The sequence below is a fragment of the Carcharhinus amblyrhynchos genome, chromosome 3 (genome assembly GCF_965287045.1).
Source record: "Carcharhinus amblyrhynchos chromosome 3, sCarAmb.v2.hapA, whole genome shotgun sequence".
In the NCBI taxonomy this organism is placed as follows: domain Eukaryota; kingdom Metazoa; phylum Chordata; class Chondrichthyes; order Carcharhiniformes; family Carcharhinidae; genus Carcharhinus; species Carcharhinus amblyrhynchos.
The window spans coordinates 47,198,028-48,351,460 of NC_137326.1; the positions used below are offsets into that span (position 1 = coordinate 47,198,028).

The following is a 1,153,433-nucleotide window of genomic DNA, read 5'->3' on the forward strand; positions in this document are numbered from 1 at the left end:
AGAAGTTCCTTTAAACAATGATATTCACAGACATAATATCAGCAATCTAACTTTCCACTATAGCATTCACATGTTTGTGGTTGCCTCGTGTACTGTCTTGGAAGCTAGGACATTGGCCATCAGATGCACCATAGTCATTGGGCACACTAGTATGATGATGGAGTTGGTGGCAAAAGCTCAGTGCCAAATGAATGGATTCTAAGCCATGCACAAAGCTCTGCGATAGTTGGTGCTGGACTCATCCATTTTCTTGAAATCGCAGGCTTTTCAGCAGGCTTCCAAATGCACCAGACATTTTATTATGTAGACCCATCAGCATTTTTCAGTATCCTGGCTCCTCGGTGTCCTTTTCTGAGACCTCTATAATAAATGTCATGCATGATCTTGCCCTCCAGTGAGCTGGCATCTGTGCTCCCTTTGCCATCTGAACTGGCTGCAGACCCTCCCATGCCCAGTTTCTCACCATGGACTAATAAGGTCACAGTGCTCTCTCTAACTCAGCATCTGAGTTGGTACTGATGATCGAGATATCAGGTGAATATGTGTCTTCATTATCACTGTCTTCTACATCATTTCCTACAGCCTGGCCAGGTTGCACCTCTTGGATATCTGAAAAGAAAAAGGATAAGGGTAAGATTGTGGTTAGGGGGGAAGGGGAAGTAATAGAAACATGATTACCCCACTGACAGCTCCGAAATCAGAAGGGATTGTAGGATGCGAGGGAAATAGCAAATGAGGAAGAGAATTTGGAATGAGAATATGGGGTCTTAATGGTCAGAGGTGTGGACAGGAGGTTCTGTAGTCGGGACAGAGACTCCCGCATGGTTTGTTGCCTCCCAGGTGCCAAGGTCAGGGATGTCAGGGATGTCTCTGATCAGGTGCACTGTGTTCTAAAGTGGAAGGTGATCAGCCAGAAGTTGTGGTATACATCAGTACCAATGATGTAGGTAGGAAGAGTGAGGAAATCCGAAAGAAAGAGTATAGAGAGCTTGGACGGAAGTTAAAAAGCAGGACCCCGAGGGTAGTAATCTCAGGATTACTACCTGTACTACGTGCAGTGAGGGTAAGAGTAGGATGCTTGGGCGGATGAACACATGGCTGAGGAACTGGTATAGGGGACAGGGTTTCTGAGTTTTGGATCACTGGGGGCTCTTCTAGGGCAGGTGGGACCTGTACAAGAGAGACGGTTTACACCTAAACTACAAGGGGACCAATATACTTGCAGGAGGATTTGCTAGTGTTATTGGGGAGCGTTTAAACTAGATTTGCAGGGGGGTGGGAACTGGAGTGCCAGTGCAGATAGTGGAGCAGGGGTAAAAAGATAGGTTAGTTCAAGCAACATCACAAATGGAAGGGTTGAGTGTGGTGGAAATAATCTTTTGAGGTGTGTCTGCTTCAATGCCAAGAGTATTGTGGGGAAGACAGATAAGCTGAAGGCGTGGATTGACACGTGGAAATATGACATTATAGCTGTTAGTGAAACTTGGCTACAGGAGGGGTGGGACTGGCAGCTCAATGTTCCAGGGTTCCAATGTTTCAGGCATAATAGATTGGTCAGACATGACCTACCACACACATTGTTGGTCAGGGAAAATGTTACAGCGGTACTCAGGCAGGATAGATTAGGGAGCTTGTCTACAGAGGCCCTATGGGTGGAGCTGAGAAACAGGAAAGGTATGACCACATTAATGGGATTGTATTATAGACCACCCAATAGTCAGTGAGAATTGGAGGAGCAAATCAGCAGAGAGATAGCTGACAACTGCAAGAAACAGAAAGTTGTGATAGTAGGAGATTTTAATTTTCCACATATAGGTTGGGACTCGCATACTGTTAAATGTTTAGATGGGGTAGAGTTTGTAAAATGTGTTCAGGAGAATTTTCGACATCAGTGTAAGAGGTGCCAACTAGAGAGGATGCGATATTGGATCTCCTATTGGGAAATGAGTTAGGGCAGTGATGGATGTGAGTGTGAGGGAACACTTTGGATCCAGTGATCATAATGCCATTAGCTTCAACCTGATTATGGATAAGGATAGATCTGGTCCTCAGGTTGAAGTTCTGAACTTGAAAAAGGCCAAATTTGATGAAATGAGAAGGGATCTGGGAAGTGTGGATTGGTGCAGGCTGTTCTCTGGTAAGAATGTGGGAGGTCTTCAAAGGAGAAATTTTGAGAGTGCAGAGTTTGTACGTTCCTGTCAGAATTAAAGACAAAGTAAATAGGGATAAGGAACCTTGGTTCTCGAGGGAGATTGTAACACTGATTAAGAGTTGTATGAAATGTACAGGCAGCAAGGAACAGATCAGATGCTCGAGGGGTATAAAAAGTGCAAAAGCTACTTAAGAGGGAAATCAGGAGGGCTAAAGGAAGACATGAAGTTGCTTTGGCAGACAGAGTGAAGGAAAATCCAAAGAGCTTCTATAGGTATGTTAGGAACAAAAGGATAGTGAGGGATAAAATTGGTCCTCTTGAAGACCACAGTGGTAGACTGTGTATGGAACCAAAGGAGATGGGGGAGATACTAAATGGGTTTTTTTGCATCCGTATTTGCTGAGGAAACGGACATGGAGTCTACGGAAATAGGGCAAACAGGTAGGGAGGTCATGGAACCTTTACAGATCACAGGGGAGAAGGTGCTGGCTGTCTTGAGGCAAATCAGAGTGGATAAATCCCCAGGACCGGACATGGTATTCCCACGAACCTTGAGGGAGGCTAGTGTTGAACTTGCAGGGGCCCTGGCAGACATATTTAAAATGTCAGTATTCACGGGGGAGGTGCCAGATGATTGGAGGGTGGCCCATGTTGTTCTGTTGTTTAAAAAAGGTTCCAAAAGAAATTCTGGAAATTATAGGTCAGTAAGTTTGATGTCAGTGGTGGGCAAGTTATTGGAAGGTGTGATAAGAGATAGGATCTACAAATATTTGGATAGACAGGGACTTGTTAGGGAGAGTCAACATGGCTTTGTGTGTGGTAGGTCATGTCTGACCAGTCTATGAGTTTTTCAAGGAGGTTAATGTTGGCAAGTGTGAGGTGGTCCACTTTGGTAGGAAGAATGGTAGGAAGGACTATTACTTACGTGGCGAAAAACTGCAGCAGGCGACGGTGCAGAGGGATCTCGGGGTCCTTGTGCATGAGTCGCAAAAACCCAGCCTGCAGGTGCAGCAGGTGGTCAGGAAGGCGAATGGGATGCTGGCCTTCATAGCGAGGGGGATTGAATATAAAAGTAGGGAGGTCTTGCTGCAGCTGTATAGGGCATTGGTGAGGCCGCAGCTGGAGTACTGTGTGCAGTTTTGGGCGCCGCACCTGCGCAAGGATATTTTGGCCTTGGAGGGAGTGCAGAGGAGGTTTACTAGGCTGATACCGGAGTTAAGGGGATTGAGCTATGAGGAGAGGCTGAATAAACTAGGCTTGTACTCGTTAGAGTTTAGAAGAATGAGGGGAGATCTCATTGAGACGTATAAGATGATGAATGGGATGGATAGGATAGAGGTGGAGAGACTCTTCCCACTCAAAAAAGACAGTAGGACTAGGGGGCACAGCCTCAAGATAAAGGGGGGGCGGTTTAGAACAGAGTTGAGGAGGAACTTCTTCACTCAAAGGGTGGTGAATATCTGGAATTCTCTGCCCGTTGAAGTGGTGGAGGCTGCCTCGCTAAATATTTTTAAGAAGCGGGTTGATGGGTTTTTGATAAGAGAGGGGATTAAGGGTTATGGGGAGAGGGCGGGAAAGTGGAACTGAGCCACGACAGATCAGCCATGATCTTATTGAATGGCGGGGCAGGCTTGAAGGGCCAGATGGCCTACTCCTGCTCCTATTTCTTATGTTCTTATGTTCTTACCAGGAAAGAGGTGAAGGGAAGGCAGTGGATGTTGTCTCCCTGGATTTCAGCAAGGCCTTTGATAAGGTCCCTCATGGGAGGTTAGTTAGGAAGGTTCAGTCACTGGGTACACACGGAGAGGTAATAAATTGGATTAGACACTGGCTCAAAGGAAGAAGTCAGAGAGTGGTTGTAGAGGATTGCTTCTCTGAGTGGAGGCCTGTGACGAGTGGTGTGCCTCAGGGATTGGTGTTGGTCCATTGTTGTTTGTCATCTATATCAATGATTTGGATGATAATGTGGTAAATTGGATCAGCAAATTTGCTGATGATACAAAGATTGGAGGTGTAGAGGACAGTGAGGAAGGTTTTCAAAGCTTGCAGGGGGATTTGGCCCAACTAGAAAAATGGGCTGAAAAATGGCAAATGGAATTTAACGCAGACAAGTGTAAGGTATTGCACTTTGGAAGGACAAACCTAAGTAGAATGTACAGGGTAAATGGTAGGACTCTGAAGAGTGCAGTTGAACAGAAGGATCTGGGAATACAGGTACAGAATTCCTTAAAAGTGGCATCATGGGTGGATAGGGTCGTAAAGAGTGCTTTTGGTACATTGGCCTTTATAAATCGGAGTATTAAGTATAAAAGTTCAAGTGTTATGGTAAGGTTGTATAAGGCATTGGTGAGGCTGAATTTAGAGTATTGTGTACAGTTTTGGTCACCTAGTTACAGGAAGGATGTAAATAAGGTTGAAAGAGTGCAGAGAAGGTTCACAAAGATGTTGCCGGGACTTGAAAAGCTGAGTTACAGAGAGAGATTGAATAGGTTAGGACTTTTTTTCCTGGAGCGTAGAAGAATGAGGGGAGATTTGATAGAAGTGTACAAGATTTTGATGGGTATAGTTAGAGTGAATGCAAGCAGGCTTTTTCCACTGAGGCTGGAGGAGAAAAAAACCAGACGGTATGGGTTAAGGGTGAAAGGAGAAAAGTTTAAAAGGGAATATTGGGGTGGTTGGGGGGGGGCTTCTTCACATAGATAGTGGTGGGAGTGTGGAATGAGCTGCCGGATAAAGTGGTAAATGCAGGGTCACTTTTAACATTTAAGAAAAACTTGGACGGGTTCATGGATGAGAGGGGTGTGGAAGGATTTGGTCCAAGTGCAGGTCAGTGGGACTAGGCAAAAAATGGTTCGGCACAGACAAGAAGGGCCAAAAGGCCTGTTTCTGAGCTGTAATTTTCTATTGTTCTTTGGTTCTAATATTATCATCTCAGGTCTTGCCGCTAGTTACAACCTTGAAAGTGCTTTCTGATTGTGGCTAGCACAGCCTTCATCATGGGGCTAAAGTATGCAGGCCCAATCATTCATTCGTGCTACCTTTGGTTGTGTACCACCTTCTCCTACAATTGAGAGGAAATGTATTTGTGAGTGTTATGCAACCTTATTGGCTAGTGTGACTGAATGGTCGAGTAGCTGGCAATATGTGCAAGCTCCAAGATATGTATGTGTGAGTCTTGCAATAGTGCACAGTCTGTGAGGATGCAGTGTCGTTCATTCATGTTATGTATGAGTCCTATATATAGAAATGCAGGAATGGTGAGTTGAGTCCTGTTTGAGATGACTGGTGCTGTTGGTGGGATATGCATTTCAAACCTTAAGACACATTCATTTGTGTAAGGTCACTAAAGTTGACACCTGGCATCGACCTCCATTGTTACCCGTTGCCACTGCCTTCCAGGCAAGTATCTGGACAGCCTGGTGTCTGGCAGTAACTTCCTCACCTCATCCCTATTACCACTGTCTCCCTCTGCGGAGACAGGACATCTGTCGTCCTTTCTTACTCCTCGAACAAGACATCCAGTGCAGTGTCAGAAATCCTTGGTGCCTGCTCTTTCTTGTGCTGAGCTCTTTACCTTCACTGCACAGCACTATGAAGATATCTTGTGGTGCAATGGGTAGCACCCTGCCTCTGAGTCAGAAGCTCCAGGGTTTGATGGCCAAGATTCATTATGTGGCCAAACCGATTGAACATCAATCTGCAAATCTTTCCAATACATGCCAATGATAGATGTTAAAAGAATTCTGGTCAGCCAGTGCTGGAAGTAAAGCTAGAACCTCGATCATCACAAACCACAGCTCCAGAGTATAACTGTGCATGTTGCCACAGTAATTCAGACTCAAACTGTAACTGGCCATCACACAGCACTATTCTGCATCCAGTCAACACTTAGCAGCAGCCATAATGCACCCTTCCTTTAAGAGATACAGGTTAGCTTTAAGTCGTGCTGACAAATAACTAAATTGGCCCTCTGCTAATGGCTGCAGTCAATGAAAAGTAGAATTGGAGAGGGGTGCATATAGCAATTGTGGTCATTAATTGACAGCGCTGCAGTTTTGATGGGGGAGCGGGAGGACGGGGGTGTTGGTCTTTTGGTGCTTCTCTAACTCAGCCTCCTTGTAAGTCTTGAATTTGCACATACTTTCAACCCTAATAATTTGAACTTACATAATGTGAATTTGCCCAAGAGGAGATAAACGGCAAGCTTGCAGACTTAGTACTCAAGTACTGATTTGATGCTATTCTCATGGAACAGTCTATGTGAATTTGTCATTCACAGTCCACTGAAGGCATGGAGTGGTCTGACTAGCATACAGCAACATTTTGCAAATAGTTCAGGGAGCAAGGGCAAGCAAGAACAGAATCCTGCATAAAGCACTGACAATTTGGAAGGGCGCTGCTATCTGATTCCTACAATAGGAGTAGAATGCACCTAATTCAGGTTGTGTTTCAGTGATTCTCTTCACATTCAGTTTTCAGCAGTGAGTATATATGAAATGAAGAGTATCCCTTTAAGTAGTGCTTGAAATTCACATCAATACTTTGTTTACTTTCAAGCAGCTGGTGACTGTTAGGAGAATAGGTTCAGACAAGGACTAACCGCCAAAATGCCATGCAACATTCTTAATGAGTGTTAGCAAGCATTTTAAGGAATTATTAAGGATCAAGCCTTTGGGCAGCTGTTCACAGTGCTTAATCAAAGTGGTGACTTGTGAGAAACCAGCATTTCAGCTCGATCCCCTCTTCATCACCTGGTGGAATCATTAGCATCTGAATTGGTTGACAAAAGTTGCCTTCCTGGTTTCTTACTTGGCCGCACTTTAAGTGTCAGATGTATGGAACTTGCATCTTGTAACTTAATTCCAGTGTATTTCTTAAATATGTGCTGCCCTTTATTCTGTCAAGCCACACCAAAGATTAATACAATTTGGTCAATATTTGTTGTTATATGATTTGAGATTAATTCTACAGAAATGCAGGAAACTGCTCATTTAGTTCCAAAATGCGTGAATCAAGGTTTTCTCTATGATTTGCCACTTTTCACATAACTATCTGTTAGGTATATGTGTCTTGCATCAACTTATCTGTGAGTGTGTGTAAAATATCAGCAAGCTCTTTAGTTACTTCAGAAGTCAATACAGTAAGTCATGCAATAGTTAAGAGATGAAAGGGCACTTGAAAAAAAGCTGTGGGAGTTGAATGATGGAATCCTTTTAATGGTCAATCATACTTCCCAGCGTCCGTTATGTTCTAATTGTCACATTACATAGTTTGCACCTCAATTGGCAGATTAAGCTATTAGAGAACGTAGTCATGCATCATTTGAGTCCTATCTCACTCAGACACATGTCAGTCTTCACTTGGTCACACATCACTTAACATGAGTATCACAGAATCACACTTTATGTATCAATTGAGTTCAGTATCATCTGGTCACGTGTGAGCACTTACTTGGTCACAAATCACTTGATATTAGTGTCAGCATGTTATAGGTCATCCTTTATTCTGTGAAGATTCATTTCCAGCACGGTCAGGTATCACTTATTCATTTGTCAGTTAAGTTCAGAGTGTCACATAGCAAAGAAATGTCAATTTATATTGCTTCTTAGTAGGTGCTTCACAAAGTTGATGCCATTATAACTTGTTAAAGGATATTAAAAAATGAATTCTATAGCTTCATTTCTATTTAAAATCTTATATTTCAAAAATAAAATTAGTCAATCTTCCATGCCATTTCACAAACATTGTCAAGACCAAGTTTGGTATTTAAGTGAAGTGCAGTTAGAAAGTAGGGAATAAATAGACCAAAAACACACCCATGTAATTCAGCCACTCTTTTAAAGTCATATTTTCTGTCCTTATTTTTATACAAAGATTTTCTACTAATTAATTTGTAGTTAAGTGCACTGACAGTCTCATCCACTGCTTGATTCACTGCAGCCCATCACTCACCTATCAACATTCTCTATCTAAAGGTTAGTCATGGCACAAATCAATTCCAGCCTCCTGGATTACCCGGATCCATTAGTTTGTCTACTGCCGTAACAGGTCCACAACAGACACCATTTCCCTTGCCCCGCATTCAACCTTGGAACACCTAAATAACAAGGACACCTATGTCAGACTCCTATTTATTGACTACAGCTCAGCCTTCAACACTATTATTCCCATGAAACTCATCTCCAAACTCTGTGGCCTGGGCATTGGCACCTCTCTCTGCAACTGGATCCTGGACTTCCTAATTCATAGACTACAATTAATAAGGATAGGCAACAACACCTCCTCCACAATCATCCTCAACACTGGTGCCCCACAAAGCTGTGTTCTCAGCCCCCATTGTACTCCTTATACACCTATGACTGTGCAGCCAAATTCCTCTCCAATTCAATTTTCAAGTTTGCTGATGACTCCACCGTGGTGGGTAGGATCTCAAACAATGACGTGACAGAGTACAGGAATGAGATAGAGAATCTGGTGAACTGGTGTGGCAACAATAATCTTTTCCTCAATGTCAACAAAACGAAGGAGATTGTCATCAATTTCAGGAAGTGCAAAAGAGAACATGCCCCTGCCTATGACAATGGGGATGAAGTAGAAAGGGTTGAGAAATTCAAGTTTTTAGATGTCCAGATCACGAACAACCTGTCCTGGTTCCCCCATGCCGACACTGTGGTTAAGAAAGCCCTCCAACGCGTTACTTTCTTAGAATACTAAGGAAATTTGGCATGTCACCTACGACTCTCACCAACTTCTACAGAAGCAACATAGAAAGCATTCTTTCTAGTAGTATCGCAGCTTGGTATGACTCCTGCTCTGTCCAAGACCTCAAGGAACTACAAAAGATCGTGAACATAGACCAATCCATTATGCAAACTAGCCTCCCATGTATTGACTTTGTCTACACTTCCTGCTGCCTCGGCAAATTATGCAGCCATCATAATTGAGGATCTCATCCACTCTGAACATTCTCTCTTCTATCTTCTTCCTTCAGGAAAAAGATACAAAAGTCTGAGGTCATGCACTAACCAACTCAAGAACAGCTTCTTTCCTGCTGCTATCAGACTTTTGAATTAGACTTTAGATTAAGTTGATCTTTCTCTATACCCTAGCTATGACTGTAACACTACATTCTGTACTCTCTTGTTTCCTCCTCTATGAATGGTATTTTTTGTCTGCACAGCGCACAAGAAACAATACTTTTCACTGTATGTTAATACATAGAACAATAATAAATCAAATCAATCAAAACTCCACTCTAATATCCACATACTTTCTTTATTCTCACACATAATAATGTTGCAAACCTCACACACAATTCACAGTGAGCAGACAATCAACTATGGCAGCCATGTCACCCAATCATGTTGCACAACTGAAGGATGATAAGCATCCTTTGTAAGGAATGGTTGTCTAATAGCCTATATAAAATATTAAGAAATGAATTAACAATAATGGAAGTTGTTCTCTCTCTCTGGTTGTCAACAAAACTCTTTCTGCTGCCATGAATAGGGGCAGAATTTTTAACATGGAGACAGGAGGCAGGAGCCAGGTTTGTTTTCAGTAAAAAACTCACCTCCATGGAGAAATGGATTAAAGTTAAGATTTTCAAGTTGATAAGCCCTTAATTAACATGGAGATAGGTTTCTTGTCCAATTCTGGATGGCAGGCAGGCTCTTGAATTGACAGAACTGAAGCAATTCATAGCGATAGCATCCACATTTCCAGTGTTCATTTCCTCATTCCATTTCAAACTCACACATTCCTAACTTTCTTCTTAACACCTAAACCTTGTCCTTCTTCATTTTGAATATTCAAGGACAAGAACCTGGCCAGTAAGTGGAGGAAAAGGATAAAGGCACTGAAGTTGCAGAGACCTTGTCACTCAATCTTACACTCATGGCAGCAGGTAAGATTCTGATGCTGAGTCTTTTTTTACAGGCTGTGAGAATAAAGAGATGTACACCTGGTGATATACCAGACACAAGTATGCAGCAGCCAGAGTGTAGGGAAAGGATAGCACAGATACCAACCTGTCAGAGGGTAATACTGAACTCTAATTCTGTAGCAGTAAACTCAGATAAACAGTTCATTGGGCCAATCTCCAGCAGTAAGCAAATGGGTGTACACAGCAAATTGCTTAGTGCACTGGAAAGTATGAAAGAAGGCCAATACATAATATTATGGAGCAGAAAGGAGTCCACCACTAACTTGATTCAGGCTTAACACAGAGCTTGGATTCTATTAAAAAATGGGTGGTTATCGACAGCTATGAATGAGGAACCAATCTTGATCCAGAGTCTAATAGCTAATATCTCAGCTTTCTTTGCAATACTTGCAGTTTGACCCAAAGGTTTGCTGCTGTTATGTACTGGAGGGAGTTTTGATTTAAACAGCTTTGATTTTTATATTCATCATGTGTTTGTAAATGACAATATCTTTTTGATTTGCTTCCCCCCTTATAAGCAGTGGCACATTTCCTAACTCTCAGTTTCAGCATGACACAATTTCTATTAATAACCCCAAAGCAAATTCATGATGGGATGAACTGAGAGGGTTAGTTTATTTGCACACGTTCAAACTACAAGAAAAGGCCATTGCCTCCATTTCATTCATATAGTGAAAGAGAGAGGAAGGAAAGAAAGATTTACAGGGCAAAGACCCTGGAGAAAATGAATTATTGTTTCACTTGAGTGCAGAGACCAGAATCAAGATACAACGGTGTATTCCTTCACAGGGGCCAGCAGGCTGAACTGATGCCAGATAATTCACTTTTATAGTAGAACAAACTTCACAGTGGTTAACACTGCTGCCTCACAGCAGCAAGGACCCAGGTTTGATTCCCAGCTCGGGTCACTGTCTGTGTGGAGTTTGCACATTCTCTTTGTGTCTGTGTGGATTTCCTCTGGGTGCTCCGGCCTCCTCCCACAGTCCAAAGGCTGTGCTGGTTAGATGCATTGGGCATGCTGAATTCACCCTTGAACAGGCACTGGCATATAGCGACTAGGGGATTTTTACAGTAGCTTCATTGCAGCATTAATGTAAGCTTACTTGTGGTAATAATAAAGACATTAAACAAGATAGCCGTCCTCTTCTAGATTGTCAGTGCTGTATCTAAGGACCTATACATTGCTAATGCAGGCCTACTTGTGACAATAATAGTTGGCCACCTGGGTTATAAAATTCAAATGGCCTTGGTATAGCTCTCCTTCAAATTATTCTCTATAACCCACAAGGGTCATTAGGATCCCCCCAGAGATAGCAAGGTGTGAATTTCACTGATACTGCCAGATTAACTCCTATTATTCAAGAGTCACAGACAGACATAAATTTAGCCATTATAAAATATCATTGCCCAGTTTTAAAACTTCAGAAATTAGCCATGAGGTTATATTGTAAAAATGTAGATTGTGCAATTTTAGCCTCATTACAGATTCAAACCTTTAACTCTCAGCTACCTGGCCTTGGGATTGCAGAGAGAATCCAGCTGCAACATAATTAGTTGTTTTGATTTCAGTGGATAAACAATAGGATAGTGATATTTAAAGGGGCTTCAAGAGCCTCACAGTGGTTCAAAGTCTGTTCTCCAAAAGGTTACTGAGGTGCTCGGCTAAAAAACTGGCAGTGAGTTCACAGAATTTGAATGCTGTCCTCTCTCAGGATGACAGCATTCATCCTTTACCTGCCACTTTACCAACCCCTTCTATTGTCTAGTAGCCAGTTAGGTGATGCAGGATAAAGCCAGGCCTTCAATCTCAGAGCTGCTTAAGGTCATCCTCCAAGGCTATTCTGCACTCTCATCCATTTAGCATCTAGCAATCATACTCCACCAAGGCCACAGCCAGTTTTTCAATTTTACGCAATAGGAGAATTGAGAGAACTTTGGAAGATTGTAGTTAGGACATCTGCATTCTTCTCATTTACTTCCTTTAAGATTCTGGGTGCAAACATACTTGTCTTGGTTGTTTGTCACTCTTTATTTTCTTGACTCATGTTTCTTTGCTTACGTCTTTACTTTGTGTTCCTGTCATTAGTAATCTCCTTGGGACATTCAGCTCTTCCTCAACTGTAAACACTGATGCAAGGTGCTTATTCAACATGTCCACCATTTCCCTATTTTCTTTGACAATATCAAATCAGAAGGGCCCTGTACTACTTCTGACTGCTTGATTAATTAAAACTAATCATCCAGTCACATCATCAATTGAACCTATGTAAAAATTATGGTCAATAAACCATGGGCTACATTCTTAGAACAAAAGCAGTGTCTTTGTCTGACAAGATAGGAAAAAAATTGCATTTTAAAATTTGCCACCAATATACATTCTCTTGTTGCATAAATTTGAACCAGACAGAGGGCTGCTTATGGGGTGTTAGCTGATATTATTTCAACTGCACCTAATTCAGGCTCACTAAAAGCCACTTGGAGCCATATTTTCAATTTTGAAGCTGCATCCACTGAAATATGTTTTGAATTACCTAGAATATATCAAAATCTATGTATAGAAAGTGACTTAAGATCAGGTTACAGCACCTGATCATCATGTGCACACTGGCAGGATAAGGAGTCCTTATGCCTGAAGGCTGTGAAGCATGTCGACTTCATCTGTGCTTCTATGACAGAGAAATCTTCTTACCTGGAAAGAGTTCTTCTAAGCTTGATACTATATATCAAATCTTCTGCAGTGGAACATTTAAGCTGATAATGTTTGAAAAAAATACAACTGTAAATCAATGAACAATATTTTTAGCGATATTGTTCACACTTCCTCACCACCCTAATTATTTCCTGTCAGCTTTTCAAATATAGTTATCGACCTGGTGTTATTGATAAATTAGTGTATTTTTACATTTTAAGCCAGTTACCTATGCCAATGCAGCTTTGAAATTACATTCACCTTCCCCCCATCCCCACCCCACACCATCACTACTTAAAATGGATTCCAAATACAACTCTAGAATAATTAAAGGTACCTTTTGTACCTTATTCCTTTGTGGAATACTCTCCAACCACTTTCCAAGTTTCATAAGAACATAAGAACATAAGAACATAAGAAATAGGAGCAGGAGTAGGCCATCTGGCCCTTCAAGCCTGCCCCGCCATTCAATAAGATCATGGCTGATCTGTCGTGGCTCAGTTCCACTTTCCCGCCCTCTCCCCATAACCCTTAATCCCCTCTCTTATCAAAAACCCATCAACCCGCTTCTTAAAAATATTTAGCGAGGCAGCCTCCACCACTTCAACGGGCAGAGAATTCCAGAGATTCACCACCCTTTGAGTGAAGAAGTTCCTCCTCAACTCCGTTCTGAACCGCCCCCCCTTTATCTTGAGGCTGTGCCCCCTAGTCCTACTATCTTTTTTGAGCGGGAAGAGTCTTTCCACCTCTATCCTATCCATCCCATTCATCATCTTATACGTCTCAATGAGATCTCCCCTCATTCTTCTAAACTCTAACGAGTACAAGCCTAGTTTATTCATTCACATTGATTTAAATGAATGAGATGCATCTCTGACAGGAACTATTTGTTTGATCGAAGGGAAAAATCAAAAGGCATTACCTAAGAGGAGTTAGTGTGACCCTGATTTACAAAAGTGGGAACTGTTTTTATGAAATATTAACAAATGTATTCTCATGTGTCACATAAACAGGAGATATCAGTTGAAACTCAAAATGCTCCACAAATAAAAGGATACAATAACCTGCGGGTGACTTTATTATTTGTAATAACAAGGCCTTCATCAATCAATTAATGAACTGGGTTATGTACCATTATTCACTGTTAATACCCTTTATTCCCCAAAGTATTTATCTTGATGACTTTGTATCCAGTTATGATTTTTTTTCTAAAACAATACATCATTTATTTTTTCTACTATTTGTCCACTCATATTAAATTCACCTTTAGCTTAGCAGATAAAGCTGAGTTTATTTTACCTTATGTTCATCTCCTTCTTGCTTTTACTTTTGAAAATATTTGCACCCTTTAGTGGAACCAGAGAAGCAACATATGAATAATCAATAACTTCAGACTTCATTCCACCAGTTCTTGAAAGGATTCAGCTACACTTTCAAGAAGGAAAATGCCTCGGACCAATTACACCTTAGGTTTCAACTTTAACCCTTTAGCTATCAATTTATTATAACTCACTGGCATAGGGTGACTGATCATAAGAAAGAATCGGATGATCCTTCACTCTTCATTCTTTTCAGGAGTGCTGGTGCCTTTCTGGATCATATGTAAAATGACACGAATTTCTGAGATTGCACAGGGAGAGAAACAAGAATAAAGGTTCTATGAAATGCATTTTATGCGAGCAAGGACTTTTCTCTGGTGCAGTTTAATGATGCTGTCATGAGTGAAATTGCATTCTAATTATTCACGAAAACTGCAAGGATCAAGAGATTGTTTCATTGTAATAGAAAACATTGATTTTGTTCTTAAAGCATTTGTGATCTTTAATTTTACACATAGAATGGGACACATACAGGCAAGGTTTAGCAATACAGAACTTTTTTTTTGTTCTCTTTCTGATATTTCCCTTCATAAACTATGTCCAGTCAAATAAATAATGGGTCGCATCTGGATGAAGAGAAAATTGAAATAAGTCTTCAAATCCCTCTTTAATCTGTAGAGCAAACTACATTTGGGACATTGAAGCATATTGACACCCTGTTTCAAAAAACAAACTGATGCACTGAAGAAGATTCGGAAAAGTCGACAGTATGATTAAGAACAGTGTTCACAAGAATTTCCACCCCCCGCCCCGCCAACTTTCTTATTATGAAAATAGAGCATGACCTTTTCATGGAGAAGAGAAGATTGAGCAGTGATATGATTGCCATTTGTGTAGAAATCTCGAGGGATTGGATAACGTAGACCCTAGCAAGGTATTTCATCTTGTCTAGAAGCACAGAATCTCAGAACACAGTTTATGTTGAGAAGGGGTAATTCAAACTGAATCTGTGGAACCAATAAGGCAAATACTCATCACCTAAAACAGGTAGTATTGGGTCAAGTAGTATGTTAAAAAATCTCAAACCCAGTGCCTCCAACTCATTCAATCAGCTTGTAAAGGAGACTTGGAAAAGAGCAAGCAACCAAACTGTTCCCAGGAGATCGGATGGGCAATGAAATATTATAATGAAAATGTCTGCCTCAGATTTAGTCTCTATTTCAAATTTAAAACTAACTGGATGATTGATGGGACCTTAGGGAAACTCAGCAGCTAAATGGAGGTGAGGATTTCTGGTTCTACTTACCTGTTACATCCAATTTCCTCTTCCATCTGATCAGGCAGATCCTAAGGCACAATCTCTCAATGAGTCAATTAGATTAATTCCCCCATGGTCATTCTGATCCTTCCCTTCTCTATGATGGTCAGCTGTTGTCTCCAATTTATACCTAACCATCCCAACATCCCCTCTCATCTCTTCTGATCTACCCCAATGTGACACTTCCAAACTTACCCCAGTACCAACCTATCCAATCTCCTGCTACCTACACCGCTCCTGATCCTTTGGAGCTACCCAAGCTGAGCCTTCCAATCTTCTCCCCCTCTTGGCCAATGCTTCCCATCTCCCTGCCTCTGCCTACTTTCTGATCTCTCCGCCATAGCCCCTGTTGTTTCTTACAGTGCACTCAAGGCAAGTAATTTCCTTTCAATCCCTCCCTCCCTTCATCTTGCTTTCTGGATGTGATTGGCTTACCTACCCAACAGCTAACCAGCCTCTCATCGTTGTTGGCTGTGGCCAGGAAATAGAGAAAAAATATACATTCAAGTCCTGCCATTAAGTTTGGCTGGGCCTGAAGATAACATATTCTTAGGGAGTTGCCAATCACAAAACAATCACTTTTCTCCCTCAATGAGTGAGTCATCAACTTATGGGACAGACTCCTTAGTTGATGTTCAAGGAGCTGTTATTGATTTGTTGAAATACAAAATATATTTCTTTTAGAAAGTGATATTTTGGGATACATTTGAAATGACTGAAGTCATCTGTATCATGACATGTTAAATGTGACATGCATGAGAGGAAGTATGGTTGCAAAACACTGCACCATTGCAGCTTTCATCATATTACTTCTGAGTCCTAGAAAGACTTTTTTTCCCATGGGTACCCTTCACTACTTTAATTCTAATCAAAAAAGCCAATTCAAATTAAGTCCAATCATGATCTCCACATGAGGGACAAACCAGATCCAAGCTGACAAGGCTAGACAAGACTTTGCATCCCATCTTGGGCTCAATGAAACAAGATCCAAGTTGACAGGATGAGGCATTGCACCCCCTCCCAGCTTGGTTTAATGCTTCATCTCAGCTAAAAAATGGCATCAGGTAAAGCCTCGGTTTTATCTCATTGGCTAGACTAAGGGCCCAATTTTACCATTTTCATTATAAGTGCTGAATCTGGGCATAGTACAGATCCGACTTAGAAATCTGCTTTCAGGCGCCCCTACATGCTCTCAGCCCACCTCCAGTCCCATTTGCACTGTGGGTGCTCTGAACTGCGCATGCATCAGAGCTCTGAACTGCGCATGCACGGTTAGAAAAAAATTGGAAAAAGTGCACCCGCGTCAGATCGCTCCTGAGCCACAAAAAGCAGCCTGGGAGCGAAAAGCAGGAGTGAGGGTGTACCTCAGCGGGGAGGGGGGAGAGAGGCAGGTAAGATGTATGTCGGTGGGGGGGAGGGGGGGGTGTCAGATGAATCTCTGGCAGGGGAGCAGATGGGTCTCTGGTGGGGGGAGGCAGGGGGTCCGCTGCCACTCTGCGGGCAATCGGCGGAGGGGGAGGGGGGCAGGGTTGGTGATCGGTCTACGTAGTGGGGGGTAGATAAAGGGAGCATTGATGTGTGTGGGTAGTGGGGGGGTGCAGATAAGGGGGACACACACAGGTCACTGCCCCCCTTATCCACACCCCATTACCCAGACTGATCGCCACCCCTGCCCCCTTCCCCCTACCGATTGCCCACAAAATGGCAGTGGACCCCCCTGCCCCCCCCAACCAGAGATCCATCTGCCCCCCACCCCACCAGAGATCCATCTGACCCACCTCTTTCCTACCCTGTCCCCCAAGACAATGACCTGGCCTCACTACCCCCGCCCCGCCCCGACAACGAACTTGCCTCACTCCACCTCCACCAGAGAATGGTCGGGCCTCACTCCCTCTCCCCTCCAGAAGAACACCTGGCCCGCCTGTCCCCTCCTACCACCAGACGACGATCAGCCCTCCCCCCCACCGCCAGACAGCAATCAGCAACAGCCCCCCACAAGAGATACACCTGACCCGCCTCCTCCTCCTCCCTCCCAATCAGACAACAATCTGACCTCACTCCCGTCCTCTCCCCTCCAATCAGAGAATGATCTGCCCCACTTCCACCCACGCCCCCACCACTGATCTGAGTCACAGAGCTGTTGGAAACACTGAATGCGCTCTTCAGAGGCTGGAGCACCTGACTCAGACTTTTATTCAGCAGGTCCCTAAAAGCACGGTCCCAGATTGGTAAACGTGGTGGTAAAGGGGGAAATGCTGATAGAGTTGGGCGGGCAGTTCATTTATTCAATTTAAATGCATGCAAATGCATTTAAATTGTCGTTGCGCCCAATTTGCATGCGGAATGGATCCCCGCCATTCGCGGACCTCAGTAAAGTAGCAATCTGCGCGGACTCGGTGCAGCTCGTGATAAAGGCCTCACACCCGACTTTACCATGATTTCGCACCAGAAAACAGGTGCAAATTATTGGTAAAATCGGGCCCTAATTGACTGCTACAATTCACAAACAACTCCATTATCATTACGTCATGTGACTACTACGCTGATCAAAGGTGAACTCCTACTAGATGATCCTTGGTCCTTGGTCCTTTTCATTTAGTGATTCCAGATTTCTTCCCAGTATTTTTGCAAGGAAATACACTTCTCCTTTCACAAAAGAATAGGTTGAGTCCCTCTTATAATACCATGTCCAACATTTAAAAAATAAGTATAAACACAGTATCGAGTGTTTTATGGTCTGTTCAGGACTATTGATCACAGTCCTGAAGGAGCTATGAAAATTAATGCAACCAGAGCTCAATTATAAATATAGAGCAAGATTAAATTACGTTTGATTTCCTTTGGGTCACTTTGCATATGGTACCAACCCCTTTTTCACCCTTAAGAACTTGAGAACATATAACTACTTAATTTACAGATACATTAGACAAATAGGCAGCAGACTGGCCAAATACTACACTTACAAAGCTGAAGCATGATAAGAGTTCAGCCCCCTTTGCCTTCAAAATCTTTGCCTGTCTTGTTAGTTCTTTCTGACATCAGAAATTCTGTCCTCAAAATTACACTATGACACATTAGTGTACAAGCACTTAACATGCTCATGTAGAATTTCTTCCTCTGCTACTTTAACAAAGGTATTAACTCATTGTATGCAAATAAACTAATTCCTCTATCTAAATACCACGGGAAGGATCTGCATCTAAATATGTTAATCGCTTGTATGTTACTACCCCATGGCCACTTACAATCTCTAGGAGGCTGCCTGAGTACTTATTAAACTTGAATTTGCACCAGTTTTCAGAGATGTTCCTGTAGCTGAAATCAAATACAACATGGAGCACAATTTGTTTGCCACACAGGAAAGAAAGAACTTGCATTTATTATACATAAATTTATATATTTTTGTTCAGTGTCTTTCATAACCTCAGGACATCTCAAAGTGCTTTACAGTCAATGATGATAAAACTGTTTTGAAGTAATGAAAAATCTGCAGTATAACAGCTCTGAGAGAAATTTCAGAGTTTAATCTTCTTGAACATTTCACCTGTGGTGATTCACCTCCTTCAGAAGATTAATCAGGTGGGGAAGAGTCCTTGACAGCACAAATCATGAATGGCCTGTTGGGAAAAAACAGGTTTGACAGCAAAATGACCATTTCTCATTTCATATTATATGTTTCATATAATGCAAACTGAAATTTCCACTCGTAACTTTAATTTGCTTTCAAATTAGCACTCAAATGAAGGTAAGGAATGTTTACAAATAATGTATTTTGTATCCCTAAAGATGTACATAAATTTCTCAATTTTTTTCTCTGCAACTTGTGATTTCTCATTTTCAATCTTTTCAATGCACCGAGTGACCTTTGATTCCCAATAACAAATTGTTCAACAGAAACACCATTATAACATAGAGAGATCGGTCTGTATTATGGGCTTCTGTAATGGGTTATGGGTTTCTGTGTGATGAATGTAGTTTCCTAACCTAATACTTGAATTTGAAGCAGAGGCTATATAGTAGCCAAGTGATCCGACTCAGACAATTGCATTCCTGTTGATTATGCAGCCTGTTAAGTTTGAAGTCGCGCCTAAAGACTGAATTCAGAGGATCATGAGATTGAGTTGGTGTGACAGGAGGTAAAATATGTTTTGGAAAGTCTCAATCCTTCAAACTGAAAGGTTCTGTTGAACCTGAAGTCCCAAGATTGACAGAGGTGTGTTTGCTGAAAGCATGGGGGAAGTGGTGTGGGGTTTTAACTGGTGTATTTTTTTGTTTATAGAAACCCCGCCCAGTAGCTAGCCTGATTGACAGGCTCAGTTTCCAGTCAGGTGAGGAGTGTCAATAAACTGCATGTAAGATCCTGTAGTTGCTGTGGAAATGTGGAGATCCAAGTCCAACCTGATTGTAGTGGTGGGGTTTTCTGATCCCAGACATCAAATGAGTTGATTTTGGATGGGAGGTGATCTGTTGGTTAATCATCTCCCATCCAACCATCTGAGGTGTGTCAAAAGGATGTGTCAAAATCAAGCTCCTATAAAGTTATTACACACAAAGGCACAATGATGAGGCATAACCATCATCATTGTGCCTCAAAATTAAGAAGATGGCTTTGGTGGGGGCAAGAAGCAAGCATCATTGTTCCTGGATGCATTTGGAATCTTATCCTGGATGCAGTCGGACTGTTTAGTGGTTGAGGAGCTGGAATGGATCTCAGGTATTCTTGGTTATGCCTCATCATTGTGTCTTTGTAAGTATTGTAAGTAATGACTTTATAGGAGCTTGATTTTGAGCACATCCTTCACACCTCAGATCGTTGCTATGTACCTTCCTGGGATCCTGGATGTGAACTGTAAACTTGGTAATTTTGTGCTTGCATTTTTAAAGTGTACATTGGACATCTCTTCCAGTTTAACAAGTTCCTTCTGGTTTCTCAGGGAGTAGAATGGGTATGAGTAAGTAAATTGTAATGCACTGGTTTGCTGAACATCAACTCTGCCAATAATGGAATAGTTGCTGTTAAAGTTTTACTCTCAGATGCGACATTGCAATCTATGGATCTGGCTTGATCTGTCTACATTTAAGAATTAGGGATTTAGGTATGTGAAACATTCATTCAGGTAGTATGTTTGATCTGGAGTCATGAGTTGAAGTAGTCTGATCGATATTCCATTTCTTCAACATATCCTGAAATGACTTATCAATTAATTGCGGACTGTTATTTGTAATGATCTTTCTAGATGCACTAAATAAACTGAAAATAGTGCTTAGAGTGTGCACGACAATTGTGCTTGACATATTGGGCCTGATTTTACCAACAATTTGTGCCCATTTTCGGGCACAAAATTGTGGTAAAGTTGGGTGTGAGGCCTTTATTATGATCTGCATCTGAATCTGCGCAGATCGCCACTTTTAGTCAAGACCCGCGAATGGCGGGGATCCATTCCACGTCCAAATTGGGCACAATGATGATTTAAATGCATTTGCATGCATTTAAATTGAATTAATGAACTGCCCGCCCATTTCTGTCAGCATTTCCCCCTTTACCACCACGTTTACCAATCCAGAATCGCGCTTTTGGGGGCCTGCTGAATAAAAGACTGAGTCAGGTGTTCCAGCCTCTGAAGAGCACATTCAGTGATTCCAACAGCTCTCAGATCAGTGTTGGGGGTGTGGGTGGAGGTGGGTCAGATCATTCTCTGGTTGGAGAGGGGAGGAGGGGAATGAGGTCAGATCGTTGTCTGGTTGGGAGGGGAGGATGAGGAGGTGAGTCAGATATATCTCTGGTGGTGGTGGGGGGGGTGCTGATCATTGTCTGGTGGTGGGGGGGGTGCGGAGGGCTGATCATTGTCTGGTGGTGGGGGGGGGAGGGCTGATCATTGTCTGGTGGTGGGGGGGGAGGGCTGATCATTGTCTGGTGGTGGGGGGGGAGGGCTGATCATTGGCTGGTGGTGGGGGGGGGAGGGCTGATCATTGTCTGGTGGTGGGGGAGGGAGGGCTGATCATTGTCTGGTGGTGGGGGGGGGAGGGCTGATCATTGTCTGGTGGTGGGGGGGGAGGGCTGATCATTGTCTGGTGGTGGGGGGGGAGGGCTGATCATTGTCTGGTGGTGGGGGGGGGAGGGCTGATCATTGTCTGGTGGTGGGGGGGGGGAGGGCTGATCATTGGCTGGTGGTGGGGGGGGGAGGGCTGATCATTGTCTGGTGGTGGGGGGGGGAGGGCTGATCATTGGCTGGTGGTGGGGGGGGGGTGCTGATCATTGTCTGGTGGTGGGGGGGGGGAGGAGGGCTGATCATTGTCTGGTGGTGGGGGGGGAGGGCTGATCATTGTCTGGTGGTGGGGGGGGGAGGGCTGATCATTGTCTGGTGCTGGGGGGGGGAGGGCTGATCATTGTCTGGTGGTGGGGGGGGAGGGCTGATCATTGTCTGGTGGTGCGGGGGGGGGCTGATCATTGTCTGGTGGTGGGGGTGGGGGAGGAGGGCTGATCATTGTCTGGTGGTGGGGGGGGGAGGGCTGATCATTGTCTGGTGGTGGGGGGGAGGGCTGATCATTGGCTGGTGCTGGGGGGGTGGGAGGGCTGATCATTGTCTGGTGGTGGGGGGGGAGGGCTGATCATTGTCTGGTGGTGGGGGGGGAGGGAGGGCTGATCATTGTCTGGTGGTGGGGGGGGAGGGCTGATCATTGTCTGGTGGTGGGGGGGGAGGGCTGATCATTGTCTGGTGGTGGGGGGGGAGGGCTGATCATTGTCTGGTGGTGGGGGGGGAGGGCTGATCATTGGCTGGTGCTGGGGGGGGGGAGGGCTGATCATTGTCTGGTGGTGGGGGGGCGGAGGGCTGATCATTGTCTGGTGGTGGGGGTGGGGGAGGAGGGCTGATCATTGTCTGGTGGTGGGGGGGGGAGGGCTGATCATTGTCTGGTGGTGGGGGGGAGGGCTGATCATTGGCTGGTGGTGGGGGGGGAGGGCTGATCATTGGCTGGTGCTGGGGGGTAAAGCTGATCATTGGCTGGTGGTTGTGGGGGGCGGGCTGATCATTGGCTGGGGCCGGGGGGGCGGGAGGAGGCCGGTCAGACATTCTTCTGGAGAGGAGGGGGAGTGAGACAAGACCATTCTCTGGAGGGGGGGAGTGAGGCAAGTTTGTTGTCAGGGCTGTGAGGTGGGGGGGGGAGGGGAATGAGGCCAGATCATTTTCTTTGGGGGGTGAGGAAGAGGGGAGGTGGGTCAGATGGATCTCTGGTGGGGAGGCAGAGGGGTCCGCTGCCACTCTGCGGGTGACCGGCGGGGGGGGGGGGGGGGGGGGAGGGGGGAGGTGTAGCGATCGATCTGGGCAGTGGGGGGTTGGTTAAAGGGGGGCAGTGATGTTTGTGTGTCCCCCTTATCCACCCCCCACTACCCAGTCTGATGGCCACCCTGCCCAAAGATACACCCTCTCTCCCGGTTTTCACTCCCGGGCCGCTTTCTCCACTTTCTGCGGCTCAGGAGCGATCTGACACGGGCGTGCTTTTTCCAATTTTTTTCTAACTGCGCATGCGCAGTTTAGAGCTCCAATCATTCCAGCTGCGCTATGCCTCGCCCACAGCACGAATTGGATTGGAGGTGGCTGAGAGCGTCTGGGAGCGCCTGAAAGCAGATTTCTAAGTCAGATCTGTACTATGACCAGAACCGGCACTTAGAATTAAAATGGTAAAATCGGGCCCATTATTTAACGTTGAATATTTTGTACTTGGTAGTTGACAGTAATTGTGAAGTCAGTGCTATGGACATGAAAGACATTGGGTGCGATTTTTGACCAAGGATGAGCATGAACTTCATTCTGAATCATTGGTTCTGTGCATCAGTTTGGCGTGTGATCTTGACTTGCCTCACATTTATTAACGTGACTCATTGTCATTGTTCACAACTGGCCAAAAGATTGTCTTTCTTACAAGTCCTTTCATCCAGTCTGGGCTCTCTGAGTACTGAAGTTGTTGAACAGCATCAGGTCACAAAAATTTAACCTTTAAAATGACTCCTTGGGAAATGCTGATCTCATCCAGCAGATTAAAATGGTCTCACATGTTTGTGAAAATGTTGAATTGAATCAGACCATAATCAGTGTTGATTTTCCGATGGTCGTTCACATTGTTAGAAGGTACCTTTGTTAATTCATCCATGGGATGCAGGAGTCGCAAGCTGGGCCAACATTTATTGCCCATCCCTGAGAATATTTAAAAGTCAACCACATTACTGTTATCTGGAGTCATATAGGCCAGATCAGGTAAGGACAACAGATTTCCTTCCCTAAAAGACAATAGTGAACTAAATGTGTTTTCATGACAATCGACAATGGTCACCACTTTTAATTCCAGATTTTTTTATTATTGAATTCAAATTTCACCATCTGCCATGGTGGGATTCAAACTCGGGTCCCAGAGCATTATCCTGTTACTATTTCAGTGACAATATCAGTACTCTACTACCTCCCCTGTTGCCTATGGTCTGTTTGGATCAGTGCACGGTGCTTTATAGCTGCAATGCTCTAGTGCATTATTGCTGCCAATGACCTTTTCTCACAAAAACCTTAAAGCACTGAATTCTTTGGTGCATGCAGAAGGCCAAACCTTCACATAGAAACATAGAAACTAGGAGTAGGAGTAGGCTATTTGGCCCTTCAAGCCTGTTTCACCGTTCAATCTTCCATCTCAATGTCATATTCTCACTTTGTTCCCATACCCCTTGATCCCACTAAAATCTAAAAAAAAGCATGTCCTGTTAATTTTAGTTGCTCCAGTGAGTACATCAATAATTGGGGTTGTATTAGGATTTGTAAGCTTCATTGATCTGTGATGATCACTTCACACTTATGCCCATTCTTGAGTAGATCTTTGATGCATATCATTATGGTACAGATTAGAAACTCCAAAACGTTTTATAAAGCCCACTTGAGTCACAAGTTTTGCATTTTGAACTTGGCTAGCATAAGCATGAGATGTTTCACTTCGGGTATGACTTAACTGACCCAATGGGGAGTTTTTATCAAACAAAGTTTATTTTTATAGTTAGTTAAAGAATATAGTTAACATGTATAGTGAGAAAATTAGCAAGAACTTTTATCAATTACAAGCAAGAAACAAACAACCATGATAATGTATAACCCTTAATGAATATATGTTAGCTGTCCCAATCAAAACTAAGCTCCACTGATAAAAGGCCCATTTCACAGGTTTAACACAGCACAGACTAATGCTCACATGATTCTGGAATCAAGGCTGTTAGTTAAATTCTGCAGTCAAATAATCTTGAGACTCAGAACAGTTTCAAGACAAGACGGCTTCCCAAAACAGCATAGAGATTCTGGTCCAGCCCCCCACAACTGCAGGTTTTCCCCATTCAGGAAAACAAGATCTTGTTTTCAGCTAATCAACAGAATTTTCAAAGCAACAGGGAGAAAGGAAAAACATTTCTTTATAGCTTGCTGTCCCTTCTAAAATCTAAAACTCAAACCTGCAGTCCAAACTGAAACTGAACAAAAGCTGTACAAAAACAAATGACGGTCTTCTTAGCAATGCAAGATTGTAAAACTAACCCCAGAGTAAATACAAACAACCTCATTCAAGCCACTTAAGTAACAGTAAAAGAACATTTGCAGTTAAACTGGCAACAATGACATCACTGAAGTTGTGGGCTGCAGAAATCATGTTATTTTTAAATAAACTTTCTTAAAGGTACACTGAAATCACAATATGTTTTGGGCTTCTCCAGCAGATCTTCTTGGAGTGCTTCTAGATTCAGAGTGGATGTAATCTTCAACTCAACAATTCTGTCTGCTAGCTCTGCATTTGAAAAATCACAATACTTACCTGCTGATGAACTGGACTGTGGCTGTTGTCAAAATGATATGAATGCAGGTTGAGAAATTTAACCTGATACTGAACCGGTCTTCCAATACAGTTCATATCTCTCAGGGATCCTTTAGCCCTTCCTCTGTTAATCCTGATGTCTTTGCCTGTGTGGACCTTCATTCCCAAATGCGAGGCAAATTTTGATGGCTTAGTTGTTTTGTTCAGACACACTTGAATCAAGAAACACAAGATATAGGTGCAGGAGGAAACTATCTGGTCTATCAAAAATACTCAGTCATTCAATATGACGTGGCTGACCTTGGGTTTCATCTCCATTTTCCTGCCAATTCCTCAAATTCCCTAATTCCCTGCAAAGCCAAAAATCTTGCTATCATAGACTTTAAATACATTCAAAGATGAAGTATCCACAACCATCTGGGGGTAGAAATTCTAAATATTCACCACGCTTTGAATAAAGTAATTTCTCCTCATCTCAGTCCTAAATGATTTTCCCATTACCCTGAACCCTGGTTCCATGTTTTAATTTCCCAACTGGTGGAAATAATCTCTCTGCATCTACCCTATCAAACCTGCCTCAGAATTTTATAGGTTTCAGTAAGATTGCTGCTCATTCTTCTAAACTGCAGAGGGTACAAGCCCAATGTACCTAATCTCACACCATAGGACAAGCCTTTCATCTTAGTGACCAATCTCATGAATCTTCACCATATTGTTTCCAATGCAAGTATATCCTTCCTTAAATTTGGAGACAAAAATGACATATAGTATTCCTGAGTTGGTGTCACCAAATCCTGTACAATTGTAGCAAGACTCTTTATTCTTGTACTCCAATGCTGTTGCATTGACGGCCAATGTGCCATTTGCCTTCCTAATTGTTTGCTGCACCTGCATGGTAAATTTCTGCATTCCTCCTACAAGCATACCCGAGTCTCTTTGAACATCAACTCTTACAAATTTCACACCTTTTAAAACATATTCTTTTCTATTTATCAAACAAAGTGAATAACTTCACAATTCCCTACATTATACTTCATCAACAATCTTGTTACCGTGCTCTTAAACTGGACCAGATGCTGGGCAACACGACTGCTCAGTGACTATCACTGTTTGCTGTGCAGACACATGGATTTGAGCCAGAGTCTGTGGGAGTTTGCACATTCTCCCCGTGCTTGCATGGGTTTTCTCCGGGTGCTCCGGTTTCCTTCCACACCCCAAAGATGTCTATTAGGTTGATTGGGGGTAATAAATTGTCCCTAAAATAGTTTCCCTCAATGTGGAATGCCATAAGCATAGATAAGGGTCATGGGTGGAGGGGGTACTGGTAATGTTAAAATGGCGGCGCGGGCTCGTTGGGCCGAAGGGCCTGTTTCCCAGGCTGTTTTTGTTCTTTGCTCTTTGTTGCCCACTTATCTAACCCATCTACATCACCTTGCAGCCTCTGTATGTCCTCTCCTCAGCTTACCTTTTCACCTAGCTTGGTCTGATCAGCAAGCTTTGATACATTAATATCTTCTCTTCCACTAAGTCTTTAGTATAGATCATAAATGCCCGAGGACCAGCACTGATCTTTGCAACAGTTCACTATTTGCTCCCAGCCAACTTGAAAAAACACTCATTTATGTCCACTCTCTGCTTTCTGATAACCATTCATCTATCCATGCTGAAATAGTACTCGCAGCTCCATTATTTTTGCCAGGTAATCTACTATGTGTCACCTTATGGATGCCTTTTGAAAATCTAGCTTTACTGCATTTCATGGTTTCCCTTTATTTGCCTTACTAATTACATCCTCAAAAACTAATTTGTCAAACAGAATTTCCCCTCAGTAAAATCATGATAGCTTCCAGTGTTCTCCTAACAACTGATGTTAAGCTAACCAGCCCCTATTTCACTATATTTCTCCCTCCTCTCTTAAAAAACAGTGTAACATTTGCCAGCTTTCAACCTAGTGGGACCATTTTTGAATGGAAGGAATTTTGGAAAGTCTTAGCCAGATAGTACATCCCCTATCTTTGCAGATATCTCTTTTAAAACACTAAAGTGCATGCCAACAAGACCTGGGGATTTGTTAGATTTTAGTCCCTCAGGTTTTATCAATACATTTTTATTGCTGATATTTATTTCCTTAATTTCCTCATTCCTTTAGCCCTGAGGTTACAAGCTATTTTGGTATGAAACTTGTATCTTCCACTGTGAAGATAGATACAAAATATTTGTTTAATGCCACTGCTATTTCTTCATTCCAGGTGATAATTTCTCCCGTCTCTGGTTTTAATATTTATATTTACTTCAGCTACTGTCTTCTTATTTTTCTACTTCTTAAAGCTGTTACAATCTGTTTTCATATTCCTGGCTCAATTATTCTCATAGTCCAATTTTTCACTTTTTTAATCAACTTTTTGGGGGCTCTTAGCTGATTTCTAAAATATTTCCAATCCTCAGACTTGCTCGCGGATTTTGTAATGTTGTTAGCCTCTTCTTTTAATGAAATACCATCCTTACCTTCCTGAGTTAGCCACAGATGAGTCTTGTTGAGTTTTTGTTTTTCAACAATACATACTTTTTTGAAGACTTTGAATTGTTTCTTTAAATATTCCCCACTGTTCATTCACCTTTGAATTCACTTGACCAACTCTTTCTTTATTTGAATATCTATAGAAACTCTTTCTATCTGTCTCTTGCTGACATGTTGCTTGACTACTACTGAACACCATGTTGTGTTTTTATAATGATATAACGGTATCAATCAGTAGTAAAGCATGGGGTAAACACATTGTGGGTTCAGTTATTAAGACTAGGCACATCAGGACCTAGATACATGGTTAGAAAACTTAAAGACATAGACAGCTGGGCTGTGTCTATTGATTTCTGCTTACAGTTTAAAATGAAACTGGGAACGGGGGCCCGATTTTACCATTTTCATTCTCAGTGCCGATTCTGGGCGTAGTACAGATCCAACTTAGGAATCTGCTTTCAGGCGCCCCCATATGCTCTCAGCCATCTCCAGTCGGATTTGCGCTGTGGGCGGGGTTTAGTGCTGCTGGAACGATCGGAGCTCTGAACTGCGCATGCACAGTTAGAAAAAAATTGGAAAAAGAGCACGAGTCAGATCGCTCCTGAGCCGCAGAAAGTGGAGAAAGCAGCCTGGGAAGAGGGAGGCAGGTAAGCTGTATCTCAGGGGTCGGGGGGGCAGATGGATCTCTGGGGGGAGCAGATGTGTCTCTGGTGGGGGGGGGGCTGCAGATGAATCTCTAGTGGAGGGGGCAGGGGGGTCTGCTGCCACTCTGCGAGCGATCGGTGGGGGGGCGCAGGGGTGGTGATCGGTGTGGGTAGTGGGGGGGGGATGGAGAAGGGGGCCAGTGATGTATGTGGGTAATGGGGGGAGTGGATTAGGGGGACACATAGATAATGTGGCCCCCCTTTATCCACCCCCCACTACCCAGATCGTTCACCACCCCTGCCCCCCTCACCAGAAATCCATCTGCACCCCCCACCAGAGACAACGATCTGGCCTCACTTCTCCCTGCCCCCGACAACAAACTTGTCTCAATCCCCTTCCCAGAGAATGGTCTGGCCTCACTCCCTCTCCCCTCCAGAAGAACATCTGACCCACCTCCTCCCCTCCCACCACCAGACAATGATCAGCCCTCCCTCCCACCACCAGATAACGATCAAGCTTTCCCCTCCACCACCAGACAATGATCAGCTGCTCCCCCAACCAGAGATACACCTGACCCACCTCCTCCTCCTCCCTCCCAACCAGACAACCAGCTGACCTCACTCCCCTCCTTCCCCCTCCAACCGGAGAATGTTCTGACCCACCTCCTCTCCTCCACCACCAGACAACAATCAGCCCCCAACCCCCGCCAGAGATACATCTGACCCGCCTCTCCTCCTCCCTCCCAACCAGACAACCAGCTGACCTCACTCGCTTCCTCCCCCCTCCAACCAGAGAATGATCTGAACTGCCTCCATCCCCACCTCCACCACTGATCTGAGTCAGAGAGCCATTAGGAACACTGATCGCTCTCTTCAGAGGCTGGAGCACTCGACTCGGACTTTTATTCAGCGGGTCCCTAAAAGCGCAGTTCCAGATTGGTAAACGCAGTGGTAAAGGGGGAAATGCTGATAGAGTTGGGCGGGCAGTTCATTTATTCCATTTAAATGCATGCAAATGCATTTAAATTGTCATTGCGCCCGATTTGGGCGCGGAACGGATCCCCGCCATTCGCGGGTCTCGGTAAAGTGGCGATCTGCGCGGACTCAGGTGCAGATCACAATAAAGACCTCACACCTGACTTTATCCGGCGATTTTGCACCCGAAAACAGATGCAAATTGTTGATAAAATCGGACCCTGGATCACACGTCTACTACTCTTTTGGTGATGGAATGCTGCTCTATCCCATAAGTGCATATTTTCCCCTTTGCTTTCTTGTCCCTTGTTTCTGCAATAGCTTGTGCTGTCCTGTCTGTCTTCATATCCCTCTCCCAGTCCTCTTGTAGACCAAAGGAGATCCCAAGCAAGATGCCCATCATCAAGCACTCTCTTTTTTCTGAAAGGTGTCCAATAAAGTGGAGTAGCAGAGATGTTCCCATTTTTAGGTGAAGTCCTCAGAACAATTCTAGAACAAATGTCAATAGATTGAAATCTTGATATAATTTTCCAGGAAGCCTCCCAAAATGTCTAAAAAGTCCTAATCAAATCCAGCAGTATATGAACTGATAATAACAGGTTCAAGACACACTCAAAATCCGCAGCTACTCCATGGCCACAATTTACACAGTAGCAGCCGGTACATGCCTGACCTGAAGGAGTGTAAAATCTCATGAGAAGATGTTGGGCACTCTTCATTATCACAAACTGGCATGATATTATGGTTCGCGGGCATGTGGGGGAGTCAGAAGTATAGCCGCCAACAATTAATAGGGCACTTCAGGCAATTGAATGCAGTTTTATGTTGCCAATGTAATTTAGCAGTCATTGCATCAGTCCTGGGTGGTTTAAGTTTTGCCATTTTGGCAGGGCCATTTTTGGCAGGAGTGAGTGACTGAGTAGGTTTGTGGGAATGAGTGACTGAATGGTTGACTGAGTGGGTGTGTGGGTGTGTGGGAGAGAATAAGTGAATGACTGAATGGCTGTGTGGGAATGAATGAGTGAATGAGTGACTGAGTGGATAGATATGTGAGCGTAAGTGACTGAGTGGCTGGGTGTCTGGGGGTGCATGGATGAGTGGGTGGATGTGGGAGGAAGTAACTGGGCTTGTGAGTGAAAAATCATGGTCTCACAAATTTAATTGAGTTTTTTGAAGGGGTGATCAAAAAGGTAGATGAGGGCAATGCAGCTGATGTTTTCTTCATTGACTTTAGCAAAGCATTTGACAAGGTACCACATGGTAGGTTGTTGCATAAGTTTAAATTTCATTGGATCCAGGATGAGGTAGCCAACTGACAGAAGACAGAGGGTGATTGTAGAGGGTTGTTTTTCAACTGGAGACCTGTGACCAGCAGTGTGCATCAGGGATCAGTGATGGGTCCACTATTACTTGTCATTTATATTAATGATTTGGATGAGAATTTAATAGTATGGTTAGTAAGTTTGCAGATGAGACCAAGATTGGTGGCATAGTGGTCAGTGAAAGAGCTTTTCTAGGGTTGCAACAGGATCTTGATCAATTGGGCCCATGGGCTGATGAATGGCAGATGGAGTTTAATTTAGATAAATATGAGGTGATACATTTTGGTTGATTGAACTAGGGCAGGATTTATTCAGTTAATGGTATAGGCACTGGGGAGAGTTATAGAACAAAGAGATTGAGGGGCAGAGGTTCATAGCTTCTTGAAAATGGAGTCACAGGTGAATGTAGTGATAAAGAAGGTATTCAGCATGCTTTGTTTCATTGGTCAGAACATTGAATACAGGAGTTGGGACGTTTTGTTGAAGTTGTACAAGACATTGGTAACGCCACATTTGGAATACTGTGTACATTTATAGTCACTCATTTATAGAAGGGATAATATTAATGTAGAAAGAGTACAGAAAACATTTACAAGCATCCTACCGGGACTTGATGGTTTGAGTTATAAGGAGAGGTTGGATAGACTGGGATATTTTTCTCTGGTGCGTAGGAGAGTTAGGAGTGATTTTATTGAGGTCTATAAAATAATAAGGGGCATAGATCAGCTAGATAGTCAATATCTTTTCCCAAAGGTGGGGGAGTTTAAACTAAAGGGCATAGGTTTAAGGTGAGAGAGGAGAGATGCAAAAGGGTCCAGAGGGGCAATTTTTTCACACAGAGGGTTGTCAGTATCTGGAACAAGCTGCCAGAGGTAGTAGTACGGCCGGGTACAATTTTGTCTTTTAAAAAGCATTTAAACGGTTACGTGGGTAAGATGGGTATAGAGGGATATGGGCCAAACATGGGCTATTGGGACCGGCTCAGGAGTTAAAAAAAAGGTTGGCATGGACAAGTTGGGCCGAAGGGCCTGTTACCATGATGTAAACCTCCATGACTCTATGACTCTATGAATGTGAGGGTGAGGAGTGGGTGTGTATGTTGGGGTAAGTGACTGAGCGGGTGTATGTAGGAGTAAGTGACGAAATGAGTGGGGGTGAGTTACTGTGGGTGAGTTTAATCTGCCTCATGTCCAATCTCAGTTTTCTCACTCTTTCTCACTGCTACATACTAACATATATACATACACGCAAACACACATCCTCACCCACATAGAGTAATCCTCCATTCATTATTGATTTTGAACTCAACAATGTATTGCCATGACATGGCTTTACATTTGTTCAGCAAGTGTTTTTTGCCTTAAATCAGTTTATTGTTGTGCCGAATTTTATTTTTCCAAAATTTGCTCTTCAGTCCTGAGTGTGAGAAATATGAAAATGTGGCTCTATAAGTGAAAAAGCTGAATAAACCTGTCCTAAATACATGTCCTGAATCAATACACAACCTTCAGCTGTTTTTACTTGCTCTCCATTCTTGTACACCCTGCTGCCAATCTAAACCCAGAGAATTATCTTCTTGTTTACCAGACTCTTATCTCCAGAGATTAATAATAATTAACTGAATCAGCAACCAAGATACTCATGAGCTGAATTTAAGTTTTCGGCCATGGGTACAATATTTCCCTGCCGTTCATCCTCAACATATTCACCATCAGAATCATCTGTTTCACGAGTGGCTTCTAATACTTAATTCCTGACTTTTGGATAATTCCTTACATATAGAAACTTAAAATCAGACTGGAAACAACCTTACCCTGTGTATTTCATAAATCTCTTAAAAGTATGTCCCACCTAAGAACATCCTCCAGCAATTCCTTCTTTATACAACGCCGGCAAAGGCTGGTTTGAGAAAGCTGATTTTCAGAGTCAGTAATCATGGTGTCCTCCGTTCTTTGAATCACTGCAAAATTTTCGACATGCCTCACAAAGGCGCTTCAAATGATTGTTTTTCAAGATATTTCTTTAGAACAATAGTCATTTGTTCAAAAAGAGAGTCCTCACCATGAAATAGAACATCTGTCAAAAGCAAAAGTCTATCCTCGTGTCAGATTTGTGCACAACATAATTATCGGATTCCAGAATTCCTGGATCAAATTTCTTTAGTCGTTTATATAACCTCTCAAAATTCATGTCATATTCTTGATTGTGTATCTTCTTAAATTTATCAAACTTTTCCCATGTCTTGTAGGCTCCCAACAAATTAATAATTTTGTCCATTTTCTGCATAAATTGTAGAATCGACAATCCCTCTTTGGTACTTAAGTCAGTTATATTCAGTTCTGAAAATACGTTAATTCTTACCTTACTTCTTCCTGTAAAGGTAAGACCAAAGCCATTCTTTACTTCCTCTTAGCTAGAGAAGTGACTCAAGTCCACATTTCCACCTCATTCTTCCATTGGTTGTATGGCTGCAATTCTGAAAGACTGGTCAGTTATCATAGTTTAATGATCCTGCAGTGTGATTCAGCCATTTCACCTTGAGAATCACCAGAAGCTTTGCTTTTGTCAGAAGGGAGGATTGTTTTCTGTTTCCTTATCTTCCCACCTGAAAAGATCAAGGTCAATCCTTTGCTACCATGTTTAAAGGGTGGATATCCATTTGCCAATCAGGCATTGGAAGACTTTCTGTGATTCACAACTGTTTTATTGTTGGACTATAGGTCACTACAAATACTAGTTTCCTCTCTTCCCTGATGGATCCTCTCTCCCTGTCCAGAAGCCACTCACCTACTGGGGAAAAACCCAGTTCTTAAAGACAGGCCTCAGTGAGCATCACCTACTCTCAAGTCACTCTGAAACTCCTCTTGCCATCCTGTGGCATTAGGATGGCCCATCTGTCACTCACTGCCTCCATGAAACTGCAGACACTTGTCCGAGAAATAGGGTGCCCACCTGGATTGCCCTCCTGCTTGGTGTGTTCAGCTGGTGCTGATGCCATAATTTCAATTTGGACTGTCCCCTGTGCCTCCTCTGGAACTCTTGGCAGCCTGCAGATTGTTGCCTCAGCTGATTTGAAACCCCCCACTGAGTCCCCATGGACTTGGTGCCTGCCATCCTCCCATCCCTGCTGGCAGCCCTTCTCTAATGTAGGGGTGTGTATCACATGGACCAGCCCCTAATTGTCCAGCCAGTGTGAAATCGCGTTTTTTCAATGTTTGCAGTCAGAAGCGGAAATCAAAGCTGCTTCTATACCACGCCCAATCGATCAAAGTTCAGGCCCATGTTTAATCCCAATCAGTGGTCACTGTGAGGAGAAGATGTTAATTCAGGTTCTCGCCACCAATGTGTTGTGCAGCCTCCTTGAGAAGCACTAGCAAGAATTTTAACTGGTAGCCAGTTGTTATAAATATTCTGGATAACTATTCCTCATACAAGTTGCAACTCCTTCACCAACTTGCGCTGGAACTCTACCGCCTTGTTCACCACGGATTCAGAATGGGTGAGGGGTGAACAATGGACAGTGGAGCTTTCTGTTGACCTCAGGCAGGAATTTTCATTCTCACTTAAGACCTTGGTTTCTTGTGCTGAACCATCTAAATCCCACTTTGGCCACTCTGGAGTTTCTTTAGTGCCCAGATTATCTGGGGGAAATTGTCAACTTGCATTGAATTAAACTGTAATTTGTAGCTTATGATGTTCCAGTCACATCTATAGTTAAAAGTGGCATCCCACATAATTTAGCCTCACTATATTTCTACCCATTTAATTTAAATTGAATTCATGTATTATTTTGGAACAGCTCCAAAAACCAAGGCAATGTCAAGGTAGTGAAGAGCTTCCTCAACAACATAATTGATAGCCCAGTTGACCAGAGCAGACTATGCTGATTGATCTGAACCAGGGAGGATCTGAGAGTGTGACAATTTGCCTGGGTAAGGCTGCAGACAACATGGGAACAATTCTCCCAAAAAAATTTTAAGGGGGGAATTTTTCCATCCTGCCACCACAGGAATCGTGGCAACGGCAGGGTGATGGGTCACACTAAAATCCACTGACTTCCGGTGGGATTCTCCAATTATGGGACAAGCACAGCCGGAGAATCCCATCCAAAGTGTTGAAATCACTTGAAAATTGGAGTAAACCTTGCTGGTATTTTCAGCAAGAGTTTCAAAAAGTATCTCCAATACTCTGTGCACTGCCAATAGCGGAGATCGGTGCATGCGCAGTAGCTCACACTGCTGGCCTCCTGATCACTGGCCAGTTCTGCCACCTCCGCAGCATTAGCATACAGACCCCCACATAGCCTGATCCTGGGCCCACGAATACGTACAGGCCAGCCTTGAACCTTCCCATACACTCTGGCTTGTGTCAATCTCCTGTCCCCCAACCCCCGTAGTCTCCCCCATCCTGATGCCCAGGCCTCTCTCCCTCTGCTTGTAATCCCAATACAGAGTGGCAGCGGGATGCCCTGCCCCACCAATCTTCTGTTCCATAGGCCCTGCACCATATAGGCCCTGCCCCCCTTTAAGCACTGCCCCATATAGGCTCTGCCCCCATTAGATCCTTCCCCCTTGGCATTGCCCAATGAATGGTGGGCAGTGCCAAGGTGCCCCCTGGGAATTGGCACTGTCCCCTAGACAGTGCCACAGGGCCAGGGTGGCATTGCCAAGTGGCAATGCCCGGGGGCACACCCCCAGAGCCTAACTCTCTAAAGGGGCCTCCTAGTGCTCCAGGAGAGTCAAGCCACCAGCCCCCTCCCCCATTGGTAGGGAGCGAAGGTAAACCCCACTGGAGTGAAAAGCCCTGGGAGATGGGGCAGGGAGGGAGAGGCTAGTGGGCCCAGTGACAGAACTTTATGTTCCATAGTGGAGTCGGACACTTTAGGAACTTTCAAGCAGTTATCGGATAGGCACATGGAGCACACCAGAATGATAGAGAGTGGGATAGCTTGATCTTGGATTTGGACATAGCTCGGCATAACATCGAGGGCCAAAAGGGCCTATATTTGCTCTATTATTCTACGTTCAGTCCCAGGTCACTAATGATATGTTAAATATATTAAAATTTTTATGAAAATAATTTGTGCAGCTCCATGCCAATTTCTAGCATGAAGCTGCTAGCACCAGAAGTCCGGCTGCTAGAAACTCACAGGCGCTATTGATACTAGTTTAGGACTAGCCTCATCTGTGATGCACACCGCAGTTTTCACCACCATGGTCCACATACAAAAGTCCTGAACGTGGTTAAGATACTGAAAGGAAGTTAGTTCCTGTGGAATCATATCTTAGTGCAGCTTGTCATCATCTAAAAGAAATTCAGACTTGGCGTATTTGAATTTACAAATGCCAAATTTTTCCTCATACTGATTTCAGGTGAATACGTTTTCCCACGATACTTCCTTTTTTGTATCCCACTGTATGTTTTTGCATTTTAATAGCAGGTGTTGAAAGCATAATTGATGTGTACGCCTGAAACCACAGAATGAAAAAGCTATTTTTAAGAATCTAACAAGCCACAGCCTATCGGGGGACATTTCATTTTCTATCAGATATATCTGAGTTATGCAGGCAGTACTGATGTTTTTGGATGGAAGGATATTTATGAGTATTAGTAATCTCGAGAGAAAAGCAGTGGCCTTGATGGTTTTGAAAATAATTCTTTTCTCCTATGATTTCAGCCATACTCAAGAATCATGCTGAAGTTATTTTCTTAAATATCCCTGCCTCACCGTCTTGATACCCTCCTTTAAGAGCTTCCTTGAAACCCACTTCTGAGTAATCATTTGGTTACTCCACTTTTACCTCCGTGTTTGACTTAGCATTTATTTTAATCACGTGACTGTGAAGAACCTCAGGATGCATTTTTACTGTAAGGACACAATAAAAATGAAAGTTGTTGGGGTCACACTGCATCTGTCTCAGCTCATAAGGATCAATATAATCCACACAGCTCTATCTGCAAGATGCTCCTTCCCATGACAATGACCGCTGCTCTGTTCCTTCCTCCAAATATCGGTAATACCATATTGTACAGGATGTAGAAGATCACAATGACTTGGTACAGACTCTCTGCAATATTTCGCAAGGAGTCCTCTAAATGGAGCAGATACCCAAGTCCCTAGTCGAATATTCCCTTTATGTGGAATATGAGTGGGGGGTTGGTGGGGGGTGCTGGTGGGGAAGAAACTTCCTTTAATGATGTGCCTGACAACATCCCTACACAACATCGTACCCATCCTTCCCGAGCAACGCTGATACAATCAAAGCCAGGGTGCATCAAGGATTCTTACAGAGTGCACAAAGGGAATATTTGACTAGGGACTTGGGTATCTGGACCATTTAGAGGACTCCCTGCAATATATCGCAGAGAGTCTGGAACAAGTCATTGTGATCTTCCACATCCTGTACAATATGGTATTACCAATATTTGAAGGAAGGAACAGAGCAGCGGTCATTGTCATGGGAAGGAGCACCTTGCAGATAGAGCTGAGTGGATTATATTGATCCTTATGAGCTGAGACAGATGCAGTGTGACCCCAACAACTTTCATTTTTATTGTGTCCTTACAGTAAAAATGCATCCTGAGGTTCTTCACAGTCATGTGATTAAAAATAAATGCTAAGTCAAAAATGGTGGTGAGATAATAGAGTTCTTGAAGCATTATGGTAGCTTTCTAGGTATCCAGCACAGTCTTGCATGACGTTGGCCCTGTGATCAGCTAACAGATGCACATTGAAGACGGTATCACTTTCTGTTGATCAACGTTACTGACTTATGTTCCGGTTCCCTAATGACCACAACTGTACAATCATTCATACCCTGAGCCAATGCTGCATAGCTATGATGTCTCCCCTGCTGACTGCTGAGTTCACTAGGTAAGGTGACATGCTGGTCATGCCTGGCAAAGATGCTGTTGGCCACCTGCAGTCTGGCTGATGTAGCTGATGTCCTCTGCAGCAGAATGAAAGATCTAGGGACAGGAAAAATCAAGTCCATGGTTATAGCATGCTGCCCTGGCCTAGTAAACATCAAATTCCATTCCAGTAGTCTGCAGAGGTCAATAACTGCCTGCCTAGAGAAGTGCAGCTGACTCCAATGGCAAAGGCTACAGTTCTACTGGCTGTTCCTCTTCCCTTTGACTTTACTCTGTCTCACTCAAAGAAATAAGAATGGTTCTCATAGTAAGCACAGAAAGCTGATTGAAGGGTTGTGATGCAACAAGAGAGTAACAGTAGCTTTGTGGATGTTGGACGTTCTCTTGGCAAATCAGACAACAAAAGATCCTAAAATCCATCGAGCCGCATCTGAGAGCCTAATATTATACTGTTTTTGGAACTGATGAATCCTATTAGGCTTTGTTGTTAAATATGGGACTGGGAGGAATATTTGTGATTTGAGATTAAAATATAGCAGGAGCAGGTGTGTCCTCAACAGAGGGCAACTCTTACCTTTTAATCAGGTGTCTGATGAAAAGTCAAAAACTGTTGTTAAAATGGTGATGGAGAGGAATGGTGCATGGAGCCCCAGTGGTGATTCTGAACTCCGTGCTCACTTTTATCATGGGACAGGCTAGAATAAACCAGTCCTTATAAGATTATAGAATTGATTCATTACAGTCAGATAACCTGTTTTTTGGCTACGTTTAACCTAATCATCTGTTTGTTGCACTTCTGCTGCCATTTTCTTTCCTACTTTAATTGCAATCTGTTGCCTGCTTTTAAAAACATGTTATTAGAATTCTGCTCAGCATTATAACCTTATCGTTAACTTAGGAATGTAAATTTGGCAAGTCAAAAGTATATATTGTATTTACAAATGTCTTCAGTATAGGTCTCATCTTAATTCTTGATTGCTCACACCTTCTTAATTGAATTATGTTTCTGAATAAGAACATAGGGAATAGGAGCAAGAGTTGGCCATTTAGCCTCTCAAATCTGTTCCGCTATTCAACTAGACCATGGCTGATATTTTATGTCAACATCATTTTCCTACACTATCGTACATCCCTTGATGTCCTTAATATTTAGAAATTTATCCATCTCTGCTTTGAATATAGCCAATAATTGAGCCACCCCAGCCCTCTGGGATAGTGAATTCCTCCTCATCTCAGTCCTACATGGCCTACCTCTTGTTCTAAGACTGTAATCCCTGATTTTAGACCCCACACTCCTTCCTGCCTCTCCACTGCTCCCTACCGACCCCCGCCACCTTCCACCCAACCAGCATCTATCCTGTTGCATGCTTCAATGAGGTCACCTCTCATTCTTCAATCTCTAGGGAATGTAAGCTCATTTTTTTGCATCTTCTCATAGGACAATCTTGCCATTTCAGGAATCTGTTTGGTGAACCTTTGTTGCACTTTCTTTATGACAAGCATATGCTCTGTTAGGCAATTAGAGCAAAACTGAACACAGGTACTCTAGGTATGGCCTCAATGAAGCTTTATATAAGAGTCTTTACTCCTGTACTCAAATTCTCTTGCAATAAAGACCAATATGTCATTTGTCTTCCAAATTGTTTGCTGCACCTGCACATTTCTACGTTGCTGTTTTTCCTACAAAAGTGAATAGCTTCACATTTTTCCCACATTATATTCCATCTGTCATGTTCTTGCCCACTCATAAACATGCCCAAATCCCTTTGAAGCTTCTGGGCATCCTCCAATTTGTGTTTCTACAAGTTTTGCGTCGTCAGCAAACTTGGAAATGTTGCATTTAATCTCCACATCCAAATCAGTAATATAGATTGTAAGTAACTGGGGCCCAAGCACTGATCCTTACATTTCCCCACAAATCACAGTCTGTCAACCTGAGAATGACCCACTTATTCATACTGTCTTTCCTTGTTGTAAACCAATTCTCAATCTATGCTGGTATGTTCCCTCCCACCATCCCCCACACACACACACACACACACACACACACACACACAATCCCATACACTTTAACTTTGTTCACTAACTTCCCATGTGGGACATTATGGAATGCTTCTGAAAATCTAAATACAACACATCCCCTGGTTCCCCTCATCTGTTCAGCTAATTACAAGCTAGTTATTAGCTTGAAATATCATCTTATTCACCTTCTAGAGATCAAAGTACTTTAGAAAGACTAGACAAATCCTATTCAGAGCTGGTCACTTCAGTATTCCAATTTTATGAGTATTTCAACCATATGTCAGTCTTGGTTCAGCACCAACCCTCTTGCTTCTGAGGCCAAAGGTTATGGGGTCAAACTTTATTCCAAAGACTTGGGCTGCAAAATTGGGTCCCATAGCACTGCTGGTACCAGTGTTACAGAATTCATAAAAGGGGACTTTGTTGGCCTGAATGCTCCCAACCATCTCCGGCACAGCACCTGCGGCACAGTCTGGCTGACAATGCACTATTGCAGATGTACTAAGCATGTGCTGGAAGCATGCAAAGTGGGCAGATTCTGATGCCAAATAGACTCTATTGCTGATTCGATGAATAATATGTAAATTTGGAGATCTATCACTCTCTCATAATCACTCCCGGCTGAACATGCACATAAATACATGGGATTCCACCTACGCCCCTCTGATGGTAAAATGCTTAATTATTATCAGCAGTTCCCAAAAAAAAGACCAAAAAATAAATGAAATTATTGAACTCAATGTGAAGCCCAGAAGACTATGAAGCACCCAGTCAAAAGATAACCTCGCCTTTAAGAGGTGAGGCTTTCAGAGGGTCATGTGACCCATTTGGCCACTTAGACCAAAGCATATAAATTCTGGAGCTGAGCATGTGTTCTCCTTGGCAGTCAGAATTTGGAGTCAAAGTAATTGGTATCATCATTTATACTCTCTGTAAATAATTAATATAGTTAATAAATGATATTGTTGTTACTTCCCTTCGTGGCAGCCACTCCTTCTAAGGTACGACATTGGTGACGAGGATCATCATAGCGTTTTCCATTTATTACGGAGAACAGCAAAGCAGACCTTGTGTACAAGTCATTGGAAGCACATCTAGTCAGCAGCTCGTGAGTTTTCACAGTGCTGTGGTTTGGGAAACTGGAGCCATTCAGCCCTAATTCAAAGAACTGGGTTCAATATGTTGAATTCATGTGATGCTTCTTCACAGCAAACAACATTGGGCGGGGGGGGATGGGTGGTGAGGAACAGCAAAAGGAAATTCTATTAAGAGCCTGTGATGCCCAAAATGATAACTTGATAAGGAGCTTTACTTCTCCGGATGCCCAACACTAAATCCTTTGAGGAACTCATAGAAATAGAAAAAGGGCATTATCACCTGAATCCCTCAATGACTATGCAGAGACAGGGAGCCCCCAGGGAGGTGATTGCAGCTTTCATTGCGAGGTTGAGGCAAATGGCTGAACACTGTGAATATAGGTGTGTCCTTAATGAGATGCTGAGAGACAAGCTAGGCGGTGGAGTGAGTAATGTGGCCACACAGAAAAAGCTGTTGGCAAAATCAGAAATAACCCTGAGGAAGGCATTAGAAATTGCCCTGGCTATGGAAAGTGTTGAAAAAGGCATGATAGAACTTCAAAGTGTGCAAGTAGGCAGAGTCCACTAAGATTGGAGGGAAACTACAAACGGCAGTAAGACCTGTGAAGTAGGCACAGAGCTTAACAAATAAAGAAGTACAGAACCAGACAGCATGCAGAGGTATAAGAGATACAGACTGCAAACTCAGAATGGTGAAGGTTGATGTTGGTGTGAGGGAGCTCACCCGCAGGAGAAGTGTAGGTTTAGAGAAGTTATATGTTAGCAAGTGGCAGGAAAGGACATTGAAAAGACAAGTGTAAGGCAAAACAGAACCTACCCATTGCTGGAGGAAAAAAACCCGAGCTCCAGATGTAGACAGGTTGAATCATTATTAAGGTGGACAAATTGGCTCCCATTATCATCGTATTGATGGCTAATGGTAGTCTGCTTGAAATGGAGATTGAAACAGGAGCCTCAATCACAGTAGTGGGAGAAAAAACTTATCAATACCTACAGGGAAGGGTCCAACCCCTCGGATTAAAAATCAGTGCAACTAGGTTGGTGATAGTTATGGGGAGGTTATATGGATAAGCTTGATTGGAGGAGATTGGCTTCAGGAAATAAAATTGAATTGGCAAGAAATGGTCAAAATGAATGAAGAGGACTGACATAACATCTTCTGGAGATATCAGGAGGTATTTCAGGAAGAATCAGGAAAATATCTGTGGCTTGAAAGCCCAAATTTACCTACATCCAGAAGCTTCAGCTGAATTTTACAGAGTAAAATCCGAACCCTATTTACTGCATGACAAGGTGGAAATCAAATTTAGAAGATTAGAAGATCTCAGCATCATAAAATTTGTACAGTTCTCAGAGTAGGCAGTGCCCATTGTACCTATCCAGAAGCCAGATAAAACTGTATGAATATGTAGGTATTTTAAATTAATGGTCAATCAGGTGGCAAAATTGGACAGATATCCAATACCTAAAATAGAGAACCTGTAGCCAAGTTAGTTGCAGGTCGAACACGTTAGACATGAGTCATGCGTACCAGCAGATGGAGCTGGACGAGGCATCCAGGGAGCTAGTCACTATTAACAATCACAAGGGCCTTTGTCAGCACATCAAACTGCCATTTGGAATCTCAGTGGCTTGTGCAATTTTTCAATGCACAATAGAAAGCCTCTTGCAAGATTTACCTAACGTAATTGTTTACTTGGATGATGTGCCACAGGAACAACAGAAGAGACACACCTAACCAAACTAGAGGAGGTTTCAAAAAGTTTAAAGAAGCTGGAGTTAGATCAAAGAGAGAGAAATGAACCTTTAGGGCAAATGAGGTGACTTACTTGAGGTTTAGAATAGATACACAAGGGTTGCACCGAATGGAAGATAAAATTAAGGCCTTTAAAGAAGCACCAGCCCCAAAGAACGTGTCAAAGTTAAAATCTTTTCTGGCAATGGTAAATTACTATAGAAGGTTTATTCCAAACTTGTCTACTATGTTGGCACCTCTGCATACATTATTAAAAAGATACCAAAGATGATATTGGAAGACATAGCAAAATGAAGCCTTCAGACAAGTGAAACAAGCCCTGCAGTCATCCTGCCTTTTAATCCATTTTGATCCTTCAGAAGAAATCATTCTCACTTGTGATGCATCTCCTTATAGAATTGGAGCTGTCTTGTCACATAAAATGGAGGATGATTAGAAAGGCCCATAGGCTATGTTTCAAGGACCTAACTGATGCAGAAAAGGCATACTCACAGATTGAGGAAGAAGGGTTGACCATCACCGTTGACAAAAAGAAATTCCACCAATATGTTTACAGATGACATTTCACTGTAATTACTGATCATAACCCCCTGCTAGGCTTACACAGAGAAGAGTAAAACCATCCCTCTGATAATATCTGCGAGCATAAAGCAGCTTAATTGTTTGCCGCTTATGAGTATATCCTCCAGCACAGACTCGGGATGCAAATATCAAATGCAGAAGCCTTGAGCCACTACCCATTGTTGAAAAGTATGTCACCCCCATCAGTTCCACAAGAAATTGTCCTTGTTTTGAATTCAGTGTGCTAATGCCAGCCTCTCGGATATGATTAGGCCCCACTCTCCCAGCACCTTACCAGTATGAACCCTTGTGAAGTGCAGAGTGCCAGAAATTCAACAGACTAAATGCATCCAAAAATGAGAGTGAAAATCACCCATTTTCCTGCCTGTTGGGCACTTAATTTCATCTTGGGAAAATCGCCCCCATGATTCTTCATGGTTGATGTTACCAGGGAATGTCTGAACAACAAAGTAAGCAATACGTAATGCAATATGTATCACAATGTGTAACAAAGCAAGCAATATGTATGCAGTAAGCAATATGTATCACTCCATACCATCAATCCTTGAACGGATTGGCAGAGATGGCTATGCAAACTTTAAAACAGCCATGAAGAGCCACCCACTAGCATCCCTGCAAACCAAATTAGAGTGTTTCCTTTTTGCCTACAGAACAACGCCCATATAACCACAGGGGTAACTTCTATTGAGTTACTTATGGGTAGGCATATTACAACCAGGTTGGACCTAGTTTTTCAAAATTTGGTGGGCACGGTGGAGGCAAAGAAGAGTGTGCAAAACAAACATCATTATTCAACAAAGTCCGAGAGAACATTTGAAGTGAATGATCTAGCATATGCTAAAAATTTTGGAATGAGTCAGGGTTGGATCCCAGCTGTTGTCATGGCTGGGACAAGCCCTGTATCGTATTAAGTTAAAGCTCAAGGCACGGTGGCACAGTGGTTAGCATTGCTGCCTCACAGTGCCAGGGACCTGGGTTTGATTCCCGACTTAGGTCACTCTCTGTTTGGAGTTTGCACTTCTCACCATGTCTGCGTGAGTTTCCCCTGGGTGCTCTAGATTCCTCCCACAGTCCAAAGTTGCATGGATTAGGTGGATTGGCCATGCTAAATTACCCCTTAGTATCAGGGAGACTAGCTAGAGTAAATGCAAGGGGTTATGGGGATCGGGCCTAGATGGAATTGTGATTGGTGCAGACTCAATGGGCCAAATTGACTCCTTCTGCACCGTAGGATTCTATGATCACTTGAGAAGAAGCGAGTCATGTAGAGAATCAGTGGGGCAGTCCACTTCAATTATGCCCACCAGTGATGCTGTTGTAGCTAAAAGCAGTACAGAAACAAATCTGCCTGAGGAAGGATTGAGTAGTATTCCAAAGGGAACTGAATCTGCATTGATGCAATTTTATAAATTGGAAATCCAATTTCTGGGGGTGAAACCAAATGTAAGGAGGCACCTCTCGTTGAACTGCGTCATTCCAAAAGATAGAGGAAGTCCCCTGAAGCAAAGAAGACTGAAGGGCAACCTGATCAAGGTGTACAAGATTATGAGGGGCATGGACTGAGTGGATAGGGAACAGTTGATCTCCTTAGTTGAAAGGCCAGGTATAAGGAGACATAAGTTCAGAGTGAGGGGCAGGAGGTTTAGAGGGTGGTGGCAGTCTGGAGGGTGGTGGAGACAGATTGTCTCACGTCCTTTAAAAAGGTTTTGTGTAAGCATTTGGCACATCATAACATTCAAGGCAAGTGAAGTGCTGGTAAATGGGATGAGGGAGGTTAGTTAAGTGGTTCTTATGTGTCTCAGTTAATGGACCAAAGAACTTCTTCTATGTGATTTTGTGATGTAGTAGTGAGGCCCTTTAAGAGAAAAGATTTTCAGAGGCTTATGTGACTTGTTCAGTCAATTGGGTCAAAGTGCACAAATCCTGATGCTAAGCGTTGGCTCGCCCTGGCTGTCCAGGATTTGGAGTAGAAGCAATTGATATTATCATTCTTAGACTCTGTAAATAGTTACTACAGTCTGTGTGGAGTTTCACATTCTCCTCGTGTTTGCATGGGTTTCCTCCCACACTCCAAAGATGTGCAAATTAGGTTGATTGGCCATGCTAAAATTGCCCCTCAGTGTCCTGAGATGCGTTGGTTAGAGGGATCAATGGGTAAATATGTAGGGACATGGGGGTAGGGCCTGGGTGGAATTGTGGTCGGTGCAGACTCGATGGGCCAGATGGCCTCTTTCTGCACTGTAGGCTTTCTATGATTCTATGAGTTAATAATAAGTTTTGTTGTTATTCTCCTTGGTGATGCTACTCCTTCTAAAATACTACAGTTCTGTTCCTCAAATTTACACTTAGCTTCATGGGAACATTGCAGAAAGCCAAGGACAAAGTCATCAGAGTGGGAGTGGGGGGGCAAAACTAAAATAAAGTTATTCCAAGCTAAGACATTACTAACCTTCCCCAGTTCTCATGAAGACATGACCTGAAACAGTAACTCAGTTTCTCTCTTCACAGATGCTATCAGACCTACTGAGTATTTCCAGCATTTTCTATTTCTATTTACCATTGGATAATTAAGAGACCATGCAACCAAAAGATTGGGATTATGCTAGCAAACTAAACAGATGTGCTTCCCAAAGCAGTCATCCATTAAGTATTTATTTGACTTTTTGGATGGGTTCCAATTGGAATAAATTCAATTCACTGGTATTTCATTTGAAATTTCATGTTTTGAATGAGACGTTAAACCTATCAGGTAAGACGTGACCCTGCAGATAAAGAATCCAATGAGGATTTATAAATTAGTACAGAGTTATATTGTAGAATTATGGGATGAAAAACAGAATTAATTAAATCTAAATATATAAGAAACATGCATTCATACAACTGAACTTTCCCATAAGTATCATTGCCTTCTTTTTACAATAAATTTGATTTCAAGTGGGTAACCCAATAGAGTATACTCATCTCATTCATAAGACCCCTATGACCTTCGATGGGTAATCAATTCCACAAATATGTGCATCTCCTTCCTTTATTTGAATAGGTATCTTCAATCAGCATAGAGCTAGTTAATGGTGTCTCTGGGGATTAGATGTTTAATCCCAAGAGAAAGTTCAAGGTCCTCCCTTCCCATGTATTTATGTTGTTAATTACTTGTTCAATATGTTCTTTTAACCTTTTTTCAGAATACAACTTGATATCTTCTAAAAATATGGTTTCTAAGCTTTCACCCAATCTTATTTAAATACATTATTTTGTAGCTATTTTATGTTGCCATCTTAAGTTTTGTAAGAAGATTTTACAAACACAAATTCTTCTTAGGAACTTATCTAGTTTTAACCTGTATAAGCTCAAAAACCAAACTTGTGATAAAACAACTAACAAATTAATAGTTTTTAATTATAATTGAGGCTCAATCTTAATTTTGGGCTGGGGTCCAACTATTCATGTGAGTTGATGGATCAAGGTATCAGCTGCCAGTGGTTCTTATCTGCTGTTTTCTTAGTTATGTACATTCTAATAATGCAGATTTGCCTTGTTTGTTTTAAACTGCAGAAGTAATTCTAGTGAGCTAATCTTCTAATTTTAATGTAAAGACTTAAATAAAGTGATATAATACAACCAAAATGATTATGTATTTATTATTCAGTGGGATGTGGGCCAGTACTTGTTTTCCATTACTAAATGCGCCTGTCAACCGTTTTTATTGTGGGTCTGGAGTCACATACAGGCCAGACCACGTAAGACAAAAACAGAAACTGCTGGAAAAGCTCAGCAGGTCTGACAGCATCTGTGGAGAGAGAATAGAGCCAAAGTTTCGTGACTGGATGACCTTTCAGATTTGAAATGTTGGCTCTCATCTCTCTCCACAGATGTTATCAGACCTGCTGAGATTTTCCAGCGTTTTCTGTTTTTGTTTCAGATTCCAGCATCCACACTATTTTGCCAGACCAAGTAAGGATGGCAGATTTACTTCCTTTAAGGATGTCAGGTGGGTTTTATGACAATGGTGTCATGGTCATCATTACACCATTGTGATGACAATGGACTTTTAAGTCCAAATTTTTATTGAATTCAAATTTTACCATATGCCTTAGTGGATTCAAACCTGATCCCAAAGCATTATCCTTTTTTTTTAACTACTAATCCTGTGACAATACCACTACTCCACTATCTCTCCTTTTACATCTATCAAAGCGAACAAATAATGCCAGTTTACTTAATAGTCAAAGGTTAAAATTGCCGTTTAAAGGCATTCTGCTTGAAATGTTGATATTACTGGCATATGTTTGAATACATAGGCCTACAATGCATCTCTGTAAGGTATATGCAGTAGTTATGTTGAACTTAACAGAGGTTTTGCAAAACTGCAGCGTCATGTATTTTGTTATAGGACTTATTTTCAAAGAGGGGTAAATCTCATCAAGCCTTTTATAGTAACTATTGATTCGTCTAATGTCTCCAATTAAGATTAATTCAGATTTGTTATCCTAAAATCATCTGTTGGTGGCATGTCAAATTCGCTGTCAGTGTAACAAAATAAAAAATGATTCCTGTCAAGGAATCACGTTACTTATAAGATGGCTTCCTTTGGTCTCATTGCCTTAGCCTGAGAATGATTGATTTTAATTTAAAATTACTAATCTATTGTGACTGGAATTCATGTTTTCCATGTCCCACAGAAAGACAGGCATTGCTGGGATCCTAATGGGTTTCCATAGCTACATCTTTTTACTTGAAATGTGTGAATTCAAGGAGAAGATGCTTAATGTCAGAAAAGTTCATCCTGGAAAAGGTGGATGGGGAACTGGTTGGTCCTTTATTCCAGGAAGAATGGTAGAACCCGTAGAGTATTCAGGCGAGAAATAGAGGTATAGAAAGATTGAACATGCATGATGAAAAAGAGGCCATTAGGGCCAGAAAACTGGAAACCCATCCATTCCCTGAGATGGACATACAAGGTCCCATGATACTTTTTCAAGAAGAGCAAGAGAGTTCTCCTGATACCTGGCCATCATTTATCTCTTAACAGTGGCACTGCTGCCTCACAGCGCCAGGGACCTGGGTTCAATACTGGCCTTGGGTGATTGCATGTTCTTCTGTGCCTACATGGATTTCTTCCAGTTTCCTCCCGTAGTCCAGGTTTGTGCAGGTTAGGTGGATTGGCCATACTAATATTCCCCTTAATGTCTAAAGATGTATAATTAAGTGAATAGGCCATGTGCAGGATTACAGAGATAGGACAGGGGAGTTGAGCATGGGTAAGATGCTCTTTCAGAAAGTCAGTGCAGACCTAATGGGCTACATGGCCTCCTTCTGCATTGTACAGGTTATAACCAGCATCACTGAACAGACCACTTATTTAATTTCTGTTATGCTGAATGCAAATTGACCGAAGAAATTTCCCCACATTTCAACAGTGAATATACTTCAAAACACTTTTTTGAGGTGGAGTGCTTTCTGAGATCATCAGATTATGTCAGGAACATAAAAAGACATGGGTTGGAATTTTACCATTCCGCACGGCATAGGAATCGGAGCGGGCCAGGGGCAGACGGGGGAAAAGTGCCCCAAAATCCCACCCAACAAGACAGTAGTAGGCCAGTCAGCATTTGAAGCCTTTTCTGTCATGAAGTTAAATCATGCTTGATCTGTACCTCATGTGGATGACTTCACACTTCCCCAGATGGGACTCCGTCTGACATGGTTCTTCCCACTCACTCAGTTTGTCTGACACCATTTGCAATTGCCTACCGCCATCCATACAACTCATCATGCCCCTGAAATATGCATCATCTGCAACTTTGATGGAGTACTCTCACTTTCTTGCCCCACTTTCACATGCAGTGAAAATGTGAGTCCTCATGCTCTTTGCTGGGGAACATCATTTGTCACATTCTGCCAAGCTGAGAATGAACCCTGCATTACTAGTTTCTGTTTCCTATCATCCAAGCAATTATCGGCCCATGTCACGTAACCTCCAATTCCATGGGCTCTCATTTTTGTTAATGAACGCTTATGCTGAATCGTGTCAAATCCCTGATGGTACATAAGTGCAAGCACTTTTCTGAACACAAATTCACTTTCCCCAAAGACATGGCAGCTGTCAACAGCACCTCTATTATGTAAGAAATTCATTAAAGTTCATTGTAAAGATAACAGCAATACTGCAGGGCATTGTTATAGTTTGAAACATTTGATAATGAGTAAATCAGCAGAAAATTAAATGCAAAATGGCCAGATATGTAATTGCTGCTATGCCCATTTTGTTTTAATTTTAAATTAGCAACTTGTCATTACAACTTTTTTAAATGCAAAATGTAGTCTCAAACATGCAAGCTGTAGGCTCCAGGCGTAGCGCTTCTTCATAAACATGTTCAAAAGTGCACTTTGTAATTGTTAGCAGCAAACCGTAAAATTATATTCTCCAAAACATGCATCATTTGGCAGCAAGAATGATTCAGGATAATGAATTTGTTTTGATCATTTTCAGTAGCGATTTTGGTGTTGTTATGCCAGAAAATGAAGCTTGAAGCTTTCCACTAATAAGAATGCATTAGTGTGTCAAGCAAGAAGTGAATTATACTCACTGTGTAGCATGCAATTTATTTCCATTTTCCAATAACAATAGTTAGGATTAGCTCTGATAGATATTAATCGTGGAAAAAGCAATAATTAAGATGAAGTTTCACTTCATACTCCCAGATTGCCTCAGTGAATTGCTAAAAAGGGCAAGAACGAACTTGTATTTATATGGAGTGTTTTCATGTCCTCAGGAATTCTGAGGCGCTTTATGATCCATAGATTACTTTTGAAGTATTCTTATTGTCTTACGAAGAGCAAATGATTGAATGACAATTAATCAATGGTGCTGGCTAAGAAATACATATTGGCCAGGCCACTGGGATAATTTACTGTTTAAATAATATCATGAGAGTGTTAACACCTATCTGAATGGGCAGATGAGGTGTTATTTTAGTGTCTGGACAAAGTCGTTATTGGCTCATCTAACAGCATCATATTCTCCCCATCTTATAGTGAATGTCAACCTAGGTTATGTGTTGATTTTGTTGGTTAAAATTGGAGAGTAAAACTGATAACTAAATCATTATCATCTTACTAAAGGCAAGAGTTCAAAATTCTGATGAGATCGACATGACCTGTGTCCCTATTATCCACCTAAATTTTAACAGGATAGAATCATACTCAAGGCATTGTCTCATTGCAATTTACACTTTATCTTTTCTCTGTGAGTAAAATAACATAACACTGCTTTGGTTATTTGCACTGTACTTGCCTTCGTTACCTGCCTAGGGTATTACTGTACCATATGTGTAAGGTCAAAGTTCATGGAGCCATGATTAACTGTCAATTTCTATTACCCACCTGGGAATTCCTTCCAGTAAAATGGAAAAATAGCAGGACCATTGCAAACCAAAATGTGATTGTATTTTGTGTTGACCTGAAATTGTAAATGAAGTTTGATTATTTAATGTGTGAACAATTAGAATTCTTTCCACTAAAATACATTTTTAAAAACATGGATGTTAGGACTTGCTCTGAGCATGCTTTTCTTTTGATAATATCAACATTTTAATAGTATCAAAGAGCTATGGCTCTGTGTGCTGCAACTGTTCTGTTTGTGGATCATAGCTCTTCTGGGAAATCAGCTGTGTCAATGATTGTCGTACTGTTCAACAAGATGTATATGGTGAGTATCTCTGGTTTTCTGTCTGAAAATTGCATTTCATCCAGCCAAGCTATTTTGTTCTGTCTCAAAAAGAGAAATCAATAACTTATAATGTCAATATTAAATTCCCATTCTTATATGGAATAAAGATTCTTTTCCATATTAAATATTTCTAGATCTGACATTTGCAATACTTTCTATTCAGTCCTACTTGACTATGAGGACCTGATAATCTAAATTGTTGCAATAAATGAATTTTACCTGTCACCTTCTCTATTCCAAAAGGGAATGATTGATCAAGAGCCCTATTCAAACTAAATCAGATACCTGCCTGTGTCATCTTAAAGTTTATTTTATAAGCATAGGGTTGTTTTGCTTTCAATGTCAGTTGAATCACTGATGTCAAATGGCTGACAATCTTGGCTTCAGGCAAGTTGTTTTTAACCATGTTTTCACAGAATAAGTTGAAAATGAAGTGTGTGCAACGTGTTACAGCAAACACCAGTTAAACCAATCTCCATGTGTGAATGCACAGTGCATCAGAGAATCTATGAGGCTAATTTTTATTTTTATAATTTGCATGTTAACCTGATAGGACAAATCTTCTGCCCGTAGAAAGCAGTGGATTTTCAATTCCACTTAAATCAATGGAAATAAAAATCAGAGGGTTTCCATACAGGTGCTTCCTCCCCAAATGAAAGAGGTGAAAGCTACTGTCTTTTGAGACCAGACAAAACTGGAGTATCTGTATCAACACTGTGGCTACAATGATAAAGCAGAGGCTGGGTAACCTGCAATGAATGGCTCAGCCCATGAAAGATTTTTCAATGCCTACAAGGCTCGAGACAACCATGAGAGGGAATATTCACCGCTTGTCTGGATTGGTGCTTCTACATGCAAGTTCAATACCATCCAACATGAAGCATATTAATGATGACCCATTATGGAACCGGAATAGAACCCATAACATGGAAATTCAGACTGATTATAATATTTACAGCCACCATTGTCTTCAGCCTTGGCTACCCGCGATTCCAGGATGGCATTTACTCAGGATTGTGGGTTTTTGCAAGATACCTTCATGCGAACAAGCAAGCTGATTGTCCCATAGATCTTTGTGCACTTGAGGCAAGAGGTTCCACAAGGTAGTGGGTCAGGGAGTATGGGACTTGCTTCCTTTTCTCTCTCTCTCTCTCTCTCTCTCTCCTTCCTGCCACTCTGCCTCATCATTCAGGTGTTGACACTTGAAACGTGATGTTGCTTGATGGACCAACTGTCACCATTCTGAGCAATTGATAGCAAGCTCCTTCCAGTCGTTGAGGTCAAGGTTGTCACATTTCAAGGACAGGTTCAGAGGGTTTGTGAAGCATTTTATTCACCCTACCTTAGAATGGTGGCTGTTTGAGAATTGACAGAACAGGGCCAGGAGAAGGGGACAATTTTTGATCAAACACACATAGTAGGCAGTCTATCAAATTTAATTTTGCAGGGATTGGCCTGAATACTTGCAAACCCGGCTTCAAAAAGGATACCGGGATTTGTTTAACAGCCCTCCCATTGAATGTGGAGGAAATGGCAGAGGCATTGCTGATGATCCCCTGCTCAAAGGGAGCCTTTTGAGACAGATAGTTTCCAAGATATGGGAAGTGCTCAAATATTCCAGAGCCTCTCCATCAACATAAATAGAAAGTGGAATATTTGGCTGACCAGTTATGGTTTCATGTATGAGTTTTGTTTTAACAAAATTCAAGGCCCAACTTGTGTGCAGAATTAAGGGTTTGCAAAATCTGGTGCAATGTGGACGTCATCCGCAGTTTGTAGGTCTTCTGTACAGATACTGACAATGCAATATGCATAACTGAGAATGAAGGTTAGAATTTTCCACTTTTGTAACCAAGTGTGATGGCAGGCTGGTTCTGTGTCACATTTTCCATTGGGTGGCATGGCAGGAAATTGTACATGTATTCATGCTGTAAGCTAATTAATTACGCATTGGTGAGTTTCTCTCTGAATCATATGGTGGGCTAGGAACTGATTCCCCCACCCCACTATCACCGAATAAGTTTGAAGGCCTGGTTACTATATTTAAACATCACCCTCATTCTCTCCAACTGGGCTTTCAGAAGAAGATATTTTGAATTTTAACAATGTCTCCCTGGAAGCTTTCATTATTGGTGCGCGGTGACACCAGAATATCCTGTACTCCAGGGATGGCTTGAAAAATCCCATCAACTTCACCTTGCCGGACTTGGAGATCACTGCAAGGGTTGTTAATGCATCAAGCAAACCCCAAGAAATGGCATTCAATTAGGAATGATCTTGTTTGCTCCATCAGCTCACTCCAATCTCTCATTCTTATCATAGTATCGTGCACTCAAAGAGTTACACTGCTCAAGGTTCTCACACATGAGACCAGCTTCGACTCTCCATTTGTGTGTTTCTGTCGCCCCACAATCTTCCTTGACCCCACAGTGTGCAGGTAGAAATTCCTCCCATTATTTTCCAGCCTCCCCCAGTAATCCTGAATCCCATTTGTAGTGGGAGATTTCTTTTAAAAAGGTGGTCAATGTCCAAAAACTTAGACTCCATTCAAAAATTCACAAAACGTAAAATCTTTGTAACCAAAAACATAACCAAAATTTATTTAAAACACAAAGTCAAACAAGACAAAAGATACATTAACGTGTGGCCATTCGAGGATCTCCAAAGGGTTAGACAGCTTAGGTTCAGGGTTGTGAAACCTCTCCAAACATCTGAGGCACTCAGCCAAAATGCAGAACAGCTGTACCTTTGGTTATTTAAAATATGCATCTTCATTAGCTTAACATCAATTTCATTTAATCTTCACATGTCAGTCCAGTTTTTTTGACAAGTACCTCACTCAATTGCAATTTGTCACTCAGTACAATGATATGTCATTAGTCCATTCAATCTGGACATCCTCCGATTTTGGCTAAACCCATTTCCTGGTTGTGATGTAATGGTGGAAGCTTTCTATAGATGAAACTTTCCCACTGGCGCATTTCCAAGACAGAGAGATACATGACTTCTGGGGCTTAAAGATGCACTGTCTTATGCCTGGACAATGATGCCACTATAAAATGACAGCATTTATCCCAAAAACTTGAAACTTTCTAATGCTTACTTTTGCTGACTAATGGATTCCCAGTTTATTGCACTAACCCTTTGAGATTACCATTACACTGCAGCCTTTGCTCTTTTTGACTGAGACGAACAATACACTTTATATATTAAAATACATTCAATAAATTGATTTATATCCTTTAAGATAAGATTCATTTGTTTTAATACTGTTACTGAGTTCACATATGTGCAAACCCATCCATATTAACTTTTTATAAAGAATCATAAAGAATCAGGGACAGGAATGGTTGTTGGCAGTTCCAGGGTATAGGTGTTTCAGTAAGAGTAGGGAAGGTGGTAAAAGAGGTGGAGGAGTAGCATTGTTAATCAAGGATAGTTTAACAGCTGCTGAAAGGCATTTCGAGGGCGATCTGCCAACTGAGGTAATATGGGCTGAAGTTAGAAATAGGAAAGGATCGGTCATGTTGTTAGGAGTTTTCTATAGGCCCCCAAATAGTAATAGAGATGTGAAGGAAGAAATGGTAAAGTAGATTATGGATAGGCGTGGAGGTCAAATGGTAGTTATCATTGGTGACTTTAACTTTCCAAATATTGATTGGAATCTTTATAGGTCGAATAGTTCAGATGGGATACTTTTTGTACAGTGTGTGCAGAAGGGTTTCCTGACGCAATATGTGGATAAGCTGACAAGAAGTGGGGCCACATTGGACTTGGAACTGGGTAATGAACCGGGCCAAGTGTTAGATTTGTTTGTGGGAGAGCACTTTGGAGATAGTGACCAGAATTCAGTGTCCTTCGTTATTGCAATGGAGAGGGATAGGGTCACACGGCAGGGCAAGGTTTATAATTGGGGCAGGGGAAATTATGATGCGATTAGGCAAGAATTAGGGAGCATAAGATGGGAGCAGAAACTGTCAGGTAAGGGCACAAACGAAATGTGGAGCTTTTTCAAGGAACAAATACTGCATGTCCTTGATAGGTATGTCCCTGGCAGGCAGGGAGGCAATGGCCAAGTGAGGGAACCATGGTTCACAAAAGAAGTTGAATATCTAATTAAGAGGAAAAAGGAAGTGTATGTAAGGATGAAGAAACAAGGTCCAATTGGGTCACTTGAGGGTTACAAAGTTGCTAGGAATGAGCTAAAGAAAGGGCTTAGGAGAACTAGGAGGGGGCATGAGAAGTCCTTGGTGGGTCGATAAAGGAAAACCCCAAGGCTTTTTACTCTTATGTGAGAAATAAAAGAATGACCAGGATGAGGTTAGGGCTGGTCAAGGATAGTAGTGGGAACTTGTGCATGGAGTCAGAAGAGATAGGTGAGGTGTTGCATGAATACTTTTCTTCAGTCTTCACTAAGGAGAGGGGCCATGTTTTTGAGGATGAGTGTTTGATACAGGTTGATAGGATGGAGGAGGTAGATGTCCTGAGGGAAGATGTATTAGCAATTTTGAAAAACCTGAGGGTCAGTAAGTCCCCTGGACCAGATGGGATACATCCTAGGATACTTTGGGAGGCAAGGGATGAGATTGCGGAGCCTTTAGCTTTGATCTTTGGGTTCCTCACTGTAACGGGGATTGTGCCAGAGGACTAGAGAGTGGTGAACTTTGTTCCTCACTTCAAGAAAGGAAATAGGAATGACCCTGGTAATTATAGGCCAGTTAGTTTTACTTTGGTGGTCAGTAAGTTAATGGAAAGGGTCCTGAGAGATAGGATTTATGACCATTTGGAAAGATGCAGTTTAATCCAGGATAGTCAGCACAGTTTCGTGAGAGATAAGTCCTGCCTCACAAATTTGATTGAATCATTTGAGGAAGTAACTAAATGTGTAGACGAGAGCAGAGCAGTTGATGTCGTATACATGGATTTTAGTAAGGCATTTGATAAGGTTCCCCATGGGAGGCTCATGAAGAAGGTAAGGAGAAAATTTGGCTGATTAGATAAGTAACTGGCTGTCTCATAGAAGACAGAGGGTGGTGGTGGAGGGAAAATTTTCAGGCTGGAGGCCAGTTACCTGCGGTGTACCACAGGGGTCAGTGCTGGGTCCTCTGCTATTTGTGATTTTTATCAATGACATGGAAGAGGGGGCTGAAGGGTGGGTTTGTAAATTTGCTGATGACACCAAGATTGGTGGAGTAATGGATGAGGTGGAGGGCTGTTGCAGGCTGCAAAGAGGCATTGATAGGATGCAGAGCTGGGCCGAAAAGTGGCATATGGAGTTTAACCCTGATCACTGTGAGGTGATTAATTTTGGTAGGACAAACTTGAATGTGGATTACAGGCTCAATGGCAGGGTTCTGAGGAATGTGGAGGAACAGAGAGAACTTGAGGTTCATATCCACAGATCTCTGAAGGTTGCCACACAAGTGGATAGAGCCGTGAAGAAGGTGTGTTAACGTTTATTAACAAGGGGTTTGAGTTTAAGATCTGTGGAGTTATACTGCAACTGTACTGGACATTGGTGAGACCACATTTGGAATATTGTGTTCAGTTCTGGTCTCCTCACTATAAGAAGGATGTGGAAGCAATTGGAGAGAGTGCAGAGGAGATTTACCAGGATGCTGCCTGGTTTGGAGGGTAGGTCTTTTAAGGAAAGATTGAGGGAGTTGGGGCTTTTCTCTTTAGAACAGAGGAGGATGAAAGGCGACTTAATAGCGGTTCATATGATGATGAGGGGGATAGATAGAGTGGACGTGCAGAGACTATTTCCTTGGGTGGCTGTTACTAGGGGGCATACCTTTAAGATTCATGGTGGGAGATATAGGAGGGATGTCCGAGGTAGATTCTTCACTCAGAGTGGTTGGGGTGTGGGATGCACTGCCTGCTGTGATAGTGGAGTCGGACACTTTAGGAACTTTCAAGCGGTTATTGGATAGGCACATGGAGCACACCAGAATGATAGGGAGTGGGATAGCTTGATCTTGGATTTGGGCATAGCTCAGCACAACATCGAGGGCCGAAGGGCCTGTACTGTGCTGTACTGTTCTGTTTCTGTGTTGCTATTTAACTTCTTCTAGCTACCTTGTCACTAAAAAGACTACACCTGTCTGTGAATCTCACTAGCTGATTTAAAATTCCCTTCTACACCATTGTAATTGTGGTCAATATTCCAACACTGCCACCTGAACCCATAACTATTGATGCCCACTGTGGAATTCACACTTCCCCATCTCGTACCCATGTGTGCATGGTCACAAACATGGTAACTTTCCTGGGAAAGTTATTAATACCCCCCTCACTATTATGTTTTTCCCCTTTACAGGTGGAAAATGCTCCCCTAATCTTGACCATCCCATTTACAGCCCAGTACCTAGTTAGACAAGACCATGACCACACCTTGTACATCAAGATTTACCTTTTCCCAATTGAGCTTGCCTCGCCCTGGAGAGAGACTACAATATATATGCCATGTGTTGCCCTGTAGCTTGACTCGCAAAACTCTTGACTGTCCTTTCTTACTCACACTGACTATAAGGTGCTCTCTGCCCCAGTACTGCCTTTACTCTTACACCTTGACTACTTGGTCTCAGACCAGTAGACCAAGAACCATGGCTTTCTTTCAAGATCCCTCCTATTCTCTCCAGGGTGGCATGGTGACACAGTAATTAGCATTACGACCTCACAGCGCCAGGGACCCGGGTTCGATTCTGCAGCCTCAGGTGACTCTCTGTGTGGAGTTTACACATTTTCCTCCTGTGGGTTTCCTCCAGGTGTTTCGGTTTCCTCCCACATTCCAAAGGTCTGCAGGTTAGGCTGATTGACCATGCTAAAATTGACCTCTAGTGTCAGGAGGATTAGCATTGTAAATATGTGGGGTTATAAGATAGGGCCACGGTGGAATTGTTGTTGGTGCAGGCTCAATGGATTGAATGGTCTCTTTTGGCACTGTAGGGATTATATGATTCTATGATTCCTTCTTCACTGCTGCCTCTGTGCAAACTAACATTCATGTGCAAGCCTTTCCTCAACCCCATCTCCAAAAGTCTCTGTGCACGCTTTACCCTTTTGTGCAACACCAATATAATGCCCCCATGCTCTCACCTCATATTCCAGAGCCAGTGTACACCCCCACATACTCATGCAGTTCTATTCTCATTCCCATTCCACCCCCTACTGTGTCTGCATTCCAGTCTTTAATGTTGCCAGCTTCTCCAACCTCTGCCTGCCTGCCTGCCATTGTCTACCACCCCTCCAACTCCACTATTATCCATTATTCCCCATGTTTCCAGAACAGACACAGTGGGCCGAATGGCCTCCTGTACCATGATAGTTATGTGATTGTGTGATGTATCCTTCCTGATTCACATGCTAGGAAGAATTTGAATTAGAGTAAGAGAGGATGTAATAAAGGTCCAAACCAGATTTACAGTGCCTGTTGTGGACACACAAAACATGGTAAATAAAGTTGATGAGCTAGAGACACAGCTGACCCATCTGAGAAAATGATGTGGCAATAAGGAGAGCTGACTGGGGACTACATATTCTGGAATAGAAAATACTCAGGGAAGATAGGGAACAAAGTAAAGGAGGTGTGTTGGCAATACTGAATAATGATAGTGCTAGAAAAAAAGGATGTCCCAGAGATGTTGACAACAGAATTTGATTAGATACCATAGATTACTGATGAGATTCTATAGGCCACAAAAGAGTGGGAAGATTGACAAGAAAACCTGAAGCATTGATAATGGGGAGTTTTAAATATTTTCAGTTCAACAGTGAAAAGGGCAGGGAGGAGGATGTTTCTCAGGTGCATTTCTTTGATTTTTTTTATCACTATGGTCTGTATTTTTGCAGAGTTGTGAGGCTCCTCAGAGATCACAAAACGGTGGATGGACACTGGGTTCAGAGGTCCCGCCTCCATATCTGCGGGGGGAAGGGGAGGGGATCAAAGGTGTGGCATGTTTTAACATGCGTAGTTCCTGACTCAGGCAGGACATTTGAATCCACAGCTGAGGTGAAGCAAAAGTGTTCTTGTGAGTGTTAGTGAAAGAACCCATATTTTCGATGGTCTCTGGAAATATGAGTTTTTACTTTGGAGAGGGCAATAAGCTCAATGAGGTAACGTAGCAAGTTCACCAGCACAAATAGAGATTTGTGGCTGACCAGAGGGCTGATGCAGACCTCTACAGTATTCCCTAATCAGCCACCCACAGCTGCATAGCAGCCCTCATAGATGTACTCTTTGCTCAGTTGCGGGAAGCAATTAAACTTTCCCTCGGATGCACCAGCATCAATATGGGTTTGCCAGAAGCTTTGATGACATAGCAGACTTCCTGCAAGTATATTGTACGAACATCAATTTGAGGGCACCAGTCTGTCAGCTCAATACATTAATGAACAGAAAATCCTTCCACTCACTGAATGCCCATTTGGTGTGAGACAATAAAGTGTTCCTTCACACAAGCGCACATCTTCCAAGAAGTAGCTGTGACCCATTTATACAAAGAAATTCACAGATGTCTCAGCTTTTCCAGTGCCCAGCACAAATCTCTGGTTGGATTTTGGGATACTCCTTTAGAAGGGACTGATGGCCCCATTAAATGGCTGCAGATAGAGGTCAAAAAGCAATATGCAGACCAGGAACAGCATTAAACAGGCTATTGGCATTTTGAAGATGCACTTCCGATAATTTGGCCATTCTGGTGGAGCATTCTAGCCTGAAAGAGTCTCAGAAATAGTGGTGGCTTACTGTATAACTAAGAGGGACAGAAGCCAGTGCTACAGTTAGCTCATCGGAGGAGGAGGTGGTGGTGCAGGAGGAGGCTCACACTTGAAGTGATGGAGATGACACAGAGGAGGAGGGAGGTGGCAATGGGAGACCACTTGAAGGTGGGTTGATGTACCCAAGGCCAATTCATCTCAGGAGGGGCTAATCACCAAAAACCTCTCAACAAAGAAGGAATTCAGCTAGCCACAAATTATTGCACAAATCAAGTTTATCAGCCAATCCCCAGTGAACAGCATCCATATAATTGGCCTTTAACAAGAAAGCCACACAACTTCAGGGAAATACCCATTCCAACAACAGAGAAAATTAACAATACATACTCAAAGTCGGTATCATCATAGTTGGAATCATTATCATAGCTACTTCTGGCCTCACATAGAGATACACCTCAAGAAATCCTTTACAACTAGGACTGTACACATTTTAAATCTGAGTCATCAAAGAACGCGAGAAAATGTCACCTTGTGTGAAGCGTAACCATGCCTACCATGTCAACAGTGTCAATAGGAAGTATGACTTAAAACACATGAATTGCAGATATAATTGTATGTGTCAACAGTACTGCAGCAACTACACATTGTACAGGATGATGTCACACATTTAGTTGCCACATCTTCACCAACCTTCCACGTTCTCCATCTACCAATGGCACGCAGTATCAGCAGTATGTGACAACTATGCAGTGCTGCTAAGCCCCAAGGGCTCCTTGTGAATTCATGGCCTCGACCATCTAGGAGACAAAGGCTTCAGTTGCAGGAGAGATACCACATAGCAGATATTGACATACTGGACATTTATTTTTGTCTAATGTAACAACCACAGGCACATGACTAACTTCTGCACAGCACTCATGGTTGATGTGCACCATATTAACTGCTTTTTAAATTGGATCATATATCTATTGCCACAATGCTTGTGTATCAATGCAGATCTCCCATTGGCAGTCACAACTGGCAAAACAAAAGTCTTCAAAAATTTAAAGTCCTTGGGATTATCACAAAGATGTTTCCAAATTGTACATTGGTGCTATAAGTTGTACCTGACTGCTGCTTCCAACATTGATGTATTATTATTTCCATATTCCATTTATCATGCACCATCTATGTGACTAAATAAAGGGATTTTTACATGTAAAGTACACACTTCTAGCACTACCGTTTCGTATTGTTATTGTATACAAAAAATGTTTATTTGATTCATGTTGTCTTGCAAAGCGCAGCCTGCTGAAACAGACCTAATTGTGTGTATTGTTGAGACAGCTTTCAGTATACTAAGAGCGTTGGTTGAATTGACTGATAACCTGGCTTCTTGTGTCTTAATATACTGTTTTCATTTTTCTCAATTGCGTACATTATTCCTACTGAGTTGGGTAGAAAGGATGTGCTATTGTTACAAAATGTTACTGTGTGTGTCACTCCCTCTACAAATACAGGTACTCAGTTCTGGAAAAAAAAACTCTTAATGGGATTCATACACAGGGCTTGTTGTTTACTATGAAATACTTCAGTTTTTATGCCAGGAGCTTGGAAAAAAGAAAAGGAAAAAGTTCAACCTCTTATGATTTTTCTCAGTTTTCAACAGGATTTACAAAATAATGTTACAAAACATTTATCTTTCTGAATTTGCACATTGTCCACATTCTACGGCAGTGGGCTCAATACTAAATATATCTAGATTTTGGCAATTTTGTATTGAGGTTTCCCACCCCCAGGAACTCCATTGCAACTGCCAAAGCTAAATTTACAGTACTTAGAATCATAGAATCCCTACAGTGCAGAAAAAGAACATTTGGCCCATCGGGTCTGCATTGACTCTCCAACAGAGTATCCCACCAAGGCCCTATCCCTGTAATCCGATGTATTGATCCTGCTAATTCCCCCGAACCCACAAATCTTGGGACATTAAGGGACAATTTTGCGTGGCCAATCAACCTAACCTGCACATCTTTGGACAGTGGGAACTCCAAAGCACCTGGAGGAAACCCACGCAGACACAGGGAGAATGCGTAAACTCCACACAGCACTCTGGCCTCCACCCAAGGCCAGAATTGAACCTGGATACCTGTGAGGCAGCAGTGCTAACCACTGTGCCACCTTGCCACCTCATGGTGGCGGTCTTCTGATGCAATATTGTTATCCCTTTCTCTTGGGCAGATCCTTTGGGTTCAAGTGCCTCTTAAGGTTAACAATAGAAGTTGTGCTCATAATGTAGCCAAACAGGTTGATTATCAGCTTACAAATTTTTCTCTGATGCCTGATGGCAGGCAGTCAGAACAGGAGAGCTTCCTTATCAGCCATGCACAGAAGGTACTGAAAAAACACTGCAGTATGTTAGTAAGCAGAATTGAGAACTAGCCCAGTGGAAGTCCATAGTTGTTAAAGCCCCCTTAAGGAATGGTAAATGGTAACTTAAGGGGCATGAAGAGGATACCAAGAAGGAGACTCTAATTGTATCATTCCAGACAGAGTATGAATCCAGACATTGTTGGTAAATGGATTGATTTTGATTGCACAATTTCACACATTTGACCTAATCTAGTTTTTATTATATTGTCCCCAAACCATATGGGACAACAGAGCACAGCTGGCACCTTTCAGTGGAACGCAACCCAATTTAAAAGAAAATAAATGTCATCAGTTTCCTCATAAACACAATTTATGTTTTTTCTCTCTTAACCACATGCTGCTATATTATGGAAGCAGTAAAAGCTTATAACATTGGGCCTGGACTCCTCTGCATCTGTTTTTCCTAATACTCTGGTTAATAAGTAATGTTATCATTCCAAGTAGCCAATAGTGTCTCAAAAAATTTTAACAGTATCAAATACATATCAAACCAACTGAGCACCTTTCCTCAAAATGGCATCTGAACAGTCGACTCTTCTTCACATTGCATGTGGGGGACACAGTGGTGTAGTGGTTAGCACAGCTGCCTCAAGGCTCCAGGGCTCTGGGTTTGATTCTAGCCTTGGGTGACTGTCTATGTGGAGTTTACACCTTCTGCACGTATTTGCGTGAGTTTCTTTTGGGTGCGCTGGTTTTCTCCTACAATCCCAAGATGCATAGGTTTGCTGGATTAGCTGTGAGTAATGTGTGGGGTTACAGGGATAAGGTGGGGGAAGAAAGCCTAGGTAAGAGTTGGCGCAGACTCAATGGGCCAAATGGCCTCTTCTGTACTGTAGGGATTCAATAAACAAAAATAAGCTTACACACCATTTTAGTTATCCATTTTTATATTAAAATAAAGCATCCTGCACACACAGGCGATTCAGTCTTCCAGAGATAGATGGGGGTGGGACAATTCTGTGAAATGGTGAGGAAGGAGTTGTGCCCATTGTCTTCTTGCCACATGGTGTTTACCATTGGTGGAGAAGATGGTGTATAACCCTCCTCTCCAGAGGCCAATTGAGCGGCATACATTATCAATTAAGGGCTTTGTCACTCGCCCATGTCATTTTACTAGGGGCAGATGGGCCCTCTAGCATGAGGGGTGCTTTCCTAATGAATGCTCTGTAGCAATGACCACCTCTTCACCAACCCCATATCTATCCTAACAGGCTTTGATTAGTCGACAGCTCTCAAGGTTCTTCATCCTGGGTATTTTTGATCCTGGGGAGGGGTTGCCACTACTCAGTTTAGTGCCTGAATGGTATTTAATTCAGTGAGCCTTCCCTAAAAGAGGCAACAGAGGGGTTCTTGCCAGCCTCCATTAAACACCACCCATTGCATTTGTGACACTGATGTGACTGTAATAGAGCTAAATTGATCACCAAAGCAAACAAAACAAAAATCATCAGAGGAACATTCACAGTGACTCAGTCATTACGGCTACAGTGAAACATTGAAAACACTTCACACAGAAGATTGGCTATCATGTCCATAAATGCATCATCAAAACATTTATCAGAAAATCAAAATGGCTTCATGCAAAATTTCAAAATGCACACTTGGCAGAGAAAGCTCTAGATCACAGGATGGCAAATTTGCAAAATTATCAGATGGACTTAACTTATTCAAAATCCACAGAGCTAAAATTGCATCCATAACCTCTAAATTTCAAGAAACAAATTTGGAATTTGATAAATCAGAGTGAACTTTTCCACAGTGGAATACAGATCAAGGCCCAAGAGAAAATAACTCACTCAATTTCAGGAAGGTAGTCGTGTGAAGGAAATACATGGCTATTTGTTAGAATTCATATATTTTTATAACATTGTACTGTGTAATTGAGAAAATGGACACAGTTTTATGGATAGTCATCTTTACCTAGAAAATGGTAATGCTACCTTATCAACTCTGGTTCCATCAGGCATAATGTGGAGATGCCGACGTTGGGGTGGGGTAAACACAGTGAGAAGTCTCACAACACCAAGTTAAAGTCCAATAGGTTTATTTGGCAGCAAAAGCCTCTAGTTTTCGGGCTTCTGACCCTTTGTCAGATGAGTGGAGAATTCACCTGATGAAGGATCAGAGATTCAAAAACTAGTAGCTTTTGCTACCAAATAAACCTGTTGGACTTTAACCTGGTGTTGTGAGACTTCTTACTGTATCAGACATTAGACAGACCTCATCCGTACCCTGCATAACGTATTGCCAGGACCCCTCTCTTATTTGCCTTATTCACTTTCAGAGGAATTTTATGATGGCATAAACTGTTTCCATTTCTCCTTATTTATTGAAAGGACATTTCTAGAACTTAGCTGAGGAAATCAGTATTAGCCATGATCATAGGAATGTACCTTAACTGTAAATTAGAAAAATAGACCATAAAAGTCTCTATTTCTCTAGTAATAGCTTAAAATTACTTTTATGAAAAAGGACTTGGAAATAAACAGAAAAGATGTTAAGAACATATTACAAGTATATGATGACCAGATACTAGGCTCACAGAGTAAAATGTAATAAAACATGTTAATGATTAAATAATCTTGAACAATAAGAACATATTTAAGAGGAATTTATTTAAGGAGGCAGCAATCATTGTTGCTAAAAAGTAAGAAATCTGGTTTAGAAGGGTCTAAACCTTCCAGTTCCCTTTCAGAAAATTAGAGGTATTGTTAGAGGTATTAAAATTAGAGAGTGCTGAGAACCCACTCAATACTTCTCCAGTTGTCAAGGGGTTGAATGTCAGAAAACCAACAGATTTTATATCCAACTGCCCAACAACTGATTAACTCGGGGATTCAGCTAACACTACTTTGAATATTGATAGATGTCCATAACTGATGTTATCTGTAATATTGTTTCTGAGCCTTTTATTGGGATTCTCTATAAGAGCCGACACTGTTTTGCTATCTTTCATAGTCATTAATGTTGCAGTGTACATATCCGCTTTAAAGTATATTGCAGGTTAAGTAGCTCTGTTTCAAAAACTTGTGAATGAATTATTAAGTAACATCTCTTGTAGTCTTCTGCATGCTGTCTAAGAGCCCACCTCTGTTGTATTTTCTGAAAGTCAAAAGATACAAATGTTTGAAGAGAGCCCTTGGACACTTATAATATTCGGGTAGCTATAACGTGGCTGATAAAATATTTAACAGGCTATCTGAAAAAAGAATATCTCTGACTAGTCACCTTCCTTGGAGGAGATGTGGTTCTCTTTCTCAGTGTCTGTGTGAAGTGACTATCTTGAACTCAAGTGAGGCTGATATTGAGAGAGTATTCCTGATCTGGGTAGTCCCCAATGGGGCTAGTTATAATCCACTTCAATCACAAAGGCGCTGTCCTTGCTATGTCATATTATCAACTCTGAAAAAAATTCACAGGCATCATACATATCTTACGACATCCTTCAGTATGGAGCCAAAAATGAATGAAGGAGAATTAAGCTGCTTATGAATCGTCTGCCCTATGGGCACCATAAATGCTTCTTTCATCATTTTTTTTTGTCTATTCTCAAACCATTTGGTATTTCACCCTGATTTGTTTCCATTTTCTCTAATAGCCTAGTTAATGTTGCAGGTCTTTTAGGTTGTTATGCTGTGTACTACTGCGAATGTTCCAGACGGGAGATATTCGCAAAGACACTTAATGGCGATATAATTTGCTGTTTAATAGATAACGGAACAAAATGTTGCTATTCACTTGGTAATTTGATTAATTCCTCCCACCTGAAGCCATTTCACTGGTACATAAGTGCAATAATTGAGGAGAAAGTTGTCCCCTGTAACGTTTATCCACCCATTAGAAGAAAAACTAATCAAAGGCAAACTATTGAAAGGCAATTGTGAAATGGTCTGAAATTAGTAAAACAGATAGCACAGAGCAATTTAGAATGTTTAGAATGTCCAAATGGGAACTATAGAATAAAATTTCAAATCATTTTCATTTGTGAAGTTCAAATGTTTACTCCTGTTTTTATGAAAATTATATTTGAAAGACATTTAAACCTCCCTGTTTCCTACCCTGCACTAATTCCCACATGCTCATTATCCTCATCACCCTGGCTTATAATGGCTTCCTATTCCCCAAAATTTAAACTCCTTGTCTTCCTTATCAAATTACTTCTCAATATTCTATTAAGGACCAGATCAGAAACCCCAAGGTATTTTAGTTAGCCTAGACTCTAACTTTTACATTGGATTTTGGCATTAAGATGAACATTATGTGTTTCATTCCAGGTATGATTCAAGTGACCCACTAGGAAGATTTTTACCAAAACAAAACTTATTTAAGATTACAGTTAGAATATTATAAAAATAATTAGCACAATTTTTACCAATTAAACATGACAGGTAGGTGATGGCCTGCGGTATTACCACTAGACTATCAATCCAGAAATTCAGTTAATGTTCTGGGAACCTGGGTTTGAATCCCACCACAGCAGGTGGTAGAATTTGAATTCAATAAAAAATATCTGGAATTAAGAATTTATTGATGGTCAGAAAAAATCTATCTGATTCACTCATGTCCTTTAGGGAAGGAAATCTGCCATCCTTACCTGGTCTGGTCTACATGTGACTCCAGAGCCATAGCAATGTGATTGACTCTTAACTGCCATCTCAACAAGGGCAGCTAGCAATGGGTAATAAATGATGGCTAGCCAGCAATGCCCATAAAATTAAAAGTTTATTCATTCATCACAAGTAGGCTCACATTCACATTGCAATGAAGTTACTGTGAAAATCCTCTAGTCGCCACACTCCAGTGCCTTTTAGGTACACTGAGGGATAATTTAGCATGACTAACGCACCTAACCTGCATGTTTTTCAGACTGTGGGAGGAAACCAGAGCACCCAGAAGAAACCCATGCACGCACAGGGAAAACATGCAAACTCCACATAGTGATCCAAGCCGGGAATCAAACCTGGGTCCCTGGCACTGTGAGGTAGCAGTGCTAACCACTGTGCCGCCCATGTCCCACAGATAAATAAAAAATATTTTTAATGCTTAATAGCTAGCTATTTTTATTGTTCCAATTCAGCAGTATCCCCCATAGACTTGAACCCCTTCTTTAGGCCAAGTTACCACAAAAACCAAAGATGCTTACACTGGTTCTAGATTTCCAGCCTTTTGACACCTCTGAAGAATGATCCAGACAATCACTTTCTTGGCAGATTTTGTTCTCCACCTCAGCCAGAACAAGTGATGCAGAGAAAGCAACCACTCTCTAAAAGTCCAAAAAAAAAGACTACCTTGGGTTCTCTGTGGAAGCCTAGCCCCCTCTGTTATATGACCTTACCAGTCAATCAAGCCCCACTCTACAATATCCCAGGAACACATAACAACGGAACTCTGCATTAGGTCAGATTAAAACAAACATTGCAGTCATTAATATCAATTATGCTGCTGCAAAAACAATACAGTGCTGCTGGATCCAGACAAAACAGCTCTGATAAAACAAAAGGGACCAGTAAGCACATTCAGCACAGAAACATAGCTAAAATATATTTCTTAAAGGCATAGTATTGTCACAATCCCCTCTACCTTATCTTTGCATTGTCCTTCGTCACACTCCAGCATTTCTTTCATTGTATTGCAGTAATGTTACTCCCATATACTGGCACCTCTTATGAAAAAAATGTGTTTTAAAAGCCTGTTGATAAGAAATTGGGATTGTTTATGCCTTTTTTTTTGATACTGCTATTGCCATTAGAATTCCAAACTGGCATCCCTGATGCATGCACACATTTCTGGGGCAGGTTGTGCTGAATGCCTTATTAGACAATGCACTGGTCCAAGTGCAGTCAATGGCTGCCAGAGTTTTGCACAGGAGGTGTGCCAGGATACCAGTTTGCTTGCAGTGCTGATTTGGTGCCACTGTGGCTATTTTATGCCTCGATGTTCTAACCCTCTAGCTGACATGTATTCAGCAGCAGCAAAGATCCCCACTAGCACAATTTAAAAGGACCATCAACAACTTACAGGCTAACTGTCAGTTGATCTCTTTTGACTGTTGCTTCAAATCTACAAGCGTTTGATGCCTTTGCAAAAGTCTAACAGAGTGGTGTGACTGATGCTGAAGAAGCTTTCCCTGACATCAAAGCTGCTGCATGAATGTGTTGCTTACCTTGGAATACGGCGTGACTTGGGAGAATGAAAAGGGATTTACCCAGCTGGAATGGTTGAATGACATAGGTAGAATATAGAGTAGGCGGAGAGGTTACATCCACCAGAATGTTTGTAGAGCAATTTTCTTAGAGCCAGTGAAAAAAAAGACAGGATTTTCTGAGCCCCTCCATGGCATCTTTTGTGATTGCATTGACATTGGCCGATGGCTGGATCTTATGGCCCCACCACTGTCAACTGGTTATCCTCTTGTTTGCATCTGTCATCACCAGGGATCCTGTGGCAGGGAGATCATTGACAGCGAGACTGGAAGACCCCATTGGTGGGAACGGCTGAAAAATTTGAGCCAGTGTCTGGGACAATAGTGTATTGTTAAGGATGCCCTCATTGAAATCTGCTGCTTATGGCAGCCACAAATACAATCTCAGTGCAGGATAATGCAGGATTGCCAGCAGCTGTGAAGGACAACATAGAACTGAACGTGTATGCATTTGAGTCCTCCGAGGCTGGAGCTGGAGATATTTGGATCATCTCACAGTTTGCTCTTCATCATTGCACAAACAAGGTCACTGAGCCTCTCTCTCAGTGAGAGCTAATTACAGATCATTCTCTCTTGCTAGTGACAAGTAGGTGCGTTGAGCACGTGGTTTCCCCAGGGTGTCATAGATTGTACACATCAATTTGAAAGTGCAGCATTTTAACTCTGCTCTACAACACAACCAAATAGAATTCCACTCTATCTACTTTCAAATGATGAGTGCTATATGCAGAGAATCATGTAGGTCAGTAAACAGCATTCTGTCAACAGACATGTTAGTTTACTGTGTGGCAGTCTATTGTGCCAGCTGTATTTGAACCACAATATTAAATCAAAGGGTGGCTACTTCGCAATTAAGACTATCTGCTGATTACATGTCTGATGAGTCTGGTGTACTTCAAGAGAGAATACAGAAATACATGTACGTGTGCACCATGCACACAATGAAAGCCATGTTGCCACAAAAAACACAGTACAGCATACCATTGGCATTGAATAATGCTTCCAGTGTCCTGGATCTTTGCAGGAATCTTGCAGTACTTGACTGTGCCAAGACTGGCTGAAAGGTGAACAGCTAAGGATCAGCAGCATGAGGACATGGAGGGAGAAGAAGGGAGACAACCCAGACAGTTTCTTTCTGACTGATTGACTGTGAAGAGCCCATCAGAGTGAGATACCAGTAACCATATACCCAACTCCACTTTCACCAACAGACCTACACCTTAGCCCTCCCGCTGTCACAATAACTACTTGGTCAAAGATAAAAACTGAAAAGTAAGACAAAATAAACATTCCAAAATAAATTTATCAATAAAATCATATCACGTTGCATGGAAATGTAAAACTGATCATCCACACGTGTTCAGTTAGTGCCTGTCATCCATGTGTTTTCATCTATCCAAGTTCACCTCTGCATTGCTGCCTCAGTAGTTGTATCAAGACTGGTGGCTGATTTGTGATTTTCATTGAAGGAGACTGCAGATGGCCTTCGAAGATGACTTTGAGCTGCTCGGGCCCAGAGGAATGCACCACTATGGAGTGCACCACCTCAGCTGGGCTGGTTGGCTGGCTGGCTGACTGACTGACTGGCTGAGAGGCCACAACAAGGGCAGTGGTGGAATAACATTGGTGAGCAGCAGATGAATCTTGCTAAGAGGTGACAAGAAGTTCATGTGCCATGGAACCACTGCCACTCCACTGGCAGTGACTCAGCAACCCTAGCAATCTGATGGTGAACCAATTGCTGGAATGTTGTGGAATGTGTGCAAGCCATTATGGTGGTCCTCGGAGCTTGCAGGGCAGCACTCAGGTGTTGAGTGGCTGCTGCTTGTGCTGAAATGGAAGCTGTGTCGAGTTGCATCACTGAGTCCACAACTTTTGTGAATGGAACTGGTCATCATTTCCATTCTGGAAAGGAAAGGCTCCCACATCATTCTTCGATCTTTCTCGAGCCATAATAATTTCCTGCGTTTCTGCCAGCAACCTGCTCCAGCCAAATACACCTCATCTTTATGAAGTGCAGAATGGCTTATAGCTTTGCAAGCTAACTTTAAGTGATAGTGATCACTGATAATATTGGTCCTCTGCTGATGTGCCCAGCCTATCGTCAACATATTTTGAAGTGGCTGGACGCTGAAAATATTGAACTGGAGCAGACAGCATAAAGTCAGCATGCTACCCGAATCACAATAGATTGGTGCAGATTAATCACATATCGTGATCATGAGTGTGCTTTTCTGGACAATCATGTTTAATTCTCTTTCTATATTAATAGCATCATTGAGAGAGAAAGACAGGTTTTGAGGATATGACTTAAACCAATTCTGTCTGTATTACTGATCAGTCTTTGTTACAAACTCAAAATAAAGGCATCAACATTTGCATTCCCCACTTCAGTTTAGAAAACGCCGCTCACAAAGACATTTTCCCTAATATTTCTATCGTATTAGCCCATTATTTACCTTGTTTTGAGTTCTGTAATTTAAAAAAAGTCAAGGGCCATCAGCACAAAAAAAAGTGTTACCATCGGAAATGAGGAGGCTGTTCTTATCTGGAAATGCTTTGTACCACCTCACATGGTCACCCAGTGGGGCAATTGTTCAATACCTTCATGTACTGCTGCATGACAATGATACTCAAGAAAGGGCAGATTCTGATCACCAAAAACATACAACTGCTCATATTATTAATTTCTGTAACATTCCAGATCCTTGCAGTCAACAATATTTTATTATGAAATTCAGTCTTCTTTGGTTGCTGCAAGGCAGAATGTTGTTCACCAGTTCATACATGTGGTGTATAACACAATCACATCCACTCCTCCAAACATTAGTTTTCCTTGAGTTCCAACAATCAACATGTATAGCAAAGCTTGGAGATTCTTCACCTAACGTAAGGCCACACACTAATGATGAATGTTGCAGCGCATCAGAGCAGCATGGGCAGACATCATCTATCCTGGAACAGGAATGGATATCTAGGGCTTTTCAGTCTCTGTCATCCTCTCCAGCTATTGCCTATGAATAATTTACAAACTCTTGACACATATCATTTTCCAGGTCTGTCAAGTCCATGTTAATTGCTTCTATTCTATATTAATAGATTACACAGGTAGCTATTATCACAGAATATTATCATAGCTATTATCAATCTGCTTGCTGGTATAACACAGAGAATTCTTTGCAACCCACAATAAATGATATTCCTATTTGTTTTCTCGAATCTCACTTGTTAGCCCAAATATAAAATTTTGTGTCCTCTTTGGGGTTTTATTGAAATGAGAAAACCCCTCCATACATATTAAGCTTTCAGCTTAGTTGTTCTAATAGTCTTTGTAATTCTGAAATAAAATCTCCTGTATTGTTTTATCATTTGCCCCATTTTGTTTACCAGATTTTCTTTCTGAATTGAGCACAATGAAATCCTGATCATAGAACATAGGAACTGATGAAAACAGGTATATGTTAAACAGCCCTTTGAGCATGTTCTGCCATTCAATAAGATCATGGTTGAAGTTCTGTAACAAGGCTCTTACAACAATGCTCGTAACATGATATGATTAAATGTTACATACATGCAATTAGATAAATCACCATGCAAAGTTATAAAAGGAAAATGGAAGAGAATGGGAACATTTCTGAATTGTAAATCATTATCATTTTTGGTCTTTCACCTTGTACCAAACATTTCATTAAGTTATCCCGACCCAATTTATTTTTGTCACATATGGGATTTTACACATTTTCTTTCACATTGGTTTGCAATTCAATTACAATAATTGCTAAACGTTAATTTATTTTCCTTTATGTCACTTCCAGAAATAGAAAGAATTGATGTATTTTGAGAGTAACATTTTGTCAGATAAATATTGTCCCACCTTGAACCATCAATTATCATTAGTAAGACAACTCATGACCTCTTTTCCTTCCTGTCTAACTCACCAAATACTGAATAAATCATTTACCCTTTCAATAAATTTAGAAGCATCAATATGTTTGAAAATCCACTTCATTTATTATTGACAAAGCATTAATCTTAAAAACCTTGACCAACCATAATGAGCAGTGGACATTAGTTACATATCCCAAACCCACATGCATGGATCTTAATGAGGATCCTTGAAGATGGCTTCTCTGGGCCTATTCATCACATCAGATCACAAACAGAGTCTTTCTTTGTTACTCCAATCCTCTTCCTGTTGGATGCATATGATCTAATGTTTATGACCAGTCAGTTAATGAGAGGCTCCATGTCTTTTCATACAAGACTGTTCTTCCTGACCAAAGGAAAGTCCGACTCATAGTGCCACAACCTGCACTACGAGTCGGGTAAAGAAGCAGATCCTAAATCTACCCCAGCCAGTACTTGTACATGCATCCTACAACCTAGAGTTAAGAATAGTGATGGCAGAGGCTCCAGTTTCTTTCTATCACAGGAATGACTAAAAATCACTCCTACTCTTATTGCCTGCCATTGGCATTTGTTGGAAGGGTTCACAAATTGACACTCAACAACCTTTTGCCACATTATGAACACAACTTTCTTGACCCTGGAAAAAGGCTTGAACCCAGAGATTTTGGCTCGGATGCAGGGACACTATCCACTGTGCCACATGACCATCATACTATTATTTTCTTTCATTACTTTTTTCAGAGCCATAGCTTTGTTCCAAACAATCTTTGCTGCTTGTTTTATCTTAGCATATTGCCTTTCATAATACAATAATCCCCTGACCATACACTTACCCCTGCTGTGACAAAAAGAATATGCTTTTAAACTCATGCATGTTATCACCATCATTGAGAGAAAAAGACAACTTCTGAGATATGATTTAAACAATTCTGTCTGTACTACTGTTCTTTTTTGTTAGAAATAAAAGTTATGTAAAACCAGATCACTGTTCTTACACACAGTCTGTCTGCTTCCACTGCGTCTAGGGTATTGATGTGGCTGATCCAGTTCAGCCTCTGATCAGTGATGATCCAACAACCTTTCCTAGGATTGGAAATGGTGATACTATTGAAGTTTAGGGGCATAGCTTTGCTGTTGTTCAAGATGCCCATTACCTCTTATCCATTTGGCACAAATGTTACTTGTCATGAAGTTTTGATGTTATTCACATCCTGCTTTAGACCAATATGAGTACCTTCATTATTGGAGGGGCTGTGAATGGAACTAAATATTGAAGAATAGTCAGCAAACACCAACATACCTGACTTTCTGATGGGGAGATAGTCATTAATAAATAAGCATGAAGGTGATTAGGTTGAAAATCCTTCCATACATTGACATCCTCTGATTGTGATGATGGTCCAGTAGAAATAATATGCCTCCACAATGGAGCTGCTCAGGCTGGGAGTGCCAGACATGGACTTTTGACAGGAACCATCTCACAACATTTAAATGATTTTCCAAATGTCAGACGGCCTGAGAACGGGGTAAATCCCAAAGTCAGGGCATGCCTGCCATGTTTAATGGGCTCCCAAGTCAAAATAACATGGTGAAAATCCAAGCCATACAAGCTTTGCATCAAACCACCCCACCCCTCGCACTCTGTCCTGCTCGTTGTTACATGAGTGGGGATGAGAGGGAGAAAGAAAGAAGGGAAAGGTACAGGGGGCAGTGAGAGAAAATGGGAAGGAAAAAGAAAATATGAAATAATCTGTCTTAAATCTTAATGCACCAAGCACTGGCTTTTTGTTTTAAAAACTTGTCTCACTGGAAGAAGACTGTCAGGAACACTATTGCAGTAATCCATAATGTAGAATTATAAGTTTGCGGCAGTATACCCCATTTGAATCAAAATGCTTGAAATTTGTTCAATATCGAATATTTTAAAAACGTACCGGTGTCCAGAGTTGCAGTACTCAGCCACATGGTATTGATAGAAAACAATGTAGTGCAATGTGAGGGACAGCATGTAACATCAGGGGAAACATCTGCTGCAGAAGCTGCACAGCTAAAGGGAACCTGAGTTCAATGCTTGCAAATGTGTTGTTGTTATTTTTCTCTGGTCACCCCATAATTCAATTGTCTAGGAGTTTTTGAACACTGAACCAAACTGTTTCCAACAAAAAAATTAAAAACTTGTGAGTTAACTCCAAGTGCATAATGATTTTATTTCCAGTGTATTGTTCTCTCTTTGGGATGCAAAGAGGTATTATAAGCTGCATGTATACGTATGGTCACTCATACATAGAATTTGAAAAAATGGTTTCATACAACATGTCATATTTTGCTTCCGAACAGCGGAGCTATTGACTAGCTCAATATACACCCCAACACAATAATTCTGAAAAACAACCAGTGTTGAATTTGCGAGTGGGATTTGTGGGGCCCATTCACCATGGGTGCAAATCCTGTTATGGCCAGAAACACTCATGAAAAGGCAGGAAAGGAAGGAATGCAGAATTGTCATCATCATCACTGGAGAAAAATACTGAGCAAACTATTGGGATTGAAGGCAGGCAAGTCCCCAAGGCCTGATGGCTATAACCTAGGGTCTTGAAGAAAGTTGCATTGGAGATAATGGGTTCATTGCTAATAATATTCCAAAATTCCCCAAATATGAGAATGGTTCTGATGGATTGGAAAATTCTTAATATAAAGTCCTTATTCAAAAAGAGAAGATGGCAAAATGTAGGAAACATAACAGGATTTGTGACAGGAAATCTCAGAATAGGATGTCCCTGTGCCTTCTGGGGTGAAGTAATCATCAAGATACATATCATCAATTTTAGTAAATATAAATATGCCTAAACAGCCTTACCTTCAGGTTTGCTGTATTCCCCCCCTGCCAGCATGATGAAATGCTAATGGGAATCACTTTTCATGACAGTTTTTCCTGTAAGCTTAGCACTTCCTGTTAGCACATGACTAAATCAGTATAAATCGGATACTCACCTCATTGTTCTCCGGAGCATTGAACCTGGTGGCTGTGGCTGTGGTGAGTGACTGATTTGAATTAAAAACCGCTTTTTTCCTCTACTTCCGGTTCTCGGGGCTTGTTAGAGTGTAGTTTACTTCCGTACCGGAAGTTAGGCCAGGGGATTGTCGTTAAGGGGGAGCGGGGAGTATAAAAAAGGGGTAGCAGCATAGAGCGGGCAGCGTCGGGAGCGGGCAGCGGAGTGAGTGGGAACTGAGTGAGAAGGGCTTTGGCTCGCTGGGCTTAGGCAAGAGCAGGCTTAGAGAAGGTGAGTGACAGATTTCTACCTTTGGGCACTTACAGGAGGTTGGGACATGGTAGGGAATATAGGGAGGAATGTAAGTTGCGTCCGGTGCCACATGTGGGAGTTCCTGGTGGTGTCACGTGTCCCCAAGGTACACATCTGCAGTAAATGTTTAGAACTGCAGCGATTGAGGGCCCGGGTCAGGCAACTCGAGGGGCGACTGGAAGATGCGTTTCTAGTCAGGGAGAACGAGGAGATAATGGCTGAGAACCATGAGCAGGAGGAGGTCTCAAGGGCTGAAGAGAAGGGAGGATGGACGACTGTTAGGAGGGGAAAGAGGAAGAAGAAGAGTAGTCAGGGTCCCCCGGCCTCCCTGGAGGCCCCCCAAAGTTCGTCAACAGGGGCACAGAAAAATAGGAAGGAAGGGGAGACTGACTTAGAGGGACGGAAGGGGGCTGGTAAGGTGATAGTGGTAGGGGATGGGAGGGTCCGAGGGATTGATAGGAGGTTCTGTGGGCAGGGGCGCGACTCCAGGATGGTGGTCTGCCTCCCTGGAGCAGGGGTAAAGGATATAATGGAAAGGGTAGAGGGAATTTTGAAGGGGGAGGGGACACAGGCAGAGGTCATAGTACACGTAGGGGAGGGGGATATAGGAAGGAGGAGTAGGGGAGAGGTCCGTAGGCAATTTAGGGAGTTGGGGGCCAAACTAAAGAGCAGGACCTCCAGGGTGGCACTGTCTGGGTTGCTGCCCAGTACGAGCAGGGCTAAGAATGACGAGATCGTGCAGTTGAATGCATGGTTGAGGGACTGGTGTCGGGTAGAGGGGTTTACTTATGTGGATCACTGGGAGGTGTTTAGGAGAGAAGGGCAATTGTACAGGAGGGGTGGGGAGGATTTGAACGGGAGGGGGACTAGTGTCTTAGCAGGGAGGCTAGCTGGGGTGTTCAGGAATGATTTAAACTAATAGGGAGGGGGGGTGGGGAGGTGGCCGGGAGAGAGTCGGGTGAAAAGAAAATTATAAGGGAGAAGGTGGTTCCGAGGGACACTTGTGGGTTGAACTGTGTCTGTTTCAATGCTAGGAGTGTGGCAGGGAAAACGGATGAGCTTAGGGCCTTGATGTTTGTGAGGCAGTTAGATGTGGTAGCTGTAACGGAGACGTGGTTACGGGAAGGGCAGGACTGGCAGCTGAATGTTCCTGGATACAGGTGTTTTAGGTGTGACAGAGGAGGGTTGGAGAGATGTGGAGGGGTGGCACTGTTAGTCAAGGAAAACATCACAGTAGTGCAGAGGGAGGACGATATGGAAGAGATAGGGATTGAGTCGCTGTGGGTGGAGTTGAGGAATAAAAAGGGAGAGATCACATTGCTAGGGGTGTACTATAGGCCACCCAACAGCCCAAAGTCAGTGGAGGAAGGCATTTGCAGGGGCATTTTGGACAGGTGCAGAAAGAATAGAGTGGTTGTAGCGGGTGATTTTAATTTTCCCGGAGTGAATTGGAGGGGGCCTAGAGCTGGGGGTACGGAGGGAGAGGAGTTTGTGAAATGTGTTATGGAAGGGTCGCTAGAACAGTATGTAACTAGTCCGACTAGGGGAGGGGCTATACTGGATTTAGTGTTGGGAAACGAGCCGGGGCAGGTGGGTGAGGTAGAGGTAGGCGAACATGTGGCAAAAAGTGACCACAAGTCCGTCTACTTTAGGATAAAAATGGAAAGGGACGAGTGCTGTCCGAACGGGAGTGTGCTGAACTGGGGAAAGGCGAGCTATGGCAGGATTAGGAGGGAGCTGCGGCAAACTGATTGGGAGGGACTGTTAGCTGGCAAGTCCACGGTTGGCAAGTGGGAGGCTTTTAGGGACAAAATGAAATGGTTGCAGGGGAGGTATGTTCCGGTTAAGCGAAAGGATGGGAAAGGTAGGATTAGAGAGCCGTGGATTACGGGGGATATTGAAGACTTGGTCAGGAAGAAGAGGGAGGCGTATGTTAGGTCAAAACAAATGGGTACGGAGAGTGCGCTGGAGGAATATAGAGAGAGTAGGAGGGAGCTAAAAAGGGGAATTAGAAGGGCGAAGAGAGGGCATGAGATGGCTTTGGCTGGTAGGATTAAGGAAAATCCAAAGGCATTTTATTCCTATATTAGAGGCAAGACAGTAGTTAGAGGGAAAATTGGTCCTCTTAGGGACAAGAGTGGAGAGTTGTGTATTGAGTCGGAGGGAATGGGGGAGCTCCTGAATGAATACTTTGCGTCGGTATTCACGAAGGAGAGGGGTTCGAAATCGTGCGGTCTCTTGGAGGGAGTGGAGGTTCAGTTGCAGGATATAGTTATTACGAGAGAGGAAGTGCTAGGGCTTTTAGGTAGCGTAAGGACGGATAAAGCTCCCGGGCCTGATGGGATTTATCCCAGGCTGCTTAGGGAGGCGAAAGATGAAATTGCTGGGCCTCTGGCGCACATCTTTGTCTCTTCTTTGGACACAGGTGAGGTCCCAGAAGACTGGAGGGTAGCAAATGTGGTCCCGTTGTTCAAAAAAGGTAGTAGGGATAACCCTGGGAATTATAGGCCAGTGAGTTTGACATCGGTGGTAGGGAAGTTAATGGAAAAAATACTTAGGGGTAAGATGTATGAGCATTTGGAGCGTTGCGATCTGATTAGGGATACGCAACATGGCTTTGTTAGAGGGAGGTCTTGCCTTACGAATCTGGTGGAATTCTTTGAGGAGGTGACAAAAACGGTTGACGATGGGAGAGCCGTTGATGTCATCTATATGGATTTCAGTAAGGCGTTTGACAAAGTCCCTCACGGTAGGCTGGTAGAAAAGGTTAAGGCGCATGGGATACGAGGCCAGGTAGCTAGGTGGATTGAGAACTGGCTGGGAAATAGGAGACAGAGGGTAGTTGTGGAGGGGACCTTGTCGGGCTGGAGGCCAGTGACCAGTGGTGTGCCGCAGGGCTCAGTACTGGGACCTCTCCTCTTTGTAGTCTACATAAATGACTTGGAAGAGGGCGTAGGTGGTGTGATCAGCAAGTTTGCTGATGACACCAAGATGGCAGGGTTGGCGGGTACGGAACTGGATTGTCAGGTGATACAACAGGATATAGATAGGTTGGTGCAGTGGGCAGATAGGTGGCAGATGGCATTTAATCCTGACAAATGCGAGGTGATGCATTTTGGACAGAATAATGCAGAGAGGAGCTATGTGATAAAAGGTAGGCCGATTAGGAGTATAGACGTACAGAGGGACCTGGGAGTGCAGGTTCACAAATCCATGAAGGTTGCGTCACAAGTGGAGAAGGTTGTTAGGAAGGCTTATGGGATGTTAGCCTTTATAGGAAGGGGCATAGAGTATAAAAGCTGCCGTCTAATGCTTCAGTTGTACAGAACGTTGGTTAGACCGCATTTGGAGTACTGCGTCCAGTTCTGGTCACCTTACTACCGGAAGGACGTGGAGTCTCTGGAAAGGGTGCAGAGGAGGTTTACCAGGATGTTGCCTGGCATGGGGGGACTGGGTTACGAGGAGAGGTTGAAGAAACTGGGACTATTCTCCTTGGAAAGACGGAGATTGAGAGGGGACATGATAGAAGTATATAAGATACTGAAGGGAATAGATAGAGTTAATAGTGAGAGACTGCTCCCTAGACTGGGTACGAACACGAGAGGTCATCATTTAAGGGTGAGGGGGGAGAGGTATAATTTGGAGGTGAGAAGAAGGCTCTTTATGCAGAGAGTTGTGGGGGTCTGGAACGCGCTACCGAGTAGGGTGGTGGAGGCAGGAATGTTGGACTCGTTTAAGATGCAGTTAGATAGGCACATGAGTGAAACGAGAATGGAGGGATATGGTAGGGGCTATTAAATAGGGTTAAACCTCGGGAGACACCGGAAGGGCAGGCTGTATGATTAATATTTTTTGTCTTTATTCCACAGGTGGAGGTCCACCTCGTGTCAAGCGAGGGGCATGCACACGGCGGGTCGTGCGTGGGCTGCTCTTGGAAGTCCAGGAGTGGCCTAGTACTTCATGTCGGTGTGTGTGCTTGATCCTGGACCGGTAGACGGGCGCCGCAACAGCTCAGTGACTAGCACTGCTGGCTGTGCAGACACATGGATTTGGGCCTGTGTCTGTGGGAGTTTGCGCATTCTCCCTGTGGTTGCGTGGGTTTCCTCCGGGCGCTCCGGTTTCCTCCCACACCCCAAAGATGTGCTCTTAGGCTAATCGGTTTTTACCAAATTGACACTATTTCTTCCCTGAATCTGACTGAGTAGGGTCCCATTCGTAGACATGCAGGGTAGAATAGGTGTAGGGTGATGCGGCGGCGCGGGCTCGTTGGGCCGAAGGGCCTGTTTCCCGTGCTGGGTTGTTCTTTGTTCTTTGTTCTTTATCTCTTGTCAATCAATCTAATCAAAGTTTACTCTGAAACCTCAGGGGAAAAGAACAAAAATAAACAAAAATCCATTAATTCAGATTAAAACAATTACATCCCTAATGAAAATCAATCATTAGTCTGCATTCTCAGCATATGAGCTATCTGGTGCAGACAAATCTGCACCGCGTAAACAAAGCTGAAACTTAAACATACCCCTCACAAGAAACATGATATAAATACATTTCTTAAAGGCACAGTACCATTACACTCAATTGAACATATACAATTCTAGAAAAGGCGCATCTGAAATGGCCTTGCCTAGTCCCATGGAATGCTTTGTTGCAGAGATGATTAGTCAACATGGTGTGGTGTGGTGGGGTTTGATCTGGATCACCTTACCATGCTCAACGTTCCCAGCAGTGCTGGATGCCAAGGGATCTATTGTCGCCAGCTCCATGATGTTGAGAACAATCTCTGCTGGAGAGACTGCAGACATCCTTATCTCTACTGGTTCTGCATCTTTATAATAAAAATAGAAAAATCTGTAGGTCTGGCGACATCCCTTGGGAGAGAAACCATCAACATGTTTTAGTTCCATGGCCTTCATCATATCTGGAAGGATTCATCAGTTTTTAAGCAGGCACAGAAAGACATGAGCGAAGGCAGGAAAACAAAGAGGAAATGGGAAAGTTTGACAGGCAAAAGGCAGGGGATATTACAAAAGTAGGAGCAGAGGTTATGACCTGAATCGTTATAATTCAGCCAGTTTTGACACAAGAACCAAATTAGGCTTCACCTAATAAACCGAGGCATAAATTTAACTCCCAATTTATTTGTCTATATTGTGTATGTTTTGACAAATTTTACATTGTTGTTAGATGTTGTTACAAATCAAAACAAATACAAGATTTTTGAAGATACATCGCTTTCTATAGAGTTACTCAACACTTATTGATAATTTGATTATTTTTAATTTTTCCCGTTTAACTAAAATTAATACTAAGAGACACTCTTCCTCTATCTGTATTTTCCAACATAGATAAAACAGTTCACATTTTTTGCAATTGAATTCTACCATTAAATTGTTTATCCTGGTCTTGAAGTCTGCCAGTATGAGCCAGCCTGGTGTGACTATTTCCGTGTCTCGCTCAGGGGGTCATGGTGGGGAGGTTAAACCAGTGCTTGGAAGAGAATGATTCATTTCTTCTCAGTAAATAGGCCAGCCTCCATTTCAACGTCCCTCAGGGAAAGGTAAAAATCGACACTACTTGATCACTTTAGAGATAAAGTATTACTTTGTGTTCCTAATCATAGTGGTTGTTGCCTGAGTAATTACTTTCATAACCTATTCGCTGTGTTTGTGAAGAGAAAATATTCAGCACATACAGTTGCACAGTTCCACATTATAATGGTGAATGTTTTCCTCAAAATGATTCCAAGAGATTGGGGTTAAGGACAAGATTTATTGGAATGATGGAAGAAATATAAGGGGCAGTTCAAAGCAATGATATTTTAAGTGACAAAATCTAGCCCATTTTTGCCATCTGACTATTTTTGTACCAGGTGTACCACTATTTGAACAAAATCATTTGTATTTAAACATAACCTTTAGGTCCTCAGGACATTACAAAGCACTTCCCAGTTATTGAATTAGTTTTGAGGTCTGCATATGTGCAAGCATTAAAACTAATCATTGTACCACAACCTTCCACAAATAGAAAACAAGATGATCAGTTAACCTGTTCTTGGTGGGTGGGTTTGAGGGAGAATTGATGTCCCAGGCAGCAACAACTCCTGCTCTTCAAAGAAAGAATCATGCCTTCTTTTACATCTAACGGAACAGGTTGATAAATTAATGTTTCACCTGAAAGTTGGCACATCCAACAATATGCAATCTCTTATTCTTAAATTCATAGAAACGCCATAGAATACCTACAGAGGGAGGCCATTGAGCTCATTTAGCCTGCACTGACAACAGCTATCCCCATAACTCCATGTATTTACCCTGCTAATCCCCCTGACACTGAGGGGCAATTTACCAATGCCAATCCAGCAAACCAGCACATCTTTGGGCTGTGGGAGGAAACTGGAATACCCAGAGGAAACCCACATGGACACAAGGAGAACATGCAAACTCCAAACAGTCACCCGAGGCCAGAATTGAACCCAGGTCCCTGGTGATGTGAGGCAGCAGAGCTAACCACTGTGCCACCATGCCGTCCATTCTTTTGTCATCTTTTATTCAAGAAAGGAAGAAGACAGAAAGAAGGAAACCATAAGTTAGTTAATCAAACATCTATTACTGGGAAAATAATGCAATCATTACTAAGGACGTCGTTACATGGCATTTGGAAAATCATAACAGTGTCTATCCAAACAGTAATGAGCTGTTGCTCGTGCAACCACTGCAACAAAGGTTAGAAGTTTGATGGGGGCAGGGTGCAAAGTGAGGTTGGGAAATGATGGGGGTGGCCTGACAAAGATGGGGGTGGGGGGCAATGTGGAAGAAATGCCATGCAGGTCAGGGGTTTGCAGAGGGCTCACAATTACATACAGGGGGCAAGTGGGTTGATGAAGATGACAAAATTGGAAGGCAAAGGGAAGACCAAGGGACCCCAACATGATTGCAAATGAACTCCACAATGGGGGTCAAATGGATTTACTGGAAGGGGATGCATGAAGACTCCAGATGAAGTGGGTATGGTTCCAATTGGGGCCTCACAGGTGATGGGCTTGTGGGGGACGGGGTTGAATCAAGGAACAAACTTTTTCTTGAGCCAGCTAGGCCTTTTCCTTCTGGGTTGCTGATATCCTGCACAATCTGGTAAAGACAGGCGAGGCGAAGATGATGACATGAGTGTGCTAGACTGGAATTTCAAAATGTTACCAGGACCTTCGAACCCCTAAGATGACAGCAGGTGAATGAATCAGCTTTCAGCCTGGCAGGTGACTCAGAATTTGCCTGTTCACAATTAATGAGCTTCCAAGTGCAGAATCTGGCGTGGAATCCTGCCATTCTAGCCACCGGGAAAAGCACCAAAAGAACCATCCACCACTGCTTTTAGTCTCAAAATGGGAGAATTCCAACCGAATTTTCTTCTGAGCAAATTAGACTCCATACTTTTTTTATTCATTCATGGGACCTGGGCGTCGCAGATTGGCCAGCATCTATTGCCCATCCCTAGTTGTCCGAGGGCAGTTGAGAGTCAACCGCATTGCTGTGGCTCTGGAGTCACATGTAGGCCAGACCAGGTAAGGATGGCAGATTTCCTTCTGTAAAAGACATTAGTGAAATAGATGGGTTTTTCCGACAATTGATAATGGTTTCATGGTCATCAGTAGATTCATAATTCCAGACTTATAAAATCATAACATTTATAAAATTATCTTTTCAGGGTCAGAGAGGTTGTTCAACTATAGTTATCACATATTACGTTGTTAAAAATTCACTTATTCTTAATTGAACAAGTTGGAACATTTTCATCTGTCCTTCCTGCGAGATGAGTGGGAAATTATTCCAAGTTCAGTGACAGTGGTTTCCATGCAGATTCCATTATAAATATTGCTTTCAGTGTAACTTGTAGAGGAGCAACTTCCAGATTTCAGCATTTATCTACACATGTGCAGTTGCCAAAAGTTGCTACCAGTTTCATTCAGTAATAACAATGAATAGTAACAATCTCCCTGGTATCAGTGCAGCAAAATCTGGGCTAATATTTTGATCAAGAAAAAACATCCAAACTGTGGAACTACATTATGATGCTTAATCTACTTATCTTCCTACAATTCTCAGGATTTTAGAATTGAAACTTTATGCTACCTAACTGATACTTCTTTTTAGATTTCTTTAGAACTTTTCAGTCTTATTTGTATCTGGCATTATGGAAACTTCAGATTTTATATTATCATCTGAACAACTAAACCAAAACTGTGTTTATAAAATAAATCACTGACTGGCATTTATTTTGTAAGTTGAGTGCCAACAATCTTGATATGGACTGACAAGTTCTGACAATATTCTGGTGACAATACATTAACTGAAGTAGAACTCTTTTCCAAAGTATTTTTAAGAATGTATTTTTACTTTGGATTTTTAAAAATGGCTTTAATAGTCCAATGTTAAAGTCAATAGTCCATAAACATTCTGTGGAACCACATATCTGCTGGAATTTTACCACCCTGCCTGCCATGGGAATTGGAGCAGACCAGGGGTAGACAATGGGAAGGTCTGTTGACCTCGGGTGGGATTTTATGGTGTCATGAAGAGCAAGGCTGTAAAATCCCACCATCCATGTCTGAAACTAGGATTGGTCTGATCTGGCAGGATGTAAACATTTATAACTGTATTGAGTTAGCTCCACCATAATCATCAATATCACAAAAACAAATTAATTGGTCATTTTATTGTATTATGATTTGTGGGAACTTACTGTGTGCAAATCCTGTATTTTCTACATTGCAATTGTGACTTCAATTTAAAAGTACTCCATTACCTGCAAAGTGCTTTGGGACACAGTGAGGTCAAGTATGGTGCTAGATAAATGAAAGTCCTTCATGACCTTTCTTTTCCTTCCATCACAGCACCCCAGTCTTTTAATGCTGCCTTTCGCATTTTAACATAACGGTATGAACGTGTTTCTTTGGTATATTTCACACTCACCATCTCTGAGGGGGTGGACTGTCCAATCCTTTAGCAGATGGCATAAAGTCATTGCTTTTTATTAACAAACCATGCATCGAGAAAACATTCAAAAATTTCTCTTGAAAGTTTTGATCCTCTGAAGTAATCGATGTAAATTCCTGTTATACCTATACTTGTCACACAGACCATAATTTTCAATATGTATAATATTCTTATGCTGTATAGGAACCGTATTTTTCTTCTAATCATAAACAACATGTTGTGCTGAACAATCTTTCATTTCTGAAGCAGAAGAATATCCCCTTGGGTTGGGGATTGGCCTATAATACATTTTATTTCCTTCGGTAGGGTTTAAGTTTGCCTATAGCTCATATAAAGGGGAGGTTTAAATGTGTATCGCTATCATAGCTTCCTTCAGCATTAAGGCAGAATTGCTCAGGGACAGTTAGACTAAAATTCAAATTTATTTCTGTAAATCACTTAAACCGATTATCATTCCTGGTGGGCACAGTATAAACATTTAAAACTTAATAAGTGTGAAAATGGATCTGTGGACTTAAGAGATATGCATTATAAATTTATGATAGGTTTCAAATTTCAAAATAATTACACAAGAGAAAATAATACCAAAGAGATGTAACTCAGAAGGTACAAACAAAACTTCTGCTCACAGCATAGTCCTTTCACATATATAACCGAGGAAATGCATGTGTACTCCATTAAATGATTTAATAATTATAGTGATTTTGGAACTCAACGTCAAAGGAGTTGAAGTCTGCAATTTGCAGCATTTAGTTTTCCTGCGTTTGCATGTTGCGGATAATTATAATTGCCAGATTATCAGTTAGGGCTGCAGAAAAAATAATTCACTTTTAAAAAAAAGTCGTCATTGTGGACAAAATTGAACGCCTCCGAAATCAGGCAGAGGATCACATTGTCTGATCAATATCTTAGCCCATTCATAGTACAGCAGGCAGTACGCAAATTACACGCTGCTTGCTGATTATAATGATTGTGGTGTGCAGCTCAGTAATAAACATGCTATCGAGTGGTTGGACACCATAGCAAAGGGTTCTAATCCATATATGCCTGGCACTATTTAAAGCCACAATGTACCTCTGAGAGATGAGATGCCTTCTGGCTGCACCAGAGGCTGGAAGTGATGAGAAAGGAGTTGGAGACTAGGAAGAACTTAGAAAAATGGTACAACTAATCAGAGAGCATATCCTGGTGTGTTGTGATGCAGTGCTGGAGGCCTTGGTGCAAAGGTGCACAGGAAAAGAGAGAATCTCTGCCTTCAGGGATCCAGGAAGCCCTCTTGCAGACACTTTGAAGGCAATCGCTTCAGGTAGCCTTTATTACCAACATCAGCAGTGTAATGCTGAGGACCTGGGGTGAATGCAGGAAGAAGTTCAATGACAATAAGTGGTCAATACATGTGAATGCATCTTCACACACCAGCCACATTTCAAAATTCACATATTTCTCAAGTCGCTACACTTGCTCCACTCACCTCCCAGCGACAACCATACTCATATCTCACAATCCAAGATTTATTTCATGCACTTAGCTCTGCTACAAACCTCACACTCAATCTCACAGTTTACTCACACGGCCTACTATTCATCTGTGAAAGACACATCATCCAAATGTATACTAACTAACACATCTCCCCCTGCTTTTTGGGACATGATGGCCCACAACCGAGGCAGCAGCACCTAATAGGTCGGGGAATACCACGGGTCCCATGTCCTCAGTCCAATGGAAGAGGTTGTGTGGGAAATCATTAACTGGTCATGGATGAAGTCATGTTGGGGCTGAAACCATGAAGGCTGATGAATGTTCCAACTTAAGCCACGTTCTCAAATCCCAGTCCCACATTACTCCACAATCTTTCTGCCTTGTAATCTGCAAACACACACATCTCATTTGGAGTGTCCTCCAAGGCCACCTGCAGTCTCCTCCAGTGAAAGCCAACAGTGTTCCACAAGACATATTTCAACCACTGGGATAGCATTGCACATGTACACTGGGACAGCCAAAGGCATCCAGAAGAGAGGGCTTATGGGAATGCAGAAGGGCGATTAGTTGACTTCAGTGTGGAATATTGGATTCATATTGAATAAAGTTGGTACAGAATAATAATTTTGCCATGGCAATTATTTCAGGATTGGGGCGAAAAGAATTCTGATTTGGTCCATTACAGAGATAGTAAGATGTGCGACTTCAGTTCAATGAGGAATTGGGACTGTGTTCATAGAATTGGAACTGAATGATGCATTCATGGGCAGCCTCAGGGGTGAGGATGTGCCAACTACCTTGTCTTTTCCTCCTCTTCATTCTTTTCCTGAAGTGGATGCTGAATACCTGCTGAAAGGGCTGTGCCTTCATGATGGGCAAATTATGGAGTTTACAACATACCATGACAAAGTGGGACACCTGTTCTAGCAAGCAGTAGACTGCTTCATTAGAGTGGTCCAGGCAGGAGAACCATTGCTTCTGCACCCAGCCACTTGCTTGATTATTTTTCTTGTGGCAGCTTAGCTCTCAGCATATAAGTGCTATCTGGGTTTCTAGGTGTGGAGTGGATTACACTCCAGATGTAGAGTGGATCACACTCATCATCCCAACAGCCCAATGGATGGTGATTGAAATATGGATGGAACAGCAGACTGGCATAAAATGAAAGCGCACAGCTAAGAGGATAACAAGCATTCACCAGTGTATTGTGTTGAACGCGGTGGCACATTGAGGCAATGATAACTCTTGCAGTTGTGAAACACCTCACTATTGAGATGTGGAGCCAAAAACCCCACATGTACAAAGTCAATGGTACCTTGCACCATGGGTACTCTGTTATCCTTGCCAAGTCGCATGCACATGCCACCTAATTCTCTGTTGAAAGGAAAGATAATGAAGCCCCTCTCCATGCATAAAGAAATCTGTTGCTTCTTAGTTGAATCAATGGATGATAGACTGGCAGATGCTAAATGTGTCACTTAATCCAGCCTGGAAGGATCCAGACATGAAATTTCAGGCCAGTAGTCACCTTCATTGGCACTAAGAGTTCTGGCCTTACCTTTTCTCAAGCTGCAGGTCTGGTTCCAAGAGGTGCTAAAATTCTGTCAGCACCTCAGTGGTGAATTGCAGATGCTGAACACCTTGCTAATGGTGACATGGAAGTAGTGGATGTACTTATGGGAGAATCTAAGTTTTTAGGCCTCATGATGACATGATTTTCTTCCTCCTCATTTTCTCTCTCTGAGCAGGCTGCCCTCTTATTTGCTGCTTCTGCACCATCACCCTCTCATACTGCAGCCTGAGGGTGATTGTGACTATAAGCCTGATAACTGGGGGGCAAGGGTGTGCTCAGCACCCTTGCAAAAGCACCCAGCTGCAGCATCAGTTCCCCAACTACAAGCGATTTGTCAAAATACTCAGGACTTCCAACAGCTCAGAATCAGAAGAAAAAAATCAACAAACAAAGTACAAGTTGAGATAATTCCTTTAAATGACACTCATGGAGTATCCTTTGTGTTGATGAACATATGTTAAGTTGCAAGCGTTTACAAGAGGGTGTGGACCAGTGCTGACACACTGATGCCGCAAACTGCCTATGTTGCATCCTTCTGGTGCTCACGGAGCACAGGAAAACTAAAATTGTGCAGAACCAGCCAGTGTGCTATTTTTGTACAGAAGCAGCCAAAACCACCAGCAGTACAGAGCCAGATTTGTAGCCACCTTGTCAAAATAGTCACATCTTCTCCCCAAATTAATGAAAAGAGATTATGATTGCTTTAACTGTCTCTAAAATATCCACAACTGTTTGATCCAGTCTGCCAAATCTGAAAGCAAGCTGAAGATCTATCACTGAACATTTATAATTCAAAATCTGTAGACATGACTTTTATAATGGTACCACATAAACTAAAGCTATTAAGTCTTCAGTTCATGGTTTTATGTTGTAGTTAGATGATGAGTACTCTGTCTTGCTGCTGTTTGATAATCCCTATTAGTTTGAATTTCAATGCTGCCCACGCTGAACATGCAATATGCTTCTCAGTGAATCGCTCAATAATTTTTAAATTTTCTAACTTTCAGGTTTAATATCCAGTTGAATCAATCACAATGGATGTTGTCACTGGATAGTTCATGTATATTTCATTTGATATATGTATTTTAGGATATGATGTATGCATACCCTAGCATAGTATGTTTGAGACCCCAATTTGACTTCATATTAGATTTATCCACTGAAGACAATAGGGTTCAATATTTCCTTGCAGATGGGTTGGGAGCAGGTTGGAGAATGAAGGACCATAAGAAAGAAGAACTGGAGTAGGCTGTACAGCCCTTTGAGCTTCTTCCACCATTTAATAAGATCCAAAGTCTATAAGACCTAGGACAGAATTGGGTCACACATCTATGGATTGGCCATATTAAGTTGTCCCTCACTGAATCATAGAACCCTACAGTACAGAAGGAAGCCATTTGGCCCATTGTACTTGCATCAACCACAATCCCACCCAGGCTCTATCCCCATAACCCCACGTGTTTACCCTAGCTAGTCTCCCTGATAATATGGGGCAATTTAGCATGATCAATCCATCTAACCTGCACATCTTTGGACAGTGGGAGGAAACCAGAGTACCTGGAGGAAACCCACGCAGACACAGGGAAAATGTACAAACTTCACAAAGTGACCCAAGCCGGGAATCAAACTGGGGTCCCTGGCACTGTGAGGCAGCAGCACTAGCCACTGTGCTACCGCGCTGCTCTTTGTGCTAAGATGTTTAGATTAGGAGTATTAGTGGGGTAAATATGTGGGGCTAGGGGGATAGGAACCGGGTAAGATGCTCTGTTGGAGAGTTGGTGCAGACTCGATGGGCCAAATGGCCTTCTTCTGTACTGTAGGAATTCTGTCTCACTGTGTGCATCGTCCCAATCCCTCATTCTGTTTTCCCAGGCCTACACTAACACATTACTGTTCACACTCACTTACACTGCATGCCAACCCCATTCTTCACTTCCTCTGCATCTGTTTAGATTCCAATTATCCATCCAACACTCCCACCCACTATCACCCTTCGGGTATTTTATGCTATTCCTTCATAATCAACTTCTCCGCATCTGAGGTCCAATTAAAACCAGCCAGAGCACCATCCATCCTGATGTGATACAGAAAATGTCCAAAAATGTAGAAATTTAATTAACCTCTCAGTGAAAGTACTGTGAACAAACCCTTTCCAAACCTCAAGTAAGAAAGCAGCAGTGAATACTGAGAGCTTCTTTGCAGTATTTTGCGAAATTTGATAGATCCTCCCTAATTGTCCTTATGTTCTCAACTTGTCTTCAATGGCAACCTTCAGGAAATCCGTGGGCTTGTCATGAATTTGAAAATGAGTTGAAAAGTGCCCTTAATTGAGTGATTAACATATGTTAATAGGCAAGCTGTTTTCCTGAAGGGGCAGTAACAATCAACTTAACACTCTCAAATTAAGTCGACAGGTTGGACCTTGTCTCCTGAAATGCTGACAATTCTGCCCTGTTTTTAAGCCCCCACTCACATATCTCCTCTCAATTAAAATCCCCTCTATAGCCCCTTGGAAATGATTGTACAGAAGGCTTGTTCCATTTTGTTCTGGTCATAGACTGCAATTATGGAAACTTTGAATGCCATTCACACTGGCTCTTTAATATTTGTTAGAATCAGTCTATAATTTGAGCTTTTCTGAAAGTTGCTTGAAAGTACGTGATACAAACAAGTAAAAAAAGTCAAAAATTATAAATGAAAAGCCCCAAATTTTTTAAATTGCTTAATTCGACAATTACTGGTGAAATGTTAACTACTTTAACACCTACTCATTCAGAAAAAAAGTTGGCGTGAAATCACAGAAGAGTAAATAGGTGATTGGCTGATGAGTCTTTCCTATTTTCTTATCTAAACTTAAAAATAAACCAGCAAGTCTTATCTTTTTAAAACAAAGTTTACTACTGGTAGTAAGGTGTATTCAGAATTATTAGGAAGCAAAGAACAGCACAGGAACAGGCTCTTCGGCCCACCAAGTGTGTGCTGGGTGTTATCAGTATTAGTAAGATTTAGCAGAATTGCTAATGTTTATTAATATTAGCAAGATTTACTGGTATTTGTGAACGTTTATGATCAGTAGTAAGACTTATTAACTAACAGGTAGAGGAGCGGTGGAGTTGAACCAACATCCAGAGTACACATCCTGGGCTACCTGGTAACACAAGGATGCTTCTCATGTCCTGGATAACCATTTGTGTGGAAAGTGCCATCAGTTGCAGCAGCTTGAGTCATGGGCTTTGGAACTTGAGCAGCAGCAGTATAACTGTGAGGTTGTGAGCTTTGCAAATAATACATTTAAAGATGTGTTTGCATCACAGGTTAAGAGTATGTAAGGGGAGTGAATGGGTGACCTCTAGACAGTCAAACAGAAACAAACAGGTAGTGCAAGAGTTCCCTGAGCGCATTGCACTCTCCAACAAATATATTGATGAGAGTGATGGTTCATCTGGGGAATACAGCTGGGGAAGGTATTACAGGCTACAACTGGGGGGCGTGGAGGGATGGGGGAGGCAGTGTACAAGGAAGACTGGAAGAGCAATAGCAATAGGTAATTCAAATGTTAAGGGAATGAATAGGCCTTTCTGCAGATGTAGATGTGAATCCAGAATTGTGTATTGTCTCCCTAGTGCCAGGGTCAAGAATGTCACTGAATGGCTGCAGAGCACCCTGAGGGGAGAGGGTGAACAGCAAGCAGTTGTAGTACATATTGGAATGAACCACATAGGCGGGAAGAGGAAATGAGGTCCTGCAGTCAAAATTTAGGGAGCTAGGTAGGAAATTAGCAAGTAGTGCTTCAAAAGTAGTGAACTCCAAACTATGCCCAGTGTCATGCACAGGTGAGTATAAAAATAGAAGGATGAAACAGATGAATGTGTGGCTGGGGAATGCTGCAGGAAGGGGAACTTTTGATTCTTGGATCATTAGGATCAGCTCTGGGGGCAATGTGTTCTGTTCAGGAGGGATGGTTTGCACCTAAGTAGAGCTGGGACTGACCAGTGCCATTGAGTTTAAACAAACCTGGCAAGGGTTTGGGAACCAAGAGGGATTATTAGAGAGGAATACTAAGGTGCATAGAGTACTAGAAGAGATAGAAAGCACTTGAGCAGGTAACAGTAAGTTATTAGTTGGGGTCAGATTAATAAAATCTAAATCAGAGTTATGGTGCATATATGTGAATGCATAGCATGTGGTAAATAAGAATGATGAGTTCTGGTACTGACTGACATATGAAAATACGATGTTTTATCTTTAACAGAACTAGTTTAACAAGGATAGGATTGGGTGTTAAATATTCATGTGTACATGAAAAATGGGAATGCAGAAAAGGGGGAGAGGTGGAGGATTTAAGGAGAGATTGTGGTATTGGACAATGAGGATATTCTATAGGGGTCAAAGTGGCTAGAGCTAACAAATAAAAAGATGCAATTACATTGTGTTCTAATTCAGGTCAGAATAAACTGAACAGCATAATGTATTGTTCCAACCAAACAAGCCTTTCTGCAAACTTACACCAGGTTTAGCACAGAAAATAAGAATGCTCACATGATTTTTCAGCTCTGCAACTCCTGCTGTGAAGTAATCTTTTGGATGGAGATTTGAAACTCTGGCTTCTCAGTTCTGGAACTCCCAACACTTAGGGAATGAGGTAGGGATAGTGCTACTGCTTGCCACTAGCTAGCAAACCATCAACAGCAAAATTTTCACTCCAGAAAAGTAAGAAAGACTGGCTGTGGTTCTGGCCAGGAGACACACATCTGTGATCTTGAACAGAGATTTGCACATCTGTGAGGGACACATGCATCTCTCAGAGTCAGCGGGCAGTCGGCCGCCAGACCACACTGGAAACTGGTGGGAAGGCAGGTAAGTAATTTAAATTTTTTAAAAATCTGTTTTAAATATGTAGATTAGTTAATTATTGGGATCTTTCAGGTCCCGATCGAATCTCCCACCCCACCAGGAGTACTTCATTCTTGTGGGGTTCAGACTAGCTCCCCACATTCGGGTAGCTCGTGAGAGACCTCGCAGGAATGAAGGGGGGGACAATCAGGGTCCCCCAGTGTTCAGGCACCTTGGCAGTGCCAGCTTGAGCCCACTGGCATTGCCTAAGGGGTAAAGTGCCCATGTCCAGAGGACACCTTGGCACTGCCCATGGGGCATCAGGCAGTGTCAAGGGGCGGTGCCTATTTTGGGGGGTGAGGCCTAGGGACAATCAATGTGGCAGGTCCCGCTGCCATTCTGCATTGGTTTCGGTCTGGGATGGAGGGAGGGCAGCAATTGGGGCGGGCTGGGGGCGTGGTCTGCCAGGGGACTGCCTCCTGCGGGATCTGACCCCAGGAAGGGGGGTCAGCAGAGGGGAGGGTCTGCCAGGGCGATGGCCACTGCTGGAGTCTGTATGGGGGCCTAGGCATCAGGGGAATGTGTGACAGAGGGAGGTCAGGGCTGGCCTGGGAATTGTTGTGGGGACCGCGATTGGGCCGTCTGTGGGGAAGGGGATAGGGAGGCAGCACTGCGGGGAACCTGGGCTGGCCAGCGATTGAGCTGTCTGTGTGGAGTTTGCACATTCTCCTTGTGTCTGCATGGGTTTCCTCCAGGTACTCCGGTTTCCTCCCACAGTGCAAAGATGTGCGGGTTAGGTTGATTGGCCATGCTAAGAATTTGCCCCTTAGTGTCCAGGGATGCGTAGGTTTGAGGGATTAGTGGGTGTAATATGTAGGGATATGGGTGTAGGACCTGGGTGGGATTGTGTTCGGTGCAGACTCAATGGGCCAAAGGGCCTCTTTCTGCACTGTAGGGTTCTATGATTCAAACGGGAGTTTGACAGTTTGGGGCCACTGCGCATGTGCAGAATTCCAGAACTGTCAAACACTGGATCAAATAGGCCCTGCCCCCTAGGTTTTTAATGAGATTTATGACTGGGCCTTCTGCAGTGCACAGAGTACAGAGATTCAGGTGGGAAGCTCATCTGTCAGAACTTGCATGATCTAAAACAGTTTTTCTGCCAATTGTTTCCAACTAGCCAGCAGAATTTCTAACACCAGGGAGCAAGACAAAATACTGCATCCAGCTTGAAGTCCAAACTCTTTCTAACTAGCCAACAAAAGATGAAATTGAAAGAACTCTTGTCAGGGAAAAAAACTGTGCCACCTGACCTGTCAATCATTCTTCCCCCCCAATAATTCTAAAAAGTTGTAAACTCCAAGAGAGTGCATTAGGCCCACACTAAAACTAAATAAAAATCCATTAAACCATTTAAGCAGCAAAAAAAGACCTCTAGTCAGGCAGCTCAGTACCTGCTTACAACTGCAGAGAACATGATTAACAATACATTTCTTAAAGGTACAGTAACATCACGATTGTTCAGTGTAGGCTAAGGCCATCAAGTAGTGGAGAGGATGGAGAGGAACACATTTGCAAAGAAATTAAAGAGAGGTGCAAGAGTTATAGAATAATCATACTGGAGGATTTTAATCATTCAAATATAGACTAGTACAATAGTAGTGCAAAGGGCAAAGAGGGTCAAGACCTCCTAGAGTGTCTTTACAAAAAGATTTGACAATATATTTCCAATCCAATGAGAGAGGAGGCACTGATGTATTTGGCTCTTGGGATGAGGTGGACCAGTGGATTAAATTTAAATGGGAGAACACTGGGGGAAAGCCAACTGTTCTGTTCTGAGAGTGATGGCCATTGCAGTTGGGATAGAGTGTGTACTGAACTGCAAAAACTTATGTTTCCAATCCTAACTCTTTGCTGTTTTTTTTGACTATTCGTTCAGCATGTGGATGCTGATTGCAATGTTAGATCTTTCTCACAACAAAGCTCCTTGTAGACAAGATTATTGTGGATCCTAAAGACTATGCAATCCCTAATTCATCAGTGAGGGTGCCAAACGCACATTTTATTTTGCTAAGATTTTGGAACCGGCAGTCTAGGAGTGTTATCAATTAATTGGATCTTAAGTTTATCATGTTAAACACATGCCTGTCAAGTATTATCTTCACTGGCAAGCAAATATTCTCAAACATTTTTAATAGTAGCTTGGGGTATTCTTTCCCTTTCTCTATTTGGAAGACAAAAAATTCAAACTTCTCAACACAAAGGTTAGCACTGCTGCCTCACTGTCCCAGGATTTGATTCCTGGCTTGTGTTAATGTCTGTGCAGAGTTGAACTGTTCTCCCCTTGTCAACATGGGTTTCCTCCGGGTGCCCTGGTTTCCTCCCACACTCCAAAGATGATTAGCTGCATTGGCCATGCTAAATTCTCCTCAATGTATCTGAACAGGAGCTGGAGTGTGGCGACGAGGGGATTTTCACAGTAATTTCATTGCAGTGTCAATGCAGCAAAGTTCCTGTGCCATTATGCCAACACCTGACATTATGTAGAAGTGCTGGGTTCCAATGGCTGGTGACCAAGGATTAATAACAATAACAATTTGGAAGTTCTCTGAACAGTTCTTACATGCTGTAACTTTACTCACACTCCCGGAAATCTCTCACGCCCATGACACATAACATCTTATGTAGCCACAACATCACTGCATCAATGACCACTCGGTCTACAGACATGTTAGTGGAATGGGTGAACAGGTGTAGTTCAATGTGGAGAAATGTAAGTGACTCATTTTAATAGGAAGAACATGTAGAACTTAAGATCGTTTTCTTTGCAGATGAAAAGGATGAGAGGAAATTTAGTAGAGGTATTCAAAATCTGGGTGAAGATCTGGATCAGTGGCACACTTTTTCAATAATTGAAAGATTTCCAATTTTCTTATAATATTGACTATACTTATAATGCACTTCATTGGCTATAACATCAAGATATCTCAGTTTGCAAAGGGCACAGACTTTTCTTTTGCTTTAATTGCTAAAGCCTTGCTGTTTTCTTTTGGCATACTATTCCCTGTGTCAGAGTTTATCAAACTTCCCTGCATGGTCCACTATCATTACCAGTACAGTTAGTGATATTGATACCATTGTGAATTCCTTTCAGGGGATTTACACAATTGATGTACATGGCACTGGTGTGATTCCAACCTAATTTGGAAAAAAAGAATTACAGGCACAGAGTGGGTACTTTGATATTGGTCAAAGATTCTGCATCAGAGTAAGCATCTTGGGCATAGTGGCTAGCACTGCCACCTCTATTGTCGGTTGCAGCAATATTGAACAAGGCGGATTTTTGCAATGGCCTTAGATAACCCTTACATCATAAGCACTGGTACCAAACAGGAAGAATGGCCACAAATATATTATTTCAAGTGGTGTTCTGCAAGGTTCAGTGTTGGGACCCCTGTTGTTTGTTTTATATATCAATGATTGGACTTGAACATGGGGGGCATGATTGGGAAGTGTGCAGATGACACAAAATTTGGCTGTGAAGTAGATAGTGGAGAAATTAGCTGTAAACTCCAAAATGATATAGATAGGTTGGGGAGTGGGCAAGAAAGTGGTAGATGGAGTTCAACTCTGATAAGTGTGAGGCAATGCATTTAGGGATGTTAAACAGTTAGAGGGTATACAAACAGGGATATATCAAGAGGGTTACATGAAGTGAGAGATCTTGGTGTGCAAGTGCACAAGTAGTAGTACAAGTAGATAAGGTTATAATGAAGGCATATGGAATGCTGTCCTTCATTGGCAGAGGCATAGAATACAAAAGTAGGGATATATTGATGAAACTGTATAAGACACTGGTGAGGCCATAACTGGATGTTGTGTGCAGTCTGGATCATCACATTACAGGAAGAATGTAATTGCTTTGCAGAGTGCAGAGAAGATTTACTAGAATGTTGCCAGGGCTGGAGAATTGTAGCTACAAGAGAAATTGGAGAGGTTGGAGTTCTATGTTCTATGTTCTATGAATTATTTTCCTTGGAACTGAGAAGGCTGAGAGACAACATGAGGTGTATACAAAATTGTGAAGAGTAGTGACAGAGTAGACAGGAGAAACCTTGGCAGTGATTTCAAAAACCAGGAGTCATAGATTCAAGGTAAGTGACAGAAAGATTAATGGGAACATAAGGAAGAACTTTTTGATGCAGAGGTTGGTAGGTGTTGGGAATTTGCTGCCTGAGTTAGTGGTGGAGACAGAAACCCTGAACTCATTTAAAAGGTATCTGAATCTGCACCATAGGTGCTGTAAATTGCAGGGTTATGGGCTGTGTGCAGGAAGATAGAGTTAGAAAGGGCACTTGGGAGTCTTTGGGTCGACATGGACAAGATGGGCCGAATACCACCCTTGTGTGCTGCACCATTTTTACCATCTCTGGTTCTATCCATTAAGAAAATGGGCCTGAAAGCTAATTTTTTAATATCATATTGTCATTGAGATTTATCATACAATTTGTGAGGCTATTGTTTTCCGCTGGTATTAGAAATGAATTTCATTAATTACAGTAGTACACCTTATCCTTTATTCAAGAGAGAAAAATGTACATTTTGTCTTGCTTTAAACCCTGTCAGTTATTCAGCCAACATCCAATTAAAACCTCTGGTCACTTGTGAAAATGTACCAAATTGCTTTCAAAGTTCCAATTAAGGAATGTCCTTCAGTCTGCCATACGAAGCATATCACCATGTAATACTTTTTTTAAAATGCAATTTCTGGCAACACTTGGTTCAGATGTTCCTAAATATAGAAACACTAATTCAGTTCTTTTCATGCTGCACTAAAAATGTTCAATCATTTGCTGAGGATAGGAATCAAAGTTCATTTGGAACTGAGTGAAAGTAAAAATCAACATACTTTTCAGAAGTTTAAAGTGAGGTAGCATGGAAGTATTGATCCCTGGAATTTGTTTTGAGGGAGAATTTTAATCCTCAAAATGGATGGGTTTGGATTGGGTGGCATGTGCATGTTGAAAAGGCATAGCTAATCCATCTCGCCCCAACTGTCAACCTACATAGAAATCTCCGTGCCACTCACAATCACCAAATCCTTCCATAATCACCGAACCACCTCATGATTACCAACCTTCCCCCATGTTATTGCAAGATCACCATAATCACATCCAACCTGCCATCATGGCCATTGAACCTAATCCTGCTATCACTGACCCATACCCTTCGATGATCATTGATGTCCCAGAACTGCAATGACCACCATCCTCCAGGTCATTGCTCCCCAATGTTCACTAAACACCCTGCTATCACTGACGCACCCCCATGATCACCATTAGCCTCCAAAATCACCAAAGCATCTCTTATCATCAAATTATCCTCAATTATTGAAACCCACCTCACAATAACTGACATTAGGTTAACCCAATCCTGATCTGCATCCAAATACCACCACCCTCAGTGTTATCACCTCCATATACTATAAGCTATGCTATACCCTCACAATCTTTACCTTCGGATTCCCTGGCCATGGTCTATTTTCCATGTTCCTGGCCCCGTCCAGGGAACCAAGTTTAGTGATCAGGCTGATTTACAGCTGGGGATTCTGCTGAAAATAAACTCCTCAATGCTCAAGAAAACCTGGAATTTGAAAATCCTGCCTCAGTAAAGTTTGGGACCCAAGTGTCTAAATGTTCAGGTTAATTTACTTGTGCCTTTATTACTATAATGTTGGAGCAGCTATTACCATCAGGAATCTGAAGGCCTCCTCAGTGAGAGAAGGCAAGGTCAATACATCCAGGACTCTGTCACTTTGAATGGACTGGCTGAGAGAAGCTGCTCAGGCTCCACTTCCTTGAGGAAAATTTCCCTTCACCATCCTAACTTCACAATACCCCTCTTTACCGTCCATCTGGGATGCCCCACCACAGTGTCTTTTTGACCAGATTCTAGCAATAAAATACAGCAATTAAAGCCATTCCATAATATCTTTATCCAATAACACATCCAATGAAACAACACTTACTACAATATTCACCCTTTAGTGACGCCTCGTGGGTGTCTTTGCTTGGTTTATTGCTACGGCCCAGTGCCTCTCATCTTGTCGCAGCAGCCCTGGGTCTTGAGCTCCCAGCTTCAGAGTACACCATCTCAGCGTCAGTAGCGGCAGTCTGGACTGACTCACTGACTGACAGGCAATGGAAAGAGCACTAGCAGGGGCCCTGCAGTGGGAGAATGAATAATGTTATTCTCAGAGAGGGCAGCAGGTTCATGCTTCATGACGCACTTCTCCGGGATGGCACCTCCACAATCCCAGTAATCTGTTGCATGGCAGAATGCTGGAGTGCCTGTGTACACTCTTATGAGCACTGAGATTCTGCATCCATAATGGCAGCAATCTGTGCCTATAGGATAGAGGGCATAGATCTCATAAGCTCTGTCTGAGCTTCCATTATAGCACTGAGACCCTGGGTGGTTTCTACCTGTGCTAAAATGGAAGCTGAGACAATGACAACTAGACAGCTGGTTCTGCAAGTGCAGCCACAGAGTTGGCCTCCACATCCATGCTAGAAAGGATGTGTTCCAAACTCAACATAATGTTGTGTGCCACATTGGAGTCAAGCTCATTAATAAGACACTGTCTGGCAGACCTGTCAATGAATCAAGCTACTCGATGTGCATGTTCAACAGCACTGTCCTGTCTGCCACCCCTTCAAAAGTCTTCATCTGAATTCCTGCAGCAGAACTCATCTGGCACTCTGCCTTCCTGTGAATTGACAAGCCTTTCCCCCCTGACCTGGCTGCGGTCCACTTGTGCTTAGTGACTCATCACATGCTGATCCCAATTCTTTACAAACCAGAACTAGAGGCTCTGAATGGCAGCTTGCATGTCATGCCAGATTGCAGGATGATAATGAAGCTGAAATTGAGAAGTAGCATAAGACAGTCACATACTTTCATCCCAAATGTTTTTTGGCTCTTTCACAACCAGTCCTACGATGCAGAACACCTTCTCTTCCATAGTGCTTGTGATAGGAAGGGTTGTAAATTTTCTTTCTATGGTATTGCACTTCCTTCTCCAAAAGAGAAGGAAAATTGTCAGTGATTGTAATGAATGACATGCCTGCTTTAAGTAAATAGATGGAAGTATATGGAGGCAGCAAGAGGTAGGTTTTAGGTTGGCATCATTGGATTTATGTGGTGGCGAGGTGGAGTGTGTGAATGTAAGGCCTGCATCAGGACTGTTAGGGGCTGCAAGGTGACTGATAGAAGTGTGCATTCAGCAGCATAATGTTATGGTGGGGATGACGTTTCACTTGACCGTAATTGTGAGGTCATTGAACTTTTAATGGTCCTGCTGTGAGATGCTCAGTGCCAAATCCCTGACATTGACATCCCTTGCCATCTGCTTCCATTCGCTCTACTGGATGTTTTTTGATGGTCTCCTGGTTCCCTGTGGAAATGTGGGACATCTACCTCTGGGACTCAGTCATGCAGTACTACGTCTCTTAACCTGGACTCTCTGGGGATGAGCTTCCCAAACAAATGAAATGGCCAATGGGCAGGGAAACGAGAGATTTCCTACCTGCTTTTGGGTGCATTTAATCCGTTGAATTTCCAGCACACTGTTCTTCACTGAATCCACTGGGCAATTCATGCTGAGAAGCGGCGTGGGCTGGGGGCGGGGCAGTGGTTTGCAGGATCTAATTCAGTCCTGAGAGGCTGGCATCAGCATGTTGAGTGGGCCACATATCCACTGGCATATTCCCCATTATCAACCTCTTAATTGCCAGCCTCCTGGTCACTTCCCAACACCGCCCCACAATGGCCAGCCTCTTCCCCAACCAATCCCCTGATAACTGAACCTCCCCCCCCACCCTCCCCTCCCCCCCCCAACCCCCAGCCATCCCCAGTGGCCAACCCAAACCCCATCCCTCCTGGCCAGCCTGAAACCACCTCCCTGTTCAACTCCACGGGCAGCCCAAACCCAATCCTCCCCATGCCCATTCAAAACCCCCCCACACATGCCTCATGCCAGTCTGACCCAACATCCATGCCCAACCTGACCCACCCCCTCAAATGGCCAGCCCCAATTGCCCCTTTCTGGTGGTGGTGCCAGGCTGTCCAGTAGGCAGTGCCAGTGTGTCAGACTGGTACTGCCACGGTGCCATGTTGGCACTAAGGAGCACCCCCCTACCCCTGACCTTAGCGGGGGGGGGGTGGTGCTCAAATGCTTCTGCCCCCACCAGCAAGGTCATCATGCCTGGTTCTCATTGAATTCCAACTGGTAGGAGCTCTCCCTAGTGCGGTGCGAAACATTAGCAAGCCCAGGCGATAACATCCTAGGCTTACTCATGAGACAGAAATGGTGATTTAAATATTGTAATCAGCCTCCTGCTGTTTTCTGGCGTGAGGCTAATTACACCATAAAAAGTGGACTGGGAGACTTGCGAACGGCTGAACAGCAGTTGTGAATCCCGCTTGAGCCATCCTGCTTTCATTTCCCAGCCCATTGCGTGACTTGAGCAGCACAGCAGGCCATGAAAATTGTGTCCCCTATCTTTTCCCTTGTACTTTCCTTGGTTTGTCTCCAATTAAAGCCACTTGGTATTCTTCACATTTTGGGAAGAGGAGTTTTTAAAAGTGACTGGGTTCTGATTTGCTGACGTTAGTGCATTACTTCTTTGTGTCACCAAGGCATATCATCAAGTGTTAGGGCAAGTGTAAAGTCACTGTCTATATGGAACCTGTGTCCGCATGAGGTTCCTCTGGATGTTCTGCCTCAAGAGCACTGTCCATATGTTGACTGGGCACAGGTGTTTTGATTATCAAAGTCAAGTATAGGCTAAATTTTAGCTCTTTGGAAGGACACTTTGGCTGATGTTGCTGTAAGAGTTTGATACCCAGTGGTGCAGTCCTGTAAACAGCTAATTGAAACTACTGTTCAGCATGAAGAATGCAGTAACTCTGCATGCACCGCTGCATTTGCCTTGTTGTATTTACATTTAACCCAGTATTCTTGACTGCTTGGCATTGTTATAAGGAGAATAGAATTTTTTTCAATATTCCTGGGGACTGTCAAGGTTCTTTTAACAAAATCCTTTTTTTGTGTGTTTTTAGAGTATGCTTAAAAAGTTTAACATTGTGCCCAAGTGAAAATGCTTGAATCTCATGATGGGCTGGGATTTTACAATGGTAACGGCAGAAAAACAGTCAGGATTCATTGCCATTACCTCATTGACAACAGCTTCTGGGGTCGTACATGCGCAATATAAATCAGACATCCAGAGATGTCTGATTTATATTGCACATAAAGTTTCATAAAGTTGCCCATAAAGTTTCTCCAGAGGGTGCACTGTTGGGGTTCTCACTAGATCCTCAATCAGTGGGAAATCTATGAATTGGTGCAAGTTTCTGTTAGTAATTAGTAATGTTATAAAAGCCAGTGAAATTATTACACGTCCTTGAGTGAGTCATAACTTTTTGACAGCATACTGAAAATTTAATTTTATATTTATGTCAGGTAAAATTTCTACATTATGTTTTTTTCAATTCTTTTTTATCTTTATTCTAGTTTCTATCCAAAATCTAACCAAAATAATCCATTTCACTAACTGCAAATTTAAATTAAAAAGTGAAATATATTAAATATTTTAATTTGCTGTATGCTGTCAGTGAGAATACTGCAAGGCAGTTGACTGTTTACCTGTTTGCTATCATTACTGCTTCTGGATGTCTAGTGAGCTCTTTGACTTGGCACTAGATTCAAACTATTGTCGGGACCTCATTTGACCTTAATGAGCAGCTTTTGTCAAGATCAGTGGCAAGTCCCACTGCACCATTACGGAATACAAAACCTAGCCCCACATGCATCAGAGTCCGCAGTTAAATTTTGATTGGAAACTATGGGGTTCACAATTGGTTTCTTGCCTCTCACCATGTTACTGGCCCCATTATGCCAGCAGGAACAAGGCCGATTAAAAATCCATTCAGTCATTTTAATATTATTATTGAGCCACAGAAGGAATTATCCAGACTCACTTGCCTCGGTGGCCTTGCCAGTGGAGGTCCTCAGTGCCGTGCATCATAAAAGATTCCCACCAGTGGGGATCTGATGTAATGGCTTCACCAATGGGACCAAAGGCCATTAAAACCCCCCAGGTGGTCAGGGACTGAGTCAGGAAGTGCCCTTTGAGCAGTGCAAGCCTAGCACTGCCAGCCTGGTACTCTGCTGCACACTAGCCACAATGGTGCTGCCTAAGAGGAGAGGCAGGGCCGAAAGGGAGTGGGGCCTGAAGCAGCAGGTCTATGATGGGGGCGAGGCCATGACAGGGAGACCAGGGTGATGTACACTGCTTTGGGGACCAATCTGGGAGGGAAGGAGAAATTGGGGCCAGTGATTGGTTGGGGGATATTTTGGCTACTGGCTGGGGGGGTGGAGGGGGGGTGGGTGCGTGAATGTCAAGTGAGGATGTCCAGGGCGAGGTGGCCAATCTGAGGGGGGCAATGAACAGAGGGGGGTGGAGGAAGTGACACATCTCCCAGTACACTGTGTACACTTGTACACAGCGCACTAGGAGATTGGGGCGCATGCACAATAGCTTCCCTCACAGTCTACAGCTGGCTTCCTGGTGTGGATAGGCACCATCCACTCCCCCTACTAGCATGAATCACTCTTTGCCCCATTTGTTCTCTAAGTGTCATGTGATTGTGTCTGGGAGCGTGCTCAAAATTTGGGTGCAATTCCCCCCTGATTTCATGCTTGTTCGGCACTTAGAATCTTTTTGGTAAAATTGCCCCCATAACCTTTCTCACAACAGTACATAATAGGTGAAAGAGCCAAGTCAATGTTTGCATCTTGATATCACATGGATCTTATTTACAGTATGTATGGAAATTACTGCCGACTGTTTGCTTATGCCAATTAATTTGCCTCTAACCAGCAGCAACATTTGTGAGACTCAAGCTTATATAAACAAGCCTATGAAATAAATGGTGAATACAGTGAATATCTAACCAAATCTACTGGGATTTCATTAATACTAAGTAACAGAGCTCCATAAATAAACAGCTGAGTAAACGATGCAAGACTAGCTGTTGAATTTGCTTCAAATTATTGGCAGGCATAGTGAATACTAAATAGAGTCATGGATTGCAGTCTTGTTTTTTACAACAGAGTTGCTATCAGGAGGCACCTGATTGAGTGCGGCTTTTTTGTTGTTTATCGAACTGAGGAAAGCAATAAGTTCAAATCAGCTGCAATAAACACCCAACTCAACGTGAAATTGCTGCCTTCAACTTAATTCAGTTCAATTCAACTCACTGGGTGTTTCAAAGACTCCAGTCTGATGAAGTATTCTCTGTTCTTCAGGTTGAAAGGCAGATCTTACATGTGTCACCCTGCATAAAGGGATTATGATCCTGAGAAGTTGGTACATGGCATTCGTGAGAGAATATAAAATTCAACCCATTCAAGAGAAACCACAATTAACCTAGTTGGAGTGTGCACTGGTCAGATTGATTGTCAAGGAAATTCAAATAGAATAATGCGTTACTTGATCTATAAGCAAAACTATGGAGATGAGAGGGGAAGATCTAAGAGCAATGCCAATATCACTAGACCAGTTATCTAGAGATCCAGGTTAATGCCCTAGGGACATGGGTTAACATCATTTCACAGCAGCTAGTGGAATTTATATTAAAATAATAAATTCAATGATTTAATTAAACAATCTGGAATCTCAGTGAGCAATTGTACCATGAAACTGTTATTGTCAAAAGAAATCCATCTATTTCATTACTACTCTTTTGGGATGGAAGGCTGCCATCCTTTACCTGGTCTGGCCTACATGTGATTGTAAATCCACAACAATATTGCTGATTCGTAACCGCCCTCTGAAATGGTTTAGCAAGACACTTACTTGTACTAAACTGGACAGAAAAATCAAGAAGGAATAAAAATGCACATAGCGTCAGGCATCTACATAGGCACCAGAAATAACAAACCAGCCCTGTGAACTCTGTACAGTCCTCCTTATGCACATCTGAGGACTTGTGCCCACATTAACAGACGGGTCAGACAACAGCCTGATATAGCCAAACTCTGCCAGAAGCATAGCATGACAAGGACAGAACTTCACATCTGAAGGTTAAAGACCTTGTTGTGTGACCTCCAAAAAGGAAAAGAAGTCACCTCATTGGATCTTCCTGCTCCCAACCAATAATAGTATGGGACACAGGCCATAGACTCAGGCCAGAAACGAGTAAAGTCATAAAACATTATGTTGAAAATTGTGCTATCTGTTCTCAGAACAACCCTGACAAATATGTCAACAAAGGAGAATTAGGGCACATTAGGCCAGTAACAGGACCATGAACTAACCTTGAGATAGATTACATTGGCCTCCTACCACCCTGTAAACGGGGTAAAAATACTAAAAGTGCCCATGATGACCAAGATGTAGGTGGACTGATAGCACTAAAGTTACAGTGGACATTTTAATACAACGTGTTCACCAGAGGGGTCTTGCCAATCATATAGAATCAGATCAGGGTACCCACTTCATGGCCTAGGGAATGCAAGTGGTGGTGAGTATATTTGGCATTGGCCAAAGATTTCATATTGCCTACTATCCTCAAACCAGTGGAGTGTAGAGAAGGTGAACTGCACCTTCAAAGGGAAGCTGAGAAAGGTTGTACAACAAATAACGTCAACCTGGCACATAGGCCTACTATTTTTCCTCATGATCCTACGGAACTCACCCTCCAGCTCAACTGGGCTCACTCGATGACTGGATGCTCCATGAAAGATATTGAATCCCTACTGGGACTGGACTTGATAGAATCTGAAGCCACAGTCCTTAGTCATGAGAAAACTCTACAAAACCCCTACTCAACAATGTACAGGCTGCACGGAAGACAGCAGCTGTTAATGAAAAGAAAGAAGCAGAGAGAGGATTGGTTGATGGGAAAGTGAACCCGATAGAATACAAAGTAAGGCAGTGGGTCAAGCTGCAGAGCTTTCAAACAAGAACATTGCTGTCCCCAGGTATTCATTTTGCTATAGGTAAGGCAAGCTCATCAGTGTATAAAATGTTACTGGACTCCTGGAAGACCAAATGGTATGTATGAACAAATTAAAGGCACATGGAGCCAGGGCAATAACCACCAGTTCCACTTGTTTTTAGAGGAATTGGAAGAGGCAGACCTTTGGCTCCCGCTGATCCAGTGTCAGTCCTGGTTCTGCCCCAGATCCTGATCTTGGGCCAGTCCCAGTCATAGAATCCCTACAGTGAAGAAGGAGGCCATTTGTCCATTGAGCCTGCACCAACTCTTCAACAGAGCATCTTACCAAGCCTTATCCCCATAGCCCCATGTATTTATCCTGCCATTTCTGCTAATCTATGCATCTTGGGACACTAAGGGATAATTGAGCATGGCCAATCAACCTATCACACACATCTTTGCATTGTGGGAGGAAATCGAAGCACCCAGAGGAAACCCACACAGACACAAAGAGAACTCACAAATTCCATACAGATAGTCACCCGAGGCTGGAATCAAACCCACAATCTCCACATCATGGCTATTATCGCAAATTGCCAGCTCAAAGTGGAGAGGATCTCCAAAAAGATCGCACATATCAACACAGACATCAAGTTTCTACAAAGATGCAAGAAAACAGACAAGATCCTGAAAGCACTACAGATCATGAACCCACTCAAGTTGACCTACAGTATAGCCTACACTGAGAAAATGTTGGATTTTAACCTGGTATTGTGAAACATCTTACTGTGCCCACCCCAGTCCAACACCGACATCTCCATGTCTTGACCTCTTTCAGGAATCATGTGGCAGGCAATGGACAGCCCTTCTTGTTATTGCCTACTTCACCTTCAGGAGATCAGTCAAACCAGTTGAGAACTACCCCCTGGCTACATGTGGCTCTCTCCTGCCACAGTGGCTGAATGTGATGATGATATTCTCTGGGTCCATCTGGATCACACTGTAATGTATGGATGTAACAAGCACCGAGCTGAGTATAGAAGAATAAACAGGTGTTCAAGGCATTGTTATGTAAGTGTTGAACACAGGTGACAGGTGCAGATTCTACACCAGCCGGTGCATTGAATAGGATGTTTGGCCATTGGTCTGGAGCTAGGTCAAAGATGCTCTGGAAATATATTTAGTATATGACATAAGGAATGAACCAAAAGCAGCTGAACATGCATCTCTCCATGCTTGTCCGAAAACTACCTTGGGACTGCAAAATGGGCTGGTCTTAACACAGAGTCAAAATCCTGTATGATAACAGCCACCATGAATTGGTACCTGTGGTGTTAGGTATAGCTGGACGCAGCTGCCAAGGTGGTGCCCTCCCCAGCTTCAGAAACTGTACTTACTTTTAATGTGTAGATTACTGGGATGGAAAATGGGAATTGAACTGGGTAAGGCCAAGTTCCAGCAGCGGGACGCAGTAAAAGAGACATAATTAATAATTTGACAACAGCTTACGCAGCAGGAGTGTCCACAGGATCTTACCCCAACAAGTTAAACATGCCATGAATAAAATCACTCAAGGCAATTGGCAAGATGCTGAAGGGGAATTAAAGGAGAATCAGGCTAGCCAACACTTGGTAATGGTGCCAGAAAGGCATGCCAGGACAATGAAATAAATCATCCAAGGAAAGACAGATGATGACAGCAGGCAGCAGAATCGAACCTTGTGTAGTATCTATGGGCAGTGGATGACAGAACAGTTGAAGTAGAATCTCGAACAGGCTAGCCAAGGACATGTCCCACCTTGGATTAGTGACAAGTAAATAGAGCACTTGTTCCACAGGAAGAGACACCCCAACATTTTTAATTGTCAGTTACGCAATTAACCAAGGTCTCATTTGACAATGACTGGAAGGAAATCCCAGGCACTAGGGATTCCAACCATAACACTTAACAAAAATGGGTTAAAAGTCTTTGAGGTTGAACTATCGGCATTATCCAACAGGGAATGTGGTTAGAATATGATGGCACCCCACCATATGTTGCTGAAAAAGGGAGAAGGCTTGTAGATACTACTCTGGATAAAAAGCAGCAAACCAAACAAGTAATTATGTGTCCCTACCCTGTGTGTTCAAACAAACATGTCCAATGTGGTTTTTGGACAAATATCAATTTAAACTATCATAGAAATCCAGACCCTGGATGCTGACATCATCCCAGCAGTGCACAGCGGGGAGGGAGTATATTGCATCACAGCTTCCCTAAAACATTAACAATACAGAACCTTTAGCTGTGACATCCACCACATCACATTCTGCATTAGGCTCCACATATCAGCCAGAGTAGGCCTCATTGAACTCGTAGACATACACAGGAGAAAGGTGATATTTGTTAATGCCAGTGACAAACTCTGACGGACTTTAGGAGACTATTTGGAAAAATATGCCACTTGTATTGAACTCATACTAGAAAAATTACAACAGGTCTGGACAATATTGACTAACGCACATAAAATTTTCGTTGCTGTAGTCCAACAGACAGAACAAATCCAAAAATACATTAAAGAAACTAAAGTCACCAACTGATAGGATGACTTTTGGAATGGGGGTACAAATGTACAAATCCACCCTTTGATTTGCTTCGTATCACACCTCAATGTCTTGGTTGTTCTATTTGTTTTAATCTGTATAACCACCCAGTTTTTAACTGGAAACGAGAACTCTCCGAGTTCCTGAATGTAGAAACGATGGCCTGCATAGCCAACATTGGGTACTGTAATTTATCATGTGTAGGATCCTGGGCAACCTGTAAATAATTTGATCACCAGAGATGTATAGACTCCAAGTTACCTTGTATATAGTTACTTGTACAATATTTATGAATCAACTAATGAATGTTTCTCTTCATTGCTTTTTTATTGCTGTTTTATAAACAGTTTTATCATAAGATAGTGCAGCGTTAGGTATTTGGACCCTTTGCCTGGAAACCTGGTAGTTGCCAATGCAATGGCTTGAGCAGTGCTGTGATCCAACTCACTTGATGCTCACCGGTTCAACAGGAGGGAATGTGATCAGGCAACCCACGACCTCCAGGATTGTTACAGAACATTGATACTTTTCATGAGCATGGATCAAAACTCAAAATGTAGAAGCCAAGTTTAAACCTAACCAGACTCTGCAAATTTGCAAACTGTAGAGCTGGAGTATTCATGCAGCCAGGACTTGGATATTCAACTTCCCATTGAAACCAGACAGGCCTGGAACAGCCTCACTAGGTGCTAATGGCCATATTGTTTCAGAACTAACAGGATTGGACACAGGCCACAGAATCTTTGAGAAGGCCGCAAAGTGGGGGATAAAACGGGGGACCTTGAGCCCAAGATCTCTCTGTTTCTGCGTTTTCTTCAATGGCATCTCTAAAGAGCATCTTTGATTGGCAGCTGAGCAGCACAGCATGGCAAGCATCATCAGACTGACCAGACCCAGAATACCACCCAGGTGAGATGACCCAAAGACCAGAACCAACCCTAGACGAGAGGGGAAATCGAAATTGACGATTGCAGATCCTTAACCAGCAGCCAACCCTCAAAGACTGAGGAACAGCTTGTCCTAGTCTTTTTGAACGGGTATTAGCTGTCATAGAAACATAGAAACTAGAAGCAGGAGTAGGCCATTTGGTCTTTGAGCTGTTCTGCCATTCATTTTGATCATGAGTGATCATCAAATTCAATATCCTGAGCCCCCCTTCTCTCCATATCCCTTGATCCCTTTAACCCCAAGAGCTAATTTCTTCTTGGAATCAGACAACATTTTGGCCTCAACTACATTCTGTGCTGTTGAAGAAATTTCTCTTCATCTCAGTTCTAAAAGGTTTATCCCTTATCCTCAAATAATGACCCCTAGTTCTGGACTCCCCTACCAATGGGAACATTCTTTCTGAATCTATCTTGTCTAACCTTGTTACAATTTCATAAGTTTCTATGAGAACCCCTCTCACTCTTCTGAATTCCAGTAAATATAATCCTAATCGACTTAGTCTCTTCTCATTTGACAGACCTTCCATCCCAGGAATTAGCCTGGTAAACCTTTGCTGTAATCCCTCTGTAGCAAGAGCATCCTTTCTCAGATAGAGACACCAAAACTGCATACAATAGTTGTGGCCTTACCAACGCCCTATACAATTACAGCAAAACATCCCTATCCTGATACTCAAATCCTCTCACTAGGGAGTCAACATACCATTTGTCTTTTATACTGCCTGCTTTACCTGCACACTTACGTTTAAAGACTAATACGTGGAGACACCAAGGTCTTGCTGCATATCCACTTCTCTCAATTTACATCCATTCAAGTAATAATCTGTCTTCCTATTACTGCTACCAAAGTGGATAATCTCACATTAATCCACGTTATACTGCATCTGCCATGCAGATGCCACATACTCAGCCTATCCAAATTATGCTGAAGCATCTCTGCATCCTCCTCACAGCTCACCACCCCCCAACTTTGTATCATCTGCAAATTTGGAGATAACATTCCTCTTCCAAATCATTAATATATAGTGTGATCAATCTGGAGTCATAGCACAGATCCTTGCGGAACCCTACCATTCATTGACTGCCAATTAGAAAAAGACCCACTTATGCCAACTCTTTTTTCCCCATCTACTAACCAGCTTTCTCTCCATCTCAAGATATTACCTGCAATCCCACGTGCTTCAACTTTACATCGCGGTCTGTTATGTGAGACCTTGTCGAAAGCCTTCTGAAAGTATAAATAAACCACATCCACAAGTTTGCCTCAGTCAATTCGACGAGCTACATCCTCAAAGAATTCCAATAGATTCATCAAACATGATTTCTCTTTTGTAAATCAATGCTGGTTTTGTCTAATTATACAAAACACATAAGTTTTGAAATCCTTGATTATGGGCTCTAGTAATTTCCTCAGTATTGATATTAGGCTCATTGGGCTGTTTTCTCTTTACCTCCTTTTTTTGAATGGTGGGCTTACATTAGTCACCCTCCAATCTGCAGGAACCAGTCAGAGTACAAGAATTTTGGAAACTAACCATCAATAGATCTATTATTTCCAGGGCCACTTCCTTAAGCACTCTGGGATGAAGATTATCAGGACTTGGAGATTTATCCATCTTCAATCCCATCAATTTCCCCAAAACCATTTCTTTACTAATGCTGATTTTTTTCAGCTCCTCACTAAAACCTGTTCCTAGCAGGACTTCTGGTACATTATTCATGTCTTCCTTTGTGAAAACTGAAGCAAAGTATCAATTTAATTCCTCAGCCATTTCTTATTCCCCGTTTTGAATTCTCCCATTTCTGACTGTAAGGGGCCTACATTTGTTTTTGCCAATTTTTTCTCTTTACATAACTCTCAAAATTTATAGTCAGTTTTTATGTTCCCCACTAGCTTACTTTCAAACTTTATTTTTCCCTTCTTAATCAATCCCTTAGATTTCTTTTGTTGAATTTTAAACTGTTCCCAATCCTCAGGCATAATGCTTGTTTTTGCCAGTTTGTATGTTTCTTCTTTGAATCTGATGCTTTCTCTAATTTTCCTTGTAAACCATAGTTTGACCACAAATCCCTTACCACTCTTGCGCCAGACAGGAACAAACAATTTCTGAAGTTCACCTGTTCTTTAAGTGCCTGCCATTTTCTGTCCACTGTTTTTCCTTTCAGTAATGTTTCCCAGTCCATCATGGCCAATTGATGCCTTATGCCCTCACAGTTACCTTCATTGAGATTCAGCACCTTGGTCTCAGAATCAATTACATCAAAATCCACCTTGACAAAAAATTCTACTATATTATATTCACTCATCCCCTAGGGTTCTCTCGTAATTAGATTGCCAACTAATCCTTTTTCATTGCACAAAGCCCAGTCCAAGATGGCCTGTTCCCTTATTGTTCCTCAACATATTGCTCCCATATACATTCCAGAAATTCCTCCTCTATTGTATTATGACTAATTTGTCTCTCCCAATCTATATGGAGATCAAAGTCGCCCATAATCACAGATCTTTCTTTAACACATGCATCTCTGATTTCCTATTTAATGCTTTTCCCAACATTACCACTACAGTTTCATGGTCTGTATGCCACCCCCAACAATGTTCTTTGCTCCTTGTTGTTTCTTAATTTGACCTCTACAGATTCCACACAGTCTATGCTAATATCTTTCCTCAATGTCACCTTTGATCAACAATGCAACTCCACCAGCTTTTCCTTTCTGTCTGTCCTTCCAGATAAATTTGAGTCTTTTCAGATAAACAGTTCATATACAGCTTTAGGGACCTGTGGATAGGATGTAATGAATCCTCAGAAGCATGTCAGAAGTAGGTAGCTACTATAGATTTGAGACTGTTTACTAAGAGATTTAAGACTGTTTACTGAGAGTCCTATGCATAGATTGATCAAGTTTGATCGAGTTTAATTAAAGTACAGTAGTAGAGTCTGATAAATGTTGTTTATCCTTAGTAAAATGTTCAATAAAATTGTTTTGGACCTTCAGCTGATTCTTTCCTCTTGGCCCATCTCACTGTGTAATGTGCCTGAGTTAAAAATGGTTACTGCAAACTGATCAAGGGTACATTTATCCATCTTTCACTTTACAACAGTGGGCAAGGAAACCTCCTGTCGATTACCACTTACCCTGCTTCCCCTCATTAGCTGATGAGCACTCCTCCACATTGAGCACCCATTGGAGGAAGCACTGAAAGTAACAAGGGCACAGAATGTAGTCCGTTTGGGGGACATCAATGCCCATCAACAACAATCACTCAGTAGCACTACTACTGATCAAGTTGACCAAATCTGTAAGAATTTATCTGCCAGTCAGAGCCTGCAGCAGGTGGTAAGGGAACCAAAAAGAGGGTAAAAACCACTGGATCTTGTCCTCATTAATTAATCTAATGGGATATATTCCAAACTGATTAAAAATTAAGCATACTTGAGATGTTATAAAACATCAGCAGCAATGGAATTGTATTCAACCACAACCTGTATCCTCATGACCTGGCATATCTCTCACTCTAACATTACCATCAAAACAGGAGTTAACCCTAGTTTAATGAAGAGCATAGTAGGGAATGCCAAGAGCAGCATTGGGCATATTGAGAAATGAGATGTTAACTTGGTGAATCGACAGTAGAGGAATGCTTGCATGCCTAACAGCAAAAACAGCAGCAATAGACAGAGCTAAACATTCTCACAACCACTAGATCAGATCAAAGCTCTGCAATTCTGCCTCATCCAGTGCTGAATGGTAGTGGACAATTGAACAACTAACTGGATGGCGGAGGCAGCTCCACACACATCAGTGCAATAGACAAGGCCATTTGCAACTATCTTCAGCCAGAACTGCTGAATTGATGATCCATCTTGGCTCCCACTTGAGGTCTGCAGCATCTCAGGTGCCTGTCTTCAACCAATTTGGTTCATTCCATACAGTGTCAGGAAAAGTCTGAAGGCAAAGGATACTGCAGAGACAATGAAACCTGGAAACATCCTAACCGTAGTACTGAAGACTTTTGTGCTCCAGAACTAGTTCTGCACCTAACCAAGCTGTTTCAGTACAGTTACAACACTGGCGTCTACCCAGCAATTTGAAAACTTGTCCAGGTATGTCCTGTTCACAAAAAACAGGACAAACTCAATCTGGCCAATTGCTGCTCCCACAATCTACACTCCATCATCAGCAAAGTGGTGGAAGGTGTCAATCATGCAAACAAATGGCACTTAGACAGCATTACCTGTTCATTGATGCTCAGTTTGGGTTCCACCCGGGTCAGTAAGCTTCAGGCCTTATTACAGTCTTGGACAAGATAGCTAAACTCAAGAGATGGGGTGAGAGTGACTGTCTTTGACATCATTACAGGGCTCTGGCAAAATAGAAATCAATGGGGATGTTGGAGAAAGCTCTCCATTGGTGGGAGTCAAACGTAGTACAAAGGAAAATGGTTGTGACTTTTGGAGACCAGTTATCTCAGACCCAAGTCACTGCTGCAGGAATTTCTCATAGTGTCCTAGGTCCAAACATTTTCAGTTACTTCATCAATGACTTTCCATCACAAGGTCAGAAGTGGCAACTTTTGCTGAAAATTTACAATGTTCAGTATCACTTGCAACTCCTCACATATTCAAATAGCCCATGCCCATATGCAGAAAGACTTGAACAACATTTAGACTTGGGCTAATAAGGAGCATCTAACATTTATGCCACACAAATACAAGGCAATGACCATCCCCAACAAAAGAGAATCTAACCATCTTCCTATGACAGTCATTGGCATTCTCACTGCTAAACCTTGCACTAGCAACATCCTGTAAGGTTACCATTGACCAGAAACTGAACTGGACCAGCCATATACAGGTCATAGATTGGAATTCTGCAGTGAGTAACTTGCTTCCTAACACCTCAAAGTCTGTTCACCATTTCTAAGGTCTGCACTTACCTGCATGAGTGCAGTTCAACACATGAGAAGCCTGACATCAGGGAAAAGCATCCTGCTTAATCAGCACCACACCAACCAACTTAAATGTTTGCTTTCTCTATCATTGGTAGCAGTGTGTACCATCTGCAAGAGGCACTGCAGCAACTCCTCAAGTCTCCTTCAACAGCACCTTCTAAATCTGTGCTTTTGACCATGCTGAAGGACAAGGGCAGCAAATGCTGTAGTACAAGTCACAGTGACTTGTAGCTACAGCCAGAAATTTCTGTTTTTTGCACAGACAGTTGGATAAGGCAACAAAACTGGTCTGTAGCACTGTGCAGGCATAGTCCTCGCCATCATGTTGAAGGACTGGTGTTGGAAAAAGCTGGCAACATGGCAAATCCATTGTTTGGGATGCCAAATCTCTGGTACGAAACAAAGTACTGCCCTCCTCCCATGCACACAGAGAACATCCACGTCCCCATACTTGAGGGGAATCCCCTCTTATAGTATGGCAAACGCCCCAAATGGAGCTCCCCAAGGGGCAGTGTCAGGATACTGCCCAAACATGTTTTACTCCCCACCCTGAGAACTACATTTACCTGAGCACTCCCAGCTGGTTCCCTCCTCCTTATTCTTATTTTTGATAGCCTGCTGTAAAACCTCTGAAAATGAGAGCTTACCAGCAAGATTCTTGTTTTCTGACTCTTGTGGGATTTCTGCGCCCATGTCACCATTTGCGCCCACATTTAAGTTCCTTCCACTGGATCTAAATCTTAGAACTCCCTTCGTAACAGCACTGTTGGAGGTACCTGCACAAGATGGATTGCAGCGGTTCAAGGTGGTGACTCAGCACCATCTTCTCAAGAGCAATTAGAGAGGGACAATCAATCCCACGAAAAAATATAAGACAGCAAGGCAACATGAGGAAATTTAGGAATGAAGATATAAGTAGCTTTTGTCTATTCATCCTGCTCGCAGGAACAGGCTACAGCTGAAGAAAATCATCACCAGACATAAGCATTGGAATGTTTGCTGCTGATGTCTATTTGGTTCTGTTGTTTAACACTTCAAGGCAGAGTCCATCGTAGGAATCAGCAGCAGGCTATTTGGGCCTAGCTGTCTTAGAAAGGACCAAAGCCAAAGATCTAGCATGTTTGCAGAGGACAGTGAGATCACATTATTTCATTGATTTGGGCCAGATATTTAATAGAGTTGCATATTTATGGGCACCTAGCAACGGCTGCACAACAACATTGAACAGGTTTGAGATGGCAAAAGTTTCTTGCCATCAGGCATTTTCTAAATTAATAAATTTACATTCATAATATAATTGAACAAATCAGTCACAAAATGATTAGAAAGCTAATTTGTTCCTAAGGCTGTTTTGTTAAAAAAACAGACCTCATTACAAATCAGGGCCATAACATGATATTCTGTATATATTAAAAAATGCTCCCTCCAAAACTGCCCTAAAGGGAGATGTGTTTTTGAAATGTTAATGTTGGAATGTAAAGCTACTAGCATGAGATTCAGGAACAATGAATCCAGCCTTTACTGAATGGTTTGAAGTTGAACTTAGAATTAATTAGGTACAACAATGGTACAAGACACAAAAAGGAAATTATGCCAATGTAACCAAAAATAGCAGCACATTTAAAACCTCTCAAATTCAGAACCTGCACTGGGTTTGTTAAAAAGAACATGCATCTCAGTAACATCTAAAGACACATCTGTCCTGCAGCCATAACCAGTCGCTGAAATTTTGATTCTAACCAGACAGAAAGAACCTGGTTGATAAAACTTGGCCACTGCCTGCTTAGATTTTACAGGCCCCAGCCATCCCATTCTCTGGATTGTTGGAGACCAGACGTAAAACCCTAGATGCATTTTGGGACCTCAAGAATGTCCTGAAGCACCTACCTCTGTGGGAACTGCTCAGGACATTTGAACTTTTGACAGGCAATTCCCTTGCTTCTCTGACTCCAAGCTAGAATTGGAGACTTTGGACAGTTCTGTGGGATAAACCAGAATGAGTCACCCAGGAAATGTTAGGCAGAAAGGTCCTAGTGTATCTCTTGGATAACAATGTAACTGACCACCGCAACCCCCTCTCCTCCATTACACTCCTCGACTACATCCCCCTCTAACCACTCCCTCAACCAGACCTATTTATCCTCCACCTTTTGGCCAATTGCTGCACTCTAAGCCCCTTCCCACCACTAAACCTATCTAGCCCCAGACCCAACTATCTCCTGACTGGCTCACCCACTTGCCACCTTACGCACCTACCATCTCTATCTCTCCTACCTAGCATCCCACCCATCTGCCACTATATCCACCTGGCACCTCACCCACATACCACGCTACCCACTTATCTCACCCACCTGTCTCATCACTTACTGATTCACTCACTAACATTCACAATGGACATTTAAGCTTTACTTATGGGACCAATAAAAAGGGGGCATCAGGCATATGCTGTCTTCCCCTTTTTCATGATGTGGAGATGCCAGCATTGGACTGGGGTAAACACAGTAAGAAGTCTCACAACACCAAGTTAAAGTCCAATAGGTTTATTTAGTAGCACAAGCCACTAGCTTTCGAAGAGCTGCCCTTTCATCAGGTAAGTGGGAGTTCTGTTCACAAACAGGGCATATAAAGACACAAACTCAATTTACAAAATAATGGTTGGAATGCAAGTCTTTGCAGGTAATCAAGTCTTAAAGGTACAGACAATGTGAGTGGAGAGAGGGTTAAGCACAGGTTAAAGAGACGTGTATTGTCTCCAGACAGGACAGTTAGATAGATTTTGCAAGCCCAGGCAAGTTGTGCGAATTACAGAGAGTGTGACATGAACCCTAGATCCTGGCTGAGGCTGTCTTTATGTGTACAGAGTTCCGCACACATGAGGATGGCCTCAACCAGGATCTAGGGTTCATGTCACGCTCTCTGTAATTCGCACAACTTGTCTAGGCTTGCAAAATCTAACTGTCCTGGCTGGAGACAATACACATCTCTTTAATCTGTGCTTAACCCTCTCTCCACTCACATTGTCTGTACCTTTAAGACTTGATTACCTGTAAAGACTTACATTCCAACCATTATTTTGTAAATTGAGTTTGTGTCTTTACATGCCCTGTTTGTGAACAGAACTCCCACTTACCTGATGAAAAGGCAGCGCTCTGAAAGCTAGTGGCTTGTGCCACCAAATAAAATTGTTGGACTTTAACCTGGTGTTGTGAGACTTCTTACCATGTTTTCCCCTTTTTCCCAGTGCTACAGTGCTGTAACAGAGCTCTCTGATAGACATCGTGCTCTACATTTCTGGTCAAGCTAGGCTCAGAAGACCTGGTCTAAACGTGGAGTAGTGTCAAAGCAGGGGAAACATTCAAGTCGATTGGTAATTTAATGATGATTACCGCTCCATAGAAGATCTCGGTCATTTTTTTCAACCCGGACACATGAATGGCCATGTACATTTATGAAACCATATGAAGTGGAGAACCCTATTCTGCAAACACTTAAGCTGAAGTAGGCTTATAAATTTCCAGAAAGACTGTTTGTGCAGCAACACTGAATTCCTGCAGTGACACCCTCAGTTTTCCTACAAACATCAGTATTATCTCGAACCTGGTCAAGACTATCCTTAACACAAGTAGTAAGCATAGTGAATCCTAACCGGCTTAACATCCTTCCATTTCTGTTCCTCTTCTTCACCCAATTGACATAACAATAGAATGATTCCCAGTGGAAATTAATTATTTCAATATTGTGAATGTGTCAAACTGTGCTCTGGTTTCATCCCACAACCCAAAGATGTGCGGGTTAGGTGCATTGGTCATGCTAAACTGCCCCTTAGTGCCCCAGGAATGTGTAGGTTAGAGAGAGTAGCAGGGTAAACATGTGTAATTATGGGGATAGGGCTTGGGTGAGATTGTTGTTGGTGCAGACTTCATGGGCTGAATGGCCTCCTTCTGCACTCTAAGGATTCTATAAAAATGGCAGCTCACGAACATGTGGTGCAAAACCTACTAATCAAGTCAGAGGAAACAGGAGAAAAAACAAAAAATTCAAGGCCAGCTTGAAAATATTGCTGCAAATAGCATGCTTTGTCTTTGAAAATTAGTTTTCTTCAGCAGTATAAGTCTAGATGTTTTCTATTAAAGGCTGATGATGAGAACTGCACTAGCATACATCCTAGGAAATCATCGAGATTACTATCACTATCAAGACCAAATCTGAATGAAACAAGCTACAAAATGCAACAAAATTGAGTGGCTCGATATATGGAACGAAATTCAATACAACAGATTTCCACCCATTTTCCACTAGATTATGGTCATACATAGTTTGGTCTTGTTCAGTGAACTTTTCCTTGCCACCACTCACTAACCTATACCAACAAGCTTTCCCTTAACTTCTGAAAGGCTGTTTGACCATCTGTGGTCAGACATTCATTTTCATCAAATTCACTCCAGTTTTCTTTAGGGATCTGGTCAAAGCCAAATGTTAGTTTCCTCCATCTGAAAACAGCATGGTACCTGAGTGGTTATGCTGCTGGAGGATTATCCCATAACTGATTAGTTTATAATTTCACACTAGTAAATTGTAATAAGATAAATTAGTGGGACAACACTGGAAATTTAAAAAAAACGAGGGTGTCAATTACTACAAAAAGCCTAATTGGGCTTACAGGGATGGAAACATGCCACCGCTAAACATGACCCTAATTCAGAAGTGTGGAGTTGTATATACAGTTGGTGTCAATCACATCCTGAGAACAGAAAAAAAAATTAGTGTCTCTATTGTCATACAAGTGTACTCAGCTATTCAAGCTTCTACATTGCATTGCTTAAAGTGCATGCAATCAAGCATTTTTCCATTAATTTCCCTCAGTGCTTCTCCCATAACTTTGCCAACCATTTCCTAAAACTGCAAATAGCATAAAATTACATTGTTCCTCTGAAGTACTCTCACTTCTTCCACTGAAAGCATTCAAGAAAACCTCTTCAGAAATTTAACACCTTTAATGTTAACAATTCCAACGTGCAGCAAAGGACAAACTGACAGTGACATTAAATTTTGCTGAGATATGTGAGTATGGGATAAAAGCAAATTATTGCCGATGCTGGGATCTGAAACCAACAGAGAAAATGCTGGAAAATTGCAGCAGGTCTGACAGCATCTGTAAGGGGAGAAAAGAGCTGATGTTTTGAGTCCAGATGACACTTTGTCAAAGCTAAAAGGCATAGAAAGTGGGAGATATTTTACTACAGGGTGAGGGAATGAAAGATGAGTCATAGCCACAGAAACCAGGTGAAAAGACTGCTAATGGCTGTTCACAGAGTAAAGGGTGTGAATGGCCAAATGGCAGAGAGTTGTAAGCTGTGACAGATGACGGTGTTGGGGGAGGGGGAAAATCAACAGCATGCAGTTCATCTCCCTCACCCCCTCCCCCCCTCCCAGAACAAGGACAGAGTCCCCCTCGTTCTCACATTTCACCCCACCAGCCTTTGCGTGCAAAACATAATCTTCTGCCATTTTCACCAAATCCAGGATGATGCCACCACCAAACACATCTTTCCTTCACTCCCTTTGTCAGCATCCTCCGTGATAACCTAGTCCACTCTTCCACTTTACCCAACATCTCTCCCATCACTCCTGGCACCTTACTTTGCAATCGCAGAGTGTAACACCAGTCCCTTTATCTCTTCTATGCTTACCATCCAAGATCCAAAACGTGCATTCTAGGTTAAGCAGCATTTCACTTGCACCTCTTTCAATTTGGGGCATTGCATTTGCTGCTCCTGATGTGGTCTCCTCGATATCAAAGAGACCAAGTGTAGACTGGGCGATTGCTTCGCTGAGCACCTTCGGTCTGTGCCCAATCAGGACCCTGACCTTCTGGTTGCTTGCCATTTTAATACACAATCCTGCTCCCATGCCCGCACGTCTGTCCTTGGGTTGCTGCAATGCTCCAGTGAAGCTCAAAGAAAACTGAAGGGACAGCATCTCATCTTCCGGCTAGGCACTTTACAGCCTTCCAGTTTCAACATTGAATTCAACAACTTCAGATGATTTGGTCTACCCCACATCAACCCCTTTGTTTTCTTTCTCTTTTATTTAATTTTTTACTTTATCTTTCTTTTCTTTACTGTCTTTCTTCATTCCCCCCCCCGCCCCATTCTTTCCCTTCCCTCTTCCTTTACCTATTCTCCCCCTTGCTTCCCCTTTTCTAAATTTTACCTCGGTCCCATACATTTACCCCGTCCCTCCCCCCCAACATCTTTATCTGTCACAGCTTACTGCCATTTGATCATTCACACCCTTTATTCACTCTACGGACAGCCATTAGCAGTCTTCTCCCCCAGTTTCGGTGACTATGACTTATCTTTCATTCCCTCCCTCTGCAGTATAAATACCTCCCACTTTCTATGCCTTTTAGCTTTGACAAAGGGTCATCTGGACTCAAAATGTCAGCTCTTTTCTTTCCTTAAAGATGCTGCCAGACCTGCTGCGATTTTCCAGTGTTTTCTCTTTTGGTTATGTATGGGGTTGGTGAGAATATGACACATCAATGGTATTGTGATCAAATTCTATAACAAAAAAATGATGGTAAGTCATTTTGATAAATGATTAGGCAAACTTCAGAATTTATATCAAATTAACATGATGATGACCGTGATGTTTAAGATAATTTCAGTTTTATTAGAATAGGCAAAATCATCTCTCCTGAACACAATACTGCAAATAAATCGATGTGCTTTACTGGACCAAACACATCCTAATTTAGTACACTAAGTTCAGGAGGGGGGAGGACACGGTCCAATGAGTATTATATAAGTGTTTGGCAAATTGAGTTTAGAATTAATGGTGTACATCTTGCACATTTTTGTTTTCAGTGATAGGGGAAGGGAAACATGAAATGCAAACTTTAATTTTGCCTTAGCCCAGCATTCTTTATCTCTGCATCCATCGTGGTATTAGGCCATTTAATTTTATTGCCCTATTAAGAGGTTGGCATAGTTCCACCTGCAAAACAATCAGCAAAATAATTACCTTTTATTACCTTTTAGAACCAATCCAGCATTATCTGGTCCTTACAGTTTCTACCAGAATCAACATAAGTCTCATTTAAATACCATTTCAGAAATGAAAGTAATTTTTATTGGACAGTCAATTAAAACTATACATCACCTTCATGCCAAATGCTTTGAAGACTTGCAAATTCAGGAGAAGCACTTGGATTGGAAACCAAAATAGATACTTAATAAGGTCCAATTTTGCATATACCTGATGATTTTTAATAGCAATATCAATGATTTCACAGATATGAGAGACAAACGGATTTAACTGTAGTCACCCACAGTCTTGTAACTTTTCATGAAAAGGTAGTCTGTTACATTAATAAATTAAAATGAACTGCTTAAGATGCTGAAGACACTAAATCAGAAGTACCATAAGTAACATCATAAACACAATTACTGATTTGAACATATAAAGTAAATGAGCTCATTAAAAACTCAAAACATTATTCTTTTAATGTGCACAGTATTGGTGGATAATTATTGACAATTATTAAGGAGAAAACATTACAAAAGTGGTTCATAAAGGTGCAAAGAAGCAAAGAAATGAATGATGAGCCAAGAATAGATATAAAGTATGATTAAAAGATTGGTCAAAGAGGAGAAGGAGGAGATAAAGAGACATAGAACTAGGGAAAGAAGTTATTGGAAAGTTGTGGCACTGAAAATGCAACAGAGATTGAAAGGGACATGATCATAAAGGAGCTAAACACCATAGAAGAAGTTCAATCTTTGGAGCTTAAGGGAATGGGGCTCAATGCAGCTCAGTGAACACAGTAAGTGGGTGAACAGGATTTGGTTGAAGTTGGATTATGGACACAGAGGCTGGAATTTTACCGGCACCCTCATCCCGGAATCGGGGTGGGTAAGACTCGTAGAATGGAATTCTCTGTTGGCCTCGGGCAGGATTTTACGAGCCTCACCCGAGCAGAGTCGTAAAATCCTAACCAGAGTTTTGGATGAGGCTCCAGATGGCAAAGGTACAGATCAGGTTACAGTAGTACATGTAGTGCGGTGGGGCATAGATAGGTAAATGTAACTGAGCTGAAAATCAGGCGGTCTTGAAAATGGGACTATGAACAGGGTCAAAAATTGCGAATACCAGAAAATTACATTGTTCCTCTGAAGCACTCTCACTTCTTCCACTGAAAACAATCAGAAAACCTCTTCAGAAATTTAACTCCTTTAATGTTAACAATTCCAATGTTAAATGTCTGTTTGAACCCAAGGCAGTTGTCAGGGATAATGATGAGAACGGCAGAAACCAGAGTCAATGAGGGTTAAATGGGCATGTGGGAAAGTCACCCCCATTTATTGCAAAACAGGAAGACGTTCTTATCCACGATGGCTGTATCAGTACTCCACATTGTTCAATGGCTGCATAGATTAGCAGGGCAGCTAACTACTGTGAATGCCCAGCACGAAAGCTACTCTGAACCTCTGAAAGAGGCTGGTGCTGAGATCATTTTGAAGATTGTGCTGTGGAAGAATCAACAACGGTTAACCATGGGAGACATAGTGAGCATGATCTGGACTGGAAAATCCCACCTGAGGTCAATAGATCTTTGCATGGTTCGCTCCTGCCCGTTACCATTCCCATGGCAGGGGGATGAAAAAATTCTACCCAGTACATCAAGACTTATGGAAGAGACTGGAGGAAGAAGTGGAAATAAGTAAAGATGTGACCTGGTAGCCCTCCAGACACATGCACAGAAAGCAGTGAAATGTAGCCTCAAGTCACCTCAAGCAATGCAGAAAGTAGTCTAGTGATCTCATATCAACTATCAAGGAAAGAATAGTTCTTTCAAAGGACCATTAGTCTCATCAACTGTTCAATTAATTAACATAGTGCAGGGGAGTTAATGGGAGAGGAAGGTATGCCTGCAATTTTAATCTCCATGGAGGAGATGGTGCTTCCCACAATGGTAAAGGGCATTGCTGACAATTATCTTCCATCTCCTCCTCTGTCTTCTAGCACCTGTTACCTTGCATGGCCCCTAGTTATTCTCCCGGTCATCCCAAGGTAAAGCCTTGCTAAGCCACCCATGACAGGAAGGAACTGTTTGCACACATGTTTCAGTAACCAAAATGTACTTTTGTGCCAACCAGATGCTGACTATGGAACTTTAAAGATGTATGGGCAAACAGCCAAAAAGGGTAGAACCTCAGCAAAACCAGAATAAATATTCTAACAATTCACTTGCAAGTAGTGGATGATCTTTTAAATAATGGTGGCAGAAGTTCCTTCATATTGTTCCCTATTGTGTTTACCGAGGCTGCCTGTTGGAAGATGGAACTACAAAATGAAACCATGGCATCAAATCAGCAAAACATACTGGATTGTAATCACAGATCATGAATACCATTTTCTTACTTTAAGAAACCTCACATTGCATGAGTAAATGAGTGTTACAGAAGCAAATTTCACTCCCAATGGTCTTGCCCTTCTCAGCACATAACTGGAGAAAATTACAGCTCACCTTGGATTTGTCAGGATACAACACAAGGATAGCAGAGAGGTAGAGTTGCACATTGCTATTCTACATGTGAAATTTTACTGTATTTTCAGATGATATTGACAGGAGCCACTGGCTGGCATTCAGAAACAAGTATTTTCCTTTATTTAATGATTTTTTAGCAAGTCATCTCTTTTGCTACACGCTATTTTTTCTTTACAGGTCTGAAACATGGCCATGCTTTCTTTTGCTCGGATGAGACTGTCTTTCCAAAGTTGTAACAAGGATTTTCAGAAGATCTTTAATATTTCAGAAAACTTGGGAATATGCCAATACTTTCATAAGGACACCAATGCAGACAGGTTTAAATGATGCTGCTCGAGAGCATAGCATGTGTAAAAACCAAGAGACATAAAATATTGTTACTGTGTTTAATAAGACAAGCATCCATGTTTGGAAAGATAACAAGATCATTTGCACAACACATATTAGTAGTTGAAACATTCCATGATGATCTCATATAATACAAGAATAATACACAGGTAGAAAACATGGATTTGCATACCTTACATGACTATTTTCTTAAATGAAAACACATAATTGTATTACCTGAAGGCATATCTGATTTTTAAAAAATGATCATATACTATAAAGTACATTCATCATCAAATGATATGATTTTAGCTTTCTAACTAATACAGTGACTGCAACTACTATATATTCATACAGGTTTTTGAATAACATCACAGCACCACAAGTTAAACAAGTTAACAGTTATTCTCGGGGGGATATTACAATATCTGTGTAAGCGTACAAACTATGAAAATTGTTCAGTTAAACTTGATACAAGTTTTCAAATTTTCTTTTGCGAAGACATAAAATGACATACAGTTACTGATTGCGAATTGAAGACTATATTGGTAAATAATTGAGCCAACAGCTACTGAGTGATCAAGCCTGTCAAACAGGGGGAAAGAAGTAACAGCATCATGCATTTGAAGACAACCTCTGTAACTTGAGGAGTAATAGTTTACAAATATCTGCATATTTGCATAAACTGCAGTCAGTATTTGGTTTATTATACCCTTGGGCTCAAATTTATTTCAAAAGCAAATACTTGTTCTCATGATTTGTGCTTCAGGGTGTTGGTTGGCAATAGAATTAGTTTCTGCATGTGATGGCCATTATGCCAATTGTGCACCATTTCAGTCCAAAGGTGTAATAAAATGAAACATACCAGACAAACATAAGGCGACATATCAGAAATTATACTTTGGTTCATCAACATTTCAAAAAAAGCATGCCAAACCACAAACCTACTGCCTTATTACAGAAAATACAGAAACAGCTTTGCATTGGGAGTAATTTTATTGAATCCAATGATTATTAGAACACTTGTTTCCTACAAATCTTTGCATGATTAAGGTCTATCATTTACAAATTCTAAAATGATTCATTTGCAGTAAATATTTAGATACACAAATAAAATAACAGTTCTAAGAATACATTTAATCTTGATAAAAGATGGAAGAATGATGCAAGCCAAGTAGGAACCAATGCTTAAAAATGTTGCCATACTTTAAAAAGTTGTAAATTTGCACTCTGCATGGCAAGCATGTTTAACAATGCTAATGAAAAGATACAATACTTTAGGTCTTTACCAATGAAAAGGTCTAACTTTCATTTTTTCCCTTACAAAAACAGACTACTGCAAAAAAATGAACATCGAACATTTGACACATTTGTATTAGGATGGTCAGCTTTTTGCCATTATAAGTACTGTAAAGTTTTCTGCAACGGTTGCAGGAGTTGGCAAGTACTCTCCAAATTGTTAATATGAATATTATTTGTCCTTTTTTTTACAAAAATGTTGCAATTCGAAATACCTTTAATAAAACTTTACCATGCACTGTTAGGCAAGAAACAAACATAAGACATGTTGGAACTAAAGTGGTAAAAAACTTTGACACAAGTACAATAACTTCACACAATTGTTCACTAATATAAAAAATGAACCTCCAATTCTTCGAGGTATACAAATTTTCTGAGGTGGAGACATGTAGTGTATTTAGTTCAATATCATGAGCATGTTTTACATATTTTATACACAATATAAATCACACACTCAGTTACTTGTTAATGACACTTAGGCGGAGTCAACAAAAGTGATGCTTCAAGGTGCTCATCCAGAATTTGTAGCAGGAATATTCTTTTAAAAACACTGTTGATTTGCTGAGAATTACTTTTCAGCAGTTCTTCCCCAAATTCTAAATTCACGCTTAATTAATTACATTGTATTGTTTTGTCTTGATAGCAACAAAGCTAAATGACTGAATAAATTGTTAATGCAGAACTTTGGGTAAAGAGCATATTTGAAGAAAAATAAGACACAAGGATTGTACAGTTTGATGCATACCTAATGATGCAACAGTTTATACAATGATTTCTGGTTCTGACAACTCAACCGTTCCATTTCAGAGCTGCCAGCTGAACAAGTATGTGTTCATTTTAAGCACACATTTCTTCATCCTTTTCTATGCCATTCATTAACAAATATTCAATTCCAAATCAGATTCCCACTGCAAATTATCACTTTAAACTGAGAGGAGCATTCTGGAATTGTTTGCTGAATAGAGCTCTGTATGTAAATATCTAATTTATTATGTTCTTCCTGTAGCTACAAATCTTAATTTGCAAAATGTGACTATAGTATTCTGTGAGATTTGGTTAAAAAAAAACAGAGGAGTAAAATTCTTGGTCCCTTCAGCTGCCATAGTCATTGCATTAAGAGGCATCAGTGCACCAGGTGTTGGTCCCCTTAAGTTCATACATACTATCAGTCATCGTTCTGGAGGTTCTTAGCTTCTAAACATGTAGGGTCACAAAGCCACTTAAACAAACTGTAACTACAGGGGCTCAAATCTGCTAAAAGCAGCAAGGATTTAAATGGTTATAAGTTATTACTCTGACAGCAACTAGAAGCTATTTCTGTTATGAACCTGCAGACACTTGTATTTTACACAGCTTTTCTCAATATATCCCTTAGAATGAAAAGTGGACTGCAACAAAATGTCCCATGCATTTTAATCTTTTGTCAATTACTGTACATTAGGTAAGCATTCCTTCTGGTCCATTACATTTTTCATTTTGAAGCCCGTTGCCAATCTGAGCTAAGTCAAATGTAACAAATATTCAGTTGTATCACAAATTTATTAAGAAAGTAAGTGAAGTTTATGAAACATGGTTACTCATGCTTTTATCGGAGAGGTGGCTATTGAACTTCCATTTTCATCTGCTGCATCTTTCTCTTTACTGCCACTGTACTGTCCAATGAATGAACCATCTTCATTAAACTGTCCTTCTGAACCACCATCTCCATATTCTGCCAAACTGTCATCACTTCCTGTTGGCTTCATTGCCTCATTCAGTGTTTGCTGGCTTTCTTTCAAAGGTTTGTCTTCATTATCACTGCAAAAGAAATAACGTGCTGTCAGAAAACTAGCTCTTGGCACAATGGTGATGGAAATCTGGAAGATCTTTTGAGCCTCATTGCTCCTTTGAGATGAATTGTTTAATAATCTTATCATCCTTGATTTTTTTTAATTAAAGGAGTGCCACAATTTTGTCATGCGTTAATACTTTCACAAAAGCAACCTTACATATATACTTCAGTAACACAATCGCTGACCACCTGGCATCATCAGCAATTGAATTTTAAATCTATGATCACAGTATCTTTCTCAGAGATTAAATTAGTAGTATCTATGTACTTTCATACTGGCTCATAACTTCCTGTCTCTCCAGTGTTGCATTTGGGGGTACCCCAAAGAGGCAAGAGGGAATTCCTCTTGAAGGTTCCAAGTAAGGGTTTTGCTCCACAATTCTCTAGAAGTGCCAAGTTCCCCCATACCATTGGGCTGCACTGGGAACTATATGTGATTTAAATTACTAATTTCAGATAGTTCTGCCAGTGTTGCACTAATAATTATTCTGAAAGAGTTAGAAGAACTAAAACCACCTGTTACTTCAGCATAACTATTTTAAATACCAATCGGACACCCCCCACACTTCCAATCACACAACGGACTCCCCCACCATCCCATCAACACTCCCACCACTCAAGCACAGGCCCCCACAGTATTCCCTACCTTGACCTCCCTGTCATGACCCTTTGACTCAACCTCCATAACCCCTTGCCTGACCTCCCATCCCTTCAGTGTCTAACCCTCCAACCCCCTTTGATGTTTAACAACCTAATGTTCGGATCTCCCCAAAACCCCATGTCTGACCTTTCCAAACAAGATGTCCAAACAACTCCAAGCGCCCCAGATTTGTGAATCACAAAACCCCCTGCAAATGTCCAACTCACCCAAATGTCCAATCTCCTTAATCCACCTCAGATGTCTGATCATCCTCAAGTATCTGACCCTTCCAAGACCCCTCTTGTCCAACACCCCCACTCCCCCCAATGTCCAACTACCTGATGTCCAGCTTCTCTAAATGTCCGATCCCTCCAACCCCAAGAAGTCCCCCACTACCCCATGATGTCCAACCCTTCAATTCCCATCTGATGTCCAAATACTTGTTATTCCCCTCCCCCAAGTCCCCCCAAATGTCCAACGTCACCAAACCCCACACCTTAATGTCCAATCCCACCTGATATCTAATCCCCCCACAAAATCCCATCCACTTACCTTCTCACTGGCCTGAAATTTCAATGGAACCTTTAAATTCACCTGCTTTACAACAGCCAGTGCCATAAAAAAGGGGAGGTGCCGTTCTTCACTCTGCTACTTTTAGACTTCGAGACCCAGGGATCTGTTGCACTGTCTGGATCTTGTTTGGCCTGAGTCAGGAGGGTCAGGTGAGACAGGCACTGGAGTAATGTAGAGCAGGTAAGTGAGTATGGAGTGGTAATCAGCATCCGATTGCCATTCCAAGGAAGTTTTGGCTCACTGACTGGTAAATTGATAAGTCCTCATTGAAATTGCGGTTGCGTTTCTAAAAATCATAACATTGCGTGAAACAACCTTAAGTGAATCAAACTTCCCACAGGAATCAACGTTAAAGGCAGAGTTGGGTTCCTTCAGATATTTCTCATCCAGAAAAAAAATCAACATACAAGTTGAAATACTGTACCATACACATGCAGTACTGTGCATTCTTGGCTGAAATAACTTGCAACATAAAATACATCACTAATTATATAAAAACTTGATACAGCATCCAATAAAAAAACTCACCAGACAAGTACCTGTACTGTGTGACCCCCAATGACAAGGACCTGTACCTGTCTGATGAGTTTATTTTTTCATTGGATACTGTATCAAGTTTTTGACTCAACCTAGTGGCAGAAGTTGGTCAGTCCACTTATCAGGCTTCAAGCTAAGACTCATTTAGGATGGAGATATGGAGAAACTCTTCACACAAAGCACTGTGAATCTTTGGGGAATTCTTACCCCAGAGGATTGTGGGTGCTCCATCATTGAATACATTTAAGACTGGGACAGATTTTTACCTCTAGAAGAATTAAGGGATATGAGGAGTGAGAAGGAAAATGGAGTTGAAGCCCAAATCAGAGATGAATCTACTGGATATCGGAGGGGGCTCAATGGCCATGTGGTCTCCTCTTGCTCCAATGCATGTTCTTATGCTCAGATGTACTTGCACTGACCAATATATGTCGCTAGATGGAGGCAATGAGTTCAGTGGGAGTTCAGGACTCCTGCAGTCAGGAGCAAAGGCCACTGCAGAGACAGCAGTGAGGAGAAGAAGAACAGAGCTCAGGCCTAACGGAAAGAAAGGGTGGAAAGTGAAACTGGGAAGCGGGGAGGTGGGGGTTGGTAGGAGAGGCAAGAGGAGAGGAAAGTGGGACAGACAGAAAGCAAGGATGGTGGAGCAGAAGGCAAGACCAGGGAGGTAGAGGTAGAGACCGCGGAGATAGAAACAGAGGGTGGGGGTTGGTTAAGGAGGCGAGAGGTGAAGCTGGGAGATGGGGTGTAAAGGTCAGTTGTTGGGGGGGGGGGGGGGGGGGTGAGGGACAGAGGTAGCAAGTCAAGGCCAGCAGGGAGGGGAGCTGTGTGGGCGGAGAGATCTGGGTGCAAGAGCAGAAGCGATGAGAGGCAGGTTTTGTGGCAAACAACATTAACAACATGAAATTAAATATTGAGACCACTTGATTAGCAAGTGAAACAATGGGAGAAATTTACCCATCTGCACTCTGGAGTTTCCCTACTGGCATTAGCAGTGCCTGTTAGGTGGAATTCACCCACTTATAGCATGTAAAAGTATGCATAACCTGCAACACGCCTGCCAGCCTAACTTTACAGAGATTTGGCACCAATTGTAAAAGACCCCACAATCTTTCACAGTTGAGAGACAGGCCCCTCAACTACAGCCAACATGGTGACCCCCAATGACAAGTGGGAAGTCCCAAACCTCAGCACAGAGGGGCATCCTCCTCCTCACCACTAAAAGAATGGGCCATCTCAACTCACACTCCCAGCACCATGCAGGCAGGGGAGGCATTGAATCAGGCTTCCAGCCTGATAATTACATGCATATGAACAGTTTTGAATGTTCACCTCATCAGGGTCAGTGAAGTGGGTTACGATCAGCAGGATGTTTTAGCCACCCAGCATTAATTCCTTTCTAAGCCCTGCACCTGATTCAGTGGGCCCTCAGGATTGACACCAAAGGCTAGTGGTCCCGGTGAATCGCCCGTAAAGTCTCATGAGTCAATATTAAGCAAGGACTTATTGTAGTTGACAATATCTTATTGTGTTCATGAGAATCAGATATAAACAAAATAATATCACTGTCAGTGTTAATTACAGCATGGGGCTGCAGGAAGGTAGTGAGAGATGCATGGTGGTATAGTGGCAATATCATCTGACTGGAGGCCCAGCCTTATTCTGGGGACATTAGTCCATATCCCACCATGGCATTCACATGGAATTGAAAAGCTAATGTTGATCAGAAAACTTTCATCATTTGTTGCAAAAGCCCATCTGGCTCACTAATGTCATTTATGGAAGGAAATCTGCCATCCTTGTCTGGTCTATATGTGACTCCAGACCCACTGCAACGTGGTTGCATGGGCAGCACAGTGGTTAGCACTGGCACCTCACAGTGCCAGGAACCTGAGTTCAATTCCGGCCTTGGGTGACAGTCCTTGTGGAGTTTGCACGTTCTTCCTGTGTCTATGAGACTTTCCTCTAGGTGTTCTGGCTTTCTCCCACACTCCAGAGATGTGGGGGTTGAGCTGATTGGTCAAGCTTCATTGAAAGGATAGGCTCTAGGCTCTGTGCAAAGTCAATCTGATCCAGATTCTTCCATGTTTTATGAGATTGACTTCCGGCTTCCCAATGCACCATACATTTTTGATTGAATATACCCCTTCTGCCTCTGCCCTGTTGAAGTGCCCATCTGAGTTTTCCTCAGCAGAACCCATTTGCAAACTTGTCCTTGGCACCTCTGCTATTTTTGCTCTGTGACTTGGCTGCAAACCACTCATGCCCAGTATCTCAGCATGTGCAATTCCTGCCTCTTTTCTACCCTTGGCATTATTCATGGTAACTGCGAGTGCTAAATCAAACAAACAACTCTCACCATATTGCCCCTCACTGCCTGAACAGAGAAAAGTACAAAGATACGTTTCTGGTGCAAGGATGGGGAAGATAGCACTGCTCCAAATACAGTGCACCTTTCCTTTGAAAGATATAGTCTGCTTATTGTGTTGTGCAATAACAGCACAATTATTGTGTTTAACTGGTGCAAGCCCTTCACAATTTTGGACACCTGAAGAGTTGTAATGCCACTCGACAGCCCACAAGAAAACAAGAAAATGGGATGGATAGGATAGAGGTGGAAAGACTCTTCCCGCTCAAAAAAGACAGTAGGACTAGGGGGCACAGCCTCAAGATAAAGGGGGGGCGGTTCAGAACGGAGTTGAGGAGGAACTTCTTCACTCAAAGGGTGGTGAATCTCTGGAATTCTCTGCCCGTTGAAGTGGTGGAGGCTGCCTCGCTAAATATTTTTAAGAAGCGGGTTGATGGGTTTTTGATAAGAGAGGGGATTAAGGGTTATGGGGAGAGGGCGGGAAAGTGGAACTGAGCCACGACAGATCAGCCACGACAGATCAGCCATGATCTTATTGAATGGCGGGGCAGGCTCGAAGGGCCAGATGGCCTACTCCTGCTCCTATTTCTTATGTTCTTATGTTCTTATGTTCTTAAGAAAATGGAAAAGGAACAGGCCTTTGGCCCTACTCCACCATTCAATAATAGCATAGCTTACCTTATTGTAGGCCTAACTCTGCTTTCTTCCCTTCCCCCATTGCCCCTGACTCTCTTGTTGATGAAAAATCTGTCTTTGAATATGAGGGGGCTTGTAAAAGGAAGCACATATCCTGCCCGCTGCCAACTCCTGATCTGTCTCCCATTTATCCAGGCCAGGGGGCGGGGGGAGGTGATGGTGGTGGATGCGAACAGTGGAGGTATCAAGCAGCCTGCCCATCCTTGGACCTATTGAGGCGCTTAAGTGACAAATTCATGGCCCCTTAACAATCTAATCTACCTATTACTATTTTACTAGTGGCAGCTGAGGGTCCAAGCCAAATTAGTAGACTTAACAATCTGATGTCAGGTAAGGAAAGGGGGAGAATCTCCTATGGGAGTTCCCTATGTCCATTGGAGGAAGTCCCTCCAAAAGCTCACCTCCCCCACTTTAGCCTTCCTTCCCTGGCCTCTCAAACCTGTCCCTCCTACATCCTCACTCCCCTTTCTGAGATTCACCAGCCAGGCCCTGCCAATATCCTTAGCTTCAGTCTGGCCTCCTCTTCCTCAGGAACTGCCACAAGACCCCAGCAGTCTTGACCGCTCAACCCTGGTGCTGATGGGACTATAGAGTACCAGCCATCTGACTGACCAGCCATGTCTCTAAGAGAGGAATTCCACCCCAGTCTTGCAAGTCTCGGCACCCCATCATACATTATATGGCTGTTGCGCAGCTGCACTTGGTGGGAACACATTTCCCATTGGCACTTTGGGATTTGAAACCTCACTATCCAAGAAATCCTGCCGCACCTTTCATTCTTCTAAACTCCAAGAGTATAGACCCAACCTGCTCAATCTTTCCTCATATGACAACCCCTTCATTTCCAGGAATTAACCTAGTGAACCTTCTCTGAGCTGCCTCCAATGCATGTTTATTCTATTTAATAATGATTAGCAGTGGCTGCACACTGCAATCATGTTAATCAATGGACAGCAGCAAGTTTGTGTACTGTCTGAATTACATTGAAAAGATAATCATGCATCATAATTCCCACACCTGTTTTCAGCTGCTCATGGATTTAGCCTGCTCTGTCAAGAGATATTTTGTTATCTTCTAGTAATTCTCTTGCTCCTAACATTCATCTAACTTGTCTACAGTTTCTTGGGCCAGTTTTGACATTCAGTTTAAAGATATGAATTAAATGTGTCATCCAGTTGCCTTCTGGCACTATTTCTTTCCCCACTGAATTTTATACAGATTAATACCTCTGCAATCTTTGGATTGTATATATCGCCTTGTGTTTTGTCTTTGCTGTTGCAATATCTGACGTGACTTGTTCTGCTGTTAATATTCTCACTTCAGTTACATCTGTAGCTAATTACCTATTCCATATCTTTTTTCAGGATCATCCCCTTTGATTTTAATTTGATCATCTCTGAACCACCATATCCCTAACTTAATTCTCTTTTATTACTTCTGCATCTATAGAACACTTTATTATTCCTTTTTTATTTTTATGTATTCTTTTCACTTTCTTAACTATCTAACATTTTCCCTCAGATCAACAATTACCTTTTCCATCCAAACCTTTAGTGTTTTCTATCTGCCTCTTTCCTTACATTCATTTTGATTCATGCCCCTATATGGTTTCCTTTGTTCTTAATTTTAGTGGAATATATTTTCCTAACCCTTCTAAACTCTCCTTAATTGATCTTGACTTATTTTTGATCGTTACTTTTCTCCAGTTTACCTTCCGAAACTCTATCCTCAATTCTCATGGATAACTTTTCCCTTAATCTATCCCTTTGGTTTTTATACTATGTTTATCTCCCTCTATCATTACCTCAAAGCTTTATATTGTTATCACCCTCCCACTTACTTTTCTGCTCTATTCATTTCACATTCCTAGATTTCTCAGTGCTTCCACTTTTATTGGATTTCTTATATATTGGATCAGAAAGGACTTGTGTATATGCTACAATATTTTCATCCACTTCCCCATTTTCACTCCTTCCCTTTTCTCTTTGCCTACATATTCTCCCTTTGTATCCATTTCCATATTCTGAGCTGAATTTAATGCTAACAGGTAATAAAAATACTGAAGCCACCAGTGTCTGTCTACTGCAGGGCAACATTCCGGCTTGGACTGATAAGTGGCAAGTTACATTCATGCCGCATACGTGCTAGGCTATGACTATCTTAACAAGAAAGAATCTAACCATCTCTCCTTGATATTCAATGGCACCGCCCTCATTAACGCCCCCCCAATATCCTGGGAGTTACCATTGACCAGAAACTGAACTGGACCAGTCATATAAGTATTCTGCCTTCAAGTACAGGTCAGAGACTGAGAATTTTGTAGAGAGTAATTCTTCTTCTGACAACCCAAAACTTGTTCATTATCTACAACGCACAAATCACTTCCACACTTCTTAGGGTGGCATAGTGGCACAATAGTTAGCACTGCTGCCCCACAGCGTGAGGGACCCAGATTCAATTCCAGCTCAGGTCACTGTCTGTGTGGAGTCTGCATGTTCTCCCAATGTCTGCATGAATTTCCTCTGGGTGCTCCAGTTTCCTCCCACTGTCCAAAGGTGTGCGGGTTAGGTTGATTCCATAAGCTTTCGATATTAATGGAAAAGGATGCATGTTGTTCTAGGGTTAAGGTGCTAAATTGGGCAAAGTCTAACTACAACTAAATTAGGCGTGATTTGGAAGCTATTGTTTGGGAGAGGCTGTTTGAGAATAAATCCACATTTGGCATGTGAAAGTCTTTTAAGGAGTAGTTAATCGGACTGCACAACAGTAATATGTCTGTGAAAAAGGGTAGGAAAGGCACGATTCAGGAACCATGGATGACCAAGGAAATTGCGAGTCTAGTCAAAAAGAAAAAGATGCATACATGAGGTCTAGGCAATTAAGAATAGATGAAGCATTTGAAGAACACAGGGAAAATAGGAAAGAGCTCAAACAGGGAGAAAGGAGGGCAAAGAGGGGTCATGAAATGTCCTTGGCAGACAGGATTAAGGAAAATCCCAAGGCATTTTATACATATATTAGGAACAAGAGTGTAGCTAGAGAAAGAGTTGGTCCACTCAAGGACAAAGGAGGGCAATTATGTGTCGAACCAAAGGAAGTGGGTGAGATCCTTAATGAGTACTTTGCATTGGTATTCGCAAAGAAGCGGGACCTGACATTTGATAGTGTCTCGGAGGGGTGTGTAAAACCTTTAGAACAAATCATCATTATGAGGGAGGAAGTGTTAGGTGAATTAAAAAACATTAAGGTAGACAAATCCCCAGGGCCAGATTACTGTGGGAGATAAGAGATCAAATTGCTGGGCCTCTAACAGAAATCTTTGTTTCCTCGTTGGCCACTGGTGAGGTCCCAGAGGATTGGAGAATAGCCAATGTTGTCCCATGATTTAAGAAGGATAGCAAGGGTCACCTGGGTAATTATAGGCCAGATGTCTCTATCAAGTCAGTGATAGAGACGTCAAGTCTCTATCACTGACTTGGCATCAGTGATAGAGAAATTGTTGAAGAAGATTCTTAGAGATAGGATCTATACACATTTGGAACTGAATGGTCTTGTTAGTGACAGATGGAATGGCTGTGTACAAGGAGGGTTACGTCTCACTAATTTAATTGAGTTTTTTGAGGAGGCGACAAAAAAGATTGATGAGGGAAGGGTTGTGGATGTTGCTTAAATGGACTTTAGTAAAACATTTGGCAAGGTCCCTCATGGCAGGCTGATGCAAAAGGTTAGATCACATGAGATCAGAGATGTTCTAGCTAGATTCAGAACTGGCTTGGCCACAGAAGACAGTGGGTAGTGGAGGAAGAGTGTTTTTCTGTATGGAGGTCTGTAACTAATGGTGTTCTGCAGGGATCAGTGCTGGGACCTCTGCTGTTTGTAATATATATAAATGACTTGGAAGAAAACTGAAGTGGTCTGATTAGCAAGTTTGCAGATGATACTAAGACTGGTGGCGTTGCGGATAGTGAAGATTGTTACAGAATACAGCAGGATAGAGATGGCTGGAAAATTGGGCGGAGAAATGGCAGATGGAATTTAATCCGGACAAATGCGAGGTGATGCGTTTTGGCAGATTTAATTTGGGGAGAGCTACAAAATAAATGGCAGAATCATCAGAAGCACAGACACACAGACAGATCTGACAGTACAGGTCCACTGATCTTTAAAAGTGGCAGGTGGTAAAAGTGGTGAAGAAACATTATGACATGCTTGCCTTTATCGGCTGGGGATTTGAATATAAAAGTTGACAAATTATGTTACGGTTACATAAAATGTTGGTTAGGCCACATTTGGAACACTGTGTCCAATTCTGGTCACCACACTACCAGAAGAACATGGAGGTTTTGGAGAAAGTGTAGAAAAGGTTGATGAAGATGTTGCCTAGTATGGAGGATATTAGCTATGCAGACCGATTGAATAAACTGGGATTGCACCCCCTGGAAAGAATGAGGCTGAGGGGCGACTGATAGAAGTTTATAAAATTATAAGGGATATAGATAGGGTGAACAGTTGGAAGCTTTTTCCCATGGCAGAAATGACAATTAGAAGGGGTGCAAGTTTAAGATAAGGGGAGAAAGGTTCAGTGGAGATATGCGGAGGAAATTTTTTACACAGAGGGTGGTGGGGGCCTGGAATGCACTGCCAAGTGAGATGGTTGAGGCAGATAATTAGCGACATTTAAGACTTATCTGGATAGATACATGAACAGACGGGGAATAGAGGGATATAAATGGTGGTCTAAATGGGACAACATGATCGGTGCAGGCATGGGAGGACCAAAGAGGCTGTTTCTGTGCTGTACTGTTCTTTGTTTGGCCATGCTCTATTGCCTCTTAGTGTCAGGGAGATAAACATGTAGGGTTACGGGGATAGGGCCTGGGTGGGATTTTTGACAGTGCAGGCTCAATTAGTCAAATGGCTTCTTTCTGCACTGTGGGGATTCTATGATCCTGTTAACGTGTGCAGCTCCAACCACATTCAGGAACCCTGACACCATCCAGTACAAAGCAGCCACTTGATTGACACCCAATCCATCACCTTAAACTCTCTCCACCAACACACAGTGGGAGCAGTTGGTACCAAATAGAAGATGCATTGCGGCACCTTGCCAAAGATCCTTTGACAAATCCACAAACTCTACCACCTGGAAGGACAAAGGCAGCAGATGCATGGAGACATTTTTCTCTCCAAACCACTCACTATGCTGGCTCAGAACTTAATTGCCATTTCTTCACTGTCACTGGGTTAAAATCCTGGATCTTCCTTGTTAACACCATTGTGAGTCTACCAATTTCACATTGCCTGCAGCAATTTATGAAAGCAATTCGCACCACCTTCTCAAGTCAATTAAATATGGGCAATAAATGTTGACCAAACCACTGATGCCCACGTCCAGTGAAAGAATAAAGAAAATGCTGTTTCTTTCTGGAATTTAGTGATCTCAACTCACATGCAATAAATCACCTTTTCTAATGATCATTTGTGCCTCTCAATTAGCTTTGTAGATATAAGTAGCACATTGTGAAAAAACAGCATATGCCAACTGTCTGCATTCCACACAGTCAGCGATTTTGGGACAGAAACTGCTCATGTGCCAATAATCAGCAACGCTTCTGGACTTCTTTCTCCTGTTGTCGCTCAAAGGGATTGAACTCTGCTGCACATTCTGCCTGAGCAGTTTTTTCAGATCAAGAATTGTCATAGACAACTTGCATCTGACAGTTAATCTCCTGGAGGAGCAGGAGGAGGTGAGAACCAGCAGGAGATCTGCTGAGGTAAGGGCAGAGTTCTAAAAGTAAGAACATGAAATGAGAGAAAAGGGGGAGCAGTTAGAGTTTACCAAACTAGGCTGAGAAAGAATGAACAATAGATCATGTGGGCCATCAAGACAAAATTTGTTCCTGACAATTTAACCTTCTGCCTCAAACCTACGTATAAATAATCCTCAAAATGCAAAAATCAAAAATAACAAATCTCATTCTCTACTTAGCCGAATACCTTTAGCGTCGTTCCTAGCCAGATAATTATCAGGTTCTTTTTTTGAGAAGCTATTTGGCAGTGTCAACAGTTTTTCCTGGCAATTAGTGTTGCATCTCCATGACCAAATGTGCCTTTTAATTCTGTGCCAAAATACAAGTTAAATTATTATTTGCCTCTAAGCATTTAAAAGACTTGGATCATATTCCCCTTAGGCTCAGCTTTCTAGTGGAAAACACCCAGAAGTGACACTGGAACACCAATTGCTGCCTCAGATATTACAGTGGCTCCAGATCCTTGTTAAAATCTTAAAGGCCAATTGAAGCCCATTTGTAGCATTGCTCCTTCCACTTGCACTACTGATTTCTACTTGAATGCCCCAGATATTGCTTACCCTGAACAGAAGCCAATATAACAAGAGTGGAGTTTACATTGTAAGCAGCAATTTGAGCATCTAGATTTAGTGCATAAGCAGAAATATTGAGGACTAACTAAAAAGCAACATAAATGACAGCAGTTCCTCACACTTCCTGACATAATAATGACAGAAAGGCAAGTAATAATTACTGTAGATATAACCTCATGGGAAATGGTGATTAATGTGTAACATATACACCAGGCAAGTAAGGTTACTCCAGAGACATGACATGGTAAAGTGATTCCTGCTTTGCCAAGTTTGTACTTCACTGACATGTCCAGTGCTGCCCGCGGCTGCCATGCTCACTCTTTTTCTTCCTACTCTTCACAGTTATTCCATTGATCACATTTGCCAGAGATGTTGAGGCTTATTAAGTGCCTAACAGCTTTATTGATTGGTCAGTTTAACAAAAAATTAGGATGCAGAGTAAAATATCAATGACATTGCACAGTCAACCATTTGTTCTGTACAGTCCCAGCAATAACACTGAAAGTATTAAAATTAACCTCTTCCATCATCTTTCCCCCAGTTAAAACAATTGAGGCTCGATAAATTTTGTTGCCTAACCCACAAAACTCAATCCCAGATCTTTCCTGGTGTTCTTTGAACAAATCAATTCAGCCACCTCTTCTTGAATGCTGGGTGGCCACACATATTCAAAGTGTTGTTGCCAGTGATAAAAATGGCTGATATGATGCAAGAAAAACTTCTTATAACACAATGAAGCAACATCAATATGGTATTTATTCAATAAAATTAATTGATTCAAACTTAAGATTTTCGAGAAGCCTTCAGTGAGTGATGAGAAGTCACTTTCAACTTTCTTACTACATCTTTGTTCATGGACTATTTTAATGCTTCACGTTTTCTAATCAAAATGTGTACAACCTAAGTACGTACCTGTAATAAAATCTATCTGCCATTTCTTAATATGCCTGTTCTGTTTGCCTGCTTCTTTTTGAATGTTATGTACTTCCAATTCAAACAAGATAAAGTGCTAGGGTATTAGAGGAGTGAATGCATGAAACAGACCTGAGCAAGAACTAGTGAGTGAGGTTGGGCTAATAATATCAGAAGCTCCATTAGATTTAGTTGGGAACTGGGCTATCAGCAGAGATGGATATCATGTGAAACATGGTAACTTCAGGTCCCAACATACTAGAAATTCAAAAACAGGAAATGTTGGATAAACTCAGTGGGTCTGGCAGCATCTGTGGAGAGACCTGCGGAACTTTTCCAGCATTTTCTGTTTTTGTTTCAGATTCCAGCACCTGCAGTACTTTGCTTTTATTATTAAACTAGAATTTCACTTTATTATCCCTGAAAAAATCAGGGCTCTTAGCTGCAACATTTGGCTCAACAGAAATGCAACATTAGGCTCAACAGAGCCAATGGGTGAAAAGTACAAGCAATTCTGTGTCGAAAATGGGGTCAGCTGCACTTGTGCACATATCCTGTCCATGCCTCAGCTGGATGCCATATGGATGAGATTTGAGCGCAAAGGGAGCATTCACAATAAGTAAGCAGATCGTGTGTGGCCTATGTTACATCAATGGAGCCATGTTAGAACTATGTGCTTTTCCCACCACCTCTTCTTTTTTTTGATTGACACAGAGCAGTCCATAACCCCGTGCACATCTCCCCTAACGGGCCCCGGTAATACACATTTTTCAATTCAATAGCAAATTAAAAGGTGACATACGAACCAGCAACCAAGAATGGGCAAGATGGTGAAAGTGGTGGAAAAAAATGAAATTGATTCTACTACAAAAAGTTTGTGATGACAGAATATTTTTTCAATGAGCGTGCCCTTGTGCAACTATAACACTTTTGTGTTCCTTTTCTTACCTCTCCAATCTGATGCAATCCCTATGATTTCAGCACAGGTTGCTCAAATCATGGGTGCTGATGCTCTTGGCTGGTGACCATTTTGGAGGCTGTGAAGGCCCTGCCAAAAACTGTGCAACCTGCATCTGTGCAAGGACAGATTCAGCCTTCATGAGATGAGGCAATATCTTGGGTACTGGCTAAAGGAGGTGAGCCAATGGGTGAAAAGTACAAGCGATTCGAGTGGAGTTTGCAGCCCCATGTCTCCCTTTCACCATTATCCCTCTCATGAGTCAGTCACACCAGCATAAAATGAGTCAGAAATAATATTGAGGGAGAAATTAGAATATGAGAGTAAACCAGTAAGCAATCTAAAAACAGATGGTAACAGTGTCTACAAGGAGCCAGGTCAGTGTTGTGTGTTCTTTTCTGTCTTTGCTTCACCTTCACCACCTTTACTGCGGGCAGCTGCCTGGACTGTCACTGTCTGTGACCTTACTGGCACTGACAATGCATGTGTGTAGAATGTACCTTCTGCTGCATGTAGCAACAGCAAACACAGCCTTTGAATTATTGATCATTTGCCATACACTTAAAAATTCAAAATGGATTTTGAAACTAATTAAGCTGCGATATGAAAACATGCTGCATCGTGTTTGAACTTAGCATGCAGATAGTGAAACAAATAGGAATTTTACAAATGGAAATTGAGACATTATAACAGGAAAATGTGGCAATTCCTTCAAGAACTCATTGACAGCACACAAAATTGATATATCAGGAATAAAATGAAACCATCAATAAAAATACAAAAAAAAGCACAACGAATTGGACATAAATGCTGTTTTTGTCTTACCTTTCCAAGGATCTGTGCCCATTTGCAGTTAGCATAAAATCAAAGCATATAATACAGTAAGATAAAACACGTTGATGTGCAAGTAAAATAGTTCACAGGTTTATGACCTGCTCTAACACTTAAATTATGGTTTAAAAACTCCAACAGTTTAATAACTTATTTTTGTGCAATTATTTTTGATATTCCATTTGTAACTTATTGCAGCAGGAACATTTCCCTTTCATTTGCTCCTGTTATAGGAATTGCTTGGTCTGGAGCAGAGCTAACTGTTGCTAAGTATATGTAGCTGATAAATACACTACAAGCACAACACAAATTTCATAAGTAGGATATTTGTGTGTAATTTTCTCGGCCTTAGTTGTTTTTTTTCAATGTATTATGTGTGTTATCTGAATGTTAAGGATGCAGAACCTCCGTTTCAAAAGACTTTGATAGATGCAATATCTGATCGAGACTCTCACGGAAATCTTCAAGTGTTTCACATATCAGGAATTAATTGCGCTCACAGCAACATTTCACAAACAACAAAGAGACGAATGACAAGCAACTCTGTTTTGGTAGTTTTGGCTGAGCAAGCAATGTTGGCCAGGAAGCTAGAGAACTCTTTGAGCAGAGTCTGGAGATCTTGAATCTCTCCCTGAACTTGTAAAAGAGGCAGAGTGGACATTGATTTTATGTCTATTCTGAAGGATGTTATCGCTGAGGTGGTCAATGCTACTTCATGATCAATTGTAAGAGTTGTCTCAAAACCCAAAACATTTCTGTCAATTATTTGCATAATTAGCAAATGCCATTGGGCAGCCCAGTCACTAGTTCATGCAATTTAATTGAACCCACCAGAGGTGAGTGACAGACAACTGTGGAAATCACAGCGATAACATTAAAGTTGAAAATGAATGCCCTGGTTGACCCAAGTGCCTGTTCTTTTTTATTTTAAATTCACACAAATAGCAAGGACAATCAGATGCACCGCTACCAAAAAAAAGGCTTTATGTCCAACTTTTTTTTTGTGTGAATAATTCAATTCCTGGTCAGCTCAAGTGCAAGGCTATGACGCAACTATCATACAGTCACTACAGTGTTGTGAAAGGAGGTTTGACTAGTGGCATATTGTGACAGTTCAAGGACAGAATTCCTTCCCTTAACATAAATCTAAGTGCATTTGGCATTGCCTGCCTGCCAAACTGCAACTGACTGTTATTCTACTACTGGATATTATATATGCAACAAATTAGAATCAAGGTAACAAAAAAGTTGCACCTGAAATCACTTTAGCAACATAGTAACTCTTTACTTAACACAGGTATGTAAATATCCATTATGATTGGAAAGTATGAACATCTAATCAGAGCTCCAAATCAAATAATGAACCTAACCTGCATGCTCTTTAACATGCAATTATTACAGTGCAGGGTGCAGCTAGTTAAACTGGAAATAAAAATTGGGGATAAAGTTTAAATTTAGTCTCAGTCCTAAGGTAGGTCTTGTGACACAGTGGGTAAAATCCCCAACTTTGGAGATAAAAGCTCCAGTTCAAGTCCCACTCCGGGACTTGATGGCCAAGGAAGGTGCATTTGTAAAATGACAAAACAGGCTAGATATCAACCTACAAAATCCTTCCAACATGCCAATGGTGGGTGGTAAGAGCAGGAGAGACCTCTAGTCAGCCACGTTTGATGCATACTATCGTCCCTTCAAGCTTTACGCCACTGGCAACAGGCTAGCAACCTGTTCCAGGAAAATAGACTTGCTATGGGAACGGATGAAAGTCTGCCTTGTAAAACAATTGTCTTAAGATCTGGGAAAAATTCCAAGTGAGCTTCTTTTCCAGTTGTTACAGAACATAAATGGCCATTGCTTGATATTAAGTCACGTTCAATAGCTCTTTAACTGAGCTACGGTATTAGCTTTTGGGTTTTCTGAACAATGAGGGCAGGTGGGATGAAAAGTCAAATCTGTTAATGGAAGGATTGCTAATGAAAGGGACCCTGGCATGGGTCAGAATGACTAATATTAATTTGGATTCCTGACACTGCCGCAACAATAAAAAAAAAGTCTGGAAAGGCTATCCCTGATCTCATGCTCTGACCTGGAGTTCTGCTGTGGGATCTGAGCAGGCTGACATAAAATAAGGAACACTCTGAATGTGTATCTGGTGTAGTGGGGTTCTGGTGACCGTGAGAGCTGGGGTTGTGGGTGGGGAGGGTCTCGATATCATAATAACGAGGGATGGGGTTTAATCACGAATAACTAGAACTTACAAGTTATCTTGTTGAGTCAGAACATTATCACCTCCCTTCTGGCTGACTCATTCATTTGTGTCCACTTGCATCACTCAAAATCACCACAGGGATGCCCAGAGTCAGTCTGACTGCTTGAGAAATACGGGACAAAAGGGACATGGGACAAATATTCAAAATAAGGGGTAACCTCTGAAAATATCAAATAGTTGGTCACTCTGGATCTGAGGGGTTGAAGTTAGATGATGTTTCCCAATCAAATTAACAAAGTCAGCAGTTGCCCCTCCAATGGAGAGAAGGTGCAGCAGGGGGATCCAGGTTTGGAGAAGGGCAAAAAGGTGAATGACATAACTTACAAGCATCGAGTTCCATTCTCTCAAAAAGTATTCTGAGTGTTGAATTCACATAAAAACTGGAGTAAATCACACTTTTTTTCAGTGGGAGTTTAAAAAAGAATCTCCCACACCGTGCACTGCAGAGTGCACTAGTGTAAATCCTGTTGAAAAGCTTGGGGCACATCCTATCCCCGCTGGCAAGGCAGTCAGCATTGCACTGAGCGGGCCACTGTGCATTCGCTGGTCTGTCAGAACCAAGATCAGCTCATGTGCAATGGCCCCTATCTACCGGCCTCCCGATTGCTGGCCAGCCCTGTGATCCCAACAATGTCAGCCCTCCAAACCCCCCTTGGCCAGATCGTTGGTCTCCTGGCCATGTCCGGGCTAGCCACAACCACCCTTGCCCCCATCCTGGTCTGCCTCGATTTCCCACTGTCTCCCCGCCAAAATCGGCAGTCCCAAACCCCTCCTCCCCACTGCAGTCACATCCCCCCAGAAAGCTGCTCCCACACTTCCCACCCCGATCACAGGCCTCCCTCCCTCCCCCACTGATCATTATTGTTGAGGGGCACCCTTCTCCCACCATCACCGATTGCCCCAGAAGCTCCGCCCATCAGGCCCTGCCTCCACTGCCCCATGCCTGATGGGCAGTGCCGAAATGCCCCCTGGGAATTGGCACTTTGCTCCTTGGGCATTGCCGGGAACCCACACTGGCACTGCCAAGGTGGCAATGCCTGGGGGCACCCCCCAGGGGCACCCCCTATTTCCTGACCGTCTGGGGGCCTTGATTGCCCCTCATTCATTCCAGTGGGATCAGGTTGTCAGCTCTCCGCAAGTGGGGAGCTATTGTAAACTCTGTTGGAGTGAAATATCTTGTCTGGGCAGAGGAAGGCAACCAGGCCAGGAGATTTCAATCCTGGGCTCGAAAATGTAATTTAAATTGTATGTCAGCGCAGTGGGATAGGAGAATTGCCCCCGTCTTCTACAATAAACTCTAAGAACCATAATTTGCAGCTGCACTCATCTCTCCCTTCAGGCATTTGCTCACATTCCTTTCTGCACAGTCAACACACCCTCAACTATCAACCACACAGTCACTCTTCACAAATAACAGGGATCTGTTCTAGGACCCTTGCTGTTTGTCATTTTCATAAATGACCTGGATGAGGAAGTGGAGGGATGGGTTAGTAAGTTCGCCGACAATACGAAGGTTGGTGGTGTTGTGCATAGTCTGGAGGGATGTCAGAAGTTGCAGCGTGACATAGATAGGATGCAAGACTGGGCGGAGGAGTGGCAGATGGACTTCAACCTGGATAAATGTGTAGTGGTCCATTCTGGCAGGACCAATGGGATGAAGGAGTACGATATCAAGGGTAGGAGTCTTAGCAGTGTTGAGGAGCAGAAGGATCTTGGGGTCCGGGTCCATAGGACTCTTAAATCGGCCTCGCAGGTGGAGGATGTGGTCAAGAAGGCGTATGGTGCACTGGCCTTCATTAATCGAGGGATTGAGTTTAGGAGTCGGGAGGTAATGCTACAACTTTATAAGACTCTTGTCAGACCCCACTTGGAGTACTGTGCGCAGTTTTGGTCACCTCACTGCAGGAAGGATGTGGAAGCTATTGAGAGGGCGCAGAGGAGATTTAAAAGGATGTTGCCTGGATTGGGAGGCATGCCATATGAAGATAGGTTAAGGGAGCTAGGTCTCTTCTCTCTGGAGAGATGAAGGTTGAGAGGCGACATGATAGAGGTTTATAAAATGTTGAGAGGAATAGATAGGGTGGATTCTCGGAGGCTATTTCCCAGGGCTGAAATGGTCGCTATGACAGGACACAGGTTTAAGGTGTTGGGAAGCAAGTACAGAGGAGACGTTAGGGGTAAGTTTTTCACTCAGAGGGTGGTGAGTGAGTGGAATCAGCTGCTGTTGGTGGTGGTAGAGGCAAACTCGCTGGGGTCTTTTAAAAGACTTCTGGATGAGCACATGGGATTTAATGAGATTGGGAGTTAAAGATAGTTCTATGGCCTGGTAAGTATGGATGTGATCGGCGTAACTTGTGGGCCGAAGGGCCTGTTTGTGCTGTCGTGTTCTAAGTTCTATAAATACTGTCCTCTCCTCCTCTCCACCTAAGCCATTCCAATGCACTGTATAAGCCTCTGCTTTCCCTCCTTGCAGGCAGTTGCGAGTGAAAGGGTGGCCCTGCAGGGACAGACACTTTGGTAACCACTGACAACGTGTGTCTCTCTCACAAGAAGAAGGACTTGTGCTGGAGGCTGTAAATGTCTGAGCCTCCTGATGCACTGGTGCTCAGTCACATCTAAAGAGCTGATTCTAGATCCCTACAAATGAATTTCTATGTCCATCCCATCTGCCCTGTTGGACAGCATATGGTTCACAAGAAGGCTGCCGCTGGCATTATTTCCACTGTTTCTCATCAGAGGACCAGCCTTCTGCAGCATTGACTGCTTCCATACTGCAGTGAAGGCTGACACAGCACGGAGTTAAGATGAAGGTTAGTATTCACCAAGGCATTTGAAAGTAACTTCCAAAAAGCTGAAATTGACACTTAGCATTGTGAATTCAAGCTGCCAGATGTAATCCTGTAAGCAGAAGTCTTTCCTTCTGGTTGACTATAAGGTGAGTGATTCCAATGCTTAATAGTCTTCCCTGTTGCCGAATTTGCATTTAACAAATGTGGTGCCTATCAGGTGTTGGAAGTAATTTATTTTCACCGTCTGAGAAACTAGAAACAGTGGTTACATAGGTCCTGTTGAGTAGGATATGGTGAATAGGAATGTATGGTGGAGTTTCTGGTGCAGATGGAGGAGGACAAAGTGGGTTCCCGGACACGTGTCCTTTGTTTGAACAGAGAGGAGTATGGTAGGATGAGAGAAGAATTGGCGAATGTGGACTGGGGGAGCGTGTTGGAAGGTAGGTCTGCTGAGGAGCAGTGGAGGATCTTTAAGGAGATCTTTCTTGGTGCTCAGCAGAAATTTATTCCGATGGTCAAAAAGGACCGTAGGAGGAGAGGTAATAAGCCATGGATAACGAAGGAGGTGAAGGAAAGTGTTAAACTTAAAGCGGAGGCGTTTAGAGTAGCTAAGAGTAGTGGGCGAGAAGAGGATTGGGAGAGGTTTAAATGTCAACAAAGATTGACAAAGAATTTGATAAAGAAGGGTAGGAGAAACTATGAAGCTGGGCTAGCGCTTAATATAAAAAAGGATAGCAAGAGTTTTTATAAATATATAAAAAGGAAGAGGCTGGCTAGGGTGAACGTTGGACCCTTAGAGGATGAGAAGGGGGACTTAGTGGTAGGGGATGGGGATATGGCTGAGGTCTTGAATAACTTTTTTGTCTCGGTCTTCACGGAGGAGGACATGAATAATTTGCCGGGTGTTAGAGATGGAAAGGTGGTAGGACTGGAGGGTCTCAATGACATTACTGTTACTAGAGAGGCGGTGCTCAACAGACTGGAGGGGCTGATTGTGGACAAGTCCCCAGGACTGGATGGAATGCATCCGAGGGTTCTGAAAGAAATGGCGGAGGTGATAGTGGATGCCTTGATCGTTATTTTCCAGACGTCGCTGGATTCCGGGGAAGTGCCGGAAGATTGGAAAACGGCAAATGTTACGCTGTTGTTTAAGAAGGGTGCCAGGCAAAAGGCAGGGAATTATAGGCTGGTTAGTTTAACGTCTGTTGTAGGTAAAATGTTAGAATCTGTCATCAAGGAGGAAATAGCGAGGCATCTTGAGGGGAACTGCTTGATAGAGCTGACGCAGCACGGTTTCGTTAAGGGGAAGTCGTGTCTGACAAATTTACTGGAGTTCTATGAGGATGTGTCTAGGGCGGTGGATAAAGAAGAGCCAGTGGATGTGGTCTTTCTTGATTTTCAGAAGGCGTTTGACAAGGTACCTCACAAGAGGTTATTGCAGAAGGTCAGGGGACATGGAGTTGGGGGTAGGGTGTTAGCGTGGATAGAGGATTGGTTGTCAAATAGGAGGCAGAGAGTGGGGGTCAATGGGTGCTATTCGGATTGGCGGTTGGTGACTAGTGGAGTGCCCCAGGGGTCGGTGCTGGGGCCTCAGCTATTTACCAGTTATATAGATGATCTGGAGGTGGGAGCCGAGTGTATGGTGTCGAAATTTGCTCATGACACCAAGATTGGTGGAACGGCAAATTGTGCGGAGGGTGTGGAGAGTCTGCAGAAGGATCTAGATAGGCTGGGTGAATGGGCCAGGAAATGGCAAATGGAATTTAATGTTGGCAAGTGTGAGGTGGTCCACTTTGGTAGGAATAATGGTAGGAAGGATTATTACTTAAGTGGCGAAAAACTGCAGCAGGCGACGGTGCAGAGGGACCTTGGGGTCCTTGTGCATGAGTCGCAAAAACCCAGCCTGCAGGTGCAGCAGGTGGTCAGGAAGGCGAATGGGATGCTGGCCTTCATAGCGAGGGGGATTGAATATAAAAGTAGGGAGGTCTTGCTGCAGCTGTATAGGGCATTGGTGAGGCCGCAGCTGGAGTACTGTATGCAGTTTTGGTCGCCGTACTTACGCAAGGATATTTTGGCCTTGGAGGGAGTGCAGAGGAGGTTTACTAGGCTGATACCGGAGTTGAGGGGGTTGAGCTATGAGGAGAGGCTGAATAAACTAGGCTTGTACTCGTTAGAGTTTAGAAGAATGAGGGGAGATCTCATTGAGACGTATAAGATGATGAATGGGATGGATAGGATAGAGGTGGAGAGGCTCTTCCCGCTCAGAAAGGACAGTAGGACTAGGGGGCACAGCCTCAAGATAAAGGGGGGGGCGGTTTAGATCGGAGTTGAGGAGGAACTTCTTCACTCAAAGGGTGATGAATCTCTGGAATTCTCTGCCCATTGAAGTGGTGGAGGCTACCTCGCTAAATATTTTTAAGACGCGGGTTGATGGGTTTTTGATAAGCGAGGGGATTAAGGGTTATGGGGAGAGGGCGGGAATGTGGAACTGAGCCACGACAGATCAGCCATGATCTTATTGAATGGCGGGGCAGGCTCGAAGGGCTAGATGGCCTACTCCTGCTCCTATTTCTTATGTTCTTATGAAAGGAATGAACATGGGCTGGGAAGGCTCCTTATGGTTTCACATTCAGAAATAAAAAAGAACTCTAACTTGCTTTGTCTACAGCAGACTCCAGCAGGTCCCTTTAAGGGACTGCTGATTATGTCACCATTAGTTAGCTAGTTATCTTCCTTGTCCCGGATGGGACATAATGTCACAACAATGTTCCCCATATGGCCAAGTCTTGTGCCGTGGCTTGTACCTCATCCCATGTAAACCCCATCTCTTTCAGTTCAATCACCACAGTCCTACGCCATGTTGTTTGTGGCTGGGTCCCATTTACATTTCGCAGCCACTGTCCATCTTAGAGCAACCTTCAGGATTTCCTCTTGGGACATCCTTAGCATGTGTCCAAGCCATCTTAACCGACATTTATTGACCTCAAGAACAACGCTGTGGCATCCAGTCCCAACATACTCTACGTATTTATCAATGGAAATAGGATAACCAGGGAAAGAGCGGGGCCAACTAGGGATTAAGGGGGCAATCTATGGGTAGAGCAGGAGGACCTTGGTAGCGTGTTGAATGAATACTTCACATCCCATCTTCAACCAACAGAATGAGGATGAAGGTATGGAATTCAGGGAGAGAGACTGCAAGGTTCTGAGTAAATTGACATAGGGGAAGATAAGGTATTGGAGGTGTAGGCGGACATAGAAGGGGATAAATCTCCAGGTACGGATGAATTGTTTCCCAGGCTGCTGTGGGAGGCAAGGGAGGAGATTGCAGGTGCTCTGACCCAAATATTTAATTCCTCTCTGGGCACGAGGGAGTTCCAGAGGACTGGAGAACAGCTAATGTGATTCTGCTATTTAAGAAGGGCTGTAGACATAAGCCACGGATCTACAGACCTGTCAGTCTCACGTCAGTGGTAGGGAAACTATTGGAGAAAATTCTGAAGGAGAGCATCTATCTCCACATGGAGAAGCAAGGCTTGATCAGGGATAGTCAGCATGGCTTCATCAGAGGGAGATCATGCCTTATAAATTTGATTGAATTTTTTGAAGAGGTGACCAGGTGTGTAGATAAAGATAGCGCAGTTGATGTGGTTTATGTGGATTTCAGCAAAGCCATTGACAAGGTCCCACATGGGAGACTTGTAAAGAAGGTAAATTCACATGGGATACAGGGTAATTTGATAAAGTGGAATCAAACTTTGCTTAGTTGTAGGGGACAGAGGGCAATGATAGAAGGCTGCTTTGGTGACTGGGAGCCACTGTCCAACGGCATATCACAGGGGCCTGTCCTGATTATTCATCATTTACATAAATGACATTGATGACTATGGGGAGGGTAGGATTTCTAAGTTTGTGGATGACACAAAGATTGATCGGGTGGTTGACACAGTGAGGCTAAATGTCTTGGGCTACAATAAGATACAGATGGAATGATCAAATGGGCAGATAAGTAGCAGAGCTTTTAATCTTGAAAAGTGTGAAGTGATACACATTGGAAGGAGAAATTTGACAAAGAAGTATTCAATGAACAGACTGACAGTAGGAATTTCTGTGGAACAAAGGGACCTTGACATGTTTGTCCACAGATCTCTGAAGGTGGAAGGGCACTATAGTAGGGTGGTGAAAAAGGCATATGGGACACTTGCCTTTATCAATCTAGGCAAAAATTACAATACCAGGGAAGTCATGTTTGGAGTTATATAGAACTTTGGGGAGGCCACAGCTCGAGTACTGTGTGCAGTTCTGGTTGCCACATGATTGGAAGGATTAGACTGCACTGGAGGAGGTGCAGGAGAGATTCGCCAGGATACTGCCTGGATGGATCATTTAAGTTATGAAGAGTGGTTGGATAGGTTTGTTTTGTCTTCATTGGGGTAGAGAAGACTGAGGGGAGACCTGATTGAAGTGTACAAGATTATGAGGTGATTGAGCAGAGTGGATAAAGTGCAACCTTTCCCCTTAATTGAAGGGTCCGTCATTAAGGGACACAAGTTTAGGTGAGGGGCAGGAAGTTTAGGTGGGAATGTGAGGAAAAATCTTTTTACCCAGAAGGTGTTGACAGTCTGGAATGCATTGCTTGAGTGGGTGATAATTTAAAAAGTACCTGGATGTGAACTTGCCATGTCATAACATTCAAAGTTATGGGTCAAATGCTGGTGAACGGGATTAGGTGGGAGGTTAGGTGTTTGTTGCATGTTGGTGCAGAGTCAATGGGCCTAAGGGCCTCTTCTGCACTGTGTGATTCTTTGATTCTTATACAGGTCCACATTGGACATTTTATTTGGCCAGTAGATATTACAGATTGCACATATGTGACTGTTATGAAAGGCACTGACTTTGCCCATGTCCGTCTTCACTACCCTCCAGCATTCAGATCTGTAAAGCAGGACTGACTTTACATTACGATTGAAGAGTCTGATTTCGGTCATAAAACTGTATTGTTTGGATTTTCAGATGGTTTGAAGTTTGCTAAATTCTTTAAGGGACCACTGATTATGCTACCATAGAGCTGCAAAAATGGAGCGGAAGACGTTATATTCAAATTTTACTGAATTTGGCACTGTTGTCCTCAGAGGCTTTCAGTTCCTGATTAGTTGGACACTTGTTTTAAGCAGGCACCTGGGCCGACAGAATTTGCAAGTTGCCAATTAGGATACAAGCTTCCAAAATTCATCTCTCTAATCTTGAATTTGCATGAGCAAACCCAGTATTAAGTACATCAATTTCTACCTCTGTCTTTGTTTCGACAGCAACTTCTACTGTATACCTTTGATTGAGTAATAACACATTCTTTTCTGTATTAATCAGGTCACAATTGTTAAGTCGTTTAATGCTTGAATCAATATCGCTAGATGTGTTCAATTGATTTTCCTTTTCTTCTCCACTGTAACGGCAATGCCGTCATGAAGATAACATCAATTACAAGATCTACGAATATTAAAGATGTAACTTATAGTGAGCAATTTAATTTATCTTCAGTCACAGGTCTGGATTACGATGAAAGGCTGGGGTAGTCAGGGAGGGGGCTATCAATGAACAAAAACAATTACAATCGGAATTAGCTTACTAAACTAATTGAGATGCCGGTCACTCTTCTTGTTTCATCAGATACTATGTAGTCAATGCAGAATATTAAAAACTGACATAAAGCAAATGGTGCTGTAGTGGTAATGTCAATGGATTGACAAATCATATGCCAAGGCTAATGCTCTGAGAATATGCACTCAAATCCCACCATTACAGCTGGTGGAATTTAAATTCAATTAATAAATTTGGAATCTCAAGCCAGTCTCAGTAATGGTGACCATGGCATTAATTGAAGTAAAAACAAATGCTCATCCTTACCCGCTCTGGCCTGCATACAACTCTAGAGCCATGGCAATGTTGTTGGCTCATAACTGCCCCCTTGAAATGGCATTGCACAACACTCAGTTTAAGGGCAATTAGGGATGGGCAAACGCTGGCTTTGCCAGTGACACCCATGTAACCACGAAAGAATAAGAAAAATGACGGCAGCAAACTTGGTCTCCAAATCTCACGACACAAAATGGGAAAGATGCTGTTTTCTGTATTTGTTGTATCAATCTATAGGTAGGATAAAGACAAACTCAATGGAATATTAATATCCCACAAGGAGGATGATATTGTTACTCTACAACATGGAATGCCCGTACTACAGGAAGGTATGGTTGGTAGAAATAGTGGGAGGGACTTTCTCAAAAACTGGCAAAGTGTCAGGCTCTGACTGAAGACCAGTTTGTTTCTCCACAGAAAAAAAGGTCAGGCTTTCTCACCAAATCTTTTGACATAAAAAGAAGAGGGGAATTGGCATGTGTTGCACCATAATTACTAAGGGACATGACCTAAATACATTGACAAGCCCAGCTCTACAGAGTTTGGAGCACTCTTTTTAAAGGGTGCCCTGACCTCACATTGAAGTTGAAGATCCCCCTCCCCCATTATCGCCAGCATCAGGCCTTCAGTGCTCCCCGCATCCCACAATGTAGTTGTTGTGGGTGAGGGAATAAGAATGACAATGGGTGAGGTTTTAATATGACCGCGTAGTGAGGTTTAAGATTTAATAAGAAAATAATGGAAAAATGGTAACAGATTATTGGTTAAAAACAGCTTCCTCTATGTTACAAAGTCAGGACCTTTGTACAGCTTACAAGAACTGTGCAAGTTGACCTTCTTAGCAACAACAAGTTATGGAATCAGACAGCGAATCAGTGCTCGAGATGCACGATAGGCACAAGTTAGGACCTCTGCAGTGGGGATAAGGTTAAATGTGATGAGTACAAGATGTGATGAGTACAAAACCTGTACGTTTTGTTAGATAAAAATTTAAAGATTGAGGGTGATTTTGAGCCTACACTCTCCATCTGCAGGAGTGGTGGCACATGCTGAAAATCTGGAGAGCATGTTTCTGAGTTCCAGTCTTACCGGCCCTGTACCATGGGACCACAGAAAACTCATTTCAATATATTAGCATGTCACTAGCAAGCACTGTTTCTGGGACTGCCCCCATCTCCCCCTCCCCCCCACTTTGACTGGATGTTCAGCTAGCACTGACATGGTGGCACATCAGTTCCATTTACAACAGGCTCACCTTGACATCAACCTATCATGGTGGTCTCCTGAGGTTGTAATGGCAGTAAAGCCTCTGGGGAAGAGGGACAAAGGCAGGCTGTGGCCTGGCAATGCCCCCCTGCATTGCCCCTTGGCACAGGTTGGAACTATCAGATTGATACCACGCCAATCTGGCAGTGCCAAACTCTGCCAAGGGGTGGGTCATAGTCGGAGCCTCATGGAGGTTGTTGGGGGATATACTTATCAGATGTGATGGGTCACCAGGAGTGATTGGAGTATCTGTGGTTGCCAACAACGGCACTGAGGTGAAGGGGTAGTCTAGGTGGGTCCGGCTCAGACTGTGGAGTGGGTGGGGAAGGTGGGAAGATGCTGCCAATGAATAGATGGAAATGGATGAGAGGGTCTGATGACATGGGGAGAAGGGACCAATGATCGGAGGGGATGAGAAAGGGCCAACGATCGGGGTCAGGGAAAAGGGCCCATGATAGGGGGCAAAAGTGCCAACTCTGATCAGAGGCTGGGAAGTGGCCCCTGAGACCACTGTGATTGGCTCAGGGGGAGGTTTTACACAGGTTCTGATCAAGGTGCCCTTTAAAGATGGCACTTCAATCTCTGTGCAGTCTGGTTTTGCTGGTGTGTTGAGGCCCCACCACCCTGTATGACGGTGTGAAACATACCCCCATGATTTCTTTTTTGGCAGAGTATCACAAGATCTGTAGAGAAAACCATTGGAAACAACGCTGCCATTTTTTGATTTTTTTTAAAGATTTCATCCAACGTTTATATATGTGCAAAACATGGTATAAACATACGCAGTTTTTACGTAAACTCCAGAGTCTTCTCCAGAGACCTCTCTGATGTGGTGCTTTCCCTACATATGCTCAAAAGTAAATTATCATAACCTGTGCTGAGTCTCCTGTGATTAGCTCATGAGAAATCAAAGATAACACAGTTATCTCCACTCCTCCTTTTCTCCCCAATTGAGGCATCCCCCCCTCCATCCTATACAGTTATCCCCTCCTTCCCGACCCCCCATGCAAATATTCATCCCTTCTCTGTCTCAATGGCATGCAGCCAGCCCCTTAAGCTGACAATCTTAAGTCTTAATACATCCTTCCCCCAAATCATGAGCTCCATTCCACCAGACTCCCAGACCATTGGCAGCAAAATCTGAGAGCTTCTTTTCAATTCTCTGGTGTACAACCTAAACATTCAACCATGGCTGTCAAAATGTCATCATTTAAGAACCCTAGTACTCTAAGCTCTGAATGCATTCAGCTGCCTGGATGAAATAAATTCTATTAGGCAAGCCTCAAAGTTCTGATACTATTCTGCTTAAAAGAAGCCAATAAAAAAAACTGAGTTTAGCCAGATTGTAGGTGTGCAACTGCAGAACTTCTTGAGAGTTAATGGGGCATAAAAATGGGGGATGCTGTATAAACAAACAATTTAATAGGATCAATGAAGGCAGACACCAGCTGGTTAGCTACAAAGCTCTTAAAAGGTAATGGGGTGAAATCCACTTTTAACAAACAATTGCAATAGTATCAATGGAAACAGACTGCTTCAGTGAAATCTCGTTGCCTATTCCAATTTAATGGGATGAGAAATGCTTCTCCAAGGGCTAAGATGCAAAATTGCACTTTCCTGTGAGAAGATTTTAGGATAGACAGCATGCAGATGTGCTATGCACTGCTTTTAAACCTGAAAGACAACATGCCCCAATGCTACACAGACCCACTGCAACCCCCACTATGAGGGAGACTCACTCACCTGGCCTCTTCACTCCCAGCCTGAGCACCCGCCCCCCTCAAGACCCCTTGAAGGGCCATCCCCCTTGGCATCTGACCAATGGTTATTTTCCCCTTGTGCACCTTGGCTCTAAATGGAGAGCAGGTGTACTTCCTCCCTCTGAGTCCATAGTAGTTTGTTCATGTTTTTATACACCATTGGTAATTGGTGCCTGTGTGACATCCCGCTGTTGGGCAGCAAGATTCCATGAGGCCAGAACATCTGACTTCAATCTTATTAATGAGATGAAATGCATTCAGATGCAGGAAGGACCTGGGATATACACCATCCAAGTTTTGCCAGCGCTAATCTTGTTTTTGGCCTCTTGCCAGAATTAGGGCCATAATTAGTGGCTAACGGGGCTGGGAAATCATTCACAATTAATCAATATCATACTCATTCCTACAATGGAAATTACAAGGGGCAGCAAAACATTTCATCGACCTTTCTGTTCAACGATCCTGCTGTCCCACTTTCCATCAAAATTTGCTGATTATCCAAATTATTAAAATATGGTACAGGTAATCTGAACTGCTCGCCAGCTAATTTCATGATTAAAAATGTATGCATAAATCCTGATGATTATGTTCAAATTAATTATCCAAAAGAAAATTAAAAATGTCTTGCTCATTTATTCTTGCAGCTTATGGGATAGAACTAAGAGTCAGTAATATTATGCTGTCGCAGTGTTAAGAAACAGCAATGAGTTGAATTCAAATTGAAACAGCAATTCAAGGAGCTTTGCACCAAGATGAATTTGGGACCATTTTATGAATATACAAAAAGCAGGTGTGAAACCTATTTGGCAGAAAATATTAAAGTTTTCCTCAAAATAGCATTCACCTGCTCAGGTTGTACTCAAATAAACAGAATTTTAGCACTAATAATCCATGGGTCAAATACAAAATAAAAAAAAATATACGTAATGGTTTCCAAAGCAGATGGACATTTCAATGACCAATTATCATGGAAGCTATAAACAAATTGCAAAAACCATGGGATGGATATTCAGCCTCTGTCAGGGTGAGGCATGGAGGTGAGTAAATGCTAGAAATATCACCGTAAGACCTTTGTGCTGGTCCCTGGATCCATCCCACCCCTGGGACATTTACAAGGGGGCGAGGGTGTCAAAGCTGCAATGACCATCTTCAAAACCAGTTATCTCTTTTTCACACTCAATGATGTCACCATCACTGAAATGCCACCAGTGACCAGTAATTGAACTGGATCAGCCATACTAACACTATGACTACAAGAGCTGATTAGATGTTGGGAATTCTGAGGTGAACAACTCAACTCATGACCTCTCAAAACTTGCCCACCATCCATAAGGCAGAAGTCAGATGTGTGACGAATGCTTTCCACTTTCCTGGAGGAAAAATTCTCCAATAATACTCAAAAAGGTCGACATCAGCCAAGACCAAACAGATCACTCAATTCACACTCCACCCACTACCTTACACATTCACTCCCTTCACCACCAGTACAGAGTGACAACAGGGTGCACCATCTGAAAGATGCACTGCAGCAATTTTTTCAACAACGGCTGAGATATTTTTGGCCCATTCACAGTGGGCGCATATCCCGTCTTGGCCGTTAACTCTTGTGAAAGGGCCTTATGGGATTTGCACCAGGGAGAGCTCAGAACATGATCCTCCCCACCCCTGCTGGTGATGTATTAAGTTTCGCACCCAGTGATATCATGCCAGCAGGAATCACTACGGCTCTCCAGCAGTTGAGTTCACCACGCTGGGGGTATGGAGGCCAGTATAATCCCCGGGTGGTCAGGAACATGGCAGGGCAGTCCTGGCACTGCTCCCTGGCAGTGCCAGTTTTGCACAGCGAAGAAGTAGAGCTGGGGCAGGGCAATGAAGGGAAAGGGAGTGAGTTGCATTCATAGAATCCTACAGTGCAGAAGGAGGCCATTTGGCCCACCAAGTCTGCACTGACCACAATCCCCATGTCCCCATGCATTTATCTTAGCTCGTCTCCCTGACACTAAGTGGCAATTTAGCATGGCCAATCCACCTAACCTGCACATCTTTGGACTGCAGGGGGGCAGCACAGCATCTGGAGGAAACCTATGCAGACATGGGGAGAATGTGCAAACTCCGCACAGACAGAGACCCAAGCAGAGAATCGAACACGGGTCCCTGACACTGAGGTAGCAGTGCTAACCACTAAGCCACTGTTGCATTGATGAAGAATGGTTGGAGGCATTGCCAGCAATGATGAACGGGGGGTAGGGAGATTGATGATGGTGATGAATGTCAATGATGATTGTCAGGGGAGGGAGGCAGATTCTATCTCTTAACTTTGAGGTCAGAGCATCCTTTAAACAGGGTGTTCCAATAATTGTGGCGCTGCATTTGAATGCATCTTTAGGCTTCACCCCTCAAGAATGACGGCACATAACATGCCCCCCTGCTTTCTTTTGACAACATGTTCAAAGATCTCGAGAGAAAATCTGGCTATTTCTCCAGGGAAAAACACAGCAGTTTTCAGTCAGAATCTGAGACTTCGCTATTTTTTGGGAAAATTCCATCCAATATCTTCCAAACCATAATCTCTCTATCACCTAAAAGGAGAAGGGCAATAGACTCATGGGGACCTCACCACTTGCAAATTCCCTTCCAAGCCACACATCATCCCGACTTGGAAATAGAACGTTGTTCCCTCACTGTCACTGGGTTAAAATCCTGGAACATCCTCCCTAAAAGTTCCGACACCACATGGACTGCAGCAGTTCAAGAAGGTAGCTCACCATCACCTTTTCAAGGGCAATTAGGGATGGGAAATAAATGCTGACCTTGCCAGTGACACGTAGACCCCATGGAAGAATTTTAAAAGATGTCACTGGTTTATAGTTTTTAAAGTAAGGGTTTACTGGGCAAAAAAAAATTGTTCAATTTCAGCTTAGTAAGAGCTCACTGAGGTGGATTTCAAGATAAGAAAAATGGTGAAAGCTAACAGTATTCAGTGTTATAATAGAATAAATTGTATAGCAGGTTCTGGCACCCAGACATGCACTGTTAACTACACATATCCAGAATGTTGCTGTCAGAGATATCCCACTCCTTCACAAGCTGCAATATTGCAGTCCTCACTGAGAGATCTGACAGCAAAATCAAAGCAATGGCGCAAACTTGGGGTTCTTGACCAGTAGCTCTCACTAAAAATAGCAGACAAAGTTACAGCTGCAGCATTTAGTGGTAAGTGAGTTCTTAACATGATAATTACTGCCAAACAAACAATCTGGGCATGAAAAATTAATTTTACAAGAATGGGGTCTAATTCCTTCAGAAGCTAATTAATGTTGAAGATATTCCAAAGACAAACATCAGTGTGTGCCATTCCTTCACCACTGATTGTAGAATTTTGGCCATTCACCATTCTACTTCATTCACGGAATGAAAGAGGCAGTGCCAGTATGATGTTGGCAGAGTTACAGGGAACTGTGACAAATGGTTCTTTATCAGGCAGGAGGGAGATACAAACTGGGATGCTCGGGGGTCGACATCAGGACAACTGCTATTCCTTAGTGCCCTAAGACTTGGAATTGCAGAGCACAACTGCAAAATTTGCAAATGACACAAATTTGCATGTCTTGTGAACGATGATAGTGATAGACTTCATGAGAATATATGCCAGATGGTAGAATGGGTAGACAAATGGCAAATATGTTTAATGCAGAAAAGTTTAAAGTGATCCAATGTGACAGGTGAGGCAATATAAAAGAAAGATTGCCATTCTAAAAAGAAGCAGGAGCAGAGGGACCTGTTGGGTGTACCTTTGTCAATCTGCCCTGCCACCTTCAATGTAGTTAATGAGACACATAGAAATCCTGGGTAATATAAATAGAGGCATGGAATGCAAATGAAAGAAAGTCATGGGGAATCTTTATAAAGAACTGGTTTGCCTTTCAGTGATGTATTGAGTCTAATTCTGCACACTGCACCTTAGGAAGAATGGGAAGCCTTTTAAGAAGGCTCAGTAAAGATTTAAAAGAAGGATTCAGAGATGAGGGACATCAGTTATATGGATAGAGTTGAGAATCTGGGGCTTTTCTCTAAGGTAAAGAAAAGGTTGAGGGGCGATTTGATCGAAGTGTTCAAAATCATGAGGAGTCTAGACAGGGATGAACTGTTTCCATCAGTTGAAAGGTTGATAACCAGAAGACACTGTTGTAAGGGGAATAGCAAAACAACCCATGGGTGACATGAGGAAAAATCTTTTGATGCAGCAAATTGTTAGGATCTGGAATTCACTGCATGAGAGGGTGATGCTGGCAGATTCAATCACGGCTTTCAGAAGAGAACTGGATAATTATGCAAAGGAAAAACATTTCCAGGGCTACAAGGAAAGGGTGAGGAAATAGGACCAGCAAAGTTGCTCTTGCAGAGAATCAGCATGGATATGCCTCATGTTGTAATTTATTATTTCAATCAACTGTAAGAGATTATTGTTCCCAAAGTAAAATGCTGAAGGAATGTTAAATATTCTAACCAATTCAGCTACATGCTCAAGATTAGTAATTTACAAGACCATTAAAATAAAAATTACAAGTATCACCGTTTAAGTGTATTCCCAAATAAGTAAAACTTTCTTTCTAAAGTCTTGGCATGCAATTCGAATTAAAAACAATACAAATAAAATTTAAAAATGAATTCAGTAAATAATGTTAAAGACAGTGGCAACAATGCCTGCAAGGCTGAATTTAAATTAACAAAGTAGAGCATTACTGAAGACAAAAGAGTGGGGAAGAAACAAAAACAGGAGGAACCCCATACAGACACAGGGAGAATGTGCAAACTCTATACAGACACTGACCCTTCATTGAAGGGTCATCCAGACTTGAAAAGTTGGCTTATTTTCTCTCCACAGATGCTGTCAGACCTGCAACGTTTCTCCAGCATTTTCTGTTTTTGTTTCAAATCCCAGCATCGCAGTATTTTATCTTTATCTGATACGTGTGGAAAAGAATTAATGCCACGAAGTCATAGAATCCTACAAAACAGGAGGAGGCCATTTGGCCCATTGAGTCTGCACCAACCACAATCCCACCCAGACCCTATCCCCATAACCCCATGTATTTACCCTAGCCAGGCCCCCTGATATTAAGGGGCAAGATAGGGTGGCCAATCCATCTAACCCACATACCTTTGAATTGTAGGAGGAAATCTGAGCACCCGGAGGAAACCCACGCAGACACGGGGAGAACATGCAAACTCCACACAGACAGTGACCCAAGCTGGGAATCAAACCTGGGTCTCTGGTACTGTGAGGCAGCAGTGCTAATCACTGTGCCACCATGCCGCTAATTTGTTCCAGTTTCGTAAATTTAAAAATGCTCACCCATATTCTCCAAATGTTTCTTCTTTCATTGGTTGGGCCTCTGGATCTGCACGAGCATCCTCTTTATCTTTAACTGCATCGGAAAATGAATAACACAAGAGTATTAGGCATTAAACTTAGCCACTGCTCCTTGGTCCTAGACCTTAGCCCCTGAGTCCAACAGAGATAATGTACTGAAGAAAATCTAAAAAAAGAACTGCTATTTACCCTTTTCGCATCATACTTCAAAGGGTAAAGATAAATAGTTGAATCACCACTTCCCTTATGCCACTTACCCCTAAATGTTATTGATGACTACACAAACATTTTTAAAAATGTTTCTGTCATTCAGCAAGCCAATATTTCATGTTTTCATACAACTGCTTGGAGACAGTCAAAAAGCAGACAAGCAGAATTCCTCATCAGTGACTCAAACATATATTAAATCTATTTTGCTTGGTACTGTGACAGGAGAGGATTACTTCACAGAATGCCTGTTGCCAAACTGCCTTTGATAGACAACTCTCAAGCTATTTAGCACAGTAATAAAGAAAGTTAAAAAATGTGCCCATGGCTTAATATGGATATCCCTTTATTACATTTACAGTTGAATGACAACTGTATAGAGTATTTTTAATTATAATTAGGTGGACTTTTTTGTAAATGCTTCTGAGTGAAATGGTGCATCACATCAAAGACTGACACAAAATATATATCCTCTCTTTTGTATCTGCACAAGATTTGGCAGAAATTTGCCTAAATTACAACAAGCCAAAATGTCTACCAGGCCTACCACATATGTGTAAAATTTCTTGGTAAATTACAATGAATCGTTTTGGATGACTCAAAGCAGTTTTTCATGTGTTACACTGAATTATTTTTCAGCACTGGGTTAACCAGTGGAGGATTAGCAAGATCAGATACAAGATTTCATTCACAGCCAAGTAGCACCTAGGCTAAAGAACTAATAGTTTCAAATCATTTTTAGTTTTGCATAAAAAATACTATTTTGGGTTGAATGCAATTGGTACGCTTGTCAGCTGACTTCATGTCCCATAAACTCTGTGGCCCAACCTTCCTCTGAGTTTCAGAAAATCTGACTTGTGCACTTTTGCAGCCACATTGTGAGCCATACTGACGTGTGTAAGGAGCATGGGCATGGAGGCAGGCTGGTAGGAAAGCCCACCTTGAATCTCCAACACAGCATCTCAGCTTTTGACAATGTGTAATAGTCGCCAAATCCTCACTCTCATCTCCATTACACCCTGCCTAATCCCTGTGCTAGCCCATGCCCCATCAGATCATAAGAACATAAGAAATAAGAGCAGGAGTAGGCCATCTAGCCCTTCAAGCCTGCCCCGCCATTCAATAAGATCATGGCTGATCTGTCGTGGCTCAGTTCCACATTCCCGCCCTCTCCCCATAACCCTTAATCCCCTTGCTTATCAAAAACCCATCAACCCGCGTCTTAAAAATATTTAGCGAGGTAGCCTCCACCACTTCAACGGGCAGAGAATTCCAGAGATTCACCACCCTTTGAGTGAAGAAGCTCCTCCTCAACTCTGTTCTAAACCTCCCCCCCTTTATCTTGAGGCTGTGCCCCCTAGTCCTACTATCCTTTCTGAGCGGGAAGAGCCTCTCCACCTCTATCCTATCCATCCCATTCATCATCTTATACGTCTCAATGAGATCTCCCCTCATTCTTCTAAACTCTAACAAGTACAAGCCTAGTTTATTCAGTCTCTCCTCATAGCTCAACCCCCTCAACTCCGGTATCAGCCTAGTAAACCTCCTCTGCACTCCCTCCAGGGCCAAAATATCCTTGCGTAAGTGCGGCGACCAAAACTGCACACAGTACTCCAGCTGCGGCCTCACCAATGCCCTATACAGCTGCAGCAAGACCTCCCTACTTTTATATTCAATCCCCCTCACTATGAAGGCCAGCATCCCATTAGCCTTCCTGACCACCTGCTGCACCTGCAGGCTGGGTTTTTGCGACTCATGCACAAGGACCCCGAGGTCCCTCTGCACCGTCGCCTGCTGCAGTTTTTCGCCACGTAAGTAATAATCCTTCCTACCATTATTCCTACCAAAGTGGACCACCTCACACTTGCCAACATTACATTCCATTTGCCATTTCCTGGCCCATTCACCCAGCCTATCTAGATCCTTCTGCAGACTCTCCACACCCTCTGCACAATTTGCCGTTCCACCAATCTTGGTGTCATCAGCAAATTTCAACACCATACACTCGGTTCCCTCCTCCAGATCATCTACATAAATGGTAAATAGCTGAGGCCCCAGCACCGACCCCTGGGGCACTCCACTAGTCACCAACCGCCAATCCGAATAGCACCCATTGACCCCCACTCTCTGCCTCCTATTTGACAACCAATCCTCTATCCACGCTAACACCCTACCCCCAACTCCATGCCCCCTTACCTTCTGCAATAACCTCTTGTGAGGTACCTTGTCAAACGCCTTCTGAAAATCAAGAAAAACCACATCCATCGGCTCTCCTCTATCCACCGCCCTAGACACATCCTCATAGAACTCCAGTAAATTTGTCAGACACGACTTCCCCTTAACGAAACCGTGCTGCGTCTGCTCTATCAAGCAATTCCTCTCAAGATGCCTCGCTATTTCCTCCTTGATGATGGATTCTAACATTTTACCTACAACAGATGTTAAACTAACTGGCCTATAATTCCCTGCCTTTTGCCTGGCACCCTTCTTAAACAACGGCGTAACATTAGCCGCTTTCCAATCTTCCGGCACTTAAGCTTCCCAAATATCCTCCGTGACCCTTCAGATCACCCATGCCACTTCTCACCACCTTGATGCCCCATTACCACTCAATCCATTATGCATTATATACTGTCCTCAGGTTCCATGCAATTCTTATGGAAAATATTTCACATTACTTGAGAAGAAAATAAACTTCTCACATCTAAACAAAAGTCTCCATGTCAAAAGTCTCCAAATCATTTGGATGAAAAGATGCATTCCACCAATTGTAAAAAAACTTGCAATACTTGTGGTCTTTCTAATTTGTATCAAGAAGCCAGGAACCGTTTATCTGTTATTACAACTTCTTGAAACTGTCATTCGTTCTCAGGTGAATGGGACACCCATTGTGCTGTATTCCATGAGCACTTGAAAGTCAGTCAAGCATTGATAATAACTCCAGCTGTTTAAACAATAGACAACTCTCTGGAAAAGAAAGAGCAGCAGGGGCTCATTTCAATTTCGAAGCAGAGTATTTGTCAATCAATGTAAGGGAAAAGATTTGTTTTTGAATATCAAAACCATTTTTAAAAATTAGACAGTGCCATTTAAATCACAATAAAAAATGACAGTATAGGCTGACAGGACACCGTAAAGCATTTTTTATTGGAGGATGGTGTTTTTTTCTGTTGAAAAAGCACTGTAATACCTGCAAATAAATATACACAGGGCTGGTCAATGGTAAGGTTCAACTTGTCTTTAAAGGGCACAGCCCTATGATGAATTACTGCATCAGAAATACATAAACATTACAATATCTCACCCAATACTGACATTTGAAAGAGTGGTTTTAACAGACTTTGGAAACGTTACACCATCAGATGAAAGTGGTGTAGGGGAGGAAATCTGATTCTCATCCCCATTTAGAATGGGGAAGCTAACCTCAGTGGAGGCAGGTACATGCTTTGCACACTAGGGGATACAATCTTGAAGAGGGATTAGGGGTGCTGGCAAGATGCCCATACTATCTATTTTCAGGAAGGCCTGCCATACCACAAACCAAATAGGGAATAGTGAGGTCAATGATTGCCCTCCCCCAGGAATCAAGACTCTGTGAGTTAGAAGTCCAGCCTGTAAAGAGCTGCTAGCCAATCACACACTGGCAGCTCTTGAGCTCAGTAACACCACTGGGAAGACCATAAGTGCTGCTGGATGTATGGCAACAGGATTGCAGAGAAATCCAGGCTATTGGTAAGTAACATTTGGGGAGGGACAGGGAAGAGGAAGGAAGTAGGGAAGCAGCAGCGTTCCAAAGGGTGGAGGTCACAGGGAGAGGACAAAGGGTCAACACTATGTGTCCTTTCCTGATGCTTGGTCCCTTTACTTCTCTGGGTGCCTTTGATCAAATGTTCCCCCCTCCCCATGCTCCCATTCACTCCTCCAGGCATGCCCATGTGCAATACGGTAAGAGAAAAATGGCAGAATGTCAGGAAGGCAGAAGAAAAATCAGAAGAAAAAAAGTGTTTGGCCATTTGCATTTCGGAACCCAGACGGAATTTCGGCCTGAAGCATACAATATACTGTCCAATATTTAGTTAAATTACACTGTGACCCATGGTTTGTGAAATAAAAACTCGCTGTTCACATCAACCGGTGTAATATCATATTCACCGCCACCTGTATTTATCTATCTTTATGAAAGATGGACTGCACGTAATCCAACAAGACAATGTAGCAAACCAAAAACAGGTTCACCTTCTATAGATACATAATGGACAGAATACCAGATGTAATTCATATCCTAATGTGCTTATTTCATTAAAAAAAATGACATTACCAAAGCTTTGATTGGGCCCCTTCCAGCAGAGTCAGAAAACATAGGTATTAAGTTTAGATGAAAATGTTCTTTGCTGATAGTCAAGGATGTGATAAAAGGTGATCTTAGCTCATTGACACCTGGAGTTTGCCCCAGTATCTCCAAGTGCAGCAGTGCACATTATTGTGTCTGCTAGACATTGTAAGATGGTTGTGTTTTAAACTGTTGCTTTTAATTCAGGATAAAATAGCAGGGCAGTGCATGTCATTGCCTATGAGTTCTGCCTGCCATGGAGGCCTCAAGTCCTATAGAGAGGTGTTGGCTTTCGCACCAGAAGAAAATGGGTTTGTTGTGTGCAGACTTACTCCATGGAATTTTCCTTTATATTCCAAAGTGTTGGCTCAGGTGGGAAAATCGATGTGCAATTTACTGGCTGCACCGCTAGCTTTTCTTGCCATATTTTAAAAACTTTGGGGGAAAAAAGTGTCTGGAGGCATGCTTTATATCATCATACTGGCAGATCTCTGTCATGTTAGGAAAAAAAGGGGCATTTTTTTAATGCAGTCTATTGTACTACTGTAATGTTTAGTCAATGTTTATTTTAGTCTGTTACAGTGAAAGTCTCAAACATGTGAAATCTTGTGTGATCCTTCGAGTCAGTCACTGGGAATTGAAATCATCTTTAAAAAGTTACCAGTATCAGTAGGAATTGTAACAGCACTTTATCACAGCATAAGCCCTGCACAGTACCTTGTAAGCAGTTTCTTGACTGTGAACCCATGCAGCTTGGTGGGAACATTGGTGATGAGCTAAATCTGATATTATAGGGATATTATAAATTAAAACATTCAGTACAGGAAGGGAATCTACTATCTCCACCTGGTCAAGCCTACTCTATTCAGTATTATTCATTCTACACTTTATTAGTTATCAATTTTGGATGGGATGATGGCGCAGTGGTTAGCGTTGCTGCCTCCCAGCTCCCGGGAACCGAGTTTGATTCTGGGCTCAGGCATCTGGCTGTGTGGAGTTTGAATGTTCTCACTGTGTCTGTATGGGTTTCCACTGCTGTGGTTTCCTCCAACAGTCCAAACATGTGCGAGTTAGGTAGACCAGTCGCGGTAAATTGCCCCTTAGTGTGAGTGTGTGCCCTGCAATGGACTGGCATCCTGTCCCAGTTGAATCCTGCCTAACACTCAATGTCTACAGGAATAGGTTCTGATTCCCCGCAACCCTGAATAGGAGTAAGCAGTTAAGTGAAAGCAAAGTGAAAATATCAATTTAAAAAAAGCTTTTTAAATTGCTAAGTAGAATTATTTTTGGTATTATTTCAAATACTGTACAACTGGGTCACATGCCGGTATTTTAATCCCAGACACTGAAGATCCCATTACTCTTCATTTTTTTTATAAGGTTTTTGATAAGAGAGGGGATTAAGGGTTATGGGGAGAGGGCGGGAAGGTGGAACTGAGCCACGACAGATCAGCCATGATCTTATTGAATGGCGGGGCAGGCTCGAAGGGCTAGATGGCCTACTCCTGCTCCTATTTCTTATGTTCTTCAGTTTTAATTTAAGTTAAAACTTTACAACTGAGGTACTCTGAGATACTTGGATTCATCATCTGAAGAATTAGAGTTTAAATAAGCCACTGGCCTGAAAAGCTGAATAATTTTAACCAGAAAGAGTAATCAATTTTCAGAAGAAAAGCTATTCTAGATTTATCAATATAATGGATTGGAGATGAGGATTCAGAATAGAACATCATAAGGATAAGAACTCTGGCTATACTGGCAAGAGTCCCTAACTATTTGGCTATTCCTATATTTGGATACTAAACTCTGATGCAACCAACTCCTATTATTTACTGTATATATATCCCCATGTGCAACACTTATTTTAGCCAGTTTGAACCAGTTCAGAGATTTTAGATTCTGTGCTAATTCATAATATTGATACTAATCTCCTTCACAATCTACGTTTATTATTTGGGTTTGGAAAAGTATCAAATGTGTCTTTGGTCTCCATAATGAAAGGAATCTAATTAGCAGACTGGAGCAGATGAGAGTTGGACTGGTTTCAGAAAGCTGTGCATTTGAGACAAGATGAATAAAGAATCCACATCAGGATATTGGGCTGAGAGTTGTTTTGGTGCATGGAATATAAATAAGTTGGCTGGTAATAAGAAATTAGACTTGACTGTGGAATACAAGGGGAGAAGCCGGAAATATTATTTTTCAGTACTTTTCTAACAAAATTATTTTCAATTAAGATTTAACAGCAAGCCAGATTCAACAGCTTCTATAGAAAGAAAACTATCTATTGAGATAACAATTCACATTTTCCAGAGTTAAGAGTATTTGAGGCCTTTCTTATTTTTAAGCTGAATTAAGAATGCAAGTTAATGAACTTTTTTTTATTCATACATGGAATCTGGGCATCACTGGTTTGGCCACCATTTGTTACCCATCCCTAATTGTCCTTGCAAAGGCGATGGTGAGCTGTTTTCTTGAATCGCTGCAGTCCTTGAGGTGCAGGTACCCATAGTGCTGTAATGGAGTGAGTTCCAGAACTTTGACACAGTGAAGGAATAATGATGTATTTCCCTATCAGAGTGGTGAATGACTTGGAGGGTATCTTCCAGGTGGTGCTCCTATGCAGCGTCTGCCCTTGTCTTTTTAGATAATAGCAATCATGGATTTAGAAGGTGCTACCAAACCTGTTCATCATTGAACCATGATCAACATAAAACATTTCCTGCTGTTATGTTCTGTTAATAAGCACCCCAAAACATAACTAATACTTACATTTATTGTTATTTATCCTATGGAAAAAATCAGATAGATGGTTTTTCCCATTAAATACCATGCTGATTATACAGTCTATTGAATAAAAGATGGGTCTGAAATTGAACTTGAAATAACCTGTTAGTAAACTGCTCATACTCTGGATGGTTGCAAAACCAAGTAAAGTAATTTAATTTATGATTTCTGCATTTGGATTATAATTTCAAAGAGAATTGGGGAAGTGATTCTACCTATGATTGCTTGATCATCATAGCTTTTCCTGAACCTATCGTGTTGACTTAGTTTGGAGAGACACTTCAGAAACTCACCCCATAATGACACCTATAGAGTCTAAAGCATGAAAAACAACTTTTTACATGCAGTATTTCAATTCTAAAATTAACATCGACAATCTGAATGTTAAATGTTCACTGACCTCCACCAATTAGGGATAGATAACAAATGTTGCCAGTGACACTCATAACCCAAAAAAAATAGAAAAACGATTTGTATAAAAATTTACCCATGAATCAACTCATAGGGCAGGAAGTGAAATGCATGCACTTGACTTTTTGGCAATACTAGCCTGACTCCTCTGATATTTTACATTGGGATCTAGATTAAGTGTTTTCTTCAGGTCAAAAGAGACGAGGATGAGGGTAAAGAAACAATTTGCATTCATACTGTCCTTATATTTATGAAATCCTTTGAAAGATTTCTGGAAATTTCAGATACAAAGCTGCAGAGTTAGTTGTTATAGAGGAATATCTCTGTCACACAGACAAATTTGCAGTTTCCACTCTAAATGAGGACTTAGCAATTTATATTGGAAACATTGATACAGGACTTCTGCACTGACATACACTTTAAATACTAGTTTGACCATCAGGAACAAATGATTTTCTTTCCTACTGTGCTTACATTCATTCAATCAGAACTAACATTATTTATTTCAATATGCATTTATAATCGGTTGTCAGATAATTTCTCATACACTCAATAAATGAAACAGAAGTATTTACCAGAGTATTTTCCTCCTTTGTTTCTCTTTATGAAGCAAGCAATTAGTAAAATCAAGGTAAGGAGAGCAACAGCACACATCAGGCCAATAAACCATCCTTGCGTCGATATTCCTGCATGAATTCCTGCATAAGCTGTTGTAGGCCACATAATTAATAATTAAAAAGAGCAACAGTTAGTAAAATTAAGTAATCATTTTCACCATCAGAAAGATACAATATAAAGCAAATTGTGACAAGGTTACACAATTGATATATCATACATCACTTTTACTCACACACATTATCTAAGTATCAATAATTACTAGCATTTTAGATATTTAAACTTGTTTGTTAGAAATGGATTATTTATTTTCCATCAAATGCAAGACACATCTCACCTGGTAAAGAGCTGCAAGAAAAAAAAACCTTATTTGTTTTAGTTGTGTAATGTTATACCATTGAACTCGGGTTTGTCTGAAAGAACACTTCTCATTAACAGCACTTGGCACAATGGCTGCATGAAATGACCAAGTTAAAAGGTGCCAAAACTAAAAAAAAAGCCTTGTACAATTTTGGATTTCCTATAAAAAGCACATACCTGTCTATGTTATAGAAAAATACCACAGGGATTGTGAAATGTTTTATGTTATTCTTAACTATTGTCTCCTGTACTATTTCACAAAATTCTCAGGACACTGTTTTTGTATCAGTAGTTTTATGCCAATCAACTCCTGGATGTGACCCTGCCTCATAAACTCCATTTCAGCTATCTATGAAGCCACAGATGAACTGAACAAAGGAATCTGTCATAGTTATATCCTGAAAACACAATTATGAGGAACACTGTGGGTAATAACCATTTCTTCTCTATTAGATTAAAATTTAAGCAAATTGTTTTTGACATCTGCTGAACAAATACATAAAATTATTCAGGGAATTGAGAATAGCTTTGAAATTCAAAAAGAACCTGAAATTACCAGTGTGTGCATGGATACTGATTAGGTTGATTCATTCACTGTTATCTCATCATGTATGATTTTGGCTTGATATACCAGTCATGAGTAAATTATAAAGCATGGTAACAAGAGCCAGTTAAGCAATAGCAAAAGCATCAGTAGCCCATGCACAAACAATATTGATGAATTAAGGAAAAATAAGTTGAACGGTCAAGATAGCAACTAATCACTACTGTGTAAAGAATCCCAAGGAACTGAACATTAGGTGCACATTGTCTCAACATCATAATTCCTATAGATTATACTATCTGGATTTGTTTTTCTGGGACTTATTCTGAAACATGTTTTTATTCTTATAATCTTAGGAAAATACTTTTCCATATCAACAATACTTCTGAACAAATAACGTTTATTTCAGTGGCGGAGCATGGTTTGGCCACCATGTAGGTGGTGGGGGGAAGATGAGGGGTTGGGAAAGGGGAAGGGCAGGTGGAGGAGGTGAGTAGGTTGGGTTGTTGAACTTGAAATCTGGCCAAATTGGAGGATGAGAATCCAAGAAGGTAACTGGAAAACTTTCCCAAACCTAGTATAAAGGCTGGGTCAGGAACTGCACTGACTTGGTGGCCGAACCTGAGGGTTAGAAGCAGAGACAGAGGTGCCTCTGACTGAATTGGAGAGCGTGCTCCAATGAAATGGTGATTGATCTCAGAATAATTTGGTGGTGAACAGGCAAGGTGTGGGAGGGATGATCCACCCCCTCCCACTCGCTCCGCCACTGTTTTGTTTTTTTTTTCAGTAATTTGACTTTTAATGTAAGCAAACTGTGTGCACTAGATTTTAAATGGGACCACGCCTCACCTTTTCCCCTTGTTTCTATAACATCTTCAAAAATGCTACTGTTATCAAACCAGTTCTTAGCCATAAGACGGATTGTATATTCAGATCCAGGTTCTAGCCCTTCTAAGATGTGGAAATTTTGTGAAACATTTACTGCGTCTGAAATCTTCCATTTACCTTTACCTATGAAAATCGCATTAAGAAAATTAACTCCAACACATTGGTTCAGATTTGAATCCCAAAACAACTCAAGCACAATTAGGGTCACATTCATCATTAGACTTTTTATTTCTTAAAATGTCAATGGAAACTATATAACAATACAAATTATACAATGATAATATAATCTGGTGTTTATAACAAAAGTTGCCTATGGCTGGTGCTAATTTGCGACTGAGTTATAAAGAAATAAACTGAATTGATCTGCTTCATTAATCATAGTTAGTGGAGCTAGTGGAATAGGTGCGTTAACAGGCCCATTGGGGATTTCATTACAATTTCTGCAAGAATTAGAGAGCGAGAACAGCTTACGGTTATTCATGTATGCAACATAAAATTCAGAAGCTGCATGTCCCATTCCTGGAATCCAGCTGATGTTTGCATATGTTGCACTTACAGAAGAACTGATGTTCAGCAAGACTGGAACTACTGAATAAGTAACAAGACAAGCAATATCGCATTAATGCAGCATCATTATTTGCAGATATAGGTAAGGAAAAAGGAGGGTTAGATTACAAATTTCCCAACGGCATGCACATTGCAGGGTTTGTAATTAAAGATTCAGTTAAACAAATGCCAGGCTGACTGTTGGCTACTGATTAAATTCTGGTTTGCACAATCAGCAGTAAGTGCATGCTTGTAATGGCATGTTTATTAATTTCAAACCCTATCATACTGCAGGGTGGAACAAGAAATCAAGATGAGTTGAAAATGATAAATGTTTCATTTTTGCAAATTAATTTTTAATTTTGTCCTACAGAGAGACTGATAAGAGGACTGAGGAATGAATGTTAGTAAATAGCTAATTGATACAAGATCCAATTCAAATATTTTCTTTGGGAATGTTGAAGTGGCAGAGCAGCTAATTCTATCATGTTCCAATCTGCAGTAAGGCAGCAGAATACAGTAGGCTCTGCAAGAGGAAACACTGTCACTTCAATCTTATTAGTTTGTCGGTTAAGAAAAGATTTAGCTAAGCCCCGAGGATACAGATCAAGACAAATTGGGAAAAGATAATGGGATAGTAATTGAATAAAAAGCCAAATCTGCACAGGCACAATTGTAGAAACATACAAAGTTTTTATCCATCAGTATTATAACACTGTTACTGGAATAATATTCAATATTACCAAGTTCCTCACTTTGGGCTTTGCAGAACTGCTGTTAGATGCTGCTGGGAGCAAGAATTCCATGAGCACAAGGAAATGATAACTGATAGAAATGCAATTTAAGCAGTTGTTTAGTCTAAGCAACACCTCATGACAAAAAGGCCAAGCATATTGTTTTCTGGTATCTCAGCCTTCAATACAATTCAAGGTCATCTTAAAATGACTCAATATTAAACTCAAGCACAGAATGTTGATAAATTGTTCATTTTCTGTTCCAATTGCATACTCTTATATGTACTTATATTTGTCATGGGTTCCAAGGAATTAACTCAAGTTCTTCCAAATGTAACAGATCTCCAACTTATGGCTTCTAGCTAAGCGTGAATCAGTTACAGCAAGCTTTTACATTTAATCGACTGCTAGAACCTATCAATGTCTGGAGCAAAATTGAACTTATGTGCTAGCATCTTCAGTCCCCTTTTTTTGAGAGTCAGAATGATTATTTTACATTTTTCTGCATATAAAATAGTTTGTTTTGACTGGTGTAAAAGCCACTTTCAAAGGTGGAAAATATCACGATGGCTCATTGAATACAATCTCCTGTCAGATGAGTACAATCTACAAGTAGTTTTGTGATAAATGACACAAAGCAAGTACATTTGAAAAGTGCTGAAAATGGCAAATTTTTAGTTTCAAATCAGGTAATTTTCTTCTGGTAAAAAGAATGTCCATTGATGTGTCATTTGACTGTGTATTTTGTATGTCCTACTTTGTAAAGGCACACAACATAATTGCAGGTAGTATTCCTTTACTGTGTCCCTGATGGCAAACTTCAACTGTGGAAACAGATGTAGACACAGCAGGGAGAACTTTAGAAATCTCAATATGCTAATCCGTTGTCTACTGGAATAAAAGCTTCACAACTTCAGCTTCCTATGATACACCACTTTGAATTCATGTTGCTAAAACGTAGGTTATTATACAACTGAATATGAAATACCTATAGAAGACAGAGAATCATTGGCAACTAGGGTAAGGGAAGAAGTTGGAATAGAGAAAGTGGAAGAGAATCCTGAAAAATAAAGCACAGAAACAGACACATGAGAATTTACAGAACTGTCAAAGGGTACTGGGAAAGAACACAAAGGGAACAATGGTATGATTTGAACAATTTACATTACACAATACTCTTCTATTGTGTAAAACTACAAATACACATACAAAATAGTGTTAATTTTGTAATGTAATTCAAAAACTGAGAACAGAACTAACTATTAATTGTTTGAAATGGAGCTTCCTGGTTCCTACAGATACAAATTAGGCTTAACCTTTACTTTGGTGCCCACATATTTTGTTCTCCAAGTTGTGACTTTGGTTTATTACTACATCCAAGGCATTTTGTCATATTGTTAAAATGATAAAGTCATTTTAATCATATTGTTAAAATGATAAAGGCATTTTATCATATTGTTTTCTGCTCCGCATTAGTAACAAGTATTTAGTACCAGGATTCCAAAATGTTTCTTCCAGATAAAAATGCCTCCTCAGGCCAAGCACTGGTGAATAGGGACCTCAATTGAGAGCTTGTAGCGTTGCAATGTCTAGGTTATTTCCATATAAACTGCTAACACAATCACACTAAGTATTTTCTCACTTGCTTGGATTTCAGCACAAATGGAGAGATTTCAAAGCATGCAGGAAAAAAAACAGAACACCTTTATCATACATGTACTGTCAGGATCGGTTGCTTCTTTCTCTGTCACAGTACATTACAAATGAAAAACCTCATACATAGAAAACACATTTTTATCTATTTATGATACAATAACTACAGGATTGTTGGTTTCCTCCACTTCGTATTCAATCAAGTATCGCTGATTCAAATGCAAACATTTCGTGGGATCAATTTTAAATACATATGTGTTTGACAATTGCTTTTAGACTCAGACTTTTACTTAAATTTGTAACAAAAACAGAGAAGCTGGAAATATTCAGCAGGTCAGGCAGCATCTGTGGAGCAGGGAACTGAGGTAACATTTCAGGTTGATGACTTTTTGTTGGAACTGGAAAAACTAGAAATACACCAAGTTTACACAGCAAAAGCTGCAAAGAGGGATGAGAGTGGATGTGGTCATAGAGAACAAAAGATAAAGCCGTGATAGAGTGAAAGGTGATTAACCTGAACTACTAATACTGGCGCAGATCTTCCCTATGTCGTGTAGTCATGGGTGAACCCAGAAATTCTAAATCTCACTCCCAAACATGGCACATTCTATTTCTATGGGGGATTAGACTGGATTTGGGTCAGGGTACACACATACACAGTTTATGGAGCAGCTGGCTACTTAGATCGCCAGTCTTCTCTATTGAAGTGGGATTTTGGTCAGCCAGGGGATGTGAAACTAGGATTGTGCATATTGGACAGTGCTAGAGCTTGTGTGAACTTGGTGGAATCGTGTGGATAACAAGTGCATCCCTTTGCAGGGGTAAGACTTTGAGAGAGGCAATGTACCCTTTGTGGACAGATAAGGGACTCTTTGGGATAGATAAAACACTTTTTGGAATAGGAAAAGCACCTCTTAGAAGAAGTTAGGTACAATTTGGATTGTTAAAAGAAAGCATGATTGTGTAAAAATGCATAAACTAATTGGAACTGTCAAAGAACTGTAAAAGAAGACTGGCACACTGTCACAGAACTGTCAACCTGCTGAAAATCTGTTGAAGGATACTAGAAGATTTGGCATGAAGAAAATAAGGGCAAAGGGTGTGGGATGGGGGCATTGGTTGGCGTTTGTTGGTGTTAAATTAACATATGGGCTTTAAAGGACCATGGGGATGTAGGAACTTGGAGGGTATGAGGTGCCATGGGGAAGGTGGGTGGAGTCATGATGTGGCATAGATTAATACTGTCATGAAATGGTTGGATGCTATTAAAATGATTTTTTTGCACAAGTAAAATCAAACTGCTATATATTTTGTAAACCATGTCTGAGCAGCAACTAAGCAAAAGGAAGAAAAATGAATGAATAGGGAACAGGGTGTTCTTTGCAACTGATACAATTAGTTGTCAGATTGCTGTGTGCCAGGAAGTAAATTAGACACAGATGAGGTGTTGAAGAAGTAGCAACAAGAAAGAGTGAGGCAGCCATCCCTCGGAATCAGTTCAGCCAGAGATTAGGGGCTAAAGCCAGCAGAAGAGTAGGGGAGAGGGGCAGCCATCCTCAGAAACAGTTCAGTTAGAGATGAAGTGCTGAAGGCAAAAGCCAGTTTGTGCAAAAAATAATTTTCTTTGCTGAACCGAAAATGATTCCCAAGCCCTAGTCACTTAGGGTTAAGTATGGTAGTCACTCGCTAGATTGACCAATAGGTTTATGGTTGTTGCTTGGGCAATTGAGGTCTCAGCAGAGTTTAGGATTACAGGAGAAAGATACTTTTGGGTTTTTAGACTTTGAATGATTAAGTGCTTACTGTTAATTTGCCAAAGCATAACATTGCTCTTTGTCACGTTTCATTATCTTCATTCTATGTTAATAAATATTCTCTATTTGTTGTTTAACAAGAGAGGTCTGAGTTCTTACTGTTCCCGTTATTGTTTCTTGCTAATATAAGAAAAGTACACCATGAGAAACTAGTGTTTCAGACTGGAACACTCTCATATGTAACATCAGGTGGGTTTCATAATAGTATGATGGGGCATGGAGTGTGTGTGAGAGGTGAGGGATGAGAAAGGTCAACCAGACCCGAAACACTGATTCTATTCTCTCTCTATAGATGCTGTCAGGCATGCTGAGATTTTCCAGCATTTTCTTGTTTTGTTTCAGATTCCATCATCCGCAGTATTTTGCTTTAATAGTGTGGTGAGGGGTGAGGGTTGGGGGAGCAACTTTTTGATTCAATCTTACTTTCATTTGATTCAACAAAGTGTTGAAGCTCAGAGACAGGTCTTCCACCCAGCCTGCCTCTGCACCCAAACTAAAGGCAGCAAGCCCAACTTTGAATCCTGCCTGTCCCTGGGATGAAAATCAGAACTGTGGGCAGGCATTTTTAAAGGTCAGTCTCACAATACAGAAAATTAGCCTGTCTCTGTGCACTCAACTCAGGAACAAATATCTGGGCCACTGCTCCTCTCTCCACAGGTGCTGCTTGACCTGCCAAGTACTTCTGTCTTCTGATTTTTATTTCAAAGTTCTAGCAACTTTAATATTCTGCTTTTGTGTTTAGCTTTGCCTGGTTGTAATCCTCACTGGATAATATTTTTCAGGCTGTTGGGTAAAAATCATTCTGGAGCCTTGCAGAGAGATAATAAGGTTATGAAACTTCTACAGACAGCGAGAAAGAAAAACTCTACAAAAATGTAACATACATTGTAAGGAAACACAAATGGTAATATGGAATTAATAGAATAAAGATCAGGTGGCTTTTGTAAAGGACAACAAAGACTGCTATCTACCCTTGGTTTTGCAATGTCCTTGCTTCTATTTAGTATTTTTTATGTATTTATAAAGATAAGTAAGTTTAAAAACTGTAGCAAAATCAACATAGCACTATGTCAGATGTTGATTGAATCTTCACTGTGTGCTTAATTTCATTGAACCCAAGTCATAGCCAGATGTAACATTATTCTGCACCAACTAAAATCATAGAATCATAGAACCCTACAGTGTAGAAAGAGGCCCTTCAGCCCATCAAGTCTGCACCGATCACAATCCCACCCAGGCCCTACCCCTATATCCCTACATATTTTACCCACTAATCCCTCTAACCTATACATCTTAGGACACTAAGGGGCAATTTTAGCATGGCCAATCAACCTAATCCACACATCTTTGGACTGTGGGAGGGAACCGGAGCACCCAGAGGAAACCCACGCAGACACGAGGAGAACGTGCAATCTCCACACAGACAGTGACCCGAGCCGGGAATCTATGAACATGTAAGCAGATGCAATAGAACCAATTAGCTGAAACAAATATTTCTAGGAATCGAGACAAGAAATTGTATTTCAAGAACAAAGATGGGAGTGGAAGTTGACTGAGATGCTTATCCTCAAATATGTAAAAGAAAATGAATATAAAAATATAAAGGTGGGGCAAACATTGATCAAATTTGTAATGACTATTTAGTAACCTTTTGGCAGAGTGTAAACTGCAGAAAAATCACCTGCAATCAATTAGGAAGCATTGTTTTGAAAAGAAATGTTTTTATACAATCAGAGTCCCCACAGTACAGAAGGAGGCTATTTGGCTCATCGCGTCTGTACCGACCACATCCCTTCCAGGCCCTATTCCTGTAACCCCACACATTTACACTACTAATCCCCTTGACACCAGAGTCAGTCAACCTAATCTGCACATATTTGGAATGTGGGAGGAAACCGGACCACCCAGAGAAAACCCATGCAGAAATGGGGAGAAGATGCAAACTCCACACAGGTACTGGAATTGAACCTGGGTCCCTAGTGCTGTAAGACAGCAGTGCTAACCACAGTGCCACAATATTCAAAATCAAGTCAAAGACATACATGGTTTAGTACTGGATGAAATTCAAGTATCATAAAAAAAATCTTTGCACATTAAACACTGTAGCATCTGTGTATAAGTCACTCTTACTTTATGGATGCATATTTGGTTTGAAATAAACCAATAAATAAAGTCATCATTCATACACAAGCCACTTCTCCAAACAATATTTAGTGGACGTCAAAAGGGTTATGAGAACCCATCTTCACAACAGAATGAAAAGTGAACATGGACAATTTATTACTGGATGGATTTTAAGATAACAACATTAATTGGAACTTTACGCTCATCATTGGCATCCCACCTTATTTCAGCTGTGAATTGGTGGACTTTTTAAAAAAACTAATAGTGGGGAGTAACATTAGCTTGCTATTCTAATGATGTGACTTGCCAGCAATTTCTGGCTCAGCATCTTAATGATTGCAAACAATACAGCTAATTATTGGCTTTCATTTCTCAATTACTTAGAGTTACCTGAAGCAAATTATCTCTAATTGTAGTGAATCTAAGTAGTTGCTAGTTATGCTATTTAAGACATGTTTGTATTCCATCACCTGTCTTCTCGATGGGTTGAAGAAAATAATCTTTTGAAAGAAAAGAAAGCAAAAACTTTTTTTTTTACAAAAACATTTGTTGTTAAAAATGGATGGATTTTTCTTGGGAACAGTTGTGTTCAAAATCTGCAAACACTTTAGATACGGGAAATCTCAAATTGTGATATTTCCAACCAAGAACAATTGAAGCATTGATTCTTGGGTTTTTGGGTTAGCCTTAAAAATCTTAATTGCAAAGAGAAATTCAGCATTTTTAAAACATAGTTAACAAGTACATTTCAAACAAAATCCAAGTGTATCTAACTGCTTTAGCTGAATACTTATCTTGTCCAAAGATTTCAGCCAACTGGAAATTTGGCCAAATTATTTTGATCATAACATTCTATTTAGATTCAAGTTCCTATTTTATTTGCATACCAATGGAATCCATACTCTGCAGATATAATTTTTTATTCATGGGTAAACTATAAAAGTGGGCATTACCGGTTGGGCCAGCATTTATTGATGAGAAATCTGCAGGAGTTGTATTGGTTGGCAGCTGCAACTTTGTTAACAGTCAACTACATTGCTGTGGATCTGGAGTCCAGACCAGGTAATCATATGTGTGGGAAGTATTGTCAGGTGCAGCAAATCAAATTGTGGATTTTTGATCTTGAGCAACAGCTGGCGTCATTGAGTTGCATCTGCTAGGTTGAGAGGTTTTTTTTCTGTTATACACACAGCCCACACTCAGCTGACAGCAATTTACACAGCCACACCCCCCGTGTCTTTTTTGATCTTGCGGGTCGAACCAAGTAAACAAACTTAAATTACGTTTGGACAAAGAAAAACGGGGCAGCTCCCCAAAAGGAGGGGGAACAGCCCGAACAGAAACAAAAAGTACAAAGGAAACTTAAGACACGTCAAATCAAAATGTGATTATCGGGGTCTATAAGGCACCTCAGCCCCTGCGGTGCCCAACGGGCACGGAAGGTCTCGACAGTGCCCGCGGACACCACGTGCTCCCTCTCCAGGGACACCCGGCCGTGAACATAGCCGCGGTAGAGGGGCAGGCAGTCGGGACGGACGGCCCCGTCGATCGCCCGCTGCCTGGACCTGGTGATGGCTAGGTTGAGAGGTTTGTGGATAGTATATTTACAAAGCATTAACTCTGCAGATAAAGAGTGCTTATACAGAGAGAGACAGCATAAGTGACCATCGTTCAGTCAAAGAGAAGTAGGCAGGTAATACCTTGAGTACATCTCACTCTCCAGCAGATAATTAGTTCTGAATACTAATGTAAGTGATGATTTATCTGGGGAGTGCAGACAGAGCCAAATCAATGGCAGCATGGCTCGATCAGCTATACAGGACAGGGAGCAGGAAGCAAAGAAGACCAGAGTTAATGATAATGATAGGAGATTCTCCTAAGGATAATGATAGGGGAACAAACAGGTGCTTTGCACCCAAAAATGTGAATTCAGGATAGAAAGTTGCTTTCCTGATGCCTAGGTCAAGAATATGACTAACTGACACTGTTGTTGGTGCTAAGATTCCCTGCCCCACCAGAGTGACAGTATGAACCCTGCCTATTCTTTTTTTCCCCTTTAAAGAGGCTTAAAATCAGGCCTGTGCAACTGAAGGGTTTCACACCAGCTTTTTGACTCAACTTGATACTTGGACAAATTCTGTTAATATCATCCCCCACAGTCATAAGGGGTTTGGTGCAATATATTAGCATGATTAGAGGATTGGTTGAAGAACAGGAAACAAAAAGTAGGGATATACAGGATATTTTCATGTTGATTGGCTGTATCCAGTGGAGGACCACTGGGTCCCCTCAGCTTCTTACAAGCTGTATTAATGATTCAAAGAGACCCAGAGTAATGTATCAATGTTTGCTGGTGTTAAAAAGCTAGTAGGGAATGTTGCAAGGAGATATAGACAGGTTGAGTAGGCAACAAGGTGGCAGATGGAATATAATGTGTGGAAATCTAACTTTATTGACTTTGATAACAAGAACAGAATAGCTGAACATTTCTTTTAAAGGTGTAACTGGTGTGAGACGTAGTGCACTTATGCAAGGAACATAGAAAGTTGGCATGCAGGTTAAACAAGTAATTAAGAAGGTAATTTGAATATTGGCCTTTATTACGAGGGGATTGGCATATAATTCTAAGGACGTCTTGCTACAATTGTACAGGGCTTTGATGGGCCACACCTTGAGTATTATGCACAGTTTTAGGAAAAACTCCATCTTTAAGGAAAGATATACTTGCTTCAGGGGCAGTACGTTGAAACACATAAAATTCTGAAGGTAGATGCTGAGAGGTTGTTTCCATTGGCTGGGGAATCTAGAACATGAAGGCATAGTCTCAGGATAAGGAGGAGATCATTTAGATAAATCTCTTCACTCGAGGGTTGTGAATCTTTGTACTTGCCCACACTGGAGTGTACAAGATGCTCAACCATTGAGAATATTTAAGGTAGAGATAGAAAGATTAAGGGATGCTGGCAGAAAGCAGGAAAATAGAGTTGAGGCTGAAGATGAGCTATGGTTGTACTGAATGACAGAGCTGGCTTCAGCAGTGTGTGTAGAAGGTGGCTTCAATGGTCTATTCCTACTTTTATCTTCTTACATTGTTTTATGTAGAATGCTGTATTGCACTTTTTAAAATTCTCTTGTCATTCTCTCCTAAAACTCCTTAGTTTTCTTGACCCCTTTCTAACCATTACTTTCTCATATTTTCTTCTATTTTCTCACTTTCAACATCAGATGATACATTCAGCCTCATAGAAGCACATTTCCTCGCAGGAGTCTATGGAAAGCTACTGCAGTGGAGAGCTTTAGATCCAAAAGGATGATCATCATTTCCCAGATGAAGGAAGATGCGATGTTGTAGATTTTCAATGTTACACGGTGAAAACAGGAAAATTCTGATGAAAATTGGGCTAGGTAGACTCTTTAATGACAATCTATTGAGGATTAGGAAGCCAAAGATTCCAGCTGCCACGTGATTGAACTATTGATCTAACCTTTACTTATTCTCATGCTGGTTACATTTTAAATAAAAATTCACAGTTAATTTTGAGTCAGTCTAGTTGTTCAAGTAATCTTATGAACAGTATATAATATCAGTAAAAAGAGGTAGCTTTAAATAATTTATATTTGGATTTCTGAGTATTAGAAACAAGGGACAGGATTTACCATGTAAGGGAGATGGCCTGAAATTGGCTGGTGGTGGGGTTTTCGGCTTTGATGTGTTATCAGGGTTTCTCATTGAATGTGCCCCTCGCTGCCATGAAACCCACAACAGGATGCACTGTTGGTGGGACCGGAAGATCCCACGGGCATGAATAGCTGGAAAGTTCCAGCCAAGCTATAGAAGATAAGTTTAATTGTGCAATTCTGTGTAAGAAAGCGTTTGAACTTTAGCTAGGTTCACATTAAACAAATATGTTTGCATGTAAGGGAGTTTGATTTAATTTCAAACTGTGTCTGCCTTGTGAGCAGAGAGCTTATGATATGAAAACAAACAAGAGTTCGAAGAAAGATGAAGCTGTTGCCTCCAGCAACCAGCAGCCACTTTAAGTGAAACCTTCTGAGTTTCATTTTAAGTTCTACCCAACACATTTGGGGCCAGGTAGTCAGCAAAGGAACGTCTCTCCAGACATTGCCAAAAGGAGAGGCAGAACAATTGAGTAAACTGCAGAAAGCCAGTACCAAAAGCTAAAGAACAGATAATTCCAGAAGCCAGGGAATTGTGACCAAAAGAACGTCTCAGGAAGACTGAAGTCAAAGGAACAAAGAACAAGAATTTGGACAGTGTCCTAGGGATGAGGTTAAAACAAACAGAAAATTTGCAGTGAATTAAAGAAATGACTGCAGTAACTAGTTTTAAAGCAGAAAATCCAGACATTTGAAGTAATCCTAAGATTGGTGACCTTTGTACAGCCTGTGAAACAGTGGTGTTCTGTAGACATGTCTGGACACCTGAGAGGTTGTGTAGAAGCTTGAATACATGTGGCAATCCAAGACAGAGGAACACTGAAAAGAGAGACTGAAATCTTGGAAATGGATTTGTGGTGAAGCATCTGAGAGAAATCCTAGTTTGGAAGATTCTAAGATGAAAATTCTCAGGATCGGAGTTTGGAAACATTCATGTAAAAGCCAGAGTTCCAGTGAGGCCAGTTGACTCAAAGTGTGATAATCATCAGGGGGGGATTTAACGAGAAATCCACAGAAGTTGTATTGGATGGAAGTTGCAACTTTGTTTCAAAATGGTGTGTGTCTGACCATAGTTGGCCTGTCAGTTTACAGGGGCTGTGTACTTAGAACAATATAGCATAAGATATATTCTGTAACTTGTGATATCCTTCAATTTGTGTACATTTGTCTAGATGGAGGTGGGGTGAAGAACTAGTGTATTATAGTCAATGCTTTATTCTTCTGCTAAAAGCAGGCAGTCCTGTGACTCTGTCCATCCACATTTCTGAAAAAGTAAAAATTACAGTCTAAAGAGCCAGGCTTCCATTCTAGGACCTTCTTGTCCAGTAGTAACATCGACTGGGATCATAATAAGTACCATTTTAAAGTGAGGCATGAATCACTAAAACATGGGGCAATTTTAACCTCACTTGCCCAACCAGAAGCTCTCAGGATTGGATCAGTTGCCCATTTCACACACTGCCTGTATGTTCGAAGTGTAAAATGGGTGGTGACCCAAATATCTTTACTTATTGCACTGAGAATTAGTCGAAATTAGTCCCATCCCACTGCTCTCATATCCACCTACCCCTATCTCACTCATATCTGGGGATCAAACCTTCAATCAGTAGCATATTTTGCATTTTTTTTTACCATTACGCTCTGACAGAATCAAAACTGATACCAACCAGCAGAACCCCATTATGGTTGATTTGATAGTCTGATACATTTGCACTTAGTTGTATTGTACATAACTATTGTGATGAAAGGTGTCATCTAACAGATTAACAAGATGTACACAATGAATTCGTGAAAAGTTAACAATTTTACCAACTGAGTGAAGAAGTGGTATACAAATGAATTTCTCCCCCTAGAACTAGTAAAACATTGTGGGCATGGTATTACTATCTGTTAATCTCATGCTTGGGTGTCAAGATGTCTTAAATTAAGTTGCAAGTTACACCTGATGAACTGAGGATGTATTGCCGGAGACTTTCCACAAAACATTCTCCATTCTCTGGAGAAATCTGGAGTAAGCTAGTCTTCAATGATACCCTCTCATCATTCAGGCACATGAAAAAAAAATCTGAAAGAAGGCAGAGGTCTGAAATTCCTCTGTGACCTGTTATAACAGATTTCTTAATCCACTTAAAATTACGGAGGTTAATCATCTCATTAAAGTAGCACAAAGAGGAATTTGACATAAGTACATTAACAAGTATGTTAGAAAAGGTTCTTGGAGGAAACTCATCTCCTTGAAGTCAAAGGGGGTGAAAATCCATAGCCCAGCCTGTGTACAGCCACCTTTAGCTGAACAGCAATGCAGCGAAGTGAAACTTTATTGGGATTTTGGTATCCTTGTTTTTGTTTTGTAGAATCTTTTTTCAGGGGGAGCCTGCATACACCCCAAGCAACAGCAAACTTGTCTGCAATAGCATGGAGGACATCAACGCTGAGGTTTCCTGTTCCTGTTTTGGAAATCTGATGGTGGGCTTGTCTGCCAATCACGCACAGGCCAACAGAAGCAATCTCTACTTCAGGATGCAAGTCTGGGATCCCTGAAGATATTATAGATTATACATATTTCCTGGGCAGTGGGGAATAAAAAATGCCACCTTAAACAAATCTCCCTGACCATACATTCCCCAACAGATATTTTCTATGTGGGTATCCAGTCATGTACATGCCCACGTGGTTTTTCAGTCCCAAACTGTTTAAAGAATATAGTTTATCTGTGTGAGCTTGCTCATAGATTGGCTCAGGCTTAGCACACAGTTTCGGATATTTTCATGGTTGACAGAATTTCTGTTCCCACTCTGAAGTATGGCCCAAAACTCAGGAACTGGCAACAGGGTACTGAATAATTGTTGGAGTCTGAACAAATGAATGAAAAGACTCTGACATATGTGCAAACAAGATAGAATGGACCGTATATTGTACTATTTGGTGTTAATGTGCAGAGGAATAGATTACTGCCTTCCAGTTAATGTGCACTCTAAACTCCTTTGCATCAATGAATGAGTAATCTTGATTTAGCTTTACTTTTCATCTTTCCAACCACTAATCACTCCTATTTTTACCTCTACATAACTGTTTCCTTCTATTAACTTTTGAATCTGTATTCTCATAATTCTATTTGTCCTGTTTGATGCGTTAATTTTTGGTTTCATTCTTTTCTTCTGACTTTTGTATTCTAAACTTAGATTCCTCATCCACTCACTCCACTGCCGGAATTCTACCGCCCCACCTGCCACAGAAGCAGAGCGGGTGAAGAGCAGATAACAGAAATGTCCGTTGACCTCGGGTGGAAATTTCCAGTCTCACTTGAGCGAGACTGTGAAATCCCGCCCCACATCTTTGGTCTTGCTACCTGCTACCTTTTAATAATTTTGCTCTGTCACCTCAACGGTTTTTTTAATCTCCAACATTTTTGAGCACAAGAATGTAACTTTCAATTAAGTTTCTGTGGGCCAACAAGTACATTTCATATCCAATAAACATGTCAGCTACTTCACTGTGCTGCATTGGCATGTCAGAACCATGGCAGATGCAAAGTTTTAATTATATGGCAGACTGAGAGTTCAACCTGTGTGTTTATTGATTTTAAATGATTTAATTCAAGGAGGCAGTATTTTTGAGGACTGCACTATATACTGATATTTAAATATTTAAAACCCATGGCCACAAGGGCTGAATTATTTAAATAAATTCACTTCAAAGTGTCTCTTAAATTCTGCATCTATAGGGCAAGAGTGAAGAGACCATTGTTGAAGACTGTTGAAACAACTGATTACAGAGCATTCTACAGGCGAAGACAGCCTTTAGTCTGAGTTCAACAATGTATCTTTCAGCAGACTGTTTCAAACATCCTAATAACTCCTACTAATGTTTTGTTAGTGTGAGGGACTAAGATATATATAATGAAAGATATAGAGCTATGTTGGTTGCTATCTCTAGAAATGTCAAACTGATACCTATCTGAATCTATGACACCAAATAAAAGATCCTATCTAGCAGTATCAGCGAAACCCATACATTGTTATCCTTGAACAGCCACTAATGGGCCCTCTGCGCTGCACAAACCAAATTCAAAAAGAGCTAACCAAATGTCATTTGCATTTCACAAACCTGCTTATACAGAAGGGCCCGAAATCTTCTTTTGAATTCTTCATGGTTGAGACATTTAACTATCTCACTGGCCCAAATGAGGGGTACATGCCCCTTGTCAAAGACAGTGTGGAGAGGTGGGAGTCATGTAATATGAGCCTCTGGCTTGTGGAACCAGTAATATTGCCTTGCTGAACTTCATGTCTCATATATTGAACCAACAAATCATGGTTGATTTAAAAAGGCACAGCTACTTATAAAAATATCTGGCTAATCTGATGATTTGGAATCAAGATCAAAATTGTTAATTTCTAACTCATTTTAATAATCTGTCTGTCCTCCAAGATTAGCATATTCTGGGAAACAACCAGAAAATCTAATGTGTGCACAGAAATGTAAATATACTCAAAATATGGAAACCAACAAAACTGTTCTTATTATGACAAACAAATGATGGAAATACTCAGAGGGCTGGCAGAATTCTGAAACAGTGTTAACTTTTCAAGGCTGGAGACCTTGTTTCTTCCTCAATGCGTAATGCCAGATACGCCAACTATTTCCAAATTTTTCCTATCTCTTATTTCCAGCAGTGCTGTTGAAAAAGTACACTCGTGTTGAGCTCAAATTCATGTAATTACTGGAAACATTTTCCCAAATTTCATGATAGCCATTTGTATCTGGTTGTTTTATCTCACTGAAAAGCCTGTATTCAATCTCAGTCCTCCCTCTCTTCTTGTATTTCTTTTCCATTTCATTGTGGTTTGCTTCTTATTGTGGAACCCTAGGGTCCCTGCCAACTTGCAACTCAAGATGTACAACTTGATTTCCTGAGATCTACAGACTCTTATTTTCTACAGAAATCAGGTAGAATTGAACATTCACATTTCTTTGCACAAATTGTGCAATCATCAGTTGTGGGTGATTATCAATCATGAATTGAGGAAAGGAACTATTTGTTTAACAACTGAGGGGAGGAGCAGATTCAGTGGCATATTACCTCTCACATGAACATGTAAGTAGAAATATGCTGCTGATCTGATACAATTCTAGAATGTTCAAAAGGCATTTTAAAAATGGATGCTTTGAATGTTTCTCATATTGAACACAGCTGGAAGCTCTGATGATAAAGCTTCTCATAATATACTGATTAGGTACATTCCTGAAGTTTCCAATAATTAAATATATCAATGTCAGCAATTAATGATTAAGTTGCAGACATTGCCCAATCCTGTGATCATACTAATGGTTCAATACATGCTTCATGGACAAAGACCATACTAACTAAATAATTCTGCATTATTTTTAAACTAATAAAAACATGCTTTTCTCCAGCCATATCTAGCAGGTTTCTTCTCTGCATTGATCTACTGTGTTTTTAATAATGTAGAGAAACTCTTGACTGAAAATAAAGCCCTTTAACGGGCAGAGGAATCACTTTGCATGATTACCCCACATCCAGTCGGAGTGATGCAGGCAGCACACAAACATTGGGCTGCCTGCTCATGTCCGTGATTGTGGCCTGCAGTCCAATGCTAAATGTGCCGCTGAGAGTCTCCACGTTCATCAGGGAACCCAGGTTTATGTGAGGCTAGCATCATATAAAGCCTGCCTGCACTTCTTAAATTCAGGTGGCAGCTCTAAAATGGGAGATGGATTTTGTCTACAGTTTTTGCCAGAAGTGGCTGGGGAAAGGTGTCTGACCTCAAATATCCTTGAATAGCAGGCCAAAGATTAGGGTTGCAAGATCCGAGATACAGCTTTGGAAGCTTTTGAACACCATGTGAAAACAAGGAAAGAGGTCACCATTCTACAGGGATCATTACTAGGCCCTCTGGATATACAGCTTGAAGGCACTGGGAATACATAGCCACAGAGATCAATGACAGGAGCTGAGACCTTGGAAATCTTCATACACTGCTGAAAAAAGTTCAATGATCTCACATGAGTAACTAAGGTCAGTGAATGCATCACCCACCATCCATACCACCAACAGCTGTGAAGTATGGGTGTAAGGCTTGCAGCTACAGTACGCCTGTGAACAGTAGTGGGGTATTTGAATGTTTGGCATGAATCCAGATTTCTAGAAATCGTTAAAGGGTTAGTGATGGGTAGCGGTCCATTGGTTCGTAATGGGATCCTAATAAAATGTGGGGTTCTCATCTAGGACTGCAACATTATTAAGGTTCTGGGCAGGGATCGTGGGTGCCTCAGCAATCCTCATCATCTACTGGAAGACAAACCTGTTGGAAGACCCTGTGAGCAACTTTGAGCACTGTAATCTGCAGCCAAACTTAGCCTGCAAGGCATCAAGCTGGGCTTACGAGGCAACCAGCGGAGATCACATGGCCTCAGTTTGTCCTTCTACTACAACACTCAGATGCTTACTGGCTTCTGCCTGTGTTGCAATCTAAGCCAACATCAACCTCAAAACCTGCATCTTGGCTGGGTCTGCATGTATTCTCATACTGTTGGCCACTGCTTCCATGTTGAAAAAGATGGTCTCCAAGCTCTTTGAAGCGCTGTGCCAAGTTGGAGCAGGACACCACCATGCTCCTTGATGATAACAGTAGGCAACTCGCCTGCCAATGCACCAGGCCTTTGTGTATGCATGCCCATCAACAGCTCCCTGTACACTGCTCCATTCAAGTCCGCTTCTGAGTCTTCTCCAACAAAATGCATCTGTTACTTCTTCCTCTGAATAGCTGGCCCACAAACTGTCCCACCTCCTAGCCTTTTCTGCAGCCCAATTGTGCCTGGTAATTTACTACCTGCAGATCCTGCCTCAGTGTCACCCATGATCGTATTGGTGTCTGAGCTGCAAGGATTAGTTCTTTGTTGGAGGTGTGCTCTTCCTCCAAGCCATTATCCTATAGTGTCACTGGCAGATCTTGAGTATATGAAGGCGTAAATGCTCAAGGTGAGTTTTGGGCTGAGGAAAAGGAGGGAGAATGGAAAGAGGCGCGTGGTTAAACCATCGTTAGTTTTTGTATAACAGCAAAGCATGATATGAGGGTGAATTGAGATTTCAGGCATTACTGAATTCTTCATTGATGCAGAAGAGATTTTCACGAATGATTCCAGGAATAAAGGATTTTATCTATAAGGATAGATGGGAGAAGTTGGGTCTGTCTTCCTTTGAGAAAAGGAGACTGAGAGGAAGCTTGGTAAAGGTATTCAAAATGCTGAGGGCTATATACAAGGTAAATGGTGAGAAACTGTTCCCACTCAAGAAAGCATCAACTAAGATTGGGAGTGGGCTCAGAGAATTCAAAGTAATTGGCAAAAGAAATAAAAGTGATGTGAGATTTTGTTTTCTCCCAGCGGACGGGCAGAGTCTGGAATGAACTTCCTGAGAGGATGTTGGGGGCAGGTTCAATCAAAGTATTCAAAGGGAATTGCTATCTGAAAAAGAATATGCAAGGTTATGGGGATAAGATGAGGGAGCGGCTCGAAGTAAAATGGTCCTTCAGAGAGCCAGTGCAGGCTCAATGGGCTGAATGACCTCCTTCTGCACTGTAAAGATTCTGAGATTCTGTGTATATTATTGAAAATGTTAAAGTTGGTAAGGATTGGTTAGCTTGTGGTCTTTTTGAAATCAGGATTTTGGCTATGGTGGTGCTGTGATGCTCTGTAGTAGAGAGATGGAGAAATGGGGGATTGGTCAGCCACAGTGGATTATTTCATGTGTTCTGAAGTCTGATGGGATGTCCATGGACAGTCTGTCTGAAGCGATTATATGCCTACACCCTTCATCATCTTGAGGTGGATGCTTAAACCCTCCTTACAAAAGCTGTGTCCTCAGGGTTGTCAAGATATGGAAAACCACAATGAATTAGGAGGCACACTCAGGAGAGGACTGGAGGTCTTCCTCTGAATTGTCCATTGTTTCAGAATGCTGATTTGCTCCATAATGTTCCTATTTGCGGTGTGGCTCCCTTGTAGGAACACTGACCACAAGGGATCAACTGGCAGAGAGAATACATGTGCCACTTGCATAGCAGGTAGTCCATATTTCAGGCAATCGACTTTTGGCTCAGCTTGGTAGCTCGAAGATGGTATCATCAGCTGCTTGGCACATGGTGAGTAGAATGACAATTACTGTCGGAATTGATCTGTGCATGCTTGCACATCAAGTGGATATTCAGGTTCCGTTACATCTCCTCACTGAAATGCAGTGCATCAAGAGCCATGTGTGTGTTGTCAAAGCATCTCTGCATCGTGAAATTCCTGCCATACTCTTGCTTCTCTAAGATTAGAGGGAAACCAATGAATTCTCCTCTTGAATGTATGGAGAGCTTCATAAGCTCCCAATGGATGAATAGAGAAGTGCTGATGCTGTTGCCAACTCCAGTCTGAAGGGGTCTGTTGGCATAGAAATTGAGGGCCACCATGGCCTTCAGTCATTGGCAGTGAAATCCTTGTTCTGCTCTGCAGGGCAGCATGTCTAGTTGAAGGAGTGAAGCATGGCCGCTGCTGTTTGCGACTAAGGGTCAGCTCAGAGAAGAGCTCCCTGAAGACCCTAGGTAAAGTCAACCTTCTGCTGAGAGCCCCTCGTCCACATCACCCTGCACAGAGCTTCACTTGTCTGCTGCCTCTGCTGCAACTCCCTGCCATGCCTTAGTGCAACAGGAACTGCAACTACAGCCTTCATGACTGGGAGCACATGTTGAATCCAAAGGCCTTTCAAATCTAGACTACTCTTCAAAGGCACCTTCTAACTGATATAACTTCTGTCAACTCCTGTAACAACACACTCTTTCATCTAAATCTATGGCAGCAAAGGAATGTTAATAGTCCCAGGCCTGAAAGTTGAATGGTGATCTGCTAAATTAACACTAGTAGAGAGTCGCTCCCACAGCTGAATGCAAAATAGCAGTTTGTGTGTTAAATCAACATTAAACGCTGACTGCTGTCATAATCTGAACACCCTACTCACTTCTGGAATACACATAGAAACCACGTCCTACCGCCATTCAAAATATACTGATTGGTACAGGCTGTCCAAGAACAGACTGCCCAACATTATTCTTCTGCTTCTGTCATGCCAAGAGCAGTGAGGGCTGGAAACTGAATTTCATAGCCTCTGTTTTTTTGAGAACATAAGTGTTAATGTTTATATTACACAGCTGTTTGTCTCATGTAAAGGTCATGTCAAAACCTTTGTTCAATAGTGGATACTGAGCCATATCTAATATCTACACTGCCATCCAATCTGAACTTTATCAAGACACAAAAAGCCCTTACACTGTTTTGAAAAATTTCAAGCAGCTATTTTTTAAAAACTGCTGACAGATAGCAAATTAATTTGATTTTTTTACATTAATAAAAGTGTTTGAAGAGATAATGCTGCAGTGTCATTCAATATTTCCTTACAGTTGCAAAAACAAATTCTCCACATATTATCTCCTGGATCACAAATGAACATGGGAATGTAAAACACCTTCACTACTCATCCTTCATTAAGAATCTTCCTCTGTGATACAAAGAGGGTGGGGTGGGGTTTAATTTTCACTTTCACATCTCTATACCATCCCTACTATTGAACATGCCTGATATTTCCTCTATGTGAAAATGAAAATGATGCAGCTTCTATCTGGAGTGGGTGACCCGATCTGCAAGTTCGTCAGAGCTGCTCAGCTAAAAGGTCGTCTAGACTCAAAACGCTAGCTCTACCCTCTCTCAATGTGGATATGCCGGCGTTGGACTGGGGTGAACACAGTAAAAAGTCTGACAACACCAGGTTTAAGTCCAACCGATTTATTTAAAGTACACTCACTAGCTTTCGGGGTTAGTCCCTTCGTCAGGTGAATGGAGAGTTCTGGCTTCAGACAGAGCATATAAAGCACAGACACATAATACATGTCTCTTTAACCTGTGATCAGTGCTCCTTCCACTCACATTGTCGGCCACTTTAAGACTTGAACAGCAGGTTAGGCGTTAAGATTCGCATTCTAATCAGTAATCTGTAAACTGTCTGTGCTAGAACTCTCCATTCACCTGACAAAGGGACTAACCCCGAAAGCTAGTGAGTGTACTATCAAATAAATCGGTTGGACTTAAACCTGGTGTTGTCAGACTTTTTACTGTGTCTACTCTCTCTCCACAGATGCTGTCAGAGCTGCTGAGATTTTCCAGCGTTTTTCTGTTTTTGATTCACATTTCAGCATCCACAGTATTTTGCATTTATGTTAGTAACACCACATGGTCCCATAGTGGCCTCTGGCCTTGGCTTTTTAACAGTTTATTGTTTCCACTAGACCTAAGGGGGTGCATTTTCTTATTGTATTTTTGAACTTATTTATTGCTTATCAATGACTCTGCAATAAACTGACTACAGAAATTTGGAAATCTGTAATTTCCTCAATGGTAAGTTTGCTAACCTCTCCATAATCAGCAGTTTACCACAATTACTAACACAGGATTCACACTTTCTACAACAGACTCATTTTTCACTCAGGATATTTGTTATTCTTCAATCTCTGTTGTTAATTACATATTATCAACATCACTGGTTATAGTACTCCTGACTCACTAAAATTAATTAACCTATGATTTGCGAAACACCCACTTTTTCTTTAATACCAGCTTCAGTGCTTCCTTGCCTTGTAGTGAATATGTTGCTTGTTGGGCAATTTGTGAACTGGGAATAAGTCTATTCTGTTAGGAGACTGCTTTTGACTTTTGCTATCTGATAATCACCTTTGCTACTTGCTCGGGCCAATGACAAGGATGGATCATAAAGATGTGCACTAATGAGAGCAAAGAATCTCGAGGTAAGCATCATACAACAGGGTACGAAAATTGCTTAATAACATGACGAAGCAAAATAATGAGGTGGGGTGGTGGAGTTGGGGGGGAGGGGGTGTGTGATTTTTCCACCTTGCTGCACCTGGCACAGATCATGCTGATCTGGAAAAATAGCATGGGGGCTTAAAAATCTGTTTTGCACCCGGCACCAAACAGTCTGTGATCCTCCTGGACCCTTACTGGTGGCGTGATGGATCATGTCTAGAAGGGGCACAAGGCCAATGAGCTATTTAAAGAACCATTTAAACATGCGTAGCCTGTTTGAATCTCAACGCACAGTATTCTTCAGCCTATGGGCACAGCACGAAGAAGGTGAGAGTCACGACTGGTCTCCACGAGTGGACACCTGACACGATGGTCACACTGGGGCTTGGACACAATTGAAGCCCCTGAGTAGTTGGGGATATAAATGGGCAATGCCTATTAGGGGGCCACCAGACACCCAGGCAGTGGCCACCAGACAATGCAGGTTGGGCACCATTACTAATTGCCAGTTGGGCACCACCAATGTGCCAGGGACAGTGCCAACGGGGTGGGGCCTGAGTGTGGACTACAGTAGGAGAAGCCACGCAGGGAAGGTATGGGGGGGGGGGGAAACGCAATGCAGTGAAGGGTCATGCAGGGGTGGATCATGTCAAGGGCTACAATAGGGGGGTGGGCATGTCGGGAGGGCCCCAATGCCTGATGCCGGTGGCCCAGTTCGGGGGGCGGGGGGGGGGAGGGGGACATGCTGCAAATAGAGGGAAGAGAACTGGAGGGGTCCCGATGGCCGTTGGGGTAGGGTGGGGATCTCCCACTGCACAGAGATCGGAGTGCCTTTGCAAGCTCTCTGAAACCAGGCTCACTGGCATATTTATGCCCCACCCGCAACCCAGCGTGAAACTCCCAAATCTCCAATAAAGTGACTGAGTGTTGGAGCGTGCCCGAGAGACCAGCGAGATCACTCCATCTTTTTCCCCATTATTTTTGGGAAAATTCTGCCATGGTGTTTAATGCATATTTACTTCTCATTTGCTTCTGAAAATCCAAAACGTGGTTTAAAACTCGGGAAATCTGTGCCCCAAATCACAAGGGGATAATATTTAACTTTCAGTGAACACCTTATCATTTTGTCAAATAGAGGGCAGGCAAACAATTTCCCATATGGGAAAATTCCCTCCAATCTCTGTCTTTAACAAAAACGTGTATGTGTTCTTTTCAACTGCTGCTATAATTTACTCCTCAAAATAACCCAGAAAATCTTCCGATTATGTTAGGCTTGTTCCAAACAAATGATGACCAGAGGAAAGATTTTGTCTAGGTTTCTGTTTTACTGTAAGCTTATAGGTGAAAAATAGGTTCTATCCACAGTCCACAGACCACTGCCAAGTTGAAGAATAATTATTTTCTTGATTTGGCTCGACTTAGTATGGGGTTTGATGTATTCTTGCCTGTTTTATTTCAAAGACAATAGATGAACCAGAAGAACTTGGTTCATTGACCCAGTCCCCCTTCCTCCAACTGTATGGACCTTTGTTACATCGTGAAGTGAAAATATTTACATAATTGCCATTTATTACTTTTAAAATGATCTGATATTTCAAATAATGGATATGCTTTTGGTTTCACAATAATTTAACTGGAACAAAGGCTTAATCTTCAAAATCTCATCTGGAATGTTCTGTGCCATTTAATCTAATGTGCAACAGTATTTCTTTAGTGCTGAAAGGGAATGAAATAGTCATTAGAATTTACAAAACTACAGTAAAGATGATAAAAATGTATTAAGTGTTTTATGCTCAGTCTTAAATGAACCAAGAAATCACGGCCTATTGGTTGTAAATGCTCAACATGAAAAACTGTGCCCAGCTCCCATTAACATAGCTAGAAGCAACAGTATGGAAACAATATCATAGATCACCTTGCAGGATTAGGTATGCGCAGATTTTTTATATTTGAACACACAATATTTGTATTTTCTCTGGAGAAACAGTATTTCACAAAGTGGCTGCTGTTCACCGAGTAACAGCCAGAAAAGCACTTCCACTAAATGCCCTGATTTGACTTCAGTTTTGAACAAACCATTTGAAAGGGCTGATCACATCAAGTGATGTACCAGGAATTAGTCTGCTTCACATCAGTTGCCTAACTAGGCTGGCTTGTTTAAAGTGTTTGAAGTTCATACATTGAGGTTGACTGCTTGATCCAGATAATTAAATATAATGGACTGTATTTAATGAATCCAGCACTGGAGAATTATCAAACCAAAGTGCAAGGGCAGAAATTCACAACATCCTCCGTTCAGTAATTACTTGGGAATATACTTCTGAAGACGACTGGCAAATCTGTTTTCCAATTCATTATTGGGAGGCTGAAGTTGATGTACTAATTGTTTACGTAAGCTTGAGCAGTAGTTTGATTACTACACAACTCCTACATTTCTGTTGCATCTCTCTTGCAGTTTGAGTTGAATGTGGCGATGCATGCTCCAAGGAACTGTGTTCACTCAAGGCAGCATTCCCTAAAAGATCATCATGTTCCAAAATAGAGCTGCACGATTCCACCGAAGAATATAAGATGTTAAGTTTTCAGTAGAATGTACACTTGGATTTACCTACTGTAAATTAGTGCTGGTTGAGTAATAAACTGATTCGCCACGTGTTCAATGTATTACAAAATCCATGTTAAAATTGCAGCCAGAACTTGAATGTGATATTTAATTATTGTATATTGGTTAGCATTTGCTTTTCTTCTTCTCTCTGTGTGAGAGTTTTTGTCATTGTGTATGAAGCCAGTGATATTTTGCTTTTTCTACACAGTACATTTCACTTCAATATATTGCTGCAACATGAGCAGTCCATTCAGTCCCTCAAGTCTGTTCTGCCAGTCAATTGTTTAATCTCCTGATCTGTACTTTCAATTTTGTTTACCTTACCTACCTTTGATCTTCAGCCCCTGATACCATTACTTAGTAAATTAAAAATCAATTCTTTTTTAAAGTTTAATGGACCTAGAATTAATTACATTTTTTGAGAAATAATACTTCCTGACATTATCTAGACTAGCTCAAAATATAAGATTGTGATATCTTGTGCCCGAAATCCTCACAATATTTTTTTTCATGCCAACTCCATAGAATCTCTTCATCATTAGTTTCAACAACTCAATTAGATGGTCTTTCAACATTCTAAACTCAAGGGAATGCAAACCAAGTTTATGAAACGTTTCCTAATAAATTAATTCTTTCAGCCCCCATATCATTCTGATGAATATGCACTTTATTCTTTCTAAGATTATTAGAATTTATAAAGAACAAAGAGCAAAGAAAAGTACAGCACAGGAACAGACCCTTCAACCCTCCAAGCCTGTGCCGATCATGATGTTCTAACTAAACTAAAAATACCTTCTGCCCTTACTTGGTCTGTAATTCCTCTATTCCCTCCCTATTTATGTACCCATCCAGATGCCTCTTAAATGTTGCTAATGTGCCTACTTCCATTACCTCATCTGGCAAGGTGTTCCAGGCATCCACCACTATGTGTGAAAAACATCCCCCACACATCTCCCTTAAACTTTCCACCTTTGAACCTGTGCCCCCTTGTAACTTCCACCATGGGAAAAAGTCTCTGACTATCCACCCTGTCTATGCCTCTCATAACTTTGTAGACTTCTCATCAGGTCTCTCCTCAGCCACAGGCTTTCCAGTGAAAACAATCGTAGTTTATTCAACCTCTCCTCATAGTCAACACCCTCAAGATCAGGTAACATCCTGGTGAACCTTCTCTCTCTAAAGCTTCCACTTCCTTTTGATAGTGACCAGAACTCCATGCCATACTCCAAATGCAGCTGAACAAAGGTTTTATACTGCTGCAACATGAATTCCCAACACTTGTACTCAGTGTTCCAGCTGATGAAGGTAAGCATGCCATATGCCTTCTTAATCACCTTGGCCACCTGTGTTGCCACTTTTAGGAAACTGTTGATCTGCACACCCAGATCCCTCCATATGTTAATGTTCCTCAGGTTCTGCCATTTATAGTATAATTCACACCTAAATTTGATCCTCCAAAATGCATCATCTTGCAGGTGTCTGGATTGAACTCCATCTACCATTTCTGTGCCCAAGTCTCCAATCTATCTGTATCCTCTGACAATCCCTGGCACTACTAGCAACTCCACCAATTTTGCATTTGTAAATTTACTATTCAGACCACCCACATTTTCCTCCAGATTATTTATATATACTACAAACAACAGAGATTCCAGCACTGATTCCTGTCGAACATCACTAGCCACAGATTTCCATTTTGAAGAAAACCTTTGCACTGTTGCTCTCTGTCTTCTATCACCAAGCCAGTTCTGTATCCATCTAGCCAGCCCACCCTGAATCCATGTTGGTTTTAGTCTTTGTACCAGTCTGACATGTGGGATCGTGTCATACACCTTACTAAAATCCATATAAACTACATCCATAGCCCTTCACTCATCGATTATCTTTGACATCTCTTCAAAAAAACTGTCTTATCACTAACTAGTCCATTTTCTTCCAAATATGCATATATCCATATGGGGATAGGATAGAGTCAAGTCGCTATAGGAAAAGCTAAGTGCCAAGGTGGATTGATTAAAATGTCTCTAAGTAGTTCTCTGGGACCTCAAAGACCATCATAGTCTATCCATCCATTCTTCACGCCACTTCTATGCCCAGCTAATGCCCTTCATTAACTCCGCTCCCAAGCCATTTCAATGCCATATAATGTCCTGTAACCACTCCCAACTGTCCCTCATATCCTCCATGCTCATTCACCTAATATACGTGAACAGCATCAATGAACCCCGTGATTACAATGGCATGTCAGCATCTGTGTGATTTAGTTTACACAGGCACAGGGAAGTGTTGATTTTGCTTGACTGACATCACCATTAGGTTATAGCAGGTTATTTTTCTGTGCTCTCTTCTGTCAGTGACTCAATGTTTATTTGCACAAGATTGAGAAATATCAAGTATTTAAAATTTCCATTACTGATATCTAAGTGGTCTGCTTAATTGACCCTTTATTAGAATTGTAGGAACACCAATTTTTTTTTAAAAAAAGATACAAAGAGGTGTTTCTTTCTAAGGACCTTTCACATGCTATTGTTACTATCAGTTTCATTTATTCTGTACATACTGTATACTGGGTAAATGGGTAGGAAATGGCCATGAGTAGGCATGGAAGTTATGAGGGACCATGAAGGGTGGTGGGGCATGAGTTAGCACGTGAGCTGTCAGAGCCATGAGTATGGTTTTGCGGACACCATTTGGCATATTGGGACAGTATGGAGGAAGACCTTTTGATGTTATAGAAAGAGAAACATAGAAACTTGAAGCAGAAGTAGGCCATTTGGTCCTTCGAGCCTGCTCCACCATTCATCTTGATCATGGCTGATCATCAAATTCATAAAACCATAGAACCCTACAGTGCAGAAAGAGGCCCTTCAGCCCATCAAGTCTGCACTGACCACAATCCCACCCAGGCCCTACCCCCATACCCTTACATATTTTACTCGCTAATCCCTCTAACCTAAGCATCTTAGGACACTAAAGGGCAATTTTTTAGCATGGCCAATCAACCTAACACGCACATCTTTGGACTATTCAATAACCTGATTTCGCCCCCCATCCCCACCTTCCTCCCATATCCCTTGATCCCTTTAGCCCCAAGATCTATATTTCATTTCTTCTTGAAACCAGACAAAATTTTGGCCTCAACTACATTCAATGGTAGATAATTCCACACATTCGCCACTCTCTGGATGAAGAAATTTCTCCTCACCTCAGTTCTAAAAGGTTTACCCTTATCCTCAAACTATGACACTTAGGTCTGGACTCTCCCACCACTGGAAACATTCATTCTGAATCTATCCTTTCTAAACCTGTTAAAATTTTGTAAGTTTCTATGAGATCCCCTCTTATGCTTCTAAACTCCAGTGAATATAATCCTAACCAATTTAGTCTCTCCTTATAAGACAGACCTGCCATCTGATGAATCAGCCTGGTAAACCGTCACTGCACTCCCTCTACAGCAAGGACATTCTTCCTCAGATTAGGACACCAAAACTGCATACAATATCCTAGATTTAGCCTCACCAATGCCCTATTCGTTTGTAGCAAAACATCCCTATCCGTATACTCAAATCCTCTCACTACAAAGGCCAACATACTATTTGCCTTCTTTGTTGCCTGCTGTACCTGCCTGCTTACTTTCAGCGACTGATGCAAGAGGACTCCAAGGTCTCATTGAGTATCCAGCTCCCTCAACTTACACCCATTCAGGGTAATAATTTTTCTTCCTGTTATTGCTACCAAGGCGGATAACGTCACATTTATCCACATTATACTGCATCTGCCATGCAGATGACCACACACCCAGCCTGTCCAAATCATTCTGAAGTATCTCTGCAACCTCCTCACAGCTCATCCTCTCACCCAACTTTATATCTGCAAATCTGGAGATAATACATTCAGTTCCCTCTTCCAAATCATTAATAAATAATGTGAACAGTTGGGGTCCTAACACAGATCCCTGTGGAACCCCCTAGTCACTGACTACCAATCAGAAAAAGACCCATTTATGCCAACTCTTTGTTTCCGATCTTCTAACCAGCTATTATCTCAAGAATCGTCAGCAATCCCATGTGCTTTAACTTTACATAGTAGTCTGTTGTCTGAGATGTTGTTGAAAGCCTTCTTGAAGTCTAAATAAACCACATCCACTGGTTCTCCTCGGTCAATTCTGCTAGCTACATAAAGTTAAAGTAATGTTTATTTATTTGTCACAAATAGACTCTCAGTCACACTGCAATGAAGTCGCTGTGAAAAATCCCCTAATCGCTACACTCTGGCACCTGTTTGGGTATATGGAGGGAAAATTTAGCATGACTAATGCACCTAACCAGCACATCTTTGGATTTTGGGAGGAAACTGGAGCACCCAGATGAAACACACGCAGACACGGGGAGAATGTGCAAACTCCACACAGTCAGTGACCCAAGCCGGGAATCAAACCTGGGTCCCTGGTGCTGTAAGACAGCAGTGCTAACAACTGTGCCACCGTGTTTATACATCCTCATATTTAACATTCTCAAAAAATTCCAATAGATTTGTCAAACATGATTTCCCTTCAGTTACCTTTCAAAAGTTCATGAATCCAGACTGAGGTTTACAATTCCTCTGAGATCTGTGAAACATGGAGATGAGGAGAATTCTTTTCTCATGAGTCTTTGGAACTGTCTTCACCAGAGAGCACTGAAGGAAGTGTCACTGAATGTTCTTTACCAACAAGGGAGTCAAAGGTTGCCAGGGTATAAACAGGGATGTGGAGTTGGGGGTCACGTTTAGGTCAGTCATAATGTTATTGAACAGCAGAATAGGTTTGAGGGACCGAATGACCTACTCCTGCTCCTAGTGCGTATATTCATATATATGTAACAATGAGTCATAGAGAAACTAGCCTAACTCTAAGAAAACTGTGAAGGGCTCGAAGATACCTTCCCTCGCAACGCAGCCGGTCAGGACAGGAGTTTAGGACGCAGGCTTGTTACTCATACCCTTCTCACATGCCAGCAAAAACTGGGGGTGCCGGGAATGGGGATAGGAATCGGGTGATCATCTGCCACTTTGAAATGACTCTAAAATCCTCCCAACTCCACAAAAATCTAGCCCTTGATGTCCAAAATTGAACAGAGATCTCCAACTATGATCTGTCAAAATTAAGTAAAACTTCTTGATCCTCAAATGTTAATTCCCTTGAGATAAGGGATGGCATTCCAGTCGGCTTTTTTTTGTACTTGTGCAATATCTTTTAGTGATTTGGAAATCCCTCGGTTTTCTACAGCTACACTATTCTGGAGAAAATATTCTGCTTTTACTTTCTCAAATGCAAAATAAATAACTTCACATTAACCTACATTGAATTCCATTGGCTATAATGTTACCTGCTCACTGTCCCTGTGATGGCCCATTCCAGCCCACTCAATTTACTAATTTCTTACCTTCTACAACCTGTTAAATAAAATCATTGATATATCTGGTGAAAGCTGCCCAGTGCAGACTCCTAGAAAATAACATTCATCACATCTGCCAATGAGAGAACCAATTCTTATCCCTAGTCCTTATTTCCTACCAAAGATTAACCCATGTCACAAGGTTATTTACAATTCTGTGCACTCTTTGATAACCTCTGGTGCAGAACCTTGCCAAATGTCTTTGGAAGCACAAATAGAATACCTCCAATACTCACTACTCTATCCATCACATATTAGTGTAATTCTCAAAAAAAAGAATCAAATTGGTCATGCATTATCGACTTTTCATCGATCCAGATTGAGCCTCTTTAATCAGCTCATACTTGTTCTGCTGTTTACTCACTCCAATTACATTGATAGGTCTGTGGTTAGCTGATTTCTCCATCTTTTCTAAATAATTAAGCAATACATGTAATTTTTTCATCAAGACACAATTCCTGAATTTAGACCGCTGTGAAAAATAATGACTAATTTGCAATTCTTCACCTGTTTCTTTTAATACTCTGATATGGAAATCTTCATAGCCCAGGCATTTTCTGTGTTAATTTCAATTATTTTTTCATCATTTCCTTTTTTTCCCAGATATACTAAATCCACAAAGATTGCTTATTTTGTGGCGAGTTATACAGCTGATATTTTGTGTCCCGCCTCAATTAAAATGGCTACAAAGTACTCAGCCTAAATTCCACAGCCTAATTGCAAGATGCAATCAAAGCTCAGAGGTGGTAGTTGTTTACTATAGGTAGTACTTGTGCAGATTGAAAAACTGTTGTGATTGCAAACAGGTTAAAAAATACTACCATTTACAGAATATATGTTCATAATTGGTGGTTACAATTTGGGATTTAATGTGGGACAGATTTTTCACAATTATACTCTTTATGTAAGTTTCACAATTTTAACTTACTTTTTGAAGCTTAAATTTATATACTTTCATTTGCCATTTTTTAACAATTATAAAATAACCAAAGTGAGTGAAACAAGTAAAAATAATTTACTTTCTATATACAGAGAAATATCCTTATCAACTACTCTAAATTATGTAGAAAGATTAACATTTGATGTACCACAGGGATCTTTATGATTTCAATAATCAACAACTCAAACATTCTTGGATTACACAATATTGTACTTCTGAAATAACTTGCAACTACAGACTCCAATTCACAAACATAGTTGTCTTACCTCCCTCCACCACAGTTGTTCCTTCTTCTGTTATAAGTTTCCCAGATCCAGCTCGAGTGTAAGCATTCAAGTAAAACTTATATTTGCTGCTGGTGTCAAGGTCAGACACTACTATTTTGGTTGCATCAGGATCCGTAATATTAATACTATTCAAGGCACCAATTTCTTCTGTGTCATTAACTGTAAAATAAAATAAGTAACTGTGAGACTTCGCTATCTTGTGATTTAGGGTCTGTATCTGGCAGATACAAGGAAATGAATTCCCACTGTTAGTCCAACAGCTAAACAAAGTAAATGAATAGTTACAGAAAGATACCACCTTTTGATGTTCACTTTCTTAAAATGTGTGCAATGACTAGAATAATGGTCTTTTTCTCTCCCAGTAGGTTGGTTACTATATACCTTCTCTTAAAGCAAAGTTTATCCATTGACAATAAAGGATCACCTTACAATCATAGAATAATTGAATCTCTACAGTGCCAAAGAAGGCCATTTGGCCCATTGAGTCTAAACTGACTGTCTGACAGAGCTGGTAAGTGGAATTAACACCACAATCAGATCAGACATGATCTTTTCGAAGACCAATAGGCTGAATAGAGTACTCCTGTTCCTATTCCTTGTGTGTTGTGACAGGGTGCACTGTTAAGGTCCCCCTCTTTCACAATCAAATAGAAATCACTAATTTGATGAGAATTTTTTACAGTATTGATCATAACGCAGAAAGAAATTATTGACTGAAGTGCAACTGGTTTTTTTTTACAGCATACAAATTCAAATTGTTGAACAAACACACTGTTTCTGAAAAATTAATTTTACATTTGTAGAATGTTTATACTTTTCTATGATAATAAAGAAAAACACATGTTTAATATAATGCTATTTTAAAGCTTAATTATGACATTTTAGCTCTACCTTAAACCTATCGGTATGTCCTGATCACTTGTTTTGCTCACTACAAAATTTTAATAAAAAGTGAAAAATTTTACAACCTGGTTTGCTGACTGTGAGAATACTTCAACTGATTGACAGCCTACCCTAATTAATTGCATCTTTGTTGCTGGGCACGTGGTGATCCCTTTGACAGAACCAGAATTCCAGGCCACTGGGAATGCTAAATCTTTATTGGCAGCTTCTTTTGAGTACAGCAGCAAATACCATTGTCAAGTTGCTGACATAAAATTAAAGCCACTAAAATCTTATTATCATGCAGATCTACAGCAGTTCAAAGTGGGGTGAGAAAAAACTCAAATCCCAATGTACAAAATGACCAAATAGTACAAAGACTCATAAATTAAGTAATAACCTTGCATTAATTCATGGTCATTACACAGTAAATGTTGCCTAACAATCTGTGTGATATAGTGCTTTTCAAGTCACTGAAATGCTGCTGAAGCAGATATTGAACTATATAGCTGGTATTTTCAGCACCATTATGGCCCATTAATTAGTGCATAATGGGGTGCAAATATGGGAAGAGATAATGATCGCAGCTCGTAATGTTCAGGATGCATGTATTGGACGGGAATGATCACTAATGAAGATAGTTCTTGATGGAATGTGGCGAAAATTTTATTTCAGCATTGTAATGAAGGCATATCAATGTTCTCATTTCTTCCTAGCATTTATTGCAGATATGCACTCAGGCTTCAAACAGCCATGCAAAACAGGAATCCAAAATTGCTGGAAGCCACTGGATGCAACAATGATGATTTGAGGAGGCAGAGGGGCACAGACCACTGTTTTGAAAGACGCGTCTCTCAATTTGCTGGGAAAGTAGCAGAAAGTGTAAATGCACACTGGTACTTACATTTTAATCACACAGTAATCTTTAGTGAGGAAGGACAACCCATGAGTTGCAAATCACCACAATTATCCATTAAACTTGTGAAAGTGAGAGTTTGCCCTTAACCTCCCCATGTCTCAAAGAATTGCTGCATTTCCACAGAAATTAGACATTAGAGCTAGTATTTAATGATGTAATAATTATTTTAATGAAGAGATTTATATTCATACAATGTCACTTAACCAATTTGCCGTAGAAAGAGAACAATTTAATTCTAGAATCTCATTTCTGAGTATTTAAGAGATCTTAAAGTCTACAATGTATTTTGTTTTTTACTTTTCCTTTCTACTTTTTTCCCCCCTCTCTTAATCTAATTTTTCTTTCCCTCACTTTATCCTCTTTCTGTACCTTATTACACTTTATTTTACCCTAACTCCTTCTCCATTCTCCTCTGTTTCTTTACCCTTAAACTTGCAAGGAAGGGGACCCAGTACAGTGGTCTGCTATAATTTGACCTACTTCTACACTTGAAATCTGGTGTGAGTGCTGGGCTGCCACATATGAATGTATAACTTAGGAGGGAAAGGCCATTTGTCCCCTTGAACCTGCTCTGCAACATCACACAATATTATAACAATAATATTATGGCTAATCTCATTGTGACCTCAACGCTGCATTCATACCTACTCCTGTTAGTCAAGAATTCATCCCTGCCTCTCCCGCTCTCCAGAGAGGGAGTTCCACAGACTTACAAAAGCAGAGAAACAAATTCTCCTTATCTCCATCAGAAATGGGAGACCTCTTAATCTTAAACTGCGTCCCCTTGTTCCAATCTCTCTCACAAGCAAAAATATCCTTTTGGCATCCACCCTGTCAAGTTGCTTTCAGGATATTCAAAATGTTTCACCGGATCACCTCTCACTCTTCTAAGCTCCAGTAGAAACAAGTCCACCTTGTCCAACCTTTCCACATAAGGTAACCTCCTTCATCTCAGGAATCAGTCAAGTGAACCTTCTCTGAATGGTCCAAACACATTTATGCTCTTTTCATCACTTTTTCAAACAGCCAGGAGTTAATAGCATATTTTATCACTATTCATTCCTGCTCAAACACTAGCCCAGATACGTCCACACTGTGTACTTTAGACTGTATGCTGGAGGGGAGTGTACATGATATAGTAAAGCATGAGTGATCCAGGACAGGTTTCACTGACAGGGAAGGAAATCTTCCATCTGCAGAGCTAGCTCATTCACCTGTCCTGTTTGAACAGCTCAGTGACATGGACCTCATGAGATCTTCATTTATGAACATACATACGAATTAGGAGTAGGAATAGGCCATTCAGCCCCTAAAGCCTGCTCCGCCATTTGATAAGATCATGGCTAATTTAATAATAGCCTCAACTTTGCTGTTTACTCCCATTAACTTTTGACTGCCTTGTTAATCAAGAATCTATTTAACTTTGCCTTTAAAATATTCAATGACAAAAGATGTGCAAGTTAGGTGGATTGGCATGGTAAATGACGGGGTTACGGGGATAGGGCAAGGGGAGGGCCTTGATAAAATGCTCTTTCAGAGAGTCGTTGCAGTTGAAATGGGGTGATTGGCCTCCTTTTGCACTGTAGGGATTCTATGGTTCTGTGACGCTGCCTCTACTGCTCTCTGAGGAAGAGAATTTCACATTCTAGAGACCCCAGGAATAAAAAAGAAATCCCCTCATCTCCAGTTTTGAATGTGAGACTCCTTATTTTTATACTGTACCCCCTAGTTCTGCTCTTTCCTATTGAGAAACAGCCTCTTAGCATCCATCCTGGTAAGAGTGTTCAGGATCTTATTTGTTTCAATAAAATCACCTCTCATCATTCTAAACTTGGATACAGGCCTAACATGTCTAACCTTTTCTCATCAGATAACTCCTTCATTCCAGGAATCAGTTGAGCAAACCTTCACCGAGCTGCTTCTAATACAATTATATCCTTTCTTCCCATAGGAGACCAAAAAATTGTATACAATATTCTAGATGTGGTCGCACCACCACCTTATAGAAGTGTAACAAAAACTTCCTTACTTTTATACCTTGCAATAATTGCCATCATTTAATTTGCCTTCCTAATCACTTGCTTTACCTGCCTATCAACATTTTGTGATGCATGTATCAGGACACTCAGATCCCTCTGTACTGCATAGTTCAACAATCTATCTCCATTTATATAGTATATTGCTGTTCTATTCTTCCTGCCAAAGTGGACAAGTTCACTTTTCCTCCCATTATATTCCATCTACCAAATTTTTGCAAAGACCAAACTCATGTCCCTTTCACAACTTACACTCTGACCTATCTTTGTGTCATCAGCAAATTTAGCAACCATATATTCAGTCCTTTCATCCAAGTCATTGTGAATAGTTAAGGCACCAACACTGATCTGTGTAGTTAAAATTTGCCAATCTGACCCACTTATCCTACTCTCTGCTTCCTCTTAACTAACAAATCCTCGATCCATACAGCACCTTTAAAGTATTAAAACATTCCAAGGTATTTATTAAAATGTACTAAGGTGCTTTTCAAAGTAAAGCTACCTGAATATTGATAGTTGGTGAATTCATTATTGGATGCGATAAGCTAGGTGGTACAGATGGCTATTTATTTACACAGCCTTGCAGGACAACTTTGCTACATCATAAGTCATCTTGGAATAAGACCCGATGAGTGTCTACAGCATTTCCTGTTTCTTTTCCAATTTTCAGCACTATGCTTTTAGCTTTTATTCTGCTCTTACTTGATTAAAAACATGTTCAGTTCCCAACAGGGAAACTCTGGTGGAAGAATACAGACTTTTGCTGTAACTTGACTATATTTTTAACCACCATGCTTTGTGAGACTAAGAGAGGATTTGCAAAGTGAAGTAAAAATTACTGAATGCTGCAAACTGTAAGATACTTGTTGGAATATGGAAGTTAACTAGTGTGTATTGTTATTGTTCAGGCATGAAGAAATTATTAAAGTTATATTCCAAAAAGTGAACACAAAGGCAGTTAGAGTGGCTGCGGCAACATTCCTCACAATAGCCCTAGGTGGTATCCATCAACTCGATCTCACTCCAGCTACCCTGTCTCTTGAAGGAGTCAGCCAAGGGCTCTGTGGCCACCCATAGGGAAAAGGATCAGCAGGTTCATACCCCTTGGCCATCCACTCAGGTGACTCTGGGGGTGTCCTGCCAATCTAAATCCCCTTTTCTTGAGACTCCATCAGCTTCAGCTCCACAGGCTGGAGAGGCTGAATCTATCCCACAGAAGGACACCCAAATTGGGTGTGCCCTCCAGGTCTCCTTTCCGAGACGACACCTGCCAAATTTATCACAGATAACTAGGTGTAGCGGGCAGCAAGCTCCAGGGTGGATGTTGAGGGAAACACCAAGACGTAGAGGTAGGGTTGGAAAATTTAAGATATATTAGGAGTACAATGGTGACATGTGTGTGTACCATCTGTTTAGAATGTTCACCAATGTGCACAGAATCACACACATTTCACATCTCCTTTTGTGTACACCTCCTCTTTAAGATGAGTTGTGTTGCTGTCAAGCATGACACTATGGTCCCTCCCTTGATTTATCACAGATGTTGATTTCATCGGTCTCTTGTCTGTGTTGACCCTCTGTCATCCTGCAGAGTATTCATGCTATGAGTTGCTCCTCTGAGCTTGTGTGCACTCACGTGTGCCAAGCATGTTTCTGACTTTGAATGTACATGTGGTAAGTTCACTAATAATTGTGAGTACCTTGCCACCTTAATGAGCCAAGGCTATGGCGCTCTCAGCCATATTATGGCCCTGTTGTTCATGCCTACATTCTTGAGAGTGTATCAACTTTCTGTTATCCATATAGTGTCTGCCAGTCTCTATTCGGAGTGTAGTACATAATGTTGTGTGGAACTTGACCTCAACACTCCCTGAGGTCAGAGATACTGGTTGCAAATGGTGAGATATTTTGCTCATGGAGCCTTTGAACAACTTTGAAAACACATATGGCAATTTGATACAAAGCCGAGGCAAACAATAAGATAGGAGTGAGGATGTTGTGAACCTGATATATGCTTCTTATTATCAAGTAAATGTAATCTTGAGGGCTTCATGCTGTCCAGGCCTGTTGAAGTTTGCCAGGGCATAATGTCTGTGTTCAAGGGGAGGCATTGTAATGTGTGGCAAGTAAGCGTCTGAACTTTGACATCCTCAGGTGGACCAGGTCCATTGGAAGATGAGGGGGAGTGCAGGCCAGATGTCAATGTGATTGTGAACAAGGCGAGTCCTTTTCCTCATCGGGTTACATCTCTCTTCTTACAGTTTTTACCAAACTGCAAAAATAAAATGTTAAGAACCCCAGTATTCCAAGTTTCCATTCTGGGATTTGTGATGCTCCCGCATTGAACGTCAATGGGGTTCACAACAAAATTGGGGACCCTGGATGAGTAGGGTCAGGATGGTAGGGATGGTGACAGCAAGCAGAGTGCCAGGGAAGCCCTGGTAGGGAGCTGCATGGTGGAGGATAACATGTTTGTGGGGGGGGGGGGGGGGGGGGGAATGTGGGACACGGTAGGGAGGAGTGGGGGGGGGGGGCGACACATGGGTAGCCTATGCATGTGAGGGGTCTTCATGTGCACTGGGGGAAGGAGCCCTTAGTCTTTTTTTAAATTGTAGGTTGGAGTGTCATTCCTGACTTCATTGGCTTTTAGTGGCCTCACCCCACCAGAATGACAGCATTGGCCCCACCCCCTGATTTCTTTTTCATCCAAGCGCTGTGAGAAAAGTCAGGTGGACAGCTGGCATGCTCCATGCCACTCTCCTCATCTGAGCCAGAACTTGGATGAGAAAAGAATACATTCTATCAGTTGCGTTAAATGTTTGATGCCTTTTTTTTTCAAAGCAAGTCCTGCCGGTTTCAATTCTAAATCACAGTTTTATTTAATCTTTTGGGGGTGTGTGACATTCACCGGCAACGGTGAGCATTTATTTCTCACCCCAACTTGTCCTTTAGGTGATGGTGAGCTGCCACATTGAACCACTGCTGTCCATGTGGTATAGGTACATCTACAGTGTTGTTTGGAAGGGAGTTCCAGGATTTTAACCCAGTGACAGTGAAGCAACGGTGATATAGTTCCAAATAAAGATGGTGCATGAGTTGTAGGGTAACTTGCAGCTGATGGTGTTCTGATACACTTGCTGCCCTTGTTCTTCTTATTGGTAGAGGCTGTGTGTTTATAAGGTCCTTTCAAAGGAGCATTGATGAAAGATTTTAGTTGGTACACATTTCCACCACTGTGCATGGTGATGAAAGGAGTAAATGTTTAAGGTAGTGGATTGGATTCCATTCAAGTAGGCTGCATTGCCCTGGATTGTGTCAACCTTCTTGAACATTGTTGGAGTCACACTCTTGCAAGCAGTTGAAGAGGATTTCTTCACACACCTACCTTGTGTCTTGTCACATAAGAACATAAATAGGAGCAGGAGTAGGCCATCTAGCCCTTCGAGCCTGCCCCGCCATTCAATAAGATCATGGCTGATCTGTCGTGGCTCAGTTCCACATTCCCACCCTCTCCCCATAACCCTTAACCCCCTCGCTTATCAAAAACCCATCAACCCGCGTCTTAAAAATATTTAGCGAGGTAGCCTCCACCACTTCAACGGGCAGAGAATTCCAGAGATTCACCACCCTTTGAGTGAAGAAGTTCCTCCTCAACTCCGTTCTAAACCGCCCCCCCTTTATCTTGAGGCTGTGCCCCCTAGTCCTACTGTCCTTTCTGAGCAGGAAGAGTCTCTCCACCTCTATCCTATCCATCCCATTCATCATCTTATACGTCTCAATGAGATTTCCCCTCATTCATCTAAACTCTAACGAGTACAAGCCTAGTTTATTCAGCCTCTCCTCATAGCTCAACCCCCTCAACTCCGGTATCAGCCTAGTAAACCTCCTCTGCACTCCCTCCAAGGCCAAAATATCCTTGCGTAAGTACGGCGACCAAAACTGCACACAGTACTCCAGCTGCGGCCTCACCAATTCCCTATACAGCTGCAGCAAGACCTCCCTACTTTTATATTCAATCCCCCTCACTATGAAGGCCAGCATCCCATTAGCCTTCCTGACCACCTGCTGCACCTGCAGGCTGGGTTTTTGCGACTCATGCACAAGGACCCCGAGGTCCCTCTGCACCGTCGCCTGCTGCAGTTTTTCGCCACGTAAGTAATAATCCTTCCTACCATTATTCCTTCCAAAGTGGACTACCTCGCACTTGCCAACATTAAATTCCATTTGCCATTTCCTGGCCCATTCGCCCAGCCTATCTAGATCCTTCTGCAGACTCTCCACACCCTCCGCACAATTTGCCGTTCCACCAATCTTGGTGTCATCAGCAAATTTCGACACCATACACTCGGTTCCCTCCTCCAGATCATCTATATAAATGGTAAATAGCTGAGGCCCCAGCACCGACCCCTGGGGCACTCCACTAGTCACCAACCACCAATCCGAATAGCACCCATTAACCCCCACTCTCTGTCACTTGTGCGGCTTTAGCGAATCAAGTGAATTATTCACCACAGAATTCCCAGCCTCTGACCTGTTTTTGTAGCCATGATATTTTTATGGCCGTCCAGTTAAGTTTCTGGTCAATAAAAACCCTAGGATAATTACGGTAGGGGGTTCAGCAATGGTAATGCCATTGAATGTCAAAGGAAGATCATTAGATGCTCTTCTTTTAGAGATGGATATTATCACCAATTTTGAAATCTGAATGTTACATGCCACATATCTGCACAAACCTGATTGTCATCCAAGTCCTGGTGCATGCAAGAATGTTTGTTGTGGCAACCTTCTGTTTCCTAAGATAATGGTTTGCACCAAGATGCCCAACCTTCTGTTAAGCATCACTGATTGTGGCTTTGGAGCCAGACTTCTCTGCAACATTTGTCACCAAAAAGGTGCACAATTCTTTGGCTGCTGTTTTCTCTGGGCCAGTTGAGTTCATAATTTCTGCTCACTTTTTCCAATATGCTTCCAGTCAGCCTCCAGAAGTCACAGCCATCAATGACTGTCTCCCAGTTGTCACTGTTAATATCCATCATCTTCATTTCTTGCTAGCAGGTTTCCATTCGGTAGAAATAAGGACAACCAGGTGATGATGACCCAATGATTAACTCACTGTATAACTAAATATCGTCATATATAACTCATCCAATGAACCTGGCTGAGCCAAAACAGATGTCAATGGCTTAGTAATAAATGCATGTTAATGGAATCAGCATGCTTGAGGACCTCGATTTGGTGAGCTTGTCCTGTTAAGAAATGTTGAGGATACATCGGAAGCAGTAAAGGTAGAAATTGTTTAGGCTTTCCTTCTGCGTAGCATATGTTGGCCAGGCCTTATGACGATAGAAGTGTACATTGAGGATGCAGACTCACAGTTTGGTGATCTCAGTCAGGTGCTGTTATCTCACATTCTCTATCTCAGCTTGGACAGAACAGCTGCAGCTTTTGTGATGTATGTGTTGATTTCAGCATCAAGTGATAAATTGCTGATGATTATAAAATCTACATATATGAAGTTATTAACAGCCTCCAGTGTCACATTGTTGATGCTGATAAATAGCAGTGTGACAACATCCTGGATCATGGTGTTTGTCTTCATGGTGCTGGTGGTAATTAAAGTCCAACATTTAGAGGTTGACACAGTCTATCCACTTGCCGTAGCTGGTGTTCCTTGGTATGGGTTGTTGAAGTGATATGATCAGAATAGAGCAATTCTCTGGTGGGGCCTTGGCACACATTGCCCTTGGATCTCCAGTGAGCAAAGCTGAAGAATTCATCCATCAACTCTTGTATGTAAGGAGACACATTCTGTAGATGATCTGAAGGCATACCACAGCAGCAAAGAGGTAAGCCAAAGAGTGTTGGTGCTAATGGTGATGGGCATTGAAGACCCCGACTAAAATACATTTTGTGTCCTTGCCAGCCTCAGTTCTTCTTCCAAGTTCGGCATGGAGGAGCAAAGATTCATCAGCTGTGGGAAGGCAGGAGGTGCTAATCAGTGCTTAATGTGTAGCTGAGTCCAGCATGGCTATTGGAACTATTTCTGAAGTGTAAAGCAGTTGTAAAGTGTAAAGCGTAGAGGTCATTCACATGAACAGATATTTTTGTTGCAAGCCCTGGCACAACACTGATGGTGAATGTTTGTTACCAGTTTGATGGTGTCCAGCAGTAATTACAAATACGACATTGGAAACTAATTACTGCCAGGAGATTGAACAAGTAAAACATTCAGACTTGTTACTGCTTTAGCAAGCTCAGTTCTGAAAGTAACACTTTCGAAAGTTCTTCAGATAGCTGTGTTATCTCTAGAAATTTTAAAATAAATTATAACTGATTTATATGCCATATCTTGCATTTTGATAACTTCTAATCTGATTTGATAAAGATCAATTTCTGTCCTTGAGCTACAGATAACACCAGCCAGAAAATGCACTCTTATTGTATCTCCAAATATCAGAAGGATTTTGGAAGTCTGATTCATCACAGTAACCTTTGTTATTCTGAAGGCGTGATGCTAAATCCATGAAAGAATTTTCTTTGGGCCTGAAGTGTCACTTCTATCAGAAATCGAACGGAGATTCAATTGCTTTAAAAAATAGTTGGAAGATAAATGGATAAACAATATTGAAGGTGAAAAGCAACCTAATGGAAACAGAATTCTTCCCAAGTTAGAATATTCCTAATGAAACCTGGATCCAAACCATGAGGTCAGGGGTAAAACAAAAGCATTAAGAGAAAAGAAAAAATATTGTGAAATATTCAAAGAAAATTTGGTTTGGAAATTGAGTAAACGAAAATAAAAAGGTCACAACCAAAAATTAGAACAATGTACTGAGGAAGATGCAGTACAAACGCTTTAAGGTCCAAGTGGGACTTCTTAAAGATCAAACAGTTAAGGCAATAAACAATGTAAACATAATTTTGAATCATTGCACCATAATAGTTTTTATCGTAGAAAATAATTACTCCCCAAGAGCTCGATCAGAATTCATTACAAACTACAGGCCAGTGTTTAGACAGCAGCCAACATATATCATGAGTTTATTTCACGTTTCAAATAGATGATGGCTGATCTGTATCTCAATTCCATTAAATCATATTAAAAGTTTTGAGTTCTCAGGACCACATAGGAAAGCTTTTCAATTCATACATTAAGTCATGGATGTGAATGAGCTGACTCCACGTACTCCCACTGCAGTTGGACATCTCTCCATTTCCAGTTGTGAAGTGGTGCTGAGATCTTTAAACCCTGAGAGAAGGGGTTGTTGTTTAATTACTAGATGGGGGCGAAAATGGAAATGGAACACAAGGTCGTTTGAATGGAGAGCCAATGCTGTGGCTACCAATTGTCTGTGGTCTATAAATAATTGAGAATACCTTCATCTTCAAAATGGCTGAGGTAAATTGAGAGTTGAGTCCCAGGATAATTTAGGGAAAGATTCACAAATAAAATCCTATTACTTGTTAGATGAGAATTGGTAGCCCTTCCCACTTTGTACTTCAATAGATGTTCTATTTTCAGAATTTGCTTGCCAATTCAGTTTGTTTAACTGATTATCCATTATGCATCCATTGACTCTGTCTACACTTCCCGATGCCTTGGAAAAGCAGCCAGCATAATCAAGGACCCCATGCACCTCAGTTATACTCTCTCCCACCTTCTTCTGTCAGGAAAAGATACAAAAATCTGAGGTCATGTATCAACTGATTCAAGAATAGTTTCTTGCCTGCTGCCATCAAATTTTTGAATAGACCTACCTTATATTAAGTTGATCTTTCTTTACACCCCAGCTATGACTGTAATACTACATTCTGCACCCTCTTGCTCTCCCCATGTACTCTATGAACACTACGCTTTCTCTGCATAGCATGCAAGAAACAATACTTTTTACTGTATACTAATACATGTGACAATAATAAATCCAATCAAATAAAAAAAATGTTTAAGTGCTCTGATGATAAAAGATACATGATGTGGAGATGCCGGCATTGGACTGGGGTAAACACAGTAAGAAGTCTCACAACACCAGGTTAAAATCCAATAGGTTTATTTGGTAGGACAGGCCACTAGTTTTCAGAGCATTGCTCCTTCATCAGGTGAGTGGGAGTTCTATTCACAAACAGGGCACATAAAGACACAAACTCAATTTACAAAATAATGATTGGAATGTGAGTCTTTACAGGTAAAGAAGTCTTAAAGGTACAGACAATGTGAATGGAGAGAGGGTTAAGCACAGGTTAAAGAGATGTGTATCTTTAGAACTCACAGATAGGTTTTTTGGTAAGTTTTAAAAGAAGAGATAAGAGATACCTCAAGCTCCCTAATAAGCTCAATCAGCCCAATTAACAAGGCAGTTCACTGTCCTGGCCACTGCATGTTCTCCCTATCCTTGGAAAAATCATCAGAATTGGCAATTTTTGCCCTTCTGCCACCATTACAGTTCCAGAAAGGAAAATTTATGCCACAGTGTAGCTTTCCACCCTTACCGGTTCACAGTTTTGCCACCTCTGGTGAAAACACCCAGCTCTTTAGAGTCTCCATCTATTCACACAGACCTCTAAGTTTGAGATCTTTTAGCTAACTCACACATTTCTTGTAACTCCTTTTCTATCAGAGAGAAAAAAAACAACTGATCTCCTCCTGGGAGAGATTTGCTTCTTTAACTCACAAGGATCTGTCTTTTCTGCTGCTGACTACAAGTTGTAGCCCAATTCCCCAAATTAGTTTTGCTTTGTCTTTTCTTTTAAACTCAGCTTTCATCTCCATAGCAATCTCAACCAGAGCTTCACTTCTTAGAAATGATGTTATGGCCAGGAATTCCAAAAGTATCATGCTGCCTTACCGGAATTTTCTTTAGTTTTGCTTTGGTTTAAAGGGATATCACAAAAATACATTGTTTTTGAAAAGCATAGAGTTTCTTGCAGCACTACCAATAGGTTCCTTAAGTCCCTCAATGTTGCCCTTTCTAGTCTCAATTTAAAAATAATCTTTGCTGCTGTGAAGTGGACTAAGGCAGAATTTAATCCACCTCATGAGAATGGATGGAGAGGTTAAGAGTATAGCATTTTGAGAAAAGCTGGGGAGGAGCTCCCATTTTCTTTCTGATTCTCCGCAGTCAGTCATGGGCAGGGAGATTAAGGACTGATTTCCCACCCAGAGGCCAATTTGGAGCCTGTAGGTGGCCAATTAAAAGAATCTCATTCTGTTGCTGCTGATAATCTACCAGCACCTTAGGTAGCCCTATGCCACTTGGGAATGCTGACAAGGAAAGATAGGCAACCTTCTTGCAAGCTCAGTGGTGGGAGGTTCACCTGATCAGATTCCTTTGCCCAAGAAGGGCCACACACAAAAAGGGTTGACCATGCTGATGCACTCAGCCCGAAACCCTACATTTACCATCTTAGTGTCCTCCGGGGCTTGAGTGCAAAAATCAAGGCTGACACTCCAATGAGGGAGCATTGCACAGTTGAACATAACATAAGAACATAAGAAATAGGAGCAGGAGTAGGCCAACTAGCCCTTCGAGCCTGCCCCGCCATTCAATAAGATCATGGCTGATCTGTCGTGGCTCAGTTCCACATTCCCGCCCTCTCCCCATAACCTTTAATCCCCTCTCTTATCAAAAACCCATCAACCCGCGTCTTAAAAATATTTAGCGAGGCAGCCTCCACCACTTCAACGGGCAGAGAATTCCAGAGATTCACCACCCTTTGAGTGAAGAAGTTCCTCCTCAACTCCGTTCTAAACCGCCCCCCCTTTATCTTGAGGCTGTGCCCCCTAGTCCTACTATCCTTTCTGAGCGGGAAGAGTCTCTCCACCTCTATCCTATCCATCCCATTCATCATCTTATACGTCTCAATGAGATCTCCCCTCATTCTTCTAAACTCTAACAAGTACAAGCCTAATTTATTCAGCCTCTCCTCATAGCTCAACCCCCTCAACTCCGGCATCAGCCTAGTAAACCTCCTCTGCACTCCCTCCAAGGCCAAGCCTTTTTTTTGGATTAAATGTTAAACTGTAGTGTCATCTACCTGCACAGGTGGATGCAAAGGGGCCCATAACACTATTGTGAACAAGTGTAAAGTTTATTTATTATTAGTGTCACAAGTAGATTTACATTAACACTGTAATGAACTTACTGTGAAAATTCCCAGTCACCACACTGCAGCAGCTGTTTGGTTACACAGAGAGAATTTAGCATGGCCAGTGCACCTAACCAGCACATCTTCCAGGCTGTGGAAGGAAACTGAGCACTTGGAGGAAACATACATGGACGCAGGGAGGATGTGCAGACTCTGGATAGCGACCCAAGCTGGGAATCAAACCCAGTTCCCTGGCACTGTGAGGTAGCCATGCTAACCACTGTGCCACCTTGCCATCATAGTTAGCCCATTGACCTGGCCAACCGTTATCCCTCAATGGACATCACAAATCATTATCACATCACTTCTTGTGGGAATTTGCTGGCGCAAATTAGCATCAAGATTTCCTACAATACGACAGTGAGTTCATTTCAAAAAATACTTGATTGGCTGTAACATGCTTTGAGATGCCCAATGGTCATGAAAAGCACTACATAAATGCAAGTCTTTCTTTTTCTCTGCTTATTTAACCCCAGCAGTGGCTCACCACCACTGGTGGCACAACTGAGCTTGAAGAGCAATGAGCCATTCGATTGGCCAGCACCTCTAGGTTGCAGGATCTTTGCCCTTAACAGGTCAGAGGTCTTAACACCAGACAATTTATTGCTTACTTGGCATAGTTTGTGCTGGAGCTCCCTGAAACAGTCACAATGAGGTTGCCCTCAATTTTCCTGCCCACAGTTGGGGCCACCTGATTAAGTTGGACCCTCTGCTTTACTCTAATGCTTTTTTCCTTTATTAGTTGTTTAAAATTTCATGAAGCATTCATGATTGCCACTAAATAAAGATGACCCTGGAAGGGCAATTTTCTGTTGCTAGGTTATTGTTATAACAATTGTTTATATCATGCACATTCCCAAATAATAAAACGTATTTTCATGCTGGATTTGTTAGGGGGAGAACTAATCCTTGTCATAACCACACACATCCAAGTGCTTAATTACTGATTAACAATGCAGAAGGCATGTCCTCAAGTCATTGCCCTGCCTATTTTGGGGGAACAATGGCTACATAGATGGTGCTGAGATAATACCTAACATAAACACAAAACACCCCTTTTCAGCTCCACGGCTCTCAGTTTGCAGCCAGCAAGGAGACAGGAGGTCTGTTTTCATCAATATGCTTATACTATGGTAAGTCAGAATGAGTATGTTCTTCGATCAAGGAAAATAGACTCTAAAAATGACACCAATTATTGCAAACATGTATCAGAATTGAGGGGCCATGAAATTGTTAAAAACATGTGGCTCCTGATAAGAAGAGCAATTAATAGAGGTTTTCTTTTGCCAACAGCAATTAATAGAAGCTAACAGCAGAACCTTCAGCATGAGAGTTCTTAAAAAGGAATGGAAATGCACCACCAAGTGGAGAAAGTGAAATTCAGAACTATGTGGAAAAGGAGTTAATTTCCATCCACAATAAATATTCATAGGATTAGTAAAGAGAAACTTCTTCCAGCATATGGCATTCTATGAAATAAGCCTCCAAATCACTAAAGCAAGAGTTATACATGTTGTTTTCCTTTGCTTAATTTGTTTAATTCTCAACATTTTTACAGTCCAATTTACAAGATCACAATGAATAAACAGATCTATGTCAGTAATGTGAAAAATTATTGATTATCATGCCTCGATACTGACTATTGTCATGAAAGCAAAATCCTACACAAACTAAATCCTCCTCCAACAGCAACTCTATGCCTGTTATAACATGTGAGACATCTAACTTTTCCCAGTCTGATGAAGATTAATCAGTTTGAATCAGAAACTATTTCTCTCTCCTCAGGTGACCTGTTGACTTTTAAAAACATTTTCCTGTTTTTATTGCAGATTACTAACAATAAAACAGCTAATGTAAGTGCTGCATGTGTGACATGTGGTCAAAGGGACTAATTTCTAATAACAGGGCATTTGTTATAGATCACACAAATAATCTGGACAGTTTGCTTGGAAATTTCTTGCAATGGTGAAACTGTGTAACAAAAATGAAAACAAGGTCAAGGCTACCTAAAGGCAACATTTAAGTACGCTTAAGAGTTTACTATTGAATTATTCTAATCCTTCTTATCTAAATGCAGCATTTCCTACAAAAAGGCTGAGAGATCTTAACATGTTTGCATTTTCAAAATATAATTGGGCAAAATAAACAAAGGGACATCTATGTAGCAGAGGTTTCATATTTCACTCTACATTTTGATTGTTTTGACATGAGGCAAGACCAAACTAGCGCTGCAAGATTCTTGACATCATTTTATACAAGTAGATATGACAGTCATTTTTTACAATGTTGTACCAGCCAGTATTCAGGCTTGAGACTTCTGTCATAATGATCTAATATCAGATTTAAGCTTCCATGTGTTCAAAATTATAGAGATTAGCAACTGTTGAAATGAATGAGATTTTATACTGCCTTGCTTTTTAAGCAGAATGTTGAAGCTGCAACACCAATTATGAAAAAAAAATATCTATTCACCAGTTAATAATAGATATTAATGTTATAATTGGATAGAAATGTAAGGGCTGTATTTACAATGATGATTTCACCAATCACAACCTGAGCATTATGCCCTGTTTCAATGTACTAATTAGATGATGGAGCACTTTAAAATTATGGAAGAGTTTTGGCTTCCTGATTGAATACCTTGGAAAATCACTCCTGTAGCAAATAATCTTTTTCATTTAATCTCATTACCACAACAATATATTTGCAGAGGAAAATTAAATGCTCGCTTCATATATACGGAGGAAATAGATAGTTTCAATACATCCAGATACACTCTGCCATAGACTGGCTGGTTTGTCCTCTTCAGCACGCAAAGGATGCAGGATAATCAATTAGAGTTTGCGCATTCTCAACATTGCAATGCCTTGCAGAGAAATTCACTATGTAAACTGACATTTAATTTGCATTTTTTCCTATTAACTATCCTAATGATAGAAGGGAACTGTAACTAACTTAACAATATTTCATATATTGGCTGATAAATCTTTGTAGGAATTGTAAATGAATTCAATTAGTCTTTATAAATTATATTTTAAAATACAGCCGCTTCATACTTAAGACCTGTTAGCTAAAAGTTCCTTTAATCGTTGCAGAAACAGCACAATTTTTATGATTAATCAATATTTAATGTTTGTCCCCAGTGCAACAGCGACTACTTTATAAGCACTTCATTATCTGTAAAGCATTATGGGAGATCTTGATATCATGGTAGATGCAATATAAACGCAAATTTTTCTTAACTACAGTTCATCATCACATTCACATTCATAGGAACATAGAAAATAGAAGTCTGAGTAGGCCATTCGGCCCTTCCAGCCTGCTCTGCCACTCTATTCGATCATAACTGATCATCAAAATCAATACATGCTGGCTTGTCCAACGGATACTGCTGCAGGAATAAGCACAGTGGAGATACCCTTGACATAAAGCACCCAATTTCATTCACAAAACTATCTGACCCCAACTATAAAAAAAACACCAAAAAAAAACTACAGGCACATAATCCAGAGGATATGTACAAATAAAACTACTCATATTTCAGACTGCCTTTGCCAAAAAAACATTGTTTCCTTCCCTTCTCTGCCACCATTCTGCATCATCAGTAAGATGTTGAGACACAAAGCAGCTTGACGGAGAAATTGCTGCCATTTTGATTGATGGCAAGCTCTTTGCACTCATTAATGTCAATGTTTCTGTTCTTCAAGCAGAGCTTCAGACTGCCTGCGAAGGATTTTCTTTGTCCTCCCCTGGAATGGTTGCCATTTGAAAGTTGAGTAAGCAGAACAATATGGGGGTTTGAAGCCATTTGGCAACAGTATCCAGTCCATCTAAGTTGATTTTTTTCTTCGTTGCGCCTGAATATTTGTGGATCTATTTTCAAGAAGGACGTAGAAACTTGGGAAATGGGAGCAGAAGTAGACCATTCAGCCCTTTGAGTTCTGCTCTGCCATTCAATGCATGTGGATCCTCTATTGCAACAACACACTCCCATGATCTCCCCACACCCTTTGACACTTTCAGAGTCAAGACATCTATTTCCTTCTTAAGTATATTCACTGATTTGGCTTCCACAGTCTTCTGTGGTAGAGAATGCCACAGGTTCACCACCCTCTGGTTGAAGAAGTTTCTCCTCATCTCAATCCTAAATGGTCTATCCTTATCTTGATAATATGACCCCTTGACCCTTAAAACAATATCCCTGAATCTAGTCTGTCCAGCGTTTCAATTAGATCCCCTCTCATGCTTCTAAATTTTAGTCAATACAGGCCCAGTTGACCCAATCTCTCCTAATACGATGATTTGCTTGATGTCCTCCCATTGGAGCGGAGAATGCAGTGGAGGTTTCACTGACAAAATTTCCCTTGCATGTGCGGAATGTAAAATTGAAGGGATCAAGAGTTGCTTGCAAATCTGGTACAGAGTAGGCAATAACACTGCAGTCACCCTTTAAGTAACGTATACCTATAGTGGTCAATTTAGTTTTCACACAGAGGTGACTGAGATTAGAGAGCTTTTCTTGCAGATGCCAATTAGCTAACACCAAAGGACAGGTGATCTTTAATGAGGTGAGCAGCCATTGTCAGGTAGGTTTTAAATAATAGGGCAGCCATTACACATTTGACACGGGCCGGGATTTTTGAAGGTATGTGTTTCTCACCTTGCAATCAAGACAGTTACAGTCATATCATCATGAGGCAGTTGCTGCATTGTGATGAGCTTTCTTGGACATCCAAATCTTTCCAGCACAATCCACAAAGCCTACAGATTTACTAAGTCAAATGTTTTGGTCAAGTCAATGAATACCATGCTAGAGAAAGAAGAACTGATGGTTCCAATCAAGTTACACACATGCACAAACATACATAGCAAGATCTGTACATGATGAGTAAATGGGCACAAATGATCTGCTGTCCAGACAGTGGGAAAGGGTAACACAGGAGCCAGAGGTCACATCACCTCAGTCCCTCAGGACCTCCAGCTAAGAGTGAGAGGCCTGAGAAACATTCCTGTGATCCCCTCTTCATTCCTGAGTTGCTATAACAAATCCAAGTCCAGATGAACCATCATGATCACTGCTGGTCACTTTGATTAGAAATCCTTTCTCATTCTGTTAATTGCCCCTCCCACCCTCTCAGATTGATCAGGGAACCCAGGAGTGTTGTGTTAATACTATGTTCAGTTAATTGATGTATTTCTGATCCACTAATGGTCCCATCAATGGACTATTTTGAGAAAACTCCAGCCAATTTTTCAAGTTGATGACCCTTTGTCAGAACTGGCATCTAGTTCTGATTATCCAAAATGTTAATTCTGTCTTTCTCTCCACAGATGCGGCCACACTCCCTGAGTCTTTCCAGAATGTTATATTTTTAGTTTGTATTTATGTTGGTACACCATTGGGTGCCAAATTCATAACTGATCACTCATGAAATGTAGCGGTTGTCATAGTTTAACCGCTCTTAGAGATTGCACACATGCACCCAACTCTGGTGGTCTCATAGGAATGAATGTGTTTTGTTCCCTGGCAGACAAGCATCAGACATAAATTCAGATTTACTGATGATCACATCAAAAGATGGCAGGCACAATAATCCATCTTGTTCTGAACTGTTTCTGGCTCAGAAAATAACTGCATCTCACAGCTGTAGATAACAAACTGTGTGAAAACATGATTATAACCCTTTTCTAATGCTGGTAGGAGAGGAGTGGTTACAAATATTAATACTGCTGCCAATAAGACAGATTGGAAAGTGAGGTTAAGGTCACATAAACAGTACCATTTGAGAGCTGCAGTTTTTATAAGACTGCAAATGCAGTGTGTGGTGATTGACGGCTTGTTACTGAACACATCAATAACAAGATAATTCATCTTTTCTGTCAAAAGTTATGGAATCTGTGGTACTGTATCCTAACATTCAAGAAGTAAAAATCAGAATTGTCAGTAAAGTTCAATATTAATAAGTTTCAAATAATTTTTCACGGTGCAATATTAACATTTTTGACAGCTAACAGCGCACCGACCAGGCCTATTGAATATGAAAGTCTTGTTTCATTGGCCGAGTACCATCGCAGCCTGAGGTTACATTTTTCAAAAAAAGGATGATTGTAATTTTATGGTAAATATTAAAGATGTATCCCTTAATTTTCTTAATAGCTAAAATAGGATTAAACATCAAAGGCATAACCCCGAGTATCTGTTTAATATTCTAAACATTTGCCAACATGATAGCTATGCTATTTCAAATGAATTCACTCAGCAATGTTGAGATGTTCTGGCTTGATAACATACTCGCTAAACATAAGTATTAGTAATGTTTTCATTAATTCTCAATGCACTGAGTGAACCCTTTATAAACGTGTCCTTGATTATGCTCTTTCAGTTTGTATCTAAAGTAGCACAACAGCAATGTTGCTTAATGTCTGAAAAGGGGAGAAGATTAAGGCAAAGCAGAAGAAAAAAAGTGTGGAGCAATTGACAAAGAGGAATGTTGCCAAGAAAAAGAAGTGCCTGGGCACTTCTTATCGTGTGTGAGACAGACTCGTTCTGGTAAGCCCTTGTGGTCTATCTCTGCTTTAAAACTAACCTACCTTATGTAATGGTTAGATATTTAGCAGACTCAATTGGATAACCCCTAAAAGAGGTGCAGGATCTCAATGCACCATTGCTCCCTATCCATGCATTTCAATGCAGGCAGTTGAGTATCTGAATGCTTGAACAAGGAGTCAATATTATGAGTGGCTACCATTACTTAAAGTTCATCTGCACTTCCTTGAAGGGAGGTGCCTTGTGGCTGGAACAGGTGCTGAGGATCCTGAGGAAGTGACTTTGACCTGGGGAACATTGGAGAATGGTACAACATGGGAGAGTGCAGGTTCCAAGGTTTCAGGAGCAGTTAGCTATGAAAAAGAATTTATTTATAATCATGAGTCGGCTTACATTAACATTGCAATGCAGTTACTGTGAAAATCCTCTGGCTGCCACATCCAGCGCCTGTTCAGGTACACTGAGGGAGAATTTAGCACAGCCAATGCACCTAACCAGCACGTCTTTCGGACTGTGGGAGGAAACCGGAGCATCCAGACGAAGCCCATGCAGACACCGGGACAATGTGCAAACTCCACACCGACAGTGACCTAAGTGGGAATCAAACCCAGGTCCCTAGCACTGTGAAACAGCAATGCCAACCACTGTGTCCCCGTGCTACCCACCAGAGGATCAACGTCAGGAGGCAAACCCCAAGCACCTGGATGCAGTGCTATAAGGGATTTAATGATCTGACTCGCGTGGTCAAGGTCTATAAGTGCACTTTCAAATGTTATATCCTGCACCATTACCCTCAGACACTGATCAGTTCACCAGACTACCAGCACTCGCCTCCTAACAATCTCTATCAATCAGGACTCATACCTAACATTTATATACCCTATAAACCCTCACAGACCCAGAACTGCTGCAAGTCATGTAGCCATATATCACAACTTGCACACACTTCCAGCTGTTTGACCACTTCAGATACATCAACTAAACAGATTGCATTGCATTTGCATAGATCATTCTGGACAAAGTGGTGCACATCTGGTGACAGCAGGAACTAACCAGATGGTGACAGGTGTGCCTACATGTCCTAAGAGCATTGGGGGAGATGTTGCTGTCCATTATTGGGATACCCAATGCTGACACCATGGCCAGCAGGAAATGACAGTAACTTATTACATAATGCTCTTTCTCAGGTCCAACTCCCCCATACTCTTCAAGTTTACAAGTTGTAGATGGTATAAACATGTCCCTCTTATTTTCCTCCCTCTCTGCTCCACAGCATTATTCTTGTGCCTTTTTCCTTTTAGTTTCCCCTGAACTGCAATCTAACCAAGCAGCAGAGGCACAGCAAAACACCAGTCAGGCAATGATTTCACTGTGACAGGCATCAGCTCAGATACTGACACTGCATGTAATTTAAAGGATTGTGTAGTGAAAAGGGAATGAGGAAAGTCGACCAGTTGATTTTTTAATGTAACAAGGCATGATTCTATTTATACATGCAGTTTGGAATGTTTATGTTAGAGTGGCTTTTATCTTTGCATTGTGAGACCAAGTGAATACTGCAATGGTCAGCAACAGGAAGGCAAGGCATTAATGATTAGGCTACTGAGATTGTGTTTGAACCACTCACTGAAATGCTGGTTGGAAATGGGCTATGTTACTAATCCTTCTCAGCTGCTCACTGTATACCTGGTGGTAAAATCCATACCCTCACGATGGTGAGATTGTGCAGGATGCACCACACATTGTGACACACACTCCATATTGTACTGCAGGGCTCCTCCACAGCAACTCAGGCAACAGAATCATTGCTTGAACAACCCAATGGTCTGATCAGTGACATTTTTTGTGGCAGCATGACTGTTGTTATATATCTATGGATTTCATACCGGAGTCACGAGTGAGGTAGTCAGTGGATAGCTTTTGTTACCCAGTTGCCACCCTTGTGGTGGCTCAATTGGGCTGGTACAAAATAAAGCAAACAAGACCGGCATCGGTAGAGATTTACATGATGCGCAGAGCATAGCTGCATACCAGCTGCACAATGAAAGAGTGGAACCCTCTGCAGCTATGGTACAGGTCTTAGTTTAGATGTGTAACCTGCAGTCAGTGGCATCCTATACTGGGGAAGTCTGCTATCCTGGCAAAACCATGTTCATGTCCGCTCTCGACAGGGAGAAGGCAATGTATTTCTCTCTCTTCACATACAACATGTGATCTTCTTCCTTATACGGCAGCGGATGACGAATTGAGAGATGTTGAATATATTGCCTGCTCCAGCCTGGAAGGAGACCAACTCAAAGACATTCATGATCATGGCCATCTTCACAGCTATTGGCAGTGCCATTCTCACCCTGGGCATACATTATTGGTTTCACACTCAGATTAATTCTTCATATCTAGCCAGGCTGAGAGGGGCTGCCAAAGTTGCCTCCTCCCTTCCTTTCCTCTCCTCTCCTCAGCTGCTCACTATGGAGCTGGAGGCGAGGGTTGTCTGCTTGTTAAGGCGAGGTTGTGTAACATGCAGGAAACACTTATGACTTTTGACACCAACTCTGCCAAGTGTGGTAGGTTCCACTAGAACTGCCAGGTAGCAAAATCATTTTAATTTGTCAATGCTCTGCATTATTTCAAATGGCAGCATGACTTTTATTGTAAGAAATTCTTATATGTGTGTGTAAGGATTGTGCACCAGAGCCCTTAACCATGCCACCGGTGGTAATTTTTCATCCAGTAAACCCCCCTCTGGCTTGTTGAGGTGGCTGAAATTAACTTGGAATTTCAGACTGTCGCAGAATAATGGCATTCTAACTGCTGCCAGGCATTAATCGATGTAATTAACAGCCTATTGTTACACACATTGAGGGAGTGAAATCTTTATCATTTCTGGTATATGGCTGAGCTGATATACTCTGCCACAAGAGAAGCACGTGTAGTCAGTGGCGTCTTGCACCATGGGGGAGTCTGCAATCCCTATGAAGCAGCATGTTTGCTCTGCCTGTGTATCTCCAGCAAGAGAAAATCAAATGTAATTAGCTCTCATTGGGTGGTGTGCTAATCATTGGGGGGGCAATTTGGAAGATGTTACAAATATTTTCACATCACCCTGGAGGTACTCAGATGCAAAAAGCTTCATCATCATTACGGCCACCTTCACAACCACTGGCAATGCAATCCTTGCCCTGCTCCAAGTTTGATGTGTGGCTGCGGCAGGTGATACATTTCAGTGAGGATTTTGCTACTGCAAAGCAGATATCTCACACATTGCTCCCCACTAAGGTTCAGACAGTGGAATTACACCCCAAACACTCTGGATGGATGTGATTTCTGCTGAAAGACTTTCTCTTCCTCCTCCTCTCTCTTTCAGCAGCTTGTCTTGCTTCGATCATTCTTTCAGACATTGTATTCCAAGGGGAATGCCTGCTAGTGCATATGTGTCTCGGCTCAACTGGTTTGAAGTCTGCAAAAATCCTTCAGCATCTTGCACACCATGAGAATGTGTGCTGTGGCTACCACTCTGAAGCTCGAAGGACACTTAGTGCCCAAAAGTCTAATTGGTTGGTTCCAATCTTTTGGATTTCAGCCAAGTTTAGATTTTGATTTCTATGTGGAAGAAACATTGTTATTCTGATATACAGTATCGCCTTTCAAGGTTATGTGGAAGCTTTGTGCCCACACACAAAGTCCATGGAGGTTCAATCTTCTTCAATTGCTATTTTTCTTATTCAGTCTCTGTCAGGTGAGGCTCACGACTACGAGGGAGTTGATTTTTTTTTATATTTAAAGCATCAAACCCACAGCTGGGTTACATACAGCGCAAGGCATCTGTGGAACATAGAGAACCCTGAGGGATTTTCATAGAGTAAATAGAAAGCAATTATTTCCACTTGCAAGTAGATAGTGCACCAGAGGACATTGATTTAAGGCAATTAACAAAAGGCCCAGAGAGGAAACAAGGAGAAATTTAGCACGCTGTGTTACGATCTGAAACAGATTGAATGAGAAGGTGGTGGAAACAGGTTTAAGAACAATTTCAAAAGGAATTGAGAATAGGAAGTGGGGCATAAGCTTGCATTATGCCATACCCAGGGGACAAATAAGCTGAATTTTGAAGCACTGGAATCCTCTTCTATTCAAAACGATGCTGACTGGAGATGGGAGCCAAGCAAGGTGATGTGGGTACAGTTTATGATACCTTGCACCATGAAGAAGCCTGCAGTGCTCTCTTGTCAGACTTTGCTCTTTCTACTAAAAACAATGTACATTTTCTTCCTGGTGTAAAGAAACATATTTACTTCCCTGATGGTACCATGGTGAACAGCAAATTGGGGAATATTACTTTTGTCACCCTGCTTCGACCTGGACTGACTCTGTGGCATAAAAGTAAAGAGACATGGTGATCCTGACAGCCAAAGGCAATGCCATCCATGCCGTGATTTAATGTCCTGGTTGTAGTTGCAGTAGGTGACATGGTTCTGAGATGCCTCCTTAATGAAATGAAGGTACCTGGCACATTGTTCCTGGGGGAAGTCACCTATATCCTCAATACTTCACAAAGAAGCAGCCTGGCATAGGGTATATTCACTTCGAGTTAGAATTTTTTAAAAATTTTCTACACCCAGGAAAATGATGAGTGATTATACTTCAGCTTTTCAAAGAAAGTTCTTTTTATTAATGTTCCTACTATCAATAATATGCAACAAAGTACATATTTAGTGGGGGGCTTTCTTTGTAAACTTTGTATTGCTAATTGCATAAATAACTATGACAAGTCAAGCTTAGTGGCTAAGTGGAATAGCACAAATTGCTTCCACTCTGTAAGCCCAGTCAAAAAACAACCCAGGTTGAATGCGTGAAAGTCTCTTTCTGCAGGTCTTCAGTGACTTGAGTTTGTGTTATCGCGACCTAGATCCAAGTGAACAAAGCAGGAACTGCCCATTAATTCAGAACTAATTGGAAATTTCGCTCAGAGAGACCATAGAAATTACTGAAGTGTGCCTTGGAGAATATTCAGCCTGCAGCAGTGTTGCTCTTCTGAGGTTTGGGTTCAGGTACAATGCTGGGACAGAACAAAGAGAGCTTTCTCTTTACACCTTGCCTGTGCTTTATCTGATAAGATAATGCTTGTTGCTGGTTCTGGCTGATGAAAGTGGGAAGAAGTATTCCGTTTGCTGGTACTGAAATCCATTAGCACAATGAGCAAATACATTCATTCAAAAAAGAACTTTCTGATTTGGATTTCAGCAGTCAAATTTATGGTTTAATGGGTTCCTCCTACTTTTGTCTGTGCTTCCAATTTTCTGGGAGTGTTTAGTCACGATTACCATCTCTTGTGCATTCAGCTAAAACAAGCTAACTGCAGCAGTGTAGCTTGAACAATCATGAATTAATGTTTCTGTCAAACAGCTCAAAATTAGTTTGTTCAGAGGTATAACACTGTATTACTCTTTTATGCAGCTTGGCATGTTTGACATCTTTTACTGCTTCATTTTTAAGAACATTTGATGAACTCCATTTGCAACTTAATTATGAATCACTTCATTTCCCTGAACAAATCTCTAAAGTTCAAGGTCTCCATGATTCGAATACTGGTTCCATATTTGACAAGGTTTTTTTTAGCACATCTCTCACACACTTGGAGCTATTTATTGTCTGGTAGGTTAATCACTGTCTCACCTCCAGTATCAAACCTTCCTGTCTTCATCACAAGCATTCTTTACCGTTCTCTCTTGTGGTCAGAGTTCCTTTGCAACTTCTTCTTTTGTCTCTTCTATGCTTGAACTATGATCTTCAAGTTTTTCCTCCTGATTGTAGAACTGAAAACTTGTTACCAAGACAATAAGATATCTGAGGGTAAAGATGTTCCTGGTACCGAGTTTTTCCTGAATATCTCAGGATGTCCTTGTCAGTAAACATTTCTTGCAATCAACACCAATTCATAAATTAAACAAGACTAAAGCTAACCAAAAAATTATTTAAAATATATATGAGTTGTAAATTTTCAACCCTAACAGCTCTTCTACTATTGACATCTATAATAGATGTGACAAGTTATACCAGCAGTCAATATATGGTATGCAGCATGTAGTTAATCTCTCATAAAGCTATGTACTGCTCTGTGCATTTGCTGAAGATTATGGGATTTTATCTCCAACTTTGATTTGGCATCCATATTTTTTATTCAGCTGGAGTATTGTGTTGAATTTTGAGCCACACGCACTAGAAAGGACGTCAAAGCTTTGAAGAAAGGTGGGAAACACATTCATTTACATAGCAGTTTTCATAACCATCTGATGTCTTAAGGCATCTTGTAGCAAATAAAGTACTTCTTGAAGTGTAGTCACTCTTGTAATGAACTTGCACCAGTTGCAAGTACCCTCCAAGCCACATACAATGCTGGCTTGGAACTCACCATTCCTTTACTGTCACTGGGTCAAAAATTCTGGAACTCTCATCCTAACAGCACATAGACTGAAGCAGTTTAAGGAGGTGGCTCACCATCACTTTCTCAAGGGCAATTAAGAGTCAGCAACAAATGATGGTTCTGCCAGCGATGTCCACATCCAAAGACATTTTAAAAAAAAGCTTGTTAACAACAAGCTTTCATAAATAATAATGTCCTAATAGTCTGTTTTTCTGTGATAACAAATATTGACTAGGACACCAGGGATAATTCTCCTACTCTTCTTCAAAATAGTGCCATGATACCTTTATATCCACTTGAGCAGGCAGATAAAACACTCAATTTTCCATCTCATCTGAAAGATAGTACCTCCAGTATCCTGTCAGTATTATATCTGAATGTTACTGACTTTTTATACTCAGGCTCTAGAGTAGGAATTAGACAGGAACCTTGTGACTTGGAGGCAAAAACACTCCAACTAGCCAGTGCTGACATATTGTGACATGCTGAGATGAAGAATTTCTTCACTCAGAGGGTGGTGAATCTTCGTAATTTTCTACCACAGAAGGCAATGGAAGCTCAATCCTTGAGCATGTTCAAGACACAAGTGTACAGAGTTTTGGATACTAATGACATTGAGGCATAAGGGGCTAGTGGGGAATAATGGCATATAAGTAGAGATGATCTGTTTGAATGGCAGACCAAGCTCAATGGGCTGAATGGTCTATTCCTGTTCCTATTTCCAATGCTTCTATGTACTTACTAGAATTATGCCAGGGACTTTGGCTGCATGGAGAGGTGAGTAAAACGGCAACTGTTCCCTTTAGAGCAGAGAAAGTTAATGATTTAGTGCAGTCATTCAAAGTTCATAAGGGTTTCAATAGATTAAATGAAGAGAAACAGTTTCTATTGACAGGTGACCCAATAACCAGGTGACATGTATTTGAGATAATAAGATGAGAATCAATGGGAGGATAAGAAAAAATGTTTACTCAGAAGCTGTTATGATGTAGAATGCAATATGTGAAAGGGTGGTAGAGGCAAAATTAACAGTAACATTCAAAAAAACCAAGCCGGATAAATACCTGATGTGCATGAAATACCCACACACACCTTTCCATCATGCGAACATGAATGAACGCATGCACTCACAGGCACGCACACACACACGCACACACATTTATAATTCTGTCATATGATGTGAGTACTGGCAAGGCCAACAGATGTTGCCAATCCCGAAACTCCTTTGAGAATTAGGAATGCGCAATAAATGCAGGTCTTGCCATCAACACTTGCATCCCATGAATGAACACAAGAAAAGCCATCGACTCCATGCCCTTGCATTTGGCTATTTGGATGATGTTAAGCTGCTGCTACATATCAAGAACAGCTTCTTTCCTGTTGCTGTCAGACTTTTGAATAGACCTACCTTGCATTAAGCTGGTCTTTCTCTACACCCTAGCTATGACTGCAACACAACATTCTACCCTCTCTTGCTTCCTCCTCTATGTGTAGTATGCTCTGTCTATACAGCGTGCAAAAAAACAATACTTTTCAATATATACTAATACATGAGACCTCCTGCACCACCCCCTCAACTTGAAAGTGTCATGAAATTGGAAGTGCCATTGGAATGACTGTGGATTTCCTGGCTTTCTTCCCCATCCCCTTTCCCCCAATCCTTCCCTCACCTCCCCTTAACCTCGAAGCTTTCAGTTAGCCATGACTGTCAATAGTTCCAGCTCTGTAGGATCAAACAGAAGGGCAAGAGAAGATAGACAGCTCTCAGGAATAAGCACTTGACTTAATATTTGCAGCTACCAGCTCACGTACTTACACTGCGTCAATGTTAAAGAACGGTTTAAAGGCAGTATCTGTACTTGCTGAGTCACCAAGCTTGAGGGGACTGTTGCCAGACCAGGACATGCATAATGGGGTTTGGCCAAGAACCATTAGAGTACTAAAACAGCTGTACCAGAGGGGAAACAAGCTTGATTGATCATTTTTGTTCTTTGATTTCTTCTGCCAATTGCACAATGTTCATTTCTATAAGACAGAAGCTTGTACTTTCAACTATTGATACTTTAAAGGGTCTTTAATGGCCCATATTAAAAAGGAAATTTGTAAGGAAATGAATGACTTTTTTTATATTTTTTTAAGAATAGATCTTCCTGTTACAATAGAGTTCATTATTCTATGCAGTGTAAAGTAAGGAAATAGGCATGGAAGTTCTAGAGTTTGGAATGGGGGGGGCATAGATCGAGCTGGAGGGCCTTTTTTTTCATTTCAACAGTCCACATCGGCATCTGGCGACGCCTCTGAATGTCTCCAGACTTTTTCTGAGGTCAGCTGACTACAGCCTATACCAGCCCTCCTGCAACGGAAATCCCATCTTTCCTGTCACTTTTTCTCAAAGCAGGTGGACTGAACCGGGAATCTTCCCAAATCACTCAACTCAACCCCAATGATGAAAATTTGATCATGAGCTACTGGTATGCAGGCTAAGACTGCTGCCATCTAGGCAAACAGAGTTGTCACCAGGGCCATGAATCACAGTGCTTGCGGTCACAGCAATCCAGTAATCTGTACTCCAGCAGATTATGAGAATAGTTGATGAATTGCCAGTGGGAGCTTCATTGGCTCTTTGGAGTATGAATCTGCTTCCCTCTCTCAGGATGACAGCAGTCATGCTCCCACCATTACCACTCTGCCAGGAAATGCCATTACTGTCACCTTTCAGTCAGTTGAGACTATTGTTGTCCATGCTAAAGTGGCGCAGTCTGATGCTGGGCCTCAAAGCCCACAGTTGTCATTCAAAACCATCTGAAGACTTTCTCAGGGAAAGTCAGTAGCCTTCCACCTACTGTAATGCAGTCATGGGGTAGCACTGCATTAGAGGGCTAGGACAGTCAAAGGTACCTAAGGATTATCACTAGATGTGGTATATATATTTCCTGCCTCATTCTTTCCTCCTCACCCTGATCCCATTATCTTCAGATTCCGGGGGTAGAGGCTGGGTCTTCATAATTGCACATCACCATAAACATGGAGATCTTGGGCGTCTATAGCTGAGATCTCCAAGTGATCTGCGTGGGGAAATCTCTCCTTCGGGCACCCAAAACTTGTTCCACAGTGCTGCTTACAACTCCCAAGTTGTTGGAATAGTTGGACACCAATTTCACACTGACTGAGTGATAACCCTTGTGGTCACAGTGTTGCTCCTCACTGATCTGGGGAGCCCACAGAACTGTGTGTGTGTGAAGTGTGGAATTATTGATAAAACCTTAAATAATGTGAGAATTTAAAGGTGAGCAAAATTTTTGGCCCTAATCACGAGGCTACATTTTTAGTCACTTCCCTGATGCATAGTTGAGGTTATGTCGTTTCATTAATATTCCTCAGAGTTTACAGATTTACCAGTCACATTAGGAATTTTGGCCTTTATAGGGGAAGAAAAAAAATTGCAGAGATGAAAGAAAATGCTGAAACAACAATTGTGATCAAACTGAAATTCCTGTTCAGATGGTTATTAACAGGAGGAAAGCAAGCTGTATGTTGCAGCATTGTCATATTTTATTTACATGGATTCCAGTGCAATACACAATAAACCCCTAAAGCCATGAAGAAGAAAGGCTGCATCACAGACTGCTGCCAAACGCAAGGTTTCTTTCTTCAGCAAATTATACAGCCATTAACTTGACATTCCATTGTATGATGTTAAAAAGCTTAATCCCATTATTAACAACCATGGAGCTCTGTTGCTTCAAGAATTTCACCTCGAGCTGCTGAATGTCCACAATTCCAGCTTACATGAAGAATGTTCTTCTTTTTTGTTCCATACAAACTTGATATTGTCTGCACCCTTCATCTGATTCTTAGGATGGAATTGAAGATTACATTGTATTGACCTGTATTTTTTTTCAGCTAAAAAAATGGCAAGTCACAGCTATCAAAATTAAGGGGAACTGTATTCCATTTTGTTCCTCTTTTTCCAATTAACAATTCTTAAAAAGGATTTGGAAGATTCAACCATCATTCTCTTTAAATGTAAAGCAGAAATGGAGCATCACACTCGGACTGAATTTAGCTGAATAAAAAAGGAAAACTGCTGCTGGAAATGTAGACTAAAAACAGAAAAATTTGGAAATTCACAGCAGGTCAATTCATATCCGTAAAGTGCAAAGTTAAGTTGAGGTGTCTTCATCAGAAAACAAGATTGAAGGGCCATAACCTTAGTTTAATTTATTTAATGGTGCCACAAATAGGCTTACATTAACACTGTAATGAAGCTACTGTGAAAGTCTCCTAGTTGGCACTCTCCGGCACCTGTTCGGGTACACTGAGGGAGAATTTAGCATGGCCAATGCACCTAATTTGCATGCCTTTCAGAATGTGGGAGGAAACGTATGCTTTCTATCTACAGGTTCTGATCAAATTGCTGCATCATCTACAGCATTTGCTGATTTTAGGTTTGAGCTATTTAGTTTATTGTTTTAAGTGCCCTGTACTATTCTAACTAACTCGTAAGAATAAAACAAAATTTCAGACATGTGCCAGGTATTCTCTAAAATTCAGCATTTTTATCTTTATTGCCCAAAGGCTCATTGTATGATAGCGTGACGTATGGTACAGTAACACTAAACCCTTTTTTTATTAACTCATTCTTTCAAAGGCATCACCGGTAAGGTCAGCATTTATTTCACACTCTAATTGCCATTGAGAAGGTGATAGTGAATTGTCTCCTTTAAATTGCTGCAGTAAGTAGAAAATACTTCCACAGTATTGGAGGGAGTTCCAGGATTTTGACCCAGCAACAATGAAAGGGCAAGAGTATATTTCCAAGTCAAGATGGTGTGCGACTTGGAGAAAGTAGAAAGCTTGGAGCTGGTGATGGTCTTCTGTGCCAGCTGTCCTTGTTTTTCCTAGGTGTAGAGGTCATGGATTGGGCATGCATAGTAAAAAAAAGCCCTGGAGAGTTTTGGCAGTGCATTTTGTACATGGTACACACTGCAGCCACAAAGGGCTGGTAATGAAAAAGAGTGACAGTTTAAGGTGGTAGATGGGCTGCAATTCAGCATAAAAATCCAGTTGACACTTCTGTGCAATCTTGTGGGAAGGCTATACTGTCAGAGGTGCCATATTTTGGATCAGATCATCAGCAAAATAACATATCCTGTCATTATTACATTGCAGTTTGTGGGACTTTCCTTTGTGCACCTTGGCTGTTTTGCTTTACACATTGCAACAATTACTACACTTAAAAGATAACTGCCTTGATTGTGAAACACCTGACTGACATCTTGAGATTGTGAAAGTGCTACATAAATGCAACTGTTTGCTTTTTGTTTGCATGTATTTATAATTGAATGAGATCCATGTTAGTACAGCTGCGTCCTTCAAGCCAAGGCCAGTTTCTGCAAACACATTTTGTAGCTGGTCCTAGGCAATTTTCATTGGGCTTGCAGCTGGTGAAGTAAGCTACACATTTGGGAGTGCAGCAGTAATCGTGCTGCTTTAAAGTCATAGAATGATAACATTAGAGAAGGAAACCATTTGGCCCTTTGTGTCTGTATTGGCTCTCTAAGTGAACAATCCATAATCCTCAAAATGTTACCGCTTCATATAGTTATCTAATTCCATTTTGGAAACAAGAGTTGAATCGACTAGTCTAAAGCACGGCATTCAAGATCCTAACCACTTGTTAAGGACATTTTTCCTCAAGTTGCTTCTTGTTCTTTTGTTAATCATCTTAAAACAGTATTCTCCTGTTTTCAAACCTTCCGCTATTGGAAACAGTTTCTCCCTACTTACTTTACCCAGATCACTCATAAATTCTGAATACCTCCATCAAGCCTCCCGTTAACCTCCTCTAAGGAGAAGAAAACCCAGCTTCTCCAGCTAATCTAACTGAGGTCTCTAATCCCTCAACACATCATAAACCTTTGTACCATTTCCAATCCCTTCACAACATTCAAAATTGGACACAATACCCCAGTTGAGGTGTTTTATAAACATTTGATATAGCTCTTATATTTTTGTACTATATGTATCTATTGATAAAGTCCAAAATCCTGCAGGCTCTCAATCCCTTTCTCAACCTGCCCTTCCACTTTCAATGATTCGGGTACCCTAAGGTGTCTCTGTTCTTGTACCCTCTCTAGAATTATACCCATTATTTTATGTTACCTACCCTTGTTCTTCATATCAGTATGCATCATTCAATCATTCTCTGCACTAAATTTCATTTGCCACATGTCCACCATTCCACCACCCTATCTACGTCTTATTGAAGTCCATCACCAGCGTCCTCACAGTTCACTCTATTCCAAAATTTTGTGTCATCTGCAAATTTGAAATTGTGCTCTGCACACCCCCAAGTCTAGGTCATTGATAAAGATCAAGAAAAGCAGTGGCCCTGACACTGAACCCTGGGGAATCTCACTATCTACTAACCTCCAGTCCAGAAAAATAATCTTACAGCAGTACCCTCCATTTTCTATTATATCCTTGTTGCCACTGCCCTATTTATTCCATACACTTCAACTTTGCTGACAAGCAGTTTTACTAAATGCCTTTTTTTTAAATCACATCAACCACATTATCCTAATCAAACTTCGCTGTTAGCTTAGTTAGAAAATTAGTTAAACATGATTTTTCCTTTGCAAATCCAAGCAGGTTTTCGATAATTAATCCACATTTATGAACTCACGGTTAAGTGTGTTCCAAATTATTGTTTCTAAAAGCTTTCCCACCACTGAAGTTAAACTGACTGGACTGTAGTTGTTGGGCTTCTCCTTATCTCCTGTTTTGAACAGATGTGCAACATTTGCAATTTTCCACCACCGTATCTAAGGATTGGAAGATTATGGCCACACTTTCTACTCCAACTTTCCTCACTAATCTAACTACTGCTGGAAATACAGGTCGATTCCAGGATGAAGATGATATGGCCTCCACAGGGAGGGAAGTGTGGGGCTTTGAACAGGGAAGGTTCCGGGCAGCATGGTAAGGAAGGTGACGTCTGTGGATTTTGATAGCTTGGCAGAAAGTGACAAAGGGGCTTGTCATCTTGTGGGAAATGGGTTCCCCCAATGCTCAAAGGGAACACCCTTGAAGGATGTGCCTTCCTTTCATTCTCATCTTTTAAGCAGCTGGGTGAAAAAACCTGCTTGCCAACTCCCTGCCACGGCCCATGCCAACTGTATTAAGGTGTAAACAGCACAATATTTGGGGCAATTGGCTTGTTAAACCAACTCATTTTTTTTGAAAATGGCAAGTTGGGTGTATTATTGACACCCCGCCTGCTGAGGTCACAGCTGAGTGGCACACTGGTGGGCCAGTCATCCTTCATATTTTATAAGCCCACCTCCCCCACTACTGAACACACACCTGGGCAGGGGGCCATAACATCCAACCCTGTTTCCAGGAATATTATGTATCCAGACCTGCTCTTTTCTTGAACTAGGTCTCCTTCATTGCCACAATAGTGTGCTTTTAAAACTCATAAGAGCCCAAATAGCTCTGTTGCTAACTACAGACTTCTAAGCAGCTACTGTTGAAAGGGAGCAAACAGCAGCCAAACTGTACACAGTAATTACCCAAAAATGGTAATGCAACAATTAAGTGACGTTGGTTGAGGAATAAATATTGAGCAGGGCACTCCTCTCTCCTTCAAACTTATGCTATATTCACCTGAGAGAGTTGACAGGGCCTGATTTAAAGTGTCATCCAAACAACATTGCATTACCTTGCATAGCATATTGCAGTAAAATTCAGACTATTGGAGTGCTATACAAAGGTTCAAAATCAAAATTCAGCGTTTAATTCACTGGAAGAAGTCTGGTTGTAGAAACATGAAACAAATTAATCTAAGTGGGAACTGAACCAATGATTTTCCCTATGCATAGGTACCGAAGGCATGTAGAGGACACAGTTCTCTCAAGAGCTGCAGACTTTCACTGTGCATTTTTATTTTTCCTTAAAAAAAGCCAACCTGCTCAAAATAAGGGCTGTCCAGTTGAAATCTGAATGTTCAGCAACTCTTAAGTTCCTGGTTATGTTTTAATACACTTCCAGGAAATGGTGCACATGACCTGAAACAAAAACTCTTGTGAAAAAAATGCAAACGCATTGAGCCATTTCAAACACATTCAGAGGCATAAGGAAAACTTTGTGCCATTCTGAATCAAAGGAGCTAATTATACTTGGCTGATGTAAAAGGATACTCATGTGTTCAGATAAGACACCAATGCTTCTGGTTGGGGTCTTATGCTGGAGATGTCACAAAAAGAAATACAAGAACTTGAAACCAAGGATATATGCAACTAAGTGGCACAAGGATACGGTTGATACAAATGTAAGCTGAAAAGCACTTTGCAGATTTTCAGCTACTTTGGAAATGCGATAGTAATGTAACCAGTAATGAATTACCATTCTGCTGTCTAAGTAGCTTTTATGTTCTACTTTTGGTAATGATTCTTTACAAATAATTGATATTACTTCTCTGCAATAAATAACCTTTCATAATAACATTACAGAAAGGACAATGACAAGCCAATATCATTACTTCTCAAATACTCATAAATACTCAAAAAGAACAACAGCATAGTCACAAAGCACACATGCAACATTGGTGTTTATACTTGGATAAGGTTCTTGTTAATTTGGACAAATCCACCTATCATCCAGTCACTCCCACAGTAATACCCATAAACTACATCAGAGGAAAGAGAATTTAATAGCCAGAAAAATTACAAACGAAATTATCTGCCCCACGTATAACGTTGTTTCAGCACCTTTGTGAGCAAAGTAAATGAAACTTCTCACAGTGCTGATAGATGACACCATGCATGTGTAATGACAGTTGTTAAAGATAGTCGAGACTGCCATTACAATAGATGAGTAAAGATTAATCAAAGTAAACACAGATCAAACGACTTGAAGGAAAGGGGAAAAATATGGTTGTCAAGTATAATTAAAATATCTCACTGATCTAAAATTCAGAATTCAAGCTACAATCATTTCCTTTCGGGGAAAGAAAGGCAGCAGATCTCCAAAATAGGAGACACTGAGAGAACTAACTCAGACTTCCTTGAAATTGTTGGAACCCAAAGACTTATAAAACATACAACACATTGCAGATCAAATCTTGGGTACATAAATGCTAATCGTGTTTTGGGGATGTACTATTTGTTACCATCTGGTTAAATGACCATTAACTTTCTGTTTGAAATTGAAAAAAATTGAAATCAGTTACTTAGTCAGAATAAAGCCACAAGATTCCGTGGTTTTTAAACAAACAAAGTAAACTTTACAATACAGTAAAACAGTCTTCTGTATCTATTTTCTACTTGAGCATTCAGAATTCAAACCACTGAATCCCTACTGTTCAGGAATAGGCCATTCATCCCACTAAGTCTGCACTGACTCTCTGGCAGCATTTTACCCAGGCCCTATTCCTGTGACCCTGCATGTTTTCGCCACTAATTCCCCTACTCTACACATCTTTGAACAACAAGGGACAATTTAGCATGGCCAATCCAACTAACTCACACATCTTTGGACTGTGGGAGGAAACCAGAATACCTGGAGGACACCCATGCAGGGAAGAACATGCAAACTCCACACATTCACCCAAGGCCGGGATTGAACATGGGCGCTGTGAGGCAGCATTGTTAACCACTGTGCCACCCTTGTGAGTCCTCACTGTGTAGTACAGAACCAATGGCCTGCTGCCAAGTTATCAGCTTTGCAGGACCTCTCTGAGCCCTAACTGCCACAGTGTTCCGCAGCTTCACTGAGAGCTGCAAATCACAAAGTTCAAACTGCAACCAATCCCTCTCCCAACAAATGCACAGATGAATTGAAACCAGAAAACCTTCTTAAGCTCCACTCATTTCCATGACAACAGGTTTCACTGAATGCTTGTAATGAATTTAACTCTAACTGCCAAAACAAAACATTTTCCTGGCTACATTTTTTTGCAAGTAATGTCGACACCACATTTCTAGCTCTCCAGCTAAATAAGACCACCTGCTATTTTAAAGCTCCATCTCTTCCATTCTGACTCTCAAACACTGGTAACCTTCTGAACTGCTATTTTCTTTTAGGTGCTTGGTGTTCTCTAAAGCCCAGTGCTTTAACTAACTTACTTTAACAACAACCATGTCCCCAGAACTAAACATTATTTCTAAAATATTAACATGAGCCATGAATTAGATATCTGTTGCTTACAGCAAAGAGCAATTGAAAATATTCTCATCAGGCATAAACCATGCGTATGCACTTTCTTTCACCTAACAACTCCCACATTCTTTTCTCATGCATTCAACTGTTCATGATCCTCACTGCAACTGCTGTAATGTTCTACTGATAAGCATCTGTCAAAAATATGTCACAAAGCCTAAGCTGCATGAAACAAAATTAACTGGTCAATACAGATTGCCAGCTTTTCATGCATCTGTTACAAATTTGTCCAAGTTCCTGTCCTGTTTAATAACATTATTTGTGGATAATGTGTTGTATGAAAGTGACAGCTGGAGAATTAGGCTATTTGCTTGCAACTTGATTTCACCCTGCAGCCATTCCGCATTAATTTAGCGAACATCCTTAGGTGATCTATAATCAAATCCACTTATTATATGCATTGAGAATTTTTGTGAATAGCTGAATATTGTACTATTTTCCCAAACAACTAACCACAAAATCAGAGAAACAAATAATTGGTATTACCACAGCAAGATATATGTATAGATGTATTGTTTAAGTTTTCAAAATTATGAGTAAACTGATAACAACTCAGCATTGCTTGCTAGAGAATGTGCTCAGTTTCTGAAAGACAAGTAAATTATAAACTCATACTATAATATTCCAAAATCTGAAGTAGTAAAATATAATTAAATTTACCCAAGGAATTCATACATTTAAAAACAACATCCATAATTAGTAAGTGCTATGATTGGACAGATTTCTCCTACACTCGCGTTACAGTCTCAAGGGACATTTAAGGGTGCAATAGATCACAGAGAGTTCACAAATGCAAGCATCACGTTTAATCATTAGATATATGATAACGTTCCTTTGTATAGAACTACATTTAAGCAGCATCTCGAAAGTTTTTTCACTTTCTAAGACATCTCACAGGAGCATTACTGAACAAAATGTATATTCAAGAGGAGAATGAGGAGAGATGACCAAAATTTTGGACAAAGAGGTAGATTTTATGAAGCACCTTCAAGGAGACAGAGGTATAAAGATGGAGAGGTTGAGGGACAAAATTCCAGAGTTCAGCTCCTGAGGAGCTGAAAACATGACCATCAATAGCGGAGCACAATTAGAATTGCGTAAGGGGCCAGAATTGGAGGAGTACATAGGTCGCAGAGGTTTGAGGGCTGGACAAAGTTATAGAGATAGGGAGCAGTGAGTCAATGAGGCATTTGAAAACAAACTGTTGATTTTAAAATTTTGGATTGCCAGACCATGAACTGATGTAGGTCAGCAAACAAAGGGATGATGGATGAATGGGACTTGGTGTGAGTTTGGCCATAGGCAGTAATGTTCCTTTTAAGTTGCACAACGTGAAAAGGGGAGTCCTTCATGCTGGTCTTTCGGGCGAGCTTGACATTGCAATCTTCTGGAACTTTGTCAATTTTTTTGACAGCTGAGAGCTTTGCGCTGGTAGAATCATAAAATAGGATCTTACAATGCAGAAGGAGGCCCATCGAGTCTGCACCGATCACAATCCCACCCAGGCCCTATCTCCATTACCCCATGCATTTTCCCTAGCTTGTCCCCCTGACACTAAGGGGCAATTTGGCATGGCCAATCCACCTAACCCACACATCTTTGGTAGGGGGATGGAGGCTGAGCCTAAAACACTAGTGAACTTATCTTCAGAGCACTTGGGCACCATTGCACAGAATGCCCCAATTTCTGCCAGGGCACCAGGTGGGTACTGCTAGGGCAACTGGTAGGCACTGCCAGTGTACCAGGTGGGCATTGCCTGGCCAAGCCTCCAACAACGCAGAACTTCAATGGACTGTGATCCCTATGGCATGGCCATGATGCCTGGTCTCCATTATTGTACAGCAATAGTGATTTTCATTGTTGTGATGCCTTGCCAAAGTTGGGGGAGGTGGATAAAGCATCCAAGAGGGTGAAAACAGCTGTGCCAAATTCGGTAAGTAGATTCAAATGTAGCCAATTCTATGTATATAGGCTGTCCACCCATTCTGGGTGTGAATCCATTCGGGAAGATAGTGATCCAATTTGCGCCTCTGATGCTATCTTCCCAGCTCGCCACGTTAATCGGCCAGCATGGCAAGCCGTAAGATCACACCTCAGATGCGAAAACACCATGCAGGCCACCTACAAGCTTGCCTCTTTAAGGTATTGTATGTGCTTGGGAATGCAGTAGCACTATAAAAAAAAATTACAGATATCACGCACTGAAAAATAGCATCATAAAACAAAGAAAACTTAGAAGGATCCTCAAGGAGGAGCAGAATGTTCCACAAGCTTCTTGAGGCAAGTTACAAATTTGCCTAGTTTGAACCATATGTGCTTGCTCTCGTGTTACGGCTTTATTTTAAATCTGTTCAGTACCTCAGAATGCTGAGTCCACTGGTACATATCATTTTCTCCTGTTTGATGTTCAGCAATTTGTCTAGCATTCATCTCATAATTCTGTCACATTCTTTTTCTCTCTCTGTGCAATACTTGATTCTTGTCTCATTAAATTTCACCTGTTACCATTTGCTCACTTTATCTAGCTGATTGTGTATATTTCTGTCTGAATCCTGAGATTCAACTACCCACCACACCCTCCCTCTACCTAATGCAAAACCTTTCCCAACACCCCACCTCCTAATCTAATTTGGGATTAGGATGTGTAACTGCTGCTGTTGCCTGCCAGTAGATGCTGCTTGTCGCAGTGACTCTGTGCCACCTTGCTCTGCAAGAAAGGGGGAAATACATCTGTGAGTGTGGTTCAATTTGTACCCGTTGTGGTCACTACAAATGGCAGTGTGAAATGTGGTGGGTAGCTTGCAGCAGAGCTGGCACCATGGGAAGTGAAGCTATTAATCAATGAGCTATGAATGCCAAGAGCAGGAATCCTCAAGCGTGCATTGGCTACCCAGTGCAAGGGTAAACATGATGGATGGGGAAGAATTTGGAAATGGAGGGTGACCATAATCCATGTTGGAACAAACAACAGGTATTTACAGGGAGAGTGTCCTGGTGAAAGAATATCAAGAGTTAGCTTCCAAATTAAAAAGTGGGACTTCAATGGTAGTGATCTCTGGATTATTGCCCAGGCCACATGCAAATTGACAAAGAAAAATTCAGATCAGGAGGATTAAAATGTGGCCCCCGGGCTGGTACGGGAAAGAGGTGTTCCTTTTCCTGGGAAGCTGGAATCAGTTCTTAGAGCAAAAGGAGCTGTACCAATGGGATAGGATTGGATGGGCCCTGCATCCTGGCACATAGGGAAGTGACAAAGGCTTTAAATTAAAGGGAGTGGAGGAAGGATCTACAAAAAATCTAGGTAGCCTAAATGCAAACAGGGCAAGGAAACATGAAAAAGAATAAGTAAGTGAAGATACTGATGACAATGACGGCAAGGAAACAAATAGCATTTAAAAACTGGAGTCTAAAAACATAGTTAAACATAATATGAGAGGCAATTCTAATAAAAAAGAGTTAGAATGAGAGGAAATGTTATTAAAATGCCTGTACATCAATGCATAAATTGTCTGGAATAAAACAGGGGAGCTGAAGGCAATGGTGTTTTGTGAGGAAACAGACACAGAAGGGATTATTGAGACATGGCTACAGAAAATCAAGGTTTGGAAGTAAATATTGCAAGCAAAAACATAGTTAGAAAAGATTGGGGGAAGGGCGGAAACAGGGAGATGGAGAGACTTATTATTTGAAACCATTTAATGGCAGTACAGAAAAAAGGTATGCAGTTATTAGCAAGATAAAAATAGAGACCATGTCAATAGAGATAAATGATAATAAAGGATCAATCACAGTAAAAGATACAATAGTCTACAGATAACCTAACAGTGGAAGCATGTGAAAGTAGTAGTACGCAGGGAAATTCGGGCATTGAGTAAAAAATATAGAATAATAATCATGGGAACATTAACTACTCATATTAATTGAATAAAATAGATAAGTAAAAGGGGATAAGTGAATGCAGTTCTTCAATATGCACAGGCTTCATTCATAATCTAATAGGTAGAAAGCTCAACAAGGGAAGCTTTGGACCTTGCAATGGGGAATGGGCTAAAGCAGATAAGACTAGTAGAAAAGCAGCGAAACAATTAGGTAGCAGTGACCATTAAAGAACACACTTTAAGTTGAAGATAGAGAAGGACAGGCAGAAACAAGATTAATCTAAAGGCAAAAAAGATGCTAGAATCTGAAGTAAAAACAGAAAATGCAGGAAAATCTCAGCAGGTCTGATAGCATCCGTGGAGAGAGAATAGAACCAACATTTCGAGTCTAGATTACCCTTCGTCAGAGCTGCGTTGAATTTGAAATTTGTGCCACCAATGGGACAAAAGAATCCCACCAACGTGAATGGACAGAAAAATCCAGCCTATAATTTGGAATCAAAAATACAATTAGAATTTTGCAAATGACACCTAATTTGTGGGGAGAGGATAGTCAGTGCTGAGGAGGACGGCAATAAATTACAAGAGGACATTGATAATTAATTGGCAAATTAAGTTTAACACAGCTAAATGGGAGTACATTTTAGAAGGAAATATAGGGAATTCATTCATTACGAGGGAGGTAAAAATCTAGGTAGAGAAAAAAAGTTATCCGAGTACAAATGCAAGCATCATAAAAAGTTGTACAACATGATGTTAAAGACGGCACACCAAGTACTAAGTTTTATTTCCAGAGAAATTAAACTGAATAGTACGGAAACTATGTTAAACTTGTACAAATCTTGACTTGGCACACTAAGAGTTGTTGGAGAGAGAATGTACCCTCTTGTGGGGAGGAACGTTATTAGAAGCCATTCATATAAGATAGTCACTAAGAACTCCAAAGAAAATTCAGAAAAAAACTTCAGAAAAAGCAGAGTATGAGAAAAAGTGAGTTTGTGAATCACAAGAAGCGGTTCAAGTAAATAATATACATGTGCTAAAGGGGATTAGATATAGAAGGGTATAGTTTAAAACTTCAGCTTTACACTATAGGCAGTCAGTGTGTCTGGTTAGAATATAACTCAGATGCTGGGAGAGCAGTATAATTATTCATTTTAACCTTACAAGTGGTTATTTTAAATAGAGTGAATGGACTTTTGTTTACTTGAGCTCTACTGGGATTTCTGATCAGAGTGATTGACATGTGATGATGTGGTTTATGTGCAGTTCTTGGTCTGTAGCAAAGCAAAAAGACTTTTGCAGAAATTAGGTCAGTATGCAGCTGAAGCCTGGTTGAAGCTAGGAGCATTTTGCAGGCTACTGGCGCTGTATCTTTCTTGCAAACCTTCTAGACTGTCTACACTCATTATAGCAAGTGTATTTATGGTTATTAACTATATTTGAAATGGCATTTGTAAGAGAAATGTTGCTTATTTGGAACTGAAATTGTCACAAGCTGGAAAGTAAAGTTGTTTCCTTTCATTTTTAAATATTGTTTAGTAATTAATAGATAACCTGCTTCATTTGTTAGAGTTAAATTTAAAATTGTGTTATTAAATAAAGTTTGTTCCACTGTAAAAGATCCCTACTTTGTCAGTGGAATCATTCCTGGAAGGAAATATTCTTTTCTTACATTTATGCCAAAATGGAAAAATTGTTGAGTTCTGGTTTGGCATTCTATTGTAATTTGGGGTTCAGGTCCGGGAGCCTAACAAATGAGGGAGAGGGAATAAAAAAGGATTAGAGGGATACAATGGTAAATTTAGATGAGAAAAAAATGGGAGAAGGCTCGAGTGGAGCATTATCAGCAGCAAGGACCGGTTGGGCTGAATGGCCTGTTTCCATATGTATCCTGTGTATGAGTCTTGGATGACAGATTTCTGGAAGGTGATGGGAAGGATCTCATGAATTGAACAAAGAAAGGTACAGCACAGGAACAAGTCCTTCGATCCTCCAACCTTTTGCCAAGCATGATATGCTAATTAAACTAGAAAAAAAGCCTTCTTGCCCCTACTTGGTCTGTGTCTCCCTATTTTCGTACCCATCCAGATGCTTCCTAATGTTACTAATGTGCCTGCTTCCATCACCTCCTCTGGCAGCATATTGCAGGTACCCACCACTCTCTGTGGAAAACGTTCCCCACACATCTTTCATAAACTCCCCTCTCTCATCTTGAACCTATGCCCCCTTGTAATTGATATTTCCACCCTAGGAAAAAGCTTCTGACTATCCACCTTGTCTATGCCACTAATTTTGTAGACCTTTATCAGGTCTCCCCTCAGCCTCCATCTTTCCAGTGAAAACAATCCTAGTCTATTCAATCTCTCTCATAGTCAACACTCTCGAGACCAGGCAACATCCTGGTAAACCTTCTTTGCCCTCTCTCCAAAGCTGCTGCGTCCTTCTGGTATGGTGGTGAACAGAACTGCACACAATCCTCCGAATGCAACTGAACCAAGTTTTTTTATAGATACCTGCAACAATAATTCCCAACTCTTATACTCAGTGCCCTGGCTGATGAAGGTAAGCATGCCATATGCCTTCTTAATCACCCTGGCCAGCTGTGTTGCCACTTTTAGGGAATTTTGGACCTGCACACCCAGATCCCTCTGTATGTTAATGATCTTAAGGGTTCTACCATTTACAGCATAATTCACATCTTAATTAAGTCCTCCAAAATGCATCACCTCACATTTGTCCAGATTAAACTCCATCTACCATTTCGGTGCCCAAGTCTCTAATCTATCTATATCCTGTTGTACTCTCTGACAATCCTCGGCACCAAGCTTCATGTCATCCGCAAACTTACTAATCAGCAACTGATTTGTAAGAACATGGTAGCTGCAATTCTGCCATAGCAACCCATAACTCTTCCGGCAGGTCGAAGTGGGAGATGTGTGTCACCAGCTTTGAACTGGGATTTGCGTATGCACCAGAAACACATGCACATCTCCCAGAGCTGACGAACAGACTCGGGTCAGACCATGCTGGAAACCAGCGGGAAGGCAGGTAAGTCATTTAAGTCTTTTTAAAATGTATTTTAAAAAGTTTATCAGTTCATTATTGGGAACTTTCAGGTCTTGATTGAATCTCCCACCCCATCAGGAGTACGTTATTCCCAAAGGGCTTCAGACTAACTCCCTATGTTTGGGATACCCCACTGGAATGAAGGGGGAGGAGGGTGAATCAGGGCCCTCCAGGGTGTTGGGTGGTGGGACAGCGGTGGTGATGATGCCTGGGCATGGGCAGTCTGGCAGTGCCAGCCTGTGCCCATTGGTACAAAATACCCATGCTCAGTGCGCACCATAGCACTATCCATCGAGCATCAGGCAGTGCCAAGAGGGCTAGGGGTGATCAGAGGAGGGTCCTGCTGCCACTCTGCAGACAGGATCAATCTGGAAGGGAGGGCAGTAATTGGGGTGGGCTGGGGAAAGAGGGGGTGGTTTGCCTGGGAGTGGGGGTGGGTGGGGCCTGCTGGGGTGAGGATGTGGAGGGATCAACGTGCTGGAGGGGTGGGCTGTGCATTGGGGCGTTCTGGGACGGGGTGAGGGGGGAGTGGGGTGGGGGTCAGGACTGGCCCGGGAATTGTGGGGCCACGATCGGGCCTTGGAGGGGCAGCACTGCGGTGGTCCCGGGCTGTCCAGTGATCGAGCTGGCCAGCAAATGGGGAGACTGCCAGATCGGGACCACTGCGCACACAGAACTATCAAACTAGCTGTGAATAGGCCCCACCCTCCCGGGGTGGGACTGGGACCGCTGCATTGCACAGAATGCAGAGATACAGGTGAGAAGCTGAACTGAGAAAAGAGTCGGGATTTAGAACAGTTTTCCAGCCAATTCAGCACTTTGGGGAGAATCGCCCTCAGTATTTGAAGATTTATTCACTGATTGTGACACTGATGTGAAGTCAATAAACTTTTTGAGGCACTGTACCTCAGGGCTCCATTTCTTGTACTGACCATGTTGACTATCTGTGCACACTGTCTTTGAGGATTTCCACAGTAATTTCATTTGAATGTTAATGTAAGCCTATTTATGACACTAATAAATAAATAAACAAACAAACAAACTTTGTTTATGAGGGTTTCTAGACCTGTTGGGTTAAAATTCTCTGTCATCCTGTCCAATCCCTGCACTAAGGCCTCCCAGTGCTGCATTAGATAACTGTTCTCTCTGCTATGTTGTGCCAAATGTTTATCTTTCCAAGCCATACTCTTAGAATGATTTCCAGCACTGCTTCAGCAGAAATGCAACTACCCTTTTAGATATGTATGCTAGCTTTTAGTGTAAGCTAGCTTCACAGTTTCGATTCCTCTGTCCAGAGATGCAGTCTTTCACCAGTTTGTCTGGCATTGATTGCATGCAACAAACCAAGTAAATGAGGAAGCAACGCAAAATTTGCTTGCTGTCTGCAGCTGAATGATGGGTGCGGGTGATCCAGGTATATTTTCAGATCTATCCAACTGTGCCCCCAATAAAGCACGTGATCACCAATATTGCAGTGCAATCTGGGGGCTCTTTGTGCAAATGGGCTAGTGCATTTCCTACATTAGAACAGCGAATATACTTCACAAGTATCCCATTGGCTATAAAATACTTCAGGATTTGTTGATATATAATTTCAAGTCTTTTCTTTATCAAGTGAAGCTTAACCCTAACCAAAATTTCAAACTTTCATGCACAATGAAACATAATCAAAACAGCAAAATATGAAAGAAAGCACATGAACTAGATCAGCAATCCAGTGCGCTAAACTGTGTTTTCTACTTACTCAATTGGTACTTAAGCAAATACCCAGTAAGAAAGCCATTAGGTTTTGCCGGAGGTCCCCATATCAGAGTCACAGAATTTTTCGCAAAGTTGGCAATCTGCAGAAAAGCAGGCTGCTCAGGGACTGTCGGGAAAAAAATGTTAGATACATTGTTAAATTATGGTTTTTAATTTATGTAATAAAAGACATTGCAAATTTTAATCCCCATAATATTTTCAGGACTGAACAAAAACTTAGAAAATATGATTGAGCCAAAAGTAACAATTTTTCCAGATACTAAGCTCAGTTTGATTAGCTCATTTGCGTTAATGCATAAAAATTCCAAATATTGCTTTCTCGTCGAATGGTGAAGCATTATTTGTGGCATTTCTAACTTCATAAATAATCTCATCACTTTCCACTGTGAATTAATGGCCCTAAGTGACTGTGACAAAATTATTTCATTATTTATAACATAAATCCAGCAATTTCACAACAATGAGAAATTTTATGGCAAGATGGTAATACTAAGGGTTTTGGCATGGTTAATGCCAGAGTGGTGTAAACTGTCCAGCAGTCTGCAGAGAATTGGAACTGGTGGTAGATCCCTTCTTCATGACAAATTGCTGGTTATTTTACTACTAATGATGCGCATCATTAATTCACCATTAATTTTCCAGAGATGGCTGGGTCAATATATTTTTAATGAACCACTGCCTTCTCAACCAGTTGTTTTGATTAAATATTAATTCATTAGTTTTAAACATCAAAGTGCAAAGTTGATTTTGGGGTTTAAAGCCATCATTGGAGAGAGAGAGGTATTCAGAAAAGTACCATTTTTACAGCTAAACAGCTGGAACTGTGAGCAAACTGAAATATGTTCTTCCCTTTGAAGTACTTGGAAGATAGCACATAGACGTAAAGCCTTTAGTGCCCAACAATGAAGCAGTTAATTGCACACATATGGGACCTCCTGCTCTATAGCAAGCAATCCTCACATTAAACAATGTTTGTCATAATGAAACAATCAATATCTCAGACAGTAAGCTTTTTTTGTTTTTCAGAATGATCACTCTGTAATGGTTTTATTTGTTGGGAGTCATTCTAGTTGGACAACTGTTTTTGTTTTGACAGCATTTACGAGTTGTAAGGTGTTTAGATTTTCTTATCAGACACTCCCTCGAACTGGAATGTTGGAAAGTAAGAGAAGAACATATGGCTGACCTTTCGTAAATTATGCAGATATTTGTCAGAGTCAGTTTTTTTTTATTACATGGGATGTGAAAATCACTGGCAAACATCATTGTTGCCCATCCATAACATTGGTGAGGTGCCAGCATTGAAAATGCTTGTAATTGGACGCTCAGATATTGATGGACAGGAGACTTGGAGATGCTGCAACACTGCAACCTGCAATGGGGCAGTTCCAAGGACATCTGTAACACTCACTTGCCATTTCCGCAAAGACTCACACTGCTGTTACAAAGACTTGTGGGTTCAGGTCAAACACGGCACTTATTCTAGCTTTCACAGGCTTGCAATTAGCAAACATAAACCTATCAGAACGTATTTAATCAATCCATTTGTGCCACTAGTCCTGCTCTCATGTCAATTTCTTGTTGTGATGATATAGTTGTCAATAACAGGTCATGGCGCTCAGGCACTCCTCGCAGCCCAGTTTAATGCTTAGACATTGGGCTAATCTTCCAAGGAGTGGTAAGCACTGTGAGATTGCCATTCCACTCCTACTCTTTTGCATAATGCTGGGGCTCCATATTGCTAATTGACTCTAAACCGGGCCTCTTCAAAAATGGAGAGCATGTGTGCTCTTGGGAGTCCTTCTTCATTGGGTTGCAACATCAGTGGAAGACAAACCATGGTCCCTTTCTACTGCACTAGCTGTCACATTTTGCTACATCTTCATTTGCTGACATAGTGACTAGGTTTGGGACATTTAAATAGCTTTTCAATGTGTTGGGTGCTGGTCAAAATTTTTATTGTACATTACAGTACATTTCAGAACATGATTTTCATTTAATGGACTAATTGCAATCAGTAGTATAACTACTTGAAAGTAAATGGGAACACTTTCATATTGTGTTGAAGAGCAAACCACAAACAGTGATTGTTGGCAAGCAGCTAGTACAAACATAGTACACATACCCTCACGCGCACACACCCTCTCCCACACAAGCGCACACACTCAGCCTCTCTCATGCACACACTCATAAGCACACGCTCTGCTCTCCTTTCCCATGGGCCAACCTCCCCCCATTTTTCACTGGTCCCGTTCCCCCCCCTACCCAACTCATAGGACTCATTTCCCCCCACCTCCTCCACCAACCCAACCCCGCAACTCGCAGGCCCAGCTCTCCCAGCAACATCTCACAGGCCCAACTCTCCCAACAATTCACAGGCAAAGATTTTTAGATTCAAGGGAATTATCCATTGGATTATCCATTGAAACTTCGAGCCAGTTCCGGTGGAGTTTTTGTGTCAAAATTCTTAAATTCCCTCTAATAGCACTGTGGATATACCTACATCACATGGATTGCAACTGTTCAAGGTGGGCACTCCCCATCACCTTCTCAAGGGCAATGAAGTATGGGCAACAAATGCTGGCCTAGCCAGTGACGCCCACATCCCATTAAAATGAATTAAAACAAAACTTCCACTGTGCATCATTCAGGGTACATTTGTGATATGACTATCTGGAGACCAGAAAATCTTGGCTGTTTTATGCGGAAAGTTAGGTTATCCCAACAGTTACGGAGTGGGTAGACTGAGTAAGTGGCCCATCTTACAACCCAATTGCTGGGAAGCAAAGGCCACCTCAATCCCATGATGCTCATGGATATGTAGTATCTTTTCCTGCCTCATACACTAAGTCCTGGGGCGGCACTCTCAATAAAATGCTGAAATATGTCATTGACTGCAACCATAGCTGAGCACTGTGAAAGTTACAAAATAGGCATGTAAGGTTGTTAAAAAGTTGTATGCTCTTACATTTCAGTTTTGAGGTGCTTTGAAATTAGCACAAATTAAGTGCTTCATAATTTTGTGCTGAAGGCTTTGTATGTATGGAATTCCCAGCTATGTAGTAAATGATCCTCACGTTAAACAATGTTTGCCATAATGAAACAGTTTATTTCCCAGTCGGTGCCCCTGCTAACGTTTTGTCATGTGTTTGAATGGCTATCATGAACAAATTCAGAAGCTTCTTGAAGAGTTTAACAATATGGTGTGTATTTATGAAGTGCATTTGCCATTTTTTGCCGTTGCAGCATGGAGGGTAAATACAGATTGCACAATAGATCACTTTAAAAGATTTTGTGATAGCTGTCTCAGAAACAAGTATTGTCTTGTACCATCCAGCAATGCTTCTTGCAAAAGAACTGAACATTATTAATACAGTGGAAACTTTTCAAATTTGCACAGGTACTATCATTGTGCAAAGGGAAAACTTCTAGTCACATGGGTCTAATTGAAAATGCCCTGGATCTTTGGGAATCCTAAAGCTCAGTAAAGTTATATACCTCACTCATGTTGTGTTACCAAGAGGGAAAGAAATGAATTTGGCTATTTAAACGAGCAAGGCATTAATGACTTGCTTAATCCATCAACTAACAAATGATTAGTTTATTCTGTTGATATCTCCAGTCTAGGCAATTAGTTTTTTATATAACAAAAACCAAGAGACAAGTTACATCAGCGGGTATCATTCTACTGTAGAAAATAGGAAGCTTACATGAAGCATGAATACTGAAAATACTCATCTTTTTTTTCTCTTGTTTCTGTTCATACTTAATGCGAAGTTCCAGTTTTCTATGCATGTCAAAATGGAAACTGTCAAGCTTGTTCTTCATCGAGCGCAGCACTAGAATCTCTTACCTGGGCCTATACCTGTTACTTTTCCTTACAGTAGTAACCAGAGTTTTACCTGATGTTTTTGCCAATTGGTGCATCAGCTGAATGGAGCCTTGAAGTAAAGATACATTTCTTTTCTTGGGCGTTAAGATATATACAACTCCTTTTCTAATTCTGATGCTGTGAAAAGGTCTAGTGTAAAGACTTCTCTCACATTTGCAACAATATGGAATAACTAAATTGAATGATATCACATAACTTGTGACAAGAGGATTACACAGTTGTGCCTTTCAAAACACCAAAGTACAGCCGGCAATGCTGACCCTGTGATTACCTCCAACTTCTGCACAGAGGAAGGACATGGTGCTCGGACTACATTATGACATGTTGTTATTTTTCCATCTTAACTTAGCCAAACTGACAGGCTGGAATTCTATCATTTTCCTGTTTCACTAGCCAGTTCAAAGGTAGTCACCTTGCCAAATACTCTCCCATTGTGCATTTGGCAATCTCGATCACAATTTTATTTGCTCCATTATTTTCCACATCTTCACTTCAGTCATAATATGGTCAATTATAGTACGGAAGTGATAAGGGAAAACAAACTATTTGATTCTTCTATCTCTTTCTGCTTGTTCATACAGACCGTGGCACAGTTGATAGCTATGTATATATGCAGAATCGGCAGGAAAAGTTTGTAGTGTCAGACTGCTAGTTTATAAAATACAATATGTAAAGCATCATTATCCCCTCTTGAACTCTATTATCCAATTTTTTCAAGTATTATTAATAGATATTCTAAAGAGATTATTTTATCTCCCATTTTATTGCACAGTTGCAAAGGAAATGTTCAACATAGATCCCCAAGGTAACTGCATTATTCAGCGATGTCCTAAATCCAATCCAATATAATTTCCACTCTTGCATATGTTACATACAAATTGACATAATTTATGAAATTAATAAGATGGGTAGGGTGGGGGGTAACCATCTGGCCACCCCACAGTGTGTTTCTCACAGCAGGAGGTAGCAGAGCAGTGGATGAGATCTTCTGGTCCTGCTGCTGTCAATGGGACTTGACACTGACTGTACCCCATGCCCTTGGGAAACCCATGGTGGAGGTGTACTTCGGCAAGGCCAGAAGATCTTGCTGGTGTGAATAGCTGGAGAATTTTGGCCATGTTTAGCAAAGGGCTCAGAAGTTGTACGAAATGCTACATTGTTTAGAAAGAGATTCCATCGTGTCTACATATGACATTTTGATATGCAGCAACTTACAAGGAATTACATTGTAATTAAGTTTGTTAAACCTTTAATGATTGATAGCATGGGAGGCTTATGCTTTACCTCCTTCGGGAGTCTTGAAATGGATGGGTCCACTTTGTGGCCCGTCACCTTTTCTGTTAAAGACCATCACGGTCAGACCATATTCACTGTAGGGTTCTAGACCTGGAACCATTCCATGACTGCGTTGTCCATTGAAAGTAAGGACATGTTTTTCAACATATCGTTTTCTCCTCTCCAACAAACTTCTTGTTTTCCAGTAGACAATCTGTTACAGAAAAAAGAAGCAAATGTGTTACCTGTAAATTAGCTACTTAAAAAAAAACACACTGCATAAAATAAATTATCAGTTGACAATATGTTCTGTCTGTTTTTCACTGTATACTAATACATGTTACAATAATAAATCAAATTAAATCAAATCAAATATTACATGTACAAAAGTGAAGGGGTGGGGTTAAATTACACCCACAAAGTTTTTTGTTTGGACAACGCTGTGGTTCACATTGATACATCCATTTATTTCAACGCAGTATATTTTTAAATTTTGATTCCTTGTCATTGTGCAATAATCTGGATTTTGTCACCAGCAGTTGAGGATGATGGTCACTGTTCACTTTGAAAAATAAGGCTGCCAATTCAACTGAACACTTTTCCTTCTATCTGACACTAATTTACATTTGGTGCCTTCGTCTGGAGAGCTGTGGCTTTCATTGCAGGATCAAAGTAGCAGAGGTCAACAAGCCAGTCAGGTTGGAGAATTCTCAGACAAGATAAAGCACGAATAAAATGCAAAGAAAGTAAATGATGTTTACATCATTCTGCAGAAGTGATATAAAAAATGAGGCATACAGGATTAAGGGAGAAAATTCCATAGAAAAACACAATTTTGGCCAGAATTCTCCCAAACTTTCTCCCTAAGGGCCCAATTTTACCACTGCTTCAAAACATGGTAAAGTCGGGTGTGAAGCCAATAATGTGATCTGCATTCTCGTCCATGCAGATGGCCGCTTTACCGAGACCCGGGAATGGCCGTGATCCGATTCATGCCTGAAACAGGTACAATGGCGATTTAAATGCATTTGCATGCATTTAAATTGAATTAATGAGCTGCCCGCCCAATTTTATCAGAATTTCCCCCTTTACCACCATGTTCACCAATCCGGAATTGCGTTGAAATGGACATGTTGAATAAAAGTCTGTTTCGGGCATTCCAGCTGCTGAAGAGGCGGGTTCAGAGCTTACAACGGCTCTCTGACTCAGATCAGTGACGGTGGTTGGGGGGGCGGGGGGAGAGAGAAATCCGATTGTTGTCTGGTTGCGGGGGGCAGGGAGGGAGGCCAGATCATTCTCTGGGGGGAGGGGGGGGTGGTGGTGGTGGTGCTGGGAGGGTTCTCTGGGGGAAGGTTGGTGGTGGAAATGGGGGGGGGGCAGTGAGGTCAGATCATTCTCTGTGGGGGGGGGGAGGGGTGAAGCCTCATCATTCTCTGGTTTAGAGGGGGGAGGAGGGATCCTGTCTGTAGCCGAATCACCCCACTTCCACCAACTGGCCCACCAGGCCACACTTCCCCTAAGCCCCATCCCCTAAAGGTCCCACCTCCCCTCGGCTCTGCCTATGTCCAATAGACAGTGCCAAGGTACCCTTTGGGAATTGGCACTTCCCCTTTGAGTGATACCAGGGGGTCCAGCCTGGCACAGGCTGCCAATGGCTGGGGGGACACCCCACCCCCACTGCCTGATCTTCTGGGGGCCCTGATTGCCCCCCTTCACTCCAGTGTGGTCGGGCTGCCAGCTCCCTGTTAGTGGGGAGCTACTGTAATCATCCCCACTGGAGTGAGCCACTCTGGTGAGGGTGGGGGTGGTGGGAATTGGGGATGAAAATGGTCCAGGCCTACTACTGAAATTTAAATTATACTTAAATGACCATCTAAACGTTCTTGGTGTCTCCCCACAGATTTCCTGCACGGAACTGACACTGTGGCAAATCCACCGCTGGGACACATTATCGTGGTGGGGCATGAATGAACCCCCCGAATTGGCTGACATGAGAATCTCCCGGCTCACTGCGCTAAAAAAAGTAGCGCAGCAGAATGGGAGAATCGGGACCTTTATTTTTTTAAAACTGTAACATTGCAATTTTCTGATAATAGTCATAGAATCAAAGAATCCCCACAGTGCAGAGAAGATCATTCGGACCATTAAATCTGCACCAACTTTCTGACAGAGCATCTTACCCAGGTTCACCTCCGCCACCCCCCCCAATCTGGCCCTTTCCCTGTAACCACATTTACCCTGCTAATCCACCTAATCTACACATCTTGGGACAGTAAGGGGCAATTTAGCATGGCCAATCCACCGAATCGGCGCATCTTTGGACCGTGGGAAGAAACTGGAGCACCCAGAGGAAACCCACGCAGACACAGGAGAACATGCAAACTGTGAGAAACCTGATTTTGAATAACAGAAAATGCATTAGTATAAACAAGACAGAACTATTTACCAGTTGCAATGATATCCAGTAGTCAATTCCTTAGTAATTTTTAAAAAATATATAAGTTACATATAAATATATATTTACTTAACAGCAAGTTAGGATCTGGCGTGCATTGCCCTGAGAGGGTGGTGGAGGCAGATTAAATTGTGGTTTTCAAAAGGGAATTGGATAAGCAAATGATAAGAATTGCAGGGTTATGGTGAAGGAATGGGAGAATGAGATGAGCTATATTGCTCCTGCACAGAATGGGTACACATCTGACAGTTGAATGGCCTCTTCCTGTGCTACAACCATTCTATGATTTAAAATCTTTTTGCCAAGAAAATTATTTTGCATTTCTTTGTGCATAGAAAAAAGTGTTTAAGTTCAGAGCTTTTTGGAGTAAAAGCAAAGTTTATTATTGTCACAAGTAGGCTTACGTCAACACTGCAATGAAGTTACTATGAAAATCCCCTAGTTGCCACACTCCAGTGCCTGTTCAGGAACACTGAGGGAGGATTTAGCATGGCCAATGCATCTAACCAGCACGTCTTTCAGACCTGGAAATTAGCACAACTAGTTAAGTGTTCAATGCCCATTATCTATGCTCGGGGCATGCTCAGTTTCAGGGGCACAGCTGGCACAGAGTACATTTAAAAAAAACTAGCAGATAAGCTTAGAAACTCAATTTGCACTGAACATAGTATGCATTTAGAATTCATTTGCCATGTTTTGGCCAATTGTGGGTGAAATCCACTTAAAGAAAATACCAGTGCAAGCTAATGGAATCTAGTCCCTCATATTTTATTCTTCCAGTTTTATCTCTAATGTTTTTGGGTTTTTGGTTTGTGGGGCTTGATGTTGCACCAGCTCAGAATGGTGAGCGCAGGCCAAAAAGCTGCAACCTTTTGTACAATAGTTCACACAATGGACAACACTTGTGAAGAAATAAACTGTCAAATCCTCCCTACCTTTAATCTTAAGAATTCTTATGTTTGTGATTGTTGTGCATACTTTTAATGTTGTGTCAGAATGTATACTTACAAAATTACATTTTTTAATGTAATTTAGAAATGAACGGGCGGAATTCTCCAGCCGCATTGGTCTAAAAGTCGGACCGTCAATGGCATTTCACATTCTCCGCAACCTGTCTGCTAAAATTCCAGTGGAGTGTTGGCTGGGAGAATCCAGCAATTTGAAAGAAAAGTGCTGCTTGTGAAAAATGATCTGCCTTTGCAGTATTACCAGCAAGAAGTTCTTTCTTCCTCTGCTTCATTGATTCATTGCAATGAGTATCCCAGAATAAAATTAAATGTGAATAAACCTCAGGGATTGGAATTTTCCTCCTCCAACACTAAAATCTTTGACTTCACAATTTAAACATACATATATTGAGCAGATTTTGCATCAGAAATAATTGTGAGTCTAACAGTGCACCCTATTATTACATTGTAACTTGAAAAGCTGGTTTCTGCAGCTGCATAGTTAAAATCGGAAATCTAGACGTTACTGCCCAATCTGTTCTGCTCCTCCATTAGTTTTGCCACAGTGTTTATCTCACAGATAGACTCAGCATTATGTACAAGAAGGACCACCATCACCTGCAAGTTCCCCTCCAAGCCACTCACCATCCTGACTTGGAAATATATCACCGTTCTTTCGCAGTCGCTGGGTCAAAATCCAGGAATTGCCTCCCTAACCGCATAGTGGTCAACCTGCCCACAGCACATGGACTGCAGCGATTCAAAGTAGCAGCTCACCACCACCTTCGCAAGGGCAACTAAGAATGGCAATAAATGCTGGCCTAGCCAGCGACATCCATGTCCCATGAAGGAATAAAAAAAACATAGAATCCTACAGTACAGAAGGAGGCTATTTGGCCATTGAGTCTGCACCAACAACAATCCCACCCAGGCCATATTCCTGTAAACCCATGTGTTAACCCTGCTAACCTCCCTGATAATAAGACACAAGTTAACAGGGCCAATCCACCTAACTGGCACATCTTTGGATGTGAAGTTGCAAATATTTACCCACTGGGTACATACTAACAGATATTTGTCCAGGAAAGGGATAGAGTTACAAATTGTGATGGGGTCTGAACCCAAAGGCTTCGATTTTTCCAATATTTAGCTAAATTTTTGCTGATCCACTCCTGGATGTTGGAAAGCAAGCTGTGTGACAGTTCAGGACAGCTGAAGGAACGAGAAAGAGTGGGGAGGTAGAGCTGGGTGCCATTATATATATATATATATATATATATATATAAATAGTGTGTATGGATGATTCTTTAGCTCTGTCACAATAAATAAGAATGAAATCAGGCAAAGCCAATGACATGCAGCTGCTTGACAGAGTGGAGTTAATGTCAAAGGTTGCAGGCAGTTCAATGCTGTAGCACATTGGCATTACACACAAATGATGCATTGTAAATAAATTAGACAATGCTCTTCTCAATTAATCTCTTTCAGCAAACATCTGACACTTCCCTTAACGCAGTGAATAATAACGGTAGCTCCAACATTGATTATATGTTCCAGTTTTCTCTGAAGGTTTCACCTTTCTCAATCTACACCTGTTCAAGTTGTCTTTACTGCTCTACACTCAGTGATTTACATTCATTGCTTCAATTGCTACTGTTGCTACTTTAATCTAACTGTTTACTTTAATTATCAGGGTACTGAAAGTCTGGCTGGTGATATTTGAAAAAAATCAGTTATTTAGGTTTGAATTATTTAGGTTGTTCATACTTGCAGGATCTTCTAGTCCTGCTAAAGGTGCACCCCTGCCATGGGGTTTCAGAGCAGCAAGGGGTGCATCCTTCAGGAAACCCTGTTGGCAATGGTAGGCTGAGAATCCCACTGCAGGCAAACGGCGGGCAGTCTCCCAGCACTGCAGAACGTGCAGTGGGTTTGATGCTATATCCTGGCCTTTTATCTCTTTTAGTTTATTTGTCTCAACTGCAAATTTCAAACAAAAATACATTGGACATATGAGGCACAATTTTCTTGGCCTGCTGCACTGCTTGAGTGGAGGATCTCGCCAGTGGAGATCCACACCATCACGTATGGTCCTCATCAATGAGGTGGGACGAGAAGCCATTGAGGCTCCCACTGGGGATGGCGGTGCAAGGGCTGGGGGCAGGTGGTATTCCTCAGGCTGTGCCAGCCTCACACTGTCAGCCTGACATCCTGGCATGGCCCACTGGGTACCGTGTCAACACCCAGCAATGCCATTGGGATGGGGCAGGGGGAGAGAGCCAGATGTGGGCAGAGCCAGACCTGGGTTGTAGGAGGGGGAAGGACAGGAGGAAATGGGGGAACTCTACATTGGGTGGTTAGGGCTGGTGGTGGGGTTGGCGATCGGAGGCCCGGTCCGACCAAGAGCAGGGGTGGGAGTCCGCTTGTCAACTGACCTCCCAGTATACTGGTAGATCAGTGCATGCACATTGCTCCCCTTAGCATGCTGATGCTGGCCTTTTGGGTGGCATTAGGCCCCACCCCCTCCCTATGGCATAAATCCCCTGACAGCCTCTATGGTGCACAGCATACTAGAACCCCAATGCCCCCACGAAATATATATTTTCACCTTCTATTTAAATGAAAGCTGAAAACCAGAGAATTCTGTAGATATGCTGTAACCTCTGAATTATTTCCGATGCTAAACGTCCAATTCAGCTCATAAAGGACATACAATTTAAACTGATTAGTTAAACAGACCCCTGCTATTTAAAACCACGTGTAATTTGAAGCTTCTAGAATTTAAGTGACAAATTTTCTCTCAGTGTAACGAAGTTTCAGCTTTGAAGCAATGATAAACATGTGAAATGTAAATTCCAAGTCACAAAAAAGTGAATGGAAGCAGACTGATATTCACTCCGCCAGGGAGTCTTATATTTCTCCAATTCAGTGTCAGGTCGTATTCTAATTGTGGATTCATGCTCTGTTTACACTGTACAACTGCAGCATTTAAACCACCTAATCAGCTCGTGCAGGCCCTGCAGTTAAGATGTGAACACATGCCCAGAGCCTGGAAAAATAAGGGCTTCTAATAAATTCCCCTTGACACCAAATGTTGATTTTTTGAAAGCATCAATTACATTGCACAAGATTTTCAGAAAATATTTGCAAGCAGTCCTCAGAAATCTCGTTATTTACTCATTTTTGCCAGAAGTTATTCATGAAAGAAAATGGTGGAGTAGATAATCTACAAAGTGGGAACATCAATGAACAGGAGAAAAGAAGTGGCTTTGCTGTCAAGGCTGTCTCCTTAAAGTGGAGAAAGGATTTGATTGTAATGTTAATTTAACTATCACATTGACTCAATCCTTACAGGATTAATTATACTCTTGAATAACAATCCAAAAGCAAATGTTCTTATTCCCACTCAAGGTCAGAAGAAAAACTAGCCAGAAACATGAATCTTGCACTGCTTATTGATTCCTTCACTAGAGTGGCCAACCATTGCTATCAAAGTCTTTTCTCCTTGATAAGCACATCATCAAGCACATCAGAAACACAAATCAATCATAAATATTAATGAATTTTGCTTCTTTCCACATTACCTTCTGCAATTTAGGAAACAATTTCAGCCATTGTATTTATATAAAACGTTCAAGAATACTGAGCACTCTAAATAATTATTAAGAATAGAACAGACAGAGGAGAATTTTGAGGCTTAATGTTGGAAATATTTGCTGTACAGTTTAGTCGTGCTATGCCTACATTTCCAGAGCTACTGTTGCTGTTTTGGATGCAAAATGTTGTTCATACTGAAGGCATACTTCTGATGTGAACCATATCAGACACTACTTCAGTAAGGTTGTTTGCACAGGTGTTATGACCTGTGGTGAGGGCATAAAGAGTAGACAGTTTATTATTTATTTATTAGTCACAAGTAAGGTTTACATTAACACTGCAATGACATTACTGTGAAATTCCCCTAGTCTCCACACTTTAGTGTCTGTTCAGGTCAATGCACCTAACCAGCACTACTTTCAGAATGTGGGAGGAAACCAGAGCATCCGGAGAAACCCAAGCAGACATGGGGAGAATGTGCAAACTCACACAGACAGTGACTCAAGCCAGGAATCAAACCCTGACAGTGTGAAGCAGCAGTGCTAACCACTGTGCTACCGTGTGGTGTTAGTTTGCCCTGCTGATTCAACTCAGGCAGTGCCATTTTCCAACTGAACGCTCCTACTAATGCCCCCTCTTAAAACTTCCGAAGAAAACAAACATGCATTCAACAGCAGAAAGGACAGGCTCGGCATTATTTAAAGAGATCATCAACTACTTTCAGGTTAGTTACTGACTGATTTCTACTGGCTGTTGCTAAATTAGTTAAAAAGTTTGGACATTTGTAGCGCCAGTTGAAGTTGCTAAAATCAACATGGAGTGGCAAAGGCAATGGCCATCACGTCAAGGATTCCGCTCAGAACCAATTTCTCCAGTCAAAGGTGATTTAGTTTCCCTGAAATACTCAACAATGAGACAGTGACTAGGGCATCACAAGAGGATGACAAGCTACTCAAAAAGTAAGGAGGGGAAGGAGGATGTGGGCTCTCAATGGTAGGTCAAAGTCCATAGGTAGGAATTACCCTTCCTCAGACTCAGATAGAAACAATGTGCACCAAACACTTCTACTTCATTCAGGAAGTGCCAATGAAAACTGCCACCTGCTGCAAGCAGGCCAGCAGTCTCTGAACAGAGCGAGGATGGAATTGTAAGTGGCTGTAAAGGTGACTGTGGCTATGAACTTCTGCATCCTTCCAGGCTGATGCAGGCGCCAACAGTTTGTTGTCCACTGCTGTGTAAGGGACCTCATTGATATTCTGCATGCAAAGAGAAGGAAATACATTGCCTTTTCTCCCAGGGGGAAGCAGGTGGAGTAGCTTTGTCAGAATAGCAGGTGTTTCCAGAGTGCAGAGGGCATCACTTTGTGGTTACCACATATAAATTCAGAGAATTCTGTTACAAACCCTGTGGGGGAGCCATAAATCAAAGTAACCAAGTTTACTAAAGGACCACTAAATGAAGAAACTGCCAACAAGATGACACTTTTTGTAGCTTTTACTTTAGCATGATTCAGAATGAATGCAAATTAAACATGAATTCACAAGCAAATGATTCTTCAAATTAAAAGGCAAATTTCACTTACAACAGTCAATACAACAGGTACCTCTTACACAAACACAAGCATCGCCTTCATTACATAGCTATATAGCTCCATAATATGCTGTTCTTTATTCATCCAAGGTAGGCCAGGAGTCTTGTTCGACAACAGCTTTCATCTCTTGAGTTGCACGTATATTCTTATGATCAACAATGGACACTTCTACAAACCCTCCCTCAGGTCATATCAACGCTGAGGGCATAAATTTTCCAGAGTTCCATTTCAACAAACCAGCCAATAATACTGAGTTTAATGGTCTGGTTACTTCTGGGAAAACTCTTTAGCGTTTTTGAGCGACTTACACAGATTTCCAGACTTTGGACCTCCTTAGCCAACTTGCACAGTGCCTTTAAAAGCTCCTGTATCTTTTTCTGACATGTGGAGATGCCGGCGTTGGACTGGGGTAAACAGTAAGAAGTCTCACAACACCAGGTTACACCACAGCATTTGCTACCAAATAAACCTGATGGACTTTAACCTGGTGTAATGAGACTTCTTACCTTTTCTGACAAACAGAACAACTGTTCTCTGGGACTCAGTTACAGTCAGGAAGATCCCAATCTGAATTACAGACACAAAATCCCAACAAAGACATGCTTTTTTTCACAAGAATTTGGTGTTCCTTTCTCTGTGTCCACCACCTCTTTGTGTCTGCATCTGTGTCTTCACACTCCAGCTCCTCTGTATGCAACTCTCCTTTATGTCTGCCAACCTAATGGCTTATTTTTAAAATTCTTTCTTGTTGGTACTGTTTCCAGATCAAAGGGCAGCAGATCACATGGACCAATATATTTTATTATCCAAGTTAATTATAGTTGATCCCTTGACAATTCATGCAAAAGTCCTTTGTGAACATTATTTGCAACAATTACAAATTCCGTAGACATTTTAAAGAAATTAAAACATTTTCCTTACTCTACTGCTCAGAATCACAGATTGCCACTGTGTTTCAAATGTCTCCAATCACCTAATATGCAGCTGGTGTGATGGTACTCAATGCATCGTGCAGGTCAATGCCCAGTATCCTGGCAGCTGTCATGATCCCTTTATTCAGCACCACTCCATCAAGATTTTAGCCATTAGAGACCAGACAATAGGCTACTGGATGACAAGGGTATCTGCTGACCACCTGGCTCAGGACTCAAGAGTGGATCCTATGCTCTCATGGGCATCAGGCACTTAAGAAGAGCCATGCTCACATATGAAATAGCATTTGCTGCCTGGACCAGACTGAAGGAACTTCACAGCATTGAGACAGACAGTACTCGGTGCTATTGGGCTGGGCTGGAACCAGGGTCCTGATGAAAAGGATAAAGAGGGCAATCTTCAGAACTTTAACCTTGCAACTTGTGGTGGGAAGAAGGGTTTAGTTAGAAAAGCTAGTCTAAAGAATAGTTCAGAAACAAATATAAGGGGAAGGAATGTGGTACAAGTCAGAAATCGTGCTTTATGCAAAGACAATACCTATAAAGTAATTTAACTGGAAGAGAGAAATATGAAATGTATGAATAAAATATTACAGCAGAAGGTCGGGTTAGAATGTGACCCAAATACACATGCAGTATAAGGAACAAGTTGAATGAACTGTAGACAAAATCAACTTGGGGGCCATAGCACGGTACTGAATACTAAAGCATGGCTGCAAACCAGGTTATAAAGTCTACATGAAAGATGAGGAAAATGATAGAGAGCCTTAGTCATTAAGGATGAATTCACTTCAATGTTGAGACAGGATACAATAAGAGCTAAGCAGATAGTTGACATCTTATGGGAAGAATTCAAAATTTGAGAAGGATTAAAGACTATCTTTCCAGAGGAATTAAACTACAAAACTGTCTTCAAATCACCCTGAGCAGGCCAGTGTAGAGGGACAGCCAATCAGAAGAGCCATTGTGATGTCCAGCCGGCAGGAGAGGCGGGTACTGTGGGAGCAGACAGGAGATCCCAAGGCTGCCTTAAAATGGAGATACTCCTTTCAGGATTGTAAAAAGTTAAAAATTCCTCAAGGCTACAGCTGTCAGCTTCACCACAGGATGAACTGTGGCCATCACATCCCAGTGAGTCCATATGAGGTGATGGAGACATAGGGCTTGATTTAACCATTTTGATTCTAAGTGCTGTGTGTGGGCACAGTTCCGATCCGACTTAAAAAACTGCTCTCGGGCACCCCCATACACACTTAGCCTGAAAAACAAATCGTAAGTTTGAATCACTCTGTGGGCGGGATTTATCATGCCTGAAACGCTGCAGCTCCGATTGGAGCTTTGAACTGCGTATGAACAGTGTAAAAAAAATTTGAAAAAACGCAACCCTGTCACATCGCTCCCGGAAGCGAAAAGGGGGAGCGATGGCCCCCACAGACATCACCCCATCCCCACAACGTAATTGTTCCCCTTATCTGCTCACCCCCCCAACTAGCAGACCAATCGCAATCCTCTGCCTCCCTCATCCCCAACTGATCGCTCGCAGGGTGGTAGCAGTGCCCCCTGCCCTCCCCCCACCAGTCATCCATCTGGCCTCCCTACCCCCCCCATCAGAGAATGATCAGGCCTCCCTCTGCAACTCCCTTCCCCTGCTGCCCCCCACCCCACCACTCCCCGCCTCCAGCTCCCCCCTGCCATTAGAGCACGATCTGGCCTCCCTCCTCCTTCCCCGCCAGCAAACCATCTGGTCTCCTCCCTCTGCCCCACCAGAGAATGATCGGGCCTCCGTCCTCCCCCAACCCACCTGAGATACATCTGATCCACCTCCCTCTTCTTTCCTCCCCACCAGAGATACATCTGACTATCCCTCCACCCACTTCCCCCCTCCTCACCAGGGAATGATCAGGCCTCCATCCTCCCATTCCCCCCTCCTCACCAGGGAATGATCGGGCCTCCATCCTCCCATTCCCCCCTCAACAGAGAATGATCTGGACCGCCTCCCTCCCCGCCGCCGATCTGAGTCAGAGAGCCATTGGAAGTTCTGAACCTATGTCTTCAGAAGCTGGAGCGCCCGAAACAGACCTTTGCCAAGCATGTCTGTTTCACGCCAAATGTGGATGGGCGGACACGATGGTAAAGGGGGAAGTGCTGGTAAAGCTGGGTGGGCAGCCAATTAATTCAATTTAAATGCATGCAAATGCATTTAAATTTCCATTGCCCCCGTTTTGGGCACTGTTTGGATCATGGCCATTTTTGGGCCTTGGTAAAGCGGGCACCTGCGTGGACGTGGGTGCTGATCCTCCAACTTTACCAAGCTTTCGTGCCTGAAAATGGGCACAACGCAATGGTAAAAATCGGACCCATAGTACTTGTTCCCCCAACCCTGCCAATGGAGGCTGCTTCCAATTCAGTTCCAGGCTCGATGGGGGGCTCAGTTACAGTCAGGAAGATCTCAATGCTAGCAACATTTCTTCCAATTGGCCCAAAAATGGATCTAATTGGCTACCTGCCACTGTTAGTCAGGTAGCCTCTGCTGTGCTTAATTTACTGCTGGCAAGATTGCCCAGAGAATGAACGTTTCATCGAGCCAATTTTGCTCTCAGTCCTGTCTTAAACTCCTCCTCTGCAGAACCATGAAACTTCAACCCACAGAGTAACTAACATGCAGATATTTAGCTTAGGACTGACAGCTAAAATTTTTTAAGTGGGTCATGTGGATTGGATTGCAGTAAAGATCGGCAATGAGCTTCTTCCTTTTCATGATTGGCATGGGCATTCTAACTGAAGAAGTGAGACAGGGAATGCCATGGTCAATGATGTTTACAGATAACATTGAGCTACATGGTGGGGATGATGTGAGCACGATTGAGGATCTTTAGAACTGGAGAACAGAGCTGGAAGACAAAAGGATCAAAATCAGTAGAAAAAATCCAATATATGGATTATCAGTTTGTGTGTTGGGAAGAGGATCAGAGTGCAGGGTTGGTATCTTGGTCAGAATTTTGGGGCATGTTTTGATGTGCATGTGGCCACTATTATTTAGAGGAAATTTGATTTTTCTCCACATTCCCAACAACACACCATTTTCTTCTGGGCTGATTTACAGTCAAGAATGCTTGGGGTCAAAATGCACATTCACTAAGATCAGGTTCCTCATTTAAAATGAGGGGATGACAATTGAATATCCTCCTGCACAGCATTTTCGTCTGTTAGTCCAGGGTATTGGCAGCCCATTTATAGCAGGCCAGGTGTGAGAGGAGTGTGGAACATTTTGAAAAGGCAGGTGTAAGTTGTTTTTACTCCTTCAAATGTCATGATTGGATGCCATACTGTAACACTGATATGTTTATAATGCAGTGAGTCATCATAAGGATCTGTCTTCTAAAGCTAAGTTGCTTCTTTATTGGCCAGCCTTGTGTATTTGTTCACAGGCATTATAATTATTTTCCAATGGAAAAGGCAGCCTAAAGTCACAAAAAATTCTACTAAATATCCTGTCAACTTGACAAGTCATATTTTCTACAGTGATGTCAATGAATGGTTGTTAAAAGCCTGGTTTTGACACTTGAAAAAAGACTAACCATCTGCTTCCCCAGAAGGAACAGGCTTTGAGAATGAAATGAGCACATGATCTTTTCTCCCAGAAAGCAGTCTGTTGTTTAGACAGCACTGGGCATTTTCAATTCTGGGCTGAGGTTCAAGTTCTAATATGTTGCAACACAGTAGGTGTACTAGTCATCTGAGAAAGAATGACAGCTTCAAGGAGTTGTTGTAACAGATCGTGCCTTTAATGTGGCTTCTTGGTCTGTTGACACAATTTAATATGATAACTGTTACAAGACTTTTTTACATGCCAGAATGTGTTTTTCTTTCTTTATCAATGATAAGGAGGTTTTTAGTGGATTTTTGCCCAAAGTGTGAAAAATAGTTTCCATTGATATTGCATAGAATCTGAGGACTGTAGATTGTACACATTGGTAAGTGACAATGGAAGACACAGGAAAGGCAGACTGATGGCATGGGTAATATGAGGGGGAATGGAGGAGTCATGGGTTTGGGGTGGTATGAGGTTGCATGGGGACTTGGGCTAGGCATAGGATGGGTAGGGAGTGAGGAATTAGATTTAAGGGGCCTACAAACACTGTAGGAATTGGGATACAGTGTTGGAGAATCAAGGTGGGAATTCTAAGAAACCCACTTCTATAGCTATACCCTTTCTGCACAGTTTCATGGCTCATAAACAGCACTTCACATCGGATCCCTGTATGGAATGGCAACAATGGCATGTGAAGTCACATATGGATCAGGTGTGCAGTTTGCACACCACAAAATTCCTTCAATCAAATTTTCCCTGAGCCCACAGAAAGATTATAAGCAAAAACTTGAAGAAAGTGATTAGTTTCAAGTAACTGAGATTAGTGACTGCAGAAGATGGACATGGAAATCCATCGACAGATTAGCTTAGGTTGAAGTAATTTGGACGAAGTTCAGTGAAGTGTTGCATGATTGAAAACCATGTCTGAAATTGAAAGAAAGAATCTGTAAAAGAGTTGTGAGACTGGCCTTGTTTTATAGCGTGGAAATTTGGGCAAAATGATGAAGACGAACAATGATGGGATGCGAATGAGATGTAGATGCCAAGATGTATGTGTGGTGTGATGAGGAAAAACAAGATCAGAGGTCAGTGAAGTTGAAGCTGCATTAACAAAAGTAGCTCAGAAGAGATTGAATTGGTGAGGTCTGTCACCTGTTGCGGAGACAGACAGAAAATGTAATGAGGCAACTGATGGACAAAAGAAGAATCAAGAATCATAGAACCAAGAAGAGGTAGATCTAAGACCAGATGGAAAGATGTGGTGGTGAGAGGCTTAATTACAATAGGATTGGAAGAAGAATGGGTGAATGACAGGAGAACATGGAGAAGGATGATCAACCAAGGAACTTGGGAGAAGGAAGAGGAGGAAAGGGAGAAGAAGAAAAAAAGTAGAAGGATTTGTTCACAAATGATCTTTAGACTCAACTGCATATGAATTTGCAGATGATTCTCTGTAACTCTTAATCTCTCTGATGGGTCTGTTTTATCTCAATTACAAGAGAGCTAGAGTTCGGCTTAAGCAAAGCTTGAGAAAATGACAATGCAAGCCAAGGGAAATTTAGATGTGGTTACAAGCTCTTTGGTGCATAAACGATATAACAGCAACTTGCATAGCTATGTAGAACACCCTGCGGAGAAAAGTGTGATTAAACACTGAGGTGGACTTCCAGACGGGGTAGAAGAGGGAAAAGAACATGAAATTATTTGTGAAACAGATTGGTGCCCCAATGGGTTGGACACCAAGGTCTTTCTGGATGGCTGTCTAAAAATGGTTTCTTCATCAGTATTTATTTTGTGATCTCCTATGGTACTTTAAGTACTCTGCTTTCTCTTTTGAAGGCAATGCCCTATCAAAGTGTGTGATTATACCAGTGTCCGTAACGTCCAATCATGCACTCAAATCAAGATCCACACCCGTGCAAGGAGGAAAACTCACTTTCCTGATCCATATTTGTCAGCACAGAATTTACTGATAATTTTCAAAATTCTTTATTATAATAAAATTAACATATGACTGTTTAGTAACATTTGTATAAAATGTTAAACTACTTTGTTAATTCAGAAATATGTAATTAAGTTAACTCGCAAATATGTGGAACAAAGGAGAGTTGTGACACTTCAGAGACTTTGGAGACAAGGACTAAAATTTTCCATGTCGGTATCTTTGTATTATTCAACAAACTTTGACAAAATAATTTGCAGGACTGCCATGTTGATCTTTAGCATTTCTAATTTATTTTTGAATAGATCTCTGAGAGATTTTCTGAGTACCAAAATGATACATTCAAATGCAGCTGTGTATTTGCAAACCTTTCTGAGTGCAGACATTAATTTTGTAAGCTGAAGCACAAACATGGGAAGTGCTCATTTGGTACTGCTCACAAAACTGTAATGACCAAGCAAAATTATATTTTATTCTCTCCTGCTGATGCAAAGTACCTGATTTGTCAGCTTCACAGGTTTCGAGCATCTGAAGGCAGCTATTTTATTGTATGGTGTTCGATTGTTTTTGAAACACCGATGGCAAATATTTCTTGTTTTGAAAAGAAAGAACTACATGTTCCTCAAATATCCTCACTGGAGCATCTCTGGTGCAGTAATCACAAGCAATGCATGAGCTTGCCAGTTCCCAGAATATAAGAAAAATTGAATGAAAAAGACCTATTTAGACCCCCCAGTGCGCATTGTGTATGTGCAAACTCTCTGATTGTGAACACTAACCAACAAATTAATTTTCAGTTTTAAAGACCTCTGTAAATGTTCCCAGATTTCCAGAAGTATAGAATAATTATATAATGCAGCACAGACATCCACCCTATTGAGTCTGTGTCTCCTACTATCTCGGTTTTTTTGCCAATCACTGTAAGTCTGTGAGCTCTAGCTTTCAGTCAATTTCCCTTTACATGCTCTCTCTAAACCCTTAATGATTTTAAACATATCAAATCTCCTCCAAAGGGAGCAACCCAAGCTTCTGCAGTATTTTCACATAATTGCAATTACTCATCACAGTAACCATTTTTATAAGTTACTTCTGTACTCTCCCCATGGCCTCCCTGGCCCTCCTGAAGTGTGGTGCCGAGAATTGAACACAATCCTTCAATTGGGCTGGAGTTTTATATTAGTCCAACATAACTACCTGCCTTTTACACTCGATGTCTCTATTTATAAAGCCTGGAATTATCAATTGATTTAACATTTCATGCCAGCTTCTCAGAACTATACACAAACATCTTTCAATATCTCTATTCTTGTTCACCTTTAAAGCTGTACAGCTTAGCTTTTATTATCTCTCCTTACTCTTCCTATCAAATTATCTAATTTCACACTTTACTGTATTGAATTTCATTTTTCCACCCATTCCACCAGTCTGTCTGTGTTTTTCTGAAGTCTATGAGGAGCATAATGAATAGGAGTATTCCGCATGGCCCCTCGATTGTGGTTCATTATTCATTAAGGTTCAATAATGCTGATCTTTGACCAATTTGAATGTCCTACCTGAGCCCTAAATCTCGATTTACTTAATGTCCAAAAATCTATCAATCTCAGCTTTGACTATACTCAACAGCTGAGCATCGACAACCCTCTGGGGTAGAGACAACCTGCTCGCTGATAGAAGAAATTTCTCCTCATCTCAATCCTATTTGATTAACCTCTTGAGACTGCACCTCTGTGCTAGATTCCCCAGCAAGCAAAACAACCACTTGGCATTTACCCTGTAAAGTTCTCTCAGAAAGTATATATCTCAATGAAGTCACTTCTCTTACATCCACTCCACAGAGTACAAGTGGATTCTACCCAATCTCTCCTCGTAAATCAACCCTTCCATCTTAAGAATGAACATCTGTGGCTGCTCCATTAAACATCCTTGCTTTGGTACAGAGACTAAAACCATACACAATGCCTCAGATGTGGTCGCATCCAAATCCTGTAACAACTTTTAATTTGATTTGATTTATTGTTATTGTCTCATGTTTTGGTATACACGAAAAGTATTGTTTCTTGAATGCTATACAAAGCATACCATTCATAGAGTACATAGGGGAGAAGGAAAGGAGAGGGTGCAAAATGTAGTGTTACAGTCACAGCAAGGGTATACAGAAAGATCAACTTAATGCAAGATAGGTCTATTCTGATGGCAGCAGGGAAGAAACTGTTCTTGAGACAGCTGGTATGTGACCTCAGACTTTGTATCTTTTTCCCAACAGAAGGAAGTGGAAGAGAGAATATCTGGGGTGTGTGGGGTTCTTGATTATGCTGGTTGCTTCTCTGAAGTAGTTGCAAGTGTTGACGGGGTCAGTGGTTGGGAGGCTGCTTTGCATGATGAACCAGGCTATCTTCACAGCTCTTTGTAGTTTCTTGCGGTCTTGGTACAGAACAGGAGCCATACCAAGCCATACCCAGAAAGGATGTTTTCTGTGCTTGCTTACTGTACTCCAACCCCCTTACAATAATGGCTGACATACCATTTTCCTTCCTGATTATTTGTGCAGATTCAGGTACTGATGACAGGTCAGTCATCGAACAGATACACTGGGCAGGGTTTTCCAGCTGTCCCTGGGATCACTCGGTTCCCCCAGCAACGAATGGTGCAAACAATGGGAAACTCTGCTGGCGGGGACCAGAAAATCCTGCTCTTGGTCGACGATGGGCTGCCTCTCTGCCGAAAAGCACACGGCTGGGGATGGGGGCGATTGGAAAATCCCACCTGTTATCTCTGTTTCTCTCCACAGATGCTGCCTGACCTGCTGACTATTTCATATATAAAATATAATTATTATTTTTTCTTTTTATTTCAGATTTCCAACATCTGCAGTATGTTGCTTTTGTATATGTTAAATACAATTTGCTCATAATAAAACTGTGCTGAGTTGCTTCAGCTGTTTTCTCTTGGAAAACTGAAAACCAACTGACACTGCCAAACAAGACTCCAGTCACCTGAATGATGCTTCAATGTCCAAAAGACTAACTTAACCAACAAGTATCACTGGTAGTTCTTGGCAATGAGCCAGTTCCATAAACGTTCAAAGGGAGATAATGTTAACAGCAATTGACAAGTCCACCCTGTGCTGGATATCATCTGAAGATCATGTTTAGGTATTTGGTATACGTTGCAATGTCTTCCAGCTAAAGCGAAGGCAGCAAAGGAAGTTCTATTTCACACCAAAGTCATTGTGCCTTGGTCATATGCTATATAATAAAACAACTAAGGTGACTGTCAGGTACCTGTCATTTCAACACATCACCTGTAAATCCAGGACAGCCATTGCAAAAGCAATGGAACACCCATGGTGATCACTGCCTGTAGCAAAAGAACGAACTGGTGGCAGTAGAAATTATGCTGCAAGTGGGCTTTATCCGATAAAATACCGAATTAACAGAAGAAACAATAAAAAAAGTCAGCCTATTTGAAAACACTGTGGTCAAAATGCATCTCTCATTGTGTTTGTTATGGGATTGTGACAGAAAGTCTGAAAGGCGAGATCCATAGAATCCCTGCAGCGCAGAATGCGGCCCATCGAATCTACATCAACCACAATCCCACACAGGCCCAACCTGCATAATCCCCATGCATTTACCCGATCGAGTCATAGAAACCCTGCAGTGCAGAAAGAGGCCATTTGGCCCATTGAATCTGCACCAACCACAACCACACCCAGGCCCTACCCCCCATATCCCTACATATTTAGCCTCTAATCCCTCTAATCTACAAATCTCAGGACACTATGGGGCAATTTAGCATGGCCAATCCACCTTATCCGCACATCTTTGGACTGTGGGAGAAAACCAGAGCATCCAGAGGAAACTCAAGCTGATATGGGGAGAACATACAAACTCCACACAGACTGACTCAATCCGGAAATTGAACCTGGGTCCCTGTAGCCTTGAGGCAGCAGTGTTAACCACTGCCACCCTACGGGATGCGGGTCGAGCCTTTGATCAGGGAGGAAAGAGATGTGCAATAATGTAGTGTAGCTTGGACAGAATCAGGTATTAATTTTCATGCACCATCAGATATTGATTACCTCTGAACTCAACTTTATCTTTCAGGAAAAATATTGCTTGCCCTTTCACTTCTTAAACTATGTCATTAGCTGCAACAGCTTGTCCCAATCTCACATAACATATTTTGATGGTGATAAAATACAAACGAAGACAAAAATCATAATTACTTCCCTCAGGGCTGACGGTATGATAGTTGAAATACTTGTAGTTACATCTAAGCTAAAATTATTGCCATAGTATATCAGCGATGCGTGAAGACGCTTTAAAAACTCTGAAGGTTCTTGACAATAAGAATTGGCAGAAACACATTGATACTTTCCTTTTTGCTTTAAATCATATTTTCTAATTAGCTGGATATTATGGGCAAAATTTCCAATTTCTTTCTCTAAGTGTTGGCGAGAAATCCAATGTGCAGATCCCCAGCTGAAGTAGCAGCTTTTCTCACCAGATACTGCAGCACTTAGTGAAAAAATTGCTGCAGAAATCTTTGCCGCAGTCATGCAAGTGGGCAAGGGGCTGATACAGCTGGCAAAAGCACATCCCCACCTCACAGATAAGGGAAAACCCTCCAACACAAACACCGGGGAACCCCCTTCCTTCCTCCACTGCCACACCAGCACTGGGGCAAGACTGCCCCCCCACACTTAAAGGGGAAATCACTCTCCCCCAAATAGAGCTCCCCACTGGGGCCCCCTTGGCGTTGCCCCCCTTTGGGACTATCTCCAGCATGGCTGTGCTGAGTAGCAATCCTAGGGTACCAAGTTTCCCCACCACCTCCCATCCCTCACACTCCCCTGAGGCTATACTGGTGGACCACCTTCAACTGCTTCATGTTTTTAAATGTCTCTTTTAAACCTCACCAACATGAAGGGAATTCTAAATCTGTAGGGAACATATGGCAGGGAAGTCCTTTAAATATTGCAATTTATTAAAATTAAACTTCAAGATGTCACTGGTGAAGGGCCGGGAAAAATCAGAAAACGATACCTCATCAGCAAGAATCTTATTTTCCGATTCTCAGGAGATTTAGTTCCCATGTTAGCCTTCGCACTCATTGCAAATGCTGGAGCAAAAGCGCCCCCTATAAATGCATAGATGCCAAAGAAATGTAATTGGGTCTATAACAGGCAATATTTTAAGTACAGGTATGGGGCAGAATTTTATGGTCCCACCAAAGTCAGTGGATGTTTGAACAAATTGCAACATGTTACAGCCCCTTCTGCCCATGAAGTAGGTTGAAATGAGCATGTCAGTTCATTTGATGCTAATCTCTAGATCAGATGCATATTCACTTCTGTGCACATTTGCAAATGTTCTAAATTTTTTGGAGTCGTGGTACGTTTTTCTTTCGTGTTACTCAAATTGATTCCAGTAGGAAATAAAAGCACACATCTGCTCAGTGTTAATTCAGTTCTTGTCAAGTTAAGAACTGATTCATGGTGTTACAGCTTGAAATCACTGAACTGAATACCACACCGTGGAGCATACAGTTGTCCACTTGGATGTTTGTTATCAAAACAGCATACTGGTTTGTAAAGGTCAACATGAGCTATTAACAGGAAGCATAACTCCAAAAGGCAAGTAACATTGCTTCCGTCAATGTTCCTAAATAGTGTGTTCTAATCTGGGAAGAAATTCTTTCTTCTGTATGGTAGGAATTGAGAAGATACTACATGGCGTGTGATAAACAAGCAACATGTGTTTAACTGATGTCCAAATAACAGGACCTGAAGTTTCTTCATCAGAAAAATGATTCAGGTACATTGTTTCAATGCTTTGCCTATTGAAGTAACAGGTTGATGTAGTGAATTTCCACATATCGTTGCACATGTCTGCTGCTATCTTCAACCCTTGTTGAAGACAGCATATTTCACAGCAAGATTTTCATAGGGTGCATACTTATTTCTGGATGCATTGGAAAAGAGTAACTGTTATTTCTGATAACTAAATTCATGTTTTAAATTACAAATTGCCTGGTTATTATAAAATATTTACCATTTCAATGCAATATTATCAAATATAACATGTTGAATGTTTTGGGTGATTTCATATCATCAATGTTTCTCTTAAAATACTTTGGGCGTGATCTTACCTGCCATTCATGCTACACTCCTGTAGCAGCCAGGCTGGAGAATTTGGCGGCCAGCCAAACCTCCGTTCAGGATTGGAAAATCCTGCTGGTGTGAACAGTGATAAAATTCCAACCATTCTCTCTTTCTGAATGTGGGAGACCCTATTCATTTTCCTTGTTAACAGGAATAGCTGTTCTTTATTTTTAGGTCAGTGCATGCTAGGGAATTACTAAATCATCATTGAGGGCATCATGGCATGGTCAAAACATGTTTCCACACAATATCCAAAAACAGAAGCTTTCTAGCATTGATTGCTGGACAGTGACTGCACACTGGAACCCTGTGTGACCTATTTCCTCTGCTTTCCCTCTCAACTCCACAAACACTTAGGCCAATTGTAGCACATCACTGCTGTCCCTGATGAGATCAGTTCACTCAGTATGGTTCAATGATCAAACCTGGAGTCCCCCAGTGGTCTGTTTGATGAAACAACACATTATATGGTACATTTATTCACTGACTTTCAGCCAGGCTGGAAGGACATTTTATTTATTGAATAGAGCATAAACTATAGGGACAATAGCTGGCTAGCAGCTCAGAGGTTGAATTCAAAGCCCACCATATCATGAAACTGAATTTAATAAGTTTATTGGATGGCAACAGAAAATAATCCTGAAAGCTTCTGGATTGTTGCGATATCACAAAACTACCAATGGCCTTGCTGAATCTTAATGACCTCAGGGCAATGAGGGATAGACAATAAATATTGGCTCAACAGCACTAACCAAGATCAAATAAAAAATTAGGAAAAATTAATATGTCAAAGGCAGCACTCACGTGACAGACTAATTAATTAGGTACTCTAATCCCTTGCCTGTGTATATAACATGCAGCAGAGACCTCAGACCTAGTTTTAAAACCCATCCACTTACATAGCTTTCATATCAGGCCTTAACCTCTGCCGACTAAGTCATAATAAATGTGACTTTACTTTGCAAAGTGATCTAATGTAACGGAGAGAGAAACTTAAAGGGGAGTTCTTTAAAGAACTCCTCAGCTTTGTCTGAAAAAAAGTTATGAAAGTCCACTTGTATACTTTTTACTGTTGTTACGGCAATATGTTATACAAAATATTAATTTATAAAATAATTGGCTGGATGTGAGAATTGTTTTGTATTTTTTTTAAAGAACTATTTTTGCTTAGCAAAGGGCACTGGCCTCCAGCAGCTGTTATATTGAACTTATGAAGGACACAAGCTGCTGGAGACAGATGACAAATTTGTGCCAGTGAGATCTTACGGTTCTGCTGATAACCCATTCCTGCCAATGGGTTTCCCAGTGATGAGGGGTATATTCAATTGGAAATCTTGCTGGCAACAGAAGGGCCATAAGATCACACCACCACCAAGCGGTACACTGCCTCTCTCAATTGCAGAATACACAGCAGAGAGGGAGGAAATTCCCACCCATTGAATCTAAGGAGCTCTCAGAGACAGTAGCTAAAGTAGGCCCAGATCAAAACCAGAGAAAGGTCACATGACTCAACTCTTGCATATAAATATACTGGATTTGACCTAACAGCGTCATTGAAAGTCTGCTCTGAAACCTCTCATCAAAGCTGACCTGTTTGTGATTCGAAATCCCACCAGAGTACCTCATTGCTGCAAATCAAGAGTCATGAAAAGGGAAATTTGGATCATAGAAGCCCTATAGTGCAGAAAGAGGCCATTTGGCCCTTTGAGTCTACACTGACCACAATCCCACTCAGGCCCCACTCCCATATCTCTACATATTTACCCACTAATCCCTCTAACCTACGCATCTCAGGACACTAAGGGGCAATTATAGCATGGCTAATCAACCTAACCCACACATCTTTGGACTATGGGAGAAAGCCGGATCACCTAGAGGAAACCCTCACAGACACAAGGAGAATGTGTAAACTCCACACAGATAGTGATCCAAGCCGGGAATCGAACCCAGGTCCCCGGAACTGTGAAGCAGCAGTGCTAACCACTGTGCTACCATGTTGCTGAGGCAGCACCAGTGTCTCCAAAAGAAAAAAAGAGAATCAACCAGACACGACTACTCCAATGAGAATTCCAAGTATCAGCAGCTTCAAACAAGCATCAGGTCAATCTGTGACTATTTTGTTTTATGATTTTAATTTTTATGTGCCCAAGTTTAAAGATCTGATACTCTATGGAGTTTTATTTATTTTCTGCATGCTTTGGGAACAGGGATGGTTTTGTGTGTGTGTGTGTGTGTGTGTGTGTGTGTGTGTGTTCGTTCTTGGACATTTTAAATCTTTTTTGCACATTTTAAACCTTTTTTTAATTTCTGCATCTTTTACCTGAATGAATTTTAGCGATAAAGCTAACTCTTTTCTTATTAACTGAAGGGACCGGCTGATTTATTTCTTACACTCAGTTATATGGTCAGTATATTGAGCTGGTAACATCCCTTCCTTTTTGAATTCAAAACTAACCAAACAGGGAGTAGGACAAAGGGAGAAGTCAATCAGTCTGTCCTAACCTGGTTACAACAACGTCTGCATATTCATAGCCACTGTAAAAGCCAAATTTATGTTTTCCAACAAATGTGTTGGATAGGAATTCCAGGATATTACAGTAGTGATGATGAAGAAGCATCAGGCTAATGTGTAACTTGAAAGAAACAGTGTTCCTCTGACACCAGCCTCCCATGTGGTAGAGGTTGCAGAAAAGGAACTGCTGTAGGAATAAACTTGTAGAGTTGTTGCTGCCCATCCTGACCCTCATTTATATTCAGCCATTGACACTGAGAGTGTGAGAAAGAGAGAAGGACCCCAGGCCATAGGTTAGGGACAAAGTTAAGTGTCAGGGAGTCAAATGAGCTATTCTGCTCTGGATGGAAACCATGTTTTTTAAAAGTTGTTGCAACCAAGGTGCTACTTGATTTGCCTGTGGGGCAGCTTATTCTCAGTGTTTTGCAGGTTGAGCTTTTGTTGTTTTTTTTTAGGTAGATCTGGATTATTTTCCAATCTGATTTGAAATTCCAACAGTCAAGAAAATAATTGGATTCATAAGGGAGAAGTAAAAACTCAGAATGGCAAGTCTTTGTCAGGTCAGCAAGTTACATTTTTGAACAGTTTAATATTCATTGCAATATATTTTAAACCCAAAACAAGGCGAGTGCTTTGAACAACAGGACTTCTATGTTAACCTTTCATCCTGCTGTAAATTATTAATCCTCAGCAAGAATACGATGTGGCTTATCATCAGCCCATAATTTCCTGGAGCAGGACATCTTATGCCAAGGAAAGAAAGAAGGAAATAGGGTGAGTTCAATAATAAATAAAAAAGGGAATCAGAAAAGGGGAAAAAACTGGATCAGGAAGAAAAAGACAGACAGGAACAATAAGAGTTTTTAAATTTTAAAAATCTGAACAACAATTAGTTACCTTGCACACTAGAGGCAGTGGCATTCAGGAGGAAAATAAAACTCGCTAATAAAAAGATACAAATGCAACAATGTTTTGAAATTCATGCTATTTTCACAAGGCCAGTGGTTGAGCAGCAAACATTGTCCAGCAATTTGTGACACTTTGCAAGTCACTGTGTATCTCTTTCACATCACAAATTGCTGGACAACTTAAATGTTAAAAAGTCACCATTATTAAAAACACTTCCTAATGTGTTCACTCACACTGATTATTAAAACAGCATGTTATAAGAATTCAGTTAGGTGTATCCAATATTATTTTGCCATGCAACTGGAATGACAAGAGCATACATTTGATTCATATGAAATTTAATATCAGCACACATGGTTAAGACAATAATAAACTTTTACCAATATAAAGTTTACCTTTTGCCACGCTATTTGAAAATGTTGCTAACCTTGGGAAAGTGCTATTGGGGTATTTCTGTATCCAAAGAGTACTAGAGAAATGGAATTACTTTGGGTTCCAAGCAAGTTTGAATTTTCAAATTCTGAGTACTGAGTTATGCTCCTTGTCTCTATTTTGTGGATGGTTTAATTTAAAGATGATGACCAAATACCTTAAAATATTGCACTCTTGTGGCTACCCCCAATTATATCATATCAACTGTGCTTTCAAAAATATGAGTGGCGCTGAATCATGGAGACTAGCAAAATCCCAGGATTAATTCTCACCAATACGGAGTTTACAGGCGTCAAAGGGTGATGATAGAAAACTTAACACTATTCCAATTTTATTTGGTTCAGGATAATGAAGGTGTGGTGGGGGAGTGAGTGGCAGGGAATCCATCCAGCACCTCTTCTCTGAAATGTTCACTTGCTGGCCCAAATAACAACAATGACTACATTAAAAAAAAAGAAATGAAGTCTTTTGATGAAGCTGTGACAAGACACCTATATCTGACACCTATTCATAGACTACAGCTCACACTTTATTCCTGTGAGACTCATCTCTAAACTTCGTGGCCTGGGACTGGGCTCTTTGCAACTAGATCCTAGACTTCTAACCCACAGACTGCAGTCAATAACGGTACAATACCTCCTCCATGATCATCCTCAACTAGTGCTCTGCAAAGTTGTGATCTTACTATACTCCACATACACCTATGACTGTGTGGCCAAATTCCCCTCCAATTCGATTTTCAGCTTTGCAGTTGACACCACCACTGTGGGTTGGATCTCAAACAATGATGAGACACAGTACAGGGAAGAGATAGAGAAACCGGTGAGCTGGTGAGATGACAATAATCTCTCCCTCAATGTCAATATGACAAAAGTGATTGACTTCAATCGACTTCAGGAAGCATAATGGAGGGCATGCCCATCGACATCAATGGGGACAGAGTAGAAATGGTTGAGAGCTTCAAGTATTAGGTGCCCAGATCACCAACAACATATCCTGGTTCCTCCTTGCAGACGCTTTAGTTAAGAAAGCCCAAACAATGCCCCTACTTTCTCAGGAGACTAAGGAAATTTGGCACGTCCACTACAACTCTCACCAACTTCTACAGACGGACTGTAGAAAGCATTTTTTATGGTTGTATCACAGCTTGGTGTGGCTCATGCTCTGTCCAAATTGGAAGAAACAACAAACGGCTGTGAATGAAGGACAGTTCAACACTGAAACCAGCCTCCCATCCATTGACACTGGTTGCACTTCTCGCTGCCTCGGAAAAGCAGCCAGCATAATCAAAAACCTCACGCACCTCAGTCATTCCCTTTTCCACCTTCTTCCATCAGGAAAAAGGTACTAAAGTCTGAAATCATGTACCAATTGACTCAAGAACAGCCTCTTACCTGCTCACATCAGACTTTTGAATGGATCTACCTTACATTAAATTGATCTTTCTCTGCACCCTAGCTATGACTCTAACACTACATTCTCCACTCTCTCCTTTCCTTCTCTATGAACAGTATGTTTTTTCTGTAAAGCATGCAAGAAACAATACTTTTCACTGTATACTAATACATGTGACAATAATAAATCAAATTAAATCAAAAATGCTATAATTATTGCAGTCTTTCTTCAAGTGCATTCTTCCTTCACCGTGAAATGTGAATGGGCAGACAGAAGCTAGCTCTGCTGCGATGCTCACATTGGTAAACAAGTTGCTGACAATCAGAGCTGAAGTCTGACAAATGACAGTGTCCCAACTTAGCCTTTTTCAAGGTCCCCAATCTAATTATGTGACCATCAGGCAATTAAGTATCTGACATTTGTGATTCTATTCCTTTAAGAGTGGAAGCCCCAGCTCCAATAGCTGCAAGCCAATCGGAGCACAGGCAGCTCTTCAGTCCCAGCGGCACCTTTGGGTGCAGTGACAATCACTAGAATACTTGGGCAGGAGCAGCATCATGCTGCACAGTGCCCAGTTAGGAACCTCCCCCCACCACCTATTAGCACACAGTGGATGGCCTCCCAAACTACTAGAGTTCCATCAGCAGTGATGCAAAAAGCCCTTAAATGCCCCTTAATTGGTTACTTAACAGTGTGAAGTGGCCTCTGGATGAGAAGGCCGTCATAGAGCCCCTAGAGTGCAGAGGAGGCCTTCCACTCATCTAGCCTGCACCAACTCTACAAATGTGCGTCCCAATTGCTCACCCCCATGCCCTCCTCCTGTAAGTCTGCACATTTACCATGGCTAATCCGCCTAATCTACACATCCCTGGACACCTGGACACTAAGGGGCAATTTTAGCACAGCCAATCCGTCTAACCCGCACATCTTTGGACATCCTTGACTTTTCTCATTGCAGCATGAATAGCAGAGTGTTTGGAAAGTGACAGGCACTCCATTCCATTGTCTACCCTCCATTCCCCACCTGTCTCTAATCTTCCAACCTTGAAGTAAATTTTGCATCCAACACATTTACAGAAGGTGCTGTGTTTACTATAGGTCTAGTTGTATTCCAAATGCTATGAGTTCAGGACTATAACAAAATTATTTGACTCCAACCATTCTTGTCCACCAGCACATCAGACTAAAAGGCAGGTTTGCTGTAATAAATAAAATATTCTAAGAGGCTTCAAAACTTAGATTGAATATTGATCGACATAGAAGAATGATACCATCAGAATGGATGGCAGTAATAAATTTAACATGTATAGCTTGGCACCTGTATGAAGTATTCCCCAGGCAACAGCTACAAAGATTGCAACCCATGAGGATACATTTGACATGTTTTAATTGCCTATATGCAGATGTTACTTTGGAAAATGCATGACATAAGAAATGCATTTTAAAATGCATGCTTTATGACTTTGAATCTCAATTACTTTGTTCCTTAATTTATACAACCACATAATTGCAAAAGCAACTTGTAACACAACATTAAATATTATTCCCTATTAGGCTGAGTTTCCAAAGACTGCTAACTTGGTATCAAAAATAATTTGAATATCTTTGATTTTGGGATTGACTGCTGTTTTGCAAAGAATAGTGCATCCTGAGTTACTTAGTATGTTGTCATGGTTTCTGACAGAAAAGCAATTTTCAGCAAAGGCAAGGATAATACTCAAGTACTTTGATTGTTAGAGTTAGAGGCACCTGGATTAGAATACATGCTTGGTTTGAGATTTGCAAGATAATGTGATAATAAGTAATGAGGAAAGGTCAAACAGGTAACTTTCATTAATAAATGAGTATTAATGAAAAAAGAGATGTGTTGTCGAAGCTTTGTGTCTTGCACGCATAAGGACAGATGCAAGAATGCCAAACTTACAGAGAGCAACAATTTATCCTGCATAAGAAAGTTGACTCTGATCTGATCATTGCCATGGAGAATTTACCAGGATGCGATTATTCCCATACTTTTGTTGAATCCAAAAGAGGCCCAAATGCCTGAGTATGTTCTTTCTTTTTGCACAGGTCAGCTCACTGCATACGTATAAATGTAGCTTCTAGCAAGTGTAAGTTGAGCAACACTGTAAGACTTTCAATATGTTCAAGCATTGTGACATTGCAACAAATCCAAACCAGTAAACCTTACAGAGATTGACCTTCTAGATATCAATTATATGAGTGAATTAATTTATAAAATCACAACTGATACATGTCACTCTTAAAATTAAAAGCAATTCCATGGGGACTAAATTTGATAGCAACACAAAATGAGGGCAGGGGTTGCGCTGTTTGATTAACCTATAACTTCTTTGTTTTAAATGACTGCAGCATTCAGCCAGCACTAACCATACTGCTGATTAATTGGATGGCGAAGTTAGAAAAAGTGGGATTATCACAGGTGTCAGGAGGAAGATACAGTTGAGAACCAAGAGGAACATGGAAGGCTTAGAGGGGAGATGAACAAGCATATTAGAGAAGTGAAGAGGGATTATTAGAAAAGACTGGCAGCCATCAGAATGGGGAATCCCAAAGTTTTCTTTGAGAATTAAATGGTAAAAGAGAGGTAAAGGAGGAGTACGGTCAATTAGGTACCTAAATGGGAATTTAAACATGGAGATTGTGGGCATGGCTGAGGTATTAAAATAATACTTTGAGCTGTCTTTAACAAGGAGGTCGATGCTATACAGAGCAAAGTGATGGATGAGGAAACTCTAGCCAGGACATTGAGTCAGACAAGGAAACTCTGTCTCCAAGAGGGTTCAAAATTGATGAGGAGTAAGTGTTGAATCAACTGTCGGTACTGAAAGTTGACAAAGCACAAGTACCAGGTGAGGTGCAGCCAAGGATATTGAAGGGAGTGAGAATGGAACTGCAGAATCACTGGCCATAAAATCCAGTCTTCTTGGCTGAAGGGAGGTGTCACTGGACTGAAGAATTGCAAATGCTATGCCCTTGTTCAAAAAGATTGTAAGGGTAGCCCTAGCAATTATCGGCCAAGTCATTTTGGCATCAGTGGTGGGCTAACTTCTAGAAACAATTATCCGGGGCAGAATTAGTAGTCAGATGGAAAAATGTGGGTTGATTAGGAAAAGCCAGCATGGATTTCTAAAGGGAAATTGTGTTTAACTAGGTTGCTGTTTTTTTTTTGAAGAAATAGCAGAAAGGGTCGATAATGGTAATGCTGTTGATGTGGTGTATGTGAAATTCAGAAAGCATTCAATGCAGTGCCACACAACAGAGAAAAGTTTGTGAGAAAAGTTATAGCTCATGGAATAAAGGGACAGTAGCACAAGGATACAAACTTGGTTGAATAGAAGCAGAGTTATTTTATCTAATTTTTTTGGGATAGATGAAGGTTTGTAATGGTGTTTCCCTAAGTCTCAGCATTGGACACCTTTCTCACATCAAAAGTGATGTTAGACAAAACATTTTCACTCGATTGGTCTGGGTCTTGAATGCACTGCCTGGAACTGTGGTGGGAGTAGGTTTAATTGAGACATTCAAGAGGGCATTCAATGATTACTTGAACAGAAAAAAATGTGCAGGTGTATGGAGAAGAGGCAGGGGAATGGCACTAAGTCATAATGCTCCTTCTGAGAGCCAGTGCAGGCATGATGGGCTAAATGACCTCCTTCTCTACACAGTAATCATTCTATAATTTTGCTATACATGGCAATTCAATAGCTGATTGACTCAAATTAAAATGTCATCCAAAAATTCCTATCGAGACTACCTAACTTTGATAAACATTCAATGTGTATACTATATCATTAAAAATGTATTATTGTATGCTATGGTACAGCTGTATCCCTTTAAGAAAATTACACCTCAGACCAGGTAGAGTTTCATTGTTTCATAGAATACCATGCAGGGTGACCTTAAACTTCAAAATGTTTTTGAAGCTGCCAGGCACAGCCTAGGATGAAAGACCTCCCTTAGGTTTTATTTTTAAATATGATTACTAAGGGTTTTTTAAAACCATAATGTCCAAATCCATGACCCTAATGTTAGCAAGCTATTGCGCAGTTTCATGCAGTGTCTCTAAGTAACAGCCTTTTAAAATAGTTCTGGTAAAATAAATGTGCATTTAAACAAGTTAGCTGTATGAAATCTATCTAGAATAAATATGGCTACCCTTATATGTAACACGGGAAGTGTGACAATAAGATGAGAATATATGCACACATTATATTCACATTATACTCTTGTATTATTCCGATTAGCTGTCCCATGGCATTGTTTATGGTGAATTGAAACATATACCAATGTACAGCAACATCAGTAAGTGTGAAATTTACGTGATGCAGGCATTATATTTAACTTCTAAAATATTAACAGCAGATCTCTCAGTGTTGCTCATGGTGAATAGAGAATATGCTTTATTAACATAATAAGGCAGTTATTAACAAATAACATATTATTCTGTTCAAAGAACCTGCTGTGAGATGTGTGATGTTAGCCACAGGAAGTGTTTCTTTATGCAAAATCAAATGCATTATTTCAGCAGATCTCTGTTGGAAAGGCTCAAGGTGACTCAAGCATTCCTGTAGTCTTGCTCTCCCTCTCTTTTATCTTCTCTATCCTCCTGGAAGTAGTCCTTTTCTCACTTCCTTCAACAATCTCTCTTTTACTCTCTCTTAACTCCAAAATGTTTGTTCCACTCCCTCATTTTCTTTATTCCTCATAGTCGCTTTCTCTTTCTCATACATCCATAAACTCTCTCGAAACAACACCCTGTCTCTTTCAATTTTTCCTGCACCTTGGTCTACATATTGCAACTCCACCCCCCCCGCCCTCCTCCCCTGCCCCCAAGCCCTCCACCCCACCCACCCTCCGACCACCACCCCCCAGTCCCTTCGACCCCAACCCTCTGCTGTCTTTGTGTTCCCTGATATCTTTCTTGGTACTTACATGCATATTAGGATAATCAAAGGAAAAAGGGAAATGCCCACTAGGATATGTGGAAGTTTGGAGTGAGGGGGGGTTTGGGGGGGCGGGGGGGAGTGCATTTGGGATAGATCCTTTGTGTTTTATGTTCTAATTTGATTTGATTTATTATTGTCACATGTATTAGCACACAGTGAACAGTATTGTTTCTTGTGTCTACACAGACACAGCATACCGTCCTAGAAAAGGAAACGAGAGAGTTTAGAATGTAATGTTACATTCATAGCAAGGGTGGAGAGAAAGATCAACTTAAACCAAGATTTATTCCATTCAAAAGTCTGATGGCAACAGGGAAGAAGCTGTTCTTGAGTCGTTTGGTACATGACCTCAGACTTTTGTATCTTTTTCCTGATAGAAGAAGGTGGAAGAGAGAATGTCTCGTGTGCGTGGGGTCCTTAATTATGCTGGCTGCTTTGCCGAGGCAGTGGGAGGTGTAGACAGAGTCAATGGATGGAAGGCTGGTTCTCGTGATGGATTGGGCTACATTCATGATGCTTTGTAATTTCTTGCAGCTTTGGGAAGAGCAAGAGCCATACAAGCTGTGATACAGCCAGAAAGAATGTTTTTTATGGTGCATCTGTACAAGTTGGTGAGAGTCGAAGCTGACATGTCAAATTTCCTTAGCCTTCTGAGAAAGTAGATGCATTGGTGGGCTTTCTTAACTATAGTGTCAGCTTGGGGGGACCAAGACACTTTGTTGGTGGTCTGGACATGTAAAAACCTGAAGCTCTCGATCCTTTCCAATTTGTCCCCATTGATATAGAGAAGGGCATGTTCTTCACTATGTTTCCTGAAGTCGATGACAATCTCATTCATTTTGTTGACATTGAGGGAGAGATTATTGTCGCCGGTTCACTAAATTCTCTATCTCTTTCCTGTACTCTGTTATGTACTTATTTTCAATTCTTTGAAGGCTTTGAAGGTATTAGGATGATAATTGTTACAGTGATTAGGGATATTAACGTTAGCATTATTAGCACTGGTTCTTATCGGGCATTAAAGTTTTACAGTTCAGGTTATTTGTGGTATTAGGTTATTAACATTGGGGTTATCAGGGTTATCAAGGTTGGTATTATTAGAGGTATTAGGGACTCAATCAGGGTGGGTGTTTGGGTTGGTGTTATTTGGGAGGAAAGTTTGGGGTTGGAGGATTTGCAGTTCGGGTTGTAATGAGGGATTTGACTTGTAAGGGGCAAGATCAGGTAATTAGGGTGGGGATGTTTTGGAGTGGGGAATTTACGTGAGGTGGTGGAGTGCTTTTGGAAGGAATGGGGTGTTGGGGGTCAGGATTGAAGTTTGAATAAAGCTTTTATTATTTGGTTTTTGTTGTTGGGTAGAGATAACCTGGGTAATCTGAAGTACAGATTTTGTTGGGGGATTACATAAGGCACGTAAATTAGCTCTTTCAGGTTGTGTGTTAGGTGCCCAGAGATAGATTTCTCAGAGTATTGCAAAAGAAAGGCTTTTGACTGGGCATCAGAAGAATAATGAATATACCATATGTCTAGTTTTTGCTTAGAAAACTGGAAATTATCCAAATTTCTCACTTCAGATCATTTTCTTAGAGTCAGCATCATTAATCATTTCTGTAGGCATGTTTTCATCACCCATCACCCAACATGTGCTGACTTCAGTCAATAACAATGACGTTCTAAGCCATTTGCAGGGAATTCAGTGCTTAAGAAGCAAAAATTCATCACTATATCATAATTTTTTATTAAAGACAATATTTGATTGGTCTATTGAGGTATGTGTACAACTGTATAACAAATTAGCTGCTAAGGAGTACCTGGTCATTGCTGGAAAGAAGATAAACTAGATCCTTGTGACCTAAATGAACTACCTCTTTTTTCTGCTCTAAAGCTCTATCCACAAGCCATTATAAATGGCTGCACTGATCTTTCAAACAGTAATAGTCCTCTTACAGAGCTAGCAAAACTAAATCATTGTTGAAGTTACATAGGTTGCCTTGGAAAAAGGAAATATTACAATGTTTATGCTGATTTTTCTGCATAGCTATTTATTCCCCTTAGATGCTGCAAAAAATATATCTGGTTTTCACACAGCACTCAAGTTTTTGTAAAATTGGTTTGAAAAAATAATTAGTGGAGTAATCCAATTAAACAGATTTTTTAAAAAATATTTATACGTGGGACGTGGATGTCGCTGGCTAGCCACCCTTGGAGAGCAGATGAGAATGAACCATATTGCTATGGCTCTGGCATCACATGTAGGCTAGACTGAGTAAGGATGGCAGGTTTCCTTCCCTAAAGGACATTAGTGAAACAGTTTGGTTTTTCCGACAATGGGCAATGGTTTCATGGTTATTAATAGATTCTTAATCCCAGTTTATTGAATTCATCTGGAATGGCAGGATTCAAACCTAGGTCCCCCAGAACATTAGCTGAGTTTCTGGATTAATAGTCTAGTGACAATACCACTGGCCATCTCCTCCCCCTTTGAACTGAATTGCACACAGTGACATTAACATAGATTTTGGAATTAATTGCAGATGCATAGATTACTTTGGCTTCCTAGAATTTATCAGTGAAAGCGAGGCAGCAACTGAGGGGCCTGAAGATATGGCAGGGAGACATGCAAAAAAGTACTGAATCTTCAGTGTTAACTTTTTTGTTCAATGGTGTAAATGTGTTTATTCATCATTTGTGCTGAGAGGTTACTTTACACTCTTTGGAGACAATTTCTATAATTTTGAATATTATTTTCATGATTTAGGAGCTTGTTATGTCTGATTTCCAATGCATTGTGTAGATGGTACCACACCACTGCTACTGTGTGTCGATGGTGAAGGGATTGAATGTTGAAGGTGTTGGATGGGATCCCAAACAACTGGGCTGCTTAATCCTGATTGGCGTTGAGCTTCTTGAGTGTTATTGGAGCTGCACTCATTCAGGCAAGTAGAGAGTATCTCATCACATTCCTAACTACTTTATTTTTAATTTGCGATTGGTCCTGATCTTACACCATGTCCCATGCTGTTGGACATGATATAGCACCATTATTTTACTAACGTTAATATTTAGAAAATCTTGGTATGAAATCCAAGACTCACTGTCACCAAAATTTCAAGAAGGAATGCTAATTTAAAAACATATTCAATAATAACTAAGAGTAATTGGTATCTGTCTTGCGTGCATGATGAAAATACAATACTCACAGAAAGCGATGTTATTCAAAAATGTAGAGATTATTTTACCTTATAACCTTGCAGATGGCCACGAATTTTCTCTTTTGGTACTTCTGACCAAGTAACTTTAATTAAAGTACTGTTCATGATTTCAACAGCAACGTTCAAAGGTGCAGCTTCAGGAACTGGTGAAATAGAGAGGTCTCATGATTATTTTATTTCATTTTAAAATAAGACAACATTTTTATATATTCTGTTTCACTTTCCTTTCATTTCTTTGAAAACAGTTAGTGCAACTTCATGAAAGTCCAGAATTTAAGTTAGAGATAGGAAACAATAAACTCATACTGGTTTTTGAAATAAATATTGTAGAAAATAGCTTACAATGATAGTTGAACAAGAGGTTAAGCAAACAGTGAAGCTTATATTCTTAGCCTGTCCTCATTGCTTAAATATTATTGAAATACTAAGCTTATGCCATGAGGAATTTTAAAGAAAATACAAGTGTTGAAGCTTAAAATATATCTGACTTCAAGTGTAGTCATCTTTGGTTGACTACAATTACTTGCCTCATGGGACAAATTACTGCTGTAATGAGCTGTTGCCAGAGGTACTGATGGGTTACACACAGATTTTCATCAGATAAAGCTCGACTTCCAATTCACATTCTGTCAAAAGCCTTAACTGGCCTTAGATGTATGAATTAATAAATGATGTTCAATTCTTCACTTGTGCAGCATGTCATAAAATTAGTTTGAGCTTTCTGTATGACTTTAAAAAAACAAAGGGAACTGCATTCCATTAAAACAGGCATATTTAGATTGGAGGAAAATTTCCTTTTAAACAAAAGGATTGTTTTATCGGGAACAGCAACTCCAGGATGCAAATACTGTCGTTTGAAATTTTTTTGAATAAAATGAACAGCCAACTTTAACTGCTGCATTTTTTTTTATCTCCTCATTAATCACTAAAGTTAAAAAACTTATTCAGATTTGTACTGGTTGTCAAGAAAAAGCCCATTTTGGTGATCAATTGAAAACATACACATTTACCGTAGAGGAAATGTTTTCAAGACTGAAATGATCCTTCATTTGGGTTTATAAAAGGATTATTCATTCTTTAGAAAATATTGACAATGATAACAACTTCAAACATCCATAGTTCTCTGCCAACAGACAGGATATTTATTTGAATGAACCCCTGCTGGCATTTTCTTCCGTGTTCCTTGTATTCCAAAAGTCACCCTGATGGAAATGTGAGCTTACTTCATCTGACAGACTAAATAGACTAATGCACCACTGGAATGCGTACTTCAAGATACACTTCAGGGGATAGACACATTTGCAGTCTAATGAACCTTGGTGATGCCTTATAAACATGTGACCTTTTCTCTGGGTTGGAAAAACGTTTGAAAAAACATCACCCAAATGCAGTGCAACACAGTCACTGACATCCTTCCTTCTCTCTCTCTCTTGCAGGACAGGCTCCCTGCAGCTGCGGGGAGCAGAGCAGAACCAGTGGGCCAAAAAGGTACCTATGTCCGATGGACAAAGTGATTCTCTGCATCATGGCATCAACTGTGACAAAACCCAAAGCCTCCAGCATCACTGAGTACGCTGAGGGTAATGGTATGTTCTTGCTTAATGCCCTTTCACAACTCCAAGTTCACCCCCATTCTGCTATTTGGCAATGATATACCAGCTTTTAATAGTGTGACCATGGACTTTTTGCTTTCTATCCCACTCACTTTCACCACCCTAACCTTCCCCTTTCTGATTTTCTGCTTTTAGACACTGAAGAACTGCTGTCTGCTCCGCCATGACAGCCCCAAAGAGGAAGGAAAAGAGCATCATCTCAGCACTGAATGAAGAGGCCCTGTCACTTGTTCTAATATTTGTAGCCTCCAGCTTGGGTACTAAGACTGTGTGTACCTTGAAGGTTAGTTTGGAATTGGGATCTGCACAAGGAGGCTGCAGCCAAGCCAGGGGGGAAAGGATAGAATGTTTGTCATCTCAATGGAGGATGAGGCTGCAGACACTTTCTGGATTTCAGATAAATGGCTCAATGAGTTAGTATACAGGGGAACATTCATGAGGATGTGCACAAAGATGCTTGGTGCATTGGCTGGCTGGCTGGACATACAGCCTCCTGTTACTGTGAAGGAATCCAGCTGTAACTTGGCAGAAGACACTGCAGTGCTTTCCCTCTCTACAGCCCCATCTCCCTGACATGTTGTAAATCCAGAAGCACTTTAATCACATCCCCGATATTCTTTGCAACTTTTGTGCATACAGATCACCAAATCCTCTGCCCTCCCAGTGAGGAGGCTGCAGTATTCCCTGTGAAAACCAGAAACTCACCACAACACATTCAGGAGAGTTTGTGTCATTGTGGTAATGTCACCAAATTCGTAATCCAGAGGTCCAGACTCATGCCCTGGGACATGTTTTCAAGTCCCACAGTGGCAGCTGAATTTAAATTCAGATAATAAATCTGGAATTAACAAGCTGGTCTCAGTAATTATGACATGAAACCACTGCCAATTGTCATAAAAACCCATTTGGTTCAGTAATCCCCTTCAGGAAATGAAAACTGCTGGTCTAGTCTATATATGATTCCAGACGCTCAGGAGTATGACTGACTCTTAAATACTCACTGAAATGGCCTAACAAGCCATCCAGTTGTACCAAAGTATGGTGAAGTCCACAAAAACAAGATGGATCATGTGGTATTGACCTTGGCACTGGAAACGGCGATGGCAAATGAAAATCCTTTCACCCCTGCAAAGATTCTTGGTTAATAAGGGAATCAGGGGTTATAGGGAAAAAGCAGGAGAATGGGGAGAGAAAGATGTCAGCCATGATTGAATAGAGGAGCAGACTTGATGGGCCGTGGTCTAATTTTGCTCCTATATCTTATGGTCTTCCCAACATGTGGGAGCTTGTGCCTATTTTGGGAGTGCTGATCCACAAAGTAGTCAAGCAATAGCCTGACATAGTCATACTCACAGAATCATAACTTATGTGTAATGTTCCAGACACAACCATCACCTGCAGAGGTGGTGGCACCATGGTATACACTCAAGAGCTACTTAGCCTGGACATTGTCAAAATTATCTCTGGACTCCATGAAATCTCATGGCAACAGGTCAAACATGGGTAAGGAAAACTCCTGCTAATCCTCTCCCCTGCCAATGAATCAGTACAGTCTTCCATGTTGAATAGCACTTGGAGGAAGCAGTGAGGGTGACAAAACCGTCTGTGTAGAATTTTCACATTCTCCCCGTGTCTGTGTGGGTTTCCTCCAGGCGCTCTGGTTTCCTCCCACATTCCAAAGATGTGCGAGTTAAGTTGATTGGCCATGCTAAATAGCCCATAGTGACCCAGGATGCAAAGGTTAGAGGATTAGCAGGGTAAATGTGTGCGGTTGTGGGGATAGGGCCTGGGATGGGATTGTTGTCAGTGCAGACTTGATGGGCTGAATAGCCTCCTTCTACACTGGAGGGTTTCTATGATCTCATCCTCACCGACCTGCCTGTCATAGACGAATCTATGACAGTATTAGTAGGAGTGAGTGTCACACAAGGGCCAGGCACGAACAAGAGAGGATCTAACCATCTTCTCTTGACATTCAAAAGCATTACCATCACTGAATTCCTCACTATTAACATCCTGGAGGTTACCATTAACTAGAAGGTTATCTGGACAGCCATAAAAAATAGCACGTCAGAGTCTGGGAACTCTGCGACGAGGAACTCATCTTCTGACTCCCCAAAGCTTGTCCACAAGGCACAAGTCAGGAGGGTGATGGAATACTCTCTACCTGTCTCTATACTGGATTAGTATAGCTCCAAAAATATTCAAGACGTTCAACACAGTCCAGAATAAAGAAGGCTGCCTGATTGGCACCCCATCCACCACCTTAAACATTCACTCCCTCCACCACTGTGCGGTGTAGCTGTTAGACTAGCTGTACTATCTCCAAGATGTATTTCAGCAACTCACCAATACTCTTTATCAGCACCTTCCAAATCTGCAACCTTTATCAGTTAGAAAGCCAAGGGCAGCAGATGAATGGGAACACCATCACCTGCCAGGTCTCTTCATTGCCACACACCATCCTGACCTGGAAATGTCTTCCATTCCTTTATTGTCACTTGGTCAAAATCCTAGAAATCCATCTTTAATAGCACTGTAGATGTACCTAAACTAGATGGATTGCAGTGGTTCAAGAAGGCAGCTCCTCTAGGGCAATTAGAGTTGGGCGATAAATTCTGGCCCAGCCAGCAACACCCACATTGTGTTAATTAATTAAAGAAAAGTTCAAAATCATTCCAGAGAACCTCCACAGATAATTAGTTTAGATCACCTTACCTACAAGTTGGATGACTGAACATTTACTGGTGAGCCCCTCGTGCAGCTGTCTGATCTTATTTTGGTGAGTGACAAGTGAATTAGGTGAGTGGACCTGCACAATCCCAGTTTGCATGAATTGCATCAAGTCAACAGTACGGCTGTTTGATACCATGTGGACAAGCTTTGGGGAGTCAGAAGATGAGTTCCTCGTCGCAGAGTTCCCAGACTCTGATGTGCTATTTTTATGGCTGTCCAGATAACTTTCTAGTTAATGGTAACCTCCAGGATGTTAATAGTAAGGAATTCAGTGATGGTAATGCTTTTGAATGTCAGAGAAGATGGTTAGATCCTCTCTCATTTGTGCCTGGCCCATGTGTGGCACTCACTCCTATTAATACTGTTACAGACAGATTCACCTATAACAGGCAGGTCGGTGAGGATGAGATCATAGAAACCCTCCAGTGTAGAAGGAGGCTTTTTGTGCATGTATGGCACACATCCATGTGAGCTGCTTTCCCAGCATGGGGGCACACCAAATTGGCTGGTAAAGCAATATGCCTGATTCAGAGGGCCTCTGAATTCCATAGTGCCAACTCCAGCTGTAGTACTGACCCTAATTTCCCAGCCTAAGGACAGACTTTCGTGGCCCGCCCCACTGGCGGGATCTTCCTTTCTGCCAAAGTCAATGGACATTTGAATGGCTTGCCGCATCTGCCGTAAGGGAGACTGCCTTGGCAGGGGCAGAATATTCCAGCCTAAATGTTTGAAAATAATCAGTAATATCGCAGAGAGAAATATATTTGGTTCAAGCTCATAAATGCCAATTAAATGCATTACAGAGTCTATTACACATTGCTTAGATCATACTGATCAAAGTAGTTTCAGTTATCTCAAATATCTTCAGGATGGATTCTGCATGTTAAGACTCCCTAAGTGCCAAAAAAGATCCACCTCATGGGGGGATTTGATTAATTGCCGTCAGGCAGTTTAACAGGCCAAGCAAGTTATTTTTTCTTATCTTGGGCACTCATTAATTCATTTTTATTGGCTTAGTCTTTGCTCCCTGAGAACTAACATCAAAGATAATTGGTGATGGAATAGACATTTTAACAGCCTTTTAATAACTGGACTGATCATCTCACTATAGCATAACTTGTAGTACACCATTCCATAAAGCGTAGGTAAATAAAAACAAAATTCCAATGTTCCACCTTATCTTCACCTGTCAGACATCTGGACCATTAAAGACTGAGAGATGGCAAAATCCAGTCCAATGGTGATACTTGTCATGACTTCCCCTTGCATGCATCAAATTAAACCCGGAGTCAAGTCAAGGAGATCTCCAGGAGTCCAGCAACAATGAAGTTAACAAGCAAGTTAAGCAGCCAATCATATTTTCAGTCAGGAAACCAGGAAGAACATGCACCTTTTTTTGCCTCAATTAGCTCAAACCACTACTAGCCACTCATACTGTTCACCACATTCCATCCCTATCATTCACATAGCATCATTTTCTGCTACTCAGGACTTAGGCTTAACATTCAGGTGCTTCACCTCACCGTCATTTCACACATATTCCAATGATTTCAGACTAAAACACAAAGCAATACAGTCACTGACATTTGACCCTCTCCCTCTCTACAGGACAGGATTACCGGAAGAGCAGAACTAGTGGTGAACAAGGGCACCAGTATTTCTGAGGCCTACAGAAGTGAAGATTCACAACAACATGGAGTTTGCTGAAAACTGAGGATAATTATATTTTCTTGTCTGACGTCCCTTCTCAATACCTCGCTAAATATTTTTAAGACGCAGGTTGATGGGTTTTTGATAAGAGAGGGGATTAAGGGTTATGGGGAGAGGGCGGGAATGTGGAACTGAGCCAAGACAGATCAGCCATGATCTTATTGAATGGCAGGGCAGGCTCGAAGGGCTAGTTGGCCTACTCCTGCTCCTATTTCTTATGTTCTTATGTTCCCAGTAAACCCTCACTCTGCTATGTAGATGATCTGCTCCAAACCACCAATGGTGTGATCATGGATCTGTTGCTCACCACCCTAATCCCCTTATTTCATCCCAAACTTCCCCTCTATTATCTGCTTTCAGTCACCCAAGAACTCCCACTTGCCTTGCCATAGTAGCTTCAAGAGGACGAAAGAGAGCAACACCACAGCACTGACGTCATTTGTTCTTGTAGTTATAGATACCAGCTCAGATATTGGCAATGCATGTGCTTTAGTGGTTAATATAGAGTTGAGATCTGCACGTAGACAGTCCTCAGACACAAGTGGGCTTCAACAAAGGAAGGGACAAATGATGGTTATTGTGCCAGCTTATCAGAGAACAAGGTTACAGATGGGTTCTGCTATAAGGGGCTCAGATGAGGGCTTTGATTGGGTTGCGCCCAGCAGTACACTGACACAGTTATATACTGAGATGCTGGTTGTATTGGCAGACCCAGAAGACAGCTTGAGATCACTTTCAAGGAGCATCAAGAAGGCTGGCTCTAAGTTGGCATACCATTGTCTAAATTACCTTATCTGCAAACTGGGTTCTATTTCAATTTTGGTGCAAATACATAGCAATGCTGTGGACTGAGGCTGAACTGATGCAGAATAATGCATCTGCTCCTGAAAAGGCTTGCCAGGGCTTTCCCATTACAGTGAGTTGTGCAAAGTGGGACCCTACACAAGTTAACTGATGATGGTAAACTACTTGCTCTGAAGGGGCAATCAGATGCTCATGCTAAGGTAACCAGTGGTCATAGATGCTGGATGAGTTGGTGGCAGTAATGCCAATGAATATTTCAGTAATACTCTTTGGAAGCATGCAGAGTTTGAGGTGTTTTTGAGACAAATTCACAAGAAGCTGATCCAACACTTCTCCATCCCTTCCTTCACTGCAATGAAGGAACAAATGGAAGCTCCACTTCAAGACAATATGCACTAAAATCTGTGTGATTACAATGTGTAAGGTTTGGTTTCATATGGAAGTCTTGCCTGAATCGACAAAAACTCTTAATTCAATCGAAATATCACTATCTCCATGTAACACATGAAAGGTTGGTGTTTGAGGTTGTTTATCGCAATTCACAAGATAAATGATGCAATCTTTTCCTGATTTACTCCTGTGGCAAACTCTATTCCCTTGTCATCACGCTGCACAATAATCTGTTTTAAAAATAGTCTCAAAATGATTTGAACTTGAAGCTGCCACCAGTACAGCAAAAATCAATGCAGACCAGTTAAATCATATAAATGTAAGATTATGCACTGTTGTTCTTGGCTTCGCTATTTAACTGTGTACAAAACAGTTCAGCTCAGGAATCACATCACATCTCATCATTATCTTTATTCCAGTGCTGCAGACCTTCCCCTCTTCATCCTTGGATTCAGAGGGCCTCTCTTGAAAGCCCAACTTCTAATATAATTTGTGACCAAGATTTAAATTCATATATGCAGTTGGCGGGATCAACAATCCCAAGGTATGCAGTTTGTGAAAGTCATTTAGATGAAAGTATTGAACCACTAAAATTCAATGCACTTCATCAAAGTTCAAGATTAAATGCTGCAGCTATATTTGTTTTATGTACCTTAATTCACAAAAAAAAGTAAAGTATGTTACATAATCATCTAGTTTTAAAAATAGATTGATTTGAGCTGTAGCTGACATCAGTAAGCTAAAATTCAATGCAGACCAGTTAAGTCAGTTGAATGTTCGATTATGTACTGTTGCTATGATCTTAATTTTTTTATACAAATCTAACCTTTTTCATGCTGCTGTAAAAACTAGAGCAGGATCTCTGATTAATTGGGTAATATATTTCTAAACGTATTCAATGCCCCTGTTATAAGGTTATTAATCATCACTTGACATACAATAAAGCAAAGACATCTTGCAAATGGTACTGAAGACTTGTGCTTCAGAACTAGCAGCATCGCTACACGAGCCTTTTCAGTACAGCTGCAACATTGACACCAAGCAAACAATGCTGAAAATTGCTCACCCACGTCCCGCCCACAGAATGCAGGACAAACCCAATCCAGCCAATTATTGCCCCATCAGAGATTTTCACTAATCAGCTACCATCAAACTATCATCAACGGTACTTTAAAGAAGCATTTACATGGCTCACTGGAACACAGTTTGGGTTCCGGTAGGACTACTTAGTCCTAGACATCATTCCAGATTTGATCCAACATCAACAAATGAGATGAATTCAAGAGGTGAGGTCAGATCAATGCAGCATTTGACTGAGTGCGGCTTAAAGGAGACAGAGAAGAATTGAAGTAAGTGGGAGTCAGGGGTAGAATCTCCATTGGTTGGACTCCTATATGCTTAAAGGAAGCTGGCTGTGATTATTGGTGGCCATTCAACACAGCACCAGGAGATCACTAGAGTAGTTCCTCAGAGTAGTATCACACAAGTACCAGCCAATGACCATGTCCAACAAGAAAACACCAAAACTCTCTATTTGATATCCAATGATATTACCACCGATGAATTCTCCACCACTATTATGGCTATTAACTAGAAACTTGACTGGATCAAACCTTAAAGTACAGTGGCTGCAATCATAGTGAGAGAATCAGAATTCTGCAGTGAGTTAACTCACCTCCTGACTCATCAATGCCTGTCCACCATCTAAAAGGCACAAGTCAGGAGTGAGATGGAATACTTCCCACTTGCCTGGATGAGTGCAGCTCCAATGACACTTGAGTAGCTCAACACTGTCCAGGATAAAACAGTCCACTTGGTTGATGCCCCATCAACAAACATTCACTCTCTCCACAACCAATGCACAATAACAGCCATGTATACCATCTACAGATGCACTGCAGCAAATCGTTAAGGCCCCTTCAAATGGTACCTCCAAACCCCTGATATAATCACACAGAAGAACAATGATAGGGGAACTGGAGAAACATCATTACCTGCAAGTTCCCTTCCAAGTTGTACATCATCCTGACTTGGAATTATATCACTGCTCCTTCATTACTGCTTGAATGCTTGAACAGCACGAGTTCTGGAAGTGACTTCTGCAGAAAGTCAGCTGTGACTGTCCCGAACTCAGAAAATCTCCCAATTTAGGTCAATTTGAAATTGAGCTAGTTAAAATTAAAATTTAAAGTCAATGTGTTTAACTACTCAGAGTACTACCTCTCACTTCAAGACATCTGACTGATGATGCCACCAAGGATCCTGTGCTAATCTCAGGTCAATGGAGGATGGGGTGCTGGGTGACACAGTCAAAGGGTAAATTCCCCAAAATTTGTTATTCCTGATTGAAGGTAGAGGCCAATCAGCACAGCTTCATGACGTCGCTGTCAGAATTCTGTCAGGCACCATCCACAGCCCAGCCACATTTACCTACTATACCAATGGCTTTCCCACTAACATTCAGTGGGGAGTGGAACTATTTATTGCTGATTCTACAATATTCACAACTCATCAGGTAATGATGCAACTCCTGCCTGACTACAGCAGGATCTGAGCAACCTAATGCTTTGGTTCACAAGTGGCAGATGGTGTTCACTTTAACCATGCATCAGGGAATAAAACAATTCAACAAGAAACACCCAAGCACCTCTTCTTGCTTTGAATGACACAGTGATCAAGACCCACTATCAATATCCTAGATATTACCACTGGATAGAAACTCAACTATACTATCCATATCAACACCAAGGCTATAAAGCTAAGAAGTGCTTGGATATTCAGCAACGATTGGCTTATTTTTTGATTGCTCAAAACCACTTCCTCATCCACAAGTCAAAATGTTAATTCACAGGGATGGGTGTAGTTGCAATGACAGTCAAGTAGCTCAACTCCATCTCGTACCACACAGCTGCACAGATGCCACTGGTGTAACATGTCACAGCGTGTGATAGCTCACAAATACACTTCAACAATTCAACAGCCATCTTCCAATAAGAATGACAAGTGAAGTCTGCATGAACTTCCTCACAAAGTATCCCACCCAGACCCTCTTCCCAGCCCTTTCTCCATGACCCCACACATTTATCATGGCTAATCCATCTAACCTACACATCTCGGGACACTGAGGGGCAATTTAGCCTGGCCAGTCTACTGCACCTGCACATCAACAGACTGTGGGAGTAAACGAGAGCAGCCAGAGGAAATCCACACAGACAAGGAGAGAATGTGCAAACTCCACACAGACACCCAAAGCCAAAATTAAACCTGTGTCCCTAGCACTGTGAGACAGCACTGCTAGCCACTGTGCCACCCACAGCTGGAATGTCTCATAAGTATTTGCAAAACATAAACTCAAACATGGACACTCTTTTCAGAATTAAAGAAATAATGGAAAATGTCACAAATTTTGAAGCTGAAAAATTAATAAAGTTAGCAGTATGCTATGTAGGTAGGATTTCTGTTGCCATAGATACTCTTCACAGGACATCAGGCTAAAGTTGGCAATATCATGTTTGCCTAATGCGGCAGATCACACAGGAAGAGGAAGGGAAATGTTGCCACAAACTCAAACAGTTCTCAAAATCTGCCAGATCTATGTGGAATCTCAATGAGAAATTCTTCAAAGAAAACAGTAGAATGATTGAATGAGGGGCTGATGGAATCCTTAAAGAGCATGTTATATTCATTTCCCCTCCCATTACAAAATTTTGTGAACCATATTATTGATATCTGTACAGACTAATAAATCCCCCCCAACACCAATGGAGAAAAAAAAGACAAGATTCAATGTTTTAAAATTTTTACTGTATCAAACTAAAATCAACATAATTCAAACATTAATTAATATGAAAAGGATGTTTTCAAATAAAAAGGTATATTTCACTTTAAATAGTTGATACAATGAAGAAGCCTCAAGAAGCACTTGCATCATTTCCTGCACAAATGTGCCACTGTGTGCAATCTCACAATCTTTCCAACTTGAACTGAAGTTCGTAGGATCTCTCACTTCCTTTCAGTAGATTTGGTCCTCCAATCACTTTCACCAACAGCAGAATTTGATCCAAGGTTCATGGATACAGTTGACACCCAAACAGCACAAACCTGCAGTAGCTCCTTGCTTGGCACACAACAGTCTTGTTGGTAAAGAGGCCCCAGTGGCTCCTTTCTCTGAGCCCTTTGACCATGTCTGGTTGGCTATGGCAAAATGGAAACAGCAGCATTGGTCTTGTCCAATGCACAATCTCTGCTGTCCCTATCCTCTGATTTTTATCAACTGGGACAGCCCCTGGGGAAAATAGTTCAAATAATATTACCAAGTTGAGACAGATCTCAAAACACTGCGGCTTGAAGCTGCTAGCAACAAATGCTGTGGGATGTTTAGTCTGTGGGGTAAATAATGAGGCTATCCAAAGGAAGCTATTAGCAGCAAATTTTAAGGTGGTGCTGGCTGTAGTGCTGGCAGTGTAGAGCCCTGAGATAGGCACAGAGGAGCTTTAGAACATGGAAAATGGTGCAGTTCACCAGTTAGAAAGCTGAGACAGCTGTAGCACCAGAAATGAAGATCAAGGGGGCGATTCTCTCAACCAGCACAGTGAGGCAAGAGACATCAGCGGAGGCAATTTCGCAGGCTTCTCGCTGGGTGTCATGGCCTCCACAAGCCCCCCAGCCTAAGATTGCCAGCGTAATCAGCTCAGTGTCGGAAATCACCATGGAGCTGATTACAATGTGGAAATTGTGATATAAATTTCATTAGCAGGCTTGGGACTGAGTGTCTTCCTCCTCCTTCCCCATCGCCCCCCAACACCAGCGTTTACTTCTGCTCCCACTGACAGGGAACAGGCAACCCTACCCACTGGAATCGCTGCAATACTACTGATGGTTTTAAGTGATGGTGTGTTTTCACCAATTCAACTGTCTTGGTGAATGTCTTGGAGCCAGACCACTTGAGGATGCAAGGCTGCGGCTTACATTGTAGGTCTGGGTCCAACACATGCTCAGAAGGATAAGTTCCTCTTCCCCCTCTTCTTTACTCCATTGGCCTGAACATCGTCACCCAAAAGTTCAATGTATTGTGTCCCATCCTCCACAAAGACATGAAAAACATCTGTCTGTCCAAATAGGGACGGATCTGCAAACAATCTTCTGTTTCTCAACTTGAACTGAATTTTTACATGACTTTGGATTTATGATCTTGGGACTGCTTTTTCTTTTGTAACCAAAGTAACAACTTCTGTTCACCAGTTAGGTAATTAATAATTGTGGAACAGAACGCCTGCTTCCCGATAGGTTCCCCAGATCATGTGGCCCTTACACTGTAGATGGATCCTTAAAGTGACAATTGCCACAGTAAGTCAGCAAAGCAGGGGATATGAACAAAGGTGGATAGGTAGAGTTAGGATACAGCCCAGAATGGTGGAACTAGATTGGTTTTGGGTTGCCAACATTTTATCAGCAATCACAAGTGTGTGCAAAAGTTACTCTGATGCAAAATCTGATTTGAACAATCCAGGACTAAGCTACTTGAAAAGAAATAAACTTTTTTGTTACGTTAGTGTTCAAAAAGACTGCTGTCAAAGCTATTTGTCTTCCATTTGTTATAGACAGAAGAATGCCAAATTTCAAAGGGTACGACACTTCAAGCTATCTGAGAAAAGCAAACTGATTGATTGAATGTGAATATATGTAGCACTGAAAAGATGTAGCTTCTTGAAAGTTGAAGTGAGCCACATTCCGAGCCCAAGTTATAATCTTAAATAGGTTACTAATCTAATTCTTAGCAAACTCTGCATTGTTTAGCAAATGAATCATAGAATCCCTACAGTGCAGTCATTCAGCCCATCAAGCCTGCACTAACAACAATCCCACGCAGGTCTTATTCCCGTAATCTCACGCATTTACCCTACTAATCCCCCAGACACTAAAGGGCAATTTAATATGGCCAATCAACCTAACTTGCACATCTTTGGAGTGTGGGAGGACACTGGAGCACGTTGAAGAACCCTACGCAGACACGGGGGAAATGTGCAAACTCCACACAGACAGTCACCCTGGCATTGTGAGACAGCAGTGCTAACCACTGTACTACTGTGCACTCTGAAAAGTATTGTTAAACTCTTCAATATAACATCTAAAGTTAGACATTATGTTCTGTGTTTTGCAAGCTCAGACAAGTTGAGTAGAGTCATTACTCCATCAATGCAGATAACCTATACTGCATGCTGTTTAATATGATCTGTCAGTGGTTGGGAGTGTGTGACTGGCATTGCACCAGCACTGAAATTCATATACCACATCACTCATTTGTGTAGTAGGCGGAACTTCTCTTTGGCTTGACGGCAGCATCTGTTAGCGAAAAATATCACTTGTGTTTCTCCGCACAAAAGCAGCTTGAAACCATAAGGTTTTCATGCATATCTATGCAGGAAATTCTGGAAGTTGCCATAATGCCTTCACTTTATGCCTGTCACATCTCCCAAAGGTCTTCATACCTCCAAGCAGAATGACCAGATGGCCCTTTAAACATACGGTCTTCCCTTAAAGGTCCTACCTGATGAAACCAATGCAGAGCCTTACCATGGATGCAGATGGAAGATACAACTAGAATCATATGTCCATAAAACACATTCATAGAGCAATCAATCCAGTGGGTTACTGGAAATGTGATTCAGGTGCCTGAACAAATCTAGGGGTTCCCTGTAGCATGAAGCATCACAGGGATCTGGATCTGCTGTGCCTTGTATAACATTACCTTGCAGAGTAAACTGGAACTGCAGGAGAAGAATGGTGATACCCACTCCGCATTCTTAGAGGAAGAGGAACAGGGTAAGGAGGAGCCTGATGTGCACAGGGTGTTCATCTCTTTGCCATAGAACCGCTGGACTCCAAGGATGGTTTCAATAACTTGAGTGTGTAAAGGTACAATAACATTCAACCAACTACACCTCCATTGCCATCAATACGAATCATTCCCAGAGTCAATTATCTCTGCATCTCATTTTTTTACTCATCTTCTATTCTGGCCATACCATTCTCCTAAACACTAATGTCTATTTGGAAGGAGGCAAGTAACAATAGAGATGACTGGACCATGGAGATTTGTAATAAAGTGCTAAATTCACTGAAGCATTGGTATGCATAATGAGATTGAAATCATCAGTGGCGCAGCCAGAAGTATTTCCTCCCCCTTTTCTGACTCTGTATGGTGATAACCCGTTGCTGCAGCAGAACTACAGGTTACATGTCCCTTTATTCTGACAGCTAAGGTGCCTGTAAACTAGAAATTTGGAGCAAAAGTCCTTGTACTGTTGTAAACTAAAAGTTAGCTCATGTGAGGAAGCTGGTAAGTGGAACTCCTTTGTTTTTTTTCTGCGCACAGAAAAATGTGGAAGCGGCATAATGGGTCACATTCACAGAAAATGTTTTGCTAGTATAACTGACAACTGAAATACCAGACCTGGAGCATTAGTAAAATTATGCTTTTCCTCACTGAGACAGCAAATATCATTCATAACACTCAGCCACATTGAAATATCCATTATTTTGTGACTACAGTTCAATGGTCTGTGGTCCCTACTCTGTACTAAGATCCTCCAGTCACTGCTATGTTCTGTCAAAATACTGCTTCCAGAGATTTTGTTTATGCTTACAAGTCGCTACAAACTCCCACCACAATCTTGCAAAAATTGTCAGTTTGTACGTAGTGAGATGCGGCAATCCACCTACAAATTGGAGCAAGGCAGAGGTTGGCGCAGGGATGCTGGGGGTTTGATGATCATAGAAATGCATCAGAGGTGATTACAGCACGGAAGGATTCAGCCCTGTCGTGTCCATCCCAGATTTCAGAAGAGTTACTCAGCTCTTCCTATTCCCCTGGCTTTTTCCTGCAGCCTTGCAATTCTTGTCTCTTTAGATTATTTTCCAATTCCTTTTCAAAAGACATGATTGAATCTGCTGCCACCTAACTTTCAGGTAGTGCATGCCAGATCCTAACCCCTGTGCGAAAGGTTTCTCCTCAAATCTTCTCAGGTTATTAATTATCTTAAACATTTGTCCTTTGGTTCTTGACCATTCTGCCAATGGAAGCAGTTTCTCCCTAACTTCTTTGTTCAGACGCCTAATGATTTTGAACATCTTTATCAAATCTCCTCTTTATCTTCCCTTCTCCAAGGAGAACTGTACCAACTTCTCAAATCTATTAAAGTAACTGACTTCCCTCATACCTGGGACCAATCTTGTAAATCTTTTCTGCATGCTCTCTCAAATCTGTAAAAGTGCAATGTACAGAATTGGACACAGTACTCCAGTTGAGGCAGAAACAATGTTTTTTTTTAAAAGTTCACCACAAACTCATTGTTTTTGTACCCCACTTATAAAACCAAGATCCCATGTGCTTTGTCAACAACTTTTTCAACCTGAACTGCCATCTCCACTCATTTGTGTACATATACCCACCCAGCATCCAGGTCCCTCTGCTCCTGCAGCTCTTTTAGAATTGTATCCTTTATTTTATCTTGCCTCTCCTCATTCTTTCAAGATGTGTGAGTTAGATTGATTGGCCATGCTAAATTGTACCTAGTGTCAGGGGGAATAGCAAGGTAAATATGCAGGGTTAGGAGTATAGAGCCTGGGTGGGATAATAGTCGGTGCAGGCTTGATGGGCTGAATGGCCTCCTTCTGTATGGTAAGGATTCTATGATTCTCCCTGCCAAAATTTCTCAGTTCACATTTCTCTGCACTAAATTTAATTTGCCATGTGTCTGCCCAGTTCAGCAGCATGTCTCTATCTTCCTAAACTATTAATGTTCAACATTTCTTCAGAGAGCTCACTACAACTGAATTCCAGATGCCCTGCAGTGATTTTACCCCTTTGGATTCACCAATGTTTACATGAAAATATGATACCATATGTGCAAACAGCATATTTTACGGAAAAACCTTAAATCTGAATTATCAAGCAGCCATTTGAGTCACAATTGTACAATTTTCCTAAAGCTGCTTGTGTTCCATGTTAAAGACATACTATAATTTCTGTGAGATAAACCATGCAAAAGTGTTTTTTTTTTCAGATTAAGAGAGGCATTTTTCTATTTTTAGTTGCAAAACAGGAAATTAGCAAGTGTATAGCATCCCAGAAATCTGAAACTTGACAGGACATGATTGAAGAAGTTCAAGAATTGAAGAAATCACAAAAAATAGTCACTCATTTCCCATGCCCCACTGCCTGCTCTGACAACTCTTTAACCCGATATCACTGGTTCCTTTTGGGGTGATTTTAATTGGGTAGAAACATGGTGGGGAGTGGGTGAACTTGTTATAGAAGTTAAGTTCTATAGAAGAGTTCTAGGTATCCAGTTCAGCAACAATCTGTCCTGGTCCTTCCATGCTGATGCTACAGATAAGAAAGCCCACCAATGCCTCTACTTTCTCAAGAGACTATGGAAATTTGACACTCACCAATCTTTACAGATGCACCACAGAAAGCATCCTTTCTGGATGTATCACAGCTTGGTATGGCTCCTGCTCTGACCAAGACTGCAAGAAACTACAAAGGGTTGTGAATGAAGCCCAGCCCATCACACAAACAAGCCTCCAATCCATTGACTCTGTCTACACTTCTGAATGCCCCAGAAAAGCAACTAGCATAATCAAGGACCCCATGCACCCTGGATATACTCTCTTCCATCGAGAAAAAAAATACAGAAGTCTGAGATCACGTACCAACCGACCAAAAAACAGCATCTTTCCTGCTACCACCAAATTTTTGAATGGACCTACCTTATATTAAGTTGAACTTTCTCTACTCCCTAGCTATGACTATAACACTATACTCTGCACCCTCTCATTTTCTTCTTTATGAATGGTATGCTTCATCTGTATAGCATGCAAGAAACAATATTTTCATTGTATACTAATACATGTGACAATAACAAAACATTGTTTCTCTCGCCACAGGTACTGTAAGATCTGCTGAGCTTGATTAGCAATTTCTGTTTTTATTGAAAATGTTAAAATGAGCAATCCAACCCCTTCTGGTTTGAATTGAAGCAATTTACTTAACATTTAATTTTTAAACCTGTAGGCTTGTTTCCCGAGCCTCAGGTCAAAGGACAGCTGAAGAGGGATATGATGAGCTGAAGCCATTAGCAAAGTGCATTTACAACACAGTTTGCCAGTCAGAGATGTAGGCTCTCCCCTCTCCACAACTCAATCTGCTAAGTATAACCTTATACACTATCAGATCCCCTCTCAACTAAGCACTATCAGGTAAATCCATTCCCCTCATCCTAGGATCATTGACTATCCTCCACAGCGTGATATCTGACTCACCCCACAATACAATCTGATTCAACCTTCAACCCTGCAATCTCCAACATTCCTTCTGCAGCCTTGCAAAATCCAACTCTCCCTTGTCCCCCAGCACCATCTGTACTGTCCTACAACCCTGCTATATTCAATTCTCTCCCTGCCTAAGCTTCTGATATCCAACCCTCCCCCCCCCGACATCAAGCCTTTGCTTTCTAACTCTCTCCCCGTTCAATGGTGATATCTCTCTTTGCTCAGCCATGTGATAATGAATTCTCTCCCGCCGACCCTGCAAAACCCAATTCTCTCCTGCCGACCCCGCAAAACCCAATTCTCTCCCACCGACCCCACAAAACCCAACTCTCTCCCACCGACCCCGCAAAACCCAACTCTCTCCCACCGACCCCACAAAACCCAACTCTCTCCCACCGACCCCGCAAAACCCAACTCTCTCCCGCCGACCCCGCAAAACCCAACTCTCTCCCGCCGACCCCGCAAAACCCAACTCTCTCCCGCCGACCCCACAAAACCCAATTCTCTCCCGCCGACCCCACAAAACCCAACTCTCTCCCACCGACCCCGCAAAACCCAACTCTCTCCCACCGACCCCACAAAACCCAACTCTCTCCCACCGACCCCGCAAAACCCAATTCTCTCCCGCCGACCCCGCAAAACCCAACTCTCTCCCGCCGACCCCGCAAAACCCAACTCTCTCCCGCCGACCCCGCAAAACCCAATTCTCTCCCGCCGACCCCGCAAAACCCAATTCTCTCCCGCCGACCCCGCAAAACCCAACTCTCTCCCACCGACCCCACAAAACCCAACTCTCTCCCGCCGACCCCGCAAAACCCAATTCTCTCCCGCCGATCCCGCAAAACCCAATTCTCTCCCGCCGACCCCACAAAACCCAACTCTCTCCCACCGACCCCGCAAAACCCAACTCTCTCCCACCGACCCCACAAAACCCAACTCTCTCCCACCGACCCCGCAAAACCCAATTCTCTCCCGCCGACCCCGCAAAACCCAACTCTCTCCCGCCGACCCCGCAAAACCCAACTCTCTCCCGCCGACCCCGCAAAACCCAATTCTCTCCCGCCGACCCCGCAAAACCCAATTCTCTCCCGCCGACCCCGCAAAACCCAACTCTCTCCCACCGACCCCACAAAACCCAACTCTCTCCCGCCGACCCCGCAAAACCCAATTCTCTCCCGCCGACCCCGCAAAACCCAATTCTCTCCCGCCGACCCCGCAAAACCCAATTCTTTCCCTCCGACCCCGCAAAACCCAATTCTTTCCCTCCGACCCCGCAAAACCCAATTCTCTCCTGCCGACCCCACAAAACACAACTCTCTCCTGACAACCCTGCAATATCCAACTCTCGCCCCACCCCCGACCCTGCAACATCCAACCCTTTCCCACCAACCCTGCAATATCCAACTCTCTTTTCCCACCCTGCAATATCCAACCCTCTCCCAACAATCCTGCAATTTCCAACTCTCCCCAGTGCAGCTCTGAAATATCCTAATCTCTTTGTTGAGCCTGGAGATATCCGACTCTCACTGCCAATATTTCTTCAACTATATTAAAGCGAAGTGGGCTTTGCTGGCTGGACCAGCATATATTGCCTATCCCTAAGTCCCCATGAGAAGGTGGTGGTGAGCTTCCTTCTGCAGTTCCTGTGATGTAGCTACACCCACAGTGCTGTTAGGAAGAAATTTCCTGGATTTTGATCCATCGACAAGTGATGGAATAGTGGTAAATTTTCAATTCAAGATGCTGGATGGTTTGAAGAGGAACTTGCAGGTAATGGTGTCTCCACATGTGTCTGATTCTCTCAGTCCAGTCCTGAAATATCCGACTCTCTCCCTTCAGCCCATATCAGAGTTTTCTCCTTCCACCCTGTGATATTTGACTGTGTGGGGAGAGGGTGCTACAGTGGCTGTGGCTGGACTAGTAATTCAGGCACCCAGGCTGATACTCTGGGTACAGAGTATTCAAATTTCACCACAGCAGTGTGGAATCCCAATTCAGTTAATAATCTGGAAGATAAAAGCTGGTTTCAGTCATAATGACTAAGAAACTATGTTAAATTGTCATTAAAAACCTATCTGGTTCACTAACACCCTTTGGGGAAGGATATTGGTCATCCTTCCTCTGTCTTGCATGTGACTCCAGATGCACAATGCAGTTGAATCTTAGATGCCGTATGAAAATGACCTTGAAATACACTCAGTTGAAGGGCAATTAGGGATGGGCAACAAATGCTGGTCTTGCCATTGACCCTCATGTCCCATGAAATAATTTTTTAAAACTCTGTTCCAGCACCCTGCAATTCCAAAGTCTCTTCCTCCATCTCTCCCTTCCAATTTCCAACTCTCTCTTTCAGAATCTTGCAATATGCATTCCAACCCTGTGATATCTGACGCTGATGTCGAAATGCCGGCGTTGGATTGGGGTAAACACAGCAAGAAGTCTCACAACACCAGGTTAAAGTCCAACAGGTTTATTTGGTAGCAAAAGCTAGACTTTAACCTGGTGTTGTGAGACTTCTTACTATATCTGACTCTGCCAGCCATTTTGCAACATCCAATGTTCATCCCTTCCACCTTTTGATATTTGACTTTTTGCCCCCATACCCTGTATATTCAGCTCTTCCCAACCTCCGTGCAATACCTGATTCTCTCCCTCGAAAACCTGCCCTCCTGACAGCCTCCCTCCCCTGCTCCGACCCCTACCCTGCTCCCTCTCCCACCCAGCAAATTATTCCCTTTCTTCTTGTAGATACTATCAGGACACTCATCTGAATTTCTGTACAGAAGGAACTGAATTCCAGATGATAACGCTGGGAAGAATTGTTGAAAGCCAAGTGAACCAATGTATGAGGTTAATGTGTGGTTGGACATTTTACAGATATATGCGCACTCAAGTTTGTGGGGAACATAATATTAAATACATTTTTATTGGTATTTTATTTCAAACTATGGTCTTATGAGATGGGAGGCTGCTACCAATTGGTAGTTTTTTTTTGGATGTGGATGATAGTGGCAAGCCAATATACTTTGCCCATCTCAAATTTCCCTGAGCGTATTAAGAATTGACCACAAAGTGTGGGACTGGAGCCACATGCAATCCAGAATAGGTTGTCTTTTATGAAGGACAACAATAAGCTGAATGTATTTTTTTTACAATAAACTGGCAGGTTCCATGGTCATATTATAGTTTTAGTCCACAAATGATCAGATTTATTGGGTTCATTTCCACAACTTGCCTTTATGGAACTTGAACTCCCAACCTCTCGGTTACCAATCCATTACAATAACCACTCGATTGATGCATCCATTCAACAGTCAACCCATTATTTTCAAATTTTCTTCAGGTGTGAAAAACCATTTGAAATGTATGCGCATTTTAATCTTATGTTTCAATATAAAAGCAATTACCTTCGCAATTATAATAATTATCCAAAATATCTCCCATTACCTACAATGTTGATGTGTCTCTAATGACAGCCCTTTCCAGACTGAAACTCGCATGGGTGATAAGGAAACAGACCTTCTAACAAAAATTACATTATTACAGCATTGGTGCGATAGAGAAATTACATCTTAATGAATGTCAAAAATACTCACTGTCCTCTCCTGAATATCCTGTTACTATCTTTGGTTCAGGGCCTGGTCCAATGTCATTTAATGCTTGCACCTTGATATCATAAGGTACAAATGTGGAGGTGTTCGTTACAAAATAGTGATGCTTCGTGACTATTTGCTCATTCCAAGTTGCGTTAGCCCCTTGTCGTCTCCAGCTAACTTTATATTTCAGTCCAGGTCCATTCCAGTCAATGGGTTTCAGTGGCTGCAAAATAGGTACAGAGAAAATGTTAGTAGTCCGCGAATCAATTATGAAAATGTCACACCGATACAACTATGACCCAATTCAGAGTAACACAACAGCAAAATATTGTGGATGATGGAAATCTGAAATAAAAAAAAGTAGGAAATGTTGGAAATACTCAACAGGACTGGCAGCAACGGAGTCTACAAAATTCAAGACAGAGTATTTTATTAGCAATGCAGAACATGCACTGGAAACAAAAAAAAACATGGACGTATTGTTAGGAATAACAGCATTCTGGAAAATTTACAAACATTCTGGGTTATTAAAGGGTTAACATGAAGATCCTGGAAATAGACAAATGGTTCAAACATGAGAACTCAGATATTTCGAATTAAGACTTATGCCAGCTTCAACAGTGTAAGACTGCAAACCAAAAGACAGATGAAAGTACTATGATCCTAAAACTGATAAAATTAATAAGCCAGAAAAGCTCTTGAAAAACTATTGATACGATAACTTATCTTCTTTATCATGATATAAGTTCTTGACAGAGGAACGAAGTGTGATACTTAATTGAAAATCTGTTACTTGTTAAACTATTCCAGCATTGTAACAATTCCATGATTTTAATTACAAGTTGTGATAACTGTCCAGCTGAATTATGCCAGGGAGAAAAATCCATGTGATTTAATTATCATCTTGGTTGATCACCAAAAGTTCATTTATTTAGAGTGGCACTTCCTTTCTGATGATTAAAATACTTAAGAAAATTTTGCTTATCCCAGTGGCCTGTTTCTAAAAGGCCTCTAAAAGCCAAAAGTTAAAAGAATGGAAGTGAACGGTTAAGAGACATTATTATATTCAATTTAACAGGAATAAAACCCACAGAGAAAAATTTGGCAATGAAAAGGAAAATAATAGGCAAGCAAGATCTGTTGATCTAGAATGAGGAGGTGGTCACAAAAGAAAAGACAACATAAGTGGATGACTGGCCACAGACATCCTTGAAGCTGCTGCACCAACATTATAAAGGAAAACAGACCGCCCAATGCTATAGCAGGCAATTAGAACAATGAATGAAGTTAAATATCTGATCATGTTTCAGATATACAGTCTCGATACTGGAAACATGTTAGGAGGTTTAAATACAAACTATAAGCTCATTCATAATGCAATTCCAGATATTGTAATAACTGTGATAAGGTTAGAAAACAGAACATAGCTATTGCTGAGACTTTGCAATATGTGTAAACTATAGTCAACTATGCTGATCTGTGTTCCATCAAATTAATAGCACATGGCCAATTACTTGATATAATCCTCAATTCTTAATCTTGTTATGGCATTATCATAGATGGTGTTAAATAAAGTAGCTTTAGTTAATACATTCATCTTTGATGAATCCATCAAGTGGAAGTTAATTACACTTTGTTCATTGTTGTGCTATTATTCTAGCATGAGTGGTTTAGCTTTTTGGCAACTTTTTAGTTTAATTTACATCAGTTATGTGTGGGCAGCCATTAATGAGCTAATTGTGGCAGTTTTAAACCATTAAAGGGGCTGGTGAGTTCAGTTGGTTGTACAGCTAGCATGCAGATCAGATTAGCACCAACAGCACGGGTGCAATTCCTGTTTCAGTTCAGGTAGACTTGGGAGCTGCCTCCCTGCCCTGCCCCATGACTGGAAAGCAATGGCAACCCATCACTGATAAATGAAAAATGCCAAGAATATGGCTCAGAGTGAATAATCAGCAGATAATGAGCTAAGGACCTATCTTGAGGCAAAGCACAGGTGAATGAATGATTAAGCAGATAGCAATTCAATATTTCTATGTATGTATATTGAAAAACAGGTGATATTCTATGAATAAAAAGTATGAATTATCCTTTGGTATTTCTGAAGCTATGAACTTAATGCCCCCCCTGTTGGTGAAGATGTGGGCCAGAATCTTATCACTGCTCACGCCACTGGGATTTTCCCATCCCACTGCAGGGAACAGAGAATTGGCTGGTTGCCAAATGCTCCAACATTATTACAGCAGGAATGTGGTGTGAATGATAGGTAAGCTCGCACCTGTGGCATTTTATTTCCTAATGCCCATCAATATGAAACACCACAGAACAGCAAGCTGCTATTATCCATCAGAATCCTCATTATTTGATTTTGATTTGATTTATTAGTGTCACATGTATCAGTATACAGTGAAAAGTATTGTTTCTTGCGCGCTATACAGACAAAGCATTCCATATACAGAGAAGGAAAGGAGAGAGTGCAGAATGTAGTGTTACAATCATAGCTAAGGTGTAGCAAAGAATCAACTTAATATAAAGTAGGTCCATTCAAAAATCTGTTGGCAGAAGAGAAGAAGATGCTCTTGAGTCGGTTGGTATGTGTCCTTGGGCTTTTGTATCTTTTTCCTGATGAAAGAAGATAGAAGAATGTCTGGGATGCGTGGGGTCTTTAATTATGCTGGCTGCTTTTCTGCAGCAGCGGGAAGTGAAGGCAATGTCAGTGGGTGGGAGGCTGGTTTGAGTGATGGATTGGGCTTCATTCACAACCTTTTGTAGTTTCTTGCAGTCTTGGGCAGAGCAGCAGCGATACCAAGCTGTGATACAACCAGAAAGAATGCTTTCCATGGTGCATCTGTAAAAGTTGATGAGTGTCATAGAATACATGCTGAACTTCCTTAACATCCTGAGAAAGTATTTATTAGCTATAGCGTTATCCCTAGGGGGCACAGGTTTAAGGTGCAAGGAGCAATGTTTAAAGAAGATGTACGAGGCAAATTTTTTAGAGGATGGCGAGGGCCTGGAGCTTGTTGCTGGGGGAGATAGTGGAAGCAGGTACAGTAGTGACTTTTAAGGGACATCTTGACAAATACATGAATAGGATGGGAATAGAGGGATATGGTCCCTGGAAGGATGGGGAGGTTTAGTCAAGTTGAATAGTATGGTCGGTGCAGGCTTGGAGGGCTGAAGGGTCTGTTCCTGTGTTTTAATTTTCTTTGTTCTTTGTATTGGAGTAACCAACATTTTAATATAGTTCATTTTTTCTGTTTAATAAATCCTTTATTCTTTGTGTTAAAAGTTTACAAGGAGATCTCCGTGTTCAGTTACTTACTGCCACAGTTTAAAAAAGAATGTTAGGATCTACTAAGCCAGGTTTGGGATCTGGGATCTGACTTGTTCAGTACTATCAGTTGGGATTGTAACACTTCCTTATGCATGACTGGTGGGGTGCAGATATTGGGCATCATTAATGTGGAACGTCAGAGACTGATAGCTAATGTGGGGATTAGCCTTCGGACAGTGGGTCTTTATGATGAAAATATTTGTTTAAACACACATTATTCAAAACATTTCATTTCTTTGTATGCCTTCATTTTTTTGGGAGTTGGATGACGATGAGGGAAATGGAAATCTGACATTTAAAGAAAGTTACCACACACAGTGAACAGTGAGAACCTTTGAGAATATATTCTGAAATCCACGCGCTGTTAGTTTTGCCCTCCTTACTCTGACATTTGGTTCAAATGTTCAATTTCCCCTTCCTCCTTACCCTGCTGTTGCTCTTATACTTTGGGGCTTCAAAACTTTCTTCTCTCGGATTATCAGCTTCAAGTTCCAAAAGTAGCAAAGTAATGTCATGTAGCACACCACATGCAGAAATTATCTGGCTGGGTTGTACCGCAGTGTATTATTCAGGCAACTATTGAGTAGCTTCAGGATGCTTATCATTTGCACCACAAGACTGCATTTTTATCGACCTATTATCCTCACGTTGCTGTCGAAACTACAGGAGAGTTACCAGTGTTTAAATTAGCAGAAGGATAAAGAGCCAGAGGACAGTGATTTAAGGCAAAGGGCCCAATTTTACCATTGCATTGCACCCAGTCACGTGGTAAAGTCAAGCGTAAGGCGATTAGCATGATCTGCGTCCACATCCGTGCAGATGCCCGCTTTACCAAGGCCCACGATCTGAACCAGACCCAAAAGGGGTGCAATGGCAATATGAATGCATTTGCATGCATTTAAATTGAATTAATGGGCTGCCCATCCAACTTTACCAGAGTCAATGACAGACGTCACACTTTCTTGCAGACAAGGTGACTAACAATCCGAGGCAACAGCAGCTAACCAGATGGGGAAAGATATTCCTGCATATCCTGAGTCCTATGAAGTAGACAGTGCCGACCATTATTGGGACACCCACTGCTGAGCTTGTGACTAATTGATGATGGTAAACATCATACCTAATGCTCCTTTTCCCGCATCCTCTCTTTCTTTCATTCCACACTAATTTTCTGATTTACAAGCTGAAGATCGAGTATAAATACAGTTCTTATTCACTTATCTGCCACGGTCATCACCTCTCTTCACCAGCAGACATACATGCATCACAGTCAGCCTTGCTCCTTTCAGATAGCTAAGAAATGTAACATAACCTAGTAGTGAAGGAACAGCAAGAAGACAATGATGCTGAAGCAGCACTGTTTCTTGACTTCATTCATGGAGCCATCATCTCAGATATTAAGTGTGCATAATTGACGACAGCATGGAAGTAGGATCTGCCTATGGTGAGGGAGCTGGGCATTATTAGTCTGTAGCAAGGACAGGGGCACAGATGGTGCATGTACCAGTTTGCCAGATGACCAGGTGAATACTGTAAGGATCTGGCACAGTGGTGAAAGATAAGACATGACCCACACCGAGGGGTCAATGTGGTATTAGATAGAGCCACATGCAGAGCCAAATGTGGAGACAACTTCTAGCTTATACCAGATATCTTTATAAATAGTTCCGGTAATTAGTGAACATTTACAGTCGTCCTACTTCAGAAGACAAAGACGTCATTAAAACCTACAGAAATGTAACTAACTCCCACAACAAACACTTCCTTTGAGTAGCCTACAGAAGGAAACTAGAAGGGTTGCTACAATGAAATAGCTGGTGTACTGGGAACCTGGCTAGAAGCTTGTGGTCTATGGCATAACGAGTCCACCCACTTGGCTGGCTCAGAGAGTTTGAGTCCATTTTTTCCAGGATTGAAGTGATAGCCAACTCATTGACACACTTGTGACTCCAAGCATGATGCAATATTTGATGGCCAGTGTTACAGTTTCCAGTGCAGTACAAGCAGTAGACACAGTAGGTGTTGCAACGGAAGGTCAGATTGGTGCAATGGTTCTGGATTTTAATGCTGGAAGAGTTTTTAGGGTGTTAACATATTGCCTGGTTGCTGAGGTGCCACCCAGGGGAGAGTGGTAAGTCCGTGGCCCTCTTTCAAGACAGCAATTGTTTTCTCATTACTGTAACTCCTGCCAATGCCTTTCCATTGGGGTCTTATTTGGCCAGCCCAGACTGCAGCTACCCATAGCGAGATGTAGTAGTTCAATTTTGAGCCCTCTACAACTAGAGATGCTTGAGATCATCCTTGGAGACCATCTGCAGTCTCTCCCACTGAAAGTCAGCAGCCTCCCGCCAGCCATGCCTCAACTATTGGGATAGCAGTGCACAGGAGCCACTCAAGTGGCATGAGTTCACATTTGGAATATTTACTTTGTGTTGACATTAATGCTTGCATTGTGACCAAGCAGATGCTGTGATAGTGTCAGAGGAAAGGTAGAGTGTGAAGTTGTTGGTGAATGGGGAATTTGGTTTGCAATTACAGGAACCTCACTAAAATGATCTTTTCACAGCCAACCCTGCTTTGTCCGTTGCTTGCTTCCTTCCTTTTTCCTCCTGCTCCTATGCATTACTGTATAGCTAGTGAAATGGGCTGTCTCCTCATGATACTGAGGTAACAGGCGAGAACAAATCTTGGCATCCATTGTCACCTTGTACTATGGGGAAGCCTGCAATCTTAATAAAGGCACATGCTCAATCTGGGTTCTGTTCTCTGACAGGAGCAAGTTAAATTTAGTTTGTTTTCATTTGAGCACAGAGCCTCAAAGACATTGAGTATGAAATGCTGGACAGCAAACTGGGAGATCTTGCAAATATCTGCAACTCCAGTCTTAAAGGAGTCAGACACATAGATGTTGATCATCACAGTCGCCTTCACAGTCACTGCTAATATAATCCTTACCCTGCTTTGCATTTGGAGTTGTGATTACACCAGGTAGCAATTTTCAGAGAGGACATTCTTGCAGCAAAGCTGTTGTCTCACTCATTGTTCCTCACTGAGGGTTTGGGTAAGAGAATTGGTCACCCTGGGCAAATACAGCCTCTTGCTGAGTGCCATTCTACTCCTCCTCCCTCTTCCAGTGGCTTGTCCTGCTCTGTGCTCTATCTGCTCATTCTCCAAGTCATGTTGTATTCCAAGAATGTCTACTTTTGTACCCATGTATGAGAGCAACTGCTTTGTATAGAAATCTTCAGCACCTGCGAACAACTCCCTGTTAACCTTTGCCAATTTATAAAATGATACAAAACATCAAACACTTGTAAAATTGTAGCAACAGCCAAAAGAACCCACAGGCCACAATCAGTAAAGATAAACAACAACACCTCTTCCATGATCATCCTCAACACCAGGGCCCCACAAGGCTGTGTTCTCAGCTCCCTACTATAACCTTATACCTATGACTGTGTGGTCACATTCCCCTCCAACTCAATTTTCAATTTTGCTGACAACACCACCATCTCCAACAATGATGTGACAGAGTACAGGAAAGAGAGAGAGAATCTGGTGAAATGGTGCAACAACAAAAATCTCTCTCAATGTCAGCAAAACAAAGGAGATTATCATCGACTTAAGGAAGCGTAGTGGAGAACATGCCTCTGTCTATGTTAACAGAGACACAGTGAAAATGGTTGAAAAATTAAAGTTTTGAGGTGTCCAGATCACCACCACTCTGTCCTGGCCTCCCATGCCGACACTTTAGTTAAGAAAGCCCACCAATGCCTCTACTTTCTCAGAAGACTAAGGAAATTTGGGATGTCAGCTATGACTCTTTCAAATTTTTGCAGAAGTACCATAGAAAGCATTTCTTTCTGGTTGTATCACTACTTGGTACGGCTGCTGCTTTGCCCAAGACCACAAGAAACTACAAAAAATCATGAATGTAACACAATCCATCATGCAAGCAAGCCTCCCATCGATGGATTCTTGTCTACCCTTCCCATTGCCTCAGCAAAGCAACCAGTACAATTAAGGACCCCACGCACTCCAGACATTCCCTCTTCCACCTTCTTCTGTTGAGAGAAAGATATCAAAGTCTGAGGTCACGTACCAACCAAATCAAAAACAGCTTCTTCCCTGCTGCCATCAGATTTTTGGATGGGTCTACCTTGCATGAAGTTGATCTTTCTCTGTATCCTAGCTACGACTGTAACACTACATTCTGCACTCTCTCATTTCTTTCTTTATGAACAGTATGTTTTATCTGTATAGAGTACAAGAAACAATACTTTTCACTGTATACTAATACTGTGACAATAATAAATCAAATCAGAGAAATCAACTAGCAAATAACCTGTAAATAGTTGATTACCATTTTTCATAATGCTGATTGGGAGTTGGGGAGGGGGTGGCTGTGTGAGTGGGACAGTCTATCCTGCTCCTGAATACATGCTCACTTGTGCAAGGTTAAGAGAAGGCATATTTGGAATGCTGAGCACCAAAATGGCACTGTTGTCATTAAATTGGCGCTGTATACCAATTGATAATCTGTATATTTGCAGTGGCTGTTCACTGTATGCAGGTTACATTCTGATCAATATGGCCCAAAAATGTGTACATGCTCGGAGAATACCACATCTCACATTCAAAGGCATTAACATGACTCAATCCTCCACTTTAAACTTCCTGGGGGTTACTACTGACAGGAAACTTAACAGGACTAGTGAATGCTATGGCTACAAGAACAAGTCAGAGACTGCAAATTCTGCAGAGCCTAACTCACCTCCTGACACCCCAAAGCCTGTCCACAAGGCACAAATCAGGATGAAATACTATCCACTTGCCTGGATGAATGCACCTTCAACAGCAGTCAAGCAGTTTGACACCATCCAAGACAAAGTTGTCCACTGAAGTTTAGGTTAAATCACGGCCCAACAAGCAGTCGTCCCCTTCTATCCCATTTACCTGGAAGAAATATCTCTGGGACCAATCCTCTGCACTCGCATCATAATTTTGCAGTTTCACAAACAGCGGCATTTTTAATATCTTCCCGTCACTATCTTAGCAGATTTACTGAAAGGCAAGGCTGTTTGAAATTTTACTTGTTCCTCATTGCCAATGTAATGACTCAGGAAGTCGAGCTGGCATGGAACATAATTTGTTACAGAATGCAAAGTAAAACCACTACAATAGTGTAAACAGGTCAGTCCCTGCCTGGGACAACAGATCAGCAGGCCCAGTCCTAAATGTATGAGTATGAGTTCCAACAGGGCAGGCCATTGCCTGTTATCAGTGGAATTCATACCCAACGAGCATAGGACGATCAATCAGTGATTCTCCCATGGAGTTTGCAGAAGAGTTCCTTTGACAGTAGACCGTCGCGTAGAGTAGACTGGGGCTATACTCATTGGGATTCAGAACAATGAGGGGAGATCTTATAGAAACATATGTGATTATGAAGGGAATAAATAAGATAGAAGCAGGGAAGTTGTTTCAACTGGTGGATGAAACTAGAACTAGGGGGCATGGCCTCAAAATAAGGGGGAAGCAAATTTAGGACTGAGTTAAGGAGGAACTTCTTCACTCAAAGGGTTGTGAATCTGTGGAATTCCCTGCCCAGTGAAGCAATTGAGGATATCTCTTTGAATGTTTTTAAGGCAAGGATAGATAAAATTTTGAACAGTAAAGTAATTAAGGGTTATGGTGAGCAGGCGGGAAGTGGAGTTGAGTTCACAAAAAGATCAGCCATGATCTTATTGTATGGCGGAGCAGGCTTGAGAGGCTAGATGGTCGACTACTAGTCCTAGTTCTTATGACAGCATCTTACAAATCCACAACCACTACCACCTCAAAGGGCAAGAATAGTAGATACATGGGAACAACATTACTGGCAAGTTCCTTCGCTGTCGTTGGATGTAATCTTGGAATTCCCATCCTAACAGCACTGTGGGTGTACCTATGTCACATGGACGGCAGAAGTTCAAGAAGTCAGCTCAGCACCACTCTCTCAAAGGCAAGTAGACAATAATGCTGGCCTAGCCAGTGACACCCACATCCTCTGACAGAATTTTTAAAAATAGAACTTTGCCTCTCTCTTCACCAGAGACAAAAATGTTGCCAAACTAATAGTAAAGAAGGAGGTTGTATCATTATTGGATAGAACTAAAGTGGACAAAGATGAGGGCCAAATTCTTCAGATGTTCATGGCAGTGTGGGGTGGAATCAATGGAAAATTCCATCAACAGCGGTGGGACCAGAAAATCCTACTGCCAATGAGTGACGCACAGCCTTCCGCAGCTGAGAAACATACAGCTGAGAGGCCAGAGAATACCACTCGAGATATTAGAAATGTTAGCAGTACTCAAAGCAGAGAAGTCTTCTAGTTAAGTTACTGAGGGAGGTAAGCGTGTAAATTGCAGGAGCTCTGAACACAATCTACCAATCCTTCTGCGAATTGGAATGCTGCTGGAGGACAGCAATCATCGCACCCGGGCTCAAAAGAAGTGACAGGGCTATAGCCAACAATTACAGATCAATGTTGGGGCAATATTTAGAAATGATAATCGTGGACAAAATTAAATGAAAAGTCAGCACAAGTCTGCCGAAGGCAAATGATGTTTGACTATCTTGATTGAGTCATTTCATGAAGTAACAGGGAGGGATGGTGAGGATAGCGTGTTGGATGTTTATATGGCAGTGCTGGGCAATCTGGGCTCATGAGTTGGCTGCACAAGTGGCCCTCCTTCATCTCAGGGGACCTCAAGATTGAAATCAGGCCTGTTCACTAACCAAGACTCCATGAATTGGATTAAATACATGTTAAGTATTTCATAAGGAATTATAGAAAATGCTTAATCATTCATATAGTAATATGAGCTACCATCAACTTCAAATGGTAAAAACAAAATAAATAGTTACACTTGGGAAGCAATGGAATGCATGACTCTCATATTTACTATTGCTCTCATAGTCAATGTTGTGTGCAATCAGCATGCACCTCGCTTCTTTTGCCCTTGTTTTACCTATGTATCACTACATTCATTCCCAGTTGGAAAAAAAGCTGCGCGGATGGAAATGAGCAGAATGATGTGTAAACCTGTTAGTGAGGGATGTAAGGGTGTGGTCAACAAAATGTCTTGTGGGCCACATACACAACCTGGATGGATTGCATGTGATCTCCAGGCTGCAAGTTCTCACCACTGGTATATGGAGTTTCCAAAGGTACTTGATAAAATACCTCATAATAAACTTGTTCATAAAATTAATCTTTTGAGGAATGAAAGGGAAGCAATGAAATTGGCCAAACGGCAGAAAGCAGGGAGCAATAGTGGACAGTTGTTTCTCAGACTGATGTAGGTACACAGTGATGCTCCCCTGGGGTTATGAGGGTCATAGCTCTACTGACACAAATTTGTATATACAAAGCAATTAAAATTTACAGATGATACAAAACAGGCATCACCAAGACTGGTGCAATGCACAGACACGTACATGGCAAATGAAGTTTAGTGCATTGGAGTATGAAATTATTCATTTTGATCAGAAGGTTGGGGAGAGATAACAGAAACAAAGTGGTGCAACTTTAAAACAGTAGAAATGTGACGGTGTAACGTACACAAATTTTTAAAGATGGCAGAACTAGTGAGAATGTTCTTAAGGAATCCTTGTTTTTGTAACAAGGAGTGTGGATGCAGAAGCAAGTAAGTTATATTATGTAATAGCTTAATGCTGATTATGCTTCAGCTGGAATACTGCATTCAATTTTGGGCATCCATTTTCAAAATAAGGCTAAGCATAAGACAGGGATTCGGACAGATTCACTGGAATACTACCAAAGATGAGTGGCTTTAATCATGCGGAGCGACAAGAGGATCTGGGATTGTCACTCTTAGAACAGAGAAGGTATTGGAAGCTTTGATAGAGGTATTTAAAATCCTGTTTTGATAGAGTTCATAAAGAGAAACTGCTTCCAGTTGCAGAAGTATCAGTAACCAAAAGACATGGATTTCAGGTGATTGGCAAAAGAACACCAGGAGAAAGAAAAACAGATGTGATCTGGAATGCTTTGCCTGAAAGCACAGTGAAAGAAGTTTAAATTATAACTTTCAGAAGATAATTAGTAAATACTTGAATGGAAAGATGTTGTAGGGCTATGGGGAAACAGTAAGGGATTGAACTACCTTCTGTGTGGTACATGGCAATAATTCAAAAAAAGTCTATTTTCTAAGAATGCCCAGGCTTTGAAGAGATTAACTGAACAGATTAACTGAAAATGTGTTGATGTGAAGATTAATTAAATTGAAATAGTCATCATTTTCATCATTCTTGTTCTTCAAATCTACTAAGTACTGGAGGTAATGATAAAATTATTAACGCTTTCTGCATTTATTTGGCTGGACAACGTTGAAAGTAATTTGTGAAGCAGTAGTCACTCTTCATTTGTCTTGGAAAAAAAATCACATCAAAGAAACAATAGAAATATCGGGGTATATATTGTAAAGGCAAATCATATTTTGAAGTGAAATAACCACTTGAATCAAAAATATAACGAGATCTCTAGATTTTTATATCATGTCCTGGTCATTAATAGTATTCTAGCAAAGTGAAAGTAAAACAACATTAATTACTGAATGTAATAATGCAAATACAAAGAACATTCACTAGGTTCTAAGTTTTTAAACTAGTTTTCCTTTGGTCACTCAAAATCATGCCATGAAATGGCTGCCACTGAATACTTGATGTTTCTTTGAAATGTGCCTCTCTGCTATTTTAACACTGATGTTAACCTATTAATGATTAATGGACTAAAGTGTTAAGCTTATGTACACTACTGTCCAGAATATATAATCTATGCCTCATTACATGATTATTACTGAAAAAAATGGCTAATTTATAGCTAATGCACCCATAACATGTTTGACAAACATGTTATTTGAAACAAGATGGTTTAAAAATTCATGTTTGTTGGCAAGGTTGTTTTTACACATTCATGAAAAATCAGCAACCTACATTAAAATCAAATGGATTCTATTAATCTCTCTGTTATTTCTCCTTCTAAAATAAATTGTAATAGTATTTCAGAGTTTTTGTGTTCAAAGTAATTTCAGAAATACATCTTAAATACATTATGTACAACCGAATTATATCCTTAGATGTGGAAAAGAAGGGCATCTGAAGTTATAAAGACCAAACAAACACTTTTTATGAAATATTTCACGATCAATCTTTATTGCTAATTTTATTCAAGAAACACTGTGATTTCTATATCATTACAGTCAAAATGTCACTTTTACATTTCATTATAATGGGATTAAATATCAACATACTGATGCATATTGCGAACTAATCAGCCATCATTATGAAGTAGTTAGCACTACTGCCTTACACCACCAGGGACCCGGGTTCAATTCCATCCTTGGGTGACTTGTGTGGAGCTTGCACATTCTCCCTATGACTGCGTGGGTTTCCTTCATGTGCTCCGGTTTCCTCCCACAGTCCAAAGATGTACGGGTTAGGTGAATTGGCCGTGTTAAATTGCCCCTTAATGTCAGGCAGATTAGCAGGGTAAATACGTGTGGTTATGGGTTAGGGCCTGGGTTGGGATTGTTGTTGGTGCAGGCTTGATGGGCTGCATGGCCTCCCTCTGCACTATAAGGATTCAATGAATCTATAGTTCAATGATTCAGGGAGCATTACCATTAACCAGAAACATAACTGGGTTAGATACATAAATTCTATGGCTATAAGAGTGTGTCAGAGCTGGGAATTTTGTGGTCAGCAACTCGCCTCCTGACTTCCCAGAACCTGTCTGCTGTTCTCAAAGCACAAGTCAGGTATGTGCTGGAATACTTGCCATTTGACTGGATAATTGCGGATCTGACAACATTCAAGAAGTTCAATGCCAACACATCGCCTTAAACATTCACTACCCTCACCACTGATGCACAGTGACAACAGTACATACGTTAAAGTGCCTCCACCTGAAGGGGCTTTCAAATCTACGACCTCTACCATCTCAGAGGATAAGGTCAGCAGACACTTGGAAATAGCAACAGCTAAAAATTCCTCTTCAAGCCACACACCACACTGACTTGGAGCTATATCGTTCTTCCTTCACTATTGTTGGGTTAAAAATATGCAACGCCTCTCTTATCAGCACTTTGGGTGTACCTGCCCCAGATGGACTGCAGCAACTTAAGAAACCAGCTTACCCCCATCTTCTCAAGGGGAATTATGAATGAAGACTAAATGCTGGGATTGCCAGCGATGCCCATATCCCATGAAAGAATAAGAAGTTATGGAATTCTGAAAACCCACCTTTAAAATGAGGAAGTGCTCTAAATTTCCAGTATTTCAATAAGTAATGCCATCGATCTCAAGAATGCAAAGAAAACCCCCTGCTTTAAAGCACCTTCCTCACCATCTCTATAGTTTCATAGCAATGCAGGCAGCTACATTTTTTATTTTTATGAAGTAAATTTTAGTTGACAAGCACACAATTTAGTTGAATTACACAATAATGGACACAATATACCCTTCTTTCATCAAGAGCCGATGCAGTATTGTCCTCAAGAGATTTCTGTATTATGCTAAACAAAGACTTGGGACAATTTCTAGCCCATTTATCATAGCCAATTTCTTTCCACTCCATCTGCCAGTACATCTGTAATCAGCACAGGTTACAGAGCCAGATTGCATAGATCTGTTAGCAGGTGCAGCATTTGAAGTTTATACACTGTACTTTGGAACACGCTGCTGTACAGAGGACAGGGCACCACAGACGTTTTAGCTCTTGTTAGGAATTTCCACTTCAGCGAGAAATAGAAAGCTTCAATGCACATTTAGTTTCATTCAAATTGAATGAGGCAGATAGAGTTCTCAATTGGGAAACTTTCTGAACAGCCACTTGTCAATTATATTCTCAAAACTGTACACCTTCCCATAGTAACAGTAAACATTTTATTTCAAAAAAAAGAACTTAAATGTACTGATGAGCATCGAAGTGTTAATGTAATGCCCTAACTATGTTACGGCTGTGGGTTTTAACAGAAAAAGAAAAAAAATGGGGTTTACATATGTGGATTCACAGTAACATCCAACAGGTTTTATCAATGGAGCTGTTCTCTTCGCTGCCACAGTACAAAACTGAAAGTAAAACAGCAACCTCTGCAAACATCCTAACAACATCACCATCCAATCACGTGATGAGCTCTTAGCAAGCTACAACTCTTTTTAAAACATAATACTTGTTGGGGGTGACTTTGAGCTCATGCACTCCATCCATAGATATGGTGGCACATGCTCTAAATCCAGAGAAACTCAGAAATCACAACCTGTGCCAGCAAGTTTCCGAGTTCCAGGCTTCAAGTCCCCTCGCTGGCAGAGTAGTGTGAAATGTGCCGCAGAACCCCAGAAAGCTCATTTTAATATATTAGCATTAGCGAGCCCTCTCTCTGGGTCTCCTCCCTCCCGCCTCACTGGATATTGGCAGACATCAGAATGACGTCACACTGGCACCACTTACAACAGGTTCACCTAGATCAACCTGTTGTAGGGGACTCCCCAGTGGCGTAAAGGTGAGTATAGCTCTTGGGATGGGAGGGACATGGCCAGGCAGTGGCTTGGCAATGCCCCTTGGCACTGCCAGGTTGGAATGACACCCATGCCAACCTGGCAGTGGCTACCTGCTCCAAGAAGCGGACCCTAGTGGGGAGCCTCATAGGGGGCAGGGGGGATGCATTCAGATTTGGTTGTGGGCTGGAAGCAGACGGAAGAGCAGAGAATGTTGACAATGACTACTTGGGGACTGATAATTGAGGGGAAGGGGATAAGTGACCAACGATCAGGGGAAGGGTGGAGTGAAATGCCGATCCGATTGAGAGTCAGGTGGGTTCCCCTGAAACCTCCATAGTGAGCTGGGGAGAGATTTATTGGTGTTATGATCAAAGCATTAAGCTTTAAACATGGCACCCTGATCTCAGTGCAGCTGTTTTTTGATTATTTTCATCATTTCCTCACTTTCTATCTTGATATCTCCAAATGTGGTATTTCTTATTTACTAAGCTCTTGTCAAAGTCAACAATTCTCTGTAAATAATTGCACAAGTCCCATGACAAACCATGTGTATTATTACCTTTTCAATCTGAGAAATTCTATGCAAGCCTGTCTGTCATCTTCACTGACTCATTACATTCACAATGTCAAGCTTTCTTAAGAACATTCTGAAAACCCAAACAGAAATCAACTACATTTCCTTATGCAGCACATCAGTAACACCTTCAAAAGTTTTCAAAGGACATAGACAAATTGGTGCAATATACAAATAGGTGGCAAATGAAATTCAATACAAAAAAGTGTCAGGTGATTTATTTTGGTAGGAAGAACATGGAGACAATATAAAATAAGGAGCACAATTCCAAAGGTTGTGTAGGAGCAGAGGATTCTGGATATAAATGTGCATAAGCCATGAAAAGTAGCAGGACAAGTAAAGAGAGAAGTTAATAATCCATAGAGTAAGCTTTGTTTTATTAATAGTGTCATTGAGTACGAGAGCAAGGGGGTTATGCTGAACTTGGTAAGACACTAGTTAGACCTGCTGGAGTAATGTGTGTTTTGTTTGGCACCATACTTTAGGAAGGATCTGAAGACATTGGAAAGATGGCAGAAGAGATTCACAGGAATGGTTCCTAAGATGAGGAACTTAGAGTTACAAAGGGAAATTGGAGGAGTTTGTTCTCCTTGGAAAGGACAAGGCTAAGAGAAGATTTGATACACATGTTCAAAATCATGAAGGGGCTAATCAGAGTAGACAGTAAGAAACTGTTCATGCTTGTAAAAGGATTGAGAATGAGAGGACATAGATTTAAAGTGATTTGCAAAAGAAGCAAATGCAATGTGAGAAAAAAATAGCAAATGGTTGAGGTCTGGAATGCACTGCCTTTAAGCATGTTCAATCAAGGCATTTTAGAGAAAAATCAGGGAAATGGCACCAAATCATGACGCTCATTTGGAGAGCTTGTGCAAGCAATAATGGGCTGAATAACCTTCCACTGCATCATAACAATTGTGAATAAATACAACCTCCCTTTCCTAATGTGTTGAATTGTTGTTAATATTATGTCTTCCCAGGTGTTCTTCCACTCAATTTCTCAAAATTGTTTTGAGGATAACAAATTTTGAACTTACTGGTTGATGATTTTCAAACATACTCTTTAATGATTCTCTAACTTTTCAAATTAAGTTAGTTCACTTTCAGTCATCTAGAATCTTCCCTTCATAAAGCACATTTTAATAATTATTGATTACAACTTCCGATCCAATCTCCTTTAAGAGTTTGAGTGGATGTAGATCATTAATGTTAAATGATATCAAGATGAGTTAAAGGTTTAACCATAGCATTCTAAAGAAAAAAGAGCTGAATCAAATGGCATTCAGAATGCAATACTACATGGAAATAAGAATTGATAATTGGATACAAAGGTTAAAGTTCTCTGCTTCATTTTCTCAAAGACAAAATTGCAACTTCGTTCGTGAACTGCTATATGATTTCAATGTATTAGTGGTAGAGAATGCAGGTAGATGTACATTTGTGCTGAAGTCTGGAGCAATGATGTTTCATGTGTATGATTTATTTTCCTCTGTAACAAACAGAAACAATTAATAGTGGTAGATTACCACTTAAATGATATGGATCAGTCCAAATGAAATTAGAATGCAGGTTCTGAAATGTATCCATTATGGACACATGGCATCATCAGTTATAGGAACTGATTTAACCTTTGCTACTGCAGACTTTCAATTCATACAAAAGGTGTAAGGGACAACTTGCCATGGAATAAAAACAACATGAGTATATATCAGTCTCTGTCACCCTCTGAAAACCAAAAGGATTCAAAGCCATTTACTCTATTCCAGCCAATTCTTTCATCTCTTTTGTCCACCATTTATGATCTGCATGGATGAAGATCAATCTAACTTTTATATTTTGGAAGAAAATTGTTTTAGACTTCCTGACTAAGTAGTTTGGGTCATAGATATTTCTAAATATCTCTCCAATATATGGCTTAATTTGTGCGTTTCTAATGCCAAGCATGCTAACTATGCCCTCTCCCTCAAGTTCGGTTCCTTTAAGGAGATGCCATTTGTGTAAAACAAAATTGTCTGCTTGTTGCTCAAATTTATAATTGGACTATATATATTTCTTCTTTGCAAGAGGTAAGCCATTCATCCATTACATTATAAAGGTGATCTTCTTTGATATACCAGCTTAAAAGCAACATTAAAGTGATGATGTCCAAGTTCTTTGTTCACTCTATGGCCTCTTGCGATATAAAATGCATGAAAGTCAGTATTTTTGAGATGGGTCATTGGTTCTTCACAAGATGTGCCACAGTTTGTATAGTTTTTCTACAGTCACAAATTGTGTTACACTTCTATCTTGACTTCAAGCACAGGATAGTTACATTGCACATAAGATGTTCTGATGCATTTTGCAGGGACCTGTTATTTACATTTTGATCTCAATATGACTCAAATCTGTCTAGACAGTCTCATCATCCACCAAGTCCTTCTCTTTAGTGAATACTGATGCAAAGTACTCATTTAATACCTCACCCATTTCCTCTGGCTTCACACATAGATTCCCTCCCCTGTCCTTGAGTAGGCCAATCCTCTTGCTCTTTATGTACCTTTAAAAAACTTTGGGATTTTCATTAATCCTGCTGGCCAATGATTTTTCCTTTTAGCCCTCCTTGCTCAAGTTTCTTGTATTCCACACTTGCTTCATGTGTTCCCAGCCTCCTGGCCTTAACAAATGCTTCCTTTTTCTCTTTGACTAGATTCACAATATCTCTCGTTATCCAAGATTCCCAAGACTTGCCACTCTTTTCCTTCATCCAAACAGGAATGTGCTGGTCTTGAATCCCTTTCAGCTTACACTTGAAAGCCTCCAACATGCCAGATGTTGATTTGCCCTCAAACATCTACTCCAATCTACATTCTTCAGTTCCTGCCTAATATTGTTGTAATTAGCCTCTCCCCAGTTTAGCACCTTAGCTTAAGAGCTATGCTTTTAAGTATTTTTATCCATCAATATCTTAAAGCTTACTGAATTGTGGTCACTGTTCCCGAACTGCTCCTGTACTGAAATGTCAACCACCTGTCGGGTTCGTTCCCCAATACCAGGTCCAGTACGGCCCCTTCCCTCATTGAACTATCTACACAGTTTCACGAAGCTCTCCTAGCTGCTCCTTATAAACTTTGCCCCATCGATGCCCTAGCACTAAGTGAGTCCCAGTCAATATAGGGGAAGTTAAAATCTCCCATCACAACAATCCTGTTACTTTTATGTCTTGCCAAAATCTGCCTATGTATCTGTTCCTCTATCTCCTGCTGGCTGTTAGGCAGTCAATAGTAAACCCCCAACATTGTGACTACACCCTTCCTATTCCTGAGCTCTACCCATATTGCCTTGCTGTATGCATCCTTCCACAGTACAGCTGTGACGTTCTCCTTAACAAGTGCTGCAACTCCCCCACCCCTTTTACATCCCCCTCTATCCTGCCTGAAACATCTGTACCCTGGAATGTTAAGCTGCCAACCTTGTCCTTCCTTTAACCAATTCTCTGTAATAGCAATAACATCATAGTTCTAAGTACTAATCCAAGCTCTAAGTTCATTTGCCTTACCTGTTACATTTTTCGCATTGAAAGAAATGCATTTCAGCCCACCAGACTCTCGCTGATTAGCAAGCACACCCTGCCTGCTCTTTCCCCACGTCTTACCGGCCCTACTCACCGGTTCCCCTTCAGTTAATTCACCTTTGCTTTGATTCCCATTCCCCTGCCAAAGTAGTTTAAATTCTCCTGTGTGACACTAACAAACCACTCAGTCAGAATATTTATGCTCTCCCAGTTTAGATGTAACCCTTCCTTCTTCTACAGGTCCTATCTGCCCCAGAAGAGATCCCAAAGTTCCAGACATTAGAAACCCTCCCTCCTACACCAGCTGTTTAGTCACGTGTTGAGCTATGCTATCTTCCTACTCCTAGCCTCACTGGCACGTGGCAGAGGGAGTAATCCTGAGGATACGACCCCAGAAGTTCTGCTTTTTAATTTTCTACCTAACCCTACACCGCTGCTGCAGCACCTCATCACTCTTCCATATAAGATATAAAATTCTGCCCCTCGTCTTTTTCTTGATGTTGACAACATGTGAGAGTATGTTCCGGAACCGCTCAAGGGCCATTTGGGAAGTCCTTATTTCTGAGTGCAGTGCCATAGAAGAGAGCGCTCAGCTGAATCTTTGCATGCTGGTTGCTCAAATAAAATCCAGAACCACTGAAGGTCAATTTAAGAGGCCCTTGTCTTTAAGTTCAGTGGCACAGTAGGGGAGCACTCTGCTGCTATTTTGCATGCTAGTTGCTCAAATGAAATGCAGAGGCAGGATTCAATTGAAGTGATCATAATTTGTAATCACTCTTAAGTATCTTCAAGTGTTCTGCAAACATACATAAGATGCCCAACAGTGTTCTTTAAAACCTTGCACTGATTAGAATGTTAACTTTACAAACTATTGCTATCACTGAGCAGCTAGGGCAAGCTGCAGAGTTACATTATGTACATTATTCAAGTCAGATCAAGTATAAATTATCAGTTCTTCTGCCTCCTGATTTCCTGCTAAATAAACTATAACTAAGTGAATTTTTTTAAACATTATTAAGAGGTTAAAATGCTGTTCCAGTCCTTCAAAGGATTGAAGTAAAAAGACTTGAAGTTTTGAGTTTTATTTTCCTTTTGTTAGTAAATGTTTTAAAGATATAAGTTTGCAATTACATTTTCTTGCAAATCAAAATAACCAAAAGTAAAGTTGTTGTTAGAATAAATTCTGCCACAAGGTCTGGTCTGCATCATAGCAGGAACAAAGAGAAGTAATTTCGAACCATTTCTCAAGTGTTTTCAGGAGAATCAGTTTTTTTTACATTCACTCATGGGATGTGGATATTGCTGGCTGGACCAGCATTTACTGCCCATTCCGAAGGACATTTATGAGTCAACCACATTGCTGTGGATCTGGAGTCATACATAGGCCAGACTAGATAAGGATGATGGTGGCACAGCAGTTCGTACTGCTGCCTCACAGCGTCAGAGACCCGGGTTTAATTCTGGTCTCAGGTGATTGTAAGTGTGGAGTTTGCATGTTCTCCCTCTGTCTATGTGGGTTTCATCTGGGTGCTCTGGTTTCCTCCCCAGTCCAAAGATGTGCAAGTTAGACGGATTGGGCACGCTAAATTGTCCCTTAGTGTCAGGGGGATTAGCAGGGTAAATATATGAAGTTACGGGGATAGGGCCTGGGTGGCTTGATGGCCAAGTGGCCACCTCCTGCATTGTAGGGAATTCTATGATGTGAACGAAATGGATTTTACAACAATCGACATTGGCTTCCTGAACTTTTGATTCCATGTTTTCATTGAATTCAAATTTCACGGTCTACCATAGTGGGATTCGAGCCCGGGTCCCCAGAACATTACCCTGGGTCTCTAGATGACTAGCCCAGCAACAATACGACTATACCACTGCCTCCGCTCTGCAGCCTTTAAATTAAAAAATAAAATTTCATGGGATGTGGCTGTTGCTGGCTTGGTCAGATGTTATTGCCCCTGAGAAGTGATGGTGAGCCACTTTCTTGAATTCCTGCAGTTCATATGATGCAGGTACACCCATAGTATTGTTAGGAAGGACGTTCTAAGATTTTAATCTAGTTACAGTGAAGGAACAGCGATATGGCTTCCATTAAGGTGGCATGTGAATTGGAAGGGAATTTGCAGTGGTGTTTTCATGCATCTGCAGCCCTTGTCCTTTTCAATAATAGATGTCATGGGTTTGAAAGGTACTGTCAAAGGATCCTTGGTGAGTTGCTGCAGTGCATCTTGTAAATGGAACATACTGCTGCCACTGTTCATTGATGGTGAGGGATGGATGCTAAAGGTTGCGGATGGGATGCTAATCAACCAGGCTGGGTGGGGTCGAGCTTCTTGAGTGTCATTGGGGCTGCACTCACCAGGCAAATGGAGAGTGTTCCATCACACTTCTGCCTTGCAGAAGGTGGACAGGTTTGGGAAGTCAGGAAGAGAGTTCTCCAAAGAATTTCCAGCTTCTAACCGGTTCTTGTAGTGACGGTTCTTTTACAGCTTGTTCAGTTCTGTTTCTGGTCAATGGTAACTCCCAGGATGTTGATAATGGGGGATTGACCACTGGTAGTGCCGTTGAGTGACAATGGGGCTGGATTCTCTCTTGTTGGAATTATCATTATAAGGCACTTATGTGGCATGAATGTTCCTTGACACTTATCAGCCTAAGTCTGGACGTTGTCCAGGTCTTGCTGCATTTAGGTACATACAACTGAAGAGTTGTGAATGGTGAACATTGTGCAACCACCACTGACTGTTCCCATTCTGACCCTATGATAGAGGGAATGTCATTGATGAAGCAATTGAAGATGATTGGGCAGTGCACACTGCCTTGTGGAACTCCTACACTAGTGTTCTGGGACAAAGACGATTGACCTCCCAAAACCATAACCATCTTCTTTCATGCCAGGTATAACTCCAACAAGTGGAGAGTCAATTCCCATTGACTCCAATTTATTAGGGTTCCTTGATGCCATGCTTGAGCAAATGTAGTCTTGAGGTCAAGAGGAATCACTCTCACCTCATCTCTTGAGTTCAGCTCTCTTGTTCATATTTGAAATAAGGCTGTAATAAGGCCAGGAGCTAAAATGCCTTGGTGGAACCCAACTCGGCATCAGTGAAGTTAGTGCTGAGTAAATGCCACTTGATAGCACTTTGATGATCTCTTCCATCATTTTGTTGATGACCAAGAGTAGATTGATGGCAATAATTGATTATTATCTTGCTTCTGTTAATGGCCAATAGTGCACCATGTATGCTCAGTTTTGAGTTGCTAGATCTGTTTGAAATCTTTCCCATTAACTATGGTGGTAGTGCCACACAAAATGAGGGGGTATCCTTGATAAGAAGATGTGACTTCATCTCCACAAGGACTAATGACATCAAGGATAGATACATCTATGACAGGGAGCCCTCTTATCTTTTCCCTCACCACCTGTCACAGACCCAGTCTACGCGTATGTGCTTTAGGACTCGGCCAGCTTCCAGCTTGGGCAGTAGCTGAACTATGAAGCTGCTCTTGGTGACAGATATTTAAGTCCCGTAGATTGTGCTCATGTCACCCTCACCAATTCTTCCAAGTGGTCTTCAACATGTGTGTGTGTGTGTGTGTGTGTGTGTGTGTGTGTGAGAGTGAGAGATGAGACCTCATTGGTCCAGAGTTCACGCTGAGATGTTGAACTCAAGGTATCTCCTGCCCAACTGTATACCACTGTGCTGCCACCTCTGGCACTGATGGCCCACAGTGCATCAGGAAAGGTGATGATGTTGTCTTGGACATAGAGTCATAGAGGGTTACGGCATAGAAACAGGCCCTCCAGCCCAACTTGTATACGCCGCCCTTTTTTTAAAAACCTGAAGCTAATCCCAATTGCCCACATTTGGCCCATATCCCTCTATACCCATCATACCTATGTAACTATCTAAATGCTTTTTGAAAGACAAAATTGTACCTGCCTCTACTACCACCTCTGGCAGCTTGTTTCAGACACTCACCACCCTCTGTGTAAAAGAAAATTGCCCCTCTGGACACTTTTGTATCTCTCCCCTCTCACATTAAACCTATGCCCTCTAGACTCCCCTACCTTTGGGAAAAGATGTCGACTACCTAGCTGATCTTTGTCCCTCATTATTTTATAGGCCTCTATATGATCACCCCTCAGCCTCCTAAGCTCCGGAGAGAAAAACCCCAGTCTATTTAGCTTCTCCTTTATAACTCAATCCATCAAGTCCTGGTAGCATCCTAATAAATCTTTTCTGCACTCTTCCTAGTTTAATAATATGCTTCCTATAACAGGGTGACCTATTGCACACACTATTCTAAGTGTGGCCTTACCAACGTCTTGTACAATTTCAACAAGATGTCCACAACTCCTGTATTCAATGTTTTGACCAATGAAACCAAGCATGCCGAATGCCTTCCTCACCACTCCGTCCATCTGTAACTCCACTTTCAAGGAGCTATTAACATGTACCCCTAGATCTCTTTGTTCTGTAATTCTCCCCAATACCCTACCATTAACTGAGTAAGTCCTGCCCTGGTTCAATCTACCAAAATGCATCACCTCGCATTTGTCTAAATTAAACTCCATCTACCATTCGTCAGCCCACTGACATTTCCTGATAGGTATGATTGAATGAGTATGATTATGTCAGGCTGTTTCTTGACTAGTCTGTGGGACAGATCTCCCAATTTTGACATAAGCACCAAGATGATAGTAGGGAGAACTTTACAGGGTCAATAGGGAATGGATTTGCTGTTGTCATTTCCAGTATCTAGGTCAATGCTTAGTGACCCTTTTTCATTTCATTCTTTTTTGCAGACAGTAGCAATTTTAAGCCAACTGAATGCCTTGCTAGGCCATTTCAGAGGGCATTTAAGAGTCAACCAACTCTTGGTCTGGAGTTACACATCGGCCAGTACTGAACCAGATCAGCTGTTACAACAATCATTTCATGGTTACTAGAATAGATTTTTAAATTCCAGATCTATTCCACCACCTGCTTTGGTGGAATTTGGACCATTTCCACAGAGCATAAAGCTGGGCTTCTGGATTACTAGCATGGTGACATTACTACTACATCACCATCTTGTCCAAAATGGCAACTGACCTACTGCAATCAAAACAAAAGACAGTTCTGTTTAATATATTACATATTTTCTGCTTTAAGTACCAAATACACAGCTTAATGCTTTAACCACTATGGTGCTTTTTACAATGTGTATTTTGTACCAAATAAATCATTGACACAAAAGATGAGCTGAACAAGTATGTCATTAAATTAAACAGAAGTATTGTTAAGAAATTGTCTGATTAAATTATTTAACCATCAAAATGGATGCTTAAATATTTGTAATTTTATGATAGAATACATTAAGTTGTTTGTTTGACTCATGTAACTGCCTGAATGTGAAAAGTAGGAGATTACTTTTAAATCAACAGCTCATTCATCAAAATATTCTCTGTATTTCTGTCAGCTGTGTGCCTACTCTTAGTTCATTAATTTAACCAGAAAGCAATTCTTCCCCTTCCTCAGACTGCCAAAGGTAACAAGATGGCTAGCAGCCTTGTCGTACCCAACCAAATAACCTTATTTATGAGACTAGGCCATAAAAATGATTATTGGGAGAGGAAGGTTCATGATTCATTTCCAATCTTTCCTCATCTGATATTCACCAGAATCCTGAGTGTTTTCCTTGTTCAACTACAGGGAATTTCAAAATCAACTGTGGAGTTACTCTGCCCCTTCTAGAACAGTATTTGAATCACAACCTTCTGTTCTTACACAGTTCTGTCCCACACCACATGTACGACACATGTACTCTCTAATTAACTGTGGGAACTCTGAATGTTAAAACACTGAAGAAAATTTTCATCTTCACTGGCAGAACAAATTACGCACCCATAATAGAATCTATTTTCATTCCATTGAAAACTGGATGAGTGTCTTGATAGAAAGGCAATGTGCTGCACCATATTAGTGCTCTGCTGTCGGGAGTCACTTGGGACAGGGAATCACTCTCCTCAACAAGTGCTGTGATGCTATAAATTCTTCTCAATCCATACTTTACATAGCAAAGAGAAATTTCAGCTGCAATTCCTGCTTCTGAATGATCCCTGCTTGAAGACCTTATGCAAACATTAGGACAGGATCTGGCTCTGTTATAACATCCCACATGGTCAGAACCCAGACGTTATTTGATTTGAGCTCAAAGGTTCCTAGATTCTCATCTGCAATATTGCCAGTTTCATTGTAGGTTCCGAGTTCCAAGAGTACTGCAGAAGAATTTCAGAACTTTTTTTTGCCATTTCCTATAATAAATTGCAAGCACATCTTTATCTGTATTTGCTTATCCTAGTGTTGTGCAGCAATGGTAGCAACAATGAAGCCTTATGACCTGAAGCACTTCATTTGGTAGGCTGATTCAACACATGACTATGAACAATAATGAGGGCTGGAATGAGAGATTTAAATTTAAAAAAAAAGTGTTCAAAATTACTGTGCACTTCTCAAATCCATTAGCTACCCATTATCTAGAATGAATGGATTCTAATATTACTGGGTCAAAGACATTTTGAGAAACCATTTTTTAAAAAATATATCAGTTTGGATACTGCTTATGTTCAATAGCACAAACCCAGTGAGAAATATAACACATAATATGCAAATATATCTCACATAGATACATAAATATATATGTGAATACTGTTCATATTATATTTGATTTATTTCAAATGCATGAAAACAGATTCACAAATGGTATGGAAACCTGGTGTAGTGATCTGCATAAATAACTCCCCTTCCAGTCATGTTCACCAAGAATTCACCAGGATCCCCATGTTAAGTTTCTTCAAATTAAAATAAAAAAATTATAATGTCTCAAATTATCTTATAAAAGTTCAACACATGGTACTCATGCTTAGTTTACTCATTCTGCATTGCAAGTTGTTGGAAGTGCAGGATGCAAACATCACAGTATCAGTATGCAGTGCATCAGTGATCTGAGTGAATAAGACAAGCAACTGAACATCTCTCTAGACTAAATGATTGTGAAAATTACAGCACAAAGAGTGAGATACAGTGCAAGTTAGAATAATTAAACCAAGCACAGAAAGATAAAATCAGAGGGGATGAAATATTTAATTAATATCATAGAAAATAGGGAAAGGCAGTTAAAATTCTTTATTAAATTACCCACAACAATTTAAAACTCAAAGAATGATATTCCCTACTTCAAAGAGTTAATTTTCAAAGCTCAAGATTGACTGGCAGAAACTAACAATTATCACGTTGTTAAAAGGGCACATAATATTATGGGGGCGATTCAAGTAGAGGCCGTTTAGCGGGTTCCCAGCTGGGTGCCAAGGCTTCTGTGAGTCTCCAGGCACCGGATTTCTGGCATTGTCAGTCGGAGTGGAGCTGAATAAATTAAGGTAATCCTCGTGCTACTATTATTTGCATCTCATTAACAGATCCGCTAATGAAGTCTCAGGGCTTGCTAGCTTCTCTTCCCCCACCCTACCCTCCCCCCGCCTCAACACCAGGAGTGTGACACTCCAGTGGGATTTACAATTGCTCCCCACTAGCAGGGAGCTGGTGGCTGGACCCCGCTGGAGTGAAGGGAGGCCATGGAGGCCCTGCACGAGATCTGGGGTGAGAGGAATGCCCCCAGGCATTGCCAGATTGGCAGTGCCAGCCTGAGGGTGGGGGTGGTGTGGAGAGTTGAGCTGGCTAGTGATCGGGAAGCCAGCAGTGCGGGGCTACTGCGCATATGCCGATCTCAGTGCTGACAGATCGGCACATGGAAAGTGGCCTACTCAGCGCTATGGATAGAGTCTTAAGGGTTTACAGCATGGAAACAGGCCCTTTTTTCTTAAAACCCGTAAGCTATGCTGCCAGCCTCTCTAGCAGAAATAGGCCCTGCCCACTGATGTTTAGCGGGATTCAAACTAGGGTACCCCTGGTGTGTGGAACAGAGTGTCTGGAAGATTCATTTTGAAACTCCTGCTGAAAAAACAGAGGAATTTATTTCAGTTTTTAAGCAAATTTGACACTTGGAATATTTTTTGAGAGAATCACTCCCATATGACTTTTGGTGTGAGTTTACTTTCTGTCTGTCAATCAAGATGAGGAACTTCATCATCTCAAGCATTTGACTTTGGAACTAGAAATAGCATGCTGTTTCCACAAAGCCTTATGATGAAACTGAATATCGTGAAAAATAAAACATTGCTGTCCATGTTGAACCATGGTTACCGTTGCAGACACATACTCACACGTGCCAGAATTTACTGCCCCGCCCACCAAGGAGCGGACAATGGGGAAACTCGCTGAGCTCAGATAGGATTTTCTCGACCAGTGAGGTCGTAAAATCGCATCCATTCTCTTACTCGCAAAGAAATTCTCACTCCATCATACATTTGCCCTCACCTGAAATTTCACATAAAAAAGGTGGCACAGTGCACAGCGGTTAGCACTGCTGCCTCACAGCACCAGGGGCCCAGGTTCAATTCCAGTCTCAGGTGATAGGTCTGTGTGGAGTTTGCATATTTTCCTTGTGTCTGCATGGGTTTCCTCTGGGTGTTCCGGTATCTTCCCAGATGTGTGAGTTAGGTTGATTGGCCATGGTAAATTGTCCCATGAAGTCAGGAGGAACAGCAGGGTAAATACATGGGGTTAATGGGATAGGGCCTGGGTCGGATTGTGGTCACTGCAGACTTGATGGGCCTTCTGCTCTGTAAGGATTCTATGGCTACTGTTTGCCTTGGCATTATTTTGGCCCACTATTCTATACTTAGTACTGGTATTTTCATATATGTTGTTCCAGTATCATGAGTAATAAATAAATTTCATAAACACAAGGTGCTAATTTACATAATGTGACAATTATTCAAGCTTCAGATGACAAATGTAGTAATATAAGAAGCTGAAGCTGGCTTAGGACCTAGTGGTCAATTAGATATGCAGACTAGAGCTTAATGTTCAAAATTAGGCAGTTCATTCATCCATACCAGTTATGTCTTGAAATACATTGATGAGCAAATCAGAAACTCAGATTACCTTACAGCACACAGGTTCTCAGTATGAACTCCTTCCTATCTAGTCTTTACCCAACTAAACCATTTCCCTGACTTTTGTCTTTCCAGGTTGTGAGGTGTTCATGACGGACCTCAACTGTCTTTAAATATTTTTTAAGGCGGTACCTCTTTGTTTTGCTAATGCTGGCATTTTACATAATTTCTTAAAGCTGTATCCCTGTCACAAATGCAGGCCTCTCAAAACCCATCGATACTACATATTGTTCCCTGCTGCTCTGGATAATTTGAGAATTCCAGAGTACGTTTGTGGGTGCAAAAATAACATAACTACTTGTAACATACATGAGAAAGTGCAGAGTTAGAGTGAATTGAAATCCATGGTACAGTATCAAGGATCAGAGGACAAATCGTTGAAATACGAGCTTTCAAAAGTTAACAGTGTTGCCTGAATAACTCCACTCTGTTACAGCCTTGCATTTTGTCTATGTATTTGACATTTGGAAAACTACAAGAAAGTGTTTATAATCTTGTAGCCCTGAGCACCATATATATTCTAAAATATCCAAATGTTTTTCACAAGTATTAACTTTATTTCAATTTCACATAAATTGTGCCCAAGCTTGGGGGTGTGGGGTAGGGGAGAAGGTTTGGTGATGGGGAATGCTTATTAATTGCTGAATAATAAATTCTGTTTTTAGACTTCAGAACCTTACAGAGCAAGAACAGCTGAATTTCAAAAGAAGCAATTATTTTGAGGTCATTCTATTTCTTCCACTAGAACAACCAAGCGATATAAGCCTTTTGGGATTGTCGCTAAATGAAAAAAGACAGTAAAGCACCATCTGGCCACAGGGAATGAAATACTATAGTACGTGCGAATGCAACCACAAAACTCAGCGCAAAAGCTGGATTAAAAAAAAGGCAAACAGTAGCTGAAGACCATGAGATATAATCTTACCAGCGGGCATCAAACAATAGGGGAAAAAACACACAATTTTCTCCAAAGAATTGAACAAAGCCAGCGGTTGTTCCAATTATCAAGAAAGACAATTTATAACATACATCCTTTTCCTGAAGTCATCACACAATACAACATAAATTCTTTCGAGAACAATAAATAAAATATAATTGGATGATCTGCTGTGAAGATGCACGACAGCAAAGTGAAGGCACTCCTCATTTTGAGAGGAAAAGGAATCTGTGTTTTGCCTGAAATGAGCTGTGAAATACATTACTTTGAAAGCTCTTACATTTATTTGGAGGACATGTATTAGCCACTGGGGAAAAAAAAAGGAAATCCCACATCCCTTTGGATGCATAGAAAATCACAGAATCCATAGAATCCCTACAGTACAGGGGAGGTCATTCGGCCCAGTGAGTCTGCACCGACCAATCTCACCCATGCCCCATTCCCATAACCCTCATTTACCCTGCTAATCCCCCGACACAAGGATCAATTTAGCATGACCAATCCACCTAATCTGCACACCTTTGCTGAAGAATAAATCTGGTTTGTGCTTTATTTGCTTCAAATCTCAGCTGCATAGCCAATGTTGATTGCAAAAGGCTTTGGACAGTTAGTTTTGTCTATTAGTGAATTTTGTTTAGAACTCCTATAATAATAAATATAACATCTTGCATTTTCTGGGCAACACCTGAAGAAAACTGCCTTCAATATCCAACAATATGGAGAAAAAAATAAATGCAAGTCAATGGAAAAAGCAACAAGAGTGTTGAGATGTTTTGTTGTGCAAATGTTCTGTCAATTATACAAAATACATTCTTCAATTTATTTTATGCTGCCTATTATATATGTTTAACTCAAGGGTTTCCCAGACTTCACACAAGGGGCTAAACCTTCCCAAGAAGTAGGTAGGTAGTCCCACGGGTGAGACCAAAAGCAGTTCCTGAGTCCTCACAGGCACATGGTAGAAGTTTGAAGGAGATTCTACTGGTAGTGATCAACAAAATGGTCTGTGTTAGTTCCACCATCCAATTAAGGAGCTGCCCAGCCTTCCCTAGCTGCCAGCGTCATTTGCAGACAGACAGCTTGGCACTCCCTACAATAGAAGGAGCCGTTGATGAGGCTGCAGGGAGGAGGAGAGGGTGTCTCCAGTGAGAGAGGTCAAGTTAGAGAACTTTGGAACTGCACATCTCAGGGAGTGTTAATGCTTGAAGCAGCGCAAGATGTACCTTTGTTGTATCAACAATTAATTAAATTTATCTCTTTACTTGAAGATTCTTTTACCTGTTAATTTGCATTTGTTCTGTTTAATGTTGAAATAAAAGCTACAAAAAGTAGAATCTTTTTGGAAATTTCTTTGTTCACTCTACCTAACAGCACTGTGAGAGTGCTTGTAACAAATAGACTGAAGGAATTGAAGGCAGTGACTCACTAGCACCTTCTCAAGGACAATTATGGATGCGTAACAAATTGCCAGCAATTCCCACATCCAGTGGATCATTCGGCATATTTGGTTATTGTCAGCTTACCATTGCTCCATGGGAATCTTAATACCTTCTTAAAGAGGGTTGCCGAGAACTGGACACAAGATGAGCTCAAGTCTAAAAGGTATTTTATGAAGGTTTAGCATAACTTCTTTGCTTTAGCATTCAACTCCACTATTAATAAAGTGAAGGATCACTTTTTTTAAAGTTGACCAACTACTTTCAACAATTTGTGCACATAGACCCAAGACTCTCTGCTCTTGACCTCCTTTCTGCCATCATGAGGTCAGAAGGGGGAATTTTTCCTGACGATTCACAATATTGAAATATACAGTCTGTGTCCATATGCAACAAGACTTGGACAACAATCAGGCTTGGGCTGACAAGCAGCAAGTTCAAGCAAATCCAGGACCCTTGGCAATGTGGGTCCTTAGTTGGCTTGAGATGGCTGAGCAAGCCCTTCACTTTTAGGGGAATTAGAGATCGATAACAAATCCTCGCTTTGCCAACAGCGTCCACATCCCATGAAAGAATAAATTAACAAATTGTTTTGGATATCCTCTGCTGTAGGCTCCCATGTTCAGCTCGCTGTAGACTGCCACCTTTGGTATGCTGGAATTCTCCATATGAACCATCTGGTTCTGTTGAGCTCAAGTTGGGAACCAAGGCCTGGTAGACTATGATCTTTATTTTGAGCTAAATTACATGTTCTCTTCAAGGCCTGTGGGTGAGCCAGCCAAATGGTAAGCTTGCTTTTGTCCTTCCACTATCCCAAGTGGCACTGTTGGCGATGATACTCCCACTACTTGCTATAGAGGGAATGCAGAACTGTCATATGAGGAGAGACTAAATTGATTAGGATTATGTTCATTGGGATTTAGAAGAGTGAGGGGGGATTTCATAGAAACTAATGAAATTCTAACAGGAGTAGATTCAGAAAAAGTGTTCTGGATGGTGAAGGAGTCCAGAACTAGGGGTCACAGTTTGAGGATAAAGGATAAACTTTTTTTTAGGGCTGAGGTGAGGAGAAACTTCTTCACCCAGAGTGTGGTGAATCTGTGGAATTCATGACCACAGAAAATAGTTGATTTCAAGAAGGAATTAAATACAGCCCAAGAGAAATGAGGGATAGGGCGGGGAGTGTGGGCTCCCCATCCAGCAACACTGTCTATTATGTATTTAAGTGGTTGCACGATTGCTTTAAGAGCTGATCACATGATTTGATGGAGGTGTCATTGGGGTGTTGCACAGGCTCCTGCTTTAGTTTTGTTTTCTACTCTGTACAGGTTTATCTTTTCTTTCTGTTTACAGCCCATAACACCAAACATAGACAGAATTGAAAGAGGAATGGCACAAGAATACAGGAAGGGAAGGTAGAGAAAGGAAAAGCTGCATCATTTGCACCATCTGCATAAAGTGAAACCAAAACTTCAGCTAACTGAAAGGAAAACTAATCGCAGACCATGAAAAGATCCATTGATCTTGGATGAGATTTTCCAGTTTTGGGGTGAGCATGTCCAGAAAATCCCACCCAATGTTTCTGGGGAAACTGTACAGGTTGAAAAAAGATTAAAAAGAAACTGAACGCTCAAATCTCAGTCGTGCAACACAGGCAAATCAGAGGCTAGATCTATGATGTGGGAATAAGCAAGAATTTAGTTTCTGTAGTTGTTCCTGTTCTTCAAGAATAACATGGGTGGGTCCACACTATCAGTACTGTTATGTACAATGTTGAGAAGTTTCTGTAAACATGTGGTCTTTTCATGAAGATTGTACTTATAGAATGTGGATGGTTGAGTGCTGCTGTTGGTAGGGGATCAGACTAAATCCTTGAGGAAAAGGAACTTTAATTCCATCAGAGAAAGTTCAGAGTCTCAAAAGATTTTGTGACTGAAATTAGTCCCATTTATTCTGAGTGAACTGACTAGTAAATCTACGATATCTGTCTTTGCATCTGCTATTTAAGTTTAATTCATGGTTAAATTGACTGTAATTTGCCCATTAATTTATGTTGATTTTGGTTTGATTGTTTAAAGTAAAAGCTATAAAACAAAGTGAATTCTGATGCATTGGTGTTTCCCATTGGGGTCGTTCAGTAAATTTGGTTCTTTTGGTTTATTTGTCTCCACAGGAATCATAGGAATTGATTGTTGCTAACTAAGTGAAGATGGATTGGCAAATTGAATAATGTGTGAGGCTGGTGATTTATTTGCACTTGAAGTTGCTATTTAATGACATTGATCATTTGTGAGATGTCATTAAACTTCTTGCTGTACTGCATCAAGATCCTCTGGGCTATACTGCCGGCCTTGACTGTGATAGCAGCCTGCTCACTCTATACTGGAAGGCCTCCTGACTCTGTCTAAATAAAGGACCTTTCTCTGCCTGTCCACATCATCAATGCTTTCAATGCTGCATTACAGAATCTATGGTCGCTCTTCTCCATGCTCAGAAAGTTTCCCCAACTACTTGTAACACCTGCTGTAGCCAGAATGTACCTCTCCTTTAAAGGGGTGCAGACCAGCTCTAAGTGATACTTCCTCGCTGGAACTTGGGCCACCCTCTGAGGTGTGCAACTATTCACCAGCATACTTAACACCAGGCTGCAGGTCGCTGTCATTTAGATCAGTAGGTTAATCCTATTGTGGGTTAATCCGACATCGCAATCGCTCTGCCTGGTTTTGCTCCTTATCCAATCCTTTCCCCCCTGCTGTTTGGAAGGGAGGAGTGTAAAGCTTTATTTTTATAACATAACCTTAAAATTGATTTTGGGTGCATTTATGTTCCAATTTTAGTGTAGGTGTAATACAATTTCCTTTCACAACCAGCACAGACTGTAGTTTAAATCCAGAACTGGGGGGCTTAAACAACTGGCAGACATTAGTGGTGTGAAAATCTCTGATGAAGGTAAAATACTGCAGATGCTGGAATCTGAAACAAAAACAGAAAATGCTAGAAAATTTCAATAGGTCTGACAGCATCTGTGGCAACAGAAAGAAGTTTCACAATACCAGCTTAAAGTCTAACAGGTTTATTTGTAGCAAACGCCACAATCTTTCGGAACAGGCTGTCCCTTCGTCAGGTGGGTGGGAGTTCTGATCACAAATAGGGCACAGAGACACAAACTCAATTTACATGAATAATGATTGGAATGTGAGTCTTTACAGCTAATCAAGTCTTAAAGGTACAATGTGAATAAAGAGAGCATTAAGCACAGGTTAAAAGGATGTGTATTGTTTCCAGACAGGAAAGTTAGTGAGATTTTGCAAGTCCAGGCGAGTTGTGGGGGTTACAGATAGTGTGACATGAAACCAAGATCCCGGTTTAGGCCGTCCTCACGTGTACGGAACTTGGCTATCAGGCTCTGCTATTTAATGGCATTAATGCTCTCTCCACTCACATTGGCTGTACCAGTGATCAGAACTCCCACTCACCTGACAAAGGGACAGCCTGTTCTGAAAGCTTGCGGCATTTGTTTCAAATAAACCTGTTGGACTTTAAGCTGGTGTTGTGAGACTTCTATCTGTTTTTACCCGTCCAATGCCAGCATCTCCACAGCAAGCGTGAAGAGAGAGTAGAACCAACATTTTGAGTCTGGGTGACTCCAGAGCAAAGAAAAGCATACAAGTTTTATACTATGGGGGGGGGGGGGAGAGAGAGAGAGAGAGAGAGACACAAAGGGAAAGTAAATGGTGTTGTTGAAGGCTGAGAAAAGTGCTAAAAGTGTCCATTAAGTGATCGGAATGTGTGAATGGCTGAACAGAGGTTAAAGGTTTTAACAGATTGTTAAAGGTTTCCCTGAGGAATGTAGCAGTTGCATTCCTGAAAGGGGGTGGGGGTGGGGAGCGAGATCGGAGAAGTGGAAAAATAGAAGAATGAAAAGTGATAAAATGGATGAATGAGATGAAAAGAAGAAATTAAATAAATGGAGACCGAGTGAAGTTGGAGGGGAGGGTTCATGCTCTGAAGTTGTGAGAATCTTTTGCTTTTGTTTGACAGTACAGTGTCAATCCATGGTCAAACAATAGCCTGTGTGCCCTGGGTATCCTCAACATTTTAAACTGAGGTGTAGCTTAATTAAATATGTCAACAGTATAGACTGGTCAGAAATATGATGTACCAGCTTGGCACTGTAACCAGGGTACTGATCTTCTGGAACCAACTGCTGTAACAACATCAGTTTCTGCAGTGGAAATGATGCAAAAAAATCATGGTATCTTTGTTCATATAGCAAATTAGTAAAAAGATTAAAGTTTATTTATCAGTGTCACAAGTCGGCTTACATTCACACTGCAATGAAGTTACTGTGAGACGCCAGTTTGGGTACATTGAGGGAGAATTTAACATGACCAATGCACCTAGCCAGCACATGAATGGGAAGCAGTCGACTTGGCTTCGCCGATGGAACCAAAGAGGCCTCCCCAGGGAGGCCAAGGGCAAGGGGCTTGCCCCTTGGGCAGTGCCACCCTGGCACCTGGGCCCACCAGGCAGTGCCAGGGGGCAAGGCCAGTGTGGGTAGAGTTAATGGTGGCAGGGCTAATGGAGCAGGGGCCCACTGGGAGAGAGGGGGTCCGCAATCGATCAGGGCAGCACAGAGGGTCAACGGGGGCTGTATCTTAGGCTGCGGGCCCCTGTGATTGCGGTGGGGTGGGGAGCTGCTTCAGGTTACCTGTAATAGCAGGGGCCTGACAGCTCTCTTTTCTTTCAGACCCCTGCTACTGCTAGTGTGCATGTGCAGCATCAGAGGTCTGCACACGTGCACTACCTCCCTCTGCAGGCTTTTTGGCAATTTAAACTCCACCAACAGGCTTATGTAGCAAGCATCAAGCTTGCTCAGAATTTTACAGGCAGAGTGCATATGGGGGGGTGGGGGTGGCAGTGGTGCTGAAAATATGCCCAAATGATGGATCTGGGCAGTTTCAAGTCTGCCAAGCATTTAGATATAAAATGGTAAAATTACTCCTGTTGTCAGCTCCAGCTTGGAAAGTTTCTAACCTGAATTAATTCACAGCCACTGCCAGCTCCATTCTCGTCCTGCTCTGAGGCTGCATGGTGACACAATGGTTAGCACGGCTGCCTCACAGTGACGGGAACTTAGATTTGATTCCAACCTTAGGTGACTCTCTGTATTGAGTTTGAATGTTCTCCCCATGTTTGCATTAGTTTCCTCTGGGTGCTCCAGTTTCCTACCACAGTCCAAAGATGTGCAGGTTAGGTGGAATGCCATGGTAAACGCATGAGGTTACAGGGACAGCACATGGGACAGTTGGTGCAAACTTGATGGCCTGAATGGCTTCTTTTTTGCACTGTAGGGTTTCTGTGGTGTTAGCTACAAGAGGGAGCAGATTTCAGTGGCCACTGCCTTCGTAAAGTGCCAAGTTAGCATATACCTTAATCTCAGTGAGGTTGAGTAAGAAAAATGCTCCCTGGAGGCCCTGGGTAGATAAATGCCTCCTATTGAGAGCCCTTCTTCCTTCCTCCTCTAACCCTCTCCTTTGCTGCCTCTGCTCAAATTCCCTGCCACGCTGCAGGGAGACACTGACAGCATCCAAGTCTGCTCACTGGTGGGTTGAGCAGGACTCAAAGTCAGAATGAAGGCCTTCACCATGTGCAACATTACTGCGTTAAATTGCACCAACTTTAATATTGCAGCAGAAAACTTACTGCACCTGCAACCTAGGAGAAGTCAACCAGTAACTAACAAAAAGTAGGTGTTGATCTCTTTTAACAGGGGGCATTTTCTAAATGCATGTTAAATGAAGGCATTGACTGGAGAGTTGATGTTGAAAATGGCAATGCTGGTGTTAGATCAGTGCTGTACAAGAACTAACATCACAATGGACAAGTTGGGTTGTAAACTTCTTTGACTGTGACTATCAACGTACTCTGCATATTTCCTGCACATTATCCTACTGCCCACACTAACACCCTTACAAAAATGGGCCATGATTCTCCCATCCTGCTGCACTAATTTTTTAGTGCATCAGGCCGGGAGAATCCCGTGTCGGCGGATTCATAGGATTCCTGCAAGCATTTACGATGTGCTTGCATCTCCCAGGCCTGGATTTCTGATGGTGTCTGTGTGGCGCTGGAAATTGGCTGGGAGGCAGGGCTAGCATTTAAATAATATTTTATCATACATATTATTTAAATGCCAATAGTGGGCCTAGTTGGAAACTGGGGCAGGACAGGGTGGGAGGAGGGGGGTGTCAGGGTTGGCCTGCAAATGGACAGGGGGTGCGAATGAGCCATGGGGCTCATTGAGGGGGCAGCACCGTGCAGGTCCCAGGCTGGCATGAAGCGAGATGGCCAGCAAACAAGAAGATGGACACTTTGGGGCCAATGTGCATGCGCAGAGTCTCCCTGATTTCAGCCTGCAGCGTGAACAGGCCCGCCCCCTGAAATGTACTGATATTCAGGCTGGTGGCCTCTGCATTGCGCACAGTGTGAGAGATTCCAGTGTGAACTCCCATTGAAAAAAAACAGCATGACTCACTCCAGTTTCTCCACGAATTCGATATGTTTTTGGAGAATTGCCCCCATGATGTCCAAAGTGGCATGTACGTGTGGCATTGAATATTGTTTTGATACCAAAAATGCAGGCATTACAGAGGCCAAGTTTGTGGCCTGTGACTTTTTTGTTATCTTGAAAATGTTAACAAATATGAATGCCTCCCAAATGATGCTTTGAATCAAAAGACCAATATCATGAGGAAAGACCCAAATTTCTGCCTCTACTTTCTCAGGAGACTAAGGAAATTTGACATGTCCACTACAATTCTCACCAACTTCTACAGATGCACCAGAGCAAGCATTCTTTCTGTTTGTATCACAGCTTGGTGTGGATCTGCCCAAGACCACAACAAACTACAAAGGGTCATGAATGAAGCCCAGTCCATCACTCAAACTAGTCTCCCATCCATTGACACTGTCTACACTTCCCGTTGTCTTGGAAAAGCAGCTAGCATAATCAAGGATCCCATGTTCCCCGGACATACTCTTTTCCACCTTCTTCCATTGGGAAAAAGATACAAGGGATTCAATACATCCCAGCTAGCTCAAAGACAATTCCTTCCCTGCCGCCATCAGATTTTTGAATGGACCTACGTTGCATTATTGGCCTTGGAGGGAGTGCAGAGGAGGTTCACTCGGCTGATGCCGGAGATGAGGGGGTTGGACTATGAAGAGTGATTAAATAGACTGGGTCTGTACTTGTTGGAGTTTAGAAGGCTGAGGGGAGATCTTATAGAGACGTATAAGATAATGAAGGGGATGGATAGGGTAGAGGTAGAGAGATTCTTCCTGCTTAGAAAGGATAGCAGGACTAGAGGACACAGCCTCAAGATAAGGCGGGGGGGGCAATTTAGATCAGAGTTGAGGAGGAACTTCTTCACTCAAAGGGTGGTGAATCTCTGGAACTCTCTGCCCGTTGAAGTGGTGGAGGCTACATCGCTTAATATATTTAAGACACGGTAGATAGGTTTTTGACAGACAAGGGAATTAAGGGTTATGGGGAGAAAGCGGGAAAGTGGAACTGATCCACTTCAGATCAGCCATGATCTTATTGAATGGCAGGGCAGGCTCGAAGGGCTAGATGGCCTATTCCTGCTCCTATTTCTTATGTTCTTATTAAGTTGATCCTTCTCTACACTCTAGCTATGTCTGTAACATTACATTCTGCATTCTCTCATTTCCTCCTCCATGAACAGCATGCTTTGTCTGTATAGCATGCAAGAAACAATACTTTTCACTGTATATTAATACATGACAATAATAAATCAAATCAAATCAAAATTTCTGAGCCAATGTGACAAATACATTGGCAGTGTCGGACGTCAGGTGAGGCAAATGTATTCCATAACAATGCCAATAGATAACGGAAGTTTCATGATAACATCAAGTTTTCATGGGTATCATGTTTTTAACAGCAAGGCAGCTATGTCCTGTAAATGGAAGATAATTTAAGCAACATTCCACATTCATTTAAGCACTAAGTTCAATAATATGATTACAGGCAGAATTCCAAAGAAGGGGTTTACCGACATGCAGCAACTGATCAGCAGTTTTCAATTTATTTTCTGGATACATTCAAAGGTACTTATCTCCAGGTTGAGAGCACTTTCAGAAGTCCCTCACTAATACTCTGGAACTGTGAGGAGATAAGTAAGTGGTGCCGATGTGTGAAAGGACTCTCAACATGCAGTGTTGTGATAATTTTAGTTTATAAATTGACCCCAAGAACTTTGCTGAAAGGTATCATGGGAACTGGATGTTCTGTGGTTGAGAGTGTCCTTCAATAATTCTGTTGCTCATGAGGATCTGAAAATGGAAGCGAATTAACAAAGGGTGGAATAGTTTATGAAGCAGAAAGCATATGAACGAGAAATGACTACAGAATTTCAGTACACTGCTTTCAAACTGGAGTGGAAGTAAGTCATTTGTGCTCCTGAGGGACTGCCAAAGAAGATATCTACCTTGAAAATGACTAGAATTAAATGGCAGTTCAGATACCACAGCGGCCCTTTAGTAACTTTTGTTCTTTTAAATTTTAACTTGGATTAATTGAACACTGGCATCAAAATTTTGCTTGATAGCCCAGTTTTCCCTCTGAGTATAAATGCTACTTTAGTCTCCAAAAGGGTGATCATGGCATATGTGCAGACTTTTGGTGCTGAGTCAGGCCAGATGCCACTTTGATGAAGGCATGAAGGACCACTGGAAATAAGCAGAATAAGGCATTTTGTGACATTAATCAATGTGTATTGCCGATTTGATGCCAATGCTGCCATTTTGAAGCTCAACACTCCAGTTTACGCCTCTCTTAATTATGCTTACGTTCAATCACAGAAAAGCACCAGTAGTGCTATTTAAAAAGGTCTTTAACTTCTTATAGATCTGCTGCTGATTGACTTCCTATGGCTTTTACTATGATTGTACAAATGTTCGTGTTGTTTGAATTTGCTGAAGTGTTATGGTGGTATGATGTGGCGCACGCAATCGGACTCTGTAAAGGATCCTGTACAAACCACTTGTTCACAGAGATCGCTACTGTAGTTTGCATCCCCTTGGACTACAGCATGACAGGGAAAATAAGCAGAGGTGGCACCCTGTCAGAGGAGGGAGCAGACAGATGGAGGAAAGGATTTATAGCAGGAGACCATATCCCCCAGGGTGTTCAAGGAATAATCTGCCTGCCTGAACCTATGTGGAGACACAGCGTGTTAGAGGCTTCCACTTCACTAACAACATTCTCACTGAAATGTGCCTGCAACTGGGGCTTTAATTACAGTCTCACAGTAGACAAAGTCAGCATTGCCAGTAGGTGCGGTGACCATGGCCATAAGCTTCAATGTATCTCAATCCTTCCAGGCTGTATCGAGCAATGTTTGCAACAGTGTTCTGTCCACAATTGTCTAAGGGAGGCCATGGAGTATCTGAACTCCCCAAAAAAAACTGAATATGTTTCATTCTGACCTGCCTGAGAGAAGCAGGTGGAATAAGTCCATAATTTTATGAGGTTTGCAGGCTCTCTCACAGTGCAGTGTGCCACTGACTGTATGCATAATATTTTACAAGGAACCATTGGCAGAATTTTACCTTCTCACTCATCCCAAAATTGTAATAGCGCACTCAAGGTCAATGTGTCCGCCTCTCACCTGCTTTGATTCCGGTGGTGGGGGGGCAGTAAAATTCCGGCCCATGTGTCAATTCCCAAATGCGCTGTGACTGAAAAGAATTCCATTACCTGAGTGTCCAACTGGTGTGTGACCATAAACAGTGTAACCTGCCTGTTATCTTGGCAGCATTTGGGATGCCTTCATGCTGCAGCAGTCTGCTGTACCATTTACATTTGAGACACCATCAGAAACCAGACGATGTCTCCTGTGTGACAAGGGTTATCCTTTGATGGCACAGCTCAGGGCTTCAGTGTGAAAACTACGCACTCACAAGCAGCAGGGAGATAACAAAATCTATATAGCCACTCTCTCTGAAGCCCAGGATTAATAAGATTTTAATACTGCTTTCCATTGTGTCTACATTTTCGCTGTTGAAATAAATTTTAATTACATTATCATTGTCTCTGTTCTTTCCTTTTTCCCCCTCTTATAACCTTAAAAACATTAACCTATCACTATCACGATTTACTAACAGCCCTCAATTTGCTTTACTGTTTTCATGTCTAGTCATTATGTACAAAATGAACATTTGCATTGCTGCTTGGTTTTTCAATAAATGAAGAAAAAAGATCCCCAGAAGTGACATTCTCCTTGTTCAAGAAAGGAAAGCCTCATTGAAAAGTATAGAGTGAAGAAGTATTCTTCCAGCAACTATCCTGCTGCATTGTGCTAAAAATCTTATAGTTCTTTTTAAAAAAAATTGTTCATGTGACGCAGGTGTCGCTGGCTAGACCAGCATTTATTGCCCACCCCGAGTGTCCTCAAGGAGGTGGTGGCGAGTTGCCTTCTTGAAATGCTGCAGTCCACGAAGGGTAGGTACACCCGGAGTGCTGTTGGGATATTCCAGGATTTTGACCCAGCGACAGTAAAGAATGTATAAACTATATGAGAGAATGCCAAAATACAGATGTGAATTCAAGTTCAAAATTCAAGAACACTTATTTGAAGTGAACAATTTCCTTTGAGGGCAATCCTAACATATATGCCAAGGAAAGAGGCCATGTGTTGCTACAACAAGGCATCTAAAAGCATCTGCCTTTGGACCCCAAACAATTATTTTCATTGCAACCTTCAGTTTATAAAGGCTCAAAGAAAGAGAGAGATAAGTGTTAAATGTTTATAAAATATCTACAAACAAGTTGCCTTTTACGATCTCAATAATGAATCAAAAGCATTCAAATGCTGAAATGGAAAGTAAGCAATCTATGGAGCAGCTTTAATAATTGGGGTGATAATCAAGTTGTATTTCAAGATTAAGGAGAAAGGCCAAGGATCTCATTGGATCAGGATGAAGCAATATATGAATCTACTGGTATCTCTTTAGTAGAGTTGTAAGGAATGTGAAATTGGAATTGAATTTTAATGTGGTGAATTGCTCTGTTTTTATGCAAATAAAAAAGATTTTGCAATCTCCAGTGGTCTGGAGATTGTGTGAAGGAGATTTTCAGGATCAATGGATGGTGTGGAAATGTATCAATCCTTTTAAGAATGAAATATCTTTTTCAGGCTGCTTAATTCTGCAGAGCATTGATGTGCCAATCTTCTGTTATAGAGAGAGACATAACAGTTTGTCTGCAAATTCCACCAATGAGTTTGAAATCTCATCTGGCTCAGCTCAGAAGATTACTGAATGGAAGTAATGTGATTCACCAGAGGCAGAGGAATAGTCTACTAATAGCATTCTCACTTGCCTCCTTTAAAAAAAAGATTTCAGCCAAGACCTACAAGTATGTTGCTCTCTACTCTTTCAATTGAGATCTAGCTAACAAAAGTGTGAGACCTGAGAAAAAAGCCAAACTACAAAATGTAATTTTTTTCTAATATATACCATCATGTTATTATAATCACTAATTTTACATTATGAATTCTCAACACCCTTGATCTTTTTAATGTCCATCCTTCCATGATCTTTGGCATTCTATCTTCACTCTCATAAATTTTGTGAGTCCTATTGCAGAGACATGGTTAGTTTGCTGATGGAGCAGACAATTTGATGAAGGGTCTCCTGATTTGTGGACCCTCTTTTTCCCCATCTTTCATTCAATAACGAAAAATTGGTTGAAAGGAAGCATTGTGTCCACAATAATTACCTCAACAATATACATCTGTACTCCTGGATAAAGAGTAGAGCTCCAGTCAACTTCCAACACAAAATGAAACATCTTTCACTTTCTAGCAACATAAACTAATTATATAAATGACTACTATTTTACCTTGTTGCTGCTGCATTGGTCCGATTGGAGATCATCATATATTATACATCATCATATTATACAGAGCTGGTAAAGAAACTTCAATATTACAATGCACTGCTGCTGAGGAATGGGACTAAGGGACTCGTGCTAACAGCTTGCACAGACATGATGCACTGACGGGTCTTCTAAGCTGTTAACGTTCAAGAATTCTATAATAGCCAAATTTGTGTTTGAATGTAGTGTTGGAGATTTTCAAAAACACTTGTAAATTCCACACAGTCGTGAAAAGAAGCCAAGTTTCTTACCTCCCATGAAATTTTCATATTGTCAATGTTTGTTCCTTCTCCTCTTACATTTTTTGGATTCTTCTCTGGAACTAAACAAAGCAAAAACAATGAACTGATTAACTGAAAACTCAATATATTAGAAAATCATTTCCATTTTTCACAGGTTTGTTTAATCCTTGCACAAATTTCACACAAATTAATCACTTAAGATCAAGCATAAACTTTCTCACAGACATGAGAATCATCAATGTAAAGGTAATCTAACTACCTAGTACATGAAAGTGAACAATTTAAGCTGTTCAATATCAATCTTGTATGTAGTAAATTCTTCAAACACAATTGTAAAAATTCCAAATTTTAATTTTAATTTTTTTCTATTTTCCCTGTCTTTTCAGTTCTTCATCACATATGTATTTTCCTCTTTTTTCGTACCTTTCTGTATGTGATTTGACTCTATTTCACATTATTTCGTTTTCTGTTATTTTGTTACTTCTTAATTCTTAAGCCTTTTTGCATAAGGAAATACACTGTTGGCCCCACCTTGCACTACAGGCAAAAGTTGCCTTTTTGAAGCAATAAACTGCAAGAAGTGGGAAACCGGAATTAAAAACAGAAAATGCTGGAGATACTCAGCAGATCTGACAGTGTCTATGGAGAGAGAAACAGTGTTAACCTTTCAGGTCATAACCTTTCATCCGGACTGGGAAAATTATGATAGCTTTTTTGAGGTAAAATGGGGGAGAGTTAAGAACAAAAGGGAATGCCCTGTGATAGGAAGACAAGAGATATTAAATCACAAAAATGTTGATCAGAAAGAGTGAAAGGGAGTAGTGATGGGACAAGTAACAAAACAAAAGATAGCTCCAGAGGCTATGTGAATGGCAGAATTATGAACAACTATCTTCTGAAAACAAAAATAGAAGTACAAAGACTGAAATATGTTCAGGATCATAGAATCCCTACAGGGCAGAAGGAGGTCATTCAGTCCATTGAGCTTGCACTAATCACAATCCCACCCAGGCCCTATCCCTTAACCCCACATATTTACCCTGCTAACCCTCTGATTCTAGGGTCAATTTAGCATGGCAATCAACCTAACTCGCACATCTTTGGACTGTGGGAGGAAACCGGAGCACATGGAGTAAACCCACGCAGACACAGGGAGAATGTGCAAACTCCACACAGACAGTGCCCCGAGACAAACAAAATGGGGGAGCAGTGATCAGAGTCTGAAATTCCTGAACTCAATATTGAGTGCAACTGGCTATGAAGTGCTTAAACTTAAGGTGAGGTGCTATTCCTCAAGCTTGCATTGAGCTTCATTGGAACATGGCAGTGGGCTGAGGGCAGAGATGTCAGCATGAGAACAAAGTGGAGAATTAAAATGGCAGACTGTTGGAAGTTCAAGACATTGCTTAACGACTTATCAGATATGTTCTGCAAAGCAGTCACCCAACCTGTGGTCTGTCTACTAAATGTAGAAGAGACCACTTTGTGATTAGCAAATGCAGTCGACTAAATTGATGGGCGTACATATAAATGGCTGCTTCACCTGGAAACAGCGCTTGATGTCTTGCTGAGGGATGTTGCCCTTTTATCTCCTCTCATTTCACCATCCAAACAAGCACTTCTACTCAGGCAAAGCAGCCATTTTGAATCAAAGGTGATTGTGGTACTATAAGTTTCTCACTTTGCAGAAGTAGATGATTGTTCCATTGCATTAAAACCAAGAACTTTTGGATTATCCATGCTTGACCCCCATCTTAAATAAATTTAATCACCTCATTTTCGATCAGATATAGGCCAGAATTCTCCAGCCATTCATGCCCTGTTGCCACTGCCAGAGATGACAAAGAATTTGGCACTCAGCCAACTCTCAGTTCACTGCAGCAGGACGGAAGAATCCTGCTGGCGTGAACAGCCAGAGAATCCTGTCCCTTAATTTTGAAGTACAGGTAGAAAACAGATCACATTCTGAGCCTGACCTGGTGTGAATATATTACATGTGCAGAACTGATAACATTGGAGAAATGTTTGAAATTCAGTCCATCAAAACAAATGGGAGTATTTTTAGCAGATATTCTTCAAAATAGTTTAGATTTTTAAACTAAAACAAACACTCTCACTTTGAATAGGTGAATTGGATTGAAAAATTGCAAATGTCCACTCCCTTATTTAAGAAGGGAAAGAGAAAAAAAGCCATGTTACTATGGACCCATCAGATTTCTAAAATTAATTTACAGGATGTAGGCATCGCTGGCTAGACAAGTGCTTATTGCACATCACCAGGTGCTCTTTAATTGATTTGATTTAATTTATTATTGTTACATGTATTAACTTACAGTAAAATGTACAGTTTCTTGTGTGCTATACAGACAAAACATACTGTTCATAAAGAAGGAAATGAGAGAGTGCAGAATGCAGTGTTACAGTCATAGCTAGGGTGTAGAGAAAGATCAACTAAATGCAAGGTAAGCCCATTCAAAAGTCTGACAGCAGCAGGGAAGAAGCTGTTCTTGAGATGGTTAGTGTGTGACCTCAGACTTTTGCATCTTTTTCCCAACTGAAGAAGGTGGAAGAGAGAATGTCCAGAGTACACGGGGTCCTTAATTATGCTGGCAAATTTGCCAAGGCAGTGGGAAGTATAGACAGACTCAATGGATGGGAGGCTGGGCAGAGCAGTCTTGGGCAAAGCAGGAGCCATACCAAGCTGTGATACAACTGGAAAGAATGCTTTCTATGGCACATCTGTAACAGTTGCTGAGAGTCATTGCTGACATGCCAAATTTCTTTATCTTCTGAGAAAGCAGAGGCATTGGCGGGCTTTCTCAACTATAGTGTCAGCCCGGGGGACCAAGACAGGTTGAAGCTCTCGACCCTTCCACTTCGTCCCCATTGATGTAGACAAGGGCATGCTCTCCTTTACGCTTTTAGAAGTCGATGAAAATCCTCCTCCTTTCTGGACTAGCCATATAAATACTGTGGCTACATTTATATGGCTAGTCCAGTTCAGTTTTTGATCAATGGTAACCTCCAGGATATTGATAGTGGGAGATTCAGCCATGATAATCCTACTGAATTTCAAGGTATGATGATTAGCTCCTCTCTTGTTGGAAATGGTCATTGCCCAGCAGTAGTGTGGTTTAAATATTACATGCTACTTGTTACCCCGAGCCTAGATTTGTCCAAGTGTTGCTGCATTTGAACATGGATGCAGTAGGTGATGAATCACGAATGGTGCTGAAAATTGCAAATCATCTGCGAATGTCTCACTTCTGACCTTATGATAGAAGAAAGGCCATTGATGAAACAGTTGAAGATGGTTGGGTTTAAGACACTACACTGAACAATTCCTGCAGTGATATCCTGGAGCTGAGATGATTGACCCCCAACTACCACCACCATCATCCACGTCCTGTTTCTTGTGTCCATGACATATCTGGGCAATTTTCCACATTGCTGGGTAGATGTCAGTGTTATAAATGTATTGGAACAGCTTGGCTAGAGACATGGCAAGTTCTAGACTATTGCTAGAATATTGTCAGAATATCGCCTTTACAGTATCTAGTGCCTTCAGCCATTTTTGATAGTGAAGTGAATCAAATTGGCTGAAGACATGTGTGGGATCCTCTGCATGATTTGCCCAGTCAAAAAACTTCATGTTAAGGTATTTCTGCCTAAAGTAACTAATTGTGCTATGCTTTAAACTCACTTAAGCTGATTTGGCCACATCAGTTTGGAATTCTGAGTCCAGCCTTGAAACTTAGTTTCATTCTTTGAAAGTACAATGCAAGGTAAACAGAAACTTACATGGCCACAGAGGCAAATTGTTGATGCAGTTGGAGACTGCTTGTATTCAACTCTTTAATAACACAGGATAAGTATTCAGTTATACTGTCGACTCAGATCGATATTTAGTTAGTTTGATCCAGACTATGTTTTGAGTTTTTGGCCAGCACAATTCTGGCTGGCTTTTGCTTTTTTTCTCCCTCTCTTAAGTTATCCTTATTTCACTTTCTGTAAAACACTTAAATAAAGGAGTATTTACTTGGAACCAGTCATGCTCAAGTTTACTCTGAAGAAGTAAACAGAACCTACAACATGCCACTGAGGAGGCTGGGGACCTTTGGAGGGAGCCAAGATGTATTATCCACTGAGCACTTCTGGCTGAAGATTGCTATGAGTGCTTCAGCCTCATCTTTTGCACAGATGTGCTGGGCTCCTCTATCACCGAGGATGGGGATATTTATGGAGCCTCCTCCTCAGTAAGTTGTTTAATTGTCCAACTCTGTGGCTGGATGTGACAGGACTTGGATCTGATTCATTGTCTGTCTATCACTTGCTGCTCATGCTGTTGGGCATGCAAATAGTCCTGTGCTGTGGTTTCACCAGGTTGATGTCTCATTCCTGGCTATGCCTAGTGTAGGTACTGGCATGCCCCATTGAACTCTTATTTGAACCAGGATTGTTCCTTTGGATTCATTGTAATGTTAGAATCTGGCCATGAGGTACAGATTGAAGTTGAATACAATTCTGTGACTGCTAATGGCCACAGTGCTTCAAGGATGCTCAGAATTGAGTTAATAGATCTGTTCAAAGTCTACCCTATTTAGAATGGCAACACAACATGATGGATGGTATCCTCAATGTGAAGACTGGACTTCATTTCCACAAGAACTGTGCAGTGATCACTCCTACCAATACTGTCATGGATAGGTGCATCTGTGGTAGGCAGGTTTGTGAGGATTTGAGCAAGTATGTCTTTCCCCCTTGTTGGCTCCCTCACTACCTGCCACAGACCCAGTGTAGCAGCTGTGTCCTTTACGACTCTGCCAGCTTGGTCCATGGTGGTACTGCCAAATCACTCTTGGTAATGGACATTTAAGTCCCCCATCCAGAGTACATTCGGTGGCCTTGTCACCCTCAGTGCTTCCTCCAAGTAGTGTACAACATGGAGCAGTGCTGATTCATCAGCTGAGGGGGCGATATGTGCCTGTTAAACCTAAGACCTGGGGGAACTCAACTTATTTTCATTGTCAATGGTGGACTTAATGCATCTGTGACAAAAATGAAGCATGTTTATCTGTTCTAATTTATTGATTGGTTTTGATATTTTGTTTACAGAACACACAAGAAGATCTCTTTATTGTCAAGTTTAAGAATACATATTTTGAAAAGACAGGCTATAATCAACGAATACTTAGCTGATTTATGATTTTTACTGAATAGTAGAGTGGCTATTATGTTAATTGCCTAATTGTCTAAGCATTCTATTTCAGAACTTCTGAACCATGTGTATTTCAGGCTGGCTCCAATGGTCCAACATTGCCTATGATTGAATGCCATAAAATGGTTGCCAATATATTGAGTTATAAATACTTTAGTTTGTTCATTTTTTTTGACGTGTCTTCACAGAATTTTGAAACAATTCTCTGAAATCCTCTGACACAGATAAAAGCATCAAACATCTTAGGCAAAAGTTTTGATTGACAGCCATGTCTGCACCTATGAGCAGGTGCAGAGTGATTGCCTGACAACAGATCTTTGATGTAGTGAGAAGCTCCAATTGGGGATTATCTGTAGTCGCTGAGCCCAGTTGGTGGGTTTACAGTTTATAGCTAGCACAAAGGCTGGGCTGGTTTGATTCATTGAAAGTGTTCTGTCTTGAATGCAATGTGCAACAATTTTTAGAGATCCAGTTATCTTGAAATATAACTCAGATAAAACACTGTTGTTGTTCTTGAACCTTGTGAAATACAAATAAATGTATAAACAACTCAACAATGTTTTTCATATAGAGGGCTGCTCATTCAACTATTCCAAGTGAAGTGACATGTTAGCTTTTGAGTGCGATTGACCTGGTAAAAATGAGGAAAACTGCAAAACAGTGAGTGACGTATTCTGATAATCTGGCGATCAATAGCAAGTGTTTCTTAAGCCTGTGATTTTTTGTTATATTTAACAAGAAATTGGTTAGAAAGCTATGCATTCTGATTCACAGGGGACATGATGATCACTTACAGGAGTACCCTGTGACTGTAAACCTGAGTAAAATATCTTGCATATAGAGTCCAAAAATCTCACAAGATGGTCTGCATGAGAAATTTAGAAAAGGGAACTCAGATGGGAAGCAGGAAAGGTTATTTCATCACTGGAAAAAACTTAAAACAACGTATCATAGCGTCAGACTATAAAATCAATCAATCTGATTTCCAAAATTCTAAAAAAAATACTACCCACAAAGAATTGTGAGAAAGTGGAATGTTCTTAAACAAATGATGGTTGAACCAATTGAGATTCCTAAAAAGAAACACGATATTTGTGTGGGAATTAAAGATCTGAAGAAAGGGCTAAGAATTACAATTCAAATGCTACGACCCTCTTTGGGGACAAAACCTGTGGGCTCCATGACTTACGCCTGTTCTTATGCTTCTAATAGTTCATGCTTTTAGGTATGAATGCTCTGGTAAAATAATTAATTAATCAACAGGAAATATTACTGCCACTGGTTGGCCAGATGATCTCAGGTCATTGCTGATTTATTCTACTGCACATTTGATCACAAACTATGCTGCTCAAAGAACAGCCATCAACTTGAAACGAGGGCCAGGGTGGGACCCGTTGGGGTCAGGGTAAAAATCATCTATTCTGGCCTCTAGACAGGACCAGAAAATGCTGGCCAAGATATTTTTGGTGCTTTTAAAATAACAAATTGCAATTTTATCAAGACATTTTGGGAAGCATGAAAATTTGCCAAACACTTCAATAAAAAGCAATTCAGCACCGATGCAATTTTAGTTTTAAAAAATCCTGGGGAATGGATAGAAAGGAACACTGAAGGATACCCAAATCTAATTGTAAGTTACAAATCAACCTCTGTAGCAGCTTGCGAACAAACAAGTGGTGTAAACAGTGCAAAACAACATCATTTACCATGGTTTCTCTCTTTGGTCAATTTTCTGCTCATCAAGGTAAAGGAACATTTTCCATTCTAGACACGCAGTGAGGGCAATCAAGTATTTTTAGGTCAAGGGCAATAAGGTTAGCAGTGAAGTAATGAGTTGATTGGCCAATTAAATATTCAATTATTGTAAGAATAACAGAACATCCATCAATCAATTGATAATTGATCTAGTTTTTTTTATCTCTCCTCAATTACTCCTTTCTCCCAGATATAGCCTCCGAAAGATGGAACCATTTCCCCAACTGCTGAACTGGAATACGGTTTCCTAACCTGTTTCCTTAGCCTGTGTATGGTAATTATCTTGCTGGATTTAGCTCATAAATTTATTTAACACTGGGGGTTGTTTGGGAAAAGGGATGTCTCAGATTTCAGACAACGTAATTAGTTGGGGACCAAGGGAAAGGTACATGTAAACTTATATGTGTATAATTATCAGTGTACTAGGTATCATAGTCCTTCCTGTCATGTGTGACTTTTGTTTTCCTTTTTATGTTTAGAAATATTCTTTTTTAATTGTTCACACAATGACTCGACTGTTTCTCACTGGGTTGTATATCGTTCCTCAAATTATACCAAGAAGAAACATACACTACTAATAACTGGGGTTCAAAGTTACGGGGGGGCATGGTGGCACAGTGCATTGCTGCCTCACTGTGCTAGGAACCCTGGTTCGATTCCGGCCTTGGATGTGCAGCATTTGCAGGTTCTCCCTGTGTGGGTTTTCTCTGGGTGCTCCAAGTTTTCCAAAAATCCAAAGAGGTGTAGATTAGATGGATTAGCCATGGTAAATGCTAGGGTTATGGAGATAGGGTGAAGAGGAGTGTGAGCGTGGGGTACTCTTTCAGAGAGTCGGTGCAGGCTTCATGGGCCGAATGGCCACTTTCTGCATTATAGGGATTCTATGGTTACCCTTCTGGGTTCTGGGACTCCCTTGCATGCAATATCAGCAAGGTTCATAACACTGAACCAATTATTGTTAATGTTATTCTTACTATCAAGAGTCTTTTTTTCAAAAAAAAAGCCTTATTTTAATAGGAAAGGAATACTTGTAATTTTTACTTACGTACCTGCTGATATTGTTGTGAGCTTTTTCGAAGGCACACTGGGATGACCTTTGCCTACTTCATTCACTGCTGATATACGAAACTGGTAAGTCACATACGGCGAGAGTTGCAATATAACTGAAGTTGTATTCCCATCAACTTTTGTCTTTTCATGCCATCTTTCAGGTTCAAATGTTGTTTCCTCCACGATAAAATCTATATAAAATTGAAGTTGTTTCTGGTGTTATTAATTTCATAAAACAAGCTGGAAAATTCAGTACTTTTCTGTTGTCAGGAGATGCAAATTAATAATCTGTTGTTTGAATTTTATTTTTGATGATGTTTATGAATATGATGCAGCAATTAATTTACTGAACAGCAGATGTTGAAACTTATGCCAAAAACCTTTGACTGCATCTGCGGATGGTATTCTCCCAGGCCGGTGCAATGAATGGGGTTTTGGCTGAACGCCAAATTCTCCATTCCTGCTGGCAGCAGAGCAGGTACGGACAAGATTGGTGGATGATCCTGCCTGTAATCTTCCCTAGGTATGTGCTACACAGAATTTCTCAGAAATTTTGGAATTTGAGACTTCATATTCAATGGAATTGTGGTTTCTTTGTCTTGCATAAATAGAAGTTTAAAATAGTTTAATTTTCAAAAATATACACATCTGCAGCATTTTCATCAAATACAAAGGATATATCGAAACATCACAGATGTAAAACAAATATGTTTTAAAGTTCAAAGGGACTGTTTAAAATTTTATTAGTGTCACAAGTAGGCTTGCATTAACACTGCAATGAAGTTACTGTGAAAATCCCTTCATCATCACACTCCGGTGCGTGTTTGGTTACACTGAGGGAGAATTTAGCATGGCCAATGCACCTATCCAGAATGATGTGGGCATGCCGGCGTTGGACTGGCGTAAACACAGTAAAAAGTCTGACAACACCAGGTTTTAGTCCAACCTATTTATTTGATAATATACTCACAAGCTTTCGAGGGGACTGCCCTCGAAAGCTTGTGAGTATATTATCAAATAAATAGGTTGGACTAAAACCTGGTGTTGTCAGACTTTTTACTGTGTTTACCCTATCCAGAATGTCATTCAGACTGTGGGAGGAAACTGGAGCACCCAGAGGAAACACATGCAGACACCAGGAGAACGTGCAGACTCCACACAGGCAGTGACTCAAGCTGGGAATCAAACCCGGATCCCTGGCACTGTGAGGCTAACCGCCGTGCCACCCTTTTGTTTTTCTTTGAGATGAAAATATTTGTTCCATGAAAAAATAGATTTAACTGGCTCTGATGTTATATGATTATTGAAGTGTTGTTTGGCATAGTTTTCTTTTCTGGATGGAAATCTGTCTATAAGTTCTGATGGAAACAGAATACCATTGGTGAACACAGTACATTTTCTCCCTTCTACTTGCAATTCTAGTTTAATTTATAGAACAGATTAGATGTCAGGCAAAACTCTGTCCAACAATCTAACTCAAAAGAGGATCTTTGGAAAGCAAATACATGAATTTATGTAATGCTTTTCATGACCATTTGACAAAGCGCTTGCAGCTGGTGAAGTACTTTTAAAATGTAATAACTTTTGTAACGTAGGAAGTGAACAGCCAATTTTGTCCACTGCAAACAATAATGTCCAAAGACCAGTCATTTGTTTTTTTTTGTGTGATGTTGACTGAAGGATAAATATTGGCCAGAACACCAGAGATAACTCCTTTGCTCTTCTTCAAAATAGTGCCATTGGATTTTTTGCTTCAGTAAAACCAGTTACAAGAGGTCTCAATTTAATGCCTCATCTGAAATACAGCACCACCAACACTGCAGCACAGCCTCAGCACTGCATTGGAGTGTCAGCTTTGAATTTTGTGCTCAAGCTCTGGAGTGAGGCTTGAACCTGGAACCTTATAACCCTGTAATAATAATGCTACCAGCTGAGCTGCCACTGACCCTTTGCTTAAAATTCCTTCTATCTATTCAAACCTTTTTGTTTGCTCCTTTATTTTGACCAATTTGGTGCCCAGTTAAAAGAATTGCTGTGTTTTGTGTTACTTTCCATTCAAATTTCTACCACACACTACCATAAGAGCTATCCAAATCAGAGAATCTATGTTGTTTTATCTGTGATGACAATCAAATCCAACTTTTCAATTATTGACCATTTTCCTTCTTTGAGAACCACTTTGAAAAAAAAAGGAAGAAAGAATTACATATGAAATATTCAACATTACTTACCAGTTATGGGACTATTGTGGTCATCTCCAGGCTGCCAGTCTAATCTAATGTTCTGGTTATTCAGGACACTTAATTCCAAATCTTTTGGTGGTCCTGGAACATCTAACAGAAACACACCATTTTGAAGTGTTATTTCATTCCACAAATGCACACCATATTCAATAAGCTGCAAGGCATTGAACGTGTTTTACCCAAAGATAAATTAAGATTGACACAAGCCATTGCAAGCTAGTAATGAAACCTTCCAAAAATTTCCATTAATAACAAAGAAACAACAATAGCAGCATAACAAAAATCAACCCTTCTATATGTTTGGTCGCTACATGCAGTTTGTATCTAAGGTGTTACTGTATCATGCTGTATTGTAATTTACAAAAATCAATGCAATGCCATGTGCTGGAATGGATTGTCCAGTTTCACAAACAACCAATAGCTAACAACAAAGAATTTGAAGAAAATTAGTCAATATAATTTTCTTCCTTAACTGTCACAAAACCATAATTTAACATTCCTGTACAAGAAATATATTCAATATATATTATGTATTATATATAATATATTATTATATATTATGTATTATATATAGGATTGTTGCTTTTATTTTTGTGCAACAATCCTATAATTATTTGTGGAAAATTGAAAATAGTTAGCAGGGTAACATTGTTGAAGTTGAATTAATCCTTCAACATCTAACAAAATACTTTTTTGCTTGTTCACAAAATTCATGCATAAACACTTGATTGTTTTTTGTTTTTCCATACTACATAATGCTACTTTTACCTTTGAAACATTGCTAAAAATTTCTTTTCTCAAGGTAGTAACAACAGTTTTTGGAACAAGAAAATGCCTTTAGGTCCCCAAAATTTCTATTGTAACCTTGATGCAGCTTTCCTGTAATTTTCATTCTTTTGCCCTCCAGTGTCATTCCACTAGTCTTTTTTTTCACTTGTCCATTAGTATTTGGTGATCACTGTACATGAATGCCTAAATCGCTGCTCCTCTAAATTCCAATCTTCTCTCATTCTAAGGTGCTCTGATCCATCTTCCTTAGATGTATAATGAATTGGCTTTGCAGGTTCGCCCACTAAATTCCATCTACCACAACTTTGCACACTCATTTCATCTAATTATTCCCTGATTAATAGTTTTCTGCTTCATCTCTGCCCATGACAGTCCAGCTAAGCAGAGTAAAATGACACATGAAAAATCAGGCAGTCAAGTCCACAGTTCATCATATGGGGTATCAGCATCATTGTTAAATAGCATATAAATACTGGTTACAAGGAATGATATTCCTCAGAGAAATTCTTCCCCGAATGTAAAAATGCTGTGATTTTGTAATTTGATACAATGTGTGCATCAACACAGCAGCAGTATAACACAAGGGTAACAAACATGCTTTTGAAGTGAGGTTTTGTAGGGAATTGATAAACTTATGTTGCAATCTTTTTATGTAATGAGAAAGCAACACTTCCTTCAAACATTAAACTTTCACTGCTTGAGAGTCAGCTTTGTGTGTTGACCTTTCTGATTGATGTTAAAGCAGTGCGGCCCAGTAATTATTTATAACCAGCTGTGGTGGAGACCTCTCAGTCTGCATCAATGGCTTTGCTCTAAATCAAGAGTGCTTTTATATCTGTTCTTGGCATATAATTTAAATTGTTGAATAAAGAATATACAATTGCCAGTTCCTCTGAAGCTTCATTAAATATTACAAGTTTTAGTGCATAATTTACATTGTATAGATAAAAGCACCTAAAATAGAAAAGAGAAAATGAAGAACTGTTTATAATACAATTTGGGTACATTTCTCTCATGCAGTATTGCTGTTCTACTCTCCTGCACATTTGCAATCCTTCAGCATTTCATTCTAATTTCACATATGACCTTTTTGAAACATATATGTGTTGAGTTACTTGATCTAAATCAGAGTGCCTTTAGGAATAAATTTACTTTAGTACCCTGGGTGAGTGAACAGAAAATTGGCCAGAATTCCTGTTCCATGTTGCTACTGGGTGACCCCTGCTGGAATTCGCATGCACAAATGTTGGGTGAGAATAGCATGATTCATGGTTCTGATGTTTCCTGCAGTTGAACAGTCTGCCAATAGTTATTGCTAATATCACTATTGATTTCATGAGCACAGTGACTCTTTGGGTAAATGTGAGCTCGTCCATTTTGGGTAAATGTGAAATCATCCATTTTGGTAGGGATAACAGCAAAATGGACTATTATTTAAATGGTAAAAAATTGCAGCATGCTGCTGTGCAGATGGACCTGGAGGTCCTTGTGTAGGAATCTCAAGGAGTTGGTTTGCAGGTGCAGCAGGTAATTAAGGAGGCAAATGGAATTTTGTCCTTACTACTAGAGCGATGAAGTTTAAAAACAGCGAGGTTATGTTGCAGCTGTTTAAGGTGCTGGTGAGACCACACCTGGAGTACTGTGTACAGTTTTGGTCTCCTTACTTGAGAAAGGATATACTGGCACTGGAGGGGGTGCAGAGGAGATTCCGGAGTTGAGAGGATTGGCTTATGAGGAGAGGCTGAGTAGACGGGGGATATACTCATTGGAATTCAGAAGAATGAGGGGAGATCTTATAGAAAGATATAAGATTATGAAGGGAATAGATAAGATAGAAGCAGGGAAGCTGTTTCCAATGGGGGATGAAACTAGAAATAGGGGGCATAGCTCAAAATAAGGGGAAGCAGATTTAGGATTGAGTTGAGGAGAAACTTCTTCACACAAAGAGTTGTGAATCTATGGAATTGCCTGCCCAGTGAAGCAGTTGAGGCTACCTCATTGAATGTTTTTAAAGCAAGGATAGATAAATTTTTGAACAGTAAAGGAATTAAGGGTTATGGTAAATGAGTGGGTAAGTGGAGCTGGGTCCACAAAAATGATCAGCCGTGATCTTATTGAATGGCGGAGCAGGCTTAAAGGGCCAGATGGCCCACTCCTGCTCCTAATTCTTCTGTTCTTATGTGACTCTGCTCCATAAAACCTTTCAGGAAAGGTAGAAAGTAGGCAAGTGAAGTAAATTCGACTTAGAATATCAAAAACATGTCTGACAGAATTTTTTCAAAAGAAATAACTTTGGGCACAATCTTTCCAAAAAAAATTCCAAGGATACAATCTTATTGGTTCACTGCATCAGTCGAATGGAAGACTTTTGCCCCTGCATGGAATTTTCCCAACCCTGACATTAAGGAAAGATTGCAGTGCCGATCCAAAAAACAGTGTGGAGCACTCCAGTTTTCAGACGTCTATGACACTGTGGATGTGATCTTATGAACATATCCCACCAGGGGGGTCCTGATGTGCATGGGGGAGGGGGGTTCCCAATGTTCATGGTGGGTGGGTAGAGGCAAGAGATCTCCCAGTACATTAGGAGATGTGGGCACCTGTGCAATAGCCCCCTAAGCTGAGCAGCCAGCTTTCCAGACAACCTGAGTCCCCCCACCTCCTCCTCCCCATTGATGAGGATTGCATCCTGGCACTTTTTTTTTGCACTAAGTGTCATAAGATTATATTTCAAACTTCCATTTTCTGGCTCGGTAGGCACTCAGAAATTTTGTTGTAAAATTCTGCCCCTAGAATTATTTTAGGAAGAACATTCCCCATTGAATTGGATCCTGGCTGACCATCTACCTCAATACCATTTCCCACATATCCCCATATCCACTGATATCATTTCGTCTTCAGAAAGCTATCGATTTCTGATTTAAACATGCTCAAAGATTGAGCTTCCACAGCCCTCTAGGGTAGAAAATTCCAAAGATTCATAGCTAGGGGAAACATCCTGTCTATGTCTACCCTGCCATGCTCTGGAAGAATTTTATAAGTTTCAATGAGACCATCTCTCACTCTTCAAAACTTTAGAGAATCCAGGGCCAGTTTCCTCAATCTCTGCTCATACAACAATCCCTGGGGTTAGACTGGTGAATCTCTGTTGCATTCCCTCTATGGCAAGCGTATCCTTCCTTGGGTAAGGAAATCAAAACTGTACACAACAATCCAATCGCAGTATCACCAAGGTTCTTTACATTTGCAGCAAGGCGTCTTTATTCCTGTACTCAAATCCACTTGAAGGTCAACGTACAGTTTGCTTTCCTAACTGCTGGCTGCATCTGTACACTGATTTTTTGTGACTGATGAAGAAGGACATCCAGGTCCCTATGGGCATCATGATTTCCCAATCTCTCGGCATTTAAGAAATAATCTGCCTTTTTCTTCTACTATAGATAACTTCACACTTATTTACACTGTATTCCATCTGTCATGTTCTTGCCCATTCACTCAGCCTATCCAAGTACCCTTGAAGTCTCCTTGCATCCTCCTCACAACTTACATTCTTAACTAGTTCAGTGTAACTAGAATATTTGGAAGTATTACACTTGGCCCCCAAATCCAAATTATTTATATTGATTGTGATCAGCTATGGCTCCTTGTGGAACCCCACTACCACAGCCTGCCATACTAAGAATAACCCAATGATCCTATTCTGTATTTTTTGCCTGTTAGCCAATTTTTAATCCATACCAGTATGTTATCCCCAATCCCATATGCTCCATTGTTGTTTACTAAACTCCTGTGTGGGACCTTATCAAAAGCCTTCTGAAAATCCAAATACACCAAATACACTGGTTCTCCTATCTGTACTACAAATAACATCCTCAAGAATAACTCTAACAGGCTTGTCAAACATGAATTCACTTTCAAAAATCCATGTTGATATTACCCAATCATATCATTATTTTCTAAGTGACTAATTATCACCTCCTTCCTGATACTTCTAATATCCTTTATAATATTTTTCCTACCACTGATGTCAAAGTAATAGCTTTGTTGTGTTCTGTTTTCTCTCTCCCTCCCTTCTTATGTAATGGGGAATACTTGCTACTTTCCAGTCTGCAGAAACTTTCCCAGAATCAATGGAATTTGGAATGAAAACCACCAATGTATTCACTATATGGCCACCTTTGTCAACACTCTAGCACGTGGCTCATCAGGTCCATGGGATTTATTAACCTTCAATCCAATTAATTTTTTGAGTACTACCCCTTTACAAATATTAATTTCTTTCAGCTCCTCATTTTCACAAGCCTCTTGGCTCTTTCATACTTCTGGAAAATTTTGTCATCTTCCTCTGTGGAGGCAGAGACAAAGTCATTGTTTCGATTTCTCTACCGTTTTCCTGTTCTCCATTATAAATTCTCTTGTCTCCACCTGTAACAGATTCTGATTTGTCCTTGCTTATCTTTTCAACTACCTAAAGAAGCTTTAACAGTTTATGTTTCTGTTTCTTGCAAGGTTGCATTCATATTCTCTTTTCCCTTTCTTTATCTGTTTATTTGTCCTCCTTTGCTGGATTCTGAATTGCTCCTAATCCTCAGGCTTACTACTCTTCCTGACAATCGTTTAAGCCACTTTCTTTGACCTATTGCAAATGTTAACTTCTTTTGTTAGCCACTGTTGATTCACTTTTCATGTTAGGTTTTTGTGTTTAGAAATATATATATTTTTATAATGATCTAAAGACACCAATCACTCACAAGGGAACATATCCTGATTCATTTATTGATAGGCATACAGAACAGATGTACATGGGTATAAAGCTTGAAGACATCAGCAGCAGAGCTGTATGTACTGCATTCTGCACACGGGCCAAAATTAAACTGAGACCAGATCACATGATACACTTTACCCTCTAGCGATGCAATGCTGCTATTACCTTAAGGCATATTACACTACTCCCCCAACATCATTTCCCCCCAAACATAAAGGACATAACACTTCTTTAAATATGAGCCACTACTTGTCTACCATCATTTTTTTGGCGTATTTTCCCAATCCACTATACCTTCACAGTTTCCTTCATCAAGATTAAAGGCTCTAGTTTCAGAATTAACTATATAACTTCCAAATTAATGTAAAATTCTGTCATATTATGGTCCCTAGATCTGAAAAGCTCCTTTACAGCAAGGTTATTTATAAAAGCCCCTTCTCATTAAGTAATACTCTTTAACAGGTTCTCCAACATACTCCTCAAGAAACCCATCTCATACATTCAGCAGGAAGTTAGCCTCAGAAGTTTTAGTACTAATTAAGTTTACCCAGTCTATATGTATTTTGAAGTCATCCATTATACCCATGTTACATGCAGTTCTAATTTCCTGCTTTGTACTGTGCCCAACACTGCAGTTTAGAGACCCATAAATGACTCTTACCAATGTTTGCTGCCTTTTGCTGTTTCTTAGCTCCACCCAAACTGATTCCACATCTTGATCCTTCGATCTAAGATCCCCTCTCACTAATGTATTGATATTGTCAGCACCAATATTTACAGCAGTACACCACCTCCTTTTACTTTTTTTCCTACCCTTCTAAATGACAAATATCCTTGAATATTCAGTTCCCAGTGTGTGTCATCCTTGAACCATGTCTCTGTAATGGCAAATAAAATATACATATTTCCTTCTGTTGTGCCTTCAAATCATTTACCTTGTTGCAAATGCTGCGAGAATTCAGATGGAGTGCCCTTAACATTGTCTTTTTAATATTATTCCTGATTCTGATCCTATTTGATGCTTTCTTTCACAGGGTCTGCCATCTAATTTTGCTCGTGATTTTTCTACATGTTACCAGTTTTGCTTCTCTCCATTCTGAGCACTCCCTCAGATTCCCATCCCCCTGTCAATCTAGTTTGAATCCTCCCCAACAGCGCTAGTAAATCTCCCTGTAAAGCTGTTAGTCCCGGTTCTGCGGGATTGAAATCTGTCCATCATGTACAGATCCCACCTGCCCAAGGGCTGGTCCAAATGCTTCAGAAATCTGACGCCCTACTTCCAACACCAATTCTCCAGCAAGTGTTCAATCGCTCAATCCTCCTCTACTTATGCTCTTTAACAACCGCGATAATCCTGAGATTTTTAAAGTCCCATTTTTAATTCCTTTGCTAATTGGTTCTAAATCCTAATTGGTTTTAGGACCTCATCCCTTTTCCTACCGATCTTGTTAGTACCAATACGGAGCACATGACTATTCACTTCCCCCAACAAGAATGCCCTGCAGCCATTCTCTATTATTCTTGAACATGGTACCAGGGAGGCAAGATACAATCCTGCAGTCATATCTGCAGCCACAGAAATGCCTGTCTGTTCTCCTAATTTACAAATGCTATCACTTTCTGACACACAGGTAACCCTGGCATTACGTCTGCCTTGAATATTTCCCCATTCGCGTCAGCTGCCACAATGAAACTGGTTGAATGGCTGCCCAGCTTTAGTCACTGCTGCTGTTTCAGCATCTTCTGCTAAGAGTTGAGAGGAGCTTAAGAGCAAAATAATATGGAAGCTGGAGAACAGAAAATGTTGGAAAGCTCAGCAGGTTCCAGAAGCTGCCAGACCTGCTGAGTTATCCCGTCATTTTGCTTTCATGTGGAGCAGAATAGTCTAATCACCAATGTTGGTTTGATGTAGCTGATTAACATCACACATCTGAAATGGACCTAGAGGATTGTGGCAGACAAAATTATGTAAAACAAAAGGGTGTTTAGCAGGTGCCAACTGATATTTAAGAAACAAGTTTGAAACACGTTTATTTGACATTATTTATCAATCAGATTACTTCTGGCTACTTTGTCTTTCATAACCGCAACATCCTTCAGGTATTGGTAACAAATTGAAACTTGGAGCAGCGAGCTCAGAATCAGGTCGTTAATTGAAAGCACAAATTCTTTTTGAACTTGGAGATTTGGAGAGCGGAGTCAAATTATTAACACCTGATGTTCTTTAAAACAATTTGGAGCATGCAGTTCTGTTGGGATTTGGGAAAAGCAAGGATGACTGGTGTCACTTTTTAATCAAGGTCTGGGGTAATGTAGCCTAATATGAAGAGGGAACAATGGAAGCTAACTAGAAGAAAAAAAAAATCAGACCAATACTCTTACATCCCAGTTTCCACTAGTGTTCCATTTTAAGGAATACCGAGATTAGTTTGGAGTAGTATTCTCATTTCCCCATTTTTACTTTATTTTCCTACTGTGTGCTGGCAAACAGTCACGATAGAAGACAGAACTACTGTGCCATCACTGGTAGCAGATCTGGGTAACAAGGCAGAATATTAGGGATACCAATGCTGAGAGGATACAATTACAGTGTAACAATTAGTCTCTACCCTAATGTTCAGCATTGGGATTCCCGTTACATCATTGGCAAGGTCAATTGGAATAGGAAATCCCATCAGCATAAACCCATGTTTTGGGTGCCCCGAGGGATTTCCCACTCCCACAAGTGTGAACCGCCCCTTCTCCACCCCAAATATGGGACCAGAAAATACCCCCATGTCTAATTTCATAGTTGCTGCTTTTTAAAGATGGCAACCCAATCTCTGTGGAGCTGGTTTAAGCAGCACTACCAGGCCGTTCCTTACCAGTGTGATGATGCAAACACCACCCGCTGATTTTTTTTCTCTGAGGCTCGGGATCTGGAGTGAAAACTAGACTGTGCAGCTGGAGAGCTACGTTCCAGTTTTCAGTCAGAGCCTAACACTTTGAAAAAGAAATGGGTGAATTCAGCCCTAAGTTGCTGCAGAGCAGGTTGCATCAGAGTGCACCTACCCCACTAGTTGTGGCATCCGCCCCTTAACCATTTTTTCCATGACCCTAAAAATACAGCAGATGAAATTGCCAACAGCCTCCATACCATTCATCCTGCCCATTGTGTCACCACTGCCAAAAAAAAAGATAATTTTTTGCCTATAGGAATTCTTAAAGGAGTAAAATTGACAAATAGGATGACAAAAACTTTATAACAATTAGCCAATTGACATATACAGTGGACAGATATAGGACTTCTACAACATTGCAGATACATTTGAATTTGGCCACTTTTCCTGAACAGATTACAAGTTTCCAATTAAAGGTGTGTGTGTTTTTGGACATCGGGCTGCTCCACTTGTACTTCTGGAGGACATCGCTGATGCTTGAAGCTAAAATGGCCATCCCATTTTCAATGACCTGGGTCATTAATGATTTCAGTTAATATTCTCTCAGACACAGGGTGAAATTTTCTCCAGTATTGGTCAAGGCCGACATTCATAGAATTCCCACAGCATAGGAGGCCATTCAGCCCATCAAGTCTGCACCAACTCTCCGAAAGAGCATCTTACCCAAGTCCTATCCCAGTAACTCCATGTATTTACCCCACTAATCTCTGTAACCTACACATCCTGGGACACAGAGGGGCAGTTTAGCAAAGCCAATCCACCTGATCTGCGCATCTGTGGAGTTGGGCAGGAAAAGCAGTGTTGAGGCCATGCACCGAAGGCAATGATTGTTTTTCCACCATGTGTTCTGGGACTTTGACGAGAAAGAAAGCACGCAGGCAAAGCCATGTTATTTCGCAGCTGGTGGCATCTGATTCACCTTGTCATCAACTCACTGATTCAGGTGCCCTCTTTAAAGGCTGCCCCAGCGCACAGCGCGAAACATTCTTCAGCCACATACACCCTCTAACATCATTCTGGCATCGAATTGGCATCCCCCCAAGCACTATCCTGGAATTGCCCTGGCATTATCTTGACAATCCCTGCATCACCTCTAAATGCTGTGCTAACTTTTGAACTCCCCTGGGAGTACTACTTTCTGAGACCTGTCAGGCTTCATGCCATCAGGCTGCCACGTACACATTATGGGGGTACAAACCTACTGTATGGCCCTGTTAATGAGATGCCAATTTATTACAATGAGGTTCCCGAAGTTCAACAGTGGGAAACATGGTCCACCACTGATAGGGGGAGGGAGAGATCACTTCCTGATTTTATACTGATATGAATTAGGACTTTGGCCTTCTCATGATATTTGTCTCCTAATCTCCGCCAACTGGAACAGGGGCAGAAAATCCCAGTCACAGTCTCTTTTGCAGTTTCCATCTTCCATATTGAAGTGGTGTTCTCCTTGATTTCACTGGTTCAGAGAGGGTTTCTTGGTTGGTGATATGAAAATGAGAGTGAGCTAAAATATGAACCACAACTTCATTTCGGAAAACTAGCACCATTTCAAAACAATTTGGCCCTGATTGCCATTGTGCCCAAAGGCAAAACTCTACACCAAGATGCTTCCTCTCACTCCCACCATAAGTAAAATGTATAAAAAAAATTATTTTGCTGTCTAGTCTATCAATGTGGGACCAGCCAGCCTCCCTATCTGCTGACTTGACTGGAACCTCCACACCCTGTCCTAACCCCAGCAACCTTGCAGAACCCTCTCCTCACTGACCCAGCACCCTCCAACTCAGCCCAACCCTACCCTCCTTGACCCAATCCCCACCAAGATAAAAGCAAAATGCTGCAGATTCTGTAATCAACAACAAAAACAGAAAACCCCCATGTTACATATGTGTACATGTAGCCTAATGGCATGAAGCCTGACAGGTCTCCAGTACAGAAGAAATTTGGTACAGCTAAATAGACAAGGAGTGACAATCCAACACAGACTGTCACTCCCACTTATGGCCCCTTATTGCTCAGTGCAGCAGAACTAGAGCTGCTGTAGGCTACTGTTGCCAGCTAGCTCTGATTATTGCTTTTCTTTCAATCTTAGACTGTGAGCATTGTTGACAAGGTCTTATTATGCATTACTGAATAGGCACAGTATTGACTGAGAGGGAGTTCCAGGATTTTGACATAGCAACAGTGAAGGAATGGTGATATCATTCCAAGTCAGGATTATGTGTAGCCTAGAGGGGAAGTTGTAGGAGACAGTTTTCTCATGCGTCTGCTGTTCTGATTCTTCTAGGTGGCAAACAGGTTACAGGTTTGGAAGGTACTTTTTTTTTGATAGTTACATATTTATTTGCAACAATTAAATGGAAGGATTAACAGTAAGATTTCTGGTAACAGGTATGGACACCAGGTCCACCATATTTCATAGTCTTACAACAGGGTGGATCAACAACTAGCAAGATCCTGTCATACTGTATAGGATATAATTAATCTCTTTCTTGGAGGCTTCATCTTCATATTTCTGGTAGTATGGCATCAATGCCTTAGAAATGGATTGACGGTTGGCATAAACTTGAGGCAAATGACCACCGCCTTTTACAGAAACCCTAATATTGACTCCAGCTAGTCTTTCCTTGCCAACAGAAGTGGTTCCAACAGTTCGTACTGTAAGGTTCTTGGCTCAGTCTGTTCCAGAGGCCTTCCATTTACTTTGATAAGGCCATTTCTTCTTTGACAGTGGGCCACAGCCTAAAAACCTAGACCGATTGCAAAGAACTTTTTGCGGGCATCTTCCTATTCTGACCAAGCGGAGCCGGTAATGTTGAAGGAGCCTCGATGCATTGTTGCAGTGCGTGGTTAGACAGAACACAATGGTCACTGTGTCACACTGGTTGACACAGTAAATATTTAACCTGGCAGACTGCATTGTCCTGCATGGGATTGGAAGGGTTAAAAAGTTTTAGCTAAAAAATGCTCTTTAGCAAAATAAACTACCAAACAGGGAAAAGGCAGAACTGATGAGTAACAGATGCACTCTAGTCAAGATAAGAAATGAGACAAATAAGCTACTGGAACAGAAGAACAAGGTCAGGGAAAGATATGGGGTCCTGCATGGATGGGAACAACATCTAATGTGTATAATCACAGGAACCAAGTGACTGAAACCTGAGACATATGTTTCGCACATGACTGTAAGTGACACAATTAGAAGTGATTAATGGTTTACGTATGTGATTAACTATGTATTAAAATGAGAGTCTGTTGTGCACATTTAAAGTCAGTCTTGGACTGTCTAATGCGGTCTCGCCCTAAGTATGTTGGAATAAAGCTTAGAAATCTATTTCTGAGTCTCTTCTGGTGGTGACTTAATCGTCCTACATCAGGGTTGTGCTGCTTGAGTTTTTTTGAAACTGTTCTCATGCAGCCAAGAAAATTCCATCATAATCTTGCCCTGTGCCTTTTGGATGATTGACAGGCTTTGGGGAATCAGGAGGTGAGTTCACTATCTCAGAATTCCCATGCTCTGATCAAATTTTGCTACCATAATATTTATACAGTTAATCTAATTAGGTTTCCGGTCAATGGTAAGACCCCAGCATTTTGATGGTGGCAGATTCAGTGTTGAATTTCAAGGGGTGATCTTGCCTTGTTGGAGGTAGTCATCACCTGGCACTTCTGTGGCATGGACATCACTGGTCATTTATCAGCCCAGTTAAATGTTGTCCAAGCCTGTTATTTGCAGGTTTAGACTATTTGAGTATAAAAGGTGTTGTGAAACTGGAACTACAATGTAGTTGCCTCTTAAGTCACAATTGCAATCAGTTCTATTCAAAGACGTGATTTACTGAGATCTCCTCAAGGGCAATTAGGGATGAGGCATTAAATACTAGCTTTGTAAGGATGCCCACATCCTGTGAATGAATAAGAAAAAGAAACATTAGCATCCACACTTCTGATTTTACATTGGAGGGAAGGTCAGTGATGAAACAGCTGGAGCTGACTGGACTTTGGACACCACCCAGTGGAACTCCTGCAGTGTTTTTTTGGATAAATAATTGGCGTCCATAACCACAATCACCTTCCTTCATATTACATATGTGCCAACCACTGAAGGGCTTCCCCCTTGATTTTAACTGATTTTGATTTTGTTTGGGCTGCATGTCAAAGGCTGCTCCTTCGCTTGCCATATGCAACAAAATGTGGCTAAGGGAAGAGCAGAACCTCAGCACTGAAAAATAACACACAATTCAAAGCTGTCATTGTTGTCTCTGGGCTTTTGCCTCCAGCTCAAATATACTTCAGCTCCTAAACCACTTACGAACTGTGATCACCAATGTAAGCTGTTGCTTCTTAAACCAATCATCTTCTGCAACAGACTTTCTATTAAATTTATCAGAATGGACACAGATGTTAAACTATAAACGGAGATTCACTAACATTTCATAACATGATCCACATTCCAAATCATGTCCCAAGCTGGCACTTCCAACAAATCTTCCACAACAGAAGCAGATGTAAAGGCTGCAGAGTTTATACTAACAAGAGTTCCACAACTAGTCAGTTTAATGAGAGAGGGTTCTCATTAATATTTATTTACCAAGTAAGATCCACTACTGCAGCTGAACCATTCAATTAAACTGAAAATTTGCAACCTCATATATCTGTTTAATCAAGCATACACCTCCCCAGAAAGTCATACATTCTATTTGCAGTATTTAATGGGATCATCAAATGGGTACTGCATTGTTGGTTTAATATCAGACTTTCCAGCTTCCAAGTCTGACATTTTTTTCTCTCTCTCTATAGATCAACTTCTTTTATTTCCTCTCCATCTGTCTCTCTGGGCTATGGTTCAACTGGAACCACGAGTGGCATTACCCTACTCTCCCAGAGGTTAACACATTGCCATTCCAAACCAACTGCTGGGACTTCACCACAGTGTGCCTTCAAAGTGACTTTCTGGCTGACGATGGAAGTGCAAGGCCTCAGCTCTCACCTATCCTAATTGAGATCTGGAATTGAGCAACACAGCAAATCAGTAACAGGGTATAAGAAGTGTGCATCCAACTACACTGTCTGCTCCTCTTGCACCTCATTTGAAAAAGAAAACGGAATATTTTGCAACAGCATTAACTACGATGAGCAATTAGCAGTGCTAACTAATTTATTTTAACCTGCATGGCCATTAAACTGAAAAAGCAGCAGGTTTGAATAAAATTCCAAGTGGTTGTGGCCTGCGACATATGCAGACGTAGGCCATCTGTTGCTTTTGACAACTCTGTGGAGAATTCACATCAGCCAAGTCAATACAGAAGAGTGAGTATAAAATGATTTGCTGAATACGGTAATTATATTATTGTGTAAAAATATACAAATACTTGCACTATTGCAAGACAACAGCATTTGTTGCCAATTATAATAATTAACATACTCACAGGTTTGATTTTCTGTACAACTTTAGGGATAGCTGTTCCCAAAGATCTGGTTAAAAACACAACAACGCAACAGATGTTTTCAGAAGTACCACCGAAATTAATAATGTAGATATTGCAACTGGGGATTGTGGTAAGGCCAAAGGGTGTTGTAAGACCACTCAGTAATAAAGCCAATGTATTAAATTTATGTGGATTTGTAACATCTGTGGAAATGACTCCAACTGACAGATTCAAAATGTCAGATTTGAGAAATGAGAATATATTCAATCGGGGCACTACTACTAAAGCACAAATGATCAAACTGTATACACAAAGGCTTTAACAACCAAAATTGCGTATATCGTTATGCCAAAGATGTGAATAGAAATTCAACAATGGATGCAGTCCTCAATGCATCTGCTGTGGAATTGTTTTTTTGTTGCAATTTTTCTGCGTTGAACTGAGAAATGACTGCCAGAGAATGGATCATTTTCCAACAGGCATCTAGTAAGAATGGTAAACAAGATCAGTGTCAAAATTAGTCTTCCTGCCAAAACTCCTCAATCCCATCAATATAGTTTCTATTGAATCAACAGGACACATTTAATATTTCCAGTCTTTTCTATAGCTCTTAAATTGACATTCATAATTGGAAGCCAAAAACCACGTGGAACTTTATATCTCAAGAAAAGAATAACCAACAACTGTCGTGTCTGCCAATAATCCAATCTGACCAATGTCTCAGTGGCATTAAGATTGGTGGGGAGGATTTTCAACAGTTAGGCATGCTTTTGTATTAATTCTTTAGCAAGTCATTTGGCCTCAACATGGTATGCATCAGCCAGTAGAGAAAACCTGCAAAAGCTAACCAATAATTCAAAAAGTTGACAGTTTGGGTTATAAACCTACCTTGTGTGAAAACAAATGGTTACATGTGTTCTATAACTTTAACTACAGGTTTATAACACTACAGGTAAGTCAGAAGAGGGCAACCAAGAACTGAAGAGATAAATTTGAGTGTGCATTTTTGTTGGGGTTTGGAAACATCATCTCCCACAAAATTTTTAATTTCTATGTTAAAAAACTAAAAAAAATTAAGAATTTTACAAATCAGAACTGACAAATCTTTGACCTGAGAGGAAAAACAAAAGGGCATTTAGATTTTCAATCATTCATTATTTTTCAAAGTTTTCTTGCATCAGAGACCACTGTGGCCAAATTCATGGAATTACCCTACCCCCACTATAGATCCAGATCTCTGAGACTTTGCACCCCATATAACTCCCCAACCCTTCATTAAACTCATTTTCTTTGTCCAACCCTTCTGCTTCATACTTTATTTCTCTATTGTTATTTAACCTGGCACACTTCATCCCACACTCCTGAAACTCTCTGGGGACGGGTTTGCTGGCCGTTCACGCCACCTTCCCACTGCATCGCAGTTGGAGAATTTGGCATCCATCCAAATCTCCATTCACTGCAGTGGGACGGGAAAATCCAACCGGTGTGAACAGCCATAACATTCCAGTATCTGTCTACAAATATTTTGTTGCTTAAACAGGCATTCTATGTAGACTTTGTATCTATAATATGTAATCTCAGAATTTTATTTTCATATAAAGCTAATTATTCAAACTTCAAATGTATTCTTCTGAAGTAATCTATTCACCAAGCTGCAGATGGTAGATTTCTGCATTGCAACCAGCACAGAAACAATAAATTTTGAGTATATGTTGTTCTGCACTTTGGAAAAATAATCAACTGAATCTGCATCACAGCTCCTCACAGAGAGAGCTGTCCAACTGTCCAAATGTGATCAAGCAGACATTTGGGACTATTTTTTATTCATTCGTAGGATGTGGGCATCACTGGATGGCCAACACTTATTGCCCATCCCTACTTGCTGTTGTTCAGAGGGCTTTTGAGTGTCAACCACATTGCTGTGGCTCTGGAGTCATATGCAGGCTAGGCCAGGGAAGGACAGCAGACTTCCTTCTCAAAAGGACATAAATGACCAGATGGGTTTTTCCAGTCGACAATGGTTTCATGGTCATTGGTAGCTTCTTAATTCCAGGTACTTTTTTTAATTGAGTTCAAATTCCACCAGCCACCATATGCAGATTTGAATCAGGTCCTCAGAACATTGGCTGAGTTTCTGAATTAATAATCTAGCGATAATACCACTAGGTCACAGCCTCCCCTCATTTATTAGCTGAGGCATAGATAGAACATAAGAGCTGGACCGTTGTGCTCAAACTTTATAAAGCATTAATTAGGCCATAGCTGTAGTACTGGTCACTGCACCAAAGTAAGGGTGTCATTGCAACACAGAGAATAGTGAGGAGATTTATGAGCCTATCACCTGGACTGGGGAATTACAGTTATGAGTAACGTGTGGAAAGGCTAGTGTTGTTTTCTTCTGGACAGGGGAAGATGAGGGGAGAAATAAGCTAAAGGTGGAACTTTACTGTCCTGCCTGTCTGTACTTGGTGGGACACAGGCTGTGCAAAGGTCCACTGGCCTTGGGCAAGATTTTCTTTGTCTTGCGGCAACTGCAGCTGGGAATTCCCACCCAGGGTGTCTTAAGTATGAGGGGTCAAAATAGAATGGATAGGAAGACTTTACTCCCTTGGTTGAATAGCGCATAACCAGGGGGCATAGATTTAGAGAAGAGGTGGAGGAGATTTGAGGGGATATGTTTTCACCTGAGTGTGGTGGGGATCTGGAACTCACTGCATGAAAAGGCAGTAGAGACAGGAAAGCTCAGACAATGCTACAGACCAAAAGCTGGAAAGCTGGGCAGCAGAGTGGCACAGTGGTTAGCACTGTTGCCTCACAGCACCAGGACTCATGTTTGATTCAGGTCTCGGGTCACTGTCTGTGCAGAGTCTGCATGCTCCCCTCGTATCTGCGTGTTTTTCCTCCCGGTGTTCCAAAGATGTGTGGGTTAGGTTGATTAGCCATGCTAAATTGCCCCTTAGTGTCAGGGGGACTAGGAAATGAAGTTACGGGGATAGGACCAGGGTGGGATTATTGTCGATATAGGCCCAATTAGCCTTATTCTGCACTATTGATTCTTTGAAAGGTCAGATAGCCTAGCATCTTCACAGGAAAAATGTTGGAAGCGATTATTAAAGATTTTTTAGCAAGACACTTGGAAAAATTCAAGGCAATCAGGCAGAGTCAATATGGTTTTGTGGAAAGGAAATCGTGTTTAACAACTTATTGGAATTATTCCGCACCAAATTCTAGCTATCCAATCAAACCAAGGTCTCTGTTGCACCTACAGCCCACCCTGCGTGGGACCAAGACGACCACAAGCGCTTTCCTCCTACTTGACTTGTAATCAAGCCCCATCCACCACAATCCCTCTACTCCCTGCAGATGACTCACCCATCCTGGGTGAAGTTTTAAAGTTAGCAACTGATCTAGCATCAGTTGCTGCTTGCAGAAAAACGTTTCAAATTTCTATCACCTTTAGAGTGAAGAAGCATTTCTGAAAGGTCTCCCCCCAGTCCTAGACTCCACAACTAATGGAAACTGTAACTTCTAGTTTACCCTTTCTGTTCTTCTGAAGAGACAGAGACAGAGACATGAGTGGGCAGAGCTACAGAGGAATTTGAAAATATGGATGTAGATTTTAAAATTGAGTTGTTGATCTGGGACCAAAACAGTTCATCAAGCATGGGGTTAATAGGTGAATCAGGACCCACTGCAAGATCAGATTCAGGCAGCAGATATTTAAATGAATCAAGGTTAGGGATGGTTAAAGATGGGAGGTTGGCCAATTAGGAATGTTGAAACTGATACTTCTTAGGTTCAAATCAATTTATGTTACACCAGATCATAACTGCAGTTTACTAAACATTTTCACATAGGCCCCAATTAAACAGACTGTGTTCCCAACATCACCACTATCCCTGGAGTTGCAGATGTATTGTCAGACATCACTACTGATGGGCTAACAATTGCTGCAGAACCATGCCAGGAGCCTATGGCAACAACACAGGCATAGCGTTAGTTTGAAACGGTTGAGGAGATTCTCCCAAACGTGCTGAATTGGTGAGCAAACTGGTTTAGATCACAACTGTTTTCTCAGTGCAGCTTCAGATCCAACTCTGCCCAGTCTGCCCAGGGGTCCAAGTCATGAATATCATTAAACGCTCGGAGGGGGCAGGGGCTATTCACGCCAAAGAGCCTGAAATGGGCAGGATGAGCGGGAACTTGAGCTAGTCTTCAAAGAGCCCAGGCATGTCCAACTGCCTGAGGACAAAGCTATCATGGACACTCCCTGAATGGCGTGCAATGATCTGCATGAGATGGTCACTGACAATTTGAACATTCAGGGAGTGGAACCCCTCCCTGTTCACAAATTGCTGCGGCCCTGCATGTGGGGCTCACAAGGCGATGTGTGTCCCATCCACTGCTCCCTGGACATTGCAAATCCCAGCAATGGCAGCGAAGCCAAGAGCCTGGCCCTCCTGCTGTACATGGCCCACATTGAAATTTACGTACTGCCTGCCGGGCATACAGGGCACCTGTGACCTGCTGCACATATCTGTGCACGGAGGCCTGGGAGATCCCAGCTAGGTCGCCACTGGGTGCCTGGAATGAGCTGGAGGCATAAAAATTCAGGGCAGCCGGAACCTTCACATCAACAAGGAGAGGGTGGCTGCCCCTCCCCTGAGGTGCCAAGTGCGTGAGCACCACATAAAGGTGTCGCATCATGGTTTTGGAGACCTGCAGTCGGCGCATCTCCTCCAAGAGGGCCTCGAATGAATTGAGGGGCCTGTACCTCCTTGGCCTCAGCATCCTCTGCCTTTGTGCACTCTCTCGGGAGCCTGCCCACCCACCTCTGGCCCTCAGCGGCAGCCCCCTGCCCTCCTTGGTAGTGCTACTCCTGCGGTGGTCTCTCGATGCCCGCCACCTCCTGAGCCACCACCACTTCCTCCTCCACCCCTGCTGCCACCAATATGGCCAGCTTCAGATCGAGCAAACCGAGACCTATCTGCACAGTGGGGTTTGGAAACAGCATAGAATGACGGATTATCATTGGCTGCACAGACCCAACACCACTCCAATCCTTCACTTGGGCCAGAACTCCTACTTGTGGATGCTAGTAACAACAAACAATCCATGGTGCTTTGCATGGCCCAATTAGGGTTGTGTGAGATTCCCATCATGACAAATGCTGGCACAGATTATGCAGGTCAGTGTGCAGACGTGGGCAGTGTACACTCTTGAGCCATTGCTATGTGTGCAACTGCAGCATCTGTTACAGGCGTGTGTTGTTGGTCCATGTCACAGGGCAGGGACAGACTGCAAATCAGCGCCAGATCTGTGCCCAGTGACAGCAGGTTCCATGCAGTCCGTGTCTGAACCTCTACACCCCGGCCTGGAGCAGCAGCTGCTTCATCTGGTTAGGCCTCAGTCAGCACATGGTACACTCCTACCCCACCCCGGAACACCAGCACTTAGTGGAGTCCCTGACCGCACCCCATGGCAAGACAATGCCACTGCAAAGCGTCCTGGAGGGGAAGGCTGAGCAGGACCGCTCTAGGATGCCTCCCACATTGAGCTACAGCGCTGCCTGGAGGGGAAGGCTGAGTAAGACTCTTTCACGGAACCTCACCCAGAGAGCTCTGTGAAAATAGAAGCCCTCCCCCACCCCAGATATCACTGGTCCATGATATCTGAAGGCAGCAGGAGGAAGGCATCTCCAGGGCCTGCCTGGAATATCCCCCAAACTCTGCCGGCAGCACTTACTTCATCACGCCGGTTCAAAGCTGCCACGCCAGGTTGAGAATTTTATATACCTACTCTGATTTGTGCCAAAGCGACATCACGCCAAAGAAGTGGGAGATGCAAAGGTGGGCGGAGACTGCCGTATCGACCCCGATAATGGCATGCTAAAGTGTGGTAAGTAGTGCAAATCAGTGGCACGCTGGTTTTCAGTGTGATCCCGGCGGCGCCATTTTTTTCCGGTTTGGAGGTGGATGCGGATCACAGGGAACCCATAAAATGGGTGATACGCACATCTCCCAACCCGACCCGTCAAAACATTTGTGTCATGATGGGAGAATCGCCCCCAGTATTTCACAAAGTAACATAATTGGTGCATCACAAAACTGCAAAACATTGAGGTAACTGTTAATGGCTATAGTGCGATATAATATTTACATGTTTAAAAGTATTTGCAGTCTGAATGAGGAAAATCATAATTTTACTAATGCTTGGCGATTTGCTACTGCATTTGTCTTGCTATATGATTAATCCATTATCTCGATGTGTCGTCCAAGTTATGCATTCTGTTTCTCTTTGTCCAGAAAGAAAAACGAATTCCATTTACCAACCTTGGCACATCAGGCAACTTTTAGTTTACAACTGCATACTGACTTGCGCTCCAAACTTCTTGCTTCCAAACAGCACCAGAAATAATTAAACTGTGAAACACACAACCACTGCCTCGCTAAATATTTTTAAGACGCGGGTTGATAGGTTTTTGATAGGCAAGGGGATTAAGGGTTATGGGGAGAGGGCGGGGATGTGGAACTGAGCCACGACAGATCAGCCATGATCTTATTGAATGGCGGGGCAGGCTCGAGGGGCTAGATGGCCTACTCCTGCTCCTATTTCTTATGTTCTTATCCCTACAGTTCTTTCAGAAACTCTCCAGTAAAATAGAAACATTTACTGTTGTGGTTAAAGGTTATATTTTGCTCATGGGCAAATTCAAATCTTTTTTGTGTTGATGTTCTCGACTGCTCCCATCGGTTAGTGTGTTTAAAGTAAGACTATATTTTTGAGGTGAATTTATTTCACACTTTTCAGTAAATGTTTTCCCTTCATACTGGGTGGCACAGTGGTTAGCACTGCTGCCTCATGGTGCCAGGGACCCAAGTTCAATTCCAGCCTCGGGTCACTGTTTGTGTGGAGTTTACACGTTCTCCCTGTGTCTGCGTGGGTTTCCTCCGGGTGCTCCGGTTTCATCCCACAGTCCAAAGATAAGCGGGTTATGTCGATTGCTCCTTAGTATCAGGGAAATTAGCAGGATAAATCCTTGGGTTATGGGGATCGTGCCTGGGTGAGATTGTTGTCAGTGCAGGCTTGATTGGCTGAATGGCCTCCTTCTGCATTGTAGGGATTCTATGATTTTATACTCAAGTCTGGTACCATCTGAAGAAGAGTCTTATAGACTCAAAATGCTAATTCTGTTTCTCTCTCCACAGAAGCTGTTTTATCTACTTTTGACACCACCATCCTAGTTTATCCTCGAACATCTGTACGTGTTCAGCTACAGGATGGCCCCCCCACTATTTAAATGGATCATGAACATCATGGAAATTAGTTGCTGATTAGAATCGTAGAATCCCCACAGTGCGGAAGGAGGCCATTTGGCCTATCAAGCCTGCACCAACAACAATCCCACCCAGGTCCCATCCCCATAACCCCACATTTTTACAGTCCTAATCCTCCTGACACTAAGGAGCAATTTATCATGGCCAATCAGTGTAACACACACATCTTTGGACTGTGGGAGAGAATCGAAGCACCTGGAGGAAACCACACAGATACAGGGAGAATGTACAAACTCCACACAGACTGTCACCCGAGGCTGGAATTTAACCCGGATCCCTGACGCTGTGAGGCAGCAGTGCTAACCACTGTGCCACCGTGACTTTGTACCAGCTCTGTTGGATTTTGTAAGATGCTTTGAAGAGTTGATTAAAATGGATGAAGTTTGCAGGGCGTAGTGGAATATATGGAAAAATCCTTCACTGTGACTGCAAGTGCTCTGGTTACAAAATTTTTCACTGTCATGGCTGCTACAATTGCAATTGCCCTTTGGTGACAGCATGAGGGAGAGATGGAGCAGAAACAAACTCCTCAGAGAATGAGAAAGTGGGAGAAGATCTTTCAGCAGGGGGCCTCATCCACCTTGGCTTATCTGGAAACACTTGTCTCATCTTCACCTAAGCCAGGAGCAGTGCTGTCTCCTCTTTACAAAAAAGCTGTTCATAGAACTCTGCCAACTCTTTTGACCAGGGCCGAAAGCACACAGCAAGGCAAGGGTGTTGCTGCCAATGGCTATGATGGTGACTGTGGACCTGAATTCCTTTGCACATGAATCCTTCCAGACTGGAGCAGGTGATTTAAGAAACATTTACCAGTTCACAGTACATTGCTGCATCAGACGTTCTTTATACCAGGAGGCAGGAATTCATTGTCTTCTCTCTGACTAGAGAGAAAGCGGTGCGATGTACAATGTCTTTTTTAAATTGGGATAGTGGGAATTCCTGTGCTGCAAGATGCTATTGACTGAACGTTCATGGCTTTGTGGGCACCTCCACTCAATGCTAAGATGTGCTGGAACTGCAAAGGTTACTACTGACTGAACATTCAATGGTGCAGGACCATTCCCAGCATGTGAATGCTCACTACCCTGACAGCAACAGTGTTGATTTGATTCTGTGCCAGTCCATTGTTTCCTTCATCTTTTAGTCACCAGGTCAAACCAGAGGGTGGCTAGTGATTATCAGCTCTTCACCTGACTCATGGCTCCACTCCATAACCCAGTCACATGTGGTCAAAATCCCTACATTGAGAGTCATGGGAAATCTCAGTCAGCAGACCACTGGGGTGCTGAGGCCAAGTTTCTATCGCCAAGACCAATCTCAAGAAGCCCTGATTCTTAGTGGCTTGCTACGTCCTCCACAACTTGGCCATCAAGGGATTGCAGCTTTGGCATCGCGGCTTTGACAAGATCCTCAGAATGAGGAAGGGAAGGATGGAGGAGGAGGAGGAGGAGGAGGAATAAAGGAGGCAGGCAGTACATTAGTACGCCAACCAGGCTGTGAGCACGGCATTTTATTTTGGTTGCTATGAATACAACCTCAGATACCCACTGCACAAACAATCACAAACCTTGCCATGTCTGCTACAGATCAGCACAGCATTGTCTTGACCACAATGCAAAATAAAAGCCAGCGAAACCATACGGTTTCATTCAAGAAAATATTTAAAATTCCAATCACAAGACAACTGAACACCTTTATACACTCTCTCAGTCCCTATCCCCTGGGAGTCTTTGTCAGGCATGGTGCTCCTATTCAGTGCTATTCTGATGGCTAATGCATGGTTGGCATAGGAACCAGACAAATATTCTTTCATCATTTCATCAAAATAGTTTACTTCACAATTCAGACAGGTCAGAATCATCCAAGTGAGCTGTAAATGGCAAAGTCTAAAAAGTTCCTATTTTTATTTCATAATGAAGTGACTTATACTTTCATGTGATGTGAACTGCAGTGACATTATTTTTTTTATTATTTTATAGTATGGTACAATGGAATAGCACATGCCATTTTGTGTTATTATGAAATTTAATTACTATGCTCTTTTCTAGTGCTACTCAGTAAATGATTTCTTGCATCACTTGTCTTTAATTTCACACAACAGAATGCACAGTCAACCTCTTATCATGACCGCTAAGATGTGTTCCTCATCCTGCCACTGACATACTAATTACTGTCCTTTTCAGAGCAAGATCATGATGTCAAATCAGAGTAAATTCTGGGGAAGAAGAAATTGCTTCAAGCGCAGAAAATGAGAACTTGTTTAAAGAAATTATTTTGAAATGCAGGGGTAAGGTGGCAGGCTCAAATTTGCTGCTGGGACCAGTACAGCCTTTTATTTATATAAATGACCTAGATTCCAAAGCACAATGCAAAGTGGTTATCCTTGATGATCCTATCAAAGTAGAAGGGGCAAAAGTATTGGAAGAGGAAGCTCAAAAAGTTCAGAGTGGCCAGAATGTGATTATCGTTCATGCCGATGGGATTTTCCCATCCCACTGCAGTGAATGGAGATTTGGCTGGGCACCAAATTCTCTGATCTCACTGCAGTGGGAGCGTGGCACGAATGGCCGGTAAGATCGCACCCAAAGAGTTGGACAAGATATGTAAATTGTCCAAACAATGTCAGTTAAAAATTTATTACTGTAAGGGTAGAAAGCAAAAGTGGACAATTTTCCTACTCCATTAATGCTATTGGAGTGGCTGAGTGAATGAAATCGAAAAACAGACTTGGAGCCTTAGTAGACTCAATGCTGAATATGCTCAACAAATATATACTCAGAGCCGCAACAGCAAAGCCAGCAGTCCAGAACACGAAAATTGTGATCAGGTTTATAGTGTTCTCGTCACATCCAGTTTCTAAGAAACAATGAAAACACTCAAGTTGCAAAGAATTGAAATGGGAATTGTGATGCATATTTACACTGCACTGTTGGTTCCAACGGAGGCAGTACTCCAAAGTGGTGCAGTTTGCTCACTGCAATGATCAGAGCATGCAACCAGTGCTAACCATGCAGTTAGGCGACCAAACTTTAAAAGGCTAATACCAGTCTGCACTAGTTAAAGCCAGCCTTTATTTCTCAAAGGGGAAGTGCACTATAGTTATAACATGTGCTGGAAGTCATTCGATAACCAATTCCTCTCCAGGAAAGACTCAAAAATGGTTCAACATGGGAGAGTGTGGGCTCCATGAAGAAACATTGCCCTGGAGGCTTTGTTTGAGGAGGGACAGTCCTGTGTCCATAGCAGAGTCAGAAGGCCTTTATAAAATTGCTGAAAAGGCAATGGGAGCTGATTGGAAATGCCAGGAGTCCTGTGGAGATTGATGCAATGACACAAAAAAAAATTTACCTATCAGATATGATCAAGTTCAATTAATGCATCTTCAAATGCCATATCTCACCAATGACACCACTAGTTTCAATTATTTTTCAATGCACCATATACCCATCACTCACCTACCAATAATCCCTTTAATGACCCATACCTGACATTCATGTATTACTCCACAACTTAGCATTACCACAAACCTTATAGACAAATCTCATGGTTTGCATATCTGATCCACTTTTCAACAATGACAACCATCCAACACAATCATAATGTTGTCCAAGGCATTTCCTGTCTTCTCTATTGATAGTCAGCAGCCTTCCAGCAGTCACACTGCAGTCACAGGGGTAGCACTGCTTAGGAACACTAGGCCAGGCAAAGACACATTCACTGAATAAATTTATAAGAGGGATTTAACAAAATGTGCATACGTCGCTGCTTAAACTTGAAACAACTGTGAAAACACCAAATTTTCAGAATTGTAGGAACAACCAGAAACAAAAAACTCAACCAGCAACCATGTGACGATCCCTTTCAATAACACTGCTGTAAGGCTGTGGAGTCCTGTGTTGCAAATAAGAGTCACACTGATACATGGCATGATCCGCCTACTCTGAACATTTCAGGTGGATGCAAACTGAACAGACACTAATGTCCTCACCAAATGGCATCCAGTCCAATTCACACCAAAAGCCTGTACGCAGGCCGTGGACACATTTTGGACCTCACAGGCCACTAGTGGTACCCACAATATAGGCACTATGCATCTGAGTTTTTCAGTCTTGGGCTTGTCAGCTGAGGCACGCGGCAACTCGGAGGTGAATTGAGCAGGCTGTGCATAGTAATTGCATGTATAGGAAGATCTACAAAGAATTTAGCTATAATTCAACAATAGAAATATGACTAGAACACATGCATTTCCACTTACTCAAATGAATTGTTGAGCTGATACCAGGAAATACATCATCAGATAAAAACCACAAACGCACGGATTGAATGTTCAGATGGGATGATTGAAGCAAAAGCTGGTATATAATTTAAGCAACAATCAAATGCCATAAAGGGGATGTTGTTAGGATTTTCATGTATGGTTGAACTAAAACACTTTGAATGGCCATTCTCAACCAAAATTATTTTATGACCTTATCTGCAGCAGAGAACATAATATTTCAGCTTCTGGTGAAACTGTTTGAAAGCATGGAATTATAATTTTGTATATTCTTACCTGTAACACAGTGAAATGAAACATTATTATTGTGGCTCAAATCATTTTTCTACAGAAGGACATTAGTTTAAACCACTTGTTGGGAATGTGGAAGCAATCTGATGTTCATACTGTTCAACATAGCAGTTAGCAAAAAATAAAGGGTCTGCAGAATAAACCTTTGAGCAACAACATACCAGAGAATGGAACAGGTCAAAAGAAAAGAATTCACCTCGAGTGTTCAGATGACATCAATAAACCACTTGAGATTCACTCCTGTAGTTCATGTTATCATTGGAACCCCTCAATGTGCAGGCTTGTTAACACACACTCGTTTATGTGGCATCCTACAGTGAGCTTTTGAACTACAACACAAACTAGAGTTCAAATGAAGTTCAAAGGCTGCCTTAACTGTTATACATTCTCCAACCCAAAATTATTCAATATCTTCCTGGCGAACCAAACAGCAATTTATAATTTCACTGCTCAGTAGAGTGATAATTCCAACCAGGGGGAAATAAAAACAATAATAAAAATGGTTGACAGATAGTAAAACACTCCAGATTTAATTGAAAGGCCACCTTAGAAAGTCAGCTGCCAGATAATACTTCATCTTGTGACAATTACGTTGCAGACCTCCCTTCACTCATGCAGAAGAGGAACATCAGTCACTTGCATCTCTCATACTCATGAATCACAGACCTTTCACAACAAGGAAAACAGCTCCAAAATGACATGATCATCAATGAGACACCTTCCACAAACACACACAAATGGAATCACATGGCATTTTCCATTCTGACTTACTAACAACTGCTTTGGAGTAATAATTTCATTGTTAGTTTTTAAATTAATCAGCTACCTTTGAGCTGGTAATGATATAAAGATTGTTTTTTTTTAATCTCTCTTTATTTCCCAGTATTCTCCTATTCCTTTTCTTCAGAACGGTTCCATGTTGTTTGTGCCATGGGTGGCAGGAACCTCATACCTCACCAAATGTCCACCATTCATTTTTGAGCATAGGTAGTGAGTATTAAAGTTGTTTTTCAAGGGGAGACAGCATATCCAAGCCAACCATAAGCTGAATTGTACTCCATTTAACTAAGTATCATCAAATACTTACACTGCTCATTGATTGAGTGAAATGTCCTCCTCTCAAACAAAGTATAGTTCTGCACAATTAATTTGCACAATATTGTAACCAATCTAAATCACTTTATGGGATTTCAAAATTGCCCTCATGCCCCACCTGATTTTATTCAACAATAGTTTCAGCATCAAATCTCTTAAAAATGTAAGCATTATTCACCGAATTAATGTATGCTCCCCTGACATGACAAAAAAAAACCAGAGTGTATAATACCACAATCTGAACAAATGTAAACTTCAGAGAGAAAAAAAATCAACTGATAATAGCTTCCTGAAAGGCTCAGTGTGTATTTTTAGTGAGTAAGTTAATCATACAGACATGACAGGTTAAAGGGCCAATTCTCCAGTCTGTGCTTCACTGTGTCAATGTAGCTCAATCTGAGGCAAATTTGCCTCTGACCCAGAATAATAAGCAATTCTCCCTCATACATAACTGATTGCCACATTTGTGTATGTAACCAAAGTGACTTTGCTAAATAATTACTTGCCCATGAGACATCCTGCAGATGTGATAAGATGCTACTTAAATCAGACAGTTGTTAATATTGACTGTTGCATTAAAACAGAATCACCTGCGTTCTCACTAAATCGTAGTTTGTTCCTTCCTCACTCTGATCCATTGATGAATTGGTTGGTCCCTGACTTCTACTAGTTAATTTTTTTTTCCAATTGCTGCCACCAAATCCAGTTCTTTGGCTTCTGTCCCTCTTCTCTCTCTAGTCACTTCATCATCTCTGTCCTCCTCTCCTGGCAGTCCCATCTGCTTCCAATCCCCAAACCCTTCTCCACTCTCATCCAAATACCTGTAATGTTAAGATCAGACAGACTACAGAAGATGCACTCCTGGCCTAAAACCTGGCTCATTATATGTCCTATCCATTAGTCATGATATGGAGATGCCAGCGTTGGACTGGGGTAAACACAGTAAGAAGTCTCACAACACCATGTTCAAGTCCAACAGGTTTATTTGATAGTAAACCCACAAGCTTTCGGGGTTTGCCCCTTCATCAGGTGAGTGGAGTGTTCTGGTCTCTGACAAAGCATATAACAGCACACTGCCATTTGTTCACCTGATGATCTGTTTGATTGCTCTACTGGGCAGTTCATGTTAAATCTAGCAGATGCTAGATGATTTCTTCCTACCCTGGAGGATAGCTTCTTCTAACTGTTTCAAATGGCAGTGTGCTGTTATATGCTCTGTCAGAGACCAGAACTCTCCACCCACCTGATGAAGGGGCAAACCCTGAAAGTTTGTGGGTTTACTATCAAATAAACCTACTGGACTTTAACCTGGTGTTGTGAGACTTCTTACTATCCACTAGTCTCCAGATTTGAGATTTTTCAAATGTTGTTGACATAATTGATTTCTGGCATAAAAGATTGCACTTATTTGGACATTTGTTAGATAGTTTACGTTTTTAAGTAAATTATTTTCTTTTCTGCTTTCTTATCAGAACCTTTAGCTTAACTGTTCCAGTTACATTGCCATGTTGGTAGTGACATATGTTAAAACATATAATTTAATTGGTTTACCTCCCACTATGAGTATTCCTTGACTGAATGAACATTTTACAGCCTACACTTAAAAACAAGGTTATGTCACCCATGTATACGCTTGGAAGGATGCTAAGTCAACAGATTTACATGTGATGACATGTGTCAAAACACATGACTTTATAAAAAGGCCTTCACTACTCTTTTAAAAATCAAATCACGTGTGCCATTGATTATTTTGATGTTGACATATATAAAGTATTTAATATTTAGAACAGGAAGCAGGAGTTCATTATTGTGTCAATATTAATACAATGCCGAGATAAACAAGTTTGAGCTAAGTGATAATCTACGATTATTTCTTGTCCAAGATATTTGCGAAGACTATTCTGCTCAGTTACAATGTTTGCCTAATGCAACTTGGGACACAAGGGTTGAAAATTGAGCAAGAATACATCTTATAGTGAGTAACCTTTCAATGTCATATCCATTAGATATCAGAAAATCCTGCACAAAGAGGATGAACAGAACCAAGTTTGGCTGGAAATGACAATGACATTAGATTTTAGTTCCACTGATTACCAGTGTTGGAAGCATGTACTGCTAGCATATTACTGATGTGTACAACTGCTGGGATAATCAACACCTTTCAAAAACAAAATACCATTCCTTCAGAGTTGCTCACCTGATGATCTGTTTGATTGCTCTACTGGGCAGTTCATATCATCATAGCAGATGCTAGATTATTTCTTCCTGCCCTGGAGGATAGCTTCTTTTAACTGTTTCAAATGGCAGATTCTTACAACAGCAGAGATTAACTGAGCCTCGCCTCATGCCAATGATAGGCACCCCAGTACAGGTGCACACCTGGCAGGGTCAGCTCATGAACATCAAAGTGGATGTAATTCCTGGTAAACTAAATTTTTGATGGCCTAGATACTCCAGAACCTCTTTGAATTTAACTAAACATTTCCTTTAGAACACATTTCAACTAAATCATAGCAATCCTGCTAAAAATCATTGGGTAGGATGATGCCCAAAGCTAAGGCTGGTATAAATGTGACCAGAAAATAAAGAAATTAGTAGCAGCCATTTGGGTGTGAATAAGTCCTGTACAATACTGCAAAATAGCACAAGGGTGTGAACACAGGTTGCCGACTGCTTTTACAACTTTGAGGAATGAAAATTATTCATCTGTTTTTTTAACCTCTTTACACCTTACCTTCTTGTAAAACACCACTGTGCCTGCTAGTTTGAAATTACCATCGATATATAGCACTTCAAATTATCTGAGAGTAAATCGGAACTGACATTCCACCATGCATGATAGATTGCATTGGTCAATACCAAAGTCAGTCAGAGTTAGCTATTAACCTTACGATAAGTGCAATTAACAAATGCATATATAATGCAGCACTGTTATTTCTCAAGGAACACTTACCAATGACAACAAGTTTTGCATCTGCTGTAACAACATCCAAGGAGGTTCTTGCGGTACATGTGTACACCCCTTCATCATCTTCGCTTACATTAATAATTTGAATGATATCGCCATCCATTACAATTCTGGAGGGTCACAAAATTAAAATGGTACATCAACTTTGCTGAAGCAGAATTTATTTTCATGATTCATTATATTAGAAACAACACAACAAAAAAAAACTCCATAGATACCAGTTTAAGGACTTCTTAATTACATCAATCATTAACAAGAAGAAAATGTAATTGCGATGCAGTAGCACAAAATGTCAGAATTCCAATACAAATGAAAAACACATTGTCAGGTTTCTGTTAATTTCTTTCTCTACCGAGTTCCAAAAGAATCACCATAAGAAGTCTCACAAAACCGGGTTAAAGTCCAACAGGTTTACTTGGAACCACAAGCTTTTGGAGCGCTACTCCTTCATTAGGTATTACTCACCTGATGAAGGAGCAGCGCTCTGAAAGCTTGTGATTGCAAATAAACCTGTTGGACTTTCACCTGGTGTTGTGAGACTTCTTACTGTGCCTACCCCAGTCTAACACCGTCATTTCCACATCAAAAGAATCACCAACAAGTTACAATCAGGCTTATGAGGTGGCTCATGAGCTGCATTGCTTGTCAGGCAAGCAGGAAAAAATGAGAAAGGAATAAGTAGACTCTAAACAAGAACAGATAGACCTTCATGAGAAAGTGCAAAGTCAGGAATGACGTAGAAGTGTGTCCAATTTTAGTCCTAATATTGTAGGTTTAGAGCATGTTTTTGTTTAGCAAAACATATTCTCCAATTTATGATTACAGTTTTTTAATTAAATCAGAAACAGACAATAACAAAGGAAGAATGTAATATGTGTGCCTGTTCAAAATATAAAAACGGTATAAACAAATTCTTATCATGCACTGAAAGACTGTCAACCAAAGAAATGGATACCCACTACTGTGACAGCTCTTGTTTGGATGATTTTGGTGATGGCAGATTGACATTAGCAATAATGATGACTGAAGTGGAGTGCCTCTTGTCCAATTTATAAACTCTTACCTGTCATTCTCGGTTTGGTCACTGTAAATTTTGTCTCCATCCTTTTTCCATGATAACTCAAAGTCATTTTCAAAAGCAGAGTCATATTCAGCATGACATTTAAACTGTGCCACTGCGGACTTCCGTATCATCAAATCCTCAGGCGGAACCACTATTTCTGTAGCAACTGAAAGAGATACAAAGGATCAAAAATACTTTTAGTGCAATTTCCACAATAGTAGATAAATGCATAAAACAGAAGAGGACACTTTCAGATACATGAATGTTAGCAATGAAAGCATTCAGACGTTTAAACCAGTATACAGCTATAATTAAAACAATCAATTGCCCCGTATAGTATATGCCTGAAAAAGCAACTTCCTAAATCTAACTTACTGTGCTTTTGTTTTGTTTCTGGTTGATCAATTTTAAATTTAAGATGCAGTGCACAGCATAAAACAGCTTTGTTTCAGATGTGTAAAAGAACTTGTATTTACACTAGCATCAAAGTATAACAAAATAAATGAAAACAAAATATGCCAAAAGAAAAACTATGAACTATATTGTCTTCCTAAGTTAGGAAAGCAAGCCAGCAGAAATTACTATCCTAATTTCAGGTAAGCAATAGTTTTGAAACTTTTTAGAAAAAAAATATGTTGGGCTGGATTTAATGGGATGCTGTGTTGCTGAACCCATCCCCACCCAATTAAAAAGGGTTTGGGAGCCCATTTGTGTGAAAGCTGCCTGCCTCATATCCATTTTATACTCAGCAGGGCTGTAATATGGAAACTGCAGCAAAGGTATGTTGGGAAGGGTTAAAATGGGGATATGACTTTGGGTAGGTACCTCTAATGGGAACCCCAAAAGAGATTCTCCCTTCCCTTCCTCACAGCAGCTCGCAATCTAAATGCAGCCAGCCTACACACTTGGCTTAAGTCTCACTGCTATGGGTAAAATAGTGGTGGGGCGGTTGGGGTGCAGGATGATGCACTTCAGCAGTCATTAATTGGCCAATCAAGGGCCTCAATAGGCTCAAGGGTAAACAGGTTGCCCAATGCTTCCACCACTCCTCTATAAATGGGAGACACCTGTTAGGACAGGCTGTAGGGCATTAAAGCCAGCCCATCAAATCAAATATTTAGCCTAAGAAAATTAGAATATGCTGACCATGCCGTGGCCCAGGCAAGTTACGTTTAACCATTTGGATATGCACCAGGGCTGGTGCAACAATGTTCATGGGCAAGACATAATATCATTTTTGATCTAATGTCATTTTTAAATTCTTTCTTTTTAAGATTCTGACATATACAGCAACCAAATCACAATGCACAAGATTAACCATCATACACAATTTAATATTGAAGAATAACATATGATTAACTGAACAGAATTTTGCCAGCTACTAAAAAAATGCACTGCGTGCAACAATTGGTTCAGCACATCTTTGATTAGCCAATAGCCATATCATTGTTGACCAATGGTGTTTAAATGGCAAAACAACATACCATTGAAAGGCACATAAAGCTGTTTGGTAATGATGTGTATCGTCCAATATTTTTGTTTATTTTCCTTAAATGTTTCACATTCTGGAACGGATAACATTTTCTTCGGGATGGGGGCAAAGGGGGGGGTTGGTGGGAGGGCAGGAGAGAGAGAAGAGGTGGGTACAGATGCTCTATTTGAAAATGAAGTTACCAGACCAAATAATCTACATTGAAAGCTCTAATTTTCAAAATTGGAATTTCACAAAACTTCCAAATAGAACCTCTTTGCTTTTAGTTGAATAACAAGTTGAATTAATGAGAAGAAAAACAGTCTCATCAAATGAAAACTCTAAAGCACAACAAGTACAATATGTTACGCATCACTAGTTTATCAATAGCTTTGCTTCTACTCTAATCTCCAAGTGAACATTTAGAAGAGCAGGGTTATATATTGCAGTCTGACTAAGATGGTGGTTTGCATCAGGGTGGTCAATTCTGCAATTATTTGAAGTGATTCCCGAGCCCCAATCTGGCAAGGCCAAGCCTGACGGGTTTGTTACAGAGGGAAAAACAGGGCTGTAAAGGTACATGACTTACTGACTTCGGTTTTCTCTGGCCCCTCTTGATCAGCTAAGCTTTTCATTTCTGTTGTCCTCTTCCAAACAATCAGTCTTCAAAGATCACAGCCATCAGCAACAGTCTTGTTAGATGTCAATATCTGCCACATTCATTTATCACTTGCAGGTGCTTTTGTAACAGAGGTCATGACACCCAGGAGGTCTGAGACAGTGAAGGTGGAAACTGTTCAGCTACTTCTCCTGCCTGTCTAGGCCTCACCACTGTAAAAGAGTGTGCTGAGGATGCAGGCTTGGTGGACTTGCAGTTTGGCATTCTCAGTTAGGTGTTCCACACCTCTTTCCTATTTAGCTTGGCAGAACAACTATAGTTATTATTATGTGTGTAGTGAATTCAGCATCAAGTGACAGATTGTTGGTGATCACGAGGCTTAGATATCTGAAGCCATCAACAAGTTCAGTGTCACATTGGCAAAGCTGAAAGATGATGGTGAGGCAACAGCCTGGACAATAACATTTGTCTTGCTGAAACTCATAGTCAAATCAAAACGTTAACTGCTGGTCTTCCATAGTATGGGCTGTTGCTGCAGCATCATCACAGTACAGTAACTTGTTGATGAAGACTTGGCACACCTTCCTCTTGGATCTCACATATTTGACTGATTTTTTCTGAAGGGGTGACCAAGAAGGTAGATTAGGGAAGTGCAGTTGATGTTGTCTATGGACTTTAGCAAGGCCTTTGCCAAGGTACCACATGGTAGATTGTTGCAAAAGGTTAAATCTCACAGGATCCAGGGTGAGTTAGCTAAATGGACATAAAATTGACTTCTTGACAAAAGCCAGAGGGTGGTTGCAGAGAGTTGTTTTTTTCAAACTGGAGACCTGTGACCAGTGGTGTGCCTCAGGGATTGGTGCTAGGTCCACTGTTATTTGTCATTTATATTAATGATTTGGATGAGAATATAGGAGACATAGTTAGTAAGTTTGCAGGTGACACCAAGATTGGTAGCATAGTGGACAGTGAAGGAGGTTATCTCGGATTGCAATGGACTCTTGATCAATTGTGCCAATGGGCTGACAAAAGGTAGATGAAAGTTTAATTTAGATAAATGCGAGGTGATGCATTTTGGTAAACTGAACCAGGATAGGACTTACTCAGTTAATGGTAGGGCGTCGGGAAGAATTACAGAACAAAGAGATCTAGGGGTACAGGTTCATAGCTTCTTGAAAATGGAGTCACAGGTGGACAGAGTGGTGAAGAAGGATTCAGCATGCTTGGTTTCATTGGTCAGAATATTGAATTCAGGAGTTGGAACATCTTGCTTAAGTTGTACAAGACATTGGTGAGGCCACACTTGGAATCCGTGTACAGTCTGGTCACCCTATTATAGAAAGGATATTATTAAACAAGAAAGAGTGCAGAAGAGAATTTACTAGGATGCTACCAGGACTTGATGGTTTGATTACATGGAGAAGTTGAGGCTTTTTTCTCTGGAGTGTAGAAGCTGAGGGGTGATCTTATAGAGGTCTACAAAATAATGAGGGGCATAGATCAGCTAGATAGTCAATAACTTTTCTCAAAGGTAGGGAAATCTAAATCTTGAGGGCATAGGTTTAAAGTGAGAGGGGAGAGATACAAAAGGGTCAGAGGGGCAAGTTTTTCATGCAGAGGGTGGTGAACGGCTGGAGCAAGCTGCCAGAGGTAGTAATAGAGGCGGGTACAATTTTGTCTTTTAAAAAGCATTTAGACAGCTATATGGGTAAGATGGGTATACAGTGATATGGGCCAAATTTGGGCAATTGGGACTAGCTTAGGGGTTTTAAAAAAGGAGGCATGAATAAGTTGGGCTGAAGGGCCTGTTTCCATACTGAAAAAGTTTATCTCCAATGAGCAAGGCTGAACAATTTTTCTGTCAATTCTGATATGTAAAGTAGATTCAATCTCTGAAGGCACATGACAGCAACAAAGAGAAGATGATGCCAAAGAGTGTCAGTGCCAAAACAAAACTCTGTTTGACCCCAGTGTGGACTTCAAGGTGTTCCAATATTACCTTGAATTAGTTGGCATATTGCCACGGAAAGAGGAAATCACGTTGAACAGCTCTGACAGCCAGCTAATTTTCTCCTGCAATCGAAGTGGACCGTCTCTGCTAAAATGGTCAAATCCCTTAAAAGTTCAATACACAATTTACACTGGCTGGACTAAACAACTAACACATTCTGTTTTATATCAAGTGACCTGGGCACCATCCCTTAGGAAGGGTAGATACTGGCCTTAAGGACATATATTGTAGATTTACTACGGTGTTAGCTGGATTCCAAGGATTAAACCAGGAGAATAAGTTACACAAATAAGAGTTGTGGTCCCTGGAATTTAGAAGGTTCAGAGATGATTTGGTTAACATTTTCAAGATATTAAGAGGAACAAATGGGATAAATAGAGAGAACCTGGGAAAAAAATTGGTTCATATAGTGCAGGCCACCCCAGAGACTTGCATCATTTCCCCACATTATTAACTGTGCTACCCGTGTGATGCACCTAGCGATATAATTTAAGATGTCACATCAGCTCCTCAATAGCAGCCCACAATGTTGCCTGTTCCTGCAACAATGCTATGCAAACAGATCTTTTCCCCCCAATCTATTTCTGCTCATTATGGAGGCCAGGACTCGGAGGCCATGGTCTAAAAAACAAAGTTGGAGCTTTTAGATATGAAAGTAGAAAACACTTCTACATATAAAGTGTGCCAGGGGTTTGCAAGTATGTCAGATTAATGGTAAATTTTAAATCTGGGATTGATAGATTTTTGTTAACAAAGGAATACAAACAGAAAATGCTGGAAAAGCATTTCAGGCATTATGTGTGGAGAAGAGAGAGAAACATATGTGGGAATGGAATATCAGGAATATGGATGTGGTGCTGGATCACAGAGCAGCTATAATTTCATTGACTAGGCAGGGAAGTTCAAAGGGCTAAATGGCTGGCTCATTACTATGTTCCTGTCCAAGATGCATTATTTTAAAAGGAGTCGGCTCTGTTAAAAAAAAGTCAGAGAAGTTATAGTGGGTGTTTGAATTCCCTCCTGCATACACCATTGTTTTAGATAGGCAGGAGCTGACGCCACAGAAATATCCATGAGACGTGAACGTCCAAATGGATCAATTTCTTTACGTCTGCCATAACTTACAGACTGCACAAATTAGGACAAGGACTGACTCGTAACCCATTTGTTTTAGCTAGTAAAACTTCCACTGCCTTATACTTCTGATCAATTTTTTTCTTCTCCTGCAAATACTGAAGAAGCCCTCTTGTTAAAAATGTATCCCTGATGTTATCTATTATGAATGCAAGTTGTTTCAGAGCTTCTAGATTTTGGACTCAGCCCCAGGTTCCTGCCAATCACACAGCTAGGAATGTGGACAAAACACAAGGTCAGGGGCATGCATGTACAACCAGATGCTTTTAAAATTGACTTTTCCTGAGAAAAGTTAAGACTTTCAAAACAAAGGTGTCTGTAAGCCCTTTTTCCTGGTACATAGGCTTTGCCAGTTCTTATCTATACTTTGGCAAACTCAACTCACAAACAAAATCAACTTTAAAATTGAATGAAGCAGTTCACAGTTTCAAACTGCACTCGGGGACTAAGGAATAGGGTTTCCTCTTATGATCCTCCTCATGCAATAAGAGATAATAATTGTTCATTCTAAGAACTCATTCAAAATGCACCAATCCACAAACACATTAAACTGATAATTTGAAGAAAAATCATTCAAATATTAGGTAGCCCCTGCAGGCTCACACCACTTCAAGTAATCAGCAATTTAGGCAAGTGTGATGAGGGAAGAAGATTATTAAAAGGAAAACAAAAACAACTGAAAGACACTAATTATTGCTAACAATAGAAGAAGGAATTAAATTCAATTTGTTCTTTCTTTAGTGAGCTCCATCTTTGCGCATCCAACTTGTCACTGCATCACTCATTCCATCACACTCCAGAGGCAAATAATTTGAGTGGTATCTCTCCACAAATACATTCCTCTTGCCATACCCAGTAAAGGAATGTCATGTTCACAACTTCACACATGGATTTACTTTGTCTGGAAACTTAAGGGTTGTCTTTCATTTGTTTGCTGAAGAAATGTTAAGATGGTTCCAAGGGGTCAGGTGATCTTCACTTATTCAACATAGAGTATCAAGTTTCCAGAAAGTTTGGAGTTGAGTAACTATGGGTGGTGACAGTTATTCCAAGTGGCCAAAGACAAGATGTGGTGGGACCACTGCTGTTCAGAATTTACATTAATGAATCAATCTTTGGAATCAAAAACATAGTTTCTAACTTTGCAAGTGGCGCAAAATTAGGGAAGGGCATAATAAATATGCACGAGGACTGCAAGAAAGGACAGGCAATAAACTTGCAGAATAGGTAAATAATTGGCAAATGAAGTTCAACTTTGCAGACAACACAAAAATTGGTGGAGTTGCAGGTAGCGAAGAGGATTGTCAGATGATACAGTAAGATATAGACTAGTTGGAGACTTGGGCGGAGAAATGGCAGATGGCATTTAATCCAGGCAAATGTGAGGTAATGCATTTTGGAAGGTCCAATGCATGTAGGAATTAAATAGTAAATGGTAGAACCCTTAGGAGTATTGACAGGCAAAAACATGTCCCACCAATCATTGAAAGGTAGTCAAGATGGCATATGGCCTGCTTGCTTCAATGGTCAGGGCATTGAGTATAAAAATTGGCACATCATGCTGCAGCTGCACAGAACCTTAGTTAGGCCTCATTTGGAATACTGTGTACAGTTCTGGTCACCACACTACCAGAAGGAGGTGGATGCTTTGGAGAGGGTACAGAAGAGGCTTACCAGGATGTTGCATGGTCAGGAGGATATTAGCTATGAGAAGAGATTGGATAACTTTGGTTTGTTCTCACTGGAACAACAAAGATTGAGGGGTGCTATGATAGAGGTTTACAAGGTTATGTGTGACATGGACAGAGTGATAGTCAGATGCTCTTTCCTAGGGTAGAAAAATCAAATAGTAGGGACATCAGTTTAAGGTGCATGGGGAAAAGTTTAGAGGGGATGTGCGAGGCAAGTTTTTTACAGAGAGGGTGGTGAATATCTGGAACATGCTGCCCAGGCAGATGGTGAGAGGAGGTATGATAGCAGCATTTAAGGGGCATCTACATAAATGCATGAATACGATGGAAACAGAAAGATAGGGCTCCGTAAAACTGTAAGTGCATACGGTTTTAGTTTAGGCAGGCATCATGATTGGCACAGGCTTGGAGGACCAAAGGGCCTTTTCCTATGCCGTACTGTTCTTTGTTCTGATTAATGTGAGGTGGTTCTGAAGAACAGGGAGGTCACTTATTATTAGGAAGATTCAAGTCTACGTCAGGAGATAAACAAAGGGGTCAGAGAGCAATTATATCAAGCATTAAAAATTAGCAAGCCGATAACAAAAGCAAACCAAATTGAGAAGTAGTAAAGTTATGACAAAGCTCCATCAAAACTTGGCAACACTATACTCAGCTTACTGTGTGCAGCGTTGCGCACCATATTAGGAAAAAGACAGAGACAGTGGAGCGGACACAGATAAGATTTACAAAGGTGTTACTAAAAACACATACCAAACTGAGCTGTGACCTAATAGATGTAGAATATTATCTCTCATGGGGAAGAGCATTACTAGAGGTCATCACTGTAAGATAATCACCAAAAAATCCAATGTGGAATTCAGAACTCAAAAGAGTGGTAAGAATATGGAACTGACTACCACAGGGAGTGTTTTAAGTAAAGATCCATTGAAGGGGAAGCCAAACAATCATCTCAGGGAGAAGAGACTTGATGGTTGTGATAGATTTAGATGAGAAAAGGTGGGAGGAGACTTGAGTGGAGTACAAAAATCTTCAACCGAATGTCCCATTACTGTGTTGTAGATCCTATATAATCCAATATAAAGGCAAATTCCTCCTTATCTTCCATTTCTAACTTATTACTTTTAAACCTGTGCCCCATATTTGTACTAATTTTCACCATTAACAATTCCTTCATCACATTATTAATCTTGAAAACTCTGTGACTAGGAAACAAGGCAAAATTTCTTAACCTCTCCTCAAACCTGGAAATCACCTTTATCGTCCACTCTTGTATTCTCTTGCGACTCAGAACATTTTTAGGATTAGGTAACATGAATTATACATCGTATCCAAGACTTTCTTAGCCAACAGTAGCAACGTAACCTTTTCATTTAATCCTTTCCCATTATTAATACAACTCCACATCTCATTAACCTTTTTACTGCAAATCAGTATTGAACTGACATTTTTATAGATTTGTCACTATAACTGTTTGACTTGACTGGTGCATGATACTGCTGAACAAAACCATATAAGTCACTGCATTTCAAAAAGTAATGATGTCATGCACTCTTGAGATGTTTGGCATTATAAGCTGTTACATAAATGCAATATAATTATTAGATCGCCTTCCTTATCTCCATACTATACAATGCTTCATTCAATGTTTATGTCTACTCTTTCAGTTCCTTCCTTATCCTCTCCCACGCATTACTGCCTTTGCTACTCACATATTTTGACAGTTATGAAATCCTCACCCAGGCCATTAATATATACGAAAAGCTATTAGATGTTGCACTGAGGGAAAATATTTACTGCAAAATATAATCCGTCTCCAGTGCCCATTTCAGAACTCTTTCCGTGCAGAGTGGGATAAACCGGGCAATTCCAAAAATTCAACTTGATCCAAAAATTTGCTACCATGAGAAAAAGCTTCCTTTAAAATGATAATAGGCAGGGAATCACCTTGCTGGATGATTCCCACTTACTCATGCTAGTATATCTATATTTGCTCTGTATTCATGAGTTCAGAAAGAGAAGCCTCCTGTTCAGTTTTGGACTTCCTACTGTCAATATAATTTAACTAGATCCCCCCGACATCGAACTGGGATCAGGAATCCAACACTTCGAGAAATTCTGTGTCTCCACCTTGCAGCACATTGGAAGCAGACCCTCAAGGAGATTTTTCAGTGCTGAAACATTTTGCATCTGGAGCGTGCATTTGCTGTTCAATTAAGGATGGTCATTGGACTGCCGAAGCTGAAGGGCCAAGTTGGAGACCTTCCAACAATGACACATCAGAAGCCTCACCATCCAAAGTGGGGCTCCCAGTGGACAGAGGAGAGAGAGAGGGCATCTTCATCCTCAGGAATTCTCTAGACACTTCCTTAAAAATGTCAAAATAGAAAAACTTGTCCTCATGGAAAGAGATCTCCCCCCAGAGGGCAGCCAGGTGATATAGCTTTACCCATCACATTATGGGCTGCAAGGCATGTGGTGGGGGGGGGGGGGCATTTTAAAAGGTAATTTGGCAGGGAGCTATATTAATACCTACTGGATGCAGGTGGGTAACCTTTCTATCTTTGACCCAAAATGGCTTCGGTCAGAACTGTACCTGATATCAGCTGTGGGTGGGAAATTCTGAGTCCATCTGCCTTTCCCTGCTTTCAGCAAGGATCCAGCCCATTCTCCTTAAACCTCTTCCACTTGCCAGAACATATGGCGGCACAGTGGTTACCATAGCTGCCTCACAGCACCAGGGGCGCGGGTTCGATTCCCGGTTTGGGTCACTGTCTGTCTGGAGTCTGCCTGTTTTCCCCGTGTCCGCGTGGCTTTCCTCCAGGTGCTCAGGTTTCCTCTCACAATCCAAAAGACATGCTGGTTAGGTGCAATGGCCATTTTAAATTTTCCCTCGGTGTACCCGAACTGGCCCCAGAGTGTGGCAACTAGGAGATTTTCACAGTAACTTCATTACAGTGTTAATGTAAGCCTACTTGTAACTGTAATAAATAAATTTTAAAACATATACCTACAGATGAAAATTAATCAATATTGACATCCTGCATCAAAAAAAATCAATTGCATTATTTGAAATTTTCATTTGCAAAAGAATGTCTATGCCCATCACATTTTCAGCAACTTATGTCAACCGTTCATTTGAATTGACTTCATCACTCTTTCATGCAGTTTGGGCATTGCTGAAGATGGCAACGTATTCCCCATATCTAAAATATTGATATGGTTCAAAATATAAATAAATTATAAAGATTGTCTCCAGATAATGTGCAGCCTGCTGGAAAATTATTTTATTAGATAGGTACAGTATGCCAGATTTGAGAAAAGTGTGAGAAGTTTCAAAAAGTTGGGGCAAAATATTATATTAACAATAGTGCCAAAAGCAGTTATTAAAATAGTTTGACTGAAAGATTATCCAAAAGCCCACTGCACCAGTATCTTTAATATTCGTTTCCATGGTTGCTGCAGAAGATGAATTCCTGCAAGGAAAAGCAGATGGATACCACTGGCTTTGCTTTGGAATTCAGGGCTCTCTCTGGGCAGCTGGCTCTTGGTTTGTGCAAGGCTAGGGAAACTAACTGGACTATTCACATAAATAGGATGTCTATAAGACACCAACATGCATTGTACTGTACAATTTGCCGGCACAATTTCCAATTGTTTCAGGTGAAGAATGGAGTGAAACAGGGTTGGGTCGTAGTCTCCATTTTGTTTGGTATTTTTTTCTGTTCTCCAGACCTTTCCTTTCCCTGAAGATATGGGATGGAATTTACCAGCATTCTAGATCGGATGGCATGCTCTTGAATCTGTCCAGACTAAAAGCGAAGGCAAAAGGACAGCATGTCCTCATCAGAGAACTCCTCTACACTGATGGTTCTGCAGTAGGTACTTACATGGGACTCAGCCACAAATATTCATGGGTTGTTTCTCTCATTTCTCTAATTGTTCTCCCCCCATTTAAAATCAAGAAAAAAAATGTGTTTACGGGGCAGGATACCACATCTCCAACCTCAATCACTCTAAATAACACCCCACTGAAGTGATTAGCAAATTCTGCTTCCTTGGGTCAACAGTGCCAAACAGTCTGTCTCTTGGCAGGCTACCATCTTTGGTTGACTCACGAAATACACATGAATAAACATCAAGCTGACTCTTAGGATCAAGATGCTGGGAACGGCAAATTGCGCAGAGGGTGTGGAGAGTCTGCAGAAGGATCTAGATAGGCTATGCGAATGGGCCAGGAACTGGCAAATGGAATTTAATGTTGGCAAGTGCGAGGTGGTCCACTTTGGTAGGAATAATGGTAGGAAGGACTATTACTTACGTGGCGAAAAACTGCAGCAGGCGACGGTGCAGAGGGACCTCGGGGTCCTTGTGCATGAGTCACAAAAACCCAGCCTGCAGATGCAGCAGGTGGTCAGGAAGGCGAATGGGATGCTGGCCTTCATAGCGAGGGGGATTGAATATAAAAGTAGGGAGGTCTTGCTGCGGCTGTATAGGGCATTGGTGAGGCCGCAGCTGGAGTACTGTGTGCAGTTTTGGTCGCCGTACTTACGCAAGGATATTTTGGCCTTGGAGGGAGTGCAGAGGAGGTTTACTAGGCTGATACCAGAGTTGAAGGGGTTGAGCTATGAGGAGAGGCTGACTAAACTAGGCTTGTACTCGTTAGAGTTTAGAAGAATGAGGGGAGATCTCATTGAGACGTATAAGATGATGAATGGGATGGATAGGATAGAGGTGGAGAGACTCTTCCCGCTCAGAAAGGACAGTAGGACTAGGGGGCACAGCCTCAAGATAAAGGGGAGGCGGTTTAGAACGGAGTTGAGGAGGAACTTCTTCACTCAAAGGGTGGTGAATCTCTGGAATTCTCTGTCCGTTGAGGTGGTGGAGGCTGCCTCGCTAAATATTTTTAAGACGCGGGTTGATGGGTTTTTGATAAGCGAGGTGATTAAGGGTTATGGGGAGAGGGCGGGAATGTGGAACTGAGCCACGACAGATCAGCCATGATCTTATTGAATGGCGGGGCAGGCTCGATGGGCTAGATGGCCTACTCCTGCTCCTATTTCTTATGTTCTTATGAGACCTATGTTCTCAATGCCTTGTATGACTGTGAAATACGGATAAAGGTTTTAAAGTTTCAAGTTTATTCATTAATGACACAAATAGGCTTACATTAACACTGCAATGAAGTTACTGTGAAAATCCCCTAGTCGCCACACTCCGGTGCCTGTTCAGGTACACAGAGAATTTAGCATAATCAATGCACCTAACCAGCAAGTCTTTTGGACTGTAGGAAGAAACTGCAGCCCCAGGAGGAAACCCATGTAGACACGGGGACAACATGCAGACTTCACACAGACAGTGACCCAAGCCAGGAATTGACCGGGTTCAGGGTTCCTGGCACTGTGAGGCAGCATGCTAATCACTGTGCCACCATGCTGCACCAACAACTTTTACCTTCATTGTTTGCAATGTATTCTGGGTATTTCATGGAAGGACAGAATCAGGAAAGCCATTGCAACACAGAAGGAAAGAAAAAGTTGGAATCAATGTTCTTCTTCCCCCTTTTACTGGTGTTCCATCTCCCCATTTTATTGCTTTCTCTTCTGGGAAAAACAAATCTCACAGGGATTTTGGCACTCATTCGAGCTAAGAGAGCACTGCTGGCTTGGGTAAGCGCACATATTGGCAGATGGACATGCATCCAAGGATTTTCAGTATGGTGAGGTGGCTGGAGCCAGAAGAACGCTAGGTTGCCCAAAACTCTGTTTTGAGGATTCTTGCAAGCCTGACATGAAGGCCCTAAAATCGATTTCTGCACCTGGGAAACATTAAGTGACAAAGGAAAATGGGGTCATCACCTGTGAGCTTGCATGCTCCATGATGTCAATCAGTGGCCACAGTGTCTTGGTAATAACCAACACTGAAGACAAGAACCCACAATGACGTCTGATAACCACGTCATATGTGGCACTTGTAGCAGAATCTGCCTCACATGGATTGGTCACTTCAGCAATCAGCTGACGTAGACCACACGAAGCTATCCCAACAGGTTTGATTTGCTCTATTTTCATCACCTTACAGAAATGAAAGAAGCCAGCAATACCACATAAAAGCAAAAAATAAATACAATCTAAGAATGCAATTTCCCCACTGTGTAAATTAAACTTTTCAGCTTTAACACAGAAGTGGTTAAAATAAAAACAATGTTTAGGATGTATTTAATATCATAGCTACCATAACATTCAATTTATAATTACAGCCCAGAAATTCAAGGCAGCTAAGGTAGACAACAGCACAAACTAGTGGCCAGGCTGATATATCACAGGTTCCTTTACTGTGTCTGGGGCTTTCAAGCCACGGGGGAGATTTTGAGCCCACACTCTCAATCTGGGGGGAAGGCGGCACATGCTCAAAATCCGGCGAGTGTGGTTTGCAGCAGCAAATTTCCAAATTCTGATCTTACTGGCCCCTCACCAATGAAGTGAGATTGCATAAAACATGTTGCTGGACAGCGGAAAGCTGATTTTAATGTATTAGTGAGCACTCTCTTTGGTTCTTCTGCTCCTGCCTTACTGGATACTCAGCGGGCGTTGGTGTTCCTTCATGCCAGACCCCTTTACAACAGATTCACCTCAACGTGAACCTGTGGTGGGGGTCTCCCCGGGTTGTAAAGGTAAGTATAGCCCTGGAGGAAAGGGGCTTGGTCAGGCCTGGCAATGTCCCTGGCACTGCTCCTTGGCACAGGCTGGCATTACCAGGTTGGCAGTGGGTTGGGGCCAATGATTGGGGGCAGGGGGGGTTGGGCGGGGTAGAAGGGGATGATGATCGGGGTGGGGGTTAGACAAGTGCCAACTTCAATTAGGGTAGGGAAGGGGGTCCCTGAGACCACTATGGTGGGCTGGGGAGATGGCTTTACTCAGGTCCTGAGCAGGGCCTCCTTTAAAGATGGCGCCCTGATCTCTGTGTGGTGGGGGTTTGCCAGCATGTTAAGGTCCTGTCCCTCCATGACGGTGTGAAAGAGCTCCCCTTGACTTTTTTTCCCACAGTGTGTAGTAAGGCCCAGAGAGAAAACTGACCTGTTTCCTTGGAGAGAACCATGCCTATTTTCTCACCAAAAACAACACTCGACCATTTTTTGGTAAGATCTCGCCATTATTTTATTGCTCTGCATCAAAAGCTTGTTGACAATCAGAAGGCCTAATTTTATCCTGAGATAGTAATTATCCAGAGGGTGGGACAGATGGGAAGTGCCTGTGACAGGGTCAGTGAAGGGCTGGATCATTTTAGCTTTAATGCCTTATTTAAATTCACTGGCTCTGGCTCCCACCTGAACTTGTCATCAATGACTGTAGGAGGCCAGAGGATGGGAGTACACTTTTGGGCACAAGGAGGCCCATGGGAATGGTCAGTCGAATCAAATCAGTTAGAATTTTTGTTACAACTTTAATTCTTTATTAAAATTGTGTCCCAGAGCCCAGACTTTTGAATATCGATGAGACATCTGGACATGTCAGCTGTGGAGTCTCAAACTGCAATTTTAAACCCATATCCTCCACCTGTACTGTTTACATAGGGTGAGCAAGATTAAAATTCATGCATTAAATAAATTACATCGCCCTCATTTCCTGTGCTTTGGCAAAGCAGCCAGCATAATTAAGGACCCCACGCACTCCGGACATTCTCTCTTCCACCTTCTTCCATCGGAAAAAAGTTACAAAAGTCTGAGGTCATGTACCAACCGACTCAAGAACAGCTTCTTCCCTGCTGCTGTCAGACTTTTGAATGGACTTAACTTGCATTAAGTTGATCTTTCTCTACACCCTAGCTATGACTATAACACTACACTCTCCACTGTCTCATTTCCTTCTCTATGAATGGAATGCTTTGGCTGTGTAGCGCGCAAAAAACAATACTTTTCACTGTATATTAATACACATGACAATAATAAATCAAATCAAAATTACAAATAGATTCAGAATCTGGTTTTCCCAGCCAAAATATTGAACTTTTTAACAACTGTTTTTATATTGAACCTTAGATGTAACAAAACATCTTAAAGTGTCTCATAGGAGCAAAATCAAACAAAATTTAACACCAAATCATATAAGAAGTTATTTAGCAAGTGACCAAAGGCATGGCCAAAGGTTTAGGAATTAAGGAGTGTCTTGGAGGAAGAAAAAAAAAGAGGTGGCGAAGTTTAGGAAGTGAATTTCAAAGGTGGGGCCTTGGCAGCAAGACTGTTAATGGTGAAGCGATTAAAATTGGGGATGCTCAGAATGCTGCAATTCAAGTATCTTGAAAAGTGTAGGGCTGGAGGAGTTCACGGAGATTGTGGTTGGAGGATGAGGGGAGCCAATCTAGGTCAGCGAACACAAGTGAATGGGATTTGAGAGAGTTCGGAAGCAGCCAGCAACCTGAAGTTTTGTACAAGTAATTGTATAAATGATTATTGAGAAACCTAGATGAAGGAATATGATTCATAGAACATTACACCATTAATATTGAAAATAAAGGCAAATTGGAAAATACTAATAACGTAATGCCAACCTTGCATTTCAGGTTTGTAGGTAAAATGAATGACATTACTTACGTGGCGAAAAACTGCAGCATGCGACGGTGCAGAGGGACCTCGGGGTCCTTGTGCATGAGTCGCAAAAACCCAGCCTGCAGGTGCAGCAGGTGGTCAGGAAGGCAAATGGGATGCTGGCCTTCATAGCGAGGGGGATTGAATACAAAAGTAGGGAAGTCTTGCTGCAGCTGTATAGGGCACTGGTGAGGCCGCAGCTGGAGTACTGTGTGCAGTTTTGGTCGCCGCACTTACGCAAGGATATTTTGGCCTTGGAGGGAGTGCAGAGGAGGTTTACTCGGCTGATTCCGGAGTTGAGGGGGTTGAACTATGAGGAGAGGCTGAATAAACTAGGCTTGTACTCATTAGAGTTTAGAAGAATGAGGGGAGATCTCATTGAGACGTATAAGATGTTGAATGGGATGGATAGGATAGAGGTGGAGAGACTCTTCCCGCTCAGAAAGGACAGTAGGACTAGGGGGCACAGCCTCAAGATAAAGGGGGGGCGGTTTAGAACAGAGTTGAGGAGGAACTTCTTCACTCAAAGGGTGGTGAATCTCTGGAATTCTCTGCCCGTTGAAGTGGTGGAGGCTGCCTCGCTCAATATTTTTAAGACGAGGGTTGATAGGTTTTTGATAGGCAAGGGGATTAAGGGTTATGGGGAGAGGGCGGGAATGTGGAACTGAGCCACGACAGATCAGCCATGATCTTATTGAATGGCGGGGCAGGCTCGAGGGGCTAGATGGCCTACTCCTGCTCCTATTTCTTATGTTCTTACGTTCTTATCTACACAGAATACAATGATAATTTCTTAGTTAACAAGCATGCTACAATAGTTTGACTTAAAAAAAAGCAATGCATTTGAAGAAACTAATGCAATGAGCTTAAAATGTTAGTTATATGTTACACACAAAGTTTGCAAGTTCAAGTCACACATCGAAATCACAGCAATAATGTATGCTACAGACAATGAGTAAAGAGACAGTCTGTGGCTTCATGTGGTCTCACTCTTCAAGCAACAAGCAATTTTCTGGGAAATATGGCAATTATGGAAAAACTGCAGAATTCTTTGCAGCTACATGTCAAGAATATGCTGATACAGGTTTTCTCAGTGAATTGAAAAACTGTTTCCTTCTTAATCCTGAAATTCACTTTTGTTCCTATTTGTGATTGACTATTAATTTTTGAACACAGCAGTAATCGAGATAATTCAAGAGATAACTCTATAACTGTTTTCACATCTACCACTTTACATTGAGTAGTATTGTTTATAGTTGTGCATCTTCTGCACTTTTAGATTTTTGATTTCTGCTAAAGTTGACTACACCCTCAATAACAAAATCTGAAACATAGGCGTGTTACCAAGGATTTGGATACCCACTAATCCAGTGAAGAAAGCCTGCAGTTGGAAACGAGTGAACTTTCATTAATATAGTTGAAAATGGGTTTATCACACAAAAAAAAAACAAATCTCTAGTTCGTCACTGATGAATAATCTGATTTTACATTGAAGAAAATTTCTTTAAAAATCATTTTTTAAAATGAATTAATGGTATGTGGGCATCTCCAGTTAGAATCATAGAATCCCCACGGTGCAGGAGGAGGCCATTTGGCCTATCGAGTCTGCATTGACCATGATCCCATTCAAGCCCTATTCCACAATCCCACACATTTACCCTGTTCATCCCCTGACACTAGGGGCAATTTAACATGGCCAATCAACCTAACCTGCACATCTTTGGACAGTGGAAGGAAACTGCAGCACCCAGAGGAAAACCATGCAGGCATGGGCAGAGTGTGTAAACTCCACACAGACAGTCACCTGAGGTCGGAATTGAACCTAGGTCCCTGGCATTGTGAGGCAGCAGTGCTAACCACTGTGCCACCATGCTACCCAGTACGCTCAGTCAGCATTTATTATCCATCCCAAACTGCCCTTGAGAGGGCAGTGAAGGATAAACTACATTACTGTGGATCTGGAGTCAATGTAGGGCAGACCAGGAATGGATGGCAGATTTCCTTCCCTAAAGGAAGAGGACATCAGTGAACCAGAAGGGAATTTACAACAATCGACAATGGTTTCATGGTCATCATTAGACTTTTAATTCCAGATTGTTATTGAATTCAAACTTCACCATCTGCCATAGTGAGATTTGAACCCAGGTCCCCCAGTTATTACCCTGGGTCTCTCAATTTCTCATCCAGTGATAATACCACTAAGCCATTGCCTCCCTTTATAGAAACATTTGCTCGTTCCATTGGTGTACAGTCGTCATTTATATTGAAATTTAAAAGCTTCTATAAAAGTTCCTGTTTATGTTCTTGCATTTAAGAAAAAAAATTAATTCAGGAGCTCCATTGGAGGTTTGCAACCAACACAACTATCAGAAATCTGACATGGTGACTAAGTCGATCTGGGGCATGGATGAGGTAAGGTTCCCGTAAATTGTTTTCGTAAAACCAATGCCATAAAAGCATACAATTTGTGGGCTTGAGCCTGAATCATAGAATCCCTACAGTGCAGAAGGAAGCCATTCAGCCCATCGAGCCTGCACCGGCAACAATCCCGCCCAGGCACTATCCCCATCAACCTGCATCGTTACCCTGCTAATCCCCTTGACAGTAATTGGCAATTCAGCATGGTCAATTCACCTAACCTGTACATCTTTGGGCTGTGGGAGGAAACTGGAGCACCTGGAGGAAACTCACGCAGACATGGGGAGAATTTGCAAACCCTACATAGTTACCGAGGCCAGAATCGAACCTGGATCCTTGGCAGTGTTGCAGTGCTGACCACTGTGCCATCATGCACAGGGTGTTAGAGATGGAAAGGTGGTAGGACTGGAGGGTCTCGATGACATTACTGTTACTAGAGAGGTGGTGCTCGACAGACTGGAGGGGCTGATTGTGGACAAGTCCCCAGGACCGGATGGAATGCATCCGAAGGTCCTGAAAGAAATGGCGGAGGTGATAGTGGATGCCTTGGTGGTTATTTTCCAGACGTCGCTGGATTCCGGGGAAGTGCCGGAAGATTGGAAAACGGCTAATGTTACGCCGTTGTTTAAGAAGGGTGCCAGGCAAAAGGCGGGGAATTATAGGCCGGTTAGTTTAACGTCTGTTGTAGGTAAAATGTTAGAATCCGTCATCAAGGAGGAAATAGCGAGGCATCTTGAGGGGAACTGCTTGATAGAGCAGACGCAGCACGGTTTCCTTAAAGGGAAGTCGTGTCTGACAAATTTACTGGAGTTCTATGAGGATGTGTCTAGGGCGGTGGATAGAGGAGAGCCAGTGGATGTGGTCTTTCTGGATTTTCAGAAGGCGTTTGACAAGGTACCTCACAAGAGGTTATTACAGAAGGTCAGGGGGCATGGAGTTGGGGGTAGGGTGTTAGCGTGGATAGAGGACTGGTTGTCAAATAGGAGGCAGAGAGTGGGGGTCAATGGGTGCTATTCGGATTGGCGGATGGTGACTAGTGGAGTGCCCCAGGGGTCGGTGCTGGGGCCTCAGCTATTTACCATTTATATAGATGATCTGGAGGAGGGAACCGAGTGTAGGGTGTCGAAATTTTCTGATGACACCAAAATTGGTGGAAAGGCAAATTGTGCGGAGGGTGGGGAGAGTCTACAGAAGGATCTAGATAGGCTGGGCGAATGGGCCAGGAAATGGCAAATGGAATTTAATGTTGGTAAGTGCGAGGTGGTCCACTTTGGTAGGAATAATGGTAGGAAGGATTATTACTTACGTGGAGAAAAACTGCAGCAGGCGACGGTGCAGAGGGACCTCGGGGTCCTTGTGCATGAGTCGCAAAAACCCAGCCTGCAGGTGCAGCAGGTGGTCAGGAAGGCGAATGGGATGCTGGCCTTCATCGCGAGGGGGATTGAATATAAAAGTAGGGAGGTCTTGCTGCGGCTGTATAGGGCATTGGTGAGGCCGCAGCTGGAGTACTGTGTGCAGTTTTGAGCGCCGTACTTACGCAAGGATATTTTAGCCTTGGAGGGAGTGCAGAGGAGGTTTACTAGGCTGATGCCGGAGTTGAGGGGGTTGAGCTATGAGGAGAGGCTGAATAGATTAGGCTTGTACTCGTTAGAGTTTAGAAGAATGAGGGGAGATCTCATTGAGACGTATAAGATGATGAATGGGATGGATAGGATAGAGGTGGAGAGACTCTTCCTGCTCAGAAAGGACAGTAGGACTAGGGGGCATAGCCTCAAGATAAAGGGGGGACGGTTTAGAATGGAGTTGAGGAGGAACTTCTTCACTCAAAGGGTGGTGAATCTCTGGAATTCTCTGCCCGTTGAAGTGGTGGAGGCTGCCTCGCTAAATATTTTTAAGACGCGGGTTGATGGGTTTTTGATGAGAGAGGGGATTAAGGGTTATGGGGAGAGGGCAGGAATGTGGAACTGAGCCACGACAGATCAGCCATGATCTTATTGAATGGCGGGGCAGGTTCGAAGGGCTAGTTGGCCTACTCCTGCTCCTATTTCTTATGTTCTTATGTTCATGCTGACCCTAAACTCCACTAGCTTTTGCATTGATTCAGCTAATTCTGGATGAACTGCTCTGGGGATACCAGCATAATTCAGAAGGGACTCTTATCTCCAAATCTGGCACATCAAGAATAAAACACAGAAGAGATTATTCTCTCTGGAATCCTTCTAGTGTTAGACATGTGTGAGGGCAGATGGAACTGACAAGGAAATTGAAAATATGAACAACTGACAAAATGAAAGTTCAAGAATAATAAAAAATGATTTGGGACTTGTTTACTGAATAAGACCTGGTACACGAGTGATTGGATTTGACTAAACAGCGAAACATTCAACAGCTATTTGAGAACGAAGACATTGCTACCTCAAGCGCTGTTTAAATTCAATGGGAGGAGGATAGATGGGGTCAGATAAAATGGAATGGCTGACATAACATGACAGAGTGAAAAATACATCATCAGATGAACTATTCTGTCAGCTAAACATAAGGGCAAGAGTTCAAAATGATTAATAGAGCAAAGATTACACTTTGTTCCTGACTTTTCGATTGCTTCTCGCCTGTACGTTTAACAGCAGGATTCGCTGTCCTGCCCGCAACCTATTTCTCGTGGTCCGCTATGGTGGCACGCCACTTACTGGTGGCAAGATCTTCCTGTGCCATCGCCGTCAATGGGATTTCCCATTGATTGCACCCCACACTGCTGGAAACCCATGATGGGCATGCGCCACCAGCAGTACCATAAGATCCCGCTGGCACGAACAACCGGACAATTCCAGTCTTACCTGAGATCTGCAGGCATGATTGACCACTGATGGCTAAGATATAGCAATGACAGATATCTGGATAACCCATGAAACCTATGTAAGAGCGAAGCAGCTGGATGGCGAGGTACAGCAGGGGGAGAGGTGAGCATTTAAAAGACACTTGGGTGACTTGCTTACTGTACCAGCATAGCATCAAATTCTCTCAGTGGATACTTCACTGGAAAACGGCCAAGGCAGTAATTGGGATTTTCTGCAAACAGGCAGACCAAAGTAAATTGTTTACTTTAAAATAAGAATGTCGCTTTACCTTATGACAAGTTTTGAAGAGAGGTAAAAAATAAGAAAGTAATCCCTAGAAAACATTGCTGAAAATAAATTAGGAATATCTAAGTGCAAAGACCCAGAGTTTGTTAATTTAGCACTAATTTCCATCTTAACTTAATACATTGTGAAGTCTCATGATTCATCTCCTTTCTAGATTGGTTTTTGGTGTGATCTAAACACAATTCAAGTAATTGAAGTACTGAGTAAATTTTGGAAAGATAAGGTTTGGTACGATATTAAATACAATTTTTTTTTGAAACCCTGAGGATGAAAAGAAGTAACATTCTGAGAAAAAGATGTCACAGCAATAAATTGATAATCTTTTTTTACAAATGAGTAATAAATAGATGATTTTTCAAGTGTGAAAAGGTGCTGCCTCATTCACCCTGCAAGTGTGGGTGACTGTATGTATGTTGGTGTATGGGTGAATGTGATGCCTGACATGCATGCACACACGTACACAAGTGCGCACACAATCCATTTGAAAACCCATTGAAAAATGCTTTGTCAATAGGAAAATGGTTTAGAAACTTGTGATTGCAGTTACACTGACAAGTGATATTGGCTTGCTTTCATTTTGTTAAATGTCATCTATGTTACTAGTTACCACGGCTATAATATTGGAATTAACAGTTAAAATAAGCTGGAATCAAAGGAACGCCCCATTTCTCTGAAGTAACATTCTCTGAGCTAGAAATTATATTTGTACCAATGAGTAAATGAAGTTATGAATTAACAAGGCTTCCTGTCACCCATCCTCCATTCTGACTGTGTTCTCCACCCAGCAAGAATGTAAAGCTTCCCTCATCAAGCTCCATGTACTCACATCCAGCATGATCCTGAATGCACATACCCCATTGAGCATCCAAAATTACTTTTATTTTGAGATAAATGTTACTCCAATCGGAAACATGGGCCATGATTCTCCCAAAAGTATTGAATTGGTGGGAAAACCGTTCTAAATCCCAACTGTTTTGTCAATTCAGCTTCTTACCTGAATTCCCCCACTCTGTGCATTGCACAGGTCGCAGTTGTGAATATCATTAAAAACTCAGGGGAGTGGGGCCTATTTGTGCCGGAGTCTGACAGTTCTGGAACTCTGTGCACGTCCAACAGCCCCAAACTGTTAGTCTCCCCATTTGCTGGCCAGCCCGGAACCCCTGCAGTGCTGCCCCTCCAGCCTCCTCCCCCCGGCCCGATTGCGGCCCCCCCACAATAATTCCTGGGCCAGTCCTGACCCTCCCTATCCCAGAGCACTCCGATGCACAGCTACCCCTCCCCCAGCAGTGGCGAACCCCCCCATCATTCTCACGCTGGCAGACAACCTCCCCACTGACTCCCCAATCCCCCCTCATGGCAGCCCCCCTCCTCTGGCAAACCATCCCTGCCCCAGCCCACCGTAATCACTGCCCTCCTTCCATCCCAGACCAATCCTGTCTGCAGAGTGGCAGCAGGGTCCTCCACCCCCACCCATCGTCCCTAGTCCCTGCCCACAATAAGCCTCATCCCCTTGCTACTGCCCGATGGGCAGTGCCAAAGTGCCAGGGAAACAGGCTGGCACTGCCAAGGTGCCCATGCCCAGGGGACACTACCCCTTCCCCACTGCCCAACCCCCTGAGGGGCCTAATTGCCCCCCTTCATTCCGGTGAGATCTCCTGCTAGTTCCCTGAACGTGGGGAGCTGGAATGAAATGGGAGGATGGGAGATTCAATTGTGAGCTGAAAGTTCCTGATAATGAACTGCGAAACATATTTCAAATACATTTTAAAAAATTCAAATTACTTACCTGCCTTCCCACTGGTTTCCAGTATGGTCTGACTGGAGACTGTTCACCAGCTCTGGGAGATGCGCATGCACTCCCGGCGCATGCGCAAATCCCAGTACAGGGCCAGTGACGCGCATCTCCAACTGCGACCCGCCAGAAAATTTGCAGGTCGTGATGGGAGAATCGCAACCATAATTATAAAAATACATTTTTTTAAAAAATTCAGAAATTAGAGCTGAAACGGGTCCCTGTCCCATTGAATAGCAAACAATCTCTAACCACTGCTGTTGGTCAAATCAATTATTCCCCAATGAGAATCTTTCGACCTCCAACACTCCACTGCCGGAGACGAGCTCATTCATCACAGCCCAATTACAAACATTACACCCAACACAGCAGCAAGGCACAACTTTCCTATTGCCGGTCATACCATCATCACCCCACTGCTTTTCCTACCCCACTTTTCCAGACAGCAAAACTATGGCTGTTGCCTGCTGATTTCTAGTGTCTTTCCCTCCTAACCAAACATAGTCACAACTTTGCGATTCTCAACTACTATCTTCTGTACACCTCCCTTTTCCCCATCCTTCCTTCTCTTCTCCTTAACTGCACAGGTACTCACTCTCCTACTCCTCACCTCCCCTTGTCCCATTAGTCATCAGCACTACAAGTCTCTCTTTCGGCATCCCCCTCTATCTCTCCAAACAACTTTTCCCCTGGCAGTCTCATTTTGCCTCCTCCAGCTTTCACATCAGTGGAATGAAAATTCAGTGATTTCCACTTTGGCCAATGCAATCCAGTCTGCCAGATTACCAGTCAAGTGTAAAAAATTCCCAAACATTCAGAGGATTAATTTAAATGGAGATGGAGATTAATTACTCAGTAAGCTACTACAAACATCCCTGTCAGTACTGGTTAACTGGATATCAATTGTGTTTAGTTATACTCAAGAGACCATGAATTGGATTTCCATACAAGCACATATAGTAAAGTTGGCGCCACAGCAAGACGACTTCTTGCAAGCTGTGCCCAGCATATCTTCTAATTCTATCTTATTCTCTCATTGTATGCTTCTAAAACTTCATTCTAACTCTTTTAAACTTTCTTTCTCTGCACCCTAGCTATGACTAATACTACATTCTGTACCCTCTCCTTTCCTTCCCTATATACGTTATGTTTTGTCTGTTTAGCACACAAGCAAAAATACTTTTCATTGTGTATTAATATATGCAACAATATTCAATCAATTACTGAAACTGTGTTGTGATTAAATTAGGACATATGTGCTTGTAATGTTTAACTCTAAATAAATGTAAGACTGAGTAAAGATTGGTTTCAATATCATTCCTCACTACCAGAAAACATCGGAAAATCTCAGCAGGTCTGTCAGTATCTAGACTCAATGTTTTGAGTCTAGATGATCCTTTGTCAGAACTGAATTGAGCTGAGACGAAGGGTCATCTAGGCTTCAAACATTGGCTCTATTCTCTTTCCACAGATGCTGTCAGACTTTGAGACTTCACAGCGTTTTCTGTTTTTGTTTCAGATTCCAGCATCCGCAGTGTTTTGTGTTTATCATTCTCCACTACTCTGTTAGCTTTCTGGAATGGCCTAGTCTTTATGTAAAGTAACTAAATCCATCAATAACACCACACAAAGGAGATTTTGGATTTAAAGGTCGCCTTGGGCTTGGAAGTAGGCAATCAAGGTCTATCGGAAAAAATGTAAGAAATTGATAGAAAGAAAAATAAGAGTCATGTGACATCCATGAGTGGGATAGAATTTGCTAAATACACACAGCAGAAATACACAAACTGAATGGGATGCGAGATTGTCCAAAGCAGGTACACTCAATGCCAAGCAATTATACTGAAGTTGTGCAACACTTGCTGAATTGAGAATTACAATTCAGGTTGTTGTGGCATAAAAAGCCACATAGGTCCTGGGTGGAACACAGCAAATATCAATTGATTTTGCAGAATATATTATGTACAAAAAAAAAACGCTACCTGATGTTTGGCATCCTTGAAAAGTGTGGGGGCGACTCTCCCAAAAAAATGTGAAGTTCCAAATTCATGTAAAAACAGGAGTAACTCCCATTGGTTTATTTAGCAATATCTTCAAAATGAATTTCTCGCACTCTTGAGCACTGCAGAATGCCCTGGCATGAATCACAATGAAAATCCGGGGATGCAGCCTATTCCTGCTGGAGAGGCCAGCAGAATAGTGCTGAGCAAGCCACTGCACATGAGCTGATCTGTCACCGTGGGGATCGACGCATGCACAGTGGCCTTGTACTGCCAGCCTCCCGATCTGGCCAGCCGCAGGACCCCACATCATTGCCCGTCCAATCCCCCCACATCCCTGATCGCTGGCCTCCCGGACATGTCCAGGCAAACCCAATGACGCCCCCTCTGCCAGTTCCGATCTCCTGATTCCCTCCCTCCCCCACCTGCAATCTCAATCCCTCCGCAGCCCCATCCCAATGGCTAGGCCTGATCAGCCCCTTCCCTCCCTCTGATCCCGACTGCAGAGTGGCAGTAGGATCTCCCCCCATAGGCCCTACCCCCAGTAACCCTGCCTCGACAGGCCCTGCCTACCCCCTTGGAACTGCCTGATGCTTGGTGGGTAATGCCAAGGTGTCCCTTAGGAAGTGATGAGAGCCAGGTTGGCATTGCCAGGCTGGCAATGCTCAGGGCCAACCCTCCTTACTTCCTATAGGGCCCCCTCAATGGTCTCTTCACTCCAGCAGAGATAGCCACCAGTCCCTGTTAGTGGGGAGCTGTTGTAAATCTTACTGGAGTGAAGCACCCCTGGCAGGGGTGGGGGTGGCTAGCGGAGACGTCAGTCCCAGGCCCGCTAATGACAGGCGAACTGGAATTTTAATGTGGAAATTAGTTCTGCACCGATTTCCAGTGTGGGACCGACCGCTCCGGAAATCCTGACTCCAGAGATGCACGGCCTGCTAATGGTCTCCGCTGATGTCTCTTGACCCATTGCGCTGCTAGAGCAATGCAGCAGGCTTGGAGAATTGCCCCCAATGTCTCGAACACAATCTTATTGAGATGAGTGCTATTTAAGAGAATAAAGTAAGGAAACCCAGAACAATATTTTTGAGTATGCTTGGGCAACAGGTTCTAAGAGGATGTTCAGTGGCCTGAAAGGGTTCTCAAGAATGGTATCACAGACTCAGAATAGAGTCATTTAAGAAACAGCTATATGCCATTCAGGATGAAATGATAGGATCTTGTTAAATAATTAAATCAAATGGGCCACATTCATTTCTTCTTCCCAAGTTATCGTGCAGTCTGTTAAATTGCTTTTTAAGTTAGCTGCAGTCAGGAGGTGTAATTCTTGAGGAATGTCACTATGATATTTGGAAACTAGTTGATTATGCCTTTGATATTGTGGTGCTAAAATAATTTATTCCACCATTTTGTTCTCTGTGAAATGCAGTCCGGAATGACTTGTGAAAAATGTCACAGTCATTAATAACTGTCAGAATCAGGCAAGATGTTGCAAACAATCTTCAAAATGATCTGACAAGTACAGCACTGCTGAGTGAAGTGAAATAAGTTTACTTTTCACAAGATATTGAAGAATAGTCAACTCTGAAAACGTGCAGGAGACAAATATATTGCAGTTGGAGAAAAGGAAAGACTCTCTGGAACTTATAATAAAAAGAGGAGATCTCATTTTTAGGGAGCTTCCCAGGACAGGTGTTAAGAGGCTATTTCCCGGGCTAGGGAGTGTAGAACAAGAAGTCACATAGAATAATTGAATCCCTACAGTACAGAAAGAGGCCATTCGGCCCACTGAGTTTGTACCGACCACAATCCCACCCAGACCAAGATTTTGAGCCAGGGACTGCGAAGGAATGGTGATATATAATCCTCCTGACACCTGGTATTAATATCTTGGAATACCCTCCCTAATGGCATTGTGGGTCAACCCACAGCACACTGTCTGCAGCGATTCAAGGCGGCAGCTCACCACCGTCTTCTCAAGGGTAGCCAGCGATGCACATGTCCCATGAATGAATAAAAGAAAGGGAATTTTGGAATATGAGATACAGCAGGGAAGTAGAGTTGATGTGAAAGTTTAGGCGTGATTTATTTGGATGGTAGAGTAGGGAAGGTGGGCTATATCATCTATTCCTACTTCGAATGTTTTTATATATCTTTTTCATTGTTTTTTCCAGAAAAATTTACTTTGAAACAATGCTTTTGTACATAGCAATACATTTATTATGCATTTACAATAATTTACATATGGCTTATTTGATGCATATCAATGTGCCCTAGGTCAAAATATGGCTATAATTAGTCTCTTTTTTAAATTATGGATTTATGAGGCTTTTTACCAAGTCATGAAATGGAAATCCAATGAACATTAAAGTTAAACAATTTAGTGTTATATTTTTACTGGAAGGCAATATCTTTAAATTTTTGGCAATAAATTTCTTGGCAGATTATATGTATTTTTAGAAAAAACAAATAGTAACAGCCACCTAGTCTCCACATCATGGAATAAACCACCGATAAATGACCTTCAGATTTTCAGATGAGTTTTCATAGGACAGATTGGACATAACCAAGGGCAAATGAAAATTATACAAAAATGGCTACCATGGGACACTCCAACTTAAGATGCAGAGAATCCTTGAAGCTAAGTATAGATGTAACAGCATTTCATTAAACTCATGCACAAGATTATAGAGCATGCACGGCTGATTCGTTCAACCTAATTCAGCTTAAAGTTTACACTGTCAAGAATCTTTCATAAGTGGCTTTTCTTAAGCATTTTCTAAAAATGCATAAATTATACAAGCTATACACAAGGGTTAAAATGCCATTTGTAATTAACAGTCGTTGCCTGTGGAGCCACCACAGAGTTGATCAATACTGTTATTGGTGCTTATTTCAGCATCAGAGTGCAAGAGCTGAAAATAAAACCAGTTACTTCCGCCAGTTAAGAGTGTACAAGGCTCAACAGTCAGTCTAACAGACTTCGTCAGGTACCTGCCTGGTCTTGCATTCCATCCCAGTCACAGAAAATCCTGCTTTGGCTATTGTCTAATTGTGGACTTTTTTAAAATTCAAGACATCAAAAGCTTTTTTTTTAAATAGCAATTGATTAAAGAGTTTGGATAGAGTCAGCTTTGAGGATGTGACGTCATTGGAACTAAATGAAGTGAATGCAAAAATGGTAGGGGTAGAAGCTGGGAAGTGGGGTATTAAGGGTTCCGGACCACAATTTTCAGTGCTACTGAGAACCGTGACCCGAGGCTCTCTGCATCTCCTTTTCCCACGTATTATGCTGTGATAACCCTCACCTCCTCATGAAAAGAAGAGGAGAAAGGTGAAAATAGACACAGGACACAGATAACAACTATATGAATTTACAGGTAACAAAGACATCACATCCTCAAAACTGACTCCATCCAAAATCTTTAATCAATTGCTGTTGTGAAAAACTTGAATAAAGAAAAATTCCACAATTAAAATATTCTTCCCAATGTGGTGAGAGAAGAGAATCACGTTAGGAGCTTGTGTGTTTTCTAAAATACTGAGCAAAAATCACGTCCCCAACCTGTTGAAATTATTGACATTATTGGTCCACAAGAAAGTGAGCTGATGGTATTTTCATCAAGATCAGAAACATGTAACTTCAGCTTTCTTTGTCTATAACATTCATCAATTTGAATTCTAGTTCTGGGAAATAAAGAACAGCAACACCGTTCCTTAATGTCACGATGTGCTGGGAGACAAGCTTTCCTTCATCACTACACTAGTTCTTTGAAACATTTTTCTTATATGCTCCACGTCATAAAATACAAATTGTCTTCCTCCCTAAAACTAAATCCTCCTCTTCCAAGACACCTCAGAGACCAATTTTCCTTCAGTAAAATAATTTTATTCCAACCAGTCCTGAAGGAAATAAATAAAAGATTAGTACTACAGCTTTTGAGAGTTGAACTATGAATTCAAGCAATATTAAACATCAAGACAGGACACTTAGTAAAACAACTTTCAGCCCACATTTTATGAAACAGAGGGTGAGTTTGGAGAAAATAGTCAATCAAATTGGGATAGAGATAAAATATAGTTGAAGGTAAATTAACTCCATTATTAGAAATGCTAAAATAGCACCCAGACAAAAGGCATTGTGGTTGACTCTAGCAAAAAGTGGTAACTTTCTTTTCTAGTTATATCAGAAATCATAAAATGATTGTGGACTCTTTATAGAAATTGGGAAGATCAAAAAAGGGCTGAAGTGCTAAATGGATATTTGGGTTCTGTTTTTATGATTGAATGTGATCCTTAAAAATCCTTAAAATGTGATCCTTAAGTGCCAGCTTTGAGGTGCTGTTAATATTACATATACATAACTAAATGTGACAAATGGTCTTAGCAAAGAACTAGGGTGATTGGTCTGTAGGGCTCAATGATACTTAGCAAAACTACTGAAAAGAAATGGGTGAGTTACTTTCTAAGCTTATTTACTTCATACATTTAATAACTCTTTGAAGTCCATCAATTCCGAGGAAGGCTCATGCGGTCTCAAAACTGAATGGGAAGAAACCATACTAATTGTAGTCCTGTTTCACTGGTGACCTTTGTAGGGAAGATTCATAAGAACATAAGAAATAGGAGCAGGAGTAGGCCATCTAGCCCTTCGAGCCTGCCCCGCCATTCAATAAGATCATGGCTGATCTGTCGCTGCTCAGTTCCACTTTCCCGCCCTCTCCCCATAACCCTTAATCCCCTCTCTTATCAAAAACCCATCAACCCGCGTCTTAAAAATATTTAGCGAGGCAGCCTCCACCACTTCAACGGGCAGAGAATTCCAGAGATTCACCACCCTTTGAGTGAAGAAGTTCCTCCTCAACTCTGTTCTAAACCGCCCTCCCCCCCTTTATCTTGAGGCTGTGCCCTCTAGTCCTACTGTCTTTTCTGAGCAGGAAGAGTCTCTCCACCTCTATCCTATCCATCCCATTCATCATCTTATACGTCTCAATGAGATCTCCCCTCATTCTTCTAAACTCTAACGAGTACAAGCCCAGTTTATTCAGCCTCTCCTCATAGCTCAACCCCCTCAACTCCGGTATCAGCCTAGTAAACCTCCTCTGCACTCCCTCCAAGGCCAAAATATCTTTGCGCAGGTGCGGCGCCCAAAACTGCACACAGTACTCCAGCTGCGGCCTCACCAATGCCCTATACAGCTGCAGCAAGACCTCCCTACTTTTATATTCAATCCCCCTCGCTATGAAGGCCAGCATCCCATTCGCCTTCCTGACCACCTGCTGCACCTGCAAGCTGGGTTTTTGCGACTCATGCACAAGGACCCCGAGGTCCCTCTGCACCGTCGCTTGCTGCAGTTTTTCGCCCCGTAAGTAATAGTCCTTCCTACCATTCTTCCTACCAAAGTGGACCACCTCACACTTGCCAACATTAAATTCCATTGGCCATTTCCTAGCCCATTCGCCCAGCCTATCTAGATCCTTCTGCAGACACTCCACACCCTCCGCACAATTTGCCATTCCCCCAATCTTGGTGTCATCAGCAAATTTCGACACCATACACTCGGTTCCCTCCTCCAGATCATCTATATAAATGGTAAAAAGCTGAGGCCCCAGCACCGACCCCTGGGGCACTCCACTAGTCACCATCCGCCAATCCGAATAGCACCCGTTGACCCCCACTCTCTGCCTCCTATTTGACAACCAATCCTCTATCCACGCTAACACCCTACCCCCAACTCCATGTCCCTCGACCTTCTGCAATAACCTCTTGTGAGGTACTTTGTCAAACGCCTTCTGAAAATCTAGAAAGACCACATCCACCGGCTCTGCTCTATCCACCGCCCTAGACACATCCTCATAGAACTCCAGTAAATTTGTCAGACACGACTTCCCTTTAATGAAACTGTGCTGAGTCTGCTCTATCAAGCAATTCCCTTCAAGATGCCTCGCAATTTCCTCCTTAATGACGGATTCTAACATTTTACCTACCACAGACGTTAAACTAACCGGCCTATAATTCCCCGCCTTTTGCCTGGCACCCTTCTTAAACAACGGCGTAACATTAGCCGTTTTCCAATCATCCGGCACTTCCCCAGAATCCAGCGACGTCTGGAAAATAACCACCAAGGCATCCACTATCACCTCCGCCATTTCTTTCAGAACCCTTGGATGCATTCCATCCGGTCCTGGGGACTTGTCCACAATCAGCCCCTCCAGTCTGTCGAGCACCGCCTCTCTAGTAACAGTAATGTCATTAAGACCCTCCAGTCCTACCACCTTTCCATCGCTAACACCCGGCAAATTATTCACGTCCTCCTCCGTGAAGACAGAAACAAAAAAGTTATTCAATGCCTTAGCCATATCCTCATCCCCTACCACTAGGTCCCCTTTCTCATCCTCTAAAGGACCAACATTCACCCTAGCCAGCCTCTTCCTTTTTATATATTTATAAAAACTCTTGCTATCCTTTTTTATATTAAGCGTTAGCCCAGCTTCATAGTTTCTCCTACCCTTCCTTATCAACTTCTTTGTCAATCTTTGTTGACATTTAAACCTCTCCCAATCCTCTTCTTGCCCACTACTCTTAGCTACTCTAAATTCCTCCGCTTTTAATTTAACATTTCCCTTCACCTCCTTCGTTATCCACGGCTTATTACCTCTCTTCCTACTATCCTTTTTGACCATCGGAATAAATTTCCGCTGAGCACCAAGAAAGATCTCCTTAAAGGTCCTCCACTGCTCCTCAACAGACCCTCCCTCCAACGCGCTCCCCCAGTCCACATTCGCCAATTCTTCTCTCATCCTACTGTACTCCCCTCTATTCAAACAAAGGACGCGCGTCCGGGAACCCACTTTCTCCTCCTCCATCTGTACCAGAAACTCCACCATACAATGATCACTCTCCCCAAGAGGATCCTTCACCACAAGGTCCCTAATTCTACCCGCCTCATTACATAGCACCAGGTCTAAGATAGCTCGCTCCCTCGTCGGCTCCAACACACACTGTTCGAGGAAACTATCCTGGCAGCATTCCAAGAACTCTTCCTCGAGCCCCCCGCGGCCAACATGGGTCGACCAATCAATATGCAGATTGAAATCCCCCATAATTACGGCCGTCCCATTCCTGCACGCCGCACTTATTTGCGCGTTAACAGCCCGCCCCACCTCCAGATCATTATTCGGGGGCCTATAGACGACACCTACCAGCGTCTTCCTCCCTTTGCTGTTCCTAATCTCCACCCACAACGATTCCACCCTCTGCTCCTCGGCTCCAATATCATCCCTTGCTACCACCGTGATGCTATCCTTAATCAGCAGAGCTACGCCCCCCCCCCCCCCCCCCCCGCCTTTTCCCTCCTGTCTATCCTTCCTAAACACTTGATAGCCCTGTACATTCAGCTCCCAGTCCTGGAAAGTGTTGTAAGGAATGTGATTGGTAATCACCTTAGGAGATTTAGCAGTTATTTGACATTTGCAGCATTATTTTAGGAAGCAGAGACATTAGCTGGAATGTTATCAGTAGGCTTTGGTTTCTGCCACAGGGAGCAAATGCAGCTCCCAAGACAGCACAGATGTACAGCTGTGGAGAGGATTTTGCCAGCAGCCAGTTAAGAAGCCACCACTGAGATGACTGCCCAATTAAGGATGGTGACCTTCATCTCTAAGCTTCTGATCCAGAGGGTTGGCAGCTCAACATCCTTGGCAGTGTCACCAAAAGAGGTGGCCACCACTGAGGTTGCAAGAAGAAAAAGAGGCCTAGCCAAATTGAGATGACCGATAAAAACTTTCCTGATGCACTGAGGCCAGGCAAGCAGCAGTTAGTGATCAGAGGTCGAGCCCTCCTGCAGGAATGTCAGATCATTAAGGCAGTCAATGTCACCCTTGCTGGAAGCATGGTTTTGCCTTCCCTGAGAAATCATTTCAATGGAGCTGAAAGCCTTCCCTGGCGTTGGGCCTTTCTAAGGTCAGTACAAAATCCTGGCATTGTAGTAACTAGCCATGCAAGGGCCTGTTAATTGAAATAAATAGCTACCCACCTCCAGCCAGCTGGTGACTGGGCTGCTGTCAGTTTTATCTTTTGAATTCTTCGCTGGTAGTGAAAAGAAGTTGGGATTCCAGCCCAATGCTTTCCATCACCATTTTACTATCCCTTCCACCTCCCAACCCATGTCCAGTGAGCTAGTAAACTCTCAGTCACTGAATATGTTCTACATGGAAGCAATCAAGTTAATGAATCATAGAATCCAATAGCGCAGAAGGAGGCCATATGGCCCATTGAGCCTGCACTGACTACAATCCCATGCAGACCCTATACCCATAACCCCATGTATTTTACCTGAGCTTGACTCCCCACCCCTGCAACACCAAGGGGCAATTTAGCATGGCCAATTCATCTAACATGCGCATCTTTGGACTGTGGGAGGAAACCGGAGCACCCGAAGGAAACCCACGAAGACACATGGAAAATGCGCAAATTCCACACAGACAGTAACCCAAGCCGGCATTCAAACCCGGGTCCGTGGTGCTGAGAGGCAGCAGTGCTAATCACCGTGCCACTCCACCACCCCAAAAGATTGCACACTAATAGAAATAATTTATCCTGATTTCAAAACAACCTTCAGTGAACTGTCACATGGACAACTGCTGGAGATAGATTTCATCAGATGACATTTATGATTGGACTGGAAAAATCATTGTGTGGAAGTTCACAGGCAGAGGTGATGATCAGTGGGAGTTGATTGGCAGTCTACAAGATTCTACAATAGGATCATTACTATGAACATTGGAAAATAGGGATAGTAATGGGCCCTTTAAGCCTTTCAATTAGTGAGATCACGATTCTTCTCTGGCCTGACCTCAGGGTTTCGTTAGGAGAGTGGGTCTGGGTAGCAGACAGCCTTCAGTATGCTCTGCGTGTGGGCCTGGGAGACTTTAGGAATTCCTGCTAATGTTTATTGAGCAAGTAAAAGACCGGAGTATCTTAAGTGGCAACTTACTGAAGGTCCACAAGCAATGTGATGAGGCCAGTGGGTATTGTCGGACAATGCAATATAAAACCAGGAACACAATACTTAAACTATATAAGACCCTCAGGCTAGTTTCAAGAGTTGAGATCATTTCCATGAGAGAAATATAGGCTCAGAGGACATGTGACTATGGCTGTTAAAGTAACGAAGGGATTAGATTCCCATTCAGTCAGTGAGATTACCGAATGAGGGAACATGCATTAAAATAAGTAGAATATAAATTAAGTTGGCAAGAAATCCTGTAAAACTCCAAAAGCAAGCTGGGAAATTCCTACAAGGTGAAAGGCCAGTTTTTAAAGCATTACATCTCGACTTTATCCCACTATTCAGTGTATCTTTGTCCTTCAAATCTTGAACACCTCAGTAAAATTATAGCTGAGCCTTACTTTCGAGAATTTAAATTTTTGCCTATTCTGTAACTCAGATGCCTCACTGAAGAAATTGATTTAATTGCTCTTTGCAGTATCATCTTCAACAGGATGAGCCAAAGTTTTCAGGGTTTTGACAGTAAACTGTTACTGTTCTATATCATTACTCCTTGGAATCTGCATACAATTTCAGAATTTCACACAAGTGCAGATTAATGCGAAAATCCTGATGTTGAGGCCTGTCATTCACTATTTCACCTCGGCTATGCTGCTTCTTAAAAAATGAAATCTTAGCTGCCATATTAACCCTGTCTATGTCAATCTTTAAAACTACCAATGAAAATTGTTTCATGTGATTGGCTGCTTGGACAGCTCAGTGACATAACTGCAGCTCACTGCAAAGGGGTAAAGTTCTCATGACAAAAATCACTCAATCCCTCTGTGAAGCTTCAATCGAGGTCAGAGGCGAATGCCATCACTTTGCTGTTGACCACTGAATCAGGGCCTACATCTTCAGTGCAGTACATACTGGGCCAGATTTTACCATTTTCATTCGAAGTGTTGAATCTGGGCTCAATTCAGATCCCAACTTAGAAATCTGTTTTTAGGCGCCCCCATTAACACTTAGCCTGAAAAAAAATTGGGAGTCCGAATCACGCTGTGGGCGGGGCTTGGCATGCCCAAAACGATCTGAGCTCTAAACTGCGCATCCGCAGTTAGAAAAGAATTTGAAAAACTGCACCCGTGTTAGATCTCTCCTGGGCTGCAGAAAGCAAAGAAAGCGGCTCGGGAGCAAAAACAGGAGTGATGACCCCTACAGACATCACCCCACCCCCACAACAAAACTGACCCCTTATCCATGCAGCACCATGCTACCCAGACTGATCGTGACCACCTGCCCCCTTCCCCCCACCGATTACCCACAGAGCAGGCCTCCTGTTCCCCCCCACCAGAGATCCATCTGGCCACCTCCGACCCCCACAACCAGTGAGCAATTGGGCCTCCCTACGCCCCCACTAGAGATACATCTTACCTGCCCCCCACCCCCACACCCCCCCCTACCCCCCCCCACCCGCCCCCTACCCCCCCCCCCCACACCCCCCCTACCCCCCCCCCACCCACACCCCCACACCCCCCCCCCACCCCCCCCACCCCCCCCCCCACCCCCACACCCCCCACCCCCCCCCCACCCCCACACCCCCCCCCCACCCCCACACCCCCCCCCCACCCCCCCCCCACACCCCCCCCCCCCCACCCCCCAAAAGAATGATATGGCCTCACACCTCCTCCCCACCAGAGAATGATCTGGCTTTCCTCCCTCCACACCCTGCAACCAGATAACAATCTGCCCCCACCCCAACCAGACAACGATCGGGCCTCCCTCCTCTCCTGCCAGAGAATGATCTGACTCACGTCCTTCCCACCCTCCACCACCGACTTGAGTCAGAGAGCCGTTGGAAGCGCTTAACTTACCTCTTCAGAAGCTGGAACACCCAAATCAGACTTTTATTTATCATGAGCATTTCAGTGCGATTCTGGATTGGTGAACGTGACAATAAAGGGGGAAATGCTGATAAAGATGGGTGGGCAGTTCATCAATTCAACTGAAATGCATGCAAGTTTTGGGCAATAATCGGATTGCGGCCATTCCCGGGCCTCAGTAAAGTGTCCATCTGCGCAGACACGGGTGTGGGTTGTGTTAATGGCCTCACACCCCACTTTATCACGTTTTTGCATGCAAAAATGGGCACGATGCAATGGTAAAACTGGGCCCACTGATGCAGGTTTTTAGTGCTTCCTGAGTGCTGTGCTCTGCTCTTACACCTCTAGAAACCAAGTTCTATTTGTCTTTTCTAATATTGCTGGGTTTGATAAATTATTGCAAGTCCTGTACCACAAATTCCAGGGACAATCATCTATCTTTAGTAACCATTGTTGATCCCTCTTATCCATGTCACTTTTCACTTATCCACACAAATGGCATTTAAAACTGTAAGCTGTTGCTGAATTAAATGGTTAACTACTGCAGGAGCGAGCTGTCCCTTCGAACTGGACAATGGAGTTGAAGCCATGGTGTGGCTGACTATATCAAAACTGAGAGGTTGAGGAGATCAAGGGGCGGCACAGTGGCATTTCGGTTAGCACTGCTGCATCACAGTGCCTGGGATCCTGGTTCAATTAAAGCCTTGGTTCACATTCTGTGTGGAGTTTGCACGTTCTTCCTAGGTCTGCGCGGATTTCCTCTGGACGCTCTGGTTTCCTTCCACAGTCCAGGTTAGGTGATTGACCATGCTAAATCGACCCTGAGTGTCAGGGGAACTGGCAAGATAAATACATGAGGGTTACGGGATAGTGACAAGGGGGAGACTGTGGTCGGTGCAGACTCGATGGGTCAAATGGCCTCCTTCTTGACGGTAGGGTTTCTATGATTCTATGGAGGGACAACTCACCATGGTCGCTATTATTGTTTCAAATTACAGCTTCTCATCTCTTCCCAGTACAGTTATTCTGTGCTTGCAGAGGAGCTTTCCTTGGCCCCTTTTATCCTCTTCCTCATCTAAATTTTCTCATTGAACTTTTACAACCTCTATAAACCAAAGTTGACTGCTGATGATATATCCAATCTATAAGCAAGGCAGATAACTCCCACCTCAGCAATATCATCTGCCTCCATTCCAACCTCACAGATGCCAATCTCTTACCATGCTGATAGATTTCTCCAATGCCCTCATTGCTGGCTTTACATCCTCTATAAATCTAATCTGTTCAAAACTCAGCATCCTGCTTTCGGTCTTTCACATAATTCAGTTAGTCTATGACTTCAATCGTTGCTGATCTACACTGGCTTTTTGATGCTGAAATGCATTTAATTCAAAACTTGTAGGGGGCAATATTGTGCCTGCATTCACCGCAAGCTTAAACAGCAACGCAGGCTCTAAATCTTACAAGAAATGGGAGATGAAAGTCTCACCGGTGAGTTCTCATTTCACAATTTTCTCTGCCCTTCGTCGGTGACATAACAAAGTTTCTACTTATTTTAATGGATTTTAATAAATTTTAATATTATTAATGGGCCTTTCTGATGCATGATTGCCCCTTCCTAAATCTTCAAATCTCGCTGACATGAGATCACCTTGGCAAGATTTACAACAGCTTCAGAAGAACGAGATTCAGTTGAGGGGCTCCCAGTAGGGACGCCGAGGTAAATATAGATCCTGGAGGGAGAGAGACAAACCTGGGCATTGCCCTGGTATAGGGTGGCACTGTCCCTGACACAGGTTGGCAATGCCAACCTGACAGTACCCATCTGACATTGCCAACATGTGCCTGGGACAGTGCTGGGAGGGGCTCTCTAGGGATCCTCACTGGGGAAGTTCCCATTATGTATGGTGCCAGGGTTAAGAGAAAAGGCTGATGCGTTTGAAGGGGAGCTTTCCAGTGAATGGGGCGGTGGATGATTTGCCTGTGAGGGGGACAGTGCCCATGATACCATTGTGAGTTCCCTATACTTGTGCGGTTGGAGAGTTTAATTTTAGCTTTCGTCGGGGTACAATTTAAAGCTAGTGCCCTGATCTGTATGGAGCCAGTCTTGCCAGAGTAATAGCGTAAGCCACCCTGGTTGAAGATCCTGTCTGAAAACTTGGCAGTTTTCATTCAGAGGCTGAGTCTGACAAATTTTGGGAAAATTCCACCCAAAAGGCAGGAGTTTCCACGTGTGCTCACCCTTAAATCGGAAAATCCCACCCAAGGAAAACTGACTTTTGCATGGTCCGTTCCCCCCATGTGCTATAATTCCCATGGCGGTCGGGGTGAGAAAATTCCCACCACAGTCTCTTCTTTGTTCAACATATTTGTTGTTTTCCTGCAAAACTCCAATAGATACATTTCTTCCCATATGAGCATGATGACCTCTTTCAGAATGACCCTCTGTGTTTTTAAGCTTGTACGTGTCTCTGACTCACTAGCCTGCACTGCACAAGCTCATCTGTATGCCCTTTCTTATTTTCACATTGTACACATGATTCAAACTTCTGAGCAATCACTGATACACTTTTCTGACATATCTGCAGCAGTGGTGCCCATAACCTTGCAATTAACTTCGAAAGGAATGGGATCACAAATGAGCTCTATTGCTACATATACTCCATGTAACAGAGTGAGCATCATAATTACATGGGAGATATTCCACATCGACTCAAAATGAACATAAAGTGGTCCTGCCATTTACCCCATGCGGGTGTCAGAAATCATTTTTTGGTTCCTGCCTCAGTGAATACAGCTTCAAAGTGAACTGGCTGCTCCACTGCAGTTCAGAGTGTCACAGGACAGAAAATAGTTGAGTCCTTTATTGAGCCAGCCTACTGCTTGGGCAGACTGTTCCAATGTTCAAAGGCAGTTCTTACTCAATTTGTAATAAAATGTTGTTATCGCTGCAAACCTAAATAACACCTTGCTTAAATACTTCATATTCTGGGGCCACAGAAGTGGTAAGCTGGGATGATAGCATGTGTAGCACAAGAACAGGCCGTAAACACGTCAATAATGAAAGTGAAATAGATTCCACCTGCCACAATTCATCCCAGTTGTTCACTGCACTTAAACTAGACACATAAGGTGTCCCTTATGGAGGGAAGCAGTTTAATTGCACAAAAATGATATGGAGGTAAATGCAATCATTCTTTGTATATTACCCTGCACTAAAATTACCTTTAATAAAGAGCAGAATTCTGCTTGAATGTCTCATCTATTTTTAATGAGTCCAACTGTTCTGGGGTAATCATACTCCCCAGAGCCAAATATAAGGAAACAGCTAAAATATTTGTCAAAATTTTAGAATGTGTGTCGAAAATGCCTTTCTTTAATTAGATTATATGACAACAGGGTGCAGATAGAACACATTCTGGCCATTCCAATTGTCTCACAAAATTAATCCTCACAGTGGCAGTGAAGACATAAAGAATTGAAAATACTGTCCTGGGGAAGGAAATGAACAGATTTCTCACAGCCTAAGGCACTGCTTCTGCAAGTGATTGTTAACTCTGAATTTAGGCTTCTAACCGAAGCCAAGTAACAACTGATAAAACTGCCTGCAAAGGAACTGCACTGATGCCAATGCCTCTACTTTCTCAGTAGACTAAGACAATTTGGCATGTCAGCTACGACTCTCACCAACTTTTACAGTTGCACCATAGAAAGCATTATTTCTGGTTGTATCACAGCTTGGTATGGCTCCTGCTCCACCCAAGACCACAAGAAACTACAAAAGATCGTTAAGGTAGCCCAATCCATCACGCAAAACAGCCTCCCATCCAATGACTCTGTATACACTTCCCGCTGCCTCAGAAAAGCAGCTAACATAATTATGGACTCAATACACCCTGGCATTCTCTCTTACACCTTCTTCCATCAGAAGAAAGATACAAAAGTCTGAGGTCATATGCCATCCAATTCAACAACAGCTTCTTCCCTGCTGCTGTCAGACTTTTAAATGGACCTACCTTGCATTAATCTTTCTCTACACCCTAGCTATGACTGTAATATTACATTCTGCATTCTCTCATTTTCTTCTGTATGAACAGTATGCTTTGTCTGTATAGCGTGCAAGAAACAATACTTTTCACTGTATGCTAATACATGTGACAATAATAAATCAAATCAAAGTTGCACAACTTCCAAAAGATAAAATGCATTGGAAAAGCTAGTCCCTTGAAGAGATATTGCACCTATGCCACTTGGCCAGAAAATCTTTTCCAGTTGTGCTCTTGAAAAGACTTAACATTCATCCGAATGATATTGATTTGTTTAACTTTGATGATGATGGCCTAATGATATTACCGCTAAACTAATAGTCCAGAAAGAGAGCTAATGCTCTGGGGATTTGGGTTGGAGTCCCGCCACGGCAGATGGTGGAATTCGAATTCAATAAAAAAAATCTGGAATTAAGAATCTATTGATGACCATGAAACCATTGTCGATTGACAGAAAAACCCATTCGGTTCACTGATGTCCTTTAGGAAAGGAAATCTACCATCCTTACCAGGTCTGGCCTACATGTGATTCCAGACCCATGGCAATGTGATTGACTCTCAACTGTCATCTGAATAGGGGCAACTAGGGATAGGCAACAAATGCAGGTCAGCCAGCAACACCCATATCCTATGAATGAATAAAAAATAAAGTTAGCTATGTAAGAGTTGTGGCATTTGAATTTGCAGTCAGTGTTCTGCTCGATTACTTCAGAATGATGAGGTTGAGCCAAATGTTGGGTAAATGAGTACATCAAGAAAGCCTTTAAGGATAGGTGGGAATTGTATAATAAATGAGATCCTCGCTAAACCAACGTCTGTTTGAAAAACTGTGAAGATACTGTGCATTTAAGAAATATATTTTAGCCATGTTTTTGAGCAGGCTGGTACAGGAGGCGGGCATTTAGATTTTTGGATCATTGGGATTTCTTCTGGGGAAGGGGTGACCTGTTCAAGAGGGACGAGTTACACCTGAACTGGAGAGGGGACTAATATCCTGACGGGAAGATTTGCTAGAGCCACTCGGGAGGGTTTTAATTAGTTTAGCAGGTACCTCGAGCAGTAGGGAGACAGAAGAGAAGGTTGAGGACAGCACAGAAGTTTAAGAGAGCACATTAAGTAGTAAAGGTAGCATCAGTAAAGCTAGTGTCAGAGAGATCAGGCAAAAGCAGAGCAGACAGCAAGAGAAGTCCAGATTAAACTGCATTTATTTCAATGCAAGAGGCCTGACGGGCAAGGCAGATGAACTCAAGGTATGGATGGGTACGTGGGACTGGGATATTATAGCAATTACTGAAACATGGCTAAGGGAGGGACAGGGCTGGAAGCTCAATGTTCCAGGGTACAGATGCTATTGGAAAGATAGAATAGGAGGTAAGAGAGGAGGGGGAGTTGCACTTTTGATTAGGGAAAACATCATGGGGATATATACGAGGGTTTGGCCACTGAGTCTGCATGGATAGAACTGAGAAATAGGAAGGGGGAGATCACTTTGATAGGGTTGTACTATAGGCCCCCAAATAGTCAGCAGGAAATTGAGGAGCAAATATGTAAGGAGATTATAGATAGCTCCAAGAAAAATAGGGTGGTAATAGTCGGGGATTTTAACTTTCCCAACATTGACTGGGACAGCCATAATATTAGAGGATTGGATGGAGAGAAATTTGTTGATTGTATTCAGGAGGAATTCCTCATTCAGTATGAGGATGGCCCGACTAGAGAGGGGGGCAAAACTTGACCTCCTCTTGGGAAATAAGGAAGGATAGGTGACAGAGTGTTAGTGAGGGATCACTTTTCAATCAGTGACCATAATTCTATTAGTTTTAAGATAGCCATGGAAAATGATAGGTCTGGCCCAAAAGTTAAAATTCTAATTTGGGGCAAGGCAAATTTTGATGGTATCTGGCAGGAACTTTCAAAAGTTAATTGGGGGAGTCTGTAGGAAGGCAAAAGGACACCTGGTAAGTGGGAGGCTTTCAAAAGTGTGTTGACCAGGGTTTAGCATAAGCACATTCTTCTTAGAGTGAAGACTGGTAGAAGTAGGGGCCCTTGATGACTTGGTATATTGAGGCCCTGGTCAAGAAGAAGAAAGAGGCACATGGCATATATAGGCAGCTGGGATCAAGTGAATCCCTTGAAGAGAATAGGAGGTGTCAGAGTAGAATTAAGAGAGAAATCAGGAGGGCAAAAAGGGGACACAAGATTGCTTTGGCAGGTAAGGCAAAGGAGAATCCAAAGAGCTTCTACAAACACAAAGGCCAAAAGAATAACTAGGGAGAGAGTAGGGCTTCTTGAGGATCAACAAGATCATATCTGTGTGCATCCACAAAAGATGGGTGAGATCCTAAATGAATACTTCTCATCAGTATTTACTGTTGAGAAAAGAATGGACATTAGGGAACTTGGGGAATTAAATAGTGATGTCTTGAGCAGTGTACACATTACAGAGGAGGTTGTGTTGGAAGTCGTAACACGCATCAAGATAGATAAATCCTGGGACCTGATGAAATGTATCCCAGAACATCATGGGAGGCTAAGGAGGAAATCCCCTAGCAGAGATATTAGAATCATCGATAGTCACAGATGAGGTGCCCAAAGATTGGAAGGTGGCAAATGTTGTGCTGCAGGGAAAAGCCTAGGAACTAAAGGCCACTGAGCCTCACATCTGTGGATAAGTTTTTGTAAGGTATTTTGAGAGAAAGGATCTACTGATTGGGAACAGTCAGCTTGGATCTGTGAGTAGAAAAACCATGTAGAGGGTAGATGAGGGCAGTACAATTGATGTTGTCTACATGGACTTTAGCAAGGCCTTTGACAAAGTACCGCACGGTTTGTTGTTGCATAAGGTTAAATCTCATGGGATTCAGAGTGAGATAGCTAAATAGATACAAAATTGGCTTCTTGACAGAAGCCAGAGGGTGGTTGTAGAGAGTTGTTTTTCAAACTGGAGACCTGTGGCAAGAGTGTGCTCCAGGGGTCAGTGCTGGGTCCACTGTTATTTGTCATTTACATTAATGATTTGGATGAGAATATAGGGGTCATGGTTAGTAAGTTTGCAGATGACACCAAGATTGGTGGCATAGTGGACAGTGAAGAAGGTTATCCCCAGATTGCAAAGGGATCTTGATCAATTGGGCCTGTAGATTGACAAATGGCAGATGGAGTTTAATTTAGATAAATGCGAGGTGATGCATTTTGGCAGATTGTACCAGGGCAGGACTTACTAAATTAATGGTACGGTGTTGGGGAGAGTTATAGAACAAAGAGTTCTCAGAGTACAGGTTCTTAGCTCCTTGAAAGTGGAGTCACAGGTTGACAGAGTGGTGAAGAAGGCATTCGGCATGCTTGGTTTCATTGGTCAGAACATTGAATACAGGAGTTGTGGTGTCTTGTTGAAGTTGTACAAGACTTGGAATACTGTGTACAGTTCTGGTCAGCCTATTATAGAAAGGATCTTATTAAACTAGAAAGAGTGCAGAAGAGATTTACTAGGATGCTTAAGAACATAACATAAGGAATAGGAGCAGGAGTAGGCCATCTAGCCCTTCGAGCCTGCGCCACCATTCAATAAGATCATGGCTGATCTGAAGTGGCTCAGTTCCACTTTCCCGCTTTCTCCCCATAACCCTTAATTCCCTTGCCTACCAAAAACCTATCTATCCATGCCTTAAATATATTTAGCGAGGTAGCCTCCAACACATCAACGGGCAGAGAATTCCAGAGATTCACCACCTTTGAGTGAAGAAGTTCCTCCTCAACTTTGTTCTAAACCACCCCCCCTTATCTTGAGGCTGTGCCCTCTAGTCCTGCCGTCCTTTCTGAGCGGGAAGAATCTCTCCACCTCTATCTTATCCATCTCCTTCATTAACTTATACGTCTCTATAAGATCCCCCCTCATCCTTCTAAACTCCAACGAGTACTGACCCAGTCTATTCAGCCTCTCTTCATAGTCCAACCCCCTCATCTCCGGTATCAGCCTAGTGAACCTCCTCTGCACTCCCTCCAAGGCCAAAATATCTTTGCGCAAGTGCGGCGACCAAAACTGCACACAGTACTCCAGCTGTGGCCTCACCAGTACCCTGTACAGTTGCAGCGAGACTTCCCTGCTTTTATATTCAATCCCCCTTGCTATAAAGGCCAGCATCCCATTTGCCTTCCTGATCACCTGCTGCACCTGCAGGCTGGGTTTTTGCGACTCATGCACAAGGACCCCCAGGTCCCTCTGCGCCGTAGCATGCTGCAGCTTTTTGCCCTTTAAATAGTAATCCCTCCTACTATTATTCCTGCCAAAGTGGATAACCTCACACTTGCTAACATTGTACTCCATCTGCCAGGTCCTCGCCCACTCGCTCAGCCTATCTAGATCCCTCTGCAGACTTTCCACACCCTCCGCACAATTTGCTTTTCCACTTATCTTCATGTCATCAGCAAATTTCGACACCCTACACTCAGCCCCCTCCTCCAGATCATCTATATAAATGGTAAATAGTTGAGGCCCCAGCACCGATCCCTGGGGCACTCCACTAGTCACCAACTGCCAATCAGAATAGCACCCATTGATACCAACTCTCTGCCTCCTATTAGACAACCAATCTTCTATACACGCTAACACCTTACCGCCAACTCCATGCCCCCTAACCTTCTGAAGCAACCTTTTGTGCAGCACCTTATCAAACGCCCTCTGAAAATTGAGAAACACCACATCCACCGGTTCCCCTCTGTCTACCTTTCATACTTAGCTCTAGCGAAAGGCCTCTGCTGTGATGATTTCAGTATATTTAAGAACCCTGGGTGTGAAGTGTTTTTAAGCTTTGATAGAAGAGGAGAAAACTATATCTTAAATATTCTGTTTTGCTGATATGAAGACATGGGATCGAATTATGTCATTTTTAAAAAACATTTCTGAATCACTTGAGGAATTTCAAGTTCAGTTTTAAATTGGAATCATTCACCTGCTCCAAGTGTTTGGCCACACCTGACCTAGATCACAGCATTACCTACAAATATCAATCTGGAAACGCAGCTCAAGTTCTGCCAGTTTCTCTTGTAAATCTCCCGGAAATATTCAGGAAACAGAGATCAGTTAAAATGGAGAACTGAAAGTAACGTGCATTACGAAAGAGGCAGAACTCAAAAATTAATTGGATTATGGTTGATAAATCTCCTGGACCAGATGAGCTGCATCCCAGAGTGTTGAATTTGGCTGTTGACATAGTGGATGCATTGATAGTTATCTTTCAAAAGACTCAGCAATGGTTCCTGAAGACTGGAAAGCAGTAAATGTATACAGTAAATGGCAGAACCCTTAAGAGTATTGTTAGGCAAAGAAATCTAGGTGTACAGATACACAGGTCACTGAAAGTGACAATGCAGGTGGAGAATGTAGTCAAGAAAGCATATGGCATGCTTGCCTTCATCAGCTGGAGCACTGAGTTTAAAAATTGACAAGTCATATTGCAGCTTTATAGAACTTAGTTAGGCCGCACTTGGAATATAGTGTTCAATTCTGGTCGCCACACTACCAGAAGGATGTGGAGGTTTTGGAGAGCGTACAGAAAAGATTTACCAGGATGTTGCCTGGTATGGAGGGCATTAACTATGAGGAGAGGTTGGAGAAACTTGGTTTGCTCTCACTGGAGGTTGAGGGGAGACCTGATAGAAGTCTTCAAGGTAATGAGAGACACGGACAGAGTGGATAGTCAGAAGCTTTTTCCTAGGGTGGAAGAGTCAATAACTACAGGGCATAGATTTAAGGTACGAGGGGCAAGGTTTGAAGGAGATGCATGAGACAGATTTTTTACATAGTAGTGAGTGCCTGTAACTCATTGCAGGGCGAGGTAGTGGAAGCAAATACGGTAGTGAGTTTTAAGGGGCACCTTGACATGGACATGAACAGGATGGGAATAGAGGGATATGGTCCCTGGAAGGGGAGGGGGGTATTATTAAACTAGAAAGAGTGCAGAAGAGATTTACTAGGATGCGTAAGAACATAACATAAGAAATAGGAGCAGGAGTAGGCCATCTAGCCCTTTGAGCCTGCCCCGCCATTCAATAAGATCATGGCTGATCTGAAGTGGCTCAGTTCCACTTTCCCGCTGTCTCCCCATAACCCTTAATTCCCTTGCCAACCAAAAACCTATCTACCCATGCCTTAAATATATTTAGCGAGGTAGCCTCCAACACATCAACGGGCAGAGAATTCCAGAGATTCACCACCCTTTGAGTGAAGAAGTTCCTCCTCAACTTTGTTCTAAACCACCCCCCCTTATCTTGAGGCTGTGCCCTCTAGTCCTGCCGTCCTTTCTGAGCGGGAAGAATCTCTCCACCTCTATCTTATCCATCCCCTTCATTAACCTATACGTCTCTATAAGATCCCCCCTCATCCTTCTAAACTCCAACAAGTACAAACTCAGTCCATTCAGCCTCTCTTCATAGTCCAATCCCCTCATCTCCAGTATCAGCCTAGTGAACCTCCTCTGCACTCCCTGCAAGGCCAAAATATCCTTGCGCAAGTGCGGCGACCAAAACTGCACACAGTACTCCAGCTGCGGCCTCACCAGTGCCCTGTACAGTTGCAGCAACACCTCCCTTCTTTGATACTCTATCCCCCTCGCTATAAAGGCCAGCATCCCATTTGCCTTCCTAATCACCTGCTGCACCTGCAGGCTGGGTTTTTGTGACAGGACTTGCAACCAGGACTTGATGGTTTGAGTTATAAGGACAGGCTGGATAGACTGGGACTCTTTTCTCTGGAGTGTAGGAGGCTGAGGGGTGATTTTGTAGAGGTCTACAAAATAATGATAGAGGTTTATAAGATAATGAAGGGCATAGACAAGGTAGATAGTCAATATCTTTTCCCGAAGTAGGGGAGTCTAAAACTAGAGGGCATAGGTTTACGGTGAGAGGGGAGAGATACAAAAGGACCCAAAGGGGCAATTTTTTTACACTGAGGGTGGTGAGCATCTGGGACAAACTGCCAGAGTTAGAAGTAGAGGCAGATACAATTTTGTCTTTTAAAAAGTGTTTAGATGGTTACATGGGTAAGATAGGTATAGAGAATATGGGCCAAGTGCAGGCAATTAGGACTAGCTTAGGGGTCGGAGTTGAGGAGGAACTTCTTCACTCAAAGGGTGGTGAGTCTCTGGAATTCTCTGTCCATTGAAGTGGTGGAGGCTACCTCGCTGAATATATTTGAGTCACGGGTAGATAGGTTTCTGATAGACAAGGGAATTAAGGGTTATGGGGAGAAAGTGGGAAAGTGGAACTGATCCACTTCAGATCAGCCATGATCTTGTTGAATGGCGGGGCAGGCTCGAGGGGCTAGGTGGCCTACTCCTGCTCCTATTTCTTATGTTAAAAAAAAGAGTGGCATGGACAAGTTGCACTGAAGGGCCTGTTTCCTTGCTGGAAACATCTATGATTCTCTGATTGTTTTATTTATTAACAGTTTGTCATTTTGTCGGTGACTGGCATCCTGGATTGTTACTGCAGCAGCATAATTGATCATAACTGCTACAATGTTTGTTTTAATCTGGACTAATACAAGATTGTTATTTTTAAGAATTTCTTTGGAGTTTTGCAGAGTAGGAGTTGATTAGGTTGATTGACAGTTAGGAACATATGGCTGAGTGCAGCGAGGCTTACACAGAATATTCAAACTTAGATGTTGCTTTTAAGTTGAGAGAGAGCAGTGCCTCTCTTTTCACCTCACTGAGGTTTGGAGACTGGGAGCTGCCAGAGATTAGGTTTACTTTCTGAAGTTTCACTGTTTTGAGGATATATCCTTCTCTGGAAACTGCTATCTGGTTCACTGTCCAGAAGACTTAAAAGGCTAGAAATCTAGCACTTTGCGAGCATACATGTTTTTTGTGCTAATTCTGAGGAAGGGATTTGAGTCTATGGGGGATATTGCTAAATTCAAACAATAAAGATAACGAGCTGTTAAGAATTATACTTGTCATATTTAGTATTTTAATTGGTAAAAATTAGGCTAATTATTTTTGTTATATTCTAACTGTGTTCTTAAATAAAGTTTGTTTTGATAAAAGCTTTCTCATGTGTCAATTGCCTGGAGCAAAACGCTTTAGGTTCACCCTAATGCCAAAATCAAATGCAAAAGTTGGGGTCTAGGTGAACTGCATAATATACCTTCGAGTTTCTGGTCTGGTCCCTCACAAGATAAAGTCAAATTCTATTCAAAACAGTAACACTCCTCCAATTTGCTGCATTTTATATTATGAACTAATGTGCTCTTAAAAACTATGGGCTGAATATTGCGATGCACTTCACACCTAGAAATGGGTGGCTCCTTGTCTCCCAGCTCCCATCATCTTTTGCCATATAACATGGCAATCATCCAATTAATAGCTAGAGGGTGGATTTGCAGGCTGCTAAATTGTCATTTCCCTGCCCGATCAGAGAGGGAGGGTGGGAAGTCCAGTGGTCGAATTTGTAGACAGTAATCCAGAAAGAGATCGTGGTTCCTAATTTAAAAAGGTAGCTGACATGGGACAGTGTCAAGCGATTTACTGCACTTGAAATCAAGCAGGAAATTTTTGAATTGTGCAGCATTGACTTAAGTAAACTTAATTCAGCTGAATAATGTGTGAAATTCTGAGGGAGTTTAGAAGTAAGTGCTTTTGGCAGGCAACACACATGGCAGGCATTCTTATCATCTGCATATTGATACGGTCTGAATATTGAGCAGCTGAATAATTATACCATGTATTTCTCCACTGGTGGCCAATAGAAGGGAATGAGTGGAGAGGAAGCAGAAAAGGTCCCAAACTGCCTGGTTGGGGGTGGCTGCAGAGGTCAGCAGTGTTGGCATGGTGCCTTGAAGCTGGACACAGTGTAGAAAAGGCTAAATGACTTTTTGACATCTACAAGGGGAGTAAGACTGCACTCTCTGTCTATTGGTGTAGAGGGAAAGTATAGGAATGGCTTGATAAGGGACTTGTGCATATCTCTGATGTCTGAGACAAAAGTCAACATTCATGGCCCCAATGCCTCTGTGGATGTGTTGTTCTGATTCTGTGAACCTTCATCTGCTGCACCTCAAGCCCTGAAGGACCGACACTAGCCTTCAAGGAGGAAGGGGAAGCTTGAAAGGTCTGGTGTACATCCTTTCTCTCTGTACCAAGCACCAGAGCCAGGGCAACAGGTGGCCTGGAAGCCTGGACATTAAGCCACGCCCTGGAACCTCACAGGACATCAGGGAGGCCTAATTGAATCACAGACCTTTTACAGCACAAAGGGAGGCCATTTGATCCAACTCGCTCTCATGGCACAGGATGAGCAGTAGCTGCCGTGATCCGGGAGCATCTGGCAGGGCAATTCGAATGGGGGCAATCTCACCTTCACCCTTCCTCCATTGGTACAGTCTGCCTCAATTGCCATGGCAACAGAAGATCCTCAAGCCACTCAACAGAGGTCTCCTGACATGGAGAATCCTTCAAGCCTCAGCTGCACAGTGGACACCTGGTAAAGTCATCCAGGGCAAGTGGACAAATATCAGCAGCCTCTCTCCAGTGTAGCAGCAAGTGAGGGGAAGTACTGTGCAGGAGGAGCACAAGGAAAGAAACTGAGAAAGAACCACAGTACTCAAACTGGGTAAAATGCTCATGTTTTCATCAGATGGGCCATTTGTTAATAAACCATCTATTTATTAGTCTTCATGTAGATGTTGACAGTTACTAGCATTGGATGACCACCCACGCAGTTGAAAGCTATCTCTCATATCAACATTTCACAGAGAGAAGCCCAAATCCCCTCCTGCACTGTCTCAGACAGTTGAAGGCAACTCATTCTCTGACTAGACACTTGACAATCGGTTGGACTAAAACCTGGTGTTGTCAGACTTTTTACTGTGAGATACTTGACTGGCAGCACAAGTCGCTGCTCATTGTTTCAGTATTCTGTCTTCAGTAGTTACTTGATCCGACAGACATGTCTGCCATCCTCAAGCACGTTCAGTGCATCCTACCTCCGGCCTTTTCCCTCTCAATTTCCTCCTCCTCACTGCAAGATGTGTCTTCTACAGGGACTACTAATCTCAAGTTCTTATAATCAAATATGTTGTAGCATTAACTGCACATTTCTGCAGGCTCATTCAACCCTTAAACAGCAAGATTAAGTTTATTTATTTATCAATGTCACAACTAGGCTTACATTAACACTGCAATGAAGTTACTGTGAAAATCCCTTAGTTGCCACACTCCAGTGCCTGTTCGAGTACATTGAGGAAGAATTTTAGCATGGCCAACGCACCTAACTTGGACAGTGGGAGAAAACCGGAGCACCCCAGAGGAAACCCATACAGACACGGGGAGAACGTGCGCCTCCGCACAGACAATGACCCAAGCATTGAATCAAATTCAGGTCCCTGGCACTGTGAGACAACATTACTAATGAGTTCTATGCCCAGGAACCACATTTTTAATAGTGAATGATAATAGCACTCACAGCACCTGAGCTGCAGAGGTCAAACAAAGAACCTAGCTGCTGCTTTTAAACCCACTCTTTTTCAGTGCAAAGAACAATATTCTCACCTGGCATGCTTTACCCTCTCTAACAGCTTTATTGTACCCAGTCTGTATTACTGCAGTCAGCCTGAGCTTAACAATCCAATGTTAAACATGTTGAATATGGCGGCAGGCTCCCAATGATTAGGGCCGGCTGCCTGGTGTATGTACTATTAAACTCTGGCATGATAACATTGGGAATGTGACCCAACATCATTGCACCTAACAATATGTTAGTGTGGACGGGATACTGGCCTATTTTCACTGCGTTATCATTCAGTCCATTGTTTTATTGTTCTGCCTTGAATAGATTCTAAATGAGGCAACCAAGGAAAAGCAAAATATGCTCCAGATAAAATATATCTTGTGTGCTTCATTTACATTCCACTTAGAGTTGAGACTGGTTTGCACTGCCCAGTTGGAACTGCTGCCCAGGAGGAAGCTCTGTCATTACAATATGAATAATTTGGGAGCCAGAGAAAACGGTGTCTGTATCTCTGAATATTTAGATTAACTGCAGGCAGGTTAATTGGAGTCGAAGAGGTCCAAGGATCCTCTCTGAGATTACGTAAATTAGGTTTGATACTGCATTTGAGTTATAATCCATGCAGCATCACATCTGCATGATACAGTCTCCTTCAGGGATTTTCACATCATTTCCCTCCTGAGTACATAAATTCCCATTTTCACAGCCATACTGCAACTTCAGCATCACTGTGAAGTGAAAAAGCACCCTAAAGTATAACTTGCAAGGAAAACTGTTGAGAAAAAGCATCACCATTGTCCAAAGTTACATTCAGGAATATGTCAACAGAGTCTCGTCCAGAAATGCTGAATACTGTATTATTTTTATGGACAAATTTACATTTAAATTGCATTGTCAGAACTTATATGTCATACCATTTGAGTCAGCAACACTTTCAGGAAAGCAACCTCCTTGCCTTCGCACATACCCTTAAACATGACCAATCCTCACCCTGAATGACAACAACCTCAGACTACTCTTGCTAGGACAATACATTGTAACCTCTCTAGTCTGGGTGACTTGGGACCAAGACATTTTCTGAATGACATGAGAATGCTTAATCATAAGTGCAAGAACTGGAAAACCCCAAACCCCATATTGACCTGAAATATGAAGTGATAAAACATTACAAAGCAAGAAAAAAAAGTAGTTTAATTATCCAGATGCTGTGTCATCCATGTTTCCACTGCCAAGATACTGCTCTTGACAGTTGAGTTCTGAGTCTCTGAGTTGCTGAGCTCTGCTCAAAACATTGCTGGACAACAACTGTTTCCAAACGGTAGATTTCTGGAGAGGAGTAGTTATGGATTTGTTTTTAGCTCATTATTTAAATAACAGTTAACTTCTGCCCACAACGGATGGAGCAAAACCATTTTAATTTCATCAAGATGATGAATGGAAGAACTTACTTGCTGGTTAAAAGGCATCTAAATTTTTACCAGTGAGCGTGAACAGCATGTAGTCCTGATCAGGTAAAGGATTGTCTAGATGGAATGCTACCAACACACTCCACACTGCAGCTACAACTTGCTTCAGCCACAGTCTCAGAACATTACACATTACAAGCTGCCTCCCATACCAGGAACAACAGTGCAAAATCCTCCTGATCCTTCTAATATTAGGGGGCTTATGCCAAAATTGGGAGAGGTATCTCACAAACCAGTCAAGCAACAACAGCCTGACATAGCCACACTTACAGATAACATCCTACTCTCTTGTTCTTTATCCAAAGCCCCTAAAATTCTTTCATTTTCAAGTACTTATCCAATTTTTAAAAAAAATTATTTAATCTACTTCCATCGCCTTTTCATGACAGAGTACATTAACTCACTGAGTTAAACAAAAGGTTTCAGCATGTGATATCTCATTCTTTTAACAATCATTTTAAATCTTTGTCCTCTGGTTCCAGCCCCTTATTGGAAACAGTGTGGGGAATGGCGGGGAGAGAGGATTCCAAGAAGGTGATTGTTGATCAGGTGCACTGTAAATCCTGGATCGATAGGGAGAGAGGAAACCTGAGGGAGGAGCATCATTGGATAAGATGCCTCAGCAGGTATGCAAGGTTTGCAGGCCTGGAAACGAGCAGGAAAGTTAACAGGGCTAGGCAGATGCTAGGCAGATTGGGTGGGGATAAATCTGAGGCTTCATAGTGGGATCAGAGACCTCGGGGAAATTTGTTGGGGTGCAAGAGGGTTACCCAATTGATAAAGCTCCTAAGGCAGGCACATAGTTCAATAATCTAAGTATTGAAAACATTTACCTCCCGTATCCAGCAATTTGAATTCAATAAAAATCTGGAATTATAAGTCTAATGATAACTATGAAACTATTGATCATTATCACAAAAACACCTTTGTTTCACTAATGTCCTTTAAAAAAGGAAATCTGCTCCCCTTGATGAGGCTGCCAGGTTTCCTGATGTTCGTTGAAAGGTAATGTAGCTCACAGCCTCATTATCATATTTAAGGCTCCAACCTAACATCAGTGAGCGGATTGGTGACCTGCCCATTCCCAGGCTTAAGGCAACAGTAAATGGGCAGCTCCTTGGATGAGGAAACAAATTTATCAGGCCCTCCACCCTAACACAAACAGACCAGTTTCTCGGGTTAAAATTACCCCTATGCTTCCATTTATAGAGCCAAGGATTCCATTTGTGATTTCAACAGCCTTCTCAATGCATCTTACAACCTTTGAAGACTTGGGTACATACACCCTCATGTCTCTGTATTCCTGTGCACCATTTAATATTGTACTATTGAGTTTATATTGCCTCTCATCATTCTTCCAACGAAAATTAATCACTTCATACTCCTTTAAATGTTAAATGTTTAAATGTTTTCAATTATGTGCCAGTCCATTCATCACTCTCATAGAATCCCTACAGTGCAGAAGGAGGTCATTCGGTCCATCAAGTCTGCACCAACAACAATCCCATCCAGGCCCGAAACCCATAACGCTATGCATTCACCCTAGCTAGTGTCCCTGACACTAAGGGGCAATTTAGCATGGGCAGTCCATCTAACCCACACATCGTTGGACTGTGGGAGCAAACCAGAGGAAACCCACGCAGGCACAGGGAGAACTTACAAACTCCACAAAGACAGTGACCCAAGCTGAGAATTGAACTCAGGTCCCTGGCACTGTGAGGCAGCAGTGCTAACCACTATGCCACCGTGCCACTCTGTCTGAGATCTCCTTAGTTTTGTTAGTCTCTGCATAATTTGCAACATTTCCAGGTTCATCTGCAATGTTTTCATTGACTTTTCTTCAAGCCCAGTGACAGAAACTATTTGCTCACCTAGATGAGCTATTCTTTAGTGTCATTCTTTTGTTCATTACTGTTAATTTTCTTACATTATTTTTGATGAGTATTCTTTGATTCAATATTAGTTTCCTCCTGACCATCCTATTTTCTAACATAATTGCAAAAAATGTGTTGGTTTTGATATTCCTTGTGAACTTAGTTTCATATTCCTTGCTGTAACTGTTGACATCTATTTTATCATTGATTGCTAACCTTTGTATCTGACACCCACCCCCGTTCCTGCCATTCCACGGGATATGTTGTTTTTTGAACTTTGTATGTTTTGTCTTGTCTCCTACTTCTTTAATCTTTTATGATCTTGTAGGATCATATTGGAAGCAGGAGGAGGCCATTTGGCTCCTTGAGTCTGCTCCAACGTTCAATAAGATCACGGCTAATCTGATTGTGGCCTTAACTCCATTTTCCTGTCTGCCCTCCAAAACCCTCGACTTTCCTGTAAGTAGAGTTCTTGTCCTTTAATAGTATAAACTGGTTCTGTGTCACAATAAATTATGTTATGAGCACCTGACACTGATACTTTGTCACTGTATTTATTAGCAGACGGAACCAGTTCACTGAGAACATTCTGTTTCATCACAGTTAATTTCGGAATCTCGGAAATGCATTTGCACTTTTTTCTTTCAAATTCTATGTCATGATTATGATTACATTGTGCATTCACTCACCATTTGGCTGTTACCCAACTTTCTGTTCATGCCTCATGCTTATTGGGGTAACATGGTGGCACAGTGGTTAGCACTGCTGCCTGACAGCACCAGAGACCCAGGTTCAATTCTGGCCTCGGGTTATTGTCTGCGTGGAGTTTGCAGTTTCTCCCTGTGTCTGCATGGGTTTCCTGCGGGTAATCTGGTTTCCTCCCACAGATATGCAGGTTAGGTTGACTGGCCATTCTTAAATTGACCCTAGTGTCAAGGGGATTAGTAGGATAACTGTGTGGCCTTACAGGAATAGGTGGGAATGAGGTCAGCACTGACTTGATGGGTCTTGTTCTGTACTGTAGGAACTCCATGATTCTATGATTGCATAACCTCTTGTTATAAAAAACTATTCTGAACACACACAAAAAATTTACTGTCTTTCTGACATGCTACTTTGGTTTATCACAATCAATATACAAGTTAAAATCACCTGTTAGAACTACTTTACCTTCACTGCATCCTTACCTAATCTTTGCATATATTGTCTACTCAGGGGGAGACAGTGACGCAGTGGTATTATCATTGGACTAGTAATCCAAAGACCCAGCATAATGCCCTGGGGACCAGGTTCAAATTCCACCTCAGCAGATGGTGAAATCCAAATTCAATAAAAATCTGGAATTATAAGTCTAATGATGAACACGAAACTATTGATCATTGTCATAAAAACATCTCTGGTCCTTTAGAAAAGGAAATCTGCTCCCCGTACCTGGTCTGGCCTACATGTTATTTCAGGTCTACACCATTGTGGTCGACTCTTAATTGCCACTTAGTTTGAGAGCAATTGGGGATGGGCAACAAATGCTGGCCCCGCTAGCGGTGCCCACAACTCATGAAAGAATCTACTTTGCAGCTCAGTTAATACAAGTGCACTGATATACAGTTCCCAATATAGTCTTAATTCCTTCCAATTCCTTAATTCTCCTCATTATCTGATTATCTCTCACCCTATCCTCCCTTATCATTGAAATGATTTCATCGTCAAGAGCTAAAGCTGCTCCTTCCACTACCATGTCACTTCCTCTAGCTTTGCTTGTAGATTTATATTGAAACATCTGAGAGATAGCAATATGTTCAAGGATGTGGGCTGCAGAGCAAAGAGAGAGACGTCAAAATTAAGTCCTCACAGCAAAGGGATGTTAAACAGACTGCAAAAGGAAAGGATGATGATGGCTGAGGAGAGGGGAAAATCACTTACAATACTGACTAGAGTAGCAGATTATGATGGAAGATGAGGGGTCAGTATTTTAATAGGAGAGAGGTAAGAGATTAAAAGGTTGCATGAGCAAGTGAGCTTGGAAAGAATATAAGATGAAATGGGAGACAACAGAAGAGATGTAGGATCACATCTAGGGTCGAAGGGTGAAACTGGGAGACATTTGGCTTAATGCACAGAAGATGGGAAGTAGCAGTAGCTGAATGGATGGGCGTGACCAAAAAATAAATCCAAGATCTCCCTACACTTTTTAGAGGAGGTTCAAGAGTGGCTTTGTCTATGTGCTGCTGCCTTAATTAAAATCTACAAGTAGATTCTGTCTTAAGCAATCACGGCATGTTAGAAGTAAGATTTATCTTTATCAGAGTGACAATATATCATCTTTCCCTAAATGGAGACAACTTCTGTTATCTTCCTGGAGGAAGGCAGACCACCTGTGTATAATCAGCATTTTCCATTAATTCCTGTCAATGTATTATGAAGCACTATAGTGCCACCAATTCTCTGCTGCATTTGCGTTATCTATTTAACACAACAGCACCATCTACAGACTTCTAGTGATTCTGCAGGCCTTACAGACAAGAATTAGTGAGAAGTCTTACAATGCTAAAGTCCAACAAGTATATCTGGAATCATAAGCTTTCAGAGCTTTCAGCGCTCCAAAAGCTCATGATTCCAAATAAATCTGTTGGAATTTAACCTGGTGTAGTAAAACTTCTTACTGTGCCCACCCCAGTTCAACATCAGCATCCCCACCTCACACAAAAACTAACCACACAAGCTCTTTTGCTTAGTTCACTTCTTACGGAGGATTTCCTGAAATTTCAATGCTCCTGGTGGGACATTAATGTTCCCTATAGTTCTGCTTGCTAAAATCATATTCTTTACTTTCCCTTCCTTTTTGCATTTGGACAGCAAAATCCAACAGGTACAGTAAGTGCAGAAGGATCAGGATTTATCACAGGATATCATGTTGCTCCAATTCATTTGCATTACTGTTAACTGCACATGTACTGAAGTAAAGCAGTGTGCTGTTGAAGATCATTCTCAAAATGAGATTTTTCCATTTGGGTTGATTTTAGTAAACAAAGTAACACATTGTTCTTATGGTAGAGATGGTTCCTGGATGTAAACCAACTGGAGGAATCCCACAGGCAAGACGACTTTTGGAGCCAGATACCACACTTGTCTGTGTGCTTTTTCAAGTTTAAAATTTATTTATTACTGCTACAAATAGGCTTACACCAACACTGTAATGAAGTTACTGTGAAAATCCCCCAGCCGCTACACTCTGGTGCCTGTTCAGGAACACTGGGGGAGAATTCAGCATGACCAATGCACCTATCCAGCACATTGTTCAGACTACTTAGAGGAAACCCACTCAGAAACAAGGAGAATCTTTAGACTCCACACAGACAATGACCCAAGCCGGGAATTGAACCAGGTCCCTAGCATTGTGAGACAGCAGTGCTAACCACTGTGCCACCTTACATGGTGCATGACAAAATTGGAGAAAGTGACCCTTGACAAATCTGCATTTTTAAAGCAGACACAAAATGCCATTTACTAACTATCCACCATGAGTATCTTTGTTCAGTTACTAAAAAGACAACATAATTATGTGTATTTAATCATTAATAATTTAAAGCTGGAATAGAAGAACACTGGTTTCTGTAAGAAACAGCATTTATTTATTGTGATTCCAACTAATTGCTTTTTGATGCAAATTTATTTGAAATAAGATAATCTGCTCACCAATAGCACCAACTATTGTTTCAACCATTTAAAACCTATATCAATGAGGTGGATAAAGGGACCAAATATAATGTAGCCAAATTTGCTCATTACATAAATATGGGTGAGAAGGTGAGTTGTGAAGAGGATACAAATAAGCTGTAAAGGGATATAGATTGGCTAGGTGAGTGGGAGAACATTTGGCATATGTAGTATAATTAGGAAAAAATGTGAGATCGTCCACTTAGGCAGGAAGAATAGAATGACTGAATATTATTTAACTGGAGAGAGACTGTAAAATGCTACCGAACCATGGGTGTCCTCATATATGAATCACAAAAAGTTAGCATGCAGGTGCAGCAAGTAGTTAGGAAGGCAAATGGAACGTTGGCCTTCTAACATGCTTACATTTGAGGGGTTGTTAAATATGATTGCTAGAGTAGGGTTTAACATTAACTTTATTCAAAACATTACAAAGAATAACTACATCTAAAATGAGAATTAATCTTTGACACAAAACTGCAACAGAGAATGTGATCATGATGGCACCTTACATCACTTCCCCAAGATGATGTGAGTTGTCTCATTTACATATTTACATTAACCTTTTACACCATAGTCTTAAACTGAAATGGGGATAGAAGAAAAAAAGTAGGGAAGTCTTGCTGCAGCTGCACAGGACATTGGTGAGACCACACCTACGTATAGTGTTGGTCTCCTTACCCAAGGAAGAATACATTTAAATTGAAAACAGTTCAAAGAAAGTTAACTAGACTGATTCCAGGGATGAAGGGGTTAGCTTATGAGGAAAAATTTGAAAGAATGTTTCCTCTCATGGTAAATCTAGAACTGAGGACACAGTTTCAAAATGAGGCGTCATCCATTTAAGACAGAGATAAGGGGGAATTTCTTCTCTCAGACTATTCTCTTCCAGCAAAGGGAGGTTGGTTACTAAAAATATTCATGGCTAAATTCGGCTGATTTTTGATCAATGTAAGAGTCAAGGATTATTGTGGGGAGCAGGGTGCACAAAGTGGAGTTAAGGCCACAACTAAATCAGCCATGATTTTATTGAATGGTGGAGCAGCTTCAATGGGCTGTATGGCCTATTCCTACTCCTATGTTTTATATTCTCATAATGTGCACTTGCCAGTTTTTTACGTACTTTTAGGTACTATGATTACATACCTGTCAAATCCCACTCAGTTAATGTGAATCTCGTTCTATTTTTAAAATGCTAATACATTCCTACAATTCTATGGCTTGTCTCACTTAATATGACAAGAATCTCATTTTTTAACACATCACTAACCTGGATTTACAATCAAGTAAAGAATCATAACCATTAAAGATTTGGATGAGGCCAATAATCAGGCATAGAGATCACAATGTGCGATTAACCTGCACTCGCTTATGGTGATACAGGTAGCATGAAACTTTGTGCTGCTTGCTGATTTAAATTATAGTGGCATACAGCCCAGCATGAGTGAAATTGCTAAGAAACTACATCTCACAACAGGTCGCCCATGTGTGTGAAGTTTGCACCACTAAAAATCAGTTGGCACCTCTGAAAGGTAAGATGAATTTTGGCCAGAGTAGCTGTTGCAATTGGTTCAAGAATTCCCTCTTTTGTTGCGAGACAAGATGGCCCATGATCAGGTGCAGCAGCAGCTAACTGGAAGGGACATGTTCTTACATCAGTGAAAGAGACATTCATCAGAGGTCCAGCCCAGTGATGTGGCAGAAACCATAGAGAATAACAGTATGTTCCTATCCAACTGTATCTTCCTACCCAATCTATCTTTTCACACCCAGATTCCTTTCATCCCTTAATTCCCTGTGATTTACAAGTTACAGATGGTGTGACCATGCTCCTCCACTCCTTCCTTTATGATAACACTATCCTCTTGCCTTTATCCTTTGAAATAATCAAGAATTGTCATCTGGTCAAAAACTGCTGCTGGAGTCTGGAGTGCAAGAAGAACAAGAAATAATGAAGAGGGTTTCGTCCTTAAAGTTAACTGTGGGGTCCATGAAGTTTCATGGCATCAAGTCAAACACGGGCAAGGAAAGTTTCTGTTTCAGTTGTCCACTCTTCTTCAACTTATTAATTAGTACTCTTCAAAGATGAACACTAATTGAAGGAAGCATTGAGAGTGACAAGAGCACAGAAGTATTTTGGGACAGGACTTTGATGTCCATCACCAAGAATTGTTTAGTAGCAGCACTACTGACCTAATTGGCCGCATCCTTAAGGACATACCTGCCAGACTGGGCCTGCAGCAAGCGGTGTGACACATGACAGCATTGGTAGGAGTTGCCAGTACACAGTCCTCGTGGTAACAATATCCCACCTCATACTGAGGGCATTCTTCATCACAATGTGTGACACTACAACCATACTAAATGGGATAAATTCAGAACAAATTCCGCAATTCAAAACTTGGCATTCATGCGCCAGTGTGGGCAATCAGCAAACATAAGATGGTTTACAATACAGTCTGTAACCTCGTGGCCTGATATATTCCTCACTCTGCCATTTCCATCAATCCAGGGGATCAACCATGATTGAATGAAAAATACAGGGCAGCATGGTAGGAGCAGCACCAAGCACATCAAAAAAATGAGATGCAAACCTTTGCTTTACTCATTCAAGGGATGTAGGCATTGCTGGCTAGATCTTCATTTATTGCTCATGGTGAAACTACAACACAGAACCACATGAATCCCAAACAGCAAAAGCAGTATGTGAGCTACAGAGCTATGCAATCCCATGACTAATAGATCAGATCTTGGCTTTGTAGTCCTGCTAAATCTAATTGTGTTTGATGGTGGACAATTTAACAACTAATGTGAGGAGGTAGCTCCACAGATAACCCTATCTTCAACATTAGCAGAGCCCAGCACATTACCGCAAAAGGTAAGACTGAAACATTTTGTGTCTATCTTGATCCAGAAGTGCCAATTAGACATCCATCTCAGCCCCCTCCTAAAGTCTCCAGCATCACAGACAAATTGATTTGTTGTTATATCAAGAAACGGATGAAGGCACTGGACGCAGAAAACAGTGCAGACCTTGCTAATGTCCCAGCTGTAGTGCTGAATGCTTGTGTTCCAGAGTGAGTTGCACCACAAACCGATCTGTTCATTATAGCTACAACACTGGCATTGACCTGAATGTGGAAAAGTTAAAATGCCCAGATGCTTCCTGTGCATAAAAAGATGGATAAATCCAATCCAGCCAATAACCATCCCACCAGCCTACTTGCAATCATAAGCAAAGTGATGGAAGTGTTATCAGTTGGCACTTATTCATCAATAACCTGTTCATCAATGCTCAGTTTGTGTTCTGTCAGGGCCACTCGGCTCCGGATCACATTCCAACCTTGGTCTAACCAAGGACAAAAAAAGCTGAATTCCAGGGGTCAGGTGAAAATCCCTGTATTTGACATCGAGGCAGCATATGACTGAGGGTATGAAGGATGCTGAACAAAACTGAAGTCAATGGGATTTGGTGGAGGGGGAGGTGAGGGGCAGAAGCTCTGCACCTAGCACAGAGGAATATGGACTTCACTCATTTCAGCACCAGGACATCACTGCAGGAGCTCCTCAGAAAAAAAAAGGCCCTAAATATTTCTTTAAGAGTTTAGTTCTGAAGAAAGACATGCTTTTATAATGACTGGAGGTGCTAGGTGCGTCACAAATGGTCTTACGTTTTACAAAAACACTTTTGTTATTGTTAGCAAAGTGTGGGAAAGAAGACAAGCTGTTTCTACGTTTATCATTCATCTCCTTCCATCAGTGGGAATGTTTGAATTCTGAAAAGTCACTGAAACATAACCAAATAAATTTATTTCACTAATTCTTGATTGCATTGATAGTTTTTAGTATAGTTTTATTCATTTGGTCTCACTTCTCCTCTATTAAAATTGCAAGAAGTCTATGAAAAACTAGATTTTAATTACAATTAGAATTCATTGAACTCAAATTGCTGGTTATCATAATCACCATGGAAACAGAAAACAGTCACTAAGGTTTACACGAAGGATAAAAGCAGATAAGGAGGTCCAAAGCCTGTGTCTGAACCTGCTGTGTCAATCTCTGAACAGATTTCACAACAGTTCCAGTTTCTGACGGTACCCTAGATGGTTCGAGTCATTCTCATTCTAGTGGGACCAAGAATCCTAGACAGATGTAGATGTTTCTATTTACAGAAGGAGCTTGAAATGAGCATGCCTAGGACTCAAAGTACAGTAATGGTGAATGCAATTCTCATTTGTTCTTTGTAAATTGCCCGTATTCTAATATATTTAGTCTCACTTATGCTTCAATAAATTTGTAACAGTTAGTAATAAAATTTTCCAATGCTACTGAACCTTCAATCCCATTGTCAAAGAAATCTGGAGCACATAATCCCCCGGGGAACTCAATCAAAATGTAATAGTTGGTGGGGGAGATAAAAATGCCCCCTTTTAATGGAACTAGCTGTCACATTCAGGTATTTGAAGGTGCAATCTTTTAATAAATGTTAGTGAACAGATGAGTGAATGAATGTACGAGTGGATGAATGGATGGGTGAATGAGTAAACATGTAGGTGGGTAGGAGTGTGTTTTGATTGGGTAGGGAGCTACTGGTCAGTTGTGGAGTTGTCCATGTGTTAGACCAGGTTTTATCTGTTTAACCAGTCCAGGGTAACTATCAAAGTCAGCCACATGGATTCATCCCTAGCCTCCAGCTATAACTCAGAATCAGGGACTTTTGTGCCCATTTCCAAACAGTGGAAATTTCTCCATCTGGAATTTAAACTTCCCAGAGAATTCTGACTTAGGTCTGTGCATCAGAACTTTCCGACTCACACCTTCAGGTCATGTCTCCAGTAATGTGGAGAGCAAAGAATTTGATCCACGGAATTAGCTTTGAACCATTGAAAAGTAGCCCAAAGGGATGTCAAATTTATGACAGCAAACCACAAGTGCCTCTGTCCCTGCACAGTGTTTCAAATGGTCCCAATTAGTTTGCATTGCTTCTTCCACATTCTTCCTACTAAATTGAATCACTTCAGATTTCTTTGCATCTTTGTTGTGACTGTATGTTTTACCAACCTGTCTATGTTTTCCTGAAGTCTATTACTGTCCTTTTGTTTACCACATTTCTGAGTTTTGTATCATCTGCAGAATTTGAAATTATTCATAGATCATAAAGAGCAATAACCCTCGTCATGCCTGCTGGGGAAAACTACTGCATACTTCTCATCAGTCTGACAAATAATGGTCACCGCTACCTTCTGCTTTCTGTCTCCCAGCCAATTTCATTTCCATGCTGTCACTGCCCATTTAATCCCATGGGCTTCAATTCTGCTAACAAGTCTTCTATGTGGATGTTTTATCAAATGCATTTTCAAATTCCATCAACCAACTTCTCTTTCATCAATCTTTTTCTTTCATTCAAAAAAGGACAGGAAGATGCCTACGCAGAGGTAATCACTGAGTCTTTTGGCTAATCGTGGGACAGGAAGGGAAGCTGGTTGATGATAATTTTAACACAATTGGGTTGAACGTACAAAAAGTAGGTCACATTAATGAGAGATGGGGAGAAACAGAGAAAGATCAGGGATGAGACTCAGAAAAGCAGTGGCTTTGAAAAGAAATTGTGAAAAGAGCAGAGTCAGTAAGTAAACGGTCTCAATCTTAGTGATAAAAAAATCAATGAATGTTTAAACTTGTCACTGAATGCAAGGATGAAGCAAAAAGAGCAGGGGTTGGTGGGGGTAGGGGGAGCTGTCAGGAAGCAGTTGCTGATTTTATTTCCATCCCTAAATACAAGTGAAAAACTGGCAGTGAGACAGTTTCCTGAAACGCTGCAGCCCGTGTGCTGTTAGGGTGGGTTTCCAGGGTTTTGACCTTGTGATAGTGAAGGAATGGTGATATATTTCCAAGTCAGGATGATGTGTGGCATGGAGGGAAGCTTGTAGGTGGTGGTGTCCCCATGTATCTGCTGCCCTTTCCCTTCTTGGTAGCAGAGGTCACAGGTTCAGAAGGTGCTGTCAAAGGAACCTCGGTGAGTTACTGCAGTGTATCTTGTTGATGGGGCACACAACTTCTATTGTGTATCGGGGTGGAGGGACTGGGTTTTGAAGGTGGCGGATAGGGTGTTAATCAAGCTGCTTTGGATGGTATTGACCCTTTTCAGTGTTGTTTGAGCTGCAGTCATCTAAACAAGTGGAGGCTATACATCACACTCCTGACTATAAAGAGTGAGACTTTAGTAGGGAATGTAGGACATAAAGAGCTATACTTCTGTGACGATGATGGGGTAAAAAGAGTGATACTTCAGTGAGAACAGCAGGGTTTAAAGAGTGAGACATCAGTGAGGACAGTGGGGTATAAAGAGTGAGCCTTCAGTGAGGATGGCGGGGTTTAAAGAGCAAGACTTTGAGAAAACAGTGAAGACAGTGGGGTATAGAGAGTGAGCCATCAGTGAGGACAGTGGGGTATAAAGAGTGAAACTTCAGTGAGGACAGCGGGGTTTAAAGAGCGAGACTTCAGTGAGGACAGTGGGGTATAAAGAGTGAGCCTTCAGTGAGGACAGCGGGGTTTAAAGAGCGAGACTTCGGTGAGGACAGTGGGGTATAAAGAGTGAAACTTCAGTAAGGACAGAGAGGTCAAAAGAGTGAGAGTTCAGTGAGGACAGTGGGGTGTAAGGAGTGAGTCTTCAGTGAGGACAGTGGGGTATAAGGAGTGAGTCTTCAGTGAGGACAGCAGGGTTTAAAAAGCGAGACTTCAGTGAGGGTAGTAGAATATTAGAAGTGAGACTTCAGTGAAGACAGTGGGTATAAGGAGTGAGACTTCAGTGAAGACAGTGAGGTATAGAGAATGTGACATCAGTAAAGAAATTGGGGTATAAAGAGTGAGTCTTCAGTGGGGTATAAAGAGTGAGACTTCAATAAGAAAAATGGGCTTTAAAGAATGAAACTTGAGCGAGGACAGTAGGGTATAAAGAGCAAGACTTCAGTGAGGACAGTGGGGTATAGAGAGCGAGACCTCAGAGAGGATAGCAGGGTATAAACAGTGAGACTTCAGTGAAGAGAGTAGGGCAGACAGAGCGAGACTCCAGTGAGAACAGTGGGGTATAAAGAGCAAGAATTCATTGAAATGAGTGGGGCAGAAAGAGTGTGACTTCAACTGAGGATAATGGGATATAAAGAGAGTTCCAGATCACTTGCGCGCTTTGTGTGAAGAAGTGCTTCCTAACAACTCTCATGAATGGTCTGACCCTAACTTTTAGACCATGTCCCCTAGTTGTAGACTTGAAGCAATGATCTGGGACTGAGATGGTTGATTTCCAACAAACACAACCATCCTCCTTTGTGCTCAGAATGACTCCAATTACCAATAGCTTTCGCCTCAATTCCCATGGACCCAGGTTTTGCAAGGGTTTATAAAGTCAGTGCTAGCTACTGTGCCACCATGCTGTGGAAATGAATAGAACAGGAGAAGTCGAAGGTTTTGTTGGGAGTTTCTCCAAACGAACAGAACTGTCCATTTTAGGTACTGAACAGGATTGGCAACTGAATCGTGTCTGATATAACACATTTACTAAGGAACAGAAAGGAAGGAGGGGACAGTTAGTTTTCTTTAAACTTCATTTATGGGATGTAGGCATTGCTGGCTAGAACAAGATTTGTTGCCCCTCCTTAGTTGCACTTCAGAGCTGGTGTTGAGCTGCCTTCTTGAACCACTGCAGTCCATGAGGTGCAGTCACACCCATAGTGCTGTTAAGAAGGAAATTCTAGGATTTTGACCAGTGACTGTGAAGGAATGGCAACACACTTCCAAGTGAGGATGGTGAGTGGCTTGGAGATGAACTTCCAAGTGGACGGTGTCACTCTTCTCGAGTGTTGTTGAAGCTGCACTCAAGCAAAAGTATTCTGTCACATTCTTGACTTGTGCCTTGCAGATGGTGGACAGACTTTGGGAAGTCAGGTGGTGAGTTATTGCAGGGTTCCTAGCCTCTGACCTGCTCTTGTACAGTATTTATATGGCTAGTCTCGTTCAATTTTTGGTCAAAGGTAACCCCCAGAATGTTAATAGTAAGGATTCAGCGACGGCATTACCATTCAATGTCAAAGGCATTATTAGTTAAAGATAACATAATAGTATTAGAAAGAAAGGATAAAAGCAGCAGTAAGGTCAATACACAATCCTTGTAGATTAAATGATAACAAAGGATCCATCACTCTGGCAAGGTCACACAGTTATAGAAGCAAATTAAAGAAAGAAATATGCAGGCAAATTTGTAGCAGGCACAGAACAATAATCATGGGAAATTTAAACTATCCTCCAAATAAACTGACAAAAGCAAGTAGTGAAGGAGAAAAGAGGATAAAGTTTTTATGGTGTGCATGGAACTCTTTTTTGTTCACTATATAAAAAGCCAACAAAAAAATTAATTGTTGGATTGTGTTCTGGTGAATGAACCAGCACAGATTGGAGAAGTAAGAATTGGAAATCATGTAGGCAATAGTGATCATAACACAGTTAACCATTTTATATAGAAGAATTAAATACTTAGTATAGATTCATAGCAACGCTTGACTAAGAGCGATATCATGTATATTGTTTCTCCATTCAGAAAATATTACCAGTACTGAATTTATGACAAAATGAATTGTACTTAGAAGAAAATATAAGGGCATTCCACACGTGTACAAGTGTACAACATACTAGAACAGATGTTATAATTATTTTTTCATTTGTGTTATCAATGCCTGTTGCCATATATAATTCTGCACATGGGTTAATTAAAACATTACATAAGCAGTTTATAATTAATTCATTGTTATCAATTGAATTGGGAAAGCATCATAAACAAAGTCTTAATTAATATAACTGGAACCAAGATCAGTGCAAATAATTCTATTATTGTTTAAAATAGTTTCATTGTTGTTTAATATCATTTCAGGAAAGATTTCGCTCATATCATAGCATTGGAAAAAAAATCACAGTGAGAAGACGGGATCAACTTACCCCTAACTTCTAACATACTGGTCGTGGTGCCATTGCCTAATATATTAGTTGCCCAACAAGTATAGAATCCTCCATCTTCCCTCTGGACATCCTTTATTTCTAAAGTGCCATTTTTATGCACAAAGTAATTCTGGCCTTCAAGTGCAGTTTCCATGTCTTCCTTTAACCTAGTAAAAAATAAAATGCGAAATGATCTTTTAACTTAGAACATATAAACTGTATAATGAAGCTGCATAAATATTTGACGTTATAATCCATAATAGATTTCCAAGCAGAATTAACAGTGGATTAGTGCAATATGTATCTTGTTTGCAAATAAGCACATTCTTACCAAAATACAGTGGGTGAAGGAGAGCCAAATACTTTACAATGCAGGTGAGCTATTTTTCCTTCAACTGCAATGTACTTCTGATCATCAGGGGTCAGCATCATTGGTGCGAGATCTGTTGATGAATATCAGTAAAACTTAGACATGATGTATGATTCTGTTTATTCAGTGGGTGTCGGGGACTTCAAACGTTTGAGGTTTGGCTTTACATTAATAACTCTGCTGACAATGTATTATCATGCCAATACTGCTTGACACTCTGCCAGGCTGAATTAGTACTGTCTGCAGGACTACAGTTCAGACACTGTGACATTGAAAATGTATGGTTAAAAGTTGACAATGAGGGGATATAGTTTGGCGGGGTGGGGGGGGGGTGGTTAATCAACCAATGACTTCATGGTTTTTTAACATGGTGGCACGCCTGTCTGCAGAGTAAGAGCAATGTTTGGCAAAGCAATGGGATGGGACTATTCAGATGTCAACAGCAATGCACACATAAATCAACTGATTTGCTAAACACAAACTTCATAGAATCACAAGAAATTTGAATCAGTTGAGTCTAATCATACACTGCATTCATGGAAAGACAGATCCCTATCTATCTATTTTTCTCAAAGCTGTTTCACTCTCTCTGAACAGAAGAGTAGAAATGAGTTTACAGTGACTGTTGTGAAGTGCCATTGAAACAACAATTCAGTCTAACAGAAAACCACACTGCGGGTTCATGCATCAACCATTTAATAGAAGTGAGATAGAAGTTGAGCTATCAACAGTTTCTTGCTACCAAATAAAGTTTTATTTTTGCAGTCAGAACAATTCAAATGGGAGAATTGTGACTGGAAGAATGAAAACTCTAAACTGTTCCCATTCACTGCAATACTGACTCTAAAGGATGTTAAAGTTAGCAAACCACTGCCCAAATCTGTCTTCTGTTTCCAACCCCATTTTATTTTGATGGCTCAAACCCAATGTACATTTTCAAAATGGGTCCCAAATTATTTAATGGCTGTGTTTAGTTGTTCCAATTCTATTCTGAAGATTATTCATTCATTAAAATGTATGAAAAATCACTGAAATATGACGCGATTGAGACATTGAAGTGACTGATCACAATTTTCAGCTTCCATAAAACACAAGGCACATTTAAATGAGGTAACTTTTTCAGTAAACTGAAATAATTTAACCTATTAGCAACTTTGAAGATTATAGGTATTACATAGTTTCACATGTACCGTTCAATTTAGTTTTCAAGGTCATACATCTGATTAATTCATAAAATTTTAACAATGCATTTTTACCTCTTAAACAAGGTGCAAAGCGTTGGGAATGCTACATTTAGTGCTGTAAAAATGGCGGGGGCGGGGGGGGAAGCAGTGGTGGGACTTCTGCATGGATTCAATTCACTGATGTCTCTGAGGTTTCCTGCACTGGGTCAATTTGGACTCATAATCCATCGGAAGATTATCCGGAAAAATCGGAGGGAGGGAGAGAGGTGAGTAATTTTTTCGTCTGATCAGAGTTGGGATTAAAGGTTCTGATCCCATTTGGGCCTGTGCCATAACAAGCACAATAAACAAATCAATCATTTAACATTGATACTTACTCAGGACATTGACAATTGCGTTGGCAAGAATGGATCCATGCTTATTAGAAGCTTCACACTGATAGACGGCGCTGTCATTCAGCTGCAGATTTTTAAGAGTGATAACGCCTTGAGAAACCTTGCGATTAATAGTAGGCTTTGTCTCTGTAATACATAAAATGTCTTCCTTATTAACAGTCACCAATTTTGTTACAATGAAATTTTCATTTTATACTGCTATTGATTTCTGCTGACAAAGAGTGGTGAGGAAATATAGTTCATTCGGTGACTTCAATTATTTCTCAGGAAGGTGTCAAGAAGGTGGTATGTTTGAAACATACATGCAGTTCATCTTTGTTTATTAGTTTCAATCCATAACACCTCGTCCAGAATCCCATCCACCACAGCAGCCCTCACTTATTGAACACACTTTGTTCAAGCTTTCAAGTACTTTTCCTTGCTTTGTGATATAAATCAGAATTACAAGACTGATTCATCACAAAAGAAAATAACCCAGAACAATATCTCCACGTAGTAAGTCAGGTCCAGGTTCTAGCTTTCAAATGAATTTACATTCCCACCTTCCCTCCAACACCCTCCCACTGCATGTCTGAACATACAGTTTCTTCCCTCTGCAGAAATCATACAAATCAATCACTAGGGCCCTGCCACATTCAATGAAACAATCCTGCAGAAATAATAGTAACCTCAGGTTAGCCTGATTTTCACTGGCATTTGTTTTGAAAACTGCTTTGAAAAATTCCTTGTGCAATTCTACAGAATCATCTGTACAGCCTTATCTAGCCTCTCCCATATCTGGTGCCAAAGGAAAATGATCCATCTGAATCACAGTGACTGGCCACATTAACAACAGGTTAAAGGGCGATAACAATCTCAAGGAAATCCACTGCTCTTCTTGAGGCTATTAAGCAGAGAAAAGTACAAGTCAATACAATATATGCACTTAATAGCATGTGAAAGAGTTGTGGAAATAAGCCAGGAAACTACAGACCAGTGAGTCTCATTTCAGTGGTAGGGAAACTGTAAGAGAACATTCTGAAGGAGAACCTGGAGAGGTTCTCTCCACTTGGAGAGGCAAGGCTTGATCAGGGATAGTCAACATGGCTTCATCACACGGAGGTCATGCCGAACAAATTTAATTGAATTTTCTGAGGAGGTGAGTAGATTAGGATAGTGCAGTTGATGTAGTTTATTCGGGTTTCAGCAAAGCCTTAGACAAGGTCCAACACTGGGGAGAGGCAATGCACACGGGATAAGAGGGTACTTCGATAAAGTGGGCTTAAAATAAGAGACAGTAATGACAGAAGCAAAAACAGACAATGCTGGAAAATGTCAGCAAGTCTGACAGCAATTGGAGAGACAATAGAGGCACCTTTTTGAGTCTGGATGACTCTTTGTCAGAGCGATGATGACTGAAGGCTGCTTTAGTGACTGTAAGCCAGTATTCAGCGACATACCACAGAGAACTGTGCTGGATCCCCTATTATTCATCATTTATATAAACGTCATAGATAATGATGTGATGGCAAGTTTGAATGTGTAGAATTGGATAGGAAGTAAAGGAATGGCATAATACTAGGAACTTCTGTGGAATAAAGTGTCCTTGAAGTGTCTGCCCAAAGATATCTGAAAGATGTCTGAAGGGCATTTTAGTTGGGTGGTAAAAAAGATATATGGGACACTTATCTTTATTAATCAAGGCATAGATTACGAAGAAGGGAAGCCACGGTGGAACATTGAGAGGCCACAGTTAAAGTACTGTTTGCAGTCTGGTCGCCACATTATAGGAAGGATTTGATTGCACTGGAGGGAGTACAGAGAAGATTCACCAGGATGCTGCCTGGGATGGAACATTTAAGTTAAGAAGAGAGATTGTATAGACTTGGCTTGTTTTTGTTGGAACAGAGAAGACTGAGGGGTGACCTGATTGAGGTGTGCAAGATTATGAGGGCATGGACAGAGTGGATAAGAAGCAGCTGTTCCCCTTAGTTGAACGGTCAGTCATGAGGGAACGTAGGCTCAAGGTGAGGGGCAGGAGGTTTAGGGGGTATACGAGGAAGAACTTTTTTACCCAGAGGGGAGTGACATTTGGTATCTGCTACCTGTGGGGTTAGTGGAGGTGGGTTGCCTCACACCCTTTAAAAAGTATCTAGTTGAGTACTTGGCACATCATGATTGTCAAGGCTATTGGCTGATAAGTGGAATTAGGTACGAGATCAGTTGTTTATTGTGTGTCGATGCAGACTCAATGGGCTATACTCTTCTGCACTGTATCGTTCTATGATCTTATGAAATAAAGCCAAGCAATCTGAAGGAAAGTCAGACTCATTGTTGTCAAGGTCGAGTATGACAGGGATGGAGGGGGATGAATGGGGGAATGAGAGGGAAGGATGGACACAGGGAAGGAGAAGGCAATGGGGGTGGGAGTTTTGAGGCAAGGGGGAGAGGAGGGAAGGAAAGGAGAGGTAGGAGGGGATGGGGAGAGGAAGAAAATGGGAAGGGGTGGGCAGAAGCTTTGAATACAGAGATTGTCTTATAATTTTCCAACCATGAAAGCATTTATTTTCAAGCAAATGGACATTTATGTTTGTCTTGCATAATTAGAGATTGGATCCAGCCAGATGTAACAAAGAAGCATTGCACATCTTAGTTGCATGGCACATGTAGTTTTATTGTTTTGGGTGTCATTTCAAATCGCAAACAATGTCTGCATCATGTGCAGCACTACTGGTGCGATACTTGCTGATTCCGCATCCTGGTAAAGGTGCCAGACGTATACAGAGTAGGCAGATATTGATTCCAGTCAGTGTGTATCGCTGATCTGAGGCACTCCAACCCAACCATTTTTCCAAAATTATTTATGCACAAAGCCAATTAAATCCCCCCTTTAACTGCTTTCCAAACATAATGATAGATTACTTTTGACATTAATCTTGATATTAGACCATGTTTTTTATTTACCTATACAATTCTTTCCTTTTGTCTGCAAATTTTTCTTACCATTCAAAGGTTTCCCATTCACCTTCCATTGAACCTGTGGCTGTGGCTGACCACCTACTTCACACTCTAATTCAGCATTCTCCTCCAAGAAATATACTTTACTTCTGGGTTTTTTGATCCAGTAAGGGGCAGCTGTTAAAAACAAAGTTGCAAAAGAAAAGAAGTGTTGAAGGATTATAGTTATTCTTATTCTCCATTTATAACAATGTAACTTGCATCACTTGGAAAGAGCAAGAGAACCGTCAAGAACTCAGAATTCCCTACAACATAAGACTGCAGATTCAAATTGTTTCAATGCATTTCTTCTTTTTAGGTTAAATTTCTTTGGTTTGATACCTAACCCTGTCCAGTTTTGTCCAGGCACTCTATTCTAACCACTGATTTAATTTCCCTCCACTGCATTTCACACAGACTGCACCTGGCATGTATGCTCTGGATATTCTTCCGCCATGCTAAAGACAAGTGGATAGGGTTGAATATTTGTAACTTCAGCCACAGTTGGGAGAGTCCTGAATGAGTGGTCATAGTTTGGAGATAAGGGACTTTTAGGACTGAGGTGAGAAGAAATTTCTTCACCCAGACAGTGGTGAATGTGTGGAATTCACCACCACAGAAAGTAGTTGAGACTAAAACATTGTGTGATTTCAAGAAGAAATTAGATATAACTCTTGGGGCTAAAAGTGATCAAGGGATATGGGGGGAAGGTGTGATCAGGATATAGAATGTGATAATTAGCTATGATCAAATTGAATGGAGGAGCAGGCTCAAAGGACCAAATGGTCTACTCACAGAACAGAATAGAATCTTAGAATCCCTACAGCGCAGAAGGAGACCATTCGGCCCACTGAGCCTTTCCCAACCACAATCCCACCCAGGCCTAACCCAGTAACCCCATATATTTACTCTGCTATTCCCTCTTGACACTAAGGGGCAATTTAGCATGTCCGATCAACCTAACCCGCACATCTTTGGGCAGTCAGAGAAAATCGGAGCACCTGGAGGAAACCCATGCAGACATGGCGAGAACGTGCAAACTCTACACAGACAGTCACCCTAGGCCAGAATTGAATGCAGGTCCTTGGCGCTGTGAGGCAGCAGCACTAACCAATGTACCACCCACTCCTGCTTCTATTTTCTATGTAGATTACTGCTATTCTTCCAGCATTCATTAATTTGTCAGAATTCACCAATGACTCAGATTTAAAAGCTCTGGAGGTCTTAATATAATCCACAAGAAAAAGAAGTTGACGTTTTACAATGACCAGAATAGGACATCTGCAACATAACCACATGAGCTAGTGCTGAGGTCATTATAATCACTGGAATTGGCTCCAATTCCTTTGTTGCTGAAGCCAGGCACCAAGCCTAAATTAATTTCCTGACAGCAAACTGTTCAGTCCTAAATCTGACACGACTATACTCCAGATGGGAAGATGCGTCAGTTTGAAAGCGTCACCCTGAGACTAATAAAATGCAAAATCGTACATTTTCAAAAGCAGAAATCCATCTCTTATAAAGTTTAGAGGCAATGAGACCGTTGCTGACTGGAAGCTACTTGTCAAAGTCTTGTTGACAGCATTAGGGTTGGCCTCAGAAATTAGGAACTCTTGTAAACCTGTCAAAATGCTGAAAATGTTCATAACTTTGAATCCAATTCTACTCTGTATATACAAAGATCAGTGCCAGGAATGAGTTGTTCTATCCGACGTAAACCATTAATTCTGACTTAAAATATCTGTGAAGTGAAGCTCAATTTCCATCCGAGTTCAGCATAGGAAATGAATATCCTGGAGATGGTGTTTCTTTTACATCAATGCTAATTTATTGACAAACAGTAATATCTAGAATAAAAGACAACAAAAGGTATTTAAAGGAAAAAAAAGGTTTTAAAATAACTCATACAAAATAAATGAGTAACTTTTGAAGCAAAGCTATTTCAAATGAAAAATTGACATTGACCCCAAATGATATCGGGGTTGATTCTCCCAGCTGGCGATGCTAATTTTTTTAGCACAGTGGGCTGGAAGATTCCAGCAGTGCCCGATGCACAGGATTTGCACTGGGTGTCCCAACCCACTAGCGTTTCCGAGCACCTGATTTCAGATGACTCTTCACAAAGGGTCATCTGGACTCGAAATGTTAGTTCTTCTCTTACAGATGCTGCCAGACCTGCTGAGATTTTCCAGCATTTTCTCTTTGGGTACCAATCGACTTGTCATGTTCAGCATCACTAAGATACAGTGGACAGGCCAAGCAGTGATGAGGGTGCAATGATCCTGTACTCTCAGAACGAAGAACACTGCAGGCATGGAGTTGGCCTCATACTCAGTAGATGGTCAGCACAAGTGCTCGTTGGATGGAAACCATTAAATTTTACATCATCACCAGATTCCACACAAGGCACCCCAAAGTCATTGCAAGTTTATGCACAAACAGACAACAAAAAAATTATTTCTACCACCAACTGAAGTTCACGCTTGATGAGGCACCTAGTTGTAACAAGCTATCAATTGGTGACCTCCGTGCTAAACTCAAAGAAAACTAGCAATGACTTTCCAGTATGACTGGGCCCCAAAGGTTAACAAGTATGGTCAACAGAAAGGCCAATGTCTGCTGGCTTTCTCAACAGCAATGGGCTCAGCATCGGGAATACCTTCTTCAAATACAAGGACATCCATGAAAAGACAAAGAGATGCCAGATGATGAAACCATGAACAAGATTGGCTATATTTCCGCACCAGCTGCAGAAGGAGTACCAGATGTCACTAGTCGAGATGCTGATGTAGGATCACCGCCGTCCTGTGTTGGGCAAGATCCACTTGAAGCTGAAGAAGGCAACAACCACAATGTCACAACAGACACTTGCAATGGAGAAACTGATGGACAAGGACATATCGGACAGTTTCTGGCTGGCTCTCTCCAACAGAATTAAGTATTACTGAGATCAAGTAATATTGAGTAGCAGTGGGAAATCTTCAAAAAGAGGGTTTATTGAGAATGAAGAACTCAACATTAGACAGAGAAGAGGTACTAACAAAGAAGATGAGATCACTGACTCAGTGTGTAAGTTGATTGATGAAAGAAAGTTGGCAAAGAGCAATGGAAACCAGGAAAAGGACATTCAACAAAGACAAGCCCACAAGAATTCCTAAGGACTGGAGGGACCTATGAAGAATAGCTGCAGTAAAGCCAACAAGAATGGATTGTTATCGGACAACAAATTTTATGAAATTGGGCACACAAAATGGAAGCAAACTCGAGCTAACCTCAGAGCCCTCCACTCGAATCACAAAGTAACAGACACTGATCAGTAGGCAAGAGCATGCTTTTAGAATGCAAATGAGGGCTAGCACATAAGGGAAATTGGACAGGATGGCACCTACAGGAACTAAATTAAAGAACACATCCCCACCCCATCAAAATCAGCACTTCTAAACCAGTCAAACAACCCATGGAGACACCTAATACTAACACAGTTAAGGAAGCGTGGCTGGCCCCTCAAAACTCTTGAGGTCAATAACACACCTATGGTTCAAACCCCAGAGATTCTAGACCACTGATAACCAACCAGACAAAAACGATTAACACACACTTAAAACAATTGCTCCAACACTCGAAAACATTGAAACAGGATGGCTGAAGTCAAATACTGTAAATAAAGGATTAGCATTTGAAACCCAAAGTTCAGGTATAACTGTAGCCCGTTGTGGGGGAGTCTTTAGAGCACTTTCGGGACAGTCCGATTGTATGTCCTGACTGTGCTTCTCTGTCGACGTAAAGAAAATAAAGCTGTGCCGTTATTGAACTTCACCCTGAGTCCGTAGTGGTTGTTTCACCCACTCACGCTAACAGGATCAAGTTAAAAACAGAGAGGCACAAGAAGCACCAAATCAGAATGACTCCAAGATGCTGCACAGGATCATATGTGAATTAATTGGTGTGGGAAGCAACACCATAACACCACTGCACCAATCAATTGGCACAGTAGTTAGCACTGCTGCCTCACAGCGCCAGGGATTTGGTTTGATTCCTGGCTTGGGTCGCTGTCTGTAAAGCCTGCACATTCCTCCTCCCCCCCAACCCTATGTCTGCCTGGGCTTCCTCCTGGTTGTCAGACTTCTTACTGTGTTTACCCCAGTCCAACGCCGGCACTTCCACATCATGACTTCCTCCAGTGCTCCAGTTTCCTCTCACCGTCCAAAAGACGTGCTGGTTAGATGCATTGGTCATGCTAAATAGTGTCTCAGTGTACCCGAATAGGCACCGGAGTGTGGCGACCAGGAGATTTTCACAGTAACTTCATAATCATAAACATTCACAGTCCCCTGGGGTAGAGAATTCCAAAGATTAAACACTCTCTAAGTGAAGAAATCCCCCCTCTTCATAGCCTACTTGTGACACTAATAAGTAAACTTATCAAACCTAATCAAGGGCAAGGACAACAGGATGCCACTGACTGATAAGGAGCAGGAGGCAAGTTGGGTGGAACATTTTCAGGAGATCCTCAACCATCCCAACTACAGCTCCATGTTCCAAACTGATTACCACAAGAGCCATCTAAAGCCCAATGAACAACAAAGCAGCTGAGATTGGTGCAACACCAGCACAGCTATTGAAACATGACAAGAACCATCACGCCAGAACTCATGGACCTTTCCACAAGACTCTGGACGGCAACAAGGCCCACTCATCAACACTGAGCAATTGAGCACATTGACCACTTTGCCTGCCTAGGAAGCAACATCTCCATGAAGGGAATGTAGAAATCGGTGACCACACAAAAATGAACAAAGCAGCATTGGTCTTTCAAAACAATCTAGTTATCCAACAATACCATCAACCCAGTTGTGAGCCTGGGATTCTATATGTCCACAGTGGTACGAACTGCAATCTATGCTAGCAAGACATGGAAGAGAACAGCAAATGTGTGATCACATAAGTTAGATGCCTTTCACCAGAGCTGCGTGTGTAAAACCCTGGACATTACATGCATAGACACAGCATCACCAATGGAGAAGTGCCACAGAGCACTGATCAGAGGCACTTATGGGACATTGTGATAGAGAGATGGTGGCTGAAAGGACATATATTTTGTCTCCAAGACCAATCCTCCACTAGTGTGGCAGTAGAATGATCATTACTAGACAGAAGACAATGGCACCAGCCAAAGAAGGAGAACCTCTAACAGTGAGACATCACCTAGCCTTACTGTAAGGGATTGCAATGACTGGGACAGATAGCACTGTACAAACCACAGCTAATTAAACCAGCTATGTGATGAAGGAGCTTTCACTATACTGTTTTTTCTGGTAAACCATCAATTAATATCATGTTATTCTATGACAGATTTAGATTTTACAGCCTACAAGTAGTTATGCCTGGGAAGCTCATATGGATTTACATTTGAATTGACTAAATCAACATTTAGTAAGCATACTTGTGACAGTAATCAATAAACTTAATTTTACTGACTTGAAATAGTTACGAAACCATTCTCAAAGACTTCCACTAGATGGTGCACTTTAACTTAAAATCAGGGAAGTCAAGGATTTTGAAAACCAAAGTCATTCACTGAATGTCATTCACTTAGAATGTATTTACTTTCTCAATATCTGTTTTGTATGGAAAGAGGTGTGTCCTTCCTTACCCTGGAGTATGTATTAAAAGTAAATAATTCAGCAGCAAGCTTTGCTCAGTTTAAAATCACAGTAAGTCATGCCCTCAGCTTACAAAGAATGGATATAAATAAATCCCATGCAGTTTTAAAGGTTAGTTATCTCAATCTCTGAATTATGATCTTTAGTCTCCAATACGACAGGCCTATGGTCTTTGGAATGGATTTGATGATATTCTTCTGGGGCAGCACTGCTACCTCACAGCACCAGGTTCGATTCCCAACTTGGGTCACTGACTGTGCGGAGTCTGCATGTTTTCCCTGTGTCTGTGTGGGTTTCCTCCTCCCTAACCCCAACCTCGCATTTCACACTGACAGTCAGTATTTCAAGGGTCAATCAGCAATTTTTGGGGGAAATAACTGCTTTAGTCAGATTCATTTCCTTTCCCATTTTACTCCTACCTCTGTCGACCTGATAATGGAAAGAATCAAATCATATTCATTCAATGACTGAGAACTCTTTTGAGCTAACTGGCATATTTATTGCTCCCCACTACTGTCATAGATTGGAACACAGGAAATGGGAGCAGGAATACGCTAGTTGGCCTTTTGTGCCTTCTATACCCTGAAAACAGATCATGGTTGACCTTCTACCTGTTGCACCATTTTTCCCACTATCGTTTGATGTCATTAGTATCCAGAAACCTTCAACTTCTGTCTTGTGCATACTTAATGATTGAGCTTCCACAATCCCCTGGGGTAGAGAATCCCAAAGATTAAACATTTTCTGAGTGAAGAAATTCCCCCTCATCTCAGTTTACCCCTTATTCTGAGATTATGGGCAGCGTTTTATGGCCTTACTCATCCTGAAACTGAAAAATCCTGCCCAAGGTCAACAGACATTCCCATGCTCCGCCTCTTACCTGCTCCAATTCCTGTGGCGGGCAGGCTGTTAAAATTCCAGCCTGTATCCTGTCATCCCAGACTCACCAGCCGAAGGGAATGACACCTACCCTGTCATTCCCTGCAAGGATTGTGCAAGTTTCAATGAGATAATTCTTTGAAACTCCAGAGAATACAGGCACAGTTACCTCAATCTCTCCTAATAAGATAATCCTCACATATCAGGGATCCTGGTTACACTCCCTCCAAGGCAAGTATATCCTTCCTTAAAAAGCAAGGCCAAAGTGGTACACAATACTCCAGGCGTGGTCTCACTTAAGACTTTATACAGCTGAAGCATGACGTTCTGTACTCAAATCCCCTTGTGATGAAGACCAACATACCACTGACTTCAAAATTGTTTGCTGTAACTGCATGCTAACTTTGTGATTTTTGAACAAGGACGCCCAGGTCTTTTGAACATCAACACTTCCCAAATTCTCACCATTTGATGAATACTCTGCTCTTCTCTAAGCTATATAAGTGGATAATTTCACATTTATTCCCAGTATATTTGCATCATACATCATTTAGCTTGCCTAAATCCCCCAAGACTCTCTTTGCATCCTCCTCACAACTTACTCTCCCACCTAGTTTTGTATCATCATTTGGAAATGTCACGATTCACCCCCACATTCAAGTCATTTACATAGGTTATGACAGTTGTGGCCCGATTACAAATCCTTGCGATGCACCCTAGTAACAGCCTACTATCCTGAGAATTACTTGTTTATTCTTACTCTGTTTTCTGTCTGTCAATCAATTTTAATCCATATCAGTACGTTACCCCAATCCCATGTACTTTAAGTTTGTTTACTAATCTGTGTAGAACCTTATCAAAAGCCTTCTGAAAATCCAAATACATCACATTTACTGATAAAATCCATAGAATCCATAGAAACCCTACAGTACAGAAAGAGGCCTTTTGGCCCATAGAGTCTGCACTGACTCTCCAAAACAACATCTTCTCTGCCCTATCCCCATAACCCCGCACACGTACCACAGCCAATCCCCGTAACCTACACGTCTTTGGACACTAAGAGACAATTTAGCCTGGCCAATCCACCTAAGCTGCACATCTTTGGTCCGTGGATGAAACTGGAGCAGCCAGAAGAAACCCATGCAAAGGAGAAAGTAAGTACAAACTGACAGTCACCCAAGACCAGAATTGAACCCAGGTCCTTGGCACTGTGAGGCAGCAGTGCTAACCACCATGCCATCCTCCAATTCTGCTTTATCTATGCAACAAGGAACATCCTCAAAAAACTCATTTCATAAATCTATATTGACTCTGACAAACCATATCATTATTTTCCAAGTGTTCAGTTATCACATTGTTTATGATAGATTCTAACATTTTCCTTCCTGCTGATGTCAAACTAGCAAGTCTGAATAGTTCTCCATTTACTCTCTCCCTCCTCAATTAGATAATAGGAATAGAACAAAGACCAAAAAACAAAGAAAATTACAGAAACAGGCCCTTTTGGCCCTCCAAGCCTGCACCAACCATGTTGCCCAACTTAACTAAAACCACCTCCCCTTCCAGGGACCATATCCCTCTATTCCCATCCTGTTCATGTCCATGTCAAGGTGCCCCTTAAAACTCACTACCGTATTTGCTTCCACTACCTCGCCCTGCAATGAGTTACAGGCACTCACTACTATGTAAAAAATCTGTCTCATGCATCTCCTTCAAACCTTGCCCCTCGTACCTTAAATCTATGCCCTGTAGTTATTGACTCTTCCACCCTAGGAAAAAGCTTCTGACTATCCACTCTGTCCATGTCTCTCATTACCTTGAAGACTTCTATCAGGTCTCCCCTCAACCTCCAGTGAGAGCAAACCAAGTTTCTCCAACCTCTCCTCATAGTTAATGCCCTCCATACCAGGCAACATCCTGGTAAATCTTTTCTGTACGCTCTCCAAAACCTCCACATCCTTCTGGTAGTGTGGCGACCAGAATTGAACACTATATTCCAAGTGTGGCCTAACTAAGTTCTATAAAGCTGCAATATGACTTGTCAATTTTTAAACTCAGTGCTCCAGCTGATGAAGGCAAGCATGCCATATGCTTTCTTGACTACATTCTCCACCTGCATTGTCACTTTCAGTGACCTGTGTATCTGTACACCTAGATTTCTTTGCCTAACAATACTCTTAAGGGTTCTGCCATTTACTGTATACATTTACTGCTTTCCAGTCTTCAGGAACCATTGCTGAGTCTTTTGAAAGATAACTATCAATGCATCCACTGTGTCAACAGCCAAATTCAACACTCTGGGATGCAGCTCATCTGGTCCAGGAGATTTATCAACCATAATCCAATTAATTTTTGAGTTCTGCCTCTTTCGTAATGCACATTACTTTCAGTTCTCCATTTTAACTGATCTCTGTTTCCTGAATATTTCCGGGAGATTTACAAGAGAAACTGGCAGAACTTGAGCTGCGTTTCCAGATTGATATTTGTAGGTAATGCTGTGATCTAGGTCAGGTGTGGCCAAACACTTGGAGCAGGTGAATGATTCCAATTTAAAACTGAACTTGAAATTCCTCACGTGATTCAGAAATGTTTTTTAAAAATGACATAATTCGATCCCATGTCTTCATATCAGCAAAACAGAATATTTAAGATATAGTTTTCTCCTCTTCTATCAAAGCTTAAAAACACTTCACACCCAGGGTTCTTAAATATACTGAAATCATCACAGCAGAGGCCTTTCGCTAGAGCTACGTATGAAAGGTAGACAGAGGGGAACCGGTGGATGTGGTGTTTCTCAATTTTCAGAGGGCGTTTGATAAGGTGCTGCACAAAAGGTTGCTTCAGAAGGTTAGGGGGCATGGAGTTGGCGGTAAGGTGTTAGCGTGTATAGAAGATTGGTTGCCTAATAGGAGGCAGAGAGTTGGTATCAATGGGTGCTATTCTGATTGGCAGTTGGTGACTAGTGGAGTGCCCCAGGGATTGGTGCTGGGGCCTCAACTATTTACCATTTATATAGATGATCTGGAGGAGGGGGCTGAGTGTAGGGTGTCGAAATTTGCTGATGACATGAAGATAAGTGGAAAAGCAAATTGTGCGGAGGGTGTGGAAAGTCTGCAGAGGGATCTAGATAGGCTGAGCGAGTGGGCGAGGACCTGGCAGATGGAGTACAATGTTAGCAAGTGTGAGGTTATCCACTTTGGCAGGAATAATAGTAGGAGGGATTACTATTTAAAGGGCAAAAAGCTGCAGCATGCTACGGCGCAGAGGGACCTGGGGGTCCTTGTGCATGAGTCGCAAAAACCCAGCCTGCAGGTGCAGCAGGTGATCAGGAAGGCAAATGGGATGCTGGCCTTTATAGCGAGGGGGATTGAATATAAAAGCAGGGAAGTCTCGCTGCAACTGTACAGGGTACTGGTGAGGCCACAGCTGGAGTACTGTGTGCAGTTCTGGTCGCCGCACTTGCGCAAGGATATTTTGGCCTTGGAGGGAGTGCAGAGGAGGTTCACTAGGCTGATACCGGAGATGAGGGGGTTGGACTATGAAGAGAGACTAAATAGACTGGGTCAGTACTCGTTGGAGTTTAGAAGGATGAGGGGGGATCTTATAGAGACGTATAAGATAATGAAGGGGATGGATAGGGTAGAGGTAGAGAGATTCTTCCCGCTCAGAAAGGACGGCAGGACCAGAGGACACAGCCTCAAGATAAGCGGGGGGGGGGATGCAGTTTAGAATGGAGTTGAGGAGGAACTTCTCCACTCAAAGGGTGGGGAATCTCTGGAATTCTCTGCTCGTTGATGTGGTGGAGGCTACCTCGCTAAATATATTTAAGGCATGGGTAGATAGGTTTTTGGTAGGCAAGGGAATTAAGGGTTATGGGGAGAAAGCGGGAAAGTGGAACTGATCCACTTCAGATCAGCCATGATCTTATTGAATGGCGGGGCAGGCTCGAAGGGCTAGATGGCCTACTCCTGCTCCTATTTCTTATGTTCTTATGTAAAACCTACTCACACCAATTGACCTATAAGATATTTGCATCCATGTTAATTGTGCAATCTTTGTTATTATCATGGACTATGTGATCATCTTTAACCCGCATGTACACAAATTTATGCAGTTGCATAAGGTATCAAAAATAATTAAACAATAAATCTTGTTAAATAACATGTCTATTTCTAAATATCATTAATACACTTGGCTCATCAGGCAAGATTACCTTATTGGGCCAGAATGAGCTGTCCTCATTTTGGATTTAGCTTGTATATTCTGAGCTCTGGAAGAAGGAGGTCTTGTGGTGGGTACTGTCCCTGCCTCTGAGCCAGAAGTTCCACTTCAAGTCCAATTCCAGGACTTGATGGCCAAGAAAGATGCCTTGCTAATACTCAACCTGTTTGGCCATGTTAACTTGAAATTCCTTTCTACACCAATGGCAGGTGATGAGAGTGAGAAAGGTTCCTGACCAGCCATGTGATAGAAAGGAAATTGGAGCCTTTATCATCATTAATTACAACTACAACACGTGGGTAAATGTGTATGTTTTCCACAGTAACTCTGACTTCTCAATGGGCTAATTGGCTGGACAGCCAGTGTGAATCAGATTGATACCAATAGCATGGGGTTCGATTCCCATTCTGACTGGGTTTGGGTGGATTCAGGACCTGCTTGCTAACCCTACACATGGTGCATATTGTGGCATTATGGTTGGTCCTGTCTGCAGGCAGAGAACTCAAGAGGCAGCTCTCATAGCATTTAAACAAAGTACAGACAGAATTAACTTAGTGGTCTAATCTAGAAATTGTGTGGTTTTGTTTGATAGACTTGCTTCATTTTCTAAAGATCTGCCTAATTTTTACACAAGAATTAATTGAATGGAGTGTGTTGATTGTTTTTGTACTAGAAGATGCTTAGAAGGCAAACATGATGTGGAGATGCTGGCGTTGGACTGGGGTAAACACAGTAAGAAGTCTCACAACACCAGGTTAGAGTCCAACCAACTTATTTAATAAATTGGTTGGACTCTAACCTGGTGTTGTGAGACTTCTTATTAGAAGGCAAACATACAGCAAAAAACTTCTTACCTGTGTATAGTTTTTCACAACTACCAGACCTTCCAATGAGTTTTACAGCCAATGGAGCACTTGGCATTTGTCAATTTGCACACAGTAAACTTCCACTAACAGCAATATGATAATGACTGGATAATCTGCTATTTTCTGTGATGCTGATTGAGGGGTAAATTTTGGCCAGGGTACTGGGGATGATTATCAGCTCTTCTTTGAAATAGTGCCATGGGGCCTTTGACAAAAACCCAAACAGGCGAATGATGAGAATTTAACATTTCATCTGAAGGATGGCACAATTCAACAGGGCTACACTCCCTCAGTGTTGCACTGGAGTGTCAGTGAAGATATTTTGTGCTCAAAACCTACAGTGGGATTTGAACCCAGGACCCTGTGACTCAGAAGCAAAAGTGCTACAAACTGAACCATGGCTGACACTGCACATTACATCATGCAAGTTTCCAGGGAGGTTAAATATTTTCAATGGGTTACAGTTAAAATCTTCTTCAATTTGATTGGTGTACTATTTGCTGAGGAAATGCTTTGCAAACAGTACTGTCCTATTGAAAAGCGATCAAACTAAAGGTGCTAAGACAGAAATAAAATGGGCAGACTTGGTCCCTTACCTTCCACTCTAACAGAAAAGGCATGTTTCACTGTATCAAATACATTTTCAGCTTTGCACTCATACTTTCCGTCGTCAAGTTCTGTCACATTAATTATTTTCAAAGTTTTGTTGAAGTTCTCTTCAGTTGCTTTTCGTTTAGGCATGTCACCATCTATCTTAGTCCAGGAGATTTGTGGTGTGGGGCTGTGGAGAAAGCAGCAAGTGGTTGGAGATAATTTGATCATACAAACTAGAATTCCATGGTCCTAAACAGTCTGAATATATTGGACTAAATTAACAATTCATCCAGTATACGAATTATCTTTTGTGCTAATTACTGAATTATAATTGATATTATTTGATTATTGTTGAAAAAAAACATTTGTTGTTGAAGCTTTTTGTCTTGCAATCATCAGGACAATTTGCAAGAATACACAATGGTAAAAGTTGCAACACTTTATGCTATATGTGGAGAAAGTGCTGATTGGTTGACTGATGTCTGCTAAACAAAACAAGTGACAGCCATTCGCAGGCTCATTTCTCAGGGCAATATTTGACCAGTCAAGCTGCCAGGTTTAAATTTCTAGCAATGTTTGGCAGTTGACTGTTATTCAACTAACGGTTGACTGTTAGTCAACTGCCTGGTGCATTTTCCATGGCAATGCCTTTATCAATCAGAATCCACTTGCCAACCAATCACACTCTTCTTATACCAAATAAATTGTTGTTCCCTTTAGATTTGGTATTCTTGTGAATTGTCCTGATGAGTGCATGATGAACAGCAATACTCAAGTTTTGTACCACCAGGCAACTATTTATATTGCAATTGCCTAATACAGAACCAACTTCAAATGTGAATAACAAGCAAGCAAAGAAATTGTGCCATCTACAGAACTGGCTGGCAGCGCAGTAGTAGATTAGACAGAAATGAAATGGGCAGACTTGGTCCATTACCTTTCACTGTAACAGAAAAGGCATGTTTCACTGTATCAAATACACTTTCAGCTTTGCATTCATACTATGTGTTAGATTTCCACTCAAGACCTTTTTTTGGAGACTAAAATGTCTCTGTTTGCATTGTACTGTCAATTTGGATCATCAATTGCTTCAAGTGTTATTTATTTGTTACTCACAGGCCTTCAGCAATGCATTCCAATTCAAGAGTTTCACCTCGCAGTGCAATAATCTCTGAGCTGCTGCCAAAAGGTGTCAGAAATCTTGGCGGCCGATCCTTTATTGAATTTGCTACAAAACAAAGGGAATTGAATTTGAATTTGATTTGATTTTGGGTGAATAGGTAAATGTTGATTTTTATTGATAGCCAAGGCAAGACTTGGACAAGAAGCTCAACAAATTAAACAAAAGTCAAAGCAAGTGGCAAGTCATGTGTGTTAATTTGGTTAGTGCTTGACTAAGAATTTCAGAAGAACAGATGTGAAAATAAATCAATACAACCTGAGGCTCTTAAGTTAATAATTAATTTGCTCTCTGCCAAATTTGTATGGGATTAGATTTTTTTTTATATATCACCCTCAAAAGTAGCTGCACAATTTTATTTGACTAACTTTGAATTTACAATTAAACAGTGTATGTGTTATTGTACAAGGGATACTTACCAGGTGCATACTATATCAGCAAAAGTCAACCTGCAGTATTATATGCCTTTTCCCATGGTTAAGTGTTACATTAAACTTACAAAAGAAGAACATCTCTGCTTCACAGCATTCAGAGTGAGACACAAGGAGTATCATTATAATGGGCTGGATTCTCCCACCTCACCCACAGCTGGGATTCTCCCATTCTGCTGCACTAAACAGAGGTTTGGCTAAGCACCAAATTCTCCGGTCTAGCCAGCAGTAGCAGCCAGGTGTGAACATCTGGCCAGAGACTTCCGGTCAATGTTAGTACATTCAGTTAGTAACAGGGGACCACTAATCAAGGTCAAAGTCTGGTTCCATATATATGCTGACAAGTAGGAATAAATTCTGTCACAGTTGGACCATTAGCTAAAGCATGAACACATTCTTACACTGAAAAAGTAAAGGCAGCTTTAGTGGTCTCAGTGTTTTGGTATATAACAATTCTGAAGTGCACTGTGCCCTGAAAAAAATGGGACATAAATTATCTTCCTGGACTTATTGTTGTGGTGAATCCCTGACCACGTACAGAAATATCCAAGTAAAAACAGAGCTGAGGCTTCAAATGACGAAGCTGGCCATGCACACCCTGCCAAATCAACTTTAAAAAACAGGATCAGAATCATAAGAAAAACATTCACATGATCTCCTTTTTGGCAAATGAGTAATGCATTGTGCAAGTGACACCCATTATCTTGAAAATATAACTGAGGACAAAAATAGGAATACATATTAAAATATCAAGTTTTGAGCTTTATGAATTATGATTATATTTATATGGTACAAATGTTTCTTTAACACCCATCAAACTACTGGAACAGGCGGATTTGGATTATCATCTCAGCTAAAGGATGGGAAAGAAGGAAACACCGCAGGCAACTCAGCCGCTTGGTTCCGCCATTCAATCAGATTATGGCTGATCTGTACCTTAATCCTGTTTACCTGCCTTAGCTCCGTATCCCTTACTAAAAGGGAAATAAGCAATCTTAATCTTGAAGCTCCAATCCATAGTCCTTTATGGTTGAGAATTCTAGATTTGTTAAAAATGATATCCTGATTTCCTTCTTAAACGACAAAGATGTTATGTTAAAATGATGAGCTAAATTTGACTGATCATGATTTCATTCAGGTATATTACCACAATAGTTGGAATTAGTGTGCTGAGTGAGCCACTGCACCTGTGTCGATCTATCAGTGGGAAAATGATGATTTTATTCAGGTATATTACCATAACAACGGAAACAGTTTAACATCTTTCACAAGATTATGTACACTTCTGAAAGCGGTTAAGTTTATTAGTCTCAACCATTCCAACATCATTGGAATGACCTCAAACCAACTAACTCACACTTTTCAATGTACCTTTTTTCCTATAAGTACCTTGAGATGTCAATTGAAACCAGGTGCAGCATTGCGTTCCACCATTTTGTGTTTCAAACCTTTAATTGTACTTTGTCTCTATTTTAACTAAGTGGAGGTAAATTTGGTAGCCCCTGAAAATATGTGCATAAAACGTGACGCACAACTAACCTGCAGCTCTCGATCACAACTCAGGCTGGAAGGTAACCTCGTTGTATCTGCTTATATCAACGGTTGCCATGTACAGTCAGCATTGATTCTGCTGCTTATTAGCTAGACGTATTGACAGGGGCTAGCACCATTTAAAGCTAACCTGCACCATTTGCATTGTGGCTGATGCAGGTGCCAGCAGTATTGCAGAAAGTATATCTGACCAGGGACACAACATAGCAGAGACCAGACTCCAACATTTTCAATGTTGCACCGGACATCTTGGCGGAGAGGTAAAAAGGAGAATAGTCCTGCAACTGCAGTGGGCTAATGTGATCCCCCATAGCCCCTCAGGAGAGGTTCCCACCAGCCAGGATTAAAGCTGGTCCCCATCAATGGGGATCGGGCATCGTCACCCTACCGCCGCAGACAGAGGCAGTGGAAACCCCTGCTTCAGGGTGTTGGGGGTAAGGGGGTGCACCTTAGGCAGTGCCAGCCTGGCACTGCCCACTGGGCAGCCAAGGGGGAGAGGCCAATCAATGGTGATATGGAGGGGGTGGGGAGGCACTATGCACTCTGCATTAGGGATCAATAGGAGATGAAGGGAGGAGGGCAATCGAAGATCGGATCAGCAATGGGGAGAAGGTTGGGGAGGGGGTGGTCGTATGGGGGGAGGGGAATCAGAGCTGGCCATGGAATGAGGTTAGGGTGATGGGGGAGTTGGCAGGGATGCAATCAAGAGGCAGGTGATCGTGGAGGCTGGTGATTAGGAGGCCGTCCATGGGGGGCCTGCGCACACACCTATTTCCCCACTGATAGATCGACCTAGGCGCAGTGGCCCACTCAGCACACTAATTCCAGCCTTGCGGATGGGATAAGGCCTCCTCCTCGACCTTACCAACATGGCACGCCGTGATGCACAAAGTACCACAAATTCGTCCCACTAAGTACGCCCAAAACATGGACAGGAAAATCTTCCATTTTCTCACCCATTGGCACATAGATTTTTGGGGTAAAATCACACCCACTGTGTCTCACACATGCATAAGTGACAGCTTGCACAATTATTTTCAACTTGGACAGTTACATTACCCAAAGAAATTACCCAACTCTCACTTCCCTCTTCTTGCAGGATGAGGCACTCCACAACTGGAAGCAGCTGGAGCTAATCAGAGTGGGATAGATACAGCTCTGTTGGTCTGAATCTCTAAGATTACTCAGTACTACTCACTACTGAGGTGCCCATTGCTAAGCTAGTGTTGAACCAAAGATAATGGTATTCCCATGTCTAATTATCCCTTTTACATGCCACCAATGCTTTGGGAAATACACAACCTGGATGTTGAGAGTGTCCAATCCTTTTCGGTTCTTGTGTTGTGCAGAGTTGTCACACTGCCTGCGCAAACAAATATGTGCACACCCTCCGTCGAGGCAAAGCCTGCAATCTAAATGAAGCCATTCACTTGATCTGCATCAAGCTCTCAATTACTAAACAGCCTCAGTAAACTTCCCTGAACAACAGTGGATGGCAAACTGGGAGGTGTTACCAATACCTTCAGCTCCAGCAACGGAAGGAGCCAGACATTAAAAAATTAGCCATGATGACTTCACAGTCACTGCCAACAATGTCCTTGCTCTTCTGTGAGTCAAGTATTTTGTTCAAAGGAATTTCAATAAATCTAGTAACTTTCAGAGTCAAAAAATGCAAGATAATCAGTCAAGTTTATAATGTGGCTCATGTACACTTGTGGAAGCAGTAGACATTCATTATCAGGGACCCGTTTTCTGAAAACAAAGGGAATATTGTTCAAGCTTTGCATTTTTTTTAAATTAGTGGGGATCTTGAGAAGGCTGTAGTTCATCATTGACTACTCCATGGCAACACCTTAGTCAATTAGTATTGACTAGCCAATCATCATCCTTTTCTCCTATCATATAAATTGTTATAATCATTTGAAATTTAGTATTCTTGCATTTGTCCTGATGAATGCAAGATGAAAAATGTCAGTGACATGTCTCTCTTTTCAGCAATAACAAAGATGGGAGTGGTGATTCTCCCAGCCTGCTGCTCTGCTTTAATATCTGTGTGGAGCTGCTGAAATTATTTAAATGTTCATTTCAATGTAGTTTACATCTGATTAGCGGGCTTGGGGGATCAGGACTGCCGTGCAGGGCGTTGGGGAAGAATCAAGATGGGCTGAGGGTGGGGGAGAGGGGTGTCAAGTCTGGCCCAGATATGTTTAGGGGTCTAGCTATTGGGCCACCTGGGGTGGGGGGGGTGCAGGTCAGAGAGGCAACATTGTGGGGTTGTGGGGCTGGCCAGCGATCGGAGGCTGGCAGTGTGGGACCACTGTGCATGCGCTGATCTCAGTGGCCCGCTCAGTGGTATGCTGCTGGCCTCTCCAGCGGAAATAGGCTTTGCCCACTGATTTTGTTTGTGAAATTCATGCTAGTAGTGTGTGGGAGATTCATTTTGAAAACCACACTGAAAAGACCAGCAGGATTTACTCCCGTTTTTACCAAATCTAACATTTTTGAGGGAGAATTGCCTGTGGTTCTTTAGATTTTTTTTTACTCATGTTATAATGAACGTTTGATTAAAATAGATAAAAACAACAGCTAAAAAAATTAACTTTATTGTACACTGTTGAGAATGCAAATAGTTCACAAGGGCAAACAAAATATTGAGTCAGTAGTACTTCACCACTAATATTTCACATTCTAAGACAGTGTTTCACAATGACACAATAATCTGGCACTGCACAACAATATTTAGCTGCATTGTGGAATGGCTTTTAAAAATAAAGTATTTGTGTTGTTCCTAATTTTTGTACCAGACAATCATTAAGCAGAACATCAATTTACTGGAAGCTAGAGTATTCCTGTAAATTGACTTTGCTTTTGAATATTTTGGAAGCTGTTATTTAGAGAGATGGTGAATGTGAACAGCAGATGTGCTGAACATCATTATGCCTGCATGCATGTTGGCATGATTGCTTAACTGAATAGCTGCAAGACTATGCTAATTTAAAAATGTTTTACCTGTTACAAGATCATTTCTGAAAGTTCAGAATAATGCATTAAAAAAAACAGAAATACCATTGTGTTATTAAAACTACCACAGAGATAGTGAATTTGGTGAACAGATGTTTCTTTTTCAGTCAATGCGTCGACATCAAAACAAATTGCAACATTACACAAAATTACACAATGGGCTGGATTTCACAGAGCAACTTAGTCTTTTGCCTCCCTGACTGTAACATTCGTCAGCAGCGCACCTCCCTGAAACCCAGGTGGCCTGCTGCAAGATTTAAATTGGAACCTCAGCCTTCATCCAGTCCCATTCTAGCAGCACCATGAATAAAGTAGTGGCCACTGCTGGGATTACAGGCAGACCCTAAAGAGGCAGCACCAGCAAGCCCAGGGATTTTGAAACAGACCTGCCCGGCAACCAGGTGGCTAGGGAGGGGAGAGAGTGGGTGGCTGGCTCTTAGGGACCCAACCTTTCTGCCTGACAGCAGCCTATTGAGTGAAAGCTACCAGGCTGCCTCCCTTGCCTCTGCCTTCCCCTGCAACATGTAATATAGGATGAAGTTAGAACAATGCCCTTAAGTGGCCATTCATTTACCACTTAAGGATTTTAATAGGCCCAAGGGCAGGCAGGCTGCCTGACATTTTCCTGGCCTATAGTAACATGGTTTCTTGATTTTCAGAAGGCGTTTGACAAGATGCCTCACAAGAGGTTATTACAGAAGGTCAGGGGGCATGGAGTTGGGGGTAGGGTGTTAGCGTGGATAGAGGATTAGCTGTCAAATAGGAGGCAGAGAGTGGGGGTCAACGGGTGCTATTCGGATTGGCAGTTGGTGACTAGTGGAGTGCCCCAGGGGTCGGTGCTGGGGCCTCAGCTATTTACCATTTATATAGATGATCTGGAGGAGGGAACCGAGTGTATGGTGTCCAAATTTGCTGATGACACCAAGATTGGTGGAGCGGCAAATTGCGCGGAGGGTGTGGAGAGTCTGCAGAAGGATCTAGATAGGCTGGGCGAATGTGCCAGGAAATGGCAAATGGAATTTTATGTTGGCAAATGTGAGGTGGTCCACTTTGGTAGGAATAATGGTAGGAAGGACTATTACTTACGTGGCGAAAAACTGCAGCATGCGATGGTGCAGAGGGACCTCGGGGTCCTTGTGCATGAGTCGCAAAAACCCAGCCTGCAGGTGGTCAGGAAGGCGAATGGGATGCTGGCCTTCATAGTGAGGGGGATTGAATATAAAAGTAGGGAGGTCTTGCTGCGGCTGTATAGGGCATTGGTGAGACCGCAGCTGGAGTACTGTGTGCAGTTTTGGTCGCCGCACTTACGCAGGGATATTTTGGCCTTGGAGGGAGTGCAGAGGAGGTTTACTAAGCTGATTCCGGAGTTGAGGGGGTTGAACTATGAGGAGAGGCTGAATAAACTAGGCTTGCACTCGTTAGAGTTTAGAAGATCACTCAAAGGGTGGTGAATCTCTGGAATTCTCTGCCCGTTGAAGTGGTGGAGGCTGCCTCGCTCAATATTTTTAAGACGCGGGTTGATAGGTTTTTGATAGGCAAGGGGATTAAGGGTTATGGGGAGAGGGCGGGAGTGTAGAACTGAGCTACGACAGATCAGCCATGATCTTATTGAATGGCGGGGCAGGCTCGAGGGGCTAGATGGCCTACTCCTGCTCCTATTTCTTATGTTCTTATGGGAGACAGAATGATGGTGGACAGACTACCTGTTTAATTTTGCAAACCTCCCCACTGCCCGCCACCTTCAAATATGTTGGCAGCGGGCTGTAAAATCAATCCTAATGTCCTTAAACCTGGACAAAAACTCATGTTCTATAAAAAATATTCAGATCAACACAAGAAACATGCTAGTTACTGGATGAACAAATTAAAAAAATGTAAGAATGTAATTCGTTTCTCCCCTCTACTGTTCCTTGTGTAAGACCCTGGCAAATGCAAGCATGGTTTCTGAGCCAAAGGCTATACATGCTCATACGAAAATATCTTATATGCATACTCAGGGATTGTAATTATTCTAATTCTGTTTAAAGCATTCCCTAGGCTATGCAGAATCTTAAACACAAAATGTGTTATCTCCTGCAAAAAGATGTTAAATTCTAGAAATGAGATGTATAACTTTCAACATGGATAGCAGAGACGCACAGATGGTATTTGTGTTGAATATTTAAGATAACATTCTATTTTTGGTTTTTTAACAGTTAAGAGCTTTACTTGTTAGCAGCCTAAAGTTAAATATTTTTGTAAGATATTTCACGCACAAAAACAACCAAACTTAGTGGCAATACAAAAATGGTGCATGTTATTGGGAGAGAACATCCTATCACCAATGACAATAAATGTTGTTAATATACTTGCTTAAATCAGCCAAGTGATAAGAGTGGTTAGACAAAAAAATTATTATTCTGGTCATTCTCAATTATTACTATTCTTAATTAAATTCTCAAGTATTACAATTATACATCAAATGATGAATATTGGCAATACATTATACAATGGAAATTATCCCAGATTACTTTGGACTAGCAGCTGAACAAAGACACCAAATAGATTGCAGGTATCTTTGTAATTTTTGTTCAAAAAGCTTATGAAAACCTACTTGCCATTTGCAATTTTATTACTTTCTCAGAATAAGATGAGGTACTTTGAAACTACTATTTATATTGGCGACTAAATGATGGAGAACACGGGAATCGGAGAGGCACATTCATGGAATATTTAGCATTGCCTTGTGAACGTTGCTGACATTCAATGTTCTTGGTCCAATGTGATACAGAAGGAGTTACTGTGCTGCATTAAAGAGCTACTCTGTTACCAAAACCTAGTTGGTACGCTTTCTCAATACACTGATAATGTCAATAAGGCAAGAATGAAAAAGAGGACCATCCATAACCATGAAAGAAAATTATTATAAAGTGGGACAATAAATTGGGGATGCACAGAAAGTAGAACAGTGGTGGTAAAAAACACCCTGGAATGGCACCATCATTGTCTATTTTCCAGATTTTTAATTCAACAGGCATTACTTGTACTGCATCTATATTTTGAGTATGCCTGACTTTGTGTTAAATCTAGCTTAAATCAAAGTTTCAAAGCCAGATGGATGACATTATTCCTGATGGTGAGTTCTGAATTCTCAGTGACGGATATAGTCATAACATTTAATGCATAGTGTACAAAGCTGGAAGTATAAGCAGCTGTTAGTATGCAGTTATTAGAAATAGTGTTCAAGCGGCCTCACTCAATATTTAATAGAACTCACCAGCGGACAAATCAATGTCACTGCCAGGTGACTCTGTGTCATTGGGAAGAACAACTGGAACAAATAAAACAATATTAACAAGAAATAAAAACAAAAGGTAACAGAAAAAAACAGTAATTTTAATATATTAAAAACTTAAGTAGGGAATAAAAATGATTAACAGAAAAATGATTTGTACACACAACATGCATGACTAGAGACATATAAAGCTTAGCATGAGCTCACTGTAAAGACAGACTTCGTAAAATAAATTTCGGTTATCAACATATCAAATGCATCTCTCCTAATGGCTTGAGCTAGAGAATGTTTGCATCAATGTCAATCCTTGTCATATTGCTTAATCTTTCATTACCAATGAACCTACTGAATGAATATCAGCAACTGCAGAATCATATGAATGTCAAAGTTGCAATGAATATTATCATTAAACCTTGGCTTATGCTTTAAAGCGATCACTGAATAATGATCAAAAGTGGGAATGGGAACTGATTTTTATCTCCTCAATAATCCTGAGACAGGGGCCATTTGTAGTTATCTATAGTCATTTCAGCTTGGAAAACTAAAACCAGATAGAACAAGGACCTATTCCTACACATTGTGGTCAGTACCGGATCATGTCTTGGGAAGACTAGTTCATATTTGCACTGTCTATAAATTTAACTATTTAAACCCGTTGAAAATCATTCTTTCACAACCAGAAGGCAAAATAATACCAGCAGGAAAAACAGAAGAGGATCTTGTGCATACTGGGCTACAGCGGGGTTCAAATTAATTGAACATTTTCATCCATTACAAGGGAAAGGAAACATCAGCTAGCATGAAATTGTTTTTCTCTCCAAGAGATTTTGAAACAGGGTTGAATCAGCAGAAGGAGACAATGAGTCAACACCAAAGTCTTTAATGGAATGGACAAATAGCTGAAATTCACCCCTCTTACCATTCATCATCACTCTGAATTATCATTTGGAGGGATATGGATAGTTTTCATGTGGTGTGGGAAACTTGACGTTAAAAAGGAAACCAAAGAAAGAAGTGAAAGTGAAGAGTATTCCCAAGTGGAGGCCAAGTAAATGACAACTCTTGGCTCTACAGCATTTGAAGAATGATATCAGGCTGCCAATGTGAATGGAAGGGTATTTGCAGAATAACAAATTTACATGAAGGCCTTGCAAAGCTTCTCCAAAATGGACAGCAGATTCCACAGCTAACAGCAGGGTCCAATATTAGCCTTTGTGGCTTCTCAACAATGCAGAATCAAGAAGTAACTGAGGGAATCTCTGCAGCGAATGAACAACAGCCATTCCTTCAACCTGCACTTGCACCCAGAGTTCCTGTAGGTTTGTCAGTGCAAGTTACTGGGAGCAGAACATTCAAATGTCATGACACCCTATACTGGGCATCGGGGGCCTATGTGAACACACAGCATGTAACTGTGTATCTCCTTTAAACATCAAATTGCAAAACACGATTAAAGCTGAACCAGGGAACTTAAATTCAAGTAGAAATTGAATGTCAAATCAGCTACAGAAAGCCAAAAGTTGAGGGAAGATTGAATAAGAACAAACTAAAAGAGGCTGACTTTTTTTTCAACGCATTTTTTAAATCCCCAATTTAATTTAAGGACAGAGGGATGAGATTCTGAACTTGGAAAAAGTTAATATTCAGTGTTGGAAAGGTGGTCTGGCAGTTTAAGACTTATTCCATGATTTTAGGCAGGAATGCTATACAGCAATTTTATTCCATATCAACAATGTCAGCAGAGGAAATTTTCACTGTCGAATGCAACCGAATTGGACGCTAGACTGAGATATTGGCCGGGATTCTTCCAAAAAATCCTAAATCCCCCAATTTGCGTGATTTTCAAAATGAATATCCGACACTCTGTATCACATAGGAGTCCAAGCAGGATTCCCTCTGAATATCAGGGGGTGTGGCCCATTCCTGACCAAGAGGCCGGCAGCATAGCACTGAGCAGGCCAACGTTCATGCACCAATCCGTCAGCGGCGAGATTGGCACATGTGCAGTGGCCCTACATTACTGGCCTCCCAATCACTGACCAGTCCAATCACTGGCAAGCCCAGCAACCACCCAATGCTACCCATGCCAAACCCTCCACCCCCCCCCCCCCCCCCCCCCATCTCAGGCCTCCGAGACTTCCCTGGGCCAGTCACTATGTCCCCCCACTCAGCCAAACTCGATCTCCCGATATTCCTCCACCGGCAGTCAGCAGCCCCCCAGCGTCCCCTGCCCCACCCACCCCCTCCTTCTCACACCCACCCAAGGTTTGTAAGTCGGGTTGATGGAGTGTTTTTGATAACTGCTAGCCAAAATTTCTAAATCTCACCTGAGCTCCATCCTCCCTCCCTCTGCCAGCAATCTCAAATGCAGAGTGGCAGCAGGACCCCCCACCCTCACTGATCGCCCTCCCCCCAATAGGCCCCACTGCCCACTCCTCTAGTTCCTCACTCTTGGCACTGCCCAATGCCAGGTGGGCAGTGCCAGTTTGTTCCTTGGACAGTGCCAAGTTGCCAGGCTGGCACTGCCTAAGGGGCATCCCCCATTACCCCAAACCTCCTGAAGGGGTCTCAATGGCCTCTGTTCCCTCCAGTGGGGTCAGCTGCCTGTTCCCCATTAATGGGGAGCAGTTGAAAATCCCGCTGGAGTGAATCACTCCCAGGCCTGCTAATCACATGGAAATGAAAATTTCCATACTGTATTCAGCTCCAAGTCAATTTCTGGCACAGAGCATATGACACTGGAAATCTTTGGCTGGAAAATGTACAAGGCCCGAGTGCCCAGCAGGAAGCCCGCAGAGCGGCCTATACTGATGTGTCCCGGCCTGTTGCACTGGATGGGAGGATCGCCCCCAGTGTTCTTGTGCAACTTTCAAAGAAGTAGAACAAAGAAAATTACAGCAGAGGAACAGGGTCTTTAGCCTTCCAAGCCTGCACTGACCATTCTGCCCGACTTAACTAAAATCTCCTACCTTTCTGTGGACTATATCCCTCCATTCCCATCTTATTCATGTATTTGTCAAGATGCCCCTTAAAAGTTACTATCATATCTACTTCCACTGGATTGGAGGGATATGGCCCACAGAAGGGTAAGAGATTTTAGTTAAGTCAGGCAGAATGGTCACTGCAGGCTTGGAAGAGATCCCAATGGTCTAGATAATCAAAACCTCCCTGTTTAGCCACGTGTTAAACTGTACTATCTTCCTATTTCTAGCCTCACCGGCAAGTGGCACAGGGAGTAATCCTGAGATTACAACCCCAGAGGTCCTGCTTTTCAAGTTTCTATCTAACTCCCCAAACTGCTCCTACAAGACCTCATCATTCTTCCTACCTATGTCATTAGAACCACAACCACTTGCTGTTCATCTTCTCCCTTCAGAATGCTTTCTGCCCATCCAGAGACATCCTGGGCCCTAGTGTCAGGGAGGCAACATACCATCCTGGAGTCTCTTTCACGTCCACAGACGCACCTATCTGCACCCTTAATTATACAGTCCCCCATTACTATTGCTCTAGTGCTCTTTGTGCCTCCCTGCTTAACAACAGAGCCGGCCACTGTGCCACAGCTCTGGCTGCTGCTGGTGTTATCCCCTGATAGGCCATCGCTGTCCAAAACTGTATACTTGTTAGAGAGTGGGACAATCACAGAGGATTCCTGCACTGACTGCCTGCTCCTTCTCGCAGTCAGCCATCCATCTGCCTGCACTTTGGCTGTGACCACATCTCTAAAGCTCCTGTCTATGATGCTTTCCGCCATCCTACGGGCATCCAACAGCTGCTTCAACCTATCCAAGCAGTCTGTAAGGAGCTGCAAATGGGTGCACTTCCTGCAGATGTAATCTCTGAGATGCTGGAAGCATCACAGATCTCCCACATCTCACAAGTGTAGCAATTAACCCCAATGACCGACATTTCTAGCACCATGTAGTACTTGCAACTTCTGGATTTTTATACTTAAGTACACATGCGGTCACCAGGAATTTGCACAAATCAGGTAAGCGCTGGTGGTCTCATCATTATTTTCCAGGTAAAATGTCACCCTGTATTATGTTTCTGATTTTCTATTGGAAAATGATGCTGCATGAGAAGTGAAGAAGCAGATTATGAACTTGAGGTCTTACGTGGAGAACTTACGTGGTGAAAAACTGCAGCATGCGACGGTGCAGAGGGACCTCGGGGTCCTTGTGCATGAGTCGCAAAAACCCAGCCTGCAGGTGCAACAGGTGGTCAGGAAGGCAAATGGGATGCTGGCCTTCATAGCGAGGGGGATTGAATATAAAAGTAGGGAGGTCTTGCTGCAGCTGTATAGGGCACTGGTGAGGCCGCAGCTGGAGTACTGTGTGCAGTTTTGGTCGCCGCACTTACGCAAGGATATTTTGGCCTTGGAGGGAGTGCAGAGGAGATTCACTAGGCTGATTCTGGAGTTGAGGGGGTTGAACTAATGAGGAGAGGCTGAATAAACTAGGCTTGTACTCATTAGAGTTTAGAAGAATGAGGGGAGATCTCATTGAGACGTATAAGATGTTGAATGGGATGGATAGGATAGAGGTGGAGAGGCTCTTCCCGCTCAGAAAGGACAGTAGGACTAGAGGGCACAGCCTCAAGATAAAGGGGGGGAGGGCGGTTTAGAACAGAGTTGAGGAGGAACTTCTTCACTCAAAGGGTGGTGAATCTCTGGAATTCTCTGCCCGTTGAAGTGATGGGGGCTGCCTCGCTTAATATTTTTAAGACGCGGGTTGATAGGTTTTTGATAGGCAAGGGGATTAAGGGTTATGGGGAGAGGGCGGGAATGTGGAACTGAGCCACGACAGATCAGCCATGATCTTACTGAATGGCGGGGCAGGCTCGAGGGGCTGGATGGCCTACTCCTGCTCCTATTTCTTATGTTCTTATGTTCTAGGTCACACTGCAATGCACGTGCATTGTACAGAGAGGAACATAGAGTCTTATCTCTCCACTGATATTCCCAGTCTCGTTAGTGAGCGATATAGCAAGCCTCATATGGTGATCAGTGAAATGCAAATAATTATGCAGATTATCTAAATTGTGCTAATTGCTAAAACAACCAGCAGTGACAATAAATAGCTTCAAATAGACATGGCAGAGGTATCTTGGGAAACTAAACCAATCAACTTCTGAACAGTCAGATCATTTGATTTTGCCCCATGACAGAGTGCATTTCTGATAAAGATGATCACATTATTGGAGTGAAGCCACGAAACCTCAAAAAGCAAGTCACTATGTAAAGCTGAAAAGATGGTTGGTTTCCTCATCAAATGTTTGTTTTGAAAAGCAAGCAGCAATCTTCCAAATGTACTTGGTGCATTGAATCACCCGAGATCTCCATACTTATCCCAGCATTTCAACAGGATTCTAATTGCATCTCCAGCTGCCATGCCAGAACTATAGCACTGTATCTCTTACAACCAATTAAAGGAAAATGTTCGAAGCAGGTTATGCGACAGATACTTGGGGGTACTGACACAGCTTGAGTGAGAACAGAGTCTGAAGGAACTTGTTAGAGTTCCAGCAGGGAATTAAATTTTACAGATTTAAATGAAGCTCACTGAACCAGCGAACATAGCTGACCTAATGGTTTATTGTTTGAACAAGATTGTTTTCTGTACTGATCAGTCTGATTCTCTGTAACATTCTTCATGAAGGTTCCTCCGTGCAGCTGCCAGCCAGCAGAAACATTTACCACCCAAATGGAAAAGGCCACATCTTATCCTGGACTAACACATTTCATATTTGTGAGATAATAGATGTACCAATTGTGCATGGTGTTGAAGATTAATACTTCAAGTCTCAAGTCCTCAGAGACAGACTTGCTTGAGGACAGAAGTTAATGTATCGTCAGGATGGGAAGGCAGCGGAAGAAAACAGGGAGCTGATAAGATGGACATAATGATTTTACAGATATGAAATTTCATTACAATCATGCAATGGAAATATTGGGAGAAATACTTTTATTTCCAACAATTAAGGTTAATTCTCATGCCAATTATTGGCAGAAACAGGGAATGACAACCTTTGTCGTGATGTCTGTTTAGCAGCAGGGTAATTGTGCTGATGAGGGAAGCAAAACTACAGGGCACAGGGAAAGTACAGGATAACATATTCTAAAATGTAAGGCTACAAATTCAGACAGGAAAATTTATTTTCAGTAAATTAATGGGCACAAGACTCCAACTGAAAATCTTGAATGAAGACTTATAAGCTAATGCAGCAATAAAAGTACAATATTAGACAACTGGATTTAATCTACTTTGACCAATTGTAGAACTGTTGGCTGAAAAAAGAGAAGAAAAAGATTGAAGATCCCGAGATTTCTCCTCCCTCAACGTGGAAGTATCTTAAATCAAGAAAAAGAAATCTTTACTGAGTACTTCAGATTCAAAGATTAGAGAAATCAAATGTAATTATACCAAATATTTTTTGTTGTAATAATTCTCAGTCCTCAAGTGAAACAGGTCAATAAACTGCATTATATCTAGCGGCAGATGCCTTTAAAATGGATAGACCCTTTTTTCCCCTAAGGATTAAAATTGGTTTCACGATGCCCAGCATTTACATGCAGACAAAGAGTGAGATAAAAGATTAAGAGAATATCAGATAAGGTACTCTCTTCTGTGTCCCTGGAGTAGAAACGGGTATGTAGGAACAAAGAAGGTCTAAATGCTGAAAATATCTCTAGTTTATTCACAGTGCACAGGATGCATGTCACACTGTTCCATAAGCAAAGCCAGACATGTTGCAATTGCAGGCTGCAGCAAGACATACTCGTTAGTGTAATGTTCCCTAGTGGAAGTGTAAAACATTCTTGGATGAGGTTGATCACGTCACTATGTGACTGGAAAGGCTCTTTTGTAAGCTATGTGTGGGGGCTGGAGATCTTCAGCTGCGTTTAAGTAGACATGTAGAGAAAAGCTATATTCTAATGATTGTTTTAATGGTTTGTTCACCTCAATGTAACCACTCTGGTTCTTTAGAATTGAGTCAACTGCATGTTGCTTTACAGAATTGAGGGAAATTATTGCATTTTAAGGGCAACAAAAAAAAATCCCTGTGATGAAAATCCTTCATCTGCTACCTGATTTGTTTCAAATAGCCGGAGTTGCAAATTGGTGAATATATAGCATGAAAGGAAATCCTCACCAATGTTCCCAATGAAAAAACAATTGTTCTGCACAGCCCATTTCTTCTAGTGTGTGTTACCTTTAAGTTATTGGGGGGCTGTGCACCCGTACAGCTTAGTGGGAATCTGGGAATAAATGAGATGCAGAGAGCAGTTATGGTGGGGAAAAGCTTGGATGTTTTCTTTTCAAGAGATAAAATTTATATTCTGGAAGTGACATTTGATGAAGCAAAAAAATTCCACTGCTTGATAATCCCAAGTTTTACCGCTTTGTTGGCTGACTTGCCAAAGGTGAGAGATCAATGTTCTTAATAGTAACTTTCAAACGTACAATTTTACTGGGTTAATTAAAAAGACTAATATCCTGGAGTTACAGCTAGAAGTTATCTAGATTGTTCATATATATATATACATACACATACATATAATAAATGTTATATATAGCTATTAGGCTAAAATCTGTACTTACCGATCCTAAAATTAGTAATAACAACTGAATAAAAGCAATGCAGAAGTTTTAAAAACTGTCTAAAAACTGGGACAATCAAAGCATTAGTCATTGTGCAATGAATGGGATTTTACGCAGGGATCACTTGGAGGAAAGGGTGGTCCAATGACACAAGAGCAAAGAAAAAGTGATTGCATAGAGCTAATAAATTATTTAGTGTGTGATGGTTGCCTTGAAGTTATCCAAAAGGTACTCTGGAAAGGTATGCTGAACAATAGGTTGCATAGAAAAGCACAGATTGCACACACAAGCGCAGGTAATATAATGATGGTGATGTCACCCTTTTGCATGTTAAAAGCTTGCCTTTGTATCTCAAAGATCTGGAAAAACTGACTGGAAATAATTGTGGAAATAGTGGAATTTCGAATCCCTGCCCCAAGTAGTCCTAGAGATCATTTATGCCTACTTAAGACATCAGTCCATTTGAATCTAAAATAAATAACTCTCAACAACTGAAAATCATTTTCAAAGCTATGTGCTAAAAGGAGTTTCAGGATGACCCAGTAAGAGAGCAGATGTGCTGAGTGTTGGGCAGGTTCAAGAAATACAATAGAATGTAAGTGTCAACTGTTTTCATGAATGGTCTAGGTGGAAGGAAAATAATGTATACAAGACAGAATGTATGCAGTTCTACAAGACATCAAGAACTGACAGCATGAAAGCTCATGGAGAGCACAATGTTTTATTAACAATTATATTTGACTAAGTTTGCATTTCTGATATCTCCACCTTGTAACTTCTTTGTTAATGTTCATTTCTTAATAACCACAGCTATATCCCTTGGTCTTGAGATGATAGGTTTATGTATTGTTATCGATTTACGTTTAGTTACGAAAATAATGTAAACTTACATGGTTTAACAACCAGACTAATGGGTTCCTTCTGTGCAATTGTTCTTGTTCTGGAAAAATGTGCAAAACAAAGGTAGTCATTCCGGCTGTCACTGGACTGGACATTTGAAAAGTAAAGATCTCCATTAAGTCCCTGGGAAGCTCTGCTGCTCTGCTGTATGCGTTGTATCTCTGAAAAATAAAGAACTTCTATGAAATCATAATTTTTACTGAAAATAGTGATTTGTGAACAAAGTGCAACATTTTTTAACTTTCTTTCGACAATTTATAACATACCTATTTCTTCCATCTCAAAAAAATCATACAATTATACAAATAGTATCAATGAATTACAACCAGAATTCTTGAAAAGTAACTCATTTTTATGGATGTGGTTAAGTTTAATTTTCTTATACAAATCTGGAGTAGTGTTATTTATTCTGGTACCTGGTTATACAATTAAAAATCAACAACAATAAATGCCATTTGGTCAATTAAGCTCATCCCTCTGGTATGCTCTCACCATGGCATACAGCTACACTTTGAAGAACTCCAATGATTGTGTTAGGTAAAGCCAAGCTCCAAATGAGCTGCTGCTTTAAACATACTTTGTTTGTTATATATAATGGATGACAACATCAAAACAGTAGGTAACCAATGTCTTTTTAAATCAAATAGAAAATCACAGTATTCAATTGTCTTGAGTTGTTTTACAGAAGCTGTATTGGGGCCTTGACAAAACCACTTCTGGAATACTGTGTGTAGATTTGGTCTATTTATTTGAAAAAGATATATAATTGCATTAGCAGTTCAGAGGAGGTCCACTCGACTCATTCCTGGCATGAAGGACTTACTTTATGAAGAAAGATTGAACAGGTTGGGGCTTAGCAAAATTGAAGGTTAGAAAAATGAGAGGTGATCTTGAAACACATAAGATCCTGGGAGGGACTTGAGAGCATAAACATCGGGAGGATGTTGAAGTTGTGGGGATGTGAGAAGTTGGGGGCAGAGTTTCAAAGTAAGAGCTCCCCATTTCAAGACAGGTACGAGGAAATTGGTCATTAATGGTCATTAATTTAGTCTGAGGAATGCTCTTCCCCAGAAAGCAATGGAGGCTGGGTTATTGAATCTATTAAAGACCAAGTTAGATACATTTTTGATGGACAAGGACGTTTAGGGTTATGGAGGAGTGGACAGGAAAAGGGAGCTAAAATGATAGAATACATAATCTCACTGAATAGCAGAGCAGGCTCCAAAGACTAAGTGATCTACTCCTGCTCCTAAATCCCATATTCTTAATTGTTACCAGTTGCTTCCAGAATCTTGTCATTGAAATAACTGTAATGTTATGATGTAAGAACTAGACTTTGCCCAAAACAGGTATTGCCTTTTAAATTGGAACATTGGAACACAGGAGGAGATAGGGATATTCAGCTCGTCCAGCCTGTTCCACCATTTAATGTGATCATAGCTAATCAGCAACCTGCTTGCATGCATCCACTTTCACTCTACCTTCCTTAATATTTCTGGTCAACTAAAGCCAATCTTCAATTTAAATTCAACATTCTGTGGAAATTGTGTTTACGTTTTAGAGTTACATTGTCTCAGTCCTTGCATTCACACCTTCGAGATTTACTTGACAAAAGAATCTGTGTATACCCTGCCTCTACACTGTAATATTTTACATACTCTTAACAGAATCTATTAAGTCATCAAAACAATTTTACAATTTTACAATGACACTTTTTACAGCAGAAGGGCTGCAAAATATAAAAGTGCTTACCTTCCGTGACCTTCCCCTTAACATTTTAGTATCTTTATTGGGCATTGGTGGAATTTTCACAATAAGCAAACACCATCAAGGCTAACAATGATAAAAGGTAATTGCCAAGTGTCATACAGACTAAATTTAACAATTTAGTTTAACAACTAGATGGAATTGGCCATCATAAATATATAATAGGCAGTACTTACTCCTGGTCATCCAATAAATATTTAATGGAGGTGGCCCACTGGGAGGATTACATGGTAACACCACAGGATCCCCTTCCTCAACCTCAATGCGCTTTGCACTCTCTTTTGGAAATCGAGGGATAGCTGCAAAAAGAACAAAAACATCAGTCATAATATGTAAAGTTAGTGCAAATGAAATATGCTCTCTCCAGATATCAAATAATGGAATAAGAGCACAAGCCAGACAGAAAAATTTCAGCAAGAGAGCATAAAACTTGAAAAACAAAGGGCGGGATTCTCCATCCACGAGTGTCCCAAGGCCAGATATTCCTGTCCGAGCTCAATGAACCTTTAAATGATCCACCAAATTTTCTGTCTTGCCTGCTATGATTCCTGTGGTGGAAGAGACAGGAAAATTTTGGCCAAAGTTAGCACATAAATCCAAATCAAAGGTAACTGCTCAAGAGAAAGAAAACTATTGACTGTTAACTTTGAGAGTAGCTGTTCAAGTTAGATTCACTGTTGCACACTAAAGTAATAGCTAGTTGTCACAAAATATATAGTTGGTTCGTGCAGTTTGGCAACCAGAATAGAGTTATGTGACGCTCAAAACTTTCTTATTTACTTTAATTGTTAATTATTCCTAAAGATATAACTTTTAAAATACAAAGTGAAAAAGCACAGAATATATTGTTCACTCATCCATTTGTCAATGTTCAACATATTAAATAACGGCACTTTGCCTTGCTATAATAGCTTCATATTTCAGAAAATTATAATTTTAAATGTTTTCAATCCCAGGTTAATTTTCAGAATTAGTGAGGAATTAAGATGTAAATTGCAAATTGGTTTCTTATATTCATGCAATACTTTCTTTAGAAATTCTGTTCCAGACACTAAGGGGATTAGGTTGGACAGCCCATGAAAACGGCACAGGGACTGCAATGCACAATTGACCTGTGCCTGTGAATTCTGATGCCGGCAGCATGAAAATTTGTTGCTGCATGTTGATCTCACGATTGCTACCTGAATCAGCGCTGGGGAGATGTGGCATAGTGACATTGTCAGTGGACGAGTAACTCAGAGGCCCCTAGAGACAGGGGTTTAAATCCCACCATGTTGGAACTTCAACTCAATTAATAAAATCCTGGAATATGAAAGCAATAGTGAGTACCAAACTATCATTGATTGCCATAAAAACTCATCTACCGCAAAGAGGACCTTTAGGGAGGGCTATCTGCTGTCCTTACCTGATCTGGCCTACATGCGACTCCAGGTCCACAGCAATGTGTTGACTCTTAGCTGCCTTCTGGAATGGTCGAGCATGCCATTCATTTCAAGGACAATACAGGAAAAGGAAACAAATACTGCCCATTTTCACAAAATAAAGGAAACACTTATTTGAGTGGCTATCCAGCTTAGCAGAGGGCTCGAGTTTGTGCAAGACTCACACCACTTAAAGCTAGCCTGCATCTGACTGCACTCAGGCTGGACAGGTGCTGGAATATTTTTCTGGAAGAGAATGCTAGCAGGAGGGAGAATTAATTAAGATGTGACAATCTCCATGGATGTATTGCATGACTTAGTGAATGAAGGGGCAAAGAGGAGAGATATGATCTACCCACAGGGCCATGAAATTCTGCAAACAAGATAGCCATGTTAGTCAATGCCAGAAGTACAGCCCTGAAGACCTAGATGCATGCTACTAAAAAGTCAAAAAACTCACATGAGCCGTCAAGGTCAGTAAATTCCAAATATAATATTTCACCAACTGAATTACAATGCTCAAACATTCTTCAATGCATCACATCTTCATCAATCACCTCCAACAATCATTTAACTGAATATTTGTAACTTCATCTTACAACTAGCAAAGCTGCAAATCTCGCACCCACATATCTCAGATTGTATGCACTGCTAACTGTTCAACCAGGGCAGCCACATCATCTGAGCACACTGCACCACACTCAATAGGTTACTTTCCTCACTGTTTCACCACAAGTTGGCACATAAATGGAGGCTTCAGGTATTAACTGGCAGAGGACAGGCATAAATGCATGTCTGTACTCCAATGTAGAAGATGACTGCCACCATTACGAGTGGCCATCATTGGGGCCAGTGCTGGGATTGAAACTATTGAAGAAGATAGCATTATATTGAATCCTCTTCACATTCTAATTCCCCTTCAGCCCTCAATTTCTTCTGATTTTGAAGCCACAGTGTAAAAGTAAAGGAATCTCTTGCTTTGATCTTTTCTCTTTAGCACTGTTGTGCCTTCTGGACACAGAGAAACTGCAACTTGGCAGGCAATTGTGGAAAAGAAAGAGGTAGAAAATGTGGAAGACAGTGGTCATGAAGAAAACTTTTGCTATCATGTTCACAGTCACCAGTCGAGGTGTCTGTCAATGTTGAAACCCCATGGTGCCTTTAAAGAATCATGGGGAATTCATTTGGTTATACTTGGGTTTTGTTGAGCACAAGTTGAGTAGTCAAAACATTTAATCTTAGCTGATGTTACTAATTTGGAACGCGAATTACAGTGCTACAGAAGACATTGGCCCCAAATGGGGGCAGGTTTGATAATCTGCAGGGTTGACATCTAAAGTGCATTCTTTTGCAGGAGGATCCCCCCGCTGGAAAGACAGCTTACCCATCAAGTTTAGTTTCCAGTTTGGCGGACAAACTCAGACAAGGCTGCAGATGCATATAAAAAGCCTGCAGCTGCCAGTGGGAATAAGATTGCCGGGGGCAGGATAATCTGATCCCTGGCTCAGGGAGGTGGGGTGGATGGTGGTTCCAAACCCCAGGACGGGGTATTCTTCACTTAGAAGGAAGAGCTGATAGCGGGCATTTAACCAAAGTAAGGTAGGCAGGCTTTGAGCTCAGCGGGAAAGCACTATTGTTCCTTCTAGCCCATAAGCAGTGCTGAAAAAAGCTTACTTATTAGAATGACTTAGAATCCCTACAGTACAGAAAGAGGCCCTTTGGCCCATTGAGTCTGCACCAACCACAATCCCTCCCAGGCTCTATCCCCATATCCCTACATATTTACCCACTAATCCCTCTAACCTATGCATCTCAGGACACTAAGGGCAATTTTAGAAATGGCCAATCAACCTAACCCGCACATCTTTGGACTGTGGGAGGAAACTGGAGCACCCGGAGGAAACCCACGCAGACACAGGAAGAATGTGCAAAGTTCACACATTCAGTGACCCAAGCAAGGAATCGAACCTGGGTCCCTTGCGCTGTGAGGCAGCAGTGCTAATCACTGTGCCATAGTGCAGCCCTTTGACACCTTAACCTCTCCCAGAAAGTGTCTTTGCCTTATTTGAGCTGACAGGTCATCATACATCCTCAAAAACAGGTTAAATCTTAGGCTGCCAGCCTTACTCCAATAATTAAAAAGCCTCCTGGGATATGTTTGGCTCCAATTTGTTATCACAACCTTGTCAAGTAGGTGGAGGTGGACTGTCGTCAGGTTGAAGATATGGAAAAAGAAGTAACACCTCACTTAAGCCTAATATATTAATTTTTAACTGATAAACTTTCCCTTTTAGTTGAAGGTCCCAACTCTATTTTCTGGTGAATGTTAAAGCCCCATGGTGCCTTGAAGGAATCATGGGGGATTCACCTGGTTTTACTTGGTGTAATGACTTTAGTAAGAAGTCTCACAACAGCAGGTTAAAATCCAACAGGTTTATTTGGTAGCACAAGCTTTTAGAATGCTGCCCCCTTCATCAGGTGAATGGGAGTTGTGTTCATGTAATGATTTTTACCAGGCAACTGAAGTTAGCCTGCTTGAATATGAACTCCCTACTTAAAGGGACACCTGTTGCATAGGGAGGGACAGGGAAGGAGGAGAACCTCCTCGTGAACCTGCTCCTAGGTGTGGCAAGGCGTGCCATCTACAGGTCCAGACAGCAGCTGAACGAAGGGGTTGTCCAACCTGCCTCTCTACCCCTCTACCAAAGCTACATTCGTGGCCAGGTGTCCTGGAAAGGGAGCATGCAGTATGAGTAGATGCCTTCTGTGCCCATTGGGCACCGCAGGGACCGAGGTGTATTATTGACCCCTTTAATCACGTTTTAATTTGATGTTTTAAGTTTCCTTTCTGCTTTGTATTTTGTTTTGGGCGATTCCCCTCCTTTTAGGGAGCTGCCCTTTTTGAGTTGTCTCAAGGTTAAGTTAATTTTATTTATTTGATTGAAACAAAAAAATGTTCTTAATTAAAGGGCCTAATTGATGGTCCAATCAGGGAGCCCCACGCCCTGTACTTAACAGAAGTGCCAGTTCTCTTGCACTCCTGATGTAGGCTGAGAGCACTCTGTATAGAAGCAAATTACTGTGGATGCTGGAATCTGAAATAAAAGCGAAAACACTGGAAAATCTCAGCAGGTCTGGCAGCATCTGTAAAGCAAGAAAAGAGCTGACGTTTCGAGTTCAGATGACCCATTGTCAACGCTAAAAGGCATAGAAAGTGGGAGATATTTATACGGCAGGGAGAGGGAATGGAAGATGAGTCATGGCCACAGAAGCCAGGAGAAAAGACTACTAATAGCTGTCCATAGGGAGAATAAAGGATGCAAATGGCTGAACGGCAGAGAAACTATAAGCTGTGACAGGTGGAAGTGGGGGTTGGGGGTGATCAACAGTGGTAGAATGTAGAAAAGGGGAAGCGGGGGAGAGAAAAGGGAAGGGCAGGGGGTGAAGTAGGGGGAAAGAGTGGGCAGGGAAGAAAAATTAAGAAAGACAATAAAGAAATAGGAGGTAGAGAACAGTGAAAAATTAAATTAAATAGAATGAAAACAAAGAGGGCCGAGGTGGGGTAGAGCACTCTGTATAGTATTGTTGGATCTTGTAAATAAAGGAGTTATGATGAAGAGAGTTTCGCGTCCGAGGACTTATTATACTTGGGTTGTTGTTGAGTTGAGTCATCATTACAAAAAAAGTACTGCATTATACACAAGATGATTCAGAAATTTCTGAGAATATAAGTTATTATCAATGTAAGTCTTTCTGCTGCATTTTTTCCAACAGTAAAAACAAGTACGGAGACAATTATCAGCTCCAATTGAGGCGACATTTTGGAACTTATCATGTTTCTCACTATACAAGAATGTAATAAACATTATATTAAATACTGAGAATTATGACATCAGTAGCTGTGCATTTGCAACCTATGCTTTCATCAAATTAAATTGTGCCCAAACATTTGCAAAGTTGTTCTTTGTTTCCCAATACTATTTGTAAAACTGCCTCCACGAAGACTAATCCAGTTCCTAGTATCTGTGACACTATAAGATAAGGTTCCCATGTTACATGTAAGACCAAATCTCACTTAATTGATCACTTTACAAGATTAGTGAGGGATTTGGGGGAGAAAATTATTGCGGGGCTCATGAAGAAGAAGAATGTGAATCTCTCTGGAGGTTAGCATTCAAGTATTTTGTTCTGGCAGAGGGAAAATGATTTCTCTCCTGCTGGCCTGAGTTACTTGATGCTGTCACACTGTCAGAAACAAGTAATATGTTTTTCATTATCATCTCACAACTTGATGAACTGAAACAACAATCACCTAAAAAATGTAAAGTAAGAATTTGGCACCAAAGAATATCTTATACAATAAAAGTGGCAATGTTTATCATGAAAGGTTTAGCATATTAGAGTGTTCCCTACATAGAAAAATATTTGATTTCAGCCCAAAGCTTTATTGTAACAGATGCATTCCAAGTGACAGCTTACCTCAAGAGTAGTATTATTAGCTCTCGAGTCAGAAGCTTGTATATGCAAAGTCCACGACATATTTGAGCATGTAATCAAACTGACAAGTGATGGAAATGTGTAATGGGCTCATAGTGAATCAGTAATCTGTTTTATGTTGCACATGATTCTCAAGAATCTTTTCCATTGACTTCAATCTTGCCCTTTTATCCAATTACCTATTATCCACCCTACCTTAGTGCTTTTTATGAGTTTTTTGAGATATTGAAATATGATTAAGTTGTATTGCACTGTAGACATTGAAAATATATTGTAGTGAGAAGTAGAAAGCAGCAGAATATTCAGACTTAAACACAGATACAACTGTGAACCATTCAGTACTTGCCCTCTAGCCTCTTAAAAGTAGTGTTGCACAGAGACACTTGAGAACTCCAACCCTTCTCACTGACTGTTGTTTAATCATTCCACTTTGTTGCTCAGTAGTTAGATATTTCTAACCAAACTAATTAGATAGAATCCAATTACACTTCTGATATTAAATAATTATATTGAATATCATGCACCCAGGCAGAAGAAAGCATCCTTCTACATCTACAATGGGAAATTTCAGGGAGTGCAGAAAACCAATGGATGCAATGTTGAACTTAAAAGTATATTGAAAACATCACTGCAATTTAATGATCACCACTTGTTATTAGGCAAACTGACTCTCCTAAAGTGATCGTATACAACCAGCTCACCACATATTAAAGGTGACAGTCAGTAGGTTAGAGCTGGCACACGGCATGCTTGTATTTTTACTGATTTAACCCTCCATCTATATGGCATCTATACTCAAATGTACATTCCACCAGGTTATATTTCCCGATGTCACCACCTTGAGAACATCCTTCATCCTGGAACAGATTAAAGATAGACTTAGCAGTTCAAACCAAGGCATTCTTGGTGAGTTGTGAACCATGACAGACACAAAGTTACTCCACCACATATCTTGTCACATTGCACACAACTTCACAAAGTCTTTAATAATGCCATCATGTGATAGCTTTTCATTCAATAACCTGCTCACCGATGTTTGGATTTCATCAGAACCATTCATTTCCAGGCCTTATCACAGCCTTCACCCAGAGTGAGAATTGAATTCCAGAGCAATGGTGACAATAGTTGCCCTGGACATTGACACAACCCATGACTGAACATTGCACTGAAGAACCCTTGCAAAACTGAGACCATTACTGAAGGCCAAAGAGAAAACCTTTCAGTAGAAGGTGTCATATCTGACACAACGAAAAGTTCTTGTGGCTTTCAGAGCACAGTCATCCAGCAAGAACTCATAAGGCACGCATTCTTGACTCAATCACCTTCATCAATGACCTCCTTCAATCATGGAAGTCAGCAGTCGTGCTGTTTACAGCCACAGAGCAATACAGCATGGAAACAGGCTCTTCGCCCCAACCAGTCCATGCCGACCATGGTGCCCTCCTAGCTAGACCCAATTGCTTGTGTTTGGCCCATATTCCTCTAATCCTTTCCCATCAATGTACTTATCTAAATGCTTTTTAAACATTTGTCAACATTCCCATAGTGTTCACTCCATTTGCATTCCTCCAGTAGGCTTGGGCTCTCAAAAAGCATCATATTTGTGACAGAAATGTTCCAAGTAATGATCATTAGCAAAAAAAGAAACTCATGTGTCTTCCATTAACCTACAGTGATACCACCATCACTAAGGCCCACATCATCAGCATTCAGTCACAAGGCATATTAGCATAGAATAGGCTGGGCAAAACTAGAATTAGCATCTTGACTTTTGCTCCAAATTGCTCTCTTTGACATACAAGACTTTAATAAGTATTATGATGGAATAGTCAGCACACGTGTGGATGTGCACAGTGACAACATCACTCAAGAAGCTCAGTATCATCAAGGACAGAGCAATTTATTTAATCAATGTCCCCACCACTTAACTCAATATTCACTGCCTCCATCAATAACGCCTTGTGGCTGTAAAATGTTGAATCTACACAATAAAGTGGCTCACTTGAGATTAATTTGACAGGAACTTCATCCTTCTTGCCTCTATCACTAAGAAGGACAACAGCAGCAGTGTCATGGAAATATCATCTCCTCATACACTGCCTTTAAGTCTTCACATTCTGACTTGGACACCTGACATCCATCAATCCTTCATCATTACTAGGATAGAATCCAAGGAATTTTTACCTAATACCACTGTTTCAGCAGCATCACCATAAGGATTCAATGAACGGCCCACCTTTATTTTTTCAGAATATCCAATGATGGGCAACAATTGCAGTTTTGCCAATGTCACACACATAACAAAAATACATTTTGTAAAACTAAAGGTTTTATCCCTTCCATTCCCTCAGAGACTGATTTGTATAGGACTAATCCATAGACTTACATAGTAAAGGTATCATATAATTCTTGCATTCTCGTTGTATTCTAGCCAACCGCCTCCTGCATAGGAATGATTAATATGAGTGTAATATAATCTCTTTATCACATTGCATTCTTATCTTGCCATTCCTCGATTCAAAACTTGGATTTTTCCGACTTACTGAGTTTGAAGATATTCTGTAATGCTTTAATTCAAATAACTGCAAACTATTCAAATATTGGCTCTGGCTTAGTTATTTATAGCATCACTGAAGCTCCAGCTTTCCTTGACTGCTTCATAAATTTTTTCCTCTAATCTTTTTCTTCCACTTCTTAACCTTTCGATTGCTCAACATCATGAATGGTGGAAAGCTAACGTCCAATAGACAGATGCAGCCAGTTGGTCTCTCTCCCAATTTGCCATTCCTCATGAGTGAAACCAGCTAAAAGAACCAAGGGCAGTTTCCCCTTACTGGGTATACCCATAGAGAGGAACCATTTTGATTTAGTAAGTGAAATCAGGAATTGGAATCTCAATCCCAGCCCAGTTTAGCTACACTGATAGAAACTTTACTGATGAACCATGTCACTTAAGCTGGTCATCACAGCAGAGACCAGCAATAAATTTCTGAACGGCTTAGTATGGCACTACATATTGGATTTATAACTGTTTATAGCTATTGGATTTATAACCATAAAAAAGAAAGAAGAGCAATCCAGATTCTTAAATCTATATTTTAGTGCATTTATTACACTTAGTTATAGTACATAAACTAAGAACTTCTCAATTTGGTGACATTTAAATTATGCTAAGTCAAGGGATGTCTGGAAAATTACTACCGAACGCAGACTGCTAATAGAAGCAAAATACTGCAGATGTTGGAAATCTGTAATGAGGGTAGAAAAAGCTGGATAAAATCAGCAGGTCTGTAGAGCATGCGTGGAGAGAAACAGAGCTAATGTTTCAAGTTGAAATGACCTTTCTGTAGTGGGATCATTTAGATCCAAAACATTAACTCTGCTTCTCTCCACAGATGCTGCCAAACCTGTTGAGTTTATCCAGCATTTTCTGTTTTTATTGCATTCTGCTAATTGTCCAGCTGTAGATTTTAACTTGAGCTGTTTGCCTATGTTAAAGGCAATATGCAAATACAAACTGTTGTTATTGCAGCTCTCTGCAGCTTAAACAACATAAGATATTGAACAGAATGTAGAGAAAGTAAAATTTTATAGGTTCAACCTAATGATAATGTTTGTCCAAAGAAATTAAAATGCCAAATCAAATACGCTTCAGTCATCTCAAATTAGATTAAAAACGTAATTTTGAGCCCTGCAGGGTGTTATCCAACATTAAACATTTCTTGTTAAGAAACATATTCAGGAACAGATAGCACAGCAATGTTCTGGTATCAAGCAGAGCAAATATTATTTCCTATTTACTCGAGTATATACTTCAGTGCATTTTATTCCTGAAAGCTGTCTGAAGACTTATATTTCAAATGTATTTCTAACATATTACAAACTGCATTTTGTTAAGCCTACATCAGGATAACGGATTACCAGTATTTTATGCACAGCCAGTGGCATTGCCTCATGGAATCTCTACAGTGCAGAGGGAGGCCTTTTGGCCCATCAACTCTGCACCAACTCTATCTGACAGAGTAGCTTCCTGAGGACCTTTCCCCTACCCTATTGCCCACTCACCCCTGCCCTGCTATTCCCCAGCTGTAAAGTCAGAGGCGAGCCCAGCTCCACCTTGTTTGGGTGCTCCACAGCCATTGGGTTGGGACTTATGCCCTTCTGCCAACTAATCAAATGGCTGGCAGTTATAAAGCCCCATTGGTGCCACTGGGAATGTTGGTCATTACTGGGAATACTGGCAGTCCAAAAAGGTTAGGTGCCATTGTGGTCAAATGGGCCATCCAGGATGGTGGTTTGCAAGAGCATGCTGGGATAATTGGACAAGCACTGAAATAGGCAAGCTGCAGCCTCAAAAGAAACTGGACAAAGATAAAAAGGCTACAGCTGCAGGAGATGGAGTACACAAGATATATATAGGCCATCTCCAGGACAAAGGACACTTTCTGGTCAAACTGGGTTGTTTACCAGATATCAGGTACCTTAACTCCTTATTTGGGAGCGAGGTATGTGCCTCCAGCACCTACAGGCATGGCTGTTATATGCCCACGTAGAGATCAGTGTAGCAGCACCTGATTGGATCTTACTGATCAAGTCCTGATCACACTGACAATGGCCAAAAAGGGTGCGAAAACCAATGAGGTATAAAGGGTGCTGCGCAAAAGAAGAATCTCTCTCTCTCTAATCCCATGAATGAACGACAACAACTGTGACAATCACCAGCAACGACCAGCACAAGGAAAGAAGGAAGGAAGGCCAGAGCCAAAGGGCCAGATTACATAGAGGACTACAGAAATCAACATGCGGATAAAGGCTAATATCTGCCTGGCTACTTGCCAGTCACACAAAAGTTAAGTCAAGGTTTAGTATTGGACTTGAACCTTAGTATTCTGTAAGATAACGTACTATTGATTAGGTGAGTGATTAATAATTGTGTGTAAATAAATAGTTGTGTGAACAAGAAGTCTACTCAATTCTTTCTGTACTGTATTAAAACAGACTGTGGGGCAGGTACAGCAACAAACTGGCACATCTCTGGTGGGACATCGACAAGAAGTAACTTTGTTGCTCCAATCTTGAATCCTACAGAACTTAGTATTCCTGGAGATTTAGCCTGAGCCTGAATTAAGATGGCCAATGCTCCACGTGACGGCTAGGATTTCAAGTAAATCGAAGGGAGTGGAAAGTCTATATTGAACAATTACTTAAAACTCAGAGCCAACAGGTGTAAACTCCTTATTGGACGAATAACTGCTTTTGTGAAATTGTTTATTGTGCATGCATTGTTACTGATAAGGAGGATAGGGTAAACTCCGTAGGTTTACATGAGAATCTGGAGGGATTAGGACCAGAATGTAGACCAAAGCTGTACCCACAATTGATTAACTCTCTAGCTCTTGTTGTTGAATATAGAATAGCAGGAAACAAAATTAGGGAATATATTAAGAAGAAATGGTGGCTCCTACGGGCAGAATTTTGTGCCAATGCTAAGGCGGGACCAGGACCCCTAGGACAGAAGTATTGGGACGAATTGAGGAAAGTTCAGGGAAAGCGGGTAGTCAAATGTGAGAAAGCAACTACCATTGTGAGCTGCTTAGGACAGCTGCTAGGAACAGAAAAAGAATTAAACACAGCTTGTAGGGAACTGGAGGAATCGAAGCAGGTACAGGAGGAGAAAGAGCATGAGATTAGGAAATTAAAAGAGGAAAAGGAAGAGGAGGTAACGAAACTAAAGAAACAGTAGTAGGTAAGGATAGAACAAACTAAAGCAGAAAAGCACAGAGAGGTTGACAAACTAAAAAGAACAAACCAGGCAAACTTATTACATCTGGGCAATTTTCAGACCTAGCATGAGAGAGCTACCAAGATGCCCAGCGCACTGTCATGGCCAAAGGTGAAGCCGAACGGGCAGTAGCACGATTGAAAGCTAAGTGCACCGATCTGCAGGCAGCAATAAAAGTGCTACACCAAGCCAGCAAGAAACGGAGACAGACAAACGCTGACCACTCCAAATGCCAGTGAGAAATTTCACGGCTGGAATCCCTATTATCAGTTCAAAATGGATTTATGTGTATCTTTGGGGCAGTAGAGAAAGAGGAGATAGAGAATGCAGATTGGGGAGAGTTAAATGCAAAACTATACGTTACACGAACCAAGGATTGGAGTTCACCACCATCTTTCCTAGGGGAAGTCATATCTTCCGTACCCCCATGTTCACCTCCAGTACCGAAGCACCAAGTAATGACTGAATGTCGGGTAGGGGAAGCTCAGGGTCCAGCTGTTACATACACAGCCCCATTTACGGTGGCACAATTGGCCAAATCGCAAATAAAATCCCAACTTTTGCGCCATCGGCTGACCCACAGAGTTTCTTTGAGGAGGTTATGCAGTTAAAGATAATGCATGGGCTAGATGAAAGGGAAGAAGTAAAGCTAATAGTCATGTGCTCAAGCAAGTCGGTATGCTCTGCCCTGCCAGTCCCTCAAAATATCAGGGAAAGAGCCTTAAGTAAGATCAAGGAAGTGATATCGACTGCGGTAGGGTTTAATAAAGGGGACCCTGTAGTTGGGTTAAATAAATGTAGACAGAGGAAAGAGGAATGTCTGACTGCTTTTGTCAATCATTTATGGATCCACTTCACGGGAGTGTATGGGGAATTAGATCGGGCTAGATTAAATGAAGCCGATTCATCCAAATGGGCGAGGACATTTGTGTTGCCCACGACAGAGAATTTGAGGACATTTGTGTTGCCCTGCGCAGGCAAGAAAGCCTGCGCAGAGACCCCGCAGAGACCACACACAATGAAGCATGGGTTCTCCGATGGTTAGCTTGAGTCTGGGAACAGGAAGTTCAGGGACCCCCAATGACACAGTCAGATAGGGAAGCGAGAATGCTTCCAATGAGGGTTAACCAGGGTTAATATGGAGAAACGAGGGTAGAGAGGATCACCATCACTAAAGAGGTACAGCTCCACCCTACACAATAGCCCTGGGAGAGACAGAGGGACATGATTTAATTGCAAGGGCCAGGATACTTCGCCCAAGAGTGTAGGAGTCCCCCCACCACCCTACACACGGTCCCCGAGGCAGGTGGGAGAACCGGTTCCACTAGTTTGGCCAGCTCCTAGATATGAGAGAGAACACCGCCCCTCACCAATAGAAGGTCCCCATCACCCCATGCATACTGTGAGCGCTAACCCACCACCTTATCAAACTGTACCTGCTATGGAACCTAGAATGATGGTGTCTGACCTCTCCAGCCTGGGTCTGTAGCATCAGGTGGGATAGCGCAGGGAGACCCCTAGCTAACGGTGAAGTAAGAGGCCACCTTGTGGAATTCCTTTGGGATAATGGAGGCTCCCGAACTACCCTGAATATATCAAAATTGAAGACAGGCATCTCTTGGCCAACTACGGGTTCAATCACACTCAGTGGATTCACAGGATACATGCAGGGGGGACGCATTACAGCCCCTGTACAGATCCGCCTTTGCAATATAGCATATGACCATCCGGTGGGGGTCTTAGTTGACTTTAGTCTCTTTACTTGAAAAAGGATACACTGGCATTGGAGGGGGTGCAGAGGAGATTCACTAGGTTGATTTCAGAGTTGAGAGGGTTGGCTCATGAGGAGAGACTGAGACTCCCACTGTAGCTACAACCCCATCACCATAATGAGACAAGGAGTACAGGCAAAGTTTTTCACAGTACTGGATATTAGTAATGGTTTCTGACCCATCTCTTCAAATCGCTTCAGCCAGTACAAATTCACCTTTACCTTCCAGGGACAGCAATACACTTTGACCTGTCAACCACAGGGTTTCCATAATGGGGTTATACTCATTGGAATTCAGAAGAATGAGGGGAGATTTTATAGAAACATAAAAGATTATGAAGGGAATAAATAAGATAGAAACAGGGAAGTTGTTTCCACTGACAGGTGAAACTAGAAGTGGGGGGAATGGCCTCAAAATAAGAGGGAGCAGATTTAGGATTGAGCTGAGAAAGAACTTCTTCACACAAAGCTTTGTGAATCTGTGGAATTCCAATGCCCAGTGAAGCAGCTGAGGTGACCTCATTTAGTGTTTTTAAGAAAAGGATAGATAAATTTCTGAACAGTAAAAGGAATTATGGTGAGCGGGTGGGTAAGTGGAGCTGAGTCCATGATCTTATTGAATGTAGGATCAGGCTTAAGGGGCCAAATGGCCTACTCCTGCTCCTAATTCTTATGTTCTTATGTTCCCCCAAATGCTGAACACATTCTTGGGTCTGATTACATGAACAAATATAATCTTTCATTTGATTCAGCTGATCAATGCATTTGGTAGATGGCTACGATTAGCAGAGCACCATCAATCATTCCAGTTGTGATGTACACTAATAGGGTCAGCACAACAGGGAAATTCTGGTTGATCCCTTAACAATTAGTAGTGATCCAGCCATCAGGGACATTCTTCAAAGAAACAAAGGGGTGTTTACACAACACAAGGATGATTGTGGCCAGATACCTGGGGAGGTGTTAATTGAAGGGCTGGATCTGAAACCTCAGAGACAGTACAGTTTCCCCAGACAGGCAGGAGCGGGTAGGTAATTGATAGTCTATTACAGCAGGGGTTGTTGAGATGGATGGCATCAACAAACAATACCGATATGGCCTGTAAAAAAGACAGACGGATCATGGAGATTAACGATTGATTATTGGGAGTTAAATAAGGTTACTCCTCTCATGGCTCCCACTGTAGCTACAACCCCATCACCATAATGAGACAAAGAGTACAGGCAAAGTTCTTCATGGTACTGGATATCACGGTAATGGTTTCTGGTCCATCTCTTTAAATCGCTTCTGCCAGTACAAATTCACCTTTACCTTCCAGGGACAGCAATACACTTTGACTTGTCGACCACAGAGTTTCCATAATTCCTTGTCCATCTTGCACAGATGACTAGCTACTGGACCTGAGTGTCCGGTCCAACATGTAGACAACATATTGTTATAGACTAACACCAAAGAGTAGCGTATGACCTGATTAGATGAATTGCTCGCACTGCTCCACTCATTAGGCTGCAAAGTCAACCTGAAAAAGGCCCAAATTTTGCAACCCAAGGTCACATGCCTAGGTACAGTGATTACCCATGGGAAGAGGGAGATTGAACAGAGAAGGATAGACTCCATAGTGCACCTCCCACTGCCCCAAGATGTGAATGCTCTCTGAACTTTCCTAGCTCTAGTAGGGTACTATCGGAACCATATAGATTGTTTCACCACCTGAATAGCTCCACTGTCTGAATTGTTAAAGAAAAAGGTAACCTGGAAATGGACTACGCAGCACACAACTGCAGTAACTGATTTAAAACGTGCCCTCCCCACAGCGCCAGCCTTACTCGTCCCTGACCCCGATCTACCGTATGCCTTAGAGGTTGCAGCCACTGACCACACACTTTCGGCAGTATTATTACAGAAATGACATCGTAGACCAGACCCAGTGTCCTACGCCTCATGAGTATTAGACCCAGTGCAACTAGGTTTCCCCAGGTCTAAACGACACCTGCTCACGATACTTTGCACTGTGCAGCATTTCGCATATATTACCAGATTAAACATAATAACAGTTCTTACACCCCAACCCAGCGTCTGCTGGATGGCCAGCTTAAAGGTGGCTCGGTAAGCCAGGCCCGTGCTGTCCATTGGACACTACGACTGCAAGCAGATCACAGTAAAGCGAACCAAAGTGCCCATGTTCTTGGCAGATAATTTAAATTATGGGGGAGATCCACATGAGTGTCAGCTTATAGCCATAAAGGACCTCACAGATCCATTTATTCTGAAACAACAGGAGGCACTGTCAGGGACATAAAAGATAGCCACCCAACAGATAGACTCAGCCATACGAATTTATGTAGATGGTCCATCCACCACAGAGGATGGGACCAGGATCACAGAATGTGGCATTTATGTGGAAAAGCCACAGGGACAGCCACTAATAGAACTTGCTCTCAAACCCCCCAGTGTCGTGGTAATAATAAACACTCTCACCAAATGGGCGGAGGCATTCTTCATAGATCCAACACAGCTAAGGCTACCGCAAAAATATTAGCCCAATAAGTATTTACATAATGGGGTCTTCCCCACAACATAGATTCCAACCAAAAGGCACATTACAGTGGGTGGGTGATGCAGAACGTTATGGTTAGGCTTGGCATCAAGCAGAAATTCCATAAGGCCTACCATCCACAATTCAGTAGAATCGTAGAGTGCATGAACCGAACACTGAAAGGGATCATTAGGAAAACTGTGCAGCAAAACAACAGGACACAGTGCTTCCCTTTGCCCTCATGATGGTACGCAACATCTTTTCCAGCTCTACTGGATTCACCCCCCATACATTAATGACTGACCGACTAATGAGGGGAGCTGAATATTTATTGGGATTTGATTTAATTGAGCTTGCTATCACAGTTCTCACCCACAAGAAAGCCATCCAGCAGATAACCAAAAACATTAAAGCAGCCCAGTTACCCACAGTTGACCGACTAGGAGTTAAAAAGAAACAAAGCAAGGCATATTTTGATAAAAGACTACACCCCATAGAATATACAGTTGGCCAGCAGGTAATGATTTCCCTCTACAATCCCAGTTCTTGCCCCAAGATATGCAGGCCTGCACACCATCACTGACAAAGTAAGCCCCTCAGTGTATAAGATCCTGATTGCCAATGGGAAAACTGGTTAGTTCCATGTAAATCAACTAAAAGCTTACGGGACTCTGAATAATTGCTTCCACCATCTTACGTTAGAGATAGGAGAGGATGACATTTGGCAACTGGAATGGCCTCGCCCAGTAAATGTATTTCCCCGGACACCTTCTCATCCACTTCCAGGTTCAAACCAAACCCTTATCCCATCACGCTACAGCCAAAACCCTCTTCCACATCTGTAGTGCCTCTACCTGTACTGATTAACCTGGACATAACAGGAGACTTGTTCACCCTAGATGACTGGTGCGACTCACTAGATATCAGCCCCTGCAGCATTACTAGCTATAAACATAAGCCTTACTAGCCCAGAGAAAGGATTAGAGCTAGGGCAGCGGTGCCCCAGGAGGCCCATAGAAGGGAATTTTGATCTGCATGAAATAAGAAATGGGCTGAAGTCATCATCGAAACCATCCCACTGTATTTGGCCTGAAGACACCCCCGAACCACAGAATGGATTGATACTAAAATACAGGGAAAACCCTACATGACAATATCCACCACGAGTCGATACCTGTGGTGGTGAATGTAGCTGGGACCCAACTGCCAGAGTGATGCTCTCCCCAAATTAAGAGACTATATGTCCACTTGATTCGCAGGCTGTTAGGACAGAAGATATGGGTGGACGAGAGACAAAAAAAATCCCAAGAAAGCATTAGTTAATGACATGGCAACAGCATACAGGAGTAGCAACCATTAACGCCCTTGATTTAGCCGACCTGGACAATAAATTTAGGATTCTGACCCAACAGGTTAAACAGACACTAAATTCCATTAATGAGGACAATCAGCGAGACGCTGAAGGGGAGCTGACTGGAAATGCAGCCAGCAGCCACATGGTCATTGTATTAGAAGGACATGCTAAGACAGTCAAGTAAATAATTGGAGAAAAATTGGAGGATAATGACCGACAACAGAACTGGACTTTATGCAGAACGTATGGACAGTGGATGATAGAGCAGCTAAGGGAAGACCTAGAGCAGGTTTGCAGTGGACAGGTTCCATCTTCAATTAGTGATGAGCAGATGGAACACTTATTCACAGGTAAGAAACATTCAAAGTTATCTAGTTGCCAGATGCGACAACTGACCAAGGTTTGGTTCAATGACGACTGCAAAAGGACTCCAGGGAAAGCCCTGGGAATAATGTTAGGGCTCCCCATAATCACTGACGATTAGATTGGACTGAAGGCTTTTGAAGTAGAAAACATAGGGAACATCCATGAGGATATCTGGATAGAGTATCATGGCATTTTACCATATGCAGTGGAGAAAAAAGGGAGACTCAAAGGCACCACTCTGGACAGATGTCAGCAAACCGACAGAATAATCACATGCATGTACCCAGTTTACTTAAATGAGCATGCAGTATGTGGTTTCAGAACAAACACTAGCCTAATTGCTCAGTAGATGCTCGTTGCCTGGACACAGACATAACTCAAGTAACTTACAATGGAGTACGGAAATACTGTCTCACCACCTCCCTACAACAATATCAATATGGCACGACACATTGCAACATTACTAACACTACATTCTGCATCAAATCAGACATACCAGGCAGGGTGGGTCTACTCAACTAATAGATATTCATAAGAGGGAGAGAATAGATCTGAATGCCACTGACGAGCTCCAACAGACTCTAGAGGAGTACTATGAGAAATATGACACAAGCCTAAAGCCCCTACCGGAGTAGTTAAGCTAGGTTCAGATAAAATTGGCTACAGCCCACAGAAGCTTCACCAAAGTGAAGAGCCAAGAGGTGAAAAGGAAATTTAAATAAATCAAGGCCACCTCCTGGTGGAATGATCTTTGGAACTGGGGCTCAAACATCCAAATCCACCCATTTGTTCGCATAATGTCACACCTAGCAGTATTGCTGATTTTGTTCGCCCTGATATATCTCATCATCCTCACAGTTCAATTCAGCCGATGGAAAAAGAGGATCACCGAGTGGCAAGATGTATAGTTCGAATCATGGTTCCCTCTAATTCAGTGGAGCAATGCTTATAGGAAAATTGCCGGATTATTACACCTGCACTAATGGACAGTTGAAATGTACCCTGGATTCATGAATGCTTTATTGCAATTTTTGTTTTGAATGTTTTGGTTTATAATTGACTTATTGTAATGATGGTATTTTAGAATGGCTGCTTGTAACAAAAGAATGTTTGCTGTGTGTGGCTTCTGAAATATAAATATATCGTAGGGATTTTTTATTGTGTATGCCAATGCCTGGGCCTTGCTTGACTGTTGAGTGACTGGGGAATTCCTAACAGATATTGGTCCTGAGTCTGTGATCCATCACACTTTGCATTCAGGATCAGCAGGAGGGACTGTGGCCAAACGAGCCACAGGCAAGCTGCAGCCTCAAAAGAAATTTGACAGAGATAAACAGGGTGCAGCTACAGGAGCTGGAATACACAGGATATAGACCATCTCCAGAACAAAGGACACTTCCTGGTCAAACTGAGTTGTTTACCAGATATAGGGGCACTTTAACCTTATTTGGGAAGGAGGTATGTGACCCAAAGTGCCTCCAACACCAACAGGCATGGTTGTTGGGTACACACTCAGTGATCAGTGTGGCAGCATCTGATTGGGTCATATCAGAGTGATCAAGTCTGATCGATCAATTGGCAATGGCCAAAAAGGGGCAAAAATCAACAAGGGTGCTGGGCAACAGAAGAATCCCTCTCTCTCCCCCAACAAAGGTGACCATCACCAGCAACAAACAGCACAAAGAGACCACCACACCCAAGGAAGGAAGGAAGACCAGAACCAGAGTGTCAGACCAGACCAAAGGGCCAGACTACGCAGGGGTCTATGGAGACCAACACGCCGATAAAGGCCAATATCTGCCTGGGTACTTGCCAGTCACGCAAAAGTTAAGTCAGGGTCTAGTATTGAACTTGACTTTAGTATTCTGTAAGATAAGATGTTGATTGGGTGGGTGATTAATAATTCTGTGTAAATAAATATTGTCGTGTTAACAAGAAGGGGTGGCATGGTGGCATAGTGGTTAGCACTGCTGCCTCAAAGTGCCAGGGACCTGGGTTCGATTTCTGGCTTGGGTCACTGTCTGTGTGGCGTTTGCTCAGGTGCACCAGTTTCCTCCCACAGTCCAAAGACGTGCTGGTTAGGTGAATTGGCCATGCTAAATTCTCCCTCAGTGTACCCGAACAGGCGCTGGGGTATGGCAACTAGGGGACTTTCACAGTAACTTCATTACAGTATGAATGTAAGCCTACTTGTGACTAATAAATAAATTTTACTTTTAACTTTAAGTTTACTTGCAATTCTTTGTCCACTGTATAAGGGTTAAAACAGACTGTGCAGCAGGCGCAGCAACACCACGGACCTCAGCATAAAGTTAGGCCCAGGTTTTGCCAGGACTGGCCTGGCAGACCACTGGCCTGATATCTCCCTGACCATGAGTCAAATCCTGGTGAAAGTGAGAAATAGGGCAGGAGAATAAAATTCTGACCTTCTTTTGTGGGCCGAGTGGTCAGGTGATAATGTGATGGTGCAGCTCCTTAAAGGCTCACATGATGATACTGCGAAGTTCTCCACAGACTGCGAGTAGAGCAGAAGCATGTAAGAACTGCTCAGGGTAGTGAATAAACTATTGTTGATATTAGTCCTTGGTCATCAGTCATTGGAACACAGCATTTCAACATAGTGTCAGGGGTTGGCAGTACAGCACAAGAAACTCACTGCATCAATGTGGTCATGATCGATAAGAACAATGCAAACAACTGGGCCTAGTTTGAAAAGGAGTGGCATATCTGTTGCAGTGCCAGATTATCAGACAAATTTAAAAAGCTACAAGCTTGCACCTTACTAAATCTATAGGCCTCAAGGTCATCGAGAAGTTTGAAACATTGCCTTTCAAATGGAGGAGGAGGATTCAGGGATGCTGTCAATAAAATTTGAGAACATTTGCTTGGCAGTGAAGGACATAATACTTGACTGGCATATGTTTAACACTACAAACTAAAGGTTTGATCAATAGATACAAGTCATACGCTGCAACTTTAGAAGTTTTAGAAAATGATGCGTGTTTGACACCCTTACCAATTAGTCAAGGATGTGTAACTTGTGGGGTCAACAGTGATCTTTTCTGTAAGTAGCTGCTATGAGAGAAAGATATAACACTGCAAGTAGCCATCAGCGTCTGCATGCTAAACAAACAGTCTGAAAAACGCAGCAAGGAGTTTCAGTGGTAAACGGGTATTCTTACAGTACAGGGCATGACTTGTCCCCACTGTATTGGTCATTACCTTCTGAACAGGAAAGCGTGTTTGGTGTTTTGTAAACACAACAATAAATGTGGCAAGTGGAACCATTTTGCAAAATCCTGCATATCAAAACCACAAGAGTCTTTCTTTGCTACCAGCCACATTGCAGCCAGTCAGTCCTCCAAGGTTAAGAGAGTGAGCAAGGTAAATTAAGTCAGCCAGTGCAACCAAATCACCGTGCCTCTATTAACACTGTGGGAGTGTTGTCGATACCATCGCAGAGAAAAGTGACATTTTCATCACTCTGAAGAACACGAAACTAAAGGTGAATACTAAAACCGGAGCAAAGCATAATATATTGCCCAGGCAAATGCTGCAGGAACTAGACCCATATGCACCATCGGATCCCAATACCCAGATGGACTTCATGATTAATGGCAGCCAAACTACCCACACCAAAGGTGGGCCATGCTCCATTGCACACAGGACAGTTTCAAGTTTCATAGAGTTGACCAGAATATAAGGCAACTTCTTGGTCTTTGTGACTGCATCACACAGGGCCGTCCATCTTGATCCAGAAGTACACTGTTGACAACACAAGGCCCTAGAAATGATTTCTTCAACTGCAAATTATTTTATAAGTTACCAGTAATATAGCACATGAGATTTGATGACTGAGTTTCACTAACAATCTGTGGTCCAAGAGGAATACCAATAGCCACAAAGCAGAACGTAGTCAATGAGCTGCATGAGATGACAACACTGAGCGTCATAATTCCCATGGATGAGGCCACAGGATGGGTTTCAGCAATGGTGGCTAGAGTAAAGAAAGGTGGCACTGTCAGGATACGCACTGATCCAAGTCACTTGAACAAGACACTGCTCAGGCCTCTAAACCCTCTGAAGACAGTGGAACAGGTGATAACAGACATGCCCAATGCTAAGGTTTTCAACATCCTGGATGAGAAATGCAGGTTCTGGCAAATCCTCAAAACTTACCACATTCATAGCTCTGCTAGGCAGATATAATTTCCTTTGTATGCCCTATAGAATTACCACTGGCAGTAAGGTCTTCCAGCAGTGCATGAAGCAAATCTTTGTATCCCAACCCCACAAAATCATTGTTGATGACATCCGCTCAGGACACATAAGCAAACACAGGTTCCAGGGTGATATAATGAACCAGTCTACAACTGGCCTTCATCTTTCTGCTTTACACAATGGGGATGGGGCGGAGGGAGAGCTGGGCTATGTAGCAGTTGCAAAAGCTTCCTCTGTGTTTCGCCTATGTAAATAACTATGTATTGTTAACATGTTCAACCTGCATCGTATAAAATTGTTTGCACACAGTTAATGTTCATGCACACTGTTACATCTCAGTACCAGAGATGACCCCAGTTGAAATGGTGAGGGTGTGTTCTGAGTGGTTGTGTGATAATGTGGCTATTTAAAGTGAGCCACCTTATACTCCACAATCCCTGTCAAGGGAAGACTGGAAAACTCATTCCCACAGGATCTTCCCATCCCACTGAAAGCAACACAAATGGCCAATGTATTTGGTGGGACCTGCAGATCCTCTCAGTGGCCACTGGCGTGACACACACACACACACACACACACACCCATGCATGCACACAATGTAACAAAATTCACTGTTCATATCAAAAATCCAACATTTGGTTTAGGAGATTCGCAGGTGGTCCATGAAGATTCATTAGATGTAGAAACAAAATTACTTTTTGTTAATGCACATTTTGGGATTTAACTGACCCAATGGATACTCATTGTGATATTTCAGACTAACACTGTGTTTCTGAATTGGTATACTGCATGTCAATCCATGTAGCTGCTACTGAACAACAAATTGTTGAAAAGTTTGCACAGTACTAATTTACATAAAAGATTACTTTGGTCCAGAATTTCTTGGAAAGTTTAAGCGCAATTTTATGTAAAAGAGTGCTATTGCAGAATTCTTTCCCCAAAATATAATGATGTGACTGAGTTTTATTGGTTTTATATTAAAATACTATTACACACTCATTTCTTTAACAGTTTACGTTTTATCTGAGATAAAGTTGCCGAAAACCTCTGCTGCTTATTTACGAATTTCAGTTCCGCATTCAAGAGATTTGTTCATGTAAGTATCCTAGATTTAGCCAAATTATCATGCAGCCACAAACATTTGGACCTTCACTCACCCTTAGCATGTTCAGAAGAAACATGAATGGTCTTTCCAATGAGTGTACCACTGTTCCAAATGATAATAGGAGGCATAGAGAAAAGACAAGCAATTCCGAGAAGGATGTACAAGGCAGATGACAGCAACCAATTGCCAGCACCACTATTCATAGCACTGCATTTGCATTTACTTTATCCCAGTTATTTTTAAATTTTAATGCAAGTAAATGAGCTCAGCGGAAAATTTAAGCACAAGTTTCACAGGCAAGATTGTCAAGCAAAATCAGGATAGCTCTGGCTGCTTACTGGAAAAATGTGATCCACGATGCTTACAGACTTGTGTTTTCAAAGGTTTTTTTCAAGAGGCAATATTAAGTGCATGTAAGATGCACATATTTGTTCAAATAGTGATATAAGTTATCAATTTCTTTTTGGTCAGGTGTGTGACATATGCAGAAACAATGAAAGTTTGCACGTCAGCTATGGGGAAAATTTTGTTTGCTTAACATTGATTCCCATTGGATAATTCAACTTATCCAAGTTCAGAAAACTTTGAACACAAGTAAAGGCCAATGCTTGGGAATCTTTCCAGTGTCTCCTGGTTTCTAATCATTAAAGCTATGCAGCCTATCAGAACTGCTTTTGTTTGCTTCTCTAGCTAGGAATACACTGAGGATGGGTGCATTCCTCAAGATTCAAAGTGAGTGGGATAAATCCATTAATTGGCTGGAGATGCCAGCGTTGGACTGGGGTAAACACAATAAGAAGTCTCACAACACCAGGCTAAAGTCCAATAGATTTATTTGCTACCAAATAAACCTGTTGGGCTTTAACCTGGTGGTCTATTATTAACAGTGCCCTAAAATACTGCAGATCAACCTGATTCAGATTGTCAGGTTAACAAATTTACTGCAGAGGCTTGACTTGTTTCCAAATTCTTTTCACCAATTGTATAGTTTCAGAGCCACTTTGGACACAAAGTGACATCACTTATAGGTTGTCAAATAATTTTTTGTATGTCAATATAGATCACAACACAAATTCCAAGCAATTCTTTCAGCTCTTGGGTTTTCACACAATAACTAAACCAAACAACTGAAATCATGAAGAACTTACTTGCAGTAATAAAAACAATTTCTTCAGATATTGCTACTCCCAGGTCATTGCTGGCATAACAACGATATCTTCCCTGAAAAGCCTTCAAATTTCCATTACTGTTTTTGATTATGAATGTTCCTGAGTTACTGACTGTGGTCACTCTGTGATCTCGTGATGGATCATATTCTTTGCCATCCTTAGTCCACGTAAACCTAAAATAAAAAGAAGCATATATTGAATTTTCTGGTGTATACACTTGGGGAGGAATTGTCTTCCCCAGAAACACAAACAGGTTTTCACTCTAGATCTTCTGGCATATTGTTAAAAGAAAGCAGGGTGGTGCATCTTATACCATCATTCTTGAGGGGCAGGACTTAAAACATAAGAACATAAGAACGTAAGAAATAGGAGCAGGAGTAGGTCATCTGGCCCTTCGAGCCTGCCCCGCCATTCAATAAGATCATGGCTGATCTGTCGTGGCTCAGTTCCACTTTCCGGCCCTCTCCCCATAACCCTTAATCCCCTCTCTTATCAAAAACCCATCAACCCGCTTCTTGAAAATATTTAGCGAGGCTGGCAAGGCCAGCTCCACAGAGATCTTTAAAGAGTGCCCCAATCTCAGTGTTAAGAGACAGGCCCTCCTCCGCCAACGGACAATAGGACAACCCCCATCTATTCACTGTCACTGGCAATCTCAGCCTCATCCCACCCATCCATCAATTTTCCCTGGCAATCTCCTCCCATCCATTGTCATTCCGGCCCCACTCCCTGGCACTGTTAGCCTGGAAGCAGCACCTTTGAATATTTTTAAGGCAGTGCTAGATAGATTCTGAAATAACAAGGAAGTGAAAAGTTATCAGTAGATAGGAATGTGGGGTTGAAGTTACAAGGAGATCCACCATGATCTTATTGAATTGCGGAGCAGGGTCAAAGGGCTGAGTGGCCTACTCCTGCTCTTGGCTTGTATATTGTTACAGTTCCAAGGAAATACATAATCCCCAGATTTGTTTTCTGCTCAAGCCTGATGATCCTAAAAATATCTTTGATAGAGTAATTAAAGACATTCAAACAGCAGAATTACATTTATTTCCATTGACACTAAACATGTAGAAGTAAACATATATTTGAAAACAATTTTCATGCAAATTGCACAAATATATTGGCCTAATTATAAAAACAAAAACGTCAGTAACAGAACTGAAAGGAAATCTGGAGAGCATATCCTTCCCCTGACTGGTTTGATTCACCGAGTAAACAACTATTTCATCTTAGAACTACTGAATCTCTACAGCACAGAAAGAGGCCATCCAGCCCATCGAGTCTACACTGACTCTCCGAAAGAGCATGTCACCCAGGCCTTCCCCTCCACCCTATCTCCACAACCCTGCACATTTACCATGGCTAATCCACCTAATCTGCTCCTCTTTGGATTGTGGGAGGAAACCGGAGCACCCGGAGGAAACCCACGCAGACACAGGGAGAATACGCAAACTCTATACAGACGCCACCCCAGGCAGGAATCGAATCTGAGTCCCTGACGCTGTGAGGCAGCAGTGCTAACCTGTGTGCCACATGCCACCCCCTTAATGTTTATCAATATAAATTTCTGCCTTTTAGAGAGAATTCTTCCTTTTCTGAAGTTCATATCTCATGTTGCGATGCAGTTCCACCAGTATTGGTAGCCCTGCAGAAGCCGTGTGAACATTAGCAGGTATTTAATATTGGCAGTAGAAAAGCTGAAGCTATTTTGTCGTGAATTGGAATTTTCATGACTGCTACAGTGCAACAAGAGCTAAGAACCAACTTCCTGATACCAGCCGGATGAAAGTGAAGCAGCAAAGCGGCTCAGGAGCTCCAGCAGTGAGCTATGAAAGAAGTGCAGCTAAGAAGGACACTCTGCTGTTTTACAACACTGGCTTCTGTAATGCAGGTGAGTTTAAAGCAGTTTGTCCTCTGTGGTGGTGGTGGGGGGAGGGGGCTCAGTGTGGTATGTGTCTTGTCCCAGGTGGGCTCAGTCTGGATATTTAAAATAGTTTCTCTGAAGTTAGAAGCGCTTTTTTTTCCTTCTAACTCTTTCTGAATACTTAAGAGTGGAAAACTTGCAGAACCATTACAAGTGAGCAATTTAAACCATTTTGTTGCATGATTCCCAGTGCAGTGCAATTATCCAGGGGGAGTTAGCCCTTCTGGATAATTGAGGGGTAAACCCTTACCTAGGAACTTCCAAGAGGGATTCCCCAAATCCAGTGCTGGGGTGTTGGGAAGTTATGGCCATTGAAACTATCTTTGCTTGTCGCAAAAACTGGTTCACCAATGTAATGCCTTTCAGGAAGGAAAGTTGCGAAAACTACCCTGCCTGGCCTACATGGGACTCCAGACCACAGCAATGTGGTTGATGCTTAACTGCCCTCTGAAGTAGTGTGATGGCATGGTACTGTACCCTTGGCTTGGGTAAGATGCTCCTTTGGGGAGTTGCTGCAGACTCAATGGGCCAAATGGCCTCTTCTGCATTTAGGGATTCTGTGGAAAGTACAAATCTGTGAAGCCACTCAGTTCAAGGGCAATTGGGGATGGGCAACAAAGGCTGGGCTTGCCAACGATGCTGATATCCCGAGACATCACAGAAGACAACAGCCCACTTTCATTACCACTTTTGGCGGCACAGTTTTATGATGCTGGTTTAACATTTGTGGACAAATCTCTACCAGAAATTTCAACAGGGAAACTGGCATGAATTCTCGTGTAATTTATGTGCAAGTGCAATCCAATAAATGCAGAGCCCAATATGAGCTCCGTTAACTGAGGAAAATGACACCATTTTGAGTTGCACTTTAATCGCTTGCAGGTTTGCCTCACAGACTGATGTGTCAATATATCTCACAAAATCATGTCTCTCGTTCGAGCCACATTCCCAATTTTTTGCAGTTCTCTCAATCTTACTGTTCATATTCCATCATTTTATTAGTTCTCTTCATCTTTCTCTGTTGAAGTCACATATTGAAATCATATGAAGTCAATTTGACATGGAGAGAAACTTTAGGTATCAAAACTTTTTTTGTTACATTAGTCATTTAAAATTACAAGAAGGGAGGAGAGATTTTGAACTGTGAAGTTTAGGACTGACTGCAATGAGAACAGTGTTGACATCAAATTGGAAATGGACAGCGACCAAGAAAACAGAAACGACACTGAATATCCTTGAAGGAATGTTTTAAAATAAGCATTTTTACTTTTAGTTATTGGGTTGTTCTCTACTGAATGTTAAATTTAGTTAATTTGCATGTTTCAAAACCTTGCTGATATTTAGGTGGGACAATTTTCCAGGCCTAATGAGAATATGTCTGGCACAAAAAGCCTTTAATGGATGCAAGACTGGGTGGAGAAGTGACAGATGGGCTTCAACCCAGATAAGTGTGTGGTGATTCATTTTGGCAGGTAAGATAGAGTGACAGATTATAATATTAAGGGTAGGACTCTTGGCAGTGTGGAAGATCAGAAGGATCTTGGGGTCTGGGTTCATAGGACGCTCAAAGCAGCTTCGCAGGTAGAGGCTGCGGTTAAGGCGGCATATGGTGTACTGGCATTCAACATCCGAGGAATTGAGTTTAGGAGTCAGGAGATAATGCTGCAGCTGTCTAAGACACTGGTCAGCCCCCACTTGGAGTACTGTGCTCAATTCTGGTTGCCTCATTACAGGAAGGATGTGGAAACCATAGAAAGGGTGCAGAGGAGGTTTACAAGGATGTTGCCTGAATTGGATGGCATGCCTTGTGAGGATAGGTTAAGACAGCTCGGTCTTTTCTCCTTGGAGAGACGAAGGATGAGGGGTGACCTGATAGAGGTGGATCGAATGGATTCTGAGGCTTTTTCCCAGGACTGAAATGGTTGCCACAAGAGGAGACAAGTTTAGGGTGCTGGGGTGTAGGTACAGAGGAGATGTCAGGGTTAAGTTTTTCACTCAGAGGGTGGTGGGTGCGAGGAATCAGCTGCCAGCAGTGGTAGTGGAGGCAGATTTGATAGGGTCTTTTAAGAGACTTTTGGATAAGTATATGGAACTTAGTAAGATATAGGGTTTATAGGCAGGGACATGTTCAGTTCAACTTGTGGGCTGAAGGGCCTGTTTGTGCTGTAGTTTTTCTATGTTTCTAAAAAGCCTTTAATTGGATAAAAGCCTAACAGCAAAATCAGCACAAATTTGTTTACTGGTAATTCGATGTTCTAAATAACAGCCAAAACTCAAATGCATTGATGGAAATACTTACTGAGGTGCTGGATTTCCTCTGGCTTCACATTTGATAACAAAATCATCCGTTGGATATACAACGTGCCTCTTGGGCGAATGGTTTGTTATAGTTGGAGGCTGCTGAACTGGAAAAATATTTTTGAGTATGTAATTATCACATTGCCATAATGAAATAAATAGATCAACCATAATTCAAAATCAGTTAACTGGTTCCATTAACAGCGGAATAATTCTCTAAGAAGGTTTACATGAACAGAATTTAAATACCATGGATATAATTGAGGTATCAGAGGTTAAGTTGCAAGCTGCTTTCATGGCTAGAATGGAGTCATGAAGTTTTAATGAACATTTTCAACATTCCATTTCCCAGAGTTATCTTATAGATGTGGGGAAATAATTTGAACCAGCTGCCTGTAAGATTACTACTATGATTCTCATAACTATTCCTTGGAGTGACGACAAAGTTGAAGATTAATTCTTGGGTTTTATTTTAAAACCAAAGATTATGGTGGGGAAGATTCATGGGAATATTCAATTTTCGTGTCTGAACATAATCTACATAATACTTATAGCATGAAACACTGCAGTAGCTTAATACAAAAGAGCTTGGTAGACCAGTCTGACCGATGATCACAATTTAAATTCATCTGTTTTTGTATGAGAACTGATTTCATGCTTCTAGAATACCAACAAGTCAGGAATGGAAATGTAAAGTTTGAGTATTGCTGAAAAAAGAGGCATTTTGGCAAAGCTTTCAGTCTTGCACTCATCGGATATGATTCTATCTGCCATTCACACCACATTCGCGCTGCAGTATAGTCAGAGAATCTGATGGCCAACCAAATCTCTGTTCACTGTGGTAGGATGCGAAAATCCCAGCAGCGTGAGCGGTGATAAGATTCTGTCCATTAGGTCTGTTCGCAAGGTTACTAATGTCGGAGGAAATAACAAATTTATATTGTCTGAGAACAGTGCTGAATTTTTGGCAAGTAGCATTGCCATGGAGAATGCACCAGTTGATGGTGACTGATAGTTGACTGCCAAGCATTGTTTGAAATTTAAACCCAGCAGCCTGGCTCTGATTAGAACGGTTTAGGCCTCAACAGATAAAAGAGGATGTTTTTCAACAATACTCATGTTCTGAACCACCAAACAATTCCCTGGATATTCATAGTATTCAAAATGTCCAGTCTCACATTAGTTGTACTGGTACTTGAGCTACATTTTGACAAGGGAAATGACAGAGCCCCATAAATGTACACTAAAATGGCATTATTTACTTTCAGCTTTCCTGCTGTTGTATCACTAAATTGCTGAAAAGTGAATCAGTTTTTTTTACATCTGAACGGAAGAGAGGCAATGATTAGAAAAGAGGCTTTGTAATTTTCACAACAAAAGGTTAGAGTTAAAATTAAAGTTTGTTTATTAGTCACAAGTAAGCTTACATTATCCATTATGTTAATGAAGTTACTGCAAAAATCACCTAGTCTTCACACTCTGGTACACTGAGGGAGAATTTAGCATGGCCAATGCATCTAACCAGCACATCCTTTGGGCTGTGGGACGAAACCAAAGCACCTGGAGGAAACCCATGCAGACACAGAGAACATGTAGACTCTGCGCAGACAGTGATACAAGCCGGGAGTCTACCCCTGGTCCTTGGCGCTGTGAGACAGTGCTGGTAAAGGTTTATTTAATTAGGTTAACTGATTTAAAGATTTGGGTGTAAAAGATTATCCCACCTCCATGTTTAGAGAATGGAAACTAGACTGGTGTTCTTCGTGTTAAGGTACAGTTTTGCAGCCACCAGAAAGGAAATATTGCAGCATTTGCACTAAAGATGAAGTTTCATTCTGGTTCATATGGGACAAATAAAACAAACAATTTAAAAATGACACAGGCTTTTCAAGTTCTTACTTCTCCTTGAGCACAACAGAATTAATACGGAAATTTGTTGTTCAGCAGATCACAAGACAATTACAGATTAGAATGGCCACTTGACCCATCTTGATTCATTCATCCAGAGAGATCAGAACATCCCCCATTGAAACAAACTTTTTAAAATGATTCCAGAACTTTTGCTTCCAAAGCTCTGTCTGTTCATCATTCTTTGTATGAGGAAGATTTTCCTGATAGATGTCCTCATCAGAATTGTTAGGCCTGTTCCAGTAGTTTAATTTTTTTTGTACCCTCATGCACCGCTACAAAGTCAGTTCTCAGCCACCTCATCTTCCAGGCGGAGGTGTGGATTTGTACAGCTTTTTCTCATAATTCATACTGATGAGCTGGGAGATCAACTTTGTAACTTTTCCCTGCACGACCCTCAGTAACTGAATTTCTCTGGTTTCTTGGCAATCATAACTGAAGGCAATATCCTGGGTCCGGTCTGACTGGAGTTCAGTAAAGTCTGATCATGATCATCTGCTTATCTTCCATTGTTTTGGTTACGTAGTGGAATATCCTATTGACTCTGCTGTTTGCTGTTCTGCACTTGTTGAAACTTTTAGTGTCAAGTCCATGAATTTCTGATTATGTGTCATGTGTGTAAATGATAAGCAGTCGTGGCCCCAGCACTGAATTCTGGGACATCCCACTGACTGCACCCATAACATGAGTGGAACTCTTCACATGTACACATATTGTTCTATTCTCCAAGCAGTTTTGTATCCATTCCCAGGGGTCAGCCTACATACTAACATTTTGGATAGCCTTGTGTGCAGATCTCTGTCAAAAACCTTTTTGACGTTGAGCTACATGATATCTTGAAGCTTAGTACATTCCACTTGAGTGTCGCTTCCTCAACCTGATGAAGCTGGTCAGGTAAAATTTCCACATATGAACCCACACTGACTCACTGATGCTATATCAGTTTACTCCAACAATCAAATCTATTATTTTTCATTGAATGGAAGTCAGACTAATGGATAGAATTTTCCCATTTTGAGACCAAGTGCTGTGGCAGGCAGGAACATGGAGCATTTCCGTCAGGTGCAATGGGTCAAATCTTCTGAGCCTGACCTCATTAGTTATGCACCTGGCTGTTTTCACCCTATTCAGTGACAGGATAGGCCTGATGGTGCATAGTCTGCTGTCCTTTTGAAAAGGCATCCAACATCACTGACCAACTATTGAATGAAGATGTTTCTCCAGGAAAATCGAGGCTAGAAGTTGGACCTCCTCCAGGACACTTCATCTGGAAGGTCCATCTGCAGATGCTCCCCCAACCCACTGCTGTGTGTTCCAGGGTCGATGGTCATGGACAGCCTCTATCCTGAACTTCAGAGGCAACCCCAGGCATTTTTAAATGAGTCCTGACATCCGCTCATCACATAGTTATGAGCATGTTTCAAGCTGATGTGTTTCCCCATTAGCACTGTGGCGAATCTGACATGGGATGTCAGGCATTCGTCTGCATCCCATCAACAGGATGCAAGTGATGTTCACGGTGGGAACTGGTGAGTTTTCTGACCTGCTATAGTGGGCCCCAGAAGATGCCACTGTAAATTCACACCAGTGTGAAAGCAATTTCTGGGCCCCTCACCATATTCTCCCCCCACACTCCATCATCAAACACACTAATGGGGCATGGGAGAATTCAGCCCATGATCTCTAGTTGACTAGGAATGTTTCATCACTATTTTTGTTATGAATACTTCATTGTTCCCACCCTTCTAGTAATTTTACAGTGTCTAATGACCTCTTCATAATGATTGTCTCTCCTGTAATCTAAATCATGGGATAGACAAAATCTGTTTGTTTCATGGATTAGAATAACACTAGTGGATTATCCACTAATTTATTTGTCTTCAGCCTCATTAGATTGTTTAGGAATTCCATCTCATTCTCTTTCAATTTGTTTCCACTTTTTCTAACATTGATTCTGACAGGTTTGGAGCAAGGCATTTCCTTTATCTTTCATTTTACTCTTAATTTGTTTGTTAATCCATCTATGTTGATGATTGCTTAAATCTAGGTATTTTCATTTCAGGAATGCCTTCACAACATCCTTCCTTCAAAAATTATTCATACCTGAGCTCTGAACCTCACCCTTCTGAAGAGCTAGCCCTCTACCTGGCCAGGGACGAAAAAGACTGAGCTGGTGCTGCTGGTGGAATGGGGGCAGCAGAGAAACGTGAGAATCCTCAACACATATGCTGACATTCCTCAAATCTCAAGTGAGTAATCAATGTTGCTTGTGTATTGCCTGTAATGCACTAATGTTTTGTCCCTTCTCTTGCAAGCTGGCCAGCGGAACAGGCTGGGCCATCCTCACATCCTCTGAACTCACTGGACTCCAGCAGTTCACAGGGGGACTTCTCCAAGCCCACCGTAGAAGAGACAACAACAGTTGTCACCCACAATCGAGTTAGTCATTGGTGAGCACCTCACAACTGAAGACCCACAGCAAGGGAACCAGCACTTAGAGGAATACCAGAGGCCAGGACTCTGCTGACTCTCTTGCCTATTATGTGCCCCTAGGCCAGGTCATCCCACAACTGCTGGAGCTGCAAAGGCAAGGTCATGAGTATAAGGAAGGGATGACAGCATCCCTCCTCAGCAAGTCCAACTGGAGAAGTACCATTGCCTTCTATCTGAAGAGATAGTGCTGTCAGAGAGCAATGCACACCATGGAGGAAGCTGGCTACCTCAGTGCCCACCTTTGAAATCCAGGCCCCCCGGAGCTGAAAGCGTCAGGTTCATGTTTATGTAGAGCTGTTGTAAATGGCACCAATATGACATTACATCAGCACCTCACTTAATATCCGAGAAGGAGGTGGGGTGGAAACATCCCGGAGAATGTGCTCACTAATAACATGCTAATGTATTAACATGAGCTTTCTGTGGTGCAGCATATTTCATGCCACTCCACCAGTGGGGGATGGGAAGATCAGAACTCAGAACCTTGTTGGCATGAATCGCAGTCTCTGGATGTTGAGCACACACTGTCATTCCTGCACATCAAGGGTGTGGACTCAAAATCGGCCCCTATATTTCATAGTGACAGAGTTCCATTATTCTGTATCTGTGCATTTGTGCAATGAAACAATAATAAAAAAATACACTTTAATTCTGCTCTCACCATGGACGCTAACTGATTACTTCAAAACACATAACAAGGGTAGGCATGTTTATCAATAGAAAAGACTGGAGTATTAATTATAAATCAAGCCAACAAAGAGAGTGAGATCAACAGAGGAGGAGGAGGAGGACACGTAGAATTAGCAAATGATAAAAGAGATGAAGTGGGACTGTAATTATTTCAGGAAATTCATAGTCGCCAGAATTAAGCTGCTTCTTCTTGGGTAAGATTAAACTGCTAAGAAATGCACACAAACAAAGATCTGTGAGATGAAAAGTGAGCGAGTGGCCATAGAAGGGACACATTAAGCGTTAAGAGTCTCTCTAGTGATAAAACACAGTTCTTCCTCCAGCCTCAGAATCCAGCATGTTCCTTGTGGTGTTAAGAAATAGTTGAGCTCAATGGCAGACGCTCCTAGAAGTACATTTGAAAATTACATCACTTGCAAAGAAACTTAATGGTCTGCAATAATTGAGTCGCACCTGTAACGGTCACTTGCCTTTACAGCACTTTATTTAACAGAAATACTCTCAAAAGTGATGTTCACCTGTAACAATTAATGACTGTGGTATCATTTTGGCAATAATCTCCTAAGTGTTTCAGTAAAATAATTAAAAAATGAAAATGTGCATCTGCTCACAATTTAAATTAGCGCTTACAATATGTTTATACTGGTTTTGTGCCAGCTTTTTTCTGAACTATTACAGAGATAATGAAGCACAGCACTCAATTCCAGGGCAATGTAACTGGGGAGGTAGCCCAAAGATACACTGGGGAAACCACCCCTCATTGTTCCCAGCTAAGATTTAACATAGAAACATAGAAGATAGGAGCAGGAGGAGGCTATTTGGCCCTTCGAGTTTGCTATGCTATTCATCATGATCATGGCTGACTGTCCAACTCAATAGGCTAATCTTGCTTTCTCCCTATAACCTTTGTGGCTAGATGTACTACATCTAGCCACTTCTTGAACACATTCAATGTTTTGGCATCAACTACTTCCTGCGGTAATGAATGCCACAGGCTCACCACACTTTGGGTGAAGAAATGTCACCTCATCTTTGTCCTAAATGGTGCACCCCGAATCCACAGACTGTGACCCCTGGTTCTGGGCACTCAGACTGTGATGTCCTACACACACGATGTCCAGTGTGTTTATGTCCTACACTCCCTGCTGAAGTCTCACTCCTTACAGTCAGGAGTGTGATGTATAATCTCCATTTGCTTAGATGAATGCAGCTCAAACAATGCTGAAAAGGGTTAATACCATCCAAAGTTGCTTGATTAACACTTTATCCACCACCTTCAAAACCCAGTCCCTCCACCCCGATACACAATAGAAGTTGTGCCCCCCATCAACAAGATACACTGCAGTAACTCACCAAGGTTTCTTTGACAGCACCTTCTGAATCTGTGACCTCTGCTACCCAGAAGGGAAAGGGCAGCAGAAGCATGGGAACACCACCACCTACAAGCTTCCCTCCATGCCACATATCATCCTGACTTGGAAAGATATCACCGTTCCTTCACTGTCACTGGGTCAAAACCCTGGAACACCCTCCCTGACAGCACTGTGGGTGTAGTGACACATGGGCTGCAGGGGTTCAAGAAACCGTCTGACCGCCACCTTTTCAACTGTATTTAGCGATGGAAGTAAAATCAGTAACTGTTTCCTGACAGCTTCCACCCCCATCAGCGCCAACTCCCTCCCCCCCCCACCACCACCACCACACCTCCCCCCCACACCCCAGTCTTTTTGCTTCATTCTTGCACTCAGTGACAAGTTTAAACACTCAGAGTTTTCTTTAGTCACTAAGATTGAAACCGTTTACTTACTTTACTGCCTCTGCTGTTTTCCAATTTCCCTTCACCTTCGGGAACATCCTCCCTGCACCTACTCTGTCTAATCCTGTTAGAATTTTGTAACTGTCTGTGAGATTCCCCCTTCATTCATGTGAACTGCAGCTAAAACAATCCTAACCGAGTCAATCTCTCCTCATACATCAGTCTCGCCATTCCCGGAATCAGCTTGGTAAACCTAATCAGCCTGGTAATTGCCTGGGAATCATCATAAAATGCAACTTAAATCTCAAACTTTGGATGGTTCTAACTTTGTTGCATCAATAGATCCCAACAGACAGTCAGAAAAGTTAAAGCCACTTTGAACTTCTGGATAACTATTGTACAGACCTACACTGACTCTTCACAGGACTCCGCCAACTTTCCCACAGCCCAGGGAATTATCCGCATCCCACAGGAAACTCCCACCCCACTCCCACTGACAACTATCCTTGCCATAGGGCGCTGCCACCCCCAGGGATTCGCCATCCATATGATTTTCCTGGCCCCTGACTACCCCCCCCCCGCAAACTGGACCCTTCCCCATTCCCCCCTCAGCCCCACCCTCATCCCCATCAGGCCTAAATCCCAGCTCACACCTCCAATCCTCCCAAAGTCCAACTCCTGACTCTCAGCCCATCTCCTCAGAACTGACCTCCACCTCCACACCACCAGAGGTTCAGTTCCCAATTCTCATTCCCTTCACTTTCCAAAGCCCAACTATTACCAACCCCTGAGGCTCAATCTGTCACAATTTTGCACCCCCTGGCAAGGCCCAACCCGACTCCACCAAGGCCTGAGCTGACCCATCCCACGAAGGTTTGATACAACCCTCCCCATAGTCAAGGCTCAACCCAAAACTCCACCTCTGGCCAAGGGAGGGTGGGGGGGGATGGCTGCGTAAGCCAGCGGTTGGGGGGAGGTTTGGGGAGGCCGGCGATCAGCCAGGGTGGGGGTGGTTTGAGAAACAACTGGGAGGTCAGCGACTGTTAGGCTGATGATGGGGGAGGGGTGGTTGGGAAACTATTCTGAAGACTAGCAATCAGGAGGCCGGCAATAGAGGAGCCAGTGCGCATGTGCCAATCTCCCCACTGACAGATTGGTGCATGTGCAGTGGCCCACTCAGCACTATGCTGCCAGCCTATCCAGCAGGATGAGGCCTCGACCCCATCCTTACCAGCATGAATCTCCCTGAGACACTGTGCTGCACAGAGTGCCAGAGGTCGTTAAACTAAGTACATTCAAAAAACGGTCTGGAAATTCTCCCATTTTCTCATCCATTGGGCACTTAGTTTTTTTTTTGGGAGAATCCTGGCCATGTGGTTGAAGCATAATGCAGTAATTTTTAGAGAATGGGGAGAAAGGGGAAGAGGAGGAAGAGGGAGGGAAAGGCAAAGGAAGTGACAAGGACAAACAGGGGAAGGTAGGCATGGAAAGGGAAGAGGAGCAAAGGGAAAGGGAGAGGAGAAGATGATCAAAGAAAGGATAAAGAGTAGAAAGAAATGAAAGAGAAATAGGTAGCAAGGAAATACATTGGTTCACTAATGCCACAAAACGCTGCGTTCATGGATTCTTCTGTTTTCCAGGGTGTTTTTAAAAAAGGATGATAATTCTATGATTATTTTCTATAATCAAAAATATTGCTATACAGTTGCATTACTCAGACATAAGTGATTTGAGTAAAGATGCATGGCACGTGAAATTGGGATATATTCCATTCTGTATGGATTTGATGATGCAAAAGCAGAATATAGCAGTTGAATTGTTAGCAATGGATGATTGTTTAACTGGAAAAGACTGCCATTCTGCTTGCTTATAAGGGAAGAAATTGCAGATTGCAGTTTTTATTTAACGACAAAGGGGAATTTCAAAATACTTTGTTAGAAACATGCTCCAATGTAATTGTAAAAGAATCTGATTTCCTTGCAATATCCAGCCTCACTGAGATGTCTCTGAAAGGCTACTCCAGCTCCAGGAATACATTTCAGTCACATGAGTAAACTGGCTTAGATTATAGATTTTCTATTAGTAGGATTTGGTATACTTGATTAATTTGACCACTTCCATCATCAAGAAGCTTTGTATTTAATAAAACATATTCTGCAAAGAACTAACATGATCAATTCACCATGTTATGCACTACAGGGCAGCATGGTGGCACAGCGGTTAGCACTGCTGCCTCACAGCATCAGGGACCCAGGTTCGATTCTCAGATCAGTGTGTGTGTGGAGTCTGCACATTCTCCCCGTGTTTGCATGGGTTTCCTCTGGTTTCTGGCCGGCATGAATTTACACTGGGACCTTCCACTGGTGCCCACAATGGTGGGTCAAAAAACCTGTAGAGGTCACTGTGACCCTTACGTGCATTGGTTTTATGGGATGCAGATAAAGGCCTGACCTCCCCACTGCCAGATGGGCGAAAGATATGCTGGTTAGATGCACTGGCCATGCTAAATTTTCCCTCAGTGTACCTGAACGGGTGCTGGAGTGTGGCAACTATGGGATTTTCACAGTAACTTCATGCAGTATTAATGTAAGCCTACTTGTGACACTAATAAATAAATAAATAACTTAAAACTTATATACTACAGGACGAATTTTAACCCGGGTTGAAAATTGCTCCTAGAGTATATTGTACTAGATTTGGGTTTGTTTAGTTGAGGTAGAATTATTAACAGCATCAACTTATTAGTACGTAACATGGTGTGTTCATCATGTTAGTTCTTTGCAGAATATGCTTTATTGTATGAAAAGTATCTCCAGTTGCAATGTAAATTGAAGGATAGGTGAATGATCAATAGTTAATTATTTCCCCTAGAACCTCACTGTAGAGTGTAAAACTGCTGTTGGAGAGAAACTGAGAAGGAAAGAATTTGAGCTGTGGGTGTCTTTCTATCAAAAACACACTGGCTGGCTCAGTCTTAGTTTGATCGATGGAATACTTCCAAAGCATTAAGAAAAGGAATACGTCTTATTTGTGCTAAGTGTAAGGCAATATATGCAATTCGCCAGAACTAATAAAATTAGTTGCAATATTATTGACCATTTAGCCATTTCCAAAAACATGGTTAAGGTGGGGGTGGCACGTCTTTTTTGATAAAAAAAGGTTACGTGAACCATCCTGTTGTGCATACCAAGTGAAGGGAAACCAGCCTAGATCTTCGGGGGCAGAGGCAAGATTCCAGTCAGTGCAGAGATCACGATAGTTCCACTGGGCCAGGGACAGAGGCAAATTTCTGTCACTTTGGATTTTGGGACGGCGCAGTGTTCTGATGGTTACACCTCTGTCAGATTAAATCAGTTTAAAGGGGCAAATGGGTTCCGATAATTAGTTCGCACACCGCTAAGTTAAATCAGTCTAAATTTGTTAAATATTCTTTTAAAATGTACAAGGGCAAAATGTACAGGCAAATCTTGTACAGAAAGAGGGAAATATGCAGTTCTGCAATTGGTGCATTTCTTAAAGATTTACACTACACCATATACAGGACTAACATGGGTTTAAAGCCAGAGGAATGTAGCATGAGTAAACTGAAAACTTGTACCCAAATTTTGCCCCAGATCTGATGTATTTCGAGCTGTGGAGAAAGGCCAGTTTCCAGCATGCAACGTCCAAACAGGCATCCATTAGATAAAAGATTTGTCCTTCATGGGGAAGACCTGGTTCTTATCTGCCTTGTTCTGGGAAAGGTGAAATTTCACATTCAAAATTTTCCCAGCATTTTAACAACATGCAGAATGGATAATACATGTGGTGATAGGGTGTGGTAATATTCAATCCATACCGGTACCAATTATGGAAATGGGTTGGTGCAATCATTGAAAAACGGAAATATATTGGGGATCTGTTGCTGTAATTTTCACACATTAGTGGCACCAGCAAGTCTAATGTTTAAATTCAGCTCAGAAACGGCACCACTGGAGCTCAGTCTGCAGTGTTGCCACACTGAACTTTGTACAAAGGCAGCTGCCTTCAGCTGAAGGAAAAGGAGTAAAAATTCAGAATAATCTAATTTCAAACCATTTGATTCATTGACTGTTGCAAATCAAGATGCAGAATTCGTTCTTATAATATACTGGTGATGCCATAATAACCAATCAAAAAATTGCGAGAACACAATCTTCCAAATTATAATTATAGGTTACCATGACTAAACCCATCTTTTCTTTCTTTTTGCCTCACAAACTAATGTTATCATTATGCTAATCATATCTGATCAGAAATGCGTGTCATGACGGGAACGCACGATCTGGCAGCCTACTTGTTATGGTACTGGGCAAACAATCCAGAAGCCATGAGTTCAAGTCCCATATCAGGAATTTGTGAAAATGAGCTCAATTGCTAACTTATAAACTAACAGCAAAAGAAACAAGCAAGAAATTTTCCAGTGTGGAGATTGGCCTCCCAATATAACCTAGCCTGAATGTGAAAATTCTCAACATAGATTACGGAATCTAAGATCACAAAGTCATGGGGGAAAATATAAAGTTGTAATGGCCACCATCTACTCCCTCCCCATTCAACTGATGACTCACTTGAATCATGCTCTTTCACATTGAACTCAGGAGCACAAATGGGCACAAAACATACTCTGAATATCCACTAACTGAGTCAGCATCAGATGGTGAAGGAACCAAAGAAGTAACCTAATTTACTTCTTTCAAAATAACTTATTGCAAACATGACAACATCAGTAGATGTGAGCACAACACAGTTTGTATGAAGACAAAGTGCAGAATTCTCCCAAGACCCTGCCAATATGCTTCATGGTGGGAGAATATGATGTGAGGCCCAGAAATTGGTTTCTGGCTGGCATGAATTTACACTGGGATCTTCCACTGGTGCCCACCATGGTGGGTCAAAAAGCCCGTAGAGGTCACTGTGACCCTTATTTGCATTGGTTTTATGGGTTGCAGATAAAGGCCTGACTCCACTTGCCAGATTCTCCATGGTGTCGGTGGGAGAAGGACAGCATGGTGGCGCAGTGGTTAGCACTGCTGACTCACAGCATCAGAGTCCAGTTCAATTCCGGCCTTGGGTGACTGCCTGTGTGGAGCTTGCGCATTCTCCATGCATCTGCGAGGGTTTCCTCCCGCATTCCAAAGGTATGCAGGTTAGGTTGAATACCCATGCTAAATTACCCCTTAGCGTCAGGGAGATTGGTAGGGTCATGGCCTGGGTAGGATTGTTGTTGGTGCAGGCTCAATGAGCCAACTGGTCTCCCGCTGCACTCTAAGGATTCTATGATTCTACGAAAAGGCGCCAGTGTGAAACACATTTGGGAACAAAATGGCACACCAATGTCAGGACCCATCTGAACAATGCCTGGGGCTGTCCCCGGAGTTGAGGATGAAGGTCACCTGCAAGCCTAGACCTTGGAATATCACAGCAGTGGGTTAGAGCTCTATCTGAAGATGGAACCTCCAGATTAGGTGTCTTGGAAGGGATCAGTTGCCAGCCTGAGAATGTTCCCAGGGATCTATCTTCATTTTCAGGCAGTCCACCTTCTTTCTTCAGTACTGAGTCAGTCATGTTAGACACCTTTTTAAAACGGCACAATAACACAACGGCAGATTTGTGTCATCCAGGTCCAGTTCACCAATTATTACAGTGTAAAACACCCAGGCGCATAATCAATGCAGTCAGGGCCAGAAGATTTAGTATGTTTTCCCACTGGCCGTTGCAGCGGGAAGCAGTCCACGTGCTCACCCTGTCACAGCACTTACTCACAAATTGGGAAAATTTTGCTCAAAGTCTTCTCCCCGCTCTGTACACATTCACCATCATGCATCTTCTTACCATCTTGTTATATGACATGGACCAACGTCTAACAGCCCAAACTCCAGGCGTATATAAGCCACTGTGGCTTACACCAGCAGAACTATATGTAATCTCAAGCTAGCACAACCCACACTTCTTGACCATCCACAAGCCTTGATAACAACCATTCTTCAATGCAGCACAGAGGAGCATGCCAACCTTAAAATTTGATGTGTATCTAATAATGCTACCACACAGGGTTACTTGCATGGCAGATACCAACTGAAGCTGCATAAAACAGGATTAAGCTCCATACTGCAACTAATAGCTGGAGACAGGTCAGTGAATATTTCAATCTTGAACCATGGTGCACATGTGAATGTGGAACCTGCAGATGAAATGTTCACAAGTGTCTTCAACCAAAATTGTAAAGTGGATGATTATACTGAGCCTCCTCCAAAATCCCTATCACCATATATTCTGTTACCTGACCAAGGAGGTTTGTTCCACATGACAAGCAATCTAGTGCACCAGAGACAGTAAAAGGCTACAGGCCTTGACAACACACTGGTTGTGAACCAGAGCTAGTGATTCCCCTGGCCAAGCTGGCCCAGCTATGATACTAATACATATTAGACAATATTGAAATAGCTTACAGAGGTATCTGAGCCACATCCAGGCTTGGAATGACAACTGACATGTAACATTGGCATCACAGAAAGATAACATCTCAAAAAAGAGGAGGTCCAACCATCTCCCACTGACTTTCAATGGCACCACCATCACCAAGTTCCCAGTGGCTATCATCCTGTTGGGTCAGGAGAGGGGTATGACAGGTACAGAAAGGAGGTAGCCTTAACTAAAGCTTAACCATGGGTAACACAGTGGCATAGTGGTTAGCACTGCTACTTCACAGCACCAGGAACCCAGGTTCAATTCCTGGCTTGGGTCACTGTCTGTACAGAGTTTGCATGTCCACCTGGTGCTCTGATTTCCTCCCACAGTCCAAAAGATGTGTTGGTTAGGCGCATTGGCTGTGCTAAATTCTCCCTCAGTGTACCCGAACAGGCACCGAAGTGTGGCGACCAGGGGATTTTCACAGTAACTTAATTTCAATGTTAATGTAAGCCTACTTGCAACAATAATAAATAAATTAAATTAACTGGACCAGCCACGCCATAACAATCGCTATAAGAGTAGGGCAGAGACTGAAACAAATGGCTCACGTTCTGATCCTTGAAAGCCTCTCCACCATCTCCAGGACTCAGGTCATAACTTTAACAAACAGAACCACAGCCACAATCCACTCAGTGTACAATTAACTTATTTTTGCCCCTTTGTTATTCTATTGTTTATCTCTTAGACACATATTCATTTACAGGAAATCGAGTCCAGGTGCTTTATCAGAAATCAACCTCCCCAAAAGCTGATGGACTTCCACATTCTTCACATTTACCTCCTGGAAATGGGAAAGGAATTTAAAAAAAAACCCAAAACTGCAAGAGATCTTCGATAATTTCCATTCGGGTCTAACATCTTGTTATTTTTATCCAATACTTTTCAAACATAGAAAAAATACACTTAAATTCTATTATTTTCAGTTATTGTATAGCAGCAGTATCTAGTCAATTTTATTTTAGTTCCCAATTTTCTGTGATGCAGATACAAAAGCAACAACTTTATATTCAAATTGTTAACTGCAGTTCCACTGAACATAGCAAAAGTATTTGCAGTTTGTGATCTGCATTAGAAAGGTTCAGGATGTCAATCACCAGGAGTGAAAGCCATTGATTTTGGTTTAATAAAATCACTTCATTTTGAGTTTTGGCATTCTTAAGAAATAAATACAACTCTTAAATATTGATGGGTAAGATTACAGGGCTCTCAACAGCTTTACTTCACGTGCAGAATATGTCCATTTCCAGCCTCTAATTTTCATGGCAGATATCCCAAACTCAATTTGGTCTCTTCCAATTCTTGCATCCTAGTATAGAGCTCCCTTCTGCAAGACATCACCAAAACCTTGCTAATCTGATCTATGGATTACACGGATCAATATTGATAGAAGAATTCTTTCTACCTGCAATTCTTCACTGAGAAGTAATTCAACCACTTTCTAGGACATTTTTTCAAATAACTGCTAAACACAGAAGAGTTGTTCTGTTTTTTTTTTGTTGCTCACCATGTATTTAAATAAGTGCTCATTACAATCTACAATCAAATTATGGTGATGACTTCAGAATCTTTTACTGATCTGTGTCGAGTGGTGTGAGTGCAAGTTATTGGCACTTACTAATCCTTCACGTTAGTCACCTTAGACTCCAGCTGGAGGGTCAAAACCTATGGTACAGGAAGCCACTGAGGTTGAGAAAGATTGAATATGTGGGAAATCAGGAAGCGTGCTTAGATGCTATCAAGTTAACAACTGAAGCAAAAGTAAAAGCTGACAGAGATAGTGAACTTCACAAATCAGAGCTGTTTCGAAGGAAAGAGCTGCAGGAAGAAAATGGTGTGCTGACTTTTGATTTCAAATTACTGAAGATGCTGAGAGAGAAAGTGAAAGAACAAAGTGGAGAAGATTAGAAGTAGAAGGGGAATCGATTATTAGAGAAGAAGTGTATTGTATGTGCAATCCCAATTTCAGGGATTTTGAAGGGTGCCATGAGGTAATCATGACTTCATTTTGGGATGCAGGTCATTTAAATTGTTTCAGCTTCACTCTGTATGCATCTGAACCTCCTAACCTTCATAATTTTTAATCTAACTGTAAATTAAAGGACTGCATTTTATACAGAAATTCTATTCAGAATAATTTTTGGATTAGAGAAAACAAATCAATTCCCTCAAATTCAGCACTTGTGCAGATAAAGGGATTGGAAGTACTACAGGCAAAACACAATCACATTTTCAAATGTTCAACATGATAATTGTACTAGTTGAACTTACTTCTTTCTTGAACAAAAGCTTTAGATCCAGAGTAAGCAAAAGGAAAATGGAAACAAGAATGTTACATTCTATCACCAATTTACATATTACGTAGCCTTTCAAACCAATGAACATCATATCCAATTGTAAAATGCAAAAGTAAGGAGGCAATGGATTAATTGAAGACTTACATCCCAGATGCACATGGTGATGTGCTACCCCTAAAATTAATGGAAACTTGTATGGTAACAGGCAGGTTTATTGTCCCCACTGGATATAGTTACTTCAAGCTGCAACTAAACCAATTATTGTAATCCTGTATTTTCATGTAAATTCATATGAAATCTGTGCAGGGTTTCCTGCTTAAAATACAATGGTTATTGTCAATCATTTTAAAATTTAATTATTTTTGTAAATAGAACTTGATTTTTAACAAAGCTTACAGTAATTCAAGGACTTATATTTTCTTTATTTTCTGGTGGAAAGTGTAATCAGATAACAGGCAAGTGATGATATCAAATTTGTTGGTTCACTATTTTACTTCCAGGGAAAGTAAGTGCAAGTAACCTGCATTCTGAGACCTGACAAATGACAATATAAAAACATGTTGTACATGAAATGACAGAACTGACAAGTCTGGTGCCAACAGTTTGGCTTCTGGTGGAACCACCCCCCTTAAAAGCCACTTTGAAAAAATATGCTGCAGTGAAGTCAAAAATCCTTGTTTTGTGGAACGGAAGGTAGACCAATGCTATAAAATTTAGGTTAGCAGTTCAAAGTAATCTGATAATTTAACAGCTAAAATTTAATTTAATTTCCTCTAATTACATTGTAATACCACTTCATACAAATATTAGATCCATCAGACTCAACGCTGCAAGCAGCTGAGTGATTAATCCACTTGACACTCTTCACAGGTTTGCTCCTATCATAAACATTAATTTATTAAAATTAAAAAGTAAATTATTTAAAAAAATGGGGTATCTTCACTCATATGCCATCTTTTTAATTCAACCATTTCTACAAAGCACTGGGTTTCTTATTTTTCTCTCGTACGTTTGCAAAGAAACTCAAACATTATTAGTAGCAAATCCACCAATTAGTATTGGATGTAATACACTGAATAACTCAATGGCAACATTATATCTATGAAACCACCACTTCATTACTGGATCAGTTATTCTTCGCATTATAAATGGCTTGTTTTTTTTACACTGCATATACGGTGAGACCTGTTAATGAACATTTATTCTGCCATGCCCAGCAGCTGCATTAAAAAGCCTGAATAATGGATCAAGTCTCATCAATAATTTATTGCATGTCAGTAACTGGTTGTAACTGGATCACAAAATGACAAAAGCCCGATAGGATTCTGCAGCAAAATTCTTTGCAAAAATGGGAGGTTTTTTTTAACCACTTTAACTTCTAATTACTAAATACATTTTATTTCATACATGCAGTGATTTTTAATGTAGCAATGACATCTATTTACAAACATTTTGAGTCTGTGCAAAAGGCTAGACAATTACTATTATGTCAGTGAATGCAAATTCAAACCAGTTCTTCATGTAAATAATTTCCAGTTGCACGATTTAAGGGGCTGCCCTAGATAATAGAGATACAGACAAACAGCATTCAATTTTGCAAACATTTTCTAAAATTAAATATTGTCGGGCTTATTTTCAGTGCCTGGGAAGGGAAATAATACCTGTATCACATTCAAGCGCATATAACTATAAGCAAATCTTCTTAACATAATGTAGAAAGCAAAGTTTTAAATCATCTTGTCTTACCCTCTTCTGGAATCTCCATTGATGAGCTCCACTTAGCCCAACACAGCAAATATAACAGCAAAGTTCCCATGCTTAGTGCCATCTTCGGCATTGGGGGAAAATCAAACAGAACCGAAAAGGAAACGTTAAGATTTCTTCTGTGTGATTTCACTGAGCTTCAGTTTAAATCAGCGCACAGCCATGAGTCATTGATCAGAATCTGGAGAGGTAAAAAAGGTGAAAATTAATCAGTTAAATCTATATACACTACAAGACAACTAAATTGAAGTAAACTCAAAGACATGATGTAATCCGACCAGTGCTTGCTTTCTTTAGGAGCTATATAATTTTAGAATAGTAAATATGATGCAGTATGTGTCTCTCAAATCCATTTTATCCCACAGGAGATCTGTAAAAGCAAGTCCAGGTTTCTGCGTGCTCTGATTTTACAGAGACAAACAGAACATTGAACTTTATGCAATCGGATTACTGTGACAGCAGAGTGATACCATAAGGAAAATAATTCACATTGGTCCTTCTGGGATTTGTTTTTATTACTGGAGGGAATCCCACTTTTCAGACATTCTGAACAAAAGATTCACAAAGGTGATTAAATAAATTTTATGTACAAGTGGAAAGAAGGGCTTTAGGAACTGTTTATTCAAAAAAATGATCCACAACAAACACTTGATGCCTCTATTGCCCCTGGCAAACATTTCATCACTAATACCAGAACAACATTTGACATAAGGGAGGGGGTGGAACTGATCGACAATAGCAGCATAAAATAGGCTTGTACAGAATTAGCAGCCAGTATTCCACTGCACCTGATCTATTTTTCATTTAAGTTCATGAAATGATAGTTCAAACTCCTTGTGGACACCCAACATTCCTTTATGGCTGGATTATAATTTTCTTCATCAGGAATACAACTTTGGCCACAATTTATGGAAGTAATGTGATTAGTATTCAAAGTATTCAGTTTACAAGCCAAGGAGAACTGTTAGATGAAACAAAGGATATTTAGAATGATACTTGAAACCTCTTTACACTAATCAAAAGCTGCTCCAAAGATAGATTATGATGCAGCATGTTGTCAGGCTAAGAAGCTCATTAGGGAAATGAAGCAGGATCAGTGGGTTCATCCACTATGGTGAGCAATTACAGAAAAAAAAATCCAAAATCAATTTACAATTGGCTAAAATCTGCCATCAGTCATGGTTAAAAAGGTTCCTTGGGGCTAATGGCCATGACTGACAAGTCTGGTGCTCCTCAACAACCTCCTTGGGCTCTGGAGAGAGAATTATAATGAGTTGGTGTCAGACCTGTCAGGTTATGGTAAGAGGCCCATTTGCATGGGGGCTGGAAAATTGTATTGTGTACACAGTAAGGACATCTTAATGTGATCACAAGCTATGAAACAAAATTGTGCTGTCCACCAGCAGTAAATGAAGAGAAATCTCACAGAGGCCTATTGTGACATCCTCATCTCACCGAAGCTGTAATAAACTTTACAATGCTTCCACCAAGGCAGGTGTCCACAACTGCCAACACCACATTGACCGTGCTTTGGTTCAACATTGCTGGGGAAATCCTCACCAATAACATTGCTCCCAGTTCTATTATTGTTGATCGGAGGGAAGATCTAGTTGTGAGTACTTCTCCTTTCTTCAAGCTGCCTACTTCTTCTTGGAGGTTTTTTTCAAGACCAGTAATGTACTCCCAAAACAAAATCAGATAGAATGTACAATAATTAGGTCCAACTGGTCCATGCCTGTGTTTGGCACAGCACGGGGGTGGCACGGTGGCACATTGGTTAGCACTGCTGCCTCACAGTGCCAGGGACCTGGGTTCAATTTCCTGTTTGGGGTCACGGTGTGGAGTTTGCACATTCTCTGCATGTCCTCTGGGTGCTCCGGTTTCCTCCCACAGTCCAAAGATGCACTGATTGGATGATTGGCCATGCTAAATTCTCCCTCCATGTATCCGAACAGGCACCAGAATTTGGCGACTAAGGGATTTTCACAGTAACATCATTGCAGTATTAATGCAAGCCTATTTATGACCGATAAATAAAGTTTAACTTTAATTTTATGCCCTACATGAACAGCTTTCCATCTTTCTTTATTAATCCTTAGAGTACACCTTCCCATTTATTTTGCCTTCATCTGTTGATCTTAGTTTCCCCTTAAATGCATCTGAACTGTTCACTTCAATAACTTAGTGGTACTGAATTCCACATTCAAGAGGTGAAAATGTTTCTCCTGAGTCCCTTATTTGATTTTTTTGTTAACTGTTCTATATTTATGGCTTTGGTTTCTCACGTGAGCATCAGAGGACTTCTGCCCCTTTTTGTCTCTCTTTTTCATGCTTCCACAAAGGTCCAGTTGGTTTTTTTGGTCTCAATATCCTACTTCAACAATAGCAAAGTTACATTGCAGACCACACGTACAGGTGACAAGGCTGGAAACTAAACAGTTCTTCTCAAAGGTTCAGAACTCCTGGACATGCAATGGGAGGGCACCCCTTTGCTAATTTGAGAGATTGAGGGCCAGGCTGTGAAATATATTTTAAGTTAAAATATTTCCAGGAAGGATAATGGCAGTTTGCACCAAATGGATTGTTCCATGGAAGTGGAAGTCAACCACGCTGGCAGTTTGCAGGTTTGTCAAAGCCACTTGGCACGACAATTTTAAACAGCTGATGATAAGTAAGCTTATGTACACATCATCAAACATGTAGAACATCAGAAAAGGCAGCATGCAGCCCTGACACCATGCTGGCAACAGATGATGGTACATAAGAACATAAGAATACAAGGAATAGGAGCAGGAGTAGGCCATCTAGCCCTTCGAGCCTGCCCCGCCATTCAATAAGATCATGGCTGATCTGTCGTGGCTCAGTTCCACATTCCCGCCCTCTCCCCATAACCCTTAATCCCCTCGCTTATCAAAAACCCATCAACCCGCGTCTTAAAAATATTTAGCGAGGCAGCCTCCACCACCTCAACAGGCAGAGAATTCCAAAGATTCACTACCCTTTGAGTGAAGTTGTTCCTCCTCAACTCCGTTCTAAACCGCCCCCCTTTATCTTGAGGCTGCGCCCCCTAGTCCTACTGTCCTTTCTGAGCGGGAAGAGTCTCTCCACCTCTATCCTATCCATCCCATTCATCATCTTATACGTCTCAATGAGAATCTCCCCTCATTCTTGTTGTATAGGTAAGAGGGAAATTCTAAGAATTGGGTCATCGGCTACTCCAAAACAACACCCTAGAAAGGAATACGAGAACACCTGTTCATTTGGCTAAAGCTCAATGCCCACAATCATTAGGTTACGTTGCTGCTGAAGCTCTGTACCCATTGATGAAATCAACATTTCCTTGGCACGTTGTCCGAACACGCAGCAGTCAAAAGCACCATGTTTATCATAAATTGTGTTGTTCACCATTTGGTTGTGAGTTCTTGATATCTATTGCTCATCTTGCAATATTGCCCCATTTCTATTCTCTTTCTGTACTCACACTGGGCCTGTTCAATAACTTGCAAATCAAAATAGTATGGAAGTCACCAATTTTTTTCAGGCAACGTATTTTAAGGTTATAATAATCCTGTCATTTTTAACATGATCATTTCCTACTTATATATGTGTTGCCATCTCCAACAGCTCAGTTTCATCAACTGTTCATGGATCTCAATAATTGATTTGATTCAAGGTTGGAAAAGAAAGTGATGTTTATTGCTGGGAGGAGTGAAAGGAATGAAAGTTTCACAAACCAAAACAGATGATTAACATTCAGAAGATCACAAACTAACCAATGCAAATAACCAATTCATTGTCAGATCCACTGTCAACCTGAAATATTAATGTTAATTCTATCTCCACAGGTGCTGTCTGATCTGCTGAACATTTCCACCATTTCCTGTTTTATTTCAGATTTCTAGCATTCTCAGTGTTTTGCTTTTTTAAAAAATCATTGTTACTCACGTATTTGGAAACAGAACAATGCAGTCTGATCAGTAATGTGTCCAGCTGTAAGACATTTTTAATTCTACGGGCTGGATTGTTCATAACCTGGTTGCAAACTAACATTGATATACTGCAGGTGACTTAAACAAGCTGAGAATGGAACATCAAGCCCTCAACTCCAACAAACCCAGTGGCACCAGAGCTCAGTAAGGGTATTGCTGGGACTGCAGGCAATCCCGTGGTGGAGTGAAGTTGGAGACTTGCCTCGGGTAGATTCAGAATCTTTGGATGGGGAGGGATCAGGCTGAGGGGATGGATGGGAAAGTTCAGGAGGCCAGGTAGAGAGGCAATGATCATGGAGGAGACGTCCTAGATGCACACAGGGCACCTCATTCACCACTTCACCCTGCCCCTTCCCCTCTGCCCCAACAGCATGTAACCCTCTCTTCTCTCCCAATTTTAACTTCCTATGTTGAAACAGCAGACCAACTGCATTATGGCATGGGTTGTGTAATACTTTGGTCAATAGATTGTGAATAAGCTCAACTACCTATTAATTATTTTCTTTAAATGGCACGTAGGCACCAAAATCCGCAGCCCACCTGCTTATCACACAGTAGCGAATAATTATGCTGACATGGGACACATGACCCAACATCACCATTCCAGATTTTATGTGTGGGCAATAGTACTCCCAAGCAAACATAAAATCCCAGCCCATGTCTTGGATGTAGTTGCAAAAAACAAAGAAGAACATAACTGCTTTACAACTCGCAAACTGCTTTCACATAAAGAATTTCAATCTCACCTGCATTTCTGTTTTCAATCTTATTTTCGCATCCCATTTTATTCCTTACGTATCTACATATGGCCATCCGGCTAGTATGTTTTCTCTATGAAAATCTCTACCTCTAATAGTCTTTCCTTCTCTAGCATATAAAACTCCATTTCAAGGTAGTCAGTCCAGTGATGGTGCCGAATTGAAATGTGCTGTGAATAAAGGGGGTCCAGTGGATGTGCTGTACTTTGATTTTCAGACGCAATTGATGAGGAGCCACAAGTTATTGTGCGAAATTAAAGCTCATGTTGTCAGGGGTAACATACTGACATGTATAGAAAGTTGGCTAGCTAACAGGAAACAAGAAGAGAGATAAATGGGTCATTTTCTGATTGGTAAGATGTAACAAGAGCTGTGCCACAGGGATCAGCGCTAGGGTCTCAACTCTACAATTTATATAAATTGGAAGGTTTGGTTGCTAAATTTGCTGATGATACAAAGGTAGGTAGGAAAGTAATCTGTAAAGAGGATATAAAGAGGGTACAAAAAGATATAGATAAGTTTGGTGAATGGGCAAAGATTTTACCAGTGGAGTATAATGTGGGGAAATTGTCCATTTTGGCAGGAACATAAGAACGTAAGAAATAGGAGCAGGAGTAGGCCATCCAGCCCTTCGAGCCTGCCCCGCCATTCAATAAGATCATGGCTGATCTGTCGCTGCTCAGTTCCACTTTCCCGCCCTCTCCCCATAACCCTTAATCCCCTCTCTTATCAAAAACCCATCAACCCGCGTCTTTAAAATATTTAGCGAGGTAGCCTCCACCACTTCAGCGGGCAGAGAATTCCAGAGATTCACCACCCTTTGAGTGAAGAAGTTCCTCCTCAACTCCGTTCTAAACCGCCCCCCTTTTATCTTGAGGCTGTGCCCCCTAGTCCTACTGTCTTTTTTGAGCGGGAAGAGTCTCTCCACCTCTATCCTATCCATCCCATTCATCATCTTTTACGTCTCAATGAGATCTCCCCTCATTCTTCTAAACTCTAATGAGTACAAGCCTAGTTTATTCAGCCTCTCCTCATAGCTCAATCCCCTCAACTCCGGTATCAGCCTAGTAAACCTCCTCTGCACTCCCTCCAGGGCCAAAATATCCTTGCGCAGGTGCGGCGCCCAAAACTGCACACAGTACTCCAGCTGCGGCCTCACCAATGCCCTATACAGCTGCAGCAAGACCTCCCTACTTTTATATTCAATCCCCCTCGCTATGAAGGCCAGCATCCCATTCGCCTTCCTGACCACCTGCTGCACCTGCAAGCTGGGTTTTTGCGACTCATGCACAAGGACCCCGAGGTCCCTCTGCACCGCCGCCTGCTGCAGTTTTTCGCCCCGTAAGTAATAGTCCTTCCTACCATTCTTCCTACCAAAGTGGACCACCTCACACTTGCCAACATTAAATTCCATTTGCCATTTCCTGGCCCATTCGCCCAGCCTATCTAGATCCTTCTGCAGACTCTCCACACCCTCCGCACAATTTGCCGTTCCCCCAATCTTGGTGTCATCAGCAAATTTCGACACAGAAAAATATTTTCTAAATGCTCTGAGATGCAAAGGAATCTGGGTGTCCTAGTGCAAGAATCACAAGAGGTTAGTATGCAAGTACAACAAATAATTAGGAAAGCAAATAGAATGTTATAATTTATCATGAGGGACATTAAAAGCGTAAGTATTAAGATTACGCTTCAGTTATACAGGGCATTGCTGAGTCCACATCTGGAGTTATCTACTTATTTGAAGGAAGGATGTAAATTCTTTAGAAGCAGATCATAAAAAATTGACTAGACTAAGACCTGGAATGAGTGGGTCGTCTAATGAGGAAAGGCTGGACTTGTATTTGCTGGAGTTTCATTGAGTAAAAGCCGACTTGATTAAAACGTATTAGATTCTGAGTGGTCTTTACAGGGTGGATGTGGAAAAGCTGTTTCCTCTTGTGGGAGAATCTAGAACCGGGGGTTTACTGCTTAAAAATAAAGGGAGACAGAGCTGAGGAGCTTTTTGTTTTCCTCTCAGAGGGTCGTGAGTCTCTGGAACTCTCTTCAAAAGGTGGTGAAGATAGAATCTTTGAATATTTTTAAGGCAGCGATAGATAGATCCTCGATAGGCAAAAGGATGAACATTTATCAGGGGAGGGGACTGTGGGGTTGAGATTAAAATCAGATCAACTATGATCTCGCTGCACGAGAGAACAGGCTAAAAGGGCTGAATGGCCTCCTACACCTTCTAATTCAAATGTCCATATGTGCATAATTCATTCATACACAAGATTTTAGTTCCAGTCCATGATTTATTTTCTATATCACACTATAAATAAGACTAAGATGGGACTATCAAAGCATTTGCAATAGATTTACAGTTCAAACCTATACTGATAACATATTATTTTTGTGTGTCCAAGGTTTAACATTTTGTAGTACTTTCATACAGTTCTGATGAGTGATTAACACTGAAACATTAACGTTTCCTCACTCAGATGTTGTCTGATCTGCTGACTGTTCCAGCATATTTTTGTTACAGCTCTTAATCCTATTAGTTGCATAATAATTTTTTTTATGTAAGTTGGATTCAATTAAATACACAAAAGATCTAAAGTATAAAGGGGCTAAAAAAAAACAAATTTCTTACAGTCACCATGTCTCTCTGCAGGACATAACTCTCCTAGCTCTGTCCTTTATAATACTGTTGAATAATTAATTTAATAAATTTGGTATGTTGCTCTAATATCACAAGCTGCATTATCATTTTTCAGCACTCAAACTCATTCAGAAATACTGACATTTAAATCCACAAGGCAATTCAAATCTCGTGAGAAAGACCTTCATAAAAACTCATTTTCACAATAATCTGTTTTATTATTCGGCACAGTTTATTCTCCAGCCTTTTATGATAATGAGCTCCTTTATGACATGGGGTGTAAGTGTCCATGTCAGTTCATGGAACATCTTACCAGAGTCTGCCTTTTTGAAGTCTGTCATGATTTTCTCTCTTTAATTTGAGAGGGGTTGGTGAAATATTCTCTCAAAATCTAACTGGTTTAAAATTCACTGGACTCCAGGATTATTTTCAGTCTGAGCTAATATAGTGGTATTGATTGCACAGATCTGCATTGTAAATGCCATGCAATTACCAGAGATCAAATGAGAATCAGGAATTTTTTTAAAAGTGGAAAAGGCTGGAATTTCACAGCACCACGGCTTAAATGTTAAACTCACTTTCTTTCTGGGAAGCTGATTGATCTGCTGTGTATTTATCACCTTTCCTGCTTTATTATTGTGGAATATTGCTGGCATTAGGGCTTATGCATTCACTATATTGCCTTCAGAAATTGGGAGCATCTCCAAGCTCTGCAACCATTGAGTCTGCACATTTCCCTCGTGTCCATGTGGGTTTTCTTTGGGTGCTCTGGTTTCCTCCCATAATCCCAAACATATGCTGGTTAGGTGCATTGCTCATGCTAAAAAATCTCCCTCAAAGTATCTGAATGCCAGAGTGTGGCAACTAGAGAATTTTACAGTAACTTTATTGCAGTGTTAGTGTAAATTTACTTGTGACACTAATAAATAAATTTAAATTAAAAAACCATAAAGCTTTATTTGTCAAAGGAAAAAGATCTGTTCAGTGATATGGGTCTGTCTTAGTGTTTCACAATGCAAAAAGGGAGGAAGCAGAAGAAAAGTCAGTAACTGTTTATTTTTTTCCTTCATCTTTTTCTAGCAAGCTCCCATACCTCTCCCCAAAATACTTCAGTGCTTTCAAGTACAGGTGCCTAGCTGATGCCCCACTCAAGGCCCATTAATCTTACCCAGCATATGTGGGCAGATTTTGCAAACACTCTACTGTCAAGCTCAATCCTGTTCTCATCTGACAACTATACTTGCACACTTTCAGCTGGGTTGCTGAATATTAATCAGGACTAAGATCCCTAGCTAATTTACCTCTCCCTAATACAAGGTTACTGAGACCTATCAGAAGGAATTTAAATGACCACATCATTATTTTCAGTATCTGCTCATGATGAAATTATCAAGCTATTCATTACATTTAAGTTTGTCTTCAAATGCATTCACCACAAAACATACAACGCCATAAACATTGAGATGCAAGACACAGTTACAGGATTTACATAGTTTACATTTAGCTTTGCACTGATGTTAACTACTGTAGACAGTCTTGTAGTAAATAATGTCTGAGAACAATGTACACAGGAATCAAAATAAATATAGAAGGGATGGTTCTCATGTACATATATCAGAGTTCCATTATGCTTCGCTACTTTTGCATGTGACTGGATGAAGAAAAGGAGCTTCACCTAAATTTAACTTACGTTAAAGTTAAATGGCCAGGAATATGATCATAAATCAATTTGTTTGACTATCAATAATTCAAACAGAAACAGCTTTGTCAAAAGATAACTTTTTAAGATAAATCTGTTCAATGTTGATCAAAAATGGAACAGACACATTATAGAGTCTGTCGGGTTCTTAATCGTTTCATCCCAAATAAACAAACAGGCCCCTTCATGTTTCATGGCTGACAGGGTGAACTCAATGGAAGACAGGGAATAGGAGTAGGGAATAATGAATAAAATCAGCATTTCATCCTATCCTTCTTAGAAAAATGACTGAATTACATGGTTTCCTAAGTAGTATTAGGTATAAGATGGGTTTAAGTATTTTGAATTATTGAGCTAATAATGATGGCTGTGAGTTAATGGATGGAGTAAAAATTGGGAGGAAGTATGTGCTGGAAACGCTGAATATCCTTATTGTAGCTTGAATCCCAGGTTGATAAAGGAAGTGGGGATGAAGACAGTGGTAGGGCACATCACAATCTTCTGTGGACACAGCGGTGATCCCAGATGATTGGAGTGGCAAATATGACACCCTTATTCAAGAAAGGGTGGAAGAGCCACCTTGTACCAACAGGTCAGTCAGTTTATTGTCAGTGATGGGTGCTGTTTAAGAAACAAGAATTCAAGAAAAAAAGGCACTTGGAGAGCTTTGAGATATTAATGATAGCCAGCACTGATTTCTGAAAAGTCCAACATGCTCAACCTTTCCTCATAAGGTAAACCCTTCATCCCAGGAGTCAGCCTAGTGAATCTTCTCTGGACTGAGGCAAGTGTATCCCTCAAGTAAGGAGACCAAAATTCACCATGCTCACCAATGCCCAGTACAGCTGTAGCAAGGCTTATCCCTCTTATACTCCATCTCTTTTGCGATAAAGACCAACATTCCATTTGCCTTCCTAATTATTTGCTGTATCTTCATGCTAACTTTTTGAGAATCATACACAAGGACACCCAGATACCTTTGTACCACAGCATTCAGCAATCTCCTTCCATTTCTTTTCATTCTGCTTTTTTATTCTTCCTGACAAAGTGACTATCCTCCCATTTTCCAACATTGCACTTCATCAGTCAAATCTCTCACAGCCTTACCCATTCCTATCTCTGTAAACCCCAGCAGGGTGCATGTGCTCATCTTGTTTTAGCCTTTTGAATATTCCCCATTGTAATCACCATTAATGGCTATGCCTTCAGTTGCCTCAGCCCCAAGCTCCAGAATACATTTCTTATTCCTCTTCACTCCATGATTTCTCCTCAAAAACGCTCCGTAAAACCTCTCTTTTTTTTACCAAACGTTTGGTTTCCAACCTAATATTACAAATGTGGCTCTATGTCATATTCTGTCATGCTTCTTGGAAAACTTCATTACTGTAAAACACAATAAATAAGTCAACCTAGCAGAAAAGATGACCCCATTTATCAAACCCCAAAAATTATGTTCTTGCATATACTCCGTGTGTAACCCGATTCCCTCTTTTCAATCACAACAGGCAATACTCTCATCAGTAGTCAGCCTCAGTTTTTCACCCCACCCCATGCATGGTTCCTTAAAACTGGATACAAGAGGTCAAACAGGCAATGGGGACTGCGTTGTGAAGATGCAACACAGGAAGCATTGGTGTCATGGAGGTATTATCACTGGACTAGCAATCCAGAGGCTCAGGCTGATGCTGGGAGGGTGGGGAGGGGAGGGGGGTGGATTACGTTCCCCCCTACAGCAGCTGGTGGAACTGAAATGCAGTTAATAAATCTCCAATACAAAAGCTCGTCTCAGTAATGGTGACCAAGGCAACACATATCCTTGATTATCAGTGAACCCATCTGATTCACTAATGTCCTTTACGAATGGAAATCTGCTATCCGTACCCAGTCTATCCCATATATGACTCCAGATCCATTTCAATGTGTTTGGCTGCCCTCTGAAATAGTTTAGCAAGCCACTCAGTTCAAGGGCAATTAGGGATGGATAATTAACGCTAGCCTTTTCAGCAATGCCTACATCCCATGAAAGAATAAAGAGAAAAGAAATGCATGGGAGTTTAAAATTTGCCAACTCTTTGCATTGGGTATTAATGATATTTCAAACTGACAGCCACATATATCCACCAATCACTTTTATTCTCTGTTAAGAAGTTATCCCGTTGTTGGAGGGATATTTTGAGGACTTAAAGGTTGATTTATGCACCAACACCTCTGGTTTCTTAGAAATGCTATATAAATCTAAGTCACTGCTATGAGAAAGGAAATCACTGAAAGTGGAGGATGATTCCATGATCTTTGTTCTTGCTGTTCATAGAAGATTCAACAACCAAGGACTTTGTACTGAAAATCTGGTAAATAACTTTTCATGTCAAAAAAGCTTCATGTTGAATTCTCAACATAAACAGAAAGGATGCTTAGCTCATACAGACACTTAAAATCAACTTGCATTTTTGAAGCCCAAAACAATGCACTTAAAAACTGCTTTCTTCCCAAAGTTTGCCTCAAATAAAGGTTCCAAAGTTCACATTTCAACTTGTTTTGAAATTCTGTGGGAAAACAAATCATTACAGCCTCAGGAAGGACGTTCTTTGATGTGTTGCATTAAGAGGGTCTTGCAGGTACAGGGTAAACTAGTGCACATGCTTAAACTGACATCCTGGAAATTGCAAGCACCTGAGTCACGACTTTCTACAGCTGACTGAATGATAGGTTCAGGAAGACTATCTACTCCAGCCATAGGCTGTAACATGGGTTATGGCCTCAGAGTTTTAGTGTTAAAGAAAAAAGTACACAAAGACAATTTTAACTGTGCATCAGCTTCTGAGGCAAGAAGAATCAAAAGGAGGGCAGGAACTGGAGTGACTGCAGCTTTTTGGTGATTGTTTTAGCCTGAGCATGCCACAGGGAAATACTGCACAATGAAACTAAAATCAGATATGTCATCACAAAACAGAAACAATTTGCAAACCAAATAATTGTCAACTTTATTACCAAAGGACTAGATCTATTTGTTTCATCTGTGGCTCAATGGCAGCACTCAACAAGTTATGGGGTTAATGTCCCACGTTACAGTCCTAAGCACATAATCCAATGTCATTGTATTAATGATTGATTGCTGCACTGTTGGTGATGCTAACTTTTAGCTAAGTTATTGTACGGTGGCCCATCTTCCCTCTCATGTGAGCATGACAGGTCTTCAGCTACTATTCAAGAAGAGTGTTTTTATACTCTCCTGGTCAACATTTATCCCTCAACTTATAACATGAAAAAATAAATGATCTGATCCTTTATCTTGTTGCTAGAGTACGTCAAAACGCAGAGTTTGCATCCCAGTCAATACTCATTCTTCAACCAAAATTGACTTTAAAAAAAAAAATAACCCAGATGAGTTGGTTATTATCTCACTGATGTTGTGTGGGACGTTGTTATGCACAAATTAGCTGCAGTATGTCCTTTACTACAACAGTGAACACATTTCCAAAGAACATAATTAGCTGCATCTGAAAGCCATAAATGCACATTCTCTTACTTTCACTGTCAAGTAGTTCAAAAATGATTGATTAGCCTGGATAATCCATATAGCCCTGTCACGATTTGAATGAGATCATCATTATCTCTATGAGCTGACTCATTGGGAAGTATACTGCCAGGAAGGATTAGCGCCTGCGACACCGGAAGCCAGTTTGGAATTAGAGGAGGAAGAAAAGCTCAAAGAACCTCTACTGGGGGGAATATTAGAGCTTTCATCCTGCATGTTTGGTGTCCATTTCATTTCATGTATTTTCAGGTGAATATGGTCAAGCAAAACTTGACCACTGAGACATGAGCTTCTAATATGAAGCTACTCGTAAGACTTTGAATCAGATCGCCAGTATGTTGCTTTCAGAAAACAGTTTAAATAATAACTCAAGTACCATATTGTTATTTTGCCTAATGTATTTTTGCCTCTATCTAATTCAATATCTTAGGAAGGCCTACCCTCAGTTTAGTTTGAATCATATGATAACATGGTGGTTTCCTTGGAGAACTGAAATTAGGAACAAACAAAGAGCTATGTCTCTCAAATATGTTTCTGAATAAAGTCTCAGTTACAGTTACTGACAGACTTAGGTGGTTTCAACTTTCTACCACAACTTTTTGTACCTGAACTATCTCTTCCTTGAATGACCTCCATTGCTCTGTTGTTGCTTTACTCTGAGATTGCCTTCTCACATCTACTGCATTCAGCCCTATATTCAAATCACTGAAATTAGTGCTCATTCCCAACTCAGCATTTTTACATTTGATATTTTCAAGTCTCTTTCCCAAATAGAAATACAATTATGTTGTGGCCAATGTTAGGAAGGTGATCTCCGATTGTAACACATTCCATCTGTCCTCTTCCATTTTGCAGAACCAGATCTAAAACTGCTGTTAGACCGGAGAAATAGTGGACAGAATCTTACTATCTGCACAGAGGCAGCTTTCGAGGTGAGCAGGGGAGGGGTGAAAAATTTGCAGAATAGCACGTTGGCTCAGCCACGTGACATGTTCTCATGCTTGGGAGATCTTGCTGGAGGCAGTTGAGTAACAGAAACAACTATCCACCTGGCAGCAGCAGGTAGCTAATTTGTGCCAATTAATTGGCCACACTGAGCCAGATTGAGGACACTGCTGGGAATTTACCAGTGACAGAAAGTTCTCACGCTTGAACAAAGTCTGGCAGGGTGACACAGTAGCATGGTGGTTAGCACTGCTGTATCACAGCTATAGGGACCTGGGTTCAATTCCGGCCTTGGGTGATCGTGTGGAGTTTGCACATTCTCTCCTTAGGTTTCCTTTGGGTGCTCCAGTTTCCTCCCACAGTCGAAAGATGTGCAGGTTAGGTGGATTGGCCATAATCAACATGCAGGGTAACAGGGATGGAGAGGGTCGAGGTATAAATGTTCATTTGGAGGATCAGTGCAAACTTGATAGGACGAATGGCCTCCTTTCGCACTTGACGGATTCTATGAAACAGTCTATGAATCAATCCTCGATGGTACCTTCCCAGCTATAGACTTGGGTCATGTGAAGCCTCTTCTAGTTATCTGTCCCCCCAACTCCCTCCACCTTCATCCCCCCCCTCCCCCAGCCCCGCCTCCCGGAACTTCTTCAGCCAGAGGGTCACAGCTGTGGTCACAGGCTACAGAATGACCTGGAAGCTGCTCCACAAATAGTTATTTTTAATTTCACACTTCCTCCACAGACACCCTCATTTTGAGGCTTCCTCACACGCCACAGCAGCACCTGTCTCTCCCAGTGGGATTGCTGGCAGGAAATCAATGAGAACCCACTTACTGGTTCAGATGGGTACCTGCTCCATCTGCTGTCCTTAATTGCTATACTTAACAGTCATCCTAAAGGCAGCCTCTTAATCGGCAATCTTTGTTCAAGATCACATAAATGTGACCATGTATCACCAATGGAGTCAGGACCTACTTTTGGAACCAGTCTCAAGAAAACCTTCAAAAGATTCTGTCCATAGATTCTAAAAGTCTTCCTTTGCATACATCTCCATCCCCTCCCTCAGCTCCTTCAGCACAATGTTTCATCCTCCCATCTTTATTTAAAATAATTAAAGTCTCCTAATATGACTATCTACTGTAATTTACTCATTTTCTCACTTTTGGAGCTCTAAAAAAGCTGCCAACGATCTAACAACTCACATTCTTCTTCGAATCAAAACAAATAGATTTGATCTCAAACCATCTTCTAATATTTTTCTATTCAAAATAATTAAATCCTTAATCAATATTGCCACACTTCTCTGTTTCCTTTTTTATCATTCTTGAATAATTGATGATCATAGAGTCGTAGAACCCTATAGTGCAGAAAGAGGCCCTTCGGCCCAATGAATCTGCACTGAACACAATCCCACCCAGGCCCTACCCCCATATCCCTACATATTATACCCACTAATCCCTTGAACCTACCCATCCCTGGACACTAAGGAGCAATTTCTTAGCATGGCCAATCAACCTAACCCGCACATCTTTGGACTGTAGGAGGAAACCGGAGTACCCGGAGGAAACCCACACAGACACGAGGAGAATGTGCAAACTCTACACAAACAGTGACCCAAGCTGGGAATTGAACCCAGGACCCTGGAGCTGTGAAGCAGCAGTGCTAACCACTGTGCTAGTGTACTGCCCTGATCAGGAATATTAATAACCCATTCCTGACCATGTTTGAGCCACGTCTTAGTTAATGCAACCATGTAATAATCTCACATAGCAAATTACACCAAAGTTCACCAACCTTCTACTGATATCAAAATCTTTGGCATGTATGCAATTTATTAGCTTTTCATTATTTTTGTTATTGCCACAATCAGAAGGGTTCCAGGTGAAGACCTTTCTCATTTTACTTCTGTTTATATCACTCTGTTGTCTGATCTCACTTTTGCTAGTCTCCATTTCCCCTACCAAGGCAAAATAGTTCGAACCTTCACTAACGGCGTGAGTTACCCATCTAACTTGTACAAGTTCCTTTCCACCCAGAAACAGTCCCAATACTTGAAGAATTTGTAAACATCTCTACTATTTCAGCCACGTAATCATCTGCACTTCTTTCTGTGGGTATATTCAATATTTATCACACGGAGAATTCCTGAGATTAAAGTGTGGAAGTATTTAAAATAGAGGTGGATAAATATTAGATAGATCGGGGAGTAGAAGGCTACATGGAAATGGTACAAATAAGGAATCAATGCTGGTTTAGATCAACCACGATCAGAATGATTGGTGGGGCAGGCTTGATGGGCCTGGTGGCATGCGTACTCCTACTTCTATTTCTTGTGTTCTTGTGGTAGTAACTTTGGGTCTTGTTTACTCATCACAAGATCAAAGAATCACAGAAATGTTACAGTGCAGAAGGAAACCATTCAGTCCATTGTATCTGCACCAACTCTCTGAATGAGCCATTCATTTAGTGCGATCTTCCTGTCTTTTCTCCATAACCAGGCACATTCTTCCTTTTCAGATAACAGTCTAATTCCTGCCTGAACAAATCCATTGACTCTGCCTCCACCACACTCTCAGGCAGTGCATTCCAGAACTTAACCACTTGCTGCGTGAAAGAGTTTTTCCTCATGTCACTTTTGCTTCTGTTATCAATTACTTTAAATCTGTGCCCTCTCTTTTGATCCTCTCTCTCCATCTACTGTGTCCAGGCCACTCATTATTTCGAAAGCTTCCATCAAATCTCCTCTCAACCTTCTCTTAAATAGTCCCAACTTTTCCAATCTGTCTTCATAGCTGAAGTTCCTTGTCCCTGGAACCACTCTCATGAATGTCTTCCACCCTCTCTCCAATGCCTTTATACCCTTCCTAAAAACTAGATGCAATACTCTGAGTTCAGGCTGACCTAGTGTCTTACACAACTTCAACATGACCACCTTGCTCATGCACACAATCTCTCTATTAAGAAAGTCTGGCATATTGTATAGATTATTAACCGCACTCTCAACCTGCCCTGCCAACTTCAATGACTTATGCATATATACACCAGATCTCTCTGTTCCTGCACCCTCTTTGGAATTGTGTCCTTTGTTTTGTCTTATTTCTCCATGTTCTTGCTACCAAAATGAATCATTTCACATCTCTCTGATTGAACATCATCTGCCACTGGTCTGCACATGCCACCAATTTTCTACGTCCTTTTGAAATTCTGCACTCTCCACCTCACACTCCACAATGCTATTGAGTTTCCTATTACGGCAAACTTCGAAATTGTGCCGGTAAGCCAAGGTTTAGGTCAGTATACATTTTTTCCCTAATTCCTAAAATGCTGCCTAAAAGATCTCAATACTTGTTTAATCCATTTCCATTGGATCATAATCTAGTTGCCCGCAGAATATCCTATAGCTGCTCAATGGTACCCTCCACCCTGGCACCAGGGACAGTTCATGCATTGAATCATGTTGGTGATTTCAAAAACTTTTGTCTACTGAATCCCCTTGAAAGCTGCATTTTTATTCTTTCTTTTTGCCTTGTATGCAGTTAATCTCCCATATTGTCAGAGGTCTGATTTTTACAGCATTCTTTAAAAGAGCCATCATCCTCCTGGGTATTCAAAATTAAGAACTGGTCAATGAGTTCCACTGATTTGAGGGATTGATACACCATCTGTATCTTTCTCCTGCCATTTTTGGTGGGCACCCATTACCTCATCTCCTGCATTTTCTGTTGCTGTGGAGTAGCCACAATCCCAAACCACAGAGTTGAGGAAACTCTGATTCCAAGATGCCCTGTAGTGACTCTAGTCACTCCTCACACTTGGAAACTCAAATCTTGAGCTCAAGTAACATGCAGCACTTCCTGCAACATTGTTATCCAGGATGTACTTGTCCTGGAATTTTCACATAGAACCTGATGCATAGGCAAAGGGTTCCAACTGGACTTCTCCAAGTCACCGAGATCCTGACCACTAAAAGATATAACACTGAACACTTAGAGTCAATTTCTTACATTATAAAGCCAATGAAATTCAAAGAAATTCAGTTCAAAAGACAGATACTAAAATAGCAAACAGTGCATTAAAGTCACTGGAAATTACACCTCAAACACAATGCAAGCTACAATCAAATGAAATTCAACAGTGAAATATGAATAGTTTAACAAAGTATACACTTTCCTGTGACTCACCAATCCACTCACTTCATGACAGTAATATCACCTTCAAATTTTTTTCCCGGCTTTCCGCCTGCTTTACAATCTGTTTTTTTGTTTCCCCTCATGCTTTCTCTCACTGACTCACTGAGCTGGATCTCCCAATTCAATGTGAGACCTCTCAAGCCTGCCCTTCCCACCCTTACTGACTCTCTGGCATGGGTTCTCTTCTATCTGTTTTCCTGTCATACTGTTTCCTTCAGGTTGGCGCTCTCCAGCTCACATGTTACTGCATTTCCAAGATTCATGGTGAAATTGTGTCCAGATCCATTTCATTAATGACTACGAAAAGGCCAGTGGTCTTAACACTGACCACTAGAGATGTGACTGCAAACTTTCCTCCACTTCAACACTGCACTGTTTTCTGTCTCAGTCAATACTGCAACCATCCTGCCACTGCTCCATTAATCCCATGAACAATAAGCGGAAATTGTTGTTTTGTCTGAGGGTGTAGATCCTCCCTCTATCATCAAAATGTGTTCAGCAACACTGCTATCATTTCAAGACTGCATGGAGTACATAACCCATTTGAATCAATGAGCTATGTTATCAGAATGAATTACATCCCAGTTGTGATGTTCCAGTAATTAAGCTGCTTGTGTAATAACTTTACAACAGCCCGTGAGGACTTTTCCAGCTAGACTGGCAAGAAATTCTAGGCATGCTAGATGATATACCATTTAGTACCTTTGACCGAATACCCTGAAGGTCATTTGTGTTTCTTCAGTATTTAAATCCTTGTTCAGGAAGGTCTGACTCCAGATGAACTGAGATTAATGCTATCATTTACCCTGATGCTGATGCTACCAAAAAAGGTAGCATCAAAATATTGATGTTTTGTTTTGGCACAGAATTCCAAGAACTATCCAAAGATTTTTCTTCTGGCCAATGCTGAAAATGACAACTCATGCCACAGCTAGCCAAATGAAATATCAAGAGCCACAAGCCTTTTGCGTTTGAAGTACAGTTCTTTGACTGCTTTATCTTTCCTGCCCACACATTCACTCCCAACTGAGAGTTACCGAATAATAAAGAAACAAACAATCTTCGTTTCATTCTGACCCAGTTAACCTCACTATTTTCAGTTAGTGAAATACATTAACCATTCATTGCTGTCATTGGATGTGTTTCAAGATGAGGCCACACTCATGAGGGTTTCACTTTTCTGAAACAGATCTAATTCTAAATAATGAACATTTTGAGGGGGAAATATGTTTTCCGCATTTTTGTTTAAATGGCCCAAATTCCCTCAGCAATGTTAATTCAGCAGATTTCTCGAATAATGGCAACCAATCTTGCTGATTTTGGCAACTTTGTTTGGAAGGAGAATATTTTATTTGCTATATTGTCTTTGAAATTGGTTCTTACTTTAGGAGATAGGCATTAAATGATTGATATTATTTAATATAGTTTAATAAAATTTAATGTTAATCTTAAGAATTAAGTACACATCTACACACAGGCTACCTGTCCCAACCAACCTACGCAGATGATAATGAATCACTGCCCGCATCTCTTCATCTAATCCAATTAGAATAACCTTCTTTTCCTTTCTCCCTCCTATAATAAATATAGCTTCCCTTAAAATGAAAAATGTAATTGGTGTCAACAACTTCTGGTAGTGTGTTCCACTTTCATAACGGCTTTGGGTAAAGACGTTTCTCCCGAAATCAATGGTGATTTATTAGTGAACACTTTTTATTCATGACCACCCCTAACATGAACAAAGAATTGTTCACCATTCACTTAATTCTGGAAAACACACATTGTAGGCCTGATGAAAATGACATCTTCACTACTGAAGGGAAGTTTAGGTGAATTTACCAGGCAAAATCAAATGCCAGTCATTTTCAGATTCCTCTCAAAGACATGGGGGGGTGGGGGGGAAACAGAATTTTCCATCTTCATTTTTGGCAGGCAGGAATGGTAGTGGAGAAGGAGAATGTAAGTGGAGTCCCAGCATGGCTTTCATGCTGCTGTGATTCCTCCCAAACACAATCAAATACTTATTGGGTCTCCCTGTGTATTATCCCCCAGCACCCCCCCACCCGCCCTCCCCCCATGGCAGAAGGGTTGACAACAGGTTTTGTCAAGTGGGAAACTGATAAACGGTCCCCACAAGGAATGCATGGGCAAGTACAGCCTCCGGGGGGAAGTCATTCCCAGGCCGGATGCTGCCTCCTCCATTGGGGAGGTCCATAGTCGGGGTTGGTGGGATAGGGATATTTGTTTTCATTTTTGTTAGAAGGTCAAGGCTGCTGATAGAATGGGTACATTCAGAGCCTGACCTGCTAGTGTCAGAAATTTTTTCAAGCTAAGTTTCAAAAGAAAATAACAGGGAATGTTGGCAGGGGAGGCAATAAGCTCACCCCACTTTTTCCATCTTAGTTGATGCAATTAAAAAATTTTGCCCATAAACCTTCTATAGATCACACGTTAGTTACTTGCTGTCTCTGTACATGCTGGTTAGTTTGCTGCATTGGCGGACTCAAAAAGAAACAGACTGGGAGATGTTACAATGTTACATCCACCTGTTCTTTAAGGAGTAGGGTGTTCGCCATTTCTACTTTCTGCAGTCAATATTTAAAGATTAAACAAAGAGACAAACATGGCTGCACCACCATGTGACTTCTCATAGTTCCTTTTTCAAAAATGGTGGTGGCTTTGGGTTGATTAGCCACATCCTGATTTATTGCATTAAGCCAATTACCTTTCAATTCAGGAATGTCTTCTGAAGCTTTCAATAAATGCATGTAAGTTGACACCTTTTCATCTGGGATGTCTTCTTTAGGTCTGGATTCTTCCCATGGTGGACAGCCTCTCCGGGAAATTACCAAAAATTCTAAACCCTGCCGCCGAACACGGAATATGATACTGGATTTGGGCCAGGGTCCAATCATGTGTAATTCAGAGTCAGCTAACCAGTTAAATCAGCCTTCACTGAAGTGGGACTATTGAAAGAGCAGGCGTGCGGAAGCTGGTCTGGAATCTGGAAAAACTAAGAGGAGATCTGAATTTGGTGGATTATTATGGATAACCAGGGTCCCCTTTTGGATAGGGTCTGAGCAGATCTTAGAGAGAGGTAAGACACCATTTACAAGAGGTAAAGCGCCCTCTGGGATCGTTAAACATGAACATGTATGTTTTACGCACAAACTCATTGGAACTGTCCAGCTGTCCAAGAACACTCTGGCTGTACAGCTGTCAAATCTGACAAAGTTACCGAGCAAATGTCAAAGCTGCCAAGTCAAGATTACCTAGTGAGCATCAAAGCTTTTAAAGAACTGTCCAGGGATATGAATGAGTTGGCACAGAGGGAGTATGGGAAAAGGGTGGTGGTGTGCATGTGTTGGCATGAATTGACATCAAGTTGGTATGGGGTAGCAGGCTATGGTTGGGCGGTAGCAAGTAACTAAACTGGTACAGGGGTGTGGGGGCTATGTGAAGCATGAGGGAATGGGTTGGCATAGGGAGTATGCGAGGATTGATGGGGTGTTGTATGTTTTTTATTATTTTTTAAATTTATTTCAACACAGTACTGGAGCAGAAGGGTTTGCATTGCATACAGCCCATCTCTACACACTGCAGCCTGTGGATTCATTCATTCTCTCACCATAACTAATTTTTCAGTGCACCCACTAACACCCTGAAACATCACCCCACTGCATCTCCCAGCCCTCAACCTAAATCCCACTTGTGGGCAAATATTTTTAAAGGTCAGGATTCGACAAACTCAAACTGGGGACACAAATCTAAGCATTTGCCTCTGTTAGACAGTGGGTGGAATTCTCCCAAGCCGCTGCCAGTGGGTTTAATGGCGGTCATAGGGGAGAATACAGTGGGAAGCCCAGAAATCAATTTCATGCCAGTATGAACATAAGAACATAAGAACATAAGAAATAGGAGCAGGAGTAGGCCATCTGGCCCTTCGAGCCTGCCCCGCCATTCAATAAGATCATGGCTGATCTGTCGTGGCTCAGTTCCACTTTCCCGCCCTCTCCCCATAACCCTTAATCCCCTCTCTTATCAAAAACCCATCAACCCGCTTCTTAAAAATATTTAGCGAGGCAGCCTCCACCACTTCAACGGGCAGAGAATTCCAGAGATTCACCACCCTTTGAGTGAAGAAGTTCCTCCTCAACTCCGTTCTGAACCGCCCCCCCTTTATCTTGAGGCTGTGCCCCCTAGTCCTACTGTCTTTTTTGAGCGGGAAGAGTCTTTCCACCTCTATCCTATCCATCCCATTCATCATCTTATACGTCTCAATGAGATCTCCCCTCATTCTTCTAAACTCTAACGAGTACAAGCCTAGTTTATTCAGCCTCTCCTCATAGCTCAACCCCCTCAACTCCGGTATCAGCCTAGTAAACCTCCTCTGCACTCCCTCCAGGGCCAAAATATCCTTGCGCAGGTGCGGCGCCCAAAACTGCACACAGTACTCCAGCTGCGGCCTCACCAATGCCCTATACAGCTGCAGCAAGACCTCCCTACTTTTATATTCAATCCCCCTCGCTATGAAGGCCAGCATCCCATTCGCCTTCCTGACCACCTGCTGCACTTGCAGGCTGGGTTTTTGCGACTCATGCACAAGGACCCCGAGGTCCCTCTGCACCGTCGCCTGAATTTACATCGTATGAATTTACAATGGGATCTTCCACTGGTGCCCCCATGACGGGTCGGAAAACGTGAGCCTCATTTACATTCTGTTAATGGTAAACTCCACGTTACTGCTTCAGCTACAGCACTTTTTCTCAAAATGGGAGAACTCTGCCAGTGATTCAGTTTTTGAATTTACAAGTATTTCCGTAACTTTCTTTTCTCTTTGAAAGAAGTGGACAAATTTAAACAGTCCATGTTAAATGTTGGGAAGGCGAAGGTCTAGTGGTACTATCACTGGACCATTAATCCAGAAACTCAGCTGATGTTCTCAGGGGACCAAGGTTCAAATCCCGTCATGGCAGATGGTGGAATTCGAACTCAATAAAAAAAAATCTGGAATTAAGAATTTACTGATGACCATGAAACCATTGTCACTTGTTGGAAAAACACATCTGATTCAATAATGCTCTTGAAAGATATCTGCCATCCTTACCTGGTCTGGGCAACATGTGACTCCAGAGCCACATCAATGTGGTTGACTCTCAACTGCCCTCTGAAATGGCCTAGCAAGCCACTCAGTTCAAGGGCAACTAGGATGGGCAATAAATGCTGGCCAGCCAGCAACACCCATGACCCATGAATGAATAAAAAAAAGTTTGTATCTTGAAAGCTTGTAATATGATGGGTAGAATTTTCCCTCTTTCTATCCAAGTGATAGCCCAGGCGAGAAAAGACGTATACAGCTCACCAACTGCAAAGCTAATGTTTCTGGGCGTATTATGCGCACTTCAATGAAAACAAATTGGGAGGCATGGCCCACATCATTATGCTGGGAGGGAGTAATCAAGAAAAGCTGACAACTTGACTTCTGATAAAAGAGACATAGCTCCCCACCACTCAGATGGGTGAGACGCCCCCCCCTCCCCCCCATGTGTACACGGGAAACCCACCAAGCCCCCCCTCAATGGAGTACCCTAGATTTTCTCCCCATCCCCAACCCCTGGCACTACCAGGGTGCCAGGGGCAATCAGGGTGCTTTGGGGCAACGTCACACGACTAGTGCCAGGTTAGTGTCCTGGCATGTTCCCACCCCCTCCCCTGCTCCACAGCTATAATTGCATATCCCAATGGGTTCCCTTCACCTGGTTCCCATTTTTAAATATGTGTTGTCAGCCTTGCTGAAGTGACAGGAGATTTCAATGGCAATGCGGAGCGGAAGTCCTTAATTGATATTATAATTTATTTAAATGTAACTCCCAATCTTTCTGTGCAGGACCCTCATCATGCCAATGGAGAGGGATGGGAACAATCAAGCCATGAGATTTTGCCTGCAAGATCCACATTTTTTTGAGTCTTGCTGGATATTGTTCACACGTCACCATTTGTGGTAAACTGATACAAAATCCCAGCCAATATATCTTTGCTGAGCACAAAATCATATAACAATACAATGCAGAAGGAGGCCATTCAGCCCATTCAGTCTGAACTGACCACAATCCCACCCAGGCCCTGGGAGCACCTGGAGCAAACCCAAGCAGCAGACACAGGAAGAACGCGCAGACTCTGGACAGACAGTGACCCAAGCCGGGAATTGAAAACTGGCCCCTGGCATTCTGAGGCAGCAGTGCTAACCACTGTGTCACTGTGTCGCATAATAACTATCAGATTACAATTTTCTCTTTTCAAGAGAAGAAATCAGAAAAGGCTGAAAAGACTGGTGTTAATTATACACTCTCAGGTTTGGGACAATCCTTTTGGTTTTTTTTTTACACACTAGTCCATAAATCATTTTAAAATTGAAATGAGATTTGATTCCAAATCAAGTTTATTATTAGCTTTTTGCTGAACAGTAACTATACTTTTAAAGTAAGTGATTGATTAATGATGATTTTGGAAAATCTGAAATAGAAAAACTCATGTCTTTTTCTTCAGTCCTAGATGTGTTTATGGTGCAAAGTGCCATCTCCAGTGGGTGAACCTCAGTCCACTTGGATTTGATACCAACGTCTCTTCTAAGCTGCCACGCAATCCAAAACTCCACATCTGGACCAGACACAAATCATCCTTTTTAAATAACTGTGCATTCCAAAAAGTAAAGGAACGTGTCTTGATACTACGTCAAATTTAAATTTAGTGTCAAACCTCATTATGCAAAATTTTCAGCGTGTGCGTTTTAAACTTATCTTCACAAAGTTGAAAAGCTGTTTCTGTCCCCTTACTAAACATTTAAATTTCTAACTAAAACTTTTTGCAGGAGTTTCACCATCAAAGCAGGTTGCTCATGTCACTTGCCTAAGGAAAAAAATGCCCTGAATTATGTGATTTTTGCTCTGGGGCAGAGGAAATCATGTCTGCCACTTGTCATTTACATACCTGCACTGAGTCGCCCCAATTACAAAAATACAGCCAAAGGAGTCAATGATAATTGGTGTGGTGGGGGGGGGGGGAATCCCAAAGCATTCTACATCAATCAAATCGCTATTATTATTCTAAAATTGCCAATTAAATGAAGAGCAGTGTGCATTGGAAAATTAGTTTAAGCTGTGGAGAATAGAAGCCAAGTCCAGTCTAATGAAAGTAGGATATTGGAAAGTGAGAATAACACTGGAACAATCAGCAAGAGAAGAAAAATAAGTTAAAAGTCAGCAGACTAATCACTTTCCTTTTTGGCCCAATCACAATGTCATGAGGTTTCCAACCAAATCCCTTGTACCAATTTGTTTTTCACATTTACTGCTCTACCCGGTGAGGAGAGTATCTGTACTCAGCGAATATGTTAGTGTCAATCACAGCAGCGACCTCTTAAACTGCTCCTAAAGGCTGGACTGTGATTTAGTTCATAGCAGAGAGGCGGTTAGTTATTTCTGGAGAACCAGAAAATGCTCACAATAAGATTAACACAGTTACAATTTCCAGCCAATTCCTAAATTACTGTCAATGGCATGAAGGTATGAAAATTTTTAATACCTTTTTTAGCCTCAAACTACAAATTGGGGATTAACCAAAGGCTAATCCCAAAGATGGTGTTTGAATAACCATGCCTTTGTTATCTCAGAATAAATTCCAATCAAAATGTTAATATTAAAAACAGGGCCATAAACAGCAGCTCAATAATAAAAACATATGTTGTTTATTTATTGTGTAAAATCGGAGAATTCTATTTGACGCCAAACTCCTGATTGTTACCCCTTGCTAGAATTATAAAATGCGTTTATCAATGTGAAGAATTTGCCAATACAAACATTGCAAGTTAACAAACACAATTGTTGAGAGTTTTATCATTAAATCAAAGCAAGGCAGACAGGAACCTGATGGCCCCCATTGAACCAGCTGATTCATATTTAAAGCCTCATCCAGGCTTGAAATGTTAGCACCCGGCTTCCCCCCGTGTTCTGGTTTCCTCCCACAGTCCGAAAGACATGCTGGTTAGCTGCATTGGTAAGGTTTAACTCTCCATCAGTGTACCTAAACAGATTTCGGAATGTGACAACCAGGGGATTTTCACAGCAACTTCATTGCCGTGTTAATGTGAGCCTACTTGCGACACTAATAAGTAAACATCAAAAAAACGTTAAACTCAGGGCACTTTCTCTGTTTTTTTTCTACATTTGTACTTAAAATTACCTCTGTTTCCTGATATCAACTTGAAATTTAAATCCAAAGAATTATCAATGAGTGATACATGCTGACCTATACAGAGATATATTCCATTCCGTTTTTCATATTTGTAAACTGTTCGGATCCCAGTTGATGGGAAAGACTCAGAATGGAACCCTGTCTCAAAAGACCATAGATTTTACTTTTTTTTAGAAAATGTGGATGAACAGAATCACAGGACTGCCAAATAGTTTTAAACAACAAAAATAACATGTATCCAACTTGACAAGTGTGACAAGAATACAATACTGTTTCACCCCCACTTAACTCCAGTAATGTACAAAGATTTTAGAGATAACATGGTGCAAAATATATCTTATGCCGTAATGTTCACAGTTAACACAGTCCCGGTAACCCAATACTCCATACTGAAACCAAGTGGTAGATGGCACCCAATCTACTCCGCTGCCTCCACCTGTCCCCCAGTTGATTATTACACTGCAAGCCAATTGATCTCACTGGACTCCAGTTTCCGCATGAACATTTCCACACTCCACTCTCAAAAAGATGTAATCTAAAATCTTCTTTCAATAACATCTTTTCTCAACTGTTCCCAGCAAGGATTTCCTTCCAAGATTTCTAATTCTCTTTTCAGTATTCCTTTGTCTTGAGTAGCCACGAGCTTCCAAGCTTTCACATGATCTCTCAGGGATCCAGCCACCAATTGCTTTGCAGACTGTAGCAAGATATCATCAACCTTATGACTTCTTCAGATATCTGGCTTTCCGTTGGCCAACTTCACCAGGTCTGCATTTTTCAGCTCTGTCCTTAAGTTCAATGAACAATACCATGTCCCAATTCCAGTTCCCCTGCTCCTTTAAGTGTGAACTTCCTAGAATTCCTGATTTCATTCCCTTGTTTCCAGAACTCATGTTCCTACAGTTTCTGAGACTTGGATTCTTTACCATTACTCCATTGTTATCCTCTGGCAGAGCTGAGAGAGCTGTTCTCTCTCTAGCTGTTAAGCTCCTTTTGCCCTGGGTTCAGTTTAAACTAAACTCAAAAGGGCCAATCTTATCAGCTCAGCCCACCAGTTGATCGGTGTAATGAGTTGGTAAGATCATGAGAGATGCAAAGAGCTGGGTTCATGCCTGGTTTCTTGTCTCCCACGATCTCACCAGCCCTGGATTGCCAGGTGCGGGAGTTAGGGTTCAGTCAGGGCAGGTATCTGAAGGGAAGGGGGAGTGGGGGACTGACAGATCTCTCTTTCTGTTCTGTTGTGCAGAACACAGAATACATTCTCTTCTGTTTTTACGTTCGTTTGACACTTCGAAATTTTTTGGTAAGATTGTCCCGAAGGTCTTTTTTCCCTAAAGGTGCCCTGTGGTTACAAAGCAACACCTCCTTATTTCTTTAAGCTCTTGTTGGCTTTTCACCTCAAAAACTTTCTATCACAAGACAGACATAGTTTAAAATGAAATCAAAAAAACCCATACAAGTAAACACCTCTGTTTAACATGAGTCTAACCAGAGGTTTACCTTTTCATGCACAGGAACACAAAGTTAAACTCACATACATCCATACCATATTAATACAAACATAAATGACTTAAAGCTACTTCTGATTCCTGACATAGCATTTAGATACAAGAAGAATAAGAACATTTCTATGGCTAAAATTACAGAATGGTGAAAATATTAGCTGATAGATTTCAGACAAAGTGTAGACTCTTCTGTAAATGTCAATCAGGAACAATCTGCATCGACCTTGGAGGTAGAGATTATTTATGTCCCAGTGAAGGACAGGAGAGAATTATGGCTGACAGTAGCCAAGGAGCATAACTGATAGTCTGTTCCTTTCTTTCAAGAAGAGAGGATTTGAAATAATTGGCTTGGAGTTAAAATTCCATATGTATTTTAATAACTAACAGCGTGATAAGCAAACTAAGTGTTAAAGCATATGGGGAATTGGGTGTTCAAGAATTAAGAGGTGCAAAAAGGAAAATCTGTCAAAAATCGAAAGATGAAGGTGGTGTACCCACTAACTCTGTTGTACTTCCTGCTCCCTCAGAAACGCAGCCAGCATAATCAAGGATCCCACGCATCCTGGACATACTTTCTACCACCTTCTTCCACTAGGAAAAGGGATGAAAAGTCTGAGGTCTCGTACGAACCAACTCAAGAACAGCTTCTTCCCTGTGCCATCAGACTTTTGAATGGACCTACCTCATAATAAGGTGATCTTTCTCTACACCCTAGCAATGACCGTAACACTACATTCTGCACCCTTTTCTTTCCTTCTCTATGTACATGCTTCGTCTGCATAGCATGCAAGAAACAATATTTTTCACTATATACTAATACATATGATAATAATAAATCAAATCAAAAATGTAGACAGGCCGAAGGATGGATGGAAGAAGAGTTAGGGAAAAGAAAAGTGAAGGTAAAGGAAGAAAAAGTGAAAGCTATAGTGAAAAGTATTGAATGGGTCAAGATGCTTACAATGAAGCGTGCAATGCTTAGAAGTAATATTACGGAATTGGGGACATTAACTATAAGAGGGGGACATACTATAATTATGATAGAAATAATCGAATCAAGCCAGACCATAACATTTCCGAGAGATGGAGAAGAGAGGAATGGCATTATTAAGACTTTTATCAAGCTGCAGAAATTAAAATCTTTATTAATGATAATGGACAGATGGATTTTGGTTAGGTTAGAGCAAGAAATGATTTAAAAAATCTATTTTTATATTTACAATGACATGAAACTAGTAATAATGGAGAGTTTAAACTTATCTAAGTTAAGATAAACAAAATACTCCAAATGGGACAACATCATGTGTCCAACAAGGGTATAAAAAAGCATAGAAGAAACTGACCTAAAGGTAGAACATTTGAAAAAAAAATGACAGTATTTAGGTTATTGGTAAATAAATACTGCCTTAGTTACATTACAATAGTCTTAACTTCCATTCACTCTACTGACTGAAATTATCCAAATGTAGAACTTTAGCGTGTATTATAAAATGTGCAAGTATGTTTCATGCAGTCGTAACTACTGTTTAAAAACATGAGGCATAATAGATAGAATAGTAGCAATATGCACCAATGTACCATTGCATGCCAGCAAAAAGCGTTGGAAATCAGATTCAATTCTCCATTCTTGCAGTGTGGACCAGGCAGAAGCTGTCATTTCCTATGGACTAGAGGTAATTGAATGAGAAGTCAGCACTTGGCTGCTGCCACATATCTTGTAGTGGTTAGCCATGACTGGCATTGACAGAAGTTTAAAATACAACATAGAAGAAGAAGAGCAAAAAGGCAAAGGGTGAAACTGAAGGAAATGGAGCACAAGCATCCTCAATGGTAGGTAAACATCACTGAAAATAAAACTGATCTACAAATAATAAATATCCCTGTTATATATCCAAGCTATATGTAACACATTGCAGTAAATTTTAAACATCAAGTTGATAATGCAGAGTGTTAACCTTTCTTTTCAGCATGAAGCTTCATAACTGTTCAGTATTCACTTACACATTTTTCTGTGTTAAATTGGTAAAACAACTCAATCACACTGCATGAATATTTCATGAGACGCATAGGAACGCACTGTTAATGGATAAGCTTGCTACAATGTGTAACACCTCTGCCAATCAGAGTCTGATTGACACAGATTTCTGTTTAAAATCCTCAGCTAAATATTATCACAACAGATTTAATATCAAGAAGAAGTGATATTCATTTTAAAACCGGAAACAAGAGCATTGAACAGAGTGTATGTAGTGATGTGTCATCTCACTTTTCTTTGATTTTTTTGGCTGTTTTATTTTTGCCACCACACTTTTCAAACCATACATCAACTGTAAATAGTACACTTCATTTATGTCTCATATTTAAGCCAATGCCATTATTTACATCAATAAACTTCACTCTTTCCCTTTAAATAAAAGCTTCAACCGATACTTTTTCATTTATACATAGCACACTTGACACAAAAACAAGCCAGTCTAACCAGTCCATGCTACTGTTAATGTTCCATTTGAACCTCCTCCCAGCTGTCCTCATCTAAATTTGTCATCATAACCCTCGAGTTCACTTTCCCTCATACACTTATTTACCTTCTCCTTAAATATGAATTCCACATTATTGTCACCATGCTTAGTGTATACAAGTTTCATCTGAATTCCTTCTTGGAATCCTTGGTGACTGTTTTATATTAATGGCCATTAGTTATGCTCTTGCTTACAAGTGAAAACATTCTCTTCGTACACACTTCATTAAAGCCTCATCTAACATTAAAGGTCATCTCTTAGTCTTCATTTTTCAAGAGAAAGGATACTCAGCCTGCAAATCCTTTCCTGACATCCTGAGATGTCTATACATCTCTAACATTATCATTGCAAATCTTCTCTGTACCCCATTCCAGTGTCTCTATATCCTTTCTGTAATATAATGACTAGAACTGCACGCAGTAATCTATGTGTAGTCTAAGCAAGGTTCAATACATGTTTACTATAACTTCCCAACTTTTCAATTCTTCCTCCAGAAATATAGCGCAGTAATGTTTTCTTAGTAATGCTCAGCTTTTTTCAAAAAATGGAATAAATGCCATCACATCCAAGGTCTAAAGAATTTGTAATACTTTTTGCCTTCGAATTTTGCTGTTTTCCCATAACAAACAGTATAAACGTAATATCTAAACTGGCAGAATTCTGATGTCAGAATCCAAATGCTGTTAAAAGATTTAGCGGCATTAATCTTCCTGACATACAATATGCCAAATCACTGCTTAACTTTTTTGATTTAATTTAATTTCGATTTGATTTATTATTGTCACATGTATTATCATACAGTGAAAAGTATTGTTCCTTGTACGCTATACAGATAAAGCATACCATTCACAGAGAAGGAAACAAAACAGTACAGAATGTAGTGTTACAGTCATAGCTAGGGTGTAGAGAAAGATCAACTTAATGCAAGCTAAGTCAACTCAAAAGTCTGACAGCAGCAGGGAAGAAGCTGTTCTTGAGTCAGTTGGTACGTGACCTCAGACTTTTGTATCTTTTTCCCGATGGACGAAGTCCATGGTGCATGGGGTTCTTAATTATGCTGGCATTTTTTGCCAAGGCAGTGGGAAGTGTAAACAGTGTCAATGGGTGGGAGGCTAGTTTGCGTGATGGATTGGGCTACATTCATGACTTTTTATAGTATTAACAAAACAAACAGAATTCTGAACTATGGAAACAGTGGAGTCCAAAATGGGAGCGAGGGAACAATGGCCAAACTATATCATACTTGAATCAGACTGCAGCTAGAGTACAGCAGCTAGTTCTGATTATTGAGGCAGAAAGAAGGTATTCAAAGAGACACAAACTGAATTTGAGTATCAGAAGAGAAGAGGATGAAAAAGCAAGTGGAAAACCTGGGATGTTCAGGACTGAAAAGAAATGAATAAAGGTAAGAGGACTGGTAGGTGAAAATTAACACAAACAACTGTGCAATTACTGCAGAGAGACATTTGCATACTATGATTACTGTCAAAATAGCTAACATTGAAATTGATGCATTCTCAAAAATTTCATTCAATTTGTCCCATCACTGTAAAGACGCAGTCAACCAAACCAAATTAGCAAAGTACAAATTAGAGGAAGTTACGCTTATTCAGATCCCATATTGAATACTGAGCTTAGTTTTGATCAATCTACAAGCTCAGAAACCCTTGCATGTATTGAAGAATCTCAAGACTAATCAATGGCATTACCAAACTGGGTTATGAGGAAAGACTGAAGAAGCTTTTTAGTTTTGAAAGGAGTGTTTATTATCTTGTATATAATCACTGTATCAAAAGGAAAAGCGTGCACAGCTGTGCAAACATGATGAGAGGGAAACCAGGCACAGGTTCAAACTATGAAGACTTCAGGACCCATTTTAGGAGTCTTCTTTTTACCAGCATGATCAAGCATGATGCAGAATGCTTCAAACTCTGGATTGATTGATGGAAAGTTCAATAATGTGATGGGGAGGAGGAGGCAGGCAGTGGAATATTTTTGAAGAATGGGCCATGAAATACTGTATGGCCACATTCATTAGTATCTAGCTTGTATTCTGGTGAATTAATTTAGCATAAAATTTAGTTCTCTTTTAATTAAAAATAAGCATTGTGATCAATTAAAATCTAAGTACCTATTTTAGTAAACATTTTATAAAAAGAACCAAAATATTGAAGTGCAAACAGTCCATCATCAAACAAAGTATTGGTTTCTAACCCATGACTTTCCCCACCCCCCTTTGTTCTCTCTACCACTGTTAGATGCAAAAGCTTCAGTCATTTAGCACAGATATTTCAGGCAGGTTGATCAAGCAGTTGCCTCCCTAGTGCAGCCTCTGAAGCCAGAGTCTGCATTTTGAATAACCTGGGGCATTAGCAGAAAGCTATTCTCTGGTGCCTTGAATAATGTTGCTCTGAGAGCATTAGCTCATTTTGATTCTAGTAAATGACACATAGTCGAAGGAGACACACTTCCTGAGGAATTATTTTATCTGGTGCGAAAGCCTGCTGATCTGAATTCTCCCTTCGGGTTCATGGGTTGTGGCAATTTGATTACTTGTTGCACAGATGTCACTCAAGAATAAAAGACAAGGCTGGTCATTTTATTTCTATTGTCTGTGTTCTGGGGGAAGGGAGGAATAAATATTACATGGCGAAAACCTCTCAGCTGCACCCAAGTGTTTGCTTTTGTAAAACTGGGTATATTCTGGATTTGTAACTGATTCAAAATCCTGATTCTTGTGGAATTTAAGATGTCATCACTTCCGCAGTCTGTTATCTTCAACAAAATAACAGGAGCAAAGTGATAAAAGCATTCAGAATTAAAGGACAGAACAAACAGAATGAGCAGCCAAAGAAAGTAGCAGCAATACTGCACATGAATTTGATGTTATGAGTTTTTTTGTCATTTACAAATAGCAAAGTTGGTCAATCTGAAGGCAGAATTCTCCCATTTGGAAACTAATCCAACGGTGCCCTTTCCACTGGCTAGAATGATAGGATCATGTGCTAGATCCTACACTTGGAAGCTCATTGTGTACAGAGAATATTATAGAATCCCAACAGTGCAGAAGGAGGCCAATCAGCCCATCGAGTCTGCGCCAACTCTTTGACAGAGTATCTTACCTAGGCCCTCTCCCCTTCCTATCCCTATAAGCTCACACACTTACTATGGTTAATCCATCCAACATACACTAAGATGCAATTTGGTATGGTAAATCCACCTAACCTGCACATCTTTGGACTGTTGGAGGAAACTGGAGCACCTGGAGGAAACCCACACAGACGTGGGGAGAATGTGCAAACTCACCCAAAACAGTCACCTAAGGTCAGAATTGAAGCTGGGTCCCTGGTGCTGTGAGGCAGCAATGCTAAGCACTGTGCCACCATGCCACCCAAGGGTCAGCTGACAGGTTGGCAACTGATTCATCTGGTTGCCTGCAACTGGAAGGTCTTGGCACCATATTTAAATACCAGTCCAATACACACATCTCACTCTCTCCAGCTCATCGGTCTTCACCAGACTGTGCAAGATGTCAACAACCTAGAGAAAAAAACTGGCAGCCTCAAGAGGACATCTGTTCCTTGATTCAACCATGGTCCTCCTGAGCCCATTACCTGCAGAGTACCCATGCCCCACTTTGACCTCCACCCACTACATCTAGAGTCTGTGCATCCCCCTCCAGTAAATGGTGTGGTATCCCTTTGACCATCTGATTTGTGATCTTTTCATGTAGCCTATTGGGCTTCAGTTTCCCTCCCATCAGTCTTCCCTCTGCCTTCCATTGTTCATTGCCTCTGACTCATATGCCAACCCAGTTCAAACTTTGGACCTTTGTTGCGATGGCTGCCTGAGTCCCACATCGCAGTGCTTTCTAGATAAACATTGATTTTTTTTATCTGCAACCAGGTGCAGTATTGAACCAAGACAGTGACACAGGCGGGTCCTTGGGTCTAGCACAATGGTGCTGTCCATCAAGACTAGCTTGGCATGAAGATGGAGGACAGTAACCAGACTGCCCCAAAAGAGTGGTGAATTAGAAGCAGTGCACTCATCCTGAAGTCTCAGGCGAACTGAGGACCGTCTTGTGCACGCCACTCATTAACAATCTGGCTTTAGAACAATACAATTTCCTACTGGCCTTATGGGATTCTGATGTGGAGATGCCAGCATTGGACTGGGGTAAACACAGTAAGAAGTTTCACAACACCAAGTTAAAGTTAGCAGGTTTGTTTGGTAGCAAAAGCCACTAGCTTTCAGAGAGCTGCCCTTTCGTCAGGCGAGTGGGAGTTCTATTCACAGACAGGACATATAAAGACACAAACTCAATTTACAAAATAATGATTGGAATGCGAATCTTTACAGGTAATCAAGTCTTAAATGTACAGATAATGTGAGTGGAGAGAGCGTTAAGCACAGGTTAAAGAGATGTGTATTGTCTCCAGACAGGACAGTTAGTGAGATTTTGCAAGCCCAGGCAAGCTGTTATGGGGGTTACATGTCACACTATCTGTAACCCCCTTAACGACTTGCCTGGGCATGCAAAATCTCACCAACTGTCTTGACCGGAGACAGTGCACATCTCCTCAACCTGTGCTTAACCCTCTCTCCACTCACATTGTCTATACCTTTAAGACTTGATTACCTGTAAAGACTCATATTCCAATCATTATTTTGTAAATTGAGTTTGTGTCTTTATATGCCCTGTTTGTGAACAGAACTCTTACTCACCTGATGAAGGGGCAGCGCTCCAAAAGCTAGTGGCTTTTGCTACCAAATAAACCTGTTGGACTTTAGCCTGGTGTTGTGAGATTTCTTACTTATGGGATTCTGGCAGGCAGCTATTTTAATGACCATGCATGAGATGCAAATGAATACAAATAATATTTATGCCAACCAGCCGGAAGACTGACCCACCATCAAGAGAACTGCAATGTGATTTTACACCGGCAGGTTTCCAACTTTTTGGCTGCCACTAGATTCTTCACTCATCCTCACCACCAAATCTGCCATGGGCGGGATGGGAAAATTCCACTTGACAACTCAAAGAGTTATGAATACCATTAAAATCAATAATTATAAAAATGACATCAGCTGAAAGTAGGCCACTGTTTCTAATTGATCTCCTATTTTACTTAAATATAAAGGTGAAGTACCTACAATATGTTATGTTTATTGTTACAATTAACTGGGATCTGTCACAATCTCACTCAACAGCTGTAACATTGTACCACTGTGATATCCTGTCATGCGATGTTAAGAACCAATGGTATAACATTTTGCCTTTTTTTATGTAAAAAAAGTATTTGCAAAAAAAATTCACCCACCAGCTGACAACTTTGTGTGTGTGTATGTCTGTGTCAGGCAGAGGTGGGGGGCGGGGGGGGGGAGGGGGGGGGCATTAGGACCCATTAGGGAAGGTACACACAAGGCTAAAGTCTGAAGAAATAAATGGCTAGGGCATTAAATATAAGGGTGGATAACATTGTAATCCTTGGGTGGGTTCAAGGCTGTGGGGGAATTTAAAGATATTAATACGGATCTTTGATTGAACCTTCTCAGGGACAAAGAGTCTATACTGGTTGGTGAACATTCATCAGGCATTTAGTCTGACATGTGATCAGAAAAGGTAGATAAGTGATTCAGGAGAGTCTGCTGAAGGGGAGATTGAAGGTAGCATGGTCAGGTGAGTGGAAGAGGAAAACAGAAAAATTGAGTCAAGTTGAGTCCAGGAATGGCCAATAAAAAGAATAAGACTACTGGTCTCAGGTCTGGATTGACAGCCAAGACATGCATACAAAAAAGATATATAAATAAACTTAAATTACACATGTATCTTAATCGTAACCTGAGGCTAATCTCCCACTAAAACAGGAAATGCTGGAAAATCTCAACAGGTCTGACAGCATCTGTGGAGACAGAATAAAACCAACGTTATGAGTCATGATGACTCTTTGTCAGAATTAATCTCCCATTTACTTTAGAGATAGAAATTCATAGATCAGAAAGCACAGGAGTTCATAACTCAAAGTTGGAAAGTGGTTCAGAAACTTTTTTGTTGTTACAATTCTGATAAGTTGTATTAATACTGAGAATCTAAACATAATTATGTGATCATCTGTAAATTCACGTGAATCAATTTTCTTTGTTCCTTTACTGTTCATCAACATCATGCTTTTGGTACAAGTTAATTCACCACTTTCAGGATTTCCCAATGAAGAACATACTTCACAATACACTCCACAACCATCATCATAGACTTAATTGCTGACAATTAGCTTTTGACAAAACTAGCTTACTGGAGATGTTTCTGCTGCAATTTGCATAATACTTTCATGGAATGTATAAATGTAGAATTTTTATAACTGGGACTGACTCCAGCTACTTTTCTGAGCTGAATGCAATATAAGTTTCCCTTGCTAAGCACTCACTTTATCATCTTGTGTGTAATGTACCTAGGAAAGCAGGTTACAAGACAAAGACAGCAACACTTAACCTTTTACTCTTGATGTAGGCATTGAAAATGGTGTAGCAAATTCCCAACACTTTCCTTTTATCACTCTTATTTAGCTGTATCCAGAAAGATTTGGTCTATCCTGTTTCCTTTCCAGTACACTAATTGCAGATATCTACTTTATTCCTCATGTGACCCTGCACACCCACAACTGTCACTTCAAGTTAGTTTATAACATTACAGTGTCATACCTGGTTTGTGCTCTTCCCACCAAATTGCCATTAGACTATTATTTTTACACAGTGTGCACTATTACTTCTAATTTAGCCATTTGTGATCTTGGACTTCCAGCACTCAAACGTACCCTTCACTCTTTACTCTCAACTTATTTTCGTTTACTGCATCTTCCTTGCCTTAACAGTGATTTCTTAAGTATTATCTTCCCACAAATAAAGTGTACATGATTTTGTTGTGTCCTCTGAATGTTCTTGTACACTTTTACTGCAAGTCTACCTTCAGCTTATTTGTGTACATACCTACCCTACCCTTTATTCTTATTGATGGACACATCTAGTCGGTACAAGCTTCCATATTCCCAAAAGGTGCAAACAATGCAGTTCACTAAAGACTTAAAACCTTACTTTCAACTCCACAACCAGAACCATTGCCGCGATTCTCCTAAAAGCACTGAATTGGTGGGAAAACCGTTCTAGATCCCGACTGTTTTATCAGTGCATCTTCAGACCTGAATCTCTGCACTCTGTGTACTGCAGAGGTCCCAGTCGTGAATCTCATTAAAAATCCAGGGTGGCAGTGTCTATTCATGCTGGAGTCGGATAGTTCTGGATCTCTGTGCAAGCACAGAGGTCCCAATCTGTAAGACTTCCCATTTACTGGCCAGATCGATTGTTGGCCAGCTGGGACCCCCACAGTGCTGCCCCTCCAATGCCTCTCCATGGCCCGATCGCAGCCCCTACAATTTCTGGGCCAGCCCTGACCCTTCCTCACCCTCCCCCTGCCCCCCTTCCCTCCCAGTCCTGTCCCGGAGTGTCCTGATGTTCAGCCCACCCACCTCCCCCAGCAATGGTAATTCCCCTCCCACCCGACCAACTGACGCCCCCTGGGTCAGACCCCCCACCCCTCTGGAGGTAAGATCACCCCCCCAGCAGGCCACCCCAACTCCCTAGCCCACCCCAATCGCTGCCCTCCCTCAATCCCAGACAGATTCTATCTGCAGGATAGCAGCTGGACCCCCCACCCCCAGTGGTCACCACTAGGTCCCCCCCACAGTAGACCCCACCCTCTTGGCAGTGCCAAAGTACCCCCTAGGCATGGGTGCTTTGCCCTTGGGCAGTGCCAGGGGACTGCCATGGTGCCCACGGCCATGGGCATGATCCCCCTCCCCCCCAACCTTCATTCCAGGTCTCCCACTAGTTCCTCAAATGTGGGGAGCTAGTCTAAATCCTGCCAGAATAAAGTACTCCGAAATGACATTTGAAACATATTTAAAAAAATTCAAATATGACTTATATGCCTTCCCACTGGTGTCCCGCGTGGTCTGACCGGCGACTGTTCACCGGCTCAGAGATGCGCATGCATTCCCGGTGCATGCACAAATCCCAGAAAAAGGCTGGCAACGTGCATCTCCCACCACGAACCACCAGAAAAGTTGCATTCACGATGGGAGAGTCACATCACCAACAGATGCTGTCAGACATTTCTCATCCTACATATTGCACATAATAGCCATTGCAGTTTATGTCATATTACCCTATTGCACATAATAGCCATTGCAGTTTATGTCATATTGCCCCCCTTCTATTCAATATATTCATTCCAATTTTGTTTCAGTTTCACACTTAGAGGTAATGAATAGTTTGAGATTTCATCTATATGGCCCGGAAAGGATTGTTTTAATTAGTTGTTTGCTCATCCAGAACTTACTATGAGATGTGATCAAAACTTTTCATCCTGCACTCTTCCAACAGTAACGTGGAAAATAATAATTTATACTGCGTGAGAGTGCTGATAGGTTGGCAAGTGGACTCTGTTTGACAGAGGCATTGTCATGGAGAATGCAGCATGGAACAGTTAACAGCCCAGCTCTGTTCAAATTCAAACCAGGTTGACTCAGGTGAAGAGGAAATGACTGTTACCTAAGCTTCTGTTTAGTTGAAAAAGGTACAATATGTCGACATGTTTCTTTTGTCTGATAGGGACGGGACCATGTCTGTGAATGCATGTGGCTTCTAGCCTGCTTAAGAGAGCCACACTGTGACAAAAAGCTTTTGACAGCAGATCCCTTTTTCAGCAATTGTTTTAATTTGGGTTATTGCTATCAGATCGGATTCATTTTACAGTGGTTAAGTCACAGAAGTACAGAGGCTATTTTGATTACGAAGTTGTATGGTTTTTGATTGGAGTATCAGATTAAGTAGCCTCAAAATAAATATAGACAGCACTCAAAATCTTACTGAGTAAACTCGCCAACAGATGCTGTCAGAACATTAGCTTAAGTCTTCAATACCTCACTATACCTTGATTTAAAATTCCCTTTGATTTTCAATTGCAATTCTATTGTCATAAAATATTCAGCCCCAGCCACAGCAGCCAAAATTGGTGAAAGACTCCAGTTTTCAAGTGAACAACACCACATGACTAGTCAACAGGGATAGAATTCAATCAGGTAACATATGTTCTCTGCATGCCACTAGCCTAATGAAAGTAAGTTATACCCCTGACAATCATTCAAGCAAAGAAAAATCAGACAGCTATTCAAATTATTCAGTTTATTGCGAGAAATCAACCATACATATTGATACATTTCAATAAGTGTCCTTTACATCAGTGTATTCTGCGTTCCCATTTCTGTGCTGGCAGTTAGTGGTAGCTCATCACTACTAACATGCTAAAAAAAAATTTTGCAACAAACATTGAAATAAGAACAAGGAGGAAATAATGTTTGGGAATGTGTCGGTCAATTACATTTTGAGCGTTACAGAACATGTCCCATGGTAGAAAAGCTTGAGGCATTTATACCAGTGGCTTGATATGATTTGATTTATTATTGCCATGTGTATTGGGATACAGTGAAAACTATTGTTTCTTGAGTGCTTATACAGACAAAGCATACTGTTCAGACAGAAGGAAAGGAGAGAGTGCAGAATGTAGCATTACAGTTCATAGCTAGGGTGTAGAGAAAAATTAACTTAACGGGAGGTAGGTCCATTCAAAAGTCTGATGGCAGCAGGGAAGTAGCTGTTCTTGATTTGGTTGGTATGTGACCTCAGACTTTTGTATCTTTTTCCGACAGAAGAAGGTGGAAGAGAGTATATCCGGGGTGCTTGGGGTCCTTAATTATGCTGGCTGCTTTTTCAAGGCAATGGGAATTTAAACAGAGTTAATGAATGGGAGGCTAGTTTGCATGATGGATTGTAGTTCCTTGCAGTCTTCGGCAACAGCCATACCAAGCTGTGATACAACCAAAATGAATGCTTTCTAAAGTGCATCTGTAGAGGTTGGTGAGAGTCGTAGCTAAATTTTCTTAGTTTTCTGAGAAATTAGAGGTGTTGGTAGACGTTCTTAACCATAGTGTCGGCGTGGGGGGACCAGGACAGGTTGTTAGTGATCTGGACATCTAAAGTCTTGAAGCTCTCGACCATTTTTATTTCGTCCTCATTGATGTAGGCAAGAGCATGTTCTCCACTACGCCTCCTGAAATCAATGACAATCTCCTTCGTTTTGTTGACATTGAGGGAAAGATTATTGTTGTCGCACCAGCTCACCAGATTCTCTATCTCATTCATGTACTCTGTCTCGTCATTGTTTGAGATACGGTGGTTTCATCAGCAAACTTGAAAATGGAGTTGGAGGGGAATTTGGCCACATAATCATCGGTGTGTAAGGAATACAGTAGGGCTCTGAGGACACAGCCTTGTGGGGCACCATTGTTGAGGATGATCATGGAGGAGGTGTTGTTGCCTATCCTTACTGACTGTGGTCTGTGAGTTAGGAAGTTCAGGATCCAGTCGCAGAGGGCAGAGCCAAGGCCCAGGCCGTGGAGTTTGGAGTTGATTTTCGTGGTAATAATGGTGTTGAAAGCTGAGCTGTAGTCAATAAATAGGAGTCTAACATAGTTGTTTTTGTTATCTACGTGTTCCAGGGTTGAGTGCAGGGCCAGGAAGATGGTGTCTCCTGTGGATCTGTTGTGGTGGTAGTCAAACTGTAGTGGAGCCAGGCAATCCAAGAGGCTGGAATTGATTCATGCCATGACTAACCTTGTCAGGAACAAAAAGGGTTCTCAAAGTGCAATGCGTGGACAGGTCTAAAATGCAAGTCACTGATGTGCAATGTCACAGCTGAGGCTATGTGTACCAACAGGCCAGACCTCTCACACCATCTCAACCATGACATCAGACAACCAGACTGGCTCCTGCGTCCATGGCATGAACTATCATAAACACAGCAACAATAATGTAGTTTTATAGGCAAGATTTATGTTACTGTTGATTTTGTTTGGTAACATAGATGCAACAAAGTATTAGTTTCTTAAAAAAAGATTATTGTGATTGTTTTATGCCATTAGAATGGTTCAAGGAAACATGTACTCTTGTAGTGTCGATACCTATTAATATGAAAACATATATACTTCTCTTTCTGACATGAATAATTTAGTTATAAGAAAGTAATTGACATATAAATTTGATTTGATTTATTGCTGTCACATGTATTAGTATACAGTTAAAAGTATTGTTTCTTGCACGTTATCCAGGCAACGTATACTTTACATAGAGAAGGAAAGGAGAGAGTGCAGAATGTAGTACTACAGTAATAGTTAGTGGGACGAGAAAGATCAACTTAATACAAAGAAAGTCCATTCAAAAGTCTAATGGCAACAGGGAAGAAGCTGTTCTTTGGTACATGTCTCAGACTTTGATATCTTATCACATTTAGTAATGATAAGGCAGTGAAATACTTGTAGGTTCCATAAGTTCTCATTAATTCTCATGATAGGGATCAGGTCAGAAACTCCAGAGATGTATTATGAAATTATACTAGTCACCAACCTTTCTCGATTCTGGCATTAGTGCAAGCAAAAGGTGTTTTGCTCCAAATGTATTTCTATTGACTCACTAGGAAGCTTTCATTAAAAGTAACTTAATTTAACAATACCATTAAAATATAACAAGAATTAGCATAACCTTTACCAACTGAAGTACTTAATCATGACAAGATACAATTCTTAATTGCTAGCTATCTCTACATAGCTCCAATTTAAGCAACATCCCCATATACATAAACCCCTCTTCAGAATCAGTTAGCAAAAACACAGGCTTATGTGAGGTGCTGGGTTCCAATCCTCTTAACACCTCTGGACAGAGATACAAAGAGATACTTGTCTTTTGATTCCAGATAGCAGCCTCATCATCTATCATCAAACAGCAGAACTTCGGAGAAAGGGACCGATATTCAGCCAGGTCCCAGACACCAATCTCCTATGAAAGCACGAAAGACAGTGCGAGAGAGAGCGCGAGAGACAGAGAGGGCTGCTGTACTGTAAAGATTAAAAACAATAATTGGTTCTCTCTGTAAATCTAGATAAGCCCAATCACATGATTTTCCCATCAATCAATCTAATTAAGCCATATACTGAAAAGAGGAAAACACTAAAGTAACAAAAATGATTAAAACAAACACTCCAACAACTATTAGGATTAATTATGTTTCTGAGGTATCAACATGTGGGCTGCTGGTTGTAGACAAAATGGCACCGGGTAAATAGAACTGACAAAAATCCATCACGAGAAACATGACACAAATTTATTTCTTCAAGGTACAGTATCACCACACTAATGAGTTTTGTGTGGTAGAAAGTGGAAGTGAATGGGATAAGACTGATATGTGGTCTATGGGACCAACTTTTCTTCATGGGATATAGATGTTGCAGGCAAGGCTGGGATTTGTAGCCTATCCCTTATAGCCTTTTTAAAGATTTCTGACATCCATGTGGTGTAGGTACACACAACATTGTTAAGAGAGCTCCAAAATTTTGACCCAGCAACAATGAAGGAACAATATAATTTCAAGGTGGGATGCTGTGTGGCTTGGAGGACGACTTGCAAATGATGGTGAATCCATCTATCTGCTGCCCTGTCCTTGAAGATAGCAGGCTTTTTTGGTTTGGAAGATGCTACCAAAGAAGCCTTTGTAAGTTTTTGCAAGACACTGCTGCCACTGTAAATTGGTGGTAAAGGGAATGGGTATTTAAGGCAACGGATGGGGTATATCTCAAATTGGTTGCTTTGTCCTTGGATGATGCTAAACTTCATCAGTGTTGGAGTTGCATTCATTCAGGCAAGTGGAGTAAATTCCAACCCACTCCTGATTTTTACCTTGGAGTGACTTTGGGGAGTCAGGAGGTGAGTTGCTAACCATTGAATTCACAGCATCTGACTTGTAGCCACAGTATTTATACGGCTAGTCCAGTTAAGTGTTTTATCAATGATAACCCCCAGGACGTAGATACTGGAGGAATCAGCAAAAGTGATGATTAGATTTTTGCTTGGTCATTGCCTGGCATCTAGGAGGCATACATGTTACTTGTCATTATCAACCTAACCTGAATGCTGTCCACTCCTGTCCACCATCAGAAGCATAGATATACAGAAAGATCTGGGAGTACAGGTCCACAGGCCCTTAAAAGAGGCAGCACAGGTGGAAAAGGGTGAAGAAAGCATATGGCATGCTTGCCTTCATCAGCTGGGGCATTGAGTTTAACACTTGGCAAATTATATTACAGTTATATAAAACATTGGTTAGGCCACATTTGGAATACTGTGTCCAATTCTGGTCACCACATTACCAGAAGGATGTGGCGGCTTTGGAGAGAGTGTAGAAAAGGCTTACCAGGATGTTGCCTGGTATAGAGGCTATTAGTTACGAGGAGAGATTGAATAAACTGTGATTGTTCTCCCTGGAAAGATAGAGGCTGAGGGGTGACCTGATAGAAGTTTAGAAAATTATAAGGGGTATGGATAGGGTGAACAGTTGAAAGTTTTTTTCCCCAGGGCAGGAATGACAATTATAAATTCAAGATAAGGGGTGGGGGGGGTGGGGCGGGGGGCGGCAGGAGAGAACCTGGAATGCACTGTGAAGTGAGGTAGTTATGTTAACGACATTTAAGATTTATCTGGATAGACACATGAACAGATGGGAAATAGAGAGATATAAGCGGTTGGTCTAGACAAGACAATGTGTAGGCCTGATGGGCCAAAAGGGTTGTTCCTGTGCTGCACTCTTCTTTGTTCTCTTTGCTCCTAAGTTCACTCAGAGGCATGCACTGCTTCAGCATCTGAGAAGTCTTGAATGACACTGAATATTGTGCAATCATCAGCAAACATTCCTACTTCTGGTCTCATTGAAGAAAGCAGCTGAAGATGGTTGAGTCTGGGACACTACCTGCAGAAATCCTGCAGGAATGACCTAGATCATTGGTACCAAACTGCCACAACTTTCTTCATTTGTGTTAAATATCTCTCCAGCAGGTAGACAGTGTGTTTCTCCAGTCCCACCTACCCACAGCCTTCCAATTCCACTGACTTCAATATTGCTAAGGTTCCTTGAATCCTTATTGGTCAAATGTTCTCTTGCAATTAGTTTGCAAATAAATTTGTTTCCTTTGAATTTACTGTGGAAATTTTATGTTGCGGATCGTATCTTGTCTCTTATCGACACATTTATGCATCCCATGTAGCAACAGACATGCCTGTGAAGAATTACTTTAATTATTATTTCTTATTAAATTGCAAATATCAGTGGAGGATAACTTTGGGAAATGGAGTAAATTGAGTTATGGTGTAAAATTAGCTAAGGTTATATCACCCCTAATTTCCTTTCAGGTCAATCTGATCTCATTGTGCACTATCGCCCAAAGTTACGGTTGTTCAATGAATCAGTGAGCCATTCAAATTCAATCCCCAGCTGGTGATAAATTAGATCTCTCAGAGGACTATTTTACAAGTGTTTTTATCAACACCTTTCAGACCTTCTGTGTTTCCACTTCATCTGTAATGATTCTATCAGATGATAGAGCAGGAGAAGAGGGACATCTGAGTGATACAGTTGGCCACACTTCCAGCGTGCTGCACATGTCTACAGCCTGCCGACGGTACTTTTACTGATTGTAGAGTTTGAGCAATTACGATCCAATCAAATATAAAGGCTGCAAATTAATGCACAGAGAAGGTAAAATAAATTGGATTCAGAATGTGAAGAAAATTCTGAAAGCCAAAAAACAGAAATACAACAGCATACGAAAAATACTTCAAACACAGGACCAGGGAGATGCAAATGCTTTTAAAATAGTCCTCCTTATTTTCCCCCAATCTGCAAGTCTCCCCTGGGCACCAATGTGAAATATTTATTGCACTGCACTACCTCCCACGACGACCACTTACGCTCCTTCACTACTCTTCAGACATAAAAGTGCTTTATAAACAATGCTAAGGTTTTAGTGCATTTAAGCTTTGTTCAATCCTCCATCAGCTCTCCACCTTCCAAAAGAACAACAGGAAATACTACAGAATTTTATTTGTTAAGCTTTCTTAAGAAAGATTTGAAAGATGAGTTAAATTCATCTTTGTCATCAGATGACAAGAGTTCTTTTCAGCTTCTACCTGACATCACTGTAACTAATGCTAGTGGGTGAAAAATTAAGATCATTTGTACTAGTTTTTGGGTGCAAGAAGTTTTCAAAGAGCTACAAAAATGCCAGCTTTGACATTTGTGCATATTTTTATGGTGAATCACTGTGGGCACTATGTTGGTGAGGTAATTAACACTTACGCAATAATGGGTCACATGCATGGGGAGCAGGAAGATGGTGATATTAATTACTATGCAGCACGAATTTGATGCTCGTAATGCCAGTTTGGAGCTGAATGCTCCAGCAAATTACCTTGCATGCTCACAGAGTTAAACATGCATTCAGTAGCAGGACGGCCAGCACTATTTAAAAGATTGTCAACTATTTACAGGTTAGATGTTGACTGTAGAACTTAAGCAATCGCCAGAAGAAAACAATATTTGGTGCTATGTGTAGTTGCTTCAGGTTGCAAAATATAACAGGGAGTGTTAGTGCAGGTGCTGAAGGATGTTTTTGCTGGCTTGCATACAAGCCAGTTGCTCCCAGGCATAGTTGCAGTCAGTCAGTCCCTTTAGATTACAGCACGATATTGAGAATGAACAAACGGCTCACAGAACAGGACTGGTTATTGGGGCAAGGGGGGAGAGGGAAAAGGAGAAGGAATCTTAAGAAATGGTCATATCTACTCATGGTGTCCAAGGAACAAATCTCCTACTTGAATCTCAATGAAAACAACAGGTGATGCATCTGCACTTCAGTAGCAAAGTCCTCATTTAAATCTGCCAGTTGCTGCTGTCACAACTACAACTTCAGAAAAAGACAATTACTGCATCGTCAATGGCTATGAAGGTGATCGTGGCCATAAACTTTTATATACCTGGTCCTTCCAAGTTTAAACTGGAAATATTTGCAACATCTCATCCACAAGTCTATGTATGGGAAAATGCTGGCTGTCTACTCAGCCACAACTAATTACATGTCATTTTCTCTTGGAAGTGGATTGGTGAAATGAGCTTGCAGATTAGCAATAATTGCAAGCCTCCCATGGTGCAGAGTGCCATTGCAAATACATTGTTTGTGGGCTCTTCATGCCAACTCTGTCCTATATCAAAATGAAAGGCAATATACACCCTCTAAATCCAGCTGATGTGTGATCATACACAGAAAGAATCATGCAGTTTATTTATGACAGTAGCCCATACAATCCTTGCACTGCAGGAGGAGGCTATTCAGCCCATCAAGCCTGCACCAACATTCCGACACAGCATCTTACACAGACCCGATCCCCATATCACCATATATTAAACCTGCTACTCACTGCATTTGAAGCACCAAAGAAAGGGTTAGCTTCTGAGCAAAAAAAAACAAATCTGCTGATGTGGTGGCCAATGATTCTGAAGTGTAATATTAGATCAGCATGCATACAGTGAAAGCTATGCTGCCACACACCAATTGTCATAGAACAGACCACTTACAGGCTGAAACAATGTGACTACTCTAGAAGGCTACCCTGAGAAACATATACTTCACTGCCCTTGGCCTTGAATTGGGTCCAAAACGACTGCAAATAATTCTCTCAAGCACATTTACTTTCACGTCGTTACCAATAAGTAATTCTTCCCATTTGACTTGTGCAGCACTTTAACACGAATCTGCTCTCCTGATACAAAATTTCTTATTGCTATAGTTGCTCTGTCCTTATGCAAGCTTCAAATTAAACTAATCATTATGAGACCCCAAATATTGCCTTATTTCAATACGGCTTATCCTCCAACCTCATTAGTTCATTGAAAATTCAATAATACACTTAGTTTGTTGGGTTCCCTCACCATCTTAAGCCAAGATCTTTGGCGTACTTTAATAAGTCCATGTATGACTATAAATTGTCTTCACCTGCAAGTCTCGATTTATGCCTGGAAAATTACAATTGCCTATGATTATAACCAAGGCCTTAGTGTTAATCCATAAGACCCCACATCCATAAGAAGTAATAGTTCCATTTTATTCAAATAATATTGACTTTGCACTTATTTTACATGATGAAAACTAATCACAGTCATCTAAAAAATTAATCCAACAGGTTGCGCATTCTCATGAAGGAATTCATTGAAAAACCTTACACAGATTCTAATGTTTATTTCACATGTGTATTTTTTTTTGGTAGTTTTCATCCAGGTGAGGGGTATTTGCATTGGGTTTTCTTAATTCAGACACTCCCAGCTGGATTTTTGGGTGTCAAACTAGGTCATCATGGAGACAGATGACCAGAAAGTATGGCACTGATGGTATGCAATCCCGGTTCCTGACCCTGTTTACAGTAATGTGTGTGGGGTCGAGGGTGAGGAAGTGAAGTCCCCATCATCATAAATTGGGCACATTTATGTTAATAAAGAATCATTAATAGGTGGCAGCCATACTAAAAGCTGCTGAGTCGAGCCAGAGCATGGCCTGCTTCCCTGCTGTTCTTCCCTTTCCCAATGAATCCCACCAATCACTAATTGGCCAGCAGGCTGGTCCCCTTGCCAATCAGTTCCCAGTTTACATCAGGTCCACAACCTGGAAATGAACCTGCTTTCCAATTCCCACTGTCTCCATGAAAATCTAGCTCTATGCAGAGTCAAGCTTGCTCTGGAGGTGACGGCCAGTGCCTAAAGGTCTTGTACTTTCCATTTGTTCCTTCCCTCATTTTTAAAATAATTAACTCCCGTAGTCATTCAAATTTCATGGTAGATCAGCAACCAGTAAATATCAGTCTCACGCAACCAAAATTAATTCTGTGGGACCATAAAAACCTTCTGCACGATAGCCACATCAAACAATATGACCAGCCATCAGAAATTAAGTAGATTTCGTAAGACCTGACGCATAATACCGTGTTGACACATGTCAGATGTGCAGAAGGCCCAGCTACCAGCAATTAAAACTGGTCGTCATAGAAACAGTTGCACCCTGGCACTGAAGAAAAATTTGGCAGCTTTTCTTCATTAATTACATCTCATTGCCTTACAAAAAAAATACAAGACTCTTGTCTCTTTAATTAAAATGGAAAAAAAGCAATTGCATACATGACTCCTTAGCAAAGTAATGAATCATACCAAATCAGCAATGCTCTGTGCAAAAAGGAAGACCTATTTGTAAACTGTGACGTTAGAAAGCAATGATTTGAGCAGTAATTCTCTTTTACACAAACATTAATGGCTTCTGTGCCATCTTATCATCAGAAATTTTGATTCAACCAATTCTGTCCTTTTTTCCGATTAATTGCATGGTGGAATTATTTTGCAAACGTCATTATTATTGACACTTGTAAGGGGAATATTTTACTGTTGCACTGTGCATCATCTTTTTGATCCATTTATCTTCCACAGTGAAAAGTTCCTATGATAGATTTCAGCTGAAACTTCAAAATGTGAATTTTTTTTTTGAAAAATGATTTTGCTTGAAGTCAACTTTCAACCATAAGACCATAAAACATAGGAGCAGAATTAGGCCACTCAATCCATCGATTCTGCTCTGCTGTTCAATCATGGTTGATATTTTTCTCATTCCCATTCTCCTGATTTTTCCCTTTAGTAATCAAGAACATAACTATCTCTGTCTTGAAGACACTCAATGGCCTGGCCTCCACAGCCTTCTGTGACTAAGAGTTCTACAGATTCACCACTCTCTGGCTGAAGAAATTCCTTCTCATCTCTGTTTCAAAGGATTTTCCTTTTAGCCTGAGGTTGTGCCCTCTGGTTTTAGCTTTACCTACAAGTGGAAACATTCTCTCCACATCTGCTCTATACAGGCCTTGCAGCCTCCTGCAAATTTCAGTAAGATCTCCCCTCTTCCTTTTGAACTCCAAAGAGTACAGACCCAGAGTCCTCAACTGTTCCTCATATGACATTCCAGGGATCATTCTTGCGAACCTCCTCTGGACCCTTTCCAAGGCCAGTACATCCTTCCTTAGATATGGGGCCCAAAACGGCTCACAATGCTCCAAATGGGGTCTGATCAGAGCCTTATACAGCCTCAGAAGTATAAGCCTGCTCTTGTATTCTAGCTCTCTTAACATGAATGCTAACATTGCATTTGCTTTCCTAACTGCCGACTGAACCTGCATGCTAACTTCAAGAGAATCTTGGACAAGGACTCCTAAGTCCCTTTGTGTTTCTGATTTCCTAAGAATTTCCCCATTTAGAAAATAATCTATGCCTCCATTCCTCCTTCCAAAATGCATTACCTCACACTCTTCCGCATTGTATTCTACCTGCCACTTCTTTGCCCACTCTTCAAGCCTGTCCAAGTTCTTCTGCAGCCTCCATGCTTCCTCAATACTGCCTATCCCTCTACATATCTTTGTATCATCTGCAAACTTAGCAACAGTGCCTTCAGTTCCTTCCTTCAAATCGTTAATGTGTACTGCGAAAAGTTGTGGTCCCAGCACTGACCGCTGAGACACACCACTGGACATCCTGATAAAGACCCCTTAGTCCCCACTCTCTGCCTTCTGCCGGTCAGCCAATCCTCTATCTATGGCAGGATCTTACCCTTAACACCATGGGCACTTAGCTTATTTAACAATTGCAGCACCTTGTCAAAGGCCTTCTGGAAATCTAAATAGATCACATCCACGGGTTCTCCTCTATCTAACTTCCTTGTTACCTCCTCAAATAACTAACAGATTTGTCAGACATGGCCTCCCCTTGACAAAACCATGCTGACTCAGTCCTATTTTATCATGCACTTTCATGTACTCTGCAATCTCATCTTAATAATGAACTCTAAAATCTTGCCAATGACCTAAGTCAGGCTATGATGTGGAGATGCTGGCGTTGGACTGGGGTAAATACAGTAAGAAGTCTCACACTAGTCTCACAAAGCTAGAGGCATTTGCTACCAAATAAACCTGTTGGACTTTAACCTGGTGTTGTGAAACTTCTTACTAAGTCAGGCTAACTAGCCTACAATTTCCCATCTGCTGCCTCCTGTCCTTCTTGAACTGCAGTGTTACAATAGCTTCTTTCCAGTCCTCTGGGACCTTCCCTGCCTCCACTGATTCCTGAAAGATCATCACCCAATGCCACCATAATTTCCTCAGCTACCTCCAGGTGATTTATCCTTTCAGTTTCTCCAGAACCTTCTCCTTAATGATGGCCACTACACTCATCTGTGCCTCCTGATTCTCCTGGAGCTCTGGCATCCCATTGGTGTCTTCCACCATAAACACTGATGCAAAGTCACTATTCAATTCCTCTGCCATTTCTTTCCTATTATTATTTCTCCAGCCTCATTTTCCAGTGATCCAATGTCTATTTTTGTCTCTCTCTTACCTTTTATATATTCAAAAAAAACTCTTCCAATCTTCTTTCATATTACTAGCTAGCTTACACTCATATTTCATCTTCTCCTCCCTAATTGCTTTTTCAGTTGTCCTCTGCTTGCTTTTAAAGTCTTACCAATTCTCTGGCTTCCCACTAATCCTCAACATTTTGCGTGCTTTTTCTTTTGCTCTAAATTGGAAACGTGATTAACATCTTACACTCGATCCTAATTTTGTGTCTTTGCAGTACACAGTTATACTGTGTTTTGATCCTAAGTTGAGGATGTTGTATACTTATACTTGGCTCATGAAGAACTCTGGGGGCTTATATGGTGGAACTATAACTCTTTATTAATAATGCATAACCAAAATATAGACAGTGCTGACAAGGTGCTCTCTTATGCTGACATCTATGAGACTCAACACTACATTCTACTGCTCCCACGTGACTGTTCACATCGTAATGTGGGTGGTACTATATTCCCTGTCCCACATTAACCCATACAGTTCCAAACACCCAAACACAATACTGTCCAATCTTTTCCCAAATGTATTTACAATAATATTTACATGCTGTTACTTCTTCTCCCCACCAAGTTTCTGACTTTGCATATTCAGACAATCTGGATGCTTTATGACTCTTCCAGATCTCATTCTTTTTGGAGGAGTGATTGTCTCAACTGCTCTGGGCTGAATATGTTGATCTGGAATTGAAGCTGTAGTACTTGGTGTTTCAAATACTCAAGTATCAACATTGGTTTGCTTCATATGCTCCTTAGCATTGTGTTTATCTTTGTCAATAATCTCTCTTCCTTGGTTGATATCATGGGCTTATCCATTCTATTCAAAGAGGGGACTCGGGTTTTCTTTTTCAGTGGGGTTCACCAGGTTCTGGATGTTGAAAGTTTCTCTCCTATATGTTTGTATGTTCCTCATCTTTGAGCCCAATCTGCAGTTAGTTTCAAATGCTGCACTCTGTTTCTTCGTGTGCACTTGTGCTTCCCTGAGTTTTGTCTTGGCAAGTTAACAGCTGCTCTCCCTCCTGCTCCAGGATTGACATCATATTGTGCAAGTGAGCTTGAAGCTCCAACCAGCTGCATTGCTGTAGTTTTCCCGATTCTGTGACAAAAACTGTTTGAAGCTCGGGTTCAAACTTTCTGCTGCTCCTTATGTTTTAATTATATTGGTGCTCATCTAAAGGCTTGACAGGTCTTAACCAAGAAGAGTATTTTCTGCCATCTGCAAAGGAACTGGAATGTCTGCCCCTGCAAAAGGGAAAAATCCTGAACTGAAGTTTCAGTCAAGATCACCAGTGCTGATTGAATGCTTGGGAGTCTCCAATTCAGCGCAGTCCACTACAGCGGTCATTTTGATATCTTCAAGAGATTGAGGGCAACACAAGCATCTCTGCTCAGGAGGGTGATTATGGGTGACATACAGGATTTTGATTATTTATTGCCCATACCAGAGTGGCTCTTAAATCATGTCTACGGCCAGTAGAGGGATCCCTCTGGGACTGTACTGCGGTGTGTCTGTCCACAGCCAAAGCTCTTTTAGCCATTGTTTTTGTTCCAACAGCACCATCACACTGGCTCCTCTGCCCAACTTGAAATTCATCAAGTGACCATTTACAACTATGTCAGCACTCTGAAATGTGAATCTGGAATCCATAACTTCTCCCAAGTATTGTTGGGCTTCTTGGTCTGACTCATCTATCTCATGGACATGTTTATGTTTCTCTGTATGTCTTCAGGTTGTGGACTTACACACCTTTCCAAAGTGTCCCAGGCAGTTGCAGTGAAAGATCTGCACAGCATTGGTGAACACTTCTCTTGCATGTGAGGTTTTTTGGCACCATGGCATAGATATAATCTCCTACCATCTTGTTTGCTTGGATATTGCTTTCCTCACCCTGGAGTCTTCTTGCCCTTTTGTTTCTTTATGAGTTGGACTGTAAGGGTTGTTCAGTATCAGAGTTTAACTTCACCACACAAAATGGATTGGTTTCGTTGATGGACTTCCAATTATATGACAATTTGGATGGCTTTTTCCAAAATCAGACCTTCTTTAGATTGATATATGTAGAGAAGGTGGCAGAGTATCAAGAGCATTATTACCATCGCTTATGGTAGAAACTTCAACTAACTCCGCAATTACCTAACTTCTAAAACTGCACACTGTGCTATATTTCATTCACTTTCAAAAGTTCTCTCAAAATATAGCTTTTCAAACACACTATCACTCCTAATTCTTTGACCATCTTTTGGCATCCATTTGTTTTAAATGAGTAACCATGGGACATTTCCGTGTTGAAGGTGCAATAGAAAGTTTGTGTTGCTGCAGTTGCATGAATCCTTTATGGCAAATTAAACTGAATTAATTCATACACAATTCCAACAACATGGTTTAAACTATTCTAGCCTTTGTTGAAATATAAGCAACAGTACTGCCAGAACAACAGATTTCTGAAATTTAAATGGAAGGATCACACAAGGCTCCACTCACAGTTGAATTATGGCAACCCTTGTTGGATTATTCAGGAGAAATGAATGGTAATTGATAAAGAGATGCCTATTTACAACTTTCTGGCACATCTCACAGTAGAGTGATCAAAAAGTGGCTCTGATGGGTTTCTCCACATGTCAATGGCTTAGGCCATCTCACTTAATGAGGATGGTACTGTCATTATGAGGAACTAACTTGAAGGTAGCAAAGAGAAAATAAATAATTTAGCAAAAAATAAATCAAGGTAAACTACAAGCAAATACCTTAATTATCTAAATTCATTTTACCAAAAAGCATATGCTTTCCATCTGGTGTGTTAGCACCCTTCTTATCACCTTATTTATCATACAAACTGTGCTCAATAGAAAGAATAGTTATTAAAAAAGATTGAGTTGACTTGATTGTGACAGTACTGTTCATGTTAGCTTACATAATGTCAGCAGTATCATACAAGATTCAACTGTAACTTCACTCTCAGCGGTGATGAGAGCTGAATAATTTTCACCTTTCAGATCTTAGGGCCTTAAGACACAGATGCTGCACAGCCCCACTGCTGTTGCTTTGAGCTTATTCTATACTGACAGAGAAATGACAAGAATGAGACATTCCTCCAGCACATCTCTAAGGCCACCTTATAATATGCGTAGTTTTATCCAGCCCAAATCAAATATTGGAAGGATACTCCAGCAACATTATCTGACATTTCAATTCTTGAAACCTTTGGCCGACAGCTCCCCGAGGGAAAGCGATTCACTGGGGACAGTCTATGTTGTAGACTCAGTTCCATTGGATCTTAAATGGGAATTTGAAACTGTAAGTCACTGTTAACTTTTCCCATGATTGGCATCAACTTTATTCCCTAAAGGTCAAGAGCCAATGGTTAAATATCTCTTCAGGGTCCACGGGAAAGCACTCAGACTGCCAGATTTTGATGCTGGATTAATTCAACATTATAGCTTTTAAACAGAACTGAAATACTTTAATACCTTATCATCATGTTTCATGCAAAATTCTGCCAATATTTTGCCAGCTGGAAAAATAATCCTGCCAACTTGCAGTTCTGTAAATTTAGAATAAAATATTAAAAGTTGTGTGTTATTTGGATGCCATTGAAATAAACCTTTTTAAAACCATGAAGATTCACGTGACATTGTATTGAACAAAAGGTAGCCAAGCAACAGAAGGCCTAAATCAATGACTTGGCCAACTGGCCTTTATTGTGAATAAAAACAGAAAATTCTGGAAAATCTCAGTCATTGTGTCAAGATCTGTGGTGACAAAAACAAAGTAAGAAGTCTCACAACTTTTATCACGTACCTGACGAAGGAGCAGCGATCCAAAAGCTAGTGGCTTTTGCTATCAAATAAACCTGTTGGACTTTAACCTCGTGCTGCGAGACTTCTTACTGTGTTTACCGCAGTCCAATGCCGGCATCTCCACATTGAGAAAAACAAAGCTAGGGTTTTCCGGTCTGTCCCACCCCGACCATGGCATGAACGGAAAAATCATTTTCCTGCCGATATAAAATGACAATGGGAACATGCGCTATTTCCACAAGAGGCTGACATGAAGCTGTTTTGCTTCCCAATAATGGGATACAGATGAAGCCCTGACAAGAACCGTCCCCTTGCTATCCAACTATCCACACTGCCAGTGGATACCTTACTGCTCCGGGACACATCTGCACCAACATGGCATGAACATGTTGGGACCCATGTGGAAGACGACTTGGGGCAGCTTGCAGAGATTTTAGGATGGAAGCCTCCAGCAAGCTTGAACCCTAGAACACCTGCAGTAATGGGTGGATGAAGTTGATCTTCCAAGTTGTAGATGGCTAGCTGCCTGAGGTATAGCTGGGTGGTGAAGGTCTGTACTGGTGATGGGGGAGTGGAGGGGATGGGAGGGGGAGATTCTGCAGAGGTGATGGAATGAGTGAGCTCGTGTGGAGTTAAAGCGTAGATAAGGCCATTAAGGCCATGACAGTTGTGCACTATGATCAGGCATGCAGGGGAACTGGACTGGGGGTGGGGGGAGAGAAAGAAAAGACTTCAAAGGAGAGGTCTGTGGCGTCAACTGATGAGTCCCAGGGACATACTGGGGGAACTGTTGAGAGGTAGGGTCAGTGAGGGTGAAAGAGCAATGGGAGACTTAGGACACAATTTTCCAGCCATGCAGGCCCAGAACCAGAGGGCAACAGACCTTTGCATGGGCCACAGCCCTCCCTCCCCTCCCCAGCCCCTCCGGCCCCCCTGCCCATTACAATTCACCTGGCATGCAGGATGGGAAAACTTCCCCCTTCCCCCCACCGGAGTGGAAGTGTAAGGGTCTTGTGATGAAAGGTAAAGGAACATTGAGGGTTGTTGGTGGGGTCATTGAAGTGAACAGGGAGTAGAGGATGAGATGGAGAGGCATGCCCATTGGCACAGGGGTGGGCTCTTCGGGAAGATAGGGGACATGGACAATCACCTGTACCAGATGGAGGGTGATGGAGATTGTGGAGAGGTCTAAGGCCATAGCAGGAGGGTCAACAGGGGGAAGGTGTTAGACTAAATCTGAAAAGTCGCATACACAATAGCCACCTGCAACTATCCAGAACCTCAAGGTGGAGGTCACGAGATTGTTGCATGAGAATTGAATCAGCAGGGATGGACAGAAAAGCACGTCAGCTCAACTAGACAACTGAAGAAAAACCACAGCATATAGGACTGACAATATTAAAGCATTTCAACAGTGTGGGGGGAACTTCTTGCACACGATTCACAAGGGCCCTGGCAAAATGTTCTAGCCTCCCTGCACTTGTATGATTCTGGAGGTCATAGACCCAGCCTGGGATTTCCTGCTCAAGATTGTGAGGGGGTGTGGAGGTGGTGCATAGGCTTAAAGACTATGAATCATAATTAAACACCATCGGACCTCATTAAATTGCAAGTATAGTCTATTTACCAAGATGTCATATAGTTAACAATCATGGTGAACTGCACGTGATATCATATCTTCTTCATCTTGCATTCTCTCAGTGTTCACAGCAAGAATGGAGGCAGCCTTCTGACCAATTGCTCTGTTGTTTTGGATGACCCTGGGAGCCCGAGGCCTGGAGAACCCCAGCTGATTTTAGCTCTTCTGTTATGGGGTAGCTGTTCCGTCTGTGGTCACAGAGAACAAAGCTGAAGGGACTACAGGCAAATCAGATTTGGAAGCCCTTAGTGGAGGTCTCAGGGGTGTCCAACAACCTCTTTTCCTCCTGAGAGACCCTGCCTGACTCTTCGGGGAGAAGGGGCACTTGAAATGAGGTTGAGGTGCCCCAGACTACGAGACCCTGTCTATACTGTATCTAGTATGCACCGAGATATGTCTCTCTGTGCTCGTGGAAGGTGCAGCTCTCTAGGGAAGACTGTGGGCACTGACCACCAGCCTGGTGACGTTTTCCCATGTAATGCTGGTCACATGGCCTAGTCTCCATTTTCATCTTTGGGATACAGAACTCCCCCTCCTGGCCTCAACTGCAATTTTGAGGGAAGCACCACTGAAGGTCGGCTGGAGCTCCCTGGGATCAGCAGGCCATCTCTTCATTCAATGGTGGACAAACAAAAGTTGATAACCGGGCACCTTTTGATTATGGCACCTGGATATGACAGTGGGAAGGCATGTCACTGAGCCCACCCAGCCGTGCAATGCATTGAAAAACTCCCAACTGCATAATTAATTAGGCCTGTATTGCAAAATTCAAAGCAAATTCCCACCATTCTCTGCAGTGGAAAACACTCCCTGTACCCCACCCTGCCACAGGACTTAAGCCTGGAATGCAAAACTCCTTCCAGTTTTAACATTTCAAGTCCATAGAATCATAGAAAACCTACAGTGCAGAAAGAGACCACCCGGCCCATCAAGTCTGCACCGACTACAATCCTACTCAGCCTTACCCCATATCCCCACATATTTACCCACTAATCCTCCTAACCTACGCATGTTAGGATACTAAGGGGCAATTTTAGCATGGCCAATCAACTCGCACATCTTTGGACTGTGGGAGGAAACTGGAGCACCCAGAGGAAATCCACACAGACACAAGGAGAACGTGCAAACTCCACATAGACAGTGACCCAAGCCAGGAATCGAACCCAGGTCCCTGGAGCTGTGAAGCAGCAGTGCTAACCACTGTGCCACTATGCCGTTCAAATGATTCTTCATCAGAGCCTGAAGGGAGGTAGAAATGTGACACGTTTTATGCTGTTGAAGAGAGGGGGTGGAGCAAAATAGGTCTTTTTTCTAAATTTAAATGTGAAAATTCTAAATAGAAGATCTATCAAAGAAGCTTTATTATTTACTGCTGATTAAATTTAGATTGATGTAAAATAAATAAATGCATCCAGTTGCGAATGGTGGAGAACAATTCAATTACTGGGAGGAGGTGGCAAAAAGAAGATTCTGATTTTCAACACTGGTGGAGCCCAGCATGAACACTAAAGACTAGGCTGAAGCATTCACAATCATCTTCAGCCAAATGTTAAAAATAATTGACACTATTTCTGAATTGTCATTTACTCATTTAAATAATCAGTAAAAACATTCTTTGCAGTTATGTTATCATTGGACTTTTATAAATGGTGCAGTTTTTCTACCTGGCTACTTAAAGTTATCTAAATCACAGCAGCCAGTGTACCAAGTGTGGCAATAAAGCTATTGGATTGTAATAAAAACCCATCTGCTTCACAGATGTCCTCTCAAGGAGGAAATTTGTCCTTCATATCAGGTTCTGGTCTATATACAACTCCAAAGCCATAGCAATGCAGTTGACTCTCTACTGTTCTCCAAGATGACTTAACAAAAGCAAATTGGTTCAACCAAACTCATAGGACAGAGTATGATAAGAATTAAACCAGACGCATCACTCATTTTGACCTAAGCATCAGATTCAGTTCCTGTAATTGTTCTCTCTGCCCAGTCCTTCTCACTAATTTCTTGGAACGTGTAACACGTGCCAAAATTGGGAGAGCTATCCCACAGTGTAGTCAAGCAGCAATCATATAGTCTTACTAACAGAAATGTTGCAAACTGCTCCAGCATCATCCCTGGGCATGTCCCGTCTCATCTGTAGGGCAGACAACCAGCAGAAGCAACACAGGGAGTGGCCCTGGGACAGCAGACATTGATTCCAGACACCATGAAGTCTCATGGAATCAGGTCAAACAAGGACAAGGAAACTTCCAGCTCTTTACCACTTATCGCCCACCATCCTACATGAATCAGTGCTGCTCCATGTTGACTATTACTTGGAAGAAGCACTAAAAGCAGCAAGGAACAAAATCAGCTCCTGGTGTAGAGCTGATCAAGTCTTGACTGCCACAACTGCCTGTAGCAGGTAGAGAATGAACATGAAGGGAAAAACCTATTTCAGCTTGTTCTCAATCCACTTGCTGATGATGCATCTTTCCATACCAGTACTTGCGGAAATGACCATTGTACAGTCCTTGTGGAGGCAACATCCCATCTTCACACACAGGACAGCCTCCATTGTGCTGTGTGGCACTACCACCATGACAAATGGAATTGATTTAGAACAGATCCAGCAGCTCAAATTTACCATCCAGAAGGCACTGCCAACAAACCGCAGTGGTACAATTGTTTGCCACCATAATCTGAAATCTCGTGGCCTGGTACATTCCTCACTCTTCTTACTATCAAGTCAGAGATAAATCCTGGTTCAATGAGGAGTACAGGCATCATGTCAGGAGCAGTGCCTAAGAATGAGGTGCCAAGCTGGTGAAGCTACAACACAAGATCAAATGGATTCAAAACTGCTAAACGATTCTACAATCAATGAATCAGATCAAAACTCAGCAGTTCTGTTCCATCCAGTCGACACTCAATCATCAGCAAAGTGTTGGAAGGTGTCATTGACAGTGCGATAAAATGCCAATAAGCTTTAACCAGCTCACAAATGTTCATTTGGATGCTATCAAGGTTACTTAGTTCCAGACTCATTACAGCTTACTCCAAGCATGGACTAAAGTGATAAATTCCAGACATGAAAGCCTTTGATGTCGAGGTAGCATTTGATCAAATATTGCACCAATAAAGTTGAAGCCAATAGAAATCAGGAGAAGAACTCTCCACTGATTGGAGTCATACATGGCACAATGAAACATACTGTGGCCAATCGTCTCAGCCCCAAGGGATCATGTAGGAGTTTTTCAGAGCAATGTCCTTGGTCCAACCACCTTTAGCTATTTCTTGGGTGATCTTTGCTCAAGCAGAGGTGAAGATGTTCACTGATGTTCACAGCACTCTGGTACGATCATGACTATTCAGTTATGTAGCTACTTATGCTGCACATAGCAAAACATGGGCAAAATTTAGACTTGGGCTGATAATTTGCAAATAACATCCATGCCATGCACATGTCAATCAATGACATATCCAACATGAGAGAGCCTCGTCACCCCTGCCTGACATCATCAAATCAACTACCATCAACATGATATGGGCAATCAGTGACCAGTGATTCAAGTGAGTCAGCCACTTAACTGCAGTGGCTACAAGAGCAGGTTTGAGGTTAAATATTCTGCAGTGAGTAACTCATCTTCAGACTTTCTAATGCCTTTGCACCATTTACAAGGCAGAAGTCAGTAGAATGATGGAATACTCTCCCCTTATCCGGATAAGGCCAAATTCAAACGATACTGAAGAATCTAGTTACTATCCAACACAAAGCAATCCATTTGACCAGCAGCTGATCCATCCACCTAAACATTTACTCCCTCGATCATTTTTTCAATGTGGCAGCAATGCAATTAGTCTACAGGATGTGTAAAGGTTTGCACAGTAATGGCTGAGAAGTGTAAACTTCCAGTGGCCAATTGCCCTTCACAAGGAACCATTTGAAAATGTGACTTAGATCACAAACTTCAGATGGTTTTGACAGTGTTACAGCAATACATACCTAATATCATAGAATCTCTACAATAGAGGCGGCCATTCAGGCATCGCATCTATACTGACTCTCCGACAGGACATCTTACCTCGGCTCTATCCCTATAACCCCACATTATTTACCCCACTAATCCCCTTAACCTACACAACTAAGAGGTGATTTAACATAGCCAATTCGCCTAACTGGCACATTTTTAGACTGTGGGAGGAAACTGAAGCACCTGGAGGAAACCCACACAGACAGCGGGGAGAATGTGCAAAGTCCACACAGTCACCCAAGGCCAGAATCAAACCCAAGTCCCTTGTGCTGTGAGGCAATAGTGTACCACCGTGCCACCCAAATGAGTTCATACTTTTCAACCTTCTGGGTGACTATTGTAGAGACCAACATGGCTCCCTGCCATGGGACTTCTGTCACTACCATCTCAAACCCCCAGGGGACTCCTCCCACCATGCCCAAACACCAGGGAATAATCCCCGACTGCCACTCTTCAAGAGAATCACCCCTGACTACCTACCCCAAGGGAATCCCACCACATCCCCCAACTACCCACATCCATTGGTCCCCCATTCCCCAAACTAGTATCTCTGACCAAATACCCCTGCCATGGGATTCCTTCATCCCTATGGAACTTTTACCCCTCCTCATGAGAACACCCCACTCCCACAAATCACATTGTCACTCTGCACTTAGTTTGTTACTTCTACGTTGCTTGACCTTCCAACTGAGGCCAGCCAAGATGTGGACAGTGCAGAAAGTTCCCGGGCCCTAGCATTGAGGACAGTTGTTAGAGGTAAGGAGGTCATGTCCTTTTTTTTTAAGAAAAAAGCACTAGCCACTGTAAACCTGTTAAGTTCAAGATCCAGCCAAGTTCAAAGATTCAAGACAGCCAAGGAGAAGATAAGTGGTTAAGATTTGAGAGTGAGGGGGTTTGGGTTGGGTTGGATCTTTTGGTGGATGGGGGTGGGAGGAGTGAGCCCTGTCTTGGTGGAGGAAGCAGGGGGAAATGTCCCCATTTGCTGGATGGTGGGGATAGTCAGAAGATTGCCCTGTGTGGGTTCAGTTGGGTCCATGGAAAAGTTACCCAGAAGTTAAAACAGGTTTTAATATTTCTTAGTTTTTGTCTTTCTGGGTCACCATTTTTAAAGTTAAAAGTTAAAGCTTATTTATTAGTGTCACAAGTAGGCTTATATTAACACTTCAATGAAGTTACTGCGAAAATTCCCTTGTTGCCACACTCCAGCGCCTGTTCGGGTACACAGAGAGAATTTAGCATGGACAATGCACCTAACCAGCATGGCTTTCGGACTGTGGGAGGAAACAAGCACAGGGGGCTCCCAGCTGCTCTACTGGATTTCTTTGGGGTACCTCCAACACAGTACCCTGCAGCTTCAAGGTTTTGGCCCATGACGTTAGACCTCTAACCTTCTCCCATACGTATTGTAGGAATTTCCCCTACAGCTTCAACAGTGCTCCGTTGGGCCCGTTCTATATTATCTACACAGGTTCAATAATGCAATACCCATGAGATTCTGGCCTCATTTGATTCACTGGGTAATTACTGGACACACCTGGAGCACCTGAAGAAACCAGGCAGGACAACGTCAGCATCCGAATCACTGGCAATCCTCAGGTTCTTTCTAGCTACTTCATCAGTAGCTAGAAAGCCTCACTGCTAGTCATTAGCAGCTGGGTTTTTCTTTATTGCCTTGTCTTTTAACACAAGGCCCAGACATGGGCAGGAGTGAGAGGAGTTCATTTGGGTTCCAGGACAGAAGAACAGGAGGATCCTCCCCTTTTGTGGAAGTGGCATTTCTTCGTTACACTACAGTTTTGGGCTGTTCAGAAAAGCAAACAGCATCCTAGTAACTATGCATTTGGGCTTACTCATATTTGCTAACTTAAGGTGCAAGTTGTCAACACATGATTTCTCATATCCCTACTTATTCCCACAAGAAATTTGAAGAGAGTCAATTGACGATACTGTAATAATTTATCTTTCTCCATTTCATGGAGTGCTCACCCAAACTAGAGATAAATGTTATTTCACCTGTTTCCATTTTCAGACTAAGTCTTCTGTAACACTTTATAAAGTATGTATATTATTTTGTAATTTCCTTCATAGAACTATAGAAAATTACAGTTCAGAAACAGGCCTTTTGGCCCTTGTCTGTGCCAAACCATTTTTTGCCTAGTCCCACTGACCTGCACTTGGGCCATATCCCTCCACATCCCTCTCATCCATGAAACTGTCCAAGGTTTTCTTAAATGTTAAAAGTGACCCCTCATTTACCACTTTAACCGGCAGCTCATTCCACACTCCCACCACTCTGCGTAAGGAAGGCCCCCTCCATAATATTCCCCTTAATTTTTCTCCTTTCACCCTTAACCTATGCCCTCTGGTTTTTTTCCTCCCCTAGCCTCAGTAGAAAAAGCCTGCTTGCATTCACTCTATCTATACCCAACAAAATCTTATATACCTCTATCAAGTCTCCCCTCATTCTTTTACGCTCCAGGGAATAAAGTCCTAACCTATTCAATCTCTCTCTGTAACTCAGCTTTCATTATTTCACCAATTCTCTCCCCAACCAACCTGAAAGTGTACTGTTCTAAGCGTACCTATTCAAGCATTCTTCACCTGAATCTCAACTGTCAGCATCTACCGGATACATGGCAATGGTGGTATCCATTTCTGGCCTATCTACAACTCACTTAAATTATGTCTGTTCTGGATCAATTCACAATAAGTTTCATCTTCTTCTCACACAATAAGGAGGAGGTACTTGACAGTGATTGGAAGCAAGAAGCCTGACTGATATCTCTCCCTCTCTCTCATGAAGCAGCAGCAATACTAACTGTTCACTCCTCTACACAAGGTGATGTTGGTTAACTTTATACATTCTGAAAAATTCTGCCCTGTATTCTTCATTGGCTGGATATTAGGAATCTTTCCCAATCCCATGTGAAGTGACTCACTGTTACATACTTCCCTCGTCCAAGAAGGGAGTCAGATCAATCACTTTATCCTGGCTCCTTTAGTGGCAATTTGTCAACAGTAATTAGTTACATACAAATCACACACACTTCAATTATTGATTCACCACCCAGATACAATGACATTAATCCTCCACACAGCTGTTTCTTCACAATCTTCTTGACAAACATGCTGAAATTGTGAGCACTGTGGAGGATAATATATCCTAATTATGTCAGAGACTTGTAAAGGGTAACATAATTTTCTGAGGTAAAATAAGAGACTTGAAATTAGCCATGAATGACTTTGGAAGCATAATACTCATTTGAGATAACACTATCTATTTCTTCATCTGTACCCCCCTTCCTGAGCCTTGGGAAATGAGCAATCAGAAGGCACACAATGAGGCATTTAATTGACCACTTAAGTGGCTCAATTGCCTTTGGGCAGGAGGGTCGTCTGTCACCTTCCCAGCTGCTGACAATGGGAAAGCAAGGACTCTACCCCCAACTTCTCTGGCCATTTTACAGATGCCCCCCCTCCACCGAACCCATAACCCAGTCAAGCTCAAGCATGTCATGCCTGGTCACCTAATTGCACTGCAAGCTCAGATGATTGTCTTCACAGCTGTTTGATTTGATTTACTATTGTCACATGTACTGACATACACAATGAAAGGTATTGTTTCTTGTGCACTACACAGACAAAACATACCGTTCATAGAGAAGAAAATGAGAGATTACAGAATGTAGCGTTACAATCATAGCTAGGGTGTAGAGAAAGACCAATTTAATGCAAGTTAAGTCCATTCAAAAGTTTGACAGCAGCAAGGAATACAACTGTTCAAAGAAGTGCTCTCAGGATGACAACATTCATCTTTGCCAGTGCCCACCTACCAGCCAACTAGCCCAGACTAATGCCGCTTATGTTCTGATGGTGCAATCTGCTGCTAGGCCTTCCAGGTCCAGAGCTTTCCAAGACCATCTGCAGTCCTTTCCCCTAAAAGCCAACATCCTTCCATCAGCCATACTGTATAGCTAACTTGGTAAAGCTACACAAAACACAAGCACTAACGGAATGCACAAATATGATTAGTTGACATTTGTACTGCAACATGGTTTGGATTGCTTCATCAATCTGTAACTTTTTTTGGCTTTTATATTTTTCATTCAGAAAATAGACACTTTAATAGTCACAAAGAAAAGATGTAACCATGTTGGTGAATAGCAAATTGGAGTTACATTTACTGGAAAGACAATCAAATGAGCCAGTCAAGGACAGTCAGTCAGAAATGAGCTATTTTGGTTGTGTCCTTCCTTCCTCATTCTTCTCAGCAAAACACCACAAAACTGCTGATGAAGACCATTCCCTCATGATAATGAAGATAGAACCATCGAGATTTACAGCATGGAAACAGACCTTTTGGCCCAACTTGTCCATGCCGCCCTTTTTTTTAAACCCCTAAACTACTCCCAATTGCCCACATTTGGCCCATATCCCTCTATACCCATCTTACCCATGTCTAAATGCTTTTTAAAAGACAAAATTGTACCCGCCTCTACTACTACCTCTGGCAGCTTGTTCCAGACACTCACCACTCTGTGTGAAAAAAATTGGCCCTCTAGACACTTTTATATCTCTCCCCTCCCACCTTAAACTAATGCCCTCTAGTTTTAGACTCCTCTACCTTTGGGAAAAGAGATTGACTATCTAGCTAACCTGTATCCCTCATTATTTTATAGACCTCTATTAGATCACCCTCAGCCTTCTATGCCTCAGAGAAAAATGTTCCAGTCTATCCAGCTTCTCCTTCTAACACAAACCATCAAATCCTGGTAGCATCCTAGTAAATCTCTTCTGCACGCTTTCTAGTTTAATAATATCCTTTCTATAATAGGGTGACCAGAACTGCACACAATATTCCAAGTATAGCCTTACCAATGTCTTGTACAACTTCGACAAAACGTCCCAACTCCTGATTTCAACTTTTTGACCAATGAAACCAAGCATGCCAAATGCCTTCTTCACCACTCTGTCAACCTGTGACTCCACTTTCAAGGAGCTATGAACATGTACCCCTAGAACTCTTTTATTCCGTAACTCTCCCCAGCACGCTGCCATTAACTGAGTAAGTCCTGCCCTGGTTCAATCTATCAAAATGCATCACCTCGCATTTATTTAAATGAAACTCCGTCTGCCATTCATCAGCTCACTGCCCCAACTGATCAAGAACCCGTTGCAAATGGGGATGTTACACAGCAGATCACAATGAGTTTTGACTTGAACTCTGCAGTGTATAACAGCAATGCTCCAGAAAAATCCAGGCAGCAGAAGCATTATTTCGTGCACACAAAAGATCTACTCAACCATGTTCATTGTGACAGCACAACTTTCACCAGATGCATTGCTGACCATATGGATTGCACACTGGAGTTTTGATCCAAGTGAATTGCCCTTGTCGGTCATTAGCCACCCTGGTTTGTGGTGATATCTCAAACATACATGGTGCAGTAAACTACCACAGAATGAAGGCATCATAACTGCTGCCTGGATATTGGTCATTGATCTGCTTGATACATTGCACATCATCACACATCAATTGCACACTGAGGAAGTGGGATCTGTTTCGATTGAGGTACATCTCAGAGTTGATATGTGGTACCCACAAATGAAATGGATGGCACCCTGCACCAAAGGAAATCCTACAATCCTGGGTAAGCTGCTACATCCCACTGGCAACAGAGAATTAAATATGCTTCCTCCCCAGCACAGAGCCTGCAGGGGAGCCACTCAGGTTTACCAGGCAGTAGAGAATCCTATCCACCATTGGTGAAATGTCAGTTGTGGTGAGAAGAGGCAATTAATTGACCACTTAAGTGGCTCAATTGCCTGTGGACAGGAGTGTCGTCCATCACCTTCCCAGCTGCTGGTGAAATGTCATGACAATGGGAAAGCAAGGACTCGCTGGGCCATTTTACAGATGCTGCACCCCCACCCCTACTCCAGTCCATCTCTGGCAGGTTAGTGAAATACCCAAAATGTATGCATTCTGCAGAAGCATTTTGGAATCAAAATGGCATTTACAGTGCTAGAAAAAAAATACAGCCACTAAGGAGCTGAAACAACAAAACATTATATCTAAAAACTGTTAACATTTTTAACCTACGTGGTCTGGGCTTTGTACCTACAGTCAATTCACAACAGTTTTAGGAAGAGTTTTGAATTAAAGTTAACAAGTCAGTCAGACAGAAGCATTTCCATTTAACCAGTCGATGCAAATTCAGTTCTCTCTGAAAGATCTGATGAAATCGGTTTGTCCATCAGGGCGCAGCGTGGCTGGGAGGGAGGAACAGAGAATGTTGCATTAAAATTGGAGTAGCAGTACAACTAGAAATTGCCAGCATGTCTAATGATGAGTTCTGCACAGTTCAACTCAAAGTGGGATACTGACCTCCTCAGATCCCAAGGTCCTGATTATTTGTAACTGAAATGATCCCTCAAGGATAGCTCTGGGTTTGATCTTTATCATTCCTCATTTTTTTTTTAGGGAAAGGAAATATTATTCTGCATGCTTCCTATATAAATTCCTTGCAGGCTACAACCAGTTCACAGTTATCAGGCAGTATAGTCCATCAATCATTCAACTGATATTTAACATGATCATTGATGCTGTACAAGACGACAGTGAAACTCAGCTTCTGAAGCTCTTTGAACATAAAAAAATTTGAATAGTTTTGGTTTTAATCCAGCTAATTTAAAGAGATGAGATGCGCAACATGGATTCATGCTGGCAACGTGCAGAAGGTGAGGCTTCCCACGTATCTATTATTAGTCAGTTCCAGGGTACTTAGTTTCTGAAATTGGATGCATTCAGTATAAAGGAAAACCTATTGGCAGTATGTGGCCAGTGCAGTGGTTGTCACTGCTGCTTCACAGCACCAGGGACCTAGGTTTGATTCCAGCCTTGAGCGACTGTCTATGTCTGTATGTGAGTTTCCTCTGGGTGATCCAGTTTCCTCCCACAGTCCAAATGATGCGCAGGTTAGGTAGACTGGCCACAATAAATTGCCCCTTCGTGTCCAAAGGTATATAGGTTAGTTGGATTAGCCTTGGTAAATGTGTGGGGTTACATGGTTGGGGCGGGGAGGTGGGACAGGGTGAGCTATTCTTACAGAGAGTTGGTGTGGATGGGATGGGCTGAATGTCTCCTTCTCAACTGTTGGGATTTTATTGCTTCCTATCCTGATTTTATATTCTCACTCCACAAAACATCATGCATTGAAATATTCACCTCCCGGAGTGAAAATGCACCATTTGGGCACTTTTTTCCCCTCGGGAGGTGTGCCAAGTCAGGAACTGTCCTGACTCGAGCTGCCCATGTCGGCAGTAAATATCGAGCACCAAAGGTTTCATTGGAAAATAATAACATTTGCACCGCTGTGAAACACAACTTAGTATAATTCTGTTTTCAGTCATCAACATCACCCTCTTGAGCCATCAAAAGATCAAGATTATAAATTACATTTTAATTACACCTTAAATTGCTGAAAAATATTGCCACAAATTGACATGGCATTTGTAATGATAGATCATCAAATTTTAATTAAAAGTTCATATTGTTAAATATCTCAGTGCCACGATTTGATCCAATTACTGACTGCTTAACATCTGATAAACCACAGATTGCCACATTATTTTTCAATAGAACCAGACAGATTGTATGAAGGAGTTATTTCTTTTCGCAAAAAACATTTTGATGGAAAATGCTAGAAAACACCAAATACTAAATTTAAATAATAACTACATTTCATAATGAGTGAATGCCAAAGTGATTACAATCAAATACTCAACAGTTTTTGTTCACTTCTGTGGCAACAATTAGGTTGCAGCAAACATCGTGATTTGGAATTCCTTTCACCTCAAGGATAAAAATGGACGTGATGCTAAATTTATGACAACTATTGTTACTCTTATGCTACTTTCACACTAATCTGTCAAACATGCTAGAATGTGCCGGAGAATCAGAGCCCACATGCACATCGAAAGGCCAGTTTACAGTGAATTAAAGTCCAAATTCTGTACCTGGCATTATCACATTGTGAAAATGTAATCTAGAAAGATTACTTTTTTAAATTCAGAACTCTTAAATGATTAATACACTTGTCTACGTTATTTATGTTTGCACGCTTGTTCATTGATGAGATGTATTTTCTCATATAAAAATGTATAATGCGCTTCACACTTTAATGAATAAAGCACTTCTTCAAGTCTCAATGGCACTTTTTTGTATCTTATGCACATATGCCCCGCAATTGGCTTTCATTGTGAAATATGGATGGTTCGTACAAAGAACAGTCCAAGCAGTTTTCAAGTAAAAGCCTAACATTTGACATACAGTCACATAACTGGGTTTGAGAGGTTTTTTTTTTCAATGTGGAATATTGTAATCTATCTGCAAAATATCACAAATGCCTTGGACAGGGAGTCGTAATATTACAGTATCTAAGCCTTAGGGCTTGTTGGATTGTATTGTTTATATTAAAAAAGACAACACTGCATGGTATTTTTAGGCTGACTTACCAAATATAATGAAAAAAGCTTTTCAATCCCCAAGATATGCATACACTTAACTTGCAATCTTCCACATATGCTCCACTGCCGAAGAACAGATCAAGCAGGATCCAGTGCGTATTATCTCGCAATTGCTAGCATCACCACAGATTTAGGTTTTTCTACAACTGCATTGCTGGTCCCAACATATTTGCTGACAGACGACTATTCATTTAAACACAAAAGTGGCTTCCACCCATCTGGTTCAAAGACTTTACGAGATGCCCGCTCGAGCAAGCTGTGGAACCTTACTATCTGCCAGATTTGTCACATCAGCTGATTTGTTCCCTTTCAGTGATGTCTGACATGGTTTCTTCTCCACATGGAGCAATACTACAAGACAGGCCCTTATTTCCTGACTGTAGCCTCTCAATTCACTTCATGCACATTACTCTCAGTTGCCACCAATATGTAAGAAATAAAGATAGAAAAATCAAAGCAAAGTACTTTGGTGATGAATCTCGGAGCTTGGTGTCAGCCAATTTAGAGCTGCTTAAGTGTGACTTAAATCCAGATTAAACATTTTAGCAAATGGAACAGACAGCAGTCTGGTGCTTTCTGGATCTGTGAATGACTATTGTGGTAAAAGTTAAGATAATTATTTTACCTTTATATTTCAAGGTTTCAATGTTAGTTTGCACAATATCTGCAAAATTTACAAAATTATGAAAATACTAGGAAATTGAGTTTGCTAGATTATTTTAACAATGTAAAATTGTTTATTTGAACCTTCTTATAATAATCTCATTAAAAGCATCCTTAAAATCTGCTGCTTTTCGGGGCAGTATTCAGTGTAAGGCTGATGGAGGGATCAATAGTTGGATTGGAAGCCAGCTCCACCATTCAGGAACAACAATTTGCAACAAAAGAAGGGTGTATGCAGTGTCTGCCCACCCTGACATCTGGACATCAGATACTCCAAAGCAAACGAATAGACAAGCAAATCCCATTTTCCATTAGTTTACATCTGCTGACTTTACAGCAGACTTTGCATTCAACCACAAATGCCTCCATGACATATTTGTTGATAGACCAATATTTATTTCAAGGCAAATTAATTTATAACCATCTGACTCAAATATCTTTATAAAAAACGTGCCTGAAAAGTGGATGATTGCAGAGGGGAGGAGGAGGAAGGAAGGGGGGGAGGAGGAGGAGGAGGAAGGGGTAGGGGTAGAGGAAGGGGTAGGGGTAGGGGTAGGGGTAGGGGTGGGGGTGATTAGAAAGAGAAACAGGCGGGTTTGCCCAGGCTCACTATGAGTCCCATATGATATACAGTAAGTAGGTTCATATGCCATTCTAAGCAGCAGGGGGATCAACTGCTGCCTGCTCTGAGGCTTTCCCAGCATTGCAAACTCTTCAAAGAGTCTTTCAACATGTTATTTCTTTTGTTGAACATTGTCCATTGCTCCAGTTCTTGGGGGGAGAGCCAAGGTGCCACTCTAAAAATCCCACTGACCCTAGTTTAGTCTATTTATTGGTGTCACACGTTGGCTTACATTAAAACTTCAAGGAAATTACTGTGAAAATCCCCTAGTTGACATACCTTGGCAGCTGTTTGGGCACACTGAGGGAGAATTCAGCATGACCAATGCACCTAACCAGCACATCTTTTGGACTGTGGGAGGAAACTGGGAGCACCCGGAGGAGACCCATGCAGACACGGAGAACGTGCAGATTTCACACAGATAGTGCCCCAAGTGGGGAATTGAACTCAGGTCCCTGTGAGCTAACATGCCAATCACTAGACCTTGCTGTGGCACTGTTAAGGATACAAGGCTCTGTCTCATTATGGTAATAATCTCAAACTCAGAATTTTAAAATAGGTTCATGGTGATATAAGCAGTCAGAAGTTCCACTCCATCACACCTCCAGTGGCAGAACAGCTGTCAGAATATCTCCCCTCATATCTTACTCAAAAATGACACCAGAGTAAACTAACCACAGTAGACAGAGGATGCGGTTCAGCAAAATCTACATACAGATGTTCCATGATGGGGTTTTGACAGGAGAACAGGCTCTATCAACTACGTGCAAATGACATCTTTGACCAATAATATAGATTATTTTGGATTCCTTACAATTCTCAGCGAATCTACCAACAAAAGCAGCTAATCAAAATCTGAATCCATCAGTTTACACAGAATGCCCAGTAAAGCATTTAACTCTTTAAATAACTGCTTTCCCTCCAAGCATTATCTGGCAGGGTGATTAACAAAATGGTTCATCAAGCATGAGGTAACAAGCATTTACTGTAATTTGTTTCAAAACTGCATTATTGTAACTACAGGTCTTAACAGCTAATTAAACCCAACAATTTTATTCACATACTACAACAAAGAATAATTTCAACCTTCGCTAAGCATTGACTTTTTTTGCACTATTCAGCACTAAATGGTTCAGTACTGCAGCTATTGAGGAAACAAAAAATGGCTTAATCTCTGAGCTCAGCAAAAAGAAAAGGTGCAATTTTCAGTTGTTGATTGTAAAAAAAAGGCATTTTAGTGTGCTCAGAAAAGAAATAGCTTTGTAATTAAAAGAGTCAAATGACAATTCCATCAGAGAGAAGGTTTTCTTAATCACTATTCCCATTTTCTCTTGGACAAAAGCTGTTGATAACTGAGGATTACTGTACCAGTACCATTGAGAGTGGAGGAGATGAGGGCCAGTGTTTGGTACTGTGAGCTCTCATAGTACATGGTTAGCAGGAATGGTCCACACTCTTGGGGTCTACCTGCCTTTCTTCCACCTCGATCCTGGGCCACATAAGCCCTCCCTGCTTTGCCAAATGTTCCACACTTCCCTTCCTTGCTGCTTTTCTGTCCTTCAAGCCTATTGTTATTTCTTTATCTGTACCATCAACTCCTCAATTCGCCTTGCACCATTCTTCCTTTGCTCTCTTATGTACGACTGCCCACCAGTGTCATCACAAATCTTGCCCCTTTATTCTTTAGTGTCCACATCCCCTGCAACAGCACCCTGCCCCCACCCCACTCCCTGCTTTAAAGCTCTTCATCTCCAACACCTTTCTGTTCTGATGAAAGGTCATCGACCCGAAATGTTGAGTCGGTTTCGGATTCCACAGCCTGACATTGAGTGTTTCCAGCAATTTCTGTTTTTATTTTATATTATAGGAAATATACATTTATTCAACCATAGATTGGTTTCTGCACTCAGAAAGCACTGAAAAGAATCACTTTCATATCCTTTCCTGGCTGCCAATCACAATGACATGCATGCACAGTTATATTGAAAACTATACGCAACACTAAGAGATGAAAAATTGTTTTATCGTTATTCTTCAAATGGACATTAAAATTCTGCAACAGTCGGCAACTATGAGAATTATTTTCCCTTTTAAGGTGCATTGTTTTATCTTATTTCTTGTATTCTGTAATAAAAGCCTCAAAATTTCTGATATGTCAAACTACATTTTTTTCTGCATGTTTGTACCCTTATTACCTTCCTAAATTAACTAACTGGAGTAACAATTTGAGGAACACAACACTTTTCATTGTCACATAACCATCATGAACGTCAACATTTGAAAGCAATGAAATCTGATATTAAGTATAATTCACTGAAATTACATGAGGACGTCGATTTTTAAGAAAAGGAATTAATTTTGGATGACTCAAGCAAAAAAAAAACAGAATCAACCATTTTTAGTGTGTATTGATGTAGCTTTCTCAGCCATAAGCCTACTGGCACTTAGGTGTTCCTACTGTGTAAAAGATAATTGAGTGAATGTGCAAACTGGGGTAAATTTTAGATGTTTGAGTGCAGAGATCAGCACTGTTTTCTGAAGATTAAAATGAATAAAGACAAAATGTTAAACTTTGCCCCTCAATTTCCAATTTAATCTCTTAGCTGGACATCCTAATCCATAAATGTTGACAAATGAGAATTTTTAGGGATAAGATAATCACTAGGCACAGTAAATTTCTACCTTTTCCAGATGTTACCTCCCACTTAGTGACCTGTTAATATTAGGGATCGTATTGCTCAAGTCTTTTTGTCCTCTAGAGAAGATGGCTCTGACCTGTCTTTTAGACACTATACTTTACATATGAAGAGTAAAGTTGCGCATATGCAACCCCACTGCAAAAAAAAAGTGAAATGCCATGACCTCTTCACATTTACTTCATCATGTTGGACTAGATTTTACCAAACAAGTCAATGTCATGATGCTGGGGTCATTTGCAGGTCCATGAACAGTGTCAGGCTTCACCAGTGATCTCCTGCTATGCAATCAATGAGAGCTAGGCCAGCCAATAAAAGGCTGCAAGTGGGAGTTAGTGCCATCATATAGTTTTGTCATATTTAAAGGTCAGTCTGCATCTTCAACCAGGCTACTTGCATAACTGCAGAGGGAAGTGGTGCAGCAGAAGTGTGAAGAATGGTTACAGTGAGAGAAAGGGTTCCTCCACATTTCAGTAACACTTCCCTGGAGCTGTACCTGCAAGCTGCCACGGACTAGAAACAATTCTGTTCGCAATGGACAAGGAGAAGAAGGAGGCACGGCTAGAGGTAGCCAAGGCTGTCAGCAGTATTAAACTGGTGCAATGCTGGACCATGACAAGCTGTGGGCATGCATGATGGCAAAGTGGCAAAGTCTGCATATCTTACATAGTACCCCGGAAATGTGAGACAAAGTGACTGACCCTTGCATAGGGAATGACCAGAGACCACAGCAAAGTAGCTTCACACCGAGGGACCATGATCTGTCAGAGATGTTTGCCACAGTGAACAAGATTGACAGTTGCTTTCAGCTGCCCTATGAGTGGTGTAGCAATGGACATTTAAAGCACAACTGGGCCATGGTATTTCTGTTGTTCAGGAGAAGGGAGCTCATAATGCAAGGCAGCCGAGATGCACAGGAGCTGGAGTGCCTTGCTCACCATGGTGACACTTTGGAGGAGGACACAATAAAGATAGGATGGGTTGTAGCATGCGAGCCTAATGCAGAAAGTAAGGCAGCTGTGAAACCCATAGAATGGGAAAAGCGATGGTTACAAGTACTAAACCTTCTGATGGAGTATTAGCACTGGCACCTTTCTGCTCCCTGCTCCGCAGGAAGCTACGGGTTAAGTACAGGCAGGAAGATATGGGTGGATGCAGAAGTTGTTAGCAGCATTAACCACCTCCTTAGTGCCAATAGAGCGTAAGGATCCACCAACAGCTTCTGAACAATGAGACAGAGGGGGAGCCTCCATCTGAGGAAGCAGTGTCACGTCAATCCAGAGGACCTCCAGCAGCACAGATACTCTAATGTCAGGGGACACGAATGAGCTTTTACAGTTGGTAGCACCAGCTACTGAGCACAGTAAACATGCATGGAAGAAGGTGACAGGCAGGGACACTGCTAGCAACTTCCTATCAGAGTACTGAAGCCTTATGGTGCTCAGCTTCCTGCAGAAGCTGAGCCTCATGAGTACTCATTGAAGTGGCAGATCCTGTAGCAGCAATGTGAAATGCGCAGAATTCCCAGAGGCTGTTGGCTCCTACAGGTGTGTAATGGAGGAGTCCATCAATGCCATGTCCCTGGCATTTGAGTACATGGCCTCTTCCACTGAGAGAGTGGAGAGATGCATGCAGCAGACCACTGAGTGGATGCAGGTGTTGTGCAATCTCCACAGTTTAGCCTCCCCTTTGGGCAGTACTGAGTGATGGGTAGGTGAAATGGCATAGAGAAAAACAATTGCCAAGTGTTGGCTCACTTCAGAAAATGGGAGGGCACGTGGGCCTTCAAACAGTCAAGAAATATATGTCTAAAGTTTCTGGGGCCTTGTCTCAAAATAATCCTCGTGTTGATGGACAGCCTCAACTCTTGATGGTAAGACAGATACTGCCTCTCCCCCCATGATTCCTGTACTCCCTGCAGCAGACCTGGGAGGCACCTCTTTACTTACAGTTCTCCATTCTGCCATCCAGAAAAAACCCACAACCTTTTGTTTTTCCCCTGACCTGAGCCTGTTGATTTGCAACAGGAAGAACAAAATGGCAGCTACTTGAAGCCAACACTCGCCTGCTTCTGGGCTCTCACCACCTTTGAGCAACTGAGCTGCTTACACTCTGTGGAACCCATGCACCCTGAGGCAAATGGTGAAACCTGCATTGATCATGGTCGATCAGCTGCCTGCCGTCAGCCAATATGATCCCAATCCCACAGTCTGACTGCCATTTGGAGAACTGCCCTCAACTGGGAGGATGTCAGGGATTCATTCTGATCCCTTACCCCCATCCACAACTTCTGTGAAGCTTTTGAGAAGTGAGGCAACATTAATCTCACTGAAGCTGCTGTCACTAAGGGACCAGCATCATGCTCTTTTTAAGCTGGACGCAGAGAGGTGATTCTCTGTACTCAACAGTTAGGGAATATTTATTTGTAATCGATAAACATCTATTTGTAATTTCTACCAGAACACACAGAGAAGTAGAAACAGCAGTTCGTGCACGATTCTTAAATGAAGTTCCTTACCTGTGTCACCAAGACTTTTTTCTTCTTGCTCCTGTTTCAATATGTAATATATATTAGGTAATGTGTCTCAAAACATAGAATCATAAGAAATAAGATCAATGCAGACCATTCACCTGTCAAACCTGCTCCACTATTCAATAAGATCATGACTGTCTTTGGTCCAAACTCCACTTTTTTGGCTGCTCCCATAACTCACAAATCTTTTGTAGTGCAATCTGATGGGCCCAGATTTCTTTCCTGCACCATCAACTATCTTCCTGACCACTTTTCCCCGAACCTCTGACAATTGTGAGATGACGTGGAGATGCTGGCGTTGGACTAGGAGCTCATGAACTTCTTGGTTGTTAAATTGGAGTTCGCTTATCTTGTTGCCTCTACTGCTTCCTCTTGCCACTGACACACTGAACCAAATCTCCCTGCTGCCACACATCTCCCAACCCCAAAACACACTTCCCTGTCCCCTGCACCCCTGCGTGACTTTTATCACCAAAAATAACAAGGGCAGCAGGTGCACGGCAACACCATCATCTTTAAGTCCCCCCCGCCCCTCATTTTATAAACCATCCTGACTTGAAATATATATCACCATTCCAGGTCTTCTGATGCATAAGGTGACATCTGTCTCTGAGCCAGGAGCTCTGGGTTTGAGTTCCACTCCAGAATTTGGTGTCCATGGAAAGTGTGCTCAATAAACACTAGAAGGAGTAGGCCATTCAGCCCTTCAAGCTTGCTGCACAATTCATAAAATCATAGAATCCCTACAGTGCAGAAGGTGGCCATTCAGCCCATCAAGCTTGCTGCACAATTCATAAAATCATAGAATCCCTACAGTGCAGAAGGTGGCCATTCAGCCCATCAAGTCTGCATCAACCACAATCCCACCCAGGCCCTATTCCTGTAACCTCACATATTCACCCACCAATCCCCATGACAGTAGGGTCAATTTAGCATGGCCAATCTAACCAATCTTTAGACCATGAGAGGAAACCAGAGCATCCAGAGAAAACCCACATAGACTCGGGGAGGATGCGAAAACTCCACATGAACACAGTGGCCAGAGGCCAGAATTGAACCTGGGTCCCTGGTGTTGTGAGGCAGCAGTGCTAATCACTGTGCCACCCATGGTACAACCAAGCAGGTTGATGGTCTAACTGGCAAATCTTTCTGATACACCAATGGTAAGAGTTTCCTGGTCAGCCAGAACCCTTCCTGTTGGCGAACACTTCAGTGGTCACAGGCATTCAGCCTCTGACCTTCGGGTAAGCATTCTCCAAGGCGGCCTTCACGACACACGACAGCGCAGAGTCGCTGAGCAGAGACTGATAGCCAAGTTCCGCACACATGAGGACGGTCTCAACAGGGATCTTGGGTTCATGTCGCACTATCTGTAACCCCCATGACTTGCCTGGGTTTGCAAAACCTCACTTACTGTACTGTCTGGAGACAATACACATCTCTTTAAACTGTGATCAGTGCTCCTTCCACTCACATTATCAGCCACTTCAGGTCTTGAACAGCAGGTTAGGTGTAAGGATTCGCATTTTAATCAGTAATCTCTAAACTGTCTGTGCTTTATATGCTCTGTCTGAGGCCAGAACTCTCCATTCACCTGACGAAGGGGGTAACCCCGAAAGCTAGTGAGTATATTATCAAATAAATAGGTTGGACTAAAACCTGGTGTTGTCAGACTTTTTACTATGTTGCAACTCAACAGAATCTCCATGTTAAAAGACACCATACACACAAGCTCTGTTGCAAGCATCCTCCTCACTTTGAGGGACTGCGAGAGAGAGGTATCACCATTCCTTCACCATCTGTCAAAATCCTGAACTCTCACATTTCTCCTGTTTTCCTCTCTGAGTTCATAATGTCCATGTTGCCTACATCCTGTTCCCCTTGATTTGGTGATCACTAAATTTCTAGTCCAACTTTCCTTCCTGTTCTAATGAAAGGTCACCTCAAGTTGACTGGGATTTTCCGATCCTATCCATGACAGGAGCTGTCGCAGGCCAAATGGAAAATCTGGCACATTGTCCATTAATGGGAATTCCAGGCCAGACCACAAATTCCAGCCATTAACTGTTTTTCTCCAACAATGCTTCCTGAACTGCTGAGCGTTTCCAGCAATTATTATTTTTATTTCAGATTTCCAGCATCTACAGTATTTGTGTACTGTGTAGTGGTACTGTCACTGGACTAATAATCCAGAAATGCTCTGGGACCAAGGTTCAAAGCCCACAATAGCAGATAATGAAATTTGAGTTGGAAAAGTCTGGAGTTAAAAGTTAATGATAACAATGAAATTGCCTTTGATTGTTGTTAAAAAAAAAAAATCCAATCTGGTTTACTAATGTCCTCTAGGGAAGGAAATCTTTCATCTTTACCTGGCCTCGCCTACACGTGACTCCAGACCCACAGCAATGTCGTTGACACTTAAAATGTCTTCTGAAATTGCCTAACAAGCCATTCAGTTCAAGGCAATTAAGGATAGGCAATAACTGCTGACCTTGCCAGCAAAGCCCACATCCCAGTGAATAATTTTGTTTTCAAATCCTTTTCCCTTCCTGGGCCCTCTTCCAGATTACATTATCAATGGTTCCATTCCACTGGGGACTGCTCCCCCTAACACTCAAAATGTCCATCATTCGTTCCCTTCCCTCCACTCTGTGTTCAAACTAACAAGTTCCTTCCTATGTTTGCAGATAACGTGAAGATTGGTGGCATAGTGGACAGTGAAGAAAGTTATCTCCGATTGCAATAGGATCTTGATCAATTGGGCCACTGGGCTGATGAATGGCAGATGGAGTTTAATTTAGACAAATGCGAGGTGATGCATTTTGGTAGATTAAACCAGGCCAGGACTTACTCAGTTACTGGTAGGGTGTTGGAGAGAGTTACAGAACAAAGAGATTTAGGGATACATGTTCACAGCTCCTTGAAAGTGGAGTCACAGATGGACAGAATGGTGAAGAAGGCATTCAGCCGGCTTGGTTTCATCAGTCAGAACATTGAATACAAGAATTGGGACGCCTTGTTGAAGTTGTACAAGTCATTGGTAAGGTCACACTTGGAATATTGTGAACAGTTCTGGTCAGCCTATTGTAGAAAGGATATTATTAAACTAGAAAGAATGCAGAAAGCATTTACTAGGATGCTACCAGGACTTGATGGTTTGAATTAGAAGGAGAGGCTGGACAGACTGGGTCTTTTTTCTCTGGCGTGTAGAAGGCTGAGGGATAATCTTATAGAGGTCTATACAGTAATGAGGGGCACAGATCAGCTAGATAATCAATATCTTTTCCCAAAGATAGGGGAGTCTAAAACTAGATGGCATAGGTTTAAGGTGGGAGGGGAGAGATATAAAAGTGTCCAGAGGGACAATTTTTTCATGCATAGAATGGCGAGTGTCTGGAACAAGCCGCCAGAGGTAGTAGCAGAGGCTGGTACAATTTTGTCTTTTAAAAAGCAGTTAGACAGTTACATTGGTACGATGGCTATAGAGAGATATGAGCCAAATGTGGGCAATTGGGATTAGCTTAGGGGTTTAAAAAAAGGGTGGCATGGACAAGTTGGGCTGAAGGGCTTGTTGCCATGCTGTAAACCCCTATGACTCTATGTGTTGTTATGTTCCAAATCAATGCCCATCATTCATACATGTTTTAATTTTTCCAATCAGACACCCACCTCACCATAGCAACAAAATGGCACTAAGAATCATACAGACAACATCTTCTGTGACTGTGAACATGAGGTATTGTCGCCCCTCGGCGATCTTTGACACCAGTCATCATCCCAACTCTATTATCCAGCTCAGTTGTTCCCTTTGCTTCAGTTCACTCTTACCTTTCTAATCATAACCACAATATTTTGCAAATGGATCTATCCTTGACCCTTTATGTGCCCCTTGGTAGCATCATTCACAGAGAGTACATTGATGACAGGAACTCCAACTCTCTGTCACCTCTCTCTTGCGGTCTACACTGGGAGGACCAAATGCAATTTGGGTGACCACTCTTCAGAATACCACCATTCACTCTGAAGATCTGATGCTGAGCTTCAGGTTGCATGTCATTTTAAAGTCCACATTGCTCTCATACTGACCCCTCTGTTCTCTGTTTCCTGAAACATTAAGAACATAAGAACTAGGAGCAGGAGTAGGCCATCTGGCCCCTCAAGCCTGCTCCACCATTCTGTAAGATCACGGCTGATTTTTTTGTGGACTCAGCTCCATTTTTCCGCCTGCTTACCATAACCCTTAATTCCTTTACTTTTCAAAAATTTATCTATTCTTGCCTTAAAAATATTCAATGAGGTAGCCTCAACTATTTCACTGGGCAGGGAATTCCACAGATTCACAACCCTTTGTGTGAAGAAGTTCCTCCTCAACTCAGTCCTAAATCTGCTTCCCCTTATTTTGATGTTACGCCCCCTAGTTCTACTTTCACCTGCCAGTGGAAGCAACTTTCCTGCTTCTATCTTATCTATTTCCTTCATAAGAACATAAGAAATAGGAGCAGGAGTAGGCCATCTAGCCCTTCGAGCCTGCCCCGCCATTCAATAAGATCATGGCTGATCTGTCGTGGCTCAGTTCCACATTCCTGCCCTCTCCCCATAATCCTTAATCCCCTCGCTTATCAAAAACCCATCAACCCGCATCTTAAAAATATTTAGCAAGGCAGCCTCCACCACTTCAACGGGCAGAGAATTCCAGAGATTCACCACCCTTTGAGTGAAGAAGTTCCTCCATAATCATGTGTTTCAAGAAGATCTCCCCTCATTCTTCTGAATTCCAATGAGTATATCCCCAGTCTATTCAGTCTTTCCTCATAAACCAACCCTCTCAACTCCGGAATCAACCTAGTGAATCTTCTCTGCATCCCCTCCAGTGCCAGTATATCCTTTCTCAAGTGAGGAAACCAAAACTGTACATAGCACTCCAGGTGCGGCCTCACCAGCACTAGTATAGCTGAAATACAACCTTGTTGTTTTTAAACTCCATTCCGAGCAATGAAAGACAAAATTCCATTTGCCTTCTTAATTACCTGTTGCATCTGCAAACCAACTCCTTGAGTTTCCTGCATAAGGACACCCAGGTCCCTCTGTACAGCAGCATGCTGCAATTTTTTACCATTTAAATAATAGCCCATTTTGCTGTTATCCTGACCAAAATGGATGACCTCACATTTACCAACATTGTACTCCATCTGCCAGACCCTCGCCCAGTCACTTAGACTATCTATATCCCTTTGTAGACTTTCAGCGTCCTCTGCACACTTTGTTCTGCCAGCCATCTTAGTGTCATCTGCAAATTTTGACACACTATACTTGGTCCCCAACTCCAAATCATCTATGTAAATCGTAAACAATTGCAATCCCAACACTGATCCCTGAGGCACACCACTAGTCACTGATCACCAACCAGAAAAACACCCACTTACCCCTACTCTTTGCTTTCTGTTAGTTAACCAATCCTCTAGCCACGCTAATAAATTCCCTAACACTTTGCACCTTTATCTCATGTAGCAGTCTTTGGTGCGGCACCTTGTCAAATGCCTTCTGGAAATCCAGATACAGCACATCCATAGGCTCGCCACTGTCCACGGCACATGTAATGCTCTCAAAGAAATCCACCAAATTAGTCAAACGTGGCCTTCCCTTCATGAACCCATGCTGCGTCTTATCAATGGGACAATTTATATCCAGATGTCTTGCTATTTTTTTCCTTGATGATAGATTCAAGCATTTTCCCTACTACAGGAGTTAAGCTAACCGGCTTATAGTTACCTACTTTTTGTCTACCTCCTTTTTTAAACAGTGGTGTCACATTTGCTGTTTTCCATTCTGCAGGAACCATTCCAGAGTCCAGCAAATTTTGATAAATTAATAAGAACATAAGAAATAGGAGCAGGAGTAGGCCATCTAGCCCTTCGAGCCTGCCCCGCCATTTAATAAGATCATGGCTGATCTGTCGTGGCTCAGTTCCACTTTCCCGCCCTCTCCCCATAACCCTTAATCCCCTCTCTTATCAAGAACCCATCAACCAGCTTCTTAAAAATATTTAGCGAGGCAGCCTCCACCACTTCAACGGGCAGAGAATTCCAGAGATTCACCACCCTTTGAGTGAAGAAGTTCCTCTAGTGCATTTGCTATTTCTCCTGCCATCTCTTTTTGTACCCTGGGATGCATTCCATCAGGACCAGGAGACTTGTTTACCTTTAGCCCCATTAACTTGCTCAACACTACCTCTTTTGTGATAATGATAGTTTTTATGTTCTCACCTGCTATAGCCTGTCATCAATTTCCAATGGAGAGAAATCAATCTTGTATCACAGTGCACCGAAACACTGATGCATCAAGCCTCTTGGTGGTATGTTTGTTCCAGTTGCGCTTTTGGTCATTAGACCACTAAAATGTTGTGAGGGAGGTGGTGATAATTACACTGTTGAATGCCAAAGGAAGATAGCTGGGTTTTTTATTGAAATGGTCATTCCCTGGCACATATTTGGCATAAGTATTGCCTAGATGTTACCTAAGTCCTGCTGCATATTGATATGGAGCTGAACATACTCAATTTATGATGAAGGAAGGTTATTGATAATGGTTGGATTGAGGATGCTTCCCTGAGGAAGTTCTGCAGTTTATTTGAGGCTTGCCGTTACGAGCATTTGACAACTATAAGTGTCTTCCTTTGTATCATGCATGACAGCAGTCACTGGACATGTGGCCCTTTGGATTCTGGTGACTGCACTTTTGCTCAGGATCCTCAGTGACATACTCAGTTAAATTCTGCTTTGATGTCAAGGGCAATAAGTAGATTATTGATAACTACATATTGCTTAATGGAGAAAATGCATAAGTTCTCATTACAACACTTTACTGATGTTTGGGAAGAGGTTGTTAGCTTACTAAATGGCCAGGTCAGACTGTATTATTTTATGAATAGGACATGGCTGGTCTATAATTAGACTGAAGCCCTATCGTGATTGTTTCAAAACAGCAACGGCTACCCTGCTGTACGCATACAGACAGTGAGTTATCAGGGCCCATAAACTTTGTTGAGGCTACTGTACTCAAGACACTTAACATCACATGAAGTGGCAGACACAGGAATCAATGATTGCAAGGACTTCAAGATTAGGAGCAGACAATCAGCAATTCTGGTTGAATACACTTGCAAAAGATGCCTCTTGAACTCACATGCTGAGCTCCATCATAGTTAAGTGTGAATGCGCTAACTCTTACAATTTTGAATTATATATGACTATTTGCAATTGAATGTTACAGCTCTCCGAGCTTTGCTTTGATGTTTTTGTTGTGGGATCCCTTTACTCAGCCTAGTATCTTTTTACATAGCATGCAGGTAGTCCTATCAGGTAACATCCTTTGGCTTATACCTCATTCTATGATATACCTGGTGCTTTGCCTGATACTCCCTTTACAATTCACATTGAACAGAGGTTGCTCTCCTGGTTTGATAGTGATGACCCAGTGAAGGATGCACTGTCTTTGCTGGTTATATCTGTATCCTGTCATCCATGACATTAATTCAAGGATTCAGTTTGCATTGCTGCTTTTCTATTGCTTGAATATCCTTCCCTTAGCAGGGTGCCTTCAAGCACACACACAACTTTAAACCATGGCTTAGTATCTTGCACATCTTGTACAAACAAAACCACCTTGTTTTTGCTGTAATATTTTTAAATGGAATGTTAAAATGCGTCAAGGTGTTTAAAATACTTCAGGGCAGCAACTTCCCAAGAAAACAATTTTTTTTTACATAAGATTTGAAACCAGTTTGTAAATCCAGTTTCCCTTTCAACTCTACACATCAAGTTAATGCTTATTATCAGAACAGCGATCTTTTGCTTTGGAAATTGCTCTCAAACATGCGTCAAAGATTGCAAAATATCCAAAATGAGATCATCATTTCTGTCTGCTATCCTAGCAGGGAGTATCCTGCCTAAACATGCAACAGTTATGCCTGGTTGCCATTGAAGATTTATTTAGCTTAGGTTCATACAAGCAGCTACTCAAATTTTGAAATCTGACTTAATTGATATCGACATATTAGGATGTTTCCCAAAGGTAAATGTTCTGTGCATCCCCTTTTGTCTCACCATTGCATGTGGAGCATTCAGCTAGCTCAGCCAGCTCTGATGGAGGGGCATCCTGAGTCAAAACATTGGCTCTGTTCTCTCTCCACAGGTGCTGTCAGACATGCTGAGTTTTTCCAGCATTTTCAGCTTTTGTTTGAGTTAACTCAGTCCTCTTATCTTCTAAATGTTGTTATTTATGCAACTTATTCCAATAAAACCATCTTTTTGTTTCACTTTCCAAACATGTGCATTGGGAAGACTGTAGACCATCTTATCATTAAACACTGCCGTGAAATAATCTTCCCGATGTATAACATACTGCCCCTGAGTTGTTGAAGTAAAGGAATTTGATTCTATTCTCAAACTAAGAATAATCTTTTAAAGGGTCCACTTATCACAGAATAAATTGTTTGCAAACTGATTTTCACTTATTTGAGAAGACAGAAAATAATGATAAAAATCAGTGTAACACAAGAATACATTTCATCTGTAGTAACACAATAGAAATGATGGGCAGCTCTTCATGTAGTCAATAACAATTCTGGTTACAGTCAGGTTATAATAATACAATGTACTGGTCACCAGCATTTACGAGTTGGACAATGTTGAACAATAGTGCAATAGGTTATAAGCAGTTGCATTAAATTGAAAGCATAACTCATGGCTTAATTAAGCAATTTGTCATTAATTGCAATACCTATTGTGCGATCACCAGCCAATTACTCAAAATTAATCACCCCTTAAAGATACTGGCATTTAAGACTGAAATGTGTGTTGTTCATGTTCAAATTATCTGTGGCTGAATCCACTATTAAACATTATCTGACATCAGCAATCAAAGCTGAACTACCAAGAAGACAAAAATTAAAAATATAAACAAGCAGCAACAGGTCTTTATCAAAAGCATCACGACTTAGAAATTAGGTAATAATTAGTTGATCATGAGAGGTGACAACATTAAACATGCAGATGAGTAAGGGGACAGATCATGGATCAGGCTTACAGAAAGCGCAAGCAGAAAGAACATGACAACATTAAAAAATAGGTGCAGTGCTAAACATGAGAATGCATGTGAGAGCTACTGGGAAGAGAAAGAGAATCACAAAAGGAAAAGCTTTGAGAGAATTGGGGAAAAACAGAGGAACTTCATGGACAGTTGACCAATGGCCCAAAACTTCTGTTCCTCCGAGGTTATACCTTGGAGGTGCCCCAGATGATTCACTGCCCTCCATTCTGCCCCCCCCACACCCCCGAGGATCACCCATGAAATTTAATCTGTTAATAGTCAAATACCTTGCACCACAAACCATACAGAACTTGAACGGTCTGAATCTCTTGGAAGAATAGTTACCTGGGAAAGGTCAGGAGTAAAGCCACACTTAAGTCCTGGGTAACAATATCACTAGTCCCACTGAATTCCACCACCGCACCCGCCCACACCCTATTACACAATCCCCTGACAACTACTCCACCACTAACCTCCCCACCCTGCCAACTACCTTCCCAACCCCCGACCACCTGCCCACACTCTCAATCACTCCAACCCCCTCCCCTAACCATCTGATCTCCCCCCCCTACTGCACACACACCTCCAGCACCCACCCCACCTCCCCAGAACTTATACACACAAAACTTCACAAATCTCCACGCCCTCAACCACTATAACCCCATATCAACTTACCTTACACATTTACTTTCTCCCTGGCTAGGACTTTTAAGCTTATACAGCAGTGAGTACTGTTAAAAAGGGGGTGTGGTCTCACCTCACTTGACCATCCTCAATTTTCAAAATCACGATGTGTTGGTCTATCTACAGACTCACCTAACCAGATATATGAATTTATGTCTAACATAGTGCACAGAAATACTTGGTCAAATTATGCTGGACGTGGTCCACTGAGTTTGGCCCAACATCTCTACGTTCCAGCAGCAGTCATAGGATAGCAACAAAGTGCAAAAAATCTGGATGACTTTAGCCCAGTGTGGTCTCTGTATTATGATGTGGAGATGCCAGCGTTGGACTGGGGTAAAATAGAAAGAAATCCCACAACGGCAGCTTAAAGTCCAACAAGTTTATTTGTAGCAAACGCCCCAAGTTTTCGGAACACATTGTTCCTTCGTCAGCTGGTTGGGAGCTCAGAATAAACTTGTTGAACTTTAAGCTGGTGTTGTGGGATTTCTTTCTGTCTCTGCATTATTACAGCAACTGAGATTAGATAACACAGCGCCAATGTCGCTGAGTCTGGAACCTCATGGTTTTCATTTAATGATGCACATCAGGCAGGACCTTGACTTGCTGGACAGTCACAGAACTAGTGACATTTCTGCTTGTTAATTTGCACAAGCATATCAGTTGAAAAGCTAATTATTACAGACTGAGAATATTCTGTTTTTCCATGTTGTACTTTTATTGTCATAATTTAATGAGGTGCTATCATTTACAAGTGCAATTACGTGCAAACAACCTTGTTAAACAAATTGCTAACATAAGGTAAATAGTTTTAAAAAAAAGGCAATAAATGTAAATTCACTCATCAGTAACTCATAATACAGTATAACCTGCTGCATGCCTGACAATAAAATATCATCCCGGGTAAATGTTATCAATATCTATTTGCACACCATGCTGGCAAAACGAGCAGCCTTTTAATTATTATAAAGGAAAATAAGGAAAGTCTTACATTCTATTCACTCCAGTATCATTATACACTGTTCCTTTTCCAACCACAGACGGTAGTTCGGGAAATAATATCAGTGTGCTGTTAAGATTTTTGGGATCACAAAATTAGCATATTTTCCTTTACTTATTTGAGGATTTTGACCCATTTCGATGAATGTTCTTACGCATCATATTAAGCCAAAAAAAAACAGCAACTGTATACTTAAAGCTTTATTTTGGAGGAACAGCATCCCAAAATGCTATAGATGTCTATTACACTGCTGTTCACAATTACTTTCAGAGTTGTGTTGCTTAGCATTCACCAGAACAAAGAGACATTAGCCACAATTTACAGCCCCACCCACCATGGGAATTGGGGCAGGAGAGGGACAGACCATGGAAAGATCCGTCAACCTTGGGTGGAATTTTATGGTTTCAGGACAAGCGAGGACATTAAATCCCGCCCATATACTTAGTTTAATTCCTCATGCTTGATTGCTCAGTCCTCACTTGACATTGTTTTGTAAAACCACAAAATTAATTACTAACTGGCCCTCAAAAAGGCCATTAGACCTCTGAAATATTTTTCAGGTGATGCAACTCCAAATTACTCGTACTACAACTTAGAGATAATGTAATAGTTTATTGTAACTGTAATTTTCAACTTGCCTTTTGTCCTTTGCTAAGGTTGATTGCTAGCTAATGTGTGAGATACACTATTGTATATTGAGCGTTCAACTTTTGGTTACCACCAAACAAATTGGAGACCAAATTCTTGCAGATCTTTTGTGTTTCCTCATTTGTTTTATTAAAATGAATTATTAAAATGTTAATTGAGGAAAACCCTCTTGATTAAAAGAAAAATGTATTACGAATCTGTATCCATGACCCCCAAAACAATCATCGCCCACTCTTTACCAAATTGACAAACAGGATGAGCTCCTTTCCGACATACAGGGGGAGATTTAAAAAAACTTGAAAAGATGAGATGCAAGTCAATCTGCCTTAGTCTTGTGCACTAACAGCCATATTAAAATCATCACCAGCAGAGGTCTGTACAGGTAACCCATACAACTATCCATGACACACATGGAAGGAATGTGTATGGAGGAAGGTGAAGGTTGAAGAAAATATTTAATCTGAGCTTGTTACTTTTTTCTAAGATCACGGCTGGGATTCTCCAGAAAAAATTCAAAGCCCCCAGTTTGCTTGAAAATGGGAGTAACTTCCACTGTTTTATCAGTGCATGCAGAATGGCCCTGCACTGCAGGTCTCCCCATTGCTGGCCTGCCTTCTGATCCCATCCAAAAGCTGGCTTCCTGGACCTCTCCTGGCTTGCCCCGATGTCTCCACCCCTCAGCCAGCCCCGATCTCCCAACGCAGGCACCCCGGCAGCCTGAATTCCCCCCCTGCAGCCCCGACACTCACTCCAACCTAATGACCAGCCACAATCACCATCCTTCCCCCCCACCACCCCCCTACCTGTGATCCTCTGGCAGAGTTTTAGTGGGACCTGTCCATCCCCACAGATCGCACTGCCCACCCCACACTCCCCCCACAAAGGGCCCCAGCCCCTCTGGCCCCACCCCTTTGGCGTTGCCTGATGCCCAGTGGGCAGTGCCAAGGTGCCCCTTGGGCAGTGCCGGGGAGGCCACCCCCCCTTACTCACGACCCACTGGGGAAGAGGGGTAGTGGTGTTGGCCTCAGTGGCCTCTGTTCCCTCCAGTGGGTCAGCCACATGTTCCCTGTTCATGCGGAGCTACTGTAAACCCTGCTGAACTGAACCATTCCTGGTGCGGGGGAGAGACACTAGCAGATCCTGAGATATCTGTTTGGGCCCGCTAATCAAATGCAAATCCAGATTTAAATATTTAAATATAATTCATTTCGGTAGGAGTAACAGATGTGTTCAGTATAGGGCTAACGGGAGGACTTTGAATAGTGTGGAGGAGCAGAGGGATCTAGGTATATGTGTACATAGATCCCTGAAGGTTGGGAATCAAGTAGATAAGGTAGTTAAGAAGGCATACGGTGTCTTGGCGTTTATTGGTAGGGGGATTGAATTTAGGAGTCGCAGCGTCATGTTGCAACTGTACACAACTCTGGTGCGGCCGCACTTGGAGTACTGTGTGCAGTTCTGGTCCCCACATTACAGGAAGGACGTTGAGGCTTTGGAGAGGGTGCAGAGGAGGTTTACCAGGATGTTGCCTGGTATGGAGGGGAGGTCATATGAGGAGAGACTGAGGGATTTGGGGTTGTTTTCGCTGGAAAGAAGGAGGCTAAGAGGGGATCTTATTGAAACATATAAGATGATTAAAGGTTTAGATAGGGTGGATAGTGATAGCCTTTTTCCTCGGATGGAGAATGCTAGCACGAGGGGGCATGGCTTTAAATTAAGGGGTGGTAGTTATAGGACGGATGTCAGGGGTAGGTTCTTTACCCAGAGGGTGGTGAGGGATTGGAATGCCCTGCCTGCTGTGGTTGTAAATGCGCCTAGTTTGGGGGCGTTTAAGAGATCTATGGATAGGTTTATGGACGAAAAGGGATTGGTTTAGATTAGTGGGTCAGTGTTTTTTTTAAAAAAACTGGTCGGCGCAACATCGTGGGCCCAAGGGCCTGTTCTGCGCTGTAATGTTCTATGTTCTATGTTAAATATTGAAATCAGCTCAGCACTGATTTCTGGCGTGGTGCTGATGATGCTAAAAATCTTGGCCCCAGAGATGCATGGGCATGTCAACAGGGAGCCCACAAAACAGCCTCCACTGATTCTCTTGGCCCACTGTACGCAACGAGCTGGGAGAATCACCCACCCCCCTGCCATATTTCTATGATTAGATGAGAAGGGCACACATTTTGCTCTGTCCTCTTTTGATAGCTACAGATTTTTTTTTGATTGAAGAGGATATACTTGTCAAATGAGCAAGTACTTAACTGTATAGTCGCTGTGATCAGAAAAGAGCCAATAGGACAGATTTTGATTTATTTATTATTGTCCTAAGTAGGCTGACTGCAGTGAAGTTACTGTGAAAATCTAGTCGCCACATTCTGAGACCTGGTCAGGTACACTGAGGGAGAATTTAGCATGGCCAATGCACCAAATCAGCACATCTTTCAGACTGTGGGAGGAAATCGGAGCAACCAGAGGAAACCCACTCAGACACAGAGAAAAGACAGTGATTCAAGTCGGGAATTAAACCCAGGTCCCTGAGGTAGCAGTGCCAATCACTGAGTCTGCCATACCGTCCCAGATTATCAAAAAAATGGTTAGCTTAATTACATGCAACCAATTTACACACACACACACACACACACACACATACACTCACAGTCCACACACACATGCAAATACAGATTACAGAATGGCAAAGAATAGGTTGGCCAAATTAAAGACCATTAAAAATTTTACAGTCTGTCACCTGGTGACTCAACTAGCTTCATGCTGAACTTGATGGTCTTCATGCATCCAATTTAACAATATAGATAACTTAAGTTAGTTGTTTTTCAAGAGATAGGAGTGGTGGGTAGGATTATTAAATAAATCCCTGAAGCAGCAGGATATCCCTGAATGATCACAGTATGCAAACAGAGCTGGAAACTTACCAGGTGGGCTGGAGAAATAAAAATGAGGCAGGAGGGTCCCCACTTAGGTCTTCTCCCTAAACTGCTTTACTTCAGTTCTGCTAAGAAAACATCAGCTTAAGGTATACAGAGGGTTGGCTTATCATGTGATCTTCTTTCTCCAGCTACCAGGGATTCAAAAACAAAATACATTGTCCATATATTCAAAAGGTGACTTTAGTGGTTCATGCCTGCGAGTTAATTTAGCCAGGGTCCCACTGCCCAAGTGATTAGTCTTAATGGTTCATCTCCAACAGTTGGATATCTCTGGTGATCACCATGGTGCATCTCCTATCTTATTAGCAAGGTGAGTCATTCACAATCCCTTAAAGCCATTAGATGGGATTTTCTAGTCCTGCCTGCTGCTAAAATAGTCTGGGCGAGACTGGAAAATCCCAGCCATTGTCTTTAATGGGCTTTGCAAGCAGACTGACTCCACTCCAATTAATTAAGATATGGAATATTTGTAATGCTAACTGGGATTATCCATCTTCTGCTGTGAGTTCAAGTCAGTCTGTATTGTCCGTTTTAAAAGTTCAATTCAGGATTCCAGCTGCTGGATTAAAAATCAGTATTTGGCCAAAACCACATCATTATTATGTATTCTGGCACTACCACTAAGCACAAAATACTTAGAAGGCAGTAATATCATTGGTCATATCAGTATTGCCCACATCAACATTTGTAAACTAAAATTTAATAACCTACAATAACAAATTAGCACTGGTCTAAACTGTGCTTATAATGGATTAGTTAAGTGAACTAGTTAAATGCATTTACTTGGAGCCATGTTTAGAAAATAATTTCCTTTGTACATGGGACTAATATTATAATTGATTAAAAATAGCACTACAAGATAATCTTGTTTCTTACCAGCCATTGTACATTCTACACATCATCCAAGTTTTTGTTTACATTGTACATGCTTCTAACATGTCTCTTCAACTTTGATTACAAATATGTTATGCAATGTAGGCATGACATTTGATAAGCAGTCATGAGATATGATCACTACTTGACTTATGGTTCCAAACATAACTGGGTTATATCTTCAGCATTTGAATTATCTCCTTGTGGGATATAAATCATAACTTTTGACTTTCATCATGTTAATCCTTGATAGTTCAGTAGGTGTACAGCAAATAATGTATCTCATGTTGCAATTCCAGTGCATTGGCAGTCCAAGGGCATATATGATTTACGTACAGGCAGATCACTGCTCCCAACTAGTACAATTTTAATATTTAGATTACACCAGTAGTTGTGTCTGCTTTCCCAAAATATGACTCTGAAATTCAACCCAAGTCCATAAAACTCCCAGGATGCCCAGACGAATTTTCTGAATTTGCTCTGACACTGCACTGGAGTTGAACATTCTTTTGGCAGGAGTTTAAGCGGAGTGAGACAACAAGTGTGAGGGGAGTGTGGCAAGGTGGAGGATGCATCGTCTCAGACTTTAACCCATTTAACTGCTATCTCACACTGCATCTGACAAAGCGCAGCTGCTTCCAGCAGCCAATCATCCATATTTGTTTGTCGTTATTGCTGAATGCCTCTCTCTTTTATGAAAAGTGCTGAACAACTAAAGATTTAAAAGATAGCAGCACCCATAATGAAACAACTTCACTCAACTTTACTTCAACAAGCACAAGCACAGACACTGCATGACATGTACTTTAGAGTATAGAAGGGAGAGTTCTGCGCTGGGTTATGTTGCAATATATCTCCAGGTTAGGTCAGCCACTTCACCTCTGCTTAAGGGCATCTCCAGCTCGTTCAACGAAAGCTCTGGTTTGTATGAGGTCCTCATTATAACAGCACTTAGCATCTGTGCATCGGTCACAGCCCCTAGTCATGAGCCAATTGTAGAGGCAATACCCCTTGTTTCCCAGGAACCAGCCTGCCACATGCTGGTTAGGTAAAAGAGAAGGCAGATTAAGGTTGGCACAGTATAAAGGCATCAAAACTACTGCCAGCAAACTAGGCACAGACCTACATTATTCACTGTCTGTGTTCACAAAGCAGTTGAGCTTTCAGGGACCAGAACCACTTCCTGCTACCAAACATGGGGGATTAAGGCTGGGGACAATGCAAGACAATGTAAATGCACACAATGATACCTTGTACTCGGGAAATAATAGTGATGGGAAAATTCAAAAGCTCTTTCCTCTTGATCATCAACTTGCATTTGGAAGGTCAGATATTAGCTGTTTCCTTGTGAAGGAAGTAGTCATCACCTGCTGATGGCTGGTTTAATATGTTAACATGGGTTAAATTGTCAAGTACTCCAGCATGCTTTGTTGCTGCATTTTAGCTGGCAAACATGAAGGAAGCAGTGGGAAATCTTGATCTTGTTCTTTGGAAACTTTGAAGCAGCTTGGCTATAATTCCTATGTTAAGAAGTAATTATTACCTGGGAAAAGCCTGTAGACTCACACACTTGACTTGGGATTTGATTTTCACCAAGTACTGAGTACTTTGCTAATCTAGTCTTACACATTCCAGAGGGCCACAGACTGTACTTTCAGGCAAATGAACAGCTGAAGCTGTGCATCAGTTAGTTAATGCAGATGCGATCATTCACACTAGAGCAGGGATGTGTACTTGCAGCCCAAGGTGGATGAATAACATAAAGATAGAGCTTCCTTCTCTTTTAAGAACATAAGAACATAAGAAATAGGAGCAGGAGTAGGCCATCTAGCCCTTCGAGCCTGCCCCGCCATTCAATAAGATCATGGCTGATCTGTCGTGGCTCAGTTCCACTTTCCCGCCCTCTCCCCATAACCCTTAATCCCCTCTCTTATCAAGAACCCATCAACCCGCTTCTTAAAAATATTTAGCGAGGCAGCCTCCACCACTTCAACGGGCAGAGAATTCCAGAGATTCACCACCCTTTGAGTGAAGAAGTTCCTCCTCAACTCCGTTCTAAACCGCCTCCCCTTTATCTTGAGGCTGTGCCCCCTAGTCCTACTGTCTTTTTTGAGCGGGAAGAGTCTCTCCACCTCTATCCTATCCATCCCATTCATCATCTTATACGTCTCAATGAGATCTCCCCTCATTCTTCTAAACTCTAACGAGTACAAGCCTAGTTTATTCAGCCTCTCCTCATAGCTCAATCCCCTCAACTCCGGTATCAGCCTAGTAAACCTCCTCTGCACTCCCTCCAGGGCCAAAATATCCTTGCGCAGGTGCGGCGCCCAAAACTGCACACAGTACTCCAGCTGCGGCCTCACCAATGCCCTATACAGCTGCAGCAAGACCTCCCTACTTTTTGAATGTTAGATTAATCTTGGGACAGTTGAAAAGGGGTGGCATGGTGACACAGTGGTTGGCACTGCTGCCTCACAGCGCCAGGGACCCAGGTTCGATTCCTGGCTTGGGTCACTGTCTGTATGGAGTTTGGACATTCTCCCCACGTCTGCGTGGATTTCCTCCAGGTGCTCCGGTTTCCTCCCACAGTCCAAAGATGTGCGGGTTAGGTGGATTAGCCATGCTAAGTTGCCCCTTAGTGTCAGGGAGATTAGCTCGGGTAAATGCATGGGGGAATGGGGATAGGACCTGTGTGGGATTGTGGTCAATGCAGACTCGATAGGCCAAATGGCCTCCTTCTGCACTGTAGGATTCTATGATTCTATGAAAATCATAGCCAAGCAGCCAGTTAAAAGATTTAGAGCTGATTGTTCTGAGCCTTAGGACCAGGTTGTACTTTTTTTGTGTTCATGTGGGTATCACTGGTGAGACTGGCATTTCCTTATTGTCCTCATCTTCTCTAACTGTTGCAGTCAGTGTGATGAAGGTCCACCCACAGTACCTGCGTCTCATTTAACATACATAATATGTTTGGATAAGAGAAATAGCTTTATTTGTCAACATCTACATTAAAGTTTGTCATGTGAAACAACTCAAGCTGGTATCATATGAAAGTCATATTGCAGGAGCAACCCAACCCATTGTGACAAGAACCATAGGAAAATTAATTTCTCAGCTTTCAATGGTCTTGTGGATAAAAAACTGACAAATATTACTTGTCACCTGTTGCAGCCTGGGTGAGGAGAGTCACCATATCTCTCACAAATAGCGTTTTGTGTGCCCTGGTGCATGTCTCCAATTTCTGCTGCGCAAGTGACTCAGGGACATGGCTACCTAACCTGCTGAAGCACTCTTTTCTCATACATTGCTCCTCTGTCATTTTGAGAGAATGATGTGGAGATGCCAGTGTTGGACTGGGATAAACACAGTAAGAAGTTTCACAACACCAGGTTAAAGTCCAACAGGTTCATTTGGCAGCAAAAGCCACTAGCTTTTGGAGCACCGCTCCTTCGTCAGGTAAGCAGGAGTACTGTTCACAAACAGGGAGTATAAAGACACAAACTCAATTTACAAAATAATGGCTGGAATGCGAGTCTTTATAGGTAATCAAGTCATAAAGGTACACACAATGTGAGTTGAGGGAGGGTTAAGTGGTTTTTACTATCAAATAGACCTGTTGGACTTAAACCTAGTGTTGTGAGACTTCTTTCTATTTTGAAATAAGACATCCTGTTGCAAAATAAGCCAAAAGCCACAAATCCTCCTTTGTCATGTGTTAGGGCCTAAAAAGATTTGTGCTGCCATGTTGGTTTCTGCTGTTTCCGGTTCACTGGCAATCCAAGCAATATTGCCATTTTTTCTAGTACCACTGCAACCACTGAAGTGACATAGCAAATTGCAGCCAAAATGCAACTAACCAACAGCTATTCAGTATGACAAACTTTTCAAATTCAACCAAACAACCAAAAATTGGCACCAAAATCTCCAGTCACCAAGAATGATTACGCTGAGACTTGGCTTAATGGAAACGGAGATCCCGTTAAATATAAAAGCAAAATACTGTGGATGCTGGAATCTGAAACAAAAGCAGAAAATGCTGGAAAGTCTCAGCAGGTCTGACAGCATCTGTGGAGCGAGGAACTTCTTGAGTTGGATGACCCTTTGTCAAAGCTCAATGTACACCACTGATGGAGGTTAATCAAGAAAATGACAGATACACGAAGGCACTAATTAACCAATTAAACTTATGGGCTTTGAACTAATCCCTTTAAATATACTTGCTTCCACTTCCTTGCTAAAGGTTTGCACCATGTTTTTCGAAACAGGCTTAAGAATGAGTGAAGAAAATACTCCGACGCACCGATTTCCTAAAAGGTCCTACTACATGTGCAGCACCCTATTACATCTATTTACATTAGGCAGTGTTAATTTCAGTTAGATAGTGTTAATTTTGGGTAGCCACCTGGTTTGTATTAACCAATTTGGTGACTGCCATATTTGGAGTGTACTTCTGATGCATGACTTCCCACTATGTAATTGGTTAAGTTTAACCCGTCTGAAGCATGGCCAGAACACAAATGCCTACATTCAAAAGCTATTGCGTTCTAAGTCAGTTTTCATCACCACATAATGTATCTCTTCAGTGGAGAGCTACAAATCAAAGTCTCAGTTTCCTTTTCTTCCAGTTTACGTCTTAAAAGGCTCTCAGTGGACCACTGTGAATGTTACAATCAGTTTCTCATTATGGGAATTCCTTTTGGAATTCCAATGCAATCCAATTCAGTCAATTTCTTTAACAGTCCCTCAGTGAAAATGAAAAATCGGATGCTTCTCATTGTATATTCTGCAATAATTATATTTTCCATTATTGCTCACATAATATTTTAATGCTTATCTAATTATATTTTATTACCGATACTGTAATTGATAGGCTTTTACTTCATGCTTGGTGGTTCTCACGTCATTCATTTCATCTTGTTTTATCATGCATTACTCATTAATGGATCTGTTAATAGAATTATAGTCCAAAACATTTATCATTTCAAAGCAATTTAAACGTGTCAAAGTTTACAGCGATTCATTTTGATATGTAGCATCATGTTTACATGTCACTGAAACACTTCAAAGCCAAAATTATAAACACAGTGAGGACATATCATTTAGTTCAGATTAGATACTTCACTTCAAGTAAGGACCACAGAGAACATTTGAATTATAACCCTTTCTCAATCCACATCATACATACAAGAAAGTGCATACCGTAATATTACAAATGCCAACCAGCAACCCACTATGTGATTCCGCTCCAGTTGGAAGGGGGCATTAACTGTAAACGTGGTGGCGCTCAGCTCAGACTGATTTAAATCCAAAGCTAAATGGAGTTGGGGTTTTGGGTTGGAGGCAAGGTTTATACATCATAACCCCCTCCCACATTCTTCCCACAGGGAACAGTGGTGTGGTGAGGATGGAAGGGAATGACATTATATATGTTAAGTTTACCCTAAAAAGTGACAAATATAGAATCCTGGTGACAGCAAGACATAACAAGAAACACACAGAGGAAGAGAAAGCAATAGAGATATCACAAAGGCAGATTAAGAGAACACAGTTGCCTATTTCGACATTATGGCATAAATTATTTTAAAGATCTTATTCATCACATTTTTCAAAGACTAAGATGCAAAAGGAAACCTCATTACTGAACTCCTTATTCTCTTTTCTATGATAATTTTCAGCACTGAAACCTCAAAGGAGCATTGTCTTCATGAATAAAAATTGACAAATTTTATTTTTTGTAACTTAGTTAGAATGTCACAAATCGTATCAAACCACATTACTAAAACCTAATGACACTGCAACTTCCTTCAGAAAAGAAAACATTTGAAAACACTTTTCCATGATGATTGAGCTAAGAAGACTATAATGGCAGAAAGCAGTTTTGTTTTATTCAAAATACCATGAAAATCCTGTACTTAAAAGTAGCTACGATCATACAGGCAATAACTGAAGGAACATAAATTGGAACTGAAATTCAAAGTGTTTGAACTTGACCCCTCTGAATTTATTCATGATTTTCAAAATTGCCCAGATATGGCTCAGTTTAAATTCAGCAAAAATGATAAAGTTAATCCCTTTTGTTAATTGCTTTTTCTCAAATACCATACACCACTGATGGGGTTAATCGAGGAAATGACAGGTACACAAAGACAATAATTACCCAAATAAACTTATTTGGATTGAACTAATTTTCAAAACAGTAAAATGACACAGTTATGGGAAGTACATTTTGATCTTTAATATTAAAGTAGGAGATATGGGGGAAAATGAGAATACTCTTTGTGGCTTCACATGTAGCACGCAAATCAGAATTAGTGATTGTGCAAAGTTAGTGGGAAGGAAATGGTGTTTGTTGCTGCAGTGGAAGGAGGAAGAATGAGCAGTGTGTGTGTTTATCATGTGAACAGTGCAGCCTTCTGCAGGCATGTGAAAAACATGATGGAGGAAAGAAGCCAGTGATGAAGGAGAAAAGGATTGATGCCATGAGTTATTGAGAGAATGGAAGGAAAGTCACATCACTTTTGTGGGATAATTGAAGCATTTCTTACACTGAATCTAGGTTCTAAAAGTGATGCTTCTAAAGCTGACAATTTTAGTAATTCCTCTCCTGTCACCTTGGTGTGCTGCGACCCTCCAGCACTGGCTAGAAAGAGAACAAGTGTCCTCACTCTCCAGTAGAATCTATGGAAACGTCTCAAGGGAACCCGGGCCTTACAATTCATTTTGAAGCAATTTCCTTTTCGAGCAATGAAATGGAGTAATCTTGTAGGGAAAAATGAATTCAAGTTATAATAGGTCTCTGTCTGACCTGCTGGAAAATGCACTCCAGCAGAGGACAGGTTTCAATATCCATTGATAAACACATCCATGGGGCTTTGAAGTTTTTTTAAAAAATGCAGCTATAAAAGGGGATGTTAAAATATCACAGACCAGGGCAACAAGAAGTTTCGCACTCACCCATTTAAAACCAACCAAGGTGCAGTTTGGCTAGGTTCACTGAGGATCATTATAGAACTTCAACAGTCACAGGCCAATGTGTATACATGTAAACGTGGCCCTCTTGATTTTATGCAATCTTTACTGCTTTCATTTTCCATGCTGTCACTGACTGCTTTGAAATGTCATTAAAATCTGAATCTGAAGGAGTTAAGAGAAGTTCACCGTAAGCCCCTTCCCCATGTGAGCTGGAATTCCAGTTCATATCGAAGTAAAGAGAGCAGGAACTACCCCAACCCAATCTCTGAAAGCTTGCCAGACTCCCTTCTACTCTCCATCTTAACTCCAGCATCTCCATCTCCCATATTTATCCTATCCTTCTCTCCCTCTCCATTCTCTCTCTTATTCTATCCCTTCCTCTGTCCAGGAAATGGATCAATTATCTCTTCCATACTTCAACCATGGCAGTTGGTATTAATTTACTGCTTTTCCCAGTGATAGAAGTGTCACTACTTACCTGAAAAAAATGTGAAAAATGAATTTTCCAGTCTTTGCCAAATATTCAAAGAAAAAACAAAGACTCTTAAGTCCTCATAGGATGAGCACACGTAACTTTTTAACCTTCTACTTCATTTGATGCCTGTCAGTATGCTGGGAAACATGCAAGCTGCTCATAGTCAGCATACATTAAAATTATTTAAACCTTTCTCTTTTTTTGGGTAAAATATGCTGTCAGAACATTGACTTTGAGTCAGTTGGGGCCTTTAAGTTTATAAAAAAATTGCAGGTATAAAAGGCATACATGGTAATTCAGTTCAGTAAATTTCATCGTGTTATTGTGAAATTTGTAATTTTAAATTTTATTTCATTTAAAATGTATTTTGAAAATCTCAGAATTCCTCTTGGCTAAAAGCTCCCTTTTTAATAGTGATGTTAAACTACAAAACGCCTCTCAGAGCTGTTTGTCTCATTGGTTGCCTCCCAATACTACTGAATGCCTTAGTTCCCTCAACATAATTTAAACTATTCTCCATTCATTTAAAATTAATAGGATTAAAATATAACTGATATTTTGCAATTTGAAGCAAAGCAGACCCTTCTCCCGCCACAGTTCACACAGAGAGGCAAATTAACTGCTTAGTGTTTTTATGCATCTAAATTTTTAAACACATTTAAATAGAAATCAGGTTGAGAATTGGATTAAAATGATTGATTTGTTATTTCACCAACTATGTACACTTTTCAAAAATAACTGAAGACTGCAACCCACATTAAGTTGTCCTGTAACTTTTTCCTTGGGATTTAAATTGAAAATTGAGTACCGAACTATGTTGCTTTTCACGACATAGGCTAAAATGACTGCACAAAAAACATCTTGAAAATGTGCAACGTCAACACATACACCGTCCCAAATTGTATACTACTTTCTAAGTATACAACTGTGTTGGAATGGAATATTTTGTTGATGTCTGAATTATTTTATTGTCCTTCAATTTAAAATAGGTTATTTTAAACTGCCAATACTTTAAATGAGTGCTATTCATTCCTTAAGTGTTAATTTGTTGAGTGCCATGCCAGAGACAGGAGCACTGATATATCAACAACATCTTAATTACCAAGAGTTGGCGCCTTACAAAATATTTCTTGGTTTCTATTTGCACAGTAGCCCAATTATATCTGTCAGGATGTTATTTGAAATCTTGTCTGGCTGGTTTTTAATAAATATTTTCGCCTTCTAATCTCATAAGAATTCACTGCTGAGAATCACGCGCAATGAACCACTTTTAGATCAATGCTCAACCATTGACATGTATGGTTGAAAACTGTCCATAATTGGTCAGTTTATTTAATCTGCCCACAGAACTACATAAGAGCAATACTGCAGCTTTAACCAAATACATCTCTAAATGATGGGGTCAGGCTCCTGAAATGGAGTGCATTTACCCAAATGCATATCACATTTGCACCTAACACTTGACATGATATTTTAAAGAGCAGACCAGCTATCTAACAAAGGAAGGCAGGCAGCGTGCTGAAGCTGAAGAGCCAATAGGAGACCCTTCAGTACTGAAACTGATGTTTCCACCTCTTTAACTGTGATTATCCCTCTCTCCACACACTTTTGTACCTATAAAGGTTCGTATTCCAACCATTCTTCATATATCAATCTGCAATTATCTTGCAATTGTGTCTTTGCCTATATATGTATCATGTTTGTGAACTAACTTGCACTCATCTGATGAAGGAGCAGCGCTCCAAAAGCTCATGATTCCAAATAAACCAATTGGATTTCAACCTGGTATTGTGAGACTTCTTACTGTGTCCACCGCCAAAGGCATTGCTGTCAATGTAGGAGAGAGAGAGAAAAGGAGCACTTCAAGATGAAGGCACCCTCCAAGAACACTCCAACAACTCAAAAATAAAAAGAGGTGCCAGCCATTAAGCATTATCATGGAGGGTGAGCCTCTCCACAGTGAAACCTGCGGCCACAGGCAGAGGTTTAAAAAAAAAAGGTGGGGCCTGAAGCACTCCAATCTGTTGAAAGATGGTCGCCCCCGTTCATTGGCTGTGTTTCAGCCTCAACTGTGGGGAAGGCTGATGGGTAAATGGAAAATTTCAGTTGGCATCTGCACAGTAGCCTTTGTAAGCATGAACCCCCGGCCCCACTTTGACTGGTTGAAAATGGCCCAAAGGCAGGAACATGTCCACTGGTGTTGGAAATAGTGGGCACATTCACTTCCAGTCCCACTTTCACACCTGTCTAAAAAAAAAATCAATCCTGTATCCTGTTGAATCTGTAAGGAAGCACACAAGTGCCAGTCTCTCAAGACTATTTGTTTCATTTTCTGTTCTGTAAAACATACATTTTGAAAGGCCTCTTGGTTTTTATTTTAACCTCAAATGAATTAACTCTCGATTATGTTTATTGCAAATTATCAACTCTTCTCACTTCTGTAAATAGTGCCATCTACAAGTAAAACCTGTTCAACATTTTAGTGTAAAGCCTGACTTGGCTGACAAGAACCATCTTCTGAAGAGAGATGGAGGGTAATGTCTTTGTGATACACAATAACAATGAAAAGGGACATGAAAGACATCCAAGGAGGCATAGTTTTCCTCAGTTACAGTATGTCATTTGTGACTTTGGAAAGAGCCTTTTCTGAACCATGACAAGATAAAATATCTAATTGGAGGGATTGAAACCAGAAGTTACCAGAAAAATGGGCAAAAATTTGGTGACGACATTTGGACAAGAAAATGGGGATTTGTAACAGATAGCGCATTGCAAAGAAGGAGGAGCCAAGTGTTGTTTAAAGAGAATGATGACTCTCTTTAAAATGGGAGGCAGTAGCTGAAGTGAGAACCATTAAGGAAAGGTGCAAAGGCACCATATCGCAGGATCTCAATCTTTGTTTCAAAGTCCATGATCTCACTGAACTTACTATTGGAGGTGATGGTGGAGGAGGCAAGATGGGGAGTTTAAGATGACAGTTAGCACTAAAAAAAGAAGTCAAGTGTCGTTTTTGCATTCAATTATCTTTGAATAGTGGACAATGGAAACGAGATGATAGCCCACTAATGCTTTCAGTGACCTAGCTGTTGTAGCAAACATGTTCAATAAAGGTATCCAAGTCATGGTCCCTTGGACTGAAGAGGGCAGGGATAAGGGGTATACACCAAGGCAACAATTAGAGTGGCAAAAGTAATCATTCTAGCTAGGACAAATACAAAGATGGCAAAGAGCATATAATTATCTGAATTAATAGTTGCCAGACCACCAGGATGAATTAACAGCCAAGAAGTAGATAGCTAGGAATTTGTGAGTGCACAGATAAATTTTTCCAAGTTTGATAACAAAAAGAAGTGAGTTTAGGAAGAGCCGGAGTGTGGCTGGAAACTGATCCAAAGACTTGTTCAGAGATGATTTTACCAGTGATAGAAACACCAGAAACAGCAAGGCCACATTACAAAAATCAGTGAAGAAGCAAATTACTGCGGATGCTGGAATCTGAAACCAAAAGAGAAAACGCTGGAAAATCTCAGCAGGTCTGGCAGCATCCACAAGGAGAGAAAAGAGCTGATGCTTCGAGTCCAGTTGGTCCTTTGTCAAAGCTTTGACAAAGGGTCATCTGCACTGAAATCAGTATTGCTGGCTGCTCTCTTTACAAATGTTTCAGTTGTTGTTGTGCCTTTTTTATTCTTTTCATTCACTTTATATTGGACAAAGTTCATTTCATCTTCATTTTTTTCAAATAGGCTGCACACTATTGGCTCACAATGATAGCACATGATGTGCAGAATAAAGTCATGCTGCAGAAAACCATCTGAAAATTACACTACCCAGTAAGTGAGGGCCATGGGGTAATTAATGAAGACTCCCAGTAATTTGGAATCCCCAATTATGACTATTTGTCCTAAAGGAAAGGCTGGCATTCCTGCTGCCTTGTTTTTACAATGGAAGGCGTTTCCTCTTTCAAGCATTGCAGTGATTACTTCTTGAATGCATACTGCCAGTCTAATTGTTTCCTGAGTGGCTCTGAAGGACCCCGTAGGACACAATCTTCCTGCTGTTGTAGCCTTTAATTACATTAGAAGGAGCTCCTTCATCGCCACAAGAGGCCGAATGGCCTCCTTTACGTTGCAAGGATCTATATGCAACTCGGATCAAGATACTAGATACAAATAATTATACAGCTGAATGCACAATTCAATGGTAGCCTGTCTCATCTAGTTGCAAAGACAGATCTGCTTTGACATATGCAAGATGTGGAGATGCCGGCGTTGGACTGGGGTAAACACAATAAGAAGTTTGACAACACCAGGTTTAAGTCCAACCGATTTATTTGATAGTAAACTCACAAGCTTTCGGGGTTTGTCCCTTTGTCAGGTGAATGGAGAGTTCTGGCCTCAGACAGAGCATATAACATCACTGATAGTGTTGTATGGTGGTGCTGTTATATGCCCTGTCTGAGGCCAGAACTCTCCATTCACCTGACGAAGGGACAAACCCCGAAAGCTTGCGAGTTTACTATCAAATAAATCGGTTGGACTTAAACCTGATGTTGTCAGCCTTCATGTTGATACATGCAAGTACAGGATCTGGGACAGTGATGGGTTTGGCTAACACACTCAAAAGGATGTTGTGTCTGTATTTCTTGAATCATTACATATTAATCTTCCTCATATCAAGTAAAGCCGTGGGAGTCATGGAGCTAAAAGAAATATCTAACCACTGCATTAAGCAAGGTTTAAGGACAAAGCCAGCAATGACTGGCTATAATGAAGCAAAGTATTGTTGGAAGATTTAAAACATGAAGTTACAACAATGGGAGAATATCCAAGAAAACCAAATGGATCAGGAAAATAAGGAGTTAACATTATTTTTGCCACCATGCCACCAATTTTAATAGATCAGGTTCTGAAACTACTATTAAGCATGTGCAATTTAAAATCCATTTCTACTATGCACACGGTGGGTACAATCCAATAGACGCAAAATTCAACATCCCCCAACTGTAGAAGTAGATTTCAAACAAGGCTGCGCATGCTGAAAGGTGCAGCTTTGTTATATTCAAATTACTTGGTAAAATTGGATTTCCTGGAAATCAGGCATGCATGATTTTCTGACTTGAGAGGACGGTTTACAAAATCACAGCAAGTGATGTCACAAAATTTGGCTTTGGGCAAGGTTTATTAATCACGTAATAGCTGTTACTCTGACAGTTGACGTTTATCAATCTGTTCCATGTTTTGTATAATCTGATCAACAGAGCTCAGAAGTGAGTAATGTGCAATGACCAGTTTAATGCAGACCGTCCTGGTTAAAACCAAATTGGTTTCAGCATTAAAGCAAACAGGGAGTGCTGAAAAAACTCAGCAGGTCTGGCAGCATCTGTTGGGAGAGAGAGAATCTGTTTCAGCATTAGGTCTGCTCTATTGTGAACTGTGTGTCTCCAGCCTTTTGTTACAAATATGAGGCCTGGATTAGTGAGATTAATCTAAACGTTTTTAAATCCTTTCAAATACAAAATATGTTAAACTTGTTGTACCGGCTTCAAAAGCATCTGTCAACAACCAATTTAATAAGTTCTAATTGCTCCCTCTGTTAAAACTTATTCAATTCGTCACTGCAAACACATGGATGTGGAAATGTTAACATTAGCTATATATTAATTACAGTTTGGGAAATAATATATTTGCTGGTGTACTATTTCAAAGACACTTTAAACGTTGCAAGCAGTCTTAACTCCAGAAGTTTCATTTTCTTGAATGGATTTGTCACAAGGGTTTCTTATTTTTGTAACCTTCAGCTATACAAAAATAGCAGTCACAATGTCAGCTGAAACAAAAATGCTTGAATTTAACCTTATTCAAAGCAAGGCTGTTGTGGACAAGATTTAACAGTTGAACTCCTATAATAGAAATGCACTCGTGGGAATGCCGGGTAACACAAAGAGAAGCACAGCACAAATGGAAGGCACAGTATGCACTTGTTTATGATGCCAAATGTACTGTTGTTACAGCTTGAACTGCCTCAAGCTGTGGAAATCCCTGTGCAAATGAAGAAATCCCAACTATTTTCTCTTTCCAGTTGTGTATGGGATTTAACAGATTACAGGTTTTTGCAGCAGTCACACTATTATCAAGCGTTTCGGTCCTTCATACAAAATGTACTCTTGTTGTGTGCTTTTTTCAATTACTAAGTCATGAAATCTCCGACAGCTCTTACTGAACCATTCCTTCATAAGGCAAAGCAAGTATGCTTAATGTTTGCGTACAATGTCCTTCATCAGAATTGGCATTGTAAGCAGAGAACAAACATTTAGGATGGCATGCCTGCAACGTCTATCAAGTCATTGTTATCATACAAGCATGAGTAGATAAAATCTGAATGAACATGAACATTCTGGTACATTTCATACATCACCAACAATTATTGTGAATATTTCTTAGATCAGCTGTAGCAAATACGTAGCCGACCCACCATTCTGCAGTTCCCATGCATAATCAATTTGAAATTCTTGGAACAGAAAAAGGAAATTCTTCATCGTGTTGTATACTGCCACTTCGGAAGACTAATTTTAAACTTTCTAAATATTTTCACTCATATAGGGTTAGGTAATCATGTATTCTATTTCACTTGTTCACAAATTATTTTATGTAAATTTTTACTTTGTTTTCCAAAGTTTAACAGATAATTGTGAAATTCATTTTTAAAACAAATTTTGAAAATGTTATTGAAGTGACTAAATTTCCCCTGCCGCTTGTTAAAATGTTCAACAAAATTCTATGGACCATAATGTGAATGCAACTAATGTATTTTTCAAAACTGAATTATGACTAGGAGCAGGCTCTCCTTCAAATACTCTGTATTAGCATAAAGCTCTTCCCCTGAGCAAGTATGGGAATAGCAATGTTCATTTGACATGAAGTAGTGGCAGGATGCAGGTTAGATTACTGCATTTCCCCGAGTTTCTATACCCACCTGCACTGGTGTAAGAGACATCGATGGTTTTCAACATGGAAAATAGGTTGGGTGGGCTTCATTGTTCTTGGAAGCTTGCTAGAAGGACACTGATGAGGATAGGTCTTGTGAAGATAGAAGTTTTTGATCTGAGGTGGTTAGTCGACAACTATGGGGAAATTAGTGAAATAAAGCAAAGGAAAACAGTGTCATCCATGTCAAAGCAGTGCGAATGTGGGCCTGCCCAGACACCACAATGAGTGTTTGATCATTACTACATAACTTTAAGTAGTAAGAGCTATTTGCGATGGCTTTGATCATCACACTGAAGCCTCTGTGTGCACATAGTTTTAAAATAGATAAGGCTGCCAAGATTTGATGTTTAATACTGCAAGGTACACTTAATAAATATTTACCTTAAGACTGCTGTAAAATCAATTTTCCTCTATCTGTATGCAACCAGATAAAAAGACCAGGAGATTCATGAACAGATTGTTTTCTTCCTCCTGTTGTTTGCTTCCTCTGGAGATGTGTTGCAATTTATAGTGCTGCAAATGTAAAATCCCTCTGAAAGTTGCGCTCAGTTCTGCAACTGTGCTTCATGCTTCTGAGTGAGAAAACATTTCCGTATGAATGAATTCATTATATGTTGGAAAATGGGTGTTGGCAACACAGTCTAAGAATCTACAATTGGGCAGATGTTATGGACGGGTGTAGCGTGCAGGATTAACCTTCGAGTCACCAGTCAAAGCACGTTTTATGTTAACTAAATGGGATTTAAAAGAAAAATTGGCAAGGCACTCTACTATATTTGTTGGAGATGAAAATAATTAGCTGTGTACTCTGTTACAATTCTAAAACAGACCAAATTAAATGATACCATAGTACTCCATCTCTTACTAGTCCTTTTGGACCTCTCTACAGCATCTGACATGGTCAAGCATACCACCATCTTCCAGTGCTTCACTTCCAAATTCCAGCTGAATGGGAAAGTCCCACTTGTAAGAATTCAGTCATCGCAAGAGAACCTCTTCTCACCCCCAACCCCCCCATGCCATGAACTTGAGAATCCCCCAAGGATCAGTCTTCAGCTTTCCCACTTACATTCTGTCCCTTAGCAACATTATTTTAGTGCCATATTCTATATATCTGTAGATGTCGCACAAATCTAGCTCTCCACTACTGAGTGGTCATCCATCCCACACTCTCCCCAGCCATCCCCGAGCTCACCCTCATAAAATGGGTTGGTGCGCTGCTGATTTTGGCACTTACCCACCATTTTTGAATGAACAATTAAGGGTCAATTAGGCTTGTAATAAAGCCAACTGACCCTGATAATATGTTGCCCATTCCATAAAATGTTTGATGGGAGCAGGAAACCTGCTTTTTCAAAAAATCTCAAATGATTAAAGGGAGGGAAAAAAAGAGGGAGTCAACCTTTGTGGGCTGCCCTTTGCCGACTGCAGAGCAGCTCTGCTTAGGTTGAAAACCCTCTTCCTTCCTACTGCTCCCTCCCTTAATCCTTTCCCTGAATGAGTAGATGGTTATAATAACACACCGCTGGGAAAGAGGAGGAAAAATGGGAACAAGGGACATGAAGGAAGAAATGAGAAAGCAGGAGCTAAAGGGAAAAGGTGGCTGAGTGGAATATAGGAAAGAAGTGAAGGAAGAGGAAAAGTGGCAGACAGCCATCCACTTCTGATAGTCAAACTCAATTTATTTCAGCAACATAATGACTCAGGAAATAAAGAAGATTAAAAAAAAGCACACAACAATCACACTGTTGTGCAGCTGGCAGAGAAAGTGCTTTAATGTTCTGTTTGGAGGCTGGGAGGAGGCAAGTACACACAACTCTCAAGTGGTTGGCATCAGTGACTGAGAGGGATAGAAGTTGTGTCGCTGGGGAGGAAATGATACCAAACTGTTCTTCGACAATGTGGCATGTTTTTTTATCAAAGCTCAGTGGACCCTTATTAGGGAGCATCACATCCCCAATTCATCAAGAGCACTGTCATACTGTATTCAGTCATGTTTATTTTAATTCTCCTTGAATGCTATTCATTGCACAACACAAAGAACTGTTCAGCGATGCAACCTGTTTGATGCATTGAAATCCTTTCTTATAAATGTTTGCTCATTGGCATAAACAATATATTTCAAAGCATATTTTGCACCCATTTCACTTGACTGCCTTATCTGCAAATTTAACAGAAGTTATACAGCTGGAAAAGATGTTCAAGTATGACTTAAAATTGTAGTTGTGGACAATATGGTGCTCTGAAAATGTACAGTTTTAGGACCAGCTGCACATTAAATATTCCTTGCTTTCTAAAACTGATTCTTGATTAAATTATTTTCTTTCCTTTTTAAGAAAGCCGAAGCATTTTCATTCACTAGGTTAGTTTGTACAAATAATAGACTTAGAATTATTCTGTGCTTTTGTACATTGAAATAAACTTGCACCATGAAGCAAAACAAAAAAGATGAGGATTTCCAAGCATTTCACTCCTCCACCTGTTTTTGGAGGTGTTAAAGGCACCATGTAAATGCAAGTTGTTCACTCTAAGACAATGAAAATATATACATGAAACTACAATTAACTACAGTTGTTTGACATTTTTAAAACATTGTTGGCAATTCTGCTTTTTAATGCCACCAATTTCTGAATGACTGCAAAAACAATACAAGATAATAAAAGGATCTTTCTCAAAATGTTGCTAACAGAATACAATCCAATCACACACTCACACACACACACACATCTTCACACAGTGGACAAAAAGGTTGCTTCTATAGTTCATTTGCAATGTTATTACCAGTAATCTGATAGTTTATCAGGTCTTAACTGACATTGACCAGGAAGATAGAATTCACAACATCAGACAAGAGTTGTCTCAATTGCATTGTCTGCCACAGGAATGGTGAAATAGTAATCTTGGAGGTGACTTTATGCACATGCTAGATATTTTGCCAAATAATCTTCAAAGGAACCTTTTGTATACATATGACTTCCAAAAGTGTCACAAAAGGCAATTTAATTAACTGATGACTTTTTTGGGAGCCCTTTTGAAAAAGGAAATGAGATCTACAATCAATAGCATTCGCAGTTTTATGTTTTACTTTTACAACAATCATCCAAATGCAGTGGCATTCTTTCGCACAGTCATTCAAAAGATCCTTTGATTATCTTGTATAATAAATACAGTCACTCCTATGTTGACTTAATCTTAAAAAGAGCATGATTAAGAGTTGGCTGGCATGATGGCATAATGGTTAGCATTGCTACCTCACAGCACAGGGACTCAGGTTCAATTCCAGTTTTGGGTAACTGCCCGCGTGGAGTTTGCCCATTCTCCTCATGTCTCTGTGGGTTTCCTCTGGGTGCTCTGGTTTGTTCCCACAGTCCAAAGTGGTTCAGGTTAGGTGAACTGACCATTCTAAATTGTCCTTTAGTGTCCCCAAATGTATAGGTTAGGGATTAGCGGGATAAAATATGTGGAGTTGCAGGGAAAGGACTTGGGTGGAATGCTCTGTTGGAAAATCGATTCCAACTCGATGGGCTGAATGGCCTCCTTCTGCACTAAAGGGATTCTATGAAGAGACATTTTAATGTATCAAATAGCACAAAATATGTTAAATTACAGAGGAAGATGGGCTCAGGGGAATCAGATGAAGTGTTTCCAGGAACTGAGATCCTGAGTCCCTAGAGTCAGAACTGGGAAAAAAATCTAGTGATTTGTGAACATTGGAGGGGCACAAGGAGCAAGGTACAGACAGGCAATTAGATCAGTCAGAATATGACAGCAGCTTCGAAGCATCAGACTCACCAACTTTTACAGGTGCACCATAAAAAGCATTCTTTCCGGTTGTGCCACAGCTTAGTATGGCTCCTGCTCTATCCAAGATCACAAGAAACTACAAAGGGCTGTGAATGAATCCCAGTCCATCACTCAAACCAGCGTCCCCTCCATTGACACTGTTTACACTTTCCACTGTCTCGGAAAAGCAGACGGCGTAATCAAGGGCCCTGCTTCCATCAGGGAAAAGATACAAAAGTCAGAGATCCTGTATCAGCTAACTCAACTACAGCTTCTTCCCTACTGTCATCAAACTTTTGAATGGACCTACCTCATAATAAGTTAATCTTTTTCTACACCCTAGCTATTACTGTAACATTACATTCTGCACTCTCTTCTTTCCTTCTCTATGAATGTAATGCTTTGTCTGTCTGGTGCTTAAGAAACAATATATTGTATATTAATCCATGTGACAACAACAAATCAAATCAAAATCAAAAGAAAGAGACAACCATGTGAGCATATTGGGAAAGTAGCTTCCATCATTAAAGTGCAGGATGTTCAATGCAGGACTGGAGGATCAGACATTTAGCAAAACCATTTGAAAGCCTCCTTCTTCAAATTGCTTTCCATTGTTCCATTGCACCTTGGCCAGAATCCTGCCCCCACCTTTGTGGTCTTGTCTGGATTGATCCCTGGGTTCCAGCCATAACTTCCAACGCAAAAGACATAGACAAAATGAAAAACAAAGGAAATGGCATAATAGAGAAGGAACCGCAAAAATAAACAAATTCTGAGAGACACAGGCAATTTTGGTCAGGCAATGATAGAAAGTGCGAATGAAAGGGCGAGACACTCTACAAAAAAGATTGCACAAGCAGGGAATGTTCGTAAACTTAACAAAATTGTTGCATGGAACGTGTTAAGTTTTCTACAGGTTGACAAGTTAATATGTATTTGTTCTGATTGTTAAAATGATCATCCCTACATTGTCGAATTATGTGGAACTTACTTGACTTGATCTCTACTCCCTCTAAATTTAACAGTCTCCCAAAATCCTGTATTTTTCACTCTTATCTTGACTATCTCTCAATCTTTATGTATTGCTGCAGTGTGCTAAATAATCCCTTCTTTTGTTATAAAACACCCAAGGTGTACAAGCTGTAGAATTTATGTTGTTATTGTCACATGCCTGCGTTCAGGAAAGAGCCTTTCAAGAATCCAAAAACAATATCCTCTGTTAGTCATGTTTTGTTAGCCATCACTTCACAATAAATGTATTTCAGATTTTAAAATTGATTTTATTCTGCTGCGCTTGAGGTTCATTTTGAATTCTAAGGCTGAGTCGGAGGGCAAACACAATCATGGTAAAGCTGGTGCTTTATGGATTATGTTTCAAAATCCATTCTGTATCACAAAAGATGGAAGACAACAACATCAAGCAGCATTTATCCATTTGGAGGCTATTAACACTGAAGGACATTCTCAAAATCAGTGTGCAGTTAATAAAACAGATCATTAACTTTAAATGTTCACCATAGCCACATTTTACCATTGCACTGCTGTATCAATCAATTTGTTTACTTTCTTTTTACACGTAATTTGAAATAAGTACGTCAGCTGCTTTAGCCTGTGAGACCAACGATTTGTGTTTAATGCTACACCAAACTGATGAGTATATGGCAGGTTATTGAAATGCCAAGTGATTCCAGATCTTAAAGGCCATTGTTAACTTTTCTGAAACTATTCAGGAAGAATGCGGCTGTATAGGGCATTGGTGAGGCCGCAGCTGGAGTACCGTGTGCAGTTTTGGGCGCCGTACTTACGCAAGGATATTTTGGCCTTGGAGGGAGTGCAGAGGAGGTTTACTAGGCTGATGCCGGAGTTGAGGGGGTTGAGCTATGAGGAGAGGCTGAATAGATTAGGCTTGTACTCGTTAGAGTTTAGAAGAATGAGGGGAGATCTCATTGAGACGTATAAGATGATGAATGGGATGGATAGGATAGAGGTGGAGAGACTCTTCCCGCTCAGAAAGGATAGTAGGACTAGGGGGCATAGCCTCAAGATAAAGGTTTAGAACAGAGTTGAGGAGGAACTTCTTCACTCAAAGGGTGGTGAATCTCTGGAATTCTCTGCCCGTTGAAGTGGTGGAGGCTGCCTCGCTAGATATTTTTAAGACGCGGGTTGATGGGTTTTTGGTAAGAGAGGGGATTAAGGGTTATGGGGAGAGGGCAGGAATGTGGAACTGAGCCACGACAGATCAGCCATGATCTTATTGAATGGCGGGGCAGGCTCGAAGGGCTAGTTGGCCTACTCCTGCTCCTATTTCTTATGTTCTTATGTTCTTAAAACTCCTGAATAAAGCTGGCACAATTTAATTGTGTAAATCTGCCCATCCTTTGGGAGGGAAGGGTACCTTCAAGAGGTAATGCCAACTCGTCACCAGTAAATTTAGCAACATTTCAAGCAAGTGCTTATAAAGACTGAGCATTGGCACTGCAATCTAATTTTGGCTAAGCAAGGTAGGTTTATTCCACAAAAAGCAACTGAAACGAGCCAAAGTTACTTCAGTGATTTTTTTTATCAGATTTACTCACTGGTGCCTTTTGGATTTTTCATTTACCACCTTTAAGTGGTTATAGAGTATAAACTGGAATCCAAAGTCATATCTTACAACTATCTCTCAGCCTGTGTAGTTTCCTGGCAATGCACCTGAATAGACTAGTATCTTCAATCATCCTTTCTCAGCTCTTCAACATCACAATGCAGATCTATCTCTTTAGTAGTATCTGGGTGTCGACAATCTGTCACAGCTTTGCAGTGCAGTTAGCCACCAAACCAGAAGAAGCTATGAAATGAAACAAGAAGTCTCAATGAAAGCTTCAAGTAAACAGAACTGAAGACACTCTAGAATGTGAATACAATGTAAATGGAAAAATGGGAATTACTAGTTTATTAGATATAAACCCGTACTTGAAAACATAAATTACAAACACAAACATGGGTTGAAGGGAAAATAACATTACACCAGACATGTTTCTTTATTTTTCATAAACCTATGATTGATTCACTCATTTAATTTGTAATGCACACTGTCTCATTTAGATGTTGACATTTAAAATGGGTCATGGGAAATACCACTGTAGTGCTATTTTCCACTTCTCATTTATTTTGCTATTGGGGAGCAAGAGCAGAGAGCAAGGAAGAAAAAAATAAGAGAAGCAACTTAGTGGACACTGGATATAGCACTGGTAAAAGGTCAAAGCAGCTGTTTTGCAAACAACTGGAAGGGGGCACAGAATAGGTATAGTACATTTGCAAACTAGCACAAAATAATAAAGCAAAAACAGGGGTAAGCTGGAGTCATGGGGGAAACAGAATGGCCAGGGGAGAGATGAAGAGAGCAAGTGGGTGAGACAAAAGAGACAAGGGGAGAAAAGAAATGGGAGAGATGGAAGGGCAGAGCGCTGGGACAGATGGGGTGGGATGGAAGGGGTGGGGACTGGGAGAAGAATGGACAGGGTCAGAGAGAGAAAGGGGGCAGAGAGAGACAGGGCAGGGCCGGCCACAGAAAGGCCAAGAGGACATACTAAAGAAATGATTCAGAAATTTAGATGGAAAAAGTGATAGCTGTTCCGTTGGGAAGGGTTTAAATCATGCCAAAACTGGCATTCTGGTGAATCAAATAACTAGGGCTATATAAGGATTCAGGTGTGGAAATCTTGAAAGTTAAAAGAGAAAGGACAAAGCAAGATAGCAATATTGGTAATGATAACCAGAATCACAAAAAGGGACAGAATGTACCAACATAAAACAATACCTGCAAAGAGAATCGGGGAGGGAAAATAGGAAAAAGTCAAAATTAAAGGCTCTTTATCAGAATATAACAGCATGCATAACAAGATAGATGAATTGATAGCAACGGCTGTTTTGCAAATAACTGGAAGGGGCCACAGTATAGGTATAGTACATGTACAAAGTAGCACAAAATAATAAAGTAAAGACGGGGTAACCTGGAGTGATAGGAGGAAACAGAGGGGTCAGGGGAGAGGTGAAGGGAGCAAGTGGGAGAGATAAAAGAGACAAAGAGGAGAAAAGAAACGGGGTTATGACTGAATGCCTCTAAGTTAGAATCTTGCCTAAAAAAAGAAATAAATGGGTATGATCTGTTAGCCATTACAATGACAAGGTTGCAAGGTGACCAAGACTGGAAACTTAATATCCAGGGGTACTCAGCATTTTAAAAGATGGGCAGAAAGGAAAATGGGGTGCAGTGGCTTTCTTGAGGAAGAATGAAATCAATACAGTACTCTAATGAAGTTGGCGATGAAGATCAACACGTGTAATCAATTTGGGCAGGGGTAAGAAATAGCAAGGGAAAGAAGTCACTGATAGAAGCAGTCTACAGGCCTCCATTAGCAGCTGCATTGCAGGGCAGAGTATGAATCAAAAAATTACAGGGACATACAAGAAAGATTCTGCAGTAATAGATAAACTAAATAGTTGTGGGGGGAAGGATTCAGGGGAGGGCAAATTTAGAAAGTTAAAGAGAAAGCACAAAGTAAGGTTGTGATGTTGGTGAGGATTACCAATTATCAGGAAGGGAGAGAATCTGCAAACAAGACAACACTAGCAAATTGCTTTAAGCTTCATACAGACTATTCAAATCAAACTAGCAAAGGTCGTGTTGAGGACAAATTTACTGGAGACTGTTTCTTAGAACAAACTGTGGAATTAACCAAGTAAAAGACTATTTTCATCATGGTAATGTACAAAGAGGCATAATTAACCAAAGCTCTTATAGTAAAGGATACTCTAGTAAAGTGGTAACATTTCACATTCAGTTAGAAAGTGAGAATTTTGGGTCTGGAACTAATGTCTTAAACTTAAATAAAGGCAATTACAAAGTAATTGACAAAGTTGTCTAATATGGACTTGGAAAATAAATTAAAAGGCTGAATGGTAGATAAATAATGGCAGACATTTAAGGAAATATTTCATTATTGGTGACAAAGAAATATTCAATTGAGAAAGAAAGATTCTACAAGACGGATTAATGTTGGCAAGTGTGAGGTGGTCCACTTTGGTAGGAAGAATGGTAGGAAGGACTATTACTTACGTGGCGAAAAACTGCAGCAGGCGACGGTGCAGAGGGACCTCGGGGTCCTTGTGCATGAGTCGCAAAAACCCAGCCTGCAAGTGCAGCAGGTGGTCAGGAAGGCGAATGGGATGCTGGCCTTCATAGCGAGGGGGATTGAATATAAAAGTAGGGAGGTCTTGCTGCAGCTGTATAGGGCATTGGTGAGGCCGCAGCTGGAGTACTGTGTGCAGTTTTGGGCGCCGCACCTGCGCAAGGATACTTTGGCCCTGGAGGGAGTGCAGAGGAGGTTTACTCCGGAGTTGAGGGGGTTGAGCTATGAGGAGAGGCTGAATAAACTAGGCTTGTACTCGTTAGAGTTTAGAAGAATGAGGGGAGATCTCATTGAGACGTATAAGATGATGAATGGGATGGATAGGATAGAGGTGGAAAGACTCTTCCCGCTCAAAAAAGACAGTAGGACTAGGGGGCACAGCCTCAAGATAAAGGGGGGGCGGTTCAGAACGGAGTTGAGGAGGAACTTCTTCACTCAAAGGGTGGTGAATCTCTGGAATTCTCTGCCCGTTGAAGTGGTGGAGGCTGCCTCGCTAAATATTTTTAAGAAGCGGGTTGATGGGTTTTTGATAAGAGAGGGGATTAAGGGTTATGGGGAGAGGGCGGGAAAGTGGAACTGAGCCACGACAGATCAGCCATGATCTTATTGAATGGCGGGGCAGGCTCGAAGGGCCAGATGGCCTACTCCTGCTCCTATTTCTTATGTTCTTATGTTCTTATGAACTATCAGTGGCTGACTAAGCAATGGAAGAATGGTAATGGTGTCAATTGAAAAGTCATGAAATGTGAAGATTGTTGGTTGGCCAGCAAATAGCCCTAGGGATATTTCTACATTTAAGCCTGCCACACCACTCAGAATCTTCTCTCTGTCTACATTAACCCACATGATCTCTCTCACTCATGAACACTGACATAAACCATTCATTTAAAATCCTCCAGCTCCACACACATTACTACTGTGGTCGTCGATGGGCCTACTCTTTCCCAGTTATCTTTTTACCCTTACTGTGCTGGTAAAACAACTTACGATTTTCCTTTACTTTACCTGCCAGTATCCTTCTCTTTTTAAGTTCCCTCTTGCACATTCTATATTCCTCTAGAACTTCTGCTATTTTTAACCCTCAATATCTGCCATAAGCCTCCCTTTTTCTCTCTATCCAATGATGTATATCCCTCAATATTTAGGGTTCACTGGATTTATTGTTCTTACCTTTTTTCTTTATTGAACATGTTGGCACTGTACTGTCTCTATTTCCTTCTGTTCTGTCATATATTTACTTAAAAATGTCTGCCAACAGTCCACTTTAGTTAAATCATACCTGCTGTTATTCAAATTGGCCCTCCCCAGTTTAGAACTTTGATTTCAGATCCATCCTTGTACTTTTCCACAACAATCTTGAATCTATTAACGTTATGATCGCTGTCTGCAAACTGCTCCTCCCCTTATACTTTAACCTTTTACTCAGCTTTGTTACCTAAAATTAAGTCCAGAACCTTTTACATAGTGTTTTAGGAAGTTCTCTAGGATGTATTGTAAGAATTCAAGATGATGTATCATTTGGAAGAGAACTTGCATATGGTGTTCCCATGCCAGGACAGGTTGATGGTGATCTGGACACCTAAAAGCTTGAAGCTCTCGACACTTTGTGCTTCGCCTCCATTGATGTAGACAAGAGCATGTTCTCAGAGGAATCTGGAGTGGGAGGGTGAGAACCCAGTTGTGGTGGTACATGTGGGTGCCAGCGACGTAGGCAAAGTGCGGACTGAGGATCTGGGGAGGGAGTATGAGAAGCTGGGAATGGAATTAAAAAGTAGAACCGACAAGGTGGTCTTCTCTGGGCTACTGCCTGAACTGAGTGCAGACGGGCGTAGGGTTGACAGGATAAAGGAAGTGAATGGGTGGCTCAGAGATTGGTGTGGGAGGAATGGGATCGAATTTATGGGGCATTGGCACCAGTATTGGGGTAGGTGGGACTTGTTCGGGCGGGATGGGGTTGGTCTGAATCGTGCTGGGACCAGAGTGCTGGCGAATCGAGTAAAGAGAACTGTAGACAGGGCTTTAAACTAATTAGGGGGGGGGAGGGTGCGAGGGTAGGTGATGTTAGGAGGTCTACAGTTAAGGATAGGGTACAGGTAAGGGAAGAGGCTGAGGATGTCCCAAGTGGTGGCGTTACGGCAAATAGGGTCCAGAAGAAGGCTGGGATGAAAGCGCTTTATCTGAATGCACGAAGCATTCGGAATAAAGTGGATGAGCTGGTGGCGCAGATCGACACAAATGGATACGATCTGGTGGCCATTACAGAGACGTGGCTGCAAGGTGACAGGGACTGGGAGATGAATGTACAGGGCTATCAAGTGTTTAGGAAGGATAGGCAGGAGGAAAGAGGGGGTGGCGTAGCTCTGCTGATTAAGGACAGCATCAAGGTGGTAGCAAGGGATGATATCGGAGCCAAAGAGCAGAAAGTGGAATCGTTGTGGGTGAAGATTAGGAACAGCAAAGGGAGGAAGACGCTGGTGGGTGTCGTCTATAGGCCCCCGAATAATGATCTGGAGGTGGGGCGGGCTGTTAACGCGCAAATAAGTGCGGCGTGCAGGAATGGGACGGCAGTAGTTATGGGGGATTTCAATCTGCATATTGATTGGTCGACCCATGTTGGACGAGGTGGGCTCGAGGAGGAGTTCTTGGAATGCTGCCGGGATAGTTTCCTGGAACAGTGTGTGTTGGAGCCGACGAGGGAGCGAGCTATCTTGGATCTGGTGCTATGTAATGAGGCGGGTAGAATTAGGGACCTTGAGGTGAAGGATCCTCTTGGAGAGAGTGATCATTGTATGGTGGAGTTTCTGTTGCAGATGGAGGAGGAGAAAGTGGGTTCCCGGACACGTGTCCTTTGTTTGAATAGAGGGGAGTATGGTAGGATGAGAGAAGAATTGGCGAATGTGGACTGGGGGAGCGCGTTGGAAGGTAGGTCTGCTGAGGAGCAGTGGAGGATCTTTAAGGAGATCTTTCTTGGTGCTCAGCAGAAATTTATTCCGATGGTTAAAAAGGACAGTAGGAAGAAAGGTAATAAGCCGTGGATAACGAAGGAGGTGAAGGAAAGTGTTAAATTAAAAGCGGAGGAATTTAGAGTAGCTAAGAGCAGTGGGCGAGAAGAGGATTGGGAAAGGTTTAAATGTCAACAAAGATTGACAAAAAAGTTGATAAAGGAGGGTAGAAGAAGCTATGAAGCTGGGCTAGCACTTAATATAAAAAAGGATAGCAAGAGTTTTTATAAATATATAAAAAGGAAGAGGCTGGCTAGGGTGAACGTTGGTCCCTTAGCGGAAGAGAAAGGGGACCTAGTGGTAGGGGATGGGGATATGGCTAAGGTCTTGAATAACTTTTTTGTTTCTGTCTTCACGGAGGAGGACGTGAATAATTTGCCGGGTGTTAGCGATGGAAAGGTGGTAGGACTGGAGGGTCTTAATGACATTACTGTTACTAGAGAGGTGGTGCGCGACAGACTGGAGGGGCTGATTGTGGACAAGTCCCCAGGACCGGATGGAATGCATCCGAGGGTTCTGAAAGAAATGGCGGAGGTGATAGTGGATGCCTTGGTGGTTATTTTCCAGACGTCGCTGGATTCCGGGGAAGTGCCGGAGGATTGGAAAACGGCTAATGTTACGCCGTTGTTTAAGAAGGGTGCCAGGCAAAAGGCGGGGAATTACAGGCCGGTTAGTTTAACGTCTGTGGTAGGTAAAATGTTAGAATCCGTCATTAAGGAGGAAATTGCGAGGCATCTTGAAGGGAATTGCTTGATAGGGCAGACGCAACACGGTTTCATTAAAGGGAAGTCGTGTCTGACAAATTTACTGGAGTTCTATGAGGATGTGTCTAGGGCGGTGGATAGAGGAGAGCCGGTGGATGTGGTCTTTCTGGATTTTCAGAAGGCGTTTGATAAGGTACCTCACAAGAGGTTACTGCAGAAGGTCAGAGGACATGGAGTTGGGGGTAGGGTGTTAGCGTGGATAGAGGATTGGTTGTCAAATAGGAGGCAGAGAGTGGGGGTCAATGGGTGCTATTCGGATTGGCGGTTGGTGACTAGTGGGGTGCCCCAGGGGTCGGTGCTGGGGCCTCAGCTATTTACCATTTATATAGATGATCTGGAGGAGGGAACCGAGTGTAGGGTGTCGAAATTTGCTGATGACACCAAGCTTGGGGGAAAGGCAAATTGTGCGGAGGGTGTGGAGAGTCTGCAGAAGGATCTAGATAGGCTGGGTGAATGGGCCAGGAAATGGCAAATGGAATTTAATGTTGGCAAGTGTGAGGTGGTCCACTTTGGTAGGAAGAATGGTAGGAAGGACTATTACTTACGTGGCGAAAAACTGCAGCAGGCGACGGTGCAGAGGGACCTCGGGGTCCTTGTGCATGAGTCGCAAAAACCCAGCCTGCAGGTGCAGCAGGTGGTCAGGAAGGCGAATGGGATGCTGGCCTTCATAGCGAGGGGGATTGAATATAAAAGTAGGGAGGTCTTGCTGCAGCTGTATAGGGCATTGGTGAGGCCGCAGCTGGAGTACTGTGTGCAGTTTTGGGCGCCGCACCTGCGCAAGGATATTTTGGCCTTGGAGGGAGTGCAGAGGAGGTTTACTAGGCTGATACCGGAGTTGAGGGGGTTGAGCTATGAGGAGAGGCTGAATAAACTAGGCTTGTACTCGTTAGAGTTTAGAAGAATGAGGGGAGATCTCATTGAGACGTATAAGATGATGAATGGGATGGATAGGATAGAGGTGGAAAGACTCTTCCCGCTCAAAAAAGACAGTAGGACTAGGGGGCACAGCCTCAAGATAAAGGGGGGGCAGTTCAGAACGGAGTTGAGGAGGAACTTCTTCACTCAAAGGGTGGTGAATCTCTGGAATTCTCTGCCCGTTGAAGTGGTGGAGGCTGCCTCGCTAAATATTTTTAAGAAGCGGGTTGATGGGTTTTTGATAAGAGAGGGGATTAAGGGTTATGGGGAGAGGGCGGGAAAGTGGAACTGAGCCACGACAGATCAGCCATGATCTTATTGAATGGCGGGGCAGGCTCGAAGGGCCAGATGGCCTACTCCTGCTCCTATTTCTTATGTTCTTATGTTCTTATGTTCCTCTACGCTTCCTGAAGTTGCTGGCAATTTCCTTTGTTTTGTTGACATTGAGAGATTATTGTCACTGCACTGCTTCATCAGATTCTCTATCCCATTCCTGTATTCTGTCTCCTCATTATTTGAGATCTGACCCACGACAGTGGTCTCATCAGCAAACTTGAAAATCGTACTAGAGAGGAATTTGCCCACACGGTCATAGATGTATAAGGAGGACAAAGTATATAAGGATTGCAGCAGCTCAAGAAGGCAGCTAACCAGCAACATTTCAAGGGCTATTAGCCTAGCCAACAACAACCAAATCCTTTGAATGAATAAAAAAATGCCAAAACCCTAATCCATGCCTGTGTTGCCTCCAGATTTGACTATTCTAAACTCTCTTGGTCAGCCTTCCATTTTTCACTGTGCACATCCTTCACCTCATCTAAAACTCTGGCTGCATTCCAGCTCACACTAAGTGCTTTCCACAATTACCTCTGTGCTTCCCTTTCTCACAACTCTCCAATTTTAAAATTTTCATCAATGTTTTTTACATCTCCTGACAATCCTGCCTCCCTGGAAGCTGAAGCCCACAGAACTCAGACTGTGGCAAAGAACCCATCTCTGATCTTAACCTCTCCACCTTTAGTGGCCATATCTTCAGTTGCTTACAACCTAGTCTTACAATCTCCTGCTGAAGCCTCTCTGCCGCTCTCTCCTTCTTCTGTATGTTTTCATTTAAACCATTCAGTTGAGCATATAGTATAGAGTTTGGGACCTTTTTCTTTACAGAAAAGATGGCCAAGAGAAGATTTTACTGAAATGGTTAAAATCATGAGGGGGCTGGACAAGATAGATAGAAAAAAAATGCTCCCTCTTGTAAAAGGACAAATAACAAGCGGGCACAGATTTAAAGTGATTTGCAAAAGAAGCAAATGTGATGAGAACTTTTTTTTCCCCACATAAATGGTTTGAGTTTAGAATGCACCGCCTGGGAGTATGATGGAGGAAGGTTCAATTGAGGCATTTAAGGCGGCATTATATGATTACTTGAATAGAAACAATGAGCAGGGGTACAGAGAAAAGATAGAAGAATGCCACTAAGTCATGATACTCATTTGGAAAGCCAGTGTAGACACGATGGGCCAAATTGTCCCTGTGCAAGTAACAATTCTGTGATTCTGTGACCTAATGCTTCTACTTCCTGATCTCTTATGTAGATCGATGTTAAACTTTGGTAATGTTCCCATGAAGCCACTAAAAATGTTTGACTGTGTTAAAACTGCCATATAAATGCAAGTCACTGTTACAGTAAACAGCAATAAAATCTTCTCTGATAATGAATGAAGAAAAGATGCCCTTTTATCGATGGCACTTAGAACACAAGTGTGCTTGTATATGGACGAGAATAGGTAAAATAACTGGTATGATGTTAGATGCATGCTATTTATAGAGGCTTACTGCGATAAAATTAGAATTATTGGGGGATTTAATTAACCTAGTTTCCTCAATCAGTGTGATGCATGTCCAACAAAAAAGGCTGCTTTTCCTCATCTTGGTCTGGATGATGAAGCAGAACGTGTAAATTACTCGAAGCAAGAACGTTTCAGAAATAATGACCAGCAGCTAATTAGGTTTGCATTGGAAATAAATGAACATAACAACCTTTGGACTACCAATTAGTTGATTTAAGTGGCATCAACCCAAATTAATTAGTTGAAAGAATGGCACATCAAACAGCATATCAGCAATGAGGTAAAACTTAACATCAGGTTGATAAGTTGCAGGTTAGAATAAAAATATCATCCTAAAAGATGAATATGATAAAGATTTGAGGTAAAAATACAATCAGACAACGTCTAACTGAAAACAAAGAAGAATAATGAAAGGAGATCCACTTAAATATAAACAAAAACAGCAAGTGTATTTACAAGCACAGAAGAGTTGAATTTTTTGTGAAATAAGTGATTGGATCTGTAGAAATACTAGGTTGCAATTACTGATAACCAAGCAGTTAGAACAATAAAAGTTTATTGTTAACTCTGAACAGCTCTTACACACTATGTGTCTCTGGGGAGAACTCCTGCACTCCCAACACATGATCTCTTTGTGCCTGTGTCTCAAGCCAGTATCAAATGGACTATAGGACCATTTGAAGATGAAGGAGGCATCTTGTACTTGAGTCAGCCAATGGAGGAAATACTTATTAAGTATTTTGCATCAGTCTCTACAGAGGAGATAAAAGTAGGATGACAGGGCAGTCAAAAAGGTGAGGAAGAGGCATGAGTGATTATAAGTATGCAAAAGAATATGGTTTGAAAAACGAGTTAGCAACACCAAATAACATACACCTCAGGATACTGAAATGAGTTCACGGAGACACAAACCAGAGTTTATGAACATTTTTGTAAATGGGAATTGTACCAAAGGAATAGAGAATAACAGTTCTACATACCTGGTCACAAAAACAGGGATCTACATGCTTATTAGTTTTACTTCGGCTGTTAGGAAGTAAATTGTGGAGTTCATAATGCAGGGTGAAACTGGTGCTTTGTACAGTGTGCAGGCTACACTTAACTGAAATTTTAAAGAAAATCATAGAATGTATGGAATGAAGACAATGTGATGGGTATTGAATGTATGTATTTTCTGTAACTTTTTGTTGCTTTTATGCAAGAGGCCTTCTCAGGAAAGTATGGCACACGTATTAAAGGAAAAATAGGCACATAATTAAGAGCCAAAATAGAAAATGTTGGAAAACCTCAGCAGGTCTAACAGCATTTGTGGAGAGAGAATAAAGCTGATGTTTTGAGTCTGGATGACCCTACATCAGAACATGGTTTAGATGATGTCTTGGGAGCAAAAACAATGAAATGGGGACGAGGATATTTCTGAGATTGGCAGGTTGTGAATAATAGTGTTTGTAGAACAGTTTTATACAGTAAATGGAGGAACAATTATATTGAAGTTTGCCATCCCCCTCAAAAGTGTAAAGCTGAGTGTTGGGAATGATAATGTAAACAGGTCAGTGCAGTGACTGGATTAGTACTGGGAAAAATAACAATGAAATACAATACTCCAGAAACAGTCAGACTTAGCTTTCCAACACTAACTTCTGTCCATTTGTTTAGGTTAGGGTTATTAAATATAGAAGTTGTGATTTTAGTGATATCCCAACTGAAGTTGCTCACTACTGCCAACCCGCTAAATCCAGCAGGGTATTTACTACACCACCGGAGCACAGGTAAAAGATGCCAGAAGCCACTTGAAGACTTCCCAATAAATTTAAAGGAAATGCTTCTCGAAGATCCCAAATCTCAGTTCCTGGCAATGACTAAGGGTCATCCTGACTGGGAACATCGGCTCTATTCACTCTCCACAGATGCAATCAAATCTGCTGAGATTTTCCAGCATTTTCTGTTTTTATTTCAGATTCCAGCATTTGCAGCATTTTGCTTTTATCATTAAAAAGATTGTCTGGTCATTGAAGTTAGTGCTGTTTGTAAGAGCTTGTTCTGTGCAATGTTCTATGTTCTATGTTCTAATTTGGCGGTCATGTTTACTTCCTTCACTGAAGTGGGGATGCTTCAAAAAATACCATGTTAACTATAAAGCAATTTGGGATGTCCTGAGATGATAGGAAGTGCTAGATAATTATAAATTCCTATTTTGTAATTAAAGTTTGAATTATAACAAAAGGCTAAATAATTCTCTACTATACTGGAATAGAGAAGATTAAGGGAAGGCTTGTGACAAGTTTTCAAACTGATTGAATGTTCAGAGGGTTAATGAAAGAAAACAATTTCCACGGTTAATCAATCAATAACAAGCAAACTCAATATCATCACCAGAACAAGAAAAATTACAAATAATTTTGCTCATGTCAAGAAAGATGGATCACATTCTAACAGATTTAACTTGATACAGAAACTATAACATAATTCAAAGGAAGCCATGATGTGGAGGTGCCGGCGATGGACTGGGGTGGGCACAGGAAAAAGTCTCACAATACTATGCTAAAGTCCAACATGTTTATTTGGAATCATGAGTTTTCAGAGCTCCTTCATTTGGTGAGGCCAGGACATAATTCAAAGAGGAACTGGATAAGTACTTGGATAGAAAGAACATATTTGGACGGAAGAATAAGAATGAAGAAATGGAATTGAATAAACCATTCCAACTGAACAATTAACATGGCCACAGTGGGCAAGTGGCTTTCTTCTGTAATGTGAATTCTAGAACACTAGAAAATGAATGACTATTAGCTGCGTATTAACAATATAAGTTAGTGTAATATTCACCTGTAGCATCAGAACAAGCAAACAAAACTTAACACCTCATCTATAGGGTGACCACTCTGTGTGTTATACTAAATTTTAAGTTTACATTTATGACGGAATTCTGAAGTCACACTTGAATCACATTCCTCTCATGAAAAGGAATTCTCAACAAATTAACGCTTGCAATATACATTAGAGGATAACTTGAAATTTGGGAATCAACATTAGGGTTAGAGTTCTACTGAAAACCATTTGAAGCATTGAAGTATCTCAGCACCCTAAAGTATAGGAGGTCCTATGGCGCAGCGATAGCATCCCTATCACTGAACCAGAAAGTCTCGGTTTGAGTCTAATGTCAGGACTTGTTAGTCACAAAGGCAGAACGAGCATTTGATACATTTCAACAGACTGATAATCAGTTCAGAAATCCTTTCCCCAAAGGGTAAAAAATAATATGGGTGTGAAGATATGCGAAACAAACAAACCCTAAAGTATTTTCCGCTAAAGTTTGAGAGAGTAATACAATTATCTTAATCCTTTCAGCATTCCATCAACTGTTACAAGATGTGGTCATCAACACACTCATCTTGTGAAGTATCTGTCACGATTGCAAAAGTTAAAAATAACCCATAATGAAACATTGATAGTCAAAGTTTACATGTACCATGAATATGGATCACCACATTTGCTTTTTATTTCTAGTTTGAAACTATGGACGTTTTATGGGTTTTGTAAGGTTTTTTTTGGTCTATCATAAATTGGGAGAAAATCAGGGGGAAAACCTCCACCCTAAAAAAGATGAGCAAAGTTCAGATAAAATTGGAAGAAGAAAATAATAATTCACTATAGACATTGTGCAAATCCAAAAAAAGATTAGAAAAGGACAGAATTGATCATGCAACTTGCAATTATTTACAGATCCTGACCATTTCCTTTAAAACAGCTATTTCAAAAAATCCAAAGATTAAACCATGTAATCGACAGATGAATTGTTGCTTATGCGGCATATTTTATTGTAGCTGCAGTGCCCAGCTAATTCCAATGTATTACTCATGGAATTACAATGTGACTCCACCATGCTGCAGATATGTCAGGTAGATTACAAAAATTTGTCAATGCCGCCTTGTCCAGTACAGCAGCAACCTGCCATGAATGGCAATTACCATACAAACAGCCAACCTCTAAGATTTCTGGATGAAAGCTATGCCCAGACATGTGTGCATTGGCTTGAACAATGTTATCTCTCTGCACACAGCGCCCAATATGCATACTGATGTTGGCTAGCTCTGTATGCATAACTTAGAATCTGATTCTCAGATAACACTAAGATAATAAATTTAGTTTTCGACAAATGCGGGAAGAATTCATTTCTTTTAAATGAAAATCAATCTGCCATCTGGAAAAGAACAGAATTTGTGGTGCAACTTGCAAAAGGGCAATTTTGGTGACACTTAAATATAAATAAAGTGGAATGAAAAATTTTAAGAACACAACAATTGATTTAATTTATTCTTATTCTAATAATGAACAGAACCAATGAAAAAAGCCAATGATACACTCTTTTTGAATGGTTACAGTAAGTTGGATCTGGCTTTAATTGTTTTTCAGTAGTGAAAATATTGACATCATCAACTGCAAGTTTCATCAATCTAAAAAATGGAAAATAGGGCTGCTGCAAAATTGACTCAATTCTTTAAATTATTTGAGCCTCCTACAATAAGGCTCAATTGTGGCTGTGAGCTTCAGTATTCATATGAAAATAGCATTAAAATACAATCAGCATGGGGTTATTAAAATGCATAGTTAATAAATAAAACATTTTTTTGCATGAAGCCTCAGAGACAACAGGAAGTTAACACTCCCAATTGGGAAGCCAGCCAGCACTTATTCTTTTGTTTTAAATTGGAAGCTTGGATGTTATTTCTAGCTGAATACAGTAAGACAGGCCATTGATTTGAAGTATTCTTAAAAGGCTGAGCATTTTTATGCTTTAGATTTTTTAATCATGATTCTGTAATTCATGTTATCCAATTTATCGAATTACCAAAATTTCCAAACAATGACTAAAGAGGAATATTGATGTGCAAATCGCAATGTAACCCATCATCTTACAACTCCTCAAAGCTCAGCCTTTTCCCTGTGGTCCTTCCATCTATCAATTAATCTTTAAGCATGAGGATTCTAGTTAATTTCAAATCTCTGCCAAATTCTGTACCCTCTACGATGATTCTGGCTGTACTTCATCTACCTTTGATTCCGTACGGAGTTATCAGGTAACTATGACTGCTCAGGGGAAGCTACAACTATAATATTATGGTTGACGAATTCCCTTTAGTGATGTTGCTCGTTATTAAGAGTCAAATCCATTCAGCTCACCTTGGCTCTGAAAAGCAAGATAATGCTATTGTGCTTCTTGAAAGAGAATTAAGTGCATGTGGAATGTCACCAACTTTATTCTTTGTGAAACAATGTCTCAACAGCACCTCCATGCTCGACTAATCGTGAATGTAAAGATGATGCAGGCCACTGCTGTTCACATGAGCTAGAAGTCAATGAGCATATGCATATTTCAGAATGGTGAGATTCATGTCTAGTTTTCAACTCACTCACGTTCCTAATCTCAGCTACACTGCTGTTGCACAAAAGGAAAATTAGAAGAAGAGTGGCCACTAAACAGCTCTCATGCAGTATTGCAGAGGACAATTAGTGAAGACTTGTTAGCCATTCATGGAATGTTGTTTCGCCTCCAAATGGTTTTAGCCCCAGAGTGCAAAATTAGCCGACATTAACTATTAACTGGCTTTCAAGCTGTCAGTAATTGGAGAAGTGTCTAGTGTCATATCTCCGTGTTTCATGTAACAAAAAGGTTCAGGGCAGAACTTAGCCATGGTCTTACTCAATGGTAGCGCAGGCTCGAGGGAATGAATAGCCTTTTTTTTGTTATGTTCAAATCACAAGTACCAGTTAACATGAGCAAAAAGGAAGACCTGCAAAATTCATTTATTTTTGTTGAAATAAATTAACAGTTAATTTTGCACATCCTTTCAAAATAAGAAGCTGGGAAACAAAACTAGAAACAGTCATGTTGAGGGTCTGGAAGAGACTTAAATTTAAATGTAAGATTTAGAAATAGGCTTGGCTAAACTCTGGGCCTGGATAAGATGCTATTTTGGAGAGTCGGTACAGACTCAGTGGACTAAATGGCCTCCTTCTGCACTGTAGGAATTCTATGGAAACATAAGGTGGACAAGACAGGATGATAAGACGGGGTGTTATAGCCCCCATGGATGAGGCCACGGAATGGGTCTCTGCGATAGTAGCTGCAGTGAAGAAAGATGGCACAATCAGAATCTATATCAACCCAGTTCACCTGAACAAAACACGTCTGAGAACTCATCATTCAATGGAGACAGCTGACCAGATTATAGCAGGCATGCCTAAGGTGTACAGCATCTTGGATGCAAAATGCAGATTTCGGCTAATCCTGTTTGAAGAGGAATCCTCAAAACTTACGATGTTTATGTCTCCAGTAGGTAGACAGAGATTCCTGCACATGCCCTATGGCATTTCCACTGATAGTGAGGTCAGCAAAGCTCTATGGAACTGTTCTTCACAGGACAACTTTGCAAAATCATCATTGATATCATTCTAAATTGGGGGTGCACAATGGAGGACAATGATTAATGTTTGTACTTGGTCTTCTAATGAATCAGAACTATGCAGTTGAAGCTCAACTCTACCAAACAAAGGTGCAGTCAGTGAGGTGCCCAATGTGGACCACCTGCTGACTGCCAAAGGTGTGAAACCAGACCCAGACAAAACAAAGGCTATATGACAAATCCCCACTCTTGATGATAAACATATGCTGCAGCATTTCCTCCGCATAACAAATGACCTATCAAAGTTCATTCCATGCTGCAAAGTGATTGCACTTCTCCACTAACTTCTCCTCCAGGATGGTCAGGACCAGGAAATATGGCATGGTTTCCTATCAGCCTCTGCAACTGGAAACACTCCCTACTCCCATCCCCACCCCCACCTACCTATCATAGAACTATAGAACCATAGAACATTACAGCACTGAAACAGGCCTTTTGGCCCTTCTTGGCTGTGCTGAACCATTTTTCCGCCTAGTCCCACTGACCTGCACCTGCACCATATCCCTCCACACCCCTCTCATCTATGCACCTGTCTTTCTTAAATGAGAAAAATGAGCCTGCATTTATCACTTCATCAGGCAGCTTGTTCCACACTCCCACCACTCTGTGTGAAGAATGCCTCCCCCCGCCATATTCCCTTTAAACTTTCCCCCTTCACCCTTAACCCATATCCTCCAGTTTTCTTCTCCCATAGCATCAGTGGAAAAAACCTGCTTGCATTCACTCTATCTGTACCCAACATAATTTTATACACCTCTATCAAAGCTTCCCTCATTCTTCCACGTGCCAGGGAATAAAGTCCTAACCTATTCAACCTTTCTCTGTAACTCAGTTTCTCAAGTCCCGTCAACATCCTTGTAAATCTTCTCTGCACTCTTTCAACCTTACTAATACCCTTACTGTAATTAGGTGACCAAAACTGTACACAATACTCTAAACTCGGCCTCACCAATGCCTTATACAAGCTCACCATAACGTTCCAACTCTTATACTCAATACTTTGATTTATAAAGGCCGAAGTACCAAAAGCACTCTTTATGACCCTATCTACCTGTGACACCACTTTTAGGGAATTATGCATCTGTATTCCCAGATCGCTCTGTTCTACTGCACTCTTCAGTGTCCTACCATTTGCCTTGCATGTTCTACCTTGGTTTGTCCTTCCAAAGTGCAATACCTCACACTTGTCTGCATTAAACTCCATCTGCCATTTTTCTAGCTGGTCCAAATCCCTCTGCAAGCTTTGAAAACCTTCCTCAATGTCCACTGCACCTCCAATCTTTGTATCATCAGCAAATGCCATGTAGTAGCCCTTAGAATATGGAAGGAATACTCAGACAGCGACAATCTATTTACCATCTTCGTGCAGGCGGGCAATATGCCTCACGCTGCAATATTACCCACTATTTTTTAAAATTGGAAATTTTATGGCCTGCTCACCATTCAATCTTGTCCCTCTTAAAATATATCTGTTAAGGAGCATAATGCTGCTACTGTATACTCATCCTGTGAATAAATATAAAACAAAATGGACTGAGTAAAACTACAAACACATAAATACCTTCTCCTGATGTATACCTAATGAGTCCAATGATTTACAAGTATTTTGGAGGAAACAAATATCCATGAATAAATTTCATGATGTAATATGTGGCTAAGATGATGTTCCTGCTTGCCACACATCAAAGTGTCAACTACAGAAATTGAAACATAGCTAAAAGCGAGATTGAGCACTAAGCTGACAAAACATGGAAAATCCATCCTTCTGCATTAGTACAGCAGAATATATCACACAAGGTCAAAAGTGTGATTTCCCACTTGGAAAGCAATTACGTTATTAATCACTTCTACTATTCAGTTTGAAGTGTAGAAACAACATCCTCTTGTTAATTGTTGGTTTCACATCCGTTTCACACTTGAACTGCATATCAAACTGATTGAGAACGACCCCAGACAGTTTTAAAATCGTCTGTATCTCTCATATTTAGTTTTAGGAAAGTGTGGTAACTACTGATGCAATTAACTTTTAAGTACACATAAGAAAAGGTACTACTGCAAACTGACTAGCTACCTCCTCCCAAATCAACAGTTATCTTCGAACTGATTACTCAGGATTTTACTTCCTTAAAGTAAAAAATAATTTTGAAGAGTAAAATTAGTCAATTTTAAAACATGTTTTAATCTTAAAGACGCAAGGTATATTTTACTTTTCTTCGCGAGACATGATAAAGATCTATCCTATTTATATCCATCAGTTGACGTGTATTACCATGAACTGACAACCTGCCTACTCCACCAAGTTATGCAATATTGTCACCAAGGGCAAAAAACTCAATCACATCATCTTTCGTACACGATTGATAACAAAGTTAGAACTATTTCAGATGCCTTTACTGTAGTTTCTAGCCACTCCAGTCACAATTCCACCACTCAGAACAGCCGGTTGCACAACACAGAAAAATTTAATTTACACATATTTCATATACTAGTTTGTAATTATGCGCTAGGAAGCAACAAAACTCTTGTAACTGGTGATAATGTGAATCATCCTCACACCAAATTGGAAAAGCAATCTAGCTTACCAACTTAAGAAGTTTAATGTTTTAAAATAAAAGGCTTCAGTCTTCCATTTTAATAACTAGATCAAATATTCCGGTCTAGTTTCAGTAAATAATTATGTCCAAATATTATAAATATGATTTTATTGAATATGCTACTATGATATTAAAACTTTCTACACCTCCAGTCCACATATACCAGTTAAATTTAAAATCACTTGTTGAATATACTTTAAGAATGTAGACAAGAATTATAACAAACAAAGAGCAATTTCTGTGGCACTTACAGTAGGGCAAAGTAAATGCTTTGTTGAAACAAATTATAACGTTGCTCAGAAAGTGCAATGGAGTTTCTCTTTCTTGTACAACAATATCCTGTTGACACTAAGATCTAAATACATGAAAAACGTTAATAGATTGTATCATTCAAGTATACCTTCTTACAAGCAGGGAAAGATAATGCATGGTCAAAGATTTTTTCAGTTATATTCTGCTCATAGCCGGTGCTACCTTCTATTAACCTCTACAGACAATATCCACGTAATTAGAGGTAAGTTTAGCATCAAGTAGAAGCACGGTTAATTGACTACTGTTAAAAATTGATTACTTGCTGACAGAAACTGAAAATCACAGTAATGCAATGGTTTAATTGGTGTCAAACATTTGGAGGCAAGCAACAGAAATTACACCCACATCCTCAAATTTAAGACAAATTAGTATTAATCGATTCCACTTCCTGATAAATAAGCAAAGTGCTGTGTACATTGGAAATTGGAAAGAAAAACAGAAAATTATGGAAATACTCAGCAGGCCGGGGCAGCAGTTGTGGAGAGAGAAACAGTTAACCTTTCAGGTCAATGATCTTTCGTCAAGATTGGTTGTTCAATTCCAGGGCTCAAACAAAACTCAGATTGAATCTCCAGTGCAGTACTGAAGGAGTGCTGCATAATTGGAACTGTTATCTTTTGAATGAGACATTAAACCAAGGCCCCACTAGCCTGCTCCAGTGAAGGTAAAAGGTCCCATGGCATTCTTATCTCCAGTGTTTTGATTGATATTTAGTCCTCAACGACATCACAAAATATTTATCTGATCATTATCATATCGCTGTTTGTGAGAATTTGATGTGCTGAAAGTGGCTGTTGCTTTTCCCAGAATTATAACAGTGACTTCATTTCAAAAGTACTTCATCTGGCATAGAACACTTGAAGATCAAAACAGAAAATGTTGGAAAATTTCAGCAAGTCTGGCAGCATCTGCAAGGAGAGAAAAGAACTGACATTTTGAGTCCAGAGGACCCTTTATCAAAGCTAAAAGGCATAGAAAGTGGGAGATATGTTACTACAGGGTGAGGGAATGAAAATGAGTCATAGTCACCAAAAGGGTGACTTTTCCCTCAGTCACCAAAAGGGTGACTATGAGGGAAAAGACTGCTAATGTCTGTCCATAGAGTGAATAAAGAATGTGAATGGCCAAATGGCAGAGAAACTGCAAGCTGTGACAAATGAAGATGTTGGGAGTGGGGTGGGATGGGGGGAGATAAATGGGACAAAGGTAAAATGTAGAAAAGGGGAAGTGGAGGGGAGAAAGGAGGGATAAAGCAGGGGGAAAGAGTGGGGGGGGAAGAAAAATAAAGAAAGACAATAAAGAAATAAAAGGTAGAACAGTAAAAATAAATAAATAAAATAGAATGAAAACAAAAGAGGTTGAGATGGGGTACAGCAAATCATCTAAAGTTGCTGAATTCAATGCTTTAAACTAATTGGGGGGGGGGAGGGTGCAAGGGTAGGTGACGTTACGGGGTCTAAAGTTAAGGAGAGGGTACAGGTAAGGGAAGAGGCCGAGGATGTCCCAATAATAAAGGGAGTAGGGGGCGTGAGTATGGTTGGTGGCGTTCCGGCAAATAGGGCCCAGGTGAAGGCTGGGATGAAGGCACTTTATCTGAATGCACGAAGCATTCGGAATAAAGTGGATGAGCTGGTGGCGCAGATCAGCAATAATAGATATGATCTGGTGGCCATTACAGAGACGTGGCTGCAAGGTGACAGGGACTGGGAGCTGAATGTCCAGGGGTATCAAGTGTTTCGGAAGGATAGACGGGAAGAAAAAGAGGGGGGTGTAGCTCTGCTGATTAAGGTTAGCATCAGGGTGGTAAGCAAGGGATGATATTGGAGCCAAGGAGCAGAAAGTGGAATCGTTGCGGGTAGAGATTAGGAACAGCAAAGGGAGGAAGACGCTGGTGGGTGTCATCTATAGGCCCCCGAATAATGATCTGGAGGTGGGGCGGGCTGTTAACGCGCAAATAAGTGCGGCGTGCAGGAATGGGATGGCCGTAATTATGGGGGATTTCAATCTGCGTATTGATTGGTCGACCCATGTTGGACGAGGTGGGCTCGAGGAGGAGTTCTTGGAATGCTGCCGGGATAGTTTCCTCGAACAGTGTGTGTTGGAGCCGACGAGGGAGCGAGCTATCTTGGATCTGGTGTTATGTAATGAGGCGGGTAGAATTAGGGACCTTGCGGTGAAGGATCCTCTTGGGGAGAGTGATCACTGTATGGAGGAGTTTCTGGTGCAGATGGAGGAGGAGAAAGTGGGTTCCCAGACACGCGTCCTTTGCTTGAACAGAGGGGGGTACGGTAGGATGAGAGAAGAATTGGCGAATGTGGACTGGGGGAGCACGTTGGAAGGTAGGTCTGCTGAGGAGCAGTGGAGGATCTTTAAGGAGATCTTTCTTGGTGCTCAGCAGAAATTTATTCCGATGGTCAAAAAGGACCGTAGGAGGAGAGGTAATAAGCCGTGGATAACGAAGGAGGTGAAGGAAAGTGTTAAATTAAAAGCGGAGGCGTTTAGAGTAGCTAAGAGTAGTGGGCGAGAAGAGGATTGGGAGAGGTTTAAATGTCAACAAAGATTGACAAAGAAGTTGATAAAGAAGGGTAGGAGAAACTATGAAGCTGGGCTAGTGCTTAATATAAAAAAGGATAGCAAGAGTTTTTATAAATATATAAAAAGGAAGAGGCTGGCTAGGGTGAACGTTGGACCCTTAGAGGATGAGAAGGGGGACTTAGTGGTAGGGGATGGGGATATGGCTGAGGTCTTGAATAACTTTTTTGTTTCGGTCTTCACGGAGGAGGACGTGAATAATTTGCCGGGTGTTAGAGATGGAAAGGCGGTAGGACTGGAGGGTCTCAATGACATTACTGTTACTAGAGAGGCGGTGCTCGACAGACTGGAGGGACTGATTGTGGACAAGTCCCCAGGACCAGATGGAATGCATCCGAGGGTTCTGAAAGAAATGGCGGAGGTGATAGTGGATGCCTTGGTGGTTATTTTCCAGATGTCGCTGGATTCCGGGGAAGTGCCGGAAGATTGGAAAACGGCTAATGTTACGCCGTTGTTTAAGAAGGGTGCCAGGCAAAAGGCAGGGAGTTATAGGCCGGTTAGTTTAACATCTGTTGTAGGTAAAATGTTAGAATCCGTCATCAAGGAGGAAATAGCGAGGCATCTTGAGGGGAATTGTTTGATAGAGCAGACGCAGCACGGTTTCGTTAAAGGGAAGTCGTGTCTGACAAATTTACTGGAGTTCTATGAGGATGTGTCTAGGGCGGTGGATAAAGGAGAGCCGGTGGATGTGGTCTTTCTTGATTTTCAGAAGGCGTTTGACAAGGTACCTCACAAGAGGTTATTGCAGAAGGTCAGGGGACATGGAGTTGGGGGTAGGGTGTTAGCGTGGATAGAGGATTGGTTGTCAAATAGGAGGCAGAGAGTGGGGGTCAATGGGTGCTATTCGGATTGGCGGTTGGTGACTAGTGGAGTGCCCCAGGGGTCGGTGCTGGGGCCTCAGCTATTTACCATTTATATAGATGATCTGGAGGAGGGAACCGAGTGTATGGTGGCAAAATTTGCTGATGACACCAAGATTGGTGGAATGGCAAATTGTGCAGAGGGTGTGGAGAGTCTGCAGAAGGATCTAGATAGGCTGGGCGAATGGGCCAGGAACTGGCAAATGGAATTTAATGTTGGCAAGTGTGAGGTGGTCCACTTTGGTAGGAAGAATGGTAGGAAGGATTATTACTTACGTGGCAAAAAACTGCAGCAGGCGACGGTGCAGAGGGACCTCGGGGTCCTTGTGCCTGAGTCGCAAAAACCCAGCTTGCAGGTGCAGCAGGTGGTCAGGAAGGCTAATGGGATGCTGGCCTTCATAGCGAGGGGGATTGAATATAAAAGTAGAAGGCCTTGCTGCGGCTGTATAGGGCATTGGTGAGGCCACAGCTGGAGTACTGTGTGCAGTTTTGGGCGCCGTACTTACGCAAGGATATTTTGGCCTTGGAGGGAGTGCAGAGGAGGTTTACTAGGCTGATGCCGGAGTTGAGGGGGTTGAGCTATGAGGAGAGGCTGAATAAACTAGAGTTTAGAAGTATGAGGGGAGATCTCATTGAGACGTATAAGATGATGAATGGGATGGATAGGATAGAGGTGGAGAAATTCTTCCCGCTCAGAAAGGACAATAGGACTAGGGGGCACAGCCTCAAGATAAAGGGGGGGCGGTTTAGAACAGAGTTGAGGAAGAACTTCTTCACTCAAAGGGTGGTGAATCTCTGGAATTCCCTGCCCGTTGAAGTGGTGGAGGCTACCTCGCTAGATATTTTTACGACGCGGGTTGATGGGTTTTTGATAAGCGAGGGGATTAAGGGTTATGGGGAGAGGGCGGGAATGTGGAACTGAGCCACGACAGATCAGCCATGATCTTATTGAATGGCGGGGCAGGCTCGAAGGGCCAGATGGCCTACTCCTGCTCCTATTTCTTCTGTTTTTATGTGAGACCAAAAGGCTGTAAAGTGCCTAGCTGGAAGATGAGATGCTGTTCCTCCAGTTTGCATTGAGCTTCACTGGAACATTGCAGCAAGCCAAGGACAGGCATGTGGGTATGGGAGCAGGATCATGTGTTAAAATGGTAAGTAACCAGAAAGTCAGGATCCTGATTGCGCACAGACCAAAGTGTTTACCAAAACAATCACCCAGTCTACGCTTGGTTTAAGGATAGAAAAGAGCTGATATTTCGAGTCCAGATGACCTTTTAACAAAGCTAAAAAGCATTGAAAGTGGGAGATATTTATACTGCACTTTAGTCTCAACATCAAATTTAATAACTTCAGATGATTCGCTCTAACCCACCTCGGCCCCCTTTGTTTTCATTCTATTTCGTTTAATTTCTTTACTGTTCTCTACCTTTTATTTCTTTATTGTGTTTCTTCATTTTTCTCCCCCACACTCTTTCTCCCACTTTATCCCCTCCCCTTACATTTTCTCCCCCCCACACTTCCCCTTTTCTACATTTTATCTCTGTTCCATCTTCCCCCCTCCCCAAACATCTTCAGCTGTTACAGCTTACAGCTTCTCTGCCATTTGGCCATTCACACCCTTTATTCTCTCTGTGGACAGCTATTAGCAGTCTTTTCTCCTGATTTCTGTGGCTATGACTCATCTTTCATTCCCTCACCCAACAGTATAAATATTTCCCATTTTCTATGCCTTTTAGCTTTGACAAATGCTCATCTGGAATCGAAACATCAGCTGTTTTCTCTCCTTACAGATGTTGCCAGAACTGCTGAGATTGTCCAACATTTTCTCTTTAGGTTTCAGATTCCAGCAACTGCAGTAATTTGCTTTTATTTTGAACACGTGGAGATGTCTGGTGACCATAAAATGTACTGCAATAAATGCAAGTTTTTGTTTTCTGTCTTGATTTCATTCTGTTTTCCCTGCATGGTGCCATAATTATGGCTATTCCTAGTGAGCCACATTGTTAATTTATAAACTGAATGATTCTGTTCAAGATCAAACTATGGCTATCCTTACAATAAAACTGGAATTAACATATTCAAAGAGCTTTTTTATTTATAGTTGTTTTCCTATAGTTACATTCTGGCACATGTTTTACAATGTTACACAATTTTCTTTCAGACATCTATTCACAGAGCTGATTCTAGTCTTTTACCACCATTATTGCCTTCTTTGATTGGATTACACTGGATTATGCCATTCATCTTCCAGCAATTCACCCAATTAGTCATTTCTGATGATGTGATTTTAGATGGTGATTGCCTGCAGCCTTATCAGCCATTAGGATCATTCACACTCAGGCCTGACCTTGTCTTCATCTAATGTCTGCTATGCACCTTTCTAGTAGGCAAGCTAAAAATCAATCAGGGCAGAAAACTGATTCGTTCCCCCCTTCGTAACCCAAGGTCACTTCGGGCAATGGCATCATTTATTCCTCAACTGTGATCAAATAACCAGAGACAATCTGGTCTGTAACTGCCTTAAACCAGCTGAACCAAAGAAGACAACATAACTACTTAAAACACGTTTTAATATTACTTATATTGCTGCGGCTGTATAGGGCATTGGTGAGGCCGCAGCTGGAGGACTGTGTGCAGTTTTGGGTGCCGTACTTACACAAGGATATTTTGGCCTTGGAGGGAGTGCAGAGGAGGTTTACTGGGCTGATGCCGGAGTTGAGGGGGTTGAGCTATGAGGAGAGGCTGAATAAACTAGGCTTGTACTCGTTAGAGTTTAGAAGAATGAGGGGAGAGCTCATTGAGACGTATAAGATGATGAATGGGATGGATAGGATAGAGGTGGAGAGACTCTTCCCGCTCAGAAAGGACAGTAGGACTAGGGGGCACAGCCTCAAGATAAAGGGGGGGCGGTTTAGAACGGAGTTGAGGAAGAACTTCTTCACTCAAAGGGTGGTGAATCTCTGGAATTCTCTGCCCGTTGAAGTGGTGGAGGCTACCTCACTAAATATTTTTAAGACACGGGTTGATGGGTTTTTGATAAGAGAGGGGATTAAGGGTTATGGGGAGAGGGCGGGAATGTGGAACTGAGCCACGACAGATCAGCCATGATCTTATTGAATGGCGGGGCAGGCTCAAAGGGCCAGATGGCCTACTCCTGCTCCTATTTCTTATGTTCTTATGTTATTTCATCACAGGGATGCAGGGCAGCAATGTATCGACACAACAGTACAATGTATTACAATGAACAGTGCACGACTTGCAATTTTGTGCAAAACTTGTTTCTTAAAGGTGATGCATTTTGGTAGATTGAACCAGGGCAGGACTTACTCAGTTAATGGTAGGGCATTGGGGAGACTTACATAACAAAGACATTGAGGGGTACATTTCCATAACTTTTGAAAGTGGAGTCACAAGTGGACAGAGTGGTGAAGAAGGCATTTGGCATGCTTAGTTTCATCAGTCAGAACACTGAATACAGGATTTGGAATGTCTTGTTGAAGTTGTACAAGACATAGAAAGGACATTATTAAACTAGAAAGAGCACAGAAAAGATTTACTAGGATGCTACTGGGACTTGATGGATTGAGTTATAAGGAGAGGCCGAATAGACTGGGACTTTTTTCTCTGAGGCATAGGAGGCTGAGGGGTGACCTTATAGAGGTCTATAAAATAATGAGGGGCATAGATAGTCAATATCTTTTCCCAAAGATAGGGGATTCTAAAACTAGAGGGCATAGGTTTAAGGTGAGAGAGCAGAGATACAATAGTGTCCACAGGGACAACTTTTTCACACAGATGGTGGTGAATGTCTGGAACAAGCTGCCAGAGGTGGTAGTAGAGGCAGGTACAAGTTTATCTTTTAAAAAGCATTTAGATAGTTACATGGATACAATGGGTAGAGAGGGATATGGGCCAAATATGGGCAATTGGGATTAGCTTAGGGGTTTAAAAAAAAAGGGTGGCATGGACAAGTTGGGCCAAAGGGCCTGTTTCCATTCTATAAACCTCTATGACTCTATGACAGAGAAACCAGTCACAAGGTTTTGTTTTTTGAGGGGAAACACAGAAGGGACAACACAATTTGATTTTACCTGACCGAAAAGTAATGTCCAGAGTGAACTGAAAGCTGGTTGCATAATGATGCCTTTCTGGCCAAGGAGTGGTGAATGGCATTGGCAAAGGATGCGATCAAATGTTTTAAAAACTGAAAAAGATGAAAAAGAATTCTGTATCTGTAGTAGATATGTAGACAGTATGAATGAAAACTAATTAGAATACCAAAGATTTTGATTTAATTTTCCTTCCCTTGTTAAAGGATCTGACTTACTTTATCAGTGAACAGATGTCAGGGACTCCAAGCCTCAACAGGCCTCTGGGGTTTCCATGCATGCACAGTGCAGCATTTCAAGTTTCTCTGGGCTGAGGACACAGACCCAGTGCTTCTGTGTGGAAAGAAAACAGCATGGAGACACCTGATCATGGGGGAGTGGTGCACCATAATTGAGAAGAGTCCAGAACAGACAAAGGAGAGGGGACAAGGAGAGGTCCCAGTTAAGGGGGAATTTCTTCAGCCAGAGAGTGCTGAACCTGTGGAATCCATTGCTACAGAAGGCTGCAGAGGCCAGTTCATTGAGGGTATTAAAGACAGAGATAGATAGGTTTGTGATTGGTAAGAGGAAAAGGCAGGAGAACTGGGTTGAGAAACATATCAGTGATGATCAAATGGTGGAGTAGACACAATAGGGAAGATTGGCACATTTTAGTGATGGTGTCTTGGGAGAAACCATAAAGACTTAAGAAGGCAGCAGAAGATTGATGATTCCACATTGCAAGACGTTGGGCCAAAGGTACCCCTCTCGTGCAGCACTGTTCTGCTCAGTGCAATTGGAAAGGTGAAGTTGTGCTTGTGAGTTGGTGCTGGAGTACAGGTGAGGGATCCAGGAAGCAGAGCTGCAGAAGATGTGAATGAATTCCTGTAAGGCTGTACAAGTTGATGGGACTTTTGGAGAGAATTCCCACATGCAATCTTCAAAGGAAAAGACTGGAATCTGAGAATCATAGAATCCTTTCAGTACAGAAGGAGCCCACTCAGCCCATCAAGCTTGCACTAACAACAGTCCCACCCAGGTCCTATCCCCGCAACCCCAGTTATTTACCCTTCTAATCCCCCTGACACTAAGGGGCAATTTAACATGGCCAAGTAAACTCGCACACATCTGGAGTGTGGGATGAAACCAGGGCACCTGGAGGAAACTCCACACAAATAGTGACCCAAGGCTGGAATTGAACCTGGGTCCCTGGTGCTGAGAGGCAGCAGTGCTAACTACTGTGTCACTGTGCTGCCCTAAAGAGTGGCAGAGTTTCAATGAGATCGGTTGACTCACACTGTTTATTGATGTCTGGGTGGGTTGTTGAGAAATCTGTGGAATCTCTCTTGGTTGCATCTATCATTTAATGTGCATTGTCTTGTGTTCAATCACAGTTTACCTGTTAATTCACAAATACCTTACATTAACCTTGAATGTTAGAGTATAAAATGGATGTTATAAATTGTTTTATCTTGCTGACCTTGTGAAGTTTATTTTTGTTTATGCAAAATCCGTGGAATTTTGCAGCTTTATTCCCTTAGCAACTGTCTTGAATCACAATTTTTGTCTACTTTAAACACAAAGCTACCAGATTGTATCCAGAACAAGGGAGTCTGTCCAGGCTCATAACAACCCAGAAAATCCCCACTCTGATACTGCATTATTTCAACTTGATTTGCTACTGGGAAGTTGATTTTGCTATCATTTGTGATTATCTGAATTGTGGAACCTAAAATGTAACTGTTGCATCTCAAAATAGTTCAATATTGTTATTCAGGATGAAAAGACAGTCGCATTGTGTGTGATTAATAATAACAGTAAAATTATTTAAGGTGCTTTTATTCCTGAAAACACTGCATGCATCCTGTCATGATTTATCCACTTGAAGCAGTATTTATTGTGATCCAAGATCAAATAACTGGGGGAAGACTGTCATCATCATGGAAGACCATTTTGGGGCATTGCCAAAGTCATTCGATGATTCGTCTCCCCCCACCGCCTCCCCAACCACCTTGATAATCAATGCAATAATGTTTTGAAGGTACAATTTCCTTGCAATCACCAGGTAAACATTAATGGCCTCAAAACCAGTCAAGGTAGACATTGCCACCTTATCCAGAGGTGGAAAAATCAAAGCATTCTCATGTGCCTGTGGAGGTCCAATTCAAATCACAGAGCACATCAAAGACTACTCTTGAAGAAAATTTGCAGTTAGCCTGCAAGATATCCGCACTGTTACATTTGAGGCCTTGGCCCAGATATCTAACTTAGATATAGGTATTTTGTTATTTCTGTAACTACTATAAGAAAAAAAAATTCAACTCAGTCTAATGCTTAAATCAGTTTGCACTTGAGACTATGAACATTCATTTACCTCCTTAATGGTTGAAAATTCTTGAAGCAGCGTGATTTGTAAGTGAGCAACAAAGATTACAATACATCTTTAATGAAATTTGTTGCACTCAATTTGTGTGATGCATCATTCAGAATTGTGATGGGATGCTGCTGACTTATTTGCAAAATATTACAACCAGTGTCAGCTACTTGTCTGTTGCCAGCAGAGGAACAGCTGGGGATAGTTCCAAAAGGAAAAGGGGAACATTCTGTTTTGTGGTTTAAAGTCCAAGTTGCCTCCAAAGATAATGTTTAATTGAGAGTCTTTTAATATTTTGTTACAGTCACGGTCCTAAAATATGAAATTTTCTTCTAACATCTTCCACCTATTAACTGAAAGTTTAAATTTATTTTTAAAGATTTTCGGTTTCTATAGAAAGAGTGAAGCCAGAAGCTGAATTTTATAGCACTGCATAATAAAAGATAATTTAATGTGCTATAGATTAGTGTTGAATTCCATAAATTGCTTTCAAATTGTTTGCCAACCTGGTAAAAAAACCTGTGTCCAAGAACTGTAAATCATTCAGTCCAAGTTGCTAGTGTTTCATATGGGCAACTGAGATGCATTATCATTACAGACTCTCTTAGCTTTGAAAGTATGAGCATTCAAATATAAAAACATATGACAAAGGAGCAGAATTAGGCCATTTGGCCTCTCAAGCTTGTCCTGCCATTCATTGTAATCATAGCTGATCAGTTTGTTTCGAGTTCAACATTCCCACCTGCCCCCAGTAAGCTCTGATTCCCTCGCCTAACAAGAACGTATCCACCTCTGCCTTAAAAATATGTAGTAACCCTGCTTCCACTGCCTTCTCAGCCAATGTTCTAAAGTTGAACAATCCCCTGAGAGAAAAAAAATCTCCACGTTTCTGTCCTATCAGGTGATCCCTGAGTTTGAAACAGTGCCCCCTAGTGCTGGACTTACCCATAAGAGGAAACATTTTTCTAAGCCCACTTTGTCAAGATCATTCAAGATCTTTTATATTTCAATCAAGTCACCCCTCACTCAGTGAAAACAAGCCCAGCCTCTCCTCATAAGACAACCCAGGTATCAATATAGTAAAGCTCTTCTGACCGCCTCCAACACATTTACAAAAAAATGAAAATGAGTGAATATCTTTGAGCAAATGTACATTTTTTTGTAAGTCTGACTCTCTGTTCTATGATGCAGACTGCTGCTTATTGCCAAGTTTCTAGCTGCTTGGATTCTACAGTATTCAACTGCTTGATAATTGTTGGTTTTCCTGTGCTTGGTGTACTTACTGTGACACCAGCTATGTATTGAGATTCAGAGTTGGGGTATAAGGAAGGTACTGAAGGTACGACCAGGCCTGTTCACATGGAACTTTTCTGCCTGATTCTAACCACTCAGAACAAGGAGTAAGGAGCACAGGAGTTATCTGTGGCATTTTAGACTGCATCAAGTACAGACTATCTCCCAAACCATAGTGCAGAAAACTATTGCATAGTCTATAGTTAGCCTGTAAGTAGCCAGCTAATGCACTAATGAAAGCAGCAATATCATCAGCCCTAATAAACAGGACTCTGGCATTTGCTGGTTTGGATATATCCATTATAAGGAAATGACAGGTGTTAAATGAATACTTTTTGTCTGTTTTAACAATGAAGCATGAAGAGAAAATACCAGCTATACAATGGACACAAAAGTCAGTCAAGGGGAGGAAATTGGTAGAATTGCTTTGTGACAACATGATAATTTTGATGATTACTGTTACTTGGGATGGACAATTCTGTAGTACATCAGGCTTTCTAGCCAAGGTATTAAAATAAAAAGGTTCATTTGTCATAATTTTCTGAAGCCTTAGGATTCAGTTGTGGGTTGGAAAATTGCAAGAGTCGCTTCATTATTTAAGAATGAAGGGAGAGTGAAATCATACAATAAAGATTTGTCAGTTTGATATCAATTGTGTACAATTTTACACGTGATAGATTCTGATACTGCAAACTGAAGCAGAGTGGCTGAGCAATTGGACATGTATGCGCTTATCAAAGCGAGTCTGCATGGATTTAAGTAAGGCAGATCATGTCTGATTTGTCTAGTTAAATTTATTAAGAGGTCACCAGCATGGTGGATCGAGGTCTGTCTTAGGATGTTCACTATTATAGGCTTTGAGAAAACAGGACAAAGGAAAGCAGAAGGACCAAAAAGGAGATTTAAAAAAAAGGAAAGCCAAAAGTAGGAAAGAGAAAGTAAGTAAAGAAGGTGGGAAATAAAAACTTTAAATGACAACGTGGTAATTTTGATGAAAACTGTTACTTGGGATGGGCACATCTGCAGGACCTCAGGGTTTCTACCCAAGGTATTCAAATAAACTAGTTCATTTGTCATAATTTTCTCGAGCTTCAGAAAATTGTACCTTTAGTTTGGGAAATTTTAAGATATGATAAGTTTAGGATACAAAGAGGAAAACCAGGAATTAATAATAGAAATTCCAGATAACGAAAGAAGATTGAAATAAAGGTAGGTGAACAGAGGGGAATACAAGAAATAGATATTAAAAAGCAGAATAATAAAATGTAGAAAAATAAAGGACATGATATCCTGCTGGTTCTTTTGCAATGTCGGGCGGGAAGAGTGGCATCGAGCCTGCGAACGGCAATATAGGGGGTGATTCTCCATTGCGCTGCACTAAAATTTTAGCACAGTGGGCTGGGAGAATTATGTGTGGACCGACTCGCGGGATTTGTGCGTACATTCCCGCCATGCATGCATTTCCGAGTGCTGGATATCCAGTGCAGTAAGGACATGGGGGTATAATCCTGGAGTGTACGTCCAATAATGATATGCTAATTTATTACAATGCAGTTTCTAACGTTGAGCGGGAAATGTGACCCACCACTGATGGAGGGGAGGGGATAATCGCTCCTGCATTTATGTCAAAGTGAAATGAATCTAAGGCTTTCTTGTGGTATTTTCCACTCTCACTGCCCAACCCAACTAACTTGAAAGGGAATGGAGAATCTGGGCCTCAGTATTTTCAAATTCAATTATGGAATATACTTCCTCTTGTGAGTGAAGTTAAACAGAAGTTATTTAGTTAAACTGTCATAATAAAGCAATAGCACTTTAGTAAAAGAAAAATCATTTACAACTGCACACTGTGACAAACTTGTGACCAGGAAACTGCAAATTAGATTATTATAAAACTGCCTACTGTGTAGGGAGAAGGAAGATGAGATATAAGTGTAGGAAAAGCACGGGCATACTGCTCAACGTTTTTCCACTGATCACCACTGGCGTGTCTCTTCTCTCAACCTACGAGTTTTTCATCTGCTCGTTAATGTTTATATTCCCAAAGAGAAAATGCTGGAAAATCTCAGCAGGTCTGGCAGCATCTGTAAGGAGAGAAAAAGAGCTGATGTTTCAAGCCTAGACGACCCTTTGTCAAAGCAAAATGTTTACATTCTGTTGTCAGACAACCATATTATTATTGAGGCAGAGGTGCGTATTTCTTTGGATTTATTTTTATTTTATTGTTGTTTTGTTGTGTATACTTGAATCCAACAGCCTCACAGAAGTTGGTTCGATGTGTCTGAAATTTTGGTTGTTATTTTGCGTCCTGTCTCTTGTTTGTTAGATATTTACCAGGGTTTTTGTCTTCTTAATCTCCACATGCTTGCTCTGGGTTTCTGTCCCATCTTTTTCTTGACTTTCCTGATGGGCAAAACAGTTATAAACTGACTGACCTACAAGCACGCATGCACAACACACACACACACAAAAGTAACACCCAAAGTCAGACATTTTTACATAGTTGGTACAATATAATCTATACAACATGGTTTAGTAAAGATAACAAAATTAATAAGTAACAACTCGAATTTTGATCCTAGTGAGTAGTATTGTTACTTCAGCATTTAGCTACAATGATACTGGTATTAATTGCCTCCTTTTTTTTGCAACAGCTTTACAGATAATCCTGCGCAAGGCAGTTGGCATAGGTCTCCCTCACATGGCATTCTGGCTACATATAGGATCTTGTCAATATGTCTGTCAGCCATTCATAATAGGCCAAAAACGAATACTGGAATTGAAGGAAATTTCTTTGGATTTAGACTTAGCAAGGATAATTACAAGCCACATTTATCACCCAAAAGAGAATTCAGCTGATTCCCTCAAATGTGTATAGCTTAATGGAGCATAAATAACAGATGTTGTTTAAAAGTAGCCAGAACCAGTACAAGTACTTGCCAGTCATCTGGCATGTGGGAAAATATTTTCCAGCAAATTTTGAAATTGGTTCGACTTTGCCCATCAACATTTGAGCCTGCATTCGTTGGTGCGACATCTCTGAAGAAGCAAATTTTATACTTGAAAGCACAACATGTGGTATTGACATACATAATTAAAATCATTACTATTTGGGGCTTGAAATCCAGATTGCAAGTTTTCAGTACTAGCACATACAAACAATAAAAAGCAAAGCATTTTTTTGCTGGTTTCATAATGAAGTGAGATATATGATCAAAATGATTAAAATCTAGAATTCATGCTATTATTTAATATTTTCTCTGCAATGTTCCACTGACCAAACAGTGATCCAATAATGGGAGTTCACATTTTATGTCGCCCATCTGAAGGGAAATTACACTGTGCATTATTCTGCAAATGCTTAATGTATTTGTTTTGTATACTTTTCAATGGAATCAACATATTTATTTTAAATATTGTCACATTCCATTATATATTCTAGAACTTTCAGTTAAGACTTTAATATTTTGAACACAGACTATTAAAATGGCTGCCACAAATCATTTGATCTTCGGTATTTTGACTTCAGACAGTCCCAAGTCTCAAGAAAATATCAAATGACATGTGGATACTCATGGCCATCTGGGAAATTCACACATCCCTTTGTTTAAGGATGGACCAACAACAAATGAAATGTTGCATACCTAATAGCAACATTTTGGTTTCACCATGGACAAAAGAAACACTGAAAATAAATGTTTGTTAGACTCATGGAAATAGATCCCATTAATTTTCCATTGTGTTGTGAAGGGCCCTCATGCAAACAATACTGAGTGAATTTCAAGGTGTCAAATGACAATACAGGTTGTGTAATCAACACACTATCCAATTTTGGTGAAAGGATCTTGAATCTGTACAAGTCACATGGTGAAGAAACCATTTTGTTGTCTGCAAACAGGGTTCTAGCAGGAAGCCATCAACGAGTTGCCAAGGTAATAAACAACAATATCTTGCATGTGGGAAAAGGATATCCCTAACCTCTTCTAAATTTTGAATTCAGCTGAAAAACTAGTCTCCTGAGTATTCAATTACAAGGAGCATCACAACTAACTGAGGGTCATCTACTTTACAGGAAATGCACTTTAACTAAACCATCAACTCATCCAAGATGAAAGAGACTGAGACAATCATAAATTAGAATTGCAGAAAATGCTGAAGAAACTCAGCCAGCCTGACAGCATCTGTGGATAGAGAACACAGCCAATGTTTCAACCCTGGGAGACCTTCAACAGAGCTCTGTTTTCTGTTTTAGTTTCAGTATTTTGCCTTTAAATTATAATTGTATTGCTTCACCTTCATCTATATCTAATCTTTGTACGTGTGAGACAGTGTGTGAGACGAGTGCGTGTGACATGGTGTTGTAAACATCTGGTGCAAGTTTGTGATAATAACCTTCTTCATTTTTAAAACTCTCAAAAAGCTGTTGGTAGGATTATTTAATTGGGACAATCGCTCAAGGGCAAGAAAATACACACTTCCTTGCATATAAACATATTGATCACGGGCAGTAGAAGACAACATGTGAGGTTTGCACATGATAATAGATTAATGCCTCTTCAAATAACAAAGAGATGAATTACATACAAAAACATTAAAAATAGGTATGACAATATGTGATTGTGCAGCCTCTGGTTTAATGAAATTCATAGAAACTACTAATATTTGTTTATATATAGACAGCATAAATCACATTAGCTTTACACAGTCCAACAAACAGGACAAACCAGATCCCAGAGAACAGTATCCAGTGTAGTGGGTGGGAATAGCCCTAGTTGTCTTTAACACTGCCTTCAGGCTTCATGAAGCTTCATGATTTCAGGTCAAATATGGGAAAAGAAAATTCTTGCTTATCACATCACTGATAAATTAATACATTTCCATGTTGAACATTACTTTGAAGAAGCCTTAATTGGAGGCAATTGCAGAGTATAGTCTAGGTTGAGGACTTCAACATCCATCATCAAGTATTAATCAGTAGTACAATCACAGGATTTGTGGAAGGTGATTAAAGAACCAACATAAAAGAATTCACTTGACCACATCCTCTTCAATCTACTTGCCAGAGATGTATCTACCCATGATAGCATTGATAGGAGTGGCAACTGTACCAAGTGGGATAATGACTAGAGATTTATCGCCTCTAAACCTGGTAGCAATGACGATTGTCAAACTTCAGCACAATCTGCAACCACATGGTCTAGTATATTCCTCACTACATCATACCTGAAACTGAGATGCCAGCTTATTAAGTTATATCAAAGGGCTACAGGAGTGCTTAACGGTGAAAGCAGCACGCTATCAACAGAGCAAAATGATTTCACAACTAACAGATCATGTTGAAACACATCATGAATAACAAGAGGCAGTTCAATGAAGATTCCCATTCTCAGTAACAGCAGAACTTAAAATAAGTGCAAAAGGCAAGGTCAAAGTGCTCACAATCATTAACTGATAGAAGTGCCAAGTAGATGAGCTTTCTTGGCATCCTCCTGAATCCTTCACCATCACAGATGCCAGTCTTTGATCGCATTCTACACAAAATCAATAAACAACTGCTACAACAAAAGCTACGATTTCAGATTGCAATGCTATAGATCAACATACCAGAACTAACCACACATTTAGCCATGCTGAACCATAAAGCAACAGCACAAGCATTGACCCAACGATGTGGAAAATTGCTGACGTCTGGCCTGACCCAACGATGTAGAAAATTGCTGATGTCTGGCCTGACCACAAAAGAGAGACAAATCTAACCAGCCAATTATCAACCTACTCACAATCAGCAAAGTGATGAAATGAATCATCAGCAGTGCGATTAACTGGCATATACTCACCAAAACTTGTTCACAGATGCTGTTTGGGCTCTGCTAGGACCAATTGGCTCCATGTCTTCACTCTCTATCATTCATTCACAGATTGTGACTGTTCATGGCATGACAGCAACATTCAACCTAGCGAGGCATCAAAGTCCCCTAATACTGATGTCAATCGGAATTGGAGGAAGTCTGCAGTTGACGGTCCTGTTTAGCTCAAATTAAGGTAGCTAATAGCTGTTGAAGGCAAATCAGTTCAAACTTACGACATCAGTGCAAGAGCTATTAAGAGCAGTCACCCAAGGTTAACTACCCTCAACTGTTTTATCAATGTCTTTCTCCACAACATAATGTCAGAGGTAGTGCCGTTGTCTGATCTGCAAACTTTTCAGCCCCATTCATAAATCTTCAGGCAATGAATGTCCACATGCACCAAGACTTGGTCAATATCCAGAGAATGACTGCTGAATAGTAAGAAAGATTTATGCCACAACAATGACAATCTCCAACAAGAAGAGAGCTCAACTGTTGCCTTCAGCATTAGTTGGGCTATGAGAGACCGGGTATTCTGCAGCTAGTGGCTCACCTCCAGTTTCACCAAAGACATTTCACAAGGCGCAAGACAAGACCATGATAGAACATGAGAACATAAGAACATAAGAAATAGGAGCAGGAGTAGGCCATCTAGCCCTTCGAGCCTGCCCCGCCATTCAATAAGATCATGGCTGATCTGTCGTGGCTCAGTTCCACCTTCCCGCCCTCTCCCCATAACCCTTAATCCCCTCTCTTATCAAAAACCCATCAACCCGCGTCTTAAAAATATTTAGCGAGGCAGCCTCCACCACTTCAACGGGCAGAGAATTCCAGAGATTCACCACCCTTTGAGTGAAGAAGTTCCTCCTCAACTCCATTCTAAACCGCCCCCCCTTTATCTTGAGGCTGTGCCCCCTAGTCCTACTGTCTTTTTTGAGCGGGAAGAGTCTCTCCACCTCTAACCTATCCATCCCATTCATCATCTTATACGTCACACACACACTACTTGCAATGGTGGGTGCAGCTGCAAAATGGCCATCCCATCCACTAGTTTAAACATTCACTCTCTGCTGTACCAGCATATTATGGCTGCAGTATTAATATGTATGTACTTCACAGGATGCACTATAGCAAGTCACTGAGGCTTCTCCAACTGTGCATCTCAAACTCTGCCATCTCTACCACTTTAAAGGCAAGGGCAGCAGGTTCCTGGGGCATCACCTTCAAGTCACATACCAACTAAACTAGACAAATATAACTGTTCCTTCATCACTGAAATTTTCCATCCAACAGCTGGGTGTGGGCACCTTCACCACATCAACAGCAGCTATTCAAGGAGCAGAACTTCCTCAATGACAACCAAGGATGAGCGATAAATGTCAGCATTTTCACAAATGCCCAAATTTCAAGAATAAATTAAATAAATTGGTCTCAACTAATCACCAACTCTCAAGTGAGCTCTTTCATACTTAAAATTTTGATGGTGTCTTGCTGAATGCACTTATGCCTATCCTTCTTCATTCAGAATTGATTCCACTACTTTAAGTTCTTAATTGGTAAAAAGGTGTAAACATATAAAGCCCATTGGATTTTACTTCTGCCTTTGAGTCCACAAATTGCAATCAACATTTGATTCCTGTCCAAGTAGTTAGGCCTCCCAGGAATAGACGAACATCGATCTTCAGTGAATGTGTGAGAGCAGCACCGCTATTAGACAAATGGAGTCCAATTTTATTATGTATAGAGGGAGAACAGCCTTGGCATCACTGCTAGCTCACAGTTCCCAGAGCTAGCAGTTCATTAGACATTTGTATGCTTGGATTTTCTAAATTAAGAATGTAAATTATTGCTTAAAGGAGAAAAGTCAAGACTTGAAATGCAAATGTACTGCAGCCACTTCCATTACAACCAGCAACTATTTAAATTCAACTTTCAAAAGATCCACCTGTATTGAGAATATATTCTTCCTGAATACATATCTAAGATGATTACAGAACACATTATTGTCAATAATTAATACAGTACTGTTCCTTATAACGGCTTTCATCTATTTTCACATCCTGATTTCCCCAATTTCAAGTTTAATTATAGCTAAAGCACACAATACCAGTGAAAAAGCTTATTTAGTAAGTATTTTTTCTGTTCTTAAGCATGTTGAGTTTAAGAGGCTGTCATGGTTCTATTGTTCATAGTTATTGTGAAATGTTGGTAATATCCTTGTATTATCTTTCACACTGAACCTTCTTACAATTTCATATCTGTATATAAAGGCTGGAAATTAAAAAGATGAAAAATGTTAAAGCTAAACCATGAACGATTAACTGTAGTTTTCTGAACCTCTAAACAGTAAAACTAAACAGTCTTACAGAAGCCCTCTGCAAGCTTATATAAATGGACTGAATTACTGGGTTTTTTTAAGTGGAATTTTGTTTTTTTATTGCATAATATGGATATTTTTCCTTATTCAAATAATTCTGTATTCGCTAACAATATCAGCACATGGTTAAAATTTTTATATTTTCGCATGCCATTTTGTGATGTACTTTACCCGGTTATAGTCAGAAGGTGAAAAAAATCAAAAATATATTTTTACTGAAAAATATTAAAATGAAAAGGAACTTTGCAAATAAAATTTTAAAATAAAGTAAAATTACAGATTTATTTACCTATCCCTATTCAGATAATAGTTTAAAATTCATTTGTGTTAGGTGGGAATTTTATGGGAAGTGTGTTTTCTTTTTCTTTCACTGTGCATAATGAGGCCTGGCTGAAAACTCAGGCATTCATTAGTCTATTGAAACTGCTGCACCAAAGGGAGATCATTGTTTGACTTACACCTTTTGGCTCAGCTGGATTAAAAGACATTTTTTTAAAAAAAGTTATGGGTGAATTACTGTTTGTTAAAAGCTTTTCCATGTATGCCATTGTTACTATAGGATTAACTGATCCTGTATGAAGTGCATATTGGGTGAATTGACATGGAAGTGCCATGAGTTGGCGTGGGAATTATGGGGGTGGATGGAGGAGCAGCAATTGGAGGTCGGCAATGGAAAGCATCAAGGACCATCAGTGGGGTGTTTGTGAGAGAATGGAATAGCATTGCTGGAGAATGAAAAATGTGTTCGGGGTGAGAGAGATGGTGGCAAGGGAGCCTAATACTAAGTAAAATTAAAGCAAAGTCCCAGAGCACTGAGCTCTACCTTTTAACCAGTCCACCTCAGCACTCCACAGTATTAGAGGTGATGAGCCTGACTCCAGCATGGACCCGCCACTGGCTGTCCAGTCCTTCCTCCATTCACCCCCTCACCAGAATGAAAATCCCAGCTTTGCATGCTAAGCTGAGGAATTTCCCCAACTTTCACTTTCACAGGGGGGCATTAGGAATATCAGGGTGCATAAAAGGTTATAAACTGCCGATTTAATTCCAGGGTATAATCAAATTGGGGGTAGAAGATAGTGGATTAGCATTTCTGGTTGTGTATAAGGCCCATGTGATTTATGTTGCCATGGGGATAGGCTTTAAGAGAGGAAGAGTCCATAGCAAGCCAGTGTAATACAATGGTTTTGAAGGTATCACTGAACCCGACAGGGACAAGTCAGCTTGCAAGACAGAGCAAGTGCAAATAGAAGCAAGATAGCAGAGAGATATAGATAGACATTTCTGCAACTGATGTGGATAAAATGTTGTATTTATTATTAACCAACAGAAGGCAGGTAGGAGCTCACACACAGATTGAACAGACTAAGTTTACCACGATTTAAAATAGAGGCTGGAAGATTTGCCTAGTTATGGTGAGAGGGAGGAACACCCAGCAAAACCCATAACATGAAAGTCAATTTGGGAATTAAAGGTTATCAGTCTGTGAAAGGAAAAATAAAGTAATCTATTGGGAGCAAAGTAAAGCTTTGGATTAATTCTGGGAGAATAAAGCATTAATTTAAGAGACAAAGGAAGTGATTCTCTGATGTCACCACACTTGGCACAAATTGCGCCAATCCCAGAAAATAGAGTGCGGGTCAAAAATTGGTTTCATGCCTGGTGCTGAACAGCTTACAATCATTTTGGTCCCTTTCTAATGGCGCAATCCGGATCACACCCAGTATTACAGCCAGCTTCACCGGCAAGCTTAAGACCCCCCACCCCAAGTGCTGTAAGATTATGACTCGCAGCTGACCAAAATAACGAATGCAATTCTCTCCTGTTTTCTTGCTCGTTCGGCATTTAGACTATTTTTCATAAGATCATTTTTGTTAAAATTGTGGCTAAAGTGTGTTGGACTGCTGGTCATGCCAAGAATCATAAAGGGGTCTTTTCTATAGTATGGAGTATAAATTGCTATAAAAACAGTGTTAGTCAATGTTGCCTGTATTTTTTTATCATAGTAAAAGTATTAAAATTTGAAATCTTGCTGTGAGACATTTTCAGTCACTGGCATTCACATATCTTTTATAAAATAATTGTTCTCTGTGGTGATTGGTGCTCACTGACCTTCAATGAGTGGCTACTGGTCAAGGAATGTCTTGATTTTAAAATTCTCATCCTTGTTTTCAAGTCTCTCCATGACCATTCCTTTCTCTGTGGTCTCATCCAGCCCCATAATTCTTTGCAATATATTCATGCTTCTCTGATTCTGACCTCGTGCATTCCCAATCACAATTTTTCCACAATTGGCGGCCATGCCTTATTTTGCCGAGGCTCTGAGTTCTGGAATTCCTTCCTTACATCTCTTTGACTCTCTCATTAGTTACCTCCTTTAAGACTTAAAACACATCTCTTTGACCAAGCTTTTAGTCATCTGACCTAATATCTTCTTGTGGCTCGGTGCAATACTTTGTTTTGTAATGCTCCTGTGAACCACCTTGTCTCATTTTAAGACATCAAAAATGGAATCGTAATACAAGCTGTTTTTTTCATTGATCAGTTGTAACACTTCTGTAGTTTCAGAAGCATTAGAATTGTTACGCTGCAAAGAGCATTTGACTGTTCCATATTTAGGATATTGAAACTGTGGTTCAAGTGCCAAGTTGTTCATGAGGCCTGGTTATTCAACCTGAGAAGCCCAAATATTTCAGTTACCATATCGAATTAAATTGCTCACTCCAATGATTTTCTTGTCTAAATTTCCTGGGGTGGTGATTTGGAAGGTTCTATTTTCATCCAATGCTTCACTGGTGAGATAACCCTGAATATTCATAACTGTGAATATTAGCAGATGGAGATATGTACAAGTTCCTGGACATGCATTTTAATGTCATAAATGGTCCATAGATTTGTGCTGCATGAATGAAGATGAATATTTTTCACACTATGCTCTACTTGTATTTTTCTTACAATATCTTGTTGTATCCTTATCAAATTATTCTGCTTATTTCTAAGTTTTGTATCATATGTTCACTCCTTCATAGAACAAAACATTTATTTTAATCTCAGTCTTGGTTTAAGACTTGTAATGTTCTTACGTTTTCTACCTTTGCATTCAAGTGAAATCATCTATCTGTGTTGCTTCCTCTCAGCATTTTAAAAATTTGTATCATATTCTGCTCTCAATTTTATTTTGTTTTGCTTAATGCTGAGTCACATTCCATAACTCACAGCATTTCCTAAAACATCAATATCCTTTTGAAGATAAGGTGGCCAAAATTGCATAATGATCCATACAAGATTAAAATAAATAGCTTCAATTCATATTAAAATATCCTTCAGAAATGTCCCAGTGTATAATTAATTTTGTTGACAACAGCTTCACAATGCATGAATATTTTCAAAGAATAGTCATTGATCTGTTGCTAAACTTCTTTCCAACTTTGCTAATGGACAGCTCTTCATCATTTATTCCTTTTCCAATGTAACTAGTATTCCTTGGTTTATTCATTTAATTGATCCACATCCCTTTGATTCCTATCACACTGTTTAGAACAGCCACATGATTTGAATAAAGCAGCTGTCTGCTGCTCAACATGATAGGAGCGGCATGATAATTTAGCATTTTGGAAAGATTAATTGATGCAGGAGAAGCACAAGAGGAATCATATTATCTTACAGTATTCCTCATTCCCTGTTGGAACTTTTCCAGTCCTGACGTTGTTTGTCCCTTTTTCATCAGATTCATTTCCCAAATAAACCCTTCTTCTACAACGACCGGGATATGTACAATGGCTCAATCTTTCTTTGACCTACACTACGGCGTGGCGGCACAGTGGGTTAGTATTGCTGCCTCACAGCGGCAGGGACCTGGGTTCAATTCTGGCCTCAGGTGACTCTCTGTGTGGAGCTTGCACATTCTCCCTGTGTCTGCATGGGTTTACTCTGGGTGTTCCAATTTCTTCCCACAGTCCATAGGTTAGATTGATTGGTCATGCTAAATTGCCCGTTAGTGGTGGGGGATTAGCAGGGTAAATATTTGGGGTTACAGGAATAGTGCTTGGGTGGGATTATTGTTGATGCAGGCTTGATGGGCTGAATGTCCTTCTTACGTACTGTAGGGATTCTATGATTCTACCCTGTAATGTAAGTTGTTAAATAGGCCCTATCCATAAAACAAGTGAACCCAGAAAGGTCTGAAAGCATGATTGCTGGTAATTTTGGAGTATATGGATTGCTATTATTCAAAAAATGCAACATTTTCAAGGCAGGAAATCTTAACCCTCCAAATCATTCAAGCATCGCTCATAGATCATTAGGTCCATATCGAAGTAATGTCAATTTTAAAAAGAGGAAAGCCCAAACTCTTGCAATTTTACCTCTGCTGCCAAAATTTTTTTCTTGCTACTGGCCAAATTTTGATAACAACATGTGGCAAATGTAGCTGCTATGCAAATATTGGGAAAGGAAGTTTAACTAAGAAAAGTCAAAAAGATAATGAGTTATCAAGTAGAAAACCTAAACTTTGACCTCCAGAGAACTTTACACACAAATGAGTAACAAGGGAATGCACTCTAACAAGCATACTTCCTCATTTCACTTCATCACCAAAATACCAAAGGTCTTCTCTTTAAATACAAGTAACTATGAGGGCTTTGCTAAGTCCCAAGCATACTGAACATAAAAGCCAAGGGGCTAACTTTGTTAACAACAAAATTGATGTATCTATTCAAAATGATATAGGCAGCAGGTAAACAGTTGGGCTTACTGCTGAAGTATACAGCCTTTCAAGTATATGTGAAGCTAGTGGCACTACTTAAAACCTGTCTGGGCCTCGGAATGTGAAGATGCTGGAGTTGGACTGGGGTAAACACAGTAAGAAGTCTCAGAACATCAGGTTAAAGTCCAACAGGTTATTTGGTAGTAAATGCCACTAGCTTTCGGAATGCTGTTCCTTCGTCAAACGAGTGGAGAGTTCTGCCTCTCTCAGAACTCTCCACTCACCTGACGAAGGAACAGCGTAACCATTTGCAAAGGTATAATAAAGAATACAAGTGAGGAGCTATCTCCGTGTTCAAGTATTTTTCTATGTCTGCTTAGCACTGTACTGACCCCTGGGTCTGGGTCATGTGCTTTCTTACATCACGGCGTGGCAGTAATGTACTCAGTCCAATATCAGTTAGTTAGTTTATTAGTTGCAAGTAAGCTTACATTAACACTGCAATGAAGTTACTGTGAAAATCCTCGAGTTGCCACACTCCGACGCCTGTCCGGTTACACTGGGGGAGAATTTAGCATGGCCAATGCACCTAACCAGCATGGTGTCTTTTGGATTGTGGAAGCAAACCAGAGTACCCAGAGAAGTATGTGACATGGGGACAATGTACAGACTCCAAACAGACAGCGACCCCAAGCCTGAAATTGAACCCAGGTTTCTTGCACTGTGAGGCAGCAGTGCTAACCACTGTGCCATCGTGCCGCTTATTAACCTTACATGTGCCAGACCATTATACAACACCTCCGCATCCAATGTATATGGAGCTACACAAGTTTACTTTGAGCCTTACTTTGTTATCAATCTCTTGCATTTTACATTGCTGTTACCATGTTATTGCTATTATTAACATTATTGCTTTTACTATCTTGGCATTATTACAACTACCCCATTTACTCCCTTCAAATCCAGTTAACTCAGTTGATTAGATGACTAGTTTATGGACCAGATTAACGTTAATAGCATGGGGGTTCAATGCCAGGTCTAGCTGAAGTAGACTAAGGGCCTGCCTCTTCGCCCTTCTCGTAGTTAAAAAAAATCACAACGCTTTGCCACAGTTTGGCAAATAATCAGCAAGGATCTGCCTTCTGGCAGAGAGCACAAGAAGTAGTTTGACAATATTGATCATAATATGTCCCAGTTTGCATTCACTTCATGGATAGTGAGTATCACAATTCAGGAATTTATAAATTTGCATCACTGTTCAGATACAAAAGACTTTCAGGACAAGCTTGGGCAAATTATTTGTGGTTAATTCAAACTAAAAAGCATTTTTTGATGTTGCTTCCTTCTTATGGCAGTTTCGTGGCAGCTTCATGACCTGGATTTTGCTGTGGTAATGACTTTGAATCTGTCAACTCTAACCTCCATTCATCTACCAAAACTGGCAGCAACTTTGGAAGTTCAGACAAGTGCAGAATAATGTGGAAATCCAGAGGTTGCTGTCAACAAGACAACTCTCCTCCGTGGGGTGTTCTAGATGTCTCCATTATAATCATGAACTGACCAGAACTCTAATACTGTTCACCCCATTGAAAAATAATCCAGAATAAAACGTTTAACTAACTACATAATTATTGTCAGACTCCCTTCCTGGCTCTGAAAAGCCAATTTGATATTTATGGAATTTCAAATTTCTTCTCAAAAAAGACCCTGTACATTTTTAAAAACGAGGGACTTTTTAAAAATGACTGCTGATTTTTATTTCAGCTTCTATCTTAGCTCAGTCGCGCATATATTTCTTGAAGTGAAAATGTAAATTAAACATGAAGAATTTTTAGCTTGCTTGGTCGCTGACTGTGAATGCATCACTTTGATCAGTTTCCAACATGCTTGCTGATGTCATTGCTGTTGCAAACCAAAACATTCCCTTGGGTGGATGCCAGATTTAAACTGCCGTGAGAAAAGGAGAAATTCCCGCCAAAGCAATCACTAGATCTTTGTGGTTGATTATTCCAAGTTCTGTGACATGCAAATTGTTTCAACACTGACGGTAAAATCCACATTGATGTATCATGGTGCAGAATGTAGTAAAAATTTAGCAAAAAGACAGCTGGAGCACACTGAATTATTCACCATGGCCTACAATTTGCACTGGTAATTTACCTGAAATTGGCCAACCCAACATAAAACACCAAAGAATTTTAAGTACAAATTCAGTTGAGTATAAATCAAGTTTCCATAAAAGAGATGGTGGTGTAGTGGTAATATCAGTGGATTAATGATTTAGAAACTCAAGGTAATCGAATCCCACCATGGTAGATGGTGAAATTTGAAATCAATGATAATCTGGAATTAAATGTACAATAATGACTATGAAACTATTGTCGATTATTGTAAAAATCTATCTGATTCACTAATGCTCCTTGGGGAAGGAAACTTGCCATCTTTACCTGGAGTCCAGATCCACAGCAATGTGATTAACTCTGAAATGCTCTCTGAACAAGAGCAATTAAGGATGGGCCTAGTTGGTGATGCCCACATCCGATGAATAAATAAAAAACCCCAGAAAATGTTGGAAAAACTCAATAGGACTTGGCAACATTTGCGGAAGGAAATCCAAAGTTAATATTTCAAATCCATATGACTCTTCTTCAGAGATAAAGAGCATGAAAAATGTAATGGATTTTAAACTGTTTGAAGGTCAGGGGTGGTGGGAGCCAGGAGAGATTTGACAAAGATATCCGTGATCAAAAATACTGGTTCAGCAACATCATGCCTCACCCACAAAATGGTCATACCCCTCGACTGAAATAATGAGCATGGCATGTTTCTGTTGATTTTGCCCAGCTGCAACCATTCAAGGAAGCTCTTCAAAATGAGCATTTGGGCATGAGTAGGTATGTTACATCTGTTTCTCAATATTAAAATGTTTAAGTTACTGAGAGAGTGACCATGCGCACCAATGAAACAGATAAATGGTTCAGTGGTTATATTTTTAAAGTTGTTAAAGATATAAGAAGCCAAATTACTCTTTGAAAGGGTTAATAATCTCAAGTTTAAAAATCTCAGTCACACAGCGAAAGCTATGTAAAAACCATAGGTCTAGATTAAAGAAGACCCAGATAAGAGTCAAGGACCATTTAACTAGACGATGTGCAGCTGCAGCTTAGGTTTGCCCACTGGAACACACAAAATGGAAAGGGAGGTTGATAGACCATAGGTCAGAGACATAGGTATCATTTCTTGATGATATAACATGCACAAGTCATAACTGGACACTATACCCTTATGCATTCACAATGAAACCTTAATCAATAACTTCGAGTGAATGGAGATAACTATTTTTATTAGTATATGCTAATTACTTGTTTGGAATAAGTAATTTGAATTTGGAATCATAATTGCTTGTGCCTTTCTGAATTGTGCACTCTGACTGGTCTGAATGACTTTGTTGGGGTCCTGTCATGCTACAGTTGTCAATAAATCAGCTTGAACCACTTTGTGACTTTGTCTGGCTACTTGATAGTTTTAAATACAACAACAAAAACATCCTGGCAGCCCTATATCACTCATAAATGGAAAACTAGACATTCTGATCAAAAACTTTCATTTCTGTGATAAGCCCATTTCCAGCTGTTTCAGTAAAACTGCATTGGGTTACCACTCATAAACATATCATTGAATGCGAGGAAAAGTGAATATGTTCCATTACATTGTGCTGTGATTGCAACATTTGTGGTTATGCAAATGAGATTGGGTGAAACATGAATGATAACTGCACATCAGAAAATCAGTTCAATTTGTGCCAGTGCTTTTGGAGACAAGGTTGGTTTTCTCCCATATCCCCACCAGTAGGTTCAATGGTGGGCATGGAGGAGGGGGTGGATATGGCAGGAAGCTCAGGAATCGACTTTATATCATCGTGAATTTACAGTGGGATCTTCTGCTGGTGCATGCCATGATGGGCTGGAAAACCCACCAGAGGCAGCTGTGAACCTCATTTGCATCTCACCACCCCTCAATTGTACACTATGCCCACGGAAAAACACGCTGGCATGAAAAACATTTGGGACAACATGCTTTGCAGATGTCAGGACTGATCTGAACAATGCTTGGGGCTGTCTCTAGAGTTTAGGGTGGGGCAACCCACATCTTTGGACCTGAAGAACCACATCACTGGGTTGAGGGAGAATCTGCAGGTGAACCTTTCAGATTGGTGTCCTGGAGGGCATTGGTCATCCACCCTCAGAATGTTCCTGGACATCTATCTTCATCTTCAGAAGGTCTATCTTCTTTCTTCAGTAGTAGGTCAAAGACGTTGAACGCCTTTTCAATATGATACCAAGTCACATCATTGGACTATGTGCGAACCAAGTCTGCCCAGACACTGAATATGGATAAAACATCTGGGTACCCAATTAATGAGATTAAGGCCAGAAATTTGGCATGTTTCTGCCAGCTTCCAGAGTGGGAAACACTGTACGTCCTTATACCCACCATGGCACTTGATCTCAAAATGGAAGAATTCTATCTTAAAATTGAAAAATTCTGTCCAACATTTTTTAGGCAATATACTAAACTCAGTTGGGCATAAATACACCAAGATATTATTTTGAAGAAGAGGAAGATACTTCTCCCCAGTGTCGTGGCATACATTTATCCCTTGATCAACATTAGTGAAAGGCTAAAGTAAATAAAATTACATAAGAACATAAGAAATAGGAGCAGGAGTAGGCCATCTAGCCCCTCGAGCCTGCCCCACCATTCAATAAGATCATGGCTGATCTGTCGTGGCTCACTTCCACATTCCCGCCCTCTCCCCATAACCCTTAATCCCCTCGCTTACCAAAAACCCATCAACCCGCGTCTTAAAAATATTTAGCGAGGCAGCCTCCACCACTTCAACGGGCAGAGAATTCCAGAGATTCACCACCCTCTGAGTGAAGAAGTTCCTCCTCAACTCCATTCTAAACCGGCCCCCTTTATCTTGAGGCTGTGCCCCCTAGTCCTATTGTCCTTTGAGCGGGAAGAGTCTCTCCACCTCTATCCTATCCATCCCATTCATCATCTTATACGTCTCAATGAGATCTCCCCTCATTCTTCTAAACTCTAACGAGTACAAGCCTAGTTTATTCAGCCTCTCCTCATAGCTCAACCTCCTCAACTCCGGTATCAGCCTAGTAAACCTCCTCTGCACTCCCTCCAAGGCCAAAATATCCTTGCGTAAGTGCGGCGACCAAAACTGCACACAGTACTCCAGCTGCAGCCTCACCAATGCCCTATACGGCTGCAGCAAGACCTCCCTAATTTTATATTCAATCCCCCTCGCTATGAAGGCCAGCATCCCATTAGCCTTCCTGACCACCTGCTGCACCTGCAGGCTGGGTTTTTGCGACTCATGCACAAGGACCCCGAGGTCCCTCTGCACCGTCGCCTGCTGCAGTTTTTCGCCACGTAAGCAATAGTCCTTCCTACCATTATTCCTACCAAACTGGACCACCTCGCACTTGCCAACATTAAATTCCATTTGCCAGTTCCTGGCCCATTCGCCCAGCGTATCTAGATCCTTCTGCAGGCTCTCCACACCCTCCGCGCAATTTGCCGTTCCACTAATCTTGGTGTCATCAGCAAATTTTGACACCATACACTCGGTTCCCTCCTCCAGATCATCTATATAAATAGTAAATAGCTGAGGCCCCACCTGGTCATAATCACAGTGCTATTTGTGGGGACTTGCTCTAAGCACATTAGCTGCCATGTTTCTTAAATTATAATAGCAACTACATTTCAAAAGTATTTAATTGGCCTGAAAACAATTTGGGATGTCCAAAGGTCTTAAAGCCACTATATAAATGCGAGACCTTGTTTTTTTTAATCCATGAACTGCTGAATTCATTGTTTCAGTATAACTTTTACTTTTAATTAATAAACACCTCCATGAACTATTGCAATATCATTACAATGTGAATTGAAAACAAAATAGGAGTTTCCCCTAAAACTGTTAGCAATCTGGAAGTGTAATGGCACAGTCACAATTACATTGCTACACAGCAACTTTAACTCTGCAGCGATGTAAATGTGATTGTTTAACTGATCCCAACTGGATTCCAGAGCACAATGATGTTATTTTGTACATCGTGATATATGCAAGTTAACTGTATTGTAATGCATATTTTAAAGTGCTCAAGGACCTCAATGGTCTAGAATGGCACTTCAAAAACCAAAACCAAATTCTTCTGATACATTTTGGGATAATGGACAATCCTGTTCCATGCACACAAGTTGCCAGCTAACTCTCACCACATGTAGTGAAGGTACAGAATGTAGAGGATGGCGTGGAGGGGGGGGGGGAGGGGGGAGCATAAAGGCTAAATATGCGAGGGTAAGGTGCCTTTGAATGTTAGGTAGGAAGCATGTTTAATAGAGATTGCTGGGCAAGTAATGGATTGCAGAAGATTCAGCAGTTTCTGAGAGGCATGTGATGCAGCTGCTGGGATATGATACCTGAAGATAAGTTCACTGGCCTTACCCACACACCTGAAATCATTGAACCTTTAGCTCCTTGGAGCTTTAGTGTTGCCATTGTCTGCCTTGGCCAACTGATTTTCCAAAGTTTGTCTGGAAGGTCCCCTGGATATCTATAGCTGGTGACATCTCTCCTCCTCCCATCACCCTGTACCAAGATCTCCTCCGCAGTGCAGAAGATTTCTGAGTCCAGCCTCCACCATCTTGTGTCATTACTGTACTTTTCACAGGTCAGGATCAGTTATAGAATGACTTATAGCATCTTTTTCAGACAGAATGCACCTCCTCTTTAAAAGGTACGGGATGGTTTTAGATCATAGAGGCTAATTTTGAGTCATGTTCCCCTCTCACCATTTTGCGGCCACAATTCAGGCATGTGGCTACATAGCAGCATGCTTGGTGCTGGCTGCAAGCTACAATCATTTATGTTACCAGACAATATACGGTACCTGCAACAGAAGCAACAGCACAGGTTAATTGCAATTCACGATCCTTGCTCCGCTTTTTGGGATGACTGAAACTCATAGTATGTATTACTTTTGTGGAGTCACTTTGCTGTACTTCATTGCTTTTATTGAAGTAGGTTACATCAGGCTGGCTGATGACTAAGGCTAAAGCAGTGCAGCAGACTGGGAGAATCGCCACCTATATAATGTCAAATATCATACAAAAGTCTAACACATTGGTCTGAAATTTCTTCCCTGACCTTAATTCACTAACCTTAATTTAAATAAATTAGATAAAATAGTTTACAAGAAAATATTCAGACTAGCATTTATACAAAAATACTATACAATACAACTTCGAGCATTTTAACACTAATACAGTTTCACACAACTCTACAATATCAATGTCATTCATGATAATGGTTTCTTAAGATACATGTCATGGCTACCTAAAAACAATATTAACACAACCAGATACTAGTTAACATACGAATAGCAATGCCCTAATGTTTGTTATTAATTACATTCATACCAAGAGAAAAAGAAACCATCAACATATAAGTTACATCAGATAGTCCAAATAATGAATTTAAACTGAGTGGTTGAGAAGTGATTTTTTTTTAAAAGTTGCAAAGCTGGTAACTTGAGTGATGAATGTACTATTATCTACTGGCGCAAGTGTGATCGATATCAATCTTCCCATGGTAAACCTATTAGTACACCTCCGCCAAAAGCACAAATTGCTCAGGTACCAATTAATCTAGTATACTACAGCAAATCAAAATCTATTAGTATAAAATGAAAATTTTTGACAGTCAAAGACTGGTTGCATAAACAACATCAGCACTTTTCGCCTTCCTGTGATAAAAGTAATTTTATCAATGATCATGCTCCAGCCATTTAAACTTATCAAGCCATGAAGTATTGAACAAATTACTGATTGCTGGAGCTCCCATCTTTTAAGATAATATTCAAATTAGGTCAGCAATCATTTCATGCTGAAGAACATAATGACGTAAGAGCATGTATTACCAGTTTCTAGAAAGTGGAAGATTGCAGGCTGGATGAGTGAACTGACCTTGTCAGTATGGTAATGGTACAGAAATCCATTCAGGTGGGAGCAGTAAATTGGAATGTAGTCTGCAGGGAGCGGTCGGAGGGTGGAGCTGAGTGTAACTGTGAGAATAAAGGTAACTTATCAGCGAAGGTGATTGGCGGTTGCAGGTCACGTTTTCATAAGTGCAGTCACTGTGACCAGAAGGTGGTTTGTGGAGGAGCTGCTGTGAAGGGACAGTTTTTTTTCTATCCATATAAGGGCAAAATGGCAGCTAGGGCCATTAGGGCCAGATGTGGACAATTAGGGAGCAATCGAGTCTCCCTGACCACTTTGTCTGCAGGAAGTGTGTCCAGTTGCAGCTATTCACAGACCGCATTGTTCAGTTGGAGCGGCAGGTGGGTGCACTGCGGAGCGTATAGGAGGCAGAGAGTATGATAGACATTCGTTACAGGGAGGACGTCACACTGCAGGTTCAGACAGGTAATGGGTGACTGCCAGGAGAGGCAGGCAGGTGATGCAGGACTCTCCTGTGTCTATTCCCCTTTCAAACAGGTATATCATTTTGGATGCTATTGAGTGGGATAGCTTGTCAGGGGGAGATACCAGCAGTAGCCAGGTCTGTGACACCACAGCTGGTTTTGCTGTCGGAAAGGATCAGGCAAAGAGTAAGCGAGCAATAGTAATAGGGAACTTGCTAGTTAGAGGCACGGACAGGCGTTTCTGTGCCCACAATCGAGACTCCAGGATGATGTGTTACCTCCCTGGTGCCACGGTTAAGGACATCTCTGAGCAATTGCAGGAAATTCTTAAGGGGGAGGGAGAGCAGCCAGAGGTTGTTGTACATATTGGTACCAACAACATAGGTGGGAAAAGGGATGAGGTCCTGAAATGCGAGTATAGAGAGTTAGGCAGAAAGCTAACGTGCAGGATCTTGAAGGTAGTAATTTCAGGAATACTACCACTACCACATGTTAGAGAGTGTAGGAATAGGAGGATTAGGCAGATGAATGCCTGGCTTGAGAGCCAGTGCAAGGGCCAGGGATTTAGATTGTTGGATCATTGAGATCTTTTCTGGGAAAGGGGTGATCTGTTCAAAAGGGATGTGTTACATTTGAACTGGAAGGGGACTAATATCTTGGCAGGAAAATTTGCTAGAGCCACTAGCTTTTGGGGGGGGGGTAGTGGTGGGCGTGGGTAGGGGGGATCCAAAGCAGTAGGGAGAAGAGAAGTTTAAGGACAGCACGGAAGTTAAAGAGAGCCCATTAATTAGTAAAGGCAGCGTCAGTAATCCTAGTACGAGACAAATCAGACAGAAGCAAGACAGAGAGCAAGGGAAATCCGGATTAAACTGCATTTATTTCAATGCAAGAGGCCTGACAGGCAAGGCAGATGAACTCAGGACATTTATGGGTATGTGGGACTGGGATATTATAGCAATTACTGAAACATGGCTAAGGGAGGGACAGAACTGGCAGGTTAATGTTCCAGGGTACAGATGCTATAGGAAACATAGAACAGGAGGTAAGAAAGGTGGGGGATTGCACTTTTAATTAGGGAAAGCATCACGGCTGTACTGAGAGGGGATATATCCGAGGGTTCGGCCACTGAGTTTATATGGGTAGAACTGAAAATTAGAAGAGAGAAATCAGTTTGATTGGGTTGTACTATAGGCCCCCAAACAGTCAGTGGGAAATTGAAGAGCAAATATGTAAGGAGGTTACAGTTAGCTCCAAGAAAAATGGGGTGGTAACAGTGAGAGTTTTTAATATTCCCAACATTGACTGGGACAGCCACAGAATTAGAGGGTTGGATGGAGAGAAATTTGTTAAGTGTATTCAGGAGGAATTTCTCATTCAGTATGTGGATGGCCCGACTAGAGAGGAGACAAAACTTGACCTCTTCTCGGGAAATAAGGAAGAGCGGGTGACAGAGTGTTAGTGAGAGATCACTTTGTGACCAGTGACCATAACTCTAATAGTTTTAAGATTGTTATGGAAAATGATAGGTGTGTCCCAAATGTTAATATTCTAAATTGGGGCAAGGCCAATTTTGGTGGTGTCAGGCAGGAACTTTCAAAAGTTAATCGGGGGAGTCTGTGGGAAGGAAAAGGGACAAAAGTGTGTTAACCAGGGTTCAGGGTAAACACATTCCTCTTAGAGTGAAGGGCAAGGCTGACAGAAGTCAGGAACCCTGAATGACTCGGGATATTGAGGCCCTGGTCAAGAAGAGGAAAGAGGCACATGACATGCATAGGCAGCTGGGATCAAGTGAATCTCTTGATGAGCATTGGTGGTGTAACAGTAGAGTTAAGAGAGAAATCAGGAGGGCAAAAAGGGGACACAAAATTGTTTTGGCAGGTAAGGCAAAGAAGAATCCAAAGAGCTTCTACAAATACATAAAGGGCAAAAGAGTAACAAGGGAGAGAGTAGGGCCTCTTAAGGATCAACAAGATAATCTATGTATGGATCCACAAGAGATGGGTGAGATCCTAAATGAATATTTCTCATCAGTATTTACTGTTGAGAAAAGAATGGATGCTAGGGAACTTGGGGAATTAAATACTGATGTCTTGAGGAACGTACATATTAAAGAGGAGGTGGTGCTGGAAGTCTTAAAGTGCATCAAGGTAGATAAATCTGTGGGACCTGATGAGGTACATTCCAGGACGTTGTGGGAGGCTAGGGAGAAAATTGCAGGGCCCCTAGCCAAGATATTTGAATCATCGATAGTCACGGGTGAGGTGCCTAAAAATTGGAGAGTGGCAAATATTGTGCCTTTACTTAAAAAGGGCTGCAGAGAAAAGCCTGGGAACTACAGGCCAGTTAGCCTCATGTCTGTGGTGGGTAAATTGTTGGAAGGTATTTTGAGAGACAGGATCTACAGGCATTTAGAGATGCAAAGACTGACTAGGGACAGTCAGTATGGCTTTGAGAGTGGAAAATCATGTCTCACAAAATTGATTGCGTTTTTTGAAGGGGAAACCAAAAAGGTAGATGAGGGCAGTGCAGCTGATGTTGATTACATGGGCTTTAGCAAGGCCTTTGACAAGGTACTGCATGGTAGGTTGTTGCATAAAGTTAAATCTCATGGAATCCAGGGTGAGGTATCTAAATGGATACAAAATTGGCTTCTTGACAGAAGCCAGAGAGTGGTTGTGGAGCGTTGTTTTTCAAACTTGCGGCCTGTGACCAGCGGTGTGCCTCAGGGATCAGTGCTGGGTTCACTGTTATTTGTCATTTATATTAATGATTTGGATGAGCATATAGGGTTCATGGTTAGTACGTTTGCAGTTGACACCAAGATTGGTGGCGTGGTGGACAGTGAGGAAGGTTATCTCCAATTGCAATGGGATCGTGATCAACTGGGCCAGTGGGCTGACGAATGGCAGATGGAGTTTAATTTAGACAAATGCGAGATGATGCATTTTGGTAGATTGAACCAGGGCAGGACTTGCTCAGTTAATGGTAGGGCACTGGGGAGAGTTACAGAACAAATAGATCTAGGGGTACATGTTCATAGCCCCTTGAAAGTGAAGTCACAGGTGGACAGAGTGGTGAAGAAGACATTCGGCATGCTTGGTTTCATCGGTGAGAACATTGAATACAGGAGGTGGGACGCCTTGTTGAAGTTATACAAGACAGAGGTAAGGCCACACTTGGAATACTGTGTGCAATTCTGATCACCCTACTATACAAAGGATATTATTGAACGAGAAAGACTGCAGAAAAGATTTACTGGGATGCTACTGGGATTCGATGGATTGAGTTATAACGAGAGGCTGAATAGGCTGGGACTTTTTCCTCTGGAGCATGGGAGGCTGAGGGGTGACAACTTTTTCACACAGATGGTGGTGAATGTCTGGAACAAGCTGCCAGAGGTGGTAGTAGAGGCAGGTACAATTTTATCGTTTAATAAGCATTAAGATAGTTACATGGGTACAATGGGTATACAAGGATATGGCTAAATGTGGGCAATTGGGATTAGTTTAGGTGCTTAAAAAAAAAGAGCGGCATGGACAAGTTGGGCCGAAGGGCATGTTTCCACGCTGTAAACTCTATGACTCTATCAGGACAGTGCAGACTGGGGGGACAGACACATTTCACTGTTGCCAAGCACAAGAGGACTGAAGGTTGTATTGCCCTGCCTACTGCCAGGGTTTTAAGAGAGACGATCAAGTTGTTGTGGTGCACAGAAGTACCAATGACATAGAGTGAACTAGAAAAGGTGTTTTTCGTGAGGACCTCAAAAGTAATCATCTCTGCATTATTAACCAAGATACAAGCAAATTGGTGCAGGGTAAGTAAAATCAGGGAAGTGAATATGCTAGTCAAAGATTGGTGTATGGAAAAATAGGTTTCAATTCATGGGGTTCTGGTACCACTATTGGATAAAGTGGGAGCTGTACCATTGAGATGGTCTTCACCTGAACTGGGCCAGGACCAATATTGTGGGAACCTAATAACTTGGGCAGTAGAGGGCTTTAAACAAAATAGTTGGGTGAAAAGATTAGGTGAGGAAAGGTGTGGTGGATTAAAGGCAAGGGACAAAGCAAGAGAACAAGTTTGCAAAAAGGGTAATGATATTCAGAGCATGGCAGGAATGGAAACAGCGTACAAACTTAAAAGTGCATCAGCAGGTAAGTCTAGAGTTTGCAAAATTAGTATGAAGACAAAACTAAAGGCTTGTGTTTGAATGCACATAGCATCCATAACAAAATGGATTAGTTGGCAGTTTAAATAAAAATATGTGTAACATGAGAGAAGTGGCTGCAAAAGTGACCAAGACTGGAACCTCGAGGATTACTTGACATTTGAGAAGGACATAAAGCTAAGAAAGGGCAATTGGTAGGTCAGTTAATTAACATTAATACAATAGTAGGAGATAACCTTAATACTGAAGATTAAGATGTACAATCAGTTTGCGTAGAGAGAAGAAACAGCAGAGTGGTATATAGGTCCCCTAATAGTAACTACACTATAGAATGGGGTATACAGGAAGAAATATTGCCTGCTTGTAAGAAAGACATGGCAATAATGCTAGATACCTTTAATCTACATATAGATTGGACAATCAAATTGACAAAGGTAGCCTGCAAGCAGGGCAATAACCGTTAATACTCACATTATATTTGATTTTCAAAAAAAGCAGCCAGCATAATCAAGTGCCCCATGCACCCTGGACATACTTTCTTCCAACTTCTTCCATCAGGAAAAAGATTCAAAATTCCTAATTACGACTGTAACACTACATTCTGCACTTTCTCCTTTCCTTCTCTATGTACAGTATGCTTTATCTGTGCAGTGCGCAAGAAACAATACTGTAAACTAGTATATGTGACAATAATAAATCAAATCAAAGTGTAATAATCAGTCTTACTCTGGTAATAAATGTTTTGCACAATATTCTTGGTGCAGTTCTCAATTCATTTGCAATGCCACAAAGGCAACTGATCTGACTGTTAGTTTTTTGATGTGCTGGCAGCAAATTTTTAATTCCAACCTCCATTGAGTTTCACATTTCAAATATCCCACACTAAATCTGCCTCTGACTATTAACAGCTCCAGAGGCAGTCTCTTGCGGGAATGAAATAAATTAATTATGAGACTGTGAGATTGTTGTACATCTAAAACACAACCAAATATTACATCAAATTTGTAGCTCTGAAACACCATTTAGCCGAGGTCTACACTGATGTTTATATTCCACTCAATTAAGCCTCCTTCTACTCCATCAACAAGTCCTTCCATTCCCTTCTCTCTCATGTACTTATCTAACTTCCTTTCCCTTAAGTAAACCTACAAGCACATCCAGCCAGTAAAAGGTTTGTATCCTTGAGTTAATATTTTTCAGCTGATACTGCACTGCAAAGGATCCACACTAGGGCTGCCAACTCCTAAGAGTGATCCTTGTGTAAACAGCTGCAAACTGAATATAAAACTGGCAGGATTCACAAAGACTGGCAGGTGTTTTCAACTTCTATTCAGTAGGTCTGGTCAGACTTACATCTTGATTGCAGCTGGCTGTGGGAACCAGTAGTACAAGTGAGATTTATATGCAGTGTTAAACACTTCAACACCACATGTTCTAGCTCATCAAGCCTTGGTGAAGCTAGTTGCATTTATACGCAAAGTATTCAAACGAATGGGCAAAACAACATTTTACATTATTTTGCAACTTCTTCGACATGAGAGGTGAAATAACCTATTCTCCCATTGCGAATATAAAGAGTCTTGTCACATCACGTCTTCTGAAAAGTAAAGTCATATTTGAATACTGTACCATGACAGATCCAAATTTTTCTGGTTTTCATTGCATTGATCAGCAACGATGCACAGCCTTGATGTTCATCTCCTTCCTTTGATTAATCAAACCACTTCAATTTGGTTTTGTCACACATCTTCTGATCTTCAATTCCAAATTATTTATGAAAATTGTTCCAGTACTAACTCTTGTGGATCATTTTTCTTCATTTGCCATTCTGAGTCATTCGTCTTAACCTCTAGTCTTGTTTTCTGTTTCATAACCAGCTTGCTATCTATTCTGCTACCTAACCATCCCTCCTCATGCTCTGATGTGGGTCATGAGTCCACTATGCATGTACCTTATCAAAGATCATTTGAAGATCTGAATGTGTTACATCCACTACAATGGGCGCAATCTTACCAGCCATTCATGCTATGTTCTCACCATTCATGCCATGTTCCCACTGCAGTGAGATTAGAGAATTTCACATCTAGTCAAATCTCTGTTCACTGCAGCAGGATGGGGAAAACCTGCCAGCGTGAGTGCTGGTAAAATTCTGGCCATTATCTTTGTTTGCTTTTTCTGCTACTCTTCGCTTTGAGAGGGAAGTCCAGTATTTTGACCCAGTGACTGTGAAGGTACGGCGCTATATTTCCAAATCAGGATGGTGAGTGGCTTAGAGGGGGACTTGGAGGTGGTGTTTCTATTTATCTGCTGCCCTTGTCCTCCTAAATGGAAGTGGTCGTGGGTTTGGAAGGTGGTGTCTAATGGTCTTTGGTGAATTGCTGCAGTGCATCTTGTAAATAGTACACATTGTTGCTGCTGAGCGTCGGTGGTGGAGAGATTGAATGTTTGTAAATGTGGTGCCAATGAAGTGGGATGCTTTGTCCTGGATGGTGTCAAGCTGCTTGAGTGTTGTTGGAGCTGCACCCATCCAGACATGTGGGGAGTATTCTACCACACTCCTGACTTGTGCCTTGCAAATGGTGGGTAGGTTCTGGGGAGTCCGAAAATCAGTTATTTGCCACAATATTCCTATCCTCTGACCTGCTCTTGTGTCACTGTGTTTATGTGGTGAGTCCAGTCGAATTTCTGGTTAGTGGTAACCCCAAGGACATTGACAGTGGGGGATTCAGTGATGGTTTACCACTGAATGTCAAGGGCTAGTGATTAGAGTGATGGTCATTGCCTGGCATTTGTGTGATGCGAATATTACTTACCATTTGCCAGCCCAAGCCTGGATATTGTTCAGATCTTGTTGCATTTAACATTGACTGCTTCAGTATCTGAGGAGTTGTGAATAATGCTGAACATTGTACAATCATTGGCGAACATGCTCACTTCTGACATTATGGTGGAGGGGAGGTCATTGATGAAGCACCTGAAGATGGTTGGGCCTAGCACACTATCCAGAGAGACGCCTGCAGAGGTGTCCTAGAGCTGGGATGACTGATCTGCCAAAACCACAACCATCTTCCTATGTGCCAGGTTTGACTCCAACCAACGGAGAGTTTGCCCCCTGATGCACATTGATTCCAGTTTCGCTAGAGCTCAGTGATGCGCACTTGATCAAATACAGCTTTGATGTCAAGGGCTGTTACTCTCACCTCATCTTTGGAATTCAGATATTTTGTTCATGTTTGAACCAAGGATGAGATCAGAAGCTGAGTGACCCTGATGAAACCCAAACTGGGTGCCACTGAGCAGGTTATTGCTGAGCAGGTGCTGCTTGTTAGCACTGTTGATGACCCCTTCCATCACTTTACTCTTGATGGCGAGTAAACTGATTGGGTAGTAATTGGCTGGGTTGAATTTGTCCTGTTTTTTGTGTACAGGACATATTTTCCACGTTGTTGAGTAGATGCCAGTGTTGTAACTGTACTTGAAGAGCTTGGTTAGGGGAGTGACAAGTTCTGGAACAAAGTTTTCAGTACTAAGCCAGAATGTTATCAGGGCCCATTGCCTTTGCAGTATCCAGTGCCTCCAACTGTTTCTTGATATCATGGGGAGTGAGTCAAATTGGTTGGAGACTGGCATTTGAGACACTGCGGACCACTGGAGGAAGCCGAGATGGATCATCCGCTCGGCACTTCTGGCTGAAGATTGCTGTGAATGCTTCAGCCTTATTTTTGCACTGATGTGCTGGGTTCCTCCATCATTGAGGATGGGGATATCTGTAGAGCCTCCTCCACCAGTGAGTTGTTTAGTTGTCCACCACCATTCTTGACTGGATATGGAAGAATTGCAGAACTTAGGTCTGATCCGTTAGTTGTGGGATCGCTTAGCTCGGTCTATCACTTGCTGTTTTTGCCATTTGGCATGCAAGTACTCCTGTTTTGTAGCTTCACCAGGTTAACACCTCATTTTTTTAGGTATGCCTGGTGCTGCTCCTGGTGTGCCCTCCTGCACTCTCCACTGAACCAGGATTAATCCCCTGGCTTGATAGTAATAGTTCAGTGGGGGATGTACCAGGCCATGAGATTGCAGATTGTGCTGGAGTACAATTCCGCTGCTGTTAATGGCCCACAGCACTTCATGGATGCCCTGTCTTGAGTTGCTAGGTCGGTTTGAAGTCTGTCCCATTTAGTACGTTGGTAATACCATACAACACAATGGAGGTTATTCGCAATGTGAAGACGGGACTTTATCTCCACGAGGACTGTGCGATGATCACTCTTATCAATACTGTCATGCACAGATGCATCTGCAGCCAGCAGACTGATCAAGATGAGGTCAAGTATGTTTTTCCCTCTTGTTGGTTCCTTCACCACCTGCTGCAATCCCAGTCTAGCAGTTATATCCTTCAGTAGTACTACTGCTGAGCCACACTTGGTGGTGGATATTGAAATCCCCATCCAGAGTACATTTTGCACCCTTGACACCCTCAGTACTTCCTCCAAATGTTGTTCAACATGGAGCAGTACTGATTCATCAGCCGAAGAAGGGCAGTATGTGGTAACCAGTTGGAGGATTGCTTGCCCATGTTTAATCTGAAGCCTTGAGACCTCATGGGGTCCGGAGTCAATGTTAAGGACTCACAGGGCAACCCCTCCTAATTGTATACCACTGTGCTGCCAAGCCTGCGGGGTTGGTCCTACCAGTGGGACAGGCCATGTCCAGGGATGGTAATGGTGGTATCTAAGGTGTTATCTGTAATGTATGATTCCATGAGAATGACCAAGTCAGGCTGTTGCTTGATTTGTCAATGAGACAGCTCTCCCAATTTTGGCACCAGCCCCTAGATGTTAGTATGGAGGACTATGCAGGGTCGACAGGGCTGTCTGATTTGCCATTGTCTTTTCTGGTGCCTAGATCAATGTCAGTTGGTCTGTTCAGTTTCATGTCTTTGAGACTTTGTAGCGATTAATACATCTGAGGGGCTTGCTAGGCCATTTCAGAGGGCAGTTAAGAGTCATCCACATTGCAGGGGTGGAGGGTGTGTTAATAAAAGCATTCCTTTAATACAGTTGGGAATAATATTTTGTCTTCACACAAAAAGCTTCAATTTTTGCAGTCCGGATACACTTAATGGCAAGAGGAATTCAGAATTATTTCTGAAACAAACCTCAACTAATACATGCTCCGTAGAGTGTCACACTATTATGTATTGAATTTTAAATTCCTAAGAGCAAGTAACATAAAAATGTGTTCCATGAAAGTTAATAGAGATTAGTTGTTTAAAAAATACACAGTTCAAAAGAAAGAAGATTTGCTTTAGAATTGACTCCATAGAAAATAAATCACCATCTTCTGAAAATAATGTTGACAAACAATTTTACCAAATATTGCAAATGTTATTTTTATTTCAAAAACTGAATGGCCATTCTTACAAGTAAAACATATATATGCTAAAATTTTGTCCATAGCTCTGAAGAATGAAAAATAAATAACTTACCCTAATTATATTCCTAGCCAAATCAACTCAGGTTTCACTGAAATACAAAAAGATACAAATGCAAGTGAAATACTTAATAAAGTAGGCATGCTTCAAAAATAACAATATTGAAGGAAAGAATCTAAATTGAACTTAATGGGGTGACCCTCCTAAAGAAATTCTCAGTCCCGAATTTGTGTAAAAATTAGAAAATTGTTCTTAGTGGGATTTTCAAAATGAATCTCCCACACACTGAGCACTGCAAAGTGCCTCAGAGATTTATGTTGAAAATCTATGGGCAGGGCTATTCCCATCCAAGAGGCCAGCAGCATAGCACTGAGCGGGCTATTGCGCATGATCCAATCTGTCAGAGTGGAGATTAGTGCATGTACAATGGCCCCGCACTGCCAGACATCCAATCGTTGGCCAGTCCTCAATTCTGCATCGCTGTCCTTGCCAACCACAGCAGCCCCCCGCTCCCCACCCCCGACAATCACTGGACTTCCAGACCTTTCCAGAACAGCACTGATGTCCCTCACCACCCAGTAGTCCGCCCCAATCTTCCCGACTCCCCTACCCTCAGCAGACCCAACCCCCACTGCTGCATCTAACCTGGATGGGGCAACCCCCATTATTCCATTCTCTCCCTCTGCCATGGTACGTGGTAACCAGTAGGGAGCACCAGCAATCTCCCTCCCGACCACCCCCCCCCCCCCCCCCCCGAAATGCTCTTTCCCCAATAAGCCCAGTCCCGTCTCGCTCCATCCCCAATGTGCCCCTTAGGTAGTGCTAGGGGGCCAGCTTGGCATTGCCTGGTTGGCAATGCCCAGGGGCATGCCCCCCTTACCCCTAACATCCTGAGGGTCCTCTATTGTCTCTCTTCACTGCAGCAGGATCGGACCGCCTACTCCCCATTAGTGGGGCACTGTTGTAAACCCCACTAGAGTGTTACACTCCTGGTGGGGCAGGACGGAGTCGCGAGTGGGCCTGGAAACTTCAGTTCCAGGCCCGCTAATGAAATGAAAATACAAATTTTAATATTTAAATCAGCTCTGCACTGATCTCCAGCATGGAGCTGACGACTCCAAAAATTTTGGAGCCAAAATTTCCCGTTAAACAGCCACTGGTAATGTCTCTTGGCCCGCTGCGCTGTCAAAGCAGCCAGGAGAATTGCCCCCAATAAGTTTCACTTTCAAATAACAGATGCCATACACCCGAATGTCCTATATATATACCCTGCTGCTTGGTGTATTATTGTGCAATAATATTGGATCAGGAGAAGAACACACTAACATCTTTTGCTAATGCATTATTTAAGCATTTGAAGCAAAGCATCATTTCAAAGATCTCATTGATAGCAGTGAATTATTTAACATTGTTCAACAGTTGGAGAACGCGTTAAGTCTGAGATTATGAGGCAATATTGCCAGCACTGGACCTCATGAAACCTAAAGCAGAGTCAGAGATAGGACAATGTCCCAGTTTCAGCCTTAGAATTTAGTTCAATGCTGGGTGCTGTTTGTATGTCAAGACATTCAAAACAACACATCTCAGTGTACAAGTTTCCAAATGTAACATATTGCTTTTTCAGGTATTCAGATTGATGCTATTTCCCCAAGTAAAATGAAAATTAATTCCCTTCCACTAAATCAAATGTTCATACTGATTTCAGGAAGACTACCTATATGGACTTTGCCTGGGCTTGTGGGAGGAGGGAGGAGCAGTTGATGTCACCTTAGCCAAGTCTATCGACTATTTTCTTGGAATATACAGTTTGTATTTGTTCTTTTTATGTACGTGTGTGAACATAGTTGTATAGAAAGGTTTGCAGCACTAACACATAAGAACATTAGCAGGTGTCCATATACAGAATAGGCTCTGGCAGCATTTGTCTGTGTGTCTGTTGTAGGGACTTTCCCATATTGGAACCTATTTATTGCCAGTTGGAACTGTTGGCTGACATTATTAAATTACTTCCAATCACACATGCAGAATCTGCTTTGTGACTTTAATAATGGAAAGAAAGATGCAGTTTTTAAAACTGTATTGCTTCATTAATATTTCTAAGACTTTCCCTTGTTCTGACAAGGAAGGAGAATTACAGAGGTCTTTGTCCAGAGGAATTTATATGGAGTCATTAGAGACCACACAAAATTTAGGTCTCTCTGACATGGTCTCATTGATGATTAAAGGGCAGAAATTGACTTTTGTGCTTCTGATAAGTTCTATTTCCCATTACCAGACATTTATTTTTTTCCTATTAAGCAGGATTTTAATCTATGATAACAGTGGAGTAACAGTAAAATGCAAATATACTTGTATTTTAAACTGGAGACTCAACTGGTAATCATCAAGTGCCAATCCATTATAAAGAGATGACTGAAATAAGATTTAATATTAAACTCAAATACACTTAAATGGACAATGGCTGATCAGAGATGGGCCACTGTTTAGGAAATTCATTCTTGCAAGATAGCAGTTCACACAAAAAGGCATAATTGCAGAACTGTCAGTCTTGCAAGGATTTCACCAAGTTTTGTTTGAGATGGTACAATATGTTTGATGGAATAGAATGTTGGTCATAGGTACATAAATTATAAATAGATGTGTCATGATATATTAGTTTCACTCCCAGAAGCTATTTGGTTCATAAGGAACATAAGTATACAGCCAGTATATAACAAGCTGATATCCATACCTTAAAACTAACATCAACACACATACACACAAACATATGAACACAACTTTAGCCCAAAAGTCAAATATGCTTCCAAAAAAAAACCTGTCTGATCTGTTTCTCAACCAGATGTTTGACCTTTTTGCACTCATCCACTTAGAACATGATTTTTATGAGAAATAAGGCAACTCAGCTGTAGCTGATGAAAATACTGCTGAACCACAGACCGCAAATTGGTTATGTTTAATTCAAATGTGAACTGAACAGTGTGTTCTCTGTGTGGGTAGCAGTCAAGTCATAACAAGCAATCCTTGAGCAAAGAAGTAGGGTGGAGTTGGGAACATAATTCATTGCACGGCAGCTGTTCACCAATGATTCACTGACTTCTGATGGAAAGTGCTCAAAAGCGCAAGGCAATTCCAAAATCAGGTCCAACAGAATGTTCCCTGCCCCAAAGCCAATGACCTTCCGATAACCCCTGTCCAGGCCCACACGAGGAGCTGTCATTTGGTGCAGGGCACTGGAGGACAATGCACTGTGAACCTTGACCGGCACAATTTGATGCAAGGGAACTCAAAGGAGGGGATGGAAGAAAAATCGCAACATTAGATTAAAACCTGAGTTAACACAGAGTGCTACTTATGGTGTGATATTCAAAATTGCTTCACAATTCACAATTAGACCTAGATGAATTGTAAAGAAAGAAAACAAACATCTAGTTGTCTTATATGCATGAGTAGGCAAATAACTTAAGCATCTTACAAAACAAGTTAAATGGTTAAAATATTAAAGCACTGAGCATGATACTCTCAATAAATAATTTTAATCAAATACATTAAATTCATATTGTCTCATAAATACAAATAAGCTAAACATATTTTCAGAGATATTCAATATTAAGTATTTAACACAAGTATTTCTTTTCGTCAGACTGTAAAAATATTGTTGCTTCATACAAAAACAGAAGATCTATTAAGTGAACAAAAGGCCAGAGTGTTTTTGTTTGGAATTTTTAAGCACAAAGTTAATTGTTAAGATTAAAATGAATGCATAACACAAACATAATGGACACTTAAAAGAGAATTCAATCATTGCATTCTCAATTGAAAGATTGCACAATAAGAGACAAAGGATAACGTGCAGTTTTTTCAGGCAATAAAGGCCAAAGGGAACAGTTCAAAAGGGAATGTAACAGAGAGATCTATAGGTAGGTCCAGTGTTTTGAAGCAATGTGAAGTCAAGGGTACAATTCAAAAGTAGGTGTAAGAACAGAAATCTGTGGGTACATGTGCACAAATCTTTGAAAGCAGCAGAGTAGGTTGTGGAAATACTTAAAAGGGCATATGGCTTCCTGGGCTTTATTAATAGAAGCACAGAATATAAAAGCGGGGAACTTCTATAAAACATTGATTTAGTCCCAACTGAAGCACAGAATTAAAGGAAATTTCCCTCTCTTCACACCCCTGAATGTGCCTTGTTTGTTTTTTCTCTTTTACCTTGGGGGATCTTTCATTTTTCATGGTTTGCTCAGTTTCTTTTCAAATTGCAAAATTTCCAGTCAGTTGAAAGTTGAAAACATATTTTTAAAAATAAAAGGACATTGCTGAATGACAAGGGTCTGGACTGGATAGATTGAAGAGGCCAGATTATGAGAATTTGTTCCTCTTTGTGGAAGGTCAAGAATCAGATGACACATATCTACAGTGAATGGGAGAAGACTCAAAGGAAGCACAAAAAAGAAAAATCTTCCTCATGCAATGAGTGGTTACAATCTGGAACACCCTGCCTATAAGAATGGCTTTCAAAAGGGAATTCAATACAAGCAGACACCTGAACAGAAAAACATGTGGGGCTACGGGGAAAAATAACAGAATGGGGTAGTGAACTGGCTAAATTGCTCCACTATTATGATCCAGGCCAGAAATTCCAAGGTGTTTTGTGAAATTAACCTAGACCATAGATTCTGTACTTTGAATTTAACGTGGGTAAGAATAAGGTGTTTCACTCCAGGTGTGATTCAAGTGACCCACTAGGGAGCTTTTATCAAAGTTTATTCAAGAATACCAGTTAACATACAATAAGAAAAAAATTGCATGGCTTTGACCAATTACAGAAAAACTATCATGATGTTGTATAAATCTTAACAGCTAACTATACGATTCCAAATCATACAACACTTACAAACATACACTCCTCTGTGGGTTTAGCATAGAACAACAAGTATGTTCAAGTAATGCTGGATTTTGCAGCTTTGTAATACCTGCTGCAAATTGGTCCTTTGAAACGTTGGATTGCAATTGAGGCTTCCCAGGCTTGGAACTTTCAGCACACCTCAAAAGAGAGATAGAGACACAATTTGCCTCTAGTTTCTACCTAGCAACTCACAGATAGTACAATTTTCAATACCAGGGCAAGAGACAAAAAACACTGCTTTCAGTCTGCAGTCTAAACAATTTCTGACTAAAATGAAACTAAAACCTTGGATTTTCCTGTGGGAATGAAAATTATCCATGTAGGCATCACCTGACCTGTCAATCATTCTTCATCCATCAGCTCCAAAAGGGTCATAAAACTCCAAGACACTGCTTAAGGCCAGATTCAAAATAAACAAGATTTTAAGACGCGGGTTGATGGGTTTTTGATAAGAGAGGGGATTAAGGGTTATGGGGAGAGGGCGGGAATGTGGAGCTGAGCCAAGACAGATCAGCCATGATCTTATTGAATGGCGGGGCAGGCTCGAAGGGCTAGTTGGCCTACTCCTGCTCCTATTTCTTATGTTCTTATGTTCTTATGTTCTTATGTTCTTAATACTTCAGTAACAATTCGAGGTCACCAGCTCAGACATTATGGCAACAACAAAACAAAAAGGCCAGGCCTGCTTACAAAAAAAACTGCAGAGAAACATCATTAAAATATAATTCTTAATGGCACAATATCATCACACTATAACCATATGCATTATAAACTTCAAAGGAAAAAAATAACCAGCTTATTAATTTGCTTACTTGATACTGCTGGAAATGGTGGCATTTTGGTAGGAGGCTAAACACCAAATGTGTAGGCTGAGATCACAAGACAGTAATGGTGAATAGCAATCCCATTTACACACAGTGCCACGAATTTGTGGTATGTGACCTAAAAAATGACAACGTGCATTCAGGATAGCAAAGTAAATTGTTCGCCCTCTTATCAGGGTCAACAGCAAGACATAAAATTCTCCACTGTCTTGTGCATTGTCCTGTTGTTATAAAGTTCCTGCATTCTTAAGAATTCTGGCTAAATTTATGTATCTGAGAGATGGAGCATAAATAAAATTGATTAATTAATTAAACAAGACATTCTGCCATGTTTACATAATGGGAACAGTTGAATAAAAGAAACATGGCATCGCAGGGTTGTCATTACTGAGACAGGAGAAGTATATATGTTTTAGGATTGGACCCTTTGTATTAATCTTTTATTCTTCAACAAATGTAAACATTACATGTGAAGAATATCTCGTACTTAAAATGTTCTAAGACTGCTTTGCTTTAAGCAGATTCTTAATATGTGGAATGAAATCCAATTAATTGTCTGGTATGAACAGTTAATTTATTATCTACTAATTAATCCATTAGTTGTGTAACTGTAGCTGCATTCTTTTGTATCTCATGCCTATTTATAAAACATGAGGCACTGTATGAATAAAAATATATCAGAACTACAAGCAAGACCATTTACTGCAAATGACAAATTCCAGTTTGACCAACTGTTACTTCAGCCAGCCATTTAGTCCCTCACTCAATTCATTCCATTAGCTCCAAAACTGCTGTGCATTCTCTAAAAGTTGGGATAAGGTATTTACCCAAGCAAGCTGGCCTACTTTCTTTTCAAACAATCTCGCAGAAATAAAATGCATTGTTCAAATTGGCTACTCCTCAAACACTACTAGTTAAAAATTACAACATTGGGCATGGTAAAAAAATGTACTCCTTGTTGTTCTATTTGCATAATTAAACAGAACTCTATTTTACTGAGATCATTTCTGTTCATTGATATTTGTCTGACTTAATGGCATACACAAATATTAACAAGTCACGAGGCTACAATGTATAGAAGACTCTGGGCAGAATTTCTGGAGGCTGTGGGGACGGGAACTGAAATGTAGGTGTGCAATTTGTTTGCTGATAGCCAGTAGCCAGCTTACCAGCAGGATATCATCCCCAAGGCACTTTCAGGCACGCCAGATAATAGCTACCTGCCAGCAGACAATGGGTAACTCGTTAAGATATCTGCACAGGCCAGTAAAAACTGTTGACCAGAGGCCAACTGGAATTTTCCAGCCAACATATGGATGCCCCACAGTGCTGGGGGCACAACAGCAGTTACGTTGAGGCAGCATCTGAGAGGTGGAACTGGAGGGAGTGAGGGGAGGAGGGCAGTGGGGGATGGTTCCATTGCTTCAGCATCATTCTGGGGCCCAACCTTAACCTCCCAGACCCCACCACTAGCCTATCTTCCCCATCTTGAGTTGTCTTCTCCGCACTTCTAAAACACTTTAAGGTGAGGGCACCCGCCAACTGGACAATCAAGCAAAAAATAAATCACTACTAGGCAACTGCTCCCACATAATGTATGGTTGGAATCTCCATCTGACCCCGAATGCACAGGCCCATCCCAAAACAGAAAATCCTGCCCTCTATTTCTGGATCCCTACATTTTTAACATGATAATATATGCAAGTTTTAGTTTTACCATTGACTGTGAATGAGGTATCCTATTGAAAAATATTTTTTTCCAGTTTTAGGGATGACACAGTGGCACAGTGATTAGCATTGCTGCCTCGCAGTGCCAAAGGCTTGGGTTCAATTCTGGCCTTGGGTCACTGATTGTGCAAATTCCGCACATTTTCCCTGTGTCTGCATGGGTTTCCTACAAATGCTCTGGTTTCCTGCCATAATAAAAACTCTCCACTCACCTGACGAAGGGGCAAACCCCAAAAGCTTGTGGGTTTACTATCAAATAAACTGGTTGGACTTTAACCTGGTGTTGTGAGACTGTGTTTTGCCCAATGCTGGCATCTCCACTTCCTGCCACAGTCCATAGATGTGCAGGTTAAGTTGATTGGGCATGCTAAATTAACCCTAGTTAACCCTAACCCACTAGTCAGGGGGAATTAACAGGGTAAATACGTGGAGTTACGGGAAAAGGGCCTGGGTGGGATTATGATCGGTGCAGACTTGATGGGCCAAACGGTCTCCTTCTGCACTGTAGTGATTCGATGGTTCTACGATTGCGTACTATATTTTGTCAATGGTGAAACAATTACCCCATTTAAGGTCCCACAACTTTTCCCTGCTTAAAAACTAAATATACTACATCAGGACCATATGAAAACTCTTTATTCGTTAAATTAATAGCGAAACAAATTGCACTCTCAATTGATGGTTTGTGCTGAGTTCTACGAATCATCTCACAGACCAACCATGCAAATCATTTGGTGGGTGAGATCATGCACTACACAGTAAAGGATCACCATGTGAAAATAAATTCCATGCACTGGAAGTTGCTCTAAGAAAGGAATTATGCTGTTCCTGGGCAGTACAGGAGGAAGGAAAGGAATGTACATTGGGGAAAGCTAACCATCACAACATCATTCTATCTTGAAGCTCCATTCTGCACATTCAGTATTAGGTCGTACAATTTGAATGCTCTATGTTAAAAGGTTAAACTGGATAAGTTAATTAAAATGGTACAAAGAATGGATGCAGTTGCAACAAAAAAAAACCTGCCTGAAAGAATGTGTACTCTTGAATTTGTTCCAATATCTACAGAAACAAGTGTGTCAATTCAATTACTTTCAAGATGTCAATATGCTTGGTTGCTGAATAACTCACTTATTTCTTTCTGAAGCACTTTACACCAACTGTAAGGATTGAGGTTTCCAGTCTTCAGCCACAATGACATCTGATCCGGTTTGAACAAAGTTAATTTTCAGAAAGTTTTGTGTGCTCTTTAAAAAGATTCAGTGGATAATCCTGCCTGGAAGTATCTCTTGTTTGGGCACCACAGGTGCTGTTTGGTGTCCAAAAGATGTGTGTAGTGCACCTGCATAATTTTGTGGCAAGTGTCAATAAATGTCGTAACGGAGAAGACATTCATGCAGGCAATGAAAATCTAATGGCAAAAGTCTAATGGCAGTCTGTGCTGATTTAATATCAGTGGTGCCATCTTGGAGCTCTAAACTCCAGTTATTGCACTTTCTACATTTTAATCTTGTGTGTGGTTTCACTAGCAGAAAGGACTCCACCACCACTAGTGTTACTGACAGGTTAGTTGCCAGTTGATTTCTTCTGGCTATTGTTTCAGTTCTACTGCTGTTTGGTGTGTTCTATACACATTTAAAGTTACCCAAGTTCTTGAGGAGTGTTGCGGAAGGGGAGCTTCAAGGTTTCTGCACAAACCAAATGCTCCCAGACCTGGGTGCACTAGTAGCCCTTTCTCTTGGATGACTTGGAGAATGAGTAGAGGCCAGGTAGAAGAGGAAGAAGGTGAGGAAAGCACTCTATGCAGGATGTCCACCCAGGGTATTCAACCAAATTTAAAACTATTTCAGCAATTTAGATGGTGCAGATCGCGCCATTCTGAGTTAACTTCTATTAATGAACTCAAAAACTTGGTAGAAAGAAAGGAAATTCATCAGGTCACTCCATTTAGGCGTTAAAACATTACAGTGTGATAATGTGAACAATAAAGCTCAACCTACATTTTACAATTGTAACAAGTAGTCTGTATTTGTATTGGATTCACTTACTGTCTGAACCGAATTTAATGAACCAATTTGCTCTCAGACATAGTCCAAAGATAGATCAGGTTACTCTTACTGAATGCAGTTTGACTGCTGAGGTCTTATTGTATTTGCTTGTTTAGATTAGAACCATGTACGTTGACAAAGTACTTGTTGATCAGATTCTTCCAGAAACAGTCTTAATGATCTGTGCATGACAAAACACTGACCAACTTTGTTGTCATTCACAATAAAAATATTCTTTGAGCAGCAACAGCATATGAAGTGTGAAAGACACATACAAGAACAGCGAAGGTGTTTGATTTTATTTACTATTGTCACATATATTGGGATACAGTGAAAAGTATTGTTTCTGTGCGCTATACAGACAAAACATACCATTCCTAGAGTACATAGCAGAGAATGAAATCAGAGGGTGCAGGCTATAGCATTATAATGATAGCTAGGGTGTGGAGAAAAATCAGCTTAAAATATGGCAGTTCCATTCATAAGTCTAATGGCAGCAGGGAAGAAGCTGTCATTTGGTACATGTTTTCAGACATTTGTATCTTTTTCACGATGGAAGAAGGTGGAAGAGAGAGTATCTGGGGTACGAGAAGTCCTTGATTAAGTTGGCTGCTTTTCCAAGGCAGCAGAAATTGTTGACGGAGTCAATGACTGGGAGGCTAGTTTGCTTGATGGACTGGGCTCCATTCACAACCCTTTGTGGTTTCTTGCAGTCTTGGTCAGAGCAGGAGCCATACCAAGCTTTGATACATCCAGAAAGGATGCTTTCTATGATGTATTCATAAAAGTTAGTGAGAGTCATAGCGGACATGTCAAATTTCTTTAGCTTCCTGAGAAAGTACAGGCGTTGGTAGACTTGCTTAATTATAGCATCAGTATGGACAGACCAAGACAAGTTGTTGGTGATCTGGACACATAGAAGCTTGAATTTCTTGACCATTTCCACTTCACCATCATTGATGTAGACAGGGTCATATCCTCCACTACGCTTCCTGAAATTGATGACTATCTCCTTCGTTTTGCTGATATTAGGGGAGAGATTATTGTCGCTGCACCATTTTGCCAGATTCTCTATCTCTTTCCTGTACTCCGCCTTGTCATTGTTTGAGATCAGATCCATTATGGTGGTATCATCAGCAAACTTAAAAATGGAGCTGGAATGGAATTTGGCCACAAAGTCATAAGTGTATAAGGAGTACAATAAGGTGCTGAGAACACAGCCTTGTGGGGCACCGGTGTTGAGGATGACCATGGAGGGGGTGGCGTTGCCTATCCTAACTGATTGTGGTCTACGGTTTAGGAAGTCTAGGATCCACTCGCAGAGGGAGGAGCCAAGCCTTAGGCCACAGGGTTTGGAAATTAATTTTGTTGGGATAATTGCATGGAAGGCTGTGAAAGTATATGAATCTCTACTCTATAAATTTGGGATAGATACATATACACACAGTGATTAATTTTCTTCTTCATGGCCTGGATGATAAACTAACAATTCAGATTATTGCCCAAAAAGATTAAAATCTACTTCACAGTGCCTTTCTCCGAAGTATGGACACTGCTTAACTATGACAGGTATAATTTACCTAAGTTGCAGCATTCATATGTTAAATTCAAATGCGGAGCATATTAAAAGTATACTGTACTTGGATGCATCTGAACTTTATCAACATTATGGCATTGTCTTTATTTGACCACATTATGTACTACGTAAGTATCTCCAGGCACTATAATTCTTTATCTATTGAACCTTTGATGTACAATGTACTAAATTGCCTGTGACATTGCCCATAATCCATTGAGCAATATAACTTGGTAATACAATTGAGAGAGAAATTTTTGAGTATGGGGGTTGGGGTGAGGTGGGATTGCTCCTCAGTCACCTAGCAAAGAAAACATGCAGCTATGTTGTGACAATTAGCATACCAAAAAAGTGAATGGTAATGTTGAAAAAACAATTTACAATGATATATGCAAATACAGAAGTATCAGCAAAAAGCAGTGACAATAGTCATTTGGGATGGCATGTATGCAGTCCAAGTAAAATTGTTAATAATACTCAGCAAGTTGAGCAGCATTCACAGAGAGAAAAACTAACTCTGTTCCTCTTTACATAGATGCTGCCAGACCTGAGTATTTCAAGCACTTCTTTTTATTTCAAATGTCCAGCATCCACAGTATCTGGCTTTTATAAAATTGCTAATATATTGACTGAGACACAGCCTGATCCATTATGTGGCACAATGGTTACAGTGCTGCCTTGCAGCACCAGGGACCCAGCTTCAGTCACTGTCTGTGTGGAGTTTGCACATTCTCCCCGTGTCTGCATGGGTTTCCTCCAGGCGCTCTGGTTTCCTCCCACAGTTCAAAGATATGCAGGTTAGGTTGATTGGCTGTGCTATATTGATCCTAGTGTCAGGGGGTTAAGCAGGGTAAATATGTGGGGTTACGAGAATACAGCTTGGGTGGGATTGTCGTTCGTGCAGACTTCTCGGGCCAAATGGCTTTTTCCTGCACTATAGGGTTTCTATGATTATGACAATGTTAGCATGTGCCAAAGTTACGAGTTGACTGATGCCCACTTACAAAATCAGTTCTCATATTCAAATTATTTTCCATTACAAGTTAAGCACTATAATGAATACAATGTCAATAAGTAATTAAGCCCACCCTGATCTGTCCCCCTAGTTTGACAGCCCACTCTGATCTGTTCCCCTAGTGTCAGAGCCCACCCTGATCTTTTCCCCTCATATCAGGGCCTCCCCGACTCCAATTAAAGACGGGAATTCTCCAAAGTCAGATGCTTTGCCATTGAGAGTGGAGAAATTGGCACTCGCCAAATCACTGCAGCGAGATAGCTATGGGTGAGGTCAGAGAATTCTCGCCAAAATCTGTAAACTAATTGTTTCACCAGCTACAGAAGATAAATTACAATTGGTCTCAAAGCTGGCATTTTCCTTCCCCTCACAGAGAATTTATGTTGTTGACCTACTTTATCTAAGCAGCTGCAACGTATCACTTTTCCAGTGTGAAGAACGTGACAATACTCAGAGGACATAGCATCCTATACGCTGCCTTTCTATCGAGCAAAAGGATAAGACAAGTCAAACTTTTGCGCATGCACAGATAAATACCTAGGATCAACCAAAAGCCAGAAGTATCCAAACCATGTCACAATGCACATTATTAAACTAAATCAATAGAAAAGTGAACCTGGATGCATTAGAGACATGTTATCCTCCGCACCTGATATCCCAATGTGCAAACCCATTACATGATGCTTTGGAGTCCTTGGTGGGGGTTTTCCAGGTGGACATGGCTGCAGTGCAGAGAATCAATGGGAGTCTTAAAATGGCTTTCAGTCTGGTGGGATTTCACCGCTTGCTTGTTCAGTAACTTAACAGGGTTCCCACTATCCCAATTTAAATATATTAACATACACTTAGTGTGCCTCTCTACTGTATGATCTCAGAGGGAGTTCCCTCTTCCCCCAGTAATGTCACATCAGCAGGGTTTACAAGCAGAAAGCTGCTGAGTAGACCCCACTGGCAGCCCACAGCCACGTACAGCTCAAAGGGAAAAGAGAGAAGTGCCCGGACAGCACCCTGGCAGTTGGTAGGTTCAGGGTGGTCATGAGCGTGGGGGGACGGGGTGCAGGGGACACTGTGGCGTATCTGTGTTATCATTTATTTAATTTTGAATCAAGGAGTCCTAAATGGTTGGCAACCAGCATGATGTCATGGGACTTGCCCCATCCAGTTTTTTCCAAGCAGTTTAAATGTATAGTGGGAAAGGCCGGCAATGCAGCCAGCAGGCTACTTTCCGCTTTTCCCGCCCAAGAAAACAATTTGAAAAAAATTTGTAAAATTCTGCCCATGTCCTTTTTTTAAACACACTAATGACAGTCAACACCGACCACATTTGTCAACAATAAATTTTGAGACATATCACAGAATTGTAACACTCGGCCCATCACGTCAGCACTGGCTCGCTAAATGAGCATTCTGACTCAGTGCCATTCTCCTGCCTCTTCTCCGTACCCTTGCACATTATTTCTATATTCAAATAATCATCAAATGCCCCCCCCCGATTGAACCTGCTTTCACCACACTTGCAGGCAGTGCATTCCAGCCCCGAATGACTTGCTGTATGAAATAATATTTTCCTCACATCAATTTGCTTCTCTTGCAAATGACTTTAAATCTGTGCCCTTTTAGGAATGTGAACAGTTTCTCCCTATTTACTTTCTCCATCTTCCTCATGATTTTGAGCACTTCTATCAAATCTCCACCTAGTCTTCTTCTCTCCAAGGAGAACAGTTCCAACCTCTCTAATTTATCCTCGTTAACTGTTTCCCATCCCTGGAACCATCGTTGTAAACCTCTTCTGCACTCTCTCCAATCCTTCCTATGGTGTGGTGTCCAGAATTGCACAAAGCACTACTTCAGCTGAGATCTCAGTGGTTTGTTATATAAATTCAGCATAATTTTTTTTGCTCTTGTACTCTATGCCCCTATTAATGAAGCCCAGCCTATCATCTGCTTTATTAATTGCTCTCTCCATCTTACCTATGAGGAATACTTGCTAACAGATTCTAACAGCATAAATACTTAGCTCAATAATTTCATTCTACACAGGCCTCATATCTCAAAATGCTTGCAAAATAATTGTGTTAATTGACAATACTGGATAATACCAAATAACAGCAGTAAAATTTCAGATACTGGTGCAAAGTGGAGTTTTCATTGTTCCAGAGATAAACGTATTTTTGGATGTTTTATTCCAGGGAAATTTTCTCAGCCTGAGAGCCAGAAATCCACCCCCATGGAGAGAAGAGAGTGAAATGTTGTGAAGACGCAAGAGCTGGAGAGCGGAACAAGGATGTGTGGGAGTTGAATTGTGCTTTATTGATGTTCATCAAATGGCAAGAGTGCAGTGTGTTCCGATTAACAATGCAACACGTGAGTAAACTGGTTGATGATTTTGAGTATTTAATCATCCTGGCTCTTCCAGTCTTTTCTTCTGCTTTGTGCTTTTCTGTCAGAGGAGAGATTAAAATTCTACCAGCTTGCAGACTAGTCGAGAAACGAGTTTCCTGGGGATAATGGGATAAAGAGAAAAATCTGAAAATAGAAATCCGCAGGGGCTAATCAACTGAGAACATTAAATGTACTCATCTTTTGAAGGACTGGATCTGTGGAGTTCATCTGTTGGCTTCTGCAGTCAGAAGTACGGCAGTCAATTTTATATATCTTCAGTAACTAAGTTTGGGTCTGATTTTAGGTTAAGGCAGTAAATTTCAGCAGAACGAACACAAGTATCTTGCACTAATTTTTTATATGGTTATTGGAATGGCTCCCAAACATCTTCATTGAAATGAAAATGAAACTCTCAGTTATGATGAGAGGCTGGTTAGGCTGGGGTTGTTTTCTTTAGAGCAGTGAAGGCCGAAGGGGACATGATTGAAGTGTACACAATTATGAGGGAATTAGGTAAGGAAGATAGGAAGCAACTTTTCCTTTAGTAGAAATTACAGACTGCTGAGTGAGTCTTAAGTCAGTAGCGGGGAAATTATTGGGAAAGATTCTGAGGGATATGATTTACTCACATTTGGAAAAGTATGGACTTATTGTGATAGGCAGCATGACTTTGTGCAGGGGAGGTCATGTCTTACAATCTTGATTAAGTTTTTTGACAAAGTGACGAAGATGATTGATAAGGGTAAAGCGATGGATGTTGCCTAATGGACGAGGTCCTGCATGGCAAACTCATGCAGATGATGAAGTCACATGGGAAAAATGGTGAGCTGATAAGATGGATGCAGAACTGGCTTGGTCATGGACGAAGAGGGAAACCTCGAAAGCTTGTGAGTCTATTATCAAATAAGTCGGTTGGACTAAAACCTGGTGTTGTCAGACTTTTTACTTGGTCATGAAAGACAGAGAGTAGCAGTGGAAGGGTGCTTTTCTGACTGGAGATCTGTGACCAGTGGTATGCTGCAGGAATCAGTGTTGGGACCCCAGTTGTTTGTAATGTAGATATATATATAAATGATTTGGAGAGAATGTAGGTAGTCTGATTAGTAAAATTGCAGGTGACACAAATATTGGGGAGGCTGCAGATAGTGAGGAGGGTAGCCAGAGGATACGGATAGGCTGGAAACATGGGCAGAGAAATAGCAAATGGAATTTAATCCAGACAAATTGATGGTGATACAAATTGGAAAGTCTAATGAAGGAGGAAATATACAGTAAATGGCAGAACCCTTAGAAGCATTAACACACAGAGGGATCTGGGCGTACAGGTCAACGGTTCCCTGAAAGTGACAACACAAGTGGATAAGGTGGTAAAGAAGGTATATGGCATGCTTGCCTTCATCAGTCAGGGCATAGAGTGTAACAATTGGCAAGTCATGCTGCAGCTGTATAGAACTTTATAGTTAGGCCACATTTGGAATACAGTGCGCAGTTCTGATCATCAAATGAGCAGAAGTTTGTGGAGGTTTTGGAGAGGGTACAGAAAATGTTGACCAGGATATTGCCTGGTTTAGAAGGTACTTGCTATGAGGAGAGACTGAGCAAACTTGGTTTGTTTTCACTTGAACCACGGAAGCTGAGGGGCAACCTGATAGAAGTTTACAAAATTATGAGAGACATGGATAGAATGGATAGTTGGAATTTTTTTGCCAGTGTAGAATTATCAATTAATAGAGGATATAAGTTTAAGGCAAAAGGGAGAATGTTTAAAGGAGATGTGGGAGGCAAGTTGTTTTGCACAAAGGGGCCTTATTTTACCATTTTGATTCTCAGTGCTGGGCGGACTTGAAACTGGGAATGTTTCAGGTCCGACTTTTAGATCCGTTCTCAGTTGCCCCCATGCACATTCTGGCTGCAAAAATATCAGCGAGTCTGAATCTTGCCACAGAAACCTATGGGCAGGGCTTAATGCACCCAAAACCTGCAGCCCCAATTGGCACCTCCAACTGTGCATGAGTAAAATAAAAAATGATAGCATGCTACTCTCCTGCCACATCCCTCTTGGGCTGGATAATGCCTCCCCCTGGCCCCCACAGACATTGAACCACCCTCACGACATTACTGACCCCTTATCCCCCCAACTCTCAGCCACCCTGACCGATCGTGGTCCTTCCCCCGCCCAATCAATCTCAGATTGAACCAGGAACTTTGTGAACCAGAGGAGAGATTACCATCTGGGTCATGGAAATCAACATAGCTATAAATCAATCAGAAAGCATAGTGTGCACTCTCTTGCCCATTACAAGCATGTGCTTGATGGAAGTATTTTAATTAAATCAATGGATTTTTAAGAAATAATTACTACAAACTAAAATTCTTCTATATACCTTCTCAGGCTTCCAGTCTCCCAGCTCATACACAACTTACTGTCAATATGGACAGGTAACGACACATCCTCTTACATGCTGTTCACGATATCTCAATGCCAGAATATATTGGTGGGTAACCCATCAACAAATCCCTTCCTCCGATTCTTGTCTATTAGTTTCTAAGTTAGCAGTCACTAACAATACCACCCAAAACCTTTCAGCTACATCTCAGTCTTTGGAGTAGCTAAAACTAGGTACATGACCTGATTAAATAGAATCTTTAAAATATAATGAGATTGTAATCTGTTATTTCTTTGGCATAAAATTTGAAACGCTGAAAGGATTTGGAGGCTGATTAACAGTAATTAGTCTTGAAGTGAACAACAAGAACCTTTTAATGGCTTCATTAAATATCCATTTTATTTAACTATTCTGAACAGCAACATTTAACTGCAGCAAAATGTTCTTGCTGCTAATTTATGAGGTTGGACCTAATTAGTTCCTATCTACATATTTTTATTTTCAATCTTCAAACTTCTGGTCATGAAATTTGAAAAGGTACTTGGCGAATTACATATAATAAATAATGATGAGTATAAACAGGAATCTTGTGACGTTATTTTATCTAGTTCCCTCATTATATTAATTTACACATACCATTCATGCAAAGCAGTTATAATGTCACTGAGGTCAATAGTTGTGATGACTTATATTATGAATGGTCAGTGACACATAGCATGGCATGAAGTAGTCGTGTATGTCAATCCACTGGTAAGGCAGTCTTGTTGATATGATATACTATTTATCACCCATCTAGACTGGCAAAGCTATTTTTTCTAATCTAAGAAATTTCATCATGCTTTTGTAGCCAAGTACAAAATGAGACATTAATATGATAAAGTTGGAAATTAAGAGGCCAGTTCTGACCATAATTTGGCACTTCATGGAATAGGAAGCTACTTACTGAAGCTTTAGTAGTCTTCACTCTTCAACATTCCTTGGTTTCTAATCTAACATTTTCAACTCCATGAGGAGTTGTCTCTGTAAAATTGGCACATTAGACCCAAACTGATATTTTACAATCATGAGCATGCCCTACCCAAATCATGGGCAATGTGAGAAGGGCACCCACTCACCAGACATGTAATAGACTCACTCCACATGCCTTCAGAAATCAGACTCACCTGTATAATGGAGGCAAGTTATTCATCTGAAAAGTGCCAATGGTCGGCAACTTCCTGACTAGTGTGTGGGGAACCAAGTAATGCTGCAGGAGTTAAGTATCCACAGCTGCTTGGAATGGCAGAGATCACACTTTCAAAACTTACTTAAGAGACATTCTGCACAAGGGTTACATTTGCTTTTGACAGTTACAGGTATACTTAGGTCAGTCCGTAAATTATGATCTGGGTATTCTCAGATGGTTACAAAACATTTCTTGGGCAGCCTTGATTATCTTGTTCCCCCCACTTCTGCCCCCTGTCCCACCCCCACCCCTTTTTTTTTCGAAAGCCCAGATTTATGAAGATTTATTTATGGAAATACATTGAGGTTTTTCACCACCTTTTAAAAAGAGAAGAAAATGGGCGGCACAGTAGCACAGTGGTTAGCACTGCTGCTTGACAGCTCCAGCGTCCTGAGTTTGATTCCCAGCCCGGGTCACTGTCTGTGTGGAGTTTGCACATTCTCGTCGTGTCTGTGTGGGTCTCCTCCAGGTGCTCTGGTTTCCTCCCACAGTCCAAAGATGTGGGGGTTAGGCTGATTGGCCATGGTAAGAAATTGCCCCTTAGTGTCCAGGGATGCGTGGGGTAGAGGGATTAGTGGGTATATAATATGTAGGGACATGGGGGTAGGCCATGGGTGGAATTGTGTTTGGTGCAGACTCGATGGGCCGAAGGGCCTCTTTCTGCACTGTAGGATTTCAATGATCTGTGAAAAACATTGCTAAGTCATGACTACTGGTACATAGGCCCTGAATACCTTGTGATAATATGTTTTAAAAATGAAGAAAAATGCTTGAGGAATGGGCTGCGAATTGAAAAAAAAGACTCTTCTTGCAGGGCTCTAAATAATCTTGCAATGATCATTTTATTTAAATAGCTGGTAGATAAATCAGCATCAGACACACAACAATATCAGAAAATGCCACTGGCATCTAAATGATGTAATTAACAGATTGAAATTAACTTCCCGCACTCATCACATCACAAATTACAAGTTGTGCATCAAATGGCTGCAGTTTTTGCATTGTGACATTTTTCTCTGATTTGTTACATCAAGTTTACGTTTGTAAGGTAGGCATAGCAATTCTGGAAATCAAGGCCATCATGACAACAAATACATTAACACATAACTAGCCAGAGGTGCAACCGAGCCATTCATATTACCTAAATTCGGGGTGGCATGGTGGCACAGTGGTTAGCACCGCTACCTCACATCCCTAGGGACCTGAGTTCAATTCTCTGCCTGGGTCACTATCTGTGTGGAGTTTCCTCATTCTCCCCATTGCTGTGTGGGTTTCCTCCGGGTGCTATGGTTTCCTCCTACAGTCTGAAAAATGTGCTGGTTAGGCGCATTGGCCAAACTACATTCTCCCTCAGTGTACCCGAACAGGCGCCAGAGTGTGGCGATTCAGGATTTTCACAGCAACTTCATTGCAGTGTTGATGTAACCTACTTGTGACACAAATAAATAAACTTTAAACTTTTACCTATCAAATACAGACACAGTCAGATTTAAACAGATACACTTCACTATACAAGGGGTAGGGAAGGGAGAAGAAAAGGAAAAAAAAATCTGAATTTATTTTTGATGGGCTTTAGGGCTGATGAATGTTGTGATACATTTAAAACACTTGCCTTATTGTCTGGACGAACAGTGTGTTTGTCTGCATCAGGAAACAGCTGCTAAAGGTGTTAACACGACCACATTGCCCACTGTTAATGGGGTGAAATGTAGCTGCCTGCGGTGGACCTGACAGTTGTGTGCCATGAACCACTGATGCAGTCTCACCAGCCTGGTCACATCAAAGTATGTTCTGGAAGGAGGACCAAAGATGGAGTAGAATCCCCAATGGGAAATTCACTGATTTTGACTAAATGAAGGAAGGGAGCAGAATGGCAACCACTTGCGGCAAACCAGCTGACAAAGTCACAGAAACACAATGATAAGCTTTAAACAGCATCTGGTCATGTCAAATTTAATTCCTTTAATATTCTGTGTACCTCACAGTGCAATGCTTAACGGCAACATGCCATCAATACGGACTTTGGAATTGGGTAGGCTCCTGGTTCTTCCAGTGGTGCAATTGTGGGTCCTACTCTGCCTCACTAACATCAAGAGGGCAGTAGATATAGTAGACATTTTTCTGATTTTAAAAAAGGGTTAAAGGATTATGGAGAACAGGTACAGAGGTGGATTTGAGACCAGTAAGAAATCTGATTGAGTGGGCTCGAGGGGTTGAATTGCCATACTTCTGCTCCTAATTCTTATAATCTATGTGTTTTGAGGTAAGTGTCATAACAGTAGAAACATTAGAGTCCTCCCTGCTTGTCTTTTCGGCATACTCCGGATCACAATCTTTTGACATTCAATCACTTTTCTGGATAGCTGAGAGCTTGGAGTTAGTACAAGGGGGTTCCGTTCGGGTGCCTTAGTATGCCAGGAGGTCTTTAGGGCCCTCCTCATGGGTCGCACTCTCCCCCACCCCCACCATAGCAACCTTTGCAATCCTCCGTCATAGGCACCCATCATAACACCCCTGTTGTACCTCCCCCATCATAAATCCCACCCCCACTCAGACTCCACTCCCTTGACACTGCCCCTGGCACACAGTGCCCAATTGGCACAGCCAGTGTGTATTACAGACACTGCCAGTGAGCCAGGTGGGCACTATCCAAAGGATACTCCCGGCTCTCACCCTGATCACCAGGTGCTTCAGTGGACTCCGATCATCCTGGCATGGCATGGTGCCTGGTTTCTGCTAGTGGTGAACAGTAATGATTTGCATTGATATGACATCTCGCTGTAAAGGTGGGAAGAATCTGAGAGCGACGGGGAAGAATGTGTGCCAAGCTCCCTAATCATGTGGGAATCAAGTCAATCTGATGCTAATAAACTTTGCATCCAGAAAGTGGGCCAGGAAGATCACAATCCATTTCGCAACGGGCACGAATCGGATTTTTAGCCTGGCACACTACTTCCCAGCCTGTCATGCCGGTGGCAAGGTGAGAAAACACTGCCCAATATTTTACCTAACTTGATTCATATTGTTGTCTCAATCGTGGACAATGGAGGGAGTGAAAAGTGCTCCTAAATTTGCCTTTGGTCACATTAGCCCAGCATCACCCAGTAGCCAGAATCAGATCTCAGAGTCCCAAACATTTGCCATCCACGTTTGGCAGGTTGTGAGCAGGTGGGTGTATGGAATGAAGCAGTGAGCTTTTCCACTAGCTCTCCAATCTCTGTTCGTATTTTGAGAGCTTCCCCATGAAGTAATAGCTGATAGAGGTGGGCATAATCAGAAGAGACAGTAGTCGTATAAATGTAACATCAAATGTGTTCCTATCGCTCAGTGTTGTGAAGGTATTCAGCTTGGAACATAATAGCAATTTTGGCATCTAGCAGTGTTAAGGTAGTGCAGCTGGTTTACAAATTGAAACAGCAGTGTAGCTGAATCTAATCAACCACAGAACAATCATTTACACTACACCAAGCAGGAAAATTTACATTTGTTTTCTCCTGAAGTAGTACTCCTGGTCAGCTTGGCCAAGACCTGCAGCAATTTATGCTCTCTACACCAAAGATGAGTAGCAGTCTGCAGTGAGACAATTGGAAGAAATCAGTTTTTGTCGAATTCTCCATATGTTGAACTATGCTGGGTAGATGGAAGTTTGTGATTCTCAGTACTGAAGCTTGTAAAGGCTCACAAAGGCTTGTATCATTGAAGTGTATGTCAAATGTCTTAATATCTAACGCTGTGGTAAACAAGGAGGCCAGCAGGATATTGGAAGAAATTTTTAAAAGATAGAAAATGAAATGGTAGCAGAAAAACTGGTGATACATTAAAGTAGCTATCTTACTGAGTTCAGACGGAATGCATCATAGCTTGCGGGGGTGAATAAAGTTCAAAATTGCAGAGCTTCTAGCTGCTGTTCCAACCTTTGACAGGCGTTACCAAAGAATTGGAGAATTAAACACCCATTGTCTGAAAAAGGAGAGAAGGGAAAAACCTGACATTATGGTCAGTCAATTTAATATTGATGGTGGAGAAGCTTTTAGGAACAATAAAACAGAAGAAAATTAACAGTCAGTTAGACAAGCTGGGATTGATAAAAGAAAGTCATCAGATTTGTTAAGGGTGAATACAGTTTAACTGACTTGAATGTTTTTTTTGATGAGTGAGCAGAGATGGGGTGATGAGGACAGTGCTATTGGCGCTGTGCATGTGAACATTCAAAAGGTGTTCATTCAATAAAAAAAATACTCATTAGGCTTCTGAGCAAAATTGAAATCCATGGGATAAAAGAGACATTGGAAGCATAGATACAAAACTGGTCATGGAATAGAAACTTATCTTCAAACTGGGACGAGGAATATAGTGGAACTTCCCACGGTTCAATGCAGAGACGACTGCTGTTTTCGATAGGCATTACTAGCTTGGATTTGGGGTACGGGGCACCATTTTGAAATGTTCAGATAACAGATGACACAAAACATGGAAGTGTAATAGACATTGAAGAGGACATAGGTAGGCTTGTGGAATGGCAGGCATATGAAAATCAACTCAGAAAAGTTGACAAAGCATATCAATCCCTGAGATTTTAATGTGAGGCAGAAATTTATGCCAAACCTATATAAAATGCTATTTTGTAACCAGCTGCAATATTGGGTACAATATAATGCCCTCCGCCAAGGTGGGTTTGGAATTGCGGGTGGGAGGAGGGCGAAGGGTGAGCATTTAACTGAGGAAGAAGGAGTCAGGTGGAAACCTCACCACCTTCTCATCTCTGACCCCAACTGAATATGTAGTGGGAAAGCTTGTGGACAGCTTGTCACCCCACTACCAATTCAGACCCTTGGCTGTGATTTACCAGCCGCTCTAATCACAGTTGCAAATCCTGCAATGGCTTCTAAACTTCACGAGAGGAAAAAGACCGTGATTTGCACTGGGGAGATTCGAGTTTGGGATCTTCCCCATTCCCTCCAATGATGCGATTAGGTTCAGACTGAGGAAAGATTATAATACAATTAGTGGCCTTGATGCTGTTAGCTCCAGCCTCAATGTATCTTCCCATCCAGTTGGTGAATTATTACTGGTTTTCATAAATGAAAACCAGTCACGATGACCATGCCGGGGGTGCACAGTTAAGTATAGTCCCAGGGTTTTCAAGACGTGCTCAGGCAGTGCCCTGGCTCAACCCCCTGGCAAGGCCAACCTGACAAGAACCCCGCTGCCTGGATTAAATATCATTCATTGTGGCCAAGGCTGAACACCACTCTTTACAAAAGGTGTGAATGTTTGGGAGAGTACAGAAAAGATTAAAGTGAGGTGGTTCCACAGATCAGGAATCATGGATAGACTGCAAAAGATAAAATTTTTCTCCATAGAGCAGAGAAGGCAAAAAGATTGGTCTAATGGAGATGATTAAAAGCATGAAAGAGGAATAGTTTCTTTAATTGAAGGGTTACTAATTAAAGGGATCAGATTTAAGGTGATAGGCAAAAAGAAAAAAGCTTTATATTGCCTGATGCAGATTTGATAAAGAGTGGTGACAGTCACCTCAAAAAGGAAATTGAATAAAATTGAAGGAGAAAAAAATAGTAGAGATATGATGAAAGAGTGAGTGAATGGGATTAACTAGATCGCTCTTCGTAATAGCCAGCACAGACTTGATGTTCTGAAATGTGCTGTGTTATTCTATTATTAGAATAGAAATCCCATGGAAGATGTACAAGCATGCAATGCACAGTAATTAAGGTCATAGAAGCTTCAAAGGAAGTATAAAAGGTTAATAGATGGGATATGCTAATGTACGGCATTGAGGGTTTCCCAACCTTTGAGCTGCAGAACCCACAGTGACCTCCCAGAAACATAAAGGGAGCCCCAAGTATTCTCATAATGCTGATGTCCCATTTTATGCAGTGAAATCAGCGCAAACACATAAATCAAACACAATAAAGTCTTTTCCACATATATCTATGCATATATTAGAAAGTAGGAAGAGGCACACAGTCACAAAAGCATTCACTTGTCACCTGACATTAACCCCTGACCAAGCCACTCTCCCATGACCCCTTAGCATTAACCCCTGGAAATAGCACCCACCTTAAGAGTGGGTAATCTGGGAATAATTAGAAAGTTCTCTTATCAGCACTGAGTGCTCCAAGAGGCCTTGCTCTGATTGGCCCATTTCATTGCTGTAATTAATTTTGAAATTGATGGGTTGCCTCTTTCAAACTGGCATTTGCAGGCCACAGAATGGACCCCCTCAAGACCCTTCACAGGCTCTGGGGGATCCATGTAGATGATGTATCACCAACATCAGCCAGCCATATGTTCGATCTGAGAGATAGAGAGAGAGAGAGAGAGAGAGAGAGAGAGAGAGGTGGAATCATGTACAGTACCAACGTGGCTACTCTGAAACCTGTTTAGAGAAGCGTAGATACCAAAGTATGTCTACAGTTTGCCAATTAACCAGTTCCACACCAAGAATCCAAGGTAGAAGAACACATCACAGAATATTAAAGATATATCACCTGGTCCAAACAGATAAGTCAAAGAGTAACACCACTTTTATTCACCAAGACCAGCACCACAGAAAATCAGACAGGGATGGTCAGGCCTTCATCTGGATCCCACTAGCGGGATCCAAAAAAGTTTCATGCCAATTACCAACAGGTTTCTCGATCACTATGGTGGACTTGAGCAGAAGATCTCACTGTAAGTTCACACACAAAACTGATTTTTTAGGGCTCCTGCCGAATTCGCCACCCTAGCACACTACCTGCCCAACCGCCAGCAAACCCACTGGTGGGGGCTTGGAAGAATTCCATGTACAACTTCTGACCGTATGTTCCATATATGAACAAATATTAAGGAAACAAAAGAATCTGTTATTATGAATATCTTATTCAGTTTTGCTAATAGATAAACTTCACACAACAAAGTACTGATTTGATTACTCTCCAAAGTTAAATGAATTTTGTGACCATCTTCTGGTGTTGCATTCAGCTCTGTTTAAGAAGTCTAAACTGTACAATATTACTGTGGTGACTGTCCCTTTCAGGACAACACAGGCTGAAGAGGGTTACTTGGCTTGAGGGGCCAATTTGGATCAAGAGTGGGTAATCACCCCGGAGGGTGGAGTACCCTGTGGAGCTGAAGACAGCCTGAAGACATATCGACACTGCGGCAGCTAGTAGGCTGCTCTAGGGCAGCCAGGGAGCTGCTAATCTCTGCAGTTTTCACTTGTTAATATATACCCTTTGTGTTCCTGAAAAGTCTGTGAGCATGCATCATCACTTTTACAGTACTAAAATTTATCAAAAATTGAATCAGTTCAAAAAAGTCTGCTATAAAGAAGTCATGCTTTCTCCATCTGCCACTACAATTTAATTTTTAACACTTCCCACTTTTAAATTTCATGAGGAGTGACATTTCTGCATATCTGAATCTCGCTGACATGACAATATCGGCAGAGTGGTAAAATTAGAAATCTGCAAAATGCAGGCCAGTTGATGTCAATTTAATTTGAAGTTTTTGCTGCCTTCTTGGTGTTAATGTTCAAGATTTCAACCTAACTCCTTGGGTTAATAATTGGTTTAAGGTTGGGGGATCAGTAGGCATGATTAACCATGCCCATTTGGAGAAAACCTTGCACCTCCTGATAACGGAGCACCACGGGGGGGGGGGGGGTGGTGGTGGTGGTGGTGGTGGTGGTGGTGGTGTGGGTGTGTGTGTGGGTGTGATTCCAATGAAGCACATACTACTTCAAGTCAGCCTGTACCTTCAAAGTCAAGGTGCATCCTGGCTGTACCAGGTGTGGAACTCAGTACAGATGAGTCTCTGGGCAGAAAGATGATTGGAAACACTCCAAAAGCCAAAGAATATGCTGTAAAAGTTCTCTGGAGGCTTTGATACAGGAGATGGACAGGAGGAGAGAGGTGCTCTTCCCTCAAGGGGTGTTTCAAAAGAAAATAAGGCAACAATGGGAACAGATAGCAGCCCTGCCAAGAGAACCTCGATGCATTATATGTCGAGCGTAGTTGCAGATCTCTTGCATATTCAGCATTTGGTAATCTTTGCAGCTAATGTACATCACAGTGTTTATACACAATCATTGAAAATTCATGCATGAGGTTGATGGCACCATGGTGAAGCCATGCTTATGCTCCATCAGCTTCTGTCATCTCTTGATGCAGCAGTGGGTGGCAAGCTGGAGATGTTAAATAAGTTTCCCGCTCTAACCTATAAGGATTGTGATATGACAAGTTTTGTGGCTTGTGGTCATCTCCACAACCTCTGGCAGCACAAACCTTGCCTTGCTCTGAAGTTGCAGGTGTGGTAGTGACAAGTGGCAGAATTTTGTGAACACTGCCGTTGATATGCACAGATGAACCACTGGCTCAAGTGGATATAAGACAAATGCTCTGAAAAACACTAGATGAATATGACCTCCTCCTGAGAGCCCTTCTCCCCCTCCATTTATGAATAGTTTGTCTTGTGCTTTGCTGCCTCTGCTCCAACTCAATTTCATGCTGCAACCAAGGTGGATGGTAACTATAGCACTATAAGCAACAAGTCTGACCAGAACCCTTGGAGTCAGAACCATGTGCAGCACCAATTCCTGTCAACTTCAACTTTAAACAGGTCTGCAAACCACCACAGAGTCCGACAAACTACAACAGAATTAACAGAAATTTATCAGCAATAACCCGAGAGTGGTTGATGCTCCTTTTATATTGGACCTGGGGCGTGATGATGTGGTTGGGTTTACTGAATACATGTTCACCTATGCATACTAAAGAGAAGACATCCCAAAGTTGAGTCAAATCAGCTTTGCATGCTGAGCAACGTCACAATCTGACCATTCTGCATACTTGTGGCACATACTCCTAATGCCCACAGTGACAATCTCACCGAGATGGCATTCAGCACAGGCTGACTTTTGATATCAAAATGCATCCACAGCCCTGTGGATTCCAATTTTTCCATCCATTGGTCCTGAAATGTAGTTCACTAGTTCATCTTGAGTAACTGTTTGGAAAGATAATGAACTCTGACAGTTCACAGAACCGATGAACGTTTTCTGGTACACAAATTGTGAAAGAATGAACTAGCATTTATTCAGCATGTTTCTCAACATTGAGTCATAGAATCAATGGTCCCAAGGGTTCCAATCATTGGGATCCTGTAAACATTAATGAGATTTTTGACCGAGTAAACTGTTATTAGTAATACTGCTTCGGAACAGAATTTGGCTAAACCCTGTTCTTCTTCAAATAGTGCCACTGGCTCTTTTATTCCTCATCCAACAACAGAGGGTGGCATGGTGGTACAGTGGTTAGCACTGCTGCATCACAGCTTCAGGGACTCAGGTTTCATTCTGACCTTGGGTGACTGTCTAGGTGCAGTTTGCACATTTTCCCCTTGTCTGTGTGGATTTCCGTCAAGTGCTCTGGTTTTCTCCCACTGTCCGAAGATGTGCAGAGTAGATGCATGGTAAATGCACACAGTTACGGGGATAGGGCGGAGCGGAGAGACTGAATGGGTGCTCTTTCGGAGAGTCGGTCCAGACTCGATGGGTCGAAAGACTTCTTCTGCACTGCAGGGATCCTATGTTCCTTCTAATATAGAACTTTCTCAGTACACACTGAAATGTCAACAGAGGTAACACAGTCATGTTTGTTTACAGAATGGGGCTGAACACACAACCTTTTGAGACAACATCTTGGGGGTTACCACTAACCAGAAACCTATCTGGACTAGGCATATAAATACTGTGGCTACAAGAGTAAGTCAGAAGCTAGTGAATCACCTCCTGATTCCCCAAAGCTGGTCCATAATCTACAAGACACAAATCAGGAGTGCAATGGAATACTCTCCACTTGTCTGGATGAGTGCTTTTCCAACAACACTCTAGAAGCTCAACACTGTCCAGGACAAAGCAGCCCATTTGACTGGCCTGCAATCTACTAGCATTCACTGTCTCCATCACTGATGCACTGAAACAGCAGGATATACTAGCTGCAGGATGGCGTGCAGGAACTCACCAAGGATCCTTAGACAGCACCTTCCAAACCCACAACCACTCCCATCCTGAGGGCAAAGATAACTGATACATGGGAACACCACCAGCTGGAAGTTCCCCTCCAAGCCACTCACCCTGCTAACTTGGAAATGTATCACTGTTTCTCAAAATCCTGTAATGCCCTCCCTAACAGCACTATGGGTGTTCCTGCACAACATGGACTGCAGCACTTCAAGAAGGAAGCTCATCACTACCTTCTCAAGGGCAATTGAGGATGGACAATAAATGCCCATAAATTAGTTTTTAAAAACTCCAATCACGAAGGCAAAGCTGATATTGAATGTTGGCAATCATGTTTTACTCACCAGATGCAGATACATTCTTCACTGGAATAGTTATTGAGTTACAGGAGCCGTTTTCATTGCCACTGTTAACCAAACAACCCAGTGGGATCTACTGACTGAGTTTAAAAATATATCTATGACTTGATTGTTATATCAATACTTGGACATGACTATTCTGATTGACAAAGATTTTGGGTCTAGCAAATATAAATTTTGCCAACAATTCTGCATTTCCAGTTCACCAATAGAATTCTTTTGATTAAAATACATATGGAATGCATTTCTTTTCCATTTTCAATGTTCTGAAGTGCTTCACTATCTGCTCACGTTAGCTCAGTGTTCCAAATAAATGCTACAGCATGACCCTACTGATTATTAATGAACTACCATCTGCTGCTTCGTGTAACAATCTATAGGTCTTTTTTTCCCTCTCAGTTTTGCGTGTAGCTTGTATTTCATGGGAGATTCTTGGCAAACGGTTTGCATATTCTTTGAGCAGATCACAAGCACAGTGGCAAGGAATTTGCAGTCAACAACAAGCAATGGTACTGCCCACTGGCCTAGAACTAATGTGCAAGGTTGCTTGACGCAATGGTGGGACAAGAATTTCTAGTGGGACTAGTGGGAGGAATTCCTGGGCCTCAGTACAGTCTGCTGCATTCTTTAACATCAGTGTAACGGACAGATCACCTGGTGCTGAGAATAGAAGGCATGTCCACAGAATGTCAAAAATAAGCTATTGCCTTTATAGGTTGATTTTTTTTTAAAAATCAGTGGAAAATAATTTTTTAAAAATTATCACATTTCTTTCAGATAAATATCAAGATGACACCAGGTTATAGTCCAACAGGTTCATTTGAAATCACAAGTTTTTGCAGTGCTGCTCCTTCGTCAGATGAAGTAACTTCAACACTCCAAAGCTTGTGATTTCAAATAAATCTGTTGGACTATAACCTGGTATCATGTGGCCTCTCATCTTGTCCACCCAAGTCCAATACCAGCATCTCCACATCACAGATAAATGTCAGCCATCTTAACAACAGAAGTTTTGACTTTTTTAATAAAAGGTCAGGTAAATGACATAAGAATGATGCTCAGAAATATTTAACTTAGAAGTATTCAAAAGTTAGACCCAACCTACAGCTGTTTTGAAATTGGAAATGCCTTGCAGTATTGGTATGCTCATTGGCAATGTGATTCCTGTGGCTGTTTCCACCTGGTAGCAAAAATATCACAGGGAAAATATTTAGTTATTAGGGCACAGTCAACCCAGATTTGTGTCAATGCCACCTCTTCACCATCTTCAAGTTGGCAAAGTCTCCAGAACAGGGCAGAATGGCCCATCACAATCTCCAGATTTATGCACCACAATGCTGGCCCCTCATCAGTCCGATCATTGAAAATGCAAAATATGGGCCAAATTATTCATTAGCATGGACAGAATCCTTAATTGAAGTTTTATTGCCAGGTTTGTCATATTAGAATAAAATGAACCAGATAGACCAGGGCTGATCCTCAATCTAGGTGAGCTAACCACAAAAAGAACAACATCAATAGTAGGGAGGGAAAAGCTGGCCAGGATTCCCATTCCTGTTTACCATTAAGCAATACCTGACAGAAATGTACATGTTAAGGGACGGTAAAATTGGCCTCTCCATACGCTGAAATAACCTGCTTAAACTTCTTGTCAAGGCTCACACGTTAATAATGATCACTTGAATGTGGTGGCGTAAAACGCAATGAAAACGGCCCTGCATTATAGAAACGCATAGAAGCTGCAACACGGAAATTGACACTCAATACAAATTTAGTAGCAGCCTTCAAGAATTAATCAAATAAATAATTGAATGAAGAATTGCAGAGATGTGGAGAAAGTATAGGGGGCATGGGATTAACTGGATTGTTCTTCAAAACAGCCAACATGGGCTCAGTGTGCTGAATGACTTCCAATCACACCAAGCCATCATTTCACCTTTAAGCAAGCAATTTATTCTAATCAAATTTCCACACACACATGTTTCCATATCCCTTCAAGTACTTTTCCTTCATTTACCTGAGTCAATACATTCAGGGGAGAGCAAAAAAAGTGACAAATTAATTGCAAATTTGCTTTTTTAATTATGTCAGCATGTTATATGGTTCCATTTTGCAAATTGTTTTCTTTTCTCTTGCCTTTTACCAGTTGCCAATATCGCATATCATTACTTGATCAAAGTGTATAAGTGATTTGCTCAAAATCCCTCGGTATTGAAATCTGGAACTTAAACTCTAATTGCAGCTATTTGAAATTAAGAAAATCTACAAATTGGTCACTATTTAAATATATTTTCTGGTAAATATATAACAGCTAACTTCTTGGAAATCAGCAAAATCTAATGTAGTATTTTCTATTATCATGGACAATGAAAAGGTAATGATGGAGATTGAAATAGCAGTAGGGAAGTCGTCCCAATCCCCGTAGATGAATAAATTATTCAAATTAGATCATAAAACAACAAAAATCCTCTAGTTTGAAAACCTACATTTGTGCTACTAGCAGTTTGAAACCATCATTATATCCCACATGTGAAGCACCAAGTGTCATGGGAACAAATCTTTCCCAATACAAAAGATAGGAGAAGGGCAATTAAAAATGATTTGCTGTTAGAAACCAAACACTATGCTGAACGTGGGATTTATATTCCACTATTTGGATACTGATGGATAGTAAAATATGTCATAAAAGTGACAGCGAAAAATACTAGTTTAAATCTGATTCCAAGATTAAAAAAGAAAATAGCCATCATTCCTAATTATTTCTAAATATTGACTGATTCTTTTACAGATTAGAAACCAAATAAAAAAACCATGCTGCCTCCTCATCTTTGCCTTTAGCTATATTCAATTCGTCAATAACCTTCCCGCCCTCAAAAGGTCTGAAGTGGGGCTGTTCACTGATGGTTGCACCTTGTTGCTCTCTATTTGCAGTTCCTCAGATAATAAAGCATTTCCTGCACCAGTGCAAGTTGCAAGTTGCAACTTGTAAGTTGCAACTGGTAAGTTGCAAGTTCCAAAGTCACACAACCCTCAGAGATATTAATTCTCCTCATCTCTGTCTTATAAGGGTGATGCCTTATTTTTAAAACAGTGCCCCCTAGTTCTGGACTCACCCACAAGAGGAAAGATCCTTTCCATGTCCACCTTGTCGAGACCACTCACAATCTTATACACTTCAATTAAGTCACCTCTCACTCTTCTAAACTCCAGTGGAAAAAAGCCCAGTCTGTCCAACTTATCCTTATAAAACAATCTGCACATTCCAGGTATCAATCTAATGAACAACATGAAGGCATTGATGGAGAACAGTACAGAGGCAATTCACAAGAATGATTCCAAGGATTAAAAACTGTAGCAATGAGGATAGATTGGAAAGGTTGGGATTGTTTACCCTGGAGAAAAGGCAGCTGAGAGGAGACCTAATTTGATTTATTATTGTCATATGTATTAACATACAGTGAGAAATATTGTTTCTTGCACGCTAAACAGACAAAACGTACCATTCATAGACAAGGAAACGAGAGAGTGCAGAATGCAGTGTTACAGTCATAACTAGGGTGTGGAGAAAGATTAACTTAATGCAAGGTAAGTCCATCCAAAAGTCTGACAGCAGAGAAGAAGCTGTTCTTGAGTCAGTTGGTACATGATCTCAGACTTTTGTATTTTTTTACTGATGGAAGAAGGTGGAAGAGAGAATGTCCGGGATGCATGGGGTCCTTAATTATGCTGGCTGCTTTGCCGAGGCAGTGGGAAGTGTAGACAGAGTCAATGGATGGGAGGCTCGTTTGCACGATGGATTGGGCTACATTCATGACCTTTTGTCGTTCCTTGTGGTCTTGGGCAGAGCAGGAGCCATACCAAGCTGTGATACAACCAGAAAGAGTGCTTGCTATGGTGCATCTGTAAAAGCTGATGAGAGTCATAGCTGACGTGCCAAATTTCCTTAGTCTTCTGAGAAAGTAGAGGCATTGGTGGACTTTCTTAACTATAGTGTCGGCATGGGGAGGGGGACCAGGACAAGTTGTTGGTGATCTGGACGCCTAAAAAATTGAAGCTTTCAACCTTTCCACTTCGTCCCCATTTATGTACACATGGGCATATTCTCCTTTACACTTCCTGAGGTCGATGACAATCTCCTTCGTTTTGTTGACATTGAGGGAGAGATTATTGCTGCTGTTCCAGTTCACCGGATTCTCTATCTCATTCCTGTACTCTGTCTTATCATTGTTTGAGATCTGACCCACTAAGGTGGTGTCACCAGCAAATTTGAAAATCGAATTTGAGGAGAATGTGGCCACACAGCCACAGGCGTATGAGGAGTACAGCAGGGGGCTAAGAACAGAGCCAACACTGGGACACCAGTGTTGAGGATGATCGTGGAGGAGGTCTTGTTGCCTATCCTTACTGATTGTGGTCTGTGAGTTAGGGAGTTCAGGATTCAGTCACAGAGGGAGGTGCCAAGGCCCAGGCCACGGAGTTTGGTGATGAGTTTCGTGGGAATAATAGTGTTGAAGGCTGAGCTGTAGTCAATAAATAGGAGTCTGACATAAGAGTCCTTGTTATCTAGGTGCTCCAGGGTTGAGTGCAGAGCCAGGGACGAGTGCAGAGCCAGGGACATGGCGTCTGCTGTGGACCTGTTGTGGCAGTAGGCAAACTGTAGTGCATCCAGGTAGTCTGGGAGGCTGGAATTGATTCATGATGCGACTAGTCTTTTGAAGCACTTCATAATGATGGATGTCAGAGCCACCAGCCGATAGTCATTAAGGCTCGCTGTTTGGTTTTTCTTAGGTACCGGGATAATGGTTGTCTTCTTGAAGCAGGTAGGAACCTCCGATTGTTGTAAAGAAAGGTTGAAGATGTCTGCGAATACCATTGCCAGCTGATCCATGTAGGATCTGAGTGTTAGTCCGGGTTCCCCATCCAGGTCAGTCACTTTCCTTGGGTTGGCCTTTGAGAAAGCTGCTCTGACATCTGCAATGGTGACCCAGATACAGATTCATCCAGGGCTTTCAGGGTTGAGGGCTCTCACTGACCTCTTGCTCAAAATGGGCATAGAATGCATTGAGCTCAACAGGGAGGGGTTCGTTAGAGCCAGTGATTTTACATGCCTTCATCTTGTAGCCTGTTATGTCTTGCAGACCTTGCCATAGTCGGCGGGGGGTTGGTGTGGTTAGCCTGGTACTCTAGCTTGGTCTAGTACTGTCTTTTGGCATCTTTGATGGATCTTCTTCGATCACATCTGGCTTTCTTGTATTGGTCAGTGGTGCCTGACTTGAACGTCTCAGATCTGGACTTCAGCAAGCAGTGGATATTCCTGTTCATCCATGGTTTCCGGTTGGGGAACACATGGATTTGTTTCTTTGGCACGCAGTCTTCGACACACTTGCTAATGAAGTCAGTTATTGCAGTGGTGTACTTGTTCAGGCTGGTCGCAGAGTTTTTAAATATTGCCTAGTGCACTGACTCCAAGCCCCGTAGGAGATCATCCTATTCCTCAGGGTAAATATTAAGGTGTCCCTACTCAAGAGAGCAGCAAGAACTCAAGGGAATAGACTCAAAAAAAATGGGCAAAAGAAGTAAAACTGATGCAAGGATTTTTTTCAACCCAGAGGGTGGACTTGGGATCAAACTTCCTGATAGTAGTAGTGGAGGTAGGTTCGATCAAGGTATTCAAAGAGAATTGGAGTGATGTCTGAAAAGAAAGAATGTTTATGGTTACGGAGATAAGACAGAAAAGAGTAAGACAAGGTAGAATGCTTTTTCAGAGAGCCAGTGCCAACTTGATGGGCTGACTGGCCTCCTTCTACACTGTAAAGATTCTGTGCAGATTTTGCAGTGCATCCTGTAGTTAGCATACTGTGCAGCCACAGCTCAGCAATGCTGGAGGGTGAATCTTTTTGTCCACAGGATGAGGTTCTGACAAATTGAACTCTTAGTCCTGGATAGTTCAATGTTGTCGAGTGCTGTTGCAGCTACATCCATTCAAATAAATGGAGAGCATTCCTTTCCACTTTTGACTGGAGGTTTGTAGGTGATACAGAGGCTTTGGGAAGTTGTGCAATGAATCATAATGCCCAGCCCCTAACCTGTGGCAGTAGCCAGTTTTTATGCGGTTAGTCTGGTTGAGTTTCATTTGCAAGCTGCCAATCAAAAACAATGTAGACTAACTACGGGATGCCCTTCAGCAACTCATGAAAGTTTCTTGGATCACATCACAAACCCACAACATACACCATCTAAATGGGCAAGGGCAGCAGATACGTGGGAATACCACCTCCTCCTGGATCTCTCCAGCTGTCACATATACGTTGTCATCCCTTCATCATCACATCCCAGAAAGCCGTATCAAACAGCATTCTGGAAGTAGTTTCATCACATTAACTGCAACAGATCAAAAAACAGATCTTCACACTCTCAGGGAAATTACAGTCAGTTAATCAATGCCAGCTTTGTCAGCAATGCCCAGATCTTGAGAGTAAACAGAAACAAAGTTTGGTTTGTATTCAAAGCATTTTCATATTCATTCACACATCATTTAAATTGGTTTTATTGCTATTCTCCCCATTACACACATTCGCTGGTGATCATCTAAGTTTTTGCATGATAGATACTCAGAAAATTCAAGCCCTTATTTCTTATTCAGCAATCCAACTATGATCAATGACAGCAGCAGACATTCACCAAAGCAGCCTTTACATAACGAGTCAGCTAGGCTAACATTGCTGTTACCTGAGACAACATATTTTATAATAGCAGTTCCAGAAGCCAGTGAAGGCTTCCCATAGAAAAGCACAGTAAGAAGTCTCACAACACCAAGTGCAACAGGCTTACTTGGAAGCACGAGCTTTCGGAGCACTGCTCCTTCATCAGGTGAGTAACTCAACTGATGAAGGAGCAGTGCTCTGAAAGCTTGTGACCCCCTGATGAAGGAACAGCACTCCGAAAGCTTGTGCTTCAAATAAGCCTGTTGGACTTTAATCTGGTGTTGTGAGACTTCTTACTGTGCCCACCCCAGTCCAATGCTGGCACCTCCATATCATAAAAAAGCAGGAAGACTTAATAGAGGCTGACTCCATGACTGGTTTCATTGTCTCATGCAACCTAATGCATTTGCAGGTAAAGAACAAGACAAGAAAGCAAGTACCAATTATTTATAAAAAGTCAGCTTCTACTTAGAAAAATCTGAAGTAATGTTGGTTTGGGAAGTGGGTCTGCATTCTTAAGCCATTAAGAAACAAGGTGATTGTTGTAAAATTATGGATACAACGCCCTTGTGTTGTATGATATTAGTCAGGATTCTAGAAACCTGCAGTTGCTAAAGTTCACAGCCCCTCAGTTGCATCCTAACTTTCATCATAGTTCAGCCATCATTACATTCTTCTTCCTTGAGTGGCAACACAACTAAAAGGTCCCTCAACAATACAACAAATCCTTCATCACCACACATGTTGAATTTTTTATTTAAAAAGCCAAAACATGAATGGACACTAAAAGCATTTTAAGAATTATTTATAATGTTTTTCTGCCTTTCACACCCTGTAGCTATTTATAAATTTGTTTTTCAAAATACCCACTGGTTCCTTTGATACCAGAATATCTTAAGAATGCAGAATCCCCCTACAAGGACTGCGATTCCAGACTTTTTTTTTCATCTGATTGTCAAGTCATTTAATGTCAGGTTAAACTCAAGTATTGTAATTCCACAGAGTCAGAGTGAGACCAGAGCTCCGAAGAGGCATCTTACATAAACGTAATTGGATAATTATAGCTCTCAATCCTCTGTGAAATCTCCCATTCAGACCAGGTTGCAGGCATAAAGGCAAAGCTGCCCTTAGGTAATGTCTTGCAAGCACCTGTAACATTTAATAGTGAATTATTTTCAGAACTGTGTCATTTTTACATTATATGCAAGTAAAGAGAAAATTGTCAAAAAAAAGTGGTAAAATGATTTAAACATTGAGTTTGTTTTTCTTCATTTGTGGATGTATGCAACTCTGGTAAGGTCTACATTTAATTCCCATTCCTAACTCCCTTTGAGATGGTAGGGATAAGCGACTTTCTTGAATAGCTGCAGTCCATGAAGTGTAAATTCACCTACAATATGTTATGGAGGAAGTTCCAGGATTTTGGATTATTGACAATGAAGGAAAGACAGACAATATTTTTCCAAGTCAGAATGACGTCTAACTTGGAGGGGTACTTGCAAACATTGTTGTTCCCATGCTTCTGTGCCCAGGTTATTCTGCTTGGTAGACGTTGTGGGTTTAGAAGGCACTCTTGAAGGAATCTTGGTGAATTACTACTGTGTACCGTGTCAATAATATTGAATGTAGCTATAGTGCATCTCTGGTGGAAGGAGTGAATGCTTAAGGTTGTGGATAGGGTGGCAGTCAAGCAGGCTACTATGTCTTGGATGAGATATTGAGCCATACTCATTCAGACTAGTGGAGAGTATTCCAACACACTCCTGAATTGTGTTTTGTAAATTATGGACAGGCATTGGGGATTCAGGAGGTGAGATACTCGCTGCAGAATTTGAAACCTTTGACCTGCTGTCATAGCCTTCAAATTTAGGTGGTAGTCCACTTAAGTTCCTGGGCAACAGTGATCTCCGGGATGTTGAAAGTGGGGATTTAATGATTGTAATTGTTAAGTCTGAGACCACTAGGGTGGGAGATGGGAGGGGGATAAGCTCCAAAGAACTTGCATGGAAAATGAACCACAGGGACAATAGGATTGATTTGATGAACTATACTTCTTGCACTCCAACCCTCAATTGCCTATAGGGGTGGATTGCCACAGGTGGGTCACCCCTTGTCCTGGGTCACCTGACCCATCATCTTAAAAGAGCTATGCCCACATACATATCAATAGTGCCATTGAATATCAAGTGGGAATGGTTAGATTCTGTCTTGCTAGACATAGTTAATGTCGGGCAATTGTACAAAGTGCATGTTACTTGTCTCTTATCTGCCCAATCCTGAACACTGCTCAGTTCTTGCTGTATCCTACAAGGTAGATGTAACAACCAATATTCCATTAACTTTTTCATGTCCTTGTCCATTGGAGGTGCATCTTTTAAAGTCACATGAATCAAAACTTCCAAATCATTCTGCTATTCCACATTGTCCAACTTCCAGTCATTCAAAACAGAATTCTATTAAACAAAAAGAAAATGCCATCTCAAATTTCCTGACACTGAATTTCATCTACCAGGATTTTGGTTGCTCAAGTGTTTATTGTTAATGTCACTTCACAGCTTCCTTTGTTTCTCAGAATTATTTACGCTATCTCTTATTTTGATATAATCTGCAAGTTTTAACACAATTCCTTCCAACCTCATTTCCAATTCATTTGTGTGCAGAGAATAAAAGCAGCCCCAGAACACGTGATGTCCTCAGGTATCTCAGCTCTCAGATCACACTCCCCTGGGATACAACAGGGACAGGCTAAATTCAAATCTACTTCGATATTGCATAGCAAAAGACATTAGAGCATTAACCAGATACTCAAACCCCCAGGTACTCAATCACCCAAATTAATACACTGTTGCCCATTTGATAATTGGCTTAATAAATAATTAAAATTAAAATATGAATCGTGTCTTATTTAGGATCATCCTCACAAATTGACATAATTTGACAAATTAAGTTATTACAGACGCAGCAGAAAGGGCAGAATTCAGGATAAAACAAGAAACTGCACAAATGTGACCTGGTGATGTGCAATATTTTCAAAAAGCCATCAAGTTGCACTTAAGTTATTTTTAATGGCTCAACTAAAAATTTGATTCAGAAATGCTATACAAATGCATTATATTGAACTGCCTTGTCTAAATGATTCACTAAAATATTGACAGTCAATTTGTATACACATTTAAAAATCATTTTCAACTTGTTAGCATGGTTAACCAGTAATCAGCATGCTGTCTGGAATCTGTAGATTTCAATGGGAATGAAAATTATGTGATTTCTATAAATGGGCACCTGGAAGCACCTAGCAGCAATGCAATTTAATGTACGCCACAAAGACTCAAGTTGTTCATGAGGGTAGTTCACCACTACCTTCCCTATGGAAATTACTGATGGGAAATGAATGCCTGGAAGGAGGTCTTGTGATGCATTAGCTAGTGTTCCTACTGCTCAGTCAGAAGTTCCAGGTACAAGTTGCATTCCAAGACCTGATGGCCAAGAAAGGTGCATTGGCAATGTGGCCAAACAGTTTGAATATCAACTTGTAAATCATTCCAATACACATTAATGACAAGGGTTAAGAGCTGAAGGTTCTTGGTCAGCCATGTGATGAAAAATATTGGAGCCTCTACCAACACTACCTACCTTTTCAGGTTACAACATGTATATACAAGTATGTAGCCAACTTGGCTCCCATAGGGACTGGGTGATCTAGTTGGTTGGATTGTTAGAGACCAGTTCAGAAACTCCAAGGTACATTATGAAGTTAGCTGAGATTCTAACTTCTTTTGATTTTCGCAATACGGCAAGCATAAGATGTTTTGCTCCAGGAATGATTTGACTGACCCACAAGAAAACTTTTATTAAACAAACTTTATTTAAGAACACAGCTATAATATAACAAAAAAGAGCTAGCATAACTTTTACCAATTAGAATACGTAAACATAAAGTATAATTTTTAACAGCTATTCATCTCTACAGTTCCAATTTAAACAATACCCCCATCGACATAAATCCTACTTCAGAACCGGTTAGCACCAGAAGCAGATATGTTCATGTGGATGCAAATTTCCAGCCTGTTCACCTCTCTGGACAGATACAGAAAGCCTTCTACCTCTCATACACAATTTCCAGAGAAAGATATATCCTCAAACAGCAGACCCTCTGAGAAAGAGATCGAGGGGGTGACTTTCCCATTGCAACCTGCAATTTATCTGGCAGGTCGGGCTGGGAAACACGTGTTGGCCATTTTGCACGTTCCCTGCGAGCTTTTACGATCCACTCGCATCTCCCAACCAGAGAAAAATGGCACCGCTGGAAACCCGCAGAAAACCAGCAGGCTGCTGATTTGCATGACTTTACATACCTTAGCATGCCTTTATCAGAACCCAAACGGCAATCTCCACCCACGTTTGCATCTCCCACCTCTTTGGCATGCTGTAATTTTGGCGTGAATCAGAGTAGGTATATAAAAGTCTTAATCTAGCGTGGCAGCCTTGAATTGGCATAAGGAGGTAAGTGCTGCTGGGGAGCGTTGGGATGTTCCAGGCAGGCCCTGGAGATGCCTAGTGGCCTTCCTCCTGCTGCCTTCAGGAGTTGGCCCATGGACTAGTGATATCTGGGGTGCAGGGGCGGGGGTGGAGGGCTTCTATTTCCTCACAGCTCTCTGGATGAGGTTCCATCAGGGAGTCGCTCTCAATGCCACCACCCTTCCTCCCTCCCCCACTGGGGCAGCACTGTACAGCAGTCTGGGAGGGAGCCTCAAGGACTTCAGCTCACGCCCCCGCCTCTCCTCCACCCACACTTCCCTGGGCTACACTATAGCACAGTGTAGGAGGCAGCCTCAAGGGCTTTGGCTCACCTTCCCCCTCCACAGCACTTTGCAGTGGCATTATCTTTCTGCGGGGTGTGGTCAGGGACTCTACAAAGTGCTGGTGTTCCAGGGTTGGGGAGGAATGCACCATGACTGAGGCCGAACCAGATGAAGCAGCTGCTGCTCCAGGCCGGGGTGCAGAGGTTCAGACACGGACTGCATGGAATCTGCTGTCACTGGGCACAGATCTGGTGCTGATTTGCAGTCTGTCCCTGCCCTGTGACATGGACCAACAACACACGCCTGTAACAGATGCTGCACTTGCACACATAGCAATGGCTCAAGGGTGCGCATTGCCCACTGGCCTGCATAATCTGTGCCAGCATTTGTCATGATGGGAATCTCACACAACCCTAATCAGACCACACATGGTACCACGGATTGTGTGATTTTGCCAGCTCCCACATGTGGAGGTTCTGGCCCAAGTGAGGGATTGGGGTGGTGCTGGGTCTATGCAGCCAATGATAATCCGTCATTCTATGCTCTTTCCAAACCTCACTGCGCAGATAGGTCTCGCTTTGCTCAATCTGGATCTGGCCATGTTAGTGGCAGCAGGGGCAGAGGAGACGGCAGCGGTGGCGGCGGGCGTGGAGACACCACCGCAGGAGTAACAATCACCAGACCCTCAGGAAGGAAGGTGGGGGGCTGCCATTGAGGGCCAGGAAGTGGGTAGGGCAGCCTCCCAAGTGTGTGCATAAAAGATGGAGGGTGCCAAGGCCGAGGTACAGGCCCCACTATTCCTTTGAGTCTCTCTTGGAGGAGATGTGCCGTTGCCAGTTGCGCCTGTCTAAGACCATGGTGCATCACATTTGTGAGGTGCTCTCACAGCTGGCACCCTGGGGGAGCAGCAGCCATCTGCTCCCTATGGATGTGAAGGTGATGGCAGCCCTCAATATCTATGCCTCCGGGTCATTCCAGGCATCCAGTGGCGACCAAGCTGGAATCTCCCAGGCCTCCATACACAGGTGTGTGTGGCAGGTCACAGATGCCCGGGCAGGGCAGTTCATTAATTTTGATGCGGGCCACGCACAGCAGGATGCCCCACTCTTGGCTTCACATGCATCACCGGGATCCCGAATGTGCAGGCGTACTGGATAGACACACATCGCCTTGCAGGACCCCCATGCAGGGTTGCAGCAATTTTTGACCAGGAAAGGATTCTGCCCCCTTATCATCCAAATTGTCTGCAGCCATGAAATGAAGATCATGCAGGTTAATGCACGCCACCCAGACAGTGTCCATGATAGCTTTGTGCTCTGGCAGTCAGACATCACTGGGCTCTTTGAAGACCAGCCCAGGCTCTCAGAATGGCTACGAGGTGACAAGAGTTACCCGCTAAGGTCGTGGCTGATGACGCCTCTGTGGAGGCCCAAGACCGAGGCAGACACCCATTACAACGAGGCCCATGCAGCCACCTGGTCTGTCACTGAGTGGTGCATTGGCCTGCTGAAGATGCGGTTCCACTGCTTGGATCGTTCTGGGGGTGCCCTCCAGTATGGCCCTGTGTGTGCTTCACACATCATCATTGTTTGCTGTGCTCTTCACAACATCACCCAGCAGCGGGGAGACCAGCTAGAGCAGGAGGGGGAGGAGGAGGAGGACAAGAAGGAGCAGACAGGGGGTGAGGTGGGTGCCCTGCTACATGAGGGTCCGAAGGAAAGAGGGTGAGCAGCGATGGCAGGTGTCCAGCAGGGAAGGCCAGTGAGGGATGCCTTGATTGCAGCTCACTTCACCTAGCTGGTTCTGTGCAGTGAGGGGGGTGCAACCTAGACACATCCATCACACCCCAGGAGCAAGTGCAGCCGCTATTCCCCCTGCAAACCGACCTGGACCCTCAAACCATCACATCACCCTTCCCCTGCTCCTGTTATCCCACCACCCCTTCCCCCAGAAACATCCAAACCTGTTAGTGTGCCTGGGCTGGCAATGGTTGCGAGTCTTGGCTGAAGGCTGGAGGATGATGACCGCTCGCTGTTGTGCAGATTGGGATTCTGCCCCTGGTACAACTCAAGTCTAACCCCTACCTGTACTCCAAATGCACACTGACATCCTGGCCCATGTAGTTGTAAGAGTGGGGGACATGTTTTTTGGCTGGGGGGTTTGGGGGGAGGCAGCACTTGCACCAAGGGTCTGGTGGATGTTGGGGAAAGTACGGCAGGCACTCTGAAACACGGGCTGAGTCTGCAAGGCTCAACAGACAGCACCTCAATGTTTGGGAGTCGGGAACACTGAGCTGTGGGCAGGGGTGGGGGGTGGGCGTGAAATCAGAGACATATTAGTCACAGTGTGATGTGCAATTAACAATTTGTGTTCTTAACATAAATGATTATCAAAACCTGAGTATTGCTGACCTTCACCTGTGCCCTCTAGTGAACTACAACTTTCTGACTTTGTGCCATCTACTGCTTCTTCTCGATGCTACCCCAAGATGCACATTGGAGATGGAGGTGTCCAGCTGTGAAGCACGCCCTGTTGCCTGTGACACCCTTGACTGACATCCCCTAGGTGGCCAGGACCTGGAGGGCCCTGGCTAACTTGCAGATGACACTGTTTTGGTGCCACCCTGTTCATCTCGCTAGTCCTGAGATGCCCCAGGGATCTCCTGACCCCGGCATGTGTTCAAGCCCTTCCTCCTCCCTTGGGGTACCCAGAGGACACTATATGGGATGCCAGGGTAGCTGGACTGAGCTCCAAAAGCTCCAGCATCACCGGCCTCTGCCAGTCTTGGAGGCCTTGATGTGTCTGCCCATGATGTGTGATCCATCAGCCTTGGGTCTCTGAGACTGGGCCAAGCTCCGGAGCCCCTCTGCTGCAGCTTTCTGTGAGCGAGCCAGGCTCCGGAGCCCCTCAGCAGTCATCTTCTGAGTCTGGGCTAAGTTGTCGAGACTCTCAGCCATAGGCTATGTCTCCAGAACGCGCGTGAGAGTTCCAGCCATGGCCAACAGTGTCTCCCACATGCCCCCGACACCCATGGCCATCAAACACTGTGCCTCCTGGGTGCCAGAAACACACTCGCCCGTGGCGTCTCCAGGATGGCCTGGATCCTGTCACCCATGAGGACAGATCCCTGAGTTAGATTTTCCACTGCAGTCGCCACTCTTGCAGCATTGGCCTGGATCTCACACTATGTTGGCACCACCTCCTGCAACAACACTCTGTTTGACTCCCCTAAACAGCCTTGCAGTCATAGCATGTTGCTGATAGCCCTTCCACAACTCCCCGAGTTTCCTGATGCATCTCCGCCAGCCTTAGGAGGAACAAACCCAGACACCCAGCAGCTGGCTTGGCGAGAGCTGAATCCTGGCCTCCGGCAGACCTCTCTGTGCCCGAGCCGCCGGATGTGCCCATCTTCACCCGATGTGCATCAGTGTCTGTGATGTGCTCACCAGTTCATGACCCAACACTAAAGGTACCCACCATGGTGATCGTCTCTGTGTTGGTGGGTTGTGTGCTACATGCCAGTGCCACTTTAGTAGTGCTGCCCTCAGAGGATCCCTCAGTGCCTCCGTCTGAGGTTTCATCCTGGGAGTCATGTACAGTTTGCTCCAGTGCAGCAGGGGCGGCGCCAACACCTGAAGGGCCGGATTCCTCTGGGTCCAGAGCTGTAAAAATGAACACGCATTAGGGGGAGGGAGATGAAACATTCCATGCAGCATCACACTTACTTAGAGGAGGACCCAGGTTGAGTGTGCACTTCTGCTCACTTGCATGCTGGTCACCGACCTGTCTGTTGGTGACCATTCAGGATGGCCCATCACCCCCTGCCTGCTCCATGGCACGCTCCTCCATGATACTCAGCTGCCGCAGGTCAGGCACACCACCATCAGTCTGTGTTGTCCCCCGAGCATTGCAGGTGTTCTTTTCCCATCGGAACATAAGTTGGATAGCAAGCATTAACATACTGCAGTGCATGGTGCGCAATGTGTGCCTGTGTCTCCGGTATTGTGCTGACAGTTTTGGGGAAAGCAGTCACCACTGAAAGGTGCTTGTTGAGGGGTGAGGGGAATGGGGTAGAATCTTTTCCTGGGAGAAGGATCACTTGTTGCATGGCCTTCAGGTATCTAAGCAGGATTGGAGATCCATGCCAAGCATGTGCAGGGTTTCAAGTGGAATGCTCACTCCCCCTTGCTGTTCGCAGGGCACTGCCTGCCAGAGCGCGGTGTCAGGCTCCTGGCATTCACCACTTCTGCCACCTTCTCCCACAATGCCGTGGTAGGTGCACCCCTTGGGTTGGGGCCTTGGCCAGGGAACAGACGATGATGCCTCTCCTCCACAGCATCGAGCAGGTGCTCCTGGTCTGCCTCTGAAAATCTGGGAGCCAGTTTACAAGCAGCCATCTTTGTGGCGTGATTGGCTGTGTGTCCATTCCTGCAGCTTATATACAGCTCTGGCTTATTAGGGGGTGTGGTGCAGTGAGTGTGGCCAGTCAAGGACCCGTTGGCAACAAATCCTTGAGAGATTTTGAAGGCTGCTTTCAATTGAATGTCATTCATCTCTCAGGGTGCTGACTGGCTGCCAATCAATAGGCTGCTGTGTCCACGGGCTGGGGGGGTTCAATACTCAAGGCTCCCACCCAAGAAAGGGAATGATCACAAACTGGGGTTCTGCATGTCAGGGCAACCATGTCTGTGTATCGGGGGAGATGGGGGTGGGGGACCAGCCATGTTTGTATGGGGAAGGAGGCCAGCAATATCGGGGGGGGGGGGGGGAGCCAGCGATGAGGCTGGCGATGTGTTGGGAGGGTGTAGGGGCCAGCGATGTCTGTGGGGGTTAGATATCAATGAACTGGATGCTAGGACGTCTTTTCAGTGATCTCCCAGTGATGTGCACATGCACGGGTTCCTACTCATCCCACCAATTTTGGGCTTTTTGGCACGAATAGGACCCCCCCCCCACAAAACCCAGGTTTTTAATGATATTCACTGTTATGTCTGCATTGCAGAGTGGGAAGATTCAGCTCCGAAAAAACACTGATCAAGAACAGTTTTCCTGCCAATTCAGCACTTTTGGGAAAATCGCCCCCCCTCCACCACACAGTTTCTGGCAGACCCCAGTCTCCAAAACCTCAGGCAGTCACAGAGAGATTTCTGCTCTTCACAGATCTCAAAAAGCAACTGAGCTGGTTTTCACTGTGTAAGCCTAGCCCCACCCAGTCGTATGACCTTACCTGTTCATCAACCTAATGAAGCCTCACTCTGAAAAATCCCAGGAGCAAACACAAAAGTAACAACACTGCATTTTCCAGATTAAAACAAACATTTTCGTAATTAAGATCAGTTATGCTGCAGCAGCAACAACAGGACTGCCTGATGCAGAAAGAACAGCACTGATAATAAAGCAAACTAAAATAGACCCTGCACACGAAACATGGCCCAAATACATTTCTTAAAGGCATAGTATTGCACAGGATGGTCATCATGGATGAGACTGTTCAGTTTCTGATCGAGCTGGTGTGGATTCAGGACCTGTCTCCTGGCCCTACCCATGGTACAGATCATGGTGTTGTGGGTCAGATTTGACTTTCGACAGAGAAAAAAAGATAATGACAAAAAAGATGAAATTCTAGCCTTGCCAGCTATGCTCACATCCCACAAATGAATAAAAATCTACCACATCAGCTTTTCACCTGTGCACCAATTTAAATTTTACCCCAGCGTATCTTTAGTTCTACTAGTACATTTAGCAAGCATGCACATAATGTAACAGCAAAATGCATCCGACAGTAATAAATCTAATGGGATTTATTTAGTGTTGGCTGTGAATAAAAGCAAGATCTGTTCTCTTTATCAGTTCTCTCGAAATACGGCACTGCAAGCAAGCAACAGCTTTGTGTGATTTCCCACGGAAAAATTGCAAATTCTTGGGGATATTTTTTAAATTTTATGATTATCATCTTTTGATCTTTTGAAGAATGAAAACAATTACAACAAATTAACTTGCCAAATGAACAAAGTTCATTGAATTAATTTACATTCACTACAGTCTGACTTATCTTGCTTCATGCGGAGCCAGCTAAAATATAATTGGCAGTAGGTTTAGTATCTAGGATAGAGACACCATCAAAATAATACCATATACAGCAATGGCTGTTGGTGAAGACAGTGTATAGTCAAACTGTACAAATTCTCTGTTCCTGTCAGATCTGAATTGAGATGCCAGTCAGGTGCTAAGAATGGTCATATTGCCGTTGTATGTGAAAGATATTTGAGAGGTTTTACATGCATCAATTCTCAGTACTGGTAGTAAATGCTGGTTGCATCCTATTTTCTGGTGGCCTGCTATTATTTATACTTTTGGAAAACAACGTTTCTTTGCAACTGAGTCAACATATGTTATACAGCATCTCAAGATTTCCCAAAGGCAAATCATCAGTTTGCAGTCTAATTTACCTCCCATTAATCATCTTTTTGGTCTTCTGTATAATAGGAAAACCAAATTACTTTTGCTCACTTAAGGCCCAAGCCACCGTGCTCCTACCAGAACTACATACAATATATAAATCAAATAAAAATACCTCCTGGACTGTTATGGGATATGACTTCCCCTTTCAACTCAATCTGTTAAATGTTTTAATTTCACAGTATTGTAAATATGATCTTATTCACAATAAAAAAGGAAATATTTAATATGTAAATGAATCAATATTGTTTTTTCATTCTAATCAATAAAGTAATAACAGGACCAAATTTTCATATTAACATAGCTGGGGTCCATCACACTGTTGTTATCTCCAAAACCTGGCTTCAAATTTCACTCGAGTAGCAAGATAATCTCAGCTCCTTTAACTGTTATAACCTTAACCTAATTCTTCATTTTCTTTCTTTTCCACGCACATCAGAGTGTTAATTTGTCCTCTCCCAAAAGGTCATAGAGGATGACTACTCTGCAAAATAGAAATTGGTGCAGTTGTGGGGCATGGTAGACAAGGTGGTTAATAATGAAACACAAAGCATCAAACATGGCAAGTGTTTCATTTCTCAGCAATGACATTTCTTCCACCAGCCCAAAACATCCTCAGCAGTTATGGAATCACAGACCAGACGGTAAAGTGTGCGAAACTTCTTCACAATGTTTTAATTTCTTCATAAATTTATCCAAAGCAAAACAATAACTGATGCCAATGTAATCCTGGCTTCTAATCTTGGCCATAGATCAACCTGGAAATTATCTTCTTTGCAGCACTTTAGCATCATTTTTTTCCCTTCACTGAACTGGGAATGGGCTGACCACACTTCTTCATTTTTATTATGTAATGCATCATCACTGCTCAAATTAGTCAATATTTTATCAGCTCGTGAAGCCACTGTAGCCGTGACTTCTTCATCAGGTTTTGTGCAATTGACAGAATTCAAAGTTATCACAACCCAGAAAGTAATGAGCATTAGTGAGAAGAGACTTCAACTTTCACCATATGTCTATACTGGTAAACAGAAGCTAGCTTCACCTTCCCAACAGCTAAACGGGAGCTTCATTTGCATAAATTGAGTAAATGCCAGAAAAGGTTCATGATATGCCTGTATCAATTCACATACACACCAGTACAGAGTACTGGTAGATAAAATCCAGTGATATAGCACTGTTTGACCTTCAGGAATCCAAATCAGACTAATGGGATTATGGTTTTGCGAAACGCTTGTGTGAAATTAGTTCAATCAGACCTGGTTAGTCAGAATCTATGGATCAAAACTGTTCATAATGTGACAATAATTGACATTCTTACATGATAATTTCACAGATGGCTGTTACATGGGAAGTGCAACGTAACAAGCTTGACAGAAAAGTTAAAGCATATGTATTAAAATAGATAGTGGCAGCATGGATGTGAAGTCGGCTGAGTGATGGGGAATAGAGAGTGGTGAACAGTTGTTTTCAGGCCGGAGGAAGATATAATGCAACTCCACAGGGATCAGTGTTCCAACCAATGCCTTTCTAGATTAGCATAAAGGGCATAGACTTAGGTGTACATGGCACAGTTCCAAAATTGATAATACATATTGTGAACTGTGAACCAGATAGAGACAAAATTCAGAGAGATAGGCTGATGGAATGAACGGACATGTGGCAGATTAAATTTACTGCAGTCAAGTGCAAGGTGATACATTTTAGGAATAAGAATGAAAGAGAGGTATAGGTTGAGAGGTGGTAGATTTAAAACTGAGATGAGGAAGAACAACTTCTCAGAGGGTGGTGAATTTGTGGAACTCTCTGCTCCATGGCAGGGTGGAGTTTGAATCGTTTAATGGTTTCAAGAATGAGATAGATATATTTCTAATAAAAAAGGGATTTGGGAAACAGGTGGGGAGGTGGATTTGAGCCCAGGAGGAGATCAGCCATGATCTGATCGAATGGTGGAACAGGCTTGAAGAGCTGAATTTGTCTACTTCTGCTATGTTCTTATGTTCCAATTGTCTCCTTGCATCCAACTACTGACTTTCTGCAACGGCAACTCACGTAGTTCCATTTTTCCAACTTTTCCCTACAACACCCTTAATTTTTTTTTCTCCTCATCCAAGTCCCTTTCATCCATTGAATCTGTTCCCCCCCACATTCTTGAGCAGTGCACATTCCAGTTTCTAACCACTCACTGAGTTAGACAGCTTTTCCACATGTCGCCATAGGTTCATCTGCCATTTGTCCTACGGTTCTTGACTCCTCTGCCAACAAGAACAGTTTCTCCTGATCTACTCAGTCCAGATACTAATGATTTTGAATACCTCTATCAAATCTCTGAACATTCCTTTAGGGAGAACAGAGAGATAGGCTGATGGAATGAACGGACATGTGGCAGATTAAATTTATTGCAGTCAAGTGCAAGGTGATGTTTTTCATTCTTGTTCCTAAAATGTAAGTATAGGTTGAGAGGTGGTAGATTTAAAACTGAGTTGAGGAAGAACAACTTCTCACAGAGGATGGTGAATTTGCGGAACTCTCTGCTCCATAGCAGGGTGGAGTCTGAATCATTCATTGGAATGAAAGATAAAGGACTTAATTTTAAAAGGGGTACAGGAGTAAAGAACATAGGGGTATATGTGTTCGATGAAAGTAACAGGGCAGGCATTTGGGATCTTGGGCTTTATGAATAGAAACATAGCAATATAAACGCAAGGAAGTTATGTTGAACATTTCTAAAATGTTGGGTTGGCCCAAGCAGTAATGTCCCTAATTCTGAACACTACATCCTTGTAAGGATCAGAAGGCATCAGAGATGGGGCAGAAAAGGTTCGAGGGTGAGGGTGGTTCCAGGAACAAGGGACTTCAGTTTCACGGATAGATTGGTGAAGCTGCGGCTGTTCTCCTTAAAGGAATGTTCAAAGATCTGATAGAGGTATTCAAAATCATTAGGATCTGGACTGAGTAGATCAGGAGAAACTGTTCTTGTTGGCAAAGGAGTCAAGAACCATAGGACAAATGGCAGATGAACCTATGGCGACACGTGGAAAAGCTGCCTAACTCAACGAGTGGTTAGAAACTGGAATGTGCACTGCTCAAGAATGTGGGGGGAGCAGATTCAATGGATGAAAGGGACTTGGATGAGGAGAAAAAACATTAAGGGTGTTGTAGGGAAAAATTGGAAAAATGGAACTACATGAGTTATAGAAAGTCAGTAGTTGGACACAAGGAGACAAATGGAACATAAAAACATAGCAGAAGTAGACAAATACAGCCCTTCATACCTGCTCCACGTTTTGATCAGATCATGGCTGATCTCTTCCTGGGCTCAGATCCACCTCTCCACCTGTTTCCCAAGTCCCGTTTTTATTAGAAATATACCTATCTCATTCTTGAAACCATTGAACGATTCAGACTCCACCCTGCTATGGAGTAGAGAGTTCCACAAATTCACCACCCTCTGTGAGAAATTGTTCTTCCTCATCTCAGTTTTAAATCTACCACCTCTCAACCTATACCTGTGACCCCATGTTCTAGATTGCCCCACTAGAAGAAACATTTGGTCTACAGTTACTTTATAGATCCCTTTTAAAATTTTATATACCTCAATCAGATCACCTCTCATCCTTCTAAACTCCAGCAAGTACAAGCCCAAACTGTTTAATTCCTCCTTATACTTCAAATCTTTCATCCCTGGAATCAATCTGGTGAACCTCCTCTGAATTGCCTCCAATGCCACCACATTTTTCCTCAAATAAGGAGATCAAAACTGGACACAATACTCTAATGTAGTCTCATCAACACCCTATACAACTGCAACAACACTTCTCTACTTTTATACTCCAATTCCTTTGCAATAAATGTCAACATCCCATTTGCCTTTTCTTTTACATACTGCACCTGCGTACCAACGTATTACGATTCATGAACATAGATATACAGATCTCTCTGCCCAGATGCTGGCCTTCTTTCCTGTTGTAACCATTCTATGGTTTTATAAAAATGTCATGGTGGCACCATGGCATGGTACTTGTGCTTTACAGAACAGGACTGTTGATAGCAACTTCATCTGTGTATTAGGAGTTTGTGGGCAGCAATTACTTTTCAAAGATTCTCTCTCAATACACTCTGACATTTTGGCCTTATACAGTTTACAGTGCCGTACAAAAGAAACAATCTCCTTAATTTACACAAAAATCACATCAACATCCTCACTCTCAACTGGTGACAAAGAATATGTGTCAGGGCAGTTGTGTGATATAGCATAGCTACAACTCGGCATTTACCTCATAACTGTTTCAGGACAACAACAATTGTTGATGACCTGACTGTCGTATTTTTTAATGACACGAAAGCTCAATGTTGTGGATTCATTTATTGAGACTAGGCACATAATGAGTACATACACATAGTTAGAGAACATCAGCAGCAGAGCTGTATCTGCTGTGTTCTGTTCACAGGCCAAAGTGAAACTGAGACTGGATCACATGACATACTTTTCTTGAAATATCATGCAACATGTATTACAAGATGGACAAATAAATGCCCTGACCGTTCTTCATCATGATGTCACCTGTAAAGTTCTGGAAGTCTTTGAGGACTGTGCAGGAAAGACAAAATCTAATGAATGCTATATCTTCCAAGCCTCTGATTACATTTGGCTGATTACTGGTTGAAGGAGACATGAATTAATTCAATGGGTTAAGTGCAGAGTATTGAGGAAATACTTGTAGTGTCAGAGATGAGACAAAAGAACTGCAGTCAAGATGAGAATTGTGCTTTTACACAATGAGTTGTTATCGGGAATGCGTTGCCTGAGTGGGTGGTGGAAGGAATTCCAATATTAAAAGGGAATTGGATAAATATTTTAAAGGGAAAGATTTGCCTGGCTACAGGGAAAGGACAAAGGTGTGGTTCCTCATTGAATAGTTCTTTCAAAGAGCTGGTACTGACATGGGTGGATGAAACAACTTATTTATCATTCCATGGCTCTATAACTATCGACTCTATTTGCTTCTTTTAGTAATTCAGGGGTTCATAAAAATCTCCTTCTATTTAAGGAAAGTAAAATGTTATTCTGGAGTGTAAAGGGACTGCTGTTTACAATTGGGTTAATTTTGTCTGAAACACTATGAGATGTTTCTCAGATATATAAGGCATTACAGAAATGCAATATTTCTTAATTATGAAAACGTTACACACATCACCAGGTAAAAATATATAACATTTCAGTGGTCTAACTGTATAAACACAAAAGTCCTTTGTCTATGAGTAATTAAATGGTGGGTCTCGATAACTTCAGAAAAAGAAATAGGAGTTTTTAAAATTGCGTGACGAGATTAATGCAAACACAGTAGCTGCTTTAATTTAACAGGATGCAAACCGGCAAGTTAAATGGAATCTGAAAAATGAAATTGAAGACAATCCAGGCACGTTTTCATGCTGCAGTGAAAGCCTCACAAGACGATCGCAGCAATCATTAAGGGACCGGATGAAACTGCATGCCTAGCGACAGGACACTTCCAGGGGTTTGAAGAATAGCTGGCCAATCAGGGACAGCCCAAGGTCACAATTAAGCATTATGAGAACTTGTGATGTTGCCTGCAGCAACAGAAAAACAAACCAGCACCAAAAAAATATCAGCCTGCCCCAAATAGCACCAGTGAGGGAATTAATATTTACATGTGTTGGAAGAAACATACATCTCTTAATGAAAAATTGCTAGGAAAATCAAATCTTTCTGGTACATTTAACAGCTATTGCAACGCATATGGAGCAACATGTATCAAAATGCACAACTGCATCATACAAATATCAAATGATATTTGCTAACCCAAATGCCAAATAAAGATAGCCTCTGTTACCTTTTCTTCCATTAATGTCTTCAGCCACTTTTTGAAATTAAATTTCCAAGGCACAAATGCACATGAGCAATTTATACACTCAAGTGATAGAGGTGTGCACATCAGCATGTCACATTCCCCTGCAGAAGAAAGCAGCACAAATACCAACTGCATTGAAGCATTTCCTTCAAACCTGGATGGCAACTGTGATCTTGAAATCAACAGTGAAATTTCCTGTTCTGAATAAGCCAAGTATCTTAAATGTTACATTTCTAAGATCAGTGCTGCAGTGTGGTATCCAAGTGGGTTCATTGTTTCAAGTGTGTAGTTACGTCTTGTCTGCAAAATACTAGGATCGATATCTATTTCTCTGGCACATAATGCCAGTCTCTGGCTTACTGCACTTGGTCTATCTCAAATAAAAAAAAATGCTTACAAGGCCTGACATTTATATATTGGAACTCTTTGAATGTGCTCGGAAGCCTTTTGAAGTGTGTTCAATGCACAGAATTTGAATAGACTAACATTTCAGTAAGCATGAGATGATGGCTTATAAATAGCCTTTCACCTCAATGAAGTCTGGTCCCTAATAGTTAACAAAGGGGAACAATTTTAGAAAACGATTACCAAAATAAATTCATAAACTAATTTCAAGGAGGATTCTATTGGGAAAAACACAAAAGAAAAAAAAAAATCGACTAATGGGCGGGACGAGCCAGTAAGATCGCGCAAGAGCCGAGAAATCAGGTTTGTGCACGATTTCTCGCCTTTGTGACCTTACTGGCACCGGAAATCCGGTGCGATCAGCCTCATGCCCATTTGTAGCGTGAGGGTGAATAAATAATTTAAATTTAATTTCAATGTGATTTAAATAGAATAAGAAGCCTGAGACCCAATCATCCGGCTCACTTGCCTGTATGGACTCGCCGGGAGAGGTTCTCTCCAGCGAGAATCAGAGCTGGTTCCCAGGAACAAGGGCCAGACATGACATCTTGCCAGTAGAACCTGAGGCCACCCCGAGAGAGAGTGTGTGTATGTGTGTGTGTGTGTGTGTGTGTGTGTGGGTGGAGGTGGAGTGGAGAAGGAAGGGTGCCCCTTGGGCAGTGCCAGCCTGGCACCTTAGCACTGCCCACTGGACAGCCTGGCAGGGCCAAGGAGCAGGACCTGAGGGAGAGGGGCCTACTGGCAGTGGTGCCAGGCTAGAGGTGGACTGATCAGTGGTTGGAAGAGGGGGGTAGGGGGTCCACTGCGCACTCTGTATTTGAGATAGGTGGCTCTAAGTGCATAAGATGCCAGATTTAGACTCAACGAAAAATACGGATCAGAAACTCTCCCATTTTCAAGCTCATTCTGGACTTAGAATTTTTTTCATAAGATCACTCCCAGTGTTTTGGACACCAAGATGCAAATGCAAAACAATAAACATGTAGATCCACGATCTGTATAGACTGTATTACAGCCAGCTGTATGAATTGACTATTTTCAGACTCAAGCTATCATAGAACAAAGAGGGGTAAAATTGGATAGAATCTGAAAACAGGCATAGGGATTGTGATGCAAATTTTGTGCTACCTGCTAACGTAGACGATAATAGCCTGCAGTCCAACACTAAATGTGCTTGAGTGGTTATGTGCCTTAGAAGGGATCCAGGTTCACGTGAAGATACCACCACTTGCCAATTGTGCTACTTAAAGAAAAGTTGTACTTCTTAAAGGGGGAGGTGCATTCTTGGAAGATGTTGGAAATGGACATTCTGAGCAGGATGAACCTTGATTCACAGTGTGATATGGCAGGAAGCATGCTTCAAGCCTCTGAGCACTGGAGGCTTTGGAGCAGGAAACGGACAGGAGGAGAGAAGTCCGTTTACCTAAAGGACAAGGGCCCACCGGACAATTGATGTGAAGACAGATGAAGCAGATAGCCATCACAGTTCATGCCAGCATCTTGTAGACCTGGATGCAGTGCCTAAAGATAGTGATCTCAGCCAAGTGGTCATTGGTTGCATCTTCCAATGTCACATCCTTACACCTAAACCACGAGCACCAACTGCTGCTCAATTCAACATTCTGCCTCCTTCACTCACCAACCAAGACTTCCCATTCAGACACTTGGCACCAATGCAAGCTTCACCCACATCTCTCAGCTTGCCACACTATTGAAATACAAGAGACAAGTCACCCAAAAAGATTGTACCACACTCAATCTCCCTTTTAGGGCAAGGTGGTGGGTAATTGCAGGCAGTAATATCTAACTGATGGAGGATAGGTATGGCTGCGTGTCCTCTACCTGATGGAAGATACAGAGCCTGTCCTTATTTTAGAGGCCATAAATAAGGCTGCCACTAGTAAGGAAACCGAAGTCATTGATGTTGCTAGTATCTTATACTCCCTTTCACATCCTGCTTTCCCCTCATTCAACGATATCTTCTGATTCCTTAGCTACAAATGGGGTAAGCATACTTCACACTGCTCCTTTCATCACACCCCTCCCATTGCTCCTTTCTGCTTTCAGATCCCCAAGTTCTGTCACCTGACCAGGCTGTGATGCAGGACAGTAAGGAACAATAGAATCAGGATATCAAAGTACCATCACTTCGCCTCATATTCTCAGCCATGAACTCAGATATTGGCACCACCTGCAATCTAGAAGGTAGCATAAAGATTGAATCTATAATGCAGTGAATCACTGGGCACGTGCACTGCTGACAGGGCAAGGGACAATAATAACGTAAGTGCTAGCTCTTTATGGATGAGTTTACACATGGTTACGCTGCAGAAGACTCAGGTCAGCATTTCAATAAGGTGGCCTCAGCCCCCTGCTACTGATACATTTGCCCATGCCTTTGCTATTGTTCTATTGGATTATTTCAATGCATGCAACTTCTATCCGTCCATAAACCAGACACTGAAAAATCTACTGCCCATATGGAAGTCAAACAATTCTATTCATTCATCACCTCTGCGCTCGCTGAGCTACACTGAACCCAGTCCAGAAACATCACCAATTCAAAATATTGATCCTTGTTTTCAAATTGCTCCATGGCCTTGAGGCTCCCTATCTCTGTCATCTCCTCCAGTCTTATAGCTTCTTAAGTATTTGTGCTCCTCCAATCCTGGCCTCTTGCATTTCTCCAATTTTATTTCAATGCAACATCTTCAGCAGCCTTAACCTCCAAGTTTTGGAATTCCCTCGCCAATCAACATTATCTACCTCTCTAACTCTGTAGGATGCTTCTTTAAACTGATTTATTTGGCTAACATTTAGTCACCTATCCTAGTAATTCCTTACACAGCTCACTGTTAAACTTCGTTTGAGAATCGCACAAAATTTTATTATGCAAAAGGCACTATTGCTGTCAACGTAGCAACATCAAACAGACGCTCACATTTCTCCTCAAGGCTACAGGAGGAACTGCTCCATAAGGTGTGAAAAAAATGGATGTTGATGCTGGCCCTGGTGTCACACAAGACCATCACAAATATTCCACTTCCTTCAAATGATGATAGATGATCTGGAGGAGGGGGCTGAGTGTAGGGTGACGAAATTTGCTGATGACACGAAGATGAGTGGAAAAGCAAATTGCGTGGAGGGTGTGGAAAGTCTGCAGAGGGATCTGGATAGGCTGAGCGAGTGGGCAAGGACCTGGCAGGTGGAATATAATGTTAGCAAGTGTGAGGTTATCCACTTTGGCAGAAATAATAGTAGGAGGGATTATTACTTAAAAGGCGAAAAGCTGCAGCATGCTACGGTGCAGAGGGACCTGGGGGCCCTTGTGCACGAGTTACAAAAACCCAGTCTGCAGGTGCAGCAGGTGATCAAGGCGGTGATTGGGATGCTGGCCTTCATAGCGAGGGGGTAGAATATAAAAGTAGAGAGGTCTTGCTGCAACTGTACAGGGTACTGGTGAGGCCGCAGCTGGAGTACTGTGTGCAGTTTTGGTCACCGCACTTGCGCAAGGATATATTGGCCTTGGAGGGAGTGCAGAGGAGGTTCACTAGGCTGATACCGGAGATGAGGGGGTTGGCATATGAAAAGAGACTAAATAGACTGGGTCTGTACTCGTTGGAGTTTAGAAGGATGAGGGGGAGATCTTATAGAGACATATAAGATAATGAAGGGGATGGATAGGGTAGAGGTAGAGAGATTCTTCCCACTTAGAAGGGATAGCAGGACTAGAGGACACAGCCTCAAGATAAGGGGGGGGGGGCAGTTTAGATCGGAGTTGAGGAGGAACTTCTTCACTCAAAGGGTGGTGAATCTCTGGAATTCTCTGCCCGTTGAAGTGGTGGAGGCTACCTCGCTAAATATATTTAAGTCACAGGTAGATAGGTTTTTGATAGACAGGGGAATTAAGGGTTATGGGGAGAAAGCGGGAAAGTGGAACTGATCCACTACAGATCAGCCATGATCTTATTGAATGGCGGGGCAGGCTCGAAGGGCTAGATGGCCTACTCCTGCTCTTATTTCTTATGTTCTTATGTTCTTATGATACAGGCATGGTACGGTTAGTACTGAGTAAATGAATCATGGCTTCATTTTGCATATGAGTCATTTAAATGGCTGCTATTTCTGTAGTTAAGCACCTCATAACCATGAAGTGCAAATCATTTCTATTCACGTAAATTACAGGAGAAACATAAGGAAAGCTAATAGCAACACAGATGCCTCTGTTTTACCTGCATCTGAGGAAATCTTGCTGCCATTTGAAGTTTACACCCTGCCCAGCTGATAGCCCTTCGCCATGTATATGTCACTTGTTTTGATCTCCCCTGGACTAGCTTAAGACCAGCCCCTGTTGCTACACTACCAGGAATGAAAATGTGAAATGTACAGTCTTCATGTACAGAACTATGGGTATGGATTAAATGTAATGATGCTGTGATGATCCCGATAGAGGCTGATTACATTTTAAAAGGAATTAATTTTTCAGCAACAGGTGGAAAGAGCTGAAGGACAGAAATCTATGTTTTAAGGCTTTTACTGCAACTAACTAAAATCAACAGAGATCAAATACTAACCAACAGGCAACTAATACATAAAACTAAAACAAAAATGTACGGTAATAACATTAATAAACTAAAGTAACATAAGTTAATTAAAATTTATTTATTAGTGTCACAAGTAACATTGCAACACTGCAATGAACTGACTGAAAATCCCCTAGTCGCCACACACAGCACCTGTTTGGGTACACAGGGGGAGAATTTAGCATTAGCAATGCACCTAACCTGCGCATCCTTGGAATGTGGGAGAAAACCGAAGCACCCAGAGGAAACCCAAGCAGACATGGGGAGCATGTGTAGACTCCACACAGAGTCACCCAAGGCTAGAATTGAAACCGGACACCTCACGCTATGAGGTAGTGCTAATCACTTTGCCACCATGCTGCCTTCAAGTAAGTTCACAAATATCACCTTTCTATACATCATAGAATGCCCACAGTGCAAAAGGAGGCCATTTGGTCCAACGCGTCTGCACTGACTCTCCAACAGTGCATCTTATCCAGGCCCTATTCCCATAACCCTCCATATTTACCCTGCTAATCCACCTAACCTATACAACTTGGGCCACATAGCATGGTCAATCCACCTGATCTTCACATCTTTGGACTATGGGAGGAAGCTGGAGCACCCATGGTTTATAGTTTAAAGTTTTAAAGTTTATAAGTCCATGCAGACACGAGGAGAACATGCAAACTCCATACAGTCACCCAAGGCCGCAACTGAATCTGGGTCCCTGGCACTGTGAAGCAGCACTACTAATCACTGTGCCACTATCTTGTAAACTCATAGCTAGAAATAATAAAATGGTCTATTTGCTGATTCACAAAATATTTCACGGTTTGAGCAATTAGCAAGAAAGAACTTTGTAAGCAGAGAGAACTTCTGTCAGCAAACAGAAAGTAAGCAACAGTCAAAATTCTTCCACACAAGAGAATAAAGTTTATAATAACTGAATAACACAATGATTAACAAATCAAAAACACTCAACAATATCTAACCTGGAATACATCAAAACTGTAGTGAATCATCATGGTTACAAGGATTGGCATGAGTGGCTAGAGTTCAAGCAAGATCTTATGCACTCCTAATTCATGGAGAATTTTGAAAGAAACGGGTGCAAATGAGATGAAGAATGTGGTATTATTTATTTATCTATATGACTACAGCTCAAGACATTGAGCAGAACTTTATGCTCTCTCCAACGTGGATTCTGAGGTGATGGTGGGAGGGGTGGGGGGAATTTTAGTTGGACGGACTGGATTGCTTCCCAGGAACCCAACTGCCCAAACTCTGCCTATTCAACTTTAAAGGCCGTTAGACAGCCACCTAAATGTGGGTGCAGGTAGGATGGGAAATAGACATTTGGCATTTTTCCCAGTGGGGGGACACTTCATGCTTAAGGTCTTCTCAGTGTAGGGCATCCTCCCTCAGTCCCCGTTCTCCCCTCCCCACCCCCCCTAGACATTGGAGCTCTGGGACCCACTCCCCCTCGCTTACCCCCATATGTTACAAAAGCCTCCCCCCCTCCATACCCTTCCTCTCCAGGCATTCCCTACCCTCCTGCCCACAGGTCCCCCAGGACTTATCTTTTCAAGGGTTCTTCTGGCCACTGCAGCACTGAGCTTGGCTGGGTTCAAGAGCTGTTGCCAATCAGGTTGGCTGACAGCTCCCATGGGCAGGACTTCCTTCCAAGGGTGGGCAGAAGTTCCACCTATTGCCAATCAATGCTCAAGTGAACATTAAAGGGCAGTGGGAGTTGGACAGTCGACGGCTGCACATTAGGCGCCACCCCTCAGGATGGTGAGTGCAGATCATTCACCATGCTTAAAATTCTATCTGCTGACTTTGTCAAAACTAGGTTGAACTCAGTGAAGATCATTCCCAACCAAAATTTGCTGCCCAGTCTAAAATCTGGCCTGGAATTTTCCAGCTGTTTATGCCAGCTGGATTTTCTAGTCCTGCTGTTGTGAACAGAGACTTGGCTAAGTGCCAAATTCTCTGTCCTTGCTTGCAGCAGCAGAAGGGTGTGAAATCCCAGAACATCCCCTCTCCAAGTTTGCTTACAATTGCTGAGTTTGGTCGCAGAGTAACTACATCCATCAACAATCTTGCTTTTCATCTCATCATTACATCCTCCAATAATTTTAGTCTAGTTTAAGCAATTATCTCAACATTCCAGCAAGTGGGTCTATAATAAAAGTTGCTTTGAACAGTGACAAGAGGGTAAACACAATCGAAAACAAACATGAATGCAACTACACAAGGCCAGAATTGCAACATGTATTCAGTGCAACCTTGCTGCTACGTTATAAAGATTCTGTAAAATCTGTCCTTTAATTGTGAAATGGAGCCCAGACATAAAATGGATTCTTTCAAAGATTTCCCAATCGTCAGATTCAATAAAGCTTCAGGCTGTCATTACTCTGAATTATGCAAGAAAAATAATTGCTGCTACAGATGCTGTTTGCAAATCATCCAACAGCAGATGGAAGAACTCCAAGGCATTCTCATGAAATGGAGGTATTGAAAACAAGTGGAGGAAGTGTTTGTAAGTGCAACAAAGACAGATATAGACAGATAGCTGAGGTTTTGCAGCACTTGCTTCCTATAAAACTGCCTTCCTGATATTTCATCTGCAGCACTATGGGAACCCACAAAGCAACTGCCAATCTTTCAATGACTTTAATGCTATTTAAATGTCAACAACAACCAAAAGTAACATAGGAAAGGAAAAATGCAGAAAGCCCAACAAAACCAATTCATGCATGAGGCAAAGTCTTCTGGCAAACACAAAACCAGTGAACAAAAATTTCCTTGTAAGAAGCTGCAGCAACTTTTAGCTCAGCCTCGGATATTCTCTCGGGGTAATGCTGATCAGTTCTATAAGCAGTCAGAACATCATATATTCAGCCGTGTATGTCTTCTTCCCAATATCTAAAACTATGGCATAACGCAGGGATTCGACACCACGATGACCTCAATAGGATATCTTGGGTGGGTCTCTCCTGGTCCCACCAGTGGCGCACCCACTGTCACAGGTTTCACAGTGGTTGGTGGGGGGAGAGGTGGCTTCAATGGGAATTCCCACGGATGGTGACAGGACAAGAGGATCCCACTATGAGTGAATGGCATGCCGCCTCCCACCGATTTTACAGAATCCAGCAAGAGAAACGGTGAGGGGAGGCCAGAGAATCTTGCTCTTGTTTTTAATGCACTCTCATAGAATCACTACAGTACAGAAAGAGGCCATTTGGCCCATCAGGTCTGCATGGACCACAATTCCACCCAGCCTCTATCCCAGGAGCCCCACGTATTTACCTTGCTGGTTCCCCTGACACTGAGGGGCAATTTAGCATGGTCAATCAGCCTAACCCCCACATCTTTCGACGGTGGGAGGAAACTGGAACACCCAGAGGAAACACACACTGACACGGGGTAAATGTGCAAACTCCATATAGATAGTGATCCAAGCCTGAAATCAAACCCAGGTCACTGATGCTGTGAGGCAGCAGTGCTAACCACTGTGCTACTGTGCCACTCTTGTGTGTATCTCTTCAATCTTTCACAAAGCAAATTCATGTATCAGTCTTACAAAATTACTGGATGCAGGAAATAAAAACGGAAAACACTTCAACAAAATGACAGCAAGTTCTGGCAGCATTTGTGAAGCAGAAAACAGCTAACATTTCAGGTCACAACTAGAAAGAGAGATGTAACAGCTTTTAAGCTAGAACAGAAGCACGGGGAAAGAGGGAAGGGAGAAGAACAAAAAGAAATGTCTGCGATAGAGTGGAAGGCAGAAGAGACGAAAGTATAAAAGGAAATGATGATGTAAAGTAAAAAATGGTGATGAAACAAGTATAGAATTCCAAGATAGATCTCAAGGAATTTAACTAGGAATCACAGAATTATCAGCACTAACAGATGCTGTCCAAAAATATGGAGGGAAAGGTTATGAACTGAAATTGTTGAATTTGGAAGCCTATTGAGTATCTCATTGAAAAAATATGAGCTATCCCTCAAGTTTCACTGGAACAGTACATGAGGCCACGGACAAATTCCAAAGTGAGAGTTCAACAGAGAATTAAAATAGACAGCTAGCAGCTCAAGGTCACATTTGCGCACTGAGTGGAGGTGTTCTACAAGGCAATCACCCCAACCTGTGTTCGGTCTGCGCAATGCAGAGCAGGCTCTATTGTAGGTAGAGAATACAATGTCAAATTGGAAGAATTACAAATAAATTGCTGGTCCACATGAATTTGGCCTCCTGGACAGTGGGAAGAGAGGTCGAGGTTTGGTCTTACATCCATACTTGTGTGAGAAGGTGCTGTGCGTATGTGAGATGATGTTAGGGATGATTGTGGCTGGTCCATGGTGTCACAGAGGGAATGGTCGCTTCAGAATGCTGAAAGGAGAGGGGAGGGAAAGATGCATTTTGCTGTAAAAAAAAGTGCTGTTCAAAACTTTCCATTTTGCAATGGACAAATTTCCACGAATACCAATAGGAGAGTGAACAATAATTTATACTGCATAAGAGGTGGCTTTATTTTATTCTTTCATAGGATATGGGTGTCTCTGGCAAGGCCAGGACTGTTGCCCATCTCCAATTGCTCTTGCACCAAGGGGCTTGATAGACCATGTCAAAGGATATTGAAGAGACTACTCCATTGTTGCAGGTCTGGAGTTACATATATGTTGATTGGCTGGCAAGTGGATTCTGATTCAAGGTATGTTTGGTGGTTGCATCACGCTGGAGGTGGTGGAAATGTGTGTTGAATGAGGCGGCTAGAGGGTTGCTGAAAGGATAAAGTGAATCCAATCATGATTGTAGAATGTCAAAGAAGACAAAGACAGCTGACTGCATGTAAAACCCATTCCAAATTAAAACATTTTGATGCCAAATGATTGGTGATCATTTTTAAGCGCATTTGAACACAAAAATGTCAGAATTTTCTGGTAACGAAATACAAATCAACAAGCTGCCTTGTTTGTTGACCTCAGGTGAACATACAAGCTGATAGCTGCAAATTAACTTCCTCATTTTCACACTTGTCCTGAAAAAAATTATAAAATTGTTCAGTCGCTTTCATTGGCTGACCCAATGTTTTTGACAGTGGCTTCCTTTCTAGAGAGTTTCTAATTGGAAAAATCTGACCTCTTGCACCTCAACAGAGTTAAAGCTGCACCTCGTGGTCTTCTGTTTAAAACCTGACTGACTACTCATTTAGTCTGGCTTAGCTTTCCTCACTATGAATTCACATTAAGTTGAAAGCTAGAGCCCCCCGTGACTTTTCAGCAGGCTTGTTAAGAAAGCCAGTGATCTTTCCCCTGTCTGGCCCCAGGGTTGTAGGTCTAAAGAAACCATCTCCTGTCAGTGCCCAAATTAATGGGGACCACCCTGGCTAAATGAGCCTGGGGTGAGTCAGTTTTCTTATTATCTCTTCACTTTGAGATTTACTAAGACACAAGATTCCATAAACCAGATTGCCTAACTTAACAAAGCTTCATCTTCAATATTTCTGCCCATTAACATCCTTTTGTTTCAATGGATCCAGTCTGTGACCTTTTCCAAATCGAACAAAACCACTGTTTCAGAAAAAATTACACAAGCATAATTGAATGTCAAGTCATTTCAGTGAAGGAATAAACATATCAAAAATCCCAAAGTCTGAAGGATGGTGAAAACATGTGAGGGGTTGCAGGGAAAGAAAATGAAGTGGAATTAATTGGATAGCTGTTTCCAAATCATCAGCACAAGGACAATGGTTTGAATGGCCCGCTGCTGCCCTGTGTCATACAGTGAGTGATTCTATAATTCTCAGGTAGACTGCAGAATGCCTAACACTGGACAAGGTGTGCTGGAAGTTGGGCTTGACCCAGCCACTGAACATTCATTTAATTTCACTGCTTGTACTCAATTTTACACTGGAAGCTGATCACGACAAAAATCTCATCCTGAGGTAATTCTCCGCATCTGATCAAGTGACATTACAATCTGTATTGAAGTTAAACTCCAGACCTATACACTTCCAGGTGAATAGAATCATACAACACAGAAAGGGACCATGCGTGTGCTGGCTCTTTGGTAGACTATATTACAATTTTTATTGGTATTATCTAATCACTACACCTTGATGTAGCTCATGTTCTCAATCTTGATTGCATCATTCAGCCAAGTTTCTCAAATTCATAATGCATTCTATATTGGTAACAACAAATGAAGCCTTTTCCTCAGATGTCCTTTTTCCTAACTCAGTTGCTGATGACTCAATAGTCATCAATATGACCATTGAGTCATCAACCTTATATCAATATGATAATAGTTTTACAGTTATTGAACTGCACTGGGACAAAGAGAGTACAGAAGAAGTCATGACAAAACGCATATGTGTATGAACATTACAGGCGGGATACTCCAATAACGCCTGTAACCACCCCACTGCCAACAAGAATGGAAAATTTGGTGCTCAGTGAAAACTCCATTCACTGCAGCAGCACCGGAAAATCACAGGCTCAGACAAGGTAAGAGGTTTTCAGTATACATCTTTTTGAAGGGCAAGAAAATGAAGAACCGTCAGGGATTTTGTTAAACAATATTCTTCCGAAATCAGGATATCATAGAGACAAATCAAATATCATGGTCCTTAACACAACTGTTTCAATGAAGAAGGATTTAGGGAAACCATGTTGGAGAAATGATTTGAAATATCTAAAGATTTAGCACTCTTGCGGTATCACTGATTACTCCCATAAACAGATGATGCTGGGTAAATTCAGCTCCGGAAAGAAACAGAATTAACATTTCAAGCCTAAATGGCCCTTCTACAGAACTGAAGAAAGGTAGACATGTAAAGAATTGTGTAGTTGGAGAGGAGGCAGTGGAGGTGGAGCAGGACAGAATATAGATAGGTCAGGTAAAAGGAAAGATTGACATGTGGGGAAGGGTGGAGTTCTGTTGGGGCAGGCAAGAGTTGAAAAACAACTAACAAAAAGCTACAAAAGTGATGGCCGGGGGAGTTTACTATCTGAATTTGATGAACTCAATGTTGAGTCCAAAAGGCTATAATGTGCCTAAACAGAAAATGAGGTGTTGTGTGCATTCAGAACACCTCATCTACCAATTAGGCATGTTACAGCCTTCTAGACCCAACTCTGAGTCAACATCTGTAGACAGTAAACTTCCCTTTCCATCTTAACCTTCTCCCCTTTTATAGTTTGCTTCAGTTGTTTTTAGCTCCCTAGCCTGCCCCTGCACAACCCTATCTTTCCCCAAATTGGCCACCTATCGGTGGCAGTTCAGTTGCTCCCATTAACACATTCTGCTATCTTACCTTTTGCCACCATTAGCACTCTTTATCCACTCCCCTTTGTCTTATGTGCACCACACCTTTGTGAATCTCTCCTTTTCCCTGACCTGTTCCTGGTCTTCTATTCCACCCAGCTCCTCTGCCCCCCTTCCAACTATACTGTTATTTACATTTCTGCTTTCCATCCATTCTGTAGATGCTTAGTTTAGACTTGAAACATTAACTCAGTCCCTCTCCACAGATGTTGCCAGACCTTTTGATTTTATATGATTTATTATTGCCCCGTGTACTAGCATAAGTGGAAAGTCTTATTTCTTGTGCACTATACATAAAAAGCATACCATTCGTAGAGAAGGAAACGAAAGAGTGCAGAATGTAGTATTACAGTCAGAGCTAGGGTGTACAGAAAGATTAACTTAATGCAAGGTAAGTCCATTCAAAAGTCTGGCTGCAGCAGGGAAGAAACTATTCTTGATTCGGTTGGCCTGTGACCTCATATTTTTATATTTTTCCCGATGGAAGAAGGTGAAAGAGAGAATGTCTGGGATGCATGGGATCCTAAATTATGCTGGCTACTTTGCCGAGACAGCGGGAAATGTAAATAGAGTCAATGGATGGGTGGTTGGTTTGTGTGATGGATTGGGCTATATTCATGACCTTTTGTAGCTCCTTGCAGTCTTGGGCAGAGCAAGAGCTATACCAAGCTACGATACAATCAGAAAGGATGTTTTGTATGGTGCATCTGTAAAAGTTGGTGAGAGTCGTAGCTGACATACCAAATTTCCTTAATCTTCTAAGAAAGTAGAGACTTTGGTGGGCTTTAACTATAGTGTCAGCATGGAGGTCCAGGACAGGTTATTGGCGATCTGGACATCTAAAAGCATGAAGCTCTCACCCCTTTCTGCTTTGTTCCCGTTGATGTAGCCAGGGGCATATTCTCCTTTATGCTTCCTGAAGTCGATGACAATCCCCTTTGTTTTGTTGACATTGAGGGGGAGGTTATTGTTGTTGCATCAATTCAGCAGATTCTCTATCTTATTCCTGTACTCTGTCTCATCACTGTTTGAGATCCGACCTACTACGGCGGTGTCGTCAGCAAACTAGAAAATCGAACTGGAGGAGAATTTGGCCACACAGTCATAGGTGTATAAGAAGTATAGTAGTGGATTGAGAACACAGCCTTGTGGGATAGCAGCGTTGAGGATGTTCGTGGGGGTGTTGTTGCCTTTCCTTACTGATTGTGGTCTGAGTTACGAAGTTCAGAATCCAGTCACAGAGGGAGGAGCTGAGGCCCAGGCCACAGAGTTTGGATTTTTGTGGGAATAATGGCATTGAAGGCTGAGCTGTAGTCAATAAATAGGAGTCTGACATTGGTGTTCTTTCTATCTAGGTGTTCCAGGGTTGAGTGCAGGGCCAGGGAGATGGTGTCTGCTGTGGATCCGATGCAGTGGTAGGCAAACTGTAGTGGATCCAGGTAGTCAGGGAGGCTGGAATTGATTTGTGCCATGGCTAATCTTTCAAAGCACTTCATATTGATGAATGTCAGAGTCACTGTCATTAAGGCACGCTACTTGTTTTTTTTTAAGCACCAGGATGATGGTTGTCTTCCTGAAGCAGATAGGGACCTCAGTTTCTTGTAAAGAGAGGTTGAAAATGTCTGTGAATCCCCTGCCAGCTGATCCGTGCAGGATCTGAGTGTTTGTCCAGGTACCCCATCCAATCCAGTCGCTTTTCATGGGTTAACCTTCGAAATAGCTGCTCTGACATCTGCAATGGGTGACCTGTTGAATTTATCTCACATTTTCTGTTTTTATTTCAGATTTCCAGCATCCACAGTATTTTACTTCTACTGCTCCTATAAATAGACCTCACTTCTGCTGGGAAGCTTTACTATTCGGTATTTTATTAAATAATGGCACGGCCTTAATGCAAATTCTGGAAACCATAATCTTATCAATGTCACCACATGATTTCTAATTGGCTTTAGAGAAGTTGGACTAAAAAGCTATCTAGCTGGACAAAGCATGACTGCAGAGTAACAAATGTGGTTATTTCTCAGCTTTATAGTCACTGACTGACAAGAAGTCTCTCACTCTTGTCTAGGTCTGAGTATACAACAATCTGCTAAAGGGAAGCAGTAAATGCTAGCCAAGCCAGCAATGCACATATCCAGTTAAAGAAAAACAATGCAGAATGGCTTTTATAATGAAAACAAAGGAAAACAATTAAGTTGAAGTTTGGTGGTTGAAGGAACTTTCTTAATGATATGACTGTTTGCCGACTGATCCATCTCTGTCAAGAAATGCTGGCATCATTCTGTGCCCAACAGTACCAATTTGCACTCATTCATAATGGTTTGCATTCAGAAACAATCATTCAGTCATCATTTGATATTTAATAGAGATGAAATGAAGTCACAGATAAAATATTAAGTCACACAGCACTCAAGCGACATCAATTGTGAGCATTTATTTTTAATGGTTTAAAAACATTCAACTGACATCACTGCTGATCAATTGCCAGCTGAAAGCACATCTTCCAGCCTCAAAATGCTCAGGAAAAGATATTCAACATCTAAAGTGATTAAGAAGCTGTTGTGGGAAATTCTCAAGCTCCATACCAATTACGTTTCAGACATCAGATTCTCTATCTTCCTTTCAAGGGAAATAAGATTCAGGGGAGAACTGGAAGGGAGATTGAACCTCAAGATTGTAATCTTGGGCTGGAGAGCTTTTCTTTCAAACTATATTTTATTTAAAATACAGCTTTACTTTTGTCTGATTATTTGATTTATTGTCACATATATTAGTACACATGAAAAGTTTTGTTTCTTGCGCGCTATACAGAAAAAGCATACTTTACACTGAAAAGGAACAAGAGAGTGCAGAATATAGTCTTACAGTCATAGCGATAAGATATAGAGAAAGATCAACTTAATGCAAGGTAAGTCCATCCAAAAGTCTGATGGCAGCAGGGAAGAAGCTGTTCTTGAGTCGGTTAGTACATGATCTCAGACTTTTGTATCTTTATTCCTGACGGAAGAAGGTGGAAGAAAGAACATTCGGGGTGCATGGGTTCCTTAATTATGCTGGCTGCTTTGCCAAGGCAGCAGGAAGTGGACAGTGTCTGTGGATGGGAGGGCTTTCAAACGTAAACTTTGCTGGGATGTCAGCAGCACAGTCCGCATGTTGGGCAGGACTCTGGTGACTCCTGCCAGCAGCTTGTTGAGCTCCTCATCATTGTGGATGGCGAGCTGCAAGTAGTGGAGATCTTCTTGTTGTCTCAACCTATGTTACCCCTAGCTTGTGGATATCAGGAGTCACATACGCAAGAATAGTAGTTAAGTAGGCAGGGGCTATTAGGAAGGAAGTTCTAGGTTTTTGACTTTGAAGCAACATAGTTCCAAGTCAGGATTAGGTGTGGCTTGGAAGTGGGGGGATTTGCAGATGGTCGTATTCACATGCATCTGCTGCTCTTGTTGTTCTGGTTGATATAAGTCTTAGGTTTGGAAGGTGTGGTCACAGAGCCTTGATGAGTTGGTGAATTGAAAGCTTTTTTATTTCACCATATACTTTAAAATTTAACTCCACTGCAGCCTTCTCGCAATGACGGCCACATTCACTTTGTTAACCACTTTTTATTGCCTCACCAACCGCTTGCACCCCTGCACTCATAGACTCTTCAGTGCAGGAGGCCGCCATTTGGCCCATTAAGCCTGCACTGACAATAATCCCACCCAGGTCCCATCCCCGCAACCCCAATATTTACTGTCCTAATCCCCCTGACACTAAGGGGCAATTTATCATGGCCGATCAACCTAACCCACTCATCTTTGGACTGTGGGAGAGAACCAGAGCACCGAGAGAAAACCCACACAGACACGGGAGAATGTGCAAACTCTACACAGACAGTAATCCGAGGCCGGAATTGAACCTGAGTCCCTAGAGCTGTGAGACAGCAGTGCTAACCACTTTGTCACAGTGCCACCCTTAACTGAACCCAGGTCCCAGGCACTATGAGACAAAGTGTTCCCTGTTTTTCCTCCCTCAGAGTTAATGACCTTGATAGAGTTGACACAGCAGAGGTTCCAGAGAATGATCAGAAGGAAGGGATAACTTGCTTGTGAAGAGGAAGTGCGAGAGGAGTTCTTTGGAAGAACCTTGAAAACATGTGGTAAAATTTGTTTCTCTTTAATCATAAAGCTGTACTGAAATCCTCATGATCACTTTGATGCCTAACGCCAAATGCTCAAGTATATACATTAATGACTCTACTATCTCACCTTTGAGGACCTTACTCATATCAAATCACTTTCATTTCATGCTTTCTGGGTTTAACTGCTAAGTCAAATAATGTTTTATATCCTTGCAAAGCACTATCTGTGAACAGAATCCAACTATGTCCAGGGCAATGTTTATTCCTTAACCAGGATAATCAAAACTGGCTATCTTGTCACAAAGCTGTTTGCAGGTACATGCTGTCTGCAAATTGTGTTTCCTACATTATAACAGTGATTACATTTCAAAATTCACTAATTGGATGTAAAGTTCTTTGTAATGCAGTCATGAAAGGCAGTATATGAATGCATGTCTTTTTGTTAATATTGTGATATATAACTTTCTCACAGTCAAAGTTCAAAATTATTGCAGTTATATTAAAACTTAAACAGATTATGTCAGTCCAACATAAATAAGGCAAATTTGTTTTTTATCTTTTCCAGAATATTACAGTCCTCTGCGTCAGATTCTCTCTCAGGTCTCCTACACTGTTCTAGAAATGCTGTTTACCAGGAACTGAAAAAATATATACTGCAAGGTGATTATGAGTGTCTAAAGCAAGTATGGAGATTAAGAGATCAAGAACAAATCACAGGAGACCCAAAATTCCAAATCCATCCAATTTCATTATTCCACCACTCAAGCCATCTGAAGGTTCCAAGACAGTGAACAATGCCATGCTAAGACCAAAAACTATGTATAGAGACACACTTAATGCTTCAAACATTTTGCTGTTTTATTCCTCTGAAACCACCTCAAGTCCATGTCTGTTGTCAAAGACGCTATTTTAACATCCTGAGCACTTGCCTGATACTAGCAAAGCAGCAGCTTTCTTAAGCATGTTGTAGTATTATCCTGCTCCCTTCCTAATGCAGCCTTGACTGAGATCACGAAAAGTGGGAAAGCAGACCTACTCCTTTCAATCCATTGGCCCTTTGCTGTCCACAAATGTGTTTCCTACATCACAATAGCGATTACACTTCAAAATTCACTTCATTGGTTGTAAAGTTCTTTGTAATAAAATCATAAAGGCAAAAAGAGGCATAGTTGTTCGCACTGCTGCACCACAATGCCAGGGACCCGTGTTCAATTCCCAGCTTGAGTCACCGTCTGTGCGGAGTCGGCACGTTCTCCCCATATTCGTGTGGGGTTTTTCCGGGTGCTGTGCTTCCCTCCCATAGTCCAAAAGACGTGCTGGTTAGGTGCATAGACCATACTAAATTTTCCCTCACTGTACCCGAATAGGCAGAGTATGGCAACTAGGGGATTTTCACAGTAAATTTATTGCAGTGTTAATGTAAGCCTACTTGTGACACTAATAATAAATGAATGCCTACACTCGGGTTTAGAGATTTAATGCTTCCCACATTTACATGTACTGGGGCTATTCCCAAATACATCAGTACAGGTCAGGTTGCAACTCTATATTGGACACAAAAACAAGACCATCAACCAAAATTGAAAGTTCCAGCTGCCATTTAGCCAAATTCCTATCTTTTGGTCTCTTTTACACCCGAGTGTCGCAGCAGTTCCTGCATGGTTCCTTCCATGTCAATCAGTTTCCTACCTTTGGAAACACCGGGTAGAGTGCTGCGCACCACTAAAAATAGACTCAATACATCAGGGAAACATTGAGAGTGAAAAGGAGACATAAAGAAGCCCAGAAGAGTTAAACAAATACCAGAGAAAAAAATGTCAGGCACAAATGTGAAAATGGGATGGAAACCATTGAAGAGGGAGAAAGAGAGAACAAAATAGAAAAAATGCAAGACAAGAAAAAATCAAATTAAGAGGAAGAACAGGAAATGAAGAAACAATGGAGAGAGAAATTAAGATGGGATAGAAGACAAAACAGAATACATCGAAGGGAACAAGCAAAGCGACAGTTATGGAAAGGGAGAGAATTAGACAGAGATGGATTGACTCTATCAAATTTTGTTTAAAATCCCCCATAAGCATTGTCAGAGGAAATCAACTAATAAAAACACAGCTGTTAAATCAATTGCCTATCTTATCTTTGATGAAGCAAAGTGAAATATGGAAGATGCACCAGACAACAGAGTTAAGAGACGTATAAGAATGAACAAAATGTTCGGATGTCACACAAGCATGTCAATCTAACAATTTTCAGGTGGAAATCAATAAAAGCTCCTGAGAAATGATTTTCAATCTGGGGAAATCATCACAGGAGAAAGATAAAAATCAGTAAAAACAGAAAATTAAGATCCCCAAGATGGGGTCATTGTTGATATCTCTCGCTTTTGGAATAATTAATCTGTAAAAATTGGTTTGATGAGGTTACAGAACTAATTTGATGAAGTGGTACAGCTAGTTATTCCAAAGAGAGTGAGGTAGAAGAGAGATGGGATAAAAATGACAATGAGGTATTGAGACAACCTGCAATTGGACTTGAAATAAAGTCTGCTGGCAGAAAGAAACTGCAGAAAGTCAGCAGTGGTTAAATAGATTGATGTGTAGCAAAACAAGGACAGCTTGAAAGCTTCACCCATTTGAGATTTGTAATTTGCCATGGGAACAATTCTTCCAATTCATACAGGTGCACTACGGATTGACAGTTATGTGGAAGATGAGTTACTTATTCTTCCAAGTAATTCAAGCGTACCGTGTAAATGGAGAGTTGGGAGATGAGAAAGAGGCAGTGCCAGCATTTTATGTACTTTCAGAAAACCTGACAAAAGATTTAATGCAGAAAATAAATAACAGCAAAGTAAGAAGGGGAAATCAAGAACGGCGACAAAGATCAAAGACCGGAGAGTTGGACAGGATGACAGCCTCAAAACACATACATATTTATTTGAAATTCATCCAGCCATGAGGAATGGGTAGAGTCTGCCACCCAGGCTGTTCAACTGGACGAGACGGGTAGTGTCAACCTGACTTTAGAATATGGTACTTGCTGGGCCTAAAACAGCCATCTGGTGTGACAGCTGTTGGGTAGTCCAGCATCTTTCCTTCAACTACGGCAAGCTGTCCAACTGGTAGTCTGTAGGTTCCACTGTGGCCCAAGGAGCCCTTTTACGTGGCTCCCCAAAGCCACTGATCAAAATGCTGGGGTTTTTCCTCCAATCACAGCATTTCTATTTTGCATGTTTGCTGCAGGAAAAAGGGACAGAAACAGGCAATGATGAGAGGAGCAGCAAACACCAGTAGCTGAGACCAATGTGGAGATACAGAGAAAGACATGGTGTCACACTTTTCCCAGGCTCTCAGTATCATTTCCCCTGGCTCTCTCCACACCTACACAACCACCACGCCACCTCCCCCACACCCTCCCACGATTCTCCCCACACTGCCAGATCTCTCATCACCATGCTTACAGCTTCTGTCTCTCTCACTGCTCTCCCCACAACTTTCCCCACAGGCCACCCCACTCTCTCCCTGCTTCCCCTTACTGTCACCATTTTCCTCCTTTTCTCCTTGCTTCCCCTGCTGCGCACAGCATTCCCTCAGGTCTCGTTGTCCTTAGAGTGCACCCATGTTCAGGAACCACTAGGCCTCAAGCCTTGCTCTAAGTTTCTCTTCCCCTCTCGATAGGTCGAATGGCCTACTTCTGCTCTTATATCCTATGGTCTCTCATTGCATCTTTCACCCATCAATTTACTGAAGATCAGTGAGTGAGATTAAATGTGGGTGAGTGAGGGTGTGGATGGATGGTTTACACACAAGCAATGTCCCTGGACCATACCACAGGTAGATTTTCAACTGGAACTGTGTCACAATCTAGTCTGCCTTGGCAAAACTGGAGCATTAAACACCCAACCATAAGGATTACTGACATCACGTTTACTGTAAATGTCTAATTCAGATATCTGACTGACCTAATGTTTACTGTTGTTACTATGCAAATGCAGTACTGCGCATTCTTATCATGTTCATTGTAAGTGTGTGAGGGAGAGGTGAATATGTGTGACAGAGAAGCAATTGTCTGTATGTGTGATGGGATGAGTGTGTAAAACAGGAGCGAGCAGGTTAAAGGGGCGAGCGGGGGGGGGGAGGGGGGGGGGGGGGGGCGGGAGGTGAACGTGCAGGGGGGGAGGGGGTGAAGGGGCGAGCGGGGGGGTGAACGTGCGAGGGGGAGGGGGTGAACATGCAAGGGGGAGGGCATTTTCACCCACTCTTTCAGTGGCTAATGGTGAATGACTGAACACCCTGAGACTGGGAGTGAACTGAGAATAAATACGTTCACTCTTTTACACTCTAACGATTGTCTTTATTCGTTACTTTGCTTTAAATGATCAATTTATTGTTTTCATCCTTTTATTTTTGCTCAGAAAGCTGTTTCTTTCTGTTCAGCTTTATTTTGAAATTCATGTCTAATGTCGCACCAAGCCTTATCTTTCTGAAATTTGCTCATTAGCCCCTTGAGCGAGAAAACAATTTGAATGTACCCCAACTTGAAAAGGTTGAACAAGTTTGATTTATAGGTAGCTCGAGTGCTTTTATAAATGTATACCAACTTCAAACAGTATTTCTCCCTCTCTTGACTGTGCTCCTGAATATTAACAGCAATAAGAAGTCTCACAACACCAGGTTAAAGTCCAACAAGTTTATTTGATAGTAAATCCACAAGCTTTCAGGGTTTGCTCCTTCGTCATATCACTCGCACTCTCTCCTCCCACTCACACATTCACTCGCTCTCACCTACTCACTCCTCCATCTCATACACACTCCCTTACCTCTCAGACACTTGCTCCTCTGTCTCACAGTTGCCCCTCCCTCTCGCACACCCACCCCTTCCTCTGGCACGCTCACTCGCATCTCCCTCTCACATGCATTCCCTAGCCTCTCTCATGCTCGCTCCTCCCTCTCATACACTTGCCCCTCCCTCTCACACGTTCACTCTATCTTATACACTCACCCCCCCTCACACTCAGCAATTAACAGCAATACAGACCTACATAAATATGTGTCAGATTGGTTGCTTTAAAGATAGCCTGTTACCTCAATGTAAGGCAGGAAACAAGTATCAGGGATTTATATCATGAGGGTTAAAAACTGGACACAGCTCATTTAAGGTGCAGGGATTGTTATGCGTGATATCCTACATCCAATCAAGGTGATCCAGACAGTACACAAACTTTGTGCAAGCTGCCCATGATTGGGGAATGCACCCTAGTACTCCATCCATTTCTAAGTGGCTACATGATTATTGAGGACCATCCTAGCAGCAGCAGATAGTGGAAGAGTTTCTCAGCAGATAGAAAAAGGAGAAATGGAACAGCAGACTAGAGAGCCACTGGTTCTCTGGTGCAGCACTAGAGAGACCTTGGAGATAAAAGCGAAGAGGAGAGCCACATGTACAGTACACCACCCTTATAGCAGAGTAGACACCTTCTGATGTTACATAGTGGCTTTAAGATGACAGGAACAGATGACTGGCATAGGATGAAAGCATCCTGGCTGCTGCAAAGATGCATCATGGTAGTCTGTGTATGGTCGCACACCATCCTTTGCGGTTCTGGTACATTTCCTTATTTAGATGTGGCAAATGTAATTGATATTGTCCTGTATGATGGAAAGCCCACTACACTGGCAAAATCACGTGACCACTCCTGCTGCTTCTTTCTGCTTCACAAACCAGGGGCCTAGCTTACTTTCCCGATGCAGTGAGGAATGTTGGCAATGTTGCCAGCTCCAGTCTGCAAGGGTCTACATTAAGGGAATTGAGGGCCATGGTGTTCCTGACAGAGCTCTGCTGCTGGTGGTCAAGTGTGAGGAGGTGGCACCATCCAGTGCCCAATCCTGGGTGAAGCATAACCATCTCAGAAACTGCTTCTGGCTAAGGCAGAAGCAGGTGGAATGATTTCTGAAAACTTAAGTAGGCATGGACTTCTTTTGAGAGCCTCCGTTTCCATCCTCTTCATAAAGCTTCTCTTCTCTGCTGCCTCTGTTCCATCTCAATATCATGCTGCAATTCTAGAAGGATGGTTACATTAGTTCCCATGATTGAGAACATGTTTTCTGCTCAGAAACCTTTAAAATCAACTCCATGGCTTGCAAAGGTCCAACGCAACTCAAAGAGCATGTGCCTACTTCTCCAATAACACAGTACTTACATAAATTCTATAGCAGCAAAGTCTCCTTTTAAGTTCCATGATGATCCTTTGAAATAGTACAGTCATTCTCTCCTGCCACTGAATGTGCCTTCAGCTGTGCATGGTTAAGAGAGTGCATTAACAAGATCCCAAATGGCAAGTTGGCTGTTAAATTAAATTCAGATGTTTATTGACATCACAATCTGCTCACTCCACTTACTTCTAGCCCATTCGTGGGATGTCTGCGCTCGTGTTCTTCCTAACATGGTGATGGTGTGGACATTTCGACACCATTTCTTTTAGATCTCGCCTCCCATAGCATTGGAATTAGTAATGCTGAAAATATACATTTTGTACTTTAGTCTCTGCATTAAACAGTGGAGCCCAGAAGAGAACAGAGCATCTCCAACTGAATGTTTTTCCAAACAGGAATGAGTAAGTAATAAGCGAGTGACTTCAGATGAATGAATGAAGGCCTAAGTGAGAATATTAATCAGTACCTTAGAACTTGAATTGAGATTACTTGTTTAAAAGTCCACTGCTTGTTCAGCTTTTTACAATCAAAAGGTCAAACATGATCACACTATATAACAGGATATTAATCCTTGCCACCTGAAATATTAAATCATGATTTTACTGATTTCACAAATTCATGAAGAGTTCTTTGAAGCTTCTATTCAATGACAATTTTAAACTAGAGTGGTCTTTTATTTAACTTTACTCTCATTCATGTGGCAATAAAGACAAATTTCGGATGGGATTTTACGGTCTTGAATGTATTATTGTAGCTGTTCCACCTCATCCACAAAATATAATCCCATAGAATCACACGTCAAATGTATCATTCATAAACAGAAGGAATTTCAAATGTTATAGAAGAACAATCTATAAAACACTCAAAGCTTCACTCTTGTGGCTTAACTATATAATAGGAACTTTTCAACTGTGTTAAATGCTTATAACAGCCCATTCACAGAAATCCATTATTCTTTATCTAGTTAATGGATGGGCAGGTAGGGTCATTGACCAATTACGTCTTTAGAAAATGACCAAAAAATTCACCCTAGCTTAGGGAGATACATTGTTCTGGTCAATCTGCCAAAATTATTCAGTTTACATTGAGTCAGAAATATAAACCATCTTTCTTTGGAAACCACGGGCTAAACTAAAATATTGTACTCAGTGCATCATTTAAAAAATTATATGGTTGAAAATGAGCCTAATGCTGCGCAAGTAAAATTTATTCCTCAAGAAGTCTCACAACACCAGCCTAAAGGTTTATTTGGAATTACGAGCTTTCGGAGTTTTGCTCCTTCATCAGGCTCACCCCCTTGGACTTTAACCTGATATTGTGAGACCTCTTACTGTGCCCACCCCAGTCCAAAACCAGCATCTCCACATCAAAATTTATATGGATTGTGGAAAACATTCAATATTTCACATCAACTCCAAATTTTTTAATAAACCATACATGGATGTTAAGACTTAAATGACCTTGTTTAGACAAGAAATACAACTATTTTCTGTATATTTTAATCACATCCCATAAACTTCTCTCAACATATCTATGGCATCAATAAGAATGTTCGGCACAGATTCAAAATTTGCACTATTTTCCCGTTATTATAATGGAAATTGTTTTGGGTGATGTGCTCACGGAGATTTAATGGTACAATTAAAAGCTGCACACAAGGCTGACCTAGCTCTGATGAAGGGCATCCAGACTCAAAATGTTAGCTCTTTTCTCTCTCCACAGATGCTGTCAGACCTGCTGAGACTTTCCAGCATTTTCTGTTTTTGTTTCAGATTCCAGCATCTGCAGTATTTTGCTTTTATTTTGACCCACATTTTGCTCATTCTGCCATTCCTGCTTGTACATTCTTAACATTTGACAGGACATTGATTTGGGGAATACAAAAAATTACCACATATATGCATTTTTTCCTATTTGTGCTGAAATGCAGAGAGATGAATTTCAGTTGCTGCAAGAATCTATTTTAGGAAGTTAGATAAATCAAAAATTCTGTTAGCTGGCACAGATCTTTTAAGATTACTGTGAATTATGCATAAGAGTCTTTAGCCCCAAGTCCGAGAAAAATACAAAATTGAAAAATCCACATACAATTTAGTACAAGAACAGATATGAAATAGACAATTTGACAGCCAAAGAAAAAGCTCAGTCTGCCAATGTACCCTCTAATTTTTCTTTGTCATCATAGAGTCATACAGCACAAAACAGGCCCTTCAGCCCACCATGTCTATGCCAACCATCAAATGCCAATCTATATTAATCTCATTTACCAGCATTTGATACATAATTCTCCAAGGCATTGTAGGCTAAGTGCTCGTCCAGATGCTTCTTAAATGTTGTGAGAATATCTGCCTTCACCACCCTCTGAGGCAGCGTGTTCCATATTTCCAACACCCTCTGGGTGAAAAACATTTTCCTCAGATCCCCTCTAAACCACTTACCTTTTCTTTTAAATCTATGCCCTGTTTTAGACACCTATGCCTTGGGAAAAGATTCTTATGACGTACCCTATCAATGCATCTCATAATTTTGTAAATTTCTATCAGATTCCCCCTCAGCCTTCTCCAGGGAGAACAAACCTAACCTATCCAATCTCTCCTTACAGCTGAAACTTTCCATCCCAGGCAACATCCCGGTTAATCACCTTTGTACCCTTTCCAGAGCAACCATGTTGTTTTGAATATGTGGTGACCAGAACTGCATACAATTTCCCATCTGTGGTCCAGCCCATGTTTTACAAAATTGTAATAAGTCCTATATTCTATGCCCTGACAATTGAAGGCAAGCATTCTGTATGCCTTCTTCACCACCCTATCTACCTGTGCTGCCACCTTCAGGGATCTATGGGCTTGTACACCAAGGTCTTTTTGTTCCTGTGTCTACCTCACCCTTATTAGTCCTCCCAAAATGCATCACCTCACTCTTATCAGGATTAAATTTCATCTGCCATTGCTCTGCCCAACTCACCAGCTGATCAATATCAGTCAGTAGCCTAAACTATCCTTTTCCCTTTCAACACACCACCAATTTTTATGTCATCTGCAAACTTAGTCAATGTTTCTCTTTCTAGTTGGGAATAATTAGATTCAGCACTGAAGCGCACCCATCCTTTAAATCCTTCATGTATTTACATATGCTTAGCAAATTAAAGGAGCCATCATGTAGATGGTCTGCACAGAAAATTTTATGTTGCAGATGCACAGTTCAGCAGCATTAATACTTGTTAAAAATTGCTCCTTCCTATTCATTCGTGGGCCACAGGTGTTGCTAGCTAGGCCAGCATTTATCATCCACCCCTAGTTGCCCTTGAGAAGGTGGTGGTGACTTGTCTCAGTTATCACCGAAATGGCTCACATTCTTGCTCATAGACTTTATTTAGTTGTTAAGGACGTTCAGTTCATAACTTTACTGATCCCAGCAGTAAGAGCTCAGAGAATAAAGTATTGAGGGAACTGCACATCTGCAGTCATAGTTATTTATTCACTTTAACAAGCCATGTCAATCCTTATTTTTTGAAATAAATACTTTTATTTTCCTGCAGCAACAGCATCTAGAACAACTGCTTTCCTTCCTCTTGTACAAACAAGATAACATTTTAAGTTCATTTATTAGCATCACAAGTAGGCTTACATTAACACTGCTATGAAGTTACTGTGAAAATCCCCTAGTTGCCACAGTCCGGTGCCTGTTTGGGTACGCTGAGGGAGAATTTAGCATGGCCAATGCACCTAACCAGCATGTCTTTTGGACTCTGGGAGAAAACTGGAGCACCCGGAGGAACCCATGCAGAAATGGGGAGAACATAAAGACTCCACATAGACAGTCACCCGAGGCTGGAATTGAACCCAGGTCCCTAGCGCTGTGAGGCAGTAGTGCTAACTACTGTGCCACCATGCCACCCAGATGTAATGTGGGAAGTTACTGCAATTCATGGGATTTAAAAAGTCGGTCAAATACAAGTGTAATGATAATTTCTCTGTCCATTCCCAAAATTTTAAAATTATTTCCATAATGTAATTTGATGCACATTTAAGTGTTCATGTAAATCATACAAAACACTGTATCTTTTTTGGTATTAATGGGTCAGTTAAACAATCACCCATAAGACTGTAAAACACTCCGGTAGAATCATAGAATTATCAGAACCCTACAGTGCAGAAAGAGACCCTTCAGCCCATCTGGTCTGCACCGACCACAATCCCACCCAGGCCCTAACCCCATATCCCTACATATTTTACCCACTAATCCCTCTAACCTACACATCTCAGGACACTAAGGGGCAATTTTAACATGGCCAATCAACCTAACCTGCACATCTTTGGACTGTGGGAGGAAACTGGAGCACCCGGAGGAAACCCACACAGACACAAGGAGGATGTGCAAACTCCACATAGACAGTATCCCAAGCCAGGAATTGAACCCAGGGCCATGCAGCTGTGAAGCATGAAATTTACGGGAAATTTACGGAAGAAGGCCATTTGGCCACTTGAGTCTACTCCACCATTCAATGAAATCATGACTGATTTGATATGATAATTCTGAGCTCCATTTTCCCACCTTATCCCCACATCCCTCGATTCACTTACTGATTACAAATCTGTCTATCTCAACCTTATATACACTTAACGACCCAGTCATTACAACCCTCTCTGATAGTGAATTCTACAGATTCACCAACTTCAGAAAAGAAATTTCTCTTCATCTATGTCACCAACCCGCCCTCCCCAAACCCTGTAATAACTTGGAGCCTGTGGTTAGTGGGATACCAGAGGAAAAACATTTTGCATGTTCATTTAAAATACACCTTATACACCTATGACCGTGCAGCCAAATTCCTCTCCAATTCAATTTTCAAGTTTGCTGATGACACCACTGCAGTGGGTCAGATCTCAAACAATGACGAGACAGAGTACAGGATACAGAGTACAAGAATGAGAGAGAGAATCTGGTGAGGCAACAATAACTCTCCCTCAATGTTGACAAAACGAAGGAGATTGTCATCTACTTCAAGGAGCGTAAAGGAGAATGTGCCCCTGTGTACATCAATGGGGATGAAGTAGAAATGGTCGAGAGCTCCAAGTTTTTAGGTGTCCAGATCACCAACAACCTGTCCTAGCCGCCCCCCCCATCTGACACTTCAGTTACAAAAAGGCCACCAATGCTTCTACTTTCTCAGAAGACTAAGGAAATTTGGCATGTCAGCTGTGACACTCACCAAAAGTCAGCCACGATTCTTCTACAGATACACCATAGAAAACATTCTTTCTGGTTGTATCACAGCTTGGTATGGCTCCCGCTCTGCACAAAACCACCCAATCCATCATGCAAACCAGCTTCCCATCCATTGACTCTGTCTACACTTCCCGTCGCCTTGGCAAAGCAGCCAGCATAATTAAGACCCCCATGCACCTCAGACATTCTCTCTTCCACCTTCTTTCTTCGGGAAAAAGATACAAAAGTCTGAGGTCACGTACCACCTGACTCAAGAACAGCTTCTTCCCTGCTGCCATCAGACTTTTGCATGGACTTACCTTGCATTAAGTTGATCTTTCTCTACACCCTAGCTATGACTGTAAAACCACATTCTGCACTCTCTTGTTTCCCTCTCTATGAGTGGTATGTTTTGTCTGTATAGCATGCAAGAAACAATACTTTTCACTGTATGTTAATACATGTGACAATAATAAATCAAATCAAAATCCTTCTTTCCACTAATTGATAATAAACGTGTTAACAACACCATGCAGATCACAGGAAGAATAACTTCACATAAATATGTTAAGAGCTCATGAGCTAATATTCCATGTTGTTATTTTACAGTACTAACATCAATCCAGCAATATCTAAGTTCTTACATCTACCAGCTACCCTTCCAACCAATGGATCCCTTGGATTTATAAATTAATGTTAAATGCATAATAAAATATAATTTCAGCTGAACGTTTATTTAAATAATGGTTTCAGTAATTACCTATTGTTAACATGCATTTTGAAGCTTCTAAAGCAATCAAAGCAACTTCACATGCCAACACCCTATGAAGAAACTTCACAGAAAAAGTTACAGGAAATTCTAGTAAAAATTATTCCAAAAATGACACAAGCCCTGCAGATCCTTTACTACCTGCTAAATGTATACTAAATTGGGAAAATAGAAGATGAGCCTTTTGGTCAATCTGTTTCATTCCTCAAATTCCTTTTCACTAATTACGATTAAAAGGATGTCTCACATAAGCACACTAAACCACACGGTATATTTCATGAATTCATGCTGGGGGAGAGGGGGGTGGTGGTTGGAGGTTTACCCATAGGGAGAGTGTAGCAGCAATCTGTAGCTAAGGTCAGCCATCCACAGAATTCCCATACCAATTAACATTGTATCTTCATGCATTTACTACTGTTTCAAACAACTTCTTCGGACAAGAAAGCCTTTTCACAAATACTTTCCATTGAAAAGCTTTCTCTGCTGTATTTAGCTCTGCTTTAGTTTCAATGTTATTAAGTTATGTTCTTCTATTAAGGTAACCGGATACTAATGTCCTTCACTTAAAACATCACTTGCATCAGTTCAGTGTGTTCACTGAAGAACAAAAGAAGGAACATTTAATTAGTATAGCAGAATGGTCCTGAGGTACTGGGTCGTGGGAAGGTAAAGTTGAGGCTTCTCCATCCCTGAAGAAAGAGGAAATTGGCAAATCCAAAAAGTACTATGTACACTTAGGTATTTATTAAATTCAGTATACAGAGCACAACTTCCATTGAAAATCCTTTTAGGTACTACCACGGATCGATGCATATTTTCAAAGCTAAAGGTATCTTGTTGTGCAACACATCACAGTTATTTTATCGTCAGGGTGTATTATGCTGTAATGAGCAGTCTGGCAGTGGGATCCCAACAAATTATTCACGATGTTTTCAGAACCTTTTTAATCCACTATTTTCCTTGAGTGTAACTGGAATTTTGAATTCCTCATTATTTATCCAACACTATAACATAAAATTTTCCACTGGATTTTCTTGTTGACTCTTAATATTCAATTTGAAATTATTACTCAAAAGCTTCAGCTTCTCAAAAGACCTGCACAAGAACTCAATGACTGGGATTCTCCCAAAGTGCAAGTTCACAATGTGTGGGAATATGGGAGTAAATCCCACTGACTTTTTTAACCGTGATCTCCAGAACGAATCTCCAACAATCTGCCTCTCCCAATGCCCTAGCAGGATTCACTCAAAATCATGGTGTGGGGCCTACTCTCACCAATAGCATAGCACTGAGCGGGCCACTATGCATGTGCCAATCTGTGAGAGTGGAGATCGGCACATGTGCAGTGGCCTCCCGTTGCCAGTCTCCAGGTTGTTGGCCAGCCCCACAACTCCCATCCAATTGCAGGCCTTCCAACCACCCCCACCCTTTGATTGCTGGGTTCCCGGACAACCCCAGGCCCATCCCTCAGTAGGGCCTGTCCTCCTCTGGCCCTGCTCCTTGGCACTGCCTGATGCCCAGTGGGCAGTGCCAAGGTGCCTGGCTGGCACTTCCAGGCTGGTACTAAGAGACACCACTCCTTACCCCGACCTCGCTGGCCTCTCTTTCCTCCAGCAGGGACGGGGCCAATTGTTTCTCCGTTAGTGGTGAGCAGAAATAAACCCCATTGGAATGAACCATTCCCAGCCAGTGAGGGGGAGGGGCCCTGATGTGTCCCGACCCACTGCACAACTCAAGCAGCAGAATGGGCTGGGAGAACCACTCCAAATATCTTCGTCCACAGCTCTAACTTTGTCAGCAGAGTTTGATTTTGCAGGTTGAGCACATACAGTGCACCAGTCAGTTCTACTAATGGAGTAAAATACTGCAGGTGCTGGAAATCTGAAATAAAAACAGAACATGCTGGGAATACTCAGTAATTGAAGCAGCATTTCTAGTGAGAAACAAAGCTAATGTTTCAAGTTGGTTAGTTCTGCTGAAGGCTTACTTCTCTTTGCCTTTAAGTACTTGTGAGCTTATTTCTCTGGGCTTATGAAGTCAGAATTATATTGGAGGCAAAATACATATTGGTCCTTTTTGCTTTAAAAACAGTGGAATACGTGTGTTACAGAGGAAGATGATCACATATCCATAACATATATGTCGTAGCTTTCGTGTTCTGTACACTTAAAATAGTACATTACGTGGAGAGAGAGACAGAGTGAAGCAAATAAATAAACATGATGGGGAGACTGTCACTTAGAGTTAAATATTAAAAAAAGCTGAATTTTAAAATCAACCCACATCCACGTTCTAATGACAGAAACTGTCCTAATTGTTCAACTGTACACCTCTACATTTTAAAGTCCACACGATACATTGCAGACACAAGCCAGTGAAAATACAAAGGGCAGAATTCTCCCATTCCCCAGCTGGTGGGTTCATTGGTGAGTCAGCAGGGGACAATTAGGCAGGAGGTTCAAAAATCGATTTCATGCTGGCATGAGTTTACTGTGGAATCTTCCACTGGTGCCCACAAGGTGGATTGGCAATCTGGCTGGAGGCTGGCATGAAACCAATTTGATTCCTATGAATGGATGCAGGTGAAAGCCCAACCAAAATCTTGCCCCCACGCCCAATTCTCCACGGTGTCAGCAGGAAAATCTACTCATCCAGAATATATCTGAAGCAACATAGCATGCAGAAGTCTTAAAGTGACCTGGGGCAGCTTCTAAAATTTGGGGTGGGGGCTGCCAGTGAACCTTGGAACACCATAGCAGTGTGTGAAGGGGGAAGGGGTTGAGCATCTATCAGCTGGAATTTCCAGGCTCGATGTCATTGAGGAAACCTATCTTCCATCCTCAAAACATTCCTGGAGGTCAATCTTCCTTGTTCAGGAGGTCCAACTTCTTTCTCCAATGGAGCAATGGTGATGCCGGGTGCCTTTTAAATATGGCACCCAGATATGACCGTGGGATATGCGCCATCGAGCCGGCTTGTGACACAGAAGTGCAAAACCTCCGGGTGCATAATTAGTTATTCCAGGGATGGAAGACATGTAGCCATCCACAATGGAAAACACTCCCTAAACCCATCCAAGATGGGAGAATTCCGCCCAAAGCAACACTGCAGTTGACGATTTTGATCAGCGTTGCCAATAATTACACATGTATATTTCACAAATGTTTTGGGTTCTTTAAGTGGAAAAAATTGAAAACCTTGTTTTCTTTTGCTTCCACACTTCTTCATAATTAAAACAAAGAAATCAGAGTATTTTCACAATAATATGACATTGCATACTATAGATTTGCATTTCAGCCACTATACATTTGGAGACCAGTGTTTCATAATGTTACATTGTTCTTATTGTTTCATTTTGTTCCCAGAAAATTACATGGAGGTACTTTCCCATTTTCAAGTGTTAAAGCTTCAAAGCAAATGTTCTCAAAATGGTTCTATTCTGTAAAGACATGCACACAATCAATTCATTTAATTCATAACACACAAAAAGGATGTGGTCAGTACTCTACTTTAGAGTTTGCAAAATCACGAAAATTACAGGCATTTGATTTTTGCAAACTGATAACCCAATCTACTTGAAGATTGATAGAATCTGACCCCATTATCCCTACAATAGAACATTTGAGCTTTGGGGGGTTCATTGACTGGTTGTCGCAATTTTCTTACACTTTAAACACAAACTATGTTCTGTGTAGACTGCAAGTTGGAGAAACATGTCTTATTTTCTAAAGAAAAATTGCATCACTGTTGGTTGTTTCTTCCAGAATAACCTTGGTCCATTTTAAATTGTTACACTGACAGAAATACTCACTGCAACCATATATTTCCTCCATGACATCAGAAAAACAGAAATCAATAATTGAAAGCTATCTATAATCTTAACAGAAAAGCTCTAAATATGTTATTCAGGTGTACAGCATCTTCCCAGACCTTTTCTCTTCCAGGTTTACTGGGAATATCCGATCTCTGCAAGTATATGCATCCAACCACTGTATCTACATGTAAGCAAGCAGATTAAGTAAGCTTTGCGGCCCAAGAGGAGGAAGTGGCGGGTTGGGTGGGGAAAATGGTTATTCTCAGTTGGTAGAATCAACTTGTAATTCATAACTACCTCCATAGTTCCAGAGTCTCTTTTGTTCCATTAGCCGAACAGACTCATCAGGTGGGAACACAATGGCTTCATCAGGTGGGAGTGACTAGCAAAGTTCAACATCTATTCTGAGCCCCATGAAGTCTCATGTCAAGCACAATGCCTGCAGATTCATGCCTCCCTGCACAACATATGGAACTTCATGGAGGAAATATGAGGAATGATTGGGCACAGAATATACTGTGTATGAAGAAGCCAGTATCATCAAGTGACTTAGTAGAACCACCACTGACCAACTCATAATAAACACAGCCACCATCCTAAGGCTGCATTAGATGGTGAGGGTAATTCGATGGACCATTCATCTGGATCCTTTTGTTTTGCTTTATTCGCCTTCTCTCCCATGTTAAAGATCCATTTCCTCTCCCAACAGCTGTTCTTCCTTCTGCTGACTACCAGGTCCTTATGTTTGATAAGCATTTCTCGAGGTCCAAGGCCAAGATGGTTTAAGAATTTTTCACCTCAGCTTCAGCAGCTGGAGTTTTTGGGATCTTAGGTAGAGGAGGATTGGACACCTTTGCAGTGTCCTAGGTGGATGTCTCTGGGGTATCTAGCAGACAATCCCCTTCCCTTTTCATGCCCAAGACTCCCTAACTCCTGAAGAACCCAGAGGAAGGTCAAGATGCCCGGCTTTCCTCTCATCTAGCCATTGCAAGAGTGATGAAATGCAGGTCAGACCACATATCCAGTAAAAACTGTGGGTGGAATTTTACTATTCCATCTGCTTTGGAAATCGAAGCGGGCGAGTGGAGGAGCATGGGAAGGTCCGTCGCCTTAGACAGGATTTCACGGTTTCAGGACGAGTAAAGCCATAAAATCCCACTCTGGGTCTCCAAGGCAGCTGCCATTCTTCCCATGGAGACATTAAGGCATTCATATGTCAAAGTCACAATATCAAAAAGCACATGGACTCCCATCTTTCATGGCACCCTATTGAAGGCGTTGGGCAGCCCTGTGTACTGTTGTCCTGAGTCTCATTGAGAATATGTCCTGGGGCTGACTGTAAAGCTTCATCATCTGAGTCAGACTGTACTGGCACCTGTTCTTCAACAGTCCTTGGTGCACCACCCTTCATATTGTGAAGGCGTGCCAATGCAGTGACCACCAGTGAGTGACACAGAGACCACTGTTGTATTAGGACCCATTTGTAAGTATGTCTAAATGCTGGTGGAGGGTGCAGGTGAATGTGTGGTAGCTCTGCAGGCGTGGAAGGATCTTCTTCATCATCTGACATGTCTGGAAGCTATCATAAATGAAGACGGGTGGCCCCCTCTTCTTCATGCTGGCACTTGGAATGGACAGGAGAGAGAATATACACATCTTGCAAACTCTTGTCCAAAGTTATATCTGATTCCTCACTGGATTGTTACAAATGGCTGACCTCACCCTTGGTGCATGTACAGTCTGTCTCACCCCTGCCAGCCCTGTCAGCTGCTGCTCAAATCCATGAGTTTTTGGAGCTCCGGACTTCCACGCCTGATCTTATTTCTCTCCCTCCCATTGTGGGTCATCTTGTCCTGCATGAAGACAGAGGGATTGAGTGTGAGCACATTGGGATGAAAGAGCAGGCAATCCTGTGGAGACTGCCTTACTCTCAGACTCCTCAAAGCTTATGCATTATCTACAAGGCACATGTCAGTCATACAGCACAGAAACAGGCCATTCAGCCCACCAAGTCTATCTACGTTGACCATCAGACACCAATCTATACTAATCTCATTTATCAGCACTTGTTCCATAACCTACCATGGCAATTTAAGTGCTCATCCAAATGCTTCTGAAATGTTACAAGAGTACCTGCCTCCGCCACCCTTTCAAGCCACATGTTTCATATTCCCCCCAACACCATGGTGATATTCTTTTCTTCAGATCCCTCCAAACCACTTACTCCTCATTTTAAACCTATGCTCTCTGGCCTTGGCACCTCTGCCATAAAGAAAGGTTTCTTACAATCTACTCTATCGATGCCTCTTTGCATATCTCTATCAGATCACCTCTGCTCTGGGAAAAAACCTGAGCCTATCCAGCCTCTCCATTGCTCAAATGTTCCATTCCAGGCAACATCCTGGTGAATCTCCTCTGCATCCTCTCCAGCGCAATCACGTCCTTCCAATGCTGAGGTGACCTGGACTGCACAGCAGAATGTGATGAAATTCTCTCCACTTCACTGGATGAGTGCAGCAGTGAAGACACTGGACACCATCCAGGACCAAGAATGCTGCTTTATTGACTCCCCATCGACCATCTTCAACTTGAACTCTCTTTGGCAGCCACGCAATCCACATACAAGACGCACTGCAGCAACTTAACTAGGTTCCTTTGATAGTGCTTTCTAAATCTGCAGCCATGATCAGCTCAAAGGCCAAGAGAATATGGGAACACCAACACTTGAGAGCTCCATTCTCAGCCATACATCTGACTTGGAACTGCACAGCCATCCCTTCACTGCTAGTGGGTCACAATTCTGACAGGAGTGTGGGTGTATCAGTGCCACGTAGACTGCAACAGTTCAATGCAGTACACCACCACCTCTCTGAGCAATTAGGAAAAGGCAATGGAAATGCTGGCCCAGATAGCGATACTCTCATGAAAGACTAAATAAGAACATTACTGATGCAAGTTTGAAGAGTAGAAGGTGCACTTACCCTAGCGGAGCAGATGAGATCATTCATCCATGTTCTGCACTGCAGGGCTGTCCTCTTTTGGACCAATAGGCATTGTGCACTCTGGTGACCTTCTCCCAGGCCACGTTGGTCAGGTGAGAGAGTATTGTGCTCCCTCAGAAAGAGAACCGCCAGCCTCTCCTTCATGACCCAGGGGAGAATCTCCAGGAAGGCACCACTGAAGCATGAGGCCAGAGTATGGCACCTTCTACTCAACATTTCTAGTTTTTGAAGGTCCTGGTGTGATGAATGAATGGCTATCCAGGTGCCTTTTATATATATATATATGGTGTCCGGACAAGAGGATGAGGCGGGTAACTTCCTGCCCACTCCACAATGCCATGCAACATGACCGCCGCAGCTGCATAATTAATCAGGTGAACAGCAGATGATTTAGCATGTTTACTAGCCCTTCTCTCCAACTGAAATCACTCTGCTTCCCACTCCTGCCACCAGACTTTATCCTGGAGTGGAAAATTCCAGCCAACGTTTCTGAACAGGTTCAAAACAATAAATTGATGAAAATATGGACCTCTGGGAGTCCATATGGGGGCCTGATCCCGCTTTGTGTTTGAGGGCTTTGCCTGGATTTGCTAATTAGCAGTCAGAAGGTGCACCTGCCATTGAATTAAAGAAAACAGGTGTGATCGGAGAACATCGAGCAGGAAAACAGCCACTGCAAGTAAGGAAGCAAGAGGGCATCTCCATCTTGTGGTGTCTCTCAGCAACTTTAAAAAAAATGAAATAAAGTATTTCCAGACCAGCACTGTGGAGGGGTGAACCTGACCACACTAGGCAGATTGGTGGATTGGGAGAGGTGGGGGTGGGGCAGTGTTTCTTCAAGTCTCCCTTGAGCATTGCACCACCACCCTACTGCACCCCACCCCCACCTCGTACCACTACCAGGAGACCACCTCCAGGCAGCTGTCATGTTGCTAACATTGCAGGAGTCCTGCAGCCCCCTCCCCATATATATAAATTCTACCCAAAATCTTCAGAATGATTTGAAATAGTATTATTATAAAAAAGATACATTCGTCTTTCGTCCCCTTAAACTAACATCAGTATACATGATTTGTGGTTGATTCAATACGATAGCTTCTTCGAACCTTTGCAAGTTAGAATCTAGGCCATTGTGAAATATCACATTTTGCCCAGCCTTCAGCAATGTAAGCTGCACAAGATTTCCAAGTAAAATATTGCAGTGCCCGTTAATTAAAACATTTTCTTACTTTGCTGCATTAACTTTTCCACTTTCATATTTCTAAGCAGCTAAATGTCTGGCTGACATAATAATGATCTAATTTTCAACCATTACAATACTAAACTGTATGCTAGGAAGAGAAATGGGGGAGATGTTGGTCCCATCTCATGGTGATGCAAGGGAAATGACGGATGAAATTTAATGCCCTCTAGCACCCTCGGTGATGAGTTTAGTTGTGGCTCTGGGTACAGGGTGAAACCCCCTCACCCTCCCCCTCCCATCAAGGTCCGAACATGAAGGGTGGAGAGCAGCCTTCCCACCCAGAGGCCCATTCAGACTCTTCAGCAGCCTCCTAAAGGACCTTCTCCCGCCACTACTGATAGTCAACCAGCAGCTGTTCAGGAATTTGTCTCACAGCAAACCCTGCCAGGTTTGGCTTCGGCCTACTGTATGTAGGAATGTGGTCCCTTATTATCAAGCACTGGTGCTGAGGTGGGGATGTGGGGGATATGGAAAGCCAACTCCTGTCCTCATTTTCAAATTCCCTCACCCCTTCACCGACAACCCAATCCTGCAGCCCCCATCCTCCCCACACTAACCTCTCTGCAGGGATCCAGCATTGATCTCTGCTGAAGGCCCAAGTACAATACTGTTGGTAGTTACTGCCACTGGTACTGGAGAGTTGCCAGCTTCTGACTGGCTGACAGCTCTATTCTCAGATGGGATTTTCACCCTGCTTTGGGCTTAATTTGAAAGGAGGTCTGACGCTGTCCAGGCAAGCACCTCATTGCCTTGAAATGGCATTGGCTCTCCTGGAGTAAAGCAACACATAGTTCCTATCAATTTTCTAACTGTTGGGTGCCAGCTTCCTCTATCCCCAATCCTCGCCGATAACAGTGAAAGCTATCGTATATTCTGAAATTTCACCCAGTTAGGAACTCATGAAAGAAATGTTGCAATACACATGCTCATAAGATTACGTGGATTGGTTAATGCCTACAAAGCCACAAATACACAGGATCTGAACTGAAACTTAATTTACGGGTTAAATGTTTCATGCTTGGCTTATTATTTCATGCCAATTTCTCATTTTGAAAGTTTCTTTGAAAGAAACAGCATCACACTGAAGAAAATTCCTGGCATAGGCAATTTCAGTTCACCAGCCAAAAGTAAGACAAATAATCTGTTAAAGATTTAGCATTCTTCGAGAGGTTTTATTGAAAGACTGAATCCTTTGAATTGGGCATTTGTTGCCAGTTCCTGTTACACAATACAATAAGACTATAGTGCACGATTAAGTGAGAAAGAACTAAAACACATACCAAAACAGGTTGCTTTTTACTCTCTATTCACCATTGTCCAAGTATGATCAAACTGCATAACTAATGGCCGGAATTTTACTGGCGCACCCGTCCCGGAATCGACCAGGCTCGCAGAACGGCATTCTCCTTTGACCTCGGATGGGTTCTTACAAGCCTTGGGTGGCGAGGCGGTAAAATTCCAGTAAACATATAATAATTTCAGTTAAATGTGTAAATTATACTGCTCATTTTACAGTTATTTATCCTACACATGTACTTAGGCAATTAATTTGCTCCTGATTAATGATTTCAATTTGACAATCTACAAGCACCAAGTGTTGTTTTGTTTAAGGTAATGGCATACAATGAGTTAACAAAGTAAAAACACACATCTCAAACTACTTCTACTCAATGTACCAAAATAGTTTTCAAATAGAGATAAAAATAGATTTTTGTTTAGCGCACAAGGCTATTTGGCCCTTCACCTCACCAAATTAAAGACTAATGTTTCTACTCTCTATACTGCATACCAGATATTTTGGATATTGCTTTCACAATGCAAAGCAATTTAATAGTATGTGCTAAACTCCTTTTCCGCTATTTGCACACTACAGCAAGTGCATAATGCCAGAGTACATTGTTGCTGGTGACTCAGTTGCTCTGAAGCCTTGCTGAAGGAGTCAACACAATGCTACGCAATTACAAAGCAGTTAATTACTAGACAAATGTACAAAATTATTCACTGTCTGCAATATCACACAACGGGAGATCAAGTGATTTGCAGATCCAGCTTATAAACTCAAAGTGCACTTCTATAAAACAGCCAATCTAGGACACTTCCATTGAGGATAATTGCAGCAAGGAAGAGCGAAACAAAGAAAACACATCCAAGCCATAACCAACATGAAGTCGAGTTGCAAGGTGCGCAAAGCACACAAAGTAACTTAAAGGTCAAAGCTTCCAGAACACATGCTGTCTGATGCAATATTGTGCTGTTTGTTATATTTAAATTTTCCCATAAAATTATTTTTAATTGAGTATGTTCAGTAGAATTGTTACATCACAGATTTCAGTTTTAGTAAAAATGATCCACGCTGTAAGAAAATTGCCTTTATTGGCTATGAGACACTTTGTTACCATGGCTACCCAAGTAAAAAATGTCAGTGTTGGCTTGATCTATTCATAAAGAAAATCTGATAAACGTTGGATGAGAAGAAAATCAAGGAGAAAGCAGATTCATGAAACAGACATAAGAAAGTAACTTGAAACTAAACCATAGCAAAATATTGGGCAACATATTTCCCAAATAATTATTGCAAGAGCATATTTGAATAAAAGTTAATTAATTTAAAAAAACACCATTTCATTCAGTGTGCTGCCACAACAATAGCTGTCATCTATCATTGCACTGAGCTGTGTATCTGAAGGTCTCAAGACTCTATTGAAAAGGTCAAATTCTACATGGAAAATGTTCATATCAGTGTCCATAACACCTATGAAATCCTTGGCTCCAAATATTAAACATCAAAGTGGCTCAAACCAACACATTAGTAGCAGCATTCTCTTGTGCTGTTATACCGATTTAAAAACTCATAGCTTGGTGTTCAGCTAAAGCTAGAAGTGGTGTTTTCCAGTCTCTCCTGCTAGCAGGATTTTGCCAAGGCCAACAAGGATTTCAACGGATGGCTGCAACCACGACAGGAAAGCTCACCACGGCAGAGCCAGTAAGTCTCATCATAAGTGACATTAGCTGGGTAACAAAACTTCATGAAGGTGGGGATCCCTAAATCACCTTGTGCACAATAAAGCTACTCTTTACATGAATCTCTATTTGTAGAAAACAGATCTTGAATGCTTTTCAATCAACAAACATTAATGTTGGATTTCATTTTTTAAAATCAAGAGCTTAATGCATTAAATACAATTTTAAAAATCTGAATTACATCTTTCCAATTTCAGTACGATGAATAGACTGCTCTGTATGCAATAGCAAGGTAAACAATTTGCAAAATAAAACCTTAAGTGGATATTTTTCTGGAACTCTGATCTTATTGATGATTGAATTACCAGATCCAATGGAAGAGGAGATGCTACATATGCTTGACCCTCAATGAGGACCTGTACTTGGCATAAGAAGAAATGGGAAAGCAACACAGCTGCAGCTGCCACAAGCTCAGTCAGCATTACTGACCTCTGCAGCAGAAATCACATTTGCTGATATCACCTTAATTGGGATTACCACTCAAGTTTGAGTCAAAAGGCCGCTGCTGGCAACTGCAAAGCAACACAAATGGGACGAACAGGAGATAAAGTATGAAAAGGACACAGAAAGAGGAAATAAAAAGGACAGAAATGAGAAAAAAGAGCAAATAACAAAGAGATCCCAGCAAGGAGAAAACATAGGAACGATGCAAATGAAGCAAAAAAAAAGCCAAAATATAGAAAGCAATGAAAAAAAGAAGGAACAATGTAATGAGACAGGAAAAAAATGAGAAAAGAAAGAATGAGAATAAGAGACAAGTAAGAATATGAGAAATACCAAGATGATGTGTCAGACCAGAAATGGAGTAAGATATACAAAAGGGTGTGAGCAGTTTATGGTAAATTCGTGGAGATAAAAGTATGTCCTTTTTTTGCTTCTTCACAACAAATAAATTGCTTATTATTTTCTCAATTAAGATAGGAAACATGAAGGTAACAGTGTTGGCATAGTGAGCCTTGAAAGTAAGTTTCTGAATGAATGCCAAAGTTCTCAGGCTCCCATGGCACTTGCATCTTAACTCTTACTGGAAAGGATACTGGAGCTGATTGGTATCCCTGCTGCTTCTGATTGCTGCCAGCGATCTACCTCAGCCTCCAATCCAACTGCTAGCTCTGAGTGCTGGCCAATCAGGAATGGACTGTGGGGCGGGTGGGCTGGTTATTAGGAGAGAAAAATGAAACAACAGAAAAGGGAATGCGCCAGCAAAAAAAACAGTGAGATAGTGACTACATTTCAGAAAAATATTTCCTTGCCTGTAAAGTGCTTTGAGATGTCCAGTATTCATGAAAGATAAGCAAGTCTTTCTTTATTTTGAGAAATGTGTGCTATAGGAAATGAGACTGAGGGAATAAAATGCAGGGATGATGAAACCAATAAACGAAGCAATCTAGAGTAGCAAAATTTCGGGTGGAAGGGCAGGGGATCAGAAAGTTGAATGTACATAAGTAAACAAATAGGCTTCAACAGCGGCAATGAAGGCAAAGGGCAGAATTCTCCAAAGCCCCCACTGGTGGGTGGGGGGAAAGTGGCAGGAGGCCCAAAGATGGTTTTAAGTTGGTGTAAATCTCTCTTGGGATTTTCCACTGGAGCACCCCATGGCAGATCAGGAAATCCACTCAGAGCATGGAAACATAGAAGATAGGAGGAGGCAAGTTGGCCCTTAGAGCTTGCTTTGCCATTCATCACGATCACGGCTGATCGTCCAATTCAACAGCCTAATCTTGCTTTCTCCCCATAACTTTTGATCCTATTCAGCCCAATTGCTATATCTAGCCGCCTCTTGAATACATTCAATGTTTTAAAGAACACGCCGCCGCATCACCCTACACCTATTCTACCCTGCATGTCTATTTTAGCATCAGTTACTTCCTGTGGCTCACCACTCTGAGTGAATAAATGTCTCCTCATCTCCGTCTTAGAAGGTCTACTCCAAACCCTCAGACTGTGACACCTGGTTTTAGACTCCGTACTATCGGGAATATTCTCCCTGCATCTAACCTATCTAGTCTGGAGGCTGGTGTGGAACTGATTTGTCTCTAGGATGCAGATGAAGGCCCGATCACCCATGCCCGATTCTCCGTGATGCCAGTGGGAAAACAAGCCAGTGCAAAACATGCCTGGAACAATGTGGCATGCAGATGTTGGTACTCACATGAATAAAGTCATGGGTTGAGGGATGGAGGCCATCAGCAATCCAGGACCCCAGAACACCACAGCAGTGGGTGGGGGAGTATTTACAAGTGGATCTTCCAATGTCCTGGAGAACCATCTTCATCGTTAGGAGGTTTATCTGCTTTCTTCAAAGTGGGGCAATAATGTTGGGCACCTTTTCAATATGATGTTTGATATGATGGTAGACTATGTACTATCAGGCCTGCCCCACCACGGAATGTGCCGCAAAACACTCAGTTGCATTATTAATGAAGTTGGGGTTGGAAGTTATGAGGAGCGATTCTTCCAATGTTTTAGCAGTGCAGCGGGACGGGAAACTCAAGTGGAGGTCATTTAGCGTGCTGCCCACTGGGCACCATGGCCTTCGCAAGCCTCTGGCCACCGGATTTCCAGTCCCGTCAGCTCCACGCCAGGAATTGTGGAGCTGTATAAGTTATGCTATTGAGGATGTTAATATCATTAGTGGGCCCAAGATTGAAATTTCTAGGCCCGCTAGAGTCTCCCCCCCTGCCAGGGATGTTTCACTCCAGCAGGGTTTACAATAGCTCCCAACTTGTGGGGAGCTGGCGGCCTGACCCCACTAAAATGAAGGGGGAGTCATAGAGGCTGCCCAGGAGGGAGGGGGGGGCTCCCCTGGGCAGTGCCCAAGGGGCATAGTGACAATGTCCAAGGGAGCACCTTGGCACTGCCCACCAGGCATCAGGCAGTGCCAAGGGGCAGGGCCTAATTGGGGGTGGGGCCTATGGGAGCAAGTTTGGGGGGGGGGGGGGTGGGGGAGGTGGCGGCATCGATTGGGGGTCACACTGTTGATCTGCACTCAATGGCAACAGAGGGAAGGAGGCCAGCCATCGGGGTTGGTGGGGCAGGGTGGGGGCAGGTTGCGGTGGTGGTGTCGGTCTGCTGATGGGGTCGGGCTGCCGGTGAGGGAGGGAGGAGGGGGGTGGCGAGGCTGGCTGGAGCACATCCAGGGATCCAGCAATTGGGTGGTTGGGAGAGGTTGCACAGCCAGCAATGAGGGGTCACGGCGCTGGCCAGCAACTGGGAGGCTGGCAGTGTGGGACAACTGTGCATGCGCCAATCTCGATGCTGACAGATCAGCACATGCACAGTGACCCACTCAATACTATGCTGCCACTTTTCAGCTTGATTCACACTAGAGCATTCGGCAGTGCGCAAAATGTGGGGGATTCATTTTGAAAATTCCGCTGAAAAAATCAGTGGGATTTACTCCAGATTTTAAGTGAGTTCGGCACTTAGAATTTTTTTGTAAGAATCCCACCCAAGGTGTGTTTTCCTGCCAGCTTCTGCAGCAGCAAACACTCCATATTCCCACCCTGCCACAGCACTTAATCCCAGATGGGTGAACTCTGTCCACATCCACATCTGATACACATCCACACGTACTGACATACATTGAGATTTCCATTCAGTTACATTGCAGTCTTTCCAAAAATTCCTCATTTAAATTACATTTTTACAAATTTGTGCATCTGCATGACTATTCCAAAACTGCAAACCAGTAAATAATATCAAAGAATGTAATTCAATCTAGCCCACTCTATCATAATGATTATTGATTGGGTTCAGGGAATGTAACACCAACCTATAACTGTTGCAGGAACACATAATACTGCAACATTCTTCTAGTAAATATCCTGCGAAAAGTGTAGAACTTTTAAGAATGTGCAATCAGTACCATAATATTCTTCTTTATCATGTAAAAGTGTACCTGTAATTATAAATGCCTAATGTTTATTCATACTATTGCACAATATTTATTTTTGAAAGTGAAGTATTGTATGTGTGTGTATGTGTGCGCGCAAGGCTAATGGCTTACCTAGCTCATCTAATACTCTTGCACCTTGACGAGAAGGCAATCTAAAATTTAACTTTAATTAAAATTTAAGATTGTCACATTAATAGATCAAACAGCAACAATTCTTGCATACCATAATAGTGAGAATATTCATGAGCACTAGTACAGTGTAAATCTTCTACCTCTTTGCTTTTTCTGTCTCCAGTATTGAATGGTTGGCCACATTTCAGTTGTTTTTGTACTCCAAGATTGGTTGCAGAACAGATGAATGTCATTGACTGTTGGAAAGCTGTTGATACGATGTCTCACAAGGACCCGTACTCAATGTGAAATTACTTGGGAAAATGAAGATAGAGCCATCACAAATTGGGTATGAATTGACTAAATAATTGTATCCACTATAGCAATTCTATTTTTGTCACAATCAACAGTAGCGAAAGCTAAACAATTAATCCTCTATTGTTTATCACAGATCAGCTCAGTTGGCTGGTCGCCTGGTTCATGATGCGGAGTAATGTGAACAGCTTGGGTTCAGTTCCCGTACCAGCTGAGGTTATTCATGAAGGTCCTGTCTTCTCAACTTTGTCTGAGGTGTGACCCTCAGATTAAATCACCACCAGCCATCTCGCTCTCTCTTTCAAAATAGTGGGAGATAGCCAATACTGCCACATTTGAGAAGTTGAAACATAATGCACTAATACATTTAAGAAAGATCTGTTGAAGCTTTTTAATTAAGGTACACCTATTATGATTGCCTATGAAAATTCCTTAGTAGAAGAATAGAGAGAGATATCTTACCAATCATTTAAGGGAGGGGGTGGTGTACTTAATGCATCCATAAGAAAGGGGAAAAAGTTAATCCAGGAAACAAAGATGAACGTGGGAAGTGTTTATAGGAGTAAAAGGAAGATCACATGGAGCACAAATGCTAACGTAGATCAGTTAGGACCTGTGATCTGTTTCTGTGCTGTAGATTCTATGCAGTACAAGTAAAATGCTTGCATTTTATTGAACTTACATTCACCATGGACTTTGGTACATTCCCCTCTTCCCCACCCATCCACTCCAATAGCAAGACAGTAAGGAAGTTCTAACATGGGGTTTTGTGAAAAAAAGATAAAAAAAACAACTAAATTTAGATTACAACATGGCATGTTGGCAACTTGAGATATTTCTTTTTGAGAACGGGCCATCAAAGAGCAGCACAAGGACAAGCTATTCAGAAGGCATACTACATATAACAAGATGTCACTTGAGATTGAAGTGGCCTTTCAAGAGGAACTTAAGGCATGGGAATCAATATCAATTTCTCTGGCATGCATAATATGCACTGAACCATCTGTCAGGTCTATGAACCTGTCGGTAATTATGGTTCACAATAGTTCATATCATTAATAATAGTTCTGATCATTAATAAGGCGTTTAAAATCATGCAAAAATTAAAATTGATGAAAATTTAATGGGCCATTATTACTCTAGCACAGGGGTGAAAGGCATCCACATCAGTTAGATCTGTCCTTTCAGTTGTGATGGCATTCTGTGGCACAAGTTACTGAAAGTGCAAGCAGATAACCTCACAGTGAGGGTCCTGAGTAACTGTGTATTTCCTTAACTAACCCAATTGGAGGTTAGTTAAAAATAAAGTAAGACTGAGAAAATTATGGCCTCCGTCAGTTTTTCCACTATTGATTACAGCTGACAAGTCTGTAATTTCCTGAGTTATCTTTTGCCCCTTTCTTAAACAACAGCATCACCTTTGCAATCTTCCAGTATCCCGGGATGAATCCTATGTTCAGAATGGCCTGGAAAATTTCTGTCAATGGCTCTGAAATTTGCTCCATTACCTCTCAATCTAAAATGCATCTCATCCAGACCTGGTAACTTCTTTACCAGGAGTGCTGGCTGCCGTTTTAGCACCTCTTTATCTATCACTACACTACTCAGTTGCTCAATAGCCACGTTTACAACTGGGCCATTGTCACATCTTCTAACCTGGTAAAGATAGAAGCAAAGTACTCATTTAGTACCTCTGCCATACCCTCTGCTTCAGCAAGCAGTTTATCTTGTGTGTTTCTTATGGGCCCCACTCTAACCTTCACCAACCTTTTACCTATGGTAAAAGATACTTGAAGTGCAGCCTGCCATCCTTCCTTATTCCAGCCTAAGCTTTGCTCCTGCATTTGAGATACTCTTCCTGATTTCCATTGCTAATATTATTCTGGCATGCATCATATGCCTTTTTTCCCCTTATGTTAAGATCAATACCCTCTAGCAAGGTACTCTAGCTTTGGATACCCTGTACTTATTTCTCATCTGTGTGTAACCAGCTTGTGCCCTATTAATCTCTCTTCTGGAATTATCCCATTTTTCATCCACGGTTTTATCCACCAAAAATGTGTTTTTCCAATCAACCTGCTCCAGTTAAACTTTTAGACCTCTAAAATTTCCCCTATCCAGTCTAGGATCTTATTCTGTGACTGATGTTTATTCTTTTTCAACTTAATATTGAATATTAGTATTTACAATTATTATTTATGATATTATGATCGCAACTTCCCAACTGCTCCTCCATTCTGATGTTCTCCACCTAGCCTGCCTCATTCCCTAGGACCAGATCCTGGTAGGACAGGAAATGTACTGTTCCAGAAAGTTTGTCTGCAAAAATAGCAGGGATTCCTCTCCTTCCATGCTCTACACTCTACCCTTTCCCCAGTCTATTTCAGGGTAATTGAAATCCCCAAAGATCACAACCTTGCTTGTCCTTTAGGTTTCCATAATCTACCTACCAATGCTCTCTTCTACTTCTTGGAGGTCTATAATAAATACCAAACAAGGTCACTGCATCCTTCCCGTTTCTCACCTGCAACCAAATGGATTCTAATTCAGGAAGTGCGTCTTGTTCAAAGGCTATGATACTATTATTGATCAAGATTGCTACACTTTGTCTCTTTTTGCTAACCCTGTTTTCACTAAAAATCTTATAACCCAGATTCCAGTTCTGTTCTGGCTTGAGCACATTTCTCTCAACGCTACTGTCATATTTCCTTAGAGCTTCCAGTTCCCCAATTTCATTCACTATACTATGTGCATTTACGTATATAGAATTACCTCTTTCTCGCCCTTTGGGAGGCAACCATTCAATTGTTCACTGTCAACACTCAAGCTTTCCCTCACTTCCTTTTCCCTGTTCTGCACTTCTCTCTTTTGACCTCATTTGTACTTCTAAAACTAGGCCCGTTAGTCAAACCACCCCCCACCTTACAAGTTTGCAAGTATAGTTATAACTATTGCCAAGTGCAGCATACTATTCCATGCACTGCACTAATGAGGGAGACAGCAAGATGCAACAGATCCTGGATATCAGCTCTCAGCTTTCCATATTTAACTGCACATCGGACCTCACCTGAAGCTCCTGTCAAATTTGCATATTAATAAAAGGAGCACCATTAGCCTCACCCACATTTTGGCAACAGTTTATGTTTCTGTTTCAGAAATGAAACATTTAAAACTGCAAAAATACTTTGTTCAACTGATAGGTTTTATGGAAGTGAGGCAAGCAAAAAGGCATTTAATGATGGTAGCAAAGAAATTGTTTTACATAATTAATCATGGGCAGTATGACCTGCCAGCAAACTATAGCCGCAAAACTACTGCGCAGCCCACGAAATGGCAGCTGACTGAATATTGTTCTCCTTAATGAGTACCCCTGGGACTTATGGTTGGTGCAGAGTTGAGAGAGCATTTACCGGGACCACACTGCATTTCCAAATATTTTTAGGGCAATATTTGCAGCTGATCTATATAACCTAGAAAATAAAGGGTAAATTGAATAAAATACTGATATTGTAATTTGACTTGGGCAACACATTCAGTCATTTTACTTATGAAATAGTGAAGACACAATGATTTTTTTAAAAATCACTTGTTTGAACAGAACTTAAACTATGATCTCAAATAAGAAGTGACCTTCAAGATGAAGCAATACCATTAAAGCAATAAACAAGTCCACCCACACAACCCCCTCCCCCTAAAAACTTCACAACGCCCCATTCATTTTGGTTGAAAGTTAAGGTTTTTCTTGTCTAAGCAGTCAAATCCAATTACATCACCAGAAAAACTAGCTTGGAGGAACTGCTGCATGCTAGTGTTAAGAGTCTTGAATTAACTCTCAGATTTGGAGTGATATGATTACTGCAGTATGTATTGAAGATTAATAACTGCACTCACACTGATGTTAATTTAGATCTTTCACATGTTGAACTCAGTAACTTCTCTTCCCCAGCTCCTCAATGAGAAAATTATAATCATATTAGAAGCAAAAAATTTGCACATATATTAAAACATCTGCAGCCAGTTCTTCAACATTTGATGCAGAAAGCAAGATTAACCTTTCAGATACAATGCTGTATTGCAACACAGGGTGGAATTCTCCCAATTTTCCCAAGCCTCTGCTAATGGTGGGTTTAGGGGGAAGAAAATAGCAGGTTGCCCAAGAATTGGTTTCATGCTGGCGTGGGATCTTCTGCTGGTGTCCACCATGGGTGGGTCGTAAAACTTGCCAGAAATCAGCATGAACCTCACTGGCATCGTGTTAAAGGGACGCAGATGAAGGCTTGCACCCTCCCCTCCCCACTAGATTCTCAATGGGAAACGTCTTCAGAAACATGGCATGCAAGGAAGTCATGGCTGATTGGTATTATCGGTAGACTATTAATCCAGAAACTCAGCTAATGTTCTGGGGATCCCAGTTCAAATCCTGCCATGGCAGACGGTGCAATTTGAATTCAATAAAAAATTGGGAATTAAGAATCTACTGATGGCCACAAAACCATTGTCGGAAAAACCCATCTGGTTCAATAATGTCCTTTAGGGAAGGAAATCTGTCGTCCTTACCTGGTTTGACTTATACATGACTCAAAAGCCACGTTAATTCTCAACTGCCTTCAGGCAACTAGGGATGGCCAATAAATGTTGGCCAGTTAGCAACACCCATTTCCCACGAATGAATGTCAGGAATCACCTTGAGCTGCCTCCTAAATTCAGGATGGAGGCCACCCTCAGCCCTGAAACATTGCAGCAGTGGGTCAGGGGTGCATCTACAGATGGACTTTCCATATTAGGTGTCCTGGAGAAGATCCAACATCCAGCTTCGGAAGTTCCTGAAGATCCATCTTTGTTCTCTGGAGATCCACCTTCTTCCTTCAATAGCGAGTCAGTGATGTTGGCACCGCTTCAATATTGCACCTGGACACAACAGCAGATTATGTGCCACACAGATCTGATCCACCACTGAATATGGCATAAAATGCCTGGGTACATAATTTATGAGATTGGGGTCAGAAGATTTGGCACGTTTTGCTGCCGGCCGCCATAGCAGGGTACACTCAATGTTTCCACCCTTGTCACAGCACTCAGTCTCAAAATGGGAGAATTCCACCAACACTGTTTCTCCTTCAGATGTTGATTGAACTGCTTTCCAGCTTTTTTCAAATTTTCACCATTTAATTGTTTTTATTTAACTCTTCCAACTTCAGAGGTTTTGTTCCTTTATTTAGATAAGATCACACTACAATCAATAAATTGACCATCATGGCTTCTCTTATTAAGCTTTTAACAAATACAAATGAAAGCGAGCCAAAATCATGTGACACCACATCAAAGTACAGGGAATGGTCAACTTATGTACACCTACAAGACTTTTTGTTTATCCACAAAATTAATTGTGCAAAAACATCTAATGTATATCACACCAATATTTTCAAAAATCTGGGTTCGATTCAGATGTTGACAGAGCAACCAGAATGTGGAAACAATGTTTAATAGTATCCTGGGCTCGACCATCTTCAGCTGTCCACTGCTGTAATCCTGAGCTTGCACATTCCTACTTTCTGATCACCCCCTTGCCTTCTGAGGACTCATCTCATAAATGAGGCACTCTTCCTACTCCCTCAGCCTAATTTCCACCTAAATTCTCCTCCTGGTCCTCATGTTAGCCAGAATTGTTAATGGCTGTTAGAAATGTGATGTTGTATGAGTTGATTAGATCTTGGCCACAGTCTTTCAATTTGATATTAAACAATGTCCTGGAAAAGTTGGAATGATGTAGAGTGACACTGGCAACTGGGCAACCGTGGAGACTGGGGGCTCAGGTTGTGTGCTACTGAAATTCATCTGCTAGGTTTAACATTTGAACACTAAAGAAAGTGGGCTATTGTAGATTTACCAGGTAGAAATTAATGTTCTCCCGTCCGACAACTTTGATGGCAGGGAAGCTTTCAATCAGGTGGAAGCATGGTGGATGGGATCCCTGGTGCCTTCCCACCTCTGCCTTGATTGAATATTTGGCAGGAAGACCTACTGATGTTTTTCAGTAGCACTGCCAATTAGCTGAGTGGCAAACGGGGGCTCCAAATGCACGAAACACAAAAAGCAGACATCAGTTTGCTTGCAAGCTCCTGTACAGAAGGAGGGAGCTCACATTCAAAGACACTAAGTGCCTGATCATGGACACAGCTGACAGCCACCCACCCTCCTGACCCCCACAATTCTTGCTGCTATCCTTCTTTGCCTCATAATACCCCTCCCTTCTCACTCATGACCAGCCCCTTATTGTCATTCACCTATGGCCTGGGATCCAGCAACATGTTGGTGTCATACAGGCAACAGAAACTGCCTCTCTGGTACTGCTGCCATTCAACAGGGCTGTTGGTCGATGAGCCAGCAACCTTTGGCGGGTAGGCCTTCTTTCTGCAGGGTCTTTGATCCTGGGGACAGCCACTGTTGTTCGGTTTGCATTGGGCCTTCCTGAATAGAGGCAACGCTGGGTTCTTGCTGGTTCTCCAGTAGATCTCTGCCACCTCCATTAAATATCACACACCTCTCAGAAATTTGGACCAAAGAGAGAGGACATCCTAGGGAGAAATGTGGAACAGCTGCTGCGATCAGCAGAAAAAATAATTGTTTTGATGGTGGCTAGTAGACAGAGTGGAGGTGAAAAGACATTCCCTGGTCAAAGAAGCAGAAGCCATGGAAATTTATGGATTCTTGCACGTTTTCCCTGGGCTGACCGGGGGTGGGAATCATCAGAGTGAGCTCTGTTGCTGAAGGACTCTTCAGGAATGCAGCAGTTCAAAGCGGCAGCTCATTAATACCTACCAAAGAGCAATTATAAATGAGCAACAAATGCTGGCCTTAACAGCGACCCGCATCTCATGAAGTAATAAAACAAAAACTTACTTTCTCCCTTTAAGACATTCTTAAAAACCTGTCCCCTTCGCCAAGCTTTTGGTCAGAATTAATATCTCCTCAAGTGACCTGAGGTCATATTTTCTTTCACAATGCTCCTGTGAAGTATCTGGGTCATTTTCTTACATTAAAGGCTCTTTATGTACAATGTTGCTGCTTCAATTACCTCCTGTTTTCATAAAGTCCAAAGTGGGGATGTGCGCTGATGATCGCACAGTATTCACCTGCAACATGACCTTGACAACATTCAGTCTTGGGCTAATAAGTTTCGAGTAACGGTCACACCACAAAATTGTTTAACAAGGACATCTTCCAACAAGAGAATTAAATCATCTTCCCTTGACATTCAATGGAATTACCATCACTGAATCCTCCACCATTAACATCCTAGAAATTACCATTGACCTGAAAAATAAATGTGTGGCTACAAGAACATGCCAGAGGCTGGGAGTTCTGCAGTAACTCACCTCATGATGTCCCAAATCCTGTTGTACAAAGCACAAGCTAGAAGTCTGATGGTAAAGCCCACACTTGCCTGGATGAGTGCAACTCCAACATTCAAGAAGCTCAACATCATGCAAGACAAAGCAACCCACTTGATCAGCTCCCCAATCACCACTTTAAATATTCTCTCCCTCCAGTACCAGGGCAAATAGCAGCAGTGTGCTCAATGTGCACAGTGCACTGCAACAATGCACAAATTTTCAAATGGCACTTTCCAAACCCTTGACATGTGTCACCTAGAAGAAAAAGAGCAACAGGCACATGGGAGCACCATCACTCAAGTTTCTCTCCAGTCACACACCACCTAACTTGGAGATAGGCTTCCATTCCTTTATCATTGCTGAATTAATATCAGGAACTCTGTCGTAATAGCATGGTGGAAAGCTGGGGTTGGTGAACGGACCCACAGCACACTGTGCATCATCACCTTCAAGAGCAATTAAGAATGAGAAATAAAAGCCCATCTTGTCATTCACTCCCACATTCTATGACTGAACAAAAATAATAATGGTCTGTGCATGGTGGAACTCTGCTGCTGAGTAAAAGCTTTTCAAACTGTCTAGCTCATGTCATGCTTCCAATAGAAAAATGATGAAGGTATGTTCCTCTCAAGACAAAGGATTTATTGTTCACCTCATAGATATGGACAGAACAATTCAATATAACAGATGTTTCTGTGGTAGGCAGGATGAATACAGAGACATTGAAGTCTCATACTGTGGTAATATTTCATTCTAAGAGAAGATTTGTCTCCGTTCAAGGCATTGCCTGTAGGTTGTCCCAAAGCAGATGTAATAGTTAATCTTATGAACCAGAGACAAGGAAGCATGTTTCACACAATATATCCAAATGGAGGAGTCAATGAATGAGGTGCAGGGGGGTGATGGGTGCAGACAAGATGTTTAAGGTGTTATTGCATCTCCGTTACCTGAGCTGACCAAATCCCAAGGTTGTTAAGAACCAAATTCATATTGACAAAGCAAATGTACTTTCATGTAGTTTCAGTGTAGAAAAACCTCAGCAGGTTAGCACTAAATTTGTCACCAGGGTCATGTTACAGAAAACTTGAAAAACAAAACTGGAGTTACAGGGAGAGAAATCATTTGAGGGCCAAGGGTTTTGGAGGTAGTCAGCCGCTCTGCAGAGGACATTTATTGGAATAGTGCCAGAGATGAGGAACCCCAGTTATGTGCAGAGTCTGGAGAAGCTGGATTTGTTTTTCTTCAAGCAAAGAAGATTAAACGGAGATTTAATAAAGAAGTATAAAACATTTTTTTTAAGCATAACTTTACACCCACACTGTTTCTCCCTTTAGGGAATAGTGGGGAAGTGGTGGAAGGATTCCAAAGCTGGTTATCAGCTTGCTAAATTGCATCATGAATGCTCCTTCCATGGTCAACTGTCCTAGTGTTGGACTTGAAATGGATATGCCGGCGTTGGACTGGAGTAAACACAGTAAAATGTCTGGTGTTGTCAGACTTCTTACTGTGTTGGGCTTGAACCCAGAGCTTTCGGTCCAGAGATAGGGTGCTACCACTGTGCCACAAGACCTCCTGCCTTACAACTATGAAAGGATTTGAGAGAGTAATTGAGGAGAACGGGTTTCCATTGGCAAGGAGGTCATTAAGAAAATGACAGAGATTTAAGGTAATTGACAATGAAACCAGATGGAGATATGGGGGGAATCTTACCAAAAAATTCTAAGTTCTGAACAAGCGTGAAAACAGGAGAAATTTGTGCCGATTCTTTTGGGCGATTTAAAATCGAATCTTACCTGACGTTGTCAAAAAAATCTTATAAACTTGGATTCTGCCAGAAGGGGGAGTGGGCGGGGGCCTAAATTACCTAAAAGATGGCTGATAGCAGCAGAGGGAGAAATTGTGCATGAGCGGATTTCTGACATTTTCTGCCTCCCCACAGCCACAGCCAGCCTTATGGCTGATCACCACCCTGTTCCCCCCCCCCTACTACCACAGAGCCACCCAGCTGATTAGTCCGGGTGGTGAGGGGGGTGGTGGAAACCAGCAATACCCTCCTCGTGCCCAGACGGATCGCTGTTGCAGAGTGTGCAGCAGTTCCCTCCCCCTACCCTACACCCACCAATTGTTGTTGCAGAGGGGGGGGACCACTCCGAACAGCTTGCCCCCCCAATGGGCACTGCCAACGTACCAGGCTGACAATGCCAAGGTACCCAATGCCAAGATTCTACACTGGCACTGCCCAAGGGGCACCCCTCTTCCCCCAAGCTCCCAGGGGGGCCTCAACGGCCTCCGGTTCCACTGGTCAGCCTATTATGCCTGGTCCATGTTGATGGAACCATATGCAATCCTCACCAGAGAAAACCTTCTCCGGCGAGACCACAGTAAGTGAGCCCAGATGATTCTGTCCCGGGCTCACTAATAATATTTAAATCCACATTTGAATCGAAAAGGGCGCAAGGCTGATCTCGCTGGAAATCTGGTGTCAGTAATGTCGCAAGAGGCGAGAAAACAGGCATAAACCCAATTTCCTGGCTCTCACGATTTTACCAGCTCACCTTGCCCATTGGCTGGTAGGGAGAAGGTAAGATCACCACCATAGATATCTTTTTCAAGTAATGAATTCTTATGATCTGGAATGCACTGACTTAAAGGATGCTCAAAGCAGGCATAGCAAAGACTCTCAAAAGGGAACTGGATAAAAACTCGATGGGGGAAAGATTACAGAGTTACGGAGAAAGAAAAGAGAAGTAATTGGATCATTTTTTCCAAAGTTCCCAACTCAAGCATTCTAAAATGCTTCGCCGTTCTTCAATTCTATAATTTTTCTAACAAGTGAATTTGAAATTGCATTTGCAAGTTTCAAAGAAAGATAGGACACCAATTCAAATAATAGTGCCAAGCTTTGAATAACCTGGATTTCAGGTAGTGCAGAAGGATGATCAATGGATAAATAATTGTTGTCCCCAGTAATTACATCAGGCTTAAATACTCCCATTCAAGAATTCAGCAGACAAGCATGCAGAACAAATCTCATTCAATTATAATGTAGGTTTTTCTTCCAACTCATTCCCTAGGGCATGAGTACAATTATCTTTCAGTTTATTATATCAATCTTTTGACAGACAATTCTAATTAAAGTTTTGTGTTTATATAATACAGCCCCAAGCAAAGGTTTATAATGCAAGCATTAATTGTAGGTCAAACAAAGATAACAGCAGCTATCATGGCCAATGTACTTAAGAGGCAGAACTATTATATTTCTTGTCACTTTCTATCGGCCCTAACAGAGAGCATAAGTAACCTTGAGAATGGGCAAGATATAGCATCATCACCACAGATAACACAATAGGCAGAAATGATACTGCCATTGTGTTTTTTAGGTAATATCTGTAAATGCTATCAACTCATAACACCATGGCCATTCTTAGTGGCAGACTTGTTATCTTTAGTACTTGTTCCAAACATTCCTAAGTTTTCTGGCCAGATCCAACCCAATTTGGGCAGCACGGTGGCACAGTGGTTAGCACTGCTGCCGCACAGCACAAGGGACCCGGGTTCAATTCCAGCCTTGGGCCACTGTCTGTGTGGAATTTGCACATTCCCCCCATGTCTGCAGGGGTTTCTTCTCGGTGCTCCGTTTCTTTTCCCCACAGCCCAAAGATGTGCAGGTTGGGTTGACTGGCCATGAGGTACAGCCCCTTAGTGTCATGAGGATTAGAGAGGGTAAATATGTGGGGTTACAGGGATAGGACCTCGGTGGGATTGTTGATGGTGCAACTGTACAGAGCACTGATGAGGCCGCAGCTGGAGTACTGTGTGCAGTTTTGGTCGCCGCACTTACGCAAGGATATTTTGGCCTTGGAGGGAGTGCAGAGGAGGTTTACTAGGCTGATACCGGAGTTGAGGGGGTTGAACTATGAGGAGAGGCTGAATAAACTAGGCTTGTACTCGTTAGAGTTTAGAAGAATGAGGGGAGATCTCATTGAGACATATAAGATGATGAATGGAATGGATAGGATAGAGGTGGAGAGGCTCTTCCTGCTCAGAAAGGACAGTAGGACTAGAGGGCACAGCCTCAAGATAAAGGGGGGCAGTTTAGAACGGAGTTGAGGGGGAACTTCTTCACTCAAAGGGTGGTGAATCTCTGGAATTCTCTGCCCATTGAAGTGGTGGAGGCTGCCTCGCTAAATACATTTAAGACGCGGGTTGATAGGTTTTTGATAGGCAAGGGGATTAAGGGTTATGGGGAGAGGGCGGGAAAGTGGAACTGAGCCACGACAGATCAGCCATGATCTTATTGAATGGCAGGGCAGGCTCGAAGGGCTGGATGGCCTACTCCTGCTCCTATTTCTTATGTTCTTATGTTCAGACTCAATGGGCCAAAAGGCCTCCTTCTGCACTGCAGATTCTATAATCCTATGATTTTAGAAGATGGTCTAAGGTTGCATTCTTGGTGTTCTTCAGTTCTGGTGAACATGCCAGCATGTACAGGAACTGCAAATTATTCAAATTAATGTATGCCTATCATAAGCATATTGTTTCTACTTATAAAAGCTGCAGTTACTGATCTGAAGAGGACAATCTCAAAGCAACAGCTTTAACTTACATTTTTATAGCTCTCATTAAATGCTGAAAGTGAACTTAGAATAGCTGATTGTGCCAAATAACAAATGGACCTTTTTAATATTATGTTTTCATTCATAGGATATGGGGATCACTGGAAAGGCCAACATTTAGTGCCCATTCATGATTGTGATAGTTGCATTTTTGTTTTACTGGAGATGGTCATTGTCTGGTGCCTTTGTAGAGGAATGTTACTTGCCACTTATTAACATCAGCCTGAATTCTCTCCAAGTCTTGCTGCACGGGAAACATACCACTTTAGAATCTGAAGGATTGCAAATGTAACTGATCACTATGCAATCATCTATGAATATCTAGAATTCTGAGTTTCTGAAGTTTATGCTGAATGTGGTTACAGCCTAGGACACTGCCACCAGGAACTCCTGCACCAATGTCCTGGGGCTGAGGTGACTGGTCACCAACAATCACAATTATCTTCCTTTGTGTTAGGTGTAGCTCCTACCGGGCACAGCAGCCTCTCATCCACAAACACTGTCAACAATTCCCGATGCCTTGGAAAAGCAGCTAGCACAATCAATCAAGGACCCCACACACCCCAGACAGTTTCTCTTCCACCTTCTTGTGCTGGGAAAAAGATACAAAAGTCTGAGATAAAGTACCAACTGACTCAAAAACAGCTTCTTTCCTGCTACTATCAGACATTTGAATGGACATAACTCACATTAAGTTGATCTGTCTCTACACCTTAGTTATGGCTGTAAAATTACATTCTGTACCCTCTCTTTTCCTTCTCTATGTACAGTATGCTTTGCATAGTATGCAAGAAACAACACTTTTCATTGTATATTAATACATGTGACAATAGTAAATCAAATCAGTGGAGAGTTTCTCCCAATCCCTATTGAACTCAATGTACTTGAGCTACTTGATGCCACACTTGAGGTAAAAGTCAGCTATTCGCACTTTACATCTAGAATTCAATCATGTTTAGATCAAGATAGTAATGCAAAGTTGTCCTAGCAAAACACAAACTGGGCATCAGTGAGTTGATCATTGCTGAGTATGTGCTGTTTCACAGCACTAATACTGACCCTTACAAACCCTTTGTTGATAATTGAGAGTAGGCTGATTGGGCAGTCATTGGGCAGGTTGGATTTATCGTGTCTTTTGTAGACAGAACAATGCTGAGTAATTTTCTGCTTTGTTGGGTAATTGCTAGTGTAACCAAGGCTGTTACTCAACTAGATTGATCCCTTTGAATACGTTTTTGACACTGAAGTATTTAGGAGTTATATAAATTACCAAGGTCCAGCATACTTTGTCCGATCATTTGCTGTAGGTGAAATGTTTTAATTTTACACTGAAGCTGTTTGGTTCAAATGCAGGTGAATAAAAGTTTGCCTTTGTTTGCTCCAATGCTACTCTTGTGGAAGCAGGACTGATAATTTTACCATCAAAAATGTTTAAGTTGGAATATAGTTCCTATTGTGTGTTTAGAAAATTTCTTTATTCAGAGAAGTGAATATACATACTAGTTAAAGTAAATTAACATGCTTTATATGCATCAGAATAATCTGTCATAATATTAAACAAAACATTATTGTGGAAATAAAGTTGTTTGTGGCAAGTCATGTTTTAGCTAACTTGATTGCATTTTTGATCAGGTAACAGAAAGGATTGGTGATGGTCTTGCAATTGATGTTGTGTACACAGACTTCCAAAAGGAGTTTGAGAAACTGCCATATTTTTCATCAAAGTCAAAGCCCATAGAATAAAATTTACAGCAGCAGCCCGGATGCAAAGTTGACTAACTCATAGGAGTAGCGAATGGTAATTTTTTTGGACTAAAAGGTTTATATTGGGATTCCTCAGGGTCAGAAGAACAAATTATTATTTTTTGATTATCAGTGCATTAATGACTTTGACTTGTGTGCAGGACATAATTTCAAAATGACAGAACTTGGAGGTATTGTCAACTAAGTGAAGGATAGTGGTAAGACTTCACAAGGACATTGTTGGTGGAATGGGCAGACACCAGCCAGATGACATTTAATGCATTGGGAAGTGATACATTTTGGTAGGAAGAATGAGGAGAGGTAATTTAAAATCAAAAACATAACTCCAAACTGCGTGCAGGAGCAAAGCGATCTGGGGTATAATTGCAGAAATCTTTGAAGGTGGGCAGGCTTGCTCAGAAGGCAGTTAATAATAATAACAATGTTTATAGTCAGTGACAATGTAAGGATATTATGGTGAATATTTACAAAAACACTGGTTCACAATTAACTGAAGGATGTTATGACCCCAGTTGATGTTATAACTGGACTGGAAGATTCCAGAATGGAATCCTGATTCACAAGAGTTTTTATTTACAAAACAAGGATGAGCAGAGTCACAGGACCACTGGTGAGGTTTAACAATGAAAAATACTTATTAAACATGAAAAATTGATTATACAAAACTCCTTTACTCCCCCCCCACCCCCCTTAGCATGACAAATACACACAAATTTTAAGACTAACATGGGTTACAAAGTACACCTTAAGCTACGTCAGTTTCAGTAACAATGAATTTTAAACACACTAGATGGATGTGATCAAATATCCACACTTCTCTCTGAACCCGTCAACGTCTATGAATTTCACCTCAGAATCCCCCCAGATGATGGTCACGTCAGAGGTTCCAAACTCCACTCCCAAAAATATGTTTTAATATCTTTTTTCACAATAATGCTTTCCATTAGCGGTTTGCATTCCTAAATCCAGTCCAGGTTTTCTAAACGATTCTTTTCAACAAAACTTTCATGCCACTTTGAAGAGTGAATCCAGTTTCCAGGTTTTATATCACACCATTTAGGATTAATTTGACTTTACTGCTTAAGAATCTGTTCACAATTGCTTTAGCTCTCAATGACTAGGCTCTATGGCATCAAATCTGATTTACTTCTGAAGTCTGCTTTTTAAATCTGTTGATTGCATTTGTTGCCAACTCAGAACACTTTTTTAAAAAATTTTCAAATTCTCTGAACAATACCTTGATCTCTATTTTCTTAGCTCTAGTCGTTTTAAGACATTCTTTGAATCCCAATTCCCTGGTTATCTGGACTATAATTGGTTCTTTGGGAAGTCTACCTCTTTGCAGCTCCTGTCCTGTCCAGTCTTTTTTTTGGCAGAGTTGAGAGGCATTCACTCCCCAGTGTCTTGTCTTCAACTGAAAACAAATTCAACTAAACTAAGAAGAAAGGAAATCCCTCCCCTTCAGAAAATGCTCCTGTTGCTGAGCAACTACTGCTAGTTTATTAATTCTTCGCACTGTAGCCATCTCTAAGCACAGCAGAAACACAGCTGAAGCTGAACCAACCCCACACATATATACAGCTTTATCCAATATGAATCTAACTATAGATTTTACCCTTCCTTCCACAGAAACATTAAACTAAGCCCACTTAAAACTTGCTTACCAATAGATATATAAATAATATTATTTATATTATTATATTTGCCTTCATAACAAGTTTATGACCAATTCCAGCATCACTTTTAGGAAGCATCTGAAGGTATTCGAGAGGGTGTGCATTAACAACAACGGTTCCATGGATAAAGGACGCCAATTACGGGGAAAGATTAGTGATGGTGAGGCTCTTCCCTTCAAAGAAGAGAAGGCCAAAATTGATTTGAAACAGATGTTCAAAATCACGAGGCATATAGACAGAGTAGATTGAGAGAAACTGTCCCTATAGTGGAAGAATTGAGAACCATAGGAGATCAATTTAAGAAAAATAGCAAAAAGGCAATGTGAAGAAAACCCAAGTGGTTAGGATCTGGAATATACTACATGAGAGTGTAGTAGAGGCAAATTTAACTGTGGCCTTAAAATGGCAATTGGATAATTACCTCAACTGAAAGAATTCAAGGTTACAGGGGAAAGGCTGGGAATGGGACTAGATTTTTTCTCCTTAGGGAAAGCCAACATGAACATGATGGGCCAAATGGCCTCCTTTGGTACTGGCACTATTGTCTGTTTCTAAGAATTTACAAAATAATCATAATAAATTGATGTCAGTATTAATTGGTGTTTGGTATTAATAGATGTTACTAATATTTAGCAAAACGCAAAAAGGATAATAAATAGCTAACTGTGAAAGCAAAAGTAATTACAGTTGATTACTGCTTATTCAAGGCAGACTGAATATAAGGCTTTGATTGGGTAAACAATTAGTTGAACCCTACTAAAATGCCAAAGCAAATAATTAATGGTATTGAACTTGTTCAAATGTGGGAGGTATAAGTTAAATGTCGTGCCTGAGGCCAACTAAGTTTTAAATTTAGAACTGATGTCATTAAAGCTTATTTAATACTTTAATGACACTGGATGCATTTGAACATTTTTTAAAATCATTTTTCATCCAGAATATATATTATACATAGAACAGAAGGAAATTAGTTAAGTAAAATTAAAGGATCATTGCTTGCATAATGAGCCTTTCAAGTGCTCTGCATCACTATATATATATCATGGCTTACGGGTAACCCTATAGCTTCTGAATCCATTTAGTGCACTCTAAAATAATTATATACACAGTCAGCAGAAATACTCAGCTAGAGTAATGTCATGACAAGTATGCAAGAAATGGTCAAAGCAAACATGCATAAATATTTTGACAAAATGTGCCATATTCCTTAACAGTTTGTCAGTTTCTTAAGTAAATGCTTGGGCAGAAGGATAAAAGAAAACAAGACTTTTATATTAAGTCAAAGAACAGCGACATGAATTTATTGTAACCTTGTCTTCCTGAAAGGAAAGGTCAAATGACATTAATGGTCCTATTGCAATTTGTTACCATGAAAGATATGCAAATACTGGTGGTTGATAGGATGGGATTTAGGAAGCCGATTTTCTGTCTGGTGCCACAGTTTAAATACTGTCAAAGCAGCCATTCAAAGAACTGAAATTAGACACAACTGTACTAAACAAGGAATGCATAACAAAATAGAAATTTTTGATGCCACTGTTTACAACATTGCAGACTGCCCCTTTTGTTCCTTTAGGGACAGTTACAACCAGCCTGTAACTTATTGTAGACTGAATGGACATGAGGACTTGATAACGTGACTACAAAAGAGGTCACATGGTGGGAGCTAGTTATTCCCAGGAGTGCGAGCAGAGCACAGATGTTTAAGCAGCACAGCTTGTAAATAAACTATCTTGATGAAAGTCCTTGTTGTTGCTGATTCAGGGAACCCAAAACATCCACATAACCCATCCTCTTCAACCATGAGGTAATTGATAAAACCAATCTTTTCATCAGGATGTGACCTTGGAGAGGATAAAAAAAGACATTCCTACACTGAATTTTTATTATTTACCCAAACAAAATCTCAGAGGCTGGAATCCATTGAGTCAGATTCTGTTCTAACAGAGCACCTATCAATAAGCTAAACTTGCCCCTGCACCCTTCAGCCAATATTTTTCTTACTAACCTGTTAAAAGTACAAATGGATAATAAAGGGTAAGGCAATGAATCATAGAATCATCAAGGCACAGGAGGTGGCCACTCAGCCCATCAGGTATATGTCAGTTCTCTGTAGACATAGTCATCCCTATTCCTCTATCCCCATAACCCTATATATGTGTTCATTCAATATCTTTTTGAAATCATTCATCGCCTGTGCTTCCATCAACCTCTCTGGCAGCAAGTCAAAGTCATCATCAGCTCCTGCATTATTCTTCTTCCTCACAACACCCTACATCTCTTGTCCCAAACCTTTAATCTGTTTTCCCAATCCTTGTACCATCAGTTAATCGGTACAACTTCTCTTTTTCTACCTTATCTACTAAGCCTGTCATTATCTTGTTTATCTCTATCAAATTTCCTCTCAATCTCCTTCACCTCTTCTGTTAAAGTACATCACCTCTTGCTACATGGTATTAAATTCAACCAGTCACTTGTCCATCCTGCTAGTCTGTTCTGTTGCAGTCAATTGGCATCATCTTCAGTTTGCTATATTCCAAGTTTGGTATCATTGGCAGATTTTGAAATTTTACTTTACATTCCAATATCCAAGGTAACAGGAAATTGTGACTCAAATGAGATTCACCTATATCTTCCCCAGAGAACCAAGACACAACAGCAAAAAAAAACTTTCAATATTATAAAAGCAAGAAAACTGTCAAAGAAAGGCTGAGAGCATTAATATATTCAACTGGGCTTTAACCTGAAGATGATCACAACAGCCTGGATTTAACAGTCAAATTAAGAGTGAGGATGATAGCCCTCATTATCATTAAAGAGTGGACAGCAGCTTCCAGCATCCACACATACAGAAATCAGGAAGTTTATGTCAGAGTTGTTAAGGTTCACTGTGATGGTACCTCACCAAGAGACTTGACATTGAAACACATGGAATGATACTAAATTAGAACATAAGACGTCAGAAAAGGAGCAGACCATTTGGCCATTCAAGCCTGCTCCACCATTCAAACATGATCAATAACACAATGGGATAAAATTACACCCATTTGTAGTCGGAAGTTAAAAAAATGTAGCCAAGAAAGGAGAAAGAACAAATCAAGATTGAGGTCACCATGCATTACGATTGAATTTCACTGTGGCTACTGAAGCATCCTCCTATATAAACAAATATTACAGGCCTCCAATTTTAAAAACAGGTCTCCAGGACAATACATTTCAATCACTGACTGAATAGTTTGAAAAGCCATGGATACAACATTATTACAAAATGCTGATCCTCTTCCTTCATACAATTGTTCAATCACTGCAGCATATGCATTAGACTTCTTAGTGAACCAGAGATACCATTCATATCAACCAACTCTTAAATACTTTAGAGAACATGTTTTTACTTAAAGCATAAAGTGCTGGTCTGTGCGTTACACCCACGCGGACTTTTAAACAAAAGGAAGATAAACCAGGATTTTAAAAGAGTGTACAATTGCTACATTACAAAGCTTCCACTTATTTTGGCAAAATATAAAGGGCCCCATGGAATTGCTATTTTAGATTAAATACACCTATGTTCAGTCACAAGACTTTCTTTTTTGCCAATTTTTGTTTCTTTCTTCATTTGAGATCTGGAGCCTTGTGGGTACACTTCCTGGATATTATTACCCTATTAATCATTCCTCACGTGTGAGCCAAGAGCTTACCGGTAGCTGACTCAGCTGCAGGTAATGAGGAGCTCCACCTTATTCCTATGCACATTGTTAGATGGGTGGGTTATTCCAGTATTGAGGGACAGAGGTGTTGGTCGATCTTCCCCTGCCTGCTCCAGGGTGTGAAAATAGTTGTATTACCCTTACTACTAATCCAGCAAAGTTCATGGGCAGAATTTTCTCAAAGAAATTCTAAGTGTAGAAGGGGCGAGATGACGGTATGTTTTGCGGAGGGCTAAGATACATGAATTTACAGCTAAGTTACGTGAATTTACTGCACTCAGTGCAATACAGAGAACATCAGGCAATTCTCACTTGTAGGGGGCTAGGCTGACCTGAATCCTGACAGGGAAGCCAGCTGCTGACTGCTTGGGGCTCCAATGAGCAGGCATCCCCGATCTCCCAGTATACTAGATGAGATCTGTGAGGTTCCCCCCTCCCACCCCCAAACCCTGATTGCCGCCCCAGCTGCAAATGTGATTTTTCACCTCTCACCCTATTTTACTGGGGCTTGACATTTGGTCTGGATAATTTAGTCACATCTCTTTATCTCCCTATGCTAATACTGGAATCTGTTACAATGAAGTGCATCCCAAAGTCTTTTATAAACATCTAAATTATAAAAGGATGGTAAAAGAAAGAGTAGGGTCGATTGTGAATAAAAAAGGGGACCTGCACATTGAGTTAGGAAAAATAGCAGAGGTATTAAACAAGTACTCTACATCTGCCTTTACAAAGGAAGAACATGCTACCCAGGCTCCGGTGAGAGAGGAGGTCACTGATACACTCGAAGAATTCGAAGGAAGAGGTGGTGTCAGAAAGGCTATCTTTACCTAAAATAGAAAAGGGACCAGGACTATTTGAGATGCGTCCAATGGTACTGAAAGGAGTGAGAGTAGAAATTGCATAGGCATTAGTGAGAATCTTCCAGTTTCCCTTAGGCATGGGCGATGTCAGAGGACTGGAGAATTGTATATATTACACCCATGTTCAAAAAAAGGGTGCAAGGATAAAGCTGGCTACTGTAGACTATTCCGTTTGACTTCACTAGTCGAGAAACTTCTGGAAACCATCTTTCAGGCCAAAGTGAATAATCACTTAAGCATGTGCAGGATAATTAAGGAAAGCCAATAGGGATTTATTAAGAGAAAATCTTCTTTAACTAACCTGTTAGAATTTTTTGAGGAACTAACAGAAAAAGTTGATTAGGGCAACACTACTGATATTGTGTAAATGGATTTTCAAAAGCACTACGGACTGGGATACAAAATTGGCTGAGTGACAGGAAAGAGAGAGTAGCGATAAATGGTTGTTTTTCAGCTTGGAAGAAGGTTTGTAGTAGAATTCCCCAGGGGTCAGCATTGGGATCCTTGTTCCTCCTGATATATTTTAATAACCTTGACTGTGGTGTTCAGAGCACAACTTCAAAATGTGAAGATGATAAGATTGTAAACATTGTCAACTGTGATGAGGATAGTCTTAAACTTCAAAAGGACATTGACATGTTGATGGATTGGGCAGATGAAAGTCAAAGGAGAAGTCCGAGGGGATTCATTTTGGCAAGAAGAATATAGAGGAACAGTATAAAATAAAGTGAGAAACTCTCAAGAAGATGCAAGAATACAGGAATCTCACCGAAAGTAAGTCTTTGAAAATGGCAGGGCACGTTGACAGCACAGCTAAAAAAGCATATAGTATCTTAGGCTTCATTAATAACAGGATTGAACATAAGGAGGTCATGTTGAACTTGTATAAGATACTAGTTCTGCCTCATCTGGAGACTGCACCCAGCCTGGATACCATACTTAAAGTTGCATGTGAAAACATTTAGAGTACAGAGGCGATCCACAAGAATGATTCCGATCTTAAAAGAACTGTACCTATGTGGGCTAACTGGAGACTTTGGAACTGTTTCCCTTTAAGAAAAGAAGCCTGACAGGAGTCTTGATAGAGATCTGAGGGCTAGAGACAGGGTAAGCCTTAAGAGAGCATCAAGAACGAAAGGGCATGGGTTCAAAACAACTTGCAAAAGGGGTAAAAGTGATATGAGGCTAGAAGTTTTCACCCAAACTATATTTAGAATCTGGAATTAACATCCTTTAAGGGTGATGGAGGCAGGTGTTCAAAAGGGAATTGGATTGCTATCTAAAATAAAACTGCAAGGTTATAGGATTAGACAGGGGCATGGGATGAAATAGAAAGCTCTGTCAGAGAGCTGGAGCAGACTCGATGGGCCAAATGGCTTCCTTTGGCACTGTTAAGGTTTCTGTAATTCTATGTTAATATTTGTAAGTGACACCAGCTGTTCCTAATTGGAAAAAGCATGGAGAATTATTCTTAAGTAGATGAATCTGGTTTGTACCAGTGTAGAGTAGGAAAAAGGGAATCTGTGGTTTTGTGAATAAACTTATCTTAAGGGAAGGACTGGTTCCAGGTTTGTCCTTTTCCTCAATAATGACTAACAGTCTACAAATGTGTGAAGCACCTTACACAGCTACAACACAATCTTGCTGTTTTTAAACTCCATCCCTCTAGCAGTGAAGGGCAAAATTCCATTTGCCTTCTTAATCACTTGCTGCACCTGCAAACCAACTCCTTGAGATTCTTGCACAAGGTCCCTTTGCACAGCACAATGCTACAATTTTTTACCATTTAAATAATAGTCCGTTTTGCTGTTATTCCTACCAAAATGGATGACTCACATTTACCAACATTGTATTCCATCTGCCAGACCCTCACCCACTCACTTAGACTATCTATATCCCTTTGCAGACTCTCAGCATCCTCTGCATACTTTGGTCTGCCACTCATCTTAAAAGCACCAGGTGGGCTTTTCCAGTCCTTCCACCAGTGGGATCTTCCAGTCCTGCTAACAGCATCACTCCACCCAATGCAGTTTCCTCAGTGGCAGGGAGGGTGAACCATGCAAATTGTCACAGGCATAAGTGGGACTGGAAAATCTTGCCAGCAGCCAATAGTAAGCTGCCTCCACCGCCAGAAAATCCTGCTTGCTATATAAAGCTTGCTGTTATTATTGATCATTTATATAATCGGTCAAATATTCATAGTTTGCTAACAAAATAAGAAAGTAATTTCAGAAAAATAAATTCCAGAATTATTTAACATGCAGCTTTATGGAAACTCTTAAATCCTGAATTTTATAAATTAGAAGTATGTGGTACATGATGGCAAATCCATGTGTTGGATTCACACATGTAGTTATATGCAAACATCATTTATTGATAGTTGATGAGATATGTATTGTTTAGAGCAAGATTAATTTATTATTCTTCAGACCAGGAGTTTGACATATTGCTCCTGCAGGGTAATAATTTCACAGACAGCTTATAAACAACCCATTGGAATCTTTTTGCGTAAATATATTCAAGATTGGTCCAAACTTGAACTTGAATGACCATTCTTTAATAACAACATATTAAAAATTATAATTTTGAAAGTTTAGGAATGTTACTTAAATCATTTCAAAAAAGTGTTTCCTCGACACAAAATTGCTCATCCCATATCAATAAAAGACAACTTTCTTCTGCAAGAAAGAAATATCAAATGTTACATTTGGCTAGCAACACACTATGTTAATATACATTTTCTTGTAAAGATTCCAGCAAGCTTTTGAAACACAAGACATAAAACAGGCATATCAGTATTACTATTTGTTTAACATTGTGTTAGTGTTGCACTTTCATTGCTTGGGTAGTACCAAAAAAAGGCCAGAACAGTTCACATTACACAGCAAAATATTTACTAAAGTATTTGAATCGCTTTTTCTGAATTCTCCTCAGCTTCAAATAGTTTGTTTTTAAATGCTGATGAGCGGCAAATAAGGTTTTGTGGCCACAGAATGCAGAAAACTGGTTACAATATCTCTCTTAAGCACACTTGTTTGTATATTTTTTCATTTGAACAGATGAAGTACTTTTACACTTTTCAGACTATTATATCTACATTCCAAAAACAGTCAGCCTCCATAACATGAAGTTAAAAAGCACAACTAAAAGATTGTTAATACCCAGGGAGAATTGATCGGTTCTCAATTTACAGAAAATTGGCAGCAAGTCATTGTTGTATGACCCTCGCAAAACACAAAATGGCACATGGGCTCTCACTGATGGATAACTGATTCATTCTATTTTGTATGCGACCTTATCACCTTGCGGTTCACTTAATAGGATTTCGTAAGGCAAAATGAATACCGTTTGGCTCTCATAAAATGGGACTGCATTTTCTATTCCATGCTCATTGACAATACATTGAAGGAAATAAGTTAATGACTTAATTTCAGTGTTTGCACATTTCCTGAGCACAGCCAAAATACAATTTGCTGTCTAAACATACTGAAGACTTCAGACATGACACTGTAGGTGAAGGGAGAATTTGGAACTGTCATCCTCAGTAACATCTTTCAGTTTTACACGTTGTATGTAGTGCAACATTTTAAAACAAGGAGCTGACATACAGACACATATAGCTCACGCACTGGCACAATTATGTGATAATTTCAGCTCCCACCACCGCGATCACCCCCTCCCCCTAAAAAAGTGAGATCATGCCAGGGCACTCTCCCTCATCCCCTCTTTTCTCCCATTCAAGCAAACATTTCCTTGACCGCCCCCCCCCCCCCCCCCGCCAACACTGAAACCCAATTGTTTCATCTCAATTTTTGCCCCTCTGCTCCCCCGCATATTCCATCTTCTCTATTTTCACATTTGTCATTTCTTGCCTCTCTCCTAGTGGTGTCTCTTGATCTGATCCATTTCTCCCTTTCTCCTTCCAGTCACAGTAAATATTGAGGAAAATATCATTGTTGTCACAAATATAAATGCCTGCTTCAAAGAAATATTACACTGGGAAGTAAAACTGAGATATCAATCACACCAATGAAGCAGTGTAACAAATAGGAGCGAAGCTTCAGCTCTAACAGTCAAGCCTAGAAGAATTGGTGAAGATTGGTGCTCTCTTGGTCAGAATTCACTAGACAGTACTGAATCAAGTGGTAAGGTTTAACTGAATTTCTCTCCAGAATCTAAAAGATACAGAGAAGCCAAAATATAACTTGCTTGACAATGTCATGTTTGCACAGTAAGGGCAAATTCAAGCGTTGGTACGGGGACACATGGGTGGGTAGGTCTCACTTCAGATTTATACTGCAAGTTTAGAGTTGGCATGAAACACAAATTGCTTCATATTAACCATAAATTGTCAAAATCCCAGATGACCATAGACTGCTCTCCCCTTTGAGGGAGAGAGCTGACTGGTGGTGATTTACAGTAAGAAGTCTCACGTGAGACTTACCCCAGTCTAACGCTGACATCTCTACATCATGGTGGTGATTGAACCAGAGCATCAACACACCTCAGATGAGGGTTAAGGTTGAGAACACCGGCTTTAAAGTTTATTTATTCGTGTCACAAGTAGGCTTACATTAACACTGAAATGAAACATAGAAACACAGAAGATAGGAACAGGAGGAGGCTATTTGGCCCTTTGAGCCTGCTCTGCCATTTATTATGATCATGGCTGATCATCCAACTCAATAGCCAACTCCTGTTTTCTCCCCACGACCTTTGATTCCATTCACCCCAAGTGCCATATCCTCCATAGAAATTATTATGAAAATTCCCTTGTCGCCACACTCCAGCACTTGTTCGGGTACACTGAGGGAAAATTTAGCATGGCCAATGTACCTAACCAGCACGTCTATCAGGCTGTGGGAGTTAATTGGAGCACCTAGAGGAAACCCACGTAAACACGGGAAGAACATGCAAACTCCAAATAAACAGTGACTCAAGTCGGGAATCAAACCCAGGTACCTGGCACTGTGAGGCAGCAGTGCTAACCACTGTGCCAGTACAGGAACTGACTGGCACTGTTGGCATCACTTTACATCACAACCCAGCTATCCAGCCAGCTAAGCTAAACCCACCCATACTGTACTAAGTGTACACTTCTGAAGTCAAAATGCCCTAAAATAGAATTGTTTATTTATGTTTTATCACTGTAATATTTCACCATCATAGAATGAGAGCTGAAACAATGGATAGTTCCAGGAACAAGGAATTCCTTAAAATTGTAATCTCCGTGGCAAATGTGTTTCTTGCATACAATTCTACATAGGGAGGAATTCACAAAAAAATGAAAACCAAAGAGATTAATAGCTAAAGCTTGTACAGCAACTGTGATTACTAGCATAGAATACTGAAATTCTAACTTTCCAATTTCTTACCTACAAAGCAGCTTCTTAAAGGAAATTGTTGAATTCTACTTCCGTCAAACATGTTTATGAAACAGTAATGTCGACATAGTTGTGATGATCAAGAATCATTTCCTATCAAAATTTAAATCATACTCTTGGCAGACATTTTTTCCGCCAAAATATTACTTGTTTGCATAGTCTCATTGAAGACTTTCAATCTTCGACATCTGGCTCCAAAGAAAATACAAATGATTTATTCTGCACCACTGGAAGAACAGCATGAGATTGTCAGCTTTACCACTGTGAAGACTTATACCAGAACCATTACATTAACAAGATGTGCACAGGTTAATACCAGCTATTACTCAAAAGATAAACTGAATTTTCTGCTTAAGCCCTGGAATATGTCAGTTTTTAAAAACAATATATTCATCAGAATGGAGGTCACAATTTTCAATGTTGTGCTAGTGTAGGTGATACATTGACCTGGATTTTATGACTGTAGTGTCAACTGTGAAACTAGCAGCAACTTCTGGCATCCACAAATGTGAAGAGCAGAATTCTCCCATTTTGACATTAAATGTTGTGGCACGGGTGGCAACATGGAATGTTTCCCACTGTGGCAGCCAGCTGGAAAACATCACAGATGAGCGGCAACGTTGAGAATGTGGGGCTTAATGTTTATGTATTGGTGTCACAAGTAGGCCTACATTAACCCTACTAAGAAATTACTGTGAAAATCCCCTAGTAGCCTATTTTGGTACACAGAGAGAATTTAACACATCTTTCAGTCTGTGGAAGGAAACCAAAGCACCTGAGGAAACCCACCCAGATACAGGGAGATTCTTCTAGCCCCAAACTCATTAATTATGCACCTTGGTGATTCATGCCATATTCAGTGGCGAGGCAGGCCTGGAAGGTGTGTAATCCAGTGTCATGTCCAGATACCTATATTGAAAAGGCATCTAATATCACTGACCCACTACTGAAGAAAGAAGGTGGACATTCTGAAAATGAAGATAGATCATTGGGAGCACTCTGAGATGAGACATTGGGCCTCTTAAGAAAATGCAACTCTAGGAACATTCCAAAACCGGATGATGCATCCCCTCCAGGATACCCAATCTGGGAGGTCCACCTACAGATGCTCTCCTGACCCACTGTTGTGATGTTCTAGGATCCAGGGTGGCCTCCATTCTGAACTCCAAAGGCAGTCCCAGGCACCATTCAGAGGAGTTGCAACATCTGCATGCCACCTTGTACTAATCTGTTTCACGCCAATGTGTTTTCCCACTAACAATCTGATGTTGGGGAGTGGGGGGATGTTGGGCCTGCATCTGCACTGTATTAACAGGATGCAAATGAGGTTCCTGCCATCCTCTGGCAGGTTTTTTGACGTGCCATGATGGCACCAGTGGAAGATCCCACTGTAAATTCACAATAGCATGAAACCAGTATTTGCCCCTCTCATCAGGAGTTTAACTTTGACATTAATCTCACATATACGGCCCAATAGTTGTCCCTCTGTCTGTAAAAGGATTTAAAAAAATAGAGCTAATCAGTGGTTTTTATTTGCTGTCTGAACATTCTTCAAGTGACTGGCTATTTCAACATTTTATCATATAACTTTTGCTTGATGCTGTAGACCCTCTCAAGCTAATGCAGAATGAAATGATCAGAACATGTCAAACCTATGCCAGACATTGCACGATCTCTATGGGAAGTTTGCACTGAGGCCAACACTGAGCACAGTCACTTCATTGCTGGCTATCAAATCTGGGCCATAACAGAGAGGGATACCTAATTGTTTTCATTTACTTTTTCTGACTTCCACTCAACAATAACAAAAATGATTTTGTGGATCTGTTCGTTGATGAAAGCATGACCAGTAGAATCCTACTCTGTATTTATGAACCCTGAATGGTGAGTAGAATGTAGGACAAACAACGTGCAATGAGAAAATGTGTGTTGATGATTGCACAATGTTCAGCACCACTTGCGACGATTCAGATACTGAAGCAGTCCATGTTCAAATGCAACAAGATCTGGACAATATCCAGGCTTCAGCTGACAAGTGGCAAGTAATATTTGTGCCACACAAATGCCAGGCAATGACCTTCACCAATAAGAGACACTTTAACCACCACCTCCTGACATTCAGTCGTGTTAATATCACTGAATCCTCCATTGTCAATATCCTTGGGGTTATCATTGACCAGAAACTCAACTGGACTCACCACTTAAACACAACGGCTACAAGAGCAGTTAAAGGCTAGGAAAGCTGTGGCAACTAACTCACCTCCTCACTCCCCAAACCCTGTACACCATCTACAAGACGCAAATCAGGAGTGTGATGGAATATTCCTCACTTGCCTCGGTGGGGGCTCCAACAACACGCAAGAAACTTGACACCATCAGGATAAAGCAGCCTGCTTGTTTGGCACCGCATCCACTTACATCCACTCCCTCCACCATCAATGCTCAATAGCAGCAGTATGTACTATATACAAGATGCACTGCAGTAATTCACCAAAGATCCTTAGCTGGCATCTTCCAAACTCATGATCACTTCCACCCAGCAGGACAAGGGTAACAGATATCTGGGGACACCACCACCTGCAAGTTCACCTCCATGCCATTCACCATCCTGACTTGGGAATATGTTGCTGTTCCTTCACAGTCACTGTGTTAAAATCCTGGAATTCCGTCCCTAACGGAATTGTGGGTCAACCCACATGGACTGCAGCGTTTCAAAAAGACAGCTCACTACCATCCTCTCAAGGGCAACTAGGATGGGCAATAAATGCTGTGATATGGAGACGCTGGCATTGGACTGAGGTAAACACAGTAAGAGGTCTCACAACACCAGGTTAAAGTCCAACAAGCCACTAGCCTTCAGAGCACCTGATGCTCCTTCATCAGGTAAGTAGGAGTTCTGTTCACAAACAGAGCATATAAAGACACAAACTCAATTTATAAAATAGTAGTTGGAATGGAAGTCTTTACAGGTAGCCAAGTCTTAACAATATAGAGAACGTGAGTGGAGAGACCGTGAAGCACAGGTTAGAGGGATGTCTCCAGCCAGGACACTTAGTGAGATTTTGCACACCCGGGCAAGGCATGGGGTTACAGATAGTGTGACACGAACCCAAGATCCCAGTTGAGGCCATCCTCACGTGTGTGGAACTTGGCTATTGGTCTCCGCTCAGCGACCCTGTGTTGTCGTGTGTCATGAAAGCCACCTTGAAGAATGCTTCCCTGAAGATCAGAGGCCGAATGCCCATGACTGCTGAAGTGTCCCCCAACTTGCCTGGTGATTGTCGAGCAGCGTCCTTGGACACACGCATCTCCATCAAGGATGGTCACCTCAGCGCTTCACTGTACCACAAGCCCACTAAGGATGACCACACAATGCTCCACTTCTTCGGCTTCCATCCTAAACAAGGTAAAGAAGCCATTCCCTACAGACAAGCCCTCCATATACACAGGGTCGACTCAGATGAGGAGGATTGTGACAGACACCTCCAGACACTGAAAGATGCCCTCATAAGAACAAGATATGCCGCTCGACTCGTCAATCGACAGTTCCGACGTGCCACAGCCAAAAACTGCATCGACCTCCTCAGAAGACATACACAGGACACGAGAGACAGAGTACCCTTCGTCATCCAATACTTCCCCGGAGCAGAGAAGCTACACATTTTCTCCAGAGCCTTCAACATGTCATTGATGAAGACAAACATCTTGTTAAGGCCATCCCCACACCCCCACTTCTTGCCTTCAAACAACTGCACAACCTCAAACAGACCATTGTCCGCAGCAAACTACCAAACCTTCAGAAGAACAGTGGCCACGACACCACACAGCCCTGCCACAGCAACCTTTGCAAGATGTGCCAGATCATCAACACGGATGCCATCATCTCACGTGAGAACACCATCCACCAGGTACACGGTATATAGTCTTGCAACTCGGCCAACATTGTCTACCTGATACGCTGCAGGAAAGGATGTCCCGAGGCATGGTACATTGGGGAGACCATGCAGACGCTACGACAACGGATGAATGAATACCAGGCTAGAGTGCTCTCCTCCTGTTGGGGAACACTTCAGCGGTCATGGGCATTCAGCCTCTGATCTTTGGGTAAGCGTTCTCCAAGGCGGCCTCTGTGACACACAACAATGCAGAGTTGCTGAGCAGAGACTGATAGCCAAGTTCCGCACACATGAGGATGGCCTCAATCAGTATCTTGGGTTTGTGTCACACTATCTGTAACCCCCACGATTTGCCTGGGCTTGCAAAATCCCACTTACTGTCCTGGCTGGAGACAGTACACATCTCTTTAACATGTGCTTAACATTCTCTCCACTCACATTGTCTGTACCTTCAAGACTTGATTACTGTAAAGACGTGCATTCCAACCATTATTTTGTAAATTGAGTTGGCGTCTTTATATGCCCTTTTTGTGAACAGAACTCCTACTTACCTGATGAAGGAGCAGCGTGCCGAAAGCTTGTGGCTTGTGCTACCAAATAAACCTGTTGGACTTTAACCTGGTGTTGTGAGACTTCTTACAATAAATACTGGCCAGCCAGCAACACATGTCCCATGAATAAATGAAAGAAAACTTCAGGAATGCACACAGCATGGGAAATTAACTACACGTATAGGGTGACATGAAGAAAACAATGTGGTTTCTACTCTTACAAATATCTTCCTTTTAAGTTGAATGACCGAACACAATTTTAAATTCTACAAACTAAGTTTGTGAGCTGTATTTGATTTTCAATATGTACCAGTTCTGTAGTTCAAGATTAATTTGTCAGCGTACATTACAGAAGTTTGCAAACAATGCCTATAAACCATTTCAAATACTCTTTACCCTTGTTACTGCAAGGTTGTGTCAGCTCTGACAAAGGATCAATTTGAAGTAATTTAGGTAAAAGAACTCAGGAAACTTGTGTTGCATGATTATAATTCTGGTTAACAGATAATTCAAATTAAGCCACTTGGGTTCAATAGTAGTGGACTGTTACTTGTCTGAATTTAATATGCAAGAGCTTATGAATCCTAAGGATAACTAATAACATACCAAATATATAAATTTGCAGAGAATAACACTTTCTGCTTCAGCCAAAGCACAAAGGAAGGTTACTGTGAATAAAAATAAATTTCATACGTTATACTCAGTTTTCCACAATTGGAAGGAGTGTTTTAGGGACCTATAATCCTTTCAGAAAATAGTTATAAAAGTCAACAAATACAAGCCTACTGTTTGCTTAATTGGGAATTAACTGTCCCCATTAACTGTACAATATACCAAGATAATATTTACTATAAAGTCCAAAGCTATAATTCCCTCAAAGAAATGCTGCTAAAATGATTTTAAATTCAATAAGAGGCTTTGGATTTATCCTATTGATCCTGGCTTGGTTCTAAAGATTATTGTATAATAATATCATTTTTAAAAGCCACTGATTGATATTTGCTGCAACTCTTTTGAATGCAATCTAATACCAAAGTAGCAGAAATGTGTTTGAATTACAGAACATTTACCAGCACATCTTCCTTGACATCTTTAGAGTGAGTTACTTTATTTTTTTTCAACAATAAAAATATTATTGACAAATGCAGCTGAAAATGACAATGGCACTTTTTGAATGTGCATTGTATGCTTAAGGCACTACAGGGAACCAGTTCCTGGTCAAAAACAAAATCCAATTCCAAAAACCTGTTAGGTTTATAGGAGTTTCCTCTGACAGAAGTCACAAAATATATCCATACCTCAATAGTTGCATTCATAATGACAGACCTCATTTTGATGCATTTTGAAATGCATGACAATAAAATGAAATATTTAAATAAAAAACACTAACATTTGTATTTCAGTAACACTTAACACAACAACTTATTTTTATATAGTATTTTTGAAACAACCCATAGCACTATACAGAAGCATTATAAAACAAAGTATGACTGAGAGCTACAAAAGAAATGTTAAATCATAGAATCTAGAGTGCAGAAGGAAGCCCATCGAGTCTACACAGACAATAATCCCACCCAGGTCCCATCCCCGCAACCCCACATACTTACCCTTCTAATCCCCCGACACTAATGGGCAATTTATCATGGCTAATCAACCTAACCCACACATCTTTGGACCAGAGTGTTAAAAGAAGAGCAGTAGAATGGCAGAGAGGTGTAGAGAAATAATTCTCGGGTTTTAGAACTAAGCAACAGCAGGCATGGCTACTAATGGTGAAGAAATTATAATTAGGAATGCATTAGATTCTAATGATTAGAGGCTGGATTAGAGTGCAGCTATCTCAGATTTTGGGGCTGGGGGAGATAATAAGGATAGGGAGGATGAAGAGTCAGGTCAGTAAGCGATGAAGAGTAGGTTAATTGGCTTTAAGAAGGTGATGATAAGATGCGTTGCTGAACTATTGTGGTGCAGGTCTGTGTGGTGCAGGCACACCCACAATTAAGTGAGGGAGTTCTGCAGTTTTGAACAGAGGAGTGATTGGCAAAATTAAGACAGCCATTATACTTTCCAGTTATTTAGCAAAAGACCCACTTTCTCATATGCTTCAGAGGAGTCAGCAGTAACTTGAAGTGCAAGTTCTTTTCTCATTTGAATTAACCACTGCAATTTAAATGGCAGCCTGAAAAGTGAATGTAGATGTTGCATTATTCCATTAGCTATTGACTTGAAGAATAGGGTACTTCACATCTGAAATCTTGTTTTCCAGATGCTGCTTTCAGTCTGCAACCATTTATTTTGGTTACAAAACTCATGTATATACAGCAAGGAGAAAAATCATGGAGAAAAGCCCTACACTTTTTGTGAAGCAATGGGTAACCTTCTCCAATGACATGCATAAGAACTGTGAAAAAAATCTTAAACTTGTCATCAATTACAACTTGATTAGAATCCAGGCAAGCCAATTAAAAAAGAGCATTCTCTGATTACTGCTCTAATCCTAAATGAAGTCAATTTTTAAAATTACAATCTTTAGAGAGAGAAAATGAAAAACTTAACAAGCGATTCACATCATAATGAGCAGAATTTTATCAGCCAGCCCGCCCGCCATGAGAATTAGAGCGAGCAAACAGCGGACAATGGGAAGGTCCAGTGACCTCAGTCAAATTTTTATGGTTTCAAGATGAACGAGACTATAAAATCCTGCCCAGAAACTATGACTATTAAATGTGTGTATCTGGGGAAGCTGCTCCATTTTAAGGCTAGAGTTATTGCGCTGTGCATTGCGTGGAAATTATTCTGTATCTAACTTCTGATATGTTATTTATCCCAAGTTCAATCCTACTTATTTTAGAAATGTTTTTCATCTAATGAAAACAAGGAATTGTTTTCCAGAAAGGAGGAGTGGTTGAGACAAAGTCACTTTGGGAGCATTAGCTTTCTTGCATCATATGATCTTCTGCATCTCACAGGAAAGGGCTAAGTGCACAAATCAAAAGATAAAGCAAAAAATAAACTGTAGTTTATGGAGGGTGATTTGAATATAGCATTACTGAAACAAACAGGACAATAATCAATGATTTTTTCCTCATTCAATCACAAGCATACTTAACTCATGCAGACCTGAAGTGGGATTCTGAGGCCAATATGTCCTGCCCAATTTGCAATGCCGCAACAGAATGTTCACCCTCCTGAACTCTCTTGTTAAGTATTTGTGTCTTGCTCAAAGTGTACAATAGGCTTCATGTAGCTAGCATACTGATGTAGCATTGTACAAATATTATTCCAATATGGTGGATAAAATGATTTCTGCCTCAATCCTTTACACACAGAGGGCATGTACAACTCAGGTGTCACATGACAATGGCAAGCCAACGTGCACACCTGGCAAATGTGCATGAAGACATTTTTACAAAATTTCTCTTTAAATAAAAAGGAAAAAAAAACCATTGCATATATTATCATTTCTATTTGCAAGGTCTATAAAATCATCTAGTCTGTCTGTACACATACACACATTGCATGTATAATCATATAAGAGACCCAGCCTTATAATGAATGGTACATGTGCAGGTTGTTATTGGTTGTTCCTCTGGCGGCTAATGGTTCTTGGAATGACTGTTCATCTCTATGGCAAGTGTTGCTGCTGATCTGTTGCATTTTTCAGAGAGTAGTTGACTCCTGGGATTGATGGCTGTTCTGTTCCTTGTTCTGTTAGTGAATTCAATATTTCTTCATCAGTGATTTACTATTAAATATCAGCTTCTCTGGTTGCCTGTATATACCTGCAGTTGGGACAATATATCTAGCTGACAATTTCTTCAAACAGGTTGCCAAGCTTCTTGAATGTTTATATCCTCACTGGTTCTCCAAATTTCAACTTTGGCCACTCTATCAAAGTGAAATTTAACTGCCATTTCACTTTGATTTTGTCACTCACTCCTGTTACTATCCTGGCTTTAGTAGGTTTTTAGCTACTGAGGAATAGTTTAGGTATGGCTTGATATTAGTCACTTTTCCATTCATTTAGTGTGTTTCTCTATTCAAAGAGTGCCTTATACACATCTGTGTTGCATCTACATAGTCAGAAAACTGCTGCTTACACACAACATCACTTGCAACTATCCACTCTTCTTATCCAAGGTGGCATGTTTCGGCAATTTTTTTTCAATGGGTGGCTTGGAGTAATGGAATCTCTTCAAACTTTATTGAGGTATTTTGGAAATGTGCACATGTACAGCTTTCCAGTTGTTTTTACTGCTATCATGCTGCCAATCCAGTCTGCAGGTGTTGTCACTTTCTTGATTTCTCCCACCTTTTCAAGCTGAGCTTGTCATTTAGGCTGGACTTCTTCCAAAGTGTATCACCTTGCACTTATAAGGGTTAAATACCATCTGCTATGCTCCACTCATGTGACTAAGCCATCTACATCTTCCTGTAACCGATGACCTTCATCTTCACTGTAAACCACCTTACCAATCGAGGACATAGTCTGCAAAGCTCATGGTGTTGCATGTAGCACCAGTGTCTATCTGACATTAGCTTTCACATTAGCTTTACATCTTCTTCTGCAGTCACCATTCAAATAGTCACAAACTATTTTTACCTTGGTTCTTGACAATGCCAATGTGCTCTAGGGCGTAGAGTGATGAATCAAAATCATAGTCTGACATCTCTCCAGCAACAATCTTTACCGACTTGCTTTTCTATTTTCCAGCGTTTATCTGTGAAGTGATCCAGCTTCTTGCAGTTAGATCACAGCCTCCCCATTCTGGGCATGCTTCCTTTTCTTTTGTCTGGTGTCCTCTGCAATATTTACATTCAGTATTGATATTTTTGTTACACTTGATATTTCTGCTAGCCCTCTGTAAATAGTTCTCCGTTGTCTTATGCTTGGAAGGCCTGAACTGCCTGTCCACATAGTGCAAAGCCTAATCAGTTTTCCCATCAATACTCTTCAGCTGATGATGAATTACTTCAGGGCTTCTGCACGTCAATAGTTTTCTTGAGAGCAAGTTTTTCTTTTCTCAGCAAAGGTTCTCTCATGGTGGGATCTCTCGTTCCTAAGATAATCTCGTCTCTGATCAGCTCATCCTTCAGTTGTTCAAACTCACCAGGTTCTGCAAGATATCTCAGGACAGTAACATTGTGATCAATCCCCACTTCCTTAGCTCTGGTTTTGAACACATTACATTCATGAGCAACATTAATAGATGGTTTCATTTGGGTCCTCAAGGAATCCGAAGTTTCATGAGATTGATTCTTCTGCAACTTAGTGAGGTCTCGTGTGCAACACAACTTCTAGTGCTTTACCCAGCACTGATAAAAGAGCTGCTATTCTTATTTGTTCAGGTTTCTTCTTTAACTCTGTGGCAATTTCACATTATGCCACTGAGGCTGCAAGAATTTCCAATTCATTCTCAAATCTGCCCTCACCCCCATAGGAGTAGATAGTAGAAGTTTCAATGCCATACTGATTCACCCAGCAGTCAATGTCTTGCACATAGTTGCAGACTGAAGTCTTAGGCTTTTCTCTGTTATTTCTTACCGCAGTTGGCTGTCTTCCTGCCATCAAAGTCCACTCAATTTCAGCGACATATTACTGACACACATGGTGGGTGGATTGGTTTCTCTCTCAATTCATTACTCACAAAGTAATGGTGTAGGTCTCATGACTCAAAAAAGTGACATACACAACAGGCAACCTCACATTTATATTTCAAAAAAATATAAACCAAGAACTAAGCAAAATGGGCTGAAATCTTGTCTGGTGGCTCTACATAAACACAGGGTGCAAGGAAATACCATTATCAGATTTTCTAAACATTTCTCAACAGTTTTCTTTTATTCCAAAAGGCTACCAAATGTCCTTCTTGTATAGCTTTTGTTCTCTTGCAGTACTTTCAAATGTTGCTCAGTGTGTATTTGCTTTTACCTAATAGGTTTCTGAATGCTAATGTTTTCAGAGATAAAGGAAACTCAATTGATGTTTCTGCAAAGAATTAATGAAGGATGTGATCTTACAAAGTTATATGCACAACTACAAATGCAGAAGCAAAGACCAGCAGCATGATTATTTCACCTGAAGTTTTTCTTTAGTTTATTTATTAATGCTACAAGTAGGCTTATATGAATACTGCAATGAAGTTACTGTGAAAATCTTCTAGTCGCTACACTCCGGCACCTGTTCGGGTACACTGAGGGAAAATTTAGCATGGTCAATGCACCTAACCAGCATATCTTTCAGACTGTGGGAGGAAACTGGAGCATCCAGGGGAAAGCCATGCAGACACGGGGAGAAAGTGCAGAGTCCCCACAGACAGTGACACAAGGTGGGAATTGTACCCCAGTCCCTGGCGCTGTGAGGCTGCAGTACTAACCACTGTGCCACCTGCTACCCCGTTTAACAATAAAATCTGTTTAAAAATAAAATTGTAGCCTACAAGAACAAAGACGTTGAATTAATTCTATTAAACTCAGTTTTGGCACAAATTTGAAATCTCAGGTAAGAAGTAGCTGGCAATTGAAAACCACCATCGTATCAAAAACGGGAAAACCAAAAATCCTAATGATTTTGTGGGTCTTAGCTTCTTGAAAGCTGATGAAACTCTGCTTAAAAGGCAATGGCTATTCTTCATGAAGTATAGAGGTGGATAAGGAACTGTCAGGAAAAAGGTGACTTGTGGGCCGAAGGGCTTGTTTGTGCTGTAGTGTTCTATGACTAGAATTGGGGACAGGAGGGTCACTTGGATAGTGTGTTAATTACAAAAGAGGAGACGGGGAACCTTGTAGTATTGTGATTCCAGATTGGGGGCTGAATATACGAGGCCCCAAAAGAAAGTGGAGGTGGCTGAGGGCTGGAAAAAAAAATCTGGGTTTGGGGGTGTGTGCAGAGGATCAGAGGCCTTGTGATGGACTCCTGAGGCATCAGGTTGTTTGAATGGTTTGTTGGTGCCAAATTGCAGAGGCTCCTCTGAAGGTACCTACATCATGAATCCTACAACGTCACCTCAATGAAGTTGCCAGGTTTCAGGCGAACCAGAGTTAGGTCAAAGACCTGAATGGAGACTCGGAACCTCATCCTTGCACCTAAAGTTCCCACCCATCTCCCGGAACAGGTTAATAACCCACCCATTTCCAGGCCCTAGTTAAATTCGGAAATATGCAGATTGGAGGCAGCAAACAGCTTTCTAATACATTAACTCCATCTCTTCCCAACCCACACCACCACCATTTTCTGGTAAAGATTTTCCCCATTGGTGTCAGAGTCATAAGTGAAGTTTTATTTTAAATGTATACTTCAACATGGAAAGGATGCTAATAGGAGAGGTAGGTAACAGCAACTGGCCAAGAAAAGAATTAATCCAGACCACTATTTGACGTTAAACCCCGGCTAAAGGAAGTTATGTACCAACTACTGTAGTAAAAGAAAATTTCAGAACCCATTTTTGGAAGAAGTTCTCCACACATTAAACATGCAAGTTGATTGCTGTCATTGGGAAAAATGGGGATAAAAGAAAGGCAACTCGCACAAACATGGACGGAAAGATGAGTTACATGGCCTCACTTACCTCTATAATCTTGGGTTCTTCAGACACAATCTCCACTTGTTAAATGAGTTAAATGTAAAACTGATCTGCAACAGCCCTGACAGTTTCTGTTGTGAAGGACTCATACAGAGCAGGCATTTATCTTTTTAAGACTATAAAACAGTGAGATGTAACTGGGAAGTTTGATATCCACACATGCCAGTCTGCAATGTTACACCAATTAAAGTTAATGGAAAGAAAGTGTCAGGCTAACATGTGTGGAAGGGGGAAAAATGCCAGTCCAAAACTCAATGTTTTTCTTCTTTGCAGCACTGGAATCTAACCATGAAGCTAATCACTTTTTTCAATACAGGAACATCTACATAAAATGATGTTGAATGCAACTAAAATTCTGGCTCCTTCCCAACAGTTTTAACATGCGTTCACAACAAAAATGCAGTTTATTAGGAAATCCACATCTATGAACTTAAGCTTACACACTTATTCCTAGTATGAATGGCCTAGGACGAGCAATTAGACTTTCACCAGGGGATTGTGCACCTTCAGATAATTACAGTTAGAGTATAACTAATAGTCCAAATTACTTAAATGAATAGGAAAACAACTTGTCAAGATACGTATAAAGTGGAAGAGACATATAGGGCATCCTGTTAGAAACAATGTATAATTTCTAAGTTGAATTGATAGACCACAACTTTTGACTAGTGTCATAAAGACACGGCCCACAGGAATTACTAGAAATAAATACATACTTACCTGCCCTCAACACTTACACTAACCCATCCCATCACTGGAGCTGCTCGGGCCTGCACTGAAAAACTCCTCACAAATCCCAGTGAAATGCAGCTCTGGTGGATTCAAGAAGGGTTCTGTAAAAACAAGTTAGTTTAAAAGGGTCCAGTGAAATTGGCAGGCAGGAAGGAGGTAAGTGGCTAGGATTTGAGTGGATGGGGATGGGAGGTTGGGAGGATGAGGAAAGTGGAGGAAGTAGGGGTTGGGGTGGGTTAAGGGTCAGATTGTAGTTGCAAGAGTGCGGGGGGGAGGTGTGGGCGCAAGTCAACAGGAGCAGTCAAATCAGGTCCACAGGTTCATCTCAGGTTCAGACTGTGAGATGTGGTAGGAAGTTCCATGAGTGGGGAGAGTCATTGGGGGAGTGGGAGGAGTTCCATGAGTACCAGTCTGGGTGTTTACAATAATTACACAAAAGTTAGGAGGTTTTAACTCTAACTTTTTCTTCATGTAATCCTGGAAAAACCCATCTAAAGTTTGCGATTTAAAATGCATTTTCAAATGGTTCTTACTGCAGGGCATTTCTCCAGAGGAAGTTAGTACTTTGAGGTAATTGCCATGCAGATGTTTATCTGGGATTTGAGGGGTTTCCCCAAAGTGTCTTGGGGTACCCCCCCCAATACAATGCAGCGGCGCTCAAAAGTTACAGCCTATAAATGTATTAATTAAGGTAAAAAGTGTTTCAGTTTCATGTAAGTTTGATATGAGCCTTGGTGCCTAGAAGTTTGGGTGGATCTGTGGCTGATAGATCAGTTTTTTGGATTTGCACATATACATTTTTATTCAGGTTTTACAACCTTTGACTTTAAAGAAATCAGTTAAATGGGGTTAGAAATTTAATGATTCTGATAAAGAAAAACACAGTCAAAATAAAACCGGGTGGTTGACTCACAATAGCGCTCAAATGAGACAGAGGCACAGAAAAAGACAGAAGAGTTCAGTGTGCATCAAAGTGACATAGTTCATTTTGCTTGTTTGAATATTTTATTTGTTAAAAGTTCATCAGCAAACTCTTGTGAATTTGTTCAGTCATTTTTCTCCATAGTTTCTGGATCCATTAAGCCAGATTTTCAATTACTTAATGATTTTTGAAGAGTTGTGATTGTTGTCATGTTGGCAAACATGCTATTCAATTTTGCACAGCAAGATCCTAGAAAGTCACAGGATTAAGACTAGTTAATATACTTTGGAAGTGTCGGTTGAGGGATGCCAGCAGAACTGTCTATTGCTCTTTGAATAATCATCCAGTTAAATAGAAGGATCCTGGGTTGAAAGGCTTATCCAAAAGGTGACACATCCACCAATGTAGCACACCTTTAATACTGCATTTAAGTATCAATCTAGATTTTGTGCTCAAATCCTGCAGTGGGATTTGAACCCATAATTAGTGTGAAAGGTGAATAAATTCAATTATATGGTAGCAACAAGTTAGAAGTTTTTATTAGTTATTAGTGTCACAAGTAGGCTTATATGAACACTGCAATAAGGTTACTGTGAAAATCTCCTAGTCACCATATTCTGGTGCTTATTCAGGCGATTGAGGCTGTCTACTTAACAAGTCTGGCTGGTCTATAATAATATTAAAAATGACAGGCAAAACAACAGTATTTATTTTCTAATCAACAGCATTATGAGTAAAAGAGCCATCAATCTAATCCATTCAAAATCACAAAGGTGGATTCGGTAAATAGCATAGCTTGGCATGTAAGCTACAGTAAATAGCTTGGCTTGTACAGACCTCATAAGGGCAAGTAATGCTTTCTGACCACGCTTAATCGTATCAGCCTGCCATAAAGTTTTGGCATCCTGGTTAGTCTGCAGATCAAACTGTGTGTCTGCAATTGAATCCACTGAATATTGGACATCAAGTATAGCTCAGCTAGTGATGACAGTTTCTAAATTCAAACAGAAAAAGATATTTTCTATCAGATTGGAGATATACAGAAGTATAATGCAGAATGGCCCTACTTAATGCACTACAGAGCCCTTACATCATTGTGAAACATCAACGCTCACACTGACTGGCACCAAAAGCAGCTTTACCAACAGTGACTACCACTTCAGTCATCCGAAAACTTCTTTTATCCCCAGAACTGTATACCTTGGACTAGTTTGAAAATATAAGCATTTGACCACTTGCTGATTGAAGTGGGGAAAAGGTCCAACAGCCCATGCAGCTTCGTTACAATTACACTGAGATTTTGAAAAAAAGCATTGAATAATTCCAACATGTGGGGTACTCCCATCCATTCTGTACTGCTCAGACAAACGTTTGCAGTTGTTTTACAAAAGCCAACATTGACGTCAGTTGTGATATTTCGGAAACCAAAATGACACCAATTTTTAAAACTGAATTAAATGAAGTTACAATGCACTTGCATTTCTTTCTGTATGCTGATGATATGCCTGTCTGATACGGTACATTTTTCCAGTTGAATCATGTAGCCTATTATTTCTGCGCTTTCCCCACAAGCAGCCTCAAGGTTCTACTCTCACTTATTATATATGCCAGGTGAATGTATTCAAGTACATTCTCTGCTTTTCAGAATAGAGATAGTTTCGTCGTCTTTTAAAAACCTAGCTCAGCAAATTTCTTTTGAAAAAGTACAAAACTTAGATATCTTTCATGGCATACAAAAAAGACACAAGCAGGAATAAACCATTCATTCCCCCTCCCCACAGTACCTGCTTTGCAATTGAACTCGACCTTGGCTGATCTTCTACCTCAACACATTGGCCGGCGCTCTCGCAAAAAAATTTAAGAGTTCACGTAAAAACTTGAGTAACTCATACAGGGTTTTTTTCTAAAGCAGGGTTTTCAAAATGAGTCTCCCACACTCTGTGCACTGCAGAGTACCTCAGGGAGATTCACGCTGAAAATCAGGGCTAATTTCCGCTCAAGAGGCTGGCAGCATAGCACTGAGACAGCCACTGTCATAGCCGAGGTCAACGCATGTGCAATAGCCCCGCACTGCCGGCCTCCCAATCACGGGCCAGCTCAATTGCTGACCTGCCCGCAACCCTGCAATGCTGCACCACCGGTCGCCTCACCCCACCCCTCCCCCCAGCTGATTGCTGGCCTCCCGGACATCTCCTGCAGTTTCCCTAGCAGTCCCGATGTCCCCAGCCCGCCCACAAGGCCAACCCCAATCAGTCTCTTCCCAGCCTCTACCACTAATTCCAACTGCAGAGTGGCAGTGGGACCCCCACAGCCCATCGACTCCACACCCCCAGTGGGCAGTGCCAAGGTGCCCCTTGGGCAGTGCCAGGGAGCCAGGCTGGCAATGGCCAAGGGGCACCCCTTACCACCTACATCCTGCGGGGTCTCCATGGCCTCCCTTCACTCCAGCATGGTCAGCGAGCTGTTGTAAACCCCACTGGAGTGAATCACTTCAATCCCAGGCCTGCTAATAACAGGGAAATGGTGATTTTAATATTTAAATCAGCTCCCTGCTGATTTCCCGCGTGGAACTGACAACTCTGGAAATCCAGGCCTGGGAGATGCGTGGAGGCCACAGCACCCAGTAGGTGCCAGCTAAATGGCCTCCACTGATGTCTCCTGGCCTGCTGCACTGGGGAGAAACACACCCCGCCATTTTCCTGCGCTATCCCCATAGCCATTGATAATTTTGCTATCTATAAATCTATCAATCTCTGTCTTTACCACACTCAATGACTGATCCTCCACAACCCTCTGGGGTAAAGAATTCCAAAAATTCATCACCCTCTGAGTGAAGAGTTTTCTCCTTAGTCCTAAATGGTCTACCTCTTATTCTGAGACTGTGACCCCTGGTCTAGATGACGCCTCCAACTTTTCCCACCCCCGCCCCAATTAAGGGAAGCATGCTCCCTGCATTTACCCTGTGAAGCTCTTTCAGAAATTTGTATGCTTCAGTGAGATGTCTGTGTAGAGTTTGCACATGCTCCTTGTGTCTGTGTGGGTTTCCTCTGGGTGCTCCGGTTTCATCCCACCTTCCAAAGATATGCAAGTTACGTTGATTTACAATGCTAAATTGCCCCTTAGTGTCGAGGGATTAGTGGAATAAATAAGTGGGTTCACCGAGATATGGCCTGAGTAGGGACTGTTGTCAGTGAAAGCTCGATGGGCCGAATGTTCTCCTTCTGCACTCAATCTGTCTTCTTTATCCCTTTATTCAAATCCTCTTGCAATAAAAGCCAACATACCATTTGCTTTCCTAATTGCTTACTAAACCTGCATGCTTGCTTTCAGCGACTTATGAACAAGAACACCCAGGTTTCTATGGACAGCAACACTTCCAAAACTCTCACCACTGAAGAAATAAATACTCTTGCTTTCCTGTTTTTCTGAACAAAGTGGATAACTTCACATTTTTCCATTTTCTATCTACCATATTGTCGCCCACTCACTAATGATCTAATTCCCACTGTGGAGATGCGGCTGCAGGGTGACCAAGGCTGGAAATTGAATGCCCAAATCCCCTTGAAACTCCTTCTCAACTCCCCACAACTTACATTCCCACTGAGTTTGTGTCATTAACAAACTTGGAAACTTTCCATTTGTTTCCCACAACCAAATCATTGATTTGCCCTGTGAACAGCTGTGGCCCCAGCAATGATCCTTGCAGTACTTCCCAAGTCAGAACCTGCCAACATGAGAGCAATCATTTATTCCCACTCTGTTTTCTGTACATTAAGCAATTCTCCAGCCATGTCAGTGCTCTAATTTTGTTCTTATGTGGAACCTTATCAAAAGTTTTCTGAAAATCTAAATGCACCATTCCCAATGGTTCTGCCTTATCTATTCATTTAGTTACATCCTCAAAAATCTCCAACAATTTTATCAAACATTATTTCCCTCTCAAGCTGATTTTCTATTATTTTCTAAGTGTCCAGTTATCATATCCTCTGTTATAGAGGCTAGTATTCTCCGTACTAAGAATGTCAAGGTGACAGATCTCTGTTTTCTCTCTCCTTCCTTTCTTAAATAATGGAATTATATTTGCTATTTTCAAATCTGCAGGAACTGTTCAAGAATCTGAAGAATTTTGAAAGGTGACCACCAATGCATCTATAGCCACCTTTTTCAGCAATTTGGGATATAGATCATCAAGTCCAAGGGATTATCGATCCCATTAATTTCTCCAGCACTGAGGTTCTTAGTTCCTCATTCTTATAACTCCCTCAGACCTCTAGTATCTCTCAGCAGTTTTTGAATTTTATTCTGTCTAGACCAACGTGGCGTGCAGAAGTTAGGACTCACCTGAAGACAACCTTCGGCTGCCTTCGGACTGGTGGCTGCCAGTGACACTGGGACACCAAGCAGTGGGTGGGGATGGGGGGGTGGGGGGGGGGGGGGGGGGCACCTATCAAGTGGATCTTTCCACTATGTCATCGAGGAGGTCAATCTTCCAGCCAGACTGGGTCTTGTAGGTCCACCTTCTTTCTTCAATAATGGGTCAGTAATGTTGGGCACTTTTTAAATATGGTAGTCAGATATGATGACAAGATATATGATATCAAGCCCGCCCTGCCACAGAACTTTGTCCCAGATGAGAGAACGCCACCCAAAGTTTTTGTTTCGTTTCTCCGCCATTTCCTCCTTTCCAATTATAAATTCTCCTGCTTCTCTACCTGCCAACAATTAGTCTTTGCTAATCTTTTCCTTTTTAAGTACCTACAGAAGCTTTTACAGTCCATTTTACTGTATTTTAGTTTTCTTTTATCAGCTTCTTGGTCATTTTTTGCCAAATTCTAAAGAGTTCCCAATTCTCAGGCTCACGACCTTCTTCTTTGGCAACTTTATAAACTTCTCCCTTTGATCGATCATAATCTTTAACTTGCCATGTTAGCCAACCATGGTTGGATCGCTGGGTTTTTATATTGCAAAGAAATGTAGTTATTGTAAATGATGTATTAATTCTTTAAAGCTATTGCCTGTCTACCACCATACCTTTTAATAGTGTTCCAATCTACCAAAGCCAATTTTCTTCTCGTAGTTTACTCTGTTTAGATTTATGATCTTAATTTTGGGTCAAACTACATAATTTTCAAATTAATGTAAAATACCAACATATTATGGTCACTCTTTACTAAGTATTCCTTTATAAGATTATTAATTAGCCCTTTCATATTGCACAACGCTAGATATAAAATAGCCTGTTCTCTAGCTGATGCTTCAACATACCATTCTCAGAAACAATCTTCAGGAATTTGCCCCCAACAACATTAGTACTAATTAAGTTCGCCCACTCTATATGGAGATTGAGGTCCCTTGTGATTAATGTATTACACTTGTTAGAAGCACCTCTAATTTCTTGATTGATAGCATTCCTTACATCACTGCTACCATTTGGTGGCCTATAAACAACTCCTATGAATGTTTGCTGCCATAGAGTTATAAAGACATTTGGCATGGAAATAGGCCTTTTGGCCCAACTCGTCTATGCTCTTCCTCTTCCTTAGCTCCATCGAAACTGACCCTACATCTTGATTAACCGATGCACGATCCTCTCTCACTAATGTACTGTTATCATCCTTTATGAACAGCACTATCCCACCACATTTTTCTTTTTGCCTATGCTTCCTAAATGTTGAACACCTTTGGACATTCAATTCCCAGCCTTGGTCACCCTGCAGCCACATCTCCATAATGGGAATTAGGTCATACCCGTTTACTTCTGCTTGTGTCATCAATTCATCTATATTGTTGTGAATGCTGTGTGCCAGGTTTCCTTTCCTAAAGGACATTAGTGAACCAGATGGGTTTTTACAACAATCAATGATAGTTGTCATGGTCACCCTAATGAAGTTAGTATTATATTCCAGATTTATTATTTGAATTTAAGTCCCATCCACTGCCATGGTAGGATTTGAACTCAGCTGGAAATACTATGCTCATTCTTAAATAAATATCTCTAAAAAAAGTGGTTTTCCTCATGTTGCTATTTGTGAGAGCTGTTGTGTTCCCTGTATCACAACAATCACTACACTTCAAAAAGTACTTCACTGGTTGTAAGTTGTTTTTGGACATCCTGAGCTCATGAAAAAAGCTTTACAAATTCAATGCTTTCTTTTTATCCTGTCACTTGGTTCAACCAACCTAGTGAATGACCATTGTATTAAACAAGAACACAGACTTGGTTTGACTTGTCCAACTTCTGAAGTATTGCCTTAAAGCCAAATCATTGAGCCCTGTTGCCCTTTGCTTATACCCTTTCAGCATCAAGAAATGAGTTACAGTAGTAGCCTGTGTGAAAGAATTGACAAGACAAAAACAAAGGAACAACATTCACACTTACAGAAAAATGCTTGGATCTGTTCAACTTTCTTTTTGAAACAATGCAAAAATCCCAAATGATAGCCATGGATCTTTTGAATATAACAGTTATCAAATTTTAATTGTTAAGACTTTGTGTATATGACAATCAGATTTTTAATTTACTATTGTGCACTGTATTGAAATGAAACATGAAGATATGATAACAAAGAAATTATTGACCTTTTTCAGCAAAGCATATGCATTTTCAGTTCTTTATTGTTTATCTATTTGAGAAGCTAGCAAGATGGTAATAATTTCTACAAGAACACATTATTTGCAATTTAAATTACATTTAAGATTTTTTTTAAATCCCAATTATTGATAGATTCTACACACTTAGAAAGAAAGAGTAGGTTTTAATGTGACATTTTTGTCACCTTGGGTTTAATCAGTGGGCTGGATGAAAATTCTGCTAGTTTTGAGAAGCATTTATGTACTGGCGAACATAAAACTTAAAACTGAACCAGAGCAGTTTTAGGGACTTTTAAAAAAAAAGATTTTTGCATTAAAGCTCTTTCTTGATGTGGTAACTGAATGTAAACAGAATTAAAATCGGTGGTTGCAAAAAATAGACATCCTTTTCTTAAATCAATGACCTATGAGTAACCCATTTTAAAATGATTAAAAATAATTTTAATCAATTTCTTTCAAAACATACTTATTAATCTCCTTCCACCCAAATAAAAGCTTTATTTTCAGACCTCCTCAAAGGCATGCAAAAGGCCTCAGCTAGCGGAAACTCACCACGGTGAATAATTCACTCTGGGGCACAGCCAGTTTTGTAGATAAGGTTGGTTCCCAACACAGTCCAGCAAACTAATTCAAAAGATGGCAGAAACTCTTATTTTCTGTGGACACAATCCTTTGGTCGAAATTCCATGGTCTTTGGCATTGGCAAAACAACGCAACCTAATGAAAACTCCACAGCAATGACTTTCATGTCTTAACTGAAATATCTACAAGGTCACTAATGTCATTTCATAACCAGCCACAATTTAAATCAACATAATTATCATATTGAAAAATAAATTAAGTTTTTAAATGACCTTTGTGCCTTAAAATATAAATGTTTTATTTGCATTCATAAAGAAACAAACCCAATTTTAAAAAACAAATTCTTTTCCTGTAATTACATTAACTTATCACAAAAATTAGCAAATTAGTTCAAAAGACCTGATAACTAATTTAAGACATTTAACTCAAGGTCAGACAGCCAAGTCTGAGCCTTTGGGAATGACCATCAATTCTAATGTGACCTGAAGTGAAACCAATAAGGCTAAGTGTTAACTTTTCTCCAGAGATATTGCCTGGTCTGCTGAGCATGCCCATCACGGCTTTTTTTTTAATTTTTAATCTGGAGTTCCTGGGTCCTGGGGGATTTGAAAGAGGATCTGAGGACATCAGTTCTGTCCATTAGTTTTCTGTACTTTTCTGTATTTGTTGATTCACTGGTACATTATTTCCATATCTGTGTACTAACTTTTTAAAAATGTCTTCAATCAGTGTCTTTATTCTGGGTAGCTGCATAGCACCTTTTGGAAACTGGCATGGCCTACACAAGGATGTAGCAATATTTGTAAATGGCAACCAACACAGCAGAGTTTGAAAGCCGCATAGTTACATGATGTTTGTTAGTTTTCGTTCACATTGATGTTTTTATATTTCTTTGTAAAAGTAGGTTGGAGGACATTAGGCTGCACTTAAGTGTTACCGGCAGAAAAGAACTCTTGTAATTTTAACTGCTCATGGGTCTATTCTAACTGGATACATCTGGACCGTCATACTGTGAACAGCATGAAAATAGAAATAAAAAAGTGAAGGAGAAAATGTTTCAGGCAGAAAGCAATCATCACTTCCACAAAAAGTAACACCAGATATTTCCACAGGAGTCCTCCAATTTCACTACCCTGATTTCAGCAGAATCCCCAGACAGATGGGGTAACAGGTTTTCCAACAACACAGAAGATAACGCAAGGAAATTACTTCTGGTGCAAATCACACTGCATCATGAATGTTCTTGTTTAACTAGAATTTGGTTCTAAGAGCAACGTTTTTTTCTTTGTCTTGCCAGGTGAACATCAGATCCCACCCCAAAAATATTGCTTTCCAGAACACCCATCTCATCAACCATATCATAAAGCAAGGTGTAATACAGATAATACATAGCAAGCTTTCCTTGCTTTCATCATAGGAACATACGAGACTCGAAAGACACTTAGAGTTATAGAATCATAGAGGCTTACAGCATGGAAAAAGGCCCTTCGGTCCAACTTGTTCATGCTGCCCTTTTTTTAAACGTAAGAACATAAGAAACAGGAGCAGGACTAGGCCATCTAGCCCCTCGAGCCTGCCCCGCCATTCAATAAGATCATGGCTGATCTGTCGTGTCTCAGTTCCACATTCCCGCCCTCTCCCCATAACCCTTAATCCCCTTGCCTATCAAAAACCTATCAACCCGCGTCTTAAAAATATTTAGCGAGGCAGCCTCCACCACTTCAACGGGCAGAGAATTCCAGAGATTCACCACCCTTTGAGTGAAGAAGTTCCTCCTCAACTCCGTTCTAAACCGCCCCCCCTTTATCTTGAGGCTGTGCCCTCTAGTCCTACTGTCCTTTCTAAGCGGGAAGAGCCTCTCCACCTCTATCCTTTCCATCCCATTCATCATCTTATATGTCTCAATGAGATCTCCCCTCATTCTTCTAAACTCTAACGAGTACAAGCCTAGTTTATTCAGCCTCTCCTCATAGCTCAACCCCCTCAACTCCGGTATCAGCCTAGTGAACCTCCTCTGCACTCCCTCCAAGGCCAAAATATCCTTGCATAAGTGCGGCGACCAAAACTGCACACAGTACTCCAGCTGCGGCCTCACCAGTGCCCTATACAGCTGCAGCAAGACCTCCCTACTTTTATATTCAATCCCCCTCGTTATGAAGGCCAGCATCCCATTTGCCTTCCTGACCACGTGTTGCACCTGTAGGCTGGGTTTTTGCGACTCATGCACAAGGACCCCGAGGTCCCTCTGCACCGTCGCCTGCTGCAGTTTTTTGCCATGTAAGTAATAGTCCTTCCTACCATTATTCCTACCAAAGTGGACAACCTCACATTTGCCAACATTAAATTCCATTTGCCAGTTCCTGGCCCATTCGCCCAGCCTATCTAGATCCTTCTGCAGACTCTCCACACCCTAAGCTAATCCCAATTGCCCGTGTTTAGCCCATATCCCTCTATACCCACCTTACTCGTGTAAATGTCTAAATGCTTTTTAAAAGACAAAATTGTACCTGCCACTACTACTACCTCTGGCAGCTTGTTCCAGAGACTCAGCACCCTCTCTGTGAAAATATTGCCCCACTAGACACTTTTATATCTCTCCCCTCTCACCTTAAACCTATGCCCTCTAGTTTTAGACTCCCCTACTTTGGGAAAAGATATTGACTAGCTGATCTATGCCACTCATTATTTTATAGATCTCTGTAAGATCATCCCTCAGCCTCCTAGGCTCCAGAGAAAAATGTCCCAGTCTATCCAGCCTCTCCATATAACTCAAACCATCAACTCCTGGTAGCATCCTAGTAATTTTTTTTTCTGTAATCTTTCCAGTTTAATAATATTCTTTCTATAATAGGGTGACCAGAACTGCACACAGTATTCCAAGTGCGACCTTACCAATGTTTTGTACAACTTCAACAAGACATCTCAACTCCTGTATTCAATTTCTGACCAATGAAACCAAGTATGCCGAATGCCTTCTTTATTACCCTGTCTACCTGTGACTCCATTTTCAAGAAGCAATGAAGCTGTATCCCTAGATCTCTTTGTTCTGTAACTGTCCCCAACGCCCTACCATTATCTGAGTAAGTCTTGCCCTGGTTCAACCTAGCAAAGTGCATCATCTCTCATTTATATAAATTAAACTCCATCTGCCATTCATCAGTCCGCTGGTGCAATTCATCGAGATCCTACTGCAATCCTAGATAACCTTCTTCGCTGTCCAGTATGCCACCAATCTTGGTGTCATCCGCAAACTTAATAACCATGCCCCCTATATTCTCATCTAAATCATTAATATAAATAACAAATAACAATGAACCCAGAACCCATCCCTGAGGCACACCGCTGGTCACAGGTCTCCAGTTTGAAAAACAACCCTCTACAATCACGTTCTGGCTTCTGTCATCAAATCAATTTTATATCCATTTAGCTACCTCACCCTGGATCCTGTGAGATTTAATCTTATGCAACAACCTATCATATGGTACCCTGTCAAAGTCCTTGCTAAAGCCCATGTAGACAACATCAACAGCACTACACTTATCTATCTTCTTGGTTATCCCTTCAAAAAACTCTATCAAATTTGTGAGACATGATTTTTCCACTCACAAAGCCATGCTGACTGTTCCTAATCAGTCCTTGCATCTCTAAATGACTGTAGATCCTATCTCTCAAAATACCTTTGAACAACATACCCACCACAGATTTGAGGCTCACTGGTCTGTGGTTCCCAGGCTTTTCCCTGAAGCCTTTTTTACACAACATTTGCCACCCTCCAATCTTCAGGCACCTCACCCATGACTATCAATGACTCAAATATCTCTGCATAATTCTGGAATCGTGGATACTCACAACACAGAAGAAGATCATATGGCTGATTGTGCCTTTGGTGGGTCATTCAAAGGGCAATGGGGCAGAATCCCACAACCCCATTTTCTATCTGTAATGCTTTTACTTGTCCAGCTCCTTTTCAGGCAGAGTTTTCCACATTTCAAAAACTCAGTGGATAAAATATAATCTTCATTCCTCTCTCTCAATCTTTGCCCAACGATCTTAAATCTATGATCACTCATTATTGACCCACTCACTGTAGGGAATAGCTTTTCTCTACTTTTATCAAAACAGTTCATCATCTCGAAAACTTCAATTAGGTCATCTCTGAATGTTTTCTATTTCAAGGAGAACTGGTCTCCATAACTGAAGCCTCTCATCCCTGCTAAGTTCTGGTAAATCCCTTTTATACCTTTCATAAGGCTTTCTCAAGTTGTGGTGCCCAGAATTATCCATAGTACTTCAGTGGTAGTTTCAGTGGTGATTTATGAAGTTTTTGCATGATTATTTTGCTTTTATATTCTATGCCTATATTTATAAATCCGATCAACCTTTGAGGATTTTCATATATGAACACCAAAGTGTTTACATTTATCAAAATCATGAATTTAATTTGTATTGACCTTCTATGTTAGTGCCTTCTAAATGCATCACTTCATACTGAACTCCATCTGTCATGTTTCTGATCACTTAACCATCTCACAACTTTATGACCCTGTTATATCAATAATTAGTTATCCTGAAATCTACAACAATCATCATCATGATCCAGCATGTTCCCAAGTTTCATGTCAACTACAAATTTTAAAATGCTGCTCCCTATGATCAAGTCCAGATTGCTTAAAAAAACAGGAGTAACAGATCCAGAACTGACCCTTGGGGGAAACATTATATAAGCCACCTCCTATTCTAAAAAAAATCTGTTCACTACCACTCTCTGCTGCCTGTCGCTCAGTAAATTCTATATCCATATCACCACTTTCCACTTAATTTGATGAGTTTCTTTCCTGATAAACCTCTAAATTGCACTTTGTCAACGCCTTCTGAAAGTCCATATGTAAAAAGCTTCTGCACCATCTTGATCAACCTCCTCCAATACCACAAATAATTCAAACAAGTTGATCAGACACAACTGGCCTTTAACAAATCCATGTTGACACTCCCTGATTAACTCATGCCATTCAAACAAAAGCTTATTTTGTCCCTGATAATGGTTTCCATTAACTCCCCACTACCAAACGTCAGAGCTGACTAACCAATGTACAACAACCAATGCCTCTGTAATTTGTACTTTTGCTTCTTTTAGCAACTTAGGATGCATTCTATACAGATCAGACGTTTACTAACTTTCAGTAATGCTAAGCCTTTTAATACTATTTCACCATCAATTACTGCATGTAGTTTCCTTCCACGCCTGCAGTTCAGTTGGTTGGCTTCAGAACTTTAGTGCCAAGGAAGCATCGTATCCCACAACACCATTCATTTTCCTCCATCTTGTTTATTCTTCAGGTACTTAACCAACTCTCTCTCAAATTTGAGAGAACAATCATCTCAATGTTTTTCTGGAATTTTACCCACACACTCTCATTTCCTGCATAAAATAGTTAAATATAGGCTGTCTTTTTAACCTCCTTTTCTAAATTCAAAGCAATGCCTTCTTGTATAATCTGTGACTGTATAAAACATTTTCTTTTGTCTCTATGACCTTTAAGCTTAAAAGTAAAATAACAACATTGAACAAAACATTTGTACAAAAAATGTTTAACTAAAATTGTGCATGCTGAGTATTTTGGCAGAGACTGGTGCACTGTCCTACACAAATGTGTGGCACAAAGAACTGTTTCTATAAACCTGTATACTATCAAAAGATTGCAACTGTATCCCACTTTAACCTGCAGTACTGTCTAAAAAATTGCATACTTTGCTAAAATTCTTTCTATTCAAGATTCAATCACAAATGAGTAAGCGCCAATGTCTATTTAATGCAATAAACTATTTCCAGAAAAGAATATCAAGTCTCTCTGCCATGTGACAATAGATACAAATATTTGTAAGTTACAACACCCAGTCATTGGATTGGTATCTCCAATTATGACTGATCTCAAGAAATAGGTGTCCTGATAGCTGCAAGAATTTTAATAAACAAACTTAATGCAACCAATGCAAATAAATATTTAGTTCTTATTCAATTGTTTCCCCTCCCTCCCCACCCCCATCAACTCATGTCAGCAAATAGCAAATGTAGCAGTGAACGTAAAGAGAAAGCATGCTGTCACATTTATTAGCACATTCTGACACTGAACAGTAGGATTAATCATGAATAGTGCACTAATTTATTTGTATTTATGAGCTAAAGCATCCAGAAAATGGCATGATAGGAAATGACTGTCAAGGGCAAATTTTCCCGTCACTTTATTGTTCTTGTAGACAAACTGTACAACAAAGATAGTGGTGCTTTCCACTGTAAAGGTTTAATTTAACTTGAAAAATGCTACATTTTCTCATATCTAAATTGAATATTTAAATCTATTTGACAAATTATCAAAAACATTCACACAAAAACATTTTCTTTCCAATGTTTAAAGAGCTCACTTCTGAAATTTAGAAATTCTGTATTTTTTTCTCGCAGTTTGTACAAAATTGGTTCTGTGGCTCCACCTTCAACTACAACTCCAAGTTTCTGCCAGTATGGCAGCCAAAAATCAGGAAAGGAGCTGAAGCCAGTGGCATTAGCAAACAACTCAGTTACAAACACAATCTAACTTGGATTAAATAGCTGACAAAGAACCAAATTTTCAAACACTGCTTTTTCAAAGGGATCTTTGTATTATAAGGTATCAAAATATTCTGAGTAACTGTCAGACATTGAAGCTTTCTTCTGACATCAGGAAAGTTTAACAGCTAGCTTAAGGATGTCACATACGCGGCACTGTAAGTTTTAATTTGAAAAGGTTAATTTAGCAAAGTCAACTTGGTGGCTGGGCAGCAGGAACGGGAAAGAGAACATTAAACAAAAATGAGCCTGTTGGTGGAAAGTTACAATTTTCTTTCAGTCATTCTGAAAGTAAAGAGCAAAAAGTTATTTTTAGCTGCAGGTGTCTAAATTATTAAAAGTTTTGTGAACTTAAGACTTGATGTAGAATTCTTTTATTCAATCAGCACACAACCAAATTCAAACATTGTGTCAAACTTCACAGCCTATTAAGAAAGTGGCATAAAGCCTTATGACAATTTCGCATTATGTTAAAAAATAAAAATTGTACAGACTTATCCAGGGTCGTTGCTCCAAAACCTCTGCCTTCCTCTCAACATTTCAGGCCCCCCTCATCCATACTTCACTATTCCCTCAATCAAAGATTCAATGAAACATCAACAGTGTAAGTAAATAAAATGTACTTGTCCAGCAATCTGTCCTACCCAAAAGACATTTTCCAATGACCTTTGCTTATGTTAGGTTCCGACACATGCACAAGCATATGCCTCTTCAGTTGACATAAATTTTCAGCGTACAAATGTGTAGGAATTCACATACTGTTTGATGTCAGGAGTGTGAAGAGGAGATAAGAATTGTCTGAGAATGCAGGTATTTGACAGAGGTGGGAGGGGGAGCAGACATGTAAATGCATTGAAGCAGCAGGACAGTGAAGCAGAATCTCAAAACCTGCTACAAGAAGGATGATGAAAAGAAATAAATCTTAAATTTCAGGGAGGTGGGTGGGGGAGAAGAAGAGAGAAAAAAAATTCAAACTAATTGAGATGAAGAAAGGAATGAAATGGAGATGCACAGGTACTCAGGTAGATTCTTGTTTTCACGGTGCAGAGTTTAATAGTGTCAATGCTTCCCCTGACACAACTAGTTATAATACAATGAAAGCTGTGCTTAATTTTAAAAATTCTTACATGGGATATGGGCATCACCAGCTGGGCTAGCATTTATAGCCCATCACCTAATTGTCCTTGGACTGAGTGGCTTGCTAAGCCATTGCAGGTGGCATTTAAGAATCAACAATATTACTGCAGATTTGAAGTCACATACGGGCCAGACCAGGTGAGGATGGTAGATTTCCTTCCCTAAAAGGACATCAGTGAACCAGATGGGTTTTCACAGCAATCGACAACGGTTTCATGTTCATCATGAAACTTTTAATTCAAAATTTTTATTAAATTTAAATTTCTCAGACCCCCATCCTCAGAGCATTATGCAGGATCTCTGGATTACGATTCCAATGACAATTCCACTACCTCACCCAATTCTGTGCAAAAGTTGAAAATACTTATTTAAGAATATGGTTGGTAAGGGAGATCGAGCTTTCCCACTACTAATCAACTGCACACACCAAAAACAGAAAACGTAAAATCTCAGCAGGTTTGCCAGCATCTGTGGAGAGGCAACAGAGGTTATCTAGACCCCAAACATTGGCTCTATTCTCTCTCCACAGCAGTAGTTAGCACTGCTGCCTCACAGCTCCAGGGACCCGGGTTCAATTCCTGGCTTGGGTTACTTTGTGTGTGCAGTTTGCACATTCTCCCCACGTGTTTGTGAGTTTCCTCCAGGCGATGCAGTTTCCTCCCACAGTCCAAAGATGGTGCATTGGTCATGCTAAATTGCCACTTAGTGTTTTGGGATGTGTAGGTTAGAGGGATTAGTGGGGTAAATTTGTAGGGTTACAGAGATTAGGCCTAGGTGGGATTGTTGTGGGTGCAGGCTCGATGGGCCAAATGGCCTCCTGCAGGGGTTCTGTGACTGATGATGAACGGGTGAACAGATCTGAAATAGCATCACCGTCTTTTTAGTTCAGAACCGTTAACAACTCCTGCGTGTTTCTTGTGTTTTAGTTAAGAATCTAAACTTTGAAATGTTCAATTAGAGTAAGTTTTAGAACTTTTTTTACATCTGTATTACAACTATGTTAAGACTCGTCTTGAAAATCGGCTAAGTCGGATAAGATTTCCAATACTCACTTCCAAAAATAAAAGCAATAGACTAGATTCCTGGTGGCAGCACATTTACCCGGTCCAATTTAATAAGCAGATAACTAATCTGTGAAATTGGCATTGAAATGCGGTGCGTGTCACGAAGGAACTCAGACATGTTTACTTTAAATAGTCAATTTCAAATACATTACACAAATTTCGGAGCAATTCGCAGAGAACCCGCGGTGAAAGTAAGTAAGAGGAAAGAGTTAAGATGCCAGGTTGCTATGCAACAAACTGCTCACTTGAATTCGTGCAGTGATCAGATCAGCTCCTTTAACAAGCTCCTGTGCATGTTTCGCTCTCGCCCAATTCCGTTTATTTCACTGTATATCGTACTCTGCCCGTGCAGGCATTTACTAGCTATCGACATACCGGCCCGGGGTGGCATTTAAACCCAAACTCCCTTGTGGAAATGATGGGAGACATCCCCAAACTGCGAAACAGCCACTCATGTTCCAGTGGCTTTAATGCAGTTAAACACCAGTCGCCATCCTTTTTGTGTGTTTTTAATCTATGACCCTATGTATTGATTTAAAAATCTATCATTGAGACCATGTTTTAGATCATGTGTATCCATTTCCACTCTGAGACAGAACTGCTGTCACCATCCTTGCTGAACACAATAAGAAGGGTGAAGGTGGTCTGATGCTCCGTAATGTCCCCCGCGGCTTTGCCTGGGCAGCAGGTATAACAGACAGACAACACCCAGAGCGATAGCAGCTCACAAACTTTCCCCGAACATATCCTCTGACTGCCAGGTTTGTTCCTCTCCACTTCGGGAGGTCGTGATTTTTTAAATATACTGTTATTCCTTTCTGAGAGTTACAAAGCAGAGTGGACAAGGCTAACCCTTTAATTCATCTCCTTGTTAGCTCCAGAAACCAATTCAAATTCAGAGTGGATCCAATACACAGTCACCCCACGAGAGAGAGATACGCACATACTTAGATCCCTGCCCATAACTAACCCTTCCAGGGCGCTGGACATGACTCCCCAATCCTATCACCAGCAGATAGTGCCCATTGTACAAATCAAGTCCATCGGCCCCAAACGCTCTATTAGATATATCAACACTCCTCATTTTCTTAAATTAAACCCTTACCTCTTATGCTGTCCACAGTAACGCTTCACTCGGAGGGTGGACTGCTCTCCTCCGACAATCTGTTTAAAAAATAAATAAATAAATAAGTGATTTTGGGAGAGGTGCCACAAGGGGCTGGGGAGAAAATGATCTAAATAGCTCCACTCGCTGCCAGCCAGCCAGCGAAAGACTAATCTGTTTTCTGCGGGCTGGACAAAGAGGGGCGACCTAACCGTGACTCGCATCGTTAGCCGCTGCCAGCGGTTTACAGGAATCCATGACAACGTGTCAAAAAAAAACCAAGGGAGAAGAATCCTGTGGAAAGGCTTCAGGAGTGTCTTAATGAACGGGTGGTTGGATTTTACGCAATCTGAACGGTCAAAGAGGGGGATGAAAAACAGAACTGCAATTGGGAGAGACGACACCAACATTTGCAAACACAAAACACAAAATGTACAATGCACTGTTTGTTGCCTTGTTTAATTTTAAAAATGATACGTTTAATTACATTTCTAAACAAAAACGGGGACAAAAGCAAACATTGGAGATCTATCAATTCTGCTCTCCCCTTCTGCTTTCAATTCCCTGTGAATAGTCACTTACAACCAACATATTTCCCAGTTTAACAATGTTCGCAAGATTTTTTTTGGTCTTGAGGCTGAAAATTATTCTTCCGAGGATGCATTCCACCTCCAGAGCATCACTATAATAGCTGAATTGTAGTCTTTTCTTGGGTTATATCTATATATAGCATTCATCAGGTTAAAAAAAACAAGTGCCCCTTCCAGTTTCACTGCAGCCCAAGTCTACAAAGACTGCTGATATTAGGCAGTTTCTAATCTGAAGCATTTTCGAGAATATTTGCACCAACCTGTGAGACAGTTCGGCACAGCAACTCATCCTCACAGCGTCAAATTCGGCTGTGTGAAGGAAAATGGGCTTTACGTCGGAGAGGTGTCAGTCAGGGCTGGGCGTGCCCTGGTGATTACTGTACTCACTGCTGGGGCATTAAACCTCTTGCACTGTCCGACAGCACCCCCAGACAAACACACCCACTCACTCGGCTTGGAAGAGGACTGCACCTCTATTAGCCTGCGTGAAGCCAAAACTCGTTCTCCTTCCCGCTGGGAGCTGTCGCCTGCAATTTCCCTCCAGTCGAACTGCTACAATGCTATTTGTGTTGAGATTTTTAACTCGGATCTGGCGAGATTTCTAATTCTAACATCATCCGCATCGAGCTGCTGGCGACGTTTCATTTCCCAATGCATTCCGTGCTGCAGTTGATATCTTATCTGCCTAGCACTTTCTCCATCATTCCCCAGCCTTTGCTTCCCCAGCTATAGCAATGACCTCATCCAATTCTGCCTTCTCTTCAACACCTCGCTCACCACCTCCTTCCCGGCACAGAACCGTCAGCTCTCAAACACAAATGACCGAATCGCTTTATTTCAACACTTAACATCTCATTTGCTGGGACGATCAAACCTGTTACCAAAGACAGTTCTTTAATGTGTCACGGGGAGTTCAACGAAGGTCATTTATCTTTAGTGTTCGTCGTTTCGTTCCCCTCGATTTTAACTATTTCTCTTCAGCTGGCTCCACTCTTCCCGCCGGACCTCTTCGCCGACCCCCCACCACCCGCCCCGCGATCGCCAATGGAACTCCCATTTCACCATGGGAGTGCCAAAAAAAAAGATTAAAGCAAATTACTGCTGATGTTGGAATCACAGAGTCATAGAGATTTATAGCATGGAAATAGAACCCTCAGCCCAACTTGTCCATGCCACCCCTTTTTTTAACCACTAAGCTAGTCCCAATTGCCCGATTTTGGCCCATATCCCTCCATACTCATCTTACCCATATAAATGTCTACATACTTGTTAAAAGACAAAATTGTACCTGCCTCTACAACCACCTCTGGCAGCTTGTTCCAGACACTCAGCACCCTCTGTGAAAAAAAATGTCCCTCTGGACCCTTTTGTACTTCTCCCCTCTCACGTTAAACTTATGCCCTCTCGTTTTAGAATCCCTGTACTTTTCAAAAAGATGTTGACTATGTAGCTGATCTATGCCACTCATTACTTTATGGGCTTCAATAAGGTCATCCCTAAGTATCCTACACTCCAGGGAAAGAAGTCCCAGTCTATCTAACCTCTGCTTATATCTACCCAACCTCTCCTTACCATCTGAAGCAGAAACAGAAAATGCTGGAAATCTCAACAGATCTGACAGCATCTTTTTTATTATTCATTTGTGGGACTTGGGGGTCACTGGCTGGCCAGCACTTATTGCCCATTCCTATTTTGCCCGAGCACAGTTGAAAGTCAACCACATTACTGTGGCTCGGGAGTTACATGTAGGCCAGGTAATGATGGCAGATTTCCTTCCCTGTTCTCTTCATGGAGAGAGAACAGGGCCAAGTTCGAAACATTGCATTCAGCTCTTACTTATTCTCTTCACTTTCACTAATTATACTCTGCTCCTTTTCAAACTCATCCCTAAATAGCATGGTATCAGAGCCCTCCTTTATTGAGATGTGCATTAACTAGCTTGCATCTACAGTTAAGTGTCCCTCCATCTAACTGAATTTATTCTTATTTTGTAATAGCAGAAGCAGTTTCTTGGTATGATGACATTGGATTACATCATCGAACTCCAGTCCAATCTAGTGGATCTCTTGTGGTGTTGCTCATTATAGTTGGCATACACAGTTTGCTACCTGTATGCTATCTGCATGCAGTTGTCTTTCTTGGCTGGTCTGCATCCTGTAACTTTGTGCGTCTTTATATTTTCTTTCTCTTTGTTCCCTCCTGTTCTAGCTGTCTTATTGTACCTTTTTGTTTATGACTAGGAGGCATGATGTGGCCTCCTAGCCATAAGGTGGAGGGTCACTATACTCTAAAGTATAAATCTTGTCTTGCTCTCAGCTCTGATGAAAGGTCATCTAGACTCGAAACATTGGCTCAATTCTCTCTCTAAAGATGCTGTCAGACCTGCTGAGATTTTCTAGCATTACACTCTCCTTTTGTATTCAATTCCCCTTGCAATAAAGGGCAACATTCCTTTAGCTTTCCTAATTGCTGTACCTGCGTAAGATCTTTTGTGATGCATGCATCAGAATACTTAGATCGCTCTCAGAGATCTCAGAGCTCTGCAATCTCTCTCCATTTAGATAATATGCTTCCTTTCTATTATTCCTGCCAAAATGGACAATTTCACACTTTCCCTTATTATATTCCATTCATTTAATCTATCACTTTGTAGCCTTGTGTTCTTTTCACATCATACTATCCTACTTATCTTTGTGTCATCAACAATCATATCTTCAGTTCCTTCAGCTAAGTCATTTATATAAATTGCAGATTTAAGACCCCAGCACTCATCCCTGTGGCACCCAATTCATCACATCTTACCAACCAGCAAAATATCTATTTTTGCCTACCCTCTGGCTCCTGTTGGCAATGCCAATATGTGACCTTCTATACCATGAGCTTTTATTTTTCATAATAATTGTTGATGTGGCACTTTGCCAAATGCCTTCTGGAAATCTAGTTTTAGTTGAGTTTGTTTATTAGTGTCACAAGTAGGTTGACATTAATACTGCAATGAAGTTACTGTGAAAATCCTCCACTCGCCACACTCTGGCACCTGTTCGAGCATACTGAGCGAGAATTTAACATGGCCAATGCATCTAACCACCCCGTCTTTCAGACTGTGGGAAGAAACCGGAGCACCTGAAGGAAATCCAAGTACAGTACACCCACCAGTTCCCATTTACGTAGAAACATTGAAGAAAGGAGCATAACAGCTTGGTATGTTCCTGCTTTGCCCAAGACCGCAAGGAACTACAAAAGGTCATGAATGTAGCCCAATCCATCATGCAAACCAGCCTCCCATCCATTGACTCTGTCTACACTTCCTGCTGCCTTGGCAAAGCTGCCAGCATAATTAAGGACTCCACGCACCCTAGACATTCTCTGTTTCACCTTCTTCCATTGGGAAAAAGATACAAAAGTCTGAGGTCACAAAGCAACTGACTCAAGAACAGATTCTTCTCTGCTGCTATCAGAATTTTGAATGGACTTACTTTGCATTAAGTTGATCTTTCTCTACACCCTAGCTATGACTGTAACACTAAATTCTGCACTGTCTCATTTCCTTCTCTGTGAATGGTATGTTTTGTCTGTATCACGTGCAAGAAACAATACCTATCACTATATGTTAATACATGTGACAATAATAAATCAAATCAAAAATCAAATATTGTGCAATCATCAGTGAACATCCCCACTTCTGGCTTTATGATGGAGGGAAGGTCATTGATGAAGCAGCTGAAGATGGCTGGGCCTAGGACACTACCCTGAGGGACGCCCGCAAAGATGTTGTGGAGCTGAGATGACTGACCCTCCACAACCACAGCCATCTTCCTATGTACCAGGTATGACTCCCACCAGTGGAGATTTTGGCCCCTGATACCCATTGATTCCAGTTTCTTGATGTCACATTCGGTCGAATGTGGCCTTGATGTCAAGGGCTGTGACTCTCACCTTACCTCTGAAATTCAGCTCTTTTATCTGTGTTTGAACCAAGGCTGTAATGAGATCAGAAGCTGAGTGACCCTAGTGAAACCCAAACTGGGCATCACTGAGCAGGTTATTGCTGAGCGGGTGCTGCTTGATAGCACTGTTGATAACCCCTTACATCACTTTACTGATGATCGAGAGTAGACTGATTGGATGGTAATTGGCTGGGTTGGATTTGTCATGCTTTTTGTGCACAGGACATACCTGGGCAATTTTCCACATTGTTAGGTAGATGTCAATGTTGTAACTGTACTGGAAGAGCTTGGCTAGGGGAACGGCAAGTTCTGGAGCACAAGTCTTCAGTACTATTGCTGGAATGTTATCAGGGCTCATTGCCTTTGCAGTATCCAGTGCCTCCTTTCTTGATATCACGTGGAGTGAATTGAATTAGCTGAAGATTGGCATTTGAGATGCTGGGGACAACTTGATGAAGCCAAAATAGATCATCCACTCAGCATTTCTGGCTGAAGATTGTTGCGAATACTTCAGCCTTATCTTTTGCATTGATGCATTGGGCTCTTTCATCATTGAGGGTGGAGATATTTGTAGAGCCTCCTCCTCCAGAGAGTTGTTTATTTGTCCACCACCATTCTCGACTGGATATGGAAGGCCTGCAGAGCTTAGATCTGATCCCTTGGTTGGGCAATCTCTTAGCTCGGTCTATCACTTGCTGTTTTTGCCATTTGGCATGCAAGTACTCCTGTTTTGCAGCGTCACCAGGTTAACACCTCATTTTTTAGGTATGCCTGATGTTGCTCCTGGCGTGCCCTCCTGCACTCTCCATTGAACCAGGATTGACCCCCTGGCTTGATAGTAATAGTTGAGTGGGGGACGTACCAGGCCGTGAGATTGTAGATTGTGCTGGAGTACAATTCCGCTGCTGTTAATGGCCCACAGCACTTCATGGATGCCCAGTCTTGAGTTGCTAGGTCGGTTTGAAGTCTGTCCCATTTAGCGCTTTGGTAATACCATACAACACAATGGAGGTTATTCGCAATGTGAAGGTGGGACTTTATCTCCATGAGGACTGTGCGATGATCACTCTTATCAATACTGTCATGGACAGATGTATCTGCAGCCAGCAGGTCAGGAAGGATGAGGTCAAATATGTTATTTCCTCTTGTTGGTTCCTTCACCACCTGCTGCAGTCCCAGTCTAGCAGTTATATCTTTCAGGACCCGACCAGCTCGATCACTAGTGCTGCTGCTGAGACATTGAAATCCCCCACGCAGAGTACATTTTGCACCCTTGTCACCCGCAGTGCTTCCTCCAAATGTTGTTCAACATGGAGGAATACTGATTCATCAGCTGAAGGAGGATGGTACATAGTAACCAGTAGGGGGTTTCCTTGCCCATGTTTGATCTGAAGCCATGAGACCTCATGGGGTCTAGAGTCAATGTTAAGGAACTCCCAGGGCAACTCCGTCCTAACAGTATACCATTCTGCTGCCACCTCTTCTGGGTCTGTCCTGCCTGTGGGACAGGATATATTCAGGGACAGTAATGGTGGTGCCCAGGGTGTTTTCCGTAAGATATGATTCCGTGAGAATCACTATGTCAGGCTGTTGCTTGACAAGTCTGTGAGACAGCTCTCCCAATTTTGGCACTAGCCCCCAGATGTTACTAAGAAGGATTTTAGTGGGTCGACAGGGCTGTTTGTTTTGCTGTTGTCTTTTCCAGTAGCTGGATTGATGCCAGGTGGTCTGTCCAGTTTCATTCCTTTGTTGAGTCTTTGTAACAATTGATATAACTGAGTGGCTTGCTAGGCCTTTTCAGAGGGCAGTTAAGAGTGAATCACATTGCTGTACCTCTGGAGTCACATGTAGGCCAGACCAGGTAAGTCCAGCAGATTTCCTTCCCTAAAGGACATTAGTAAACCAGATGGGTTTTTCTGACAATTGACAATGGTTTCATGACCATCAACAGACTCTTAATTCCAGATTTTTTTACTGAATTCAAATTCTACCATCTGTCATGGCAAGATTTGAACCTGGGTCCCCAGGTTCAAATCCCGTATGGGATTCTGGATTAATAGTCAAGCGATAATACCACTAGGCCATCTTGTCTCCTAATTGAAACAACAAATCCCTGCCCCTGTTCTCGAAACCTCTCGCAATGAAGACCAACATGCCATTTGCCTTCTTTACTGCCTGCTGCACCTGCGTGCTTACCTTCACTGACTGGTGCACAAGACATCCAGGTTCCACTGCAGAGTCCCCTCGCCAAATTTACAGCTATTCAGGTAGTAATCTGCCTTTTTGTTTTTGCTTCCAAAGTGAATAACCTCACATTTATTCGAATTATACCGCATCTGCCATTGATTCGCCCACTCACCCAACCTCTCAGATCATTCTGAAGGATCTCTGCATCCTCATCACAGTTCACCCTCCCACCCATATGTTATTTATTCAAAAACCTTTAATAAGTTGGTTAAACATGATTTCCTTTTCACTAAACCATTTTGACTCTGCCCAATATCCCTGAATTTTTCCAAGTGCCCTGTTATAATGTCTTTTGTAATAGCTTATAACATTTTCCCTATGACGTATGTTAAGCCAACTGGCTTTCAATTTCCTTCTTTCTGTTTCCCTCCCTTTTTGAATAAAGCTGTTACATTCACTGTTGTCAATAGCAGTGCTGGGAATGTCAGGCAATCAGTGTTAGTGGAAAACACACATGCGGGATTAAGAATGTGACATGCCAAAGCCATGAATATGAAACCACAAGTATGAAAGCAGTATCAGAACAAGATCATGGGAGACATGGACAGAGTGGATAAGGAACAACTTAGTTGAAGGGTCAGTCACGAGGGGACATAGGTTCAAGGTGAGGGGCAGGAGGTCTAGGGGAAAGTGAGGAAAAACTTTTTACCCAGTCTGGAATGCACTGTCTGGGAGGGTGATGAAGGCAGGCTGCCTCACATCCTTTAAGAAATATCTGGATGAGCACTTGGCACATCATAACATTCAGGGCTATAGGGTGAGTGCTGGCAGGTGGGATTAGGTGGGAATTCAGGTGTTTCTAATGTGTTGGTGCAGACTTGGTGGGTCGATGGGCCTCTGTTAGGACTGTATGATTCTATGAACAATCTGAGGTAGGTAACAAGAATGCATTCAGATAGTGATGATATGGGTCATGATCTGAGAACAATAGGTGAGGCAGAGCAAGCAGTGTAAAAACCTGTTGTAAAAGTGAAGTAACTCACAGTGTTAGGGGCTATATGAATTGCGGCAGTAGGATGGACTGTGGTCTGGGCAAAGCAAGAAAGAGTGGGATCAAGAGATGAAAAAGCAGCAGACTTGATGGTCAAGTGGAGCCCAGTGATACAAAAAGTACACCAGAACACAATTTTGGGAGAAGAGATAAATCAAGAGAAAAGAGAATTGGTGGAAAAGAGGTGAATAGTCAAAATGAGTGCAATGCTCAAGATACATGGGAGGATAAATTGCTAGAAGTACACAGAAAATGGACTAAATCTTTTGTTTGTTAAAAACTTTTTAAAAATTACAATGTCAATAATTATTTGGATAACAAAGGAAAAAGGAAATGAGAGACATTTTCTATAAATTTCAGCTTTCTCTAAGTGCCACCTCATGAGAAGTGTCTGCAAATGTATTGTTACAAGTAATCTTTTATAAATCAGGAAAAAACATGTAATGGAATGCAGCAGTTTGTTAAAGCACTAATGACCCATAGAGCTGGACTAATGATGCAGAGGATGAACATTCAAATGGCAATGTGGTAGTTTGAAAATTTTAATTTAGGTCAAAAATAATCTGGAAATAAAAAGCTGTTTGACAATTGTAAATGCCCAACTAGTTCATTAGTGTTCTTTAGCGAAGGCAATTTGCTATCCTTACCCCGTTTGGTGTACATGACTGCAATCCCACACCCAATTGACCTACTTTCATTTGCCATCTGAAATGGCAGTTGTATCAAACTTCAACCTAAAGGACAACAAGCATTATGAGGACACCTTTGATGCACATAGTAGTACATACGAGCTTACATAGGAACATAAGAATTAGGCCACTAGGCCCTTCAGTCCTGCGCTGCCTTGTGATAAGGTTAAGGCTAATCTGATTTTAACCTCAATCCCACATTCCTGATAAACTTTTACCCTCTTGCTTTTCAAGAGTCTATCTACCTCTGCCTTAAAAATATGCAAAGATTCTGCCTCCACCACCTTTTCAGTAAGGGAGTTCCAAAGACTCATGACCCTCTGAAAGAGAAATATTTCTCATCTTCTCTGTCTAAAATGGTTGACCCTTTATTTTTAAATGGCGACCCCTAGTTCTAGATTCCACTACAAGAAGAAACATACTCTCCACATCCACCCTGTTCAAGACCCCTTAGGACTGGATAAATTTCAATCAAGTTGCCCCTTATTTTTCTAAACTCCAGCAGATACAAGTCTATCCTATCCAACCTTTCTTCACAAGGTAACCTGCCCATTGCAATACACTTTCCCTAAATTGTTTCCAATGCAGTTACGTTCTTCCTTAAATAAGGAGACCAATATTGTACTGTGGTTCAAAAAAAATGTCCATCACCTCTTCCGGATAGTTGGTTTGGCCAAAGAAAACAGCAGCAACATGTAAACTTGGGAATTATTTTTTTAAAAGTCCATTTTAAATATTCAGATCAATAGCTTAAGTGTTAAATATTGATGTATAAGTGTGCAAAGGCTTGACTGCAGCAAGTGTGCAGGTACAGAAAAATGTTTCTGAATAGCAAAGCTATGTGTTTTTGTTTAATGCTTACCATTACGAAGGAGTAATTGCTGTCTAGCAAATGTGCTGAAGTAGGCATGTGATTCTTCTTTTCAGAGATGCATAACATCTGATCTTCATCAGAAAACAGTATTAATATAGCTACTCTCCCGGGTTTTACTAGCTTTTCTTGCGAATACTTACTCACACACTATGGCCGAGAAAGCCATACTTAGATCATCCATTTAGAAAAAGGAAATAATCACAATCCCCTAATAACATCAGCTTGCTGATTTTATGATCTACCTAGAATACCTTAAGTTTGTCTTGATTAAGTTTGATCTGCTATTGTTCTGCTACTTATAACTTTTAGTTATCCAGGTCACTTTCTATGATGTGATTGACCTGCTGCAAACCCTGGTGATTGTAAATGTAGCTAACCTACATTAGGTTACTGATTCAAATTATGACTTTTGTATTTGGGGGAATTTTCAGAAGAGGCCTACTAATTATACTGAAATAGAATCATAGGCTCATAGAGGTTTACAGCATGGAAACAGGCCCTTCGGCCCAACTTGTCCACGCCGCCTTTTTTTTAAACCCTAAGCTAGTTCCAATTGCCCGCGTTTAGCACATATCTCTCTATACCCATCTTACCTACGTAACTGTCTAAATGCTTTTAAAAGACAAAATTGTACCTGCCTCTACTACTACTCTGACAGCTTGTTCCAGACACTCACCACCCTCTGTGTGAAAAAATTGCCCCTCTGTACCCTTTTGAATCTCTCCCCCTCACCTTAAATCTATGCTCTCTAGTTTTAGACTCCTCTACCTTTGAGAAAAGATATTGACTATCTAGCTGATCTGTGTCCCTCATTATTTTATAGACCTCTAGAAGATCACCGCTTAGCCTCCTACTGTCCAGAGAAAAAAGTCCCAGTCTGTCCAGCCTTCCCTTACAACTCAATCTGTCAAATCCCAGTAGCATCCTAGTAAATGTTTTCTGCACTCTTTCTAGTTTAATAATATCCTTTCTATAATAGGGTGACCAGAATTGCACACAGTATTTCAAGTGTGGCTTACCAATGTCTTGTACAACTTCAACAAGACATCTTAACTCCTGTATGCAGTGTTCTGACCGATGAAACCAAGCATGCTGAATGCCTTCTTCACCACTCTGTCAACCTGTGACTCCACTTTCAAGGAGCTATGAACAGGTACCCCTAGATCTTTTTGTTCTGTAACTCTCCCCAACACCCTACCATTAACTGAGTAAGTCCTGCCCTGGTTCAATCTACCAAAATGCATCACTTCGCATTTATCTAAATTAAACTCCATCTGCCATTTGTCAGCCCATTGGCCCAGTTGATCAAGATTCCGTTGCAATTGGAGATAACTTTCTTCACTGTTCATTATGCACCAATCTTAATGTAATTTGCAGTGATTCAAATGAATTCAAATGGCAATCCTGTCATTGCATGGCAACAACCATGTTATGTCCCTGACAGGAGGCAAGGACAATCAAATGGGGAAGTCCTGCCAGTGCAAAGCCATTTGGGGACACCCCTTTGATTCTCTGTCCCCTCTTCCACTTGTGTCTATTGAAAACCAGAGTGCAAAATCCCCTCACAAAACATCTAGACTGTCAATCCAGTGCTGTACTGAGGCAGTGTTGCACTAGCTGAGGTCCCACCTTTTGAGTAAGATGTTAAACGGAGACTTTGGTTGGGATTCTCTGATTTTATTCAGCCTGCCAACACTGCCAGTGAGAATTTGGTGGTTAACTAAAACTCATTCACTGCAGCAGGACTGGAGTAAACCAGCCATGGGCAAGGTAGAAACCCAGCCTTTGTTAGCTTTCTCAAATGGAATAGAAGATATAGGTGGAGTGACTTAGAAAAATGCCTGGTGTTCGGGCCAATATTTATCCCTCAAAAAAAGTCACAAAAATAGTTGATCTTATTATTTTTATATATTTTTTGGACCTTATTCTACACAACTTGGTTGCTGAATTTTAGAAAACAGTGGCTACATTTAAATTTACTTCATTGGTTGTTAAGTCCTTTGAGATGTCATAAGCTCATGAAAAGCTCTCTTTCTTCCTTCTGGTAATGTTTGCCAATGCAAGAGTGATGGCTCTGCATTTTTAAGATTATGTTTTTTTTTCAAACAGTAACTTGTTTTCAATCTTATTGAACATTTATAGCATTTTACGGCTATCAGGATAATTTAATAGAATCCCTATAGTGCAGAAGGGGGCCATACGGCACATTAAACATGCACCAATAGTAATCCCACCCAGGATCTATCCCTATAACCCTATGTATTTACTCTGCTAATCCCCTGATTGGCCAATCAGCCGAACCCACATGTCTTTGGACTGTCAGCAATTGATAATTTTCATCTTAAGTCTAACTTAGTATTCTGGGATAGGTTCCATCCTTCTCCTGGAATTTGTTTTGCATTCTATGGGCCCGATTTTACCATTGTGTCGTGCGAAACGTGGTAACGTGGTAAAGTCGGGTGTGAGGCAATTAATGCGATCTGTGCCCGTGCAGATGGCCATTTTACCGAGGCCTGGGATCCGATTCGCGCCTAAAACGGGCGCAACGGCGATTTAAATGTATTTGCATGCATTTAAATTGAATTAATGAACTGCCCACTCAACTTTATCAGCATTTCCCCCTTTACCACCACGTTCACTGATCTGGAATTGCGCCGAAATGGACATGCTGAATAAAGTCTGAATCGGGCGCTCCAGCTGCTGAAGGGGTGAGTTCACAGCTTCCAACGACTCTCTAACTCAGATCGGTAGTGGGGGGGTAGGAAGGGCTGATCGTTATCTGGTTGCGGGGGTAGGAGGGAGTGAGGCCAGATCATTTCCTGAGGGGGGAGGCCAGATCATTCTCTTGGGAGGGAGGCAAGGAGGGGCAGTGAGGCCAGATTGTTCTCTGAGGGGAGGAAGAGGGAAGTGGATAAAATGGATCTCTTGGGCGGGGGGGGGGGGTGGAGGGGGCGCCGGGGGGCACTGCCACTCTGCGGGCGATCGGTGCGGGGGGAAGGGGGTAGGATCGGTCTGGGTAGCAGAAGGAGGGGTAGATAAGGAGGCCAGTGATGAGTATGTGCACTATCGCTCCTGCTTTTCGCTCCCAGGCCCCTTTCTCCGCTTTCTGCAGCCTGGGAGCGATCTAACACGGGCACAATTTTTCAAGTTTTTTTCTAACTGCACATGCGCAGTTCAGAGCTCTGATCATTTCAGGCACGCTAAGCCCTGTCCACTGCGCAAATGGGACCCGCGATGACTTTTTTTTCAGGCTGAGTGCGTATGGGGACGCCTGAGAACAAGTTTCCAAGTCAGATCTGAAATGCGCCCAGATGTAGCACTTAGAATGAAAATGGTAAAATCAGGCCCTATAAATCTCTCTAAATAGAACTTCTATCTCATTAATGCCCAAGTCCATAAATCCACTTGGATTGCCTTCATTAATGATGTACATTACATTATTTTATCTGTTGAATTATTATTTCAAATAGATGTCCTTAAGCCTTTCTACTTAACCATTACACATATTTTCAGTTCATTAAAGTGAATGAGGAACGCAGTGGAAGATTACTTTTACTTATATCTGCACATAGAGAAACTTCTTTGCATAAATTGTTCAAACTATTTCAGTTACAACATTTCCAGCTTTGTTGCTATTTGACAGTTCCATAGTTTGTTACTTATCAAATATATAGGGGAGAATCTTACTAAAAATGGCAGTATGTTGTTTCCAGTGAGAAAACATGAGTGATTCTCTCTAGAGAAATCAGTTAGTTTTCTCTCTAGATTTTACAACACTGCCAAAAAAAAAACCCAAGGTGCATTTTGCTGTGTTACATAGGAGGGTATGGCCCAAGCACAACAGCAAAACCTGGCTGTGCAGCCATCTTTAAAAGGTGCCCCGATCAAAACTTGAGTTAACCTCCCTGCCAGCTCACCATAGAGGTCTCAGGCCGTGCCCCCGCTCCGCCCCACTTTCCCCCGATCAGAGTCAGCACTTCTCTACCCCACCCCGATTATCAGCCCCTTCCCCACCACCCGCCCCCCCCCCCCCCCGCACCCCCCACCCTCTACCGGAGCCGGCATCTACCCAAGTTGGTACTGCCAGGTTGGCATGGGCATGATGCTGACCTAGCAATGCCAACCTGTGCCACGTTCACCCCAAGACTGTAAAAATCACACCTGAGGTTAACGGACCTTTGCCTGGTCCTGTCCCATCCACCACGATTCTCATGGAGGGCAGGACAGGAAAATTCCACCCATATTGTTTTTCTATTATAAGGGACTTGGAAGCTGATAATGACATGGCAAAGGCACTGGGAGATCTTGAACATAGGTTAACGGCAAACCAATTATTGATAAAATATTGATAGAGGCCAATAACTTTGGTAAAGAAATTCAAATTCCCAGCTTTAACAGAAATGATTGGGTCACAAGCTTTTGTATTTTAAACAAAAACCTTTGCTGTACAGGTGTTAAATAAATTGACATTAATATTTTAAACTGAAAATCTCAACAGGGCACTCCCCATTCCACTTTTATTTCTACCCAAGCATTTCCTAACACTTTACAGGATCTTCGGTGTTCATTCACTCCTCCTCGGACCAAACCAGTACGTGATACAGCTCTCAGTATTTCACTTCGATTCTCCTTAGTGTTCCCACAATTCCTTTTTATTATTCATTTGTGGTTCATGGGTGGCACTGGCTGGCCAGCATTTATTGCCCAACCCTAGTTGCCTAAAGACAATTGAGAGTCAAACACATTGTTGTGACTCTGGAATCATATGTAGGCCAGACCAGGTAAGGACGGCAGATTTCCTTCCCTAAAGGACATTAGTGAACCAGGTAAGTTTTTCTGACGATTGACAATGGTTTCATGGCCATCAGGAGATTCTTGATTCCATGTATTTTTTATTAAATTCAAATTCCATCGGCTGCCGTGGTGGAATTTGAATCCGGGTCCCCAGAACATTAGCTGAGTTTCTGGATTAGTAGTCTCGTGGTAACACCATTATCTCATCATCCCCCCTTCTTTGAACTATGAGATTTCTTAAGGTCCTTCCATTAGCATACAGCAAGGTGAATCTTCCAACTTTCTTTCAACACCTCATGATTGTTGACTCCTTAGCTTAAGCATGGGCCTCACAGTATTCTTACTTCGTGACTTCAAATTAGAAATACCCTCAATTGCTGTGAATCCTCCACTCCTTGTTCCAGCTGCTTAACAGCTCCTGGACTTCAACTGCCTACTTGTGTGAGAAGTCACCCAGGTGAAACCCAAAACCAAAAGATACCTACCTGCAATCTATCCCCCACATATCCTAAACTGCATGCTTGGGATATCCCAGATGGAGACTTAACCTAAGTCAACACCATTTCTTTGTCCAGGATTCGAGTGAATAATTTAAACCACTTATTGAGACAGCTGTAGACATCCTGTCTCCACCAACAAACTCAGGGGGGTAACCCATTAATTATTTCCCAATACTACCAGCTATGATCCTATAAAATAAACATGGATCGCCCTTTGCTTTTTAATTACTTTCGGTCTGTTCACCAGTTTCTGGAACCGGGTTTTCATTCATCTTAGATGTAAAAATTTCAATCCCCAAACTGAAAGTTATACTCCTAAATCACATTAATTATGAAATTAAATATTCATAACAGTGCATCTCTTTAATTAATAAAGTTTAAAATTGAGAAATAAGGGGAGGAATGATGGGAAAAGAGTCAAGTAGAGTTAAATTAGGTAAAGAATGAAATAATAAGGGGAAATGCAAAGGAAAAGGAAAAATAAAAATGATGCATTTAGCATTTGTAAGAAAAAAATACATTCTGAAATGAGATTGAACAGTTTAAATTGTTATCTTTCTGGGAGAGATAGAGGTTGATGGACATTGTATTACAATTGTCCAAAAGTACTTTTGCTCTTAACATCTCCCCTAACTTGCTGAGGTGAGTTTAATGGGCATTTAATGTCCAAATTCAGCATGTTATTAAAAATAACGAGGAGGCTCAAGGCAAAGTGCTGCTTGCATGAAACAGATTAAATTGACCAGCGAGTTTGGAGAGTCACATCTTGGAATTTATCTCATAATCTCCTGAATTTGTTGGCTATTTTTTTCAGTTAATAAGGGCGTGTTTTGTTAACACAGCATTATTTTTCCAGTAAGATCTTTAAAAATCTGAATATTTTTTAAGGACATCTTATACAGAGTTTTAAAACCATAATTATGACATTTATCATTGAGATTTATCATTTAAAGCTAAATGCTACTCTGCAAACTCAAAGGTTAAACTACAAATATTTGAATGCATATTTGCAGCAGAACAGATAGAGAAAGTAAGAGGGAGAGTAATGGAAATTTTTGGTACAGTTCTAATAGAACTCCAAGGGAACCTGAGACTCAACCACTTTTCTGGTGGTTTGGAGTCACACCTAGGCCAGACAAGAGGAGGACAGCATGTTTTCCTCTCTTGAGGGACGAGCGAACCAGTTGGAGTTTCACAATAATCCAAAAGGTTCATGGTCATCATTACTGACAATACGTTTGCAATTAATGAAACTGATATTAAGTTTCCTAAATGGTGTGGAAAGATATGAACTCAAATTGTTGATGAAATGGACCAAATTCCATCTTTCTGTGCCATACAACCACCATGTAACAGCCCCCATACGCACCAAGGGAAAATTTGCATTGGATTATTCTCTGCAATATGGTGGCTCTTGATCCACTCAAGTTTTACATGAATCAGCTGTTAATTAAATCTTAAGATATTTATGTTTCAAGTATATCAACTGTTTAATATATCCAATTCAAGGTTCCTGGAGCAAAGAAGACTGTGTGGTTACACTGAGACATAACTCTTCTCATCTCTGTTATAGCTAAGTATCCCTCCCTGCCTATCCTAAATTCTCTGTGTCAATCTGCATGTCCATTTCAGGTGCTGTCCTAGCATATTTCTTTCTCCTATGATTTCATCTCTTAGTCATTCCTCTTTTGACTCTTTCAATTCCAATCACCCAATCATTTTTCCTTTCATTTCTCTCTTAGTGGATACTTGGAATTTTCTGGGCATTCTTGCTGGCAGAATCTTCTGGTTTTGCTGATGGCAAACCCCCATCCTGGGTTTCCCAGCGACAGGGGGGTGCATAGAACAGGAAACCCAGCTGATATCAGTGGGACCAGAAGATTCTGCCGTCTGCCCATGGCCATCACCTCCTCCAAGACAAAACACACTGTGGGCACGGAAAATCCTGCCCTTTGCCTCCAATCATTATCCATCACTGTTCTTTCTTTCTGCTTTCCTGCTGCTATTACAGGCTTGAATTCTATAACCCACATAGCTTCTTTCTGTGCCATTCTTAACATTTCCAAAGGGCCCAGCAAGGCAGTAGACATTGCTTCCTCATGGACAGAAGCCCAATTCTCCCATCCTCCTCTTTCACTGTCCTCTCCATCCAGTGCACTCATTGAGAAATAACCTAGCCAATCTTGTTGCCAACCTGCTCAATCCACTCATCACTGCCACCTTGTACTCTTCTATAATCCCTCAATCCCGCTGCATTTTCCTCTAGAATATCTGTTTAGTGATGAACAAGGTCCTTGCCATTCATGATTTTATAACAAAGAATTTTTTAAGCTTGGCTTCAATTGAAACTTGTCTCATGGGTGGCAGCATCTGCTCTTTCCTAGACCCTTACCACTTTGGGATAATTTCCGCTTTCCCCATTCAAACTGCCATGGTGGGAGTTGGTATTTTTAATCAAATTCCAATTCAGTCTGTCCAAAACTCTTCAGGTATTTATGTTCATTCCTGAGATAATTTAACAGAAATATCCTTGCTCCATACTTAAATAAATCTCTGCACTTAGTGGTTCTTCAGCCTCAATGATTACAATCTTAATTGCAGTTCTCCTTCTCCTCTTCCCTCTGAGTTCACTGCCTTCCATAATTTTCCCTCTCTTTTAAATCTCCTTACCCCAATTGTTTTTAGCATATCTTCATACCTATACTATTTTTTATCCTTTGGGGAATTGTGGGGGAAAAGGCAGAAGGAATTGAGAGCTGACTTGTTGAGAGCTTGTTGAACCACATTGAACGCTCCTTCCGTGGCCAACAAGTTCTGGCATTGGATTCAAAGTAAGAAGTCTCACAATACCAGGTTAAAGTCCAACCAATTTATTTGATAGTAAACTCACAAGCTTTCGGGGTTTGCCCCCTCGTCAGGTGAATGGAGAGTTCTGGCCTCAGACAGAACGTATAACAGCACAGACAGTTTACAGATTACTGATTAGAATGCGAGTCTTTACACCTAACCTGCTATTCAAGTCTTAAAGATGCAGACAATGTGAGTGGAAAGAGCATTAGGCATAGGTTAAAGAGATGTGTATTGTCTCCAGACAGGACAGTAAGTGAGGTTTTGCAAACCCAGACAAGTCATGGGGGGTTACAGATAGTGCGACATGAACCCAAGATCCCAGTTGAGACTGTCCTCATGTGTGTGGAACTTGGCTATCATTCTCTGCTCAGTGACTCTGCGCTGTCGTGTGTCATGAAGGCCGCCTTGGAGAATGCTTACCCAAAGGTCAGAGGCATGACAGCGCAGAGTCGCTGAGCAGAGACTGATAGTCAAGTGAGTGTAAATGGGCAGTGAAATGGCAGAGCCGAAGATCCTGACTCTATTAGAGGAGCGAGCCTTGGAGCTTGGAGAGGAATAGGAGCATGTCTGTGTGGAGAGCGAGGTGAACTTCTCAGAAAAAGTAAGGAGCCTTTGCAAATTCATCTATCTGCCCAACTTGCATGAGTTTTGTGTGTCCTCAACCTTTGCCCTAGCCATGTGTTAAAACTATGTCCTTTCTCTTGCAGTAAAGTCACCCGAGCAGTTGGGCCTGTCCAACCCTTTCTCCTGCCCCATTCCAACCCCCCCCTCTTACCCTGTCCTCCAGAGTAGCCCAGAGGCCTCTGTGCCCTTACACTCCCTGGTGCTCAATGGAAACAGCAGTGCTCACCTACTTCATCACTCTTGGAGGAATCTAGTTCCCATTTTTAAGAAACAGTAGTAATTTGCTCCAGCATAGATAGCGGGTAGGAAGATTTGTTGAGGGTGTGATGAAGTGGCTATATCTAATGTGGTCACTAAATTCCACCTTAAATTTCTCACCCCCACAAATTCAAAATCCTTTAAAAGTGAACAACAGAGTTTAATTGGTGGTTCCACTATGTAATGCTTCATGATATTAATCAGTGATCAGGTTTGTTTAAAGCTTTTCTGCATTTTGTCTGTTCTCTTTGTTGCAATTCTAATCAGTCAGCAATAAAATTTCATTCCAAGTGCTTCTTACGTCAGCAGAAAGAAATCGAATTGTGAAAATAACACTTGCACAGTGAAGCAGAACCGGACATTAAATTGGCTGGGTGCCACAGCTTGCAATTCACATGTAATACCAATATTGTATGTGAGACAAACTTGGATCTATTTTTCTTACGTTTCAATTAAATTTCCACTAATTGTGCCACACATTCATTATTTCTTATTTGTGCCATGTCCCATTATCATATGCTCCCTATGTAACTCTATAGGCAACCATCAACATTAGTTAATTTGTATGTTGAAAGGTATTACATTTTACAAGTGGTTAAGTTATTTTTGCAGAGTTGGTGAGGTCTTCACATTTGAACAATTAGGCTCAACAGTAGGAATAATCTTAAACTGGTTTCCATGATGTTTATGAATACATAATTTAATTCAGTGGAACCACATAAAATTATATTGCAGTTTGTAATTATGAAACCTGAATCAACTACTTCAATTATCTTTAATAAATCATACAAATAAAATTCAGAACTCTCATTTGTTGTTTTGTACTTCTAGCCTGCTGGATAACATGCAATTTTTGAAATATAGACTTTGACCACACAATTAATCTCAGCAATGCTGGTAATTTTGGTGCTACCACTGATGGTTTCCAGCAAATGGAAGCTCCATCACTTCCATACACCTCCAATATGGTTCAGGCCAAATTACATCTTGGTGAAGGCCTTAATACGGAAATCTGGTGCCTGGGCCAGAATTATGCTGAACGGATAGATCACAATATCAGTCAAAGCCTAATGTTGGTTTGACAATAGACCTGCAATTTGGGTCTTACCAATCTAGTTAACATCCTCTCTTAACCATAGCCTGCCTGCAGAGGAAGGAGGAAGAAGAAGAGAAGGGCACCCAGCTAGTGCCTTCCAAGAGCAATTCTCCTTCCTACATCTAAGCTAGGAATGGTGTGTCAACATCTTTCATTCACCAATGAGATGTTCACAGAACGCTATCATCTCTTGGAACCCGACCTGCAGCTTTAAAGCAGAGAAATAATGGAGCTGCCTGTGTCCTTAATTTTTTTATGACTGGATTCTTCCAGAATGAAACAGGTAACATAACCAGTGTTACATCAGACAGATACTGGATGCTCTGTCTATCAGGAAAGAGAACTTCATTGTCTGTTCTCTGAATAGAGAGGAGAAGGGAGTGCACACAAGCAGCTTTGCCAGGTTAATGGGCTAAATTGATACACACATGTGGATTTGCAGTTACTGTATCTCAATGTTGATTTCTACCTCAACCAAAAAACTTTACCACTCACGCAATGTGCATTTGCTGGAGAATGCCCACTACCCTGGCAGCAGTCATAATGGTTTTATTCTGTTTCAGACAACTGTTCCATCAATTTTCCAGCCACCACCTCAAATCAGCTGCTGGTTGCTAGGTGACAAAGGCTTTACTTTTGGCAAATGACTTTTCTCCGCAGTTCGACTAAATGTGGCCCGCAGTCATAGAATGGCAGCTGTGCCTCCACAAGGAACAGTGTCAAACAAATCATTGTGGCATTCTGAAGTAATGGTTCCACTGCATCAATCGTATGGAGCTCTCAAATACCCACTGCCCTGGGTGTCCTGATTCATGGTGATCTGTTGAATATTATACAACCTGTCTCTCATGACAGCACCGCCTGTGCCACCAGGGATTTCTTCCAGGTACTCCAGTTTCCTCCTACAATCCAAAGATATGCAGGTTTGGTAGATCGGACATACTAAATTGCCCCTTCGTGTCAGAGGGATTAGCAGTATAAATACGTGAGGTTGTGAGGATAGGGCCTGAGATTGCTGTTGGTGGAGGTTCAATGGGCCAAATCCTTGTATGCTGTAGGAATTCTATGATTTACAAGGGAAGGATGAGGAGCAAAGGAGAAGGCAGCTTGCAAATTGACATTCTAGACGGGCTGCCCATGAGAGCATCATTCAACTCTGAACCCCATGAATAAACTGGATGCTTTTGTTCAACAGTCTCATACCTTAATATTTGATGATCTATCAAAGCTTCCTCTTGGTCAAAATTCTGAAATAAAAACCACCATAAAACAACCATTCCAAATCAACATTATTAGCAAACCATCAGATATTCAATACAAAAGCCCATCAACCACCACTGCTCATTGATGTATTATAGGTGCCATATTTGTCTAGCCAAGTGCTTCCATTCAGTGCTCTCCTGGTGGTGCTGCATATCTGGGAGAAGGTTGCTGACATTTAGTGGAGTGGGCTGCAGGTGGCTTTGCAGAATGCTCTCAAGCAGCTCTGGGCCTAGAAGGCCCAGCTTCTGATTGTGCTTTCTTGGCCTGACGAGCAGCAGTCTGAGCTGGAGGCTTAATGGGCAATATCAAGAGGGTAGAGCAGATAATATAACAGTGTAAATGTTTTCACCTCGAGATAGGACAACATGTTAACAAATTGCAGAGCCACTAGCATTTCCTTGATGTTGCACTTGCGTGGCAGCAAGTTGAGACTTCAGATAGCTACCAGAGGCATTGGGTGGCTTCTTCTTGTATTACAACAGCAGCTGAGACATCGACCATCAGATGCTGGACCACAGTCAGGTTTGCAGATCCTCTCATGGTGTTTGCCATCACTTCAGGAAATGATGAGCTCCAAGTTCTGTGCAAAGGCCATGCAGTACCAAATTGGTGCCAGACTTTACTATGCTTTTTGACCATGACAGCAGGATTTCAGGTAGACCTGCCAATGCACCAGAATTTCTGTGTGAAAGCCCATCAGCTTTCAACAACACCCTGTCCCAAAAAAAAGTCCTCATCTAAACCCTCTCCAAAAGAACTTGGGTAGAATACCCCAAAAAAATTCTAAGTGCCGAATTTGTGTAAAAACTGGAGTCAATCCCACTGCAGTCCTGACCCCTCCTCCCTACCCACCCCATCCTGATGGCCAGCCCTGAGAGCTCTTTCCTCCCTCTGCTCGCGATCCCAACTGCAGAGTGGCAGTGGGGCTCCCCACCCCCACCTCCACCCCCACCCCACCACTTCCCCACTGATCTCCTCCCTTTAGGCCCTGCCCCCAAAAGGCCCAACAGCCTTGGGCCTTACCCCCTGTCAGTGCCCTGCCCCCCTGTCACTGCCCAATGGGCAGTGGGTGATCTTGACCTGCAAAAGAGAAGAAAGTGCACCAGTAAGTGTGAGATAATGTATTTGGGTGATGTGCTATCACTGTGTCAGACTGTGAGCTGTGACTGTGTGGTTTGTATCAATGCTAAAGTTTGCAAGGGTGAGGTAAGGCTATCTTTGTGAGGTATGAGTCATTGGTAATGGAGATTATTATTGATCAAATGAAGTGAGTGTGGAATAGAACAATCAGTAAGGCTAGAGATTGTAGTTGATAGAATTCTGAGGGGGAACGATACCCATACTAATAAACATAGAGGAGAACAGTTGCCATATTAATAACGGTGCCCAATGAAAGATTTAGACAACAAAAAAACCTGCACATAGTTTAAGAGCAGAGATATGCATATCAGGAGAGTAAGCTGCTAGTTACGAAGGTCAACTGTCCAATTTTCAGATAAGCAGAAGGGAAGGAAGACATCTTAGTCTGGGAGAGGCCATTAAACCAGACATTTGGAATGGGAGGATTGCTTTGTGTTCTAACATTCAAACACAGCTGAGGTGTCTAAAGATAGAACATAACATAGAACATAGAACACTACAGCACAAACAGGCCCTTCGGCCTACGAGTTGCGCCGATCACATCAACACCTACCAACCTACAGACCTATCTATAACCCTCAATCTCATAAAACCCCATATACTCATCCAGAAGTCTTTTAAAAGACCCCAGCGAGTTCGCCTCCACCACCACTGACGGCAGCCGATTCCATTCACTCACCACCCTCTGAGTGAAAAACTTACCCCTAACATCACTTCTGAACTTCCCTCCCTGCACCTTAAATCTGTGTCCTCTCGTAGCAACCATTTCAACCCGGGGAAATAGCCTCTGAGAGTCCACCCTATCTATTCCTCTCAACATTTTGTAAACTTCTATCAGGTCGCCTCTCAACCTTCGTCTCTCCAGGGAAAAGAGTCCCAGCTCCCTCAACCTAACTTCATAAGGCATGCCTCCCAGTCCAGGCAACATCCTTGTAAATCTCCTCTGTACCCTCTCAATAGCTTCTACATCTTTCCGATAGTGAGGCGACCAGAACTGCGCACAGTACTCCAAATGAGGCCTGACAAGGGTCTTATAAAGTTGCAGCATTACCTCCCGACTCCTAAACTCAATCCCTCGATTAATGAAGGCCAGTACACCATACGCCTTCTTGACCATAGTTGGAACAAAAACCTACTGAAGCAATTAAAACAATATTATAAATAAATAAGCATAAGGTAATTGTGATTGGTTTTAATATCTGTACCTTTTGAATGATGCAACCTTAATCAATAACTGTGAGAGGATAGAGTTAACTCCTATACCTTGATTGGTATATGCTAATTACTTGTAATCAAATTTGAAATTATAACTGCTTGTATATTTCTGAATTCCGTACTCTGGCCTGGCTTTAATGACTTCAGTAAAAAGTCTGACAACACCAGGTTTTAGTCCAACCTATTTATTTGATAATATTCTCACAAGCTTTCGAGGGGACACCCTCTTCGTCAGGTGAATGCTCAGTCAGTGTCCTATAATTATAGACTCAATAAATCATTTTGAACCACTCTGTGACATTGTCTGGCTACTTGAGAGGAATAATAGTTATAACTACATTAATAAGCCAAGCATCAAAAAAGCCCCAGAACAAATATGGAATGTGAAATGCATTTATTGATCTAGATCACACTTCTTGTGGTATTGCATTCTGGCCCCCAGGATTAGTCTGATGGTATCAGCCACAAAGGGTTCATACTCACTGTGCCTTTTCAGAATCCGTCTGTAGGACTTCCTGGCCTCTGAAGTAAGAGGCTCTCTTTTCTCCAAGTATACCTTGTTCACAAGCATGAATACAGTAACCTTGATGTTAGTTGCATCATTTTTGTATGTCTTCACCTCTTCTTTAACCAGTTCCAGCCAGAATGAATGCTGCCTTTCAGAGACGAGTCTGACTTGAAGTAGTGCATAGAATCATTGAATGGTTTCAGCACAGAAAGGCAGCATTTGGCCTGTCATGACTATGCTAGCTTTCGAAGAGTGATTCACCTAGTGTCACTCTCTGAGGTCCTGCAAATGATTTTACTTCGGAGAACAATCCAATTCTCTTTCAAAAGCCATGTTTGAATCTGTTGCCACCACAATCTCAGGCAGTGCATTCAAGATAACTAATCTTTTGCCGTGTACAAAGGTTTTCCCTTATGTTCCACTGCTTACTTTGCCAATTGCCTTAAACTGGTCTTTTCTAGTTTTTGATCCTTTCACTGAAGGGAACAGTGTCTCCCTACCTACTCTGTCCATAATTCTGCACATCTTGATCAAATTGCCTCCTAACCTTCTCATTTCCAAGGAGAAAATTCCCAGTTTCTCCAGTCTATCCACATAACTGAGGCTTTTCATCCCCTGTGAACCTTTTCTGCACCTTCTCTATTGCTTTCACATCATTCCTAGAGTCTGGTGTTCATAAGTGTATTCAATACCTCAATAGAGGGAGAATGAGTGTCTTATATGGGTTTATTATAGCTGCCTTGCTTTTGCACTCTATGCTCCCATTTAAAAAGCCCAGAATCCCATCTGCTTTACTATGAGCTTCACCAATTTCCAAACTTACTTTCCTCAGTAGCCTTGGATGCATCTTATCTGGTCTGGAGGCTTATTAATTTTAAGTACTGACAGCTTATCTCTATAATTTTTTTTATCAAGTGTATCTACTCCCTTCTCTTTCAGTATAGCTTGGGCAGAATGGTCTTACTTGGTGAAGGCTGTATTGGTGAAAAAGAAATCACACTGCTTATCTAGCATTCAGTATTGGATGATGAGAAATTGCTTCCAGTTAAGAATTGGGAGAACAGAAACCACCATATACTACTTTGCTGCAAACTCCATTCCCTTGCTACTCCCTCTTCCCGAAACCTGTCTGTGATGTAGCCACTCTGTTCGCAACCTTGTCACTTTTGAGCCTGATATGAGCTTGTGGCCTCATTTATGCCATCATTAAGATTGTGCATTTCCAAATTTATACCATCTCCTGAATTCAAGGGTCTCCACTCATTTGCTGCTACAACTCTCATTAATGCCTTTGTTATCTCCAGACTTGACAGTTCCAATGCACTCCTGATTAATCTTCCATGTTCAGAAACATTTCCAGTGCACAAATGCAAGACGTCCAAATTTAACCTCATAAGGATGCAATTCTAGGAATGCACTATAAAACCTAATTACTGTATATATTCATTCATTCAACATGTACTCTGCCCAAAGGCAGGAAAAGAGAAGACTTCTAGTTTCACAGTGGTAGCTCTGAAGGTGGGAACGGACAGGAGAAATGAAGCCAGGGCATGAGGAAACCCTGAAGGCCACCCTTGGAAGGGAATGGGAACAGGAGACCAGGGAGATTAATGCTAGGAATCTGAACCTAAGAACTTGGCAGCGGTGCTCCAAGAAGTTTAAATCCTTGTGGGAATTGTCAAGTTTAGAACTGCTTTCACATCTATCCAGCTATTTAGCTATCATGGGCACATCATCCTAACACAATGCAGCACAATCACAAACATTCTGTCCTATCTCTTGCAAGATGCGTTGGCAATCAATAGCAGTGGGTAGAGTAGAACCAGTGGGAGATTAGCATTACCTGAATCCTACAGCAGAGATAGTTCTCAGAGTAAGCTGTGGCAGAACCTGTGGCTAAGCACATGGAGAATGACAGTCTGTTCCTATCTTGTGCCTTTCTCAATTCCCCTCACACTCGCAACTCGCTACCTGGCAGAATATACACTTTGCTAATCATTTGGCCATGAATCTCTTGCATTCTACCAATGATCACCTTCCCTTTTCCCAACCATTCATTTTCTGATTTTCTTCTTTCTAAGTCACCCAGAGCTGCTGCTGGCCCAGAAGAAGCACGGTTTTAATCCAGTGCTCACAGCCACCAGATTAAGTACAAATGCTTTACATACCTGAGAGCAGAACATCATGTTGGGATCTGCACCTGGTGAGCCACCTGGGTGAAATGGACTGCAGCCAAACCAAGGGAAAAAATGCCTCATGTGCCAGCTCACCAGAGGGCAAAGCTGTTGTGTTTTGCTACAGGGGACTTAGGTAAGGACTTTGATGGAGTGGTATGCGGATGCACACCTAAGTGTTTGGTGCATTGGTTTGACAGCCTCCTGTCACTATCAAGGAGCAGGGAGGAGCCTTGGCAGTAGGCACCAGATAGAGCTTCCCATCTCTGCAGTGTCTGCTCCACTTATCTGTCATGCTGCAAACCCAGAGACACCAGAACTGCACTGCATGGGTTGGCAGACCTCTTGTACATGTAGGTTCAAGTTGAGTGCTCTTGCCAGCTGCATCCTGCTGGTGAGGCTTATACTGATTGTAAAGGGTTCATTCAGAAAACTAAAATAACAATCAACAAAAATGGAATACGTTTCTCAGAAGGCAGTTGAGTTTTGCCACAAAGAGAATAGCATATTTTCATGGGTTAATTCTGATGTAGAGTAAGATGAATGTGAGACGGTCTTATCCTGATTGTTTTGGCATAGTGAGATGACATGGCATTGGCAAAAATATGATGCACTTTGGCAACAGGAGGGCAAAAGTATGAGCATGCAATTCATGCTAAAAGTGTAGCAGAACCAAACCATAAGTTGACATGTTAAAAACAACAATGAACACATAATTTAGGAACAATGAATTGGATGCTTCTAGGAGGGAAATAAAATGAGTTGAACCTTGGAGACCGTGTCGAACTTCAAGAAAAGCTTTTATTCCACATGCATGAAGGAGAGCTGAACTCGGGCCTGAAGTCTCAGGTTGCCTGCCCCTGGTAAATTTGGTACAGGTTAACATGCTGTTTTGAGTCACAAAGGTTTATATTAACATATTAATTCCTCGCGTTGGATACAAAATGGCTCTTTTAATCTCGTTGTGCAGGCTGCATTGTTCAGTACAACTTTGTTGGTCAGTTTCTTGGGCAGTTCCGTTTACCCAATTATAATGCCAAAGCTTTGTACTTGCCCAACCGATTTGCACTGATGTGTTAATCATTATCCCCCTCTCCTAGATGATCATGTTTTATGGAAGACTATATCCACCCTAAACTATATGGAGCCTGGCTGTCTTAGTGCCAGTTCTCCAATTGTTGCGATAATTCGAGCGATCTCCTGCACATCAGAAGTTGATAGCATGTGTTAATCATTATCTGCTGGCAGAGCAGGCCTCTAGCTGCCTGCATTAACCCTTTCCTTCCCTCTGCCCGGTCCTCTGGGCTTGCTCTATGTGGCCCTGCATGTATTATACTGAAATTAAATAATAAATGAACGGACATATAAATTACAATATAAAAGACACAATCTGATCCCTGACATTGTCCTACAGCAATGTTCTTATGTGTGGCATAGTTTCATGTCAAAAATTGAGTTTGTATCTGTGAAAATTGATGTCATAAAACTCTCAGTTGGTTGCAAGAATGTCCAGGAAATGAGTTTAGATTCTCTCAATCCAATGACTTGAGGCTGGGGATGTGGGTGCTGGTGGAAGGAGGTGCTAGATGAGGGTAACATTGTGTTGTAAGACTTGCTACTTTGAGTTTTGAGCTCAGAGACAGTGCTGGTGCAGATTTACTCTCTTTCTAGTCAAATTATATTTCATTTAGGCATGCTTATTGTTCACATTGCCGAGCCAAAGCAGAAAAACATTACAGACTCCTTCACTGGCATCCATGACCAAGCGAAGAACAAAATTACTGAAAGGATATAAATCAAATGCCATTTTAATTATATTCTTTCAAATCTGAGATTAAGACACTTAATTACAGCAGAATACTCTTTCAGCATTCTGATTCTCAAAAACGTGCCCACAAATATGCGACAAACCAGTGAACTATAATAGAACTCCATGTTCGCGATGCACAACATTAAAAATTATACTGGGGAAGAAATAAAGTCTGTAACCAAATCTTAGGGTTTAAGTGATGTTTATAAATTACTTATGATTTACTTTCATGATCTGTAAAGGCACAGCAATATAATAAATGTGTAGCTCACTTCCACACTCCCGTTAATGTATACTTATCTGTATTCATACCAACCACTATTCAAAAACCTGCATTTCTCCTGAAACAGATTTTATTTTACTTTGAACCTTCATAACCTTTCCACATAATTCCATTTATAGTTCTATTATATCAATAATATTTTAGTGTTTTCTGCTTAATAAAATTTTGCTGTATGTGGTAAGTGAAAAAAAAATTAATACCAGAAAGTATATAATGTCAAATGGCGTTCTGAACAGGTGCAATGTCCTAACTATGTTAGGGGTTGTAGGTTTTAAACAAAAGAACAGGCGGGGTTTGCACAAGTAGATTCAAAGTATCACACAATAGTTTTATTGAAAGCGACGTTCTCTGGAATTCTTCAGCCATTCATGCCACCACTGCCAGCGAGAATGGAGAATTTAGCACTCAGCCAAATCAATTATATTGGTGTGAACGGACGAGAATCCCACCCTAAACATCAGCCTGTGAAACACCCTAATGATATCACCATCAAATCATATGATCAGCTCTTAAACATGCATACAACTGCTTATGAATACAACTGGCAGTGTCCTTTTTTATTTTTGTGTTTAAGAACTACAGGATAGATAGAGTTTGCTTTTATATCAAAACTGTAATGACTGAGCAAGACTAAAATTTACAAATCTTATATTAGTACACAATTGGTTAGCACATTGATGCAATCCTTTGCCAGTTAACTGAGGTCTCTGCAACTAAGTAGACAAAGTAATTTCACATAACCATTTGTACATTAATATTCAAACAAAAGAGATACATTTAAATTTACTGAGAGATATTTATAGAGAGGCTACTACTGCCTGCAAAACCATATTCCAGCATGAGTGGTCGCCTTTGGGGTAGGGGGGAGGGAAGTGAAAACTGAAGTCAGAAAAATATTGGTAGTTGCTCCCATCTAATCTGTTCTCAGAAATCAAGCGTTATCAGCAGTAGGAGGAATGTGGAGTTGATGTCACAATCTGATCAGCCACGATCTTATTGAATGGTAGAAGAGACTGAAGGGGCTAAATGGCCTATTCTTGCTCCTAGTTCACATTTTGCATTGATCATTATCACCCACGAACCTAGATAAAGTTGATGGGTGGGGTATATATCTGCACAACACTTTGAAAAGGAATTTCCACATTTATTAGTCTTAGTTAACAATGATATATTTTACAGGCATGACTTCCACACAATTCACAAATCAAAATGATTTGTAATGCCAGGTCCTGGAACCTACTTGTGACACTAATAAATAAATAATCTTATCTGCAACTACTATGTGGGTTTCATCAGAACTTATAGTCAGTGCCAAAGCTAATTGAAAATAAACATGGCTTTGTATTCAAAACTTTATAGTAGTAATTTCAAATAACTAAGTAACAATCATCTGATACTTATGATCAGAGGTTTACTGATGATTTTAATGAAATGATTTCTTGTCATGACTCTCAAAACATACAGTAACTAATGAGTCTTACATCACTCTAAGGGTAGGTCTTCTAACATTATGTGGCATTGTATTAGGCCTCACATTTACATTAGTAAAAAAATTAAATGAAAAAATATTTTTTAGTGTCTCTAATGACTGATTGATCTTATCAAACATTTCCTATCATGTATTTTGCCTGAATGTTTGAACCTTACACTCATAGGAACATAAGAACATAAGAAATAGGAACAGGAGTAGGCCATCTAGCCCTTTGAGCCTGCCCCGCCATTCAATAAGATCATGGCTGATCTGTCGTGGCTCAGTTCCACTTTCCCGCCCTCTCCCCATAACCCTTAATCCCCGCACTTATCAAAAACTCATCAACCCGCGTCTTAAAAATATTTAGCGAGGCAGCCTCCACCACTTCAACGGGCAGAGAATTCCAGAGATTCACCACCCTTTGAGTGAAGAAGTTCCTCCTCAACTCCGTTCTAAACTGCCCCCCCTTTATCTTGAGGCTGTGCCCCCTAGTCCTACTGTCTTTTTTGAGCGGGAAGAGTCTCTCCACCTCTATCCTATCCATCCCATTCATCATCTTATACGCCTCAATGAGATCTCCCCTCATTCTTCTAAACTCTAACGAGTACAAGCCTAGTTTATTCAGCCTCTCCTCATAGCTCAACCCCCTCAACTCCGGTATCAGCCTAGTAAACCTCCTCTGCACTCCCTCCAAGGCCAAAATATCCTTGCGCAGGTGTGGCGCCCAAAACTGCACACAGTACTCCAGCTGCGGCCTCACCAATGCCCTATACAGCTGCAGCAAGACCTCCCTACTTTTATATTCAATCCCCCTCGCTATGAAGGCCAGCATCCCATTCGCCTTCCTGACCACATGCTGCACCTGCAAGCTGGGTTTTTGCGACTCATGCACGAGGACCCCTAGGTCCCTCTGCACCGTCGCCTGCTGCAGTTTGTCGCCACGTAAGTAATAGTCCTTCCTACCATTATTCCTACCAAAGTGGACCACCTCGCACTTGCCAACATTAAATTCCATTTGCCATTTCCTGGCCCATTCGCCCAGCCTATCTAGATCCTTCTGTAGACTCTCCACACCCTCCGCACAATTTGCCATTCCCCCTATCTTGGTGTCATCAGCAAATTTCGACACCCTACACTCGGTTCCCTCCTCCAGATCATCTATATAAATGGTAAAAAGCTGAGGCCCCAGCACCGACCCCTGGGGCACTCCACTAGTCACCATCCGCCAATCCGAATAGCACCCGTTGACCCCCACTCTCTGCCTCCTATTTGACAACCAATCCTCTATCCACGCTAACACCCTACCCCCAACTCCATGTCCCTTGACCTTCTGCAATAACCTCTTGTGAGGTACTTTGTCAAACGCCTTCTGAAAATCCAGAAAGACCACATCCACCGGCTCTCCTCTATCCACCGCCCTAGACACATCCTCATAGAACTCCAGTAAATTTGTCAGACACGACTTCCCTTTAATGAAACCGTGCTGCGTCTGCTCTATCAAGCAATTCCCTTCAAGATGCCTCGCTATTTCCTCCTTAATGACGGATTCTAACATTTTACCTACCACAGACGTTAAACTAACCGGCCTATAATTCCCTGCCTTTTGCCTGGCACCCTTCTTAAACAACGGCGTAACATTAGCCGTTTTCCAATCCTCCGGCACTTCCCCGGAATCCAGCGACGTCTGGAAAATAACCACCAAGGCATCCACTATCACCTCCGCCATTTCTTTCAGAACCCTCGGATGCATTCCATCCGGTCCTGGGGACTTGTCCACAATCAGCCCCTCCAGTCTGTCGAGCACTGCCTCTCTAGTAACAGTAATGTCATTAAGACCCTCTAGTCCTACCACCTTTCCATCACTAACACCCGGCAAATTATTCACGTCCTCCTCCGTGAAGACAGAAACAAAAAAGTTATTCAATACCTTAGCCATTTCCCCATCCCCTACCACTAGGTCCCCTTTCTCATCCTCTAAGGGTCCAACGTTCACCCTAGCCAGCCTCTTCCTTTTTATATATTTATAAAAACTCTTGCTATCCTTTTTTATATTAAGCGCTAGCCCAGCTTCATAGTTTCTCCTACCCTTCTTTATCAACTTCTTTGTCAATCTTTGTTGACATTTAAGCCTATCCCAATCCTCTTCTCGCCCACTACTCTTAGCTACTCTAAATTCCTCCGCTTTTAATTTAACACCTTCCTTCACCTCCTTCGTTATCCACGGCTTATTACCTCTCCTCCTACGGTCCTTTTTGACCATCGGAATAAATTTCCGCTGAGCACCAAGAAAGATCTCCTTAAAGATCCTCCACTGCTCCTCAGCAGACCCTCCCTCCAACGCGCTCCCCCAGTCAACATTCGCCAATTCTTCTCTCATCCTACCGTACTCCCCTCTATTCAAACAAAGTACGCATGTCCGGGAACCCACTTTCTCCTCCTCCATCTGCACCAGAAACTCCACCATACAATGATCACTCCAGCAGTGGCAAGAATTGGAATGGAGGAAAATCAAAAGCAGGGTCAATTCACAGACATCCGATCAGTCATGAAGTGAAATTAGACAAGTCCCAGGCACAAATATGCAACTCCCATGGCTGATAGGGTAAAAGGAACAGAAAGTAAAATAAAATCTAAAAACAGAATTGAAATTAAAATCTAAAACAAAACAGCTATAGATATTAAAGCTGTTTCGTTTTAGTGTGAATTAACATTAAGGATATTTCACAATCATACCCTCCCCCTTCACATCCCACCACTACCTCTAGTCCATTATTGGATTCCTTCTGCAAGGCTTTCTGGAAATTTAAGTGAAATTCTGTGAGATGGCAATCACCGTATGATGAGAGTTTTACTCCTTTTTACTTACCTTAATCTGGGGTGACAGACTTCTCGTCCACACTTCCAACCCGGGCTTGCTGAGAAATGTGCAGTGTAGGAGTTCCTGGAGGCCCTCCAATGCTATGCAGCAACATGAACTGCCGTCAACTGGTAAGTCTAAAAGTCCCAACAGCTGGCTGAATCAAGAACTAGAGAGCACTGTTTTAAACTTAGGGGGAACCTTTTTAGGACAGATATGAGGGGAGGGTTGTGTGACTGTGTTTTTATAAGTTTTAAAAGTTTATTTATTCGTGTCACAATTAGGCTTACATTAACACTGCAATGAAGTTTACTGTGAAAATCCCCTAGTTGCCATACTCCTGCACCTGTTTGGATACAGTGAGGGAGAACTTTGCATGGCCAATACATCTAATCAGCACGTCTTTCAGAAGGAAATTGGAGCACCCAGAGGAAACCCACGCCGACACAGGGAGAACATGCAGACATTGCACAGACAGTGACCCAAGCCAGGATTCGAACATGGGTGCCCAGCTAACTACTGTGCCACAGTACATGTGGAATGCTTTGCCACAGAGGGCGGTGGTAGGGCGATTGAATCTTTTAAGGCAGAACTTGATAGATTCTTGCTAAACAATGGAATTAAAGGTTACTGGGGTAGATGGGAATTTGGAACTTGAAACATGAACAAATCAGCCATGATCTTATCACACAACAGAGCAGGCTCAAGAGGCAAAATGACCTACTTCCATTCCTATTTTGTATATTCATTGGTATCACCTTTCTATCTTAAATGTCCTTATATACTATTAATATCTTAATCCAATTTCATACCCATCATATTCATTTTCCTGGTAAGTATCAAGATAAATAATTTTTTTAATACTATTGACATTTTGCTGTCAGTACCCCAAGTTTATCGTATGTGTTCATTAGTGTTTTTATTCCTATTCTGATTTTCCTTTTGTTTTTTAAGTACCTGTAGAGAGCTTTACTATTTCTTTTTATATTGTTTGATAATTTAATCGACAGACTGGAGGGGCTGATTGTGGACAAGTCCCCAGGACCGGATGGAATGCATCCGAGGGTTCTGAAAGAAATGGCGGAGGTGATAGTGGATGCCTTGGTGGTTATTTTCCAAACGTCGCTGGATTCCGGGGAAGTGCCGGATGATTGGAAAACGGCTAATGTTACGCCGTTGTTTAAGAAGGGTGCCAGGCAAAAGGCGGGGAATTATAGACCGGTTAGTTTAACATCTGTGGTAGGTAAAATGTTAGAATCTGTCATCAAGGAGGAAATTGCGAGGCATCTTGAAGGGAATTGCTTGATAGAGCAGACGCAGCACGGTTTCATTAAAGGGAAGTCGTGTCTGACAAATTTACTGGAGTTCTATGAGGATGTGTCTAGGGCGGTGGATAGAGGAGAGCCGGTGGATGTGGTCTTTCTAGATTTTCAGAAGGCGTTTGACAAAGTGCCTCACAAGAGGTTATTGCAGAAGGTCGAGGGACATGGAGTTGGGGGTAGGGTGTTAGCGTGGATAGAGGATTGGTTGTCAAATAGGAGGCAGAGAGTGGGGGTCAACGGGTGCTATTCGGATTGGCGGATGGTGACTAGTGGAGTGCCCCAGGGGTCGGTGCTGGGGCCTCAGCTTTTTACCATTTATATAGATGATCTGGAGGAGGGAACCGAGTGTAGAGTGTCGAAATTTGCTGATGACACCAAGATTGGGGGAACGGCAAATTGTGCGGAGGGTGTGGAGAGTCTGCAGCAGGATCTAGATAGGCTGGGCGAATGGGCCAGGAAATGGCAAATGGAATTTAATGTTGGCAAGTGTGAGGTGGTCCACTTTGGTAGGAAAAATGGTAGAAAGGACTATTACTTACGAGGCGAAAAACTGCAGCAGGCGACGGTGCAGAGGGACCTCGGGGTCCTTGTGCATGAGTCGCAAAAACCCAGCTTGCAGGTGCAGCAGGTGGTCAGGAAGGCGAATGGGATGCTGGCCTTCATAGCGAGGGGGATTGAATATAAAAGTAGGGAGGTCTTGCTGCAGCTGTATAGGGCATTGGTGAGGCCGCAACTGGAGTACTGTGTGCATTTTTGGGCGCCGCACCTGCGCAAAGATATTTTGGCCTTGGAGGGAGTGCAGAGGAGGTTTACTAGGCCGATACCGGAGTTGAGGGGGTTGAGCTATGAGGCGAGGCTGAATAAACTGGGCTTGTACTCGTTAGAGTTTAGAAGAATGAGAGGAGATCTCATTGAGACGTATAAGATGATGAATGGGATGGATAGGATAGAGGTGGAAAGACTCTTCCCGCTCAAAAAAGACAATAGGACTAGGGGGCACAGCCTCAAGATAAAAGGGGGGCGGTTTAGAACGGAGTTGAGGAGGAACTTCTTCACTCAAAGGGTGGTGAATCTCTGGAATTCTCTGCCCGTTGAAGTGGTGGAGGCTACCTCGCTAGATATTTTTAAGACGCGGATTGATGGGTTTTTGATAGGAGAGGGGATTAAGGGTTATGGGGAGAGGGCGGGAAAGTGGAACTGAGCAGCGACAGATCAGCCATGATCTTATTGAATGGCGGGGCAGGCTCGAAGGGCTGGATGGCCTACTCCTGCTCCTATTTCTTATGTTCTTATGTTCTTATGTTTCTCTTTGCCTTTTCTTTGGCCTCTTTCCTAAACTTGTGATGTTCCTTTTATTCTCTCATTCATTGTCTATGTACTTGAAGTATGTCTTTTACTTTAATGTCACTCTCCAGAAATTTGGACAATAACAAAAATTTGTGGAAGAGAATAAGAGGGCTTTGAAATGTGGGGATTAATTCTCTGATCCCACCTCAGAAAACATCGTGGACAATTTAACAAACTATTGAATGATCCATGGACCTTGAGCAGGAATTTCTGGTCCTCAGGCAAGTGAGAACAGAAAATCCCACCTGAGACATATGCTAAAAATTCTATGTAGACACTATCAGACCAATGAAGAAGCGCTTGAAATTGCCAAAACAGAAAGAACACTAAAATGTGACACCTGGAAAAGAAAAGTCAGTATTTTGGCCCTTTGATCAGAACTGAAAAGCGACAGAGGTCTCTCCGAGAGAGCAAAGTGGAAGGCAGCAGAACGGGTCAGCTTTGGCGTAATTGGGTGATGGACATCACAGAGTAGTTGCAAATGAACTAAAGTAGATGTGTGAGGATGGCATGAGACAGGAGAGTGTGACTCAACATGACAGCAAGTCTCCTGGCAGGAGTAGCTACAAGCAGCGGCAGCAATTTTACACATATTTCTTAATTTATCCTTGGTTGTCACTGCTGGCTTGTTTGTTCTTGCTTTTTGTAGGATCTATTTCTCCTGGACTCCTTTCATCCCCAGTTTAAAAGTTTCACACTTCTGTTCTGTTTCTTTGTCAGTAATTTTATCCCCAGTTTATTTGCCTTGGAACCATTCCTATCTGTTTAAAATCAAATGTTTTTTCCAATTTACTATTCTTTTCTTTGGCTTATTTATATCACTCAAGTCTTCAGCACAAATCTTGATTGCTCTTTCTGAGATGTTTCTTTACACTTAACTTCTCTTACCTCTCCACTGTTTAAGAAGGGAGGGAAGCAACAGATGGGAAATTATAGGCTGGTTAGCCTGACTTAGGTCATTGGCAAGATTTTGGAGTCCGTTATTAAAGATGAGATCACAGAGAACTTGGAAGTGCATGATAAAATAGGACTGAATCAGCATGGCTTTGTCAAGGTGAGGTCATGTCTGACAAATCTGTTAGAGCTCTTTGAGGAAGTAACAATGAAGTTAAATAAAGGAGAAAAAGTGGACATGATTTATTTAGATTTCCAGAACGCCTTTGACAAGATGCCATGTAGGAGACTGTTAAATAAGTTAAGCGCCCATGGTGTTAAGGGTAAGATCCTGGCATGGATAGAGGATTGGTAGACTGGCAGAAGCCAAAGAGAAAAACCACACCAACCTCCTCAGAAGACAAACATGAGACACGGTGGACAGAGTACCCCTCGTTGCCCAGTACTTCCCTGGAGCAGAGAAGCTACGACATCTTCTCCAGAGCCTTCAACATGTTATTGATGAAGACGAACATCTCGCCAAGGCCATCCCCACACCCCCACTTCTTGCCTTCAAACAACCACACAACCTCAAACAGACCATTGTCCACAACAAACTACTCAGTCTTCAGGAGAACAGTGACCATGACACCACACAATCCTGCCACAGCAACCTCTACAAGACGTACTGGATCATCGACATGGATGCCATCATCTCATGTGGGAACACATCCAACAGGTACACGGCATGTACTCTTGCAACTCAGCCAACGTTGTCTACCTGATACACTGCAGGAAAGGATGGCCCAAGGCATGGTACATTGGGGAGATCATGTAGATGCTACGACAACGGATGAATGAACACCCCTCGACAATCACCAGGCAAGAGTGTTCTCTTCCTGTTGGGAAACACTTCAGTGGTCATGGGCATTTCACCTCTGATCTTTGGGTAAGCATTCTCCTCACACAACGCACTGACACACAACAACGCGGAGTTGCTGAGCAGAAACTGATAGCCAAGTTCCATGCACATGAGCACAGCCTCAACCAGGATCTTGGGTTCATGTCACACTATCTGTGACCCCCATGACTTGCCTGGGCTTGCAAAATCTCACTAACTGTCCTGTCTGAGACAATACACATCTCTTTAACCTGTGCTTAACCCTCTCTCCACTCACATTGTCTGTACCTTTCAGACTTGATTACCTGTAAAAACTTGTATTCCAAGCATTATTTTGTAAATTGAGTTTGTGTCTTTATATGCCCTGTTTGTGAACTGAACTCCCACTTACCTGACGAAAGAGCAGCGGTCTAAAGTTAGTGGCTTTTGCTACCAAATAAACCTGTTGGACTTTAACTTGGTGTTGTGAGACTCCTTACTGTGACTGGCAGAAGGCAGAGAGCAGGGATAAAGGGGTCTTTCTCAGGATGGCAGCCGGTGACTAGTGGTGTGCCTTGGGGTCAGTACTGGGACCACAACCTTTCACAAGAGACATTAACAATTTGGAGGAAGGAACTGAAGGCACTGTTGCTAAGTTTGCAGATGATACAAAGATATGTAGACAGACAGATAGCATTGAGGAAGCGGGGGATGCAGAAGGATTTGGACAGGTTAGGAGAGTGGACAAAGAAGTGACAGGTGGAATACAATGTGGAAAAATGTGAGGTTATGCACTTTGGAAGGGGGAAGGGAGGCATAGACAATTTTCTAAATGGGAAACTGCTTAGGAAAACAGAAACACAAAGGGACATGGGAGTCATTGTTCAAAATCCTCTTAAGATTAACTTGCAGGTTCAGTCAGCAGTTAGGAAGGCAAATGCAATGTTAGCATTCATGTCGAGAGGGCTAGAATTCAAGAGCACGGAAGTACTTTTGAGGCTGTATAATGTTCTGGTCAGACCCCATTTGGAGTATTGTGAGCAGTTTTGGGCTCCATATCTAAGGAAGGAAGTGATAGAAAGCATCCAGAGGAGGTTCACAAGAATGATCCCTGGAATGAAGAGCTTGTCTTATGAGGAATGGTTGAGAACTCTGGGTCTGTATTCTTTGGAGCTCAGAAGGATGAGGAGGATCTTATTAAAACTTACAGGATACTGCAAGGCCTGGATAGAGCGGACGTGGAGAGGATGTTTCTGCTCGTAGGAGAAATTGGAACCAGAGGGCACAACCTCAGGTTAACGGGACGATGCTTTAAAACAGAGATGAGGAGGAATTTCTTCAGTCAGAGAGTAGTGAATCTGTGGAACTCTTTGCTGCAGGAGGCTGTGGAGGCGAGGTCCCTGAGTGTCTTTAAGACAGAGATGGATAGTTTCTTGATCAATAAGGGAATCAACGGTTATGGGGAAAAGGCCAGGAGAATGGGGATGAGAAAAGTATCAGCCATGATTGAATGGCAGAGCAGGCCTGATGGACCAAGTGGCCTAATTCTATTCCTATATCTAATGGTCTTATCTGTTTTTGTTCATTTCCTGTTCTTGGATCCAGCAGTATTCCTTCTCCTGTTGGACCTTTACAATTGGGTAGGAAAGGAATGTTATGCACATTGTGAAAATGGCATTCCCTTCATTCCCCTGGTTTCTCTTGCTGCCATTTTATTTGGAGACAGTTTAAATCTCCCACAATTATTATTTGTTTTACTTTATGCCCACTTCACATATTTGTTTACATATTTCTTCCTCCACCTCCTTTCCACAATTAGGTAGTCTGTCATATAACCCCATTGGTGGTTTTGATCCTTTCTTGACTTCTACTCCAATCTGCAAACAAATTTAGTTCCAAATATCCCTTGGTAACAATGGTTTTCTTTTGCTTTTAAACCTTGGGATATACATAGATGCATTCTGTCTGAGAATGGTTTTGAATACAACCCTTTCGTATCAGTACTTGTTTTCCTATCTGGTGGGGTAATTGAGTCAATTTATGTCATATCTTCAATCATTTTTACGAGTTACTCTCCTAAAGTCTGAAGTCACGTACCAACCGACTCCACAACAGCTTCTTCCCTACTGCTGTCAGACTTTTGAATGGACTTACCTTGCATTGAGTTGATCTTTCTCTACACCCTAGCTATGATTATAACACTACATTCTGCACTGTTCCTTCTCTATGAATGGTATGTTTTGTCTGTATAACGTGCAAGAAACAATACTTTTCATTTTGTGTTAATACATGTGACAATAATAAATCAAATCAAATCAGATCAAATCAAACCCAGAACAACCAGAACGTACATCAAATTTATTATTTGGTTGTAAACTTGTCATGCCCACTGATAATCTAACATGACTGCTTTAAGTAATTTCCAAGTTTCTCAACATGAGACAGATATCTTGATATGGTTTCTTCTGTACCTTGTTGAACTTCACCAAATCAATGTAAATAACTGACAGCAAGTTAGAATCATAGAAAATAGGAGTAGGTCATTTTGTCCTTTTAGTTTGCTCTGCCATTCATTATGATCATAACTGATTGTCCATCTCAGTAACTTGCTCCCCTCTTCCCTCCCATACCCTTTGATCCCTTTAGCCCCAAGAGCTATATCTAACACCTTCTTGAAAACATACAATACTTTGACCTCAACTACTTTCTGTGGTAGAGAATTCAACGGGTTTACCGTTCCCTGGGTGGAGGAATTTATTCTCATCTCAGTCCTAAGTGGTTTACCCCATATCCTTAGACTGTGATCCTGAGTTCTGAACTTCCCCACCGTTGGGAATATCCACCTCGCATCTACCCTGTCTAGTCCTGTTAGAATTTTATAGGCTTCTCTGAGATCCCTCCTGATTCTTCTTAACTCCAGCAAATATAATCCTTACCTATTCAATCTCTTCTCATATGTTAGTTCCATCATCCAGGAATCAGTCTGCAAACCTTCATTGCGCTCCATCCATAGCAAGACTATCCTTACTCAGATAAGGAGACCAAAACTGCACACAATATTCCAGGTGTGGTCTCACCATGACCACGTACAACTGCAGCAAGACATCCCTACTCCTGGAGTTGAATTCTCTCACTGTGAAGGCCAACATACCATTTGCCTTCTTTACCATCTGCTGCACCTGTATGCATACAATCTATAAGGACACCAATTACTCATTGCATATCCACCTTTCTCAAGTTATAGCCATTCAGATTATAATTTGTCTTCTTGTTTTTGCTACCAAAGTGGCAAACCTCACATATATCCACATTTTATTGCATTTGCCCACTCACTCAGCTTGTCCAAATCACACTGAACTCTCAGCATCCTCCTCACAGCTCAATCTCCCACCCAGCCCTTGTCACCGACAGATGTAGAGATTTGACATTTCCTTCTTGCATTTAAATCATTCAAAGACAGTCAGCAGCTAGGGTAGTAGCACTGAGCCCTGTGGTACCCCACTAGTCCCTGTCTGCCACTTGGAAAAAGATCTGTTTATTCTATATCTCCTATCTGTCAACCAGTTTTCTATCCATCTCAATACACTTGTTCCAATCCCATGTGCTTTAACTATCCTGACCGTACTCAGCCAATCAGCTGCTTCCACTTGTCCTGCATCATGTTTGAATCCTGATGTCACCTCAGGAGCTCCAAGCTAGCAGTCAGATTTCACATTGCACCATCATACTGTTTTCAAGCTCCTCCTGCATTCTCCTCTCAGTGCTGTTGACAGAATGACTAATATTGATGGGTTTGTATACATCATCATATTACTTATATAAGTGCATGAAAGATGAAACTAGAGGAGCAACTGTGATATTGTGCACACTCAGAGCCTCAAACATCAACAGTGCCAATTGGGAATGTGACGTAGGTTGCTTACCATTTTCTGATCGTTAATTTGAAAGGCTGCAAGAACAGGGAAAGTGCATGTTCAAGTTTATAATTTGCAATTAAAAAAAATTAAGCTTAGGACACTTAAACTTATCTGTTCAATACAGCCTCCATAACAATGACGTTTATACAAGGAGAAGGCTGATGTCTATTACAGCCTGCATTTGATCAACATCACTTCAAAGCATAACTCCCCCACCCCCCTCAAGGTACAGGACTTCAGAATCTGCAGCAATTACATCTCTAACATCACTTGTGACTCATGTCTGCAACTGTTGACTCAATTACTTGTGTATCAAGTTGTCAAGTTAGTTGATTGTGCAAATATTGTTTGCATATTCATCAAACATTAAGAACATCATGTAGGTGGCATGGTGGTACAGTGGTGAGCACTGCCACCTTACAGCATCAGGGATCCAGGTTTGATTTCTGGTTTGGGTCACTGCCTGTGTGAAGTCTGTACTTTCTCCTTGTGTCTGTGTGGGTTTCCTCCAAGTGCTCCAGTTTCCATCCACAGTCTGAAAGACGTGCTGATTAGGTGGATTGGCCATTCTAAATTCTCCCTCAGTGTACCCGAACAGGTACCAGAGTGTAGCAACTGAGGGATTTTCACAGTAACTTCATTTCAGTGTTAATATAAACCTATTTGTGAAACTAATAAATAAACTTTAAACATTTAAACATAAAATTTAGATTAAGAAGTACTTCCATGTCATGTTGCTTCCCCATTTCACAGGATTATATTCACGGCTGTGGAAGCAAAGCCATATTATAGAAATTAAATGGATTCTGGTAATGAAGAGGGAGAAAAATATCTACCCGGCTCAGTAAGTGCTGGAGTCAAAAATTGAACGATAAGTGTAAAATTGAATCCATCATCATTTGTCAATTAAGGAACATTGGCATGAAATAAGTTTTGCTACAAATAGAATAGAACCACACCATAATACTAACTGTAAAATGTAATATTTATTAGAACAACCTGACAGAAAGTATAATGGAACTAAAACCAAAGGCAAGGTTTTGGTGACAAAATGGGATGGGAACCGAAGTAGGTGGACGCATAATTTCCTAATGTCAGCCAGTATGCCAGCGCTCCATTGGCACTCTGACAGTCAACCCAACTGATTCTAAGCAATGACTAATTAGAGTCTCTAACAAGCTTATTGTTAGATCATTAAGAATTATCCAGTATTTCTGAGGTAAAACGTATGATACATGTTGCACATTGACCAGATCCAATAGAAGGAGGTGTATGCACAATGGAAGTCCAGTCAGGGCCAGTCATTCAATAAGATAGGCTCATGGTACACAACTGAGAGGGACACTTAACATTGATACAGCTTGCATCCCTGTGACCATCCAGGGATCATGACACCAGAAGAGCAGAGTACATTAAACATTGTGGGTGCAGCTGCACATAAGCAATGCAGTAGCTGGACCATGGGATCAAAGTATTTGGAAGTAGGGATGGATAACAACATCCTCAGGAGCAAACATAGAAGCCTGCGCATGAAGACAGAAGGGGAGAGGATTGAGGTATAGAAAGGCAAAGAGGCCAATCCTTCAGCATTGAGTATACTGCCAAAGAAGGAATATTAGAAAATCAGTGGCACTGGAGGCTAAACCTATGTTGATGATTGAGATTTGTGCCCTCATTGAAAGAGACTTCAGACCTCGCTCTACTGCTTGCTATATCCTGCCAGTAACTGTTAAAGTACAGTTTAAGGCCTTAAAGACCTTTAACTTCTTCACATCTGACTCATTCCCAAGATCAGCATTGGAAATTGGTGGGATTTCTCAAGTGGCAGCATACCAGTATGTCCCTGTATGTCACTGATGTCCTATTTGTGAAAACAGGTCAATGCATACAATTTCAAATCAGTGGGGCATTGCAAGCACAAAATACGACTTGCCGCTAATGTTGAATTGTGCTCTTGTGGCTACCTCAAGCACTGAGTGAGCAGCCAGAGTGGTTAATTAACAGGAAGGACTTCCACTGACTAACCATTCAGCTGGTATATGACTACAAGTGCTTTATACGTGTATGGTCTCACAATCCTAGAAGCTGCCATGGCGCCTTCATTGTCTAGCAGTTCAGGGTACTACTGTTCATGTCACCACTGAGGATCAGGGACAAAGGCTATTTGAAGAGATAGGTACTCACACCTTTTGTGACCCTGAGACAAAGGCACAGAAGCATTATAACTGAAATTATAACGTAACGAGGACACCATCAAACAGGCTATTGGGCTTCTGAAGAACAATGGAGTGTGCCCAAACAGGTGCTGGAGTGTGGCGACTTGTAAGCCTACTTGTGACTCATAATAAACTTAACTTTATAAAGTGTAATTCCCGTACTGTGACTCATCAGATGATGCCCTGCAATACACTCCTGCTAAATCTTGCGCATTGTGGTGGCCTTCCCCCCCACTCCATAACATTGCCCTCCAGACAAATATGGGCCTTCAGGAGGGTTGAGCGCTCGATCAACGCAGTTCATTTGAAGCAGAGGAGGAAAAAGAAGAGGAGGGAGGTGCAGAGTAGAACAGTGCCCAGACTCTGCAAGGAGATGGAAGCCGAGGTTTCCCATTGTAGTTGAAGCCAACCACCAGGAAAGCCATATCTCGTGTTTGCTTACTGATGTTGTTGTTGGGTCCGGATGCCAAAATGAAAATCCAGTCCCAACTTACTTTTTTGCCTTTGCTTTTTAATCCGAGGATAAAATTCCATGTGACTAATTAGGGTAATTACTGTGTGTGAAATTGGTTAATTTCAGGCATGATCAGCAATGCAGCGTGTGTAATTAACTGGTAATTTATGCTTCATTCCATTGTTATCATGTGGGTATTTTTTGGTTTCCGCCACCATCCAAAATCATCAGGCAGACAACTTGCTCTCATGCTTCTACCAACGTCACTCAGTAAACGGTGTAAGAGTGGTGCACATCAACTGAACCATCCATCTTCATTCCCACTCTCTGGGGAAATAATTTAGCCCAACTAGCATCTCTCTATGATGGCTCAAATATGAAAAAGCTAAACTGTGTGGTATGAACCTGCAACACATCACTCTATGGCCCATATTTAAAGCACTTTTTTCAAAAATGGGAAATAAATTCAGGTTGAAGTGTAATGTTAATGGAAATACATCATTTTGATGTTGACTGACTTGTATAAAACCCTAAAGCAACGAAACGAGAAACTTTTATAAATATTAAAGTTTTTAATTTTAATGGTTTAAATTTCATCATTTGTTAACCAATACAAGTAATGTAGCCTAAATTTTTAATAGTAAACAAAAAATATACTTAATCTACGAAAGTGTATAACTAACTGAAGCATCATAGCGGCTAGCACTGCTGCCTCACAGCACTAGAGACCCAGGTTCGATTCCCAGCTTGGGTCACTATCTGCAAGGAATTTGCACATACTTTCCATGTCTGTGTGAGTTTCCTCCAGGTGCTCCGGTTTCCTCCCACGGTCCAAAGATGTGTGGGTTAGGTGGATTAGTCATGCTGCGTTGCCCCTTAATGTCAGGGAGACAAGCAAGGGTAAATGCATAGGGTTGGTGCAGATGCGATGGGCTGAATGGCCTCCTTTTGCACTGTAGGATTCTATGATTACAATGAACAGTTTGTTATGATACAGAATAATAATATGCAAAATAACTTTCAAGGTAAGGGAAGAGATTTGAAAAGAACAGCCATCGACGTTTCAAGTAATGAATTCTGGAATTATTTTTCAGACAGCATTTAAATAAAGTTGTATACTCTTCACCAGAAAGGTCTGTGAGTATCAGCACTGACCAGCAGAGCATGGTGAAAGAATATCCCCAGTAGCTGATCAATAAGTGCTTTTCACTACTGGTTTCAATTTCCATTTGTGTTCTTCAAATATTCCTGTTGCTTCATGAAAGATCAATATTTTTTCAGATGCTGAGCAATCTGCTGTGTTGTGTACCTCTAGCATTTCCTATTTTTACTTCAGAAGCCTCATGCATCCAGTTTCATGTATCTGTTCAACCTTTTATGGTTGTACTTTGCTAATAGCTCTGCTTTCTTTGTTAAATTTGTTTTAATGTTAGGATGTCATAGTTGGTTCTATCTAGTGTTATTCAGCTGATTTTAATTTCTGGAAGCACTGCTATGTAATCTTGCATATAAAAACTGCTATTATTTTGTTTATCAAATGCAGTTTTGGGGTTTGAGATTTGAATTTCATGATAACTATAATGTATTTTTTCCTCACATCGTTCATCACTTTAATACCCTCCACACAATGTCCCCTTTTCATCTTCCTCATCTGGTTCATCAGCATCCTCTTTTACATTTGCTGCCTCATTTGATGGGTCAATCACACCAGCCACATGTCAGTGACTACTTTTAACTAGTGCTGTTACTGTTTGCATTAAATACCTTTGAAAGATTTCATTCAGTCTGAATTGATTTCTGTGATTCCTTTGATTGCCAGCATGGATTCCTTCAATATGAACACTCAACAAAAGAAAAGGTCATGAATTATTTGCAATTGTTTGGATTTATTTTGCGATTGACAACTTTTTTGGATAAATTCAGAGTTGCAGATACCAAAAAATTTGTGCCAAATAAGAAATTTTGAACCTGATATTGATCATACGCTCAGATTATTTTACAAGTTTAATATCAAGTCCTGAGCTTTTTTCCCTTTAGTCAAGTGGTTGAGATATTATTCTATTATAATCTCGCCACCTATACTTTTGTAGGTATAACTTAGGCAAACACTAAATGGTTATATTATGTCTTATTCACTCTACATCTCTCAATTATACTTCAAGAATTGGTAAAACAATAATGTGGGTTCTTCATTAGGAGATAAGGCTGTATATATACATGTCTGATTTCTACAACTGCTGTATTCTGAGGACAGAGTCATGGGACTATTTCATTGCATCCTGTCTAAAGGTGATGATTGACAGCAGTTTAAGATATGTTCCTTAAAGGTATATGTGCATGATGTAACAACATCCCTTTTTTTTCACTAGACTAAACGTTTATCCTGAAAGAATCAATATGACAACAAAAGAAAATGACATTGTGGCTGAAAAAGCCTTATACAAAGCAATAAATCTACAAGTCTCTGAAACATATCCACAGCGTACTTAATGGTCAGATTTTGTTATGGTAATCATGGCTGGAGGCTGCTATATGTTTTCAGAATGATGGTTAAGGATGCTTTCTTTTTGCTGCATCTTAGACTGCATTCCCATCACAACAGGGTTATTCAGTGTATATGTTTCTGGTATTGTTTGGATTTGGCATTTGTTCTACCACAATGTCATGCTGCTTGGTGCTCATATTTGATATAATCTTGGTTCTGCTCATGTGCTGACAATTTCTACTGGATTTTATGTGCCATCAGTTGGGTGTTGATCTTGAACATTTTGTCAGACATTGAGGCTGGGTCATTTGTTACATACCGGTCATGGAGATCTTTCGCCCTCCCCTGATTTTTACTTAATGAGTGATGACTAGAGAGAGCTGTCTGCATTTGTCTGGTGAATAGTAATTCCAGTAGGAAGTTTCACAACACCAAGTTAAAGCCCAACAGGTTTATTTGGTAGCACAAGCCACTAGCTTTTGGAGCATTGCGCCTTCATCAGGTGAGTGGGAGTTCTATTCAAAAACAGGGCATATAAAGACACAAACTCAATTTATAAAATAATGGTTGGAATGCAAGTTTTTACAGGTAATCAGATCTTAAAGGTACAGACAGTGTGAGTGGAGAGAGAGTTAAGCGCAGGTTAAAGAGACGTGTATTGTCTTCAGCTGGGAGTTAGTGAGATTTTGCAAGCTCAGGCAAGTTGTAGGGGTTACAGATAGTGTGACATGAACCCAAGATCGCAGTTGAGTCCATCCTCATGTGTGCAGAACTTGGTTATCAGTCTCTGCTCAATGACTCTGCACTGTCATGTGTCGTGAAGGCTACCTTGGAGAACGCTTACACGAAGATCAGGGGCCGAACGCCTGTGATCGCTGAAGCATTCCCCAACAGGAAGAGAACAGTCTTGCCTGGTGATTGTTGAGTGGTGTTCATTCATCCACTGTCTGCATGGTTTTCCCAATGCACCAGGCCTCGGGACATCCTTTCCTGCAGCGTACCAAGTAGACAATGTTGGCCGAAGTGCAAGTGTATGTACCGTGTACTGGGTGGATGGTGTTCTCACGTGAAATGATGGCATCCGTGTCGATGATCTGGCACATCTTGCAGAGATTGCTGTGGCAGAGCTGTGTAGTGTCATGGTCATTGTTCTCCTGAAAGCTGGGTAGTTTGCTGAGGACAATGGTCTGAGGTTGTGCAGTTGTTTGAAGGCAAGAAGTGGGGGTGTGGGGATGGCCTTGGCGAGATGTTCATCTTCATCAATGACATGTTAAAGGCTCCAAAGGAGATGTCGTAGCTCCTCTGCTCTGGGGAAGTACTGGACGACAAAGCAAACTCTGTCCACCATGTCTTGTGTTTGTCTTCTGAGGAGGTTGGTGCGGTTTTTCACTGACGCATCGGAACTGTCGATCGATGAGTCGAGCATCATGCCCTGTTCTTATGAAGGCATCTTTCAGCGTCTGGAGGTGTCTGCTGTGATCCTCCTCATCTGAGCAGATCCTGTGTATGCAGAGGGCTTGTCCATAGGGGATGACTTCTTTAACATGTTTAGGGTGGAAGCTGGAGAAGTGGAGCAACGTGAGGTTATCTGTGGGCTTGCGGTTATCTGTGGACGGCACAGAGTCGCTGAGCAGAGATTGATAGCCAAGTTCCGCACACATGAACACAGCCTCAACCGGGATCTTGGGTTCATATCACATTATCTGTAACCCCCACGACTTGCCTGGGCTTGCAAAATCTCACTAACTATCCTGGCTAGAGACAATACACACCTCTTTAAGCTGTACTTAATGTTCTCTTCACTCACATTGTCTGTACCTTTAAGACTTGATTACCTACAGAGACTCACATTCTAACTATTATTTTGTAAATTGAGTTTGTGTCTTTATATGCTCTGTTTGTGAATAGAACTCCCACTCATCTGATGAAAGGGCAGCGGTCTGAAAGCTAGTGGCTTGTGCTACCAAACAAACCTGTTGGACTTTAACCTGATGTTGTGAGACTTCTTACCGTGTTTACCCCAGTCCAATGCTGGCATCTCCACATCATGAATAGTAATTCCACAGTGGTTCCGCAGAATAAGGAAGTTTGCAAGTTTGGAATGGGTATACGTATTCAGTTCCAACGTGTCTGTTGACTGATGATCAGTGTTGCAGATTCAGCTGGTCTACTCCCACTGCTTCCATTCCCATTTGACTAGTAAAATCCAACCCTAAGAAGCTCAGTGGAATTGGATATACAAAGCTCCACTTTAAGAAATAAATCAAACCAACACTGTGGCCACCAGAATTGTCAAATATGTCTTCTTGACATAATGGCTTCAGTATCTAAGCTCACCTCAGTTCTAAGCGTTTGCAAATGTTGTGGTGTTAACATTAGGTACAAGCATTTCCATTTCTTAGATTCAACTTTGGATTCATCTGCAGAGCTCAGAATAATAGGTATTTGCATACCTTAATCAAAACATTGACTCATTATGCAGCCATTTTATTCATCAGTCCGATGGGATTTCCAAGGTACAGGAATATATCTGCCCTACCCACTGCCATCTAATCACAGAAATCATTATAATCCTTAAGAAAATGGACATCATTTCATATTTTGTCAGAAAATGAGTTCATCCAAAAAAAGCCTACCAACAGTTTCCAAATGCTCAGCCAAGACACACAAATGAAATCTCAACTTTTATTATCCGTGCATCAAACATTTTAGTAAAAACCAAATCAGTGAAGTCCTTTCTCACTATCCAAACTGTCTTTTTGCAGATCCACTACCTTGAGGATCTTGAAGGAGGTAGATCACAGTGAAATGTTCCCATTTCCAACTGGTGGGAATAAAGCAATGGCTTTCATATGCTATTTTACATGTTACCTTTCAAATAAAATTTAAAAACAGACAAAAAATCATAAGATTGGAATGGATGATAAGGGTTGAAACACTCGAATTAGAATACAGTAATAGCTGTCAAGGAACACATCTAAATGCCTTTCGGTTTAAAATTCATTTTTACTAAAAACATAACAGATTTTTAAAAAGCTTGTCAGGGCAATTAAACTCTACTTTCATACACAATGTTTGTTTGATTAATGATTATTAGAAGAGATATATATATTGTATGCATTTGTCTTTCTCAAGAAGCACTGTCTAAAATGGGTTTAAAATATTTAATACATTCACACATTTCTGGAAAAGAACAAAAGAATATTTTGCTAAATTGACCTTTGGCTGATACCCAAAATGATTAAATTTTTCTTGCCTTGTCCTATGGAATTAGACACCGTGGAGGGAAGGATTGCCACTTGCATGGATTTATTTTAATAAAGCATAAAGATATAAAGATCAAATTTAATTGTTGTTCTGTGTCATAACCATTACGATTTTTTTTCCTACTGGGCAGCAACCATCTTTTTGCTCTTAACTGCATTTGTTAAATGTCACAAACAAGTTTATTTGGTAAAATGGCACTGGCATCTTCTTCACAAAAAGCTCTTTGTTGTCCTGATAGTAAGCATGAAAGCATTTCCTCTGATCAAATGTCACGATGAAAATCATACAGTGAAGGCAGACTCTTGTGTCATATCCATGTGTTACGACCACAACACCAGTGGAAAAGCAGCAGAATTATGGAAGGCACTGGCAAGATCTTTTAGATAGAGAATTTAAATGACTCGCTTTCTCATGGATACAAATCGTTTCATTCATGACCATGAAACAATGCTTTCAGCAAACTGTGCAAATGAATTCAGTATTGCAGTCATTTTTGCTGTATTATTAGAAGTTAAAATGGCAGTTGAGAACAACAACTTGGATTTATATAGCACCTTTCTCACAGTAAAAAAAGGTTCCAAAGTGCTTCAGAACTGCAGTATCAAACAAAATTTAACATTACCATAAACATTGTTGCCTTTCCACCTTTGAGGATTCTTTAAGCAGTACAAATATTTCCTTATGAAGTTGGTGTGAAATTTTGATTCTTGTCAAATTTAACCTCATTATATACCTGTGAAGAAGCTGGGGGCAGTCTACTAAAGGTGCTAATTAAAATGAAAGATATTGCAAACCTAGAGCAGTTATATCAATTTCACTAGCCCAATAGAAAAAGTACTCACCAGTAGGGAAACCAACTTATTAACTTAAATTTTGAGAAGGCATAGATACAGTTAATTTGAATTCTCTGGCTGTTCATGTCTTGCTGTTGCTGTTAGAGAGGATGGAGAATTTGGTGCTGAGCCAAATCCGCATTCACTGCAGCAGGGGCAGGGGAATCCCATCTACAATTATATTCGTTAGAAAGCAGAAAACAAGAGACTGAGGATCTGGGGAGGGAGTATGAGAAGCTGGGAATGGAATTAAAAAGTAGAACCGACAAGGTGGTCTTCTCTGGGCTACTGCCTGAACCGAGTGCAGACGGGCGTAGGGTTGACAGGATAAAGGAAGTGAATGGGTGGCTCAGAGATTGGTGTGGGAGGAATGGGATCGAATTTATGGGGCATTGGCACCAGTATTGGGGTAGGTGGGACTTGTTCGGGCTGGATGGGGTTGGCCTGAATCGTGCTGGGACCAGAGTGCTGGCGAATCGAGTAAAGAGGACTGTAGACAGGGCTTTAAACTAATTAGTGGGGGGGAGGGTGCGAGGGTAGGTGATGTTAGGAGGTCTACAGTTAAGGATAGGGTACAGGTAAGGGAAGAGGCTGAGGATGTCCCAAGTGGTGGCGTTACGGCAAATAGGGTCCAGAAGAAGGCTGGGATGAAAGCGCTTTATCTGAATGCACGAAGCATTCGGAATAAAGTGGATGAGCTGGTGGCGCAGATCGACACAAATGGATACGATCTGGTGGCCATTACAGAGACGTGGCTGCAAGGTGACAGGGACTGGGAGATGAATGTACAGGGCTATCAAGTGTTTAGGAAGGATAGGCAGGAGGAAAGAGGGGGTGGCGTAGCTCTGCTGATTAAGGACAGCATCAAGGTGGTAGCAAGGGATGATATCGGAGCCAAAGAGCAGAAAGTGGAATCGTTGTGGGTGGAGATTAGGAACAGCAAAGGGAGGAAGACGCTGGTGGGTGTCGTCTATAGGCCCCCGAATAATGATCTGGAGGTGGGGCGGGCTGTTAACGCGCAAATAAGTGCGGCGTGCAGGAATGGGACGGCAGTAGTTATGGGGGATTTCAATCTGCATATTGATTGGTCGACCCATGTTGGACGAGGTGGGCTCGAGGAGGAGTTCTTGGAATGCTGCCGGGATAATTTCCTTGAACAGTGTGTGTTGGAGCCGACGAGGGAGCGAGCTATCTTGGATCTGGTGCTATGTAATGAGGCGGGTAGAATTAGGGACCTTGAGGTGAAGGATCCTCTTGGAGAGAGTGATCATTGTATGGTGGAGTTTCTGTTGCAGATGGAGGAGGAGAAAGTGGGTTCCCGGACACGCGTCCTTTGTTTGAATAGAGGGGAGTATGGTAGGATGAGAGAAGAATTGGTGAATGTGGACTGGGGGAGCGCGTTGGAAGGTAGGTCTGCTGAGGAGCAGTGGAGGATCTTTAAGGAGATCTTTCTTGGTGCTCAGCAGAAATTTATTCCGATGGTTAAAAAGGACAGTAGGAAGAGAGGTAATAAGCCGTGGATAACGAAGGAGGTGAAGGAAAGTGTTAAATTAAAAGCGGAGGAATTTAGAGTAGCTAAGAGCAGTGGGCGAGAAGAGGATTGGGAAAGGTTTAAATGTCAACAAAGATTGACAAAAAAGTTGATAAAGGAGGGTAGAAGAAGCTATGAAGCTGGGCTAGCGCTTAATATAAAAAAGGATAGCAAGAGTTTTTATAAATATATAAAAAGGAAGAGGCTGGCTAGGGTGAACGTTGGTCCCTTAGAGGATGAGAAAGGGGATCTAGTGGTAGGGGATGGGGATATGGCTAAGGTCTTGAATAACTTTTTTGTTTCTGTCTTCACGGAGGAGGACGTGAATAATTTGCCGGGTGTTAGCGATGGAATGGTGGTAGGACTGGAGGGTCTTAATGACATTACTGTTACTAGAGAGGTGGTGCGCGACAGACTGGAGGGGCTGATTGTGGACAAGTCCCCAGGACCGGATGGAATGCATCCGAGGGTTCTGAAAGAAATGGCGGAGGTGATAGTGGATGCCTTGGTGGTTATTTTCCAGACGTCGCTGGATTCCGGGGAAGTGCCGGAGGATTGGAAAACGGCTAATGTTACGCCGTTGTTTAAGAAGGGTGCCAGGCAAAAGGCGGGGAATTACAGGCCGGTTAGTTTAACGTCTGTGGTAGGTAAAATGTTAGAATCCGTCATTAAGGAGGAAATTGCGAGGCATCTTGAAGGGAATTGCTTGATAGGGCAGACGCAACACGGTTTCATTAAAGGGAAGTCGTGTCTGACAAATTTACTGGAGTTCTATGAGGATGTGTCTAGGGCGGTGGATAGAGGAGAGCCGGTGGATGTGGTCTTTCTGGATTTTCAGAAGGCGTTTGATAAGGTACCTCACAAGAGGTTACTGCAGAAGGTCAGAGGACATGGAGTTGGGGGTAGGGTGTTAGCGTGGATAGAGGATTGGTTGTCAAATAGGAGGCAGAGAGTGGGGGTCAATGGGTGCTATTCGGATTGGCGGTTGGTGACTAGTGGGGTGCCCCAGGGGTCGGTGCTGGGGCCTCAGCTATTTACCATTTATATAGATGATCTGGAGGAGGGAACCGAGTGTAGGGTGTCGAAATTTGCTGATGACACCAAGATTGGGGGAACGGCAAATTGTGCGGAGGGTGTGGAGAGTCTGCAGAAGGATCTAGATAGGCTGGGCGAATGGGCCAGGAAATGGCAAATGGAATTTAATGTTGGCAAGTGTGAGGTGGTACACTTTGGTAGGAAGAATGGTAGGAAGGACTATTACTTACGTGGCGAAAAACTGCAGCAGGCGACGGTGCAGAGGGACCTCGGGGTCCTTGTGCATGAGTCGCAAAAACCCAGCCTGCAGGTGCAGCAGGTGGTCAGGAAGGTGAATGGGATGCTGGCCTTCATAGCGAGGGGGATTGAATATAAAAGTAGGGAGGTCTTGCTGCAGCTGTATAGGGCATTGGTGAGGCCGCAGCTGGAGTACTGTGTGCAGTTTTGGGCGCCGCACCTGCGCAAGGATATTTTGGCCTTGGAGGGAGTGCAGAGGAGGTTTACTAGGCTGATACCGGAGTTGAGGGGGTTGAGCTATGAGGAGAGGCTGAATAAACTAGGCTTGTACTCGTTAGAGTTTAGAAGAATGAGGGGAGCTCTCATTGAGACGTATAAGATGATGAATGGGATGGATAGGATAGAGGTGGAAAGACTCTTCCCGCTCAAAAAAGACAGTAGGACTAGGGGGCACAGCCTCAAGATAAAGGGGGGGCGGTTTAGAACGGAGTTGAGGAGGAACTTCTTCACTCAAAGGGTGGTGAATCTCTGGAATTCTCTGCCCGTTGAAGTGGTGGAGGCTGCCTCGCTAAATATTTTTAAGAAGCGGGTTGATGGGTTTTTGATAAGAGAGGGGATTAAGGGTTATGGGGAGAGGGCGGGAAAGTGGAACTGAGCCACGACAGATCAGCCATGATCTTATTGAATGGCGGGGCAGGCTCGAAGGGCCAGATGGCCTACTCCTGCTCCTATTTCTTATGTTCTTATGTTCTTAAGATGTGTACATTTTTGGCCATGTCAATCAACAATGAGTAATATTACCCATTGGTCACTATTCTGCAGTATAATGATGCAAAGTTATGAGCAGGATATTGTGTAGCTTGTCATACATGGGCAGTTTAATAAGGAATTTGGTGGTCAGAAAGGGCATAAAATGTACAAAAATATATTATATTATAGAATCATTGAATCCTGACAATGTAAAAGGAGTCCATTTGATCCATTGAGTCTGCACCAACCACAATCCTACAGAGGCCCTATTCCTGTTACCCCCCCACCCCCCCCCCCCCCCCCCCCCATATTCACTAAGTGTCAATTTAGCACGGCCAATCAACCTAACCCGCACATCTTTGGACTGTGGGAGGAAACCGGAGCACCCGGAGAAAACCACGTTTTCAGGGAGTTTTCCAGGGTGGTGGTCTTGAAAGGGAATGATGAAAATCAGAGGCAGCGATCATTCGGGAGGGGGATGCCATCTGGAGCAATTAAGGTAGAAGGTGCAATGTGGGGGTGAGGTGAGTGAGTCTTTTTAGTGCGCTGTGAACTCTTCATGCAGTGCACTGTGAGATCAGAGTGCAGTCAGTAGCGAGCTTTCCAGCATGAGTGGGTTCCATCCACTCCCCCCACTGACAAGAGTCACACTTTGCCTCATTTCTTTCGAACTGCCATAACATTGTGGCTGGGAGCTCACCAAATAATTGGGTGCGATTCTTGCTCTTTTTCATGCTCATTCAGCACTTAGGATTACTGTAGGAGCCGTTGTAGAAAATTAAACTAACAGGGGAGCCTACTATACACTCCAATGCCATCATCATCAAATCATGTGACCGGCTCTTAAAAAAAAATCAGGCAACCATTTAAAAATGTAACACGTTTCTTCTTTTAGAGCATTAATTAAAAGGGCCTCAAAACATTCAACATTTGAGTTGGATCTTGGGAAACAGGACAGTGTCCCCAAAATAGCCATGATGGGGAAGGCGGGAATGGGGGGACTCACCCAATGCTTGTGGGAATAGTCCTCTACGTTTGTGTGGGACAGGGTGGGGGTGGAGAGTACATTCTTATTGGCCGTTAAAGAGGCATCTTGCAGGCTCCATCAGGCCTTGCCCTGCTAGAGTGAAGGCACAAACCACGTCTCCAGGTTTTCTGTGCACTAAATGCCAAGAAATCTGGCCCAACCATTTGGCTGTACACCTGAAGAGGAACACTCCGGTTTTCAATCACCGACTGACATTCTGAGAAATTTTAGTAAAATTCCATCCAGTGTTCCTTTAGTGGTCTTGAAATTCCAGTGAGGATGAGGATGAGGTAGCTCATAATGTCTTGAGGCAGTCTCTTTTAAATGGAAATGTGTCTTTTTTCCAAATTTGAATGCCATAATGCTTGAAGTCCTTTCAACTAAAAATTGAAATTACTGCCATGATGTATTTTAAAATTGTAACAGAGATGGGATCCCGTACTTGTGAATAGGAAGAGGGGAGAGATGCTACATTTTGCTGTAATAAACAGACGTGTTTATAATCATAGCTTTTATGGAGGTGGGCTTTTGTTATGTGACAGCTGGCTATTGGTGCACAATGGTGGGAAAGCCATACTAACAGAAGATCTCCCATTGCTAAGATGCTATCAAAACATAATGAGTTTTGTTGGTTCTTCTTTCTTCCTGGCCAATTTCTGGAGTCAGAAGTCTAAAGGTTTAATGTTGTTAGTTTTTCAAAGAGTTCAGACAATGGTAGGTGTGAGGTCCATCAGGGAACTGCTAGACACATCCCCTAGTAGCCAACATTCAGAGGCTGGTAGAACTTGGCCAGTTGTAGGTTAGGTGACTTCTGCAACAGGTATAAAGGAAAAACAGGGGGTAGAAACTTACCAATAAATTGCAAAGTGTCAGCATCTGAGTTAAAACCATCATGTTTCTCTGCAGAAAAAAAAGACAGGTTGTCTGTCCAGGTATAACGTTACTTGGTCAAAACAAAATCCAGGGGGGCGGGGGGGGGGTGTGTTTCACACTATCATATTGAGAGATGGCGCTAAACATACCTGTAAAGCCAGCTGCACTGAGATAGGTGCACCCAATCAGATCAAGAAATAACCTCCCATCACCATCACAGAGGTCTCAGAGGCTCTCTTCCCACTAACCACCACGCCCCCTGCACCAATAGCTACCAGCCCCCCCAACCCCAGTCATCGCCAGCATCTCATTCTCCTTTCTCAGCTACAACACCCCACCTTCCACCCCCCCCAACCCCCGCCAAGTGTGTCCCCACCAAAGTCTGCCCCGGCACTAAACACGGCATTGCCCACCAGTGCCAGGGCAATATCAGGGACACTGCCTGTCCTCCTGACAAATCGTCAGGTGACCTCCAGTCTTTCAGTGTCCTTTGTCAGCTCATTACCAATTTGTTGGCTGTTAATTTTTCTTCCTCTTGCCCTTTAAGTTCCAAACTTGGAATGGTGACTGTAGTCCTCCAATGCAATTGTAGATACCAACATTAATAAATAATTAAGAACAATTGCTAAACTAACTTATCCTATTCCCTTGGGTTTGTAGTGTTGCTGTTGTCCTTTGTTATCTAGTACTCTAAATATGGAAACTTTTTGCATTGTCTTGATATTTTCTTATTGGATGTTTATTGGCTTTATTGGCTTCTGCTACCCAATTTCTTCATGTATATTATCTTTTGCCTACACCTTGCCTTATCAGTTATCAGACCTAGGTTTAATAGTTAATGCCATTTTTATCTCCAACATTATTCATGTTTTTGCTCACAAAGGTTCCTATCTGTATCATCACACTATTTATCTGATGGGCAGTTTTAATTTGCATTTCCCAGGAGAAAAACGGAAAGCAGGCCAAGAGCAGCATGAAAAGACGTAAAAGACATTATAGTTGGTTGTTAGGTGGGAATCTGAACTGAATGAGAGGGAGAATAAAATTGCAAAGAGATACCACAGGGCAATGAGTCACATAGCTGACTGATAAACATCTAATTTAATCTAAGTTAATTTTTATTTTGGCTGACAAGGCCAGGATTTGTTGCCCATTTCTAATTGCCCTTGAACTGTGTGGCAGTTAAGAGTCAATCATTTTGCTGTTGATCTGAGACACATGTAGGCCAGGCCAGGCAAGGACAGCAGTTTTTCCTCCCTATAGGACTGTAGTGAATTCATTTTATGAAAATTGACAATGGTTTCATGATTGCCATTTAACTTGTAATTCCATATTTTTAATGAATTCTAATTTTACCATCTGCCATGGTCGGATTCGAACCCAGTCCCTAGAGCAATGCCCTGGATCTCAGGATGACTAGTCCAGTGACAATACCATGATGCCACCACCTCCATGATAAAGTATAAATGAAGACTTGATCAGTTAATTATGCTAAAAATTAAACTGAAGCAAATTTAATAATTTATCATATAACTGAAATCATCACTCAATTAATTAAACAGAGCTCAGGGAGAAAATTCAAATTATGCAAGCAATAGTAACATGAGTAACAAAAAGGTTTGAATTTTTTGTTAAATTAAATCCCAAAGTTTTTAGGTAATATTATGGTTCAGGTCAGAAACTCAAAAGTATTTTATGGAGCCCACCTGGATCATAAGCTTTGCACCTTGAATTTGGCTAGGATAAGCATGAGATGTTTCATTTCAGGTATGATTCAACTGACGCACTAAGGCTCTTTTATCAAACAAAGTTTACTTAAAAATATAGTTAACATGTGTAGTAAGAAAATTAGCAAGAACTTTCATCAATTACAAAAAAAAACACAACCACTATAATGTGTAATGCTTAATATACCTAATATGTTTGAATCAAACCAGCCCAATAGACAAAAGACCCTTTTCACAGGTTTAACACAACAAAGACTAATGCTCATGTAATACTGGACTTGAGCCTTTGGCTCTGCAGTTCTCTGCATAGGCTCAGAACAGTTTGAAGTCAGAACAGTTTCCCATACCAGAGACAGAGATAGAGGAGAAAGACACTGCTTTCAGTCCGTTGTCCATTCCTTTCTAAATTAAAACACTGCTGCCAGCCAAAAACGGAACACAAAACCTCAATTTCCTCAAGGGAAAAAAAACCTGACCAGAACCCATGATCTTCCTCCTAACAATTCAGGGCCATAAGTAAGCACAAATAACCACAATTTAAACTAATGAAGTAGCAACATAAGGATATCGCCACTCAAGCTGGTAACAAATGACATCAGCTGAGGTTGTGAGTTCAGAAAACACTGAAGCTGTGAGAGATACAGAGACCATGATTTTAAAGAAAACTTTCTTAAAGGCATACTAACATCACAATATTTTGGTAAATCTTCCAACAAAATAAAGTGATGCCAGCATAGGAGTGGCATGGATTACAGAGTTGCTATAGGATATTAATTCATCTCAGGATTAAATTTAACAGCTTAATAAATTGAAGCACGACAAGAGAGTTTTGTTCCATGACATATGTGTCCTGTTCCACGAGGGAAGTCCACTATGCTTCTTGATGTCTTGGACAAATATGTATGGCATGTGAATCATCCGCAACAACTTGAGAGCAGAGCTTGAGTCGCAGTAGGCATCAATGCAGCACATCCATAAGGCTGGGGGTTCTATAGATAACACATTTCAACATGCACTAGCCCACAGATTCTGGGTTTTTAGGCAGAGAATGGATGGATGACCAACAAGTAGTCAAGCATGTCCAGATCGATAGTGCAGGAGTCCTCTGAATTTTACTCTCCACTCAGTTCTCAGTGCTGAATACTGGAGAGAATAATGGTTCCTCTGGGGAGTACGGCAAGAGCTAAGTCCACAGTACCACAGCTGTAGAGTGAGCAGGAAAAGGATTGGGGAAGCAAGGGTGATGGGTGAATAGTTAATGTTAATAAGCAGTTAATAGTTAATAAGCAGGAATGTTTCTGGCTGCCAGTATAAGTCTATTATGATATATTGCTTTCTCAGTGTCAGGATCAAGGGTGACACAGAATGAATGCAAAGCACTCTAATGGCGAAGAGTGAATTGTCAATGGTTGCAGTCTACATCATTGCTGACAACTTTGCCAAAAAGGGTAAATCCAGCAGGCAGAAAAAGTGTCAATCTTGAATTACTCCCAGTACCAAGCGTGAGTATACAAATAGGGGGGATACAGCAGTTCAATCCATCTCTAGATAGATGGTGCAGAAGGGAGGACTTTAGGTTCCTAGGTTATTTGATAATGTGTTGTTTTAACAGGTTTGTCAGCAAAGTTTGAGCTACTAGAATAAAAGGGACAATAGCAGCATGGTTTTCTGAATGACAATATACATGTTATTACTTTTCTTCTTCAAGGGGATAGTTTAAAATTTTGGATTCATTCTTTTGACAGTCAGTGTGTCTGGTAAAATTAACTCATGGGTGCGAAATCAGGTTAATAATTAATTGTCAGCTGGGAATTTGTTACTTACATAAAGCGAATGGACATATGTTCACAAAACATTCCCTTGGGATTTTTGATTAAAATTGATTGACAGGGTCACATGATAAAACTGGTAGCAGGGAGAAAGGAGCTTTTGCAGTTTCAGAGTTGCATTCCTGCAAGCTTCTCCAAAATTCAATTTTCTTTCCGAAAGCTTCAAGACTGTTAACACAAGCTATCAGTATATTTATGGTTGCTAACTGTATTTAAAGTGACATTTAAGTCTCTAAGAAGAATGTGGCTAATTTGAAACTGAAACAATCATAAACTAGAAAGTAAAGTTGCTTCCTTTCAATTTTAAATATTATTCACCTATTAATAGTTAAGCCACTTCATTTGTTAGTTATACTTAAATTGTGTTGTTAAATAAAATTAGTTTTACTGTAAAATATCCCTAATTTGTCAGTGCAGTCCTTCCCGGACAGAAGTATCCTTTCCTCATATATATGCCAAAATAGAAAAATTATTGGGGTGTAGTCTACCTTCCTAATATGATTTGGAGTTCTGATGCACCCTAACAGTGCATTACCCGGGGTCAGTCCTAGAACCACAGCTTTTCCTGATTTATATTTATGACCTGAGCGTGAGTGTATAGATCACAGCATAAAAATTGTCACATAACAACATTTGAAAGTATGGTCAACTGTGAGGAGGCTAGTAGAACGGGTGGACACATGGTTGATGAAATTTAGTGTAGAGAAGTGCAATGTGATTTTTTTATATTCATCCATGCAATGTGGATGTCACTGGCTGGGCCAGCATATTTTGCCCATCTTTAATTGCCCGTGAACCGAGTGGCTTGTTAAATCAATTCAGAATCAGTTATATTGCTGTGGGTAAGGATAGCAGATTTCCTTCTCTAGAGGACATTAATGAACTGGATGGGTTTTTACTACAACCAACTCTGGAGGCTCTGGATTTTCATCCTGCACCTCCTTGCAGACCCCGCAGCACCCACTACTGAGTTCTGGCCTTGCTGAGGTGCTGAAGCCACCAACCAGAGTTTTGGACTCCCTGTCTACTGAGGGGCATAAGCCCGACCCTCAGCCTATCATATGGAGCAGGCTTTGGAAAAATTGGCCCGTTCAGGAGCCCTATGATTCCCTAAGTTATGCCTCTGAACTCTTCCACTTATTCTTGGTACCCGCCCTTCGAACAGTCCAAACTGATCCATTATTTTTCATTCTTCCTTTAAAGTCTGTCTTCATGAAGCTAAAAATAAAATGGCACTATTTTAAAATTGTGAGTCTTATATTAAATGGCACCATTTAGTAGTTACAGTTAAGTTAGCTGCTCTCTTACTCACCACCATTTCATGCTATTAAAAATCACATCTAACAGATCTTCCTTCCTCTCTTCAGCTTCAATGGCTGTTTGAGTCGAACAACAGTCTTTGGATATGTAGGAGATAGCATTTCACTAATTTTTATTCCACTGCCATCGCCACATTTAATTCCCAGCAAATTGACATTGTCCATTACTTTTTGCCTTCTTTATTTAATGGGGACATAAGTATTCAATGGATAACTAATAGCTGATTCTAATTACATTATAGTTTCTTTTTTAGCAGAAGCATTTACCTCCCTACTACATTCTCAACATTGTGTACACAAATGGCAATTTGAGGCAAACACTTTCTCCATTTATTACCCTAAATCTTTTATTATTTCTTAGATGCGCAAATACTCCTATTCCTGAGCTGGCAGATTGCTTTGCCATCCATTAGGGTTTGCAAATGAAGTTCCTGCTGTGCAAGCTTGGAGAAAAGCGATTGATTAAGATTGCAGGTTTGTGTTGGTGAATTCTCCACAGTAGATGGAGCCCCTCATGCAGCTAATAATCAACATTTTACAAGTTTTTGGGTTGCATGGGGTTTCCTGATGCCCCACTGAGTAATCTTGACAGGGAAGAGACAGAGTTTGATTAAAACATATGGCTGACCATGGTCTTTGAGTCACCCTGATAGCAGATACTAATTCATTGTTTAGGGAAAATGTTAACTGACTCAACTTGTGTCATGGAGTTATTTAGTCATTTAAAGATTCATCTTTATATTAAAAAATACAAAGCACAATGGATCCAATCCACATGAGTCACCCATAATTTCAATGAAATGGTAATAGTTCAAAGAAATGTACATCTAGGAGGTGGCTAATTGCATAGTGAGTTAGTGTAGTCATGTACTGTATTTCACCTTTATAACACAGAATAAAATCCATCCTAAACATGCAGAATAGATGTTTCTTGCTGTAATTGATGTCAAAGGTCTTTAATTGTGATTGGACAGTGTTAAGCTTGACCTCAATTGACTGAAATCCAAAACCATGTTTGCTACTAATTGAGTAACAATTCTTAGAGAAGCCATAAGGATATAAAAGGGAAAACAAATGTTGCAACAATTAAAAAAATGCTCTTCTGGGGTTGAGGTTGATATCTTATACGTAATGACAAGCAGCAGTCTAAACAAACTAAAACTGGGTAAATTATCACAATATGGGCTAAAGACTGGCCTGTTTCTAGGTGTAAGGATTGTGATGTGTAAGTACCCAGCACCCTTTCAAGTTGAGGCAAGCCGTAAGCAGATTTTATGTTGACTGTTCATCAACATGATTGTCCAGTGCAAAACATGTTGCTGACTGGCTGGCTGCACCCTTAGCAAGGGACACAATATTATTAGCCTGCACTTCGTAAAGATAGTAAGAAATATGGAGTGTAAGAAGTGTGTGGAGTTTGCACATTCTCCTTGTGTCTGCGTGGGTTTCCTTCAGGTGCTCCAGTTTCCTCCCACAGTCCAAAGATGTGTGGGTTAGGTTGATTGGCCATGCTAAAATTGCCCCTTAGTGTCCTGAGATGCATAGGTTAGAGGGATTAGCAGGTAAATGTGTGGGGATATGGTGGTAGGCCCTGGATGGGATTGTGGTCAATGCAGACTCAGTGGGCCGAAAGGCCTCTTTCTGCACTGTAGGTTTATATGATTCTATGAAAAGTCTTACAACACCAGGTTAAAGTCCAACAGGTTTAATTGGTAGTAAACGCCACTAGCATTTGGAGCACTACTCCTTTGTCAGATGAGTGGGGAGTTCTGATCACCAACAGGGCATATAAAGGCACACACAGTTTACAGAATACTGATTAGAAAGTGAGTCTTTACTGCTGTTTTGCTATTCAAGTCTTAAAGGTGTAGACAATGTGACTGGAGATAGCATTAAGCATAGGTTAAAGAGATGTGTATTGTCTACAGACAGGACGGTAAGTGAGATTTTACAAACCCAGGCAAGTCATGGGGGTTACAGATAGTGCGACATGAACGCAAGATCCCAGTTGAGGCCGTCCTCGTGTGTGTGGAAATTGGCTCTTCTGAAAGAGGTATTGAGCTCAAGCTACAGCAGCTGACGCAATAGTCATGAATAATCTTTGAGAAGTATTTAGAAGAACATATATCCCCAAACCACTATACAAATGAAACTCATCACATTTCTTGAGGTGAGAAAGGAAACTAAACTGTATTATTTGTGAACTGCTACCACAAGCAAAGAATGTTTGAAGGGATATTTTTCTCAGCTATTTCTGTTTCATAAGCTCAGAATATTTTCAGATTTCACTAACATGAATAAAACACAATTCAGCAAGATAGGACACGTAAAATATTACTTTTTTTGAAATTGAATAAATTGAAAAGCTAGAAAGATATCCTAGGGAAACTGCTCAAAATCAATTATAAAAAGCCAATTTTACTGTTATTATCATACTGAATGTTTCTTATAATCAACCTAATGGTTACAGTTTCTGTACCGAGAGGCAGAAATGAATAATTTGTTTGTCTCATTAACAGAGCTTCAAACATATACTGCCCTGTTTTATGAATAATGACCAAAAAGAAAATCTTGCACTGCCAAACATTGTCCTAAATTCTCTTTCCCTAGAAATAAATATTAGGTGACAAATCTGCCCCTCCCCCCCTCCACCAAGTGTGCCTTGAAAAATAGATTTAAAATGATTAAAAATTAATGTGATTGAACTGAAATTAATCTTCGTCTTCATCTCTGCGGTAAAGACCAGATGAACCTCAGGCCTCCTGTGCGTACGCTAGTCAAGCAAGAGTCGCACATGTACAGTTTAGATTTTTTGCTTTGGTCAGGCCCATGTGCAATGTGCACGTGCATGACCAACAGGACTTGAAGCTGAAGGCAAAAGCCTCGTGGGCCCACATAAAAAGAGAAAATTCAAAAAGGGTGCAAAAACCCTGGGAGATGCGAGAGAGAGAGAGGAGTATAAAGTGGCATATGCTGCTCTGATCATCACAATATTGAAACCATGCCAATAACTTGCATCTACGGTTAAGTTTAGCTAATGCTTAGGCATAGAGATTGACCTTTTACTGAGACTTCTGTCCTGCACTTCCTTTTGAATTATGTTACTGTTTTTTCTCATTCTTCATTTTTCTACCTGAAGTGATACAAGAGTAAAATATTGCAGATGTTGGAAATCTGACACAAGAAAAAATGTTGGGAAAAAACTCAAATAATCAGGCAGCACCTGTGGAGAGAAACAGTAAAGATTCACGTTGGTGACTGTTTCAAAATATTAAATCTTGTTTGCACTGCATAAATTTTTGTGAACTGTGTTTTTAGGGAAATCAAGATTCCCTTTATATAGTTTACATTTATATTGTATTGTTTACATTTTTCCAAGTTAATGGCCCAGTTTTGTGATAGCCAAAACTGAAGCCATCATTGATCAGCATTATTATGGTGGAAATCAGATATTGCCATCCAAACATGCATGCTAAAACAAAAAAATCCACATTTCCCGATTTGCTCCAGATTTTCCACTCGCGTCGCCATTCTGACAGCAAAAGCAGGCTGAAAATTACCCCAAAAAGTCCCGGCCGTGCTTGGCCCAAAACCAGAAAATCCCACCCAGGGTCAATGGACCTTTGCAACATGTTGGACTTTAACCTGGTGTTGTGAGACTTCTTACTGAGCTTTCCTGACTTGCAGTCATGGCTAAAACAACCCTTACCAGCAACCTGATCCAGAACCATTTTGAGGTGTCTTCTCCAGTGGACCACCTCTGCCATTTTGAATTTTGCATCAAAACCACAAAGCCCGTAAAAATCCCACAATTATTAATGCCGGTGTCACCATCGTGAAATCCCCTTTGCTCTTAAAGGGTGACAGACACATTAAATATTTTAAAGATAGAACACAATTTTTTCCGTTCTACTTCCAGTGTGCCTTACCAACGGTCTTGATCAATCTAGCAATTGGATTGAGTCATAGAGATTTACAGCATGGAAACAGGCCCTTTGGCCCAACTTGTCCATGCCGCCCTTTGTCTAAAAGTCCCGAAGCTAATCCCAATTGCTTGCATTTGGCCCAAATCCCTCTATACCCATCATACCCATGTAACTATCTAAATGCTTTTTAAAAGACAAAATTGTACCCACCTCTACCGCTACTACTTCTGGCAGCTTGTTCCAGACACTCAGCACCCTCTGTGTGAAAAAAATTGCCCCTCTGGACACTTTTGTACCTCTCCTGTCTCACCTTAAACCTATGCCCTCTCGTTTTAGACTCCCCTATCTTTGGGAAAAGATATTGACTATCTAGTTGATCTGTGGCCCTCATTATTTTATAGACTTCTATAAGATCAAACCCTCAGCCTCCTACGCTCCAGAGAAAAAAATCCCACTCTATCCAGCCTCTCCTTATAACTCAATCCATCAAGTCCCAATAGTATCCTTTGCTGTACTCTTTCTAAATAGTAAATCTTTTCTGTACTCCTTCTAGTTTAACAATATCCTTTCTATAATAGGGCAATCAGAATTGCACACAGTATTCCAAGTGTGGCCTTATCAACTTCAACAAGACATTCCAACTCCTGTATTCAATGTCGTGACCGCTGAAACCAAGCATGCCGAATGATTCTTCACCACTCTGTCCACCTGTGACTCCACTTTCAAGGAGATATGAACATGTACCCCTAGATCTCTTTGTTCTGTAACTCTCCCCAACGCCCTACCATTAACTGAGTAAGTCCTGCCCTGGTTCAATCTACCAAAATGCATCACCTCACATTTGTCTAAATTAAACTCCATCTGCCATTCATCAGCCGACTGGCCCAATTGATCAAGATCCCATTGCAATTAGAGATAACTTTCTTCACTGTCCACTATGCCACCAATCTTAGTATCATCTGCAAATTTATTAACCATGCCTCCTATATTCTCATTCAAATCATTAATATAAATGACAAATAACAGTGGATCCAGCACTGATCCCTGAGGCACACCACTGGCCACAGGCCTCCAGTTTGAAAAATAACCCTCTACAACACCTTCTGGCTTCCATCAAGAAGCCAATTTTGTATTCATTTAGATACCTCACGCTGGGTCCCATGAGATTTAACTTTATGCAACAGCCTATCATGCCACACCTTCTCAAAAGGCCTTGCTAAAGTTCATGTCGACAACATCAATTGCACTGCCCTCATCTAACTTCTTGGTTACCCCTTCAAAAAACTCAATCAAATTTGTGAGACATGATTTTCCAATCACAAAGCCACGCTGACTGTCCCTAATCAGTCCTTGCATCTCTAAATGCCTGTAGATCCTGTCTGTCAAAATACCTTCCAACAATTTACCCACACAGATGTGAGGCTTACTGGTCTGTGGTTCCCAGGCTTTTCCCTTTAGCCTTTTTTAAACAAAGGCACAACATTTGCCACTCTCCAAACTTCACACACCTCACCCATGAGTCTCGATAATTCAAATATCTCAGCTAGGGGACCCACAATTTCTTCCCTAGTCTCCCACAATGTTCTAGGATACATTTCATCAAGTCCCGGGGATTTATCTACCTTGATGTGCTGTAAGACTTCCAGCACCTCCTTCTCTGTAATATGTGCGCTTCTCAAGATATCACTATTTATTTCCCCAAGTTTCCTAATGTCCATGATTTTCTCAACAGTTATCGGAGATAAAAATTCCTCAAGTATAGCCCTGCTACAGGATCAAATAAAATAACAGAAGCAGAATAAGTTAACACATTACTGCATTCCATTGGAGATGATATCATTGCTATTCAAGGCATAGATGAGTCATCTGCTAAATTTGATGATGCTTTAAAATTTTTCAACCCAAGATCTAACAAGATCTTGGAACATGCCACACTAACAGGAGAATCCAGCAGTCTGGGGAATCTGCCTATTCCTGCATGACAGAGGATGCAAATATGATGATCTGAAATCCATACTAATCTGAAATAGAATCATAGCGGGTCTCATGGACAATTCACTCTCTGAACTTCTCCGATCTTGTCCAAGTAGTTAAACTGTCCGAGCTAAAAGACCAACATAGTACCATTCTCAGAGGCTTCATAGACAGAAGCCACACTTTGGTGAACCACACCAAACCACATAAGCACTGGGACTGTCCACGCCAGGGTAAACCGTCCCCCAACAACCCTGCCAGCGTTGTGGTGCGAAGTGCACCGACAGGAAGGACCAATCTCTTGAAATGCTGCCAAATGCTTCTGCTGCCACAGACAGGGCCAATTCAGTATAAGCTGTGTCACTCATGATCTCAGCATCACACACACAACCCGAGATCCATCCACAAAGCTGAGTCCACCAATCCAGAAGACACACAGCCTTTCTTCCAGGGTGACATTACATTATACATCAGTGGATGAAGCACTTGAAGTTATCCAGATACAACCTACAAACCACCACCAAGATTAAGAATCTCTAGAATCAACCATTCTCCCAGCTGGACAGCAAAAGAAATGTGTCAGAAATACAAGACCTCCAGACTGCCCAAATCTCCAAACCCAAAGACTTGAAAGAGAAGATGTGGAGGTAAGAACATTGTTAATGCATAATGTTATTTGTGAAGTAGTTTAAAGTTAGAATAATTTATATTTGCAATACTAAAGTACACAAGATTTATAGTGAGTGTAGAAAACTGTCACTAAACTCTGTCAATAAGGCAGAATCCTCCCGTTTTGAGCCTAAGTACTCCCGCTGGCAGGAAGGTGGGAGAGTTTCATGCTAGTGTTGGCAGCATCTGTCAGGTGAGACTCACCCACCTGTTGGATGCAAATTTATGCATCCTCTGGAACACACTGGCCAGCCCTGCTGATCAGAGATTGGGATGACGTTGGTAAAATCCTGCTGCCAGCTGGTGGTGAGCAACCTCCATTTCTAGAAAATACCCCATGAGGGGGCTGGAAATCCTGTCCATGGTGACTAAGCAACATATACTATGGGTAGCAACAACAGAACAGATCATACTTACTGAATTGAATTGGGCCGTCCTTCAGCAATGGTCTTCTATGGTGTAGAATCTTTCACCATTTTTTCTCGTGCCTGTTGGCATTTGTGTTGTGCAAGATGTATCAGATTAATTTGGAGAACATCTTCAAGCTCGACATCAATTAAATCCACATATTGCCCCAAGGATACATTTTTCATTTTCAGTAGGTTAGGCAATCTGCTAAGCATAGCCAATGTGACTATCAAGTTACTGGACCTGTACCTAATCTCATAGTCGTAACCTTGAATCTTTATCAAGAGGTGTTGCAAGATTGGCAGTGTGCTGGTCAATAGTTTTTGCCAAATCATCCCCAGTGGCTTGTGATCAGTCTCTACCACAAACCTTCTGTCAAAGAGATAGGTATAAAAACATGTTTTCTTCTTGTATGAAAGAGAATGGAGTGCTATGGATCATAGATTTCTTCACAGTCACTGCCACTGGCCATTATGCTTGAGAGAAATGAGTTACTTCTTGAGCCTCACACTGCCGCCAACTGAACGCCAAATTGTGGCACTTGTGGTCTGTCTGCCTGACCATGTCTACCTGTTGAAGCCATGGCATCCGGAATGTTAGATATGCAAAAGGTTGGAGTTGATGATTTTCAAGTCAGGAGTCAAGTGATTTTGCTGTTTCATGACCCGCACAGTTATCAGCCTTTATTTCATATTCTGATTATCAAAAAAAAGTCACACAGGAATATTCACTGACATGGAATCAGGCATCAACTGGAAAGGTTGCCTGGAACTAAAGAAAGGCAATAGCTACTCTTGAATAACAACATTAAAACCCTTAGGCCACCTGGTGTGCTGTGCTGTCTCCTGCAATCAAATGAAAGCAGTGAACTGCAGGCAACTGACCAAGCAGCCAGATTGCAAGTTTCACCAACAGATTTTTTTAAAAATGCGCAACATTAACCTTATTTATAAAAAATGTGAAAAAGGAATCACAACACCATTTTCACATTCTAGAGATGGGATTTAAGTTAATATCATCTCATGTTTATTCCATATTTTTATTTGAGACACCAGTAACAGACAACCACAGTACTCAGATTCATACTAGACAGTTGACATTCAGTGTCTGCTTCATTCTAAATGCTTAAATTGACAGTCAGGTTTAAAAACAGAACCAATATAAATGTGAACTGTTGGGTTTACATTGTCAGCCTACTGTCAAAGTCCTTTATGAATTTATGTTATTTAACCCCTTCCTGAACAATTGTCTTTAACAGAAACTCCCATATGGAAAAGGTACATCTTCTTTCAAACATTGTAGTGACAAAATACATGTGGAGGATGTTAAAGAAAATACCAAATTCCAGCATAGAAGCTTAATTTTTTTAAATTAGCCAGATTTACATATTGGAAAAGCTAAAGCAACTTGCAATTAAGGCATTTCTCCTATCCCAGATTACAAAGTTCTGGAATGAATCTTAGATATAGAACCTTTTATACACTGAGTGGTCACATGAGAACATGATGACATGGCTACGAAAGAAGTCACTTGGCAGGAGTGTAGGAGTGATCCCCAAGAGTGCAGGCAGAGCACAAGTATTGTATTGTACATAGCTGTTAAACTTAAAAAGAAACTATCTTTGTTGGAAGTCCTTGATGTCAGTGATTTAAGGAACTCGCAGCTTCCACATGGTGTTAGGAGTTGGTAGTATGGCACAAGAAATTCACCGCATCAACCCACTTTCAATAAAAATATTGTGGATAGTTGGGACAAGTTCCAGAAGGAGTGGTGTATTTACTATCATAAAAGGTACAGGTTTATATGCTATTAAACCTTGTGGGCCCAAGGCCATCGGGAATTTGAATCATTTGTTTTTCAGACAGAAGAAGAAAAAGAAGATCCCGAGATAATGCTGAAATAATTTGAGAATATCTTTCTCCTCAGAAAAAACATAACCCTTGATGGACATGCATTCAATTCAATGAACCAAAGAGCAGATGAGTGAATACAATCTTAAACAGCCTCAAAATATTGGCAAAGAAATGTGCATTCGGAACTCTCACTGAAGACTTATCATGGATCGAGTGGTTTGTGGAATATATATTGATTTAGTCTGCAAGCAGCTGCTGCAAGAAAAAGGCTTAACACTGCAAGCAGCCAATACTATCTGAAGGTTAAGCAGACAAGCAGAGAAATGAAAAGATTTTAGATGGGAAACCAACGTATTCATGGTATAAGTCAAGTTTGTTGCATTCTAATCTGTAGACATAATGGGGGCAATTCTCCCAACCCCCTGCGCTGATCGAGTAGCACAGCGTGCTGGGAGACAAGAGTGAGGGGGCATTTTGTGGGCTTTCTGCTGGGCGTCACGGCCTCTGCAAGTCTCTGAAACTAAGATTTCCAGTGTAATCAGCTCCATGCTGGAAATCAACATGGAGCCGATTAGAATATGAAAATTGACATTTACATTTCATTTGAGGACTGGGACAGAATTCTCTGGGCCTCCTTGCGTCTCTCCTCCCCACTGGGAGTGGTCCCGCCCAGCTGGATTTACTCCTGCGCCTACAGGCAGCCCCACCTCACTGTAGGGAAGAGAAGGCTTTGGGGCCCTCCAGGGAAGTTGGGGGTAAGGGGAAGTGGGGCCTTGAGCAGTGTCAGCCTGACACCCTGGTACTTCCCAAGGCACAAACTGGCATTGCCCATTGGTAATTGGGCAGTGCGAACGAGGCAAGGACTATTGGGGAGGTGATCAGAGGGGGTGGGGACCTGCTGCCATTCTGTGCTTGGGATGACTGGGAGAGTGAGGGTCTGAGGGCAATCAGAGAGATCGGGGCTGGCCATGTGCAGGGTCTAAGAGGTCAGCGATTGGGGGTTGGGCAATATGGGGTCACTGAGCATGCTCCAATCTCCACGCTGACAGACTGGTGAACGCACAGTGGCCAGATCAGCACTATGCTGCCAGACTCTCGGGCAGGAATAGGCCCCACTGCCTGATTTCCAGAGTGAATCACAAGAGGGCAGTCTGTGATGCACACATTGTTGGAGATTCATTTGGGAAATTGCACTAAAAAAAAGCATGATTTACTCCTATTTTTCTGCACTGTAGGGATTTAGAATTCTTTTGAGACAATTTCGGCCAATATTTTGCCCTAGTCATTCACATAATGATATGCAATCTCATTTTGCAATAGTCAGAAAATAATATATATACTGCGGGGTTGAAATGACATCACAAACCACAAGAATAACATTTGAATCATATTTGAAAAATGTTCTATCCTTAATTATTCTGGAAGAGTTTTGTGGGAGAAAATGTGAAAGCGTTTCAGCTTTATTTTTGCATCAGCTATCTGCATTACGAATGAGAGTGGCGAGCAGCAGGCTGCCACAATTAAATTATGCAATTTGTGCTGAAGTAAGTGCTTTTAATGACAATAGATTTGTCTGACTGAATTGAAGAAAATAGCATTTTTGTTTACATCAAATAGGTCACCTCCAGTGATTGCTGATAGTAAACGGAGAAGGCACCATATCAATAAGACAGAAGCATCACACATTGAAATCTGTAATATGTTTTTCTGTGGCTAATGAAGAGCTCACTTTAACACTCAGATCTTGAAGTTAATTAGAGTACCTTCATAGATTAACTGTAGGGGTTGCTAAATCTGTGGGTCCTCTCCAGGATCAGAAAACTAGTGAAAAGAAACTGCATTTTGTGTTTTAGAAGAAATGATGTTTTGTGTCCAGAACCAAGTTATAGAATCTTACAGTGCAGAAGGAGCCCATTCGGCCCATCGACTTTGCACTGAACACAATCTCCCCCAGACTCTATTCCCATAACCCCATGCATTTATCCTAGCCAGTTCCCCGACACTAAGGGGCAATTTATCACGGCCTAACCATGGCCTAATCCATGGCCTAATCCACCTAACCCATACATCTTTGGACAGTGGGAGAAAACTGGAGCACCCAGAGGAAACGCACGCAGACATAGAAATAATGTTCAAACTCCACCCAGGCAGTGACCCAAGTCGGGAATTGAACCCAGGTCCCTGGTGCTATGAGGCACCAGTGTGCTATGCCACCATGCCACTCCTGGTAGTTGCAACACTCAACTTTTATGATATGGAGATGTGGTGTTGGACTGGAGTGGCATAGTAAAAAGTCTCAACACCAGGTTAAAGTCCAACAGATTTATTTGAACATCACCTAATAAAGGAACAGCGCTCCGAAAGCTCATAATTCCAAATAAACCTGTTAGACTTTAGCATAGTGTTGTGAGACTTATTACGTACTCAGCTTTTAGATGGCTTAGATAGGTGTAGGAGATTTCAAGGCAAAGTAAGGATACATTTACTTTGAGCCAGCTCAGAACTAATGATGACAAGGGGGCACTCCACTGCTGCAAACATATCTTTTTTCCAAAGATTTTGGGAAATAAAATGCCGACCTTGAATACAGTGCAGAAAAAAAGGAATGATCAGATAAGGAACCAAATAATTATCAGTATAAATTCCCGTACACACTGAAAACAATTGTTTCCTTTTATTAAGCAACTAAAGTAGCCTATCAAGCATATGCACATTGCAAATTGCAAGCTATTAAGAAGAAAGAAATAAATTATGCTTTTGCTATCGCTTCCAATTGTCATGGAAGTCATTGGACTATAACTGTGACAATCCAGCACAAAAAAGGTAACCCACACTACAAATAGCTTTAAAGTTATTTCTCTTTCAGCTCAATGAGAAAAAAACATTTAAATATACCAACATGCATATTATGAACTAATTAGTTGAAGTTGACATGGAACAAACAGGTGCAAAGAAGTGCAAACATATGTCAAGATAAAAACACAAGATGATAAGTTCACTTGGTTGCTAAAACATTTACAAGCAAATGCAGGGAAGAGAGGTTCATTGTACAAGTGTCAATTTCACCTTGTAACAGACAAAAGGCAAGGTTGGAAACAGGCTGAATTAATTGCCCTTATGTGTGTCTTGTTGCATTCAAACAATGAAAATTGGAACAGTTCTTTAAATAAAACAATTGTTAGCTCATGTTCAAATGAAGTAACCCTGAAATCTGCACAAGATGAGGGAGCATGTATGTAACATTCAACTCCTGTTAATGCAAATTGCATGGTAAGAAATGCTGCAAGCTGCACACACTTGGAAAACATTAATGTGGTTAAAGGCTCTAACAGTCCTGGAGTTAAAAGCATCTAGTCTGAGCTTAAGCATTTGAGACCAGTTAAGTTTTTAATATCCTTAGTTCTTCTTGAGAGAAGAGGCTGATTCAGTGGAACACTGTAATTAATATATAATTTTCAAATAATTTCTTACTTGATAAAACTCATATGCAAGACACATAAATCTCAGTAAGCTTGAAGCAATTACAAATTCTTATTCCAGAAGAACTTGGAATGAGTGTTTTGCACCACATCAGTAGGAGCTGAGCACGTGTACCCTTGGCTTGGCTTACACGTTCAATTCCCCTCTAAATCTTCCTCTGAGCTTTACTCTGTCAAGTTCAATGCAGACTGTAGAAAATGTATTTCATTTACCTTGGCACTCTACAATACTTTCAGTAACTTCGAGATTTGCCATCTATCTCAGGCACATGTTCCTCCTTTTACTCTGTCAAAATAAACCATAAGGTGATCCGAAGACATCATACCCGCGGGCAATTTTTGAATGAGTCACCCTGCTCGCAACTTAGGTTTCTGAAAGATTGGGACACTCTTTTTAAAGGGTACTCCAATGTAAAGAATATCAAAACAATAAAGAGAACAATACATATTAACCCCCTTGCACTTCCACCCCAGCTGGGCAAAATCCTTTCCCCCAGGGGGCCGTGCATCTCCATTGGGTTCTGTTCGTCAGGTGCACATCATGGGGGGACTTGTCATAATGCATGTTGGTGTGTCCTCATGCCTATGTGAATGTGAACGTAAGGAGACAAGCAGGTATAAACGTCTGCTATGTATATTCATAGAATCATAGGATCCCTACAGTGCAAAAGGAGGCCAGTCAGCCCATTGAGTCCACACCAACCACAATCTCACACAGGCCCTATCCCCATAACCCCATACATTTACCCTAGCTAGTCCCCCTGACACTAAAGGGCAATTGACTGTGGGCAATCCACTTAAACAACACATCTTTGAACTGTGGGAAGAAACCAGAGCACCCAGAGGAAATCCATGCAGACACGAGGAGAATGTGCAAACTCCACACGGACAGTGACCCAAGCTGGGAACTGAACCCAGATCCCTGGCGCTGTGAGGCAGCAGTGCAAACCACTGTGCCGCCCAATTAAATGGGGATCCCAACTTGGATTCCTATTGCGCCATTGGCTGAGAGTTTGGGGCGGAGGTAACGGAGGTGATGGAGGAGGTGTTAAGCAAGGACAATTGAGCAGATGTATTGGCCATTTCTGATCTCCTGCTTGCTGCATCTTCTACTGTTCCCGCGCCCCCAAAAACAGGGACAGAAAATCTTCCCCGTTATCATTAACCTAGTTTTTCTCATTTCAGGTGCCATTAAACTACTATGCATCCTTCATAGATTTTTTTTGTTTCAATTTTGAGTTCAACTATTACAGGTCCTAATGAAAAATGTTCTGATCTTAGCTGATATGACAATTAGACAAATCAGATTTCACAGGGAACCTGGCTTGGTATATCGTAACTTACTTTTTTAGTAAGCATTGTGGAAAGTTTTGTACATGGGAGTTCACCAGTGAGCTTTCAACACAAAGAATAAAAAATTTATTAAACAAGAAAAATGAAGTATATTACATCAGGCTAAAAGGTTGAAATGGTCTCAGTAAAATGCAAAGTGTGTTTTTTTTGCCCCCCTCCCCTCCACCCCCGCCATGTGTTTTGCAGTGGCAAAGTCGGCCCACCATGCGCTGGCAGCGGGATCTTCCAGTCCCACCGCTGTCAACAGGTTTTCCCATTGTTTGCACCCGCCACCAGTAGGGAACCCATTGCGGTAGCTCGCCCTTAGTGGGACCGTAAGATCCTGCTGGCAGGAATGACCAGAAAATCCCACCCAAAAAAATGATTCAAATATTTACTGATAGATGAGCCCAGTCGCAAGCAGATTCCGAAAGATAAAGCAATTTACTGTATCGAACACTCAGGGTAAGTATGCAATGCACAGCAAACTTTGGTCAGACTTGCAAAGTAAATGATAACTGCAACCAAAGTAGATTCTGTGGATTTCTCAACAACCTACCTAGACACTGGTCATACCATGATCTAAACAGTCTCACTGAAACTCTGGGTAGAATTGTCCTGAGTATTGGCAAAGGCCTATAGTGGGTGGGAAAAGCAGCGTTGAAGGCACTGGAATAGTGCAGAAAGGGCAGGTCACACGTCATCACACTGGCGGAGTGACCTCTGAATGAACATGCAACAGCAATTTCATTTAGCCGCAGTGAACTAAAGATCATTTGGATTCAGCACCCCACCCCCCCACCCCCATGCAACCCTCAACAGCACTTCCGGGAAATGCCTGGGCATGACCAACTTGCCCTGAGTAATGCATTCAACTGAGCCCCTTTGGGAGGTCTGCCCAGCTGATGCCTGCCTTGGGAAACTGGTTGCATATCATGCCGGGCTGTCCTCATGCCAGTGTGGATGGACTACCTTACAGAGGATGGGAGGAATGATTCAGGTGCAGAGGCCTAATGATGATATTTACATGTATGGAAGTAATTTTCCAAACGTTCACCCATTATGTCACTGTTGGGGGGTGGGAGGACGGGGGAGGGAGGACACTGGCAGGCAAAAACATGTTTTGCTTTTACATTGATTGAAATGCCATTTAGGTATGTTGTGAGATTTTCTGCTCCTGTCACCAATCCTGCCAAGTGAAAGCAGGAGCGGGAAATACTCACCCCCCACTTTGTTTTTAGCACAAGGTTTTCAATCTCCACCGTTTGAAGATCTCGCCTTAAATTTCTCTCCCCAAAGGTCACTTCCACTCAGACAGTTTCAACAAGGATCCATCTCCAAGGTTTGAGTCTCTCATTTTGTGTTTTTTTCCCCTTGAACTTCTGAGTACACTCATGCAATACCTTTCAAGTTTGCTTTCAACCTTGCCAAGCCAAACACCAAGGCTCCAAATGTGTACCTTTGTTCTTAGGACCTGCAGCATAGAGCGACCAACCTTTGGTTGCCCTTTCAGATCTTCAGGTCTTCTGTCAATTCCACTTTGATTCAAGTTTATTCCCTCCCACAGCTCTTTCTTTCTGCTCCTGTTCTTTATCTTGACTCAATGAGATCCATCTCAGGTCCAGGTCTTTGTCCCCGCCTGGGACTTACTTCTGGGATCTCTGTGCCCCAATACCTGGTTCGTGACCTTACTCTTGGTTTGAGACCCTCTCTATATCTCCCTCCCTATGTCCTGCTTCCTGGGACGCCTTCTCTCGACTGGCATTTTGATTCAGGCCATCCAATCTTTGCCAGCCAGTACATGCATAGAAAACCTGAAGATAGTAAAAAAGCCAAACCATGCCTAGACGACCGTTTCCTGGCTGGCTTCAGGATTTTTGATAATATTACTAATATTAGGGTTTATTGTTGATCTGGTTTGATTTTCTGCCAGCTGGGATCCTGCACTGGGAACCATTGAACCTGCAATTTAAATTGAAAACTTTGGATAGTTTAAACTGTGTGACATCAGTACTTACCCAGAAAAAGTTAAAAGGATTAAATCCACTTCTAATTTCTGGGTAACTATTGTACAGTCCACACAGATCATCTCCATAGAAATCCCCCCTGCCCAAAAGACTCTTTCTGCCCTGCCCCGGAACTCCCTTTCCCTCTTGCACCACAAAGGGTCTCCACCTAATTAGGATCTTCTCTTCCCTTCCTGCCTCCCTCTTCAAAGGCCCAACTCTCACTCCCTCAAGGCCCAGCACCAACCCAACAATCACCCCACCAATGGCCACACACCTCCGTGCTAAGGCCCAACCCAATCTCCTGGAAGGCCCCGGCCTAACCCTACATCTCTAAAGGCCTGACCCAATCCCCTGTCCTGCACTGCCCAAGAGGTTCAGCAACCTCTGGACCGACCTGATTTCTCCCCCTCCCCTACTTATTTCATGCACTTATTTTCTCTGCACCTTTTGGCATGCGTGTTAAAAATCTTAACAACACTTGATCAGCAAAGATATATTACAAATGTCTTACATGTGTGGGAATCTTAGCTTTTCAACTCTTCATGAATGATCATCCTTCCAATTGGAGTTAGTTCCTAATGCTAGAATAAAAAACAGAATTCTGAAACCTGATTGTGTCTTGGAAATTTGTGACATCAGCTCGTCAGCATGCAATTCTGATGATGAATGCAGTATGTTGCCAACTCACAGAATAGACATGGAATTTCTATAAAGTTATCCCTTGTTCAGCACTCCTAATGCGTTCTCTAAAAAAAACTAAAACATAAGTCATTTTCCATAAGAAAGCATGTAATAAGGGTGGATTTTGTTCCTGACTTTGTAATTTTTACACTAAAAGCCTTGAATCTAACTGCTCCAAAAATCCTCTTACTGCTTACTATTCTTAACACTCTTTCCATTTACCACCCACTCCACACGTCCTACCTCCCAGACCCCCCTCCGCCACCCCCCCACCACCTCCCGCCTTGCTTGCACTTTTCCCTCTTCTAAGCCCTTCACTTGCTCCAGTTCACTTGTTGTCTTTCCTGACACCACCAGCTTGCTGTTTGACTTGTTACCCCTGTCCTGAGCCTACGCTGTGGGTGAGGGCTTGGGAGAGAGAGTGAGTGGGTTAAGAGAAGCAACAAGCAAAATGGTGGGAAGCATTTAGAAAAACAAACTGATCTGATGGAATTACAACGCAGTTCTTGATGCATGTGCAGTAACTGCACGAAAATAAAAATGGAGGTCAAGGCCGGCAATGCTATTGACATATCACACTAAGATGAAAGTGGGCTATTAAAATGGGAAATATCTGTCTATAAAACTAAGCATAGATCATGGATGGTTCAAACAGTTTTAACCATTAATACATTTATTTGGGATACAAACATTGTTAATTTTAGAATTTAGGGTCCTCTGTAAATGATCCAAATGCACTGTGTGGTACAGCACGTAGCCATGTAATAATCTATTGTGTGATAGGCCAACAACAACTGCATTAACGGATCACAGGCTGGGCATTCTGCTTCGCAACACATTCACTGACCTAGCTGAAAATTGCACATGCGGCTATTTTACAAAGTCATAATCAAGGTTGCCTGCAATACCCTTATAGCCAAATAATTTGCCTACATTTTAGGCACAGCCTTTCCAGCTGGTTGCACCAGGCGACCAGTGCAGCTAGCTGGGAAGATAAAGCGTGAGGCTTTCATGCTGGGTGTGAACCTACCTTATGCTGCATGCTGAAAGTTGTCTTCCTGGCCCTGTTTTATCAGCGCGAATGGATGTGCGGGGGTGGGGGAGACAGGAGGTCTCACTGGGAGATTGGGGCATCTGCACAATGGTTCCCCAAACTCTCGACGGCCAGATTCACTGCTGAGCTTAGGGTCTGCCCTTACCCCTCTTGCAAGAATCGCATCTGGGCTTTTTTTTGCATTGAGTGTCGTAAGATTGCAATTTGCAACTCACTGAAAAAACCGGCGCCATTATCTCCCAGTTTCTTACTCGTTCGGCACCTCGAATTTTTTTGTAAGATCGCGTCCTTTATCCCTGACTTTAAGATTATTAGAATGTCCATTAGGGTAATGACTGAGAGGCACAATATCCAAGAAAATATGGGATTGATCACCACTTTCAGTGTAACAGGGAGAACGTTAACAGCAGAATAAATGGCTGACAAAGCAGCATGGCAAACCAGGTCAAAGTCCTGTCTTTTGATTCCTGGTTCTTGGCTTGAATCCAGCCTGGAGTAATGCGATGAAAATCTTCTCTCCCCACTGCCTGAAAGCATCCCAAATGTAATTAATTTGCGCAGTCTCAATACAGTTTTTAATGGGCATTCATCTGTAAAACAAAACACTCAATTATTTGGAACTAATTGGTGCTAAGTTGTGAATTGGCAATAAGAATACATTGTGTGGGAAATGGCAGTTACAGTTTAGGATTAAATCGCACTGATTTAACTTGTGTTTACATCAAGCATTTCACGTTGATGTAAGGTGACGTTGCCTTCTCCATCTTTACCATAAATGAAACACCAAAAAATTCTGCAAGTGCTCTAAAAGTGTTAAACTTAATTTTAAATTAAAAATGCAAAAAACTGTGGTGTAGTGAAGTCACAAACTATTTCAATACATACACACACATATACATACTGGTCGGTCTCCCACAAAATTGCACACAGAAACATTTCTCTGTTGCCTTTAGAATCACAGAATCCTTACAGTGCAGAAGGTGGCCATTAGGCCCATCGGGTCTGCAGCTAACTTCTGATAGAGCATCCTACCCGGGCTCTATCCCTATAATCCCATGTAGTTATTCCGCTAATCCCCCTAACTCACACATCCAGGATGACTAAGGGGCAATTTAGCCTGGCCAATCCACCTAACCTGCAAATCTTTGGATTGTGGGGAGGACGCCCATGTAGACACGGGGAGAATGTGCGAACTCCACTCAGATAGACACCCAAGGCCGGAGTTGAACCCAGGTCCTTGGCACAGTGAGGCATCAGTGTTAACCAGTGTGCCATCCTTTGTTTTACTATTCTCCCATTCTCCCCACTTCCCATTGTCCTGAAGTCTTGCCAACTTTATTTCTATCTACTTCTGCTTCTTGGTGTCTTATCCCTCTTTTCTTTCATTCCAAATGGGAAGTGATAGGTGGTACGACAACGGTAATAGCCTTGGGGAAGGAAGCATTTGGATCAGGAAGTATGAGTAAAATATAGTCCTCAACAACACTCATCTCCTCCCTTCATTATCCGTGAATCCCACTAACCCTTCACATCCATGACTCACTTTCTCATTTGTTCTTTTCTACATTCCTTCACTTGAAATAAATGATGCAATTTTAGACGGCATGTGTACTAAGCCTGAAGGACATCTGTGGCACAAAAAAATGAGTGAATTTAGGTGACGTCAGGAGAGAAGAGTACAGCAGAATAAAATGTGAAAGGTGAGTTAAAGTTAGTTGCTAGAGGAAGTGGGGGAAGAAAAAGGGTGACACAGGCAAAGACAAGTAAAGATTCAATCCCTGAATATCGGTTGGAAATCTGAAGGAAATTTGTGGACTACTGCAACCAGTTATCAGTATGGCCAGATGTATGGCCAAATCGGAGCCATAGATGGGAACAAAGGAGAGAACTTTGGGAGGGGGAGAGAGGAATGGCTAAAAGGTGACAACAGTGGAGAGAATGATGGGAATTCATGGTGGAACGGAGAAAGGGAAGTGGTAGTGAAGTGGGAAAGGAAGGTGGAGTGAGAAAGGATAGTAGTGATGATGGAGAGCTAGGTGAAAAAGGAAAGGAAATGGTGGAAGGTAGACAAGGTGGTGAAGAGAGAGAGAGAAAACAAAAGTAGGCAATTGGGAAAGAAAGAAGTGATGGAGGCAGGGCTGAAGGGGAGTTGGATAGAAAAAAATGGGAAGGTGAAAGGAGAGGAAGTCAATATACTAAAATGTGTTAGTAAAGTTATTCTAATTCAAGTACTTTTTAGTACAGTGGGAATGTTATTTCTCCAAGACAGGAGAGATTACACTTTTCACTTATCCTAAAAGATCTCCAATAATCCTTCAAAGCACTTCAAATTCACCTACAATGTAAAAATGTAAGACCCCGCTCACCAGTTTAACAACTTGGACCATTGACTTCACCTTAAAAGTGACAAGCTTTTCATCTGGGCCATATCTTTGTTCTGACAGCAATCTTTTCACTGGCCACAGGGATTCATATTGCATTCATCCAATTCACACTGAAGGCTACAGCTCCAGTACCCAGTATGAGAATGGGAGCTCCGGAAATCAATGCAAAGCTTTGTTACTGGAAGCAAACCGCCTGGCGACCTAGTAGGGAGCTATTAAATTATCAGGCTAGAGGAAGAAGCAAAAGAAAAATCTATGGAGTAATATTAACATTGAACGCTTGGTCAACTAAATAGTAATAGAAGCACAGGGAGGTCAGAGAAAATAATGGCATGCAGCTAACGGGCAGGTACAAATAAATACAAAAATCACAGTGATTCAAACCTGAAAATATCTTCGGCTTAAACACAAGTACAGATTAAAAATGTACTTTTTTGCATATTTTGTCAGACTCTCACCAATTTTGGAAATAGAACTGTTGATAGCAGCATATAGCTGGGTGATGCAAAACTGAAATGCTGTAACAACACCATTATCTGGAGACTGTAATTCAGTACAATAAGTTTACACCAAGAAAGGCCATTTTAAATGAAGAATAGTGGTAAAAAAAAGTTTAAAGGGCATGAAATAAAACATGATTCCAGGGTGCCAAGCCCAATTGACTGGAACAACAAATCACATTTATTTAGCAGCTTTAATGCACCAAAATCTCCCATGGCACTTCACAGGAGCACTATGGGATACAACTGGGCATCAAGTCACAAGGAGATATTAGAATAGTTTATTTTAAGCTATAGATAAAACTCTCTCTTTAAGGTGTAGAAAGTTATTTACAGAAGGATATTCATGGCCCAGTGCTGAAGCGAATGAAGCACAGTAGTTTAAAGTCCAATAGGTTTATTTGGTAGCACAAGCTTTCGGAGTGTCACTCCTTCTTTAGGTGAAGGAGGAATGACACTTCAAAAGCTTGTCCTACCAAATAAATCTGTTGGACTTTAATGTGGTGTTGTGGGACTTCTTACTGTGCCCACCCCAGTCAAATGCTGGCATCTCCACATCATGAAGCAAATGAAGGCATGGTCACTTAAGGATTGATTAAAAATCCAGGATGCACGAAAGACCAAGAACTTGGGAAGCACAGAGATCCAAGTAGTTTGTCGAACTACAGGCAGCTATAAGGAGAGAGAGGGATTTGAGAACAAGGAAGAGAATTTTAAAATTGAGGCAGCTAACACAGAATCGATGTGTAAACATGACTTACTACAGTGTAGGACATCTGCCATGGAGTTTTGGATGAGTTCACATTTATGCAAAGTGGAAGATGCATGGCTGACCTGTAGGGCTTTGGGATAGTTCAGTCTGGAGGTACCAAAGGCACAGATGCGGATTTCAGCAGAGATGGGAACATGCAGAGGTGCGGTGAAATTCTCATCGGGTTTTAGAAAGAGATGATATTGGTGAAGGAGCTGATAAGTGGTTGGAAGATTTGCCAATCACAGCACCAAGGTTGGAAATGGTTTGGTTGAATCTCACACAGTTGCCAGGAAAAGGGATGACTCAATGGCTAAGGAACAGAGTTGGTTTTTAGGGCTTCAATCTGCACAATATAGTTGGAAGAAATTTCTGCTTATCTAACATTGGTTGTTGACAAACAGTATGACAACTTAGAGACAATGCAGGGAGCTAGAAGAGGCAGTCTTCAGGAAGATATGGGTGTACTTGATATATAGGTGGAACCTGATGTGTTTTTAGATGGTTTTGCACAGGGGCCGCATGTAGATGAGAAAAAGGAGGGAGCAGAGGATCAATTCTTCAAGAACTCCAGAGGTGGTAGTACAGAAGCAGAAAAAGCAGGATAGTGGAGAAGAGGTGTCGGCAGAAGATGTTGTGGTCAACTGTGTCAAAGGTTGTATACAAGTCGAGAAGGATGAGAAGGGATCGTTTACCACAGTCACAATCACAGGGACCAATACGGGCCTCTTTGGAATTTTGGCAGGGACGGCAATCAAATTAGATGGGTTAAAACATTGAACAGCACAAGCGGTGGACGTGGATTTAGGAAGCAATCTGCTCATGGACTTTGACGAGGAAAAGGTGATTGGAGATGGATTGGTGGAGGGATCAATTAATGATCAATTAATGAACAGATTCTGGACTAAATGAGACCTGTAAGTATGCAGTATGCTTGAATTAGGTTAAATAGTCCTCCGTGACTGGTAGAAAAGAATTGGAGGATTTTTGTTGATTGAAAACAAGATAAGAGGGCATCAGGGTTTAGAGGGCTGAGCAATTGAAAGGCAGAAAAGTCATGGTCAAGGGGTGTGAGGGATGGCCTGCTTCAGTTAACGGAAGTGGTGTAGCAATTTGACACACAAATTCTAATCTATTTTACTCCTCCAATCCCAAACAACACTCCTTCTTGCTCAGATACGCCAATTACTCATTTTTAATTCTTGTCCTACCACTGATCACAAGGTAGAAAGCCAAGCCCGGTTGCAGGCAAAAGCAGGCAAGATGGGACAATGGAGCATTGTAATAAATTTTATATTGCATAAACATGAAACAGAAATCCAAAACTGTAACATTATGTTGAGCAATCAAGTGAATACCCTTTTGTGACTACAAATCCCTTATCTTCCTTTTTCTATTACTCCTACATGATGAGCCCCTTTAGTTTCAGCATCTGTTAAAGGAAGATGGCTTGTATCTCTGCTCTGACTGTTCAGGTGGTCTTAAGCAGTATATCCTGGATTTGAGAGGTCACAGAGGGCAGACTGTGCCAGAGAAATAGAAGACAGCATGTGGGGCTCTGCAAAGTTGCCGGGTGGGGTAATGAATTGTGGGGTAATGAATCAGAACGGAAAGGATTTGAGTAGAGCCCCCACTTCTATATTCTATGTCCCATTTCTCCATCTTCTCTCTGATAGTTCGCTCACACCTTATTTCTAGTCAAGAGCTGAAGAACACTTGGCTGCACTTCAGAGAGGTGATGATAGGCCATAACAAGGTTTTCCGCAATTCTCAATAATCTGGCATTTGGAAGTTGCAGTTCATTAGAAAGGGCCAGTATGTCTTTGGTTGAGTGTCACATCTGATGCTGCATGAAGATAGCCCTTGTTCCCATGGACGTAGATGTCAGCACGTCCCGATCAGCACCATTTTGGAGCAGCCTGCCCAATTACACTTCTCTCTCACTCCTTTGCTTGCTTCCTCTCTCCCACCATCCCTCTCCCAAGCCTTTGCTTACAGTGAGGACTCAGGAATATATATAACTATATATTATATTTATATAAAAAGATATAAATATATGTTTGTATTTAAAGATATACAAACATATGTTTTTAAATTTGATTTTATGAGCTATTTCATCTACAAATGTAGTTATTTAAGAATGTACAGTATTTCAACTTACAGGATATAATGCTTGAATGTTATTTTTCTGACAAGAAAGATTACACAGAACCTAACTATAAGATTTACTTTGGTTTTAATGGAAAAATCTGATTTATCACATGTCTCATTTAAAGTTGCACATTTCAGGATCAAAACTACAACATTAAACAAGGATGTACTGTAGTCCATATTGTTAGTGGCCCTGAGGTTCAGCACCTGCGTCCGCCTGAGTCAGGCTTGGAGCCCCTGTGGCCTGCAACAAGAACTGTCCAGTATTTCCCAGTCTCCATACTTTTGGTGTGAGATCCACCATGTGCTGACTTGCCTATCCTGGTGGATTCATTGAGTTATCTATGTATCTGAACCAGCTTGGTTTACCAACCACATTGAAGAAAGGTGTTGTGACATTATTATCTGATTATGATGTGTGTAACAAAGGTGCCTCACTGACCCCTGAGCAAGCACGTCTTCTGAAGCTGCTTGGTGTTGAGATGGCGACCTTCGAAGTGATGATAAACTGTGTGTGGATCTCCCACACTGGTGAATTTGAACAACGGACAGCAACTAGTGGGAAAAGTGACAACGAGATGGAGCAAATGGATGATGAACAGGAGTGACTGGTGGTTCAAGGGCTGCACCACCTGTGCCATCAATATTAACCTTCAGGGGCTAATCAGCAATGCCATGAACATTTGGGGTATCAGTTGTTGCAATAATCGTCACACGTGGAGGGTACACAATTCATACAATGGTGTGTTCTCAGAGTGAGTGACCTCTTGAGAATGAGTCTGTGTTCTGCTCCAACACCAACATTTAATGAAGGCTTGAAGGGCCCATGAGAGATGAAAGACATAAATTAGAATAGACAAGGTGAGAAGGTTCTCTCCTCATTGATCATCCTATCTCGGTGGCTGCTGATATCAAATTAACTTGAATGAATGTCTTATGCTATGCTGTTGTGTGATGGCTAATTCTGTCATCAGTTATCTCAGAGAGCCTCATCTGCTCAGTATCTCTTCCTCTGCAGCTGTCAGTGGTCCCCAGTTCTTTGTCTTTCCCTCCAACACAAGAGAGAAGAGTGTGGGAAGTGGAATGTTTTAAACAATAGAAGGACAGCATTTGTGGAGGGACAAATTGCAATGAGGATGAGCGTCAGTGGTAGTCAATCAGAAGAGCATTTGAGGAAGTGCCTTGACATAGATGGATGGGTGCACTTGCAAGGTGTATAGGTATGAGGGGAGAGCAGGAGCTTCAGAAGGGAGAACAAAGGGATTTGTATTTGCATGCGTCATGCAAATCCCCTTTCCTATCATGATTAGGTCACTGAACCCATTGTGGCACAGTAACTAGGGGTGAGATACCATGGTCAAGATTCTCCCAGCCTGCTGCGCTGCTCGAGTAGTGTAACAGGCTGGGAGACAACAGCGGGGGGGCCTTTAGCAGGATTTGTGACCAGCGCCCGCCAATCTTCAGTACTCCACACCCTCTTTTACAAGTAATCAGCTTTGCACTGGAAATCGGCGCTGTGCTGATAAGCAGATTGAAATCTAAAGTTCAATGCAATTAGTGAGCTGGGACACTAGTCTCCAGTCCCACTTGCTTTCCTTCCCCATCGCCAAGGAAGATTCCCATCAGCAGGGTTCACAACTCCTCACCATTCATGGGGAGCAGGTGTTCTCATCCCACTGGTGGGAACAGAGGCCATTGAGGCCCCCACCAGCCCCCCTGGGATGTTGGCAGCAAGGGGAGTGCTTCCCCAGTAGTGCCAGCCTACAAGGCACCAAGTAGTGTCAAAGGGGTGGGGCCAAAGGGGACTACCACTCTGCAATAAGATCAGTGGGAGAGGGAGGGAGGAGGGCAATCGGGGCAGGCCATCAGGAGGCCAGCGAGGGGGTTGATGGTGAAGCCAGAGATCAGGATTGGGCCTCAGGAATAAACAGGAGGCCAGTGTGCATCACCAATCACCCCACTGACAGATCAGCACTTGTACCGTGGTCCCTCAGCATTATAGTGCCAGTCTCTCAAGTGGGATGAGCCCCCCCGCCCCGTCTCTCATTCTTTCCAACTAGGTATTTTGTGATGCACAGTGTCGGAGATTAGTTCAGATAAGTATGCCCAAAAACAGGCAGGAAATTCCTCATTTCCTTACCCGTTGGACACTTAGGTTTTTTTTAGGGAGGATCCTGGCCCACCCTCCTACTACTGACCTCCTGTCACTTCCAATAACTCGCTTGTTATTTTTGGTAGCAGCCTTCTTTCTCCCATGCCCAGGCAACAGGATCCCCCCCGGGACTTCAGTACAGAATGTTATCTCCAGAGATACAGAAACATCGTCCATTTCTGCAGCTTTTGGCCATCTCTCATCATTGCAGTCTAATGCTTGTAGGATGACTAAGTGTTGGAGCTAAACGAAGCTGATGCAGGATATCATCATGCTTGTGGCAATTGGTCAGGAAACCCCAAAGTCAGATGCAAAGGCAGTAACTGGACTACAAAGCCACTGGCAACTGTGGTGCCTCTGCAACTTTCGGGTTCCTGCAATGTTCTGTACCACTCAGAGGCTGTCTGAAAGTTAAAATTTAGTCATTTTACTCTGAAACATAAATAAGAAATGCTAGAAGATCTCAGCAGGTCTGACGGCATCTGTGGAGAGACAATTAGAGCCAACGTTTTGAGTCTGGGTGACCCTTCATTAGAGCTGAAAATTACTGACCTCAGGATAACCTATGAATCCTTACAATGCAGAAGGAGGCCATTTGGCCCATTGAGACTGCACCGACCACAATCACACCCAGACCCTATCCCCATAACCCTACTTATTTAACCTACTAACCCCCTGTCACTCAGGGGCAATTTAGCATGACCAATCAACCTAACCCGTACATCTTTGGAATGTGGGAGGAATCGGGAGCACCCGGAAGAAACCCACACAGATATGGGGAGAAGGTGCAAACTTCAAACAGACCCAAGCCGGCAATCGAACCCAGGTCCCTGACATGCTGAGGCAGCAGTGCTAACCACTGTGCCAACCATTTTTTTCCTTTTACTAACATCAGCATGACTTTGTTTATCGATTCCCTATTATTTGGTCAACCATTTCTGATTTGATCATTCCACTTTCAAGTCATGAATTCACATCATTTACTGGCTTGGCTTACTGCTTCAAAGTTAACAAATTCCCCTTTTTTAAGCTTTATGCTCAAAATCCTGCATTCTAATTAATTTCTGCTTTCAGACTTGATTGCTGCTTGCATTTTCTAATATATTCTAGTTAATGATTTCCACTTTTTGCTTTCTTTTGTCAAAGTTACCTCAATGCCTTGGCAGAACTATTGTTCACCATCAGCAACAAGTTTCACATCAAGTAAAATTTTAAAAATACTCAATTGCTTAATTTTCCGTTGTGTTACGGCAGACAGCGGGGGGTGGGGTTGGAAGACGAGGAGTGTTCTATAGCATGATCACAGATTTGTAGATTCCCTATAATGCAGAAGGAGGTGACTCGGTCCATTGAGTCTGCGCTTACTCTCCGACAGAGCATCTTAGGCCTGCCAAATCCTATCTCCATAACCCCACGTATTTACCCCACTAATCCTCCTAATGTAGTGTCTTGGGACACTAAGGGACAATTTAATATGGTCAATCCACTTAACCTGCACATCTTTGGACTGTGGGAGGAAATGAGAGCACCCAAAGGAAACACGCGCAGACAGGGGAAGGATGTGCAAACTCCATACAGTCACCCAAAGCCAAAATCTAACCCAGGTCCCTGGCACTGTGATGGCAGTACTATACACTGTGCCACTTTGCTGTCCCTGTGTTGGCGGAGGAGGAGGGGCGGCATTTGAAAGTGAAAAATCAGTTATGAACGTCTGTTCTATAGGGCACGGTAAGACTAATTTTTAAAATTAGTAGCTGAAATGAATTGATCCAAAAATATATCTATGAATAGATACGATAATGCCAGTTGCAATTAAAATCAAGAATACAGATGATGGATGCATAAAAAGCAATTTAAATAAACCCTGTGAAAAAGCTGCACGTAAATTAAGGGGCTATGGGTTAAGTCATTTGACAACACTATTTGCAACTATAACTGATTTTTTGAGGGACTATAAAACCCATACCTTAAATTGCACACCTTATTTGGCACATCCTTTTGGAATAATTGGATAAAATTTCTTCCTCACAGACTGAGCTTAAACAGCTGAAAACTAATTTGTGCAAAATCTTGTCAGTTGGTGTCCTTAAGTCTAGGCCAATAATATGCAGGACCTTTACTGACTCACACATGAAGTCATTGATTGCAAGGGCTGAATTGTTTTTGTACTTTACAGTAAAACTGTCAGACTTTAATTTGAATAAAGGAAAGGTAGTTATATTACTATGTTACAAGTACAGCCAGTGATCCCAATTTGTTTATATCAAATTGTTGCAGTTGACTACAGCACTTATATGAAACCAGAGGGTGAGATTTTAAACTCAGTCAAAACCCACCCAGTTACAAAGTTACAACCAGAGTGATTCATCAGTGTGCTGAGTAACATGGCATCCAAAAACACAGAAGCTGTTGATCAGTGCAATCCCTTTAAAAAAAACAGTTCACTGATCAATTTTATTTTGACTTCCACAAGAAGCTCAGCTCCACATCTGGCTGCATTAGAGGTTTAATGAGTCAGTCAATTTTCTCATATCCTTAAATAATGGCATTACAGCAGAAAGGTTCCGAACGATGGGCCATCTGCACGATCATACAAAACATACATTTCTTGCCAGAACAGTGGTATCCATCTTCCAATTTAGCCTTTCACTGGACTGCCTTTATCCAATTCCCTCATGCACAGTATCAATGGAGCTCTGCTGATGTTGAGACAACCAGGCCATCAGCCCAGCTCAATATTTGATTACGGGATGTCTTTTATAGCTATTAGTCGCCAGTTCTTCATTTCATTTTTTTAAAGTTCTGTTGGGAATAGCAGCAATGATGTAATCAAGTATAGACTGGAGTCCAGATCCTCACACTAGACAGTTGAAAAGTTAAGTAGATAGTTAAATAATGAATCGTTAAACAGCTTTTAGAAAGGAAGTGTGCGAGTATTACATTGAGAGAATCATGCTTTACATGCTGAAATTATTAAAATGTAAATATTGAACCAGTTTTCGATTTTCTTTCCTTTCTTCAATTAATAGTATTTTCAAAAACAAAAAGAAATGGCCCTAAAATCATGAAGTAAAGTTTAAAGTTTATTTATTAGTGACAAGTAGGCTTACATTAACACTGCAATGAAAATACTGTGAAAATCCCCTAGTCGCCACACTCCAGTGCCTGGGTTTGGGTACACACAGAGAATTCAGCATGGCCAATGAACCTAATCAGCACGTCTTTCAGACTGTGTAAGGAATCAGAGCACCTGGAGGAAACCCACGCAAACACGGAGAGAACATGCAAACTCTGCACAGGCAGTGACCCAAGCCAGCAATCGAACCCTGCTCTCTGGCGCTGTGAGGCAACACTGCTAATCACTGTGCCGTCTTAATGTGTTTCTCTCCAATGAGCAAATAGTTAGCTCTGAAATTTCTTTATGCTTTCGCCTGCAACATGTCATTTAATCAGCTCCTGGCAGCTCATGTTATAGTTAGAAAAAAATGAGTGTTTGGAGGTGGACAGCCTTTTGACTTTGTGACTGGATAAGAGTGGTAATAGAAAAGTAGGAAAACTGTGGAACAGGTTCTTGATGTGACTGTATGGGCAGAACTCTTGCAGCCGGTTGGAGATAGGTTCTGGTGCATGTTGGGTTAGGATTCAGAGGACATCATCCTGTCGACTTCCAACTTTCCTTGGGGTGCGTTCCACGTCTTGAGTGGAATCACCACTAGCCCAGTGGGAAATTAATTAAGGTGATTAAAAAGGAAATTAAGACTCAACAGGGCCACCTTAAGCACTGACTCACAACATATCACACATTCACCATCCTGAAAATTATAACCAGAAGTAAGGAATGAAAGAAAGTGCCTGAGACAGATGAGAAGTTGCCTCAGTTGGAGGCACAACCCTCTAGAGAGAAGAAGGAGATATTTATCAGGAGGAAGAAGAGGAGAAGGTGAAAGGAGGAGGAGGAAACAGGGAGGTTCAGGATGCTGGCAGGGGAGAGAGAGCAGTACCAGACCGAATGGTCAGGAGATGTCCAGGAACCCTCACTGAAAGTGCAGATGAGCTTATATCATCACAAGGTATAAGTGAGACTCAATGCAGAAGACTCAGGAACTCTGACATCACTATGTGAGACTTTCATGGGGTGATCGCATCCAACTATCTTGAGAACCACCCAATGCCTGTCACATTGAAGATCAGAGTGATATTTGACTTATTTGCAACAGGTTCTTTTCAGGCAGCCTGTGAAGCCCTTAATGGGATAACACATCTTGCTGCACACCATTCCATCAAAATGTTCACAGATGCAACGTCTGCAGGACTGAGAATGGTGTCTATTTCCCGCAGGATGTCCAAAATTAAATGGAGAGTTCTTGATGATTTGCAGTGATTGCAGATTTTCCCAGGATGCAGGGAACCATTGACTGCATGCACATTGACATAAGGCTCCTGCTGGATAATCCTGCACCCTCACATCCACTTGATCAATGTGCAGCTGGTATGTGACTATACCTGGCCACATACCATGCCAGATGTGTGCCAGGTACCTGGTCAACAGCCACAACTCATACATCTTTAGGAACTCACAGATTCCACACCTTTTCACTGTCCCACCTTCCTTGGGTAGGTGGCTCAGAAGCAATAAGGGCTATCCACTAAAATGATGGTTGCTAATGCCTGTGAGGATATCACAGTGGGGAGATATAATGAAAGCCACATCAGCACCAGGCCATAGTGAAACAGACCATTGGTCTCCAAAAGAAACAATTCCTATGTTGGACAGACCTGGAAGTGCATTATATTACTGCCCTGATGTTAATGATTTACAGCGCACTTCATAACACTGCCATCCAAGGACAGATGCCCTGGAGGATGTGGACATGCCAGATAGCAGCCAATTATCTGAGGATGAGTTGAGGAGCAATAGCATTGCTCCTGCTGAAAGCTGTAACTGTGACCAAGTGAATGATCAAGACACCAGGAATCTTTAATATGGTGAAGGCTTCTATGGTACATCTTGTCACTGCTACAGAAGGAGCTTGGTGAACTGTTGGTCCTTCTTTCCCAAGCGCTGAACATAAGCTCGTCATGTGGGTCATATATTGCACAAAGAAGGGTATCAAGGCCTCACTGAATCCAAAGGAAGATTTGCCTCTTCTGGAATGCCGCTCTCCTCGCTCCGATGGCACAGACATCTATGCATGGAAATAGACACATGATAAATGTACAGCTCCTCAATGTCAAAATGTGGGAGACATGGTGTTTTTTAACATTCCTGCCACCTATGAAGATTGACATGATTGGCAGAGATAAGCTAAAATTTAAATTGACTTATGTGGCCAGTTTGGAAAAATGCACAAATCTTCACTATGGTGCCCCCAATTGCTCATCTGATGGGTCACCTGACACTGCCCCATGCCAGGGGTCCATTTGAAATGTTTCTTGTTCCAGTTCAAAGTCTGCAGCCTCAGAAACCAGATATCCTGCAGTCTGGCACTCATTGGGCAGGATGATGGTTTGTAACCTGCCCTTATCGCTAATTCATAGCAATTATTGTGTTGTCAAGTGCATAAGGACGATGGGCCTCAAAGTCTGAATGTCCCCGACATCCAGGTGTGGAACCCACCATCAGAGTGTATTATTCAGCCCAAATGTTGCAATCTACAACTTGGAGAGACCATCTCACATGCCTTCGGCTTCAGACCACGCGTAGTATATAATTTTATAAATTTACTGCAGAGTTTATTTTAAAATGCTTTGAGAAAGCCAATGCACTTACCTTCACACTCCAGCTATTAACTTTTGTCTTAACTGTTCAAGGTAAACATTACCAGCTTTCTTGTTCACCCTGCAGCAATTGGTTTTACAACTGCAGTCTAAACCTTCAAAATCTTTTGGTATTGTATAACCTTGATGGCTTACAGATCTTGTAACATTTTATTGTAACATACAAGTTATTCTGCTGGAACTCAGGCTCTCGTAAAATTCCCATCTTTGGGAAAATGATCCCAAACAATGCTACAGCATGAGCTGTGTACATGACACATTCAAAATCACCAGTTGCAGCATTTAACACTGGGGCCCATTCTTTTGAAAAGGTGGAAAATATCAGTAACTAATAACTACTTGGCCAGACTTAATTACAGATTAAATAGCATAGATAAGCATTCAGAAAAAGGAAGTACTGTATTAGCACAATACTTTGGAACAGTCCACACTGGGTTCAAATATCCTGTGTAGTGTGTATTTCTCACTATTGTTGATATATGGGAGAACTTCTAGAGCAATCTTGGTGTGGATTGCTGCAACATAATGTATGTGGACTGAGGATTTATGGAATCTGAAATTCCTACCTACAGATAGCCCTGCAGGCAATGCATGCAACGAGAAATCACAGACACTCTTTCGAAATAAACAAGCTTGAACTTTAACATATCTTGAACTTTATAAGCCAGGAAATTCCACGTTCCTTACATGAAGTTTCACATTCATTATGAAGCTTCCAAGCATCTCAGCATTCAAATACACTGTCAGTACACATACATTAACCTTTAATCAAGCAGTTCAAACCATCAAACTATTTTCTAAACTTCATTCACTTCTGAACAAAACAAACCCATCCTAGGTTCACATCACTCTTTTAATATATCAGCCTGTCTGGCCACAACATATATTGGTCATCAGTAGTTTAAAATTACATAACACAAAAAATATAAATATATATATATTTCATGATCTGATCCATTGACTTGGCAAATGTAGAACCATGCGATGCTTAAAACTGTCATTACAGCCTCAATTTGCCAAGTTAACCTTCTCTCAAATGTCAAGTTAAAATAGCATTGTAATCAGATCTGCAGTTGTAAACAGTGGTAATGTGCACTGATACTTTTGATATACCTGGAGCCGTATTGTACATGTGCGGCAGAGTGGGTTTCATTAGCTCTGACATAACCCCAATTACAACATAATAGCACCCGTCTCACAGCTCCATGCAGCACAATGTCAACTTCAAGCAAATGAAGGGAGACACCGAGCATGTTGTAATTAGCCTTCATTGCGCATAGTTCATTTTATACAGTTGACAGTCATGTACAGGCATACAAGCATCATCATAAATGCAATACATTATCACCACTGTTGTTATAGATTACCTGGGTGAAGAGGGCTGGCATCAGACTCCACTGATACTAACACTGACTAGACCTCCTGCCTCCTAGAATGGATACAATATAAAATTATACATTTGACATTATTTTTGTAAGATTTAACTAGAATCAATATTAACAAAGGAAATAGCCATGTTATTAGAAAAGGACATATGTATTTTCTGTAGAATTGTCAACTACAAATGAAGCATTTATAGGAGTTCAACAGAACAAGAGTCTTGTTGAAGAGGATAGAAGGATCTAAAAAAGTGACATTTAGAACACACTTTTTTACTGCTCCTCAGGGAGCAACAAATCTGCTTGCAACCATAGAGTCCAATCCCAATTGGCCAGTTAATTCAAAATTAATGGGAATCACTTTTAAAATTGCCCAATTGCAGCAATTACTGCAAAAAAGGCATGATGGAGGATCAGCTGGGAGCAAAGCTGAGCAGCTAATTCTTACAGTTAGTCCACCATCTGAATATGAAAACCCTGGTGCAATGACCTGATAAATGCATGAGAATATTTGCAGGATCAGAGTAAAGATGCTAAAGTCATTAGCCATTGGAAGGTCAGGTCCAATCATCCTCAGCTTTTCAGCACCAGAAATGTGCAATCATATTCAGTGCTCTACCTATAGGCTTGTTAAATATGTGCATTGATGAGCAGAATCATTGTACTAAAACCAGAAGCAACGTTTCCAGTATAGCTGCAACACAGCAAGTAGCTTAAAATGTTTTTTCTCTACATGCAGAATGATTATGGTGGCATATTATACCTTCAATATAATTAACACAAGAACTAGTTATACTCATTGATTTCAACTGTGTGAGATCCCATTTGCCTTCATATTCTTCCTGAAGTGTAGCACCCAGAACTAGATGAAATATTATGGGGCAGCATGGTGACACAGTGGTTAGCACTGCTGTCCCACAGTGCCAGGAATCCAGGTTCAATTCCAGCCTTGGGTCATTGTTTGTCTGTGTGGAGTTTGCATATTTTCCCTTTGCCTGGGTTTTCTCCGGTTTCCTCCAATGACATGTCGTTTGGTTGATTGGCCATGATAAATGTCAGGTGGATTAGGTGGGTAAATATGTAGGGTTACAGGGATAGGACCTGGATGGAATTGTTGTCGGTGCAGGCTCAAAGATTCCAGCTGAGGACAAACAAGTTTCCTATAAAAGTTCAACATATTCTCCTTGTTCTTGTACTCTGTGCCCATATTAATAAAGCTTAGGATATGGTCTGCTTTAAGATCCACTCTGTTAACATCTCCTGCCACCTTCAATAACTTATACACATATACACCCAGGTCCCCCTGCCCCTTTAGAATTGTGTCCTTTAGTTATATCGGTTGGAATTTTCTAACTGTTTACACTAGTGTGATTTGCTGGCTCCACTGCGGTGAGAGGTCTCACAACACCAGGTTAAAGTCTAACAGCTTTATTTGGTAGCAAAAGCCACTAGCTTTCGGGCCTCTGACACTTTGACGTGGTGCTGTGAGACTTCTTACTGTGTTTACTCCAGCCCAGTGCCAGCATCTCCACATCACGTCCACTGCAGTGAACAGAGATTTAGCAGAGTGCCAAATTCTCCAACCTCACTTGCAGCAGTGGTAAGACGTGAATGCTTGCCATGTTCTTCCCACAGAATGTACAACATCAGGCAAGAAGAACAGCAAGGAAAATATTTTTCTGAATGTGTACAGCAAAAACAGAATTCTGAATGCTCACATCACAAATATTAATTTTCTTCTAAAATAAAAATTAAAACATGACTTGTGTTTTCCTCAACTGAGCTTTTATATTTGGAGCAGCTCATATTCATTCATTGATATGCATAAAATCCTGCTGCTAGTCTACCCAAATTAGTTTGCAGTACCAATGTGCACCATTAATTATAGCTGTTTCTTTGATTTATCAGACAAGTCATCCTAGATCTATTTCATGGGTAATGCATTTCTTAACATCCTTCCTATCCTTTGTTGCTTTTCTCATCTCTTAATATTCAAGTCATGTACAGTTATAACTTCCATTTCTGTTTGAATTGTTTTAACCATCAATTGTTTCAACAAATACAAATCTGAATCGTGGTGATAAGTAAATTGTAATATTTCAATGATAATACAAGCAAGGCAATTCAATTGTACAATTTATTTATTATATACAATAAATTGATACTTTCAAACAATGAAACCCCTTCAAAGTGTTACAGGGCACTAAAAAAAACACTGTGAAGTTCCAAACCAGGTACATTGCGACAAAACATTCCTCAACGAGAATTAACAGAATGGAAAATGAATTAGGCCTTTCTTACCCTGATCATCTATTCACAGGAGATTGATGGTACTGAATGGGAAAAAAACATGGGTTACAAATCCACCTCATGGTCAAAGAGACCTCAGAAGTAATAGATACAAAATGCTTGAAACATTACTTACAGGCTTACAAGCACAGGAAGATTATCTCAAGTAATAGATAAACTGAGATTATCTTTCAGTTTCCCTAAAGAGGAGCAAGATCACATTTATTAATGAGAAAAAGGGGGCAAGTGATGCAGGTGTGTCAGATCTTAATTCCTATTAGAATTTAATTGCATTTCTGATCTGAGGAGTAATGGAATAGGACAGATATCTGCACCCAGCACAAACCAGAACTTACCATTTTGTAGCTTATTAGCAGCAACCTCAGCAATGGGTCACTCAAAAAGAAAATGATCGATGCAAAGTATCAATACATTGTAAACAATCTCTCAGTCACTGCGTGAGAAGAAACAACTCAAGATTTAATGTACAAAGTCAAATTGTGCAACAGGATCAACATTGCAACAACTGCTTCGCCACTTATTAAACTGAGTCTTCCGATTGCACATTGATAGACACAGACATCAAACCAGCAATATAAACAAAGGCAATGGATGCACTGCAGATAAAATAAGCCATATATTGAATGAACTTCCTTGTAAAATTTTTGTCAAATGTAATTCTTGCTCCAGGTCTGATTTCTCCATACAAAGGCTCTTCCCGGTTCTCATTTGCTAGTGTAATTGGTAATGACACATTTGTTGTATATTCTTATGATCTCTACGGAGAAACCATAAATCAAAATGACCAGATTTATCAAAAGACCCCCAAACAAAGAAATTACCAACAAGATTCCACTTTTTGTAACTATTACTTAAACACAAATCAAATATGAATCAATAGGCAAAATATTCTTCAAATAAAAAAGTTAAATTTCATTTTAGGTAGTTGATACAATGAAGATAGGTCTTACACAGCCACAAGTACCTGCAATACTCCCAGCAGACACATGGTGTCAAGAAGCTACACATGTCCACAATATGCTGTAGATTATTCATGCAAGATAGGTCAAGAGACCTATCCGACAGCAGCTTTCACCTGCAAGTTTCACGGGTATGATTATCAGTATGAAAGTCTTCCTCAGGTCATGATAGTCATGATGGTGTAGCTTTCCAGTTTTCATTTTCTAGAGACCAACCAACCAATAACACCCCGGTCCGTGGTAAAACAGCCAGGGGGCAATCTTATGAAAGAAATTCTAAGTGCTGAACGAGCGTGAAAGCGGGAGAGAATTGCGTTGATTTTTTGGGCAAGCTCCCAGATGCAATCGTACAGCACTTAGGGGAAAAAGCCCAGATGTGATTCTCACTAGTAGGGAGAGGGGACAGAGCCTGTTCTCACTGGGAAGCCAACTGCTTAGCTCTAGGGTGACTAGGTTTTAGACCTTTCTTAGCCTACTCACACTGTGCCTCCAAGACCTCCTGCACCTGTGTGCTGAGTACTTTCTGCCCCCAGATCTCATTTGTGTCTGTCTAATACACAGCTTTTAAATATTAACTCCCTTTCCGTTGGTACTGCTTCCAGGTTCTCATGTGATCCAGGGTGAGGTAGCTAAATGGATACAAAATTGACTTGATGACAGAAGCCAGAGGGTGGTTGTAAAGGGTTGTTTTTCAAACTGGAGACCTGTGACCAGCAGTGTGCCTCAGGGATCGATGCTGGATCCACTGTTATTTGTCATTTATATTAATGATTTAGATGAGAATATAGAAGGCATTGTCAGTAAGTTTGCAGATGACCCAAGATTGTAGCATAGTGGACAGTGAAGAAGGTTACCTCTGACTGCAACAGGATCTTGATCAATTGGACCAGTGGGCTGATGAATGGCAGATGGTGTTTAATTTAGATAAACATGAGACGATGCATTTTGGTAGATTGAACCAGGGCAGGACTTACTCAGTAATGGTAGGGTGTTGGGGAGTGTTATAGAGCAAAGAGACATAGGGGTACAGGTTCATAGCTCCTTGAATGCGGAGGCACAGGTGGACAGAGTGGTGAAGAAGGCATTCAGCATACTTGGTTTCATTGGTCAGGACATTGAATACAGGACTTGGATGTTTTGTTGAAATTGTACAAGACATTGATAAGACCATATTTAGAATACTGTGTTCAGTTCTGGTCACACTATTATAGAAAGGATATTAGTGCAGAAGAGATTTACTAGGATGCTACCAGGACTTGATGGATTGAGTTATAAGGAAAGGCTGGATAGACTGATACTTTTTTCTCTGGAATGTAGAAAGCTGAGGGGTGATGTTATAGAGGTCTATAAAATAATGAGGGGCATCGATCAGCAAGATAGTCAGTATCTTTTCCCAAAGGTAGGGGAGTCTAAAACTAGAGGACATAGGTTTAAGGTGAGATGGGAAAGATACAAAAGGATTCAGTGGGGCAATTTTTTCACATAGAGGGTGGTGAGAGTCTGGAACAAACTGCCAGAGGTAGTAGTAGAGATGGGCACAGTTTTGTCTTTTAAAAAGCGCTGGGCGGCACGGTAGCACAGTGGTTAGCACTGCTGATTCACAGCTCCAAGGACCTGGATTCAATTCACAGCTTGGGTCACTGTCTGTATGGAGTTTGCACATTCTCCTCGTGTCTGCGTGGGTTTCCTCCAGGTGATCCAGTTTCCTCCCACAGTCCAACAATGTGCAGGTTAGGTTGAGTGGCGATGCTAAAATTGCTTCTTAGTGTCCTGAGATGCATAGGTTAGAGGGATTAGCGGGTAAAACATGTGGGGATGTGGGGGTAGGGCCTGGGTGGGATTGTGTTCAGTGCAGACTCGATGGGCCAAATGGCCTCTTTCTGCACTGTAGGGTTTCTATGATTCTAGACAGTTACATGGGTAAGATGGGTAGAGAGGGATATGGGCCAAATGTGGGCAATTGGGAGTAGCCTAGGGGTTTTAAATAAAATGGTGGCATGGACAAGTTGGGCTGAAGGGCCTGTTTCCATACTGTAAACCTCTATGACTCCAGGTTAAGGGCTGCCCAATCACATAGATCATTATTCTTATTATTCAAGGAAATTACAACTGGTCCCATTACAATTGATTAAAAACTCTTAAAAGTTATTTTCAAACATTGTTAAACAATTACATATTCCAAAGACATTTTAAAGAAATTACAAATTGTCTTTACTATACTGCTTGCGAGATCAAAGGCAAACCATTATATTGATCTTTTAGTTATTTAGATTTATTATCTTAAGTTATTTCCCTGATTTTCTGCAGATTACCAAACCAGAACTGAATGGCAAAAAGAAATCAAAAATGCAAAAAGATTAAGTTTTTATCTTTTTTTTAGGTGAAAACAGCTAATACAAGTCATTCAGAGATACATAAAGCAAGCCTTTATGCAACATAGCCATGCAACATTTTACTCACTGTTCATTCCAACAATATAAGATTTTGAATCAAATCTCTCAAGAACATTGGTTTGGAGGACATTTCACTTTGTCTCTAGAATTCTTAGTCATCATGTAATCCTGATGATTGTAAACATTTTGTTTTAAGCTCTTCCCAATTTATTTTTAGCCAAGTGCTTTTGATCTAGCATACTATTAATAAATACGCTGTCACATAAAAAATGGAAGCTCTCCAAGGAGGGATTTTAGAAATACTGGGCTGAATTTTCACACATTAGTTTTTTTTTCTGGTTGTTACTATTAATGGTTTGTCAGTTGTATTGTTAGGATATACAGATGAAGGGCATTGTTTAATTAAATGCTTGGAGCATGTACAATTAAGGGACGTGGCCATCAACAGCTCCAGGTAGTCGGGGGGTTGTCTGACCACCACAATTAGCTACTCCTCTACTATGGTGACGTTCATGGCTGGGTGGCCTTAGAGAGGGACTGTGTGTTGTCTGCCAGTAAGATCATGGCTTTCTGAGTCTGATGGGCACCATGTGTACTGGGATGCTTTTTTGACCCCTTTAAATATCTTTAGCTTTAATGCTTTAAGTCTCCTTTGAGATTTATTCTGCTTGATGCAGTATTCCTCTTTTATTTTGTCCCTTAATTTGTTAATTTAGTTTAATTGGCTTGTTCAAAATAGGAAAAATGAGGGAGGTGGTCATTAACAGGTCCAAGCAGAGGGCAGTCCTCCGACCTGACTGTCTGCCCCTCTGCCACAGCTATGTTCATGGCTGGGTGGCCTAGGAGAGAGAGAACACTATGTCCACTGGTATGCTTCAGGCCTTCTCTGACTGATGAGTGCCACGTGGACTAGGGTGCATCACCCCTATTAACCGTGTTTTGATTCAAGTTTCCTTTGACATTTTGTTTTAGTTACAGCTCCCCACCAGGGACTATCGTTCCCAGTTATTTTTATTTAATTTCCTGAACATTTATTTAATTAAAAGAGTATCAATAAGGGAGATGGCCATCAACGGGTCTCGGTAGCAGGTGGTTGAGAAGTTCATCTGACCTGACTGTTGGACACTCTGTTAAGAGTCTGGTCTGCTTCCAACCACATCTTGGGGCCCATTCTCTGCTCCGTGGAGGGACATGCGACTGTGTAGAAGGCAGCTGGTATTGTTGCAGGAGAATGCCACAGTGGGAAGTTTTATGTCCTAGACCCACCACAGAGGGGATGATGCAGCTGCATCAGCTGATCCTATGCCTCTCTGAGGACTGATAGCAGAGAAGTGCGTCTGAAGATAGCTGAATCCCAGGTAGCTGGCACTCACCTGTCAAGCAGCAAGGGGACTTCCTGGCAGAATCAGTGCTGTGTAAGGTAGCCTATCAGCCTGAACATTTCTCTAGGTATTTAGTGATCAAAGTCTTCACAGCTACACTGAGGCAATCCATCACACTATGATCTCACCCTCTACTTACTGCCAATTAGGAATGCAGGATGAGATTGCTCCACTGTCGGGAAAGGAAGATTTTATTGGAAAAATCTTGTTGATTGACCTCTGAACAGATTCAGTTGCCTTCCTGCCACTTCCAGGCAGATGGCCATCAGCACTCTCAACCTGCCTTGTGGACAGCAGGAGGTGGCTGGAAGATGCCAGTTAACAAGTCCATAGTAATTGGTCTTGAATTTCCCCCTTCCTCTGGCTTGGTAAAATTGCCCCCATTGAATCTGAGATACAAAATCAAATATGACAATGGGTGAATTATAGATCCACTTGTGATTCTAAGGATTGAACCAGTATATAATAGTGATGAAACTACAGTCATGACTGTAGACTGAGAAACAATGGGGTGCTCTGCATGTAATTTATGCTGCGATTGTTTCTAAAATATATTACACATTGGATATGCTGGATGGGTTGCAATACTTAATTACAAAATACATTGAAAGCTCTCTTATCAAAGGGTGAAGCCATTTTAAAAATGTCAACATTAACCTGTTGTGCACATCTGTTGTGTCTATGTGGTGCTGTGATTCACCTTCACAATGTTAATACTCCAGTTGCTTAACAGTTTCTGTTCTATCCTTTACAACTACAATATTTTGGACCAGAGGGGATCACTTACGCTTATATAACAAATGTTGGGTGGGCAGCTCTGGAATCCCAAGAATCTCAAATAAAGACCCAAGGAAAAATGTTTGCTTGATAATTTAGTGCACAATATTGAACTTTTTTTAATCAGAATAAATGGAAATGTAGGTTTCAGCAAGATGTTCTCACTCAAGATTGTAATTCTTGTTAAGTAAAACGTTACAATTTTATAACAAGCGTATTATTACACTGTACCTGAAATACACAATATCATTCTGTAAAATAACAATGCAATGTGACTTTTGTGGCATTGTTTTAATTTACAAACCCAAATGTTGAATTTCTTGATAGTTTTCATGTTTTCAAGTATTTATTAAACTGATAGCGAATCTGCCACATTTTTTTGTTTTACTTCCCACAGTCCAAAATAGTATCATTTACTCGAAGTGGCATCATATTTACATGGATGTCATTCACATCTGCTGCTGAAAGCCTTTGTGCAAAATACAGAGAAGTAAGGTGTCAAACCGTAGTATAGATGCCAGTATGAGTTCAAAGGAATTGTGCTTCAAACTATATACACCACTCCTGGCACTATACTCTTTGAATTTTCAAAATATTTGTATCTTTAGAAATAATTGTAAAATAAAAATCTGTGTGTTCTTCATGGTGTTATATAGTAGGATTAGACTCATGCTTAAAACATATCACATCTCTCTGACAGCAGACAATAAAGAAATGGAACTATTTAAAATATTAACTTACATAATGGCTGGGATTCTCCACCAGCACTTGCTCCAAAAACAGAGACCCTCACCCGAGATCAATGGACATTAGCATGGTACCCCTCCCCCTCCCTCCCGCCACCCGGTATGATTCCTGTGGCAGGCGGGATGGGAGAATTCCCCCCAATGTGTTCAAAGTGATCTGAAAGTAGATCTCAGAAGATAAGCTGTGACCATACCAAAATCCCTGTTATTATTACCAGGGATCATTACCAGGGACATCCAGTGATTCATCTAAAGCATTAAACTTCAGCAGTATCTTTGCAACTCTTCTGATTTTAACAATGGTATTGAACTTTGGACAAGGTTTCAGTGGAGAGATTATTAAAAGCTCTAGCATCTCACTACTGGACATCTGTGAAGTAATGTAGGCCATCAGCAGCAGCACCACAACAATCTGGCCCAATTTCTTTCACCATGATGCCAGATGGTCAATCCCGGTTCAGTGAGAAGATTAGGAGAACATGCCAGGAACAGCACCAAACACATCTAAAAAAGAGGCACTAATGTGATGAAGCTGCAATTGCTCTGGAACTTTTTTTTAAACAGTGGAAGCAATATGCTAAAGACAAAATTAAGCAATACCAGACCAGGAAATGGCAAATGGAATTTAATGTTGGCAAGTGTGAGGTGGTCCACTTTGGTAGGAAGAATGGTAGGAAGGATTATTACTTACGGGGCGAAAAACTGCAGCAGGCGACGGTGCAGAGGGACCTCGGGGTCCTTGTGCATGAGTCGCAAAAACCCAGCTTGCAGGTGCAGCAGGTGGTCAGGAAGGCGAATGGGATGCTGGCCTTCATAGCGAGGGGGATTGAATATAAAAGTAGGGAGGTCTTGCTGCAGCTGTATAGGGCATTGGTGAGGCCGCAGCTGGAGTACTGTGTGCAGTTTTGGGCGCCGCACCTGCGCAAAGATATTTTGGCCTTGGAGGGAGTGCAGAGGAGGTTTACTAGGCTGATACCGGAGTTGAGGGGGTTGAACTATGAGGAGAGGCTGAATAAACTAGGCTTGTACTCGTTGGAGTTTAGAAGAATGAGGGGAGATCTCATTGAGACGTATAAGATGATGAATGGGATGGATAGGATAGAGGTGGAGAGACTCTTCCCACTGAAAAAAGACAGTAGGACTAGGGGGCACAGCCTCAAGATAAAGGGGGGGCGTTTTAGAACGGAGTTGAGGAGGAACTTCTTCACTCAAAGGGTGGTGAATCTCTGGAATTCTCTACCCATTGAAGTGGTGGAGGCTGCCTCGCTAAATATTTTCAAGAAGCGGGTTGATGGGTTTTTGATAAGAGAGGGGATTAAGGGTTATGGGGAGAGGGCCGGAAAGTGGAACTGAGCCACGACAGATCAGCCATGATCTTATTGAATGGCGGGGCAGGCTCGAAGGGCCAGATGGCCTACTCCTGCTCCTATTTCTTATGTTCTTATGTTCTTAATAGATTAGAGCAAAGCTCAGCAGTCCAGCTGTGAATGTTGCAAGAGCAGAAAGTGCCTCTAGGAACACCTCCATCCTTGATAGTGGCAGAATCCAGCATATAAATGGGAAAGACAAGACTGATGTGTGTGCAACCATTTGGAACCAGAAGGGTTGATCGTTTTCAGCCTCTACGGGAAGTCACCACTATGAAACTAATGGTTTCCAGCCAATTCACTTCCGCTCTATGTGACATCAAGAAACTGCTGATTTCAGTGCTTTGTTCTCCCCATTGGAAAGATGAGGAACACGTTCATTTTGACATACAGAACCTCTGTGATGTATTGGTTACAGCATTGTACAAAGTGTTGAAAGATGTTGCTTTTGTCACTTGATTTGATTTGATTTATTATTGTCACATATATTAGTGTACTGTGAAAGGTATTGTTTCTTGCACACTATACAGACAAGACATACCATACATAGGGAAGGAAAGGAGAGAGAGCAGAATGTAGTGTTACAGTCATAGCTAGGGTGTAGAGGAAGATCAACTCAATGCGAGGTCGGTCCATTCAAAAGTCTGATGGCAGTGGGGAAGAGTCGGTTTGTACATGTCCTGACTTTTGTGTCATTTTCCCAATGGAAGAAGATGGAAGAGAGCATGTCCAGGGTGTGTGGGAGCCTTGATTATACAGGCTGCTTTTCTGAGGCAGCAGGAAGTCTATTCAGTGTGAATGGAAGGGAGGCTGGTTTGAGTGACAGACCGGGTTTCGTTCATGACCCTTTGTAGTTTCTTGTGGCCTTGGGCAGAGCAGGAGCCATACCAAGCTGTGATACAACCAAAAATAATGCTTTCAATGGTGCATCTGTAAAAGTTGGTGAAAGCCATAGCGGACCTGCCAAATTTCTTTAGACATCTGAGAAATTTGAGGTGTTTGTGGGCTTGCTTAACTATAGTGTCAGCATGAGGGACCAGGACAGGTTGTTGGTGATCTGGACACCTAAAAACGTGAAGCTCTCAACCATTTCTACTTCGCCCTCATTGATATAGACAGGGACATATCCTCCACTACGCTTCTTGAAGTCTCCTTCATTTTGTTGACATTGAGGGGAAGAATATTGTTGCTGCACCAATTCACCAGATTCTCTATATTATTCCTGTACTCTGACTTGTCATTGTTTGAGATCCGACCCACTGCTGTGGTGTCATCGGCAAACTTGAAAATCGAGTTGGAGGGGAATTTGGCTGCACAGTCATAAATGTATAAGGACTATAGTAAGGGACAAAGGACACAGCCTTGTGTGGCACTGGTGTTGAGGATGATCATGGAGGAGGTGTCGTTGCCTATCCTTAATTGTGGCCTGTGGGTTAAGAAGCTTAGGATCCAGTCGCAGAGGGAGGAGCTGAGTACCAGACCACAGGGCTTGGAGATGAGTTTTGTAGGAATAATGGTGTTGAAGGCTGAGCTGTAGTCGATAAATAGGAGACTAACATAGGCATCTTTGTTATCTAGGTGTTCCAGGACTCATTGCAGTCCAGTAAGAATCTACTTCATAAAAGTTAAGGACCATAGTGGCCTTGAGAGCCAAATGCAGTTCTCTCTATTTTCTGCTTTGAGATTGGAGTTGAAGCTGCTTTATGTGACTTTGCTGATGGTTTCCCTAGTGAACACCTGAAAAATTTTTCTACTGTTAAGTTGAGGGAGCTGAAATTTTCCACAAAGCATCTGCTTTGATTGATGCCAACTGTTCAGTGTAAATACTCTTCCCAACTTCCATCGGTCACTCCAGCTCTCTTTTATGCTCCTCCTTATTCTCCAGACACAAAGGGTTGCAGTAAGGCCATTTTGCAAACAACCAAAGGCAGCCCAGCACCAATAAAAAAATGTTTGCAGAAATTGGAATTTTCTTGTAAAGATGTTTAAAAATGTCTGCAGCAGGGTTCTTACTACCAGTCGGCACCATGATCTGCTGAATGAGTTGATCAGCAAGTGGGATAACCTGATTTCACAGAAAGGGCTGACAACAAAAATAGGATGCTTATTTAGATATCATAATGAGTTATTAACATGAATCTTGATGTTTGTGATCCCACTAGAAACTGACTAATTTTAGAGATGAATTTTCCAAACAACCTGAAGGAAAGAACCAAAGGACAAGATTTCACTTCACAAGATGTTTACTGTAATCATATCATTCAATATTAACTAACAGGCAGATAGTATTATATTAAAAGAGGTAAATTTCTTTAACTTTACACCACAATTTGGGTGAGCGTGTACTTTAGTTTATTTATTAGTGTCACGGGTACGTTTACATATACACTGCAATGAAGTTACTGTGAAAAACCCCCTAGTCACCACACTCCAGCACCTATTCAAGTACACAAAGGGAGAACTTAGCAGGGCCAATGCACCTAACCATCATGTCCTTTGGAATATGGGAGGAAATTGGAGCATTTGGAGGAAACCCACACAGACACGGGGAGAATGTGCAGAGTCCACACAGATAGTGATCCAAGCCGGTAATTGAACCTGGGTCCCTGATGCTGTGAGGCAGCAGTGCTAACTACTGTGCCACCATGTCGCCCACTGCAGTGTTAATGTAAGATTACTTGTGACCCTAATAAATGAGCTTTAAACATTAAAACTTTTTAAAACAGGTGTAATGCAACCCATATTCGAGGCTAAGATCTTTATTTGATCTTTCCTCATTGGACCTCCATATCATACATGGTAGTAGCAAATAAAATGACATTCACACATCGAACCTGTGGTGACACTGTGATACTATTGAATAAGCCACATTGGTTATGCTCCAGTACTGAAATAATTAATAAAATGCTAATTGTAATTATAGAATTTATTTTGTGACTGACTCAAGGCTGCACAAAAAGGTAACATTTCTGCTTCAACTTATCCTAGATACACTTCTAAAGGATTTTTTTTGTGATGAATGATCAGTTTTCTGGCTTTGAACTTGTATTGGGACAGTAAAATTGCCTTATGCTCAGTTCATATATTTTCTGACTAATACCAGTTCAAGTTTCAGCGATTTTATAAAAATAATTATACATTTAATGCCAAATTTGAAACACTCTGTGGCAACAGCAAATTCTGTTTAAATTATAGTCACATTAATACTTCAAAGAACATAATTTCAAAAGCTACCAGTACAGAAACAATTTATGCTAAAGGTTGATAGAATCTTTATGGTGCAGAAGGAGGCTGTTCAGCCCATTATGTCTGCACCTGGGGCCTATTCGTGTATCCCCATATATTTACCTTGCTAATCACTCTGACACTAGGGTCAACTTAGCATGGCCAATCAACCTACACCACACATCTTTGGACTGTGCGAGGAAACCGGAGCACCCAGAGGAAACCCACACAGGCATGGGGAGAATGTGCAAACGCCATACAGACAGTGACCGGAGGCCGAAATTGAATCCAGCTCCCTGGTGTTGTGAGGTAGCAGTGCTAACCACTGTACCACTGTTCCACTCAATACTACTTTGTAAATTTTGTGTTGTTTTTCACTCTTGAATTTAGTATTTTTGTGATTGACCTGTTTAGTCATCTAAAACCCAGAGATGAATTTTTATCAGCTAAAAGAAACTCGGTCAGACAGAATATATGAGGTTAAAATATTTCTTTGTTAATATCAGAGCAGTGTAAAAACTGGGAATAGTTTGTGCTGCAATTTATGGCACTGTCCATGATTGTTTAAAAAGCAGAGCGTGAGTCTGGAATGACTGATTTAAGTTTGCTCCTGCTAAAAGCTATCAGAATCACACATCAAATAAAATGAAGCTGTCTCATTTCATATTAAAAAGATCTTGGGTCAACTAGATGGGAACAAAGATAAAGAAAAATGTTCGCTAACTTTGCTTAATTAACTTGCCCAATTGCCGCAGAATCACACATTTGCAATTTTTCAGTCATCTTCTGTTCCTGTGTTTTATGGTTTCAAATTAGTCAAAGGCAGTGCAGGCACAAACCTCTTTATAAAACCCTCCTGCAACATTCCTAATTCCTGAGACTGGAGTGGAATTTTATTAACTGAGGAATGGAACAGAAAATGTGGGCCAAAGGTCTCTTTATAGCAAGGTGGGCGATTTATTATATTTACAGATAGCTTCCTCGCTTCACAAAATATGAAAATATCGCCTTTGTAATTCCACAGTATTGCAAACAGAAGCAGTTATATAAAATGATGATCCTTGCAGCAACAGCGTGCAGTGTCTTGGGATTATTTGGATTTTTAAACAATGCTGAAATACAAGGTGCACCCTAAAGCATCCATAATCAGAAACATATTTCATATTGGCCTTTGTTATTACTAAGGGCACAGGAAAATTGGGAGAAATTGTACCAGGACATTGATGGCAACTTTGTAGATTTTCCACTGCTTGTTGTCACCCCCAACAATCCTGAATCAATGAGCGATGGTCAACAGAATTAAACTTCTGGATACAAAAGACAACACTAAAATAAATAACATCCGACTTAGGAGATTGCCATAGGTAGATGGAGAATTCAGCAAAATGATACACTTTATATTCTGCATGGATTATTTTGGATTATGAAGAAATGGAAAATTCACCTCTTTTCCTGTTCTTGGCACAATAATGGAAGTCTGGGTTTAATACTGGAAACTTGGCTCCACCTTGCTTCAGGGCTGCATAGCTGAGCTGATCAGATCAGGTTTTAATCCCTGATTCATGTTAAATTAGGTAATTGCATCTGAGGTGATGCTAGGAAAGCTACAGTAGAAAAGAGGGGCAAAACATTTTTTTAGAAGTGTAAAATAAACATGGTGCAATTTACATTTGTGCCTCTTCAACCTTCTTATTGGACAGGAGGACAATAATGTCTGGGTCAGTGGGGAAATGGGGAGGCCAGCGATGTCCAGGTCAGTGCAGGGTGGGGAGGCTGGTGATGTCTGGGTCAGTGGGGGATGGGCAGGCCAGCAATGTCCAGGTCAGTTGGGTGATGGGAAGGCCACCGAAGTCTGCGTCAGTAGAGAATGGGAAGACCAGCGATGTCTGGGTCAGTGAAGGATGGGGAGAGCAGCGATGTCTGGGTCAGTGGGGGATGAGGAGGACAGTGATGACTGGGTCACCTGGGGATTGGGAGTGCAGCAATTTCCAAGGGGGTACATAACTGGGTGAGAGGCCAGCAATCAGACCAGCAATGTGCAAGGGGGGGGAGTGAGATGTGAGCGAGGAGGCCAGTAATGTCTGTGGGGGGTTGAGGCCAGCGATTTCAATGCCTTGAGGACTTGTTTAGTGATCCCGCAGAGATGTGCGCATGGGCGGGAGCCACTCAGCGCACTGATTTCAGTCTCTTCATTGGAAATAGGTCCCATCCCCGGACTTCTGGACTGATTCATGCGAGTGGTCTCTGCAATGCACAATGTGTGGGAGAATCCATTTTGAAGACCCTGCTGAAAAGAAACAACACTATTTACTCCAGTTTTCATGCAAATTCGGCACTTAGAATTTTTTCTGGGAGAATCCTTGCCTGTATTTCTGTTGGGCTTTGGGAACCTCAAGATCTGGCCCTTATCGAGGACCCACCCGGGTCCTCAGTGTGCCTGTCAGCACAAACTTCTGGAAGACAGACTCGTAATTCACCTCCTTTGTGCTCTCTGCCCAATTATGATCTCTGCTGACGTCATAAAACACTTTGGAGTTTCTGATCTGGGTTATAACGAGGCATTCACCAGCCCCATTAGTCACTGGTGGGAATCCCGATGTTCCGCTGAAAGAGGTGTCAGGGATAAATTGGGATTCCTGATAAGCATCAAACCTGTCACCATTAACTCAGCCACCCTGCCAGGCCTTCTCAGGTTCCCACCCAGATTGGGTAGGAACCTGTTGATTATACAAAACTGCCAATTTTAATATAACTAGTGGGCTTGAAGCCAGATTCAAAGCCTTCATGCCATTCACCCACCTCTGCAGTGGGATTGACACTGGACGGGCTTGGATCTGGTCATGAGTATCTTGGATTTAGTGCGGTGGACCCAAAGGAGAGTCAAAGTGGTTCCCATATGCAACTCTCACACTGTCAGGCTGCAGAGGGAGTTTCTGCTAAGGGTCCTAGGGACTGGGTGGGCTCGGGCTGAGGGAAATGGGTTGACCCCAACACTATCCCCCAGGATGGGGGTCTTATCTCTAGACTGTCCCTTCAAGGGAAACCAGGACATCTCTCTGATCAAAGACTGTGGATAGTGAAGTAGTGGTCACTTTTATCTCCATGCTCCCTGGACATCTGACGGGCTTCCAAATCCCAGCAGCACTCCATTCTACAGAAGGGACTTCTCTTTCTCTCTTTGTGTGAGAAGACCCCTTTCAACTCCTCTGACAGGTGGGGGGAGGAGAAAGTTTCCTCCTTCAGAGCTGCTCACTTAGCGCTATCCTTTTAACACAGCATTTATTTCAAGTCTCTGAGCCTTCATAGAAAGCTCAAAACCTTGGAAATCCATCCAAACCCCCTGAAAAGCCTTGTTTTCATTCAATTTCAATCCAGTCCTTTTAACTTATTTTTGATTGACAGCCTTATGGCTTTTAGATAACATCTGGCCACAAACAGTCGCAGGCAACTTCAAAGCAGTTAAATTTTCTCAAATCCTCCTTTGTATAAATATTGCAGGTAGGAAAAATGGGGCGGGGTGAGGGTGGGTACTTGAGATTGCATTCAACCATGAAGGGAGCACTTACCTGCGAATGAAAGTTACTGATTGATGTTCAAGGGGGCATGAAGATAAAAGTGAACAGCTCACTTCACAATTTCACAGTCCAGAATGAAGACTTTAATCAGACAGGTGCCTGAAATCCCCACGCCACGTTCAAGTTTTTCAAGGCTAGAAGGGGCAGTCTAGCCCAAGACCCTCATCGTGTGCGATAGTGCCAAGGTCAACCCCTGGACCCCAGCCAAGCCCAACCAGAAAGCTTGGGGAACCATTCTTCTGCAGCCAGGCAGTGTCAGAGGGGCATTTGGGCACTGCACTTACTTCCTTGATCCTCCCTTGCAGCAGAAGGGACTACAAAGGGAAACACAAAGAGTAGTGAATGAAGCCCAGTCCATCATGCAAACCAGCCTCCTATCCATTGGCTCTATCTACAGTTCCTGCCACCTTGGAAAAGCAGCCAGCATAATTAAGGACTGCATGCACCCAGGACATTCTTTTTCCACCTTCTTCTGTCGAAAAAATGATACAAAAGTCTGAGGCCACATACCAACCAAATCAAGAACAATTTCTTCCCTGCTGCCATCAGACTTTTGAATGGGCCTACCCCACATTAAGCTGATCTTTCTCTACCCCCTAGCTATGACTGTAACGCTACATTCTGTACTCCTTTCCTTCTCTAAGAATGGTATGCTTTGTCTGTATAGCATGCAAGAAACAATACTTTTCACTGTATGTTATTACATGTGACAATAATAAATCAAATCAAATAAGGCACCAGGACAGGGTGTCACTGCCATGGGCCAGTGCATGGGGGTTCTTGGGAGGGGCTGTCCTGAGGGAGATCCCAATGGGCATCCTTCTAGGAGTGTTTCTCTTGAAGGGGAGAGAATGAAGCCTTCTGATTGGGGGTGGGGACGGGAGGGGGTCAGGGCACTTTCGTGCCTGTGTGGTGTGGGGTTGAGGGGGCCCATTCTTTCTGTGGTGGGGAGAGAATGTCTCTCTAAGATGATGGGTTGTTAGTGGGAAGATTGTTTCCCGAAAGCATAAATTTCACAGCCATTGCTATGGTCAGTGGGAAACACTCCAGTTTCTGTGCTGGCATGGGCGCTTAGAACCAGATCAGGAGAATCATGGCCACTAACTTCATTGTTCAATGAGCATAATGCAAATGAGAGTTTGAGTTCAGTTTGGAGGCAGAGGGGGGAGTTCTCTTGTTGTTTCCACCATGATAATCGTAGTGGGAGAGACATGAACCATGCAAAATCTGTAGACCTTGAGCGAGATTTTTTGTTGTTGGGGTGAGCTCAGCCAGAAAATCCCACCCAGAGTTTGTGAGGGGAAAAAAGCCGAGAAGATTTGTCTAGCTTGGAGTTAAGAGGATGAAACCTGCAGTGACCTGCATAGTGAAAATACCAATCTACCAAGAGCTGTGGAGAAGTTAATGGCCAGGAGAATAGAGTGACAGTTTTAGAAACCTGGGCTGTTTTTCACTTTCTGTTAAATTCACAGGGTGGGAATTGCAAGCAAAGTTCAAGCTTGGGTTGAAAAGTCTTGGATCTTACAAGGCTGCTGTGGAAAAGTTTGAAGTAATTCCAAACTTTCATGGTAGGAAGGATTATTACTTAAGTGGCGAAAAAATGCAGCAGGCGACGGTGCAGAGGGACCTCGGGGTCCTTGTGCATGAGTCGCAAAAACCCAGCTTGCAGGTGCAGCAGGTGGTCAGGAAGGCGAATGGGATGCTGGCCTTCATAGCGAGGGGGATTGAATATAAAAGTAGGGAGGTCTTGCTGCGGCTGTATAGGGCATTGGTGAGGCCGCAGCTGGAGTACTGTGTGCAGTTTTGGGCGCCAAGGATATTTTGGCCTTGTAGGGAGTGCAGAGGAGGTTTACTAGGCTGATGCCAGAGTTGAGGGGGTTGAGCTATGAGGAGAGGCTGAATAAACTAGGCTTGTACTCATTAGAGTTTAGAAGAATGAGGGGAGATCTCATTGAGACGTATAAGATAATGAATGGGATGGATAGGATAGAGGTGGAGAGACTCTTCCCACTCAGAAAGGACAGTAGGACTAGGGGGCACAGCCTCAGGATAAAGGGGGGGCGGTTTAGAACGGAGTTGAGGAAGAACTTCTTCACTCAAAGGGTGGTGAATCTCTGGAATTCTCTGCCCGTTGAAGTGGTGGAGGCTACCTCGCTGAATATTTTTAAGATGCGGGTTGATGGGTTTTTGATAAGAGAGGGGATTAAGGGTTATGGGGAGAGGGCGGGAAAGTGGAACTGAGACACGACAGATCAGCCATGATCTTATTGAATGGAGGGGCAGGCTCGAAGGGCTAGATGGCCTACTCCTGCTCCTATTTCTTATGTTCTTATGTTCTTAGAACCTAATAAGTAGCCAAAGCCTTTCTGAGGTGGGGGTGGGCTGGGGGGGTGGAGGCGGCGCAGGCACCATTATGGCAAAGGGAAAATTCAGTTGAGTGATTTAGAAAGGTAATTGTTTTTTTAAAACTTTTGTTGTTCTTTTTGAAGTAAAAGCACTTAAGCAAATATGTTAAAATTAGTAGCACTTGCTTTGCTGAATTTTGTTTTATTACAGCAATGTTAAAGTTAGTTTTTATTTAAAAATGTCAAATACAATGGCATAATTTCCTTCAGTTAGTCACTGGGTGTTCAATTTTCTCTGTAAAGGTTCATGGTCTCCAAGGAGACCACAACAAGGTTGAGAGAAAATATGACAGATACTCAAAATCATAAGGTGTTTAGACAGAGAGGAAAAGAGAAATTGTTCTCACTGGCAGAACAGTCAAGAACCAAAGATCACTGATAAAAAATGATTGCAAAAGCAACAGGGATATGAAGTGAAACATTTTTGTGCAATGACTGGTTAGGATCTGGAATGCACTGTGTCAAGAGTGTGATGGAGGTAGATTCAATCATGGTTTTTAGAAGGATAAACAGCTGAAGAGAAAAGAAATGGCTGGGCTACAGGAAAAGAGGAAAGGAGTGGGATTTCCTGATTTGTTCTTATATAGACATGGTGTACTCTTGCTGTTCCCCATGATCTGTAACAATTCCATGATTCTACTCTATAATTCTAGGCAGGCAAGCGCAAAGACACCTCATCTTGGAGGCTCTCTCAGCTGCTTGCACTGTCAGGATAAATTAAAGAGATCCAAAGCCAGTAGAGTCATCAGCTTGGTGTTGAACTTCATTGGAAAACCACCACAGGGAAAGGGGAGAACGGTCAGAGGGGGAAACGAGGTGGATAGTGAAAATGAAAGATGACTGGAAGTTTGGGGTCATGCTTACGGACTGAATGTAAATGTTCCACAAAACAATCACCCAGCCTGTGTCTGGTCTGTGGAGGAAACCACATCATGAGCAGTGAACACAATTTATTAACTTGAAAGAAGTATATCGTAAATTGCTGTTTCACCTGGAAGGAGTGTTTTCATCTTTGAACGGTCGGGAGGGAGAATGTAAAATGGCAGCTGCTGTATCTCCTACAGAAAAGTACGATGGAAAGGGGAGAGGGTGTAGGCCAGGTCTAGGAGTGGACCAGTGTATCCAATGTACATGAAATAGTTCTTGTGGATTGCCGAAAGGAAAGGGGGGAAATCCTTGGCTGAGGAAAAAAGGAGGACCTATGGGAAGTAGTGGTATGGAAAGTTGCACCAAGCAAATACATGCAAACGAGAGGAAAAACTGGGAGGAAGCAATAAAGTCCTTACAAAAGGCAGGATATGAGCAAGTGTACTCAAAGTATCTGTGGGAGTTGGTGGGCTTATACTCAATATTGGTTGCTAGCCTATGGAGACAGAGGTCAAGTAAGGGAAGGGAAGAATTGGAGAAGGACCATTTGAAGGTGTGTGAATCGGAATTAAAGAATTGAAATTTTCCAATTCAGGTCAAGAACAGGAAGCAGCATTGGCACAGTCATCAATGTATTGGAAAATAGATGAGAAAGGGGGCTAGGGTAGAACTGGAACAAGGAATGTTCCACATATCCCACAAAAAAGCAAGCATAGCAAGCACCCATGTGGGTTTGAAGGTGGGCAGGAGGAAAATTGGAAATGATTATTTTTAACAAAAATAGAAAATGCTGGAAAATTCAGCAGGTCTGACAGCATCTGTGAGGAGAGAACAGAGCCAATGTTTTGAGTCTACGTGACTCTTTATCGCTCTAACGAAGAGTCATCTAGACTCAAAACATTGGCTCTGACAACTGGGCTTGTACTCACTGGGATTTAGGAAAATGAGAGGGGATCTTATAGCAACATAAAATCCTGATGAGACTGGACAAGCTAGAATCCGGATGTTAGGGAAATCCAGAACTCGGGGTCACAGTCTAAGAATAGGGGGTAAGCCATTCGAATAGGACTGAGATGAGGAAGAACCTCTTCAGAGAGTTGTGAACCTGTGGAATTCTTTACCACAGAAAGCTGTTGGGGCCTGTTTGTCAGGTATGTTCAGTAGGGAGCTGGATATGGCCATTGTGGCTAAAGGGATAAATGTGGTCTGAAGAGAAAGTGCATGATCAGCCATGATCATATTGAATGATAGTGCAGACTCGAAAGGCTGAATGGCCCACTCCTGCACCTATTTTCTACATTTCTTTGTTTGCCCTCAACCCTCTTCTCTTCCCAGAACTATGACGGGTCCCCCTTGTCTTCACTTTTTACCCCACTAGCCTCCTAATTCAAAGGATCATCATCCTCTATTTCTGCCAGCTACAGCACAATGCTGCAATCAAACATGTTTTTCCGTCTCCTCTGTTGTCAGCATTCTACTGGGACTGCTCCCTCCATGACACCTTGGTCCACTCCTCCGTTATGCCCAACTCTCCTTCCCTTGCAATCGCAAAAGGTGCAACATTTGCCCCTTTACCTCCTCCTCACTCACTGTTCAAGGCCCCAGATACTCCTTTCAGGTTAAGCACCATTTCACTCACACTCCCCCTTGATTGGGTTTTATTTTACTTGGTAAATGCAATCTCCTTTACACAGAAGAAAATAAATGCAGACTAGGTGACTGCTTGCGGAACAGCTTTGTTCAGTCCACAAGCATGAACCCGCCTTTTTTGTTATGTGCCATTTCAACTCAGCACCTTGCTGTCATGCCCACATGTCCATCCTTTGCTCTGTGCAATGCTCCAGTGAAACCCAGTGCAAACTGGAGGAGTTGCATCTCATCTTCTGTTTGGACACATCAACATTGAGTTCAATAACTTTAGATTTTGGTCTTTCCTCTCCATCTTAAACACCCTCCTCTTTCTTCTCTTTTTAAAATATTTTATGTATGTCTTGCCCACCACCACCCCCTTGCCCCACACCCCATTGGAGGCAACTGTCTTTTGTTCTTAAAGTTGCTACTTTTTAATGTAGTTTCTGCATTCTCCCTTCTTTCAGCTCTGACGACAAGTCTATGGACTCAAAATATCTTCCTATAGATGATGGCAGACCTGCTAAGTTTTTCACACATCTTCTGTTCCTGTCCAAATAATAAGCAGTTTTGCATGAAGGATGGGGGGTGGTGATAGTGGACTGAGGAGAATGAAAACAAGGCCACCTCCTGCACAATATTCATAAACAACCTCTAACATTATTTTTAAAAATGGATGCACTGTATGGTCAGTTGGCCAATGCAAGGGAGTTGAACAGCATTCAAAATGATATGAGCCAATTAAGCAGATGGACTGGCAGATGGATTTTAATCTAGATAAATGTAATGTAATGTAATGTACATTGGAACAGGATACTACATGAAGAGATATTGTTCTGGAGAGTGCCATTAATTGTCAAATTGGGAAAAGCTAATACTTTGGGAACTAGTGCTGTTACTGAACTGATAGCTTATGATTTTGCTACTCAACTGAAATAAGATTGTGTATCTGTAAAATAATACAAGATGCATATATTTGTGTCTAAGGAAAGTTTCTAGTGAACTGGAAAATCTCAAAACATTAGCATACAGATTTTTTCATGGATGAAATAAAATACTTAGTACTAGCTATATTGTTATATTGTGTTTGCAAACAAATTACCTACATGACAATTGGTGTCCCTGAAAGATCACAATTTTGTTGACAGCTCCTCCGAACATTTAAGCCCACATTTTTGCAATGACAGTGATCATTGCAAAAATGGCTGAAGAGTCCTATGAAACAAGTCCCACACTGAACACAGCACCTACCATTTATGTGAGGATGGCACTGGGCTCAATTTGGGATTTGTGCATTGCATATGTCATGGAAGTAGCTGCCTATATAAACAAGTAAGTGCCTTTTGAGGGAAATAATTTGCCCCTTGGAAGCATACAATGCCCTTGGAATTTCTAAAATAGGTATGTGAGGTGAGAGTGGCAGCCCTTGACACCAAGGCTGCATTCAACAGACTGTGGCATCAAGGAGCCCTCGCAAAATTGGAATCAATGGGTAGCATGTGCAAACTTTCTGTTGGTTGGAGTCATTCCTGGTACATAGGAAGATGGTTGCGATTGTGGAGGGCCAGTCATCTCAGCTCCAGGATATCTCAGCTGCAGAGTATTTCTGCAGGATTTGATTTCATTTGATTTGATTTATTGTCACATGTATTAGTACACTGTGAAAAGTATTATTTCTTGCATTCTAATCAAAGCATACCGTACATAGGAGAGAACGCAGAATGTAGTGTCACAGTTAGCTAGGGTGTAGAGAAAGATCAACTAAATGTGAGGTAGGTCCATTCCAAATCTGATGGCAGCAGGGAAGAAGCTGTTCTTGAGTTGGTTGGTACGTGATCTCAGACTTTGTATCTTTTTCCTGATGGAAGAAGGTGGAAGGCAGAATGTCCATGGAGTCTTTGATTCTGCTAGCTGCTGTTCTGAGGTAGCAGGAAGTGTAGACAGTGTCAATGGAAGGGAGATTGGTTTGAGCGATGGACTGCACTTTGTTCATGCCGTTTGTAGTTTCTTGCAGTCTTGGGCAGACAGGAGCTATACAAAGCTGTGATACAACCAGAAAGAATGCTTTCCATGGTGCATCTATAGAAGTTGGTAAGAGTTGTAGTGCACGTGCCAAATTTCGTCCCTCAGCGCAGTGTCCTAGGCCCAACCATCTTCAGCTGTTTCATCAATGACGTTCCCTCTGTCATAAGGTCAGAAGTGGGGATGTTCGCCGATGATTGCATAATGTTCAACACCATTTGTAACTCTCAGATACTGAAGCAGCCCATGCTCAAATGTAACAAGACTTGAACAATATCCGGGCTTGGGCTGACAAGTGGCAAATAGCATTTGTGCCACACAAATGCCAGGCAATGACCATCACAAATAAGAGACACTTTAACCACCACCCCTTGACATTCAATGATGTTACCATCACTGAATCCCCCACTGGCAGCATCCTTGGGGTTACCATTGACCAGAAACACAATTGGACTCACAATATAAAAACAGCGGCTACAACAGCAGATCAGGGCCTAGGAATACTGTGGTGAGTAACTCACCTCCTGACTCCCCAAAGCCTATCCACCATCTACAAGTCTCAAGTCAGGAGTGTGATGGAATACTTCCCCACTGTAGGAATTCTATGATTCAATCCCTCACACCTCTTTCCCCATATACACTCCCCATGCCCCATCCTTGCCACCTCATGTTCACAACTGATCCCCCATGGCCCCTCATAATTTACATGCCAACCTATACCCCTGTACTCATCTCTGGCCCCTCCTATTTTTGTTAACCTACATCCCTCTAACCATCCCAATGTCCCTCATGCCCTTCATGCCAACCTATGCCCCTCTGCCCACCTCATAGCTCTTTATAGCTGCTACATCAACTTTGTGCCAATCCATACCCCAACCATCATCCTTTGTCCTTATACTTACCATGCCAACTTACCCAGTATCCACCATGGGCAGACCTCAGGACTAGATTAAATAAAACTCTAAGTGTCTCTGACTCTCTGCCCAACTCTTTATAGCTGCTATATCCTCACTTGCTCCAACAATGCAAGAAACTTGATACCATCCAGGACAAAGCAGCCCACGATTGGCACCACATCTACAAACATCCACTCCCTCAACTGCTGATGCTCAGTAGCTGCAGTGCGTACTATCTCCAAGATGCACTGTAGCAATTCATTAGAGATCCTTAGACAGCACCTTCCAAATCCATGACCTCTTCCATCTAGAAGGACAAGGGCAGCAGACACATGGGAACACCACCACCTACGAGTTCCCCTTCAAGCTATTCACCTTCCTGACTTGGAAATATATTGCTGTTCCTTCACAATCCTTGGGTCAAAATCCTGGAATTCCTTCCCTAACGGCATTATGGGTCAGCCCACAGCACATAAACTGCAATGAATCAAGAAGGCAGGTCAACTACCACTTTCTGAAGGGCAACTAGGGATGGGCAATAAATGCTGGCCATCCAGCGACGCCCATGTCCCACGAATGAATAAAAAAAGTACATAAGCTAATTAACTGTCAAGCTCATTGAAACTGTCAAAATGAACTGCCAAAAAACAACTGTCAAACTATCAAAGCATTCAAAAATCCTGCTCCTTGAGTCTTTTAAATAATGTCTGGAGTGTTTAAAAAAATCATTGCTTGCTATTTCAATCTGCCTGTTGACATAAACCTGAGGTTTACCATTACTGGATTAGTGCTGCATGATTGATTTCACTGTTTCATTGAAACCTCCAAGTGTTATAAGCTCTTGAAGAGGGACTATTAATTACTATGTTTGTTTTCATAAGGATGTAATTGAAGGAATATAAATATAGTGAGTGGGTTTTTATGAAGGAGATTCAAAAAGAATAATATCTGCGATGGACACAGATCTTTATTTTATTTACTCTGGTCCTGAGGTCTGCCCATGGTGGATACTGGGTGAGCTGGCATGGTAAGTATAAGGGCAAAGGATGATGGGTGGGATTTGGGTTGGCACTAAGTTGATATAGCAGCTATAAAGAGCTATGAGGTGGGCAGAGGGGCATGGGTTGGCATGAAGGGCATGAGTGACATTGGGATGGTTAGAGGGATATAGGTTAATAAAAAATAGAAGGGGCCAGAGGTGGGTACAGGGTTGGCATGTAAATTACGAGGGTCCATGGGGGAATCAGCCTTGAACATGAGGTGGCATGGCGAGTGTATGTGAGGGAGTGTGAGGGATTGAATCTTAGAATCCCTACAGTGCAGAAGGAGGCCATTCAGCCCATCTAGTCTGCACCAATCACAATCCCACCCAGGCCCTATTCCCATAACACCTCATTTTCCCAGTTAACACTAGGGTTAATTTAGCATGGCCAATCAACTTAACCCATACATCTATGCACTGTGGGAGGAAACCAGAGCACCTGCGGGAAATCCATGCAGATACGGGGAGAATGTGCAAACTCCATACAGACAGCGACCCGAGACAGGAATTGAGCCCAGGTTCCTGGCGCTGTGAGGCAGCAGTGCTAACCACTGTGCCACGTGCCACTGAAGTGCTGTTTTTTGTTTTATTGCTTTTTACAGATCTTGGATACAGTGCCAGAGCAGAAGCAGGTATTCTACCCAGCCCACCTCTGCACCCAGCAGCAGTTGGACCAACTCACATTTTCACCAACCACCCTGGAACAAAAATCCAACCTTACAGGACACTTTCTCCTGATTCATGGTTTGTGGAGCCAGGAAATGTCCTAAATTTGCACTCTGTAATCTAGGCACAAAAGTCTAGTCCTAGGTTACTAAAATGTTATCTGCTCCGTAACTTCCATAATGGAGCAGTATCAGAACTCAGCATGATAATTTATTAGGAGGAGGATGATAATTTTTTCACGCAATAAAATACAGCACAATCTGTGATACAAAACTGCTGCTTTTTAGAGATTCAACTAATAAAATAAAATAAGCTGGAAAGAAGTGTAACTGAACAAAACTGGATTGCTCGAATATGTTCAGCTGGAAAACATGGTAGAAATCAAACGCACTTCAACTCTGAACTCTGTCAAACTAAGCATTTGGAATCTGAAAGACAGGATAAGGAAATTGCATTTGAATAGCATTATAAGCAGGATAATAGTCAGAAGTTAGCATTTCCGCACTTTAATTTGGAAAACAGCAGTAGGAAAATTAAATTGTGTTGGTATTCCAGCATCAGCTGGTGGGTCAGAATTTTTAATGTGAAGTGTCAAGGCTGATTCCAAGGATGATGCCAGAACCCTTTTGATTTGAAACATATTCAGACTTCTAACAAATACTCTGTGCAAGTGACTGTGACAGCTGCTTAGCAGTGCGTATAGTAATATAAACAAAAAGCCAAAAGTAGTATTTTAGAAGAAACAAAGTGCCTAATTTTAAGAAGCTCTTTTGATTCAGTTTCTTTACAATTTAAATGGCATATCACTGGTCTTAGTAACTAATTTAACAATATAATTTTATTTCAGTGACAGGTACACTCAGAATATTTGCCACTGGATGGTTGATATGCTGGGAAAGACAATAGATGATCCTCTAATGATCTAGTCCATCAAGTCTATCCCATCCAGTTGTGGTATAGCTTTATTTTATCACCTTCAATAAGGGACCCCCGTCACCTGTGCCCCCATTGTGATAACACCTGGAGGCAAGAAAAAGAGCTCTGACATCTTTGTGTCCCAAAAGGATGAAATAAGTTGCAATTTCTCTCTTCACATATTGCTTCAATAACATTTGATACTCCCATACCACTTTCAAAGATATACCTGCACCTATAGCAAATAATTTATTTTCATGTTGAAAATAACATCGTCTCGCGCATTTCAATCATACTTCAAATCATAAATTGTATATATATGTTACTTCATTGGATTTTACATAGATGGATTCTCTTTTCAAAATGTATATGTTTCTTAACATTAATGCTTGGAAAAATAAAAAATTATGAACTGAACATTGAAATATTATTTAATCACATATATATGAATTGTCATTTTAAACTCAATCAATATGTCCTCTATTTGATCTTTAAAGCATCTGCATTGCTACAGGCCACTTCTGTCTCTCTTATCATCTTTTTCGTTAAAACGTTTAGCAAGAAAAATGCACCGAGAATGGAAATAAGGAACTAGTTCAGGGAAACCTTGTTATTTTTCAATGAGACAATGAATATATTAATGGACCTGTAATCTTATTCTTCACTGTGGAAAAAATCTGCTATAGCTTCGGGCTGTGTCCAAACCTAGACTGACAACCATCTGATTTATCAACTGTAAGCTTCTTGAACTACATGAAATCTATTTCACCCCATCGGTGAAGATGCAATCAACGAGTTATTGTGGTAAAAGCTTTCTTTTAACAAAAAGTCTGTTCTCCAATGACTTACAAGTCAAATGAGTTTGATTATCTTGGGAACTACAGGGAGCTTATTCTGTTTGCATTGGTGATTCTGGTTTCTGCTATGCAAGCCAGAAACATAACGATCTTTTAAGATCTATGTTGCTTACTAAGTTGTTAAAATGGATGACATCTTCTACTGCCTATGATAAAAGAAGATGATTCACATATACAAAGAACACCCCAAAATATTGATCAAGGCCTTGCTGGCAAAATTCCATATAAAGATAGCAACAGGAATCAGAATTTATGAAATGTTCACTGTTAAATGTTACCTTCCAACATTCATTCTCTATTTTAAGAAGGAAGACCACTATTTAGTATGCAAAGACAGTTTGAAGTATGTACTTAGTGAAATTCCCACTGGGCATGAATTCAAAAATCTTTTTTGTAAAACAAAAAGGCCATGGCGCCGCATAAAATGGAAAAAAAGGGATATCTTCTACTTTTGTTTGCAAAACTGGATTTTGCACACGTAGTGCCAAAATATTTTGAAATCAATTTACTGGGACTAGAAACACAGCAATATATAAAATAAGTGAAGAAAAACAGAAGTTCTGTCACCATTATTAACCCACATGAAAAGAGAATGATATCCCACAGGGTCACAGAAATAAGCAAACAGCTGCAAATTTTGTTGACAGTTTTTTTTAGCTGAAGATTGATTACCTTTGATTTCTATCTTCCGTAAACTTAAGATCATCCAAAACACTGCTTGGCCATGGCTTAACTGGCAACAAACCACATTCCCCCTATCACCCACATGCTTGCTGAATTGCATTGGCTCTCTGGTCAAGAAGAGAACAGCTTCTTCCCTGCTGCTGTCAGACTTCTGAATGGACTTAGTTTTCATTAAATTGATCTTTCTCTACACCCTAGCTATGACTGTAACACTACATTCTGCACTCTCTCGTTTTGTTCTCTATGAACATTATGTTTTGTCTGTATAGCGTACAAGAAGCAATACTTTTCACAATATGTTCATACATGTGACAACAATAAATCAAATCAAATCAAAAGCAACTTCATGATCTTAAAATTCTCATCCTTGGTTTCAAATCCCTCCATGACCTTGGCCTCCTTTGTCCCTGCAATCTCTTCCAACTCTACGACCCTCAGGGGCACTGCACATCTCTAATTCAACCACAATTATAAATGCAAGTTGTTGTTGTTAGATATATTGAGGACAATCCACCCAGGCCACTGCACTGCTTTTGTAGCACAGCACGCCAGGAGACTCAGGTGGAAGCCATTTTGCAGGCTTCCCACCAGGCACCATGGCCCCCGTGAATCTTTGGCAGCCGGATTTTCAGCATGGAGCTGCATAATTTATTTAAATTAGAATTTTAAAGTATTTTACATATAATTAGCGGGCCTGGGGGCCAGCAATATGGGGCTACTGTACATGCGCCAATCTCAGCGCTGACAGATTGTCGCATGCGCAGTGACCTGCTCAGCGCTACGTTGCTGGCCTCTCCAGTAGGAATAGTGGGAATAGCCCAATGAATTTTGGAATGATTCACACTAGTGTACTCTGCCACGCACAAAATGTGGGACATTCATTTTGAAACTCCCCCTGAAAAAAACAATGGGATTTACTCCAGTTTTTATGTGAATTCGACACTTCGAACTTTTTGGGGAGAATCGCACCCATCATTTTTGTGTTTTTTTTAATTTGCAAGCACTCTTTTATAACCTAGGCAGACTTAAGACTTCCAGAATGTAAATGGTGGGCTGCTATTTTTTAAATAAACTTTTCACTTGGAATGCACTAGGCTATCAATCTTAACCTGACCATGCCCTTCAAAGTCTTAAAATAACTAGTTTCCTTGTGTGGTGCAAAACATATGGAAGGAGGAAAATGTAAAAATTCTGGGTATATCTCAACATACATTGGGGTACAGTTGCATTGGCCACAGGCCATCCCTTGGTGTTTGACCAAAATGACCATTCTCCATCCATGAAACACAGTAGTGAGCATATACATGCTATTTAGCAGTATCAGAGACTTATCTGATCTTACTCTTTACTACATATGTGCTGGTTTGATCCCAAGGTTAGATAATTTAGACAATGTGACATTGGGGGACATTGAAATACAGTAATGAAAACCAAAGGCTCTTGTGTCAAAGGAAGTTCTTTTCAGAATATCCATATCTGTTTTACTTCTTGACTGACATAGAACATAGAACATAGAACATTACAGCGCAGAACAGGCCCTTCAGCCCACGATGTTGCGCCGACCAGCTTTTAAAAAAAAACACTAACCCACTAATCTAAACCAATCCCATTTCGTCCATAAACCTATCCACCTATCCACATAAATTGGTTAATTTTGCACCTAGAGGGGTTTCTATTAAATTCTGCATATTATTGCAGTCAAATCTTTTTTCCTTTGGTTACAAAATCCTGTTGAATGCAACCTTTGTTTCCCTATCTTAATACTGCCCTCAAATGGTTCTTATGTGAATTGCAGCCACCAGTCCCAAAGCACAAATAAGATGGCAAGACTGATAGAAGTCTTAATTGCACTGATGTTTTGTTTATTAAAGCATGTAATGCACTACAATTATACCAAAGAAGAATAATATATTTAATAGCATTCTCTTATTATTTTCTCGCTATTTTTCATGTTTTGTGTCAGGTCTGAAATTAGCTGCAAGAAGGAAATCAGGGGGGCGATTCTCCAAAAAAAAGTGTTGAATTTGCGGAACAAACTGGAGTAAATCCCACTGGTTCTTTCAGCAAGCTTTTCAAAATGAATCTCCCACATTCTGTGCACTGTAGATTGCACTAGTGTGAATCTGTGAAAAAAAAGTAGTGGACAAGACATATTCCCAGAGAGGCTGGCAGCAAAGCACGGAACAGGTCACTGGGTATGCGCAGATCTGTCAGTGTCAAGATCGGCGCATGCGCAGTAGCCTCCCAATCGTTGGCCAGCTTGATTGTTGGTCAGCACAGCAACACCACATCGCTGGCTGTGTGCATCAGGCCCCTACAACCTGATCGCTAGCTCCCTGGATGTGTTCAGGCCAGCCTCCCCCCTCCAAACCACCCGGCACAGTTCAGATATCCCAATTCCTCCCCCACCCCCCACACTGCCACCCCAACCCTCCTGGTAGACTGACCCCGGCCCTTACCCCAATGCCCAGCCCTGATCACTGGGCTCCTTTCCTGTCACTGATCCCTCTGCAGAATGGCAGTGAGACTTCCCACCCCACTCCACCTCCCCCCAAGAGGCCCATGCCCAACAGGCCCTGTGTCTTTGGCCCCACTCCCATGACACTGCCCAATGACAGATGGGCAGTGCCAAAATGCCCCTTGAGCATTGCCACTTTGCTGCTTTGGCAGTGTCAGGGGCCCAGGTTGACATTGGCAAGTTGGCAATTGCCAGGGGGGCACCTGCCTTACCTCTGACAGCTGGCAGGGGGCCTCAATGGCCCCCCTTCATTCCAGCAGGAACGGGCCACCAACTCCCTGCAAGTGTGGAGTTGTTGTAAACCCTGTTGGAGTGAAATACTCCTGGCCTGGAGATTTCAGTCCTGGGCCAGCTAATGACATTCAAATGACCCTTTACATAATTTATACAGCTCCATGCCATAAATCAGCATTTTGAAATCCCCCTCCCCCCTCATTTCCCCCCCACTCCCCCCTCATTTCCCTCCCCCACTCCCCCCTCATTCCCTCCCCCACTCCCCCCTCATTTCCCTCCCCCACTCCCCCCTCATTTCCCTCCCCCACTCCCCCCTCATTTCCCTCCCCCACTCCCCCCTCATTTCCCTCCCCCACTCCCCCCTCATGTCCCTCCCCCACTCCCCCCCTCATTTCCCTCCCCCACTCCCCCCTCATTTCCCTCACCCACTCCCCCCTCATTTCCCTCCCCCACTCCCCCCTCATTTCCCTCCCCCACTCCCCCCTCATTTCCCTCCCCCACTCCCCCCTCATTTCCCTCCCCACTCCCCCCTCATTTCCCTCCCCCACTCCCCCCTCATTTCCATCTCCCTCATTTCCCTCCCCCACTCCCCCCTCATTTCCCTCCCCCACTCCCCCCTCATTTCCCTCCCCCTCCCCCCTCATTTCCCTCCCCCATTTCCCTCTCCCACCTCTTTCCCTTCCCCTCCCCCCTCGTTTCCCTCCCCCTCCCCCCTCGTTTCCCTCCCCCTCCCCCCATTTCCCTCCCCCTCCCTCCATTTCCCTCCCCCTCCCCCCCATTTCCCTCCCCCTCATTTCCCTCCCCCTCCCCTCTCATTTCCCTCCCCCTCCCCTCTCATTTCCCTCCCCTCCCCCCTCATTTCCCTCCCCTCATTTCCCTCCCCCTCCCCCCTCGTTTCCCTCCCCCTCCCCCCTCATTTCCCTCCCCCTCCCCTCCCCCCTCATTTCCCTCCCCCTCCCCTCCCCCCTCATTTCCCTCCCCCTCCCCCCTCATTCCCTCCCCCTCCCCACTCATTTCCCTCCCCCTCCCCCTCATTTCCCTCCCCCTCCCCTCCCCCTCATTTCCCTCCCCCTCCCCTCCCCCCTCATTTCCCTCCCCCTCCCCTCCCCTCCCCCCTCATTTCCCTCCCCCTCCCCTCCCCCCTCATTTCCTTCCCCCTCCCCTCCCCCCTCATTTCCTTCCCCCTCCCCTCCCCCCTCATTTCCTTCCCCCTCCCCTCCCCCCTCATTTCCCTCCCCCTCCCCTCCCCCTCATTTCCCTCCCCCTCATTTCCCTCCCCCTCCCCTCCCCCTCATTTCCCTCCCCCTCCCCCCTCATTTCCCTCACCCCTCATTTCCCTCCCCCTCCCCCCTCATTTCCCTCACCCCTCATTTCCCTCCCCTCTCATTTCCCTCCCCCTCCCCCCTCATTTCCCTCCCCCTCATTTCCCTCCCCCTCCCCCCTCATTTCCCTCCCCCTCCCCCCTCATTTCCCTCCCCCTCCCCTCCCCCCTCATTTCCCTCCCCCTCCCCTCCCCCCTCATTTCCCTCCCCCTCCCCCTCATTTCCCTCCCCTCCCCTCCCCCCTCATTTCCCTCCCCCCTCATTTCCCTCCCCCTCCCCCCTCATTTCCCTCCCCTCCCCTCATTTCCCTCCCCTCCCCTCCCCCCTCATTTCCCTCCCCCTCCCCTTCCCCCTCATTTCCCTCCCCCTCCCCTCCCCTCCCCCCCCTCATTTCCCTCCCCCTCACTTCCCCCTCATTTCCCTCCCCCTCCCCCCTCATTTCCCTCCCCCTCCCCCCTCATTTCCCTCCCCCTCCCCCCTCATTTCCCTCCCCCTCCCCCCTCATTTCCCTCCCCCCTCATTTCCCTCCCCCTCCCCTCTGCCCTCATTTCCCTCCCCCTCCCTCTGCCCTCATTTCCCTCCCCCCTCATTTCCCTCCCCCCTCATTTCCCTCCCCCTCCCCTCCCCTCCCCCTCATTTCCCTACCCCTCCCCTCCCCCTCATTTCCCTCCCCTCCCCCACATTTCCCTCCCCCTCCCCCACATTTCCCTCCCCCTCATTTCCCTCCCCCCTCATTTCCCTCCCCCTCCCCTCCCCCCTCATTTCCCTCCCCCTCCCCTCCCCCCTCATTTCCCTCCCCCTCCCCTCCCCCCTCATTTCCCTCCCCCTCCCCTCCCCCCTCATTTCCCTCCCCCTCCCCTCCCCCTCATTTCCCTCCCCCTCCCCTTCATTTCCCTCCCCCTCCCCTCCCCCCTCATTTCCCTCCCCCTCCCCTCCCCCTCATTTCCCTCCCCCTCCCCTCATTTCCCTCCCCCCTCATTTCCCTCCTCCCTCATTTCCCTCCCCCTCCCCTCTGCCCTCATTTCCCTCCCCCTCCCCTCTGCCCTCATTTCCCTCCCCCTCCCCTCTGCCCTCATTTCCCTCCCCTCCCCTCCCCCTCATTTCCCTCCCCTCCCCTCCCCCTCATTTCCCTCCCCCTCATTTCCCTCCCCTCCCCCCTCCTCCCTCCCCCCTCATTTCCCTCCCCCCTCCCCCTCATTTCCCTCCCCCCTCCCCCTCCCCCTCCCCCCTCATTTCCCTCCCCCCTCATTTCCCTCCCCCCTCCCCCTCCCCCTCCCCCTCCCCCCTCCCCCTCCCCCCTCATTTCCCTCCCCCCTCCCCTCCCCCCTCATTTCCCTCCCCCCTCCCCCTCCCCCTCCCCCCTCATTTCCCTCCCCCTCCCCCTCCCCTCCCCCCCTCATTTCCCTCCCCCCTCATTTCCCTCCCCCCTCCCCCTCCCCCTCCCCCTCCCCCCTCATTTCCCTCCCCCCTCCCCCCTCATTTCCCTCCCCCCTCCCCCCTCATTTCCCTCCCCCCTCCCCCCTCATTTCCCTCCCCCCTCCCCCCTCATTTCCCTCCCCCTTCCCACTCCCCCTCCCCCCTCCCCCCTCATCCCTCATTTCCCTCCCCCTCCCCCCTCATTTCCCTCCCCCCTCCCCCTCCCCCCTCATTTCCCTCCCCCCTCCCCCTCCCCCCTCATTTCCCTCCCCCCTCCCCCTCCCCCTCCCCCCTCATTTCCCTCCCCCTCCCCCTCCCCCTCCCCCCTCATTTCCCTCCCCCCTCCCCCTCCCCCTCCCCCCTCATTTCCCTCCCCCCTCCCCCTCCCCCCTCATTTCCCTCCCCCCTCCCCCTCCCCCTCCCCCCTCATTTCCCTCTCCCCTCATTTCCCTCTCCCTTCCTAACCGTTTCCATCTCCTTGCTCCCTGTCCCCTCTCTCTCTCTCTGTAACCCAGGGTAACGGCACTCAGTGTGATTGACAGCAGCTCCTTGTCAGAAGGCTGGGACTGAGAGCGCGAGAGAGCTGCTCAGGCGCAGCCGCAGTGAGGCTCTACCTCTGCCCCGCCCCCCCCCCTCTCTCCCTCCCCAGCAACAGCAGCGGCGGCGGCGGCCCGGGTGGTGGATGTGGAGGCGGGCTTTGGGGATTGTCGGTGTGAGTGGTGGCGCCTTGAAGCGAGGCCTCTGCACCATGCAGCTCAAGACGGTGGAGTTTGAGTCGCTGTTCACGGACGGCCTGAAAACTGTCGCAGGTGAGGTGAGCCGGGGCTCAGGCTCCCCCCTCGGAGGATCGGGGTTGATGGCGTTGCCGTGGAGCGGGGAGCAGAGGGCCGCCCGCCATCTTGCGGGTTGTGAACCTGCAGCCGGTGTCCCGGGAGCGGGGGGCCGGGCGTCGTCTTCTCCCTCTTCTGTTCCCCAGCCCGAGAGCCAGCCATCTGCTGCATGGCCCATTCGGTGCCTTGTCGAAACCGGGAGTAGGTTGTTCCGGGATGTTCCTGTTTGATTCCCCCCCATCCCCCAATATTCACCTCTTCACATCTTCTTGTTAGTCTGTCGGTATCAGGTGCAGTTTTTCATTTATTTTTTGCAATCCCACCTTGCTGGGCTGAGCCGGTGAAATCTTTATTTTTTCAAGGAGAAAGTTTCCCGGCAGGAGTGACCGAGCGCTTTGTTTTTCTCTCTCCCCTCTCTCCCTTTCAGAGTTATTCAGTAAAAACAACCACGAGTTGAGAATAGCAGGCGGCGCCGTGAGGGATTTGCTAAACGGAAAACAGCCTGAAGATGTGGACTTCGCCACCACGGCTACCCCCGAACACATGAAAGAAATGTTTCAGGCCGCCGGCATTCGGATGATCAACAACAAAGGGGAGAAACATGGCACCATCACTGCAAGAGTAGGTCTGAGATGTGTTACATAGCCTGTATTTTCCTGCAACTTAAGTAAATGTGTTTTAGTAGCTTACGCCTACTTTTGGAAAACATTTCATTGTCAGGGAGAGTGAGGCCTCCATTCTCATCTCTGCTTATTTCATTGTCAGAAAGAATCGGGCTTGAATTCCCATCTCTGCATTTAGTGACAGGTTATTAAATGTCAAAATTTTAGAAATATAATCGTTAATACCAAGTATAAGTTAGTTAATTGAACGAAAATGTAAAGGCCAGCTCAACAGTAAGCCTATAAAGACCACATGGGACTGACGCGATGTGTTTGCCTCTTAAAATATTTGCGTGGCGTTGCCTATGGGCATGGTTCTCTCCAGGTGCTCCGGTTTCCTCCCACAATACAAAGGTGTGCAGGTTATGTGGATTGGCCATGGCAAATTGTCCCTTTGTATCCCAAGAAGAATAGATTGGGGGAATTAGCGGGGTAACTGTGGGAGTTGCAAGGATAGGGCTTAGGTAAAATGCTCTCTTGGAGAGGCAGTGCAGAATTGATGGGCCAAATAACATGCTTCTGAACTGGAACGATTCCAGGAAAATGTTCCTGCAGCTGAATATTGCTCAAAATTCGAATGTCTGTATTGTCTCAAACTATAGATCCTATTGAGTTTAACTGATAAGTTACTGAAAATGTGTTAACAAATAATATAGAAGGTTTTAAATGGGTGGCTAATATAAGCCAGTAGTTAATATAAATGTCAATTATTCTCCTGTTTTTGTGAATAGTATACAAAGTTTAATTTGCCACTGATGTTTCAGAGAACTGACTTAAGAGCAGTCTGTTAATTCAAAAGTTGCTTTATTCAAGTTATCTGACAATTTAAGACTTTTAGAATTGTATGCTTTACTGTGTTATATACATTATGTATTTTTTACACAAGTGGAATAATGCAATATGCCTAAAAAGATAGACATTAACTTTTTTTGGGGGGAGAGAAGCTTGACACATGACTTTTGGAATTCATGTTTATCTGGGATATAAAGTTCAAACCACTTCAATAACTTATTTCCTTGGGTTGGCTGCAAATAAATCAATCCAAAATTGATTAAGTTCTTAGGATTTGGCGTGAAATGTTTTATTTTTCCAATTTTAAATATCTTGGATAGGTTCAAAATCAAAATTTTGAGATTACGACATTACGAGTTGATGTTGTAACAGATGGGAGGCATGCAGATGTACGATTTACGACAGACTGGCAAGAGGATGCTCAACGAAGAGACCTGACCATTAATGCAATGTTTTTAGGTAATACACTAATTTTTGTTTCAGGTGGCAATATTACTCAAAAAATATTATTTTGTCATTTAATGTTAAAACCAACGTATAATTTATTAGGCAGTGACTTTCTACTGAAACTTATTTTGATGCTTCAATTATTTCTCAGACTTTGATGGCACACTATATGATTACTTCAATGGCTATGAGGATCTAAAGAACAAGAAAGTTCGATTTGTTGGCGATCCATCACAGAGGATACAGGAAGATTATCTGAGAATAATGCGATATTTTAGGTTTGTTTATTTTTGCTTTAGTGACAATCTGATTAAAGATGGTGTGCCAATTTTTAGATGCCTCATGAGGGAGGAACCTGATAAAAAGGATGTCTTGGGTTTGAAGGACATCTTTATTTTTGTGTAATTGGAAGGAATTACATTTTCAACATTTACAAATATTTATCAAGGACTGGGTGATAGGAAAACATTGGAACTGGTATAAGTTGTCCATTGAACATAAAATTCTGATGTTTTTGTTTCATGAAATGAGCACGCAGTTTGTAGAAACCTGAAATTTGTAATTACCTCTAGTAATAACAAAATTGGAAATATGTATTTTTGTAATCTGTAATATATCAGCTTTGCAGAAGATAAACTTTGCATTTGTCACTTATTCTTCATAGTGAATAACCAGATTCTGAAAACTTTGCATTTATGACATTGTGGTTGGGTGAGAAAAGTAATATCTTTAATAAATCTTTGAAAATGTTTAAAATATTTTAAAAGATCTATGCACAGAGAATATAATGTTTCAGGAATCTTGCTTGTTAATTAAATCTGAGCCATGCAATTTATGTTATGTATATATGCCGAAGATACGATGGCAGAAACTTATTTTTAGAAAAATCTTCTACTCTGCTTTCTCGGACCCTCTCCATTGTTATGATGCATTAAGGGCACAGAATACTGAAATAGAATGCCAAGCCACAGTAAAGATTTTTATGATCTGTGATACTAAATTCAGTCACTCCTCCAGAAGCCAATTATAGTTCACAAATATAATTACAGAGAGAAGGGCCTGAGTACACAGTGTCCATTGAACAAGGACTCTTATTTGTGGACTCCCTCTTGGCCATCAAGGTGCAACAGTAAACAAAGCCTATTTGACACAGTCCTTTTGCTTATAATCTCCACTGTTGGAGTTTGCAAGTCTCCAGATCAATTTATTTGAGCCTGGTTGAGGCCTGTATTTTACTTCTGACCCATATACTGAACTAAATTTGTGTACGTGTATGTGCTTCCACCCAGATCCACATCCACAGGAGATCTGACATCCCATGCTGACCTTGTGCTGTTTTCCTGCCCTGATTGTAAGTGAGACTACCACCAATAGATTAGAAGATACAATATAAATTAGTTTTCCTTCAAACCAGTCTTTTATTTCTTTAAAGAAAAGTGATTACAGACTTACTGATTGAGGAGAGCTGAGTGGCAATTCATCAGGAAAAACATTGTGGCCTCATAATGTAAGCAGACGGCCCTGCACTGAGCTATTCTTGATGTTTTTTTTGTGCCTCCAACTTCTCAAGAAAAATTATTGGGTGAAGTATTTTCACTGTCGCTCTTTTCCCACTGCTGGTACCAGCAAGTTGCTGTCACGCAGGTGATATTTACAAATTAATTATTGGTAATTCCAAGGAAACATTCAACATTATATAGTTATAGTAACAGTTTTAGGGGATTAAAGCAATATCGTTATATTCACCTGAGAATCATATCAGATTCTACCTTGTTGACAACTCTGAACTATTTCTTGTTAGATTATAAAAGTATCACATTCGGAAATCAATTTTATACTTTTGTAACAAATGAGAATTTGGAACCCTGTAACCATTAGTTCTACACTGCCATCAACCTGTGCAAAATATTTAGATAATGCTGAATGTGAACAGGCTCTGATAAACTGAAATGTGGAGTCCAAGTCCATGAACTACTTAAACTCGCCCTTCTCTCCAGTTAAAACATAAAATCAAAACACTGGACTCTGGAAGAGTGGTTGGACTGGTGCAGTAACTGTGGGGGTTAGATAAACTTTGAAATCTTACAATATCTAATTAATTGTACTGATAACTTTATGCCTTCTAGGTTTTATGGCAAGATTGCCAAAGAGCCAGGGGACCATGACCCAAAGACACTGAAATCAATCAAACAACTTGCAAAGGGCATAGCTGGGATTTCTGGAGAAAGAATCTGGTTAGAGCTGAAAAAAACTCTAGTTGGAAACCATGCTGCTCATCTTGTCAGCCTCCTGTATGACCTGGATGTAGCCCAGTATATTGGTAGGTGCATAACTGTCTTTTACAGTATGTACAGTTCCTTGCAGAATTGTCAATGCCTGACACAGCTCCTTGTTTGCTAAATGCTTGTATATTTACATCTAATTTAACTTCAATTTCCCCTGTAGGATTACCAGTAATTGACGGCAACTTGGAAGAACTAAACAACGTGTGCAAAAATGTGCAACACCACTCTCCAAAACCTATGACTGTCCTTTCAGCACTGTTCCGAATACAAGATGATGTTCTGAGACTTGACTTGAGACTCAAAATTTCAAAAGAGGAAAAGCAACTTGGTTTATTCTTAGTTAAATACAGAAGAGATTTAATTAAAGCTGATGGTTCTGATCCATTAAAACCCTATAGAGATTTCATTATAGATGTAAGTAATTCAATTCAAAATTTTCAAATCAAAAACGTGGGAGCATGATTATAATGTTGTAAAGTTTATATAGTCTGACTTTTCTATAAGTAAAGCTTTCAGATTACTCTGATTAATGGGAGTTTCTGGTGGAACTGCATCACATGGTTTTTGAGTCTTGAAACGGAACACGCTGGCTTTGTTGGTTTATTGGCTGTGACTGTCATGAGTGCAGTATTAATCCCTTTTTAATTTAAGGGGATCATGCAGCCCAAATTAGGTGATTTTTAGAAAAATTGTGGGGTTTTTGGCAAAGATGTTTGGGTCACAGAGATTCAATACATGCCAGGACTTGTTTACATCTAAATCTAAAATTTTCAAAGTTGCTTCAGTAACAAGCATAGAAAACATAAATTTAAAATTTTGTTTTGTGGAGTGTGGGATCAATTAGATCACAAGCATTCAGATAATAACTTCTACAGCAATGCGGAGAATAAATTGAAATATAAACGAGCTGAGCACCATTTTTCTGGTCAGAGTGCTACATAATCAGCAGTGTAACTGCTCCGGTAACTCCAATTTTGCTTTAAACAGGTGCCAGTATCTGTAGTATAAACTCATCCATTTTAGATATAAAAAATAACTTGGCTGTGTGACTCCTATGGCACTTTAATAAGCATTTGTAAAATCTGGTACCATATATTAAACTTGCTTAACTACCTAAGCATTGTTACTAATTTTAACATTTAATGGATGTTTTACCACTTGGAAACAATTTTAGTTTTTATCTAGCTGAGATGTTAAAAGCAGACAGATCACATTTAATCTGCCAACATAATTGCGAAATTGCAATCTTGTTGAAAGTATCTGACCATGAATTTTCATATTATTTGTTCATGAGTTCACATGTAGCTTTGCATTAAGTTGGTTGCTGAATGGCTAGTGTTACTACTTGGTATTGCTTACGAGTATTTGTTCAAAAGACTTATTCTATCACTTTGCTCACTTTTCAGTCCAGAGAACCGGATGTGCAAAACAGAGTGTGTGAATTGCTGAAGTACCAAGGAGAGGAGAAGTTACTGAAGGCTATGGAGCAGTGGTCCATTCCACGCTTTCCTGTTAGTGGTCATGATCTAAGGAGAATCGGAATTGTTTCCGGAAAGGAAATTGGGACAATGCTGCAGGAACTTAGGAATACATGGAAAAAAAGTGGTTACCTGATGGATAAGGAAGAACTGCTTAGTATGGTAAAGAATCCATAAACACACCTTGATGACTTTTGGAATGGAGAGAGAAAGACTTGCATTGAAAACTATTTTTGTTCTTCTGAAATGTTTTTGTCATCAGCCTTGGATTCATTGTGTACATGTTTTTTGCGTTTTTAGTTCCAATTTTTTTCCATCACGAAGATCATTATAGTTTACTTGCATGGTGACTAGTTTCATTAATTAACATAATTGGATTTAAAACAAATTGGGTAGATTTGGATCATGTAGATCACCAAGAGTCAGTTAAGATCTAGTGGCATTTTCATCTAATTAGGCCTTCAGGGTTTGAAGGGTTTATATGGCTAAAAGTTTAGTTCACTTTGTAATAGATAAATGACTGCAACCTGAAGGACTAGATCTATATGAAATTTGAGTTTAGGCTCACCTGTTATTATTCTAACCTATTGATTAGTCTTTCTGTATGAAGGTCTTTTAAAGAAAATAAAAACCTGAGCTCAAGCAAATGTTATTCTTGGAGACGATAGACTGAATTGAAATGTTCATCTCTAACATTATTTTACTGTTGTCATAAATCTTTTATCTTCTCCCATGAACTATTCATGTCCAATGCAGTTTTGTGAATTTGCACTGTTTGAATCATCATAATGACCTTGTAACTTACCAATTAGCAATGCATTAATTGGTCCTCAAACAACAAATTTGGGTAAAAATACATTTACAGATAGGATGGTATTATCGCCACAGGACTGTTCTCCTTTGCTGTCATGATAGGAAGTCTAGACATGGTTTACTGCATATCAAGTGAAAATGCTGGGAAATAGTGTATCAGAATGTTTTGTTTAGTGAATGTTTCCAATGGCTCCAAATGTCTTCAGGAAGTCTGCTTGTTGTACATTGTGGGCAGAGCTTGAAAAACCAGATCTCCATCAATGTTTATTCTCAATTGTCTGTTGTAATCATTTCTTCGTCACCATTTCTGCATTGGATTCATTTAATTCAGGTATAGTTAGATGCTATAATGGGAAGAATAATAGAAAGCATTGAGAATGGTTGATTCATCTCAACTTGGAGAATTTGTTTTCGTTTGAGTGCATCTTCTTGCATTTATTTGCATGTTGTTTGAAGCACTGATGAATACCTTTAACATAAATACTGATACCTTCTCATTTTTTTCATTTTTATCATCTTTAATCTTTGTTACTAGATTAACATGTTTGAACAGAAATTATGGGTTGACCTGATTGAAGTATTGATAGACATCTAATTATTGTCAAGGATGCTCATGTATTACAAAACTATATGACAGCACATTCTCATTTCTACATAGCAATGGTTTGATAATTAAAGAAGAAAGCTCCTACTTAAATTTAGTCAAGAAACATCTGCGTTGTATTAACAAAGAAATACAGAGGAAGTAGAAACAATTGCTGGGAGGTGGTTTTGTGGAATGTTTAGTTGGCAGAAGTTTTATGTGAGCACCTGTTTTCTGAACAGGAAGCCTGTCAGAGGTCTTCCAGTTCTTCAACTTCTGTTGCTACTTTCATGCTTTTTTTGACTTTTTACAAAGCATAGTACTCAGCAGGCAGCACCTGTGAAGAAGAAAGTTAACTTTTTACGTCAGTGACTATTTAAACGTGGTTGAACTGGTGAAGAGTAGTAAATAGTGTTAGTTGACCTCTGTAGGGGCTCACAAGATTGAGAGATCACCAAGGTTGGGTGGTGTGAAGTCATGGAGAGATTTGAATATGAGAATGAAGATCTTATAGTTATATTTCAAATATGAGCCAGTGAAGCCTGACAAGTGAGAAATGATGTAGGATGTTTGCAAGATAAGGCATGAACCACAATGTTGTATAGCACCAAGTGTGGCTGTCGAGTAATATACTTTAGAAATGTGATGAAAGTAGCTTGAATCAGGGCAATGGAAGGGAAGAAGTGGCAAAGGCACTTTGATAGAAAAAATAATCTTGGTGAATGATCGTCTGAAAAATGAAAGTCAGATGCAGATCAAACTGCACACAGGCTTTGCAACTGTGGGTGAGAGTAGTCAAAGGGGATAAGGGAACAACTGAAATTAGATGCACGTACAGTTTCTAACTATAATCAAGTTATTTGCAATGGTGTGTGCACGCTAAAACTATTTTCAATTAATGGAAAGAAGTTGGTCTAAAATTCAATTTGATAATTTGGGTTTAAAAATTTGTCAGTTTACATTGTCATGGGATGACAATATGCAAATTGCAGTTATCCACGTTGTCTTTAGGAGTGTTCTCATCTCTGCTCCATTGAAACCGCCATCTTCTGAATGAGATGCTAAACAAAGGCTCATTTACAACCTTGGACAAATGAAAAATTCAGTTTGAAAATGATGAAAAGAACCATCCTGGAAACATTTATCTCTCATCTGTAGCAGCAAAAAAAATCAAGCAACCATTTCTGAGTGCTGTTTGTGGAGTCTTGCTGTGCATAAATTAGTGACCAATTTTCCCAAGTACAGAAGTAATTAGTGTTGTAAAGTTCTTAATTGGCTGGAGAGTGCTTTGGGGTGTCCTTGGGTTGTGAAAGATAAGATACTTAGTTTTTTACTTAACTAGTAATACTGCCAGTTCTTAAAATGTGAAGTGGTTGATACTTTGAATATAAGATAATTGCACAGTTCTGAGAAACAAATTGGTTTACCAAAAATGCCTCCAGTAATTTAGTGAAAGCACAGTTACTGTTAAATGCTTCTGTTGAATTTGTACAGTCACATTGAGTAGTACAATGACCAAGAGTGATCCACATCCTTTCAGTGAGAAACCTTTAATTTTTATTGATGCAAAAATTAAAGGCAGTCAACTTCAACATTAACTCTGAATATTCAAACATTGAATACGCTTCCTAATAAATCAGATCAGTGAAAAATATTTGCCAGTAGAATACTCATGACTGACAAGATCTGAGAAATGGCCTTAAAAAATTAATTTCAGGATTCTGGTTCAAGTGGAATCATAAAGTAGTATCATATAGGAGAGGGCCGTTTGGCTGTTGTGCTGACTCTGCAGGAGCACCTTAGCTGGGTCCACTCCTTTGCTCTTTTTCCATAATCCTGCAAATCATTTCAGTTGGTAATCTGATTCCCCTGAAAGCTATGAGTGAATCTGCCTTCATCATACTCACAGGCAGGGCATTCCAGACCCTAGTTTCACTGCATAAAAAGGTTTTATCTCATGTCACAATTGGCTCTTCTGCCATTCATCTTAAATTGATATCTTCTGGTTCTCAATTCCTCCCCACCCTTGCTAATGGAAACAGTCTACCTACTTTCCTAGACCCCTCATGATTTTGCAATATTAAATTTGTTCAGTCTTCTCATAAGAACAGTTACAACTACTTCTTCTCTGATCTTATCCATATAGCTGAAATCTTTAATCTCTCAAGCCATCCTCATAAATGTTTTTGCATCCTCTCAAAACTTCACATTTTACAGTGTGGTGTCTAGAACAGGACACTATTCCAATTAAGGTTAAGGCAGTGTTTTATAAAGGCTCATCACAACTCCTTTGATATCACTTTTAAAGCCCATTCTAAAGGATTTCATGTGCTTTCATATTTGGCTGGATGGCTGGTGTGGATCAGATTGGGAACATGGAGTTTGATCCAGGTCTGGCTGTGCTGGTGGATTCATGATCTTCCTCGGCCAACTCATGGTGGAGGGTGTGGCTTTGTGGGCAGACCTTCCATGAGGTAGAAGTGTGATGGTACCTCTTGTTTCTTAACTCCAAATCCTACCTTTGACTCTCAAGGACATTCTCTGAACGTTGTAATATTCTCCTTTTTGGAAAAAAAAAGCTCCTACCCTGCCTTGTTTCCTTCCTGACTTTTCCTGAACACCTTTTATCCAGGAATATTTAGGACCCGGTGCTGTCCGGAACCAGGTCTGTGTTATCACTACGACATTTTCATTTTTCCCAGAACTCCAAGTTTGACCCGCTCCACTTAGTTTTCAACTTTTGTCATAGTACCAAAACAGCAGTTGTATCACAAATGACATTCTATATGACATCCTTCCTCATTCTTAACCTATCTACACTCTTTGGTATGGTTGACTGCACCATCCTCCTTCAACAGCTCTGCACTTGTAATCCAAGAATAGGACTGCTCTCAGCTGATTTGCATTCTTCTGTTTCAAGCCACCAGCATTCAGGTGATCAACGACAATTCCCTATTTAATTTTGGGAAAAATATAACTCCAGGAAAAAATGTAAAAGGGTTAACTAGTGAAGTCTAAGTGGCAGAGAAATACCAAATCTCACTTCATGTCTGTGTTGGATTGATTTGTTTTAACTGAGGGAGCTATAGCTGTTCTGTGCCTTTGAGATTAGGTAACAGGAGAGAGAATCCTTGCTGGAAAGTGCACTGATGAATGATGTGGGAGGACTGGGCTAACTTGACTTTGATATTTTTTACAGTCAGATTGTCTGTCAAATAGGCTTCCCTATACAGTAAATAATCCGTCGTCATAGAACTGCATTCCTTCAGAGTTGATGCTTAAGGAGGGGCACTAGACAGAAAAAAGGCTTAAATTGTATTCTACCATTTAAATCTTAATTAGTGCAAGAAATGAAAAAACTACGATGTGTAGGATTGTAACTTAACCTGTTACTGTGTCGATATGGCAGGTTCTCAATGACTGATGATTATCTCACCATTCATTATTGTCAGGAAACAAGGACATAAGTGATAGCATTGATTAAGAGCAAATGCTCTTTTATTGTCCTGTTCAGATGCAGGGCAATTGTTAATACTCCTTGGCCAACCTGCCAATTCATCTTAATCTTCATCATTGCAAAAAGCTTGTTAAGCAAAAGCAATGAAATATGAGATAATTAAGAGGTTAGCAAAGCTTATGATTTTCAACAGATGCTCTCACAAACATGTTGGGCCTCCTGTGTGCTGTATGATTCTACGCATCTCATCCATGTAAGTGACTGATCAACAGGTGGACAACCTTAAAATTAATGTTACAATGTGTGCAGTTTGGTAACTCATGACTATTTCTCTTAATTATTGCCACTGAATGCAGCAAACAAAACATCCACAAAGCTTTGTTTATTATTATCCTTCCATTAGTCTGCTGATTAAAATATATTTGAAATTTTTCAACTTGATAGCACATAGTTGCTGGGTTAAAATCCTATAATTCCACCCCCCCATGGCATTGTGGGTCAATCCACAGCAAATGGACTGCAGCGATTCAAGAAGGCTGTTCACCACCTCAAGGGCAACTAAGCGTGGGTAATAAATGCTGGCCAGCCAGTGACGTCCAATTCCCACAGATGAATTTAAAAAATTGTATAGCATCAGAATTTTAAAAATGCAGAAAACTAACAAGTCTTTATTTAAAACTTCACAATTATCCTTAAAGATTACTAAAACTGTGAGCTATTTCAATGAAAAAGATAATGGGGAAAAAAAAAATCAAAGAATCAAAATAATGTACTGAGTTGCAAAATTAAAGTATAGTAGCAACTTTTAACACAGTATGTCACTTAATTATGTGACATAAAGCTGTAGTGTACTTGATGAGTTCTGGGATGTAAAATGTTCAGCCAGAACTTCTAGTGGGTAATGGAGGAGCGAGTAGCTCCTGTGGGAGATGATTAAAGCAATCAAAACACTCCATTGTCTCCTGTCTACAGTGTTCTGTGTGGCTCCAAAATTGTAATCAGCTGATGATCTCTACTGACAGTCTGGTACCAGCTCCTTCTGGGTCACCCTTGTCTTGGGGGAGAGACTTCAGCATGATCCAGATCTGAACCCAGATTTGCATGGTTTGTGTACCAAGTAAGTATCCACAACAATTGAGCACGAGGAGGTGTGGAAGCTTGTTTGACCTTGCTCTATAAAACTCTGCATCTGGTTCTGAGGCATGTTTCTGGGTTAATTTTGGAATTCTGCTCACCTTGCGCAAAAATGGTTCAGATAGAAAATTTGATGATTGTAGTGGTTGTGCGTTTGGAAGGTGCTGCCTTTGGAACCTTGGTGAATTCCCACAGTGCATCTTCCAGATGGTACACGTAGCTGCCACTGTTTGTCAGTGGCGGAGGGATTGAATGTTTGTGGAAAGGATAGCAATCAGTTGAGCTGCTTTGGCCTGGATAGCGTCAAGCTTCTTGAGTTGGTGCTGCAATCATCTAGGCATGTGGGAAGTTTTCCTTTACGCTCATGATGGCACAGTGGTTAGCATTGCTGCCTTACAAACCTGGCTAGGGTCATTGTCTATGTGGAGTTTGCACATTCTCCCTATGTCTGTGTGGGTTTCCTCTGGGTCTTCCGGTTTCCTCCCACAGTCCAAAAGACTTGCTGGTTAGGTGCATTAGCCATGCTAAAATTTCCCTCTGTGCACCGAAACAGGTGCCAGAGTGTGGCAACAAGGGGATTTTCAGTGCAGTGTTAATGGAAGCCTACTTATGATTAATAAATAGATAAATATAAGACTTGTGCCTTGTAGATAGTGGCTACGCTTTGGGGAGCCAGGAGGTGAGTTACTTGCTGCAGGATTCCTAGTCTTTGACCTGCTGTGGTAGCCACAGTAGTCCAGTTTAGTTTCTAGCCAATGGTAACCCCCAGGATGTTGATAATGAGGGATTCAGCAATGGTAAAACCATTGAATATTAAGGGGCAATAGTTAGATCCTTTCTTGTCATTACCTGACACTTGTGTGGCATGAATGTTACTTGCCACTTGTCAACCTAAGCCTGGATATTGTCCAGGTCTTGCTGTAGTTGGACATAGACGTCTTCAGTACCTGAGGAGTCGAGAATGATATTGAACAGTGTGCAGTCATCTGTGAACTTCCCCATTTATGATCTTATAGCAAAGGAATGTTGTTGAAACAGCTGAAGATGTGTGGGCCTAGAACACTCTCATCAAGAACTCCTGCAGTGATGATTGACTGCTAATCATGACAAAAATCTTCCTTTGCGCCAGTTGTGACTTCCAACTAAAAGAGTTTGTAGAACACAGAACAGTACAGCACAAGTTCAGGCCCTTCAGTCCATGATGTTGTGCCAAACTTAACGCCAAATTTAAACTCACTTCTGCCTGCCTTTGGTCCATATCACACTATTCCTTGCACATTTATGTGCTTATCTGAAAGTCCCTTAAATACTCCTGTCATATTTGCTCTGCACCACCACCCTTGGCAGCACTTGTTTCAGACACCTACCACTCTCTCTAAGGAAAAATGTACCTCACAATCTCCTTTGAACTTTCTCCCTCTCGCCTTAAGGGCATGCCCCTAATATTAGACATTTCAACTCTAGGAAAAAGATTGACTGTTAATTCTATCCATGCCTTTCATAATTTTATTTGTCCCTCAGCCTCCACCACTTCAGAGGAAACAAAAACAGAAAATGCAGGGCAATCTCAGCAGGCCTGACAGCACCTCTACGGAGAGATGAGAGCCAATGTTTCAAGTCTACGTGACCCTTCGTCAGAACGGAGAAAATAACACTAATTTTTCCAGCCTCTGCTGATAGCACATACCCTCTAATCCAGTCAGCATCCTAGTAAACCTGTTTGCACCCTGTCCAAAGACTTCACATCCTTCCTGTAATGTGGCAACCAGATTTGAATACAATACTCTAAAAATGTGCCTAACCAAAGATTTATAAAGCTGCAACATGACATTCTGACTCTTCTACTCAATGCCCTGACCAATAAAGGCAAGTGTGCTACCTGATTTCTATTGACTCCAGTTTTGCTAGAGCTCCTTGATATCACACTTGATCAAATATTGCCTTAATGTTAAGGGTAGTCACTCTCACCTCACCTCTGCCATTCAGCTCTTTTGTGTATGTTTTGAAACAAGGCTGTAATAAGAACATAAGAAATAGGAGCAGGAGTAGGCCATCCAGCCCTTCGAGCCTGCCCCGCCATTCAATAAGATCATGGATGATCTGTCGCTGCTCAGTTCCACTTTCCCGCCCTCTCCCCATAACCCTTAATCCCCTCTCCTATCAAAAACCCATCAACCCGCATCTTAAAAATATTTAGCGAGGCAGCCTCCACCATTTCAACGGGCAGCGAATTCCAGAGATTCACCACCCTTTGAGTGAAGAAGTTCCTCCTCAACTCCGTTCTAAACCACCCCCCTTTTATCTTGAGGCTGTGCCCCCGAGTCCTATTGTCTTTTTTGAGCGGGAAGAGTCTTTCCACCTCTATCCTATCCATCCCATTCATCATCTTATACGTCTTGTAAGGTCAGGAGCGGAGTGATCCTGGTGGAACCCAAACTGTATATCCATGAGGTGGTTACTGCTGGTAAATTGCTTATTGTTAAACAATGCTGTGGTGCCTCTGGTGTACCATTTTCCTACCATTATTTTTAACAGGTTTCAATGTTTTCAGAAGTCTTAAGTCCATCTGGCACAAGGATAGGTTGAGTGGCCATGTTGCCCCTTAGTGTCCCAAGATGTGTAGTTTAGAGATATTAGTGGGGTAACTACATGGGGTTATGGGGTAGGGCCTGGATATGATATTGTTGGAGAGTTGGCGCATACTCAGTGGGCTGAATGGCCTCCTCCTGCACTGTGTGGATTTTATGATAGGCAATCCAGTTTCTAGCCAGTGTCACTCCAAATCCAGATTAAAAAAGACTCATTACGAATGTAAGTTTAGCCTGTTGGCAGATCCCGGGAAATCGCAGACTCCTGTATACATTAACCAAAAGATTTGGGTGAATCCAAAATCAGATACGGAAAGGAAAATAGACAAAGATCGATTGAATTAACAGAGTAAAAAGAAACCGTAAAGAAAACTTAAAAAGGAATGTAACTTTCAATTTGATACTTTTAAGATCTCCAATAATGAGGATCCACACTTCTGACATATCCACAATTGCTGAGATTAATCTGTTCAAAAGATGCATCAAAATCTTGATGACAGCAGACTTTATAATAATACCCCAAAGAGTGGTTTTATATGTAGTGTAGTGTTTAAGCACTTCTATAACATTCTTGGATTTTGTACTTCAGGCCAAGCAAAGGCAGATATTCTTGACACTTATAAAAAAAGCCAAATATTCATCCATTTCTTTAAAAAAATTATGAATTGACACGATAAATTGTTTTATCTGGGACCTATTCCAAGTATCTTAACACTTTAGAAAGAAAAACACTTTAAATTTCATATCTTGCTTGACACTCATTAACATTTTACCTGCCTCCTCTAGTTTTCTGCTTACTGAACAAATGAGAAGAGTTATATATGTATTTTTCTGGTGTTTTAAAGGCTCTCATCATGTCTCCTCTTCAATCGTTCCTTTTGATGAAATAAGTCCAGCTTTGTAATAACTTGGAGATTTCAGCTTTGAATGTCCTTCAGCATTTTTCTCTAAAACTTCTCCAGTGCAGCAATATCCTCTTGCAAATTGAAATTTCAAAGCTCATCAAATATGCGGCAGACTTGTAACACCTGTTTTGGTTATAATAGAATATCTGAAGGAAGGTCCAAGCAGTTAATATTATTACTTTATATTGATTCAATAATTATTATTCATGTTGAATCACCTTTGATAAGATTTCCTTGAGAGGAGAAAGTGTGAAACATTTCCTGTTTCAATATGCATCATCTTGCTTTCACTAAAACAATGAGGAAAGATAATCATAGATAAAGTGGATATATCATTTGATCATTGGTTATCTAGGACTGTTTCAGTGACATTTTTCAGCTGAACCTAACTGTGTATCCAGAATATTATGGTCCTTGAGTTGAAGACAAAGGGCATAACCTGTGAGCAAGAGTTGGGGGCAATCTTACTGGCTGATCCGCCCGCCAGTCGATCGGCATAGCGAGCTGGTAAGATTGGGCAAGAAGTTTGTGCTGGTTTTTCCCTTCTCGTGATGTTACTGGTCCTGTTTTTCCAGTGAAATTGGCTTCAGGACCTTTATTACTTAATCTAAATATAATTAGTGAGTCCCAGATGCTATTGTACTTCAGTTCTTCAAATGTATGTAATTGGCTGTAAAGTGTTTTGGAACATTGTGAAGCAGTATAGAGATGTCATTTGTTCAACTGAGGCCCTTTGAACAATGGACAACAAGCTCCGTTACATATGCACAGAAGTATTTTTATAGTTAGTTTTATTTTCTATTAAATGCTGCATTAGGGCTGATCCAGTCATGTAGTCAATCAATACCCCAGTAATACAGACTAAATGTTTCTCGCATCTGGCCACTGTTTTCCAACACATGTATTAATTAGACTTTTAAGTGGTTCATGCAGAGCTAAAAGGATAAAAGTCAATCTTCCAGTGCCAAGCCATTTAGAGAAACATAGTAAGAATGATTTTATGTTAACTCAATAATTGATTTTATGATTAAACTAATTGCTCGCATGTGAAACAAGCCTGGTTAAGGTTGATGTAAGTTGAGCTGAAGGAACAGAAAAAAGATGCAAGAAACTTTGAAACAACAGTTTAAACCTCTGATTTCAGTGAAGCATCTTGAGCCTAAGTATGGTTCCACATCAGCCTTGAGAAGTTACTTTCATGTAATGGAGCTTTTTGTGTACTTATCGCAGCTCAGGAAAACCCATTAAACCAATTATTGTATCGAAAATTAAGATGAGGCATTATAAACAAAGTGAGGTACTATAATAAAATGTAAGAAATTCCAATTAATTGTCCCAACAAAAGTATCAACATGTTATCTACAGAGAGGAGCCTGGAATTAAATATCAATAAATTTGGTCTAAGGCTTTTTTAAACACACGTAATATACATGAAATTCTGAGGTGGTGATCTTACCAAAAAATTTCTAAGTGCTGAATGAGTGTGAAAACAGGAGAGAACAACACAAAATTTTTGGCAAGCCCGTAACAATCGTATGGCACTTAGTTGAAAAAAAACACAATGTAATTCTCGCCAATAGGAGGAGGAGGTGGAGCCTAATCTTGCCAGGAAGCCAGCTGCTGAGCTTGAGGGATGCCATTGCGCAGGAGTCTTGATTTCCCAGTGAACTGTATACATACAGTGTACACAGTACACTGGGAAATCTATCACTATCCCCCCATTCCACCAACAGACATCAGGATCTGCTGCCAATTGTTCACTGTACTGGTCTCCCCACCCCTTCACCCTTTTCCGTCCTCCCAGATATTAGCCCCCAGCCGATAGTCATCCCAAACATCAACCCCCACAACTGATCACTGCCCCAGCCAATCCCCATCCCTAATCACAGAGTTCCCCCTTCTCCCCCTGCCATGGAGCTGCCCCCACTTCCTTGTCATGACCACACCCCCTTCAGGCACTGCACCTTGGGGCACTGCCCCTCCTTAGGCCCTGCCTCCTTGTTACTGCCCACCAGAAAATGCTGGTATGTAGTGGGCAGCACCACAGTGCCAGGCTGGCAGTGCCAGAGTGCCTGGCCCTGACCCTGACCACAGGGGGGCTTCAATGTCCTCTGGTCCCATTGACGAGGCCATCATGTCACTAGGGAAATGCAGCAATTAAAACAAAGCAAGTCCCACTAATAGCAATGAGACAAATGGCTACTGCAAAATGAAGAAGTGAAGGGTGGTGGTGGTCGGTGAAATATGTGAACTGTCAAAGTTGAGTGCCAGGTGGATTGATCAAGAAGATGACTCTGTGGGATAGCTCATGTTGAGAAGGTTGAAGTGGAGTAAAGGCTATGGGAAAAGAAAGCTTTCGAGGGAGGTTGAGTGAAAACGCCAGTGAAGAGAGGAAATATTAACTCAAAATTCATATGCAAAAGTTCTTTTTTCTTTCCTTATTTCTAGCAAGATGCCAACTGTTTGCAGATTCAGCCAGTCCTTTTACTGAAAACCTTTTGCACACAGTATAGAATTGTAGAATGACACAGCACTAAAGGGGAACATTTGGCCCTTGGTCCCTGTTCTGGCTCTTTGATATGGTGCGAACAACTATTTTTTCAGTAGCTAACATGACATAACATTATCATTAAATGATAATAACATTATCATTATCCATATTTCTAAATGGAATATTGCATATTTTACACATAGGACAGCAGTAGGTCATTTGGCCCATTGAACCTGATCCACCATTCAAACAGATCATTGCTGATTTATTGCTATGCCATTTTGCCCACTATTCCCATATCCTAAATGTCACCAATATCCAGAAATCTATAATTTTTTGTCTTGAACATGCTCAGCATTTGAGCTTCCACAGACCCCTCAGATAGACAACTTTGAAGATTTACCACCCTCTGAGAGAGGAAATTCCTCCTCTTATCAGTCATAAATGTTCTGCTCCTTATTCTGAGACTGTGTCATCTGATTCCAAACTCACCAGTTGAAGGGAACACATCCACATCTCCCCTGTCACACCCTATAAGAATTTTATAAGTTTCAATAAAATTACCTCCCATTTTTCAAAACTCTAGAAAGTACAGGTCCAGTTTCCTCAATCTCGCCTCGTAGGACAATCCTGCCATCTCAGGTATTAGTCTGGTGAACTTTTGCACCCCTATAAGGCAAGTATATCCTTCTTCAGATGAGACCAGACTGTACACAATACTCCAGGTGCAGTCTCACCAATTCTCTACACAACTGCAGCGAGACATCTTTACTCCTGTACACAAATTCTCCTGCAACAACGGCCAACATACAAATTGCCTTCCTAATTGCTTACTGTACCCATATTGCTAGCTTTTTGTGACTCATGAACAAGGATATCCAGGTCACTTTGGACATCAACACTTCCCAACCTCTCACCATTTAAGAAATACTCCATCATTCAGTTTTTTTCCTACCAAAATGGATAACTTCACACTTATTCACATATTCCACCTGCCATGTTCTTGTCTACTCACCTATCCAAATCTCCTCAACCTACTTGCATTCTCCTCACAACTTACATTCCCATCTAGTTTGCTGTCATAATCTAATTTGGAACTATCACGCTTGGTCCTGATCTCCAAATCATTTATGTAGATTATGAACAGATATGGCCCCTGCAATGATCCTTGCAGGACCCACTGTTCTGAGAGTGATCTGTTTATTTCTACTCTTTTATTCTTTTGTCTATTAACCAGTTCTTAACCCATACCAGTATACTACCCACAATCCAATCTGCTTTATTATTATTTACTAGCCTCCAGTGTGGGACCTTATCAAAAGCCTTTTGAAAATCCAAATACACCATATCCAACAGTTCTCCTTTACCTTTGTTCTAAGTAAGAAGTCTAACAACACCAGGTTAAAGTCCAAAGTTTTATTTGGAATCATGAGCTTTCAGAGCGCTACTCCTTCATCAAGTAAGTCAAGTAACATCATTACATGCTCCAAGTAACATCCTCATAAAAACTCCAACAGGTTTGTCAAACATGATTTACATTTCACAAACCCATGTCAACTCTGCTCAATAATATCATTGTATTCTAAGTGTTCAATTATCACATTCTCTAATAGATCCTAACATATTAAGGGAAGCGTGTTACTGAACATTGAATATCCCTTGTGCAAACAGAAATTATTAAATGAAGCATTGCGAGAATTTGTATTTTTCCAACTCTAGATATTCACCTTCAACTTTAAAGAAGGAAAAATGATGTACATTTTCTTGGCACTTTATCTCATGCCTCAGAAATACCTTAAAGAACCTCACAGTGCATTACTTTGAAGGCTTTTATTATGTAAATAAACAGAGCACCCATTTTGAACAAAGAACAGTATAGCACAGGAATAGGCCCTTCAGCCCACCAAGCTTGCATTGTCTATCTCGACCAAGTGCATGTATCCCTCTTTCCTGCCTACTCATGTATCTTAAATGTCACTAATGTGTCTGCCTCAACCACCTCACTTGCCAGTACATTCCAGGTCCCCACCATCCTCTGTATAAAGAAACTTCCCCCACACATCTCTACTGAACCTTCCCCCCCACCCCCCCCCTCCCCAACCGCCTCATTTGAACTTGTGCCTCCTTGTAATTGTCATTCCTGTCCTGGGAAAAAGCTTCCAACTGTCCACCTTATCTATATCCCTCATCATTTTATAAACTTCTATCAAGTCACCCCTCAGCCTCCTTCTTTCCAGGGAGAACAATGCCAGTTTATGCAATCTCTCCTCATAGCTAATACCCTTCTACCAGGCAACATCCTGGTAAACCTTTTCTGTAGTCCCTCCAAAGCCTCCAAGCGACCAGAATTGGACACAGTATTCCAATTGTGACCTAATCAATATTTAATATAACCGTAACATAATTTGCCATTTTTTATATTCAATGCCATATGCGTTCTTCATGTGCTTCATGTTCTTTTCCACATGTGCTGCCACTTTTAAGGATCTGTGGACCTGTACTCCCAGATCTCTCTGTATGTCTATGCTCCTGATGATTCTGCCATTTATTTTATAGCTCCCACATGAATTGGATGTGCCAAAATGCATCACCTCACATTTGTCCAGATTAAGTTCCATCTGCCATTTTTTTCACCCAATTCTCCAGCCTTTCTATATCCTGCTGTATTTTCTGACAATTGTCATCACTATCCGCAAATCCAGTAATCTTAGTATCATCTGCAAACTTGCTCATCAGACCAGCTACATTTTCTTCCAAGTTCTATATATGTGACAAACATCAAAGGTCCCAGCACTGATCCTTGTGGAACACGTCCAGTTACAGACCTCCATTCAGAAAACACCCTTCCACCGCTACCCTGTAACTTCTATGGCCAAGCCAGTCTGAATCCATCTATCTAGTTCATCCCTGATCCTGTGTGATTAAACCTTTTAGGGTGGCAGGGTGGTACAGTGGTTAGCACTGGTGTCTCACAGCGTAAGCTCCCAGGTTCGATTCCTGGCTTGGGTCACTGTCTGTATGTTTGCATGTTCTCCCCTGATCTGTGTGGGTTTCCTCCAGATGCTTAAGTTTCCTCCCACAGTCTGAAATACGTGCTAGTTAGATGCATTGATCCGAATAGGCGCCACCGGAGTGTGGCACCTAGGGGAAGTTCACAGTAACTTCATTTAACGTAAGCCTTTCTTGTGACTAATAAATAAATTTTACCTTTTGCACTAGCCTGCCATGAGGGACCTTGTCAGATGCTTTACTGAAGTCCGTGTGGGCAACATCCACAGCCCTTCCCTCATCAATTATTTTGTCACCACCTCAAAAACCTCAATCAAATTAGTGGGACATGACTTCCCTCATACAAAACCATGCTAATAAGACCATCTGTATAGATCATACCCCTAAGAATCTTCTCCGACAATTCCACTATCGCTGATAATGTTAGCCATCTTTCAATCCTTTGGGACCTCACCTGTGGTTAATGATTTCTATTAGAGGCCCAGCAATTTCCTCTTGTGTCTGCCTCAATAATCTGGAATAGATGCTATCTGGTTGTGGGGATTTGTTTGTTTTAATGCTTTTTAACACTTAACACTTCCTCCCTTGTAATAATGACTTGCTCTAGAGGGTTTACATACCCCTCCGAGACATCATCAATCAACATGTCTTTCTTCTTTGAATACTGATGCAAAGTACTCATTAAGGATCTCATCCGCTTTCTTTGGTTCTACACATAATTTCCCTGCGTTGTCCTTGAGTGGACCAATTCTTTTTCTAGCTACCCTTTTGATCCTAATATATGTACAAAATGCTTTGGGATTCAAAACAAATCCCCACAATCAGCAATAGAATGGATGACTAGTTAATCTACATTTGGTATTAGTTGACGCTTGCATAAAAGACCGCCCTGTTCCTGACCGAATAGTGCTATGATATATTTAACATACATGAAACAGAGGATGAGATCTGAGTTAACTATCTTACATAGAGAAGCCTTCAGTGTTTAATACTCTGTGGACTGTTAGCCAGAGGTCTTACCATTACATACATTTTGATTCAAATAAAGCAAACAATTTGGTCTGGAGTTTCCACTCTTGCTGCAATCAAGATCTGGGCAAAACTTGCATTAGTTTTAAGAGGTGTTTTCTTCCTTGAGTTTCTATGCAAACTCATAGCATTTTTCAAATGCAAAATCGGTAACAAACCAGTATAACCAGGCACAGCTCTGATGAAGGGTCATCCTGACTCAAAATGTTGGCTCTAGTCCCTCCACAGATATTGTCAGACCTGCTGAGATTTTCCAGCATTTTCTGTTTTTGTTTCAGATTCCAGCAGCTGCAGTATTTTGCTTTTATCTCAGCATAACCAGGGAACGTTTCAGAATGTAATTTCAAATAATTTACTTTAAAAGTTATTACTGATTTATTTATACATAGGAACCCTGCTAACAGGGAATGAATTCAGAACATGTAATGAATCAGTATTAGGGTAAAATTTTACTTTTTTGATAAGTGGCAGATGAAATGCAGTTGTATACAAAGCATGGGGTCTTTTTATTTTGAATTGTTGGTAATATGGAGTTAGATCCTGCAGGACAAGTAAGATCAAGGTATCAATGCAGACTGTTCTTAACATGTAAATGGTCAACATGTCCAGGGGATAAAGAGATCTCCTGTGAGTTGTGAAACTTTAGAGCATGCTGGTCAATTTACGTCCACTCTATTGTTTGCTTCACAGAAATGGCATCTCATGTTTAGCCTCCTCATTGTTTGCATAGAATCATAGAATCCTACACAGCAGAAGAAGGCCATTCAGCCCATCAAGTGTGCACCAACCACAATCCCACTCAGGCCCTATCCCCTTAATCCCATGCGTATACCCTAGCTAGTCCCCCTGACATTAAAGGGCAATTTAGCATGGTCAATCCACCTAACCCGCATATCTTTAGACTGTGGGAGGAAACCGGAACACCCAGAGGAAACCCACGCAGACATGGAGAGAAAGTGCAAACTCCACACAGACAGTAACCCAAACTGGGAACCGAACCCGGGTGACTGGTGCTATGAGACAGCTATGCTAACCACTGTACCACCGTGCCGCACCTTTTAAGAACCATGATCACATTATTTGCTCTTTAAACTCACCATGAAAAGTTACATCCAATAATGAACATTACAAGTACCTTTTTAACAATGTGATAATTGGTAATAAAAATAAAATACTGCAGATGCCAGAATCTGAAACAAAAACAGAAAACTCAGCAGGTCTGGCAGCAATTGTACATAAGAACATAAGAAATAGGAGCAGGAGTAGGCCATCTAGCCCTTCGAGCCTGCCCCGCCATTCAATAAGATCATGGCTGATCTGTCATGGCTCAGTTCCACATTCCCGCCCTCTCCCCATAACCCTTAATCCCCTCTCTTATCAAAAACCCATCAACCTGCGTCTTAAAAATATTTAGCGAGGCAGCCTCCACCACTTCAACGGGCAGAGAATTCCAGAGATTCACCACCCTTTGAGTGAAGAAGTTCCTCCTCAACTCCGTTCTAAACCGCCCCCCCTTTATCTTGATGCTGTGCCCCCTAGTCCTACTATCCTTTCTAGAGAGAGAAAATAGAGTTTTGAGTCTGTATGACTCTTCTTCAGAAGAGATAATTGGTCACATTGCCTACATTGCCAACCCACCAGTTGAGCAATATAATCCGAGGAGTCACATTTCTTGGTAAATTGTTCTTTGAGATTTTATCTTTTTTTCTGTGTCTCTGAACAGACATATGCCTCGTTTTCATGTCTGTATTTTAATATTTGTGCCACAAGATTGAAGATAGTAGTATCAGGCTGTTTTTAAATCAATTGTGTTTATACTTGTATATTTGTAACAATTGGAAGTGAAACCGTTATCAAAATAAGTTAAACAGGGTCAGAACAAGTAGGTTCAAATCTGGGGGTGTTGCATAAGTCAATCAAGATGGGCTTAGAACTGAATTTTTCCTTTCCAAATCCTGCAAGGAAACATTAACTTCCAAGTCAGTTTCTAACAATTCTATCACAGATTGGAGCTTTTAGATATAAATATCCAATGTTATATTTAGTATTTGGTTATTCAAAAAATTTTATTACTTGGTGCAGCAATTTTCTTCATTTGATTTATTTGCTACCTGTCCTGTGTTGCTCAAATTCTGTTAGTAGGTTACATGAAGAGTAGTAAAAATAAGATGTTTATTAAGTAAAAGTAACAGGGATAATCTTTTTTGATGATGTCTCAGTTTATTTATGGGCTCTTTTGAAACATTCTTATCACTGCTTCTGCAGATGTGATGGAAACCAAGACAATCTCATTTCACAGGAATGTGATTTATGACAGTTTCCACTGTGCATTAAACAGATAATGATATCTTGCAGATACCAAGTTTGATTTGGAGTACGAGAATGAAAAAATGACATGGATGGCAAATGTAAATCCTTCTTCCCCAAATGTGAGATTAACTTCAATAGATATGACCAAAATGACTGAGGCAGAAAGATGCTGTATGTCAGAGATAGTCAGACCATCCCATTCCAGGCAATGAATAATAAAGCTGCAGAATATACAAACTGCAGCCAGCACAGGGTCATAATTTATTACTACCTTGCTGAGAATACTTGTGAGAAATTGCTACTAATTTTCTTAAAGTTTAACATGTTGTGAAAGATGAATTTATTACATACAATATTCATGTGAGCCATTAAACATGTTCAGTGTGCTCTAGCCTGCGACAGAGTTGTCAGCAATTGCCTTGAAAGTGAATGTTTCCTTGCAGTGTTTCGAAACTGAAAATGTAGCTTTGAAGCCTGGACTGGTCAACTTTCCCTTCCACTATCGGTCACCCAGAGGTGAACATACACGTCCCGACTCTCATTCTTAATTCATTTTACTCATGGATTTGCTCCCAATCGTTACAAATGTTGAAGTAAGTGCCTGTTTTTGTGGATATTATTAATGTCCTTAGACTTTGTTGCACAATTATTAAAATGCAACCCAGTTGTAATGGAGCATGTCCATTTATTTAAAACAAATTGGCGTGGAGATTGCACCTTGGATACTAATAGGCACTAATATTGGACAAAATTGCACTCCCATTGAGAAGTATTTTCCCAAAAGTTGTGTTTCAGAATCATTTATATATCATCAAACTCGTCTTCCATCCGTCAGCACAATTGGAAAGAGCTTTGGAATGGGATGGCACAGGGGTACAGTGGTTAACACTGCTGCCTCATAGTGCCAGGGTTTGATTCCCGGCTTTGGTGGCTGTGTGGAGTTTGCACATTCTCCCCGTGTCTGTGTGGGTTTCCTCAAGGTGCTCCAGTTTCCTCCCACAGTCTAAAAACGTGCAGGTTAGGTCGATTGGCCATGCTAAATTGCTCCTTAGTGTTAGACGGATGTCGGGGGGTTAGTAGGGTAAATATGTTTGGTTATGGGGATAGGGCCAGGGTTGGATTGTTGTCAGTGCAGGCTCAATGGCCGAATAGCTTCCTTCTGCACTATAGGTATTCTGTGATTCTAACAGAATTTTTAAAAAATGACTTTGAAATAATATTTGATATACTTGAGAATGGTAACTTGATGCAGCTTGATCACTATAATTGGAAATCAGATGAATTACTATCTCTAAATGACCTAATATTAAATGACTAAAAATAACTTGAATACAGAATCATTCTCAAGTTTTGTTACAGTACAGTAGTCAAGTTATTTGTAAAGTAGAAAAACTATATTGAAAATCTTTTAAAATTATTCTACAATCACATCATAAATCCTTGAAGCTTATTGCAAGATTAACTTTTTTAAAAAAATACCACAAGGAACTATGACATGGTATCATCATAAAATGAGTTCCAGAGAGTCAAGTGACTGATATGGTTGAGTACAAGTACGAGGCAGACATGTCGACTCATATTTGGGAAGTTAGTTAAATGCAAGCAGCCTCCCCAGGTACTGATTAACTATCCCTCAAATTTCAATGGCAGATATTTAAAAATGGGGGGAAGGTTGGATCTGGGTATGATGCTCTTTCAGACAGTTGGTGCAAATTTGCTGCAGTGAATGGCCTCCTTCTGCACTGTAGTGATTCTATGGTTCCATTCCCCTATTGCTTAAAGTTATTTATTAGTGTCACCAGTAGGCTTACATTAACACTGCAATGAAGTTACTGTAAAAATCCCTCAGTTGCCACGCTCTGGTGCCTATTCAGGTACACCGAGGGAGAATTTAGCATTGCCAATGCCCCTAATCAGCACATTTTTCGGACTGTGGGAGGAAATTGGAGCAGCCAGAGGAAACCCACACAGATACGGGAAGAATGTGCAGACTCCACACAGACAGTGGGGAATTGAACCTGGGTCCCTGCTGCTGTTAGGCAACAGTGCAAACCACTGTGCCGCTCCATGTAACATTTACGTTGGCTTCAATAGATGCGTGTTCAATAGAATGTATCAATGCTGTCATTGCATGGCTGAAACTAGTTGAGAAAGAGCCAATATCTTCTTAATGCACAAGGCCAGCCCACAGGTCAGTCTGAGATACAAAGACCAGACGGAACCCATTTCTTACATGCACGAGGAAGGACCCTCCTTCAAAGTTAGTCTTAGGCAGAGAATTGAGGCTTAATCATTTTACATGCAAGACTATATTTCTTCCTTACAGGAACTCAACCATGCTTTTGTATGAAACATTCACAAACTTTCAATCATCATTGTCTCCAGTGAACCAAAAGAGAATCCTTCAGGCCTGCAATGGTTCGACCTCAGTTAATGACTAGGTAAAGAAGTGACGGGTTTTCTTTTACTCTGTTAATAATTTAAGTGCATGTTATATCTTTAGAAATCATCTTTTCTTGAATGTGAGTGCCTATGTGTTTGGGGAGTGGGTGTTCATTACAGTTATATTTTGAGTGTTTTGAAAAATAAATGCTTATCCTTTCTTTTAATTTAAACTCACATGAAACCTGTTTTGTGTCTTTTTTGTGTCTTTAAAAAGGGGAAAAACACTCCTCAAAAATACTTCATGTGGTCAGTCGAGAGGTGAATAAAGGGGAAAATGTATCTTGTGTCTCCCCCATTCTTGTGCCCAAAGGGCAGCTTAATTTTAAACAAAGAACAAAGAACAACCCAGCACAGGAAACAGGCCCTTCAGCCCAACGAGCCCGCGCCGCCATCTTAACAAAGCATTTTCCTACACCTACCTTGACCTGTGTGTATGCGTATGGTACCCCCATTGGAAACCAGATTCAGGGGAGAATAGTTTAGGGACAATTTGTTACACCAATCAGACTAAGAGCACATCTTTGGGGTGTGGGAGGAAACCGGAGCACCTGGAGGAAACCCACGCAACCACAGGGAGAATGTGCAAACTCCCACAGACACAGGCCCAAATCCATGTATCTGCACAGCTAGCAGTGCTAGTCACCGAGCTGTTGTGGTGCCCATCTGCTGGTCCAGTTTTAAGCACACAACACGATGCGAAGTACTAGGCCACTCTCGGAGCATCCAAGAGCAGCCCACGCACGACCCACCACGTGCACGCCCCTCGTTAGACAACAAGGTGGACCGACACACCTGCGGAGTAAAACAGACAAAACATCAACATGCAGCATTAGATTTCTAGTAACATCCCGAGGCTCTGACCCTTATTTAAAACCGTCTCCTATAACCCTCCATCCCTGTTTCACTCATGTGCCTATCTAAGTAAACCTTAAACAAGTCCAGCATGCCTGCCTCCACCACCTTACTTGGTAGTGCATTCCATACCCCCACAACCCTCTGTGTGAAAAACCTCCCTCTAGTATCCAAATTATACTTCTCCCCCCTCACCCTTAGCTCGTGACCCCTTGTGATATTTGTCTCCAATCTAGGAAAAAGCCTGCCACTGTTTACTCTATCTATACCCTTCATTATTTTATACACCTCTATCAGATCCCCCCTTAATCTCCGTCTTCCTAAGGAAAAGAGCCCCAGTTTACCCAATCTTTCCTCATAACCCAAGCCTTCCATACCAGGCAGCATCCTGGTAAACCTCCTCTGCACTCTCTCCAGGGTCTCCATGTCCTTCTGGTAGTAAGGTGACCAGAACTGGATGTAGTACTCCAAATGCGGTCTAACCAACGTTCTGTACAACTGTAGCATTAGACGCCAGCTCTTATACTCTATACCCCTTCCCATAAAGGCTAGCATTCCGTAAGCTTTCTTCACAATCTTCTCCACCTGGGTTGCCACCTTCAGAGACTTGTGCACTTGCACTCCCAGGTCCCTCTGCATTTCTATACTCTTAATTGGTCTACCCTTTATCATGTAACTCCTCCCTGCATTATTCCTTCCAAAATGCATCACCTCGCATTTATTAGGATTAAATTCCATCTGCCATCTATCTGCCCAATATACCAGCCTGTCTACATCCTGCTGTGTCACCTGACAATCCTCCTCGCTATCCGCCAATCCTGCCATCTTGGTGTCGTCTGCAAACTTGCTGATCACACCACGTACGCCCTCTTCCAAGTCATTTATATATATTACGAAAAGAACAGGTCCCAGTACTGAGCCCTGCGGCACACCACTGGTGACAGACCTCCAGCTAGAAAAGGACCCTTCCACTACTACTCTCTGTCTCCTGTTGCTTAGCCAGTTTTCAATCCACCTAGCTACCTGTCCTTGTATCCCATGTGCCTTAACCTTTTCTACCAGCCTACCGTGAGGGACTTTGTCAAACACCTTACTGAAATCCATATAGATGACATCAACGGCTCGTCCATCGTCGACCGTTTTTGTCACCTCCTCAAAAAATTCTACCAGATTCGTAAGGCAAGACCTCCCCTGAACAAAGCCATGCTGCGTATCCCTAATCAGATCGCAACGCTCCAAATGCTTATACATCCTATCCCTAAGAATTTTTTCCCGACAACTTTCCCACCATCGATGTCAAACCAGGGTTATCCCTACTGCCCTTTTTAAAAGCACCCTTGAAGGCCCAGAATCAAGGACAATTAGTGGAAACTTGTATAGGGTAATTAATTTGATTGCAGCATGGTAAGGCTGGGTTTGGGAATTATTTTTAACAAATTTGATTTGCACTATATGTTATTTGCCCTTAAAATTCTGTGATTTTTTTTGTGGAGTTTTTTTGGATTTAGGCCATATGGAACTCAAAATTTGATGCAACTGAGCAAAAACACTAAGCCATTAGCATTTCTGTAAAAGTAATGGCATAGGAACAGGAGAGATATTTGACATAGATAGCATATCTGGACGGTTATCTTTCACAACCATGCTTGAATTGGTGACATCATTTGTTTAGAAGAATGGAATTACTCTTGTATGTTACAATTTGCCTTGAAATCGCAGATGAATCATATTATGGATCTATGCTTTCAGTTTCATCATTTCCCTGTCTGGATTTAAAAATGGGCTTCACTGAAAGTTTTTGGAACATAATGTCATCCGAGAGTCAAGTAAAACATTTTGTAAAGGGTGCTAATTAAGATTTTGAACACTTCATTATATTTTCAGTCAAGTGCAGTGTTTCTCGTTACTTTCTGTACTCTTTTCCTTCTATATAGTTATATTCTTTATAAATAAATTTGCCTGCCAACTTCAGCCTGAATGATAGGATCTGAATGCATAATGTTTCCTATCTTCAGAACCAGTGGCAGAACATCGTAGTAATGCATCTAATTTTGAGTTCAAACTACCAAGACAAATGGGTAATTAACATGTTGGAGATATAGGTCTGCTTTATTGAAACTGCATTTTACCATGACCTTGACATGAAAGCTTTGACAGAGGGCAAAAGTCACGACAATTTCTATTTATCTTCATTTGTCCATTTTTTCTGTTCCTGTACCAGGTTTGCTTTTGCCCAAGATCATATTGGCACAAATATTTACTGAAGTTAAGAGAGATAGTTTAATTGGAATAATTTAATCCAATGATGCCTCAGAACACCTGAATAAGATGCTGCAATGTGATGCTTATGCATGGTTGGGCTTTAGTTGCTGTTCCTACTTCTCCTTCTGCAATATGTCTTGGGTCTCTTTATTTTCATTTGCCTGTCTTATTTTCTACCCATTTTCTCCCTTCCATTTGAAAGCATAACAAAACTAAATAGCCCAAAATATTTCAGAAATATTGGTGCATAGATAGAGGAGGGAAAAGCTGTTTTGGGGAAGAGACTGGAAAAGTTTCTTCTATCTGGCCCATCTCAAAACCATTAACAGATTAATGGAGTTTAAATTTTTACAAATTCCATCTTAGTCTTCCCGCCTCTGGAATAAATAATCCCCAACTCTGGAATAAATAATCCCCAACTATTAAATATCTTCAGATTGTTTAGATTGCTTAAACTTGGTACTAGATTGATCGGTCTTCTCTGCACGGTTTGGATATCCTTGCTAAAATATGATGACTAGAATGGAACAGAATTCCCCAGGTGTGTTTGGACAGTGCCCTGTACAAACTCATTACTTGTTATACATCTCCAAGACTGAGTAACTTTCCATGGCACTGTTGCACACTGTGCTGTTGAATACGGGAGTCTATCAAATATTGGTCTGTTGTGTAATATTGCTCTGCTGTGTATTGTCCTTGTAATCAAGAGCTATTTAACATTTAGTCACATTTTTTTCCCCCCTTGTTTAGCTTAAATGCACATTAAATGCTCATCAACCCACCTTCCTAATCTAGTCTGATGCCTTTCTACATGGTTTGTTCTTTTCTGTTTGAAGTGCCCCCTCTGTTCATCTCCTGCAAATGTTACTTCTGTCTGTTGATGTAAGAGACAGAAACAAGCCAGTTTTGTTCTATGGCCTTTCAGGAACAATTATTTTAAACATTCAGTTGGATTATTTGTGCAAACGTAGATGTTGAGGCATTTTTCAATACCAGACTCCTAGCAGTTACAATTACAATGCTTCTTGGAATAGATGTTACTTTGCTTAAAAACATTTTCTAGTAGCTCATGAAGCCTGAAAACATGTTTAATAAATAAAAGGCAGCAACATTGGTTCCAAAAATGAGACAATATCTTTTGTCCATTTGTTTTGATACTGAGACAATGTGGATGGTTACTTTTCTATTCTTTACAGCATTCAATGCATTTGAATGGTGGATCAGATGGCGGAAGCCATCTTCAGGATGCTTCGAATGAAGTGTTATGTCAGGTAACTGGATGCCCAGTTTGGTTGGGACAGTCTGGGTTTTTCACTCAGTGCCCCAACTGTTTTCTCCAGGTTGTTCAAATGTCCAGGTTTTCAACTCCTCCCTCCATCCTTTAACATGCCACCCCCCACCCACCCCCACATCAGGTTCGCTGTTGAGGCCTGAGGGCTGTAACACGCCTAATCAGAAGTTGAGTTTATATTGGGCTTCACTGGAGCACTGCAGCAAACCAAGGATGTATGTGTGATTCTGAAAGTAAGATGCTGAGTTGAAATGGCAAGCAACAGGAAGGCTGGGGTCATGCTTGAAGACTGAGCAAAGATGCTCACAAAACAGTCGTCCAGTTTGTGTGTAGTCTCCCCAATGGAGGAGCAAATACAATTACAATGGAATTGTTTCAGTGCCTCCAACAATTGAAAGCACTTCACATTTCCTATTCATAAATTTTGCTGATTAAATTCTAACCTTAATGAAGGAGTTATTTCTTTTCAGATTGAAAGGATGGCACAAATATTATTCGTTGCTCTGCACTTACAGGAGAAAATAAATGATACACAGCTTTCCTAAGCATAATTTGGAAAGAAAATTATGCGAAGAAAACAGACCAAGTTCCACCTCCTCCCAAAAACAGGCCTAACAGAGGCATGGGCTTAGAAGGCTTATTTATTCAGTGCCAATGACTCATCTGTCTCTCCACTCCATACGACTCACCTACTTTTCCTCTCAATATTACCCATATCTATGCCCCGTCCATGACTCCTCACAAGCCTAGTGGTCCTCCCATTCCTCCACAAATCCACTCCACTCACTACGGCCTCTCTATCACCTTCCATTACTTATATATCCCCAAGCATCTTTCATAATCACTCTCCCAGTATCCATTGTGTACAGAACTAATAAACCAATAGCAGATCTGGCAAGTCTTTGAAATGCTCCTGAAACTTACACAATAACAAAGAGGCTTTGAAAATCTCCTTTGGAAACAAACTTCTTGTAACTTATAACTATAAAAGTTTCAATCAACCAAAGCCATTCACAGTATCAATGAGATAAGTTTTAGTACCCTCATGGTCTCTTGATGTTGTTATTTTGAAGTGGAGAGATCAAGTGGATTCATGGAATCATAGAATCCTGACAGTGCAGAAGGAAGCTATTCAGTCCACTGAATTTGCACGGACCACTAGACCACCCAGGCCCTATTCCTGTAACACCACATATGTATCCTGCGAATCCCCTGACACTAGGGTCAATTTAGCATGGCCAATCAACCCGCACATTTTTGGACTAGTTCACGAAAGGAATGTGTAGCCAAAAGAAAACAATCAGAGATCTTAAAATATTTTGGATTTTAAAGATAATCAGACAAACTTTTACATTTTCAACCTCCAAAGGAGCTTCAAAACCCCTCTAATGATGGTTACCTTCAAACAAATAGAATGGAATTGTTTCAATAACTCTTACAACTGAAAGCACTTCACATTTCCCATTCATAAACTTCACTGATTAAATTCTAACCTTAACGGAGGAGTTTTTTCTTTTCAGATTGAAAGGATGGCACGAATATTATTCGTTGCTCTGCACTTACAGGAGAAAATAAATGATACAACAGCTTTCCTAAGCATAACTTGGAAAGAAAATTAGGCAAAGAAAAAAAATACAAAATAATACAAAAATACAACAAAAGACTGAGCAAATGATACATGAATATGAAAATAATTAGAAGATTTGTTTAAAGCAGGGTCTCCAAAACTTCTTCAAAACCTTTTTGACTTCCTAACTGATGGAACTTCTGAGTCATTCATTGAAGAGTTAAACTCACAAATTCAATTGTTTTGCACAATAAGTACAAACAAATATATATTTTTCTGATTCTTATATGTATACATTACAATTAAAAAAATTTATTCAAGAGTATTGAAATCTTTTTTATAATTTTGGATGGAGAACCATGGTGCTGCTGCTTTTGCTTACAAATTTAATATTAGGAGGCTGCTGGAGAGCTGGATTTTCATAGCATAGACACACTCCCGCTCACTTATTTAATTGTGATGTATACATATAGAGTCTTTTATGTTTTTTTTCTTTCACTTCACCTAATTTTCTTTTTCTTTCCAAATTGTGGTTAGGAAAGCTGTATTATTTTTCTCCTGTAAATGCCATATCTTTCTTCCCCTCTCACACACTCACTTCACACCTCCCTCACTCCATGGCTGCTGCCTTTATGGTCATTTCCTCTCCCACACTATGGCTGCTGCCTATCTCACTCCACCCTCTGCTCTCTTCCTCACACTCACCTTGGATTGGGCCTTGAGGGCTTACTTTCACCACTGTTTCCAGCTTCTTCATACAGAGGTTGGCTCCTCGCTGCAATCACTGCTCAAAAGAGCCTTTGAGCAGCCAAAAAAAGGTAGAAACCAGCCTCTGATTGGACAAGCAGCTTCAGAATATTTTTTTCAAATTTTATTCGTCAGCCTGTTCTACTGCCAACCCTGGATGTATCCAATTGGATCCCTGGAATCCAGTTTGGAAAACCCTGGTTTAAAGGAATAAATAGGTTCAAAGGTGACATAGTATTAGAATAACATCATTAAAATTCGATCTCAAAGTGACTGTGGATTTTCTTAGAGTCAAAAATCTGTTAAATAGCATTATTGACAACTGCATTTAAATAAATGTTACTTTGTGGACAAATGCTCAATGGTTGTAAATTTTGGCCATAAAAGAACTTGAATGGTTGAGTAAAAGGATTGCCTAGAATTTATTGCATTAGTTATAAATGACACACAAGTGTTAGAGCTTATGCTTGATGTTTTCGCATTGACAGCAAATCTAAGTTAGATTTGAAGGTGAGTAGCTTAGATGTTTAGCATGAATGATCAAATAAAACGATGCAGGGATTGTTGCTTTGTGAGGATTAAGAAGTTATTTCCTTACCCATAAAGAGGTGACTGCAAGGCATGTGTAGACAGGATTAGGATTAATCCAACTAAAAATCAAAAATATTACTCAGGAATGGCAGTGGATCTATAGTGTAGCTAGAAATTGTTAAAGCTGTTCCTTTCCAAGATAATTTAGCTTTTAATATGCCGGGGTAGTTTAGTAGACTCTGCTATCTACTGGCTGCTGAGTGCGGAGGACGAGAGATTCTTGTCAACTGACTTTTTGTTACTGCAATAGGTTCAAGATAATGATGAGAATTTGGACAATAGGGCCAAGATGATTACTTACATTCCTAGATTTGGCAGCTGGTATTTTGTAGGATGTAGTATGGAGTCTTGGTAAAACAACAATATGGATGAGAAGCCCATAAAAAGCTTAAAGTCTTTTTCATAACCTGTTGTTAGACTGAAGCAATAAAGCTTACATCACTACCCAGAGGAAAAACATGGCAACTGCATTTATTTCTCTATATATCTACTCGTTGAGATCAGTCACAATGGCCAAAAGCCTTGGGTACCACCCCATTTCAATGATTACTCCCTGCAGGTTATTCTCCTGGCTTAAACGGCCTAGTGTTATTATTGCCAGACTATTAATCCAGAAACCTCCGCTAATGCTCTGGGAACTGGGTTCAAATCCTGCCATGGCAGATAGTGGAATCTGAATTCAAATTTAAAAAATCTGGAATTAAGAATCAACTGATAACCATGAAACCATTAAAAAACCCATCTGGTTCACTAATACCCTTTAAGGAAGGAAATCTACCTTCCTTACCTGGTTTGGCCTACATGTGATTCCAGAGCCACAGCAATGTGGTTAACTCTCGCAACTAGAGATGGACAATAAATGCTGGCCAGCCAACACCACCCATGTCCCATGAATGACTAAGATTGGATGTCAGAGGTCAGCAGCCATGAAGCCGCCTCAATCTGGATCCACAGCTAGTGTGTGAGGATTCCATACTACTTTTCTCTTTGGGATTTGCATATAGCAACACGTTATATGCATTTGGTGGAGAGAGAGTAATAAGCCTGTTGGTGGCAAGGGGGGCTGGGCAGTGCCATATCCTGTCAGAACATGTCTCACTCTTGGTAAGAGGCACCCAGCAATTGTCCTTGCCCTTCTCCTATACTCCTACAACTTCCCTTGAGAGCAACCGTATGGAGAAAACATTTGTGTCAATCATGGACTGCTAGGCTCCTACCTTCATAGATATTTGTTCATTTGCCTGGTGAGGAGCACATTTATTTTTCTGCCTGAAGAAGATAGCCCACTAGGGAAAGGACCAAGACATTCAGAAGCGTGCTGTAACAGTGTAACCTGACCTCCATCAAACTGAAAGGGAAATAGGATAATAATCTATCATTGGTGACAAAGGAATGTCAATGTAAGAGAGTGAGTGAATGAGTGAGTGCGACAGCACCAGTGTGCATCAGGCACACAAGTACATGGTGCTTCACAGTATGGATAGCTGGAATGATATAATAGGAAACTCTAAACCCATCAATTTAAGTGTCCTCTCTTTCAGACCCAGGCTAATAACGTGCCTCTGGATTAATCAGCAACATAGACCTCGGGAGTTGTACCAAGAGTTGAAGAACTGAAGTTGAAGATGGAGGTGCTAGATTCTAAGTGTATCCCATGAGTGAATGATGGGCAAGTCTGCTCAGGCCACGACTGCTGCTCTAGGTTTTCACATTTCTCAGGTCAATTGGAATGTAGACGTCTGCCTCCTACATCTGGGGGCTCATCTCAGGACACTCCTGGTATGGCTGGCAGTCCCTCAGCCCCTCTATCAGTAACATCAGCACCTTGAGTAGCCACGCCAACAGATGAGGGTCCAACAGCCGTTCAGGTGTCCCTCAGCATGAAGAAATGACTTAACATGGATTGTTCAAAATCTGGAGAAAAAACGTTTTGAAGATGCATCCTAAATGTAGTGTGTCTCCACAGATCCTGCCAAACCCAAGCGTTTGAAATGTTTGTTAGTTGTATCAAATGATAAACTTGAAAATAATTGCATTTATAGCCATTCTACTTTTAAACATTAATCAAAGAAATGCAATGTTAACAAATAAAATTGAGACATCAATTCACCATATTTTGAACCTCTCAGGTTCTATGAAGTTTTCTATTAAGTACAGCAGTTGTATATTTGCCACTCATTATGCCATAAATGATACTTGCACTTTGCATTTTAGATGCCTTGGATGTTACTATGGAATAGTTAGATTCTAGGTGGCAGCATGATTACCAGTGTCGGTTTCAAAATGGTTTTAAATAGGTGGCATGGTGGTATAGTAGTCAACACTGCTGGCTCTTAGAGCGAGGTACCCGGGTTCAATTCTGAACTTGGATGATTGCACGCTCACACTGCGTCTGCATGGGTTTCCTTCCACAGTCCAAAGATATGCAGTTTAGGTTGCTTGACCATGGTAAAAATTGCCCCTTCGTGTCCCAATATGTGTAGGGAAGGTGGATTAGCCATGATAAACGTGTGGGGTTACAGGGAAAGGATGGGGGAGGGGGGCCTTGGTAAGCTCCTCTGTCAGAGTGTCTGTGTAGATTCGATGAGGGGGGTGGCCTCCTTTTGCATTTTAGGAAAACTATAAAATGTCTTCCAAAAATAGTGTAAAATTTAAATCAATTCTTGTTCTACATTTTTAAAAACTTATATTTTTGCCAATTTGATTTAATAAAAAGCAAAATTGTACTACATAATCTTTCCATGTTATAAAACATTAATATTTTGTTTATTAAACAAAATTATGGAAGTAGGTTAGCATCATAAAAGAACACTGCAAAATACTGTTAAGGTAAGGTTTCCAAAATTTCTTCAATGGGTTCAGTGTATTGCCATTCATTTTTAATTGCTTTGTAAAGAATATAATTCCTTTGTTTCAAGAGAAAAAAGGCAAGAACAAGCCAGCATTACTGAAAAGAGGACTGCTTCTCAGAACACCTGCAATTAACACAATGCTTTCAACGCAATGATTCTCAATTACTAAACAAGCAGTAAATTCTATTTACAAACTGTTTCCAACAAAAATAAATCCTATCCATTGGAACACCTCTTACTTAGAAACTAAGTAATTTGCCAGAACGAAAGAAGACACAGAACAGCACTGTAGTGTCTTATTAAGAAGTTGATCACATCACTACAGCATTTTATCAAATTCTGATCTAATATATTACATTTACTACTTTGAAATGCTTACAGCAGATGACAATTTTTGCAACAGCCTCAACAGACCAATAACTGCAGATTTATTGAACAAAATTACAAATGAAGCATTCATTAAGTTGCCACAATAATCTTGTTACAGGTCAGCTCCCAGATTTATGCAAAATGATTATCAAAAGGCATAACTGGACTGCTTAATGTTTTCTTGCTATAAAACATTAATATTTTAAATATAAAATTCTGGAAGTCAGCAAGCATCTTAAAAGAACACTGGAAGGAAATGCTCAGACTCATTCATTACCACCTATGTAAAATTCAAATACTATGCCCTCCTAATTGGATTGCTAACACTATCTTGCTGCTCACTAAATTGATAGGGGTGATTTTATGCAATTACTTCTGGACATTAAAAACTCATTCGTTGGGAGTGCATATCTTGAATCAGTGTGAGCATTCATAATCATGAGCATGGATGGATGAAGAATCAGAGAGACCATGCACCCAAACTTGAGACGTACCCAGCATGGGATGCGGCCCCTGACTAGAACTGCAAATTTGTAAAGTTGATTACCAGAATTTCATGCTCAGCTTCCCTTTCCTATATTTGCAAGAGCAGTGGTTGGGGAAGCAAGGCAATGAAACATCTCCTTTCAGCATCCATTCTTAGGAATGCAATCAAATTGCTGCTCCTAGTCAAGAAGCCAATTGATGCAAAGCAAGAGATTGGAAGATGGTTATTCATACAGCGATGTTTTACTTGTCCTGGAATATTCCTTGAAACACTATCTTAACGAATAACCCATACCATTCAGTCAAAAATCAACTGCTGCAACTAGAAGCTTGGAATATCACCCCATTAAAAAGATATACATGATGCACCAAACCTGAAGGAGAAAGAAAATAATGCTAGTGAATAGCCTTACCCTAAATGGTACAGCTAATCATCCCATGGTACATTTGAGAATTTCACCATCCTAAATAAAATACAATTTACCCATAATGCAAGGAACATTTTATAATAATGCCCATCAGGTTAATTTTAAAAATGATGTTTTCTCTCCCCAAAAGTCTGCATTTATTAAATCATCATGTCTGATCTGGTCGTTGGCCTACAATAATATTGTAATTTTGCACTTAATGAAAATAATGTGCAAGCTTATTTCAAATAGTGCTATGTCATTTATTTGAATTTAAACCTGAATGATTTTGCAATCATCAGATCCAGAGTCATGTTGTGCCTGCCACTCACAGCTTGCTATTTTATTGAATAACTGTTATTAGCAGAACTAGAGATTTCATCTTTTGGCACAAGTAACTACAGTGCTATTCACTTTCATTCATACTTACATACACCCGCATATATAATATATATAATAGTATATTATCATATATGTATGTGTATGTATTAAAGACATGGTCGCCAGCATCCTTCCTGCTGATTTTCATCATCTAGTTCTGGAATTCTGGGTTGCAAAGCTGACCGCGTTAATCCCCAAAATTTCTGGGGCAGCATATCTTTCTTAGTTGCTGTAAACTTCCAGCCCATATGACTTCCACAGGTACGACACTGAGCTATGGTCCATGCAAACCTGCAAAATATTTCGAATTAAAATGAAATGAGAAATCTGTAAATCATCTACAGATATAAATTAAAATTGGCATTTGTGAGAATGTCAGTAACAGTTCATATTTCTTACATGACAATTTTACTTTCTTTTTTTTGTTTTTGCATTTTCATATTATCAATAAGTTTTAAGTTTTTAAATGGAGGTTACAGAATTGCACATTACAACTTTTGTTATTACAAAGTCAGACGTGAACAATTAATTTCATTTATAGAATTTTTAAACTTGCCACAGAGTCCAATTTTGTTTCTTCTGGTTCATCCATAAAGCACTCTATACACTTGCAATTTACACAATCCCCCCTCGCCCCCAAACAAAACCACTCTATCCCACATACCATTTTCTGAGAAGCATTTACACATTTAACATTTTCCAAATCAATGCAGATATCCTCCAGCCATTTATTTTCTGTATGCTTAGGGGCTGTTATCAATTGAATGTGTCTTTCCGATACTGAGTGCTCCATTATCTAAGCAAGTTATATTTTGCGTCACAGTAAATACAAGTGGTTTAGGATCTTATTCCACTTTAATAACCCAAAAGTTTACTTTCTTCAAAGTGGTATTTGTTGCAGCTCAGAATATTGCTTGCTCAATATAAATAAACACCAGTATTTAAATAAGTGCAACTCTTGACTAGAGCTCTGCAGAAAATGAAGTCAAACATACTTTTAATGCTACATAATGGAATATGATCAAATGGTGATGTGCTGTCATGATACTAACAAAGCATTGCTAAATAAAGTAAAATTTACAAAATAAATTAGACAGTAGAACAGGAACACTTTGTAATTCAGCAGGCAATAAATAGCAAATCTGACATTGTAAATGACATGGTTAACTAAGAGATTACCCAGGGAACCAGCTATGCTGAGTTGATGGTCGACCAATTAAGTTCAGGTTGTTAGCTTTATATACGGTGAGAGTTTCATGTACATAACCATGAGGATTCACATAGGCAGCCATGGGTCCATACAAGGATAAACTTTAAAAAAGCAGATAAGAACTAGTCAAGCAGTGAATAACTATGTAAACAGAATGAAAACATACAACCCCAGCAGTAGTCCAGCTTCTACAAGAATTGGAAGATTTCAGCTTTTCATTATATATGACAATAACTTGGATGCATGAAAATACAGTTAATACTAAATTAGGAATCACAGTAAGCGTGTAAATGAGGCCAGGAAGTTACAAAAGAACGAAGGGTCCAAGTGAGTGGTCAAAACAATGGCAGATGGAGTTCAACACAGGGAGATGCAAGACCATTCAATTTCAATCGAGAAAAATTGGAATATGGATGGTGATTGATAAATCGCTAAAAGCTAGTGAGTAAGTATGAAATGTAATGAAAACATGTAACAGGATTATGCCTTCATCTTAAGGATGCTGGAATTAAAACCGATGTTTCAGTTATATAAAATCCTGGTTAAATCCTATCTGCAATAACACAAGTAGTATGACAGGTAAGGCGGATTACTATCTGGAACTATGATGTTGTGGCAATTACAGAGACTTGGATGAAAGAAGGGCTGGACTGGCAGTTTACCATTCCGGATTTAGATGCTTCAGACAAGACAGAGGGTGACAAAAGAGGTGGGGGTGTTGCTTTACTGACTAGAGAGAATGTCACAGCTATACAGAGGGAGGACATCTTGGTGGGATCACGCACTGAGGCCATATGCGTTGAACTCGGGAGCAATGCAATCTCACTTTTGGCATTGTACAAGAGTCCTCCCAACAGCCAGCGTGGAGGAACTGATATGTCAGAAAATTATGGGAAGACGTATAAACAATAGGGTTGATATGATGGGTGATTTTAAGTAGCCCAACATAAATTTGGATTCCTTTAGTGCCAGCGGTTTGGACACAGCAGAGTTGGTCAGTGTGTCCAAGAGTGCTTCTTGAGGCAATATGTAGATAGTCCAACTCAGGAAGGGGCCATCATAAACCTCATTCTGGGAAATGAGCCCAGTCAGGTGACTGATGTCTCAGTGGTGACCATTTTAGGAATAGTGATTACAATTCTATACATTTCAAAGTACTTGTACAAAAGGATAGCAGTCCCAGAGTAAAAGTACAAACTGGGGGGAGGCTAACTACAACAGTATTAGGCAGGAGCTAGGAAATATAGAGAATGGGGGCAGCTGTTCGAGGGTAAATCCACGTCTGATACATGGAAATCTTTTAAAAGTCAGTTGTTAATTCAGGACAAGTATATCTCTGCAAAAAAAGGATAAAGATGGCCAGATTTGGGAACTCTGGATGACGAGAGATTGTGAGCTTAGTGAAAAAGGAGGCATACAAATTTCAGGAAATTAATGGTAGCAGGAAAGTTTAAACAGGAACTGAGGAGGACAAAAAGGGGTTATGAAATGTCATTGGCAGGCAGGATTAAAGAGAACCCGAAGACTTTTTATGCATTTATAATGAGGAAGAGTGCAGCTAAGAAAGGGCAAGTCCACTTAAGGACAGTGGAGGGAAATTGTGTGAAGCCAGATGAGGCAGGTCAAGTCCTTAGCAAGTACTTTGCATCAGCATTCACAAAACAGAAGGATGTGGTGAATGGCAAGACTCGAAAGGAGAATGTTGACATTCTACGACATGTTGAGATAAAAAGGGAAGAGATATTGGAGGGTTTGGCAAACATTACATTTGACTAGTCCCCAGGATCAGATAAGGTCTATCCCAGGATACTGAGAGAAGCGAGGAAAGAAATTGCAGAGGCCTTGGCCAAAATCTTTGCATCCTCTTTTGCCACAGGCGAGGTAACAGAGGATTGGAGAGTAGTTAACGTTGCTCCCCTGTTTAAGGGCAGAAGTCATGATGTGGATATGCCGGCGTAGGACTGGGGTAAACACAGTAAAAAGTCTGACAACACCAGGTTTAAGTCCAACTGATTTATTTGATAGTAAACTCACAAGCTTTCGGGGTTTGTCCCTTCGTCAGGTGAAAGAGCAGCTCTGGCCTCAGGCAGAGCATATAAAGCACAGACAGTTTACAGATTAGAATGCGAATCTTTACAACTAACCTGCTGTTCAAGTCTTAAAGTGGCCGACAATGTGAGTGGAAGGAGCACTAATCACAGATTAAAGAGATGTGTATTGTCTCCAGACAGTACAGTAAGTGAGATTTTGCAAACCCAGGCAAGTCACGGGTGTTACAGATAGGGGATGGCTTCTTTAACATGTTTAGGGTGGAAGCTGGAGAAGTGGAGCATTGAGAGATTGTCTGTGGGCTTGCAGTACAGTGAGATGCTGAGGTGACCATCCTTGATGGAGATGCATGTGTCCAAGAATGTAACTGATTCTGGGGAATAGTCCATGGTGAATCTGATGGTGGGATGGAACTTGTTGATATCGTCATATAGTTGTTTCAGTGATTGTTCACCATGAGGCCAAAGGAAGAAAATGTCATCGATGTATCTAGTGTATAGCGTTGGTTGAAGAAGTCTTGTTCGAACCTGTGCATGAAGATGTTGGCATATTGAGGTGCGAATTTGGTCCCCATGGCTGTTCCGTGTGTCTGGATGAAAAACTGATTGTTGAAGGTGAAGACATTGTGGTCCAGGATAAAGCGGATGAGTTGTAAAATTGCATCTGGAAACTGGCAGTTGTCGGCATTGAGTACTGAGGCAGTCGCAGCAATGCCATCGTTGTGGGGGATGTTGGTGTAGAGCGCCGAGACATCCATTGTGATGAGGAGTGTCCCTGGTTCAACTGCTCCATTATAGGTACTCAATGCTGTGTTATCAGTACTCAATGCCGACAACTGCCAGTTTCCAGAAGCAATTTTACAACTCATCTGCTTTATCCTGGACCACGATGTCTTCACCTTCAACAACCAGCTTTTCATCCAGACACACGGAACAGCCATGGGGACCAAATTCGCACCTCAATATGCCAACATCTTCATGCACAGGTTTGAACAAGACTTCTTCGCCGCACAGAATCTTCAACCGACGCTATACACTAGATACATCGATGACATTTTCTTCCTTTGGCCTCATGGTGAACAATCACTGAAACAACTATATGATATCAACAAGTTCCATCTCACCATCAGACTCACCATGGACTATTCCCCAGAATCAGCTGCATTCTTGGACACACGCATCTCCATCAAGGATGGTCATCTCAGCATCTCACTGTACTGCAAGCCCACAGACAATCTCACAATGCTCCACTTCTCCAGCTTCCACCCTAAACATGCTAAAGAAGCCCTCCCCTACGGACGAGCCCTCCCCTACGGACGAGCCCTCTGTATACACAGGATTTGCTCAGATGAAGAGGATCGTGACAGACACCTCCAGACGCTGAAAGATGCCCTCATAAGAACAGGATATGGCGCTCGACTCATAGATTGACAGTTCTGATGCGCCACAGCAAAAAACTGCGCCGATCTCCTCAGAAGACAAACACAGGGCACGGTGGACAGAGTACCCTTCGTTGTCCAGTACTTCCCCAGATCGGAGAAGCTACGACATCTTCTCCGGAGTCTTCAACATATCATCGATGAAGATGAACATCTCGCCAGGACCATCCCCACACCCCTACTTCTTGCTTTCAGACAACCACGCAACCTCAAACAGACCATTGTTCGCAGCAAATTAGCCAGCCTTCAGGAGAACAGTGACCACAAGACCACAAAACCCTGTCACAGCAACCTCTGCAAGACATGCCGGATCATGGACATGGATGACATCATCACACATGAGAATACCATCCACCAGGTACACGGTACATACTCTTGCAACTCAGCCAACGTTGTCTACCTGATACATTGCAAGAAAGGATGTCCCAAAGCATGGTACACTGGGGAGACCATGCAGACGCTACGACAACGGATGAATGAACATTGCTTGACAATCGCCAGGCAAGACTGTTCCCTTCCTGTTGGCGAACACTTCAGTGGTCACGGGCATTCAGCCTCTGACCTTTGGGTAAGCATTCTCCAAGGCGGTCTTCACGACACACGACAGTGCAAAGTCACTGAGCAGAGACTGAGAGCCAAGTTCCGCGCACGAGGACAGTCTCAACAGGGATCTTGGGTTCATGTTGCACAATCTGTAACCCCTGTGACTTGCCTGGGTTTGCAAAGCCTCACGTACTGTACTGTCAATACGCATCTCTTTAACCTGTGATCAGTGCTCCTTCCACTCACATTGTTGGCCACTTTAAGACTTGAACAGTAGGTTAGGTGTAAAGATTTGCATTCTAATCAGTAATCTGTAAACTGTCTGTGCTTTATATGCTCTGCCTGAGGCCAGAGCTCTCCATTCACCTGACGAAGGGACAAACCCTGAAAGCTTGTGAGTTTACTATCAAATAAATCGGTTGGACTTAAACCTGGTGTTGTCAGACTTTTTACTAAGGGCAGAAGAGACAATCAGGGAAATTACAAGTCTGTGAGTCTTACATCAGCAGTGGGGAAATTATTGGAGAAGATTCTGAAGGTCAGAATATACACATCTGGAAGAGAATAGGTTTATTAGGCAGCATGGTTTTGTGAAGGGGAGGTCATGTCTGACAAACTTGATTGAGTTATTTGAGGAAGTGGCAAGAAAAATTGATCAAGGTAGGGCAGTGGATGTTGTATGCATGGACTTTAAAGCTTTCAGTAAGGTTCCTCATGGCAGGCTGATACAGAAGTCATATGGGATTCGAGGTGAGCTGATAAGATGGATACAAAACTGGCTTGGGCATAGAAAGCAGAGAGTAGCAGTGGAAGGATACTTTTCTAACTGGAAGTCTGTGACAAGCAGTATTCCACAAGGATCAGTGCTGCGGCCTCTGTTGTTTGTAATGTACATAAATGGTTTGGAGGTAAATTTAGGTGGTCTGATTAGTAAGTTTGCACAATACAAAAATTGGGGGAGTAACGGATAGTGAGGTGGATTATCGGGGACACAGAAGGATATAAACCGGCTGGAGGCCTGGGCAGATGGAATTTAACTCGGACAAATGTGAGGCGATACGGTTTGGAAGATCTACTGCAGAACAAAAGCATACAGTAAATGGTAAATTAGAAATATTAGCATACAGATGGATCCAGGCATGCAGATCTACAGTGCCCTGAAGGTGGCAACTCAGGTGGACAAGGTGGTTAAGATGGCATGCTAGCCTTCATTGGTCAGGGAATTGAGTATAGGAATTGGAAAATCATGTTACAGCTGTATATGACTTTGGTTTGGCCGCATTTGAAGTATTGTGTACAATTCTTGTCATCACACTCCCGAAGGATGTTGATGCATCGGAAAGGGTGCAGAAGAGATTTACCAGGATGTCGGTTTGGAGGATATGGATTATGACGAAAAGGTTGAACAAATTGGATTGTTTTCATTGGCATGTCGGAGGATGAGGGGGGACCTGAAAGAGATTTACAAGATTGTGCAGGCTTGGACAGAGTGGATAGTCAGTGTCTTTTTCCCAGGGTCGAAAGGTTAATTACTCAGGGACACAAGTTGAAAATGAGAGGGAGAAAGTTCAAAAGAGGTGCAGGTTTTTCACATAGACGGTGGTGAATTCCTGTAGAGGTGATGGTGGAAGCAGATTCTATAACAATTTTGAAAAGGCATCACGATAGATGCATGAATAGGCAGGGAATAGAGGGATATAGACCACACAGAGGCAACAAAATAGTAGATTGGAGAGACACGTGTTGGCACGGACTTGGTGGGCTGAAAGACCTGTTCCTGTGCTGTACTGTTCTTTGTTGTTTGTATAGCAATGTTACTTAGGAGTGAAATGAGGAAAGAATGTAACAGTAATGGAAGTCTGGGATCCTCTCCCCATGTGACGTGGGATTAATCAATTGACATTCAAGACCAAGATGGATTTTTTTTTTGGGTTAGGCAAGGAAGAATATTAAGGGAATAAGGAGCAAAGGGACAAGAAGAGTGAAGGCTGGCCACAATCAAACAGAATGGGGAAATTCACTCGAGACAGAATGGCTGCCTCCTCTTTGTACTTTCAAATGTCCCAAAACAACATGGCCATCCTTATTAGGGTTGTTAAGTAATAACCACATCCTAACTGTCAAAAAGAATATTTTGTATAGTGCAACAATGGGCTGGAGAACACAGTTTCCTAATGGAAGACCTGGTAAGAGATAACTTCAACATTCATTTGCAGTGACTGAAAACAATTTTTTTAAAAGAAGTTTTCTCTTTTAAACTGATGTTTTGGGATTTGAATTACAGATTTTTTTACCCCCATTATTATGGGAAAGCTGGTTCTGATTCTCAGCTTTAGTAGATTTGAACTGACTCTCACATTTTACAGAATTAAGGCGATATTGTTAGTGCTTGGCAATATTGGGGAATTATTTGGTGCAAGAAAGCTGTGAATAGGAATTGGGGGATGAATTACAAATTTAATTCATAGATGGATTTCAGGTGTTTGGAAATGGGGGCTGGATGTCAATTTTGACTTTTTGAATGGCACTTTTGCAATATGATGATGGAGGCTTCAGTAACTGTATTAGTATTAAAATTTGTACCAAAACCATGAGTAAATTAAACTGATTTAATGTTCTGACTTAAACATTATCACCATCTTTTGTTCTGCATAATCATAACTTTAATTATGCAGCTCTGGGTGTTAGCATTACTAACAGACCAGGATTTCATGCTTTGTTACAGAAGTAAAACACCACTGTGACTGCATCAAAAGGGAAACTTACCTGAAAATATCATTTTTGGTGGTTATTTCCGTGTGGTAACATCTTTTACAACAAAGAGATGTACACTGTAAATGAGAAATTGATTATAGATAATCAATGAAGATTTTAATTCTGTTAGCATATTTGACAAGAACGTTACAGTAGGATTACACTCAATATACATATTTAGTTCGGTGTATGGTAATTCCTGTTACTTATGCTATATACTGCAGTGTATTAAAAAAATCTCCCTTCTTAAGACTGCAACTTATTTGGGTCTCTGGAAAGGAACACCAGCAAATCTAACTGGCAGTTCCAAGACAGTTCTTGAATACATTGTTCTGATCTGTTGAACAACAGCTCTTTAATTCCACTGCCCAGGTGCTGAGAAAACCTGTGCAAGTGATATCCGTCAGCGTTTGACAATTGACTCACTGGCATGCTTCCATCAGCTGGTGCCAGTAACTAGTTTGTGTCTGTAGCATCCAGTGTGCCACTGGGTGAAGCCCTCATTACCACTTGCTGGCCCTTTCTCCTTCCTCCACTGCTATCTATTGTACCACTGGCCTAAGCCTCTCTTTCACTGCTCCTTTCCTATCCTATCCTGTACTCTTGCTTCCCCTCTTCCTTTCCTCTACCTCTCACTCACAACCCCTTTCCCAGCACTGATCAGCACCTTAGGGACAAAGGAGGGGAACTATGTCTAGAGCCCGAGGGAATGGGGGAGATCCTGAATGAATACTTTGCATCAGTATTCACAAAGGAGAGGGACTTGTTGTCTGGAAATGTCTTGGAGGGAGTTGTCGACCCGTTGGAAAAAATCTCCATTACAAGGGAGTAAGTGTTAGGGTTTTCAGGTAACGTTAAAACTGACAAATCTCCGGGGCCTGATGGCATTTATCCTAGGCTGCTCAGGGAAACGAGAGATGAAATTGCTGGGCCTCTGACAGAAATCTTTTGTCTCTTCTTTGGACACAGCTGAGGTCCCAGAGGATTGGAGAATAGCAAATGTGGTACCGTTGTTTAAAAAGGGTAGTAGGGATAACCTGGGTAACTATAGGCTGGTGAGCTTGACGTCAGCGGTAGGGAAGTTGTTAGAGAGGATTCTTAGAGATAGGATGTATGCGCATTTAGAACATAGCAATCTGATTAGTGACAGGCAACATGGCTTTGTAAAGGGGAGGTCGTGCCTTACAAATCTGGTAGAATTTTTTGAGGAGGTGACAAAAATGGTTGACGAAGGACGAGCTGTGGATGTCGTCTATATGGATTTCAGTCAGGCATTTGACAAAGTCCCTCATGGCAGGTTGGTGAAAAAGGTTAAGGCTCATGGGATACAAGAACAGGTGGCTAGATGAGTTGAGAACTGGCTTGGCAACAGGAGACAGCAGTGAAAGGGTCTTTTTCTAGCTGGAGGTCTGTGACTAGTGGTGTTCCGCAGGGCTCCGTACTGGGACCTCTGCTATTTGTAATATATATATACATACATATATAAATGATTTGAAAGGGGGAGTAACTGGTGTGATCAGCAAGTTTGCAGATGACATGAAGATGGCTGGACTTGCTGATAGTGATGAACAATTTCAGACAATACAGCAGGATATAGATAGGGTGGTAAATTGGGCAGTGAAATGGCAGATGGAATTTAATCCAGATAAATGTGAGGTGATGCATTTTGGAAGAAATAATGTAGGGGGGAGTTATACAATAAATGGTAGGACCATTAAGCGTATAGAGTATAAAGGGGCCGAGGTGTGCAAGTTCACAAGTTCTTGAAGGTGGCAGTACAGGTGGAGAAGGTGGTGAAGAAGGCATATGGTATGCTTGCCTTTATAGGAAGGGATATAGAGTATAAAAGCTGGCATCTAATGTTGCAGTTGTAAAGAACATTGGTTAGTCCAGTTCTGGTTGCCGCACTACTGGAAGGATGTGGAGACCTTGAAGAGAGTGCAGAGGAGGTTTACCAGGATGCTGCCTGGTATGAAAGGTCTTAGCTATGACGAGAGATTGGGCAAATTGGGGTTGTTCTCCCTGGAAAGACAGAGAATGAGGGGAGACCTAATAGAGGTGTATAAGATTATGAAGGGTATAGATAGAATGAACAGTGGGAGGCTTTTTCCCAGGTTGGATGCGAAAATCATGAGGGGTCATGGCCTTAAAGTGAGAGGGGCGAGGTATAATTCAGATGTTAGAGGGAGGTTTTTCACAGTGTTGTGGGGGCCTGGAATGCACTGCCAAGTAGGTTGGTGGAGGCAGGCACACTAGAGTTGTTTAAGGCATACCTAGACAGGCACATGAGCAGACTAGAGATGGAGAGATACAGAAGAACGTTCTAGTTAAGGATCAAGAGCCTCAGGACGTTCCTGGAAATCAATAGATTCCTATGGGCCGTCCAATATATTTTATGGCTCACCTATCTCTTACGTTGGAGCTACTGGGGATCTTCCGTGAATGTCTATATAGGCTGTTGTATGTTTTTTGATGTCTTTATTTTACATCCACAGGCGATTCACTCCACCTTGTTGGCCAACAAGGGGCATACACGCGGCGGGTCGTGCAAGGGCTGCTCTTGGATGTTGCTTTGAGAGTTGCCTAGTGCTTCACGTCATTAGCGTACGCTTAAACTGGACAACTGACGGGCAACACGACAGCTCAGTGACTATCACTGTTTGCTGTGCAGTTACAGGGGCCCGGGTCGGATCTCCAACTTGGGTCGGTGTTTGCGGTAGTTTGCACGTTCTCCCTGTGCTTGCATGGGTTTTCTCCGGGTGCTCTGGTTTCCTCCCACACCCCAAAAACATGCTTTTAGGCTGACTGGTATTAATAAATTGACCCTAAATTGGATCTTCCTTAATCTGGTGCACATATAATTCTCTAAATTTGCACCCCTTTATTGTGGAGTCCATGAGATGGAGACAAAAGTCGTAGGTAGGAGGAGGATTGGAATGAGGCACTCAGTGTTAAAACGGGCGGTGCGGGCTTGTAGGGCCGAAGGGCCTGTTTCCTGTGCTGTGTTGTTCTTTGTTTTGTTCTTTGATCAGCTACTGACTAAACAGCCCTGTACATTATCCACACCCTCTGAAAAATACAACAGGGATTAGATTTTTACTTTTTTTAAATGGGATGTGGGCATTTGTTGCCTTTGAACTGAGTGATTTGCTTGGCCATTTCAGAAGACAGTTAACAGTTAACCACATTACCGTGGATTATCTAGACTAGACAAATATATCCCTTCCTAAAGGACAGTGGGTTTTGCCATTACCGAGACTTGTTTTAAATTCAATTTCAGATTTTAATAATCAAATTTAAATTCCAGCTACCATGGTGGGATTTGAACCTATGCCTCCAGAGCATTAGTGTGGGTCGCTGAATTACTAGTCCATTGACATTACTGTTACATTTCTGTTTCCCCCTTGTTAGAGTAAAGCAACACACTATCCATTCTTATAAAATAAAAGGCAATTAAAAAGAAAGAGGATATAGTATTGTTTGCAGCTTTGCGTTCAAGGTGCAACTCTTTCCCGGTTGTGTTTTTCCTCCTGCTATATTTGATACAAGCAGCTGCCTGGGACATTGTTCCAAGTGATGTCACAGGCATTTCAACTATACATGACGAAAGTGCGCTCTCTGCACCTGTGGCACCACCAAACTCAACCTTTACTGATTGGATATTGGCTTCAGTTGAAGAGCAGCAGCACTTTTTAAACATTTAATTATATAGCAGAATTGTTTCTTTGGCTTTTGTAGCTGGTGCAATGCAGCATAATTTACTAGTTAGGCCAACTTAAACGCACAACTTTGATTAATTCCTGTAACATTCAATCTTCGTGCACTTACTTTGTCCATCAGATCCAATTCACAACGCAGTCGCTGAATGGCACTCCCGATTTTTAGAAGTTCGATTCTTAAGCCATCATCAATAGGTAAACAAGCAGCAACTCTGTAAGAAAAATCTAAACACAGTAATTAATCATTTCTGTTGATGAAATGATAGCAAAATCACTCCCCTCCATCTCTAAAGTCCTTCTATCTTCTCAATATACGCAAATTTAAATACTCTAGATCTAATACTTATTGGAAGATTCATTAATATTTTAATGGAAGTAGCAAGAGTGATTAGTTAAGAGTTATACAGTACAGAAAAGGCCTTTTGGCCCACTGAGTCTGCACTTACAATAACTACTACTAAAGTTGCACTAATCCCAATTTTCCTGCACTTGGCCCATATCAAATGATAGAGTTCATTTCAGTTTATTCTGTTTAAATGGGATTGTTAACCCTCTCAACATGTAGTTAAATACTTTGAACCAAGTTACTTCTAAAAAAATGAACTCAGTTTTGCATTACAGAAGAACAACTTCTTGAAGCTGAAGGATGAAACCAACAAAGACATTTAATTAATTCTTACCTACAGGGTTTGAAGGAAGTGAATCATCCTTGAGATTTTCATCCCACTCACGCAGCTGTACTTTCATTCTTTCCATTAATATTTCCTATATGTGGACAGAAGTAAAAAAACTGCAAGCACCTAAAAATCATTGATCACACTTTAATAATGCTTCATACAACACGTATTTTAATGAACACAATTGTAACACTGTCTGAATTATCCCCTTGCCAATTCTATTCATTTTCTCAAGGCATTTTACAACGATTGCTTTATGTCCTTCTTGCTGCATGGAACTGAAATCAAGCTTTCTGGCAAAAAAGCCTCCATTAATCTTCTTTTCTCTCATCTCATCTTGAAAGGCTCCCCAGCATGCCTTTGCTACGTCATTAAAATTGCCAGTAGTTGTGAAAGCTTAGACAATGAATTCTGGCAGACCATCATATCCAAGTCTTGTTCCAGATATCCACAAACTATAGACTTCTGCATAGGCATAATAGTCAAGATATGGTGCAATGGTTCAGGAAAATTCACTTGGGAGCATGTTGAATCACTTGACAGGATTTTAAAATAATAAGTCAACACACCTCCGTGGTGTATTTAAATGGAAAACCTCTCAATGTTTGGAAATCTGTTTATCAATCTAAACGTAACTGTCAATTTATCCTGAACATTTCTCTAAAATATATTTGAGGTCTAGACGTGAAAGGGGATAAAATATAACCAGGATGTTACAACAAACAATATATTAAATCACAAGAAGTTAATTTTGTGGTTAACACAAGATGGTTAAAATCTTATAATAGGTCAGGTCCTCCTGGCGCAATGAATAACTGAGTAAGGGTGTACACACCCCAACTTCAGCATGGTTTGCTCGTATTGGAAAAAAATCTCTAAACATTAAGTTGTTCACTTTTACTTCATTTTAGTCTTTAATTTCACATCCCTGTGCTTTCTACCTTTTCTATCTGCTTTCATTACTGCCCATTGCTGTAGTGCTCTTTCACATTTTATACTTCCTTTAGCCTTTCTTTCTCTTTCAATAGGCAGTGAAAATAACATAATAGGGCTCAGCTGAATAGCTGAGTCAGAAGCACCAGCTAACAGTAGAATCAGACTCAAGAGAGTAGCCAGGTTAAAGATGATCAAGGTGTCTGGGACAGTGGGAAGCAATGTTCATGATACAACTGCGTACTGGGGATAGAGTCCAAATGTTCTGTTTCGGCTTCAGCTAACTACGAAGACCAGACTCAGCCTTTAAGGTCAGTCAGATGTTCAAAGATGGACAATTTTTCCATTTCTATCTCAGTACTGAGTCAAAGATAAATACTTTTAAACATTCTTGTAGCTCACCTCAGAAACTCTACTAGACTTCATAGAATCATAGAAATGTAACAGTACAGAAAGAGGCCACTCAGCCCATCGAGTCTGCACTGACCACAATCCCATGCAGGCCCTACCTCCATATCCCTACATACTTACCCACTAATTCCTCTAACGTACACACCTCAGGACACTAAGGGCAATTTTAACATGACCAATCAACCTAACCCGCACATCTTTGGACTGTGGGAGGAAACTGGAACATCTGGGGAGGAAACCCACGCATACACGAGGAGAATGTGCAAATTCCACACAGACAGGTGACCCAAGCCGGGAATCGAACCCAGGTCCCTGGAGCTGTGAAGCAACAGCGCCAACCACTGCGCTACCATGTCGCCCCAAATACAGACATCTGAATATGAGAGACAGGACAAAGATAATTTGATCCATTCAACCTGTCCCACATAATAACTTGGCTTGAAACCAACAGATTGTATATCATAGTCTTAAGCACACAGATCCTTCAGCTTTAAGACATCTCCCGAGTCCTGTCCAGATGATAAGACAAGTATCTTTGCATTGTTGGCTGCAGTGCGAGAAATTATTTTAAAGTATTTTAACTTAATTTGCAGTAGGAACAACCTCACAACAATCACACGCAAGGGATGACTCGAGTGAAAACACAAACCTGCCACAGGACTTAAAGGCACATAGAAACTTATAAAATCAAAGAAACTTACAGTACAGGAGGTAGCCTTGGTGGTACAGAGGGAACTTTACACTGTATATATCTGATTTAAGGATTCTTCATGCCAACAATCGATAACTAAAATGAAATAGCATTCCACTTTGCAATATTGACATCTGTCATTTCGATTACTACAAAAGTACATAAAGGAAATTTAGATTTATACTCACTGCATCATACAAAGAGTACACCCACGGAGGCCACCAAGTCAGATTTGCACAGTGGAACTTTCTCTAAAGACAGCAAACAATGAAAATTAAAACTCGTGAGAACGTATGTAAAATTAATCCCTAAAACACATTTTTGATTTGATTTATTATTGTCACATGTATTTATGTATAGTGAAAAGTATTGTTTCTTGCGTGCTACACAAAGCATACCGTTCATAAAGGAAGGAAGGAAGAGAATGTAGAACATAGTGTTATAGTCATAGCTAGGGTGTAGAGAAAAGATCAACTTAGTGCGAAGTAGGCCCATTCAAAAGTCTGATAGCAGCAGAAGCTGTACTTGAGTCGGTTGGTTCATAACCTCAGATTTATATATTTTTTCCCAATGGAAGGTGGTGGAAGAGAGAATGTCTGGGGTGCATGGGGTCCTTAATTATGCTGGCTGCTTTGCTGAAGCAGCAGGAAGTGTAGACAGAGTCAATGGATGGGATGGATTGAATCTTCTCATAGTTGATAAGACTACTCAGGAAAGGTAGAGCTTTGGAGCTTGACTGGACAGTATAACATGTTACTGAGGCAGCCTTCTGCAGGGATATGCCAACGACAGATCGCTCATTCAAAGGGTACCTGAGAGAAGGCAATAACCAAAGACCAATTACTGACCCAACCAGTCCACAGATAAAGAATGTGAATAAAATAAATTTGTTTGTACATACTAGCTTTTTAGTGCTCCTTTTAGTAAGTTCTGCATTCTAATCATGCTCTGGTCAAGAAAATTATTTTGTGTTTGTTCTATTCACATTCTTTATCTATGGAATATGCAGCACTGTAACTTGCATTCAATTTATCCAAACATGGAAAACTAAGCGAAAATTTTTAAGGAAAAATATATTTAAAGAGGCCTGAATTTTTCAACTAATGTATGATTGCACTGGTATAGCCTTTTCTGAGTGAGTGATCACTATAATACATTTACGATCATCTGTTGAGATGAGTATGATTGGAAGAAGTTTGCATCCAAAATGTTTTGCTCAATTTTTGATGGGGACAGTTTAACAGACATCTGTTGTTTTGCTGGTGGAAGAGTCATCCTGTGTTCCTCTCGTATACTCGTCAACATTTTTGAAAGGACTGACCTTGCTGAACTGGAAGCCTTCAAGAATAACAGTGTATTATTTTAGAAGCTCCTTGGCCAATGAAAATTATTGCAATGTTAAAGCATCAATAGATTGTACATTTCAAGCTGGTGAGATTTTACCCTTTTAAGCATCAACAATCGGATGGCTCAAACACTCATTTACAAAGACAGTCCATTTCAAATGATAATGTTATAAAGATATTGAGCCCTATATGATGCCAATAGGCATCAAAACCACTATTGCTGTCTTATTTAAGAAACTCCCTGGCCTATGAAAATTATTGCATTTAACAGGAATCTAGATGAACATACGAGGGAGAAAAGAAGGATATGTTGAAGGTGGTAGAAAAGAAGTATGAGGAAGTTAGTGTGGAACATAAACATGGAGAGCTCTGATATAAGATGATTGATCTGAAACTCTGGGCATAATTTTACCAACACATGGGTAAGGAAACAAACTCAGTTTGGCCATTAAGATAGTGGAGAACAACATGTGCCCCATCACTGTCCTGACCCCTGAAAAGTTTCAAACAGCAGGCAGTGGAGTGGCTGGCTGATTTTCATAATTATGGCTCCTGTTACAGATCATATTCTCAATCGCCAAAATATTAACTTCTTACATACCTGTCTCATGCCTGCCTCAATACACTCACTTCATCTGGTGGATTTGCTGGTCCTTTGTTTTGGCCAGCAGCATTATGGTTTCACCTGGTATCCTTAATTGAGCGGTGAGCCCATACACAGCCAATTAGGAAGCCACTAGGGGTAAAACTTTTGAGCCAGTCTCACTCCCCACAACAGCAGGCTCAGTGCCCATTTGTTGGCTCAATGTCAGTGTTCTGAAGCATTAACTTTGTTTTTTTTTCACCACAGATGCTGCCTGACCTGCTGAGTATTTCCAGCCTTTTCTGTTTCTGTTACAGTCTTGTTGGGTCAAATGGTCTGTTTATACAATGCAAATGCTACGCAATATGCAAAGAATGTAAGTTGCATTTTCTACAGACTTAATATTCCAGAAACAAAAAATTTTCAATTCAGAGACAGAATCAATATCTGTATGAAGTCAATTATTAATAGAAATCAGGTCATCCAAGAACAGTTCGAGACCTGCTTCGCATTTACTACTAAAACGACAACTTGGACAGTGATACATTTAAACAGAATATCGAACCAACCTTCTGATATTTCTGCCACCATCTCTGATTTTGTTTTAACCTGTTTGCAGGTGGCTTATTTGAGGCAAACATGTGAAGTTTGTTAAGTGAATTAAGCTGTACTCCTGATATGCTTGAAGGGAGGACCCACTCTGGTAGAATCTGAACCTTTGCCACTCGAATTCTAGGAACAAATTTAAATAATATTTGTTAGCGTACAATAAATTACCTCTGTTGTGATATCTACATATTGCAGAATGGACAAGGGAGGGAAAAAAAAAGAGAATTCTTGTCATTTTACACTTGATATCACAGGCAAGATTCAAAAACATGGACAACAGAAACACAAACACAAATGGTGTCATGCTTCAACGTCTGATGATGGGTTCAGAAACTGCGACAAAACTTTAATCTCCACGAAAGTACATATGTTTTCAGGAAAATGAATAGCTGCTGCTCCACGTTACATATTAATAGCATCTCATACATCTGAAAGTGACAAAGTAGCACACCAACAGTTTTATATAATTTGCACAACATACCTCAGCCCTCAATAGCAACCTGATAGGCCAATCCTACTGTTTCCTTTTAAAAATCAGCTCAAGGACAACCAAAACATTACAAACCTACTACATATTCTGAATATTCCTTCTTGACCTTGACTTGTAGGCTTTGATGTGAATGTCCACACTACCTTCACCTACTCCTCATACCCATTTTCTCAATGTGTGGGACTAGACTTGCCATATTTCAATTTTATCTATCCAGTCATTGACAGACAATCATTTGCAACGGTTTTTCTTCCTGTTCCCATATCATTATCTCTGGAATTCCTGCAAGAATACATCCTTACTCCTCCCGCATGGCTACCTCTTGGTGACATCTTCAGAAAACACATTAAGGTCAACATGTACACTGATTGTAGTTAGCACAACCTACAATCACCTCTCCTGACCCCTCCATTGGCTCTAAATGATCAGACTCCTTATCCACCAGCCAGATATTTTCTCTAAATATTGGGAAGACCAAATTCATTGCCTTCATTCTGTTAAACTCCATTCCACACTTATTAATTCTATTTCATTTCCCTGGCAAATGTCTGGAGCTAACCGGACTGCTCGTAATCCTGGCATTATATTTGACCCCAATTGTGCTTCTGATCACATATCCGCAGCACGTCCAAGACCAGCTACTTCCCTATCACCTTGTGGTTGCTCCAGCCCCAGCTCCCCATCCGCTGTTGAAACCCTCATCTGGACCTTTGTTACTTGTAGACTTAACAGTCTTGGTTGGCCTCCCATCTTCCACCCTCAATAAACTGAAGCTTATCCTAAACTTTATTGTTCATATCCTAACTTGTGCCATGTTCCATTCATCCATCATCCCCGCACTTGATGGGCTACACTGGCTCTTAATTAAGCAACACTTCAATTCTCATCCTTGTTTTCTAATTCTGTCATGGCATTGCCCCTCGCTATCTTTACAACTTCCGACAGCCGCACAGTTGTCTGGAATATCTGCATTTTCCCAATTCTGAATTCTTGAACATCTCCAATTTCAACATATCCTCAGTGTCTTGAAACACAATGGCCTGGAATTTGATCCCTAAACCCCACCAGCTTGCTTATTATCTTTAAAGAGCTCCTTATAATCAGCCTCTTTGACCCAGCTCTCGATCATCTGCCATAATACCTCACGTTGTTGTTCAGAGTCAAATTTTGATAAAGCCCATGGAGTGCCTTGGGTCATTTCACTCCGTTTGGCATTATATAAATGCAAGTTGCTATTGCATGTTAATGATAGATCTGTTAAGATTTCCCAACTGAACATGTGACAATAATGCCAGCACTCCTACTTCTACATTATTAGCTAAAATCAACACATCAACCCTGAATATTTTTGCCCTAACCAGGTGTGTTATCAGGGAAGATTTTAAGCTATTTTGTTAGGCATAAATCTACTAGCTAATATCTTTTGCAATGGTAAATTTTCTATGAGTATTTTTTATTTTCAATTTGGATCTCAGCACTGAAAGGCAGTCAATAATTAACAAATTCCAAATATTCAGAGAAACATTAACAACCAAAACTGGAAATTCAAAAGTGTCAATGTTTGCTCTCAGCACCTAAAATATTTTCCAGACGTTGCTGGATTCCGGGGAAGTGCCGGATGATTGGAAAGCGGCTAATGTTACGCCGTTGTTTAAGAAGGGTGCCAGGCAAAAGGCAGGGAATTACAGGCCGGTTAGTTTAACGTCTGTTGTAGGTAAAATGTTAGAATCCGTCATCAAGGAGGAAATAGCGAGGCATCTTGAGAGGAATTGCTTGATAGAGCAGATGCAGCACGGTTTCGTTAAAGGGAAGTCGTGTCTGACAAATTTACTGGAGTTCTATGAGGATGTCTAGGGCGGTGGATAGAGGAGAGCCGGTGGATGTGGTCTTTCTTGATTTTCAGAAGGCGTTTGAAAAGGTACCTCACAAGAGGTTATTGCAGAAGGTCAGGGGACATGGAGTTGGGGGTAGGGTGTTAGCGTGGATAGAGGATTGGTTGTCAAATAGGACGCAGAGAGTGGGGGTCAATGGGTCCTATTCGGATTGGCTGTTGGTGACTAGTGGAGTGCCTCAGGGGTCGGTGCTGGGGCCTCAGCTATTTACCATTTATACAGATGATCTGGAGGAGGGAACCGAGTGTAGGGTGTCGAAATTTGCTGATGACACCAAGATTGGTGGAACGGCAAATTGTGCGGAGGGTGTGGAGAGTCTACAGAAGGATCTAGATAGGCTGGGCGAATGGGCCAGGAAATGGCAAATGGAATTTAATGCAGGCAAGTGCGAAGTGGTCCACTTTGGTAGGAATAATGGAAGGATTATTACTTACGTGGAGAAAAACTGCAGCAGGCAACGGTGCAGAGGGACCTCGGGGTCCTTGTGCATGAGTCGCAAAAACCCAGCTTGCAGGTGCAGCAGGTGGTCAGGAAGGCAAATGGGATGCTGGCCTTCATAGCGAGGGGGATTGAATAAAGAAGTAGGGAGGTCTTGCTGTGGCTGTATAGGGCATTGGTGAGGCCGCAGCTGGAGTACTGTGTGCAGTTTTGGGCGCCGTACTTACGCAAGGATATTTTGGCCTTGGAGGGAGTGCAGAGGAGGTTTACTAGGCTGATGCCGGAGTTGAGGGGGTTGAGCTATGAGGAGAGGCTGAATAAACTAGGCTTGTACTCGTTAGAGTTTAGAAGAATGAGGGGAGATCTCATTGAGACGTATAAGATGATGAATGGGATGGATAGGATAGAGGTGGAGAGACTCTTCCCGCTCAGAAAGGATAGTAGGACTAGGGGGCACAGCCTCAAGATAAAGGGGGGGCGGCTTAGAACGGAGTGAGGAGGAACTTCTTCACTCAAAGGGTGGTGAATCTCTGGAATTCTCTGCCTGTTGAAGTGGTGGAGGCTACCTCACTAAATATTTTTAAGACGCGGGTTGATGGGTTTTTGATAAGACAGGGGATTAAGGGTTATGGGGAGAGGGCGGGAATGTGGAACTGAGCCACGACAGATCAGCTATGATCTTATTGAATGGCGGGGCAGGCTCGAAGGGCTAGATGGCCTACTCCTGCTCCTATTTCTTATGTTCTTATATTATTCAAGTACTTACTGCACCACTTTTAAACTTGTACTGGAGGCAAAGATAAAAAGAGTAGCAAGGCAGCCTCAAAAATAACATCTTACCCATCGGTTTGTGTTCTTGTTTCAAGAACTTTAAATCTCTGACGCCCAACTGCTTTCACTTTTACAGTTTCAATGCCATATTCTTGCTCTTCCCGATATTCATAAATCTCTGCTGTTGTTCCAAACTCTGGAGCTCTGTCAGAAGGATCACTAAAAAAAACAAGCATTAAGAGAATAGAATAGCTTCTTTATCCTAATGAAAAAAAATTCTCAGAAGAAAAAAAATCAATTTAGCCCTACAATGAATAGTAGGATAAATGTGTTAAGTGCTCGATTTCAAGAGTTTCACATACAATGCATTCCAATGGAGCATTTGTTATTCAGTTGTGTTCATGGAAAGCAATGCAGCAGAAACTGCTACCAGAGTGGTCTTTCATCTCTGGGATCTGAATTCAATGCTTGCCTAAACTGATGGAATGCATGTTTCTTTTGGGTCCCCACCCCTCCCCCGCCAAATAAAATGAACTGACACCAGGGTGCCTCAAATTGAAGGCTCAATTCCCTAGTTTGATCTAGTTGAATGGGGAATGGAAGGAAGCTAAAGGATCACTTGTTGAAGTACAGTGTGTGCTTATGCATTTCAGTATAGAACCTTGGTCGAGATATTAAGATGAAGGAGTTACATAAGTGGGTATGGAAGTTCAAAGTTTCGGATAGGGAATAGAAAATGAGTTTCCGTGCACGCTATGGAGCTTGAATTTCATACTTCATAGCGTGCACTTTTTGTCCTCGACAGATTCCTAACTTAAGTAAATCTGCTTGAAAGGGAAAATCAGATGTCTAATCCACAACCTCCTCCAAGGCTACAAGGTGTGACGTAAAGACACTTAACGTCTCTATGAAGCTGTTCTCTTCTCCCTTCAGCTACTGGGAAACCCAACTGCCACAGCCAAATATTAAAATCTTTAATTTGCCAACCCATCTCCTGGATACCGAGAAATGCAAGGACATACTTCAACAAATTACCTTTTCGTTTAGGTTCGCTTCCTACTCTGTGGTTCACATCCATTAAATTCATAAATGGGGAGCTTGGAGGTGGGTTTGAGATTTCTTAAAGTTTAACCTCGAATTTAACTGCAACCCACTTTTTTTGTGTTAAAATGCAGCCTTTGTGTCACATCTGCTTACAATACCCATTCACTAGCCATAACACCATTCCTGGAGCTATCAGGTACAAAAGTAATGTCATTAATAAAATACAAAATGATTTGCTGTTGAAAACTTCATGTGACAAAGCACTGCATAGATACATTATGCTAAAGGGAAGTTTCATATTTTATGTGGAAATTTTAAGGCAGAATAGATTAATATAAATAAACCATTTACAAAGCATAGCATGTAATGAGAAATATGTTGATTTTACACTTTCCCTTCACTACCTTGGAGAAAGTTTGGCCTGAAACAAAATATGTAACCTATGTGCAACTTAACATCTGCATTTATAGTTGTCAGTTTGTCACTTGGAATAGTTAAGCAGAACGCTGAAAATTCCATTCTAGCTACATGAATCTGGAACTTTATCTCTACATTGGCAATTGCATTTCACAACCTTGTTTTCTATGATAACAGAAAACTAAAGTTTATTTATTAATCACAAGTAGGCTTACATTAACACTGCAATAAAGTTACTGTGAAAATCCCTTTGTGAAAATTCCCTAATAACCTTCCTTGTGTGATGATTGGCTTTGCACATTAGTTCGGCTTAGCTAGTTACACTTTCCTGTGAAATAAAAAGTGCCAATTCTAAACCTATTTCGGTATTTGGGAGCATTAATGTTTTAATGCAATATTGATGGAAGTCTTGCTAATCTTCAGGTATGACAACAAACATTAGCAGCCTGTTCTTGTAATTACGAAATTGACACTATTTGAAGAGGAGAAAGGATTTTTCCCAGCGTGCTGGCCAATGCTCCTCAATCAATCAACATCTACGAAACAAAACCTTATCGGTCATTTCACTGCTTATGTAGTTGTTGCTTTAGAAACTTGCTGTGTTTACCTGCATAACAGTCATTGAATCTCAAAGTAATTAGTTAGAACTAAAGTATTTAAGAACATTTCTGATTGAAAAGGTATTCTGTAAATACATATTTTGAGTATCATTTGCACTTTCATTTTCTTAAATGGCATTTGTTCTTGTTTTATAATTTTTTGCCTTCAGATCTTTAAAAAAAAACAGCCAGCTATAAAAAAGCTAACTGAATGCAGGTGGAAATTATTCTGTGCTAGGAGCAAGCGCTGAATATATGTTATTTCAAAAGTAGATTATATCTTTCTCAAGTACAACGATTCAGCTGGGAAACATTAAGTGCAGAAACCAAAATAATTTATCCGCAATGTAAATTTTTGCAACATTTTTGAAGAACCAACAGGTAGCCTGCTCTTTCAGTAATTTGTGAAAGGATTTTAGGTGGTGTGCTGAGGTGGTTTGCCACAATTTATTACATAAATCCTTCTTCCTCCAAATTATGTAAAACATCTGCTCTGTAATTTATGGAGTTGCATCAAACAACTTAGCGGTGATCAGCTATTAAAGCTTAATGAATATGCAAGAATTAACCTGTAGGCAAGGACACCAAATGTCCTGTCTTTTTGAATCAGGTTTCGCATCATGGATACTTCCTGAGGACGGAAGAGCTGCAGTGGTAAGGTTTGCCCAGGAATCAGAATAACTGCAATATGAGGGAGAACTGGGAAGGTTGGACAACTATCTTCATCATGCACGGTCCGGCCGTGAAACTCTTCCATTTCAGCCCCCAAGTACTATGAAGCAAAAAAAAGTTATACATTTAAAAATAAATTTACAATGTAAAACACTATATTTTTAATGTACTCACACAAAATTCAACAGTAAAGTTGCGCTTATTCATGAAAATGCTAACAGTTGTTTATATGTTGAGGGCATTTACATTTTTTGTTGTTTGCAAATAAAATCCTGATTTCTTTTGCCTGTTTCATTTGCTAGTAACGATTGGATAAAATCAGCACTATGTTTTTCCACTTACATGTAACTTTTGAAACAGAAGTTGATCAAAGTTATTCTCTGCCTACTTTATGTTTAACAATTGGAGGCAGTATCGTGGTAATGCCACTGGATCAGTGACCCAGGCTAATGAGCAATTCAGAGCTGATGTTTCCAAATGATTAATACGCCACATGGATTTTCATTCTCAATGCAGTTTGCTTACTAATTTTTCAATTCAATTTATAGCAAACCATGCAAGAAGTGGAAAGAATTGTATTTCAACAGAAATTACACACGAAGTATTAACTTGATTTTCTTCCCCCACTTGAAAGCTGACAAAATTCATTGTTGGCAGCGACCTAATTATGGCAAACATATCAAGTCATGCAGACAGTAACAACCTAGTTGGAGCAATCTGGGGTCATGCTGAAGATACATTAAGGTATTCTTTCCTTGCTCACCTTACTCAGTAATACAAGGGACTTAAATGTACTTACTCCATTGTTTCCCATACTCAAAATATTACAACGCAAGATGCAAGCTTGAAAGCAGCTGTTTATAGAAACAAATCCCGTCACTCTTACAATTTTAATGTTTTGCATTTTTTGTACATACAGAATGTGCAGTTGGTAAGCTAGGATCAAAATTGATGGTGCTTGGTTTTTCAGTCCCTTCACTGTCATGGTCTTCCACCTCCATTTCAGCAAAGTCATCTTCATCTAATAATAGAAAGAGAAAACTTCACAATATTGTTGAACAGTTACAAGATAATCTTTATAAAACTTTGCTCCAGTTGAGGTGGGACCAATGTGTCCAATTCTGGGCACCTCACTTCAAGAAAGGTGTGAAGGCTTTGAGGCTCCAGGAAAGATTTAAGAAAATGGATACAGGAATAAGACTATAAGATATAAGAGCAGAATTAGGCCATTGACCCACTGAATGGCAGAGCAGACTCAAATGTAGCTGATATGTTTCTCAACCCCATTCTCCTGCCTTTTCCCTGTAACCTTTGGCCCTCTTATCAAGAACCTATCTACCTCTCTTAAATACACTCAATGACCCGGCCTCCACAGCCTTCTATAGTAACAAATTCCATAGATTCACCATTCTCTGGCTGAAGAAATTCCTCTTCATCTCGGTTCTAAAGGGTTGCATCTTTACTCTGATGTTGTGCCCTCAGATCCTAGTCTCTCTTACTAATGGAAACATCTTCGTCTATCTAGGCCTTTCAATATTCTGTAATTTTCACAGAGAAAACCTTTCATCATTCTAAACCCCATCGAGTCCAGACCCAGAGTCCTCAAACACTCCTCGTACATCAAGCTTTTCATTCCTCTGAACCTTCTCTGAACGCGCTCCAAGACCAACGTATCCTTCTTTAGATATGAGGTCCAAAATTGCTTGCAATATTCCAAATGTGGTCTCACCAGATTGGGGGAGGTGAAACAGAGAGATGGATGTTGGGGGCTTGCTATTTGGTTCTGTCCAGAGTCTCGCACTCTTATTTGAGTTGGAGCATTTTCAGGATGTCCCATGAAATTTCCCTTAGAAGTTAAAAATTTGCAGACAGTTCTCACAGAGTAAATGTTTTGGGACTACTGAGGAGTCCTGTACCACATCTTCTGGGATACGTCTAGACTCTGACTGGAAGATCTGGGCCATTAAAGTGACATTGCATGGTTTGCATACAGTATTAGTTCATTTCACAACTCTTCACAGTGGTATCTGAACTTGTGAACAATGGACTCTTGGCCCTGGGTGATAACAATTAGGGTCTAGACTACTGTAAACCATAAATCAATCTCTGTGCTGAGTTCCCCTTTCCAACAAATCGGCAACTATTTGGCAAGTCACCCTGTGCACCTTTTAAAAGTGAGTTGAGGTGCTTTATAAGACTTAACTTTCTTTGTAATAAGCAGTTCACAGAGATCTGCAGGTGAAAATATAAACAAACTTATAGATAAAATAAATGAAAGGAATAGAATTTTTTGGTGAGGAATAACAGTTTATAAGGACAAATATTGATAGCAATGCTCAAACACAATATAATAGCACTGATATGCCACAGAAATATCATCCACAGAAGGCAATGAATCACTGAATAATTTAAAGGTAAATGGTAAAATACATCTCCTGGGCTTCACTGTATTGAGCTTTGGTGGAAACCACATGACAGAACTTTACAAAGCTCTCAAAGAAACTACCACAATGTGGCAATTCACCTATGATTTGTAAAAATTATGTCCATTTCAATCTGAATGGTTTATTTTCATTCCAGGTTTCCTCACCTAGATTGAATAGAAGTTACCTGCCTAACCGTTATGACAAATGAAGCCTTTCTCCTTTTTCTAAGTTATTTGATTGCAGTAATACAATTAAATTGCTTGTTAAGATTGTAGGAATTAGAGAAGTTAGCAGCAATTTGAAATTTGGGAATATATTTTATGAAGATTACAGTAATAATAACTATTTAATTTAGAAGTATTTCATTGGCCCAAATGTATTTAAGCCTATTCAGTACTAAACTCTCAAATCCACATTAAATATGGAAAAACACTTTCATTTATGTTTCACTGCAATTGTTTTTCATTGATAATTGGTGCACAAAGAATGATTTAGTATGTTTTGGTAGAATTCATAGAATCCCTACAGTGCAGGGGGCCATTCAGCCCACTGAGCCCACACCGATAACAATCCTACCCAGATCCTATCCCCATAACCCCACGTATTTACTCTGTTAATCCCCCTGACACCAAGGGGCAATTTAACATGGCCAATCAACATAATCTGCACATCTACTTTTCATCAGTCTTCACAGTAGAAGACACCAGTGGAACGCCAGAACTCCAGGAGAATCAGGGACAAAGGTGAGTGTAGTGACCATCACTAAGGAGGTGGTTCTGGGGAAACTGAAAGGATAAATCACCTGGACTGGATGGACTACACTCCAGGGTTTTAAAAGAGATAGCTGAGGAAATTGTGGACGCATTGGTGGTGATCTTTCAGGAATCACTGGGGGCAGGGACAATCTTAGAGGACTGGAAAATAGCTAATGTATCATCGTTTTTGAGAAGGCAGCAGTTTAGGAAGTTATAGGCCAGTTAGCCTGACTTTGGTCATTGGCAAGATTTTAGAGTCCATTACTAAAGATGAGATCACAGACTACTTGGAAGTGCAAGATAAAACAGGACTGAATCAGGACAGCTTCATCAATGGGAGGTCATGTCTGACAAATTCGTTACAGTTCTTTGAGGAGGTAACAAGGAAGTTAGATAAAGGAGAACCAGTGGATATGATTTAGTTAGATTTCCAGAAGGCCGCTGACAAGGTGCTGCATAGGAGACTGTTAAGTAAGTGCCCATGGTGTTAAGGGAAAGATTCTGGCATGGATAGAGGATTGGCTAACTGGCAGAAATCAGAGTGTGGAAATAAAAGGGTCTTTTTCAGGATGACAGCCAGTGACTAGTGGTGTGGCTCAGGGGTCGGTGCTGGGACCACAACATTTCACAATACATATTAACGATTTAGAAAAAGGAACTGAAGGCACTGTTGCTAAGTTTGCAGATAATAAAGAAATGTAGAGGGTCAGGTAGTATTGAGGAAGCAGGGGGTTTCAGAAGGACTTGGACAGGTTAAGAGAGTGGACGAAGAAGTGGCAGATGGAATACAATGTGGAAAAGTGAGAGGTTATGCACTGGAAAGAAGAATGGAGGCAGACACTATTTTCTAAATGGGAAAATGCTTAAGAAATCAGAAACACAAAGGGACTTGGAAGTCATTGTTCAAGATTTTCTGAAGGTTAACGTGCAGGTTCAGTTGGCAGTTAGGAAGGCAAATGCAATGTTAGAATTCATGTTGAGAGGACTAGAATACAAGAGCAGGAATGTACTACTGAGGCTGTATAAGGGTCTGGTCAGACAATTTGGAGTATTGTGAGCAGTTTTGGGTGCCATATCTAAGAAAGAATGTGCTGGCCTTGGAAAGGGTCCAGAGGAAGTTCACAAGAATGATCCCTTGAATGAAGAGCCAGGTGTATGAGGAATGTTCGAGAACTCTGGGTCTGTACTGTTGGAATTTAGAAGGATCTTATTGAAACTTACAGGATACTGCGAGGCCTATATCGAGTGGACGTTTCACTAGTAAGAAAAATTAAAACCAGAGGGTATAACCTCAGGCTAAAGGGGTGATCCTTTAAAACAGAGATGAGGAGGAATTTCTTTAGCCAGAGTGGTGAATCTATGGAACTCTTTGCTGCAGAAGGCTGTGGAGGCCAGGTCATTGAGTGTCTCTAAGGCAGAGATAGATAGGTTCTTGATTAATAAGGGGATCAGGGGTTATGGGGAAAAAAGGGGGATGAGAAAAATATCAGCCACAATTGAATGGTGGATCAGACTCAAATGGGCCGAGTGGCTTAATTCTGCTCCTACATCTTTGGTCTTATATTTGGAATTCACAAAAGTAGGTATCTTACAATGCTTTAATTTTCAATTATTTTTCTCTGTAGAAACATAGGCTCCTTAATCAGGATGATGGATTCAACTCCACAACTTGAGCACAAAATTTAGATTGACACCTAAATGCAGAAATTCAAATGCTGCATTGTCAGAAGTGTTCCATGAATGAGACATGAAACCAAAATCCCTTCCAGTTGTATAGATGGATGAAAGGGACATTGTGGTTAACTCCCCATTTATCTTATTTGTTTGTTGGACCTTGCTGCAAGCAGATTGGAGTTGCGGTTGCCCAGATGACCCAGACAAAACTCAAGAGCAGAAACAAATTGCTTAAACAAGCAAGCACAAATGCAAACCAAAAAATGGATTCTGCTTGCAAAAACCATGCAATTGAAACTTGCAAAGACTATATAAAATAATTTTGAGATAAATTCCCCTGTGAAAGTACCGAAACGTCACAATACTTTGCAAAAAGGTTATGGCGCAATCTCACAATTGATGGGGCCTCAAAATTCCACAATCAGGGGAAAATAACATGCTGATATAAACAAAGACTGCTTATGTCGGTGAACAACTAGCTAGTATGCCTGAAGATCTCTGTAATACTTAGATGGCCCGAATTCACAAAAAGCTAGCAGTGCAAGGCCAAGCCTGGTAGCAAAAACACTAGAGAAAAGGTTTAGAGATACCAAACGGAGACAAGACAGACATAGCCATCCCATACTTGGGATAGCAGACATCCTGCCATATAAACATCCACAAATTGTTCAATGTAAAACCTAAACTAGACAATATTGGAATGCATATAATGTCTTGCCTACATGACCTACAATGTATAAATATCATATTGTTCTTCAGCTAGGGCGAGTCTGTTTCAGAAGATCTTTGTCAGAAGTTGTGCTCTCCCAACATGTTGGCTAATATACGATTGTTCTACGCTGGGTCTCCAGAGATTATTTTGTATAATAACCTGTTCCTCAACAGTAGTGATGGGAGAGAAAATTCTGGTTGATTTTCTATTTCCTTACCTGGGAACATCAAAAAGATCAGCTGCACTCCCCCCAATCACCTACCCCTGAAGGAAATAAGCTAAGTATAAACCAGCTGCATCTATTGTACCAGAATTTCTATACAATATACAACCTTATTTTTGAAGAGACTATATCCACGTAAGACTGAAGTGGAAACAGGTATTATAAAGAAAGGGTTGAAGTGTGCATCAAGCAACACTGCCACCATCTCATACACTTAGCTGTTGGGTTTAATGTATTCTAACAGCTCAATTACAGCTTTAAAATATTTTGTTTAAAATGACACCAACTTCATCTAGTGGCTACTGTGGATATGGCAGTTTCTTGCAGAACACCAGTAATATTCGAATTGGTACATCCTCACTATACCTCAAGTACATGGTAAAGATTTGTCAGCTATGATTTCACACTGCATCCCAATCCTCAACACAAGTTAATTTTAATTGATATGTTAATTTTAAGTGATGGGGACACAGCTGCAGTAATGGAAATATCCAGTAAAGCACAGCCAATCCTTATTAAACTAGATAGTAACACTACACTCTAAGCCTTTCCTTCCAATTAATTTTTCCCTCCAGTTCTTCAAATTGCTCATTAACTGTTGTTCCATCATAAGTACTTTCTCTCATTGTTACTTAAGCAATAGATGACACTACACATATGCAAACCAGAGGACGGATCAAGAAAAGCTTCATACTGGGGCTACATCCAGGTAGAAACAGGATGGGTGGTAAAAACATTTTTGCATTTCGAATCACACCTTTTGTGAGCACAGATCATTCCAAAGTTTTTTTTAATAACTAATTAGGCCCTGTCACTTCTTCAGAAAGACCTTCTGTAGGAATATGTATACTGAGCAGCATGGGCAAAAAGATTCAACAAATTTTCAGTGGACAGAAACTAATATTTGATTTTAAAACAATCACAAAAATTGTATTTCCTTTATAAATTCATGTTGTGTCGTACTCAGAAAACATTTGAATACATAGACCTTGACGTAACCACTTCTGAATACTGTGATTGTAGCAGTTGCAAACTACAAATCACATCTCAATTATCCAAAATGTTAGCAAGATTAACATTTGTTGCTAACATTACATAAAATACTAGAAACACAAGAATATATTGTAATGGCTACCCTCAATTATTTGATTTGCTAATATTGAAGTTGGAAGTGTTCATTCTGGAAGAAACCAGACATCATAGCCATCTTCAAAGACTGCCGATCTGCTTGGAAGAGTTGGCTTTCATTAAATACCTCCCTAATGAAGCGAGATGTCACATACCGCTCTTGTTTGTCATTGCGGAAGAAGAGTTCTTTCTGGAAAATCCTGGGTCAATATGGCCTTCTATTGAGAGCCTTTCTCCCCCTCGCTCTTTGAGCAGCCTGTCATCCTCATGTTGCCATTGCTCAATCTCCCTTAAATGCTTAAGTCCAGGGAAAAACTACACCACCCTTGACTGGGAGAAAGTAGTGAGAGACGAATCCTTAAAAGATTATCCAAACCTTCTCTGCTTGCCACAACACTCCATGTAGGCTTTAGCAATTTAGAATTAACCATAGAAATCTTGAAAACGTTTTACTAGCTCAGCAACAGCCAGTAGAAATCAAATCAGTAACTAACCTAAAAGTGGGTGACAATCCCTTTATATAATTGTGAGCCCGTTCTTTCAGCTATTGAAAACATGCTCAGGTTCTGGGGCGTTTTGGAATAAGCATCAACAGCAGTATTCAGGTGGAAAATGGCACTGCTAGAGTTAAATCAGCAATGCAATCTACTGAAAATCATAATCCATTTACGCTGTATACTTCCCATCATTATCAGTTTCCATTTGTTGTTGAAGCAGGCACAGTTACCTGTTGTGTTCAAATGTGGCTGTGGAGCCTAACTGCAGACCTGCGTGGCTTTTCAATGTGGGTGAGGATAAACTCTGATTTTGTTGGGACTTCCCAGTCTTTCTAATTTGCCTTTTGTCCTTAACTGCCTGTATTTTTTTAATGTTCAAAGGAAACGATGCCATTACTTGAAATCACTTCCAAGGTTGTTCTTTTTTGTGCATTTTTCTCCCAATCTAGTGGGAATGTCACGAGATTCAGCTTCAGAATATCTTAATCTTCCCTCCCTTACAGGAAGTCCAGGTTTAAGTGATGAATTCATGACCACCTTAGGGTTTTTATTGTCAGTCTTTTGTGCTATGATCACTCTATTTAAGTTCTGCTTAAATAAGCTCTGCTTAAATAGAGTGATCATAGACAAAAGATTTAAATTCTAGACATTTTTGCTCGTTGAAGTACCTCAGTGTTGGGCACTTAGTCTTTTTTCATGCCCATGATGTTTCACTGCATCTCATTTGGAACCTCGCCAAATGAGATGCATTGAAACATCATGGGCATTAAAAGTGTCTGGAGTGGGTAGTCCATGTCTCACACAAGAGAGTAGATATTATCGCAGATTTGAACATAGTCCATTGTATTGCAAATTTAAATCTCATTTCCTTCACGGTCTCTTGCAAAACAGTTATATTTGCTATCTTACTGGCATTTCTGGAAACTGTGCTTCCAATACAGTGACATTATCTACAGCAAACTACATTTCATGGAATGATTCCTTTAAGTTGATAATTTCTAGGGAAGATTTAATACGCGAAATTTCACTTCCCACTGACAACCCTCCCTCAACATAGGCAGCTTAATAACTGAACTTTCATTTCCAATGGGTTTTATGTTGAGATCAAAATGTTCAAGGTTTTCCAAAGTACTGCCTTGTACATCCCCCGTTGAAATATTTTTGCTGCACTTCTAGGCAATAGTTTCCTTTTTCGCTCCTTTTTTTATTAACACAATGACTTGAAGCTATACTTCATGTGCAACACAGAATAAGAATTGAGTAATTTTTTCAAATCTTCAGCTGTTGACACCCACTCGCTCACACGCAGACATACACACGTGCGTGTCACAAAATACCAAACCTTTTGGTTGGGAGATAGATCTAGACTAAAAAAACAAGAGGAAACGAGACAGGAGTTCAGAAGGAAATGGAGAGGGGGCAAAAAGTCCAAATTTGAAGTAACTAGGTAGAAACAAAGCATGGCTGAAATCACATTGATTTGCTAAAAACACAATATTCTGAATGTGCCACCCTAAATTATTATATAATTTAAATCTGAGTATTTTTTGCCAGCTCTTCAAATATAGACAGAATCCAATGAAAACAAAGAACTAGATTTTTATGCAATTTACAAATGACTACATTTTCTGTCCTCCGCTCTGAACTTTGTAGTATAATTTCACAGGTCAACCTCTGGCCAGATCTGCTCTCTTTTTGAAAGAATGTAGATTACATTCATCCAGATTCTATCTTCAGTCAATGTTTAAAGCAATTAGATTTGGGAACAAGTTGATTTTTTTTCTCAATTTTAGCCAAGGCAATTCAATAAATTCGGGTGCTTCAATATCTGTTCTGATGGGAAGGATGTGGAAGCTATTGAAAGGGTGCAGAGGAGATTTACAAGGATGTTGCCTGAATTGGGTGGCATGCCTTATGAGGATAGGTTGGGGGAGCTCGGTCTTTTCTCCTTAGAGAGACGAAGGATGAGAGGTGACCTGACAGAAGTGTGTAAGATGTTGAGAGGTATAGGTCGGGTGGATTCTCAGAGGCTTTTTCTAAGGGCTGGAATGGTTGCTACGAGAGGACACAGGTTTAAGGTGCTAGGGAGTAGGTACAGAGGAGATATCAGGGTAAGTTTTCCACTCAGAGTGGAATTGGCTGCTGTCGGTGGTCGTGGAGGCAAATTCAATAGGGTCTTTCAAGAGACTTCTGGATGACGACATGGAACTTAATAGAATTGAGGGTTATAGGTAAGCCTAGTAGGTATGGATATCATCCGTACAACTTATGGGCTGAAGGGCCTGTTTGTGCTGTAGTTTTTCTATGTTCTATCAAGTGATAAAACAACTTCCACAACTTTAGGATGCCTCAACAAGCTTACAGTCACAAACAACGTATCTGAGAATGGAATCATAATTTCCACACAAATTCTAACAAAGTAATAACGAAAGGATTATCTTTGTTTTAGCAACATTGAATGAGGGAGAAAAGGTGGCGCAGTCGTGCAGTAACCCAACGCTTCTGTGCAAACCAATCAGAAATCAGTCGCTTTAAATTAGCATCTCAGTTTCTGTGGCGCAATTGGTCAGCGCGTTCAGCTGTTAACCGAAAGGTTGGTGGTTCGAGACCACCCAGGGACGAACTGTTGCTATTTAAAGGTTGGACCCTTAGAGGATGAGAGGGGGGATTTAGCGGCAGGGGATGAGGGAATGGCTGAGGCCTTGAATAACTTTTTTGCTTCGGTCTTCACGGAGGAGGACGTGACTAGTTTGCGGGGTGTTAACGATGGAAAGGTGGTAGGAGTGGAGGGCCTGAATGACATTATTGTTACTAGAAAGGCAGTGCTAGACAGACTAGAGGGACTGATGGTGGACAAGTCCCCAGGACCGGATGGAATGCATCCAAGGGTTCTGAAAGAAACGGCGGAGGTGATAGTGGATGCCTTGATGATTATTTTCCAAACCTCGCTCGATTCCGGGGAAGTGCCGGAAGATTGGAAAACGGCTAATGTTTCGCCATTGTTTAAAAAGGGTAATAGGCAAAAGGCAGGGAATTATAGGCCGGTTAGTTTAACGTCGGTGGTAGGTAAAATACTTGAATCCGTAATTAAGGAGAAAATAGCGAGGCATCTTGAGGAGAATCGTTTCATAGAGCAGACGCAGCACGGTTTCGTTAAGGGGAAGTCGTGTCTAATGAATTTATTGGAATTCTATGAGGATGTGTCTAGTGCGGTGGATAGAGGGGAACCGGTGGATGTGGTGTTTCTTGATTTTCAGGTGTTTGATAAGGTGCTGCACAAGGGCTGTTACAGAAGGTTAGGGGGCATGGAGTTGGGGGTAGGGTGTTAGTGTGGATAGGGGATTGGCTGTCAAATAGGAGGCAGAGAGTGGGTGTCAATGGGTCCTATTTGGATTGGCGGTTGGTGACTAGTGGAGTGCCCCAGGGATCGGTGCTGGGGCCTCAGCTATTTACCATTTATACAGATGATCTGGAGGAGGGAACCGAGTGTAAGGTGTCGAAGTTTACTGATGACACAAAGATTGGTGGAACGGCAAATTGTGCTGAGGGTGTGGAAAGTCTGCAGAGGGATCTAGATAGGCTGAGCGAATGGGTGAGGAACTGGCAAATGGAATTTAATGTTGGCAAGTGTGAGGTTGTCCACTTTGGTAGGAATAATGGTAGGAAGGACTACTACTTACGTGGCGAAAAGCTGCAGCATGTTACGGTGCAGAGGGACCTGGGGGTCCTTGTGCATGAGTCGCAAAAACCCAGCCTGCAGGTGCAGCAGGTGGTCAGGAAGGCAAATGGGATGCTGGCCTTCATAGCGAGGGGGATTGAATATAAAAGTAGGGAGGTCTTGCTGCAACTGTACAGGGCACTGGTGAGGCCACAGCTGGAGTACTGTGTGCAGTTTTGGTCGCCACACTTGCGCAAGGATATTTTGGCCTTGGAGGTTCACTAGGCTGATACCGGAGTTGAGGGGGTTGAGCTATGAGGAGAGGCTGAATAAACTAGGCTTGTACTCGTTAGAGTTTAGAAGGATGAGGGGAGATCTCATTGAGATGTACAAGATGATGAATAGGATGGATAGGGTAGAGGTGGAGAGGTTCTTCCTGCTCAGAAAGGACAGTAGGACTAGAGGGCACAGCCTCAAGATAGGGGGGGGGGTGCAGTTTAGAACAGAGTTGAGGAGGAACTTCTTCACTCAAAGGGTGGTGAACCTCTGGAATTCTCTGCCTGTTGAAGTGGTGGAGGCTGCCTCGCTAAATATATTTAAGACGAGGGTAGATCGGTTTTTGGTAGGCAAAGGGATTAAGGGTTATGGGGAGAAGGCGGGAAAGTGGAACTGAGCCACTTCAGATCAGCCATGATCTTATTGAATGGCGGGGCAGGCTCGAAGGGCTAGATGGCCTACTCCTGCTCCTATTTCTTATGTTCTTATCTGTGGCTGCCAAAATAAACGTGAAGGACCAGTGCACTTTAAGTCGGACAACAAGGAAAAATTAGAGGGATCTTGATCAGAGGACTTTCTCTATTGATCTGAGCAAGAGAAGGGTCTCAATGTTAACCTTCAAAGTGAAAGGTGACACCTTGAAAGTGCAGCGCACACACAGCACAGTAATGCTCAAGACTTCAAAGTGGTAACATAGCAGGAATAGTAGACTATTTAATCTCTTGAGTATGCTCTGTAATTCAACTCTGGCTCATGCCTCTTTTTTTTGGCTGTAAACAAATCTATCAATCTCAGTTTTAAAGCTAACAATTGATACTAGATCAATTGTTAAGTGCAAAGAGTGTTCCTAATTACTTCCACCCTCTAAGAAGCATTTCCTACCTCGATCTTGAAATGGCTGGCTCCTAGACTTTCTAACTTGCAGAAATAGTTTCTCCAGCCTTTCTACTTCCCTCATTTTAAAATCTTCAATCAAATCAGTCCTTAAACCTTAATTTCCACAGAGTACTCCCCCAGTTTTGAAAACTCTGTTTAATATTTGGAGTCCAGGTATCATTCTGATAAACCTACACTGCATTCCCACCAAGGCCAATATATACTTCCTCAGCTGTGGTGTCCAGAACTGCTCACAATACCACAGATGTGATTTGATCAGTAGGGATTTGTGCAGTTGAAACATGACTTCTACCTCCTTGTGCTCTGTCCTTCTGGATGTAAGGGGCAGCATTCATAGAATCCCTATAGTACAGTACATTCAACCCATCGATTGTGGCATCAATCACAATCCCGGCCGGGCCCCATTTACGTAACCCCACGCATTTACCCTGCTAATCTCCCTGACACTAGGGTCAATGTAGCATGGCCAATCAACCTAACCCACACATTTCTAACCTTTACGATTATTTGCTGTGCCTGTTTATGACTTTTTAAATGATCTGTTTACCTAGATCTCCATGGTTTTCTCAACTTCCACTGTTGCTGGCCATTGAGAAAGTGTGTTACCACCTGAGCTACGCTTGATCTTAACGAGCAATAACAACAACACCAGTTATCAATGGACTGTTTTCTTAGTACAATACCCTCCTCTTAGCATAATCAGAAACATAAGACATGGTTATCTCCAAACCTCAATGAATTTGAAGACAAAATGATTCATTATCACTAATAAAATCAGCTGTGGATTTGACCAATCCTTTTGCTGCATTAATCAATCCTATGAGCACAGAGACCTGTCAGCATTGAAATATTTCAATGGTTACACAAATTAATAACCACAGGATGTGTTAGCAGCAAGGGGCAAAGGACTGCCTTTGTCCGTCACCCCAATGCACTTCTTCCCTGTCCAAATCCCCTCTCTTTTACTCACACCTTCACTCCTTACTTTCCCTCTTCCTTCCCCAGAACCCACCCCTCCTCATCTTCCTTCCCCAGATAAGACACCACTCCCCACCTTCCTTCCATTGCTACTCCACACCACTCCTCCTGTCTCACACTCTCCAGTACATCTTTATCCCCCTGTTCCCATCCTTCTCCCCTCAGCCATCCTTTCCGTTTGTTCTCTTCCCCATCCTTCTACTCTCCCTTTTTCCTCACATCTGTGCCCTCCTCTTTCCTTCAACCACCCTATCTTCCCCTGCCTCTGTCCCCTCCCGTTTCCTTCCCTCCTTTCTGCCTGTCTCCATCCCATCCCTCCTGACTTACTCCTGCTGCTGCTACTGACCCCCCTCCCTCCACTGCCCTTCTTTCCCCATCTCTGTCCCCTCCTTCCTTCCCCCTGCCCTTCTTCCGCCGGTCTCTCCCCATCCCCCTCCTTCCAATGCCCTGTCTCTATTTCCCTCCCCACCCCACTTTCCTTCCCGTCCCACTCTTATCCTTCCTCCCCCACCCCCACCCCCACCCCACCCCACCCAATCTTTCCTTCTCCCTCAAGCACTTTCTTTCCCTTTCGCTTTGTCGGCGGCGCTCTGCAGCCTCACTCGGTCCCAAGCCCTCTGCCAGCTCTCGGGGGTCCAGTACTCCCCTCATCCCCATTCCTCCTCCTCCTCCTCCTGCTACTGCTGCTACTACTACTACTACACCCGGGCTGGCAGTCATTACCGGGCACTGGCAGCAGCCGGTTGTCTCGCTCATCGCCTCCTCCGTCTTCTTCCTCCGCCATCTTGGTTGTTTATCGCAGTGCATTGTGGGGGGTACACGCACTCGGAGCGCGGCGCGCATGCGTAGAGATGCGGGAATTGCCTGCGCCCCCAAGAGGCTGTCTCAGGTATGACAGGGTGCTGCAAACTCCACTTTCCAGCTGCAACTCTGGAGGGCCAAAACGCAATGAGCGCATCTGTGGTTCTGATTGAATGTATGGGACACTTTTAACATGGTGCATTCTCGTTGAAAGAACTCTGGTTCCCCACAACCATTAAATTATTTCATTTTTAAAGCTTTATAGTTTCCTTTTGAAAATGAATATTGAATTGGCCCCCTTTCTGGGAAATCATGGGGTTGCCAAATCTCCAGGATTGTCATGGACTCTCCAAGAATTGAAGATTAATCTCTCCTGGACACTGCAATGAAGAACCAAACAGAAAAAAAAATGGGCATTAAAAATGGTGTTGTTTTAATTTTCTTTGATTTCTTTTTTGAATTTTAAGAATCTTGGCGATGGAAACATAATCTAGTTGTCTGCTTGGGGCGGAGGAAGAAGTTGAAGGTGGGAGGTCATGTGATTAAAACTCCAGCAATATGTGCAACCAGAGTTGGCAAAGCTAATTTCAGCTCATAACAACTCTCTGCTAATGACCTTAAAGGTAATGCAAACAACGTGTTGACTCCAAGTCAGTCCTCATCATGTGTACTGTTGCCATAACAATACATGTGTAAATCTTGTTACTATAACCATTTAGATTGCCACTCTCCCCAGCATTAAAAATGTTTCATATGTCAGATGCATGCCTAAAATACACCAGAACTTTTCTTGTTTAGAAACATTTATCTATACAGGAATTAATATGGTAAAAGTTTTGAATTAATATCATTGGACAATGTATCTTTAATGCACTGAAATGGGTCTGTGCTTCTGGTATTTTATTTTTGTCACAAACTCATTGAAACAGTTTATCCTTGTCAATACAATGGCTAAATTATGAAATGTACATTCTGGGGATTTCTAGTCATGAAAGTGCATCCGCAAGATGTGCCAAGTGATCATGCAGTCACTGGAAACAGGTTATTCAGCCCCTTAATACAATTAGGCTGGAAGATGCATTAACAAAAGGTGATTCATGCCTGCAGTGGAAAACTAAAACATTACATATTAGATACTTATCTTTATTCTCATCAAGTTGCCTGATAAATATTGTTGGATTGATAAACATCAACATCATTTGGGAGAGGATGGTGGCATATGGGCAATGTCACCGGACTAGTAATCCAGGAGGCCTAAACTAATTCTCTAGGGACGTGGGTTCAAATCCCACCATGATGGAATTTGAATTAAATGAATTAATAAATCTGGAGTATAAAGCCAGTCTCAGTAATACTGAATACAACAACTATCATCAATTATTGTAAAAACTCACCTGGTTCATCAATGCCCCTTTAGGGAAGGAAATCTGCCATCCTTACTTTGTCTGGTCCACATGTGATTCCAGACCCATAGAAATGTGATTGGTACTTCACTGCCCTCTGAAATGGCCTAATAAGACACTCAGTTCAAGGGCAATTCAGAATGGGGAACAAATGCTGGCCTTGCCAATGTTAATTGTTAAAGAAACAGAAATGGTAGAAAAACTGAGATCCATATAACTGACCTTTTTCCCTTCTGGTGGTCTTATGATCCAATATTAATGGAGTAATTGATGATCATGGGAATTATCCTTGATCAATTAGTTGACAACAACAGTCATAATAAAAGCCATTTGAACTTATACACTTTTGGAGAAAGAATGAGGAGACCAATATATACACTATATGCTTCAAGGTTAAATGTGATGCAGGGTAGAGGGATGGGATGTATATATATTTATATAAATCTTTGAAAGTTGGAGAATGTTGAGAAAACTGTTAAAAAGCATATAGAATCCTTGGTTTTATGAACTGATGTATAGAGTACAAAAGCACAAAAGATATGCCTTCACAAACCTTCATAAAACATTGGTGAAGTATCAACATAAGTATTGTCTTCAATTGTGGGCACTGCACTTTACAAACAATGTCAAGGCCTTCAAGAGGTTTTAGAAGAGATTTAGGTAGGTGATTCCAGGGATGGGGTACTTCAGTTATGTGCAGATACCAGAGAAGATGGAGTTGTTTATTTTAGAGCTGAGAAGAAGAACCAAGGAGAGATTCGATAGAGGTATTCAAATTAGGAAATGGTTTTGCTTGGCTAAATAAGGAGAAACTACTACCAATCACAGAAAGGTCAATAACCAATTAAGATGATTGGCAAAAGAAGTGGATGCAATATGAGAAAATAATTTTTTAGGCCATGTGTTGTTGTGAACACTGCCTGAAAGAGTGATGAAAGGACATTATGTGGTAAGGGAACTTCCTAATTATTTGAAGAAAAGGAAATTACTTAGGCTATGGGAAAGATACAGGAGTGGCACTAATTGCATAGCTCTATCATTAAGTTTGCATAGGCAGGTTGGGCCCAATGGTCACATTCTGTATTGCATCATCTGATGATAACATTCCTTTATTACAGTAAAAGTGATCCAAACGTAAAGTGAGAAAACCTCATGTTCCGTAGAACTCAAATTACTCAATTTATGAATTTTCTGACCCCTACAAGAGTTCACTTGTGAGTTTAACTTGCATATTCATCTGTCATTTGTGGGGTGGCATAGTGGCACAGTGGTTAGCACTGCTGCCTCCCAGTGCCAGGGACCAGGGTTCAATCCCAGCATCGGGTCACTGCCTGTGTGAAGTTTGCATGTTCTCCCCATGTCTGTGTGGATCCCCTTTGGGTGCTCCAGTTTCCTCCCACAGTCCAAAGATGTGCAGGTTAGGTTGATTGGCCGTGCTAAATTAACTCTGGTGTCGGGCAAGGTAAATATGAAGGGTTATGGGAATAGGCCCTGGGTGAGATTGTGGTTGGTGCAGACTTGATGGGCCAAATGGCCCCCTTCTGCACTGGAGGGATTCTATGATCCCCTAAAAATCATGTTGAATGATACACACTATTTCATAAAGAGTGACCACAATTATTGAGGACAAGCAGTAATCAAAAATCATGATACCAAGTAGACTATTATTATTTGATTGATCAAGACAATATGTCAACTATACTTTTTCACAGACTTTTGTCACTTTTCAAGGTCTACCCTCTTGTTCTGCACAACAAAGAGTACAAGCTGTTTCTATGCTTCAGCTTGTTCGATTACTGAACCAGAGGCAGGGAGGTTAGCACATAAGGCATGGAATGTTCCTCCCATTACTGATGTGGAGATGCTGGCGTTGGACTGGGGTAAACACAGTAACAAGTCTGACAACGCCCAGGGGTCGGTGCTGGGGCCTCAGCTATTTACCATTTATATAGATGATCTGGAGGAGGGAACCGAGTGTAGGGTGTCGAAATTTGCTGATGACACCAAGATTGGGGGAAAGGCAAATTGTGCGGAGGGTGTGGAGAGTCTGCAGAAGGATCTAGATAGGCTGGGCGAATGGGCCAGGAAATGGCAAATGGAATTTAATGTTGGCAAGTGTGAGGTGGTCCACTTTGGTAGGAAGAATGGTAGGAAGGACTATTACTTACGTGGCGAAAAACTGCAGCAGGCGACGGTGCAGAGGGACCTCGGGGTCCTTGTGCATGAGTCGCAAAAACCCAGCCTGCAGGTGCAGCAGGTGGTCAGGAAGGCGAATGGGATGCTGGCCTTCATAGCGAGGGGGATTGAATATAAAAGTAGGGAGGTCTTGCTGCAGCTGTATAGGGCATTGGTGAGGCCGCAGCTGGAGTACTGTGTGCAGTTTTTGGGCGCCGCACCTGCGCAAGGATATTTTGGCCTTGGAGGGAGTGCAGAGGAGGTTTACTAGGCTGATACCGGAGTTGAGGGGGTTGAGCTATGAGGAGAGGCTGAATAAACTAGGCTTGTACTCGTTAGAGTTTAGAAGAATGAGGGGAGATCTCATTGAGACGTATAAGATGATGAATGGGATGGATAGGATAGAGGTGGAAAGACTCTTCCCGCTCAAAAAAGACAGTAGGACTAGGGGGCACAGCCTCAAGATAAAGGGGGGTCGGTTCAGAACGGAGTTGAGGAGGAACTTCTTCACTCAAAGGGTGGTGAATCTCTGGAATTCTCTGCCCGTTGAAGTGGTGGAGGCTGCCTCGCTAAATATTTTTAAGAAGCGGGTTGATGGGTTTTTGATAAGAGAGGGGATTAAGGGTTATGGGGAGAGGGCGGGAAAGTGGAACTGAGCCACGACAGATCAGCCATGATCTTATTGAATGGCGGGGCAGGCTCGAAGGGCCAGATGGCCTACTCCTGCTCCTATTTCTTATGTTCTTATGTTCTAACATCAAGTTTAAGTCCAACCCATTTATTTGATAGTAAACTCACAAGCTTTTGGGGTTTGCCCCTTCGTCAGGTGAATGGAGAGTTCTGGCCTAAATTTGTGATCATTATGTTGAGTTTAATCCACCAGCACCAAGGAACAATGTTCTGAATATTGCCATTGTTTGATTTATTTCAGATTTTTTTGGGTTTTATTCTAATTTTAAAAACGGAGGCAAAAAGAGGCAAAATATCAATCCCAATAAAGTTCTTGAATGAAAGTGACATATTTTAAGTACTAAGCAGCAGATATATTAAAAATCTGGGCCAAATGTGTTGTAACCTTCTATGTATAACACATTAGACTCATTCAAAAGTAGAATAAAATAGTTAATTCAGATCCAACATCCAGATCCAGATTTTCAAAATGAACAAGTTCCATGTTGTGTGTGGTATTTGTGTGTGCAGCGAGGTTTATTTTTGCCATGCTACATTGCCCCTTAATATCCAAAGAGTGTAGGTTCATGGAATTAGCCATGGTAAATGTGTGAGGTTATGGGGATAGGGCAGGAAAGAGGGCCTGTGTAAAATAGTCTGTCAGAGAATCAGTTGAAACTTGATGGGCTGAATGGCCTCCTTCCGCACTGTAGGGAAATGATGAGTCTGTTCTACCATTCAATGAGATTATGGCTTTCTCACTTTATCCCCATAACACTTGATTCCCTTACTGATTAAAAGTCTGCCTATCTCAGCCTTGAACCTACCTAATGATCCAACTCTACAGCTCCCTGTGATAAAGAATTCTATAGATTCACTGTCTTCTTAAAGAAGAAATTCCTCCTCATCTCTGCCTTAAATGATGACACCTTATACTGAGATTATGTCCTCTGATCCTATACTTTCTCACATGAGGGAAGCAATCTCTCAGCATCTGTCCTCTTAAGCCCTTTAAGGTTTTATGCCTCTATAAGGTTGCCTCATTCTTCTAAACTCCAATGAATACAGGCCCAACCTACTCAACCTCTCATAAGAAAATCCCTCTATACCCAGGATCAATCTAGTAAACGTCTCTGGACTGCTTTGAATGCCAGTATATCTTTCCTTACATAAGGGGAACAAAATTGTTCACAGTATGCTAAGTGTAATCTAACTAGTGCCTTGTACAGTTTTGGCAAGTGAAGAAGGGAAAGGGTTAATGAACTTTGCACTTGGAATTTGTGCAATAGCATTGCAAACCTTATCTGTTTGTGCAGGCTTGTGTGCTAACTAAACATAGCTAAACAGCCACAGATGCTGAAGCGTGATAACAGCTGTTTGAAAGGAGGAATCATGCTGAGAGTGGCTGCAACTATACAAGGAAGAATTGCGGTCGCGACTGGAACTGGGAGCTGCAGCTGTGACTGGAGCTGGAAGAATTGTGTCATGACTGGGACCAGACTATACTGTATAAACATCCACACTCTCTTGTATTTGGGGAGAAGTCCGGCAAACTGCTTTTGGGAACCTGCTTCTCCCAAAAGCTTTTGTAATAAAGCCATTGTATTTGGACTCACTAACAATCTCAGAGGTATTATTTTACCTACAACAAATTGGTGTCACAAAGAGGACCCGGTTGAATGGCCACAACTGGGGCACCGGAATAGAACACTGAATCTACCAGAGTGGGTCAAACTGCAGTGGACAATCATCTGTGATGAGAGAATGTGGAAGTGGAAGATGTCTGAACTGAACATATGTGGACAAGGAGGCATCTGTCTCTAACACCCAGTCTTAGATTGGTATTTAAAAAAAGATAGTACCCGCCCCCCAAGTGAAGGTCAAGAATTCAAAGTGGGTGTAGAGACTGGAGAAAGAGGTGCCTAGGGTATGATGTTCAGATGTGAATGAGAGAGAAACTTTCAGAGTGATTGCGGAGGGAAAAGAAAAGCTGGCTTTATAGTGTAAGCGTAGTGCGGAAGGATTTGATCACTCTTAACAGGTATCATCGGACTCTGATAAGAGTGACTTAGGAGTGGGAGAGGAAGAAGGGAGAATAGAAAACCCAGGTGGTGCGTATAAACTTATTGATAATATGGCAGAATCACAAGGACAGTAGGGAGCCCTGGGACCCCTGATAAACCAGTAAATGACTGAAAGAGACAGACATTAAACAGATGACAAAAGGCGGTTGGGACTTTCCCACCCTCTGGATCAACAGCATAAGTGGCTGGAGAAGGAAGAGAAGGACAAGACCAAGAAAACCGGAGTTTTGTTGGTGTGCCAACTAGTCGGACTGATTAAGCAGGTCTCTGTCTCTAGTAAAAATTGGGCCGATGATAAGGAAAGAATCAAGTCATTAGAATCACATGTTACAGAACTGGAAAAAAGAAGTCAAACATTAGGGGACCATTCTTGGGGATCCCTGCCCCCTTATCCCAGTAGCTGGATAATGAAGACCACCGCGTTGGTGTGAGATTTTGACCCTGATGAGGAAAAGGTTCATAACTTAGCCCCTGTAGTTCGGGGAGGTACTATAAATGCCCCCACTGCCCGATTTAAGCCCTTTACCTCAGGGGAAAGACACCAGATCCCGATTTCACTGGGGAAACTTCAGCGCCAGAATGTGAATGAATTTTGGTCAGAGTTGGACACAGTCTGGGTTGGCCACCAGTTACACTTATGAGATATACATCAGCTCGTATGAGCCGTCTGCCCGCAGGACAAATGGAGACTGATGGGTGACGGGGCAGACCAACAGGATCCCGCCGACTGGCCTCAGTTTGATTACCAGGGAGGAAGGTTGACTCATGCAGTCGAGTTAACAGCAGATGTGGAGGCATAACAGGAACCATTTAATCGGTTTAAGGCAGAAGTTCAGCGTGTCCTGGGAAACGCGCTAACCAATTGGTCTAAAATTACAAATACTAAACAACAGAAGGGTGAAGGGGCCTCCAAATATGGGGAGCGACTTTTTAAGGTCTACCAGGAATGCTCAGGGATGCCTGAAGCCGCCTGTACAGATAGGGCATTCATCCAGACATTTAAAGATGGGCTGTCACCGGCTCATCAGAAAATCCTTAAAATGGGAGTTATCAATTCACAGGATTATGATGAATTAGTGGAATGGGCTTCTGGAATTAAGGACGGACAGACAAAAGGCAATACCCAAGAGTAAAGCAGGAGCTTATAGCCTTAACTAATGGGATCAAGCCTAAGGGGGCTTGTCATAATTGTGGGAAGTCAGGACATTTCGCCTGGGACTGTAGGGCCCCAAAAGTGGTGGGGGGGGGGGGGGCGCAATAGGAAAATATTTACATGCCAATTTTGCAACAAGAGTGGACATACAGAAGCCACCTGATGGAGCAACCATGGTCTTCCTAGTCCAGCCTTCCTCACTGCAACGGAGGAGGCTAACTGACGGTCAGCAGCCCCCTTGGCTATGGATAATAAGGAAGGTAGGATTTATGTGTCTGCACTAGTAGGGGGCGGACAATGTGAGATGCTGGTGGACATGGGAGCCTCAACATCCTTCACGGACCTATCCCTACCCACAGCTAATAAAATGATTTATGTGAAAGGAATTAACAGACAGAAACCGCTCAGCTAGAATTAAATAATTTGTATATACCCATGCGATTTTATGTGTGTAGGAACAATGAAGGAACAATTATGGGGAATGATTTAATGAAGGAATATGAAGTTTTAATGGATTGTGGAAAGGGCAAATTGATTTGACCCCACCCGATTGAAAAAAGGAAAAGGTAGGGGCCCATGCAAATCATTTGGGAATCGCCCATGCCGCATCTGTGGCAGGATGTGATTGGCAATTAGAGGACAGCCGATTTGGTGCCATATGTGCCTCCATCCCAGTGATATGGGCAAAAACTAAATTAGATACCAGGCCAATTAAAATTGACCCATAATGATGGAAGGTCCGGAACATAAACCTCACCAACAATATCCAATTAAGCCTGAGGCCAAGAAAGTGGTCGAGGAAATTGTGAAGGGATTGGTGGAATAACGAATCCTGCGGGAGACCACCAGTACCACCAACTCCCCGACTTGGCCGGTGTCCAAACCGATGGAAGTTACCGATTAACCATTGATTATATGGCTTTAAATAAAGTAACTCCTAAACTACATCCCATCATGGCCAGCCCCTCCACCATCATAAACGGATTGTCACCATCCCATGAGATTTTTACAGTATTAGACATTGCCAATCGGTTTTGGTCCATCCTCTTGATTTTAATTCACAGGATAAATTTGCCCTCACAGGAGGTGATAAGCAGTATACATGGACCAGGCTCCCTCAGGGATTCCATAACATATTTCACCAGGTATTGAGTAAGACACTGGAACAAGCACAACTGTTGAAAGGGAGCAAATTTTACAGTATGTAGATGACATCTTGATAGCCTCTGAAACTAAAATGGAACATCAGATGGCACTATACTCAGCCTTGAAGCACTTGGAAGATCGAGGGCTGATGGTAAGCCCACAAAAGGCCAAATAGGAAAACCTGAGATATTATATATGGGACATTTAATATCCGAAGGGACCAAGGAAATGCCCATAGACAGGAAAGTGGCGATATAACAAATGCCGAGGCCAGTAACTGTCCGCGGGGCAAGGAAGGTTTTGGGATTGTTTAATTACAGCCGCAACTTCATACCAGAATATGCCAAATTAGTTGAGCCAATTCAAAGGCTATTAAAAAGAGGGAAACTCACTCTAGAAACCATGGAACAGGGATCAGAAGAGGAAGAGGCCTATAGTAAACTAAAAGCAGTATTAATGTTGACCCCAGGACTTGGGTTACCAGATGCTAATAAAGATTTTCATATCTATTGTAACAATGAAGAGGGTTCTATTTGGCAGTAGTAACCCAAACCCATGGGGACAAACAGTGGCCAGCGGGATATTATTCTACCGCGGAGGGCCCCATAGTAATTGAATTATCCCAGTGTATAGCTGCACTGGATTGTGCAGCATGGGTGGTAAAAATCAGCCAACCCATTGTGATGATGGGAAATATAATCTTGCACACCAAACACATCTTGGTGGAAATGTTAAATACAGGAAAATTATGGTCTGTCTCAAATATGAGAAGGATGAAGTGGGAGGCAGTACTTCCTCCCCCCTCCAAGTCCATCACCATCGTACGAGACTTAAGAGAGAACCCCGCCGAAGGAATGTTAGTGAAGGGAAACCACGCATGTGCAGAAACTTAGATGAGGAGGTAGAGGAAAATAGAATAAAGGGTGTGCCTTTGGAGACACCAGAGGAGACCCTGTTTATGAATGGGTCATGGAAGTATGTAGACGGGTCACTGTGAATGGGATGGGCGCTGGTAAATGCGGACTTACACGTGGTCTGAGCAGGAAGGACAGAGGGAGGTATGTTAGCACAAGTGGCAGAGCTATTGGCCTTGACCCAGGCTTTTACTGAGGCGGCGGGGAGAAGGGTCAACATATACATTGACAGTAGATATGCATTTGGAATTGTGCATGACTATATGACCGTTTGGGGAAAAAGGGGATTTGTTACAATGGGATGCACTCCAGTCAAGCATGGACAGATAGTCAAAACCTTATTGGATGCCAACGAGCTCCCATTGGAAACCGCGGTATTGAAGGTAAAGGTACACCAAAAGGAACCAGATAAGCAAAGCCCTGAATGGTAAATTTTTAAGGGAAACCAGGCAATCAACACAATCGGTTTTAGAAACAGGAGAAGTGCAAGCCATGTTGGCTGCCTCGGTTACAGTTGAACCCCCAACAGACATCTCATAGCTACATGCTGATACACCTGAAGAAGAGCATGCGAGGTGGAAAGCTCAGGAGCTACACCTGATGAAAAGCATGTATGGAGATTAAATGATAAAGTTCTAGCACCAGAATGTATTCAGCATACACTGATGCAGTTACATCATGGACTGTCACATGTGCGAAGAGATGCCATGACAACCAGTATAGAGAAGGAGTGGTGGTGGAAAGGAATGGGATGGGACATTGCACGATATTGTCATCGGTGTGTAACCTGTGCCCAATATAACCCAGGAAGGCCTGTAAAAATCAGAATCGGGCACCAGCCTCACCCTAAGGGTCCCTGGGAACATCTACAAATTGGCTTTACAGAACCTCTTCCTCAGTCACATGGGAGAACCTACTGCTTGGTGATAATTGACCAATTCACCAGATGGGTAGAAGCATTCCCAACTAAAAACTGTTCAGCCACTATGGTGGTGAGAATATTAGATGAGGAAGTTATCCCAAGTTGGGTTACTGTTACAAATAGACTCCGATCAAGACACACACTTCACGAGGAAGATAGTAAAAACCATATGTCAACTGATGGGGATAAAACAGAAATTTCACATATCCTACCATCCTCAAAGTTTGGGAATGGTGGAGTGTGTGAATAGAACACTTAAGACCTCCCTGGCAAAGGCCATGCAAGACTTGAGGTGTTGCCCACTATATTAATGAAACTCAGAGCCTATGAATTGAACCACCGGGCTGACACCATATGAGCTAATGACTGGAAGGGCTATGCAACTGCCTGAGTCCATTATTACTGGTGGGGCAGATGTAGGCCCATTATGGGATAGGATTAGATGATATGTTTTAGAACTAAGCACGCAACTGAAGGATAAGCAAAAAACAATAAGGGAAAATTAAGTAGCGAAGGATGATCAAAATGAACTAGAACCCTGAGGTACCCCTGGCGGGCAGCAAGATTATGGTGAAGACTTTACCTGGAAAGCCTGGGTTCGTCCCCAAATGGAATGGCCCCTATGAGACCATAATCAGTGGCGATACTTGTGCCTGCATAGATATGCAAGGCGGGGGCATCTGGAAACATTGGATTCAGTTGAAAGAATATACTGGCACTAATTGAAAAAATATGTAAGGTACTTAATTCACAGGTCCATGAGATGACTGCTTTCCAAGCAAGCTGTGTGGGTGCACGGGAAGTTGCGTACGGGCAATATAGCCGTTGGTCCATTGTATAACAGTCATGCGGGTTATAATTAAGTGATAGAATGATTCTCTTGCTACTCATCACGATCCTTATCCTGTCAGCCATGGAGGGCAAGTATAGGTGGAATTGTGTAGACCTGGGGACAGAGCATTGCAAGCATCTCTCTAATGTTGACTCTGTCTATTGTAACCTTCCAACACATGGAACAGGCCCCTGCAAGGTGACCCGTAGGGGTTGCTGCTCGGGATTCCTTAACCATACCATGTTGCCAACTCTGTTGGAGGGGCGAAGTGATTGGGGTCTCCCATGCAATGTAACTTGGTGTAGCTGGAATTTGCAGTGTTTAGCTGAGGGATCGGAATGGACCTGTGCCCAGCAACAGCGGAGAGCTCAGAAGGATGAGATTTGGCCGGTCCAAATGGTCATTGCACCAGTCCATTAAGATCGGACCCCATCACGTAAACACTTTCATGTATATGTCTCACTTGTATGCATTCCAGTCAAATTTGAGCAAGTGTTGGGTCTGCCCACACATTCCCATGCATGGAGGAAGTGGGGGAAGTCTTTTATTCCCTAGCCCTTTGTCAACTTTGGAAATGGTAGAATGGAATTTGAATCAGAATAGAACCCAGGATGGGACCAGGAAAGTAACAATTAAAACCCCATCAGGCACCACTATGCAAGGTACTTTCAACGTCAGTGACAGCAGTGCTGTTTTGGGGTTAGGAGGCAGAGGGTGCACTCCATCAGCCTTTAAGAACCATTACCAGCCTAGCTATAATAGATCAGACTCTCCTCCCGACTTTGTTGTGAGAAACCAACAAAAGAGATCTATCTGCTTGGTACGAAAGGAACCATACTAGTTGGCTGTAGCTATTGTATTCAGCAGATTAATGTCACCAGTGGTGCCTGGGCTTTGGTGCAACAGATTACAATCCATTGCCCCATAGCTGATGTCTTGGTCAACCTCTCCTCTGCTTATGAGAGCAGTATGACTGCATATAATGATACCTATTTTGTCTGTGGAAACATGTCTACCCGTGGCTTCCATAAGATTGGAAAGGATTGTGTTATTTAGCATATGTGGTGCCCTATATTCATCATTACACTGACTTACGGGACCACCCTGAGATACACCTGCTCAGGGCTAAGCGAGCCATTAGTGAGAGAGCACGGTTCTTCATGATAGCCTACCCACCTTATGGGACAGCAAAAGCAGCTCAGGAGCTTATACATATGGCCTCGACGTTAGAGAGAATTGCAAATGAGACTAGAGATGGGTTCGAGGAGGTGAGCACAGCCATTTCTGAGGTATCAGCAGAGGTTGTAGCTACCTGGAAGGTTGCTTTACAGAACCGGTTGGCATTCGATTATGTGTTAGCCTCCCAGGGTGGAATATGCACTATAATTAGATCCAAATGCTGCACGTACATCCCAGATGATTCAGAAAATATAACTTGTTTGGCAGATCACATCAAACGAGTAGCAAAGACAATACAACATGGAGGGAGCCAATATCATAATTATAACCCTCCGGGATGACTGGAGCAATGGTTCGGGTCGTAGGGATCATACCTGATGCATGGGTTGATTGTATTAATTGTCATTGTTACCGCTTGTTGTGTTTGTATGGCATTATTGGACGCTTGTTGTAAAACAGTAACAGCCGATTATGCCAAGTGCAAGTGTGCAGGCAGAAGGGGCAGACCTCCTGCCAAAGGAGGTGGGCCCATATGCTGGTAACATTTGGCCCTGAATTCGTCATGGGGCCACGCTTGGACCTGGCCCTGACCAAAGGGGGGTACTGAAGAAGGGAAAGGGTTAATGAATTTTGTACTTGGAATTTGTGCAAGAGCATTACAAACCTTATCTGTTTGTGCAGGCTTGTGTGCTAACTAAACATAGGAGCCAGAAGAACTGTAGTTGTGACTGGAGCTGGGAGCTGCGGTTATGATTGGAGCTGGAAGAACTGCGTTGTGACTGGGACTGGAACTATACTGTAAAATGTCCACACTCACTTCTATTCGGGGAGAAGTCTGACAAACTGCTTTTAGGAACCTGCTTCTCTCAAAAGCTTTTGTAATAAACCCACTGTACTTGGACTCACTAACCATCTCAGAGGTATTATTTTACTTACAATAGCAAGACTTTCCTATTTTTATACTCCATTCCCTTTGAAATAAAGGCTAACATTCCATTTGTCTCCCCAGTTATCTGCTGAACTTGCAATGCTAGCTTTTTGTGATTTATGCATGAGGACCACCAAATTACTCTGTACTGCAGCTTTCTGCAGTCTCTTTCTATTTAAATAATATTCTGTTCCTTTATTCTTCTTACAAAAGTGCATAACTTCACATTTTCCTACAATATATTCCATCTGCCAAGTTCTTGCCCGCTCACCTATATCCCTCTGTAGACTCTTTATGTTATCCTCAACACTTGTCTACCCACCTATTTTTGTGTCATCTGCAAACTTGGCACTAGTACACTCACTTTCTTTACTCAAGTCATTAATATATATTGTAAATAATTCTGGCCTGGCACTGATCGCTGTGGCACTCTATTAGTTAAAGGTTGCCATGCTGAAAATGCCCCTCTTAACCTCACTCTGTCTACTCTGTCTTCCATCAGTTAGCCAATCCTCTATCCATGGTAACATAATACTCCCAACACCATGTACTTCTATCTTATTATGTAGCCTTTTATGTGGTACCTTTTTGAATGCTCTTTGGAAATCCAAGTATATTACATCTAATGACTGCCCTTTATCTATCCTGCTCTTGGAACATTTCCAATAAATTTGACAAGCATTATTTCCCCTTCATGAAGCCATGCTGACTCTATTCAATTATATTATACATTTCTAAATGCTCTGTTATTATATCCTTTATAATGGATCTAACATTTTCCCTGTGACAGAATTTAAGCTAACTGGCCGATAGTTCGTTTATCTTGCCTCCCTCCTTTTTTAACTAAAGGTGTTACGTTGGCAGTTTTCCAAAGCTCTGGAACTTTTCAAGAATTTAAAGATTTTTCAAAGATTATTAGCAGTCGTAGAATCATAGAAACGCTACAGTGCAAAAGGAGGTCATTCAGCCCATTGAATCTATACTGACTCTTTGACAGAGCATCCTACTAGGCTCCACTCATTCCACAAACCCTCACATCTTGGGATACTTAGGGTAATTTAGCTTGGCCAATCAACCTAACCCTCACATCTTTAGAGTGTGAGAGAAAACTGTAGCATCCGGAGGAAACCCATGCAGACATATGCAGAATGTGCAAACTCCAGTCACCCAAGGCCATAATTGAACCCAGGTCCCTGACACTGTGAGGTAGCAGTGGCTCACAGCGCCAGGGATCTGTGGTGTGCCACCATGTCACCAGTGTATCCACATCTCTGTAGCTACTTCCATTAATATCCTGGGATGCAACCCATCAGGTCCAAGGGATGTATTGGCCTTTAGCCCCATTAATTTACCTATAGTTTTTCCCTAGTGATTGTTATTGTATTCATTTCTGCTCACCCCCACCCCTGCTTGATTATTTAGAATTTTTGGGATGTTATTAATGTCTTCTACTATGAAGACTGACACAAAGTATTTGTTTAACTCCGCTGCCATTTGCTATTTCCCCAGAATTATTATCCCAGTCTCATTCTCTAAGGGGCTGATATTCACTTTGGCTTCTCACTTTTCATATTTTATTTAAAGAAGCTTTTGCTGCCTTTTTATATTACTTGCTAGATTATATGCATGGTTTATCTTCTCACTCTTTTTTTCGGTCATCTTTTGTTGGTTTAAAAGTTATCCAATCCTCTGGCTTACCACTGATTTTTGCCACATTGCATATTTTTTTCCAGTTTAATACTATCCTTAACATTGGCGGATTTATCCCCTTTCCAGAATTCTTTTTCCTCTTTGGGATATATCCTTGTTGTGAATCATGAACTACTTTCAGAAATGTCTGCCATTGCTGATCAACCATATTCCCTGTTAAACCCCTTTCCTAGTCCCCTCCAGCTAACTCCACCCTGATTCCTTTAGAACTACCCTTATTTAAGTGTAGCACAGTTAAAGCCATCTGCCTTAAGCTATTTAGTAAGATGGCACGATCATTATCTTGCCTGCCCAATTGCATTACTTTGGCACTTTGATCTTTGGTTCTTCTGCTGCACCCGGATCCTTAACAGTCAATGTTCGCATAAGTGGCAATGGATCAGTGTTCTCTTCATTTGGTGGAATACAGCAAGCTTTGGAATGAAGTATTAAAATGGTACCATCTTGAAATATCCCCACTGGGCTGGCGTGCAGCCACTTCTGCAGAACCACCAGCATGAATCCAAAAGGATTCACTCTGTGAATGTATTGTCTTACCTGGAAGACAAGGCTATTTCCTTACTTCAACAATGCAAGATTGGGGTGTGGAGACCTCAACAAACCATTGTCCACAGCAAACTACCCAGTCTTCAGAAGAACAGTGACCACAAAACCCTGCCACAGCAACCTCTGCAAGATGTACTGGATCATTGACATGGATGCCATCATCTCACGTGAGAACACTATCTACCAGATACATGGTATATACTCTTGCAACTTGGCTAACATTGTCCATCTGATATGCTGCAGGAAAGGATGTCCTGAGACATGGTACATTGGGGAGACCATGCAGATGCTATGACAATGGATGAATGGACACCGCTCAACAATCACCAGGCAAGAGTGTTCTCTTCCTGTTGGGGAACACTTCAGTGGTCACAGGCATTTGGCCTCTGATCTTAGGGTAAGCATTCTCCAAGACGGTCTTCACAACACACAACGCAGAGTCGCTGAGCAGAACCTGATAGCCAAGTTCCACACTCATGAGGACGGCCTCAACTGGGATCTTGGGTTCATATCACACTATCTGTAATCCCCACGACTTGCCTGGGCTTGCAAAATCTCACTAACTGTCCTGTCTGGAGACAATACGCATCTATTTAACTTGTGTTTAACGCTCTCTCCACTCACATTGTCTGTAGCTTTAAGGCTTGATTACCTTAAAGACTCGCATTCCAAACATTATTTTGTAAATTGAGTTTGTGTCTTTACATGCCCTGTTTGTGAACACAACTCCCACTTACCTGATGAAGGGGCAGCTCTCTGAAAGCTTGTGGCTTGTGCTATCAAATAAACCTGTTGGACTTTAACCTGGTGTTGTGAGACTTCTTACTGTGTTTACCCCAGTCCAATGCCAGCACCTCCACATCACGACTTCCAAATCAAGACAAAGATACAAGATTACCATCAAATTACTGGTCAATATCCTGCTATCAGTCTCTGTCAATGTAGTAGATCATCTACTCCTACAGTGGATCAAGCGAGAATCGGAGAACATCATGATTGCAGAACACGTAGGCTTTCAACAAGGAGGAGGCACATGTTTGCCTTAACCACATTCAGTGAAGATAGCTTTCAAAGGAATCTCACACAGAATTTGATCTAACTGTTTACAATACCATCTGGTGCATTGGCCTAGACCATCAAAATATCTCCCTCCCTGTAAACTGATACTATTGAAATACTACTTTGGGACAAATAAAGGTGCATAGACTGACACCTGAAGGAAACAGACAAGTGAGCTACCACAGCTTTTGTCTTAGCCCCCATCTCATTCAATTTGTACACCAATAACCTACCCTTCAAAGCCTGTCCTGGAGATTATCTATGCAAATAAGATCTGATATGGCAGACAGGCTCAGAGTTGCCCTGAACTGGAATGTTAGACAATGATATTACAAAGCTACCTGGTTACTGCCAGCTATGGGCCACAATTCTCCTGAATTGGAATTAAGCGCCCTATCCCAGATTGACAGTCTGTTGTTTTAGTCCCTCTTTGAAGTGGTTTGCAAAAGAGGATGTGAAACCACAAGTCCACCAATTATATTTAAATGTCTGGTTTGAATATGCATCCGGTCCCCATCTGCAATGGACAGGCACCTGGTCAGGGCAGCCAGGGAGAGTTGCAGTGGGTTAGGCACCCGTCGTAAAACTCTTCAGCCGACTCGTTCTCTGGGCCATTGCAATTCACGACTGGAGCTAGTGGGCCTGGAGAATCCCTGCATGATGCCAAAAGCCAAGCACCACTAAAACTAGTACATTCCACCTCCACAATGCCAGTGCTAAAAGGGAATTGATTATCTGGATGGCCAGAGACTGAAACACAATCCTCACCTTGTTTATCTGAGTGTCAGAATGCTCATACACAGATAGAACCTCATCAAGTCTGCAGAGAAAAATAAAGTCCTCAATATCCTCCACAGTAAACTGGTCATGTGAATTACAGACCAAGATCTGAAGGTCCTCTGCTATTGCTATCATGTGCTCAACTGCAAAATACTGCACTCCAGTATATTAGTAATCTGCCTATATCAAACCTATTGATGTACAACTCAATGTACATTATCAGAGCAACTCTTCAATCAACTCGCTTCCCCTGCTCTCAGTCCTGAGCAACATTGCCTCCTTAACACACTCAACACTGTGCACATAAAGAGGCAAGCCACTGAAGAACCCAGCCTGCACTTATTCAAGGACCTCCTCAATCCACCAGATGTACACCTTCCTTTATGCCATTCCCTATGGTTAAACCCACTATGTGGACATGCTGGCATTGGACTGGGGTAAACACAGTAAGAAGCCTCACAACACCAGGTTAAAGTCCAACAGGTTTATTTGGTAGCAAAAGCCACTAGCCTTCTGAGCGCTCGCTGCTCCTTTGTCAGGTGAGTGCTTACCTGATGTTTTGGAGCAGTGAGCACTCCAAAACGTAGTGGCTTTTGCTACCAAATAAACCTGTTGGACTTTAATCTGATGTTGTGACACCTTACTGTGTAAACCCACTATACCAGGAGTAACAGCTGAGGAGCTATGGCAGAATCATCGGCAGGAGAAAACATCCACCAGAAACTATTCTCTCATCGTAGATCCCACTATTTGTCCACCCATCTTAGATCTCTCAAAGTGATTGTGGACCTGTTTGAACCATTTCTGGATTGGACAAGGTCCCTGTGCAGCCACCCAATATCAGTGGCATCACTAAAACCATCCAGGGCGCAGTTGTGATACAGCTCAAACAATGACTCAAGGAGTGTTCACTGACTAAATTTGAAGGCAGTTTTAAAAATCTCCATTGAGTTACTGACAAGACTATTATTAGGCTCTGTAACTATGCACAAGCTAAACAAATATATAAGTAGGCACGTATTGCAGATCCATCACTACATTCAATCACTCAGATATAACTGAGATGTACATTTAGTTTTGTCAAAAGCAGTGAATTTCTAACATCTACGCATGTTGTGGTAAGTCAGAGCCAATTTAGCATCTATCTCCAAAAGTACTCTTGCTTTACTGTGAAATGGAAGATTGAGAAGATCATTTTGATCACACTGTTATATATTGCTTCTTATATTGACGTTATCAAAGTATAATATTTGATATAGGAGAATAGTATAGCAGCAGTACCTTAGTATTTTTGAAGAAATAGAAGAAAATTAGTCACCACTAGAACTTTGGATAGAAGGGTATCTATAATTCTGAATGTTTGCCTCACTAATATAACACTGAAATGAGAAACAACTTGCAACAATTTAGCTTCTTCAAAAGAACAAGTTCTTAGTTGGAGTAAATATACTAACTTATCAAAGAGATGACATTCAGTACATTGAGGAAAGTTCTTGTGTACAGTACCATTTGTGATCGCAAAAATGTAGTACTTCAAAAATACAGCCACTGTGAGACAAAATGTTGCCTATTACACAAAAGTGTCCATCTCTGAGGTTCCAACTTGAGAAATTATACTGTACATGTCTGGCACTGTGAAGATATATCACTGAACACTTTAAAATTTTGGCCATGAAACTCGCTAAGACCCAAAAATGCTTGAGGGGACCGTGATGTGTCATTAACCTTCACCGGTTGCTTCTGATGCACATGGCACATAAACTTTATACTGCCAGCTCATCACAATGATTGAAGTGTGCAGCGCACTGCAATATGCAATCACATTACTGATTGCCGATGCAATGCGAGAGGCTTTGAGGTCAGGAGATGGACAGGTGGAGACTTACCTGATGAAGGAGCAGCGCTCCGAAAGCTCATGATTACAAATAAACCTGTTGGACTTTCACCTGGTGTTGTGAGAACACTAACAGTGCTGCTGAGTGGCTGCATGCCTAATGGATTCAAAATGGTGAGGAGTTAACATCGTTAAAAGCCAGTCTGCACGCAAGCCAGCCCATGCCTCAGGAAGAGGCAGTGCTTTCTGGTTGTAGATGGTGCTGGAAGTGACTGAGGAAGAGAATCTGAGCATGTAGAACATTAACAATGGTGGAAAATGGAACAGAGCATGTTACAAGGATTATTGATGTAGTACTAGAGGGTTTGAGGCCTGGAAATGGACAGGAGAAAACAGGTTTTCTATTCTGATAGCTGTCACAGTCAATTCCTGGGGGGCTTGGATTAACTTTTCTTTTCTTAACTTTTCTTGGTGCCACATATAACTTGATATATGGCTTGCTTTCCATTCTTCTTAAATTATCACACAATTGTATTGGGGTTCATTCTCACCATCATACCCAGTGCAGGCATGTCACATAACAAATGTCCAGTCAGTACTTTTAAAAATTGAATATAGCAAGCTGTTCAGATGGTGGTTGTAAATCACGTGACTTTTGGCATTTGGACTACAGGTAATACCTAGTTAAATATGGTCTCTGGGTATATCACAATCACCTGTGGAATTCATACATCTAAATGTATAAGAATGGGCCAACACCTAACAACTATGGAACTTCCAGTGTGCCTGCCCTCCAGCTTTCATATTGGCCAGAAGGGAAGATTAAACTTCAGTGGCCACCAGTTTATAGAGCTTCCAGTTCAACTTCAAAACACCAAATCTAATCAAGGATTCACAGGCCTGCCACCTGGGAGAATGGAAATTGTAAATCAGAGGCTGAATTAATTGTAATTTTTGAAGTGCATTATCTTTATTTATATCAAATCTGTGTACATGTGTGTGTGTGTGTCTGAGACCAAGCGTATGTCATTGTGTTAACTTGGAATTAGTGTGCGAGGATAACATCTTTCATATTAAACTCACAAAAGCTTGTTGCTGAACTATTTAATTGGAACACACACTCCACAGGCAAGAAAAGACAAACCTCTTTCCTTTACAAAATATATTGATTGTGTGCATCGCGCAAGTATCTTCTTTTTATTACAGAATAAATATTTACAATCATTATTAAATCAGTTACTCATCATTTTATTTTTGTGCTTGTGCTTTAATAATCTTGCCACGTCATCAGAAAAAAGAGAGAGGAGGGAATGCTGAACCACATTAAACTGCACTTCAGAGATAAAATCACAGATTCTTTAAAGGATTGCAATGATTTTACCTACATAGTGAAACCTGTACAGATTGGTTTACACAATGGTTCTGCAAATTGTTCCAGACACATTTTATTTCATTTCAACTGTAGCTAACGGGGCAACTTCATTAACTGGATTCTTGTTTAAAATCAATACATAGTTCTAAAAATATTGCTCCTAATTTTACTGTAGGGATTTTAAGCATGCTTCTATGAACAGCAGACTACAACCTTGGTGACCTGATTGCCATACAATAGAAATACTGAGGCATTAGTTAAATAATGCCATTGGGGCCAATTTGAACTTAATCAACTATAAACTAGTGGGTGCTGCTGCATGCAAACTCCAAATGGAAAACTGGAAAATGCAATCAGGCACAGCGGATATTTCCAATTCATTACTCCCATCTTCTATCCATTATGCATGAGTAACTAATTGAAAAATCTATATGAAAATCAGAAAGTAATTACGGCTTGGTACAAACTGTATACTGCCAAACACAATCATACATCCATAAGACAAACAGCTTCAGATTCATGTTTTGCAAAAGATTGTTTCCTACAGGTAACTTGGATTATGATTTGAAATAAAAATGCATTCAGTTAATCAGATGCATAACATTAGGGTCAATAATTATTCGTTGCTTTTCTGTCTCTATGGAGCAGATTCAAAGTCTCATGGGAAACTATTGATTTAAGTACTGCCTGACATTGTAGAAATAACTTTGGATAGCTACTGTCCATTCAGTTCATAGTAAAAGTCCACTGCCTCTGAATTTCCTGCAGATAGAGTTGAGATTGAGCACTTCTACAGGGAGGTGATGACTGAGTGGTATTACCGTTAATCCAGAAACTCAGCTAATGTTCTGGAGACTTGGGTTCAAATCCCGCCAAAGCAGATGATGGAACTTGAATTCAATAAAAAGAATCTGGAATTAAGAATCTACTGATGATCATGAGGCCATTGTCTATTATTGGAAAAACCCATCAGGAAATCTGCCATCCTTACCTGGCCTGGCCTACATGTGGCTCCAGAGCCACAGCAATGTGGTTGACTCTGAACTTCCCTCAACCAACTGTGGATGGGCAGGCACCCATGTCCCGTGAAAGAATTAAAAAAAAATCTCACTAAGTGAGCAACTACATACAAAGGATTCATCATTCAAACAAATAAACCAGGAGATGGTAGAATTATGCAGCCGGTTTTTCAGTAGCAATGGTCTTATTGTTTCTCTTCTCAGATGATAATGCAGTGCTGTCCATTTTTTACATTGGCCATTACATTTCAAATGATCATTTGATGCAGAAAATTTAATGGGTGGCACGGTGGCACAGTTCTTAGCACTGCTGCATCACAGCGACAGAGACCTGCATTGAATTCTGGCCTTGGGTGATTGTCTATGTGGAGTTTGCACATTCTCCCCGTGGCTGCATGGGTTTCTCCAGGTGCTATGGTTTCCTCTCACACTCCAAATATGTATGGGTTAGGTGGATTGGTCATGTTAAATTGACTCTTAAGGCCTGATATTACCATCAAGTTGCGCCTGTTTTTGGGTGCGAAACCTTGGTAAAGCTGGGCGTGAGGTGAATAATATGATCTGCGCCCACCTCCGTGCCAGTTCGATTTAGGCGCTCCAGTTAGTGAAGAGTTAAGTGCTGAGCGTCCAACAGCTTTCTGCTTGAGATCGGTGGGGCGGGGGTGGTGGTGATGGGGGAGTTGTGGGGGGGGAGCCGGGTGGAGGGGGGGCGGTGTAGTGGAGTGGACAGCAGGTCTGATGGCTCTCTGCTTGAGATCCGTGGGGTGGGGGAGCAGTGTGTCCGATGGTTCTCTGCATGAGATCATTGGCAGGGTCTGCTGCCTGTCTACCTGAGGTTAGCGAGGGGAAAAGTTGGGGGGGGGTGAGGGGGGGGGGTCCGCTGCCACCCTGCTTGAGATCACTGAGGGGAAACGGATGTCCGCTGCCACTCTGCCGGAGATCAGTGAGGGGGAACGGATGTCCGCTATCACTCTGCCTAAGATCAGTGTGGGAGAACCGATGTCCGCTGCCACTCTGCCTGAGATCAGTGTGGGGAAATGGATGCTCACTGCCACCCTGCCTGAGATCAGTGAGGGGGAACGGATGTCCACTGCCACTCTGCCTGAGATCAATGAGGGGGAAGGGGTGTCTGCTGCCACTCTGCCTGAGATCAGTGAGGAGGAAGGGTTGTCCGTTACCACTCTGCCTGGGATCAGTGAGGAGGAAGGGGGGGTGTCTGCTGCCGCTCTGCCTGAGATCAATGAGGGGGAAGGGGTGTCTGCTGCCACTCTGCCTGAGATCAGTGTGGAGGAAGGGGGAGTCTGCTGCCACTCTGCCTGGGATCAGTGAGGAGGAAGGGTTGTCCGTTACCACTCTGCCTGAGATCAGTGAGGAGGAAGGGTTGTCCGTTACCACTCTGCCTGGGATCAGTGGGAGTGAAGGGGGGGGGGTGTCTGTTGCTGCTCTGCTTGAGATCGGTGGGGGGAGGGGGGGAGGAGGAGGGGCCCACGATTGGCCTGGGAGTTAGAGGGGATGTGGGATAAGGGGGTCAGTAATGTTGTGGGGATGGGGCAATGACTTTGGGGGCCAGAGGGAGGCATTATCTGATGCAGGAGGGACGTGGCAGGGCAGTCACATTCTATCATTATTTTCTGTGTGTGCGCAGTTGGAGGCACCAATTGGAGCTGCAGAATTTCGAGGGCATTAAGCCCCACCCACAGGCTTCTGCAGCATGATTCAGAATTACTAATTTTTTTCATGCAGAATGTGTATGAGGGCGCCTGAGAATGGGTCTAAAACTCAGATCTGAGACACCCAATTTCAAGTCCGCCCAGCACGTAGAATCAAACTGGTAAAATAGGGCCCTCAGTGTCAGGGGACTAGCAATGGTAAATAGGGATTAAGGGCCTGGGTGGGTTTGTGGTCAGTGTAAACTTGATGAGCTGAATGGCCTCCTTCTGCACAGTAGGGATTCTATGATTTTATTTGATAATAAATATATTCGTGAAACTGAGAAGATAGACTAAGAGTTAAATCATCTTTGGTGTCCTAAATTTAGCTGTGAAATAGAGTATAGTATTAAGAGGATTTCCCTGCAGCAAATGTGTTAGCTCATATGCAAATCACTTGCCTTGCTTAATAAAAGATAGGGTGGGATATTCTGACCTCTCCCCTGCCCCTGCAGTGTGTTTTCCAGTGGTAGAGATGGCCTAACGATGGGCTCTTCTGGTCCTGTTGATGTCTATGGTGTTTTGCATGACTCACCTGTCCTGCTGCTGGGAAATCCACCATAGGGATGGGGGTGGGAGGTCGCCTTCAGCGGGACCATAAGATTCTGCCAACGAAAAGGTCTGGAAATTCCTACATATATGTTCAAACTAAATAATCTCAGTAGCTTTTAATAATTGATGTAGCATAGATAAAAGTAACAATATATGCAAAATATAAACTTAAAAGTCACTGTTACAATGAAGACTTACAGAAATGTAATTAAGTAGTGAACATTTACATTCATGGCCCAGACCTTCCAGTCTCTGGATAGTCCGAGACTGGACTTTTCTCTTATTCACTCATGAGATGTGGGCATTGCTGACTAGGCCAGCAGATATTGCCCATTCATTGACCACCATGGACGGTAACATAAAACGGAGCCACAGCTGAGCCCACCAATCGTGTGCGCCTGGCAAGCATAAGATTTAGGCCACTGTGTAGTATTACAGTGAGACATGATCATATGTCTTACTCATCATAAACATCATGTATGGGACTTTAGTGCTCTTCCTGTCCCCGACCCTCCCCCCCCCCCCCCCCCCGAAATAAAGTGCTAGAAACACTATGAATGGTGTCTCCATCGTATGTAAAACACTGGCAAGTGAAAGAAAACTTCATGGAATCTCACTTTGAACTGAAAGACCCAGTTTCCAAATGTCAGCTTCTGCTGCAGTGAATAATTGATGACTGCTGCGATGTATGCACATCTCTGCTAACTCCAAATGATTATTTACACTGTTGCACTCACACTATGATTCTATTCACAACAGTTATCATACGGCCAGCAGGTAAACACTAAGCAGCACCTTCAGTTTTGCTGGTCATTATGATATATTTGTTACTTTGCCACTAAGCCCAACACTGACAGCAATTACTGTGCTCTTTTCTGTGTGACCTTGAAAGCTGCAATACTGCACTGCTTCAGAAGATGGAGCTACACAGGAGCATATCCACATACGAGGGTGAATTTCAAGTTTAAAGAACATTTAAGGAGATATGCTCATTTCTTTCCTTTGCAGGAAGTTCCAGATTAAAAAAAAGTAAACGTATTGTATTCTAATTCCCATGAAGGTAGAGCCTTTTTTTTGTAAAAATGTTTCTAGTTTATGTATTAATTTTTGACCTTCTCAGTTCGTTCAGTCAGTTCCAATTCCCTTTGCAGTAAGTCTTTACAGCTTCAGTAGCAAATGTGACCTTGAGATGATTACATCTGTTACTAAGAGCCAGCGTATGGGAAATTGGGCAGTTTGCAGGTAGGTGGATGAAAGCACTCATTCTATTTCTCTTGGAGACCTCTGTCACCGTGAAAGTCAGAGGCAACAAGTGCATGGGAACGCCATCGCTGCAAACACTGTCAAATTCCCCTCAAACTGGGTAAAACTCTAGAACTTCCTACCGAGCATATGGAGTGCCTTCAACACATGGGCTGCTGAACGTCAAGGAGAAGGCCACCGTTACATTATCATGAACATTGTCATCGAGATCCATAACTCAGAAACAATGAAAGTAACTTTAAAAGAGGTCTGCTCAGCCTTTTGTAGTAGATGGTGGTCATAGATTTCTGCCACACAGAAGTAGGCCATTCAGCCTATCAAATATACACTAACCACAATCCAACCCAGGCCCTATCCCCATAATACCATGCATTTACCCTAGCTAGCCCCCCCTGACACTAGGGGGCAATTTAGCATGGCCAATCAATCTAACCCACACATCTTTGGACTGTGGGAGGAAATTGGAGCACCCGGAGGAAACCCATACAGACACAGAGAGAATGTGCAAACTCCACACAGACAGTGACCCAAGCCAGGATTCGAACCCAAGACCCTGGCACTGTGAGTCAGCAGTGCTAACCATTGTGTCACTGTGCCGCCCTGGTCAGTAGACATTCATTAATATTTCCATAATTAAAATAAAATCTGTTACACTTAGTTCACTTCACAGATTGTTGGTGGATTTGAATCATGGGAATTTGCCAACTTCACTAGTCCTCTGCCAAAATTATGTCAGCCATCTGGGAGAAGCCAAGAGTAAATCCCCAACATACACCTTTTCTACATATCTGGAATGTTTGTGCAATTTTCTTGGACAACTACGAGCAGTTTTGCCTTAATGGTTTATCAATAACTTAAGCTTAAAGTTAAGGCAACATTCATAATGTTACCTTATGAGTATACTTTTAAGAAAGTTTTCTTTTAAAAAGATATGATTTCTGCTGCTCCCCCAGCTCACATTTTTCTCAGCTCACAGCCTTAGCTGATGTCATTATGGTGCTGGCTTGTCTGTCAATGTCCTTTTATTGCTCCTTAACTAACTTGGGTGGTAGTTGTTTGCTTTTACTTTGGAGATCTCTTTTATAACTCTGTATTGCTAGGAGGAAAAGAAAACTGGTTGGCAGGTCAGGTGACAGAAGTTCTTTCATTTTCAGTTCTGAGCTACAGTTTATTTTTTTTGAAGAGACGGCAGCGAAAAAAAAGTATTTTCTCTCTTTGTTTAATTTGGAAATTCTGCTGGTTATCTGAAAGCAAGGTCTTGCCTTCCTGCAGTAAAGATTCTGTGTTTGTTGGCTTGACCACAGAGTGTCTACTTGGGGTTCTGAGAACCTGTTTTGACTTCAAACAGTTCAGAGTGAATCCAGACAACTGCAGACTTCAACCAAAGGACTCAATTTCCATGTGAACATAAGACTTTTCTGTATTGAATTGGTTTCAAGGGTTTTGTCTATGAAAGATTTTGGTTTTGATTGGAACATCTTAGCCATATCTGTAAAGGACTATACATTATAGTGATTGTCTTTTTTCTTGTTTATAATTGATAAGAGTTCTTGCTAATTTTCTTACTATACATGTTAACTATATTCTTAAATAAACTTTATTTGATAAAAGTTCATTTGAAATACACCAGAAGTGAAACCTATTATGCTTATCCTAGCCAAATTCAAAATGCAAACCTTATGATTCAGATGGACTCCATATACCGCTTTGGAATTTCTGATCTGAGCCATAACACATTGCATTACAGTAAGCACACATTCCCACGCTGACTTCTACAGATATGCTTTTTTATGAAGGTAGGGAAGGAACACTGTTGAGAGAGGAGAGCAACTTTGAGTTGGGAACACTGTTGAAAGAGAAGAGCAACTTTTTTGAGCACAGTTACGAGAAAAGGATAAAGCCATGTTGCCACAGAAGAGGGACGAATGGACAGTGGCTGAGCTATTTCAGCCATTAGGATGTTTGCTGTTTGGCATGCTTTATGAAAATGTCTTTCCGACTATCCCAAACAATGTCAGAGGAAATCTACCAGTAATATGTCTAATACGGGCATAATTTCTCTTACATCCAAATGTCTTAAACCTCTATATGCATGAGCTGCTCTTTGAAATGGAGTGATTGTAAAATGCTGAAACATTATATTCTGTGTTAATAGCCCAACATTACAGTTCCTAATGTCACAATATATAGCAGTGGGTTACAATGGATAAAATGCTGTCATAATTTCTGATGGCTTCAATATTAATGGGATTTAAGATAAGACGTTGATTGATATTGCTGATGGAAATACTTGTACTTTGGTGACCCTTGGTACTTCTTTTGCCTCAGCTGCAGTTTTAAATCAAGATTAAGACACGTTATTCATGTAATATTAATTAAATGTGAGCAACAAAGGACTGTTTGGAGTGATCAAGCCTTGTAAATGTAAGATTGTCAGTTGAATCCCATGCTTTGCATCCTGCTTTTGCTAGATACAGAACTATGAGAGGATTGAGCCAGTCTAACAAGAAAGCACTTGTGAGCTTAACTGAAAGGCAGCTAAACACAGCATGAGATGCTGAGAGATGTTCAAGCCCCTTGCAAAGCAACTGGCTGAAATTAGTCAGTTGTTTCCTGACTAGTCTTTTGCTTGATTGAAGCTCATACAAAAGGTAACCTGGAACGTTTTCTAAATAAATTCCACTTATGCGTTGTGGGTACTTACCAAAAGAATCAAATTCACCACAGGAAAGTAGGTTTTTCAACTAGATCAGCTTCAATTGGTGTTGAGTGGAAAAATTAGTGAAAGTAATGAAGGTTTTGATTTGTTTACAATTCAAAAGTAATGAAGCAAATTTTTCATTCAGTCAAGTGATGCAGGTGTCGCTGACCAGGCCAGCATTTATGGCCTAACCCTACTTACCCTTGAGAAGGTGGTGGTGAATTGCTTTCTTGAATTGTTGCAATTACTGTGGAGTAGGTACACCCACAGTGCTGTTAGGGAAGGAGTTCCAGGATTTTGACCCAGCGACAGTGAAGGAACCATGATTTTTAAGTCAGAACAGTAAGTTGTTTGGAGAGGAACTTCCAGGTGGTATGGTTCCCTTGTATCTGCTGTTCTTGTCCTTCTAGATGATGGCAATTATGGATTTGGAAGGTGATGCCTAAGGAGCCTCAGTGAGTTCCTGCAGTGCATCTTGTAGATAGTACACACAGCTGCTATAATGCATTGGTGGTGGAAGGAGCGAATGTTTGTGGATGGCATGCCAATCAAGCAGGCTGCTTTCTTCTGAGTGGTGTTAAGCTTCCTGAATGTTGTTGGAGCTGCAAACATCCAGGTAAGTGGAGGGTATGTCATTACATTCCTGACATGTGCCCTGTAGGTGGTTGACAGGCTTTGAGGAGTCAGAAGGTGAGTTACTCACTTCAGGACTCCTACCATCTGGTCTGGTCTTGTAGCCACAGTATTTATATGGCTAGTCCAGTAAAGTTTCTGGTCAGTCTTAACCCCTAGGTGTTGATACAGCCTTTGTACCTGAAAATACTACAACACCATTCCTTTGGGAAATAATGTCACCTGATTTTGAATATTAAATGCAGTGAAATACTGCATCCAGAGATTGTTACATTTTCAAGGGACAAAATAAAGAGCGGTAACTATCAAACATTAAAATAGACCTTACTATCATATAATCTATTGTCAACTGATCTCCTATACTTGTAGCTAAAATAATCGTGTGAAATGAACCACCATTTGCTGTATCACTTCTGCCCAGAAATCTATTATTGTGAGACACCAGTTGTTCTTTTCAGCAGATTCCACCAACCCATGGATTTGTTCCTCAATCGTTCAGGTGCTGCAACATGGCAAGGGCTCCAAAAAGATAAATGATACTTAGATAAGTAAAACAATTCCTATTACAGCTTTATAATGTATTATTACCATTTCAGGTAAATATTTATATCTATGGTGTTTTTGAACTTGCCCACTTGTTGTTCGGCAATTTAAGGTCATAGTTCAGAACATTCCAAAATCCAGAAAAGACTCAGCACCAAGGCTTCTGAGCTGGAAAGGATATCTTACCGTTGGCTTGTGCCACTCTTCAATGTGGTTCAATACAATATATCTTTCCTCAGAAGTTCCTAGGTAACCTTCCAGTGCTAAGTAGATGATAATTCCACTTCATGAGCTTTTGAAGGTTAAAAGGCAAAAATCCTTAACTGGATGAGGAAAACTGCTTAATTGTGCAGTTGGGTCAGCATTTGTTATAAGAACCATTTTCTTAGATAATAGCTCCCATACCTCATATAGATGAATTCCTGGTTAGAGCCAAGTGAGTACCAACCATGCTTCCAGAATGAACTAATTGGTCGCTGTGAAGCCAATTAAATGTATTGTTCATTCCAAGCAGAATTACCAGCAGGTGGCCTGCTCTTCCACTGTAGTTGCTGAGCTGCAAATTTATGATGTCCTAATATAAGAGCTGTCAAGGAGATTGGAAAGGAGTCTTTGACCTAAGACCGAAAAACTTCACTGTGGGGATGCTATGACATGGACTTAAAATCCAGCCATCCTTTCTTTAGCTCCTCAAAAGAACACAATGGTTAGTTGAAAGTCTGGATTGGTTTCTTGACTCCAGTTTAACCACTTCAGATTGGTGATGTACTTAAGTCCCGTGCAGAAGAGCCACAATAAAGATAAAAGGGACATGTCTTTCAATTTATCACAAAATAGAAACTTTCAGTGTGAGCGTGTCACATAAATAAATGAGAATTTTACTCAGATAACTCATAGGTAGGTTATCTTAAAGATGGGATATTGGAAGTGAAAGGTGTGTTTGACTTGCAAGAAGGGCTGAGTATCTTTGACCAACATTCTTTTTGATTGTAATACATAACCAACAAACTTATCCATTTATGCACAGGTCAGACCACTTGGAGTACCTGAGTAACTTTATTGGTCTCATGCTCTTAGTGGAGAGATGCAATGAAGGTTTAGTAGAAGTATTGTAGTTACGTGCACCCATTGGGGTTGATAAACTCAGAAACTCAGCGTGCCAGAGTAATGGGTGACAGCAAGCTAAAGCCACTACACTACTTCTTACATTATTTCATGAAGTCAAGATCTACCCATTGAGTGCAGCTCCCTCCTGGGTGCATATGATTAGTGAATTTACCTGGCCATGTACAGTCCAGGTCATCATTCTACACTTGAGTAAGTCTCGGAGAAAGTGTAGAGAAGAGCAACAAGAATGAATCCAATTATAAGAGCCATGACTTCAGGCTAGTAAAACCCAAATCTATATGGCTTGGTGTAAAGACCATTAAGAAAGTACCTTGTTGCAAGTATATGAAATATTACCTGGTTTATATATAGAAAGTATATCAGTGTAAATGGACCAGGAGTTATAAAATGAATGAATGGGAAATCATCTGAGCTCCCTTATGGGATTTTCCACTTTATACTGTGTCAAGTGATCCATCTGCCCAGATACATAAAGAATAAAAGTGAGGAATGCTTCCTCCTGAGTTCCCCAGAATGTTAAATACCAGTATACAGCCAGTTTAATTCACTCCATGAGATATCAAGAACCGGCTGCACCTAATGGATGCAGCAAAGACTATGAGCCCTGGCAATATCCTTTTGTATTACTGAAGATTTGTGTCTAGAACTAGCTGTAGCTCTAGACAAATTGTTCAGGTACAGCAACAATCCTGTCATCCACCCACTAATGTGCAAAAATTAGGCTCTGACAAAGGCTCATCCAGACTCAAAATGTTGGCCTATTCTGTCTTCACCAATGCTGTCAGACTTTCTGAGATTTTCCAGCATTTTCTGGTTTTGTTTCAGATTACAGCATCTGCAGTATTTTGCTTTTACCTTAGTGGAAAAATTAGGCATGGGTATCCTGTCCAGAAAAAGCAGTCAAATCTGATTAGTTGCACTCTCCCCCCTACCCCCCCTCCCCCACTCCCATCAGTCCAATCCCAACCATTAGCAAAGTGATACAATGTGTTGTTGACAGTGCTACCAAATGGCACTTACGAAGCAATAACCTTGCTTAATGATGCTTAATTTGTGTTCCATCAGGACCATTGATTCCAGCCCGCTTCAGAACCTGGGCCCAAACATGGACAGAAGAACTCAATTGCAGAGATTAAATGAAAGTGACAACTCTGACATTAAGACAACATTTGATTAATGTAGTATCAAAGAGTGAAGTCAAAGGGAATCGGGATTGGACACAATGCAGAATGATGAAAGTAGAGACTCTCTACTAATTGGAGACACGTTTAGTACAAAGGAAGATGTTGGATGCAGGAATTCTAGAGGGCCATGAGCCCAACCACCTAATCCACTTAATCAATCACTTTCCATCAATGACAAGACGAGAAATTACAATTTTTGCTGGGGATTGCAATGTGAAATATCATTTGCAAATGAAGCAGTCCAGTGCCTGTACTGATAAGCGATACATTCACATCACACAATTACCAGGCAATGATAATCTCGAAGAGGGTGAAATCTAACCATCTCCTCATAATGTTTCTTGGCATTAATCTCTCACTATCAACATCTTGAGAGTCACCATTGATCAAAAATCTAATTGAAAAATACTGTGGCTACAAGAGCAGGCCAAAGATTGGGAATTCTGTGGTGAGTAACTTATCTTTTGACTTGCAAAGCTTGTCCAACATCTACAAAGCTCAAGTCTGGAGTTTACTCTCTACTTTCCTGGATGATTAATGCTCTAGCAGCACCATCCAGTCCGTTTGATTTGCACCCCATTAACCATGTTTAATTTTCACTCTGCCCAACACCGACACAATGTGGCAGCAGTATACACCTGCAACATCTACTATCTAGAAGAATGAGAACAGCAGATGCATAGGAATACCACAACTGCAAGTCCCCTCCAAGTTACACGCCATCCTGACTTGGAATCATATTAGACCTTTACTATTGCTGGGTCAAAAACCTGGAACACCACACCCCAACACCCACCCCAAAAACAGCATTATGGATGTATGTATATCAGATGGACCATAGAGGTTCACAAAAGAGGCTTACTATCAGATTCTCAAGGACAATTAGGGATAGATAACAAATGCTGGACTTGCCCTTGATGCTGACAACCCACAAATGAAAAAAAACACTGTTCCTTTGTTATGATATTGCAATCAATATTCTGTTGATGTGGTACAATAATGTTTAGTGCTTGTTTACTTCTCAGGTTGATAATAAGTCATTACAATATTTTTGTTTGTTTTTTCATTCTTCTCCACATGAACTACAGGACAGACTCATCACCACTTTATAATGTGCTTCTGAGAAAGGCTGGTATATGACCTGGATAGAAAGCCAGTCAGAAGCTAGTCCTGGGTTTCCTGAAAGTAGTACAGTTAAGACAGTTCAGTAGGCATGTATTTATGTCCTCTGCATAGCACAACATGTCACAGCTCCAATACACTGCACATATTTACTACTGCTGACTAGAAAGATCTTTTCCATTGAGTAAATAACTTATGGGTGCAGATGAATATTGAATGCCAGCTATTGCTTCTTTCAGCTGTTCCTTAGGGTGTTAATCAAAACTGCACATTCTTTAAAAATGTTTCCATAAGACCATAAGATATTGGAACAGTATTAGACCATTCGGCCAATCGAGTCTGCTCTGCCATTCAATCATAGCTGATATGATTCTCATCCCCATTTTCCTGTCTTCTCCCTGTAATCTTTGATCCCCTTATTGATTAAGAACCTATCTATCTCTGTCTTAAATACATTCAGTGATCTGGCCTCCACAGCCCTCTGAGTTCCACAGATTCACCACCCTTTGGCTGAAGAAATTCCTCCTCACCTCAGTTTTAAAGGGTTATCCCTTCATTCTGAGGTTGTACCCTTGAGTTCCAGTCTCTCCCACCAGCAGAAACATCCTCTCCACATCCACTCTATCTCTCAGTATTCTGTAATTTTCACTGAGATCCTCCCTCACCTTTTTAAACTCCATCGAGTACAGGTCCAGACTCCTCAACCGCTCCTCATATGACAAATCCTTCATTCCTGGGATCATTCTTGTGAACCTCCTTTGGACCTCCTCCAAGGCCAGCACACTCTTCATTGTCACAAACCCGAGACTTAATGCGCCTATAAATAATGCAAATGTGATAAGGGGAGCTCGTTATAACCAAGATTTTCTTCTACTTACTTTAGTCCAGTTAATGCGTTTCTCTTACGGTCCACTGTATCACAAATTAATCCCTGGTCCTTAGTTCTTATCAAATCCCAATCATATTCATCAAATTTCAAAGTATGCTGAAGGCTGGGCTTCTAATATGTTTTAATATCCTGACCTAGACACATACATTAATTAAATCCAGAAACTGTTTTTTCCTCCACAGATCTCAGTCAGTTAAATTCAAGACTAACAGTTAGAAACCTACTAATGCTTTTTGCCAATGACTCCGTTCACACATTCATTTTAAAATCAACATCCATCTTAATTGCAGACACTCCAACACTTGCCTGTGATTGTTTTGTGCATATTTTATGGGCAACATGGTGGCAAGTGGTGAGCATTGGTGCCTCACAGCGCTAGGGACCCGGGTTCGATTCTGGTCTTGGATGACTATCTGTATGGATTCTGTCTGTGTCTGTGTGCATTTCCTCCGGTTGCTTTGGTTTACTCTCATAGCCCAAAGATAAGTGGATTGGTCATGCTAAATTGTCCTGTAGTGTTCCAAGATGTGTAGGTTAGGGGGATTGGCCATGGTAAAATTTGAGGTTACGGGGATAGGGCCTGGTAAGATGCTCTGTCAGAGAGTTGGTGCAGGCTCAATGGGCTGAATGGCTTCTTCTGCATTGTAGGAATTCTAGGCAATTTTGCGATTCCTTTGTCTCTTTAGTTTTTGATTAATCTATGGTGGTGATTTTCACCTGATGAAGGGGCAAACCCTGAAAGCTAGTGGCGTTTACTACCAAATAAACCTGTTGGACTTTAACCTGATGTTGTGAGGCTTCTTACGGTGATTTTTAGCTTATGTTCACCCTTAGAGAGAATGGTGATGTGGTTCAGAATGTCATTTAAATGGTTTTGAAAACATTTTAATTGAATTACCCCCAATACCTCCACCCCCCACAACCACCACCCCTGCTACATGATTCCCCCCCCACTTAATTTTCAAACCTCAATCACATGATGAAGTTTTCTCAACAGGTTTTGAAAACCACATCCAGTCAAGGAACCACACTTTTTGGTAATTAAAGTTATAAGATCCGGGGAGAAAATTGGCCAATGGAGCTGGAGAGTTCCATGGCAGTTTTATCGCCAGAACTGACACACTGCCAGATTCTCCTGAGATTCCACTTACTGGGCCGGATCCTCTGACTTCATTCCCCAGTCCCACTGCAGTGAACGGAGATCCGGCTCAGCACCAAGTTCCATGCTTTTGCTGGCAGCAGCGGCAGGGCGTGAGCAGCTGGAAAATCCCAGCCGCTATCTTTCCGGTCTTGAAATTGAATCTGAGCATCAAATAACCATAATAACTTGAACAATCACTGCCACAAGTGGACTCAGTTCCCTTCTATGTTAGTTTAATATCTTACGTGCATCAGAAAAATAAATCCCAGCTGTCAGAATTATTTTTCTGTGCACATTAATTTACTTTAATGAGAATCTATGCAAGAATCTTCTGATGTTGACCTGTTGAGTAGTTTGAGGTCACCCAGCAATGTAACTTTGAATGTGCTGTTGTTCATGAAGAGATCTTATGCAATGGCTTCAATTTACAAGAAATGAGATCTAAATTGATAAACCGTTTTGATAAAATTGTTTCTCCATCGCCCTTCCATGTCAATATCTGCTTTGATTGTAATTAACAGCTTTTGGTGGAAGAGCTTTAAAACTATTACTTTCATTACCAGATGCTAAAAAAGTTCAAATTGTAAGTTCCAGAAAGAGGGGAGAGAGAGAGAGAGATGGTGAGCAGGAGCGAGAGAGCAAGACAAAGAGAGAGAGAGAGAGAAAATGAACGAGAGAGAGAGCAGGAGGGAGAGAGAGAGAGAGACTGCAGGAGGGAGAGGGAAGAGGAGAAGGAGGAGGAGGCAGAGAGAGATAGATAGAAAGACAGACACTGGGGAGCACTTGTAATCAATCTGCCATGAAAGGTTGTTTGAACGCACCAGGGAGAAATTTAATGTTAATGAAAATGGTTGCATAATGGGCATAAAAATGACTGCTCTGTGTTCTCCGTGACATCAGCAGATTTGCTACTTGTGTCTCCTTTGATTGGCCAGTTGTCAGCATTGCTCTTGTTGCTTAGTGACAGCTTACGGATTGGAGGGGGAGAAATTGGGTGTCAGTCATGCCATTTAACGGCAGCCCACTCCTCTTAAACAGGAGGTGTATTTTGGCTGTTGTTAATCATTAATATGAAATGAAAATAGTGACGAGAGTTATGGAGTTATACAGCGTAGAACGAAGTGCTTTGGCCCATTGTGTCTGCACCAGCCATCAAAAACCTATCTATTCTAATCCCATTTTCCAGCACTTGGTCTGTGCCCTTATGTGTCTAAACCTCCACAAGCTCTGTAATTATGCAGCAAATGTCATTAATATTATTAAGTACTAGAATATCCCAAATCAACAGAATTAGTAGGTAATATCTGACCTCAGGGTCTTGTCAATTTGGACATCCTCTTCCTCAAGTGAGACATTTTATTCTGAAAGAGAGACAACAATGACAAGTTGGTAAAAATTCAGAGAGAATGCTGTTTCTGCAGCACTTGAGAAATTTCTTCCCTGTTCCTGCACTTACTGGTGTATCATTCAGTCACATTCATCATCCTTATCATTCCCATTTCTTAATGTCATCATCCTCACAACCTCCTACCTGGAGTCATAAGATGAAATTGCTTCAGGCAATCCATTAATTCCCTGACTCCTGAATTATCTTGCTGCCATTCTGCACTGATACCATCATCTTATCATCTCAACGTTTTTGAATATATGATGGATGCTGTCTTTAACAATTTGACATCTAGTAACAAAGTTAAGTTTGTCCCAGAGGACAAGATTACGATGCTTTGAAATTCACTGTTAATTGTGCAACAAGAGTATTTGGGTTCCAATTTGACCATGTTGGATGTAGATAATGTACTGCAAAGGTAAATGCACAGGCAGGAAGCTGATATTTCAGGTGAGGAACTCATTCACAGAAAAAAACCAGACTGAAATATGGCAAATAATAGCAAAGAAAAAGCTATTTGGTCCATTATGCCTGTGTCAGCTCTCAGCTGCCAATTAGGTCTGCAGCCCCATTCTTTTCCCTTAACTGTGCAAATGTTTGCTTTTCCCCTTTGAAATTTATGATTGAATTCACCACCACTTTAGACTGTAGATCTAGACCCCAACAACTCATTGTGTTAAAAAGTTCTCTCATCACCTCCTGGCATTTTTGGCAATTATCTGTTATGATCTTTGGCCAGATTCTGGTTTGTGGAAGGAGATCCAGCGAGGGATCAGGAGCCTTCTTTTTTGGATCTCTCCCTGTCTTCCTATGTTTTGTTCCATGGAACATTTAATTGATAATAGCATTCTGTACCAGGTCATCTGACCTGCTTTATTACCCCTTTATTCTTTTATTCTGTGCAGGTGCACAGGGCTGGTCCCTGACCTGAGAAACATAAAATATTCAGACTCTGCATGCTCAGCCAATTTCAGGCTGGCACTTAGGCAGGCAACCCAAGGTTCATCAGGAATTCCAGTTCTCAATATTCAAACTTCAAACTAAGACTAATTTAGTTTTTTTTCAATATAGCTTTATCCTTGTTTTCTGATGACCAAGCCTGCTGCAAGTGAAACAGTCTCTTCCCATCTATCCTCTCAAAATCCTTGTCATCAATATATTTTCTTTAATTTTCTGATCTGGGTTACTGGACTCAACAACAGTGAATTTATTTGGGGCTGTAGATGTGAAATGTGAATATTTTCCTCAAAAAACAGGTAAGAAGCGAAGTGAGAGAAAGTTGGGAAATAATATTGGATCTACCGGTGAAGATTGTTTTAAAACAGTTTTCAAGCCTCAAATGGATCAGGGAGTTTTATATGCATAACTAATGTGCATTGTGTTATAATTGTCAAAAGCAATGATGCTTCAAGCTTCTAATGAGACATAGATGTGGGCTGAAGACAGTTGAGTATAAAAAGGATCAGCAGGAAAAATAATTTTCTGTGATGATGTGTTGCTGATGACAATGGACTACTGTATTCCCCCTTTTGCTAGGGGCAATTTACCCCAAAATTTACTGGAAAGCTGATTTGAACCTGAAAGAATGAGCATATTAGCCATGCAGAAGCGCAGAGGAAGAAGATATCTCTGCTTCAGAGGGAATTCTATCTGCACACATAGTTCATTGAAAGGCTATGAATGAAGGCCAGTCCATTTCGTAAACCAGCCCCTCATCCATTGACTCTGTCTACACTTCCCGCCGACATAATTAGGGACCCCACACACCCCGGACATTCTCTCTTCCACCTTCTTCAATTGGGAAAAAGATACAAAAGTCTGAAGTCACGTACCAATTGACTCAAGAATAGCTTCATCCCTGCTGCCATCAGACCTCTGAATGGACCTACCTCGCACTGAATTGATCTTTCTCGACATCCCTGCTATGACTGTAACACTACATTCTGTACTCTCTCCATTCTTTCTCTATGTATGGTATGCTTTATAATGCCCAAGAAACAATACTTTTCATTGTATACCAAGACATGTGACAATAATAAATCAAATTAAATCAAATCATTTTCTAGTTCATAATAATTCTGGTTGGTATTTTGTTGATTTGAGTGAGACACTTCCATGCTGTTAACACTACCATTGTATGCTGTTTGAAGAATAATAAATTGGAAACTTCCCTGACATGATGCAACAATTTATTGGTCAATGAAGATCACACTTATAGCTAGATGTCCACATCCGATTATTAAAGTATGCCAATATTGCAAAGCCTTATGTATACTGAATTATTTTAGCTATCTACTTTACATTATTAGACCTAACAAGATATTGAGGGGAAATAAAAAAAACAGAAAATGCTGGATAAATTCAGAAGGTCTGGCAGCATCTGCAGAGAGAGAAACAGAGTTAATATTTCAAACCCATATGAACTGAAGGAGAGCAAAGATGTGATGGGTTATACAGTTGGAGAGGCAGGTAGAGGATGTGGGGCAGAATAGAAGGACAGGGTAGGTCGGACCGAGGAGACATTGACAAAGGTGTCATGGACAGAAGACAAAACAGGTTGTTAATTGTGTCATTAAGGACTGAAGAAGTGCTTGTAGTGGCAAAAGATAATGTAGCAAAATGTGTTAACAGGAGAACAAGGGTCAGTGGAAGCAACCCCGCCCCTCCTCCTGAACAACAAGGAACATGTGGGGAAGGGATGAATTTGTGTTGGGGCAAAATAAGAGAAATGAAAAACAAAAAAAAGCAAAAAGGACAAGTGGGGGGAGGAGCGGGGGTCAAAATGGAGGGGAAAACTCACAGCCTAAAGTTGTTGAACTCAATATTGAGTCCAGAGGCTGTAACATGCCTAATTGGAAGATGAGGTGATATTCTTCCAGTTTGTGTAGGGCATCATTGGAGCATTGCAACAAACCAAGGATGGACATGTGGGCATGAAAGCTGAGTTGCAATGGCAAGTAGCTAAAAGGTTGGGATCATGCTTGTAGGTTGAACGAATGTGTTCCATAAAGCAGTCACCCAGTCTGTGTTTCGTTTTCCACTGTAGAGGAGATTGCACTGGGAGCAGTGAATATAGCAGGTTTATTAAATTGAGAGGCTCTGGTTCACTATAATTTGAACTTCAAGTCATTTCACAGTGATTATACCACTAAACAATGCGTCCAGTACTATTTTATTAATGTTAAGACATATTATTATCAACTTGCAAATTATCAGTGGTTTTCCACATCAGCTGTCCATTATTAGTTTTTCATGTAAAGCAATGATGTCATCATTATTTTGCTCTCACAAAGTTTTGTACAGCTGGCTTAGACTAGTTTCACTTCTGCCTATATGTTTAGATCTGATTACAAATGATGCAATGAATTTTGCTTTTTTTTTACAGTGAAGTATGTTAGATTCCACTCTGGACCTGATTTTGGTGACTATGCCCGCTCAAATCACAAAGCTCAAGGGAGGCAATGCCTGTGGAGTCAGCGAGTACTTCCGGCTCTACAAGAATATATTTCAAAGAAGTAAAAAGGTCATTTAAATTTCAAGCTGGTGTCTCTGAAAAATCTGGGACCTGCCTGATGCCTGCCCTGCTTACTGGTTATAAATTTCTTTATAGAGATCTTTTTGTGGCTTTTTGATAATTCTACAAAGTTTAGCAGTGAGACCACAGAGCAGAGCACCTCAGCTCCATCCATGCAGAGTAGGCACACTACTAAGTTGATTCACTTTGTGCACATTTTACGACTGACAAATAAGTGCAATGCATCACAATCTTGACTCTGTTAACCGTCACTGCTTCCAAGTCATCAAAGGCCCCCCAACACCTTTGTGTGACAATCTATGTAGTAGTGATGATTAATGTGATCTTTATTCAACAATTCATGATCATCTGTGATCTTAAGGGTACGCAAAGTTATTAGAATGAAATGTTCTTTGTTTTCACGAGGTGAGACACTTGAGTGGTGCAAATATCCCAGAAAATTACGTTCCTTATGGCATAATTTCCTGTGACTCTGTCTCACAGAGTGGTCCCTGCTATATAAATATGCCATTTGGCACACATGTCTAGGAAATTCTGGGCTTCAATTTTCAAGTGAAAATCTTATATATAACAGGAACAAAGCTATTAACATTAAAACAAATGTTGCGGGTGCAGCTGGTAGAGCATTGGAGGTCATAGATTGAAAGCAAGAAATCTGGCTTTCCAAACTACATTGACTGCATAAATTGTGCTAAGTTTTGGAATTAAAAGGCAAAAAGACTGTCCCAAACTTAATGCATTGTAAAATGCATGATTTGTCACATGTATATATTTCTGTGTGAAATCAAAAATATTGACGTATTCCACTGCAAACTTTGTAAAAAAAATCAGCAATTACTTCAGCCAAGGATGAAGCAATGATCCACAGAGTTTAAACTGACATGCGATCACCTACTCAGGAAAGGCCAAACAAATCTTTTGGACTATTACAACCTGTAAAACTTTCTGACACCAATCAGGAGTGAAGTAGTTTAGTGTGGAGCAGAGCACATGAATACAGTCTGAGGGAATCACATCTGCAACAAGACAACTGGTCCAGAAAAGACACTTGTTTCAGTAAGGGACCTAGCAGACAGAAAGAAGCATCATGTTGTAGGGATGCATCAGCATCCACAGGAGAAGACAAGTTACAGGAGGCACCCAATAGATTCCATGTTGTATACCAACATTTCTTCTTTTTGGAACTTCAATTTCCTGTTGCATTTTTTTTCGGCTAAATTTAACAGCATTTCCAAATTAAACAGCATTGCTAATATAATTCTATCATTGATGTGGTGCCAGCCTTAAGTGTTCTCTTGTGCCTATAGCTTTGTTGTCAGTTTAAAAGTCTGGCATGCTTCTTTGGCAGCACCCTCTAAACCTGCAATTCCTCAGACCTGGAAAGAAAAGGGCAACAGGTGCATGGAAAAATCATTACCTAAGAGACATGATAAGCATTCTTTCTGGCTGTCTCACAGCTTGGTGTGACTCCTTCTCTGTCCAAAATTGCAAGAAACTACAAAGGGTCATGAATGAAGCCCAAACCAGCCTCAAACTAGCCTCCCATCCATTGACTCTGTCTACACTTCCCGCTAAAAGCGTAAAAGCAGCCAACATAATCAAGGACCCCACACACCCCAGGCATTCTCTCTTCCGTCTTCTTCTGTCGGGAAAAAGATACAAAAGTCTCAGACACATACCAACTGACTCAAAAACAGCTTCTTCCCTGCTGCCATCAGACTTTTGAATGGACCTACCTCGCATCAAGTTGATCTTTCTCTATACCCTAGCTATGAGTACAACATGACATTCCCCACTTTCTCTTTTCTTTCTCTATGCACGGTATGCTTTGTTTGCATAGTGCACAGGAAACTTTTCACTGTATATTAATACATGTGACAATAATAAAGCAAATCAAAAATCAAAAATGAATTGCCATTCCATTGTCATCTCTGAATCAAAATCCTAGGCCTTCTTACCTAACAGCTTTGTGGGAACACCCATAACGTGTAGGCTGCCATAACTCAAACAGAAAATCCACCACAACATATTAAGGGCAAATAGGATTGGGTAATGAATGCTGGACTGGCTGTTGATATGATTATCTAGTGAGCTAATATTGAAAAACGCACCTTTTAATCAGAAGTCAATGTCAGATTTCTTGACATGGGTAGAGGTAAGGGTAGATCTTTGCAATCCCAACTCGGAATGACTGTTACTGACAGCAGCACAGAGCATTTGCCCAATATTTGCAGCTCCCCCACTTTAATAGTTATCAATTTTCTGCAGCAATGCAGAAATCAAAAATCTGTGCTGTGAGTGCGAATCAGTCAACATTAGCCCAAGGGGAAATGACTAACACCTAAAAATGTGGCGAAAAGGAGATGACAACATGACAGTCGTTGATGGATGTCACATTCGTAACTTCTGTGTCAGCCTTAGCTGTAAGTGTGGACAAGATCTGTCAGTGTGTTACACACCCCTGAAGCACAGTTACAATCACACCAGAGGTCTAACCCCCTCTGCACAGAGAATAAATGATTTCTTCCTAGGAAGTGATTATCCTGCATTTGTTACTGATAAAATGTTTAATATTTGACTTGTAAAATCTACATTGGAGAATGACCTGCTTCTTTCACAGATACAACATGTTGATATTTATGTTTACCGGCCCAGAAAACCTGACGTTTGAGGCCAGTGCATCGGGTTGATATTGCAATAATAAACCTCTTCCCGACAAACTATAAGCACGAAAGGACACCTAAGGCTGGCACCACCTTGATAATAAAACTTATTTTCTTTTAGCAATGTTGTTTAATTTGGAAATGCTGAGCTGATTTTTATTGTAATATTGATTCATTGCTACAGTGCATGAACAGAATAATTTTTAAATCAGCCATCAGAGGGAGTCAGTAGCCTAAGGGCAAAAACCTGGAGCACCAACATCACAAAATGATTCGGAGAACATTCAGCCCAACTTGCTTATGCTGAATCTTTACAGCTATTCAGTTAGCCTCTTTCCCCTGTTCTTTTACCATTTTCCTACAGATTGTTTCTTTTTCTTGTTAATATCCCATTTGATTTCAAAAGCTATTACTCCACTTTCACCAGTCTTTCAGTGAGTACATTCCAGATCATAACAACTTGCTCTGCCACTTTCCTGAAAAATATCTCTGGTTTCTACTCCTCCTACAAGTTTCTCCTTATTTACCCTCTCAAAGCTCTTCATTAGCTTAAAGGTATTGCCCAAAATGGGAGAGAAGAGCAGACACTCTTGCAATCCAAAGTGCTGCTGGTGGCAGACAGGAGTAAACACTGACAATGGATGGGTAACAGGGTCTTCAGTTGACATAAAAACTGTGAGCCAGAGGAAAATTACCCAGCAAAACCCCTTGATGCAAGAGGAAAACTACACTCTGACCGATTTGGTGGCTTCAACATTTTGATGTGAATGACACAGTGTCTGCACTCAATGTGAGAATGGTTTCCTACTGTTCCATTCAAATTCAGTTTGGGCTAATTTTTGAGTTTCTCAATTTGTTACAATTAAAAAGGCTTTGGCCTTGCTTAAACAGTTTAGGCCATAGACATATATTCTCAGCAATTGTCGTCATGTATATTGAAACATGTATTACTGTCATTATACGCTGGTACATAAAAACAGCAACAATCTTCGCACTCCCATTAGTGCGATGTCAGGAATAAATGATTTTCTCTGATTGGGGCCAGTCAAAGAACTCCTAATTCCAAAGGTACTCATTAGAGAGATTACCTTCTGCCAAGATACCGATGCTGCTGGCCATGTACAATTATGATAAATTACAGCTATAGTTGTGAACACAGGTACAAAATTGAATCAAGGTCAAAATCTGCTGAAACTTTAAAGAATTGGCTTGGGGGTGATCTAGGGCGTGATATTCCCATCCCACTGCGCTGATTGGGTAGTAAGTGGGTTGGGAAATTTAAGCTGGAAGCCAAAAACGGAAATCGTAACTGGCCAGACCATTATTTATAATGTGGTCAGCCTGTGCCGGGGAACGGAGTGAAGCCGATTTAAATATTCATTACCTGATTTAACTTCCTTTGGTGAGCCCGGGAAAGTATTGTGTGGGTTCAATTACGATTCCGACTGTGTCAGTGGAAGTCCGCACCAGTGGCATTGCTAGCCTGGCACCCTGGCAGTGTCAGCTGGGCATACTGGCAGTGCCCACCAGGCATCCTGTCACTGCCAGCCTGGCGTACTGGCAGTACCCATCGGGCACCAGGCCATGCCCAACAAGCATTTGCAATACGGTGGAGCCTGAGGGAACAAGGCCTCACAGGGGCAGGCAGGATGGGAGGGAAGGAGTGAACTCTGCTGATGTAGACCCAGCGATCGGAGGTTGGGCCTAGCTATCAGGAAGCTGGTGAACGGGAGGGTGTCGGGCTGGTGATCAGGAGGCTGACAGTTTTTCGGGGTGGGGGGGGTGCAAACACACATCTGGGCCAGCAATCAAAAGGCCAGCATTGTGTTGGGAGTGGGGTCAAGGCCAGCGATCAGGAGGATGGGAATCAGGAGATCCACGATGTCCAGGATTGGGGGAGGGGGTGGGGGGAGGTTGGCGGGCGAGTCAGCCTATCTCCCAGCATACTCTATATCATACATTGAGAGATTGGCACATACGCAATCACCCCCTGAGTAGTCTGATGCTAGCCTCTCTGGTGGTATTAGGGTCCACCCACCCAGGCTGTATTAGGGCCTACTTATCTCCCATTGGCATGAATCCTCTGATGAACCCTGTGTTACAGAGAGTGCCGTAAATTCATTTCACTAAGCTTGCCGAAAAACGGGCAGGAAATCTCCCGTTTTCCTGCCCATTGGACACTCAGGATTTTTTTGGAAAAATGGGTTGGCAGAGATGTTGGTGTTAGATAATAGCTCACAGTTAACATCAGAACAGTTTGAAATATTTCTGAATCAGAATAGGGTCAAGCACGCCCACCATGTCATCCAGCATTGAATGATGCTGCAGAAAGAAGTGTGAAGATGTCTTTGCAGAAGTACTGTTGGTGACGACCTAGGCAGTAACTTGCATGTTTCCCTTCAATATAGGCTAGATAATTTTATGTTCTCCTCTGGAATTACCACACAATCTACAATAGATAGCTCATCTTACACGTTAATGTTTCAACATGCTCCTCAGCCTGTACTCTCTAGAGATTTGAAGAATAAGATGTGAACACATTGAAACCTGGAAAATACATAAAGGGATAAACAGGGTAGATGCAGGTAAGATGTTTCCCTTGGTTAGGGAATCTAGAACCAGGGCACACAATCTCAAAGTTAGCAAAAAACCATTTAGGACCAAGATGAAGAGAAATTTGTTTACTTAGAGGGTTGTGAATCTTTGCAATTCTGTACACAAGATTACTGTGCAAAATCAATCATTGAGTATGTTTAAAGTAGAGATTGACTGATTTCTAAACTCCAGTGACATAAAAGGATATGGGGCTAGTATGGGAAAAAGGCATGGAAGTGGTGATCAGCCATGATCATATTAAATGGTGGAGCAGGCTTGATAGGCTGAATGGCCTACTCCTGCTCCTATGTTCCTTAGAAAAGGTTCAGTTTGATGTCAATAGCAAAGTAAAAGAAAAGCAAAACAAAGTGATGATGAATCATGATCTACAAGATATGAAACTTAGAGGGGCTGATTCTCGCATCCTGCTGCGCTAATTTTCTAGCACAGCAGGCCAGGAGAACTTCATGGGAGGTGCTTTGTTGGAATCCTGTGACAGTTCAAGCCCCGCTAGTGTCTCCCAACACTGGATTTCTAGCGCGGTTTGCTCTGCGCTGGAAATCGGTGGGGAGGCGGGGCTAGCATTTAAGTGCTATTTTACATATCATTTAAATGCTATTAGCAGGCCCAGGACTAAATTCTCTGGGCCTGCTAGCGTCTCCTCCACCAGAGTGTTTCACTCTAGTGGGGATTCCACTAGCTCCCCACTTTTGAAGAACTAGTGGGATGACCCCAGTGGAGTGAAGGGGACAATTGGGGCTCCCCGAGGGGTTGGATGCTGGTTGGTAGTGCCCCGTGGTGTGGGCAAAAACAACATGAATTACTCCAGTTTTCCCGCAGATTCAACACTTAGAATTTTTTGGGCGAATTCTGCCCAAAAGTTCAATGCTGGTCAGAAAGTCATACTGAAAAGAACACTGGGTGATAAGGAGAAGTATGTGTTTGGAATTGTTGTAAAGGGATGATGTACTTTCACATATCAGTTGAAGATTAGAAAGAGACTCCATGAGGTCACAGAGATCATTTGACCAGACAAAGGGAGACTAGGAGAAGCTTCTTGAGGTCTGCATTCCTTCCACAGTCTAAAGTCAAAGTTAGAAAGCAAGTGAAGGTCAGAAAGAAACTGTAAGTTTGTCAGAATGACAGAATTCACTGGTGGGGAAATGTGAGCCAAGCTTTTGATTGAGACAAAATCCACATTACAGTGCCAACAATGAATTGGAGTTGGCAGTCAAAGTCAGAATTCAGGCTTAACACAGAGGTGCTGAGAGAATGAGAGTCAAGCTAATGGAAAAGATACTGGTAGAAAGAGAAAGATGCCAGAAAGGTTAATTGAAAGTATATAGGGCGGAAGGGGGAGGACATTGACTTGACATTATTTCTTATCAAATAATTATATTTTTGCTGAAGACACACTGGTGCAATGGAAAAAAATACTTATTTTTCACATGTTGAGTGGAATTTTACTGTAATTTGTCAGTGATAGGATCTGATTGAAAATGGATGTGTTTCTATCCAGATGCACAGCCATGGTTTCAAACCAGATTTTCAGGCATATGGTGGAAAAAAAAATGGGGCCATGGTTTATGGTATCACTCCAGCAGGGTAGGGCCTGTTGGAGTGAGGTCCACAGAGATTGGGACTCCATTTTAAAGGGTGCCTCAATCACTGCTGTAATTAAACTCCCCCACATCCCCCCACCACAGACATGGGATATGGAGTATCTGCCTAAATGAGCATTGGGGTGACCTGTTCCCCCCCGACCATGAAGGTAGTGGAGGCTCTCTTTCTGCTCCCACACATAAGGGGAACTCCCCTGAGGTCCCGCCTCGGCACAGGTTGGTTCTGTCAGGTTGACAGTGCCAACCTGTGCCAGGGGGCAGTGTTGGGCATGCCCTGCTCCCCCCTCCGGGGGTTATATATACCTTGGTACCTCTGGCAGAATCTTCCGCTACTGAATCCTGTTCTTGTAAAGCTGTTGAATTATTCACTCAGGGGGATCATGTGCTGGGGAGGCCCATTTAATTCATATTAAATTGTACCATTATGTCACTGGCGAGGGGTGGGGAAAATCAGGAAACAAGATCTCACCAGCGATGTCATTTCCTGACATTCACAGGATTTTGTGACCATGTATAGTTTATGGCGGATGTACTCTCAAAATCTCACCCATAATATCTTCTAGAAATATTGGTCACATATTTTTAAGTTTTGATTACAGCAGCAACAAATTTACAACTCAATTTTTTACATTTCAGTTATTGTTGATATTGATTTTAATCATATTGATTTCTGTGAAATTATGTGCTTGTACCATTTTACATTTTGATGAGTCGTTTTTTTAATATATTGCAATAGCCAAGCATTTTGTTAAACTGCACTCTCTGCTGCCCTCTCTGTTGGGGCGGTGTTAATAAAATTACCCGTGGATTAGCATGTGGTTGTCCTCTCATCACAGCACTAAGTCGGAGCCGGAATGAAGGGAGAAGACACCATTCCATTGTCCTTTCCTCCGCAAGGAGAATTAGAGTTGTTACTCCTGTTTTTTGTGCCTACCACTCCATCTTTATAATGGCCTTGGGATTAAGTGCCAGCAAAGTTGGAATGAAATCTGCCCCAGAACATTAAGCCTTGCCACTGAATTTAACATTATTTTCTATCATGAAGCCACCTAAAGTTGGATATGATCATGCAGGGAAACTTAGTCTTCAATGCCAATCTAATATTTACAGTACATTATAGAGTTTAGCTCTTTAAGGCTATGTATCAAATTAGACATTGTTGTTAATTTATTAACTATAAAATAATAATCTTGATATTAAGACGGGCCAGGGCTCCAGATAAAGATGTTTGTTATGAACAGGGTTAGAAGTGAACTGACACCCTTGTAGTTTTCCTTTACTGTCTGTAAATAGTGTTTTTTTTGGAGAGGAACATGTGTGCGTTTCTTAGCCCCTGGAGTGTGTGATCAATTTAAACAACAGCAGCAAGCTTTTATGGGTTTAAATAAAACAGATTATTTATTCACATTTACCCCTGGAGTTTAAATGCTACAGAAATCACTCTGCATTCACGCATGCAACATACTTAAGAAAAATACAGTTGGGGAGAATACTGTTACAATATATTAGCAAAAGAATAGTTCCTATTTCAACTGTCTGGCTGATTGTAGGAGAAGAAGGGCTCCAGGTATGGTAAAGAACATAATCTTCTCCATTCTTGAATTGTAAAAGAGATGAGTTCAAATAGTTGAAGTTGGATATCAGGATTTTTGCAGAATTCCCTTGAAGGGATAATGTTCAGGGGGTGATTAAGCTCGGCACTCTGATTTTCAAATAAGGATCTTCCCTTTCTTTACAGGTGGACTTGACTTCAGAAATCAGTCAGAGAGGCTTTCTAACACTTCACAGCCTCCAGGATCTTCAAAGCAAAGATGATACAGTCTTTCCTTGTAGCTGCTTTGTTTTGTATTGTTCTTTGCAGACTGTCTAGGTTTATGAGTCTTCTGATAATAAAGGATTTTGGTGTTAGAAGCCAGTTTCAGTCGTTTAATTAATGACTAGTATCCACCCAGAATGGTGTAAAACTGAAAACCATTGCTATATAATGGAAATGGAAATGCACCTCTAGTAGATCGAATGATTCCTTGGGGTAGACAGTAGGTTTAAAAGGTTATTCCAGCCAGTGCAAGTTACATTGAGCCTTTTAAGCATCCTCAGGTTTAATTGCTCCACCATTGATAGCCCAATTCTGCTTCTAAGGTGTTTAACTCTGGAATACCCTCCCAAACCTCATCACATTTTACATTGGTTTGCTTCTTTATTTACTCCTTAAAACCTGCCTCTTTGCCTAAGTTTATGGTCATCTGCTCTAACATCTCTTTGTGTCTCAGTGTCATATTTGCTTTAGAATATTCCTGTGAAGATACTTGGGGCATTTTATAATGTTAAAAGCACTGTGTAAACAAATTGCTGTTGTGATAGTTTCAGGCAGTTGATGGTATGCAATATTTTTCAATCAGTTTGACAAAATGACAAACTCATGATACCTTCGGATCTTGATTATGTTGATAATTTTTTCTGATCGGCTGCTGATGCCAAATTAATTTATCTGCAATTTGATTTCAACTGCATGTGGGATGTTTATAATGTGTATTGCTCATATTTTTAATTGAGTCTACGCCCAGCTAGTCCAGGAGTTCGAGTCCATTGTTTAACCATCTTATATTTCCCAAATGAGTGTCATGCTGACAGTTCCCACTGCTTGCTATACCTATGCTGGAATTTGTACAGTATAAACTTACGTAATGCAGCCCAAGATTAACTGTTGGCTATAAAATGACCCAAGCGTCTTCACAGGAATATTCTAAAGCAAATATGACACTGAGACACAAAAGGAGATGTTAGAGCAGATGACCATAAACTTAGACAAAGAGGTAGGTTTTAAGGAGTAAATAAAGAAGCAAAGCAATGTAAAATGTGATGAGGTTTGGGGAAGTATTCTAGAGCTAAACACCTTGGAAACAGAATGAAAGGCGACCAGTGGTGTGGAGCAATTAAAACGGAGGATGCTTAAAGGGCCCCATGTAACTTGCACTGGCTATAGTGGATCACCCTGAACTGTGCACACAGGAACACAGCTTTGCTTCCAATGGTTAAAGTTAATATCTGGGGAGAGTGGGCAAGAGTGACAGCTTTCTCATAACATCAAAGCCATTGAAAGATAAGTTAATAAAGTTCTCAGGAACTACCATGGACTGTATGGGCACTTTTACAATGTATCTTGAACTTGTCTGGAATAACTTTTATGCTTGCTATATACTCTGAGGAATTTCTACCTCCTTACCAGAAGTGCACTTATGTTTCTTGCTTTAATACAGTCAGGAGCCAGAAGGCCAACCTCACATCAACGCTTTGTGCATGTGAATGGTCTTTACATTCTTGGGAGGGTGATAAATATTAGCATCCTAATTTAATAAATTATTATTTACAGTTCAAAAATAGATTGGACTGTGTTGTAGGACATGTAAGCCAATTCAAATTGAACTATAAATAGAGAATTTTACAAAACAAAAGCTATTCACCTTCGTGTGAGCTGCTCGATATGAAATGTCCTTGAAGGACATTCCGGCTTTTGCTTGCTTGCAAAATATACATGGCAGAGGTTCAGTGATGCCAGTTTTGTTCTGTTTCCAGCAGGCTTTTCCTTTACTGGGAACTGAGCTGGCAGGGAATGATAAATGACAACACGAAGGCAATCGGGCCATGTGATGTGAACTGAAATGCTATTGTGCCGCACAGTTTGAACTGCAATAATCTCTCGCCTCAGTTCATTGCCTGTTACAAGGGAATAGTATGAACTGTAGGCATTATTATGGGTAGGAAGATGCATTGCACCATTCTTTTGGGAAATGACAAAGTATTGCATTCAGCTAATCAAATGATCACAATCAATGGAAGAAACATAGCGGTGGATTTCTGCCAGGCCTCATTCAAAGAAATTGGACCAAGGCACACGCAGCTGTAGTTAGCAGCCCTGAATAGGATATTAAGAAACAATTAAGATCAAAATAAACTGGTAGATAGCCTTGGCATTTCTCGTGAATAGATTGGAACCCAAAGCACGGTTCCTAGTCTTTCATTTTTATAAGTTCACACTTTTTTTTTGTATCTTCTTCATCAGTGTGTAAAATACTCATGGTTTAGTATTTTCTTCTCTTTCTTTCTCCTCCTCAAAACATTACTTCTTTTCCTCATTTGTTTGAATGAATATAAAAGACAGACATAGGGTACCATGAGAGACAGGGTATGGGGACCTGTTAAGAGGAAGAAGATGTGAACAGAGGAGAGGGTGAGAGGAATAAGCATTGGGATGATGAGAAAAGCAAGGAAGCTATGTCATATGGGAGGTTGATAAAGGACCCTATTTTACCATTTTGATTCTAAGTGCTGGGTGGACTTGCAACTGTGAGTGTTTCAGGTCTGACTTTTAGACAGGTTCTCAGGTACCCTCATATTCACTCTGCCTGAAAAATATCATCGATTCCGAATCGCGCTGCACAAGCCTGTGGGCAGGGCTTAATGCACCCAAAATCCTGCAGCTCCGATTGGTGCCTTCAAAATAGAAAAACGCTCCCCTGCCACATCCCTCCTGGGCCGGATAATGCCTCCCCCTGGCTTATCCCCCTTACCCACCCACCCCCCCAGACTGATCACAGGCCCCTCCCCCTACCCCCCTCCCACTGCTCTCAGGCAAGTGGCAGCAGACCCCCTTTCCCCACACTGATCTCAGGCAGATTTGCACCAGATCCCCCCTCCCCCCACTGATATCAGGCAGAGTGGCAACGATCCCCCTTTCTCCCCACTGATATCAGGCAGAGTGGCAACGATCCCCCTTTCTCCCCACTGATATCAGGCAGAGTGGCAACGATCCCCCTTTCTCCCCACTGATATCAGGCAGAGTGGCAGCGGACTCCATTCCTCTGCATTGATCTCAGGCAGAGAGATCCACCCTCCCCTATCCACCCTACAGATCAGGCACCTCACCCCCATCCCGAACCCTTCCAGACAAAGCCCTCATCTCCTCCGGACTCCGGTGGCTGTATAACACCTCCCTCTCTCTCCTTTCCTGTCCCCAATCACTGAGGCACTGATTTCCCCCGCTCCATCAGCACACCTACAAACACTCACTTGCCTTCACCTCAATGCTAACAAGCAAACTGCATGGAACTTGCTGGAATGCTCTGCCAAACTGCCTGATATCAGGAAGTTAAAAATCCAAGAATGAACAGGCAGGCAGGCATCCCTGCACAAAATGTATACACGACCTGCCCCCTCGATTTACTGAGAGCCACCTGGGGTGGACACTGGATGCAGCAGAGGCAAGGCGGGACACCTTCTTCTCCCTAGGTGGTTGCAGAGCCAAAGACTCTGATGGAACTGCGGCGTGGGAGGAATTTGTCACCTCGATTAGTGCCATGGCACTGGTCCGCCGAACTGGGGAGCAATGCCAGAAAGTGACTTCATCTGTGCAGCAAGAATGAGTACTGAACCCCATCTTGCATCTTCCTCCAAATCTCCCCAAGATCCTCCCAGCCCCACCCCTCTGCATGTTTCTAGCCCCTGACCCCCAAGCAGCTCCCTCCCATCCCTCCAAGAGCCCCACTGCACTTGCCCTTTAAAGGGTCACCACCTGATACTCTGTAGGAGTCACGCCACTATTTCTTTCATGGCTCCTTCAGTCTCCATGGGAGAAGACTGACCGTAACACCCATGAGAGGGTGGAGACAGGGGATGGTGAGCCAGACCTCTGGGTCCTCACCCCCTTTGAGGAGCGGGCACTGGAACTGTCAAGAGAAAGGGAGGTGTGGGCTGTCAGCAACACTTGTTTGGGCTGTTGTCAAGACGTGAGCACCTGTCATTCCTCCATTCACTTTGAGGCAACTTCTGGGGGGCATGGGTTTTGGATATGAGGGACAAGGTTTAAAGGAAAGAGAGGGTAACGAGTACCTGGAAATCTCTGCCGGGGAGCTTGCAGACGCAGTTACAATAGTGACCTTTAAGGGGTGTCTTTACAAATATGTGAATGGGATGGGAATAGAGGCATGTGGTCCCCGGAAGGGTAGGAGTTACAAATCAGATGGGCAGCCGGGTCGCTACAGCTTAGAGGGACTTCCGAAGGTGGCACCCTTTTAGCATCAGCTGCCACCTCATGACTCACCATTCCCAGATACTGACATGTCGGTGGGCCCAGTTGATGGGGAGGCTTTTGGGACACTCTCTGATGAGCATGACCATCTGATAATCTACATAGGGTGGAGAAGGGAATGTTCGAGGCCTCTGGCATGTGGGGGCCTGCCGGAGGTGAGGGCTCAGCTGACCCCAGGCTACATGCTGGACCTCTGAGATCACTTCACTTCTCCCTCAGCTGCTGGAGATGCAGCAACAGAGCCAGGGAATGCAGGACGGGCTGATGGCCTCACTAGACCAGCTGCAAGGCTGCTGGGAGTAGTCCCAAAGCTTTCAGGCAGACCAGCTATTGCCTATCTTGCGTGGTTCACAGGCCAACACTGCAAGGGTGGCGTCTGCGGTGGTAAGCTTGGGGCAGGAGGTCCTCACCATGAGTGGCAAAAGAACAAAAAGAACAAAGAACAACCCAGCACGGGAAACAGGCCCTTCGGCCCAACGAGCCCGCGCCGCCGCATCACCCTACACCTATTCTACCCTGCATGTCTACGAATGGGACCCTACTCAGTCAGATTCAGGGAAGAAATAGTGTCAATTTGGTAGAAACCGATTAGCCTAAGAGCACATCTTTGGGGTGTGGGAGGAAACCGGAGCGCCCGGAGGAAACCCACGCAACCACAGGGAGAATGCGCAAACTCCCACAGACACAGGCCCAAATCCATGTATCTGCACAGCTAGCAGTGCTAGTCACTGAGCTGTTGTGGAGCCCGTCTATCGGTCCAGGATCAAGCACACACACCGACATGAAGTACTAGGCCACTCCTGGACTTCCAAGAGCAGCCCACGCACGACCCGCCGTGTGCATGCCCCTCGCTTGACACGAGGTGGACCTCCACCTGTGGAATAAAGACAAAAAATATTAATCATACAGCCTGCCCTTCCGGTGTCTCCCGAGGTTTAACCCTATTTAATAGCCCCTACCATATCCCTCCATTCTCGTTTCACTCATGTGCCTATCTAACTGCATCTTAAACGAGTCCAATGTTCCTGCCTCCACCACCCTACTCGGTAGCGCATTCCAGACCCCCACAACTCTCTGCGTAAAGAACCTTCTTCTCACCTCCAAATTATACTTCTCCCCCCTCACCCTTAAATGATGACCTCTCGTGTTCGTACCCAGTCTAGGGAGCAGTCTCTCACTATTAACTCTATCTATTCCCTTCAGTATCTTATATACTTCTATCATGTCCCCTCTCAATCTCCGTCTTTCCAAGGAGAATAGCCCCAGTCTCTTCAATCTCTCCTCGTAATCCAGTCCCCCCATGCCAGGCAACATCCTGGTAAACCTCCTCTGCACCCTTTCCAGAGACTCCACGTCCTTCCGGTAGTAAAGTGACCAGAACTGGACGCAGTACTCCAAATGCGGTCTAACCAACGTTCTGTATAACTGAAGCATTAGACGGCAGCTTTTATACTCTATGCCCCTTCCTATAAAGGCTAACATCCCATAAGCCTTCCTAACAATGTTCTCCACTTGTGACGCAACCTTCATGGATTTGTGAACCTGCACTCCCAGGTCCCTCTGTATGTCTATACTCCTAATCGGCCTACTTTTTATCACATAGCTCCTCTCTGCATTATTCCGTCCAAAATGCATCACCTCGCATTTGTCAGGATTAAATGCCATCTGCCACCTATCTGCCCACTGCACCAACCTATCTATATCCTGTTGTATCACCTGACAATCCAGTTCTGTACCCGCCAACCCTGCCATCTTGGTGTCATCAGCAAACTTGCTGATCACACCACCTACGCCCTCTTCCAAGTCATTTATGTAGACTACAAAGAGGAGAGGTCCCAGTACTGAGCCCTGCGGCACACCACTGGTCACTGGCCTCCAGCCCGACAAGGTACCCTCCACAACTACCCTCTGTCTCCTATTTCCCAGCCAGTTCTCAATCCACCTAGCTACCTGGCCTCGTATCCCATGCGCCTTAACCTTTTCTACCAGCCTACCGTGAGGGACTTTGTCAAACGCCTTACTGAAATCCATATAGATGACATCAACGGCTCTCCCATCGTCAACCGTTCTTGTCACCTCCTCAAAGAATTCCACCAGATTCGTAAGGCAAGACCTCCCTCTAACAAAGCCATGTTGCGTATCCCTAATCAGACCGCAACGCTCCAAATGCTCATACATCCTACCCCTAAGTATTTTTTCCATTAACTTCCCTACCACCGACGTCAAACTCACCGGCCTATAATTCCCAGGGTTATCCCTACTACCTTTTTTGAACAACGGGACCACATTTGCTACCCTCCAGTCTTCTGGGACCTCACCTGTGTCCAAAGAAGAGACAAAGATGTGTGCCAGAGGCCCAGCAATTTCATCTTTCGCCTCCCTAAGCAGCCTGGGATAAATACCATCAGGCCTCGGAGCTTTATCCGTCCTTACGCTACCTAAAAGCCGTAGCACTTCCTCTCTTGTAATAACTATATCCTGCAACTGAACCTCCGCTCCCTCCAAGAGACCGCACGATTCCGAACCCATGGCAGGCTCTAAGCGAAGGCAGAGTCACAGCAGGCTGCAGCTGAGGGACTGAACTGGCTTCTCAAGATTCTGCGGCCCATGACTGAGAGCTCTGCAGCTTGCAGGAGACCCAGCGGGACAGTGCTGAGACACAGTAGGCTATGGCAGCAACCCTTGAGAATGTAGCCCAGGCTCAGAGGCCCATGGCTGAGGGGTTGCAGAGGGTGGCCTAGTCTCAGAGGCCACTTGCTGCGGCCATTGATAGATGGCTCCTGACTCAAGTGGCCATCACAGAGGGCTGATCCACCATGGGTAGGACGCAAGTGGTCCTCCAGGACTGGCAGTGCCATGGGATGCTGGAGCTTCTGGAGCTCACTGCAGAAGCACTGCCGTTCCATGGAGTGACCCTGGGGTCCACAGGAACCCCAAGGGAGGAGGAAGGGCTCGAGCCAATGCCAGGGCCTTCCAGCCAGAAGACTGTGGCTATGGCTACACCTTCTGACTCCCCTCTTCCTGACACTGGGACGTCTTAGGGGCAGCAGGATGAAGAGGGTGTCATGGAAACATCCCAGACACTTGAAAGCTGGCCAGAGCCCTCAAGATATAGGTCCACAGAGGACATCTGCCACTCGCATCACAGGCCATGGGGTATGGTAGGCAACTGGCCCCTCCCACCTCTGATGTACATTCTGGGGAGTCACTGAAATGTAGTGGTAGGCCACGTAAAGTTAGGAAATTGTAGTTGTACTGAGAAGGCACGGGTTAGGGATGCACTAGTTAGAAAGATACTTAAGCGCCTTAACATTTTCTGTTCACAAGTTCTTACATTAGAACATCTTATTTAAACAGCTTTATTGCAATTAAATGCTTTTTCACCACCCACCTGTGACTAATTTATCTCAGATTTGTCTCGAACAGGAATCCTCTTTCACTGATGATTGCCAAAGCGATGCTTCATGTTAATGTCAGTTGGGAAGGCCCCTCAGTGCTGAGAAAAGGAAGCCATTGGTTTCCCAGACCCCACGAGAAATCCCCTCCTGCCCTCCACTCCACCAGCCCCAAGGCCCTGTATGGGGGTTTCAGATCCTTTACCCACTACACAAACATGGGCACAGGTGCCAGCATGCATGCAGATATCAGGTAGGAATTTGTACCAGGGCATCAGCATAATGATGCTTAGCGAGTTGTTATCATCCTCCTCCTGCCTGCTAAAAAACTCCAATGACAAAGTATTCAGACCCACCATTCTGATGTGACAATGTTGCAGGATATAGGATGAATTTGGGAGGAGGAGATGGTGATGGAACCATCAGACACAAACCCTTAGTGAGTGAACCACCTGGTGATCAGGGCATCCCTTGCTGACCGCACATGCCTCATTTGGGCTGCCAGCCCTCTTGCACCTGAGTTGTGTTCCTCAGCATGTTCTTCCTCTTCTTCCTCCTCCTCCTCCTGCTGGTCATCTTCCCCAGAGATGCCCGGCTGGTTATCCTCATCAGCGATGCCCGGCTGGTCAGCCTCCACGTCCTCCTCCTGCAATAGCTCACCTCTCTCTGGAGCCAGATTATGCAAGGTACAGCATACAACCACTACATGGGAAGAGATCACTGGGTGGTATTGGAGGGCCACGCCAGATCAGACCAGGCACTGGAATCGCATTTTGAGGAGTCCAACGCACCTCTCCACTATCATGCAGGTGGCTACATGGGTTTCATTATAGCGGGTCTCCATTTCACACACAGGCCTCCACACAACCATGTCCGAAGCGGGTAACCCATATCACCCACAAGCCTCCCCCGCAGCCTGGGCTCCTCCTCAAATGTCTCCAGGATGTCTGAGCTCCTGACAATGAAGCTGTCATGTACTCTACCTGATGTCTTGTGCAGGCATGCATAACGTTCATGCTATGATCACATACAACTGAACATTCAGGGAGTGGAACCCCTTTCTATTGATGAATGTCAGCAGATTCTGTAGAGGGGTTCTTGAGGGTGACATGTGTGCAGTCGGTAGCCCCCAGGACATTAGGTATCCCCACAATGGCTGCAAACCTTGCAATCCGGGCTTCCTGATGGCATTGGTCCAGGTTAAATTTGATGTACTGCCCAGCCCGGGCATACATGGCTTCTGTGACCTGCTTGACACAGGTGTGCACAGCTGTCTGGGAAATGCCACAGACGTCTCAGCTAGGGGTCTGGAAGGAACCAGTCACATAAAAGTTCAGAGCGGCTGTCAATTTGATGGCCACTGAGAATGGATGCCCTCTGTCTCTAGGTGCTGGGTTCTGCAACAGGTGGCATAGGTGTTGCACTGTCTCTTTTCGCAGGTGGAGATGTCAGCAATATTTGTTCACATAACACTCGTGCATGGAACTGCGGGGTCTCTGCTCCCTCCTTCTCCTGCACTGCACCACACTCCAACCCCCCACCCCCAAGTTGTGAAATTGTGATGGTAAAATCAAACCCAAAGTCTCTCAGCTGGGGAGGAGCAGTTCTCATGAAAAAATCTTTCCTTTTGCCAGGTGCATGGATGGCATCATATTTTCTCTCACCGTGAGGAAGCTCCCAATGCCCTGGCCAGGCCTGGAGTACAATTTCACAATTAACCAGACTATTACCCCTCCAATGAGAAGACAGCAGCCACAGTGAGTCATCTGACATTCAGCCACCAAGGGTGGAGCAGAAGATGTTTCATTAATGGGGAGAAACTGTGGGCTGACAACCAAATCCTGAACAGTGGAATGTAAAATGAGTTTGATATCATTGAGTAGAGTGGATGGACACTTAGGCCATGGATTAAATGGGAGGGTCATTGAGTGTTGTTAGCTTTTACTAACTGGGGTTAGGATAGTAATTTGGCCAGGGGGTTGAGAATGGATGGTGAACAATGAGGATATTGAATAAATGATTCCTGTGACATCTTGCAAGTGAGTTGGCTGGTCGACAGTCAGCATCATTGCATTCCTGTTGAGTGCATTATCCAGCCCACTGTTCTGATGGGCTGTTGTGTAATGTTACCTGAGACAGGAATTAAGCAGTCATATGAAATGACCTTCTAGCATCACTCGTTGGTGAGTTGAGGCCAGTTTTCAGAATTAAAGGTTTTGTATCTGAACGCACACACCAGTCTTAACAAAATGGATCAGTTGTTAGCACAAATAGAAATAAATAAGTACAATCTGATAGATATTACAGAGAAGTGGTTGCAAGGTGACAAAGGCTGGGACCTGAATATTCAAGGGCACTTGTCATTACAAAAAAAACAAGATAAAGGAAGAGGATAACTCTGTTACTAACGGGTGAGATTAGTGTAACAGTGAACGATCACCTTGGTTCAAAAGAGCAAGATATCAAATCAGTTTGGATGGAGGTGGAAAATAGCAAAAAATGATAACAAAAATCTCTTGTGTGAGCAGTTTATAGGCCAAACAGTAGATAAACAAAGAAAGAGTAAACATGAAGAAATAATGGGATGGTTGGAGGGTGGGGAGGGGGGTGGGGGGATAAGGCAACTCATAAGAAATGTCTTGCAATAATAGTGCAAGATTTTAAATCTTCAAATAGATTTAACAAATTAATGTGGTTTGGGAACATTGTTATATTTTATGTTGGGGCAATAGGCCCTTTAAGAGCTCAGTTTCTTTGAAAAATATTTCTTGTAAAAAACAGCTGTTTTTAAGTAAATGATCATGTGACCAAGCTGCCTGAGAGATAATCAATAGAATAAAAAGTCAAATGGAAGTTAATTATAGATGTGAATAGGTTCCTGGTGTGGTTACCTTTTCAAACAGTTATGGGTTTAAGAAGAAGTTGGTTACAGAGACATTTCTTTCAAGCAAGATTCAATTGAAATTCTGTTTATGCCGGCTAAAAGTTTTTTTAAACAAAAAAGTATAACTGAAGGACATGACTAACAATGAATTAGATTTCTGGGATAGCCAAGCTGAGAACTGAGAAGAGAATGAGAGAGGAAGTTTATAGTTACAAGACTCCAGAGTTCTTGCAAAAATGGAACCAGGTGAGTTCTGACCCAACATAGTTATGCTTAAGATGTTAATGACAACAGTGTTGAATGAAAATTATTGTGCAAAGCAAGCGAGTGTGTGTGTGTAAAACTATAAGGTTTAGGACATCAAAGGATTGTAGATGTGAAAAAACAGGCACTTGAAGTAAATATGGCCAAAATGAATTTTCTATAAGGAAATAAGCCATGGGGTGAAAATTGCACGAGGAGATAGAGAAGGTTTGTTGCATTCCATTGTTAAATTTCAAAGGGATGTAAAAAGATTTACAACTTTGAAATAGTCATAAATAAATAAGGCAAGATGTTTGACCCAAAAATGGAACGAGAAGAAAAACATGAAAGTTTTAAAGAAAGGCGAAAGGAATGGAGAAGAAATAGCAAAAAGTTACTTAAGAAATGTTGAGAATTTAGAGAATGGCCATGTGAGACCCCCTGGATTGCTGCTCTGTGCTGAAAAAGTGCTGTGAAGTGACAAAGTGAACAGCCTTCCAGCCAACTCAGAAAATGTATGTTGTTATAGAATTTGCTTCCGCTACCTCCTTCAGCAGCGTGTTCCAGGCATTCCTCTGGATGAAAAACTTGTCCCTTACATCTCTTTTAAACATTCTACCTCTTACTTTCAACCTATGCCCTGAGTAATTGACCCTTTGATCCTGGGAAAAAGACTCTGACTGTCCATTCTATCCAAGATTGCCATAATCTTGTAATCTTTATGAGGTCCCCCTCATCCTCCAATGCTACAATGAAAACAATCCAAGTTTTTTCAACCTTTCTTCATAGGCCATATCCTCCAAACCAGGCAACATCCTGTTAAATCTCTTCTGCACCCTTTCAAATGCATCAACATCCTTCCAGTAGTGTGGCGATCAAAATTGTATAGAATACTTCAAATGTGGTCTATTCAAAATCTTATACAGCTGCAAAATGATTTTCCAACTCCTATACTCAACACCCTGACCGATGATGGCCAGCATGACATACACGTTCTTGACCACCTTGTCCACCTGAACCAGGAAACTATGGATCTGCATGCCTAGATTCCTCTGAATGTTAATATTTCTAAGGGCTTGACGATTAACTGTATGCTTTATTTATGTAGTCGGCCTTCCAAATCGCATCACCTTATATTTGTCTGGGTTAAATTCCATCTGCCATTTATGGCCCAGCTCTCCAGCCAATTTATATCCTGCTGTACCCTCTGACTATCCTCCTTACTATCCGTTTCTCCCCGAATTTTTGTATCATCTGTAAATTTACTAATCATTCCACCTACATTTTCATCCAAATCATTTATATTACAAACAACAGAGGCCCCAGTACTGATCCGTGTGAAAACAGCTTGTCACAGACCTCCAGTTAGAAAAGTACCCTTCCACTGCTATTCTCTGCTTTCTATGTCCAAGCCAATTTTGTATCCATCTTACCAACTGACCTCAGATCACATATGACTTCACCTTCTGTATCAGCCTGCCATAAGAAACTTGCATTCAACATCCACTGCCCTGCCCTGGTATATTTTTCTTGTCACTTCTTCAAAGAACTCAATCAAATCTGTGTGACATGACCTCCCCTTCATAAAATCATGCTGCCTATCGCTAATAAGCTTATTCTGTTCCAGATGTGAGTACATCCTGTCCCTAAGAATCTTCTCCAATAATTTCCCCACCAGTGATGTAAGGCTCACAGGTCTGTAATTTCCTGGATTGTCTCTTCTGCCCTTCTTAAACAGAGGAACAATGTTAGCTACGCTCCAATCCTCGGGTACCTTACCGGTGGCTAAAGAAGACAAAGATTTTGGCCAAGGCCTCATCAATTTCTTCCCTTGCCACTCTCATTATTCTGGGATAGACCCTATCTGGGCCTGGAGACTTATCCACCTCCTCCCTGTTTATCGCAACATGTCCTAGAATGTCAACATCCTTCTTTCTACACTCATCATCCACCACATCCTTCTCCTTTGTGAATACTGATGCAAAGTACTCTTTAAAGACCTCACCCACCTCAGCTGGCTCCAGACACAAATTTCCTCCACTTTCCTTGAGTGGACTCACCAGTTCCTTAGCTGCCCTCTTCCCCCTCATATTTACATAAAAAAGCCTTGGGATTTTCCTTAATCCTGCTTGCCAAGAACATTTCATGGCTCCTATTTGCCCTCCTAAATCCTTGTTTAAGCTCTTTCCTGCTATCAAATCACAACACTAGCTGGTCATTTGTCAGGCTGGAAAGCATCTGATTGCTATGTAAGTCTGACATCAGGCAGGTCGTTGGTGGGGGGGAGGAGTTGGCTGGGAATTGTTGGAAATCAGACACTGCAGAGGATGAAAAGGGCATCGTGAAAGGAAGCTGGTGAGGGGATTTAGACATTGAAATGGGGCTAGATGCTGAATTTAACACCATGGAGGTTTTCGTGAAATTAATATTACAGGCTGCTAAATAGAGTACCAGCAAAGGGAAATCAATAGGGTGCAATAGGGTGGTCCTATTGCAAGCTACTTATAAGTTAAGCTTAAAGATTTGGCAGAAGCACCTTGCTTCTCTTGCCCTCAAGCAATTCAATGAAGGTCCTTATGGATTCCTCATGGATTCTGTCCTTTTCCTGATCCCTGAGGAGCAGGAACCCTGCCCACAGCTGTTAAAAATAAAATGGCGGCATACAGCCTTCTTTCAAAATTTGAGTGGGTCAACTGTAAATCCTGAGAATGTGGCATTCATGCTGTTTCCCATCTCTGTTGAAACAAGAACTTTAAACAAATGAACAATCTCCGCTGCATCTGGGGGTGAGGTTAACATTACCCACAAGAAGTCTTTTGCCAACAATCTCCAACCTCTTTTATGGCTGGGATTGTCCAGTAATGCTGAAAATGAATGGAGTTTTGGTTTGGATCCCAAGATTTTCATACTCACTTTGGTGCAGGGTGGGCACAGATGAAATTGGAGAATCCCGCCCAGAATTTGATTTTAGTTCAGTTCTCAAAGTACCAGCTGAATTATGAAGCCATTAAATAATTGTGTGTTTTATTGAATCTTATAAAGGCCAATGCTAATCACTTACACAAATGAAATAAAGGAAGGGATTTCCTGGTCATGCTCGCCCCAAGACTGGAAACTCCTGCCTGAGGTCAATGGCCCGCCTGCCCCCACGCCTGCGACAATTCCCGTGGTGGGTGGGTTAGGAAAATTCCACCTAAAGATTCTAAATTCTATAATTTACGACAGGGAGAGAGAAAGAGGCAGAGATAAAGAAATTTCACTCCGTCAGTCATCCGTTTTTCACCTGAGCAACAGGGGGTCTGTAAATGTCATTGTAATCAACTAGTGTTAATTGATAGTAACAATTTCACTCGAACTTCATCTTACTGTTTTAAAATGTCTCAAAGTATGTCACACAATCTGTTCCTTTGGGAAATGCGGTGCCTGCTGCTATCTAGATCAAAATGGCTGCCTTTGTAGTGGCAATATCCCACAAATTGTGATGAAAAACCATCTAATCTGATTCTTTCCACGTTATTCATTGGTTATGAAAACAAAGATAGATGAGGCTGCGTAGTAAATCTCAAAATTTTTAAGAAGTGCAAATTAAACCAAGTATAAAAGTGAAGAGGAGAAATAGGCTAGGAGAAGTCTACAATGCACAAGTATGAGCAAGTAAATGGCATAATTGAAGTATTGTTCAATAATATCATAATGCCATAGTCACCACAGGATGGCAATGTTTAACTCTCTAAGAGTTTATCTGAACGGTACGTTCATGCTGTCTGTGTGACAAGAACTGGAATAATATAAGTGCAAAAACACCACCTATCAGCCTTGCCTTCAACTGTGAAAACTCAAATATGTATGCTGCAACACGCTGTTCCACGCAACATGCATTAACCTATTCCCGATTGAGTCAATGATTCTTTAATTTTATGTCATGCGTTGTTCCTCGACAACAGCCAACGCACAGTATGCTCCTGCAGCCTTCTCCCATCTGTTCAAGTACCCTCTCAAAATTAATAATTTTTGTATGAAAAAGAGTTCAAGAAGTGCCGAAAAAACACTCAATGATTAAAGCAGATATCATGCAAATTACAGTTCACCTGTTTCAATTGCCTGCAAAACTCGTTCATGAAATAAATTGCCTATGAAATGCATTCTATCCTCTGAGAATCTGCATTTGACTTTTCAAACAAATAATACAGTGAGATTGAATTTTGGGGTCAGCTGAAGTCCATAGGGAAGAAATGTGTAAGATACAATTGGCTGTGAAGATAATAGAGCTGATGATTAAGTGGATAAAAGAACACTCTTTATTCATACCTATACTCTTAGCTATTTTCAACAGTACAGCTGTATTATAAGCAATGATTCTCTCATTTCTTTTATATATAAATTGTGTTTCAAGTTTTAAATGTAAGCTTTATTATTTAGAGGTTGACATTTAATGCACTTGCACAATAAAAGTCCTGTCTCACTGTTTTGATTTGCAGTCATGCTGTACCTTTAATCTCTGCCATGAAATGTAGGTGACAGATTGCTTTTCCCGAGATTTGCTCTGGGTTGAGACCCACAGCACTGTGTGTAGGATACCAGTGGAGCTGCTTCCCTCAGGTCAAAAGGAAGGCATCTGTTCTGACCTGAAGGTACAGCCAAATATAATTGTTACAAAAAGAATTCAGTTGCACTGAAATATTGCTAAGCGTACATTCTGTAGAGTTCTGCATCATGTAAGTGTCAGGAAAAGTGCTGTTGCAATAAAATTCTTATAATAGAGCTCAGGGGAGCCTGTAAACTGTTTAGGTTGGAAGAGCAATTGTACGTTTGGGTCGTAATTTCACCCATTGAATAAATTTGCATATATTAAAATGCCATCGCTTTTCTTCTGAATGTTTGACACACATTTGAAGAATATTAGATTTCAAACCATTGTTTGCATTGCACATTCTTTCTGTTTATTCGCAGGTGGCAATGGGAGATTTTAAACAGACATATTTCTGATAGAGCAGACGAGAGGACTTCCTTTGTTTTCTTGATTGTTTGTCCTGCAGTTCACTTACAAAAATTGAACGTGAAGTAGGTCTAATTTTAAGATATGCGTATGTTGGGTTAAAATACCTATGTTGTGACTTTATTCCCTGAAGCCATAAACTGATTTGGGAGTACTGCCAGCCACATCTGCACTTCCTGCACATGCCCTGTGTGCTGTAAGTTTGAGGGAGATCTGATTTTGAGAGATTCATTTTATGCATGTTTCAAAAATTTGTTCTGTGCATTGAACACATATGCTAATCACTCTCAACTGAACATACATTCACCAGTATAAGGGATCCTCCATTAATGTTATTTATAGTGCCATGCATTGATCTTGCAGGTGAGGTTCTGTTGAGGAATAACTAGTGGAGGCACTGCGGCTTGTGCTTGGAGGCTTTGTGTTCAGCTGCTGCATACATTCAGAGAGACAATAGGATTTGTTCACCCGATCCTGCAGATATTATGAGGGCTGTTGTTGCAGTGGGATCTAGACCTGCAACTTTGGCCTGGAAATGGAATAAAGACTGCAGAGAAAGAAAGCTCTGGGCAAGAGGAAGAGGAAGAGGAGGGCCCTCCATGTACAGTGCCATCCACCGGGGTTTTTGAAAGCTCTTCTCTCCCTTCCACCTCACTGAGGAGCAATGACTGAGGTGACTTAGGTTCAATAAAGAGGTGGCGGTGGGGGTGGTGGGGAAGGGTAGCGGTTACAGAACTGCGTCACCTTCCTCATCATGACTTGGTGTTGCAAAGCTGGGCAAGGGTATTGCTGCAGCAATTGAACTATGCATCCAAGTCTTTCCAGGCCAGTGTGAGTGACATACCAACATCTCCCAGTATGCCACCCACTGATGCATTAGGAAGATGATGGAGGTTATGGGCGGATTCTCCCCCATAATGACCAACAGGCAGGAATAATTCCCATTTTTTGGGTGAGTTTAGTGAAATGAATGTTGCACTCTGTGCAACACAGATGATTCGCACTGGTGAGTAGGGGTGGGGCCTAATTCTGCTGAAGATGCTGGCATCAGTACGCTGTGGGGGTCACTGCGCTTGCACCGATCTGTCACTATACCAGGAGATTGGTTGACATGCCTCCCAATTGCTGGGCCCAATCCACCCCCCCCCAGACAATACTGTCCCAGGCTCGCTACATTGATTTAAATCAGGGTTTGAATATTGTAATCAGCCTTGCACTGTTTCCCAGCGTGAGGCTGATTATGCCAGAAAAATGGCCCAGGGAAGATCACTACTGCCTGGATGCCAGTCGCAATTCCCGGTTTTGGCCTCCTGCTGATATTTCCCACCTCACTACGCCACTCGACCAGTGTAGCGAGGTGGGGAAATCATGCCAAGAATTTCACCCCCAGCAGGGAGTAGCAGGATGAGAGAGCTTCATCAGAAATTCCTGTACCATCAGCTGCATACATGTGGCTCTGCACCGTCCCTCCCCCCATCCCCTCCTCCACCCCAACCACCCTGCTCCATCAATGGGAAGAATTAGAAGCATCACAAGAGTTATCACTCAGTCATTGTACAGTTGATGTGGAACCATTTGCAGAATACATTGTGCTGGAGAATGCTTTCTTTGCTGGCAGTGTGCAAAATGCTTTTATTATAAAGCAGTCTGTTGTCCCTGCCACTTTTTTGTCTTAATGGGAACCAGTGGGTGGCTGTTTAGGTGTAAAAGCCTTGCACAAAGAAATGTAGAAGATTGGAGCAGGAGTTGGCCGCTCTGTCTTTCAAGTCTGCTTTGCAATTCATTATGATCATAGCTGATCATCCAACTCAATAGTCTAATCCTGCCTTCTCCCACATTCTTTCAATCCAAGAGCTATTTCGAACATCTTCTTGAAAACATGCAATGTTTTGGTTTCAACTGCTTTCTGTGGTAACATGTTCCACAGGCCCAGTGCTGTCTTGGTGAAGAAGTTTCTCCTCATTTCAATCTTAAATGGTTGACCCCCATCATTAGGAACATCCTTCCTGCATCTATCCTGTCTAGTCCTGTTAGAATTTTATAGGTTTCTATGAGATCTGAACTCCAGTGAAAATAATCCTAACTGATTCAATCCCTCCTTGTATGTCAGTCCCACCATCCCAGCACATATAGATTATGACTCACTTCCATCACCTGAGCCTGTGAAGGCAATGTGCTGTTAATGAAAGCGATGGAGCCACCGAGAACATTGTGAAATAGACCATCAGTGTGGTGAAGCAGCATTTTGGATACCTGGACTGCTTACAGGGCGATCTACAATACATGTCAGAGTGTGTCTCCAAATTTGTGATTGTCTGCTGTGTACTCTACACCTCACTAGTATGAGGCCACACTCATTTCAGCCAGGAGGTTGCTTCTTGGAAGGATGCATTCTGACACCTGCCCTCTAGTTGTGTTGTCCAGGGGCCCCTACTCAAACTCTCATTGGCCAACTTTCCTTCACGATGAATCCACCATTCTGGGATGTTTAAGGCACTATATAAAAATAAGTTGGTATTGCTTTGGATGTTGTAACTTAATTGTATCAATCTGAATTTGTGGTATACCCTTTTGTAGCCTGGCCAAAAGGAATCTATCAATCTCAGATTTTAATAATTAAAAAGCATCTCCTTTAGTTTGGTGGCGGGGGAGAGTTCTACACTTCTACCACCCTTTCTGTGAAGAGTCTTTTCTAACTTTTCCTGAGTAACTTGGCTCTAAATTTAAGGTTTTATTCCCTTATCCTAGATTTCACCACCAGTGAATCAATTCCTTTTAAATCCTTAAAACCCTAATCAAATCATGTCTTAATCTATCGTATTCTGGGGAATATAACACAAGTTTATATCATCTCCCCTCAGAATCCTTGATACCAAACTTGTGAATCTGTGATGCTCTCATTTGCCTCTAAGTCTGGTGTCTAGAAGTATACCAGTGCTTTGTCCTTTATATTTGGCCCTCTAGCTATAAAGGATAACATTTTGTGTGTGCCTTTTTGATGAATTTTTGAATCAGACTAATATATTTTCGTGATTAGTATACGTGGACACTCCTGATATCTCTTTGCATTACTATTGCTCCTGATTTCTCACAATTCAAATAATATTCTGATCTATCCTATTTGTCCCAGAATAGATGACTTCATCTTAACCTGCATGAAATCTGCCACAGTTCAACCACTGATCTAGTCCATCAATTTTATGCTCTGTCATAATCTACTGTATGCCATTGGCTACTGCAGATGTATAGCTCTCTATTTTATTACTCAAGGCAGATGTTCCCAACACCAGCGCACTGTGAAGGCTCCACAAGTGTGCTATGAAATAAGATTCAAAATTATTAAAAATTAATATATATAAGCTAAATCTAACCTTCCTTTTCAGCTCTATGGGTAACATCTTAAAGTTCCAATGTTTCCAGTAAGTGAAGCAGTTAGAAATAAATACAAATGATGATAAGACAAAGAGAAACAGGCCACAATTAAAGGAAAGATTCCAAGGAGACGACTTTAAGCAAAGTGGACTCAGGAGAAACACTAGTCATCAAAGAGACCTCAAAAGAAACCCTGAAGATCTGAAAAGACAACTGGAGGTTGGTAAATTTGCTCTGCATGCTGTTAGGGCAAGGATGCACCTCTGGAGGAGTAGCTTTTGACTTGACATGGCCAAAGAGCTGAAACTACACTGGCAAGTTGATGTTTGATGGCATTTATTGTACGGTGTAATGTCAATTTTACCAAGGATCGGTTCTTGAAGAGAATGTAAGAATCTCGCTCTGATTTCAATGTGGCCAAAAGAATGGAACTTCAGGAGAAAAATCAAGGTTCGTTAACGGACAATAAAGGAACTGTTAGTTGGTCTTTGGATTTTCACGGACTGGTGATGCCTCTTGCCTTGTCCCAGAATGCCTAATTTGCAGGGAGAAGCTCTCAAGCTCTGCAGTGGTACCAGGTAAGTTGAAACGCCACTTCAATACAAAACACCGTTTACTCTCTGGCAAGAATATACAGTCAAGCACCTGAGAGAACAAAACGTGAACCAAAATCAACGTATAATGGAGTGTGTGGGTTTGAGATAATGTGCAGGAGATGAGTTACTTAGGCCGGAATTTTATTAGCACCCCGACTCGAGTCCAGGGGCGGGTGAGCGGCACATAATTCTCTAAATGCAGCCTAACCAAGGCAAGCATGCCTTATGCCTTGTTAATCACCTTGGATGCCTGTGTTATCACTTTTAGGGAATGTGGACTTGCATGCCCAGATCCCTTTGTATGTTAATGTTCCTAAGGGTTCTGCCATTTACAGTACAATTCACACCTAAATTTGATCCTCCAAAATGCATCATCTTGCATTTGTCCAGGATAAACACCATCTGCCATTCTAAAAATTATCCAATCTATTGTGGACCTCCTTAGAGATTTTTAAAATAAATCATGCTCTCTGCAGCTCACAGCCTTAGCTGATGTCATTTGTTGCTGGCTTACCTGCTGATGTCCTTTTATTTACTGGGATATTACTTATCCCAGTAAATATAAACAAACAAATGGGGGTTTGTTTATGTTTACTGGGATGTTTATGACTCTGCATTGTCAGGAGGAAGAATGATGGCAGGTCAACTGACAGGAGCTCTTTCATTTTCAGTTCTGAGCTGCACTTAAGTTTTTAGAAGGGACATCAAGCTGAAAAGAAGTCTCTCTCTCTCTCTCCCTCCCTGGTTTTGGAAATTCTGTGGGCTAGCTGAAAGCCTTCCTGGAGTAGAAAACCTGCTGTTGGTGGATTGACCAGAGTCTACCTGGGATTCTAAGAAGCTGTTCTGAATTTAAACTGTTCTGGGTGCATCAACAGGGTTACTGGAACTTACAAGAATGAGGTTTTCAATTCTCCAACTAAAGGACTCAATTCCAGTATCATGTGAGCATTAGACTTTGCTGTGCTGAATTTGTTTAAAGGGTCTTGCCTGTGGAAAGTTTTGGTTTGATTGGAACATCTTAGATATATCTGTTAAGGGTTATACATTATTATGGTTGTTTTCTTTTTGTTTGTAATTGATAAAAGTTATTGCTAATTTTCTTTCTTTACATGTTAACTATATTCTTAATGAAAATTTGTTTGATAAAAGCTCTCTAGTGGGTCATTTAAATCATACTTGAAGTGAAACATATCATGCTTATCCTAGCCAAATTCAAGATGCAAAACTTATGATCCAGGCAGGCTCCATAAAACACTTTGGAGTTTCTGACCTGAACCATAACACTATATATATATCCTGTTGTATCCTCTGACAATCCCTGGCACTATCAGCAACTCCAGCAATCTCCATGTCATCCGCAAACTTACTCAACAGACCCCCTACATTTTCTTCAAGATCATTTATATATGCTATAAACACCAGAGGTCCCAGCACTGATCCCTGCAGAAGACCACTAGCTACCAGTCTCCATTCTGAAAAACACCCTTCCACCGCCACTCTCTGTTCTCTATAACCAAGCTAGTTCTGTTTCTAGCTAGCCCCATCCCAAACCGCAGTCCACATGAGGATCAATGTCAACCATGACGAAAGTACTCTTTTTTGCATATCCTTATTATTTCATGATTTATTCTCCACCCTATAGTACAGCTACTGTTAAGGAGCCAATAGACTATTCCCATTAGTATCTTCTTCCCCTTGTTATTTCTTACCTCTACTCATATGAATTCTACACCTTCTGCTCTATGATCATTTCTTGCTATTGTACTTATTCCATCTCATGCTAACAAAGCTATCTCACCATCCTTTGGTTCCTGCCTGTCCATATGAAAGTTCTCATTGCCCTGAAAATTTAGTTCCCAGTTTCAACTCGTAACCATATCTATGCAATGGCTATAAGATCATTTATTATCTGGCAAATACCATGTGTATTTTAGTAAAGAGCCATTAATTTTGCCATGCTACCATTTTTTATGGTTTTTGACCCTATTTGTTGCTTTTTTATGTTTGTAAACCTTGTCCTTGACTTATTGTCACACTCTGGGTATCATAATTTAAACAGTTGCCTTGTAATGCTGCCGTATCTTTTTGTTTTGTAAGCCTTTATATCCCCTCTCCAGAACCATCTTTGCAACTATTTTCTCCTCACTGAAGTTGCTAAATAACCTCTCGCAAACTTGTTTCTTTCAAGTTATGACCAGATGACTGGAGAACAGCTAATGTGATTCCAATGTTTAAGAAGGATTGTAGAGATAAACCAAGGAACTGCAGACCAGTGAGTCTCATGTCAGTGGCAGGGAAACTATTAGAAAAACTTCTGAAGGAGAGCATCCATCTCCAATTGGAGAGGCAAAGCTTGATCAGGGATAATTAACATGGCTTCAATTTGATTGTTTTTTTTTGAGGCGGTGACCACGTGTGTAGATGAGGATAATGCAGTTGATGTGGTTTATAGCGCTGAGTGGGCCACTGTGCATGCACCAATCTGTTCCCCTTAGTTGAAGGTCGATTCCCCAGGTGAGTGACTTTTATAGTAAATTAAAAAAATTAAGTTCGTGTGGAATTTGCACACTCTCCATGAGTTACCTCTGGGTGCTCTGGTTTCCTCCCAGAGTTTGAAGATGTGTGAGTTAGATTGATTGGACATGCTCAATTGCCCCTTAATGTCAGGGGAATAAGCAGGGTAAATATGTGGAGTTACAGCGTCTGGTCCGGGTGGGATTTGTTGTCGGTGCAGACTCAATGGGTTGAATGGCCTCTTTCTGCACTGCAGGGATTCTATGATTCTAAGACTCAGTCTGTTGGGAACACTAATCCCCCTACCCATAATCACAGTGTTGCTGGGAGATTCCCACCAGGAATTTGGCCTAGGGCTCTAATATCTCATGACAATAGGGATCTTTAAATACTCACAATTGGTTACCTGCTGTCCCATTGCATCTCCAGGATGATGGTGCCAGCAAATTGGCATACTGGCCAGTGGCATGAATTTTCACAACTGCTTGCTTCTGCACTCGTCCCTATCATGAATCAAAAATTGCCTTGCTAACAATGCTGAATTCCACTGTGGGAGCTGGGAAATTTCAATTCATTGAAATTGGTGAATAAAAAACTAGCCTTTGTAATGGTGACATGTAACTACTAAATTATCCTGAAACCCACCCTGTTTAGAACATAGAACATAGAACACTACAGCACAAACAGGCCCTTCGGCCCACGAGTTGCGCCGATCACATCAACACCTACCAATCTATGGACCTAACTATAACCCCCAATCCCATAAAACCCCATATACTCATCCAGAAGTCTTTTAGAAGACCCCAGCAAATTCGCCTCCACCACCACTGACGGCAGCCGATTCCATTCACTCACCACCCTCTGAGTGAAAAACTTACCCCTAACATCACTTCTGTACTTGCCTCCCCGCACCTTCAATCTGTGTCCTCTCGTAGCGACCATTTCAACCCGGGGAAATAGCCTCTGAGAATCCACCCTATCTACTCCTCTCAACATTTTATAAACTTCTATCAGGTCGCCTCTCAACCTTCGTCTCTCCAGGGAGAAGAGTCCCAGCTCCCTCAACCTAACTTCATAAGGCATGCCTCCCAGTCCAGGCAACATCCTTGTAAATCTCCTCTGTACCCTTTCAATAGCTTCTACGTCCTTCCTATAGTGAGGCGACCAGAACTGCGCACAGTACTCCAAATGAGACCTGACAAGGGTCTTATAAAGTTGCAATGTTTGCTAATATCCTTCAGAGAAGGGAATCTACCATCCTTACTCTGCCTGGCCTATGTACGAGTCCAGAGCCACTGCAACATGGTTGACTCTTACGTGCATTTTGGAAATGCCAAACCAGACACTCTGTTTTCAAGAAGGCATCTCAATCATCTTCTCAAGGGCAATCAGGGGTGAATATAAATCAACACTGCATGAACAAGTTAAAAAAAAAGGCAAATTTGGACAAACGTGTGTAAGAAGTCTTTAGAGGCAGAAGTCTCTTCACCAAAATCCCTTTATTTACAATTCCAACAGCATGCTATCAATCAGCAATCTACCTTCGGGAGTGCCAGAGGAACTGACACTCCTGGTTAAATAAAAGGATAAAATTCCCTGATTGGCCCAGGAGGTTAATATCCCAATTGGCAAACCTCAATGGCCTGATTGAAGTCATTACACCATGCAATTGTACTGTCAGCTTGTTGGTGCAAAGCCATTGTAGGCAAGTTCTTATGGTAGCTGTGCCTGGGCTTAATAAACATAAGTCTGGATTAAAGGCAGTTTTAGACAGTCCACCCTTGGTTCAGTCGAACTAGGTTTCACCTATTTTATCCCTTTGCAATCAAATCAGGAAGGAAGGAAATGGTTCTTGGAATTCTCAGATACATTCCCCAGGTTTTTAATGATGTATCCTGCTGTACACATTTCTGACACAGAAGGAGAACATAATAGCAAATTAATTGACCAATTTAGTTTCACAACCCCAGAGTTGAAATCTACTTCCGCATTTGGTATAAGTAGGTTGTTGACCTTTTAAACATCAAACTTCTGGCAGACAAAGGAGACATCAGTGAGACAAATCTCTCCTTAATGTCCTGTCCCACCATCACCCACACTGTGCCACACAGGGAGTCCGCATTTGCTGCATTGCTTTTATATAAGTTTCACAACAGTGTGTCTCTGCAATAGATGCTGATGTAATGTGCATTGTTTATGATTGCTGCACCATAGTTATTCTTTTCCACACCGACACAGATAAAATGCATTTTCAAATTATTTTTTAATGAGTGCTTGGGGCCTTTCCTCTGCTTTTGTTTTCTTTTTGAAATGATAAATGGGAGGAATGGATCTGGGAAGCATTCTTTCCATTATTTCTGGGCTAACTTTTATCATTACAAGTCCTTAACTTGTGCAAACTTCCAATTGTAACATATTATGCTTTGTATTGATATTCTGTTTGATGCATCTAGCAACTAATCTGCTATGTTTGATCATTCCGCCAAATGCTATGAATGAATAGATTTGTTTCTGCATCATGTCACATAGAACATCACAAAAAGGAAGGTTTAATGATTGTAAGTTGAAATAATGATAGAAAAAATACTAAAGCATGAAATAAAACTGTTTGCCTTTTTCAAATGACAATCGCATTCTTTGCTTTTCATTATCAGCAGTTTCCTGATACATAGCTTCAAACAATTGTACAGCAAAGAAGGTGGCTGTTCAGCACCTTTTGGCTGAGCAGATGTTTCCCAGTGACCTTAGTGGATTAAAGCATTTGTAAGTATTACATTACAAACATACAGGGAATATTGAGATCAATTCCTTGTCTATACCAGGTTAGCATAATTTCAGTTGTGGAGATGAATTTTCCCACTCTGTTCACCACGGGAATCATAGCTGGTGAGAGGTGGACAATAGAAAGGTCCTTTAACCTCTGGCGGGATTGTCTGGTTTTGTGGCAAATGCGGCCGGTGTTTGAATTAGACCCATTGATGGGACAGTTACTTTCCTTTGCTGGAAAGTGTGAATGTTTGTTATTGAATGAACAGGACTGAGCTCAGTTTTAGCCTTTGATGGTCAGTGTTGAGACTCCCACATGAAGAGTGGCTTGTTGGGAAAGATAGTGACAAAATATACTGCGATAAGATTCAACAGATTCAGACAAAGTGAGAGCAAGTGCTAGAGCAGATTGGTTGCAAGAAAGATTTTATTACCAATAAATTTGGTTAAAAGCGATTCTGCTGGAGAATCAGAGAATTGTTAGGGCACAGAAGGAGACCCATCATGTATGCACCAACTCTCCAAATGAGCAGTGTGACTTGGTGCCATTCCCCTGTATTTTCCCCATACCCCAGATTATCTTGCTATTTATCTCATTTTTACATAACATTCCAATTGTGGTGGCTGCCCTATTGTTCATTGACAGCTCTACTGAACCGGTAACAAATTCATTTCAATCATAAAAATCAGATTGATGGATTTCTGCCACATCACATCCTACATCATGTACGATGGAGACTCACCCACAATCTCAATGGAGAGATGGAAGCTGTGTTGTGCCAAATCTGCAATATGTATTTAAAAAATATATAAGTATGTATAAAAGATTCTCATCTTCAATGTGTGTATCAGCTAACTCTGGCATGATGGACGTGGTATGACAGCCACAATCAATGCAGGCAATGATGGTTGAGGCTGAAGGCATGCCTTTACAGTTCACTGGCTCAACATAGTTGGATGGAGGTGGCAACAATACATATTCCAGCAGCCAGTGAACCATAAGTCTCCAAAGTGTTTCAAAATCCACCTGCAGTACACGCAGGGCACCAACATAATGAGCCAGTTTTTGCTGTCAAAAGAATCGTAAGACTAATGGCATTCCCTGCTATTTATGAAGAAATAGCACTGCAACTTCAGACAATGGTATGATGTGTGGTCTCACAGATTTATCAATTTGGATGTTGAGAGTTCATTGATATTCCAAAGTAGCACAAATCAGTGACCAGTTTGTACTTTTTTTTGAAGTTTATTTATTAGTGCAACAAGTAGGCTTACATTAACACTGCAATGAAATTACTGTGAAAATCCCTAGTCACCACACTCTGGCACCTGTTTGGGTACACTGAGGGAGAATTTATCATGGCCAATCCACTTGACCAGTGCGTTTTTCAGATTTTACAGTATCGTCTCGATTATCAAGCAGGACTACGCTAAAGCTGCAAGTTAAAAATCTAAATGTGCAAACCCAAGTCCATTTAAGGCAAAAAATGATCTGCGAAAATATACCCAAATTACTCCCAAAGAACCGCATTTCATTATGCTGCAAACTACACTGTGTGAATTTCTTATTGTTTCACACCAGCCATCAATGTGGCTACCACAAAGATTTCCAAATCAGCACTAAAAATGAAAGGGCGCAAACTGTGCTCACTGGGAGGTAGGTAGAAATAGGCACATAGTCATCACATCAATTAACACCCTCACAGCTGAGAGTCTTCTTTCCTTTCATTATTTCTGGGCTACGTTCAAATCTGGGCCTCAGAGGCTTTCTTGTCATTGAGTACAAATTTAAAAAGACTCTCATATTTCTTCTGGGAGCCAGATACGAGTGCCAAGGATCAAACTTGGATCAGCTGCATGTCCCCTCTGCATCAAACCATTTTGAGTGCTTCCTGCTAATGAATGCGTGCTTCTTTATCTAAATATATCTTCTTGAGAGATAGTGCTTTTAGAGACATAAATGAAATTGGCATAATTTCTTGAACTAACTAAAAATCAGCCCTCCCATTGTTCTGGATCTACATTGTGTACAGTTTGGAACAATGATTCTATAGAAGATGTTCAGATTCATGCATAATGAATCATAGAAGTCCTACAGTGCAGGAAGTGGCCGTTCAACCCATTGATCCTGTACTGACAACAGTCCCACCCAGTCCCTATCCCAGTTACATATTTACCCTACTAATCCCCGACACTAAGGGACCATTCAGCATGGCCAGTCAACCTAACCTGCACATTTTGGATTGCGAGAGCACCTGGAGAAAATTAACACAAACACAGGAAGAACGTGTAGGCTCCACTTGGTCACCCGAGGCCAGAATTGAAACTGGATCCCTGGCGCTGTGAGGCAGCAGTGCTAACCACTGTGCCACCATGCCATCATACAGTTCTTTGTTCTTGTGTTTAAATTCCCAATAGCCCTTTTAATTCAGCTAAATTCAATCAATTCCAGGGAATATAAATTTTTAGCAATTGAAAAATTGATGATGAATATTCACATTAAATCCTCCATATTACTTGTCAATTTCAATGGGAAATGCACAAAATATTTGCAGCAGCACAAAAACATCAGATATTTGTCTTCTGAAAAGTAATAAGTAATATTATTTAAGGTTTTGAGTGTGATATGACAACAGTGAAGACATTTCAAAAGTATGATTTTAAAGCACTTTGGTTCACCGCGAGTTTAATGAACACATGAGGTTTTTTTTCTGATTACTTCCAGGTTATTACAAAAAAAAAGCTCATTGGGTAACCTACTGGCATGAATAGAGGATTGGCTACCTAAGAGGGTCAGCATAAATGGGCGTTTTTCTCATTGGCAAAATGTAATATGTAGGGGGAAATTCTTCCCAAAATATTCTATGTGTTGAATTTGTGCAAGAATTGGAGTAAATCCTGCTGTTTTTTCAGCAGAGTGCACCAGTGTGAATCTCATTAAAAAGCTGGGGGCAGGGTCTATTCCCGCAGGAGAGGCCAGCAGCATAGCGTGGAGCGGGCCACTGCGCGTGCATCAATCTATCAGCGTCGAGATTGGCGCATGTGCAATGGCCTTGCATGGTCAGCTGCCCAATTGCTGGCCGGCCTTGCGACCCCGCATCACTGGCCCCTCCGACACCCCCCCCAAGGCATGATTGCTGGCGTGTCGAAAATGTCTGGACTAGCCTTGACCTACCCCTTCCTCCCCATCCCTGGCCCGCCTTGATCTCCCAATCCCTACCCTTTACCCCACTGGCAGCCCTGAGGCCACCCGCACCACCCCCCTACCTGCCCCCCCCACCCCACCCCCACCCCCGCAGTCTCAACCTTCCCGCAGGTCGACTCCCCCTCCACTACTGATGGCCAGCCCTGATTGCTGGCTTCCCTCGCTCTGCTTGTGTCGAGTGGCAGTGAGACCCCCCCCACCTCTGTCGATCACCCCCAGAGGCAAAGCCCCTATTAGGCCACACACCCCTCTGGCGCCTTGGTCTTGGCACTGCACGATGTCCAGTAGGCAGTGCCTATTGGGAAACCACCACCTATGATACTGAACCCTTTTTTTCCTTGGCAACACTTGGGACCCAACTCAGTCCTTTGAATCTTTGTTGAATTGTGGTTCTTCTTTTGAACACTTTGCTTTGCCTTCACCTTATCCATCAAATTAGGAAATCCTCATACACCTACCCATCAGTAACCTGGCAGGAGTTACTCCAACGGTCATGTGTGATGATGTCCTCTTGTTAAAGAGAAAATGTGCTAATTTTGTCTCCTGCAATGCTGGTGGTTGCTTTTTCATGCCTTAATGGTTAGAACTGTCTTCTCAGCAAGTCTATTCAATGAGGGTAGTAAGTTGTGGTACATATACGCTTGATCCTGTTTGATGACATGAAATGTTGGAACTCCTCGCTTGTGAATGCTGTCCCATTGTCTGAAACCAGCATCTCTGGCAATGCATGGGTGACAAAGCTTTGCCTGAACTTTCCTGCTGTTACCAAATAAGTCATGGACATCATTTCATAAATATCCAGTCATTTTGAGTGTGCATTCACTATAAGCAGGAACATTGAAGTCATGAATGGGCCAATAAAATCCACGGGAAATCTCATCCATGACCAACCTGACCATTCCTCATGGCAAAATGGAGCTGCAGATGGTGATTTTTGTTGCACTTGGCATTGGTCACACTGCTTAATCATGTTCTCTATGTCTGCATCTATCTCAAACCACCAAATGTAGACTGGATACAACATCATCCAGGATGCAGCACTCATCCTGGTGTTCAACCTGAATGAGTGCTGTGTAATTCTCAAGTAACGACTTTCTGTAAGGCAAGGGGACTCTCACACCCCACCCCCTCACTTATAGACACCATCCTCACAGCTCAGTTCATCCTTCTTTGTTTGAAACAGTTTTAGTTGTTCAGACATTCTATCATAATGCCAGCCATGAAAAATCATGTACAAAAACAGAAAATGCTGGAAAATCTCAGCAGGTCTGACAGCATCTGTAGGGAGCCAATGTTTTGAATCCAGATGACTCCATCAGAGCCACTTTTGTGGGTTCTGGGGATGCGATGACAGATGCTATACATTGCTGCCAATGCATGCCACCCACTGTAGCCAGTGAATTATTTAAGTGCCTTGATTTTCTCGGTAGCAGTGCGTTGAGGGGCCTCCCCAACTGACATCAATGCGCAGGGTTCCTTTGGCAACCGTCATGGTAAGTACATCCTTGCTAGAGGCTAATTAGAGACAAGTTACTCATAGGTGTGGGGTGATGTAACATTTATTGTTGTCAATAATAGTGCTTTCAGAGTAAGTGATAATATAAAAACATGTGTACATGAGACATTAACGTGCCTAAATATTCTATCTACTTAGTGTTGCCACTCACCCATACATCTTAGTGCTGCAACAACTTCTTAACCTTCTGTGGCCTACCACTACGTCTTGGTTTCTCCCCAGGCTATACATTGGAGGTGGAGGTGGCTAGTTGCCTACTGTGTCCCGTGGCCTTGGTGAGTGTCCTCCGGAGGGCCTGCACCTTGAGGGCCCTGGCCAGCTTCCAGGGATGTATCCATGAAACCTTCTTCATTCTGAGCTCCTGAGATGCCCTGTGTCAGGAAGTGGGTAGTAAGAAGGCATAGCCACAGCCGCAGTCTCCTGGCTGGAAGGCCCTGGCACGAGCTTGGACCCTCCTTCCTCCTTTAGAGTTCCTGTGGGCCTCTGGGTCACTCCATGAGACAGCAGCGCTTCTGCAGTGAACTCCAGAAGCTCCAGTGTCACCTGGGCCTGCCAGTCCTGGAGGATCACCTACACCCTGGCCATGGTGGTCGAGCCCTCTGTGGTAACCCTCTGAGTCGGGGGCCACCTGTCAATGGCAGCAGCATGTGCCCTCTGAGACTGGGTCATGCTCTGCAGCTCCTCGGCCATGACCCTCTGTGACTGGGCTACAGTCTCAGGGGCTGCTGCTGTAGCCTGCTGTGTCTCAGTGCTGTCCCGCTGAGTCACCTGCAAGCTCTCGAGCCTCTCAGCCATGGGATACAGAATCTTGAGAAGTCTGTTGAGGCCCTTGGCCGTGGCCCTCTGGGACTCCACCATGGCTTGCTGTGACTCGGCCATCACTTGGACCTTGCCATTCATAGTGAAGGTCTTCTGCCCCAGGCTTTCCACTGCAGATGCTACCCTTGCAGCTGTGGCCTGGGAACCATGCAAGACAAGAACTAGGTGTTCCACCTGAAAGCTTTGGGATTCCCCCCAACAGCCAGTTGGTCCAATGTGACCGTCAGCCCCTCCTGCATTCCCTGTCTCTGTTGCTGCGTCCCCAGCAGCTGTGGGAGAAGTGATCTCAGAGGCTCAGCATGTAGCCTGGGGCCGACTGAGTCCTCACCTCCGGCTGAGGACTCAAACATTCCCTTGTCCACCTGATGTATCATGCGCACCAGAGAGTGATCTAGATGCCTCATCACTAACTTGATGCCCGGTTGTGAGAGTCTGTGGGATGGTGAGATGTGAGGTTGGAACTGACACAAAACTAGTGCTTGCATAAAGGTCCCTTCATCCGCTTCCTCCGACGAATCTTCCAAGCTGTCTGGAACAGGATGGGTGGGAGCAGCAGTGGGTGCCGCGATGCTCAATGGCTCAGGTGCATTGAGGTCTATTCCTGCAATACAGCAACAAGTGCAAGGGAGGGAGAGGAATCTGGGCTGCATGTAATTGAGATTTTCCAAACAAGTGGAGGATTGCCAGGTGCTCACTTCTACGCTCCAGCCTGACCACGCTATCACTAATGGTCCACATGCCCTCCTCTCCCACAAGCTCCAGTGCCCACTCCTCAAAGGGGTGAGGATCCAAATCTCGGGTGCACCAACCCTGTCTTCCCCTCTCTGGTATTACGGGCGTTCTTCTCCTCTGAGGGCAGAAGGAGTGATGTGGAGATGCCAGTGTTGGACTGTGGAAAACACTGGAAGAAGTCTCACAACATCAGGTTAAAGTCCAACAGGTTTATTTGATAGAGGTTGCCACAGCAACCTCTGCAAGACATGCCAGATCATCGACATGGATGCCATCATCTCATGTGAGAACACCGTCCACCAGGTACACGGCACATACTCTTGCAACACGGCCAATGTTGTCTACCTAATATGCTGCAGGAAAGGATGTCCCGAGGCATGGTACATTGGGGAGACCATGCAGACACTATGATAACGGATGAATGAACACCGCTTAACAATCCCCAGTCAAGACTGTTCCCTTCCTGTTGGTGAACACTTCAGCGGTCATGGGCAGTCGGCCTCTGATCTTCGGGTAAACGTTCTCCAAGGCGGCCTTCACAGCACACGACAGCGCAGAGTCGCTGAGCAGAGACTGATAGCCAAGTTCCGCACACATGAGCATGACCTCAACCGGGATCTTGGGTTCATGTCACACTATCTGTAACCCCCATGACTTGCCTGAACTTGCAACATCTCACTTACTATTCTGTCTGGAGACAATACACTTCTCTTTAACCTATGCTTAATGCTATCTCCACTCACATTGTCTGCACCTTTAAGACTTAAATAGCAGATTAGCTAAAGACTCACATTCTAATCAGTATTCTGTAAACTGTGTGTGCCTTTATATGCCCTGTTTCTGATCAGAACTCTCCACTCACCTGACGAAGGAACAGCGTTCCAAAAGCTTGTGGCGTTTACTATTAAATAAATCTGTTGGACTTTAACCTGGTGTTGTGAGACTTCTTGCTGGGACAGAAGGAGCCATGTCAAATCTAATGGCATGAATCCTGCAGGGTTTCAGGGGGTGGCCCTCATAGGGCAAGGGTTGTGATACTCTTGGGTGGGAGGAGGGTGGTGCTTGGGGGTCAAGGGCTGGAAGAAAGCAGAGTGCTGGGGATGGGGGGATCTGAAGGTCATTTAGTGGGGAAGTGCTAGATGAGGTTAAACACTCACCTTTGCTGTCCAGGTGAAGTCATTTGGTTTTTTGCGGCATTACTTCCCAGTTCTCCTGGCCAGTGCCCTGGCACTAACACGTGATGCTACAGCCTGCCAGGCTGCATTGCCATTCCTTTATCTGGGCCGGCATCCTGCTGGGGGGAGGAGAGTGTCCCACCTTGCCTCCTCTGCTGCTAGCAACCTGGCAAGATCTGCATCCAAAAAATGGGGAACTGTCCTCCTGGAGGCCATTTATTTCTGCACTGCCTGCCTGCCTGCCTATCCTTGGGATTTTTATGGAGCTGTCCTTTGTTAGGACAGATCAGCTGTCGGCATTTTGAGTCATGTGCTAGTTAGAGCACTCCAGTTTAATGCAGTTTGACTTGTTACCATGGAGGGGAAGCCAAGTCAGCACTTGCAGGTGTGCTGATGGAGGGTGAAGGGGGTGGGGGAATAGAATTTATGCCTCTGTGATGATTGGGAGCAGGGAAGAGAGAATGTCATATCAGTCAGCCACGGGGGCCAGGCCGGCTGATGATGTGCCGGGGGTCTGACGAGGGGATGAGTCAGGAGAGAGGGGGTGCAATGGGGGCTAAGAGTAATGTTGGGGAGAGGGTCTCCGGTGTCCATGCGGGGGAGGGGGAGGCTGTGTTTGTCCCGAGGGGGATCTGTGAGCAGAGCTGTTGTCTTCCAGTTTTCCAGCACGTACACAGTTTATGGCTCCGATCTGAGCTGCTGGTTGTCTGGTGAATTAAGCCCCGCCCACTGCCTCTAGTGGCTAGAAATGGTCTAGCCCATATTTTCAAAAAATCCGTGCATAAAATTGGGAGTGAAAATTCACCCAAAAAATGGATCAGCAACTCTCCTGTTTTCGCACTAGCTGGACACTTGGAAAAAAAATCTCATAAAATTCCGCCCATGGTATCTTCTGAGTACTTCATGCAGGCTGCCTTCATTAATATAAAAAAATCTAGCAAGTTCAATTTGATTTCCTGAAGAAAATCTCAATCCCATAAGATTGGTCTGTGGCCCACAATTACAACTAAAGGCAATTGGACAGACAGGCTGCTGTCTGTAATTTGCAAGTATTGTTCCCAAGATCTGTATAGCCTTAACTGTGTACATAGGCGTGTTGACTGCAGTGTTTTTTAATGTTGGATCCCTCTCCCTGTAGGTATTGATAAGTTTGCACTCCCACTACCATGACGGAGGCTCCTGTGCCTACCTCCATTTTGAGTGGACGACAATTGACCATCAGTATTATTGAGATGGGGCTACTTTGCCCACCATAATACTATTCAACTTATATACATTTGGTCCTCCTTCAGAATTATTCCCCATGCGGTGCCCTGGAGCCAGAATCTTGAGGCTGCTGGCACTAGGCTGACCCTGTTTCTTACATGCCCCTTTCTACTGCAGGCATAAAACACAGCTACCTTGAACTTACACTTCTCCTTGGAATGGTTTCCTGCACGTCAATAGCACTCTTCACTAATTTTGGTTTGTTGACTGAATCTCTTATACATCTGCACTTTCTCAGGCTCTGCATTTCTTTGCTTATCAAATGCTGTGCCCTTGGCACTGCTACCACCAGCAGGTTCCTTCCAAACCTGGTGGACCTCGCTGCCATGAAGCTCCATCATGCTAATTTCTGCACTTACCATGGCAAGGACAATTTCTAGTGCCTTCTTTCAGGTTATTTTAAAGTTCTAAGTTTAGAGTTTACTTATTCGTGTCACAAATAGGCTTACATTAACACTGCAGTTAAGTTACACTCCGGCACCTGTTCGGGTACACTGAGGAAGAATTTAGCATCACTAATGCATTTAACCAGCACCCCTATTGGACTGTGGGAGGAAACTGGAGCACCCTGAGAAAACCCAAGCAGACACGGGGAGAATATGCAAACTCCGCAGAGACAAGCCGGGAAGCGAACCCAGGTCGCTAGTGCTGTGAGGCAGCAGTGATAACCACTGTGCGACCATGCATCTGCCTCTAGATTTTTTGAATGCTAGTTTTATTTACCCCATACACTAGGCGGTCTTTCAGGATATCAGATGGGCAGACCCAATTTCACACTGTTCAGCAGTTTGCCTCAATCTCAGCTTGAAAGCTGCTGTCACTTTTCCAGGGGCTCTTGCTGTTGAGCTGAAGTTACATCTCCGCATGATTACCAAAGGCTTTGGGTGATAACTCTCTTTTACTATTTCGACTAGCTCTTCAGAGGTTTTACAGTCAGGGATGTCTGTAGAAGTCAAGCACCTTATTAAATTGTAGCTTCAGGCACTGGAAACTGTTAGCAGTATTACCTTCTTCTTCTCGTCCCCCCACTTTATTTCCCTTGAAAATGTATTGCAAGTGTTTGACTCATTGAACTCACCTTCCAAATTAGGGTCAAAAGGCTCTAATTTTCTGATTAGAGGCATTGTTGTAACTTGCTGACTCTGGAATGGACCAAACTTGATTGACTTGCACACAAAATCTGTTTTGCTTTTCTTTGTGACAATTTGAAGGCATTCCCATTGACTTTCATCCATAATCTCAAAGGATTGGAGACTACCAAGTTTAGTAACTAAATAAACTATTTATTGTAATAAATAAACTATGTTTATTCAAGCGCAAGAAATGTGCTACTGATTAAATTGACCCCAGTCTCAGACTGATTGGGAAACCCACATACCTCGGCCTGATTGGGTCGTATGACCCAAAACCTCACCCCTAAAAAGGGGGCATGTTACTACACTTCCAACAGATATCTCTTCCAAAAGTGCAGCACCCTCTGTATCGTAATAAATCTTTGGGCTATAGAGAACTAGTGGAATTTTGTCTCATCACTTGAGAGCAAAGGAGGGTGTGTGATGATGATATGTTTATTAGAGAATAAATCTATTATTCTGCAGATTTTTTTATGAGGAAAATGTTTAATAAAATCCTGTCAGCCTCATTTTTCTTTTATTTACTAGACCATTCAATCCAGTTCTTCAGTGATCTGGAGGATCTTTGTCTTCCTGTTGCTTCTGTTGCAAATTAATTACTGATGATAGCTGTTTAAAGGATAAAAACATATAAAATTGGCATTTCCATTTTTGCAATAATGCAACTAGTTTTGCTTGTTTAGTGATGTGGGGGCAGGGATTTATCATTTGGCAATGTGATTGATGACCTGATCTGAGTGAGTTCCATATGGGTCCTGTCCCAACCTTCTTGAAAATGGAATGAGACAATTTAGTACTGACATGCACCGCTAAATTTAAATGATAACATTTCAGTCAGAGTCTGCAGATGGCCATGTAATTTCTTACCCTGGTTTCAAATATATGTTTGGGTATTTTTGTATGAAAAAAACCTATTAGTTGCTATCACCACATAAGATGTCTAAAAGCTGACAAGACATTACTGTTGAAAAAAGGTAATAACTATCAGGCATGGACTGGTTGCTTGGTTGTGAATCCTAATGAAGCTAATATTATGTTCATCTCTGCTATCACTATTCACACATTACCTGTGAGTTATCTGAAGACTGAAAGTTCCTTTAATTGAAAAAGAAGTAAAATTGACAGCATCTAATCCACAATTGTAATTCGCCTGGGACGACTTTGCTCAGGCCCGTCTCTCACTGAAGATGCCTTATTCCCCTCTCTCAAATTTTTTGCTCAATAGGTGCAGGTAATATGTGTCAAATCAGTGCGGTGGAATGAGGTTATGAATGTTTAATGGCTGCTGAAAGAGATCAAAGTGTCACAACTTCGACGATTACTGAATGTGATTAATGTCCTTGGTTTCTGTCAGCATTACTTAAGGGAATGAAATCAAATCTGCAGCCGATCAGAAGGGAAAATAATCCATTCCATTTTGGTGCAGAAGCATGGAGTGTCAACAGTGAATCAATTACAGGCTCTTTATTTAAAGATTTTCGAGACATTTGAATAGATGCTTTGCAGGCTTGAAAAGAATTTCAACTGGCAATAGTGCATTTGGAAAAGATTGTATCAATACATTTCTGATCATTATCGCTGAACTAGCAGGCAGGCTACAGTATGGTGTCAGTTACTCTGTCATTGATCATTACATATCTGTAACCTTTACTGTGTATGATTAGTGAGAGGAGAGTGTGTGCCAGTCACATGATATGAATTATTAGAAATACTTATTGGTAGTATAGGAACAGTTATCTGTAAAATGTGGGTCCTGTCATGGGTCAAGGCAGATACAGGCAAGCAAAGCAGTGGCCTAGTGATTAACAGGCATGCTAGTGATGCCTTTTGCCAAGCTTGTAAATATAGCACAAAGGGCTTACTGTTCGGGTGCATTAACATTTCAGGCTTTCTACGTTTTACCAGCTTTTATGAAAAGGATACCAACATGAGAAATATTATTTCTGGTTCATTTTAACCAAGGAAGGCACATATTTAACTCTGTTCCTTTCTTGATTTCCTGATGTCAGTTAAGATGAATTGAAGAGATATTATTTTTTGGTATCCATTCGAAGTCAGGCCTGCTGCTTCCGGATCAAGTGCAGAGATTGCCGAGACACAGGCTGGTTAACTGGAAGACCTGCCTTGGTGCACCAGTATAGTGTGAAAGATTGCGCAAAAAACAATAAAACAGAAACTTGCCTCCAGCACACTCCCCATGCCCGTCTATATCAACCCATGCCACGTACAGTCCCTGTACCCATTCTTCATGCCCTTCCACAGCTTCCTTGCCAACCTATGCCCTTCACCCACCTTCATAACCCCCATAGTCTCCATGCCAACCTATACCCCTGTTCCAACCCCCAAAATCCTTCATACTTTTCTTG

General features: G+C 41.7%; 3 protein-coding genes, 1 non-coding gene and 1 pseudogene across 11 annotated transcripts; 2 read left to right on the forward strand and 3 right to left on the reverse strand.

Annotated features, from left to right (window-relative positions):
- Positions 1-123,578: 123,578 nt before the first annotated feature.
- Positions 123,579-865,768, reverse strand: chl1b (cell adhesion molecule L1-like b). Of its 8 annotated transcripts, XM_080183743.1 has the most exons (31): positions 865,665-865,768; positions 864,815-864,873; positions 712,373-712,409; positions 540,592-540,790; positions 538,820-538,837; positions 523,214-523,319; positions 518,970-519,163; positions 494,945-495,067; positions 492,992-493,162; positions 484,480-484,533; positions 476,157-476,268; positions 475,043-475,227; positions 462,824-462,955; positions 459,824-459,967; positions 458,224-458,335; positions 457,893-458,059; positions 391,567-391,732; positions 390,489-390,613; positions 360,600-360,701; positions 358,368-358,559; positions 350,355-350,425; positions 307,676-307,898; positions 286,519-286,634; positions 251,852-252,056; positions 246,659-246,781; positions 200,775-200,954; positions 170,573-170,689; positions 170,063-170,224; positions 168,270-168,401; positions 159,942-160,014; positions 123,580-126,660 (listed from the first exon to the last, which is right to left on the reverse strand). In XM_080183743.1, exons 4-31 carry the CDS (start codon positions 540,680-540,682, stop codon positions 126,441-126,443), a joined length of 3,816 nt encoding a protein of 1,271 aa, XP_080039869.1. In that variant the 5' UTR covers positions 540,683-540,790; positions 712,373-712,409; positions 864,815-864,873; positions 865,665-865,768; the 3' UTR covers positions 123,580-126,440. The 8 variants fall into 8 exon arrangements, with proteins under 8 accessions (XP_080039900.1, XP_080039869.1, XP_080039877.1 ...); XM_080183751.1 differs by lacking the exon at positions 865,665-865,768 and having other exon boundaries at positions 864,815-864,945; XM_080183736.1 differs by lacking the exons at positions 712,373-712,409; positions 864,815-864,873; positions 865,665-865,768 and adding an exon at positions 645,601-645,799.
- LOC145341586 (small ribosomal subunit protein uS9 pseudogene) lies at positions 371,474-371,890 on the reverse strand (annotated as a pseudogene).
- Positions 865,769-992,269: 126,501 nt separating the features above from the next.
- Positions 992,270-999,414, forward strand: trnt1 (tRNA nucleotidyl transferase, CCA-adding, 1). Its single transcript, XM_080183804.1, has 7 exons — positions 992,270-992,413; positions 992,862-993,055; positions 994,209-994,347; positions 994,487-994,613; positions 996,462-996,655; positions 996,781-997,034; positions 998,027-999,414. The coding sequence occupies exons 1-7, from the start codon at positions 992,287-992,289 to the stop codon at positions 998,273-998,275; spliced, it is 1,284 nt and encodes a 427-aa protein (XP_080039930.1). The 5' UTR covers positions 992,270-992,286; the 3' UTR covers positions 998,276-999,414.
- A 30,017-nt stretch (positions 999,415-1,029,431) lies between these two features.
- Positions 1,029,432-1,067,989, reverse strand: crbn (cereblon). Its single transcript, XM_080183815.1, has 11 exons — positions 1,067,901-1,067,989; positions 1,054,871-1,054,974; positions 1,053,851-1,054,053; positions 1,051,291-1,051,440; positions 1,047,591-1,047,753; positions 1,045,281-1,045,343; positions 1,043,061-1,043,145; positions 1,042,490-1,042,605; positions 1,038,674-1,038,738; positions 1,031,847-1,031,978; positions 1,029,432-1,030,958 (listed from the first exon to the last, which is right to left on the reverse strand). The coding sequence occupies exons 1-11, from the start codon at positions 1,067,959-1,067,961 to the stop codon at positions 1,030,775-1,030,777; spliced, it is 1,326 nt and encodes a 441-aa protein (XP_080039941.1). The 5' UTR covers positions 1,067,962-1,067,989; the 3' UTR covers positions 1,029,432-1,030,774.
- Positions 1,063,916-1,063,989, forward strand: trnan-guu (transfer RNA asparagine (anticodon GUU)). The gene has a single exon. It is a non-coding gene; the product is annotated as a tRNA-Asn (tRNA).
- Positions 1,067,990-1,153,433: the final 85,444 nt, after the last annotated feature.

Excerpts from the sequence above, each read along its gene's own strand:
- chl1b (XM_080183743.1), bottom strand. The coding sequence starts at position 540,682 with ATGCCGAAGATGGCACTAAGCATGGGAACTTTGCTGTTATATTTGCTG. Across the intron at positions 519,164-523,213 it reads AGAGGAAATCCAGCACCTCA|GTTTACGTGGACTAAGGATG; the intron begins GTAAGTATTTCC and ends TTTTTATTTTAG. Across the intron at positions 391,733-457,892 it reads CAGTATGTTAGAAGTTAGGG|TTGCTACAGAAATAGTGGTT; the intron begins GTAAGTTGATCC and ends TATCTCTTTCAG.
- trnt1 (XM_080183804.1), top strand. The coding sequence starts at position 992,287 with ATGTGGAGGCGGGCTTTGGGGATTGTCGGTGTGAGTGGTGGCGCCTTG. Across the intron at positions 993,056-994,208 it reads ATGGCACCATCACTGCAAGA|GTTCAAAATCAAAATTTTGA; the intron begins GTAGGTCTGAGA and ends TATCTTGGATAG. Across the intron at positions 994,348-994,486 it reads CATTAATGCAATGTTTTTAG|ACTTTGATGGCACACTATAT; the intron begins GTAATACACTAA and ends ATTATTTCTCAG.
- crbn (XM_080183815.1), bottom strand. The coding sequence starts at position 1,067,961 with ATGGCGGAGGAAGAAGACGGAGGAGGCGATGAGCGAGACAACCGGCTG. Across the intron at positions 1,054,975-1,067,900 it reads CCGGCTGCTGCCAGTGCCCG|ATGAAGATGACTTTGCTGAA; the intron begins GTAATGACTGCC and ends TTCTATTATTAG. Across the intron at positions 1,045,344-1,047,590 it reads GGTGGCAGAAATATCAGAAG|AGAAAGTTCCACTGTGCAAA; the intron begins GTTGGTTCGATA and ends TGCTGTCTTTAG.